Source organism: Lissotriton vulgaris, chromosome 8, assembly GCF_964263255.1.
Source record: "Lissotriton vulgaris chromosome 8, aLisVul1.2, whole genome shotgun sequence".
Taxonomy (NCBI): domain Eukaryota; kingdom Metazoa; phylum Chordata; class Amphibia; order Caudata; family Salamandridae; genus Lissotriton; species Lissotriton vulgaris.
The window spans coordinates 20,568,193-21,721,625 of NC_141696.1; the positions used below are offsets into that span (position 1 = coordinate 20,568,193).

A 1,153,433-nucleotide genomic window follows, 5' to 3' on the forward strand; every position below is an offset into this window, starting at 1 on the left:
CGCTTGACACTCTCTGACGAACAGACGGAGGAGTCGATGAAAAGACAAGTGGGAAGGCAGGATGAGACGAGGTAGATACAGAGGCAGTGGGAGGAGAAGTACCAGGAGTGGTAGTCGATACAGCAGTTAAAGTTGGAGGAAGTATAGGAAGAGCTGGTGTAAAAGCTGGTAACCCTTGAGGGGGTTGCACCGGAGGAACAAGAACAAACTGAGGAATAGCTGGTGGGTGCTGTGGAGGAGCAGGAGGCATAACAACCATGGGTTGCACAACTAAAGGTTGTGGGGGTGCTGTAGCATTTTGTTCATAGGGGGGTGGCGAAGTTAACAAATGCGACATTAGGGGATCTGTTTCAAGCTCTTTTGTTGCTTCCTGTCCTTTATGCGGTAAAAATGGGTAGCACTTATCTACTGCTAGTTTCGTTATTCTACGCATTTGTTCGCTCTCCTTTTCTTCCTCATTATCTTTAAATGCAACGGCAGCCTGCACCATTGACATACCTCGTTTATTTTTCTTCGCTAATTTAATTTCTTTCTGTTTGGCTTCCTTTCGCCATAGGCGAAAAGAGTCAAACATTGCCGGCCGGGCTCTTTTCTTAAACAATTTAACTTCGAGATTATCCAGGATTTCCGTATCAAAGCTACCATATTGGGGCCATTTTAAAACACCATCTTTCCTGATGTACTTTATCCATACTTCATTGTATGTGATGGGGCCTACGCCATGTTTCACATAAAGCTCATAGGTTGGAGTTCCAATCGGAGGAACCGGACACGAGTCCTCCAATCGGGAGTCCCTATTATTACAACCAAGACAAAACAAATTTCCAAGTTTGCTAAAAACAGGCATCTTCGCTCACTAGTCTAGCTTCAAAACTTCAAAGGATTATCGATTACGATATTCTCGTGAATACACGAATCCTTCGGTTTTGGTGCTTGCAAGTACCAAACAAAACAAAACTAAGGACTAACTGGGAGGCGCTCCACTTATACTTAACTGAGGTATCGATGGCTTCACCAGAAGACTCGTCTATCGTTTCGCTCTACCAAACATCAAGGGTCCAAATCAGGGCGGCAGTGACGGAAGCAGTCCTTCGTAGCCGTCGGGACGCGGAGAACCTCGCAGCAAAGACCTTCGGAACCACTTCGACATGCAGGGGTCGCTGAAGTGGCTGGCCTTCCTCCGGAATTTTCACACAAAGCTCCTCACGAACATCTGGCTTGGACCGGTACCGCTGATACCGCCCTATGTTGGGCGCCAACTGAGGTACTGGGTTTTTCAGAACCAGTACTGATCCGGTAACCCAGCGCTGTCAGGGGCAACACCCAGAGACCTCGGGTACTTTCCTGATTTAGACCACAGAAACACGAGTCTTCTAGGTGAAGTCAAAGTTCAAATTTATTGGCTGCAACCAAGTAACAAGCGTCCTAGAAGTACAACACTGTGTATATTCTCAGGAGACTGCTCAATCTTACAGAACCAGGCTTCTCTTTTTATGCAGAAAAATGGCCTTCAGGCAAACATTCTTAAGTTTACAGTGCAAACATTTTTGGGTTTACAGTAGGCTATTCACATATTTTCGCTACAAAGAAAAATCAGAGTCATGATGACATTTTCACATTTCAGTGTGTCCAGTTCGTGATCAATTACCCGGCAAGGCCCAACATTCTCATCAGATATCGGTGTACCCCCAATAAAACTGGGCTCCTCATCATCATAAAGCAAGAAGAAGAAAAGAGCGGAGACAGGTGTGAGCAAGATTTTGGCGGGGGTGTGTGTGCGATGGGTACAGTTTATGGCCTGTGTGCGCTGATGCTATCTCGTTCAGCCACTGGGAGAGGAACTGACCGAACAGGTTTGGCTTGGGGCAATGGTTCCAGCTTGCCCAGGTCATGGAGAAGTCGATCTAAGGTGTACGTGTCCTTTGATATCAAATTCTGCCGTGGCTACAAGCCTATGTAAAGGGCAACTCACAAAATGGCTGCCAAGCGTAAAATGGAACCCAAGGGTTCAAAACGAGAATGACGGTTTTGGGATGAAAACGTTACTTGATTGTGACGCAAATGCTTGTGCATAGTGTACTAATCATTATCGGTCTTTTGGTATCAAAATCGTCATGCTACGACAAAGTTTGTTTCACGAGTTCCAGAATTTTTCAGGAACTACAGGAGGGGGACCAGGCGGAGTCATTGGATTGCTTTCATGCTTGTATGCATGAAACGACAAAGTGGCTGAAGGCAAACTCTCTCCAGTTCAACAGTGGGAAAACGGAGGTCCTACAGTGTAGGACGAGGGGAATTGTCCGAAGCCTGCCAATAGATTTCTGGCCCTTAACTTCAGATGGCACACTGACCCCAGTGAACACGGCACGTAACCTGGGGGTGAGTTTTATTGAGAATCTTAACCTGGAGACCCATGTTAATAAACTAGTGGGAACTTGTTTCTCCATAATTCGAGGTCTTCGTAAGGTGCTGCTGTTGCTGCCTATTCAGTTTAGAGCAACGGTCGTTAGGAGTACCATCCTTAGCCGCCTGGATTACTGCAAAGCCTTGCTCTTGGAATCCCCGGGGTATCTGATTACCAGACTACAAAGTATCCAGGTGGCAGCAGCGAAGCTAGCACTCTCCCGACCTCGCGGCTCCTCAACAACACAAGCACTGGCGGATCTACATTGGCTCCCAGTAGCCCAACGGATCCGTTTCAAATCTTTGTGCATTGTGTATAAAGCACTTCATGAACAAGGCCATAAGCCACTTCAGGATAGATTTCAGTGGTACAAGCCTACCCGAAATCTCAGCTCCGCTACTACCAACTGCGTAAGAGTGCCCAAAATAAGGAGGGTGACCCTGGGAGGAAGAGCCTTCAGCGTGGCAGCGGCTCGCCTTTGGAACAACCTCCCCTTACAAATCAGGAGAACACAAGGCTTGCTGCTGTTCCGTGAGAAAATTAAGACCTGGTTATTCCCCAGGATATAATACGCCTTTCCGTGGGGGGTACAAGTAGATTCTCTGGATAACATGCCGCTCTCTCATGTGTAGCCGACAGCCTCTGGGCTGTATAGTTCTTTAGCGCCAGGATGCCCGTAGGGTTCCCGTGCGCTCTACAAGTGTTTATAATAATAATAATAAAGCCCTACATCACAACACCCTGAGGTATCTGGCCCAGAAACTGGAGCTTTCGTGTGGAAACAGATCATCCAGGAACGCCAGCAACCTTCTTCTAAAGCCTCAAAGATTTCCCAAAAAGAAAACCTATAACCCCTGGCGCCTTCTCTGGATTTGCTCCAAGGGTCTTGAATGCACTACCCCCAGAAACCAGACTTGACCCCTCAAGTGCCTCCTTCAAAAAAAGTCAAATCTCTCCTCATGATGAAATTCACTTGAACATTGTATCTGACTCTCAGAACAACACGCTGGAACACAAGACATTATTTTGAATACTATGTTCCTTTTGTACATTGTCTCTTTTGTTTAATTACCTCACTTCTAAAGCGCTCTGATACCCGCAAGGGTCATGTTTGCGCTATATAAAACCTTCAAACTAATAAATAAAAATAACTGATGCAATATGTGAGGTCATTAGCAGGGCGTGGACGGGCGCGAGTTATAGTTACTATAACTGGTGGGTTTCAGTGGATTTGTTTGTTTAATACTGTAGGCTTCAACTGACATTTTCATCTAACTATAACATCACTTTGTTGTTTAAGCTTTCCCGGCTCCTCTGAAGGACAAGGCCTGCTTTAGAACAAGCTTTCCTTTTAGAAATGCGAAGACAGCCATGGTGGTCTGGGGTCCCTCTCAGGCCACCGTCCCTGTATTCCGAGCCAACCTCAGGGGGTTGCAAATTGCGTCCTGCACAATCAATATTCCTTTGACATGCGGTTCTGCAGTCTCCTGGGATTCATTTTTATCTGACCAACATCGAATGCAAAGAAGCTGAAAGGGATATTAAAAACATGGGGGTGAAGGGTCAAGGCTAGAACCTTCGATGGATTGAAACGATTAAAAGAAGAATTGTAACATGGCGTCGACTGGGCTTTTCCCAGATGTCGGAGAGTTTTCATCTGTGCTGGGAAAGTCCCGGAAGAACCCGGAGCGACCGAGGATCACACGCGGCGTCAATCATGGAGTGAGACGCGGCCCTTCTAATGCAACAGGAACACTTGAATAAATAAAGAAACCATGAACTAACAATGGGGTGGGAAGTGTGGCCCTTGCTTCACCTGGCCCTGGGTGACGTCACTCAGGCGTCCAATCAAGGGATGGATAAAAGCCCTCGGGGCTCAGCTGCCGGGCTCACTCCCGCCGACTCCAGAAGCATGAAGGTCGCCGGCTCCCTGCTACTCCTCGCCCTCTGGGCTGGGGACGTGTTCTCAGCGTCATACGGTAAGAGCCCGGACCAAGATTACTTTTGGGGCAGGTGATGTTTGTTGGCAGCTCGAGAGCGCCCCAGTCTGTAGGGGCTGCTGGATTCAAACACAGGGACATACATGAGCACCGGGGACAAGTGCTGGAAACAGCGAGGGGCAGGGTGGGGTATTTCATTGAATGGAATTAGGGATTCGTAAAGCGCTGCTGTCCCTCTCAAGGGAGCACCTTGGCGCTAGGCTCTATACGAAGGCCGAAGAAGCACTTTTGAGTCAAGCACAGGAAATGGCTCTGGGGGCCTTTGAGGGTTCTTCCAGGGCTTAAAGAGGGCCGGGTCTCACCGGGTCTGAGAACCAGCAGTTGTTTCAAGGGGGCTTCGAGTCCAGGCCCGGTTCTAGCGGGGTGGGGGGGGGAGGGCTGACATTGAGCTCAAGATGCTTCAACACCCCCCCCCCCACACACACACACAATGGGAAAGCTGCATTGTGTTGCAAATCTAGAAACACCAACAGGAACACCCTGCCTCTAGTCGCTCTGTCTTTAAATATAACGTTTTAACAGAGTATGGTGGGAGGATGAGGCGTTATGACCCGAAGTGCTGACTTTGGACCTTGGTAACATGGTTCAAGTCTCGGTGTGGCTTAACGTTCTGTGATTTTGGGCAAATCACCTATTCTCTCTGTGCTTAAAAATGCCTGGGGTCTTGTGTTAATGTTACGAGTGCTCATGAAAAGCGCTCCAATACCTTCAGGCCCAGTTGGCGCTATATAAAACTGCACAAAAGAAATGGAATAAACATGAAATGCTGGTTTTCAGAGGCGACGAAAGCAGATTGGCCTGAAACACTTTCATAGGTTCTGAGGAGGTGAATTGTTCTAAAACCGTAAAAGCACCGAAGAAGGAAGGCACTACCTTTCAGCTCATCATAACGACCCTCATGCCCCCCGCTCAGGTCTGGCTCAGCTTGTCCCATGAGTACTTGCGCTCGTCTATCTGTATTTTTTTTTTTTATATCAAACGCGTGAATAAGTCGGCGCAGTATAAGATACATTTCTCACCACAAATGGACGTTACCGTTTTATAAGCCTATCTTCGTTTTAATAGCGCGGAAGTGAGAGAATCAGAGAAATAGGTCATGAGGGGGAGGGGCTACAGAGAGATGAGGGGTACTGGTGGAGGGTGGCAGAGAGGGAATCTGAGGAAGAGGTCATGAGGGGGAGGGGCTACAGAGAGATGAGGGGTACTGGTGGAGGGTGGAAGTGAAGGAATCTGAGGAAGAGGTCATGAGGGGGAGGGGCTACAGAGAGATGAGGGGTACTGGTGGAGGGTGGCAGAGAGGGAATCCGAGGAGGAGTTAGTGGGAGGGGCTATGGAGAGATGAGGGGCACTGGTGGAGGGTGGAAGTGAGGGAATCTGAGGAAGAGGTCATGAGGGGGAGGGGCTACAGAGAGATGAGGGGTACTGGTGGAGGGTGGCAGAGAGGGAATCTGAGGAAGAGGTCATGAGGGGGAGGGGCTACAGAGAGATGAGGGGTACTGGTGGAGGGTGGCAGAGAGGGAATCCGAGGAGGAGTTAGTGGGAGGGGCTATGGAGAGATGAGGGGCACTGGTGGAGGGTGGAAGTGAGGGAATCTGAGGAAGAGGTCATGAGGGGGAGGGGCTACAGAGAGATGAGGGGTACTGGTGGAGGGTGGCAGAGAGGGAATCTGAGGAAGAGGTCATGAGGGGGAGGGGCTACAGAGAGATGAGGGGTACTGGTGGAGGGTGGCAGAGAGGGAATCTGAGGAAGAGGTCATGAGGGGGAGGGGCTACAGAGAGATGAGGGGTACTGGTGGAGGGTGGCAAAGAGGGAATCCGAGGAGGAGTTAGTGGGAGGGGCTATGGAGAGATGATGGGCACTGGTGGAGGGTGGAAGTGAGGGAATCTGAGGAAGAGGTCATGAGGGGGAGGGGCTACAGAGAGATGAGGGGTACTGGTGGAGGGTGGCAGAGAGGGAATCCGAGGAGGAGTTAGTGGGAGGGGCTATGGAGAGATGATGGGCACTGGTGGAGGGTGGAAGTGAGGGAATCTGAGGAAGAGGTCATGAGGGGGAGGGGCTACAGAGAGATGAGGGGTACTGGTGGAGGGTGGCAGAGAGGGAATCTGAGGAAGAGGTCATGAGGGGGAGGGGCTACAGAGAGATGAGGGGTACTGGTGGAGGGTGGCAAAGAGGGAATCCGAGGAGGAGTTAGTGGGAGGGGCTATGGAGAGATGATGGGCACTGGTGGAGGGTGGAAGTGAGGGAATCTGAGGAAGAGGTCATGAGGGGGAGGGGCTACAGAGAGATGAGGGGTACTGGTGGAGGGTGGCAGAGAGGGAATCCGAGGAGGAGTTAGTGGGAGGGGCTATGGAGAGATGATGGGCACTGGTGGAGGGTGGAAGTGAGGGAATCTGAGGAAGAGGTCATGAGGGGGAGGGGCTACAGAGAGATGAGGGGTACTGGTGGAGGGTGGCAGAGAGGGAATCCGAGGAGGAGTTAGTGGGAGGGGCTATGGAGAGATGAGGGGCACTGGTGGAGGGTGGAAGTGAGGGAATCTGAGGAAGAGGTCATGAGGGGGAGGGGCTACAGAGAGATGAGGGGTACTGGTGGAGGGTGGCAGAGAGGGAATCTGAGGAAGAGGTCATGAGGGGGAGGGGCTACAGAGAGATGAGGGGTACTGGTGGAGGGTGGCAGAGAGGGAATCTGAGGAAGGGGTCCTGAGGGGGAGGGGCTACAGAGAGATGAGGGGTACTGGTGGAGGGTGGCAGAGAGGGAATCCGAGGAGGAGTTAGTGGGAGGGGCTATGGAGAGATGAGGGGCACTGGTGGAGGGTGGAAGTGAGGGAATCTGAGGAAGAGGTCATGAGGGGGAGGGGCTACAGAGAGATGAGGGGTACTGGTGGAGGGTGGCAGAGAGGGAATCCGAGGAGGAGTTAGTGGGAGCGGCTATGGAGAGATGAGGGGCACTGGTGGAGGGTGGAAGTGAGGGAATCTGAGGAAGAGGTCATGAGGGGGAGGGGCTACAGAGAGATGAGGGGTACTGGTGGAGGGTGGCAGAGAGGGAATCTGAGGAAGAGGTCATGAGGGGGAGGGGCTACAGAGAGATGAGGGGTACTGGTGGAGGGTGGCAGAGAGGGAATCCGAGGAGGAGTTAGTGGGAGGGGCTATGGAGAGATGAGGGGCACTGGTGGAGGGTGGAAGTGAGGGAATCTGAGGAAGAGGTCATGAGGGGGAGGGGCTACAGAGAGATGAGGGGTACTGGTGGAGGGTGGCAGAGAGGGAATCTGAGGAAGAGGTCATGAGGGGGAGGGGCTACAGAGAGATGAGGGGTACTGGTGGAGGGTGGCAGAGAGGGAATCCGAGGAGGAGTTAGTGGGAGGGGCTATGGAGAGATGAGGGGCACTGGTGGAGGGTGGAAGTGAGGGAATCTGAGGAAGAGGTCATGAGGGGGAGGGGCTACAGAGAGATGAGGGGTACTGGTGGAGGGTGGCAGAGAGGGAATCTGAGGAAGAGGTCATGAGGGGGAGGGGCTACAGAGAGATGAGGGGCACTGGTGGAGGGTGGAAGTGAGGGAATCTGAGGAAGAGGTCATGAGGGGGAGGGGCTACAGAGAGATGAGGGGTACTGGTGGAGGGTGGCAGAGAGGGAATCCGAGGAGGAGTTAGTGGGAGGGGCTATGGAGAGATGAGGGGCACTGGTGGAGGGTGGAAGTGATGGAATCTGAGGAAGAGGTCATGAGGGGGAGGGGCTACAGAGAGATGAGGGGTACTGGTGGAGGGTGGCAGAGAGGGAATCCGAGGAGGAGTTAGTGGGAGGGGCTATGGAGAGATGAGGGGCACTGGTGGAGGGTGGAAGTGAGGGAATCTGAGGAAGAGGTCATGAGGGGGAGGGGCTACAGAGAGATGAGGGGTACTGGTGGAGGGTGGCAGAGAGGGAATCTGTGGAAGAGGTCATGAGGGGGAGGGGCTACAGAGAGATGAGGGGTACTGGTGGAGGGTGGCAGAGAGGGAATCCGAGGAGGAGTTAGTGGGAGGGGCTATGGAGAGATGAGGGGCACTGGTGGAGGGTGGAAGTGAGGGAATCTGAGGAAGAGGTCATGAGGGGGAGGGGCTACAGAGAGATGAGGGGTACTGGTGGAGGGTGGCAGAGAGGGAATCTGAGGAAGAGGTCATGAGGGGGAGGGGCTACAGAGAGATGAGGGGTACTGGTGGAGGGTGGCAGAGAGGGAATCTGAGGAAGAGGTCATGAGGGGGAGGGGCTACAGAGAGATGAGGGGTACTGGTGGAGGGTGGCAGAGAGGGAATCCGAGGAGGAGTTAGTGGGAGGGGCTATGGAGAGATGAGGGGCACTGGTGGAGGGTGGAAGTGAGGGAATCTGAGGAAGAGGTCATGAGGGGGAGGGGCTACAGAGAGATGAGGGGTACTGGTGGAGGGTGGCAGAGAGGGAATCCGAGGAGGAGTTAGTGGGAGGGGCTATGGAGAGATGAGGGGCACTGGTGGAGGGTGGAAGTGAGGGAATCTGAGGAAGAGGTCATGAGGGGGAGGGGCTACAGAGAGATGAGGGGTACTGGTGGAGGGTGGCAGAGAGGGAATCTGAGGAAGAGGTCATGAGGGGGAGGGGCTACAGAGAGATGAGGGGTACTGGTGGAGGGTGGCAGAGAGGGAATCTGAGGAAGAGGTCATGAGGGGGAGGGGCTACAGAGAGATGAGGGGTACTGGTGGAGGGTGGCAGAGAGGGAATCCGAGGAGGAGTTAGTGGGAGGGGCTATGGAGAGATGAGGGGCACTGGTGGAGGGTGGAAGTGAGGGAATCTGAGGAAGAGGTCATGAGGGGGAGGGGCTACAGAGGGATGAGGGGTACTGGTGGAGGGTGGCAGAGAGGGAATCCGAGGAGGAGTTAGTGGGAGGGGCTATGGAGAGATGAGGGGCACTGGTGGAGGGTGGAAGTGAGGGAATCTGAGGAAGAGGTCATGAGGGGGAGGGGCTACAGAGAGATGAGGGGTACTGGTGGAGGGTGGCAGAGAGGGAATCTGAGGAAGAGGTCATGAGGGGGAGGGGCTACAGAGAGATGAGGGGTACTGGTGGAGGGTGGCAGAGAGGGAATCCGAGGAGGAGTTAGTGGGAGGGGCTATGGAGAGATGAGGGGCACTGGTGGAGGGTGGAAGTGAGGGAATCTGAGGAAGAGGTCATGAGGGGGAGGGGCTACAGAGAGATGAGGGGTACTGGTGGAGGGTGGCAGAGAGGGAATCCGAGGAGGAGTTAGTGGGAGGGGCTATGGAGAGATGAGGGGCACTGGTGGAGGGTGGAAGTGAGGGAATCTGAGGAAGAGGTCATGAGGGGGAGGGGCTACAGAGAGATGGGGGTACTGGTGGAGGGTGGCAGAGAGGGAATCTGAGGAAGAGGTCATGAGGGGGAGGGGCTACAGAGAGATGAGGGGTACTGGTGGAGGGTGGCAGAGAGGGAATCCGAGGAGGAGTTAGTGGGAGGGGCTGTGGAGAGATGAGGGGCACTGGTGGAGGGTGGAAGTGAGGGAATCTGAGGAAGAGGTCATGAGGGGGAGGGGCTACAGAGAGATGAGGGGTACTGGTGGAGGGTGGCAGAGAGGGGATCCGAGGAGGAGTTAGTGGGAGGGGCTATGGAGAGATGAGGGGCACTGGTGGAGGGTGGAAGTGAGGGAATCTGAGGAAGAGCTCATGAGGGGGAGGGGCTACAGAGGGTTGAAGGGCACTCGTGGAGGGTGGCAGAGAGGGAATCCGAGGAGGAGGTCATAAGGGGGGGGGCTATGGGGAGATGAGGGGCACTTGTGGCGTGTGGCAGTGAGGGAATCCGACGAGGTCAATAAGGGGGCCATGGAAGGATGAGTAGTAAAGGTATTTACGGTGAAAGAGGTTATTGGTGCGGCCCCAAGAGACTTTTGCATCAGCGGTGAAGCCGGCCCTGTCATGGCCTTTCTGTTTTTGTTTATTTAATTAGCAGTCTGGTGATAAGGGCTACTGTGGAACATACTTTAAAGTGCGTGCTAATTATATTTAGTGCTATATTAAATGTTTTAAGTTTGAAGGTGATTTTACTAATGTTTTTACCGGGAAAAATGAAAGTGGGGCCCGATTGTGCCTGATATGGGGCTTGGGCCAAAGGTCCGCTGTGAGATAAGGTGCACTGGAGAAGAGTAGTGGATAATGAAGCCTGTAAGGGAGCGAGTGCGTTGCGGAGTCTGGGGTCAGGTGTATGTAGGAATGAAGAGGCATTCTCCCTGAAGGCTCACACAGATTGAGCCAGAGAAGTGTCACTTGCCTGATACTCCCACCTCAGAAACCTCCTTTTCCCATCAATAATGATGTGCACTGCTCGCTTCCCACTAGTGGAGAGGTTACAGCATGATATCATGCCAGGTGACACCCCAACCCCCTTAGTTTTTTCCCATTTAAAACCTGGGTTCTTCATATGGGAGAGTGGCAGATAGGGTCAGGAGCTGAAAAAAAGCCATGCCTTCAGCTGTTTTCCCGAAAAGAGGGTTCTAGGAACGTGTCCCCAGTCTCGCGGAGAGCTTGTTCCAGGCCATGGTCACAAAAAACGAAAAAGATTTGCCTCCTTTAGGCTGAACCCTTGAATAGAGGAGGTTTAACAATTCCGCCGCAGTGCTGGTGAATTAATGAGTAGGCAGGGTTGGGACGGCCCCCGGCCGCCCTCCGCACACGTCCAATCTTTGAGTTTTTATATTTATTCATGTATTTTTGCACGAATTTGACAGATTATTGTATACTGTATGTTGCTAATGGATTTTACTATGACTCTCTTATTTGTAAACATTTAACCTGCTGAGTAGCTGTGCTTTTATGGATATGATGTTAACCGAATAAAGTGTCTTTGAACCTTGAACCATAGGTTCACGATGACCTTTAAACCATCACATTATGAAGCCAAAACGGGTCGAAACTGGTCTGGTATTCTTGCATTTCCTCTGAGGTGGACCTGGCCTGGCAGTACAGGGTGGACTGTTCCTATTGGAGTGGAATCAAGACTGATTTGCATATGGCTGATCTGTGTCTGAAATGTGGCCCCAGTAATTACCAAATGCAGAGATGAATTCCTGCATTCCACCAATCGCCATCGCTGTTCCTCAACGCTGGTATTAGGTCGCTGCATCTTGTGTCTTTTAGCAAGAGCCACATACCTGGTGATCGCATGGCAGGACCCAGCGTGCCGCAGAGCGGGGAGATGAGTCGTAGGGAGCTTGAGGTGAACGCCCTGCCCAGCTGTCCATATGAGGGCATCATCTGATCTGAACCCTCGGTCATCCAATCAGAGGCAGGTGCTTCTACCCCTGCATTAGCCTTTAAACCCTGGCACCAGCCTTGCTGTCCCTGCTCTGAGGTCAGGACACCAGAGACATGAAGGGAAAGGACACTGTCTTTCTGAGCACAGTTTGCCTTATACAATTCGATCCGTTAGTCCTTCTCTTGTCCCTCAGCATCAAGTAGGAGACTACTTCATGCTTAGGGCCTAAGTCGGGGGAGACATCTGATGTCATGAGTCCCAAAGCATAGATGATGTCACTTCTTGTACAGCCGCCATTTTGCTGACTTGTTGTTCATGTTTGAGTCTGGAACATACCGAGGGAGGGTTTCTCTCTGGGGGGTGGATTCAGAACGAGGCAGGTGGGATTTGGATTTCGATTTTGAGAAGTGAGCGAAGGTTCAAGGTTCTGAGGGAATGGCGTATCGACTCCCGCCTGCCATTACTCATGAACGTATTCAGGCCATAAGATGCTATTTCATTACTATGGTGACAGAATGGGGCACTCACAGGTTTTTACCATGTTAATAATGTCTATTCATACTGCCGTATTTCTCTATTCTAGGTGTAGGACTGTGCGTTGAACGGTGTGGACTAGTAGATGATGATTGTCCTGAGGGTCAGACCTGCGTAAGCAATGGCTGTGGACATCAGTGCGAACCAAGTCCCGGTGAGTATTGACGCGTGATAGGAAATGGGCAGCTTGAGAAGAGAAGGCTGGCAGCAAGTCTTGTGGTCCTGCCATGGTGGGATCCCTCCTCCCAAGGGTTGTGAGGGTCCCACCCTGGGCTGTGATGCTGCCGTGAGCCTTTGTCTGATGCAATAAAGCTTTAATGCACCAGTGTCTCCTACTAAAATGGAGGCATGTGATGTGATGAGATATCATGAGACTGATCACTGGATACACAGCGTTGGCTAAGATGATCAAACATGGTGTGTCAGTTGTACATATTTTGTTTATAGTGTGCATTAATATATAACTAAGGTATAGTCTTATTTGTATATTTTATTTTTCAATATTACTATTTAAGTCGGGTTATGTTTGTTGGCAGTTCAAAGCAAACCAGACTGCAGGCGCTGCTGAATCCAAAAGCACTGACACATAGAACTACATCAACCCTGGACACAAGTCCTGGGAAATATAGCAATGGGATAAGTTAGCATATTTAATTCACAATGATGTCTTAGACAGGGACATCCCAAATATATATTATGAAATCAGCCAAATTAAAATAAACAACATTTTAGCAGAATCCTAAAGAAATTTTAAAACAAATAAAAAATTTGGTTTGCTTTACGGTTTTATAAATCGCGTGTAGGTTTTTCCAAATGTCAATTGGTGGTATGCCTCAAACAGCTGAAAGCCACACTGATCTTAAACAGATGTGTGGAAGTTGGTATCACACCTTTAAATTGTGTTTAGAGAGTAAACCAGGTATTCTTTAGGAAGTGAAAGTGTTAATGTTTGTAAGCAGCCCCCCCCGGGGACCTCTGGTGCACATCCAGAGGCTGCTCCCAGTGGGCTGGGTTTAAAGCGCCCTGAGGCCAGATTACACAAGTACAGCGTCATTACATCCAAGCAGCCACCCTGCCAGGGCACAGGGGACACTTCTCAGATTCCTCTTAGCTCAAGTAGGGGGAAGGAAGGGAGTCCCCGCTCTAAATATAGAGGGGGGTCTCTCCACACCCCCAGGTTCGCCCCCGTCTTGTGTCCGCAGCATCTCAGTCTAATGAAAGACTGACTGCGCAGAAGGAAGTGTGGAGAAGGCACATGTAAGGCTGCAGTCCAACCCCATGCCTGCGGAGACAAGGGTGGGTGTAGGTAATGCCTACAGCTCCCCTCCAGCTCCACAGCCTCGTGGTCACCATTTATGGCTTTAGTGCCCCAAATAAAACCCAGCTCCACACACCGGCCATCAGATCAAATATCCGTCCGTTTCTATTGTAGGCATATAATGTGCAATTTGTCTCACCATACTTTGCCCCCCACAGAAAGCACCATACAAAGTGGCTGGTTTTCACTAGTTAGTCTTTATTAATTCTCTCAGATAACGCCCTCTTTTTTTGTTGATGCATTGTCAGCATTAGACCAACTTTATTAAAACCATCCAACACACATTGATAAACATAGGGTCGTGCAGTATTCGTTTGCACCACAGGTTACAATTGTATTTGCAATTCATGATCTCCAAATCCACCTTGGATGTGGTTTGCACCAGCAGGCCACAACCTATCTCCATTGCTTCCATTCCATTCCATGTAACTACCCGTCGTCTACCCCCTAGATGCTGCCACCTGGTACTGCTTTGCGTCTTTACTTGCGCCCCAGCTTTCCCCAAATTGCTTCTTCCAAGCACCTGCATCTCGGGTAGGGTCGGAGAGTCCAGGACCACCAGCAAGACGGCCCCCTCTCCCGCCAGCCTGGAGCCCCATTGACTGCCCTCCTTGTTCCAGGATGAGCCAGTCCCCTTCATAAAGGAGTCCCCGACATTTTTCTTGGCTCCTCGCCCTGTGGCGGGGTCCCGGCCAACTGGCGCTCTCGCCCTCCCCCCATCTCATTCAATAGCTAATTCCCAAAATTACATGAAACGGGTCAGGCCCTGGCCTCGAACCCCACGCTCAATAAGGAAATACCGCCGTCTAAACCCACGCCGGCCTCCTACTCAATTCCACATTATCAACATATCAATTAAGCGTCGACAAACGGCCCTAAATACGAACCTTGTCTGCTTTGCTACGCTGTGAGGCCCCCTCACCCCGGTGCCCGCCGCAAATTCCAACTACCTTCTAGCTGTGACCTGCGGTGCCCGAGGCAAGAGGACAAAGAGGGCTTCTCCCTCGTGGTCAGTGTGCTTATCCCTTTCCCTGGAGAGGGGTCGCCTGAGAGCTTGTCCTACCTCCTGGCATTTCCTGCTAACCCCTCCCACTCCCCTTGCCCCCATGTCTACTGCTGGCCCAGCCTCTTTCTCGCCACCTCTTGCCTGTAATGCCACTAAAGGCCCCCCTCCCCTAGGCGTGGGGGGCATCTCAGGCATGTGGTCAGTTCTGATAAAAAGGGCTGCCCTGGATGGTGATCCCTTGAAATACCAGGGTTAGTGGAAGTGACATCGCACACCCTTTGACATCAATGATATCACAGGAAGTGACATCACACACCCTTTGACATCAATGATATCACAGGAATTGACATCCCACACCCTTTGACATCAATGATATCACAGGAAGTGACATCACACACCCTTTGAGATCAATGATATCAGAGGAAGTGACATCACACACCCTCTGACAACAATGATATAACACGCATAGTTTGCAATAGCGTAATTATGGCAAGTTACAGCAAAATTATTCGGACTCACGTGAACTTCTTAACCCTGCCTTAAGTGCTATTTCCGTAGCACAAAATGCATAATCATTTCCAAAATAGACCCAATGATGCAATTTGCGCTGAGAAAATAGCGATAAATGCAACAGAACAGGAAGAGCAGCGGCCAGCCATCCCCTGTGCTCTGTTGCTGTACTCTTCTGTAGGCATTTTTGCTCAAGATTATGCAAAATTATGCAAGTGGACATAATCGCTTAATTTCCAGTAATTTTACATCAGAGTAATGTGAAATTACTTTGAATATTTCAGCATAATTAAAATGTCACCCAGGTGTAATTTCTGTCTCTTATGTATAGTTGCTTGCTGAAAGGACCCCCTTTGCTCTATTAAAATTATACTCCAGCATATTGTGCTGTGTTGAAGCAGCATTTCCTGGTGTTATATTCTCACAGTAATAAAACATAAACATCTCACCAGTTTGCAAAGGTCAAACCTATTGACTTTGCCAGTGCTTGTTTTTTATGTTTTCTCAACCGTACCGAAGCATGAAAACAAGTTAAAAAAAATTAGCCATTACATTTGTTTCATGTCATGATGTATTCTAAGAGTGCTGATTCGACATGCTTTTCTTTTACCAAACAGAGTGTAATGTCCCAATCAGAGCTGTAGAAATTAAACAGCACAAGTACTGCATGGGTTACATACTGTTCATGCCTCTTTTGCCACCTGTGAGGCCAGAGTTTGGAAAGGCATTGCTAGGGGTCTGAAAGGGTAACCCCAGAGCCGCACCCCCTGGTGAGCCCTAAATGATGTGAGGTCTGCAGATTAAGACAAACAAGGGGGTGCTTGGCCACTCCCCTCTGCAGAGGTATGAGCGAGCTGTGTTCATATGGGTGTGATTTACCCTTTCAATGTGTATATCTGTCTCTGCCCCACAGTGGGGATGAGATAGAGAGAGACAGCGCGAGAGAGACAGCGCGAGAGAGACAGCGCGAGGGGGAAAGGAGAATGAAAAAGGGAAATTTGTGAGTTACAAGGAAAATTGGGAGAGAAGAGATTTTGAGAGGGTAAGTGAGCTAAGAAGAGAGCAAGAGGCAGAGAGTGAGTAAAGACAGAGATGGAGAGATTAGAAGACAGATGGAGAAACACGAGAGAGAAGAGTGGAAGAGTATGACACAGTGAAAGGGGAAGTGTGAGAGATGCAGCGAGAGAAGGATGGAGGTGTGGGAAGGGGAGATTTCAGGCCGCTAAGCGGCGATAATTATATCGCCCTATTAGCAAGCTGTCGCTAACTGATGTTCGCGACAGCTTTGAGGTGAAAGCGAGTGGTTTGGGGCCAAATTTGCATTTCATTAGCGATAAATATCGCTGACATGCAAAGTGGGCGTACCCAACCTGTTAGCGACTGCATGCAGTCGCGAAAATCGCTATCGCCTATTAGCAAGGCAGGTGCAGTGATGAAAATATTCGCGCTAAGCGTGAATATCTCCAAAAGCTAACGCCTGCTCAGACCACTTGTTAGTCTGTATATCCAATGGAAGTTGGCTATTCAGGTTAAGAACCTATTTGCGTAAATGCCTGAATATCGCTGGATTCCCAGCGATATTCACGCATTTCGCCGCTATCGCCGAATATTTTATCGCTTTAGAGATAAACGTTGCTAATAGCACGTTATCTCTGCGGTAATATCCGGCGAAGCTTGGCGGAAAAAAAAAGTTACGTTCATTTAGCGATAAATATCGCTAGTTGGTATTATGCCCCTCAGTGCGAGAAAGAAATGGACAGTCATTCAAGAAATAATGAGAGATAGACGGAGGCTCTGAGTGAGAGTTAGTGAGAGAAAGAGATAAAGCAAGAGGGCGGTGAGGGATGGGTAGGAAAGTAAAAGGCAGACTAACAGACAGAAATGAAGAATTCAATGGAAAGATGGTGGGGGGCGCGTGAGGGGCAGGGGACAGGTGAGAGACTTAGAAGAGAGGCACACACACCGTTCACTTTTACAAGAATCCTGTCATTCAACCATACCCATTGAATTTCATGTATGGCCCTTCACACTCACACATACCCTTTCACATTCGCACATGCCATTCACATAAACATCTTCACATTAACAATACCCTTTACCACTCGCATGCACCCCTTCACATTCACACATAGCACTCTGATTCACATATCACGTTCTCCCATACCCTTTAGCATTTAGACCTACCATACACTTTCAAATGAACCATGTCCTATTCAAACATGCCCATTCACTTTCATGCATGCCCCATCACATTCACACATACACTTTTGTTAGAACTGGCTATTTCTGGTTGGCTAAGGCTGACGCCAAAGCTAGGCAGAAACCACCATTCTAGTCAGGGCAAGGGAGTCACACGCCAAGATAACCCCTGCTCACCCCCTGGTAGCTTGGCACGAGCAGTAAGGCTAAACTCGGAGGCAATGTGTAAAGCATTTGCGCCAGCACACAACAGCAACAACCTCCTAGGCACACCACAAAAGGAACTCCACACAAGGTTATTATAAAATAACTTTTATATTGTAAAAACACATCAGATAGTATCACACAATATACATGGTGCCAACTGGCACGGGCAATATTCACAAGGGATTATGTACAGGACAGGGCCACATGGGCCACTATCAGAATCAACACTTTTAGAAATAGCACTCCTAGACCTTAGAATAAGTATAGCACAAAATAACAGTTATAAATCACATCCAGTAACTACTGGGAACAGGTAAGTACCACCTACGCAACCCTAACCACCATAGGAGAAAGTCACGCACGGAACCAGGACCTCACTAGGACCACCTGTACTGGAAAGAACAACCACCTAGGAATAAAATACATCTAGGGGTATCAGCAAGAACACATTACACATGATGCATCAAAACACATTCAGAGGTGTAGGGAAAGAAAAACACATGATGCATAAAACATACATTCAGCGGTGTAATAACATGGCACATGATGCATCAATCACACATTCAGAGGTACCGGAGAAGAGCACATGATGCCTAAAACATTCAGAGGTCTAAAATCAAGGAGGACCCATGATGCCTAAACATTCAGAGATGTAAGATCAAGGTGTGTAATCCTATTAAATGCATTACATTTCCTAGCACCACATCACACATTGCGCAAAACTCACATAAGCCACCACGTGTGGCAGTCCCTTGGCCAACTGGCCTTGTTGGGGCTAGAATGCCCTGTGTCTCAATGTCGGGGCCTAAACGGTACAGCTGCCCACTAATTGCTGGGCAGCTGGGATAACAAACTAGGGCATGGGCTCTCACTAGCCCTTGAACAGTACTGCGCCAGTCGGCAGGAGCCCCACAGGCTCTTGAACCAACATGCCCCCATGAACCTCCCGGGTTCATCTGCACCTGTATTATCAGGAAGTTAAAAAAATGCTCTTAATCCGCTTTGCTACAATAATGCCAGCGAGTAATCTATTTCCAAATCAGCCCTTCACTCTATTGTGCCCAAACAATGCGAGCGCGCCTCACCAGGGGCTTCGGGCGCCGATCAGAACAGACTTGCTTCCAACCCCGGCCGGTCCCTTCCGCTCTCCGCCCGCTCTCAGCACTTCCAAGGAGCGGCGGGGAGCTAGCACAGCTCTTCAGGACACAGGCCAGGGGCCGCCAGCATTCGCGTTGCTCCCGCGGCGCGGACTGGTCACGAGGACGGGTCTCCTTCCCGCTGCGAGCGTGGCTCCTCTCCTCCACAGGCTTCCCTGGACCAGCCATGATGTCGCGGCACTTTCGACGAGCCTCCGTGTGCACCCGGGAGTCAGCCAATGGCAGTGCGGCTCCCGGGACCAGCCCCTGATGACGCTGAGTCGTCACCCAACCACAGCACGGCCTCGTTGATGACGCTACCGTGCACGGGCCAATCCCGTCGCGGCGTTGGTGAGGGGGCTCGGCTCTCTTCCAATCAGGGAGCAGTGGGCTCGATCTTCACGGCGTTGGTACCGGCAAGGTACGGGGAAATTCGCAGGGTGATTCCTGACCCCGGGCCGCGGTGGTGAAGCTGCACACAAGTTGATTTAGTGCGCCCTGCACCATGAAGGCCCACAAACCTTCGGTCTTCGCACAACACATGTCGATGAACACTGCGATCTTTGCAACACGGCAGGCGTGGTCAGCGCAGCACTCTCCCTCGGGTTAGAGAGCAGCCAGCGCGATACACGGGGCAAACAGCAGTGCTCACGATCTCTTCAGCCCCCAGCAGCTTCAGGGGACACAACAGAGTTTTGTAGTCCTTGGGCAACCTTTAAGTCCCTGGGTTGCAGAACAGGGGGCCAGCTCTTCTCAGGCCCTTGGAGATTCAAGTTGAAGACACAGCACACAGCAAAGTCTTTTTAGTTCAAGTAAGCAGGGGCACTGCACACAGCAAAGCCCCTCTTTTCCTCCGCTTCAGTTGGTCAGCAGAACAGGCCAGCCCTTAGAGCACACAGCAAGGCAATCTTCCTTCAGTTCTTCAGCAGTCCTTCTTCCAGCAGAGGTTCCTCTTGATTGTAGAATCTACTTTTCTGTTGTCAGGGGTCCTTCTCTTATACCCCTAAAAGTCTTTGAAGTTCTTTGAAGTCTTTGTGCAAGTGGGCCCTGAGCCCGGTCTAAACCCGTTCTGGGTGTTGCTGGAGCACTGGGGTTTTCCTGGCTTCCTTCTTTCTTTCATTATCAGGGACAGAGGTGACAGTCGCCCAGAGGGAGGTGGAGCCAGCATTGTGGTCAGGCAGGCACATCCCTAGTCACTCCCAGGTGCCATCTCCTCCCATTTCCTTGGCAGCAGATGCAGCCTTTCATCCTCTGGCTAACTCAGACAACCTCCTGGGGGCTCTGCAGCCCCTGTCACCCTCAAACCAGACAGTCAATCCACAAGCAGGCCCAGGCACTCTTGGGCCAGGCTCACCAGCCAATCACACACCAGAAACAACTTACACAAAGATGCCAACTTCTAAAAGTGGCACTTCTCCACTAGACACAATCATGCCGCATATACCATTGTGCAGCATTCAATCTCACGAGCTTGCACATACCAAACTCGACCCTGCACTCCCCACACATCAGGAACTACCATAAGCGTACATGTTCCCCATTCATTCCTATGGGAGGGCAGGTCACTCACCACACATACACAGAGCTCAAGCACTTTACACTGTACCACAGTGAAAAAGTGCGCAGAGGCCTAAAATCACCACCACCAGGTTCCAACAGGCTAGGAAAAAGCAAAAAGTCTTGGGGTGAACCTGCCAAAAGGGCCGGGTCCAACAACTTTCATATCACATTTATCCTTTCACACTCACACATGCCCTTTCACATTCACGCATGTATTTCACATTCAATTGTACTCCTTCACATTCAAACATACCCTTTACATTCATACAGGCCTTTCACATTCACACATAGCTTGGTACGTTCATCTATACCCCTTCACATTCATGCATACCCTTCACAAATACTCTTTTATATGCATACCCTTCACAAATACTCTTTTATATGCACACATGCCCGTTTACATTCAAAAATACCCTTACACTCTCACACAACATTTACGTTCATGTATACCCCTTTATATTCAAACATACTGTTATATCCTGCCAATTTAATTATATGTATCCCAGTTTACCTTTCGCCTAGATGCTCAGTCATTGTGAGTGTGGAATGTTGGTATGACTGTGATGCTTGTAATGCTTGGATGCATAATGACCTTCCTGCAACTTGAAGTCAGTAAAGAATTACTTAAAACACAACTCTGCTACATCTGGTAAGATACACATACCCCTTCACATTCATGCGCAACCCTTCACGTTCACACACCGGGCTTCATATTCATGAGTACCCCTCTATGTAACATCAAATTCAAAACTTCCCCTTCACATTCATTGATACTCCTTCCCATTCATGAACATCCCGTCACACTCCCACATGAACTCTTCAGATCAATCGATCACTGCATTTCTAAAACGCGCTACATACCCGTGAGGGTCTCAAGGCGCTGTGGGGGGCGCTGCTACTGATCGAAGAGCCAGGTCTTGAGTAGTTTCCTGAAGGCCAGCAGGTCCTGGGTCTGTCGTAGGCTGGTAGGGAGAGCGTTCCAGGTCTTGGCGGCGAGGTAGGAGAAGGATCTGCCACCGGCGGTGGTTTTCCGGATACGAGGAACTGAGGCAAGGGCGAGGCTGGCAGAGCGGAGGCTGCGGGTGGGGGTGTGGAAGATGAGTCTGTCGTTGAGGTATGTAGGTCTGGTGTTGTGTAGCGCTTTGTGTGCGTGGATGAGGAGTTTCTTATCTTCTGCCAATCTTGCATGTCCTCTCTCATTCATGTGTACACCTTCAAATTCATGCTCGCTGACTTACAGTCCCACATTGCGCATCACTTGCAGGCATATCCCTTCACTTTCACACATACCCATTGACATCCACACATACCCCTTCACGTTGATGCACACCCCTTCACATTCTCACATAGCACATCACATTCAAGCAAACCCCTCTACATTCGTTTACTACCCATCACATTAACTTATTTCTTCCCAATGACATATAAACCATCACATTATGAAGCCGAAACAGGCCGAAACTAGCATGGTTATCTTTCATTTCCTTTAAGGTGGGCCTGGCAGTACAGGGTAAACTGTTGGCTTGGGATCAAGACTGATTTACATATGGCTGATCTTTGTCTAAAGTAGCATAGTGTCTGAAATGTGGCCACAGCAATTACCAAATGCAGAGATGAATTCCTGCGTTCCACCCATCGCCATCGCTTTTCCTCAATGCTGGTCTCAGGTCGCTGCACCGTGTGTCTTTTAGCAAGAGCTCAATACCTGGTGATCGCATGGCAGGACCCAGCGTGCTGCAGAGCGGGGAGATGAGTCGTAGGGAGCTTGAGGTGAACGCCCTGCCCAGCTGTCCATATGAGGGCATCATCTGATCTGAGCCCTCGGTCATCCAATCAGAGGCAGGGGCTGCTACCCATGCATTAGCCTTTTAAACCCTGGCACCAGCCTTGCTGTCGCTGCTCTGAGGTCAGGAAGCCAGAGACATGAAGGGAAAGGACACTGTCTTTCTGAGCACAGTTTGCCTTCTACAATTTGATCCGTGTGTCCTTCTCTTGTCCCTTCTGCATCAAGTAGGAGACTACTTCATGCTTAGGGCCTAAGTCGGGGGATGATGTCATGAGTCCCAAAGCATAGATGATGTCACTTCTTTTACAGCCGCCATTTTGCTGACTTGTTGTTCATGTTTGAGTCTGGAACATACCGAGGGAGGGTTTATCTCTAGGGGGTGGATTCAGAATGAGGCAGGTGGGATTTGGATTTCGGTGTTGAGAAATGTCAGCGAAGGTTCAAGGTTCTGAGGGAATGGCGTATCGACTCCCGCCTGCCATTACTCATGAACGTATTCAGGCCATAAGATGTTATTTCATTACTATAGTGACAGAAAGGTGCACTCACAGGTTTTTACCATGTTAATAATGTCTATTCATACTGCCGTATTTCTCCATTCTAGGTGTAGGACTGTGCGCTTTCCTGTGTAGACCAGTCAAACCTTGTCCTAAAGGTCAGAACTGCGTAAGCAAACTTTGTGGACGTCACTGCGAACCAGGACTCGGTGAGTGTTCATGCATGATGGGAAATGGCCAACTTCAGAAGAGAAGGCTGGCAGCAAGTCTTGTGGTCCTCCCATGGTGGAACCCCTCCTCCCAAGGGTTGTGAGGGTCCCACCCCGGGCTGTGATGCTGCCTTGAGCCTTTGTCTGAAGCAATAAAGCCTTGATGCACCAGTGTCTTATAGTAAAATGGAAGCATGTGACGAGATCATAAGCTAGATCACTGGCTAAGATGAACAAACATGATGTGTAAGTTGTACATATTTTGTTTATAGTGTTCATTAATATATAACTAAGGTATAGTCTTATTTGTATATTTTATGTGTTTATAATGGGCAAGATTACTATTTAAGTCAGCTATGTTTGTTGGCAGTTCAAAGCAAACCAGACTACAGGTGCTGCTGGATTCAAAAGCACCGACACATAGAACTACATCAACACTGGACACAAGTCCTGGGAAATATAGCACTGGGACAAATCACAATGATGTCTTAGACAGGGACATCCCAATATATTATGAAATCAGCCAAATTAAAATAAACAACATTTTAGCAGAATCCCAAAGAAATTGAATAAACATTTTGGTTTGCTTTACCATTTTATAAATCACGTGTAGGTTTTTCAAAATGTCAATTGGTGGTATGCCTGAAAACAGCTGAAAGCTACACTGATCTTAAACAGATGTGTGGAAGTTGGTATCAAAAAAATTATGTTTAGAGTAAACTAGGTATTCATTAGGAAGTGAGTGTTAATGTTCGTAAGCAGCCCCCCGCGGCGCCTCTGGTGCACATCCAGAGGCTGCTCCCAGTGGGCTTGGTTTAAAGTGCCCTGACGCCAGCTTACACACGTTAAGCATCATTACATCCACGCAGCCACCCTGCCAGGGCACCGGGGACACTTCCCTGATCCCTTTTGCCTCAAGTAGGGGGAAGGAAGGGTGTCCCCGCTCTAAATATAGAGGGGGGTCTCTCCACACCCCCAGGTTCACCCCCGTCTTGTGTCTGCAGCATCTCAGTCTAATAAAAGACTTGACTGCACAGAAGGAAGTGTGGAGAAGGCACATGTAAGGTTGCAGTCCCAACCCCACCACTGCGGAGACAAGGGTGGGTGTAGGTAATGCCTACAGTTCCCCTCCGGCTCCACAGCCTCGGTCACCATTTATGGCTTTAGTGCCCCAAATAAATCCCAGCTCCGCACACCGAGTATCAGATCACATATCCGTCCGTTTTTAGGCGCGTGGTCAGTTCTGATAAACAGTGCTGCCCTGGACGGTGATCCCCTGAAATACCAGGGTTAGTGAAAGTGACATCACACACCCATTGACAATAATGATATCACAGGAAGTGACATCACACACCCTTTGACTTTAATGATATCACAGGAAGTGACATCACACACCCTTTGACATTAATGATAACCCTTTTGGAGTTGTGTGGAAGCCCTACCCGGTCCTTAATCGCTCTTTGACACAGCGAGCCCCAGCACTTCGGAAATTCCACAGCACCTCGCCGGACCCGCTTCGCGGGTCCCGCAGCGCCTGGTTATTTGAAGCAGCAGACTGACTGGGAATCTTTGTTGAGGAGCGCGGGGCAGGTGATAGCGTCAGCGGGGCTGCGAGCATTAGGCTGGGACTCCAGTGTCCAGGAGTCCCTGCGCGCCCGATTGAAGACACCTGGGCTGCTCTCCCCGCTGGCCACGCCCACCCGCCTATCAGCCTATAAGTTCGCTGTAATTTAGTTTAAAGGTGACCAGTACCACCGCTACGCGGGAGCGAGTGCGCGCGCCCGGGAGAAGCCCGGGACAAGGGCGTGGCCGTCTGTGGCCGTCTGTGGCCGAAGGAGGCCGGGCTGGGCCACCCCAATGACATTTATTGAACTGGTATTCTTCTTTGTTGGTAGTATTAGTGACCTAACTTGCTTCTATTTGAGGGGGTAGGAGGTTCGTTAGTATGGCTTCTTCTATGAACACTCCTACCTTGTTGCCCTCTTTGAATGAGACAGGGGCTGCTATCATGGGCCCCCTAGATACCTATTTTAAACGGCTGTCTCAGGATATTGATAGGGAAATTGCCCTGGCAGAAAGACGTGCGGGACGTAGGTTGTCCATTGAGCTTTTAAAAACCTCTGTTGATAAACATCCAACCTAAAGTTTTCCATCATTGGTCACGCCTTTATCATCACTCACGCTCCCTGTCGCACAGGAAATCCCACACCTCTCTCCCCCAACAATTGAGCCATTGGCTACTTTTCCTTTGGAATTAGTAACCTCTACTTTGTTTGTAACCCCTCCTAGTGTTCTTACTAATCCATTCACTGGGCAGCAGCCTATAGCTCAACCCAGTGTTTTAATACATGTTGCAAAACCCAAACCCTGTTCCAAAAGGAAAAGGAGTGTAGTTTCAAAGAAATGTTATGCTCCAAAACCTCCAAAAAATACAGGAAATTAGGAACATGTACACAACCTCCTGATACTACTGGGAGTAATCGTAGTGGGCCAACAATGGGCGAGGGAGAAGCTGTTCCATCAGGCCCAGATCCCATAGTAATAGCATCCCCTGGGACACCACCACCTAACCCGCCACTGCTCTTAGAGTTGGAAAAATTAATACGGTCCCTCCTGAACCCCTTTGAAGACAGACTTAAAAAGCTAGGTGACCAGCTAGATCACCTAGAACAGGCCAGTCTAGATAATTTCTTTTCAACAAAATCACTAATCAAGTCCTATCTTAAGACGGGCGAGAATAGGAATCGCCATCAAACATCTGAGCGAGATGGAGGTGCCCCCACGGTTGAATTACATTCTCCCGTGGCTAGCATTGCAACTGGCCCACGGGGGAAGGGACAAAGCAGTAAGACTACTACTGAATCGTCAGCTATCCCAAGCAAAAGCAATAGCGGGAAAACCAAGCCCCCTAGTACGGTGGTCAAAGGTAGCAAGGAATGTCCAAAAAATGTCACCCCTGCTAGTAATGTTATTCAACCCCTACCATGTACCCTGATAGCTTGCCAGGGTCCTTTGGTTAGTGATGATAGAAATTCCTGCAAAAATAGTGTTGAAATAAATAAGTCCCACGCTTCACAAGTTCAAAACAGGGGTGGTCCTGTAACTGGTGGTAATGACAGCTTTAGGAAAAATAATGCTTCCTTGGTATCAAAGAATGTTCCCCTTTCACGCCCTGTTGTTTTAGAACAAAGCCGACCAACACCCTGTGTGACAACCTCCAACTAGGATACCCCCAATAAATCTTACCCTGGATTCTTATCCCTATGTGGCTATTCTTACCAATGTTCCACCTTTATTGGTAGGTCAAAGAGAAACCTTCCAGATGTTAAAAAATAAGGTTATGCACTGGTTAAGGGTTAATAGACCACTGCCCGGGGAAGTGGATGGTTTGATTATCGGGGTAAGAAGGGTGAACTGGATAGGATGTACCCCGAAAAATCTGGGGGGAGAATGTATTATAATCAACTTTCAAGATCCAAGGGTGGTAGGATTGATCATGAGGCCAGGTTGGAGCACTAGCAGTGGTGGGATTGGTATTGTGGATCTCACCTTTTTCTATGCAAGACCAGTTGGCGCCCATCTTGGTGGGAATAACGAGCTAGGGAGATTCAGCTTTCCTCCACAGGCAGAGACCATCCCTTTTAATGTTCCTTTTCCACGACCACATTTTTGTTATAATCAAGTTTATAACTCTCATGATGGGATGAAAAACTTGGGGTGAGGATGTTGACGAAAATCGGGCGATTTCCTGGAAACTGGGGGCAACATGGCTAGGGGGGATATATTGGAGAATTTTGTGGCATCAATCATGGACGTAGTAGCAAGTCCAAATGAAGTGACTATTGACAGGAAGAATGAGAATTGGAGGGGGGACAGTAGGGTGTGTATGGAAAGTTTGGGGGGTGAAGAAAGGTCCATATTAAATACTACTGTTATCCAGGGAACTGATGTTAACTGTGTGGATATTGATGTAGACGAGGAAGGTAATTGTGAGAGTCTGGCCAACCTTCCGCCTATGCCAGCCGTCGAGGTGGGAACTTGTAATGGCCCTAGCCCGGGGAAGCTTTTTTCATGGAATATCGCGGGGCTAGGTACTAGACTATTGTTCCAAAATTGGATAGACTTTGTCAACGGGTTTGAAGTGTGTCTATTCCAGGAGACATGGGCTTGCGATCCGATCTTCCTTCCAGGCTATTTAAACTTTTATATTCCAGCGAGCAGAGGCCCTAGGGGTCGACCCATGGGAGGTTTAATAGTTTGGATCAAGCAAAGTCTACAAGTTAAAATAAAAGTGCTCGACCTGGGTTGCAAAGATATCCAATTGATAAGAATGGTATCGGATAAGGAGGGTGTGATAGATATATACAACATTTACACTAGGGGTACCAATACTGGGAATTCTCCCACCCTAGAGGCCCTATACACTTTCCTTGAATCACAGTCCCTGGGAAATAGAGTGGTTGTGGCTGGCGATCTAAATAGGTTCTTCGAACCGTTGGAGAACACGGAAAATCCGATAGGGCAAGAGGAAGACGTCCAATGGGGTGTTCCGAACCTAAATCTTGCACCAGTCAAACGGTGGACAAAAGACATATTGCTATTAAATGCACTATGCTTGGAATACAGGTTGAGGGCCCTTAATGGAAGGACAAAGAGCTACCAGGGAGGCATCTGTACATTTGACAATGGTCATAGTAAAAGTAGAATAGACTATGTCATTTGTAGCCTTAACCTATGGCATGGGATAGGCGATATGGAAATAAAGGGTAGATTGGAAAGCGATCATAATCCCCTTTGTGTCACCCATACTTGGTGGACGGCTACGCCTCACAAGTTACAATCGCGTAGTGAAGTACTACCTGTTATGGCCAATGATATGCGTAGAGTCAAATGGCCAAATGTGTTGGCAAATGTAGCGTCCATGGACTATATAAGTTCTGAGGTGGATACTGCAATTGCCGCCATGGAGATAGCAAATCCCGTAATACCTGGGTCCGCTTCAACGACAGCCATATATGATAAGTTCTTTTGCCTTTTAAAACCACATTTTATGAGATTGACCAATGTAAATAGAAAACCCCCACTCAAAATGGCTAGGTGGTTTAATAAGCAGTGCAGATTAGCTAGATTGGAACTGGGTAGGGCAATTAAAAGTAGGGACAGGGTCTTGATTGGTGTAGCCAGGAAACACTACAATGTTAGTATTGGCCAGGCTAAGAAAAAGTGGGATGAAGAATATTGGGATGAGTTGTTGGAAGCCTCCGGGTCAAGGGATTCCAGACTTTTCTGGAAAACTGTGGTGGGGTCGAGGTGGCACCCCTAACAACCCAGATAACAATGTCGATGAGGCATCCTGGGTTGAGTATTTCAAACCCCAGTACGCAGAGAACAGGGAGATTGTGGTTATAGAACCAATTCCAGTTGTACTTTGCAAGGAAAACTTGTTTTCAAACAAAGAAGTAGAATTTGTAATTTCCTCTTTACAAGGGGGAAGGGCACCAGGTTTAGATGGAATACCCTCTGACATATTTAAGAATGACAAGGTACGGTGGGCTAGGTATGTGACCCTACTGGGAAACGCCTTAGCTAAAGGGGCTGTAATCCCAGAAATATGGAAGGGGGCAATAATCGTACCCATCTACAAGGAAGGTGATCGGTCACTACAGACCGATAAGTTTGATTGCCACTGTCCAAAAGGTGGTGGGGAAGATGGTGGTCAACAAGCTTATGGACTGGGTAGAAGAGAACAATGCTCTTTCCCCTTATCAGGCAGGCTTTAGACGGGCGACCAGCACGGTAGATCAAATATTTCGATTTACCATGTTGCGGTGGGGGACGGTGCTCCTTGGCGAAGGCAGCCTTTATGTCGCTTTTGTAGACTTGAGGGCTGCCTTTGACTTGGTTCCAAGGAGCAAGCTCTGGGCAGTTTTGAAAGGGATAGGGTTCCCATCTGAGTTGCTCACCCTGATAATGCGACTCCATGAGTGTAACTTTGCCAAAGTTCAATGGGGGAGGAATGGGGAATCTACTGTTGACTTTCCTGTCGAGCGGGGTGTACGGCAGGGATGTGCAATGGCACCCCTGCTCTTCTCCCTATTCATCAATGGTATTGTGGATAGGATGTTGGATGCAAGTGTGGATGCACCTTCGCTAGCGGGCATCAGGGTCCCGATCCTGATGTTCGCTGACGACACCCTAATTGTGTCCAAAACCCCTGCTGGACTGCAGCGTGCCCTAAATATATTTGACACTTTTTGTAGGGAACATGGCCTCGAAGTTAATGCTGGCAAAACTAAGCTGATGGTTTTCTCCCAAAGGCGCAGACCTCAACCAAGGGTATCTCTGAATAACATCGAGCTCGAGGTAGTAAATGTTTTTACCTATCTTGGGGTAGAGATATCGAGCAAGCCAGGTTGGTCACGCCATATAGAAAAGGCGGTACTGAGACACCAGCAGATTGCAGGGGCACTTCGGGTAGAGTAAGCTAAATCAAAAACTAGGCCTATAAAACCGGTTCTCATGGTTTATGATGCCAAAGCTTTAGGGTCAGCCCTGTATGGGGCAGAAGTATGGGGTTTTGAGAGGTTCCCTACTCTACAAATATCAGAGAATAGGTTTCTGAGGGGAATTACGGGTCTCCCCCAGAGCGCGCCATTAATCCCGCTTGGCCTTGATCTAGGGAGGAGATCGGTTAGTGACCGCGCTCGATTAAGGCCTATCCTTTATTGGAGACGGCTCTGGACAACTCCAGAGATCCGACACTATGCTGATGGGTTTTTAGCCTTAATCAAATCAGATACTTTTCATAAAATATCATGGTTGAAGACACTCAGGTGTGTACTTGGTGAGCTTGGTCTCCCTAACCTTTGGGAAAATCCCTCTGGGGAAGTATTCCCAAGTAAAAATACCATCAAGGCCATCTATTGGGATCACGTAGAAGAAAGGCTCTGGAGGAGCACACAAGCCGAAACAATGGGGGGTAGATTCCTGGAAATTAAAACAAGACCTGTATTAGAACAATACTGGGACAGTATTACTGTCCCGATAGACAGGAAGTTATTTTTCCAGTTAAGGTCAGGCTCCCTCCCCCTGAGGTCATTGACGGGTAGGTGGAGGAGTTCAAACACCTCATGCTGCCCGGTGTGGTGTTCCCAACGAAAGTATAGCCCACTTCTTATTTTTGTGTGAAGCCTATGCAAACCCAAGGAGAGCATGGTTGGCTCCAGTTTGTAGAAACCTTGGGGTATCTAGCGGTGTTGAGGGGTTGAGAATTATTTGTACCTCCACTGACATGCCCATTGTGCTGGGAACAGCAAAGTACTTGGGGTGGGCATGGTCTATTAGGCTGAGGGCTTTATCTCCCAATATGAATTGAAATTTTATAGTAATTTTTATTATCCTTCTTGTTAAAGCTTGCACAACTGTTCAAAATGTATTTTTTTGTATGAAATATGAATTTTAACTACAATGTATTTTAAATGTATGTATTTTAAAATGTATGTTTGTGCTTTTATGAGTCTATAACTCGAATAAAGCTTTTTCAATCGATTAATGATATCACAGGAAGTGACATCACACACCCTTTGACATCCATGATATCACAGGAAGTGACATCACACACCCTTTGACATCCATGATATCACAGGAAGTGACATCATACACCCTTTGACATCCATGATATCACAGGAAGTGACATCATACACCCTTTGACATCAATGATATCACAGGAAGTGACATTATATGACTTTGAATCCCAGAAAGTGACGCAACAGGACCTTGAGCCTGATGACATCACAATAATTGATGCCACGCCACTCAAGAACGAAATGATTACACTTTTCAGGCAACGCAGCAGCTACTTTGCGGCGCCGCACCGCCTAAAAGGGAGAGGGCAGGAATGCCCCATATATAACATTATATGGTGCATTCCTGTCCTATCCTTGCACTGGTGTGCTTTTGGCTGTCGAGCGCAGTGAAGGCCGCTTTGCATCATGCTGCAAGTCTGCCTGCTTTCTAAGCAGGATTGTTTTGGGGCAGGAAGGGACACCTAATGCTTTTCCTCATGAATGCAGCACACCTAGAAAGAGAAATAAAAGTCAAGGAAAAATCAAGATATTTCTCCTCTTTACACCTCCCTTGGGAAGGCGTCTGATTTTGACATATTCCAGGTCTAACACTCATGGTGAATCTGGGACTGCGCCTAAATTCATGGCGGATGTGACTCCACCCATGGAACGCCTCCATGGGCGGAGCAATGGCCGCTGCGACTTCTGCTGTCTTGCGTTACTCCCGGTTTACCGAACCCCACAGGGACGTGCAAGGGGGCCATGCGTGGCTCGGTAAATCTGACTTTAGTTTTGCATTACTGTTGCGTTACATTGCGCGATGCAAGGGCAACGCAACACTTTGATAAATGTTGCACCTAGTGTATGTACTGATAAATAAAAGGGACAGTTACGTAAAACAGTTACGTAAAACATAGTTAAGAAAATGGTCAACCCCGCTCCCTGCTCCTGTGGTATCGTTCATATAATCGCTGTTCTGCCTGTTATACTCTTTCTCATATCCTGTTACTTGCCTTATCTTTGCATTGCGCCGCATTCATTGTAAGCACTAGCGTGTGCATATTAGTTTATTTTGAGCGCTCTGCCGACTGAAACCACGAGCGTGCATTTATCATTCCATTGATAACACTCTGCCGTTTGTAGCCACGAGCATGTGTTTGTTTGTTTACTATTGTACTTTAGCGCTCTGCCGAGTGAAGCCATAAGCGTGGGTATATTGACCCATTCACAGCGCTCTGCCGATTTCTGCATTTCTGCTTGTCTCACGCGCATGCCCAGCTGTTGTGTGCGCTAGCTACCACTTATCATAGCGCCTGTGTAATCTGCACATTGCAGAGGACTCCTCATTAATATTATAAGCATTGGAACCACCATCCACTCGGTGTGCCCCTTCCTGTAGCAAATTGGACTAGGATTCCATTTTGTTTGTTGTTTGTGCCTCAGAGCCCCTCCTCTCCACCCGACCCCGCCTCCCTGCTGATCCTCCCTCGCCCCTCCCCCTCCCACTACCCATATATGACAGATGCCTTTCCGCGCAGCGGTCAAGCGCAGCGGTCGCGCCCAGTTCGCGCCGAAGGTGCGCCAAAGGTAAGCCCGTCTACGCCCGTCCGCGCCTGGACCGCGCCCAGCGCCCGACCCCCTGGCCCTCGCATTGCCCGGCCCTCCCGCTTTACCTACGATGCCTCCACCCTCCTAGCCCTTAACCCCGGCCGCTCCCCCAACTGCGTCCAAGCCGCTCCTGGACACACCCATGGACCTTTCTCATGCTACTCCTGCAAATTCCTCGGCACCGACAACAACTCCGCTACGACCACACCTCAGATTCCCGACCCCAACCACCTACAATGCATCTTGCTCAACACCCGATCGGTCCACAGGCACGCCATTGACCTATGGAATCTACTAGACACCATCTCTCCGGACGTCGCCTTCCTAACAGAAACATGGATGAACGCCTCTTCCGCACCAGACATCACCATTGCCATCCCAGAAGATTATAATATCATACGCAAGGACCGTACCGGCCACACAGGAGGAGGAATCGCTATCGTCCATAAGAAATCCATCCACATCTCAACCAGCTCTGACGTCAATCTCGCAAACTCTGAACACCTTCACTTCCAGATCCTCATCGACCCCAAGACCACACTCAGAGGCACCCTCCTTTACAGACCTCCAGGACCCCGCGCACAATTTAGTGAGGACATCACGGACTTCATCACTCCGCACGCGCTCCCCTCCAAAGATTACATCCTTCTGGGAGACCTCAATTTTCACCTTGAAAAGAACAACGACCACAACTCCACCACCCTTCTGGACAACCTCGCCAACCTCGGACTTAAACAACTGGTCACTTCCCCCACCCACATCGCAGGTCACACACTCGACCCTATCTTCACCTCCAGCAATCATGTCTCCTTCAGCCACACTACGGCTCTCCTCTGGACTGACCACAGCTGCGTTCACTTTACCTACAACAAGCCCAAACCCAACAACCACCCCCAACCAACTCTGCAAAGAAACTGGAACAAAATCACCATCGACCAGATCTCCTCATCGCTTCTTCTAAACCCCCCAGCCCACTCCTCAAACCCCGACCAAGCCGCCACCAACCTCACCCTATGGTTATCCAACAGCGCCGACATCCTAGCACCACTGAAAAAACGACAAAGCAAACTTGGCAGCAAGAAGGCCTCCTGGTTCAACGATCTTAAGAAATCCAAGAAACTCTGCCGCTCCCTTGAGAAGGCCTGGAAAAAAGACCCAACCACCAGCACCAAGGACGCCTTCAAAAACGCCTCCCGCATACACCACCAACTGATCCGAAAGGCCAAGAAAACCGCCTTCAAGGACCGACTAGATAACAACGCCCACAACAGCAAGGAACTTTTCAACATCGTCAAGGAATTTACCAATCCCTCGGCCAACTCTAACGACATCACCCCCTCTCAAGCCCTCTGCGACTCCCTAGCCTCATTCTTCCACAACAAAATTGCAGACATCCACAACAGCTTCGACAACCAACCCGGAGACCAACCCACCCAACCATCTGCTGGACCTTCACCCCCCTCGAACATCCTTAATGACTGGAACACAATCTCCACTGAGGACACCATCCGCCTGATGAACTCCATCCACTCAGGATCCCCCACAGACCCATGCCCTCACCACATCTTCAACAAAGCAGACTCCATCATAGCACCGCACCTCCGAGACGTCATCAACTGCTCCTTCTACTCCGCCACCTTCCCGGAAAGCTGGAAACACGCTGAACTCAGCGCCCTTCTGAAAAAACCCACAGCGGACCCCACCGAACTCAAACTACCGCCCCATCTCGCTCCTTCCATTCCCGGCCAAAGTCATCGAGTAAGCTGTCAACAACCAGCTCGCCGCCTTCCTCGAAGCCAACAAATCCCTCGACTCCTCACAGTCCGGCTTCCGAGCTAAACACAGCACTGAGACCGCCCTCATCGCAGCAACAGACGACATTCGAACCCTATTGGACAATGGAGACACAGTCGCCCTCATCCTCCTCGACCTCTCCGCAGCCTTCGACACAGTCTGCCATAGCACCCTTCTACAGCGCCTCAGAAACATCGGAATCCATGGAAAAGCACTAGAATGGATCACCTCGTTCCTCACCGGAAGAACCCAGAGAGTCCGCCTTCCACCATTCAAGTCAGAGGCCACTGAAGTCATCTGCGGCGTACCACAAGGATCTTCACTCAGCCCCACCCTTTTCAACGTATACATGAGTCCCCTCGCGGCCATCGCCCGCCAACACAACCTCAACATCATCTCCTACGCGGATGACACTCAACTGATCCTATCACTCACCAATGACCCTAGCACCGCCAAAACTAACCTACACAAAGGAATGAAAGAAGTAGCCGAATGGATGAAACACAGCCGCCTGAAACTGAACTCAGATAAAACAGAAGTCCTTATCTTAGGTACCTCCCCCTCTGCATGGGACGACTCTTGGTGGCCAGAAGCCCTTGGAAAAGCACCCATCCCGACAGACCACGCACGGAACCTGGGCGTCATCCTGGATTCCTCACTTTCGATGAACAGACAAGTCAACGCCGTCTCTTCATCCTGCTTCAACATTCTTCGCATGCTCAAAAAAACATTTCGTTGGATCCCCACCGAAACTAGGAAAACGGTCACCCACGCTCTGGTCACGAGCCGACTGGACTATGGAAACACCCTCTACGCCGGTACTACCGCTAAACTCCAGAAAAAACTCCAACGAATCCAAAACGCCTCAGCCAGGCTCATATTAGACATCCCGCGTAAAGAACATATCTCTAGCCACCTGAAAAACCTCCACTGGCTTCCCGTCAATAAGAGGATCACTTTCCGGCTCCTAACCCACGCACACAAAGCACTCTACGAAATCGGACCAGAATGCCTCAACACACAACTGTCCTACTACACCCCCTCCCGCCAGCTACGATCATCCAACCAAGCCCTTGCCACTGTACCTCGCATCAACAAAACCACCATGGGAGGTAGATCCTTCTCCTACCTGGCAGCTAAAACCTGGAACTCACTTCCCACTTACCTTCGCCTTACCCAGAACCACCTAGCATTCAGAAAGCAACTTAAAACGTGGATATTTGACAAGTAATTCCCCACCCCTCCTCAAGCGCCTTGAGACCCTCTGGGTATGTCGCGCGCTATATAAATCCTCTGACTTGACTTGACTTGAATATGCAACAATGCATTAATATACCCTCCATTAGTGCTGATTCGACATGCATTTCTTTTCATGCATTACTTTTACCAAACAGAGTGTAATTTCCCAATCAGAGCTGTAGAAATTAACAGCACCATTACTGCATGGGTTACATGCTGTTCAACCCTCTTTTGCCACCTGTGAGGCCAGAGTTTGCAAATGCAGTGCTAGGGGTCTGAAGCGGTAACCCCAGAGACGCACCCCCTGGTGAGCCCTAAATGATGTGAGGTCTGCAGATCAAAAGACAAAAACAAGGGGGTGCTTGGCCACTCCCCTCTACAGAGGTATGAGCTAGCTGTGTTCATATAGGTGTGATTTACCCTTTCAATGTGTATATCGGTCTCTGTCCCACAGTGGGGGTGAGAGGGATAGAGAGACCGTGAGACAGACCAAGAGATAGACAGGCAGAGAGAGAGATGGTGAGGAGGAAAGGAGAATGAGAAAGCGAAAATTGTGAGTTACAAAGAAGGACAAATTGGGAGAGAAGATATTGAGAGGGCAAGTGAGATAAGAAGAGAGATCAAGAGGCAGAGGGTGAGGAAAGACAGAGATTAGAGGATAGATGGAGAAACACGAGAGAGAAGAGTGGAACAGTATGACACAGGGGAAGTGTGAGATGCAGCGAGAGAAGGTTAGAGGCGTGGAAAGGGGAGATTTCGCAGATTACCAGAGAAGGAAAAATGGTGTGAAAGAGAAAAGAAATCCAAAGAAGCAGAGGATTCAGAAGGGAAAAGAGAGGAGGGAGAAATTCATACCAATTGATTTCCATGCATGGTCCTTCACACTCACATACCTTTTCACATTCACACATGCCATTCACATAAACATCACATTAACAATACCCTTATCAGTTCACATACACCCCATTCACATTCACACACACCACTCTGATTCACATACCACTCTGATTCACATTCACACATACCACTCAGATTCACACACACCACTCTGATTCAAATACACCCCTTCACATTCACACATACCATTCTGATTCACATTCACACACACCACTCTGATTCACATATACCCCTTCACGTTGTCCCATACCCTTTAACATTTAAACCTACCATACACTTTCAAATGAATCCTGTCGTATTCAAACATGCCCATTCACTTTCATGCATGCCCCATCACATTCACACATACACTTTCATCACATTTACCCTTTCACACTCGCACATGCCCTTCCATATTAGCACGCCATTCACATTGAATTTTACCCCTTCACATTCAATCATACCCTTTATATTCATATAGGCCTTTCACATTCACACATAGCTTTGATTGTTCATATATACCCCTTCACATTCACGAATACCCTTCACAAATACTCGTTTACATTCACACATGCCCGTTTACATTCAAAAAATACCCTTACACACTCACACATACCATTTCCATTCATGTATACCCCTTTATATACAAACATACTGTTATATCCAGGCCCGGACTGGCCATTGCAGGCACCGTGCAATCCCCCTGTGGGCCACAATGGTGGGGGCCGATTTTGGGCCCCTGGGGGCCGTTTTTGTGACCGGGCCGTTTTTGCAGTATAGCTGCAAAATCGACCCTGTAACAATCTGCCGAAAAGCGGCCCAGGCAAGGAGTTGGAGCTCTGTCTCCCCCTCCCCCTTTTCCGGAGGGGGGGGGTGGGGTTTGGCGGCCGGCCGGCCGAGCACTTTGCCAGGGCCAGTTTTCGTTCCCAGTCCGGCCCTGGTTATATCCTGCCTATTATCATATGTATCCCAGTTTACCTTTTTCCTGGATTTCCAGCGATAATTGCACATTCATCAGCTATTGCTGGCATTCCTATTGCTTTTGAGATGAGCGTCGCTGATAGCGTTCTATCTTCGCGATAGAAACCAGCGATAGCCGGCGATAATTATCCTAGCGCTAAGTGCGTAGCGATAATTATCATCGGTTGTTGGTGATGGTCCCCAATGAAGGTTCAAGGTTCTGAGGGAATGGCGTATTGACTCACGCCTGCCATTAATCATGAACATCTTCCGGCAATAAAATGCTATTTCATTACTATGGTGACAGAATGGGGCACTCACAGGTTTTTACCATGTTAATGTCTATTCATACTGCCTTATTTCTCCATTCTAGGTGTAGGAATGTGCGCTAAACTGTGTGGACCAGACAAACCTTGTCCTAACGGAAAGACCTGCATAATCAATATTTGTGGAAGTCACTGCGTACCAGGACTCGGTGAGTGTTCATGCATGATAGGAAATGGACAACTTCAGAAAAGAAGGCTGGCAGCAAGTCTTGTGGTCCTGCCATGGTGGGATCCCTCCTCCCAAGGGATGTGAGGGTCCCATCCTGGGCTGTGAATCTGCCTTGAGCCTTTCTCTGATGCAATAAAGCCTTAATGCATCTGTGTCTTATAGTAAAATGGAGGCATGTGATGTGATCATGAGACTGATCACTGGACACACAGCGTTGGCGAAGATGATCAAATATGATGTGTCAGTTGTACATATTTTGTTTATAGTGTGCATTAATTTATAACTAAGGTATAGTCTTATTTGTATATTTTATGTTTTGTGTTTATAAAGGGCAACATTACTATTTAAGTCTGTTTGTTGGCAGTTCAAAGCAAAAACAGACTGCAGGCGCTGCTGAATCCAAAAGCACCGACACATAGAACTACATTAACACTGGACACAAGGCCTGGGAAATATAGCAATGGGATCAGTTAGCATATTTAATTCCGAACGATGTCACTAACAGGGACATCATACATATATATATATATATATATATATATATATATATATATATATATATATATATATATATATATATATATATATTAATCTCTCATAGTCCACACTTAGAACTGAACCAGTCCCTTTGAAATGAACAACAGTTTAGCATAACCCCAAAGACACTTTAAAAAATCATTTTTTGTTTGCTTTACAATTCTATAAATCAGATTCTAGATATCAACTGGTGGTATACCTCAAACAAAGCTGAAAGTCACACTGGGGCATATATACAAAGGCTTATTGCCGCAGGAACCTCACTTCTAGAGACGTTCCTTTGGCCATTAACTCTTCACGTTAATAACACTGCGACGTTAAGCCACTTAACATGGCTTAATGCCGCCTTGTAAATGCCCCCTTTCACGCTACAATTAGTGTGAAAGGGCTGGGAAAGGTTGTTGCATTGAGCATTCGGTTGCAACACTTTGATGTTGACCCTGCTCCCTATTTACAAGGGTGGTGTAAATAGGAGGCAGCCCCAAAATTAAGACAAAAAAAACCCCAGGTCTAAACCTGGCGAAACAAGGAGAAATTGTTTCTTTCTCCTTTTTTTGCGGTTTCTATCTGTGTTGCATTCTGCAGCATAAAAAGCAAGAGCGAATCGCCATGAATGATGGTTCATTGCAGGAAGGTGTCCCTTCCTGCACATAAACAACCATTAAAAAATGACAATTTGCAACTTGTAAGTGTTGTGCACAATGCAGCACACATAGGAGTTATTAATCTCCATTAGTGATTGTGCAGGAAGGGACACCTCCCTGCACATAAACAATCATCCCCTCAACACAGACACCTTTTCACTATGATGCAAGGGTTCCTGCGTTGGTGCTAGGCAGCTGAACTTAGAGCCAGCGCTAGAGGAAATGCAGGGCTACGCTGTATTATCGTAAATACGGCGCAGCCCTGTCTTTTCAGAATGGCGCAGTGTTAGCAATTTCGGCTTAACGCTGCGCTCCACCATCCCCTTGTAAATATGCCCAACTGTTCTTAGACGTGTAGAACTTGGTATGACCCCTTTAAATTGTGTTTATGGAGTCGACAAGGTATTCATTAGGTGGTAGAAGGGTTAATGGTAAGTCCGATAAGAGATTTCCAAGAAGCGACCGAGGGCCTCCAGTGCACATCCAGGGACTGCTCCCAGTGGGCTGGGTTTAAAGAGCCCTGAAGCCAGATTACACAAGTACAGCGTTATTCCATCCACGCAGCCACAGGGGACACTTCCCGGATTCCTTTTGCCTCAAGTAGGGGGAATGAAGGGAGTCCCCGCTCTAAATATAGAGGGGGGTCTCTCCACACCCCCAGGTTCACCCCCGTCTTGTGTCCGCAGCATCTGTCTAATGAAAGACTGACTGCACAGAAGGAGGTGTGGAGGAGGCACATGTAAGGCTGCAGTCCCAACCCCACCCCTGCGGAGACGAGGGTGGGTGTAGGTAATGCCTACAGCTCCCCTCCGGCTCCACAGCCTCTAGGTCACCATTTATGGCTTTAGTGCCCCAAATAAATGCCAGCTCCACATACCGACCATCATATCAAATATCCGTCCGTTTCTAGGCGCGTGGTCACTTCTGATAAACAGGACTGCCCTGGACGGTGATCCCCTGAAATACCAGGGTTAGTAAAAGTGACATCACACACCCTTTGACATCAAGGATATCACAGGTCAGGCAGTAACATCACACACCCTTTGACATCAATGATATCACAGGTCAGGAAGTGACATCACACACCCTTTGACATCAATGATATCACAGGAAGTGACATCACACACCCTTTGACATTAATGATATCACAGGAAGTGACATCACACACCCTTTGACATTAATGATATCACAGGAAGGGACATCACACTCTGACAGGGGCACTGAGTGAGTTCGTGAGAGAAACAAAGAGAAAGAACTGAGACAAGGGAGACAGAGGAACAGTTAGTGACAGAAATGAAGAATGCAATGGAACATACGGTGGGGAGAGAGAGGGAGAGAGGGGACAGGTGAGAGACGTAGAAGAGAGGCACACACATCGCTCACGTTCACATAAATCATGTCGTATACAAACATACCCATTGAATTTCATGCATGACCCTTCACACTCACACATACCCTTTCACATTCACACATACCATTCACATACATGAAACAGCCTAATTTGTGCATGACTAAGCACAGGCGGAACCATGCCGGTCTAAACCACGCATATGCCTTTACCACGCATATGCCTTTACCACACATATGCCTTTACCACACATATGCCTTTACCCCACACATGCCTTTACCACACATGTCTTTACTACACATATGCGTGGTTTAGACGTTAGTAGTAGTTAGCACTCATTACTCGAGGAGAATGGCGGAGGGTCAGAGGTGACTTCCTGCCTGCACGAGGAACGGCTTGGTGAGTATGATTTCTGGGAGTTAAGGGTCGGGTAACTTTTTAGGGCTTTAAGGCTCAGGGCCGGTGGTCAGGATACTTTATAGGGCAGAGAGGCCGGTTTTAGGGCTCAGAGTGGGGGCCCAGGTAGGTTGCAGGTCCGTGTTTTAGGCCTTCAAGACAGGGGTCAGGGTACTTTTTACAGCTGCAGGGACGGTTTTAGGGTGGGAGTCTGGGGTGTTTTTTTTATGTCCAGGGCCAAGGTTTTAGGGCTCAGGGCAGGGGGTGTTGGGGTCAATTTCAAAGCTGGGAGCTGGGTTTTAGGGCTCTGGCCCGGGGGGAGGGGCAGGCTTCATTTTTAGAGCTGGGGTCCGGGCTTTCAGAAGTCGGGGTGGGGGGCTGGGGTATTTTTAGGGCTGGGGTTATACTCCAGGCAGGGGGCATACTCCGGGAAGGGGGCTGGGTTTTAGGACTGGTTTTAGGACTATGGGGAGGCTAGGGCATAACTTTAACTGCACATACGCCTTTACCAATTATGCTATCTCAACTAAATCAGTTGTAAAGGCATGCGTGGTAAAGGCATGCGTGGTAAAGGCATGCATAGTTAAGACAAGGTTGTTGTTAAGACCGCGTTCAGGCATGCGTCGTGAGGGATTGCACCCCTTCACATTCACACATGCCACTCTGATTCACATATACCCCTTCACGTTCACCCCTACCCTTTCACATTTAGACCTACCATACACTTTCAAATAACCCCGGTCATATTCAAACATACCCATGTAATTTCACGCATGCCCCATCACATTCACACATACACCTTCATATCACATATACCTCTATGCATTCACTAATACCCTTTCACATTCACCCTTTCACACTCGCATGTTGTTCATATATACCCCTTCAAATTCAAACATACCCTTTACATTCACATATATCCCTTCACATTCAAGCATGCCCATTCACACATAGCTTTGTACGTTCATATATACCCTTTAACAGTCATGCATACCATTCACAAATACTTTTTCATATTCACACATCACACAACCGTACACATTCACACACACCAATAACATTCACAGATACCTGTTTCATCATACCCCTTTACAGTTATGCTTACCCCGTCACGTTCTCACACAGGTTGTAATATTCAGTCATACTCATGCTTATCACTTCACATTCAAAATTACCCCTTCACAAACACAGACCACCCTGATTCACATTTACAAGTTCACGTTCACTCATACCCTTTCACATTTAGACCTACCATACACTATCAAATAAACCCTGTCTTATTCAAATCTACGTATTCAATTTCATGCTCCAGCACATTCACATACTTTCGTATCTTATATGCCCCACATTCACATATATTCTTTCACATTGACATTTACTTTAACACTCACACATACCCTTTGACATTCACGTTGTTAGCATTCACTTACACCCCTTCACATTCAAACATACCTCTTCATTCACATTTATCCTTTCAAATTCATGTATGTCCTTTCACATTTACACATAGCTTTGTATATTCATACAAACCCCTTCATATTCACCCACACCCTTCACAAATACTTTTTAAAATTCCCATATGCCCTTTTATATTCACACATACCCTTCCACATTCACACATACCATTTACATTCACATATACTCTTTTATATTTAAACATACCCTTCCACATTCACACATACCATTTACATTCACATATACTCGTTTATATTTAAACCTACCCCTTCACATTCATGCACACCCCTTCAGTCACACACAGCTCTTAATATTCATGCATACCCCTTTGTACTTGTGCATACAACTTCTTTTTCAAAATTACCCCTTCACATTCTTTGATACTCCTTCCCATTCATGCACACCCCTTCACACCCCACTATGGCCCTTCAGGTCCATTCTTATCTTGTGACAATCTTGCATTTCCTCTCACATTTATGCGTTCACCGTCGGATTCATGCTCATTGACTTACATTCACATATTGCCCTTCGCTTACAGGCATATCCCTTCACTTTCTCACACACCCCTTGAAATTCACACATACCCCTTCATGTTGATGCACCCCTTCACATTCACATATAGCACTTCACACTCAAGCATACCCCCTACATTCATTCACTACCCATCACATCCACTCATAGGTTCACAATGACATTTAAACCATCACATTACGAATTTAAATCTGGCCTGGGTTTTCTTGCATTTCCTCCGAGGTGGATCTGGCCTGGCAGTACAGAGTGGACTGTTCCTATTGGAGTGGAATCAAGACTGATTTACATATGGCCAATCTTTGTTTAAAGTAGCACATTGACAAAAAACAAGGGTCTGAAATGTGGCCCAGTAATTACCAAATGAAGATTAATTCCTGCATTCCACCCATCACCAGTGATTTTTCTCAATACTAGCCTTAGACCTCTGCACCTTGTGACTTTTAGCAAGAGTTACGTACCTGGGGTCTGATTCACAAAAGTAAACTGACTAAAGTATAACTTTACGACTTTCGGTATTCACAAAGGCCATTTAGGAGTAGTAAAGTTAGACTTTTGTCCCAGTTAAACTTAAGTTTTGATCTTGGGGCCTAAGAGTAGGTTGGAGCATCTGATGTCATGAGCACCAAAGCATAGATATTGTCACTACTTGTACACCGGCCATTCTGGTGACTTGTCCATATTTGACAGTGGACTGCATAATTTATTCTTGCACCCACTATGGCTTGAATGGTGGGATAGCTAGTGTTGTCAGCGATGAAAGAAATTCCTTCGCCTAAAACTCAAAGGTGAAAGAAGCAGCCCTCCGATGCCTCAGTAATCAGGATCTTGAAGGAAATGTCCTCATCAAATATCATACCAAGATCTGTAAGTCCTGAAAGAAGCTGGGTTGAGACCCAGTGTGTCAAGTCAGCAACCTCAGAATCAAATAGATGACCCAGATAACCCAGCACCCTTAGCAGAGTTATGTTTGAGTTACATTTAAGGCATTTTCTTGTCATCCAGCATGCAAGTGCTCTGAATCCCCTTTTTTAATTTATTATGGACCCCAGTGGTGTTTCTATCAAGGTTTAGAACCAACAGGGTATAAGACATAATTGAAAGATGGTATGTAGTAAAGCGATTGGGAGGAGTTACATACAGATTGAAGAGTCCTGCTTAATGAGGACTCCTGCTGGTGTCTGCAATATGTTGGTAGCCAATGACTTAAGGGGTGTGATGCAGAGCTCCTGGGTACAGCCCACTAAGAAAGACCAGTCCAACCCTTGGACTCCCCTTTGATGCCCGGCCTTACAAGTCAGAATAAATCTGGTCATTGGCTGTTGAAAGGTCAAGTAGACTCAGTGGCAGCTCTTCCTCGGCCAATGATCATGCAAAGCTCTTTTTGAACAGTTATCAGGACCACAGTAGTGCAGTGCTGAGCCCTACAACCAGCTTGACCTGGGTCTAGCAAAGGTGCAAGCATTCCTTCCATCACATTTTGTATGTTTGATGTACAGCCTTAAGTGGCAAAGTTATGCTCAGACGCGGGTCCCGTTCTCACAGTGCGACTAGTAGCAACCTACACCCGACTGATGAGCCCCAATTAGTGCGAAACTAGTCTTGCATTACTTGTGTTATGGTTCAGGAAGGAACTCCCCTGGCTGTTCGGGCTGGACTGTTCCTATTGGCGCAGGGTCAAGACTGGTTTGCATATGGTGCTACCTGAGATGGCATGATGGGGGAAAAAAGGATGCTGGATTAGAATGCTAGTGTGTCCGTGGTCATACACTTTGAAAGCATGTCTACCATCATCTTTTGTGTTTAATAAACTACTGAGGACGTCACATGGTATCTGTGCTCCTATTTCATCTACATGGAAATCTTCAAAGCATAGATTTAGGCAAAGGTGTAATGGAGCAAGGCGAGAGTTTCATCGCCGAAACGCGTTGGGTTTTGTTCCATACTTGCCGTGTATCACATGCTGGAACTTTAATGGAATAAATCTATTTTGAGCACACGCACTGTTTTGTGGAATTCTTTGGAACCTACTGGATTGGATGTGCATATGCACAGCGGCCGCTGTGCTTGGTGGCAAACAATATAAATATATATATATATATATATATATATATATATATATATATATATATATATATATATATATTCCTATTCTTCAGTAAAACATTTTGCCTTAGGAGAGAGCACTTCTCCCACACCCCATCAAAACTGAGTGATCCAGCCCTTGGCTCAAATAAATCTCTGCCCATTTTGAGGGAGGGAGGGGGTGATATTAGAGTTCCCGTTAGTGGGATTTATGACTGCGGGTGTCTCTCCATTCATAGTGGAGGAATCAACAGTAAATCTATTTGTTGCTACCAGGAATCCCTTTTTGAATATGTGGCAGACTGAATTGGAGATTTTTTCAGTACACTTCTAAACAAGTCAAGAGCTTCTGGTCAAGGTTAAACATTGGCCAGGTTAACCATTCTTATGCAGATTACCTAGTTGTGCTGCCTCATTGATCCTTAACTTTGCTTACAATCATGCATGGCCTTTTATTGAATTGTATCCTTGTTTTTCAGAATAGGATCATCTGCATCCAGGGTCTCAACATTCGATGATGTCCACCAGGCCCTGGGTCTTCTCTCTTCGCGCCAATTGAGAACGAAGCAGTTGCGGCATTGTTTGCGGATGCTGTTTGTCGCAACTTGTCATTTATGATATTGCTTGGTACACTGATGCAGAACAGGAAAAATAAAGATGTCTTTTAATATCAGAATCCTGCTCTTTAATATATTGCAGATAGAGTTTCATGCGTTGACTACAAAAACCTTCATAAATTCATAACATACGCATTCATGATGCATACCGTTGTTGTGAAGGGTCTTGTGGGCTTGGGTGAGCAGTATATAATATTTTCATATAAAAATACAACTTGAAAATAAATTATTCAAAATACATTGAACAGACAATTACAACATTTCTAAGTTTATATTTAAAGTCTTATATTGTTATTGGTGAAGTCAAACAATCAATCAGGGGCTTGTATAGCGCAGCTACTCACCCGTGAGGTCCTCCAGTCACTGGGGGAGGGGCTGCTGGCTCTTCAGGGTGTAGGATCATTAGAAGAGCTAGGTCTTGAGGGCCTTCCTGAATTGGGTCAGTGATGCAGATTACCTGAGGTGGAGGGGCGGGGTGTTCCAGGTCTTTGTGACGAGGAAGGAGAACAATCTTCCTCTGGTTCTGGTCTTGGGATCCTGGGGACGGAGGCTAGGGCAAGTTGGGCGGAACAGAGTTGTCTGGTGGGTACGTGGAATGCAAGGCAGTGGTCAGGTATGCTGGTGCTTCATTGTGGAGAGCTTTTTAGACATATGTGAGGAGCTTGAAGGTGATACTCTTGTTGACGGGGAGCCTGTGGAGTTGTCGGAGGAGTTGGGTGTTGTGGCTGTGGCGAGGGATGTCGAGGACCAGTCTGGCTGCTGTATTTTGGACGTTCTGTAGTTTCTTGAGATGTTTCTGGTTGACGCCGGCGTAGAGTGCGTTGCTGTAGTTGAGTCTGCTGGTGATGAGTGTGTGTGACCGTATTTCTTGATTCTGTGAGGATCCATCTGAATGTTTTTCAAAGCAGGCGGAGCGTGTGGAAGCAGGCTGAGGAAACCGCATTCATTTGAGGGTTCATTGTGAGCTAAGAGTCCAGTATGATGAGGTTGCGTTGCATGGTCCAACTGGGTGGGAGGGGATCCCAGAGCGGCTAGCCACCATGAGTCATCCAAGGCTGAAGGGGTGGGTCCCAGAATGAGTACTTGAGTCTTGTTTGAGTTCAGCTTAAGGCAGCACCTTTCATCCAGGTAGCAACGACCTTCATTCCGCTGTTGGTTCTGGTAGTTTTGGGTTCGTTGGTGAGGGAGAGGATCAGCTGGGTGTCGTTAGCATAGGAGATGATGAGTTTGTAGCTTCTGACGATGATTGTGAGGGGGTCCATGTAGATGTTGAAGAGGGTGGGGCTCAGGGAGGAACCCTGTGGCACTCGACAGCTGATCTCTGTTGGTTCTGAGAGTAACGGGGGTGGGTTGACTCGCTGAATCCAGCTGGCGAGGTACGAGTGGATTCAGTCTAGTTCCTTGTTGCGGATGCAGGCGTCGTGGAGTCTCGTCATTGGGGTGCAGTGGGAGACAGTGTCGAAGGCAGCTGAGATGTCCAGTAGGATGAGGACTGAAGTCTCACACCGGTCAAGGAGGAGGGAGCGTATGTCATCAGTGGTGGCGAGGAGTGTGGTCTTTGTGCTTTAGTTGCTACGGAATCCTGATTGGGAGGTGTCCAGGACGTAGTTTTCTTTTAGGAACGCAGGCGAAGTTGAGCATGAACGGCCTTCTAGATGACCTTGGCTGGGAAGGGGTGGAGGGAGATCGGTCTGGAGTTCCTGAGGTCAGTCTGGTTTGAGGACAGCTTCTTTAGCAGGGGGTTGATCTTGCCGGGTTTCCAGCCATAGGGGAAGGTGGCGGATTTGAGGAATCAGTTGATTGTGCGGCAAGGCTGAGGGGCGATGGAGGCGGCTGCTCTGTGGAAGATGTCGTGCGGGCAAGGATCTGAAGGGGCTCCTGAGTATGCTTTTCATGGTTAAGTGATATTCTAGTTAGGTATTCTCCAGTTATAGATGAATGTAGTAACTATAACTTGCTTACTAGCCACGTATGACTTTTGCCCGCTCATGACAGCACCTATTACATCGCTCAGGACTTGTTCTGTGTTATCATCGATAACATCCATAATTACATCTGAAAGACAGGATTAATGACATCCCCATCCATGGCAAATGTTTTTTGAGATTAAAATGCAATTTTTTAACTTACATTTACATCTAACTTTAGTATCACTTTAAATTTTAATCATACTTGTATGTATATACGAAAAAATGCTGCCCTGTTCTGCCCACGACCCTCTCACACAGCCAGCGCTGACTTCCCCTGGGCAACTGATAAGAAATTCAGATGTAACTGAGACTCAGCACATGTTTCGAATAAAAAAAATAAATCAGCATATATATGTTCATTTGCATAGCGTTGGACACAGATTACACATTTCAGTCAAAACAAAACCTTTCTCTCACCAGCATTTTGTAAGTTTTTCTAAAACTTTGATCTTATTCAGCCATCTTGAGTCACAGTACAGAACATAAAATAGGATTACAAACTTTGTTACAACTTTCGGATACAAACAGCTGTCAAATTTGAGTAAGGTTTCTTTATAACTAATATATCACTGAAAGTCAAACACTATAATATTGCACATATACTTTCCCATATTCAAACTTTCAGAAAATTCTCACAATCACTAATTAAAGATTTCTTTTAATTAAAAATTATACCAATCTAGTCCCAGTGGACATTTGGTCATTATAGATGGTTTATACTCCAAAGGCAAAAACAAACCTCAAAGTCACAAAAAAAGCCCCTTTGGATTGATACACACTTATCACACTATTTGTACCAAAGTCGTACACAAACCGCCTCTCACCAGTAGGATGTCAATGGACACAGGGGATGCAATCAAAGATAAATCTGAGAGAATAAAAATCTAAAAAAATACATATTTATTCCTTAACAAGACCCTTTACCTATCATTATGCATTCAAATTACCGACGTTGACAGAATAGTGATAGACCACGTATTTTACAACACAATAAACCTAAACATCCCCAAAGTTACTCTGAGTATCTGTGCAAAACTGTCTGATAATCTGGGTATATCATACCAAGTGTACAAAAAAGAAACCAACTATGACATTTTACATATACAAAAAAAAGTAAATGAAAGGAGAAACCGTTCCAATTTAGAGACAGCTTATCAATCAGTCCATTGTCATGGTGTTGCTACATTGATATACCCTTATTGATCCAAATGAACCCACCGTTCTTTGCCCTGATTCAGACCTCCTGGATAGTTAGTTTCCAATGAGATAATGTACTCCAATTCTAACTTTGTCAGGAATTCTAGTCTAACACCATCTCCTGGTTTCATTTCAACACAATCGATGCACACAAACATGAGTTTAGTTGCATCACTATTATGTTCAAAAAGGGGTTGTTCGAGAATTCTAGAATTCAGAGTTGAGGTTGTGGTTTTAACATGTGTTCTTTATTAGATATCCATTAATGCCTTTATTAGATATCCATTAATGCATTTTGCCCTCTCAAACAGGTGTTTCTTCTATTGCTGATAATGTTGCCTCAGACCTCATCAGGGCCACAAACATAAATATAATCACAATTTAGGGAGGAACACCTAAAAGTATTTAAGAGCCCATCACCTGGGTCAGAGTCCCTTAAAATTATCACATGATCAACTTCGGCCCTATGTCTATAAGAGTGAGCACTTTAGGTCAGAATTAAACATTGTGAGTCAATGTATTTACAAATTCCCATCAATATGGTATTCGTTGTTAAACACTGAGTCCATTACTATTATTCATAAGTCAAGGTACTTGTCAAGTCACCCTCTGACAGTGACATACTGGTGTCACCATTCATAGATGTGACCGCTGGGTCCATGTAGTAGTCACAAAAGGTCAGACTCGCCTAGTCTTCAGGTAATGTATGCAAATGAGAGTCTGATTGTCCTCCAGTATTGTCTGTAAACGAATGAGAACACCTTCAGAAAGTGCTTTTACATAAGCTAGAGTATGGTTGTATACAATAAACTAAATCTAAACTCTTACCTCCTAAGCTAGAGTATGGTTGTATACAATAAACTAAATCTGAACTCTTACCTCCTGTGGCCCCACAATCATGTGTGGAGTCTAGGGTGCTGTGTGGCTGTTATACCAATCTGTCTGTAGAGAGAAATCTATGTTGTATTTAAACATACTACCCAGTACCACTCTATCTATTTCTATATGTTAAACTGACATATAATATAATTGGTCTGTCAACTACAATTCTTCATACGCATCATTTCATACATTCTTCTCTCACTATCTGGTGTCACACATCCTTCATTGTTTATCCGTTTGTGCCCCACCACTAATCACCATAGTGCTCATGTAGGATACTTCCAATATGTATTGATGCTAAAGCTCAATGTAAACAGATGTCCCCCAATCTATCATCAAATCCTTATAGGACCCTCTGTATATGGTAGAGTTCCGATTAATATCTCATGATAGCCCTTTACATCATCATGCAGCTCGTCTTATTTTGATTGACATCATATTCCGTGTCCACCCGTGACTCGCATGCAGTCACAAATCCTCATAATTTATCAATTTTCCTTTCCATGCCCCAGAGGCTGAAGGCTCTTGTATCACTGCTGCCACGCCTGCGCTAACATACACTGTTGCCTGTATCTCGCATCCGCCTGCAACTCGTGCACTGTCACTGCATGCTCCACAAAAGCTACACTGCACCCTCCGTTTCCGGGTTTCACAAAACCCACTCGTATCAAAATAACCCGACCTTGCCTTATTATATGCCTGTGTCTCATGTCAGCCAGCAACTCTCATACATCAAAAACGAGCACTGGCATAGCCAATAGGTCTTGCCTTTGGGACCTTATAAGTGTTTAGCTTTGCAGCATGTTATCCTGGGTGCTGTACCACAAGAGATTGAAGATCTATTGTAGAAAATCCAGTGAGCGAGAGAGTCAATTATTGGGGAGGGGAAGACTGAGAAAGTGAAAGGAAGAGGGAAACAGAAATGAAGAGTTTGTGGGAGAAAGAAAGGGGCCGGTGGGACTGATGCCAGTGTTACAAAAGTAAAGCGAATTTGTCGTTTTACAACTGAATCCTTGGTGCAGAGAGAGTCCCTGTTAGCCTAAAAAACAAATGTTATCAAGGCTCGACATCTAACTGGGAGGCCCTCTTTTCATGCACTAACAGGTGAATAGTAAACTCCTCTATAGCTCCTCGGACTGCAACATTTGCTGGCATGGAGGAGCCCAGAGAAACGCCCTTGGCTCCAAGGCGTCCAGGTGATGAGCACTCAGCACCTCGGGATGTCATCAGTGGGAGGGACATCAGAGCCTCCCTTCCTTCCCCTGCCTTCACACAGATCTCCAACTTCCCAGGCTCCAAGAGTTTTGTTCGCAGCCGCCACAAATTCATTCATTCAACTTAGAAACCGGCAGCAAAAAACAGTTGTAAGATAGTGGACATGAACAGGGTCTATACTACTACCAATAAGCCACGCGGTCCTGAATCGGTAAAAGGGGGCCCCAAGGCTGCACATAATGGAGAAACAAGCCATAGCGAGAAGGCGAGGAAAGTAAAATGCAGACACCCAAGCAAAAAGTTACTTTCAAATCCCCATGTTTATCAAAAGTGGGGCATTCGGACCCACGGTCAGAAGGTGCTTGCCATAAGCACATGGTCTCACCTGCTGTAGAGGTCAAGGGGCTTTTCATGGAAGACACACACCGGAGGAACCGAAGGTGAGCCCTGTGCCGAGGGTAGTAAGCAAAGGTCAGCCCAAGAGTGCTTGGATTATCCATTAACCCATAGAGGGGTGTCTCAACCAAAACAGGTTCATCCTCCAGCCAAAGCACACATCATCGCCTAAACTCATCAACACATTGATAGGATTGATATTTTGTGTCGGTGAAGGCAGGAGGAGCTAACCCCACGGATACCTTGTTAAATTGCTTTGTGCTGTCAAACCACCCTCCCGCAGCCTTAATGGGTTGCCCCATATTGGATGCTTAGTGTCTGCTATTGTCCCATCAGCACAAACTTCTGCGGAACTGATTCATTGCCACACGTCCCATCCACCTAAAGTAAAACAGTGCCCGCTGCTTTTCCTGGCACATGCGCATTATCGTTATTTTGACAACTTTTGGGAGCTAAGGTTCTGGCAACATCTCATTACCTTAACGCACACACACTGGAGGGCAACTGGATGCATTTCCTGCACGAGAGGGGAGAGACCCTGTGTGGGAGACCAGCGTGGGCACGCTACTTAAAAACAGATGGCCTCTACACGCCGATGCTGGCTCCAGAGGAAAAATGCTCTGGGGTTAAACCTTTCTAAAGAAGCTGGGACATCCACACGCCTTTGGCCAATTGTGTGCTGAAGCCCGACGCAAAGGCCAATCGCGTGTGAGCACCACACGCACAAGCTTCTACAAAACCGGAAGAAAGCTGAAGTGATTCCAAGAGGTTGATTTCCTAGTGCGGCGCATGCGCTGTGCTAGGCTCGACCTAAACATGATATCACCTGAAGACTCCACTCCCTTTTATGAGAATGAATTGGGTGATGGAAGAGATAGTGTGACCCCTTTTGCCCTGCCCACTTTTGTGTTCACTTCACTTGAGGAATGTCTTCCACTCACTGCAGAGTACTATCTCATGCACAGCTTCATTAACATAACGTTAAGCATCATTACATCCACGCAGCCACCCTGCCAGGGCACAGGGGACACTTCCCTGATTCCTTTTGCCTCAAGTAGGGAGAAGGAAGGGAGTCCCTGCTCTAAATATAGAGGGTGGGTCTCTCCACACCACCAGGTTCACCCCCGTCTTGTGTCTGCAGCATCACAGTCTAATGAAAGACTTGACTGCACAGAAGGAAGTGTGGAGAAGGCACATGTAAGGCTGCAGTCCCAACCCCACCACTGCGGAGACAAGGGTGGGTGTAGGTAATGCCTACAGCTCTCCTCCGGCTCCACAGCCTCTAGGTCACCTTTTATGGCTTTAGTGCCCCAGAATAAATCCCAGCTCCACACACTGACCATCAGATCAAATATCTGTCCGTTTCTAGGCGCGTGATCAGTTCTGATAAACAGGGTTGCCCTGGACGGTGATTCCCCCCCCCCCCCCCTCCCTGAAATACCAGGGTTAGTGAAAGTGACATCACACACCCTTTGACATTAATGAGATCACAGGAAGTGACATTATGACTTTGAATCCCAGAAAGTGATGTGACATGACCTTGAGCCTGATGACATCACAATAATGGATGCCACTCCACTCAAGAACGAAATGATTACATTTTTCAGGCAACGCAGCAGCTACTTTGCGGCGCCGCACCGCCTAAAAGGGAGAGGGCAGGAATGCCCCATATATGACATTATACGGTGCATTCCTGTCCTCTGCTTGCACGGGTGTACTTTTGTCTGTCTAGCGCAGTCAAGGCTGCTTTGCATCATGCTGCAAGTGTGCCTGCTTTCTAAGCAGGATTGTTTTAGGGCAGGAAGGGACACCTGATGCTTTTCCTCATGAATGCAGCACACATAGAAAGAGAAATAAGTCAAGGAAAAATCAAGATATTTCTCCTCGTTACACCTCCCTTGGGAAGGTGTCGGATTTTGACATATTCCAGGTCTAACACTCATGGTAAATCTGGGACTGCGCCTACATTCATGGCGGATGTGACTCCACCCATGGAACGCCTCCATGGGCAGAGTAGTGGACGCTGCGACTTGTGTTGTCTTGCGTCACTCCAGATTTACCGAGCCCCACAGGGACGTGCGAGGGGGCCATGCGTGGCTCGGTAAATCTGACTTTAGTTTTGCATTACTGTTGCGTCACTCCAGGTTTACCGAGCCCCACAGGGACGTGCAAGGGGGCCATGCCTGGCTCAGTAAATCTGACTTTAGTTTTGCATTACTGTTGCGTTACAGTGTGCGATGCATGTATTGATAAATAAAAAGGAGTTACATAAAACATTTAAGAAAATGGTCAACCCCACCAATATAAATCAATATGCAGAAATGCATTAAATATACCCTCCATTATTGGCTTGATTTAGCCAGTTTCATTGTCTTTATAACGTGAGTTTTGATGACTTGTAAGGAGGTGCCACACTCTTGAAGCGTAGAGGGGACTTGGTATTTGAAGTATGTCATTAGGTGTGTCCGTGAGACAGTTTTAGAGATGCGTCGCCTTCATGCAATGACAAAAATCAGAAAATAAAAAAGCGCACATACACACACGATTTACTTCATTTCTTCCATGTTGAAGATCAGAGACACACGCATTTCAACCTAATCAGTCTTAAGCACAAGATCTCTGAACAGTGAATCCCGCATATACAAAAAATGGACACAGTTAGGAGTCCTAACTTTACTACTACTAAATGCCTTCTGTGAATACCAAAAGTAGTAAGTTTAGGATTTTATCTCAGATTAGTTCTCTGTATCGGCCCCAATGCCTTATGTTTTAAAAAACCTAAATAAAAGGCATTGTCATTTACAATGCCAATAGCTCAAAAGCGTGTAAATGCGAGACCGATTGCATTGCAAATGCTTGTTTTTTTAAATAATTGTTCATGTGCAGGAAAGGACACCTTCCTGCACATAAACAATCATGCATGGTGTTTTGCTGTTTTAATGTGTACTGCAACATGCAGCACATATAAAGTCCAATACGAGGCGAAATAAAGCAAGTCTCCTTGTTGCGCCATGTTAAAACCAGGTTTTTTTTTGTCTTAATTTTGGCGCTGTCCTATATTTAGGCCACCCTTGTAAATATGGGGCAGTGTCAAAATCAATGGGTTTTGTGGCAGGAATCTCACCACAACACTCATTGACCACCCATTTCACGCTGAATATAGCGTGAAAGGGTGCCTTTTACAAGACCGCATTTAGCTATGTTAAGTAGCTTAGCACTTTTTTTTTTTGTATCTCCACAGGAACGTCGAAAAAAGTGACATTCTTGTTGTAAAATGACCTTGTAAATATGCCCCTGAGTCCATGAAAACAACAAAAAAGAAAAATTAATCTTACACAAGGTTATATACACAACATTAATGTTCAAAATTACAGGTGAAAAGGGTTTCTATCAGGAGTGAGTGGAACGCGCATAGTTTGCAATAGCGTTATTATGGCAAGTTACAGCAAAATTATTCTGACTCGCGTGAAGTTCTTAACCCTGTCTTTAGTGCTATTTTCGTAGCACAAAATGCATCCTCATTTCCAAAATGGATCCAATGATGCAATTTGTGCTGAGAAAATGGCTCTAAATGCAACGGAACAGGAAGAGCAGCGGCCTGCCATCCCCGTGCTGTTGCTGTACTCTTGTGTAGGCATTTTTGCTCAAGATTATACAAGTGGACATAATCGCTTAATTTCCAGTAATTTCACATCAGAGTAATGTGAAATTACTTTGAATATTTCAGCATTATTAAAATGTCATCCAGGTGTAATTTCTATGTCTGTCTTATGTACAGTTGCTTGCTGAAAGGACTCCCTCTGCTCTATTAAAATTATACTCAAGCATATTGTGCTGTGTTGAAGCAGCATTTTCTGGTGTTATATTCTCACAGTAATAAAACATAAACATCTCACGAGTTAGCAAAGGTCAAACCTATTGACTTTGCAAATGCTTGTTTTTTTAGGTTTTTTCAACCGTACCGAAGCATGGAAACAAGTTTTAAAAAATTAGCATTTTTCATTTGTTTCATTTCATGATATATTCTAAGAGTGCAGATTTGACATGCTTTTCTTTTACCAAACAAAGTATAATGTCCCAATCAGAGCTGTAGAAATTAAACAGCACAATTACTGCATAGGTTACATACTGTTGTTCATGCCTCTTTTGCCACCTGTGAGGCCAGAGTTTGGAAAGGCAGTGCTAGGGGTCTGAAAGGGTAACATAGAGCTGCACCCCATGGTGAGCCCTAAATGATGTGAGGTCTGCAGATCAAAAGACAAAAACAAGGGGGTGCTTACCCACTCCCCTCTGCAGAGATATGAGCTACCTTTGTTCATATGGGTGTGATTTACCCTTTCTTTTTTTTTTCCTTGAACATAGCAATAGGAAGTCATTGGTACAAAATCTTTCCCTTCAAATTACCATTTAAACAACTTTTAGACAATTAACAAGAGATAAGAGGAGTAAAAGGAGAACAAGACATTCATAAAGATTAAAAAGAGAAAACTAGGCCGGTTCCATTATTAGGACTTTTGAAAGCCCTGTGCAAAAACCTCAATTTTTAAGTAAACAATACCACTGCGAAGGTCAAAACTGCAATAAAGTGCAACTGCAAAGTGTGATGCGAAGTGCAATCTTAAAGTGCTAGTGCAAAGTAGTGCATAAACAGCTAGTACGAATCTGCAATCATACAAATAAAGTGCAAATATTCTGACAGACCCTATTACATTCATTAATGAGCCACCTGTTAAAAAAAATCTAGACTATCTTTCTTTTCTCCGATCATCCTCCCTTCAATAATTCCAGATTCTCAAAATACTTCTAATTTTTTTCGAATCTTACAATAGCTCCCACCCCATATGCTTTTTCAAAATTACATGTTCCCCTCATTTTATTAAACCATTTTAGCTGTGATGGAATCTCCCTGGATTTCCAATTTTGAAGTATCAAAGACCGAGCAACTGCAAAAGATATATAAAAATAAATACTTCAGTTTTGCTAAACCTGCTCCTGTCTTCGCATATGCCAAAGAAGGCCACCTCAGCTACTGGCAAGAATTTTTTCCCAATTGCCAGCTCAATGTCTGCAAATATCCCCCTCCAAAAAGATTCTAACTTCGGGCAAGCAAAAAAAAATGATGCCATCCTCCTTGGCCCATCGCTTTGCATCTAAAACACCTGTTCTCCACTTCAGGGTACATTCTCTCCAGGGCCACCGGTGTATAGTACGCCAGCCAACGTGATAGAAAGGACATTCTCTTATAGTTAGCTGCCCGAAGTGATTTATTTCCCAGGTGGCACAATACCTCCCAGTCCTTAACAGAAAGAGTGCACCGTGTCGAGAGGTGTATTTTATCTAAAGGTCTATCTACTACTGAGGATGATCTGGCGAAGTAGAGCATTTTATACCAGTGTCCTACACCTTTGTTTTTTCCTCCATACAGGGCTGTTCTCAGGGCAGTGGGAGAATTAAGCAAGCCACTTATTTCCTTTCTAATAAAATAGACCATATGTATATATTCAAAAAATGTGGGATGCCTAGGGTTATTCGTTCTAGCGAAACCTCATGCCAGCTGATTACCCTATTTTGAACTATCAGATGTCTCAGTTCGCAGAACCCACAAAGTTCACAGTTCTTTATATGGTTCAAGCTTATTTGAAGACTCATTTTAAAACATTCGATTTAACTCTAGTAATTAGAACCATCAGAGCCATGTTTTTTAAAAAGGAGCAGCTATCTTGATGTATACCCTTCAGCGTCTTATATCTTGCTTTCTTGGGAAGTTTTGCTGTTTTCAGAAAGATTGGAACTTGAGAACCTGCCTCCTGTACCATCAATTCAAGGAAAAAATTGTCTCTTCTGTCTAGTCCTTAATAATCCTGCCACAATATCAAAAAAATCTGCTTCATAATGTCTTAAAGTGGGGAAAAGCCAGGCCACCTTGATCAACAGGTAGTTGAACCACCGGGAGCTTGACTCTTGAGGCCTTTTTGTTCCAGATAAATCCTCTCAACATAGTTTTGAGTTCTTTAAAATAAAATAAATTGATTTTGATTGGGACGTTGCTAAACCAAAATATAAGCGGCTGCAAAACTGACATTTGAACCAGTGAGACCCTGCCTATCAATGACCAAGGAAGTAAACGCCATTGATCGAAAAGATTCCTTATTTTGCTCTTCACTTTAATATAGTTCAGGGCAAAAATGTTATCATAATCGCAGGTCACGAAGATACCCAAGTATCGAATTGGGTCCCTTTTCGCAGCTTGAGCCTGTAAATAAATAGGAAGAAAATCTAGACTGGTGTTTAAAGCAAGAACCTCCATTTTTTTCCCATTAATCTTATACCATTTTTTTCCCATTAATCTTATACCCCCCTATCTTCTCATAATCCTTGAGCTCCCACATGAGGCTCTCAATATTCTCTTTTTCAGGTGCTAGATAGAGAATATTATCATCGGCAAATAATTTTAATTTAGACCTACAGATGACGGGGGCAAAATAGCCACATTGTCCCTGATTACTAGAGGTTCAATAAAAAAAGTAAGGGACATTGGGCAGCCCTACCTTGTTCCACGATTTATTTTAATCTTCCCGGCCTGATTATCATTGATTACCTGGGCTGATGCTCCCTCATAAATATTATGTAGCATTCGAATAATTGGAGCAGGGAATCCAAATTGACCAAGAAAAAAAAAGCGCTGCCTAATTGACCAAATCAACTCCTTTTCTGCGTCAATCATTAAAATACATGCAGGGATTGAATTAATATGAAATAAGTCTAGTGGCTGTAATAAAAATTCAGTGTTAGCTGCCATATAACAACCCGCAATGAACCCCGTCTGATCTTGATGGATTACCTCCCGAGCTTTGTGCCCAAATTTTCATAAGTATTTTATAGTCTGAGTTCAGTAAGCTGATTGGCCTATAAGAATTCACATCCTCTGGGGTTTTTATCCTTTTTAACAACTGAAAATTGTGGATTCTTTGTATTCAGCAGGGACCTTTCCACCTAATATAATTAACTAGTTTTTTCAAGGGTGCTTCAAGTTCTTTAATGAAAACCTTATAAAATTCAATTGGGAACCCATCCTGTCCAGAAGCCTTTGCTCCTGATGTTGACTTTATGCTGTCCTGAATTTCAATAGAACTTATTTCGCACCCAATTTGATTACTCTGAGTTTCCGAAATTTTAGGGATTTCTATTAACAAAATATTCCTGACCCTTCTATCTGATATTCCGTGGAGTAAATTCTCTCATAATCCAGGAAAATCTTTGAAATATTATCACTCTGTACCTCCTCTACTCCACCTTGACGATCTTGGATTTTCACTATGTTGGATGACTCCTGCCTCTTTCTCGTAGAATTAGCCAAAAGCTTTCCCACCAACTGGCTATCTTTGTAAACCCTTTGCTGGAAGGCTCTTGAACTATTTATCTCCTCCAGAGTGAAAAAATCCCTTAGCAGAGCTTTGGCCTGCTCCCATTGATTCGGGTGCTGATGAAGCTTGAGGGCATATTCCTTCTCGGCAGCAGCCTGAAGTTCAAATATTTTTAATTTTCATTCATTCGCCTTAGCGCTGAAAAACGCAATCTGGCCACGGGCTGCTGCTTTAAATGCACCCCATACAGAAAAGCGCTCAGCTGTATCTTTATTCATTATAAAAAATTCTGTCACTCACTCTTTAAATCAAGAAACCCAATCCTCATTTTGGAGGAGGGTATGATCCAGCTGCCACCTGGGACGCTCCTCATCCATTCCTCCTAGTACTAGCTAGACTTCAACCCTCCCATGATCAGAAAGGATTACATCCTATCTGTGTTTTTCAGATCTGGAGAGATCTAAATATCAAAAAGAAATCTATTCTGGATGCTGAACCGATTGAAATAACATGTAAAGGCCTCCTTATCTACATTCATACAACGCCAGGGATCCCATAGTTGATATTCTACTAGAAGTATTTCAAACATGCGTTTTGTCTTGGGTTTTAATTGCTTCTTGTTCTTATAAGAAGTATCCCTCTTCAAATCCTGAATATAATTGAAGTCCCCTCCTAACATGATCTGTCCTGGGGCTCCCCTTAAAACATCACTAATTTCTATCAAACCAGAGATATCATCGAGGATGGGGCCATAATTCACAAAATTCAATATTTTCCCAAACCGCTTCACTGCAACCCATAACCACCTTCCTCTGGAGTCTCTTTAAACCTGTAGAATTTCCCATGGCAAATTCCTTGCAAAATAAATAGCTACTCCCCTCTGGGCAATCCCTGCTGAGGAAAAAAACGCATGAGGGAAATATCTCGGCCAAAACAACTTCGGGCATTTGACTTCAGATGCGTCTCCTGGAAAAAGACCACCTGAGGATTTAGTTATTACCCATTTCAAGAGAGCTCCATACTTCTGCTTACTCAATAGTCCATTATCATTAATAGACAGGATGTTGCATGAATTACATTTCATCTAAAAGCATATACAATCTCATCCAAATTACGTACCAACCATTAACGAATAACAAATTATTAATCCTATTGCACATGTTCCTTTTTACTGAACTTACCCCCCCCCGGAATGTCGACCCTCCCCCGCCCCCCCTTCCCTTTCACGCTACCCACATTCCTCCCTCTTCTTTTGCTCTGGCTGTCCTCTTACTACACCCTGTTGTGACCCGTTTACCCAAGGCCGCCCCAATTCTCGACAAATTTTCTGCTTAACGGAAAAAGATGTAAGAAGGAAAAAAGGTAGAAACCATAGCTTGGTTCTTTCGGCATTCTCGGGCACTGGCCCCTGAAGAAATCTCTTTAAGAAGGGATTGTGCCTCTTCTATGTCGGTAAACATGTAGAATTTCCCTTTGACCAAGACCTTCAACTTTGATTGCTGTGCAATCGAGGCTTGGGCACCGTTGGCTTTAAATAAATGCAAAATTTTGACAAACTCCTTATGCCTTTTGGCAGCTGCTGCTGTCATATCCGAGAAAATCCTACATTTTATTGTTTCTGATACAGATAACTGACGTTGATAAGCTTTGGACAAAATCCTCTCCTTAATCCTGAAATCAGCAAAGTTCAGAAGAATCGTTCTTGGAAATGGTGAATTTGTGAAGCGCTGTGCCGGAACCCGATGAGCCCTCAAACTGTGGTAGAACTGTATGTTGAATAAAAGAATTGACCCACTGGATAGTATTGGAGCCTTCTGTTCCATCCGGGACCCCTACAATTCTGAGATTCGATCTTCAAAATTTTCAAGCTCTTCAAGATTGTTCTCAAGCGATCTTCTTAGCTTCCTCCGTAGCTTCACCCTCAACCAAATTCACTTTATCTTCAAGGGTGGAGATCCTAGTCTCCGCCTCCTGAATCTACTGGGAAATACCAACATAGATTCCTCAAATTTGTCCATTCTTGAGTGTAGGGCGGCTATCTCTACTAGTTATGTTTTATCTCCCGAATTTCATCCAAAATCAGATTCAGCATCTCACGGATGTCCAATGGATATCTTGCTTCTGTTCCTGAGAGATTAATTTCATCTACTACTGGGTCAACATTTATATCCCTTGGGTTCCTATTAACACTCGGCTGAACATCCTCTTCTTTTACCACCAATACGCCCACTTGTATATTCAGATTTTTGGAGGAATTTTGACCAAGTACTCCCACATCCACCAAATCGTTTAACACAGTTTGGGGGAATGCAATGGAGATACGAGTAAGGATTCTGGTCTTTGATCTTGGGACTGCGTCATAGATGTATCAATTTGACTTATGCCCTTAGTCAGTAGGGAAGTAACTGGCTCAGCTGAAGAAATAGGGGCCGAAGGGGATTGAAGGGGGACAGTTTTTGGGGTAGTTTTCTTAGTAAAAAGTGGAAAATCCTTCCTCTCCTTGCCTCCAGTGCCACCAGATCCACTCTTATTCCTCCCCTCTCCCTCCGGAGTTAATTTCTCTGTAACCGCCGAGGTGGAAATGGCTATCTGTACTTCTGGCTTGGGAGATACAGATAGAGGTACATTTAGAATGTTTACTTTTTCTGAAGCTGTTTTCTTTGACTCTGAAACATTCAAAGAGGAGGACGACAGGTACACATTGTCATCCGAGGACTCCAGTGTGGTATCCTCCCTGGAATTCTCCTCCTTTTTTTTCTTTAATTCTGACTCTGTCTCTGGCTGCTTTTTGAGCAGCCTTCCTGGCTAGGGCAACGCAAGTCTTTGTTTTCTGTCGGGGAGCCAATTCTGTTTTATTTGGCTTTAAGGGCTCTTCCCCCTCCTTCTGCGGTTTGCCCATTGTGCCCCTTAGAACAACAACCACTTACTCTCCTTCCCAGTACTTTTACACCTTCCTTTTTTTTTTTTTTTTACTTAGTAGCCTTGTCCCATACTACTCACTGTGCACTTGAGTCTGGAGAATGAGAAGAAGCCAGATGGGGTGCTACCCTGAAGCTGCCCTGTGCAGCACAGCCGTGGGGGATCATCCCCTGAGCCGCCTCCTAAAGAAATCCAGGAGCTTCAAAGCAGACTTGCCCCCACAGGTCTCTTCAACGCTTTGATTTATTTCCTCGATCCGGACATAACAGTAGCAGCTGAATCCGCCTTCTTGCTGGCGGACTGTTAACTGCCTCCGGCATTTTTGCCTTCTCTCAACAGCGGGATGCAGCGGCTGCCGTCTCCTAGCAGACCTCCGGCGTTTTGCTATCAAAGTTGAAACATTTTGATGATTAACAGTTTTACAGACTGCTTTGCTTTTGCTTCTGCATTGCGTGTCCGCAGTTCAAAAAAAGACTTCAAGATAAGGAAAAGACGCAGCAGCTCCAACTCGCCTGTTTAGCTTCTCACACTGTCGTCCTCCATTCCAGGGGGCGGGGATCCTTGGTCACGGGTCACGGCCGGCTACATGGAGGCATGGAACTCCGTCATCCGAGCCTCCTCAACTGCCGTGATTTACCCTTTCAATGTGTATATCTCTCTCTGTCCCACAGTGGGGATGAGAGCTATACAGAGACAGCGAGAGAGACCAAGGTACAGACAGAGATAAATAGGCAGAGAGATGGTGAGAAGGGGAAAGGAGAATGAGAGAGGGGAAATTGTGAGTTACAAAGATGGACAAATTGGGAGAGAGATGGTGAGAGGGCAAGTGAGATAAAAGAGCAAGAGGCAGAGAGTGAGGAAAGACCGAGATGGAGAGATTAGAGGACAGATGAAGAAACACGAGAGCAGAAGAATGGAACAGTATGACCCAGTGAAAGGGGAAGTATGAGAGATAGAGCGAGAGAAGGATGGGGTGTGGGAAGGGGAGATGTAGCAGATTAACAGAGAAGGAAAAATGGTGTGAAAGAGGAAATCCAAAGAAGCAGAAGGGAAAAGAGGAGGGAGAAATTCATACCAATTGAATTTCATGCATGATCCTTCACTCACATACCCTTTCACATAAACATCACATTGACAATACCCTTTTCCATTCGCATACACCCCTTCACATTCACACACACACCACTCTGATTCACATATACCCCTTCACGTTGTCCCATACCCTTTAACATTTAGACCTACCATACACCGTCAAATGAATCCTGTCCTATTCAAACATGCCCATTGACTTTCATGCATGCCCCATCACATTCACACATACTTTCATATCACATTTACCCTTTCACACTCACACATGCCCTTCCAAATTAGCATGTCATTCACATTGAATTATACCCCTTCACATTTAATCATACCCTTTACATTCAATCATACCCTTTACATTCATATAGGCCTTTCACATTCACACATGGCTTTGAATGTTCATATATACCCCTTCACAATCACTAATACCCTTCACAAATACTCTTTTATATGCACACATGCCAGTTTACATTCACAAATACCCTTACACACTCACACAACATTTCCATTCGCGTATACCCCTTTATATACAAACATACCGTTATATCCAGGCCCGGACTGGCCATTGCGGGCACCGTGCAATCCCCCTGTGCGCAGCAAGGGTGGGGGCCGTTTTTGTTACAGGGCCGTTTTTGCAGCATGGCTGCGAAATCGGTCCTTTGCCAGGGCCGGTTTTCGTTCCCAGTCCGGCCCTGGTTATATCCTGCCTATCTAATCCGATGTATCCCAGTTTACCTTTTTTCCTGGATTTCCTGCGATAATTGCACAATGTTGCTATTGCTGGTATTCCTATCGCTTTTGAGATAAGCGTCGCTGATAGCGCGCTATGTCAGCGATAGAAATCAGCGATAGCCGGCGATAATTATCCTAGCGCTAAGTGCGCTTAGCGATTAATTATCGCCGGTTGTTGCTGATATGCCCCAAAGAAGGTTCAAGGTTCAGAGGGAATGGCGTATCGACTCCCGCCTGCCATTACTCCTGAACCTCTTCGGGCAATAAGATGCTATTTCATTACTATGGAGACAGAATGGGGCACTCACAGGTTTTAACATGTTAATAATGTCTATTCATACTGCCGTATTTCTCTATTCTAGGTGTAGGACTGTGTAGACTAGACAAACCTTGTCACACTGGGGCATATGTACAAAGGCTTATTGCTGCAGGAACGTCACTTCTTGCGACGTTCCTTTGGCCAGAAACTCTTCACGTTAATAACACGGCGACGTTTAGCCACTTAACGTGGCTTAACGCCGCCTTGTAAATAATGCCCCCTTTCACGCTACAATCGGTGTGAAAGGGCTGGGAAAGGTTGTTGCATTGAGCATTCGGTCGCAACACTCTTTGATGTTGACACTGCTCCCTATTTACAAGGGTGGTGTAAATAGGAGGCAGCCCCAAAATGAAGACAAAAAAACCCCCAGGTCTAAACCTGGCGAAACAAGGTGACATTTTATTTCTCCTTGTTTTTGCTGTTTCTATCTTTGCTACATTCTGCAGCATACATAGCAAGAGCGAATCGCCATGAATGACGGTTCATTGCAGGAAGGTGTCCCTTCCTGCACATGAACAACCATTAAAAAATGACAATTTGCAACTTGTAAGTGTCCTGCACAATGCAGCACACATAGGGGTTACTAATCTCCATTAGTGATTGTTTATGTGCAGGAAGGGGTACCTTCCTGCACATTAACAATCATCCCCTCAACACAGACACCTTTTCACTATGATGCAAGGGTTCCTGCGTTGGTGCTGCAGCTGAACTTAGATTTATCAAAACAACAAGTGGTCCTGAGCATACAAGAATAACAAGAGAAATGGTGTATATAGATCACAATGGAGTTCTATATTCCTTGACCAGCCGGCCAAGGAATATTTATTGGTTCAATTGTTTATGATCTCAAAAATACAAAAAGTAACCCAAGGGTTAAATTGGGGCACAGTCCTGCGCCATACAGAGAGAAGCAAGGCAAGAGGGTGAAGGTAAGTGAGAAAAGTTGTCAGGCAAACAAAAGTGAGCTAGCAGGTCACTGGCATTAAATATACATCAGCAGTGTATCCTGGAGTCATTCATACACACAATAGTATCATATAAGTACATGTATGAACTACTCTAAGGTCGACGTTTCGATCCCTAGCTCGAGTATCACGGGATCATCATCAGGACAAGAAATTAATATTGCCTGAACGCGTCTTTGAATGGAGCCGGGTGAGGGAGTGCGGCCAGGCAAATAACTGGTCCGCAGTGGGAGACAGCAGTTCTGTTCTGCTGTCTCCCACTGCGGACCAGTTATTTGCCTGGCCGCACTCCCTCACCCGGCTCCATTCAAAGACGCGTGAGGACAGCGCACCCGCCCGGAAGGCATCCGGTTGACCACTGTGTCGCGCGCCAATTAGATCCAGCAGACTGCAGCTTCAGTAACTGCTTCGGACCTATGCCATATCTATGCCATTCCCCACCGAACTATGCAAATAATTGCAGAGGTGCAGACGCCCCTAAACTGAACAAATCCTAGAATTGTGACTTCGTTAAATATTCAACCTATACAAACCTAGAAGATTGGGCTTTGCCATCTAACCTATACCGTCGCTTCCACAGAATCTTAAACGAAACTGCATTCTGAAGTACGGTGCACCCACCAAGAATCACGAGGGCCCGCGCTCCCCTCCAAAAAGGACCTTCCCAAGTGAAGCCAATACTACCCCGGGCCACCAACCTGGTGTTATACATAATTACGTTCAGACGCGTTCAGGCAATATTAATTTCTTGTCCTGATGATGATCTCGTGATACTCGAGCTAGGGATCGAAACGTCGACCTTAGAGTAGTTCATACATGTACTTATATGATACTATTGTGTGTATGAATGACTCCAGGATACACTGCTGATGTATATTTAATGCCAGTGACCTGCTAGCTCACTTTTGTTTGCCTGCCAACTTTTCTCACTTACCTTCACCCTCTTGCCTTGCTTCTCTCTGTATGGCGCAGGACTGTGCCCCAATTTAACCCTTACCACTTGGGTTACTTTTTGTATTTTTGAGATCATAAACAATTGAACCAATAAATATTCCTTGGCCGGCTGGTCAAGGAATCTTAAACTATATAGAACTCCATTGTGATCTATATATACCATTTCTCTTGTTGTTCTTGTATGCTCAGGACCACTTGTTGTTTTGATAAATACTTGCTACCCATGGTCCCGAGTGATTTAATGGGTTCCCCTTGTCCTCTTTGATGCAGCTGAACTTAGAGCCAGCGCTAGAGGAAATGCAGGGCTACGCTGTATTATCGTAAATACGGCACAGCCCTGCCTTTTCAGAATGGCGCAGTGTGGTGTTGGCAATTTCGTCTTAACGCTGCGCTGCACCATCCCCTAGTAAATATGCCCAACTGTTCTTAGTCCCCCCCCCCCCCCCCCCCCCCCCCAGGGCCTCTAGTGCACATCCAGGGACTGCTCCCAGTGGGCTGGGTTTAAAGTGCCCTGAAGCCAGAATACACAAGTACAGCGTCATTACATCCCAGCAGCCGCCCTGCCAGGGCACAGGCTGACACTTCTCAGATTCCTCTTAGCTCAAGTAGGGGGAAGAAAGGGAGTCCCCACTCTAAATATAGAGGGGGGGGTCTCTCCACACCACCAGGTTCACCCCTGTCTTGTGTCCGCAGCATCTGTCTAATGAAAGACTGATTGCAGAGAAGGAAGTGTGGAGAAGGCACATGTAAGGCTGCAGTCCCCAACTCCACCACTGCGGAGACAAGGGTGGGTGTAGGTAATGCCTACAGCTCCCCTCCGGCTCCACAGCCTCAAGGTCACACTTTATGGCTTTAGTGCACCAAATAAATCCAGGCTCCACACACCTGAGGATAAAATAGATGAAGGACAACTCGGCACCCTTTGCAGAATTATGCTTGAGTTAAGTTTAAGGCATTTTCTTGTCATCCAGCATGCAAGTGCTCTGAATCCTCTTTGTAATGTATTATGGACCCCAGTGCTATTTCTATCAAGGTTTGGAACCAACAGGGTGTAAGACATACATGAAAGATGTTGGTAGCCAATGACTTAAGGGGTGGGATGCAGAGCTCCTGGGTACAGCCCACTAAGAAAGACCAGTCCAACTCTTGGACTCCCCTTTGACGCCCGGCCTTACAAGTCGAGATAAATCTGGTCTCGGTGACAGCTCTTCCTCGGCCAATGATCATGCAAAGCTCTTTTTGAACAGTTATCAGGACCACAGTAGTGCAGTGCTGAGCCCTACAACCAGCTTGACCTGGGTCTTGCAAAGGTGCAAGCATTCCTTCCATCACATTTTGTATGTTTGATGTACTGCCTTAAGTGGCAAAGTTATGCTCGGGCGCGGCTCCCGTTCTCACAGTGTGACTTGTGGCAACCTACACCTGACTGATAAGCCCCAATTAGTGCAAAACTAGTCTTGTGTTACTTACTTGTGTTATGGTTCAGGAATGAATGGTTTGCATATGGTGCTAAAGAACAAAAGGGACATTAGTGGTCAAATATTATGTGGCTGTGTCTTATGTATGTGGAACCAGTGTACAGACAACCCATCAGCCCACCCAATGGCGGAGCATCATCTGGGATTTTTTGTAAAAGAAAACTGGTATCTCATCCAGGAGTACCACTAGTTGTTCATCGTGGGACATCCAAGGAAGGATCCGCCAGTGGTGTACAACAACCAAAGATTGAGACGCGGTGGTGCTGAAAAATTGCAGTTTTGAAAAGAGAAAAAGTGAACTGAAATTGACTATCAGAATGCCAGAAGAACCAATTTATTAAGCGGTCATAATAATGTCAAGATTAAAAGTAGTGTTAGGATAGTAAAAAAAGATGGTAACTATCCAATGATGTTTGAATAGGTTGAAATGTTTCATCCAATCAAGGACGATAGGTAGTCCAGTGGCTTTCTTCAGGACCAAATACTAAAACACTACTGCAAATATGTGAAGAAAATATATAATAATGAAAGTAAATATCAGAGAGACCTTACCATTTGACGGTGTTCCAAAATCTCGAACCAGTGTCTGAGAGAATTTGGTTCCTGTAAATTCATGTACATACATATATACCAACACATATATATATACAGACAGGAAGAATCCACTGGATGTAGCAATTACATGTAAGCAATCATAAAACCTTTAGCATATGTAGATTGGGGGATTGGACACTTAATGGTCAGTAATCTCAAATCCCCTTGGGCCCTCCTTTAAAGTTTTTGTTCACTATTGCATATTGCAATTTTTTAATGAGATTTTATGTCCCATTACTGATCAGAACAATGGGGAGAATTAAATAGCTTGGGAACTCGAAAAATATAGCATATAACTAACGATAAACTTATTTAATATGGATTTTTTTACTTCTGTACAGGATTTTTATCAATACTTTTATCACCGTGTTTTTAACATGTCATTTTAACATTGCTGTTACTCATTTTTTGCTCTTACTGGGCCATGTTGGCCGTAATAAAGATTGACTTGACTTTACTATTGCATATGGTGCTACCTGAGATGGAGGGGGGGGGGGAGAATGCTGGATTAGAATGCTAGTGAGTGTCAGTGGTCATTGAGGTACTGGGTTTTTCGGAACCCAGCGGTGCCAGGGGACCACACCCAAGACCTTGAGTTCTTCCTGTTTCGGACTACAGAAACAGTCTTCTAGGTGAAGTCAAAGATCGTATTTATTGGTTGCAACCAGTAACCAATATCCTAGAAGTACAACAGCATGTAGGTTCTCAGGAGACTGCTCTTATTCAATCCAGCCTTCTCTTTTTATACAAAATATTATGCTTTAGGCAAAAATTCCTTGTTTTACGGTTAGACCATTCGAATATTTTCACTACAAAAGAAAAGCAGAGTCATGGTGACAAGCCCACATTTCAGTAATTCCAACCCATGATCAATTACCCGGTAAGGTCCAGTATTTCCATCAGATATCGGCGGACCCCCAATGAAACCGGGAATCTCCTCCTTGTAAAACGAGTCATAAAGAAGGGAACAGGGACAGGTGTGTGTAAGATTGGGCATGGTTTGTGCGCGATGAAAGGTTTGACATGTTGTGCCTTGATACTAATCTCGCTCGGCCACTGGGAAGGAGCTGGCCGAACATGTTTGGCTTCGGGCAGTGGAGTCAGCTTGCCCAGGTCACAGGAGTCAGCAAGGGTGTACGTGTCCTTCGGACTCGGGTTTGGCCTTTACTTATTTGGCTATGTGAGGGCAATCACAAAATGGCTGCCGTTCACAAAATGGAACCCGAGGGTTCGAAACGGAAATTCTGGTTTGAGGGTGATCCCAAATGCTCGAATACACAGAAAATGCACATATGTAGTGTACTCGTCATTTCTGGTCTGTTGAAACCAAAATCGTCAAGGTACGACTGTTTATAACACGGGTCCAGAATTTTTCAGTACCACATCATACACTTTGAATGCATGCCTCCCATCTTTTGTGTGTTTAATAAACTACTAAGAACGTCACATGGTATCTGTGCTCCTATTTCCTCTACATGGAAATCTTCAAAGCATAGATTTAGGCAAAGGTGTAATGAAACCCGCTGTGCAAACATATATATTTTTTTTATTTTCCTACTTTCTTCAGTAAAACATTTTGCCTTAGGAGAAAGCACTTCTCCCACACCTTATCATAACTGAGTGTGATCCAGCCCTTGGCTCAAATAAATCTCTGGCCATTTTGAGGGAGGGAGGGGGTGATATTAGAGTTCCCCCTTAGTGGGAATTATGACTGCGGTTGTCTCTCTATTGATAGTGGAGTAATCCACAGCAGTAAATCTATTTGTTGCTACCAGGAAACCCTTTGTGAATGTGGCAGACTGAAGTGGAGATTTTTTCAGTACTCTTCTAAACTAGTCAAGAGCTTCTGGTCAAGGTTCAACATTGGCCAGGTTAACCGTTCTTATGCAGAATACTTTGTTGTGCTGCCTCATTGATCCTTAACTTTGCTTACAAACCATGCATGGCCTTTTATTGAATTGTATCCTTGTTTTTCAGAATAATAGGATCATCTGAATCTGGGGTCTCCACATTCGATGACGTCCACCAGGCCCTGGCTCTTCTCTCTTCGCGCCAATTGAGGATAGAGCAGTTGCGGCATTGTTTGCGGATGCTGTTTGTCACTATTTGTTATTTATGATATTGCTTGGTACACTGATGCATAACAGGAAAAATAAAGAGATTTCTTTTAATATCAGAATCCTGCTCTTTAATAGATTGCAGAAAGAGTTTCATGCGTTGACTACAAAAATCTTCATAAATTCATAACATACGCTTTCATGATGCATACTGTTGTTGTGAAGGGTCTTGTGGGCTTGGGTGAGCAGTATATAATATTTTCATATAAAAATACAACTTGAAAATAAATTATTCAAAATACATAGAACACAAACAATATTACAACATTTCTAAGTTTATATTTAAATTCTTATATTGTTGGTGAAGTCAAACAATCAATCAGGGGCTTGTATAGTGCAGTTACTCACCCGTGAGGTCCTCCAGTCACCGGGGGGGGGGGCTGCTGGTCCTGTAGGATCATTAGAAGAGCTAGGTCTTGAGGGCCTTCTTGAATTGGGTCAGTGACTCAGATTACCTGAGGTGGAGGGGCAGGGTGTTCCAGGTCTTTGACAAGGAAGGAGAACAATTTTCCTCTGGTTCTGGTCTTGGGATCCTGGGGACGGAGGCTAGGGCAAGTTGGGCGGAACAGAGTTGTCTGGTGGGTACGTGGAATGCAAGGCAGTGGTCAGGTATGCTGGTCCTTCATTGTGGAGAGCTTTTTAGACATATGTGAGGAGCTTGAAGGTGATACTCTTGTTGACGGGGAGCCTGTGGAGTTGTCGGAGGAGTTGGGTGTTGTGGCTGTGGCGAGGGATGTCGAGGACCAGTCTGGCTGCTGTATTTTGGACGTTCTGTAGTTTCTTGAGATGTTTCTGGTTGACGCCGGCGTAGAGTGCGTTGCTGTAGTTGAGTCTGCTGGTGATGAGTGTGTGTGACCGTATTTCTTGATTCTGTGAGGATCCATCTGAATGTTTTTCAAAGCAGGCGGAGCGTGTGGAAGCAGGCTGAGGAAACCGCATTCATTTGAGGGTTCATTGTGAGCTAAGAGTCCAGTATGATGAGGTTGCGTTGCATGGTCCAACTGGGTGGGAGGGGATCCCAGAGCGGCTAGCCACCATGAGTCATCCAAGGCTGAAGGGGTGGGTCCCAGAATGAGTACTTGAGTCTTGTTTGAGTTCAGCTTAAGGCAGCACCTTTCATCCAGGTAGCAACGACCTTCATTCCGCTGTTGGTTCTGGTAGTTTTGGGTTCGTTGGTGAGGGAGAGGATCAGCTGGGTGTCGTTAGCATAGGAGATGATGAGTTTGTAGCTTCTGACGATGATTGTGAGGGGGTCCATGTAGATGTTGAAGAGGGTGGGGCTCAGGGAGGAACCCTGTGGCACTCGACAGCTGATCTCTGTTGGTTCTGAGAGTAACGGGGGTGGGTTGACTCGCTGAATCCAGCTGGCGAGGTACGAGTGGATTCAGTCTAGTTCCTTGTTGCGGATGCAGGCGTCGTGGAGTCTCGTCATTGGGGTGCAGTGGGAGACAGTGTCGAAGGCAGCTGAGATGTCCAGTAGGATGAGGGCTGAAGTCTCACACCGGTCGAGGAGGGAGCGCATGTCGTCCGTGGTGGCGAGGAGTGTGGTCTTTGTGCTTTAGTTGCTACGAAATCCGGATTGGGAGGTGTCCAGTACGTGGTTTACTTCTAGGAACGCGGATGAAGTTGAGCATGAACGGCCTTCTAGATGACCTTGGCTGGGAAGGGGTGGATGGAGATGGGTCTGGAGTTCCTGAGGTCAGTCAGGTTTGAGGACAGCTTCTTTAGCAAGGGGTTGATCTTGGCTTGTTTCCAGCCATCGGGGAACAGTTGATTGTGCTGCAAAGCTGAGGGGCGATGCAGGTGGCTGCTCTGTGGAAGATGTTGTGCAGGTAAGGATCTGACTGGGCTCCTGAGTATATGCTATTCATGGTTAAGTGATATTATAGTTGGGTATTCTCCAGTTATAGATGAATGAAGTAACTTACTTGCTTACTAGCCACGTATGACTTTTGCCCTCTCATATGACAGCACCTATTACATCGATCAGGACTTGTTCCGTGATATCATCGATAACATCCATAATTATATCTGAAAGACAGGATGAATGACATCACCATTCATGGCAAATGTGTTTTGAGATTAAAATGCTATTTTTTTACTTACATTTACATCTAACTTTGGCATCACTTTAAATTTTAATCATACTTATATGTATATACGAAAAAAACGCTGCCCTGTTCTGCCCACGACCCTCACACAGCCAGTGCTGACTTCCGCTGGGCAAATGATACGAAATTCAGATGCAACTGAGACTCAGAACATGTCTTGAATAAAAAAAAAAAAAATCGGCATATATCTGTTCAGTTGCATAGCGTTAGACACAGATTACACATTTTAGTCTAAACAAAACCTTTCTCTGACCAGCATTTTGTAAGTTTTTCTAAAACTTTGACTTATTCAGCCATCTTGAGTCACAGTACAGAACATAAAATAGAATTACAAATTTTGTTAAAACTTTCGGATACAAACAGCTGCCAAATTTGAGTAGGGTTTCTTTATATATTACTGAAAGTCAAACACTAGAATATTGCACATACTTTCCCATATTCCATCGTTTCAGAAAATTCTGACAATCACTAAAGATTTCTTTAAATTAAAAATTATACCAATCTAGTCCCAGTGGACCGTTTGTCATTAATGATGGTTTATACTCCAAAGGCAAAAACAAACATCAAAGTCACAAAAAAGCCCCTTTGGATTGATACACACTTATCACACCATTCATACAAAGGTCGTACACTAACCGCCTCTCACCAGTAGGATGTCAATGGACACAGGGGATGCAATCAAAGATAAACCTGAGAATAAAAATAAAAAAAATCCATATTTCTTCATTAAAAAGACACTTTACCTATCATGATACCTTCAAATTACTGACGTGGTCAGAATAGTGATATTCAGACCACGTAATTTACAACACAAACATAAACATCCCCAAAGTTACACTCTAAATGAGTATCTGTGCAAAACTTTCTGATAATTTGGGTATATCATACCAAGTTTACAAATAACAAACTATGACATTTTACATATACAAGAAATCAGTAAATGAAAGGAGAAACAGTTCCAGTTTGGAGACAGCTTATCAATCAGTCCATTGTCATTGTGTTGCAACATTGATATACCCTTATTGATCCAATGAACCCACAGTTCTTTGCCCTGATTCAGACCTCCTGGATAGTTAGTTTCCAATGAGATAATGTACTCCAATTGTAACTTTGTCAGGAATTCTAGTCTAACACCACCTCTTGGTTTCATTTCAACACAATCAATGCACACAAACATAAGTTTAGTTGCATCACTATTATGTTCAAAAAGGGGTTGTTCGAGAATTCTAGAATTCAGAGTTGAGGTCGTGGTTTTAACCTATGTTCTTTATTAGATATCCATTAATGCATTTTGCCCTCGCCAACAGGTGTTTCTTCTATTGCTGATAATGTTGCCTCAGACCTCATCAGGGCCACAAACAAATATAATCACACTTTACGGAGGAGCACTTGAGTATTTAAGATCCCATCACCTGGGTCAGAGTACCTTAAAATGATCACATGATCAACTTCGGCCCTATGTCTATAAGAGTGAGCACTTTAGGTTAGAATTAAAAACATTGTGAGTCAATGTATTTACAAATTCCCATCAATATGGTATTAGTTATTAAACACGGAGTCCATTACTATTATTCATAATTCAAGGTACTAGTCAAGTCACCCTCTGACATGCACATACTGGTGTCACCATTCATAAATGTGACCCCTGGGTCCACGTAGTAGTCACAAAAGGTCACTCACCTAGTCTTTAGGTAATGTATGCAAATGAGAAAAATAAGTCGGATTGTCCTCGTATTGTCTGCAAACGAACGAGAACACCTTCAGAAACTGCCTCTACATAAGCTAGAGTATGGTTGTATACAATAAACTAAATCTAAACTCTTACCTCATGTGGCCCCACAATCATGTGTGGAGTCTAGGGTTCTGTGTGGCTGTCATAACAATCTGTCTGTAGAGAGAAATAGTAGAGACAAATATGTTGTATTTAAACATACTACCCAGTACCACTCTATTTCTATAGTGTTAAACTGACCTATAATATAATTTGTCTGTCAACTAAAATTTTTCATGCGCATCATTTCATACATTCTTCTCTCACTATCTGGTGCCACACATCCTTAAACCAACTGATTAGTCGCCTGACACATAAGGCTGGCCACACCCTGGACCTAATCTGTACCAATCTGGAGAGTTTGGTCACAAGTGACCCCCTCTTAGTGATCTGGTTCGACCACCTTGTTCCTTTTTCATTCCCCTGGCATCCTCAAACTAGTCATACGCCCTGCTAAACAGGGAAGAAACTGGAGCAAGATTTCCTCTGACAGCCTTGCCGCTCTTCTCCATTCTACCGACCCCCCCCCCCCGATATTATGGCTGATCTCGACACCCGTCTGAAACAATCTGATCTCCTCCGCCACTGACTGCCTCGCCCCTATGAGGCCTATAAAAACCTATCGCTCTACTCCGTCCGCCCCTTGGTACTCCGATGAACTCTGGAAATGTAAATCGGAATGTAAACGTCTTGAAAGACATTGGAGACTCACTTATTCATCTGACGGTAAAGCCCTCTACAAATCTGCCTTAAAAGAATACAGAAAAAAATAATTGATCACAAAAGAACATTCTTTGAAGAAAAAAATCACCCGTTCTCCAGGCTCTTCCAGGGAAATATTCGATATAGTTAGATCTTTCACCGACCCCCTGGCCCTCAAAAGTCCCCCGTTGGCATCTCAGATACTATGTAATAGCCTCTCTGATTTTTTTGAAAATAAAATAGCCACGATATGACTCCTTTCCTAGCAACCCCACCCCAGACAATTGTACTATAAATCCTGTCACGTCTGTATCTGATCATTTGTTTTTTAACTTTGAAGAGATCACCCTTGATCAATCCCTTAAAGAACTCTGCAAAAGCAAATCTGGCTCTCCCCCTGACCCTTGGCCCGCCAAACACTACAAATCTCTCGCATCCATTCTCAACCCTACCCTGAATGGGATTTGGAACGATTCGCTACACACAGGAGTCTACCCTGACTCTTGGAAGCATGCTTGGCTTATTCCTATATTCAAGAAAGCCAATGCCGACCCTAGCGACCCCTCTAACTATAGACCGATTTCTTTGTTACCTGCCCCTGCCAAAGTGCTCGCAAAACTCGCTCAGCAACAACTAGCGGATTTTTTAGAAAACTCGGGTGCTTACCATGACTCCCAGCATGGCTTTAGACCAGGCCACAGCACCGAGTCTGCACTAATTGAAATGGCAGATGCTGTACGCTGGAGGATGGACAAGGGATCTAGAGCGGTGTTGGTGCTGCTTGACTTGTCAGCAGCATTCGACAGTCTCCCACCCCCTCCTCTTGGACCGTTTACAAACTAAAGGCATTCAGGGCATGGCCTTAAAATGGATTACGTCCTTTCTGTCCAGCCGTACGCAGGCAGTTTTCACCCCCCCCCTTACACTTCAGACAGTCATCCTCTCCGGTGGGGAGTCCCTCAAGGCTCCTCACTGAGCCCCCTTCTATTTAATGTTTATTTTTCACCCCTTTTTGACATCATCGCCCAAACCGGCATAAAGGCCACCTCCTATGCCGATGATATTCCACTTTTTGTTTTCATTTGACAGTCCCACCCAAACTACTTTTGATCGTCTAAAAAACTGTCTTCGTACAATTGCCCATTGGATGGATAACAACTTCCTAAGGCTCAATGCAGGAAAAACGGAGGTCCTCTTTTTCCACCAACGGTCTCCTCTAGACCCTTACATCTGGTGGCCTCTTGACCTTAGTGCACCACCCCTGCCCTCAGACTCTGTAAAAAAAAACCTAGGGGTTAGATGGGACTCCAACCTCTCATTGCAACATCAAGTACACACAGTATCTGCAGCATGCTTCGCCAAGATCAGGATGGTGAGAAAGTTCATCAACTTCCTTCCTAACACTACCTGGAAGGCCGTAGTCCAGGCGTTGATCGCCTCGCACTTGGACTATGCTAACGGCTTGTATACTGGTCTGTCTGTAGGTCTGTGCCATCGACTTGAGACAGTCCAGAATGCTGCAGTACGACTGGTCGGGGGCATTCCCCTTCGCGAGCATATCTCGCCCCATCGTCGTAGCCTTCATTGGCTACCTATACATAAGAGAGTTCAATTCAAGGCACTGGTGCTGGCTCACCGTGCCTTGAGAGGCAAGGGCTCCGTACACCTTTCCACCTGCCTTACTTACCCCCTACAACAAAATTAGGAATCTCCGTTCTTCAAAAAATCTCCTCACTACTCCCGATTTAAAAAAATAAAACTATCTGGCTGTAAAACCTTCCAAGTCTGCACCGCTGCCCTTTGGAACAAATTGCCTAACTCCATCCGGATGATCCAGGAAGAACTACCCTTTCGGAAGGCGTTAAAGACGTACCTCTTCTGTTAATCACTCCCTTTTTAAATAATCTTCCAAATTCAGCATAAGATCGTACAGGAGTGCCGGGACACCCCGTTGGGCTATCTGTGCGCTATAACAAAACACACTAAATAAATAATGCTTCATTGTTTATCCGTTTGTGCCCCACTACTAATCCCCATAGTGCTCCTGTAGGATACTTCCAATATGTATTGATGCTAAAGCTAAATGTAAACAGATGTCCCCCAATCTATCATCAAATCCTTATAGGACCCTCTGTATATGGTAGTGTTAAGATTAATATCTCATGATAGCCCTTTACATCATTATGCAGCTCGTCTTATTTCGATTGACATCATATTCCGTATCCACCCGTGACTCGCATACAGTCACAAATCCTCATAATTTATCAATTTTCCTATCCATCCCCCAGAGGCTGAAGGCTCTAATCACTGCTACCACGCCTGCGCTAGCATACACTGTTGCCTGTATCTCACATCCGCCTGCAACTCGTGCACTGTCACTGCATGCTCCACAAAAGCTACACTACACCCTCTGTTTCCGGGTTTCGCAAAACCCACTCATATCAAAATAACCTGACCTTGTCTTATTATATGCCTGTCTCATGTCAGCCAGCAACTCGCATACATCAAAAACAAGCATTGGCATAGCCAATAGGTCTCGCCTTTGGGACCTTATAAGTGTTTATCTATGCAGCATGTTATCCTGGGTGCTGTACCACAAAAGATTGAAGAGCTATTGTAGAAAATCCAGTGAGCGAGAGAGTCATTTAATGGGGAGAGGAAGAGTGAGAGAGTGAAAGGAAGAGGAAAACAGAAATGAAGAGTTTGTGGGAGAAGGAAAGTGTCAGGTGGGACTGATGCAAGTGTTACAAAAGTAAAGCGAGTCTGTCGTTTTACAACTGAATCCTCAGCGCAGAGAGTCCCTGTTAGCCTAAAAACAAATGTTATTAAGGCTCGACATCTAACTGGTAGGCCCTCTTTTCATGCACTAACAGGTGAATAATAAACTCCTCTATAACTCCTCGTATTGCAACATTTGCTGGCATGGAGGAGCCCAGAGAAACGCCCTGGGCACGAAGGCGTCTGGGTAATGAGCACTCGGCACCTCTGGATGTCATCAGTGGGAGGGATATCAGAGCCTCCCCTCCTTCCCCCGCCTTCACACAGATCTCCAACTTCCCAGGCTCCAAGAGTATTGTTCGCAGCCGCCACTAATGCATTCATTCAACTTAGAAACCAGCAGCAAAAAAACAGATGTAAGATACAGAGGACATGAAGAACAGGGTCTATACTACCAGCAATAAGCCACGTGGTCCTGAATCTGTGAACGGGGGCCCCAAGGCTGCACGTAAAGGAGAAAATGTAAAAACAAAACCAGCCACAGCGAGAAGGCGAGGAAAGTAAAATGCAGACACCCAAGCAAAAAGTTACTTTCAAATCCCCATGTTTATCAAGTGGGGCATTCGGACCCACGGTCAGAGAAAGTGCTGGCCACAAGCGCATGGTCTAACCTGCTGTAGAGGTCGAGGGGCTTTTCATGGAAGACGCACACCAGAGGAACTGAAGGTGAGCCCTGCGCCGAGGGTAGTAAGCAAAGGACGGCCCAAGAGTGCTGTCTTAACCAAAACACAGGTTCATCCTCCAGCCAAAGCACACATCGCCTAAACTCATCAACAAGTTGATAGGATTGATATTTTGTGTTGGTGAGGGCAGGAGGAGCTAACCCCTTCAATAACTTGTTAAATTGCTTTGTGCCGTCGAACCACCCTCCCGCAGCCTTAATGGTTTGCCCCATATTGGATGCTTACAGTGTCTGCTATTGTCCCATCAGCACAAACTGATGCGGAACAGATTAATTTCCACACGGCCCGTCCACCTAAAGAAAAACAGTGCCCACTGCTTTTCCTGGCACATATGTATTATCACTTTTTTGACAAAGGTTTTGGGAGCTAAGGTTCTGGCAACAACTCATTACCTTAACGCACACACACTGGAGGGCAACTGGATACATTTCCTGCACGAGAGGCGAGAGACCCTGCGTGGGAACCCAGCACGGGCACCCTACTTTAAAACAATTGGCCTCTGCACGCCGATGCTGGCTCCAGAGAGTAAAACGCTCTTGGAGTAAACCTTTCTAAAGAAGGTGGGACATCCACACGCTTTTGGCCAATTGCGTGCTGAAGCCCGACGCAAAGGCCAATCGCGTGTGAGCACCACACACAAGCTTCTACAAAACCGAAAGAAAGCTAAAGTGATTCCAAGAGGTTGATTTCCTAGTGCAGCGGATGCGCTGCGCTAGGCTCGACCTAAACATGATATCACCTGAAGACTCTTCTCCCTTTTATGAGAATGAATGGGGTGATGGAAGAGCTGGTGTGACCTCTTTTGCCCTGCCCACTTTTGTGTTCACTTCACTTGAGGAATGTCTTCCACTCACTGCAGAGTACTATCTCATGCACAGCTTCATTACCATCACGTTAGAAGATCTGGATCTGTGTGCCAATCCCTCCATGGGAGCCGAAAACAGTACTACACTGCAATAGGATCTCTAACTTGCCCAAAATTGCTACCTTTGGAAAGAGACAGCTAAAAAGGCACCTGCATATGTTGTAGAGAACATTCTCCATCAAATGATGTTGGTGATATGCACCGATTTCTGCACCCATCTTTCCAGAAGCTGCAGTGACCTGGCACAGAGCCGAGGAGGGTGGCACCTGTGCTGTTGTCCAAGACAGCACCAAGGCTTCAATTTCCTATAAGAACACACCAGGTAACACCACTACCGTATTCGCTAAGGAACGGAGGAGGAACCCATGGGTCTATTGGCACTGTCTGTTAAAGCTACAGCCTGCTCTTCCCACAGATGGCAAAAGAGATCCAAGCAAGCTGCGTGACTGGAGAGAAGTTGCTGCCTCTCTGTTACACTGATAGTATTTTGAAAAGGATAATATTGATGACCATATCCACTAGATGGTCCCATTCAAGAGGTCCTCACGGAGTCTGATTTAAAGGCTGAATATTTATCAGTTGGCCTGCCATAAACTGGGTCCGGCCAAAGAAGTCCCCGCTTTGCTGCCCTTGCCTTCATTAAAAGTTTCTCCTGCAGCTGCCCTTTTTAACTACCGCGGCCACCAAAGAGCATAGGAAAGGAATGCTTCAGCTGGACACCATTCACTGTTACCGGGTCCAGCCTCCCTGCCTTTCTTTCACCTATGTGCTTTTGAGTAATGCTTGCAGGCAGCAGGAACAATGTCCCAACACAGCACTGCTTTAAAAAGGGGGACACTAGGGCATTCTTTTATTTGCTTTAATACTGAGCTTCTGACATTCATGCCTTCCTGTCCCACTGCAAAGATCTTGGTCGTGGGAGGGTTCTGCTAACTAGTTGCAGCATCATAAAAATGCAGTAGCAGGGGCTCAAAATCAGAGAAAGCGCCTTTAACACTGGTAGATTTCTGTAAGGAAACCAATAGTGCGATCATTTGCCCACCAGAGCACTGTTTTAGTAAAGTGGTTGGAAGAAGCCCTAGGCAGCACTACAAACAATTCTATACCGCAATAGTGAAATTCCTTGAATTTTGTAGTCTTCTGTCACAAAATGAGCTGTTTCTCTGCCTGCCTACAACATGGCGGGCTCACAGCGGGAACTCTCATCCTGGGCGGCTCAAGTACGTTTAGTCAGTTTTATTACGGTGCACGGTGTAATACCTCGAGGCACCAGTAGTCTGAGGAGCTTACTGGGCAATCCGCGGGGCATGCGGTTGAGGCTTCAAGGAAATAAGGGACCGGGGAGGCCTAACTGCTGACGGCGGAGCTGCAATAAGGGACGTCTACTCAGTAGTTCGGTTCGTGCCGTCAGCCATGTGCGCTGACGACACCTTTTATTATACACTCCCTGGCCCGCGCCTAGCCCAGGGAGTTGACTGCACTACAGAGTATTGCAGTGGCCAGTGGCTCACGACATCCCATCCGATCTATGAATTTTAGAATAAACAACGTAACAGAATGTCGTTAGTCACTTACAGACATCTCCTCAAGAGGCGTCTTCAATGCAGTCACATGTTCAGCAATTTATCTAGCAGCCCTTAACATAAGAAGTCCTGCAACCTGGAACTCTTCTCCAGATTATTACATAGCCCATAGTGGGGTGCCTGCCCTGGTCCTCGCTGCTTTTGTCACTCGAGTGATGACTGTCACAGCAGTGGCCTTAGGTACTTAGTTCGGCTACCTCCTGCTGTTCTTCCAGGGTGGCCACGACTGTCTGGCTCCCTTCCATCGGCACTTCAGCTTCTACTTCTTCCCCCATCTCTCTGTCAAACTCCAACACAGCCTCATTCTGGCCACAGGCCTTCTTAAAACACAGCATGTTCCTGGCTATCCACTGATTACCTTTCTCCACAAAGAGAATTCCTTGAACCTTCATTACCTTTCAGAGCTTGTGCTCAAACGGCATGCGAAACTTGGATCCCGGGTGTCTGTCTTTTCCTACCACATAGTCCCCTACTTTGATGTCCGCCCATCGAGCCCCTCTCCTCTTCTGGCTTGGTCGTTGTTCTGTCGGCGACGGGCCTTGGACCTCTCCACACCCAGTCCGCAGTTAGGTATACCATCCTACACCGCTCTTTTTAGCAGGAGGTCGTTTGGCGCACATTTGGTCGTGCAGTGTGGCGTCTGACACTTAGAAACTGGTGCAAACATGATTCCAGGTTGTTGCCTTTAGCCACTCCAATCCTTAAGGCTTTGTTCAATGTCCTCTTGAAACGCTCAACATCACCATTCGCCTGTGGCCATTGGGGAGTTATTTTCTGATGTTGTATGCCATGCCTATCGAAGAAAGCATGGAAGTCCTGTCCCTGGAGCGGCGGCCCATTGTCTGTTCGGAACTCCTCCGGCATTCCCAGCAAGGCAAAAATCTTCTCCAGTACCGGTTGGATGCACTCAAATGCTGTTGCTGCGACCACCTCCACCACGGGAAACTTTGAATGATTGTCTATGAACACTGCCATTTGCCATCCATCTCGGAAGCCCCAAAGTCCAAACTTACTCGCACCCATGGTGACTGGCTCGGCCCTTTCCATTATGCTAGGCGCGTCCGGCGGGTCAGCCCCCGTCACTAGGCATGCCTGGCACTTTCTTACTTTGTCCTCCACGAGCCGATCCTTGTCTGGAAACCACACTTTAGCTCTCAAGCGGACCTTGGTCTTCTCTATCCCTTGGTGTTTTGGTGTGCCAGCTCGACTGTTTGGCCCCGCAACGCTGCCGGTATCACTAAGCGAGGGCCAGTCAAAGATTATGCCATCCCTCGACACACTCAGCGCCTCTCGGCACCTCCAAAGACCTTCCCAATATTCCTTGTCGATTGATCTCCTGTCATTTCCCCTTAGGAAGCACTTCCACTGATAGTCATGTAGCATGTCGACAACCTCCTGTAGACACTCATCTCGCAGCGACGCTTCCTTAATGTCCTCTAAGAGCAAGGTCTGGGATATGGGCCTCCTCCTTCACCACCTGTCTTACGAATGACTCTGCTCCTTCATCCACCTCCTGCCCCTGGACTCCACTCAGCGCCAGCGGGTGCCATGACAAATAATCAGCCGGGTTGCTCGCTCCCTGGAGGTATACAACCTCAAACCGGTATTGCTGAATCTGGACAGCCTACCTCTCAATCGGCGGAGGCCCAATTCTGGCTGTGCCCGAAGGGGCACCAGCGGCTTGTGATCTGTCACCACCGTGAAAGTGTGTCCACACAGGTATGTTTTAGTGTTGACACGCCCACCGGATGGCAAAGTCCTCCCTCTCTATCCATGCATAGCGGGTTTCCACCACTGTGAGGGGACGGCTGGCATAGGCGACGGGCACCCACGTATCTTGATTTGTTCTCGGTAGTAACACTTCTCCTAACCCCACTGGGCTAGCATCCACAATAAGCCCTGTGGCCGCTCCCGGCTGAAAATATGCGACGGTTGCACCTTTCAGCAGAGCCTTCTTGTGCTTCCTTGTCAGACCAGTGCCACTTAACGTCCTTCTTGGTGAGCTGCCGGAGAGGTTCCCAGATGGTTGCCAGATAAGGAATGAACCGGCCACAGTAGTTGGCCATTCCCAAGAAACTTCGTACTTCGGAGGCCGTTTGGGGGAATCGCCACTGTCCTGATGGCCTCCACCTTAGCCGGATCCACTTGCAACCCCCGTGCTGAGAACCGATACCCAAAGAATTCTACTTCTGTGGCATAGAAGTCACACTTGGTGTGATGCAGGGGCAGCCCTTGTTCTACCAGCCTCCAAAGAGTAGCTCTCAACCTCACGTGGTGCTTGTTCAGTGATTTTGAGTAAATCAGGATATCATCGTGGACATTGACGCCCACCAGGCCTGACAGCACCTCTCGGACTGCTTCCTGAATCACTTTTGTCACTGAAGACACCCCAAAACTCCTTTTGAAACATTGCAGTTCCACATGCGTAGAGAAAGAGGTGATGTATCTGCTCTCTTCCGCCAGCATCAGTTGATGGTACCCAGATTTCAATTCTACTTTTGAGAACCATTGTGCCCCATTGAGGTCCGTGACAATCTTGTCAATAGTGGGGTGATGTGCCTCTCCCGGTGGATGGCCTTGTTTGGTAGTCTCATGTCTATGCACAACCTAATGGCCACTGGGTGTTTGGGCTTGGGTGCTATTACCAGCGGCAACACCCATGGCGTTGGACCTGACACCCTCTCGGCTTCCACCTGTGGTCTGAGATGGAACGGCACTCTTCGGTGGCGAAGTGTCACCAGTTGACAATCTCATCAATGTGCAGCTGAACCTCTACTCCCTTCATGCAGCCCAACCCCCGGAAAAGCTCAGCGAACTCTGCAAGGATCTGGTCTCCCTGCGACTGATGGATGTTACGCGAACCTCACCAACCCCAGATCTTCAGCTGTGTGGTAACTCAGCAGCGACCCGATCACAAGTGTCATAGAATCGAGTGTTAGTGACTCTATCCTTGTACGTGACCTCCGCATCCATGACTCCCTGCAGTGGGATCGGGGTGGATCCTCCATACGTTAGAATCCTGGCCGCGGTTGGCATCAGTCGAGGCCTCAGGCTGAGCCTCCTATATTTATCAGCATCAAGGATGTTCACAGATGCCCCAGTGTCAATCAGCGCCTGCACACATGATTCCCCTATCCACACCTGGCAGGTAAGCGGTGACCTCCTGGCAGTGTTGATCCCCCGGATGTGGGAGATTACAAATACATTGTCCACCTCGTCTTCTGTGACTGCCAGCTGCTGACAACAGCTGTTCAGGTGGCCCTCCATCGCCTTTGCAAACTTTGAGAGGCCCTGTCCCAGAGGCCTACCTCCACCTTGCAGTGTCCCACTCTGGCACACCTTCGCAAATGTCCATACTTGCTACATTTGAGGCACTGCCTCCCTTGGGCTGGGCACACTCAGTGCATGCACTCCCAAGCCACAGTTCCGGCATTCGTGCCTCTGGCACCTCTACTCCTGTTTGGCGCCGGCTCTGGCCTCTAGGCCATGTCCCTTCTTGAGTGCCTCGACCCTTTCTTCCTTGATGGGCGCCGGTAACAGCGGCTGTGCTCCCATGGACCTCTGCGCCAGAGCCACTTCCATCTTGCCAGTCCTCATGTCTGCCAACTCATGCGACCGGCCCAAGACCAGAATATCATTCAACTTGATCCCCGGCTGTCGCAGTATCAGCTTGCGGAGATCCATGGACTTGCACCCCACAATAAGCTGGCCTCTGATCTCAAACTGCCGATCGATACCCACACAAGTGCTGGCCAACTTTCTCAGCCGTGCGAAGAACATGTCGATGGACTCATCGTCATGTTGTTTTGCCTGCCGCAGCTTGAAATGTTCAAATCCGGATTCACCTGCGGATCAAAATGGCGATTCAGGGCCTGGACCGACTCCTCCTAGTCGTCACTGTCACCAGTCTCAGGCAGAACCTGGAACAGGTCTACAGCTCATCACCACCCAGCAGCAGCAGCAGCAACTGCTTTACCGAATTGTCCATCTCCAGTGTGGCAACAAAATAGTTTTCCAGCTACCCCAGTTATTTCCGCCAGTGCGGAGCCGCCGTCACCAGATCTGCTAATTGGCTGAATTCCAGGAGGGATTTTGCGGCTGTGTGACCAGGCTGCCCACCCGCCGCACGAGCTCCCAGGGAGGCGGCCCTGTCTGGCAAGTCCAGCATCACTGCTGGGTACACCACGCCCCCAGCCGAATACCATTACCCTACTTGGGCAGTTGCTGATTCAGCAGGCCGCTGGGTGAAAGAACTACGCCACTACATCCTCGCCAGGTGCCACGCCTCACCTTTCCCATGGCAGACACGGACACCTTCCACCCGGCAACCAGCTGAGCAGGCCAGGGGAACATGCTGAGGGGGGCTTGCAGCACCCCTCAGTGTAGGCCCCAACCATTTGTCCGAAGACTAAGGTCGGCCATGCGCAGGTACGTGGCAGTTTACAGGGTCCACTCTCACCTCGTCGCCAATTTAACAAATCGAGAGGCACCAGTAGTCTGAGGAGCTAACGGGGCAATCCCTGGGGCATGCGGTTGGTGCTTCAACTGACTTCTAGGAAGTCAGGGACCGGGGAGGCCTAAGTGCTGACAGCGGAGCTGCAATAAGGGAGGTCTACTCAGTTGCTCGGTTTGTGCCGTCGTCCACGTGCGCTGACATCACCTTTTATTATATACTTCCTGGTCCGCGCCCGACCCAGGGAGTTGACTGCACTACAGAGTATTGCAGTGGCCGGGTGTCTCACTACACACAGACTTAAAACTCTTTATTGTGTAAAGTGCGAGTGTTCTGAGTACATCACAAAAGTATGCACTAAAAACACATCCCCGTTGTTGACACCCCCTGACACACTTGAAGCTTTTCCACCACAGAATCCAGCGGGGCGGATCATTTATACACAGAATCTCCCGCTGAAGCTGCCGCGTGCCAAAGAAGATGCTCGGAATGAATACCGAGGAATAGGTGTAATAAAACAATACCAAGAAAAAAAGTTACCAACTGGGAGCTTATTCATCTTTTCCTCTTAATATTCAATGCGCTCTACTAACATGTGTAGGCACTGTCCAATGGCGTAGAGAGAGGGAGTGTGTACATGAATGGCACAGGAAAGCCTGGAAGAGCCAGCGCACACAATGCCTCAGTGCTTCATTATTGAAACATGTAGACTAGAGACCTCTCAAGTTAACCCCTCCCCCATATCGTAGGACAGGGCAAGTTTAAAGATGCCAGGTACATCGACAATACTCTCGATCCTCCAGCAGGTGGCACCCGCACGCCTCGGAGCAGCTCTGCACTGTGAACTGCCTCGCATGGGCTGTGGCAGGCGGTGATTCATTTTATGATATAACCTTCGCCAGGAAACCAATACAGTACTGCCTTTTTGAGGTACACATTATTCTGGGGCCTCTTTGACGTGTATTGACTGTAAATACCTCTAACCACTTTTAACACTTTCTAAAAATGAAACAATTACATAAGGTGCGTGCCCGCCTCCCCCAGAGAGAGGCCAGCATACGTTTCCAACAGGTAGGCCAAAGGCGGGGGTCAGGGGATTAAGTCGTACCATCAGCACTACTACTAAACATGAAGAAACATGCAGCTTTCAAACCTTTCTGGCTCAAATTCCTAAGTTTTCGGTACGGTGCAAGTAATGATGAAACTATCACCAGGCCTGGTGCATAAGGGCTCACATACACAAATAAACACACATCTATTTGCTAGCAAACTGAGCGAACCCCAGCTTACCGCTGAGTAAGAGTCCTGGGCCACCATGTTCCTGGTTATTGACAGTACTGGAGGTTTTAATGCTTGAGGGCAGTCATGACAGGTCCAATGTGCATCAACTCGCCAGAGGGTGAGCCCTGGCATAGTAAAAGTACCTAGTGTAGGCAAACAAAATAGGCCACCTGACTTCGGGCTGGATGACAACCTACTGTAATAACCAGGGTTCAGTGCTGCCCATAGGTCCCTGTACCACTGCACTTGCAGCACCATTGACAGCTACCCCCTTGACGGTGGTGTCCCTCGGCCGCGTGAACTGCACGTCGTTCTAAGGATGGATTTTTATTGGTTTACCATTTCGTCAGTAACTGTAAACAGAAGTCACTTCACACAGTGACAAGACACACAGCGTGAATAGGAAACTAATTCGGGGCACTGTGAGAGATGAGGGCAGAGAACAAGATGGCATCAGTCCAAGCCGGTAAAACAGCGGCCACATGTTGCTTCAACGTTATCAGTGATAGGAGAGTCATCAAATCAAAACTAACATTGAGAAAGTCCAGCGAAAGGGATTTCTTTATCATCAGGGAACTTGCTGGGGATGCAAAGCTACAGACAGTGAGAGCAGGAATCTGCACTGGTAGAAACCAAGCTTGCAGAAGGGTGGTGGCCATAGAAACTGGGGCAGAATGGACGAGGGGGGCATTGAAATGTCGATACTTACAGGAGTCAGCAGGGGGAGGGGAGAGAGGAGGGGGTCTGTGCTCGATTCCCTTGCCAGAGCAAGCAGTAACCAAATGGTTTCAAAGCTCGCTCCCGCAGGGGAATCTCCAAACGTGCATGCGTTGCCATTCACAGCAATGCAACACGTGCACGTTTTTGACAGCAAAGCTGTGTCGATTACAAAAGGTATTTTTTCTAGACCGCTCATGCACGCTGCGCAGACGAGACCTAAAAGGCTCTACTACACCTTCAGGTTCCAGGTTTCACAAAGCCCGCTTATATCAAAACAACCATGCCTCATCTTATATTATATGCCTGTGTCTCATGTCAGCCAGCAACTCGCATATATCAGCCACAGAGAATCCCTGTGCACACCCAGGTCTGTGGTTCCTAAAGGGTACTCTTAACATACTTACATACTTTAAATGTTTAAAATGCATTCCTTAGGGAGGATGCTCCTGTGTATACACTCGCATGGCATGTTGAGGAGCTCAGCATGAGTGCCATGTTCAATCTAGTATAAGACAGACAGACTACCTGTATTCAGAACTGTTTACATATACAAGAACTGAGGCACACAAAGAGTAGTCCATACAGTAACATTGTATCGCAATTGCATTTATAAAGCGCTTACTACCCCATACGAGGCGTCGAAGCGCTTATTTAGCGAGTAGCACACTACTCTTGGACCCATAGAGGATTAGTGTTGAATTAGTATAGTGAAACATGCAACTACACTTTAAGTGGTGGATAGGTTAGTCAGTTATTTGGATTTGGAATGATAGCAGAAGGAAAGAGGAGGACCAAGGTTTGTATTTATATAGCGCTTGTTGACGCAAGCAATTCAGGAAACCTACAAAGGATTAGTGGTGAATTAATATGGTGAAATATGAAGTACTTTCAGTGGTGGATATTAGTCAGTTACTTGGAGTGAGAAGGATAGCGGAGGGATAAAAGGGGAAGAAAGATTTGCATTCGTATAGCACTTGTTACCCATGATGGGTGTTGAATCGCTTTTCTGGTGAGTAGCACGTCACTCCGGAACCCATAAAGGATTACCGTTGAAAATTAGTATAGTATAAATATGAAGTAATTTGAGTAGTGGATATGTTATTCAGTTATTTGGGTAGTATATTAGTATAGTTTAATAAGGAATTTGAGAAGTGAACGTGTTAGTCTGTTAATTTCGATTGAAAAGGATAGTGGAGGGATAAAAAAATGAAAGATTTTTTTTTTTTAGGTCTTAGCAATAGGAGGAGGCTTTTGGATGAGTAAAAATTAGTTTTGGAGGGGAGGACTCAGAGGAAAGAGTTTAGAAATAGGATTTTCTTCTTTTATTTTCCAGTCTTATAAAAAAGGGGGGACACACTGGCAGCCGACGTGTGTTTCGGCCTATGGACTTTTTCAAGGCCCACATAAATGAGATGTCACAGCCAGCCGGAGAAATCAGAAATGACTGGTCCCAGTGAAATCTGTACTCCCTAACATATTTCTGAGGAATGTCCTTGCCAGCCAACTACACAAACATCATAATCCTGGACTCCCTTTAATTTTTTTTTTTTGCATATTTACATAGTGCAAACTATATGTGGCCTTGATAAGCCTGGTAATTATCCTGGAGACGAGGAGATTATCTCACCGCTGTTTTGAAAGCTGAATATGTGTATTCAGAGCTCTGCTGTCTATACATGAATGTGACAGCCATATTCCAATGATAGGCATTGGTATAGAAGTGAGCCCACGAGTGTAGGAACTTAAAATTGATAGTCTCTATTGTGAAAGTATCATAATATATGCAGCTGGCCTGCACTCACTATAATGAGACGATGGCCTCCCATGCTGGTCTGAATAATGCAAATGCGATCCATTGTAAGAATCACTACCAGGAGGATACTGGCAGCCATATTAGAGTGTGTTTTCTTACTGAACGAATTAATATGTACATGGCCTACAAATGGTGTAGTCAGTTCCAGGGGGTCATATATGGTGACCAGATTGGTATATTGGATAGCAGTTATTATAATGTGTAAATTTATATGGTATGGCATATGTTCACAAATCAATGCTGTGAACCGCTCATATAAAATTGCTTAAAAGTGGGTATTTATATGAAATATTGTGTATATTCTTGAACAGGTCCAAGCTGATGCTGGGTACTCATGTGATAAGCCAGACTGTGCCATCAATGTCTGGCCTTATTATACCTGCCGTGGTCCTCGTTACATAGGGGGGAATCAATAGATGCCAGATTCCAAGGGCAGACTGACGTGATGCTTAGATGGTGCACTGATGCAAAATGGTGGTGGTGAATGAGGTTTGGTGCTCAGATGGTGACACTATATGGTCTGGATTGGAGGCACGTTGTGGATTGTGGAGTTTTGGCGTTCACATATGTTGTTTAGTGTGTAATTATGCAGTGTGTATTGGAAATGTGTGGAGTTGAATTGTGTGTCCTTGAACTGTGGTGTTCTGTGAAATTATGCTTAGTGAATTTGTGTCATGGTGTGGAGTGCATTTTGCATTGAGTGCAGTGTAATTGTGTAGTATATAATTATGTTGAACTGAGTGGTATTGTGTGGAGTGCATGTTGCATTCAGTAGAGTTTAATTATGGGGAACTGAGTGGTATTTGGAGTGTATGTTGCATTGAGTGCAGTGTAATTATGTAGCATAACATTATTTGACACTGAGTGGTATTGTGTGGAGTGTATGTTGCATTCAGTAGAGTGGTATTGTGTGGCTTGTAATATGTGGCACTGAGTGGTACTTGGAGTGTCTGTTGCATTGAGTGCAGTGTAATTATGTGGCGTGTAATTATGTGGCACTAAGTAGTATTTGGAAAGTATGCTGCATTGTGTGCAGTGTAATTATTGTGTGCAGTGTAATTATGTGGCGTGTAATTATGTGACACTGAGTGGTATTTGGAGTGTATGTTGCATTGAGTGCGGTGTAATTATGTGGCACTGAGTGGTATTATGAGTGTATGTTGTGCTGAGCGCAGTGTAATTGTGTGGCGTGTAATTATGTGACACTGAGTGGTATTTGGAGTGTATGTTGCATTGAGTGCGGTGTAATTATGTGGCACTGAGTGGTATTATGAGTGTATGTTGTGCTGAGCGCAGTGTAATTGTGTGGCGTGTAATTATGTGGCACCTAGTGGTATTTGGAGTGTATGTTGCATTGAGTGCAGTGTAATTATGTGGTGATAAAAAATAGTAGAGAAGTGGATAGAGGGAAAGTGCACGTAGAACGGGAGTGAAGTAACGAATAAAGTGGGAAAATGTGTATGCAAAGAGTTGTGGGCAGAATCAAGAAGAAAAGGTAAAGCGATTGGATTTAGTCCGTAAGCAGAAATAAAGAGAATGAGTGATGAATTAAGTGAGAGAAAAGTGTGGAGAAAATATGAGCACAAAGAGAAGTGGGGGTGAGAGGGTAGAAAGAAAAGAAAGATGTGGGAGTAGGCGAGAGAAACGAGGAGCTAAGGAAACAGGAGTAAAGGGAGGCAAATGTGTGGGGAGACGAGGAAAGCAGACGTGGCAAATGTTGGAGAAAGGTACAGGAGATGGGCAGACAAGGAGGTTCGGAGGGAATAGAATGAAGGATCGAAGTAAGGGACAAATAGCGACAAGTGAGCATAGGAAGGCGAAAGACATGGCTCATTCAAGAAGCGCGGCTCGGATGACAAATGGTTACCACTTTCGCGGCCGCTTTGATGTTCTCAGTGATCGCGCGGCTCACTAAGAACATCAAAGCGGCTGCGAAGGTGCTCCCAAAGACTTTGGGAGCACTTTCAGACGCCCCACTAAATATCTCACAAAGCATCACTAACACGATAGCTAGGCAAGATCTAAAAATGCCCTTGCTCGTTCAGCTGGGTGGGTTATAACACCAATAAACATGTCACAGTGAGCCTCTCACTCATGGACCCCAATGCCACTCAGCCGAGTCTAAGCCTGGATTGTGGGCAGTCAGAATATCACCATTTTCCACGTTATTCTCTTTAGACAACAACCCACATTAATGTCTCTTCTTTGCATATGAATCAACAAGTGAGAATTTATTCTGTGCTAAATGTCACAGAAGTGACTTCTAAGCACTCTTAACTACTTTGTGGTGTCTCCGATAGAATAGAACTCATTAATTCCACTAAGGGAAAAAATATCCTGCTAGTGTAAACATCTGCCGATAGGAGTGAGTTAGGTTTTGTTAAATTGTCATCCGTGTGGCTTCTAAGCACTATCGGTTTTCAACAAGGTGGGCACTCTACAAAACCTCACTACAATGTAAAACGAGACCTATTGCATTGCAAATGCTTGTTTTGCCGGGAAGGGGACTTAGCTGACTAAGGCGCCCATGGTAGGGGCCGGTGCTTGTCCTCATGGTCACAGATTCAAATCCCGTGGGTTTGCTCAGCCTTTCAATCTTCTGAGGTCGATAAAATGAGTATCATTGAGTTGGGTGACATTAAACATCTGCTATTCAGCGCCAAGATATCCCTCTAGGTGAACGTGCGCTTTACAACCACACATTCTGTTCTGTTTATGGGGTGGGTGCAGACACTGAATAAGGGTCTTTCTGACCTGTAGTGGGAGCGCCCTCTGCAGGATAAGTACAGTTTTACCCTGGAGTAAAGCCAGTCACTTTGAAAGACTTGGAACGGGACTGCCCAGTGCCCTGACAACCCCTGGTTTGTGACCCTTCACTGATGACCTCTCGTGCACGCCCACTTGTTCTCCATGGCCTGTCACTCATACGTCCTGCCGACTGTCCTTGGATGTAACTACCCCAGAGCCCTATCCCCTAGGGACTAGGGTGACCACCTGGCATGAAGGCAAATTCTGGACTTTGATCATAAAAATTCAGGCCGAACGGTCAAAATTCAGGACAAAAGATCCTTTTCACACACCATTCTGAGGAGGCTTCACGATTATAAAATAGACCGCTGACAGAAGCACGAGCCGAAATAGGTTTATGTTCTGTAGTTGTATCACACACTGGAGTGTTGAGCAAACATTCACATGTAGCTGAAGGTATTTAACCATGAAAAAACTATCCAACCTACACTCCCCAGGCAGAATGAGACAGCTGAATGATAGTGCCAGACGCAGCGCTGAGCGAGTGGAATTAGAGTGCACAGACTGATGCACTACCAGAGTGAAACTGAGAGACATGATGGGGAGAAAGGAAGACAGAAGGATATAAACAGAGAGGGAGAGACCGAGGGTTGGAACAGGGAGAGAAGGGGAAAGCAAGGCTCGGCCAGCTGAGAGAGAGGAAGAACAGATGGAGAAAGAGGGAAAAGACTAAGATAAGATGGGGAGAGAAAGGTGTCAAAAAGAGATGCAGACATATGCTGAGGGTGATGGAGAGGAGCTTGAAAAGAGGGAAGAGGTAGAGGGGCAAATAAAAGAGAGAACGCATGTGGGGGAGAGAGGCAGAGACCATAGCAAAGTAGGGGAGAATAGGTAACAAATATGAAAGAGGGGAGGTATGGGATGGTGGTCTGGCTTGTGGCATAAAGGCCAGACGTGCTGATTTTGGAACCTGGTGAAGGAGCGTTCATCCGCCTGAAGCAGGAGTAAATCCCTATCCAGGGTCGGAATGGGTAGGATAAACCTCACAAAAAGGAAGCGGGCGTAACAGCCAGAGCAGCTTACTCTGGAACTGGGAACCCCGGTTCGAGTCTCAGCACTGACTCTCAACATCCTGTGATTCTGGGCAAATCACGCAATCTCCCCGTGCCTAACAAAAATGAATGTGTCCTTGTGTAACGTAAATGGTGCTCGTGCAAAGCATTCCAATACCTTCGGGTCGAGTTTGCGCTATTGAAAACTGCCCAAAAAACGCAAAACAACAATAAAGGGGAGGGTTTTTGCATAGGTCAAAAATATTTGGGAGAAACCCTGACGTGCATTTCCACCCGTGCAAGGTCACATCCGTTTGCATGATGCTCACCGGTCTGGACATGGCATGGCAGAAACGTAAAGGGCGTTCGCACTAGTATTTCAGTGACACTCCAGTAAGCGTTGGGATAGTGGGGATATCTCGCGCCATTCGGTCACCACCCTTTGATCACCCTTCCCCCAGTGAAACGCTTACAACTAAATGGTTTCCTCTGCGTAGCTTTATTATTTGACCAAAACACCATTTTATTTGTGGGTAAAACCTTCCACATTGACCATTTCATTAAATTCACACATAAATGATGCGCTCCATACATATGCGCCACAGGTTAACATGTATTTACAATTCGGCATCTCTGGAGGGGTGTTGTACCAGCAGGACACAACACCACCCCCCCTTTTCTGAGCACCAGCTACTGGGGTAGGGCCAGAGAGTCCAGGACCACCAGCAGGACGGCCCCCTCTCCTGTCAGCCCAGAGCCGCCATAACTGCCTCCCTGCTACAGGGTCATCCATTTTCCGCCCAAAAAGAGTCCCCCGGCCTTTTCTCTTATCCGGGACCCCGCCACAGGGCAAGAAGCCCCACTGGCGCTCTTGCCCTCCCCCCTTCCGACCACTGCTTCCTCACTAAGGCCCTGCTCCTATCCCCAGGTGTAAAGCAATGGCCCCCAGAATGGTATGCACAAACACTTCCAACCCTGCCCTGGACAGATGTATTCCTTCTGCCCTGTACTCATCCGAGTTCAATGCCTGCAGCAGGCTATGTCTGATAACATGTATCTGTGACCCCCTCAGCAGTTTTTCTACCTCCCTATTCATCTTCCTCACCGACATGTTCACTGCGGCTGATGGAACGTCGCCACCCCAGACTCTCTGAGTGAGCACCTCTGACCAAATTATTGTCGTGTCCGGCAATGCCCTCCTGATCCATGAAAGAAGAGAGAATAAGGCCTCCTTCGCTCCCCTCCTGCCCCCCGGGATCATGCTCTCGGCCCCTGAGTGAATCACCAGCACGTCTGGAATAGGCAAACCTTTGTTGATCGCACCCTGCTCTGAATATGACCGAATCTCCAGACCAGCGTACTTGTGTCCTCTGACTTGCCACCCCTGCATGCGATACCCAAAAAGAAAATAGAGAGAGAAAGAGGTGCATAAATACCAATCTGCCGCAAGTACCGACCCTACCTCCACCAGCTGTGGTCGTACATAGCGCTCAAAACTCGATGAACTCCACCTGCCACCTTCTTAATTGCGCTCAATGAGAGTCCCAATTCCACTGCTGTAGTGGCCGCCCCAATACGTAATGAATGTGATGTGAAATGAGCTGTTTCCTCACCCATCAATTCCAGCACCTGCTTACATAATCGTGTGAACTGAAATCTCGTCAAAGGTGATTTGCGTCGCAAGGACTTACAGATACGTCAGTATTTCTGACGTATCTGTAAGCGCAAAAGTGACGCATTGCTGGAGTGTGTCACAAAAGTTGATTCCCCATGTGAAAGGGCTTGCGTCAGTCTTACGCCTGCTGTGAGGCAGGCACAAGATTTTGACGCAACAGCATCCTAAAAGTGACGCAGTGAAATCTTATAGATTTCACTGCGTCACTATTACGAGGATTTTTGAGGGGGAACGCCCCCTCTGCATACATTATACCTGACGCAGGTATAATGTGGCGCAGGTGTTTAAAAAGTGACGCATCTACCTAGATGCGTCACTTTTTAAATATGGCGCAAAAAGGCGCATTTTTTACACCGCTGGTGCGTCACAAAAAGTGACGCACCGGCAGCGCAAAACTGACGCAAGGCCTCATAAATAAGGGCCTTGGTGTTCAGTCGACGCCAGGACTTGGCATGGGGGCCTCAATTCCACCCTCCGCTTCGTAGGCCACTTGTACCATATCCTTTCGGAGCCCCTGTGAGTTACCACCGGACCATCTGTTCTGTGCTCCACGTCGGTGCAGCCAACCTAAGGACCCGTGCTGCAATCATCCAATTGCTTAAGGGGGATCCAGCCATCACTCCATCACCCCGCTTCTGACCGCCAGCCTCCAGCAAACATAGACCGGAAGAAAGTAAATCAGCGTTAGTTTGTTAGATAAGGACAGTAGCCGAAAAATTTAAATAACATCAACGTTTGGTGCCACAGAAGGTACAAAAACCTTCATTGGCTGCTGTTAATCCCCCCACATAAGTGACGCTTTCCTCTGAATATGGTCAAAGTCTACTGGACAAAAAGCCACTATTAAGCACAAGAGAGGCGGAACAAATGGTGCGCCTAATTTAATTCAGAAGATATGGAGGAAGCGAAAATTCCGTCGTTCCCGTGAAGGTTCCACAACACTACGCATACCGCCCTAAACCCTGTGTGCTCCGTTCCCCACCTAACAGGCCAGGTGAGCAGGCACGGCTTTCCTCCTGAAAATAGAACCGGCTGTCTCAGTGGCATGTGTTTGTGTCGTTGCTATTTTTAAGGCGGTCCCTGCTCAGTGACACCACGAGAGTTTTGTGGTTGCGAATCAGAACGTACTGTAAGCGGGCCGATTTCTTTATCACTCAAGCACCGTGGGCTCTGGGGGTTTTCAATAGAATATTTCCTGGGCACATTTCATGAAAATTCGAATTGCACAGCTAAAGGGCGCTTCTCATGTTAAGAGGCCCCTGCTATATTCTTCTGTAAAATTAACGCCAAGGCGCTTCTATATTCTCCTGTAAAATTAACGCCAAGGCGCTTGTATATTCTCCTGTAAAATTAACGCCAAGGCGCTTCTATATTCTCCTGTAAAATTAACGCCAAGGCGCTTGTATATTCTCCTGTAAAATTAACGCCAAGGCGCTTCTATATTCTCCTGTAAAATTAACGCCAAGGCGCTTGTATATTCTCCTGTAAAATTAACGCCAAGGCGCTTCTATATTCTCCTGTAAAATTAACGCCAAGGCTCTTCTATATTCTCCTGTAAATTAACGCCAAGGCGCTTCTATATTCTCCTGTAAAATTAACGCCAAGGCGCTTCTATATTCTCCTGTAAATTAACGCCAAGGCGCTTCTATATTCTCCTGTAAAATTAACGCCAAGGCGCTTCTATATTCTCCTGTAAATTAACGCCAAGGCGCTTCTATATTCTCCTGTAAAATTAACGCCAAGGCGCTTCTATATTCTCCTGTAAATTAACGCCAAGGCGCTTCTATATTCTCCTGTAAATTAACGCCAAGGCGCTTCTATATCCTAAAATGACCATGATCCACCCAAGATGGGACACGGATCCACCAGCTCTGGCTTCAGAGACCAGTAAAATTAAGACCAAGCCTATCTAGAAAACCTGTATTTGCAAGTTATTTGTGCTACTTTCCCTTAATAATGCATTTGTAAACACGCCTGGGCATTCTCGTTTTCTAATAGCAACCTTCTAGATTGCAAAACATGTGCAAAACTTTGCAATCAGTCTTTTGGTGCCCCCTAGTGGGTAAATCACAGATGACCCCACGCCACAGGAACATAAAACATAACCCCGATTTGCAAAGAAGTGGCTGACCCATTTGAAAGTCTGAACCCTTCGTGCTTTTCTTCCTGTCATTTGTCTAGCCAGGATTCAAACCCGTTTCCCCCGTGCCAAACTAGGCCATGCGTTACAACCCCTCCTGTAATGTTCCTACCCTTCTCTATAGGCCTAAAAGTGTAAATGCGACCCTTTGTAAACATGAGTACTTCATATTATTAAATCTTTTATGGCTTTGCGCAACGCCCGACTGACGCACCGCGTCTCCATACATTTTTATTTTCAGTCCTGTCTTTATCAAATGTTTCTAGCAATATTTGCACGTGAATCCTGCCAGGATGTGTTTGGTGTACATTTTACATTAAGTTGTACACCTTGACACGACAATCACTTGTGTTTATATATTTTGCACCTCCAGCCTCCTGGACTTTTTCTGATTTGGACATTCCAAATAATATGCCAGTATTTACGGTTTTGACATGAAACGCCCATATGCCTCCTGTCTCTAATCTTGAACTCGGAGGAGTAAGCAAGGCAACATTTCCCAAAAGGAAATATTTGATCAAAACGTTATCACAGATGTCCCTCGACTGTGACGCGTTCTGAAAGCAGACGTGGATTGCTGCGAGGGGTGAATCTCACAGCTGAAATGTAATTATATCAACTGTAGCCTGAGTTTACAGAGCGAACATTAACAGAGCCAAGCTTCTTGGTGTGACGAGCTGCTGCGCGGCAACCACGGGGTCAATCAATTACAACCAGAGCTCGAGTCGGGGTACCACACGGGTGGACGGCGTCCCCCCACTTATTTTACCGGGGGGACGCCATCCCCCCTGTCAAACAGCTGGACTAAACTCTTTGGCCTCTCTGGGACGAGGAGCTCGGCACCTTTCGTGACGTCACTTCCTGTCGTGACGTCACTTCTGGTGACAGCGTCCCCCCACTTTTTTTTTACGACTTGTGCCCTGATTACAACACAAGGTTATTAAACTCGCCGATTTGGCGTTTCCGCAGCATTTGAAGGTGATTTGTCTTTGCGTTGCATGGCAATGTGGAAGTATTCCTTGCTTTTTCTAAAAATGTGCGTGGATAACATGAGGCTGATGCTGCTGCTCACTCGCTGACGTCTGTGGGTTTAGCATCACCACCAGTAGAGTGCACAAAAGTCTGCGCTATATAAAACGCTCAAATAATTTAAATAATGACTGCCGGTGTTCCATCTTGTCAAACTTTGTCGCTCCCTCCCGCCTCAAAGGAAACGCACCTCCGTATCACGGTGCCCACCCCTTTAAAAGCATTCATCTGCAATAGACAGTATCCCGTGCCCTTGCGGCCCCCATATAATCACCTGTTCCTGAAAATTACCACATGCCGCAAGCTACCACCTCCCATAAATTCCTCAGCCAAAGCCAGAATGACCCGCGGGCTATCCCGCTAACTCTCCGCTATTAACCCTTAATAAACAGCTACGCGGCCTCCCACCTCTTCTGTAATCGCCACCAGCACTTCTGGGCCTCTCCGGTCCCTGCAATTCAACTGTTGCTCCAGCTGAGCCCTTCCGGTGATCCCCAGAGGTGAGAGACAAAGAGGGCTACTCCGTGGGGAGCCGCATTTTCAGGTCGAGCTATTTATAGCTCTTAACTATTATCGTTGAAACAAACTCTTTGACCAAGAGGATTCCAAGCCGGATTCCTTCCAATGCATGTTGTCTACTGAAGCGTGACGCTTTGCCAGCGCCCGCTTGGCCTCACTCACGTAGCCTCGCACCCATTTGCTCCCAAGGAATCCCTTCCGCTCCCCCCCACCTCACAAACCAACATTTGTCGCACGCATCACACCCGCCACAGCGAGATCTTCAGACTTCAAAGGAATGCTCTCCCCCGCCCCCCTCTGCGCAATGCCAGTTTAGTGTTTCTTGTTTTAAAACAGCTTTCTGTCTGTTTCATGGCGCATACATTCCCTTTTGCCTCCCTCCTTGACACCCCAGCTGTTTTGCCACCCCCTCCCTTCCTGCTAGCATTCACCCCTCCCTTACAGAGCGTCCCTCTCCCACCTACCGAGTGGTCTCTTTATCGCTCTCTTTATATGGCCCGGCTCGGTCTGTCAGCCTATCCCACTTTGATGTAGACACTATGAACTGGTTTTAAATAGGTGCTCTTTAAAATCAACAAAAGCCTAAATATCAGTTATTTCACGATTTGCTTTTCTTTTAACCAGTCATGTATTCTGCAGGGCGACTTCTCCAGAGCGTCGGCGCTCTTGAACACGAACACACCAAGATACAAAGTGACTGACAGGCTTCCTCTTATCCGTCATCTTTAAAGGCAAAAACATACATTTTATTGGCAGCTTTTCTCAATGCTATCGGCCCTAGGGCGATATCCGGGCTTCTCGCGGAATCTGACACAAGCCTCCCTTGAAACCATCTTAGCTTTCTTTATTGTGGCTCGCTTTATTTCACAGTCGTGAAATTGTTTTCAGCACTTCCGCACAGTTAACAGCCATTTCCCAGTCCTCTAAATCTACAAGCACTAAATGTGAAGCATTAATTAACATCATCTGCTGTGATCCAGGTAGATTTAAATCTTTCTGTGACTTGTTCGTTAAGTAGTATTTTTTCCCGAGGCATTGTGCAGGGTTATAACAACAAGGGGGACAGATAGAGGACAATGTTTACCGGGGTCCAATGTACGTGTCCTATAACTGGAAATCAAAAGTGTGTACAGAGTTCCCCACGGAGGGTTGGGTAAATTGAGGGAATGACTCTCTCTCTGGAATGAGTTATGTGATAGGGAATAAGGTAATCCCTTAGCGGAATTAAGGATGCCTCACACAATTTAAAGGTTGGACGACTGTTTCCATCCCACCCGATGATTGTATCGTGTCATCATTGGCCTCCTGCTCCAACGGCAGGCTGGCAGTGCAATGTCTGTCGGGTAGCACTGAGTGCTACTCTTTAGTGGAGTTCTTTTATTCCTCAGCCAATAGATGCATGTGTGTGAGGGGCCAAAAAGGAGTGCAATAGTGAGCGTGAGTGAAAAGTTAAAAAAGGTCAGTAGAGTCCATTAAGAACCTTTAATGAAATGGCTCACTGCCTCGTTTAAAAGTGGTGAAGGGAGAGGTACCGAGGCACAAAGAGTAAGGTGATTTGGCCTCGTTCAACCCTCGCCTATGGTGCGGTCAACATGTTTCATGCCACTCGGGCAATTCTTCAGGACCTTAATTGCTCATCAACTTGCAGGGATTTTCCACCATTAGAAAAATTAGATATACAACCTGCAGGGTATCGCAGGGTGGAATCCTACGTGATTTCCCGCCCTAGGTGTGGGGAAAGAAGGAGAGAAGGGCACAATCATTGTTGTGCCTTACAACTGGAGAATTATACACGTAGAGTCATCATGCACAAAAGGTATGGTACAATGAACCCTACCAAAGTGAAGTGAAGGTGCAAGAGAGAGAGAAAACTTACAATCGGGGAGAGGATTTACATTCTAAGTGCCAAATGTCATCAGTGGTAAGGGTGCATAAATTCGTGGACATAAGGCTATACACTCCATGCTTAGTCACTCATATGTGTCTTAACGCCAAGGGGTAGTGTATTCGTTAAATTGGGAGTTGGAGATTAAAATCAGAACCAAAGCACTTCAATCGGTGAAGAACAACCGGGAACACCAGGGTCGGATATTCACAAGAGGTCCTTACCCTTAGTCCCTGGTAGACGGACCCCACTGACTGTCCTTGTGGGGCCTGAGCTGTAAGGTAGTTACCTGAATAGAGGAAATATTCCGGTTATGATTCTGGTTGATGGAGCAAGACGACACTGGGTTGGTCCCTGATGGTTAAGCCAAGGGGATCGCCAATGAATGGCACACAGAACCATCGTGTCCGTAGACCACATCTTACCTTGTATGCTCGAGGCACTAGGCTTGTAAGCACCTACCCCTACCACAGCGGCGAGATCGCAGGACAGCCGGTGAATCGGTGTGTGGCTGAGCTGCTTAAGAAGCAGAATGCCGCAGGCGCCGTGAGTGGGCGTGTGTGCAAAACTTTTCACTCACGCTCACTATTGCACTCCTTTTTGGCCCCTCACACACATGCATCTATTGGCTGAGGAATAAAAGAACTCCACTAAAGTGATAAGCGTGGCTCAAATCCACCCGAGTGACTTACCGCACTCACCTATAGTCGCTATATAGGAAGTCAGCCGGACAGTGGAGAAGAATAAACAAAAGTCTTTATTAGGCCAAACAACACTCATATGAGAGGGCCCTGTCCGACCTCACTCCTAGGAGTGCGAACGAGAGGACTGACTCTCTGTGTTAGACGGACCGGGAGGGTCGGCCGAGATTACGGGGAGAGGTCTCCAGGGAGAGCCGTCTCCAACGACTGTACAGACAAGTAACTTCCCCCCCACAGACGGACGCCACACAAGACTGAAGGTTAACGAGACTTTATATGCAATTCTTAGGTTACGTTGGTATGATACAAGGAGGTCTGGACTCAGGGGTCCCCTCGATTCTAGTCTTTGGTTGAGGAGAGGGGTAGCGGGACAGTCTTTAGTTACAAATGAGTACAAAATAGCTCTCAATCCTCGAGCTCGGCGTTCTAGATGATCGGGCCGTGGAGGAGCCAAGCAGGTCCCGAGATGGACGAAGGAAGGATGACGGTCCGCGGCGGAGCCTGCAGGTCCCGGTGAAAGATGACGGTTACAACGGTCCGCGGCCACGCCAGCAGATCCCGACGACGATGAAGGATGAAGGTTACGACGGCTGTGGCAGCGCCAACAGGCAGGACGATGGTGCACAGGACAGAGCTACGGCAGCGCCAGTAGTCCGTCCAGGATGAGTTCCTCTTTACGTCTCTCGACTCCAAGATACAACTGCCTTCCTGCTCTGGAGCTGCCCCAGTTATAGGGCTGGAGTGCTTTGATGTCCGGACCTTCGCACTTGGAGGTCGGGAGGTCCGGGATGAGGGGGCCCAGACACCCAGCAGGGGGGTGGAGCCAGTGCCCGGGGAGGCGATGGGCGAGCGGCACTTGGCGGGGGAGAGCCATTGACACCTCTTTCTCCTATTGACTTGCCAAGTAGCCCGCTCGCCTCCTGGGTGGATGGTGGTGCCGGGATGTCTGAGGCCTGGCCAGGCCCATGGTTGCGTTCGGCCGGGGGCCAGGTGGCCACGTGGTGGGGTGTCCAAGATGGCGCCCCAGGATGGGCGCGTAGGCTGGCAGTGGATCGGACCCACGAGGTTGACATGCTCGAGGGCAGGGGTCCCTGAGGGGACGGAGGACGTGTAATGGTGGTGTGTGGTACTAGCGTGACCGGGCTCGGGCCTGGTTGAGCCGGGGAGAGCGGCCCTTCATGTGGCCTGTCCAACATGCGTCCCCCCCAGCTGAAGGCGGGGAGAGTTACCCATCCTCTTGGGGACTCTCCTCGTCGAGGCGGAAAAACCGGGACAGGCCATCCGCGTTGGCGTGATCTGGCCCAGGCCGGTGTTCGACTGTGAAGTCCATACCTTGCAAGGAGATGGACCAGCGTAGCAACTTTGGGTTTTCCCCCCGCATATGCATCAGCCACTGCAGGGGTCGGTGGTCGGTCTGCACCCGAAAGTGGGTGCCAAAAAGGTAGGGCCGGAGCTTCTTGAGGGCCCATACCACAGCGAAGGCTTCCCTCTCTATGGTGCTCCAGCGTTGCTCCCGTGGTAGGAGTCTCCGGCTGAGGAAGGCCACCGGTTGATCAAGGCCTTCGGTGTTCACTTGTGACAGGACCGCCCCAATGCCCTGGTCGGAGGCGTCCGTCTGGACGACGAACTCCCGGCTGTAGTCTGGAGCCTGGAGCACAGGAGCGGAACACATGGCGGCCTTCAACTGTTCGAATGCCGTTTGACACTCTGGGGTCCAGTTCACTTTCTTGGGCTGATTCTTTGACGTGAGTTCTGAGAGAGGCCCCGCTATGGTACCATAGTCTTTCACGAACCTTCGGTAATAGCCCGTGAGGCCCAGGAAGGCTCGTACCTCGGTTTGGGTGATAGGGGGCTGCCAGTTCTGGATGGCGGCAATTTTCAACTGTAGAGGGGCCACTAGGCCGCTTCCCACCTGGTGTCCGAGGTAGGTCACAGATCCTTGTCCAATTTGACACTTGCTGGCCTTGATCGTGAGGCCAGCTCGCTGAAGGGCTTGCAGCACTGCTCGGAGGTGGTGGAGGTGCTCGGTCCAATGGTGACTGTACACAGCGATGTCGTCTAGGTAGGCGGCGCTGAACCCTTCGAGCCCTGCCAGGACCTGATTGACGAGCCGTTGGAAAGTCGCTGGGGCATTCTTCATGCCGAAGGGCATGACCGTAAAATGGTAGTGGCCATCGGGGGTGGAGAAGGCAGAACGTTCTTGTGCTCGGGGTGTGAGGCTGATCTGCCAATAACCTGCTGTCAGGTCGAAGATGCTGAGGTAGCGGGCAGCTCCCATTCGGTCGACCAGTTCATCCGCCCGGGGGATGGGATGTGCGTCTGTTCTGGTGACTTCATTCAGGCCCCGGTAGTCGACGCAGAACCGTAGTTCTGGTGTGGTTCCGGGGGCGGCTGCTTTGGGGACCAGTACGACCGGGCTGGCCCATGGACTGTCTGAGGGCTCGATGACCCCGAGCGTGAGCATCTTGGCCACCTCCGCCTGGATGCAGGCCCGTACCCGATCAGGTACGCGGTAGGCCCGGTGGCGGATGGGAGGGCTGTCTCCGGTGTCCACATCGTGCACACACCAGGAAGTGACACCTGGGGTGAGGGAGAACAGACTGGCGAACTGTGACAGGAGGGCTTGGCACTCTTGGCGTTGTTCTCTGGTGAGGGTCTCCGAGAGTCGGACCCCATCCACGGAGCCGTCTTGCTCCTGGGTCCGCAGGAGGTCGGGGAGAGGCTCGGAGTCGTCTTCAACCCCATTGTCTGTGGCCATCAGTAGGCTGAGCTCTGTTCGTGCAAAGTGGGGTTTCAGTCTGTTGGTGTGGAGGACTCGGAGGGGGTTCCGGGAGGACTCCATATCGATCAGATAGGTGGCAGGTCCCTTGCGCTCGATTACCTTGAAGGGCCCTGTCCATTTGTCTTGGAGAGCGCATGGCTCCGTGGGGGACATTACCCATACTTGTTGCCCTGGTTCGAATTCGATGGATGAGGCGTTCTGGTCATACCATTTTTTCATGTCCTCTTGACTGGCCTCTAGGTTGGCTTTTGCTAGGTCTCTGAACCGCCGGGACTGGTTTCGGAGGGTGAGGAGGTACCGGAAGACATCTGGAGAGTTCTTGGCCGGAGGCATCTCCCAGCCTTCTTTGATCAGGCTGAGCGGCCCCCGCACTGGGTGCCCGTATAGCAGTTCAAATGGGCTGAAGCCTAGGGATTTCTGTGGGACCTCTCGGTAAGCGAAGAGGAGGCACGGCAGCAGCACATCCCACTGGCGACGGAGGGGCTCTTCCAATCCCCCGATCATTCCTTTTAGCGTGCGGTTGAACCGCTCAACAAGTCCGTTCCCTTGGGGGTGATAGGGGGTCGTGAATCTGTAGGTGACCCCACACTGTTGCCAGAGGGATTTCATGTATTTAGAGATAAAGTTCGTGCCTCGGTCGCTGACGACCTCTCGGGGGAACCCCACACGGGAGAAGATCCCCATCAGGGCCCGGCCGACCACGGGGGCTGTCACGGTCCGGAGAGGAACAGCCTCAGGGTGGCGTGGTCCACTAGCACCAGAATGAAGCGATGGCCTTGTTTTGTACGCGGGTCCAGGGGGCCCACAATGTCTATTCCGACCCTCTCAAATGGGGTCGTGACTACTGGAAAAGGTTGCAAGGGGGCCTTTAGTTTGCGGCCGCTCTTCCCACTGGCTTGGCACGTGGGGCAAGATCGGCAATGCTGGTGCACATCGTTTCTCATTTTGGGCCAGAAGAAGTGGGTCACTAGGCGACTGTAGGTTTTATCTTGTCCCAGGTGTCCTGCCAGGGGAACATCGTGGGCCAGGTTCAGCAGGAAGGCTCTAAAGCGGAGGGGCACTACTAGTACTCGGTTGGCCCCCAGCTCGGCGATTCTCTGCTCGCTGTACAACAGATCATTGTCCCAGTAGACCCAATGAGTTCCGGAGGTATCTCCTGCGCTTTGGGCGAGCGCTTGCTGGCGGAGTCCCTCGAGGGAGGGACAGGTCTTCTGTTCCTGGCGAAATTGTTCTTGTGTGGGCCCCCCCTCTTGGGCCCACTGGTCAAGGGTAGCGAGGTCGGAAGGTTGAGCAGGTTCGAGGGGGGTGTCATGGTCGGTGGTCTCGGCTGGGGCGACCGGAGGCGGTGGCGCCGGCCATTCTGGTTCTTCCGGGGGATGGTTGGCACGGGCGGCCATGGACCGGGTGGTGACGCACGCCCAGTCCGGGACGCCCAACATCCCCAAGTGTTCTTTGCGCTCCACGGCTGCCCACGGGGAGCTCTCCAGGTCATTTCCGAGGAGACAGTCCACGGGGGCGTCGTCTCGGACCGTCACCTTCAACGTGCCGGAGACCCCTCCCCACTCAAAGGGGACGCAGGCCATCCGACACAGACTTTCCGAGTTGTCGGCTGATCGCACAGGGCAGAGAATGTTCGGTAGATATTGTTCTGGGGTCACTAGGTGACAGCGGACGGCTGTCACACTGGCCCCGGTGTCCCGAAGGGCTTCGGCCCGTTGTCCATTGATGCTCACCCATTGGCTGTACTTCTGGGTGTTAGCGGGTAGGGGGACCCGCGGGACCATGTCTCTTCCCCCTAAGCACGCGAGAGTCATGGCGGCTGGCTCCCACTCTTGATACTCTTGCTCGTCTGTTTCTTGTTCCTCGGAGATCTGTTCTTCCCCTAGGGCCACGGCGGCCACTTGGCGGGGTTTTGGACTCTGATACTGCGGGCAGCTTGGGTCGTTGGCATAGTGGCCGACCCGTTGGCATCGGTGACACGTGACATTGGCTCTGTACCCTGGTCGCGCCGGGGTGCTGCCCCGGTTGGCCGGGGGGGTGGTGCTGGTAGCGGGGGCGGCCGGAGTGTTGTCTCTTCCTCGTCCTTGGCCCCCTCCTCCTCCTCTGGGTCGGTGGTGACCATGGTTGTTCCTGTTCTGCTCGTAGGACCCATTCCGGCCCACTCTGGTGATCTCCCACCGGTCAGCTTCGGCTGCGAGCTGCCGGGGATCGGTTAACTTGCTGTCGAGGAGGTGTTGGCGTAGTTCAATGAAGCAATTGTTGGACAGATGCTCCCACACCATCAGATTGAACAGCTGCTCGTAGGTCGTGACGTTGTTTCCTCTGATCCAGCCTTCGAAAGCTCGGCTAAAGTACGTTACATAGTCCACCCAAGTGGTACCCGGGATGCGTGTGCAGTCTCGGAACCTCTGCCGGTACATCTCGGGCGTGAGGCCATAGCGGGTGAGGAGGGCCGCTTTCATATGGTCGTAGGAGGTCATCTGGTGGTCTGGGAGCTGTAACAGGGTATCGCGGCCCTCATTGAGGAATCTGCCCCATAGGCCGGCTCCCCAATCGTTCCTGTCGATCCGGTGCGCAGTCATAGCGATTTCATAGGCCTTAAACCATTGCTGGATGTCGTCCTCTCGGAAATATTCTCGGACAACATCCTTGGGGATGTGTACTTTTTTCTCCGTGGTCCCTGGGGTGTGTGGTCTCTCGGGCACCCCTAACTCTTTATTTTGCTTGCGCAGGTTGATCTCGGCTAGGTTCCGTTCGTGCTCGTACGCCAGTTTCTTTTCCTCGAGCTCCCTTTGTCTCTGTTTCTCCTCTCTCTCTTCTCGGAGACGTAGGTGCTCTAAGTTGATTTTTTGTTCGGCTAACTTGAGTTCTATGTCCATTTTGAGTCGGGCCATTTCTAGTTCGTGTAGTCGGGTTTTTTCTCTTTCTTGGATCTCGTCTTGCGAGAGACCGGTTCTTTGCTCTTCAGGGGCCGTGTTGGTTTTTTTTGTGGTGCTTTGCTCAGGGGCTTCGGCATCCCCGGTCTCTGCCCAAGATTCTAGGGCATGCTTAAAATCGTCCTTGGTGCTTAGTCCGGTGGTAGCGATACCTAGTTCGATGCAGAACTGCTTTAGTTCACGATGGCTGTACTCCTCTAGTTTTTCCATTTGGAACTTCTCAGTTGATCCGCTTTCTTTAGTTGTCATTGTGGTTCGTTGTGGGGTGAGCTACTCTCTGTACGTTATGCGGTGATTCGGATCGCGCCGCTGGCCACCAATGTTAGACGGACCGGGAGGGTCGGCCGAGATTACGGGGAGAGGTCTCCAGGGAGAGCCGTCTCCAACGACTGTACAGACAAGTAACTTCCCCCCCACAGACGGACGCCACACAAGACTGAAGGTTAACGAGACTTTATATGCAATTCTTAGGTTACGTTGGTATGATACAAGGAGGTCTGGACTCAGGGGTCCCCTCGATTCTAGTCTTTGGTTGAGGAGAGGGGTAGCGGGACAGTCTTTAGTTACAAATGAGTACAAAATAGCTCTCAATCCTCGAGCTCGGCGTTCTAGATGATCGGGCCGTGGAGGAGCCAAGCAGGTCCCGAGATGGACGAAGGAAGGATGACGGTCCGCGGCGGAGCCTGCAGGTCCCGGTGAAAGATGACGGTTACAACGGTCCGCGGCCACGCCAGCAGATCCCGACGACGATGAAGGATGAAGGTTACGACGGCTGTGGCAGCGCCAACAGGCAGGACGATGGTGCACAGGACAGAGCTACGGCAGCGCCAGTAGTCCGTCCAGGATGAGTTCCTCTTTACGTCTCTCGACTCCAAGATACAACTGCCTTCCTGCTCTGGAGCTGCCCCAGTTATAGGGCTGGAGTGCTTTGATGTCCGGACCTTCGCACTTGGAGGTCGGGAGGTCCGGGATGAGGGGGCCCAGACACCCAGCAGGGGGGTGGAGCCAGTGCCCGGGGAGGCGATGGGCGAGCGGCACTTGGCGGGGGAGAGCCATTGACACCTCTTTCTCCTATTGACTTGCCAAGTAGCCCGCTCGCCTCCTGGGTGGATGGTGGTGCCGGGATGTCTGAGGCCTGGCCAGGCCCATGGTTGCGTTCGGCCGGGGGCCAGGTGGCCACGTGGTGGGGTGTCCAAGATGGCGCCCCAGGATGGGCGCGTAGGCTGGCAGTGGATCGGACCCACGAGGTTGACATGCTCGAGGGCAGGGGTCCCTGAGGGGACGGAGGACGTGTAATGGTGGTGTGTGGTACTAGCGTGACCGGGCTCGGGCCTGGTTGAGCCGGGGAGAGCGGCCCTTCATGTGGCCTGTCCAACACTCTGCATCACAGCAATACATTATAATGCAATACAGTAAAAAGGGTACGCCCCTTGTGGAAAGTTACCGAGCCTCGGACCAGTGGACAATGCTCTCATACAGCAGGCATCTGCACCTGCAAGGGATACATCATTATCTCTACTCAAGGCCATGGAGCTAGGCTTCGGCGTCTCTGGGCATGAGAACATTACTGATAAAGAGACTTGTTAGTTTCGGCCACAGTAAGCCGAGAAACGAAAACTGCTGTCTTAGTGAATTTCTGTATTCCTGCGGGAGGGGCATATGAGCGAGCAGGGCCCGCAGGCACAGAGGGGTACACAAAATGGTGGCACACAGGCTAAGCTAAGGAACTGTAAAGTCACACATGTATTTGAATATATGAAAGGAGCAAGTAAAATAATTCAGCATAGGTGCATATGCGAACTTTATCAGTTAGCCATATGATGCTAACTCACACATCATCAATAGGTAATTGGGTATCGAAAAGTGAGTTCTATCAGACCCTCCTTTTAGCATCATTGGCTAACTATGGCCTCATTTATTTGCCAAAAGGTAGTGTCGACATCCATTCTAGGGGCAGAACATTTCCACCTTTATTTTCATGTCTCTAATCTAGAACATCCTCTGCAATAAACATCAACCAACTTGCATCAGCAGGAATTTCAGTAATCATAGAAGTAGTGTATTGACCAGGTAATTTCCTTGTCGGGCGTAAATTCGTAGCACACATAGAGCAACATGGAGGGAGGCAATATACACAAAGGCAACAAGTCAGTATTACACTCGCCACACCAACCAAACCCATCAATATTTTCCAACCCCAGGAACAAAAGGCACCCCAGAGCCACCCCTGTAAGGACCATGTTCCATTATCCTGATGTAGTTCATTCGCTAATCTATGTAATTTCTGTACCGCTAAGTTAACAGTCGGTGCTGAGTCAGGAATGTAAACGCAGCAAGACGTCCCGATGACGCGGCAAGCCCCGCCCCTATCTGCTAGGATGACGTCAAGCACCATCCTGTTCTGGATCGTGAATAATCTCATGGCCTGAACCTCAACAGATATGTTAGTCGTAATGTCTATCTCCGTTAGAACTACCTTTTCCATCACTCTGGACAGTCGCCGAATAGCCCTGCTGTTAAATATCGGACCCCAGAAAGGTAGCAAACCCTTAGAGAAATCAGTCCATTGTTGGTATGAGGTGTCCGTCTGATCAACGTCATCTACCTGAAGCTCCCTCCTTTTACGCTGTTCTTGCGGACTGGGGAATCGACGATGAGTTTTGTGGTAATCAGAAGGAGCCACATATACAGGAGGAATCATGTAAGCTAAATAACACACCCCGTCCCAACCCTCGGGCAACCATAAGTATCCATTATCTCCACACACAAAATAGATACTAGGTGGGGCAATGAAAGAGGGACTGAGAGGCAAACGTATCGATGCAGTCACATTACAGGAGCTATTACCAACCTTGATGGGACCCCTTCCCTCTATACAGAAAAATGGAGATGGACCTACCACAGCCAGGGGTATCAAAGACTTGGCACTGTTATTGCCCTTAGGGGGGTGTCTATAAGACAAGGATGAATTTAATTTCAGAAAACTATCCCTAACTTTGTCAGTATCGTTTGGTATCAAGAACCGGCCCAACTTCTTCTCACACGTCTCTATAAATGTCTGGTCAAAACGTCCGTCAGTGTATATTCGTCCAAGTGAAGATGGAGGTAGAGGGCGTACTCGCATTGTCATTGTCCACCCCCTATTCGGCAGTCGAGGAGTCAGGAAATCTGGCTGCTGGAAATATTTAACAAGGCCTATGAGAGTATACCACCCCACACAGCTATTCACAGGAGTCAAGGGAAGTGCAAGGAATCTATCCTTTTTATAGGCAGCAGAAGGCAAAAGCCCACAGACCCAGCAGTCAGTTAAATTGGTGGTGGCATGTGCATGGTGCAAAGTCTTAATAAAAACATTTTCTTTGTAACCTTTTCTCAACATCCTTTCACCATAATCCACAGTAATCATGTTATGTTCAGGTACGGCAGTGGGTGTGGGTGCAAACACATGAACAGGGTAGGCTTTATCCAAGAAAAACAATATACCAAGAGTCACTATAAAAGCAATTAGGATGATGATGATAACTACAATTTTTCCTTTCCGAGGAAGGGCCAACCAAGGGGAATCAGGCACAGGTCTCAAAGGAGCCGCAAAAGGCTGCTCCTCATCAGGGATGGGCCTACCAAAGGGATACATTCTCAAAAACGTCCAAAAATATATCAAAAAGAAAAAGAAAGCACACCAGAAGAAAAATGCTATTACTAAAAAAATAGTCCCAGACAATCCTCAACCGGCCAGAGGGGTTCTTCAACCCTTAAAAAGGGATCTTCTCCCTGTGTCCTTCAAAGCCTCACAGGCAGGCTTTTACCGTCCATACCTTATTCCAACGCCTCTTTTAACAAATGGAAACAGAGGAGCACTTAATCCAGGCCCCGCTCCACTCTATAGTCTCATAAAACGCAATCTTCGGCTAAACACCAGGGCTCTTACAAGTCCATCCCTACCAATAAATCTTCGTATTCTGAAAATGCACTAAGCCCTTCTTCCAGTGTTTAGTCCATCAATTTTTTTCTTTTGCACTGTTACTTATTTTCTTCGGGGCCGTAGATTGTAGCGAGTGCTCCCTGGCACTTCGGGGTCAGTGAACAAAGCAGGAGTATCTGTGGCAGATGCTGAACTCTCTGGTGTCTCTTCACTAGTAGCAACAGGAGTAGTAGAGCTCACTGAATTCTCTATTCCGCTTCGCTCTTCTCCAATCAGTGAAGCATCCGAGAAAGGAGCATACCTCGGAATATTTTCATGCTCTTCGTCAGCGATGCCGTCCTTTACCCACTGATCATAGGGCAACGGGAGCGGGACCCTCTTCACATGTGAGGCGTGAGTCCACGCCTTTCGTCCGTCCACCCGAAGTGCAGTACGTGTGGTGAGGAGTACCTGGCGCAGCTCCGACCACCTTGGCTCCAGACAGGACTTCTGCTGATATCGTCTTACCACGACCCAGTCCCCTGGGTTGATGGAGTGTCCAGGCCCCTCCGGCAGCGGCTTCAGAGTGTCTGCTACCTGCTGATGAATAGAACGAAGATCTTTAGTCAAAGCATACAGATAATCGATCAACAAAGGATATGGTACTTCTGAGAAACATTTAGGTCTGGGCACTCCCCAGATATTGGCCGGGCGGCCGAATACCACTTCGTGGGGGGAGACGCCCGTTTTCGAGTTCACAGTTACTCTCGTGGAGAGCAAGGCTAAGGGAAGGGCATCTGGCCAACGGAGACCTGTACTCTCGCATATTTTGGCCATTTTTAATTTGAGCGTGCCGTTAAACCGCTCGACAAGCCCTGCTGCCTGAGGGTGCAAGGCCGAATGAAACTTCTGGGAAATCTGTAGTCCTTTACATATTTGCTTGACTAATTCTGCATTAAAGGACGTGCCATTATCACTCCAGATCACCCTAGGTAATCCGAAGTGAGAAAAATACTCCTTTATCAACATTTTTGCAGTAGAAATGGCCGTGCAATCTTTCGTTGCATACGCCTCCACCCACCTACTAAAAGCGCATACGACTACAAGGACATACTTCAAGTTGTTGACCCTTTCCATTTCGATGTAATCCATCTGAATCACCTCAAAAGGGAAAGAAGGAGGCGCAAAGTTTCCAGTTGGGACAGGGGTACCCTTTCCAGGATTATGTCTCAAACACACCATACACTGTCGAACCAAGTGAGTGGCCACTTTAGAGATATTCTTATTGCTCCACACTGGGTCTAACAATTTACAAATCCCCTTGGCGCTGACATGGGCAGGCCCATGCGCCATCGTCACTACTGGAAGAACATATGCATTCGGAAGTAACCATCGTCTCTTGTCGGTCACATCTGTCCAACATTCATCCGCATCCAATCGTCCCTGCCCATCCTTCCATGCCCTTAATTCATCTTCTGTTGCTTTTCCCTGTATGTTCTTCACACTCTGTACAGTATCTGAGAACATATGAACATCTGGGACCCATCTAGCTGGCCCTGCCACAAACATTCGTGGTAATTTTTCCCGAGCAGTCTCTTTTGCTGTCTCGTCGGCGAAGGCATTGCCTCATCCTACATCATCCACTATGGTCTTGTGTGCGCTACACTTGATCACAGCCAATCTTTTGGGTAACGTCAGTGCCGCTAGCAGTCGTAATATCAGTGGGCCATGTTGTATGCGTTGTCCGTGAGAAGTCAGAAATCCCCGTTCTGCCCAAAGTCGCCCATAATTATGAGCCACGCCAAAGGCGTATTGGCTGTCAGTATAGATATTAACGTCTAGCCCCTCACTCAATTCACATGCTCTCAGTAAGGCTATAATCTCAGCAGCTTGGGCCGAATTGTAAGGTATCCTAGAGGTCTCCACTACCGTCTGTAATGTTGTTATTGCATATTCTGCTGTCGATGTACCATCTGGCAGTTTAAAACAGGACCCATCTACATACAACTCCCCGTCTGGTTCGTCCAAAGGCCTGTCTGTCAGATCCACCCTCCCCTTTGTCTCCTCTTCGGTCCTGTACAAACAGTCATGTATGTCATCGTCCTTTGTATCTGTGGGGATAGGTAACAATGTGGCAGGATTCAATGTAGCACACCTTTTGATCGTGACATGGGGTGCAAAAAGAGTCATCTCATACCCCGTGAGACGAGCGCTAGTTAAGTGCTGCGTCTGTGTTCTGTTCAACAAAATGTCCACAGCATGCGGTACCATGACTGTGAGATCTGATCCCAATACGAGCCCTGCCGATTGTCTTATAGAAACCGCAGCAGCCGCCGTGGCTCTCAGACAGCTCGGCAGCGCTCTTGCCACATTGTCAAGCATTGCGGAGAAATAAGCGCAAGGTCTCTGTTTCCCCCCGTAACACTGAGTTAAAACAGACAACGCGCAACCTTCCGCCTCATGCACGTAAAGAACAAAAGGCTTCTGGTAATCAGGTGTTCCAAGAACAGGCGCAGAACATAAAGCCGTTTTTAGTGACTCAAACGCTTCTTGACATGCGGGGGTCCAGGGTAGGGGTTCGCGCACTTCCTTAGTAGTCAGATACAATAGGGGTTTTGTTAGTAACGCATAGTTAGGTATCCACTGGCGACAATATGATGTTATGCCCAGAAATGCGCGCACCTCTCGCTGCGTGTTAGGTACTTTCATATTAGTTATGGCTTTTATGCGCTCTGGCGTCAATCTCCTCCCCACTTTCGAAAGGAGGTGACCAAGGTATGTTACCTCCGTTCGACAATATTGGAACTTTGGAAGGGACACCTTATGCCCCCTTTTAGCCAAATGGTGCAGTAATTTCACAGTAGCATCCCGACAACCTTGTTCGTCGTCCGACGCTATCAGGATATCATCCACATACTGCAACATTACGTTGCCTGGTGGAAGATCCAGTTCATCCAATTGTGCCTTTAGAGCCTGACTATAAATGCTCGGACTCTCCGTGTACCCCTGGGGAATTCTCTTAAAGCGGAAGCTTCGGCCAGCCAATGAGAATCCGAAGAGATAACGGCTGTCTTCATGTACTGGAATACTAAAGAAAGCATTTTTCAAATCCAGGACAGAGAAATATTTAGCAGAAGGGGGAATCATGGTCAATATTGTAGTGATGTCCGAGACCACCGGATACTGTGGCTCCACTACTCTATTTACGTGCCGCAAATCAATCACAAACCTATAGACATCAGGAGTATTATCAGTAGCCTTAGGTGACCGTCTTTTAAGGATAGGTAAAATAGGGCTGTTACATATGTTCGAATCAGTCTCTTCCACTACACCAGACCGTATTAAATCTTGTATTATTTGTAACAGGGCCTTCTCTCCCTCCCTAGGAATCCTGTACTGTGGAACCCTGGGTAATTTCGCCCCCACCTTCACTCTTATGGTCACCGGGGCAATATCCATTTTACCTACATCCGTATCATTAACAGCCCACAAGCTGTCGGGTATGCCTTGAAATTCAGGTGGTAATTGTTCATCTTTTGAAAAACACTGTAATGGGCGGGCGACATTCGGGCCCAAAGTAAGGTACACGCCATCTGGGGAACAATAGATAGTGGCGTGCAATCTTTTCAATAAATCCAGGCCTAACAAATTTTCCCCACAATTCGATGTCAACAGAAACGGTGAGTCAACAGTGAAAGGACCAATCGTCAACGTGAGAGGTTTAGAAATGGGGCTAACCACCGGGGTACCTGCGAAACCCACAGAAATCTTATTTTTGCCAGACCGAGCCGCCCCTGGGACCCGAGAACGAGCCACTGAACTTTTCATCGCGCCCGTATCCACTAGAAATTTTTGTTGAGACCCCAATAAATCTGCCTCGACATAGGGTCCCTTTTGATCAACTTCCACAAGTACTGGTCCCATGCTCTGTCCTACGCTGTCCTAGTTGTGGGAAAACCCCGTCAAATCGTCCACTGAGTAATCATCGTTATAGTACTGACCACCACCCCTCTGCAACTGTTGTCTGTTTGTATTATTGTCAAAATAATTTCCACCCGGTCTCCCGCCTCCTTCTGACCGTGCTACCTGTCTCCCAGGATCACCACTACCTCTTCCTCGTCCACGCCCTACACCAGTACTCGACTGAAACAGCGGGCAATCCCTCCACCAGTGCCCCTCCTGCTTGCACTTTGCGCACTGATTCGGTCCCAGCCTTTCCCTGCTCTCACCTCTCCCGAAGCCGCCTCCGCGACTCGGCGCCGCACCCCTGCCTCTGCCTCTTGCCACCTGCTGCAACAAAACTCTTGTCTTTAAATCCTTAGCCTTCTTTTCCTGCTTGTCCTTGCTCTCATTTTCCCTGTGCTCATAGTACTGTGCCATACTGAGAATACCCGAAGGAGAGGACGTTGTCCACGTACTCTCCGAAGCTTGCAATCTCGCTGAAATTTCAGGCAACAAATTTGTGACAAATCTATTAACAAAAAGCCGTAACCCTCCATCCTGTGCCACATCCTGTCCACTAAAATCCATGAACGTTTCCTCAAACCTCGTAAAGAAGTCCGAGACTGCCTCATCCTTCTTCTGCTTGCAAGCCGTCAACTTGTCCCAATCTACCTTTTTCGGGGGAATAAGGGAATGCATGTATTTTATTATTCGCCCCGGTAAAGCTAGAATCTCAGCCTTCGGCTTCTCCCCTGGCTTACGCTCCTTATCCCAGTCCTGTAACTCCTGCCACGTACCTCCTAACTCTTCCACATGGTCAGTACCTTTCACTTGCCGCCACACATCAACCGGGACCAAAAGCCCGAAAAACAATTCAACATCAGCTAAAGTCATCACAGTGGAAGACGCAGCTTCCGTTAGCTCTTTGTAGTAGGCAGTCGGGTTCTTTCTAGAATCCGGTAGCTGAGCCTTCAATGATAATACCTCACTTCTCTTCCATGGCGTATACACCCATTGCTCCTGGAAATGTGCATCTATCCTGTTCCTGGTAACAGCCTTCGTTACCGGATCCAGCAACTCAGGGACCTCGGGATGAAAAATAGGGTGCACCTCACGCATTGGATGGAGACCTGGGAAATGGGGTGTGCCTGCGGAGGGTAATTTGTTCCTGTATTGTAATAGAGCACGTAAACTACTCATCACCTCTTTCACCCCAGTGTTCGTTCTATAGGCTCCGGCCTGTATGTCTCGCAAAACCGCTGGAGCCACGCCTCCATACCCCTGCTCCCATAGCGGTATCAATACATTTGACATATGCCATAAAGCGTGCTGTTGCATCAAAGGCTCAAAATCTTTCATAGTGGACCAAATATCCTCAAACGAATAAATATTATTCCTGGCCCACTGACATGCCTGATTAGCCACCATACTCTTTTCATCTAAACCAACTGTAGAACGCGTAAGCAACTTCCGTACCTGCGAGAGTAATCCGCTACCTGCGCCTCGAAGCGGCGTTAGCATCTCCTGACTGGGGGTGGTACTAGCTGAGACAGTAAGGAGTGCTAAAGAAAATTGTGAGGGTGCAGGTGAAGTTGTCTGGAGTAAGGAGACGAGGGGTGTCGAGGGCGAGAATTGTTGAGGGGCGCTTGCTGAAAGACCCGAAACTTCACTACTGGGGCCGCGACTGGCAAGGAGGGGTACAAGGGCTGTGGGGCATAAGGGGGAGGGGGTCGGGTATTCAAAATGTCTTCCATCTCATCTGGGTCGTCCTCACGTACTACATAACTTTTATTCTCTTTCAACCTACAAAGCCTATCTGAGCGTTCCATACGCAGCGCATTCTCATTTCCAACCTGTTCTCTCGCCTTCTGCGCCATAGTCTGGGTGGACTTTTTATAGGCCTCTTTCTCGTCTCTCAACTTGCGTTTCCTGGCCTCTTTCTGCCACACTCGCAAAGAATCAAACATACTCTGACGGCTACGCCTAGCAAACAATTTGTCCTGCAAATAATCCAATTTAGCTTCATCGAAAGAACCTGTTAAAGGCCATTGTAAATCCACATTATCAGCAGTGTACCGGTGCCACAAAGTACCAAACAAAATCGGGACCAGTCCATGCTTGACATACATATCAAAGCTTGGAGTGCCCTCTGGGGGGGCAGGTTGGCTCTCGGCCAGTCTAGTATCTGAGGGTCTACAACAACATCCAAAACATCGTAACTTACTAAAACACGGCATCTCTACTTCGGTGTGAAAGAAACACTTCTCCACAGACTGCGTTACCTTGAATAGCTAGCTCGAGCTCGTTCACACACACATATAGACATGTATCAGGGAACCACACACACACGTATACAATACCTTCAAACACGTGTTACCAAAATGGGACAAGGCCCATCGACCGAGTCCTGGGGAACCTGGACTCTACCGCAGACCGAACAGTACACGGACTGTTCTGAGGGGGGGGAACAGATCCGCGACCCGTGTGGCACTATGGATCACTGCGCACTTTACCACGGGAGACCCAGACCTCACCTCCACTGAGCCACCACTCTAGGAGTTCAGGGTAAGCACCAGAGTCTGCCCGCAATGAGCCACGCCTTCACCACAGTACCACCCGGTCGGATCGCTACAAACAATACATCTAGATATTTCCCCAACCTCGTCAAGTCTGTCAGAGCACCTACTCGTACTCTGAGTTCCCCGGAGCACACTAGCCCCAGGAGCGCACCGGCTCCTCAAACCACTGGAGACACCCTAGTCTCCCGGAACACTCCTGTTCCGGAAACAATCACAGGTGGACCACTCACCTTCCGTAGGCGGTACCGACCTCTACCGTTCTCCACCTCCGGCTGCCAGGACCAACACGGTCAGCTTCGAGTTCCGCCTTCTGGACCCCGGCGTAAGATCCGAACCGGGACCTCTCCCGATCAGCAGGGTGGGGCAGCGCTGCGAGAACCAAGCTCGGCATCAGATGGGTACCCGGGCCCACCGTGCCGACCAGCGGGTCCCCGGTCTTCTGCTACCCACTTACGGGTGAGAAAGATCCTTATCGCGGGGTCCCTATTCGGGCGCCATCTGATAAGCGTGGCTCAAATCCACCCGAGTGACTTACCGCACTCACCTATAGTCGCTATATAGGAAGTCAGCCGGACAGTGGAGAAGAATAAACAAAAGTCTTTATTAGGCCAAACAACACTCATATGAGAGGGCCCTGTCCGACCTCACTCCTAGGAGTGCGAACGAGAGGACTGACTCTCTGCATCACAGCAATACATTATAATGCAATACAGTAAAAAGGGTACGCCCCTTGTGGAAAGTTACCGAGCCTCGGACCAGTGGACAATGCTCTCATACAGCAGGCATCTGCACCTGCAAGGGATACATCATTATCTCTACTCAAGGCCATGGAGCTAGGCTTCGGCGTCTCTGGGCATGAGAACATTACTGATAAAGAGACTTGTTAGTTTCGGCCACAGTAAGCCGAGAAACGAAAACTGCTGTCTTAGTGAATTTCTGTATTCCTGCGGGAGGGGCATATGAGCGAGCAGGGCCCGCAGGCACAGAGGGGTACACAAAATGGTGGCACACAGGCTAAGCTAAGGAACTATAAAGTCACACATGTATTTGAATATATGAAAGGAGCAAGTAAAATAATTCAGCATAGGTGCATATGCGAACTTTATCAGTTAGCCATATGATGCTAACTCACACATCATCAATAGGTAATTGGGTATCGAAAAGTGAGTTCTATCAAAAGAGTAGCACTCAGTGCTACCCGACAGGCATTGCACTGCCAGCCTGCCGTTGGAGCAGGAGGCCAATGATGACACAATACAATCATCGGGTGGGATGGCAACAGTCGTCCAACCTTTGAATTGTGTGAGGCATCCTTAATTCCGCTAAGGGATTGTGCAGGGTTAGTCGGACAGTTCTAGTAAAAAGTTCAATCTTACACACTTTGTGAGGCGTTTGGTTTGAATCCGAGTGCAGCCAGCAGCTACTGGGCACTTCCTTCTAGTCAGTCTTCCTCTTCCCAGTCCACACTGAGCGAGACGCCGCTCTCCATATGCAGACATAGATTACCTGTTTAAACAATACCAAAAAATACAAATATGGCTTCCTTACAACTTCCGGTCTGGGAGCTGCAAAGAGAAATGAATAATACACTTCCTGTTTCAATTTTCTGCACAGCAAGATTGCATATAGCAAGCAGGTAAGAGTGTGCATTGATATTAACTTAAATGTTGTTTGCCCTACAATTGGCAATTCACGTTTTGCTGTAGTGAGCCTCATTGGGGGGGAAAAAACTTTGATACTTAAGTTTGGCTTTGCTATGCAGGCAAGATCAGAGCGCTCGCATGTTCTAGAAGTTCAAGTTCAAGAATTTATATAGCGCACTACTCACCCAGAGGGTCTCAAGGCGCTTGGGGAGGGGGTTTATTATTTGTCGAATAGCCAGGTTTTAAGTTCTTTTCTGAAGGAGATGTGGTTCTGTGTAAGGTGGAGGTGAGTGGGGAGTGAGTTCCAGGTCTTGGCCGCCAAGTAGGAGAAGGATCTACCTCCCATGGTGGATCTTTGGATACGTGGAACTGCGGTGAAGCCCTGATTGGAGGATCTCAGTTGGCGGGTGGGTGTTTAGCAGGATAGTCGAGTGTTGAGACATTCGGGACCTAGTTTGTAGAGGGCCTGGTGAGGAGACGGAATGTTATTCTCTTGTTGACGGGAAGCCAGTGGAGGTTTTTCAGGTGGCCGGTAATGTGATCTTGGCGAGGGATGTCCAAAATGAGTCTTGCTGATGCGTTTTGGATGCGTTGGAGTTTTTTCTGTAATTTGGCTGTAATTCCGACGTAGAGGGTGTTTCCGTAGCCTAGTCGACTCGTAACCAGTGCGTGGGTGACAGTCTTTCTTGTCTCGGCGGGGATCCAGTGGAATTTTTTTTTGAGCATACGAAGTACGTTGAAGCAGGAGGATGAGACGGTGTTGACTTGATTGGTCATCGAGAGTGACGAGTCTAGGATGAAGCCAAGGTTACGTGCGTGGTCCGTGGGTATGGGTGCTGAGCCCAGATCCGAAGGCCACCATGAGTTGTCCCAGGCAGAGGGGGTTGATCTTAGGATGAGCACTTCCGTTTTGTCTGAGTTGAGTTTAAGGCGGCTGTCTTTCATCCATATGGCTACTTCTTTCATGCCTTCATGAAGATTGGTTTTGGCGGTGTTGGGGTCTTTGGTGAGGGAGAGGATCAGCTGGGTGTCGTCTGCGTAGGAGATGATGTTGAGGTTGTGTTGAAGCGCGATGGAAGCGAGTGGACTCATGTAAACATTGAAGAGGGTGGGACTGAGTGATGATCCTTGTGGTACACTGCAGATGACTTCGGTGGCCTCTGATTTGAACGGGGGAAGTCGGACTCTCTGAGTTCTCCCAGCTAGGAACGAGATGATCCAGTCCAAGGCTTTTCCTTTTATGCCGATGTTGCTGAGGCGTTGTATGAGTGTGCTGTGACAGACAGTGTCGAAGGCGGCGGAGAGGTCGAGTAGAATGAGGGCCACTGTTTCTCCGTTGTCCAGTAGTGTTCGGATGTCGTCTGTTGCTGCGATGAGTGCGGTTTTAGTGCTGTGTTTGGCTCGAAAGCCGGACTGTGAGGAGTCGAGGGAGTTGGTGGATTCGAGGAAGGCAGCGAGTTGGCTATTGACGGCTTTCTCAATGACTTTGGCCAGGAATGGGAGGAGGGACATGGGGCGGTAGTTTTTAAGTTCAGAGGGGTCTGCTGTGGGTTTCTTCAGGAGGGCGCTGACTTCGGCATGTCTCCAGCTTTCTGGGAAGGTGGCAGAGATGAAGGAGCAATTGATGACATCGCGGAGATGGGGTGCGATGATGCAGTCTGCTTTGTTGAAGATGTGGTGGGGACAGGGGTCGGCGAGCCAGAGTGGATGGAGTTCATTAGGTGGATGGTGTCTTCGGTGGTGATTGGGTTCCAGGCGCTGAGGTTGTTAGAGGATGGTTTAGGTTCTGAGGGGGGTGGAGAGGATTGTTTGTTGGAACTGTTTTCGAAGCTGTTATGTATGTCAGCAATTTTGTTGTAGAAGAAGGAGGATAACGAGTCGCATAGGTCTTGGGAGGGAGTGATGTCGTTTGAGGCTGCGGTGGGGTTGGTGAATTCTTTGACGATGTTGAATAGTTCCTTGCTGTTATGGGTGTTGTTGTCGAGTCGATTCTTGAGTGCTGATTTCTTGGTGGCTCGGATCAGCTGGTGGTGTTTTCGGGTGGCTGCCTTGAAGGTGGTCATGTTGTCGGTGGTTGGGATTTTTCTCCACGTTTTCTCGAGAGTGCTGCATAGCTTTTTGGATTTCTTAAGGTCATCGTTGAACCAGGGGGCCTTTTTACTGTCTTGTTTGGTGAGATGGTTTTTCAAGGGTGCTAATTCGTCAGCGCTGTGAGTGATCCATTGTTTGAATTTGATGGCAGCTTGGTTTGGGTCCGATGAGAGGGCGGGTGGGTTTTGGTTGAGCTATGTGAGGAGTTGGTCGGTGGTTATTTTGTTCCATTTTCTTCGGGGGATAGGTTGTGGGGGGTTGTGGGTTGAGGTGGTTTTGTAGCTGAAGTGAACACAACTGTGGTCCGTCGTCCAGTGGAGAGCTGTGGTGCGATCGAAGGAGATGTGTTTGTTGGAGGTGAAGATTGGGTTGAGCTTATGTCCGGCTACATGGGTGGGGGTGTCAACAAGTTGTTTGAGGCCGAGATTGGCCAGGTTGTCAAGAAGGGTGGTGGTGTTGCTGTCGTTTTTCTTGTCCAGGTGGAAGTTGAGGTCTCCTAATAGAATGTAGTTCTCGGAGGCGAGGGCATGTGGACTGATGAAGTCGGTGATGTCTTCGCTGAATTGTTTACGGGTTCCTGGAGGCCTGTAGATGAGGGTGCCTCTGAGTGTGGTTCTGGGGTCGGTGTGGATCTGGAAGTGGAGGTGTTCGGCGGTTGTAAGGTTATCGTCGAAGCTGGTTGTGATTCTGATGGTGTTCTTATGGACGATGGCGATGCCTCCTCCTGTTTGGTTGGTGCGGTCTTTTCGGAAGATCTTGTAAGTTTCCGGGATGGCTATGGCGATGTCGGGTGATGATGATGCGTTCATCCAGGTTTCTGTAAGGAAGGCGACGTCCGGTGATGCAGTGTCGAGTAGGTCCCAGAGCTCAGTTGCGTGTCTGTGGACCGAGCGGGTGTTGAGCAGGATGCACTTCAGGTGGTTAGATTCGGAGATGTGTTTGGATTCAGTGGATGTGGTATTGTTATTGATGCTGGTAAATTTGCAGGAGAGGCAGGCGAAAGGACCGTGGGTATGTCCCGGGGCAGCTTCGAAGCATTGTGGTGTATGTCCGGGGTTAAGGGCAAGGAGAGATCTGTTTTAGGGGCGGAGGTCTTGGAAAGAATTGGGATACACTTACTAAAGGTAAGGTGTTGCCACATGCCTGCTCTGACTCTTTATGCGCATCCACAGGCTACAGTTGTAGAATGCCAGCGTTGCAAGCGTCTCAGGGCTATGATACTTGGTTGCCTGTAATGAATATGTTTACCTTTCTTACATCACCATTTCCCTCTCTGTGTTTCCGATGTCAGTCTTCGGTTCTCTCTGTCTCTTTTTTCAGCTTCTCTTTCTCGTTTTTATCTAGCCCTTCTAGCTTCGCTCCGGTCCCTTTTTTTTTCCCACTCTTCTTTTTCCTTCGTCTTTAGGGTCCTGATCCGTTTTTTAGGAACTTGAGTTTAGGTCACGCTCTTCTTTTCATCTTTTCCTTCTTCTCACTTTCTTTTCTATATTTCTCCTCTCCTCTCCTTTGATTCTTTCAGTCTCTCTATTTCAGAATTATTAACTTCTCCGCCTCTCTAGCCCTTCTCTCCCGTAGTGTTTCACCTATTTTAATTCCACTCTTGCCTGTTCTATGTGTGGAACATATGCTGTCTACTTTCCCTCGGCTTTTTCTCGGGTATCTCTGCTTTCAGCGACCACCCTCCCTTCATCCTGTTCTACCTGTTCCCTGACCCCTCCTCCTTCCTTAGCAGCTTGTTCCTGGAGAGAATGACTCACACCTGTTTTTCCCAAGTCGAAAAGGAAGGAACCTAAAGTTACTTAGCGCAATATCGCAACATGTAGTTATCTTGCTTTCCGTGGAAGTGGCCCGCTTTCACAACGCTGCACCCCTGCAGCCAAACTCTCACCAGATCTGACACCAGAACACCTCATGGTACCGGAAACACACAAACCACGGGGTCGCGAGCCCGGGGAAAAAATATTTTTTTACTCAAACAAGTTACTTAATTTTTTTTTAAAAATAGCAACCCATGTTGTCTTGCAGTGGAAAGCCCTTCACAAAGGTTGACCCTTCATCTTTCAGTAGCTTATTGGCAGTAAGGCGAGATCTTTGCTAAAACAGTGTTAAAATTAGTGAAAATGACAACATTTTGAAGTAATTCTATCACAAAATGTGCTGTATTATGCCACCTAATTTGCCTCTTTTTGCCGAATAATTTAGTCAGCACGGCCGCTTAATTTGGTCCTCTCCTGCTGCTTAATTCCAGTGGCGCTGCCTATAACTAGACCCCACTCCTAAACATGGTTCCCTATGTTCATTCTTTTATAGTCCCGTTTGTGTTATAAATGTGTTTTTTCATGTGTTCTCGCACGCGGGCGCACTGAAGTTGCTTCAAAGTGGAAAAAGCAGTGTAAATATGATCTAAGCCATATGTGTTTTTTCTTTTAGGACGCAATGCATGATGAAAAGGCTGCGTCTTTGCACCATATGAACGGCTTTGGCGTATTCCTGAGAATTCTACAGTGAGCTGTCGCCCTGAGTACTTGTGACGCCCAAAGGGCCCTGGAATTCTCTTCTTGAATTTTTCTCAGATAATAAGTCCTTAAAATGTCTTTGAGTATTTAATTCAAAAGGCTTGCAAGCCATCTACTGGGCCTCTGAATAGCAGAGGCAATTTGTTCCTTTTAAAGCTAAGCTGTGTTTGTTTCCCTCCTCTCTCCCCCAGTTAATCTTTGATTGAGTTTCCTTATAAATCCCAAAAATACACACAAACGCTTCTCATGCAATCAATGGGATTAGCAGCGCTGACAGGCAGCAGCCCTTGCACGTATTGGTACAGCATGGGCTGCGGCAGTGCACACTACCCTAACACAGGGTCTCCACATTCCTGTCCTGAAGTGAGCTAGCTATCTCATGCTTCATTCCCATTCAAGTCCTGGCCTCTCTTCTGAAACCACAGTGGCACAAGCCAAAGTGTGTAAAATCAGGTGAAGGCATAATACAAGCATTTGCAATGCAATAGGTTTTGTTTTTAGGTCGAGCTATTTATATATCTGAACTATTATCGTTGAAACAAATTCTTTGACCAAGAGGATTCCAATCCAGATTCCTCCAAATGCATGTTGTTTACTGAAGCGTGACGCTTCGCCAGGCGCGCGCTTGGCCTCACTCACACCCCATATGCTGTCTCTCACAGCACCAGACATCAAAGGCTGCCCACCCCCCACCAGCGCACACTTCCGTGTTTTACCTTCCATTTGCTAAACGTTGTCAAACTTCCCACGAAGTTGGAACAGTCCTGCTGCTCATGTTTAAATGAGGACTGCACACAGCATTCACGTAAAATTGCATTTGCAAGAAGAAATGTGAATCGTGTAATATTTTATTTCCGAACAATAGCAAAGTTCATATTTGAAGTTCGTGATAGCAAAATAATGCCACGGAAAGCTAATAAAAGAGAAACGAAGTGTCACTTCATTTAGTAAACAAATCACTCATCTTTTTATATAATAAGACGCATGCATCTATATGATACATCACGTAGGAACTGCACCAAAGAGAAACACACAGGGCTCTGTTTTTTAAAATGTATTTTGGAAGAAGACTGGAAAAAAAAACAATGCAGTGATTAATGTATTTAACATGAAGCTGCTGCATCAGTGCTGTTCAGTGCACCAGCAACCAGGAAAGAGCACCACACAACAAGCCTGTCCTTCGACCACCACACAGACATCAAAGACCCTTCAGCCAGGTTTGAGGCAACCATCTTTAAATGCTTGAGCTGCTCTGTTGGGCTTTGACAAGATTTGTAATTCCCCACGTTTATTTACACACCATCACCCCAACTAGACATCCGCCTTGCACACCACCATGCACCTTCCCTCCCACTAGCTCACTCCCCTGCTCCGCCACCACCCAACCCCCATCCGCCTCGCACACCACCATACTCCGTCACTCCCACTCGCTTACTCCCCTGCCCCCCCACCCGACTTGAAAGGAAGCCTCGCACACCACCATTTGTGTCACATACAGTCAATCACGTGCTCTGCAAGTCACCTTTTGCCGCTAGCGCTTTCATCCCTATCACTCCCCCTCTCTCTTTCTCTCGCCTCCTGTCTCTCCCCCCTCTCTCTCACGCTCTCTTCTTCCCTCCTCTCATTTACTCTCCCTCACACAGTCGCTTATGTTTACTCTCCCTCCTTCCCCCTCCCATATCCTCTCCCTAGAAGCCCGTGGCCTCTCATTAATGCCCACTTATCTTCCCTTGGCCTGCTGCTTCTTAATCGAGTGCGCTTAATTTACCTCTGATTTTTCTCTCACTCGCCCTTTCTCTCTCTCTCCCTCTTCACAGCCCTCTCTCTCATTAACCTTCCGCTGTCTCTCAGTCTTGTTAATAAGACATGCTGCTGTTTTCAACTCCACCATCCAACTCCACCATCCAACTTCACCATCCAACTTCACCATCCAACTTCACCATCCAACTACACCATCCAACTACACCATCAAAATCAAAATCCTACATCCAAATCCACCCTCCAAATCCACCCTCCAACTCCACCCTCCAACTCAAACTCCACCCTCCAAATCATCCCTCCAACTCCACCCTCCAACATAACCCCTCAATGCCATAGGACCACTCAATGCAAGAGCACCACTCAATGCAAGAGCACCACTCAATGCAAGAGCACCACATCACCACTCAGAGCCACATCACCACTCAGAGCCACATCACCACTCAAAGCCACATCACCACTCAACGCCACATCACCACTCAACGCCACATCACCACTCAACACCACAGCATCCCTCAATGCCACCTCATCACTCAGCACCACTGAATGCCACCTCATCACTCAGCACCACTGAATGCCACAGCATCACTCAGCACCACTGAATGCCACAGCATCACTCAGCACCACTGAATGCCACAGCATCACTCAGCACCACTGAATGCCACAGCATCACTCAGCACCACTGAATGCCACAGCATCACTCAGCACCACTGAATGCCACAGCATCACTCAGCACCACCGAAGGCCACAGCATCCCTCAGCACCACTCAACGCCACAGCATCACTCTGTGCAACCATTCAACAACTGGTTCTAATATGTTCTCTAAATGTTTCAAGCTTTATTACAGATGTCACAAAAAGATGTTAATATTTCACTTCTGTTCTTGGATTTTCATCACAATAAAATACACTGAACATAATCTTCCCAAAAGGTATTTACAAAAGTTTAAGCTATTGCCATTATAAATTACAATAACTTTTATTTAAGTGTTAATTATAAAAAAATAAAAGCCATTGTTATTTGTAATATTAATACATCTAAGTCATGTAAATACAACACATATTGTATTAGAAATGCTATAGGTGTCACGTTTGCGAAAGTTAAAACTATTGGCATTGTAAATGACAAAGCTATTAATTTCACTATTTTCAAAACCAACACATAAATAAACAAAATTGTCATTTACTATACCAATACCTCAAACTTTCCCATTGCATTGCAAAGGCTTGTTATCATCTTGGGGGAGGGCTCGCAGATGCCTACCCTGGCATCTCAAGTTACTTTGAGACCCTCCCCATGACTAGACCTGGAGAAACGAAACCATTTCACCGTGCCCGGAATTCCCACTAAAGGCCCCCTCCCCTAGGCGGGGGGGGGGGGGGGGGGGGGGGGCGCCTCTCATTCCCGGAGAACAAAAAAACTGCACTGGGAAGCGTGAAGCAGGGAGTATAGATTAGGGCCGGGTTCTTGTCTGAGGGCATGCAGCCAACGGGATGAGAAATGTCACATGAACTGTGGCTTCTAATGCAGAGGATCACACGTGAGGACAGTGTGTACTTTGTGTGAGAAATGCATTTACGGAATGGGGCGTGGCCATGTCTTGTCCTCCAGAAGGAGGATGTTTGTGGGCCCGAGAGAGGCTTGGCAGGCCTGCACAGTCTCCTTGATGTTAACCGACCTGCGAGGCTTGCCAAGCATCTTAGAATGACAGTTTTATTAATTTAGTGTTTCAAGTAAATACTGAGCAGATGTGGCCTAAGAGACGGGGGAATCAGGTTCGAGTACCGGTTTAGGCTCAACATCCTGTGATCCTGGGCAAATCACTTCACCTCCCCGTCACATAACTTTGTGTAATGTAACTGGTGCTCGGCTACAGCACTTTGATGCTCTCGGGCCAATATACCACATCTCTGCTATTTCTCAGTGATGTAAATAAAAGGGGCTGGTACTGCCCATTGCGATGGCACTGAGTTTACAAACTTCGGAAAAGTGAGTCGTGATTCAAACTTCTGACTGCAGTTCACCACGTACCTCAGTAGCGAGCGTTTAACTCCCCGAGACATCCCGCAGCAAATAGCAAGTATTACAAAAAAAGACCCGATTTTGTACTGAAATGCACTAAAGTAGCCAACGTGTCCCTGAAATGAAGGAACAGTGGCTTCAATGAGTAGTGTCGAGGAAGCATAAAATGTAGATAAACGCCAAAAATGATTTCTGAAAAGTGCGAGCAAAGTGGGCGAGGCCTAATGAACAGGGCGGCCACCAACAAATGCTGAGAATGCTTCATGAAAAGCCTGAGCAAGGATAGCAAAAATAAGCAGTCAGGGTGGGCGAAAAATGCACAAATGTGCATTAAATCATCAGACGGTCAACATTCATCTATGGTTTCTGCTCTGACTGTTTATAAGAAGTGTTGGCCGAGCGGCTTTGTGAAAGTGGGAGCAGGGGGAGAGGGCATGGGTGATTTCCTTTCAGGAGCGTGCGACCATATGGCGCCACCATATGGCTCTGCGCGATCCCGAAAGGAAATTGCCAAGATGTGCACGTGTTGCATTGCAAGCAATACAACGCGTGCACTTCTTTGCCGCAAAAGCGCTGCCCATGGCATTAGGTCCCCTCCTTTGCAGCGCATGCGCATTGCATAGGACAAGACCTAAAAAGGTGCCAATATGAATGTATTGGGGGATGGGCTTTGCCAGTAACAGGGTTGTAGCCAGGCTCAGGGACTCAGTCTCCCAGGCTCTCCGGCACCGTAACCTGCTTTCTGCATGCCTGCCATCCATCCATGCTGACCTGCGGTGTTTAAATCGCGCTCAGGACACCGCTGCGCGGGACGTGCTTGGACGAAGCCTGGACCAAGGGCGGGCCCGTCTTTGCCCGTCATTGGCAGGAAGAGGCAGGGCAGGGCCACACCTCTAACATTGCTCCATGAAAACATCTTTAACATTAGAGGTACTGTTAACCCGCCTGCTTACGGCATACTTTAGAACTCTGTACCAATCGGTCTTTGTACTCTCAATCGATACTAATTTGACTGACTCCATCTCATTAGAGCTTTCCGTGTTATATCGAAGTATATTCTGTAAGCATTTGGTAAATAAGTGCACCTCTTTAATTGCCTTATCGTTTATAAGTATGGGCAAAAGAAAGGCTGTGGACGATCTGGGAAGGGGAGGGGTAGGAAAGGGCAAGACTTCAAAAACACTGAAGAAAGGTGTTTTGGCTAAAGGGAACAATTGTGTCATGAATCGTACTGATTATATAATAAGTGAGTGTGAGGAGGTCCTGACAGCTCCCATGGGTTAAGATGTATGCACTTCAGGGGCATTAGCTATCAAACATCCCTCCTCCCAGCGTACTGGAAAATCTATACCAGCCATGTTTAAAAGTCCATTCAGCGAACATCTGTAAGTTCTGACACAGGGGTTTTTGTAGGCGCTGATCTGGACATACAAGCTTCCTCCCCACCCCACTGTCAGTAGTGATTTCCAGCCAGAGTTTGACGTAGTATGTACCAACCGATTTAACCCACTGATGAGTATAACCGAGGAAAGCATGTCCGCCCAAGTGAATATTAGACCTGTGCCACCAGGAGATCGATTCAGTAACCCAAGCGACATGTACCTGTAAGTGCCTGGGTTCTTTAAACAAACAGTCAGTCGACTTGGTAGCTCATATAGGAAGGGTTGCGGAATTAGTAAGCTTAGTGAAGCGGTTGATGGAGCAACTAACTGACATCACAAAAAGTATTTTACAGAAAGATACCCCCCTTACATTGACAAGGTAGCTACCTTAGCCACTTCATTCCAGAACAGACACATAATTGGTAGTACTCTTTGCAGCGCTTATAAAGGTAGATTGGGTAATGACCCAACATCTTCATAGCAAACCACCCAACGTATGCCGACAACTTAACCAAGCAACACAGTATGTTTCCGCAGGTGCTAAACAGGCTCATCATAGTGATTACCGAGATCAGAATAAGGGTTCAGCTGACTGTGCAAGGTCTTATTCCTCCAACATTAGGAGTTCTAGTCTATTGCCGCAGGGACTGTTAAAAGGCAAGCAGTGCCTATTAATGGGTGTTCACTGTTTTTCGACCTTACTCTGGCTGGGGCCTGCTATCCAGGACCCCAGACTAGCTGCTTCCTCTCTAAAATGGTTTCCATGTACATTAGGTACATCTCTGAATGTATTCTGGAGTGCCCTTATAAGTCCCTAGTATATGGTATACTATGTACCCAGGGCATAGGTACCCCAGAGGTCTGCCAGGGGCTGCAGCATGTATTATGCCACCCCTGGGAAGCCCTCCGAAATGACACCACAGGTCTGCTACTGCAGCCTGGCTAAGAGGGTGCATGCACCCTGATGAAGCGAGCTTCAGAAATGCTTTTTTTCTGGCTCGTGAAGCTAATTTCCCATAACTTGATTAATAATATTAATGAGTTTTTGCATGATTTGTTTTACTAAACTAACCTAGAGTAAGATTGCATTCACCAATACACGGGATTAACATTATGTGCTTTTATGTTGCAACTGCAAGTATGTTTTAATAAATAACTAAGGATGTTTTGTTAGTCCTATTGTCTTTGTCAAACACTAATGTGGCTGATCAAGTAATGGCATGTGCTTATTTATATGTGCTTTTGTCTATTGTGTCTGATTATCTTTTCCAGATTTATAAAGAATCCTGCTGGACCTCATGAAGAATGGTAGATTAAAAGTGTTGCTTTCTTTGTGCTTTTTGCTAGGTAACATAATTAATGGGTTAACATTTAGCAAAGGGGGTGGGTAACAGAACAAATGTCAATTCTTTAATTAATTGCTGTTTTGTGTTTGTTTAAATAATAGTTTACTGAAAGAAGCATAGCTGCTGAAAAATAATGCATTCTGAAAAAGTGACGCAAGCTAAAAGTGGCGCAGTGATGCAAGCAAAAGTGGCGCAGAAAATTGACGCTTTCTGAAAGAGACCTACTGATGTAAAGACACGGGAGAAAACTTATTTTGAAAAAGATAAGAAGTAAATGTAAATGTAATGTAAATGTATTGCGACTTATATAGCGCACGTATCACCCAAAGGCATCAAGGCGCTTGCCTTGGAAACCCGTCCTGGCTTTTTCCCTGTGAGACAACCCCAACTGGGCATCCCCAAGGTGAAAGCCAGGCATCCCGCAGCGGGTGGGCCGCCGTAGTGGAAATTAAGCAAGCTATTGCCCAGAGTTGCAGCGTGGGACCCCATGATTAGAATAGGCACTGAGGCGAGAATTATCGAGTCCGTGGACATTTTTGGGCTCAGGACCCTGCCGCGTCGGGAATAGAACCCTGGTCCCGGGCCAGACCTCTGCATCAGGGTCTGCCGCTCTAATCAGTGAGCCACACTACTCCAAGCCTATGAACTTTTATTATGAAAAGCTTTGAAAATGAACTGCTAAAGGCGACTCTGTGGAGAGGTTTGCTTGTGCCACGGAAAGCTCAGAACGGACAGGCTCAAGGTTGAGAGGAAGAGCCGCGGCATTTTTGTGCACTACATGAACAACTTTGCTACAAAATGTAGCAGACTAAGGAACTGTCGCCCAGACTCTGTGCATGAACAATGGCTTTGTGTAAAAGCTCGGACCTCAGGTGAAAGATGTCACAGATTACTGTGGCGTGAGGTGGTTCAGCCAATGGGGAGCCAGAATTCAGCTGTTGGAATGTGAAAATAGTTAGTTTAGCCTTAGTTTTAGGGTATAAGAGTTGGCTCAAGGAGCAGATTTTTGGCTTACGCTTCTTGATTCCAGAGGGTCGTGTTCTGCTGACCGACGAATACACGTAAGGTAAGGAGACTTTTTAAAGACTTTATTTTCAGGCAATGAGGGTAGAGACAGGGAACTAGTTAGGATTTGGAAATGCTCATTTCACTTATTCCTGTTAATGAATAATATTTCTTGAATTAAGCTCTCTTTATAAATGCTGAATAAACTTTTCTTCATGACATTTTCTAATGCTTGTTTAATAAAGTTCCAAAACCTAAGTTTTTCTGAATATGTTTGAATAAACTTACTAAATGACAAGCTGGTCTTGTTTATTGTAGATAGTTTAAAAACTACATATTAGATTCATTCGCCTCATGATTCAGCTGCTCTGTTATTTTATGGGCCTGGTATTAATTGGTAAATTTGGTGGTAGATGATATCATTTATGCAGAATTTTAGTAGGAGCGCTGGATCAGTTTTCTGGTAGCATTCGTACGGTTGTATGTTGTTTTTGACATACATGTTACATACATGTCAGTATAAATCATAGGATAAATGTTTAACATATGTTGAGTTTTTGATTTTGTCCGATTGTTATATGTAGTTAGGGTTTTTCCAGCAGTGTGAAAAATTCCTGGTTTGCCATGGCAAGAGTAGTGTGACTAGAAGAGTTACACAGTGCATTTGTTCTGCTTCAAAAGGTGATATCGCCGCATATCACTGTGTTGTGGACGTACAACACAAGTTTAGGGTTCTAGGTGTGTTGAGTAAATTGTATGTATGATAGTGAGGATTGTCTATGAAATCGTAGCATTGAGTATAGGGACCTGGTGAGCCTGTTTTAAAACTCTCTGTGAAAAGAGTAATAGGATTTATCCAAGCTTGTGTGAAGGGTAGGGGTTGTTTTCTCTTCCGAGGTTAGAGTCCTAGGAAGAAAAATAAGCGTTGATTTCTCTTCCAAGGTTAGAGTCCTAAGGTTAGAGTCCTGAGGAAGAAAAATAGGCGTTGTTTTCTTTTTGGCGAAAGAGGTTTACTTCTAAGGTTAAAGTCCTGAGGAAGAAACAAGTATGCATGAATAGGGATTTCCTTTGTATGAATGTATGTGTAAATGTGGCAGAGAAAGTATTCGGAAGAAGTAGCGTCGTCTATTTCAAGTGAATGAGTGAAAATCTGTGTATGAAAAGCTACTGTCCTTTATAGAGAAGCAGGGAAATGGTTTGTTTTGTGTAGTTACTAAAATGTCCAAAATGGAATTTTAAAGCACTTTAGAGCCTTCGGGTAAAGTCTGCGCTATTTAAAAGTGTTTTAAAGTATTCTGCGCTATTTTATAAGCATTTTAAGGGTCCTGATCGAAAATTGTAAGGGAGGGGCTGTTTTGAGAGCGTGTGGGGAGAGCTTCGAGCTGCAGCGGCTGTGTGCGTCATAGCCGCCGCGCTCTGATTGGTTCAGGCGTCCGGAGTGTCTCTGCAAAGCTGCGCTTCGATTGGCAGAGGCGTTTGTGGTGTCACAGCAAAATTGCGCTGTGATTGGATGAAGCGCTGCTGTACTGTTTACAGTTGTGACTGTCCCCGATTTGGTTTCCTTCTTGGTTGCGCGATTGATTAAAGAGAAAAGCGTGTTACAGCTGATGCGCGCGAGAGATTGCGTGCTGTGCCAAAATCATATTTCACGAAGCAGAGGCCTGAGCGCGAGGGGAGAAACACTGCAGCAGCAGCAGTACACGTCACAGCTACAGCCCCGCTGTGATTGGCTGAGCGTCGCGAAAGTCGCGCTCTGATTGGCTGGAGCATTTGCAGCCGCCGTGCTGTGATTGGCCGAGGCATCGCTGTAAATGGCTGATGCAAGTTGTTTACTTTTGCTCTAGCGCTAATGCCCAAAGCTTTGTTTATTTTAAAATCGAATTGCCCGGAATTCTCCTATTTAATGACTGTCTTGTTCCTGATGTAGTGAGTTCTGAGAGCCTAGCGCCTGGCAGAATTTGAGTCCCAGTCTCATAGTTTCGCATCAGCGTGGGAACAGGGCAGTGTTTGGTTCAGAGAGACGAGTGTTGTCAGATGCCCTGTCAGTGAAGCGCATGTTAATAAAAACGCTCTCACATTCCATTAGTTTTTCCTGATAATCTGGTACACGCATTAATTAAAAATACACAGTCCTTGTTCTATTGCCCAAATTAATATGAGAACACAGGAAAAAGAGAAGGGCTTTGTGAACTAATTAGTGATTTTCGCGTGTTAGTTAGCTAGTGTCACAAGGTCAACAAGGTAAACAATTTTTTCATTGAGATTAATTTTAATAAAAGTGATTATTTTAAAACATGGATAAAAATTATCAAAAGAAGAAGAAAATGTTTTTCTGCTATCAGAAAAATGAAAAATGTATTTAAACATGTTGAAAAGGTTGTTGCTACATGTTAGAGTAAATCTATACTACTATTATAAAGCGAGAACTGGGAACCTTTGAGGCGGGTAAACTCCAGAAGTACACCATCAATCACAACTCCCAAAACAGCGTTGGAAAGGGGAGGTCCAGGAGATGGACATAGGCTATACATTTCTACAACATATACATTACGAAGGGCAAACAACATTCCAGAGAAAGTAGTTCCTTGTGGGCGTTGTTCTCAATGTGGGCGGTAACATTGGCAGAGGGGCATGTCCCAAAATACATCACATTCACTCAGTTACAGCAAACACAGCCCCTTCAAGCACTCAAGCAAACACAAAACACAGCTTCTGCAAGCACACACAAGGAAACACAGCCCCTTCAAGCACTCACGCACACACAAAACACAGCTTCTGCAAGCACACACAAAGCACTAAGTGGACACATAAACACCGTTTAATACACGTCGACTTCAGTAGCATTACGGTTTACAGTGGTGAAATAAACAGCGTTTTTCGCATCTGTGCAAATAAAGAAGTTGCTAACTTCGGCCTGTGCAATTGGCAAAGTACTCACTGAATACGCGAGACCTTCATCACGGATCGGAGCCAACATAAACAAAGGGGCGTGGCAGGGGCGCACCTTCGGGAGGAAAAGGACACCCTGGGCCGCGCCTTCCACAAACAACCAATGTCAAGACACGCATTAACCAAACAACCAATCACGCAACATTACATTCAACTAACACATTAAATCAAAAGAAACATATGCAAAACCTTCTGCCATTCGTCAAACACGCATGTGATACATTAAAATAAACACTCCTACAATTATTGCTGTCGGAGCTACAAACACGGTCAAAGAACTGAGCAGTACAGGGAGAAACCCATTGTCAGAGGGCAGGGGAAAAAATAACACGCTGAATTCCACAAGCCTCTTTAGCATTCCAGAACGAGGCATGATGTACGGATTTTGAGGCTGATTTCCACATTAACAAACACACTTCAAAAGACACTTCTAACGTGGTTGCAAGGGGCTGCACAGGGGGCGGCCAGAGAAGAAAAATGCAGACAATTCAACAAGCCTCTTGAGTCATGAGAGACGCTAATTGACGGCGCTTTTCACACGTCGAACGTCAATCTCCATATTAGAAAGAAGACATAGCCTGGCATTTGACCTCTGTAATTGAAACGCAGCAAACATGACAAGAAAAACACAGAATTTAAAGGCTTCTTCATTTATTGCTTGGACTTTCACGACCCAGCAAAAATCGTAGTGTAAAACTTACCAAAGAAGACCGCAGGGTGACATCTGCCATGTAGATGGCATCTTTTCTCTGGGGTTCAACGTTCATAACATGGACAATATGCTTGATTATTTAATACACTATACTCAAATTGAATTGTATTCAGATTGTTGAGTGGCCCAACAACTTTCTGTCAGTACCCACCTATTTGAGACTTTGTGGCTTCTCCCATAGGCTCACTATGGTCCGCTGTGTGTGCACATCGCGAGAGAGTTAGGAATGATCTACGATTGTGACTGAGATGCTTGGTGATCTGCTATTGGCTCAAACGGGCTGTGGCTGTGTGGAGGAGGTGACAACAAGCCTTGGGGCCACAGAGATAGTGTTGTTACTGTCTGTCTTGCGACAGGGTGTATTTTACTTTTCTCTGAGATCTGCACTCTCCTCAGCATAGGGTGCAGTAGGTGTGTCTCTTCCTGTTTGGATCTGGATCCGTGGAGTGGAGCACGGGGATTTCTATGGGGGTGTTGTGTTGCATGCCATCTGTGGTACTTATGAGGTGGTTGGGGTCTCCCATCTGGCATGTTCCCTCTGCATCTTATTGCAATCTGGGTTTTACCGTTCCGTCTTCTGGCATTGCTTTCCCATTTCCCAAATGTGCTCTGCCATATCTGGGCTTCAAATGCAGGGCCCAGGAACAAGCTGTGCTCGGACCAAGCTTCATTAACATGACAGAAGGAGGCATTACACACACTCATTGACGGCGCTTTTCACACGTCCAACGTTGTTGCAGGGGCCAGGAAAAAGATGTGCTAGGACCACACGCTGTCATTGGAAAAAGTGCGGCCACATAGAGCTTTACACTCGTGTAACGTTGTTGCAGAGGGAAAGAAAAAGCCGTGCTCGGAGCCCTGGCTCTAATCTATACTATTATAATAAAGGAAGAACTTTCAGCCTTTGAGGCGGGTAAACTCGGGAACCACAGGGCCAATCCACACACACGATACACTGTTGGAATCGTCAGGGTGTGTAGATGGTTATAGGCTATATAAATTTAAAAAAAAGTTATTTAAAAAATTTACAGTAAAAAAATAGTAGTCCCTCTGAAGTAGCACCGGCCGCGACGTGCGTGCTCACGTCAGGAGTGCGAGAAGGAGCGGCGTCCAGAAGCTCGACGAGGAGCGGCGGACATGGCGCGGGGGAGGAGCAGTAACGTGAGGAACAGCGGACAGGCCAGCAGTGGTGCGAGCAGCAGACCGGCTGGAGGAGCGGCGGCTGGGGTAAGGGAGCGGCGGACATGGCGCGGGGGAGGAGCGGTGACGTGAGGAGCAGCGGACAGGCCAGCGGCGGTGCGAGCAGCGGACAGGCGGGAGGAGTGGCGGCTGAGGTACGGGGATCAGGGCAGGCGGGGGTCAGGGCAGGCGGGGGACGGGCCGGGCGGGGGGCCCGGGCTGCTGGACAATGTCTGGGCGGGCGGGTGTCGGGGGAAGCCTGTTGCTCCGGGACAAGGTCGGGACGGGCTGCTAGTTATAATAAAGAGGCGAATAATGAAGTTACAAGTAAGCATAATAAAAATACAGATGCTAAAGATGCAGTTTTAAAGGACACATATTCTGAAAGAATAACACCTCCCCCAAAAGAAATAATTTTTAATGAAAATTCAATTCCCAAATCAGCAAATCTAGATAATAAACCTGTCAAAGTAGAATTTATTGATCAGTGTAGAAATGATGTTGTAAATACAGATCAGGACAGAAAGTTAAACAGACCCCCAGAACAGATTAAAGTAACGCCAAGAGTCCCAGTTCAGATTAATGGAGTCCCAGTCCAGACCCCCTTCTCAAGGTGTCACAACAGATAGGTATGATGAGATGTCTAGTACTTCTGAAATTATTATTCCTGGTCATGTAAATTCTACAAATGGTTTAATTGAGCAGTTAACCAGAAACATGGAAGCAGTGACAGTTCCTGTGACAATTGGACCTGTTCCCTCAGTGCTTAGAAAAGATTAAACTAGTCCCACAGCTTTACCAGTCCCATTGAATTCTGAAATTCAAAATTTTGCTGAAAAACTTTATTCTAATGTTCTTGAAAATGAGCAAGTAATGATTTTAACTCAGCAAGAGAGAGTGATAACTTTAGCTTTAGCTAATGAGAACTCTGATATTGACCTGATTGACCTTACATACGCTGATGAATACAAATTACTGGATGTTGGAAAATTAAAAATTGATTTAGAAGAATTAATAAATGGTACAATCAGTACAGACAGGTTAAAAACATATCAGGATGATGAGGACATTGAAAGCTTGAACAATTCAGGTAGAATTGCCCATATAAAAGATTTAATTTGGACTTTTAGAAAATGGGGTAATCTGAATAAATGGAAAACAAAATGGACGAAGAAAAAGGAGAAGGAAAAAGCAGATTTAACTTTTGTAAGAGAGTGTAAAAATCCACAGATGCAGAATGAGATGAATCAGCAGCAACAGCTGCTGAATCAACAGCTACAAATACAGAGACAGGTGGTGATTCAGCAGAATGAGATACCTCCGCCGCCATTTCCAAATTCTGTTAATGAGCAGAAATACAATACAGATACAGGATTCAGTGGAGACCAGGAAAACAGACCAGATCCAGTTAAAATTGCAATCAAGCAGAGCAAACTAATTTCCTAATGTTCCACAGTACAAGATGAAGCGAGAAACAATTGAAGGAATCATTCCAGTTATTAAAAATTCATTAAACAGGGTGTCCTAAAAGAGATTGAAAGCAGTCTTTGTAACTCACCAGATGAAACGTGCAGAATAGCACAGGATCAGAAAAAGGTTAACGAGATAATTATACCTTGTTGTCCTATTGTGCCCACCCAGCAGAGATTCTTTGTCAGATACAACATAATGCTGAGTGGTTTTGGGTCCCAATGCACCCAGAGAGCCAACCAATTTTTGCTTTCAGGTTCCAAAATCATTTGGCAGAAGAGGGTCACAAAATGTCACCTGCAAAATTGCAGATTTGTAAAAAAGAGGTTAAATACCTTGGACATAGAATTGCAAAAGGAACCAGACAGGTAACTACTGAGAGAATTAAAATGATTCAGGCAATGGAACCCCCAAAGTCACAAAAACAGGTAAGAATGTTCCTAGGCATGGTTGGATACTGTCGCCAATGGATTAGTGTTTTCTCAGTAATTGTAAAACTATTGCAGAGACTGACAAAAGCAGATGTAAAAAAGCCAATTGTCCTGACAAAAACTGAACTTGAGGCCTTTGAGCAGTTAAAAGGGAGTTTATGTGAAGCTCCTGCTCTGGGCATGCCTGACTACAACAAGGAGTTTGAGCTTTACTGCAGTGAGAAAGAAGGATGTGTTCTTGACTTATTTGAAAAGACATTGCCAGGTTGCTTAAAAACAGTGGCAGCAACAAGCATGAGCTTGGAACTAAGTGAAGGAATTATCATGGGTTTTCTAAACTTTACAAAATCACCTATAAGAAATGCTGTTTTGATCAAGAGATTGTTGGATGGAATTCAGCTTCTTGACCAAATAGCAGTGATAAAATATGCTGCAAATGGAGAGAAAAATAATTGTCTCAAAAGGCAATGAGTACGCAGGTACCATTGCTAAGTTCTGTGCTCAGGAGAGGGTTGCAATGATTCGCAAAAAATTTGATGAACATGTTTCAAGCATTCTCATTCTAATCTTAGTAATTCAGACATGGCATGAGTTAAAACAATTTCAAGATGAGGCAAATGATGAGGAGAAAAACACATGGCTCAAAGAAGGTTGCAGACAGCAAGAGGAAGATGACATATGGGTTTACAAAGATGGCAGATCTGTTATGCTCAATTGCATGATTGCTGACATGGCACGGATGTACCATGGTCCAGGTCATTTAGCAAGAGACACAATGATTCAACTGTTTGGGGAAACATGTCTGACATACCAGAAAAACACATGCCAGAAAAACAATCAAGATCAAAAGACAATTGAGAATTTGGGAACCATAGGCTGGGAGGGTGGTCCATTTGCAAAAATTTAAATAGATTTCATTGAAATGCCCCAACATAACAAATTGAGATATGTCCTAGTCATCATTTGTTTATTTTCAAAATGGGTAGAAGCTTTTCCAACAAGAAAAAATGACACAATTACTGTGGGAACAGATGTGTTTTCAAAAGAAAAGGAGCAGGCTCAGGATCTATTGCCAAGAGACTGGGTCAGAACAAAGGTTCATCGTAGGAGAAAATGTTCAGTACCCAGGAGGCAAAAAGTAAGACAGGTGATATTAGTCACAACAGATACTTTAAAGTGCAAAGTTATGAAAAGGTGGATGCATATCAGTCATACCGTTCGTGTACCTGCACCGGATAACCCTGATGAAGATAGTGACGACACTATAACTGATTCAGACTCAGAAGAAGAACCAGAAAATCCAGATCTTGAAGATCGACAAGGTGGTCGACATCTGGATGATGATGTCCATGTGAATGAAACATTGAATGAAAAAGATCTAGAGATTGTGATTTAAGATTTAGAAAATGATGAAAATCTGCTAGAAAAAGAATCTCAAGCAGAGAAAGAAGATTCTGAAGCAGGAAAAGATTCGGAAGCAGAAAATTCTGAGCAAAAGGACAATTAAGTCCAGGAGAGTATTGAAAAGCAGAAGAGTAGCTCTGAATGCGGGAACAAGAATCCTGAAGCTGGGAAGCTAAAGGTGATCCCTGAAGAAGAGGAAGAATTACCAAGTACCAGCTGTAAGGATGATGTTCTTAACGGAGTGAAGCTGCCAAGTAAAGAAGTTCCTAGGTACAGATTTGAAGTCTCAGAAACAGTCTCAGACATGAGTGATGAAGAGTCTGAAATAAGAAAATTCAGGAAAAAGGCTTGGAAAGCTGAATGTAATAAAATAGAGCCTAAGAAGAAGCTCCTGAGAAAAGGTGATGTCTGGCTAAAAGAAGACTTGAAGTTCAAGTCGGTGAAAAGATCAAAGGAGCAGATAAATGAGATATCTAGTCAGGAGAGTGAATCAGATAAAAAAGAGCAAGTTGGAAAGAAAATTGAAGTGATTACCAGAAAAAGCAAAAGTCCATTGAGGCTAAATCAGAAGTACAAATGTCCAGAGTGGGCCTACGTAAATATCCCACCAGTAGTTGAGATCAGTAGTAGCAGTCGGGAAAATTTGGGAGAAAATAGTGACAATGACTAGGTTTAGCTTTCTTAGAGTTAAGGTTTATTTTTGGCATAAGGCTGAAGAAATTGTGTTAGGTGACACAAGGTCGAAGAAATTGTGTTAGCTGGAAAATACATTTATTGGATGCTAGGTCGAAGAAAAGCTGTTAGAGGGTTAAAAAAAAAAATTAAAAAGGGGGGAGATATTAGTTTAATTATTTACATTACTGACATTATTCACAAATTTTTAAAATTTTTGTTTTTGATTTTTGATTTTTCTAAAAATGCCTAGTTCTGACACTTCAAGGTGTTCCATTTTTAGAAGATGCTGCAAAATGTCTTCAATCTGTGTGGTGCTTTTAATCTTGGTTTGGTTAATCTTAGCTGTCATTTTCAAAAATTAACAGAGTTATTGAGCACAATCCAGAGATTCATCAAGATAGATCTGTTGGGGATTTTTCTAGCAATTCCTTCTCCAGACTTTTATCTGAGTATGTTAGAGTTATGGATGTTAAAAATTGTTATGTGTGTGTTAAGCTTCCTACTTAAAAAAATGTAACATGCTAAATGAGAGCTGAAGAGAAATTTTTTCTCTATTTGTTTTGTTGGTGCAATTCAAAATGTAGATACCTATAAATGCATTGGGGGTTGGGGATTCAAAGGTGGAAAGGATCGGGTTGGGGATTCAAAGGTGGAAAGGATCCAACTTAGCTGAATAAAGAAAGGGAAAAGGAAATAGAATCAGAAGGATGTAGAACTGAGAGTTGCAGTAATATAGATGAAATTAGAGTTTACATACTAATCCTGAGTAAGCCTGAAACATGTTCAATAGATAAAATTTTCTAAACTTTTGGATTTTGTTTGGGGATTTTGAAATCACCAGATGAGGGAGTTGATGGAGCGAGCTTCAGAAATGCTTTTATTCTGGTTCGTGAAGTTAATTTCCCATAACTTGATTATTAATATTAATGAGTTTTTGCATGATTTGTTTTACTAAACCAACCTAGACTAAGATTGCATTCACCAATACACGGGATTAACATTATGTGCTTTTATGTTGAAACTGCAAGTATGTTTTGATAAATAACTAATGATGTTTTGTTTGTCCTATTGTCTTTGTCAAACACTAATGCGGCTGATCAAGTAATGGCATGTGCTCATTTGTATGTGCTTTTGTCTATTGTGTCTGATTATCTTTTCCAGATTTATAAAGAATCCTGCTGGACCTCATGATGAATGGTAGATTATAAGTGTTGCTTTCGTTGTGCTTTTTGCTAGGTAACATAATTAATGGGTTAACATTTAGCAAATGGGGTGGGCTTTCCTGGTTGTTCCAGATGTGCCCTGACTTTCTTCGCTGGACGAGTCCCTCGGACCTTTCTGGTCTGCACCAAAGTCCTTTCTCTATTTCCAAGTGACTTGGCGTTGCCACGGCTTGTTGGGTCCAATCTGGTCGCTGACACCGCAGCACTCGAAAAACATCATGGAACAGCTCGAATCCAGCTCCGGGTTGTCGTCGACGCCTCCTGGACCTCATGGCTGAAGAGTCAAGATGCCCGTCAACTCACCTGAAGCACCCAACAAGTGTGGGCATTCATCTATCATACCCCTGGTTACTGGCAAGTGACCCAGACTCTGTCCCCTCGGCTTTCAGGTTCTTATCTTCCTCAATCCAGGCTTGGATTCCACTGGACACTTTTCTTCTTCATGGCAGCAGCACTTTCCAGCAGAACGCAATAGAAAATAACGACAATCCCAGACACCATTTGACACGTATGCACCTGCCTTCTCTGGGTGAGGTAACACTCTTACTATGGTACGTACGTGGGTTTGGGCCCTAGAAACTCTTAAGTTCAAAGGGGTTAACTGGAAGTCCTCTCCGAAGTGTCCTTTTTCTTCTAATTTCCAATGGCGACTTTCCCCATAGAAATGAACGGCGATTCGAGGCTGTGTTAACACACTGCACGCGTCCCCCGTGGTTCCTTGTGGTCCAAGCCCTTCTACAGGCTCTAGGCCTTGAGTCTAGCTCAGTCGTGGTTCTTATACTTTGGTATATGGTTTGGTACGCCCATAGGGCTCAAACATGTATTTGTGCTATTACTGTTGATAACTGACTGTAACTTATGTACTTTGAACTTTAGCCTCATAAAGAGACTAGAGGGGTGTGTTTTATCTCAAATACATATATTTTAAATATATATCTGGTGGCGTTTTCCTTTCATTTGGTTAATCAAGAGATTATAGACTGGTAATACAAGCTGCTTTACATTCCTTCAAGACTTAGCCTGAAGGCTGCTCTCCATAGCCACCACTAGGATTGCTTTCAGTAAAGGGTGTCTTTAACCTATCACCATAAGGGGTTGTTTGGACTGGTACAAGGTGCTCACTTTAATTAGTGGACAGCATATACCAGGCCAACTTCTCACAATGGGTTTCAAAACATCCTGTCTTTTTGACTAATATCCAAAAAGCACCACCTAGTTCATTCAATGAAGATAAGCAGACTTTAGTTAAGAAAAGCATACATTGGCTCCAACACATCAGGAATTGTCGTTCACTAATAAGAGAAGACATCATTTTTGCTAAAAGGATTGGGTTTCAGGAATATAGCACTGACTGTGTTAGACTATTACTGAGGTCCGTAGAATTAGCGAAAAACTTAGTGGCATTCGACATAAGAACCTCTCACGTGAGTACCTCAATTATTAGGATTAAAAACAACCCCCCTACAGCCAACATAAGAAACTGTTTTAACAAACCAGACGTATGTGGTAGTGAGGGGTCCTCCTTAGAGAAGGTTGATTGAAGGTTAAGGAACCTTCAATTACCATCCCAGTTAGGGACACCACTAAGAAAGGGAACAAAGTTGGTTGTAGTAACAAGGCCCTTGAGCTGATGGCCCAGGTGGGATGGAAGTGGGTACCAAGACAAGGAAGGAAGGCCCTATCAATACTCTTTCGGCTAATCTGTCTTTGCCTACTTGTACCCCAGGTTCAGAAGTGTTGGCCAAGGCTCACCCACTCTATACCCCGGTAATCTCTAGTGCTATGATACAAGGGCACCAAAAGTCAAATTTGGCATTTGTCTCCTGGCGGGACTACCCTAAAAACTAGCACCAATAGAATGGCCAGCATATATTGAAGACCACGATATTTGGGCTATTCAGGAAACATGGTCATTGGACCAAATTTACCCTCCTGGGTTTCTCAACTTTTCAAAAGCAGCACTGGGGGGACTGCGAGGTCGTCCACTAGGTGGACTTACCATTTGGGTTAAACAACAAGCAGGATACAAGGTGGAGGAAGTATGATAGTCTGGATATTATGGTTATACAGCTTTGTCTGGCAAACGCACCTGGTATAATGATTATCAATGTATATGCAAGAGGGTTGCCGGGTGGTAAAGGATCTAACACAGTCACCCTTTTTGATAGTTTTTTAGAAAGTAATAGGGGACACTGTAACCTAATATTTGCTGGGGATTTTAACTGTTCCTTTGAGCCCTGATATCAAGATGATGGTGATTTTAGTGTAGAGGAGGATGCACTGTGGAATATTCCATCCCAAGTCTTACGTCCGATTAAAAAATGGACCGAAGCCGCTATAAAATTAAAAGGTCTGTCATTGGAAAGGGGAGTCAGGGCAGTTAATAGGAGGTCACACTCGGATAGATTAACTCGGATAGATTAACCCATTAATATTATATTTGCAGATAGAGGGATTATTCAGCCATAAAAACAAGATAGTCGAGAAGATAACAGCAGATGTCCTGCTTACCAATGATATGAGGAGAGTTAGATGGGCCATGCTTATTGATAATGATAGGGCTATGGAACAGATAAAGGGTGCGATCGTTTGCACCCTAGCAATCCTCCAAAACTGGAAATCACAGGAGGACATCAATTCTATAATTTTGCAGGTCCATAATGATATGTTCTCTGGACTCAAAAACTTTTTTATTAAAAAATGAAAGCCGAACAGGAAATCTCGCCCCAGGGTAGCATCATGGTTTAATCAATGCTGTAGAGATGCCTATAAGTCCCTATCTAGAGCAATTAGATCGAAAGAAATGGGTGTAAAGCAGCAAAGGTAAGGTACAAACAAATTCAACAACAGTCAAAGAAGGACTGGGTTGAAAAACGTGGGCAAGATTTACTTCTAGCCAGCAAAGGGAAAAATATGAAAAAAAGTTGCCAGCTTGTCAAATGAGGAAGTGGTGATTCCATCCAAACACCAGTTAATCATGTAGCCCTTGAACTGTGATCCTCACATTATGAGGCCCCGTTTGCTTCCACTTTTAATAGTAAAGAACAATTCCAGCTCCCAACCCTAGAAACCATGCTGCATTTTGAGAGTTAAGAGGTTGAATCCGTACTTAAATCAATCCCGAGAGGTAGGGCCCCAGGTCTGGATTGTATACCGGCTGATTTGTTTCTGCATGACAAAGGAAATTGGGTAACCTATATTCAGATACTCGCCAATGCAATAGCCAGTGGTGCCCCCATCCCACTTACATGGAGAGGTGCGGAAATACTCCCAATTTACAAAAAAGGTGATCGAGCCCTACCAGGCAACTATAGGCCAATAAGCCTCATAGACTCTATCCAAACGATTGTTGCCAGGTTAGTGTTGTGCATAGTCCAGTCCTGGAAAGCAGATAATGACATGTTGACAATGCTCCAGGCAAGGTTCCACCCACACACTGGCACCATAGACCAGGATTTTAGGTTTATGTTAATCTATTGGCGGGTGTTATCATTGGAGGGGGTACAATTTTCGCAGCTTTTATTGATCTCAAATCCGCCTTTGATTTGGTCCCTTGTAACAAAATGTGGACTGCTTTTGTGGAAATGGGGATGCCATTGGAAATACTGGCAATCTTAGTAAAACTTCATGATTCTAATTATGCACAGGTTCGCTGGGGCTCGCAGGGGAGTGTCACGCACAGGTTCCCTGTTTCTAAGGGTGTAGGTCAAGGGTGCGTTGTGACACCTACCCTATTCTCTATATTTATTAATAGGGTTGTACAATATTTTTTTACCCATCCAACAGATGCCCCCACATTAGCCTGCACAAAGATACCCCTGCTCACGTTCGCAGACAATACCTTGATAATTTCAAAGTCACAAAAGTGGTTGCAGTCTGCCATGACTAGTTTTGTGGAGTTCTACTGTGATCATGAACTTGTGGTTAAAGTGCAAGAGACCAAGTTTATGGTCCTCCACAAACACAAAGCCATTAAAGGGAGAGTCTTCATGAGCAACATACTTTTAGAACAGACTGATGTTTTTACATATTTGGAGATAACTTTAGGTAAGGAAATTTCAGTGGAAGCCACATATTGATTTACTGGCTCTAAAACATAGCCAGCTAGCTGGCGTACTTACAAAAGAACTAAGGCTTTCACAGACTAAGCCAAAAAGCCCCGCATTAAAGATCTATAATTTCAAGATCAGTACCTCTATACTTTACAGTGCTCAACTTTGGGGCTTTGATGATTTTTCACCATTGATTGCAGCTCAAAACAAATTTGCTAGAGCTATAAAATACCTTCTATAGTCAACACCGCGTAAGCCCCTTTACTCCGATCTTTGCTGCCATACTATAGAGGACATAGCACGCTACAGAGCGTTAGCATTTTGGACAAGGCTTTGGTCAACCCCTGAGTTGTCTGCTTATGCCGAGGTGTTCTCTGATGTTCAGGCAGGGCAGACTGTTTGTGTAAGATCGTCTCGTTATGCAAGATAAACAATTTATTGATAAGTATGGGGTTGAGCAACCTGTAGGAAGACCCAGCAAGTGGCACATTCCCCTCGAAAAAAGAGTTTAATGCAGCATATTGGAACATGGTCAAGACCAATCAGCTTTCATCTACTCCGGGGCATACTTTGTCCGGGGCATTCTTGTAGTATAAACAAGATATTGAGTTTGAATGTTACTGGGATTTTTTCACTAAACCAAGTGATAGGAAGCTGTTCCATCAATTTAGGATGGGTTCCCTACCTATAAAATAATTTACAAGTAGATGGCATTCCTTGAGGGATCATAAATGTAATACATGTCCAGCTCATATTGAAATGCTAGCACATTTGTTATTTGAATTTTCAGCTTACAAGTTAGCAAGAAATAAATGGTTGAAACCAATATGCTTGAATCTGGGCACAAGCTCCGGTATCGAGGCGCTACAGATCCTGAAGACCAACACGCATGAGCCAATAGTAATTGCTGTGGCTACATTTTTGAGCTGGATGTGGGGCATCCAGCTCCACTATGTTGAGGGTACTCCAATTCTCGTCAGTCCCACCTTATGACTCTATCCTCAGTGGATTGGCATTGTAAGTTCACTCCCAGTATGGGTGGTTGTCATTGATACCCAAACCAGCTCTATGTTTTGTTTTATTCCTCAATAAGGGGGTAAATAGCATCTGTCAATAGTTGTGTAAATATTTGTACATTGTGTATTATCGCCTATGCATTTTACTTATACCATTTATCAAGTTTTTACTATGTTTTTATTAGGATGTATTATTATACATTATGAATTCCCTCAGTCACTTTTTGTACTGTGTTTTTAATGATTATGACAATCAAAATAAAGACTGTATTGACTTGAATGCATTGGAAGCAAATATAAAGCTTCCTACTATCACATTTGAAATTATACATCATTACTGTTTCTTAGGACCACGCAACATAGTATCAGCACTTGTAGCAGTACAATGTCACAGAATACAGCAAAAATGATCAGTTCTTAATCACCCAAGAAGTATTGCAATTCACGATCCATGTTAAGCTCCTTTTCCACAGCTTTGAGACACAAAATCCAAATGTTTTTTGGGCGTCTCAAGTGTAACTCTTGGTTACGGCCTATATAATTTTGTTGTACCATTTCTAGACCATGGAACTGAAAGCTCCTATGTTGGTCTTCTTGTTTACAACTCAGTGTATGTAATGCAAAGTGGTATTCATGATCCCCTTGTTTCACTGCTTGAAAGTGTTCCATTAATTTGTCCATTCTCACTGTGCTTCCCACATAAATCCCATTCACTTATAAATCAACACATAGCCCACAAAGTGTGCTGTTCAATTTATGTTGCTTTTGATATAGAAGATGAGGCTGTCATTATATTAATGATTTTTTCTCTTTTGCAACTTTGCACATAGTGCAGTGTACACATTTGTGGAAACCTTTCATGTGTGGTGTTAACCAATTCTCAAGTTGTTTGTTGCCTGGATTACTAGGGCTGATAAGTCCTCTAAGAGTTATTTTATTGTGAAAGGTAATATATGGGCGTCTGGTAATATGGTGTACAATATTGGTGTATTCTTTCGACTAGTGCCAGTGTCTGTTCAGACTTCTGATGACATCACCTATAGGAGTTAGGCCAATGAAGGCCCTTATCCAAATATACAGAGCCAAGTGTATCTCACTAGCTGTGTATGGGGCGGAGTTGTGGGGCATAAAATATACTAAGAACATACAGACGGTTGAAGAAAGGTTTTTAAAGAACCTTTTATCTGTCCCTAAGACAACAGCTAATTATATTGTCCATCAGGAGCTTGGAATCGGCTTTGTTGAAGATGCAATTGCTGTGGCACCTCTATTGAAATGGATAGCTACCTGGTTACATCCTGACTTAGTGCTTAACCACACCATCATGAAAGACTGTATGTCACTCGACTGTGGGCTGAACATACCCTGGCTTAAATATATCCAGAAGCTCGCAGGTAAGCAGGGTCGACCAGAACTATATCACTCCCCAGAAACCCTAGTGAAGGGAGATATAAAATGGTCTAAGGAAATGTACCTGCGCATAGCCACCATGGATAGGGAAGCAATAGAGCTGGTAAAGGTGACAGTAAGGGCCCACCAGCTATGTAAAACAACACTATCCATGGAACTGTATCTAGGCTATGTCACAAACAACAATCATTGTTTCTTATTGACTAGATTTAGACTTAATCAATTTCATTTTCTTCTTGGTGAACAGAAAGGCTGGAAGAGGGTGGACGACCTTGGCCCTTGTACTTGCGATAATTTCTCGCAACAAGACACCCTACATTTCCTCTTTTTCTGTGAACACCTCATTGTCATTAGGAAACGTTTTATTCTCCCAATTCTATTCAACAAGGGCTTTGTGCAAGTGAGACCAGCCCTCCTCCACTTGCAAATGTTGACTGATGTCTGGGAAAATTTTTAACATTGCTAATTTTTTATCAGCAGCTGTAAGAATCTTGAGGAAATTAATTTAACATTATATCATGTACATTCCTTTTTTAACATTGTGTCAAAAATGAAATTGTTTGTATTGGTTTTATTGATCGATTTTATCTATATTTATGAGTCTTGCCTGTGTTGAATGGATTAGGTACTTACAACTGTTTATATATACTGTTTTTTCTTGCTTTTATGGTTTGCACATAAACCGAATAAAGATATTTGACTGACTGACATCACCTATGTTACTGCCATAAGTGAAGATAGGTCTAATAGTTTCTGTGTATGTGTCCTGCTTAGTTCTGTTGTCTTTAAGTGTGACTTGTGTGGCTATCTTAATTGCTCTTTCATGTACATCTCTGAAGGTATAACTGGTGTAGACCCTAAAAAGGAACCTCTGTTTAATGTCAGCCAAATTCCTGACATATTCTGTATCTAAGCTGCAGTTCCTCCTGGCCCTGACCATTTCCGTATGGCAGAAAGGTGATGTTTGGGATGAGCACTACTTGCATGTAAAACTATATTACAGCATGTATTTTTTTCTATACATTCTGCTCATTAATTTGGAACCATTCCACACCTAAGAATTGTATCTTTTTATGATCAAAGTTCATTGTAAATTACATATTGTAGTACATATTCATATCCAAATATACTAGGCAGTAACTCATCCACAGACACTGCACAGATCATCAGGATATTATCGATGTACCTATGTTCAATCGAATGTGACCCAATCTGGCCCCAGACCTATTTTTAACCTGGCCTTACTCTCCACCTAAAAAAAATGTATTTAGGAAGCAGTAAGGCCATTTTAATTTCACTTCATACACCAGCACTAGCACTTGTCACCCAAAAAACCCACTCAACTGTAATCAGGCATTGTAGCACACCGGAGAGGCACTCAGCCTCTCTAGTTGGGGCCAAATGATGAAGCATGTCATCAGCTAGGTTGGTGAGTGAGGACTCTTTCTAATAAACATGAGTGACCCTTCTTGAAAGCCTTTGACTTTCTAGCTTCACTCTTTTGTTGTTTATTTGACATTTCCCTTGGGAGTAAGAGTGGAAGCTGCGACTTCCCTTTCTCTCTTTTTGTTTAATATTCCTATAACAACTGGCAGCGCTCCATCAATTATTCATTGGATGTTTTGAATGAAATGTTCCGAAATGGCACCCTTAACTCGTCCACTGTACATCCTTTAGGTTGGTTAGTGTGGCTATTAAATATTGATGCGTGTGAATCGTACTTTTTTCTTGGGGTGGGCTGAATTTGCGTAGTCGCACTACGGAAAATTCCACGAAACAGTAAAAAATCTCAGCTAACACGCAGAAATTCCACGAGCATGCGGAATTGCTGGTTCGCAATGCTTTTTTCCTGTTCGCGATCGCTGTTTACGTGCTCGGGGAGAAGCATCTTGTGAACACGCATTTTGAGAATGCGAACAAGCAAAAAATTCCGCAAAGCCACAGAAAGCAGAATTTTAGGCAGTTTCGCATTCTCCGCAGAACGCAAAATTACCCAAATTCCGCGAGCGGAGCGGAATTTGCAGCCCAGGCCTACTTTTTTGATGACTACAGTGGGTTTACACTTTCTAAACCAGACTCATGTTTTCCAGACTCTCATACTGTCACTACATACTCTGTTGGGAAATTATGCCAACAATGGTTGGAATGCTCGACACTTACATCTGTGAAACAGCTTCTTTCTCTATTGTCTGGGAACCCTATTTAGCAGACTTCCTTTTGAGTCCTAAAGCCCCTCGTTCAAAATGTTTTGAATATGCTGCATATGATGAATTTGGGAAATTGTCCCAAATGGAAGCGGCTTTCTTGCTATGATAACTTGAGCAGAATAATTTGAGAAAGGCTCTTGACATAGTTGATAATAGCATTAACACTTTGTCTTCACATATTTACACTTTAGATAATATTGTTTTATCTGTAATTGACATAGTACAAAGTTATGTCTCTGTGTTGTATCATGGGCAACATCAATTGCGTTCGATAATGCAATTTGCTTGGACATTGCAGACCCTGGAAAGTGGCAAAGTACCGTGGGTTTATTTGAATGCTTCCGCACTTTTTTTAGCATTTAATTTGACAAATAGACAATGGCTTACGTCATTAAAGACGCTACATACACATGTTGCATACTTAAAAATTAGAACGGTTTCCATTCTCCATTGAGAAAACTATTTATCCTGTATGGGTAATACACAGGGTGATCTCATTGCCTATATTGCTATTTCAATTTACAGCCTGCATAAAACATTACTTTGTGTGTAGGTTTGAACCCGTTGGTAGTACTTTTCTCCATGACTTATGGTTGTTACCGTTTCATTTCACTGTCAGCGTGAGGATTAAGAAGTTTTCTTAACAGGGAACGTCTGTGATTCTACTGAGGGACATTCTTCGTTTGTCCACAAGTTAAATTGCAAGGGGCTTGTAACGTATCAGCCCCTAATTTGGCACATTTTGTTAAAGGAACGCCAGTGCCTGCTATTATTCCCATGCTAACTTTGCTCTCTAATGGAATTGATTTTATCCTAAAAAACCACAACTACTGAGGCTTACGGGCAGGCATCCCATATATTGTGGGTTCACACACAACATGTTACATGTTGCAGCAATGTCCTCTTTCCTCCTCCACAAGGGATTGTAGATAGTTTGCTGTGGCCTTCCATTCCCACTTTGAAGTCAGATTTCAATAAGCTAAGCAGACTCAAGGGCACTATTGTTTCAACAAGAAGTTGCTCTCACTTCAGCTCGTGAGACCTTCAAATTGCAGTTGGCTAGGACATCAAGTGAGACTCTGATGAATACCAATCTCCCACTCCATTTTGAGGAAATATTACACCAAATATTTAATGCGTCTGAAACCGAAGGCTAAGCACATTTTTTCAAATTGGTGGTCTTCGGCCTTCTTACCTCCTTACAGACTATTTTTGGAGTAATACCGTTTTTTATTCAATCTTTTTTTTCCAGCACCTTTGGCGGGTTTCCCGTGGTGCTCTTGCTAATTTGCACAGTGCTGATTCTACTACAAAATGGCTGCCCGTCCTGTGGTTCAGCCACATCCAGAGCAGCTGCGACTGTACTGTGAACGAAAGCAACAACTATTTAGAAGTTTTTCATTGGCAACTCTTGGCATCTACTATAGGCTGAACTTACACTATGCCTAATTCACCTGCGGGCAACCTGTGTTTTACTGTCGCCAGTGCCCCTTTGACTGGGCCCTGGATGTCTGCCTCTCCACTACATCATGTGTCAACCCGGATTATGTACTGTTGGTGGGTCCCTTGTGGGCCCATGACCAGGCCTGTTACCATAACACCTGCCTGAGGGATGCGTTTCCTAATGTAAGGAGAGCAGACTGGACTACCTGCGCTTGTGTTCAGCGCCTCTTACAACGAAGTATCATCAAGTATAATGCAGATTGCCCTGACATGCTCGATTGGATAGCCACCCTCTTTGCATGCAAAGGTGCGGATGGTCTTTTGGAGTGAATTGCAGCCCAAAGCCGGTTCCCCGACATGTTTTTTCACGAAACTGCCTCGTTTTTTGTAGTAATTCTCTCTCGTGTGTTCCAAGACAAGCAGAAGCCCTTTTACACGAGTGTTCCCGCAAACACCAGAGTGGGCGTTTATGTCTTGTTTCGTACAAGGTCGCGTGTGTTCTGAGACGAGCGCAATCCCTGCTGCAACAGCGTATCCGCCGTAAAGATCTCGATCTTGATTCGTCTTTTGGATGTCGATTTGAACTAAAGGGAGAGGCTAATTCTTCAAACAATTGGCAGAGTGAAATGCAGGGGCTCTACGAAGGGGTGAAAGAACAACAAGGCCTTGTTAACTAAATGGTCTTTTAAAGACCTGGGAAGTACTCGGGTGCGGCTGCAGTAAGACGAGGAGTATAACCAATAGATGAAACTTAATCAATACTCTTTGAACTAGCTACTGCCAGTTTAGACTACAATTAACCATTTACTCCTCTGGCCTGCCGCCGCGTTTCGAAGCCAGGAAACCAGTTCCTGGATTCTAATCAGGGCCTTTTTCTTTTGTCAAGGTTTTATGAGGCAAGAAGCTTTGTACAGTGCTTTCCTTATTCTCAAAGACTTCTGTTCTTAAGTTCAAATCAACGTGCAATGGCTCCTTAATGTGTGCTTTACACACAGTTCTTTCTTTTTAGTGTTTCTCTTCTAGTGCTGTAGGAATCTTATTTTCGATGTAAACAGCAGTCCAAAGCCGTTTCACCCGACATGTTTTTTTCACGAAACTGCCTCGTTTTTTTGTAGTATTTCACTCTCTTGTGTTCCAAGACGAGCACAAGCCCTTTTACACGAGTGTTCCCGCAAACACCAGAGTGGGCATTTATGTCTTGTTTCGTACAAGGTCGCGTGTGTTCTGAGACGAGCGCGAGCCCTGCTGCAACAGTGTATCCGCCGTAAAGATATCGATCTCGATCTTGATTCACTCTGCAGATTGCTGGAAGAATTACCAACCCCCAACCCCCAACCCAACGAAATTTTTATTACCCCACAACCTCCTCAAAATTTGGCTCTAGTTGCGCCTCTGCCCATCTCAAAAGAAATGGGGATATTTTTCTGGTTATAGATGGCACTAACCCATGGGCGTATGAATTGAAAGGTACAGCTTTTTTTTTTATTCAAGCAGCATTTGGTGTATTTCAGTGTGAACTGCTCCCACAAGGCTTATAAAACGATTGCTTCATCTTAGCACACACACAATGATTTCATTACATTACTGCTACCACTAGTCATTATGATCTGGGTACTCAGTTGAACTCCATCATCATTGTCTGACAAACAAAAAGCGTAAATCTGAGAAAAAAAATCTTGCTAGTGCTGTAGGAATAATGTAAAATGAAAACAAACAGTAAGTCCCCACCACTTCTGAATTATGTTGTGAGTTAACGATAATAATGTAAAGCCCGTCTGCATACATTTGTATGCCTAGTGAATGTGGAGACAATATCCTTCATCTTCAAAATCCCTTCGGTCAGTAGGCGTCACTCACTTTGCGCATTCATTGAAAGTCGAAGATGAATGTTACACCCCATTACTTTCAAACATCACTTCTGCCAACATGTTTCGAGCTTCCCCAAGCTCTTCCTCAGGACTACATAGGGACCAGCCCTGTGTTCGCCACTCCTAAGTGGTTGCAGCATAGGTGATTGAGCCACGATATCCTGAGATTCAAATTGAACAGGATACAAGCAATTCTCCGCAGTCCATGGGGCTCAGTTAGGTCCCGATAAATGTACTACGTGACCATTATCTCTACCTATGTACTAATGCATGCCTTATCATTGCAGCATTAATTTTGATTTGCTCTTTATAAATACCTCACTTGAGCACGTTTTAGGAGTGGCGAACACAGGGTTAGTCCCTGTGTAGTCCTGAGGAAGAGCCTGGGGAATCTCGAAACATGTTGACAGAAGTGACTAGGCATACCTGACTCATCGACAGTAGGATCCCTAGTTCTCTACCCCGTTTTTAATATATACCCCCAGGAGCAAGAATAAATCATTTTTTGCTCACTAGGAAGGTAGTTTTTAACTCACTTAGATCAGACCACTCCACTTCACAACACCACTTGCACCACCCATAGTCCATCACTTAAAAGTACTAATACTTAGTTCGCAAGTCGCAGCACGCCTCAGTCCGTAGAGGGCTGGGATGTCCCTAATGATGAAGCATGTCACCGTGGGGAAACACTGGTGAGTAAGGGGACTCAAGAAAGAAACACCTTTTTCTTTCTACTACGAAACATATTGATTCCAACTCCAGTGAGTGTTGCGAATACTAGACACTGACAAACCAGGCTTTTGACCTTTGGTTCACAAAGTTTTTATGCTTACTGTTAATTATAGGAGGATGATCCTGGTTCCTATTTCCCTCTTTCTCCCCCTTTTTTGAAATAAAATGTAAAACAAGAGCCATCGATATTTAGTTCTCCTTGGGGGTCAGATAGGGAAACAGCAGTCAGGTCTACCCATCCTTTCATCTCTTTTTCTGTCCGGAAAATGCAGTCATGTTTATCAACTGCATCATTTTCAGAAGGAAGGGGCAGTAACATGGCTGAGTTCAGAGTGGCACATCTTTTGATCATGATATGCTTAGCAAACAATGTCAATTCATAGCCAGTAAGACGTGCACTGATGAGGTACTGTGTCTTTGTCGTATTCAAAAGTGTATCCACAGCATGGGGTACCATAACTGTGAGGTCTGTATCAAGTACGAGTCCAGCCGATTGCCTGATTGAAGTGACCACAGCCGCAACCGCTCTCAGACAGCTCGAAGGACCTTAGCAACAGGGTCAAGCACAGCAGAAAAATAGGCACAAGGCCTCTGTTTATCACCAAATGTTTGTGTTCTGACAGAAAGTGCGCAACCAGCCATCTCATGAACATAAAGCAGAATCCGTTTCCTATAGTTAGATGTGCCAAGCACTGGAGTTTTTAATTGCTCGAAAAATTGCTCAAAAGATTGCAGACATTCTGTCGTCCACGGCAAAGGCTCATGAACGGCATTCGTTATTAATACAAGCAAAGGTTTGATAAGTAAAGAATATTTTGGAATCTAGTGGCGATAATAGGAAGTAATACCTACAATGGTACTGATGCGCTCAGGGGTCAACCTCCTACCCTTCTTTGCCAGTAGGTGACCTACGTAGGTAACCTCCTATCGACAATACTGACATTTTGAAAGAGAGACCTTATGTCCATGATGTGCCAAATGCAACAACAATTTCACTGTACCATCCTTACAACCTTGTTCCTTATCAGAAGCAATTAACAGATCAAAACCTCACTCCTTTTCCATGGATTATAAGCCCATTGCTCCTAAAAGCGGGATGCAGCGGCTGGTCTAGTGGTCACAGGGTAGAAAGAACTAGGAACATGATTAAAGAATTGTGGAGCCCGTCGGGTGAGGTCCTAGATAACTGGAAAGAAATGCAAAATCATGTGGTCTCTCCTTTTAAACTGATTTACAGGGAAGATATCTTTCATGAACCCTGATGGCTTAAAGATTGGTTGGGGGTGATTGGTCTCCCTCTGTTGACTAGAGGAAGGAAAGAGAGTATGGAAGCTCAAATCACTCAGGAAGAGATCAGGGGGGCCATAACTAGATCTAAGAATGGGAAGGCTGCTGGCTTTGATGCCATCCCCTCAAAGGTTTATACATTACTAACAGAGGAAGTTCTCCCAGTCTGGGAGAACTTGTTTAGTATGGTGTATACGGGGAAGGCGCTGGTCCCTGAATCATGGAAAGAGGCCACTAAAGTTCTGATTCTAAAACCAGCTAAAGATCCTGTGGAGGCAGAATCGTACCGTCCGATTACCCTGCTTAAAGCAGATTATATGATCTTTGTTAGCATTTTGACAGGGAGACTGGCTAAATTGGCTGCAAAGCTTATACATCCTGATCAGAAAGGATTTGTTCCAGGGAGGCAGATTCATGAACTTACACCAGCAATTAATTGGTAGTATAGACCTGGTTGCAGCACGATTGATCACACTGGATACCGCTAAGGCCCTCAACCTTGTCTGCTGGGCTTATTTATGGGAATTTTTGGTGGCCCCTGTTTCATAACAACATTGAAAGCTCTGTATGACCAATCAACAGCCAGGCTCCTTCTCAATAACTCCCTCACAAGAAGTTTCCGATATTTATATTCAACCATTCAATCAATCAATCATTTGTAAAGTGCACTACATACCTGCGAGGGTCTCAAGGCGCTGGGGGTGGGGTGGGGGGGGTGCTACTTATAGAACATCCAGGTCTTGAGTATCCTCATGAAGTTCAGCAGGTCTTGGGTCCGTCGTAGGCTCAGTGGGAGGGTGTTCCATGTCTTTGCGGCAAGGTGGGAGAAGGATCTCCCACCAGTGGTTGTTCGGATGCGCGAGACGGTGGCGAATGAGAGGTTGGCGTATCGTAGCTGCCGGTTGGGGATGTAGAAGGAGAGCCGTCTGTTGAGGTAGGCTGGGCGGTCTTGTGGAGTGCCTTGTGTGCGTGGGTGAGGAGCTTCTAGGATATCCTCTTGTTGACGGGGAGCCAGTGCAGGTTTCTCAGGTGGGGGGTGATGTGGCAGTGGTGTTGTATGTCGAGGATCAGTCGTGCCGAGGCATTTTGGATGCGTTGTAGTCGTTTGATGAGCTTGGTCGGGGCTCCCACGTAGAAGGTGTTTCTGTAGTCGAGTCTGCTGCTGACGAGGGCCTGGGTGACTGTCTTTCTTGTATCTGTCGGGATCCATCTGTAGATCTTGCGGAGCATGCGGAGGGTGTTGAAGCAGGAGGAGGAGACAGGGTTGACTTGCTTGGTCATTGAGAGCGTTGAGTCGAGGTTGATTCCCAGATCGCGTGCATGGTTGGTGGGAGTCGGGGCTGCCGCCAGTGCCGTCGGCCACCAGGAGTCGTCCCAGGCTGAAGGGTTGGAGCTGAGGATGAGGACCTCCGTCTTGTCCGAGTTCAGCTTCAGATGGCTGGTCTTCATCCAGTCAGCGTCAGCCTTCATTCCTTCATGGAGGTTGGCTTTGGCGGTGATGTGGTCCTTGGTGAGGGAGAGGATCAGCTGAGTGTCGTCGGCGTAGGAGAGTATGTTGATGTCATGATGTCGGGCTACGTATGCAAGCGGGGCCATGTAAATGTTGAACAGCGTCAGTCTGAGAGAGGATCCCTGGGGTACGATGCAGATGATCTCAGAGGCATTAGAACGGAATGGGGGAGGCAGACGTTCTGGATTTGCCGGAGAGTAAGGAGGTGGTCCAATCCAGAGCCTTGTTTTGGATCCCTGCAGCGTGGAGGCGTGCGCTTAGTGTCGGGGGCAGACGGTGTTGAAGGCGGTAGAGAGGTCTAGGAGGATGAGTGCTGCGGTCTCACCTTTGTCCAGCAGTGTTCTGATGTCGTCAGTGGCGGTGCTGTGGTTGCTGCGGAACCCTGACTGGGAAGGGTCCAGGATTCTGTTTTCTTCGAGGTATCGGGTTTGCTGTCTGTTGACGGTTTTCTTGATGACCTTGGCTGGGAAGGGGAGCAGAGAAATGGCCAGAGGTCTCTTGGGTCTGCCTTAGGTTTTTTGAGTAGGGCGTTCATCTCGACGTGTTTCCAGATCTCTGGGAAGAGATCGGTCTTGAGGGAGAGATTGATGACATTGTGAAGGTGGGGTGCAATTGAGCTGCTTGCTCTGTGGAAGACGTGGTGCGGGAATGGGTCTGAGGGAGAGCCGGATTGGATTGTGCGCATGGTCTTGATGGTGTCAGTGATGCTCACGCTGGCCCAGGCTAGCAGGGGGTCGTAGTCAATGGTGTGGGGATGGTCTGTTGTGTTGCTATCTATTGGAGCTGTCTGGGTGTTGAAGCTGTCGTGGATGTCTGCTATCTTGCGGTGGAAGAAGGTGGCGAGGTAGTCGCACAGGGCTTGCAACTGCGGGATGCCATTGGTGTTGGAGCTGGGGTTAGAGAGCTCCTTCACGATGTTGAAGAGCTCCTTGCTATTGTGTGCGTTGTTGTCGAGGTGGTCTTTAAAGGAGGTCCTCTTGGCTACCCTGATGAGGTGGTGGTAGTTGTGGATGGCATCCTTGTGTACTGCGTGGCTGTCCGGAGTTTGTTCACTGTGTCATTTCTTCTCTAGTTTCCGGCAGGCTTGCTTGGAGGCTAGGAGTTCTGGGGTGAACCAGCTGGCCCTCTTGCTGGTGTCCCTGTGGAGGGGTTTCTTCAGTGTGGCGAGGGTGTTGGCGCAGTCCTCGATCCAGCATTTAAGGCTGTGGGCAGCGTCGTCTGTGTTGGAGGGCTGAGAGCGAGGTTTGCGTGTAGTTGGTCTTCGGTGATTTTGCTCCAGCAGCGTCCTGGGATCTGTTGGGTGCAGTGGTGTGTGGTGGGTTTCTGGAAGGCGAAGTGGATTCAGCGGTGGTCGGTCCAGAGGAGTTCGGTGGTGTGGATGACGGAGACGTGCGCGCTTGAGGAGAAGACGAGGTCGAACGTGTGGCTGGCGGAGTGGGTGGGTATTGTGACAAGCTGCTTCCGTCTGAGGTTGGCGAGGTTATCGATCAGGGTTGTGGAGTTGTTGTCGTTGTTTTTCTCAAGGTGAAAGTTCAGGTCTCCGAGGAGGATGTAGTCGGTGGCGGTCAGGGCGTGCATGCTGATCAAGTCAGCGATGGAGTCGTTGAACTGGGGCGAAGTCCGGGGGGGTCGGTAGATGAGGGTGCCTCAGAGGGTGGAGTTAGGGTCTGTGTGGATCTGGAAATGCATGTGTTCGGTGGTGCTGAGCGCATCATCGGTGCTAGTCGAGAACCATTCGCCCATATATTGCGACAAGACGACCAGGTCATCACTTTCAGTTCAGGTACCTATAAAAATAAAGTTGCATTGTATGCGGACAATTCTGTTATCTTCACCTCGGACCTGGCTTTAACTATTTCCAGGGTGTAAGCTCTGTTGAAAGAATTTGGTGTACTAACTGGTTATTTGGTAAATAGCTCGAACGATAATGGGTTGGAATGTTCCAAATTGGAATGGAAATGTACAAAACAAGCTTAAATATATTGGAATTATTATTTTACCAAACCACTGGAGGAAATCCCCCAGCATAATTTAGAGAGGAGAGCAAAAGAGGTTGATGTATCACTAGCTTGATGGAAGAATTCCCCCTGACTCTATATGGGAGAGTGCATTTAATTAAAATGGTGATACTCCCTAAACTCTTCAATTGTATCCCTCTGACGTTCTCTAAATCCATGATTGACAAGATACTGGGGAAATTAGTCCGTTTCGTTTGGGCATCTAAGGCAGCCCAGCTTGCCTAGAAGAAACTGAGGCACAAGCTACAGAAAGGCAGTCTGGCCCATCCAGACCTAAGGCTATACTGTATGGCTTTCCAGTTTACAAATTGTAGAATCCTTCACCGGTAAACTGGGGTCTTTGACGTGGGGAGGCCTGTTGGTAGAAATGGTAAAGGAGTGGGGTTCTAAAGGTTTTCTCTAAGTTCGGGGCAAGGAAGTTCTTTATAAAAGTTAGATTGAAGATCCTAAAGGCATTACTTGCTCTTTGGCTGGGTGTAAGGAAGATACTTGGAGTGGGCTATTTCTCAGATTTCTTCCCAATCTGGATTTACCAGGTACACCTGAGTGCCTTTAAGTTCAGTTAATTCTCTCACTAAGGAGGGCAGGTATTGATGTGTGGGGTATCTCCTGACGGTGCAGGGTATGGAGACCTGGAAAATGCTGGTGGTAAAAACAGATGATTCCCTCTCAAAATTCAAGTACCTGCAGCTATTATCCCGGTGGTGGCCAACGGACAAGAGATCGGTGGGATGTGGGAATTTGAATAAAAACTACAGAATTATGGCTCCCAGGAAAAGTAAGTCGCTGAATGGTACTGGACTTTGTTTGTAACCGAAAAAAAGAAGCAAGAAGCTCCATATTCAATTTGGGAAGGAGTCATTCAGATGACGGAGCCACAAACAACTTGGCAAATTTCTTTAAAAGTACTTTATAGACGGTTAAGCCCGCTAATTTGAAAAGGAATCATTTATTTACAATCAATAGGCGGTACTGGTCTACGTTCCAGATACGTTTGTATCAGAACCGATCCCAAAGTATTGCAGATGCGACATGCTAAGAGCCGATTGTGAGAAGTTGGCCTGATAAGTCAACCTTATAGACCAGCTATCCTAATGGTAGCAAGGACAAAGCAGTCTTAGGCTAAACTCTATTGGCATGTGAAGCCAGCTGTTTTACCACATATAACCCCTTGAATACCAAGTGAAAGGACACCACACAGGTTGTTATGAAAATAAACAAGTATTTATTAGTTATCATACACCTCTGAACTCTTTATGAGGTCAGAGGGCTAAGCACATGACAAACTCCATATACTTGAAACAATGGAATGCGAGGAAAGAAAATACTGTAAGGAGATCCAGAGGCTGGAGGACCGCTGGGACTACGCTACCAACTAGGTAAGTAAGGAGCAGGAGGCCCACGGGACTCATGTGCAGAGTGGAAACTCACACGCGAGATGCGTACCAACGTCTATGGATGCTACAGTTTAAAGAGTTACGGATTCCGGACGAACCCGGCTAGATGGAGGAAAAACAACAGTGAACCTGGACACTAGGATAGTGAACACTGACTTCAGCACCTAGAAGCTTTAGTTACCTAACCCACAGGCTGCGGGTGCATAGGGCTGAAGTTGTGTCTGGTTTGCTGTGTTGATCCTGATGAAGCCTGAAACAAGTAGTTGCTGGCCGGCGGCCAGATGGAGGAGTCCGGTGGTTCCAAGGATGGAACTAGGAATAAGAAGTCCTGAAAGGGAAGGGGACAGAGTCTCGGTCACTAGCCAGTGACGGTGCTGGAGCCAGGAGTGAACAGGTACTGTCGCCGTGATCAGGTGGAAGAAGGGACGCTTCTTTCTGTAATTGCGCGGACCAGGAGCTGTTCTTTACGACCAGGCTGGAGGCGCGAGCTGTCCCACGTAGTCCGCTGCTGCTGGCGGTGTTGGATCATCGATCTGGTCAACAGGCCTTGGCAAGTGCAAGGCACGCGGTGGAACAAAAATGGCATCTGGTGCGGACCAGGAGTGTCCGGGGTGCTTCTCTTTTACAAGGAAGCAAGGGCCAGTCTGGGGGGACCAGGCCAGCAGTGTTGAAATCTTCGGGTCGTCGTCCCAGAGGTCCCTATCCAGAAGGCAAGTGACCAGACAACAGGAAAAGCAGCAACCAGGCAAAAGTGCCCCACGCAGATCACGTGGATGCTGGGGGGCTGGTCTTTGATGCAGGAGCTGCGTCGGTGTGGGGCTTCTCAGACCCCAGTGCACTCACTCGAGGATCCCTCAGCAGTCGTGCTGGAAGCGCTGTGCAGATTTCTTCAAGATGGCCCTGCCCAAGTTGCTCGTCGCACCCACGGGTCCCAGCTGTTCTGTGGATGTGGGTAGAGGTCAGAGGAGTCTGGAGGTCCGGGTCTCGTCGAGCTGGGTCGTCTGGTTCCAGGGAGGAAGGACTTGCAGCAAGCCGCACAGGAGCTTGATGGTGCCTGCGGAGCAGGATGGTCACTCCCTGACCATAGGGGAGATTCTTCAGTCTTCTGATATTCAGGAGGGCGAAGGTCAAGAGTTCTTCGTGGAAGTTGTCAAGATTAATCTAATCTGGAATGGGACCAGCTCCTACCTTTATCCAGCTAAAGGGGGGCTGCACTACGACTACACCCCCTAACTTTTGTCCGGTCTTGCGACAGCTCTGGGGCTGGAGTGCCTCAGGAACTGGTTCAGACCGGTGTATGCACAGGGACACCTTGTGTGCCCCAGGCATGTCTCATTCCTTTCCGCCCTGTCCTACCTAATACACAAAATCCTGTCTAGGGGGGTGCTAGCACCTCCAAAGGCAGGAAACCCTTTGTCCGAGCCTCCCTCGCTGGAAGGGCTCCCAGCAGCAGGAGGTCAGACTTGTGTCTGTGGTGGCAGCATCCATTTTGTGATGCTAAGGCTCGAGTTAACTTTAACCGGGGTTCACAGTTACATACATGTCGTGTCCCTCTAGAAGGGTGGAATGCTACCCCCGTCGCCAGAATTGGTGAGGGGGTAGTATTCCAATTCGTATGACACCTTACTCGACATGTTTTGATAATGCTATACCAAAGTTAGCATTTAATCGCGAGGATTATAATACACCTAAGAGTATATGGTATAGCGTTATCATGGAACAGCTATTAGGACTTGGTTCCGCAAGCTGCAAACGGGCTCAGCTCATGCCAGAGCACCATCTCACATAATTCCAAGCACTCTGCCTTCAGGATTGATAAGGCCTGCCATAGGAGTGACTGATAGGAATATATGTGTCTATTTTAGGGTTAGATATAGGTAACTATATCTAAAGCAAAGGGTGATTACACCACCTTGCCCCAGCTGTCGTGCAGCCAGTTGTGTCTGTTTAGATGGCCAGCCAGGGGTGGCATAATACATGCTGCAGCCCCTGGTAGGCCCTGGGTACACCTATGCCCTGGATACCTAAGGTATGCTGTACAGGGACTGATAAGGTGGCCCAGTACCAATTGGTAAATGCACCTAAGGTACATGGTTGTCAATTTAGAGAGAGAACAGCTAGGCTGTGGGTCTGATTAGCAGGCCCACAGCCAGGGAAAGTCGTAAACCAGTGAAGCAAAAAGCAAAAATCGGGGGTGACCATAGGATTGCAGACCCTACTCTCCTACACCGATGACCTACATATGTTTTTTGTGTGCTCAAATCTACAAGAATATTGGCAGGCCGTCAAGAAAGTTGTTAATGAGATTTTTCCATCAAATATAACAATGAGTCCAACATTGGTAATGATGGGGCTGAAGGATCATTCTAGTCAGCTTCTATCAGCAATCAGGAGGGAAAGGAACTAGAGGAATGTGTATCAGTATCCTGATATCCGTCAGGATTTTTAATGGTATCCCTATTCCTAACGTTATATTTTCTTTCGAGGGGCTCCTGTTGAGGAGACCCACTCCTGGATTGAGATGTATTCATTTGTTTATTGTTGTTATTATTCCATTTCTTTTTGAAGAAAGAGGTGCTTGCTTGGTGTTATCCTTTTCAGGACCACCTATCAGTGGAGGTTTTATTGTTCTAGTCCCAAACTATCTCCACCTAATTCAGCATAGGTGTCTGTTATAATTTTAGGCAATTCACGTTCCTGTTGTAAAGGAGTGAAATCCCTCAGGCGTTGGCATACTGCAACTGCTGCTACATCCCCTTTTATATTTGCTACTATTATAGCTGATACCTGGCAAAATTACCTAATAATTTCATCCCTAAGTTCAGAGCAGGTTCTGCTCTGTACTCATTCTGTATTTGTTCTAATACATCTGGTATTACTGCTAATATCATGAGTTCTGGTATTTATGGCAGGGAAAACTGTACCCCAAGCGGTACAGTCCTTAATCTGGGGAGCTTTCACCATTGGCAAGCAGATTTTTAGCAATCTGTGTTTTTCTTGAGGGCTTGTGTGTGGAAATACTGACTCTAGCTGTGTTTTTTTTTAGCTATCCAGAATTCCATGTGCTCACGTTTAGTGGGCAATCTACCCATAACTGCGTATAACGTTTGTGGTGCCATCTTTAGTTGTAGAACCCTGAATCTGTACTGCTTGTGTAGCTCTTGTTGGCTGAAGTGTGAGTGTTCTTATAACCCACTATGTCAGATTTCTGTAAAGTTTTTTTATTTGTTCATGATATAGACAAGTAGGTCTGCTACTAGCATAGTGTCAATCTCTGGATGCAGTGTGTAAGCCGCAAGGACTGGCCAAGTGGCTCCATCTCTTCCGAGTGGGCCTAGTCTTGCTTTTTCTTTTGAATGGGGGAGGGCGCCTTTAAACCAATTTAAATGCTCCTGGTAGGTGAGCGGTATTTAAATGTACTCATACGGACAGTATTCATTTGGGGACATATGTAGGTAATTCACTTTTTGCGATTCTTAAATAGTGATTTTTAAGGAATCGCTATTTGAGAATTGCAAAATGGAATGTAGGTAAAAATGCGCAATTTCTTAGCGAATCTCAAACATTCCTTAATTGCGATTAGCAAATTGTGAATCGCAATGAAGGAATGAGTGTCCCATTCATTCCTATGGGCCAATAGGCCCATAGGAATGAATGGGGATACATTCTCAAATTGCGATTTTCTATGAGAAAATCGCAATTTGAGAATCGCAATTCCAAGGGTGCCAGGATGTCCAAAGGACACCTGTTTCACCCCTGGAATATGCCTGTAGGTACATGTGGTGCACATAAATGCCCTAAGGACATGTCTGTGCGCCACATGGCACTTTGAATTTTAAAAAAAGTTTAATTTTGAAAGGAAATCGCAAAATACCATCTACTTGGAGTAGGTGGTATTTTGCGATTCCTTAAGCTCGAATCGCTATTTCTAATCGCAAAATTGCGATTCCTTAAATGCTTGAGCAAAATAAGGAAACGCAATTTTTGAGATTCCTTGTTTTGCGATGTGGCACCTACATACCAAATCGCCGTTTGTGATTCGCAAACGCCTACCTACATATGCACCTTGGTTTCATCTTCAGTGTAAGAATGAAATGTATTTGATTATGCATCTGCTTGTGGGAATTTAACCCATGAATAGAAAATATCTGTTCTATATGACTCGTGAGCCTCAATTACAAAAGTGACTCATCCACTCCTAGCTGGGACTCCGCAGTCCATTAGCTTTTGAGTAAGGGCATACTGTGTTTCTGAAATTCTGGGCCCTGCTGTAATATGGTACCGAGGCCCGACACTCGTGTCTCAAAATATCATCGTACCATGACGAATTTGGTATCAGCAGACCGGTAACGACTAGGGTATTATCCCTATGCATTTGCGTCATGATTGAACAATGCTAACACCCTTAAATCATGGTTTTCGTTCTGAACCCTCGGACTCCATTTTGTGAACGGCATCCATCTTATGGCTTGCCCTCATATAAGTCAATTGATTAAGGCCGAGCTTGATCTAAAAGGACACGTCCACCTTAGCTGACTTCCCCATGACCTGGCCGAGCTGACTCCGCTGCCTCCAGCCAAACCTGTTCAGGCAGTCCCCTCGCCCAGTGGCCAAGTAAGATAGCATCAAGGTGCAACATGCCATAAACCATTCACTACGTACAAACCATGTTATCCACACACATACACCTGTCCCTGTTTCTTGTTTATGGCCAGTTTTACGATGAGGAGGTGCCCAATTTTATTGGTCCTTCATCGATATCTGATGGGAGTTCTGGGTCGGGCTGGGCCATCTATCACAAACTGGACATCTAAAATATGGGTTGGCCAGCATGACTTTGCTCTTTGCCTTGTTATAGAAATATGTGTATAACCGTATCATAAACTCAAGAATTCTTGCCTGCAGCTGTTATTTCTGTATAAAGAGAGAAGGCTGGTTCTGTAAAAACGAACAGTCTCCTGAGAACTTACGACCCGTGCTGTTGTAATTCTAGGACGCATGTTACTTGGTTGCAGCCAATAAAACTCGATCTCTGACTTCACCTAGAAGACTCTTGGTTTCTGTGGTCCGGAACAGGGAGAACTCAGAGGTCTTCGGGTGTTATCCCCTGGCACCACCGGGTTCCTAAAAACCCGGCACCTCAGTTGGCGCCCAACTCGGGGCGGTATCGGTCCAAGCCAGATGTTCGTGAGGAGCTTCGTGTGAAAATTCCGGAGGACGGCCAGCCACTTCAGCGACCCCTATATGTCGACGTGGTTCCGAAGGTCTTTGCTGCGAGGTTCCCCGCGTCCCGACGGCTACGAAGGACTGCTGCCCTGACTATCGCCCTGTTTTGCACCCAGTGATCCTTGGTAGAGCGAAACGATAGATGAGTCTTCTAGTGACGTCATCGATCTTCAATACTTCAGTTAAGTATAAGTGGAGCGTCTCCCAGTCCTTAGTTTGGTTCTTAGTTTTGGTATCCTTGAGATACACCTTGTTTGGAACTTGCAAGCGCCAAAACCGAGGGATTCGTGTATTCACGAGAATATCATAAATAGATAATCCCTTGAAGTTTGAAGCTAGACTAGTGAGCGAAGATGCCTGGTCTTAGCAGACTTGGAAACTTGTTTTGTCTTGGTTGTAGTAAGGACTCCCGATTAGAGGATTTGTGTCCGGTTCCTCCGATTGGAACTCCAACATATGAATTATATATAAAGCACGGAGTAGGCCCTATCACATATAATGAAGTGTGGATAAGGTACACCCGCAAAGATGGTGTTTTAAAATGGCCCCAATATGGTAGCTTTGACTCAGAAATTTTAGATAACCTCGAGGTCAAATTGTTCAAGAAGAAAGCCCGGCCGGCGATGTTTGACTCTTTTCGCTTATGGCGCAAAGAAGCCAAACAGAAATAAATAAAATTAGCAAAGAAAAACAAAAGAGGTATGTCAATGGTGCAAGCCGCCATTGTATACAGGGATAATGAGGAAGAGCAAGAAAGTGAACAAGTGCTCAGAAGCAAGAAATTAGCGGTAGATAAATGCTACCCGATGTTACCACATGAGGGACAAGGTTCGAAGGGAACACCCGAGAAAGATCCATTAATGTCCCATTTATTGAATTCACCACCCCCGTATATATCGAGTATTACTGGACCCCCGAAGCGTTTTGTTATACCGCGCCCCGGCGCACGAAATACAGCTCTTGCACAAGCACCAGCTCCTCTTCAGCTGGTTCCTACTTCTCCGGCGCAGCCTTCTCAAGGGCGGCCGCCTTTGCTACATACTCCATCTACTTCTTATACGACTTTGCCTACTGCTCCAACTGTTTATCCTGATACTACTTCTGCCACTGCCTCGACTTCCTCTGCTATCGCCTCGACTTCCTCTTTACATCAGCCTATCTTTTCCGGCACATCTGCCTCTCCGCAAGCTTCTCCTTCTGTTCGACAGAGAGTGGCAAGTACTGTCACTGGTCTGTTTTCACCTTTCTTTGGGTCGCCTAAGACGACCCCTAAAACAGGACGTAGACAGTTGCCTAGTCAACTGCCTGATTACGAGGAAAGAGAAGTGCTGAATGAGTTAGCATGCAAATGGGTTACTGACTCTGTTAAATACGATGTTCAGTCTGTTATGGAAGTCTTCCGACAATGGGATGCACCCACTCAGAGATATGTATTCGAAGAGATGTGTGTATATCTTTGCGAAGATTTGGAGACAAACGATCCAAAACGCAAAATGAAGGAATTATTCCGTATGCGTTTCAAGTTCTATGAAGGCATGATTGTAGGTGCCGACGTTGAACAAGCAATAGATTTGTTGTTATCTTATAGGAGTAAGGGAAATGTCTCTAGATCATTGTATGAGGATGACATGTCAGGTAGGAAAAAGGCGCGACAGTACCCTATGAGAGAAGTTCCTCCAGTTTGGAGGGAAGGTGATGCGAATGCAAATCCACCCGTTCTGCCGCATTTCCAGCGTGTATGGGTACATGTCCCCTGGAAAAGATCTGAAGTTTTAGGACTCAAGCAGACATTACCTGATCCACGTAAAAATCCTGCAGGGTATTATAAGGAGTTATCACAGACTGCCAGCTCATGTATAATGAATTTAGCAGATGTAGACATGTTGTTTGGGAATGTCGTTCCGCAGCCTCTATGGAGTAAGATTCGTCATACAGATCATGATCAAGAACTAGGCGACACATGGGCTAATATTACTGCTACAGATGCTAGACAAATTGGTGGTTCTAAAACTGAGCCTTTAGTAGCTGAACTTCCTGGTAGAATTATCACGTACATGAAGACCTTAATGCCTGAATTGCGTGTAAATTGGGACAAGTTGTCTGCGTGTAAGCAGAAGAAAGATGAGAATGTGTCTGACTTTTTCACAAGGTTTGAAGAGACTTTCGTCGATCATAGTGGTCAGGATATGGCACCGAGGGTGGCCAAAGATTGTTTGTAGATACATTTGTACATAATTTGCTTCCTGAACTGTGTAATAAATTAAAAGATTCAGAAAGCGCTTGGGCTGTTTCCACGTCAGCGCAGATTTTAGCCACAGCCCAGTACTACAAAAATAGGCGTAAAGACGAGCTAGATAAGGCAGACAAAAAGACTAAAGATTTAAAAACTAAAGTTTTTCTCCAGCAAGCCTATCCGCCTCGCACTCCTAGTCAGCCCAATTATCAACAACCACAGCAGTATTGGAGAAACCCGCAAGGGAACGAGTTTTCCCATCAGCGTTTGCCTTATGGCCCGAATCAGTGTGCCTATTGCAAAGAAGAGGGTCGTTTCAAAAATAATTGTCCAGCTCTGGCGCGACGTCTAAATGGTGTTTCCGGTGCAAGAGGTAGAGGTGTTCAACAGGCTCCTAGGGGTAGGGGCTGTGGAAATTTCCCCCAGAACACCACTTCTTTTCCGCCTCAGAATTCTATGAATAGCTTTGATCAACAGAATAATGCGTCTTCTAGGTCAGCTCAGTACTATGCTGATGACTATTACGCCGAAAACGAGAATGAGAGTAATAATTGCTAGGACAGCCATGGACAAAGAGAGGGAGTTGTTTCAGTTCCAGTAGATCAGAATGGACCGTATGTCGAGGTGATTACATCAGGAGTGTCAGAACCATTTCTGCTGGATACTGGTGCTACGAAAAGTTTGATTATGCACTCAAAACTTCCTGGCGCACCTTTGTCTGGCGAAATGAATGTTTCAGTGGGTTTTTCTGGCGCCCCTGTTAAAAACCCGATTTATAGTCCGATGCCCCTTTCTGTTGGCCCGTGTGAATTAGAAGCACCCCTCATTCTTACAACAGGTTGTGGTGAGAACTTGTTAGGTCTGGATTTGTTAAAGAGATTATATGCAACGTTGTACTGTTCTCCTTCAGGAGTACAGCTTACCCTTGGTAGGAAAGTTATTTCTCCGATGTATTTGGCCAAGGAGGATATTCCAACTGAATTGTCATCTCTCCCCGATGCACTTTGGGCTAGTGGATCAAATGATGTAGGTCTTTTGGAGATAGCACCATATGTCATAACGTTGCGAGCAAATGTTAGGTTGCCACGTATTCCCCAATACAAGATCTCTAGCGAATGTGAAAAGGCGTTGTTAGCGATCATTTACGATCTGATTGAGAAAGACGTCATTGAAGAGACAACAGGCAACATTTGTAACAGTCCTATTTTGCCAGTCTTAAAGCGTACTGATCCTTCGCAGCCACCTGTGTACAGGTTTGTGATTGATCTCAGAGAAGTGAATAAAATTGTTGTACCACAGTTTCCAGTTGTCCCTGACATCACTGCCTTATTGACAATGGTTCCAACTTCAGCCACTTGGTTTTCGGTGATTGACCTGAAGAACGCTTTCTTCAGCATCCCGATTGCCGAGGAGAGCAGAGATATTTTCGGCTTCAATCTAGGAGGACGAAGCTTCCGCTTCAAACGCGCTCCTCAGGGCTACTGTGAAAGTCCGTCTATATTCAGTCAGGCTCTGAAAACACAACTAGACACGATTGTCCTACCTGATGGTGCAACTCTGATACAGTATGTGGACGATCTGCTGATCGCTGCAGACACTGAAGAAATTTGCAAGCAAGCCACATTGTCGTTGTTGCGTCACTTATGTGACATGAAGCACAAAGTCTCTCTTTCAAAATTACAATTTTGTCGATAAGAAGTTACCTACTTAGGTCACATCTTATCGAAGGAGGGAAGGAGACTGACCCCAGAGAGAATACAGGCAATTGCAAAATTGAGTGCCCTAAGGACACAAAGAGAAGTGCGTGCCTTCTTGGGCATTACATCGTACTGTAGACAATGGATACCGAACTTCTCACTACTGGCTAAACCTTTGCTGGCACTACTCTGTAAAGACACACCCGATCCTATGCCCTGGTCTGAAGATTGTCAGACAAGTTTCCACGAGTTGCGTGATGCATTGTGTTCGGCTCCTGTGTTGGGCAACCCCGACTACAGTAAGCCTTTTACATTATATGTCCACGAGAAGGAAGGTTGCGCTTTATCAGTCCTGACAAAATACTTTGAGGACAAACAGCGCCCATGTGCGTATTTCTCAGCGACTCTAGATCCTGTAGCTAAAGCATTACCAAGTTGTTTGAGGGCCACTGCTGCAGCAACTGTCTGTATTCGACAGTCTGCTGTGTTAGTAATGAATAACACTCTGACTGTTATGGTCCCACATGCAGTAGGCATTTTACTAAACAAAACGAAGACGCAGTATTTAACTAGCGCTCGACTGTCCAGCTATGAACTGACACTATTAGCGAGTCACATTCACATAAAAAGGTGCGATACACTCAACTCCGCCACGTTATTGCCCATTCCAACCGAGACAGATGAGGTCGAAATGCATGATTGCTGCTTTAGGACAGAAGAAGAGACAAAAGGGAGAGTAGACTTGCAGGACACTCCCCTTCCTGAATGTAATGATGCTTTATGGGTGGGTGGTTCATGCTTCAAGTTGCCAAATGGTGATACGACTGCAGCATATGTGGTGACAACATTACACACGATTGTAGAGACAGCTCGCATCCCCCATAATTCTGCGCAAGCAGCAGAGTTAATCGCACTTACAAGAGCGTGTGTGTTGGCAAAAGGAAAGCGAGTGAATGTGTATACTGATAGCCAATACGCCTTTGGCGTAGCTCACAGCTTTGGAAGACTGTGGCGTGAACGTGGGTTCCTGACGTCACATGGTACAAAAATCCAACATGGTCAATTAGTTAACAAGCTTCTCGAGTCACTGACCTTGCCCCTACAAGTTGCGATTGTAAAATGCAGTGCACACAGAAAGATTCAAGATGATGTTGGTCGTGGGAATGCATTTGCAGACGAGGTTGCGAAAGAGACTGCAAGGAACACAATGAGTCGGATGTACATTGCAGGTCCTGCGAGATGGATTGCTGATGTGGGTATGTGTGAGGACACTATTGAAAGTGTGAAGTCCATACAAGCTGATGCCACTGAAAAAGAGGTGAACGAATGGAGAGAAAGCAAGGGTAGATTGGATGCAAATGGTTGTTGGGTCGAATTGTCAGAACATCAGCGATGGCTGTTACCCGATGCATATGTGCTTGCAGTGGTGACAATGGCCCATGGAATGGCTCACATTAGTGCAAAGGGAATCTGCAAACTATTGGCCCCAGTATGGCAGAATAGTGATATCCCAAAATATGCAGAAAATTTGGTCAGGAACTGTATGGTGTGTTTGAAGTACAATCCCGGTAGGGGAACCCCAACTCCAGCTGGTCATTTTGCACCTCCAACGTATCCGTTCGAGGTTTTGCAGCTCGATTTCATCCACATGGAGAGGTGCAACAATTTGAAATACGTGCTTGTTGTTATTTGCGCCTTCTCCAGGTGGGTGGATGCGTATCCCCTTAAGGACAACACTGCCTTGTCAACTGACAAAGCCCTTGTTAAAGAATTCTTCCCTAGATTTGGCATGCCTAGAATGGTCTGGAGTGATAATGGAAGTGAATTCGTGGGACGAGTGATGAATAGAGTGTGTGAATGTCTAGGCATACACCAGAAATTTCACGCTGCAAACCACCCCCAATCAGCTGGTTTAGTAGAGTGCTACAACGGCACGTTAAAGTTAAAATTAGCCAAGATACAAGCCAGCACAGGTCTTAAATGGCCTGACGCCTTGCCTTTAGCACTCCTGTCTACCAGAATGATTGTCCATTCTCGACTGGGACTTAGCCCTTATGAAATTGTGTTTGGCCGCCCAGCCAACATCTGGGGCGTGCCAAGACCCAAGAAGATAAGCGAAGTAGAACATCCTGTACTGCTTGACTATTTGTACGAATTGACAACTAAATTGCGTGTTTTACACCAACAGGTTCACAGTTCCTCTCCGCCAGCCTCTGATGATCGAGGTCACTCCATCGAACCCGGCACCTGGGTGCTGGTGCGGAATTTTCAGCGCACGAACAACGGACAGCCCAGGTGGACCGGCCCGTACCTCGTCCTTCTTTCCACAAGATCAGCTGTTCGGGTGGAAGGAAAAAAGACCTGGATCCACGGGACCCATTGCAAACGGGTCCCTCTGCCCCTTCCATATGACCGGTGGGTCCAGGAGGGAATCGCTGACTCTGAGACCGAATCTGTACCACGCCTTGTTCCCTTCAGCGACGCACGTTTAAAAGGAACTGGTACCGATAAGGAGAGTGATCGTATTTTGCAAGGATTTGTGCCACCGTCAATGCAGTTGGACACTACAGAACCTGAAACATTGTTCGAAGACCACACCGTACCTGGGAAACGACGATATAATCTGAGGTCAAGACAAAGGAACTAATAAAAGCAAATTAATGCGATTTTCCCGCTTTTCCCCATGAACTATTTTTGATTTTACAGCTCTCTCGCCCAGGGGACTTGCTCATTTTTGATTTTCAAACCGCCATCCGGTTCTGCTGCTAGGGTCGCGGTTGATAATCTGGGGAGTGCAGCTGGGGACGTTTAGGTCAACGGATCTGGTTGGTCTGAGGGAATTACCCCGGACCAAATGGAAAGCACTCCTTGGCAGAATCAATCTCCCACCGCGGGCAGCAACTAGAGGATGGAGTTTCCTAGGGTAGAGAGGCCTGCTAGACCAACGAACTTTAAGAGGAAAATATGCACTGCGATAACCAGAAAAAGATTCTTGATGACATGTATTTTAATGTTGTGTAGCATAATGATGTTCTTGATTGGCTATACTTTGTTCACGTTTTGAGTTACCTTTGTACATAACACTCAGCCCACACCTCCTCCTACTGTTTCCCCGCACTCCTTTCACCCCCTACCAGAACACGAGTCTGCCAGAAGACTAGAATTTGTATATAACTCATTCATCCAACTCCTACACCAGCACCAATCTATAATGAACACATCGAACTGTTGGATATGTGGACTCATGCCGTACGCAACAGATAAGGGCATCCCTTACTTTGTCCTGCCTTTCAGTTACTATGGTTTTCTGTGGGCTTTCCAGACAATGTTCCTGTTTGCCATAGAACCATATCCCCCGCGTCCCATAGGGAGCAATTCCAGCAACAAGGCACTAGTGGCAGGAATAAGAAATATGAGCAGGGATATCGCCACGTATCGGACGATTCCCAAGGATGAGTTTACCCCGTACAGCAGATGGAACATCATTAAGTATGGGATTTTCTTGAGTGAGAGCCAGAAAACAAAGAAATCCTCCCCGGTTTGGATAGTACCCAACCGAGGTCACCTATGTCTGCAAGGTATTGGCAGGGATCCCAAAGCACAGTTGGGGAAGAGCGTATGCACGGAAACATACGTGTTTGCATCCCGAACTTCCCCTCCATTCTTAGCGGCTAAGGGTACATACTTCGTCTGCCATGACAGAGCATACACCTGGTTGCCCCCAGACTTCTCGGGCACATGTTTTATCTCGTTTCTGCTGCCACCCACCTACACGGCCAGAGCAGATTACCATCGAACAAGGACAGTTAGGGGTTTCGTGAGTCAAGACGACACTGCGGGTCAAGAGTTTGGGTACTTCGCAAAGGGTTTTCTGCCATTTTGGGGGCCTATGGTAAACAGCAGGAACATTCGCCAGTTAACGAGGGTAGTTGAATCCGCTGTGACCGAAACGGCCGGTGCCCTTAATAACTTGACAGCTGAGCTCCAGTCGGACCGACTCATGACCCTTCAGAACAGGGTTGCCCTAGACATCATACTTGCAGACCATGGTGGTGTATGCAGAGTGATCCAATCCAGTTGCTGCATTTTCATCCCTGATAATGCCCCGACAGTGTACCAGGCCATCTCCAAATTACACAAAATATCTGATTCCCTTCACGTGGAGAAAGGGGATTGGTCCTTGCTAGGGTGGTTCTGGGAACTGTTATCTGCCTAGGGATGGAAAACCCTGACATTCGTTGGGATGATCTTAGCCATTCTGTTCCTGTACTGCCTGTTTGTGCAGTGCGCTCCTGCAATATGTGGCCTCTGTGCTACTTCATGTGTAAGGAAGCCTGTGTCAAGGGACGAATTGAGCAACAGAATGATGCTACAGCAGCATCTCCATGAATTCATTAATACAGATTTGGACTCAGATTAGCATGAGTTATTGCCTAATATTAGGGCAAAAGGAGGGTCTGTGGTTCTGAAATTCTGGGCCCTGCTGTAATATGGTACCGAGGCCCGACACTCGTGTCTCAAAATATCATCGTACCATGACGAATTTGGTATCAGCAGACCGGTAACGACTAGGGTATTATCCCTATGCATTTGCGTCATGATTGAACAATGCTAACACCCTTAAATCATGGTTTTCGTTCTGAACCTTCGGACTCCATTTTGTGAACGGCATCCATCTTATGGCTTGCCCTCATATAAGTCAATTGATTAAGGCCGAGCTTGATCTAAAAGGACACGTCCACCTTAGCTGACTTCCCCATGACCTGGCCGAGCTGACTCCACTGCCTCCAGCCAAACCTGTTCAGGCAGTCCCCTCGCCCAGTGGCCAAGTAAGATAGGATCAAGGTGCAACATGCCATAAACCATTCACTACGTACAAACCATGTTATCCACACACATACACCTGTCCCTGTTTCTTGTTTATGGCCAGTTTTACGATGAGGAGGTGCCCGATTTTATTGGTCCTTCATCGATATCTGATGGGAGTTCTGGGTCGGGCTGGGCCATCTATCACAAACTGGACATCTAAAATATGGGTTGGCCAGCATGACTTCGCTCTTTGCCTTGTTATAGAAATATGTGTATAACCGTATCATAAACTCAAGAATTCTTGCCTGCAGCTGTTATTTCTGTATAAAGAGAGAAGGCTGGTTCTGTAAAAACGAACAGTCTCCTGAGAACTTACGACCCGTGCTGTTGTAATTCTAGGACGCATGTTACTTGGTTGCAGCCAATAAAACTCGATCTCTGACTTCACCTAGAAGACTCTTGGTTTCTGTGGTCCGGAACAGGGAGAACTCAGAGGTCTTCGGGAGTTATCCCCTGGCACCACCGGGTTCCTAAAAACCCGTCACCTCAATACCTAGTGTTTTCTGAAATATTTATTTCCTCTTCTATTTCTTCTTTCCTGACTGCAGTAGGCTGTGCTTTCCCTGCATCGTTTTCATCAGCCAGGGTTTATGCAAATAGGAAGGTATGCAACCTTTACAACGCAACTTTTACCACGTATTGCTGTTACAACGCATGTATTACAACGAAAACCATTACAACGCATTACACTGGGGGGCGCTATAGGATAAGGAATAGTTTTAATTTACTATCCAACACCTTCCCTAGTGTCCACTGGGACTGGAGTTGGAATAGTAAATAAACTATTAACTATCCAGGACCCCAAGTGTAATGAGTTGTAAAGGTTTTCGTTGTAATACTTGCGTTGTAACAGCATGCGTGGTAAAAGCATGCGCTGTAACGTCATACATCTAAATAGGAACTGTTTGTCCTTCAAGCTTGATAAACCTACAGCCAAATATTAGGAATTTTGCCTACTCAGCTGTGACTGGATAGCTCCCTTCCCACTCCAGACATCTCTTGGGAAATGTAAGTGGGGGTCTCTGAGAAAAGCACGACTGAACTACTCAGACTTGACTGTTAAATAAGTACCAAACAAACGTTGGCGGTGACATGTTGTGTAGTTCCTATAAACCTATATAGGATCTGCAGGTTTAGACAACATACACTGTAGGATTGGTGTCAAACTGATTTTATGCACCTCTACTGGGTGCAGTACGATTTGGGACATTTTCCTTAGTTGGTCTAGAACAGCAAGGGACTAAGGCACCGTCAAGTCAAGTCAAGTCAAGTCAAGTCATAAAATTTATATAGCGCACTACATACCCAGAGGGTTTCAAGGCGCTTAGGAAGGGGAGGAGGATTATTTGTCAAATATCCACGTTTTAAGCTGTTTTCTGAACGCTAGGTGATTCTGGATGAGGCGAAGGTAAGCGGGGAGTGAGTTCCATGTTTTGGCAGCCAGGTATGAGAAGGATTTGCCTCCCATGGTGGTCTTGTTGATGCGAGGTACAGTGGCGAAGGCTTGGCTGGAAGAGCGAAGTTGGCGGGAGGGGGTGTAGAAGGACAGTCGAGAGTTGAGGCAATCTGGTCCGATGTCGTAGAGTGATTTGTGTGCGTGGGTAAGCAGTCGGAAAGTAATCCTCTTATTGACGGGTAGCCAGTGGAGGTCTTTAAGGTGACCAGAGATGTGTTCGTTGCGTGGGATGTCTAATATGAGCCTGGCTGAGGCGTTTTGGATTCGTTGTAGTTTCTTCTGGAGTTTAGCGGTGGTACCTGCGTAGAGGGTGTTTCCGTAGTCCAGTCGGCTCGTGACTAGAGCGTGGGTGACTGTTTTCCTTGTTTCGGAGGGGATCCAGCGAAATGTTTTTCTGAGCATGCGAAGAATGTTAAAGCAGGAAGAGGATACGGCGCTGACTTGTCTGTTCATTGAGAGTGAAGAATCCAGGATGACGCCAAGGTTCCGTGCGTGGTCTGTCAGGATGGGTGCATTTCCGAGGGCTTCCGGCCACCAGGAGTCGTCCCATGCAGAGGGGGATTTACCTAAGATGAGGACTTCTGTTTTGTCTGAGTTCAGTTTCAGACGGCTTTGTTTCATCCATTCGGTGACTTCTTTCATTCCTTTGTGTAGGTTGGTTTTGGCGGTGCTGGGGTCCTTGGTGAGAGATAGGATCAGTTGAGTGTCATCCGCGTAAGAGATGATGTTGAGGTTGTGTTGGCGGGCGATGGCCGCGAGGGGGCTCATGTATACGTTGAAGAGGGTGGGACTGAGTGATGATCCTTGTGGTACGCCGCAGATGATTTCAGAGGCCTCGGACTTGAATGGTGGGAGGCGGACTCTCTGGGTTCTTCCGGTGAGGAACGAGGTGATCCATTCAAGTGCTTTTCCTTGGATTCCGATGTTATTGAGGCGCTGTAGAAGGGTGCTGTGGCAGACTGTGTCGAATGCTGCAGAGAGGTCGAGGAGGATGAGGGCGACTGTGTCTCCATTGTCCAGTAGAGTTCGAATGTCGTCTGTTGCTGCGATGAGGGCGGTCTCAGTGCTGTGTTTTGCTCGGAAGCCAGATTGTGAGGGGTCGAGTGATTTGTTGGCTTCGAGGAAGGCGGCGAGCTGGTTGTTGACAGCTTTCTCGATGACTTTAGCCGGGAATGGAAGAAGCGAGATGGGGCGGTAGTTTTTGAGTTCGGTGGGGTCCGCTGTTGGTTTTTTCAGAAGGGCGGTGAGTTCAGCGTGTTTCCAGTTTTCTGGGAAGGTAGCGGAGTTGAGGGAGCAGTTGATGACGTCTCGGAGGTGCGGAGCTATGACGGAGTCTGCTTTGTTGAAGATGTGGTGAGGGCATGGGTCTGTGGGGGATCCAGAGTGGATGGAATTCATCAGGCGGATGGTGTCCTCAGTGGAGATTGGGTTCCAGGCGTTAAGGGTGTTAACGGGAGGAAGATGGTCAGCTGATGGTAGGGTGGGTGGGCTTCCGGGTTGGTTGTCAAAGCTGTTGTGGATGTCAGCAATCTTGTTGTGGAAAAAAGAGGCTAGGGAATCGCAGAGGGTTTGAGAGGGGGTGATGTCGTTGGAGTTGGCCGAGGGGTTGGAAAATTCCTTGACGATGTTGAAAAGTTCCTTGCTGTTGTGGGCGTTGTTGTCAAGTCGATCCTTGAATGCTGTTTTCTTGGCTTTTCGGATCAGTTGGTGGTGAGTACGGATGGCGCTTTTGAAGGCGTCCTTGTTGCTGGTGGATGGGTCTTTTTTCCAGGCCTTTTCAAGGGAGCGGCACAGTTTCTTGGACTTCTTGAGGTCATCGTTGAACCATGAGGCCTTCTTGATGCCAAGTTTGTGTTGACGTTTTTTCAGTGGTGCTAAGGTGTCGGCGGTGTTGGATAACCAAAGGGTGAGGTTGGAGGCGGCTTCGTTGGTGTTAGAAGAGAGGGCTGGGGAGGTTTGAAGGAGCGATGTGGAGATCTGCTCCGTGGTGATTTTGTTCCAGTTTCTTTGTAGAGTTGGTTGGAGGTGGATGATGGGTTTCGGCTTGTTGTAGGTGAAGTGAACGCAGCTGTGGTCAGTCCAGAGGAGATCCGTAGTGTGGCTGAAGGAGACATGGTTGCTGGAGGTGAAGATGGGGTCGAGAGTGTGACCTGCGATGTGGGTGGGGGAAGTGACTAGTTGTTTAAGTCCGAGGTTGGCGAGGTTGTCCAAGAGGGTGGCGGTGTTGCGGTCGTTGATCTTTTCAAGGTGGAAGTTGAGGTCTCCCAGAAGGATGTAGTCTATGGAGGGGAGCGCGTGTGGGGTGATGAAGTCCGTGATGTCTTCACTGAATTTTGCGCGGGGTCCTGGTGGTCTGTAGAGGAGGGTGCCTCTGAGTGTGGTCTTGGGGTCGATGTGGATCTGGAAGTGAAGGTGTTCGGAGTTAGCGAGGTTGGCGTCAGAGCTGGTTGAGATGCGGATTGATTTCTTATGGACGATAGCGATTCCACCTCCTGTATGGTCGGTGCGGTCTTTGCGTGTGATCTTATAGTCATCAGGGATAGCGATGGCGATGTCAGGGGCGGAGGAAGCGTTCATCCATGTTTCCGTTAGGAAGGCGACGTCAGGAGAGATGGTGTCTAGTAGGTTCCAAAGGTCAATGGCGTGCCTGTGGACCGAGCGGGTGTTGAGAAGGATGCATTCTAGGTGGTTGGGGTCGGGAATCTGTGTTGTGGTCGTAGCGGAGATGTTGTCGGTGCTGATAAATTTGCAGGAGAAGCAGGAGAACGGTCCATGGGTGCGTCCAGGAGCGGCTTGGACGCAGTTGGGGGCGCGACCGGGGTTAAGGGCTAGGAGGGTGGCGGCATCGTAGGTAACGCGGGGGGGCTGGGCAGCGCGAGGGGCAGGGGGACTGGCGCTGGGCGCGGTCCAGGCGCGGACGGGCGTAGACGGGCTTCCCTTTGGCGCACCTTCGGCGCGGATTGGGCGCGGTCGCTGCGCGTGAACGCTGCGCGCGGGAACTGCTGTCATATATGGATGGTGGAGGGGGAGGGGCGAGGGCGTCTCAGCTGGGAGGCGGGGCGGGCTCGGGATGACCAAAACAACAACAACAATCCGACAAAATGGAGGCGGAGGGGGGAGCCCAGTGGAAATGCGCGCAAACAGGAAAAGCGGCGCTTTAAATCAATGACAAAATGCAGTTACAATACAGCGTCTAGCAGGCAAACAGGAAAAGCGGCGCTTTAAATCAATGACAAAATGCAGTTACAATACAGCGTCTAGCAGGCAAACAGGAAAAGCGGCGCTTTAAATCAATGACAAAATGCAGTTACAATACAGCGTCTAGCAAGCAAACAGCAGGCAGCAGTAAATGGCAGAAAGCAAAGCAGCGATGATACCAGTGACGCAGCAGGACACTGGGGAGCGACCACTCAGTCCAGGGGAAACGAGCGAGTCACGGCGCTTTACTGTGGTGGAGCGCTGATATGGTCAGCGGGAGGGCGTCTCAGCTGGGAGGCGGGGCGGGCTCGGGATGACCAAAACAACAACAACAATCCGACAAAATGGAGACGGAGGGGGGAGCCCAGTGGAAATGCGCGCAAACAGGAAAAGCGGCGCTTTAAATCAATGACAAAATGCAGTTACAATACAGCGTCTAGCAGGCAAACAGGAAAAGCGGCGCTTTAAATCAATGACAAAATGCAGTTACAATACAGCGTCTAGCAGGCAAACAGGAAAAGCGGCGCTTTAAATCAATGACAAAATGCAGTTACAATACAGCGTCTAGCAAGCAAACAGCAGGCAGCAGTAAATGGCAGAAAGCAAAGCAGCGATGATACCAGTGACGCAGCGTGAAACCAGTAACCAGAAAACTGGAAGGACTGGAAGGACTGGATTAGCAGGGCCAGATGTGTAATTGCAAGTAGCCTGTGGGTGGAAAAGGTTGTGTATTAAGGCTTGGATTTGCAAACCTTGGTGATATGAGTGGAAAAAAAGGGAGGGTAAAGAGGCAATGATCAGGGACAAAGAAAAACACAACCAATCTAAGGAAGACAAACTCAGCCAATCAAAGAGAGGGTAAAAAGGTGATGTTCCATTGGAGAGACAAACACAGTCAACCAAAAGGGAGACAAACACAGCCAATCAAAGGGAGGGTAAAGGGACGATGCTCTGGCGTAGAGACTAACACTACAAATCAAAGGAGGGGTAAAGAGGTGATGCTTCAGGGAGAGACAAACACAGCCAATCAAAGGGATGGTAAAGAGGCGATGATCAAGGGGAGAGACAATCTCGGTCAATCAAAGATGTGATGCTTCTGGTAGGAGACAAACACAACCAAGCAAAAGAATGGCAAAAAGGCTATGCTCCGTGGAAGAGACAAATAGAGTCAATCCCAGGGATGGTAAAGAGGCGATGCTCCAGGTGAGAGACAAACACATCCAATCAAAGGGTTTGTAAAAGGTGATGCTCCAGGGGAGAGACAAAAACAGCCAATGAAAAGGAAGACAGGCTCAGCCCATCAAAGAAAGATACAAACAGCCCACCAAAAGGATGGTAAAGAGGTGATGCTCCAGTGGAGAGAAAAAATCAGACACTTAACAGAAGACAAACACGGCTTCAACAAAAGATGGTAAATATGTGATGCACCAGCAGTAAGACAAACACAGCCAATCAAATGAAGACAAACACAGCCAATGAAAGGGATGTCAAAAACTTAAAAGGCGAGGCTCCAGGAAAAGTACAAGCACAGCCAATCAAAGGGAGACAAACACAGCCAATGAAGGTGGTGGTAAAAAGGGATAATCCAGGGGAGAGAAAAACACAGGCAATCAAAGGGATAGCAAAGAGACAATGCTCCAGGGGAGAGGCAAACACAGCCATTAAAAGGAAGTGTAAAGAGGCGATGCTCCAGGGGAGAGAAAAACACAGCCAATCAAAGGAAGACAAACACAGCCAATCAAAGTGTGGGTAAAGAGGCGATGCTCCAAGGCAGAGACAAACACAGCCAACCAAAGGGTATGTAAAGCAGCAATGCTTCAGTGGAGAGACAAACACAGCAACTCAAAGGAAGACAATCACAGCGAATCAAAAGGAGGGTAAATAGAGATGCTCTGGGGTAGAGACAAAGACAGCCAATCAAAGGAGGGGTAAGGAGGGGATGCTTCAGGGGAGAGACAAACACAGTCAATCAAAGGGATGGTAAAGAGGCGATGATCCAGGGAAGAGACAGACACAGCCAATAAAAGTGAGAGTAACGAGGCGATACTCCTGACGAGAGAGAAACACAGCCAATCAAAGGGAGACAAACACAGCCAATCAAAAGGAGGGTAAAGATGCAATGATCCAGGGGAGAGACAAACACAACCATTCAAAAGAATGGTAAATAGGCTATGTTCCATGGAAGAGACAAACACAGCCAGTCACAGGGAGGGTAAAGAGGCGATGCTCTGGGGAGAGACAAATGCAGAGCATCAAATGAATGGCAAAAGGTGATGCTCCAGGGGGTGCGACAAACACAGCCAATCAAAGGAAGACAAACACAGACAATCAAAGAAAGATAGAACAGCCAATCAAAAGAATGGCAAAGAGGCAATGCTCCAGGGGAGAGAAAAAATAGCCACTTAAAGGAAGATAAACACAGCTTCTCAAATGGATGGTAAAGAGTTTATGCTCCAGGGGAAAGACAAACACAGCCAATCAAAGGAAGACAAACACTGTCAATAAAAGGAAGAAAAAAAAGACAATCAAAAGGATGGTAAAGAGGTGAGGCTCTAGAGGAGACAAAAAACAGCCACTTAAACGAAGATAAACACAGCTTCTTAAAAGGAGGGGAAAGAGTTGATGCTCCAGGGGAGAGACAAATGCAGCCAACCAAAGGAAGACAAACACAGCCAATCAAAAGGAGGGTAAAGAGGCAATTCTCCAGGGGAGAGACAAACACATCCAACCAAAGAGTTGGTAAAGGAGTGATGCTTCAGTGGAGAGACAAACACAGCAGATCAAAGGAAGACAATCACAGCCAGTTAGCCTATATACCAGCTTGCTCGCGGTGCCACTAGAAACCCCTCTTACCAAGGAGAGAATCGTTCTTGGTAACTATCGAACATGACAACCCTGATTCCTCAGAATCATGGAAACAGTGCTATTTGTCTCTCAGTCACTCGTGCTCACTTTGTCTCAAAGAGATACACAGAATAAACGGTGGGGACATTTTTCAATAAGCATTTATTGAACCAGCGTCATTCTAGGGTAAAATAGGTGTGCTGAAATAACCATTAGACAGTAACAGATATACATGATTATAAGCACCCACAAAGTAAAAGGATGGTAGATTCCTACCTTCATGCTAAAGCAATTGATACAGGCAACTATATAAAATACATGACAGTAATACAAGCATACTCCTTCCAAGTGCATACCCCGCCGTACTCATCCAGCATACATCCCCTGGAGTGTGGAGTCCCGCAGGGCTCCGCGCTCAGCCCCACACTGTTTAATGTGTATGTCCGCCCCTTGGCCATGTTGGCTCGAGATCGGAACATCAAATTACAATCTCATGCGGACGATACACAACTCATTTTCACCTTTTCCAAAGACATAGGGGCTGACCAAGCGAAGTTCCAGGAAGATATCTTAGCCATATCAAACTGGCTAGCGCAAAACTATCTCCAGCTTAACTCTGCTAAAACGGAGATACTTCTGGTAGGGAAAGATACTCAGAAATGGGATGAACACTGGTGGCCGCCAACTCTGGGCCGTCCTCCCGCTCCCAAAGAGGTTGTCAAAAATCTGGGCGTGATGTTAGATAATTCACTCTCCATGGAAATCCACGCTAAGAGAGTGGCAGGCAACTGTTATGGTCGCCTACGCTCTCTGAGACCTATTCTTGGCTTCTTTGAGCCTTGTGTCCGTCAGATTATAATCCAGGCTTTAGTCTTATCCCATCTAGACTACTGCAATGTTTTGATGCTGGGTTCTAATCAGGCAGTGATACATAGGTTGCAGAGAGCTCAGAATGCTGCAGCTCGCATTCTGTTTGGGCTGCCAAAAAGATGCCATATTTCGCCTATTCTTCACCGGCTACACTGGTTGCCGATTAAACAACGTATCCAGTTTAAAAGACTATGTCTCACCCATAAAATCCTGTATGGCACTGGTCCAAAAACCCTGCAGGGACTCTGCTCCTTCTATGTCCCTACGCGTGCCCTCAGATCGGCTGATCTATCTTTGGCACGCATGACCAAGATCCATAGATGCAGAGCAGGCGGTCGCGCTTTTAGGTATCTGGCGCCGAAACTGTGGAACTCGATCCCACTTACGGTTCGGGCCACTTCTAACCACTTTCTGTTTCGCAAACAAATTAAAACTTGGCTGTTTTCCTCCATTTAATCTCCCTGTTGTGTTGTCTGGTATCTAAGTCTGTCCGCAGCGCTGGGACGCCCCATTGCTGGGGTAGCCATGCGCTATACAAGCAGATTTAACATAACATAACATACTCCTACGATGCAACCCTAAATACATGTACCTAAATGTACCTACCATGTATACGGGTTTAAAGCCAAGAATCCCTATAAGATAAAGTTAACTCCATTACCTGAAGTGAGAGACTGTGGCACCCGTCTTGGTCTCAAGATGGACACCCAGAAAGGGTTCTCAGACCACTGCGAGCTGGAGTTTCTTCGTGCGGGAGCCTCAGCGTCTCGCATCAGTGTGTTGGAATGGAAGTCCTTTTCTCATCTGATTACCTCAGCAAGAGATGAGGTCTATATACCCAAAGTGGTACCCCCTGGTGATATACCTTGCTGTGTCATGTCGGACTGGTATGACGGAAGGAATGACCCTTGTACATAGTTATTATGCAGGAGATGGTAGGCCTGCTGTCTTGCGGTGATTCCAAGTATCCTCATGCAAAATGAATGAGGCTTAAGCTTTTCAGAGAAAACCCCATGTCATCTCTGGACATTACCGTAAATAGGCAAAAGGTCATTACTAAGAATCGTTGTGTAGTGTAATGGCACAAAGAATATCGGTGATAGGTTAGGTGACTACCTAAGCCTATATTGGGGTACCTATATGGAACATAACATCACCTCGCCAGGGGCCAAGCTCTGGGGAGGTGGAGGTTTCATTTTGGCGCATGTTAAATTGTGTAATTAGCTGCAAATACGTTTGTTTCATATTTATGAAGATGGATCTGCTGTTAGATAGAAGTATGCCATTTGCTGTGGCCTGCTAATATGAGAATGCCTTAAGAATTGTCATTGTTTGTTTGATGATAATGCTAGGTTACAATTTGTTTTTAATGTAGTGTTGTCTGTTAATTGACATGACCTGTGTGTGCCCAAATAAAGAGCTCACGATCGAATCATTCATTTTGTTGAGTTAGAGGAGGCCAGGAACCATAACTGGGAGCGTCCTGGGCGTATAAACTCCTATGCTCCACAGTAGAACTGAAGCTCATGTCTTTTATGAAAACCCCATCCTTGAAGACCTTGCTCCTTCTATCTGAGGCATATATAAAAGAGAAAACTCGCACGCCTAAGCTTTTGTTTTTCTTGTACACCACCAGTTGTTTCCAACTGTCCTATACAGCGCGCTAATATTTATTTATTTATTGATTTTTGAAATTTGTACAGCGTGAAAAAATGCCCTTGGGCGTCTCGGCGCTACAAATTCAGTGCTAAATACAGAGGCTAGGTTTACTGATTGAACAACCAAGTTTTTATCATTTTACGAAACTGGATCAAAGATGGGGTGAAGCGAATCTGGAGTGGTACAGCATTCCAAAGTTTGGCTGCTGTCACCACGAAACGCCTGTCTCCCAGGACACTGTCCTGATACGTGGTACCACTAATTGAAGAGCAGTAGTGGATCTAAGCTTACTATTGGGACAATATGCGGCTAACTGTTTTGACAGAAACTGGGGGCCTTGATTGTATGCAGCTTTATATGACAAGCATAGGGCCTTGAATTTTATGCGATTCCTAATCACCAGCCAGTGGTAGTTTCAGATGACTTGTGAAATTGGTTGAAATTTAGGGGTCCTTGAAAGCAGTCTGGCAGCTGCGTTTTGGACCGTCTGCATTTTTTTGGTGACCCTGCATTGTGCATTTGCAAACAGTCCATTACAGTAGTCCAGTGATGACATTACCAAAGTACTGACCAATGTTTTCCCTGAACTTTCTGGTAAAAATTGGATTCTTTTTTTTTATCAATCTGAGTTTATGGAAGGCTTTTGACACAACTTGATTGGCATGGGATACTAAGTTTAAGTTATCGTCAAATATTATTCCCAAGTTCCTAACCTTTGAAACTGGACTGGGTGCAGATCCCATTGATGGAGGCCACCAAGAACTAGACCAGACTGGAGATAGTTTCCCAAAGATAACCACCTCTGTCTTCTCGGAGTTAAGTTTGAGGCAGTTACTGGCCATCCAATCCTTGATGGCCAGCATGCCTTCTTGGAAACATTCTGCCACCTTGTCTCCGTCATTATTTATGGCCAGCACCAACTGTGTGTCATCAGCGTAGGAAGTAAGGCCCATCCCGTGAGACTTTATGACTCTAGCTAGGTCCGACACATAGATGTTAAAAAGTGTTGGACTTAGGGATGAGCCTTGAGGAGCTCCACACGGTAGGGTTACCTCAGCCGATTGAAATGGCCCCAGGCTGACTGCCTGCGTTCTTTCCGATAGGAAGGAGGCGAGCAGTTCTTTAGCTTTAAGTTGGATGCCCATGGCCGCGACACGGTCGATCCAAATAGCATGATCGACAGTGTCAAAGGCCGCTGGCAAATCCAGCAGTATGAGCACTGAGGTGCCTCCTTGGTCTCTAATTATTCTAATGTCTTCTGTGGCTTTAATGAGAGCAGTTTTGGTTCTGTGAAGCTTACGGAACCCAAATTGCGTGTCGTCCAACAGATGATGCTCCTCAATGAACTCAGAAAGTTGAGTATTCATAGCTCTTTCTGCCACCTTGGCCAAAAAGGGCAAGCTGGCTATAGGTCTGTCATTTTTCAATTCCTCCACATCAAGATGAGGTTTTTTAAGAGCCGTTTGAGTAGAGTATTTTTAAGTGAAGCTGGGTAAATCCAAGTCTCAAACATGGCATTGCAGATCTGGGTTATCACAGGCGCAAATAAGTTAATAACGGGGGAAACACTTTGGGAGGGCAAGGGTCTAGGGCAGAACCCGATTTTATCGTTTTAATGATGACCGCTATGTGCTGCTCATTGACTTCCATAAATTATGGTAGACAGTAGTCAGCGGGATTAGCGCTGGGTAACTGTGTGTAAGTATTAACTTTGGAGTAGAACTCTAAATAAATGTTGTTAACTTTTTCGAAAAAATATTTGGCCAGAGCATCACTCAGTGCTTGTGAAGGAGGAGGAGCGGCATCTGGGACTCTACCGGATAATTGCTTCACAACTTGGTACATTTGTCTATGAGAGTCTTTTGCAGTTTCAATCTGATCAGTATAGAATTTTCTTTTTTCCTCCTTTTTTACTTCCCAGCTAGGGTTGGCTTCCCTAAATGTATGACATATGAACACACAAACACACGCAGGGACTACCTTAAAGACCAATAGAGTGGATTTTGGCCTCAGTAAATACAAGAGGTTTGCACGATTGAAACATTTCTGTCTATCTCTTGCTCACTATCCACAATCCCTACAGTCAATTCAGTTCATATTGTGCTCTGTACAACTCTCACGAGCAAATATTTACGTGAACAAAATTAGCCTCTGGTGCAACGGTAATGCAGGACAATCATCGGTATAAAGTCAAAATATCAAGTAAAAAATATAGAATGGGCAAAATATTGAGTTACAAATATATAATGGGCAAAATATCGAATGGACAGAATATGGACCACAAAAATATCGAATTGAATAGCAGTAATATCGAAGTGAAAATATAGAATGGACAAAATATCGAATGGACTGAATATAGACAACAAAAATATCGATGGACAGAATATAGACAACACAATTATCGAATTTTAGGTAAGTAAGTTAATATTTATTTTTTAATAATATCTAAGTGTTTTTTATGTTAGTATATGTGTTAAAAGTGTATTTTTATTTTATAATTTATTTAAAGTAATTCATTTTATGGTATTTAATTTTTGTGTAATATAATTCTGTAGCAGGTTGTGGGTTTATAGGGTAATAGGATGGGAAGTAATTTAATTATAATTATTTAATTATTTTAATTTATTTATTGGTATTTATTTTGAATGAATTGTTAATTAATTTTGAATTGGTAGTTAATTAAAATATAATTGGTAAATCATTTTTATTAATTGATTAATTGATAATTATGTTAATTTTTATTTATTTTCTGTAGTGGGATGTAGGTTTATAGGGGAATAGGGTGGGATGTAATTTAATTATAATTAAGGCTCCTGGTTTTCCGTTTTTACGGATTTTTACAGATAAATACAGACAGAAAACAGTGTGTTTTCTGTCTGCATTTATTTTTAAAGGTGGATAAATACAGAAAATTGGGCTTCTTTTAAGTCAGTTTGTGCTGCCTTAATTGAACTATTTGCCAACAGATGAGCAGATGGACAGCAAGGGCAATTTAAAAAAGATGCAATTTAATTAAATAATGCCATGTGTCCACAAACATTTGTGGTATAATGCTAATATTTACCAGTGGATGTTTTGTTATATAATATGCGGCAGCTGAAATACCTAAAACAGACAGACATCAAAGTATGTGTGCGCGTCTATCAGTTAAATAAATATGGAAATGTACAGTTTTACCACTTCATTTATCCGCAAAACACAAAATAAATATGGATAAATACAGATAAAGTGGGCAAAAAATGAATATGGATAAATACAAACGGAAATGCTAAAAAAATAAATACCATAAAACCGGGAGCCCTAATTATAATTAATTAAATATTTTAATTTATTGGTATTTATTTTGAATTAATTGTTAATTAATTTGTAATTGGTAATTAATTAAATATAATTGGTAATTAATTTTTATTAATTGATTAATTGATAATTATGATAATTTTATTTATTTATTTTCTGTAGCGGGTTGTGGGTTTATAGGTGCGCCAGCGCCACCGGTCCGTCCCTGGCCTTGGTGCGCCCTCGCTGCTGCTCTTTCTTTTCTCCCGCTGTTGCCCTCCTGTGCCTTCATTTATTGGATTGTATTGTATTTACTGTATGCATGTTTTTCCTTCTGTCTGTAGGTTTTTGTTGCGCTTTCTCTCGTTACTGTACCCCGGGTGTGACCCCCCCCTCCGCTCCCCGCCGCTGCTACCTCGCGGCCCCGCCCCCTTTTCTGGTCCTCACCGATGCCAGCCACCCGACGGACTTACGACGCCGCAACCCTTCACGCACTCAACGCCGGCCGATACGCCGCCTGCTACCAAGCCACCCCTAGGTGCACACACGGACCCTTCACCTGCCAAGCCTGCCGATTCACCTGCCTCCGGACCTGCACCGCACCCGCCAAGCCAACACCAGCAACAACCACCTCAAGTGCATCCTGCTCAACACCCGCTCCGTCCACAGGCACGCCGTGGAACTCTGGAACCTCCTCGACACAACCTCACCAGACGTCGCCTTCCTCACGGAAACCTGGATGAACGCCTCCTCAGCCCCCGACATCGCCATAGCCATCCCGGACGGCTACAAAATCACCCAGAGGGACCACGTCAACCAAACTGGAAGAGGCATCACCATCGTCAACAGAAACACCATCCGCATCACAACCAACTCCGACGACACCCTCACTGTCGCCGAACACCTTCACTTCCAGATCCACACCGACCCCAAGACCACCCTTAGAGGCACTCTCATCTACAGACCCCCGGTACCACGCACACAATTCAGCGAAGCCCTCGCAGACTTCATCAGTCCGCACGACCTCACCTCCTCTGACTACATCCTCCTAGGGGACCTCAACTTCCACCTGGAGAAAAACAAGGACTGCAACACCGCTGCCCTGCTGGAGAAGCTAACCAACCTCGGACTCAAGCAACTGGTGAACACCCCCACCCACTGCGCCGGCCACACGCTTGACCCCGTCTTCTCCTCCAGCAAGCACATCTCCTTCAGCCACTCCACCGGACTTCACTGGACAGACCACAGCTGCGTCCTCTTCAACTTCAGGAGAACCATGACCCACCACCACCCGCAACAAGCTCCCCACAGAAGCTGGAGCAAGAACACCGCCGACCAGCTCACCACCACCCTCAGCCAGAACCCACCCACCAACACGATGGATCCCGACGAAGCAGCCCGCAACCTCACACAGTGGCTCACTGACTGCGCCGACGCACTCGCACCACTGAAGAACCCCCCCAGCTGACCCGGCAGCAGGAAAGCCTCGTGGTGTACCACCGACCTCAATAACTCCAAGAAAACTTGCCGCACCCTCGAGAAAGCTTGGCACCACGACCAGACAACAGAACATATGACTGCCCTCAAGAACGCCACCCGCAAACACCACCAGCTGATCCGCACCACCAAGAAGACAGTATTCAAAGAAAGACTGGACAACAACACCCACAACAGCTCTCTTGCTTCGTTCTTCCACTTCAAGATCACCGACATTCACAACAGCTTCGGCGCACAAACCACGCACCCAACCGCCGAACCAGCGCCCCCAACCACCACCCTCTGCACCTGGATCCCTGTCAGCACCGAAGACACGACCCACATGATGAACACCATCCACTTCGGCTCCGCCACGACCCATGCCCACACCACATCTTCAACAAAGCCGACTCCATCATCGCACCCCAACTCTGGAACATCATTAACAGCTCCTTCGCATCCGCCACCTTCCCGGAGAGCTGGAAACATGCCGAGCTGAGCGCCCTCCTCAAGACACCCACCGCGGACCCCACGGACCTGAAGAACTTCCGCCCCATCTCGCTCCTCCCCTTTCCAGCCAAAGTCATCGAGAAGACCGTCAACAGACAACTCTCCGCCTTCCTCGAGACCAACGGATACCTCGACCCCTCACAGTCCGGCTTCCGAGCAAACCACCGCACCGAGATTGCCCCCATCGCAGCCACCGAGGACATCAGGTCCCTGCTCGACAACGGGGAAACGGCTGCCCTCATCCTCCTGGACCTCTGAGCAGCCTTCGACATCGTCTGCCACCGCACCCTGATACAGCGCCTCAGCAACACTGGAATCCAAGGAGCGGCCCTGGAGTGGATCATCTCATTCCTCGCCGGAAGAACACAGAGAGTCCGCCTCCCCCCGTTCCGATCCGCGGCCACCGAAGTCATCTGAAGCATCCCGCAAGGATCCTCACTCAGCCCCACCCTCTTCAACGTCTACATGAGTCTTCTCGCAGCCATCACCCGCCAACACAACCTCAACATCATCTCCTATGCCGACGACACCCAGCTAATCCTCTCGCTCACCAACGACCCCGCCACTGCCAAAGCCAACCTCCAGGAAGGAATGAGAGACGTCGCAGAATGGATGAAGATCAGCCGTCTGGAACTGAACTCAGACAAGACGGAAGTCCTCATCCTCGGACCATCTCCCTATGTGTGGGACGACTCCTGGTGTGTGGTAAATAAAATAATTACCCTGTCGGAGTTTCTATACATTAACAAGGATCATGCATATAATGAGAGGCAGAGTCCGTGGTGTCCGATTCAAAAGGGCTTTAATTCAGTAACTCGAGTTAAGGGAGAATCGGGTTCCATCTCCACTAAGGATCAGGAAGGATCGTCATCTGAACTTTATTCACAGAGTACATTATTTATACTTTAAACATACATTACCTTGCATAGAGAAGGCGGAGCAAAACAAAGAGAGAGAGATAAGAGCACATGGGCGTGAAAAGGGCGTGTAAGAAGGCGTACATGTGGGTGTTCCCTTTAGGTGTCATAGGTGTGTCATAGGTGGGCGGATACATGGATGGGGTCTGCAGGGTCAGCAGAAACCTTTACCCTACATGTGTGCGCTACTTGGTCATGACGTGGAATTGACGTGTAACTGGGGGGAAGCTAGGGGGAGCTGACTTTCGTGCTAGTAGAGAAGCCTTGGATGTCAGAACGACCTGCACGTCCGGTATTATCTGATATCTTGAGTTTGGAGGATGTATTATCTGAATTAAAGGTCGCTCGAGCAAAGGTTGCTCATCACTAAGAGCCAGTGTGTGCATATATTTCTCCGTGCATTGTGTGGGGGCCATGGGCCTTCTATGGATGCGAGTTCTGTAAATCACTTGAATGGAGACAGGAAGGCTAGGTCCTATCTTCTGCAGGCGGATTATGTTTACCTTTTTCATTAAGCAGGAATGTATTTCTGTGGAGCAGGGCAGATAACTGTAAGCAAAATACTGTCTTGGCAGGCCGGGCTGGGCACCTCTCGGCTGAGCAGGAAGTATGTGAGAGGTCAGGGATACATAGCTAAACTGCAGCTTTCAGAGTGTCAGGAGGCATGGAGCCTGAATTCGGGTCCTGGCTCGGCTGAGCCACAAAACGGGTTCATCTCGACTTTTAAACGTGCACCATGCAAATACATTGGCAACAAAGGCCTCAGTGCAGAATTAACGTTTCTTTCATGGAGGGCTTGGTAACTGACATGCTAACATTGGACGGAAATGCAGAGGCATTATTATTACAGGCATGATAGGGGAAATGCATGGTGACATGTACATACATAGGGTACATGTACATATATAGGGTGCATGTAGGGGACACATTGGCCATATAAAATTTCTATTTCCTCATTCCCTCCTTGGCCCCTACTGTGCCCTTCAGGACACATCAATATTCATGATACCGTATATCTGATCATACAGCATCATTTGTTCGTCTTTTTTCTGTTGTATACGTGGATGGGGAATACAGGCAGTGGCACACAAGCCGCAAATCGCTGGGCCACATTGCATACAGAGACAGCAACTGAATATAACAAGCAGTATCATTCCTAAGAACGACAATACTTTCCATCCCCATGCTGATATTACACTCCAGAGCCAACCAGACCAAGTCCATGTGCCTGGGTTTTGGTGTATCTCGTGAGCTATCTTGTGGAGTCTTGTTATTGCTGCATACACGGAAGGCGCGTTATTAGGAATAAACACGCAACAACTGGAGCCGATCACTCTACAAGCCCCGCCCCTATCTGCCAGGATGACGTCAAGAACAAGGCGGTTCTGAAGAACAACAAGTCTCATGGCAGACTGCTCCTCTGTCAAGTTTGCCAGAGCAGATGCAGTCTCATTTACTACTGCTTCTAGAGTTCTTGTTAACCTACGTATTAGTTTACTGTTTTGGACGGGACCTATGAAGAGAAAGAATCCTTTATTGAAATCCGTATATTGCTCCAAAGCTGTCTCAGTCTGATCAATCACTGGGGAATCGGTCTCCCTCTTAATTCTAACATGTACTAGTCGGGAATCTCGATGATAATGGGATGGGGCTAGAAAGACGGGTGGCAGCAGGAATGCTATATAACACGTTCCACCCCAGTCTAAGGGCAGACGTACATAGGCTGTCGGACCGCAAAAGAAATAAGAATGGCGGGAAGCTTTGAAAGTAGACTTTCCTTTATCATTGAACTCGACTACAGTATTACAATCACTGTGTCCTAACTGCACTGACCCTCTCTTTCTAACGCACAATTCACCTTTTACTGGTAAGACTGATATGAACGGTGGGCCTGTATTTTTCTCGGACTGGACATTCAGAATCATAAAGTTAAGGGAAGCATTTCCTTGTTCGTACACTTCATTTTCTAGATCGGTCCCTTTCCTTTAGGGAAGACCGTCTTCGTCTGGAAAACATGCTTTATTCATTACTGTATTTAGATCTCCCCAAATCCAATCGCCCTGGGAAACTGTGAACTTTCTGTCTTGTGAGGACATTAAAGCAAACCATGCTCCGCACGAACCATTGTGCGTGAACGGGAAAGGAAAGAGGGGCAGAACTCCCTTCGTTTTCTGATAAGGTGGGAGCCGGCCACATACCCAGCAATTCGTTACATTGCTGGTCTGATGAGAATGGTGCAACATCCGAATTAAAGTATTGTTGCGCAGTGCTAGTCGATATGACAGTTCATGGGGTGGCAGTTCACTGAATGTGTGCTCTATAGTGTCATTAAAGGAAGAGTGTATATGTGAGGCAATAGGAGGAAAGAAAACATGTAGTATCAAGCTGATACATATAATCGTTATACTTAGAAGAAACATCATAATCAGAGTTACTATACATCTACTGCGTAAAATCTTGCAGTATTTCTCTCTCATCTTGCTCTTCTTGCTATTCTGGTCTACGATTTTATACATGTCAGGAACCTGTCTAACCGATTCACCACCGAGTGGACTTAAACAATTAAACGCTGTCTGACTTACTAGACCGTAACTTAGACCTATACTCCTGTTGCGGAGTCTTTTCTAGCAAAGGGGGCTTTGAGTCATTATTATCTGGGCAGTCCTTAATTTTTATCAGAGTTACGGTATCTCCGAGGAATTTTTTAATATGCTGGGCGTGGATCCAGCCTTTTCTTCCCTCAACCTTTACGGCAGTCCTCGTGGTAAGCAGTACCAGCTTCGGTGTTCGCCAGCGGGACTCAAGAGGGCTTGAACGATCAAAATTCCTGACCAAGACCATATCCCCCGGGACGACGGTGTGCTCTTTTACTTGGGTGTTGTCGGGGAAGGCGGCGGCAACCTGTGAACGACAAGAGAGTAGTGCAGACATCAAGGAAGCCAGGAAATCTGTCAGCATGTTACTGTCAACATCAGTAATTTTCTTTGGCATAGGCGTACCCCACATATTCGGTGGTCTACCAAAAACCACTTCGTAAGGGGACAGGCCTGTTCTGGAATGAGCTACCATACGTATGTAAAAGAGGGCAACCGGCAAGGCTACCATCCAATCCACGCCTTTTTCTGCACAGACTTTCGCTAATTTTGTCTTAAGTGTCTGGTTATGACGCTCGACGAGTCCAGCTGCCTCTGGGTGTCGTACACAATGGAACTTCCACTGGTATCCTAACAGAAGGGACACTTGTTTCATTAATTCAGAGGAGAATGGCTAACCGTTATCTGAGTATACGACACGGGGCAATCCGTACCGTGGGAAAAATTCTCGTACCAATTGCCTGGCAGTGGTCACAGCAGTATAATCTGGGACTGGGTATGCTTCTGTCCATCTAGATAGTGCACATACAACTACTAGGACATATTTGTATCCTCTACATCTGTCCATCTGGATATAATCCATCTGGAGGACTTCAAAAGGGTGGTCAGGAGGATGAAATCCACCTTGTTCCACCATAATGCCTTTGCCTGGATTGAACTGACAACAGATCATACAGGTGCGTACTTTCTGTTTTGCTGATGCACGCAGGTGCTTGTTAAACCAAATATTCTGTAAACTGTCTAGCATTGCCTTTTCTCCTAAGTGTGCTGGACTATGTGCTGTGTTTATGATGACTTGTACCATAGAGTCCGGGAGAAACATTGTAGTTTTGCCTTTTGTCATCCAACCCTGGTCAGTCTGGACCCCTCCTTGTTCAGTCCATTTCTTTATTTCGTCTGGAGTGGCATGTGTCTGTATGTCGAGTACATCTTGTGAAGGATCCCTGACTGTCATGCTGTTTGTCAGTGATGGTACTTTTGTCTTTGTCGTGTCTGTTGGTGTCTGGGCTGTAAGTTTAGCTGTTCGGTCTGCCAGGTCGTTACCCTGGGAAATGGTGTCTGTAACTTTCGTGTGTGCTTTGCATTTCAGGATGGCTATGGCTGTAGGCAAATGTATTGCTTCTAACAGAGCCTGAATAAGGGGGCCATGCTGAATTTTGGCCCCATGAGAGGTCAGGAAACCTCTCTCCTGCCATAACACTCCGAAGTCATGAACAACCCCGAAGGCATACTGTGAATCTGTATATATGTTTGCTTTCAAGTTCTTGGCTCGTATGCAGGCTTGTGTCAGAGCGATGAGCTCTGCTGCTTGTGCTGACAGTGTGTCTATTCTTTGTGTCTCTATGACTTCAGTATCAGTGGTCACGGCACATGCGGCCACTAACTCTCCTGTGCTTGTTCTCATGCATGAACCATCTATTTAAAGTGTCAGGTCAGGGTCTGTGAGTGCAATGTCTGTCAGGTCTTGTCTTGGTTTCGTCACTGTATTAATTACTTCCACACAGTCATGTGGTGCAGTGTCCACTGTGCTTGAGGGCAAGAGTGTAGCAGGGTTAAGAATGTTGCATCGTCTGATCTCTATGCGTGGCTGGAATAACGTTAGTTCATATCCTGTCAGTCTTGCTACAGTCAGATGCTGTGTCTGTGTCCTGTTCAAGAGAACTTCCACTGCATGTGGGACCTGTACTGTCAGGGGGTGTCCTAACACTATGGAATCACTCAGTCTTATTGCTAGGGCTGTTGCTGCAACTGATTTCAGGCACGCAGGCAGAGCCTGGGCCACTGGATCCAATGTACTAGAAAAATAAGCACAAGGCTTGTGTTTTCCTGCTTGATCTTGTGTAAGGACAGATAATGCTGTTCCATCTCGTTCAGTGACAAAAAACGTAAAAGGCTTGCTGTAACAAGGAGTCGCTAAAACTGGTGCTTGACATAAGGCTTTTTTCAATTCTTCAAATGCCAGGGTATGTTCTTGTGTCCAAGGGAGGACAGTCAAAGACGCTGCCTCCTGTGTTGTTAGCTGTATGAGTGGTTTGGCTAGATAGGCATACTGGGGAATCCATTGTCTGCAGTAAGAAGTGAGGCCAATGAAGGCCCGTACTTCCTTTTGTGTCTTGGGCTGGGAAAGGTTAGCAATTAACTGAATACGTTCTTGTGTCAGCTGTCTACCCCTCTTGGACAGCAAGTGTCCAAGGTACACCACTTGCTGTGCACAGAATTGCAACTTGGAAGGGGACACTTTGTGCCCCTTGTCTGCCAAGAAGTGTAAAACTGTCAGTGATGCATGTTCGCAGTCTGGTTCTGTTCGCGCTGTGATCAGGATATCGTCTACATATTGGAGCAGTGCAGTGTTGGCAGGCATGTGAATACTGTCTAGTTGTCTCTTTAATGCTTGACTGTAAATACTAGGACTTTCTGTAAAACCTTGAGGAGCTCTCGTAAATTTAAAGCTGCGTCCATTTAACCCCTTAAGTGCTGCTGACGGCCAATGGTCGTCAGCAGCGCTACCTCCCCAGTGCTGCGCACGACCATTGAACGTCCATTCAGCACTAGTTCTAATGGACAGCGCAGCACTGGGGAGAAATGTTTACACGCAGCTAAGGTGTTAAACTGAATCCGAAAAGGTATTGGCTCTCTGGATGAATTGGAACACTGAAGAAGGCGTTCTTTAGGTCAATTACAGTAAAGAACGTTGCTTCGGAATCAATTGCAGTCAGTAATGAAGAAATGTCTGGGACCACTGGGTACTGGGGAATTATGCATTTGTTCAGTTCTCGAAGGTCAATCACTAGTCTGTAGACTGGTGGTGCATTAGGGTCTGTTCGTTTAAGAATAGGGATGACAGGTGAATTACATACATTTGAGTCAGTCTCTACTACCACTCCTTGTGCAATGAGTTCATCAACAATTTTCAGTAAGGCTACTACGGCATCTGGTGGTAACTTGTATTGTCGGATGCGTGGCAGTACTACTCCTGGTTTGATAGTGACACGGAGTGGCGTAATGTGCATGTAACCTACATCAGTCGAACCTTGTGCCCATAAATGCTGTGGTACATTCTGGAGTCTGTGATCAAAATCTTTCAACACATAATGTCCTTTAAAATCGCGTAAGAACAATCGTACTCCTTCAGGAGAACAACATATAACTGCTCCTAGTTCTTTCAATGTCTTTATACCAAGCAAATTTTCTGGACATGACTTAGTAAGTAACAAGTCTGTGGTACGGGACAATGGACCGACTCCTAAGGAAACTGGCTTTGACACTTCGTTAACAATAGGCTTTCCTGAAAATCCCAGGGAAACATTCTGTGAGCCTGAGAGGGGTGCCCCTGGAACCTCGTCATGGCTGATGGTAGTTCTGCTCGCCCCTGTGTCAACCAAAAATGTTCTGTCTTTTCCCAATACACGACTATGTACATAGGGACCTTCTTGATCTACAGGAATCTCAATAAGGGGCAAGCCAACCTCCCTCTCTAGGCTGTTTCATGAGAACTGTTGGAAGTCTGGATAGTCTGACTGTGTGTACTGGTACATTTGTTGTGTGGCTTGTTGTGTGGCAGCTGCTGGTGGGGGTGGAAAATTCGCTACTGTCTGTTGCGTGTTCTGTGGGGTGCTATTCTGTCTAGGAGGATGTGGTCGTTCTTTTGTCTTGCCTGTAGCTATATTGTGTTTCAGGACAGCACATTCATTTACATAGTGACCTGGTTGCTTGCAATAATTACAGTTCCCTTTAACAGGTGTCGTGCCCTTTTTATTCGCATTAGCTGGTACCGATTGCGCAACCAGCACTTTCATTTTCGTATCTTTCATGCGTCTCTTTTCATGATCCTGTTCCTCTCTAATTCTGTTCTGGTGATATTGTAACATTTGCAACATTTGGGAAGGGCTATTTGCTTGCCAGGTACTCTCAACCTTCAGTACCCTATTCTTGATCGGGGGTAAGGAATTCTCTACTAGTTTACTCACAAAAAGATGTGGATATGATTCACTACTTGGCTTAAGGCCACTAATAATAGAAAAACATTTCTCGAATCTAGAATAAAAATCACTGGTGTCCTCGTCTTGTTTCTGTTTACAGGCTGAAATAGTATCCCAATCTTCCTTTTTAGTAATCAATAATCTCGGCAGGACCTGTATCAGGAGTTCAGGTAGGACTTTAGCTTTGTCCCCTAGACCAACACCAGGGTGCCTGTCTTTATCCTCGGCTTCCAATTCTGCCCAACTTAACTTTTTCTCCCCCACCTCCCAGTCTTTTTCTTTAAGCTTTTCGTAAATACCTGCAGGCAACAGTACTTTCAATAACTTTATAATGTCAGCGTACGTGTAATCCCCTATCCGGAGAATGTCTTTTAATTCACGGTGGAACCCCCCCGAGTCTTTATCATGGCAGGGCAACATCTTTTTCATTTCCAGTATTTCTAGTTTCGTCAAGGGTGTGTAAACGTATACTCGCTGAAGGTTACCCGCTGCATTTTTGACGGGATGTACCTCTCGTAGAGGGTTCTGTCTGTCTATGTGTAAGCTCTTTCTGTCGTGGTGTGGGGCAGGAATCATGCATGTGGTCAGAAAAGTCAAGTACTTATGTCGTTGATCCAGAATGACATTAATTAATTCAGTACCTAGGTCTATCCATCTCTCTAGAAGTATATCGTCCAATAATTTATACAAGGGACCGGGATCAGAATATTGACTCTCGTACAACGTTATCAAATGTTGAACCATGTAAATACCAGCCAAACGCTGTTCGTTCGGAGGAAGGCTCAAAAAGGTCTGAGCCACTACATCACTGTTATATATGTTAGAATTAGACACCCATCGAACGGCTGACCGGGCTAATTCCTGTTCGTGTGTGGTGTGGGGTCTATCGCACTCTACTCGTCTTTTCAGTGCGTTCTCAGTAGCTTGGAATAGATGTTCGAGGGAATATCTTTCTTTTATAGGAGGTCCCTGTTTGCGGTAGTCGAGGCACTTGGGCCTGTCAAACTGTCATGCTTTGCCTACATAATTTATTTTATCCACTTCCTCAGTTTCGGGCTCTCAATCCTCTGATGGTGACTCATCTTTCTCGTCAGACTCTTTCCTGTGTAAGTTTAAGATCTCTTTCCGTATTTTCCTGTACATACATTCTGTCTGCCCTGTTTGTCATGCCGACCAGTAGCTATGTTGTCACTCCAATCAGTCAGACCTTTGTTTACTCCTTTGTCTGGTTGGTCTTGTTCCCTGATCAGACAGTTAATCAAAAAACGTAAAATCATGCATTTAACCTCCACTTTTCTTTGTTTCATGGCCTCTTCTATACTCTAGGGCCCCTCCACCGTTCTAATGAATTCGTATATTTTATCTAAATTTTCCTTCATGCCTGGTAGGGTGATCAAATAGTCTACAGCGTGTCTTAATCTTAGTGAGTACACGAGCATTGCACCCACACCTGGTACTGGATCGTATATATAATGTGAAATCGTTACATTATGCTTGAAAGGTGATGCTGTCATTTGTGGCGTTCGTTGTAACCCTGACCCCAGCAGTGCTCGTGTTGCTGGCGGTGTTCGTGGCGTATTTGGTGGCCCCCCTCCCACTGCCCCTTGTCCTACGTCGTCTTTCACGGCCTGCGGAAGCCGCATTTGTAGAAGCAAATCCTGTTGTGGGGGCGGAGGGAAGGGAGGATTGTTGACAGGAGGTGGGAATTCTTCGTTTGCATAATCCGGAGCGGGCTCTTCTAGATAGGAGGAAATAAAAGCCTCAGCTTCTGTCTGCTTCTGTCTGCGTACTTTAGTCGGTACTAGTGGTGGTGGCAACTTACTGGGTACTTCTGAGGGGGTCACTTTAGCTAGTCCTTCTGTGAAGACGGGATAAATACCTGCAATAAGGGCATTTCTTTCTCTATCTGCTTGTTCTGCCTTGACCCGTTCCCCCTCTTCCTTTAGCTCTTTTCCTCTGGCTTTTTCCGCTGCTTCCTTACTTCTCTCTGCTTTGTGGAATTCTTTCTCTGCTCTCCTATGCGCTTCTTTACGCCATAACTCAATGGCATCTTTCTGGGACGGTCTCACTTTCTTTTTCCATAGCGCTTCCTCTACTTTCATAATGCATTCAGCATCCCATGTTCATGAGGCAGGCCATCTATACTTCTCTTCTAGATCCTTCGTGTAATCTACCCATAAGTCTAAAAACAGTATGGCATCTAGCCCATGCTTCTGATACATAAAATGACCAGGTGTGTCTCTAGGCGGGACGGGAACTGATTCTTCGAGTATCCCTTTCCTGGTCCCTATCTGACGTAATTTCGAAAACAGTGGCATGTTGGAACTAACTTAATGAAAACACAATATACACAAAAAAATAGACTAAAAACAACCATTCGTACTACAACACTAAAACATTAAAAACAGATACATTCTAACTAGTACTTGGAAAAAACATGAACTTGAAAACTGTTAACTTTATGTACTGCACTACAGTACAACCATATCGGTCTCATAAAGAGACACGTCTTTACCGTGCCCACTGAAAGGGACACGTCTTTACCGTGCCTGTGTACCCAGACACGTCTTTACCGGGCTCAAATAAATGAACCCGTCTCTATGCGTTCCCAATAACGGTACTCTTCGGGAAGCAGAACTTGAAGGCCTCGGAAACTCGATACTGGGTGACTGCGGTGCTGCTACTGCTACTGCGCATGCGCCTCGGAACAGGTGGGCCTCGGGATACCTCGGACCTTGCTCTCTCACGGCTTGGGCTCTGGTTGGGATGGTCCGCAATCCTCACCGCCTCGTGTGGATGCCTGGTCGCAATCTCTGTCTCCTCCGTTGGCCTGAGGGAGTAGGCAGCATGTCCCGCTGTCGTGTACACTTGAAGTCCGTCACGGCTGCAGAAGGGGGCAGGGGCTGGACCTACATCTCCGGCGCGTGGGGAAGGGGACTGGTCCCTATTCTGGCGCCAGATTATGTGGTAAATAAAATAATTACCCTGTCGGAGTTTCTATACATTAACAAGGATCATGCATATAATGAGAGGCAGAGTCCGTGGTGTCCGATTCAAAAGGGCTTTAATTCAGTAACTCGAGTTAAGGGAGAATCGGGTTCCATCTCCACTAAGGATCAGGAAGGATCGTCATCTGAACTTTATTCACAGAGTACATTATTTATACTTTAAACATACATTAACTTGCATAGAGAAGGCGGAGCAAAACAAAGAGAGAGAGATAAGAGCACATGGGCGTGAAAAGGGCGTGTAAGAAGGCGTACACGTGGGTGTTCCCTTTAGGTGTCATAGGTGTGTCATAGATGGGCGGATACATGGAGGGGGTCTGCAGGGTCAGCAGAAACCTTTACCCTACTTGTGTGCGCTACTTGGTCATGACGTGGAATTGACGTGTAACTGGGGGGAAGCTAGGGGGAGCTGACTTTCGTGCTAGTAGAGAAGCCTTGGATGTCAGAACGACCTGCACGTCCGGTATTATCTGATATCTTGAGTTTGGAGGATGTATTATCTGAATTAAAGGTCGCTCGAGCAAAGGTTGCTCATCACTAAGAGCCAGTGTGTGCATATATTTCTCCGTGCATTGTGTGGGGGCCATGGGCCTTCTATGGATGCGAGTTCTGTAAATCACTTGAATGGAGACAGGAAGGCTAGGTCCTATCTTCTGCAGGCAGATTATGTTTACCTTTTTCATTAAGCAGGAATGTATTTCTGTGGAGCAGGGCAGATAACTGTAAGCAAAATACTGTCTTGGCAGGCCGGGCTGGGCACCTCTCGGCTGAGCAGGAAGTATGTGAGAGGTCAGGGATACATAGCTAAACTGCAGCTTTCAGAGTGTCAGGAGGCATGGAGCCTGAATTCGGGTCCTGGCTCGGCTGAGCCACAAAACGGGTTCATCTCGACTTTTAAACGTGCACCATGCAAATACATTGGCAACAAAGGCCTCAGTGCAGAATTAACGTTTCTTTCATGGAGGGCTTGGTAACTGACATGCTAACATTGGACGGAAATGGAGAGGCATTATTATTACAGGCATGATAGGGGAAATGCATGGTGACATGTACATACATAGGGTACATGTACATATATAGGGTGCATGTAGGGGACACATTGGCCATATAAAATTTCTATTTCCTCAGGTGGCCCCCTGCCCTGGGCAACTCACCCATACCAACGGACCACGCACGCAACCTTGACTTCATCCTGGACTCCTCCCTCACAATGACCAAGCAAGTGAACGCAGTCTCATCATCCTGCTTCAACACCCTGCGCATGCTCCGAAAGATCTTCCGATGGATCCCCACAGAAACCAGGAAGACGGTCACCCAGGCCCTCGTCACCAGCCGTCTGGACTACGGGAACATCCTCTACGCTGGAACAACAGCCAAACTCCAGAAAAGACTCCAGCGCATTCAGAACACTTTAGCACGACTCATCCTGGACATCCCTCGCTGCAGCTACATCTCTGCCCACCTGAAAGACCTGCACTGGCTCCCCGTCAACAAGAATATCACATTCAGACTCCTCACCCACGCACACAAGGCTCTCCACGGCATGGGCCCGAAGTACCTCAACAGCCGCCTCACTTTCTACACACCCACCCGCCAGCTCCGATCTGCCAGCCTCGCTCGAATTCGGAAATCCACCTTCGGAGGAAGATCATTCTCCTACCTGGCAGCCAAGACTTGGAACTCCCTCCCCACTCACCTACGCCTGACCCGGATCACCTCTCCTTCAGGAAACAACTCAAGACCTGGCTGTTCGAGCAGTAGCCCCCTCCCTCCTCAGCGCCTTGAGACCCTTACGGGTGAGTAGCGCGCCATACAAATTCTTGTGAATAGGGTGGGAAGTAATTTAATTATAATTAATTGAATATTTTAATTTATTTATTGGTATTTATTTTTAATTAATTGTTAAATATTTATTAATTGTTAATTAATTTAATTATAATTTGTAATTCATTTTTTTTTTAAATTGATTAATTGATAATTTTGTTGATTTTATTAATTTATATTATATAGCGGGTTGTGGGTTAGCTGGGTGGGAAGTATTTTAATTGTAATTAATAAAAATTTCACATTTGTTAATTGGTATTTATTTTGAAATATTGTTAATTATTTTTCAATTGTTAATTAATTAATTAATTGGTAATTATTTTGTAATAATAGGTAGTTACTTTTTTTATTCTTTTTAATCGATTAATTATTATAATATATTAAATTGGAAATTAATTTTAATTAATTTGTAATTGGTATTAAAATGTAATTTATTTATAATCATATATGAAGTATTTACTTTCCCTACTGTTGCACTCCCTGGAGTAGGAATAGTAATTTTTAGCCCTATGCTATCCAACGCTTTCCCTACTGTTGCACTCTCTGGAGTGGGAATAGTAATTTTTACCCCTACGCTATCCAACGCTTTCCCTACTGTTGCACTCTCTGGAGTGGGAATAGTAATTTTTACCCCCACGCTATCCAACGCTTTCCCTACTGTTGCACTCACTGGAGTGGGACTAGTAATTTTTACCCCTACGCTATCCAACGTTTTCCCTACTGTTGCACTCTTTGGAGTGGGAAAAGACATTTTTACCCTCCCGCTATCCAATGCTTAACCTACTGTTGCCCTCCCTGGAGTGGGAATACTAATTTTTAGCCCTACGCTATCCAATACTTTCCCTACTGTTGTACTCAATGGAGTGGGAATAGTAATTTTTACCCCTACGCTATCCAACGCTTACCCTACTGTTGCACTCCCTGTAGTGGGAATAGTAATTTCTACCCCTACGCTATCCAACGTTTTCCCTACTGTTGCACTCTCTGGAGAGGAATAGTAATTTTTACCCCTACGCTATCCAACGTTTTCCCTACTGTTGCACTCCCTGTAGTGGGAATAGTAATTTTTACCCCTACGCTATCCAACACTTTCCCTACTGTTGCACTCTCTGGAGTGGGAATAGTCATTTTTACCCCTACGCTATCCAACGCTTTCCCTACTGTTGCACTCCCTGTAGTAGGAATAGTAATTTTTACCCCTACGCTATCCAACAATTTCCCTACTGTTGCACTCTCTGGAGTGGGAATAGTCATTTTTACCCTCCCGCTGTCCAACGCTTTCTCTACTGTTGCACTCTCTGGAGCGGGAATAGTAATTTTTACCCCTAAGCTATCCAATCCTTTCTGTACTGTTGCACTCTCTGGAGTGGGAATAGTAATTTTTACCTTCTCGCAATCCAACGCTTTCCCTACTGTTGCACTCACTGGAGTGGGAATGGTAATGTTTACCCCTAGGCTATCCAACTCTTTCCCTACCGTTGCACTCTTTGGAGTGGGAATAGTAATTTTTACCCTCCCGCTATCCAACGCTTTATCTACTGTTTCCCTCCCTGGAGTGGGAATAGTAATTTTTACCCCTACGCTATCAAATGGTTTCCCTACTGTTGCATTCACTGGAGTGGGAATAGTAATTTTAACCCCTACGCTATCCAACACTTTCCCTACTGTTGCACTCCCTGGAGTGGGAATAGTAATTTTTACCTTCCCGCTATCCAACGCTTTCCCTACTGTTGCACTCTCTGGAGTGGGAATAGTAATTTTTACCCTTACGCTATTCAACACTTTCCCTACTGTTGCACTCCCTGGAGTGGGAATAGTAATTTTTACCTTCCCGCTATCCAACGCTTTCCCTACTTTTTCCCTCCCTGGAGTGGGAATAGTAATTTTTACCCCTACGCTATCAAATGCTTTCCCTACTGTTGCATTCACTGGAGTGGGAATAGTAATTTTAACCCCTACGCTATCCAACACTTTCCCTACTGTTGCACTCCCTGGAGTGGGAATAGTAATTTTTACCTTCCCGCTATCCAACGCTTTCCCTACTGTTGCACTCTCTGGAGTGGGAATAGTAATTTTTACCCCTACGCTATCCAAAGCTTTCCCTACTGTTGCACTCTCTGGAGTGGGAATAGTAATTTTTACCCTCCCGCTATCCAACGCTTTCCCTACTGTTGCACTCACTGGAGTGGTAATAGTAATTTTTATCCCTATGCTATCCAACACTTTCCCTACTGTTGCCCTCTTTGGATTGAGAATAGTAATTTTTACCTTCCCGCTATCCAACGCGTTCCCTACTGTTGCCCTCCCTGGAGTGGGAATAGTAATTTTTACCCCTACTCTATCCAACATTTTCCCTACTGTTGCACTCTCTGGAGTGGGAATAGTAATTTTTACTGCTACGCTATCCAACGCTTTCTTTACTGTTGCACTCTCTGGAGTGGGAATGGTAATGTTTACCCCTAGGCTATCCAACTCTTTCCCTACCGTTGCACTCTTTGGAGTGGGAATAGTAATTTTTACCCTCCCGCTATTCAACACTTTCCCTGCTGTTGCACTCCCTGGAGTGGGAATAGTAATTTTTACCTTCCCGCTATCCAACGCTTTCCCTACTTTTTCCCTCCCTGGAGTGGGAATAGTAATTTTTACCCCTACGCTATCAAATGCTTTCCCTACTGTTGCATTCACTGGAGTGGGAATAGTAATTTTAACCCCTACGCTATCCAACACTTTCCCTACTGTTGCACTCCCTGGAGTGGGAATAGTAATTTTTACCTTCCCGCTATCCAACGCTTTCCCTACTGTTGCACTCTCTGGAGTGGGAATAGTAATTTTTACCCCTACGCTATCCAACGCTTTCCCTACTGTTGCACTCTCTGGAGTGGGAATAGTAATTTTTACCCTCCCGCTATCCAACGCTTTCCCTACTGTTGCACTCACTGGAGTGGGAATAGTAATTTTTATCCCTATGCTATCCAACACTTTCCCTACTGTTGCCCTCTTTGGATTGAGAATAGTAATTTTTACCTTCCCGCTATCCAACGCGTTCCCTACTGTTGCCCTCCCTGGAGTGGGAATAGTAATTTTTACCCCTACTCTATCCAACATTTTCCCTACTGTTGCACTCTCTGGAGTGGGAATGGTAATGTTTACCCCTAGGCTATCCAACTCTTTCCCTACCGTTGCACTCTTTGGAGTGGGAATAGTAATTTTTTACCTTCTCGCAATCCAACGCTTTCCCTACTGTTGCACTCACTGGAGAGGGAATGGTAATGTTTACCCCTAGGCTATCCAACTCTTTCCATACCGTTGCACTCTTTGGAGTGGGAATAGTAATTTTTACCCTCCCGCTATCCAACGCTTTCCCTACTGTTTCCCTCCCTGGAGTGGGAATAGTAATTTTTACCCCTACGCTATCAAATGCTTTCCCTACTGTTGCATTCACTGGAGTGGGAATAGTAATTTTAACCCCTACGCTATCCAACACTTTCCCTACTGTTGCACTCCCTGGAGTGGGAATAGTAATTTTTACCTTCCCGCTATCCAACGCTTTCCCTACTGTTGCACTCTCTGGAGTGGGAATAGTAAGTCTTACCCTTACGCTATTCAACACTTTCCCTACTGTTGCACTCCCTGGAGTGGGAATAGTAATTTTTACCTTCCCGCTATCCAACGCTTTCCCTACTTTTTCCCTCCCTGGAGTGGGAATAGTATTTTTTACCCCTACGCTATCAAATGCTTTCCCTACTGTTGCATTCACTGGAGTGGGAATAGTAATTTTAACCCCTACGCTATCCAACACTTTCCCTACTGTTGCACTCCCTGGAGTGGGAATAGTAATTTTTACCTTCCCGCTATCCAACGCTTTCCCTACTGTTGCACTCTCTGGAGTGGGAATAGTAATTTTTACCCCTACGCTATCCAACGCTTTCCCTACTGTTGCACTCTCTGGAGTGGGAATAGTAATTTTTACCCTCCCGCTATCCAACGCTTTCCCTACTGTTGCACTCACTGGAGTGGGAATAGTAATTTTTATCCCTATGCTATCCAACACTTTCCCTATTGTTGCCCTCTTTGGATTGAGAATAGTAATTTTTACCTTCCCGCTACCCAACGCGTTCCCTACTGTTGCCCTCCCTGGAGTGGGAATAGTAATTTTTACCCCTACTCTATCCAACATTTTCCCTACTGTTGCACTCTCTGGAGTGGGAATAGTAATTTTTACTGCTACGCTATCCAACGCTTTCTTTACTGTTGCACTCTCTGGAGTGTCAACAGTAATTTTTACCCCTATGCTATCCAACTCTTTCCCTACTGTTGCACTTTCTGGAGTGGGAATAGTAATTTTTACTCCTATGCTATCCAACGCTTTCCCTACTGTTGCACTCTCTGGAGCTGGAATAGTAATTTTTACCCCTACGCTATCCAACTCTTTCCCTACTGTTGCACCCTCTGGAGTTGAAATCGTAATTTTTATCCCTACGTTATGCAACGCTGTCCCCAATGTTGCATTTTCTGAAGTTGGAATAGTATTTTTAAGTGTAACACTATCCAATGTTATCATTACTGTATTTTTTGGGGACTTTGAATAGTAGTTTTATTTATTTCGCTATTTAATATTGTTATTAATATTTTTGATAATGTAGTATATTATTAATTTTAAAAATATTGAAAGTATATATTTTTTGATTTATTAAATATAATGTACTTTTTATTTATGGTATTGCTTTATAGGTGTAGATGTATTTGTAATTCATAATACTTTTTAATAATTTATAAGTTATTAAAATAATTATTAAAATGTATTATTAAGTAAGTATGTATTATATTTTTTATGTATCAGTTTAATTAATGTTATATTATTGTACATGTATTATTTATTAATTTTAAACATTATTAAATATTTGTAACTATGTTTATTTGGTTTATAAGTATTATTTACTTTATTTTACACTTTTTTTATTTAAAAAAAACCAATATTATTAATTACGATATTTTTAACATCGATATTTTGGTTTAGATATTTTTGTACTTACCATGTTATAGATAGGCTGTCGATATTCTTGTCTCCAATATTCCAACGTCGACTTTTCTGTAGGTCGATATTTTTTCCGTCGATATTGTGTCAGTGATCCGTGTGCAGGAGAGCTGGTTCAGTGTGCATGCGAGAAGTGGTGAAGTAAATCAGCTGCAAGAACGTGCATGCACGAGAGATGGTGCAGTGTGCATGCGGGCAGTGATGATGTGAATCAAATGCAAGGACGTGCATGCAGGAGAGCTGGTGCAGTGTGCATGCGGGGAGTGGTGAAGTGAATCAAATGGAAGGACGTGTGTGCAGGAGAGCTGGTACAGTGTGAATGCGTGGAGTGGTGAAGTGAATCAAATGAAAGGACATGTGTGCAGGAGAGCTGGTGCAGTGTGCATGTGGGGAGTGGTGAAGTGGTGAAGTGAATCAAATGCAAGGACGTGCATGCAGGAGAGCTGGTACAGTGTGCATGCGGGGAGTGGTGAAATGAATCAAATGGAAGGGCGTGTGTGCAGGAGAGCTGGTGCAGTGTGCATGCGGGCAGTGGTGATGCAAATCAAATGCAAGGGCGTGTGTGCAGGAGAGCTGGTGCAGTGTGTATGTGGTGGGTTGTGAAGTGAATCAAATGCAAGGACGTGCCTGCAGGACACGATGAATAGAGGGTCCTGGACGAGAAAGAGATGAGGGTAAAGATAAGCAGGCTGAGTATTTTAGAAATATAGTAAGAAAAAAGTGAGTAAATATCAACAGAAAGATGCAGAAGATATTGGCCTGAAGAGGAGAAGGCCCCCTTCCACCGATCACTTTGATGTTTAATTAACAGTCTGCTTAAAAAGGTTAAATGACTTTGTATCTCTTGATATGTGTATCACGGAAAAAAACAAAGCTTAAAGGGACATCATCGATAAATGGAAATATCAGTTAAAACAAACCAAAGCACTGAAATTCACCAGTTATAGTTATCTCAAGTAACTATATCTCGTGCCCTATGGCAACTATACCTCGCTCCCCCGTCTGATAACAATTGCTGCAGTGACATTATAATGATATCATAACTATTGATAACACGCCAATCCTAGACATTCTGGTTTACCCCAATCATGACATCACCAGACGAGACAGACCTGATAGGCTAGGAGGCGGTATTGCCTGCATTCACCGGAACAGTCTCTCAGTGAATAGCTCACCTTCACCGGATCTATCTTCATGTGAATACCTCTGCCTCGATATCAGAAGTAATAACAAACCAATATGTTCACATATTCTACCAGGCGATAACATCACCTTCAACAGACAATCTGGTGGCCTAGCTCCCTCCCCAAGCTGGAGAATGTACGCCACCCAGATGCGAAGAATTTTCCTCGTTCTTCATAAAAAAACAGAACTCCAGAAAACTGACCTCCTTAAGGCCTCATTAGCTCAGTCTAACACTCAGAAGGACTCGTCATCTCACATTCTAGCAACCCCAATCACCAACTCATCCAACTCGCCCTCAAAAATAACGCCCCCTGGGCCACCTCACAAACTATAACCGAAGAAGCAATTTTAAAAGCACTCACGTCCTTGAACCCCTCCAACCACTTCTCAGACCCCTTTCCAGCAAACTTTGCATCCATTATACTAAAGAGCTCCATTAAATCCAGGGACACATTTAAAATAGTGAAAGATCTGACTAACCCTGAGTGTACCATGAGTAAAATTAAACCGTCCCAGGATTTGTGCGATCGACAGGCATGTTTTTTCCTAGATAGAATAAATAAAATTGTCGAAAGTATGAAGGAAGAATCTCAACCTACCTCAGCGGCCCAGACAGGGGGGGCCAGAGGACTAAATAAGGAGGGTGTTATTGAGATAGTCGCTCCCGGGGTCTCCCTGGATAGGTTTCCAACCCCGTCGGATTAGGAGTTTGTTAGGGTGGCCTTGGGGGTCTCTTCTGGATCCTCTTTGGACCCACTACCCCACAGGCTGATGAAGGAGTTTGGGACAGAGATCTTTCGCATTTTACGACAGCTATGCTGCCAGTCTATTGACACAGGGATTGTGCCTGTGGAATGGAAGCGGGTTGTTATTACTCCGCTTTTGAAGAAATCTACCCTTGACCCATGCAGCTATAAGAACTACCGACCAATTTCCCTCCTGCCTTACCCAGTCAAGGTCCTGGAACATTTGGTTAGCAGGACCTTGTCTCAATTTCTGGAGACTAATAACATCTTGGAAGGGGAGCAGTTCGGTTTCCGACCGGGCCATGGGACAGAATCAGCCTTAGTGGTGGTGTTGGATGACCTTCGGATGCGGATGGACAGGGGCCAGTCGGAAATTGTAATCCTGCTGGACCTGTCCGCCGCATTCGATGCGGTGAACCACGACACTCTGCTCTCAAAGTTAGTGACCTTTGGAGTGAAAGGAGTAGCACTTAGGTGGCTGCGATCTTATCTGTCGGATAGATGACAGGCTAGGGCACTCCCCCGTACCGGTCAGAAATAGTGGAAGTTCCTCATGGGGTACCGCAGGGGTCGTCAATCTGCCCTATTTTTTTTAATGCATATATGCAGCCGTTGCTGGGTATCATTAAGGTATATAACATCAGCATGACTAATGATGCCAACGACACGCAGCTGTTGATATCCCTGGAGGGGGACCAGGTGGAGTCATTGGATTGTTTTCATGCTTGTATGCATGAAACGACAAAGTGGCTGAAGGCAAACTCTCTCCAGTTCAACAGTGGGAAAACGGAGGTCCAACAGGGTAGGACGGGGGGATTGCCCGAAGCCTGCCAATAGATTTCTGGTCCTTAACTTCAGATGGCACACTGACCCCAGTGAACACGGTACATAACCTGGGGGTCAGTTTTATTGAGAATCTTAACCTGGAGACCCATGTTAATAAACTAGTGGGAACTTGTTTCTCCATAATTCGAGCTCTTCGTAATGTGCTGCCGTTGCTGCCAATTCAGGTTAGAACAACGGTCGTTAGGAGTACCATCCTTAGCCGCCTGGATTACTGCAAAGCCTTGCTCTTGGAATCCCCAGGGTATCTGATTAACGGACTACAAAGTATCCAGGCGGCAGCAGCGAAGCTAGCACTCTCCCGACCTCGCGGCTCCTCAACAACACAAGCACTGGCGGATCTACATTGGCTCCCAGTAGCCCAACGGATCTGTTTCAAATCTTTGTGCATTGTGTATAAAGCACTTTATAAACAAGGCCCTAAGCCACTTCAGGATAGATTTCAGTGGTACAAGCCTACCCGGAATCTCAGCTCCGCTACTACCAACTGCGTCAGAGTGCCCAAAATAAGGATGCTGACCCTGGGAGGAAGAGCCTTCAGCGTGGCAGCGGCTCGCCTTTGGAACAACCTCCCCTTAGAAATCAGGAGAACACAAGGCTTGCTGCTGTTCCGTAAGAAAATTAAGACCTGGTTATTCCCCAGGATATAATACGCCTTTCCGTGGGGGGGGGGGTACAAGTAGATTCTCTGGATAGCATGCCGCTCTCTCATGGGTAGCTGACAGCCTCTGGGCTGTATAGTTCTTTAGCGCCAGGATGCCCGTAGGGTTACCGTGCGCTCTACAAGTGTTTATAACAATAATAATAAAGCCCTACATCACAACACCCTGAGGTATCTGGCCCAGAAACTGGAGCTTTCGGGTGGAAACAGATCATCCAGGAATGTCTGCAACCTTCTTCTAAAGCCTCAAAGATTTGCCAAGAAGAAAACCTATAACCCCTGGCGCCTTCTCTGGATTTGCTCCAAGGATCTTGAATGCACTACCCCCAGAATCCAGACTTAACCCCTCAACTGCCTCCTTCAAAAAAAGTCAAATCTCTCCTCATGACGAAATTCACTTGAACATTGTATCGGACTCTTAGAACAACCATCTGGAACACAAGACATTATTTTGAATACTATGTTCCTTTTGAACATTGTCTCTTTTGTTTAATTACCTCACTTGTAAAGCGCTCTGATACCCACAAGGGTCATGTTCGCGCTATATAAAACCTTCAAGATAAAAAATAAAAATAACTGATACAATATGTGAGGTAATTAGCAGGGCGTGGACGGGCGCGAGTTATAGTTACTATAACTGGTGGATTTGTTTGTTTAATACTGTAGGTTTTAACTGACATTTTCACCTAACTATAACATCACTTTGTTTTTAGGTCTCGCCTGTCGATGCGCATGCGCATCGAGCAAGCGAGACTATGGGGGCTCATCGACTCTTTTCTAACTTGCAAGGAATCGTGGCGATTCCTTGCAGTGCCCGTGACTTTTAAGGTCAATGCGCATGCGCATTAAGCTTATGCGCATGCGCATTGACCTTAAAAGTCACGGGCGCGTGCATGTCAACGATCGAATATAGCTGCTTTCTATAACAAACTGTATGATATTAGTTTGCTCTATGTTATGAACTGCAGAACACTGTACGTTTTATTAATGCGACTATGCATATGTAACTGCTTACCGTTCACCCAGCATGTTTACCCAGTTTAGTCCTGATAGACACGTTGTATAAGATGCGTACGCCACGATTTTTTATTTAATGCATCATTCCATTCACTCACTAAACTGCAAACACCTTTTTCACTACGCTTCTTATCCTTCCTCAGTTTTTTCGTACTTTATTTTTCAACCCATTCTGCGTAATACGCTGACATCTTCAACATTCTTAACCACTACAAAATGGCCGTCGCATAAAACATCCTTTATTCCTTTGTTCGACACTGCCCCAAGATGGCCGCCACCGCTGTTAGTCCCTTTTCGGGTCTAGTCACTTCGTAAGCGCATATGGTGCAGTCACCAGATCTTCACGATCAAACGCGCATGCCGACACCAAGACCAAACGCCGAAGTCATTATCGCTACACCGACCGATACGCGGTAAGATCACGATTATTGCACAACAACTCGCGTTTATTTATATGGGGAGTACGAACCAATATGACTCAAGCAATGAGGCATAGCACTAACAACATTTATCACTACACTGACCGGTACGCGGTAAGATCATGATTATTGCATAACAACTCGCGTTTATTTATATGGGGAGCACGTACCAGCATGACTCAAGCAATGATGTATAGGACTAACAATCTTTGAGCACGTGGGCCACACCCACACGTATTACCAATAGATAAGCCAACTGTTTCACGTCGAGTCTTTCACTACACTTTTCCGAGATTTTTTTTAACCTGGATTGCGCAACAGTTCACTGAGCACCTATTCCGATTTTTTAGCGACTAGTATGGACTTCATGTCTGTTCCACACGCGCTCTATATTATGAGTTCAACTATATAACAGAGACCTTCGTTGAGGCTACTCTCTTCATTCTGTTCTTCCCGCTTACTGCACAGCCACCGTGAGCTTCTTCGCCACTCTGTGTTTCACCCCTTCCCCCCACCTGGCCGCCCTTGCTCCCCTACCAATTGCCTACTCACCCAGATGCCCCAGAATTGACACACAACCTTATGTCCAGGCTCTTACTTCACCACCCTGGTAGTGTTCATGCCCCCTGCTCTCCCTCAACCCCTCACCCTCAACCCCTCACCCTCAATCCCTCACCCTCACTCACCCTCACTCACCCTCACTCACCCTCACTCACCCTCACCCTCAACCCCTCACTCACCCTGCCCACCCTCAACCCCTCACCCTCACCCACCCTCAACCCCTCACCCACCCTCAACCCCTCACCCACCCTCAACCCCTCACCCACCCTCAACCCCTCACCCTCACTCACCCTCAACCCCTCACTCACCCTCAACCCCTCACTCACCCTCACTCTCACTCATCCTCACTCACCCTCAACACCTCACCCTCACTCACCCTCACTCACCCGCACCCTCAATCACCCTCAACGCCTCACCCTCAACGCCTCACCCTCAACCCCTCACTCACCCTCACTCTCACTCATCCTCACTCACCCTCAACACCTCACACTCACTCACCCTCACTCACCCTCAACACATCACCCTCACTCACTCACCCTCAACACCTCACCCTCAACACCTCACTCACCCTCACTCTCACTCATCCTCACTCAACCACCCTCAACCTCACTCACCCTCAACACCTCATCCTCAACACCTCATCCTCAACACCTCACCCTCAACACCTCACCCTCAACACCTCACCCTCAATCCCTCACCCTCAACCTCACTCACTCACCCTCAACCCCTCACTCACCCTCACTCTCACTCACCCTCACTCACCCTCACTCACTCTCACTCACCCTCACTCACCCTCACTCACCCTCACTCACCCTCACTCACCCTCAACCCCTCACTCACCCTCAACCCCTCACTCACCCTCACTCTCACTCACCCTCACTCACCCTCACCCTCACTCACCGCCTCACCCTCAACGCCTCACCCTCAACGCCTCACCCTCAACACCTCACTCACCCTCACTCTCACTCATCCTCACTCATCCTCACTCACCCTCAACACGTCACACTCACTCACCCTCACTCAACCTCAACACCTCACCCTCACTCACTCACCCTCAACACCTCACCCTCAACACCTCACTCACCCTCACTCTCACTCATCCTCACTCATCCTCACTCAACCACCCTCAACCTCACTCACCCTCAACACCTCATCCTCAACCCCTCATCCTCAACCCCTCACCCTCAACACCTCACCCTCAACCCCTCACCCGCAATCCGTCACCCTCAACCCCTCACCCTCACTCACTCACCCTCAACCCCTCACCCTCAACCCCTCACTCACCGTCACTCTTACTCACCCTCACTCACCCTCACTCACCCTCACTCACCCTCACTCACCCTCACTCACCCTCAACACCTCACTCACCCTCACTCATCCTCACTCACCCTCACTCACCCTCACTCACCCTCACTCACCCTCACTCACCCTCAACACCTCACTCACCCTCACTCATCCTCACTCACCCTCAAAGCCTCACCCTCACCCACCCGCAAACCCTCACCCTAACTCACACTCAGCCTCACTCAGCCTCACTCACCTTCACCCTCACTCACACTCACTCACCCTCACTCTCACTCAGCCTCAACCCCTCACTCACCCTCAACCCCTCACTCACCCTCATTCACCCTCACACACCCTCACCCTCACTCACCCTCAACTCCTCACCCTCACACAGTGCAATAGTTTAGGTCTCGCCTGTCGATGCGCATGCGCATCGAGCAAGCGAGACTATGGGGGCTCATCGACTCTTTTCTAACTTGCAAGGAATCGTGGCGATTCCTTGCAGTGCCCGTGACTTTTAAGGTCAATGCGCATGCGCATTAAGCTTATGCGCATGCGCATTGACCTTAAAAGTCACGGGCGCGTGCATGTCAACGATCGAATATAGCTGCTTTCTATAACAAACTGTATGATATTAGTTTGCTCTATGTTATGAACTGCAGAACACTGTACGTTTTATTAATGCGACTATGCATATGTAACTGCTTACCGTTCACCCAGCATGTTTACCCAGTTTAGTCCTGATAGACACGTTGTATAAGATGCGTACGCCACGATTTTTTATTTAATGCATCATTCCATTCACTCACTAAACTGCAAACACCTTTTTCACTACGCTTCTTATCCTTCCTCAGTTTTTTCGTACTTTATTTTTCAACCCATTCCGCGTAATACGCTGACATCTTCAACATTCTTAACCACTACAAAATGGCCGTCGCATAAAACATCCTTTATTCCTTTGTTCGACACTGCCCCAAGATGGCCGCCACCGCTGTTAGTCCCTTTTCGGGTCTAGTCACTTCGTAAGCGCATATGGTGCAGTCACCAGATCTTCACGATCAAACGCGCATGCCGACACCAAGACCAAACGCCGAAGTCATTATCGCTACACCGACCGATACGCGGTAAGATCACGATTATTGCACAACAACTCGCGTTTATTTATATGGGGAGTACGAACCAATATGACTCAAGCAATGAGGCATAGCACTAACAACATTTATCACTACACTGACCGGTACGCGGTAAGATCATGATTATTGCATAACAACTCGCGTTTATTTATATGGGGAGCACGTACCAGCATGACTCAAGCAATGATGTATAGGACTAACAATCTTTGAGCACGTGGGCCACACCCACACGTATTACCAATAGATAAGCCAACTGTTTCACGTCGAGTCTTTCACTACACTTTTCCGAGATTTTTTTTAACCTGGATTGCGCAACAGTTCACTGAGCACCTATTCCGATTTTTTAGCGACTAGTATGGACTTCATGTCTGTTCCACACGCGCTCTATATTATGAGTTCAACTATATAACAGAGACCTTCGTTGAGGCTACTCTCTTCATTCTGTTCTTCCCGCTTACTGCACAGCCACCGTGAGCTTCTTCGCCACTCTGTGTTTCACCCCTTCCCCCCACCTGGCCGCCCTTGCTCCCCTACCAATTGCCTACTCACCCAGATGCCCCAGAATTGACACACAACCTTATGTCCAGGCTCTTACTTCACCACCCTGGTAGTGTTCATGCCCCCTGCTCTCCCTCAACCCCTCACCCTCAACCCCTCACCCTCAATCCCTCACCCTCACTCACCCTCACTCACCCTCACTCACCCTCACTCACCCTCACCCTCAACCCCTCACTCACCCTGCCCACCCTCAACCCCTCACCCTCACCCACCCTCAACCCCTCACCCACCCTCAACCCCTCACCCACCCTCAACCCCTCACCCTCACTCACCCTCAACCCCTCACTCACCCTCAACCCCTCACTCACCCTCACTCTCACTCATCCTCACTCACCCTCAACACCTCACCCTCACTCACCCTCACTCACCCTCACCCTCAATCACCCTCAACGCCTCACCCTCAACGCCTCACCCTCAACCCCTCACTCACCCTCACTCTCACTCATCCTCACTCACCCTCAACACCTCACACTCACTCACCCTCACTCACCCTCAACACATCACCCTCACTCACTCACCCTCAACACCTCACCCTCAACACCTCACTCACCCTCACTCTCACTCATCCTCACTCAACCACCCTCAACCTCACTCACCCTCAACACCTCACCCTCAACACCTCATCCTCAACCCCTCATCCTCAACCCCTCACCCTCAACACCTCACCCTCAACCCCTCACCCGCAATCCGTCACCCTCAACCCCTCACCCTCACTCACTCACCCTCAACCCCTCACCCTCAACCCCTCACTCACCGTCACTCTTACTCACCCTCACTCACCCTCACTCACCCTCACTCACCCTCACTCACCCTCACTCACCCTCACTCACCCTCAACACCTCACTCACCCTCACTCATCCTCACTCACCCTCACTCACCCTCACTCACCCTCACTCACCCTCACTCACCCTCAACACCTCACTCACCCTCACTCATCCTCACTCACCCTCAAAGCCTCACCCTCACCCACCCGCAAACCCTCACCCTAACTCACACTCAGCCTCACTCAGCCTCACTCACCTTCACCCTCACTCACACTCACTCACCCTCACTCTCACTCAGCCTCAACCCCTCACTCACCCTCAACCCCTCACTCACCCTCATTCACCCTCACACACCCTCACCCTCACTCACCCTCAACTCCTCACCCTCACACAGTGCAATAGTTTAGGTCTCGCCTGTCGATGCGCATGCGCATCGAGCAAGCGAGACTATGGGGGCTCATCGACTCTTTTCTAACTTGCAAGGAATCGTGGCGATTCCTTGCAGTGCCCGTGACTTTTAAGGTCAATGCGCATGCGCATTAAGCTTATGCGCATGCGCATTGACCTTAAAAGTCACAGGCGCGTGCATGTCAACGATCGAATATAGCTGCTTTCTATAACAAACTGTATGATATTAGTTTGCTCTATGTTATGAACTGCAGAACACTGTACGTTTTATTAATGCGACTATGCATATGTAACTGCTTACCGTTCACCCAGCATGTTTACCCAGTTTAGTCCTGATAGACACGTTGTATAAGATGCGTACGCCACGATTTTTTATTTAATGCATCATTCCATTCACTCACTAAACTGCAAACACCTTTTTCACTACGCTTCTTATCCTTCCTCAGTTTTTTCGTACTTTATTTTTCAACCCATTCCGCGTAATACGCTGACATCTTCAACATTCTTAACCACTACAAAATGGCCGTCGCATAAAACATCCTTTATTCCTTTGTTCGACACTGCCCCAAGATGGCCGCCACCGCTGTTAGTCCCTTTTCGGGTCTAGTCACTTCGTAAGCGCATATGGTGCAGTCACCAGATCTTCACGATCAAACGCGCATGCCGACACCAAGACCAAACGCCGAAGTCATTATCGCTACACCGACCGATACGCGGTAAGATCACGATTATTGCACAACAACTCGCGTTTATTTATACGGGGAGTACGAACCAATATGACTCAAGCAATGAGGCATAGCACTAACAACATTTATCACTACACTGACCGGTACGCGGTAAGATCATGATTATTGCATAACAACTCGCGTTTATTTATATGGGGAGCACGTACCAGCATGACTCAAGCAATGATGTATAGGACTAACAATCTTTGAGCACGTGGGCCACACCCACACGTATTACCAATAGATAAGCCAACTGTTTCACGTCGAGTCTTTCACTACACTTTTCGGAGATTTTTTTTAACCTGGATTGCGCAACAGTTCACTGAGCACCTATTCCGATTTTTTAGCGACTAGTATGGACTTCATGTCTGTTCCACACGCGCTCTATATTATGAGTTCAACTATATAACAGAGACCTTCGTTGAGGCTACTCTCTTCATTCTGTTCTTCCCGCTTACTGCACAGCCACCGTGAGCTTCTTCGCCACTCTGTGTTTCACCCCTTCCCCCCACCTGGCCGCCCTTGCTCCCCTACCAATTGCCTACTCACCCAGATGCCCCAGAATTGACACACAACCTTATGTCCAGGCTCTTACTTCACCACCCTGGTAGTGTTCATGCCCCCTGCTCTCCCTCAACCCCTCACCCTCAACCCCTCACCCTCAATCCCTCACCCTCACTCACCCTCACTCACCCTCACTCACCCTCACTCACCCTCACCCTCAACCCCTCACTCACCCTGCCCACCCTCAACCCCTCACCCTCACCCACCCTCAACCCCTCACCCACCCTCAACCCCTCACCCACCCTCAACCCCTCACCCACCCTCAACCCCTCACCCTCACTCACCCTCAACCCCTCACTCACCCTCAACCCCTCACTCACCCTCACTCTCACTCATCCTCACTCACCCTCAACACCTCACCCTCACTCACCCTCACTCACCCTCACCCTCAATCACCCTCAACGCCTCACCCTCAACGCCTCACCCTCAACCCCTCACTCACCCTCACTCTCACTCATCCTCACTCACCCTCAACACCTCACACTCACTCACCCTCACTCACCCTCAACACATCACCCTCACTCACTCACCCTCAACACCTCACCCTCAACACCTCACTCACCCTCACTCTCACTCATCCTCACTCAACCACCCTCAACCTCACTCACCCTCAACACCTCATCCTCAACACCTCATCCTCAACACCTCACCCTCAACACCTCACCCTCAACACCTCACCCTCAATCCCTCACCCTCAACCTCACTCACTCACCCTCAACCCCTCACCCTCAACCCCTCACTCACCCTCACTCTCACTCACCCTCACTCACCCTCACTCACTCTCACTCACCCTCACTCACCCTCACTCACCCTCACTCACCCTCACTCACCCTCAACCCCTCACTCACCCTCAACCCCTCACTCACCCTCACTCTCACTCACCCTCACTCACCCTCACCCTCACTCACCGCCTCACCCTCAACGCCTCACCCTCAACGCCTCACCCTCAACACCTCACTCACCCTCACTCTCACTCATCCTCACTCATCCTCACTCACCCTCAACACGTCACACTCACTCACCCTCACTCAACCTCAACACCTCACCCTCACTCACTCACCCTCAACACCTCACCCTCAACACCTCACTCACCCTCACTCTCACTCATCCTCACTCATCCTCACTCAACCACCCTCAACCTCACTCACCCTCAACACCTCATCCTCAACCCCTCATCCTCAACCCCTCACCCTCAACACCTCACCCTCAACCCCTCACCCGCAATCCGTCACCCTCAACCCCTCACCCTCACTCACTCACCCTCAACCCCTCACCCTCAACCCCTCACTCACCGTCACTCTTACTCACCCTCACTCACCCTCACTCACCCTCACTCACCCTCACTCACCCTCACTCACCCTCACTCACCCTCAACACCTCACTCACCCTCACTCATCCTCACTCACCCTCACTCACCCTCACTCACCCTCACTCACCCTCAACACCTCACTCACCCTCACTCATCCTCACTCACCCTCAAAGCCTCACCCTCACCCACCCGCAAACCCTCACCCTAACTCACACTCAGCCTCAATCAGCCTCACTCACCTTCACCCTCACTCACACTCACTCACCCTCACTCTCACTCAGCCTCAACCCCTCACTCACCCTCAACCCCTCACTCACCCTCATTCACCCTCACACACCCTCACCCTCACTCACCCTCAACTCCTCACCCTCACACAGTGCAATAGGTCTCAGAGCATTTGAGTTAGAGCTTTTAGAATTGTTTATGGCTTTTTTCTTTAGCATTGGCTACAGGGAACAAAAATGCTAAAGATTTACCAAAAAAAACCATAAACAATTCTAAATGCACTAACTCTAATGCTGCGAGACCTATTGCATTTCTAATGCTTGTTTAAGCTTCCCCGGCTCCTCTGAAGGACAAGGCCTGCTTTAGAAAAAGCTTTCCTTTTAGAAATGCAAAGACAGCCATGGTGGTCTGGTGTCCCTCGCAGGCCACCGTCCCTGTATTCATGGCCAACCCCAGGGGGTTGCACAATCAATATTCATGGGGCTCGTGGCTCTGCAGTCTCCTGTCACTCAACATGTTTTGAACTCACCAATGTTTACATCGAATGCAAAGAAGCTGAGAGGGATTTAAAAAACATAGGCTGAGGGGTCAAGGCTCGAACCTTCGATGGATTAAAACGATTAAAAGAAGAAATGTAACATGGCGTCGATACTGGGCTTTTCCCAGATGTCGGAGAGTTTTCATCTGTGCTGGGAAAGCCCCGGATGAGAGGGACAGGTTCCAAAGCACACGCAGGTGAGCAGCGGCCGAGGATCACACGCGGCGTCAATCATGGAGTCAGACGCGGCTCTAATGCAACAGGAACACTGGAATAATAAAGAAACCCTGAACTACCAATGGGGTGGGAAGTGTGACCCCTGCTTCACCTGGCCCTGGGTGACGTCACTGCCTCTGGACAGGCGTCCAATCAATGGTTGTATAAAAGCCCTCGGGCTCAGCTGCCCGGCTCACTCCCGCCGACTCCAGAAGCATGAAGGTCGCCGGCTCCCTGCTCCTCCTCGCGCTGCTCGCCCTCTGGGCCGGGGACGTGTTCTCAGCGCCATATTACGGTAAGAGCCCGAACCAAGATCACTTTTGAGGTCCGGTGATGTTTGTTGGCCGCTCGAGAGGCCCCAGACTGCAGGGGCTGCTGGATTCAAACACAGGAACATACATTAGCACCGGGGACAAGTGCTGGGAAAACAGCGAGGGGGCGGGGTGGGGTAGTTCATTGAATTGAATTAGGGATTCGTAAAACGCTGCTGTCACTCCCAAGGGAGCACCTTGGCGCTAGGCGCTATACAAAGGGAGAGGAAGGACTTTTGAGGAAAGCAGAGGCTCTGGGGGCCTTTGAGGGTTCTTCCAAGGCTTTAAGAGGGCCGGGGCTCACCGGGTCTGAGCACCGGCAGTTGTTTCAAGGGGGCTTCGAAACCAGGCCTGGTTCTAGGGGGCGGTCCAGGCCCACCCAAACATGAGCCGTGGCCCTCGCACCGAGGGCTTGAAGGCAGGCTGCGCGCAGCGGCGTTGAGCTCAAAGTGCTTCAACACCCCCCCCCCACACACACACAATGTAAAAGCTGCATTGTGTTGCAACTCTAGAAACACCCACAGGAACACACTGCCTCTAGCCGCTCTGTCTAAAAGACCCATCTTGGCGTTTAAAAAAAGGTTTTAACAGAATTTGGTGGGAGGATGTGGCGTTATGGCCAGAAGTGCTGACTTTGGACCTTGGTAACCTGGTTCAAGTCTCGGTGTGGCTTAACGTCCCGTGATTTTGGGCAAATCACCTCTTCGCTCTGTGCTTAAAAATGACTGGGGCCTTGTGTTAATGTTACGAGTGCTCATGAAAAGCGCTCCAATACCTTCAGCCCCAGTTGGCGCTATATAAAACTGCACAAAAGAAACGGAATCAAAATGAAATGCTGGTTTTGAGAGGCGACGGAAGCAGATTGGCCTAAAACACTTTCACAGGTTCTGATGAGCAGAATTGTGCTAAAACAGTGAAAGCACCGAAGGAAGGCACTGCCTTTCAGCTCATAACGACCCCCATACCACCCTCCCCCCCCCCCCCCCCCCGCTCGGGTCTGGCTCTGCTTGTCCCATGAGTCCTTGCGCTCGCCCATCTGTGTATTTATTTATAGCAAACGCGTGAATAAGTCGGCGCAGTATAAGATACATTTCTCATCACAAATGGACGTTACCGTTTTAGAAGCCTATCTTCGTTTTAATAGCGAAATTGCCTCCTAATTGTTTTGTCCTGGTCGCAGTTTTAACTTTATTTCCAGAATATTTTAATCTCGACTGTAATTTTCAAGGGATCTGTTAAGAATTGCGCGAAATCTAGTGTTGGGGGAGTTGGCAGGCTCTCATCAGCCTGAAATAATATTGGCTGAAAGCAAAGATATTTGGTCTGGGAAAGAACACATGAGTTGCGCAGCAGTTGATGACACTTGACGGAACTACTTTGGGTGGGTTTAGGCTCCGGGTCAAATTAACAAAGGGCAGACTTCAAAGGGAAGCCATCCTGGGGCTGAATTGGGCTGACCGCTGTAGTGGGCGCAGTCAAAATCTGAATAACACAACAGCAGACTGATGAATGAGAAAAACCTACACGTAGGTATATTACATATAGCTTAAATAACCCTACTGTACATATCAAGGATTTAGCAAGTTACAGACGAGTTCCACGACTATATAGAAGAATGAGGCTGAAGGCAAAGTTCCTTTATAAGGTTGTAGAGGTAACTTGCAATATCACATTAATGTATGCTAGTGTGTACTTTATTCCTTATAATACATGATCACTCTTGCCTTCCCACGATACTCCTATATCCTTGGTATTTTGCTTTTTCATATGAAATAGATAGGATGGGTGCAGGTGTGGAGAATAAAATTAGACATTTTCTCTACTCAGGTCTTCGATCTCCTTGTGAATATCAGTTATGTTCCTAATAACTTTCTCAAGGGGTTTTGAATTGTCTGGAATGTAGGTACAACATTCCTGGACCTTCAAAGCCTTACAGACTCCGCCCTCTTTTGCTAATAGGACGTCTAAGGCAAGACGGTTCTGAAGAACCATGGCCCTTATCGATTGCATCTCTCCCTCCACCAGCATTAAGGACTGAGCAGTGCTGGCAGACAACCTGTCTACGACTGTTGCCAGTCGTCTAATTTTGACATCATTAAGGATTAGTCCCAATATAGGGAACACAGCTCCAAATACATCTCCAACCATTTCTGCATCTCCTATATCTCTCCTTCCTCTCGATGATGTCTTGCCCTCGATGATCTCTAAGTCTTGGGCATGATATATTTTGGGGAAGATAATTGCCAGGTAACATGATCCATACCAGTTATCAGGTAGTCTCACGTAGGCATTTCTTCCACAAACAAAATATACATTTGGAATCACTTGCATTCCCTTCAGGAAGTCTTTTGTGTAATACTCTAAGTTGAAAGCATGTTCACAGCTGACTTCTCCCACGTATACATTTTCATAATACGTTTGGGCTCTGTGAAGACATAGCTTCCCTCTCTGCGTTCTATCTAAAGCTATTGGACCACTGCTACCCTTTCTCTTGTGTGCCTTCTCTTCCTCGGTCCAATCTGTTTTCCATTGTCCTGATTTTTTCAAAATCTTTTGTCTCCTGTAACGATCATCCACCTGCCCTATGAACTTCTTCTCGACTTCTGACACCTTGCATGTCAGGTTATTTCTACGGGCATGTGAAGTATCTAAGGTAATCAAAGGAATGAAGAACTTGGCCAATCTGTCTTCACTCTTCCAGTAGTCCCATTTGTTCATCTGCTTATAATTTGGGACTTCTGGCAACACTGAGTCATAATTGGAGAAATAGTATTCAAAACTATCTCTCCCATAAAATATACTAAGCAATAAGCTACATGTAATGCCATATGTCAGCGGGAGGTGATGATATCTAATGCCTTCATCTACAGACGCCGGCAACTGCATGCAGACGTAGCAGTCCTTAACCTCCATGGCATCCACGTATTCATATAGAAGTTTAGCGTAAGCATTTGACCTAAAGTCGCCTTGGGACTCGTCTACGTGTAACCTGCGAGCTTCTGCTGCTAATAACGCTTTCTCTTGAGTGTTTTCCCCTTTCTCACCAGCAACGGTGGGTGTAGGCGTTTCTACAGATTTCACATCGGTTACCTTTGCCTCTTCCTCATGTCCCTTTACATAAGAAACTGTGACTACTAAAACTATTAATATTATCACTCCTACTATTAGTGTGCCTATTATACATTTAGCTCTGCGGTTCGAGGTGCCGGCTTCCATTTCGTCAGACAGTATGGCTCTCTCGTATCCCAGCACAAAGTTCTTTTCTTCTCGTTCCTTTACAGTCTCTTTTACTCCTTTTTGTCCTTAGAACCACACAACTGGAAGCTGACAACCTTCTTCGCAAAAGGTCCTTTAATAGTTCAATATAGACAACCCTAGCCCTTCTCCGTCAACTCAAGGGAAGGTCCCTAAGATTCTCTGCTTCCTGGGCGCTAGGTAATCTTCTTTTTCTTCTCGCTTATTTACAAAGTCTCTAAGCATCTACAATCAGGTTTGTGCCTGCAGCTTCGACAGCATAGTTCAATATTTCCAAACGAAGATTGTGCTCTTCATGGGCTGTTATCTTGGTACCAAAATCGGGGAATTGCAATTCTGTGAAAAACATGTGCCTTAACTTGCTGAGGCGGGGAGGTCTGGGGAGCATGAATGTCAGTGACCCTTCTTGTTCGACTCCGGGTACTAACAGTCGTATCTCCACTGTGATGATGGGCTCAGAGCTGGACACCACCACCGCTCGTATCCTCCCTGTTTTCTGCTCCGAAGACATTTGTCGCCAGATATGTCCACTCAGGGGTGGAGTATCTTCGGTTAGGCACACGCACTCTTCTTGACCTTCGCAAGTCCGGTGCTTCAGCGCCCTGAGCACCTTCTTCCGGGTCTGAATCCTCTGATACCGGAGGAAGGGTTCTCTCTGGAGTTGACCTCAGGCTAGAGCTACTTCTTTGCGGCCAACTAGCTTCTCCACGTACCCTTCTACTCCTTCTTCTTGTCTGTTCACACTCTCTGTCAGACCGGTCAGGGTCTGACTCGTACTCCCAGCTACTTTCTCCTTCAGTAGCGTCGTCCGTTTCGCTGTTGTGCTGACCGTCCTCAGCTTGGTCAGACTCGTACCCTTCTTCTGTTGGCACCTCCACAGCTTGGCTAGCCCCCTCTATGGCTTCTCGGTCCTCAGCTGGACGTCTATCCGAGAGAGGAGCTGTTTCTTCCAGAGGTGCTGGAACCCTCCGCGTATGCGACGCGTGGATCCAATTGGGCAGGCCTCCCACCTTCACAGCAGTGTTCGTGATCAGGATGATCTGGAAGGGCCCACGCCAACGAACATCCAGGCAGCTACTCCTCACGTGCTTTCGCACAAGCACCCAGTCTCCAGGGCACAGGTCATGGCACAGGTCCTGGCACGATGGAACTTCGGCAGCCTGCACCTGAAGGGACACAGAATGAATGGCGTCAGACAGCCCCTTGCAATAGTCCAGGATCATATCATCTGTGATGTTCAACAGTGCAGTAGTTGGTACAGACGGCAACCTCATTGCTCTCCCCATCAACACCTCATGAGGTGACAGCCCTGTTCTTCTATCTGGGGTACTACGGAGGCTCATAAGGACCAATGGCAGAGCATCAGGCCAACTCAGAGACGTTGATGCACACACTTTTGCAAGTCTGGCCTTAATGGTGCTATTTATCTGTTCCACAATTCCTGAGGCTTCTGGTCGATATCTGCAATGCAATTTCTGATCTATGTTCAGAGCCGCACAAATCATTTTCACAAGCGAGCTGTTGAAATGCGTTCCCCTATCTGATTCCAAAGAGGCCGGCACCCCGAAGCGCGGAATGAGCTCCCTAAGCAGTAACTTAGCTACTGTGAGGGTGTCGCACCTACGTGTAGGGTATGCCTCAACCCATCTGGAGAATACGCAAACAACTACCAGGACATAACGGAGGCGGTTGCACCTCGGCAATTCGATGAAATCCAATTGCATGCGGTTGAATGGGCCCCCCGACCTCCCTATGTGGCTCAGTGCAACTGGTGTCTTTTTCCCTACATTTAACTGCTGACAGGTCGCACAACGCTGGCACACTGCTTCTGCCGCTATTCTGAACTTAGGATTGTACCACGTCTGTCTAAAAACTCTCAACATAGCGTCCCTCGCTAGGTGTACGGGACCATGGATTTGTCTAGCCATTGGGCTCACCATCTCATTTGGTAACACGGCTCTGCCATCTGCTGAGACCCAGAAATGGGCCTCACCCACCACACATCCTGCCTTTTCCCATGTTTCTTTTTCAAAATCAGGAGCATTTTCTTGCATGCACTTTAGTTCGTCCCAAGAGTCAACAGTTTCTAGTATCATAGCTAATTCAGTTCTTACATTTATTCCACCCACTTCCACCTCTGTGAAAGAGTACCCTTGTTCTGCACAATACCGTGCGACTTCGTCGGCATATCTATTGCCTTGTGACACGAAGTCCATGTTTCTGGTATGTGCGGTGCATTTCACAACTGCGATACCTGCTGGGCATTGCAACGCTTCTAACAACAAGCGCACAAACTCTCCATTGCGAATGGGAGAGCCTGAAGAGGTCATGAACCCTCTTTGAGACCATAACTGCCCGTAATCATGAACTACCCCGTAACCATATTGGCTGTCGGTGTATATGGTGACTCGAATTTGATTACTTGCTAAGCAAGCACGCGTCAGGGCAATAATCTCGGCTACCTGAGCGGAGTGTACTCCTTCCAGGCATCCAGCTTCCACAACTCCAGTAATTGTACAAACAGCGTAAGCTGCTCTCAACTGCCCAACTTCGTCTCTTACACATGAGCCATCGACAAAGAAAATTTCGTCTGGGTCAGTCAGTGGCTCATCTACGATGTCGGGTCTTGGTTTGGTGCATAGTTCAGTCACATCGAGGCAGTCATGGTCTGTACATTCATCGTCCTCATCTATATCATTTGGGAGTGGCATCAAGGTGGCAGGGTTCAAAACAGAGCATCTCCTGAGGGCCACGTTCTCTGCAGCAAGAATAACTTGCTCATAGCGCGTGAGCCTGCTGTTGGTCAGGTGCTGTGTTTTGGTCCTGGTCATCAACAGTTCAACAGAATGGGGCACGTACACCTCTAACGGGTGCCCCATCACTATGTTCTCACACCTCTCAATGCTGACACCCGTTGCAGCAACGGATTTGAGACATCCGGGCAACGCTGCGGCTACTGGGTCTAAAGTAGCCGAGAAGTAAGCAACTGGTCTATGGGCATTCCCATGGATTTGGACTAACACAGACAACGCGCAACCCTCTCTCTCACAACAATAAAGCAAGAATGGTTTATCGTAATCAGGCATTCCTAATGCCGGAGCACGACACAGGTCCTCTCGCAGCTGTAGGAACGCCATCAAACAGTCTTTGTCCCATGGTACCGGATCGCTCACCTCCTTGTGCGTCAGTTTTTGCAAGGGTTTTGCTTTCAGTGAAAAATTCGCGATCCACTGTCGGCAATAACCCACCATCCCTAGGAACATCCTGACTTCTCTCTGTGTCTTGGGCGCATTCATTTTCATGATCGCCTCTATTCTGTCTGGTGATACTTTTCGTTTGCCTTTCTCAATTCTGTGTCCCAAGTACTGCACCTCTGTCAGGCAGTACTGTAACTTTCCCGGGGACACCTTGTGCCCATTTGCAGCTAGGTGATTTAACAAAGCAATGGAGTCCTCCCTGCAAGCTTCTTCTGTTTCTGACGCCACGAGGAGGTCGTCTATGTACTGGACCAGAACTGACTTCTGGGGCAGCACTAGACTTTCAAGATTTTTCTTCAGAAGCTGGTTAAAGATCGATGGGCTCTCTGTATACCCCTGAGGAATACGACACCATGTTAGGACGCGACCTTCCAGCTTAAATGCGAAAAGGAAAGGGCTTTCTTCGTCCAGAGGGATCGAGAAGAAAGCCTGACAGAGATCAATCACAGTGAACCACTCAGCTTGGAATGGTATCTGAAACAGTATCACTGATGGATTCGGTACCACTGGACAACACGAAACAACAATATTATTAATCTTTCGGAGGTCCTGCACTATCCGGAATTTCCCATTTGGTTTCTGCAAACCCATAATCGGGGAGTTACATGGACTACCCACGATTTCTTTCAGTATTCCCTGCTTAATCATGGACTCGATCACGGGCTTTATACCTGCAATCGTTTCTGGAGTTAATTTGTATTGGGGTGTTCTTGGAAACTCAGCATGTGGTTTCACTACAATTTTCACTGGGTCCACCCCTTTGACCAACCCAATCTCTTCCCCAGTGAAGTCCCATACTTCCGGTGCCACTGTCTCTCTCAAGTCCCAGGGGAGCTCGTCTACTGTCAAAGTGGGGTACAGCTCCACACATATTCTTGAATTTGCGACCTTGAAGTCAGCATCGTCGTCATTGGTCAATACTTCCACTCCTTGCGGGGTGCAGTATATAGTGCAATTTAACTTGCACAAAAGATCTCTTCCTAGCAGACATACAGGACTAGAATCGCAAACTACAAATTGATGCTCATCGCTGTAGTTCCCTATTTTCACCTGTACTGGTTCTGTCAATTGGCTGGTTATTCTCCTGTTTGCGACCCCCACCACTTGTATGGTCTCTCCAGACATGGGCAGGTCTGGAACTGCAGCTGATCTGATCGTGGATCGAGTGGCTCCTGTGTCCACTAGGAATGTCGTGGGGCACCCTGCTACTTCTGCCTCGACATAGGGTCCCCTCTGATCTACCTCCAAGGCTGCCCCGAGGGTGCAGTCCTCTCTCTCCACTCTCTGTCCAGTTAGTGGATCTACGTAATAGCATTCCTCTCCACCTACAAACAGAGGCATCTGTCTATATGCCTTGCCCATAGTCCCTACTCTGGGTGGCTGTGGGAACTGGGCTCGGGGAGGAGGACCCCCCCCTTTGAGCACCTTTCCCTGGTATGGCGTTACCCCTCTTGTAGGCGCACTCTGGACCTCTTCCTCCTCTAGCTCTTGTTCTCCTATCTCTACGTTATAGGGACACTCGCGTTTCCAATGCCCCACCTCGTTACACTGGTGGCACCTAGTCGTTTTCTTCAAGGCAGCTATGTCTATTCTAGGTTTAAAGGTGGAGTTCTCCTCACTGCCCTTGTTCTGGCTATACTGTTTCTTGCCCCCAGTACCGGTCCCTTGCTGCTGTTGCTGCTGTTGCTGCGGTCCCCCCTTGCCAGCTGCCTGCATCTGCACCACCATCAGTTTCTCCTTTAGCTTCTGTGCCTTGGAGTCTATCTCATCACAGCAATACCTGGCATATCTCAGGATTTCATCTAGTGGTTTATTTTGCCAACAGATCAAGTGTTGCTGAATCATTAAACTAATATCCGGTCTCAAACCCAGGACAAACGTAGACACAAATTGCCCTATGTCCTTTGGATCCATTACATCCAGCCCGCTATACTGTTTAAACGCTTTCAACAATCTCTCATAGTATTCATGAACTGTCTCTTTGGGTTCCTGTCTAGTTCGATCTATTTTAACCCAATCTATGTCTTGCATTGGCACTTTCTCTTTCAGCCAAGTCATCACTCTCTCGAATTTTGCCATCACAATCTCGGACGGCCCATTAGTCTTAGCATCTCTCTCCGGCTCCGTTGTGGGCCACTCAGCGCTAACCTTGCATGCCGTCCACAAATCCCCTGGCACTACAATGTCAAACAGCGTGTTCAGATCTATCCATAGGACCTTTGAGATTTTTACGAATCTCTCAACTTGCTTGTACCACTCCACTGGGTTTTCCCGCAATTTGGGGAAGGAGGTGGTAAAAGCAGCTAAGTCTCCCCTACTCCAAGGGACGTGCACATAGTTCCCATTTGCGACTTCACGCAAAGGGTATGCCTCTATTCCCTGCAGTCTTCCTGGCGTCATACCAAGCGTGCTTCTCCTGACGGTCCCCTTCTTGGACCACCTCTCTTCCCACTTATCTAGTGCCCTCCATGTCCTGATTCCAGTGATCAATTCCCTTATGTGTGTTTTCAATCCTATTGTTCTTCTCTCATCTAGGTCTCGATCTGAATAATGTAGCCTGTGGTTCCCCTGTAATGCTTTGGTCCTTGACAGGTCCACCATATATTTGCCTGCTAGTTCGACTAACTTCTCATGAATTGTTCTCGCTTTTCGAGTGATGTCCTTTGCCATGAACAGTATTTCATCTTGCTCATACATTTCCATTCTTTCTAAAGGCAAGGTACCATCTACCATGTCATCCAGGTCTGACCTTAAGCTGGCGACATCGAGTCTCTTGGCTTTTATCTCAGCTCGTAGTATCTCTTTCGAAGGGGGCTCACTGGTCTCTCTACCATCCCAACTCCGAGCCCTACGTTTGGGCTCGGGAGAGTTAATGAGTGCTCTCCCTTGCTCCCATCTTTCCAGGTCCCATGCCCGGCCATCCGATCTTGGAAGGTGATGGAACACGGGCCTGTTACCCCCAATCTTGCTCTGCCCATTCTCTCTTTCTTCTCTCCTTTCACAGTAGGACTCTCTGCTATTCTCCCTCGGGTCGCCATCCTCTCTCTGTCTAGTATCACTCAGTATCTGATACGATCCTTCTTGGTTCCCCATATTCCCTGGACTGCGCTCATGTCCGTCATCACAGGGACTGTGGCGCGGCCTCTCACAACTCCCATTCTGTCCTCTGGTGCCGGGCACACAGTGGGTACACTTAAAGCTGTTTCTGTACTCTTGCGTTCTCCTCTCTCCATCACTGGGTATTGGGCGGGACACCCCCCCACTCTCGGGGCCCCCGTTTTCCAGGTCTGTTCTACCTCCACTCCGGGCCCAATGGGTGCCTCCCCTACTGCCCTTCTCCCTCCCGTCCCACTCCGGGCTGCTCTCCCCAGCCCCGCAGTGAGTCCGGGCTCCGCTATCCTGGCTTTCCCTTTCCGCTTCCGCAGCTATGATGCTTTTATGAGCCTCGACTGCCTCATCCCACTTCTTCATGTACTCGTTCAGCTCCTGAAAGGATTTTCGTCCAGATCCCCTCATATCCACTGGCCATCTATGGCCCCCAATATCCCCTCCTGGATCTTCTGCTGTGTGTACCGGGGTGCTCCACTCTCTTGGTATCGGCATCTGACTTGGGGAATTGATCGTATCATTCCTTCTTGCCATTTCTGCTCTTTCTCTGTCCCTCAGTACCCGTTCCTCCCCTCTAGCTCTCTCTGGGTCATATATCGATACTATGGGACCTATGGTAACAGGTACTTGTAGTGCATCTGGCAATGCGTAGGATGTGGCACACTCCGTTTCCGGCGCCCTTTGTACCACAAACCTCCCGACTACCTGCTGCACCTGACTAGACTGGGACAGTTCTTTCTTTGCAGCGGGATCCCAATCTGAACTGGGAAGCGGCCCATGCTCTCCTGCATTGCCCCCCTCCTTTTCACTATGCTCGACATCTCCCCCTGCTCTGTTATACGGGGGTGGCCTATCTGTCAATAATCTATTTATCAGGCTGTCCTCTGTCTCGCTCTCATCATCTTCTTCTAGGGGGCTTTTGTTCCCGGGCATCTCTAACACTGGATACAATTTATTCACTTCCATGTTATGCACCCTCCATCTTTTAGCATCCGCATCCCACTTGGCATCCTGCACTGCCCTTACCGATCGTTTCACCCTTTCCTGTCGTCTGTTCAGGTTCTTTTCGTGCGCTGCCCTAATCCATGCATTAAGGGCTTCAAACCGGGTCGGTCTAGGCAAGGGTCTCATTGAGGTCATAACTGCTTTTAGTCGGTGTAACACTTCTAATCTGAACGTCCCGTACTTCGGAAACGTCAGTTCCTCATTTCCTTCTGTAATCTTACTCCACTCTGATATCCATAGGATCGTATGCAGCCCAACATTTACTGCCATGTAACGAGCCGGCGTACCCTCCGGCGGGGCTTCTTCCCCTTCATCCGATCCCCGCCTCTCTTTTCTAAACGCCGCTCTCAACCATTTAAAACACTTCATAATTATACGCACAATTTCCAGCCTCAATACTCTGTTTACTTCCTGATGACAATCCACCAATCCTAGCGCGGCTTTGCTAGCTGGCCTATCGCAGCGCGGTCTTTCTCCGGTCGGCCAATCCCAGCGCGGCACTTTCTGACGTCTTTGCTAGCTGGCCTATCGCAGCGCGGTCTTTCTCCGGCCGGCCAATCCCAGCGCGGCGCTTTCTGACGTCACTCGTCTCCGCTTCGCAGCAGCACCCCTCCTTTCTCAGCTCTTCTCCCGGTCATGCATGCGTCCCATTCATACACTGAAAGGAAATGACTACTTCCGACCAAGCGGTCACTTCCCTCGACTGTACGTCCACAGTCTATCTGTAATTGTCAATACAACTGACGAGATGTCTATCGTCTCTCTGATAGGTTCTTTACACACACAGTAACCTCCGACCAGCGTCCGTTACTCACGCACTCACTCTTACGTTCCCCCTATCTCGGTCCTTCGGGTGATCAATGGTACCTCATGATCCCCTTCACACTAGTTGACAATTACTCTGGGTGTCCGATACACCCGAACCACTTAAGCTCTCCTTGAACTTAAGATTTCCACCGGTTGCGCGCGCTCACAACCTGTTCCACAGTCTCTCTACAGGCATTCAACTCCGCCAGACATTACAACATAGATACAACACAAAAACACCGCAATCTAGCACGTATGACCCTTTATACTCACTCTCGACCGATACTGCTGCTTTTCTGTCTCACGTCATCCGGACCTTCTTCGGCAGGCGGTTCTTCCGATCATCGATCTCTAGGGGCCTTGGGGTAATCTAACCTGGCCTAGATCACCTTCCTCAAGAAGGCAACCATCCTCTATAGCTACCAACTGCGGGGGCGAGATTTTGATCGATACCTTATCACTATTGATCTAAACCCCGATCTGGTCGACTGAACCTTTATTGCCTGTCATTGAGGGAAGAAAGTGCATCCTTTACCAAGTTAGTTCACCCAATAATGGACTCCGCTCCGAAGGATCACAGACAACTTCTAGCTTTCAAAGATTTATTAGATAGTCAGAATAAGCTGCAAGTACAGGCATCTCAGAATGAGATTCACAAGATATACGGGCCCAACTACATACATGTGCTCTCTGAAAACTCTCAGACGAGCAAAGAAGACAACGAGTACAAGTTCTAAGAATAATAAAGCTATCAGCATTGACACGTACTGAGATCTCTCCGTCATTTAAGTTGGAGGAAAAACACAGGTTAGGCTGCCCCTACCCTGCTCTAGATGGTATCCCTACTTAACCAGGTCTCAACCTAACAAAAGGTGTCAGCCGTGAATGACCCCCTAGGGAAGTCACCCACTCTTAGTCTCTTGGTGAAAACCTATAGTTCTCCAGTCATGACCCCTCTCTGCCTACCCATCCGCTCTCTAAAGGGTCCTCAGGCATCTGCTCTAACTCCACCCAGGGGTGCTGTCCCTAATACAAAACAGTCAACAACATTTGAGACGCCCCTCGTAAGACGCCCCTCACGTGGTGTAGCTTCTGGCTTTTTCCATGCTGCTTTGTGTTGGGCCTCGTGCATTAGAGTTGACCTTGCTTCTCAGACTCTTCTCCGGCCCGCTGATACCCCTTAAACATTCCGGAACCCTCCTCCATGTCTGGGCCGTCTCCTGAACAAACCTCTATTCATATTATTTATAATTGGATCCCCCCTTTCTCTTGCAGACAGACATCTGCAGCCAAGATCCCAACTCTCATAGACTTCCAAAAAGGTTTGCAACATTTCTCGGCCCAGACCAATACGTGTAAATCAATGTCCATAAACATTTCAGGCCTACTGCATTTTCTCATAATGATTATAACATTCAAATCCTACATTAATTAATAGCATGTTAATACTCTTGTTCTATTATCCGGTAAACACATCTATAAATCAGGGCCCATTAACTCTTATTGCTAAAGCATTAGTGCAATCCATGTCGTGAAATGAAACACCTTTCCCATCCCTTCCAACTCTGGCCCTGAGGCCTACCACGTTCTACGTTTACCCGCATGCCATCTTACATTTTAGCAGCTACACGACATGGATTCGGAATTAATCACGTCTAATAAAGTCATATGATTTCACACATTTCTGCATTAGTTCCACTTCTACTTAAATTTCTAAGTTAACTACACATTTCAGAATATAGTTGCAGGTACTATTAGCACTCATGGCATTTCTCTTCATGACTTGTGCTTACTACGTGTAAGAGTGATGTACTTATACACTTAGATCAGTTTGCGCTCTCTCAATGGTATCCGAATAAAGTGTCTTTGAACCTTGAACCATAGGTTCACAATGACCTTTAAACCATTACATTATGAAGCCAAAACAGGTCGCAACTGGTCAGGGTTTTCTTGCATTTCCTATGAGGTGGGCCTGGCAGTACAGGGTGGACTGTTCCTATTAGAGTGGAATCAAGACTGAATTACATCTGGCTGATCTGTTTCTAAAGTAGGATAGTGACAAAAAACAAGGGTCTGAAATGTGGCCCAGTAATTACCAAATGCACAGATTAATTCCTGCGTTCCACCAATCGCCATCGCTTTCACTCCACGCCGGTCTAGGTCGAAGCACCGTGTGTCTTTTAGCAAGAGCCTCATACATGGTAATTGCATGGCAGGACCCAGCGTGCCGCAGAGCGCGGAGATGTGTCGTAGGGATCTTGAGGTGAACGCCCTCCCCAGCTGTCCATACGAGGGGGCCATCATCTGATCTGAGCCCTCGGTCATCCAATCAGAGGCAGGCGATGCTACCCCTGCATTAGCCTTTTAAACCCTGGCACCAGCCTTGCTGTCCCTGCTCTGAGGAAAGGACACTGTCTTTCTGAGCACAGTTTACCTTATATAATTTGATCCGTTTGTCCTTCTCGTCTCCCTTCTGTATCAAGTAGGAGACTACTTCATGCTTAGGGCCTAAGAGTCTGGGGAGACATCTGATGTCATGAGTCCCAAAGCATAGATGATGTCACTTCTTGTACAGCCGCCATTTTGGTGACTTGTTGCTCATGTTTGAGTCTGGAACATACCAAGGGAGGGTTTCTCTCTAGGGGGTGGATTCAGAATGAGGCAGGTGGGATTTGGAATTCGGTGTTGAGAAGTCAGCAAAGGTTCAAGGTTCTGAGGGAATGGCGTTTTGACTCTCGCCTGCCATTACCTGGATCATCTTCAGGCAATAAGATGCTATTTCATTACTATGGTGACAGAATGGGGCACTCACAAGTTTTTAACATGTTAATAATGTCTATTCATACTGCTGTATTTCTCTTCTCTAGGTGAAGGACTGTGCGTTGAACGGTGTGGACTAGTAGATGATGATGACTGTCCTGAGGGTCAGACCTGCGTAAGCAATGGCTGTGGACATGAGTGCAGACCAAGCCCCAGTAAGTATTGACGCGTGATAGGAAATGGCCAACTTCAGAAGAAAAGGCTGGCAGCAAGTCTTGTGGTCCTGCCATGGTGGAACCCCTCCTGCCAAGGGTTGTGAGGGTCCCACCCTGGGCTGTGATGCTGCCTTGAGCCTTTGTCCGATGCAATAAAGCCTTAATGCATCTGTGTCTTATAGTAAAATGGAGGCATGTGATGTGATGGGACTGATCACTGGACACAGCGTTGGCTAAGATGATCAAACATGATGTGAGTTGTACATATTTTGTTTAAAGTGTGCATTCATTTATAACTACGGTAGTCTTATTTGTATATTTATTTTTCAATATTACTATTTAAGTCGGGTTATGTTTGTTGGCAGTTTAAAGCAAACCAGACTGCAGGTGCTGCTGAAGTCAAAAGCACCGACACATATAACTACATTAACACAGGTCACAAGTCCTGGGAAATATAGCAATGGGACAAGTTAGCATATTTAAATCACAATGATATCTTAGACGGGACATCCCAATATATATTCTGAAATCAGCCAAATTAAAAGAAACCTTTTAGCATAATCCCAAAATGAAAAAAAAAAAAATTGGGGGTTTGCTTTACGATTTTATAAATCACGTGTAGGTTTTTCCAAATGTCAATTGGTGGTATGCCTCAAACAGCTGAAAGCCACACTGATCTTAAACAGATGTGTGGAAGTTGGAATCACACCTTTAAATTGTGTTTAGAGAGTAAACCAGGTATTCATTAGGAGGTGAAGGAGTTAATATTCATAAGCAGCCCCCGCGGGGCCTCTGGTGCACATCCAGAGGCTGCTCCCAGTGGGCTGGGTTTAAAGCGCCCTGAGGCCAGCTTACACAAGTACAGCGTCATTACAGCCACGCAGTCGCCCTGCCAGGGCACGGGGGACACGTCCCTGATTCCTTTTTCCTCAAGTAGGGGGAAGGAATAGAGTCCCTGCTCTAAATATAGAGGGGGGTCTCTCCACTCCCCCCGGTTCACCCCCGTCTTGTGTCCGCAGCATCTCAGTCTAATGAAAGACTGACTGCACAGAAGGAAGTGTGGAGAAGGCACATGTAAGGCTGCAGTCCCAACCCCACCAATACGGAGACAAGAGTGGGTGTAGGTAATGCCTCATGGTCACCATTTATGGGTTTAGTGCCCCAAATAAATCCCAGCCCCACACACCGATTATCAGATCAAATATCCATTTTAAATAGTAGGCATATAACGTGCATTTTGTTTCACCATACTTTGCCCCCCACAAAAGGCACCATACAAAGTGGCTGGTTGTCACTAGTTGGTCTTTATTAATTCTCTCAGATAACGCCCTCTTTTTTTTGTTGATGCATTGTCAACATTAGACCAACTTTATTAAAACCATCCAACACATTGATAAACATAGGGTCGTGCAGTATTTGTTTGCACCACAGGTTACAATTGTATTTGCAATTCTTCAAATCCACCTTGTATGTGGTTTGCACCAGCAGGCCACAACTCCTCTCCATTGCTTCCATTCCAGGTTACTACCAGTCGTCTACCCCCTAGACGCGGCCACCTGGTACTGCTTTGCGTCTTTACTTGCGCCCCAGTTTTCCCCAAATTGCTTCTTCCAAGCACCTGCATCTCGGGTAGGGCATGAGAGTCCAGGACCACCAGCAAGACTGCCCCCTCTCCCGCCAGCCCGGAGCCCCATTGACTGCCCTCCTTGTTCCAGGATGAGCCAGTCCCCACCAAAAAAGGAGTCCCCGACATTTTTCTTGGCTCCTCACCCTGTGGCGGGGTTCTGGCCAACTGGCGCTCTCTCCCTCCCCCTCCTCATTCAATAGTTAATTCCCAAAATTACATGAAACGGGTCAGGCCCTGGCCTCGAACCCCACTCTCAATAAGGAAATACTGCCGTCTAAACCCACGCCGGCTTCCTACTCAATTCCATATTATCAACATATCAATTAAGCGTCGACAAACGGCCCTAAATATGAACCTTGTCTGCTTTGCTACGCTGTGAGGCCCCCTCACCCCGGTGCCCACCGCAAATTCCAACTTCCTTCTAGCTGTGACCTGCGGTGCCCGAGGCAAGAGGACAAAGAGGGCTTCTCCCTCGTGGTCAGTGTTATTATCCCTTTCCCTGGAGAGGGGTCACCTGAGAGCTTGTCCTACCTCCTCGCATTTCCTGCTAACCCCTCCCACTCCCCTTGCCCCCTTGTCTACTGCTGGCCCAGCCTCTTTCTCGCCACCTCTTGCCTGTAATGCCACTAAAGGCACCCCTCCCCTAGGCGCGGGGTCAGGCATGTGGTCAGTTCTGATAAACTAGGCTGCCCTGGAAATACCAGGGTTAGTGAAAGTAACATCACACACCCTTTGACATTAGTGATATCACAGGAAGTGACATCACACACCCTTTGACATTAGTGATATCACAGGAAGTGACATCACACACCCTTTGACATTAGTGATATCACAGGAAGTGACATCACACACCCTTTGACATTAGTGATATCACAGGAAGTGACATCACACACCCTTTGACATTAGTGATATCACAGGAAGTGACATCACACACCCTTTGACATTAGTGATATCACAGGAAGTGACATCACACACCCATTGACATCAGTGATATCACAGGAAGTGACCTTATGACTTTGAAACCCAGGAAGTGATGTAACATGACCTTGAGCCTGATATCACCATAATTGATGCCACTCCCCTCAAGAACGAAATGATTACATTTTTCAGGCAACGCAGCAGCTACTTTGCGGCGCTGCACCGCCTAAAAGGGAGAGGGCAGGAATGACCCATATATAACATTATATGGTGCATTCCTGTCCTCTCCTTGCACGGGTGTGCTTTTGGCTGTCTAGCGCAGTGAAGGCTGCTTTGCATCATGCTGCAAGTGTGCCTGCTTCTAAGCAGGATTGTTTTGGGGCAGGAAGGGACACCTGATGCTTTTCCTCATGAATGCAGCACACATAGAAAGAGAAATAAAAGTCCAGGAAAAATCAAGATATTTCTCCTCGTTACACCTCCTTTGGGAAGGCATCACATTTTGACATATTCCAGGTCTAAGACTCATGGTGAATCAGGGACTGCGCCTAAATTCATGGCGGATGTGACTCCACCCATGGAACACCTCCATGGGCAGAGTAGTGGACGCTGCGGCTTCTGCTGTCATGCGTTACTCCAGATTTACCGAGCCCCACAGGGACGTGCAAGGGGGCCATGCGTGGCTCGGTAAATCTGAATTTAGTTTTGCATTACTGTTGCGTTACTCCAGATTTACCGAGCCCCACAGGGACGTGCAAGGGGGACATGCGTGGCTCGGTAAATCTGAATTTAGTTTTGCATTACTGTTGCGTTACTCCAGATTTACCGAGCCCCACAGGGACGTGCAAGGGGGACATGCGTGGCTCGGTAAATCTGAATTTAGTTTTGCATTACTGTTGCGTTACTCCAGATTTACCGAGCCCCACAGGGACATGCAAGGGGGCCATGCGTGGCTCGGTAAATCTGACTTTAGTTTTGCATTACTGTTGCGTTACATTGCGCGATGCAAGGGCAACGCAACACTTTGATAAATGAGGCACCTAGTGTATGTATTGATAAATAAAAGGGCCAGTTACATACAACATAGTTAAGAAAATGGTCAACCCCACCAATATAAATCAATATGCAACAATGCATTAAATATACCCTCCATTATCGGCTAGATTTATCCTGTTTCATTGTTTACATAACGTGATTTATGACGTCTTGTAAGGAGGTGCCACACTTTTGAAGCATAGAGGGGACTGGTTATTTGAAACATCATTAGGTGTTTCTGTGACAGTTTTAGAAGTTTTGTCACCTTCATGCAATGAGAAATCAGAAAATAAAAAAGCACATGTCCACACACACCCTCGCCTGCACACACATACACCACTCGCACACACTCAAAACACACACATGCGCACATACACCAACACATGTGTGATTTACTTCATTTCTTCCATGTTGAAGATGAGAGACACACGCATTTCAACCTACTCAGTCTTAAGCACAAGATCTCTCTGAACAGTGAATCCCGCATATACGGAAAATGGACACACAGTTAGGAGTCCTAACTTTACTACTACTAAATGCCTTCTGTTAATACCAAAAGTAGTAAGTTTAGGATTTTATCTCAGATTAGTTCTCTATCGGCCCCAATGCCTTATGTTTTAAAAAACCAAAACCTAAATAAAAGGCATTGTCATTTACAAGGCCAATAGCTCAAAAGCGTGTAAATGCGAGACCTATTGCATCGCAAATGCTTGTTTATTAAATAATTGTTCATGTGCAGGAAGGGACACCTTCCTGCACAAACAATCATGCATGGTGTTTTGCTGTTTTAATGTGTACTGCAACATGCAGCACATATAAAAACAGCTAATACGAGGCGAAATGAAGCATGTCTCCTTCTTGAGCCATGTTAAAACCAGTTGTTTTTTTGTCTTAATTTTGGCGCTGTCCTATATTTAGGCCACCCTTGTAAATATGGGGCAGCGTCAAAATCAATGGGTGTTGCGGCAGGAATCCTACCACAACACTCATTGACCACCCATTTCACGCTGAATATAGCGTGAAAGGGTGCCTTATTTACAAGACCGCATTTAGCTGTTAAGTAGCTTGGCACTGCTTTTTTGTATCGCCACAGGAAAATAAAGTGACAGTCTTGTGGCAATAGGACCTTGTAAATATGCCCCAGAGTCCGTGAAAACAAAAAAAAAGAAAATTAACCATTACACAAGGTTATATAAACAACATTAATGTTCTAAATTACGGTGAATTACAGGTGAAAAGGGTTTCTATCAGGAGTGAATGTAACGCGCATAGTTTGCAATAGTGTAATTATGGCAAGTTACAGCATAATTATCTGGACTCACGTAAAGTTCTTAAACGTGCATTTACTACTATTTTCATAGCACAAAATGCATCCTCATTTCCAAAATGGACCCAATGATGCAATATGCGCTGAGAAAATAGCGCTAAATGCAACAGAACAGGAAGAGCAGCGGCCAGCCATCCCCGTGCTCTGTTGCTGTACTCTTGTGTAGGCATTTTTGCTCCAGATTATGCAAGTGGACATAATTGCTTAATTTCCAGTCATTTCACATCAAAATAATGTGAAATTACTTTGAATATTTCAGCATAATTAAAATGTCACCCAGGTGTAATTTCTATGTCTGTCTTATGTACAGTTGCTTGCTGAAAGGACCCCCTTTGCTCTATTAAAATTATACTCCAGCATATTGTGCTGTGTTGAAGCAGCATTTCCTGGTGTTGTATTCTCACAGTAATAAAACATAAACATCTCACCAGTTTGCAAAGGTCAAAACTATTGACTTTGCCAGTGCTTGTTTTTTGTTTTCTCAACCGTACCGAAGCATGAAAACAAGTAAGAAAAATTAGCCATTTCATTTCATGATATATTTTAAGAGTGCTGATTTGACATGCATTTCTTTTACCAAACAAAGTGTCATGTCCCAATCAGAGCTGTAGAAATTAAACAGCACAATTACCGCATGGGTTACATACTGGTCTTCATGCCTCTTTTGCTACCTGTGAGGCCAGTTTGGAAAGGCATTGCTAGGGGTCTGAAAGGGTAACCCCAGAGCTGCACCCCCTGGTGAGCCCTAAATGATGTGAGGTCTGCAGATTAAAAGACAAACAAGGGGGTGCTTGGCCACTCCCCTCTGCAGAGGTATGAGCTAGCTGTGTTCATATGGGTGTGATTTACCCTTTCAATGTGTATCTGTCTCTCTCTGCCTCTCAGTGGGATGAGATTGAGAGATAGGACAGCGAGAGAGGGGGAGGGACAGCGAGGGGGAGGGACAGCGAGAGAGAGGGGGAGGGACAGCGAGAGAGGGGGAGGGACAGCGAGAGAGAGGGGGAGGGACAGCGAGGGGGAGGGACAGCGAGAGAGAGAGGGGGAGGGACGAGGGGGGGGACAGTGCGAGAGAGAGGGGGACAGGGAGGGACAGCGAGAGAGGGGGAGGGACAGCGAGAGAGAGGGGGAGGGGCAGCGAGGGGGAGGGACAGCGAGAGAGAGAGGGGGAGGGACGAGGGGGGGGACAGTGCGAGAGAGAGGGGGACCGTGCGAGAGAGAGGGGGACCGTGCGAGAGAGAGGGGGACAGTGCGAGAGAGAGGGGGACAGTGCGAGAGAGAGGGGGACAGTGCGAGAGGGTGCGAGAGACAGCGAGAAGGGGAAAGAAGAATGAAAAAGGGAAATTTGTGAGTTACCAGGAAAATTGGGAGAAGAGATATTGAGAGGGTAAGTGAGCTAAGAGAGCAAGAGGCAGAGAGTGAGTAAAGACAGATGGAGATTAGAAGACAGATGGAGAAACACGAGAGGGAGTGGAACAGTATGACACAGTGAAAGGGGAAGTGTGAGAGATGCAGCGAGAGAAGGATGGAGATGTGGGAAGGGGAGATTTCAGTCCGCTAAGCGGCGATAATTATATCGCCCTATTAGCAAGCTGTCGCTAACTGATGTTAGCGACAGCTTTGAGGCGATGGCGAGCGGTTTGGGGCCTGCTTTGCATGTCATTAGCGATAAATATCACTGACATGCAAAGTGTGTGTACCCAACCTGTTAGCGACTGCTTGCAGTCGCTATCGCCTATTAGCAAGGCAGGTGCAGCGATGAAAATATTTGCGCTAAGCGTGAATATCTCCAAAAGCTAACGCCTGCTCAGACCACTTGTTAGCCTGTATATCCAATGGAAGTTGGATATTCAGGTTAAGAACCTATTGGCGTAAATGCCTGAATATCGCTGGATTCCCAGCGATATTCACGTCTATCGCCTACTATATTGCTTTAGAGGTAAACTTTGCTAATAGCACGTTATCTCTGCGATAATATCCGGCGAAGCTTGGCGAAAAAAAAGTTACGCTCATTTAGCGATAAATATTGGTATTCTGCCCCTCAGTGCGAGAAATGGACAGTCATTCAAGAAATAATGAGATAGACAGAGGCTCTGAGTGAGAGAAAGAGATAAAGCAAGAGAGGGCGGTGTGACGGATGAGTAGGAAAGTAAAAGGCAGACAGACTAACAGACAGAAATGAAGAATGCAATGGAAAGACGGCGGGGAGAGTGTGAGAGGGAGAGAGGGGACAGGTGAGAGACTTAAAAGAGAGGCACACACACCGTTCACTTTTACAAGAATCCTGTCATTCAACCATACCCATTGAATTTCATGTATGGCCCTTCACACTCACACATACCCTTTCACATTCGCACATGCCATTCACATAAACATCTTCACATTAACCATACCCTTTTCTACTCACATACACCCCTTCACATTCACACATAGCACTCGGATTCACATATATCACTTCACGTTCTCCCATACCCTTTAGCATTTAGACCTACCATACACTTTCAAATGAACCATGTCCTATTCAAACCTGCCCATTCACTTTCATGCATGCCCCATCACATTCACACATACACTTTCATATCACATTTACCCTTTCACACTCGCACATGCCCTTTCACATTAACACATGGATTTCACATTCAATTGTACTCCTTCACATTCAAACAAACCTTTTACATTCACATATACCCCTTCACATTCAAACATACCCTTTACATTCATTCAGGCCTTTCACATTCACACATAGCTTGGTACGTTCATCTATACCCCTTCACATTCATGCATACCCATCACAAATACTCTTTTATATTCACACATTCCTGTTTACATTCACAAATACCCTTACACTCTCACACATACCATTTCCATTCATGTATACCCCTTTATATTCAAACATACTGTTATATCCTGCCAATTTAATTATGTGTATCCCAGTTTACCTTTCTCCTAGCTGCTCAGTCATTGTGAGTGTTGACAGTGGAATGTTCGTATGACTGTGATGCTTGGGTAATAATGACCTTCCTGCAACTTGAAGTCAGTAAAGAATTACTTAAAACACAACTTGGCTACATCTGGTAAGGTACACATACCCCTTCACATTCATGCGCAACCCTTCACGTTCACACTCGGGGCTTAATATTCAGGAGTACCCCTCTATGTAACATCAAATTCAAAACTTCCCCTTCACATTCATTGATACTCCTTCCCATTCATTAACACCCTGTCACTCCCACATGAACCCTTCAGGTCAATCAATCACTGCATTTCTAAAGCGCGCTACAAACCCGTGAGGGTCTCAAGGCGCTGTGGGGGGCTGCTACTGATCGAAGAGCCAGGTCTTGAGGAGTCTTCTGAAGGTCAGCAGGTCCTGGGTCTGTCGTAGGCTGGTAGGAAGAGCGTTCCAGGTCTTGGTGGCGAGGTAGGAGAAGGATCTGCCACTGGCGGTGGTTTTCCGGATACGAGGAACTGAGGCAAGGGCGAGGCTGGCAGAGCGGAGGCTGTGGGTGGGGGTGTGGAAGATGAGTTGGTCGTTGAGGTATGTAGGTCCGGTGTTGTGTAGCGGTTTGTGTGTGTGGATGAGATCTATTTTCTGACAATCTTGCTTGTCCTCTCTCATTCATGTGTACACCTTCAGATTCATGCTCATTGACTTACATTCACACATTGCGCATCACTTGCAGGCATATCCCTTCACTTTCACACATACCCCTTGACACCCACACATACCCCTTCACGTTGATACACACCCCTTCACATTCTCACATAGCACATCACATTCAAGCCTACCCCTTTACATTCATTCACTACCAATCACATTAACTTACTTCTTCACAATTACATATAAACAATCATATTATGAAGCCGAAACTAGCGTGGTTTTCTTGCATTTCCTTTAAGGTGGGCCTGGCAGTACAGGGTAGACTGTTCCTATTGGAGTGGGATCAAGACTGATTTACATATGGCCGATCTGTGTCTAAAGTAGGATAGTGACAAAAACCAAGGGTCTGAAATGTGGCCCCAGTAATTACCAAATGCAGAGATGAATTCCTGCGTTCCACTAATCGCCATCGCTGTTCCTCAACGCTGCTTTAGGTCGAAGCACCTTGTGTCTTTTAGCAAGAGCTCCATACCTGGTGATCGCATGGCAGGACCCAGCGTGCTGCATAGCGGGGAGATGAGTCGTAGGGAGCTTGAGGTGAACGCCCTGCCCAGCTGTCCATACGAGGTGGGCATCATCTGATCTGAGCCCTCGGTCATCCAATCCGAGTAAGGCGCTGCTACCCCTGCATTAGCCTTTCAAACCCTGGCACCAGCCTTGCTGTCCCTGCTCTGAGGTTAGGACACCAGATTCATGAAGGGAAAGGACACTGTCTTTCTGAGCACAGTTTACCTCATACAATTTGATCCGTTTGTCCTTCTCGTCTCCCTTCTGTATCAAGTAGGAGACTACTTCATGCTTAGGGCCTAAGAGTCTGGGGAGACATCTGATGTCATGAGTCCCAAAGCATACATGATGTCACTTCTTGTACAGCCGCCATTTTGGTGACTTGTTGTTCATGTTTGAGTCTGGAACATACCAAGGGAGGGTTTCTCTCTAGGGGGTGGATTCAGAATGAGGCAGGTGGGATTTGGATTTCGGTGTTGAGAAGTCAGCGAAGGTTCGAGGTTCTGAGGGAATGGCGTATAGACTCTCGCCTGCCATTACTCATAAACATCTTCAGGCAATAAGATGCTATTTCATTACTATGGTGACAAAATGGGGCACTCACAGGTTTTTAACATGTTAATAATGTCTATTCATACTGCCGTATTTCTCTATTCCAGGTGTAGGACTGTGCGCTTTCCTGTGTAGACCAGGCAAACCTTGTCCTAACGGTCAGAACTGCGTAAGCAAACTTTGTGAACGTCACTGCGTACCAGGACTCGGTGAGTGTTCATGCATGATAGGAAATGGCCAACTGCAGAAAAGAAGGCTAGCAGCAAGTCTTGTGGTCCTACCATGGTGGAACCCCTCCTGCCAAGGGTTGTGAGGGTCCCACCCTGGGCTGTGATGCTGCCTTGAGCCTTTGTCTGAAGCAATAAAGCCTTAATGCATCTGTGTCTTATAGTAAAATGGAGGCATGTGATGTGATGGGATGAGATCATGAGATAGATCACTGGCTAAGATGAACAAAGATGATGTGTAAGTTGTACATATTTTGTTTATAGTGTTCATTAATATATAACTAAGGTATAGTCTTAATTTTATATTTTATGTGTTTATAAAGGGCAAGATTACTATTTAAGTCAGCTATATGTTTGTTGACAGTTCAAAGCAAACCAGACTAATGGTGCTGCTGAGTTCAAAAGCACCGACACATAGAACTACATTAACGCTGGACACAAGTCCTGGGAAATATAGCAATGGGACAAATCCCAATGATGTCTTAGACAGGGACATCTCAATATATTATGAAATCAGCCAAATTAAAATAAACATTTTAGCAGAATCCCAAAGAAATTTAATAAGCATTTGGGTTTGCTTTACCATTTTATAAATCCTGTGTAGGTTTTTCCAAATGTCAATTGGTGGTATGCCTGAAAACAGCTGAAAGCTACACTGATCTTAAACAGATGTGTGGAAGTTGGTATCAAAAAAATTATGTTTAGAGAGTAAACCAGGTATTCATTAGGGAGTAAAAGTGTTAATGTCCATAAGCAGCCCCCCGCTGGGCCTCTGGTGCACATCCAGAGGCTGCTCCCAGTGGGCTGGGTTTAAAGCGCCCTGAAGCCAGCATACACACGTACAGCATCATTACAGCCATGCAGTCTCCCTGCCAGGGCACAGGGGACACTTCACTGATCCCTTTTGCCTCCAGTAGGGGGAAGAAAGGGAATCCCCTCTCTAAATATAGAGGGGGGGTCTCTCCACACCCCCAGGTTCACCCCCGTCTTGTGTCCGCAGAATCTCAGTCTAATGAAAGACTTGATTGCACAGAAGGAAGTGTGGAGAAGGCACATGTAAGGCTGCAGTCCCAACCCCACCACTGCGAAGACCAGGGTGGGTGTAGGTAATGCCTACAACTCCACAGCCTCGACGTGACCATTTATGGCTTTAGTGCCCCAAATAAATCCCAGCTCCACACACCGATCATCAGATCAAATATCCGTCCGTTTCTAGGCGCGTGGTCAGTTCTGATAAACAGGGATGCCCTGGACGGTGATCCCCCTGAAATACCAGGGTTAGTGAAAGTGACATCACACACCCTTTGACATTAATTGTATCACAGGAAGTGACATCACACACCATATAAACAAAATAGGTTGTCTGGGAGCTACCCTTTTTATCAGGAAAAGGATTGGGTCAACAATAGCAAAAATTCAGAGTTCCTTCTCCTGGATTCACTATTTATCAAATCTTTAATTAGTCATGGGGTCTTCCCTAGAGAAGCAAGGGGGTTTGTAGTGTTACAGTAGTTACCAAATTTACACTTCAATGAAAATGGTGCCCACAGGTATCAGCAAAAACATGAAACAATAGTGTTGTATAAAAATATTGATCAATTATTTATTTAAAAAACATAATGCAAACAATTTATAATAAGTCACAACATGTACAAAATTACAAATTTATTCTAGGTTTTTACAAACGCAAAAAACATTCATCATTTTAAAAAGATTATTATTAAAACATCATACTGTCAGTTATACAATGGTTTTTGTTAAAAATTACTGGGACATAGGAACGAAAAAGTGTCGACGCGGCGTTTCGGTGCCTCTTTATTTTGCACCTTCTTCAAGGACTCGTTCACGATTCAGTTATTCTACTCTGAAAACATACAGTGATACATAATGTTAGGCCCATATTTTCGTACATTTGCACATAGATATTTAATAACATTTCTAAACTTAGCTAATATTTGGTAACTATGAACATCAATACAAGCGCCCTGCTGGTTTCTTAGCATTCATTTTGTTAAAAGAATGCCAGGGATGGAATACATCCCTTGTGTTATGGGGGGTCAAATTGTTGTTATTAAGACACCTAGTGTTCTACTCCTTACAGGTTCTCACTTTCAGGGTAGATATATCGCCTTAGTGGGTTCTTTGATTTTTTTAAATTTCAAACTGAACCCTTTGACTTACCCAGGTGCGAACATCCTGGTGATCTTTCTTGTATTTCAGATTGAACACGTTTCTTCTTGTGCTCGCTGTCTTTCCTTATCACTTATTTCTAAGGAAAATTGTATCGTAGGTCATGATCGATAACTGTGCTTGTTTTTTTACTTTAACTGTTGTTTTTGCACTATAATGAACTTATTCCAAACATTTTTTACCTTCTGCAAGTGTCTTTGGTTGAGCGTCACTTGTTTTGGTAAAGATTAGGGACACGCTTCAGTCCTGTTAAGAGGATGTGTTCTGGTTATACCACTGGTTATCTAGTGTATTTGCTCTAACATTCAACATATTTATGAGCGCATTAGAGGTGTTTTGAGTAAAAAAGTGAGCACTGGTACAACAAAAAACAAAGATACGCTGGTACTATCAAAAGCAAAAATACGCGAGTAATATATAAAAATTAACACCGAATAGAGACAATTCAAAAAAGTCCGCAAGAACGCTCCGTTTTAAATGGTCTAATGCCGTAAATACACGGAATTGATATAAGACAAGAAGAAACCCATTCATAGATACTTAAAAGAATAGAGAGACCCACAATCACAAGGAACAGTAACAAGTATATTAACTAAAAAAGGCACTACAAGATGGCGACCGGTGTGCCCAACCAAAAACATCCATCGAACACAACAGATGGAATGATTAACTACAGGTGCAAGTAATTATCCAATAAGAGGTAGTATAAAAAGGAGGGTCTAGAACAGCAATCATTCATTCCAAACGAACCCAGGAAGGTGGAGGACGCCGTGCAGTTCAGCTATCCTTGACAGGTGAGCAAGTGAGAAAGGACCCCTCTGACTACTTACAACATGGCTATACCTAGGTACTCCCTAAGAGTTGAACTAAGCTAAAATAATTTATAACAGTTATAGTTAACTTAAGAATAGAATATAGCAAGACAATGCTTGACTAAATGTGAGTATTTTCTGATTCTCCCTGATAGAGTGGACCGCTAATGTGATAAAAAAGCCCCACAAAGAAGAAGCTATAAGGAGAAAGAAATAAACTTAAGATGTATTCATTCTAACCATACAGGTAATAAATTTCCCCTGCAAAGTAGAATTGAGTGATAGAAGTTAGGGCACTAGAGTAATAAATACAACAAAATGTATTTCACAGAGTTAATGGTGGATGAAATTATCAGAAGGTAGCTCCCAGAGGCGTCCTCCATCACTCTCAAAAGACCAAGAATAAAGCGGACCGGTAAGAAATGTCACGTTAAATTTAGACTAAACAGAGCCTCTAGACAGCCAGTAACATGCTGTTTTAGTTGCAAAAATATGTTGAATGTTAGAGCAAATACACTAGATAACCAGTGGTATAACCAGAACACATCCTCTTAACAGGACTGAAGCGTGTCCCTAATCTTTACCAAAACAAGTGACGCTCAACCAAAGACACTTGCATAAGGTAAAACATTTTTGGGATAAGTTCATTATAGTGCAAAAACAACAGTTAAAGTAAAAAACAAGCACAGTTATCGATCATGACCTACGATACAATTTTCCTTAGAAATAAGTGATAAGGAAAGACAGCGAGCACAAGAAGAAACGTGTTCAATCTGAAATACAAGAAAGATCACCAGGATGTTCGCACCTGGGTAAGTCAAAGGGTTCAGTTTGAAATTTAAAAAAATCAAAGAACCCACTAAGGCGATATATCTACCCTGAAAGTGAGAACCTGTAAGGAGTAGAACACTAGGTGTCTTAATAACAACAATTTGACCCCCCATAACACAAGGGATGTATTCCATCCCTGGCATTCTTTTAACAAAATGAATGCTAAGAAACCGCAGGGCGCTTGTATTGATGTTCATAGTTACCAAATATTAGCTAAGTTTAGAAATGTTATTAAATATCTATGTGCAAATGTACGAAAATATGGGCCTAACATTATGTATCACTGTATGTTTTCAGAGTAGAATAACTGAATCGTGAACGAGTCCTTGAAGAAGGTGCAAAATAAAGAGGCACCGAAACGCCGCGTCGACACTTTTTCGTTCCTATGTCCCAGTAATTTTTAACAAAAACCATTGTATAACTGACAGTATGATGTTTTAATAATAATCTTTTTAAAATGATGAATGTTTTTTGCGTTTGTAAAAACCTAGAATAAATTTGTAATTTTGTACATGTTGTGACTTATTATAAATTGTTTGCATTATGTTTTTTAAATAATTGATCAATATTTTTATACAACACTATTGTTTCATGTTTTTGCTGATACCTGTGGGCACCATTTTCATTGAAGTGTAAATTTGGTAACTACTGTAACACTACAAACCCCCTTGCTTCTCTAGGGAAGACCCCATGACTAATTAAAGATTTGATAAATAGTGAATCCAGGAGAAGGAACTCTGAATTTTTGCTATCACACACCCTTTGACATTGATATCACAGGAAGTGACATCACACACCCTTTGACATTAATGATATCACAGGAAGTGACATCACACACCCTTTGACATTAATGATATCGCAGGGAGTGACATTACACACCCTTTGACATTAATGATATCACAGGAAGTGACATCACACACCCTTTGACATTAATGATATTGCAGGGAGTGACATCACACACCCTTTGACATTAATGATATTGCAGGGAGTGACATCACACACCCTTTGACATTAATGATATCGCAGGAAGTGACTTCACACACCCTTTGACATCAATGATATCACAGGAAGTGACATATGACTTTGATTCCCAGAAAGTGATGCAACATGACCTTGAGCCTGATGACATCACAATAATTGATGCCACTCCACTCAAGAACGAAATGATTAGGTGAGGTGTGGCTCACTGGTTAGAGGCGGCAGACCCGTAAGCAGACCCGGGACCAGGGTTCAATTCCCGATGCGGCAGGGTTGTGGACCAGGGTCAAAACGGACTCGATAATTCTCGCCTCGGTGCCTACTCTAACCAGGGAACACACTCGGCAACTCTGGGCATTAGCTTGCCTCATCTCTACAACGGCCCCCCACAGACGTCGGGGATGCCTGGTTTCACATTGGAGATACCCAGAAAGGGACCATCTCACAGGGAAAACCAGGACGGGTTCCCCAGCGGTCTTCAGCGCCAGGATACTCCATGGAGTCGCAGTGCGCTTTACAAGTACACCCACATTTACATTACATTTTTCAGGCAACGCAGCAGCTACTTTGCGGCGCCGCACCGCCTAAAAGGGAGAGGGCAGGAATGCCCCATATATGACATTATATGGTGCATTCCTGCCTCTCCTTGCACGGGTGTGCTTTTGGCTGTCTAGCGCAGTGAAGGCTGCTTTGCATCATGCTGCAAGTGCGCCTGCTTCTAAGCAGGATTGTTTTGGGGATGGAAGGGACACCTGATGCTTTTCCTCATGAATGCAGCACGCATACAAAGAGAAATAAAAGTCCAGGAAAAATCAAGATATTTCTCCTCGTTACACCTCCCTTGGGAAGGCGTCGGATTATGACATATTCCAGGTCTAACACTCATGGAATATCTGGCACTACGCCTAAATTCATGGCGGATGTGACTCCACCCATGGAACGCCTCCATGGGCAGAGTAATGGACGCTGCGACTTCGGCTGTCTTGCGTCACTCCAGATTTACCGAGCCCCACAGGGACGTGCAAGGGGGCCATGCGTGGCTCGGTAAATCTGACTTTAGTTTTGCATTACTGTTGCGTTACATTGCGCGATGCAAGGGCAACGCAACACTTTGATAAATGTGGCACCTCGTGTATGTGTTGATAAAGAAAAGGGACCGTTACATAAAACATGTAAGAAAATGGTCCACCCCACCAATATAAATCAATATGCAACAATGCATTAATATACCCTCCATTAGTGCTGATTCGACATGCATTTCTTTTCATGCATTTCTTTTACCAAACCGAGTGTAATTTCCCAATCAGAGCTGTAGAAATTAAAGAGCACAATTAGTGCATGGGTTACATACTGGTCTTCATGCCTCTTTTGCCACCTGTGAGGCCAGAGTTTGCAAAGGCAGTGCCAGGGGTCTGAAAGGGTAACCCCAGAGCTGCACCCCCTGGTGAACCCTAAATGATATGAGGTCTGCAGATCAAGACAAAAACAAGGGGGTGCTTGGCCACTCCCCTCTGCAGAGGTGTGAGCTAGCTGTGTTCATATGGGTGTGATTTACCCTTTCAATGTGTATCTGTCTCTGTCCCACAGTGGGAATGAGCTAGAGACAGCGAGACAGACCAAGAGATAGATAGGCAGAGAGAGAGAGATGGTGAGGAGGAAAGGAGAATGAGAAAGCGAAAATTGTGAGTTACAAAGAAGGACAAATTGGGAGAGAGGAGATGGTGAGAGGGCAAGTGAGATAAGAAGCGAGATCAAGAGGCAGAGGCTGAGGAAAGACAGAGATGGAGAGATTAGAGGACAGATGGAGAAACACAAGGGAAGAAGAGTGGAACAGCATGACCGTGAAAGGGTAAGCATGAGAGATTCTGCGAGAGAAGGATGGAGGTGTGGGAAGGGGAGATTTCGCGGATTACCAAAGAAGGAAAAGAGGAGGGAGAAATTCATACCAATTGATTTCCATGCATGATCCTTCACGCTCACATACCCTTTCACATTCGCACATGCCATTCACATAAACATCACATTAACAATACCCTTATCAGTTCACATGCACCCCTTCACATTCACACACCCCACTCTGATTCACATACACCCATTCACGTTGTCCTATACCCTTTAACATTTAAACCTACCATACACTTTCAAATGAATCCTGTCTTATTCAAACATGCCCATTGACTTTCATGCATGCACCATCACATTCACACACACTTTCATCACATTTACCCTTTCACACTCACACATGCCCTTCCATATTAGCATGCCATTCACATTGAATTTTACCCCTTCACATTCAATCATACCCTTTACATTCATATAGGCCTTTCACATTCACTCATAGCTTTGAATGTTCATATATACCCCTTCACATTCTCGAATACCCTTCACAAATATTCTTTTATATTCACACAAGCCCATTTACATTCACAAATACCCTTATACACTCATTCATACATTTCCATTCACGCATACCCCTTTATATACAAACATACTGTTATATCCAGGCCCGGACTAGCCATTGCGGGCACTGTGCAATCCCCCTGTGGGCCGCAAAGGTGGGGGCCGATTTTGGGCCCCTGGGGGCCGTTTTTGTGACCGGGCCGTTTTTGCAGTATAGCTGCAAAATCGACCCTGTAACAAAATCTGCCCAGGCAAGCAGCTGGAGCTGTCTCCCCCTCCCCCTTATCCGGAGGGGGGGGTGGGGTTTGGCGGCCGGCCAGCCGAGCACTTTGCCAGGGCCAGTTTTCGTTCCCAGTCCGGCCCTGGTTATATCCTGCCTATTTAATCATATGTATCCCAGTTTACCTTTTTCCTTGATTTCCAGCGATAATCGCACATTCATCAGCTATTGCTGGTATTCCTATCGCTTTTGAGATAAGCGTCGCTGATAGCGTTCTATCTCCGCGTTAGAAACCAGCGATAGCCGTCAATTATCCTAGCGCTAAGTGCGCTTAGCGATAATTATCACCGGTTGTTGGTGATATGCCCCAATGAAGGTTCAAGGTTCTGAGGGAATGGCGTATCGACTCCCGCCTGCCATTACTCATGAACATCTTCAGGCAATAAGATGCTATTTCATTACTATGGTGACTGAATGGGGCACTCACAGGTTTTTACCATGTTAATGTCTATTCATACTGCCTTATTTCTCCATTCTAGGTGTAGGACTGTGCGCTAATCTGTGTGGACCAGGCAAACCTTGTCCTAACCGTCAGACCTGCATGATCAATATTTGTGGAAGTCTCTGCGTACCAGGACTCGGTGAGTGTTCATGCATGATAGGAAATGGGCAGCCTGAGGAGAAGGCTGGCAGCAAGTCTTGTGGTCCTCCCATGGTGGAACCCCTCCTCCCAAGGGTTGTGAGGGTCCCACCCTGGGCTGTGATGCTGCCTTGAGCCTTTCTCTGAAGCAATAAAGCCTTAATGCATCTGTGTCTTATAGTAAAATGGTGGCATGTGATGAGATCATGAGACTGATCACTGGACACACAGCGTTGGCTAAGATGATCAAATATGATGTGTGAGTTGTACATATTTTGTTTATAGTGTGCGTTAATATAGAACTAAGGAATAGTCTTATTTGTATATTTTATGTTTTGTGTTTATAAAGGGCAATATTACTATTTAAGTCTGATGTTTGTTGGCAGTTCAAAGCAAACCAGACTAGAGGTGCTGCTGAAGTCAAAAGCACCGACACGTATAACTACATCAACACTGGACACAAGTCCTGGGAAATATAGCAATGGGATCAGTTAGCATATTTAATTCCTAACGATGTCACTAAAAGGGACATTATATATATATATATATATATATATATATATATATATACCTCAAACAAAGCTGAAAGTCACACTGGGGCATATATACAAAGGCTTATTGCCGCAGGAACGTCACTTCTTGCGACGTTCCTTTGGCCATAAACTCTTCACGTTAATAACACTGCGACGTTTAGCCACTTAACATGGCTTAATGGCGCCTTGTAAATAATGCCCCCTTTCACGCTGCAATTGGTGTGAAAGGGCTGGGAAAGGTTGTTGCATTGAGCATTCGGTCGCAGCACTTTGATGTTGACCCTGCTCCCTATTTACAAGGGTGGTGTAAATAGGAGGCAGCCCCAAAATTAAGACAAAATAACCCCAGGTCCAAATCTAGCAAAACAAGGAGAAGTTGTTTTTCTCCTGTTCCTATCAGTGTTGCATTCTGCAGCACACAGAGCAAGAGCGAATCGCCATGAATGATGGTTCATGTGCAGGAAGGTGTCCCTTCCTGCACATAAACAACCATTAAAAAATGACAATTTGCAACTTGTAAGTGTCGTGCACAATGCAGCACACATAGGGGTTACTAATCTCCATTAGTGATTGTGCAGGAAGGGACACCTCCCTGCACATAAACAATCATCCCCTCAACACACACCTTTGCACTTTGATCCAAGGGTTCCTGCGTTGGTGCTAGGCAGCTGAACTTCGAGCCAGCGCTAGAGGAAATGCAGGGCTACGCTGTATTATCGTAAATACGGCACAGCCTTGCCTTTTCAGAATGGCGCAGTGTGCGGTTAGCAATTTCGGCTTAATGCTGCGCTCCACCATCCCCTAGTAAATATGCCCAACACTTCTTAGACGTGTAGAACTTGGTAGGGCCCCTTTAAAATTGTGTTTATAGAGTCGACCAGGTATTCATTAGGCAGTAGAAGGGTTAATGGTAAGTCCGATAAGAGATTTCCAAACAGCTACCCCCCCCCCCCCCCCCCCCCCCCCCCGGCCTCTAGTGCACATCCAGGGACTGCTCCCAGTGGGCTGGGTTTAAAGCGCCCTGAAGCCAGATTACACAGTACAGCGTCATTACATCCAAGCAGACGCCCTGCCAGGGCACAGGGGACACTTCACACCCCCAGGTTCACCCCCTTTATGTGTCCGCAGCATCTCAGTCTAATGAAAGACTGACTGCACAGAAGGAAGTGTGGAGAAGGCACATGTAAGGCTGCAGTCCCAACCCCACCCCTGTGGAGACAAGGGTGGGTGTAGGTAATGCCTACAGCTCCCCTCCGGCTCCACAGCCTCGACGACACCATTTATGGCTTTAGTGCCCCAAATATATCCCAGCTCCACACACCGAGTATCAGATCAAATATCCGTCCGTTTCTAGGCGCGTGGTCACTTCTGATAAACAGGGCTGCCCTGGACGTTGATCCCCTGAAATACTAGGGTTAGTGAAAGTGACATCACACACCCTTTGACATTAATGATATCACAGGAAGTGACATCACACACCCTTTGACATTAATGATATCGCAGGAAGGGATATCACACACTCTAACAGGGGCACTGAGTGAGAGTTAGTGAGAGAAAGAAAGAGAAAGCACTGAGACAAGGGAGACAGGAACAGTTAGTGACAAATGAAGAATGCAATGGAAACAGACGGTGGGGAGAGTGAGGGGACAGGTGAGACGTAGAAGAGAGGCACACACATACCACTCACATTCACATAAATCATGCCTATGCAAACATACCCATTGAATTTCATACATGACCCTTCACACTCACACATACCCTTTCACATTCACACATACCATTCACATACATGAAACAGCCTATTTTGTGCATGACTAAGCACAGGCGGAACCATGCCGGTCTAAACCACGCATGTGCCTTTACCACGCATGTGCCTTTACCACGCATGTGCCTTTACCACGTATGTGCCTTTACCACACATGTCTTTACTACATATATGTGTGGTTTAGACGTTAGTAGTAGTTAGCACTCATTACTTGAGGCGGAGGGTCAGAGGTGACTTCTGCCTGGACGAGGAATGGCTTGGTGAGTATGATTTCTGGGAGTAACGTTTTAGGGTTTTAAGGCTCAGGGCCAGTGGTCAGGATACTTTATAGGGCAGAGGCCGGTTTTAGGGCTCAGAGTGGGGGCCGGGTAGGTTGCAGGTCCGTGTTTTAGGCCTTCAAGACAGGGGTCGGGGTACTTTTTACAGCTGCAGGGACGGTTTTAGGGTGGGAGTCTGGTGTTTTTTTAGGTCCAGGGCCAAGGTTTTAGGGCTCAGGGCAGGGGGTGTTGGGGTCATTTTCAAAGCTGGGAGCTGGGTTTTAGGGCTCAGGGACCAGGGGGAGGGGGAGGCTTCGTTTTTAGAGCCGGGGTCCGGGCTTTCAGAAGTCGGGGTCGGGGGCTGGGGTGTTACTCCAGGCAGGGGACTGGGATTTAGGACAGGTTTTAGGACGAAGGGGAGGCTAGGGCATAACTTTAACCGCACATATGCCTTTAACAATTATGCTATTAAAACTAAATCAGTTGTAAAGGCATTCGTGGTAAAGGCATGCATAGTTAAGACACGCATACTTAAGACTCGTTTGTTAAGACCGCGTTGTTCAGGCATGCGTCGTGAGGGATTGCACCCCTTCACATTCACACGTGCCACTCTGACTCACATATACCTATTCACGTTCACCCTTACCCTTTCACATTTAGACCTGCCATACACTTTCAAATAAGCCCGGTCATATTCAAACCTAACCATTTAATTTCACGCATGCCCCATCACATTCACACATTCACCTTCATATCACATATACCTCTATGCATTCACTAATACCCTTTCACATTCACCCTTTCACACTCACATGTTCATATATACCCCTTCAAATTCAAACATACCCTTTACATTCACATATGTCCCTTCACATTTAAGCATGCCCATTCACACATAGCTTTGTACGTTCATATATACCCTTTAAGTCATGCATACCACTCACAAATACTTTTTCATATTCACACATCCTTACACCAATAACTTTCACAGATACCTCTGTTTCATCATACCCCTTTACAGTTATGCTTACCCCATCACGTTCTCACACAGGTTGTAATATTCATTCATACTTGTGCTTATCACTTCACATTCAAAATTACCCCTTCACAAACACACAGACCACACTGATTCACATTTACACGTTCCCTCATACCCTTTCACATTTAGACCCACCATACACTATCAAATAAGCCCTGTCTTATTCAAACCAACTTATTCAATTTCATGCATGCCCCAGCACATTCACACATACACTTTCATATCTCATATGCCCCCACATTCACATATATTCTTTCACATTGACATTTACTCTTTCACACTCACACATACCCTTTGACATTTACGTTGTTAGCATTCACCTATACCCTTTTACATTCAAACATACCTCTTCATTCACATTTATCCTTTCAAATTCACATATGCCCTTTTATATTCACACATACCCTTCCACATTCACACATACCCTTCCACATTCACACATACCCTTCCACATTCACACATACCATTTACATTCACATACTCGTTTATATTTAAACCTATGCACACCCCTTCAGTCACACACAGCTCTTAATATTCATGCATACCCCTTTGTACTTGTGCATACAACTTCTTTTTCAAAATTACCCCTTCACATTCTTTGATACTCCTTCCAATTCATGCACATCCCTTCACACCCCACTATGGCCCTTCAGATCCATCTTGTGACAATCTTGCATTTCCTCTCTCATTTATGCTTTCACCGTCGGATTCATGCTCATTGACTTACATTCACATATTGCCCTTCGCTTACAGGCATATCCCTTCACTTTCTCACACACCCCTTGAAATTCACACATACCCCTTCATGTTGATGCACCCCTTCACATTCACATATAGCACTTCACACTCGAGCATACCCCCTATATTCATTCACTACGCATCACATTCACTCATAGGTTCACAATGACATTAAACCATCACATTACGAATTTAAATCTGGTCTGGGATTTCTTGCATTTCCTCCGAGGTGGATCTGGTCTGGCACTACAGGGTGGACTGTTCCTATTGGAGTGGAATCAAGACTGATTTACATATGGCCAATCTTTGTTTAAAGTAGCACATTGACAAAAAACAAGGGTCTGAAATGTGGCCCCAGTAATTACCAAATGCACAGATTAATTCCAGCATTTCACCCATCACCAGTGATTTTCCTCAATGCTAGCATTAGGCCGCTGCACCTTGTGTCTTTTAGCAAGAGTTACATACCTGGGGCCTGATTCACAAAAGTAAACTGACTAAAGTCTAACTTTACGACTTTCGGTATTCACAAAGGCCATTTAGGAGTAGTGAATTTAGACTTTTGTTTAAGTTACACTTAAGTTTTGATCTTAGGGCCTAAGAGTAGGTTGGAACATCTGATGTCAAGAGTACCAAAGCATAGATGTTGTCACTTCTTGTACACCGGCCATTCTGGTGACGTGTCCATATTTGACAGTGTACTGCATAATTTATTCTTGCACCCACTATGGCTTGAATAGTGGGATAGCTAGTGTTGTCAGCGATGAAAAAATCCTTCCCCTAAAACTCTGAAGTGAAAGAAGCAGCCCTCTGATGCCTCCGTAATCAGGATCTTGAAGGAAATGTCCTCATCAAATATCATACCAAGATCTGTGAGTCCTGAAAGAAGCTGTGTTGAGACCCAGTGTGTCAAGTCAGCAACCTGAGAATCGAATAGATGACCCAGATAACCCAGCACCCTTAGCAGAGTTATGTTTGAGTTAAGTTTAAGGCATTTTCTTGTCATCCAGCATGCAAGTGCTCTGAATCCCCTTTGTAATGTATTATGGACCCCAGTGGTGTTTCTATCCAGGTTTGGAACCAACAGGGTATAAGACTGTTGGACAGGCCACGTGAAGGGCCGCTCCCCCTCTGCCCGACCGGGCCCGAGCCCGGTCCCTCAAGTGTCACACACCACCACTTCACGTTTTCCGTCCCCTCCGGGACCCTTGCCTCTGAACATATCGACCTCGTGGGCCCGACCCACTACTGGCCCGCGCGCCCAGCCTGGGCGCCATCTTGGACACTCCGCCACGAGGCCGCGTGGCCCCCGATCGACCCCAACCCGGGGCCTGGCCAGGCCTCAGACATCCCGGCACCACCATCCACCCCGGAGGTGAGCGGACTACTTGGCAGGTCAATGGGAGAAAGAGGTGTCGATGGCTCTCCCCCGCCAGGTGCCGCTCGCCCACAACCTCCCCGGGCGCTGGCTCCACCCCCCTGCTGGGTGTCTGGACCCCTTCATCCCGGACCCCCCAACCTCCAAGTGCGAGGGTCCGGACATCAAAGGACACCAGCCCTATAACTGGGGCAGCTCCAGAGCAGGAAGGCAGTTGTATCCTGGAGTCGAGAGACGCAGTGAAGAACTCATCCTTGACGGACTACTGGCGCTGCCGTAGCCCTGCCTTGCGAACCATCGTCCTGCCTGCTGGCGCTGCCGCAACCTTCGTAACCTTCATCGTCGTCGGGACCTGCTGGCGTGGCCGCGGACCGTTTGTAACCACCATCTTCATCGGGACCTGCTGGCTCCGCCGCGGCCCGATCATCTAGAACGCCGAGCTCGAGGATTGAGAGCTATTTTCATCTATTGGTAACAAGACTGTCCCGCTACCCTTTTCCCAATCCAGAGACCAGAATCGAGGGGACCCCTGAGTCCAGACCTCCTTGTATCATTTTTACCATACCTAAGAATTGCTGATAAAGTATCGTTGAACCTTATCCTGGTGTGGTGTCCGTCTGTGGGGGGGGGAAGTTACTTGTCTGTACGATCGCTGGAGACGGCTCTCCCCGGAGACCTCTCCCCTTATCCTCGGCCGACCCTCCCGGTCCGTCTAACAAAGACATATATGAAAGATGGTATGTAGTAAAAGATTGGGAGGAGTTACATACAGATTGAAGAGTCCTGCTTAATGAGGACTCCTGCTGGTATCTGCAATATGTTGGTAGCTAATGACTTAAGGGGTGGGATGCAGAGCTGCTGGGTACAGCCCACTAAGAAAGACCAGTCCAACCCTTGGACTCCCCCTTGACGTCTGGCCTTACAAGTCAAGATAAATCTGGTCATTGACTGTTGAAAGGTCAAGAAGACTCACAGTGGCAGCTCTTCCTCGGCCAATGATCATGCAAAGCTCTTTTTGAACAGTTATCAGGACCACTGCAGTGCTGAGCCCTACAACCAGCTTGACCTGGGTCTAGCAAAGGTGCAAGCATTCCTTCCATCACATTTTGTATGTTTGATGTACAGCCTTAAGTGGCAAAGTTATGCTCAGATGCAGGTCCTGTTCTCACAGTGCGACTAGTAGCAACCTACACCCGACTGATGAGCCCCAATTAGTGCGAAACTAGTCTTGCGTTACTTGTGTTATGGTTCAGGAAGGAACTCCCCTGGCTGTTTTGGCTGGACTGTTCCTATTGGCGCAGGGTCAAGACTGGTTTGCATATGGTGCTACCTGAGATGGCATGATGGGGGGGAAGGGGGGGAAAGGATGCTGGATTAGAATGCTAGTGAGTGTTCGTGGTCATACACTTTGAAAGCATGTCTCCCATCATCCTTTGTGTTAAACTACTGAGGACGTCACATGGTATTTGTGCTCCTATTTCATCTACATGGAAATCTTCAAAGCCTAGATTTAGGCAAAGGTGTAATGGAACCCGCTGTGCATATATATAAATAGATAGATAGATTTTTTTTTTCCTATTTTCTTCAGTAAAACATTTTGCCTTAGGAGAAAGCACTTCACCCACACCCCATCAAAACTGCGTGATCCAGCCCTTGGCTCAAATAAATCTCTGGCCATTTTGAGGGCGGGAGGGAGGGGGTGATATTAGAGTTCCCCTTAGTGGGATTTATGACTGCAGGTGTCTCGCCATTCATAGTGGAGGAATCCACAACAGTAAATCTGTTTGTTGCTACCAGGAATCCCTTTGTGAATATGTGGCAGACTGAATTGGAGATTTTTTCAGTACACTTCTAAACTAGTCAAGAGCTTCTGGTCCAGGTTCAACATTGGCCAGGTTAACTGTTCTTATGCAGATTACTTTGTTGTTCTGCCTCATTGATCCTTAACTTTGCTTACAAACCATGCATGGCTTTTTATTGAATTGTATCCTTGTTTTTCAGAATAATAGGATCATCTGCATCCAGGGTCTCAACATTCGATGATGTCCACCAGGCCCTGGGTCTTCTCTCTTCGCGCCAATTGAGGATAGAGCAGTTGCGGCATTGTTTGCGGATGCTGTTTGTCGCAACTTGTCATTTATGATATTGCTTGGTACACTGATGCAGAACAGGAAAAATAAAGATGTCTTTTAATATCAGAATCCTCCGCTTTAATACATTGCAGATAGTTTCATGCGTTGACTACAAAAATCTTCATAAATTCAGAACATACGCATTCATGATGCATACCGTTGTTGTGAAGGGTCTTGTGGGCTTGGGTGAGAAGTATATAATATTTTCGTATCAAAATACAACTTGAAAATAAATATTCAAAATACATAGAACAGAAACAATATTACAACATTTCTAAGTTTATATTTAAATTCTTATATTGTTGTTGAAGCCAAAAATCAATCAGGGGCTTGTATAGCTCAGTTACTCACCCGTGAGGTCCTCCAGTCACTGGGGGAGGGGGGCTGCTGGTCCTTCAGGGTGTAGGATCATTGGAAGAGGTAGGTCTTGAGGGCCTTCTTGAATTGAGGCAGTGACGCTGATTGCCTGAGGTGGATGGCAGGGTGTTCCAGGTCTTGAGATCCTTCCTGAATTGGGTCAGTGACGCAGATTGCCTGAGGTGGGTGGGCAGGGTGTTCCAGGTCTTGAGATCCTTCCTGAATTGGGTCAGCGACACAGATTGCCTGAGGTGGAGGAGCAGGGTGTTCCAGGTCTTGAGATCCTTCCTGAATTGGGTCGGTGACGCAGATTGCCTGAGGTGGATGGGCAGGGTGTTCCAGGTCTTGAGATCCTTCCTGAATTGGGTCAGTGACGGTGATTGCCTGAGGTGGAGGGGCAGGGTGTTCCAGGTCTTGAGGTCCTTCCTGAATTGGGACAGCGACGCAGATTGCCGGAGGTGGAGAGGCGGGGTGTTCCAGGTCTTGAGATCCTTCCTGAATTGGGTCAGTGACGCAGATTGCCTGAGGTGGATGGGCAGGGTGTTCCAGGTCTTGAGATCCTTCCTGAATTGAGTCAATGACCTAGATTGCCTGAGGTGGATGGGCAGGGTGTTCCAGGTCTTGAGGTCCTTCCTGAATTGAGGCAGTGACGCTGATTGCCTGAGCTGGAGAGGCAGGGTGTTCCAGGTCTTGAGGTCCTTCCTGAATTGGGACAGTGACGCAGATTGCCTGAGGTGGAGGGGCAGGGTGTTCCAGGTCTTGAGATCCTTCCTGAATTGGGTCATTGACGCAGATTGCCTGAGGTGGAGGGGCAGGGTGTTCCAGGTCTTTGTGACAAGGAAGGAGAACAATCTTCCTCTGGTCTTGTGGATCCTGGGGACGGAGGCTTGGGCAAGTTGGGTGGAACAGAGTTGTCTGGTGGGTATGTGGAATGCAAGGCAGTGGTTCAGGTATGCTGGTGCTTCATTGTGGAGAGCTTTTTAGACATGTGTGAGGAGCTTGAAGGTGATTCTCTTGTTAACGGGGAGCCTGTGGAGTTGTCGAAGGAGTTGGGTGTTGTGGCTGTGGCGGGGGATGTAGAGGACCAGTCTGGCTGCTGCATTTTGGACGTTCTGTAGTTTCTTGAAATGTTTCTGGTTGACGCCGGTATTATCCAGTTATAGATGGATGAAGTAACTATAACTTGCTTACTAGCCACGTATGACTTTTGCCCGCTCATGACAGCACCTATTACATCGCTCAGGACTTGTTCTCTGATATCATCGATAACATCCATAATTACATGTGAAAGACAGGATTAATGACATCCCCATCCATGGCAAATGTTTTTTGAGATTAAAATGCTATTTTTTAACTTACATTTACATCTAACTTTAGTATCCCTTTAAATTTTAATCATACTTGTATGTATGTATATACGAAAAAAATGCTGCCCTGTTCTGCCCACGACCCTCTCACACAGCCAGCGCTGACTTCTGCTGGGCAACTGATAAGAAATTCAGATGTAACAGACTCAGAACATGTCTTGAATAAAAAATAAAAAAAAACCTGCATATATATGTTCAGTTGCATAGCGTTGGACACAGATTACACATTTCAGTCTAAACAAAACCTTTCTCTCACCAGCATTGTCAAAGTTTTTCTAAAACTTTGACTACTTCAGCCATCTTCACAGTACAGAACATAAAATAGGATTACAAACTTTGTTACAACTTTCGGATACAAACAGCTGTCAAATTTGAGTAAGGTTTCTTTATAACTAATATATCACTGAAAGTCAAACACTATATTATTGCACATATACTTTCCCATATTCAAAATTTCAGAAAATTCTCACAATCACTAATTAAAAATTTCTTTTAATTTAAAAATTATACCAATCTAGTCCCAGAAGACATTTGGTCATTATAGATGGTTTATACTCCAAAGGCAAAAACAAACCTCAAAGTCACAAAAAAAGCCCCTTTGGATTGATACACACTTATCACACTATTTGTACCAAGTCGTACACAAACCGCCTCTCACCAGTAGGATGTCAATGGACGCATTAACAAGACACTTTACCTATCATTATGCATTCAAATTACCGACGTTGACAGAATAGTGATAGACCACGTATTTTACAACACAATAAACCTAAACATCCCCAAAGTTACTCTGAGTATCTGTGCAAAACTGTCTGATAATCTGGGTAGATCATACCAAGTGTACAAAAAAGAAACAAACTATGACATTTTACATATACAAAAAAAGTAAATGAAAGGAGAAACCGTTCCAATTTGGAGACCGCTTATCAATCGGTCCATTGTCATTGTGTTGCAACATTGATATACCCTTATTGATCCAATGAACCCACCGTTCTTTGCCCTGATTCAGACCTCCTGGATAGTTAGTTTCCAATGAGATAATGTACTCTAATTCTAACTTTGTCAGGAATTCTAGTCTAACACCCTCTCCTGGTTTCATTTCAACACAATCGATGCACACAAACAAGTTTAGTTGCATCACTATTATGTTCAAAAAGGGGTTGTTTGAGAATTCTAGAATTCAGAGTTGAGGTTGTGGTTTTAACCTATGTTCTTTATTAGATATCCATGAATGCATTTTTCCCTCGCCAACAGGTGTTTATTCTATTGCTGATAATGTTGCCTCAGACCTCATCAGGGCCACAAACATAAATATAATCACAATTTACGGAGGAGCACCTAAAAGTATTTAAGATCCCATCGCCTGGGTCAGTCCCTCAATTATCACATGATCAACTTCGGCCCTATGTCTATAAGAGTAAGCACTTTAGGTCAGAATTAAACATTGTGAGTCAATGGGATTTCACTACTTTGAAGCCACGCTCCTCACCTTTGTGTTTCCTCGACTCTGCCTGCTGTGAGCCGCTGCTGCTCGCCGGACCCGCTGCGCGGGTCCCGCTTCGCGGTCTCACAGCGGCTGTTCATTAACTCAAGGGGCATCACCTGGTGACCGGCAGGGCTGGGAGGGTAGAGCGGGTGGACTCCACGGACCAGGAGTCCCCGCGTGCCCGTTTCCAGCTGGGCTCCTCTCCCTGCCGGCCCCGCCCCCATCGCAGCAAGTCTTAAGAGGCTGCTTGACTAACCATCGTTGGATTTCACTACTTTGAAGCCACGCTCCTCACCTTTGCGTTTCCTCGACTCTGCCTGCTGTGAGCCGCTGCTGCTCGCCGGACCCGCTGCGCGGGTCCCGCTTCGCGGGTCCCGCTTCGCGGTCTCACAGCGGCTGTTCATTAACTCAAGGGGCATCACCTGGTGACCGGCAGGGCTGCGAGGGTAGAGCGGGTGGACTCCACGGACCAGGAGTCCCCGCGCGCCCGTTTCCAGCTGGGCTCCTCTCCCTGCCGGCCCCGCCCCCATCGCAGCAAGTCTTAAGAGGCTGCTTGACTAACCATCGGCGGATTTCACTACTTTGAAGCCACGCTCCTCACCTTTCCTCGACTCTGCCTGCTGTGAGCCTCTGCTGCTCGCCGGACCCGCTGCGCGGGTCCCGCTTCGCGGTCTCACAGCGGCTGTTCATTAACTCAAGGGGCATCACCTGGTGACCGGCAGGGCTGCGAGGGTAGAGCGGGTGGACTCCACGGACCAGGAGTCCCCGCGCACCTGTTTCCAGCTGGGCTCCTCTCCCTGCCGGCCCCGCCCCCTTGGCGACCTTTGCAAAGCTTAAAGAGGAGTTGACATACCCGCTGCGCGGGAGCGCGCGGGAGGGCGCCAGGAGAAGCCCGGGACAAGGGCGAGCCCGTTGTTGCCCGTTAGTGCCCGATAGAGACCGGACCGGGCCATCTCTCTTTCATCACTGTACCAGCAACAAATTTATAAACATGCCACCAAAAACAAGGAGCACCTCGAAGTCAAAATCCAAACACGCGCAGGAGGTAGCACAAGTTACAGGCCCTATCGACCTATTCATCTCACGGGTCCACGAGACAATAAACCAGAGTATAGCCCTGATGGAGAAGAGAGTATCATTAGATCTCATGAGTGCTAATGCGAAGCGTTCGTCATTAGGCGCTATAGCAAACGCCACCTCTCCCATCAAACTTAACACACAAAACTGTTCTCTTCCAGTGACTCTGTCAGTACCAGATTCAAACACAGTCCCGTCGGTAGTAGACCTGTCAGTTACACAGTTTGAGTCAGACCTCTCCATAACATTTGATGACTTGGAAACAACTCCTGATCTAGCTGTTTGTCAAACTCAGGGGGACGCCCAATCAAACGAAAACCTGCTCCAGCAAGGTGAAAGGGAAGGAGCAATTCCAAAAATACACCCAGTAAACATTGAAGAATCAACCAGTGTACCGTGCTCTGAACACGCTACAACTTATTCAAATTCTACAACGTCCCATAGCACACTACTTCTCCCAGTAACTAACCTACCACACAAGGCAATTTCAAATGACCATACTGAAAATCAATGTAAAACTTGCAGAATCACCTCGCAAGTTCTTACCACAACAAAAGATTTGTTATATCAATACTTAAAGCCCATCCAACTCAGTATTAGGAATCTCGAAGCCCAACTAATCATAATTTCGGCCACCCTCCTAGATACAAACACCCGTATAGAAACAAAGGGGCAGCGTAACATCTCGCAGCCACCTAAAAAACAGAATCAACCACAAATGCAGAAAACAGCCAATCACACAAATCCAAAGCCCCTAGTACAGAAAAACCCCAAACAAAACACCACACTTCCTAAACCTGCAGTTAAATCGCTCCAACCTCAGAAAGAGAAACCTCTTCCTATAACCATTCAGCAAACAATAAACACAGATTCAGTCATGATAGACACTCCAGGCCCAGCGACAAATACAGACACCAGTAGAGCCTGTTCAGAAAAAAGGCCCGAAACTTTCCCATCAAAACCACAGCCCCCTCAAAAGACTCTTAAAAACACACCCAAAAAACCTTCATCAACTAGACGTCCTGCCCATTTGCCTCCGGAAGCCACTCCCTACACAATAGTTCTCACAGGAGTACCAGAGCTAACTGAGTATACACCAGAAACTGCATGGTCACTTAAAAACAAAGCCATGCAGTGGCTAAGCATCAATAGACCTCTCGAATCCCACCTATCGGGAGGGATCACTACAGCCCGTAGGGTAGCCTGGATAGGCAAAACGACAAAAACAATCCGCGGAGACTGCATCATTGTAACATGCAGAGATCCCTCAACAGTAGACTATATCTGTGCCTGGCCTCAGCTCAACAAAAAAGGGGGGATCGATGCTCAACATCTTTCCTTCTTCTATCCCCCAGCTAAACACCAGCGTAATCCTCCACCCTGGGCATGGCATCAGCTCCCCAAAGAACCATGGAACCAGGAGTCATGGTACCAAGTGCCATGGAAACAGATGGAATACTCATATGACTACATAGGTAGGGGTGGACTGAGAGAAAGGCACAGAGAACGCCAGAGGCCCTATTGGCAAGACAGACCCTATCAAACCTATGAAGGATGGCAGGGCCTTTCAACCCAAAACCGTTTTGATTGTCTCGAAATGGTCGACTGACCATTCCGGGACAAACCTAGCCATCACAAACCCGATACTATTCTGCAAACAGTAAATCCTAAGCAGCAAACAATATCTCCAGAGTTTACACATGTTAGACACGAAACCACATTGCAGGAACCATTTAATATCCTCTCCACCAAAACCGAAAAACCCTTCCATACCTCCCAGGTACTACCTAAATCCCTGAAAAAGATTCCGTTTATCATCCCTCCAGCAGAAGCTGAAACTAACTCGGGAATGTGCCATCAACAAGCCGCAGCGATTACTAACAACCCGACAACATCTGCAACCGCGAAGGAATCATCAACCCTGAGTATGGCTATTGCATACTGGAACGTTGCAGGCTTAACTACAAAAATAACCTGTCCTTCATGGCTCGACACAGCAAAGAGTCAGCAAATTCTGTGCCTGCAAGAGACCTGGTGTACAACTCCTCTCCACTTAGCAGGCTATAACACATTTTTCACCAAAGCAGTACCTAGTAGTATGGGCAGACCAAAAGGCGGACTTATGACCTATTTTTCCAATACCCTTCCTCTCACTGTGAAATTGCTAAAAGAAACACCCATTTTCCAAATCATACAAGTCACACAGTTAACAGTATCGAAACGAAACTTACATATATTCATAAATTATTACAATAACTCCGGCACTCTGGAATGCTGCTCACACCTAGACGAAATAGCCGCATATTTATCCTCACTTCAAAAAATAAATAATAATTCCACATTTTACTTCATCTGGGGAGGCGATTTCAATTTCACATTGTGCCCAAACCACAAAAATGGGAACTGCGGGCTCCAGAATGAACTTGGAAATCCCATCCCCCACTTTGTGCACACGTTGGGTGGTAACAAACTAAATGAAATCCTCTTCACTCTAGACCTTGACTTCGTCAATGAACTAGTCAATCCGGAGCAGGACTTTCTACCCACCTTTCACGGGCGAGGCTGTCTGTCAACCATCGACTATATTTTAGCCTCAAACTCTTATAAAGGGCAACTAAGCAACTACAAAATAGGGTCTAATCCAATCAGCGACCATTATCCTCTTAGTGTGGAAATCCTCATGAAGCAAGCTGGGTCACCTCCTCCAAAAGCTAGTTACCTTGACCAACAATCCCTGGCCATTAAGAAGCTGAATGGGTACGCAATTAAATGGATAAAGACCGACCCGGAAGAGAACACAGAGGGTTCTTGAAAAAACACACCTCTGGTCAACGAACTGTCTGTCCCCCGAGGCATCCCCAGAATTAATTGTCACCTCTTTTCACAACATCCAGGAAGTAATAAGGGATGAGCTATTCATCAACACAAAAAATAAGCGCAGACTTCCTACCATGAGATGGTTCGATACAGCCTGTCGGAAGGCCCTTACATCCCTCAAAGAAGCCCTAAGACAGCAACCGAGAGACCCTCAAATAATCTCACAATGGAGGAAAACTTACAATACCGCTCGGAAAAATCGTAAAAAACAGAAAAAGCAAGATCTATGGCTTCGACTACACGACAGTGCATCAAGGAAAGATAGCACTGCTTTCTGGCAGACCATAAGATCACCTCTCCTTGCCAACATCAGCGACCCAGATCACCTTGATGTGGCAATAACTGAGGATGACTGTGTCTCCCACTTTTCAAAAATCTTCGGAATACCATCGGATGCCGTTCCAATAATCCAAATACCGGAATCTGAACCAGCTAAGAGTAAGATCTATCCAATCAAGCTACGCTTTACCCTCAACGAGGTCAGAAAGGCAATTAAGGCCTCAAAAACAGGCAAGGCCCCCGGCCCAGACGGGGTCCCCATGGACTTGTTCCTACATAACGTTGACTATTGGTCAAAAATAATTACACGGGTCATGGCTGCAGTCGCCTCAACCGGTCTCTTCCACTCATGGTCAACATCTACACTATTGCCCATCTTCAAAAAAGGGGACCGTAACGACCCTGCGTGCTACAGACCGATCTCCCTTCTGGACTCCACGGGCAAGATTGCAGGTCGAATACTCCTGGACCGATTACAATCTTGGGCCCGGGAGAATAACATCATTACTGACCTGCAATACGGTTTCCAGAAGGGGCTCGGAACGGTGGAACAGGCCCTAAACCTCGTCCTCCTGGCTGGAAAGTACGTGCGCGCTAAAGGAGGCAACATCTTCCTGGTCTATGTAGACTTAAGCGCGGCATTCGATTGCGTACAGCATGCAAAGCTATGGCAGATCCTGGCACACCTCGGAGTGGACCCACCCATACTAGCCTTCTTGAGAGAGTTATATACCAACGCAGAAGGTCGAGTTCGTTTTGGCACCGGCGGTGAACTATCACGTCCCTTTAAAATATCAAGAGGAGTAAGGCAGGGATGCGTAGCCAGGACCTCCCGCAGATAGACCACCGCCCGATACCCATTCTCCTGTATGCCGACGACTCTGTCATCCTGGCACGGACTTCTAATCAACTCCAGCGACAGCTAAATAAATATGTGACTTTTATGGACTCACTAGGCCTAAAAGTTAATATCAAAAAAACTTTTACAATGACCATCGGACCAAGGCCAGGAGTCTCTAAGCCTATACTTATCAACAACACCAGATTAGAAAAAACATCGGCGTACCCATACTTGGGCATTCTAGTGGATGACACAATGACCTGGCGTAGGGCAGTGGAAGCCAGAAATCTTAATTTTCGCCGTGCTGTATCAGCATTAAGTGCTTTCTCAAGGAAACTAGGCAAACCAGCCCCAGCGGAACTGTTAACGATATACTACGCAAAATGCCACAGTGTGGCTACTTACGGAGCAGGCATTTGGGGCTATGGATGTATCGACCAACTCCAGGTTACCGAGAACGCCTTTATCAAATACATCCTAGCTCTCCCCCAAAGCTCCCCGATCCTTGCCTCGCATCGGGAACTTGGTATGGAATATATGATCGACACCATACGATGCCAGCCCATCCTACTGTGGCAGCGTATATGGTGTAACCCTGAAAGTCACATCACCCGTTCCCTCATTATCGACTGTATTGGCCTAGCGTACTGGAGGAAAATACCGTGGCTTAATTACATTCACAAATTCTTTTTAGATCTTGACTGTGAGCACTACTTCCTCGAACCCCCCTCAATCGAAGACATCTCGAAAAAACAGCTGAAGGAATTATGTATGGGCCATCTAAGGGAACTCCGCAACCAAGCAGAGATTACCAAAACACAAAACGAAAAAACTTGTATATTGCAGACAGGGAAACTCATTCAGCCGTATCTGACATATTTCCTGTCAAACTACGAAAGGTTTTTAATTACAAGACTCCGGTTTGATCTTTTCTACCGTTTGGTGTCATTCCCAGAAATGAAGAACTGGTCCCGAAATCTGACGAGCTGTCCTTGCGATGGAGTTTCTGCACAATCCACGATACATGTTGTCCTTTTTTGCAAATACTACAGACTAGCAAGAAAAACTTGGATTTTTCCCATCCTCCGTTCAAGCGGTCTCAGACAATCATATCCAGCACTCTCCCATTTACAATCCCCGAAAACCCCGCATGAAGCCAAATTGATAGCGACCTTTCTTAATATAGTAATATCAACCCGTCGCAAAATTTCCACCTAAACCTGTATCAATTCCAAAATGTAGAAACAGTACCTCATTTTGAAATTCATTTTCTTGTACAGTGATGCAAGCTCTGTGACCTAATGCCTATTGATTTTATCTTCCTGATTTATGTTTAACTTCTCTTTTTAAGATGTACTTTTTATGATTATACAAACCTATAATCGAATAAAAGTTGATGAAATGAAATGAAAGTGAGTCAATGTATTTACAAATTCCCATCAATATGGTATTGGTTGTTAAACATTGAGTCCATTACTATTCATATTTCAAGGTACTTGTCAAGTCACCCTCTGACATGCACATACTGGTGTCGCCATTCATAGATGTGACCCCTGGGTCCACGTAGTAGTCACAAAAGGTCAGACTCACCTAGTCTTCAGGTAATGTATGCAAATGAGAAAGTCTGATTGTCCTCTAGTATTGTCTGTAAACGAATGAACACCTTCAGAAAGTGCCTTTACATAAGCTAGAGTATGGTTGTATACAATAAACTACATCTAAACTCTTACCTCCTGTGGCCCCACAGTCATGTGTGGAGTCTGGGGTGCTGGGTGGCTGTTAAACCAATCTGTCTGTAGAGAGAAATATATGTTTTTAAACATACTACCCAGTACCACTATCTTTTTCTTTTGTGTTAAACTGACATATAATATAATCTGTCTGTCAATTACAATATTTCATACGCATAATTTCGTACATTCTTCTCTCACTATTCTTCTCTCACTATCTGGTGTCACACATCCTTCATTGTTTATCTGTTTGTGCCCCACTACTAATCATCTTAGTGCTCATGTAGGATACTTCCAATATGTTTTGATGCTAAAGCTCAATGTAAACAGATGTCCCCCAATCTATCATCAAATCCTTATAGGACCTTCTGTATATGGTAGTGTTCCGATTAATATCTCATGATAGCCCTTTACATCATCATGCAGCTTGTCTTATTTCGATTGACATCATATTCCGTGTCCACCCGTGACTCTCATACAGTCACAAATCCTCATTTATCCATTTTCCTATCCATCCCCCAGAGGCTGAAGGTTCTTGTATCACTGCTTCCACGCCAGTGCTAGCATACACTGTTGCCTGTATCTCACATCTGCCTGCAACTCGTGCACTGTCACTGCATGCTCCACAAAAGCTACACTACAGCCTCCGTTTCCGGGTTTCACAAAACCCACTCATATCAAAATAACCCGACCTTGTCTTATTATATGCCTGTCTTTCATGTCAGCCAGCAACTCTCATACATCGAAAACAAGCACTGGCATAGCCAATAGGTCTCGCCTTTGGGACCTTATAAGTGTTTAGCTATGCAGCATGTTATCCTGGGTGCTGTACCACAAGAGATTGAAGAGCTATTGTAGAAAATCCAGTGAGCGCGAGAGTCAATTTTTGGGGAGGGGAAGACTGATAGAGTGAAAGGCAGAGGGAAACAGAAATGAAGAGTTTGTTGGAGAAGGAAAGGGTCAGTGGGAATGATGCCAGTGTTACAAAAGTAAAGCGAATTTTTCGTTTTACAACTGAATCCTCGGTGCAGAGAGAGTCCCCGTTAGCCTAAAAAACAAATGTTATCAAGGCTCGACATCTAACTGGGAGGCCCTATTTTCATGCACTAACAGGTGAATAGTAAACTCCTCTATAGCTCCTCGTATTGCAACATTTGCTGGCATGGAGGAGCCCGGAGAAACGCCCTGGGCACGAAGGTGTCCGGGTGATGAGCACTCTGCACCTCGGGATGTCATCAGTGGGAGGGAAATCAGAGCCTCCCCTCCTTCCCCCTCCTTCACACATCTCCAACTTCCCAGGCTCCAAGAGTTTTGTTCGCAGCCGCCACAAATTCATTCATTCATTCATTCAACTTAGAAACCGGCAGCAAAAAAACAGATGTAAGATACAGTGGACATGAAGAACAGGGTCTATACTACCACCAATAAGCCACGCGGTCCTGAATCCGTTAAAGGGGGCCCCAAGGCTGTACATAAAGGAGAAAATGTAGAAACAAGCCATAGCGAGAAGGCGAGGACAGTAAAATGCAGACACCCAAGCAAAGTTACTTTCAAATCCCCATGTTTATCAAAAGTGGGGCATTCGGACCCACGGTCAGAAGGTGCTTGCCATAAGCACATGGTCTCACCTGCTGTAGAGGTCGAGGGGCTTTTCATGGAAGACACACACCAGAGAAACCGAAGGTGAGCCCTGCGCCGAGGGTAGTAAGCAAAGGTCGGCCCAAGAGTGCTTGGATTATCCATTAACCCATAGAGGGGTGTCAACCAAAACTGGTTCATCCTCCAGCCAAAGCACACCATCGCCTAAACTCCTCAACAAGTTGATAGGATTGATATTTTGTCGGCGAAGGCAGGAGGAGCTAACCCCACGGATACCTTGTTAAATTGCTTTGTGCTGTCAAACCACCCTCCCGCAGCCTTAATGGTTTGCCCCATATTGGATGCTTACAGTGTCTGCTATTGTCCCATCAGCACAAACTTCTGCGCAATGCGGAACAGATTCATTGCCACACGGCCCGTCCACCTAAAGTAAAACAGTGCCCGCTGCTTTTCCTGGCACATGCGCAGTATCGTTATTTTGACAACTTTTGGGAGCTAAGGTTCTGGCAACATCTCATCACCTTAACGCGCACACACACTGGAGGGCAACTGGATGCATTTCCTGCACGAGGGGGGAGAGACACTGCGTGGGAGACCAGCGCGGGCACGCTACTTAAAAACAGATGGCCTCTACACGCCAATGCTGGCTCCAGAGAAAAATGCTCTGGGGTTAAACCTTTCTAAAGAAGCTGGGACATCCACACGCCTTTGGCCAATTGTGTGCTGAAGCCCGGCGCAAAGGCCAATTGCGTGTGAGCACCACACGCACAAGCTTCTACAAAACCGAAAGAAAGCTGAAGTGATTCCAAGAGGTTGATTTCCTAGTGCGGCGCATGCGCTGTGCTAGGCTCGACCTAAACATGATATCACCTGAAGACTCCACTCCCTTTTATGAGAATGAATTGGGTGATGGAAGAGATAGTGTGACCCCTTTTGCCCTGCCCACTTTTGTGTTCACTTCACTTGAGGAATGTCTTCCACTCACTGCAGAGTACTATCTCATGCACAGCTTCATTAACATAACGTTAGAAGACCTGGATCTCTATGTGCCAATCCCTCCATGGGAGTGGAAAACAGTACTACACTGCAATAGGATCTTTAACCGGCCCAAAATTGCTACCTTTGGAAAGGGAAAGTTAAAAAGGCACCTGCATATGTTGCAGAGAACATTCTCCATCAAATGATGTTGGTTATATGCACCAATTTCTGCACCCATGTTTCCAGAAGCTGCAGTGACCTGGCACAGAGCCTAGGAGGGTGGCACCTGTGCTGTTGTCCTAGACAGCACCAAGGGATCAAGTTCCTATAAGAACACACCAGGTAACACCCCGACCGTATTCGCTAAGGGACGGAGGAGGAACAACCCATGGGTCTATTGGCACTGTCTGTTAAAGCTACAGCCTGCTCCTCCCACAGATGGCAAAAGAGATCCAAGAAAGCTGCGTGACTGGAGAGAAGTTGCTGCCTCTCGGTTACACTGAGGAAAAGATTGCTAAAATTGTGGGGGGGCTGAAGGAGGAAAGGGCTAGCTGCAAAGATGCAGTGGCACAGATGGAAGAAGAGGAACCTCTACCAATACTGTCATCATTGGAAAAATTCACCCCTCTTACAGAGGAGCTCTTTTTTAGTCTGGCCCATAATGTGTCATCCGGGTCGCCTTTATATCCCCTTCCGCATAGGTTCTGGAAAGAATATGGGCCAGAGATGTTCCCCTGGAAGCATCAGATTTGTCGCCAATCTCTTGAGGAAGGCATAGTGCCAGAAGCATGGAAGCAAGCAGTGGTTACCCCCCTGCTTAAAAAGCCTTTGCTGGACCCTACTATACCGGCTCACTTCAGGCCCATATCCCTCCTGCCCTACCCGATAAAAATCGTGGAAAAGGTGGTCAGTAGGTCCCTGTCAGGATATCTGGAAGACAACTGCCTATTGGACAAGGACCAAGTTGGCTTCCGCCCAGGCCACGGAACAGAAACTGCATTGGCAACCATGCTGGACACCCTTCGAATGCGAGCCGACAATGGCAATTCCTTAGTCTTGGTGCTGTTGGACATGTTGGCCGCATTCGACACGGTTAGCCATGTGGTTCTGCTAAGTAGGCTGGAAAAACTGGGCGTGATGGGCAAGGCCCTGAGGTGAATACAATCCTACCTGACAGGCAGACAACAGGTGGTGACCCTAGCACTCTTTTCATCTCCCAAGCCCCTGGTCTGTCATGGAGTACCTCAGGGCTCCTCGATCAGCCCTATTCTTTTTAATCTCTATCTGCAGCCTCAGATCCCCATGATTAAATCCTATGGAATAGATTTGATAAATTACGCCAACGACACCCAACTGGTGTTCTCCTTAGAAGGAAGACAGGTGGTGACCATGGAGACCTTTCAGAACTGCATGAGCAGGGTCTCCAGGTGGCTGAAAATAAACTCCCTCCAATTTAACGAGGGGAAGACTGAGGTAGTCTACTGCTCGTCAGCTAAACTGAGTCGGCAACCTTCCTATGAGATCAGGCTTGCGCCGGGAGCTGATCCTTGCATCCCAGTTAAGACCGTGCGCAATCTAGGGGTACTGTTTGATGCGGATCTCCAAATGACCTCTCAGACCAATAAAACCATCAGTGTCTGCTTTGGACTGCTGAAAGCGCTCAGACAGATTCTGCCCCTTTTGCCTGATGAGTCTAGACCGCTAGTGGTTAGGAGTGTGATCCTGGCCAGACTGGACTACTGTAACTCTATATTTAGGGGCCTCCTTATACATCTTACAGGGGCTCCAGAGGGTCCAGTCTATAGCGGCCAAGCTGGCACTTAAAAGACCCCGCAGTTCTTCCACTACGTTGGCGCTCAGAGACCTACACTGGCTGCCAATCGGGAGTAGAGTCGCTTTTAAGTCCCTATGTATTGTGTACAGAGCCCTGCACAACACGGGACCTATTCCTTTACAGGAAAGGCTTACCTGGTATAAGCCCACCAGGTCCCTGCGCTCCTCTAGCCTGGGTTTGGCAGCAACCACCAGGATCAGGAGATCGAGGATGGGAGGCAGAGCCTTCTGCACTTCTGCATCTAGGCTGTGGAACGAGCTTCCCCAGAACATCAGGCAAATTGACACCCTGTTGGGATTCAGAAAGAGCCTGAAAACATGGCTGTTCGCCAAAGTCTAATCCCCTTGATTCCATCTAATAGGCCCTGCGGCTGTTTTTTATGACATGACAGCTAGTGTATTGTTGTTCCATCTGACTACTTTCCTGTTTGGGCGCCAGGATACCCGTAGGGTGACAGTTGCGCGTTATAAATAATAAATACAATACAATACGATAGTATTTTGAAAAGGATAATATTGACTACCATTTCCACTAGACGGTCCGATTTCAAGAGGTCCTCACGGAGTCTGATAGAAAGGCTGAATATTTATCAGTTGGCCTGCCATAAACTGGGTCCGGCCAAAGAATAAGTCCCCGCTTTGCTGCCCTTGCCTTCAATAAAAGTTTCTCCTGCAGCTGCCCTTTTTAACTGCTGCGGCCACCAAAGAGCATAGGAAAGGAATGCTTCTGCTGGACACCATTCACTGTTAACGGGTCCAGCCTCCCTGCCTTTCTTTCTCCATGTGCTTTCGAGTAATGCTTGCAGGCAGCAGGAACACTGTCCCAACACAGCACTGCATTAAAAAGGGGGACACTAGGGCATTCCTTTATTTGCTTTAATACTGAGCTTCTGTCATTCAAGCCTCCCTGTCCCACTGCAAAGATCTTGGTCGTGGGAGGGTTCTGCTAACTAGTTGCAGCATCATAAAAATGCAGTAGCAGGGGCTCAAAATCAGAGAAAGCGCCTTTAACACAGGTAGATTTCTTTAAGGAAACCAATAGTACTATCACATTTGCCCACCAGAGCACTGTTTTAGTAAAGTGGTTGGAAGAAGCCCTGGGCAGCGTTACAAACAGAATTCTATACCGCAATAGTGAAATTCCTTGAATTTCGTAGCCTTCCGGAACAAAAAGAGGTGTCTCTCTGCCTGCCTACAACATGGCGGGCTCACAGCGGGAACTCGCATCCTGGGCGGCTCAGTTACGTTTAGTCATAGTTTTATTACGGTGCACGGTGTAATGCCTCGAGAGGCACCAGTAGTCTGAGGAGCTTACGGGGCAATCCGTGGGGCATGCGGTCGAGGCTTCAACGGACTTCTAGGAAATAAGGGACCGGGGAGGCCCAACTGCTGACAGCGGAGCTGCAATAAGGGACGTCTACTCAGTAGTTCGGTTCGTGCCGTCAGCTATGTGCGCTGACGAAACCTTTTATTATATACTCCCTGGTCTGCGCCCAGGCCAGGGAGGTGACTGTGCTACAGAGTATTGCAGTGGCCAGGTGGCTCACGACATCTCATCCAATCTGTGGATTTTAGAATAAACAACGAAACAGAATGTCATTATAGTCACTTACAGATATCGCCTCACGAGGCGTCTTCAATGCAGTCACATGTTCAGCATTTTATCCAGCAGCCCTTAACATAAGAAGTCCCGCAACCTGAAACTCCGCTCCGGATTATTACATAGCCCATAATGGTGATTCCTGCCCCGTTCATCGCTGTTTTCGGCACTCGAGTGATGACTATCACAGCAGTGGCCTTAGGTACTTTGTTCGGTTACCTCCCGCTGTTCTTACGGGGTGGCCTCGACTGTCTGGCTCCCTTCCATCGGCACTTCAGCTTCTACTTCTTCCCACATCTCTCTGTCAAACTGCAACACAGCCTCACTCGGGCCACAGGCCTTCTTAAAACACAGCATGTTCCTGGCTATCCACTGATTTCCCTTCTCTGCAACAACGAGAATTCCTTGGACCTTCACTACCTTTCAGAGCTCGTGCTCAAACGGCATGCAAAACTTGGATCCCGAGTGTCTGTCTTTTCCTATTACATAGTCCCCTACTTTGATGTCCGCCCGTCGAGCCCATCTCCTCTTGCTGGCTTCGTTGTTGTTTTGTCGGCGGCGGGCCTGGGACCTCTCCACATCTAGGACAGCAGGAGTCCATACTTTGCTGTTAAGTTTACCATCCTGCACTGCTCTTTTTTGCAGGAGGTCTTTTGGCGCACATTTGGTCGTGCAGTGAGGCGTCTGACGGTACGCACTCAGAAACTGGTGCAGATTCCAGGTTGTTGCCTTTAGCCACTCCAATCCTTAGGCTTTGTTCAATGTCCTCTTGAAACGCTCCACATCTCCATTCGCCTGTGGCCATTGGGGAGTTATTTTCCGATGTCTTATGCCATGCCTATCGAGAAAAGCATGGAATTCCTGTCCCTGGAACGGGGGCCCATTGTCTGTTTGGAACTCCTCCGGCATACCCAGTAATGCAAAAGTCTTCTCCAGTACCGGCTGGATGCACTCAAATGATGTTGATGCAACCCCCTCCACCACGGGAAACTTTCAATGACTGTCTATGAATACTGCCATTTGCCATCCATATGGGAAGCCCCCAAAGTCCAAACTTACTCGCGCCCATGGTGACTGGCTCGGCCCTTTCCATTATGATAGGCGCTTCCGGCTGGTAGGCCCCGGTCACTAGGCATGCCTGGCACTTTCTTACTTTGTCCTCCACGAGCTGATCCATGTCTGGAAACCACACTTTAGCACTCAAGCGGGCCTTGGTCTTCTCTATCCCTAGGTGCCCCCGGTGTGCCAGCTCGACTGTTCGGCCCCGCAACGCTGCCGGTATCACTAAGCGAGGGCCCCTCAAGATTATGCCATCCCCCGATGCACTCAGCTCCTCTCTGCACCTCCAAAGACCTTCCCAATATTCCTTGTCGGTTGATCTCCTGTCATTTCCCCTTGGGATCCACTTCCACTGATAGTCACGTAGCATGCGGGCAACCTCCTGTAGACACTCATCTCGCAGTGACGCTTCCTTAATGTCCTCTAAGAGCAAGGTCTGGGGATGGGCCTCCTTCACCACCTGTCTTACGAATGCCTCTGCTCCTTCATCCACCTCCTGCCCCTGGACTCCACTCGGCGCCAGCGGGTGCCATGACAGATAATCAGCCGGCTTGCTCGCTCCCAGGTGGTATTCCACCTCAAACCGGTATTGCTGAATCTGGACAGCCTACCTCTCAATCTAGCCTAGAAGAGCCAGCGCACACAATGGCCCAGTGCTTCATTATTGAAACATGTAGACTAGAGAGCTCTCAAGTTAACCTCTCCCCCATATCATAGGATAGAGAAAGTATAAAGATGCCAGGTACATCGACAACACTCATGATCCTCCAGCAGGTGGCACCCGCACGCCTCGGAGCAGCTCTGCACTGCGAACTGCCTCGCATGGGCTGTGGCTGACGGTGATTCATTTTATGATATAACCTTCGCCAGGAAACAAATAAAGCACTGCTTTTTTGAGGTACACGTTATTCTGGGGCCTCTTTGACGTGTATTGACTGTAAATGCCTCTAACTACTTTTAACACTTTCTAAAAATTAAACAATTACATAAGGTGCATGCCCGCCTCCCCCAGAGAGAGGCCAGCATACGTTTCCATCAGGTAGGCCAAAGGCGGGGGCCAGGGTCAGGGGATTAAGTCGTACCAGCAGCACTACTACTAAACATGAAGAAACGTGCAGCTTTCAAACCTTTCTGGCTCAAATTCCTAGGTTTTCGGTGCGGTGCAAGTAATGATGAAACTATCACCAGGCCTAGTGCATAAGGGCTCACATAAACACACATCTATTTGCTAGCAAACTGAGCGAACCCCAGCTTACCGCTGAGTAAGAGCACAGGAGTCCTGGGCCACCATGTTCCTGGTTATTGACAGTACTGGAGGTTCTAAAGCTTGAGGGCAGTCATGACAGGTCCAATGTGCTCAACTCGCCAGATGGTGAGCTCTGGCATAGTAAAAGTGCCTAGTGTAGGCAATCAAAATAGCCCACCTGACTTCGGGCTGGATAGCAACCTACTGTAATAACCAGGGTTTAGTGGTCCCCATAGGTCCCGGTACCACTGCACTTGCAGCACCATTGACAGCTACCCTGACGGTGGTGTCCCTCGGCCGCGTGAACTGCACGTCATTCTAAGGATGGATTATTATTGGTTTACCATTTTGTCAGTAACTGTAAACGGAAGTCTCGTCACACAGTGGCAAGACACGCACCATGAATTGGAAACTCATTTGGGGCACTGTGAGGGACGAGGGCAGAGAACAAGATGGCGTCAGTCCAAGGCGGTAAAACAACTGCCACATGTTGCTTCAACGTTATCAGTGATCGGAGAGTCATCAAAACTAACATAGAGAAAGTCCAGCGAAAGTGATTTCTTTATCATCAGGGAACTTGCTGGGGATGCAAAGCCACAGACAGTGAGAGCAGGAACCTGCACTGGGAGAAACCAAGCTTGCAGGAGGGTGGGGGCCAGAGAAACTGGGGCAGAATGGACGAGGGGGGCATTGAAATGTCGATACTTAAAGGAGGTAGCAGGGGGAGGGGAGAAAGGAGGGGGTCTGTGCTGGTTTCCCTTGCCAGAGCGAGCAGGAACCAAATGGTTTCAAAGCTCGCTCCCGCAGGGTAATCTCCAAATGTGCACACGTTGCCATTCACAGCAATGCAATACGTGCACGTTTTTGCCAGCAAAGCTTTGTCAATTACAAAAGGTATTTTTCCTATACAGCGCATGCTCGCTGCGTAGGCGAGGCCTAAAAGGCTCTACTACAACTTCAGGTTCCAGGTTTCACAAAGCCCGCTTATATCAAAAGAATCATGCCTCATCTTAAATTATTATATGCCTATGTCTCATGTCAGCCAGCAACTCTCATATATCAGCCACAGAGAATCCCTGTGCACACCCAGGTCTGTGGTTCGTAAAGGGTACTCTTAACATACTTACATACTTTAAATGTTTAAAATGCATTCCTTAGGGAGGATGCTCCTGTGTATACACTCGCATGGCATGTTGTGGAGCTCAGCATGAGTGCCATGTTCAATCTAATATAAGAACAGACAGACTACCTGTATTCAGAACTCTATTTACATATACAAGAACTGAGGCACACAAAAAGTAGTCCATACAGAAACATTGTATTGTAATTGCATTTATATAGCGCATACTACCCCTGACGAGGCGTCGAAGCGCTTTTTCGGCGAGTAGCATGCTACTCCGGGACCCTTAGAGGATTAGTGTTGAATTAGTATAGTGAAACATGCAACTACACTTTAAGTGGTGGATAGGTTCGTCCGTTATTTGGATTTGGAATGATAGAGGAGGACAAAGGTTTGTATTTATATAGCGCTTGTTGACGCATGCTATTCAGGAAATCTACAAAGGATTAGTGGTGAATTAATATGGTGAAATATGAAATACTTTCAGTGGTGGAGATTAGTCAGTGACTTGAGTGAGAAGGATAGCGGAGGGATAAAAGGGGAAGAAAGATTTGCATTCATATAGCACTTGTTACCCATGATGGGTGTTGAATCCCTTTCTGGCGAGTAGCACGCCACACCGGAACCCATAAAGGATTACTGTTGAAAATTAGTATAGTGTAAATATGAAGTAATTTGAGTAGTGGATATGTTATTCAGTTATTTGGGTAGCATATTAGTATAGTTTAATATGGAATTTGAGAAGTGAACGTGTTAGTCTGTTAATTTCGATTGAAAAGGATAGTGGAGGCCATGCCCACCGAACCTTCAAAAAGTCGCGCTGACTCACAAGCGCACCAGAACCATTGAACCACTCCTGAGGCGGAAGCCGGGAGAGTATGCTCTGTGTGTGATTTTAAAAATTGTTGTATCTTGCTGATTTTAATTAACGTTTCACTCACCCCTGGGCACTTTCCCTTAAACTGCCTTAAAGTCCCTTGCACAGCGGATTCCAGCGCTGTTGCAGGCAGGGAACAATCATCGCTGCCATCGCGCGCTCGATCCCTGGGCCACGCCCACTTTCTGAGGCCACGCCCCTTACCTCTCCTTATTAATGTGCATTTACCGGAAGTGCCCGGCCGGGACTAGGGGCTACATCCCCTATCAGTCCCACCCAAACTTTAACCACACCAATTCGCTACTCTCGCAGCGAGCTATTGGCCTTTAATAAAGCCAATACGGACACAAAACCACATCCCTGTACCCAAACTGGCCCAGGCTTATCTTATGGCCCCATCTCCTGCCTTGCTTGTCGATGGTCCAGTATGAGCCAAACCCTAACAGACTACCACACAATCCCCGAAAATAACCATCTTGCGCTGATTTGTCTATATCTCAATGCAAGATCCCTACCTAAACATGCCCTGGACATCTGGGATCTACTCATATCCATGACCCCAGACCTGGTTTTCATCACCGAAACCTGGCTATCTGAAACTAGTGCTCCAGACCTAGCAAATGCCCTTCCCCCTAACTACAAAATCATTACACAAGATAGATCGGGCAAAAAAGGTGGCAGAGTCGCTGTGATATTCCGGGACTACCTAACATGCCTCACTGAACCTACAACTGTCTACATTGAACACCAAACCCTACCATTCAAAGTACTTTTTGAAGGCCTCACCATCATAGCTGGTGCAGTTATATATGATCCCCCAGGACAATAAGCCAGTCTCAGCGCCAAACTACTGAATCAACTGCTACCACTCTGTCTAAAAAATAAAAACATCATGGTTGTTGGTGACTTCAACATCCACTACGAGAAAACGGATGCCCCAGGATCCTCCCAATTGGAATATGACATGGGAATTCTCCAACTAAGACAGTGCATAGTGGGTCCCACGCACTTAGCCGGCCACACCCTAGACCTACTATTTACCAACATCAAATCCACCGATATAAGAGAAATCCCCCCCCTATCCTGGTCAGACCACTCCATGATATCCTTATTTAAACTCCCTGGTAAACCTCAGAGGCCTAAAACATCCCCTCTCATCTCCAACAGAGCTTGGAGGCTAATCAATGAATCAAACTTTGAGAACTATTTCAGTGAGGCGGACGCTACACCATAGGATGACTCCCCTGTCTGTAACGATGTCGCCCTATTAGATGCTGGAATACGGCAAACATTAGACAAACTAGCCCCCATGCGGGAATCCAGGAAAAAAACCTTAACCGAGAAATGGTACACCCCCCCCACCTAAAAAATCTTAAAGGAATGCCAAAAAAATGAACATTTATGGAGACAGAAGAAAGACAGTGAAGCAAGACTAAATTACGTCAACAAACGGAAGCAATATATTTCGGCCATCAAAGATGCAAAGAAGGTCTATTTTACCCAACGCATTCAAGAGAACAGTAATTCTGCTAAAGAATTGTTCAGAATAGTAAAGGAGCTTAGTAAACCTGCGAGTACCTCACAAACCCTCACCCCTTCAACTGAGGCTTGTGAGCGTATTAGTACCTTCTTTTCTGATAAAATCAAAAAAATATACTCCGCCTTCACAACCCAAAATACCTTCAGCACCCCAGACAATCCTTGCAAGACTGTCATTTCATCAGAAAGATGCAAAGACCAATTAGACCCAGGCAATGCACCTTGTCTAACTAGTTTTGAACCATTCTCTGAAGGAGAGGTCTTAGCGGTATTGAACATAGTCAAATCCGGTTCCCCTTCGGACTCCTGTCCCCACTTCGTGTTCTCTAAAATCGCACCCACGCTCTGTCCCCTTGTCACCCAACTCTTTAATAAATCGCTAGTCACTGCCACCTTCCCTGAGGCATGGAAACACGCCTCCGTGACCCCCTCCTGAAGAAAGCGGGATCTGATATTCTCAACCCAGAGAACTATAGACCTATCTCCCAGCTCCCTTACCCCTCCAAAGCCTTGGAGAAATTGGTCAACGTACAATTGACTAGGTATCTACAAAACAACTCTCTTCTGGATCGCTCCGAGACTGGTTTTAGAGCTAACAACAGCACCGAGGCAACGCTGCTGGCAGTGTCGGACAGTATCTGATCCTCCACCAATCAAGGTGGAGCAGTGGCACTGATGCTGCTTGACCTGTCAGCAGCGATTGACACGGTATCCCATGACTGCCTGCTGAACATACTCCTGAGTAAAGGAGTTCAATCTACAGCATTGAACTGGATTCAATCTTTCCTTAGCAATCGCACCCAGGCAGTGCATATGGGCCAGTTCCACTCAAAACCCAACCCCATCAGCTGCGGGGTCCCTCAGGGGGCCTCACTGAGCCCCACCCTTTTCAATGTCTATATGTCATCTCTGGCTGACATTGGAAGGAAGTGGGGCATCGGCATCTGCTCTTACGCAGATGATACGCAGCTGATGGTGGCCATGAACGAAGGGCCCGAGATAACCAAAAAAAAGCTACATGACTGCCTCTCTGAGATGGCCCAATGGATGCACAACCATTGCCTAAAACTGAATGCTGGCAAATCGGAGATCCTCTTGTTTGGTGGAGTCAAACGTGTGTGGGACGCCACATGGTGGCCACCTTCACCGGGATTGGCTTCCACTCCCAAACCACACGCCAGAAATTTGGGAATCATCATGGATGACGCCCTGTCCATGAAGGATCATGTCCGCTCCCTCTGGGGCAAGGGTTTTGCTATACTAAAACTCCTTGCAAGGATATTTCCCTGGATACCCTTGGACTGTAGACGCTCAGTCACACAGGCCCTACTGGTCAGCTGCCTAGACTATGGCAACGCACTATTCGAAGGGATGAATGAACAACTATTCTCCCGCCTACAGGTCCTGCAAAATCAGGCGCCCAAACTGGTCTGCAACAAAGGCAAACGAGACTCCGCATCGGAATGCCTTAAGAAACTTCACTGGCTTCCGATGCGCCAGAGGTCTGCCTACAAACTGCTCAGCCAAGCGCACAGAGCTCTACATAAAACTGGCCCCACAATTCATCAAGGGAAAATCGAGTTCTATGTCCCTAACAGGAATCTACGGTCGAGTCAATCAGCTCTGGCCAAACCCAAACGAATTTATAAAGTCAGAACAGATGGTCGCGCCTTTTCTTATCTGGCAGCTAAAAGGTGGAATGATCTACCTACCGACCTAAGACACACCACAAACTACTTTCAGTTCCGAAAAAAACTGAAAACAAATCTCTTTCCCAAAACTTAACCTTTCAGCATATGCCTTCAGTAGTTCTTCTTGGTTCACAGCGCCGTGATATCCCCTGGGATGAGTGTCGCGCTTTACAAATACTGCAAAGAAAAGAGTGAACAATTTTTTTTTTTTTAGGTCTTCGCAATAGTAGGAGGCTTGTGGATGAGTAAAAAGGAGTTTTGGAGGGGAGGACTCAGAGGAAAGAGTTTAGAAATAGGATTTTCTTCTTTGATTTTCCGGTCTTATAAAAAAGGGAGACACACTGGCAGCCGACATGTGTTTCGGCCTATGGACTTTTTCAAGGCCCACATAAATGAGATGTCACAGCCAGCCGGTGAAATCAGAAATAACTGGTCCCAGTGAAATCTGTACTCCCTAACATATTTCTGAGGAATGTTCTTGACAGCCAACTACGCAAACATCATAATCCTGGACTCCCTTCAAATGTATTTTTTTTTTTGCATATTTATATGGCGCAAACTATATGTGGCCTTGATAAGCCTGGTAATTATCCTGGAGACGAGGAGATTATCTCACCGCTGTGTCGAAAGCTGAATACGTGTATTCAGAGCTCTGCTGTCTATACATGAATGTGGCAGCCATATTTCAATGATAGGCATTGGTATAGAAGTGATCCCATGAGTGTAGGAACTTAAAATTGATAGTCTCTATTCTGAAAGTATCCTAATAAATGCAGCTGGCCTGCGCGCACTATAATGAGACGATGGCCTCCCATACTTGTCTGAATAATGCAAATGCGATCCATTGTAAGAATCACTACCAGGAGAATACTGGCAGCCATGTTAGTGTGTTTTCTTACTGAACAAATTGCAAATGCTTGTTTTGCCTGGAAGGGGACTTAGTGGACTAATGCGCCCATGGTAGGGGCCGGTGCTTGCCCTCATGATCACAGATTCAAATCCCGTGGGTTTGCTCAGCCTTTCATTCTTCCGAGGTCGATAAAATGAGTATCATTGAGTTGAGTGACAATAAACATCTGTTATTCAGCGCCAAGATATCCTTCTAGGTGAACGTGCACTTTACAACCACACATTCTGTTCTGTTTATGGGGTGGGTGCAGACACTGAATAAGGGACTTTCTGACCTGTAGTGGGAGCGCCCTCTGCAGGATAAGTACAGTTTTACCCTGGAGTAAAGCCAGTCGCTTTGAAAGACTTGGAACGGGACTGCCCAGTGCCCTGACAACCCCGGTTTGTGACCCTTCACTGATGACCTCTCGTGCACGCCCACTCGTTCTCCATGGCCTGTCACTCATACGTCCTGTCCACTGTCCTTGGATGTAACTACCCCGGAGCCCTATCCCCTAGGGACTAGGGTGACCACCTGGCATGAAGGCAAATTCTGGACTTTGATCATAAAAATTCAGGCCAAAGGGTCAAAATTCAGGACAAAAGATCATTTTCACATACCATTCGGAGGAGGCTTCACGATTACAAAATAGACCGCTGACAGAAGCACGAGCCAAAATAGGCTCATGTTCTGTAGTTGTATCACACACTGGAGTGTTGAGCAAACATTCACATGTAGCTGGACGTATTTAACCATGAAAAAACTATCCAACCTACACTCCCCAGGCAGAATGAGACAGCTGAATGATAGCGCCAGAAGCAGCGCTGAGCGAGTGGACGTGGAATTAGAGTGCACAGACTGTTGCACTACCAGAGTGAAACTGAGAGACATGATGGGGAGAAAGGAAGACAGAAGGATATAAACAGAGAGGGAGAGACCGAGGGTTGGAGCAGTGAGAGAAGGGGACAGCAAGGGTCGGCCAGCTGAGAGAGAGGAAGAACAGACAGAGAAAGAGGGAAAAGACGAAGATAAGATGGGGCAGAGAAAGGTGTCAAAAAGAGATGCAGACATATGCTGAAGGTGAGGGAGAGGAGCTTGAAAAGAGGAAAAAGGTAGAGGGGCAAATAAAAGAGAGAACGCATGTGGGGGAGAGAGGCAGAGACCATAGCAAAGTAGGGGAGAATAGGTAACAAATATGAAAGAGGGGAGGTATGGGATGGTGGTCTGGCTTGTGGCATAACGGCCAGACGTGCTGATTTTGGAACCTGGTGAAGGAGCGTTCATCCGCCTGAAGCAGGAGTAAATCCCTATCCAGGGTCGGAATGGGTAGGAAACACCTCACAAAAAGGAAGCGGGCGTAACAGCCAGAGCAGCTCACTCTGGAACTGGGAACCCCGGTTCGAGTCTCAGCATTGACGCTCAACATCCTGTGATTCTGGGCAAATCACGCAATCTCCCCGTGCCTAACAAAAATGAATGTGTCCTTGTGTAACGTAAATGGTGCTCGTGCAAAGCACTCCAATACCTTCGGGTCGAGTTTGCGCTATTGAAAACTGCCCAAAAAACACAAAACAACAATAAAGGGGAGGGTTTTTGCATAGGTCAAAAATATTTGGGAAAAACCCTGACGTGCATTTGCACCCATGCAAGGTCACTTCTGTGTGCATGATGCTCACCGGTCTGGATTTTAGGACATGGCTTGGCAGAAACGTAAAGGGAGTTCGCCCTATTATTCCAGTGACACTCCAGTAAGCGTTGGGATAGTGGGGATATCTCGTGCCATTCGCTCACCACCCTTTGATCACCCCTCCCCCAGTGAAACACTTACAACTGAATGGTGTCCACTGCGTAGCTTTATTATCTGACCAAAACACCATTTTATTTGTGGGTAAAACCTTCCACATTGACCATTTTATTAAGGGGCGTGGCATGGGCGCCGATGGGGATGGCAATGTGAGCCTGTAGCTCCGCGCCCGATCCCGCAATTTCTCCTGTTTATCCCCCCTGAGAGCCGCTCACAGCGCAGGCATATTGAGCTGAGCACCGGGGGCGGCTGTGGTGCTCACTTTCGGCGAGGCGGAGGGCCCGACAGCAAGTGGAGAGCCGAGAGCGGAGCACAAGATGGCGGCGTCCCGAGCCGAGGGGAACGAGCGGAGAGGAGAGGCAAAACGAACGAGTGAGGAATGACACGGGCGGAGGCACGGAGGGCCAGCTGAGGGGGGGCCACCCTATTGAGGAGCTGAGTGGAGGGTCTGAGGAAAGATAGGAACCCCGCCGCGGCGCCAAGGGACAGCGAGAACAGATAGGACGCCGGCACCCTAAGATGGCGGCCGCCGGGCGAAAGACCCGAGTGCTGCCTAGGAAGATTGCTGCGGAGGAGGAGTCGGACGCTGACTACTGCGGAGCTGAAGCAGAGTGAGGCACCGCCTCCGTGAAGGTACAGAGGAGCGATTGCCTACCGCCGCAACTCGGGGACTGGGAGCAGAGGTCGTGCTCCCGGCCGGGACATCGGCGTGACTTTGCGACCCAGCGGGGAGCAGCAGACCGTGGGAAACACTGAAGACCAGCTGAAGGCGGCAGGCTACGGGACGCTGTGAGATCCATCCTGGTGATTGCTGCGCTGCGGGCCTGCACCCGATTGTGAGAGTGTAGGTGTGGGGCGGGTCTGCGGTGTAGCGCGGCTGGGTCTGGAAGAGGAGCGGCTGTGGGACCTACGGCGAGAGGGGAAAGAGGCACTGGGGAAGCGGCATCACAGAGCTGCGCTGGGCCGATCCCTTGGCATTCACAGGCACTGATTTGACCCGGCGAACACGAAAAATACTGTCGTCCTTTACCTGGGATACCTGCACGAACTTGTGAAGCGACACTGAGCTGGGCCCCTACAGAACACCGATCACCCCCTGGGGCAGTTGTTCCCAAACTTTTTTGACGCGTGCCTCCCTTGACCTAATTGGCAGTGGCTCCCCACCATTTTTTTACCCGCGCACCGGGGTGCCGCGGCGCACCCTTTGGGAACCACTGGTCTACATGAAGAATCAAGTCTAGACGTGATGAAGGATTCAGAGAGTAGCCATCACTGTCATAAAACTTTATTTGCAATCACAAAGATCTTATAAAGTACATCTCAATGCATAAAGCACTCCCACTAAAAGTAACCAGGCTAGAGAAAGGCTCAAGGAGCTCTGTTGCGTTACAAGAAGTTTACGTGAGGAAGTTTACATGAGGTGGGCTCTGATCATGGGCATCCGCAGAAATGTTTGCGTGGGGGGGGGCACATTTTTAACTTCATCACCATCCCCCTTGCACCCTTTAACCCTTTGCCTTACACCCTTCTCCCCCTCCACTTTGCACCCTTCTCCCCCTCCCACTTGTACCCTACTCCACCTCCGCCTTGCACCCTTTTCTACCTTGCACCCTTCTCCCCTCTGCCTTGCACCCTTCTCCCCTCTGACTTGCACCCTTTTCCCCCTCCCCGTTGCACCCTTCTCCCCTCCTCCTTGCACCCTTCTCTACCTTGCACCCTTCTCCCCTCTGCCTTGCACCCTTCTCCTCTCTGCCTTGCACCCTTCTCCTCTCTGCCTTGCACCCTTCTCCTCTCTACCATGCACCCTTCTCCTCTCTACCATGCACCCTTCTCCTCTCTGCCTTGCACCCTTTTCCCCTCTGCCTTGCACCCTTCTCGGCCACCCCCTTGCACCCTTCCCACCCAATGGAGGGGGCTGCCACCTGGAACAATGGCACCACTTCAAAAGCATGATGGACTCCCCGTGCCTAAAAATGAATGTGTCCGTCTGTAATGCAACTGGTGCTAATGTAAAGCGCTCTGATGCCTTCGGGTGGAGTTTGTGCCATATAAAACTGCAAAAAAATACTTGGTAGGGGGGCATTGTGCTGCTTTTGGGGAGCATTGAAACCGATGACGTAGTAAAATTACAAAGAGCACGGCGCAAGAGGCTTTTCACATTACCATAAATTCATAAACCGCCTCTGAAGACGTATAACCAGTAGACGCTTTATACAGAGCTATATATGAAGTTGTGTGTGGTCCGCGGTGCGCAGTGTGCCTGCATGAAACAGTGGAGATTGGGAGGGATTTATGAGACCAGATTGAGGCCCTCGCCCAGGACCATATATGTAGGACGACGAGGCCACACAAGGGATTCACAGGAGGATTTCCTCGAGGGAGCAGAGCAGGAACACAAAACTGAAAGACAACACACCACACTCTCCAACATGCAGCAGTCACGAGTGACGACCCCTCAACGAGGAGTGAGGCAAAGACAGAAGCTGGCAGAGTGCGGCTGCCTCAGGGCATAAGGCGCCCACCCAACGCTCTCCACCAGGCCTCTGACCCTCTACCCACCCAACGCTCTCCACCAGGCCTCTCACCCTGCAGGCACCCAATGCTCTCCACCAGGCCCCTGACCCTGCACCCACCCTGCACCCACCCACCCAACGCTCTCCACCAGGCCCCTGACCCTGCCCCCACCCTGCACCCACCCACCCAACGCTCTCCACCAGGCCCCTGACCCTGCCCTCACCCTGCACCCACCCACCCAATGCTCTCCACCAGGCCTCTCACCCTGCACCCACCCAACGCTCTGCACCAGGCCCCTGACCCTGCACCCACCCTGCACCCACCCACCCAACGCTCTCCACCAGGCCCCTGACCCTGCCCCCACCCTGCACCCACCCACCCAACGCTCTCCACCAGGCCTCTGACCCTGCCCCCACCCTGCACCCACCCACCCAACGCTCTCCACCAGGCCTCTGACCCTGCACCCACCCAACGCTCTGCACCAGGCCCCTGACCCTGCACCCACCCTGCACCCACCCACCCAACGCTCTCCACCAGGCCCCTGACCCTGCCCCCACCCTGCACCCACCCACCCAACGCTCTCCACCAGGCCTCTGACCCTGCCCCCACCCTGCACCCACCCACCCAATGCTCTCCACCAGGCCTCTCACCCTGCAGGCACCCAATGCTCTCCACCAGGCCTCTCACCCTGCACCCACCCAACGCTCTGCACCAGGCCCCTGACCCTGCACCCACCCACCCAACGCTCTCCACCAGGCCCCTGACCCTGCCCCCACCCTGCACCCACCCACCCAACGCTCTCCACCAGGCCTCTGACCCTGCCCCCACCCTGCACCCACCCACCCAATGCTCTCCACCAGGCCTCTCACCCTGCACCCACCCAACGCTCTGCACCAGGCCCCTGACCCTGCCCCCACCCTGCACCCACCCACCCAACGCTCTCCACCAGGCCCCTGACCCTGCACCCACCCTGCACCCACCCACCCAACGCTCTCCACCAGGCCCCTGACCCTGCCCCCACCCTGCACCCACCCACCCAACGCTCTCCACCAGGCCCCTGACCCTGCCCCCACCCTGCACCCACCCACCCAACGCTCTCCACCAGGCCCCTGACCCTGCCCCCACCCTGCACCCACCCACCCAACGCTCTCCACCAGGCCTCTGACCCTCTACCCACCCAACACTCTCCACCAGGCCCCTGACCCTGCCCCCACCCTGCACCCACCCACCCAATGCTCTCCACCAGGCCTCTCACCCTGCAGGCACCCAATGCTCTCCACCAGGCCTCTCACCCTGCACCCACCCAACGCTCTGCACCAGGCCCCTGACCCTGCACCCACCCTGCACCCACCCACCCAACGCTCTCCACCAGGCCTCTCACCCTGCACCCACCCAACGCTCTGCACCAGGCCCCTGACCCTGCCCCCACCCTGCACCCACCCACCCAATGCTCTCCACCAGGCCTCTCACCCTGCACCCACCCAACGCTCTGCACCAGGCCCCTGACCCTGCCCCCACCCTGCACCCACCCACCCAACGCTCTCCACCAGGCCTCTCACCCTGCACCCACCCAACGCTCTGCACCAGGCCCCTGACCCTGCCCCCACCCTGCACCCACCCACCCAACGCTCTGCACCAGGCCCCTGACCCTGCACCCACCCTGCACCCACCCACCCAACGCTCTCCACCAGGCCCCTGACCCTGCCCCCACCCTGCACCCACCCACCCAACGCTCTCCACCAGGCCCCTGACCCTGCCCCCACCCTGCACCCACCCACCCAATGCTCTCCACCAGGCCCCTGACCCTGCCCCCACCCTGCACCCACCCACCCAACGCTCTCCACCAGGCCTCTCACCCTGCAGGCACCCAATGCTCTCCACCAGGCCTCTGACCCTGCCCCCACCCTGCACCCACCCACCCAACGCTCTCCACCAGGCCTCTCACCCTGCACCCACCCAACGCTCTGCACCAGGCCCCTGACCCTGCACCCACCCAACGCTCTGCACCAGGCCCCTGACCCTGCACCCACCCTGCACCCACCCACCCAACGCTCTCCACCAGGCCCCTGACCCTGCCCCCACCCTGCACCCACCCACCCAACGCTCTCCACCAGGCCCCTGACCCTGCCCCCACCCTGCACCCACCCACCCAACGCTCTCCACCAGGCCCCTGACCCTGCCCCCACCCTGCACCCACCCACCCAACGCTCTCCACCAGGCCTCTGACCCTGCACCCACCCACCCAATGCTCTCCACCAGGCCTCTCACCCTGCAGGCACCCAATGCTCTCCACCAGGCCTCTCACCCTGCACCCACCCAACGCTCTGCACCAGGCCCCTGACCCTGCCCCCACCCTGCACCCACCCACCCAACGCTCTCCACCAGGCCTCTCACCCTGCAGGCACCCAATGCTCTCCACCAGGCCTCTCACCCTGCACCCACCCAACGCTCTCCACCAGGCCCCTGACCCTGCCCCCACCCTGCACCCACCCACCCAACGCTCTCCACCAGGCCCCTGACCCTGCCCCCACCCTGCACCCACCCACCCAATGCTCTCCACCAGGCCTCTCACCCTGCAGGCACCCAATGCTCTCTACCAGGCCTCTCACCCTGCACCCACCCAACGCTCTGCACCAGGCCCCTGACCCTGCACCCACCCTGCACCCACCCACCCAACGCTCTCCACCAGGCCCCTGACCCTGCCCCCACCCTGCACCCACCCACCCAACGCTCTCCACCAGGCCTCTGACCCTGCACCCACCCACCCAACGCTCTCCACCAGGCCCCTGACCCTGCCCCCACCCTGCACCCACCCACCCAACGCTCTCCACCAGGCCTCTGACCCTGCCCCCACCCTGCACCCACCCACCCAACGCTCTCCACCAGGCCTCTGACCCTGCACCCACCCAACGCTCTGCACCAGGCCCCTGACCCTGCACCCACCCTGCACCCACCCACCCAACGCTCTCCACCAGGCCCCTGACCCTGCCCCCACCCTGCACCCACCCACCCAACGCTCTCCACCAGGCCTCTGACCCTGCCCCCACCCTGCACCCACCCACCCAACGCTCTCCACCAGGCCTCTGACCCTGCACCCACCCAATGCTCTCCACCAGGCCTCTGACCCTGCCCCCACCCTGCACCCACCCACCCAACGCTCTCCACCAGGCCTCTCACCCTGCACCCACCCAACGCTCTGCACCAGGCCCCTGACCCTGCACCCACCCAACGCTCTGCACCAGGCCCCTGACCCTGCACCCACCCTGCACCCACCCACCCAACGCTCTCCACCAGGCCCCTGACCCTGCCCCCACCCTGCACCCACCCACCCAACGCTCTCCACCAGGCCCCTGACCCTGCCCCCACCCTGCACCCACCCACCCAACGCTCTCCACCAGGCCCCTGACCCTGCCCCCACCCTGCACCCACCCACCCAACGCTCTCCACCAGGCCTCTGACCCTGCACCCACCCACCCAATGCTCTCCACCAGGCCTCTCACCCTGCAGGCACCCAATGCTCTCCACCAGGCCTCTCACCCTGCACCCACCCAACGCTCTGCACCAGGCCCCTGACCCTGCCCCCACCCTGCACCCACCAACCCAACGCTCTCCACCAGGCCTCTCACCCTGCAGGCACCCAATGCTCTCCACCAGGCCTCTCACCCTGCACCCACCCAACGCTCTCCACCAGGCCCCTGACCCTGCCCCCACCCTGCACCCACCCACCCAACGCTCTCCACCAGGCCCCTGACCCTGCCCCCACCCTGCACCCACCCACCCAATGCTCTCCACCAGGCCTCTCACCCTGCAGGCACCCAATGCTCTCTACCAGGCCTCTCACCCTGCACCCACCCAACGCTCTGCACCAGGCCCCTGACCCTGCACCCACCCTGCACCCACCCACCCAACGCTCTCCACCAGGCCCCTGACCCTGCCCCCACCCTGCACCCACCCACCCAACGCTCTCCACCAGGCCTCTGACCCTGCACCCACCCACCCAACGCTCTCCACCAGGCCCCTGACCCTGCCCCCACCCTGCACCCACCCACCCAACGCTCTCCACCAGGCCTCTGACCCTGCCCCCACCCTGCACCCACCCACCCAACGCTCTCCACCAGGCCTCTGACCCTGCACCCACCCAACGCTCTGCACCAGGCCCCTGACCCTGCACCCACCCTGCACCCACCCACCCAACGCTCTCCACCAGGCCCCTGACCCTGCCCCCACCCTGCACCCACCCACCCAACGCTCTCCACCAGGCCTCTGACCCTGCCCCCACCCTGCACCCACCCACCCAACGCTCTCCACCAGGCCTCTGACCCTGCACCCACCCAACGCTCTGCACCAGGCCCCTGACCCTGCACCCACCCTGCACCCACCCACCCAACGCTCTCCACCAGGCCCCTGACCCTGCCCCCACCCTGCACCCACCCACCCAACGCTCTCCACCAGGCCTCTGACCCTGCCCCCACCCTGCACCCACCCACCCAATGCTCTCCACCAGGCCTCTCACCCTGCACCCACCCAACGCTCTGCACCAGGCCCCTGACCCTGCACCCAACCTGCACCCACCCACCCAACGCTCTCCACCAGGCCCCTGACCCTGCCCCCACCCTGCACCCACCCACCCAACGCTCTCCACCAGGCCTCTGACCCTGCACCCACCCACCCAATGCTCTCCACCAGGCCTCTCACCCTGAACCCACCCAACGCTCTGCACCAGGCCCCTGACCCTGCACCCACCCTGCACCCACCCACCCAACGCTCTCCACCAGGCCCCTGACCCTGCCCCCACCCTGCACCCACCCACCCAACGCTCTCCACCAGGCCTCTGACCCTGCCCCCACCCTGCACCCACCCACCCAATGCTCTCCACCAGGCCTCTCACCCTGCACCCACCCAACGCTCTGCACCAGGCCCCTGACCCTGCACCCACCCTGCACCCACCCACCCAACGCTCTCCACCAGGCCCCTGACCCTGCCCCCACCCTGCACCCACCCACCCAACGCTCTCCACCAGGCCTCTGACCCTGCCCCCACCCTGCTCCCACCCACCCAACGCTCTCCACCAGGACCTGACCCTGCTCCCACCCACCCAACGCTCTCCACCGGGCCTCTGACCCTGCACCCACCCACCCAACGCTCTCCACCAGGCCCCTGACCCTGCCCCCACCCTGCACCCACCCACCCAACGCTCTCCACCAGGCCTCTGACCCTGCACCCACCCACCCAATGCTCTCCACCAGGCCTCTCACCCTGCACCCACCCAACGCTCTGCACCAGGCCCCTGACCCTGCACCCACCCTGCACCCACCCACCCAACGCTCTCCAATAGGCCCCTGACCCTGCCCCCACCCTGCACCCACCCACCCAACGCTCTCCACCAGGCCTCTGACCCTGCCCCCACCCTGCACCCACCCACCCAATGCTCTCCACCAGGCCTCTCACCCTGCACCCACCCAACGCTCTGCACCAGGCCCCTGACCCTGCCCCCACCCTGCACCCACCCACCCAACGCTCTCCGCCAGGCCCCTGACCCTGCACCCACCCACCCAATGCTCTCCACCAGACCCCTGACCTTGCACCCACCCACCCAACGCTCTCCGCCAGGCCCCTGACCCTGCCCCCACCCTGCACCCACCCACCCAACGCTCTCCACCAGGCCCCTGACCCTGCCCCCACCCTTTACCCACCCACCCAACGCTCTCCACCAGGCCCCTGACCCTGCCCCCACCCTGCACCCACCCACCCAACGCTCTCCACCAGGCCCCTGACCCTGCCCCCACCCTGCACCCACCCACCCAACGCTCTCCACCAGGCCCCTGACCCTGCACCCACCCTGCACCCACCCACCCAACGCTCTCCACCAGGCCCCTGACCCTGCCCCCACCCTGCATCCACCCACCCAACGCTCTCCACCAGGCCCCTGACCCTGCACCCACCCAACGCTCTCCGCCAGGCCCCTGACCCTGCCCCCACCCTGCACCCACCCACCCAACGCTCTCCACCAGGCCCCTGACCCTGCCCCCACCCTGCACCCACCCACCCAACGCTCTCCACCAGGCCCCTGACCCTGCCCCCACCCTGCACCCACCCACCCAACGCTCTCCACCAGGCCCCTGACCCTGCCCCCACCCTGCACCCACCCACCCAACGCTCTCCACCAGGCCCCTGACCCTGCCCCCACCCTGCACCCACCCACCCAACGCTCTCCACCAGGCCTCTGACACTGCCCCCACCCTGCACCCACCCACCCAACGCTCTCCACCAGGCCCCTGACCCTGCCCCCACCCTGCACCCACCCACCCACCCAACGCTCTCCACCAGGCCCCTGACCCTGCCCCCACCCTGCACCCACCCACCCAACGCTCTCCACCAGGCCCCTGACCCTGCCCCCACCCTGCACCCACCCACCCAACGCTCTCCACCAGGCCTCTCACCCTGCAGGCACCCAATGCTCTCCACCAGGCCTCTCACCCTGCACCCACCCAACGCTCTGCACCAGGCCCCTGACCCTGCACCCACCCTGCACCCACCCACCCAACGCTCTCCACCAGGCCCCTGACCCTGCCCCCACCCTGCACCCACCCACCCAACGCTCTCCACCAGGCCCCTGACCCTGCACCCACCCAACGCTCTCCGCCAGGCCCCTGACCCTGCCCCCACCCTGCACCCACCCACCCAACGCTCTCCACCAGGCCCCTGACCCTGCCCCCACCCTGCACCCACCCACCCAACGCTCTCCACCAGGCCCCTGACCCTGCCCCCACCCTGCACCCACCCACCCAACGCTCTCCACCAGGCCCCTTACCCTGCTCCCACCCTGCACCCACCCACCCAACGCTCTCCACCAGGCCCCTGACCCTGCCCCCACCCTGCACCCACCCACCCAACGCTCTCCACCAGGCCTCTGACCCTGCCCCCACCCTGCACCCACCCACCCAACGCTCTCCACCAGGCCCCTGACCCTGCACCCACCCTGCACCCACCCACCCAATGCTCTCCACCAGGCCCCTGACCCTGCCCCCACCCTGCACCCACCCACCCAACGCTCTCCACCAGGCCCCTGACCCCGCACCCACCCACTCAAAGCTCTCCACCAGGCCCCCTGACCCTGCACCCACCCACCCAATGCTCTCCACCAGGCCCCTGACCCTGCCCCCACCCTGCACCCACCCACCCAACGCTCTCCACCAGGCCCCTGACCCTGCCCCCACCCTGCACCCACCCACCCAACGCTCTCCACCAGGCCCCTGCCCCCACCCTGCACCCACCCACCCAACGCTCTCCACCAGGCCCCTGACCCTGCCCCCACCCTGCACCCACCCACCCAACGCTCTCCACCAGGCCTCTGACCCTGCACCCACCCACCCAATGCTCTCCACCAGGCGTCTCACCCTGCAGGCACCCAATGCTCTCCACCAGGCCTCTCACCCAGCACCCACCCAACGCTCTGCACCAGGCCCCTGACCCTGCACCCACCCTGCACCCACCCACCCAACGCTCTCCACCAGGCCCCTGACCCTGCCCCCACCCTGCACCCACCCACCCAACGCTCTCCACCAGGCCACTGACCCTGCCCCCACCCTGCACCCACCCACCCAACGCTCTCCACCAGGCCTCTGACCCTGCACCCACCCAACGCTCTGCACCAGGCCCCTGACCCTGCACCCACCCTCCACCCACCCACCCAACGCTCTCCACCAGGCCCCTGACCCTGCCCCCACCCTGCACCCACCCACCCAACGCTCTCCACCAGGCCTCTGACCCTGCCCCCACCCTGCACCCACCCACCCAATGCTCTCCACCAGGCCTCTCACCCTGCACCCACCCAACGCTCTGCACCAGGCCCCTGACCCTGCACCCACCCTGCACCCACCCACCCAACGCTCTCCACCAGGCCCCTGACCCTGCCCCCACCCTGCACCCACCCACCCAACGCTCTCCACCAGGCCCCTGACCCTGCCCCCTGTTGGACAGGCCACCTGAAGGGCCGCTCTCCCCCCGGCCCGACCCGGCCCGAGCCCGGTCACACATATGCCACACACCACCACTGCACGTTCTCCGTCCCCGCAGGGACCCCTGCCCTCGAACATATCGACCTCGTGGGCCCGATCCACTGCTGGCCCACGCGCCCAACCTGGGCGCCATCTTGGACACCCCACCACGAGGCCGCCTGGCCCCCGATCGACCTCAACCTTGGGCCTAGCCAGGCCTCAGACATCCCGGCACCACCATCCACCCAGGAGGTGAGCGGGCTACTTGGCAAGTCAATGGGAGAAAGAGGTGTCGATGGCTCTCCCTCGCCGAGTGCCGCTCACCCATCGCCTCCCCGGGCGCTGGCTCCACCCCCCTGCTGGGTGTCTGAACTCCCTCATCCCGGACCTCCCGATCCCCAAGTGCGAGGGTCCGGACATCAAAGATCACCAGCCCTATAACTGGGGCAGCTCCAGAGCAGGAAGGCAGTTGTATCTTGGAGTCGAGAGACGCAAAGAAGAACTCATCCTTGACGGACTACTGGCGCTGCCGTAGCTCTGCCTTGTGCACCATCGTCGTGCCGCAACCTTCGTAACCTTCGTATCCTTCATCGTCGTCGGGACCTGCTGGCGTGGCCGCGGACCGTTTGTAACCATCATCTTCATCGGGACCTGCTGGCTCGCCGCGGACCGTCGTTTCCTTCATCCATCTCGGGACCTGCTGGCTCCGCCGCGGCCCGATCATCTAGAACGCCGAGCTCGAGGATTGAGAGCTATTTCCATCTTTTGGTAACCAAGACTGTCCCGCTACCTTTTCCCCAAACCAGAGACCAGAATCGAGGGGACCCCTGAGTCCAGACCTCCTTGTACCATCTTATCGTACTTAAAGAATTGCCTATAAAATCTCGTTGAACTTTACCCTTGTGTGGTGTCCGTCTGTGGGGGGGGAAGTTACTTGTCTGTCCGATCGCTGGAGCCGGCTCTCCCTGGAGACCGCTCCCCTTATCCTCGGCCGACCCTCCCGGTCCGTCTAACATTGGTGGCCAGCGGCGCGATCCGAATCACCGCATAATCGTACAGACAGTAGCTCACCCCACGACGAAATCACGATGACAACTAAAGAAAGCGGATCCACCGAGAAATTCCAGATGGAGAAATTGGACGAGTACAACCATCGTGAACTAAAACAATTCTGCATCGAACTAGGTATCGCTACCACCGGACTAAGTACCAAGGACGATTTCAAGCAAGCCCTAGAATCTTGGGCAGAAACCGGGGTTGCCGGAACCCCCGATCGAAGCATCGCAGCAAAAACGACCATGGCCCCTGAAGAGCAAAGAACGGGTCTCTCGCAAGACGAGATCCAGGAACGAGAAAAAACCCGACTACACTAGCTAGAAATGGCTCGGCTCAAAATGGACGTTGAACTTAAGTTGGCCGAACAGAAAATAAACTTAGAGCACCTGCGTCTCCGAGAAGAAAGAGAGGAGAAACAGAGACAAAGGGAGCTCGAGGAAAAGAAACTGGCATATGAACACGAGCGATGACTAGCTGAGATTGATTTACGCAAGCAGAATAAAGAAGTAGGGGTGTCCGAGCAACCCCACACCCCAGGGACAACGGGGAAAAAGGTACACATCCCCAAGGATGTCGTTCGAGAATACTTCCGAGAGGACGACATCCAGCAATGGTTTAAGGCCTACGAAATCGCTATGACTGCACACCGGATCGATAGAAACGACTGGGGAGCCGGCCTATGGGGGAGATTCCTCAATGAGGGCCGCGACACCCTGCTACAGCTCCCGGACCACCAGATGACCTCTTATGACCATATGAAAGCTGCCCTCCTCACCCGCTATGGCCTCACACCCGAAATGTACCGTCAGAGGTTCCGAGACTGCACCCGCATTCCGGGTACAACTTGGGTGGACTATGTAACCTACTTTAGCCGAGCCTTCGAGGGCTCAATCAATCAATCAATCAGTGACACTTATAAAGCGCGCTACATACCCGTAGGGTCTCAAGGCGCTGGGGGGGGGGGTGCCGCTACTGCTCGAACAGCCAGGTCTTCAGCTTCTTCCTGAAGGAGAGGTGGTCTTGGGTCAGGCGCAGGTCGGACGGGAGGGAGTTCCAGGTCTTGGCGGCCAGGTAGGAGAAGGACCTTCCTCCTGTAGTCGCTCTTCGGATGCGGGGGACGGCGGCGAGGGCGTGGTTGGCTGATCGGAGGTGGCGTTTGGGAGCGTAGAAGTTGACTCGGCTGTTGAGGTAGCTCGGGCCTTGGTCGTGTAGGGCTTTGTGTGCGTGGGTGAGGAGGCGGAAGGTGATTCTCTTGTTGATGGGGAGCCAGTGAAGGTCTCTGAGATGTCCGGAGATGTGGCTGGATCGTGGGATGTCGAGGATGAGTCTGGCTGAGGCGTTTTGGATCCGCTGGAGTCTCTTCTGGAGCTTGGCGGTGGTCCCGGCGTAGAGGGCGTTGCCGTAGTCCAGTCGGCTGGTGACGAGGGCCTGGGTGACGGTCTTCCTGGTCTCTGTGGGGATCAAAGGAAGCCAGGTTACAACCTACGAACAACTGTTCAATCTCATGGTATGGGAGCACCTATCGAACAATTGCTTTATTGAACTCCGCCAGCACCTCCTCGACAGCAAGTTAACCGATCCCCGGCAGCTCGCAGCCGAAGCTGACCGATGGGAAATCACCAGAGTGGGCCGGAATGGGTCCTACGAACAGAACCGGAACAACAATGGTCAGCACCGTCCCCGAGGAGGAGGAGGAGGCCAAGGACGCGGAAGAGACAACGCTCCGGTCGCCCCCGCTACCAGCACCACCCCCCCGGCCAACCGGGGCAGCACCCCGGCACGACCGGGATACCGAGCCAATGTTACGTGCCATCGATGCCAACGAGTCGGCCACTATGCAAACGACCCAAATTGCCCACAGTACCAGAGCCCAAGACCCCGCCAGGTGGCTGCTGCTGCCCTGGGGGAAGAACAGATCTCCGAGGAGCAAGAAGAATATGAGCAAGAGCATCAAGAATGGGAGCCAGCCGCCATGGCTCTAGCCTGCTTAGGGGGGAAAGACATGGTCCCGCGGGTCCCCCTACCCGCTAACACCCAGAAGTACAGCCAATGGGTGAGCATCAATGGACACCGGGCCGAAGCCCTTCGTGACACCGGGGCCAGTATAACAGCCGTCCGCTGTCACCTGGTGACCCCAGAACAGTATCTAGCAAACATTCTCTGCCCTGTACGTTCCGCCGATAACTCGGAAAGTCTGTGTCGGATGGCCTGCGTCCCTTTCGAATGGGGAGGGGTCTCCGGCATGTTGAAAGTCACGGTCCGAGACGATGCCCCCGTAGACTGCCTCCTGGGGAATGACCTTGAAAGCTCTCCGTGGGCAGCCGTAGAACGAAGGGAACACCTGGGGATGTTAGGCGTCCCGGACTGGGCGTGTGTCACCACCCGGTCCATGGCCGCCCGTGCCAACCCCCGACCAGAGGAACCCGAATGGCCGGCGCCACCGCCCCCCGTCGCTCCAGCCGAAACCACCGACCGTGACGTCCCCCCAGAATCAGCTCAACCTCCAGACCTCGCTAACCTCGACCAGTGGCCTCAAGAGGGGGGGCCCACGCAAGAACAATTTCGCCAAGAACAAAAAACCTGTCCCTCCCTCGAGGGACTCCGCCAGCAAGCGCTCGCCCAAAGCACAGGGGATACTTCCGGAACCCACTGGATTTACTGGGACAATGATCTGCTGTACAGTGAGCAAAGAATCGCGGAACTGGGGGCCAGCCGAGTGCTAGTGGTGCCCCTCCGTTTTAGAGACTTTCTGCTAAACCTGGCCCACGATGTCCCCCTGGCGGGACACCTGGGTCAAGATAAAACCTACAGTCGTCTGGTAACCCACTTCTTCTGGCCCAAAATGAGGAACGATGTACACCAGCATTGCCGATCTTGCCCCACGTGCCAAGCCAGTGGAAAGAGCGGCCGCAAACTAAAAGCCCCCCTGCAACCTTTTCCCGTGGTCACCACCCCGTTCGAGAGGGTCGGGATAGACATTGTGGGGCCCCTGGACCCACGTACAAAACAAGGCCATCGGTTCATCCTGGTGCTAGTGGACCACGCCACCCGCTACCCCGAGGCTGTTCCCCTGCGAACTGTGACAGCCCCGGTAGTCGGCCGGGCTCGGATGGGGATCTTCTCCCGTGTGGGCTTCCCCCGAGAAGTCGTCAGCGACAGGGGCACGAACTTTATTTCGAAATATATGAAGTCCCTCTGGCAACAGTGCGGGGTCACCTACCGATTCACGACCCCCTATCACCCTCAAGGAAACGGACTCGTTGAGCGGTTCAATCGCACACTCAAAGGGATGATCGGGGGGTTGGAAGAGCCCCTCCGTCGCCAGTGGGATGTGCTGCTGCCGTGCCTCCTCTTCGCATATCGAGAGGTCCCCCAGAAGTCCCTCGGCTTCAGCCCGTTTGAACTGCTGTATGGACACCCAGTACGAGGGCCTCTCAGCCTAGTCAAGGAAGGCTGGGAGATGCCCCCTCTAAAAAACCCACCAGATGTCTTCAGGTACCTCCTAACCCTCCGCAACCAGACCCGGCGGTTCAGAGAGCTGGCAAAAGCCAACCTAGAGGCCAGTCAAGAGGACATGAAAAAGTGGTATGACCGGAATGCCTCCTCCATCGAATTTGAGCCTGGGCAACAGGTATGGGTGATGTCCCCCACCGAACCCTGCGCCCTGCAAGACAAGTGGACGGGGCCCTTCAAAGTAGTCGAGCGCAAGGGTCCTGCCACCTATCTCATCGACATGGAATCTTCCCGGAACCCCCTCCGGGTCCTCCACACTAACAGACTGAAACCCCACTTTGTGCGTTCAGAACTCAGTCTCCTGATGGCCACAGACAATGGAGCCGAAGAAGACTCCGAACCCCTCCCTGACCTCCTACGGACTAGGGAGAAAGACGGCTCCGTGGATGGGGTCCGACTCTCGGAGGCCCTCACCCGGGAACAACGCCAGGAGTGTCGAGCCCTTCTGGTGCAATTCGCCAGCCTGTTCTCCCTCACCCCCGGTGTCTCTCCCTGGTGTGTGCACGATGTGGACACGGGGGACAGCCCCCCTATCCGCCACCGGGCCTACCGCGTGCCAGATCGGGTACGGGCCTGCATCCAGGAAGAAGTAACCAAAATGCTCACGCTCGGAGTCATCGAGCCCTCAGACAGCCCCTGGGCCAGCCCTGTGGTACTGGTCCCCAAAGCAGCCGCCCCCGGCACCACACCGGAACTCCGGTTCTGCGTCGACTACCGGGGCTTGAATGCGGTCACCAGAACAGACGCACATCCCATCCCCCGGGCAGATGAACTAGTCGACCGCATGGGGGCTGCCCGCTACCTCAGTATTTTCGACCTGACGGCGGGCTACTGGCAGATCGGCCTCACTCCCCGGGCACAAGAACGTTCTGCTTTTTCCACCCCCGATGGCCATTACCATTTCAAGGTCATGCCCTTCGGCATGAAAAATGCTCCAGCAACATTTCAGCGGCTCGTTAATCAGGTCCTGGCGGGGCTCGAAGGGTTCAGCGCCGCCTACCTAGACGACATCGCTGTATGCAGCCACCATTGGCCCGAGCACCTCCACCACCTCCGAGCAGTGCTACAAGCCCTTCAGCGCGCTGGCCTCACGATCAAGGCCACCAAATGTCAAATTGGCCAAGGGTCTGTAACCTACCTCGGGCACCAGGTGGGAAGCGGCCTGGTGGCCCCTCTGCAGCTCAAAATTGCCGCCATCCAGTCCTGGCAGCCTCCCATCACCCAGACCGAGGTACGAGCCTTCCTGGGCCTCACGGGCTATTACCGAAGGTTCGTGAAAGACTATGGTACCATAGTGGGGCCCCTCACGGAACTCACGTCCAAAAATCAACCCAAGAAAGTCAACTGGACCCCAGATTGCCAAACAGCCTTCGAACAATTGAAAGCCGCCATGTGCTCCGCCCCTGTGCCCCAGGCCCCCGACTACAGCCGGGAGTTCGTCGTCCAGACGGATGCCTCCGACCATGGCATTGGGGCAGTCCTGTCTCAAATGAACACCGAAGGCCTTGATCAGCCAGTGGCCTTCATCAGCAGACGGCTCCTACCACGAGAACAACGCTGGAGCACCATAGAGAGGGAGGCCTTCGCTGTGGTATGGGCCCTCAAAAAACTCCGGCCCTACCTCTTTGGCACACACTTTCGGGTGCAGACCGACCATCGACCCCTGCAGTGGCTGATGCAGATGCGGGGGGAAAACCCGAAGTTACTACGCTGGTCCATCTCCCTACAAGGGATGGACTTCACTGTTGAACACCGGCCTGGGCCAGATCACGCCAACGCGGATGGCCTGTCCCGGTTTTTCCGCCTCGACGAGGAGAGTCCCCAAGAGGATGGGTGACTCTCCCCGCCTTCAGCTGGGGGGGACGCATGTTGGACAGGCCACCTGAAGGGCCGCTCTCCCCCCGGCCCGACCCGGCCCGAGCCCGGTCACACATATGCCACACACCACCACTGCACGTTCTCCGTCCCCGCAGGGACCCCTGCCCTCGAACATATCGACCTCGTGGGCCCGATCCACTGCTGGCCCACGCGCCCAACCTGGGCGCCATCTTGGACACCCCACCACGAGGCCGCCTGGCCCCCGATCGACCTCAACCTTGGGCCTAGCCAGGCCTCAGACATCCCGGCACCACCATCCACCCAGGAGGTGAGCGGGCTACTTGGCAAGTCAATGGGAGAAAGAGGTGTCGATGGCTCTCCCTCGCCGAGTGCCGCTCACCCATCGCCTCCCCGGGCGCTGGCTCCACCCCCCTGCTGGGTGTCTGAACTCCCTCATCCCGGACCTCCCGATCCCCAAGTGCGAGGGTCCGGACATCAAAGATCACCAGCCCTATAACTGGGGCAGCTCCAGAGCAGGAAGGCAGTTGTATCTTGGAGTCGAGAGACGCAAAGAAGAACTCATCCTTGACGGACTACTGGCGCTGCCGTAGCTCTGCCTTGTGCACCATCGTCGTACCTGCTGGCGCTGCCGCAACCTTCGTAACCTTCGTATCCTTCATCGTCGTCGGGACCTGCTGGCGTGGCCGCGGACCGTTTGTAACCATCATCTTCATCGGGACCTGCTGGCTCGCCGCGGACCGTCGTTTCCTTCATCCATCTCGGGACCTGCTGGCTCCGCCGCGGCCCGATCATCTAGAACGCCGAGCTCGAGGATTGAGAGCTATTTCCATCTTTTGGTAACCAAGACTGTCCCGCTACCTTTTCCCCAAACCAGAGACCAGAATCGAGGGGACCCCTGAGTCCAGACCTCCTTGTACCATCTTATCGTACTTAAAGAATTGCCTATAAAATCTCGTTGAACTTTACCCTTGTGTGGTGTCCGTCTGTGGGGGGGGAAGTTACTTGTCTGTCCGATCGCTGGAGCCGGCTCTCCCTGGAGACCGCTCCCCTTATCCTCGGCCGACCCTCCCGGTCCGTCTAACACCCCCACCCTGCACCCACCCACCCAACGCTCTCCACCAGGCCCCTGACCCTGCCCCCACCCTGCACCCACCCACCCAACGCTCTCCACCAGGCCCCTGACCCTGCCCCCACCCTGCACCCACCCACCCAACGCTCTCCACCAGGCCCCTGACCCTGCCCCCACCCTGCACCCACCCACCCAACGCTCTCCACCAGGCCCCTGACCCTGCCCCCACCCTGCGCCCACCCACCCAACGCTCTCCACCAGGCCCCTGACCCTGCCCCCACCCTGCGCCCACCCACCCAACGCTCTCCACCAGGCCCCTGACTGTTAGACGGACCGGGAGGGTCGGCCGAGGATAAGGGGAGAGGTCTCCGGGGAGAGCCGTCTCCAGCGATCGTACAGACAAGTAACTTCCCCCCCACAGACGGACACCACACAAGGGTAAAGTTCAACGAGACTTTATAGGCAATTCTCTAAGTACGATGGAATGGTACAAGGAGGTCTGGACTCAGGGGTCCCCTCGATTCTGGTCTCTGGGTTGGGAAAAAGGGTAGCGGGACAGTCTTGTTACCAAAAAGGTGGAAATAGCTCTCGGTCCTCGAGCTCGGCGTTCTAGATGATCGGGCCGCGGCGGAGCCAGCAGGTCCCGAGATGGACGAAGGAAACGACGGTCCGCGGCGGAGCCAGCAGGTCCCGATGAGATGATGGTTGCAAACGGTCCGCGGCCACGCCAGCAGGTCCCGACGACGATGAAGGATCGGAAGGTTACGAAGGTTATGGCAGCGCCAGTAGGCAAGACAAAGGTGCACAAGGCAGGGCTACGGCAGCGCCAGTAGTCCGTCAAGGATGAGTTCTTCTTTGCGTCTCTCGACTCCAAGATACAACTGCCCTCCTGCTCTGGAGCTGCCCCAGTTATAGGGCTGATGTTCTTTGATGTCCGGACCCTCGCACTTGGAGGTCGGGAGGTCCGGGATGAGGGTGTCCCGACACCCAGCAGGGGGGTGGAGCCAGCGCCCGGGGAGGCGATGGCCGGGCGGCACTTGGCGGGGGAGAGCCATCGACACCTCTTTCTCCCATTGACTTGCCAAGTAGCCCGCTCACCTCCTGGGTGGATGGTGGTGCCGGGATGTCTGAGGCCTGGCTAGGCCCAGGGTTGGGGTCGATCGGGGGCCAGGCGGTCTCGTGGTGGAGTGTCCAAGATGGCGTCCCGGATGGGCGCGCGGGCCAGCAGTGGATCGGGCCCACGAGGTCGATATGTTCGAAGGCAGGGGTCCCTGAGGGGACGGAGGACGTGCAATGGTGGTGTGTGGTACTTGCGTGACCGGGCTCGGGCCTGGTCGGGCCGGGGGAGAGCGGCCCTTCATGTGGCCTGTCCAACATGCGTCCCCCCCAGCTGAAGGCGGGGAGAGTTACCCATCTTCTTGGGGACTCTCCTCGTCGAGGCGGAAAAACCGGGACAGGCCATCCGCGTTGGTGTGATCTGGCCCAGGCCGGTGTTCAACAGTGAAGTCCATCCCTTGTAGGGAGATGGACCAACGTAGTAACTTCGGGTTTTCCCCCCGCATCTGCATCAGCCACTGCAGGGGTCGGTGGTCGGTCTGCACCCGAAAGTGTGTGCCAAAGAGGTAGGGCCGGAGCTTCTTGAGGGCCCATACCACAGCGAAGGCCTCCCTCTCTATGGTGCTCCATCGTTGTTCTCGTGGTAGGAGTCGTCTGCTGATGAAGGCCACTGGCTGGTCCAGGCCTTCGGTGTTCACTTGAGACAGGACTGCCCCAATGCCATGGTCGGAGGCATCCGTCTGGACGACGAACTCCCTGCTGTAGTCGGGGGCCTGGAGCACAGGGGCGGAACACATGGCGGCTTTCAATTGTTCGAATGCTGTTTGACAATCTGCGGTCCAGTTGACTTTCTTGGGTTGATTTTTGGACGTGAGTTCTGTGAGGGGCCCCACTATAGTACCATAGTCTTTCACGAACCTTCGGTAATAGCCCGTGAGGCCCAGGAAGGCGCGTACCTCGGTCTGGGTGATGGGGGGCTGCCAGGACTGGATGGCGGCAATTTTGAGCTGCAGAGGGGCCACCAGGCCGCTTCCCACCTGGTGTCCGAGGTAGGTTACAGACCCTTGACCAATTTGACATTTGCTGGCCTTGATCGTGAGGCCAGCTCGCTGAAGGGCTTGTAGCACTGCTTGGAGGTGGTGGAGGTGCTCGGGCCAATGGTGGCTGTATACAGCGATGTCGTCTAGGTAGGCGGCGCTGAACCCTTCGAGCCCCGCCAGTACCTGATTGACGAGCCGCTGAAAGGTTGCGGGAGCATTCTTCATGCCGAAGGGCATGACCTTGAAATGGTAATGGCCATCGGGGGTGGAAAAGGCAGAACGTTCTTGGGCCCGGGGTGTGAGGCCGATTTGCCAGTAGCCCGCCGTCAGGTCGAAAATACTGAGGTAGCGGGCAGCTCCCATGCGGTCAATTAGCTCATCTGCCCGGGGGATGGGATGTGCGTCTGTTCTGGTGACCGCATTCAAGCCCCGGTAGTCGACGCAGAACCGGAGTTCCGGTGTGGTGCCTGGGGCGGCCGCTTTGGGGACCAGTACTACAGGGCTGGCCCAGGGGCTGTCTGAGGGCTCGATGACCCCGAGCGTGAGCATTTTTGCTACCTCTTCCTGGACGCAGGCCCGTACCCGATCTGGCACGCGGTAGGCCCGGTGGCGGATAGGGGGGCTGTCCCCCGTGTCCACATCGTGCACACACCAGGAAGTGACACCTGGGGTGAGGGAGAACAGGCTGGCGAACTGTGATAGGAGGACTCGACACTCCTGGCGTTGCTCTCGGGTGAGGGCCTCTGAGAGTCGGACCCCATCCATGGAGCCGTCTTTCTCCCGAGTCCGTAGGAGGTCAGGGAGGGGCTCGGAGTCTTCTTCAGCCCCATTGTCTGTGGCCATCAGGAGGCTGAGTTCTGAACGCACAAAGTGGGGCTTCAGTCTGTTAGCGTGGAGGACCCGGAGGGGGTTCCGGGAAGATTCCAGGTCGATGAGATAGGTGGCAGGACCCTTGCGCTCGACTACTTTGAAGGGCCCCGTCCACTTGTCTTGCAGGGCGCAGGGTTCGGTGGGGGACATCACCCATACCTGTTGCCCAGGTTCAAATTCGATGGAGGAGGCATTCCGGTCATACCACTTTTTCATGTCCTCTTGACTGGCCTCTAGGTTGGCTTTTGCCAGCTCTCTGAACCGCCGGGTCTGGTTGCGGAGGGTTAGGAGGTACCGGAAGACATCTGGTGGGTTCTTGAGAGGGGGCATCTCCCAGCCTTCCTTGACTAGGCTGAGCGGCCCCCGTACTGGGTGTCCATACAGCAGTTCAAACGGGCTGAAGCCCAGGGACTTCTGGGGGACCTCTCGATATGCGAAGAGGAGGCACGGCAGCAGCACATCCCACTGGCGACGGAGGGGCTCTTCCAACCCCCCGATCATCCCTTTGAGCGTGCGGTTGAACCGCTCAACGAGTCCGTTTCCTTGAGGGTGATAGGGGGTCGTGAATCGGTAGGTGACCCCGCACTGTTGCCAGAGGGACTTCATATATTTAGAAATAAAGTTCGTGCCTCTGTCGCTGACGACTTCTCGGGGGAAGCCCACACGGGAGAAGATCCCCATTAGAGCCCGGCCGACTACCGGGGCTGTCACAGTTCGCAGGGGAACAGCCTCGGGGTAGCGGGTGGCGTGGTCCACTAGCACCAGGATGAATCGATGGCCTTGTTTGGTACGCGGGTCCAGGGGCCCCACGATGTCGATCCCGACCCTCTCGAACGGGGTGGTGACCACGGGAAAAGGTTGCAGGGGGGCTTTTAGTTTGCGGCCGCTCTTTCCACTGGCTTGGCACGTGGGTCAAGATCGGCAATGCTGGTGTACATCGTTCCTCATTTTGGGCCAGAAGAAGTGGGTCACCAGACGACTGTAGGTTTTATCTTGACCCAGGTGTCCCGCCAGGGGGACGTCGTGGGCCAGGTTTAGCAGAAAGTCTCTAAAACGGAGGGGCACCACTAGTACTCGGCTGGCCCCCAGCTCCGCGATTCTTTGCTCACTGTACAGCAGATCATTGTCCCAGTAGATCCAGTGTGTTCCGGAGGTATCCCCTGCGCTTTGGGCGAGGGCTTGCTGGCGGAGTCCCTCGAGGGAGGGACAGGTCTTCTGTTCTTGGCGAAATTGTTCTTGCGTGGGCCCCCCCTCTTGAGGCCACTGGTCGAGGTTAGCGAGGTTTGGAGGTTGAGCTGGTTCTGGGGGGACGTCACGGTCGGTGGTTTCGGCCGGGGCGACCGGAGGCGGCGGCGCCGGCCATTCGGGTTCCTCTGGGCGGGGGTTGGCACGGGCGGCCATGGACCGGGTGGTGACACACGCCCAGTCTGGGACGCCTAACATCCCCAGGTGTTCTCTTCGTTCTACGGCTGCCCACGGAGAGCTTTCAAGGTCATTCCCCAGGAGGCAGTCTACGGGGGCATCGTCTCGGACCGTTACCTTCAACATGCCGGTGACCCCTCCCCATTCGAAGGGGACGCAGGCCATCCGGCACAGACTTTCCGAGTTATCGGCGGAACGTACAGGGCAGAGAATGTTTGGTAGATACTGTTCTGCGGTCACCAGGTGACAGCGGACGGCTGTTACACTGGCCCCGGTGTCACGAAGGGCTTCGGCCCGGCGTCCATTGATGCTCACCCATTGGCTGTACTTCTGGGTGTTAGCGGGTAGGGGGACCCGCGGGACCATGTCTTTCCCCCCTAAGCAGGCTAGAGCCATGGCGGCTGGCTCCCATTCTTGATGCTCTTGCTCATATTCTTCTTGCTCCTCGGAGATCTGTTCTTCCCCCAGGGCAGCAGCAGCCACCTGGCGGGGTCTTGGGCTCTGGTACTGTGGGCAATTTGGGTCGTTTGCATAGTGGCCGACTCGTTGGCATCGATGGCACGTAACATTGGCTCGGTATCCCGGTCGCGCCGGGGTGCTGCCCCGGTTGGTCGGGGGGGTGGTGCTGGTAGCGGGGGCGACCGGGGCGTTGTCTCTTCCTCGTCCTTGGCCCCCTCCTCCTCCTCGGGGACGGTGCTGACCATTGTTGTTCCGGTTCTGTTCGTAGGACCCATTCCGGCCCACTCTGGTGATTTCCCACCGGTCAGCTTCGGCTGCGAGCTGCCGGGGATCCGTTAACTTGCTGTCGAGGAGGTGCTGGCGGAGTTCAATGAAGCAATTGTTCGACAGGTGCTCCCATACCATAAGATTGAACAGTTGTTCGTAGGTTGTGACCTTGCTTCCTTTGATCCAGCCCTCGAAGGCTCGGCTAAAATAGTTTACATAGTCCACCCAAGTTGTACCCGGGATGCGGGTGCAGTCTCGGAACCTCTGACGGTACATCTCGGGTGTGAGGCCATAGCGAGTGAGGAGTGCAGCTTTCATATGGTCATAGGAGGTCATCTGGTGGTCCGGGAGCTGTAGCAGGGCGTCGCGGCCCTCATTGAGGAATCTCCCCCATAGACCGGCTCCCCAATCGCTTCTATCGATCCGGTGTGCAGTCATAGCGATTTCATAGGCCTTAAACCATTGCTGGATGTCGTCCTCTCGGAAGTATTCTCGAACGACATCCTTGGGGATGTGTACCTTTTTCTCTGTTGCCCCTGGGGTGTGGGGTTGCTCGGACACCCCTACTTCTTTATTCTGCTTGCGTAGGTCGATCTCAGCTAGTTTTCGCTCGTGTTCATATGCCAGTCTCTTTTCCTCGAGCTCCCTTTGTCTCTGTTTCTCCTCTCTTTCTTCTCGGAGACGCAGGTGCTCTAAGTTGATTTTTTGTTCGGCCAACTTAAGTTCAATGTCCATTTTGAGCCGGGCCATTTCCAGCTCGTGTAGTCTGGTTTTTTCTCGTTCCTGGATCTCGTCTTGCGAGAGACCCGTTCTTCGCTCTTCAGGGGCCGTGGTGGTTTTTGCTGCGATGCTTTGATCAGGGGTTCCGGCAGCCCCGGTTTCTGCCCAAGATTCCAGGGCATGCTTAAAATCGTCTTTGGTACTTAGTCCGGTGGTAGCGATACCTAGTTCGATGCAGAATTGTTTTAGTTCACGATGGCTGTACTCGTCCAATTTCTCCATCTGGAACTTCTCGGTTGCTCCGCTTTCTTTAGTCGTCATCGTGATTTCGTCGTGGGGTAAGCTACTCTCTGTACGATTATGCGGTGATTCGGATCGCGCCGCTGGCCACCAATGTTAGACGGACCGGGAGGGTCGGCCGAGGATAAGGGGAGAGGTCTCCGGGGAGAGCCGTCTCCAGCGATCGTACAGACAAGTAACTTCCCCCCCACAGACGGACACCACACAAGGGTAAAGTTCAACGAGACTTTATAGGCAATTCTCTAAGTACGATGGAATGGTACAAGGAGGTCTGGACTCAGGGGTCCCCTCGATTCTGGTCTCTGGGTTGGGAAAAAGGGTAGCGGGACAGTCTTGTTACCAAAAAGGTGGAAATAGCTCTCGGTCCTCGAGCTCGGCGTTCTAGATGATCGGGCCGCGGCGGAGCCAGCAGGTCCCGAGATGGGCGAAGGAAACGACGGTCCGCGGCGGAGCCAGCAGGTCCCGATGAGATGATGGTTGCAAACTGTTAGAATTGGGGGTCTCTGGTTGGCGCAGGTATGTACTTGCGACAAGCAGGGACCCTCTCCTCTAAATCAGGGCAAAGGATTACTCCCAGAAATAACCCCTGCTTGCCCTTTAGGTAGTGTGGCACAAGCAGTCTAGGCTAAACTCTGGAGTACTTTGGGTTAAACATCTGCAGCATCACACACAATAAACCAACAACCCACCACACAATGACACAAGACTGGATTCTGTAAAAATATCTTCTTTATATATATCTTTAGATCAGGCTTGTAAATACAGTCTTTGCGTAGTTTAAGAAAATGGTTCCAGCAACTTTCAATAGACCATATATACTCTTCCAGCAGTGCCTTGTAAATACAGTCTTTGTACTTTCTAGTTATTTGCTTGAAAATGGGCCACAGTTCTTATTCAGCGTTACAAGAATTATTCGTGTGCTTCTTACAAAGGGTTGCGGACTCTTCCCTAGTCCTGGTACGTTCCTCTAATAAGAATTGTAATCAGCCAAGGCCTCTCTCTCTTTGTGCCAACGATCGGACCCGGTCTGCTCAATCTCACGCCTCTAGCGGGATCGGCGGCCGGGGAGTCACTGTCAGCCTGACGGGCGCGCTGCACGGCTGTCAGGGGAGAGAGCGGGGGCCCGGGGAGCGCTCACTGCGCGGCTCCGGGGGCTTGGCTGAGGCAGATGGCAGTGCGAGCGAGGCGGGACAGGGGCTCGCACCGCGGAACGGGAAACATTACCTTTGTCTTTGCGAAGGGGTCGGGTGCAGGCCGGCTCGGCGGTCCACGTCGCGGTGTCTTCCTCCCGGGGTTGGAGCGAGCGGCGGCTCGGCTCTGGCTCGGAGGTTGGCGTTGCGGCGCGGGTCGGGCAGACGGCGACACACCTCAGGTCCTGGGAAAGGGGGGCAGAGCCCCGGGTAGCAGCGTGAGGCGCACACAAGCCTCTCAGGTCACAGCAGATACTTGGCCAAGTCCGTTCTTGCGATGCTTCGCAGTTAGGCAGGCGGTAGGGACGGTGATTAGGCCAGCGAGGCTGGGCCTTACGGTGTCACCTGGTGCCGGCCAGTTAGCAGATGCGGTGCTCGGCGGGACGGGGTGCCAAGGGCCTCTTAGGAGGGGCGCAGGGATTCTTTCACGGCGCGCTCCTCCTTCCTTCAGCAGCTGTGTCGATCGGATTGATGGCTCACTGCAGCTCCTTCTTCCAGGGGGACAGGGTAGCGCCCACTGTTCCTGGGGCGCTGGTCAGGGGGCAAGTTCCACAGCAAGCCCTTGGAGATCTTGATAAAAGTTTGGCACAAGTTGGATAAAAGCAAAGTCTTTCAGTCTTTCTTCTCCTGCTCTCCTTCTGCAGCAAGGCACCCACCACAGGCCAGTCTCTTGGGGTCAGAGTCAGTACTTCTCCTTGCAGCTTCCAGGGTCCTTCTCTTCAGGCAGAGCTTCTTCTTTGCGCAAACTGGATCTAATTTACAAGGAGCAGGGCTCCTACTTTTATACCCAGTTTCTTTTGTTCTTACAGGCCAGGGGGGCCTTTGCATAATTCCTTTCAGTCTCTGAGCACTTGATGGGTGTACTCTGCTTCTGCAGTCAGTGTGAGGGCAGGCACATCAGCCGCTCCCCAGGGGGGCGGAGCCGGCATTGTGAAGACAGGGGCAGCTTGAGCACTTTGTTGACAAGCTTCGGTCCTTCCTGGGCCAGGTGCAGGCTGAGTCATCAGTCGCTCCCCAGGGGGGCGGAGCCAGCATTGTGGAGGCAGAGCACAGCCTGATGCCTCATTCAGGGAAACTCCCACCTCCCACTAAGGTGTCATCCTGCTATTCACCCACTGTCCACACCCAGCCCTGTCACTCACACAACTCAGACAGTCAGATACACACAAGAGCAGAGGCGGGCTGAAATGGTCAGACAAGCAAATGCTAACTTTCTAAAAGTAGCATTTGCAAACCCAGGATACTAAAATAAACTTTACTAAAAGAAGTATCTTATTATTCTGAGTTCAGGCATACTAAACATGACTCTCTACCATGTTCCCTGAGCCTGCTGGGATTATAGAGTGTAATAATTCCAGCAGCCCATCCTGGCCTAAAGGGAGCAGGTAGCCTTACAATAGTGAAAAACGAAATTGGCAGTAGTTCACTATTAGAACATGCCACACACATCAGGGCATGTCCTACCTTACACTTACAATGCACCCTGCCCTCAGGCCTACCATAGGGGTGACTGATATGAAGTTAAGGGAAGGTTTAGAGGCTGGCAAGTGGGTGCACTTGCCCAGCCAGCATGACAGTACCAGACTGCACGCAGGTTCTGCAATGGCAGACCCTAGACACATTTTAAGGCTGCTTCTGTGGGTGGCGCAACCAGCGCTGCAGGCCCACTAGCAGTATTGGCATTTACAAGCCCTGGCACTCCTGGTGCACTTTACTAGGGACTAACAGTAAATCCAATGAACCAATCATGGACATCAATCACATGTACACTTTTCAGTAGGGAGAGCATATGCACTTTAGCACTGGTCAGCAGTGGTAAAGTGCCCAGAGTCATTAAACCAAACAAAATAGGTCAGAGAGAGTATTGGAGGAAGGCAAAAAGTTTAGGGATGACCCTGCCAAGAGGCCCAGGTCCAACACAACCCCCTTCCAGCCAAAACCCAGGGTAGACCAATCACCACTGTGATGGGCTTCCCTGCTTGGGGCGATAGAACATGGACCTGGCCCGCAACAGCAGGGGCACATTCCTGTTCTACGCCAATCAGAACCTATTTTAAATCCTCTGTACATACTCTCAGGGTCCACCCAGCTACTCCATGGGGCACCCTTCTCTTCCTCTGTGGACACCACCTGTGCAGCCTCTAACCTTAACTTGCTCACAGGTGTGTCCCAACAGACAGTCATCAAATCACAGTGGCCACTGACAGTAGTCAGGGCTGAGACCCAGGCCTCATGCCTCTCAGGGCTCCCAAACCTCTGTGGCCTCAGAGAGTGGGGGGCAGTAGCCCCAGGTGCTTGGCACCCTTTGTCCACTCTCCCTCCTGTCAGGTCAGGGATGTCATCCTGGCACTGACCCACCAGCTCCAGGCCTGTACCTGGCAGCTGGACCCAAGACTGGGGTAGCCTCACCCACACCCGGTCCTCCTCCTTGGGGCTCTGTACCCTCCCACCTGGAGTGGTACCCCCTTCCAGAATTGTCAGCGCACCTGTGGCAGGTGATCTGCACAATTCGCCCACCAGTTCAGGGGTGCTATCCTGCAACTGGGGCACCAGGTCAGGGGGGACACCCTGCACCTGGCCCTTAAACCTAGGGTCTAGACCCTTTAGTTGAACCGGGGTCAGAGGCGAGGACTTCCTCCCTCTGCACCCCCTTCCAGAGTACTGCCCACTCCCAACTGGAGTGGTACCCCTAGAAGTGAAATGGGCCAGGACACTGATTACAGTGGTCCTGCCCTCCAGGTCAGCCAACACCTGAACCTGGCTCTCCAACTCAGGGACCCAACCCTGCAGTTGAACTCTTGCCTGGCGCACCAGGACTTCCCGGGGAGCACGCATGCCCCCCCTGAGGGTGGCACATAGCTCATGTGCCGTGCGACAGTCTGCCTGGCGCAGATCTCCCAACCCCTGTCCATCTGACAGTGCGGGAAGATCCCCCAGGACAGAAGTGGTGTCCCCATGGTCATTCACTGGGGACGCAGCCCTGCTGGCTGGCCCCTGACCCACTGGTTCTTCCACTGGGGACTCCTTCCCCCTCTCGCCCCTCCTTCTGGACTTCTGCACTCTCCCAACTGGAGTGGTACTGCCAGACACCAGAACTACTGGAGCTCTGTTTACAGAGCCTCCATGTTCTGTAGCCACTGGGGGATCCCCCTCAGCGGGTGACTCATCCGGACAGCCTAGGCTTCCCACCTGGTGTTCCCTTAAAGAACCATCCAGGCTCTGAGACTGAGGTTGGGCACTACTGGGACAAAACCCATTCTCACTCCTTCCCCTCAAGGACAGGACGTGAGGCCCTACACCCCTCTCACTACTACAGGACCTAGCTGGGCTACTCTGCGCCACTTCCACCACTCTGGGCTGGAAGATTCCTGAGCCACTCCCAATAGGATCACACCCCAATGCCTCTCCAGACCCTCTAGAATCCACCACAAGGTCTGCCTCCAATGTGAGCTCCCTGGGGTCAGAGAACTCACTCTCAAACAGGTGTTGGCATAGCTCTGGAAAACTGGGACTTAAAGTATGCTCTCCCACAATTGGATTACACAGCCCCCTAGCAGGGTTAACCAAACTATCCTCCACCTCTCCATCCAGCGCCTCACACACATACTCCACACCATCCTTCTGAGACTGGCCAGACAGTAGCAGACTGTCTTTGTCACACAACCCACACTCTTCTGGGCGGTCCTTACACTCACCCACCAGGACCTCAACTATGGGGGAATCCCTCCCACCACTAGGACCATGAACTCCTACGCCAGCTACCCTATTCCCTTCAGGGACGCTGCGCACTACTGGAGCTACCTCATGCCCTTGAACCTCCTGGTGTAAGTTAACCCCCTCCAAGTCAGGTGCCATATCTCTAGGTGCGCGCACTATGCTGTCAGCACTAGATACCTTAATGTTGCTGCCACCATCTGAGCTGGACTCCACCTCCAACTCAGCAAAGCTCAATCTCTGAGCTACACATATTTCTTGTTGCTGGGCTGAAGCCCTCCTGGCCTCAAGCCCCTCGAGCTCCAAGTCAAGTTTCCTCATTCTTAAGTCATGCGCAAGCTCCATTTTCCTTTCTTCCAGAGCTAATTTCCTAGATTCTAGCTCCAGTTGGCAATTCCATTTCAGCTCCGCCAACTTCATTTCATGTTCTCGGGTGGCCTGTCTGTCCGCCAGCTCCTCTGGTGACAGACCTCGGCCAGAAACACTGCTACCCAATGGGGAGGTTGCACCCCTCCACTCTGGAGTCAGGGGTCCCTCCAGCTGCTGTTCTGCATCCTCAAATTCAAAATCCTTTCCAGGGGCATTCCTTGCCTTGACCCAGGCCCTCAGCGCCTTTTGGAACTGCTCCCTTCTGGAGAGTCCGGTCATGGAAATGTTCAAATTTTTGCAGAAGCTCTTGAGCTGTTTCCCAGTATAGTTTTCTAGTTTCTCCCAATCACAGTCAATAGAAGAAATGGATGGTGCCTTTTCCATTGTCACTGACACCGGCATGACTTCAAAACAAATGGGGATTCTCTCAGTAAAACATAAATCAAAAAAAGGTCTGTGGCTTAGGTTACTGGACTGTCATCACTATGCAATGGTCAGTAGCTAATGTATGGACACTGCAAATGTAAATTCGAGATCCTCACCGCTGCGTCCAATGTTAGAATTGGGGGTCTCTGGTTGGCGCAGGTATGTACTTGCGACAAGCAGGGACCCTCTCCTCTAAATCAGGGCAAAGGATTACTCCCAGAAATAACCCCTGCTTGCCCTTTAGGTAGTGTGGCACAAGCAGTCTAGGCTAAACTCTGGAGTACTTTGGGTTAAACATCTGCAGCATCACACACAATAAACCAACAACCCACCACACAATGACACAAGACTGGATTCTGTAAAAATATCTTCTTTATATATATCTTTAGATCAGGCTTGTAAATACAGTCTTTGCGTAGTTTAAGAAAATGGTTCCAGCAACTTTCAATAGACCATATATACTCTTCCAGCAGTGCCTTGTAAATACAGTCTTTGTACTTTCTAGTTATTTGCTTGAAAATGGGCCACAGTTCTTATTCAGCGTTACAAGAATTATTCGTGTGCTTCTTACAAAGGGTTGCGGACTCTTCCCTAGTACTGGTACGTTCCTCTAATAAGAATTGTAATCAGCCAAGGCCTCTCTCTCTTTGTGCCAACGATCGGACCCGGTCTGCTCAATCTCACGCCTCTAGCGGGATCGGCGGCCGGGGAGTCACTGTCAGCCTGACGGGCGCGCTGCACGGCTGTCAGGGGAGAGAGCGGGGGCCCGGGGAGCGCTCACTGCGCGGCTCCGGGGGCTTGGCTGAGGCAGATGGCAGTGCGAGCGAGGCGGGACAGGGGCTCGCACCGCGGAACGGGAAACAGTACCTTTGTCTTTGCGAAGGGGTCGGGTGCAGGCCGGCTCGGCGGTCCACGTCGCGGTGTCTTCCTCCCGGGGTTGGAGCGAGCGGCGGCTCGGCTCTGGCTCGGAGGTTGGCGTTGCGGCGCGGGTCGGGCAGACGGCGACACACCTCAGGTCCTGGGAAAGGGGGGCAGAGCCCCGGGTAGCAGCGTGAGGCGCACACAAGCCTCTCAGGTCACAGCAGATACTTGGCCAAGTCCGTTCTTGCGATGCTTCGCAGTTAGGCAGGCGGTAGGGACGGTGATTAGGCCAGCGAGGCTGGGCCTTACGGTGTCACCTGGTGCCGGCCAGTTAGCAGATGCGGTGCTCGGCGGGACGGGGTGCCAAGGGCCTCTTAGGAGGGGCGCAGGGATTCTTTCACGGCGCGCTCCTCCTTCCTTCAGCAGCTGTGTCGATCGGATTGATGGCTCACTGCAGCTCCTTCTTCCAGGGGGACAGGGTAGCGCCCACTGTTCCTGGGGCGCTGGTCAGGGGGCAAGTTCCACAGCAAGCCCTTGGAGATCTTGATAAAAGTTTGGCACAAGTTGGATAAAAGCAAAGTCTTTCAGTCTTTCTTCTCCTGCTCTCCTTCTGCAGCAAGGCACCCACCACAGGCCAGTCTCTTGGGGTCAGAGTCAGTACTTCTCCTTGCAGCTTCCAGGGTCCTTCTCTTCAGGCAGAGCTTCTTCTTTGCGCAAACTGGATCTAATTTACAAGGAGCAGGGCTCCTACTTTTATACCCAGTTTCTTTTGTTCTTACAGGCCAGGGGGGCCTTTGCATAATTCCTTTCAGTCTCTGAGCACTTGATGGGTGTACTCTGCTTCTGCAGTCAGTGTGAGGGCAGGCACATCAGCCGCTCCCCAGGGGGGCGGAGCCGGCATTGTGAAGACAGGGGCAGCTTGAGCACTTTGTTGACAAGCTTCGGTCCTTCCTGGGCCAGGTGCAGGCTGAGTCATCAGTCGCTCCCCAGGGGGGCGGAGCCAGCATTGTGGAGGCAGAGCACAGCCTGATGCCTCATTCAGGGAAACTCCCACCTCCCACTAAGGTGTCATCCTGCTATTCACCCACTGTCCACACCCAGCCCTGTCACTCACACAACTCAGACAGTCAGATACACACAAGAGCAGAGGCGGGCTGAAATGGTCAGACAAGCAAATGCTAACTTTCTAAAAGTAGCATTTGCAAACCCAGGATACTAAAATAAACTTTACTAAAAGAAGTATCTTATTATTCTGAGTTCAGGCATACTAAACATGACTCTCTACCATGTTCCCTGAGCCTGCTGGGATTATAGAGTGTAATAATTCCAGCAGCCCATCCTGGCCTAAAGGGAGCAGGTAGCCTTACAATAGTGAAAAACGAAATTGGCAGTAGTTCACTATTAGAACATGCCACACACATCAGGGCATGTCCTACCTTACACTTACAATGCACCCTGCCCTCAGGCCTACCATAGGGGTGACTGATATGAAGTTAAGGGAAGGTTTAGAGGCTGGCAAGTGGGTGCACTTGCCCAGCCAGCATGACAGTACCAGACTGCACGCAGGTTCTGCAATGGCAGACCCTAGACACATTTTAAGGCTGCTTCTGTGGGTGGCGCAACCAGCGCTGCAGGCCCACTAGCAGTATTGGCATTTACAAGCCCTGGCACTCCTGGTGCACTTTACTAGGGACTAACAGTAAATCCAATGAACCAATCATGGACATCAATCACATGTACACTTTTCAGTAGGGAGAGCATATGCACTTTAGCACTGGTCAGCAGTGGTAAAGTGCCCAGAGTCATTAAACCAAACAAAATAGGTCAGAGAGAGTATTGGAGGAAGGCAAAAAGTTTAGGGATGACCCTGCCAAGAGGCCCAGGTCCAACACAAACGGTCCGCGGCCACGCCAGCAGGTCCCGACGACGATGAAGGATCGGAAGGTTACGAAGGTTATGGCAGCGCCAGTAGGCAAGACAAAGGTGCACAAGGCAGGGCTACGGCAGCGCCAGTAGTCCGTCAAGGATGAGTTCTTCTTTGCGTCTCTCGACTCCAAGATACAACTGCCCTCCTGCTCTGGAGCTGCCCCAGTTATAGGGCTGATGTTCTTTGATGTCCGGAACCTCGCACTTGGAGGTCGGGAGGTCCGGGATGAGGGTGTCCCGACACCCAGCAGGGGGGTGGAGCCAGCGCCCGGGGAGGCGATGGCCGGGCGGCACTTGGCGGGGGAGAGCCATCGACACCTCTTTCTCCCATTGACTTGCCAAGTAGCCCGCTCACCTCCTGGGTGGATGGTGGTGCCGGGATGTCTGAGGCCTGGCTAGGCCCAGGGTTGGGGTCGATCGGGGGCCAGGCGGTCTCGTGGTGGAGTGTCCAAGATGGCGTCCCGGATGGGCGCGCGGGCCAGCAGTGGATCGGGCCCACGAGGTCGATATGTTCGAAGGCAGGGGTCCCTGAGGGGACGGAGGACGTGCAATGGTGGTGTGTGGTACTTGCGTGACCGGGCTCGGGCCTGGTCGGGCCGGGGGAGAGCGGCCCTTCATGTGGCCTGTCCAACACTGACCCTGCCCCCACCCTGCACCCACCCACCCAACGCTCTCCACCAGGCCCCTGACCCTGCCCCCACCCTGCACCCACCCACCCAACGCTCTCCACCAGGCCCCTGACCCTGCCCCCACCCTGCACCCACCCACCCAACGCTCTCCACCAGGCCCCTGACCCTGCCCCCACCCTGCACCCACCCACCCAACGCTCTCCACCAGGCCCCTGACCCTGCCCCCACCCTGCACCCACCCACCCAACGCTCTCCACCAGGCCCCTGACCCTGCCCCCACCCTGCACCCACCCACCCAACGCTCTCCACCAGGCCCCTGACCCTGCCCCCACCCTGCACCCACCCACCCAATGCTCTCCACCAGGTCCCTGACCCTGCACCCACCCACCCAACGCTCTCCACCAGGTCCCTGACCCTGCACCCACCCACCCAATGCTCTCCACCAGGTCCCTGACCCTGCACCCACCCACCCAACGCTCTCCACCAGGTCCCTGACCATGCCCCCACCCTGCACCCACCCACCCAACGCTCTCCACCAGGCCCCTGACCCTGCCCCCACCCTGCACCCACCCACCCAACGCTCTCCACCAGGCCCCTGACCCTGCCCCCACCCTGCACCCACCCACCCAACGCTCTCCACCAGGCCCCTGACCCTGCCCCCACCCTGCACCCACCCACCCAACGCTCTCCACCAGGCCCCTGACCCTGCACCCACCCACCCAACGCTCTCCACCAGGTCCCTGACCCTGCCCCCACCCTGCACCCACCCACCCAACGCTCTCCACCAGGCCTCTGACCCTGCCCCCACCCTGCACCCACCCACCCAATGCTCTCCACCAGGCCTCTCACCCTGCACCCACCCAACGCTCTGCACCAGGCCCCTGACCCTGCACCCACCCTGCACCCACCCACCCAACGCTCTCCACCAGGCCCCTGACCCTGCCCCCACCCTGCACCCACCCACCCAACGCTCTCCACCAGGCCCCTGACCCTGCCCCCACCCTCCACCCACCCACCCAACGCTCTCCACCAGGCCCCTGACCCTGCCCCCACCCTGCACCCACCCACCCAACGCTCTCCACCAGGCCCCTGACCCTGCCCCCACCCTGCACCCACCCACCCAACGCTCTCCACCAGGCCCCTGACCCTGCCCCCACCCTGCACCCACCCACCCAACGCTCTCCACCAGGCCCCTGACCCTGCACCCACCCACCCAACGCTCTCCACCAGGTCCCTGACCCTGCCCCCACCCTGCACCCACCCACCCAACGCTCTCCACCAGGCCTCTGACCCTGCCCCCACCCTGCACCCACCCAACCAATGCTCTCCACCAGGCCTCTCACCCTGCACCCACCCAACGCTCTGCACCAGGCCCCTGACCCTGCACCCACCCTGCACCCACCCACCCAACGCTCTCCACCAGGCCCCTGACCCTGCCCCCACCCTGCACCCACCCACCCAACGCTCTCCACCAGGCCCCTGACCCTGCCCCCACCCTGCACCCACCCACCCAACGCTCTCCACCAGGCCCCTGACCCTGCCCCCACCCTGCACCCACCCACCTAACGCTCTCCACCAGGCCCCTGACCCTGCCCCCACCCTGCACCCACCCACCCAACGCTCTCCACCAGGCCCCTGACCCTGCCCCCACCCTGCACCCACCCACCCAATGCTCTCCACCAGGCCCCTGACCCTGCCCCCACCCTGCACCCACCCACCCAACGCTCTCCACCAGGCCCCTGACCCTGCCCCCACCCTGCACCCACCCACCCAATGCTCTCCACCAGGTCCCTGACCCTGCACCCACCCACCCAACGCTCTCCACCAGGTCCCTGACCCTGCACCCACCCACCCAATGCTCTCCACCAGGTCCCTGACCCTGCACCCACCCACCCAACGCTCTCCACCAGGTCCCTGACCATGCCCCCACCCTGCACCCACCCACCCAACGCTCTCCACCAGGCCCCTGACCCTGCCCCCACCCTGCACCCACCCACCCAACGCTCTCCACCAGGCCCCTGACCCTGCCCCCACCCTGCACCCACCCACCCAACGCTCTCCACCAGGCCCCTGACCCTGCCCCCACCCTGCACCCACCCACCCAACGCTCTCCACCAGGCCCCTGACCCTGCACCCACCCACCCAACGCTCTCCACCAGGTCCCTGACCCTGCCCCCACCCTGCACCCACCCACCCAACGCTCTCCACCAGGCCTCTGACCCTGCCCCCACCCTGCACCCACCCACCCAATGCTCTCCACCAGGCCTCTCACCCTGCACCCACCCAACGCTCTGCACCAGGCCCCTGACCCTGCACCCACCCTGCACCCACCCACCCAACGCTCTCCACCAGGCCCCTGACCCTGCCCCCACCCTGCACCCACCCACCCAACGCTCTCCACCAGGCCCCTGACCCTGCCCCCACCCTGCACCCACCCACCCAACGCTCTCCACCAGGCCCCTGACCCTGCCCCCACCCTGCACCCACCCACCCAACGCTCTCCACCAGGCCCCTGACCCTGCACCCACCCACCCAACGCTCTCCACCAGGTCCCTGACCCTGCCCCCACCCTGCACCCACCCACCCAACGCTCTCCACCAGGCCTCTGACCCTGCCCCCACCCTGCACCCACCCACCCAATGCTCTCCACCAGGCCTCTCACCCTGCACCCACCCAACGCTCTGCACCAGGCCCCTGACCCTGCACCCACCCTGCACCCACCCACCCAACGCTCTCCACCAGGCCCCTGACCCTGCCCCCACCCTGTACCCACCCACCCAACGCTCTCCACCAGGCCCCTGACCCTGCCCCCACCCTGCACCCACCCACCCAACGCTCTCCACCAGGCCCCTGACCCTGCCCCCACCCAGCACCCACCCACCCAACGCTCTCCACCAGGCCCCTGACCCTGCCCCCACCCTGCACCCACCCACCCAACGCTCTCCACCAGGCCCCTGACCCTGCCCCCACCCTGCACCCACCCACCCAACGCTCTCCACCAGGCCCCTGACCCTGCACCCACCCTGCACCCACCCACCCAACGCTCTCCACCAGGCCCCTGACCCTGCACCCACCCACCCAACGCTCTCCACCAGGCCCCTGACCCTGCACCCACCCTGCACCCACCCACCCAACGCTCTCCACCAGGCCCCTGACCCTGCCCCCACCCTGCACCCACCCACCCAACGCTCTCCACCAGGCCCCTGACCCTGCCCCCACCCTGCACCCACCCACCCAACCCTCTCCACCAGGCCCCTGACCCTGCCCCCACCCTGCACCCACCCACCCAACGCTCTCCACCAGGCCCCTGACCCTGCACCCACCCTGCACCCACCCACCCAACGCTCTCCACCAGGCCCCTGACCCTGCACCCACCCACCCAACGCTCTCCACCAGGCCCCTGACCCTGCACCCACCCTGCACCCACCCACCCAACGCTCTCCACCAGGCCCCTGACCCTGCCCCCACCCTGCACCCACCCACCCAACGCTCTCCACCAGGCCCCTGACCCTGCCCCCACCCTGCACCCACCCACCCAACGCTCTCCACCAGGCCCCTGACCCTGCCCCCACCCTGCACCCACCCACCCAACGCTCTCCACCAGGCCCCTGACCCTGCCCCCACCCTGCACCCACCCACCCAACGCTCTCCACCAGGCCTCTGACCCTGCCCCCACCCTGCACCCACCCACCCAACGCTCTCCACCAGGCCCCTGACCCTGCCCCCACCCTGCACCCACCCACCCAACGCTCTCCACCAGGCCCCTGACCCTGCCCCCACCCTGCACCCACCCACCCAACGCTCTCCACCAGGCCCCTGACCCTGCCCCCACCCTGCACCCACCCACCCAACGCTCTCCACCAGGCCCCTGACCCTGCCCCCACCCTGCACCCACCCACCCAACGCTCTCCACCAGGCCCCTGACCCTGCCCCCACCCTGCACCCACCCACCCAACGCTCTGCACCAGGCCCCTGACCCTGACCCCACCCTGCACCCACCCACCCAACGCTCTCCACCAGGCCCCTGACCCTGCCCCCACCCTGCACCCACCCACCCAACGCTCTCCACCAGGCCCCTGACCCTGCCCCCACCCTGCACCCACCCACCCAACGCTCTCCACCAGGCCCCTGACCCTGCCCCCACCCTGCACCCACCCACCCAATGCTCTCCACCAGGCCTCTCACCCTGCACCCACCCAACGCTCTGCACCAGGCCCCTGACCCTGCACCCACCCTGCACCCACCCACCCAACGCTCTCCACCAGGCCCCTGATTCCGCACCCACCCACCCAACGCTCTCCACCAGGCCCCTGACCCTGCACCCACCCTGCACCCACCCACCCAACGCTCTCCACCAGGCCCCCTGACCCCGCACCCACCCACTCAAAGCTCTCCACCAGGCCCCCTGACCCCGCACCCACCCACCCAACGCTCTCCACCAGGCCCCTGACCCTGCCCCCACCCTGCACCCACCCACCCAACGCTCTCCACCAGGCCCCCCACCCTGCACCCACCCACCCAACGCTCTCCACCAGGCCCCTGACCCTGCCCCCACCCTGCACCCACCCACCCAACGCTCTCCACCAGGCCCCCCACCCTGCACCCACCCACCCAACGCTCTCCACCAGGCCCCTGACCCTGCCCCCACCCTGCACCCACCCACCCAACGCTCTCCACCAGGCCCCTGACCCTGCCCCCACCCTGCACCCACCCACCCAACGCTCTCCACCAGGCCCCTGACCCTGCCCCCACCCACCCAATACATCAAATACAACAGCAAGTCTCCAAAATAAATATCCAAAGCGATTAAGTTGAATGCACACAGCCTGGAAAAAATGGAATACGTCCAATAATAACCTTACTAAACTTACTAGTCTCTTACTAGTTAAGAGTCCAGTTTCAATCAAGTTGCCACACAGAGTTAATCAGATAACAGTTAGTTCATCCAAAGAAATAATAATTCTCAACTCAGAATCTGAAGTATGATTCTGCACTGTAGGACGAAGCACCCAGGTCCCACCTAGACATAATTGAATTGATGAGCATAACCATGAATTACCATGGAGTGGAGACTGGCGCTATTGCAGCAACAATACATTCTATTTGACTGCTGAACACATGGCCCCATGCTCCTCCTACTGCATTCTTTAAGCAGAAGGCGTCAGGTTTAATTTTGCCTCATGTTCTGATATCGCAAAAAACTAAAAAGTGCAGTGCTGTAATGAAAACACTTACGGCTATTTGGCCTAGCAATAAAAACAGGTAATATTGTGTTTGGTTATATGAACACTTAAACCATTATTTACAATACCTGCAACGGTCCCAGACAATGTAGCAAATACGCACTGATAGAGAAAACATTAGTGCTTGTTCTATTTAAGGAATGACCTATGCGTACCAACAAAATTAGGTTTGAAGGAGTTAACAGAAAATGATTAACTATTATAGTGAAGTTGTACTCAGCAGGAGTTCTGAGCTGAAAATCTCAAGTCATTTGCACAAAAGCTGACATTACTTTTTTTATTTCCATGTTACTAGGAGACCCGAAGAGCACCAGTCACGTTACACAAGGATACATTCATTTATTCGGTTTTGGTCGGCGCTGACTGGGAGATTAAGTGAATTGCCCGGAATGACAGGATTCTGAGCTGACGTTGAGGGTCGAACCCGGTTCCCCAGCTCCAACATTGTCAGCTCGCAGTTTCCCTGCATTTTGAGGATAATTAATTTTTTTTTCTCAGACCCACATCCTGCGCAGCGACGCGGCGCCCCTGGCTTCCCTTCACGGCGCACCAGGGCGCCGCGGCGCACACTTTGGGAACCACAGCCCTGGGGGATGCCAGTTGCGAGTCGAGGAGGAACACCGCATTGAGGAGCATTCAAACACCGCTAGCCCCCTCTGTGAGAGAGGTGGAGAAGTACCAAGGAGGATAAACTGACCTCCCGAGCAGGGGCGGCTGGTGACATTTGAAAGTGGTGAGGCGTAAACTAATTTGCATATTGCACCGCAGCGATTGAGCGCAGCGAACGAGCCCGAACCACCTTGCATCCATCCATACATCATTCATGCATCCACCCATCTATCCACCCACCCACCATCCATACATCATTCATGCATCCACCCATCCATCCATCATGCATCCACCCATCATGCATGCATCCATACATCATTCATACATCCACCCATACATCCACCCACCCATCCTGCATCCATACATCATTCATGCACCCACCCATCCACCATGCATCCACCCATCATGCATGCATCCATGCATCCACCCATCCATCCACCCACCCACCCTGCATACATCATTCATTCATGCATCCACCCACCCATCCTGCATCCATACATCATTCATGCACCCACCCATCCATCCATCATGCATCCACCCATCATGCATGCATCCATGCATCCACCCATCCATCCACCCACCCACCCTGCATACATCATTCATTCATGCATCCACCCATCCATCCATCATGCATCCGCCCATCATATATGCATGCATCCATACATCATTCATGCATCCACCCATCCATCCACCCAACCATCCTGCATCCATACATCATTCATTCATGCACCCACCCATCCACCCATCCATCATGCATCCACCCATCATGCATGCATCCATCCATACATCATTCAGGCATCCATCCATCCATCCACCCATCCATCCAACAAGTCCCCCAAAACAACTGACTTAGGGGGACTTGATTTAGTTTTCAGGCACGTAAATAACATTCCTGTAAAGATTGTAAAAACATCTAGACGTTTGTTCAACTGAACACACTCTAGGACGCTGAATCCATCACACTGAGATTCTGTCACGATAAGGAAGACCCTCCGCGATTCCAATACAAGAGCTTCACGAAGTGTAAACACAGCACACATTACTTCTGCAGTAGTTATTTTTGAAAACATTATCGCAGGATTAAAATAATGGATCTGGTGGCAGAGTAGATAACTTCAAAATGTTTCTGACGTGTTCCTTTCAGTCACCACAAATGTGTAGAGAGTCACGGCCGGCATGAATCCGGGTGGTACGCGCGAGGGGGGAGGTGTATTTAATTACATTTTTACAAACAAATAAACTTACCAGGGTGAGGAATCTCCTCTGCCGGTCCCGCCGCGCATCCCGTCTCCGAGTCCTCTCATGGCAAGTGGCAAATCATGAGACTGGATGTGACTCAAGGGCAGCTACTCAACTGTATCCTGCCTGTTGACAGGGCATGGGGCGGCCATACGTCACCGCCCGTGCAGGATGCTATCTTCAGGCTCCTGTACTACATTAGGCATGCGCAGCATGCCTAATGTAGTGTCAATGGAGGGGGGGGGGGCTGAAATTAAAAGCGCCCCTTGCAGATGCGCAGTCGGAGTCTGCTGGACTCCTGCTGCTCTCGCCTGGTGCACGTTTGTAGTGGAATGACCACTGACTGTGCTCGTGCGCAGTTGAATCTGTGATGCAGCTGCCAGCACAGGCAGGAAATGTAAACGTGGAGAAGTGTGGCTCACTGGTTAGAGCAGGCAGACCCTGAAGCAGAGGTCAGACCCGGGACCAGGGTTCGATTCCCGACGCGGCAGGGTGTTGAGCTCAAATGTCCACGGACTCGATAATTCTCGCTTCGGTGCCTGACCTAATCATGGGTTCACACTATGCAACTCTGGGCATTAAGCTTGCTTAATCTCCACAACGGCCCCCCGCGGCGGGATGCCTGGCTTTCACCTTGGGGATGCCCTATAGGGGCTATCTCACAGGGAAAAACCAGGACGGGTTCCCAAGGCAAGCGCGGAGATACCCCTTCGGGGGTTGATTCTGGCGCTATATAAGAAATGCAATAATAAACAGACGAATTTCGTCTGCCGTCTGTTTACATTTCCTGCTGTCCGTGGGCAGTTTTGCTTGTTGAATCTGCCTAGTAGGGCGCTGCCCCGACGCCCCTATGGACCAGCCGCCCCTGCTCCCGAGCACGGGGCTTGCGGGGGTGAGCTGCCCTCTGAGACGCGGGTTCTGGGGTTCGGATTTGAAATACCTGACTGGCTGAGTGCCGTGTCATTCTACAGCCGGGTCCCATTGGCAGGAAATAGCGCTTTTGAGAAGTGACCAGTGCTACCACAGGAGGACAGGCAGCATAGGAGGAACGGTGTCTGATCCACATATACCCGGAGTGCCTGAAGAGAGGTCGCCCAGCTGAGGATAGAGTGGCAAGAGCAGCTGTGCTTTGCGGGAGGCTCAGGAACCTGGAAAGGTGCCGGCGGGCAGAGGAGAGGACGAGGCCGTTACAGAGAGCTGGAAGGGAAGGTGCTGACCTGACGCTGAATAACTGAAGGACGAGTCACAAACACTCGTGGCAAAGGAGGTGGCTTTGGTGGTCGGGATGGCCACGAACGGCCGAGAGATGAAGCCGAAATCGGGGCAGGAACAGGCGAAAGTCCTGGAAGAAGATCGCAATGCCCAAAATGACCCGGAGGGAACGGCGCAGGAACAAAGACTGAACAAACGCCTGGATGGAATACTAGAGGCTATAACGGCGACCAAGGAGTCCTTGCATCAGGATATTGCACAGGTCGCAACAGGATTGGGTCTCCTGAGAGTGGATCCTTCCAAGCTGGTGGACAGGGTGAAGGAAAATGAGCTACTGCTTCAGGATCTCAAGCCTGCGGTGGTGACAGCGGAACATAAGTTGAATGATGTGCTGGATCGATTAGCAACACTGGAAAAGAGGGCGGAGGATTCAGAAAGTCGCAATCGGAGAAACAACGTACGGGTAGTAGGTCTGCCCGAAAAGACAGAGGGAGATGACGCGGTCGCTTACATGGAGAACTGGTTCAAGACGGTTGTTGCCCCGGAAGGCCTGTCCTCTTTCTTTTCCCTTGAAAGGGCGCATAGGGTTCAAGCCCGGCCGCCCCTGCCGGGTCGCCCACCTCGACAAGTGGTGGTCAAGGTTCTGCACTTTAAAGACAGGGATTTGCTGATACAGCGGGTGCGTTCAGCAGGTCCTTTCCAGGTGGCGAACAGTGCGGTCACGATCTTTCCGGACTACACCCAGGAAGTTCAAAAACGCAGGGCCTCTTATTTATCCGTAGAAAAGGAACTAAGAGATGAAGGGATACAATATTCTCTGCTCTCCCAGCTAAGTTACGAGTAATCCTGGATGGGTCGACACACTTTTTCCAAACTCCTGAAGAAGCATGGACTTGGCTTGAATTGTACAGGGCTGGCACAGACCGCAGAGGCAGGGGGGACCGCGGAAAGCAGAAGCCTACCCAGGTGCGCAAATTGCAACGCATCCGCAAATGCAACAAAAACCAGAAGACTCTGCAGGGCACCCAAATGGCAGCGGACAAACGAGGGGCTCTGGCGGCGACAGCAGTGATAACAGGGTCACAACAGGAGGGTCAGTCGATGGGCTCGGAATCTGAAGATGGGGGAGGAAAGTCTGGCGCGGACCTCTCAGATGCAGACAGTGCAAGGAGACCGTTGGTCACCCCCCAAACGGCGGATGGGATCTTTAACGAGTGACGCCTCCGGGAGTGGACTACTGATGGCTGGCCCTGGTGGGACTGTGGTAACGGGTAATCTAAAGGACTGCAGGTACTGTGGCGGACTATTATATATGGGGTCCTGGGCTCGGGGTGGTGGCGTGGTCTGCCTCCTGTTGGCCCTGAACCACCCTCCCATTGCCCTTAATGCCATCTGTAGTGGCGACTACAGAATAAAATTGTGTGTGTTGTAATGGAAGTTTGGATGGGGACTGATAATGTGTGTTTGGGTCCTGTTCTGGGGGGGAGGGATGAGGGAGTTTCAAGGGGAGTTTTATATGTGGGGTTATGCTGCAATGATGTGGGCAATCAAAATGCGCAGATGGGGCGGATGAGGGATGATTACAATGGGGACGTTACATAATCTGAAATGTCTCACATGGAACGTCCGTGACATTCGAACCATTTCAAGGCGTTATAAGGTGTGTTGGACCTGGGCCTCTTGGCAGGGTCATCCCTAAACTTTTTGCCTTCCTCCAATACTCTCTCTGACCTATTTTGTTTGGTTTAATGACTCTGGGCACTTTACCACTGCTGACCAGTGCTAAAGTGCATATGCTCTCCCTACTGAAAAGTGTACATGTGATTAATGTCCATGATTGGTTCATTGGATTTACTGTTATTCCCCAGTAAAGTGCACCAGGAGTGCCAGGGCTTGTAAATGCCAATACTGCTAGTGGGCCTGCAGCGCTGGTTGCGCCACCCACAGAAGCAGCCTTAAAATGTGTCTAGGGTCTGCCATTGCAGAACCTGCGTGCAGTCTGGTACTGTCATGCTGGCTGGGCAAGTGCACCCACTTGCCAGTCCCTAAACCTTCCCTTAACTTCATATTAGTCACCCCTATGGTAGGCCCTAGGGCAGGGTGCATTGTAAGTGTAAGGTAGGACAAGCCCTGATGTGTGTGGCATGTCCTAGTAGTGAATTACAACCAAATTCGTTTTTCACTATTGTAAGGCTACCTGCTCCCTTTAGGCCAGAATGGGCTGCTGGAATTATTACACTCTATAATCCCAGCAGGCTCAGGGAGCATGGTAGAAAATAATGTTTAGTATGCCTGAACTCAGAATAATAAAATACTTCTTTTAGTAAAGTTTATTTTAATATCCTGTGTTTGCAAATGCTACTTTTAGAAAGCTAGCATTTGCTTGTCTAACCATTTCAGCCCGCCTCTGCTTTGTGTGTATCTGACTGTCTGAGTTGTGTGAGTGACAGGGCTGGGAGTTGACAGGTGGTGAATAGCAGGATGACACCTTAGTGGGTGGTGGGAGTTTCCCCTGAATGATGCATCAGGCTGTGCTCTGCCTCCACAATGCTGGCTCCGCCCTCCTGGGGAGCGACTGATGACTCAGCCTGCACCTGGCCCAGGAAGGACCGAAGCTTGTCAACAAAGTGCTCAGGCTGCCCCTGTCTTCACAATGCCGGCTCCGCCCCCCTGGGGAGCGGCTGATGTGCCTGCCCTCACACTGAATGCAGAAGCAGAAGTACCCACCACAAGTGCTCAGGGACTGAGAACAGTTATGCAAAGGCCCCCCTGGCCTGTAAGAACAAAAGAAACTGGGTATAAAAGTAGGAGCCCTGCTCCTTGTAAATTAGATCCTGTTTGCGCTACAGAAGAAACTCTGCCCGAAGAGAAGGACCTGGAATGACAAGGAGGAGTGCTGTCTCTGGCCTGTGTCTGGTGCCTTGCTGCAGAAGGAGAGGAAAGAAAAGACTACAAGAGACTTTTGCTTTTAATTAACTTTGTGCCAAACTCTGCTGAAAGATCTCCAAGGGCTTGCCTGTGAACTTGCCCCCTGACCAGCGCCCCAGGAACAGTGGGCGCTACCCCCTGACAGAGGAACCACTGTAAGACGCTGTTTTCCTTCTGCAAGCCTCTCCAGGAAAAGCGGAGCGCGCTCTGACAATCGCGCTCTTCAGCACCACTCTGGGAGCTGTCCTCCCTCTAAACAAAGTGACTGCCGCCTGCCTGGCCCAGAAGCATTGTGAAGACCAGCCCAGCTGATCCGAGCACCGTGACTGGCCCCGAGCTGCAGCTCGCAACGTGAAGAAAGGTGGCGCCCGGTGCCTGCTTGCACCCCTTCGTGTCTTGTGCCCTTGAACGCGCCGCCGCTGTCCGAGAAACAGCTGTTGCGTGGGGTGCCTGAACGTCGCCTGGATTAATAGAGGCCTGCGCCGAGGATCGCTGCCCTCTGCGTGTGCCCTCCTGGTCAGGAAATCCCGAGGCGCTTGCCCAGTGGCCCGGCCCGCACCGCAACGCCAACCTCCGAGCTCGAGCCGAGCCGCCGCTCGCTCCAACCCCGGGAGGAAGACACCGCGACGCGGACCACCGCGCTGACCGGTGACCGGACTGCCTCGACCCTGTTCAAGGAAGACAAAGGTACTGTTGTTGCCCCCGCGGTGCGAGCATCTGGCCTGCCCGCTCGCACCGCCCTCTGATCAGCCAAGCCCTCGGAGCCACGTGTGGAGCGCTCCCAGGGCCCCCGCTCTCTCCCCCGCCAGCCGCGCACAGCCGTGCGGCTCGCACAGAGAGGCGGACTCGAGCCAGCCTGCCGCCGCTCCCGCTAGAAGCGTGAGCCCGGGCCGGTCGGGCCCATTCAGTCCTCGGAGGTGCGCCAAGGCCCCCAGCAGGCAACTCCGCCTTTGTTTTTGATAAACTTGAACAGAAAAGCCCCAAACAATATCGTATTTGGGGAATTAGAAAGACTAGCTGATAAAGAACTGTGACATTGCTAAGAACAACTGGAACCTGACATTTTGAAAGTGCCTAAAACTGTATTTACAAGCCTGCTGCTGAACAAAATATAAAGAGAATATATTTTTACTACAATGCAGTTTGGTGTCATTGTGTGGTGGGTTGGTTGTGATGGTGTAATATTGCAAATGTTTAACCCTATGTGCCCCAGAGATTAGCCTAGACTGCTTGTGCCACACTACCTAGAGGGTAAGCAGAGGGTGTTCTTGGAGGTAACACTCAGCCCTGACGAGGAAGAGAGAGTCCCTGCTTGTCGCCAGTGCTGCACTGCGCCAACTAGAGACTCCCCCTTCCTACATTGGACGCAGCGGTGAGGATCGCGAATTTACATTTACAGTGTTGTACCTTAGCTACTGACCATTGCACGATGATGACAGTCCAGTAACCTAAGCCACAGACTTTTTTTGATTTATGTTTTGCTAGAAGAGATCTCCATGTGTTTTTGAAGTCATGCCTGTGTCAGTGAAAATGGAAAAGGCAGCATCCATTTCTTCTATTGACTGTGATTGGGAGAAACTAGAAAACTATACCGGGAAACAGCTCAAGAGCTTCTGCAAAAATTTGAACATTTCCATGACCGGACTCTCCAGAAGGGAGCAGTTCCAAAAGGCGCTGAGGGCCTGGGTCAAGGCAAGGAATGCCCCTGGAAAAGATATTGAATTTGAGGATGCAGAACAGCAGCTGGAGGGACCCCTGACTCCAGAGTGGAGGGGTGCAACCTCCCCATTGAGTAGCAGTGTTTCTGGCCGAGGTCTGTTGCCAGAGGAGCTGGCGGACAGACAGGCAACCCGAGATCATGAAATGAAGTTGGCGGAGCTGAAATTGAATTGCCAACTGGAGCTAGAATCTAGGAAGTTAGCCCTGGAAGAAATGAAAATGGAGCTTGCGCATGACTTAAGAATGAGGAAACTTGACTTGGAGCTCGAGGGGCTTGAGGCCAGGAGGGCTTCAGCCCAGCAACAAGAAAGGTGTGTAGCTCAGAGATTGACCTTTGCTGAGTTGGAGGTGGAGTCCAGCTCAGATGGTGGCAGCAACATTAAGGTATCTAGTGCTGACAGCATAGTGCGCGCACCTAGAGATAAGGCACCCGACTTGGAGGGGGTTAACTTACATCAGGAGGTTCAAGGGCATGAGGTAGCTCCAGTAGTGCGCAGCGTCCCTGAAGGGAATAGGGTAGCTGGCGTAGGAGTTCATGGTCCTAGTGGTGGGAGGGATTCCCCCATGGTTGAGGTCCTGGTGGGTGAGTGTAAAGACCGCCCAGAAGAGTGTGGGTTGTGTGACAGAGACAGTCTGCTACTGTCTGGCCAGTCTCAGAAGGATGGTGTGGAGTATGTGTGTGAGGCGCTGGATGGCGAGGTGGAGGATAGTTTGGTTAACCCTGCTAGGGGGCTGTGTAATCCAATTGTGGGAGAGCATACTTTAAGTCCCAGTTTTCCAGAGCTATGCCAACACCTGTTTGAGAGTGAGTTCTCTGACCCCAGGGAGCTCACATTGGAGGCAGACCTTGTGGTGGATTCCAGAGGGTCTGGAGAGGCATTGGGGTGTGATCCTGTGGGGAGTGGCTCAGGTATCTTCCAGCCCAGAGTGGTGGAAGTGGCGCAGAGTAGCCCAGCTAGGTCCTATAGTAGTGAGAGGGGTGTAGGGCCTCACGTCCTGTCCTTGAGGGGAAGGAGTGAGAATGGGTTTTGTCCCGGTAGTGCCCAACCTCAGTCTCAGAGCCAGGATGGTTCTTTAAGGGAACACCAGGTGGGGAGCCTAGGCTGTCCGGATGAGTCACCCGCTGAGGGGGATCCCCCAGTGGCTAGAGAACGTGGAGGCTCTGTAAACAGAGCTCCAGTAGTTCTGGTGTCTGGCAGTACCACTCCAGTTGGGAGGGTGCAGAAGTCCAGAAGGAGGGGCGAGAGGGGGAAAGAGTCCCCAGTGGAAGAACCAGTGGGTCATGGGCCAGCCAGCAGGGCTGCGTCCCCAGTGAATGACCATGGGGACACCACTTCTGTCCTGGGGGATCTTCCCGCCCTGTCAGATGGACAGAGGTTGGGAGATCTGAGCCAGGCAGACTGTCGCACGGCACATGAGCTATGTGCCACCCTCAGGGGCGGCATGCGTGCTCCCCGGGAAGTCCTGGTGCGCCAGGCAAGAGTTCAACTGCAGGGTTGGGTCCCTGAGTTGGAAAGCAAGGTTCAGGTGTTGTCTGACCTGGAGGGCAGGACCACTGTAATCAGTGTCCTGGCCCATTTCACTTCTAGGGGTACCACTCCAGTTGGGAGTGGGCAGTACTCTGGAAGGGGGTGCAGAGGGAGGAAGTCCTCGCCTCTGACCCCGGTTCAACTAGAGGGTCTAGACCCTAGGTTTAAGGGCCAGGTGCAGGGTGTCCCCCCTGACCTGGTGCCCCAGTTGCAGGATAGCACCCCTGAACTGGTGGGCGAATTGTGCAGGTCACCTGCCACAGGTGCCCTGACAATTCTGGAAGGGGGTACCACTCCAGGTGGGAGGGTACAGAGCCCCAAGGAGGAGGACCGGGTGTGGGAGAGCCCACCCCAGTTTTTGGTTCAGCTGCCAGGTACAGGCCTGGAGCTGGTGGGTCAGTGCCAGGATGACATACCTGACCTGACAGGAGGGAGAGTGGACAAAGGGTGCTAAGCACCTGGGGCTACTGCCCCCCACTCTCTGAGGCCACAGAGGTTTGGGGGCCCTGAGAGGCATGAGGCCTGGGTCTCAGCCCTGACTACTGTCAGTGGCCACTGTGATTTGATGACTTTCTGTTGGGACACACCTGTGAGCGAGTTAAGGTTAGAGGCTGCACAGGTGGTGTCCACAGAGGAAGAGAAGGGTGCCCCCTGGAGTAGCTGGGTGGACCCTGAGAGTATGTACAGAGGATTTAAAATAGGTTCTGATTGGTGTAGAACTGGAATGTGCCCCTGCTGTTGTGGGCCAGGTCCATGTTCTATCGCCCTAAGCAGGGAAGCCCATCACAGTGGTGATTGGTCTACCCTGCGTTTTGGCTGGAAGGGGGTTGTGTTGGACCTGGGCCTCTTGGCAGGGTCATCCCTAAACTTTTTGCCTTCCTCCAATACTCTCTCTGACCTATTTTGTTTGGTTTAATGACTCTGGGCACTTTACCACTGCTGACCAGTGCTAAAGTGCATATGCTCTCCCTACTGAAAAGTGAACATGTGATTGATGTCCATGATTGGTTCATTGGATTTACTGTTAGTCCCCAGTAAAGTGCACCAGGAGTGCCAGGGCTTGTAAATGCCAATACTGCTAGTGGGCCTGCAGCGCTGGTTGCGCCACCCACAGAAGCAGCCTTAAAATGTGTCTAGGGTCTGCCATTGCAGAACCTGCGTGCAGTCTGGTACTGTCATGCTGGCTGGGCAAGTGCACCCACTTGCCAGTCCCTAAACCTTCCCTTAACTTCATATTAGTCACCCCTATGGTAGGCCCTAGGGCAGGGTGCATTGTAAGTGTAAGGTAGGACAAGCCCTGATGTGTGTGGCATGTCCTAGTAGTGAATTACAACCAAATTCGTTTTTCACTATTGTAAGGCTACCTGCTCCCTTTAGGCCAGAATGGGCTGCTGGAATTATTACACTCTATAATCCCAGCAGGCTCAGGGAGCATGGTAGAAAATAATGTTTAGTATGCCTGAACTCAGAATAATAAAATACTTCTTTTAGTAAAGTTTATTTTAATATCCTGTGTTTGCAAATGCTACTTTTAGAAAGCTAGCATTTGCTTGTCTAACCATTTCAGCCCGCCTCTGCTTTGTGTGTATCTGACTGTCTGAGTTGTGTGAGTGACAGGGCTGGGAGTTGACAGGTGGTGAATAGCAGGATGACACCTTAGTGGGTGGTGGGAGTTTCACCTGAATGATGCATCAGGCTGTGCTCTGCCTCCACAATGCTGGCTCCGCCCTCCTGGGGAGCGACTGATGACTCAGCCTGCACCTGGCCCAGGAAGGTCCGAAGCTTGTCAACAAAGTGCTCAGGCTGCCCCTGTCTTCACAATGCCGGCTCCGCCCCCCTGGGGAGCGGCTGATGTGCCTGCCCTCACACTGAATGCAGAAGCAGAAGTACCCACCACAAGTGCTCAGGGACTGAGAACAGTTATGCAAGGCCCCCCTGGCCTGCAAGAACAAAAGAAACTGGGTATAAAAGTAGGAGCCCTGCTCCTTGTAAATTAGATCCTGTTTGCGCTACAGAAGAAACTCTGCCCGAAGAGAAGGACCTGGAAGGACAAGGAGGAGTGCTGTCTCTGGCCTGTGTCTGGTGCCTTGCTGCAGAAGGAGAGGAAAGAAAAGACTACAAGAGACTTTTGCTTTTAATTAACTTTGTGCCAAACTCTGCTGAAAGATCTCCAAGGGCTTGCCTGTGAACTTGCCCCCTGACCAGCGCCCCAGGAACAGTGGGCGCTGCCCCCTGACAGAGGAACCACTGTAAGACGCTGTTTTCCTTCTGCAAGCCTCTCCAGGAAAAGCGGAGCGCGCTCTGACAATCGCGCTCTTCAGCACCACTCTGGGAGCTGCCCTCCCTCTAAACAAAGTGACTGCTGCCTGCCTGGCCCAGAAGCATCGTGAAGACCAGCCCAGCTGATCCGAGCACCGTGACTGGCCCCGAGCTGCAGCTCGCAACGTGAAGAAAGGTGGCGCCCGGTGCCTGCTTGCACCCCTTCGTGTCTTGTGCCCCTGAACGCGCCTCCGCTGTCCGAGAAACAGCTGTTGCGTGGGGTGCCTGAACGTCGCCTGGATTAATAGAGGCCTGCGCCGAGGATCGCTGCCCTCTTCGTGTGCCCTCCTGGTCAGGAAATCCCGAGGCGCTTGCCCAGTGGCCCGGCCCGCACCGCAACGCCAACCTCCGAGCTCGAGCCGAGCCGCCGCTCGCTCCAACCCCGGGAGGAAGACACCGCGACGCGGACCACCGCGCTGACCGGTGACCGGAATGCCTCGACCCTGTTCAAGGAAGACAAAGGTACTGTTGTTGCCCCCGCGGTGCGAGCATCTGGCCTGCCCGCTCGCACCGCCCTCTGATCAGCCAAGCCCTCGGAGCCGCGTGTGGAGCGCTCCCAGGGCCCCCGCTCTCTCCCCCGCCAGCCGCGCACAGCCGTGCGGCTCGCACAGAGAGGCGGACTCGAGCCAGCCTGCCGCCGCTCCCGCTAGAAGCGTGAGCCCGGGCCGGTCGGGCCCATTCAGTCCTCGGAGGTGCGCCAAGGCCCCCAGCAGGCAACTCCGCCTTTGTTTTTGATAAACTTGAACAGAAAAGCCCCAAACAATATCGTATTTGGGGAATTAGAAAGACAAGCTGATAAAGAACTGTGACATTGCTAAGAACAACTGGAACCTGACATTTTGAAAGTGCCTAAAACTGTATTTACAAGCCTGCTGCTGAACAAAATATAAAGAGAATATATTTTTACTACAATACAGTTTGGTGTCATTGTGTGGTGGGTTGGTTGTGATGGTGTAATATTGCAAGTGTTTAACCCTATGTGCCCCAGAGATTAGCCTAGACTGCTTGTGCCACACTACCTAGAGGGTAAGCAGAGGTTGTTCTTGGAGGTAACCCTCAGCCCTGACGAGGAAGAGAGAGTCCCTGCTTGTCGCCAGTGCTGCACTGCGCCAACTAGAGACTCCCCCTTCCTACAAGGTGCATGCGTATTTGGTGAGACGTGGGATTTAGATAGCGCTGCTGCAGGAGACACATCTCACCAAGCAGGAATGTAATGCTCTGCAGAGGCGATGGCGTGGCCAGGTGTTCGGTACGACCTATTCAGCGTTTGCTAGAGGGGTGTTTATCTGGGTGAGGGCGGTAGTCCCTTTCCAGGCCACAAATCATATTGTGGACCCTGACGGTAGATTTGTGGCAGTGGCAGGGAGGTTGTTTGGCCGTGATGTGGTTTTATGCAGTGTATATTCTCCGAATATAGACCAAGCCCGCTTTTTGATGGACTCTCTGGTTCCTTGGCACACTTTCTGGCTGGACCGGTGATACTGGGGGGGACTTCAATTCCATTACAGACGTATTGTTGGACAGATCGCACCCACCATTGACTGACTCCCCAGTGCGCAGGATTGCTAAGCATAGGACGGACTGGCAGGCGAGATGGGACCTCATAGATGTATGGCCGGGGCACCACCCTGCCCTTAGGGACTACTCCTTTTTCTCGACAATACACGAATTGCATGTGCGAATAGATACTATACTATGTAGTGGTTCGATAGCCGCCATGGCGACGCTACGGAATATTTAACTAGGACCATATCCGATCATAATCCTCTGTTGGCTTCTGTTCAGTGGCAGCGAGTGAGATCAGCCGTCCCCATGTGGAGGTTGAAGCCCGAAACATTGGAGGACCGGGTTTTCAGCGATACCGTCCGTGAGGGTATTGAGCATTACTTTGGCGAGAACGGGGGAACGGCTACTACTAGGTCAGTGGAATGGGATGCATTCAAGGTAGTTATGAGGGGCCTATGCATTTGTAGGTCTCGGGCGAACGATCAACGGTCCTGGCTGACGTGGGAAAGGCGGAGGGTGCATTGAGAGACCTAGAACAGCAGAGGCCAGAGCGACCGGCACTACACGCTCGGTTGCAGGAAGTGAAGGAACTAGTTGCAGCAGAAACAGAAAGATTGCGGAGCTATGATTATAGGTTATATACCACTAAAGTACACGCAGAAGGGGACAAGGTGGGCACGTTGTTGGCGAGACTAGCGAATCCGGAACCTAGAGGGAGCCCAATTATGAGCATACGGGAGGTAACGGGAGAAACAACCTATTCGCAAGCCGCAGTCCTATAACGCTTTTTGAGTTACTATACGACTCTGTATAGGAGCCAACTGGACGCTGAGGCCTCTGACATAGAGGACTATCTGGCGGGCATTCAACTTCCGGTGCTAGATGAGGACAGCGCGGAGGACTTGGGCCGCGACATAACGGTGCCAGAGATTAGAGAGGCTATCAAGCAGATGGCTAGGAACAAGACACCGGGTGTTGATGGCCTGCCGGTTGAATTTTATGCGAAATACATTGATGTTTTTGCGCCCAGGTTGCTGGAGGTTTATTCAGAAGCTTTGGAGCTGGGGCATTTGCCTCAATCGATGAGAGAGGCGCTGGTAGTTCCGTTATTGAAGCCCGGGAGGGAAGGTAGCGATGTGACCTCATATAGGCCGCTGTCCATGCTGACGGTGGATTATAAAATACTGAGTTGCATTCTGGCCACCAGACTGTTGCCACACAATGACCACACTGATTCATGCCAATTAAGCCGGGTTCATTCCCACTAGGACCACCTCGACTAACATCTGTCGCCTTGTTCGAGTGCTAGGGAGCCAACTGGAGCCAGATCAGATGCCGGCGGTGCTATCCATGGATGTTAAAAAAGCTTTCGATAGCCTGGAATGGGAGTACCTTGATAGGGTAATGGAGAAGTTCAGTTTAGGGGAACAATTCGGGTGCTGGACGAGGGTTCTCTACTCCTTCGCGACAGCCAGGGTGAGATTGGGATCTGTGATATCCTTTGAATACCCAATGCGCAGAGGGATGAGGCAGGGATGTTCGCTTTCCCCTTTGTTGTTCGCACTGGCAATAGAACCCCTGGCGGCCCAGGCGCGGTCAGGTGTGGCGTACGGTGGGATTATGAACGGCGGGACCTCACATTACGTCTCATTATATGCAGACGATCTGCTGCTGTTCTTGGAGGACTCAGGGACGGCGCTGGAGGGAGCAGTTACAATGCTGTCGTGTTTTGGGAGACTATCAGGCCTTAGGGTCAACTGGGGTAAAACGTGCGTCTTTCCGTTGCGAGCGAATATGCCCCGTCCACCCCTGACAGTAGATGTAATTTGGGAAGGATCGTGCTTCACCTACCTAGGGTTCCGCATATATCATGATGCTACTGACATGCTGGAGGGAAACATAGGACGCTGTATTAGGGCCCTGAAGGGATGTATGACCTTCTGGGCGTCTCTCCCCCTCTCGGTGCAGGACAGGGTGGCACTGCTCAAGATGGTGGCTTTGTCCCGATTGCTCTATTATTTTCGCACGTTGCTGATATGGATCCTTCAACGGGTTTTTAAAGAACTGCGGACACTGACGACTGACTTCCTGTGGGGGCATGGGAGGCGCCGAGTAGCACTGACTACGATGATGAGACCTAAGGCTGAGGGGGGAATGGCGGTCCCTGATTTAGAATTATATTATTTGGCGGCGCAGCTACAGATTCTAACACAGAATGTCGCAAAAGAATTCAGGGGCCCGGACCAAGACAGAGGGACAGGGATTCAGAGACATATCCTATCATATATTATCATGCAACAGAGGCTGGAGTTGCGGGATCTAACCATGGAGGAGAAGACTTTGCGGCTATGCTGGCCTAGAAGCTTGAAAAGAGCGGGGGCGACGCGCCCATATGCACCGGAGATCCCTCTTGGGATGCTGACGGCGTTGCCGCATGGGGGGGGGGTTGGTCCCCATTACTGGAATGGGAGGACTTGGGCCTTCAAATGGTGGGTGACCTATATGTTGATGGGGTATTAGTGCCCTTCAGAGTACTCCAAGACCATTTGGCCTCCCTGATGGGGGTTTCCTGTTGCACGCGGCAGTGACGGCGGCGCTACGGAAGCATTGGAAAGCTGGGTCATCGGAACCCTGCACAACCATGGCCTGCCAGTATGTTGTAATGGCTGCGGGTACATTCAAGGCGGTTACCTGCCTCCACTCTAGAATGCTGCACGAGGGGCTGGGGCCGCTCGCAGCTTTGAAGCAAAAATGGGAGGAAAGTATTGGGAAACCCATACCGGACGCAACGTGGGGCCGCATCTTGAGGAGAATATGGAAGGGGTGCAGAAATGCCCGGTTTCAGCAGGTGCATTTCTTTGTAATACACAGGGCCTACTTGACCCCGGGGAAGATCCGGAGGTATTTCCGGGTGTAGGAAGCAGCATGCCCTAGATGCCTAACACCTGACGTGGAATTGGACCACATACTGTGGGATTGCCCAAAACTGGGGTCATATTGGTCAGAGGTGGGGGAGCTCCTTAACGCAGTCACTGATCGACAGGTGGAGTACGACATGGCGACATGTCTATTGCTCTGGTTCCCTCACACGGCCAAGACAAAAATCACAAGCAAATTCATTGACTTGGGCCTTATTTTGGCCTAGAGAGAAATTACTTGGCATTGGAAATCAAAAGAGGGCCCATCAACTAGGCGATGGACGAACGAATTGTAGAAATGGGCACGGAGTGAAAGTGTGGTTAGACTTCGACAAGCCACCCGTACAGTGAATGTGAGTGGCTTAAAAATGGCGAGGGCCTGGGAGGCAATAGTGCAAGCCCTAAAGGACTATTTAATTGAAGACGAGGACTAGGGGATGGCCAATATAGGAGGTTCCATGGGACGCGGAGATACGTATGTATGGATCCCTCAGGTCGCGACAGATTTGATTGTGTGTATATGGACATGGCCCGCATCAGCAGCAGTTGAGGGGGTGGGATAAGGGGAGGGTTAGTTGGGCACCAATACAGATAGAGGAGAGAATTAAGTGGAAGCTAGACTCAGGTATGGGCAAGTGTAAGGAATACCCATGGAACATGCTCCCAACAAAGTGATTAGATCAATTCAATGTAGAATGTCAGGAGATTCTAACGAGGGGCGTTCCATAGGATGACTGAGTGCGGTTGAGTCGCGTTTGTATTTGCTATTAATTGCTATCTATGGGATACTGTATTTGGTTGACTGTATTTGGGGGGGGGTGGGAATTTTAGAAAAGCAGATACCAAATTGTATTGTTGACCAGATGCCTCTGTGCGATGGTTTCTTTGATATTTCTGACAGATGTGTAGCTAACGCCGCCCGGCCTCCGGAATGTGGGCTAAATGGCTGTGTGCAGTTTCACTGTTGATCGGTGACTTACGATGGTCAGAGACGTGAAGGTCGAAATAATTCATTGTTTGTTTATGAATCTGCAATTAAAACATATTTAAAAAAAAAAAAAAACATTTGATTTTTTTTTTTTAAATTCACACATAAATGATGCGCTGCATACATATGCGCCACAGGTTAACATGTATTTACAATTCGGCATCTCTGGAGGCGGGCTGTATCGGCAGGACACAACACCACCACCCCTTTTCCAAGCAGCGGCTACTAGGGTAGGGCCAGAAAGTCCAGGACCACCAGCAGGACGGCCCCCTCTCCCGCGAGCCCAGAGCCTCCCTGCTGCAGGGTCATTCATTTTCCGCCCAAAAAGAGTCCCCCCGCCTTTTCTCTTATCTGCGACCCCGCCACAGGGCAAGAAGCCCCACTGGCGCGCTTGCCCTCCACCCTTCCGACCACTGCTTCCTCACTAAGGCCCTGCTCCTCTCCCCAGGTGTAAAGCAATGGCCCCCAGAATGAAATGCACAAACACTTCCAACCCTGCCCTGAACAGATGTATCCCTTCTTCCCGGTACTCATCCGAGTTCAATGCCTGCAGCAGGCTATGTCTGATAACACGAATCTGTGACCCCCTCAACAGTTTTTCTACCTCCCTTTTCATCTTCCTCACCGACATGTTCACTGCGGCTGATGGAACGCCGCCACCCCAGACTCTCCGAGTGAGCACCTCTGACCAAATTATCGTCGTTTCCGGCAATGCCCTCCTGATCCATGTAAGAAGAAAGAATAAGGCCTCCTTCGCTCCCCTCCTGCCCCCCGGGATCATGCTCTCGGCCCCGATTGAATCACCAGCACGTCTGGAATAGGCAAACCTTTGTTGATCGCACTCAGCAAATGAGCTGAGAAATCCTCCACCCATTGCCCCTCAATCCCTTCCAATTATGAACGACTCCCATGGCCCTTTGCGTCTTGTCCACCCCGGACTCTCCGAACCATTGCTCTGCTCTGAATATGACCGAAACTCCACACCAGCATACTTGTGTCCTCTGACTTGCCACCCCTGCATGCGATACTCAAAAAGAAAATAGAGAGAGAAAGAGGTGCATAAATACCAATCTGCCGCAAGTACCGACCCTACCTACACCAGCTGTGGTCGTACATAGCGCTCAAAACTCGATGAACTCCACCTGCCACCTTCTTAATTGCGCTCGATGAGAGTCCCAATTCCGCTGCTGTAGAGGCCGCCCCAATACGGAACAAATGTGATGTGAAATGAGCTGTTTCCTCACCCAACAATTCCAGTGCCCGCTTACATAATCGTGTGAATTGAAATCTCGTCAAAGGTGTACCATCTGAGTGTACCAGCAGCCGATCATCCCCACACCCTGGTCTGATCTGCAGGAACTTCTTCATCAACATCACCGGGCAGTAACCCGCCCCCTGAACCGCTCTTAGTTGCACCCAGACACCTTTCCTTGGCGGGTCTGTTTTCGACCTCCGCACTCTCACCTGCAGTAATTCAGCGGCCATCATCACATCCCCCAACGTCATTCCCCCTTGTCTGTCCATCTTGGAGCTTGGCACTAGCTCCGCTATCCGGAACGCCCCAAAATAGGCTAAAGACTAAAGGCTAAAGTGTTGGTACAAACACTTTACCTATTGCCTTTGATAAGCCTGTCTGCTCGTGCCAAGCTACCAAGGGGGTGAGAGGGGTTACCTAAAGAGTGTATCCCCCTTACCCTGAGTAGAAGCAAGGGTCTATATTTGGACTTTGGTGCCTACCTCTGCCAACTAGAGACCCCCAGATCTAACAGTAGCCACCCTTGCACTCTGCCAGCCATGACTATAAATATGTGGAAGGACGATACATACCCAGCCCAAAGATCCTCCTCACTCATTCCATGTTTAACTCAGCATGAATTTTGCTCCAAGAATGGAAACAACCAAGTCTTGTTAGGAGCTATGGGGCATCTTCAAGCATTTAGTGCCACTGGGCCTACCCGCATCTACGTCCTCTGATGCTGCCGGCCTCCCGAAAACAGAACATTATAGCAAGCCTTATGTTCATGATGGTTATGTTCATGATGGTGAACGTGCCGGCTCTCAAAGAAGGATATGCTGGGACCCGTGCACCGTCCAACCCCCTTAGTTTGCAATGTTACATAAAAACCTGAACCCAGCCTGACAGCTTCCATGGGCTTCGCGTAACTGACGGAAACGTTCACCCTTAGGCACAAGTAGGGTTAGTACATGTAACTTTCATAGGATTTGCCCAGAACCACAGAATGACTGCTCTTCGTGTATACTCCACCCTGGCCCACCAACCTCTCAGTTGGCCCCCCGCCATCTAGTCATACCCCTTTGCTTACAAAAGCAGGGGGGGGGCACTATACACCTTAGGCAGTCTGTGCGCTTTTCTTGCAAGTATAATGGTGGCCCCGTTGTGCCGACCCAGGTTAATTGGAGTGAATGTAAATCTATGCGGAATGTGATGGCATCCCCAGGTGATCACCCCATTTCCACGGTGGCCTCCCTATGCTAATTTCTCCCACGCCAAATTGTAGACCCGGAGGCCGGGTTCCTATCCCCCCCTTGAATGTCAAGATCCCAGTGGCGGAAGCTTCGAATCACCAAATGCATTTGTCTATTTCATTCCTTTAGCTCCCTGCCAATGAGCTGCACCCCGTAGGACAAAGTAAGCCAGACTGTCCAGATAATTGCGGAAGATGATACAGGCCATCCGACTGGAATTCAGCCCTGTTGGACCTATACCCATGCACCCTGGGATTCGGTTCAACCCCCCACTATACACGTACCACTTGCAGCTGTGGGGTTGAGTTTGGGGCTATACGACAACCACAGATGTAAATCTTCTACGTGACAGGCCTAACTCATAAACTCTGTGGCAATATGCCAATGAAGCTACTGATCGCTGCTGAGTCCTACGGTGAGGACAGCGCTAACTCCAGCTCCCCGTTTGTCCGAGCTGACCAAGAGCGATGTACCAACCCTAAAATATACGCATGTGCGAGAGGCACCTGATAATTTCTGCCTTTGCATTATTGCACTGTTCCCTATCTGGTCGCATGCGCAACCGGGTATTCCTGCCAATCAAGGCTAAAATGGATGGGGGAGTGCGGGCAGATTACATTTACGCTTACAAGCCCCTGAGAAGTAGCCCTTGGAGGCCAACAGCTTGTGTGTTCTGCCCTTTGTGTTGCTCCACCTACGAAGCCTGCTATGCCCTCCAGGGACAGTTCTAGCCGCCCCTAAGTCATCCTGCAGTTATCATGATTTAACCGCCAAACCTTTCCATTACCACATGCCCTCCTGTTTTCGTCTATGTGATTTTCAGCATCTGTAGGTAAAGGAACTGACCCGGTCCCAGAATTATTGACCCCCCTAATCATAGAATTAAGGCAAACCCACTACCCGCCTGCCTGTCACATACTAACCACTTGGTGTTGAGTCAATGCCAGGACTTGGCATGGGGGCCTCAATTCGACCCTCAGCTTCGTAGACCACTTGTACCATATCCTTTCGGAGCCCCTCTGAGTTACCACCGGACCATCTGTTCTGTGCTCCACGTCGGTGCAGCCAACCTAAGGACCCGCGCTGCCATCATCCGATTGCTTAAGGGGGATCCAGCCATCACTCCATCACCCCGCTTCCGACTGTCAGCCTGCAGGAAATATAGACCGGAAGAAAGAAAATCAGCGTTAGTCTGTTAGATAAGGACAGTAGCCGAAAAATTGAAATAACATCAACGTTTGGTGCCACAGAAGGTGCAAAAACATTCATTGGCTGCTGTTAATCTCCCCACATAAGTGACGCTTTCCTCTGAATATGGTCAAAGGCTACCGGACAAAATGCCACTAATAAGCACAAGGGAGGCGGAACAAATGGTGCACCTAATTTGATTCAGAAAATATGGAGGAAGCAGAAATTCCCTCGTTCCCGTGAAGGTTTCACAACACTACACATGCCGCCCTAATTAACCCTGTGTGCTCGGTTCCCCACCTAACAGGCCATGTGTGCAGGCACGGCTTTCCTCCTGAAAATAAAACTGGCTGTCTCAGTGGCATGTGATTGTGTCGGTGCTATTTTTAAGGTGGTCCCTGCTCAGTGACACCGCAAGAGTTTTGTGGTTGTGGATCAGAACGTACTCTAAGCGGGCCGATTTCTTTATCACTCAAGCACCGTGGGCTCTGGGGGTTGTGGAAATTGACTAAAAACTCCCTTTTCCGCCTGGTGTCCCATCATGCACCCTATCCACCCTAAACACCGACCAGGCAAAACCGATTTTCCTACTTCAAGCACAAATCCTGTTGTACCCCCCTCCCCCCTTGCCCATTTGTCTCTTCATTGTACTGGCACATGCAAAGAAAATAATAGCCAGCCATTGTGTATCTTACGGGTTTCCGTCCCGTTCGATATTTTCCCTTAGATCAGAACGGAGTCAGTTAAGATGGTTGCCCCACCAAAACCCCCCCTTCTCCAACTCTGTCACAGAACGAGCAACTCTTGTTCGTCAATGGGGGGGGGCGCTAGAGGGCGCACGAGCTGAATGGCCGCACTTTAGTGTGGCTCCGGCCGCCTGGCATTCATATCCAGCTTTAATCCTTTAAATCTGCGTCCACCCGCCTGAAACGAGACTGGGGGGAAGATATACCACTGCTGCACACTCTGTCCGAGTTTGGTGATCCTACGACCTGCGGTGGCGGAGTTAGAGCGAGGTGAATCTGGAGCGGCGGAGGCCCCGGGCTGGGTCCTCACTGGCGGCGGCGCTGGAATTCACGCGACGCCCTGGACTGACACGTGGCGGGTAGGCCGCGAAACGCTACGCGCGCCCAACTCACACGAGCCCGTACTCATTGGCCACAACAGAGGATTGCTGCCTAACCGGGTGGATTTCTACACCGGCTTCAAACCCTGTGGCGCATTTTGAACTGAGACGAGCATCGCTCGACTACTGAACGCCGGGACTCGACCGCCTCTGGGTGCCGCTCGCTCGCGTAGCCCCTAGAGTGTGGCTCGGACCCGCGGTACGCTTCCTGCTGTCCCGGCATGGGGAAACCGGACACCCGGCAGCCTAAGCTGCAATTTGAACCAGCAACGCAAAAGAAGGGGACTAAGCAGACGGGGGATAGCACTCAACCGAGGAGCCCAGCAGCGGAGGTGGCCCCCATGGTCCCCGAGATCGCCATGATGCTACAAGAGATGCGACAGGGATTTGCCACAGTGGTAGACAAGGTGGATAGGCTTTCCGCTCGAATGGACGGCATCGTCCAAAAAATGGATATACACGAAGAGCGGTTGACGGAGGCCGAGCGCCGAATATCCGAAACCGAGGATGCCACGACCTCGCATGCCTCGAGGCTCTCTCGCATGGACAATGTGCTGAGGGTAATAGCCGCCAAGAACGAAGAATTGGAGGCAAGGAGCAGGCGGAACAACGTACGAATCACGGGTGTTCCGGAGTCCACAAACAAGGGGCAGATGGAGCTCTACGTTGAACGACTATTAATGGCCACGGTGGGGGAGGAGGCCCTCTCCAAACAGTTTATAGTGGAACGTGCCCATCGCTCCCTTGGACCCCAACCTCAACCTGGCGCCCCGCCTAGGCCCATTATTGCACGGCTGCTAAATTATCGTGACCGGGATGCGGCGTTGAAAGCGGCCAGAGCGAACCAGAATCTTGCCTACGAGGGAGTGTCTTTTTCCATCTACCCGGACTTTACCCCGGTAGTCCAGGAACAACGCAGGAAATTTCTGGCTGTAAAGAGGAAACTGAGAGGGCTGAATATTGACTATGCACTACTTTATCCCGCCAAGCTGCGAGTGACCCACCAGGGCACGCAACACTTCTTCTTGAAACCGCAGCAAGTCGAAGATTACATTAAGACCTTGCCTAAACGAGACAAGAGAGCTGCACAGGCGGAAGGTGGACACGACTCTGGAGCGGAATGAATAGGATTTGGAACTCTCCACATTTGCTGGTTAATGACAACTAATGCCTTGGATTGAGGCACTTGCGACTACCCCCCAGGAGGCTACGGCTGGGTGGTCCCGCAGGTCCAGTTGCATGCCAGGCCCCCACCCCCCATGCTCTCTCCCTCGCCTGGACAGAGATGGTAAGAATGGAGGAGACTGCGGAGAGGAGAGGTGGTGGTGGACGACGGTGCACCTCTGGAACCCCGAGCGGGTGTACCCCACAGGACTTGCTAAATGCACTTTTGATGTTGTGTTGTTGTGGGCTTGCTAAGGGAGGGGGGTGGGCACCGGGTACTGGCGAGTTGGGGGCGCTTCAGTGGGAGGGGGGGGGGGGGGGAGTTCTGCAGGTGGTACGCTTGTGATTGACTGGACTATGGATCTCACTTTCAACAAGTTGGGCCTGTGCCCCCGGATAATTGCGATGCTGCTGACTGCTCCTTTCCTTGTGTTTTTGTGCAGAGGAGGGGAGGGATTGTTGGTCGAATGGCCTGCCAAACACTGGGGCATGCTTGTTGAACTATATACTTTGCGACTTCTTGAGTTGGACACCTGGGTTTGCACTGGGTTTAAGGTTTGGTTTTGTTGTCTAGCATGTGCACTTCTAACTCTTCGACCATCTGCCTACTGCGGGGTGGGATGGTACATTGGTATTGCTATTGAGGGGGGGACCGTAGACCGCTCAGTGTGGTCGATCAGGCTGTTATATGACGTAAATATTGGTGGCTGTATGGACTGTCAGTTCGTATCGACTTTACTGTTATGTGGTAGACTCTCAGAATGGGGGACACCTGTCTGAATCTTCTTACTTGGAATGTGAGGGGATTGGGGGACCATCGAAAGAGGAGGCACATTCTGGGCTACTTGGATCGACATAATGTACATGTAGCCTTTCTACAGGAAACACACTTTGCACCCCACAGGACACACGCCTTTGGTAATAGATGGGCTTCATGTACTGTGTTCTCGTTGTACTCCTCCTATGCCCGAGGTACTGTAATATTGGTGAAGAAATCCACTCCCTTTCATATGGCTGGCTCAAAGGCAGATACACAGGGGAGATATTGTCTGGTATGGGGTAGATTGGGGCGTGTGACAGTGACCCTTGCATGTTGTTATGGGCCTAATGTGGATGACCCGCAATACTTTGAAACGCTTTGGGCTGCGATATTGGAAACTGGGTCGCAACACATAATATGGGGGGGAGATTTCAATGTTGCTGTTAACCCGACCCTGGACCGCTCGCACCTAGCTCCGCACCACTACACGAAAGGGCGGGAAGTACTGCGCGCCATTTTGGAGGAGAATCACCTTGTAGATGCCTGGCGCGCACACTGCGGGCCGAAAAGGGAAGGTACGCATTTTACGGCACAGGCTAAATCCTGGGCAAGGCTTGATTATTTTTTTCTGACTACCCACCTCTATGCCTCACTGACTTGTGCACGACACCTCCCCAGAACATATTCTGATCATGCCCCAGTTCATATTGCCCTGCGAGGGGCGGAGTTAGGCCCCCCTGTTACAGCGTGGCGCATGCAGGCTGCGATGCTTTTAGATGAGGAGTTTAAGGAGGCACTTCGTGAGGAATGCTTGGATTTTTTTAAAAGAAATAAGGGCTCTGTGAAAGATGTCGAGACTATCTGGGATGCCTTTAAGGTCACACTGCGAGGTTTCTGTATTGCAAAGGGCTCTGGGGTGCTTAAAGCTATCCTGAATCGATTGAAGGCTCTGGAGGCCAGGCTGGGACGGGCGGAGGAGGCCCTCCGCGCACGCCCTACTGGCGACACGCTTGCGGAGATAAGAGAATTGATTACTGAATATTTGGATGAAGCTGCGCGCGAGGCGAAGTTTAGGCATAAGTATTGGGTGGCGCGGAGATATGGGGAAGGCGAGAGGCCCGGGAAGGTGTTGGCCGCTACAGTCAGGCTTATGCGGACGCCTACCGTCATTCTGGAATTGGAAACTGCCGAGGGGCTTCTGCTCCGGGACTCCACGCAGATACTTAATGAATTTGTCAACCATTATAGTACTTTATACACCTCCAGGGGGACGGGCGGGCCGTCCCTAGACGACTACCTCACAGATGTGGCGCTTGGGTGGCTGAGTGACTCTCAGAGGGCTTTTTTGAGTGCCCCGTTTGAGCTTGATGAGGTCAGAGAGGCGATCATGAGTATGCAGTCAGGCAAGGCCACGGGACTCGATGGCATCCCTGTCGAGTTTTACAAAACATACATAGAATTCATGTCCCCGGTACTACGGGAGGTGTATGAGGATGCTCTGGAAGTGGGTCATCTCCCTGCGTCCATGAGGACTGCACTGATCATCTCACTACTTAAGCCAGGCAAGCCTGCTTCGCACTGTGACTCATACAGGCCCCTCTCGTTGCTAACGTGCGATGTAAAGATACTGGCTAAGCTTATTGCCACACGAATTAGTTTATTACTGCCAAACCTTATCCTTCCAGATCAAGCGGGCTTCGTCCCAGGGAGAGCTACGTCCCACAACCTACGCACCTTCTTCTCAGTGTATGACTCCGTACATGAAGATTTGCCCATGGCGGCCATCTTTCTAGATGCCACCAAGGCATTCGACTCACTGGAGTGGGATTATGTCTTTAGGGTGCTGGGTCGCATGGGGTTTCCGGCCATCTTCATTTCCTGGATAAAGCTATTGTATACACGCCCCACAGCCAGGGTCCTTATTAATGGGCAGCTCTCCCCGGAATTCGAGGTCTCCAGAGGGACCAGGCAGGGGTGCCCCCTGCCCCCCCTCCTTTTTGCCATTGCTACGGAACCCCTAGCTGCTAAACTGCGGCAACACTACAAGGACAGCGCGCTACGATGCTTCCAGAGACAAATCCTCATATCAATGTACGCAGACGACATCACACTGTATGTTCGACATCCACGTGATAACCTACACCCATTGCTTAGGGAATTCATTAGGTTCGGGGCCCTTGCAGGAGTGCAGATAAACTGGGCCAAATCTTGTATCTTCCCCCTCACTGCTTCCACGCATGCATTCCCACTGGAATACCCGCTTACATGGACTGAGGGTGACTTTAAGTACCTGGGTATTCACGTCGAGAAGGATAGGGAGGCACTCATGAGGGCAAACTATGGTACGGCCATCAGCAAGATCGGAGACCAGGTGTCGCGGTGGGTAACGCTGCCCCTTTCAATGGCGGGGAGGGCCTCTCTGGTTAAGATGATTGTGCTTCCGAAATTGCTTTATCTGTTCCTCAACATACCCTTTCACCCTGGTGCATACTTCTTTAAAAAGCTTCGATCCGAAATGCTTAAATTGGTGTGGGGTGGGAGACAGTCCAGGCTCAAGTGGGAGGTACTGACCAGGCCTTATGTGCGGGGTGGATTTGGAGTGCCTGATTTCGAACTATACTTTCGGGCGGCCCAGGCGCATTACGCCTATTTCTGGGTGAGACAGCCTAGGTACATGCCGCAACTGGCTGCGGAGCATTGGCTAGCGCACCCCACGCCTATAGAAGGAGCACTGTACACCGTTGTAGAAGGTAGGGATAAGACCCCTAACACTCTGTCTAGCACTGTTACGGCCTGGGTGCGCATCGGTGACATGCTGGGACTGCAATTGATTTACGCCCCACTTCTTCCCCTAACATACCACCCACAATTGCCACTGCTGCAGGAAACTGGCTTCCGAAAACTGCTGACCAAAATTCATGTACACACGTGGGGGGACTTGTATAACAATGGCACATTCCGCACCAGAGACCACCTATTTGGAGGCATACACCCTACTCCTCTGGAGATCATTTACTACCTGCGCCTGCGGCATGGGCTACAAGCCCTCACACCAGACTTTCCGCATGAACCACCTGTCCTACTTCCCTTGCAGCACATCCTACAATTCGAGAACCCCCGCAAACTGGTGTCTACGCTCTATAGATCCATTCGAGCCAACATTGAGTACACTACACTTCCTGCCAAGGCAAAATGGGATCGGGAACTGCCTACCCCCCTCACTGATAGACAATGGGAGTTCTGCTTGCAACAGACGGAACGTATATCATCCAGCAGCAGGTATAGGATCATCCACTACAAATTTGTGCATAGATTATATTACACCCCGGCTCGCTTACACAGATTTGGACTGCGGGATGATGATACCTGTGACAGGTGTGGGGCCCCTGGGGCTGATTTTCTGCATCTTGCTTGGGGGTGTGCCCGAATACTCCAGTACTGGGACCAGGTATTTCAGGCCCTCTCTACAATGATAAACACTGAGGTAACGCCGACTCCTGTGATGGCTCTGTTAGGGCATGTGGAACCTCTGCAGGCGGCTCACCGCAAGTATGTGGCGCTAGCCTTGTTGTTGGCCAAACGTAGGGTGGCCTGTCGATGGGGCAGGGGAAGGGCGCCCAAATTTAAGGAGTGGGTGAGTGACCTGGTATATTGTCAAGAACAACTTCACACGTATGCAGAGTTGCTACCGCCCTCATCCAGGCCCACTGATATCTGGGCCCCACTGCAATGCTACCTGATAACGGAATCTTCACATAGTGATGAACTGTGAGCTGCGGTTATTGTTCTGGGAATGGGGAGGCGGACTTGATGGGGTGTTGCGGGATGGTCCACAGCTCAATGTGCCTCGTGATTGAAAAATGCACTTTAATCCCTCTATGTTGTCCTTTTCACCCCCCCCACCCCCCCACAGCTCCCCCCTCGGATGTCTCCGCTCTACCATGAACTGTAACTGTCCTTAGACCACATGGTCACCACGCGTTGCCGACCCCCCCCCCAATATGTTTTATATGGTGCACATGCTTAGAGTTTGTTCTGTTCTCTTTTTCTTTAATGTTTATCAAAAAAAACTACAAAAGTGAGACGAATTTATCTGCTTCACTTCTGTCTGTACTGTTAATTCATTATTGTGCTGGTATGCAGCTCTGCAACGACTGATTGTTATTTGACCATTTTCCTTTCCCTGATTGGCGACTTATGTTATGGCAGCCGGCCTCCGGGTTGTGGCAGTATGCTGTGTACACTTAACGGTACTTAATAAACGTCTTGCACCAAAAAAAAAAAAAAAAAAACTCTTGTTCGTCAATGATCTCACAGCTTGCGAGGACAGCCACGGGTTGGGTCAACAATCAAGGGAAAACCTGATCAAGCACACGAGACAGCCATGAAGAAGAATAGTTAACCAAAGCCCATTCTCCTTCCTCCCAGCTACACTCATATACCATTGTGAGACATCACCGCCCATGTGTAAGAAGTAAAGAACGCACAATGCCTCGTCCTCTTTACCTTTCCGACAGAAATGACCCTGTAACAATGCCTCGATTCTCTGTCCCCAGACACTAGTAACTCTGTAATTTGTCACCACAATCACCCCGATGCAATATGTTTGTCCATGTGTAAATGTAATTCAAGTTATTCTTTAAACGAGAACAAGCATGCTATGTCTTCCGTATGATTACATCATGAATGATTGAATCAAGTCCGGGGAAAACTCCTTCTTTTGATTGTACTCATAATGTATATAAGTGCTGTTATGTTCCAAGTAAAGCAGACTACTCCTGAACCCGCTTGCTGAAGGAGCTCTCCCTTAACTCGAGTTCTGGAATAAAACCCGTTCAACTCAAAGACCACGGACTCTGCTCCTCATTTTATGCTTTACCATTTCTTGGGTAATTATAGAAATTCCGATAAGCGTAAATAATTAGTTTTTTATTTACCACAGGGTTTTCAATAGAATATTTCCTGCGCACATTTCATGAAAATTCGAATTGCACAGCGAAAGGACGCTTTTCATGTTAAGCTACCCCTGATATATTTTCGTGTTAAATTATCGACAAGGCGTTTCTATATTCTTCTGTAAAATTAACGCCAAGGCGCTTCTATATTCTCCTGTAAAATTAACGCCAAGGCGCTTCTATATTCTCCTGTAAAATTAACGCCAAGGTGCTTCTATATTCTCCTGTAAAATTAACGCTCTGGGTCTTTTCCGGCTAACCACTACATACTGTGTCTGTGTCTCTTATTCTGGGATCTGGGGACCACGTGTCAGGCCTTGTAGCGGCCTTCCACATTGGCGACGAGGCTGGTCTGGGTACCCGCGTGCCGGATCGCCACCCCCTGCCTGCCGAGCAGCAGCGCATTGCTGGACCCGTGGAGCTGTCCTGTATCGCTCCCTCAGGCGGCAGAGTTTGCGGTCCCACCCGCGCTCAGGCTCGAGACCTGCCCACGCGTCTCCCCGTCGGGAGCGCCTTCAGCTGGCGGGACTCGCCGAGCGTGGCCCAGCGGTGAGTGAGTTATCGTCCCTGCCTCCCTGCACGCGCCGCACCCGGCACCCTCCCTGACCTGGCGCGTGCCTCACAGCGGTTCGAGGAACCGAGTGCGCCGACTGCAGGAGCTGGCAGCGCGATCAAGGCCCCAAGGGGAGGGGCGAAGAGGAGCACACCGCGTCAAGGCCAGCAGCCGGCTGGATCAGCTCTTGCGGCCACGCAACCACACGTGCACCAGCGCGACCTTGCAAGCGAGGAGGCACACGCTACTAACGCCCAACACAGGGAGCTGTAGCCCAAACAAGCATTGGCAAACCCAAGTGGTCGCACGAACACTGTGGGTTATCGCACAACCCGGTTCCTCAACCACACCAGAGGGCGAAGAGGCACGACAGACCACACCACGACACCCGCACCTCCAGGCCGCCCACAAGAGGCAGGTTCCACCTGTAGAGACACAGTGGCTCCCGCAGCACGTGGCACAGGCAATCAGAACACGCTCGAAGCCACGGGAAGGGGAGAAAACTGACCACAACTCAGCCATCGCTCAGGCAGCCCAGTGGGGGCTCCCCAGGATAGAGAGCGGTGACCATGTCAGTTGTCCCCGCAGAATCCCAGACCAGAACGAAACCTGCCTATTTATCCTGCTTGACTTATCTTCGGCCTTTGACACCATTAAACATGATAATCTTCTAGATCTCTTGCAGTACATAATGGGCTTATCAGGGTCAGTACTAAATAGGTTTACCTATTTCCTCCTGAATAGATCCCAAAGGTTTACGGTCAACCAAAAATCTCTGTCCACGTCCGTCCTAGTCACATTAGGAGTCCCACAGGGATCCTCCCTCTCACCTACACTGTTTAACCTATTCATGGAGCCGCTCTATGAGATTCTCGACTCATCAAATATCCACTTTCACATGTACGCAGACGACACGCAACTATACATAAAGAGAAAATCTCGCCGGATGACATCAAATCTCTCAATCTAACTTTACAAAAGACTCAGTCATGGTTGACTGAAAACCACCTCAAACTAAACGCCCTCAAAACTGAATTCTTACTAATCAACCCACCTAACCAACCAGCCACCATACACGAATGGCTTAAATAACTTACAGCACTCATTTGCTAACCTCTTCTAATCGATGCAGCAAAATCACTGGGAGTAACTCTGGACAGTAACCTAAACAGGCAAAAACATATCAGTGCCGCAGCAAAAGGAGCAAACTTTCAGATTAGCACTCTGAGAAAATTAAAACCCTTCCTCCCAGTAAATGACTTCAAGCCGGCAGTCCAAGCACGAGTAATTCCTAGATTAGGATATGGTAGTGCAACTCTCTGTGGACACCCAAGATCTACAACAGCCCCCTAAGAGCATCTCTCAACTCAGCGGCCAGGCTCATCACAGGCTCCAAAAGAAATAGCCACATCTCCCCGGACTTCAAAGCGCTCAATTGGCTACCCTTCGAAGCAAGAATTCAATTAAAAACCACCAGCATGACTCATAAGCCCTGTGTTTCATATGGAGGCTCTGTTTAACTCTGAGAAGCAGAGAACAGAGAACTACACGGCATTCTCCGAATACCTAATTAAGGAGTTGGATCAGATCGCTCCAGTCAAAGTCATTAAGAAAAGCGGAAATCCATCTACCCCTTGGTACATGGAGAGACTGAGGAGCCTCAAGCTCTCGTGTAAAAACGCAGAAAAACAGTGGAGGAGGGAGTATTTGGAAGAAGATCGACTTAGCTGGAGGTGTACAATTATAAAATACAAACTAGAAATATCCACTGCCAAGGTAGAGTATTTTGCATCCATTATACTAAAGAGCCCCAATAAATTCAGGGACATATTTAAAATAGTGAAAGATCTGACTAACCCGGAGTGTACCATGAGTAAAATTAAACCGTCCCAGTAATTGGGCGATCGACAGGCATGTTTTTTCCTAGATAAAATAAATAAAATTGTGGAAAGTATGAAGGAACAATCTCAACCTACCTCAGCGGCCCAGACAGGGGGCGCCAGAGGACTAAATGAGGAGGGTGTTATTGAGATAGTCGCTTCCGGGGTCTCCCTGGATAGGTTTCCAACCCCGTCGGAGGAGGAGTTCGTTAGGGTGGCCTTAGGGGTCTCTTCTGGCTCCCCTTTGGACCCACTACCCCACAGGCTGATGAAGGAGTTTGGGTCAGAGATCTTTCCCATTTTACGACAGCTATGCTGCCAGTCTATTGACACAGGGATTGTGCCTGTGGAATGGAAGCAGGCTGTCATTACTCCGCTATAAGAACTACCGACCAATTTCCCTCCTGCCTTACCCAGTCAAGGTCCTGGAACGTTTGGTTAGCAGGACCTTGTCCCAATTTCTGGAGACTAACAACATCTTGGAAGAGGAGCAGTTTCGTTTTCGACCGGGTCATGGGACAGAATCAGCCTTAGTGGTGGTGTTGGATGACCTTCGGATTCCCAGAATCTGTACATTCCAGCTCCGGGTGTCCACCCTGCTCCATTTAAATACCCCTGCACCCCATAATCATAAGCCACCCTTACTCCTTAAAATACCCCAACACCCTTAAACACTAACCCATCTTAACCCTATAAATATACCCTGTACCCCAAAACCCAAACCTAGCCCTAAACCCTAAAAATACCCCTGTACCCCAAACCCCAAACCTAGCCCTGAACCCTATAAATACTCCTGTACCTCAAAACCCAAACCCACCCCTGAACCCTAAAAATACCCCTGTACCCCAAAACCCAAACCTAGCCCTGAACCCTAAAATACCCCTGTACCCCAAAACCCAAACCTAGCCCTGATCCCTTAAAATACCCCTGTACCCCAAAACCCAAACCTACCCCTGAACCCTAAAAATACCCCTGTAGCCCAAAACCCACCCCTGAACCATAAAAATAACCCTGTAGCCCAAAACCCAAACCTACCCCTGAACCCTAAAATAACCCTGTACACCAAAACCCAAACCTAGCCCTGAACCCTAAAAATACCCCTGTACCCCAAAACCCAAACCTGGCCCTGAACCGTTAAAATACCCCTGTACCCCAAAACCCAAACCTACCCTGAACCCTAAAAATACCCCTATACCCCAAAACCCAAACCTAGTCCTGAACCCTAAAAATACCCCTGTACCCCAAAACCCATACCTATCCCTAAACCCTAAAACTACCCCTGTACCCCATAACCCAAAACTATATCTGAACCCTTAAAATACCCAAACACCCCAAAACATATACCTCAGTACCCCAAAACATATACTCCTATACCCATACTTACCTTATTCAAACATTTTAAAAAAACATGCTTTTACCATTCATGCATTTGCAACGAATTTCTTTGTAAATGTATGTGTGGTAAAAGCATATAAAATGTAATGCCATGCGTTATAATGGCATTGCGGAGTCATGGTACTTTCGGAATGAAAGTATGGAGAGTGATGGTATGCAGAAAGAAAGTTGCGGAATAATGGGTGTTTACCCTCCCCCGGTAAGTACATTGGTGGCACGGCGGCCCACATCTCCAGCAACATACTCATATTTTTTCACCACCGATTTGAAAAATGCACAGGTCTCTCTCATTGATGGCCAGCACTGACATACACTTTTAGACACACCTCCCGCCACAAGTTCTAGAAATGCGAACTTTAGAGCTGGGGAGCTACGTTCGAATCTCGGCATCAGCTCAACATCCTGTGATTCCAGGCAAATCGCTTTGTCTCCCCATGCCTACCACAAATGAATGTGTTCTTCTGTAATGTAAATTATGCTCATGCCATGTTGTCGAGTTTGCGCTATATAATATTGCAAGGAAAAATAAAGTAGGGAAGCTCGAGTTCACACACTACTGAACGCGCACTCTTAAGTGCATCAGCAGTGCACTGTGAATCGGAGCGTTTCACAGGCCTGTCACAGATAAGAAATGCTATCAAAACGAAATCCTACAAAACAATATACTACTGGCCAGCAGCAATTAATACCCGGACAACGTCGGACGGGCTGCTAGTAATTACTATAACTGGTGGGTTTCAGTGGATTTGTTTGTTTAATACTGTAGGTTTTAACTGACATTTTCACCTAACTATAACATCACTTTGCTTTTTAGGTCTCGCCTCTCAATGCGCATGCACATTGAGCAGAGCGAGACTATAGGGACTTAAACAGACTTTACCCAACGGGTGATTTGGTGCTGTGCCCGTGCGCTTTTAGGTCAATGCGCAAGCGCATTGACCTAAAATGCGCGTGCACATCATCAAATCGCCATCTGTTCCCCAGCAGCTCTTCCCGCTCCGCCCCACAAGCTTCCCCCAGTGTGCGCTCAGCCGCACTCCTCCCACACCTTTGAAGTGAAGCTTAGCTTCACTTCAAAGGCCCCTGCTGCTTCACACCCTCATCGCCGCTCTCCCCGCTCCGCCCCCTCCCCTGCCCGCCGTGTCGCATTTTTCCTCCCCCCTCCCCACAGCAATGCCCTCCGTTTTATTTTAAGAGCCTATAACTCTCTTCTCGTGCAGTGCAGGCAGGGTCTAGGGATACTCCTCCCAGGGAATACAGTGCATTCCAAGAATCAAGGCGTCCTTCGTAACCAGTAACGGAGTCCGCCCCATCCTACCAGCATTAAGACACACCCACCTCTGTGCAATGACTAAGTGCAGACGACTCATCCGGGAAAAGGCCCTGCAAAGCCAGGCATTATTAAATATATATATATATCCAGAGCCTGGCAGCCATTACAGATACACTTCAGATTACTGTTAACACCAGCACTGGTATACGGAAACGAATAGACGTACATTGCGACTGTAAAGGGACAATGTAGTGCTTTATGCCTGGTCGTGCATTGTTCTCGAATCTCTAGATTGACAGATTTGTTTGTGAGACAAAGATAAAGTGATTGCTCAGGGTCACACGGCGCTAGTGATTGCTCAGGGTCACACGGCGCTAGTGACTCCTCAAATCTCTAGATTGACAGATTTGTTTGTGAGACAAAGATAAAGTGATTGCTCAGGGTCACACGGCGCTAGTGATTGCTCAGGGCCACACAGTGCTTGCTCAGGGTCACACGGTGCTAGTGACTGCTCAGGGTCACACGGTGCTAGTGATTGCTCAGGGTCACACAGTGCTGCGAAGTCAAGTGTGAACAAATATATTTGAACCAAAATCTCCCGCTTCCACTGCCGACAGGCTCGCCTCCACCAACCAGTCCGATCCGTGAAGCACCTCCTGGCGCTGGAACATGAACAGAAATCTCTCCAAAATGAAGGATACTCGCTCAAAGCCCCAATTAACAAACCTCTCCATATCTCCGACAGACAGTCTCCACAGCCTCCAACCAACCTCAATGTGAATACACCCCAGTATCCCTTCTGTTCACTGCACAGCCCCGTCCATGCTGATAACATTAACAAGCAACCCGCTATTACAATACTCGCTTGTGCATTTACTGTGCTTGTCGCACACACTCGTCTAGGTAAACAACTCCAGGAAGCCGATCCGGTTTACTGCTCACATTTAATGGCAGTGCCGCGTGATCCCAAATCCGGGGCGGTGGGATCGGGCTATAGATTCCAGATGCGCCTAGAGTCGATTCGACACATACTCTGAGCTACACGAGAAGAGTTGTAATATCGGCTTCCCTCTACACTAAACTATGATTCTGGGCAAGTCACTTCCTACCCATTCACCCTTATCTTGCAAAAGCAGCACAGTTCAACAGACCCGAGTCAGACAGGTTATTCCCGAGATTCAAAGCAAACAATGGCTTTATTTATGCTCTCTCCCGCCTAAAATTAACTGTTTTAATAGGAGTCAGTGGGGAAATATATACCCCTATTTTTATCGGCGCAGCTCTTACATCATCTGGAAGGTTCCAGATGACTGCCTTTTTTGCTTCTACAGCCCCTCACCCTCACACACCCCCTCACCCTCACACCATCTCACCCTCACTCACCCTTACACCATCTCACCCTCACTCACCCTCACACCCTCTCACACCCTCACCCTCACACCTCCTCACCCTCACCCTCATCCCCCTCACCCTCACACACCCTCACCCACCCTCACTCATCCTCACCCCCTCACCCTCACACACCCTCACTCACCCGCACACCCCCTCACAACTCTCTCACCCTCACCCTCACACACCCTCACCCCCCCTCACCCTCGCACCCTCTCACCATCATCCCCCCTCACCCTCACACACCCTTACCCTCATCCCCTCACACACCCTCAGTCACCCTCACACACCCTCACTCACCCTCACACACCCTCACACACCCTCACACACCCTCACACACCCTCACTCACCCTCACACACCCTCACACACCCACTCACCCTCATCCTCACACCCCCTCACCCTCCCTCACCCTCACACCACTCACCCTCGCACCACTCCGTGCTACAACACATATTGTGTTACAATAGGTGTCACATTTGCAAAAGATAAAACTATTGGCATTGTAAATAACAAAGCTATTAATTTCGCTATTTTCAAAACAAGCACATAAATAAAAAATGTGTCCTTTACAATACCAATAGCTCAAACTTTCCTAATGCGAGACCTATTGCATTGATGTGCTTCTCTCCCCTGCTGCACTCTCCTGCTCTCTAGAGATGTGGCCTAACGACCAGAGCTGCCATCTAAGTCACGTAAATACAAAACATGTTGCATTCCAAATGCTATAGGTGTCACATTCGCGAAAATTATAACTATTGGCATTGTAAATGACAAAGCTATCAATTTAGCTATTTTAAAAACCAACAAATAAATAAAATATGTGTCATTTACAAGACCAATAGCTCCAACTTTTCTAATGCGAGAGCTATTGCATTTCCAATGCTTGTTAAGCTTTCCCGGCTACTCTGAAGGACAAGGCCTGCTTTAGAAAAAGCTTTCCTTTTAGAAATGCAAAGACAGCCATGGTGGTCTGGGGTCCCTCGCAGGCCACCGTCCCTGTATTCATGGCCATCCTCAGGGGGTTGCACAATCAATATTCATCGGGCTCGTGGCTCTGCAGTCTCCTGTCACTCAACATGTTTTGAACTCACCAATGTTTACATCGAATGCAAAGAAGCTGAGAGGGATATAAAAAACATGGGGGTGAGGGGTCAAGTCTCGAACCTTCGATGGATTAAAACGATTAAAAGAAGAAATGTAACATGGCGTCGATACTGGGCTTTTCCCAAATGTCGGAGAGTTTTCATCTGTGCTGGGAAAGCCCCGGAAGAACCCGGATGAGAGGGACAGGTTCCAAAGGACCCGCAGGTGAGCAGCGGCCGAGGATCACACGCGGCGTCAATCATGGAGTCAGACGCGGCTCTAATGCAACAGGAACACTGGAATAATAAAGAAACCCTGAACTACCAATGGGGTGGGAAGTGTGACCCCTGCTTCACCTGGCCCTGGGTGACGTCACTGCCTCTGGACAGGCGTCCAATCAATGGTTGTATAAAAGCCCTCGGGCTCAGCTGCCCGGCTCACTCCCGCCGACTCCAGAAGCATGAAGGTCGCCGGCTCCCTGCTCCTCCTCGCTCTGCTCGCCTTCTGGGCCGGGGACGTGTTCTCAGCGCCACAAGGTAAGAGCCCGAACCAAGATCACTTTTGAGGTCTGGGGAGGTTTGTTGGCTGCTCGAGAGGCCCCAGACTGCAGGGGCTGCTGAACCCAAACACAGGAACATACATTAGCACCGGGGACAAGTGCTGGGAAACAGCGAGGGGCAGGTGGGGTATTTCATTGAATTGAATTAGGGATTCGTAAAGCGCTGCTGTCCCTCCCAAGGGAGCACCTTGGCGCTAGGCGGTATCCAGAGGCAGTACTTGTGAGTAAAGCAGGGGCTCTGGGGGCCTTTGAGAGTTCTTCCAGGGCTTTAAGAGGGCCGGGTCTGAGCACCGGCCGTTCTTTCAAGGGGGCTTCGAGACCAGGCCCGGTTCTAGCGGCTGGGCCGGAAGGGCTGCGCGCAGCGGCATTGAGCTCAAAGTGCTTCAGACCGCCCCCCTCCCCACCCCCGCCCCCCCCCCCCACACACACAATGTGAAAGCTGCATTGTGTTGCAACTCTAGAAACACCCACAGGAACACACTGCCTCTAGCCGCTCTGTCTAAAAGACCCATCTTGGCGTTTAAAAAAAGTTTTAACAGAGTATGGTGGGAGGATGTGGCGTTATGACCAGACGTGCTGACTTTGGACCTTGGTAACCTGGTTCAAGTCTCGGTGTGGCTTAATGTCCTGTGATTTCGGGCAAATCACCTATTAGCTCTGTGCTTAAAAATGACTGGGGCCTTGTGTTAATGTTACGAGTGCTCATGAAAAGCGCTCCAATACCTTCAGGCCCGGTTAACGCTATATAAAACTGCACAAAAGAAATGGAATCGAAATGAAATGCTGGTTTTCAGAGGCGACGAAAGCAAATTGGCCTGAAACACTTTCACGGGTTCTGAGGAGCAGAATTGAGCTAAAACAGTGAAAGCACCCACGAAGGAAGGCACTACCTTTTTAGCTCATCAGAACGACCCCCATAACCCCCCCGCCCCCCCCCCCCCCCCCGCTCGGGTCTGGCTCTGCTTGTCCCATGAGTACTTGCGCTCGCCCATCTGTGTAGTTATTTATATCAAACGCGTGAATAAGTCGTCGCAGTATAAGATACATTTCTCATCACAAATGGACGTTACCGTTTTATAAGCCTATCTTCGTTTTAATAGCGAAATTGCCTCCTAATTGTTTTGTCCTGGTCGCAGTTTTAACTTTATTTCCAGAATATTTTAATCTCGACTGTAATTTTCAAGGGATCTGTTAAGAATTGTGCGAAATCTAGTGTTGGAAGTTGGCCGGCCCTCATCAGCCTGAAATAATATTGGCTGAAAGCAAAGATATTCAGTCTGAGAAAGCGCACATGAGTTGCGCAGCAGTCGATGACACTTGACGGAACTCCTTTGGGTGGGTTTAGGCTCCGGGTAAAATTAACAAAAGGGCAGTGTTCACAGGGAAGCCATCCTGGGGCTGAATTGGGCTGACCGCTGTAGAGGGCGCAGTAAAAACCTGAATAACACAACCGCAGACTGATGATTGAGAGAACCTACACGTAGGTATATTCCATATAGATTAAATAACCCTACTGTACATATTAAGGATTTATCAAGTTACAGACCAGTTCCACGACTATATAGAACGAGGCTTAACGCAAAGTTCCTATATAAGGTTGTAGAGGTAACTTGCAATATCGCTTTAATGTAGGCTAGGGTGTACTTTATTCCTTATTTATTTATTTAGTGATTTTTTACATTTCTAAAGCGCACTGTTACCAGCCGGTGTCCTGGCGCTGATTGACCCCTCCCAAAGCAAGACCTGAAACTTATTGTCTAAAGCCCAGTTTTCAGGGCCCTCCGAAAGGACATCTGAGGACCACGGGCAAAGCGTTCCAGGCCTTTGCTGCTCCCAGGGAAAAACTTCTCCCCCCCCCCCCCCCCCCCCCCCAATCGGGCTTTTTTTAACTCTTGGAACCACAATCGGCCCCTGATCGGCTCATCTAAGTGATCTCGCTGGGTTGTACCACTGATAGAGCTGGGCCATGCAGTGAGACTCCTTTGAGCGCCTTGAAAACTACACAGAGAGCTTTGAACGCTATTCTTTTGCGTACCGGTAGCCAGTGTAGTTTTACCGGATCCTGGGCCACAGAGGCCAATTTAGGTGTACCCGTGATCAGGCGGGCCGCTGCATTTGGCAGGATTTGTAGTTTATTAAGCAGCCCCTGCTGGGCATTGGGCAGCAAGCTGTTGCAGTAATCCAGCCGGGACATAATCAATACCGTCACCAGTGTCTTCCTTGGCTCATCCAGGAGAAAGGGCAAAACTTTGCGTACTGTGTTCAGGACATACTGGGTGGCTGCAGTCCGCGTGTTTACTTGAGGCCTGAAGGACAGTGCATCTCCCACCAGGATCCCACGGTTCTTGACCTTAGCAACTGGGCAGGGAGGGACACCCGTTTCCTCCAGCCACCATCTTGCCCCAAACAGGAGAACTTCGGTCTTTGATGAATTCAGCTTTAGGCAGTTCCCTTATAATACATGATCACTCTTGCCTTCCCACGATACTCCAATATCCTTGGTGTTTGGCTTTTTCATATGAAATAGATAGGATGGGTGCAGGTGTGGAGAATAAAAGTAGAATTTGTATTGTAAAATTAAACACGCTAAAAAGCAGTTAGATATTTGTTGCAAAATATATTTATATCAGTTTAACATAAGTAATTTTAAAAATAACGCTTTTTAATTACATGAAGTGCACAAAAAAGAAACATTTTGCCATAATATCGTCCTTCTGCATATCACTGTTCATATAGAAAAACAAAGCAGAAGAAACGAGCCTTGGCATAGCCAATAGGTCTTGCCTTTGGGACCTTATAAGTGTTCAGCCATGCAGCAGTTGATGTTGTTGCACCAAGGATATTGTGCTGGATAACTAGACACTTAGAAGGTCCCAAAGGCGAGACCTCTTGGCTAGGCCAATGCTTGTTATCATTATCAAGGGCCGATGCAGGACAACAATAAGACCATACAAAGTGTCCAGACAACGCTGGTGATTAATGATCCTGCTGGAGAGCAATCATTTGTCTGTTAGTAGTTTTTAAATGCAGATGAACTGTGTTTTATGTGGATAGCTCAGTGGGTTACTGCCTCTTGTCACAGAGATCCTTGTGTTACTTGCAGTTCAGAAGTTACAATCCTAACCTAGGATAGTAACCAATGAACTGTCATCAAAGAGCAGCATACAAACATGAATGGTATAGTTAGAACTTCGCTTTTTTTGTTTTGTGATATAGTTAGAACTGCTCCAGTCTTTCATTATTCTAATGTTGCTAAAATGAGTATGTTTGGGCAGATATACATTTTTATTAGTAACGCTGACCCCCATGGAATACTCTTTAAATCCTAAGGTTGTGTTTCCTCAGACCAACCCCTCTTAAAATATACTGCCCACAGTATTGATAACATGTGTATCCTACACCTTGCAATCCTCACTGGCTTATGTGACATTCCCTGTAGTCTCATTTACATACTTATATGATTCATTGTCTCTGTATAATGTGTGCGTTGTGTAAAGTAATGACACACACTACACTGATGAGTAGAGCTATCCAGCAAAGGACATGCATATGAGAGAGGGGCTATGTAAAGATGAGGGGTGCTGGTGGAGGGTGGAAGTGAGGGAATCCGAGGAGGAGGTAGTGGGAGGGGCTAGGTGAAGTTGAGGGGCGCTGGTGGAGGTTGGCAGTGAGGGAATCCGAGGAGGAGGTAGTGGGAGGGGCTATGAGCGATGGGGGCGCTGGTGGAAGTGAGGGGATCAGAGGAAGAGTTCATGGGTGGAGGGGGAGCTAGGGAGAGATGAGGGGCACTGGTGGAGGTTGGCAGTGAGGGAATCAGAGGAGGCGGTCATGAGGGGGAGGGGCTACACAGGGGGTAAGGGCACTCGTGGAGGGTGGCAGTGAGGGAATCCGAGGAGGAGGTCAATAGGGGGGCAATGGAAGGATGAGTAGTAAAGGCATTTACGGAGAAAGAGGTTATTGGTGCGGCCCCAAGAAAGACTTTTGCATCAGCGCTGAAGCCGGCCCTGTCATGGCCTTTCTGTTTTTGTTTATTTAATTAGCAGTCGGGTCATAAGGGCTACTGTGGAGCATACTTTAAAGTGTGTGCTGATTATATTTAGTGCTATATTCAGTTTGAAGGTGATTTTACTAATGTTTTTTCCGGGAAAAATGAAAGTGGAGCCAGATTGTGCCTGATATGGGGCTGGGGCCCAAGGTCAGCTGTGAGATAAGGTGCACTGGAGAGGAGTAGTGGATAATCAATCCTGTAAGGCAGTGAGTGAGTTGCAGAGTCTGGGGTCATGTGGATGTAGTAATGAATAGGCAGTCTGCCTGAAGGCTCAAACAGATTGAGCCAGAGTAGTGTCACTTACCTGATACTCCCACCTCAGAAACCTCCTCTTCCCATCAAAGGACCATTACATGGAAAAAACACTTTTTGAGAGTGATAGTAATTAGAACGATTTGGAAAAGAGTGCGTTTTACTGGGCCTTGTAAGACTAAGAAGAGATAAAGGAGGGCCCTGAAGCAGGCCTGCCCAGACATATATGCGACAAATAAGCCCGCAGTGGCCCACCCAAATGCACCCTTGGCCCACCCAAAGAAAAATTCCTGGAGCCGGGCCTGTTCGAAACTGGTCTCTATCGGGCTCGGTTTTGTGCCCTGGCACAGATAGACTGCAGTGACAGCAGGCACAACGATGTGCGCTGCTCACACTGATCACTTCCCACTAGTGGAGAGGTTACAGCATGACAAATGCAAAAACCACAGTTGATGGACAGAATGTAGAACAATGTCATACATTCACCCCAGTACAAGGATCTGGGCCTGAATCCTTCGTTTTTGCACTCCACACCACCCCAGTTCAGACATGGCCATATGCAAATCAGACTTGACCCTGTGCCTCATGGGAACAGTCCAGCTACAGTCCAGCCTGAACTGCCAAGCCATGTCTTTCTTAGACCGGAATCAAGCATCTTAGGACCAGTGTCTGGCTATCGTTTACAACATGACGTCATGCCAGGTGACCCCTCCCCGTTTTTCCCATTTAAAACCTGAGTGGCAGATGGGGTCAAGGGCCGAAAAAAAGCCATGCTTTCAGCTGTTTCCCGAAAAGGGGGTTCTAGGAACGTGTCCCTCAGCCTCGCGGAGAGCTTGTTCCAGGCAATGGTTGTAAAAGACTTGCCTCCTTTCGGCTGAACGCTTGAATAGAGGATGTTTAACAATTCCGCCGCAGTGCTGGTGAATTAATGAGTGGGCAGGGTTGGGACGGCCCCCGGCCGTCCTCCGCGCACGTCCAATCTTTGAGTTTCTATATTATTTATTCATGTGTTATACGAATTTGAAAGATTATTGTGTACTGTATGTTAATGGATTTTACTATGACTCTCTTATTTGTAAACATTTACCCTGCTGAGTAGCTGTGCTTTTATGGATACGATGTTAACCGAATAAAGTGTCTTTGAACCTTGAACCATAGGTTCACGATGACCTTTAGGCCATCACAGTATGAAGCCAAAACAGTTCGAAACTGGTCTGGGTTTTCTTGCATTTCCTCTGAGGTGGACCTGGCAGTACAGGGTAGACTGTTCCTATTGGAGTGGGATCAAGACTGATTTACATATGGCTGATGTGTCTAAAGTAGGATAGTGACAAACAAGGGTCTGAAATGTGGCCCCAGTAATTACCAAATGCACAGATGAATTCCTGCATTCCACCAATCTCCATCGCTTTTCCTCAACGCTGGTCTTGGGTCGCTGCACCTTGTGTCTTTTAGCAAGAGCTCCATACCTGGTGATCGCATGGCAGGACCAAGCGTGCCGCAGAGCGGGGAGATGAGTCGTAGGGAGCTTGAGGTGAACGCCCTGCCTAGCTGTCCATACAAGGGGGGCATCTGAGCTCCCAGTCACCAATCAGAGGCAGGCGCTTCTACCCCTGCAATAGCCTTTTAAACCCTGGCACCAGCCTTGCTGTCCCTGCTCTGAGGAAAGGACACTGTCTTTCTGAGCACAGTTGACCTTATACAATTTGATCCGTTTGTCCTTCTCTTGTCCCTCAGCATCAAGTAGGGGACTACTTCATGCTTAGGGTCTAAGAGTCGGGGGGGGAGACATCTGATGTCATGAGTCCCAAAGCAAAGATGATGTCACTTCTTTTACAGCAGCCATTTTGGTGACTTGTTGTTCATGTTCGAGTCTGGAACATCCCAAGGGAGGCTTCTCTCTAGGGGGTGGATTCAGAATGAGGCAGGTGGGATTTGGATTTCGGTGTTGAGAAGTCAGCGAAGGTTCAAGGTTCTGAGTAAATGGCGTATCGACTCCCGCCTGCCATTACTCATGAACATATTCAGGCAATCAGATGCTATGTCATTACTATGGTGACAGTATGGGCACTCGCAGGTTTTTACCATGTTAATGTCTATTCATACTGCCGTATTTCTCTTTTCTAGATGTAGGACTGTGCGTTGAAATGTGTCCACCAGGAGGATGTCCTGCGGGCCAGACCTGCATAAGCAATGGCTGTGGACATCAGTGCGAACCAAGTAAGTATTGACGGGTGATAGGAAATGGGCAGTTTGGCCAGGCAAAGAGCTCAGTCATACCCCTGCCGCTTTTCCGGAGGGGGGGCGGCCAAGCACTTTGCCAGGGCCAGTTTTCGTTCCCTATCCGGCCCTGGTTATATCCTGCCATTTTAATCGTATTTATCCCAGTTTACCTTTTTCCTGGATTTCCAGCGATAATCTCTCAATATGTTGCTATTGCTGGTATTCCTATCGCTTTTGAGATAAGCGCTGCTGATAGCGCGCTATCGATAGCCGGCGATAATTATCCAAGCGCTAAGTGCGCTTAGCGATATTATCGCCGGTTGTTGGTGATATGCCCCAAAGAAGGTTCAAGGTTCTGAGGGAATGGCATATCGACTCCCGCCTGCCATTACTCATGAACATCTTCGGGCAATAAGATGCTATTTCATTACTATGGTGATAGAATGGGGCACTCGCAGGTTATTACCATGTTAATAATGTCTATTCATACTGCCGTATTTCTCTTTTCTAGATGTAGGACTGTGCGGTGAAATGTGTCCACCAGGAGGATGTCCTGCGGGCCAGACCTGCGTAAGCAATGGCTGTGGACATCAGTGCGAACCAAGCCCCAGTAAGTATTGACGCGTGATAGGAAATGGTCAGCTTGAGAAGAGAAGGCTGGCAGCAAGTCTTGTGATCCTGCCATGGTGGAACCCCCCTCCCAAGGGTTGTGAGGGTCCCATCCTGGGCTGTGATGCTGCCTTGAGCCTTTGTCTGAAGCAATAAAGCCCTAATGCATCTGTGTCTTATAGTAAAATGGAGGCATGAGATGTGATGAGATCATGAGACTGATCACTGGACACACAGCGTTGGCTAAGATGATCAAACATGGTTTGTCAGTTGTACATATTTTGTTTATAGTGTGCATTAATATATAACTATGGTATAGTCTTATTTGTATATTTATTGTATTTGTTGTGTATATGAAGGGCAATATTACTATTTAAGTCTGGTGATGTTTGTTGGCAGTTTAAAGCAAACCAGACTACAGGTGCTGCTGGATTCAAAAGCACAGGAACACATAACTACATTAACACTGGAAACAAGGCCTGGGAAATATAGCAATGGGACAAGTTAGCATATTTAATTCACAATTATGTTTTAGACAGGGACATCCCAATATATATGAAATCAGCCAAATTAAAATAAACAACACTTTAGCAGAATCCCCAAAACATTTTAAAGAGCATTTTTTTGGTTTGCTTTACGATTTAATAAATCACGTGTAGGTTTTTCAAAATGTCAATTGGTGGTATGCCTCAAACAGCTGAAAGCCACACTGATCTTAAACTGATGTGTGGAAGTTGATATCACACCTTTAACCCCTTCAGCGTTGCGAACGTCCAACGGTCGTCGCGTGCACTACCTCGCCAGTGCTGCGCACGACCGTTGGACGTCCGAATCCCATTAGCGCGATCGAACGTCCGCACTGGGGCGGAATGTTCGGCGCGATAAACGGGATAAATTGTGTTTAGAGAGTAAACCAGGTATTCATTAGGAAGTTTAAGTGTTAATGTTCGTAAAAGTGACAGTCTTGTGGCGATAGGGGCTTGTAAATATGCCCATGAGTCCGTGAAAATAACAAGAAAAAGTACACAAGATTATATTCACTCAACATTAATGTTCTAAATTGCAGTGAATTTCAGGTGAAGGATTTCTATTAGGAGTGAGTGTAACACGCATAGTTTGCAAGAGAGAGAGAGAACACAGTATGACCCAGTGAAAGGAGAAGGATGCAGTGGGAGAAAGAAAAATGGTGTGAAAGAGGAGATCCAAAGAAGCAGAAGGAATCGGAAGGGGAAAGAGGGAGCAATTCATACCAATTGAATTTCATGCATGATCCTTCCCACTCGCAAACCCTTTAACATTCACACATGCCATTCACATAAACATCACCACATTCACAATACCCTTTTCCACTCGCATACACCCCTTCACATTCACACACACCACTCTGATTCACATACACCCCTTCACGTTGTCCCATACCCTTTAACATTTAGACCTACCATACACTTTCTAATGAACCCTGTCCTATTCAAACATGCCCATTCACTTTCATGCATGCCCCATCAAATTCACACATACACTTTCATATCACGTTTACCCTTTCACACTCACACATGCCCTCCATATTAGCACGTCATTCACATTGAATTATACCCCTTCACATTCAATCATACCCTTTACATTCATATAGGCCTTTCACATTCACACATAGCTTTGAATGTTCATATATTCCCCTTCACATTCACGGATACCCTTCACAAATACTCTTTTATATTCACACATGCCCGTTTACATTCACAAATACCCTTACACACCCACACATACCATTTCCATTCACGTATACCCCTTTATATACAAACACTAGCAGCCCGTTCCGACGTTGTCCGGGTATGAATTGCTGCCGGCCAGTAGTATATTGTTTTGTCTGATTTCGTTTAGATAGCATTTCTGATCTGTGACAGGCCTGTGAAACGCCCTGATTCACAGTGCACTGCTGATGCACTTAAGTGCGCGTTCAGTAGCGTGTGAACTCTAGTTTCCCTACTTTATTTTTCCTTGCAATATTATATAGCGCAAACTCGACAACATGGCATGAGCACAATTTACATTACAGAAGAACACATTCATTTGTGGTAGGCACGGGGAGACAAAGCGATTTGCCTGGAATCACAGGATGTTGAGCTGATGCCGAGATTCGAACGTAGCTCCCCAGCTCTAAAGTTCGCAATTCTAGAACTTGTGGCGGGAGGTGTGTCTAAAAGTGTATGTCGGTGCTGGCCATCAATGAGAGAGACCTGTGCATTTTTCAAATGGGTGGTGAAAAAATATGAGTATGTTGCTGGAGATGTGGGCCGCCGTGCCACCAATGTACTTACCGGGGTAAGTACATTGGTAAATACCCATTATCCGCAACTTTCTTTCTGCATACCATCACTCCGCATACTTTCATTCCGAAAGTACCATGACTCCGCAATGCCGTTATAACGCATGGCATTACATTTTATGCTTTTACCGCATACATTTACAACGAAATTCGTTGTAAATGCATGAATGGTAAAAGCATGATTAAAAAAAAATGTTTGGATGAGGGAAGTATGGGTATAGGAGAATATGTTTTGGGGTACTGAGATACATGTTTTGGGGTGTTAGGGTATTTTAAGGGTTCAGATATAGTTTTGGGTATTTTAAGGGTTCAGATATAGTTTTGGGGTACAGGGTTAGTTTTAGGGTTTAGGTATGGGTTTTGGGGTACAGGGGTATTTTTAGGGTTCAGGGCTAGGTTTGGGGTATTTTTAGGGTTTTGGGGTACAGGGGTATTTTAAGGGTTCAGGGCTAGGATTGGGTTTTGGGGTACAGGTATTTTAGCGTTCAGGGGTAGCTTTGGGTTTTGGGGTACAGGGGTATTTTAAGGGTTTAGGGCTAGGTTTGGGGGTACAGGGGTATTTTAGGGTTCAGGGGTAGGTTTGGGTTTTGGGGTACAGGGGTATTTTTAGGGTTCAGGGGTAGGTTTAGCTTTTAAGGTACAGGGGTATTGGGTTCAGGGCTAGGTTTGGCTTATGGGGTACAGGGGTATTTTTGGGGTTTAGGGCTAGGTTTGGGTTTTGGGGTACTGGGGTATTTTTGGGGTTTAGGGCTAGGTTTGGGTTTTGGGGTACAGGGTATATTTATGTTATGTTAATTGTTATGTTAATTTCGATTTATATAGCGCCAAATCACCGACAGGTCTCTTAGCGCTTGCTTTGGGAACCCGTCCTGGCTTTCCCTGTGAGAACCCCTACTGGGCATCCCCAAGGTGAAGACCAGGCATCCCATCGTGGTGGGGACGTAGTGGAGATTAAGCAAGCTAGTGCCCAGAGTTGCAGAGTGTGAACCCATGATTTGAGTAGGCACCGAGGGGAGAATTATAGAGTCCATGGATATTTTGAGCTCAAGACCCTGCCGTGTCGGGAATTGAACCCGGGTCTGACCTCTGCATCAGGGTCTGCCTCCTCTAACCAGTGAGCCACACTTCTCTCTTTTATAGAGTTAAGATGGGTTAGTTTTTAAGGGTGTTGGGGTATTTTAAGGAGTAAGGGTGGGTTATGATTATGGGGTGCAGGGGTATTTAAAGGGAACAGGGTGGACACCCAGAGCTGGAAAGTACAGAACCTAGGAAGAAAAAACAATGAAATATTGGGCACAACGCTCGCTTTTTTCCCCCGTAATCCCACGGCCCCAGCACACGCCCACAGCACACGATATGAGACATGACATGAAGAGCGGACCGTACCACACGCCCCCAGCGTTTGTCACGCCCCAGCACACACCCATAACACAACGCAGACACGCCCACAAGGGACTACTTTGCTTGCACGGTTCTTTTACCTTTTTAAATGTATATGGTGGGCATCTGCATAGCCTATGTCCTTCTGCTGCAACTGCCCTTTCCAACGCTGTATTGGGTGTTGTGATTGGTGCTGTGGTTCCTGAGATTACCCGCCTCAAATGTTTGGGCTCTCTTTATTATATTAGTACTAGCAGCCCGTCCCGACGTTGTCCGGGTATGAATTGCTGCCGGCCAGTAGTATATTGTTTTGTAGGATTTCGTTTAGATAGCATTTCTAATCTGTGACAGGCCTGTGAAACGCTCCGATTCACAGTGCACTGCTGGTGCACTTAAGAGTGCGCGTTCAGTAGTGTGTGAACTCGAGTTTCCCTACTTTATTTTTCCTTGCAATATTATATAGCGCAAACTCGACAACATGGCATGAGCACAATTTACATTACAGAAGAAAACATTCATTTGTGGTAGGCACGGTGAGACAAAGCGATTTGCCTGGAATCACAGGATGTTGAGCTGATGCCGAGATTCGAACGTAGCTCCCCAGCTCTAAAGTTCTCAATTCTAGAACTTGTGGCGGGAGGTGTGTCTAGAAGCGTATGTCGGTCCTGGCCATCAATGAGAGAGACCTGTGCATTTTTCAAATGGGTGGTGAAAAAATATGAGTATGTTGCTGGAGATGTGGGCCGCAGTGCCACCAATGTACTTACCGGGGGAGGGTAAACACCCATTATACCGCAACTTTCTTTCCGCATACCATGACTCTGCATACTTTCATTCCAAAAGTACCATGACTCCGCAATGCCATTATAACCCATGACATTACATTTTATATGCTTTTACCAAGCATACATTTACAACGAAATTCGTTGTAAATGCATGAATGGTAAAAGCATGTTTTTAAAAAATGTTTGGCTAAGGCAAGTATGGGTACAGGGGTATATGTTTTGGGGTACTGAGGTATATGTTTTGGGGTGTTTGGGTATTTTAATCGTTCAGATAAAGTTTTGGGTTATGGGGTACAGGGGTATTTTTAGGGTTCAGGGCTAGGTTTGGGGTATAGGGGTATTTTTAGGGTTCAGGGGTAGGTTTGGGTTTTGGGGTAGAGGGGTATTTTTAGGGTTCAGGGCTAGGTTTGGGTTTTGGGATACAGGGTTATTTTAAGGTTCTGGGCTAGGTTTGGGTTTTGGGGTACAGGTTTTTTTTAGGGTTATGGGTAGGTTTGGGTTTTGGGGTATAGGGGTATTTTAAGGGTTATGGGCTAAGTTTGGGTTTTGGGGTACAGGGGTATTTTAGGGTTCAGGGGTAGGTTTGGGTTTTGGGGTACAGGGGTATTTTTAGAGTTCAGGGGTATGTTTGGGTTTTGAGGTACAGGGGTATTTATAGGGTTCAGGGCTAGGTTTTGGTTTTGGGGTACAGGGGTATTTTTAGAGTTTAGGGATAGGTTTGGGTTTTGGGGTACAGGGTATATTTATAGGGTTAAGATGGGTTAGTGTTTAAGGGTGTTGGGGTATTTTATAGAGTAAGGGTGGGTTATGATTATGGGGTGCAGGGGTATTTAAAGTAGGGGTGGGCGGAATTGGCGTGAACTTGGTACAATAAATCCACAATATTTCGTTCCGTCAGATTTCATTTCTTAAAACAGAAACCTCATATATTCAAGGTAAAATAACAAGTATTTCTACATGCTAAAATGCATATAGTCATTTAACAAAAGTGAAATTAGCTTCCAGCAAGCAGTGGGACGAGATTAGCAGTGGGAAGTGAATATTATAGTATCCAAATAATTCTACAAAGAGCTGCGGTTCACCTCGTTCTCCATAGTTGTCCCCAAGAGGCAAATGCAATAGCATTTAAAATATTATACATCAAGCTGCAGTTCACCTCATGGTCCCTAGATGTCCCTGATGAGGCAAATGCAATAGCATTCAAAATATTACACATCAAGCTGCAGTTCACCTCATGTCCCTAGATGTCCCTGATGATGCAAATGCAATAGCATTTAAAATATTATATATCAAGCTGCAGTTCACCTCGTCGTCCCAAGATGTCCCTGATGAGTAAAATTCAAAAACATTGAAACCCTTTCATGAATGCTAAAAATTATGCTAAGCTTATCCCATAATGCTTTGCAGGGCCTTTTAGTTGTATTTTTGCCCATAACTGTGCTTGGGGTGGTTCTAAGAGAATGGGACCACCACTGAATTACTGTTTAAAGGGAGCAGGAATGTATAGAGCCTGGGAAGAAAAAACAACAATCGTGACGGAATGCCCCCAGCGATTGTCACGCCCCCAGCACACACCCACAGCACAATGCAGACACGCCCACAAGGGACTACTTTGCTGGCACGGTTCTTTTACATTTTAAATGTATATGGTGGGCGTCTTCATAGCCTATGTCCTCCTGCTGCAACTGCCCTTTCCAACGCTGTATTGGGTGTTGTGATTGGTGCTGTGGTTCCCGAGTTTACCTGGCCAAAAGGTGCAAGTTCTCTCTTTATAATAGTAGTATAGATAGATACTGTTATATCCAGGCCCGGACTGGCCATTGCGGGCACTGTGCAATCCCCTTGTGGGCCGCAAGGGTGGGGGTCGATTTTGGGCCCCTGGAGGCAGTTTATGTTACAGGGCTGTTTTTGCAGCATAGCTGCAAAATCGGCCCTGTAACAATCTGCCGAAAAGCGGCCCAGGCAAAGAGCTCACTCATCCCCTCCCCCTTTTCTGGAGTGGGGGGGGGGGGGCCGAGCACTTTGCCAGGGCCGGTTTTCGTTCCCAGTCCATCCCTGGTTATATCCTGCCATTTTAATCATATGTATCCCGGTTTACCTTTTTCCTGGATTTCCAGCGATAATCGCACAATATGTTGCTATTGCTGGTATTCCTATCGCTTTTGAGATAAGCGTCTCTGATAGCGCTTTATATCAGCGATAGAAAGCAGCGATAGCCGGCAATAATTATCCTAGCGCTAAGTGCGCTTAGCGATATTATCGCCGGTTGTTTGTGATATGCCCCAATGGAGGTTCAAGGTTCTGAGGGAATGGCGTATAGACTCCCGCCTGCCATTACTCATGAACCTCTTCAGGCAATAAGATGCTATTTCATTACTATGGAGACAGAATGGGGCACTCACAGGTTTTTACCATATTAATGTCTATTCATACTGCCGCATTTCTCTTTTCTAGATGTAGGACTGTGTGCTGAAATGTGTCCACCAGGAGGATGTCCTGCGGGCCAGACCTGCGTAAGCAATGGCTGTGGACATGAGTGCAGACCAAGCCCCAGTAAGTATTGACGCATGATCTGAAATGGCCAACTTCAGAAGAGAAGGCTGGCAGCAAGTCTTGTGGTCCTGCCATGGTGGGACCCCTCCTCCCAAGGGTTGTGAGCGTCCCACCCTGGGCTGTGATGCTGCCTTGAGCCTTTATCTGAAGCAATAAAGCTTTAATGCACCAGTGTCTCCTACTAAAATGGAGGCATGTGATGTGATGATATCATGAGACTGATCACTGGACACACAGCGTTGGCTAAGATGATCAAACATGTGCGAGTTGTACATATTTTGTTTATAGTGTGCATTAATATATAACTATGGTATAGTCTTATTTGTATATTTATTGTATTTGTTGTGTTTATAAAGGGCAATATTACTATTTAAGTCTGGTGATGTTTGTTGGCAGTTTCAAGCAAACCAGACTAATGGTGCTGCTGAAGTCAAAAGCACCGACGCATGTAACTACATTAACACTGAACACAAGTCCTGGGAAATATAGCAATGGGACAAGTTAGCATATTTAATTCACAATGATGTCTTAGACAGGGACATCCCAATATATTATGAAATCAGCCAAATTAAAATAAACAACATTTTAGCATAATCCCAAATGAATGTAAAAAAAATGTTTGGGGGTGTTTGCTTTACGATTTTATGAATCACATAGAGGTTTTTCCAAATGTCAATTGCTGGTATGCCTCAACAGCTGAAAGCCACACTGATTTTAAACTGATGTGTGGAAGTTGGTATCACCCCTTTAAATTGTGTTTAGAGAGTAAACAAGGTATTCATTAGGAGGTGAAAGAGTTAATGTTCATAAGCAGCTCCCGCAGGGCCTCTGATGCACATCCAGAGGCTGCTCCCAGTGGGCTGGGTTTAAAGCGCCCTGAAGCCAGCTTACACAAGTACAGTGTCATTCCATCCAAGCAGCCGCCCTGCCAGGGCACAGGCTGACACTTCCCTGATTCCTTTTGCCTCAAGTAGGGGGAAGGAAGGGAGTCCCTGCTCTAAATATAGAGGGGGGGTCTCTCCACACCCCCAGGTTCACCCCTGTCTTGTGTCCGCAGCATCTCAGTCTAATGAAAGACTGACTGCACAGAAGGAAGTGTGGAGAAGGCGCATGTAAGGCTGCAGTCCCAACCCCACCCCTGCGGAGACCAGGGTGGGTGTAGGTAATGCCTAAAGCTCCCCTCCGGCTCCACAGCCTCTAGGTCACCATTTATGGCTTTGGTGCCCCAAATAAATCCCAGTATCACACACCGACCATCAGATCAAATATCCATCTGTTTCTATAGTAGGCATATAACGTGCAATTTGTCTCACCATACTTTGCCCCCTTTTTGCCCCCCACAATAGGCACCATACAAAGTGGCTGGTTTTCACTGTGTAGTCTTTATTAATTCTCTCAGATAACGACCTATTTATTTTTTGATGCATTTTCAACATTAGACCAACTTTATTAAAACCATCCAACACACATTGATAAACATAGGGTCGTGCAGTATTTGTTTGCACCACAGGTTACAATTGTATTTCCAATTCAGGATCTCCAGATCCACCATGGATGTGGGTTGCACCAGCAGGCCACAACCCATCTCCATTGCTTCCATTCCAGGTAACTACCCGTCGTCTACCCCCTAGACGCGGCCACCTGGTACTGCTTTGCGCCTTTCCTTGCACCCCAGCTTTCCCCAAATTGCTTCTTCCAAGCACCTGCATCTCGGGTAGGGCCGGAGAGTCCAGGACCACCAGCAAGACAGCCCCCTCTCCCGCCAGCCCAGAGCCCCATTCACTGCCCTCCTTGTTCCAGGATGAGCCAGTCCCCGCCAAAAAAGGAGTCTCGACATTTTTCTTGGCCGGGACCCCGCCACAGTGCGAGGAGCCAACTGGCGCTCTCGTCCTCCTCCTCATTCAATAGCTAATTCCCAAAATTACTTGAAACAGGTCAGGCCCTGGCCTCGAACCCCACGCTCAATAAGGAAATACCGCCGTCTAAACCCACGCCGGCCTCTTACTCAATTCCACATTATCAACATAATATCAATTGAGCGTCGACAAACGGCCCTATGTTCGAACCTTGCCTGCTTTGCTACGCTGTGAGGCCCCCTCACCCCGGTGCCCGCCACAACTTCCAACTTCCATCTAGCTGTGTCCCAGGGTGCCTGAGGCAAGAGGACTAACAGGGCTCTTCCCTCGTGGGCAGTGTTTTTATCCCTTTCCCTGGGGAGGGGTCACCTGAGAGCTCGTCCTACCACCTTGCATTTCCTGCTAACCCCTCCCACTCCCCTTGACCACATGTCTACTGCTGGCCCAGCCTCTTTCTCACTGCCTCGCTCCCGTAATGCCACTAAAGTCCCCCCTCCCCTAGGCGCGGGGGGCCTCTCAGGCATGTGGTCAGTTCTGATAATCAGGGCTGCCCTGGACAGTGATCCCCAGAAATACCAGCGTTAGTGAAAGGGACATCACACACACCCTTTGACATCAATGATATCACAGGAAGTGACATCACACACCCTTTGACATCAGTGAGATCACAGGAAGTGACCTCACACACCCTTTGACATCAGTGAGATCACAGGAAGTGACATCACACACCCTTTGACATCAGTGATATCACAGGAAGTGACATTATATGACTTTGAATCCCAGAAAGTGATGCAACATGACCTTGAGCCTGATGACATCACCATAATTGATGCCACTCCACTCGAACAAAATTATTACAGGCAACGCAGCAGCTACTTTGCGGCGCTGCAGCGCCTAAGAGAGGGCTGGAATGCACCATATATAACATTATATGGTGCATTCCTGTCCTCTGCTTGCACAGGTGTACTTTTGGCTGTCTAGCACAGTGAAGGCCGCTTTGCATCATGCTGCAAGTGTGCCTGCTTCTAAGCAGGATTGTTTGGGGGAAGGAAGGGACACCTGATGATTTTCCTCATGAATGCAGCACACAGAGAAAGAGAAATAAAAGTCAAGGAAAAATCAAGATATTTCTCCTCGTTACACCTCCCTTGGAAAGGCGTCTGATTTTTACATATTCCAGGTCTAACACTCATGGTGAATCTGGGACTGCGCCTAAATTCATGGCGGATGTGACTCCGCCCATGGAACGCCTCCATGGGCAGAGTAATGGCCGCTGCGACTTCTGCTGTCTTGCGTCACTCCAGATTTACCGAACCCCACAGGAACGTGCAAGGGGGCCATGCGTGGCTCAGTAAATCTGACTTTAGTTTTGCATTACTGTTGCGTTACTCCAGATTTACCGAGCCCCACAGGGACGTGCAAGGGGGCCATGCGTGGCTCGGTAAATCTGACTTTAGTTTTGCATTACTGTTGCGTCACTCCAGATTTACCGAACCCCCACAGCAACGTGCCATGGGGCCATGCGTGGCTCAGTAAATCTGACTTTAGTTTTGCATTACTGTTGCGTCACCCCAGATTTACCGACCCCCCCCCCCCCCCCCCACAGGGACGTGCAAGGGGGCCATGCGTGGCTCGGTAAATCTAACTTTAGTTTTGCATTACTGTTGCGTTACTCCAGATTTACCGAGCCCCACAGGAACGTGCAAGGGGGCCATGCGTGGCTAAGTAAATCTAACTTTAGTTTTGCATTACTGTTGCGTTACTCCAGATTTACCGAGCCCCACAGGGACGTGCAAGGGGGCATGCGTGGCTCAGTAAATCTGACTTTAGTTTTGCATTACTGTTGCGTCACTCCAGATATACCGAGCCCCACAGGGGCGTGCAAGGGGGCCATGTGTGGCTCTGTAAATCTGATTTCAGTTTTGCATTACTGTTGCGTTACATTGCGCGATGCAAGGGCAACGCAACACTTTTATAACTGTGGCACCTAGTGTATGTATTGATAAATAAAAGGGACAGTTACATACAACATAGTTCAGAAAATGGTCAACCCCACCAATATAAATCAATATGCAACAATGCATTAAATATATCTTCCATTATTGGCTTGATTTATCCTGTTTCATTGTTTACTTAATGTGATTTCTGATGACTTGTAAGGAGGTGCCACACTTGTGAAGCATAGAGGGGACTGGGTATTTGAAACATCATTAGGTGTGTCCGTGAGACAGTTTTAGATATTTTGTTGCCTTCACGCAATGAGAAAAATCAGAAAATAAGAAAGCGCACGTACACACACACACACGCCTGCACACACATACACCACTCACACACTCAAAACACACACATGCGCACATACACACACATGTCATTTACTTAATTTCCATGTTGAAGATGAGACAAACGCATTTCAACCTAATCAGTCTTTAGCACAAGATCTCACTCTGAACGGTGAATCCCGCATATACAAAAAATGGACACAGTTAGGAGTCCTAACTTTACTACTAGTAAATGCCTTCTGTGAATACCAAAAGTAGTAAGTTTAGGATTTTATCTCCGATTAGTTCTGTGAATCAGCCCCAATGCCTTTTTTATATGTTTTAAAAAACTATAACCTAAATAAAAGGCATTGTCATTTACAATGCCAATTGCTCCAAAGCGTGTAAATGCGAGACCTATTGCATTGCAAATGTTTGTTTTTAAAATGATTGTTTATGTGCAGGATTGTGTCCCTTCCTGCACATACAATCATGCATGTTCTTTTGCTGTTTTAATGTGTACTGCAGCATGCAGAACATATAAAAACAGCAAATACAAGGCGAAATAAAGCATGTCTCCTTGTTGCGCCATGTTAAAACCAGGTTTATTTTGGTCTTAATTTTGGCGCTGCCCTATATCTAGGCCACCCTTGTAAATATGGGGCACCACAACACTCATTGACTACCCATTTCACGCTGAATATAGCGTGAAAGGGTGCCTTATTTACAAGACCGCATTTAGCTATGTTAAGTAGCTTAGCACTGCTTTTTTTTTGTATCGCAGGAACGTAGAAAAAAGTGACATTCTTGTGGAAATAGGACCGTGTAAATATGCTGAGTCTGTGAAACCAACAAAAAAAAGAAAAATTAACCATTACACATGATTATATACACTCCACATTAATGTTCCAAATGATGGTGAATTACGGGTGAAAAGTTGTTCTATTAGGAGTGAATGTAACGCGCATAGTTTGCGATAGCGTAATTATGGCAAGTTACAGCAGTTATTTGGACTCGCGTGAAGTTCTTAACACTGCCTTTAGTGCTATTTTCGTAGCACAAAATGCATCCTAGTTTCCAAAATGGACCCAATGATGCAATTTGCGCTGAGAAAATAGCGCTAAATGCAACAGAACAGGAGGAGCAGCGGCCAGCCCTCCCCTGTGCTCTGTTGCTGTACTCTTGTGTAGGCATTTTTGCTCAAGATTATGCAAGTGGACATAATCACTTAATTTCCAGTAATTTCACAGCATTTCCTGGTGTCATATTCTCACAGTAATAACACATAAACATCTCACCAGTTTGTAAAGGTCAAACCTATTGACTTTGCAAATGCTTGTTTTTTATGTTTTCTCAACCGTACCGAAGCATGAAAACAAGTTTTAAAAAATTCGCATTTTTCATTTGTTTCATTTCATGATATATTCTAAGTGCTGATTCGACATGCATTTCTTTTCATGCAGTTCTTTTACCAAACAGAAAGTGTAATGTCCCAATCGGAGCTGTAGAAATTAAACAGCACAAGTACTGCATGGGTTACATACTGGTCTTCATGCCTCTTTTGCTACCTGTGAGGCCAGAGTTTGCAAAGGCAGTGCCAGGGGTCTGAAAGGGTAACCCCAGAGCCACACCCCCTGGTGAGCCCTAAATGATATGAGGTCTGCAGATCAAAAGACAAAAACAAGGGGGTGCTTGCCCACTCCCCTCTGCAGATGTGTGAGCTAGCTGTGTTCATATGGGTGTGATTTACCCTTTCAATCTGTCTCTCTCTCTGCCCCACAGAGGGGAGGAGATAGAGAGACAGAGACAGAGAGAGAGAGACAGAGAGATGGTGGGAAGAGGAAAGGAGAATGAGAGAGGGAAAATTGTGAGTTACAAAGAGACAAATTGGGAGAGAGAAGAGATAGTGAGAGGGCAAGTGAGATAAGGAGAGCAAGATGCAGAGTGAGGAAAGACAGATGCAGAGACTAGAGGACAGATGGAGAAACACGAGAGAGAAGAGTGGAACAGTATGACCCAGTGAAAGGGGAAGTGTGAGATGCAGCGAGAGAAGGATGGAGGTATGGGAAGGGGAGATTTAGCAGATTACCAGAGAAGGAAAAATGGTGTGAAAGAGAAAAGAAATCCAAAGAAGCAGAAGGAATCGGAAGGGAAGAGAGTAGGGAGAAATTCAGTGCGAGAAATGAATGGACAGTCATTCAAGCAATGAGAGAAAGACAGAGGCACTGAGTGAGAGAAAGATAAAGCAAGAGAGGGTGGTGAGACGGATGGGTAGGAAAGTAAAAGGCAGACAGAGGATCAGACAGAAATGAAGGATGCAATGGGAAGACGGTGGGGAGAGTGAGATGCAGAGAGGGGATCTGTGAGACGTACAAGAGAGGCACACCTACCACTCACTTTCACAAGAAACCTGTCATTCAAACATACCCATTGGATTTCATGTATGGCCCTTCACACTCACACATACCCTTTCACATTCGCACATGCCAACAATACCCTTTTCCACTCACATACACCCCTTCACATTCACACATACCACTCTGATTCACATACACCCCTTCACATTCACACACCACTCTGATTCACATATACCCCTTCACGTTCTCCCATACCCTTTAACATTTAGACCTACCATACACTTTCAAATGAACCCAGTCTTATTAAAACATGCCCATTCACTTTCATGCATGCCCCATCACATTCACACATACACTTTCATATCACATTTACCCTTTCACACTCACACATGCCCTTTCACATTAACACATGTATTTCACATTCAATTGTACTCCTTCACATTCAAACATACCCTTTACATTCATACAGGCCTCCCATTCACATATAGCTTGGTACGTTCATCTATACCCCTTCACATTCACGCATACCCTTCACAAATACTCTTTTACATACACACATGCCCGTTTACATTCACAAATACCCTTACACTCTCACACATACCATTTCCATTCACGTATACCCCTTTATATTCAAACATACTGTTATATCCTGCCAATTTATTATATGTATCCCAGTTTACCTTTCTCCTAGCTGCTCATTCATTGTGAGTGTTGACAGTGGAATGTTGGTATGACTGTGATGCTTGGAATGCTTGGATGCAAAATGACCTTCCTGCAACTTGAAGTCAATAAAGAATTACTTAAAACAAAACTTGGCTACATCTGGTAAGATACACACCCCTTCACATTCATGCGCAACCCTTCACGTTCACACTCAGGGCTTAATATTCATGAGTACCCCTCTATATAACATCAAATTCAAAACTTCCCCTTCACTGATACTCCTTCCCATTCATGAACACCCCGTCAAACTCCCACATCAACCCTTCAGAACTATTCTTATCTTCTGACAATCTTGCATGTCCTCTCTCATTCATGTGTACACCTTCAAATTCATGCTCATTGACTTACATTCACACTTTGCCCTTCGCTTATAGGCATATCCCTTCACTTTCACACATACCCCTTGACATCGTCACATACCCCTTCACGTTGAGGCCCACCCTTTCACATTTGCACGTAGCACATCACATTCAAGCCTACCCCTCTACATTCATTCACTACCCATCACATTCACTCATAGGTTCACAATGACATTTAAATCATCACATTACAAATTTAAATCTGGCCTGGGTTTATTTGCATTTCCTCCGAGGTGGATCTTACCTGGCACTACAGGGTGGACTGTTCCTATTGGAGTGGAGTCAAGACTGATTTACATATGGCCAATCTTTGTTTAAAGTAGCACATTCACAAAAAAAAAGGGTCTGAAATGTGGCCAGGTAATTACCAAATGCACAGATTAATTCCCGCATTCCACCCATCACCAGTGATTTTCGTCAATGCTAGCCTTAGGCCTCTGCACCTTGTGTTTTTAGCAAGGGTTACATATCTGGGGCCTGATTCACAAAAGTAACCTGAGACTTAAGTTTAACTTTACGATTTTCGGTATTCACAAAGGCCATTTAGGAGTAGTAAAGTTAGACTTTTTGTCTCAGTTACACTTACGTTTTGATCTTGGGGCCTAAGAGTAGGTTGGAACATCTGATGTCATGAGAACCAAAGCATAGATGTTGTCACTTCTTGTACACCGGCCATTCTGGTGACTTGTCCATATTTGACAGTGGACTGCATAATTCATTCTTGCACCCACTATGGCTTGAATAGTGGGATAGCTAGTGTTGTCAGCGATGAAAAAATCCTTCCCCTAAAACTCTGAAGTGAAAGAAGCAGCCCTCTGATGCCTCCGTAATCAGGATCTTGAAGGAAATGTCCTCATCAAATATCATACCAAGATCTGTGAGTCCTGAAAGAAGCTGGGTTGAGACCCACTGTGTCAACTAAGCAACCTGAGGATCAAATAGATGACCCAGATAACCCAGCACCCTTAGCAGAGTTATGTTTGAGTTAAGTTTAAGGCATTTTCTTGTCATCCAGCATGCAAGTGCTCTGAATCCCCTTTGTAATGTATTATGAACCCCAGTGGTGTTTCTATCAAGGTTTGGAACCAACGGGGTATAAGACACACATGAAAGATGGTATGTAGTAAAGAGATTGGGAGGAGTTACATACAGATTGAAGAGTCCTGCTTAATGAGGACTCCTGCTGGTATCTGCAAAATGTGGATAGCCAATGACTTAAGGGGTGGGATGCAGAGCTCCTGGGTACAGCCCACTAAGACCAGTCCAACCCTTGGACTCCCCTTTGATGCCCAGCCTTACAAGTCAAGATAAATCTTGTCATTGGCTGTTGAAAGGTCAAGAAGACTCACAGTGGCAGCTCTTCCTCTGCCAATGATCATGCAAAGCTCTTTTTGAACAGTTATCAGGACCACAGTAGTGCAGTGCTGAGCCCTACAACCAGCTTGACCTGGGTGTAGCCAAGGTGCAAGCATTCCTTCCATCACATTTTGTATGTTTGATGTACAGCCTTAAGTGGCAAATTTATGCTCAGATGCGGGTCCCGTTCTCACAGTGCGACTAGTAGCAACCTACACCCGACTGAGCCCCAATTAGTGCAAAACTAGTCTTCCGCTACTTGTGTTATGGTTCAGGAAGGAACTCCCCTGGCTGTTTGGGCTGGAGTGTCCCTATTGGCGCAGGGTCAAAACTGGTTTGCATATGGTGCTACCTGAGATGGCATGATGGGGGGAAAAGAATGCTTGATTAGAATGCTAGTGAGTGTCCGTGGTCATACACTTTGAAAGCATGTCTCCCATCTTTTGTGTGTTTAATAAATTACTGAGAACGTCACATGGTATCTGTGCTCCTATTTCCTCTACATGGAAATCTTCAAAGCATAGATTTAGGCAAAGGTGTAATGGAACCTGCTGTGCAAACATATATATTTTTCTACTTTCTTCAGTAAAACATTTTGCCTAAGGAGAAAACACTTCTCCCACACCCCATCAAAACTGAGTGATCCAGCCCTTGGCTCAAATAAATCTCTGGCCATTTTGAGGGAAGGGGAGTGGGTGATATTAGAGTTCCCCCTAGTGGGATTTATGACTGCGGGTGTCTCTCCATTCATAGTGGAGGAATCCACAACAATAAATCTATTTGTTGCTTCCAGGAATCCCTTTGTGAATATGTGGCAGACTGAATTGGAGATTTTTTCAGTACACTTCTAAACTAGTCGAGAGCTTCTGGTCCAGGTTCAACATTGGCCATGTTAACCGTTCTTATGCAGATTACTTTGTTGTGCTGCCTCATTGATCCTTAACTTTGCTTACAAACCATGCATGGCCTTTTATTGAATTAATATCCTTGTTTTTCAGAATAATAGGATCATCTGCATCTGGGGTCTCAACATTCGATGTCCACCAGGCCCTGGGTCTTCTCTCTTCGCGCCAATTGAGAACGGAGCAGTTGCGGCATTGTTTGCGGATGCTGTTTGTCACAACTTGTCATTTATGATATTGCTTAGTACACTGATGCAGAACAGGAAAAATAAAGATGTCTTTTAATATCAGAATCCTCCTCTTTAATACATTGCAGATAGAGTTTCATGCATTGACTACAAAAATCTTCATAAATTCATGACCTACGCGTTAATGATGCATACCCTTGGGTCTTGTGGGCTTGGGTGAGAAGTATATAATATTTTCATATAAAAATACAACTTAAAAATAAATTATTCAAAATACATTGAACAGACAATTACAACATTTCTAAGTTTATATTTAAATTCTTATATTCTTGTTGGTGAAGTCAAACCCTCAATCATGGGCTTGTATAGTGCAACTACTCACCCGTGAGGTCCTCCAGTCACTGAGGGGGGGGGGGGCTGCTGGTCCTTCAGGGTGTAGGATCATTAGAAGAGCTAGGTCTTGAGGGCCTTCTTGAATTGGGTCAGAGACGCAGATTGCCTGAGGTGGAGGGGCAGGGTGTTCCAGGTCTTTGACATGGAAGGAGAGCAATCTTCCTCTGGTTCTGGTCTTGTGGGTCCTGGGGACGGAGGCTAGGGCAAGTTGGGCGGAACAGAGTTGTCTGGTGGGTACGTGGAATGCAAGGCAGTGGTTCAGGTATGCTGGTGCTTCATTGTGGAGAGCTTTGTAGACCTGTGTGAGGAGCTTGAAGGTGTTCTCTTGTTGACTCGGAGCCTGTGGAGTTGTTGGAGGAGTTGGGTGTTGTGGCTGAAGATGTCGGACCAGTCTGGCTGCTGCATTTTGGACGTTCTGTAGTTTCTTGATGTTTCTGGTTAACGCCGGCATAGAGTGCATTGCTGTAGTTGAGTCTGCTGGTGATGAGTGTGTGTGACCGTATTTCTTGATTCTGTGAGGATCCATCTGAATGTTTCGAAGCAGGCGGAGCGTGTGGAAGCCGGCTGAGGAAACCGCATTCATTTGACGGTTCATTGTGCGCTAGGAGTCCAGTATGATGAGGTTGCGTTGCATGGTCCGAAGGGTGGGAGGGGATCTCAGAGCGGCTAGCCACCAAGAGTCATCCAAGGCTGAAGGGGTGGGTCCCAGGATGAGTACTTCAGTCTTGTTTGAGTTCAGCTTGAGGCAGCACCTTTCATCCAGGTAGCAATGACCTTCATTCCGCTGTGGAAGTTGGTTCTGTTAGTTTTGGCTTCATTGGTGAGGGAGAGGATCATCTGGATGTCGTCATAGGAGATGATGTTGAGTTTGTGGATTCTGACGATGATTGTGAGGGGGTCCATGTAGATGTTGAAGAGGGTGGGGTTCGGGAAGGAACCCTGTGGCACTCGGCAGCTGATCTCTGTTGGTTCTGAGAGGAACGGGGGTGGTTTGACTCGCTGAATCCGGCTGGCGAGGAAGGAGTGGATTCAGTCTAGTTCCTTGTTGCGGATGCAGGCGTCGTGAAGTCTCGTCATTGGGGTGCAGTGGGAGACGGTGTCGAAGGCGGCTGAGATGTCCAGTAGGATGAGGGCTGCAGTCTCACACCGGTCTAAAAGGGAACGTATGTCAGTGGTGGCGAGGAGTGTGGTCTTTGTGCTTTAGTTGCTACAGAATCCGGATAAGGAGGTGTCCAGGACGTAGTTTACTTCTAAGAACGCGGAAGAAGTTGAGCGTGAATGGCCTTCTAGATGACCTTGGCTGGGAAGGGGTGGAGGGAGATGGGTCTGGAGTTCCTGAGGTCAGTCGGTTTTGAGGACGGCTTCTTTAGCAGGGGGTTGATCTTGGCGTGTTTCCAGCCATCAGGGAAGGTGGCGGATTTGAGGGAACAGTTGATTGTGCGGCAAAGCTGAGGGGTGATGGAGGCGGCTGCTCTGTGGAAGCTGTTGTGCGGGCAAGGATCTGACGGGGCTCCTGAGTATATGATTTTCATGGTTAAGTGATATTATAGTTGGGTATTCTCTAGTTATAGATGAATGAAGTAACTATAACTTGCTTACTAGCCACGTATGACTTTTGCCCGCTCATATGATGGCATCTATTACATAGCTCAGGACTTGTTCTCTGATATCATCGATAACATCCATAATTACATCTGAAAGACAGGCTTTATGACATCACCATCCATGGCAAATGTTGTTTTGAGATTAAAATGCTATTTTTTAACTTACGTTGACATCTAACTTTGGCATCACTTTATATTTTAATCATACTTGTATGTATATACGAAAAAACGCTGCCCAGTTCTGCCCACGACCCTCTCACACAGCCAGCGCTGACTTCCGCTGGGCAACTGATACAAAATTCAGATGTAACGGACTCAGAACATGTCTCGAATACAAAATCAGCATATATATGTTCAGTTGCATAGCGTTAGACACAGATTACACACTTCAGTCTAAATAAAACCTTTCTCTGACCAGCATTTTGTAAGTTTTTCTTAAACTTTGACTTCAGCCATCTTGAGTCACAGTACAGAACATAAAATAGGATTACAAACTTTGTTACAACTTTCGTATACAAATAGCTGCCAAATTTGAGTAGGGTTTCTTGATTATATCTAATATATTACTGAAAGTCAAACACTATAATATTGCACATATACTTTCCCATATTCCATCGTTTTAGAAAATTATGACCATCACTAATTAAAGATTTCTTTAAATTAAAAATTATACCAATCAAGTCCCAATGGACATTTTGTCATTATAGATGGTTTATACTCCAAAGGCAAAAACATAAACCTCGAAGTCACAAAAAAAGCCCCTTTGGATTGATACACTGATCACACCATACGTACAAAAGTCGTACACAAACCGCCTCTCACCAGTAGGATGTCAATGGACACAGGGGATGCAATAAAAAAATAAATCTGAGCGAATAAAAATCTAAAAAAATACACATTTTTTAATTAAAAAGACACTTTACCTATCATGATACATTCAAATTACTGATGTGGACAGAATATTAATACAGACCACGTATTTTACAACAGAATAAACCTCCCCAGAGTTACACTCTAAATGAGTATCTTTGCAAAACTGTCTGATAATTTGGGTATATCATACCCAGTTTACAAAAAAGAAACAAACTATGACATTTTACATATACAAACAAAATAAGTACATGAAAGGAGAAACCGCTTATCAATCAGTCCAATGTTGCTACATTGATATACCCTTATTGATCCAAATGAACCCACTGTTCTTTGCCCTGATTCAGACCTCCTGGATAGTTAGTTTCCAATGAGATAATGGACTAGAATTCCTGACTAAATTAGAATTGGAGTACAATACCATCTCCTGGTTTCATTTCAACACAATCAATGCACACAAACATAAGTTTAGTTGCATCACTATTATGTTCAAAAAGGGGTTGTTGGAGAATTCTAGAATTCAGAGTTGTGGTTTTAACATGTTCTTTATTAGATTTCCATTAATGCATTTTGTCCTCTCCAACAGGTGTTTCTTCTATTGCTGATAATGTTGCCTCAGACCTCATCAGGGCCACAAACCTAAATATAATCACAATTTAGGGAGGAGCACCTAAGTATTTAAGATCCCATCACCTGGGTCAGAGTCCTTTAAAATTATCACATGATCAACTTCGGCCCTATGTCTATAAGAGTGAGCACTTTAGGTCAGAATTAAACATTGTGAGTCAATGTATTTACAAATTCACATCAATATGGTATTAGTTGTTAAACACTGAGTCCATGACTATTATTCATAATTCAAGGTACTTCTCAAGTCACCCTCTGACATGCACATACTGGTGTCACCATTCATAGGTGTGACCCCGGGGTCCACGTAAGTAGTCACAAAAGGTCTGAAGACTCACCTAGTCTTCAGGTAATGTATGCAAATGAGTCTGATTGTCCTCTACTATTGTCTGTAAACGAATGTGAACACCTTCAGAAACTGCCTCTACAGAAGCTAGAGTATGGTTGTATACAATAAACTACATCTAAACTCTTACCTCCTGTGGCCCCACAATCATGTGTGGAGTCTGGGGTGCTGTGTGGCTGTTATACCAATCTGTCTATAGAGAGAAATAGTAGAGGGAAATATGTTGTATTTAAACATACTACCCAGTACCACTCTATCTATTTCTATAGTGTTAAACTGACCTAATATAATTGGCCTGTCAACTACAATTTTTCATTCGCATCATTTCATACATTCTTCTCTCACTATCTGGTGTCACACATCCTTCATTGTTTATCCGTTTGTGCCCCACTACTAATCACCATAGTGCTCAAGGAAGATACTTCCAAAATGTATTGATGCTAAAGCTCAATGTAAACAGATGTCCCCCAATCTATCATCAAATCCTTATAGGACCCTGTGTATATTATTATTATTGCATTTATTGAGCGACAGCTACCCGGAGGTTTCCCGATGCTTGCCTTGGGAACCCGTCCTGGCTTTTCCCTGTGAGATAGCCCCTACAGGGTATCCCCAAGGTGAAAGCCAGGCATCCCGCCGCAGGTGGCCGTTGTGGAGATTAAGCAAGCATAATGCCCAGAGTTGCAGAGTGAGAACCCATGATTAGAGCAGGCACCGAAGCGAGAATTATCGAGTCCGTGGACATTTGAGCTCAAGACCCTGCCGCGTCGGGAATTGAACCCTGGTCCCGGGTCTGACCTCAGCTTCCGGGTCTGCCTGCTCTACACCGTGGTAGTGTTCCGATTAATATCTCATGATTGACCTTTACATCATGCAGCTCGTCTTATTTCGATTGACCTCATATTCAGTGTCCACCCGTGATACAGTCACAAATCCTCATTTATCCATTTTCCTATACATCCCCCACAGAGGCTGAAGGCTCTTGTATCACTGCTACCGCGCCAGCATACACTGTTGCCTGTATCTCACATCCGCCTGCAACTTGTGCACTGTCACTGCATTCTGCACAAAAGCTACACTACACCCTCCTTTTCCGGGTTTCACAAAACCCACTCGTATCAAAATAACCCGACCTGGTCTTATTATAGGCCTGTGTCTCATGTCAGCCAGCTACTCGCATACATCAAAAACAAGCATTGGCATAGCCAATAGGTCTCGCCTTTGGGACCTTATAAGTGTTTAGCTATGCAGCATGTTATCCTGGGTGCTGTACCACAAGAGATTGATGAGCTATTGTAGAAAATCCAGTGAGCGAGAGAGTGAATTAATGGGGAGGGAAAGACTGATAAAGGGTGAAAGGAAGAGTAAGTAAGTAATTCTTTATTGTTTAGGTTAATAAAAACCGTTACAAAAAAGTGCAATAAAACAAACTCATACGCAACTTAAAAGACCTTCAAAGCAGAAATTCATGGTTGACCGAATAGTAAAGGTAAAAAACCATAAAACCCCTTGGGAAAAAGTTCAATGCGCTTAGTCCTATACTGGGCTTCCACTATACAGGTGCCTGGGTTATTTGTTTCCGTTCCGCTAGTTTCAGAAATTTCACTAGCTTCCCGTTTAGTGGCGGGAGACCAGGATCAAAACAAGCGAGGACAGCTTGTCTACGTGAGCGGACTCCTTGTTCGTTGAAAGCTGTTTTCAGCAAAGCTACTCTTCTTCGTTCAGCCTCGGACAAGTGCACAATAGGTGTTCCAAATCTTCGATTCCTGTTCCACAGAGCCGGCATTTGGTCCCATAGTTCTGCCTCAACCATGGTGGTAAATGAGGAATGGCGGGTAGAATCCCCAGCCTGTGTTTGAAAAAGGCCTCTTTTGTTTTCCAGCCATACCACAGACCAAAATATGATTGGAGCCCCGGTGTTCTATATGTGCACAAGGTCATCCAGGCATGTTGCCTATAAGAGAGCAAGGCTTTGTCCTCCGCATGCGATTGATTCTTTAGACTCTTGTTCACTATGCGCTTGAATTGCGCATGTGATACAGGAGTCTCCCATAGGTCTTTCAATCCTGTGATGGACAAGGACTCCTCTAGGTATTTTTTTGCCGGCATTCGCGATGTGGTAAGCAGGTCTTGCCAGAGCTGTCGGTTCAGGGTGTTTTCTTGGGAGTTCTTTAATTTGTGCCAGCACTTGATGTATGAACCTCTTCGAGCAAGCGTTTGGCACGTCAACCCGAATTCCAACCGAATCTGGGCCTGCGAAGTATAGGGTGGTAGATTAAAAAGAAATCTATAGGCCTTTGAGATGGTTGTATTCAGAAGTTTAGCATCAGCTCCTCTTAGGGCCTCACTGCCATACGTGATTGATGACTATTTTAATTTTAGCTACTCGTAATAGAGGAAGTAGAGTCTCACCGGTCAGATTGGTCTTTAGCTGTTTCATTGTCACGGCTATTAGTATGCCTTTCCTCTTGATGGCCTCTAATTGGTTTTGGTAGCGGCCACCTTTATCGACTTGGATCCCTAGATATTTGTATTCAGAGCAGTTTGAGATTGCATCCGAACCAAGCATCCAAGTGTACGACTTTTTGCTTCTAGTTATCGAAAGAACTTTTGTTTTTCTAATGTTCACCTGTAATAGGTTTTCGACAGCATAACCATGAAGCGTGTTGATAAGGTTTTGAAGGCCGACTTTCGTGTGACTGACCAGGACCACGTCCTCTGCATAGGAGGTGCTGGACAGCCCTTTACCTCCTAACCGTGGAGCATGCGAATTGCAGGTATCTAAGGCGGGTGGCAGGTCAGCTGTAAAAAGATTGGAAAGAGTTGGAGCTAACACGCACCCCTGTTTTAGGCCCTTTGTGGTCGGAATGCGCCTAGAGAGGTGCGAGCCGTTCCCAAGCTTTACCTGGACCCATGTATTTGTGTGCAGCTCAATCAAAGGGTTTAGTAGGGGCGAGGGAATCCCCCAGGAGGCCAGTTTTCGCCATAGGATTTCTCGGTTGACATTGTCAAAGGCTGCTTTAAAGTCCACAAAGCAGAGGTGGAGAGCCTGCTTGGTGGCTCTTGCCAATGAGCAACGAGATGGCGATCAAGTTAGTTGTTGTCCCCATGTCTTTGCAGAACCCCGTTTGGCTGGATGGTATTAAGCTTTGGTTTGCAGCCCATTCTCGCAGATGGGTCAGTAGGAGTCCTGCAAAGTATTTGGCCTCAACGTCAAGGAGTGCAATCAGTCTGTAGTTTTTTGGATGGAGTCTATCCCCAGCCTTATCGATCGGTGAGATGATCGAGCACCTCCATGAGGCTGGAAAGCACCCAGAGTTGATGACAGATGAATAGAGGGGGATCAGTGTGTCGGCCCAGTAATCAGGTTCAAGTTTGAAGAGGGCCGGGAATACCATTTGGTCCAGCTGCCCCGTCTTTTCTACCTTTGGAGATTAGTTTCCTGATTTGAGCTGCAGAGGGTACTAGAATGACGTCGTCACTTGGTAAGCGAATTTGCGGTTGTCTGCCACCCAGAAGATTAAGAGGCCCCCTTGTTTTCCTGTCCTAGTGATTGAAATGATCATCAAGAAACACTTCAAAAGATGATTTCGATATGTGTGATGTTGTTCTGCTGATTTTTGGATTTAGCAGTTTATTTATGATCGACCAGAACTGGGCGCTGTTGTTGCCCATGGATGCATGATGAAGTTTGGCCCAGAAGTCAACGTTATTAGCCCTTTTAATTGCCCATTTCAGTTTTTTGGTATCCGCTCGTTGCTTGCGGATCTGTGCTAGCAGCATTGCATCCCCCGGGGTTTTCTTTAGCAATCTTAAAGCTTTATTAATCGATTTTTTTTTTTATTTTTATTTTTTTTTATTTATTTTTTTGTATGATTTCATTGCCAGTTTCTGGGTGCCCGAGATCTTCATTGAAGCACCCTGTGCTGGTCGCGGAAAGTGCCGTACAGTTGTCGAGTAATTGTTCGCAAACTCCATCGTAAATTTTTCCCAGCCTGCCACTGTATCGCCGGAAGGATAGTTTGCAGTAGTCAGCTGAGTTTTTGCCGCTAGAAATACCTCCGCAGTATTTGCTACTGACGTATACCTCCGCAGTATTTGCTACTGACGTAGGGTGAAAGGAAGAGGAAAACCGTAATGAAGAGTTTGTGGCAGAAGGAAAGTGTCAGGTGGGACTGATGCAAGTGTTTAAAGTAAAGCGAGTGTCGTTTTACAACTGAATCCTCTGCGCAGAGAGAGTCCCTGTTAGCCTAAAAAAGAAGTGTTATTAAGGCTCGACCTCTAACTGGGAGGCCCTCTTTTCATGCACTAACAGGTGAATAATAAACTCCTCTATAGCTCCTCGTATTGCAACATTTGCTGGCATGGAGGTGTGGTTCTGAAAATTCTGGACTCATGGTTCTGAAGATTCTGCACTCGTGCAATAAACTTTGCCGTAACATGACGATTATGTCAAAATACCGATAATGGTTAGTACACTATGTACAAATATTTGCGTCATATTCGAGTGGTGGCTTCACCTCAATCGTCATTCTCGTCCTGAACCCTTGGCTTCCATTTTGTGTGCGGCAGCCGTTTTGTGAGTTGCCCTTCACATAGGCTTATACTACAGCCAAATTCGATATCAAGGGACACCTTTGATTGACTTTCCTGTGACCTGGCCAAACTGGAACCATTGCCCCAAGCCAAACCGGTTTGGTCAGTTCCTCTCCCAGTGGCCGAACGAGATAGCATCAACACACAACAGGCCATAAACTGTACCCATCGCGCCTACACACCCTGCCCAAAATCATGCTCACACCTGTCCCTGGTCTTTCTTCTTCTTTGCTTTATGATGAGGAGGAGCCTGGTTTTATTGGGGGTACACCGATATCTGATGAGAATGTTGGGCTTTGCCGGGTAATTGATCACAAACTGAACACACAGAAATGTGGAAATGTCATCATGACTCTGCTTTTTCTTTGTAAAGAAAATGTGAATAGCCTACTGTAAATCTAAGAATGCTTGCCTGAAGCTAAAAATTTTGTATAAAAGGAGAAGCCTGGTTTAGGCTCCTGAGAATATACCTGCTGTTGTATTTCTAGTACACTTGTTACTTGGTTGCAGCCAATAAATTACAACTTTGACTTCATCTAGAAGACTCGTGTTTCTGTGGTCTGAATCAGGAAAGTACTCAAGGTCTTTGGGTGTTGTCCCTGACCCCGCTGGGTTACCGGATCAGTACCGGTTCCTAAAAACCCAGTACCTCAGAGGAGCCCAGAGAAACGCCCTGGGCACGAAGGCGTCCGGGTGATGTGCACTCGGCACCTTGGGATGTCATCAGTGGGAGGGACATCAGAGCCTCTCCTCCTTCCCCCGCCTTCACACAGATCTCTAACTTCCCAGGCTCCAAGAGTATTGTTCACAGCCGCCACTAATGCTTTCATTCAACTTAGAAACTGGCAGCAAAAAAACAGATGTAAGATACAGTGGACATGAAGAACAGGGTCTATACTACCAGCAATAAGCCACACGGTCCTGAATCGGTGAAAGGGGGCCCCAAGGCTACACGTAACGGAGAACATGTCGAAGCAAAACAAGCCATAGCGAGAAGGCGAGGAAAGTAAAATGCAGACACCCAACCAAAAACTTACTTTCAAATCCTGGTGTTTATCAAAAGTGGGGCATTCGGACCCATGGTCAGAGAGTGCTTGCCACAAGCGCATGGTCTCACCTGCTGTAGAGGTCGAGGGGCTTTTCATGGAAGACACACACCGGAGAAACCGAAGGTGAGCCCTGCGCCGAGGGAAGTAAGCAAAGGATGGCCCAAGAGTGCTTGGATTATCCATTCACCCATAGGGAGGTGTCTTAACTAAAACACGGGTTCATCCTCAAGCCAAAGCACACATCGCCTGAACTCATCAACAAGTTGATAGGATTGATATTTTGTGTCGGTGAGGGCAGGAAGAGCTAACCCCACGGATAACTTGTTAAATTGCTTTGTGCCGTCAAACCACCCTTCCGCAGCCTTAATGGTTTGCCCCATATTGGATGCTTACAGTGTCTGCTATTGTCCCATCAGCACAAACTTCTGCGCAATGCGGAACGGATTAATTTCCACACGTCCCGTCCACCTAAAGTAAAACAGTGCCCGCTGCTTTTCCTGGCACATACGCATTATCGTTATTTTGACAAGTTTTGGGAGCTAAGGTTCTGGCAACATCTCATTAACTTAACGCACACACACTGGAGGGCAACTGGTTACATTTCCTCCACGAGGGGGGAGAGACACTGCGTGGGAGACCAGCGCGGGCACGCTACTTAAAAACAGATGTCCTCTGCACGCCGATTCTGGCTCCAGAGAGCAAAACGCTCTGGGAGTAAACCTTTCTAAAGAAGCTGGGACATCCACACACCTTTGGCCAATTGCGTGCTGAAGCCCGACGCAAAGGCCAATCGCGTGTGAGCACCACACGCTTCTACAAAACTGGAAGAAAGCTGAAGTGATTCCAAGAGGTTGATTTCCTAGTGCAGCACATGCGCTGCGCTAGGCTCGACCTAAACATGATATCACCTGAAGACTCTTCTCCCTTTTATGAGAATGAATGGGGTGATGGAAGAGCTGGTGTGACCTCTTTTGCCCTGCCCACTTTTGTGTTCACTTCACTTGAGGAATGTCTTCCACTCACTGCAGAGTACTATCTCATGCACAGCTTCATTACCATCACGTTAGAAGACCTGGATCTCTGTGTGCCTGTTAGACCTGTCAGCCTTAGGGTGGTCTCCCCTACGTTTTTGCCCTTTTTGCCTCCCATTTTTACCTTACATTTTGTTGGACTTAGGACTCTGGGCGCCTCACCACTGCTAAACAGTGCTGAGGTGCAGGTGCTCTCCCCTAAAACCTTGTAAGGCTGGCATATCTGCCACAAGCCACTGCTACCGCAGTAAGGCTACTCCTTCATAGGATAATATTGGGAACCTCTCCTTATGGGATAACTTCTGACAGGGATCTAATAAGTCTGTCATGTTTGGTCTTGTTGGACTCGGGGCGGGGAACCCTTTCCGATGATATATAGGGTTTGGGCCTTACTACGCTAGGGATCCCACTTTTATAAAGTGGACCTTTTCCTGCCTCCACTTAGATTAGGCTCTGCAGACTCCCCCCTCCCCTCTGCATACTGATAGCCTGCCTGGGTTGGGAGTGGTGATTCACACCTTCTTCCCTGGGATGAGCTGTGATGGGCTGCCCACTGTAGCCTTAACGGCCTGTCTCTCGTCACTGTGACAGCTAGGTCAGGGAAGGCAGGGAACATACCAGAACTCCCTGGACTCTTCCAGAAGCCCCTGCCCCCAGACCCTTCCAGAGACTTCCACCACTTTCTAGCCCCTGGACTGTAGAATATGTAAGGGAGGGTCCTGGCCTCACATTCTTGTTACACTGCTGGACCTGGAAGAATCCCTGCTGGAGTGAGGATTGCTGCGCAAGAGGATTGCCACTGGGAAGGAGGCTGACTGCTCCAAGGAACTGCTGCCCCACAACCTTCTGAGCTGCCCTACTGTCTGCTGATCCTGCCCTGCATGGGAAACTGCAACATCACCACCAGAGTGTCTCCACAACATCCCAAAGGAACTACTTTTCTTTGAACCACATTTTAAAGAGTCTGCAACCTTTTAAAGATTGCCTTTTTGGGACTGCATCCTTTTTAAGGTAAAGGAAACTACCTGTCCTTGGACCACAGTGTTTTAAAGACTGCCCTTTGGAACAGCAACAACACTCTCAAGATTTGCCCTGCAACGCTGTGCCTGCCCTCAGCACTGCTTGCCCCGTGATCCTCCCGAGGGCTCTGTGATTGCCTCTGCTTCTGGCGCAAGCCGACTGAAACTGGCCCTGAGGTCACCGCCACTGGGACCGGAGCGCGCTGTGTAGCGCTGAGAAGTGAAGTGCTGTGTGGCAGGAGGCTACGTCGTTGCCCCGGACTTGAAGGCACTGTTAAGCGCTGTGCTAAAGGAGCGCTGTGTGGCCGTGACCCCCACCCGTGCCGCGCCTGCTGAGCCCGAGGCCCCAGGGAGAGAGGAGCCTCGTACCCGCTACCACCACCCCAGGTAACGCCTCAGTGCAACCAGGCTGCTGCGAGGGGGTGGGGTGCGGGTTGGCCGGGTACCTGGAGTGTGAGCTTTGTGCTTGGCTGGGAACTGTCCTTCACTGACCGGCCTACGGGGGCATAATTACTTGGTAATTGACACTGGGGCATTTTTTTTTGCATTACCAGCAGCACCTGGGCAGCCGCACTTCCTACGCTGGGAGCATCATTTCTATGAGAGGCACACTTATTACGCTACAAGGGAACTTTGGCCTAAGAACCTTCCCCCAGTGAATTTTGACCATAAGAACCTACCTCACGTGAACTTTTGCCATCCAAGGACACTGTGAGAAAGACATTACCAGCAGGAGCCCTTGGCACACCTGAGCTTTTGGTGATTTGATCAGGCCTGGGAACTGGATTCATTCTTATTGGTGTTTGATCTTGCTTGGGAACTGGGATCCTTTTTATTATTGATCAGGCCTGGGAACTGGATTCATTCTTATTGATTATTGATCTTGCTTGGAAACTGGAATCCTTTTTATTATTGATCTTGCCTGGAGCTGGATTTACCTGCTTTTGGTTCTCGCATAATTTTTAGATAAAGAGTTTTTTTTTTTATATCAAACTGGTGTGGTGGTCCTTTTGTGAGTGTTTTTATTGTGTCGCTGCTGCTGCGTGTTGCACAAATACTTTACACATTGCCTCTGAAGTTACGCCTTTGCTGCTCTGTGCCAAGCTACCAGGTCGGAAGCGGTGGTCCCTACTTGGACTAGGGTACATACCCCTGACAACTAGAGACCCCGGTTCTAACAGTGCCAATCCCTCCATGGGAGCGGAAAACAGTACTACACTGCAATAGGATCTTTAATCGGCCCAAAATTGCTACCTTTGGAGAGAGAAAGCTAAAAAGGCACCTGCATATGTTGTAGAGAAAATTCTCCATCAAATGATGTTGGTGATATGCACCGATTTCTGCCCCCATCTTTCCAGAAGCTGCAGTGACCTGGCACAGAGCCTAGGAGGGTGGCACCTGTGCTGTTGTCCTAGACAGCACCAAGGGTTTAAGTTCCTATAAGAACACACCAGGTAACACCACGACCGTATTTGCTAAGGAACGGGGGAGGAACCCATGGGTCTATTGGCCCTGTCGGTTAAAGCTACAGCCTGCTCCTCCCAAAGATGGCAAAAGCGATCCAAGCAAGCTGTGCGACTGGAGAGAAGTTGCTGCCTCTCGGTTACACTGATAGTATTTTGAAAAGGATAATATTGACTACCATTTCCACTAGACGGTCCCATTTCAAGAGGTCCTCACGGAGTCTGATAGAAAGGCTGAATATTTATCAGTTGGCCTGCCATAAACTGGGTCCGGCCAAAGAATAAGTCCCCGCTTTGCTGCCCTTGCCTTCAATAAAAGTTTCTCCTGCAGCTGCCCTTTTTAACTGCCGCGGCCACCAAAGAGCATAGGAAAGGAATGCTTCTGCTGGACACCATTCGCTGTTAGTGGGTCCAGCCTCCCTGCCTTTCTTTCACCAATGTGCTTTTGAGTAATGCTTGCAGGCAGCAGGAACAATGTCCCAACACAGCACTGCATTAAAAAGGGGGACACTAGGGCATTCCTTTATTTGCTTTAATACTGAGCTTCTGTCATTCATGCCTTCCTGTCCCACTGCAAAGATCTTGGTCGTGGGAGGGTTCTGCTAACTAGTTGCAGCATCATAAAAATGCAGTAGCAGGGCCTCAAAATCAGAGAAAGCGCCTTTAACACTGGTAGATTTCTGTAAGGAAACCAATAGTACTGTCACATTTGCCCACCAGAGAGCTGTTTTAGTAAAGTGGTTGGAAGAAGCCCTGGGCAGCGCTGCAAACAGAATTCTATACCGTAATAGTGAAATTCCTTGAATTTTGTAGTCTTCCGGAACAAAATGAGGTGTCTCTCTGCCTGCCTACAACATGGCGGGCTCACAGCGGGAGCTCGCACCATGTGCGGCTCAGTTACGTTTAGTCATGGTTTTATTACGGTGCACGGTGTAATGCCTCGAGAGGCACCAGTAGTCTGGTCTGAGGAGCTTACTGGGTAATCCATGGGGCATGCGGTTGAGGCTTCAACGGACTTCTAGGAAATAAGGGACCGGGGAGGCCCAACTGCTGACAGCGGAGCTGCAATAAGGGACCTCTACTCAGTGGTTCGGTTCATGCCATCAGCCATGTGTGCTGACGACCCCTTTTATTATATACTCCCTGGTCCGCGCCCAGCCCAGGGAGTTGACTGTGCTACAGAGTATTGCAGTGGCCAGGTGGCTCACGACATCTCATCCAATCTGTGGATTTTAGAATAAACAACGAAAAAGAATGTCATTATAGTCACTTACAGATATCGCCTCACGAGGCGTCTTCAATGCAGTCACATGTTCAGCATTTTATCCAGCAGCCCTTAACATAAGAAGTCCCGCAACCTGGAACTCTGCTCGGATTATTACGTAGCCCGTAATGGTGGTTCCTGCCTCGTTCCTCGCTGTTTTCGGCTCTCGAGTGATGACTGTCACAGCAGTGGCCTGAGGTACTTTGTTCGGTTACCTCCCGCTGTTCTTCCGGGGTGGCCTCGACTGTCTGGCTCCCTTCCTTCTGCACTTCAGTTTCTACTTCTTCCCACATCTCTGTCAAACTCCAACACAGCCTCACTCTGGCCACAGGCCTTATTAAACCACAGGTGTTCCTGGCGATCCACTGATTTCCCTTCTCTGCAACAACGAGAATTCCTTGGACCTTCACTACCTTTCAGAGCTCGTGCTCAAACGGCGTGCAAAACTTGGATCCCGGGTGTCGGTCTTTTCCTACCACACAGTCCCCTACTTTGATGTCCGCCCGTCGAGCCCCTCTCCTCTTGCTGGCTTGGTCGTTGTTCTGTCGGCGGCGGGCCTGGGACCTCTCCACATCCAGGACCGCAGGAGTCCATACTTCACTGTTCGGTATACCATCCCGCACCGCTCTTTTTTGCAGGAGGTCGTTTGGCGCACATTTGGTCGTGCAGTGAGGCGTCTGACGGTACGCACTTAGAAACTGGTGCAAACATGATTCCAGGTTGTTGCCTTTAGCCACTCCAATCCTTAAGGCTTTGTTCAATGTCCTCTTGAAACGCTCAACATCACCATTCGCCTGTGGCCATTGGGGAGTTATTTTCCGATGTCTTATGCCATGCCTATCGAGGAAAGCATGGAATTCCTGTCCCTGGAGCGGCGGCCCATTGTCTGTTCGGAACTCCTCCGGCATTCCCAGCAAGGCAAAAGTCTTCACCAGTACCGGCTGGATGCACTCAAATGCTGTTGATGTGACCACCTCCACCACGGGAAACTTTGAATGGCTGTCTATGAACACTGCCATTTGCCATCCATCGGGGAAGCCCCCAAAGTCCAAACTTACTCGCGCCCATGGTGACTGGCTTGGCCCTTCCATTATGATAGGCGCTACTGGTGGGTCGGCCCCCGTCACTAGGCATGCCTGGCACTTTCTTACTTTGACCTCTGCGAGCCGATCCATGTCTGGAAACCACACTTTAGCTCTCAAGCGGGCCTTGGTCTTCTCTATCCCTTGGTGCCTCTGTTGTGCCAGCTCGACTGTTCGGACCCGCAACGCTGCCGGTATCACTAAGTGAGGGCCCGTTAAGATTATGCCATCCCCCAACACACTCAGCTCCTCTTGGCACCTCCAAAGACCTTCCCAATATTCCTTGTCGGTTGATCTCCTGTCATTTCCCCTTAGGAACCACTTCCACAGATAGTCACGTAGCATGCGGACAACCTCCTGTAGACACTCATCTCGCAGCGACGCTTCCTTAATGTCCTCTAAGAGCAAGGTCTGGGTATGGGCCTCCTTCACCACCTGTCTTACGAATGCCTCTGCCCCTTCATCCACCTCCTGTCCCTGGACTCCACTCGGCGCCAGCGGGTGCCATGACAGATAATCAGCCCAGTTGCTCGCTCCCTGGTGGTATACCACCTCAAACCGGTATTGCTGAATCTGGACAGCCTACCTCTCAATCAGTGGAGGCCCAATTCTGGCCGTGCCCACAAAGAGGGGCACCAGCGGCTTTGATCTGTCACCACCGTGAACGTGTGTCCCCACAGGTATATGTTTTAGTGTTGACACGCCCACCGGATGGCCAATGCCTCCCTCTCTATCTGTGCATAGCAGGTTTCCACCACCGTCAGGGCATGGCTGGCATAGGCGACGGGCACCCACTCATCTTGATTTGTTCTCGGTAGTAGCACTGCTCCTAACCCCAATGGGCTAGCATCCACAATAAGCTCTGTGGCAGCTCCCGGCCGAAAATATGCGACTGTTGCACCTTTCAGCAGAGCCTTCTTGACATCCGCGAATGCCTGTACTTCCTTGTCAGAACAGTGCCACTTGACTTTCGTCTTGGTGAGCTGCCGGAGAGGTTCCCAGATGGTTGCCAAATGAGAAATGAACCGGCCACAGTAGTTGGCCATTCCCAGGAAACTTCGTACTTCGGAGGCCGTTTGGGGAATCGCCGCTGTCCTGATGGCCTCCACCTTAGCCAGATCCACTTGCAACCCCCGGGCTGGGAACCGATACCCAAAGAACTCTACTTCTGTGGCATAGAAGTCACACTTGGTGTGATGTAGGGCAGCCCTTGTTCTACCAGCCTCCGAAGAGTAGATCTCAACCTCACGTGGTGCTTGTGCAGCGATTTTGAGTAAATTCGGATATCATCGCGGACATTGATGCCCACCAGGCCCGACAGCGCCTCTCCGACTGGTTCCTGAAACACTTCCGTCGCCACCCCAAAACTCATTCTTTTGAAACGTTGCAGTCCCACATGTGTAGAGAAAGTGGTGATGTATCAGCTCTCTTCCGCCAGCATCAGTTGATGGTACCCAGATTTCAATTCTACTTTTGAGAACCATTGAGGTCCGTGACAATCTCGTCAATAGTCGGGGTGATGTGCCTCTCCCGGTGGATGGCCTTGTTTGGTACTCTCGTCTATGCAAAGCCTAATGGCCACCGGGTGTTTGGGCTTGGGTGCTATTACCAGTGGCGACACCCATGGCATTGGACCTGACACCCTCTCTGCTTTCACCTGTGGTCTGAGATGGAACAGCACTCTTCGGTGGCGAAGTGTCACCAGTTGACAGTCTCATCAATGTGCAGCTGAACCTCTACTCCCTTCATGCAGCCCAACCCCCGGAACAGCTCAGGGAACTCTGCAAGGATCTGGTATGCCTGCGACTGGTGGATATGTTTTGCGAACATCACCAACCCCAGCTGTGTGGCAACTCAGCAGCGACCCGATCACAAGTGACATAGAATCGATTGTTAGTGACTCTGTCCTTGTACTTGACCTCTGCATCCATGACTCCCTGCAGTGGGATCGGGGTGGATCCTCCATACGTTAGAATCCTGGCCGCGGTCGGCATCAGTCAAGGCCTCGGGTTGAGCCTACTATATTGGTCAGCATCCAGGATGTTCACAGACGCCCCAGTGTCAATCAGCGCATGCACACACGACTCCCCTATCCACACCTGGAAGGTAGGTGGTGACCTCCTGGCAGTGTTGATCCCCCAGATGTGGGAGATGACAAATACATTGTCCACCTCATCCTCTGTGACTGCCAGCTGCTGACATCGGCTGTTCAGGTGGCCCTCCTCCTTCATCGCCTTTGCAAACTTTGGGAGGCCCAGTCCCAGGGCCTACCTCCACCTTGCAGTGTCCCACTCTGGCACACCGCAGCAAATGTCCATACTTGCTACATTTGAGGCACTGCCTCCCTTGGGCTGGGCACACTCTCGGTGCATGATCTCCCTTGCCACAGTTCCGGCCTTTGCGCATCTGGCGACTCTCCTCCCGTTTGGCGCCGGGTCCGGCCTCTCGGCCATGTCCCTTCTTGAGTGCCTCGACCCTTTCTTCCTTGATGGGCGCCGGGAACAGCGGCTGTGCTCCCTTGGACCTCTGCGCAAGAGCCACTTCCATCTCACCCGCCCTCATGTCGGCCAACTCATGCGACCATCCCAAGACCAGAATATCATCCAACTTGATACCCGGCTGTCGCAGGATCAGCTTGCGGAGCTCTATGGACTTGCACCCCACAATAAGCTGGCCTCTGATCTCAAACTGCCGATCGATACCCACACAAGTGCTGGCCAACTTACTCAGCCGTGCGAAGAACATGTCGATGGACTCATCGTCATGTTGTTTTGCCTGCCGCAGCTTGAAATGTTCAAATCCGGATTTACCTGCGGATCAAAATGGCGATTCAGGGCCCGTACCGACTCCTCCTAGTCGTCACTGTCACCAGTGTCAGGCAGATCCTGGAACAGGTCACACAGCTCATCACCACCCATCAGCAGCAGCAGCAACCGCTTTACCGAATTGTCCATCTCCCATGTGGCAACAAAATAGTTTTCCAGCTGCCCCAGTCATTTCCGCCAGCGCGGAGCCGCCGTCACCAGATTTTGCGGCTGTGTGACCAGGCCACCCACCCGCCGCACCCGCTCCCAGGGAGGCGGCCCTGTCTGTCCAGTCCGGCATCACTGCTGGGTACACCACGCCCCCAGCGGAATACCATTACCCTACCTGGGCAGTCGCTGAGTCACCAGGCCGCTGGGCAAAAGAACTACGCCAGTCCATTCTCACCAGGCGCCACGCCTCACCTTTCCCTGGTCAGACACGGACACCTTCTACCCGGCAACCAGCTGAGCAGGCCAGGAGAACACGCTGAGGGAAGGGGCGGGCTTGCAGCACCCCTCAGTGTAGGCCCCAACCACTCGTCTGATGACGAAGGTCGGCCATGCGCAGGCACGTGGCAGCCCGCGGGGTCCACTCTCACCTTGTCGCCAATTTAACACCTCGAGAAGCACCAGTAGTCTGAGGAGCTTACGGGGCAATCCCTGGGGCATGAGGTTGGGGCTTCAACCGACTTCTAGGAAGTAAGGGACCGGGGAGGCTTAACTGCTGACAGCGGAGCTGCAATAAGGGACGTCTACTCAGTTGATCGGTTTGTGCCGTCATCCACGTGCGCTGACATCACCTTTTATTATATACTTCCTGGTCCGCGCCCGACCCAGGGAGTTGACTGCACTACAGAGTATTGCAGTGGCCGGGTAGCTCACTATACACGGTACCTAAAACTCTTTATTGTGTAAAGTGCGAGTGTTCTGAGTACATCACAAAAGTATGCACTAAAAACACATCCCCGTTGTTGACACCCCCCTGACACACTTGAAGCTTTTCCACCACAGAATCCAGCGGGGAGGATCATTTATACACAGAATCGCCCGCTGAAGCTGCCGCGTGCCAAAGATGCTCTGAATGAATACCGAGGAATAGGTGTAATAAAACAATACCAAGAAAAAAAGTTACCAACTGGGAGCTTATTCATCTTTTCCTCTTAAAATTCAATGCGCTCTACTAACATGTGTAGGCACTGTCCAATGGCATAGAGAGGGAGTGTGTATATGAGTGGCACAGGGAAGCCTGGAAGAGCCAGCGCACACAATGCCTCAGTGCTTCATTATTGAAACATGTAGACTAGAGAGCTCTCAAGTTAACCCCTCCCCCATATCATAGGACAGGGCAAGTTTAAAGATGCCAGGTACATCAACAATACTCTCGATCTTCCAGCAGGTGGCACCCGCACGCCTCGGAGCAGCTCTGCACTACAAACTGCTTTGCATGGGCTGTGGCTGACGGTGATTCATTTTATGATATAACCTTCGCCAGGAAACAAAGTACTGCTTTTTTGAGGTACACGTTATTGTGGGGCCTCTTTGACGTGTATTGACTGTAAATACCTCTAACTACTTTTAACACTTTCTAAAAATTAAGCAATTACATAAGGTGCGTGCCCGCCTCCCCCAGAGAGAGGCCAGCCTATGTTTCCATCAGGTAGGCCAAAGGCAGGGGCCAGGGTCAGGGGATTAAGTCGTACCGGCAGCACTACTACTAAACATGAAGAAACGTGCAGCTTTCAAACCTTTCTGGCTCAAATTCCGAGGTTTTCGGTGCGGTGCAAGTAATGATGAAACTATCACCAGGCCTGGTGCATAAGGGCTCACATAAACACAGATAAACACACATCTATTTGCTAGCAAACTGAGCGAACCCCAGCTTACCGCTGAGTAAGAGCGCAGGAGTCCTGGGCCACCATGTTCCTGGTTATCGACCGTACTGGAGGTTTTAATGCTTGAGGGCAGTCATGACAGGCCTAATGTGCATCAACTCGCCAGAGGGTGAGCCCTGGCATAGTAAAAGTGCCTAGTGTAGGCAAACAAAATAGGCCACATGACTTCGGGCTGGATAGCAACCTACTGTAATAACCAGGGTTCAGTGCGCCCCATAGGTCCCGGTACCACTGCACTTGCAGCACCATTGACAGCTACCCCCTTGGCGGCGGTGTCCCTCGGCCGCGTGAACTGCACGTCATTCTAAAGATGGATTATTATTGGTTTACCATTTTGTCAGTAACTGTAAACAGAAGTCACATCACACCGTGGCAAGACACGCACCGTGAATAGGAAACTCATTCAGGGCACTGTGAGGGACGAGGGCAGAGAACTAGTTGGCGTCAGTCCTAGGCGGTAAAACAGCGGCCACATGTTGCTTCAACGTTATCAGTGATCTGAGAGTCATCAAATCAAAATTAACATTGAGAAAGTCCAGCAAAAGGGAACTTGCTGGGGATGCAAAGCCACAGACAGTGAGAGCAGGAATCTGCACTGGGAGAAACCAAGCTTGCAGGAGGGTAGGGGCCATAGAAACTGGGGCAGAATGGACGAGGAGGGCATTGAAATGTCGACACTTAAAGGAGGCAGAAGGGGGAGGGGAGAGAGGAAGGGGTCTTTGCCGGTTTCCCTTGCCAGAGCGAGCAGGAACCAAATGGTATCAAAGCTCGCTCCCGAGGGGGAATCTCCAAACGTGCACGCGTTGCCATTCACAGCAATGCAACACGTGCACGTTTTTGCTGGCAAAGCTTTGTCAATTACAAAAGGTATTTTTCCTATACAGCGCATGCTCACTGCGTAGGCGAGATCTAAAAGGCTCTACTACGCCTTTAGGTTCCAGGTTTCACAAAGCCCGCTTATATCAAAAGAACCATGCCTCATCTTATATTATTATATGCCTGTGTCTCATGTCAGCCAGCAACTCGCATATATCAGCCACAGAGAATCCCTGTGCACACCCAGGTCTGTGGTTCCTAAAGGGTACTCTTAACATACTTACATACTTTAAATGTTTAAAATGCATTTCTTAGGGAGGATGCTCCTGTGTATACACTCACATGGCATGTTGTGGAGCTCGGCATGAGTGCCATGTTCAATCTAGTATAAGAACAGACTACCTGTATTCAGAAATCTATCTTCATACACATGTAATGAGGCACACAAAAAGTAGTCCATACAGTAACATTGTATTGTAATTGCATTTATATAGCGCTTACTACCCCTGACGAGGCGTCGAAGCGCTTATTCGGCGAGTAGCATGCTTCTCTTGGACCCATAGAGGATTAGTGTTGAATTAGTATAGTGAAACATGCAACCACACTTTAAGTGGTGGATAGGTTAGTCAGTTATTTGGAATGATAGCAGAAGGATAGAGGAGGACAAAGGTTTGTATTTATATAGCGCTTGTTGACACACGCTATTCAGGAAACCTACAAAGGATTAGTGGTGAATTAATATGGTGAAATATGAAGTACTTTCAGTGGTGGATATTAGTTAGTTACTTGGAGTGAGAAGGATAGCGGAGGGATAAAACGGGAAGAAAGATTTGCATTCATCTAGCACTTGTTACCCATGATGGGTGTTGAATCCCTTTCTGGCGAGTAGCACGCCACTCTGGAACCCATAAAGGATTACTGTTGAAAATTAGTATAGTATAAATATGAAGTAATTTGAGTAGTGGATAAGTTATTCAGTTATTTGGGTTGTACATTAGTATAGTTTAATATGGAATTTGAGAAGTGAACGTGTTAGTCTGTTAATTTCGATTGAGAACGATAGTGGAGGGATAAAAGAGTGAAAGATTTTTTTTTTTTTAGGTCTTAGCAATAGGAGGAGGCTTTTAGATTAGTAAAAATGAGTTTTGGAGGGGGGGACTCAGAGGAAAGAGTTTAGAAATAGGATTTTCTTCTTTTATTTTCCTGTCTTATAAAAAAAGGGGGACACACTGGCAGCCGACATGTGTTTCGGCCTATGGACTTTTTCAAGGACCACAGAAATGAGATGTCACGGCCAGCCGGAGAAATCAGAAATAACTGGTCTCAGTGAAATCTGTACTCCCTAACATATTTCCGAGGAATGTTCTTGCCAGCCAACTACACAAACATCATAATCCTGGACTCCCTTCAAATTTATTTTTTTGTGCATATTTACATAGCGCAAACTATATGTGGCCTTGATAAGCCTGGTAATTATCCTGGAGACGAGGAGATTATCTCACCGCTGTTTTGAAAGCTGAATATGTGTATTCAGAGCTCTGCTGTCTATATGTGAATGTGGCAGCCATATTCCAATGATAGGCATTGGTATAGAAGTGAACTTACGAGTGTAGGAACTTAAAATTGATGGTCTCTGTTCTGAAAGTATCATAATATATGCAGCTGGCCTGCACTCACTATGAGACGATGGCCTCCCATACTGGTCTGAATAATGCTAATGCGATCCATTGTAAGAATCCCTACCAGGAGGATCCTGGCAGCCATATTAGAGTGTGTTTTCTTACTGAACGAATTAATATGTACATGGACTGCAAATGGTGTAGTCCGTTCCAGGGGTCATATATGGCGGCCAGATTGGTATATTGGATAGCAGTTATTATAATGAATAGAGTTATATGTTATGGCATATATTCACAAATCAATGCTGTGAACTGCTCATATAAAATTGCTCAAAAGTCGGTATTTATATGAAAGATTGTGTATATTCTTGAACAGGTCCAAGCTGATGCTGGGTACTCATGTGATAAGCCAGACTGTGCCATCAATGTCTGGCCCTATTATACCTGCCGTGGTCCTCGTTACATAGGGGAGAATCAACAGATGCCAGATTCCAAGGTGTAGGAACTGGGGTCGCCAGTTCCCCGGGGTTGCCTGGCACAAGCAGGTAGGCACCCGAAAGCTTAGGTGTTAAAGGACTACATAGCACACGCAACCACTGAGACATTAAAAGGCACGCAATGACTGACGCCACTCCAGTGAGTTTGATTAAAAATCAAATAACTTTTATGTAAGATTAAGGTTCAGGATTGGAAAATCACAGTATTAGTCATTAAAGCATTTCATAGAAGGGGAGAAAAGGGAGCAGTTCAATAATCAATTTAGCACATTGCAAAAACATTTCAGGAAAGAATTAGCATCTCATTAAACAGGAGCCAAACATTTCATTAGGCATTAAATACCATCACATTAGATAAGGCCCACATTTCATTAGGCAAAACCCAAACATTTCCTAAACAGGAGTAAATAGGTCATTAGAAAGTAAAACATGTCCTCAATCAAAGGGAACACCCCATAAGGTAAACATGACCCTTTCAACATCAATGCAGCACCTCTTAATACTCATTTCCCTGCAGGAGTAAAGGGTGTGATTCTGTAATCACCACAGCATATCGCCATAACCCTGTCAGGAAAGAAAATAGCGTTTCCCTACACAGCAGTAAACATTCCAGTAGGTATAAACCAGTATGCCAGCAGGTTAATTGACACATTGCCTCCAGCATGGGTAAGATATTTCGTTAATAAACAATCCCTGCAGCATAGCACTTTTAGGCATCTGGGCAACTGTTCCTTGGATAGGATAAACATTTCATGAAGCCCACCCCTGCAAGGAATTCATTACAACGACAGTCAATTAGCCGTCCTGTTAGCAGGAATAAAACATTTCCTATATCACTTTAGGCATTCGGGAACCCCTACCCTAGACAGGAGTAAAACATTTAATTAGCTGGAGTGAATGGCTTCAGTAGCCAAGTTAAGCCATGCATAAGGCTAAGATTTAAACATTTGTTTACGCAAGGGTAAAACATTCCATTGACCTTAGGCAGAGCATTTCATGGGTCATATAAAATTGGCTCATGCATATGAAACTTTTCCTCTGCATAAGCAAAACATTTCTTTAACCACATGGCTGCTGGGCGTTTTCCCCCCCAGTGCTGGAAAATGCCATTTTAGTGGCACTATGACGAGCTCAGCTCGTCATCAGCACACGACACCCGTGGGTGATGACGAGCTGAGCTCGTCATCAGCATCGAAAGGGTTAAGTAAGATAGGCAGGCCAATGCAAACAGACCGGCATCAACCTTTCATCAGGCGATAAGGAGTATTTCATTTAATCAAAACCAAGCCAGGCATAAGGCTAAAAGTAGAACATTTCATGCAGAATAAACATACCATTAGATTGGAATGAAGGAGAATTTCATTACTCGAGGGTAAACACCTCCTGGGAACACCCTTCTTTTAGACGATACTCAACAATAAGCATTCCCCTAGTCAAGGGTTATCTCCTCTAATAATGTCAGGCCCCTACAACACTCTAGGCTCTGGCCCAGTTTGTCTTCAGGCTGGGGCTAATTGGGGGCCAACAGGCCCAGTCACCAGTCCTCAATGGGGCTATTCCCCAGTTCAGGGAGCCTTGTGAGGGCCAACGGGGCCCAATTCCAACTTTCCCCCGGGGAGGGGCGAACTCGGGCCTTCTCCAGCCTCCCACCCACCTCCTCGGGGATTACCTCACTCTCTTCGGCTAATCGGGGCCTTTGCGTAGATCTGCGGGCAGATCGGGGGCTCACACTCTTCCTGGAGCCCCTCACGCCAGCAGTACGGGCTTCCTGGCGGCACCTGAAGACAGCAGGGGTTGTGTGGGGCCTCCGGCGCGTCTGGCTTAGGCAGGAGAGCCCCGAGCTGACAGGAAGTCCGGGCCCTCCGATATCTCCTGTGGCCCGGGGACCAATCCGCGATCTTCTTGGTGGGGGGCACGCTGCGGGTACGGCAGGGCTATGCGGGGCCCCGCAGCAATAATAATGCTGGACGGAGGGGCTCACACTCCTCCAGGCCCCCTCCATGACGTTTCTCAGGCCCAGCTGGGGCTTCTCCCGGTACTGGGCCAATCAGGAGCCAGGACGCCCGCAGCCGCCAATAGCAGCACGGCCTGCGGGGAACAGTGCTAGGAACCAATCCGGATTCAGCTTTTGAGGGGCCCAGCTGCAGCGGCCAATCACTGCGCGGTGGGGGCATGGCTTGACGTGCCCCCGTCACGTGAGGCGAGGAGATCGCAGCCTCAGGCCTAGCCCGTCCTGACAGGAATTCACGGCGGTGATGGGGCCGGCCTCGGGCCCAGCGCGGCCCTCCTCAGATTCCGGTGGCACTCTCCACACAGCGGCAGTTATCACGACCCTCAGCCATGCAGCGGCGGCCCTATCCTGGCACCGAGGGCCGCCAGGGGACAACTCTCAGCTCTCCCAAGGCGTAGCAGGTGAGAGCTCGAAGGGGCAACACAGCGCTCTTCAAAGGGGACTAGCGCCAGGGGTTTCACGGCGCTGGGCCCAGTCAGCAGGGCGCAAATGGCAGCGCTTCCCTGGGGGCGATTACCACAGCGCGTTATCGACAGTCAACAGCGCTAGTCAAGGGGCAATGACAGCAGTAGCGTCTCAGGAGTATAGCGCTTCAGGAACACCACAGCGCTTGGGTGAAACACGATGTGGGGGCACCCCCAGCAGTTCAGGGGGCTAGCGCTACACAGATATAGCGCTTAGCAGACACTTCAGTGAGGGCACTTTCCTCAGGTAAGGCCACACAACAGTGGCAGAATAGCGCAGGGACCCAGGTGAAGGCAGGGGGGCGCAGATGCAGCACAGTCCAGTACCTGGTTGATCCCCAGCAGTCCAGTGGTAACTTGAAGGTCTTCTGTTTCTTGGCGCTTGATGGATTTTGCCCCCTTGTAAATATCAGTTCCTTGTTACTTGAAGGGGGGGTTGAGTTGGGGGGCTGCAGGCAGGCTTCCTCTGCAGGTCACTGTAGAGGGACCCCGGGGTTCCCTATCGCCGGGCCAGATCAGGGGGATAGTCTAGGACACCTCACCCAGGCCCTCCCGCCTAAAACTCCTGCGTGGGTTCCCCAGGTCATTGATGCCCCAACTGACTGGAAAGTTTCCCTCCCTTTCCTTATATAGGCCCAGGTCAGGTGACCACCCTCTAAGGCGGCAAAACTAAGCTCCGCCCCTATTCTAGAAGGTGCCAGGAGCTTTCCAAATCTAACTGTGGGCAGGCTGGAATGGCAACATTGTTTGGAGTCCCTGCCAGCTCCTGGCAACTAGAATGCCTCTTAACAAGACCACGCTGCAGTAGCAGGGGCCTATGGCAGCCATGTTGAAGGTAGAGCACCTGTACATAACATTGTTTTTAATAATACACAGGGCATTACAACCTCGCAGGGCCTATACAATTACATTATAAAGGGAGACTTCCAGAATTAGGGGAAGCAAAAAGCAAAACATTTCCGGGAAAAGGGCCAAGTCCAACACAAGGGCAGACTGACGTGATGCTTAGGTGGTGCACTGATGCAAAATGGTGGTGGTGAATGAGGTTTGGTGCTCAGATGGTGACACTATATGGTGTGGATTGGAGGCACGTTTTGGATTGTGGAGTTTTGGAGTTCAAATATGTTGTTTAGTGTGTAATATGCAGTGTGTATTGGAAATGTGTGGAGTTGAATTGTGTGTCCTTGAACTGTGGTGTTCTGTAAAATTATGCTTAGTGAAACTGTGTCATGGTGTGGAGTGCATTTTGCATTGAGTGCAGTGTAATTGTGTAGCATATAATTATGTGGTATTGTGTGGAGTGTATGTTGCACTCAGTAGAGTGGTATTGTGTGGTGTGTAATATGTGACACTGAGTGGTATTTGGAGTGTATGTTGCATTGAGTGCTGTGTAATTGTGGCGTGAAATTATGTGGCACTGAGTGGTATTTGGAGTGAATGTTGCATTGAGTGCAGTGTAATTATGTAGCATGTAATTATGTGGCACTGAGTGGTATTTGAAGTGTATATTGTGTTGAGCGCAGTGTAATTATGTAGCATATAATTATGTGGCAGTGAGTGGTATTGTGTGGAGTGTATGTCGTATTCAGTAGAGTGTAATTGTGTGGCGTGTAAGTATGTGGCATTGAGTGGTATTGTTTGGAGTGTATGTTGCATTGAGTGCAGTGTAATTATGTGGTGATAAAAAAGTAGAGGAGTGGATAGAGGGAAACTGCACGTAGAACGGGAGTGAAGTAACGAGGAAAGTGGGAAAATGTGTATGTAAAGAGTTGTGGGCAGAATCGAGAAGAAAAGGTAAAGCGATTGGATTTAGTCGGTAAGCAGAAACAAAGAGAATTAGTGATGAATTAAGTGAGAAAAGTGTGGAGAAAATATGAGCACAAAGAGAAGTGGGGTTGAGAGGGTAGAAAGAAAAGAAAGATGTGGGAGTAGGCGAGAGAAACGAGGAGCTAAGGAAACAGGAGTAAAGGGAGGCAAATGTGCGGGGAGACGAGGAAAGCAGACGTGCAAATGTTGGAGAAAAAGGCACAGGAGATGGGCATACAAGGAGGTTCAGAGGGAATAGAAAGGAAGGATCGACGTAAGGGACAAACAGCGACAAGTTAGCAAGAAGAGAAACTAGGAGGATTTATGGAAGTTTCACAAGAGCAAGTGAGGACGAAAACGAGGCATAGGAAGGCAAAAGACATGGCTCATTGAAGAAGCGCGGCTCGGATGGCAAATGGTGAATACTTTCGCGGCCGCTTTGATGTTCTCAGTGGCCTCGTGGCTCACTGAGAACATCAAAGCGGTTGCGAAAGTGCTCCCAAAGGCTGCAGGCTGACAAATGGTGCAAGCGTCCGGCGCACATGCACTGTACCCGATCCACCTACAGACTTTCGGAGCACTTTCAGACGACCCACTAAATATCTCACAAAGCATCACTAACGCGATAGCTAGGCGAGATCTATAAATGCCCTTGCTCGTCAGCTGGGTGGGTTATAACACCCATAAACATGTCACATTGAGCCTCTCACACTCATGGACCCCAATGCCACTCAGCCGAGTCTAAGCCTGGATTGTGGGCAGTCAGAACGTCACCATGTTCCACGTTATTCTCTTTAGACAACAAAACACATTAATGTCTCTTCTTTGCATATGAATCAACAAGTAAGAATTTATTCTTTGCTTAATGTCACAGAAGTGACTTCTAAGCACTATTAACTACTTTGTGGTGTCTCCGATAGAATAGAGCTCATCAATTCCACTATGGGAAAAATTATCTTGCAAGTGTAAACATCTGCCATTAGGAATGAGTTATGTTGTGTAAAATTGTCATCCGTGTGGCTTCTAAGCACTATCGGTTTTCAACGAGGTGGGCACTCTACAAAACCTCACTACAATGTAAAACGAGACCTATTGCATTGCAAATGCTTGTTTTGCCGGGAAAGGGACTTAGTGGACTAAGGCGCCCATGGTAAGGGCCGGTGCTTGACCTCATGGTCACAGATTCCAATCCCGTGGGGTTGCTCAGCCTTTCATTCTTCCGAGGTCAATAAAATGAGTATCATTGAGTTGGGTGACAATAAACATCTGTTATTCAGCGCCTAGATATCCTTCTAGGTGAACGTGCGCTTTACAACCACACATTCTGTTCTGTTTATGGGGTGGGTGCAGACACTCAATAAGGGACTTTCTGACCTGTAGTGGGAGCGCCCTCTGCAGGATAAGTACAGTTTTACCCTGGAGTAAAGCCAGTCGCTTTGAAAGACTTGGACCGGGACTGCCCAGTGCCCTGACAACCCCTGGTTTGTGACCCTTCACTGATGACCTCTCGTGCACGCCCACTCGTTCTCCATGGCCTGTCACTCATACATCCTTTTGACTGTCCTTGGATGAAACTACCCCAGAGCCCTATCCCCTAGGGACTAGGGTGACCACCTGGCATGAAGGCAAATTCTGGACTTTGATCATAAAAATTCAGGCCAAAGGGTCAAAATTCAGGAAAAAAGGTCATTTTCACATACCATCCTGAGGAGGCTTCACGATTATAAAATAGACCGCTGACAGAAGCACAGGCCAAAATAGGTTCATGTTCTGTAGTTGTATCACACACTGGAGTGTTGAGCAAACATTCACATGTAGCTGGAGGTATTTAACCATGAAAAAACTAGCACACCTGCACTCCCCAGGCAGAATGAGACCGCTGAATGATAGCGCCAGACGCAGCGCTGCGCGAGTGGACGTGGAATTAGAGTGCACAGACTGTTGCACTACCAGAGTGAAACTGAGAGACATGATGGGGAGAAAGGAAGACAGAAGGATATAAACAGAGAGGGAGAGACCGAGGGTTGGAGCAGTGAGAGAAGGGGAAAGCAAGGGTCGGCCAGCTGAGAGAGAGGAGGAACAGATGGAGAAAGAGGGAAAAGACTAAGATAAGATGGGGCAGAGAAAGGTGTCAAAGAGATGCAGACATTTGCTGAGGGTGACGGAGAGGAGCTTGAAAAGAGGAAAAAGGTAGAGGGGCAAATAAAAGAGAACGCATGTGGGGGAGAGGCAGAGACAATAACAAGGTAGGGGAGAAGAGGTAACAAATATGAAAGAGGGGAGGTATGGGGGGCTGGTTTGTGGCATAATAGCCAGAGGTGCTGATTTTGGAACCTGGTGAAGGAGCGTTCATCCGCCTGAAGCAGGAGTAAATCCCTATCCAGGGACGGAATGGGTAGGAAACACCTCACAAAAAGGAAGTGGGAGTAACAGCCAGAGCAGCTCACTGTGGAACTGGGAACCCTGGTTAGAGTCTCAGCACTGACTCTCAACATCTTGTGATTCTGGGCAAATCACGCAATCTCCCAGTGCCTAACAAAAATGAATGTGTCCTTGTGTAACGTAAATGGTGCTCGTGCAAAGCGCTCCAATACCTTCGGGTCCAGTTTGCGCTATTGAAAACTACCCAAAAAACACAAAACAACAATAAAGGGGAGGGTTTTTGCATAGGTCAAAAATATTTGGGAGAAACCCTGCCGTGCATTTGCACCCATGCAAGGTCACTTCCGTGTGCATGATGCTCACCGGTCTGGATTTTAGGACATGGCTTGGCAGAAACGTAAAGGGAGTGCGCCCTAGTATTCCAGTGACACTCCAGTAAGCGTTGGGATAGTGGGGATATCTTGTGCCATTCGCTCACCACCCTTTGATCACCCCTCCCCCAGTGAAACGCTTACAACTGAATGGTGTCCACTGCGTAGCTTTATTATTTGACCAAAACGCCATTTTATTTGTGGGTAAAACCTTCCACATTGACCATTTTATTAAATTCACACATAAATGATGCGCTCCATACATATGCGCCAAAGGTTAACATGTATTTACAATTCGGCATCTCTGGAGGTGTGTTGTACCAGCAGGACACAACACCACCACCCCTTTTCCAAGCACCGGCTACTAGGGTAGTGCCAGAGAGTCCAGGACCACCAGCAGGACGGACCCCTTTCCCGCAAGCCCAGAGCCGCCATAACTGCCTCCCTGCTGCAGGGTCATCCATTTTCCGCCCAAAAAGAGTCCCCCGGCCTTTTCTCTTATCCGGGACCCCGCCACAGGGCAAAAAGCCCTCACTGGCGCTCTTGCCTTCCCCCCTTCCGACCACTGCTTCCTCACTAAGGCCCTGCTCCTCTCCCCAGGTGTAAAGCAATGGCCCCCAGAATGGTATGCAAAAACACTTCCAACCCTGCCCTGGACAGATGTATCCTTCTGCCCGGTACTCATCCGAGTTCAATGCCTGCAACAGGCTATGTCTGATAACACGTATCTGTGACCCCCTCAACAGTTTTTCTACCTCCCTATTCATCTTCCTCCCCGACGTGTTCTCTGCGGCTGATGGAACGTCGCCACCCCAGACTCTCCGAGTGAGCACCTCTGACCAAATTATCATTGTGTCCGGCAATGCCCTCCTGATCCATGTAAGAGAGAATAAGGCCTCCTTCGCTCCCCTCCTGCCCCCCGGGATCATGCTCTGGGCCCCCGATTGAATCACCAGCACATCTGGAATAGGCAAACCTTTGTTGATGGCACACCGCAAATGAGCTGAGACATCCACCGCCCGTTGCCCCTCAATCCCTATCCAATTATGAACGACTCCCATGGCCCTTTGCGTCTTGTCCACCCCGGACTCTCCGAACCATCACCCTGCTCTGAATATGACCGATTCTCCACACCAGCATACTTGTGTCCTCTGACTTGCCACCCCTGCATGCGATACCCAAAAAGAAAATAGAGAAAGAGGTGCATAATTACCAATCTGCCGCAAGTACCAACCCTACCTACACCAGCTGTGGTCACACATAGCACTCAAAACTCGATCAATCAATCAACAAAATTTGTATGGCGCGCTACTAACCCATGAGGGTCTTAAGGCGCTGGGGGGGTCGCTACTGTTCGAACAGCCAGGTCTTGAGCTGTTCTGGAAGGAGAGATGGTCCTGGATCAGCTGTAGGTGAGTGGGGATGGAGTCCCATGTCTTGACTGCCAGGTAGGAGAAGGATCTTCCTCTGACAGTAGATTTCCAAACTTGTGGGACGGAGGCGAGGGCGAGGCTGGTGGATCGGAGCTGGCGGGATGGTGTGTAGAATGTGAGGCGGCTGTTGAGGTACTTCGGGCCCATGTCGTGGAGAGCCTTGTGTGCGTGGGTGAGGAGTCTGAACGTGGTCCTCTTGTTGACGGGGAGCCAGTGAAGGTCTTTCAGGTAGGCAGATATGTGGCTGCGGCAAGGGATGTCCAGGATGAGTTGTGCTGAAGCGTACTGAATGCGCTGGAGTCTTTTCTGGAGTTTAGCTGTGGTTCCCGCGTATAGGGTGTTCCCGTAGTCCAGACGGCTGTTGACAAGGGCCTGTGTGACTGTTTTCCTGGTTTTGGTGGGGATCCATCGGAAGATCTTTTGGAGCATGGGCTAGGTGTTGAAACAGGATGATGTGATGGCGTTCGCTTGCTTGGTCAACATGAGGGAGGAGTCCAGGATGCAGCCCAGGTTGCGTGCGTGGTCCGTTGGTTTGGGTGCTCTGCCCTGGGCAGGGGACCACCACGAGTCATCCCAGGTGGAGGGAGATGGTCCGAGGATGAGGACTTCCGTCTTGTCTGAGTTCAGTTTCAGACGGCTGATCTTCATCCATTCTGCGACGTCTCTCATTCCTTCCTGGAGGTTGGCTTTGGCGGTGGTGGGGTCGTTGGTGAGGGAGAGGATCAGCTGGGTGTCGTCGGCGTAGGAGATGATGTTGAGGTTGTGTTGGCGGGCGATGGCTGCGAGAGGGCTCATGTAGATGTTGAAGAGGGTGGGGCTAAGCGAGGATCCTTGCGGAACGCCGCAGATGACTTCCATGGCCGTGGAGCGGAACGGGGGGAGGTGGACTCTCTGGGTTCTTCCGGCGAGGAACCAGATGATCCACTCTAGGGCCACTCCTTGGATTCCGGTGTTGCTGAGGTGTTGTATCAGGGTGCGGTGGCATACGGTGTCCATGGCTGCTGAGAGGTCCAGGAGTATGAGGGCAGCCGTTTCTCCGTTGTCGAGCAGGGACCTGATGTCGTCGGTGGCTGCGATGAGGGCGGTCTCGGTGCTGTGGTTTGCTCAAAAGCCAGACTGTGAGGGGTCGAGGGATCCGTTGGTCTCGAGGAAGGTGGAGAGTTGTCTGTTTGGCTGGAATGGGGAGGAGTGAGATGGGGCAGAAGTTCTTGAGGTCCGTGGGGTCTGCGATGGGTTTCTTCAGGAGGGCGCTCAGCTGGGCATGTTTCCAGCTTTCCGGGAAGGTGGCAGATGCAAAGGAGCTGTTGATGTTCCGGAGTAGGGGTGCGATGATGGAGTCGGCTTTGTTGAAGATGTGTTGTGGGCAGGGGTCGATAGGGGAGCCGGAGTGGATGGTGTTCATCATGCGGGTGGTGTCTTCGGTGCTGACAGGGGTCCAGGTGCAGAGGGTGGTGGTGGGGGGCGCTGGTTCGGTGGTTGGGTGCGTGGTCAGAGCGACGAAGCTGTTGTGTAAGTTGGAGATCTTGCGGTGGAAGAACGAGGCGAGAGAGTCGCAGAGGTCTTGCGAGGGGGTGATGTCGTTGTTGCAGGTGCTGGGGTTGGAGAGCTCTTTGACGATGCTGAAAAGCTCCTTGCTGTTGTGGGTGTTGTTGTCCAGTCATTCTTTGAATGCTGTCTTCTTGGTTGTGCGGATCAGCTGGTGGTGTTTGCGGGTGGCGTTCTTGAGGGCGGTCATGCATTCTGCTGTCTGGTCGTGGCGCGAAGCTTTCTCGAGGGTGCAGCAGTTTTTCTTGGAGTTTTTGAGGTCGTTGGTAAACCACAAGGCTTTCCTGCTGCCGGGTCTGCTGGGAGGGTTCTTCAGTGGTGCGAGTTCGTCGGCGCAGTCGGTGAGCCACTGTGTGAGGTTGCGGGCTGCTTCGTCGGGGTCCGTCGTGATGGTGGGAGGGTTCTGGCTGAGGGAGGTGGTGAGCTGGGCGGCGGGTTCTGGCTGAGGGAGGTGGTGATCTTGCAGGGAACCTGTTGCGGGTGGTGGTGGGGCATGGTTCTTCTAAAGTTGAAGTGGACGCAGCTGTGGTCTGTCCTGTGTAGTTCGGTGGCGTGGCTGAAGGAGATGTGCTTGCTGGAGGAGAAGACGGGGTCAAGCGTGTGGCCGGCGTAGAGGGTGGGGGTGTTCACCAGTTGCTTGAGTTCGAGGTTGTCCAGCAGGGCGGCGGTGTTGCAGTCCTTGTTGTTCTCCAGGTGGAAGTTGAGGTCCCCTAGGAGGATGTAGTCTGTGGAGGTGAGGGCGTGCGGGCTGACTAAGTCTGCGATGGCTTCGCTAAATTGTGTGCATGGTCCCGGGGGTCTGTAGATGAGGGTGCCTCTGAGGGTGGTCTTTGGGTCTGTGTGGATATGGAAATGAAGGTGTTCGGCGGCGGTGAGGGTGTCGTCGGAGTTGGTCGTGATGTGGATGGTGTTTCTGTGGATGATGGCGATGCCTCCTCCGGTTTGGTTGACACGGTCCCTCCGTGTGATCTTGTAGCCCTCCGGGATGGCTATGGCAATGTCGGGGGCTGAGGAGGCGTTCATCCAGGTTTCCATGAGGAAGGCGACGTCTGGTGATGTTGTGTCGAGGAGGTTCCTGAGTTCCACGGCGTGCCTGTGGACGGAGCGGGTGTTGAGCAGGATGCACTTGAGGTGGTTGTTGCTGGGGCTCGGCTTGGCGGGTACCTGGCCGGTCTGGAGGCAGGTGAATTGGCAGGCTTGGCAGGTGAAGGGTCCGTGACTGCGCCTCGGGTGGCTTGGTAGCAGGCGGTGTTTCGGCCGGTGTTGAGTGCGAGGAGGGTGGCGGTGTCGTAAGTTCGTCGGGCGCGCTGGCGTCGACGTGGACCAGGGGTCCTGGCGCTGGGTGCGGTCCAGACACGGACGGGCGTAGACGGGCTTGCCTTTGGCGTGCCTTCGGCGCACAGTCGGTGCACCCGCTGCGCATGCTCCATATAAGGCAAAGTGGGAGGGAGGAGCAGCTGGGAGGCGGGAGCGGGGCGGCCAACGGGGACACAGAAAGAAAAGGGGGCGGGCCGAGAGGGAGCAGCGGCGGGAAGTGGGGAGCGGAGGGGGGGTCACAACAGGGGAACAATACCGGCAAAATCGCTGAGCCTACTGACAAAAAGAAACACTACGAATCCAACACTACTGTGAAACAGAAAACGAAATACAAATGAAGGCACAGATGGGGGAGGTAGAAAACGAAATACAAATGAAGGCACAAAATGGGGGAGGTAGAAAACGAAATAAAAATGATGGCACAGAAGGGGGAAATAGAAACAAAATACAAATGAAGGCACAGAAGGGGGAAATAGAAACGAAAAACAATGAGGCACAGAGGGAGGCAGCAGCGGAAGGGAGAGCGAGCAGCAGCGAGGGGGCGCCTACAGCTGGTGGGCCGTGTGGCGTGGGGCTGTCCTGAGGTCGGGACACCGACTGATGAACTCCACCTGCCACCTTCTTAATTGCGCTCAATGAGAGTCCCAATTCCGCTGCTGTAGTGGCCGCCCCAATACGGAACGAATGTGATGTGAAATGAGCTGTTTCCTCACCCAACAATTCCAGCGCCCGCTTACATAATCGTGTGAACTGAAATCTCGTCAACGGTGTACCATCTGCGTGTACCAGCAGCCGATCATCCCCACATCCTGGTCTGATCTGCAGGAACTTCTCCATCAACATCACCGGGCAGTAACCTGCCCCCTGAACCGCTCTTAGTTGCACCCAGACACCTTTCCCTAGCGGGTCTGTTTTCAACCTCTGCACTCTCACCTGCAGTAATTCAGCAGCCACCACCACATCCCCCAACGCCATTCCCCCTTGTCTATCCATCTTGGAGCTTGGCACTAGCTCTGCTATCCGGAACGCCCCAAAATAGGCTAAAGGCTAAAGTGTTGGTACAAACACTTAACCCATTGCCTTTGATAAGCCTGTCTGCTCTTGCCAAGCTACCAAGGGGGTGAGCAGGGGTTACCTAAAGAGTGTATCCCCCTTACCCTGAGTAGAAGAAAGGGTCCATATTTGGACATTGGTGCCTACCCCTGCCAACTACAGACACCCAGATCTAACATTGGCCACCCTTGCACTCTGCCAGCCGTGACTATAAATATGTGGAAGGACGTTACATACCCACCCCAAAGATACTCCTCACTGATTCCATATTTAACTCCACATGAATTTTGCTCCAAGAACGGAAACAACCAAGTCTTGTTAGGAGCTTAGGGGCATCTTCAAGCATGTAGTGCCACTGGGCCTACCCGCATCTACGTCCTCTGATGCTGCCGCCCTCACGAAAACAGAACATTATAGCAAGCCTTATGTTCATGATGGTTATGTTCATGATGGTGAATGTGCTGGCTCTCAAAGAAGGATATGCTGGGACTTGTCCACCGCCCAACCCCTTTAGTTTGCCATGTTACATAGCGTGAACCCAGCTTGACCGTTTCCATGGGCTCGCGTAACTGACGGAAACATTCACCCTTAGGCACAAGTGGGATTAGTACATGTAACTTTCACAGGATTTGCCCAGAACCACAGAATGACTGCTCTTCGTGCTATACTCTACCCTGGCCCACCAACTTCTAAACACCTTAGGCACTCTGTGCGCTTTTCTTGCAAGTATAATGGTGGCCCCGTTGTGCCGACCCAGGTTAATTGGAGTGAATGTAAATCTATGCGGAAAGTGATGGCATCCCCAGGCGATCACCCCATTTCCACCGTGGCCTCCCTATGCTAATTTCTCCCACGCCAAATTGTAGTCCCAGAGGCCTGGTTCCTACCCCCCCTTGAATGTCAAGATCCCAGTGGCGGAAGCTTCGAATCACCCAATGCATTTGTCTATTTCATTCCTTTAGCTCCCTGCCAATGAGCTGCGCCCGTAGGACAGAGTAAGCCAGACTGTCCAGATAATTGCGGAAGATGATACAGGCCATCCGACTGGAATCCAGCCCTGCTGGGCCTATACCCATGCACCCTGGGATTCGGTTCAACCCCCCACTATACACGTACCACTTGCAGCTGTGGGGTTGAGTTTGGGGCTATACGACAACCACAGATGTAAATCTTCTACGTGACAGGCCTAACTCATAAACTCTGTGGTTTGGATTGCCAATAGGCCAACAAAGCTACTGATCGCTGCTGCGTCATTCAATGCAGCCGATGGAATCACCTACTCTTTCGTTTTCCCCTACGGTGAGGACAGCGCTAACTCCAGCTCCCCGTTTGTCCGAGCTGACCAAGAGCGATGTACCGACCCTAAAACATACGCATGTGCGAGAGGCACCTGATCATTTCTGCCTTTGCGTTATTGCACTGTTCCCTATCCGGTCGCATACGCAACCGGGTATTCCTGCCAACCCAGGCTAAAATGAATGGGGGAGTGCGGGCAGATTACATTTACCCTGACAAGCCCCTGAGAAGTAGGACGCTGCCCTTGGAGGCCAACAGCTCGTGTGTTCTGCCCTTGGTGTTTGCTCCACCTACGAAGCCTGCTATGCCCTCCCGGGACAGTTCTACCCGCCCCTAAGTCGTTCTGCAGTTATCATGCTTTAACCGCCAAACCTTTCCATTACCACATGCCCTCCTGTTTTCGTCTATGTGATTTTCAGCATCTGTAGGCAAAGGAACTGACCCGATCCCAGAAGTATTGACCCCCTAATCATAGAATTAAGGCAAAACAACTACCCGCCTCCCTTTCACATACTAACCACTTGGTGTTGAGTCGACGCTAGGACTTGGCATGGGGCCTCAATTCCACCCTCAGCTTCGTAGGCCACTTGTACCGTATCCTTTCGGAGCCCCTGTGAGTTACCACTGGACCATCTGTTCTGTGCTCCACGTCGGTGCAGCCAACCTAAGGACCCGTGCTGCGATCATCCGATTGCTTAAGGGGGATCCAGCCATCACTCCATCACCCCGCTTCCGACCGTCAGCCTCCAGCAAACATAGACCGGAAGAAAGAAAATCAGCGTTAGTCTGTTAGATAAGGGCAGTAGCCGAAAAATTGAAACAACATCAACGTTTGGTGCCACAGAAGGTGCAAAAACATTCATTGGCTGCTGTTAATCTCCCCACGTAAGTGACGCTTTCCTCTGAATATGGTCAAAGTCTACTGGACAAAAAGCCACTATTAAGCACAAGAGAGGCGGAACAAATGGTGCGCCTAATTTGATTCAGAAAATATGGAGGAAGCGGAAATTCCCTTGTTCCCGTGAAGGTATCACAACAATACGCATACCACCCTAAACCCTGTGTGCTCCTTTCCCCACCTAACAGGCCATGTGTGTAGGCACGGCTTTCCTCCTGAAAATATAACCGGCTGTCTCAGTGGCATGTGATTGTGTTGTTGCTATTTTTAAGGCGGTACCTGCTCGGTGACACCACGAGAGTTTTGTGGTTGCGGATCAGAACGTACTGTAAGCGGGTCGATTTCTTTATCACTCATGCACAGTGGGCTCTAGGGGTTTTCAATAGAATATTTCCTGCGCACATTTCATGAAAATTCGAATTGCACAGCTAAAGGACGCTTTTCATGTTAAGCGACCCCTGCTATATTTTCCTGTAAAATTATCGCCACGGCACTTCTATATTCTCCTGTAAAATTAACGCCAAGGCGCTTCTATATTCTCCTGTAAAATTAACGCCAACGCGCTTCTATATTCTCCTGTAAAATTAACGCCAAGGCGCTTCTATATTCTCCTGTAAAATTAACGCCAGGGCGCTTCTATATTCTCCTGTAAAATTAACGCCAACGCGCTTCTATATTCTCCTGTAAAATTAACGCCAAGGCGCTTCTATGTTCTCCTGTAAAATTAACGCCAAGGCGCTTCTATATTCTCATGTAAAATTAACGCCAAGGCGCTTCTATATTCTTCTGTAAAATTAACGCCAAGGCGCTTCTATATTCTTCTGTAAAATTAACGCCAAGGCGCTTCTATATTCTCCTGTAAAATTAACGCCAAGGCGCTTCTATATTCTCCTGTAAAATTAACGCCAAGGCGCTTCTATATTCTGCTGTAAAATTAACGCCAAGGCGCTTCTATATTCTTCTGTAAAATTAACGCCAAGGCGCTTCTATATTCTCCTGTAAAATTACCGCCAAGGCGCTTCTATATTCTCCTGTAAAATTAACGCCAAGGAGCTTCTATATTCTCCTGTAAAATTAACGCCAAGGCGATTCTATATTCTTCTGTAAATTAACGCCAAGGCGCTTCTATATTCTTCTGTAAAATTAACGCCAAGGCGCTTCTATATTCTCCTGTAAAATTAGCGCCAAGGCACTTCTATATTCTCCTGTAAAATTAACGCCAAGGCGCTTCTATATTCTTCTGTAAAATTAACGCCAAGGCGCTTCTATATTCTCCTGTAAAATTAACGCCAAGGCGCTTCTATATTCTCCTGTAACATTAACGCCAAGGCGCTTCTATATTCTCCTGTAAAATTAACGCCAAGGCGCTTCTATATTCTCCTGTAAAATTAACGCCAAGGCGCTTCTATATTCTTCTGTAAAATTAACGCCAAGGCGCTTCTATATTCTCCTGTAAAATTAACGCCAAGGCGCTTCTATATTCTTCTGTAAAATTAACGCCAAGGCGCTTCTATATTCTCCTGTAAAATTAACGCCAAGGCGCTTCTATATTCTCCTGTAACATTAACGCCAAGGCGCTTCTATATTCTCCTGTAAAATTAACGCCAAGGCGCTTCTATATTCTTCTGTAAAATTAACGCCAAGGCGCTTCTATATTCTCCTGTAAAATTAACGCCAAGGCGCTTCTATATCCTAAAATGACCGTGATCCACCCCAGATGGGACACGGACCCACCAGCTCTGGCTTCAGAGACCAGTAAAATTAAGACCAAGCCTATCTAGAAAACCTGTATTTGCAAGTTATTTATGCTACTTTCCCTTAATAATGCATTTGTAAACACGCCTGGTCATTGTCGTTTTCTAATAGCAAACTTCTAGATTGCAAAACGTGTGCACAACATTGCAATCAGTCTTTTGGTACCCCCTAGTGGGTAAATCACAGATGATCCCACGCAACAGGAACATAAAACATAACCCCGTTTTGGAAAGAAGTGGCTGACCCATTTGAAAGTCTGAACACCCTTCGTGCTTTTCTTCCGTGTAATTTGTCTAGCCGGGATTCAAACCCGTTTCCCCGTCTCAAACTAGGCCATGCGTTACAACCCCTCCTGTAATGTTCTTACCCTTCTCTATAGGCCTAAAAGTGTAAATGCGACCCTTTGTAAACATGAGTACTTCATATTATTAAGGGGTAGATGTATCAACATACCCCTTTGCGATTTCCAAATAGCGATTTTTAAGGAATCGCTATTTAGAAATCGCAAAATGGCATGTATGTAAAAATTCGCAGTTTTTTTGCGATTTCTTAATCTTCCTTAATTGCGAATTCACAAATTGCGAATTCGCAATTAAGGAATAATTTCCCATTCATTCCTATGGGCCAGGATTCCTATGGGCCAGGAGGCCCATAGGAATGATTGTGAAATAAATCTCAATTTGCGATTCGCAATTTGCGAATCGCAAATTGAGAATAATTTCAAGGGTGCAGGGGTGTCTCAAGGACACCCTGCTGCACCCCTGAAATGTACATGTGTGTGCATATAGCGCACATACATGCCCTATGGGCATGTGTGTGCGTCACATGCCACCTTAAAAAATGCCAAATTGTGCATTTTTAAAAGAATTCGCAAATTACCATCAACTACAAGTTGGTGGTAATTTGCGATTTCTTAACCAAAATTCGCAAATGAAAAATGCTACATACATAGCATACATGCAGCATTTAAGGAATCGCAAAATTGCGATTCCTTAAATGCTATGGCAAAATAAGGAATCGCGAATTTTTGCGATACCTTAATTTGCAAATTTTTGATGCATGCCAAAACATACAAAAAGACCGTTTGCGATTCGCAAAGGCCAAAATTCTGCGAATTCCGGCCTTTGCGATTCGCAAATGGCTTGATACATCTAGGCTCAAATAGTTTATGGCTTTGCGCAATGCCCGACTGACGCACCGCGTCTCCATACATTTATTTTTTCAGTCCTGTCTTTATCAAATGTTACTAGCAATATTTGCACATAAATTCTGCCAGGATGTGTTTGGTGTACATTTTACATTAAGTTGTACACCTGGACCCGACAATCACTTGTGTTTATATATTTTGCACCTCCAGCCTCATGGACTTTTTCTGATTTGGACATTCCCAATAATATGCCAGTATTTACGGTTTTGACATGAAACGCCCATATGCCTCCTGCAAAAGGAAATATTTGATCAAAACGTTATCACAGATGTCCCTCCACTGTGACACAGCATTCTGAAAGCAGACGTGGATTACTGCGAAGGGTGAATCTCACAGCTGAAATGTAATTATATATACTGTAGCCTGAGTTTACAGAGCGAACATTAACAGAGCCAAGCTTCTTGGCGTGAAGAGCTGCTGCGTGGCAACCACGGAGTCAAACAATTACAACGCAAGGTTATTAAACTCGCCGATTTGGCGTTTCCGCGGCAGGTGAGGGTGATTTGTCTTTGCGTTGCATGGCAATGTGGAAGTGTTCCTCGCCTTTTCCGAAAATGTGCGTGGATAACATGCGGCTGCTGCTGCTGTTCACTCGCTGACGTCTGTGGGTTTAGCATCACCACCAGTAGAGTGCACAAAAGTCCGCGCTATATAAAACGCTCAAATAATTAAATAATGACTGCCGGTGTTCCATCTTGTCAAACTTTGTCGCTCCCTCCCGCCTCAAAGGCAACGCACCTCCCTATCACGGTGCCCACCCCTTTAAAAGCATTCATCTGCAATAGACAGTATCCCGTGCCTTTGCAGCCCCCATATAATCGCCTGCCCTGTGCCTTAAAATTATGACATGCCGCGAGCTACCCCCTCCCATAAATTTCTCAGCCAAAGCCAGAACGACCCGCGGGCTATCCCGCTAACTCTCTGCTATTAACCCTTAATAAACAGCTACGCGGCCTCCCACCTCTTCTGGAATCGCCACTAGCACTGCCGGGCCTCTCCGTTCCCTGCAACTCAACTGTTGCTCCAGCTGAGCCCTTCTGGCGATCCCCAGAGGCGAGAGACAAAGAGGGCTACTCCGTGGGGAGCTGCATTTTTAGGTCGAGCTATTTATAGCTCTAAACTATTATCGTTGAAACAAACTCTTTGACCAAGAGGATTCCAAGCCGGATTCCTCTCAATGCATGTTGTCTACTGAAGCGTGACGCTTCACCAGCGCGCGCTTGCCCTCACTCACGTAGCCTTGCACCCATTTGCTCCCAAGGAATCCCTTCTGCTCCCCCCACCTCACAAACCAACATTTGTCGCACGCATCACACCGCCACAGCGAGAGCTACAGACTTCAAAGGAATGCTCTCACCCGCACCCCTCTGCGCAATGCCAGTTTCGTGTTTCTTGTTTTAAAGCGGCTTTCCGTCCATTTCACGGCGCATACATTCCCTTTTACCTCCCTCCTTGACACCCCAGCTGTTTTGCCACCCCCTCCCTTCCTGCTGGCATTCACCCCTCCCTTTTCGCACGGTTCTTGTTTAAATTGCACAGCTCTGTAGCGCCCCTATCCCACCTACCGAGTGCGTCTCTTTATCGCTCTCTTTATATGGTCCGGCTCTGGTCTGTCAGCCTATCCCGCTTTGATGTAGGGTTCTAACATCTTCCAAACACTATGAACTGGTTTTAAATAGGTGCACTTCCAAATCAACGAAACCCAAATATCAGTTATTTCACGATTTGCTTTTCTTTTAACCAGTCATGTATTCTGCAGGGCGACATCTCCAGAGCGTCGGCGCTCTTGAACATGAACACACCAAGATACAAAGTGACTGAGAAGCTTCCTCTTATCCGTCATCTGTAAAGGCAAAAACATACATTTTATTGGCAGCTGTTCTCAATGCTATCAGCCCTAGGGCGATATCTGGGCTTCTCGCGGAATCTGACACAAGCCTCCCTTGACACCATCTTAGCTTATTTTATTGTGGCTCGCTTTTTTTCACAGGCGTGAAATTGTTTTCAGCACTTCCGGGCAGTTAACAGCCATTTCCCAGCCCTCTAAATTTACAAGCACTAAATGTGAAGCATTAATTAACATCATCTGCTGTGATACAGGTAGATTTAAATCTTTCTGTGACTTGTTCATTAAGTAGTATTTTTTTCCTGAGGCATTGTGCAGGGTTAGTCGGACAGTTCTAGTAAAAAGTTCAATCTTACACACTTTGTGAGGCATTTGGCTTGAATCAGAGTGCAGCCAGCAGCTACTGGGCACTTCCTTCTAGTCGGTCTTCCTCTTCCCTGTCCACACTGAGCGAGACGCCGCTCTCCATATGCAGACATAGATTACCTGTTTAAACAATGCCAAAAAATACAAATATGGCTTCCTTACAACTTCTGGTCTGGGAGCTATAAAGAGAAAGGAATAATACACTCCCTGTTTCAATTTTCTGGACACCAAGATTGCATATAGCAAGCAGGTAAGAGTGTGTATTGATATTAACTTAAATGTTGTTTGCCCTACAATCGGCAATTCACGTTTTGCTGTAGTGAGCTTCATTGGGGGGAAAAAACTTTGATAAGTGATGCTTAGTTTTGGCTTTGCTAAGCAGGCAAGATCAGAGCGATCGCATGCTTTAGTAGCGATATGTTTTAGGGGCTGAGGTCTTGGAAAGACTTGGGATACACTTACTAAAGGTAAGGTGTTGCCACATGCCTGCTCTGACTCTTTATGCGCATCCACAGGCTACAGTTGTAAAATGCCGGTGTTCCGAGAAGCATTGTATCCCCATGAGGCGCTGCACCCCCTACGTCACGGGGGTGCAGCGATTCTCAGAACTCAGCTATTCGCCGCCGCTCCCCCATTGCGCTTTGCCTCCCCATACGTCACGGGGGAGGAGTTGTTCATTGTTCGTTTGCGCTTTGCTTCCCCCTACGTCACGGGGTAGGAGTTGTTCATTGTTCGTTGTAGCTTCTGGTAGATGGTCGATGTGCTTACACACAGCCGCCATTTCTTTGCAAAAGTTGTTATCAAGAGCATATTTTTAAAAATAGATGGAAATAATTTTGATAACATTTTATTTGCATAATTTTCAAGAAGTTACATTTTCATATATTCTTTAATTCGACCATTTTAATTATCTAAATTTTGGCAAAGTAAGTGACATGGGAGGAGTTGTTCGTAGTACGTTGTCATTTCTGGGAGACGGTCGCTGTGTTTACCCACGCCCGCCATTAGTTTCTACAAGTGGATTTATGCCAGCCATTCTTATAAATTGATGCAACTAATTTTGAAAACATGCCATTTGCATGGTTTGAAGCAAGTTATTCATCACATATTGTTTTAATCCTTCTTTTCAATTATGTTAAGTTCTTAGGTTGAGGGAAGTTGAGGTCTGTTTTCGTTTGTGGCTCGTTTTTAGGGCTGTTTAAGTGGGTGGAAATGCGTTTTTTTAGGGCTTTGGGTCCTATTAAGTAGGGTTCCCGGATTCTTGGGTTCAGTGCCTGACTCAGGTTCATGCATATTGAGGTTGGCAAGGTTTTCATGGATTTTGGCGTTTATTGGTCCGGATTTGGCCGAATTTTGGAAGTTTATTATGTTTATTGAGGGGCGTGTGCTTGGGTGAAAATTCGTACCCTTTCTAATGGTTGGATTTTGTTGATAATTGTTGAGATTGTTGGTAATCGCTCCAACTAGTTTCCTTGTAATTTGGAAGATGATTCAAGCATTTCAAGTGCTCAAAAAGCATTTCTTGTCGAAGGCGCGATTTGCAATTTTATGCAATGTGCGTTTTGGGCGCATGGAGAAATTTTTTGGGGGTGTTCTATTTGCGCTATGAGGACGTGCCTTGGATGAGTGGTCTGGACAGTGTTTTGGCAGGTGTGCCTAATTTTTGGGATTTGTACCTGGCACCGAAGGGTGTGTTTGGCCAATGTCGAATTTAGTAAAATGTTCGGGTTTGGATTTTTGCGTGTTTTGAGGGCGCTATAGCAGTGTGTTCCAGCTACTTCCTAGCTGATTTGGCGACATAGGCTGAGAGTTGGGAGTGTTTATTTTTGCTGAAAAGAGGATTGAAGAAAATTGATGGAGGTTTGTATATTTTTGATATTTTGAGAGACACAATTGGAGGCCTTGTCTGTTTCCAATTTTTTCGTGATTTCGGGACACGATTGGTGTATGTTGCAGCTAGTTCTTAGCAGAGTATGCAAGCTGGGCTGATAGTTTGGGATGTTGTTTGTTGGTAGTAATTGTTTTTAAGAGAAAGGGTGGCTGGAAGTGGTGTTTTGGCCCTAGTGTGGAAGAGCATTTTGTCGGGATTTGAGGCGTAGGCATGTTTTCATTGTTGTCTAGGGCTCAGGGCCCTGTTCTGTTTCGTGCATATTGGTGTAGGGAAGGTTTTGAGGGATTTTTTAGTTTTTAGGTCGAGATTTGCCTGTTTTATGGCCCTTTTTCGTGTTTGCGGGGCGTGTTTTCAGGTCAAAAGTCGTACTTGTTCCTGTGGATGTATTTTGTGTTTTTTTGGTGGCATTGTTGGTAATAGCTGGAAGTAGTGTCTAGACAAGTTTGAAGAGTATCAGAGCAGTGGAAGTGTTGAAAATAGCAATGTGTGTGCGGAGTTGCGATTTGCAATGTTATCCAGTGGGCGTTTTGGCGCACATGGAGAAATTGTTTTGGGGGTCTTCCAGTTGCGCTAGGGAGACTGGGCTTGGGTGAGATGTAGGTAGTGTGGATTGTCAGGTGTGTCAGGTGTGGGTATTTCTTTGGATTTTTGTGTTGAAGTGAAGGGTGTGTTTGGCCAATGTAGAGTTAGCGATAATGGTGTGTTTTCTATTTTGCCATGCTTTTAGGCCGTGATTTGAGGGTGTTTCAGTTAGTTCTTAGGTAAGTCAAAAGGGAGCTCATACAGATGTGTTCCTGTTTATTAGTGTGTGTTCACCAGGGTTTGGCTGGTGTTCATTGTGAGTAGCTAGTAATTGTGCTCACCGTGGTTTTCTTTCTCCCCCCAAGATATAAAAAGGAGCTTATACAGGCCGGTTCTAGGTTTTTATTGTACGTTGGCTAGGGTTCGGCTGGCGTTACTGGAGAGCAGTTAGTATATCTGCTAACCGTGGTTATTGTGTCCGTCCTAAGTCAAAAGGGAGCTTATACAGGCCTGTTTCTGGTTTTTACTGTGAGTTCACTAGGTTTCGGCTGCTGTTCATTGTTAGCAGGTACTTTTTCTGCTCATCGTGGTTTTCTTTGCTCCCTAAGTCAAAATGGTAGTTTACAAAATGCCTGTTCTTGAATGTTGTACATTGGCTATGGTTTGGCTGTCTTTATTGGATGGTTCTGCTCACCGTGGTTCTTGTGTCCCTCCTAAGTCAAAAGGGTGCTTTTACATGCCTGTTCCTAGTTTTTACTGTGTGTTCATTAGCGTTTGGCTTGTGTTCATTGTGAGCAGCTAGTATTTCTCCTCACTGTGGTTCTTTGTACCCCCAAAATCAAAAATGGAGCTTATACAGGCATTTTTTTTGTTTTTATTGTACTTTGGCTAGGGTTCGGCTTGCGTTACTGGTGGCCAGATAGTATTTCTGCTCACCGTGGTTATTGTGTCCCTCATAATTCAAAAGTGAGTTTTTGTTCCTGGTTTTTACTGTGAGTTCACTACGTTTCGGCTGTTGTTTATTGCGAGCAGCTAGTATTTCTGCTCACCGTGTTTTTCTTAACCCCCTTAAGTCAAAAATGCAGCTTATACAGGCCTGTTGTAGGTTTTTGTAGGTTTGCTAGGGTTCGGCTGGCGTTACTGGTGAGCAGGTAATATTTTTGCTCACCATGGTTATTGGCTCCCTCCTAAGTCTAAAGGGTGCTTATACAGGGCTGTTCTTGGTTTTTACTGTGTGTTCACTAGTGTTCGGCTGGCATTCATTGTGTTCTGCTTTTATTTCTCCTCATTGTGGTTTTTGTACGCCCTAAGTTAAAAAGGGAGCTTATACAGGCCTTTTCTTTGCTTTTATTGTATTTTAGCTAGGGTTCGCTTGGCGTTACTGGAGAGCAGGTAGTATTTATGCTCACCGTGGTTAGTGTGTCCCTCCTAAATCAAAAGCTAGCTTTTAAATGGCTGTTCCTGGTTTGCTTTTCTATACACCCTAAGTCAAAAAGGGAGCTTATAAAGGTCCGTTCTACCTTTTTAGTGTGTGTCTACAAGAGTTTTGCTCGCGTTGATTGGGGAGCAGGTATTATTTCAGCTCACCGAGTTTTTTTATACCCCCTAAGTCAAAAGGGAGCTTATACAGGTCTGTTCTAGCTTTTTAGTGTGCGTGGACTAGTGTTTGGCTTGCGTTGATTTTGGAGCAGTTACTATTTCTGCTCACCAAGGTTTTTTGTACCTCCCAAATGAAAACGGATCTTATACACGCCTGTTCCTGATTTTTAGTGTGTTTATTAGTGTTCGGCTGGTGATCATTGTGAGCAGCTACTATTTCTGCTCACCATGGTTTTTGTGTGCGTTGACTAGGATTTGGCTTGAGTTGATGGGGGGCAGGTATTATTTCTGCTGGAAAGGGAGCTCATACAGGCCTATACTAGTTTGCTACTCTGCGTTGACTATGGTTTAATTGTCGTTTATGGTGAGCAGATAGTGTTTTTGCTCCCTGTGGTTCTTTGTACCCCTTAAACTCAAATTGGAGCTTATACAGGCCTGTTGTATTTTGGGAGTGTGCGTTGATAGTGGTTCTGCACCTCCTTTGCTGCTCCTGAAACACTGGGACATATACCTTTTTGCACTTACATTTCTTTGTAGTACTACAGTGTTACCCCCCAGTGTGCTTGGCATTTAGGATATTCCACCTTTCCTTTTTTTTTTGGGAACATTTTGATAGTTCTTTTGCACCTGTCATCGCAATCTGTTCCACATTGTGTGTTTGTTGTACTTTTGTACACTTCTTCTTTATCTCATTTTTTCCTTTCTGTAGAAGATGTTTTTACCTTTTCATGCAGTTTTGCTTCGTTTTATGTTTAATGTATGACATTGGCTCTTCCATGTTTTATCCAGAGTTCTGACCACACCAGTACATTTGTGCACATGTACTTTACCCATTTACATTTACTTCCTACAACCTAATTTACGAAATGTTCGTGTTACATAAAGTAACAGTCTTTGGTTGCTACTGTGTGTTACATTTTCCACATAGTAGGTAGGACACAGATTAATAGACTGAGCCTTCACCACCCACGGACCTTCCAGCATTTTCTTTCCACCTCTTTTTCAAAGCCTTATGCAGTTCTTTGTTATCTGTAATGACAGTTCTGTACTAGGGTTATCTCTGTTATACTTGTAATCTAATGAATATTCCTGCCTATGTGTATGAACCCCTTGCGTAATCTAAATTACTCTGTCAAGTTTTCTTCATTGCAGTTGCTTTTCATCCTGGTGGGGGGAGGGTGGGTGCATGACTATAACAGAGATACCCTTAGTACAGAACTTTACTGACTGCTAAGAAACTACTCCATCAAATCTGTTGACTTAACCTCTTACTCGGCCAGTGTTTTCTCCTCACAGTCCAAACCTGTATAATTCTTGTGTCGTTGCCCTCTCAGTGCATATTGGATCCACCACTTCATATTCATTATTAGACACGACCTTGTGCGTACCCACCCTGATAATGGCTCCAATGGGCATTGTTCATGCAGACTTTTTCCTGGCTTTTCTTGCATTTTTCGTGCAAATTGTTTTTGAAAGACTTCATCAACCCTTCTTGTTAAAAACAATGAAGGATGTGAAGCAACTTTATACGCTAGCTCTGCATGCCATATTAATCCCAAAATTATTAAAGTAGTTTCTTTTCACCTTTCTGCAATATTCTTTAGTTGCAGTCTACTCTTGTGTTTGTGCGTTTCACAACAATTGAATACACCATCTCCATGCATATTGTGCACGAAAGGACTTGACAATGGAGTCACATTATTTATTTGTTATCATTCTTTATTTAATTTTTTTTAAATAATTTCCACATGTACCAATTAAATTCATTTATTAGCATAATAAATATTAAATACATTTTACATCATACATCACAAATACAAACATTACAGTAAAGAATTGTTGAGAATGTATCAAAAGTCACAATTGTTTAAAAATTTGCAATTCCAACAGTAACATTTAAAAATAAAATTCTGTACTTCACACCAAAATTTGTGGGCCCACAAATACTAATTGCTACTTTTGAAAATTCTGTACTGTTCCAGTTTAGCTTTAATTTGTAAACATGATGTCCACAAACACTGAAACAACAGTACAGAACAGGTCAAAATAGTTTCAATGTTTCAGAATGGTCATTTACATTTACTGACATCTTTCTTCACTACTGACATATGTTACATATGTTAAAAATCACTTACACAGTATTTGTTTTGCCTGTTCGACTGTACATTAACATGGTCGCTGTCTCCTGATATTTTTTCAAGAGCCTACATTCTTTTGTTAGCATCAATGTATTGAGATGGTGACAATTGAATTATGAACACTATAATATTCTTCTATGTATATGTTAGTAAATGAAACATGGAAACTTGGTAACTATAATAATAATAATTCACATTTGTAAAGCGCAAAATCACACGGAAGGGGCGCAGGGGGCCGTCTGTAAGATAAAACAAGCCATTGCCCACAGTCACATGGTGCTGGCCTAATCTCCTGCAGCTGATCGATCTGTGATCCCCAGATTCCGGAGTCAGTCACCCTACGTGGTGCCACACCTCTTCCCTAACTGTACAGTGCAGCCCTGACATAGTACTGACTGATGACATTATATATGACACTGATAAATCACTAAGACATTGAAGTGTACTTTAAAAAAATGTATGTGCACACTTCAGTTACGTATATTTTCATCACTGACATTTATCTGTAGACATAATTAATCATTAATGCTTGTAAATAAATCCTTGTACTTTAATGTTAAGCAATGTATGCAAGTGTTATCCTCTATATTGCCGGGCAATTAATGTTATTCTGCTTTTTGAGTAACTATTCAGATGTCGTATTCAGATTCAGTTGAGTTTATAGATATTTTCAATACTTTTAAAAACTGGACAACTTTTTTAACCTGATAGATTTAAGTAGGATAAATTTGTCCTGTATGTCAATTGTTCTCTGGAAGTACCCATGTAGCCCTAAAACACATGCCAAAAGTGTAAGAAGAGCCATGTAGAAAAACCATCGGAAACTAGTGCGAAGAAGCATGGCTTAATACAAAAATCAAGTGCACCTTCACTTCCAAATGGCGTCTACAGAGGTACTCACTTCCAAATGGAGTCTACAGAGGTAGCCATGGCCGTTTCAAATGTGTTATGCAGGTTCATACTGTTAGCTATCTCTCTCAATTTGCTTGCTCAACACGATTATTCCTTATGACTCGAGCATGAAAGTTAATCTACTCAAGGGTACCTATTAATTTTATTAAAAAAATTATTCTTGTTTTTATGATCCACCTTTTAGAATATACACGCACCTTTATCGAAATTTGAAACTATTCTTTCTCTGACAAATACTGGCGTTCATTGAATCTAAGTACCTAATTATTAAAGGTCTCGTTTACTATAAATCATTTACTTTCGCAATGTGTTAAGACCACACATCTGTAGCATTACTTCTGTATTAGTGTATTTCTGTGTACTTATACTGTAATCACCCAGGAGCAATTAAAAATAATGTCATTGTCTGTCTTTTCTGCAGTTCTACATTTTAACTTAAGATGAAATTAAAGACAAAAAATTCAGCCAATAAATTCAAGGCAACATTGGCCACCACTTCATTGCGATTGAAAGTGTAACGCGCAGCTGAATACCATCACTTTTTAGATATTTGTCCTATAATACAATTCATGTGGAAAGAGGGGCTGAAGATCTTACCTGGTATATAAGAAATTGTATGCCTGCAGTATTGCCACACGTACACCAAAAATGTAAGGCCGCACACCACATTTTCATGCCTTATCAGCCAATCAAAGACTGAATAAATCGTCACCCAAGTGGCTAAGATGGTCCAGATTCTCCTCATCACCAGTAAGTACTATACCTAGCAGGTTTGGTAAACGTCTGGACTCCATTCCCAACAACGTCTCAACTACAGCACTAACATGAATCATAATATGTTCCCTGTGTTGTGCATTATTACGGGGTCCAGTACTTGGCTGTGGAATCGTAGCCAAATCTTATTTTTACTTTGTACCAGATGTGGGCGTCAACGTCACACCTTTTGTTGTACTTCCCGTGACACCGGCATTCTTCCTTTAGTCTCTCCCACTATTGGGCTTTAATTTTGGATTTTTTTTTACCCATTTTCGATTCCGTTGGAATATTCAAGGAAGTCTTTTACACACCTAGGGGCATATTACCAACGTTAAGCTATATTTATCACTTACGATACTTAGCGACGAATTGTTTGACGCTAAGCATCGCCAGAAATTATCACATATAAAACCCCTGCTATATGCAATGTTTATCGCAAAATTGACAAAAATAGGCCGCGTGCATCAATAAGTTTGAAAAATCAATGATATTAATGCATTACCGAGGTAATGGTTTTAGCCAGGTCATCCACCTTCCATTGGATAACATGGCTAAGAACAGCTCAGGTATGGTGTTAGCTTTTGGAGATATTTGTGCTTAGCGCCAATATTTACAAAAGTTGCTAATTCTTGATAATAGTTGAAATGTCGCATATCAACATTTCTCCTATTATTTTTCTCTGTAACGCCATCTTTGCATCTCTTTAGAGATGCAAAGTAAAGCGTAATGAAAAAGGGTGCTAACATGCGTATTTGCATGTTAGCACACTGTTACTGATAGGGAGGGAGTTTTATCTCTGCTTTTTTGGTTTTTAAAGCCAAAAAAGCGGAGATAAATTCCTTGATAATATGCCTTCTACTTTGGCAAGGTGTATTTTTTTTATTATTTTCCACGTATGTGCAACATCTTCTCCACTCTCATCTTTATTGCGGAGGTGGGTGAGTTTGCTAGTGAATCCAGCAAGATTTTCAAGATGAAGAATGAAAATGACTTGGATTACAACAAAAGAGGGTGTCAACAACCCGTCTGCCCGCCGAGATTGGGCAGGTGCGCCACACAGGTCAGAAACCTTTTTCATAATAGAAGATTATCAAAGGAAGATTAAGAATCTGCCTTACAATGGGTCTACTCTCTTGAGTACGCTTAAAATGATGGAGCAGGTAGCATCAGACAATGCCACAACAATCACTTGTTGTGCCATCTGTTTGGAATATGTTACTGAGCTATTTCATTCCCTGAATCTCGTTGCTAGAACAGCAGTTGACTTCTTGTTTAGAGTCTGAAAATGTATGAATTGTCCAAAAAATATATAATTTCTTGTCATCTATACATAGATGGGCATTAGTGTTGTCATTCTTCAAAGATGATGATTCAAAATTTCCAAAGTCTTTGTCAAACACTGCATGGGAAGCACAATCAAGGGCCACAAGCCAATAAGCTCCAAAAATGCTCATGCTGTGGTCAAAGTGTACAAACTTGACGCACCTGAAACATCACGCATGTCCATCAATACTAGTGTATTTTAAAGCAGGATTAAAGGCAGCTGGCAAGACCAAGAATCCAGTGGCCCAGAAAGCTGGCCCCGCTGCCAAGGAGCTGAACATCTCACAAGGATCATAAAATAAAATGTTGACAGACAGTACAATAGAACAATGTAATATTTACCTGGTAAAGTGGTACGATAAGTGTCCTTGTATATATAGAGCAAGCCACTGTTGCATTCAACCATAAAGACTGAATGTGCAAGTAAAACATGTTTTTAAAAAATAATTTCATAAATATAGTGTACTGTTGCCTATCGGATCCTTCAAGCAGAAGGGGAACATCTGACAGGTCGCCTGACAAGGATCACCAACCCATCAGCCTACATAAGTCTGAATTAACCTGAAAACAAGCAATATCAATATGTTAGGTTATGGACAGGTCAGTACTTGTGAGGAGTGTGTGTTAAGTGTCCAATGATTTTGATTAATGGGAGTGCTTAGATTGTGCCAAGCAACCATGATGTTCAACGTCCTGCATAAGCACAGTTAACTCACAATCTGATACAGATCTAGCATTTGATAGAGAAATAAAAAAAAGAAGAAGGTGTTGATGCACATCGGCATGTTTGCATCAAAATCTGGCGACGGTGATTGATACGATGCGACCAAGAAGGTCAGCAAAGGATCATCAAATTACATTAATGACTAACCCAGTTTATTCAAAAAGGTGGCATGGAAACATGGAATAATTTTTTACAAGATTATGGAAAATGCAAGTAGGCCGGTGGATTGTAAAAGTCCGCCCCAGTGTCAGAGCCACATCCGACAAAACCAGATAGCCTGAGTGGATGGGGAGCGCGCCTCATTAGACAACACTACAAGAAACTCTGAGCAAAACGGGAGTAACCAGGCCTCTAGATCATTCAAGGTGAACAAAAAAGAGCTGGGCTCCAAGAAGTTGGCCAATAAGACAGCCGCCAAGTTCAAGAATCCAGCAGGCAAAAATGCTTCTCCCCCCCCTCCAAAGAGTCCCAAAAAGACTGAAGGGGGTGGGAAGGGGTGGGACACACCTTGATGGCATTCCAGAAAATGCAACTTCACTAGGAGGCAGGTTACCTCCTTCCTTCCACGAGTGGACCAAGATAACCATACAAGAATGCACACTGCACAACATACAGTTTAGTGTACTGCATACAGAGTAAAAAGCTATTGACCGCTCCTTCATTTTGGAGTTTTTAAAAAACGTATTCTGCAATGTGTTTTCCTTTCACCCCGAGTCACTCTTTTTGTGCACCACCCTGGTAGGCTTTTCTGCGTGTGGTCAGTGATCTTGTGACCGACTCACCTGCATTCTGTTTGTTGTCATCCTATATTGTTGGAATCCTACTCATTTTGATTCTGCAACTTGAACATCTTGCAGGATTGATTACCAAACCCACCCACCTCCGCATTAAAGATGAGGCAGTACAACCTGTTGCACATACGTGGGCAATTATCTAAAAAGACACGTTGACTATGTAAGTGTGTAAAAAACTTCATTGAATATTGCAAAGGAATACGGAACACAGAACAAAATGAGCAAAAAAGAATCACAAGATAGCGCACAATGGTGGGCACGTCCCCAGGAAGAGCGCCAATGTTACTGCAAGGACACCAAAAGGTGTCAAGTCGACACCCACATCTGGTGCGAGGAAAACAACCATTAATTAGGCTATGATTCTGCAACAAACCACTAGACTCCGTAATAATGCACAGCACAGTCAACCTATTAAGATTCATGTTGCTAAACTGTACTTAGTGCTATAGTTGAAACGTTGTTGTCAATGGTGTCCAGACGTCTACCACCCCTGCTAGGTATAGTGCTTACTGGTGAAGAGGGGAATCTGGACCATCTGAGCCAGTTGTGTCACGAGTAAATCAGTGTTTGATCGGTTGATAAGGCATGAAGATGAAGTGTGTGCCGACTTCAATTTTTGTTTCTTGTGGCAATACTGCAGGCACACTGGGGTCAACAAGGAGCGTCGACTGAACGCAAAGACTCACGCTGAGGTCAAGAAGAGACCCCCGATTGTTGTCATTGTGTCCAGTGTGAATACATGGAAGCAGAACAGGATAATATCTGCTGACATCAAGCCTGTTCAAGAACATCAATCCCAACAGACAAGTGGCTAAACCTAATTAACCAACACGGACACTGGAAAGAAGTCACAGCAACCCCCCCAAACCTACCACCCATGTAGCTGATAATGTACACAGTACATTTAAACCTACTTCTACTCGAAATTCATCCACTCAACTAACATCAATTTTGAAACTCAGGCCACTCACTTATTACATACATACATACATACAGTCAGAGCATGTTCATATGATCACTCTACAACAAGTACTCCCATTTTGACATTCCTATACATCCTGCTCCCTGAAATTATCTAACACTTGTCATACATGGTTGAAGACTATCAGTTCAAAGTCAATCCATTTGGGCTTCAAAACAACACCACAAGTACTTACAAAGTCCTTACCAGTAGTCGCAGCACATCTTGGAAGACAACAGATACGTGTCCTACACGATTGGCTCATAAAATAAAGATCACCCATTTAAAACACTCTTGTCCAGAAAGCATTTTTTGGGTGATTCTACAGGAATTAAAGTTGATTTCTGCAGAGTAGCAACAAAAGCAAACAGAAAGTGATTGCAGAAAGATATAATGGTGCTGCACTAATGAGTGTAACAAATAAAAAAATTAAAGATGTGTACCCTAATGCAAAAGACGTTCACTGTTATGCCCACCAACTAAATCTGATTATGCAACAAACATTATGAAAGATATGAAGCAAACATATTCTTCATGGGTGGAATGTCAGCCTTCTTCTTATGCTCCCCCCAAATAACGTAGGTACTTCTTTCCATTGCTTAACTGAAGGATTCCAAAGGGAGGCCGGACTTGTTTTATTTTTCAAATTTGTACATGTCCAGGATGTTCCCAAGGAGCCCTGAAATGCAGCTCACAACACATTTACATTTACAAAGCTGAGGAGCCTCAACGTGCAGCCACCACACTGCCTCTGCTGTGAGGCTGGACAGTTCAAAGGTATCTGGTGCGGTCAAAGTTATTTACCAATGACGGGAGTCGTGTACACCATAGGGGTAAAGCTGCTCCTGGAGTGTCTTCTTGTATGAAAGTTCTAAGGTTTAATCATTCAGAACAGGTTGTTTATGTGGCACTCGAATGTGTGGGACCATTTCATCGGCAGAACATCCTTCGATATTTTTTGGCCAAAGTACATTTGCTTTCTAATTCTAAATTTTAACAGCAGTATTTTCTGTGGCTATAGTAAACTGAACTTACTCTGTCTGGTTGATCGAAGGGTTTCATCGCCATGAACGTGACACGTTTGCTTTGTCTACCGGCCAGTGAAGCAGAGGTGTACAATATGCACATACTGGCTTTCACAACACCTCATTTGGAAGGCAAAGCTACTGTATATTTGGGCAATGCCTAATCAAGTTAGCCAGTATTAATCAAGATCAGATAGAATTAAATAGTTGTTGATGTTATAAAATTACATTTTCTTGACCACTCAAAAAAATTTAAAAAAATTTAAAAAATCACACAGAAATGTCGAGCCATCTTCTTAACTCTCACAAATTGGAAGAGTACTGCAAATCTTGATGCCCTTGATGGCAGAAGATAAAGTTAAACAAAAAAAAAGAGCTGGTAGCCAAGAAGGTGGCCAGTATTAAATGCAAATAAATAGCGGCCCCCCAACCAGGAGCACACAAAAGGGTCCTGGGAGGGAGAACAGAACACACCTAGACGGAGATCCCGTCAACCGTTCAATTCTGTTTAATTTCATAGGAAGTAGTGTCAATATGTTCGTACACTGACTGGTTACCAATGAAAATAAAGCCTGAGAAGGAAGGAAATTATAGAGGATGCTGAAGAGATGGAGGAAGACACACTTACTGCAGATGCAACTTGAATCTCAGAACATCACAGATCTTTTATATGTTCATATATGAAATTTTTAACTGCAATAGGTTTACTGAATACTGTGCAACCGGAAGGACGGATATGATGTTCAAATTCATTCTGCTGAATGTGGGAGCGTTGGGCTGCGCGTGAACTTACCATGGTTACACCTCAAGGCTGAATCATGGAAGACAGAAGAGGAAATGTGAGGAGTAGAAGCAAATGGACATGAGCAACAGGTTCATGGAAGACATGTGACGAAACACAATAGGCAGGTGCATCACACTGGTCTCAAAGCCGTATTACAATAGAATATTAACAATGGAAACAGCATAATGTAATGTTACTGCTTTGCAAGTTTCGTGTATGGAATGTACATAGCATCGATGATGTGCACCACCCACTCGAGCCGCAGGCAGCTCTCAATATCTGTATTGAGTTGGGGCATGAGATTGGGATAAAAACCTGGCTTCAATGGGATGGCTGTACAGAAACATGTTGTGTTTGGTGTCAAACACTTTGGAATACTACCCCCCCCCCTGCCGCCAGTTCTGGTGGTGGGGATAGCATTCCACCCTTCTAGAGGGGGAGACATGCACACACTGGTCTACCCGGTATTAACTTTACATAGCCCTGGCATCACAAAATGGATGCCGCTGCCACAGACACGGGTCTGGCCTCCTGCTGCTGACTGAAATTCCAGCAGGGGAGGCCTGGACAGTAGGTTTCCTGTCAAAGAGAGGTGCAACCACCTCTCCAGTCAGGATGATGTGTATTGGGGCTGTGCGGGAGCACTCTCTGGTGCTTTGAAGTCCTGCACTGGGGGCACATTTGGTGTTCCTGTGCATAGTCCAGTTCAAACCGGTAACAGCGGCTACCTGCCCCTGCTCTGGCGCGAAACTGGACAAAGAAAATAGGTGTAGCCACCCCTCTTTCCAAACCCTCCCATAGGTGGGTCCCCAGAGAAAGTCCAACCCTCTCCTTGGGTATAAAGTAGGAACCCCAGTCCTTAGGACTTTAGATTATCTCTGGATGAAACTCTGAAGCCGAATCCTGGACCTTCGATGATCTACTTCAAGATTAGAGGACTGAAGAATCTCCCTTGGTGTCAAGGAGTGACTCCCTTGCTCAGCAGGCACCAAAAAGCAACTGACCGGTCTGCATCCTTGAAGCTACCGCCGGACTCCGAAGTCTTTGCATCACCAGAGGTGGATTTCCAGACTTTGCCGAGGTTGTCCTGAGTCTCCAGCAAAGCCGAGGCACATAGCTATAATGGGTAATGTGGAACCGTGACCCCTGAACATCATTTTCCTGGTATCCCTCGAAGTTGTGCTTTGGGCTCCGAGTAGCCCCACCCACGTGCACCGACTGCACCGAAGATCACTGGCCTCCACTCCACGAGTGAGCCATGGGCCAGCTCCAAGTGCGTCCACTCGAGGCTTCTTAGCGTTGGCTAGTGGGTGCCCATGAAGGCAACTCTTCTTCTGCTTGGGCTTTTCTGGTTGCTCCAGATGTGCCCTGACTTACCTTCGCTGGGTGAGTCCCTCAGACCTCGCTGGTCTGCACCAAAGTCCTTTCTCTATTTCCAAGTGACTTGCTGTTGCCAAGGCTTGTTGGGTCCAATCTAGTCACCGACACCGCAGCACTCGACAGACATCGTGGAACAGCTCGAATCCAGCTCCTGGTTGTCGTCGACACCTCCTGGACCTCGTGGCTGAAGAGTCAAGACGCCTGTCAACTCACCTGAAGCACCCAGCATCGGTGGGCATTCATCTATCATACCCCTGGTTACTGGCAAGTGACCCAGACTCTGTCCCCTCTGCTTTCAGGTTTTAGTCTTCCTTACTCCAGGCTTGGATTGCTCCGGACACTCTTCTTCTTCATGGCAGCAGCGCTTTCCAGCAGATCGCAATAGAAAATGACGACAATTCCTGATACCATTTGAAAACACGTATGCGCCCGCCTTCCCTGAGTGAGGTAACACTCTTACTACGATACTTACGTGGGTGTGGGCCTTAGAAACTCTTAAGTTCAAAGGGGTTAACTGGAAGCCCTCTCCGAAGTGTCCTTTTTCTTCTAATTTCCAATGGTGACTTTCCCCATAGAAATTAACGGCGATTCGTGGCTGTGTTAACACACTGCACGTGTCCCCCGTGGTTCCTTGTGGTCAAAGCCCTTCTACAGGCTCTAGGCCTTGTGTCTAGCTCAGTCATGGTTCTTACACCACTATTTTGGTATATGATTTGGTGCGCCCCTAGGGCTCAAACATGTATTTGTGCTATTATAGTTGATAACGGACTGCAACTTATGTACTTTGAACTTTAGCCTCATAAAGAGACTAGAGGGGTGTGTTTTATCTTAAATACATATATTTTAAATATATATCTGGTGGGGTTCTCCTTTCATTTGGTTATTCAAGAGACTATAGACTGGTAAAACAAGCTGCTTTACATTCCTTCAAGACTTAGCCTGAAGGCTGCTCTCCATAGCTACCACTAGGATAGCTTTCAGTAAAGGGTGTCTTTAACCTATCACCTTAAGGGGTTGTTTGGACTGGTACAGGGTGCCCACTTTAATTAGTGGACAGCATATACCAGGCCAACTTCTGACAATGGGTTTTAAAACGTCCTGTCTTTTTGACTAATATCCAAAAAGCACCACCTAGTTCATTCAATGAAGATGAGCAGACTTTGATTAAGAAAAGCATACATTGGCTCCAACACTTCAGGAATTGTCGTTCAATAATAAGAGAAGACATCATTTCCGCTAAAAGGATTGGGTCTCAGGAATATAGCACTGACTGTGTTAGACTATTACTCAGGTCCGTAGATCTAGCACGAAACTTAGTGGCATTCGACATAAGAACCTCTCACATGAGTACCTCAAATATTAGGATTAAAAACAACCTCCCTACAGCCAACATTAGCAACTGTTTTAACAAATCAGACGTATGTGGTAGTGAGGGGTCCTCCTTAGAGAAGGTTGATTGAAGGTTAAAGACCCTTTAATTACCCTCCCAGTTTAGGGACACCACTAAGAAAGGGACAAAGTTGGTTGTAGTAACAAGGCCCTTAGCTGATGGGCCAAGTGGGATGGAAGTGGGTACCAAGACAAGGGAGGAAGGCCCAATCAATACTATTTCGGCTAATCTGTCTATGCCCACTTGTACCCCAGGTTCAGAAGTGTTGGCCAAGGCTCACCCACTCTATACCCCGGTAATGTCTAGTGCTATGATACAAGGGCACCAAAAGTCAAATTTGGCTAACTGATGTCGTTCGAAGGGTCCTGTACACTTTATACTAGGGCTTTACAGGCGGCGTCTGTAAGGGAGAAAACCCAGGTCTTCAGGGCTTTCCTGAAGAGCCTTTCTGTTGAGATTTGCCGAAGCTGTGGTGGCAGTTTGTTCCACGCCCTAGAACCAATGACATCCAGGGATTTCCCACCCTTATTGGTGAGCCTGAATTTAGGGGTCACTAGTAGGTTTTGATCATAGGACCCTAGGCTACGCGCAGGCAGATAGCGCCTTAAGCCATTCGACAGATACCTGGGCCCCTGTAAGTGAAAGGCTCTAAAAGTGATAACCAGGATTTTGAATAAGATACGCTTATGTTATGTTATGTTATGTTACATACATTTGTAATGCGCACTGCTGCCCCAGCTAAGGGGCGTCCAGGCGCATGGCAGGTAAAAATGCAACACCACAGGAAACACAACAGAAGGGAGAAAAGTGAATTTATTAAAACAAGAAGGTTTTTAAGGCTTTACGAAAGACTAAAAGATCAACGAGCAGTCGCAACTCTACAGGAAGGGAGTTCCAGAGCTCGGCTGCTCTGACCCGGAAGGAACGGCCACCAACCCGACACAGCCTATATCGGGGAATCACAGTAAGTGCATGACCCAAGGATCTCAGGGGCCGAGTAGGCACATACCACGACAAAAGGTCCGCAAGAATAGGGGGACCTACTCCCCTCAAAATCTTGAACGCCATACACAGCACTTTAAACTGAATTCTGGCCCTGATAGGCAACCAGTGCAGTGATCTCAAAGTGCTGGAGGCAGAACAAGTACGGGGTAGGCCAACAATAGCTCTCGCCGCAGCGTTCTGGACGCGTTGGAGGCGGGTAACCTCAGCCACGTTGGACCCTACCAGAAGAGAGTTGGCATAGTCCAGGCGAGATAACACTGTAGCCTGGACTATCAGCTGCCTGGTGCGATGGTCAAAGAACTTCAAAACCGGGCGAAGCGACCGTATGATACCAAAGCAACAGGCCGCGATTTTCTTCGTGTGGCCAACGTAGCTGAGGGAGGGATCCATCCATACTCCTAAGTTCTTTAATTCCGTGACCGGGAGGGGGGCCGGCCCCAGCTCCGTAGGCCACCATCTGTCCCCCCATAGCTCCGATCTCTTGCCTACGATCATGATCTCTGTTTTCTTAGCGTTGAGCTGGAGACAGTTGTTCTTCATCCAGCTCGCCACCGCCCTAAGTCCACTCTGAAACCTGGGGGCATCCCGGTCCGCATCCCCGCTGATCGTAACCGCTAGCTGAGTGTCGTCAGCATATGAGACCATAGTCATGCCCCATTGCTTGACGACCTCAGCCAGCGGTCTCACGTAGAGATTAAACAACGTGGGACTCAGCGAGGATCCTTGCGGGACCCCCTGTTTCAAAGGATGGAATTGGGACTGGAACGGTGGGACAGCAACGCTAAAGAAACGATCGTCTAGAAAAGAACGGAACCACTGGAGGGCAGGTCCACCCAGCCCAATCTCCTCCAGGCGATGCAACAGGATAGGATGCGAAACAGTATCAAACGCGGCGCTCAAGTCCAATAAGACGAGCGCTGCTGTCTGTCCCGCATCCATCACCGTGCGAACCAATGGAGGGCATTGAGTGCAGCCGAAGCAGATGACTTCCTAGGCCAGCCAAGGACCCGGCGGGCGGTTGCGTGCTGGACCATCTGCAGTCTGCGGAGCACGGACTTATTTGCTCCTGCATACAGGCTATTGCACTAGTCCAGTCTAGATGTTATGAGTGCAACCGCTACAGTTTTTCTTGCTGGGAGGGGGAGGAGGTCAAAAAGCTTTCTGAGTGTTCTGATGATGTGAAAACAGGTGCCGGCCACGACCGCTGCTTGTTGCTTAAATGACAGAGCGTCATCGAACTTAATGCCTAAGTTACGGGCAGAGGAGAAGGTGTTTGGGGGAGCTTATCATCTTCAGGCCACCACTGTTTGGGCGAGAACAGATTTTGAGGACCGAAAGGCAAGATTTCGGGTTTCCCCGAATTACATTTGAGGTGGTTGCACTAAATCCACTCGAAAGTAGCAGTGAGGCATTTTTTGAGGTTTTCTTCAGGTCCAGGCAGCTCTCTGTCCAGCACCAGGATGAGCTGTGTATCATCAGCGTATGATATTGTGCTGATCTGATAGGAGGAAATAAGCTCAATCAGGGGGACCATGTATAGATTGAAAAGTACAGGGCTCAGACTGGAGCCCTGAGGGACCCCTGCGCTGATATATTTTTCCTCAGAGCTGAATTCCCCTAGTACAGACACTTGACGTCTTTGGCCAAGAACATTTTTGAACCATATCAGCACTACCTCTCTTATCCCTGAGTTAAATAGACGGTCAATCAGGATAGTGTGCGAGACCGTGTCGAAGGCCGCCGACAGATCAAGTAAGATCAGGACGACCTTCTTCCCTTGGTCCATGGCCATTCGCAGGGTCTCTGCCGTGAATAGAAGGGCAGAATCGGTTGAGTGTTTGGCCCTGAAGCAAGATTGGTTGGCATGCAGGATGTTATTTTCATCCAGAAATTTTGTGAGTTGTTTGTTGACAAAGGTTTCAGTCAGTTTAAACAACAGAGGGAGCAGCGAAATGGGATGTAGGTTGGAGAGGATAGTCGGATCAGACAGGGGTTTCTTTTGGAGGGGCTTGACGGCTGCTAGTTTCCATTCGCTAGGGATTTCAGCCCAGGAGAGTGAGGAATTGATAATGCTGTTGATGATGGGGTTTACCTCGTTAACCAAGGCTTGTAGGAACGAAAGGGGGGCAGGGGTCGAATGGAGATCCGGATTTACTCAATAGAATGGCCTGATGAGACTCCTCTAAGGAGATGGGGTCAAATGGGTTAAAGCAGACCATATTGGTGTTTTCCTTTATTGACTCCCTCCTTTCAGTTTCTGAGGCGGTCAATATCGGTTTTGGAAAATCCTTGACGATGTCTAGGATTTTCTTTTCAAAGTAGTTGGCAATGGAATTACAGAGGGGCAAGGATGGAGGGATTTCCTGTGAGAGGGCTCTGGGGTTGGTTAAACTATTTACGATCTTAAAGATTTCTTTCTGTCCATTATCAGAAGAGGAAATCACCTCTAGGTAATAGGCTTTTTTTGCCAGCTTAATTGAAGCATGGTACTGCCTCCGGGCTGCTTTATAGATGTTACAATCGTTGGCCTCATAGTTTCTACGCCACCTTCGTTCAAACGTTCTAACTTCGCCTAATTCCACTTTTAACGCTTGTGAGAACCATGGGGCACTCTTTTTATTATTCATACCGCATGAATTGGTTTTTGAGCTCGTTGGATCTGAGGGCTTGCTAAGTGACATGATCCATTCACAGAACAGCTGGTTGTCTGTCGAGGTGTGGCCAGTTAGTGTGGATTTGATCTCTATTGCTTTCCCTAAGAGATCTGGCTGGGTAAGTGATTTTTTCCAGTCAAGTTTGAACTCCTGGTTATTTTCCTAGTGGTTTTCCTTGGAGCATTGTTTCCCAGTGACAGGACAAATGGGACAAATTTATGATCTGACCCGGTTTGGATGCTAGGGGGTTTGATCGTCAGAGCGTCTGAGTTGAGGCAAATACAGTCTAGTATGTGGCCTGCAGTAATATGAGTCAGTTCCTGCGTCATCAGTTTAAGGCCGAGGACGCTGATTATGTCCATGAAACAGGCTATCCCTGGTCCTTCGAGGGAGTCTAGATGGAGATTGAGATATCCAAGCAGCGTAAAGTGAGCAAACCTGAGCGTGAGCTCGCTCAGAACCTCACCAATGCTTTCCAGGAAATCTTTGGGTTGGCCCGGGGGGCGGTACATCAGGGCACCGGAGAACAACAAAGAATCATGGATATTTAAACAGAAGGCCATGGCCTCTGCACCCTTGATATCTGGTAGCTCATACGTGGTACATTTCATGGTGTCACGATAGATGATGGCCAGCCCTCCTCCCTGTTTCTTCTGCCTATCCAGCTGTTGAATTAAGAAGCCTTGCGGGAGGGCCACTGCTATATCCGGATTGCACCAGGCTTTTAGCCAGGTTTCTGTGATAAGGAGCCAATCTAAATCCCCCTCCATGATCAGGTCATGGATGTGTAGAGCATTCTTGCACAGAGACCTAGCGTTAATGAGCCCCCCTTGTAGGACAATAGGCCGCGATTTTTCATTGGGTGCTGGCTCTGGGGCAAATGTAGCTTTACAGTGCTGACAGCCGACTGGGCCTACCCATGTGTCAGGGTTCAGAACATTGTAACAGTGTATAGAGTGATTATTGAGAGAAGTATGAATTCCTGGAAATACCTAGATCTATATTTTGGGGAGTAGTATGCCTGCCCCCTGGTGCCTCCCTGGCGCTGATGGGCGCAGATGGGCAGGACTCTGGCAAGACTCCGGCACGGACCCGGCGCGGCCGCTGCTCGCGTCCGCTGCGCGGAGGCATGCCCTTCCTCTTTTATACTGTCCACTGGGAAGCGTCTGACGCTTTCCCCAACCTAAGATGGCCGCCGCGGTTTAGATCTCGCCCGGGGATGGAGAAATGTCCTCAGCGCCTGAGTCGGCTGGGACGGACCCGGTAAGTGTGAGAATACGAGGGTGGGGAGGTGCTGAGACCGCGCTGAGAGGTCCAAGCAGAGTTGGGGGATAACAAAGTGTGAAGTGCAAATTTAAAAGGCTTAGTGAGTCAAGCCGATCGTTACTCACAGCATTAAAATACAAGTATATTTGTATCAAGCTGATCGCTACAACAATTTTTAAAATAACACTTAGTAGATCAAGCTGGTGGAGCTAAGTAGGCAAAGCAGTTTTAAAATACAAGGAACATAACATTTTTACAAAGTAGCACAGCAACCTCCACGCTTCCGTCTCAGGAGGGATTCGAACACACAGTGAGGAAAGCCTAACTCGAGTGACTCTTTAATGCTGTCCACTGGGAAGCGTCTGACGCTTTCCACAACCTAAGATGGCCGCCGCGGTTTAGATCTCGCCCGGGGATGGAGAAATATCCTCAGCGCCTGAGTCGGCTGGGACGGACCCGGTAAGTGTGAGAATACGAGGGTGGGGAGGTGCTGAGACCGCGCTGAATGGTCCAAGCAGAGCGGGGGGATAACAAAGTGTGAAGTGCAAATTTAAAAGGCTTAGTTAGTCAAGCCGATCGTTACACACAGCATTAAAATACAAGTATATTTGTATCAAGCTGATCGCTACAACAATTTTTTAAAAAACGCTTAGTAGATCAAGCTGGTCGAGCTAAGTAGGCAAAGCAGTTTTAAAATACAAGGAACATAACATTTTTACAAAGTAGCAAAGCAACCTCCAGGCTTCTGCCTCAGGAGGGATTCGATCACACAAATTTGGCGTTTGTCTCCTGGCTGAACTACCCTAAAAAATAGCACCAATAGAATGGCCAGCCTTCATTGAAGACCACGATATTTGGGCTTTTCAGGAAACATGGTCATTGGACCAAATTTACCCTCCTGGGTTTTTCAACTTTTTCAAAAGCAGCACTGGGGGGACAGCGAGGTCGTCCACTAGGTGGACTTACCCTTTGGGTTAAACAACAAGCAGGATACAAGGTGGAGGAAGTATTCATTGATAGTCTGGATATTATGGTTATACAGCTTCGTCTGGCAAACGCACCTGGTATAATGATATCAATGTATATGCAAGAGGGTTGCTGGGTGGTAAAGGATCTAACACAGTCACCCTTTTTGATAGATTTTAAAAAAGTAATAGGGGACATTGTAACCTAATAATTGCTGGGGATTTTAACTGTTCCTATGAGCCCTGAGATCAAGATGATGGTGATTTTAGTGTAGAGGAGGATGCACAGTGGAATATTCCATCCCAAGACTTACGTCCGATTAAAAAATGGACCGAAGCCGCTATACAATTAAAAGGTCTCGGTTTGGAAAGGGGAGTCAGTGCAGTTAATGGGAGGTCACACTCGGATAGATTAGGCTTCTCACTCATTTAGTAATGGGGTGAGAAGTAGACGTAAAGACTATATATTTCTAAATATCGAATTTTGGTCCTTCCTCTTAGATATGGTAGTACAGGAGCAGACTGAAAGGGTACACAGACAAAATATCGATTTTTAAATATCGATATACAATTATATCGAAGTTTAAATATCGATGGGACAAAATATCAAAGGTAAGTAATATCGACAGTCTTACTATCGATATTAGTATGATATCAGTAATATCGAAGTTTTAAATATCGATGTCAAGAATATCGAAATAAATAACTTCGATGTTACTAATATCAATTTTTAAATAAATTTAGTGTATATTATATTGTATTTATTATGTTTTATTATTTATTTTTAATGTAATTTAATTAAATATTGTCTTTTACTACTGTAGCGGGTTGTGGGTTTATAGGGGAATAGGGTAGGAAGTAATTTAATTATGTTAAATTCATTATTAATTAGTAGGAATTATTAATTAATTGAGAATTCATTTTTATTTAATTTTAATTAATTGTTTAATTGATAAATATGTTCTGTAGCGGGTTATGGGTTTATAGGGGAATAGGGTGCGAAGTAATGGGGTGAGAAGTAGACGTAAAGACTATATATTTCTAAATATCGAATTTTGGTCCTTCCTCTTAGATATGGTAGTACAGGAGCAGACTGAAAGGGTACACAGACAAAATATCGATTTTTAAATATCGATATACAATTATATCGAAGTTTAAATATCGATGGGACAAAATATCAAAGGTAAGTAATATCGACAGTCTTACTATCGATATTAGTATGATATCAGTAATATCGAAGTTTTAAATATCGATGTCAAGAATATCGAAATAAATAACTTCGATGTTACTAATATCAATTTTTAAATAAATTTAGTGTATATTATATTGTATTTATTATGTTTTATTATTTATTTTTAATGTAATTTAATTAAATATTGTCTTTTACTACTGTAGCGGGTTGTGGGTTTATAGGGGAATAGGGTAGGAAGTAATTTAATTATGTTAAATTCATTATTAATTAGTAGGAATTATTAATTAATTGAGAATTAATTTTTATTTAATTTTAATTAATTGTTTAATTGATAAATATGTTCTGTAGCGGGTTATAGGTTTATAGGGGAATAGGGTGCGAAGTAATTTAATAATAAATAATAATTAATATATGTTTGTAAATATTTTAATTAATAATAATTGGTAATTAAGTTATATTAATTAGTTAATTAATTAATATAATTTTGTACATATTTTGAATTAATAATTAGTTGGTAATTAATTAATATTAATTAGTTAATTACATTAATTAGAGTAAAAAATGTATATATAATTTTTTGTTAATCTTAATTAATTAATTGGGAAACATAATATTAATTATTAAATTAAATTAATTACTGCTAATGTGCTAATATATTTACTTTATTGTTATTGTTAATTAATAATTAATTGGTAATTAAATAATATTAATTAATTTTGGATAAAGGAGTATTTTTAGGGTTCAGGGTCAGTTTTCAGTTTTTGGATAAAGGGGTATTTTTAGGGTTCAGGGTCAGTTTTCAGTGCTTGGGTAAAGGGGTATTTTTAGGGTTCAGGGTCAGTTTTCAGTTTTTGGGTAAAGGGGTATTTTTAGGGTTCAGGGTCAGTTTTCAGTTTTTGGGTAAAGGGGTATTTTTAGGGTTCAGGGTCAGTTTTGGGTTTTTGGGGTACAGGGATATTTTTTGGGTTCAGGGTCAGTTTTGGGTTTTTGGGGTACAGGGATATTTTAAGGGTTCAGGGTCAGTTTTGGGTTTTTGGGGAACAGGGTAAAAATAAAAATAATTTACATTAAATCAATTAATTGAAATTTAAAAAAATAAAATTACATTAAATTATTAAGTGTTTTATTTATTTTAAATGTATATGTATTAGTTTTAATTTTGTTTTAATATTTTTATTTAATATTTGTAAAATTATATGTATTTTAAAATTATTTTTACATTATTATTAATACATAAAAAAAATGGATATTTTTAACTTCGATATTTTTGTACTACGATATTATTTTTTCGATATTTTTGTACTTACCTTTATGAAGATATGACTTCGATATTTTTGATGTCGATATTTTTGTGCCGATATTTTTGTATTTCGATATTCTGTCTGTCGATATTATGTCAGACATTCGACTGAAAGTGACCACAACCCATTGATATTATCTTTGCAGATAGAGGGATTATTCAGCCATAAAACAAGATAGTCGAGAAGGTAACAGCAGATGTCCTGCTTACCAATGATATGAGGAGAGTTAGATGGGCCATGATTATTGATAATGATAGGGCTATGGAACAGATAAAGGGTGCGATCGTTTGCACCCTAGCAATCCTCCAAAACTGCAAATCACAGGAGGACATCAATTCTATCATTTTTCAGGTCCATAATGATATGTTCTCTGGACTCAGGAACTTTTTTATTAAAAAATAAAAGCCGAACAGGAAGTCTCACCCCAGGGTAGCATCATGGTTTATTCAATCCTGTAGAGATGCCTATAAGTCCCTATCTAGAGCCATTAGATCGAAAGCAATGGGTGTAAAGCAGCAAAGGTACGGTACAAAAAATTCAACAACAGGCAAAGAAGGACTGGGTTGAAAAACGTGGGCAAGATTTACTTCTAGCCAGCAAAGGGAAAAATCTGAAACAATGTTGGCAGCTTGTCAAATGAGGAAGTGGTGATTCCATCCAAACACCAGTTAATCATGTAGCCCTTGAACTGTGGTCCCCACATTATGAGGCCCAGTTTGCTTCCACTTTTAATAGTAAAGAACAATTCCAGCTCCCAACCCTAGAAACCATGCTGCATTTTGAGAGTTAAGAGGTTGAATCCGTACTTAAATCAATCCCGAGAGGTAGGGCCCCAGGTCTGCATTGTATACCGGCTGATTTGTTTCTGCATGACAAAGGAAATTGGGTAACCTATATTCAGATACTCGCCAATGCAATAGCCAGTGGTGTCCCCATCCCACATACATGGAGAGGTGCGGAAATCCTCCCAATTTACAAAAAAGGTGATCGAGCCCTACCAGGCAACTATAGGCCAATAAGCCTCATAGACTCTATCCAAAAGATTGTTGCCAGGTTAGTGTTTTGCAAAGTCCAGTCCTGGAAAGCAGATAATGACATCTTGACAACACTCCAGGCAGGGTTCCACCCACACACTGGCACCATAGACCAGGTTTTTAGGTTTATGTTAATCTATTGGCGGGTTGGTATCATTGGAGGGAGCACAATTTTCGCTGCTTTTATTGATCTCAAATCCGCCTTTGACTTGGTCTCTCATAACAAAATGTGGACTGCTTTTGCGGAAATGGGGATGCCATTGGAAATACTGGCAATCTTAGTTAAACTTCATGATTCTAATTCTGCACAGGTTCGCTGGGGCTCGCAGGGGAGTGTCACACACAGGTTCCCTGTTTCTAAGGGTGTACGTCAAGGGTGCGTTTTGGCACCTACCCTATTCTCTTTATTTATAATAGGGTTGTACAGATGTCCCCACATTAGCCTGCACGAAGATACCCCTGCTCATGTTCACAGACGATACCTTGATAATTTGAAAGACACAAAAGGGGTTGCTGTCTGCCCTGACTAGTTTTGTGGAGTTCTGTTGTGATCATGAAATTGTGGTTAAAGTGGAGAAGACCAAGTTTATGGTCCTCCACAAACACAAAGCCATTAAAGGGAGTGTCTTCATGAGCAACATACTTTTAGAACAGTCTGATGTTTTTACATATTTGGAGATAACTTTAGGTAGGAAATTGCAGTGGAAGCCACATATTGATTCACTGGCTCTAAAACATACCCAGCTAGCTGGCGTACTTACAAAAGAACTAAGGCTTTCACAGACTAGGCCAAAAAGCCCCGCATTAAAGATCTATGATTTCAAGATCAGTACCTCTATACTTTACAGTGCTCAACTTTGGAGCTTTGATGATTTTTCACCCTTGATTGCAGCTCAAAACAAATTTGTGAGAGATATAAAAGGCCTTTCACAGTCAACACTGCGTAAGCCCCTTTACTCAGATCTTTGCTGCCATACTATAGAGGACATAGAATGCTACAGAGCGTTAGCATTTTGGAGAAGGCTTTGGTCAACCCCTGAGTTGTCTGCTTATGCCGAGGTGTTCTCTGATGTTCAGGGGGCAGACTGTTTCTGTAATATCGCCTGGTTATGCAAGATAAAAAGTTTATTGATAAATATGGGGTTGAGCAACCTGTGGGAAGACCCAGCAAGTGGCACATTCCCCTCGAAAAAGAGTTTAAGGCAGCATATTGGAACATGGTCAAGACCAATCAGCTTTCATCTACTCAGGGGCATACTTTGTCCGGAGCATTCTTGGAGTATAAAGAAGATACTGAGTTTGAATGTTACTGGGATTTTATCACTAAACCAAGTGATAGGAAGCTGTTCTATCAATTTAGGATGGGTTCCCTACCTATAAAATCATTTACAAGTAGATGGCATTCCTTGACGGATGATAAATGTAATACATGTCCAGCTCATATTGAAATGCTAAAACATTTGGTATTTGAATTTAATTTTCGGCTTACAAGTTAGCAAGAAATAAATGGTTGAAACCAATATGCTTGAATCTGGGCACAAGGTATCGAGGCGCTACAGATCCTGAAGACCAACAAGCATAAGCCTATAGTAATTGCTGTGGCTACATTTTTGTGCTAGATGTGGGGCATACAGCTCCAATATGTTGAGGATACTCTAATTCTTGTCAGTCCCACCTTATGACTTTATCCTCAGTGGATTAGCATTGTAAGTTCACTCCCAGTGTGGGTGGTTGTCATTGATACCCAAACCAGGTGTATGTTTTGTTTTATGCATCAATAACGGGGTAAATAGCATCTGTCAATAGTTGTGTAAATATTTGTATAATGTGTATTATCGCCTATGCATTTTACTTATACCTTTTTATCAACTTTTTACTAGGTTTTTAATAGGATGTATTATTATACATTATGAATTCCCTCAGTCAATTTTTGTACTGTGTCTTTAATGATTATGACAATCGAAATAAAGACTGTATTGACTTGAATGCATTGGAAGCAAATATGAAGCTTCCTACTATTACATTTGAAATTATACATCATTACTGTTTCTTAGGACCACACAACATAGTATCAGCACTTGTAGCAGTACATTGTCACAGAATACAGCAAAAATTATCAGTTCTTAATCACCCAAGAAGTAATGCAATTCACGATCCACGTTAAGCTCCTTTTCCACAGCTTTGAGACACAAAATCCAAATGGTTTTTTGGCGTCTCAAGTGTAACTCTTGGTTACGGCCTATATCATTTTGTTGTTCCATTTCTAGACCATGGAACTGAAAGCTCCTATGTTGGTCGTCTTGTTTACAACTCAGTGTATGAAGTGCAAAGTGGTATTCATGTTCCCCTTGTTTACACTGCTTGAAAGTGTTCCATTACTTTGTCCATTCTCACTGTGCTTCCCACATAAATCCCATTCACTTATAAATCAACACGTAGCCCACAAAGTGTGCTGTTTAATGTATTTTACTTTTGATATAGAAGATGAGGCTGTCCTTATATTTATATGATTTTTTCTCTTTTGCAACTTTGCACATAGTGCAGTGAACACATTTGTGGAAACCTTTCATGTGTGGTGTTAACCAATTCTCAAGTTGTTTGTTGCCTGGTTTACTAGGGCTGATAAGTCCTCTAAGAGTTATTTTATTGTGAAAGGTAATATATGGGCGTCTGGTAATATGCTGTGCAATATTGGTGTGTTCTTTCAACAAGTGCCAGTGTCTGTTCAGACTTCTGATGACATCACCTATATTACTGCCATAAGTGAAGATAGGTCTAATAGTTTCTGTGTATGTGTCTTGCTTAGTTCTGTTGTCTTTAAGTGTGACATGTGTGGCTATCTTCATTGCTGTTTCATGTACATCTCTGAAGGTATAACTGTCATAGACTCTAAAAAGGAACCTCTGTTTAATGTCAGCCAAATTCCTGACATATTTTGTATCTAAGCTGCAGTTCCTCCTGGCCCTGACCATTTCCGTATGGCAGAAAGGTGATGTCTGGGATGAGCACTACTTGCATGTAAAGCTGTTACAGCATGTCTCTTTTCTATACATTCTGCTCATTAATTTGGAAACATATATGTACAATTCCACACCTAGGAAATGTATCTTTTTATGATCAAAGTTCATTGTAAATTACATATTGTAGTACCTATTCATATCCACTAGGCAGTAACTCATCCACAGACCCTGCTCAGATCAGGAGGATATTATCGATGTACCTATGTTCAATCGAATGTGACCCAATCTGGCCCCAGACCTATTTTTAACCTAGCCTTACTCTCCACCTAATAAGAGTGTATTTAGGAAGCAGTAAGGCCATTTTAATTTCACTTCATACACCAGCACTAGCACTTGTCACCCAAAAAACCCACTCAACTGTAAGCAGGCATTGTAGCACACCGGAGAGGCACTCGGCCTCTCTGGTGGGGGCCGAATGATGAAGCATGTCATCAGCTAGGTTGGTGAGTGAGGGCTCTTTCTAATAAACATGAGTGGCCCTTCTTGAAAGCCTTTGACTTTCTAGCTTCACTCTTTTGTTGTTTATTTGACATTTCCCTGGGGAGTAAGAGTGGAAGCTGCGACTTCCCTTTCTCTCTTTTTGTTTAAATATGCCTATAACAACTGGCAATTATTCATTGGATGTTTTGAATGAAATGTTCCGAAATGGCACCCTTAACTCGTCCACTGTATATCCTTTAGGTTGGTTAGTGTGGCCATTAAATAATGATGCATGTCAATCGTACTTTTTTCTTGGGGTGGGTAGGAATTTGCGTAGTCGCGCTACGGAGAGTTCCACGAAACAGTAAAAAATCTCAGCTAACACGCAGAAATTCCACGAGCATACGGAATTTCTTGTTCGCAATGCTTTTTTCCTGTTCGCGATCGCTGTTTACGTGCTCGGGGAGAAACATCTTGTGAACACGCATTTTAAGAATGCAAACAAGCAAAAAATTCCGCAAAGCCGCAGAACGCAGACTTTTGGGCAGTTTCGCATTCTCCGCAGAACGCGAAATTACCCAAATTCTGCAAATTCCGTGAGCGGAGCAGATTTTGCAGCCCAGGCCTACTTTTTTAATGACTACAGTGGGTTTACACTTTCTAAACCAGACTCACGTTTTCCAGACTCTCATACTGTCACTACATACTCTGTTGGGAAATTATGCCAACAATGGTTGGAATGCTTGACACTTACATCTGTGAAACAGCTTCTTTCTCTATTGTCTGGGAACCCTGATTTAGAAGACTTCCTTTTGGGTCCTAAAGCCCCTCGTTCAAAATGTTTTGAATATGATGCATATGATGAATTTTGGAAATTGTCCCAAATGGAAGCGGCGTTCTGCCTATGATAACAGAATAATTTGAGAAAGGCTCTTGACATAGTTGATAATAGCATTAACACTTTTTCTTCACATATTTACACTTTAGATAACATTGTTTCATCTGTAATTGACAAAGTACAAAGTTATGTCTCGGTGTTGTATCATGGGCAACATCAATTGCGTTCGATAATGCAATTTGCTTGGACATTGCAGACCCTGGAAAGTGGCAAAGTACCGTGGGTTTATTTGAATGCTTCCGCACTGTTTTTAGCATTTAATTTGACAAATAGACAACGGCTTATGTCATGAAAGACGCTACATACACATGTTGCATACTGAAAAATTAGAATGGTTTCCATTCTCCATTGAGAAAACTATTCCTTCTGTATGGGTAATACACATGGTGATCTCATTGCCTATCTTGCTATTTCAATTTACAGCCTGCATAAAACATTACCTTGTGGGTAGGTTTGAACCCGTTGGTAGTACTTTTCTCCATGAATTATGGTTGTTCTCTTTCATTTCATTGTCAGAGTGAGGATAAAGAAGTTTTCTTAACAGCGAACGGCTGTGATTCTACTGAGAGACATTCTTCGTTTGTCCACAAGTTAAATTGCAAGGGGCTTGTAATGTATCAGTCCCTAATTTGGCAATTTTTTAAAAAGAAACGCCAGTGCCTGCTATTATTCCCATGCTAACTTTGCTCTCTAATGGAATTGATCTTATCCTAAATAACCACAGCTGCTGCGGCTTACAGGCAGGCATCCCGTATATTGTAACGGTTCACGCACAACATGTTACATGTTGCAGCAATGTCCTCTTTCCTCCTCCACAAGGGATTGTAGATAGTTTTCTGTGGCCTTCCATTCCGACTAAACTAATCCATTCGAGCTAATGTACACACCATGCAGCCAGCACACAACCCGCTGCAGTGCCTGTGCGGGGCTACATACGGACTCAGTGGTGACGGGCGGCCTGAGTCCTTAAGCGCGGGCCCCTCACGGGCCCCTTCTGTCCCCCGGAACCAGAGACTGGTGTGCTGCAGCCCCGCTCCACCCTATGGGGCAATAATAAAAAAGAAAAAAAAGAAATGAATCTCTCTGATAGCGAAGCAGCCAAACAGGCTGCAGGGACGAATGCCGCAGAGGTACATTCTTTGTGAAAGTATTGCCGCTGTGAGCTGGTTGCTCCTCTGAATCCTTTCATTAGCATTCCTGATTAAATCACGCATTTCCTCATTCCTGCTCCCAGCATGAGGCAAGGCAGACGGGTGAGTGCCGGGGGTCCCTTTACTATTCACACTCAGGCTAATCCCCAAACCACCCACAGGTGAAATTGTCATGCAAACTACCTGGCTAAAGACAGGCTGGGCTCTCCCGGCCCCTCTCTAAACACTGCACTCTTTGCCCTATTATTAGATAAAACCTCCCAGAGGAGAATGCGCAGCTCTGAGATTTACTGTTTAGATTTACTGTTGATTGTGAGTTTAAAACACTTAATCCCATAGTAATTGCTTTTCTAATGAAAAAGTAGATGGATTTGCACTAAGAAAGCTGCCCCGGGACAGGAAAATCTTTAAATTATGACTTTGCTCCCATTAAAATAATGGACCGTACCCTCAAAGATGAAAAGTCTTTTCCAGGCAGCTCATCGCTGGGTTGACTTCTTGGTTTAGGGCTGTTCCTTGATTCGGCACCTGTGGTTTTCTTTCTTCTGGGGTCATTTTACATTGAGGTATCACTGAATACCGTGTTTTCACTGAATTCAATGAATTCTTTAATTTGAATTGGGAATATTTGAGTTTATTGCCGGAGTCTCCCAAAAAACGTGAACCGAAGGTATCAGAGCACTTTACATGAGCACCAGTCAGTTGCATTACAACCCCTTCTGACATTGGACACCCCTAGGGCCAGCGCAACACCAGGCCCCCTGCCTGGCTCACGTGGGGGGGAGAGGAGATGTTGTGGCCTGGCATCCGTCTTACCGCAGCCGCACCTGAGTACTTCCCAGGTCTTTAAAAGACCAATCAGTTAATGAGGCATTGCTGTTCTTTCACCCCTTCGTGGAGCTCCTGCATTTCACTCTGCCAATTGTTTGAAGAATTAGCCCCCCCCCCGAAATTTTTTCTTAGCGCCCCCCCCCCCCTCCCAATTTTTGACACTAGTTGTGCCTCGAGTTTCTTGGTGCACTCAATCTGTCTGTCTACGGCCCTTTGTGGATGTATGGGTCAATTCACTCAGTTTATCTTGTTTGGCTTTTGAAATAAAATGCACAAAAACACTGGAAGTAAAACAGATGGCCTTAAAGAGCCAGGAAGTGCTTACATTTAAAACAAACACGAAGAAATACATGTAATTAATTTCTACACTTTGGAAAAGTGCTGGGTATTCTGTGTAGGCGGGACTGGAGGACGCACATGGATCTGGTTACCTCTTGTCAGCAGGAGTGCTGACATGGGTTGCTCTGTGCCGCAGTGATGATTTCTGGCACCCCAGTATGTCACGGGACCCCTCTAGCAGGCGCTGTACCGGGCTCAGGGGCCTGCAGGGCATCCTATGGTAGCTTAAGGTTTTTCATGGTTAAATGACGGGAGAGCCTCAGCATGTTCTTCTAACCCAAGGCAGGCCCGGGAGTAACCCATCAGTGCCAGATTTTCTGTACTGTACTGACCATGTTAAGGAGTTCCAGTTATAATTGGTGTGCAAATTTTTGCTACATAGCTATCATGAAAATCTGGCATGTATTATTATTACATTTTTAGGGGGTAGTGTTTTATATAGCGCCAACAAGAGCCGGAGATATCAGAGCGCTTTTCATGAGCACCAGTTGCATTGCAACCTCTTCTGACCCTGCACCTTCATTCTACAGATTTACCAACCCAATCTTCAAAATCCCTTCGGTCAGTTGGGTCACTCACTTTGCGCATTCATTCAAAGTCGAAGATGAATGTTACACCCCATTACTTTCAAACATCACTAGCTACCGCTGAGTGACAGAGACAGGATTTTAGTTCACTGAGAAAACTCTACTGAAATCCTGGTATCTTTGTCATAAGCATGAAGCTACTGTCCAGAGAAACATGCTATACGTTCTAGCAGTACCCAAAAACATTAACCCTTTCCATGCTCATGACGAGCTCAGCTCGTCATGATGCACGGTTGAGCTGTGCTGATGACGAGCTGAGCTCGTCATGAAACACTGACATCCTGCATTCTTCAGCACAGGAGGGGAAAACACCTAGCAGCGAAGGTGTTAAAGTTAAGAACACATTACAAGATACATCCAGAACCAATAAAAAAAAGCATAAAATGGATTCTTATGCTATGCCGCAAATATGTGTTCTTCAATTTCACCAATTGGTTGGCAGCCTGTTTAGTGGCATCCTTATTTTCTCAATAGTATCTAACCGGTTTTAAGTGATTTTTTATTGATCTTGTTTGGGCAGAACAACATACCTCGCAGAATAAAGACGGCAGAAGATTATGTGCTGTAAAACATAGATTTCATGGTTGAAGAAGTGCGTGGGCAAAAGATGTCCCAATAGTAACTGGGAAGACTGCAAGCCGAATTGCTGAACATCTTGTCACCAAGACCCACTTGAAATTGAAAGAACCACCTAATAGTGACAGCCTATGCCAGATGTCACTTGCTGAGACAATGACACGCTTCAAATGAAAACGTGAAGGGGAATTTTCTCTGAACTTTGAAAAGTACAGCTTCATTTTTGGCTGCTTTAATACCTCTGAGGCCATATGCACCCAGTTCAATGCATACGTTGCAGAACCTGGCCCAGAGAATGCCAACCTTGAGGTGCACCCGTACTGGCATGGAAAGCTACGTTAGTGGCCAGAGTTGGCAAATTGTGTACTGGCTGTTTTGGCGTTGCCAGTCTCAAGTGCCAATGTCGAGAGGGCCTTTTCACAAATAAAAGTATACATGGGAAGGAAAGAGAGAGCGCGAATGACCAAAGAATCACTGGACATTTGACTTGTAAAAATGTATTTGGCCCTCATACACTGTATATACACTGTCATATACCATGCATCAATGAAGAAAGCCAGCAATAATAAAAGCAAAGCGATCCATAAACACTGGTAAAACACTGTTTCCATTGTTTTTTATGGCGCGAAAACGAGTAACTACTGAAAAGCACTGTTTTTTTTTTTTTATTGAAATCACTGGAAAACACTGACAAAACACCAGCAGAATTTACCAAAAATAGAAACTGAAAACAGGAAAGCCTAGGTTTAGGGAAGGGTCGGGTATTTTCTAATTGGGAGGGCGTCTCGCTGGCGGTCTAGATTTAGAGTTTCGGGAAGGGTCAGGTAATGTTTAACAGAATTTGGGTCACGCTGGGGTCTGGATTTAGGGCTTAGATAACCAATCAATCAATCAATCATATCATTTGTAAAGCGCACTACTCACCCAGGTCTTGAGGAGTTTTCTGCAGATCAGCAGGTCTTGGGACTGCCGTAGGTGGATGAGGAGGGTGTTCTAGGTCTTGGCGGTGAGGTGGGAGAACGATCTGTGGCCAGAGGTCGCTCTTCAGAAGTGGAGGACTGTGGCGAGGGCAAGGTCGGTGGAGGGGAGCAGGCGGGTGGGGGTGTAGAAGCTGAGTCGTCTGTTGAGGTACGTTGGTCCGGTGTTGTGGAGTGCCTTGTGTGCGTGGGGGAGGAGCTTGAAGGTTATCCTCTTGTTGACCGGGAGCCAGTGCAGGTCTCTCAGGTGGGGTGTGATGTGGCTGCTGCGAGGGATGTCGAGGATCAGGCGTGCAGAGGCGTTCAGGATGCATTGGAGCCGTCTCAGGAGTTTGGGCGGGCTCCTGCATAGAGAGGATTTTTGTAGTCCAACCTGCTGCTGACGAGGGTCTGGGTGACCGTTCTTCTCGTTTCAGTAGGGATCCACTTGTAGATCCTGCGATGCATGCCGAGGGTTCTGAAGCAGGAGGAGGAGACGGCGTTGACCTGTTTAGTCATGGAGAGGGTGGAGTTGAGCATGAGCCCCTAGGTTGCGTGCGTGGTCGGTGGGTGTTGGAGCGGTTCCCAGTGCGGTCGGCCACCAGGAGTCGTCCCAGGCCGAAGGGGTGGATCCGAGTCGGCTGTTCCTCACCCATTCTGCCACGGCCTTCATTCCTTCATGAAGGTTGGTTTTGGTGGTATGGGGATCCTTGGTGAGGGAGAAGATCAGCTGGGTGTCATCAGCATAGGAGATGATATTGAGGTTGTGCCGACAGGTGATGTGGGCGAGCGGTGCCATGTAAATGTTAAACAGAGTTGGGCTGAGGGATGAGCCCTTGGGTATGCCGCAGATGATCTCGGTGGCTTCAGAGCAGTAGGGGGAAGGCGGACGCTCTGTGTTCTGCCGGAGAGGAAGGAGATGGTCCTGTCCAGGGCCTTTTCTTGGATCCCCGCGTTGTGGTGGCGTGTTCGTAGTGTGGGGTGGCAGACCCCGTCGAAGGCGGCAGACAGGTCCAGGAGGATGAGGGCCGCCGTTTCTCCATTGTCCGTTGTCCAGCAGGGACTTGATGTCATCGGTGGTGGCGATGAGGGCAGTCTCAGTGCTGTGGTTGCTGCGGAACCCGGACTGGGAAGGGTCCAGGATGTTGTTCTCCTAGAGGTAGCGGGTCAGTTGTTCCTTGACGGTCTTCTCGATGACCTTTGCTGGGAACGGGAGCAGGGAGATGGGCCGGAAGTTCTTGAGGTCTTTGGGGTGCGCCTTGGGTTTCTTGAGTAAGGCAAATCTCTGCTTGCTCCCAGCTCTCTGGGAAGGTTGCTGTCTCGAATGAGGTGTTGATGACTTTCCAGAGATGGGAAGTCGGGTAATTGTTTTTAAAAGGCTGGGGTCGCGCAGGGCACTACTTTTAGGAATTTGGGCAGCGGGCTGGACGAGGTGGGGTGGCTTGGGAACCGGCTTAAGGACTGAGGGCAGGGGTTAGGGAAAACTTTTATCATGCATAGGCCTTTACCATACATGCTTTAGAACAAAATATATTGTAAAATGATGCTTGGAAAAGTTTATAAGTGATAAAGGCGTTCGCGTCGCATCAGAATGCATTGTTCCATCATACAATGGAGAGGATTGCACCACATTTGTCCCACGTAATGTAGTACATATGTGACGCAAGCCTGTAAGTCACATTTCGTTCTGAGTGGTTTCATAAAGCTCAAGCAGAGTAATCGCTTCATTGACTTACTCTGTGCGAGGGAGGCTGTACATGGGCATTGCGGTGGGTGTTCCCATGGAACTCCCATGGTTTTTGATGCATTCACATATTTACAAGGACTTGTAAACCTGGGACTGTACCAAAAACGTACAACTCCTTTGGTGAGGCATAACGAGGAGAAATATCTTTCATTTCTTTTAATATTTACCTCTGGAAAAAGCGTCTCAGGATTGTTTTCATGGAGGAAGGTGCTCCGTCCTGCGCAAAAATAATCCTGGCTGCAACACAGTGGAAGGGGGTCTGTTTTTGTGCTAGGCTGCCAAAACTGCGCAAGGTCAAGGGGAAAGGACAAAAATGTGTCGTATGCCTGCCCTTTCCCACTGATGAAGGGCAGCGCAGCAAACTCAATCAATTAAAGAATTTGTAAAGCGCATTGTTCACCCGTGAGGGTCTCACAGCGCTGGGGGGGGAGGAGGGGAGCTGCTACTGTTTGAACAACCAGGTCTTGAGGAGTCTCCTGAAGGTCAGTATCACCTTCTAAATTCACCAGAATAGTTTCATTATGGTCCCATTTACAGCCAAGAAAGACACTTTTTATATATAAATCCTTCATGAAGACTGTGTGTTTGTCCACATGAAAAGATGCTCCTGGGTCACCTTGGGGAGTAGACGGGATTTCAAGGCATTGTAACAGAACTGAATATTCTCTTTAGTCCACACAGTTTGTGAAATATTTGCCATAGTGCAGTTCATCTATATACAGTGCTTCAGCAGAGCATGTGCCTCTTCTACGCAATCTGGTGCCAGGTGGGGAAATATTATACTCCAACAATGGTTCTTGAGCTATATTAGCAGACATAGCTAAAGGAAGGGAAACAAGCCCACCAAAAAGTAAACAGAAGAAAGCCTATGAGTGCCACAATGTCACGAAGAACCAATGCATAAGTGAATACTCAGAGAAATGTAATAAAGTGAAATGAAAAACACAAGGGCGCATGAACAATTACACTCACAATTAGTACATTCACAAAACATAAAACTATGCGGAATCAAAAGACAATGGCAGAGACTAATAAACAAATCACAATATACACAATACACAATAGAAGAATGATGTGATCTTTGATTTGTGACATGTACAATGCGTCGACTGCGTTTCAACCCCAAATTCCTTTACGGGTCATCATCAGGACAAATTAAGTTCAGGAGCAAAAGCGACCACTTGATAAACTTTCTTAGCGGTCTTTCTAAAAGTTGAAGGGTTCTTCACCTATTGGATCAAGTAGTTTCAAACAAGGGGACCTGGCGATTTCCAGAAGTATCACAAATTGGCGAACTTTCCAAATGAGAATTTACAAGAAGATTCGGTGACTCAATTAATGCAGAACACGATCATCAACAAATAGTATGGACACCCACATGATGCGGAAAATTTCAAATAATTTTGTAAATTCAAGGGCGTGTATCCCGAGATCGTGTCATCCACCGGAGACAACAGGTGGGGAAACATGGCTCCTATAGGTCAGCCAATCAAAGGGGTGGTAAAGACACAATTCTCCAGGGGAGCGACACACACAGCCAATCAAAGGAGGAGAAACATTGCCAATCAAAAGAATGGTGAAGAGGCGATGCTCCAGGGCATAGACAAAAACAGACAATAAAAGGGAGAGTAAAGAGGCGGTGATCAGGGACAAAGAAAAACACAGCCAATCAAAGGAAGACAAACTCAGCCAATCAAAAGGAAGGTAAAAAGGCGATGTTCCAGGGGGGAGACAAACACAGTTAATCAAAGGGAGATAAACACAGCCTATCAAAGGAATGCTAAATATGCTATGCTCTAGGGGAGAGACAAATTCAGCCAATTAAAGGGATGGTAAAGAGGCTAGGCTCCAGGAGAAGGACAAGCACAGCCAATCAAAGGAAGACAAACACATCCAATCAAAGGGAGACAAACACAGCCAATCAAAGGTAGGGTAAAGATGCGATGCTTCAGGAGAGAGACAAATACAACCAATCAAAAGAATGGTAAGGAAGCTACTCTCCGGGGAAGAGACAAAAACAGCCAATTGCAGGGATGGTAAAGAGGCGATGGTCCACGTGAGAGACATACACAGTCAATCAAAGGGATAGTAAAGAGGCGATGCTCTGGAGAGAGACAAACTGAAGGAAGTGTCCCGAAAAGGGCCACCCAGTCACTTCTGACCTCCTCTCAGCTTTCGGTACCAAATGAAGAGTTGGTCAAACAGTGGAGAATACAAACCAATAATTGTTTATTCAGATACACCCAAGGGCAGATTTACAAGCCTCTTGTGACAACTTTACACCGCCAGTGCGTCACTTCTGTGGTGCAGCGTCATCATAAACAATGCACCACAGTGCAACATATTTACAACGTGACGCATCCAGGGAGATGCGTCAAGTTGTAAAGCCCTGCGCTACATTATACTTGTGTCAGGTATAATGTATGCAGGTTCCGATGTAAGAAAGCCTCGTGAAAGTGACGCAGTGAAATCTAATGGATTTCACTGAGTCACTTTTATGATGCCACTGCTTCAAAACCTTGCGTCTGCTTGAAGCAGGTGTAAGGAGTGACGCAGCATGACAGGAATAGGCATTCCTGACCATTGCTCTAGTTGAGTCATGCGCTGCCCTAACGCCAAAAGATGAGTCACACATCTCGCAATCCTTGCGCCGCGGTGCGCCCCATTGTAAATGCAACGCATCCATTGTGGCGCAAGGTTTATTTTACGTGTTGCAAATTAACTGGCGCATCTCTGCGGAGATGCAGAGATGCGACAGTTCTTGTAAATCTGCCCCTCAGAGTGGAGCTCCATCTGTACAGTCGCTAGGAGTGCTACAGAGGGAACTAAAATCAACAAGCATAGGGATACATTATGTACGTTTCATACCTGGGCGAAGGTACGCCCACAGTGGAATTTTCCAGGCAGATGCAAATGAACAGTGAAATACAAAAAAAAGGATTTGATTCTAGTATCTTGCACAAACTAACACAGTCCATGGTCGTTTGACCCTGGGCCCGCCACCAGACAAGTGGGAGAGGGCCTCTATTTACTGAGAAAGTTATGCACTGACATGAACAGTTACTGAAACAAAACATAACATTTCAGAAATGAAACTTAGAAGAGGGCATTTCTCAGAAATGGACGAGATCAGTTTTGAACAGCTTTAAATAGCGCCTGAATGCTGACCAAAACATAACATTACATAAGCATTCTACTGGCCTAATCTAACAAACCCTCCATTCAGCATGAGCTAAGAACACTTTTGAGTAAGCAGGAAGGAATAAAACTGATATACGTATTCAATGATACTAAAACAAGAGTAACATATCAAAACATTAATGAGAAATAAGAATTAAAATGCATTTAAAATGAACCTATGAGCATTCCATAAACTCCTCATTAGAGAGGGCTACAGCGAGCGGAGAGGAATCTTCAAGTATCCCTCATCAATATACATGAAATCATCAATGTCGTTCTGCAACATCATGGCGGCGTTTGTAAAATGAGCTGATATTTTCTGTTTCGGCATGAAAACAAAAGCACTGTAAGAACAGCAAAGAGGAAGACACTCAATGAGAATACCGCATAATACCAACACCAATCAGCTGCAGAAGAATCCAGCAAAAAGGGACCAACTCTAATTTCCACTTTCCATGCCCTTTGATGATGATGTCTAAAATATGTTGTGTTTTGTTTTTCTCCATGTTTTCAATCTCCAAAACACACTGATCGCCAATTAAAGGGCAAACACCACCTGACTTAGCCAATATAAGGTCTACAGCATATCTAGTCTATTCGGAAAATACCCGCATGCTTTCCAATTGGGTCGTCATATCGCTCAAAGCTGCCACGTAGGATTGGACAGGATTTGTATTTAACATCCAAAATATTCCCTTGCCTTTTCTTCCCTGGCTATAGCTGCACCACCCGAGGTGAATATTGAAGACATGATGTACCCAAATGTGATACCATTGCTATAGCTATTCACTTCTAAATCTGTGACTCCTTCACAAAACTCTTTCGTTAATGTTCCCTTCACCCATCTCTTTTTCGGCTCGATACCGTCACATGGGACACTTAAAGGCAACACCATCTCAAGGGCCACATAGTCAGTCCCATTATAAACATTAGAGTAAGCCCCATTGGACAGGAAATAAAACCCAGGGCGTGCATACATCGAACCCTCATAATTTACTGCAGAATACCTGGAATTCATTCCAATTTTATTTGGATCAAATTTGCGGTCAAGGGAAACTGTTTGCTTGTATAGTATTGTTCCCGAACAATTACTATATTAAGATGCATCTGTAAAATTCACTATGCACAACAAGCAGCAAAATAACCAGCTTTTCGAGGTACAGTTATCTCTTTATATTGCCAACTCACCAGTGTAATATTGTGCTCTTCCAGGTCAAAATTGTCACAATATGTGCTATTGTCACACCCAGGATATCCCTTCCCCTGTGGCATTCTATATTATAGACATGGTCCTGGGTAACCAAGTCCAAACATACACTTGACTTTTACAAAATATGGCGGCCGGGTAATTACCAAGCCACAAGGGATATGCGGTCTAAAGGCTAGCACCAGAACCAATAGGATAACAAGCAGTCCCATCCCAAAGAATCTCTTCTGCGCTGCCACAAACACATTATTTATTATAACCCTCTTGTCTCTTCCCAAAGAAATGTGTTCACTCAAATCAAGCATGGGTGCATCACATACATCCTCCAAAAACCATAACTCCCCCATACTGTAATCATCACCATTACCAAAGCAATGGCACTTTTAATTGTACTTTGAATGGACCAGATTATACGACGTTGGCTCGGAATTATTGGTTGCTCCTCCTCATCAACTGGTCTACCAAAAGGATGCATTATGAAATAAGCAAAGACACGCAGAATAATAAAGAACGTAAATGTTCACTCAGTGTCTGTCGCAGCCTCACTGGCACAGGCTCCTATTGTCCATCATTCAGTTGGCGCTCTTGAGCACCGGCAATAGAGCGTGCTCCGTCCTAAGCTCGTCCTGCTCTATCCCATGTCAACAAAAATGGTATACTCTCAAAGCTTACTTTCTTCCCTAACTAATGTTCAAGCAACAGAAACAAAGCGAATGCTGAGCTTTTCGGAACCTCCTATCGGTACTGCTACCCAGTACGGGCCTGCCTTATACAGTCCATCCGTAATCTGTTTTATCTTTCAGCTTCAGTGATCTCAATTCGATGACGTAAATCAAACCTGGCAGCCCCACGCACTGTAGGATCTGAGAACAGAGGCTCTTGAATAGCTTGTATTTCAGGGGAAACAGCCTTGTTTAAAACATCATCATTCTCCTTATCCATCCTAGTCCATATCAGCTGTGCATCACTGAAGGGGACAAACCTAGGCACTTGTTCAAATTCGTCGTCCCCTACTTCTTCCATGACCCACTGGTCATAAGGCAACGGCGAAGGATTCTTCTTACAGTGGGTGCCATGCTCAGGTTTCTGTGGCAGGGAGCCTCGAATATGTTGGTGAATAGAATGCAAACTGTCTGTTTACTGGCCAAGATGGTCAAGCAAAACCGGATATTCAATGTCTGAAAAACGCTTTGGTCGGGGGACCCCAGACATTCGCTGGGCGCTCGAAGACCACCTCAAACAGAGACAACCCACTGCTAGTGTGTGTGCTGTGGTTCTAGTTGACAAAAGAGCTAATGGAAGAGCAACCGGCTATTGCAACCCTGTTGTTTCTTGGATTTTTGGCAATTTCAGTTTGAGAGTACCGTTGTACTTCTCAACAAGGCCATATTACTGCGAATGATTAGCAGCATAAAGTTTCTGATTATTGTGCAGACCCTCACAAATTATTGTAATCACTTTCCCATTAAGATGAGACCCGTTGACCCTCCAGATATCTTGGGGCAAACCAAATAGAGGGACGTACTCTTTAAGGAGTACTTTCGCAGTTGCAATGGCCCTATTGTCACTAGTGGGGTAAGCCTCAACTCATTTGCTGAACGCACATATGACCACTAAATCCTACTTCAGATAATTGCATCGTTCTAGTTCAATGAGGTCCATTTGGAGGACCTTGAATGGAAAAGTGGGTGATGCAAAATTACCAGGCGGTGTAAGGGTACCTTTCCCTGGATTATGTTTAATGCAGATCAAGCAATGTTTCACCAAATGCATAGCTGTTCTAGAGATGTTATCCTTATGCCAAACAGGGGCTAACTATTTACAAATGCCTTTTGCCTAATGTTGGCTGGACCATGGGCCATAGTAACCACAGGGAGTACATAAGCATCGGGCAACATTCATTTCTCTCAACGGTATTTTCAAACATAGCAACCCCAGGAACAAATCTAGCTGGACTGCCACAGACATTCTTTTAATTTTACTTCGGGTCGTCTCCTTTGCTACCTGATCTGCAAATGCATTTCCCCACCCCACGTCATCAGAAACCTTTTTATGGGCACTGCATTTAATCATTGCCAATTTCTTAGGATACGTTAACAATCGCAATATGAGGTGTCCATGCTGGATCCTAGTACCACTAGAAGTAAGGAACCCTCTCTCCGCCCACAGTTGGCCAAAATTATGGGCAACCCTGAATGCGTACTGGCTATCTGTATAAACATTGACAATCAACTCTTCACTCAATTGACAAGCTTGTTTAAGGGCAGCAAGCTCAGCGGCTTGGGCCGACTGATAGGGAACATGTGATGTTTCTAACACTGTACTCAACATAGTGATAGCATAAGCTGCAGTGGTGGTGCTATCTGGTAATTTAAAACAACAGCCATCGACATTTAGTTCTCCTTGGGGATCAGAGGGGGAAACAGCAGTCAGGTCTACCCATCCTTTCATCTCTTTTTCTGTCCGGAAAATGCAGTCATGTTTATCAACTGGATCATTCTCAGAAGGGAGGGGCAGTTACATGGCGGAGTTCAGAGTGGCACATCTTTTGATCGTGATATGCTTAGAAACAATGTCAATTCATAGCCAGTAAGACGTGCACTGATGAGGTGCTGTGTCCTTGTCTTATTCAAAAGTGTATCCACAGCATGGTATACCATAACTGTGAGGTCTGTATCAAGTACGAGTCCAGCCGATTGCCTGATTGAAGTGACCACAGCCGCAACCGCTCTCAGACAGCTCGAAGGACCTTAGCAACAGGGTCAAGCACAGCGGAAAAATAGGCTCAAGGCCTCTGTTTATCACCAAATGTTTGTGCTCTGACAGAAAGTGCGCAACCAGCCATCTCATGAAAATAAGCACAAACCGTTTAAACGATTAAAGAATTGTGGAGCCTTTCGGGTGAGGTCCTAGATAACTGGGAAGAAATGCAAAATCACGAGGTCTCTCTTTTTTCCCTGATTTACAGGGAAGATATCTTTCATGAACCCTGATGGCTTAAAGATTGGTTGGGGGCGATTGGTCTCCCTCTATTGACTAGAGAAAGGAAAGAGAGTATGGAAGCTCAAATCACTCAGGAAGAGATCAGGGGGCCATAACTAGATCTAAGAATGGGAAGGCTGCTGGCTTTGATGCCATCCCCTCAAAGGTTTATAAATTGCTAACAGAGGAAGTTCTCGCAGTCTGGGAGAACTTGTTTAGTATTGTGTATAAGGGGAAGGCGCTGGTCCCTGAATCAAGGAAAGAGGCCACTAAAGTTCTGATTATAAAACCAGCAAAAGGTCCTGGGGAGGCAGAATCGTATCGTCCGATAACCCTGCTTAAAGCAGCTTATAAGATCTTTGTAAGAATTTTAGCAGGGAGACTGGCTAAATTGGCTGCAAAGCTTATACGTCATGATCAGAAAGGATTTGTTCCAGGGAGGCAGATTCATGAACTTACCCCAGCAATTAATTGATAGTATAGACCTGGTTACAAAACGATCGATCACACTGGATGCCGCTAAGGCTGTCAACCTAGTTTGCTGGGCTTATTTATGGGAATTTTTGGTGGCTGTTGATTTTGGCCCCTGTTTCATAACAACGTTGAAAGCTCTGTATGAACAATCAACAGCCAGGCTCCTTCTCAATACCTCCCTCACAAGCAGTTTCCAGATTTTTAGGGGTACATGGCAGCGCTGCCCTATTTCACCCCTGTTGTTCAATATTTATATCGAACCATTCAATCAATCAATCATTTGTAAAGTGCACTACATACCCGCGAGGGTCTCAAGGCGCTGGAGGGGTGGTGCTACTGATCAAACAGCCAGGTCTTGAGCATCCTCATGAAGGTCAGCCAGTCATGGGTCTGTCGTAGGCTCAGTGGGAGGGTGTTTCATGTCTTGGCGGCGAGGTGGGAGAAGGATCTCCCACCGGTGGTTGTTCTTCGGATGCGCGAGGCGGTGGCGAGTGAGAGGTTGGGGTAGAGTAGCTGCCTGTTGGGGATGTAGAAGGAGAGCCATCTGTTGAGGTAGGCTGAGCCGGTCTTGAGGAGTGCCTTGTGTGCGTGGTCAAGGAGCTTCTAGGATATCCTCTTGTTGACTGGGAGCCAGTGCAGGTTTCTCAGGTGGGGGGTGATGTGGCCGTGACGTGGTACATCGAGGATCAGTCGTGCCGAGGAGTTTTGGATGCATTGTAGTCGTTTGATGAGCTTGGTAGGGGCTCCCGCGTAGAAGGTGTTTCCGGAGTCGAGTCTGCTGCTGACGAGGGCCTGAGTGACTGTCTTTCTTGTATCTGTCTTGATCCATCTGTAGATCTTGTGGAGCATGCGGAGGGTGTTGAAGCAGGAGGAGGAGACAGCGTTGACTTGCTTGGTCATTGAGAGCATTGAATCGAGGATGATTTCAAGGTTACGTGCGTGGTCTGTGAGTGTCGGGGCTGCCGCCAGTGCCGTCGACCACCAAGAGTCGTCCCAGGCTGAGGGGCTGGAGCCGAGGATGAGGACCTCCATCTTGTCCGATTTCAGCTTCACATGGCTGGTCTTCATTCAGTCGGCGACGGCCTTCATTCCTTCGTGGAGGTTGGCTTTGGCGGTGATGGGGTCCTTGGTGAGGGAGAGGATCAGCTGAGTGTCGTCGGCGTAGGAGATTATGTTGAGGTCATGCTGTCGGGCTACGTGTGCAAGCGGGAACATGAAAATGTTGAACAGCGTCAGGCTGAGGGAGGATCCCTGGGGTAAGCCATAGATGATCTCGGAAGCTTTAGAATGGAATGGGGGGAGGCAGATGCTCTAGATTCTGCCGGAGAGGAAGGAGGTGGTACAATCTGGAGCCTTGTCTCGGATCCCTGTGGCGTGGAGGCGTGCGCGTAGTGTGTGGGGGCAGACGGTGTTGAAGGCGGTAGAGAGGTCTAGGAGGATGAGTGCTGCGGTCTCACCGTTGTCCAGCAGGGTCCTGATGTCATCAGTGGCAGCGATGAGGGCAGTCTCGGTGCTGTGGTTGCTGCAGAACCCTGACTGGGAAGGCTCCAGGATTCTGTTTTCTTCGAGGTATTGGGTTAGCTGTCTGTTGACGGTTTTCTCGATGACCTTGGCCGGGAAGGGGAGCAGAGAGATGGGCCGGAAGTTTTTGAGGTCTCTTGGGTCTGCCTTAGGTTTTTTGAGTAGGGCGTTGATCTCAACCTGTTTCCAGATCTCTGGAAAGATTTCAGTCTTGAAGGAGAGATTGATGACATTGCGCAGGTGGGGTGCGATGGAGCTGCTTGCTCTGTTGAAGACGTGGTGCGGGAATGGGTCTGACGGTGAGCCAGAGTGGATTGTGCGCATGGTCTTGATGGTGTCAGTGATGCTCACGCTGGCCCAGGCTAGCAGGAGGTCGTGGTCGATGGGGTGGGGTTGGTCTGTTGTGTTGCTGTCTGTTGGGGCTGTCTGGGTGTTGAAGCTGTCGTGGATGTCTGCTATCTTGTAGTGGAAGAAGGTGGCGAGGGAGTGACACAGGGCTTGCGACGCCGGTATGCCGTTGGTGTTGGAGCTGGGGTTAAGAGAGTTCCTTCACGATGTTGAAGAGCTCCTTGCTATTGTGTTCATTATTGTCGAGGCGGTCTTTAAAGGAAGTCCTCTTGGCCACCCTGATGAGGTGGTGGTGGTTGTGGATGGCGTACTTGTGTGCTGCGTGGCTGTCTCGAGTTTGTTCACTGTGCCATTTCTTCTCTAGTTTCTGGCAGGCTTGCTTGGAGGCTAGGAGTTCTGGGGTGAACCAGCTGGCCCTCTTGCTGGTGTCCTTGTGGAGGGTTTTTTTCAGCGGGGCGAGGGTGTTGGCGCAGTCCTCGATCCAGCGTCTGAGGCTGTGGGCAGCGTCGTCGGTGTTGGAGGGTTTGTTGGATGGGCTGAGTGCGAGGTTTGCATATAGTTGGTCTTCGGTGATTTCGCTCCAGCAGCGTCTGGGGATCGGTTGGGTGCAGTGGTGTGTGGTGGGTTTCTGGAAGGCGAAGTGGATGCAGCTGTGGTCGGTCCAGAGGTGTTCGGTGGTGTGGCTGACGGAGACGTGCGGGCTTGAGGAGAAGACGAGGTCGAGCGTGTTGCCGGCGGAGTGGGTGGTGGTTGTGACAAAAAGCTTCAGTCCGAGGTTGGCGAGGTTATCGATCAGGGTTGTGGAGTTGTTGTTGTTGTTTTTCTCAAGGTGAAAGTTCAGGTCTCCGAGGAGGATGTAGTCGGTGGCGGTCAGGGTGTGCGTACTGATCAAGTCGGCAATGGAGTCGCTGAACTGGGGGCGAGGTCCGGGGGTCGGTAGATAAGGGTGCATCTGAGGGTGGAGTTAGGGTCTGTGTGGAACTGGAAATGCATGTGTTCGGTGGTGCTGAGCGCGTCGTCGGTCCTAGTCGAGAACCATTCGCCTAAATATTGTGACAAGATGACCAGGTCATCACTTTCAGTTCAGGTACCTATAAAAATAAAGTTGCATTGTATGTGGACAATCTTGTTATCTTCACCTCAGGCCTCGCTTTAACTATTTCCAGGGTGTAAGCTCTGTTGATAGAAGTTGGGGTACTATCTGGTTATTTGGTAAATAACTGGAACGGTAATCGGTTGGAATGTTCCAAATTGGAAGAGAAATGTACAAAACGAGTTTAAATATCTTGGAATTATCATTTTATCAAACCACTGGAGGAAATCCCCCAGCATAATTTGGAGAGAATAGCAAAAGAGGTTGATGTATCACTAGCTAGATGGAAGAATTTCCCCTGACTCAATACGGGAGAGTGCATTTAATTCAAATGGTGATACTCCCTAAACTCTTCAATTCTATCCCTCTGACGTTCCCTAAATCCATGATTGACAAGATACTGTGGAAATGAGTCAGTTTTGTTTGGGCATCTAAGGGAGCCCAGCTTGCCTAGAAAAAACTGAGGCACAAGCTGCAGAAAGGCAGTCTGGTCCATTCAGACCTAAGGCTATACTGTATGGCTTTCCAGTTTATAAATTGTATAATCCTTCACCGGTAAACTGGGGTCTTTGACGTGGGGAGGCCAGTTGGTAGAAATTGTAAAGGAGTGGGGTTCTAAAGGTTTTCTCTAAGTTCGGGGCAAGGAAGTTCTTTATAAAAGTTAGGTTGAAGATACTAAAGGCATCCCTTACTCTTTGGCTGGGGGTACGGAAGATACTTGGAATGGGCTATTTCTCAGATTTCTTCCCAATCTGGACTCACCAGGCACACCTGAGTGCCTTTAAGATCAGTTAAGCCTCTCACTAAGGAGGGCAGGAATTGATGTTTCGGGGATCTCCTGACGGTGCAGGGTATGGTGCCCTGGCAAGTGCTGGTGGTAAAAACAGGTGATTCCCTCTCAAAATTCAAGTACCTGCAGCTATTATCCCGGGTGGTGGCCAACGGACAAGAGATCTATGGGATGTGGGAATTAGAATCAAAACTACAGAATTATGGCCCCCAGGAAAAGGAAGTCGCTGATTGGTACTGGACTTTGTTAGAAACCGAAAATAAGAAGCTAAAAGCTCCATATGCAATTTGGGAAGGAGTCATTTAGATGACGGAGCCACGAACAACTTGGCAACTTTCTTTAAAAGCACTTTATAAGCTGTTTAGCCCGCTAATTTGAAAAGGAATCATTTATTTACAATCAATAGGCGGTACTTGTCCCCCCAAAAACTAGATACGTTTGTATAAGAATCAATCCCAAATTGTTGCAGATGCGACATGCTAAGAGCCTATGACCTACATATGTTTTTTGTGTGCTCAAAACTACAAGAATATTGGCAGGCCGTCAAGAAAGTTGTTAATGAGATTTTTCCATCGAATATAACAATGAGCCCAACATTGGTAATGATGGGGTTGGAGGATCATTCTAGTCAGCTCCTATCATCAATCAGGAGGGAAAGGAACTAGAGGAATATGAGTCAGTATCCTAATATCCGTCAGGATTTTTAATATTATCCCTATTCCTAAGGTTATATTTTCTTTCAGAGGGCTCCTGTTGAGAAGACCCACTCCTGGATTGAGATCTATTCATTTGTTTATGGTTATTATTATTCCATTTTATTTTTGAAGAATGGGGTGCTTGCTTGGTGTTATCCTTTTCAGGACCACCCATCAGTGGAGGTTTTATTGTTCTAGCTCCCAAACTATCTCTTCCTAATTCAGCATAGGTGTCTGTGATAATTTTAGGTAATTCACGTTCCTGTTGTAAAGGAGTGAAAACCCTCAGGCGTTGGTGTATTGCCACTGCTGCTACCTCCGCTTTTATATTTGCTACTATTATAGCTGATACCTGGCAAAATTACCTAATAATTTCATCCCTACGTTCAGAGCAGGTTCTGCTCTGTACTCATTCTGTATTTGTTTTAATACATCTGGTATTACTGCTAATACAATGAGTTCTGGTATTTATGGCAGCGAAAACTGTACCCCAAGTGGTACAATCCTTAATCAGGGGAGCTATCACCATTGGCAAGCAGATTGTTAGCATTCTGTGTTTTTCTTCAGGGCTTGTGTGTGGAAATACTGACTCTAGCTGTGTTCTTTTTTGAGATATCCAGAATGGCATTTGCTCACGTTTAGTGGGCAATCTACCCATAACTGTGTTTAGCATTTTAGTTGTAGAACCCTGAATCTGGACTGCTTGTGTAGCTCTTGTTGGCTGAAGTGTGAGTGTTCTCATCACACACTGTGTCAGGTTTCTGTAAAGTTGTATTATTTGTTCATGATGTAGACATAGGTCTGATACTAGCATAGTGTCAATCTCTGGCTGCAGTGTGTAAGCCACAAGGACTGGCCAAGTGGCTCCATCTCTTCCAACTGGGCCTAGTCTTGCTTTGTCTTTTGTATGGGGAAGGGCGCCTTTAAACCAGTTTATGTGCTCCTGGTAGGTGAGCGGAATTTAAATGTACTCATACGGACAATATTCATTTGGGTTCATCTTCAGTGTAAGAATGAAATGTATTTGATTGTGCATATGCTTGTGGGAATTTAACCCATAAATAGAAAACCTCTGTTCTATATGACTCATAAGCCTCAATTACAAAAGTGACTCATCCACTCCTAGCTGGGACTCCGTAGTCTGTTAGCTTTGAGAAAGGGCATACCTAGCGTTTTCTGAAATATTTATTTCCTCCTCTATTTCTTCTTCCCTAACTGCAGTAGGCTGTGCTTTCCCCGCATCGTTTTCCTCAGCCATTTGTTTGACAAACGTTTCAAGGAAGAGTTTTCAATGAAACTGAGATAAGGTTTAATGCAAATAGGAACTGTTTGTCCTTCAAGCTTGATAAACGTACAGCCAAATATTAGGAATTTTGCCTACTCAGCTGTGGCCGGATAGCTCCCTTCCCACTCCAGACGTCTCTGGGGAAATGTAAGTAGGGGTCTCTGAGAAAAGCACGACTGAACTACTCAGACTTTACTGTCAAATAAGTACCAAACAAACGTTGTCGGTGCCATGTTGTGTAGTTCCTATAAACCTATATAGGATCTGCACGTTGAGACAACATACACTATAAGATTGGTGTCAAACTGATTTTATACACCCCTACCGGGTATGTTAGCCTATATACCAGCTAGCTCGCTGTGCCACTAGAAACCCCTCTTACCAAGGAGAGAATAGTTCTTGGTAACTATCGAACATGACAACCCTGATTCCTCAGAATCGTGAAAACAGTGCTAGTTGTCTCTCAGTCACTCGTGCTCACTTTGTCTCAAAGAGATACACAGAATAAAAGGTGGGGACTTTTTTCAATAAGCATTTATTGAATCAGCGTCATTCTAGGGTAAAATAGGTGTGCTGAAATAACCATTAGACAGTAACAGATAACAATGATTATAAGCACCGACAGAGTAAAAGGATGGTAAATTCCTACCTTCATGCTAAAGAAATTGATACAGGCAAGTATATAAAATACATGACATGTATCTAAATGTACCTACCATGTATACAGGTGTAAAGCCAAGAATCCTTGCTGTGTCATGTCGGACTGGTATGACGGAAGGAATGACCCTTGTACATGGTTATTATGCGGGAGATGGTAGGCCTGCTGTCTTGCGGTGATTCCAAGTATCCTCATGCAAAATGAATGAGGCTTAAGCTTTTCGGAGAAAACCCCATGTCATCTCTGGACATTACCGTAACTAGGCAAAAGGTCATTACTAAGAATCGTTATGTGGTGTAATGGTACCGAGAATATCGGTGAAAGGTTAAGTGACTACCTGAGCCTATATTGGGTTACCTATATGGAACATAACATCACCTCACCAGGGGCCAAGCTCTGGGGAGGTGGAGGTTTCATTTTGGCGCATTTTAAGTTGTGTAATTAGCTGCAAATACGTTTGTTTCATATTTATGAAGATGGATCTGCTGTTAGATAGAAGTATGCCATTTGCTGTGGCCTGCTAATATGAGAATGCCTTAAGAATTGTCATTGTTTGTTTGATGATAATGCTAGGTTACAATTTGTTTTTAATGTAGTGTTGTCTGTTAATTGACATGACCTGTGTGTGCCCAAATAAAGAGCTCACGATCGAATCATTCATTTTTTTGAGTTAGAGGAGGCCAGGAACCATAACTGGGAGCGTCCTGGGCCTATAAACTCCTATGCTTCACAGTAGAACTGAAGCTCATGTCTTTTATGAAAACCCCATCATTGAAGACCTTGCTCTTTCTATCTGAGGCATATATAAAAGAGAAAACTTGCACGCCTACGCCTTTGTTTTTCTTGTACACCACCAGTTGTTTCCAACTGTTCTATACAGCGCGCTAATATTTATTTATTTATTGATTTTTGAAATTTGTACAGCGTGAAAAAATGCCCTTGGCGCTACAGATTCAGTGCTAAATACAGAGGCTAGGTTTACTGATTGAACAATCAAGTTTTTATCATTTTACGAAACTGGATCAAAGATGGGGTGGAGCGAATCTGGAGTGGTACAGCATTCCAAAGTTTGGCTGCTGTCACCACGAAACGCTTGTCTCCCCAGGACACTGTCCTGGTACGTGGTACCACTAGTTGAAGAGCAGTAGTGGATCTAAGCTGTCTATTGGGACAATATGCGGCTAACTGTTTTGACAGAAACTGGGGGCCTTGATTGTATGCAGCTTTTTATGACAAGCATAGGGCCTTGAATTTTATGCGATTCCTAATCGCCAGCCAGTGGTAGTTTCGGATGACTTGTGAAATTGGTTGAAATTTAGGGGTCCTTGAAAGCAGTCTGGCAGCTGCGTTTTGGACCGTCTGCATTTTTTTGATGACCCTGCATTGTGCATTTGCAAACAGTCCATTACAGTAGTCCAGGGATGACGTTACCAAAGTACTGACCAATGTTTTCCCTGCACTTTCTGGTAAAAATTGGATTCTTTTTTTATCAATCTGAGTTTATGGAAGGCTTTTGACACAACTTGATTGGCAAGTTTAAGTCATCGTCAAATATTATTCCCAAGTTCCTAACCTTTGAAACTGGACTGTGTGCAGATCCCATTGATGGAGGCCACCAAGAACTAGACCAGACTGGAGATAGTTTCCCAAAGATAACCACCTCTGTCTTCTCGGAGTTAAGTTTGAGGCAGTTACTGGCCATCCAATCCTTGATGGCCAGCATGCCGTCTTGGAAACATTCTGCCACCTTGTCTCCGTCATTATTTATGGCCAGCACCAACTGTGTGTCATCAGCGTAGGAAGTAAGGCCCATCCCATGAGACTTTATGACTCTAGCTAGGTCCGACACATAGATGTTAAAAAGTGTCGGACTTAGGGATGAGCCTTGAGGAGCTCCACTCAGCCGATTGAAATGGCCCCAGGCTGACTGCCTGTGTTCTTTCCGATAGGAAGGAGGCGAGCAGATCTTTAGCTTTAAGTTGGATGCCCATGGCCGCGACACGGTCGATCAAAATAGAATGATCGACCATGTCAAAGGCCGCTGGCAAATCCAGCAGTATGAGCACTGAGGTGCCTCCTTGGTCTCTATATATTCTAATGTCTTCTGTGGCTTTAATGAGAGCAGTTTTGGTTCCGTGAAGCTTACGGAACCCAAATTGCGTGTCGTCCAACAGATGATGCTCCTCAATGAACTCAGAAAGTTGAGTATTCATCGCTCTTTTTGCCACCTTGGCCAAAAAGGGCAAGCTGGCTATAGGTCTGTCATTTTTCAATTCCTCCACATCAAGATGAGGTTTTTTAAGAGCCGTTTGAGGAGAGTATTTTTAAGTAAAGCTGGGTAAATCCAAGTCTCAAACATGGCATTGCAGTTCTGGGTTATCACAGGCGCAAATAAGTTAATAATGGGGGAAACACTTTGGGAGAGCAAGTGTCTAGGGCAGAACCTGATTTTATTGTTTTAATGATGACCGCTATGTGCTGTTCATTGACTTCCATAAATTATGGTAGACAGTAGTCAGCAAGATTAGCGCTGGGTAACTGTGTGTAAGAATTAACTTTAGAGGAGAACTCTAAATAAATGTTGTTAACTTTTTCGAAAACATATTTGGCCAGAGCATCACTCAGTGCTTGTGAAGGAGGAGGAGCGGCATCTGGGACTCTACCGGATAATTGCTTCACAACTTGGTACATTTGTCTATGAGAGTCTTTTGCAGTTTCAATCTGATCAGTATAGAATTTTCTTTTTTCCTCCTTTTTTACTTCCCAGCTGGGGTTGGCTTCCCTAAATGCATGACATATGAACACACAAACACACACAGGGACTACCTTAAAGACCAATAGAGTGGATTTTGGCCTCAGTAAATACAAGAGGTTTGCACGATTGAAACATTTCTGTCTATCTCTTGCTCCCTATCCGCAATCCCTACAGTCAATTCAGTTCATATTGTGCTCTGTACAACTCTCACAAACAAATATTTACCTGAACAAAATTAGCCTCTGGTGCAACGGTAATATAGGACAATCATTGGTATACAGTCAAAATATCAAGTAAAAAATATAGAATGGGCAAAATATTGAGTTAAAAATATATCATGGGCAAAATATTGAATGGACAGAATATAGACAACAAAAATATCGAATTGAATAGCAGTAATATCGAAGTCAAAATATAGAATGGAAAAAATATCGAATGGACAGAATATAGACAACAAAAATATCGATGGACAGAATATAGACAACAAAATTATCGAATTTTAGGTAAGTAAGTTAATATTTATTTTTTAATAATATCTAAGTGTTTTTTATGTTAGTATATGTGTTAAAAGTGTATTTTTATTTTATAATTTATTTAAAGTAATTAATTTTATGGTATTTAATTTTTGTGTAATATAATTCTGTAGCGGGTTGTGGGTTTATAGGGCAATAGGATGGGAAGTAACTTATTTATAATTATTTAATTATTTTAATTCATTTATTGGTATTTATTTTGAATGAATTGTTAATTAATTTTTAATTGGTAGGTAATTAAAATATAATTGGTAAATAATGTTTATTAATTGATTAATTGATAATTATGTTAATTTTTATTTATTTTCTGTAGTGGGATGTAGGTTTATAGGGGAATAGGGTGGGATGTAATTTAATTATAATTAAGGCTCCCGGTTTTCCATTTTTACGGATTTTTACAGATAAATACAGACAGAAAACAATGTGTTTTCTGTCTGTATTTATTTTTAAAGGTGGATAAATACAGAAAATTGGGCTTCTTTTAAGTCAGTTTGTGCTGTCTTTCTTGAACTATATGCCAACAGATGAGAAGATGGACAGCAAGGGCAATTTAAAAAAGATGCAATTTCATTAAATAATGCCATGAGTCCACATACATTTGTGGTATAATGCTAATATTTACCAGTGGATGTTTTCCTATATAATATGCGGCAGCTGAAATACCTAAAACAGACATCAAAGTATGTGTGCGCGTCTATCAGTTAAATAAATATGGAAATGTACAGTTTTACCACTTCACTTATCCGCAAAACACAAAATAAATATGGATAAATACAGATAAAGTGGGCAAAAAATAAATATGGATAAATACAAACGGAAATGCTAAAAAAATAAATACCATAAAACCTGGAGCCCTAATTATAATTAATTAAATATTTCAATTTATTGGTATTTATTTTGAATTAATTGATAATTAATTTGTAATTGGTAATTAATTAAATATAATTGGTAATTAATTTTTATTAATTGATTAATTGATAATTATGATAATTTTATTTATTTATTTTCTGTAGTGGGTTGTGGGTTTATAGGTGCGCCAGCGCCACCGGTCCGTCCCTGGCCTTGGTGCCCCCTCGCTGCTGCTCTTTCTTTTCTCCCGCTGTTGCACTCCTGTGCCTTCGTTTATTGGATTGTATTGTATTTACTGTATGCGTGTTTTTCCTTCTGTCAGTAGGTTTTTGTTGCGCTTTCTCTCGTTACTGTACCCCTGGTGTGACCCCCCCCTCCGCTCCCCACTTCCTGCCACTGCTCCCTTGCTGCCCCGCCCCCTTTTCTGGTCCTCACCGATGCCAGCGCACCCGACGGACTTACGACGCCGCCACCCTTCACGCACTCAACGCCGGCCGATACGCGGCCTGCTACCAAGCCACCCCGAGGCGCACACACGGACCTTTCACCTGCCAAGCCTGCCAATTCACCTGCCTCCGGACCTGCACTGCACCCGCCAAGCCAACACCAGCAACAACCACCTCAAGTGCACCCTGCTCAACACCCGCTCCGTCCACAGGCACGCCGTGGAACTCTGGAACCTCATCGACACAACCTCATCAGACGTCGCCTTCCTCACGGAAACCTGGATGAACGCCTCCTCAGCCCCCGACATCGCCATAGCCATCCCGGACGGCTACAAAATCACCCGGAGGGACCACGTCAACCAAACTGGAGGAGGCCTCACCATCGTCCACAGAAACACCATCCGCATCACAACCAACTCCGACGACGCCCTCACTGCCGCCGAACACCTTCACTTCCAGATCCACACCGACCCCAAGACCACCCTCAGAGGCACTCTCATCTACAGACCCCCGGTACCATGCACACAATTCAGCGAAGCCCTCGCAGACTTCGTCAGTCCGCACGACCTCACCTCCTCTGACTACATCCTCCTAGGGGACCTCAACTTCCACCTGGAGAAAAACAAGGACTGCAACACCGCTGCCCTGCTGGACAAGCTCGCCAACCTCGGACTCAAGCAACTGGTGAACACCCCCACCCACTACGCCGGCCACACGCTTGACCCCGTCTTCTCCTCCAGAAAGCACATCTCCTTAAGCCACTCCACCGGACTACACTGGACAGACCACAGCAGCGTCCACTTCAACTTCAGGAGAACCATGACCCACTACCACCCGCAACAAGCTCCCCACAGAAGCTAGAGCAAGATCACCGCCGACCAGCTCACCACCACCCTCAGCCAGAACCCAATCAATCAATCAATCAATCATGGCATTTATAGCGCGCACTACTCACCCGGAAGGGTCTCAAGGCGCGTGGGGAGGGGGGTCTGCTACTGCTCGAACAGCCAGGTCTTGAGCTGTTTCCTGAAGGCGAGGTGGTCCTGGGTCAGTCGCAGGTGGGCGGGCAGGGAGTTCCATGTCTTAGCCGCTAGGTAGGAGAAGGATCTTCCTCCAGCGGTGGCTCTCTGGATGCGAGGCACGACGGCGAGGGCGAGGTTCGCCGATCGCAGCTGGCGGGTGGGCGTGTAGAAGGTCAGGCGGTCGTTGAGGTACCTAGGGCCCAGGTCGTGGAGGGATTTGTGTGCGTGGGTGAGGAGTCTGAACGTGATCCTCTTGTTGACAGGGAGCCAGTGTAGGTCTCTCAGGTGGCTTGAGATGTGGCTGCGTCGGGGGAAGTCCAGGATGAGTCGGGCGGAGGCAATCTGGATGCGCTGGAGTCTCTTCTGAATCTTGGCTGTTGTTCCGGCGTAGAGGGTGTTTCCATAGTCCAGTCTGCTGGTGATGAGGGCCTGGGTGACCGTCTTCCTTGTCTCGGTGGGAATCCATTGGAAGATCTTGTGGAGCATGCGGAGTGTGTGGAAGCAAGATGAGGAGACGGTGTTGACTTGCCTGGTCATCGACAGGGAGGAGTCCAGGATGATGCCCAAGTTGCGTGCGTGGTCTGTTGGCTTGGGTGCGGTGCCTAGGGCTGGGGGCCACCAGGAGTCGTCCCATGCGGAGGGGGATGTTCCCAGGATGAGGACTTCTGTCTTGTCCGTGTTCAGCTTTAGACGGCTGCTGTTCATCCATTCGGCTACGTCTTTCATCCCTTCGTGAAGGTTCGCTTTGGCGGTGTCGGGGTCTTAGGTGAGGGAGAGGATCAGCTGGGTGTCATCGGCGTAGGAAATGATGTTCAGGTTGTGGTTGCGGGCGATGGCAGCTAGTGGTTTCATGTAGATGTTGAAGATAGTGGGGCTGAGCGAAGATCCTTGCGGGACGCCGCAGATGACTTCGTGGCCTCTGAGCGGAACGGCGGGAGGCGTACTCTTTGTGTTCTTCCGGAGAGGAATGAGGTGATCCAGTCCAGGGCCTTCCCCTGGATGCCGGTGTCGTTGAGTCGTTGGACTAGGGTGCGGTGGCAAACAGTATCGAATGCAGCGGAGAGGTCTAGGAGGATGAGTGCCGCTGTTTCGCCGTTGTCGAGCAGGGCTCGGATGTCGTCAGTGGCTGCAATGAGGGCGGTCTCGGTGCTGTGATTGGCTCTGAATCCGGACTGCGATGGGTCGAGGGATCCGTTCGTCTCGAGGAAGGCGGCCAGTTGCTTGTTGACGACCTTTTCGATGACTTTGGCCGGGAAGGGAAGGAGCGAGATTGGGCGGAAGTTCTTGAGGTCGGTCGGGTCAGCTGTTGGTTTCTTCAGTAGTGCGCTGAGCTCGGCGTGCTTCCAGCTCTCAAGGAAGGTGGCTGTGTTGAAGGAGGCGTTGATGATGTCTCGGAGATGGGGTGCGATGGTGGGGGCCGCTTTGTTGAAGATGTGGTGGGGGCACGGGTCGGTCCGCGATCCGGAGTGGATGGTGTTCATCATGCTTGTTGTGTCTTCGAGGGTCACCTCGGTCCATGTCTGGAGGATGGCGGCTGGGTGCGTAGGTTCGACCAGTGGGTGCGGGGGTTGAGCGCTGAAACTGTTGTGGATGTCGGAGATCTTGCGGTGGACCCAACACGACGGACCCCGACGAAGCAGCCCGCAACCTCACACAGTGGCTCACCGACTGCGCCGACGCACTCGCACCACTGAAGAACCCCCCCAGCTGACCCGGCAGCAGGAAAGCCTCGTGGTGTACCACCGACCTCAATAACTCCAAGAAAACCTGCCGCACCCTCGAGAAAGCCTGGCACCACGACCAGACAACAGAACACATGACCGCCCTCAAGAACGCCACCCGCAAACACCACCAGCTGATCCGCACCACCAAGAAGACAGTATTCAAAGAAAGACTGGACAACAACACCCACAACAGCAAGGAGCTCTTCAGCATCGTCAAAGAGCTCCCAAATCCCAGCGCCTGCAACACCGACATGTCTCCCTCGCAAGACCTCTGCGACTCTCTCGCTTCGTTCTTCCACCGCAAGATCGCCGACATTCACAACAGCTTTGGCGCACAAACCACGCACCCAACCGCCGAACCAGCGCCCCCAACCACCACCCTCTGCACCTGGATCCCTGTCAGCACCGAAGAAACCACCCACATGATGAACACCATCCACTCCGGCTCCCCCACCGACCCCTGCCCACACCACATCTTCAACAAAGCCGACTCCATCATCGCACCCCAACTCCGGAACATCATTAACAGCTCCTTCGCATCCGCCACCTTCCCGGAGAGCTGGAAATATGCCGAGCTGAGCGCCCTCCTCAAGAAACCCACCGCGGACCCCACGGACCTGAAGAACTTCCGACCCATCTCGCTCCTCCCCTTTCCAGCCAAAGTCATCGAGAAGACCGTCAACAGACAACTCTCCACCTTCCTCGAGACCAACGGATACCTCGACCCCTCACAGTCCGGCTTCCGAGCAAGCCACAGCACCAAGACCTCCCCCATCGCAGCCAACAACGACATCAGGTCCCTGCTCGACAACCGGGAAACGGCTGCCCTCATCCTCCTGGACCTCTGAGCAGCCTTCGACACCGTCTGCCACCGCACCCTGATACAGCGCCTCAGCAACACCGGAATCCAAGGAGCGGCCCTCGAGTGGATCATCTCATTCCTCGCCGGAAGAACACAGAGAGTCCGCCTCCCCTCGTTTCGATCCGTGGCCACCAAAGTCATCTGAAGCATCCCGCAAGGATCCTCACTCAGCCCCACCCTCTTCAACGTCTACATGAGTACTCTCACAGCCATCACCCGCCAACACAACCTCAACATCATCTCCTATGCCGACGACACCCAACTAATCCTCTCGATCACCAACGACCCCGCCACTGCCAAAGCCAACCTCCAGGAAGGAATGAGAGACGTCGTAGAATGGATCGAAGATCAGCCGTCTGGAACTGAACTCAGACAAGACAGAAGTCCTCATCCTCGGACCATCTCCCTCCATGTGGGACGACTCCTGGTGGCCCCCTGCCCTGGGCAACGCACCCATACTAACGGACCACGCACCCAACCTTGGCTTCATCCTGGACTCCTCCCTCACGATGACCAAGCAAGTGAACGCAGTCTCATCATCCTGCTTCAACACCCTGCGCATGCTCCGAAAGATCTTCCGATGGATCCCCACAGAAACCAGGAAGACGGTCACCCAGGCCCTCGTCACCAGCCGTCTGGACTACGGGAACATCCTCTACGCTGGAACCACAGCCAAACTCCAGAAAAGACTCCAGCGCATTCAGAACGCCTCAGCACGACTCATCCTGGACCTCCCTCGCCGCAGCCACATCTCTGCCCACCTGAAAGACCTGCATTGGCTCCCCGTCAACAAGAATATCACGTTCAGACTCCTCACCCACACACACAAGGCTCTCCACGGCATGGGCCCGAAGTACCTCAACAGCCGCCTCACTTTCTACACACCCACCCGCCAGCTCTGATCCGCCAGCCTCGCTCGAATTCAGAAATCCACCTTCGGAGGAAGATCATTCTCCTACCTGGCAGCCAAGACTTGGAACTCCCTCCCCACTCACCTACGGCTGACCCGGATCACCTCTCCTTCAGGAAACAACTCAAGACCTGGCTGTTCGAGCAGTAGCGCCCCCCCTCCCTCCTCAGCGCCTTGAGACCCTTACGGGTGAGTATCGCGCCATACAAATTCTTGTGAATAGGGTGGGAAGTAATTTAATTATAATTAATGGAATATTTTAATTTATTTATTGGAATTTATTTTTAATTAATTGTTAAATATTTATTAATTGTTAATTCATTTAATTATAATTTGTAATTCATTTTTTTAAATTGGTTAATTGATAATTATGTTAATTTTATTAATTTATATTATGTAGCGGGTTGTGGGTTCATAGGGGAATTGGGTGGGAAGTATTTTAATTGTAATTAATTAAATGTTTAAATTTATTAATTGGTATTTATTTTGAAATATTGTTAATTATTTTTCAATTGTTAATTAATGAATTAATTGGTAATTAATTTGTAATAATAGGTAGTTGTTTTTTTTATTTTTTATCGATTAATTATTAAAATATAATAAATTGGAAATTAATTTTAATTAATTTGTAATTGGTATTAAAATTCTATTTATTTATAATCATATATGAAGTATTTACTTTCCCTATTGTTGCACTCCCTGGAGTAGGAATAGTAATTTTTACCCCTATGCTATCCAACGCTTTCCCTACTGTTGCACTCTCTGGAGTGGGAATAGTAATTTTTACCCCTACGCTATCCAACGCTTTCCCTACTGTTGCACTCTCTGGAGTGGGAATAGTAATTTTTAGCTTCCCGCTATCCAACGCTTTCCCTACTGTTGCACTCACTGGAGTGGGAATAGTAATTTTTACCCCTACGCTATCCAACGTTTTCCCTACTGTTGCACTCTTTGGAGTGGGAATAGTAATTTTTACCTTCCCGCTATCCAATGCTTAACCTACTGTTTGCCTCCCTGGAGTGGGAATACTAATTTTTAGCCCTACGCTATCCAACGCTTTCACTACTGTTGTACTCAATGGAGTGGGAATAGCAATTTTTACCCCTACGCTATCCAACGCTTACCCTACTGTTGCACTCCCTGTAGTGGGAATAGTAATTTCTACCCCTACTCTATCCAACGTTTTCCCTACTGTTGCACTCTCTGAAGAGGAATAGTAATTTTTACCCCTACGCTATCCAACGCTTTCCCTACTGTTGCACTCCCTGTAGTGGGAATAGTAATTTTTACCCCTACGTTATCCAACACTTACCCTACTGTTGCACTCTCTGGAGTGGGAATAGTCATTTTTACCCCTACACTATCCAACGCTTTCCCCACTGTTGCACTCCCTGTAGTGGGAATAGTAATTTTTACCCCTACGCTATCCAACACTTTCCCTACTGTTGCACTCTCTAGAGTGTGAATAGTCATTTTTACCCTCCCGCTATCCAACGCTTTCTCTACTGTTGCACTCTCTGGAGTGGGAATAGTAATTTTTACCCCTACGCTATCCAATCCTTTCTGTACTGTTGCACTCTCTGGAGTGGGAATAGTAATTTTTACCTTCTCGCTATCCAACGCTTTACCTACTGTTGCACTCACTGGAGTGGGAATGGTAATGTTTACCCCTAGGCTATCCAACGCTTTCCCTACCGTTGCACTCTTTGGAGTGGGAATAGTAATTTTTACCCTCCCGCTATCCAACGCTTTCCCTACTGTTTCCCTCCCTGGAGTGGGAATAATAATTTTTACCCCTACGCTATCCAATGCTTTCCCTACTGTTGCATTCACTGGAGTGGGAATAGTAATTTTTACCCCTACGCTATCCAACACTTTCCCTACTGTTGCACTCCCTGGAGTGGGAATAGTAATTTTTACCCTTACGCTATTCAACCCTTTCCCTACTGTTGCACTCTCTGGAGTGGGAATAGTAATTTTTACCCTCCCGCTATCCAACGCTTTCCCTACTGTTGCACTCACTGGAGTGGGAATAGTAATTTTTATCCCTATGCTATCCAACACTTTCCCTACTGTTGCCCTCTTTGGATTGAGAATAGTAATTTTTTACCTTCCCGCTATCCAACGCGTTCCCTACTGTTGCCCACCCTGGAGTGAGAATAGTAATTTTTATCCCTACTCTATCCAACATTTTCCCTACTGTTGCACTCTCTGGAGTGGGAATAGTAATTTTTACCACTACGTTATCCAACGCTTTCTTTACTGTTGCACTCTCTGGAGTGGCAACAGTAATTTTTACCCCTATGCTATCCAACTCTTTCCCTACTGTTGCACTTTCTGGAGTGGGAATAGTAATTTTTACCCCTATGCTATCCAACGCTTTCCCTACTGTTGCACTCTCTGGAGCTGGAATAGTAATTTATACCCCTACGCTATCCAACTCTTTCCCTACTGTTGCACCCTCTGGATTTGAAATAGTACGTTTTTAACCCTACGCTATGCAACGTTGTCCCCAATGTTGCATTTTCTGAAGTTGGAATAGTATTTTTAAGTGTTACACTATCCAATGTTATCATTACTGTATTTTTTTGGGACTTTGAATAGTAGTTTTATTTATTTAGCTATTTAATAGTTATTAATATTTTTGATAATGTTGTATATTATTAATTTTAAAAATATTGAAAGCATATATTTTTTAATTTATTAAATATAATAATTTACTTTTTATTTATGGTATTGCTTTATAGGTGTAGATGTATTTGTAATTCATAATACTTTTTAATAATTTAAAGTTAATAAAATAATTATTAAAATGTATTATTAATTAAGTATGTATTATATTTTTTATGTATCAGTTTAGTTAATGTTATATTATTGTATATGTATTATTTATTAATTTTAAACATTATTAAATATTTTTAACTATGTTTATTTGGTTTATAAGTATTATTTACTTTATTTTACACTTTTTTTATTTAAAAAAAAAAAAACGATATTATTAATTACGATATTTTTAACATCGATATTTTGGTTTCGATAGTTTTGTACTTACCATGTTATAGATAGGCTGTCAATATTCTTGTCTCCAATATTCCAACGTCGACTTTTCTGTAGGTCGATATTTTTTCCGTCGATATTGTGTCAGTGATCCGTGTGCAGTAGAGCTGGTGCAGTGTGCATGCGAGGAGTGGTGAAGTAAATCAGCTGCAAGGACGTGCGTGCAGTAGAGCTGGTGCAGTGTGCATGCGGGGAGTGGTGAAGTGAATCAAATTGAAGGACGTGTGTGCAGGAGAGCTGGTACAGTGTGCAAGCGAGGAGTGGTGAAGTGCATCAGCTGCAAGGACATGCATGCAGGAGAGCGGGTGCAGTGTGCATGCAGGAGTGGTGAAGTAAATCAGCTACAAGAACGTGCATGCAGGAGAGCTGGTGCAGTGTACATGCAGGAGTGGTGAAGTGAATCAAATGCAAGGACATGTGTGCAGGAGAGCTGGTGCAGTGTGCATGCAGGAGTGGTGAAGTGAATCAAATGCAAGGACATGTGTGCAGGAGAGCTGGTGCAGTGTGCATGCAGGAGTGGTGAAGTAAATCAGCTACAAGAACGTGCATGCAGGAGAGCTGGTGCAGTGTACATGCGGGGAGTGGTGAAGTGAATTAAATGCAAAGACGTGCGTGCAGGAGAGCTGGTACAGTGTGCATGCGGGGAGTGGTGAAATGAATCAAATGGAAGGACATGTGTGCAGGAGAGCTGGTGCAGTGTGCATGCAGGAGTGGTGAAGTGAATCAAATGCAAGGATGTGCGTGCAGGAGAGCTGGTGCAGTGTGCATGTGGGGGATGGTGAAGTGAATCGAATGCAAGGACATGTGTACAGGACACGATGAATAGAGGGTCCTGGACGAGAAAGAGATGAGGGTTAAGATAGGCAGGCTGAGTATTTTAGAAATATAGTAAGAAAAAAGTGAGTAAATATCAACAGAAAGATGCAGAAGATATTGGTCTGAAGAGGAGAAGGCCCCCTTCCACCAATCACTTTGATGTTTAATTAACAGTCTGCTTAAAAAGGTTAAATGACTTTGTATCTCTTGATATGTGTATCACTGAAAAAAACAAAGCTTAAAGGGACATCATCGATAAATGGAAATATCAGTTAAAATAAACCAAAGGACAGAAATTCACCAGTTATAGTTATCTCAAGTAACTATATCTCGTGCCCTAAGGCAACTATACCTCACTCCCCCACCTGATAACAATTGCTGCAGTGACATTATATTGATATCATAACTATTGATAACACGCCAATCCTAGACATTCTGGTTTACCCCAATCATGACATCACCAGACGAGACAGACCTGATAGGCTAGGAGGCGGTATTGCCTGCATTCACCGGAACAGTCTCTCAGTGAATAGCTCACCTTCACCGGATCTATCTTCATGTGAATACCTCTGCCTCGATATCAGAAGTAATAACAAACCAATATGTTCACATATTCTACCAGGCGATAACATCACCTTCATTGAGCAATTCATGGATATCGTGACCACTCATACTGGTCACCATAATACCCAAATATTCCTTGGCAATTTCAATCTCCACTGGAACGACACAAACGACCCGATTCCTTTCCGTCCTTGACCTCACCCAAATCTGCAATAGCCCCACACATGTCAAAGGTTCAACCCTTGACATGGTTATTGCCAACCCAAAAGCTATCCAGCTTAGCACAATCCTCCCATGTGATTGGTCCGATCATAATGCCATCACCTTCCTCGTCAAGGAATCAGTTACACTACACTCAGTACAGCCTTTGAGACCTAAAATATGGAAGAGTAATCTAAAAAATCCTCACAGACCGATCCACATCTGCCAGTATCAACCTCCTGCTCCCCACGGAAGACCTAACTGATGTTCAAGTGTTGACCCAACACTACTTTAACTCTATGTCCTCGATTTTAGATACAACCGAGTCTCTGCAACTGAAGAGGATCTCCACAAAAGAGTCTAAACCTTGGTATGACGGCAGACTCAACGAGGACAGACGAGCCCTTAGATTAGCTGAAAGGCGTTGGAGGTCATCGTCATCCACAGATCACTTCAAACTGCTCAGATTCACCAGAAACTCGTACTATAGAAAGACCAGACACTCAAAAGCAAACCTTTTCAAAAATCAGCTAGATCAAGCCAAGAACCAACCCCAAAAACTATTTGAACTAGTCAACACTCAATCTGGTGGCCTAGCTCGCCCTACCCAAGCTGGAGAATGTACGCCACCCAGATGCGAAGAATTTTCCTCCTTCTTCATAAAAAAACAGAACTCCTGAAAACTGACGTACTTAAGGCCTCATTAGCTCAGTCTAACACTCAGAAGGACTCGTCATCTCACATTCTAGCAACCCCAATCACCAACTCATCTAACTCGCTCTTAAAAATAACGCCTCCTGGGCCACCTTCACAAACTATAGCGAAGAAGCAATTCTAAAAGCACTCACGTCCTTGAACCTCTCCAACCACTTCTCAGACCCCCTTCCAGCAAACTACCTCAAAGATCTCATACCGGCACTACTGCCACTTTGGAAAAAGATTATCAATGCCTCCTTAGTCCACGAAATTATTCCTGAAATTCTCAAATGAGGACAAGTTTCCCCCATCCTCAAAAAAACGACAGCTGACCCCACGGACCTAAATAACTACCAATCCAATTTCCAACATCCCAACTCTAGCTAAACTCCTAGAAAAATGTGTTCTCAGCCAGTTAGACAACCACATCACCAATTTCCACCTGCTCAATCAATTCCAATCTGACTTCCGGGCAGGGCATAGTACTGAATCGGCTGTGACCCACATAGTAGATGAAGCACTAAAAATCCCAGACCAGAACGAAACCTGCCTTCTTATCCTGCTTGACTTATTTCGGCCTTTGACACCATTAAACATGATAATCTTCTAGATCTCTTACAGTACATAATGGGCTTATCAGGGTCAGTACGAAATTGGTTTACCTATTTCCTCCTGAATAGATCCCAAAGGTTCAAGGTCAACCAATCTCTCTGTCCACGAACGTCCCAGTCACATTAGGAGTCCCGCAGGGTTCCTCCCTCTCACCTACACTGTTTAACCTATTCATGGAGCCGCTCAATGAGATTCTCGACTCATCAAATATCCACTTTCACATGTACGCAGGCGACACGCAACTATACTTAAAGAGAAATTCTCCGGATGACATCAAATCTCTCAATCTAACTTTACAAAAGACTCAGTCATGGTTGACTGAAAACCACCTCAAACTAAACGCCCTCAAAACTGAATTCTTACTAATCACCCCATCTAACCAACCAGCCACCATACACGAATGGCTTAAACAACTTACAGCACTCATTTGCCAACCTCTTCTAATCGATTCAGCAAAATCACTGGGAGTAACTCTGGACAGTGAGCTAAACAGGCAAAAACATATCAGTGCCGCAGCAAAAGGAGCAAACTTTCAGATTAGCACTCTGAGGAAATTAAAACCCTTCCTCCCAGTAAATGACTTCAAGCTGGCAGTCCAAGCACGAGTAATTCCCAGATTAGGATATGGTAGTGCAACTCTCGGTGGACACCCAAGATCTACAACAGCCCCCTAAGAGCATCTCTCAACTCAGCGGCCAGGCTCATCACAGGCTCCAAAAGAAATAGCCACATCTCCCCGGACTTCAAAGCGCTCAATTGGCTACCCTTCGAAGCAAGAATTCAACTAAAACCCCCCAGCATGACTCATAAAGCCCGGTGTTTCATATGGAGGCTCTGTTTAACTCTGAGAATCAGATAACAGAGAACTATATGGCATTCTCCGAATACCTAATTAAGGAGCTGGATCAGATCGCTCCAGTCAAAGTTATTAAGAAAAGCGGAAATCCATCTGCCCCTTGGTACATGGAGAGACTGAGGAGCCTCAAGCTCTGGTGTAAAAAGGCAGAAAAACAGTGGAGGAAGGAGTATTTGGAAGAAGATCGACTTAGCTGGAGGTGCACAATTATAAAATACAAACTAGAAATATCCACTGCCAAGGCAGAGCATTTTGCATCCATTATACTAAAGAGCTCCATTAAATCCAGGGACATATTTAAAATAGTTAAAGATCTGACTAACCCTGAGTGTACCATGAGTAAAATTAAACCGTCCCAGGATTTGTGCGATCGACAGGCATGTTTTTTCCTAGATAAAAGAAATAAAATTGTGGAGAGTATGAAGGAACAATCTCAACCTACCTCAGAGGCCCAGACAGGGGGGCCAGAGGACTAAATGAGGAGGGCGTTATTGAGATAGTCGCTTCCGGGGTCTCCCTGGATAGGTTTCCAACCCCGTCAGAGGAGGAGTTCGTTCGGGTGGCCTTTACGGTCTCTTCTGGCTCCCCTTTAGACCCACTACCCCACAGGCTGATGAAGGAGTTTGGGAATGAGACCTTTCCCATTCTACGACAGCTATGCTGCCAGTCTATTGACACAGGGATTGTGCCTGTGGAATGGAAGCGGGATGTCCTTACTCCGCTATTGAAGAAATCTACCCTCGACCCATGCAGCTATTAGAACTACCGACCAATTTCCCTCCTGCCTTACCCAGTCAAGGTCCTGGAACGTTTGGTTAGCAGGACCTTGACTCAATTTCTGGAGACTAATAACATCTTGGAAGGGGAGCAGTTCGGTTTCCGACCGGGTCATGGGACAGAATCAGCCTTAGTGGTGGTGTTGGATGACCTTCGGGTGCGGATGGACAGGGTCCAGTCGGAAATTTTAATCCTGCTGGACCTGTCCGCCGCATTTGATACGGTGAACCAAGACACTCTGCTGTCAAGGTTAGAGACCTTTGGAGTGAAAGGAGTAGCAATTAGGTGGCTGCGATCTTATCTGTCGGATAGACGACAGGGGGTGGCACTCCCCCCGTACCGGTCAAAAATGGTGGAAGTTCCTCATGGGGTACCACAGGGGTCGTCAATCAGTCCTATTTTGTTTAATGCGTATATGCTGCCCTTGCTGGGTATCATTAAGGCATATAACATCAGCGTGACTAATGATGCCGACGACACGCAGCTGTTTATATCCCTGGAGGGGGACCAGCGGAGTCATTGGATTGTTTTCATGCTTGTATGCATGAAACGACAAAGTGGCTGAAGGCAAACTCTCTCCAGTTCAACAGTGGGAATACGGAGGTCCTACAGGGTAGGACGGGGGGATTGCCCGAAGCCTGCCAATAGATTTCTGGCCCTTAACTTCAGATGGCACACTGACCCCAGTGAACACGGCACGTAACCTGGGGGTCAGTTTTTTTCAGAATCTTAACCTGGAGACCCATGTTAATAAACTAGTGGGAACTTGTTTCTCCATAATTCGAGGTCTTCGTAAGGTGCTGCCGTTGCTGCCTATTCAGGTTAGAGCAACGGTCGTTAGGAGTACCATCCTTAGCCGCCTGGATTACTGCAAAGCCTTGCTCTTGGAATCCCCGGGGTATCTGATTACCAGACTACAAAGTATCCAGGCGGCAGCAGCGAAGCTAGCACTCTCCCGACCTCGCAGCTCCTCAACAACACAAGCACTGGCGGATCTACATTGGCTCCCAGTAGCCCAACGGATCCGTTCCAAATCTTTGTGCATTGTGTATAAAGCACTTTATGAACAAGGCCCTAAGCCACTTCAGGAGAGATTTCAGTGGTACAAGCCTACCCGGAATCTCCGCTCCGCTACTACCAACTGCGTAAGAGTGCCCAAAATAAGGAGGCTGACCCTGAGAGGAAGAGCCTTCAGCGTGGCAGCGGCTCGCCTTCGGAACAACCTCCCCTTAGAAATCAGGAGAACACAAGGCTTGCTGCTGCTCCGTAAGAAAATTAAGACCTGGTTATTCCCCAGGATATAATACGCCTTTCCGTGGGGGGTACAAGTAGATTGTCTGGATAGCATGCCGCTCTCTCATGGGTAGCTTACAGCCTCTGGGCTGTATAGTTCTTTAGCGCCAGGATGCCCGTAGTGTTACCGTGCGCTCTACAGGTGTTTATAATATTAATAATAAAGCCCTACATCACAACACCCTGAGGTATCTGGCCCAGAAACTGGAGCTTTCGTGTGGAAACAGTTCACCCAGGAGCGCCAGCAACCTTCTTCTAAAGCCTCAAAGATTTGCCAAGAAGAAAACCCATAACCCCTGGCGCCTTCTCTGGATTTGCTCCAAGGATCTTGAATGCACTACCCCCAGAAACCAGACTTGACCCCTCAACTGCCTCCTTCAAAAAAGGTCAAATCTCTCCTCGTGACGAAATTCACTTGAACATTGTATCGGACTCTTAGAACAACCAGCTGGAACACAAGACATTATTTTGAATACTATGTTCCTTTTGTACATTGTCTCTTTTGTTTAATTACCTGACTTGTAAAGCGCTCTGATGCCCGCAAGGGTCATGTTCGAGCTATATAAAACCTTCAAACTAATAAATAAAAATAACTGATACAATATGTGAGGTCATTAGCAGGGCGTGGACGGGCGCGAGTTATAGTTACTATAACTGGTGGGTTTCAGTGGATTTGTTTGTTTAATACTGTAGGTTTTAACTGACATTTTCACCGAACTATAACATCACTTTCTTTTTTAAGCTCGTGGCTCTGCAGTCTCCTGTCACTCAACATGTTTTGAACTCACCAATGTTTACATCGAATGCAAAGAAGCTGAGAGGGATATAAAAAACATGGGGGTGAGGGGTCAAGGCTCGAACCTTCGATGGATTAAAACGATTAAAAGAAGAAATGTAACACGGCGTCGATCCTGGGCTTTTCCCAGATGTCGGCGAGTTTTCATCTGTGCTGGGAAAGCCCCGGAAGAACCCGGATGAGAGGGACAGGTTGCAAAGGACACGCAGGTGAGCAGCGTCCGAGGATCACACGCGGCGTCAATCATGGAGTGAGACGCGGCTCTAATGCAACAGGAACACTGGAATAATAAGGAAACCATGAACTACCAATGGGGTGGGAAGTGTGGCCCTTGCTTCACCTTGCCCTGGGTGACGTCACTCAGGCGTCCAATCAAGGGATGGATAAAAGCCCTCGGGGCTCAGCTGCCGGGCTCACTCCCGCCGACTCCAGAAGCATGAAGGTCGCCGGCTCCCTGCTCCTCCTCGCTCTGCTCGCCTTCTGGGCCGGGGACGTGTTCTCAGCGCCATATTACGGTAAGAGCCCGAACCAAGATCACTTTTTGAGGCAGGTGATGTTTGTTGGCAGCTCGAGAGGCCCCAGACTGTAGGGGCTGCTGGATTAAAACCACAGGGACATACATGAGCACCGGGCACAAGTGCTGGAAACAGCGAGGGGGCGGGTGGGGTATTTCATTGAATTGAATTAGGGATTCGTAAAACGCTGCTGTCCCTCCCAAGGGAGCACCTTGGCGCTAGGCGGTATGCAAAGGCAGAGGAAGTACTTTTGAGGAAGGCAGGGGCTCTGGGGGCCTTTGAGGGTTCTTCCAGGGCTTTGAGGGCCGGGTCTCACCGGGTCTGAGCACCGGCACTTCTTTCACGGGGGCTTAGAGACCAGCTCCCCTACCCCTTCCCCCCCCCCCCCCCCCCCCCCCAAACACGAGCCGTGGCCCTCGCACCGAGGGCTCGAAGGGGCTGCGCGCAGCGGCGTTGAGCTCAAAGTGCTTCAACCCCCCCCCCCCCCCCCCCCTCACACACAATGTGGAAGCTGCATTGTGTTGCAACTCTAGAAACACCCACAGGAACACACTGCCTCTAGCCGCTCTGTCTAAAAGACCCATCTTGGCGTTTAAAAAAAGTTTGAATAGAGTATGGTGGGAGGATGTGGCGTTGTGCCCCGAAGTGCTGACTTTGGACCTTGGTAACCTGGTTCAAGTCTCGGTGTGGCTTAACGTCCCGTGATTTCGGGTAAATCACCTCTTCGCTCTGTGCTTAAAAATGACTGGGGCCTTGTGTTAATGTTACAAGTGCTCATGAAAAGCGCTCCAATACCTCCAGGCCCAGTTGGCGCTATATAAAACTGCACAAAATAAATGGAATAAACACGAAATGCTGGTTTTCAGAGGCGACGAAAGCAGATTCGCCTGAAACACTCACAGGTTCTGAGGAGCAGAATTGAGCTAAAACAGTGAAAGCACCCTAGAAGGAAGGCACTACCTTTAGCTCATAACGACCCCCATACCCCCCCCCCCCCCCCGCTCGGGTCTGGCTCTGCTTGTCCCATGAGTCCTTGCGCTCGCCCATCTGTATTTTTTTTTATAGCAAACGCGTGAATAAGTCGGCGCAGTATAAGATACATTTCTAATCACAAATGGACGTTACCGTTTTATAAGCCTATCTTCGTTTTAATAGCGAAATTGCCTCCTAATTGTTTTGTCCTGGTCGCAGTATTAACTTTTTATTCCAGAATAATTTTAATCTCGACTGTAATTTTCAAGGGATCTGTTAAGAATTGTGCGAAATCTAGTGTTGGAAGTTGGCAGGCTCTCATCAGCCTGAAATAATATTGGCTGAAAGCAAAGATATTCAGTCTGAGAAAGCAGACATGAGTTGCGCAGCAGTCGCTGACACTTGACGGAACTCCTTTGGGTGGGTTTAGGCTCCGGGTCAAATTAACAAAGGGCAGTGTTCACAGGGGAGCCATCCTGGGGCTGAATTGGGCTGACCGCTGTAGTGGGCGCAGTCAAAATCTGAATAACACAACCGCATACTGATGCATGAGAACCTACACGTAAGTATATTACATATAGCTTAAATAACCCTACTGTACATATTAAGGATTTAGCAAGTTACAGAAGAGTTCCACGACTATAGAAGAATGAGGCTGAAGGCAAAGTTCCTTTATAAGGTTGTAGAGGTAACTTGTAATATCACTTTAATATATGCTAGGGTGTACTTTATTCCTTATAATACATGATCGCACGCTTGCCTTCCCATGATACTCAAATATCCTTGGTATTTAGCTTTTTCATATGAAATAGATAGGATGGGTGCAGGTGTGGAGAATAAAAGTAGAGTTTGTATTGTAAAATTAAACACACTAAAAAGCAGTTGGATATTTGTTGCAAAATATATTTATATCAGTTTAACATAAGTAATTTTAAAAATAACGCTCTTTAATTTCATGAAGTGCACAAAAAATAAACATTTTGCCATAATATCGTCCTTCTGCATATCACTGTTCATCTAGAAAAACAAAGCAGAAGAAACAAGCATTGGCATAGCCAATAGCTCTTGCCTTTGGGACCTTATAAGTGTTTAGTCATGCAACAGTTGAGGTTGTTGCACCAAGGATGTTGTGCTGGATAACTAAACACTTATAAGGTCCCAAAGGCGAGACCTCTTGGCTAGGCCAATACTTGTTATCATTATCAAGTGCCGATGCAGGACAACAATAAGACCATACAAAGTGTCCAGATAACGCTGGTGATTAATGATCCTGCTAGAGAGCTATCATTGGTATGTTAGTAGTTTTTAAATGCAGATGACCTGTGTTTTATGTGGATAGCTCAGTGGGTTACTGCCTCTGTCACAGAGATCCTTGTGTTAGGTGGAGTTCAGAAGTTACAATCCTAACATAGGACATTAACCAATGAATTGTCATCAAAGAGCTGCAAACAAACATGAATGGTATAATTAGAGCTTCGCTTTTTTTGTTTTGTGATAGTTAGAACTGCCCCAGTCTTTCATTATTCTAATGTTGCTTAAACGAGTGTTTGGGCAGATATACATTTTTATCCGTAAAGCTGACCCCATGGAATACTCTTTAAATCCTAAGGTTGTTTCCCCAGACCAAACCCTCTTCAAATACACTGCCCACCAGTATTGATAACATGTGAATCCTACACCTTGCAATCCTCACTGGCTTATGTGGCATTCCCTGTAGTCTGATTTACATACATGTACGATTCATGGTCTCTGTATAATGTGTGTGTGGTGTAAAGTACTGACACACACTACCCCGATATGAGTAGCGCTATCCAGCAAAGGACATGCATATGAGGTAGGGGTTACGTAAAGATGAGGGGCGCTGGTGGAGGGTGGAAGTGAGGGAGTCCGAGGAAGATTTCATAGGTGGAGGGGGGGAGCTTGGGAGAGATGAGGGGCACTGGTGGAGGGTGGAAGTGAGGGAATCCGAGGAAGATTTCATAGGTGGAGGGGGGAGCTAGGGAGAGATGAGGGGCACTGGTGGAGGGTGGAAGTGAGGGAATCCGAGGAGGTAGTGGGAGATGCTGCAGAGATGAGGGGAACTGGTGGGGGGGGGGGTGGAAGTGAGGGAATCCGAGGAAGATTTCATAGTTGGAGGGGGGAGCTAGGGAGAGATGAGGGGCACTGGTGGAGGGTGGAAGTGAGGGAATCCGAGGAAGATTTCATAGGTGGAGGGGGAGCTAGGGAGAGATGAGGGGCACTGGTGGAGGGTGCAGTGAGGTAATCGGAGGAGGAGGTCATGAGGGGGAGGGGCTATGGGGAGATGAGGGTCACTTGTGGCAGTGAGGGAATCCGCGGATGAGTTCATGAGAGGAGAGCTAGGGAGAGATGCATTAGCCTTTTAAACCCTGGCACCAGCCTTGCTGTCCCTGCTCTGAGGTCAGGACACCAGAGACCTGAAGGGAAAGGACATGGTCTTTCTGAGCACAGTTTACCTTATACAATTCGATCCGTTTGTCCTTCTCTTGTCCCTCAGCATCAAGTAGGAGACTACTTCATGCTTAGGGCCCAAGAGTCGGGGGAGACAGCTGATGTCATGAGTCCCAAAGCAGAGATGATGTCACTTCTTGTACAGCCGCCATTTTGGTGACTTGTTGTTCATGTTTGAGTCTGGAACATCCCAAGGGAGGGTTTCTCTCTAGGGGGTGGATTCAGAATGAGGCAGGTGGGATTTGGATTTCGGTGTTGAGAAGTGAGCGAAGGTTCACGGCTCTGAGGGAATGGCGTATCGACTCCCGCCTGCCATTACCTGGATCATCTTCGGGCAATAAGATGCTATTTCATTACTATGGTGACAGAATGGGGCTCACAGGTTTTAAACATGTTAATAATGTATATTCATACTGCCGTATTTCTCTCTTCTAGATGTAGGAGCGTGCGTTGAAGAGTGTGGACTAGCATATGATGACGATTGTCCTGCGGGCCAGACCTGCGTAAGCAATGGCTGTGGACATGAGTGCAGACCAAGCCACGGTGAGTATTGGCGCGTGATAGGAAATGGGCAGCTTGAGAAGAGAAGGCTGGCAGCAAGTCTTGTGGTCCTCCCATGGTGGAACCCCTCCTCCCAAGGGTTGTGAGGGTCCCACCCTGGGCTGTGATGCTGCCTTGAGCCTTTATCTGATGCAATAAAGCCTTAATGCATCTGTGTCTCCTACTAAAATGGAGGCATGTGATGAGATCATGAGATAGATCACTGGCTAAGATGATCAAATATGATGTGTGAGTTGTACATATTTTGTTTAAAGTGTGCATGAATATATAACTAATGTGTAGTCTTATTTGTATATTTTATTTTTCAATATTCCTATTGAAGTCAGGTGATGTTTAAAGCAAACTAGAATAATGGAGCTGCTGAATTCAAAAGCACAGACACATATAACTACATCAACACTGGACCCAAGACCTGGGAAATATAGCAATGGAACAAGTTATCATATTTAAATCCCAATGATGCCTTACAGGGACATCCCAAATATATAATATGAAATCAGCCAAATTAAAATAAACAACATTTTAGCAGAATCCCAAAGTAATTCAAAAACATTTTTTTGGTTTGCTTTACGATTTTATAAATCACGTTTAGGTTTTTCCAAATGTCAATTGGTGGTATGCCTCACAGCTGAAAGCCACACTGATCTTAAACAGATGTGTCGCACCTTTAAATTGTGTTTAGAGAGAAAACGAGGTGTTCATTAGGAAGTGATAATATTCATAAGCAGCCCCCCGGGGGGCCTCTGGTGCAGATCCAGAGGCTGCTCCCAGTGGGCTGGGTTTAAAGCGCCCTGAAGCCAGCTTACACACGTTCAGCGTCATTACAGCCACGCAGCCGCCCTGCCAGGGCACAGGGGACACTTCCCTGATCCCTTTTGCCTCAAGATGGGGGAAGGAATGGAGTCCCCGCTCTAAATATAGGGGGGGGCTCTCTCCACACCCCCAGGTTCACCCCCTTTATGTGTCCGCAGCATCTCAGTGTAATGAAAGACTGACTGCACAGAAGGAAGTGTGGAGAAGGCACATGTAAGGCTGCAGTCCCAACCCCACCCCTGTGGAGACTAGGGTGGGTGTAGGTAATGCCTACAGCTCCCCTCCGGCCCCACAGCCTCGACGTCACCATTTATGGCTTTAGTGCCCCAAATAAATCCCAGCTCCACACACAGACCATCAGTTCAAATATCCGTCCGTTTCTAGGCGCGTGGTCACTTCTGATAAACAGGGCTGCCTGGACGGTGATCCCCTGAAATACCAGGGTTACTGAAAGTGACATCACACACCCTTTGACATCCATGATATCACAGGAAGTCACATCACACACTCACTCACTGAGTTAGTGAAAGAAAGATAAAGCACTGAGACTAGGGAGACAGAGGAACAGTTAGTGACCGAAATGAAGAATGCAATGGAACATACGGTGGGGAGAGAGAGGGAGAGAGGGGACAGGTGAGAGACGTAGAAGAGGGGCACACACACCACTCACTTTCACATAAATCATGTCATACACATTGAATTTCATGCATTATCTTCACTCACACATACCCTTTCGCATTCTCATACCATTCACATACATGAAACAGCCTTAACCACACAGCCTTAACTGTGCATGACTGAACCACGCATGGGCCTTTACCACGCGTGTGCCTGTACCACGCATGTCTGCTACACATATGCATGGTTTAGACGTTAGTAGTAGTTAGCGCTCATTACTCGAGGCGGAGGGCCAGAGGTGACTTCTGCCTGCACGAGGAACGGCTTGGTGAGTATGATTTCTGGGAGTTAAGGGTCGGGTAACTTTGTAGGGTTTTGAGGCTCAGGGCCGGTGGTCAGGATACTTTATAGGGCAGAGGGCGGTTTTAGGGCTCAGAGTGGGGGCTGGGTAGGTTGCAGGTCCATGTTTTAGGCCTTCAAGAAAGGGGTCAGGGTACTTTTTACAGCTGCAGGGACGGTTTTAGGGCGGGAGTCTGGGTTTTTTTTAAGGTCCAGGGCCAAGGTTTTAGGGCTCAGGGCATGGGGTGTTGGGGTCCATTTCAGAGCTGGGTTTTAGGGCTCAGTGCCCGGGAAAGGGGGAGGCTTCGTTTTTAGAGCTGGGTCCAGGCTTTCAGAAGCCAGGGTGGGGGGGCTGGGGTGTTTTTAGGGCTGGGGTTATACTCCGGCCAGGGGTCTGGGATTTAGGACCGGTTTTAGAACTAAGGGGAGGCCAGGGCATAACTTTAACCGCACATATGCCTTTACCAATTATGCTATCACAACTAAATCAGTTGTGAAGCCATGGGTGGTAAAGGCATGCATAGTTAAGACACGCATAGTTAAGACCGCGTTGTTCAGGCATGCGTCGTGAGGGATTGCACCCCTTCACATTCACACAGGCCACTCTGACTCGCATATACCCCTACCCTTTCACATTTAGACCTCCCATACACTTTCAAATAAGCCCGGTCAAATTCAAACCTAACCATTTAATTTCACGCATGCCCCATCACATTCACACATACACCTTCATATCACATATACCTCTATGCATTCACTAAAACCCTTTCACATTCACCCTTTCACACTCGCATGTTCACATAATACCCCTTCAAATTCAAACATACCTTTTACATTCATATATATATCCCTTCACATTAAAGCATGCCCATTCACACATAGCTTTGTACGTTCATATAGTCCCATTAACAGTCATGCATACCATTCACAAACACTCTTTCATATTCACACACACCTTTACATTCACACAACCTTACACATTCACACACCATTAACATTCAGATACCTGTTTCATCATACCCCTTTACAGTTATGGTCACCCCATCACGTTCTCACACAGGTTGTAATATTCATGCATACTCGTGCTTATCACTTCACATTCAAAAGTACCCCTTCACAAACACACAGACCACCCTAATTCACATTTACACGTTCACTCATACCCTTTCACATTTAGACCTACCACACACTATCAAATAAGCCCTGTCTTATTCAAACCTACGTATTCAATTTCATGCATGCCCCAGCACATTCACACATACACTTTCGTATCGTATATGCCCCACATTCACATATATTCTTTCACATTGACATTTACTTTCACACTCACACATACCCTTTGACATTCACGTTATTAGCCTTCACCTATACCCCTTCACATTCAAACATACTACTTCGTTCATTTATCCTTTCAAATTCGTGTATGTCCTTTCACACTCACACATAGCTTTGTATATTCATACAAACCCCTTCATATTCACCCATACCCTTCACAACTACTTTTTTAAATTCCCATATGCCCTTTTATATTCACACATACCCTTCCACATTCACACATACTAGTTTATATTTAAATATTCCCCTTCATATTCATGCACACCCCTTCAGTCACACACAGCTCTTAATATTCATGCACACCCCTTCAGTCACACACAGCTCTTAATATTCATGCACACCCCTTCATATTTATGCACACCCCTTCAGTCACACAGCTCTTGATATTCATGCATACCCCTTCAGTCACACACAGCTCTTAATATTCATGCACACCCCTTCAGTACCACACACCTCTTAATATTCATGCACACCCCTTCAGTCCCACATCTCTTAATATTCATGCACACCCCTTCATATTCATACACACCCCTTCAGCCCCACACAGCTCTTAATATTCATGCATACCCCTTCATATTCATGCACACCCCTTCAGTCCCACACACCTCTTAATATTCATGCACACCCCTTCAGTCACACACAGCTCTTAATATTCATGCACACCCCTTCAGTCACACACAGCTCTTAATATTCATGCACACCCCTTCAGTCACACACAGCTCTTAATATTCATGCACACCCCTTCATATTCATGCACACCCCTTCAGTCCCACACAGCTCTTAATATTCATGCACACCCCTTCAGTACCACACACCCCTTAATATTCATGCATACCCCTTCATATTCATGCATACCCCTTCATATTCATGCACACCCCTTCAGTCCCACACAGCTCTTAATATTCATGCACACCCCTTCATATTCATGCACACCCCTTCAGTCCCACACAGCTCTTAATATTCATGCACACCCCTTCAGTACCACACACCTCTTAATATTCATGCACACCCCTTCATATTTATGCACACCCCTTCAGTCACACAGCTCTTGATATTCATGCATACCCCTTCAGTCACACACAGCTCTTAATATTCATGCACACCCCTTCAGTACCACACACCTCTTAATATTCATGCACACCCCTTCAGTCACACACAGCTCTTGATATTCATGCACACCCCTTCAGTACCACACAGCTCTTAATATTCATGCACACCCCTTCAGTCACACACAGCTCTTAATATTCATGCACACCCCTTCATATTCATGCACACCCCTTCAGTCCCACACAGCTCTTGATATTCATGCACACCCCTTCAGTCCCACACAGCTCTTAATATTCATGCACACCCCTTCAGTCCCACACAGCTCTTAATATTCATGCACACCCCTTCATATTCATGCACACCCCTTCAGTCCCACACAGCTCTTGATATTCATGCACACCCCTTCAGTCCCACACAGCTCTTAATATTCATGCACACCCCTTCAGTACCACACAGCTCTTAATATTCATGCACACCCCTTCAGTCACACACAGCTCTTGATATTCATGCACACCCCTTCAGTACCACACACCTCTTAATATTCATGCACACCCCTTCAGTCCCACACAGCTCTTGATATTCATGCACACCCCTTCAGTCCCACACAGCTCTTGATATTCATGCACACCCCTTCAGTCCCACACAGCTCTTAATATTCATGCACACCCCTTCAGTCCCACACAGCTCTTAATATTCATGCACACCCCTTCAGTACCACACAGCTCTTAATATTCATGCACACCCCTTCAGTCCCACACAGCTCTTAATATTCATGCACACCCCTTCAGTACCACACACCTCTTAATATTCATGCACACCCCTTCAGTCCCACACAGCTCTTAATATTCATGCACACCCCTTCAGTCCCACACAGCTCTTAATATTCATGCACACCCCTTCAGTACCACACACCTCTTAATATTCATGCACACCCCTTCATATTCATGCACACCCCTTCAGTCCCACACAGCTCTTAATATTCATGCACACCCCTTCATATTCATGCACACCCCTTCAGTCACATACCCCTTCATATTCATGCATACCCCTTCATATTCATGCACACCCCTTCAGTACCACACACCTCTTAATATTCATGCACACCCCTTCATATTCATGCACACCCCTTCAGTCACATACCCCTTCATATTCATGCATACCCCTTCATATTCATGCACACCCCTTCAGTACCACACACCTCTTAATATTCCTGCACACCCCTTCATATTCATGCACACCCCTTCAGTCCCACACAGCTCTTGATATTCATGCACACCCCTTCAGTCCCACACAGCTCTTAATATTCATGCACACCCCTTCAGCCCCACACAGCTCTTAATATTCATTCACACCCCTTCAGTACCACACACCTCTTAATATTCATGCACACCCCTTCATATTCATGCACACCCCTTCATATTCATGCACACCCCTTCAGTCACACACAGCTCTTAATATTCATGCACACCCCTTCAGTCACACACAGCTCTTAATATTCATGCACACCCCTTCAGTCCCACACACCCCTTCATATTCATGCACACCCCTTCATATTCATGCACACCCCTTCATATTCATGCACACCCCTTCATATTCATGCACACCCCTTCAGTCACACAGCTCTTAATATTCATGCACACCCCTTCAGTCCCACACACCTCTTAATATTCATGCATACCCCTTCATATTCATGCACACCCCTTCAGTACCACACACCTCTTAATATTCATGCACACCCCTTCATATTCATGCACACCCCTTCAGTCACATACCCCTTCATATTCATGCATACCCCTTCATATTCATGCACACCCCTTCATATTCATGCACACCCCTTCAGTCCCACACCCCTTCACATTCATGCACACCCTTCAGTCCCACACAGCTCTTGATATTCATTCACACCCCTTCAGTCACACACATCTCTTCATATTCATGCACACCCCTTCATATTCATGCACACCCCTTCATATTCATGCACACCCCTTCAGTCACACAGCTCTTAATATTCATGCACACCCCTTCAGTCCCACACACCTCTTAATATTCATGCATACCCCTTCATATTCATGCACACCCCTTCAGTACCACACACCTCTTAATATTCATGCACACCCCTTCATATTCATGCACACCCCTTCAGTCACATACCCCTTCATATTCATGCATACCCCTTCATATTCATGCACACCCCTTCATATTCATGCACACCCCTTCAGTCCCACACCCCTTCACATTCATGCACACCCTTCAGTCCCACACAGCTCTTGATATTCATTCACACCCCTTCAGTCACACACATCTCTTCATATTCATGCACACCCCTTCATATTCATGCACACCCCTTCAGTCACACACAGCTCTTAATATTCATGCACACCCCTTCAGTCACACACAGCTCTTAATATTCATGCACACCCCTTCAGTCACACACAGCTCTTAATATTCATGCACACCCCTTCAGTCACACACAGCTCTTCACATTCATGCATACCCCTTCATATTCATGCACACCCCTTCATATTCATGCACACCCCTTCAGTCACACACAGCTCTTAATATTCATGCACACCCCTTCAGTCACACACAGCTCTTAATATTCATGCACACCCCTTCATATTCATGCACACCCCTTCAGTCACACACATCTCTTCATATTCATGCACACCCCTTCCTATTCTTGCACACCCCTTCAGTCACACACAGCTCTTAATATTCATGCACACCCCTTCAGTCACACAGCTCTTAATATTCATGCACACCCCTTCAGTCACACACAGCTCTTAATATTCATGCACACCCCTTCAGTCACACACAGCTCTTAATAATCATGCACACCCCTTCAGTCACACACAGCTCTTAATATTCATGCACACCCCTTCAGTCACACACAGCTCTTAATATTCATGCACACCCCTTCAGTCACACACAGCTCTTAATATTCATGCACACCCCTTCAGTCACACACAGCTCTTAATATTCATGCACACCCCTTCAGTCACACACAGCTCTTAATATTCATGCACACCCCTTCAGTCACACACAGCTCTTAATATTCATGCACACCCCTTCAGTCCCACACACCCCTTCATATTCATGCACACCCCTTCATATTCATGCACACCCCTTCAGTCACACAGCTCTTAATATTCATGCACACCCCTTCAGTCCCACACAGCTCTTAATATTCATGCACACCCCTTCATATTCATGCACACCCCTTCAGTTCCACACAGCTCTTAATATTCATGCACACCCCTTCAGTCCCACACAGCTCTTAATATTCATGCACACCCCTTCAGTCCCACACAGCTCTTAATATTCATGCACACCCCTTCAGTACCACACAGCTCTTAATATTCATGCACACCCCTTCAGTACCACACACCTCTTAATATTCATGCACACCCCTTCATATTCATGCACACCCCTTCAGTCACACACAGCTTGATATTCATGCACACCCCTTCATATTCATGCACACCCCTTCAGTCCCACACCCCTTCACATTCATGCACACCCTTCAGTCCCACACAGCTCTTCACATTCATGCATACCCCTTCATATTCATGCACACCCCTTCATATTCATGCACACCCCTTCAGTCACACACAGCTCTTAATATTCATGCACACCCCTTCAGTCACACACAGCTCTTAATATTCATGCACACCCCTTCATATTCATGCACACCCCTTCATATTCATGCACACCCCTTCAGTCACACACATCTCTTCATATTCATGCACACCCCTTCATATTCTTGCACACCCCTTCAGTCACACACAGCTCTTAATATTCATGCACACCCCTTCAGTCACACAGCTCTTAATATTCATGCACACCCCTTCAGTCACACACAGCTCTTAATATTCATGCACACCCCTTCAGTCACACACAGCTCTTAATATTCATGCACACCCCTTCAGTCACACACAGCTCTTAATATTCATGCACACCCCTTCAGTCCCACACACCCCTTCATATTCATGCACACCCCTTCATATTCATGCACACCCCTTCATATTCATGCACACCCCTTCAGTCACACAGCTCTTAATATTCATGCACACCCCTTCAGTCCCACACAGCTCTTAATATTCATGCACACCCCTTCATATTCATGCACACCCCTTCAGTCCCACACAGCTCTTAATATTCATGCACACCCCTTCAGTCCCACACAGCTCTTAATATTCATGCACACCCCTTCAGTACCACACAGCTCTTAATATTCATGCACACCCCTTCAGTACCACACACCTCTTAATATTCATGCACACCCCTTCAGTCACACACAGCTTGATATTCATGCACACCCCTTCATATTCATGCACACCCCTTCAGTCCCACACCCCTTCACATTCATGCACACCCTTCAGTCCCACACAGCTCTTAATATTCATGCACACCCCTTCAGTCACACACAGCTCTTAATATTCATGCACACCCCTTCATATTCATGCACACCCCTTCATATTCATGCACACCCCTTCAGTCACACACATCTCTTCATATTCATGCACACCCCTTCATATTCTTGCACACCCCTTCAGTACCACACAGCTCTTAATATTCATGCACACCCCTTCAGTCACACACATCTCTTCATATTCATGCACACCCCTTCATATTCTTGCACACCCCTTCAGTACCACACATCTCTTCATATTCATGCACACCCATTCATATTCATGCACACCCCTTCAGTCACACACAGCTTGATATTCATGCATACCCCTTCATATTCATGCACACCCCTTCATATTCATGCACACCCCTTCAGTCCCACACCCCTTCACATGCATGCACACCCTTCAGTCCCACACAGCTCTTAATATTCATGCACACCACTTCAGTCACACACAGCTCTTAATATTCATGCACACCCCTTCATATTCATGCACACCCCTTCAGTCACACACAGCTCTTAATATTCATGCACACCCCTTCAGTCACACAGCTCTTAATATTCATGCACACCCCTTCAGTCACACACAGCTCTTAATATTCATGCACACCCCTTCAGTCACACACAGCTCTTGATATTCATGCACACCCCTTCAGTCACACACAGCTCTTGATATTCATGCACACCCCTTCAGTACCACACAGCTCTTAATATTCATGCATACCCCTTCATATTCATGCATACCCCTTCATATTCATGCATACCCCTTCATATTCATACACACCCCTTCATATTCATGCACACCCCTTCATATTCATGCACACCCCTTCAGTCACACACAGCTCTTGATATTCATGCATACCCCTTCATATTCATGCACACCCCTTCAGTCACACACAGCTCTTGATATTCATGCATACCCCTTCATATTCATGCATACCCCTTCATATTCATGCACACCCCTTCATATTCATGCACACCCCTTCATATTCATGCACACCCCTTCAGTCACACACAGCTCTTGATATTCATGCATACCCCTTCATATTCATGCACACCCCTTCAGTCACACACAGCTCTTGATATTCATGCATACCCCTTCATATTCATGCACACCCCTGCATATTCATGCACACCCCTGCATATTCATGCACACCCCTTCAGTCCCACACAGCTCTTAATATTCATGCACACCCCTTCATATTCATGCACACCCCTTCATATTCATGCACACCCCTTCATATTCATGCACACCCCTTCATATTCATGCACACCCCTTCATATTCATGCACACCCCTTCACTCACACACAGCTCTTAATATTCATGCACCCCTTCATATTCATGCACACCCCTTCACATTCATGCACACCCCTTCAGTCCCACACAGCTCTTAATATTCATGCATAGAAGTTGAAAGGGTTTTGTAAAGCGCTCTACTACCAGGCGGTTTCTTGGCGCTGTAGAAGGAGCCTGAAACTGAGGGAAAGAGGGGAGGGGTGTTAAGAGTAAGTGTTGAGAGAAGTAGGCGGAAGAAAAGAGATGGGGTTTCAAAGCTGCCCGAAAGTCAAGGTAAGATGGAGTAGATCTGATAGCTAAGGGAAGGGCATTCCAGAAGAGTGGGGAGAGTGTCGAGAACCTGGAGCATACCCCTTTGTACTTGTGCATAAAACTTCCTTTTTCAAAATTACCCCTTCACATTCTTTGATACTCCTTCCCATTCATGCACACCCCTTCACACCCCACTATGGCCCTTCAGGTCCATTCTTATCTTGTGACAATCTTGCATTTCCTCTCACATTTATGCGTTCACCGTCGGATTCATGCTAATTGACTTACATTCACATATTGCCCTTCGCTTACAGGCATATCCCTTCACTTTCACACACCCCTTGACATCCACACATACCCCTTCATGTTGATGCACACCCCTTCACATTCACACATACCGCTTAATGTTGATGCACACCCCTTCACACATACCCCTTCATGTTGAGGCACACCCTTAACATTCACACATAGCACTTCACACTCAAGCATACCCCTAAATTCATTCACTACACATCACATTCAGTCATAGGTTCTCAATGACATTTAAACCATCACATTACGCATTTAAATCTGGTCTGGGTTTTCTTGCATTTCCTCCGAGGTGGATCTGGCCTGGCACTACAGAGTGGACTGTTCCTATTGGAGTGGAATTAAGACTAATTTACATATGGCCAATCTTTGTTTAAAGTAGCACATTGACAAAAAACAGTGGTCTGAAATGTGGCCCTGTAATTACCAAATGCACAGATTAATTCCTGCATTTCACCCATCACCAGTGATTTTTCTCAATGCTAGCCTTAGGCCGTTGCACCTTGTGTTTTTAGCAAGAGTTACATACCTGGGGCCTGATTCACAAAAGTAAACTGAGCCTAAAGTCTAACTTTACGACTTTCGGTATTCACAAAGGCCATTTAGGAGTAGTAAAGTTAGACTTTTTTAAGTTACACTTAAGTTTTGATCTTGGGGCCTAAGAGTAGGTTGGAACATCTGATGTCAAGAGTACCAAAGCCTAGATGTGGTCACTTCTTGTACACCGGCCATTCTGGTGACTTGTCCATATTTGACAGTGGACTGCATCATTTATTCTTGCACCCACTATGGCTTGAATAGTGGGATAGCTAGTGTCAGCGAATAAAGAAATTCCTTCCCCTAAAACTCTGAGGTGAAAGAAGCAGCCCTCCGATGCCTTCTATCAGGATTTTAAAGGAAATGTCCTCATCAAATATCATACCAAGATCTGTGAGTCCTGAAAGAAGCTGGGTTGAGACCCAGTGTGTTATGTCAGCAATCAGAGAATCAAATAGATGACCCAGATAACACAGCACCCTTAGCAGAGTTATGTTTGAGTTAAGTTTAAGGCATTTTCTTGTCATCCAGCATGCAAGTGTTCTGAATCCCCTTTGTAATGCATTATGGACCCCAGTGGTGTTTCTATCAAGGTTTAGAACCAACAGGGTATAAGACATACATGAAAGATGGTATGTAGTAAAGAGATTGGGAGGAGTTACATACAGATTGAAGAGTCCTGCTTAATGAGGACTCCTGCTGGTATCTGCAAAATGTGGATAGCCAATGACTTAAGGGGGCGGGATGCAGAGCTCCTGGGTACAGCCCACTAAGAAAGACCAGTCCAACCCTGGACTCCCCTTTGATGCCCGGCCTTACAAGTCGAGATAAATCTGGTCATTGGCTGTTGAAAGGTCAAGAAGACTCTCAGTGGCGGCTCTTCCTCGGCCAATGATCATGCAAAGCTCTTTTTGAACAGTTATCAGGCCCACAGTAGTGCAGTGCTGAGCCCTACAACCAGCTTGACCTGGGTCTAGCAAAGGTGCAAGCATTCCCTCCATCACATTTTGTATGTTTGATGTACAGCCTTAAGTGGCAAAGTTATGCTCAGACGCGGGTCCCGTTCTCACAGTTCGACTAGTAGCAACCTACACCCGACTGATGAGCCGCAATTAGTGCAAAACTAGTCTTGTGTTATGGTTCAGGAAGGAACTCCCCTGGCTGTTCGGGCTGGACTGTCCCTATTGGCGCAGGGTCAAGACTGGTTTGCATATGGTGCTAAAGAACAAAAGGGTCACTAGTGGTCAAACAGTATGTGGCTGAAGAAAAACAGTGGCATAGGCTGTGTCTTATGCATGTGGCACCACAGTGTACAGAAAACCATCGAGAAGCCCTCTTAGACCCCAGGTCATAAAACCCCCTCTTGAGAAACTAACGTTCGTTACTACTTTCATTACTCTGTCCACCCAAGTACAAATCAGTCCGAAAGAACTGGCGCGTTTTGAATACAGCAGGAAGATCTCTTCCTCTCCCTCTTTTCTCTTTCAAAAGAGGACCGAGTCTACATGATGGGTTGATACATACTAGACCTAAACTCTTCAACCAAGAAATGACCACCACATTGTGGGGCCTCCTGTCTGTTCAGGGTCACTACCCTTGTGGGTCCTGCACAGCCTGCCCACAAACGCAAAAGACATTGACGGTCGACATTGGTACCAACGGACCTTGGGTATTAAAGAAACACACTAACTGTAATAGTGAAAGTCATATACATGGAGACATGCCCATGTTCCCTCAGATACGTAGGGATGACCACTAGAAAAGTAAAGCTTCACATCAAAGAACATAAAAGCACAAGAAGATGGAATAAACAAGCAACGCGTCTTACAAACCACTGCCTGACAAGAAAAGACAAAGCTGATGGGTGGTATAAGCAACCATTCATCCCCCCCATGTCAGTGATCCTGAACGTTTCTTGTTCATTGGAGAAAAGCAATGGATTTTTAATCTCCAAAGCGACACAGGTCTGAACGAGGACATTCCATGGGTTACTATTTATTTTATACCCATTTCCTATTTGTCTAACATTGTTCCAATCTATAGACGTTCAGGATATGTAATACCGGTCTATACTAGTCTGAGTCATTAATATCACGGCGGGACAAGTGCAAATGGGGAGTGAAAAAGGATTAACCAAATCAATCGGAACGGCTAACGGGCTTAAACAAGGGTGCCTTTTAGCACCGATATTATTTTCACTATACCTTAGTGATCTACCAAATCATCTGCAACAATGCTCTAGTCTGCCTCCTAAGGTTGCCTCGCATAGAGTACACGCCCTGCGCTATGCAGACGACATTGTTATGTTGGATCTAACCCCCTTTGGTTTACAAATGCTCCTGGATTCCCTAAATGATTATTCAAAAGACCACTATTTAATTCCAAACTTAACAAAAACCAAAGTGGTAGCATTTACTGGTAGGAAAAAAAGTGCTAAATACTGTTGGAACCTTGGCGGGGTAAAAGTTGAAGAATGTGACGAATATACCTACCTTGGCAGAATTTTTTCAAAGAGCCTGCAAAATACAAAACAGATAAATAACTTAACGAGAATCAGAAATACATGCCGGGGCTCTTTCTAGACTGTACTCTGCCACAGGAAATAGACACTTCTCTTCATTGTTAAAAGTGTATAGAGCGAAAATTCCTCCTGTTTTATCTTACGCTACCGAGCATATACCAATAAAGCAATGGATTTAAATGAAGGGAAAATTTAGAAAAAAATCTTAAAGGTTTCTAAATCGACACCGGTTCAAGCCCTAAGACTAGAGTTTTCAATAACAAGTTCTTACTCTACAGCTGTCGCCAATGTTATCAGATGGGCTGATAACATCTTGCATGGGAAGGAAGGAACATTGCGCTCCCTATTAAAAATCGAGACTTTTTCATCAGACGCATCAAAGCTCAACTTTTATAGTAATATGACAGTGGCATTTGAAATCGCTAAACTCACCAAAGATATCTTGCTCACCTGGTCAAACTCCCAACTGAAACTCTTTCTAAAAAACTTTACACCTAGATTAAGCTTCGACCTTGATTTTGCACATTGTAATAAGTTACCCTCATACAAACTTTTTGCTGAGACACTGGAATACAAGAAAGTACAGCCTTATATAGGGTTCTCCCTTACGCACGGTGCAAGAAGGGCAATAACAATGTTGCGTTTAGGCATTTTACCTGTCAACCTTTACTTCTAGATGGTCACTAGATGGATCTCCTATATGTAAATTCTGTCAAGGAGGCGATCAGAACATTGAGCATATTTTATTTGTATGCCCCTATCCAAATATAGTTACAGCACGGTCAAGATATCTAGATCCGATATATCACAAATATAGAATTACTACAGTAAAAAATTTGATATTAGTGTGTAAACAACCTCCGATGAATGGGTCTATTATAATTTTTATACATTTCTAAAGTCTTTTCTAACATTATATTATTCTTCCTGATTTATCTATGTAAAATGTTTTTAAATATTTGTCGTCCTCAGTGGAGTACCAAAACAAATAAAAAAAATGACTTTTTTTTTCACGGCGGGACAAGGTCACTGCATTCTCATTCCTTCCTTTTACATCATGACCAACCTGCCCTTTCTAGTTTGGTAAACCAATACCGCATTGGAATCTCATTTTCTACACACCACCTAGCCACCACTGGCAGCACCTCAGAATTGCCATGGAATAATATATTGGAAGACTCTTGGTCAGGAGGCTGTGTCCTACATACGGTATACACATGTGCTATTCTATACAAAATGACCTGAATATCAGCATATAGTGTTTTTCCAGGTCCCTTTTCAAATATCATGGGCAATACCTGACTCACTGAGTTTCCACCGGTATAATTGACCTTCGAGAACCAACTACCAAAACGCACCTAGTACTCAAAATAGTTGGTCACTACGGACAGCTCTTTCAACTTGCTACTGAGTAAAGGTTGGGAACTCTGCCTCTAAAACCGTTCATAATAGTGCCAGTACATTAAATCACCCGGATGTTTGCAGGTGTCTTTAGGACCCGTGTTAATATCATGTGAAACATCTGATTCATGCAGTATTTACAGACCTATCTGATTTCATCACCAATGTTTCAAGCCTATTGGGCAGACGGGGCACTGCTATCATTCCGTCATTGTTGCGGCAACCAATGAGAAGCCCACTTCTCCCGCAGACTGCTAAAGATCCGGTATCTCCACTGACTTTTGCTACCATTACGTCCTGGGTTTGCTGCAACCAACGAGAGCTCAGTCTTCCCATTTCAACACACACGGTCATTGGGTGCCTACATTTCTTTTTCTCCCCAACCGGATGAAGTCTATACTTCTGGCTTGATAAGCTAGGCGGGCCCCTTTGTGGTCCGTAAAGGTGTTTTCACAGATCTGCTCATTAATGAAACAGAATCACTGGAACGTATACACACACTAGCTAATGAATAGGAAATCTGCCTTTGCAAAGCATATTGAATGCATGGATTACGATCGGCTGAGTCCACGCCATCGACTCTAGTCAGTGAAACTGAAACTTTACTTTGCTGTGATCAGCTTAAACCAATGCACGTGGACTTATTTCTCGTATCCTCAGACTATACGTTTTTGCTTGCAACAAGGGCATTGGTTGATAACCTTTACCATACAACCGGATACGATATATTATTTCCAGTGAATTTTGGCAAGACGGGTCTCCCTGTGGTCCGCACATACACATCTAAAAACTGCTCTATTTCTACTATTGCGAGCCCGCAGTAGCCAGTTAGAATATACGTGCAGTCTCCATTTAGGTCCACATTTTGGCAAGCGGGAAGACCAATTAAGATTAATTAAAAGGCCTAGAAATAGTGCTTGTCCTGCTCCAGTCGGTACCTCCCCCTCGGCTTAGGACTAAGCCAGAGGTACCGACGGACAGGTGCGGCCAGAATAAATCAGCGAAGGCACGACTGGGGGGTTACTACCAACTGCCTCAGCTAGCCCAGGGATGATACCAAGATTTGGCGGCACCTTCTCCAAGAGTATTCCTCGACTGTTGCCATCCTTCATTCCTCATTTTGACTGCCGGTCTGTCTATTTGGCCATCTTTTCAGTCCTTCTGGGCAATTTCTTTAAAGACAACGCTGAGATTTTAGGCATCCAACAATATAACCAGGTTATGTGATACAAGGCACTTTATAACTTAGACTGGGCTATCTAACCATATGGTTACAATAAACATTATTTAAACATCAACAGGTCTCTTAGACAAGTTAAAGTTCAAAAATTTGTACAGTGCACTACTCACCCTGAGGGTCTCAAGGCGCTTGAGGGAGGGGGGGTATTTTATTTATCGAATATCCAAGTGTAGTTGCTTTCTGAAGGAGAGGTGGTTCTGTGTAAAGCGGAGGTGGGTGGGGAGAGAATTCCAGGTTTTGGCTGCTAAGTAGAAGGATCTTACCCCCCCCCCCCCCCCCCCCATGGTGGATCTATGGATGCGAGGAATTGCGGCGAGGGCTTGATTGGAAGATCGTAGTTGGCGGGTGGCGGTGTAGAAGGACAGTCGTGTGAGGCATTTGGGTCCTAGGTCGTTGAGGGCCTTGTGTGCGTGGGTGAGGAGACAGAACGTTATTCCCTTGTTGATGGGGAGCCAGTGGAGGTCTTTCAGGTGACTGGAAATGTGAGCTTGACAGGGGATGTCCAGTATGAGTCTGGCTGAGGCGTTTTGGATGCTTTCGAGTTTTTTCTGTAGTTTGGCTGTGGTTCCGGCGTAAAGGGTGTTTCTGTAATCCAGTCGGCTTGTGACTAGTGCGTGGGTGAACGTCCTTGTTTTGCTGGGGATCCAGCAGAAGATTTTTTTGAGCATGCGTAGGATGTTGAAGCATGATGATGAGACTGCGTTGACTTGTCTGGTCATCGAGAGGGAGGAGTACAGGATGAAGCACAGGTTATGTGCGTAGTCCATAGGTATGGGTGCGGTTCCCAGGGCCGGTAGCCACCATGAGGAGTCCCAGGTAGAGAGGGATGAACCTAAGATGAGGACTTCCGAGTTCAGTTTTAAACGGCTGTTCTTCATCCATTCGGCTGCTTATTTCATTCCTTCGTGTATGTTGTTTTTGGCGGTGTTTGGGTCTTTGGTGAGGGAAAGGATCTGTTGGGTGCCGTCTGCGTAGGAGATGTTGAGGTTGTGTTGGCGTGCGAGGGGACTCATGTATATGTTGAAGAGGGTGGGACTAAGTGATCCGTGTGGTACGCCGCAGATGACTTTGGGGGCCTCTGATCTAAAAGGGGGGAGGCGGACTCTCTGGGTTCTTCCGGCGAGGAATGAGATGATCCAGTCCAATGCTTTTCCTTGTATTCCGACGTTGCTGAGGCGTTGTATAAGGGTGCTATGACAGACTGTGTCGAAGGCTGCGGAGAGGTCAAGTAGGATGAGGGCAGCTTTTTCTCCGTTGTCCAGTAGAGTTCGAATGTCGTCTGTTGCTGCGATGAGGGTGGTTTCGGTGCTGTGTTTGGCTCGGAAGCCGGACTGTGGGGTCGAGGGATTTGTTGGATTCAAGGAAGGCGGCAAGCTAACTGTTGGCTTTCTCAATGACTTTGGCAGGGAATGGGAGGAGCAAGATGGGGCGGTAGTTCAGTTCAGTGGAGTCTGCTGTTGGTTTCTTCAGAAGGGCGCTGAGTTCGGCATGTTTCCAGCTTTCCGGGAAGGTAGCGGAGTTGAAGGAGCAGTTGATGACGTCACAGAGATGGGGTGCGATAATGGAGTCTGCTTTGTTGAAAATGTGGTGGGGACATGGGTCGGTTGGCGATCCTGAGTGGATGGAGTTCATCAGGCGGATGGTGTCTTCAGTGGTGATTGGGTTCCAGGCGCAAAGGTTGTTAGAGGGCTGTTTTGTTTCGGAGGTGGGTGGAGTGGACTGGTCTTCAGACTGGTTTTCAAAGCTGTTATGTATGTTGGCGATTTTGTTGTGGAAGAATGAGGCTAGGGAGTCGCAAAGGTCTTGGGAGGGAGTGATGTGGTTGGTGCCGGCGGTGGGGTTGGTAAATTCTTTGACTATGTTGAATAGTTCCTTGCTGTTTTGGGCGTTGGCGTCAAGACTATCCTTGAATGCTGATTTCTTGGTGGATCGGATCAGTTGGTGGTGTTTGCGGGTGGCGTTCTTGAGGGTGGCCAGGTTGTCAGTGGTTGGGTTTTTTCTCCAGGCTTTCTTGAGGGTACGACAGAACTTCTTTGATTTCTTAAGGTCATTGTTGAACCAGGGGGCTTTTTTGCTACCTTGCTTGATTTGGTGGTTTTTCAAGGGTGCCAGTTCGTCGGCGCTGTGCGAGATCCATTGTGTGAGGTTGGTGGCTGCTTGGTTTGGGTACGATTATTTGGCAGGAGGGTTCTGGTGAAGCTATGTGAAGAGGTGGTCGGTGGTAATTTTGTTCCAGTTTCTTGGGGAATAGGTTGTGGGTCGTGGTCTTTTTGTAGTTGAAGTGAACGCAGCTGTGGTCCGTCCAGTGGAGAGCTGTGTTGTGATTGAAGGAGATGTGCTTGCTGGAGGTGAAGATTGGGTCGAGCGTCTGTCCTGCATAGTGGGTGGGGGGTATTGACAAGTTGTTCGAGTCAGAGGTTGGCCATGTTGTCCAGAAGGGTGGTGGTGTTGCTGTCGTTTTTCTTTCCCAGGTGGAAGTTGAGGTCTCCCAGTAGAATGTAGTCCTCGGAGGGGAGGGCGTGTGGGCTGATGAAGTCAGTGATGTCTTCGCTGAATTGTGTGCGGGGTCCTGGTCTGTAGATGAGGTTGCCTTTGAGTGTTGTCTTGGGGTCGGTGTGGATCTGGAAGTGAAGGTTTTCGGCGGTAGCGAGGTTGTCGTTGGAAATGGTCGTGATGCGGATGGTGTTCTTCTGGGCGCTGCCTCCTCCTGTTTGGTTGGTGCAGTCCTTTCGGATGATCTTGTAGCCGCCCGGGATGGCTATGGCGATGTCTGGTGCTGATGAGGCGTTCATCCAGGTTTCTGTAAGGAAGGGGACATCCGGCGATGTAGTGTCGAGTAGGTTCCAGAGTTCAATGGCGTGTCTGTGGAACGAGCAGGTGTTGAGCAGGATTCACTTTAGGTGGTTAGTGTCGGAGCTCTGTTTAGAGTCTTTGAGTTTGGTGTGGGTCCTGATGCAGTTGAACTTGCAGGTGAAGGGTCCATGGGTATGTCCTGGGGCGGCTTGGTAGCAGTTTGGTGGGCGGCCGGGGTTAAGGGCTGAGAGGGTTGCGGCGTCGTATGTTATGCAGGCGGAGTGTATTTTGAGAGGGCCAGGGGGTCTGGCGCTGGGCGTGGTGTGTAATTGTTACATCCAGTGATTTTATTTATTTTTTTCTGTCTGTAAATATGTATGTGCTGGTATACATGTGTACATTATTTTTTTTTACAGGAACCAAATTATCTTTCCGAAACACCGCTTCCTGATTTTGGAACACCGTCAAATGGTAGGGTCTCTGATTATTTACTTTCATTATTATATATTTTCTTCACATATTTGCAGTAGTGTTTCAGTATTTGGCCCTGAAGAAAGCCACTGAACTACCTATCGTCCTTGATTGGCTGAAACATTTCGACCTATTCAAACTTCATTGGATAGTTACCATCTATTTTTACTATCCTAACACTATTTTTAATCTGGACATTATGATGACCGCTTAATAAATTGGTTCTTCTGGCATTATAATCTATTTTAGTTCACTTTTTTAACACTGCAATATATTTTTCAGCACCACCGCATCTCAATCTTTGGTTGTTGTACACCACTGGCGGATCCTTCCTTGGATGTCCCACGATAAACAACTAGTGGGACTCCTGGATGAGATACCAGTTCTTTTACAAAAAAATCCCAGATGATGATGCTCCACCATTGGGTGGGCTGATGGGTTTTCTGTACACTGTGGTGCCACATACATGACACAGCCTATGCCACTGTTTTTCCTCAGCCACATACTGTTTGACCACTAGTGTCCCTTTTGTTCTTTAGCACATGCAGATTGGGGGAAGGGCACTGAAGGGTCAGTAATCTCCAATCCCCTTGGGACCCCCTTTAACGTTTGTTTACTATTGCATATGGTGCTACCTGAGATGGCATGATGGGTGGGAAAAAGAATGCTGGATTAGAATGCTAGTGAGTGTCAGTGGTCATACACTTTGAAAGCATGTTCTTATCATCTTTTGTGTGTTTAATAAACTACTGAGAACATCACATGGTATCTGTGCTCCTATTTCATCTACATGGAAATCTTCAAAGCCTAGATTTAGGCAAAGGTGCAATGGAACCCGCTGTGCAAACATTTATCGTTTTTTATTTTCCTACTTTCTTCAGTAAAACATTTTTCCTTAGGAGAAAGCACTTCTCCCACACCCCATCAAAACTGAGTGATCCAGCCCTTGGCTCAAATAAATCTCTGGCCATTTTGAGGGAGGGAGGGGGTGATATTAGAGTTCCCCTTAGTGGGATTTATGACTGCAGGTGTCTCTCCATTCATAGTGGAGGAATCCTCAACAGTAAATCTATTTGTTGCTACCAGGAATCCCTTTGTGAATATGTGGCAGACTGAAGTGGAGATTTTTTCAGTACACTTCTAAACTAGTCAAGAGCTTCTGGTCCAGGTTCAACATTGGCCAGGTTAACCGTTCTTATGCAGATTACTTTGTTGTTCTGCCTCATTGATCCTTAACTTTGCGTACAAACCATGCATGGCCTTTTATTGAATTGTATCCTTGTTTTTCAGAATAATAGGATCATCTGCATCCAGGGTCTCAACATTCGATGTCCACCAGGCCCTGGGTCTTCTCTCTTCGCGCCAATTGAGAATGGAGCAGTTGCGGCAATGTTTGCGGATGCTGTTTGTCACTATTTGTTGTTTATGATATTGCTTGGTACACTGATGCATAACAGGAAAAATAAAGATGTCTTTTAATATTAAAATCCTCCTCTTTAATACATTGCAGATAGTTTCATGCATTGACTACAAAAATCTCATAAATTCATAACCTACGCATTCATGATGCATACCGTTGTTGTGAAGGGTCTTGTGGGCTTGGGTGAGAAGTATATAAAATTTTCATATAAAAATACAACTTGAAAATAAATTCAAAATACATAACAGACAACATTTTTAAGTTTATATTTAACTTCTTATATTATTGGTGAAGTCAAACAATCAATCAGGGGCTTGTATAGCGCAGTTACTCACCCGTGAGATCCTCCAGTCACTGGGGGGGGGAGGGGGGGCTGCTGGTCCTTCAGGGTGTAGGATCATTAGAAGAGCTAGGTCTTGAGGGCCTTCCTGAATTGGGTTAGTGATGCAGATTGCCAAAGGTGGAGGGGCAGGGTGTTCCAGGTCTTTGTGACGAGGAAGGAGAACAATCTTCCTCTGGTTCTGGTCTTGTGGATCCTGGGGACGGAGGCTAGGGCAAGTTGGGTGGAACAGAGTTGTCTGGCAGGTACGTGGAATGCAAGGCAGTGGTTCAGGTATGCTGGTGCTTCATTGTGGAGAGCTTTTTAGACATGTGTGAGGAGCTTGAAGGTGATTCTTTTGTTGACTGGGAGCCTGTGGAGTTGTGGGAGGAGTTGGGTGTTGTGGCGGGGGGTGTTGAGGACCAGTCTTGCTGCTGCATTTTGGACTTTCTGTAGTTTCTTGATGTTTCTGGTTCACGCCGGCGTAGAGTGCATTGCTGTAGTTGAGTCTGCTGGTGATGAGTGTGTGTGACCGTATTTCTTGATTCTGTGAGGATCCATCTGAATGTCTTTCGAAGCAGGCGGAGTGTGGAAGCAGGCTGAGGAAACCGCATTCATTTGACGGTTCATTGTGAGCTATGAGTCCAGTATGATGCTGAGGTTGCGTTGCATGGTCCGACGGGGTGGGAGGGGGATCCCAGAGCGGCTAGCCACCATGAGTCATCACAGGCTGAAGGGGTGGGTCCCAGGATGAGTACTTCAGTCTTGTTTGAGTTCAGCTTGAGGCAGCATCTTTCATCCAGGTAGCAACAACCTTCATTCTGCTGTGGAAGTTGGTTCTGGTAGTTTTGGGTTTGTTGGAGAGGGAGATGATGATCTGAGTGTCGTTGTCATAGGAGACTATGGTGAGTTTGTGGCTTTTGACGATGATTGTGAGGGTCCATGTAGATGTTGAAGAGGGTGGGGCTCAGGGAGGAACCCTGTGGCACTTGGCAGCTGATCTCAGTTGGTTCTGAGAGGAACAGGGGTGGTTTGACTCGCTGCATCTTGCTGGTGAGGAAGGAGTGGATTCAGTCCAGTTCTTTGTTGCGGATGCAGGGCTGTGGAGTCTGGTCATTGGGGTGCAGTGGGAGACAGTGTTGAAGGCGGCCGATATGTCCAGTAAGATGAGGGCTGCAGTCTCACACCGGTCGAGGAGGGAGCATATGTCGTCAGTGGTGGCAAGGAGTCTGGTCTTTGTGCTTTAGTTGCTACGGAATCCGGATTGGGAGGTGTCGGGTCGTAGTTTACTTCTAGGAACGCAGACTAAGTTGAGGTGTGAACGGCCTTCTAGATGACCTTGGCTGGAAAGGGGTGGATGGAGATGTGTCTGGAGTTCCTGAGGTCAGTTGGGTTTGAGGACTGCGTCTTTAGCAGGGGGTTGATCTTGGTGTGTTTCCAGCCATCGGGGAAGGTGGCGGAAATGAGGGAACAGTTGATTGTGTGGCAAAGCTGAAGGGCGATGGAGGCGGCTGCTCTTTGGAAGATGTTGTGCGGGCAAGGATCTGACTGGGCTCCTGAGTATATGCTTTTTATGGTTAAGTGATATTATAGTTGGGTATTCTCCAGTTAAAGATGAATGAAGTAACTCTCTTGCTTACTAGCCACGTATGACTTTTGCCCGCTCATATGACAGCACCTATTACATCGCTCAGGACTTGTTCGGTGATATCATCGATAACATCTGAAAGACAGGATTAATGACATCCCCATCCATGGCAAATGTTTTTTTGAGATTAAAATGCTGTTTTTTAACTTACATTTACATCTAACTTTGGCATCACTTTTAATTTTAATCATACTTGATACGAAAAAAATGCTGCCCTGTTATGTTAAAAGTACTTGTTACCACGCACGGTCACCAATTGGTTTCATGGAGCTCAAAGACAAGTGGAGAGAAGACGCAGGAATATAAAAGAGGCTAATCATGAGCAAGATGGAACAGATGAGTTTTCAGGTGTTTGCGAAAAGTGATGTAGTCCGGAGTGAGCTGAATTGAGAGGGGAAAGGAGTTCCAGGTAGACGGAGCAAGAAAAGAAAAGCAGGCACCGCCGTGTTTCTTGCGTTTAAAGCTGGGAGTGATCAAGAGATTATGGGCGGAAGACCTGAGGTGCCGTGAGGGAATGTGAGGGTAAAGGCTGAGAGAGATAAAGGCAGGGGCAGAAGCGGAAAGAGATTTGAAAACCGTGCATCCCATTTTGAAAATACAGCGGTACGCTACCGGGGGCCAGTGTAGTCTTTTCAACAAGGGCATGACATGTTGGTATTTGGGCTGTTGAAAGACCAGTCTGGCTGCCTGGTTTTGTACCAGCTGGAGCCGGTGAAGGTAGTATGTGGGGATCCCCACGTACAGACAGTTGGCATAATCAATACGTGAGGTAACCAGGGCCATGATGACAAGGATGAGAGCCTCTGATAAGAACCTACGGATTTTCCCAATTCTGCGAAGGTGATAGAAGCAGGCCGGGGTGACAGCGTTAATTTGGGGCATCATCGATAGGTCACTGCAAATGATGACGCCAAGGCTCTTCACAGAGTTTACTGGGCAGGGGGGGAACCAAGGGCTGGGGGCCAGAAATTAGGACTCCAAGGGTTCGTGGGCCCACCGATCAGAACCAACTCAGTCTTGCTGGGGTTGAGCTTCAGCTGGCTGAAGTTCATCCACTCGTAGATGGTAAGCATTATTGATTGAAAATTAGAGCAAGAGAGAGGGGAAGAGTCGATGGGAAAGATTAGTTGCAGATCTGCGTAATTGAAGATAGTGACAGGAGTGACGAAGAGAGGCTAGAAGGGGCTGCATCTGTAGGTTGAACAAGAGAGGGAACAAAGCAGAACCCTGGGGGACACCACAGGAAAGTGAGATTTGGGGGCAGAGAAGGTGGACAGCTGAACTGATTGGGAGGGGTGTTGAAGGAAGGACCCAATCCATGACAGGGCCAGGCCCTGGATGCCCGCATTTCTGACACGGTCGATCAGGATGGCATGATCGACTGTGTCAAAAGTGGCCGAGAGATCTAATAGCACCAAGGCCTGGGCCAAGTTCTTGTCCGCCCCCTGTCTCAGCGCATCCATGACCGCTACCACCACACTGCCTCTGTTGAATGAGCCGGTCTGAAGCCTGCCTGCTGGTCATCAAGAAAGTGAGTTTTCTCGAAGGCGCTCAGGCAGCGGGTGACATAAGTCTCCAATACCTTCCCCAAGTAGGGGAGAAGGGAGATAGGTCGATAATTACCTAAGACAGCAGGGTCAGATCCGGGTTTTTTCAAAATGGGTACTACCACTGCTTTTTTGAAAGCATCGGGAACAGCCTGTAGCGAGGGAATGGTTGAGCAGATCAAGTGGAGGGCCTGGACAGGCCATGAAAGTGTCCCTTAAAATTTGGGGGGGCAGCAGTCGTGGGGGGAGCCGGAGCTAACTGCGTAGTATCGAGAAGAATACATCTAGGGAGATAGGAGGAAATTTGTGCAGACAACAAGGATTTGACGGAGGGAGGACACTGACCTGGGACAGGGAAGGGGGGAATATTCTTTTTAATGATAGAGATTTTATCTATGAATGAGTTTAGTCACACCAGGCCTGGGAAGGTTGAGGCTGGGCCGTGACACGGTCAGGAAGGGAAAGTTCAGCCACAATGGAAAAGATCTCTTTAGTTTTTGATGCTGAGCTAATGATTTTCTGGCAGTAGTAGGAGGAATTGGCCAAAATAGATTTTTTGTATGATTTTAATAGATCGGTGAAGATTATCTTTAATGAAGGGTCATAATTTCGCCTCCAACGACGCTCAGCTTTTCTGAGAAGTAATTTATCCGTCTTTAGTTCGGTGAACCAACGCTGGGCGTCATGTGGGCGTTTGGATTTGATGGTTTTCACAGGGGCAACCATATCACTGGCTTGGGACAACCATTGATCCACAGTGGCGGTTTGGGAATTCAGATCGGAGTGATCATTGGGCAGTGTGGTAGCAAGGGTCGAGTGAAAAAGGGAAATGTCGGCATGTTTCCAGTTACGTGCCGAGAAATTCGACACTAATGGAGGACGAGTAAAAGTAGGTAGTGAAAGTTTCAGTGAAAAGGAAATAAAGGAATGGTCAGACCAAGTGCAGGGGTAGACCAGGGGAGGGTAAATTTCAAGTTGTTTGTCCATACCTGATCAAGGATATGGCCCCTGTTATGAGTTGCGTCAGACTTGTGTTGCAGAAAATTAAGGCCAAGTAATAAGTCTGTGAATTCAATTGATAAGGTGGTTTCATGGGGGTCTAGTGGCCAGTAATTAAAGTCTCCTATAATCAAGATCCTGGCGGAATTAATGACCAACTGAGAAATAAGATCACCAAACTGGGATGAGAAGGAAGGCATGTTAACAGGAGGGCGTTATACTAAAACGCAAATGAAGGAGTATTTGGGGGACGTGAATTTCAAAGTGAGTAGGTCAGAGTTTAATATAGGAGTGGTTGTTAGGGAAGTGAATTGTAGTTTAGAATGGATAATGGCGGCTACTACACCGCCCGGTCTGCCAGAGGTTCTGTTAGATTGGAGAATAAAGAATCCTGTGGGGATGGTGGCCAGGATGTCGGGGAGGGAGTCCTCATGGAGCCAGGTTTCGATGTTACCATTATCCAGTAATTGAAACACTTCCCTGTTCTGCCCACGACCCTCTCACACAGCCAGCGCTGACGTCTGCTGGGCAACTGATACGAAATTCAGATGGAACAGACTCCGAACATGTCTCGCATAAAATCAGCATATTTATGTTTAGTTGCATAGCGTTAGACACAGATTATACATTTCAGTCTAAATAAAACCTTTCTCTGACCAGCATTTTGTAAGTTTTTCTAAAACGTTGACTTATTCAGCCATCTTGAGTCACAGTACAGAACATAAAATAGGATTACAAACTTTGTTACAACTTTCGGATACAAACAGCTGCCAAATTTGAGTAGGGTTTCTTTATTAGATTTAATATATTACTGAAAGTCAAATACTAGAATATTGCACATACTTTCCCATATTCCATCCTTTTAGAAAATTATGACCATCACTAAATATTTCTTTAAATTAAAAATTATACCAATCTAGTCCCAGTGGACATTTTGTCATTATAGATGGTTTATTCTCCAAAGGCAAAAACATGAACCTCAAAGTCACAAAAAAGCCCCTTTGGATTTGGATTGATACACACTTATCACACCATTTGTACAAAAGTCGTACACAATCCGCCACTCACCAGTAGGATGTCAATGGACACAGGGGATGCAATCAAAGATAAATCTGAGAAAAAAAATCTATATTTCTTCATTAAAAAGACACTTTACCTATCATGATACATTCAAATTAATGGTGTGGACAGAATAGTGTTAGACCACGTATTTTACAACACAATAATTAACCTCCCCAAAGTTACACTCTAAATGAGCATCAGTGCAAAACTGTCTTATAATTTGGGTATATCATACCAAGTTTACAAAAAAGACAAACTATGACATTTTACATATACAAAAAAATGAGTAAATGAAAGGAGAAACCGTTCCAGTTTGGAGATCGCTTTTTAATCAGTCCAATGCTGCTACATTGATATACCCTTATTGATCCAAATGAACCCACCGTTCTTTGCCCTGATTCAGACCTCCTGGATAGTTAGTTTCCAATGAGATAATGGACTAGAATTCCTGCCAAAGTTAGAATTGGAGTACAACACCATCTCCTGGTTTCATTTCAACACAATCAATGCACACAAACATGAGTAGGTGCATCACTATTATGTTCAAAAAGGGGTTGTTCGAGAATTCTAGAATTCAGAGTTGAGGTTGTGGTATTAACCTATGTTCTTTATTAGATATCCATTAATGCATTTTGCCCTCGCCAACAGGTGTTTCTTCTATTGCTGATAATGTTGCCTCAGACCTCATCAGGGCCACAAATATAATCACAATTTAGGGAGGAGCACCTAAAAGTATTTAAGATCCCATCACCTGGGTCAGAGTCCCTCAAAATTATCACATGATACACTTCGGCCCTATGTCTATAAGAGTGAGCACTTTAGGTCAGAATTAAAAACATTGAGTCAATGTATTTACAAATTCCCATCAATATGGTATTGGTTGTTAAACACTGAGTCCATTACTATTCATTAGGTCAAGGTACTTGTCAAGTCACCCTCTGACATGCACATACTGGTGTCACCATTCATAGGTGTGACCCCTGGGTCCACGTAGTAGTCACAAAAGGTCCGAAGACTCACCTAGTTTTCAGGTAATGTATGCAAATGAGAAAAAGAAGTCTGTCCTCGTATTGTCTGTAAACACCTTCAGAAACTGCCTTTACATAAGCTAGAGTATGGTTGTATACAATAAACTAAATCTAAACTTACCGCCTGTGGCCCCACAATCATGTGTGGAGTCTAGGGTGCTGTGTGGCTGTTATAACAATCTCTCTGTAGAGAGAAATAGTAGAGGGAAATATAGGTTGTATTTAAACATACTACCCAGTACCACTCTATCTATTTCTATAGAGTTAAACTGACATATAATATAATTGGTCTGTCAACTACAATTTTTCATACGCTTCATTTCATACATTCTTCTCTCACTATCTGGTGTCGCACATCCTTCATTGTTTATCCGTTTGTGCCCCACTATTAATCACCATAGTGCTCATGTAGGATACTTCCAATATGTATTCATGCTAAAGCTCAATGTAAACAGATGTTCCCCAATCTATCATCAAATCCTTATAGGACCTTCTGTATATGGTAGTGTTCCGATTAATATCTCATGATAGCCCTTTACATCATCATGCAGCTAGTCTTATTTCAATTGACCTCATATTCCGTGTCCACCCTTGACTCTCATACAGTCACAAATCCTCATTTATCCATTTACCTATCCATCCCCCACAGAGGCTGAAGGCTCTTGTATCACTGCTACCACGCCTGCGCTAGCATACACTGTTGCCTGTATCTCACATCTGCCTGCAACTCGTGCACTGTCAAGGCATGCTCCACAAAAGCTACACTACACAAAAAGTAGTCCATGCAGTAACATTGTATTGTAATTCCATTTATATAGCGCTTACAACACCTGACGAGGCGTCGAAGCGCTTTTTCGGCGAGTAGCACGCTACTCCGGGACCCATAGAGGATTAGTGTTGAATTAGTATAGTGAAACATGCAAGTACATTTTAAGTGGTGGATAGGTTAGTCATTTGGATTTGGAATGATAGCAGAAGGATAGAGGAGGACAAAGGTTTGTATTTATATAGCGCTTGTTGACGCACGCTATTCAGGAAACCTACAAAGGATTAGTGGTGAATTAATATGGTGAAATATGGAGTATTTTCAGTGGTGGATATTAGTCAGTTACTTGGAGTGAGAAGGATAGCGGACGGATAAAAGGGGAAGAAAGGTTTGCATTCGTATAGCACTTGTTACCCATGATGTGTTAAATTGCTTTTCTGGCGAGTAGCACGCCACTCCGGAACCCATAAAGGATTACTGTTGAAAATTAGTATAGTATAAATATCAAGTAATTTGAGTAGTGGGTGTTATTCAGGTATTTGGGTAGCATATTAGTATAGTTTAATATGGAATTTGAGAAGTGAACGTGTTAGTCTGTTAATTTCGATTGAAATGAATAGTGGAGGGATAAAAGAGTGAAAGATTTTTTTAGGTCTTAGCAATAGGAGGAGGCTTTTGGATGCGTAAAAAGGAGTTTTGGAGGGGATGACTCAGAGGAAAGAGTTTAGAAATAGGATTTTCTTCTTTTATTTTCCGGTCTTATAAAAAAGGAGGACACACTGACAGCCAACATGTGTTTTTGCCTATGGATTTTTTCAGGGCCCACAGAAATGAGATGTCACAGCCAGCCGGAGACATCAGAAATAACTGGTTCCAGTGAAATCTGTACTCCCTAACATATTTCTGAGGAATGTTCTTGCCAGCCAACTACGCAAAAATCATAATCCCGTACTCCCTTCAAATTAATTTTTTTGCATATTTATATAGCGCAAACTATATGTGGCCTTGATAAGCCTGGAGACGAGGAGATTATCTCACCGCTGTGTCGAAAGCTGAATGCATGTATTCAGAGCTCTGCTGTCTATACGTGAATGTGGCTGCCATATTCCAATGATGGGCATTGGTATAGAAGTGCGCCCATGAGTGTAGGAACTTAAAATTGATGGTCTCTATTCTGAAAGTATCATAATATATGCAGCTGGCCTGCACTCACTATAATGAGACGATGGCCTCCCATACCGGTCTGAATAATGCAAATGCGATCCACTGTAAGAATCACTACCGGAAGGATACTGGCAGCCATAATGGAGAAACCCGACACATGCATTCCTGAAATGTGTCCATAGACACTGCTTGTTTCCCTTCAAGGGAAAACACCAATTGGGTGTCGTCAGTGTAATTGATCAGGTGGATCCCATAAGATTTTATAATGGGATCAAAGGCCGCAAATATATGTTAAAAGGATGGGGCCGATCGCCGAGCCCTGTGGCACTCCATGGTGAACCAGGGATTTAGGAGAAGCATACAGACTCATGGTCACTACCTGTTGTCTACCTGACCGGTATGATTGTAGCCATGTCAGAGCTTTGCCCTTCACCCCCAGCAGTGGCAGCTGGTGACATTTGAAAGTGGTAGGGCGTAAAGGTTTGGGATGAGTGCCCTCTGGCGAGCAAGCGAACCTGACCATAATAAAGAGGGTTCAGGGGGAATTGTTCCTCTGAGAAAATTTAGAAAAAAGACTGGGCAAATGGTGTATTTAAAAGCAAATCTGAGAAACGATGAAGGGTAATAAAGCAAATTGTGAAAGTGTAGTTATCTGGCATGACATTAATAAAGACATTTCATATGATAATGATGTGGGTAACCGGTTATTCAGAATAACCACAGAACTTCATACGAATCTTTGAAATAATAATGCTGAAGTTGGTCTTAGAATATTTATTGTTACCAGCACAGGAATAAACAGAAGTTGCACCATGTGTTACTGCAATATTTAAAGCCTAGGGCTTTAAATATTGCTGCAACTATTAATTAAAACATGAACACACAAAAGGCAATCACTGCAGGTCACTGCTGTGGTGCAAAAACAACATGCTTTTTCTGTTTGCTGTTTATTTCATGGATACATGTGTAGTTTAGACAAGAACTGAAATTCTGAGGCCCATCGGATGATTGCAGACCGCAAGTGTGTGCATGAAAATAAAAAATTGGTGGACATACACTGACGCACACGCTCGCTCCAATCTCACAGTAACATGCCCCACAGTCTCTGCCTTTGTGAATATTTATGAAGTGCAAAAGGGGCTTAATTTACCAGCAAGGCGTCACCAAGCTCGTATAAAGGCCTTGAAAATTGCTCCTGCCCACCCCTATTTACACACAGATAATCACCTGAAGCAAACAAAGCGGGCATACCAGGGGCAGCCTATTTCAGACTTTACTTAATTCTTTGAAAATGGAGTTAAAGAGATGGAAAGTGTCACTCTTTCAGACAGAGTGCGCATGATTTATGGATTGGGCGTGCGCTAAAATCAACAATGTTTTGTCGACTCAATTTCTGTCATGCAGCCATGAAATTCGAGAAAGGGGGTCCCTCTGTTTGCGAATAAAAAAAGTGAAAGTATTTCATGCTCTGCTTCAAAATCCTAATGGCACTGCAGCAGTCGGTGTTACCAAATTACACTAAACTGTCACGAATTAACACGCAATCAAAGTGTGAACAAACACACCTGCAGGCATGCTGATAGTCAGTTTACCGCATGCCATTACTAGAATATTGCATTGTACGGTACAGTGAGTTCCCGGGCTGCCGCAAACAGACTAACTATTAACCAACATGTGGCAGCGGCACCTGCAACAAAGCAGCCACTGCGCAAGTATATGGCGCCTTGGCACCCCAGCAACAAATGCACCTATCAGGGAGTATGTGGTGCTCAGGCCGCCTTCAACCTATATGTACGTGGCGTGGCGCCAGTGTGTAGCTGATTTTGGAAAGGTTTGCAGAAACGTGCATAATTCTTTACAGAACATTCTCTCAATGAGGAGGGCATTTTACTGCAGAATGTGGTCATTCATGGCCTCTTTTTGTTTGACTACATATTCAATGTAATAGGAGAGATTCAGCTCTGCCGCAAATCCAAACCTTTTGCAGTTACATACGCTACTTGGGTTTTCCTCGGGTCGGAGCCGGTTCTAGAGATCTGCTGCTGGACGGGAGGGAGGGAGGGGGAGTTGTAATCTTCGGACTGCCCGAGGAAGAAGAGAATGTGGGAAGGTAGGTGTGAGGCAAGGTCACAACATAAAGCAGGGGTACAAGCTTAACAGACTCAGAATAATAAAATAAATATAAAAAACTTACCTTGGCTTCCCGTGCTGACTCCTGACTCGAGTCCCGAGACTGCAGACTCCCGCCGTCCTGGATTTGGAATGCCGCCGCTGCGTCTGACGTGGTGTGGTCTCTCGTCACTGAAGACTGCTGGCAGCCTCCCTCCCCTCCATGGCAGCCGGCGGTGATTGGTTCGGCCGGCTGCCCTAACCGCGTCATTTCTCCTAGTCTGCATCCTGCAGAACGGAGAGTGGGAGGTGGCTTGAGAGAGCACCTTGCCCACTGTTTGCTAATACTGTCTGTTTGGACGCCTCTCAGGCTGTCCAAACAGTCAGTTTTACCAACAGTGGGCAAGCCACTCCCCCAAGCCACTCCCCCCTGCCCTGAGGCTCGAGTAACCAGGAAGTTCTGCTGACCGCTTTCTCGCCGTGCGAGAAGGGCAGGCAGAAACAAATGGTAGTTATAAATAAATAACTACCATTTGTTTCTGCCTTCTTCTTGCACGGTGAGAAAGCAGGGGGGGGGCGGTGCCCAAACGCCTCCTTGGAAGAACCGCCACTGACCCCCAGTTTCTCCAGTCTGCTTAGCAGGACTGCGTAGCTTACCGTGTCGAATGCGGCCGACATATCCAACAACACTAGTATTGATGTATTACCATTGTCGGCTTGCATTCGCAGTGTGTCCGGTATGGTAGCCAACGCAGTCTCTGTCCCATGGCCTGGGCGGAACCCAAACTGATCCTTATCCTGTAGGCGCTTATCTTCAAGATAGATCGACAAAGATCTACTAACAGCCTTTTCCAGGATTTTTATAGGGTAGGGCAGGAGGGATATGGGCCTAAAATGAGCTGGGATAGTTGGGTCCAGTGAGGGTTTCTTAAGTAGGGGAGTTACCGTTGCCTGCTTCCATATCTCCGGCACTACTCCTTCCTCCAGTGACTGGTAACAGATCAGTCGCATCCAGGGAAATAGCTCTGGCCCATACTCCTTCCAGATCCTATGAGGAAGGGGGTCTAAGGGGGAGCCAGAAGATACACTAAGAGCAAGGCAGTTAAGGAGCTCTTCTGTGAGAGGTTGAAAACTCTCAATAGATGATACTGCCCATGGTTCCTCCTCGACAATCAAAGGGAGAGTGTCCTGACTGCTGGCTTTATCCTGAACAAGTCCCCCCCATGATTTTGGCAGTCTTTTCTTCAAAAAAGATCGAGATTTCGTCACAGAGCTTTTGTGTTGCACCCACCCTGTTGCTTGTGCAGTCCGGGTTGGAGAGGTCCCTTATAATACTAAAGAGTTTTTGTGCTTTTCGGTGATTGAAGTATAGAAGTGGCATAAAAAAGAGCTTTTGATTTGACGATGGCCCCTTTATATTTATTCTGCGCTATCTTTATCAGTCTCTTATCTGACTCTAGATAGAGCCTTCACCACTTCCTTTCTGACTGTCCACACTGATTACGTAGTAATTTCAGCTCCTCACTGAACCAGGCGGCTGACGGTTTCCCTCTATTCCTTATCTTTTTCAGTGGGACAAGTTTATCAAGGGTGTTATGGAAACAGAGGTTCCTAGCTTATTTGGAATCATTACAATGAAGTATAGAACACGATAGGCTGCTATACGTGAAAGTCTCCTTGCCCAGCCGGACAAGGAATTTATTTATGAAACAATGTCAAATATGATTACAATATACTTTTCACAAATAGTGTGGCACAAGCCTGTGCTGTACTAAAGGAGAAGGGGTATTTTTAGGCAAGAAAAAGGAGCAGAACAGGGCACTGTAAGTAAATATAGGATAGTGACAGTGTCGCCTGGAATGGAACATACACAATTACATTTACAATCTGCTGTATGTATGCCCACTCATGGGTGTCAACATACACAATTACATTTACAATCTGCTGTATGTATGCCCACTCATGGGTGTCAACATACACAATTACATTTACAATCTGCTGTATGTACGCCCACTCATGGGTGTCAACATACACAATTACATTTACAATCTGCTGTATGTATGCCCACTCATGGGTGTCAACATACACAATTACATTTACAATCTGCTGTATGTATGCCCACTCATGGGTGTCAACATACACAATTAAATTTATAATCTGCTGTATGTATGCCCACTCATGGGCATACATACAGCAGATTGTAAATGTAATTGTGTATGTTCCATTCTCCTTTAGTACAGCACAGGCTTGTGCCACACTATTTGTGAAAAGTATATTGTAATCATATTTGACATTGTTTCATAAATAAATTCCTTGTCCGGCTGGGCAAGGAGACTTTCACGTATAGCAGCCTATCGTGTTCTATACTTCATTGTAATGATTCCAAATAAGCTAGGAACCTCTGTTTCCATAACGTAGTTATACCAATGGTTCTTAGCTACCCTCTGGGTCCCCCTTGTTTCTAGAAAAAAAGTTTATCAAGGGTATCAGTGATGTAATTACAGTAGGCAAGATAGTTCTGACCCACTGAATTACCCGGAGCAAAAGGTGTCTGATTGGTGAAGGTAGGATCCGTTTTATCTTTTAGTAGCTTAGACCAGTCTCTTCCCATTCGGTAGGTTGCAGGACAGGCATTTTTATTTACATGAGTAGATATAGTGATCTTAAAGTGGATTAGGGAGGGGTCAGTCCACCATTGGGGTAGTATGCCAGTCACCTCTGTCTCAGTCTGATTAGCAAACACCAGATCCAACACATGTCCACCTGAGTGGGTAGGTTTCAAAACCAGCTGATCAAGGCCACAGTTCTCACATATGTTGTAGGTCCTTCAGATGATTCCCTAAGGTCCCATTGTCCCGTAGGTTAAAATCACCTAGGAGCAGCAGTCTGGAGTGGCTCAAGGCCAGGACGGCGATAATGTCAAACAACGCCTGATACTGCGTATCTAGGCCTGGAGGCCTAAAGCAAACCATACCGGTTAGCACCCTTCCTTTAGTTTCCTGCAGGGTGAAGCCCAGCAGTTCTATCCCTGCGACCCAGGGACTTGTGCCCTGATTACAACGCAAGGTTATTAAACTTGCCGATTTGGCGTTTCCGCGGCATTTGAAGGTGATTTGTCTTTGCGTAGCATGGCAATGTGGAAGTGTTCCTCGTCTTTTCTGAAAATGTGCGTGCATAACATGAGGCTGCTGCTGCTGCTCACTCGTTGACGTCTGTGGGTTTAGCATCACCACCAGTAGAGTGCACAAAGGTCTGCGCTATACAAAACGCTCAAATAAATAAATAATGACTGCTGGTCTTCCATCTTGTCAAACTTTGTCGCTCCCGCCGCCTCAAAGGCAACGCACCTCCGTATCATGGTGCCCACCACTTTAAAAGCATTCATCTGCAATAGACAGTATCCCGTGCCCTCGCGGCCCCATATAATTGCCTGCCCTGTTCCTGAAAATTACGACATGCAGCGAGCTACCCCCTCCCATAAATTCCTCAGCCAAAGCCAGAATGACCCGCGTGCTATCCCGCTAACTCTCCACTATTAACCCTTAATAAACAGCTACGCGGCCTCTCACCTCTGTAATCGCCACCAGCACTGCAGGGCCTCTCCGTTCCCTGCAACTCAACTGTTGCTCCAGCTGAGCCCTTCCGGCGATCCCCAGATTTGAGAGACAAAGAGGGCTACTCCGTGGGGAGCCGCATTTTTAGGTCGAGCTATTTATAGCTCTGAACTATTATCGTTGAAACAAACTCTTTCACCAAGAGGAATCCAAGCCGGATTCCTCCCAATGCATGTTGTCTACTGAAGCGTGATGCTTTGCCAGCGCGCGCTTGACCTCACTCACGTAGCCTTACACCCATTTGCTCCCAAGGAATCCCTTTCACTCCCCCCCCCAACCTCACAAACCAACATTTGTCGCACGCATCACACCGCCACAGCGAGAGCTTCAGACTTCAAAGGACTGCTCTCCCCCGCCCCCCTCTACGCAATGCCAGTTTTGTGTTTCTTGTTTTAAAACGGCTTTCCGTCCGTTTCACGGCGCATACATTCCCTTTTGCCTCTGTGAGAAGTTGGCCCGATATGCAACGTTCGCTATTCTAGCGACCGCTATGTATCGTTCCAACGACCCTTATGGTGTTTGGTTGTAAGTCAACCTATAGACCAGCTATCCTAGTAGCGTGGATACGAGCAGTCTAAGGCTAAAGACTCAAGAGGGCGCGTTAAGCCAGCTGTTTACCACACATGTACCCCTTGAACACCCAGTGAAAGGACACCACACAAGTGTTATGAAAATAAACAGGATATTTATTAAGAATCACAACAGCCCTGTACTCTTTATGAGGACAGGCTACTAAGCACAAACCAAATCTCTTTAGCAAATACTTCAAGTGCACAGTTTAAAACAAGTGTCTGAGGACACGGAAAGGTTAAGGTCTCGGGCGGACCCGATAAGGCAAGTCGGAAGCGAGGGACTCGGGACCCTAGAGTAAGGAGGCTATGCAGGCATCGAAATGCCGAGTTACCTAGCCACGAGGGCTGCGGCTGCACAAGTCTTACAGGCGTCGGGGTCTTCGCTGACGAGCCGGGAGCCGGAAGAAAGGAGTTGCTGGCCGGCGACCAGTGCTGAATAGTTCGTAGAGATCCAAGCCTGGATCGGAGATTGATGAAACCTGAAAGCAGAGGGGACCGGTTGGCCGTCACCTCGACCAGGTGAGTGGGCGACGCTAGGCTCTGCAGTCTCACGGACCAGGAGGCGTTGTCGGCGACCACGGTGGAGGTGCGAGCTGTCCCACGGAGGATGATGCTGTCGGCGTCGCTGGGCCCAGGATGGGGCAACAAGCCTTGGCAGATCTCAGGGCCACGTGGTGGGCCTAAGATGGCGTCTTGAGTGGACCAGGAGGGTCCGGGGTGCTTCTCGCAAAGATGGAAGTAAGGGCCAGTCTGGAGCAACCAGACCAGCAGTGATGATTCTTGGATGTCGTCACAGAAGGACACAAGCCAGCGGCGAGTGACCAGACAACGTGCTGAGCAGCGAGCAGAAGGGCCCCACGCAGATCGTGGAGATGCTGGGAGACTGCACTTCGGTGCTAGAGCGACTCAGGGTCGGGGCTTCTCGGACCCCAGAGCACTCACCAGAGAGTTACCTCGATGGTCGTGCTGGTTTTTAAGAGCGTGCAGGTTCTGATGATGGCCGGTCCCTCGAGGTCTCGTTGCACCCACAGATCACAGCTGAGCTGATGACGTGGGTAGAGGTCAGAGGTGCCAGGGAAGCCGGTTCTCGTCGAGCTGGGCCGTCGGATCCTTGAGGAAGGACTTGCAGCAAACCGCAGAGTTCTTAGATGGTGCCTGCTGATGCAGGGTGACTACTCCTTAGTCACAAGGGAGAAATCTTGAGAAGAGTCTTGAGTGTCCTTTCGTAGAAAGTAGTTCTTGATTCAAAGATGATCTAATTTGGAAGGGTCCCCGCTCCGGCCTTTATCCTAAAGAAAGGGGTGGGTACATGACTAGGTCCTGCCCTAAGGGTGGGACCAGGAAGGGGGGTAGTTACACCCCTCTCCCCTGCCGGACTTTCCCCAGGCCAGGGCTGTCGCCCCTGGAACTGGTTCTAACCGGCAGATGCGTAGTGAGCACCGGGGTGCCACTCCGCAGTCACCTTCTCGCAAAAGCCCTACCTACCCAGAATACACAAACCCTGTCTGGGACGGTGCGAACACCGCCCTCGACAGGAAACCCTTTGTCCAAACGCTCCTCGCTGGAAGGACTCCCAGCAGCAGGAGGTCAGACTCGTGTCTGTGGTGGCAGCATCCATTTTGTGGAGCTGAGGCTTTCGTTAACTCTAACCGGGGTTCACAGTTACGTACATGTCGTGTCCCTCTAGAAGGGTGGGATGCTAACCTCATCGCCAGAGTTGGTCAGAGGGCAGCACCCCGATTCGTATGACACCTTACTCGACATGCCTTGATAACGCAACACCGGAGTTACCGATATGGTACGCGTTATCATGGAACAGCTATTGGGTCTTGATTCCGCAAGCTGCAACCGGGCTCGGCTCGGGCCTGAACCTAGCTCACACGAGCCCACGCACTCTGCCTTCAGGATAGGTAAGGCCTGCCATAGGAGTGACTGATAGGAACTCGGGTGTCCATTGTATGGTTAGATATAGAGGTACTATACCTAAAGCGAAGGGTGGTTACACGTCTTCGCCCCAGCTGTCGTGCAGCCAGTTGTGTCAAATTTAGGAGGCCAGCCAGGGGTGGCATAATACATGCTTCAGCCCCTGGCGGCCCTGGGTACACCTATGCCCTGCGTTACGGGGTCTGATAAGGTGGCCCAGTACCAATTGGTAAATGCACCTAGGGTACATATCGTAATTTAGAAAGAGAACAGCCAGGCTGTGGGTCTGATTAGCGGGCCCACAGCCAGAGGAAGTCGTAAACCAGTGAAACAAAAGCAAAAAATCTGGGTGATCATAGGATTGCAGACCCTACTCTCCTACAGCCTCCCTCCTGGACACCCCAGCTGTTTTGCCACCCCCTCTCTTCCTGCTGGCATCCACCCCTCCCTTCTCACACGGTCCTTGTTTAAATTGCACCGCTCTGTAGCGCCCCTCTCCCACCTACCGAGTGCGTCTCTTTATCACTCTCTTTATATGGCCCGGCTCCGGTCTGTCAGCCTATCCTGCTTTGATGTAGGGTTCTAACATCTTCCAAACACTATGAATGAATGAAAGGCGTCTTATACTGCGCGAACTTAGCCCAATGGGCGTCAAGGCGATTACTTCAAAATACCAGCTCATATCCATGACGTAGCAGTCCATCATTATTAGGCTCTTGAAAAGCACCACGTTTTTAAGGCCTTTTTGAACAGGTCCATTGAGGGTAGGGTTTTAATCTCAATTGGAACGGCGTTCCAGAGCTGAGGGGCAACAACGGAAAAAACCCTAGCTCCCCATCTGGTCAGCCTGAATCGAGGAACAACAAGTTGGAATAATCCCGCAGAACGGAGACACCTTGTTGGATAATAGCGGGTGAGTATAGAGCTAATAGCACCCTTAGAGCCATCCTCAAGTGCTCTATACGTCAAGCACAAAATTTTAAAGTAAATTCTGTGCTGGACGGGAAGCCAGTGGAGATCCCTCCTCGCGGTGGTGGCAGATGATGTCTTAGGAAGAGCTAAGACAAAACGCGCTGCAGCATTCTGCACGATTTGCAGTCGATGTATGAGGTCCTTGTTGTACTCCATGTATAAGGAATTACAGTATTCTAACCTGGAGCTAACAAGGGCGACTGCAATCTGCTTGCGTGCCTGAAGAGAGAGATAGCTACGGATTCTGTTGAGTATCCTGATCACACTCCAACAAGTAGCCACGGTCCGATTCACTTGTAGAGACATCGAGAGTGAAGTGTCAAAGACCACGCCGAGATTTCTGGCAGATTGAGAGGGGGTGGGGTGGGGCAGATGCCAAGAGAGGAAGGCCACCACTCACTCGACCAGACATCTTGGTCCTTCCCAAAGACCAATACCTCATTCAGCTTCAGGGAGTTGATGATCATCCAATCTGCCACATGCCGCATGCATGACCTGAAGCTGAAGGCAGATGTAGTGACAGAGGAATGAGTGAGTGACACCATAATCTGGGTGTCATCGGCATATGATACCACCTCCATCCCCTGCGATCTTACCAGCCTAGCAAGGGGGGCCACGTAGATGTTAAACAGGGTCGGGCTTAATGCCGACCCCTGTGGCACCCCACATTGCAGAGACTTGGCAGGGGAGAGGGGGTTTCCGAGCATTACTCTCTGTTCCCTATCAAGGAAAAAAGAGTTGAGGAGACTCAGGGCCGACCCAGTAACACCTGCCTCCCTAAGCTGAGATGGTAGGATGGCGGGAGACAGGGTATCGAACGCGGCCGTGAGGTCCAGAAGCACTAGAACTGTAGTTTGACCAGCGTCCACTTTGCGTCGGATGTTATCGACCACAAGAGTGAGAGCAGATTCTGTGCTGTGATATTTTCTAAATTCGTGCTGGGTGTTGTCAAGGTACTCAGAGGCATCCAGAAAGGAAGACAGATAGAGGTTGAGATGTGCTTCTAGTATTTTTGCAGGTGCAGGGAGTAGGGAAATAGGCCTAAAATTTTTAAGGAGGCTGGGGTCAAGTGATGGTTTTTTGAGGAGAGGCTTCACAATTGCCTTTTTCCATAGCGATGGAAAAGAACCCTGGGCAATCGCCTTATTCATCACCTCCAACATGGAGGGAAGAAGACTGCTTCTACACTCTTTCAGTTTTTAAGAGGTAGAGGGTCCATAGGGCAGGAGGATTTCGTCCTGTCAAGTAGAAGGTTCAGTCCTTCAAGAGACAGAGATGGAAATTCCATGAATGAACTGGAAGGAGCTGCATCCAAAGAATCCAAAGTACTTATAACAGGAGGGATATTCTCGTCCAGAGAATGACGTTGTACTTCTAATGAGGTATGGATGTCAAGAATTTTATTGTGAAAAAAGTCTGAGATGTCATTGCATAGATCCTGAGAGCTGACTACGGGATCTCGGAGTTGAGGGGAGCATAGCGAGTCAGCGATTTTAAAAAGCTCCCTAGAGGAAGTGAGAGAGCTAGTTAGGTTGGAAAAGTATTCCTGCTTTTTCAATATCGCTTTCTGTTTATACTCCCGCAGAGCAGACTTATGGGCCTCCCGGTCCTTAGTGTCCCAGGATTTCCTCCATCTTCTCTCACTGCTTCTGCAGCCCTGTCTTAGGGATCTCAACTGGTCAGAGAACCACGCTGCTGTCGGCTTGCGATGGGCTACATAACGCAGGGATGCAGAGGCAAGCTTTTCCACTGAGTTAGTAATAGAATCCATCAGATCTTGAGCTGCCTCATCCGCGTCTTTGGGGGAGAAGACTTCGGGAGATAGAACTAGAGAGGCAAAAGCCTCGTCCGTGATGTTTCTGAGGTTTCTTCTAAGAGCGAGTGAAGTTGTATCCTGATTAGTGGGACATGAGGCAGAACTAATTTTAAATAGGTGCTCTTTAAAATCAACGAAAGCCTAAATATCAGTTATTTCACGATTTGCTTTTCTTTTAACCAGTCATGTATTCTGCAGGCCGACATCTCCAGAGCGTCGGCGCTCTTGAACACGAGCACACCGAGATACAAAGTGACTGACAGGCTTCCTCTTATCCGTCATCTGTAAAGGCAAAATCATACATTTTATTGGCACCTGTTCTCAATGCTATCGGCCCTAGGGCGATATCCGGGCTTCTCGCGGAATCTGACATAAGCCTCCCTTGACACCATCTTAGCTTTCTTTATTGTGGCTCGCTTTATTTCAAAGGGGTGAAAAAGTTTTCAGCACTTCCGCATGGTTTACAGCCATTTCCAAGCCCTCTAAATTTACAAGCACTAAATGTGAAGCATTAATTAACATCTGCTGTGATCCAGGTAGATTTAAATCTTTCTGTGACTAGTTCATTAAGTAGTATGTTTTTTCCCGAGGCATTGTGCAGGGTTAGTCGGACAGTTCTAGTAAAAAGTTCAATCTTACACACTTTGTGAGGCGTTTGGTTTGAATCCGAGTGCAGCCAGCAGCTACTGGGCACTTCCTTCTAGTCAGTCTTCCTCTTCCCAGTCTACACTGAGCGAGACGCCGCTCTCCATATGCAGACATAGATTACCTGTTTAAACAATACCAAAAAATACAAATATGGCTTCCTTACAACTTCCGGTCTAGGAGCTATAAAGAGAAAGGAATGATACACTCCCTGTTTCAATTTTCTGGACACCAAGATTGCATATAGCAAGCAGGTAAGAGTGTGTATTGATATTAACTTAAATGTTGTTTGCCCTACAATCGGCAATTCACTTTTTGCTGTAGTGAGCCTCATTGGGGGAAAAAAACTTTGATAAGTGATGCTTAATTTTGGCTTTGCTAAGCAGGCAAGATCAGAGAGATCGCATGTTCTAGAAGCGATCTGTTGTAGGGGCTGAGTTCTTGGAAAGAATTCGGATACACACACTAAAGGTATTTTATCGTTCCTAGATTTAGGTTAGTGAAGATGGGCGGCCGCTCCTTTTCTCATCTAGGCACATATGCCAGATGTAGGAGCCCTAATACCGGTCGGTAACGGCCGAATTCGGCCGTTACTGACCGGTATTAGGGTTTTCCGATGTAGGGGGCCTATATTTTACCGATTCTGTAAATTTACCGTATCGGTAAATTTACAGAATCGGTAAAATACCGAATCAGTATATTTACCGATTCGGTAAAACCATATGTAGGTGACACTCCTAAGAGTGCCACAGGCCCTTAAGAGTCGGTATTTTAGCACCCAATCCTATTGGGTTTTAAAATACCGAATTCAGGTGTGCATGCACATCTGTGCATGCACACCTGTGCAATGTGACACACATACATGCCCTTAGGGCATGTATGTGTGCCACATGGCACACAAGCCTGTACTTGGGGTGCTAGAGGGTGTCAAAGTGACACCCCCTGCACCCTTGCTGGATTCGGTATTTACCGATTCGGTAAATACCGAATCGGTATTGCCCATTGATTCCTATGGGCTTCAAGGCCCATAGGATTCAATGGGCAATACCGATTCGGTATTTACCAAATCGGTAAATACTGAATGTTACAGATTCGGTAAATCAAATTTTTGATTTACCTACATCTGCCTCCTTCTAATTTACCGATTCATAAATACTGAATCGGTAAAATTCGGAATTTATGAGTCGGTAAATTAGAGTTACCAACATCTAGCCCTTGATCCTGGAATGCCCTGCCTGTGACCCTGAAGTTGGAGACAGATCTTCTTTGCTTCTGCAAGGGTCTAAAAACTTGGCTCTTTCAGCAGTAATTTTGAGCAGTCTTCTCTAGTAGCTTCATTTATAGATGCCTGATAGTTCATTCTTCCTCAGTCTATCCCTTGGCGCCGGGAAACCCACTGCGGGTAGCCGTGCACCTTATAAGTTTAAATAAATAAATAAAATAAATAAATAAAGGTAAGGTGGTGCCACATGCCTGCTCTGACTCTTTATGCGCATCGACAGGCTACAGTTGTAGAATGCCGGCATTGCAAGCGTCTAAGGGCTAGAATACTTGGTTGCCTGCAATGAATATGTTTACCTTTCTTTCTCTGTGTTTCCGATGTCAGTCTTCAGTTCTCTCTGTCTCTTTTTTCAGCTTCTCTTTCTAGTTTCTTTCTAGCCCTTCTAGCTTCTCTCCAGTCCCTCTTTTAGGTCTCGCCTGCCGATGAGCTTGCGCATTAGAGCTGGCGAGAGATATAGGGGCTTATCCAGAGTTTAACCAAATTGGCGATTTGATGCTGTGCCCGTGCGCTTTTAGTTCAATGCACAAGCGCATTGACCTAAAAAGCGCGTGCACATCAAAGCCAGCCATCTATTCCCCAGCTTGGTGCCGCCAGCAGCCAGTGGCGTCACTAGGGGGGTGCGGGGGGTGCGGACCGCACCGGGTGACACCCCTCACATGGGGTGACACCATCTGGTTACGTTACGCTGTGTAACACAGCTCTGCTCAAAGGTGAGGGCGAGTGTGTCTTCTGTGTGTCTCACTGCTACTGCTTACAGTTTAACAGAAATGTACCTGAAACGCGCTGCAGCATAATTAATGACCACTTTCAAGACGCTGTGCAGCGCAACTAGTTTGCGGGCGGCTACTGTGCGAATATAGTGACAGAGATCCCTTGTCACAGTGTTAAAACTGCTCCTCTGATAACATGAATTGTGCCTGCTATATAGTGTGCTCCGGTGGTTGGAAAAAGCGCAGCACTTCCAAGTAGTAGACAGTCAGTGCAGCGTATTGCTTTTATGATTTCCATCGTAGAAATGTTATAAGGGACAAGCAAGGGTGGTGGATTGAGGATTCACACCTTCCCATACTTTCTCTCCACCGGAGTGTCGGTGCCATGGGAGAGACGCTTGCTGCTCGTGTGTAAGTGCTGTCTGCAGCGGCACCTATCTTCCTACCGAAATGCATCAATTAGCCGGTCTGTTTTTTGTGGCATAAAATACTTTATTTACTATAACAAGAAGCTCTTTAAACTTGCGCCGCCAAGCTGCTTTCCGTTGCTTTTCACCGGGTCACGGCAGGTCCCACATTGACACATTGTTGCGGAGGAGGCATGTACGGTTGGCGCGCGTGCTGTGGCGGGATGTCGAACTTCCTGCTGCCAGCCGGGCCCCAGGGCACCCAGGAAATCCCCTGCTGCATCACCTAGATTTAGAGGATTGACCACCTGCTCACTTCCTCCAGACCTGGACCTGTGCTGTTGCTGTTTCTGTGCCCCTACCCTGGCAGAACCCAACTTCTGTCCCAGACTCACTAGGCCAGCATAAGTCTCATAGTGAGAGCAGGGGCTAAGGCAGTGCATCAGGGCTCGCTATCTGACTCTCTGAAAAAGAAGCAGGCAAGCGATCTCCGCTGTGCCACACCACCAGCTCCTCTCCGTGGATCAATCATTCTGACAGCTGTAAAGAGATACAGGCGAGTCAGATATGAATTTATTAATCTGCTACTGCTGACATTATAAATGTTTGTTACGAGAATGGGGAGGGGGCTTCAGCTCAACATAGCTCCTTGGAAATGGGCAAACTAATGTTGTCTGTCCGTACTGTGAATGCAGGGCTATCTTAGGAGGAAGTTTTATCTAAACTAGCAGTTTTGCTGATTTCTTAGTAGTGCAAAGTGTTTAACATCCTCGCTGGACAGTGACACTTCGAAGCAGCAGAGCCTTTATTTTCCCAACGCGGTGAACTTGCTAAGTCAGAGATAAGGCAGGTGATTAATGTTTACCGCTGGAGAGAGGTCAGAGATTTGTCTACTGGCAGTTTTCACTCTCACCATTAGGTAAGGTAGAGGGTTAATATGCCTACTGCAAAGAAGGTCTCCCAGCATATTGTATTGAACTGTATTGTATGTGGATAACTCAGTGGGTCACAGATATTCCTATGTTACATATGTTTCAGCTGCTAACTGGAGCAGGGAGTGGAGTGTGCTGATTATTTAGAACTTAAATAACAGCTTTAAAATCACCTGCTGTGATTTCTGATATGTGTCTATTTCCATGGAGTTCATTGCATGATTTTGATCGCACGACAGTGCCACACATTTAGTTGTTGAATGTCTCTCATAAATCTACTGAATCTATAAAAATGTCACACGTACACAATCTGAAACATTAGCAGCTATACTCAAATGGGTGTAATTTTTGATATGTATATCATTCATTGCTTGATTTTGCTCAGGAGAAAGTGTCACTCATAGTCATTGAAATGTCACTCATAATTACACTTAAATTATGAAAATGTCACACATCGCGCTCTGAAACCTTGGCAGCTATGTGTGTGTGTATTTAAATGTATCCTCTAAGTGTCGCACGCACTAATCATGCGTTCATACTCAGGAACACATGTCTCCTATTAAAACTGCAACACCTTTTTGGCATCTTAGAAATGCATAAATGAGCATATAAAATGACGGAATGACGCACCATTTGTTATCTGCGTGCAAGGGAACGTGCGCAGAAGGAGTAAGAAATATTTGGAACATTTTAATATAGCGCAACAGAGCATGGATTTTATTCGGCAAAAAAAGGCACTCTCTGCTAAATAAATGGTTCATAAGTGCCACAACCCACTAAGCCTGACCTCATAAGCAAAGCGGAGCGCAGAACCAACGCTCACTGGTATAAATTATTGATGTCGGTGTGTTGGCTAAGGATTAGTGTAGGACGCATTCTGTAAGTCTGCTTTATTATCTTATATACAATAAAAAGTCCCCAAAGTAACTGCCATGTTGACGGAAAAATTTTAATATATGAAAGTTGAGGGTGCAAAATATATTTTGCGCGTCAGGCAAAGTGATATTCGTTTTTAACATTCACTCCACTGCCAATGAGTCAAGACTGGTAACTTGTAAGGGCAATCTTGTCCGTTCTGCCTGTGAGAACGTAGGCAGCAGTTTCATATTGTTTTGCAGCCAGTGCACGAATGCAAAGCACATTTAATAAGTTTATTTTAGTCACTTTCTGAAGAGCCAAGAACTGTGAGGGGTAAACCATGGGGGGTTGGGGGGAGAAGGCGACGAGGAAAGGGTTAAAAGAGCTGCAGGAGGGGGAAGGGGGTGCAGGCGGAGGGGGAGGGATGGTGCAGGCAGAGAGGGAGAGGGTGCAGGCGGAGGGGAGAGATGGTGCAGGCAGAGGGTGAGATGGTGCAGGCAGAGGGTGAGATGGTGCAGACAGAGGATGAGATGGTGCAGGCAGAGGGAAAGATGATGCAGGCAGAGGGGAGATGGGGCAGGCAGAGGGGGAGATGGTGCAGGCAAAGGGTGAGATGGTGCAGGCAGAGGGAGGGATGGTGCAGGCAGAGGGTGAGATGGTGCAGACAGAGGTGAGATGGTGCAGGCAGAGGGGTAGATGGTGCAGGCAGAGGGAGAGATGGTGCAGGCAGAGAGGGAGATGGTGCAGGCAGAGGCGAGATGGTGTAGACAGAGGGAGAGATGGTACAGGCGGAGGGTAGATGGTGCAGGCGGAGGGGAGATGGTGCAGGCAGAGGGCGAGATGGTGCAGGCAGCAGGGAGATGGTGCAGGCAGAGGGAGAGATGGCGCAGGCAGACGGAGAGATGGCGCAGGCAGAGGGAGAGATGTTGGAGGCAGAGGGAGCGATGGTGCAGGCAGAGGGAGAGATGGTGCAGGTGGAGGGGAGATGGTTCAGGCAGAGGGAGAGATGGTGCAGGCAGAGGGAGAGATGGTGCAGGTGGAGGGAGAGATGGTGCAGGCGGAGGGAGAGATGGTGCGGACAAAGGGAGAGATGGTGCAGGCAGAGGGGAGATGGTGCAGGCAGAGGTGAGATGGTGCAGGCAGAGGGGAGATGGTGCGGACAAAGGGAGAGATGGTGCAGGCAGAGGGGAGATGGTGCAGGCAGAGGTGAGATGGTGCAGGCAGAGGGGAGATGGTGCAGGCAGAGGGTGAGATGGTGCAGGCTACGGGAGAGATGGTGCAGGCGGAGGGAGAGATGGTGCGGACAAAGGGAGAGATGGTGCAGGCAGAGGGGAGATGGTGCAGGCAGAGGTGAGATGGTGCAGGCAGAGGGGAGATGGTGCAGGCAGAGGGTGAGATGGTGCAGGCTACGGGAGAGATGGTGCAGGCAGGGGGTGAGATGGTGCAGGCAGAGGGTGCGATGGTCCATCCGGTAAGTTGTGAGGGGGTGACACCATGAGTTACCCGCACCGGGTGACACCAACCCTAGTGACGCCACTGCCAGCAGCTTCTCCTCCCCTAATTATTCACGGCCCGCCGGCCGTACTTTCAGTTTCACGGCCGGCAGGCCGTGTCTACTTTTATTTTATCTCTTCTTTATTGAAGCAACAGTCAGTGTTCATGTCTCAAACTGTTATCCATCTGCACAGAAAAAGAAAATTCAGCAGAGTAATGTACACGCTTTGGAATAAACCCCATGAAACAAAAACTGACACTGTTAAGCTATTTATTATTTTTCGTGATTGCTAATACATGAAAAATTACTTGAACAAAACATCCCCTTTGAAGTTGGGAAGAGCGACAAGGCCTTTTCCTGCCCCTTTCGAAACCCCTGTCCTTTTGTTGACTCGACGTCCGTGACATGCACCTTGAAAGGAACCCTTTCCCCGTGGTGCTTTGAAACCTCGCTTTCTCCCCCCACCCTCCTGCAGCCCATCTCTGGCTGACAGTTTAAATGCCAATGCTTTTTCGCTGTCTCTGCCTCTCTCTCCCTCCCACCCACATCCATCCCTGTTTACAGTGTTAACTCCATGTACTCTTTACTATTGCTGCGGCTCTCTGTCTCTGCTTCTTATGTCTCCTACCCTCCCCCCTTCATGTCTGGCTGACAGTAAACTCCATTGCAGGGCTCTCTCGCTCACTCTCTCTATACCTCTCCCTCACACCCTCCTCCTCCACACGTCTCCTTCCTCCCCCAATCCATCTCCGGCTCACAGTTTAAGTGCCCATTTACTCACACTAACCACACCCAAAGTGCTGGTGCCTTCCCCGTGCATACCAAGTGGCCATAATTATCTGCGCTATTACAACGAACACTAAAGGAATTTATAATGGAGAGGGGTGGGGGGGATCATGGGCCAACTTTGATTAAACTGCTCCAGGTGCGGTATTATCAACTAGCCTTAGTCCATTTTATGTCACTTTTGGTCTGCAATTTTTGCATCTTTTTGGGTTTAACATCTCTTTTCAGCCTACAGATTGAGGGGTAGCTAATCCAGTGAGCGTTGCTCTGATATTCTTTCCCACGGAATCGCGGTGTTCGTCAAGTCCACTTTAAAAATGCTGCCTGACCCCCGTTTCCTCCTATCTCAGTGTCAGTGTTGCTGCTGCTTTCTTTTTTCCAGCCTGTGCTGCTTCTTTAGTTTTCCTTCTTTCCGCTCACCTTCCCATTGTCGGTCTTAATTCTTCACCCCACCACTCACTCTGCCATTATATGTGCTGCCCCCACCCAAATAAAACAACCACTTGTTTTTTATACTAGCTGGCGCGCCTTAAGTTTTACTGCTTCCAACATGCAAAAGAAGTGGCTTGATGCAGAGCCCATTGTGTAGCTAAAACTTTTTGCAAAACGCATACCATGCTTTATCTTTAATACAGCGCCTGCTTTAAAAAAAAAAAATATATATATATATTACCCAGAACGCATACTGCGCTTTTTCTATAACACAGGCTAACACTTTCAACGGAAGCATGGATAAACATACTTTTTAAAGCTGTGCCGCCTTTCTTTTGTTTTGCACGGCACAGTGTGTTCCTTGAAGCTGTTTTTGCTTCCTCCCTCCTTCTCCGCATTATGAGCCCTCCCCCACCCTCTGAGCACAAATGGAGCCTTTCTCAATTAAGCGGCAATGCTCCCTCATTCCTCCTCCTGTAGCCATTCCATGCTCTGCCCAACCACCTCTTTCACTCCCAACACCCCCATGTACAGGTCTCATGGGCGCCTACAAGGTACGGTACTTTAGCATGTGTACTGCCAGAGCTGCGAAGAAATGCTTCCACATTGTTCCTGAATCAACATTTCCATGTCACCAGAATTGGCACTGAGTGTTGGACTCGTGGCATGGTAAAAAGTCAACGACAGGCTTGAACAAAGCTGTTTTTGACAAGTGCCAATTAACTCGTGGGACTAAGTGCTCAATGCAGACAGCATGCAATCAAAGGGCGAGCAGACAAATTGACTTGCCTTCCCTGTCTGCAGAGAGTACTGCCACTTCAGGGCTAGTCTGCTTAAGGACGCTATGTTAACCAAGAGGACTGGAGTGTGACATGAGGTAAATACAACACTGGAATTAAGGAGTAAACTAATCGCCTACCACAGAATTAGACTGCCACTCCTGAATCTTCTTTTCACTGGCTCTTCCTCGTCTTTTTTAGCCTTTCAGAGTGACTGAACCGTTTGGAATTTTTTTTATTTCCCTTAAATCTACGTCAGTCCTGCAACCAACATGTAAGCCTGAACACAAGGTGGCCTGATCGCTTTACTATTGATTTTTTTAATACTCTGAAACTATCTATGGAGGTAAAGTGGTTCCTTGTAAAGAGCTTCTTGTTGTGCCCTTCTGCCCTCTGTTAGACTAGTTTCCCTTTTTTTTCTGCCCTCTGTTAACTCAGCACCACCACATTATCCCTCAGCACCACCACATTATCCCTCAGCAACACCACAGCACCACTCAGCACCACCACAGCACCACTCAGCACCACCACAGCATCACTCAGCGCAACCACAGCATCACTCAGTGCAACCACAGCATAACTCAGCGGAACCACAGCATAACTCAGCGGAACCACAGCATAACTCAGCAGAACCATAGCATCACTCAGAGCAACCACAGCATCACTCAGCGCAACCACAGCATCACTTAGCGCAACCACAGCATCACTCAGCGCAACCACAGCATCACTCAGCGCAACCACAGCATCACTCAGCGCAACCACAGCATCACTCAGCGCAACCACCGCATCACTCAGCGCAACCATAGCATCACTCAGCGCAACCACAGCATCACTCAGCGCAACCACAGAATCACTCAGCGCAACCACAGCATCCCTCAGCGCAACCACAGCATCCCTCAGCGCAACCACAGCATCACTCAGCGCAACCACAGCATCCCTCAGCGCAACCACAGCATCCCTCAGAGCAACCACAGCATCACTCAGCGCAACCACAGCATCACTCGGCGCAACCACAGCATCACTCGCCGCAAACCACAGCATCACTCGCCGCAAACCACAGCATCACTCGCCGCAAACCACAGCATCACTCGGCGCAAACCACAGCATCACTCGGCGCAAACCACAGCATCACTCAGCGCAAACCACAGCATCAATCAGCGCAAACCACAGCATCACTCTGCGCAAACCACAGCATCACTCGGCGCAAACCACAGCATCACTGGTTCAAACATGTTCTCTCAATGTTTCAAGCTTTATTACAAATGTCAAAAAAGATGTTAATATTTCACTTCTGTTCTTGGATTTTCGTCACAATAAAATACACTGAACATAATCTTCACTAAAGTTATTTACAAAAGTTTAAGCTATTGCCATTATAAATTACAATCACTTTTATTTAAGTATTCATTATTTTAAAAAGTTAAAAGCCATTGTTAATTTTAATACCAATACATCTAAGTCACATAAATACAAAACATGTTGCATTACAAATGCTATAGGTGTCACATTTGCAAAAGTTATAACTATTGCCATTGTAAATGACAAAGCTATTAATTTAGCTATTTTAAAAAACAACACATAAATAAAAAAATTCATTTATGAGACAAATAGCTCAAACTTTACTAATGCGAGACCTATTGCATTTCCAATGCTTGTTTTTTGACTCTTCTTTTTCCTTTGTCTTTGGGGTCCCGTTCCGTTTTTTAGGCACTTGTTTAGGTCACGCTCTTCTTTTCATCTTTTCCTTCTTCTCACTTTCTTTTCTATATTTCTCCTCTCCTTTCCCTTGATTCTTGGAGTCTCTCTATTTCAGAATTGTTAACTTCTCCGCCTCTCGAGCCCTTCTCCCCCGTAGTGTTTCATCTATTTTAATTCCACTCTTGCCTGTTCTCTCTGTGGAGCATATGCTGTCTACTTTCCCTCCGCTTTTTCTCTGGTGTCTCTGCTTTCAGCGACCACCCTCCCTTCATCCTGTTCTACCTGACCCCTGACCCCTCCTCCTTCCTTAGCAGCTTGTTCCTGGAGAGAATGACTCACACCTGTTTTTCCCAAGTCGAAAAGGAAGGAACCTCAAGGTACTTAGCGCAATATCGCAACATGTAGTTATCTTGTTTTCCGTGGAAGTGGCCCGCTTTCACAATGCTGCACCCCTGCAGCCAAAGTCTCACCAGAACTGACACCAGAACACCCCCTGGTACCTGAAAAACACAAACCATGGGGTCCTGAGCCAGGTGGAATACAAAGAAATAGGAATAAACAAAGTTTTAGGTCTTTCCATCATCAACACACAATCTAAGTCGCTGTATATGTGCGCAGGTGCTAACGCGTCTTTAGCCCTTGGGTGAGGCTGCCTGCGGCCCACGCAGGGAGCCCCCATGGTAGAGCCGCCACCACCTTAGTGCCACAGAAGGGCACACCCGACAGGCTAGTGTTTGGACCCACTGGGGGTCCTGTCCTGTTTGGTAAGATCTTTGCTAAAACAGTATTAAAATTAATGACAACATTTTGAAGTCATTCTATCACAAAATGTGCTGTATTATGCCACCTAATTTGCCTCTTTTTGCCGAATAATTTAGTCAGCACTGCTGCTTAATTTGGTCCTCTCCTGCTGTTTAATTCCAGTGGCGCTGCCTATAACTAGACCCCACTCCTAAACATGGTTCCCTATGTTCATTCTTTTATAGTCCGGTTTGTGTTATAAATGTGTTATTTCATGTGTTCATGCACGCGGACGCACTGAAGTTGCTTCAAAGTGGAAAAAGCACTGTAAATATGATCTAAGACATATGTGTTTTTTCTTTTATGCTGCAATGGATGATGAAAAGGCTGCGTCTTTGCACCACATGAGCGGCGTTGGCGTGTTCCTGAGAACTCTCAGCGAGCTGTCGCCCTGAGTACTTGTGACGCCCAAAGGGCCCTGGAATTCTCTTCTTGAATTTTTCTCAGATAATAAGTCCTTAAAATGACTGAGTATTTAATTCAAAAGGCTTGCAAGCCATCTACTGGGCCTGTGAATAGCAGAGGCGATGTGTTCCTTTTAAAGCTAAGCAGTGTTTGTTTCCCTCCTCTCTCCCCCATTTAATCTTTGATTGAGAGTCCTTATAAATCACAAAAATACAAACAAAGGCTTCTCATGCAACCAATGGGATTAGCAGCGCTGACAGACAGCAGCCCTTGCACGTATTGGTACAGCATGGGCTGCAGCAGCGCACACTACCCTAACACGGGGTCTCCACATTCCTGTCCTGAAGTGAGCTAGCTATCTCATGCTTCATTCCCATTCAAGTCCTGGCCTCTCTTCTGAACCCACAGTGGCACAAGCCAAAGTGTGTAAAATCAGGTGAGGGCATAATACAAGCATTTGCAATGCAATAGGTCTCGTTTTTAGGTCGAGCTATATATACCTCTGAACTATTATCGTTGAAACAAACTCTTTGACCAAGAGGATTTCAAGCCAGATTCCTCCCAATGCATGTTGTCTACTGAAGCGTGACGCTTCGCCAGGCGCGTGCTTGGCCTCACTCACACCCCTTAAGCTGTCTCTCACAGCACCAGACATCAAAGGCTGCTGCTCCTCCGCCCACCCTCCTCCCCCACCCCACGGCAATCCCGAGAGCTTTTCAAGCGCCCACTTCCGTGTTTTACCTTGCATTTGCTATGCGTTGTCAAACTTCCCACGAAGTTGGAGCAGTCCTGCTGCTCATGTTTTAATGAGGACTGCACACAGCATTTACGTAAAATTGCATTTGCAAGAAGAAATATGAATCGTGTAATATTTTATTTCTGAACAATAGCAAAGTTCATATTTGAAGTTTGTGATAGCAAAATGTCACGGAAAGCTAATAAAAGAGATATGAAGTGTCACTTCATTTAGTAAACAAATCACTCATCTTTTTATATAATAAGACGCTTGCATCTATATGATACATCACATAGGAACTGCACCAAAGAAAAAAACACAGGGCTCTGTTCTTTAAAATGTGTTTTGGAACAAGACTGAAAAAAACAATGCAGTGATTAATGTATTTAACATGAAGCTGCTGCATCAGTGCGGTTTAGTGCACCAGCATCCACGAAAGAGCAGCACACAACAAGCCTGTCCTTCGACCACCACACAAGCATCAACCACCCTTCAGCCAGGTTTGAGGCAACCATCTTTAAATGCTTGAGCTGCTCTGTTTGGCCTTGACAAGGTTTGCAATTCCCCACGTTTATTTACACACCATCACCCCAACTAGATGTCCGCCTCGCACACCACCATGCTCCTTCCCTCCCACTCGCTCACTCCCCTGCTCCACCGCCCCCCCACCCCCATCCGCCTCGCACACCACCATGCTCCTTCCCTCCCACTCGCTCACTCCCCTGCTCCACCGCCCCCCCACCCCCATCCGCCTCGCACACCACCATGCTCCTTCCCTCCCACTCGCTCACTCCCCTGCTCCCCCGCCCCCCCACCCGACTTGAAGGGAAGCCTCGCACACCACCATTTGTGTCACATACAGTCAATCAAGCGCTCTGCAGATCACCTTTTGCCGCTAGCGCTTTCATCCCTATCACTCCCCCTCTCTCTTTCTCTCGCCTCCTGTCTCTCCCCCCTCTCTCTCACACTCTCTTCTACCCTCCTTCATTTACTCTCCCTCACACACTCGCTAATGTTTACTCTCCATCATTCCCCCCCTCCCATATCCTCTCCCTCCAAGCCCGTGGCCTCTCATTAATGCGCACTTATCTTCCCTTGGCCTGCTGCTTCTTAATCGAGTGCGCTTAATTTACCTCAGATTTTTCTCTCACTCGCCTTTTTTCTCTCTCTCCCTCTTCACAGCCTTCTCTCTCATTAATCTTCCGTTGTCTCTCAGTCTTGTTAATAAGACATGCTGCTGTTTTCAACTCCACCATCCAAACTACACCATCCAACTACACCATCCAACTATAACATCAAACTACACCATCAAACTACACCATCCAAATCAAAATCCTACATCCAAATCCACCCTCCAAATCCACCCTCCACCATCCAACTCCACCCTCCAAATCATCCCTCCAACTCCACCCTCCAACACAACCCCTCAATGCCACAGCACCACTCAATGCCACAGCACCACTCAGCTTACAGCATCCCTCAACGCCACAGCATCCCTCAACGCCATAGCATCCCTCAACACCACAGCATCACTCAGCACCACTCAATGCCACAGCACCACAGAAGGCCACAGCATCACTCAGCACCACTCAATGCCACAGCATCACTCAGCACTACTAAATGCCACAGCATCACTCGGCACCACTGAAGGCCACAGCATCACTCAGCACCACTGAATGCCACAGCATCGCTCTGTGCAACCATTCAACAACAACTGGTTCTAATATGTTCTCTAAATGTTTCAAGCTTTATTACAAATGTCACAAAAAGATGTTAATATTTCACTTCTGTTCTTGGATTTTCATCACAATAAAATACACTGAACATAATCTTCCCAAAAGTTATATACAAAAGTTTAAGCTATTGCCTTTATAAATTAAAATAACTTTTATTAAAGTATTAATTATTAAAAAAAAGAAAAGCCATTGTTATTTGAATTATTAATACATCTAAGTCATGTAAATATAACACATATTGCATTACAAATGCTATAGGGGTCCGTTTGCGAAAGTTAAAACTATTGGCATTGTAAAGGACAAAGCTATTAATTTCACTATTTTCAAAACCAACACATAAATAAAAAAATTGTCAGTTACTATACCAATACCTCAAACTTTCCTATTGCATTGCAAATGCTTGTTATCATCTTGGGGAGGGCTCGCAGATGCCTACCCTGGCATCTCAAGTTACTTCGAGACCCTCCCCATGACCAGACCTGGAGAAACGAAACCATTTCACCCGGCCCGGAATTCCCACTAAAGGCCCCCCTCCCCTAGGCAGGGGGGGAGGGTGCCTCTCATTCCCGGAAAACTAAAAATCTGCACTTGGAAGCGTGAAGCAGGGAGTATAGATTAGAGCCGGGTTCTTGTCTGAGTGCATGCAGCCAATGGGATGAGACATGTCACATTAAATGTGGCTTCTAATGCAGAGGATCACACGCGAGGACAGTGTGTACTTTGTGTGAGAAATGCATTTCCCGAATGGGGCGTGGCCATGTCGTGTCCTCCAGAAGGAGGATGTTTGTGGGCCCCAGAGAGGCTTGGCAGGCCTGCATAGTCTCCATGATGTTAACCGACCTGTGAGGCTTGCCAAGAATCTTAGAATGACAGTTTTATTAATTTAGCGTTTCAAGTAAATACTGAGCAGATGTGCCTAAGAGATGGGGGAATCAGGTTTGAGTACCGGTTTAGGCTCAACATCCTGTGATCCTGGGCAAATCACTTCATCTCCCTGTGACATAACTTTGTGTAATGTAACTGGTGCTCGGCTAAAGCACTTTGATGCTCTCGGGCCAATATACCACGTCTCTGCTATTTCTCAGTGATGTAAATAAAAGGGGCTGGTACTGCCCATTGCGATGGCACTGAGTTTACAAACTTTAGAAAAGTGAGTCGTGATTCAAACTTCTGACTGCCGTTCACCACGTACCTCAGTAGCGAGCGTTTAACTCCCCGAGACATCCAGCAGCAAATAGCAAATATTAAAAAAATGACTCGATTTTGCCCTGAAATGTACTAAAGTAGCCAACGTGTCCCTGAAATGTAGGAACACTGAAGGAATGGTTCAATGAGTAGTGTCGAGGAAGCATAAAATGCAGATAAACGCCAAAAATGATTTGTACTCCCAATCGGAACTAATTTGACTGACTCTATCTCATTAGAGCTTTCCGTGTTATATCCAAGTATATTCTGTAAGCATTTGGTAAATAAGTGCACCTCTTTAATTGCCTTATTGTTTATAAGTATGGGCAAAGGAAAGGCTGTGGACGATCTGGGAAGGGGAGAGGTAGGAAAGGGCAAGACATCAAAAACACTGAAGAAAGGTGTTTTGGTTAAAGGGAACAATTGTGTCATGAATCGTACAGATTATATAATGAGTGAGTGTGAGGAGGTCCTGACAGCTCCCATGGGTTAAGATGTATGCACTTCAGGGGCATTAACTATCAAAGATCCCTCCTGCCAGGGTACTGGAAAATCTACACCAGCCATGTTAAAAAGTCCATTCAGCGAACATCTGTAAGTTCTGACACAGGGGTTGGTGTAGGCGCTGATCTGGACATACAAGCTTCCTCCCCACCCCACTGTCAGTAGTGATTTCCAGCCAGAGTTTGCAGTAGTATGTACCAACAGATTTAACCCACTGACGAGTATAACCGAGGAAAGCATGTCCGCCCAAGTGAATATTAGACCTGTGCCACCAGGAGATCGGTTGATTCCGTAACCTAAGCGACATGTACCTGTAAGTGCCTGGGATCTTTAAACGAACAATCAGCCGACTTGGTAGCTCATTTAGGAAGGGTTGCGGAATTAGTAAGCTTAGTGAAGGGGTTGATAGAGCAACTAACTGATATCACAAAAAGTATTTTACAGAAAGATACCCCACTAACATCGACAAGGTAGCTACCTTAGCCACTTCATTCCAGAACAGACACATAATTGGTAGTACTCTTTGTAGCGCTTATAAAGGTAGATTGGGTAATGACCCAACATCTTCACAGCAAACACAGCTAAACTCCTGTCCACCACCCAACGTATGCCGACAACCTAACCAAGCAACACAGTATGTTTCCGCAGGTGCTAAACAGGCTCATCATAGTGTTTACCGAGATCAGAATAAGGGTTCAGCAGACTGTGCAAGGTCTTATTCCTCCGACATTAGGAGCTCTAGTCTATTGCCGCAGGGACTGTTAAAAGGCAAGCAGTGCCTATTAATGGGTGTTTCACTGTTTTTCGACCTTAGTCTGGCTGGGGCCTGATATCCAGGACCCCAGCCTAGCTGCTTCCTCTCTTAAATGGTTTCCATGTACATTAGGTACATCTCTGATTGGACTCTGGAGTGCCCTTATAAGTCCCTAGTATATGGTATACTATGTACCCAGGGCATAGGTACTCCAGAGGTCTACCTGGGGCTGCAGCATGTATTATGCCACCCCTGGGAAGCCCTCCGAAATGAAACCACAGGTCTGCTACAGCAGCCTGGCTAAGATGGTGCATGCATCCCTTACTGTGGTATAGGCTACCTATATCACTACCAATGCACACACATATAAACCTATAAGTCCCTCCTATGGCAGGCCTTAACAATCATGAAGGCAGAGTGCTTGGATTTTATGTAAGAGGGTGCCCTAGCATGACCAGAGCTCCTTTGCAGCATTTAAAGTCAATCCTCTGATGCTGTTTCTGGTGCAGCCTGACCATATACTCTTAAATGCATTATAACCTTGCGGTTAATGCCAACTTTGGGAGGGCTGTACAGAAACATGTTGTGTTTGGTGTCAAACACTTTGGAATACTACCCCACCTGCGGCCAGTTCTGGTGGTGGGGATAGCATTCCACCCTTCTAGAGGGGGAGACATGCACACAATGGTCTACCCGGTGTTAACTTTACATAACTCTGGCATCACAAAATGGATGCCGCTGCCACAGACACGGGTCTGGCCTTCTGCTGCTGACTGAAATTCCAGCAGGGGAGGCCTGGACAATAGTTTTCCTGTCAAAGAGAGGTGTAACCACCTCTCCAGTCAGGATGATGTGTATTGGGGCTGGGCGGGAGCACTCTCTGGTGCTTTGAAGTCCTGCACTGGGGACACATTTGGTGTTCCTGTGCATAGTCCAGTTCATACCGGTAACAGTGGCTACCTGCCCCTGCTCTGGCGCAAAACTGGACAAAGAAAATAGGTGTAGCCACCCCTCTTTCCAAACCCTCCCATAGGTTGGTCTCCAGAGTAAGTCCAACTCTCTCCTTGGGTATTAAGTAGGAACCCCAGTCCTTAGGACTTTAGATTATCTCTGGACGAAACTCTGAAGCCGAATCCTGGACCTTCGACGATCTACTTCAAGATTAGAGGACTGAAGTATCTCGCTTGGGGTCAAGGAGTGACTCCCTTGCTCGGCAGGCACCAAAGAAGCAACTGACCGGTCTCCATCACTGAAGCTCCCGCCAGACTCCGAAGTCTTTGCATCACCAGAGGTGGATTTCCAGACTTTGCTGAGGTTGCTCTGAGTCTCCAGCAAAGCTGAGGCACGTAGCTATTGTGGGTAATATGGAACCGTGACCCCTGAACATCATCTTCCTGGTATCCCTCGAAGTTGTGCTTTGGGCTCCGAGTAGCCCCACCCACGAGCACCGACTGGACCAAAGATCACTGGCCTCCACTCAACGAGTGACCCGTGGGTCAGCTCCAAGTGCGACCACTTGAGGCTCCTTAGCGATCCATAGTCCGTTGGTTAGTGGGTCCCCATGAAGGCAACTCTTCTTCTGCTTGGGCTTTCCTGGTTGTTCCAGATGTGCCGTGACTTACCTTCGCTGGGTGAGTCCCTCAGACCTCGTTGGTCTGCACCAAAGTCCTTTCTCTATTTCCAAGTGACTTGCCGTTGCCAAGGTTTGTTGGGTCCAATCTGGTCGCCGACACCGCAGCACTCGACAGACACCATGGAACAGCTCGAATCCAGCTCCTGGTTGTCGTCGACACCTCCTGGACCTCGTGGCTCAAGAGTCAAGACGCCTGTCAACTCACCTGAAGCACCGAACTTCTTTAGGCATTCATCTATCATACCCCTGGTCAATTATTAGGATTGAAAACAACCCCCTACAGCCAACATTAGCAACTGTTTTAACAAATCAGACATATGTGGTAGTGAGGGGTCCTCCTAAGAGAAGGTTGATTGAAGGTTAAGGAACCTTCAATTACCCTCCCAGTTTAGGGGCACCACTAAGAAAGGGAACAAAGTTGGTTGTAGTAACAAGGCCCTTGAGCTGATGGCCCAGGTGGGATGGAAGTGGGTACCAAGACAAGGGAGATAGGCCCTATCAATACTCTTTCGGCTAATCTGTCTATGCCTACTTGTACCCCAGGTTCTGAAGTGTTGGCCAAGGCTCACCCACTCTACACCCCGGTAATCTCTAGTTCTATGATACAAGGGCACCAAAAGTCAAATTTGGCATTTGTCTCCTGGCGGGACTACCCTAAAAAAATAGCACCAATAGAATGGCCAGCGTTCATTTAATGTCACGATATTTGGGTTTTTCAGGAAACATGGTCACTGGACCAAATTTACCCTCCTGGGTTTCTCAACTTTTCAAAAGCAGCACTGGGGGGACAGTGAGGTCGTCCACTAGGTGGACTTACCATTTGGGTTAAACAACAAGCAGGATACAAGGTGGAGGAAGTATTCATTGATAGTCTGGATATTATGGTTATACAGCTTTGTCTGGCAAACGCACCTGGTATAATGATTATCAATGTATATGCAAGAGGGTTGCCGGGTGGTAAAGGATCTAACACAGTCACCCTTTTTGATAGTTTTTTAGAAAGTAATAGGCGACATTGTAACCTAATATTTGCTGGGGATTTTGACTGTTCCTTTGAGCCCTGAGATCAGGATGAAGGTGATTGAAGTAAGCCCACACAACCACAATTGATGGGTCAGATCTTATTCATTAGCCATTAGTCACAGCAGCTCCCAGGAACTGACAAAACAGGAATCATAGGACAGTATTCAAAGCGCAACATTCTGTATCCATAGGAATAGAGATGGCATGGTAATGTACTGATATAACATAGACATAGAAGATGGAAACTAGATTACTACAATATTTCCCTTCTTTCACAAAAATCAAAACCTAAAAATTTAAGGATGAAAAAAAAACCCAAGAAGAAGAAACTTCAGAAATAAGAAAGAGAAGATGAGAATAATAAGACATTATAAGGAAAAGAAGAAGAAACAAATAGCATATGCATTTAAAAGTTTCATTCAAAAACTAATTACAATCAAAAACTACTAATTACATTCAAAAACTATATAGCACTAAAACTACAAGTCCATGCGTTTAGGAGTGACCCTAATCCTACTGCTCCTTCTAGGAGGAACATAAACCAACTTAGAATCATTTTTACCAGCTATTTCAACTTCTGTATTTTTCCCTCTGGTAGCACATCCCAGCTGAGAACAACCAAGGGAGATAACCAAAGAGAAGACTCAATGGGTTCAATTGCTCCGGATTCAAACATTTTCCTGAGCTCAGTAGCCAAATCATCCCTGACACTATGAGGTACCGTCCGTAACTTATGTTTGATAGGGATTGAACCTCCTTTAACCTTATTAAATGTTTAAAACCTGAAATGCATCCTAAACCATACCCAAATATCTTTGGGAACCTATCAAACCATGAACTACAAGAATCGTCTAACTCACCATCTTCAACCACAGAAACTTGGTCTTTCGTGCCAGGTCTAAGTTGCATTTTAAATAGGCCTTGATGGTACCAACCAAGAATATTGAGTCCTTTTTTAGCTACATAGACTTTGCCTTCAATTGTTCTTTGTCTAAAGACTAACATAGCTTCAAAGAATCCTGACAATTCTATTCGCCTACCCTCATATGAGAGTGGACTCCTGTCAGGTGGGTAAAGTGACCTTTACTTCCATGTTTTTTCAAATAACTCATCAGTTATCACCGTTATACGTGCCCCTGAATCAACCAAAAGATCTAGAGGTTTATTGTCTACCAAAACTTCAACAATAGGATCTACACAATCTTCAGTTTCATCCTTCACAACCACCACCAAATCTGATAATGAGCTCACCACTTCCCCATCACTTTCATCTTCCTGTGTTTAGTCTCTATAAACTGTATTCACAGTGTTCTTTGAGTTAAAACCTTTGCAAAATGTCCTTGTTTACCACACTTATGGCAAGATGCATTCTTGGCTGGGCACATTTTTGCATTAGGAAAATGTTCAGCAAACCCATACTTTGTACACACATTCCTTTGTTTGAGTTTGCTTTGAAAAGGTTTAATACCTTTTGAGTCAGAATTCCCTTTATATTCTACTTTAAACTGCACTTTTGCTTGAGTTTTCGTGTTTTTCTGAGTAGCTGACTCTTTTACAACATTAACTAAAGAAACCTTTTCAGGTTTTAATTCTTTTTTAGCTTTTTGTGAAAGTTCAATACTTTTTACAATTGATATAGTCTCATCCAATGATGGATTTTTAAGTGTTAATAACTTCTCTTGAACTTTTCCACAATTAGTATGACCAACAATTTGATATCTTATTAACTGTTCAGAAAATTGTTCGAATTCGCACTCTGACGCTAAAATTCTTAAGGCTGCAACATAGGCAAATATGCTTTCAGTTTCCTCTTGTTTTCTAGTAAAAAACTTATGTATTGCGACAACCAAACTGCTTTCAACATCAAATTGTTTCTGTAAACTCCTAACTACTTTCTCAAATTCATCGAATTCCTCCCCGTTTTCACCTAATTGCGTTGCAGGTAAGTGTTCTAAGACTGCTTGACCTTCAAATCCGAGGTTATGTTCCAAAATAAAACATTTTCTTTGTGCACTAAACCTGCTGCCACCAATTGCCCCTAAATACTTTTGAAAAGCTCTAAACCAAACTTTCCCTTTCACAGGAGGGTCACCGGGGAGCTGTAAAAATGGAGGAGGGGCTTGAATATTCTGCATTATTTCAACTAAATATTAAATTGTAACTATCTAAAAGTTTTAAGGCAAGTGTTGAAATACAATATAATGATCAAATAAAATATTTAGAAAAAAATGCAGTTTTACGAAATTATGTATGGTTAAACTTTTCCTGCAAAATGACAATGTGCCATTAATCCAATAGATGGCGCTGTTAACACAAAAATAAAGAAGCTTAAAATTGTCTATTAATTGCTTCGTTGTTGACTTTCACGTTTCTGTAAATGTCACGTTGTCAAGCAAAGTTAAAACTCTTTACCAGTTCTTCTAAACTGAGAAATTACACTGCGAAAAATGTTTACCACAGAAACTGAGTTCTTCCAAGCCGAGAAATTGCACTGTGAACTAACGATGTTAACTACGTCGAGACAGAGGAAAACGTATGACGTTGTCAATTGACGTGCTGACTCCAGTGTTTCATCGACGTCACTTGAATGAGGCAGAAACAATCACCAATACCCCAGGAGATTCTACAGCGTCATCATGTGCTGTACAACAACGGAATGGAAAGATCTCCGCTCAATAAAAAACCGTTGGAGAAGGCATGACTGGCCTCTCAAACAAGATACGGTAAAGGGAGACAGTTAAATTTGGGACAAGTTTAAAAACGTGAATTATATTCTATCATGTCACACAAATATTTTATTTTACAAGCGGTAAAATAAATGTCATACATTGTTATGTTCCTGTTGTTGAACAAATTGTGGTGTCGCGCTCTAGCCTTCCGCGGCCAGCGCGATGACGTGCTACGCAGGAGCTAGAGCGGGAGACTGACGCATGCGCGTAGAGTATAAGGAAAGCGCGCGAGAGAGGCTAATGGCAGAAGCGACCGTAGCTGGAGAGAGTTAGACGCTCGGCGCTCTATGAGAAAGGAATTTGTTTAAACAGTGAATAAAGTAAGAAGTTCTCCCACCCATGCTTCCTGTACTTTGTGGGGACAATCATACAACATTACCGTGGCGACGAGGACTGGGATCACCCCACTGTCTCCACACGGCTTCACTGAGAAACGGCAACAAGAGCACGAGGACTCAGGAGCAGGTCGAAGTCGACCTGATCAAGGCAGCAGTGCTCTCCTCCATAGAGCGTGGCAGCAGCGGAAATCCAGAGCAACCAGCATAATAGCAGCACCGGACTGCAAACATTGAAAGGTCAGTGCAGACCCGGAGAGCGGGAAGGCCTTAAGCCAGGACCCTGGCTGACAGAAGGGACAGTGAGACGGAGGAAGAAAGTCCACCTTCCCCCAGCACTACACAAGGTGCTGACAATAGCACTCCAGGCAGTCCCAGAGGCCGAGGAGACGCCTCGATCGGAGAAAGATCCACCAGTGCGCCAGGCAGCCCGGGGAACCAGGCAGAGGGACCCAAAACAGAGCCCAGAATGGCCAACCAGGCGACTTCACTAACGGCCCCTGTCCCCTTACTACCCAGACCGGGGGAACCCCTAATGAAGTGGGAGGACTGGAGGGAGTACTTCAAGAACTACGTGGAGGCCTTGGAAGATGAGAACGGTGAACCATTCCCCAGTGCCAGGAAGAAAAGGCTGCTACTGCACAACCTGGGCCCGGAGGGAGTGCGAGTATTCGCGAACATAGTACCCAAAGAGAGGCCTGACACAGACGTAGACGTCTTCAAAAACGCTCTGGAAGACCTAGACAACCACTACCGCCCAGCAGTGTGTGTATCAATCGACCGGTACAATTTCCAGCAACGGAAACAGGAGGAAGGAGAGTCGATAGATGACTACGTAGCAGCCCTGAGACGCCTTGCAATCACATGTAGATACGGACAGCTACAGGACGAGTACATCAAAGATCAGATAGTCATGCACACAACAAACAAATCTGTCCAGGACAAGCTATGGGCACAAGGTGAAGCGTCACTCAAAGACGTCATAGCCATGGTGAAAAAAGCAGAACTGTCGAAACGCTGCGCAGACGCGGCTAAAAGAGAAAACGCGCAAAAGCTAATGGTCAACCTGATCGACGAGGCTCCCGCAGCATACAAGCCGAAGGGGTCCACAAGCGAACGTAGACAGGACATGAGGTGGACAGGAAAGCTGCCCGCTCCGGGAAGGCAGCCCTCGGACAACAAATTTTCGTGCTACAGGTGTGGAAGCACGGCCCACTCGGCGCAAGACAAACGGTGCCCGGCGTTTCGCGCCAGAAGCGCCTTCTGCGGCCTAGTCAGCCATTTTGAGAAAGTGTGCCGCAAAAAGGGGAAGAAGGCCATGGTGAAGTGCATTGATCCACCCCAGTCGGTAGATCTGCCGGAAGAAGACCTGGAGGACGACGACATGGTCCTGTGTGTGGAGGATCAAGTGCTGAATGTGACAGGCAAGCGCACAGATAAGCCGCGCATAGACATGTTCATCGGCGGAGTAAAGGTACACATAGCAATCGACTCGGGATCCCCGTGGACCATAGTACAGCGATCTGTGTGGGAAGAAGACTTTGTACCCACTCTGGGGCCGATGCTACACCCACCAGATATCCGTCCAATCTCATACACCAGCAACGCAATCCCCATAGTGGGTTTCCGCGCAATGAAGTTCGAATTCAGAGGCAGATCAGCCACATGCAAGCTATACGTGGCAGAGAGGGGGCCCTCGGTACTAGGCTGGAGAGACCAAGGCGACCTGGGGATTAAGCTAGATCCCGGCGGCAAAGAGCAAATCCTACTGACAGAAGACAGCCAATCGCCCCAACAAGATGAACTGAAGCAGGCCTTTCCCAAAGTCTTCGGAGGCACAGTAGGAAAGCTAGAAAAATTCGTACATAAGATAATACTCAAGGAGGGTGCCCGCCCAGTGTCCCACAAGGTCAGAAACATCCCCATCACCATTAGAGAAGCGGTCCAACATGAACTCCAGAGGTTAGAAGACCAGGGGATCATTGAACCGATTGACAGTTCCGAATGGTTGGCCCCGTTGGTCGTAGCCCGGAAACTCAACGGCAAAGTCCGTTTATGCGTGGACCTCCGGGAGCTCAACAAGTGCCTGATAGTGGAGAAGTTTCCCCTTCCGAGGATTGAAGAAATGTTGACGAAAACGAAAGGAGTGTCATGGTTTTCCACTATCGACCTCACGTCGGCGTATCATCAAGTCGACCTACACCCATCGAGCAGAAAATACACCTCATTCATCACACCCTTTGGGTGCTATCAGTTTCGCCGCATGCCCTTTGGTCTGGCCTCTGCGGCTGCAGTGTTCCAGAAACTAATGCATCGCCTGTTTAAGGACCTACCGGGAGTGCAGTATTTCCAGGACGACATCCTGATCATGGGAAAAAACCAAGAAGAACAGTAAACTAACTAAAGTGCTGACTGTGCTCCAAGACAAGGGCCTCACTGCGGAGTGGAGCAAGTGCAAGCTACGCATGCCATCAGTCACGTACCTGGGCCACGAGATAGGGAGTCACAGCATTTCTCCCAAAAGGCAGAATGTGAGAGCCATTTGTTATGCCAGAGCCCTAGTCAACAAGGAGGAAGTTCGGTCATTCCTCGGAATGGCCGAATACTACAGCAAATTCGTAAGGCACTTTGCTACCAAGACTCATAACCTTCGCCAGCTCATCAGGGACAAGTCGACCTTTAGATGGGAGGCTGAGGCACAAAGCGAGTTCGAAGGTTTGAAAAAGGACATCAATGAAGCGGTACCCCTACATGGCTACGACCCCAAGGGCAACTCCATATTGACAACTGATGCAAGTGACAAAGGTTTGGGAGCAGTGCTCTCACAAGAAAGGAGGGATGGCACAGTAGAGACTATCAGCTTTGCGTCCCGGGCACTATCCCCCACCGAACAAAAATATAGCGTCATTGAAAAAGAAATGCTGGCCGTCACATGGGCCATGGGGAAATTCAGGCAATTCATCTGGGGCACCCGTTTCAAACTACAAACTGACCACAAACCATTGGTCAAAGTGCTGACATCTTGCGGCCACGAAACAGCCACACCACGCATTGCCAAGATGACGCTTAAGCTGCTGGACTATACGTATGATGCAGAATACCTGCCAGGGCTTCAGAATAAAGTAGCAGACTACCTAAGCAGAGCCTCTGCCATGGAAGATGCACCTGTAACCCCACCAGAAGCAGATGAGATGGTGGCGGACATGGCTGACACGGAGTCAACGATAAGCAGGCAAGAATGGACTGAAGCGTATGAAAATGACCAAGAGATAGCAGAGGTCAAACAATATCTCATCTCAGGGTGGCCTGAAAAGCGGAATCTCAAAGCGGACCTGAGAAAGTATTTTGAGATTCGTGAGGAATTGTCGTTGTGTGACTTGGAAATTTTCATGTACCGAGGGGACAGAGTGATACCGCCGGGGTCTATAATTCCAGCGCTGTTGAACCAACTTCATGAGGGGCACCTAGGCATCGTGAAGACGAAAGTCCGGGTCAAACAGATGTACTGGTGGCCCGGCATGGACACTCAGATCGAAAAGCAAGTGAGAGAATGCGTCCAGTGCCAAGGAGCAGATAAAATCCTGAGACCATTGAGACCGGCGCTGGGAGAATTTGACCGACCCCAAAACCCATGGGAAGATATTGCTGTGGACATCCTGGGACCCGTCCTCGACAACAGAGGCATAGGCAAATACCTGTGTGTGGTCGTAGATAAATACTCGAAATAGCCGGAAATCGAGGTGCAGGAAACCATGGACACAAATACTGTATTGAAATTTCTCACCTCACTGTTCTTGAGAGAAGGAATACCTAAGACAATATTGAGTGACAATGTGCCACAGTTCACTTCGGACAAATGGACCAGGTACATGAACAGAAACGGGATAAAATCTAAGCACACTGCAGTCTATCACCCAGCGTGTAACGGACAGGTAGAGCGGTTCAACAGCGTATTGATGGGGTCAATTCAAGCCTCCATAATGCAAGGGAAGGACTGGGAAGGAGAAGTCCAAAACATGTTATGGGCCTACAGAATCACTCCGACGGGGCTAGGATACAGCCCTTCCCAAATCCTGAGAGGCAGGTTCCCCTTCACCAGAGACAATGTGGTGTGGAGAGAGAAGACGGTGACTAGTAAATGGTCACCGGCAGTGGTACAGCACAATCTGGAAAAAGCTCAGAAAGTGTATGCTGCACATTACAACAAGCGGCACAACACCAAGGACACCGTTCTGGAAAAAGGGGAGTGGGTTAGAGTCAAACTCCCGACTCTCCAAAGGAAGGGCGACAGCAAGTACAGCAAACCCTTGCAGGTCCAAGAAGTGCGTGGAAGAGCGGCCTTACTCAGAGATGGGAGAGTATCGTCCCAGGACCGCATGGCAAGAGTCAACAGAATCATGCAGTGGCCGACAGTCAAAGTAGAGGAGGCTGAAGAGAAGCAACTACCCGGCGGAGAGAACGAGATGGAGACAAGTGAGGAAAGACTGGTGGCGAAAGACAATGAAAGGAACAGAGAATCACGGACATTGGAAGAAGCGGGAAGCATCGGAACCCCTGGTGGGGAAATGAAAGAAGGTACTCAAGTGGACACCAGGAGTGCCCCCGTAGGAGGTAACGGTGAAGAGTCCAACATGGTAAGGCGCACCCGTGCCGGGAGAGCGGTCACCTTGCCTTCTCGATGTAAAGACTTTGAGATGAGTGACTATTGAGTTTGGACTTTGTTATTATTGTTTGATGGTAAAAGGAGGAGATATGTGGTGTCGCGCTCTAGCCTTCCGCGGCCAGCGTGATGACGTGCTACGCAGGAGCTAGAGCGGGAGACTGACGCATGCGCGTAGAGTATAAGGAAAGCGCGCGAGAGAGGCTAACGGCAGAAGCGACCGTAGCTGGAGAGAGTTAGACGCTCGGCGCTCTATGAGAAAGGAATTTGTTTAAACAGTGAATAAAGTAAGAAGTTCTCCCACCCATGCTTCCTGTGCTTTGTGGGGACAATCATACAACATTACACAAATCTGCCGATTTTCCTCTTAAAAATGAATAAAATTTACTCACAGTTATTTTAGGATTATGTTCAGTGCTTCAAAATGATGAAGAAGTGAATCTTTTCAAAAACGATGTTAAACAAATCTGCAGATTTTCCTCTTTTAAATGAAGATAAATGACGTTTACTCACAGTTATTTTAGTGTTTTGAAAAGATGATGTGAATCTTTTCAGTAACGATGAGGCAGAAACAAAACTACAGACATCAAAGTCTTTACGCTGAGATCCTTGATCCCATCAGCGTAAGAATGAAGACAACTTTCAATAAACACTGAGATTCTTGATCCCATCAGCGTTATAACTTCTGATGACACACGCTGAGATTCTTGATCCCATCAGCGTAAACGTTGAACACAGCTTTTGACACACGCTGAGATCATTGATCCCATCAGCGTAAGGATAGAAAATATTGCAATTTTCCTTCCAATTCGACACGGAAGATAGATGAAAAGCTGTTACACACGTGGGTTAGGTGACTAATGGCCAGACCTCGTCGCTAATTTGAAGTAAGCCCACACAACCACAATTGATGGGTCAGATCTTATGTATTAGCCATTAGTCACAGCAGCTCCCAGGAACTGACAAAACAGGAATCCTAGGACAGTGTTCAAAGCACAACATTCTGTATCCATAGGAATGGAGATGACATAGTAATGTTCTGATATAACATAGACATAGAAGATGGAAACTAGATTACTACAGTGATCTTAGTGTAGAGGAGGATGCACAGTGGAATATTCCATCCCAAGACTTACGTCTGATTAAAAAATGGACCGAAGCCGCTATACAATTAAAAGGTCTGTGTTTGGAAAGGGGAGTCAGGACAGTTAATGGGAGGTCACACTCGGATAGATTAGGCTTCCCACACATTTAGTAATGTGGTGAGAAGTAGACGTAAAGACTATATATTTCTAAATATCGAATTTTGGTCCTTCCTCTTAGATATGGTAGTACAGGAGCGGACTGAAAGTGACCACAGCCCATTGATATTATCTTTGCAGATAGAGGGATTATTCAGCCATAAAAACAAGATAGTCGAGAAGGTAACAGCAGATGTCCTGCTTACCAATGATATGAGGAGAGTTAGATGGGCCATGATTATTGATAATGATAGGGCTATGGAACAGATAAAGGGAGCAATTGTTCGCACCCTAGCAATCCTCCAAAACAGGCAAATCACAGGAGGGCATCAATTCTATCATTTTGCAGGTCCATAATGATATGCTCTCTGGACTCAAGATCTTTTTTATTAAAAAACAAAAGCCGAACAGGAAATCTCGCCCCATGGTAGCATCATGGTTTAATCAATCCTGTAGAGATGCCTATAAGTCCCTATCTAGAGCCATTGGATCGAAAGCAATGGGTGTAAAGCAGCAAATTTATTTTATTTATTTATTTTTTTAAACTTATATGGCGCAAACAGCTACCCAAAAAGGGTCTCCCGGCACCTAAGAGCACAGCACAATGGATGGAATAATACAGCAGAGGTCGTTCAAGATTACTGATCAAACAACCAGGTCTTTATCTCTTTACGGAACCTGGAATGACTTCCCTCCTTTCGTATATGGAGTGGTAGTGTATTCCAGATAGAAGGACCCTGATGGGCAAAAGATCTTCCTCCCATCCTGGAGAGCTTGAATCTAGGTACATAGAATTCTTCAGCTGATTGAGACCGTAGGTTTCTTTTTGGAATGTAGGGATGGGCTAGTGCCTGAAGGTATTTGGGAGCGGTACCTGCTTTGATTTTAAACATGTAGTTTAGGGCCTTAAATCTGATACAATTTTCCACCCTCAACCAGTGCAGTTCACGCAAGTAGGGGGACACACTGGTGTTTTTAGGTATATAGCAAAGGAGTCGGGCAGCCGCATTTTGTACAAGCTGCAATCTCTTTATAACTGCCTTGTTTGCACCCAGGTACAGGATGTTCCCGTAATCAAGCCGGGATGTAATTAAGGCATTGATACCTGTTTTTTTGCATGGAGATAGGCAACAGCCAAAGGATCTTCTTGAGCCATTTTATGAGGGTAAAGCAGAGACCCACTACTTTGCTAGCCTGTTGCTTCATGGACAGTGAATTGTCCAGAATTACTCCCAAATTTCTTGCATGAGGCACTGGTGTAGGAAGATTACCCATCTGGGCAGGCCAGTGTGATGTACTCCAAAGATCTGGCTGCTTGCCCAGAAGGAGGATCTCCGTCTTGTCTCCATTTAATTTCAACTGGTTAGTTGTCATCCAGTTGAAGATGTTCAGGAGACCATCTTTGAGAAGGTAAGGTACAAAAAAATTCAACAACAGGCAAAGAAGGACTGGGTTGAAAAACGTGGGCAAGATTTACTTCTAGCCAGCAAAGGGAAAAATATGAAAAACTGTTGGCAGCTTGTCAAATGAGGAAGTGGTGATTCCATCCAAACACCAGTTAATCATGTAGCCCTTGAACTGTGGTCCTCACATTATGAGGCCCAGTTTGCTTCCACTTTTAATAGTAAAGAACAATTCCCGCTCCCAACTCCAGGAACCATGCTGCATTTTGAGAGTTAAGAGGTTGAATCCGTACTTAAATCCCGAGATGTAGGGCCCCAGGTCTGGATTGTATACCGGCTGATTTGTTTCTGCATGACAAAGGAAATTGGGTAACCTATATTCAGATACTCGCCAATGCAATAGCCAGTGGTGCCCCCATCCCACGTACATGGAGAGGTGCGGAAATCCTCCCAATTTACAAAAAAGGTGATCGAGCCCTACCAGGCAACTATAGGCCAATAAGTCTCATAGACTCTATCCAAAAGATTGTTGCCAGGTTAGTGTTGTGCAAAGTCCAGTCCTGGAAAGCAGATAATGACATCTTGACAACGCTCCAGGCAGGGTTCCACCCACACACTGGCACCATAGACCAGGTTTTTAGGTTTATGTTAATCTATTGGCGGGTTGTTATCATTGGAGGGGGTACAATTTTCGCTGCTTTTATTGATCTCAAATCCGCCTTTGATTTGGTCTCTCATAACAAAATGTGGACTGCTTTTGCGGAAATGGGGATGTCATTGGAAATACTGGCAATCTTAGTTAAACTTCATGATTCTAATTATGCACAGGTTCGCTGGGGCTCGCAGGGGAGTGTCACGCACAGGTTCCTTGTTTCTAAGCGTGTACGTCAAGGGTGAGTTTTGGCACCTACCCTATTCTCTTTATTTATTAATAGGGTTGTACAGTACTTTTCTACCCATCCAACAGATGCCCCCACATTAGCCTGCACGAAGATACCCCGTCTCATGTTCGCAGACGATACCTTGATAATTTCAAAGACACAAAAGGGTTTGAAGTATGCCCTGACTAGTTTTGTGGAGTTCTGCTGTGATCATGAACTTGTGGTTAAAGTGGAGAAGACCAAGTTTATGGTCCTCCACAAACACAAAGCCATTAAAGGGAGAGTCTTTATGAGCAACATACTTTTAGAACAGACTGATGTTTTTACATATTTGGAGATAACTTTAGGTAGGAAATTGCAGTGGAAGCCACATATTGATTTACTGGCTCTAAAACATACCCAGCTAGCTGGCGTACTTACAAAAGAACTAAGGCTTTCACAGACGAAGCCAAAAAGCCCCGCATTAAAGATCTATAATTTCAAGATCAGTACCTCTATACTTTACAGTGCTCAACTTTTGGGCTTTGATGATTTTTCACCCTTGATTGCAGCTCAAAACAAATTTTTGGGACCTATCAAAGGCCTTCCATAGTCAACACTGCGTAAGCCTTTTTACTCAGATCTTTGCTGCCATACTATAGAGGACATAGCACGCTACAGAGCGTTAGCGTTTTGGACAAGGCTTTGGTCAACCCCTGAGTTGTCTGCTCTTGCTGAGGTGTTCTCTGATGTTCAGGGGGCAGACTGTTTGTGTAAGATCGCCTGGTTATGCAAGATAAAACGTTTATTGATAAATATGGGGTTGAGCAACTTGTGGGAAGACCCAGCAAGTGGCACATTCCCCTCGAAAAAAGAGTTTAAGGCAGCATATTGGAACATGGTCAAGACCAATCAGCTTTCATCTACTCCGGGGCATACTTTGTCCGGGGCATTCTTGAAGTATAAACAAGATACTGAGTTTGAAAGTTACTGGGATTTTTTCACTAAACCAAGTGATAGGAAGCTGTTCCATCAATTTAGGATGGGTTCCCTACCTATAAAATCATTTACAAGTAGATGGCATTCCTTGACGGATGATAAATGTAATACATGTCCAGCTCATATTGAAATGGTAGCACATTTGTTATTTGAATTTTCAGCTTACAAGTTAGCAAGAAATAAATGGTTGAAACCAATATGCTTGAATCTGGGCACAAGGTCGGGTATTGAGGCGCTACGGATCCTGAAGACCAACACGCATGAGCCTATAGTAATTGCTGTGGCTACATTTTTGAGCTGGATGTGGGGCATCCAAGCCACTATGTTGAGGGTACTCTAATTCTTGTCAGTCCCACCTTATGACTCTATCCTCAGTGGATTAGCATTGTAAGTTCACTCCCAGTATGGGTGCTTGCCATTGATACCCAAACCAGGTGTATGTTTTTTTTATGCATCAATAAGGGGGTAAATAGCATCTGTCAATAGTTGTGTAAATATTTGTATATTGTGTATTATCGCCTATGCATTTTACTTATACCTTTTTATCAACTTTTTACTATGTTTTTAATAGGATGTATTATTATACATTATGAATTTTCTCAGTCACTTTTTGTACTGTGTCTTTAATGATTATGACAATCGAAATAAAGACTGTATTGACTTGAATGCATTGGAAGCAAATATAAAGCTTCCTACTATCACATTTAAAATTATACATCATTACTGTTTCTTAGGACCACACAACATAGTATCAGCACTTGTAGCAGTACATTGTCACAGAATACAGCAAAAATTATCAGTTCTTAATCACCCAAGAAGTAATGCAATTCACGATCCACGTTAAGCTCCTTTTCCACAGCTTTGAGACACAAAATCCGAATGGTTTTTTGGCGTCTCAAGTGTAACTCTTGGTTACGGCCTATATAATTTTGTTGAACCATTTCTAGACCATGGAACTGAAAGCTCCTATGTTGGTCGTCTTGTTTACAACTCAGTGTATGAAGTGCAAAGTGGTATTCATGATCCCCTTGTTTCACTGCTTGAAAGTGTTCCATTACTTTGTCCATTCTCACCGTGCTTCCCACATAAATCCCATTCACTTATATATCAACACGTAGCCCACAAAGTGTGCTGTTTAATGTATTTTACTGTTGATATAGAAGATGAGGTTGTCATTATATTTATATGATTTTTTCTCTTTTGCAACTTTGGACATAGTGCAGTGTACACATTTGTGGAAACATTTCATGTGTGATGTCAACCAATTCTCAAGTTGTTTGTTGCCTGGGTTACTAGGGCTGATAAGTCCTCTAAGAGTTATTTTATTGTGAAAGGTAATATATGGGCGTCTGGTAATATGGTGTGCAATATTGGTGTATTCTTTCAATAAGTGCCAGTGTCTGTTCAGACTTCTGATGACATCACCTATGTTACTGCCATAAGTGAAGATAGGTCTAATAGTTTCTGTGTATGTGTCTTGCTTAGTTCTGTTGTCTTTAAGTGTGACTCGTTTGGCTATCTTCATTGCTCTTTCATGTACATCTTTGAAGGTATAACTGTCATAGACTCTAAAAAGGAACCTCTGTTTAATGTCAGCCAAATTCCTGACATATTCTGTATCTAAGCTGCAGTTCCTCCTGGCCCTGACCATTTCCGTATGGCAGAAAGGTGATGTCTGGGATGAGCACTACTTGCATGTAAAACTATGTTACAACATGTCTCTTTTTTATACATTCTGCTCATTAATTTGGAACCATATATGTACAATTCCACACCTAGGAATTGTATCTTTTTATGATCAAAGTTCATTGTAAATTACACATTGTAGTACATATTCATATCCAAATATACTAGGCAGTAACTCATCCACAGACCCTGCTAAGATCATCAGGATATTATCGATGTACCTATGTTCAATCGAATGTGACCCAATCTGGCCCAGACCTATTTTTAATCTGGCCTTACTCTCCACCTAATAAAAATTTATTTAGGAAGCAGTAAGGCCATTTTAATTTCACTTCATACACAAGCACTAGCACTTGTCACCCAAAAAACCCACTCAACTGTAATCAGGCATTGTAGCACACCGGAGAGGCACTCTGTCTCTCTGGTGGGGGCCGAATGATGAAGCATGTCATCAACTAGGCTGGTGAGTGAGGGCTCTTTTTAATAAACATGAGTGACCCTCGAGCTTCACTCTTTTGTTTATTTGACTTTTCCCTGGGGAGTAAGAGTGGAAGCTGCGACTTCCCTTTCTCTCTTTTTGTTTAAATATGCCTATAACAACTGGCAGCGCTCTATCAATTATTCATTGGATGTTTTGAATGAAATGTTTCGAAATGGCACCCTGCACTCGTCCACTGTACATCCTTTAGGTTGGTTAGTGTGGCCATTTAATAATGATGCGTGTCAATCGTGCTTTTTTGAAGGGGGAGGGCTGAATTTGCGTAGTCGCGCTACGCAAAGTTCCACGAAACGGTAATAAATCTCACCGAACGCGCAGAAATTCCACAAGCATGCGGAATTGCTTGTTCGCAATGCGTTTTTCCTGTTCGAGATCGCTGTTTACGTGCTCGGGGATAAACATCTTGCAAACACGCATTTTTAGAAAGCGAACAAGCAAAAAATTCCGCAAAGCCGCAGAACTCAGAATCTCCGCGGAACGCGAAATTACCCAAATTCTGCAAACTCCGCGAGTGGAGAGGGATTTGCAGCCCAGGCTTACTTTTTTGATGACTACAGTGGGTTTACACTTTGTAAACCAGAGTCACGTTGTCCACACTCTCATACTCTCACTACATACTCAGTTGGGAAATTATGATTTAGCAGATTTGCTTTTGGGGCCTAAAGCCCCTCGTTCAAAATGTTTTGAATATGCTGCATATGATTAATTTTGGAAATTGTCCCAAATGGAAGCGGCTTCCTGCCTATGATAACTTGAGCAGAATAATTTGAGAAAGGCTCTTGACATAGTTGATAATAGCAAAAACACTTTGTCTTCACATATTTACACTTTAGATAATATTGTTTCATCTGTAATAGACATAGTACAAAGTTATGTCTCTGTGTTGTATCATGGGCAACATCAATTGCGTTCCGTAATGCAATTTGCTTGGACATTGCAGATCCTGGAAAGTGGCAAAGTACCGTGGGATTATTTGAATGCTTCCGCACTGTTTTTAGCAATTAATTTGACAAATAGTCAACGGTTTATGTCATGAAAGACGCTACATACACATGTTGCATACTGAAAAATGAGAACGGTTTCCATTCTCAATAGTGAAAACTATTTCTTCTGTATGGGTAATACACAGGGTGATCTCATTGCCTATCTCGCTATTTCAATTTACAGCCTGCATAAAACATTACCCTGTGAGTAGGTTTGAACCCGTTGGTAGTACTTTTCTCCATGAATTACGGTTGTTGCCCTTTGATTTCACTGTCAGAGTGAGGATAAAGAAGTTTTCTTAACAGGGAACGGCTGTGATTCTACTGAGGGACATTCTTCGTTTGTCCACAAGTAAAATTGCAAGGGGCTTGTAACGTATCAGCCCCTAATTTGGCACTCTTTTTTTAAAGGAACGCCAGCGCCTGCTATTATTCCCATGCAAACTTTGCTCTCTAATGGGATTGATCTTCTCCTAAATAACTGCTGTTGCTTACAGGCAGGCATTCCGTATATTGTAACGGGTTCACACACACCATGTTACATGTTGCAGTAATGTCTTCTTTCCTCCTCCACAAGGGATTGTAGACAGTTTGCTGTGGCCTTCCATTCCCACTTTGAAGGCAGATTTCAACAAGCTAAGCAGATTTAAAGCACTATTGTTTCAACAAGAAGTTGCTCTCACTTCAGCTTGTGAGACCTTCAAATTTCAGGTGGCTAGAATATCAAGTGAGACTTGGGGCCACATGTATCAAGCCTTTTGCGATTCATTAAGGCCGAAATTCGCAGAATTTCGGCCTTCGCGAATCGCAAACAGCCTTTTAATCGATTTTGGAATGTATTAAAAGTTCGCAAAATAAGGAATCGCAAAAAATTGTAATTCCTTTTTTGCTTAAGCATTTAAGGAATCACAATTTTGCGATTCCTTAAATGCTATGTATGAAGCTTTTAAGAATTGCGATTTCCGGTTTAGAAATCGCAAATTACCACCAACTGGTAGTTGGTGGTAATTTGCGATTTCTTGTAAATATGCACAATTGTGCATTTGTGAGGGTGGCATATGACGCACGTACATGCCCATTTGGCATGTGTGTGCGCCATATGCACACACATGTAATTTACAGGGGTGCAGCAGGGTTTTCTTGAGACACCCCTGCACCCTTGAAATATTTCTCAAATTGCGATTAGCAAATAACGAATTCGCAAATTGAGAATTATTTCACAGTCATTGCTATGGGCCTCCTGGCCCATAGAAATGAATGGGAAATTATTCCTTATTTGCGAATTCGCAAATTGCGAATTCGCAAATAAGGAATAATTGGAAATCGCTAAAAAATACTGATTTTGTACATACATACCATTTAGCGATTTCTAAATAGCGATTCCTTAAAATTCGCTATTTAGAAATCGCAAATGGTGAGGATGATACATATGGCCCTTAGTCTCTGCTGAATACCAATCTCCTACTCCATTTTGAGGGAAATATAACACCAAATATTTAACACGTCTGAAACTGAAGGCTTAGCACATTTTTTCAAATTGGTGGTCTTTGGCCTTGTTACCTCCTTACAGACTATTTTTGGAGTAATACCGGTTTTTATTCAATCTTTTTTTTCCAGCACCTTTGCCGGGTTTCCCCTGGTGCTCTTGCTAATTTGCACAGTGCTGATTCTTCTCCTTCTACTACAAAATGGCTGCCCGTCCTGTGGTTCAGCCACATCCAGAGTAGCTGCGATGTACTGTGAACGACTGCAACAACTATTTAGAGGTTTTCCATTGGCGACTCTTGGCATCTACTATAGGCTGAACTTCCACTATGCCTAATTCACCTGCGTGCAACTTGTGTTTTACTGTCTACAGTGCCCCTTTGACTGGGCCCTTGATGTCAGCCTCTCCACTACATCATGTGTCGACCTGGATTATGTACTGTTGGTTGGTCCCTTGTGGGCCCATGACCAGGCCTGTTACCATGACACTTGCCTGAGGGATGCGTTGTGTAATGTAAGGAGAGCAGACTGGACTACCTGCGCTTGTGCTCGGCGCCTCTAACAACAAAGTATCTTCGACTATCATGCAGATTGCCCTGACATGCTCCTCGCCTTGCTCGATTGGATAGCCACCCTCTTTGCTTGGAGAGGTGCAGATAGTCTTTTGGAGTGAATTGCATTCCATGGTACTTGTGACTTTTTGGACTTAGAGGGTTTCCCTAAGTACCCTGGGGTACCCGGCATTTTGAGCTCACGTCATCTTTTTGATCTCCATTTTCCACTGCCTCTTTTCCAAATTTGACTTTTCGTAATTTGGCCTTTTCAGATTCACTTTGGCTCTGCTTATCTTGTTGTTCTTTAGCCTGGTGCTATAAACCTGGCCAAGGGGAGGGCGTCACGTGGCCCTTGCGGACAATGTCGACATCACTATGTTAGAATGAGCCCTGCAGCCATTATATGGCTTTTGTGCACTTTACCATATGACTTTGTTTCTGCAAGTGTCCTCATTAGTGCTTTTCATATGGTAACTGTCTGCTGTGTTTGTTCTCTGCATGTTCCTTAACAGTGTGTGCAAGGTGGAACAACATGTCCCTTGTTATTCTGTTCTGGTCAGGCCCTGGCACCTAGTCAAAACATACCAATGAAGCCGTTGTTAAATGCTGATACTAAGATACATTGGGATACACGGACAGCGCACACACACACTTGGAGAGGGATCTTTCCAGGGAGAAGAGCAAGACAGCACCTGTGATGTAGATTTACCATCTAAAGGCTAAGGTATAGTTATGTTATTATGTTATTAAAATATTTCTAGAGCGCACTATCACCGATTGGTTGCTTGGCGCTATGATCAGCAATAACATGAACATAGAGGGAAGAGAATTATGAAAATGCTTGTCTGAATAGCCAGGTCTTCAAGGCTTTCCGGAAGGGGAGGAGGTCTTGACAATTCCGGGTCTCCATCGGGAGAGAGTTCCACAATCAGGGGGCAAGGGTGGCAAACCTACGACCTCCTGCATGCTTTAAGTTGAAGGAGGGCGACTGCAGGAGGTTCTGATGGAGTGAGCGTAGGTTGCGGGACGGGGTGTATTTGGAAATCAGGTTGTTGATGAATAATGGGCTTTTACAGTTTAGGGACTTGAAGATTATGCAGCCAGTCTTGAAGGCACAGCGCTGGGCCACAGGGAGCCAGTGTAGTTTCCTAAGGAGGGGGGTGGCTGCCTGGCGCCTAGGTTGGTTCAGAATTAGCCTTGCGGCATGGTTCTGTACCATCTGGAGTCGCTTAACTAGGTAGTTGGGAAGACCTAGGTAGATGGCATTTGCGTAGTCCAGATGGGACAATACAGTAGAAATCACCACCTGGGTGAGTGCCTCGGGTGTGCGCAGGCGGCGTACCTTCCGGATTTTCTTCAGTTGGAAGAAACATTTGGAGACCACTTGACCAACTTGAGTTTTAAGAGATAAGTCACGGTCCACAGTGACTCCAAGTGTTTTGGCTGACGGGGAAGGTGTTGGGGCTTGGCCTAGTTCAGAAGGCCAGTAATGTGGGCCCCAGTACTTGCTGCTTTCGCCGGTCAGGACTAGTTCCGTTTTACCCGGATTTAATTTGAGCTGGTTCAGGTCCATCCAAGTTTTGATGAAGTTCATGGTGGACTGGAAGTGCCGTATGGAGTCTTCGGTGTTGTTGATGGTGAACAGCAGCTGTAAGTCGTCTGCATAGTTGAAGACTCTCACCTGATTCTCTCTTAAGGTCTGGATCAGAGGGAGTATATACAGATTAAATAGGTGAGGAGACAGGGAGGAGCCCTGTGGCACTCCACAGGTGATGGCCTGTTTGGTGCCCATTAAGTCACCAAGGCGCAGAGTTTGGTTACGGTCAGTCAAGAAGGATCTCAGCCAGCCGGCTGCTAGGTCCCTGACGCCGGCTTGTTTGACACGGTCGACCAAAATGTTGTGGTCGACCGTGTCAAAAGGGGCCGAAAGGTCTAGGAGCACCAGGGCTTGTGGAGAGCGTCTGTCAGCACAGTCGCGCAGGGTGTCCAGAACTGTCGTGACTACTGCTTTGGTAGAATGAGCAGGCCGGAAGCCTGCCTGATGGGGTTCGAAGCAGGAGGATTCCTCGAGGAAATTAGATAAGCATTTGGCCACGTGTGCCTCAAGGACTTTTGCCAAGTAGGGCAGCAGCGAAATCGGTCGAAAGTTGGCTTTGCAGGCTGGGTCTGCCCCCGGTTTTTTTAGAAGCGGAATGACTATGGCTTCTTTAAAAGCTGTGGGGACTAGGCCAAGAGTCAAGGATTTGTTCAAGAGTGTAAGAGCAGGGGCTGGGTGGGTCAGGAAGCACTCTTTTAGGATGTGGGGCGGGCAGCTATCTGAAGGGGCACCGGATTTTACTCTAGATAGTAGTTCCCGAAATTGGTCTTGGGTGATGGGTGGGAAACTGCTCAGGGTGTAGTGATTCGGCTTGATTGACATGCCGGAAGTAAGGGGGGACACTGGTCGAGGAATGCTGGCTTTGATGTCCAGTATTTTATCGATGAAGTAAACGTTAAGTGAATCACATAAAGACTGGGTGGGGATGATCTTGGGTCGGACCGTGTCAAGGTTTGTGAGTTCATTGAGGATGGAGAAAATGTCCTTAGACTTATTTGTGGATTCCAGAATTTTGGAGGAAAAGTAGGACGCTTTCGCCATCAGGATGGCCGTCATGTATTCTTTCCTAGCTTTCGTAAAGGTCTTTTTTAAGTCAGGGTCGTACTTCCGACGCCATTGACGTTCTAATTGTCGTAAGGCCAGTTTCCTTGCTTTTAAGTCAGTGGAGAACCACCAGTTGGCATCAGCACGTCTCGCCAATTTGATTTTTTTAAGAGGGGCATGAGAATCCCTGGCTGTGTTGAGCCAGCTGGTAAGCGAGGAGACCGAGGAGTTGATCTCGTCTTGAGTAGGTGGGATGGTGTTGGCTAATGACTCTAAAAAAGCTGGTTTGTTAATTGAGGGTCTGCAGACAAAGCCCAGCAATCTTCTATTATATAATAATTCTGCTTTTTAGCAAGGGGAGGGAGGTTAGGCACTATAGTCTTCTTTTCCATTGTCTTTTTAGGTCTCGCTGGAGTTAGCATCCGAAGGATGCGTACAGCTAGAGACGTATAGCTGCCCGTCCCAGGGGAATTAGGGACAGGAGGGTGTTACGAGCTTTTCTTGTGGATTTGGGTGCGCGAACGCGCACGTCCAGCACGGCGCCGTGCACACTGTCTTAAACACGGGCACCCGCAGGGAGGGAAAACACACGGGGGGGCGGCCACCGGCAATGTGCCCCGACGCCCCCCTCTGCTACCACAACACCGGCCCCACTTACCGGTAGGCTGCCGGTCAGCTCTGGAGCTCCCATTCTTAGGGGCTCCTGTGGCAGCATCTCCTCATGTAACGCGGGGCTCACTCCATCATACAGGAGCCCTGCGCAGCTCCACCGCCTTCCCCTTCACCCGGGCCCCCTCCTGGGACCCGGGGCTTTCTGCAGCAACTCCGGTCTCCCTCCACCGCATGGGAGACCGGCAGCGACAGCTAAAGTTTCCGCCAGGCAGGGGGAAGCGGAAACCTCGATCAGGCCCCGCCCACGTCTCCTCCGTGTTTGTCTGTCTTCCTGCCTCGGCGGCCGCCAATGACAGCGCAGCCCCGAGCATGGAGGCGGGCACAGCGTCTCACGTCCACAGTACAGCGAGGTAGGCTCTTGCTTAGAGAAATCAATTGTTTGGAAGGCATTGCACCGGGGGATCTTGTTCCATAACAAAGCGCTGCATTTCAGCTGCTCTCCTGGCAGGGGTCACAGGAGACAGCCAAGCTTCTTCCCGTCTTGGCACCAACACAGCTGGGGAAGATGATCACATTAGCATATCTATAGAATCTGGGGAGCAACCCCGCCCCCATCGAGTCTCCCCTCCCATTCTCCCCCAAGAGACAAACTTTAAGAAGCTGAGAGGGCTTGGGGGTCACAATCCTACAATCCTGAGCGAAAGCAGAGCAAGATGGCGAGCCTTCTGACTCTGGCAGGTGGATACAGCGAGGAGAGGGGGGTCCGCAGGGACCCCGGCGCCAGCGCAGAGCACGAGGTATGGCAGATCTTCATTCCGGTGCTCTCCCTCTCGCCCACCGTGCTGGGCCCCCAGAGACACGAGGGTGCACTGGGGCCAAGGAGCGCACCCGAGAGCCGGCCTTTAGGAGCCAGAGGATGGCACAGAGGTGAGAACCGATGACTGTACACTAGAGGGCAGCCCCATTCACCACTGACGTCTGGGCAAGTGGGCAGGCCAAGAGGTGCACACTCAGTGCCACATAATTATATGCCACACAATTACACTTTACTGAATACAACATACACTCACACAATACCACTCAGTGCAACGTAATTATATGCTACATAATTACACTGCGCTCAACGCAACATACACTCCAAATACCACTCAATGCCACATCATTACACACCACATAATTACACTCTACTGATTGCAGCACACACTCCACACAATACCACTCAATGCCACATAATTATATGCTACATAATTACAATACAACATACACTCCAAACAATACCACTCAGTGCCACATAATTACATGCCACACAATTACTTTACTGAATACAACATACACTCCTCATAATACCACTCAGTGCCACAAAATTATATGCTACATAATTACTGCACTCACGCAACATACACTCCAAATACCACTCAGTGCCATATAATTACACGCCACATAATTACACTGCACTCAATGCAACATACACTCCAAATACCACTTAGTGCCACATAATTACATGCTACATAATTACACTGCACTCAATGCAACATACACTCCAGATACCACTCAGTGCCACATAATTACACGGCACATAATTACACTGCTCTCAATGCAATATACACTCCAAACACCACTCAATGCCACACAATTACACTGCACTCAATGCAACATACACTCCAAATACCACTCAGTGCCATATAATTACAAGCCACATAATTACACTGTACTCAATGCAACACACACTCCACACAATACCACTCAGTGCCACATAATTATATGTTACATAATTACACTGCACTCCATCAACATACACTCCAAATACAACTCAGTGCCACATAATTACACGCCACATAATTACACTCTACTAAATACAACATACACTCCAGACAATACCACTCAGTGCCACATAATTATATGCTACATAATTACACTGCGCTCAATGCAACATACACTCCAAATACTACTCAGTGCACATAATTACACAACACATAATTACACTGCACTCAATGCAACATACACTCCAAATACCACTCACTGCCACATAATTACATGCCACATAATTACACTGCATGCAATGCAACATACACTCCAAATATCACTCAGTGCCACATAATTACACCACATAATTACACTGCACTCAATGCAACAATACACTCCAAATACCACTCAGTGCCACACAGTTACACGCCACAAAATTACACTGCACTCAATGCAACATACACTCCAAATACAACTCAGTGCCACATAATTACATGCCACATAATTACACTGCACTCAATGCTACATACACTCCAAATACCACTCAGTGCCACATAATTACATGCCACATAATCACACTGCACTCAATGCTATATACATTCCAAATACCACTCAGTGCCACATAATTACACGCCATATAATTACACAGCACTCAATGCAACATACACTCCAAATACCACTCAGTGCCACATAATTACACGCCACATAATTACACTGCACGCAATGCAACATACACTCCAAATATCACTCAGTGCCACATAATTATACGCCGCATAATTACGCGGCACTCAATGCAACAATACACTCCAAATACCACTCAGTGCCACACAGTTACATGCCACATAATTACACTGCACTCAATGCAACATACACTCCAAATACAACTCAGTGCCACATAATTACACGCCACATAATTACACTGCACTCAATGCAACATACACTGCAAATACCACTCAGTGCTGCATAATTACACGCCCCATAATTACACTCTACTGAATGCAACACACACACTCCACACAATACCACTCAGTGCCACATAATTATATCTATCTATCGTCCTCACTCTATCTATCGCCCTCACTCAATCAATCTATCTATCTATCTATCTATCTATCTATCTATCTATCTATCTATCTATCTATCTATCTATCTATCTATCTATCTATCTATCTATCTATCTATCACCCTCACTCTATTTATCTATCGCCCCCACTCTATCCATCGCCCCCACTCTATCGCCCTTTCTCTATCTATCTATCGCCCTCACTCTATATATCACATCACCACAACATCACTCAGCACCACCACAGCATCACTCAGGGGCACCACAACATCACTCAGCGCCACCACAGCATCAATCTGTGCAACCATTCAACAACAACTAGTTCAAATATGTTCTCTCAATGTTTCAAGCTTTATTATAAATGTCATAAAAAAGATGTTAATATTTCACATCTATTCTTGGATTTTCATCACAATAAAATACACTGAACATAATCTTCACAAAAGTTATTAACAAAACTTTAAGCTATTGCCATTATAAATTACAATAACTTGTATTTAAGTATTAATTATAAAAAAAAAATAAAAACCATTTATTTGTAATATCAATACATGTAAGTCACGTAAATAAAACACATATTGCATTACAAATGCTATAGGTGTCACATTTGCGAAAGCTCTACCTATTAGCACTGTAAATGATAAAGCTAATAATTTCGCTATTTTCAAAACCAACACATAAATACAAAATTTGTCATTTACAATACCAATAGCTCAAACTTTTCTAATGCGAGACCAATTGCATTGCAAATGCTTGTTTATGATGACATCCCCCTTCATAATATATGGACTAACTGCCATGCTGACTGTATTTATAATCTACAAGTATACAGCATATTTGAACCTGTTAGTTAAAATAAATATTTGTAACTGCTCAGTGTCTATGTCAGATCTTTTTTTTATTTTATTTTTTTATTTGAGAATACAAACCAATAACTGTTTATTCATAGAGACTCAGAGCAGAGTCCAGTCTGCCCAGTCACTAGAAGTGCTGCAGAGGGACTGACATCAACAAGCATAGAGATACATTATTCACATTTTGTAACTGGGTTAAAACACGCCCACAGTGGAATTTTCCAAGCAGATGCATCTGGACAGTGAAATAAAAAAAAAAAAATGTTTCGATTCTCATATTTCACACCACCTAATACAACCCAAGGTCGTTTCACCATGTACCCGCCACTAGACAAGTGGGAGAGGGCCTCAATCTAGTGAGAACGGTATGGAGTAATATGAACAGTCTATTCATAATTGAAGCAAAACCTAACTTTGCAGAAACAATAAATAACATAGGCCTTTTCTCAGAAATAGCAAAGGATTAGTTTCGTTTGTGGTTCAAAATTTTGTCTGAATAAAAAATGGTCCAGTGAACACTAACTTTACATAGGCAATGCACAAACACAAATATTTCTTTTTTAACAGCCTCCGGGCCCCAACAGCCCCTTTGGCTTCCTGCAAGCATTCAATTTTGGGTACTGTGGATGCCAGCATTGCTCCTGCCTGGTGAGTGCAGCTGTTTTTGTTTTCTCCTTTCGGGGAGGAGCAATCTGAGTTTACCTGTCCACAAGAGCATGGGCAGGGAGACAAAGGCCCATGTTATGGGCAGAGAGGCATGTCTGCTACAGCTCGCTGGAACTATTACTTGTACCCTCATCAACCACATTGTCATTAATGATTTTATTTAAGATGTCATCAGTTATGTAGTAGAACATTATTATTATTATCATTATATTCTTATATAGTGCCAGATTCAACCCCCGAAGGGGTATCTCCGCGCTTGCCTTGGGAACCCGTCCTGGCTTTTCCCTGTGAGATAGCCCCTACAGGGCATCCTTAAGGTGAAAGCCAGGCATCCCGCCGCGGGGGGCCATTGTGGAGATTAAGCAAGCTTAATGCCCAGAGTTGCAGAGTGTGAACCCATGATTAGGTCAGACACCGAAGCGAGAATTATCGAGTCCATGGACATTTGAGCTCAAGACCCTGCCGCGTCGGGAATTGAACCCTGGTCCCGGGTCTGACCTCTACTTCAGGGTCTGCCTGCTCTAACCAGTGAGCCATACTTCTCCAACATGTCATAAGTGACACAATATGTGTGGTCATAAGTAGTTCATGACGAGGGCACAAGTTATAGTTTCTTCAGTTAACTATAACTGGTGAATTTCACTGTTTTTTTAGTTTGAATTTACTTTTTTTTATTTTTTTTTATTGAACCAGATCCGGACAGACAGCAAATAACAAGGAAAGCATATTTCAATCAAATCATTACAAATAATAGGCCCATGATAAAATATCAATAACTAAAGCAACATAACAATTGAGATAAACGGCACATGATTATAAAATGGCAATATAACAAATGTCCTAACCAAACAAATTATATCACAGTTACGACACATCAGTAATATCAAGTACTTGTAAGGTAGGACTGATCCCTGCTTTCCAATTCGTAACTGGGAGCCAGATTGATTCCCCAGATTTCTTCGCCCTAATGCCCCTTGTTGCATAAATAGCGGTCTCAAAGCTGAAGGCTGCTAAGAAACGGGCCAGCCACATCTGGAAGCTAGGAGGTTCTGATTCTTTCCAATAAATAAAAGTCTTTCCTCGTTCTTTGTAAGTTCTAACGAGGAATCTTAGCCAAAAATAAAAAGTGTTTCTGATTCCGGAACTTTACGCCAAAATAACTCCTCCCAGTAATCACCAATCGTTGTTTTAATTAAGTCGAGCTTGGAACAGCTACTCAGCATATGTATTAATGTCGCTGGACCCTGTAAGCATCTAGGACAAAGATTATTTTCCCTTTTGCCCCATGCAAATAATTTGGCAGGTGTATAGTAGAGGCTAAAAATGGTTTTATAAGTCTTTGCTTTAAGGTTGCTAGCCATAAAAAGTGAATCGCTTAGCTCTAACACTCTATAGATATCTACATTGGGATTGCTAAGTTTAATAGCCCAGTTTGTTTCCGTTTTCTCTAGATCGTCTTGAATGTTAGCTAAAAGGAGATCATAAAGCAATCCTATTCTAGTGCAAGGTCTGTTGATAGCTTCAATAATATCCACTCTGCGTAGACATAAGGCTGGTCCCTTTGCTTTAAGAATGTCATAGATTTGTACAAATTTGATATAATCACCATTAGAGAGTTGGTATTTATTTTTTAGTTCTACAAATGTAGTTCCAAGATTATTTAACAAAAAAACCTTTACTCTACAGATTCCAAGCCTTTGCAATTTCCTAGCTATAACATTGTGGGAAAATCCATAAGTAAGCTTTGATTGCCATAACGACGTATACCTATTAAATTTGCTGATATGCATATGCTTAGTAACCTTAGCCCATACCTTCAAGGCACTGTTTACAATTTCAAATTTACATTTCTTTTTAATGTCTTTTGCCTCAATTTGCTGCAAAAACAGCCCATTTGCACCCCCCCAAGAACCAGCACATATATTGATGGTAAGACATTAGCATCTAAGGTAGCTGTTGTATTCCTACATGATGTCGTTTTCAGAACCTCTGTATGTCATGTAGAATGATCCTGTGTCAGTGGCTCATTCTGCTGCTGGATCTCGCTGACTTAACTGCCTCTCTCTACTTGTGGATGTTAAGTTGTCATTCCTGGATTAAAGCTACTTCCTAACTACCTACGCGTTGACTCCTTCACTACATAATTTTTGGCGACGACTGGGTAACTACAGCTACTCTCCTCACAAGAAGGATTCATTGAATGACAACGTTCACTTTTCAGCCCTTGGAGAAATTTACGAAAACCGCTTTCCCACTAGCACTACTGACGTTTTTACCGTCTTGTCCTGAACTTGCCATCTTCAATGTGCTAACCGTGAGTTTTTTGTACTTTTCTTTCCATTTCGGAAAAATAACTTTACATACCGCGTGTGTAAGTTCCGTTAAACGCATTCTTCAAAGTGCGCGGAACTTTGTCTCGCTCTTTTCTCTGCACGCGCTGCTTCCAAGCAACACGGAGGAATCTTCATTGCGCCTAGCAACGCCGAAGAGCTTCTGTCTTCACACGCCGATCGCTCCATTCCGGAAACCAAGTGCATTCTGGGCATTACCCTTTCACCTTCACAACGTCTGACGTCACAACGTGCCGCCATCTTGCTTATTTACTTCGTGAATCGGAAAGCAACTTTCACGAAGCTGTTCTCTTTTTCATCATTTCTTCATCATTTTGACTCGTTTTTCCACCGGATTTGCTGGTTAGTGGTCTACTAACCATAAGGTACTGGAATCTCTACATTATTTTATTTTTTTTATTTTTCATTTTCAGGTCAATTTTATTTACAAAATACAACAAGCATGTCCAATATTTCTGCTCCACCTCATTTCTTGCAAACTGCTGGTGATCCCAATATTGAATGGGATTTATGGCACCCTATGTTCTTAGCCTATGTTGATGTTTTAGAAAAAGATGGGTGTTCAGCTAAACGCAAGTTAGCTCTTCTCAGACACTGCCTTGGTGGAGCTGGCATTAAAGAGTTTGACAATCTTCCATCAATTGATGATGCAGGAGACATGGATGTTTTTGAGAAGGCTTGTGCACAAATGAAAATTTGCTTCGGAAGAAAGATAAATACTGTTATGGAACGCTTCAAATTTTATTCCGGCGTTCAAAAACAGGATGAATCTATTGAGGATTATGTCTCTGCTTTACGTTCCCTAGCTTGCTCATGTGCCTTTGAAACCATCTCTTACGAACAAGTTCTCGGAGATCAGATAATGATGCGCACCAAAAGCAAGAAAATTCAAGAAAGACTTTGGTTGGGCACAGAATCTTCCTTGAGCGCTGTTATCAATATTGCTAAAGGCATTGAGCAATCCGAATTGTTTGTTTCGGAAATCAGAGGTCAAACCTCCGAGTCTCAAGTTCCTGAAACTGAAGTTTCGTTAGTAAAGAATCAAAACACTCCTTCTAATTTTAGTAGGTTACCTCCTAGAAAGGACAATGAAAAGAAAGTTCCTGAAAATAAGAATATTGTCGAAAATAAGTTTTCCTACAGGAAAAATGTTTATTGTTACAGATGTGGTAGCTCTAACCATTTGGGAAATTATAGAGGATGTCCAGCTTGGGATAGAGTTTGTGTTAAATGTAAAAGGAAAGGACATTTTGCCAATGTTTGTCGTTCTTCCCAAAGGGTCAATTATATTTCACAGGAAGAGGAGGAAGTTTTACAAAGTTTCAATTGTATTCTATCTGTGGATGATTCTGAACAGAAAGAGTTTCCCTCTTACACCATTTTAATTGATAACCAGCCCATTCTCTTAATGATGGATTCATGTTCATGGTATTCCATTATTGGTTTGAATCTTTTCAAAAACCTCTGGGGTGATAGAAAGTTATTGACTTCTGACATATCTCCAGGTGGTTACACTGGAAAAAAAATAAACATGGAAGGTTTCTTTTGGGCTGATATTCAGGTTGCTGATAGATTTGCCAAAGGGAAAGTTTATGTTGCCACCAAAGGTGTCGCTATCTTAAGTTGGCCACATCAACGTTTACTTGGCATTAAACTTGATCCCAATGCCAATCCCCCTGTTTATTTAGGTGAACCTTATGTCTTGAGTATTTCTGATGTGGGAGACAATTCTCTGTTTGTAGAGAACACTAAAAAAATGTTCCCTGATGTTTTCAAGGACACTTTAGGTAAATTTGTTGATTTTTCAACACAGGATTATCCTGAATGATAATGCCATTCCAGTCAAACACAGGGTCAGGAATGTTCCATTAGCCTATCGTGAGAAGCTAAAGGACATTTTGAGTGATCTTGTATCAAAACAAATCATTGAACCTATAGAATCCTCCCCTTGGGTTTCTCCCATTGTTTTATCGCTCAAAAGTTCTGGGGAGCTCCGTCTGTGTGTGGATCTCCGCAGTTTAAACAAGGAGATCTGGGTAGATAAACATCCTCTCCCTAACATCCATGAACTAATTTCTTCTCTCACAGGTGCAACTGTCTTTTCAACCATTGATTTGGCTAGCGCCTACCATCAGGTTGAGCTGCACGAAGATTCCAAAAGACTTACAGCTTTTGTGACTCCTGAAGGTATGTTCCAGTATTTGCGAATGCCTTTTGGACTCACTAGTGCTGCTTCTGTGTTCCAACGCCTGATGAAAGAGGTTCTTCTTGACTGTAAAGGAGCCATCGCGTTCCAAGATGATATCCTGATTTTTGGGGTAGATGTTGAGGAACATGATCAGAATTTGCATTGTGTGCTGTCTAATGTGCAAAAAAAGGGTCTTACTTTAAAGTTTAACAAGTGCAAATTTAGGCAACCCAAAGTTGAATATTTGGGGCATGAGATTTCTAAAGATGGCATAAAACCTAAACTAAATCATGTAAAAAGTATTACTGATGCTCCCATTCCTTCCTCAAAGGAACAATTGTTGTCTTTCTTAGGACTCACCGAATTTTATGGGAAATTTGTAAAAGATTACTCTACTATTGTACACCCTTTGCGGTCTTTGCTAAAAAAACAAGCCAAATTTGTTTGGGGTACAGAACAGCAAACCTCTTTTGATTCTTTAAAAAGCAAAATTGTCAATGCTCCCTTTCTTAAACCTTTCTCTGTCCACAAAGACTGCATTGTTTGCGTAGACGCCAGTAATGTAGGGCTTGGTGCCGTTCTTATGCAAAAAGATCGCTTGGGGGAATATGTTGTATCCTATGCTTCTAGGACCTTACGGGACGCCGAGTTTAATTACTCTACCATAGAGAAGGAGCTCCTTGCTTGCACTTGGGCTACTCAGCATTTTCGACAATTCCTTTGGGGCACGAAATTTATTTTGAGGACCGATCATAAGCCTCTTGTTAACATGTTGTCAGCTGGTGGTGGTAGAACCCTCACTGCTCGCCTGGCTCGTCTTGCTGCTAAGTTGCAAGAGTACCGGTGTGAAGTTGTCTATGTCCCTGGACGACTTAATGTACATGCTGACTGTATGTCACATCTTCCTGTTGGTGATACTTCTAACACGGTTGCTTCTGACGAATGTGATGTCGCTTTCTCTCTTAGTGATGTTAACCTAATTGGTGGTAAGGATTTAGGAAATTCCATTACTGAAAGTGTTTGGTCTGATGCTATGTGTCACGATGAGGTTCTTGCTAAGGTCAAAACCTTCTTGAGTGCTGGTTGGCCCGAAGAGAGGAAGTTGTGTGGTGACTTAGCCTCTTTCTTCAAAGTAAAAGACGAATTGTCAGTAATTGATGATATGGTTTACAGAGATGACAAATTTGTCCCTCCCCTCAATGTCCGTGAAACCATTTGCAATTTGGCCCATGAAGGCCACATGGGGATGTCCACGACTAAAAGGAGGATCCGAGAGTATTATTGGTGGCCCAGTATGGACGCTATGGTTGACAGGTGGGTAAGGAACTGTTCTCCATGCTCTTTGAGCGACAAATCTGTAAAACCTATTTCTTCTGGGTTTTCCCCTGTTGAATTTGCCTGTGGACCTTGGAGAAAGTTGGGAATTGACATCATCGGCCCTTTTAATTACCAGTCAGGGAAAGATATGTTTGCTGTGGTACTTGTGGATTATTTCTCCAAGTGGCCCGAGTTAAAAATTGTTGAAAAGGTCAACTCTGAAATTGTTGTTGAGTTTTGAAATGAAGTTTTTTGTAGGGAGGGTTTACCCGAAGAAATTGTCTCCGACAATGGGCCGCAATTTGTTAGTGAAGTTTTTTCTGTTTTTCTAGAAACTTGTGGGATTCTTCACAAAAGAGTTTCGAATTATTCCCCGCAATCCAATGGCCAGGTGGAACGCTTTAACAGAGTGATTAAGGAGTCCTGTCAGTTGGCCCTACGGAGTGGATTGAAGTGGAAAAAAGCTCTACAGGCCACTTTGTTCACCTATCGTATGTCTCCCAACTCTGTTACTGGTTTGTCCCCCTTTGAAATGTTGCGCTGCAGAAAACCTGGTACCAAAATCTTTCCTTGGTGGTTGAAGACGAAAGACTCTGGGTACCTAGAGTTGGATATGAATAGAATTAGGGACCGCGTTGGAAAATACCAAGACAAAATGCTTAAGAGCTCTCCTCCGAGATTTGCTTCTCCCAAGATCTCTGTTGGCGATTTGGTTAGGGTGAAGTTTGGCGGTATCATTCCTAAAGGCATTTCCAGGTGGTCTTCGCCTGTCAAAGTTACGGAGGTTTTCAGTAAAGCAGTTAGAGTAGAGGGTGGTAAAATTTGGAATTTCAGACGCATCTCTGCTTGCAGGTCCAACGCCTTGGATAAAAAGTATGTTCATCTGGATCCTAGTTCCCCTGGGGACCCATCTTTTCCTGATGTTGATTCTGGTTTTCATGGTTCTCATGAAGTCTTTGATAATCTGCATTCTTCTCAGGCGTTTTTTCCTCAAGTTTGTCCTAACAATTTTTCTTTACAGACTGTTCCCTCTAATGCTCATGATGTTGCTTCTCAAAATGCTGTTTCCCATGATGTTGTTTCTCAAAGTGCTGTTTCTCAGGCGTGCCTTTCACAGCCTGTTTGCTTACGCAGTAGTTCTCGTGTAAAACATGCTCCTGTTAAGCTCATGGATTATGTTTGTTCTTAATGTTTTCTTTTTCAGTTGTTTCTATTCATTTTTTTTTTTTAGGGTTTATCGTTTTTTTTTTTTTTTTTTGTCTTTCGGTGGGAGGTGTGTTGTATTCCTACATGATGTCGTTTTCAGAACCTCTGTATGTCATGTAGAATGCTCCTGTGTCAGTGGCTCATTCTGCTGCTGGATCTCGCTGACTTAACTGCCTCTCTCTACTTGTGGATGTTAAGTTGTCATTCCTGGATTAAAGCTACTTCCTAACTACCTACGCGTTGACTCCTTCACTACAGTAGCCACCTCTGGGCTGAAACTGACCAGCGGTGAAATTTGTTTAAGAAGTGCTGCTCAATGATAAAGACTAGTATTCGGAATGGCAAGCCCACCTCTATCTCTAGGTAATGACAGTAGTTTATGAGATCTCCTGATCTTACCTTGTTGCCATAGGAAATTGATCATAAGAGAGTCGGGTATTTTGAAAGTCTGGGCCGCAACAGCAAGGGGAATTGCGCGGAACAGATAAAAACATCTAGGCAGCACGTTCATTTTAAGAAAGTTGCCCCTTCCGATGATTGAAAGGTGAAGGCCATTGACCCGGTCTAAATCTTTTTTAATATTATTGATGAGAGGGTTATAATTAAGACCGGTTATCAATTTAACATCAGGACTAATAATGATTCCCAGATAAGTAGCTTTATCCGTTCTTCTCTGATCGATGTAATTAATATTATCTGTACATAATACAATTGTCTTCCCCCTGTTCAAAGAATCCCCCGAGTGGATACCATATTCAGAAGTTAAGGAATCAATTTCCTCCATAGCCTCAACCGGGTCAGATGTAATAACCGCGATATCATCGGCATAAGCCAAAACTTTTGTCGCATCTTGACCACATACAATTGGATTGATAGACTGGCTCTCAAGAAGTTTTAAAATTAATGGGTTTATATAGAGCGCAAATAATAGGGGTGAGCACGGGCACCCTTGTCTGGTGCCCCTGGTGATGTTAATATAACCAGAATCAGACCCTAACATCTGAAGTTTTGCTCTAGGAGATATGTACATGGATATAATATCTTTAAAAAATTTGGGGCCGAAATTATTGTGTAGCATAACTGCCCAAGGAAGCTCTACAAGACACGATCAAAGGCCTTTTCGGCATCCAGTAGGATCATTAACATCCGGCCCCCCGCGACAGACATAGCATCAAACAGGGCTATCGCCCTACACGTGTGATCAGTAGTACCTTTACCAGGAACGAAGCCATGTTGCCACTGGGAGACGAGGTGTTCAATAACCCCACTGAGTCTCGTGGCCATCACTTTGGCGTATAATTTGGAATCCGAATTAATTAAAGAGTTGGGACGATATGAAGTTAGTTGTTCGGGGGGTTTTCCTTTCTTAGGGAAAACAATTATATTTGCTTCGTTCCATGAATAGGGGGACACCCCGTTCCATTGGATCCCTAGAAGAAGATCATGGAGCAAAGGACCGAGTTGATGTCTTAATATTTTGTACAGATCTATTGGTATTTTATCGGGACCAGCTGTTTTGTCCGATGAAAGTGACGACAAGGCAGCTTCCACTTCATCTAAGGTAATTTCAGCTTCTAAGTCTTCCCGAGTAATATCATCTAAAGTTCTTAAAGCCTCATTATTGTGAAGGAGGTTATTAAGAAACCCATATATTTCATTATCAGTAGAGTTTGCGTCTTCGGTGTAGAGTTGCTGACAATATTGCTGAAATTGCCGAATAATATCAGGCGCTTGAGTATAAGTCTTACCACTGTCAAATATCTGGCTAATATGGTTAGACACATTTTTTTGTCGTGTACGTAGAGCCAGCTGCCTACCAACTCTCTCACCACTCTCGTAAACATCTTTCCTATAAGCCTTATAAGTTTGAGCCACTTTTTCACTAAGGCTGGCATTCAGCCCAGCTTTTAACATTGCCACTTGATACATCGAGTGTCTGGTGTCTAGCCTCTGCGAGAGGATCATTGTATGATTTTCTTCCGCCTTTGCTAGGGCCGCTAATTTTAAGTTGTATTTATTACTATTTTGTTTTCGAACCCTGGTTGAAAGCTTATAGTTTCCCCCCTGAGTGCTGACTTATAGCAGTCCCATACCACTTTCCTTGTGGCGCCAAAGCGATTAATGTTAAAAAATTCTTCTGTCCAATTTTTGATAAACGTAATGTATTCATTCTTAGAGAGCAGTTTACGATCAAATGTCCATTGTCTGGATTGTTTAACTAAAGCTCCTACCGTCAATGTGAAAATAAGGGAGTTATGGTCTGATATTATTTTAGGGCATTTACTGATTGATGATTGTGTAGCTAAATCCCTGGTTGAAAATATAAAGTCTATTCGGACGTGCTTCTGATGTGGGTGCGAAAAATAAGTGTACCCAGAATTCTGTTGATTTTGATTTTTCACCTCCCATATATCAATTAGCCCCAAACTATTCACAAGTCTCCTAATTGCTTTATATACTTTTGGTTTTCGGCCAGTATAGTTCTGTTGAATGAGACCATTATTATTGAGTAGAGAATTACGAGAAATATTAAAGTCACCACAGATAATAATGGGCCCTGCCAAGTAGCGAGTTCAGATTCAAGATATGCAAAAACTGCAGGGTCATCCTGATTGGAGCCATATATAGTGCAGATGGTAATGCCTAAGGCAAGTTTCACGATTGCCCATCTTCCATGAGGATCAGAAAGATGGCGTACAGGCCCACCTAGGTATGATTTGGCTAGAATTGCAACCCCCCTTATATTTGATGACTGTGTAGATGCAGCTAACAAATTATAGCCTCTTATCTTCAATAATGATCTCCTAGCCCATGGCACATGTGTCTCTTGGAGACACAATATATCTACTGGGTTCAAACCTACTAGTTCACACAATCGGCGCTGTTTCTCATTGTTCAATAGTCCCCCTACATTCCAGGTTTGAACATTCCGTTTACCCATTATTCAGCACAGCAAATTGATCAAAAGGCTCTCTGGATCCCTTATTATTACAATTAGTTACTACCAATATCTTAAGCTTCCTAGTAGATTCAATGAAAACAAAAAGAAGAATTTTTATCGCCGAATCTGGTTCAGCATTTTTTTTCCTAGCTTCCCCCACCACCCTCCCCCCCACCCTCACCTAGCAACCCCACCCACCCCACCCACACCCCTTTCCCCCACAAAAGGTAGGCCATCAGACTCAACCAGAGTCTGGGTGATGAATGCAGTGCAACACTTGAGCTACCGCTTCAACTAAATGCAAAGAGAAAAAAGAATAACAATAAAGCGGAATGAGAAAAAATAGAAAAAAAAGAAGAAAAAAAAACACTTGAAAAGAGAGGCAGCATACTACTAAACACAGCTAGACATATCTAGACGGAACATAATAGATGTTAATAGCTATAGTATGACTATTTCACAACCTCCCAATCTAACATTATTAATTCTTAACAGAAAAAAACAAATGATAAGCTGAAAAATAGAGAAGATTGCAGACCTAACTTTTCACTAAAGCTCTGTCAGATTTTATTGTGGACAAATACGAGGGTAAGAGCGAAAGGGTGTGTCTTGTTACCGTGATTCCCGAGTGATCTGGGAGTGTTTTGTTCTGGGGTGTCTAATCGTTTGTTTCTCTGTCAGTGAGTTGGAGAGCAAGTGAGACAAATTTGCTAGTCGGTCCTGGGCTTATGGATACTAAGGTGGTAGGATAACTCAGTCCCTACTTACAAAGGTCCCATAATCCTACTCATAGTTCTGTTCTTTGGCAGAATCCCTGCAACACTACCCTCAAATAAAAATGTGTGATTGTCCAAAATCAGCTACATTATCTTCAGAATCGTTTCTGAATCAGTAGTTCTGCCAGCCTTTTTCTTGTGACACATCATATTTAGGACATTTTTGGTGTCTCTGATGGTGGATGGTAGGTTGGATATCAGTGGTTGTATAAATATGTCCACAAATTGTGACAACTGCTTAGTGGGTCCCCCGATTCCAGACACAATTGGTCTACCTCGGGGGAAGGAAGCATTCCTGTGTATCGTGGGCAGGGTATATAGGCTGGGGAATCTAGGTTTCGCAATTTTGAGAGACACATGCACTCATCAAATGACAGTAATTCTTCCTCATACCAACTTTTGATCTCGCTGTTCAGGCTCGCAGTGATGTGTGGCGTCAGGTTAGTGACCAAAGCGGTGTATTGCTAAATTAGGTAAAGATCTCATTATTGTGGTCAGCTCTGTTCATAACAACAACACATCCCCCTTTGTCTCTGTCCCTGATAATCAGTGTGTCATCCTCCTGTAGAGTCTTTACTGTCAAGCTTTCTGCGGCTGTAAGGTTATTAAATTTGTGCATGATAGCATCCAAATCTCTACATATATTTTTTCAAAAAGGTATCACAACAGTTGCCCATAGGAAGATTTGGGGTTCTGGGGTAGCTTTTTTAGTTGTGGAGAAGGCCTTTGACAGGGTGTCATGGAGTTTTTTTTATGGCAGACCCTCAAGGCTTACCGCCTAGGGGATTCATTGGATCTAAATATCACCCCTATAATGGGGAAAATTAAAACCGATCTCCAACGATGGAAAAATCTGAAACTGTCGATAGTAGGGAGATGTAATGTCACCAAAATGATGACCCTACCAAAAATGTTGTATATTTTTCATGCGATTCCTTTGGATATTCATATTTTTTGGTTTAAGCAAATAGAGAAGGAGGTAGCTAGGTTTATTTGGTGTTACGCAAGGACCAGAAGAGCAAATGTTTTCCTTTCCCTTCCAAGGGATAGAGGAGGTTGGGAGCTCCCGCATTTTAAGATACATTATTTAGCAGCTTCATTCCAGTATTATTGGCCTCTTTTTGGAGTTAAGGAAAAGATAGGGGGATCTTGGTCAAGTACCAACAATATATATATATATATACAATAGCGCCCGGGCTAATGGCTGTCTTCTGAAATTCTATGAAGCAAGCGATTTTAAGAAAACGCATTTTAAGGTACTGATCGCTGCCTTTCGCAATCGGGCAGGCATCAGGAGAAAACTTGGGGTACGTAGGTTCAATCGTTATTCTTCCATAATTGGGAATGACCAAGGGCATTACAAGATACATGCCTGGCAAGGTGAGGAAAGAGTTGTTAACAGGATAGGGGATCTGTTAGCTGGGGATCACATAACATCATTTGAAAAAGTTAGGGAAAGGTTTGATGTCGGCCCATGGGATTTTCTTCAAATCATACAGCTGAGAGATTTTCTGCTTAAAAAGGCCGGTGGTGCTGCAGTGTTTGGACAAGTATCTCTGATGGAATTGCTAACCAGTAACGCGGAACCCTCAACTACACAATTATATAGATGCCTGCAGGAAGGAGTACCAGATGATTTAGATAAACATAGGCTGAAATGGCAGGATAGGTTGGGAGTTGAGGATTCTTGTTTTATAGGATCACTAGAACTGTGGGACACGGTACTGTGCTCTGACAATCTGCGAGCTCAAGATTTTGAGAGGCAGATTTACAATAAGTGGCGCATCCCTGCATATCAGCAGGCATGCGCCACTTATTGTGCGCCATCCCTCCGCCATCATTGATGCGCCGCATTTATAATGCGGCCCCCCCATTGGGCAAAAACGGCACAGATGCTTGACTCATCTGTGCCGTAAAGGCGGAGCATTGCTGGAGTTGTGTCGCAAGCGCGACACAGCTCTAACAATGCTCTGGGGGGCCCTATCTTGTTAACGCCGCGTCAATCCTTACGCCTGCGTCAAGCAGGCGCAGGCTTTTGAGGCAGCATGGGACCCCAAAGTGACTAAGTGAAATCTTGTAGATTTCACTCAGCCACTTTTAGGAGGCGTCACTGCGCCGGAACGCGCCCCCTCCCGTGCCGGAACGCCTCCTTCTGGCATAGGGCTTTACAACATGACGCATCTTGCAGATGCGCCACATTGTAAATACCCCGCACCATGGCGCATCTTTTACGCCGCCGCTGCGTAACAAAAGTAACGCAACGTGGCATTCAAGAGGTGCAAGGGGCTTGTAAATCTGCCCCCTAGACTTTAGTCGATCTATATATTACACCTGCGAAAATTGCTACATGGGGTCGTACTGAGGGGACTTCTTGTTTCAGATGTCTCTGGACCCCCTCCTACTGGCCACCTGAGTTAGGTGTGGCACCAACGCCTAAACCATTGATAAAGAGTCTGGGCCTTCATATTGATGCCGATCTCTCTAGGAGTGCCCAAATTGGCTCAGTTACCTCAGCTTCCTTTGTCCAACTTCGCAAATTGCTTAAAATTAGACGCTTCTTTAGTAAGGAGTCTATTACCCAAATTGCAATAGCTCTTATTGTTTCCAAAATTGATTATGTTTACGCCCTTTATTTAGGACTTCCACAATTCCAGAGACATCGTCTTCAGATGATCCAGAATCAAGCAGCAAGGATCATCTACCATAAGGATAGATGCTGCCATATCACCCCCTTGCTTAAAGATCTCCACTGGTTTCCAGTGGAGCAGCGAGATATGTTTAAAACTGCCTTCATTCTTTTTAAAGCCATCTAAGATATCAGCCCCCAGATTCATAGTCTCACTACTCAGTAAGCATCTACCCAAATGTACTCTGAGATCCATGCATCAGAACCTTTTGACGGTGCCCAGAATCAGACGTAAACGTATTGATGGGACCCAATTTTCTTTTCTGGACCCAAAGCTCGAGGTTAATTACCTTCAGTTTAGGAAACAACTTAAGACCTGGTTGTTCACCCTGACCTACAATTAGATGCTACTCTGCTTCTCTGTTCCCCCATTTAGACTCCCCAGCATCAGGAGACCTGTTGGTGTACGTGCGCTATACAAATTCCCATTTGACATAACATAACTAGGCTCTCCAGAATTCGGTTAAAACCGACTCTGCCTGATAATACACTACCGGATCAAAATCAGCTGACTCGGTTTAAACCGAGTGTCACTGATTTGCATAGTTGTTGCCCAGATGTTTCACCATTTGGCCACTTAATGGAGCCATATCCTTACAATGTGAATGTGAGCTTTAAAGATACTTACTTTGTCTTAATGGGCGTGCAGCGGCTACCCTTTATCTTAAAGGCCCATTAAGACAAATCTCGGGGAAGTGGGGGGGACACGCATTTTGTCTGTCAAGTGATTACGCTCTTAGTGCGAATACAGGCAGGTGGTAAACAGAAAGCACAGCGCATGAACTGACAGGCCCTTCGGAGCTGGGGCAGGTGGAATGGGGGAAACCCGTGAGCTCAAGCAGAGCAGGCGTCAGGCCATGGTTAACACAAGACGATATGCATGGTCTGAGGAGAAAGGGACACGACCGAGAGCGGGCAGCACAGGAGATACCCATGAGGGGGTGTCAAGGATTTCCCACGCCAGGCAGCTTGAACCCCAGGAACAGCAATGTAAACACTCAGAATGTGGGTTCCACCCTTGGGCGAGGCGTCACGGTATCAAGTAATTGTAGCGCGAGGATCATGGCTGTTAAACAGATCTGGGCGAGGTCATGGCTGTCAGGGAAAGTTGGCGGGCGGTGGCAGCGAAACTCTAGGACAGACACACAGCCAGGCATGCATGCATGTGGGGTGGAGGCCTGGATGTGACCCCACGCAGCATGGTCACCACATGTCAAGCCTCTGAGGAGAGGGCCATGACAGCCGCCCCACAGAGTGTGAGCAGCATAGGACCATGGGCATCCCAGGCGCGTCTGTGGCGAGAAGGGTCGGGGTGTTTTATGCCCGAGAAGTGTGGGGCACGGGCAATAACTGCTGCATCCAGATGAACAATGGAGTGGGGCACGCATGTGCCGCAGAGCCCCAGCTCCCTTCGGTGCAAGGGGGAGGCGAACTAAGATACACACCATGCAGCCAGCACACAACCCGCTGCGCTGCCTGTGCGGGCCACATACCGACTCAGTGGTGATGGGCGGCCTGAGTCCTTAAGCGTGGGCCCCTCACTGGCCCCTTCTGTCCCCCGGAACCAGAGCCTGGTGTGCTGCAGCCCCGCTCCTCCCTATGGGGAAATAATAAAAATTAAAAAAAGAAATGAATCTCTCTGATAGCGAAGCAGCCAAACAGGCAAAGAGGAAGACACTCAATGAGAATACAGCATGATACCAACACCAATCAGCTGCTGACGAATCCATCAAAAAGGGACCAACTCTAATTTCCACTTTCCATGCCCTTTACATTTTGATGATGTCTAAAATGTGTTGTGCTTTGTTTTTCTCCATGTTTTCTATCCCCCATAACACACTGATCGCCAATTAAAGGACAAACACCACCTGACTTAGCCAATATAAGGTCTATAGCATATCTAGTCTATTCGGAATATACCCGCATGCTTTCCAATTGGGTAGTCATATCTCTCAAAGCGGCCACCGTACTATTGGACAGGATTTGTATTTAACATCCAAAATATTCCCTTGCCTTTTCTTCCCTGACTATTGCTGTACCACCCGAGGTGAATATTGAAGACATGATGTACCCAAATGTGATACCATTGCTATAGCTATTCACTTCTAAATCTGTGACTCCTTCACAAAACTCTTTCGTTAATGTTCCCTTCACCCATCTCTTTTTCGGCTCGATATCGTCACATGCGACAACTAAAGGAAACACCATCCCAAGGGCCACATAGTCAGTTCCATTATAAACATTAGAGTAAGTCCCATTGGACAGGAAATAAAACCCAGGGTGTGCATACATCGAACCCTCATAATTTACGGCAGAATACCTGGAATTCATTCCAATTTTATTTGGATCAAATTTGCGCTCAAGGGAAACTGTTGCTTGTATAGTATTGTTCCCGAACAATTACTATACAAAGATGTATCTGTAAAATCCACTATGGACAACAAGCAGCAGAATAACCAGCTTTTCGAGGTACAGTTATCTCTTTATATTGCCAACTCACCAGTGTAATATTGTGCTCTTCCAGGTCAAAATTGTCACAATATGTGCTGTTGTCACACCCAGGATAACCCTCCCCCTGTGGCATTCTATAATATAGACATGGTCCTGGGTAACCAAGTCCAAACATACACTTGACTTTTACAAAATATGGCGGCCGGGTATACATATAATTAACAAGCGACAAGGGATATGCGGTCTAAAGGCTAGCACCAGAACCAATAGGATAACAAGCAGTCCCATCCCAAAGAATCTCTTCTGCGCTGCCACAAACACATTATTTATTATAACCCTCTTGTCTCTTCCCAAAGAAATGTGTTCACTCAAATCAAGCACGGGTGCATCATATACATCCTCCAAAAACCATAACACCACCATACTGTTATCATCACCATTACCAAAGCAATGGCACATTTAATTGTACTTCGAATGGACCAGATTATACGACGTTGGCTCTGAATTATTGGTTGCTCCTCCTCATCAACTGGTCTACCAAAAGGATGCATTATGAAATAAGCAGAGACATGCAGAATAATAAAGAACGTATATGTTCACCCAGTGTCCGTCACAGCCTCACTGGCACAGGCTCCTATTGTCCATCATTCAGTTGGCGCTCTTGAGCACCGGCAATAGAGCGTGCTCCGTCCTAAGCTCGTCCTGCTCTTTCCCATGTCGACAAAAATGGTACACTCTCAAAGCTTACTTCCTTCCCTAACTAATGTTCAAGCAACAGAAACAAAGCAAATGCTGAGCTTTTCGGAACCTCCTGTCGGTACTGCTACACAGTACGGGCCTGCCTTATAGAGTCCATCCATAATCTGTTTTATCTTTCAGCTTCAGTGATCCCAATCCCATGACGTAAATCAAACCTGGCAGCACCATGCACTGTAGGATCTGAGAACAGAGGCTCTTGAATAGCTTGTATTTTAGGGGAAACAGCCTTGTTTAAAACATCATCATTCTCCTTATCCGTCCTAGTCCATATCAGCTGTGCATCGCTGAAGGGGACAAACCTAGGCACTTGTTCAAATTTGTCGTCCACTAATCCTTCCATGACCCACTGGTCATAAGGCAACAACAAAGGTTTCTTCTTACAGTGGGTGCCATGCTCAATTTTCTGAGGCAGGGAGCCTCGAATCTGTTGGTGAATAGAATGCAAACTGTCTGTTTACTGGCCAAGATGATCAAGCAATACAGGATATTCAATCTCTGAGAAACGCTTAGGTCGGGGGACCCCAGACATTCGCTGGGCGCTCGAAGACCACCTCAAACAGAGACAACCCAGTTCTAGAGTGTGCTGTGGTTCTAGTTGACAAAAGAGCTAATGGAAGAGCAACCGGCTATTGCAACCCAGTTGTTTCTTGGATTTTTGGCAATTTCAGTTTGAGAGTACGGTTGTACTTCTCAACAAAGCCATATGACTGCGGATGATTAGCAGCGTGAAATTTCTGTTTATTGTGCAGACCCTCACAAATTATTGTAATCACTTTCCCATTAAGATGAGACCCGTTAACACTCCAGATATCTTGGGGCAAACCAAATCGAGGGACGTACTCTTTAAGGAGTACTTTCGCAGTTGTAATGGCCCTATTGTCACTAGTGGGGTAAGCCTCAACTCATTTGTTGAACGCACATATGACCACTAAATCCTACTTCAGATTATTGCATCGTTCTAGTTCAATGATGTCCATATGGAGGACCTCGAATGGAAAAGTGGGTGGTGCAAAATTACCAGGCGGGGTAACGGTACCTTGCCCTGGATTATGTTTCATGCAGATCAAGCAATGTTTCACCAAATGCGCAGCTGTTCTAGAGATGTTATCCTTATGCCAAACAGGGGCTAACTATTTACGAATGCCTTTTGCCTAATATTGGCTGGACCATGGGCCATAGTAACCACAGGGAGTACATAAGCATCGGGCAACATTCATTTCTCTCAACGGTATTTTCAAACATAGCAACCTCAGGAACAAATCTAGCTGGACCTGCCACAAACATTCTTTTCATTTTACTTCGGGTCGTACCTTTGCTACCTGATCTGCAAATGCATTTCCTCACCCTACGTCATCAGAAACCTTATTATGGGCACTGCATTTAATCATTGCCAATTTCTTAGGATACGTTAATGAAGATAACAATCGCAATATGAGGTGTCCATGCTGGATCCTAGTACCACGAGAAGTAAGGAACTCTCTCTCCGCCCACAGTTGGCCAAAATTATGGGCAACACTGAATGCGTACTGGCTATCTGTATAAACATTGACATTCAACTCTTCACTCAATTGACAAGCTTGTATAAGGGCAGCAAGCTCAGCGGCTTGGGCCGACTGATAGGGAACCAGTGATGTTTCTAACACTGTACACAACATAGTGATAGCATAAGCTGCAGTGGTGGTGCTATCTGGTAATTTAAAACAACAGCCATCGACATTTAGTTCTCCTTGGGGGTCAGAGGGGGAAACAGCAGTCAGGTCTACCCATCCTTTCATCTCTTTTTCTGTCCGGAAAATGCAGTCATGTTTATCAACTGCATCATTTTCAGAAGGGAGGGGCAGTAACATGGCTGAGTTCAGAGTGGCAAATCTGTTGATCGTGATATGCTTAGCAAACAATGTCAATTCATAGCCAGTTAGACGTGAACTGATGAGGTGCTGTGTCTTTGTCTTATTCAAAAGTGTATCCACAGCATGGGGTACCATAACTGTGAGGTCTGTATCAAGTACGAGTCCAGCCAATTGCCTGATTAAAGTGACCACAGCCGCAACCGCTCTCAGACAACTCGAAGAACCTTAGCAACAGGGTCAAGCACAGCAGAAAAATAGGCATAAGGCCTCTGTTTATCACCAAATGTTTGTGTTCTGACAGAAAGTGCGCAACCAGCCATCTCATGAACATAAAGCACAAACCGTTTCCTATAGTTAGATGTGCCAAGCACTGGAGTTTTTAATTGCTCAAAAAATTGCTCAAAAGATTGCAGATATTCTGTCATCCACAGCAAAGGTTCATGCACGGCTTTCGTTGTTAATACAAGCAAAGGCTTGATTAGTAAAGAATAATTCGGAATCCAGTGGTGATAATAGGAAGTAATACCTATAATGCTACTGATGCGCTCAGGGGTCAACCTCCTACCCTCCTTTGCCAGTAGGTGACCTACGTAGGGAACCTCCTATCGACAATACTGAAATTGTGAAAGAGAGACCTTATGTCCATGATGTGCCAAATGCAACAACAATTTCACTGTACCATCCTTACAACCGTGTTCCTTATCAGAAGCAATTAACAGATCAAAACCTCACTCTTTTTCCATGGATTATAAGCCCATTGTTCCTGAAAGCGGGGTGCCGCGGCTGGTCTAGTGGTTACAGGGTAGAACGAACTAGGAACACGATTAAAGAATTGTGGAGCCCTTCGGGTAAGGTGCTAGATAACTGGGAAGAAATGCAAAATCATGTGGTCTCTCTTTTTTCCCTGATTTACAGGGAAGATATCTTTCATGAACCCTGATGCTTAAAGATTGGTTGGGAGCGATTGGTCTCCCTCTATTGACTAGAGAAAGGAAAGAGAGTATTGAAGCTCAAATCACTCAGGAAGAGATCAGTGGGGCCATAACTAGATCTAAGATAGGGAAGGCTTCTGGCGTTGATGCCATCCCCTCAAAGGTTTATAAATTGCTAAAAAATTGTTTAGTATGGTGTATACGAGGAAGGCGCTGGGCCCTGAATCATGGAAAGAGGCCACTAAAGTTCTGATTCTAAAACCAGCTAAAGATCCTGGGGAGGCAGAATCGTACCGTCTGATAACCCTGCTTAAAGAAGATTATAAGGTCTTTGTTAGCATTTTGGCAGGGAGACTGGCTAAATTGGCTGCTAAACTTATACATCCTGATCAGAAAGGATTTGTTCCAGGGAGGCAGATTCATGAATATACCCCAGCAATTAATTGGTAATATACACCTGGTTACAGCACGATCAATCACACTGGATGCAGCTAAGGCCCTCAACCTTGTCTGCTGGGCTTATTTATGGGAATTTTTGGTGGCTGTTGATTTTGGTCCCTGTTTCATAACACCATTAAAAGCTCTGTATGAACAATCAACAGCCGTCTCCTTCTCAATAACTCCCTCACAAGAAGTTTCCAGATTTTTAGGAGTACACAGCAGCGCTGCCCCTATTTCACCCCTGTTGTTCGATATTTATATCGAACCATTAATTCAATCAATCATCTGTAAAGCTCACTACATACCCGTGAGGGTCTCAAGGCGCTGGGGGGGGGGGGGGCGGTGCTACTGATCGAACAGCCAGGTCTTGAGTATCCTCTGGGAAGTCAGCAGGTCATGGGTCTGTCGTAGGCTCAGTGGGAGGGTGTTCCATTTCTTGGCCGTGAGGTGGGAGAAGGATCTCCCACCGGTGGTTGTTCTTCTGATGCGCGAGACGGTGGTGAGTGAGAGGTTAGCAAAGCGTAGCTGCGGGTTGGGGATGAAGAAGGAGTGCCGTCTGTTGAGGTAGGCTGGGCCGGTCTTGTGGAGTGCCTTGTGTGCGTGGGTGAGGAGCTTCTAGGGTATCCTCTTGTTGATGGGAAGCCAGTGCAGGTTTCTCAGGTGGGGGATGATGTGGCCGTGGCGTGGTACATCGAGGATCAGTGGTGAGAGGGGTTTTGGATGCGTTGTAGTCATTTGATAAGCTTGGTCGGGGCTCCCGCGTAGAAGGTGTGTCCGTAGTCGAGACTGCTGCTGACGAGGGCCTGGGTGACTGTCTTTCTTGTATCTGTCGGGATCCATCTGTAGATCTTGCGGAGCATGCGGAGAGTGTTGAAGCAAGAGAAGTAGACAGTGTTGACTTGCTTGGTCATTGAGAGCGTTGAGTCGAGGATGATTCCCAGGTTGCGTGCATTGTCGGTGGGTGTAGGGGCTGCCGCCAGTGCCGTCGGCCACCAGGAGTTGTCCCAGACTGAAGGGTTGGAGCCGAGGATGAGGACCTCCGTCTTGTCCGAGTTCAGCTTCAGATTGCTGGTCTTCATCCAGTCGGCGACGGCCTTCATTCCTTCGTGGAGATTGGCTTTGGTGGTGATAGGGTCCTTGGTGAGGGAGAGGATCAGCTGAGTGTCATCGGCGTAGGAGATTATGTTGAGGTCATGCTGTCGGGCTACGTGTGCAAGCGGGGCCAGGTAAACGTTGAACAGCGTCAGGCTGAGGGAGGATCCCTGGGGTATGCCGGAGATGATTTCAGAGGCTTTAGAACGGAATGGGGGAGGCAGACGCTCTGGATTATGCCAGAGAGGAAGGAGGTGGTCCAATCCAGAGCCTTGTCTCAGATCTCTGCAGCGTGGAGGCGTGCGCGTAGTGTGTGTGGGCAGACGGTGTTGAAGGCGGCAGAGAGGTCTAGGAGGATGAGTGCTGCGGTCTCACCGTTGTCCAGCGGGGTCCTGATGTCGTCAGTGGCGGCGATGAGGGCAGTCTAGGTGCTGTGGTTGCTGCAGAACCCTGACTGGAAATGGTCCAGGTTACTGTTTTCTTCGAGGTATCGGGTTAGCTGTCTGTTGACGGTTTTCTCGATGACCTTGGCCGGGAAGGGGAGCAGAGAGATGGGCCCAAAGTTCTTGAGGTCTCTTGGGTCTGTCTTAGGTTTTTTGAGTAGGGCGTTGATCTCAACGTGTTTCCAGATCTCTGGGAAGATCGCGGTCTTGAGAGGAGAGATTGGTGACATTGCGCAGGTGGGGTGCGATGGAGGTGCTTGCTCTGTTGAAGACGTGGTGCGGGAATGGGTCTGACGGAGAGCCGGAGTGGATTGTGCGCATGGTCTCGATGGTGTCAGTGATGCTCACGCTGGCCCAGGCTAGCAGGGGGTCATGTTCGATGGTGTGGGGATGGTCTGTTGTGTTGCTGTCTGTTGGGGCTGTCTGGGTGTTGAAGTTGTCGTGGATAGCTGCTATCTTGCGGTGAAGAAGGTGGCGAGGGAGTCGCACAGGGCTTGAGACGGCAGGATGCCGTTGGTGTTGGAGCTGGGGTTAGAGAGTTTCTTCACGATGTTGAAGAGCTCCTTGCTATTGTGTGCATTGTTGTCGAGGCGGTCTTTAAAGGAGGTCCTCTTGGCCACCCTGATGAGGTGGTGGTGGTTGTGGATGGCGTCCTTGTGTGCTGCGTGGCTGTCCGGAGTTTGTTCACTGTGCCATTTCTTCTCTAGTTTCCGGCAGGCTTGCTTGGAGGCAAGGATTTCTGGGGTGAACCAGCTGGCCCTCTTGCCGGTCACCCTGTGGAGGGGTTTCTTCAGCGGGGCGAGGGTGTTGGCGCAGTCCTCGATCCAGCGTCTGAGGCTGTGGGCAGCGTTGTCTGTGTTGGAGGGTTCGGTGGATGGGCTGAGATCGAGGTTTGTGTGTAGTTGGTCTTCGGTGATTTTGCTCCAGCAGCGTCTGGGGATCTGTTGGGTGCAGTGGTGTGTGGTGGGTTTCTGGAAGGCGAAGTGGATGCAGCGGTGGTCTGTCCAGAGGAGTTCGGTGGTGTGGATGATGGAGACATGTGGGCTTGAGGAGAAGATGAGTTCGAGCGTGTGGCAGGCGGAGTGGGTGGGCGTTATGACAAGTTGCTTCAGTCCGAGGTTGGCGAGGTTATCGATCAGGGTTGTGGAGTTGTTGTCTTTTTTCTCAAGGTGAAAGTTCAGGTCTCCGAGGAGGATGTAGTCGGTGGCGGTCATGCTGTGCGTGCTGATCAAGTCGGTGATGGAGTCGCTGAACTGGGGGCGAGGTCCGGGGGGTTGGTAGATGAGGGTGCCTCTGAGGGTGGAGTTAGGGTCTGTGTGGATCTGGAAATGCATGTGTTCGGTGGTGCTAAGCGTGTCGTCAGTGCTAGTCGAGAACCGTTCGCCCAAGTATTGCAATGAGATGACCAGGTCATCACTTTCAGTTCAGGTACCTATAAAAACAGAGTTGCATTGTGTGCGGACAATCACCTCGCACCTGGCTTTAACTATTTCCAGGGTGTAAGCTCTGTTGAAAGAATTTGGTGTACTTTCTGGTTATTTGGTAAATAACTCGAACAGAATTATTATTTTATCAAACCACTGGAGGAAATCCCCCAGCACAATTTGGAGAGGATAGCAAAAGAGGTTGATGTATCACTAGCTAGATGGAAGATTTCCAACTGACTCTATATGGGAGAGTGCATTTAATTAAAATCTGATGTTCCCTAAATCCATGATTGACAAGATACTGTGGAAATTAGTCAGTTTTGTTTGGGCATCTAAGGGAGCCCAGCTTGCCTAGAAGAAACTGAGGCACAAGCTGCAGAAGGGCAGTCTGGCCCATCCAGACCTAAAGCTATACTGTATGGCTTTCCAGTTTATAAATTGTAGAATCCTTCACCGGTAAACTGGGGTCTTTGACGTGGGGAGGCCTGTTGGTAGAAATGGTAAAGGAGTGGGGTTCTAAAGGTTTTCTCTAAGTTCGAGGCAAGGAAGTTCTTTATAAAAGTTAGGTTGAAGATCCTAAAGGCATCACTTACTCTTTGGCTGGGGGTAAGGAAGATACTTGGAATGGGCTATTTCTCAGATTTCTTCCCAATCTGGACTCACCAGGCAAACCTGAGTGCCTTTAAGTTCAGTTAAGTCTCTCACTAAGGAGGGCAGGAATTGATGTTTCGGGGATCTCCTGACGGTGCAGGGTATGGTGCCCTGGCAAGTGCTGGTGGTAAAAACAGGTGATTCCATCTCAAAATTCAAGTACCTGCAGCTATTATCCCAGGTGGTGGCCAATGGACAAGAGATGGGTGGGATGAGGGAATTTGAATCAAAACTACAGAATTAGGGCCCCCAGGAAAAGGAAGTCGCTGATTGGTACAGGACTTTGTTAGAAACCGAAAATAAGAAGCTAAAAGCTCCATATGCAATTTGGGAAGGAGTCATTCAGATGACGGAGCCACAAACAACTTGGCAACTTTCTTTAAAAGTACTTTATAGGAGGTTAAGCCCACTAATTTGAAAAGGAATCATGTATTTACAACCAATAGGCGGTACTGGTCCCCCAAAAACTAGATACGTTCGTATCAGAACCGATCCCAAAGTATTGCAGATGTGACATGCTAAGAGCCAATGACCTACATATGTTTTTTGTGTGCTCAAAACTACAAGATGTTTGGCAGGCCGTCAAGAAAGTTGTTAATGAGATTTTTCCATCGAATATAACAATGAGCCAAACATTGGTAATGATGGGTTTGGAGGATCATTCTAGTCAGCTCCTATCAGCAATCAGGAGGGAAAGGAACCAGAGAAATGTGTATCAGTATCCTGATATCCGTCAGGATTTGTAATGTTATCCCTATTCCTAAGGTTATATTTTGTTTCAGAGGGCTCCTGTTGAGGAGACCCACTCCTGGTTTGAGATCTATTCATTTGTTTATTGTTGTTATTATTCGATTTCTTTTTTGAATAATGAGGTGGTTGGTTGGTGTTATCCTTTTCAGGACCACCCATCAGTGGAGGTTTTGTTGTTCTAGCTTCCAAACTATCTCTACCTAATTCAGCACAGGTGTCTGTGATACGTTTAGGTAATTCACGTTCCTGTTGTAAAGGAGTGAAATCCCTCAGGCGTTGGCGTATTGCCACTGGTGCTACCTCCCCTTTTATATTTGCTACTATTATAGCTGATACCTGGGCAAAATTACCTAATAATTTCATCCCTAAGTTCAGAGCAGGTTCTGCTCTGTACTCATTCTGTATTTGTTCTAATACATCTGGTATTACTGCTAATACCATGAGTTATTTATGGCAGCGATAACTGTACCCCAAGCGGTACAATCCTTAATCTGGGGAGCTATCACCATTGGCAAGAAGATTGTTAGCATTCTGTGTTTTTTTTGAGGGCTTGTGTATGGAAATACTGACTCTAGCTAAGTTCTTTTTTGAGCTATCCAGAATGGCATTTGCTCACGTTTAATGGGCAATCTGCCCATAACTGCATATAGCGTTTGTGTTGTCATTTTAGTTGTAGAACCCTGAATCTATACAGCTTGTGTAGCTCTTGTTGGCTGAAGTGTGAGTGTTCCCATCACACACTGTGTCAGGTTTCTGTAAAGTTTTATTATTTGTTGATGTTGTAGACGTAGGTTTGCTACTAGCATAGTGTCAATATCTAGATGCAGTGTGTAAGCAGCAAGGACTGGCCAAATTGTAGTGTAGTTCCTATATTCCCAATAGGCTCTGCACATTGGAATAACATAAACAGTAGTGTAGACGTAGGACTGAGGTCATCTAGGTCTCTACTGACTATGTTAGACTTAATTAGTTTTGCCAACTAGCTCAGAGATCACTAGAAACTTTCTCGAATGTTCAGGAGAGGGTTACCCGTCCTGATTTAGACTTGAAGGGATTAGCTTCTGACAACCATATAACATGACAACTTTGCTCCCCCAGAATAAAGAGTGTATCTCTAGAGTCCTGTGAAACAATAGACAGCTATTTCACTCAGTCAATCATGCATGCTTAGTTCCACCAGAGTGCAGAGAAATAGAGAGACAGGTGTTTTCAATAAAAGGTGTTATTTTATTGAGCAGTGTTCTTTCTCATGCAAGAGAAATGACTTGCCACAGTTGCAATAATTATTATAAAGTAAAGTGTGTACAGTAAAAGTAGTATTATGAAATAATACTGTAAAAGCATGGATATGGTTTCTTAGCCATAAGATACTTTAAAATGGATAAAATATATACATACATAAAAACATTGACTAACAAACTCAACTGGTGCTTCTAAGATACGCCTACCCCAGTGTACCTGACTTAAGCCTAATACGTGGGAAGGAGTAAGTGAGTTGCAGTTTTAAGTTCAGTTTAAGTTTTGCCAAGTATCGGAATCAAGAATTCTCTCTAAGGTTTTAATCAGCTCCGTACCTTGGTTATAGAATGAAGGAGGTCTTGTATCGCGCTTCTCAGGACTCGATCTCCTAGCAACCCGCGAGGGTGACTTGGGAACACCAAAGCTGGATTTTCTCGGCTGGAGAAAAAGACAGCGTCTCTCTCAGTGCGTCAAAGGGAGGGGCAGTTTCCTTCGGCTCTCCTCAACAGCTGGGCACTCGGGCAAGTAGAACGTCGCTCTGCTCCCAACCACCGTGTGTTTGCTTAAGGCAACGTTGGTATATTTATACCTGAAAGGTGCCGGGTTTGAAGTAAGGTTGGACATAAGACGTCACCAAAAACTAACAGTTCTTTCTGGACTCTAGGAGTTCTTGTGCAAATCAAAACAAGAGCAGGGGGTTTTCCCGGGCTGCTGGTGGCTTGGTTTGTTTAACACCTTGAATGCTAAGGCAATTCCCCCTCCTGTGCTGGAAATCCTTGGTGCCCTTTGTTCATGACGAGCTCAGCTCGTCATAAGCACACGACCAGTGTACTGCATGATGAGCTGAGCTCTTCATGAGCAGCGAAGGGGTTAAAGAACGCGTTGTGCTTTCTAGGAGTCTATGGGAGTAGCCGTGCTGTGTTTTGGACTGCATGGGCTATTACTGAATATGGATATAACTAATAATATCCTTTATAAGGATATTATTATTTATATTAATTATTATTATTATATTATTAGTTATAACCACATAAGGGCATGAATCTGGAATATCGAGTTAGGGTCCTAGATAGAAATACAACACCCACTCCACGTATGAATGTCCATCATTACTAAATAATAAGCAATATAAACATATAACGATGCATGTGTGTTTTCCAACCCACCCCAAAATACATAAATTGCATTTGAAATGGTGTATGGTTTATACACGAAAATGAGTATTGGTACTGTACGCTCTTCAAGCAGTGTTATCATTCAGTTAAATGCATATATATCAGCTGAACGAATTGCGAGAATTACACATGAAATGGCTCTGTATACAGAAAAGAAGGTCGAGACCATTTCATTACACATTTTTTTTTAAATGCTGTATATCTGCTAGAGGCTGAGGTAAAAGATTGTCTCTAGTGTCTCTAAAAGTAGAAGCTCTGTTCTCTAAGAATAGTTCTACTTTAAGCAGAGTACTATGTGCCAAAAAAAAAAGGTAAATATTTTGGAAGTTGAAAAATGATTTCGCTTTCAGGGGAAAAAATAGTTCCAAATGTTTTCAGTAGTGTTGTTTATCAAAAACCGAAGGCCGAATTCAGAGTTCATGGAACGCGGTGTGCTCATTGTTTTTAAAAGTTATTCTCGTTGTTAGGAGAGAACATCATATCAGACAGACTCGCAAAAAAATTGGTCTACAACATCAGGTGAAAGTTCGACCAAGTTTGAAAATACTGTAACAGTGCAGTTCTGTGCGTGATTGCTATCATCAATGTTTGGATCAGCAATGCTCTCAGAAGGTTGTACCTGTGTGGTGCTGCTTTCCTCTCGTACTTCACCGCCACCTACTCGTAATGGTGAAGTCTCAACGAATGCCATCATCAGAATAGGTAGCCGCTGGGGACAATATGTTGCATGAGTCGTTACAGAACAAAGCAAAGCGTCGATATCCATTGGTACTGCTGATGGTAGCGTAAGACAGACGTCCAACACGCATTCTTCTCCGCATAGCAGACATCGAAGCACAGGTAATATGCAATCTTGCCAGATTGGTCTGAATGAAAGAAACCATGTTGTACTCAGATCTCTTAGCCGGGCCAATCCGAGGACCTTAGTGATACGGTCTCGGTATCGTATTGCTAGGATCCTTTCTTCCATCGTTGCTGGAGTCTTGTCTGTGGATTGGCTTGCCATATCGGAGCAGAAGGAACAAAAATAAAATTCCTGCCACGAGTCCCAAGATTAAGGGTAGGCTGCCAAAGACAGAAGGGACAAAATTCGGGAAGATGCCCAGAACTGTTTCAAAGGGTGCTAACAGTCCTGAAAAAACTGTCTTAAATACATGTGTGATGCCACTGGTATCAGACATGTTTAATATTTGGCTTAACATTTCTACAAAATGCACGGGGCAATTTGTCGATAAAAGGGTATGTATCTCTGCTGCTGTCCTTGCAACTTGCAGTTCATACGTTTCTTTGGACGAGGTCAGAGGCACAGTAGTCTGTAAAAGAATAGACTTCATTCTGCTTAAAGTATCAATTCGAATAGAAGAGATATTCACATAAGGCCATATTGCCGCCTCCATGTCTGGATTGCTGTTTGGATATATTACTTGCATACAGCAAACGACTCTGGAAGTTACAGTTACGAGATAGCATTCTCCTGGCACCATTCCACAACAGCTGTGGTCATTTATTAAAACGTAGCTACCGTTAGAAAGTGGTCTGAAAAATGGCTCTATCTGTTTTGCAGGAGTGCCTTGCAGGTGACATGAAAGGTTATTTGAAGACCCTTCGCGGGCTCCATGCAAATTAATACCTTGACACAGAAGTGTACCGCTTAGTGATTTTTTACAATTATTACCACTAAGGAATACCTCCTTTTACCCTTCACTATAACATTTGTGTGTGTAAGGTAAATCCCAGGTTGATTTGATGTATCCTTTACCCAACCTTTCATACTGGCCTGCTGGTATATATTCTTGGCAAAATTTAAACTGGAAAGTTGTTATCGGAATTCTAATTGTTCCTTGTATTATCCATTCAATGACAGGTCTCTCTGAAATTGTCAATGGTAATCTCTCAAGTTTTTCAATGCTCAGAATCGTATAATCTGCTCCTTTTTGTGCCAAACTGATTTGTTTATCAGTAAGGTTAAAGATAGAAAATAATGACGTTACATTGATTAGACGCCATGGTACATAGGCTGAACGTAGGTTTTGCAACGTCCAGCCAGGCTGTACAGTAGAACGCAATTGGGACTGACCATGTTGTAACATTAGTAAGTCTTGCTCTATTATATCAAAGGCAGATGACACAATGCTGTCCAGTGAATATATTCTGGAGGACAGAGTCGTTAACCCATTGTCCACTACAGAAAGTGATTTTTCCAAATGTATACAATCAATTTCTCGTATTTTTTCTGCTGTTTCAATTTGCATTACTTTCCAAGCTTCGTTGTATGCAGCATATATACCGGCCGCTATGAAACGTTTTTGACGCTGTTTGCGAGTTCCCTTTATGAAAGCTCGCAAGTCAGCACCTTCTTTAAGTAAAGTCAAGTGTTGCTTAATTTCTGCCAGTGTGGATTTCTGTAGCCACTCAAGGCATAATTTCACTACACTGTATGTTGTAACTATCCCTGGATGTTGTCTCTGGGAATATCTTGGGTCTGGCCTGGTCAGTTTGAACCCCTGTTTTTTGTTCAGGAATCTATCTCGACAGTTGTTTGTGTCTGTGGGCCAGATCAACCATTTTTTCCAATCAGGATGTGTTCTGTTTTGGTGAAAAATATGGGATACGTCTATTTCCACATCCGTAGTGCTATTACTATCAGGTATGGGCTTTGGAATAGACGGGTTGTCTAAGTCTTTTATCTTAGCTAAGCCAAGACAAGTAGTTTGTTGAATTGTATCATTCAGGAATATTATTTGTTCTGGGATCATGCAGGCTCTTGAGGAAATATAAATTTTATGGTCAGAAATGTTCCCTAACGTGTACCCCACTGTCTCCATGTACGAGCTTAAAGTGCATGTAACTTCCCTCCTGTATCAGCTATGAAGACGCAAATACATTTGCGTCCAACGTTAACATGTCCTCTTTCAGATCCACCATGAATGGGTCAGATATTCCGTTCCTAAGTGTGCCTTGCCAACGTCTTTTCATGGTGCACTTTTCACGTTTTCCCTGGCTCAGGCGAGTTAGGCCCTGAATTCTGTCATCGAGTCCTTTCCTGCTTTCTGCCTCTGAATGCTCCAGCTTGGATGAGCATCTGTATCCATGACCTTTGTCTTACTCCCTGCGCGGCTAACGGTGCCTGGCTCAGCCTGTTGCCTGCCAAAACTGTATTTTGCCTTCGAGTTATCTGCTCCGCTCCTCGAAAATACATTCCTGTCTGGTAGTTTAAGAAAACATCCTTCCAGCTGCAGAGCAAAGGGCCCGGCCTCATTGTCTCCATGCAAGTAATTCATAGCTCCTGTTACCATGGTAGGCCCATGCCCCCTCGCATCTCATGTAGGCACGTAGACGCATATGCACGCACTAGCAGTCAGTATAGAATAGCCTTTTGCCCGAGAGACCTTTTCCTTCCAGATAATACAGTTCCTTAAGCACAAGATATTAGATACGATTTGGGATTAGGTTGTTCTGACACCCCAGACTTCTGTCTCCTCATGTAAGGCTAAATGTCAAGTCCCCTTCAACCACCAGTTCCACGTCAATTACACGTCACACTGCTGCGCGCGCATCTCTGCCATATATTTCTGCTGACACTGCAGGATTCTCTTGTGGATCCACCCACCTGTGACATCACATAATGACGTTTCTAGTACATGCCCTCATGCACGCCTATTGTAACGCCTCTTTTTCATTACGTATGTGTATTCTTATCTCTCCTCTCAGCTGTTACGCCTCCTGCATCTGTCTTTACTGTAATGCATTGACTATATATATGATAACTTGTCAATAAAGTATTGTCTATCCTTTCCCGAGCCTTAGTGGCAACGGAAATCGATTTGCCATGGTTCGAACCATATAACCAATTCCTTTTTAAGGAATAAAACCCCTTTTAAACCCTCAAATACCACGGATTCTGCCTCTTCTTTTTGACTGAGTTATTCTTATTGAACTTTACAGCATAAATTAAGTATAGGTAATTTATATTTACCACATAATTGGCGCCCGAATAGGAACCCCTCCCCCACCTTACGCGCCGGAGGTGCGTTGCAGGCCAAGTCCCCTGCCACAGCCGGACGGACAACTACGCGTACCCGCAGGATTTCCTGTATCTCCCTCAGGCCAACGGAGGTGACTGAGGCTGCGATCAACACCCAGACGAGGCGGTGAGGAGTGCGGAGGATCCCGACCAGAGCCTAGCTGAGAGAGAGCAAGATCCGAGGTATACGGAGGCCCACCAGGTTCCGAAGTTCCGAAGTATCTGCGTCACGAGTCGAGTCCAGTCCAGTCCAGTGTCGAGTTTCCGAGGCCTTCTGTTCCATGCTTCCCGGTGAGTACCGTTGCTGGGGACGCATCTAGACGTGCGCATTAATTTGTGCCGGTCAAGACGGGTTTGGGTACACAGACCCGGTATGCACTGTTTTTAGCGGTGTATCTGTACTGTTTAGCAGTTTATCCGGTCTGCACTGTTTTAGCAGTGTATCTGTACTGTTTAGCAGTATATCTAGTATCATGCAGTTAGCTAGTTTTATTCTAATTATTATTGTTCGTTTTGAAAATGTTTTAATGTGGTTTTAAATGTCGTGGTATGAGTGATTGTTCGATCTTCATTATTGTGTTTATTGTATTAACTGTGTTCAAGTTTCAAGTAAATACCAAGTATCAGGGTTCAAGATGCCGCTGTTCTCCAAATTAAGACAGATAAAAACCAGAAAAGGGGTACTCGAGGAAGCTGTTCCTATTCCACCTAGGGACACTCCAGGGTACTTTATGTACCATAAACATGGCTTAGATGCCGTACTATATCTCGATTTGTGGGTAGATTATACTAAAGATCTAACAGAGAATCAGAGATGGCCCGCTGCTGGGACATGGGATGCTGATTGCATCATGAGAGTAGAAGAAGCATTATGGAAAAAGAAAGCCAGACAGTCACAAAAAGATGCCATCGAATTATGGCGTAAAGAATCGCATAGACGCACAGAGAAAGCGCTCAGAAAAGAAGAGAAGAGTAGAGAGGAGTCTGACAAAACACGAGAAAACGTATTAGTTGGGGAAGGGATACGAGTAAAAGCAGAACAAGTAGACAGACAACGAAACACTCTTATGAATGGTATGTATCCTCTTCTGACCGAGGGTTTACCTAAAGCCACCCCGGAAGTACCAAAAGATCTGCCACCTCCATTGCTTCCGACTAAATTACACCACAAGACAGCAAAGGATATATTCCTTTCTTCCTATCTAGACGATGTAGCTCCCTCATATACTTCTGCAACTGCTCATGTACCCGTACCACCTGCTCCAGCTGACATCTCCCAACAGCTACAACATCAGCCCCCAGGTCCGCAACCGCAGGTTCTTCCAGGTTCACTGCCCGCACCTGCTCCCCTTGTTACTCCCGGTATTCAACAGCTACATCCATTAAATCCTTTTGGGACTGGCGTGGCCCAGGACCCAACCCCGCTACAACAAGTACAGTCAGGTCATGCCCAGGCCTCCGGTTCAGGAGGTTCAGGAGGTGCCACGGGAGGTTATCGAACACCCCCACAGATACACCGAATTACGATGAGAGATCTAGCAAAAGCACGGACACCGAAAGGCGTTCCGGCCGAAATACTTAGACGAGAGCTCACAGACTGCAGACATGACCCAGTGCCTGGTACGTCAGGCCCCATGTTATTAGCGTCCCTACGTTTGAGACGTGTTACAGACTACTTAATGTTACTACCAGGAATGCCAGAACATCTAGACAACTTGTATGACTTTATTAGAACAGGAGAAGGACCAGAGTCTGTTGCTGAAGCCATGTCACGTCAGAAGGTTGAGACTAAAGGTTTGATAATGCGATTTTTGGTTAATTGCTTAATAAGAGAACACGATCAGGCAGGTTTTCCGCAAAGTGAGATGGATAGATTGATTAGATGGAGTCAGAATATGTCGGAGGGCAAACACGATAAAGAAAAACAAGTACATCATATAGTTAGAAAGCTCCGTAAGGAAATAATAGAAATACACGCTCAGCGAGCGCCCGACGAAGATCTTGACTTAGATGATCCAATTTCCTCCCAAGGGGAAGAGGAAACAGAGGAATCAGCAGAAACTTCACAACAATCAGATAAAGGAATGATAGCTTATGTAGGTAAGGGAAGACCCTTAAATAATTCAATGCGTCCGGTACGTCCAGAAAGTAAGAGACTTTATCAAGCTGCCATGTCAAATCCGAGGACGCCTGAACACTTATTTCAGGCTACGGATAAATTACTTCGAGAACGAATGGGGTACCATGTACTCGATTCTATGGATGAACAAGAATTAGCCAGGTCAGCAGCACAATGGGCTGACAGTTCTGATAAATATAGTGATGATGCGCTAGCACACACCTTTTTGAATCTTTCACCACACGAACAGCGTTTAGCTGGTATGTACATGATACAACATCTCCTTATATTGTATAAAAGCCAACACTCTGATCCAGGTCCCCTACCCGATATATTGATAGAACTACTCATGAGGAAATGGAGAGGTCTAGGTACTGATTTAATTAAAATAATTCTAGAACATCGGCACAGGTACAGTGCCTTCTTGTGTCCAAGGCTTGATCCGGCTCCCTTCATGGAAAGAAAAACGTATTACATAGACAGACAGAATCCCTTGCGAGAAGTGCACCCAGTTATGAATGATGATAATACCCTTAGACGTGTGTTTGTGTACACGCCTTTAACAAAATTGGAATTGTTAGAAATGAAGAAACTAGTGCCTAGTCATGACAAAGATCCAGCAGGGTTTCACCGCGAAATAAAAGACATGTTACTCATGGGTGATTACACCTATCCGGATATCATGAAAATATTGAAAGTATTATTGCCTGCCGGTATTTACGAGAAACTCAAGGAAAAGGAATGGGAGGTGGGAGAGCAAAAGATTGAGTGGGCTGTATTAGAAAACGAAGAAAACACTCGTACTCCAGGCCTAGGGCTTGGGGACAAAACTAAAGCATTACCAGGATTATTAGTACAAGTATTACCACGTTTATTGTCAACGAAAAAGGAAGACTGGGATGCAATCTCAGCCTGTAAACAGAAACCTGATGAAGACACTAGTGATTTTTATTCCAGATTTGAGAAATGTTTTGGTATTAATAGTGGCCTGAAAGCAAGTAGCGAGTCATATCCACATCTTTTTGTATCCAAATTAGTCGAGAATTCTCTGCCCCAGGTTAAGAACCGAGTATTGAAAGTCGAAAGCACCTGGCAAGCTAATACCCCTTCACAAATGTTACAAATGTTACAGTACCACCAGAATAGAATTAGGGAAGAACATGAACATGAACAAAAACGTATGAAAGACACGAAAATGAAAATGCTAGTCGCTCAGTCAGTTCCGGCTGATGGCCAGAAAAAGGGTACAACACAGTCCAATAATTCAGCAGGTCCTGTTAAAGGGACATGTAACTACTGTAAGCAGCCAGGTCACTATATAAACGATTGTGCTGTTTTGAAACATAATATCTCTACGGGTAAAACCAAAGAGAGACCACGTCCACCCAGACAAGACCAAGTCCAACAACAAGTACCACAGAATATCCAGCCTATGCAAGCCTCACAACAGACAGTACAGACAGTAGCAGTGCCACAGTCACAGCCCATTACCGCAACACAAAACACGACACAACAGATGTACCAGTATGCACAAAATGATTATCCCGACTATCAGCGATACACATGAAACAGCCTAGAGAGGGAGGTTGGCTTGCCTCTTATTGAGGTTCCTGTAGATCATGAGGGTCCTTATGTACATAGTCAAGTATTAGGGAAAGACAGAAAGTTTTTAATTGATACAGGGGCAAGCAGGACGACCATCAGCCACGACGAGGTTCCAGGGGCACCCCTCTCAGGCTCACAGAATGTTTCCCTTGGATTTTCAGGAAAGCCTATTATTAACGAAGTGTCACAACCACTTCCCCTTGCAGTTGGTCCTTTGACACGTACTACAGACTTACTACTTACCAAATCATGCCCAGAAAACTTGTTAGGTATAAAGACACTGAAAGCCCTAGGAGCTGTAATATGTTGTTCTCCGGAAGGAGTACGACTATTTCTGCGCGACTTTAAAGGTCACTACGTATTGAGAGATATGGATCCCAGATTACAAAATGTCCCTCCACATTTATGGGCGCAAGGCCCCACTGATGTAGGTTGTATGCACATCACACCATATCGAGTTACACTCAAGCAAGGAGTGGTATTGCCCCGAATGCGACAATACAAGTTACCCCCAGATGCTGTAGTGGCTTTACTGCAAATCATTGACGAGCTCATTGCACAAGGAGTAGTTGTGGAAACTGACTCCAATGTATGTAATTCACCTATCATTCCAATTCTTAAACGCACCGATCCCAATGCACCACCAGTTTATCGATTAGTTATCGATCTGCGCGAATTAAATAAATGTATTGTACCACAGTACCCCGTGGTCCCAGATATCTCTTCATTATTGACAGCTATCGATCCAGAAGCAACGTTCTTTACCGTAATTGACATAAAGAACGCTGTCTTTAGTGTTCCAATTGACCCAGAAAGCCAATACTTGTTCGGATTCTGTTTAAATGGACGAAGCTTCAAATTTGCACGCGCACCTCAAGGATTCACAGAAAGCCCCAGCATCTATAGCCAAGCACTGAAGAGACAACTTGACAGTATTCATATGCCTAATAACACTGCTCTACTTCAGTATGTCGATGATCTATTGATCACTGCCCGAAGCGAACCTGAATGTGAAAAAGCATCACTGACGGTTTTACATTTCCTAGCTGACAAGGGGCACAAGGTGTCCCCTTCGAAGCTACAATTCTGTGTTCAGCAAGTTGTTTACCTTGGGCACTTGCTGTCCAAAGGGGGGAGACAGCTCACACCTGATCGCATCCAGTTAATTGTAAATATGTCACGACCCAAGACACAAAAGGAGGTACGGGCCTTCATAGGCCTCACTTCTTACTGCAGACAATGGATTCCCCAATATGCATTTCTAGCAAAGCCACTCATTCAGTTGACAACCCAGGAGGCAGCGTCTTCGACTGTCCTCCCTTGGACTCAGGAACATACACAAGCTTTTGAAGACTTAAAGAAAGCCTTATGTCAAGCACCTGTTTTAGCAACACCATGTTACAATAAGCCTTTTACACTTTTTGTTACTGAACGCGAAGGTACTGCCTTGTCAGTACTTGCACAGGAACAAGCAGGTTCACACAAACCGTGTGCTTACTTTTCTAGCACATTAGATCCAGTAGCCCAGGCTCTGCCTGCGTGCTTGAAATCAGTTGCAGCGACAGCTCTAGCAATCAGACAAAGTGATTCTATAGTGTTAGGACATCAGTTGACAGTACAAGTTCCACACTCCGTGGAAGTTCTTTTAAATCGAACACAGACCCAACACTTGACTATAGCACGATTGACAGGTTATGAATTGACATTTTTTCAGCCACACATAGAGATCAGACGTTGTAGTACATTAAATCCTGCCACACTTCTGCCGTTAAGTGGGACAGACCCATTGGCACATGATTGTATTGAAGTCATTACTATTACGACGAAGCCTAGACAAGACTTGACAGACACTCCATTACCAGACCCAGACCTGACACTTTATGTGGATGGTTCATGCATGAGAACAAGTACAGGAGAGTTAGTGGCCGCCTACGCAGTCACGACAGATACTGAAGTCATAGAAACAAATTGTATTGACACCCTGTCAGCTCAAGCTGCAGAACTCCTCGCTCTGACACAAGCCTGTATCCAAGCCAAGAACAAGAGAGTTAACATATACACAGATTCCCGTTATGCTTTCGGAGTTGTGCATGACTTCGGCGTATTATGGCGAGAGAGAGGTTACTTAACTTCTCACGGTGCCAACATTCAACACGGTCCCCTCATTCAAGCTCTGTTAGACGCAATACATCTGCCTACTGCCATATCCATCATGAAGTGCAAGGCACATACAAAAATTACTGATATCGTTTCCCAGGGTAACGACCTGGCAGACCGAACAGCTAAGCACACAGCTCAGACTCACGCAACTGACCTGACAAAGACAGTAGTTCTGACACCGACTCACTGCATGACAGTTAGGGATCCGGGCCATGATGTAATTGACATACAGACACATGCCACACTGGATGAAATAAAGAAATGGACTGAACTAGGAGGGATCCAAACAGATCAGGGATGGATGACGAAGGGAAAATCTACATGGTTTCTCCCCGACTCTATGGTTCAAGTTATCATCAACACAGTACATAGTCCCGCACATCTAGGAGAAAAAGCTATGCTAGACAGTATTCAAAACATCTGGTTCAACAAGCACTTGCGAGCAGCAGCTAAACAGAAAGTGCGTACTTGCATGATCTGTTGTCAGTTCAATCCAGGTAAAAGCATTCCTGTAGAGCAAGGTGGATTTCATCCTCCCGATCACCCTTTTGAAGTCCTCCAGATGGATTATATCCAGATGGAACGTTGTCGAGGATTCAAATATGTCCTCGTAGTTGTATGTGCACTCTCCCGATGGACAGAAGCATATCCAGTCCCAGATTACACTGCTCCGACCACTGCCAAGCAGCTGGTTCGTGAATTCTTCCCACGGTACGGCTTGCCCCGTATCGTATACTCAGATAACGGCCAGCCATTCTCATCCGAGCTTGTAAAACAAGTTACACTCCTGTTAGGCTATCAGTGGAAATTCCACTGTGTCCGGCATCCCGAGGCAGCAGGTCTCGTGGAGCGCCATAATCAGACTCTGAAAATTCGACTTGCTAAAATCTGCAGAGAGAAAGGCATTGACTGGATAGTAGCTTTGCCAGTTGCGCTCTTCTACATGAGAATGATAGCACATTCTCGATCAGGGCTATCCCCGTATGAGGTGGTCTTCGGTAGGCCACCAAATATGTGGGGGACGCCTATACCTCGTAAAATAACGGATGTTGATTGTAATATGCTGACAGATTACCTTGCCTCCTTGATGTCTGCACTACAATCTTGTCGTTCACAGGTAGCTGCAGCCTTTCCCGACAACACCGACGTGAAGCCCCATGAAGTGGTTCCTGGAAATTATGTCTTTATAAGAAACTTCGACCGACGGAGCCCGCTGGAGCCCCGCTGGCAAACGCCGAAATTGGTACTTTTGACGACGAGGACGGCTGTGAAGGTTGAGGGCCGAAAAGGGTGGCTGCACTCGAGCCACATCAAGAAGTTTCATGGACTGCCTGCTGATTTGAATTCTCAGCCCTGCCCTCCTCTACAGACTGACGCAAAACTCCCCCTGGTTGAGAAAACCGCTTCGCAAGAATATAAACTAAAACTAAGGTCTAGCAAGTCAGACAGTTTAATTGTTTAAGTCCTCCCCTAGGTGAATCGGTTAAATTCGTTTCTGACATGTATCCCCTAGACCGAAATAGAGAGAGAGATAGACAGAAACAGCTCAAGAAAGATGAATATTGTAAATCACTTCGTAGTCACTGTATAGTGACACTATTGATTATGTTTTTTCTAAGTTTATTGATTATTGCTGCAAGTATCCTACTGCACATTTATTACCCTATTTTCAAGCGTGCACATTCTGCTTTCAACGTCACTGCCGAACATTCTTTTAGCGAATTACCCCCGCATGAGTTGTCCTACAGACTTGCGCTGCGCAACAACACCTTCATTAGTATGTTACATCACTCTCATCAGACCAGCAACGCTACAAATTATTGGATATGTGGCCGACTCCCTCCCTACCAGAAATACAGGGGAGTTCTGCCCCTTTTTCCGTACCCATTCACACATAATGGTTCCTGTGGCGCATGGTTTAGTTTGATTAATTCTTTAGATTCAAATACAGTAGTTTACAAGGGCAACTGGGTATGGGGAAACCTGAATACAGTTCTGCATAAAGTATGTTTCCCTGACAAGGAGGGACTCCCCAAAAGGACAGGGACTGATCTAGAAAATGAAGTATATGGATTAGGTAACTTTACACTTAACCTCATGATTCTGAATGTTGAATCCGAATCCGAGCCAGTCTTGCCCGCTATGTCAGTATTACCAGTCAAAGGTGAACTATGTGTTAGAAAGAATGGTTCAGTACACCTGGGTCATAGTAAATGTACTACTGTGATCGAATTCAGTGACAAGGGCAAGTCTGCGTTTAAAGCTTCACGACATTCCTAATTTATTTGTGGTCATACCGCATATATACGTTTACCTCTAGATTGGGATGGTACCTGTTACATTGCATTCCTTCTGCCACCTGTTTTCCTAGCTCCTCCTGATTATCATAGGAATACCCATCTAGTACACAATAGACCCCAGAGAGATCTCCCGATTGTCGACTATACTGAAACGGCATGGGAGCAATACACAGATTTCAATAAAGGTTTCTTTCCCTACTTAGGTGCTGTCTTTAATAGTAAACTGATACGCAAGTTAACTAGAACCCTCGAAGCAGTAGTGAATGAGACTACTTCTGCCCTAGGCAACTTAACAGAGGAGCAGTCTGCGATGCGGATTGTTGTTCTTCAAAATCGTCTCGTCCTTGACGTCATCCTGGCCGATAGGGGCGGAGCTTGTAGAGTCATCGGATCGAGTTGCTGTGTTTTCATTCCAGAAAATGCGCCATCAGTATATAGAGCCATTACTCGTCTTCATAAAATTGCAAGTCAGATACACCAGAATCCAGGCACCTGGACTTGGTCCGGTTGGTTCTGGACTACGTTGTCAGCCTGGGGATGGAAGATCCTATCCTTCCTAGGTATTGCCCTTCTCATAGTATTTAGTTGTTGCCTATGTCTACAATGTGGGCCGGCGATTTGCGGCTTGTGCGCCACATCATGTATTCCTCATTCAAATTCTCATTCTAAACGTCATAAGAAGAAAGAAGAGCAAATGATACTACGTGAACAGATTGATAGACTTATGAGTATCGATATATCATGAAGGGTCCTTAGGGAACAAGGAGGGAATGAGGAAATATAAATTTTATGGTCAGAAATGTTCCCTAACGTGTACCCCACCGTCTCCATGTAAGAGCTTAAAGTGCATGTAACTTCCCTCCTGTATCAGCTATGAAGACGCAAATACATTTGCGTCCAACGTTAACATGTCCTCTTTCAGATCCACCATGAATGGGTCAGATATTCCGTTCCTAAGTGTGCCTTGCCAACGTCTTTTCATGGTGCACTTTTCACGTTTTCCCTGGCTCAGGCGAGTTAGGCCCTGAATTCTGTCATCGAGTCCTTTCCTGCTTTCTGCCTCTGAATGCTCCAGCTTGGATGAGCATCTGTATCCATGACCTTTGTCTTACTCCCTGCGCGGCTAAAGGTGCCTGGCTCAGCCTGTTGCCTGCCAAAACGGTATTTTGCCTTCGAGTTATCTGCTCCGCTCCTCGAAAATACATTCCTGTCTGGTAGTTTAAGAAAACATCCTTCCAGCTGCAGAGCAAAGGGCCCGGCCTCATTGTCTCCATGCAAGTAATTCATAGCTCCTGTTACCATGGTAGGCCCATGCCCCCTCGCATCTCATGTAGGCACGTAGACGCATATGCACGCACTAGCAGTCAGTATAGAATAGCCTTTTGCCCGAGACACCTTTTCCTTCCAGATAATACAGTTCCTTAAACACAAGATATTAGATACGATTTGGGATTAGGTTGTTCTGACACCCCAGACTTCTGTCTCCTCATGTAAGGCTAAATGTCAAGTCCCCTTCAACCACCAGTTCCACGTCAATTACACGTCACACTGCTGCGCGCGCATCTCTGCCATATATTTCTGCTGACACTGCAGGATTCTCTTGTGGATCCACCCACCTGTGACATCACATAATGACGTTTCTAGTACATGCCCTCATGCACGCCTATTGTAACGCCTCTTTTTCATTACGTATGTGTATTCTTATCTCTCCTCTCAGCTGTTACGCCTCCTGCATCTGTCTTTACTGTAATGCATTGACTATATATATGATAACTTGTCAATAAAGTATTGTCTATCCTTTCCCGAGCCTTAGTGGCAACGGAAATCGATTTGCCATGGTTCGAACCATATAACCAATTCCTTTTTAAGGAATAAAACCCCTTTTAAACCCTCAAATACCACGGATTCTGCCTCTTCTTTTTGACTGAGTTATTCTTATTGAACTTTACCGCATAAATTAAGTATAGGTAATTTATATTTACCACACTCTAAATAATGATTCTAGACCTTGTACCTGCCAGTCTTTTGTACCCCAGATGGTTTTTGTTTCAATGTTGTTTTTCCAGTATTTAAAACCAAATGTAGACATTTTGTCATAAAATTTTTCAGAATAAATCAATTTAGTATTTGTCAACATTGTTTTCGTTCATGTCTTATTTAACATTTTAAAATAAAACGTTTCTGGATCACTATTGTTAAACCTTGAGAAGTATGGAAATTTCTCATAGAATGTCTTCGAACTTCCTTTTGGTGGAGTTGGACAATGTTCCCATTGATTATAAGTAAAAACATTTCTATGTTGTGCAGATTTATGCAAATAGTGATGACCATAGTGATTGTAACAGTATAACTCTTCATAATTTGATGAACCCTGTAAATAATCATGTTCTGTGAATTTAGCTGACATTACTAAATCTGACATCATATTATTAATATTTTCAAAGTCCCAATCATCAGAAAAATTACTGGGTATCACAAAGTCACTTAAGGAAACCTTAAACTGGTGTGGATACTTCAAGTGCTCAATCGGGCCACACATATCATAGTCAGTTCTGTCCCATGCTATACCACCAGGTATTGGATTGGCTGTGATGTTCACTCATGATAGTTCTCTTTTCTCGATGTGAGAGGATCTGTGAGACTTTAAGACCAAGTTGATGTTCTGACTTGCTGTGTCCATTGTACTATATTTTCCATCAATTAATCTACCTCAGCATAAAACCATGAGGAGCCAAAGCAGGAGAAAAAGTACACCTAACACTGTCCAAAATTCAATCCATGGTGAAATCAGATATGTTTCTTTTAGTTGGTGTAAAAGCTCGGTCATTTTTTCTTTGAAAGTTTTTGTTGCTGGCTTGTCTCCATGTTCACTTGGATCATCGGAAAAGTCATCAAAGTTGATAAAATAGCCAGATGCTGTTCTGTCAATTGGTGGGAATGCTTCTGGATTCCCATTGCTCTTTGCAATTTCTTTTGTTAGATTCGTACATTCTGATGCCACATCGTTATAGATTAGTGTATCATTCCGAATTCTTGCGGTTTGGGTTTCAAGAGGCACAAGTTCCATGGCTTTATTGCATAGTCCCTTGTTATTTACTGCAGGTTTATCGAATGTGATTAGTCTCTCAGTTTGAACCTCTTGGATTGTAGCAAAGTTTGGTCTTCTGCTATTTCTTGGTAGTCCACTGGGCCTGCTATTTATTATCGGCCACATGTTTGTGGTTTCACCAAATCGATGGAAACAATTCTGTAATCCTTTTTACCAGCAAGTGGCGGTAGTACTACTGATCTTGTTCCGCTGACAGCTAAGACAGGTACTGCTTTTCTGTAAGAAGGCCCAAATTCCTTCTTCACCGCGATCTTTTCTCTGACCAGATCCCCAATCTTCGGAATCCAGACAGGTCTTGCTGGGACAGGTGGTTCTTCAGTGGTTGTTGGCTTAAGCTTTATGTTACTTAGACTCTTTCTTGTTTCATTCAAGTCCTGTAAAACAGCCAAACGATCTTTGATATCAAAGGTTTTTTCTTCTACCACTGAAGTTTGACGATCCAGATCCTGGATAATCATTCTAGTACCAAACAAAAGTTTGTACGGACTGATACCGCCTAGAAAATTTCTTGGCATGTTATTAAGACTACGTTGGACACTTATTAAATGTTTGACCCACCCATCACCCGAACCTAATACCCTCGCCGTTATAGATTGCTTTATGTCACGGTTTTTTCTTTCCACTACCGCATTTCCCTCAGGATGGAAGGGAGAAGAGTACCGCAATGCGATGCCCATGCTGTTCATGGCCTCTTTGTAAGCTCGAGAGCTAAACGCAGGACCCTGATCAGATTGTAGCATGCCAATTGCGTATGTGCCGATGAAGACTCGCAAATCTTTTTTTTTTAAACACCTTTATTAAGTGAAGCAGGTACATACACGGTATTGTGCCTACAACCCATCTGGGCCGGCAGCGCTATAATTCAAACACGTTCCATGATTATGTACCTAATCTTACACAGCCTTGTGCCGTCAACCCTGGGGTACGTCGGCGCTTTAGCGACTATTAGAATCTGGTGTGACCGCCCTAAACCATTGACCACTTGACAGTGTATCATGCATCAGACTGTTCTCCTTATACGCTGTGGCCGCGCAATCCTGGTGGGCAGTTACAGGAATTGAAGGTGCATTTTATATCGAAAAAGAACTGTCCCCCGCTCCCCCTAGGCGAACCACCCCCCCTCCCACAAACCAAATGTACCCCAAAACTCCCCCCCCCCAACTACGCTCCTAGTTCACTGGCTCTAATGCTGTATAGTGCCCCCTGTGCGGCCGTGCTGTGTCAGCATTCTCTCGTCCCAAGTGCAGTGCCCAGGTCGTAAAGTTCGCTCGTGTGTCCTCCCAGGGCAGTATCCTGTGTGCGTCCCCACAGTCGTCGTGTCCCAGCGTGGCTAAGCATCTTTACTCCGCCCAGCCACCGCCAATTCCATTCATACCCTCCACAGCCCTCCTCGTTCCCATGTCCAGAGGGTCCCTCCCCAGTATATGAGGCTACTGTGCTCCCTCCGTGACTTCCTGTGAAGTGTCTCAGAAAAGGGGGTGGTGATGAACAGAGTGTCTGAATTAAGCAGACCACTCCTACCCAGTCCAAAGATCAGGGCTTGATCCATCACCTTTTTTTTAGCTCACTGCACCATCCCAGCTCAGAACCTGGCTACATGCCAATTAGTCTGTTCCTGTCCCAGTGCATGATGGGAACAGGGCAAACCAAACTACCAAGCCAATTCTTATACTTGGAAGGGAACAAGCTTCCGGGGACCGATTTCTGGCATTTCAGCCGTCGTCGGCCCGGCTTGCTTGAATCCTGATGGTGCAATGAGCAAGGGACTCACATCTGAGTATACCCTTCCACGCTTATGGTGGACAAATTGATTCAGAAAAGGGGTGGTGATGAACAGAGTGTCTGAATTAAGCAGACCACTCTTACCCAGTCCAAAGATCAGGGCTTGATCCATCACCGTTTTTTAGCTCACTGCACCATCCCAGCTCAGAACCTGGCTACATGCAAATTAGTCTGTTCCTGTCCCAGTGCATGATGGGAACAGGGCAAACCAAACTACCAAGCCAATTCTTATACTGGGAAGGAAACAAGCTTCCGGGGACCGGTTTCTGGCATTTCAGCCGTCGTCGGCCCGGCTTCCTTGAATCCTGATGGTGCAATGAGCAAGGGACTCACATCTATCCGTCCCATCAGGGAGAGCGGTAGCTTGCACCACTGCTCCACGTCATCCTCGCATTTACTAAACTCCAACCCATAGTTTTCTCGGAACATCTCCTCCGCACTAGTATGGATCATGATGCCTAAATATCTCACTGGTTCCGTCGACCAGCGTAAAGGGTATTCCATATCAAAACAGCTAGTCATCGGAGTCAGTGGAAATACCACCGATTTTGTCCAGTTGATTTTAAGTCCGGAGAGAGCTCCAAATCGTACCACTTCCCGCAACACGGGGGATAGGTTCACAACCCCGGGTTCCGTACATAAAGTAACGTGTCATCGGCATATGTCGAGATGACTATTTTGTATGTCGGGAAACTCCCCTATGCCAGTGATACTCCCGCAATGCACACGCCAGCGGTTCAGGGACCAGGGCATAAAGCAACGGTGACAGAGGGCATCCCTGTCTCGTGCCTCTACTGATGTCGAACGGGTCCGAAACTCGTCCCCCCAGGCGCACCCTAGCTATGGGTTTCCAATAAAGCGCTCCCACCATTTGCAGGAACGGTTCCCCCAATCCCAGTCTGCGCAGGACTCTTAACATAAACGGCCACTCCACAGAGTCGAAGGCCTTCTCCATGTCTAAAAATATGGCCACGGCTTTAGCGTCTTGCTTCACATGCTGCAAGGTGCCCAACACTGTGCGTATGTTGTAAGCGAGGTTTCTCCCAGGCACAAACCCAGACTGTTCCGGGGCAACCACCTCCGGAGAAATTAGTGCCAGACGAGTGGCCAAGACTTTGGCGTAAATTTTCGCATCCACGTTCAGTAAGGAGAGCGGTCTGTATGAGCCGCAGGCGTTGGCTGGTCTGCCAGGTTTCAATATAGTCACCAATAAAGCTTCCCTCATAGAGCATGGCATGCAGCCCTCCTCTGATATCTCGTCGAACAGTGAGAGCAAATGGGGGATAAGTTTAACCTTAAACGCTTTGTAGAACCCTACCGTCAAACCGTCGATGCCGGGGGCGCTATGGACACGCATGCTGGACAGAGCCTCGGAGATCTCGTCCGCCTGTATGGGGGACATCAGGAACTCCCAGTCCGACTGAGCCAGGAAAGGTAACTGTATGTGCTCCAAATAGTCATCCATGTCTGACTCCAGGTTTACTGTTTGTGCCATTGTTATGGCTGGATTTTCCGCTTAGATGGGATCAGCCCCCAGGGGCCCCTTATGACCCAGCCAAAACGTACTCACCTTCCCTCCTTAGAACGTATTCACAATGGATAGATATACAGATATATATACAAATCACACCTAAGGATGGGGAATAGCAATACACATGCATAGATTTTCTACAATATCTTATTCACATCGGTTGGTCTCGCGGCCACCCCGACCCAGACCGGTCTACCCTAGGGCAGATATTGCGCACAATCCGGTGCGACTACACATGGGCCTGCAGAACCCAATGCTCCCTTTTCCAAACGATCCACAATCCTGTAGATCTCCACGCCAGTGTCCCCCCTGGCGCTCTCACTTATGCAAGCCACAATCCTGTGGGTATCCACGCTGGTAATCCTCCCCAACGTTCTCACTAACGCCGCATATCAACGACGACCACATTCCTATGAACAATCATCAGGACAATGTCTCAATTATCTACTCAGGATAAAACTATAATAATGACTTTTGATACGGTTCCCAAATTATATAATGTACCTCCTATTCCTGGCATCAAAGGTCCACTCACTCCCTCTTTGTTCGATCACCATTTACCTGATCGGGATTTCACATCCGCTCACATAAACAACTCTCAACTAGAAGATGCATTTACCGAGATTGAACAGGAACATGAGGCACACTGTAATTCTATAAGAATTAGGATATTTATTGGCAATACACACATATCACATTACTATGCAACATAATTTCTGCAAAGAAAAGGTAAAGATTAGAGTGCACACTAAATGGGAAAAGGACGGAGGTCACCTGGTTAATATGAAGTCTGGACTCGGCAGTCATCTAGGTTCCCTCCTCGTCTCTGTGTCCTGGCTCGCCTTGCAGTCACACCCCAGCCGTCACAAGTACACGTCTGCACCGCTAGGCTCAACCTCGTCTGCTTCCCTCCAGGGCACCGGAACCTTGCTGGTTATTAGCTACCGTCTCTCTCTCTCTCTCTCTGTGTCAGTGCGCTCCGCGCTAATTCTCCTTCAGTCTTTCTCAGAGAGTTTCGGTCTTAAATCTTTCTCGGACTTCAAAGATGGCGACTGTCCGCCATGAGATAATTAATGGCAGAGATGCTAACGGCTAGATGCCGCCTACGGACTAACTCACGAACTGACTAACACCTTCGCTAATATCAAAGCCCGTTCCTTCATGGAAAGCTACGGCCAGTAACCTGCTGCCCACCAAATTCTTGTACCTCCCCGTACCAAGGACACGTTCCCAGCCGGCCGGCCTGAAGTTGTGTCTTCGGTGTGGAGAAAAATACATTCCTTCGATAAGGGCCAGCCTGAGCCGGTTCTCTCCAAGCGAACAACAGCTTGAAACTAAAACATTACACTTCACCTAGAAAGTCTTCTCGAGCTACCGGGCAAAAAGCAAAATGGAGTCTGTCCCGTTTAAGGCCTACGGAGCCCACAATATGCATAACTCCATGGAAAATATCCTAACATGTTAGCAAATGAGCAGATCATGACTAATACCTATATATCTATCCCCTAACTTAAATTCATAAGCCCTACATTAAGGAAAGTGACACGAAAATACTCTAATATATGGAAGGCAGGGGCCCTGTCTATAGTCCTAATCCCTATGCTATGGGGGTGATAGGCTGGAGTCACTCTCCATTATTCTTCCCCTTAAAGGAACCAGAAAAGGGCAGCCATTACATTACACCCCTTGACTCCAGTCTATTAACCACAAACTAAATAGAACTAACATCAGTAGAAGAATAATAGGAAACAAAATTAACTGATCTATGTCTCTTACCAAGTCTAAAAAATTGGAGTAGGGAAGGGATACACTGAATAAAGCAACAAACAGCTATCAGGACACAAATAGCGACAATAACTCCCCCTAAAATCTGTCGAAAAGAATGTAAGTCAGGCAGCCAATTAAAGAGCCAGTCAAAGAAACCCTGATCTATGTGTTGTCTAATTTCTGCAGTCAAGTCGTGAAGTTTATCAATATGGGATTGGATAGATTTAGAATGGTCAGACAAATTAAAACAGCATAGACCTTCAAAATCAGAACATTCATGTCCATGTTTCAACAAAAGATAGTCAATGGCAGAGCGATTCTGTAAAATCGCTCTACGTTCGCCTTGGGCATCTAATAAAAGGTCAGATAAGACAGTAGATGTCTGATTGATGGATTTAACCATCCAACAGGCCATTTTGCCGATTGTCTTGGCATTATAAACGGCCAATGCAGGCACTCCAATAATAGAAAAAGCTAAACCAAGGTATTCAGATTTAGAAAAGAGGTGAACAGAGGAATCACAATCCTCACGCAATGACATTGAATCACGTACAATACGGGAATGTGAATTAGGATGTGAGGAAAACATTAATAGGCTCAATCTAGTGACGGCACATGGGCCACCAGAAATATTCGCAGGAATATAGGGCCAAGATGAATTCCCGCAGGAGAACAGCCATCCAGCTGGCAATAACATCGAACGATAATAACTAGGGGCAACTAATAAACGTTGACATGTCATATTGTTTCTTACAGAAAGACACGAATTCGGAAGTCTCTTTAAACACAGCAACCGTTGATGAGCTGAAAAAGAAGTAGCGGCCTGAATCTTTAATTTTAAGCATTCGGTGATAGCCTTAGGGTCACATGTCATCATAAAACATAGGTCTCCAGGGGTAACATTAAAAGTAGTAATTCGGGAGTGAATAGGGATATCAAGGTCTGGGAGAGCAGTACATGAAGGACAAAACTCGTGGGCCGCAAAGTCGCCCAGAATAACATTAGGTCGGGCATTCAAAATATTAAAAATATGTCGCAAAGTCTCAGTAGATGCAGGGACGGCAACCAAACAGGTCGCTAAAATGTCAGTGACAGATTTCATTGGGGTAAGACAGAAATGCGGAGAGTTCGTCACCCGCTTTGCGAGTGTAATCCAGAAGTTGGATGAGGCGGCCCACGCGGACCGCGGAGCTCGCATTATCCCATCAACCGGCGTCGGTGGATCCTCTCCTCTCCCGGCGTAGCAGGCCAAAAGGAGTCCAGCGCCGACACATCCTGCAGCAGCAGTCCAGAGAATGATCTGAAAGAATACAAACACAGGCCTTAATCATTCTCGTAAGTAACATTTATCAGCTGGGACAGCTTCCCAGCCATCTTTCCCTGGCTTCATCACCAAAACGGTGTTGTCATGACCGGTCGCAATAATATCAGCCTGCTCAGGAGGATTTTTAGGCGATTGCACCCATATCTTAGCTCCAGGAAGATCAGATGATCCGAAGCCTTTTTGTCCTCGCACAGTTAGCAATGTTGGGGCAGAGCCTTTTTTGATCTCACCACTGAAGACAGGCATAATCAGTAATTGAGCAACACGGTCAGACTTTTTAATGAACAAATCAGTCTCACTGCTATTAAGCAGGAGAACCTTAATCTCTCCCTGATAATCACTGTCAATTACTCCTCCGAGCACTTGTACACCTTTCAGGGCCAGGCCAGATCTAGGGGCAATTAATCCAAAACTACCGGCAGGAATACAGACACCAATGCCAGTTTCAACAATGATTCGATCTTTTCCTGGAAATTTTGCATCATTTAAAGCATGCAGGTCGAGGCCTGCGGAACCTGGGGTCGCTCTACATGGAGCCAAAGCACCGGGGGTAATTTCCCAATACATGACAGTGTTTGATAAAGAATTAGGCTTCACATCAACATTTGGAGGAAACAAACGCATTAAAGGGGATTCAGCATGTAACAAAGGGCGATTATTTAAAATTAATAAAGCTTGAAACAAGACATCCCTCCACTGGCTGTATCGGTCATCAGTCAATTTGCGCAACTGTTCTTTCAACAAACCATTCATTCTCTCAATCAGTCCTGAAGCTTGTGGGTAATATGGAATGTGGAACACCCAATCAATATTATTTTCCGTACAGAATTCCTGCACCAATCTTCCACGAAAGTGGGATGCGTTATCTGATTGAATTTGGAATGGGACACCATAGTACAGAATAAGTAGCTCCAGTGTTTTAATGGTATTCACTTGGGTAGCATTCTTGCAAGGGAAAGCGACCAAAAGGCCACTATAAGTGTCAACAACTGTACAGATATATTGACAATTTCTGCTCATAGGGAGCGGACCGATATAATCAATCTGCCAAATTTGAGCGGGCAATTTACCTCGATGCAAGTGGCCTCGAACAATCTGAGGCACCTCCTTTTTCCTAGAATGCTGACAAATGGGACAATGTAGAATGACATCTTTTATTAAAGAAAAAGGAATATGAATTCCTCTATCGGCAGCCCACCTGCTAGTGGCTTTCGCTCCAAAATGTCCCGCTTTCTGGTGGGCCCACTTCGCCAATCCCGCCAAATCAGAATCTTGCATGTCCACCACTGCCTCAGCAATTTTAGATTTTTCATCTGCAATGTTATGGAAAAATTTATCAAGGGAGTCAATTGGAGTGTGAGCATCCACGTGGAAGATCGTTACAGTACTCTGCGGGAGCAGCTCCCAAATTTCTTGCCACAATTCCTTCCCCCACAATTCTTTTGAATGCAATTCCCAATTATGAGAATGCCATGTCGGTAACCATACCGCCAGTCCATTCGCAGTGGACCAGGAATCAGTGAAAATATGACATGTGCCAGGTAGTTCCTGTTTCAAAACTTGGTAAACTGCATAGAGTTCAGCATACTGACTACTCTTACCATCTCCAGTTGTACTCAATAGTTTCTGCGTGATCGGGTTATATGAAACAGCTTTCCAATGTCTTTTGTCACCAATGAACTTCGCTGAACCATCCGTAAACCACACATGTTTTCTATCCTCCACGGACAGATCATCAAATGATTTACCCCACTTAACGGGAGACTCCTGCACCACGGGAACCGAACACTCATTTTCAATCTCATTGGAGGGCGCCTGCGCCACTCGCTCATGTAAAACCGCCACACCTTTCGGACCCACACGTGCCCTGTCCTGAATGTACCATTTCCATTTAATCACACTAGCCTCCTGAGCATGTCCAATTCGATGGGACTTCGGTGAACTCAAAACCCACTGCATAATGGGAATCTCGGGCCTCAAAATCACAGCATGGCCTAGGGTCAGTTGCTCGGTATCCACCAGAGCCCAATAACAAGCAAGTAACTGTTTCTCAAAGGGTGAGTAACGCTCACCAGCCTCAGGTAGCTTTTTGGTCCAAAAACCTAATGGCACTTTTTGTCTGCCCTGCTTTTGCCACAGGCTCCAATTGGCATACAGGCCTTCCACGGACACATTCAGATCCACATCACCTTCACACACGGGCCACAAATCCAAGGCATACTGAATCGCTTCTTTAGCCAAATTAAAAGCAGTCTGTTGAGACTCACCCCATTCAAACGCATTCTTTTTACGAGTGACTCGATACAATGGAGCCAAAATCTGACTTAGATGGGGAATATGCTGGCGCCAAAAACCAAACAAGCCGATGAAGCATTGAGTCTCTTTCCTGTTTCTGGGAACTGCAAAGTCAAGTATTTTTCGCTTTACCTGTGGGATCACTTCTCTGTGACCCTCATGCCAATTGATTCCCAAAAATCTCACATTCTGGGATGGAGATTGTAATTTGTCAGGGTTAATTTCCCAACCTTTCGCTCGCAAACAGTCAAGGATTTGATCTAAATGGGACTGTACCTCGTCTTGCGTTTCACCTTGAATCAAAATGTCGTCAATATAATGACAGACTTGAACTCTCGGATTCGTAGACACTTCAGACAAATGCTCCGCCACCAGCCGGTGACAGATCGTAGGACTGTGCACATAGCCTTGAGGAAGACTCCGGAATGTCATTTGACGTCCATTCCATGTAAAACTGAACTGTTCCTGACAATCAGGGTCAATCGGGATCGAAAAGAAAGCATTAGCAATATCAATAGAAGCATACCACGTACCAGGATGCTTTTGAATTCTCTGAATTAGCGTGACAATGTCAGGCACTGCAACAGTCAATTTATGTGTGTACTTGTTCAATTCTCGATAATCAACAGTCATGCGCCAAGAATTGTCACTTTTGCGCACGGGCCAAACGGGATTATTCCATGCAGATGTGACCGGAGTTATGACTCCCGCGTCAACCAAATCCTGAATTGTAGCAGTAATCTCTTCATGACCACCTGGAATACGATATTGCTTTTGAGAAATCACTTTCGTAGCTAAAGGGATTTTAATAGGTGGCATTCGCAAGCGGCCAACCCGAACGGGTCTGGTCGAAATGTACTGTCTAGATCCAAATTGATAACAACCATCATCCAAATACAAAGTCATGCCTTTCAAAATGTCAATTCCAATAATATATTCCAAAAGTGGTACAACTAACACAGAGTATTCTCTACGAGGGATCCTACCAATTTTAAATTTAAAGCGCAGTTTGAACTGCGGGTGTTTCGTTACCACCCAAACCAGTAATTGTGAAAGACTGTCCACGAAATTTCTTTGATTTACCATGAATTAAAGTGGCCTCCGCCCCAGTATCAACTAATGCTCGGGCCCTTTGGATATTACGATGTTTCCAAAAAATCTCAATATCTACATAGGGTCTGTTGTCTCTGTGAGCCCACCTGTGTACCGGAGCTTGACCAATTTCCTAGTCATTTTTCCCGCGTTCCGTCAACCAAGACAAATCAGGGTAAATGCTCTCAGTTTTCTTAGGTATCAAAACGTCTTGTTCATATCCGACTCCAGTACGAAACGGATTATTGTCATGTTCAAAAAATTGCGAATTACGGTCAGAGAGTTTGTGACGATCCACTCTTTGTCTCATGTCAGGGGAATAACTCCTTTCATCTCTACATCGGTTGGAAACACGATCATCTCTCCCCTTCACACGATCATCCTCTCTCCCCTTCCCGTCATTACGATGAGGGGAACCATCACGTTCATAACGCCGATCATCACGGCGATCAGAATCCATACGCCGCCTCTCATCACCACTGTCATCCGAACCACGGTCATACTCATTCTTACGCACACGACGGGCACCCTCCTTTCGATCTAAACCACGCTTACGAAACATATCCCATAAGCGATTATTAGGCTCACCGTCAATGTCCTCCCTTTTGACACCATCAGCAATGAGAGCAAGAAACATGTCACGTCTAGAGAACTTATAGTCCCCAGCAGTACGACCCTCAGGCCGAGATTGTCTTTCAGGTTTAAACCATTCACCCAGCTCACCAAGCTGACGAACAGACTCAAGCACAGCAGACAAAGGATTGCCAGTTTGGTTAATCAATAATGTCATCATGACCTGCTTGTAAGCAACAGGAGAAGAACGGATAATGCGATTGCGCACAGAAGATGTTAAAAGACCATCCAATAATCTATCAGCAGTACTAAGAAAGATAGCCGTTTTCATGACTTCCTCCTTTAAACGTTGCGACGCATCGCGCAAAGTGTACCACGGTTTCTCATCAGTGGGCCAATCAGATTCAGTTGGATATTTATGATTACAGCCGTCAGACGCAAGCTGGAGCAAAGTAATTTGACCAGCACCATTATAGTTCCGAAAATGATCTTGAATCGTAGAATCAGAACTCAAAGAACAAAACCGTAAACAATCAACAGCATCGAGCATAATACCGGCAGCGCCAAGTTCATAAAGACGCACCATCCAGGTAAGCAAGGCCTCACCAGGCCGTTGACGAAAACGTTGTAAAATGTCACTAACCTCCTGCTGAGTAAAATCTTCAATACAATCTAAAGCTATACCAGCTGGGTTACCAGGGGCTTGTTGTAATTTACGCCGAAAAACAGGGTGAGCAGAAACTTCAGGAAGAGCTTCCGAGGAAGCCCGCGATTTAGATTTAGTAGAACAATCAAGACAAGTTACGTCATCCGAACGGGAAGAACGAGCACGGTCATTGTGAGGACCTATATCAGTACATGAAGCAGATTTACAATCACGTCCGGAGCGAGAAGACTCACGCTTGTCACCCTCCTCTGCCGAGGAGTCAGAATTATGAGAATCCCAGATATTACCGTCCCACTCATCGGGGTTCCAATCCATTCCAGCTTTTGCCACAACCATACGCACTTTACGTGCAGACACATGACCACGACGATGTTTATACTTATATCGTGCAATACGGACCGCAGCTCTTTCGGCAATGGTCTGATATGTTTCAAGTTTGTCGGCAAGCAATTTATTTTGACAACGCAATAGAGTATGTGCATTTTGCAACTCAACACACTGTCCTTCCATATCCTTAAACTGCTTTTGTAGTTGAACAAACCTCTCATGCAGTATTCTGTATGCATTAAGAACAATCCAACCTCTGCGTCCTAAAATAGGAAGCTCATCACCTTTCACTACTGGCGCTTTCTGTAAGCACGACACCACATCGGCAGGCTCCGCCTGCTCCAAGCATGAAGACCAATTTTCACTCAAACCAGTAGAGTCAGCCCACTCACGGGCCAAGGCCTCGTAAGGGGTACATTCCCAGCCGGGAATCTGAATCGGTAACTTAAAAACCGATGTTGATTTTTTCGCAAACATAATGATACAAAAAAGTTATATACACAATTACAAACAAAATCTTATACGCACGAGCCGAGCGCAAACCAACAAGATTAAAACAACACAATGCACACAGGCTTCGTAAACAGTTTGTGACGCCAGATGTTATGGCTGGATTTTCCGCTTAGATGGGATCAGCCCCCAGGGGCCCCTTATGACCCAGCCAAAACGTACTCACCTTCCCTCCTTAGAACGTATTCACAATGGATAGATATACAGATATATATACAAATCACACCTAAGGATGGGGAATAGCAATACACATGCATAGATTTTCTACAATATCTTATTCACATTGGTTGGTCTCGCGGCCACCCCGACCCAGACCGGTCTACCCTAGGGCAGATATTGCGCACAATCCGGTGCGACTACACATGGGCCTGCAGAACCCAATGCTCCCTTTTCCAAACGATCCACAATCCTGTAGATCTCCACGCCAGTGTCCCCCCTGGCGCTCTCACTTATGCAAGCCACAATCCTGTGGGTATCCACGCTGGTAATCCTCCCTAACGTTCTCACTAACGCCGCATATCAACGACGACCACATTCCTATGAACAATCATCAGGACAATGTCTCAATTATCTACTCAGGATAAAACTATAATAATGACTTTTGATACGGTTCCCAAATTATATAATGTACCTCCTATTCCTGGCATCAAAGGTCCACTCACTCCCTCTTTGTTCGATCACCATTTACCTGATCGGGATTTCACATCCGCTCACATAAACAACTCTCAACTAGAAGATGCATTTACCGAGATTGAACAGGAACATGAGGCACACTGTAATTCTATAAGAATTAGGATATTTATTGGCAATACACACATCACATTACTATGCAACATAATTTCTGCAAAGAAAAGGTAAAGATTAGAGTGCACACTAAATGGGAAAAGGACGGAGGTCACCTGGTTAATATGAAGTCTGGACTCGGCAGTCATCTAGGTTCCCTCCTCGTCTCTGTGTCCTGGCTCGCCTTGCAGTCACACCCCAGCCGTCACAAGTACACGTCTGCACCGCTAGGCTCAACCTCGTCTGCTTCCCTCCAGGGCACCGGAACCTTGCTGGTTATTAGCTACCGTCTCTCTCTCTCTCTCTCTGTGTCAGTGCGCTCCGCGCTAATTCTCCTTCAGTCTTTCTCAGAGAGTTTCGGTCTTAAATCTTTCTCGGACTTCAAAGATGGCGACTGTCCGCCATGAGATAATTAATGGCAGAGATGCTAACGGCTAGATGCCGCCTACGGACTAACTCACGAACTGACTAACACCTTCGCTAATATCAAAGCCCGTTCCTTCATGGAAAGCTACGGCCAGTAACCTGCCGCCCACCAAATTCTTGTACCTCCCCGTACCAAGGACACGTTCCCAGCCGGCAGGCCTGAAGTTGTGTCTTCGGTGTGGAGAAAAATACATTCCTTCGATAAGGGCCAGCCTGAGCCGGTTCTCTCCAAGCGAACAACAGCTTGAAACTAAAACATTACACTTCACCTAGAAAGTCTTCTCGAGCTACCGGGCAAAAAGCAAAATGGAGTCTGTCCCGTTTAAGGCCTACGGAGCCCACAATATGCATAACTCCATGGAAAATATCCTAACATGTTAGCAAATGAGCAGATCATGACTAATACCTATATATCTATCCCCTAACTTAAATTCATAAGCCCTACATTAAGGAAAGTGACACGAAAATACTCTAATATATGGAAGGCAGGGGCCCTGTCTATAGTCCTAATCCCTATGCTATGGGGGTGATAGGCTGGAGTCACTCTCCATTATTCTTCCCCTTAAAGGAGCCAGAAAAGGGCAGCCATTACAGCCATATATAAATTAGAGTAGTAGTCGCGGAATTCCGCCAGTATCTCATCCTCTGTCATGGCTGTGTCACCGCTCGTAGTAACTAATTCAGTTAAGTTAGGGGCCCTCCTGGTGTCGCGTAGTATTCTGGCCAGGAGCGAACTTGGTCGCTCACTTTCACCATAGGTGTGTGCTGTGGCATATTTACCCAAGTAGCGAACCTCTCTATCTGCCTCCTCATTATATTCCACTACCAGGGTTCTAATACTATCAGCCACCGTGGGGTCAGGGTTATTCAGTTGTTGTTTCTCCAGGTCCCCTAATTGTGTTTCCAGATAGCGCAATCGCTGCCAGATCGCCTTCAGCACACTAGAGTGTTTGGACTTTGCAATTCGCCGGATGAAGACCTTGAACGCCTCCGAAACCATGCCAAAGGAGTCGACGGAGCCTATATTCTGTTCAAAAAACAGGTCTATTTCTTCCACCAGCTCGCCTCTAAAGACGTCGTCTAACAACGCATACGGGGGAAAGCACCACGTGAATGGCGGGATCCTACGCATCGACATCGCCAGTGTCAGCAGCACCGGCGAGTGATCAGACAGGGTACGTGCCAGCACCGTGCATGACAGAATGTGACTGGTGATGGGATAGGAGGCCAACCAATAATCGATCCGCGTGTGAATGTTGTGGAATGACGAGTAGTGGGTGTATCCTCCCTTGACCGTGTTCCTGCTTCGCCACACATCAACTAGATCAAGTGTCAGCAACTCAGCCTGAAGTGTCTGAGCGGCCGCCGACGGCCGACGGTGGGGCCCAGAGGATCTATCCAGCTCCGGGTCTAGTACCAGGTTAAGGTCCCGCCCCCAGAGCATACGTGCTTCAGAGTACTGTCTGCAGCTGCGCGCCAATTGTTCGTAGAACTCTGGGGAGTCGTAATTCGGGCGGTACACATTGACTACAATCAAGTCATAACCCTTCCCAGTGCATCTTGATATAGAAAAACGCCCCTCCGGGTCAGCACGCAGCAGCTTTAAATCTAGACCTGATCGTGGGTTAACCCATGTCAGAACCCCCCTGGAGTGTGTGGTGAACCCCGCCGCCGTGGCATGCCCCGCCAGACCCCTGTGTCGTAGCATAGCACTATCTAGTGGGAGATGTGTCTCCTGCAGGAGAGCCAAATCTATGCAATGTCTCTGTAGATAGTGAAGCACTTTCCTCAGCTTTCTATAGTCATTTAGGCCTCTGACGTTCCAGGTCATAGCCCGGACGGTTTCTATAGGAGTGTCAGTGTCCGTCACGGGGGCTCAAGACATCTACAGCAGATAAAGGTTGTACCACAATTGTGAGCAGCGGCAAATCTTGCATGCATGAGGTCATCTATAACAGCTAGTGAACATTCTGCGGATTGGGGCCCCCCTCAAGGTCCCCCCCTCACCCACCCACAGCAGACCCTCCCCAACCTGGTCCGTCAGTCTCCCACTGTCCCTCCCTTCCCACCCCGATACCAACAAAACTTCAAAACATACCAACAAAACAACAAAGCATAGTGCGTGGGGGCAGTGGTAGCCCAGGGACATAAGTACCTCCAAAAACTCTCAGATTACTCATGTAGCCATCCGCCCGCCCCCCGCCGTGCACTGTAATTCAGGATAGAGCAACATTTCCTTGACCAAAGACTCCCCATTGCAGAATCCCGGGATCCCCCCGCACAGAGAAGGAAGAGCAGGCATTATTACCAACGTGGTACAAGACTGAGGTGCAACCAGGTAGTGTGGTACTCAGTGTTCATAGTGCCTCCCCTGCCCCCGCTCCCCATTTCACTTATCTGGAGATGTCGCCCGCCACACAGTTTGAACCTTCCAGTTCAGTGGCTACCATACGAGGGATGTTCTCACCGGCCTCTGTCGCCGGATACTGCCCCAGAGACCCATAGTTCACCGCTCCCAGCGCCGATTTAGTCCTGTTCCTCAAGCTGGCTCTCGCCCCCCGCCGCCTCCGGGATTTCCTCGCTGTTCGAAGCCTGTTCCCTCGACCAGTGGTTCATGGCCTGTTGCAAAGCCTTGGGGTCCGTGAATATGTGTGAATGCCCTCTTCGACTCGTAGCTTAGCAGGGTATAACAATGCATAGTCCAGCCCCATTTCCCGTAGGCGCTTCTTGTGTGGAAGGAATTTTTTCCGCTCTTCCTGTACCTTAGCCGTAAAGTCTGGGTATAGGGATATGGCAGACCCCTCGTACTGCATCTGTCGCTTGGCCCTGGCCAGCTTGAGCGCCACGTCCCTGTCGCGGTAGTTCAGCAACTTAGCTATGATGGGCCTGGGGGGCGCCCCTGGCTTCGGGCGAGGGGCTAGTGTCCTGTGCGCCCTCTCTACTGTGAACATACTCGAAAACACGTCTTCACCCAGCAAGGTCCTAAGCAGCTTCTCGACGAAGAGTTCCATGGGGCCTGCGTTTGTACTTTCCGGAAGGCCCATAATGCGTAGGTTGCATCGCCTCGAGCGCGCTTCCAAATCCTCGGTTTTGTCCTGCAGGGCTTGCATCATCCTTTCCATCCTCTTATTCGCCGTGTCTAGGTCGGTCTGCGCCTCCTCCACTTCTGTCATTCGTCTTTCAGCCATATCATGGCGCTCCGCGTGCTTGTCTAGTCTTTCCGCCATGCGGTCCATCCTGTAAGACATGGCGTCCATTTTGGTGCCCAGAGCTGATATGCTTGTCTGTATACTCTGTTCCATCGAGAGCAGCATGGTTTTAATATCCGAGTTTAGGCCTTGAGCTTCGGCCGTATTCGCCGCCATCTCCACCTCCGTCTGCGGGCTCTGTTGCTTCTGTGCAAATGTCAGTTTGCTCTGTGTTCGGTCACCTTTGCCCATCGTGAGGACCGGTCTTGTCGTGGCGGGGCGGGTGGTCTGTCCCGGGCTCCACAGGGGACCCTCTTCCTATGAGGAGCTGGCTGTGACCTACCCGCTTTGCGTGAGTTTTGGCGTGGATTCAGCTCTTCCGGTGCCTGCCAGCTTCCTTGTCTCGAGTAGTCAACACCCGGAGATCTTGGCTAATTATTATATGCGTGCGCCCCCAATGCATGGCCTGGCTTGTGCGCCCAGGGTTGTCCGGAAATACCCGTTCTTGGAGGTCGAGTGCTTGGTAGGGCCCCACCTGGGATTATGGGTGTCTTCTCACCTCCGAGGAGTCTGACATAAACCTCAATGCCTGGGTAATTGAAAAGCACCGGGCCTTCCCATCCACCGATAATGCTCCTCGAAATGGCGCCGAGCACGCCAGGGCCACAGAGGCAGCCTTGCAATCACTGCCGAGGGTTCGGCTGGGCAGCGTTCCTATGATATAGCCCGTTCACAGGCAGCCCGATACACCCTGCGTTCTCACCGCTACGAGGCCAGCCGCCACCTCCGTCTCAGCTCCAACGGCTAGTTTTGGGAGCAAGGGACTGCTCCGGTCTCGAGCAGCGCTCCGCCAGCTGTAGATCTCCTGCCCAACCGGGGGGTAGTTCCGTATGATGGGGCGTCCCAGCCCTCCTAGCGTGTGCAGCCCCTGGCAGGCGCTGGATGCGTCCGGTCGCAAAGGTCCAGGCCACGTCACTGACGGCGGCCGCACGGCTTGCCACGTCGCCCTGGCAAGAGGAGTACGGGAGACCGCGGTCGAGCGGCCTACCACATCCAGAGCGCAGACTGGTTGTATCGTAGTCTCCGGCAAGCAGACTCTCCACCTCGGGTGCTTCTGCTGCCCGCCTCGCTTTTAGTTATCCGGGGGAGCAGGAATCGGGAGGTTGTCGTCACTCAAATCGGTATTATTGCAGGATAAATGTTACAGGCACGGCGGAGCTACGGTCTCAGGCCGCCATCTCGCTTGCCGGCTAGCTCCGCCCCCCCACTCGCAAATCGTTAATAACAGTTCTGGCATCAGCCGAGCGCTGGCGGTCTACATTTTCAAGTGAATTTTGTCTTAATAATTATGGGGACGCATTTCTCCGGCTGGATTTCTACGTATAGATCGCCTGATGCTTTCTAATAAAGGTGTCCTGGCAATAGTCTGGTCCGGTTCACAACTGCAATCTCTGTTGCAGTCTGGACAATCCATTGCAAATTTGTAAATTTGCAAGCTCATCCCCGGCCACCAGTTAATGTTAATGTTAATGTTATGGGTGTCTTATATAGCGCTCCGCTACTCCAAGGAGTGTCCCGGCGCTTTCAAAACCCACAGCAGACTACAGAGGGCAGGCAGAAAAATAGAGAAGAAGCAAGCGGATCACTGTCCATAGAGCCACGTCTTCAGACCCTTTCTGAAGGCCAGCAAGTTCCGAGTACAGCGGAGCGACAGAGGGAGGGTGTTCCAGAGCTGGGGAGCCAGACGTTTAAAAGAGCGTCCCCCTAGCCTTGCTTTCCCAACAGCAGGGACAATGGCAAGACCAAGAGATTCCGATCTAAGGGATCTAGTTGGTTTGTAGAAGCAAGACGTTTCTGAATATATTCAGCTCCCATAGCATCAAGAGCCTTATGCGCAAGCGTTAGTGTTTTAAAAACAATCCGCTTCCGAATAGGGAGCCAATGAAGGGAGTGTAGTAGATCCGAGGCTCTCGCTCGACGGGGGAGGCCAAAAATCGCCCGTGCCACCGAGTTTTGGACCACCTGAAGTTTTTGTAGTAGGTAGTCCAGAAAACCTAAGTATAGAACATTTGAATAATGCAGCCTAGAATAAAACAGAGCCTGGACCGTAGTCTTCCTATGCGCCAGCGGGAGCAGAGGAAGGAACTTGCGTAACATTTTGAGGAGACCATAGCAAGTGCCAGTCAGACCAAGGATCTGGGACTTAAGCGATAGGCTGTTGTCAATTTTGACCCCCAAGTTCTTAGCAGCCAAGGAGGAGGACGCAGGAGGGAACATGTTCACAGGCCACCAATCCTCCCAACTTGGGTCAGCCTGACATCCGAAGAAAAGCACCTCTGATTTATCAGGGTTGCATTTGAGGCTGTTTCGCTGAAACCATTCGAAAACAGCCCCAAGACACCCGCGGATGCTCTCTCCATCAAACTCAGCCCCCTTACCACAAGTGAAAAGGAGCTGGGTGTCATCGGCATATGATATGATCTGAGCCCCAAAGGACTCCACCAGCACCGCCAAAGGGGTCATAAAGATATTAAAGAGAGTCGGGCTCAGCACCGACCCCTGAGGGACTCCGACCTCCAAAGGCGGCACTTCGGCAGAGTATGGGGGGCCCAGACCACCTGCCGGCGACCAGCTAAGTAAGATCTAAACCAGCTCAACACCGTCCCTCTCAGACGGATCTCATTTAGTCTGCTGAGGAGACCCTCATGAGGGACGGTGTCGAAAGCCGCCGACAGGTCTAACATTACCAACATGGCCCTTCCTCCTGCGTGAAGCACTTTCTTGATGGTCTCATTAACCTCCAAAAGTGCTGTCTCGGTACTAAGGTTAGATCGAAAGCCCGACTGGGTGGAGTGCAGCAAGCTATGGGTTTCAAGAAAAGTGGAGAGCACAGTATGAACATGCTTTTCCACTATCTTTGCGAGAGCAGGCAGGAGAGAAATCGGCCTATAATTGACATGGACCTCGGGGTCAAGGCTAGACTTTTTAAAGAGTGGAACGGCCATCGCCTGTTTCCAAACCAGAGGAACCACACCACTAGTCAGTGACAAATTCAGAATGGGATTAATCAGAGGGTTCAGAGCCTCAGCTGCCCTAGCCAGAAATCTAGCAGGGCAGGGATCAGAGGGAGAGCCTGACTTAAGTTTGAAAAGGAAGTCCTGAGAGATAGAGTCAGATAGAGATGGAAACTCAGAAAGAAAGGGTCCAGGACCCGCTGTCGAATTCAGCTGGTCCCTCGGGATGGTAACAGCACTAGGGCCCAAGCAGGAGAAAGAGTCTTGAATCCGCTTAATTTTGGTGGTGAAAAAGCTAGCTAACGAAATCACCCATGGCTCAGAAAACTCATGATGTGAAGCATTAGCCTTAGAGGTTAAGAACTCTTTCACAATAGAGAAGATTTCCCTGCAGGAGCTTGAAGCAGTCTCAATTCTTGCAGAGAAATAGTTCTTCTTTTCAGCCAAAATGTCCACATGGTAGCCCTTGATAGTAGCCCTATAAGCAGCCTTGGACCCAGGATCATACTGCTGGCACCAGAGCCTCTCTGCTACCTTGCAATTCCGCCGGGACAGTGCAAGAGCCTCTGTAAACCACGGCGCCGAGGTCCGCCTAGCGGTTATCCTGGGCGTCATCAGCGGAGCAAGTTCATCTAACCGCTCCACTAGCCACTTCTGTAGCTGATCAAGATTCCTCTCAAGGTCACCTGATAGAGGGCAGGGATGCTCCAAGCAGGCCTGAGCCAAACTCTCAGGAGTCACCCGATGGTATGCCCGACTAGTGTGCCAAGGACGATTGGAAGTAGCACAGGGGGATTTACTGGTGCCCTGGATCAGAAAGCTAATCAGAAAGTGGTCCGACCATAGGACAGGAACTGGACTGGCCATAACAAGAGGAATGGTGGAAAAAACTTGATCGAGAGTGTGACCCTTGTTATGAGTCGGAACAGACAGATAGGGAATAAGGCCCAGGGGGGCGGTGACATCATTGATTTTAATCGTATCAGCGTCCATCCCAGCCTCCATATGTATGTTAAAATCCCCAAGCACTATACAGTATTCTGATTGTAATTCTATTAGAGATTTCAAGATCTGTTGGCGCCTCAGGCCCAGTCCCATGTGTGCGTTTTCAATCAAGAAAACTCTCCGGTTCGTGTTTGGAATTACTCTATCCCCCACTCCAGGGATTTGAGCAAAAGGAACGGAGTTTGCATCAATTATGTATGTATTACTGAGTGGATAGTTGAGAGGTAATGCTGCGTAATCGCCTTTTAATGAGGCTTTTACTGCCAGCATGGTTTCCCCATCTATGTGTTTTTTGAACGCTTTTTTTGTGGCTACAGAAGCCGGTTGAACCGCTTCCGCTGTGGCTGTGTTACCCAATTAATTCCCTGCAACGTGAACGCCATCACGTTGATGACTCAGTGTATGGATCACTTGAGTCTTTTGTAGTTCTTTCTGTAAAAGAACTACTTGTTCCCAATGCGTTTTATGCTTTATTGTGGCACCTCTGTCATCTTTGTAACCATTTTTAATCCCAGTCTGCATGCTTTTATTGTAAGACTGGACGCAGTAATGCGAATCGCACACTATCAGTGTGGGGAATTCGCGATCGGCATTTTCAAGCGCCATCTTTAAAGATCTTATTTCAGCTCGCTGAGCTGAACAGTTTCTGAGTGATTCAGTTTTGGTAATCATCGGTTTGAATTTACCAGAGCGCCAGCGACCTTTAACAATCGCGCATGCTGCATTGTAAGATTTTTTATCTACATCGTAGTGTTGTGCGAATCTGTCCATATAGATTACGCAGGTATATTGTTCCAGAGGCAACATTTCGATTGGCAGAGGATATTCTTATTCATATTCTAGATCATCTAGTTTTTTCAGTTTTGGGTCAAAGCAGTATTTCAAGTCTTCTGTAGCAAGAGAATTTTCCCATTGTATCCATTTTGTATCTAATGCCACTGTATTCAGATTGCGTGGACTTGTTAATGCCTCAAAGGCTGATTCTGCTGTATAGACAGTTATTCTCTTGTCTTGGGCTAGGGCTCTTTCTTTTGCTACAGCAGTTTGAACCACTGTCAGAATTTTTCCTGTAGAGCTGAATTTAAATTCAGCTTGAGTGTACAAATGTAATTTGTAAGCTACAGGTACCGTTTCTCCCTCATTAGAGGTTAGGTATGTGAATCTGCATCTTCCTGGGATGACTCGGATTACGAGGTTGCATATGTTTTCGCGAGTTTGTCATTTTGTTTTAGCTAACATGTCTGTTTGTAATGATCCTAAAATTTCTGTGTGCATCTGAGTCCAATTTATTGGTTTCAAATCAGGTTTTATTAATTCATAGAGAGGTTTAATCCTCTCTGCATAATTTAGAATGTATGTTCTATCGAAATTCAGGAAGCCTAGTATTGATTGTAAATTTTTCAGCGTTTTTGGTGCTTGGAGAACTGCACACTTCTCTAAGAAGTTGTCTGCCAGGCTTTTGCCTTCACTTGATAATTCATATCCTAAAAATAGGACTGTTAGATGGGCAATTCTTGACTTTTTAAAGTTAAATTTTTAACTCTCTGATGCAAACCTAAGTATTATGGTGTTCACTCTTTTCAAGTGAGTCTCCAGGTCATCGTCTGTAAGATAGATGTCATCGACAGATGATAATGCCTCATCATCATATATTTGTAGTAACTCTGTTACCCTTGCTGAGAATAATCCTGGGCTATTCTTGAATCCCTGTGGGAGTCGGCAAAATAGTTTTTGCGACCCCATTATTGAGAAAGCGTCAAATACCTGCTTTCAGGTGCAATGTTTTGACAAAAGAATCCATTAGAGATATCTAATGTCGTTTTATATTTCTTGCGCACGACGTTATTCATTAGTGCTGCACTATGTGAGTTTTGTACTGCAAAAGTTTTGCAGCATGGGTTTAAATGTCTGTAGTCCAAAACTAGGCGATATGAATCATCTGGCTTGGAGACAGGAAACAAAGGATTGTTCATTTGTGAGGTGCATGTTTCAATTACCCCTTGATATTCAAGTTGATCTAAGATCTCCCTGACTTGATTTTTAGCTTCTTGTTTAACTGGGTACTGCCTTTGAGCAGTGGGTTGATTTTTTAACTGGATTTTGTGGGGAGGAGAATCCTCATCCCATCCTACATGATTTTTATATAAAGCAGAGGCTTGGGCCACTGCCCATTTTCTTGCAAATGTGCATTTTTTATGAATAGGAATATGATTTGAGAAGGCAGGCATAATCATTTCTTCGCCATGAGTGCACTCCCTGACAAACTCTGGTGGTCAGTCTTTTTCAGCTAACAGGATGTCATAGCCTTTAGAAAGTTTCTCCCAAAAGAGACCTTTTATTTTCCTAGTTTTATCTCCCTCTATACGTAATGTTATTTCATATAGTTTATGGGGCACACTGACTTGTGTGTCTGCAGTCTCCACCTGAATGTATTCATACGTGTCCACTGTCTCCAGAAGATTCATCAGGATCTTGCGAGCTATGCTCGTTTCTGCTGCGCTGTCTAGCATTGTCTGGGCCAATCTCCGTTTTTCAGTTGTGTCCTCAGAATCCTCGGCATGTTTAGTTTTAATACTTGCTACCTTCTTTCTGGGAAATTGTGATTTTTTATTTTGATGAGAAGGTTCTTTGTCTTTGGATTTTACGTGCTCTTCCTTGTGTTTTGTCCGTCCTCTTCTTTCCGATTTCTGTGAGGAAGTCTGAAAATATTGAGAGGGACGTGTATCAATATCTTGATATCTATCAGGGTTTCTCAATTTATCCCGATCTCTATGGCTGTATCTTTTCTCAGAGGGTTCCCTTTGGGGAGACTTGCCTCCTCGGCCAGGAGATCTTTCTCTCCGTTGAGGAGACCTTCCTCTGGACTGGAAACGTTTTTCCTTGGGAGTGGATTGTTGATTACCATCCCAACCCTTTTTTGGAGTATTTAAATTATTTTTAATAAATGTTTTTTCAGGATTTTCAGTTAGTTGGGGTTTTACTGGTGTCCCACCCAAACTATCTCTTCCTAGTTCTTCATAGGATTTTTCTATGATTCTGGAACGTTCAAATGGTTGGTCTGTTATATCTGTCTCCTTCAATTTCTGGAGGTACTTTATATTGTCCCTTGCCAATTGAACTAATTCTCTATATGCCTTTGTTAATTCTTTTAGTTTAACTAGGAGCTCTTCGCTTGACATTGTTTTAATGTCTGGGTGTGTTGTGTAGCTGGCTAGAACCGACCACGTGGCTCCTGGTCTACCTAGTGGACCGTGCCTGGTGATGTGATTTTGATGTTTTAGGGCGCCTTTAAACCAGAGCAGGTGCTCTTGGTAAGTAGGTGGGATTTCAATGTCCTCGAAAGGAGTGTATTCATCCAGAGGTTCCTCTATTTTGTAATAGTGGAAATCTTTTGTCAAAGCGTGTGCTGCTGGAAAATGTATCCATGATTAGAATGCCTCTGTCTGCCGAAACTCATGTGCCTCTATCACGAATATGACCGTGCCACCTCTTGGTGATAGCCCATTTTCTATAAGTTTAAGAGTTATAGTTCTTCTTACATTAACCGGAATGAGTATAGCATTCGGGTCTTCATTTTGGAGACTTGTGTCATCCGCTAGGAGTTGAGCTGCTATTCTAGCTTGCTCCCTTTCGTCTTCACTTTCCCCCATTTTACTGACAGAAAGTTTTGTTGCAGATCAAGTTTCAAGGAAACAAAGATTAGGTGCATAATATTTTGGAACACTGTATCCTTCAACGTTGACAAAACCAGAAACTAATTCTCATCCTACTAAGTTCTGGCGGATATTAACCTTTCACCCACTCCAGACGTCTATTGGAGTTTTTTACGGGAGAAAGAGTCTGTGTGAAAAGCACGACGTTACTCTAGTGTCTTGCGTTAGTTGTATTGCCTTACCAAACGTTGGGCGCCATGTAGTGTAGTTCCTATATTCCCAATAGGCTCTGCGCATTGGAATAACATAAACAGCAGTGTAGACATAGGACTGAGGTCATCTAGGTCTCTACTGACTATGTTAGACTTAATTAGTTTTGCCAGCTAGCTCAGAGATCACTAGAAACTTTCTCGAATGTTCAGGAAAGGGTTACCCGTCCTGATTTAGACAAGAAGGGATTCGCTTCTGACAACCATATAACATGAAAAACTTTGCTTCCCCAGAATAAAGAGTGTATCTCTAGAGTCGTGTGAAACAATAGACAGCTATTTCACTCAGTCAATCGTGCATGCTTAGTTCCACCAGAGTGCAGAGAAATAGAGAGACGGGCGTTTTCAATAAAAAGTGTTATTTTATTGAGCAGTTTTCTTTCTCATGCAAGAGAAATGAATTGCCACAGTTGCAGTACTTATTATAAAGTAAAGTGCGTACAGTAAAAGTAGTATTATGAAATAATACTGTAAAAGCATGGATATGGTTTCTTAGCCATATGATACTTTAAAACTGATAAAATATATACATACATAAAAACATTGACTAACGAACTCAACTGGTGCTTCTAAGATACGCCTACCCCAGTGTACCTGACCTAAGCCTAATACGTGGAAAGGAGTAAGTGAGTTGTAGTTTTAAGTTGAGTTTAAGTTTTGCCAAGTATCGGAATCAAGAATTCTCTCTAAGGTTTTAATCAGCTCCGTACCTTAGTTATAGAATGAAGGAGGTCTTGTATCTCGCTTCTCAGGACTCGATCTCCCAGCAACCCACGAGGGTGACTTGGGAACACCAGAGCTGGATTTTCTCGGCTGGAGAAAAAGACAGCGTCTCTCTCAATGCGTCAAAGGGAGGGGCAGTTTCCTTCAGCTCTCCGCAACAGCTGGGCTCTCGGGCAAGTAGAACGTCGCTCTGCTCCCAACCACCGTGTGTTTGCTTAAGGCAACGTTGGTATATTTACACCTGAAAGGTGCCGGGTTTGACGTAAGGTTGGACATAAGACGTCACCAAGAACTAACAGTTCTTTCTGGACTCTAGGAGTTCTTGTGAAATCAAAACAAGAGCACAGGGTTTTGCCGGGCTGCTGGTGGCGTGGTTTGTTTAAAGAACGCATTGTGATTTCTAGGAGTCTATGGGAGTAGCCGTGCTGTGTTTTGGACTCCATGGGCTATTAATGAATATGGATATGATTCTTATGCCTTTATAAGGATATTATTAGTTATAACCACAAAAGGGCATGAAACGGGAATATCGAGTTAGGGTCCTAGATAGAAATACAACAAAGTGGCTGCATCTCTTCCGAGTGGGCCTAGTCTTGCTTTGTCTTTTGTATGGGGAATGGCGCCTTTAACCCCTTGGGCGCAGCCGCGATTCTGCGCCTGTGCGGCAGAATCGCGAGTGGGCGGGTTTATGACGGCCCCCAGCCGTCATCAGCACACGCCCACTGTAGTGCATGAAGGCTGGGGGCCGTCATCAGCATCGAAGGGGTTAAATCAGTTTATGTGCTCCTGGTAGGTGAGCGGAATTTAAATGTACTCATACGGACAGTATTCATTTGGTTTCATCTTCAGTGTAAGAATGAAATGTATTTGATTGTGCATCTGCTTGTGGGAATTTAACCCATGAATAGAAAACCTCTGTTCTATATGACTCGTGAGCCTCAATTACAAAAGTGACTCATCTACTCCTAGCTGGGACTCCGTAGTCCGTTAGCTTTTGAGTAAGGGCATACCTAGCGTTTTCTGAAATATTTATTTCCTCTTATATTTCTTCTTCCCTGACTGCAGTAGGCTGTGCTTTCCCGGCATCGTTTTCATCAGCCATTTGTTTGACAAACGTTTCAAGGAAGAGTTTTCAATGAAACTGAGATAAGGGTTTATGCAAATAGGAACTGTTTGTCCTTCAAGCTTGATAAACCTACAGCCAAATATTAGGAATCTCCCTACTCAGCTGTGACCGGATAGCTCCCTTTCCACTCCAGACGTCTCTGGGGAAATGTAAGTAGGGATCTCTGAGAAAAGCACGACTGAACTACTCAGACTTGACTGTTAAATAAATACCAAACAAACGTTGGCGGTGCCATGTTGTCTAGTTCCGATAAACCTATATAGGATCTGCACGTTTAGACAACATACACTATAGGATTGGTGTCGAACTGATTCTATACACCCCTACCGGTAATGTTAGCCTATATACCAGCTAGCTCGCGGTGCCACTAGAAACCCCTCTTACCAAGGAGAGAATAGTTCTTGGTAACTATCGAACATGACAACCCTGATTCCTCAGAATCGTGGAAACAGTGCAACTTGTCTCTCAGTCACTCGTGCTCACTTTGTCTCAAAGAGATACACAGAATAAACGGGGGGGACGTTTTTCAATAAGCATTTATTTAACCAGCGTCATTCTAGGGTAAAATAGGTGTGCTGAAATAACCATTAGACAGTAACAGATATAAATGATTATAGAAACGACAGAGTAAAAGGATGGTAGATTTCTACCTTCATGCTAAAGCAATTGATACAGGCAAGTATATAAAATACATGACAGTAATACAAGCATACTCATACGATGCAACCCTAACTACATGTACCTAAATGTACCTACCATGTATGTGGGTGTAAAGCCAAGAATCCCTCTAAGATAAAGTTAACCCCATTACCTGAAGTGAGAGACTGTGGCACCCGTCTTGGTCTCAAGATGGACACCCAGCAAGGATTCTCAGACCACTTTGAGCTGGAGTGTCTGCGTGCGGGAGCCTCAGCATCTCGCATCAGTGTGTTGGAATGGAAGTCCTTTTCTCATCTGATTACCTCAGCAAGAGATGAGGTCTATATACTCAAAGTGGTACCCCCTGGTGATATACCTTGCTGTGTCATGTCGGACTGGTATGACGGAAGGATTGACCCTTGTACATAGTTATTATGCAGGAGATGGTAGGCATGCTGTCTTGCGGTGATTCCAAGTATCCTCATGCAAAATGAATGAGGCTTAAGCTTTTCAGAGAAAACCCCATGTCATCTCTGGACATTACCGTAACTAGGCAAAAGGTCATTACTAAGAATCGTTGTGTAGTGTAATGGTACAGAGAATATCGGTGATAGGTTAGGTGACTACCTAAGCCTATATTGGGGTACCTATATGGAACATAACATCACCTCACCAGGGGCCAAACTCTGGGGAGGTGGAGGTTTCATTTTGGCGCATTTTAAGTTGTGTAATTAGCTGCAAATACGTTTGTTTCATTTTTATGAAGATGGATCTGTTGTTAGATAGAAGTATGCCATTTGCTGTGGCCTGCTAATATGAGAATGCCTTAAGAATGTTATGTTATGTTATGTTATGTTATGTTATGCGTTTTTATTAGGCGCACAGATGCTCCAGCGAAGGAGCGTCCTGGCGCCCGACAAGGCAGCAGCACAACACAACGAAACAATAAAACAGAGAATTTAAAACTAGGGAAATAAGAAGGTTTTCACCGCCCGGCGAAAGGAAAGCAGATCCCTGAGGGCGCGGATGGCCGGGGGCAGGGAGTTCCAAAGCACCGCCGCGCGGACTTGAAAGGAGCGTCCGCCGGCCCTGCTCCGCTTAAAACGAGGAACAACAGCCAGTTCTAAATCAGCAGATCTTAAAGCTCGGGCTGGGATGTAATGAACCAGGAGTTTAGAAAGAATCGTAGCCGGAGACCCCTTGAGTATTTTATAGGCAACACAAAGGACCTTAAACTGAATCCGCTGAGCCACCGGGAGCCAATGCAGCGAGCGCAGGGTGCTAGAAGTGGGACATGATCTAGGTAGCCCTACCACCGCTCTTGCTGCAGCATTCTGAATCCGCTGTAGGCGACCAATTTCTGCCTGATTCAGGCCTACTAATAGGGAGCTCGCGTAATCCAGCCTAGAGATGACAGTGGCTTGGATCACGAGTTGCCTAGTAGAGGCATCAAAAAACTTAAGCACGGGACGAAGCCCCCGTAAGATGCCGAAACAACAGGCCGCCGTGCGTTTGGTATGACAGACAAACGCAAGGGAAGGATCCAGCCAGACCCCGAGATTTTTAAGCTCAGAAACTGGGATGGGTGTAAGGCCCAAATCCCCTGGCCACCATCTCTCTCCCCAAAGTTCCGGCTGTTTGCCAAAAATCATGACCTCGGTCTTACTAGCGTTCAGCTAGAGACAGTTGGACGTCATCCAGCCGGCGATCGCCCGCAGTCCTTGTTGGAATCTGGGGGCATCCACATCGGCATCGTGACCGCTAGCTCGGTATCATCGGCGTATGACACCATTGTCATACCCCATTGCCTGACAACCTCAGCTAGCGGCCTTACGTATAGATTAAACAACGTAGGACTCAGCGAGGAGCCTTGGGGAACACCCAGCCCCAACAGATGGTATTTGGACTGAAACGGCGGGACGGTCACGCTAAAGGCCCGATTGGCTAAAAAGGACCGGAACCATTTGAGAGCGAGGCCGGTGACACCAGCCTCCTCTAAGCGACGCAGAAGGATGGGGTGCGATACGGTGTCAAAGGCGGCGCTCAGATCTAATAGCACCAGCGCCGCCATTTGACCGGCATCGAGCACGGAGCGTAAGTGCTCCACCATATACAGTAGAGCCGTCTCAGTGCTATGCCCCATTATAATAATGGGGTAACCCTAGAGGTACTGGACCTGGGTAATTAGTAATATAAACAAACAATGGTCCGAGACCCAATTGCGTTGAAAGCGAAAGATCAAGATTCTAGTAGTTCAAGGTGTGTATAAAACAAATTCACAGACCTAAACACAATTAATGAAAAACAAAAGAATAGGCAACAGCAACAACCTCAGACTCTTTTCATAGCATTTAATGCATTTTCTGAAACAAGATTCAATCTACAGATTTTACATTTTATATACAGTGCCCCGTATCTAGAGCGTGCAGTAAAGGAAAAGAAGGTGTTGAAAGAACGTGATCGTGAAAAGGTGAAAAGGAGAGGTTTCACACAGAGTATGCAAAAAATTATTTTCAATATAATTCAAGGAAACACCAGTCAATAAAGAACTGGAACAGTGGAACCTGGCCACTTAAGTGAATACATATGTAGTCCTTCTAGTTATTCAAGGGACATCAGATGAGTCAATGTCTGCACTGGGGGGGATATAACACTAGTGGTCCAGGTTAATATCGGATGTCGACGTTTCGACTCGTCTTGCGGCCTTCCGGTTAGTTATGCCTGGGCCATGCGAGTCTTCCTCAGGACAGGTGCAACGGGGCAAGGGATCAGGCAGATGACCCTAAGGAAAATACAAATAACCATGAGGGTTGGGGCTGTTGCCTATTTAATTTAAAACTAATGGAAGGGGTCAAAATAGCTTACCCTTCACAGAATGAAGTAGGCGTAATGTCCTCCAAGATAACTTGGTCCAAATCATTCAAAATAGGAGTATTGAGCAAATCCACTGAAAGAATCAATGAGGAACCTATGTTTATCAATACTATATACTTAGTGGAATTGATAACAGGATAAATAATGTAAAAATAATACCTTGTTCTGTGCGTAGGGGGTTCCTATCAAGATACTGAGACCATATAACACTATATGTCTCCTGACACACAATCCAAAGTCAGTTGTGCAGCACAACTGACTTTGGATTGTGTGTCAGGAGACATATAGTGTTATATGGTCTCAGTATCTTGATAGGAACCCCCTACGCACAGAACAAGGTATTATTTTTACATTATTTATCCTGTTATCAATTCCACTAAGTATATAGTATTGATAAACATAGGTTCCTCATTGATTCTTTCAGTGGATTTGCTCAATACTCCTATTTTGAATGATTTGGACCAAGTTATCTTGGAGGACATTACGCCTACTTCATTCTGTGAAGGGTAAGCTATTTTGACCCCTTCCATTAGTTTTAAATTAAATAGGCAACAGCCCCAACCCTCATGGTTATTTGTATTTTCCTTAGGGTCATCTGCCTGATCCCTTGCCCCGTTGCACCTGTCCTGAGGAAGACTCGCATGGCCCAGGCATAACTAACCGGAAGGCCGCAAGACGAGTCGAAACGTCGACATCCGATATTAACCTGGACCACTAGTGTTATATCCCCCCCAGTGCAGACATTGACTCATCTGATGTCCCTTGAATAACTAGAAGGACTACATATTTATTCACTTAAGTGGCCAGGTTCCACTGTTCCAGTTCTTTATTGACTGGTGTTTCCTTGAATTATATTGAAAATAATTTTTTGCATACTCTGTGTGAAACCTCTCCTTTTCACCTTTTCACGATCACGTTCTTTCAACACCTTCTTTTCCTTTACTGCACGCTCTAGATACGGGGCACTGTATATAAAATGTAAAATCTGTAGATTGAATCTTGTTTCAGAAAATGCATTAAATGCTATGAAAAGAGTCTGAGGTTGTTGCTGTTGCCTATTCTTTTGTTTTTCATTAATTGTGTTTAGGTCTGTGAATTTGTTTTATACACACCTTGAACTACTAGAATCTTGATCTTTCGCTTTCAACGCAATTGGGTCTCGGACCATTGTCAGTGCTATGCCCAGCCTGAAATCCATTCTGCGTCATGTCAAGGACATCAGCTTGAAGTAGATGTTCCGAGAGGACCGCGTTGACGTGCGCCTCAGTCACCTTGGCAGGCCACGGCAGGAGTGAAATTGGCCGATAGTTCTCTGGCTTGCTGCCATCCAGGTTAGGCTTTTTGAGAATAGGCCGGACCATGGCCTGTTTCCACTTCAGTGGCACTACGCCGGATGTCAGCAACGTATTGATCAGAGAACATAGTGGCGAGATGTCATGTGCTGCTAAGTCTTTAAACAAGGCCGGACAAAGCGGATCCGCCGGGGACCCCGACTTCACTTGGTGATCCAGTTTACCAAGGCTTTCAGGTGTTAGACTCGGAAAAGAATGCAGCTCCTCAGATGTCAGCGGCTTGAGAGGTGTGTCGGCAGGTGGAGTAGCCGACGGAAAGGCCCGATAAATGGCATTAACCTTTTCCAAAAAGAAATCCGCCAGGTTTTCACAGTGCTCCACGGAGCTCTGATAGGTCGCAGTCACCTTTTTGGCGGTAAGATCTTTCAACACCTTGAAAATAGCCTTGGAGGGGTTTGAGCTGATCCGAAATTGCAAGGCATAGAAGGCAGCGCGGGTTCTGCACACTGCCTGATGATAGAGTTTCACAGTGGCCAAATACAAAACCTTTTTCTCGTTATCATACGTTTTGCACCAGACCCGCTCCGCACGCCTACATGTGGTCTTAAGTGCCCGTAACGAATCATCGTACCATGGGCTGGAATTCCTAGCCCCCGTTTTACACAGAACTATAGGTATGAGGGAGTCTAATGCCCTAGTTACCCAGTCCCAAAAGCCATCATAGCCCTGATCTGCCGACCCAGTTGTATCTAGTGGGTCGGACGACAAGAGATGGAAGAACTCGTCCAGTTTCAGTTTGTTCCAACGCCGTCTGGGGATTGGGCACCCCACTGGTTTGGGTTGCATCGCAGGTATAGGGCATCGGATCCGTATCAAATAATGATCGGTCCATGCCAACGGTGTAAGGCTAGAGATGCTGGCTTCCGCAAAGTTGGTAAAAAACGGGTCGAGGGTGTGGCCCCCTATATGGGTAGGCTGTGACACCAGCTGAACCAGCTGGAGCGCCTCAAGGTCTGCCATAAAGCTGGAAACCGTAGGGCTAGACGGATTGTCAAAGTGCAAATTCAGATCACCAATAATGGAAAACTTAGAGCACCCTGCAGCCAGCTCACTAATGGCGTCTGGTAATGCCGTTCTAATTGAGAATTGTCATTGTTTGTTTGATGATAATGCTAGGTTACAATTTTTTTTTTAATGTAGTGTTGTCTGTTAATTGGCATGACGTGTGTGTGCCCAAATGAAGAGAGCTCCGATCGAATCATTCATTTTGTTTATTTGGAGGAGGCCAGGAACCATAACTGGGAGCGTCCTGGGCCTATAAACTCCTATGCTTCACAGTAGAACTGAAGCTCATGTCTTTTATGAAAACCCCATCCTTAAAGACCTTGCTCCTTCTATCTGAGGCATATATAAAAGAGAAAACTCGTCCGCCTAAGCTTTTGTTTTTCTTGTACACCACCAGTTGTTTCCTACTGTCCTATACAGCGCGCTATTACTTCCCAGCTAGGGTTGGCTTCCCTAAATGCATGACATATGAACACACAAACCCACACAGGGACTACCTTAAAGACCAATAAAGTGGATTTTGGCCTCAGTAAATACAAGAGGTTTGCACGATTGAAACATTTCTGTCCATCTCTTGCTCACTATCCACAATCCCTACAGTCAATTCAGTTCATATTGTGCTCTGTACAACTCTCACGAACAAATATTTACCTGAACAAAATTAGCCTCAGGTGCAACGGTAATGCAGGACAATCATCCCTAAAACCGGTTCGGGTTGGAGGAGCTTTGGATGCTGCGTGGGCGGAGGAGACTGAGTGAGTAAGGCAACCTCAGGAGATGAATGTTTTCCATGTGGCATGCTTCCTGACAATTTCTGGCAAGGGTGAAATCAAGAAAGACGTGTGCAGCAGGAGGGTATGTTGATGTTGGCATTCTTACTCTTCAGTTCCATTTACACAGCTGAGATTGGCTATAACTGCGTGGAAAGTCTTTCACAGACTACCAAAAGGGCAGCTGTGGCAAAGCTATAGCTCATTTTGATATATATAGATTCCAAACACTGATACAATGAACAAACACTGGTCTAATACAGTCAACTGGTCTCATCTCATGAGACTTCAAGACCCACACCAAGGCTAAGGAAAATGAAATTACGTGTCCCAGCATGCTGCTCTGCTAGCCAAAAAACAGGACTGGCTGAAAGCCACTGTCACTATCTGAAGAAAATGGACAGCTACACCGGCCTCTCTCCAGAAAAAGACTGAAAAAGCCGCTTATGCAGACCGCTTTAGCTATCTGTTACCACAAGACTTGTGCTCAATTCCAAAACTTAGAGTGGGCTTCAGGTCAGGCGACTGGTTGTGTTTCATAATGTATTCCAGGTTCTGAACAGAGCTTTCTTCATGTAACATTCTGCTCTGAATTGTCAGTTGTATCCTGATGCTGTTGTACTTAGACCCTATGCTCTGCTGAGAAATAAATCTCTTTGAATTATACATTTTTCCTTGGATTATTACATCAGCCCATTGCTTACTATAGGTGAGCTTGTTTATCAAGTTATTTCCTTGCTTCTTATTCAATTGCTTTCATTCCTTTTATTGGGCGTGTCCTTCCTCTGGAGCACAGGTTTTTACAGTGTTTCTGATGGATGAGTTATATCCTTCCATTGCTTACAATCATGGAGCTACTTTTTTCTTTCTCTTTTAACACTCAATTGGAGTGCATGTGTTGTTTCTTCTCTCCTCCTTGCGTGCTTGTTTTACATTTGTGTCCCTCCCTTTCTGCTGTATCTTTTACTTCTTTTGCCCTCGATTGAGTGCTACTCACCAAAAAAGCACTTCAAAAGCCAATCAGGGGTAGCAAGCACTATATAAATGCAAGCCTTTTTCCCTCTTCTATCCCTCCACTATCCTTCTCAATCCAAATAAATGACTAACATATCCATTACTCAAATTACTTTCATATTTCACTATACTAATTCACCACTCATTTTTTGGGATCCGGAGTAGCCTGCTAGTAGCCGAAAAAGAACTTTGACGCATCGTCAGGGGTAGTAAGCGCTAAATAAATGCAATTACAATACAATTACAATACAATCTCCTTTTTTATATGATGCTTTTAGCCTGGAGAGAGATCTGTAAGAGGTGGAAATATCCTCTCCCCCTGCAAGGTTTTGACTGGCTCCAGGCCGTTAGAACTATATGCAAAACGTATACTGGTGTCGATAGGGCCCCTTGCAGTACGATTTGGGACAATTCCCTGAGTTGGTCTAGAACAGCAAGGGACTAAGGCGCCGTCCTATGATTACACTTGCGTGAAACCAGTAACCAGGAAACTGGAAGGACTGGATTAGCAGGGCCAGATGTTTAATTGCAAGTAACCTGTGGGTGGAAAAGGTTGTGTATTAAGGCTTGGATTTGCAAACATTGGTGATATGAGGGGAAAAAGGGGGGGGTAAAGAGGCAATGATCAGGGACAGAATAAAACACAGCCAATCTAAGGAAGACAAACTCAGCCAATCAAACAGAGGGTAAAAAGGCGATGTTCCATTGGAGAGACAAACACAGTCAATCAAAAGGGAGACAAACACAGCCAATCAAAGGGAGGGTAAAGGGACGATGCTCTGGGGTAAAGACAAACACAGCCAATCAAAGGGAGACAAACACAGCCAATCAAAGGGAGGGTAAAGGGTCGATGCTCTGGGGTAGAGACAAACACTGCAAATCAAAGGAGAGGTAAAGAGGTGATGCTTCAGGGAGAGAAAAAAACAGCCTATCAAAGGAAGACAGACACAGCCCATCAAAGAAAGATAAAAACAGCCCACCAAAAGGATGGTAAAGAGGTGATGCTTCAGTGGAGAGAAAAAATCAGACACTTAACAGAAGACAAACACGGCTTCAACAAAAGATGTTAAATAGGCGATGCACCAGCAGTAAGACAAACACAGCCAATCAAAGGGAGACAAACACAGCCAATCAAAGGAAGACAAACTCAGCCAATCAAAGAGAGGGTAAAAAGGCGATGTTCCATTGGGGAGACAAACACAGTCAATCAAAAGGGAGACAAACACAGCCAATAAAAGGGAGGGTAATGGGACGATGCTCTGGGGTAGAGACAAACACAGCCAATCAAAGGGAGACAAACACAGCCAATCAAAGGGAGGGTAAAGGGTCGATGCTCTGGAGTAGAGACAAACACTGCAAATCAAAGGAGAGGTAAAGAGGTGATGCTTCAGGGAGAGAAAAAAAACAGCCAATCAAAGGGATGGTAAAGAGGCGATGATCAAGAGGAGAGACAAACACATTCAATCAAAGGAAGAGTAAAGAGGCAATGCTCCAGGCAAAAGACAATCTCAGCCAATCAAAGATGTGATGCTTCTGGTAGGAGACAAACACAACCAATCAAAAGAATGGCAAAGAGGCTATGCTCCGGGGAAGAGACAAACACAGTCAATCATAGGGATGGTAAAGAGGCGATGCTCCAGGGGAGAGATAAACACAGCCTATCAAAGGAAGACAGACACAGCCCATCAAAGAAAGATAAAAACAGCCCACCAAAAGGATGGTAAAGAGGTGATGCTCCAGTGGAGAGAAAAATTCAGACACTTAACGGAAGACAAACACGGCTTCAACAAAGGAAGACAAACACAGCCAATTAAAAGGATATTAAAAACGTAAAAGGCGAGGCTCCAGGAGAAGTACAAGCACAGCTAATCAAAGGGAGACAAACACAGCCAATGAAGGGGGTGGTAAAAAGGGATAATCCAGGGGAGAGAAAAACACAGCCAATCAAAGGAATAGTAACGAGGCAATGCTCCAGGGGAGAGGCAAACACAGCCAAACAAAGGGAGGGTAACGAGTGGATGCTGTAGGGGAGAGACAAACACAGCCAATCAAAGGGATAGTAAAGAGGCAATGCTCCAGGGGAGAGGCAAACACAGCCAATCAAATGGAGTGTAAAGAGGCTGAGGAAATATAAATTCTATGATCAATTGTGTCCCCTATCTTAGACCCCAACGACTCCGTGTACGCGCTACAAGTACATGTATGTTCCCTCCACTTCCAGCTATGAAGACGCAAATACATTTGCGTCCAACGTTAACATGTCCTCTTTCAGACCCACCATGAATGGGTCGAATATTCCGTTCCTAAGTATGCCTTGCCAACGTCTTTGTGTGGTATACTTTACACGTTTTTCAGCCCTGGCAAAGTAGGCCCTGAATTCTGCCATCGAGCCTTTTCCTGCCTTCTGACTCTGAATGCCTCGTCCTGGGCCTGCATCTGTACCCGTGACCTCTGCCTTACTCCCTGTGCGGCTAACGGCGCTTGGCTCAGCCTGTTGCCTGCCAAGACTGTATTCAGCCTTCGAATTATCTGCTCCGCTCCTCGAAAATACATTCCTGTCTCGTAGTTCAAGTAAACATCCTTCCAGCTGCAGAGCAAAGGGCCCGGCCTCACTGTCTCCGTGCAAGTAATTCATAGCTCCTGTTACCATGGTAGGCCCATGCCCCCCTCGCATCTCATGCAGACACATAGACGCTTATACACGCACTCCCAGTTAGTATAGAATAGCCTCTGCCCGAGAGACCTTTCCTTCCAGATAATACAGTTCCTTAAACATAAGATATTAGATACAGTTTGGGATTAGGTTGATCTGACATCCCAGACTTCTGTCTCCACATGTAGGGCTAAATGTCAAGTCCCCCTTCACCCTCCAGTTACACGTAAATCACACGTCATGCTGCTGCGCGCGCATCTCTGCCATGTATTTCTGCTGACACTGCAGGATTCTCAGATGGATCCACCTACTTGTGACATCATGTTAATGACGTTTCTAATGACGTTTCTAGTTCACGCCTTCATGCACACCTATTGTAACGCCTTTTTTTATTACGTATGTGTATTCTTATCTCTCCTCTCAGCTGTTACGCCTTCTGCAATATGACATTACTGTAATGCATTGACTATATATATGAATGATTGTTAATAAAGTATTGTCTGTCAGTCCCTTCCCGAACCTACGTGGTGACGGAATGGTATGCCACCTTGGCTCGAGCCAAATACCCAATTCCTTTTTAAGGAATAAAACCCCTTTTGAAAACCTCAATTATCACGGATTTTGCCTCTTATTTTTATGAGTTATTCTTATAGAACTTTACCGCATAAATTAAGTGTAGGTAATTTAATTTTACCACATAATTGGCGCCCGAACAGGGACCCCTCCCCCACCTTACGCGCCGGAGGTGCGTTGCAGGCCTGGCCCCCTGCCACAGCCGGACGGACAACTACGCGTACCCGCAGGATTTCCTGTATCTCCCTCAGGCCAACGGAGGTGACTGAGGCTGCGATCAACACCCAGACGAGGCGGTAAGGAGTGCGGAGGATCCCGACCAGAGCCTAGCTGAGAGAGCAAGATCCGAGGTATACGGAGGCCCACCAGGTTCCGAAGTTCCGAAGTATCTGCGTCACGAGTCGAGTCCGAATCCAGTCCGGTCCAGTCCAGTCCAGAGTTTCCGAGGCCTTCCGTTTCTGTGCTTCCCGGTGAGTACCGTTGCTGGGGACGCATCTAGACGTGCGCATTAGTTTGTGCCGGTCAAGACGGGTTTGGGTACACAGACCTGGTCTGCACTGTTTAGCAGTGTATCTGTACTGTTTAGCAGTATATCCTGTCTGCACTGTTTAGCAGTGTATCTGTACTGTTTAGCAGTACATCTAGTATCATGCAGTTAGCTAGTTTTATTCTAATCATTGTTGTTCGTTTTAAAATGTTTTAATGTGTTTTAAAATGTCGTGGTATGAGTGATTGTTCGATCTTCATTATTGTGATTATTGTGTTCAGTGTGTTCGTATCTGAGTAAGGATCAAGTAGCCTGATTTTAAGATGCCGTTATTCTCTAAATTAAGACAAATAAAAACTAGAAAAGGGATACTCGAGGAAGCCGTTCCCATTCCACCTAGGGACACTCCAGGGTACTTTATGTACCACAAACATGGCCTAGATGCCGTTTTATATCTCGATTTATGGGTGGACTACACCAAGGATCTAGCAGAGAATCAGAGATGGCCCGCGGCTGGGACATGGGATGCAGATTGCATCATGAGAGTAGAAGAAGCATTATGGAAAAAGAAAGCCAGACAGTCACAGAAAGATGCCATTGAATTATGGCGTAAAGAATCGCATAGGCGCACAGAAAAAGCACACAGAAAAGAAGAGAAAAGGAAAGAGGATTCAGACAAGGCCCGAGAAAATGTATTAGTTGAGGAAGGTATCCGAGTAAAAATAGAACGAGTAGATAGACAACGAAACACGCTTATGAATGGTATGTATCCTCTTTTAACTGAAGGTTTACCTAAGGCCACCCCGGAAGTACCAAAAGATCTACCACCTCCAATGCTCCCGACTAAAGTGCATCACAAGACCGCAAAGGACATTTTCCTTTCTTCCTATCTAGACGTTGTAGCCCCCGAATATGTCAATACCGCACCGCCACGCACACCTCCTCCTGGCGGCGCTCCACCCCGAGATAATCAGCCCCCACTTCCGCGACAAGCTACTCCTCCTCCCGTTCCTCCCATCCCGAATGTTCCCCCTGGTCTTTCAGCCGTTCTTCCACCTCTTCCTGTAACTAATCTTCCTACTCTGCACCCAACAAATCCCTTCGGAGCCGGCGCCTCAGGAGGCGCGTCCGGAGGGGCGACAGGTTTCCAGACAGGTTTCCAGACACCGCCACAAACACATAGTTGGACTTATAGGGATTTAGCATTGCAACGTACACCTCAAGCAGCCGATTTTGATATAATAAAAGAACGCCTCGGGGATTGTAGATATGATCCAGTACCCGGTAGAAATGATGAAAGATTAATACTCGCATCAGTGCGACTAAGACGGGTCACCAACTTTTTATTGACACTACCCGGAATGATTGATCATCTAGACAGAATATATCACTTTGTTCAAACAGGGGAAGGCCCTGAAAGTATTGGCCAGGCCATGGCGCACCAGAAAGTTGACACTCAAGCTAAGATATTACGGTTTTTTATAAACTGCCTAATAAGAGAACAAGATAGGCCGGGCGTAGACCCGGAGGAAATGAAAGCACTTCATAGATGGGGTCAGAATATAGCAGACGGGAACCACGATAAACAGAATTGTATAAAAAACATGTATCAAAAAATCAGAGGCGTAGTAATAAAAATACATGAAAAAAGACAGTCAGAACCAGAAATAGAATCAGACAAGTTTGAATCCTCAGGGGAGGAAGACCCACCAGAAACGGCGACAGGACAAGCACAATTACCAGTTAGAGAAATGATAGCGTATGTAGGTAAAGGAAGACCTTTTAATAATTCAATGCGTCCAGTACGTCCAGAAAGTAAAAGAATTTTTCAAGAAGCCATGTGTAATCCGAGAACTCCTGAACACTTATTCCAAGCCACTGACAACAGACTCCGAGAACGAATGGGGTACCATGTGCTCGATTCTATGGATGAACAAGAATTAGCTAGGTGAGCAGTACAATGGGCTGACAATCCTGAGAAATATAGTGATGATGCGTTAGCACACACATTTTTGAATATGACACCAAGTGAACAGCGTTTAGCTGGTACATACATGATACAACACCTGCTCTTATTGTATAGAAGCCAACGCTCTGATCCAGGTCCCCTGCCTGATATATTAGCAGAACTGCTCATGAATAAGTGGAGAGGTCTAGGTACCGATCTAATTAAAGTGATTCTAGAACATCGACACAGATATAGTGCCTTCCTGGGTCCACAATCTGATTCAGCCCACTCCATGGAAAGAAAAATGTATTACATAGACAGACAGAATCCGTTACGAGAAGTACACCCGGTTCAGAATGCTGATAATACGCTTAGACGTGTGTTTGTGTACACACCCATAACTAAAATAGAATTATTGGAAATGAAAAAACTAGTACCTAGCCATGACAAAGATCCCGCAGGTTTTCACCGTGAAATAAAAGACATGTTACTCATGGGTGATTACACTTATCCTGACCTTATGAAAATATTGAAAGTACTACTGCCTGCCGGCATTTACGAGAAACTCAAAGAAAAAGAATGGGAAGTAGGAAATGCAAAAATTGAGTGGGCTGCATTAGAAAACGAGGAAAATACTCGAGTCCCAGGCCTAGGGCTTGGGGACAAAGTTAAAGCGTTACCGGGATTGTTAGTACAAGTGTTGCCACGTTTATTAAGTACGAAAAAGGAAGACTGGGGTGCAATCTCAGCCTGCAAACAGAAACCCGAGGAAGACACTAGTGATTTTTATACCCGATTTGAAAAATGTTTTGGTATTAACAGCGGCCTGAAAGCAAGTAGCGAGTCATATCCACATCTTTTTGTAACAAAATTAGTCGAGAATTCCCTGCCCCAGGTAAAGTGCAGAGTACTGAAAGTCGAAAGTACTTGGCAAGCTAACACCCCTTCACAAATGTTACAAATGTTACAGTATCACCAGAATAGAATCAGAGAAGAACAAGAACACGAACAAAGACGTATGAAAGACACGAAAATGAAAATGTTAGTTGCCCAGTCGGTTCCTGCAGACGGTCACAAAAAGGGTGCGACCCAGCCCAGTAATTCGACGGCTCCTGTTAAAGGGACATGTAACTATTGCAAACAGCCAGGTCATTATATAAACGATTGTGCAGTTCTGAAACACAACATCTCCACGGGTAAGACCAAGGAGAGACCGCGTCCACCCAGACAAGATCAGGCCCAACAACAAGTACCCCAGAATATACAACATATTCCGCCTATGCCAGCTTCACAACAGACCGTAGCAGTGCCGCAGCAACAGCCCATTACCGCAACACAGAACACGACACAACAGATGTACCAATATGCACAAAATGACTACCCCGATTATCAGCGATACACATGAAACAGCCTAGAGAGGGAGGTTGGCTTGCCTCTTATTGAGGTTCCTGTAGATCAAGAAGGTCCTTATGTACACAGTCAAGTATTAGGGAAAGACAGAAAGTTTCTCATTGATACAGGGGCAAGCAGGACCACGATAAGTCACGATGAGGTTCCAGGGGCACCCCTCTCAGGCTCACAGAATGTTTCCCTTGGATTTTCAGGAAAGCCTATTATTAATGAAGTATCACAACCTCTTCCTCTTGCAGTTGGTCCTTTGACACGGACTACCGATTTATTGCTTACAAAATCATGCCCAGAAAACTTGCTAGGTATAAAGACACTGAAAGCTCTAGGAGCTATAATATGCTGTTCTCCGGAAGGAGTACGATTATTCTTACGAGATTTTAAAGGTCACTATGTATTAAGAGACATGGATCACCGGTTACAGAATGTCCCTGCACATTTGTGGGCGCAAGGCCCCACTGATGTAGGTTGTATGCACATTACACCATATCGAGTCACACTCAAAGCAGGAGTGGTATTACCACGAATTCGACAATACAAGTTACCCCCAGATGCTGTAGTGGCTTTACTGAAAATCATTGACGAGCTCATTGCACAGGGAGTGGTTGTGGAAACCGACTCCAATGTATGTAATTCTCCTATCATTCCAGTTCTTAAACGTACCGATCCAAAAGCACCACCTGTTTATCGATTAGTTATTGATCTGCGTGAATTGAATAAATGTATTGTACCACAGTATCCTGTGGTTCCAGATATCTCTTCATTACTGACAGCCATTGATTCAGAAGCGACGTTCTTTACTGTAATTGACCTCAAGAACGCCTTCTTTAGCGTCCCAATCGATCCGGAAAGCCAATACTTGTTCGGATTCAGTTTAAATGGACGAAGTTTCAAATTTGCACGCGCACCTCAAGGATTCACAGAAAGCCCCAGCATCTATAGCCAAGCACTGAAAAGACAACTTGACAGTATCCACATGCCTGTTAACACCGCTCTGCTTCAGTATGTCGATGATCTGCTGATCACCGCCCGAAGCGAACCCGAATGTGAAAAAGCATCACTGACGGTTTTAAATTTTCTGGCTGACAAGGGGCACAAGGTATCCCCTTCGAAGCTGCAATTCTGTGTTCAGCAAGTTGTGTACCTGGGTCACTTGCTGTCCAAAGTGGGGAGACAGCTCACTCCTGACCGCATCCAGTTAATTGTAAACATGTCACCGCCAAAGACACAAAAGGAGGTGCGGGCTTTTATAGGCCTCACTTCGTACTGCAGACAATGGATTCCCCAATATGCATTCCTAGCAAAACCACTCATTCAGTTGACAACGCAGGAGGCAGCGACATCGACTGTCCTCCTTTGGACTCAGGAACATACACAAGCTTTTGAAGACTTAAAGAAAGCCTTATGTCAAGCACCTGTTTTAGCAACACCATGTTACAGTAAGCCTTTTACACTTTTTGTTACGGAACGTGAAGGTACTGCCTTGTCAGTCCTCACTCAGGAACAAGCAGGTTCACACAAACCGTGTGCTTACTTTTCTAGCACATTAGACCCAGTAGCCCAGGCTCTGCCTGCGTGCTTGAAATCAGTTGCAGCGACAGCTTTAGCAATCAGACAAAGCGATTCCATAGTATTAGGACATCAACTGACAGTACAAGTTCCACATTCCGTGGAAGTTCTTTTAAATCGTACACAGACCCAACACTTGACCATAGCAAGACTGACAGGTTATGAATTGACATTGTTTCAACCACACATAGAAATCAGACGCTGTAGCACATTAAATCCTGCCAGACTTTTGCCATTAAGTGGTGTAGATCCATTGAAACATGATTGTATTGAAGTTATTACTATTACGACGAAACCCAGACAAGACTTGACAGATGTTCCATTACCAAATCCAGATCTGACACTTTACGTGGATGGTTCATGCATGAGAACCGGTACAGGTGAATTAGTGGCCGCCTACGGAGTCACGACAGACACCGAAGTTATAGAAACCAATTGTATCGACACCCTGTCAGCTCAAGCTGCAGAGCTCATCGCTCTGACACAAGCCTGTATTCAAGCCAAGAATAAGAGAGTTAACATATACACTGATTCACGTTATGCATTCGGAGTCGTTCACGACTTTGGAGTCCTTTGGCGAGAGAGAGGTTACTTAACTTCTCACGGTGCCAACATCCAACACGGTCCCCTCATTCAAGCCCTGTTAGATGCAATACATCTACCTACTGCGATATCTATTATGAAGTGTAAGGCACATACAAAGGTCACCGATATTATCTCCCAGGGTAACGACCTGGCAGACCGAACAGCTAAGCAAACTGCTCAGAATCGAATTCATGTAACTGACTTGACAAAGACAATAGTTCCGACATCGACACACTGCATGACAGTCAGGGATCCCGCACATGATGTAATTGACATACAGACACATGCCACACCAGACGAAATAAAGAAGTGGACTGAACTAGGAGGGATCCAAACAGATCAAGGATGGATGACGAAGGGAAAATCTACATGGTTTCTCCCCGCCTCCATGGTTCAAGTCATCATTAACACAGTACATAGTCCAGCACACCTAGGAGAAAAGGCCATGCTAGACAGTATTCAACACATATGGTTCAATAAAAACTTACGAGCAGCAGCCAAACAAAAAGTGCGTACTTGCATGATTTGTTGTCAGTTCAATCCAGGTAAAAGCATTCCCGTAGAGCAAGGTGGATTTCAGCCTCCCGATCACCCTTTTGAAGTCCTCCAGATGGATTATATCCAGATGGAACGCTGTCGAGGATTCAAGTATGTCCTCGTAGTCGTATGTGCACTTTCCCGATGGACAGAAGCATATCCAGTCCCAGATTACACTGCTCCGACCACTGCCAAGCAGCTGGTTCGCGAATTCTTCCCACGGTATGGTTTGCCCCGTATCGTATACTCAGATAACAGTCAGCCATTCTCATCCGAGCTTGTGAAACATATTACACTCTTGTTAGGCTATCAGTGGAAGTTCCACTGTGTCCGCCATCCCGAGGCAGCAGGTCTCGTGGAGCGCCATAATCAGACTCTGAAAATCCGACTTTCAAAAATATGCAGAGAGAAAGGCGTTGACTGGATAGTCGCTTTGCCAGTTGCCCTTTTTTATATGAGGATGGTAGCACATTCTCGAACCGGGCTATCCCCGTATGAAGTGGTCTTTGGTAGGCCACCAAATATGTGGGGGACGCCTATACCTCGTAAAATCACAGATGTTGACTGTATTATGCTGACAGATTACCTTGCCTCCTTGATGTCTGCACTACAATCTTGTCGTTCACAGGTAGCTGCAGCCTTTCCCGACAACACCGAGGTGAAGCCCCATGAAGTGGTCCCTGGCGACTTTGTCTTCGTTCGTAACTTCGACCGGAGAAGTCCGTTGGAGCCCCGCTGGCAAACCCCGAAGTTGGTTCTTCTGACGACGAGGACCGCCGTTAAAGTGGAGGGCAGAAAAGGGTGGCTGCACTCGAGCCACGTTAAAAAGTTTCACGGACTCCCTTCGGACTTGGACTCTAAGCCCTGCCCTCCTCCACAGACTGATTCAAAACTCCCCCTGGTTGAGAAAACCGCCTCCGAAGAATATAGACTCAAATTACGGTCTAGCAAGTCAGACAGTTTAATTGTTTAAGTCCTCCCCTAGGTGAATCAGTTAAATTAGTTTCTGACATGTATCCCCTAGACCGAGCTAGAGAGAGAGATAGACAGAGACAACTCAAGAAACGTGCATATTGTAAATCACTTCGTAGTCACTGTATAGTGACATTATTGATCATGTTTTTTCTAAGCCTTCTGATTATTGCTGCCAGTATATTACTACATATATATTACCCTATTTTCAAGCGTGCACAATCTGCTTACAATGTCACTGCTGAACATTCTTTTAGCGAATTACCTCCACACGAATTGTCCTACAGACTTGCGCTGCGCAACAACACATTCATTAGCATGTTACATCACTCCCATCAGACTAATAACGCTACAAACTGTTGGATATGTGGCCGACTCCCTCCCTACCAGAAATACAAAGGAGTTCTGCCCCTCTTTCCGTACCCGTTCACTCACAACGGCTCATGTGGTGCGTGGTTTAGAATGATTAATTCCTTAGATTCTGATACTGTGGTCTATGACGGGAATTGGGTTTGGGGAAACCTGAACTTAGTTCTGCTTAAAGCCTGTTACCCTGACAAGAAGGGACTTCCCACTAGGACAGGAACTGATCTAGAAAATGAAGTATATGGATTAGGTAACTATACAATTAACCTCCTGATTCTAACTGTTGAATCCGAAGCTGCACCAGTATTACCTGCTATGTCAGTATTACCAGTCAAAGGTGAATTATGTATCAGAAAGAATGGTTCTGTACACCTAGGTCATAGTAAATGTACTACCATAGTCGAATTCAATGATCAAGGCAAGTCTACATTCAGAGCTACGCGACACTCCTACTTTGTGTGTGGTCATATAGCATACATACGCTTACCTTTAGATTGGGATGGTACCTGTTACATCGCATTCCTTCTGCCACCTGTTTTCCTAGCTCCTCCTGATTATCACAGAAATACCAATCTAGTGAACAATAGACTTCGAAGAGATCTCCCGATTGTCGACTACACTGAAACGGCATGGGAGCAATACACAGACTTTAATAAAGGTTTCTTCCCCTACTTAGGTGCTGTCTTTAATAGTAAACTGATACGCAAATTAACTAGAACACTCGAAGCAGTAGTGAATGAAACTACTTCTGCTCTAGGCAACTTAACAGAGGAACAGTCTGCTATGCGGGTTGTTGTTCTTCAAAATCGTCTTGTCATTGACGTCATCCTAGCAGATAGGGGCGGAGCCTGTAAGGTCATCGGGTCGAGTTGCTGTGTTTTCATCCCAGAAAACGCGCCAACAGTATATAAAGCTATAACACGTCTTCATAAGATTGCAAGTTTAATACATCAGAATCCAGGCACCTGGACTTGGTCTGGGTGGTTCTGGACTACGTTGACCGCTTGGGGATGGAAGATTCTATCCTTCCTAGGCATTGCCCTTCTCATAGTATTCAGTTGCTGTCTGTGTTTACAATGTGGACCAGCGATTTGCGGCTTGTGCGCCACATCATGTATTCCTCATTCAAATTCTCATTCAAAACGCCATAAGAAGAAAGAAGAGCAAATGATGTTACGTGAACAGATCGATCGATTTATGAGGATCGATATATCATGAAGGGTCCGTAGGGGACAAGGAGGGAATGAGGAAATATAAATTCTATGATCAATTGTGTCCCCTATCTTAGACCCCAACGACTCCGTGTACGCGCTACAAGTACATGTATGTTCCCTCCACTTCCAGCTATGAAGACGCAAATACATTTGCGTCCAACGTTAACATGTCCTCTTTCAGACCCACCATGAATGGGTCGAATATTCCGTTCCTAAGTATGCCTTGCCAACGTCTTTGTGTGGTATACTTTACACGTTTTTCAGCCCTGGCAAAGTAGGCCCTGAATTCTGCCATCGAGCCTTTTCCTGCCTTCTGACTCTGAATGCCTCGTCCTGGGCCTGCATCTGTACCCGTGACCTCTGCCTTACTCCCTGTGCGGCTAACGGCGCTTGGCTCAGCCTGTTGCCTGCCAAGACTGTATTCAGCCTTCGAATTATCTGCTCCGCTCCTCGAAAATACATTCCTGTCTCGTAGTTCAAGTAAACATCCTTCCAGCTGCAGAGCAAAGGGCCCGGCCTCACTGTCTCCGTGCAAGTAATTCATAGCTCCTGTTACCATGGTAGGCCCATGCCCCCCTCGCATCTCATGCAGACACATAGACGCTTATACACGCACTCCCAGTTAGTATAGAATAGCCTCTGCCCGAGAGACCTTTCCTTCCAGATAATACAGTTCCTTAAACATAAGATATTAGATACAGTTTGGGATTAGGTTGATCTGACATCCCAGACTTCTGTCTCCACATGTAGGGCTAAATGTCAAGTCCCCCTTCACCCTCCAGTTACACGTAAATCACACGTCATGCTGCTGCGCGCGCATCTCTGCCATGTATTTCTGCTGACACTGCAGGATTCTCAGATGGATCCACCTACTTGTGACATCATGTTAATGACGTTTCTAATGACGTTTCTAGTTCACGCCTTCATGCACACCTATTGTAACGCCTTTTTTTATTACGTATGTGTATTCTTATCTCTCCTCTCAGCTGTTACGCTTTCTGCAATATGACATTACTGTAATGCATTGACTATATATATATGAATGATTGTTAATAAAGTATTGTCTGTCAGTCCCTTCCCGAACCTACGTGGTGACGGAATGGTATGCCACCTTGGCTCGAGCCAAATACCCAATTCCTTTTTAAGGAATAAAACCCCTTTTGAAAACCTCAATTATCACGGATTTTGCCTCTTATTTTTATGAGTTATTCTTATTGAACTTTACCGCATAAATTAAGTATAGGTAATTTAATTTTACCACAAGGCGATGCTCCAGGGGAGAGACAAACACAGCCAATCAAAGGAAGATAAACACATCCAATCAAAGTGAGGGTAAAGCGGCCATGCTCCAAGGCAGAGACAAACACAGCCAACCAAAGGGTATGTAAAGCAGCAATGCTTCAGTTGAGAGACAAACACAGCCACTCAAAGGAAGGCAATCACAGCGAATCAAAAGGAGGGTAAAGAGAGATGCTCTGGGGTAGAGACAAACACAGCCAATCAAAGGAGGGGTAAGGAGGTGATGCTCCAGGGGAGAGACAAACACAGCAAGTAACGAGGCGATGCTCCTGGCGAGAGACAAACACAGACAATCAAAGGGAGACATACACAGCCAGTCAAAGGGAGGGTAAAGATGCAATGTTCCAGGGGAGAGACAAATGCAGCCAATCAAAGGAATGGCAAAAGATGATGCTCCAGGGGAGAGACAAACACAACCAATCAAAGGAAGACAAACACAGCCAACCAAAGGGTATGTAAAGCAGCAATGCTTCAGTTGAGAGACAAACACAGCCACTCAAAGGAAGACAATCACAGCGAATCAAAAGGAGGGTAAAGAGAGATGCTCTGGGGTAGAGACAAACACAGCCAATCAAAGGAGGGGTAAGGAGGTGATGCTCCAGGGGAGAGACAAACACAGCAAGTAACGAGGCGATGCTCCTGGCGAGAGACAAACACAGACAATCAAAGGGAGACATACACAGCCAGTCAAAGGGAGGGTAAAGATGCAATGTTCCAGGGGAGAGACAAATGCAGCCAATCAAAGGAATGGCAAAAGATGATGCTCCAGGGGAGAGACAAACACAACCAATCAAAGGAAGACAAACACAGCCAATCAAAAGCAGAAAAAAAAGACAACCAAAAGGATGGTAAAGAGGCGAGGCTCTGGAGGAGACATAAAACAGCCACTTAAAGGAAGATAAACACAGCTGCTCAAAAGAAGGGGAGAGAGTTGATGCTCCAGGGGGCGAGACAAATGCAGCCAACCAAAGGACGACAAACACAGCCAATCAAAAGGAGGGTAAAGAGGCAATTCTCCAGGGGAGAGACAAACACATCCAACCAAAGAGTTGGTAAAGGAGTGATGCTTCAGTGGAGAGACAAACACAGCAGATCAAAGGAAGACAAGCACCGCCAGTCACAGGGAAGGCAAAGAGGTGGTACTCCAGGGTAGAGACAAACACAGCCAATCAAAGGAAGACAATCACAGCCAATCAAAGGGACGGTAAAGAGACAACGCTCCATGAGAACGGCGAGACAAACACAGCCAATCAAAGGAGGGGTAAGGAGGTGATGCTCCAGGGGAGAGACAAACACAGCGAGTAACGAGGCGATGCTCCTGGCGAGAGACAAACACAGACAATCAAAGGAAGACATACACAGCCAATCAAAGGGAGGGTAAAGATGCAATGCTCCAGGGAAGAGACAAACACAACCAATCAAAAGAATGGTAAAGAGGCTATGCGCCATGGAAGAGACAAACACAACCAGTCACATGGAGGGTAAAGCGGCGATGCTCTGGGGAGAGACAAATGCAGCCAATCAAAGGAATGGCAAAAGATGATGCTCCAGGGGAGAGACAAACACAACCAACCAAAGGAAGACAAACACAGCCAATCAAAGGCAGAAAAAAAAGACAACCAAAAGGATGGTAAAGAGGCGAGGCTCTAGAGGAGACAGAAAACAGCCACTTAAAGGAAGATAAACACACTGCTCAAAAGGAGGGGAGAGAGTTGATGCTCCAGGGGGCGAGACAAATGCAGCCAACCAAAGGACGACAAACACAGCCAATCAAAAGGAGGGTAAAGAGGCAATTCTCCAGGGGAGAGACAAACACATCCAACCAAAGAGTTGGTAAAGGAGTGATGCTTCAGTCGAGAGACAAACACAGCAGATCAAAGGAAGACAAGCACTGCCAGTCAAAGGGAAGGCAAAGAGGTGGTACTCCAGGGTAGAGACAAACACAGCCAATCAAAGGAAGACAATCACAGCCAATCAAAGGGACGGTAAAGAGACAACGCTCCATGAGAACAGCAAGCACAGCTAATCATAACAAGACAAACACAGCCAATCAAAGGGTTGGTCAAGAAGCGATGCTCTAGTGGAGAGACAAACACAGCCAATCAAAGGAAGACAAACACAGCCAGTCAAAGGGAGGGTAAAGATGCACTGCTCTAAGGGAGAGACAAACACTGACAATCAAAGAAATGGTAAAGAGTCAAAGCTCCAGGGTAGACGCAAACAGAGCCAACCAAAAGGATGGTGCAGAGGCACTGCTCCAGGGGAGAGACAAACACAGCCAATCAGAAGAATGTTAGATAGGTGATGCTCTGGGGGAATGCCAAACACGGCCAATCAAAAGGATGGCTGGGAGGCAATGCTCCGGGAGAGAGACAAACACAACCAATCATAAAGATGGTAAAGAGGTGATGCTCCAGGGGAGAGACAAACACAGCCAATCAAGAGAATGGTAGATAAGCAATGATCCAGGAGAAGGACGAGCACAGCCATTGAAAGTGAGACAAACACATCCTATCAAATGGACGGTAAAAAAGTGATGCTCCAGGTGAGTGACACATACATCCAGTCAAAGCAAGTAAAACACAGCCAATTAAAAGGATGATAAAGAGGCAATGCTCCGGGAGATGGACATAAACAACCAATCAAAGGGATGGTAAGGAGGCGATGCTCCAGGAGATGGACAAACACAGCCAATCAAAGGGATTGTAAAGAGGCGATGTCCAGGGGAGAGACAAGCACAGTCAATCAATGGGATGGTAAACCAGCGATGCTGCAGGGGAGAGACAAACACAGCCAATCAAAATAATCTTGGAAAGTTGATGCTCCAGAAGAGGGACAAGCACAGCCAATCAAAGGGAGACAAACAAAGCCAATCCAAAGAATGATATAGAAACGATGCTCCAGTGCAGTGACAAACACAGACAATCAAAGGGATGGTTAGAAGGCAATGCTCTGGCAAATAAACACACACAGCAAATCAAACACAGCCAATCCAAAGAATGATATAGAGACGATGCTCCAGTGCAGTGACAAACACAGACAATCAAAGGGATGGTTAGAAGGCAATGCTCTGGTCAATAAACACACACAGCAAATCAAACACAGCCAATCCAAAGAATGATATAGAGACGATGCTCCAGTGCAGTGACAAACACAGACAATCAAAGGGATGGTTAGAAGGCAATGCTCTGGTCAATAAACACACACAGCAAATCAAACACAGCCAATCCAAAGAATGATATAGAGACGATGCTCCAGTGCAGTGACAAACACAGACATTCAAAGGGATGGTTAGAAGGCAATGCTCTGGCAAATAAACACACACAGCAAATCAAAAGGAGGATAAAGAGGCAATTCCCTAAGAGGATGACCAATTTAGCCAATCAGAAGAATGGCAGAGAGCCGATGCTCCATGGAAGGGACAGACACAAGAAGAGGAAGGAAAGACATTAAATAAGATGCAAGCAACTGAGAGGGGCAATAAAGTAAAGCAGTGGTAAGCAATGTGTTGTAAGTCTGCTATAATGTCTTGAAAAACTCACAATAGGTCCTTCATAGACAGCTGGCACTGTCCGATGGGCAAGACCTACAAATTAGGGTTTTTGTGTCTCCAGTGTTAAAAAGTCGTTTTTAATTCTTATAGAACGTTTTATCCATTATCCTGTCAAAGATCACGTTTTTCGAGTCTCCAAAAAAAAGTTCTTCGTTTTTGGGGGCTTTAGGTACATTATACTACCAAAGATCTCCAACAAATGTTTCTCTTGAATGCAGGTAAAGCTATGCTTTTTTATTTAAGCATTACGCTGTTAACATACAAGTCAATTGGCGTGTAACTGTAGGGAAGTACCTCTTTGACATGGTTAGCCACCACTTATTGCCTGATGTCTGATGTGATTTCAAACCGTAAGTACACTGGGTAATGTTATGTTATGTTATTTTAATTTATTTCGTTCACGCATCATCCCAGTAGGGATATCTTGGAGGCGTGTGTATCAAGGTAACAGACGGAGAATACTACTTTTGGAATTGGGTAGTCTTGAGCCATTTCCTGAATTAGGGGTGGTCTTCACAGATTCGCATTTGGAGCAGAAACGTATTCCAATAGAAAGGGGCAAGAAAAGAAAATGACCTACCTCTTGACCGGAACTTTCTGCCCCAGGGACCAGAGCTCTGTCACAAGATCTTAATTGTCAGGGGGAGAGTAGAGAGAGATCTTAGACGATAGATAGGTGGGCACTTCAACATATAAAGCTTTGTAAGTTAAGCAGCAGATCTTAAAGATAATCCTGTCACCAGTAGCCAATGTAAAGCATATAGGAGAGGGGAGGATGCCGTTCCAGAATGGACATTGCAAATGAGACGCGCTATGGTGTTGTATCTCACCTGAAGTTTAGATAGTAACGTCTCATTTGCTGAGACCAGGAGAGCATTGCCGTAGTGCAGACGGCTGATAACCAATGCCTGAACTAAGGTTTTCCTTGCTGTGCGTGGTAGTAGAGGAAAAGCGCTTTTTAGCCGATGCATCATGTGTAAGCATGAGCCTGTGGTTGCCACCAGAACTTGTTCTTTCATAGTTAGAGATTGATCCATTTGGATTTCCAGATTCTTTATTACTAATTTGGGTGAGGGCGGCATACCAAGCTCTGGGGGGCCACCTTTCAAGTGTCCAAAGTTGGTGGGCATTCCCAAACCGCATAATCTCAGTTTTTGCATCGTTTAGCTGGAGGCAATCTTCCATCATTTAGCCAGTGATTGCATTCATACTGGCAGAAAAAGATTATTTTGCTTTAGCCATATTTTTGTATAACGAGATTAGTAGCGGAGTATTGTCTGTGTATGATAAAATATTGAAGCGGAAGGTTCTGAAAATTCCCTGCTAACCAGGTTACCAGTGCCGGATCTCTTTCCAAAAACTGTACCACAACAGGCACAATTTCAGGTACCCATGTAAGCCCTACGGTGTGGGTATTAAAGAGGGTCCTCTGGCGCTGCAGCACTGGCTGTGCCACCTCAGAGACCACTCACCACGGCTATGCTCTCTGCCATTACAGGGTGAGTGTCTTGTGCAGAGAAATCTGAAGAGTCGACATGGCACACAGCCCTGTGTGTCATGCGATCCACCCACTGTGTAAGATATAGGTAAGTCACCTCTACTGCAAGCCTTTAGCCCTAAGGCTGGGTGCACTGTATCCTATGTGTGGGTATATCAGCATGAGCAGATATGCCGCGACAATGTCCAGTCTATTCTGGAAAGTGCATGTGGAAGCCATAAAAAGTACATGGGCTAGATACTTGTCAACACAAGTTTCCTACTTCCATGATGGCTTCACTAATTCCTAAGCTGTTTGGTACCAAACATCTTGTTTTAACAAATCCTCACTGATGACAGTGTGGGCTTTATTATTAAATTCACAAAGGAGACCGTTTTTTGAGGGTCCCCTGAAAACCTGCCCAGCACTGGCATGGTTCCTGACTTGTTTTTGTCAGCCTGCCACTACCAGACATGTTTTGACCTCATGGGGTTAGAGCCAGCACTCTCAGAGGACGAAGACAAACCCTGTTCTAGGTGAAGGTGCTTCACACTTCCTCCTTGACAGGATGGCCTTCTTGGCTGGGAAGCTTCGAAGGCGATGGCACCTTTGAAATCCAGCCCAGGAACCTCCAGATACTGGGGGAACCAAGCACCCTTTCCAGCTCCACTTTGGCAGGAGGAAAGGTGGGAAAATTAGTAAGATTAGGAGGAGGCGATGTGAATTACACTCTTGAAATTCCACCATCTTGGAATGGTGGGAAAATATCCTATCAGGGCTAGGGTAGTGCCACTTCCCATAGGAAGCGGTCACTAGAGGCTGTAGACACCCTAAAGGTAGGCAGCCCATTGGCTACTACCTGTCCCCACGTATAACTCCCCTAAATTCAGTATTTAGATGCCACCCCTAGACCTGGACATCAGATTTAACAGACAAGAGAAGACCAGGACAAACAAGACCGACTGCACGAGAATTGAAGCCCTACTGCAGAAAGAAAAAGGCGCCAAACCCTGCCTGCTGCTTTCAGGACTCAACAATGGATGCTGATGTGTTGTCCTGAAACCATAGAGGATGCCAAGTACCCCAGAGCACCCCCAACCTTCAAGAAATCACAGCAAAGCTGACATGGAGTGAAAGTATCACTCCCCTGCACACCGCAGGCACTGATCCTGTGAAGTCCGGTTTGTCGACTTGCTGCTGTCTGTCGACCTCAATGCAGCACAGAAGCAGAAGAAGGTACCCCAGTTCTGGAGGGTCAGATTCATCTCCCCACCAAGTTTGGAGACACCAGGACCTACAGGCCACGGCATACTAATACCTGGGGTACCATACCTGCACAGCAAACACCACGAGAAGAGTCTGCTCTGGACTCCCGAAACACCAGAAGTAAGCACCTGTGGGGGGACATCAAGACATGTGAGACTACATTCCTGATGGCCCGGCTGTCCCAAGATAACCTCCCCAAGTTGCCTGCTGTTGACCGCGAGGACCTCAAGATGCACAAAGCCTGGCTGAACTGGTCGCTCTTCACCTGGCCCCACCGACCACAGCACCAACCAACCAGCCATGCTCCCATGGTTGCTATTCCCTTCCAACCTCCTCCCTCTAAGGAGAACTGCTGGACTTGCCTGAATGTCCCTCTGTGCAGTGCATTTTCAAGTGGCCTTCTTCGACTTTGCGCATCAGCTTTCAAGACCTCAACACTCTACTCCCAGATGATCCAGGATGCTCCCGAACTTCTCCTGCTGGGTATTTGGACCTGGGCCTGACATCAACCTAAAACAAAATGGTGAACTTCATGAAAGCATCACCTGAATTTCTATATATTTTCCTGCATTTTCCCCGTTGATTCCTATGGTGCGTAATAGCATATAGAAGTGATATATTTATTGAACTTTGCAAAATCATATATCCGAAAGTACTTAACTTAGAACTGTGTACTTTGTCTTAAAAATTATATAAAAAGTGATAGCTTTTTTTCAAATTGGCCTCGTATTTATTCTTGAGTGTGTGTCTCATTTATTGCATCTGTGAGTACAACTAAAGCCTAACGCATCCTTCTGATAAGCCTAACCGCTCGCCCACACTACATTAAAAAGAGAGTTGGTATTATCTGTTTGTTCCTCTGACTACCCATTGGGGATTCCCCGGACTCTCTACATAGAATACTTCATTTTAGTAGTAGTTTTTAATTTTGAATAAAAGTGCACAGTAAATAATAAAGTTGATATTGATTTAAGTGCAACCTTGTTCAATTTTAGATTCACATGATCGCATTGTGGGATCTGATTCACTTATTCACCTCACTCTTTACACAGCACCTTATTTTGTTTTTTGGTTTTGGACACTATTATTATTGTTTAAGGCAAGATGGCTACCTATGGTGATAAAAGTGGGCACAGCTGGTGAGGACCAACCAGCGAGATCAATTGGTGGTGGGAGACAACCATTACAACGCAGAATTAACAACGCAATACCTTTACAATGCAGTCATCACAACGCAAGTCGTTACAACGACTTGCGTTGGATGGCGCCATATACTAAGGAATAGTATCATTTAATATCCCAACACCTTCCCAACTGTTACGTGGGCTGGAGTTGGAATAGTAAATTATACTATTCCTAAGTCCAGAGCCTCTAGCGGATGTCATTGTAACGACTTGCGTTTTGATGACCGCGTCGTAAAGGTATTGAGGTGTAAAGACCGTGTTGTAATGACATACATCCATTGGTGGTGCGCACGTGAGGGGTCATCTTGCCATTGTTTTTAATGTGATGCTTAAGTTGTATGCACCATTCACAGCAATCCTCCTGTAAGTTGGTCAGGGGTAAAATGTGGTAAGTGCCATCTGTAAAAATTTCTGTTTTTTTTTTAAATTGAAGGCAAAAAGTGGGAGGTTACAACCTCATAACAGTAAAGAGAGACTTATATGGGAACTAAAGATTGTGAATCCCGACCTCCGCTGATTTTGTTTAGCCTGAAGAGAGGTGCCTTTGCAGACTAGGTCTTTTTGTATTTATACTGGGAAAATTAGGTAGTCAGGAGGCGTACACTCCTCTAAGGCTGGCCACAACTCTAGGGTTGAGCAGTTGGAATGTACAGCCAAAGATGGCCTATGCCATCTTGGATTTACCTCAAAATAATTAGTTCTGGGTAGTTTGATGACATACAACCACCGTTGTGAGGTCACCTCAGGGGCACATTTTCCTCAGGGTCAAAAGTCCCTTGGCCACTGACCTTCACACCCTCAAACGGCCTCTAAATTCAGGATTAAGGAGCCTGCACCAGAACCGCACATCTGCTCTCAAGAACAAGGAAAAAGAAGACACAGGAGTGTCTACACTGCCAGGGCTCCATAAAGAGGGATGCAAAGTACTACACCTGTGGCTGACTCTTTGCAAAGGCCAGACAACGACTCATCAAGGACCAGAAGGCCGGTTCCAAAAGGAAGGCGAACCCATCTGCAACCCAAGTGCTTCACCAGAACTCCCTAGTGCTAGAGGTACTCATCCTCTGCAGTCGGGAGACACAACCCACACTTCCAAGTTCCAAGAAATACCTTCTGCCGGGCTCCGTCAAGGATCAGCCTGAAGGTAACTGGTCAGAAGCATTCAAGGAAGAGTAGTGCTGAAACTCACAAACCTTCTGCATCCTACCTCGTTCCTGGGACCGCTGGAAGACCCTTAATCTCGTCATTGTAATGGCTGCCCTTTTTCTGGCTCTTTTAAGAGGGAGAAGGATGGAGAGTAACTCCAGCCTATCACCCCCATAGCATAGGGATTAGGACTATAGACAGGACCCCTGCCTTCCATATATTAGAGCATTTTCGTGTCACTTTCCTTAATGTAGGGCTTATGAATTTAAGTTAGGGGATAGGTACATAAGTACTAATCATGATTTGCCCATTTGCTAACGTGTTAGGATATTTTCCATGGAGTTACGTATATTGCGGGCCCTGTAGGCCTTAAACGAGACAGACTCCATTTTGCTTTCTGCCTGGTAGCTTGAGAAGGCCTTCTAGGTCAAGTGTAGTGTTTTAGTTTTAAGCTGTTGTTCGCTTGGAGAGAACCGGCTCGGGCTGGCCCTTATCGAAGGAATGTATTTTTCTCCACTCCGAAGACACAACTTCAGGCCGGCCGGCTGGGAACGTGTCCTTGGTACGGGGAGGTACAAGAATTTGGTGGGCGGCAGGTTGCTGGCCGTAACTTTCCATGAAGGAACGGGCTTTGATATTAGCGAAGGTGTTAGTCAGTTGTTAGTTAGTCCGTAGGCGGCATCTAGCCGTTAGCATCTCTGCCATTAATTATTTCACGGCGGACAGTCGCCATCTTTGAAGTCCGAGAAAGATTTAAGACCGAAAACTCTCTGAGAAAGACTGAAGGAGAATTAGCGCGGAGCGCACTGGCACAGAGAGAGAGAGAGAGAGAGACGGTAGTTAATAACCAGCAAGGTTCCGGTGGCCTGGAGGGAAGCAGACGAGGTTGAGCCTAGCGGTGCAGACGTGTACTTGTGATGGCTGGGGTGTGACTGCGAGGCGAGCCAGGACACAGAGACGAGAAGGGAACCTAGATGACTGCCGAGCCCAGACTTCATATTAACAAGGTGATCTCTGCCCCTTTTCCCAATTAGCGCGCATTCTAATCTTTACCTTTTCTTTACAGAAATTATGCTGCATAGTAATGTGATATGTGTTTATTGTCAATAAATACCCTAGTTCTTATAGAACAAACGTGTGCCTTGTGTTCCTGTTCAATCTTGGTAAATGGATCTCCTAGTCGAAAGTTGTTTATATGAACGGATGTGAAATCCCGATCAGGTAAATGGTGATCGAACAAAGAGGGAGTGAGTGGACCTTTGATGCCAAGAATAGGAGGTACATCATATAATTTGGGAACCGTATTAAAAGTCATTATTATAGTTTTATCCTAAGTAGATAACTGAGACATTGTCCCAATAGGTGTTCATAGGAATGTGGTCGTCGTTGATATGCGGCGTTAGTGAGAACGCTGGGGGGGATTACCAGCGTGTATACCCACAGGATTGTGGCTTGCATAAGTGAGAGCGTCAGGGAGGACACTGGTGTGTAGATCTACCGGATTGTGGATCGTTTGGAAAAGGGAGCATCGGGTTCTGCAGGCCCATGTGTAGACGCACCGGATTGTGTGTCATATCACTTGTGGGACACCCCCGCGCCGCACGGCCACCAGCTGCTGCGTGTGCCCCTTGCCTGCCCCTGCCTCGCTGCTGCCTCGTTTGCCGGCCGCCGCCGCTGCGAGTGTTTTTGCCATTTGTTTTGACGGTTTTTTGTGCTTGTTAAGGTTTTACTGTCTTTTTTCCCCTGTTTTGTCGTTTCTTTGTGCCTGTTCCACTGTTTTGCATTTTCCCCGTGTTTGGCTCTCCTTCCTTGTTGTCCGCCTACCTCGCCGCCCCCCGCCCTCCCTTCCCGCCACCGCCGCTTGTCCCCGCCCCTTTTTTGCCTTCTGTAACCCTCCCCGCTCCCGCCTCCCAGCTGCTCCGCCCACCCGCGCACTTGGCCTTAAATGGCGACCGTGCGAACGCGCAGCGGTTACGCGCAGCGGGCGCGCCGATTGTGCGCCGAAGGCGCGCCAAAGGTAAGCCCGTCTGCGCCCGTCCGCGACCGGATCGCGACCAGCGCCAGGACCCCTGGTCCTCGAGCACCTCGACGCACCCGCCTGACGTACTCAGCCGCCACCCTCATCGCTCTCAACACCGGCCGACCCCCAGAATGCCACCAAGCCACTCCAAGACGCACCCACGGACCTTTCAGCTGCCACGCCTGCAAATTCTCCTGCATCCGGACCAGCCCCGCACCAGCACCCGCCAAGTCGAACACCAACAGCTCCCACCTCAAGTGCATCCTGCTCAACACCCGCTCCGTCCACAGACACGCCATCGAACTCTGGAACCTTCTAGACGCCACAGCCCCTGACGTTGCCTTCCTCACGGAGACCTGGATGAACGCCTCTTCAGCTCCCGACATCGCCATCGCTATCCCAGAGGGCTACAAGATCGTCCGGAGGGACCGAAACGCCAACCAGATGGGAGGAGGCATCGCCATCATCCACAGGAACACCATCCGTCTCACGACCAGCACCGACAACACCCTGACCAGCGCCGAACACCTGCATTTCCAGATCCACACCAACCCGAACACCACCCTCAGAGGCACCCTGATCTACCGACCCCCGGGACCACGCACGCAATTCAGCGAGGACATCGCCGACTTCGTCAGCCCGCACGCCCTCCCCTCCGCTGACTACATCCTCCTGGGGGACCTCAACTTCCATCTGGAGAACAACAACGACCGCAACACCAGCACCCTGCTCGACAACCTCGCCAACCTGGGACTCAAGCAACTGGTGTCCACCCCCACCCACCTCGCCGGACACACACTCGACGCCGTCTTCTCATCCAGCACAGACATCGACTTCAGCCACGCCACAGAGCTTCAATGGACGGACCACAGCTGCGTCCACTTCTCCTTCAAGAGAACGACGACCCACCAACACCAGCAACAGACCGCCCGCAGAAGCTGGAACAAGATCACAGCAGACCAGCTCGCCACCTCCCTAAGCCAACACCCTCCTGCCAGCTCAGCGAACCCCAGCCAGGCCGCCGACAACCTCACGAAGTGGATCAGCAACTGCGCGGACGAACTCGCCCCGCTGAGGACCCCGCCCAGCAGACCCGGCAGCAAGAAGGCCCCATGGTTCACCGACGAACTCAAAAGCTCCAAGAAGAACTGCCGAGCCCTCGAGAAAGTCTGGAAAAGGGAACCGACACCGGACAACAGAACCTCCTACAAACTTGCCACCCGGAAACACCACCAGCTGATCCGCGCCGCCAAGAAAACTGCATTCAAGGACCGGTTGGACAACAACGCACACAACTGCAAGGAACTCTTCAACATCGTGAAAGAGCTTTCCAACCCCAGCGCAGGAAACAACGACATCACCCCATCGCAAGACCTCTGCAACTCCCTCGCCTCATACTTCCACAACAAGATCACGGACATACACAGCAGTTTCAACAACCAACCAACGCACACCACGACCGACCAGCCACCCCCCCCCACCACCACCCTCCACGCCTGGACCCCGATCAGCACCGAAGACACCATCCGCACGATGAACTCCATCCACTCCGGATCACCGACCGACCCCTGCCCTCACCACGTCTTCAACAAGGCCAACGCTGTCATCGCACCCCACCTGCGAGACACCATCAACACCTCCTTCGACACCGCCATCTTCCCTGAAAGCTGGAAACACGCCGAACTCAGCGCTCTACTCAAGAAACCAACAGCGGACCCCACCGACCTCAAGAATTACCGCCCCATCTCGCTTCTCCCGTTTCCAGCCAAAGTCATCGAGAAGACCGTCAACAAGCAGATGGCCGCCTTCCTCGAGACGAACGGATCCCTCGACCCCTCACAGTCCGGCTTCCGAGCCAAACACAGCACCGAGACCGCCCTCATCGCCGCCACCGATGACATCCGAGCCCTGATGGACAATGGAGAAACAGCGGCCCTCATCCTCCTAGACCTCTCCGCGGCATTCGACACGGTCTGCCACCGCACCCTAGTACGGCGCCTCAGCAACATCGGAATCCAGGACAAGGCGCTGGAATGGATCATCTCCTTCCTGGACGGAAGAACACAGAGAGTCCGCCTACCACCGTACAAGTCAGAAGCCTCCAAAGTCATCTGCGGCGTCCCCCAAGGATCATCCCTGAGCCCCACCCTCTTCAACGTCTACATGAGCCCCCTCGCGGCCATCGTACGCAAACACCACCTCAGCATAATCTCCTACGCCGACGACACCCAGCTGATCCTCTCCCTGACCAACGACCCCGCCGCCGCCAGAGCCAACCTGCACGAAGGGATGAAAGAGGTAGCCGAGTGGATGACGACCAGCCGCCTGAAACTGAACTCGGACAAGACGGAGGTCCTCATCCTGGGCTCCTCACCCTCCGCCTGGGACGACTCCTGGTGGCCTCCCGCCCTGGGCACCGCACCCAAACCGACAGACCATGCACGAAACCTGGGCTTCACCCTGGACTCCTCCCTCTCCATGACCAGGCAAGTCAACAGCGTCTCCTCGGCGTGCTTCAACATCCTACGCATGCTACGGAAGATCTTCTGGTGGATCCCCACAGAGACCAGGAAGACCGTCACCCAGGCCCTCGTCACCAGCCGACTGGACTACGGCAACGCCCTCTACGCCGGGACCACCGTCAAGCTCCAGAAGAGACTCCAGCGGATCCAAAACGCCTCAGCCAGACTCATCCTCGACATCCCACGTTCCAGCCACATCTCCGGACATCTGAGAGACCTTCACTGGCTCCCCGTCAACAAAAGAATCACCTTCCGCCTCCTCACCCACGCACACAAAGCCCTACACGACCAAGGCCCGAGCTACCTCAACAGCCGAGTCAACTTCTACGCTCCCAAACGCCACCTCCGATCAGCCAACCACGCCCTCGCCGCCGTCCCCCGCATCCGAAGAGCGACTACAGGAGGAAGGTCCTTCTCCTACCTGGCCGCCAAGACCTGGAACTCCCTCCCGTCCGACCTGCGCCTGACCCAAGACCACCTCTCCTTCAGGAAGAAGCTGAAGACCTGGCTGTTCGAGCAGTAGCGGCACCCCCCCCCCCCCCCAGCGCCTTGAGACCCTACGGGTATGTAGCGCGCTTTATAAGTGTATTTGATTGATTGATATCTGCCCTAGGGTAGACCGGTCTGGGTCGGGGCGGCCGCTAGACCAACTGAGGTGAATGAGATATTGTAGAAAATCTATGCATGTGTATTGCTATTCCCCATCCTTAGGTGCGATCTGTATATACCTATATATATATATATATATATCCATATCCATTGTGGATACGTTCTAAGGAGGGAGGTGAGTACGTTTTGGCTGGGTCATAGGGGCCCCTGAGGGCTGATCCCATCTAATCGGAAAATCCGGCCATTACATCTGGCGTCACGAACTGTTTACGAAGCCTGTGTGCACTGTGTTGTTTTAATCTTGTTGGTTTGCGCTCAGCTCGTACTTATAAAATTTTGTTTATAATTGTGTATATAACTTTTTTGTGTCAATATGTTTGCGAAAAAATCACCGTCGGTTTTTAAATTACCGATTCAGATTCCCGGCTGGGAGTGTACGCCTTACGAGGCTTTGGCCCGTGAGTGGGCTGATTCTACTGGTTTGAGTGAAAATTGGTCTTCTTGCTTGGAGCAGGCGGAGCCTGCCGATGTGGTATCGTGCTTACAGAAAGCGCCGGTAGTGAAGGGTGATGAGCTTCCTATTTTAGGACGCAGAGGTTGGATTGTTCTTAATGCCTACAGAATACTGCATGAGAGGTTTGTCCAGCTACAGAAGCAGTTTAAGGACATGGAAGGACAGTGTGTTGAGTTGCAAAATGCGCATACTCTTTTGCGTTGTCAAAATAAATTGCTTGCCGACAAACTTGAAACATATCAGACCATTGCCGAAAGAGCTGCGGTCCGCATTGCACGATATAAGTATAAACATCGTCGTGGTCGTGTATCTACACGTAAAGTGCGTCTGGTTGTAGCAAAAGCCGGAATGGATTGGAACCCCGATGAGTGGGATGGTAATATCTGGGATTCACATACTTCTGACTCCTCGGCGGAGGAGGGTGACAAGCGCGAGTCTTCTCGCTCCGGACGTGATTGTAAATCTGCTTCATGTACTGATACAGGTCCTCACAGCGACCGTGCTCGTTCTTCCCGTTCGGATGACGTATCTTGCCCCGATTGTTCTGTTAAATCTAAGATGCGGGCTTCTTCGGAAGCTCTTCCTGAGGTTTCTGCTCACCCTGTGTTTCGACGCAAATTACAACAAGCCCCTGGTAATCCGGCTGGTATAGCTTTAGACTGTATTGAAGATTTTACTCAGCAGGAGGTTAGTGATATTTTACAACGATTTCGACAACGGCCTGGTGAGGCCTTGCTTACCTGGATGGTGCGCCTTTATGAACTTGGCGCTGCCGGTATTATGCTCGATGCTTTTGATTGCTTACGGTTTTGCTCTTTGAGTTCTGATTCTACGATCCAAGATCATTTTCGAAACTATAATGGTGCTGGTCAAATTACTTTGCTCCAACTTGCGTCTGACGGCTGTAATCATAAATATCCGACTGAATCTGATTGGCCCACTGATGATAAACCATGGTACACCTTGCGCGATGCGTCGCAACGTTTAAAGGAGGAAGTCATGAAAACGGCTATCTTTCTTAGTACTGCTGATAGATTGCTGGATGGTCTTTTAACATCTTCTGTGCGCAATCGCATTATCCGGTCTTCGCCTGTTGCTTACAAGCAGGTCATGATGACTTTGTTGATTAATCAAACTGGCAATCCTTTGTCTGCTGTGCTCGAGTCTGTTCGTCAGCTTGGTGAACTGGGTGAGTGGTTTAGACCTGAGAGACAATCTCGACCTAAGGGTCGTATTGGTGGGGACTATAAGTTCTCTAGACGTGACATGTTTCTTGCTCTCATTGCTGATGGTGGCAAAAGGGAGGACATTGACGGTGAGCCTAATAATCGCTTATGGGATATGTTTCGTAAGCGTGGTTTGGATCGAAAGGAGGGTGCCCGTCGTGTGCGTAAGAATGAGTATGACCGTGGTTCGGATGACAGTGGTGATGAGAGGCGACGTGTGAATTCTGATCGCCGTGATGATCGGCGTTATGAACGTGATGTATCCCCTCATCGTAATGGCGGGAGGGGGAGAGAGGATGAGCGTGAGAGGGGGAGAGATGATCGTGTTTCCAACCGACATAGAGAGGAAAGGAGTTGTTCCCCTGACATGAGAAAAAGAGAGGATCGTAACAGACTTTCTGACCGTAATTCACAATTTTTTGAACATGACAATAATCCGTTTCGTACTGGAGACGGATATGAACAAGATATTTTGATACCAAAGAAAACTGAGAGCATTTACCCTGATTTGTCTTGGTTGACGGAACGCAGGAAAAATGACTAGGAAATAGGTCAAGCTCCGGTACACAAGTGGGCTCACAGAGACAACAGACCCTATGTAGATATTGAGATTTTTTGGAAACATCGTAATATCCAAAGGGCCCGAGCATTAGTTGATACTGGGGCGGAGGCCACTTTAATTCATGGTAAATCAAAGAAATTTAATGGACAGTCTTTCACGATTACTGGTTTGGGTGGTAAAGAAACACCCGCAGTTCAAACTGCACTTGAAATTAAGATTGGTAGGATTCCTCGTAGAGAATACTCTGTGTTAGTTGTACCGCTTTTGGAATATATAATCGGATTTGACATTTTAAAAGGAATGACTTTGCATTTGGATGATGGTTGTTATCAATTTGGAACTAGACAGTACATTTCGACCAGACCCGTACGGGTTGGCCGTTTGCGAATGCCACCTATTAAAATTCCTTTGGCCACGAAAGTAATTTCTCAAAAGCAATATCGTATCCCAGGTGGTCATGAAGAAATTACTGCTACAATTCAGAATTTGGTTGACGCGGGAGTCATAACTCCGGTCACGTCTGCTTGGAATAATCCTGTTTGGCCCGTGCGCAAAAGTGACAATTCTTGGCGCATGACTGTTGATTACCGAGAATTGAATAAAAACACACCTAAATTGACTGTTGCAGTGCCTGACATTGTCACGCTAATTCAGAGAATTCAAAAGCATCCAGGTACGTGGTATGCTTCGATTGATATTGCTAATGCTTTCTTTTCAATTCCGATTGCCCCCGAATGTCAGGAACAGTTTAGTTTTACATGGAATGGACGTCAGATGACGTTCCGGAGTCTTCCTCAAGGCTATGTGCACAGTCCTACGATCTGTCACCGGCTGGTGGCAGAGCATTTGTCTGAAGTGCCCACGAATCCACGAGTTCAGGTCTGTCATTATATTGACGACATTTTGATTCAAGGTGAAACGCAAGACCAGGTGCAGTCCCATTTAGATCAGATCCTTGACTGTTTGCGAGCGAAAGGTTGGGAAATTAATCCTGACAAATTACAAACTCCGTCCCAAAATGTAAAATTTTTAGGAATCAATTGGCATGAAGGTCACAGAGAGGTGATCCCGCAGGTGAAGCGTAAAATACTTGATTTGTATGTTTCATTGGCTTGTTTGGCTTTTGGCGTCAGCATATTCCCCATCTAAGTCAGATTCTAGCTCCATTATATCGAGTCACTCGTAAAAAGAATGCGTTTGAATGGGGTGAGTCTCAACAGAATGCTTTTACTTTGGCTAAAGAAGCTATTCAGTATGCTTTGGATTTGTGGCCTGTGAGTGAAGGTGATGTGGATTTGAATGTGTCCGTGGAAGGTCTGTATGCCAATTGGAGCCTGTGGCAAAAGCAGGGCAGACAAAAAGTGCCATTGGGTTTTTGGACCAAAAAGTTACCTGAGGCTGGTGAGCGTTACTCACCTTTTGAGAAACAATTGCTTGCTTGTTATTGGGCTCTCATGGATACCGAGCAACTGACCCTAGGCCATGCTGTGATTTTGAGGCCTGAAATTCCCATTATGCAGTGGGTTTTGAGTTCACCGAAGTCCCATCGAATTGGACATGCTCAGGAGGCGAGTGTGATTAAATGGAAATGGTACATTCAGGACAGGGCACGTGTGGGTCCGAAAGGTGTGGCGGTTTTACATGAGCGAGTGGCGCAGGCGCCCTCCAATGAGACTGAAAGCGATTGTTCGGTACCCGTGGTGCAGGAGTCTCCCGTTAAGTGGGGTAAATCATTTGATGATCTGTCCGTGGAGGATAGAAAACATGTGTGGTTTACGGATGGTTCAGCGAAGTTCATCGGTGACAAAAGACATTGGAAAGCTGTTTCTTATAACCCAATCACGCAGAAATTATTGAGTACGACTGGAGATGGTAAGAGTAGTCAGTATGCTGAACTCTATGCAGTTTACCAAGTTTTGAAACAGGAATTGCCTGGCACATGTCATATTTTCACTGATTCCTGGTCCACTGCGAATGGACTGGCGGTATGGTTACCAACATGGCATTCTCATGATTGGGAATTGCATTCAAAGGAATTGTGGGGAAAGGAATTATGGCAACAAATTTGGGAGTTGCTCCGGCAGAGTACTGTAACGATCTTTCACGTGGATGCTCACACTCCAATTGACTCCCTTGATAAATTCTTTCAAAACATTGCAGATGAGAAATCTAAAATTGCTGAGGCAGTGGTGGACATGCAAGATTCTGATTTGGCAGGATTGGCGAAGTGGGCCCATCAGAAAGCGGGACATTTTGGAGAAAAAGCCACTAGCAGGTGGGCTGCCGATAGGGGTATTCATATTCCTTTTTCTTTAATTAAAGATGTCATTCTACATTGTCCCATTTGTCAGCATTCTAGGAAAAAGGAGGTGCCTCAAATTGTTCGAGGCCACCTACATCGAGGTAAATTGCCCGCTCAAATTTGGCAAATTGACTATATTGGTCCGCTCCCTATGAGCAGAAATTGTCAATATATTTGTACAGTTGTTGACACTTACAGTGGCCTTTTGGTCGCTTTCCCTTGCAAACACGCTACCCAAGTAAATACCATTAAAACCCTGGAGCTGCTTATTTTGTACTATGGTGTCCCATTCCAAATTCAATCTGACAATGCATCCCACTTTCGTGGAAGATTGGTGCAAGAATTCTGTACGGAAAATAATATTGATTGGGTGTTTCATATTCCATATTACCCACAAGCTTCAGGATTGATTGAGAGAATGAATGGTTTGTTAAAAGAACAATTGCGCAAATTGACTGATGACCGATATAAGAATTGGAAGGATGTTTTGTTTCAAGCTTTATTAATTTTAAATAATCGCCCTTTGTTACATGCTGAATCCCCTTTGATGCGTTTGTTTCCTCCAAATGTTGATGTAAAGCCTAATTCTCTATCCAACACTGTCATGTATTGGGAAATTACCCCCGGTGCTTTGGCTCCATGTAGAGCGACCCCAGGTTCTGCGGGCCTAGACCTGCATGCTTTAAAGGATGCAAACTTACCAGGAAAAGACCGAATCATTGTTGAAACTGGCATTGGTGTCTGTATACCTGCCTGTAGTTTTGGATTAATTGCCCCCAGATCTGGCCTGGCCCTGAAAGGCGTACAAGTGCTCGGAGGAGTAATTGACAGTGACTATCAGGGAGAGATTAAGGTTCTCCTGCTTAATAGCAGCGAGACTGACTTATTGATTAAAAAGTCTGACCGCGTTGCTCAGTTACTGATTATGCCTGTCTTCAGTGGTGAGATCACAAAAGGCTCTGCCCCAACGTTGCTAACTGTGCGAGGACAAAAAGGCTTCGGATCATCTGATCTTCCTGGAGCTAAGATATGGGTGCAATCGCCTAAAAATCCTCCTGAACAGGCTGATATTATTGCGACCGGTCATGACAACACCGTTTTGGTGATGAAACCAGGGAAAGATGGCTGGGAAGCTGTCCCAGCTGATAAATGTTATTTACGAGAATAATTAAGGCCTGTATTTGTATTCTTTCAGATCATTCTCTGGACTGCTGCTGCGGGATGTGTCGGCGTTGGACTCCTTTTGGCCTGCTACGCCGGGAGAGGAGAGGATCCACCGACGCCGGTTGATGGGAGAATCCGATTTCCACGGTCTGCGTGGAAGACTTCCTCTAACTTTTGGATTACACTCGCAAAGCGAGTGACGAACTCTCCACATTTCTGTCTTACCCCTATGAGGTCTGTGACTGACATTTTGGCGACCTGCCTGGTTGCCGTCCCTGCATCTACTGTCACTTTACGACATATTTTTAATATCTCGAATGCCCGACCAAATGTTATTCTGGGCGATTTTGCGGCCCACGAATTTTGTCCCTTATGTACTGCTCTTCCAGACCTTGATATCCCTATTCATTCTCGGATTACTACTTTTAATATTACCCCTGGAGACCTGTGTTTTATAATGACATGTGATCCGAAAGCTATCACCGAATGTATTAGGCTAAAAATACAGGCTGCAACTTCTTTTTCAGCTCATCAACGATTGCTGTGTTTAAAGAGACTTCCAAATTCGTGTCTTTCTGTGAAGAATAATATGACATGTCAACGTCTGTTAGTTGCCCCTAGTTATTATCGTTCCATGTTATTGCCGTCTGGATGGCTCTTTTCTTGCAGGAATTCATCCTGGCCTTATATTCCTGCAAATATTTCTGGTGGCCCATGTGCCATCACTAGATTGAGTTTATTAATGTTCTCTTCGCATCCTAGTTCACATTCCCGTATGATACGAGATTCAATGTCACTACATGAGGATTGTGACTCTTCTGTCCACCTTTTCTCCAAGTCGGAATATCTTGGTTTAGCTTTTTCTATTATTGGAGTCCCTGCGTTGGCCGTTTATAATGCAAAAACCATTGGCAAGATGGCCTGTTGGATGGTTAAATCCATCAATCAAACGTCTATTGTTTTATCTGACCTGTTATTAGATGCCCAGGGTGAACGTAGAGCGATTTTACAGAATCGCGCAGCAATTGATTACCTTTTGTTGAAACATGGCCATGACTGTTCTGATTTTGAGGGCCTTTGCTGTTTTAATTTGTCCGATCATTCCAAATCAATACAAGCCCATATTGACAAACTTCATGACTTGACTGCAGAAATTAGACAGCATATAGATCAGGATTTCTTTGACTGGCTCTTTAATTGGTTACCTGACTTGCATTCTTTGCGACAGATTTTAGGGGGAGTTACCGTTGCCGTTTGTGTTTTAATAGCTATTTGTTGCTTTGTTCAGTGCATTCCTTCCCTGCTTCAATTTTGTAGACTTAGCAAGAGACATAGGTCAGTTAATTTTGTTTCCTATTATTCTTCTACTGATGTAAGTTCCATTTAGTTTGTGGTTAATAGACTGGAGTCAAGGGGTGTAATGTAATGGCTGCCCTTTTTCTGGCTCTTTTAAGAGGGAGAAGGATGGAGAGTAACTCCAGCCTATCACCCCCATAGCATAGGGATTAGGACTATAGACAGGACCCCTGCCTTCCATATATTAGAGCATTTTCGTGTCACTTTCCTTAATGTAGGGCTTATGAATTCAAGTTAGGGGATAGGTACATAAGTACTAATCATGATTTGCCCATTTGCTAACGTGTTAGGATATTTTCCATGGAGTTACGTATATTGCGGGCCCTGTAGGCCTTAAACGAGACAGACTCCATTTTGCTTTCTGCCTGGTAGCTTGAGAAGGCCTTCTAGGTCAAGTGTAGTGTTTTAGTTTTAAGCTGTTGTTCGCTTGGAGAGAACCGGCTCGGGCTGGCCCTTATCGAAGGAATGTATTTTTCTCCACTCCGAAGACACAACTTCAGGCCGGCCGGCTGGGAACGTGTCCTTGGTACGGGGAGGTACAAGAATTTGGTGGGCGGCAGGTTGCTGGCCGTAACTTTCCATGAAGGAACGGGCTTTGATATTAGCGAAGGTGTTAGTCAGTTGTTAGTTAGTCCGTAGGCGGCATCTAGCCGTTAGCATCTCTGCCATTAATTATTTCACGGCGGACAGTCGCCATCTTTGAAGTCCGAGAAAGATTTAAGACCGAAAACTCTCTGAGAAAGACTGAAGGAGAATTAGCGCGGAGCGCACTGGCACAGAGAGAGAGAGAGAGAGAGAGACGGTAGTTAATAACCAGCAAGGTTCCGGTGGCCTGGAGGGAAGCAGACGAGGTTGAGCCTAGCGGTGCAGACGTGTACTTGTGACGGCTGGGGTGTGACTGCGAGGCGAGCCAGGACACAGAGACGAGAAGGGAACCTAGATGACTGCCGAGCCCAGACTTCATATTAACAAGGTGATCTCTGCCCCTTTTCCCAATTAGCGCGCATTCTAATCTTTACCTTTTCTTTACAGAAATTATGCTGCATAGTAATGTGATATGTGTTTATTGTCAATAAATACCCTAGTTCTTATAGAACAAACGTGTGCCTTGTGTTCCTGTTCAATCTTGGTAAATGGATCTCCTAGTCGAAAGTTGTTTATATGAACGGATGTGAAATCCCGATCAGGTAAATGGTGATCGAACAAAGAGGGAGTGAGTGGACCTTTGATGCCAAGAATAGGAGGTACATCATATAATTTGGGAACCGTATTAAAAGTCATTATTATAGTTTTATCCTAAGTAGATAACTGAGACATTGTCCCAATAGGTGTTCATAGGAATGTGGTCGTCGTTGATATGCGGCGTTAGTGAGAACGCTGGGGGGGATTACCAGCGTGTATACCCACAGGATTGTGGCTTGCATAAGTGAGAGCGTCAGGGAGGACACTGGCGTGTAGATCTACCGGATTGTGGATCGTTTGGAAAAGGGAGCATCGGGTTCTGCAGGCCCATGTGTAGACGCACCAGATTGTGTGTCATATCTGCCCTAGGGTAGACCGGTCTGGGTCGGGGCGGCCGCGAGACCAACTGAGGTGAATGAGATATTGTAGAAAATCTATGCATGTGTATTGCTATTCCCCATCCTTAGGTGCGATCTGTATATACCTATATATATATATATATATATATATATCCATATCCATTGTGGATACGTTCTAAGGAGGGAGGTGAGTACGTTTTGGCTGGGTCATAGGGGCCCCTGGGGGCTGATCCCATCTAATCGGAAAATCCGGCCATTACAGTCATGAATTTTGCTGGGAACAAGGCTTGTTGGTCACCTGGCTGCCTACTGACTGCCTCAATTGATGCCCCACGCAGAGGGACCCATATGCATATATCCCCCTCCATTTCTGTGGTGCAGTTGTTGAGCCCTTGCATCCCAAATGTGTCTGCATTGGCACACCTGGTTCAGCAGGCCTGTCCAGCACCATGGATGGCCAGGAACATCTCTGCAACCGAGATGCCCGAGCTAGATGGAACTGTTCTGCCTGCCGATTCCTGGTCCTGGGTGCCCTCCAAGCTCTGCACCCAAGGGGCTCCTCTGAGCTTGACCGCCAAGTACTGCCTTGTCAAGTGCTGCATTTTTTACAGTGCCCTTGGATCCAGTTCATCACCAAGGACAGCCAAGTCACCTTTGCGCCTGGACTCTCTGGGAAAGGTAAAGTTGTTCTGACTGTTGACTCTTGGTCTGCGACCCGCAAAACCTTATGACTAAGTGGGATCCGTGGAACCATTCCCGCAAGTGGCCGAGTGTCACCAATTGCTTTTCCCATTGACCGCAATGATAGTTTGACATTCCTGCAAAGTATTTACTTTATTTCTAGTGTGAATTCCAGCTCTCCTGCAGGCATGTCCTTGCATTTGATTCACTTCACCACTCCCCGCATGCACACTGCACCAGCTCTCCTGCATGCACATCCTTGCATTCCATTTACTTCACCACTCCCTGCATGCACACTGCACCAGCTCTCCTGCATGCATGTCCTTGCATTTGATTCACTTCACCACTCCGGGCATGCACACTGCACCAGCTCTCCTGCACGCACGTCCTTACATTTGATTCACTTCACCACTGCCCGCATTCACACTGCACCAGCTCTCCTGCATGCACGTCCTTGCATTTGATTCACTTCACCACTCCCCGCATGCACACTGCACCAGCTCTCCTGCATGCACGTCCTTACATTTGATTCACTTCACCACTGCCCGCATTCACACTGAACCAGCTCTCCTGCATGCACGTCCTTAAATTTGATTCACTTCACCACTGCCCGCATTCACACTGCACCAGCTCTCCTGTATATACGTCCTTGCATTTGATTCACTTCACCACTCCCCGCATGCACACTGCACCAGCTCTCCTGCATGCACGTCCTTCCATTTGATTCACTTCACCACTCCCTGCATGCACACTGCACCAGCTCTCCTGCATGCGTGTCCTTAAATTTGATTCACTTCACCACTGCCCGCCTTCCCGCTGCACCAGCTCTCCTGCATGCACATCCTTGCATTTGATTCACTTCACCACTCCCTGCATGCACACTGCACCAGCTCTCTTGCACGTACGTCCTTGCATTTGATTCACTTCACCATTCCCTGCATGCACACTGCACCAGCTCTCCTGCACACATGTCCTTGCATTTGATTTACTTCACCACTCCCCGCATGCACACTGTACCAGCTCTCCTGCACGCACATCCTTGCAGCTGATTTACTTCACCACTCCCTGCATGCACACTGCACCAGCTCTCCTGCACGCAAGTCCTTGCAGCTGATTTACTTCACCACTCCCCGCATTCACACTGCACCAGCTCTCCTGCACGCAAGTCCTTGCAGCTGATTTACTTCACCACTCCCCGCATGCGCACTGCACCAGCTCTCCTGCACGCAAGTCCTTGCAGCTGATTTACTTCACCACTCCCCGCATGAACACTGCACCATCTCTACTGCAGACACGTCCTTGTGATAGAGCGCGCAGTTCACCCGGGTCACCAATTTCTTACACGCACTGGGCCCCGGCGTGCATTCGATTTCAATTAGTGATTCCTGCGAACCGGGTGAAATCCTGTCACGCTACTATGAGTAATAAATGGTTCAGGATTACCTCTGCTTACCATGCACCAGACTTACCACAGGCACAACCTTTCGACGGACCTGGAGCTACAAGGGAAAATAGTAGACAGGAACCTAAAACATTTCTTTACGGCAGTACATACTTATTCACTTTCTGTAAAATGACCACAGACACCTGATGAAGTTTAACACTTTATGTGAAGATTCAAAGAGAAGATGCCAAGACCATAAGCGATATGCAGAATAATATGTCAAACATCAATATCAACACCAATATGTAACTTTGTATTAGAATTAATACCATTGAATATATGGGAAGACTAAGGGTAGGAATAGAACTATTCACTGCAACGTTATACTAGGGCACGAGATATAAGGTTGGGACCTAAACATGTACTCAATCCTTAAACTATTCTTTCTAAATTCACTGCAATCAACTAAAGGTAAGGGAAAAACGGGAACATACTATTTATATAATAGATTGACAATTTGCTAAGGGTGGGGAGAGAAGTGGAACAAACCTATTAAACAACTCACATATAGTTCGCATAAAAGAGAATAGAGCAATATCATTGGCAAGTAATGTTATACCGAAAGAATTTTAAGAGAGAGAGAAAGAGAGAGAGAGATGCAAACCCTCGGACTAATAATTACCTAAGTTCAGATTGAAGTCTAACCCTGGCCACGGGTCAGATGGGAAGACGGGGACAAGGACCCTCGGAAAAGGAACACCAGGTGCGAACAGGTACAACCCACGGACAGATCAGGACAGGATACCCCTCAGGTTCGGGTCAAAGGACTGGGCCTCCCAGGTTACGACCAACACCCACAGCTTCGGACAGCAACGCCTGCGTTACCCCCTTCTGCAAGTAATCCGCCAGATACCCCGATTGGATTTTCGAATTTCCCAGCAAAGTGCTTCGCCAGCACTTAGGATTTTCCACCCCTTAGGAGTTTGTGGAAAGTATGGACAAAGTGCTCCGCAGCACTTTCAGATTGAGCACCTATTGAGATCGTAGGGTCAGTGACAGGTCTGCTACTCGGACAAGTCGGACAATTTTCCTAAGCTAAACTAGGGCAATTATACTGTTTTGGGGACCCTTAGACCACCCACCAATGTTGCAAGTGACAGTTTCCCACATTGTGATTGGTCAGAAAAGGTGGTGCGGTCATCACCACCTCCTAGAATTCAACTTTCCCATCGAGAAATTTAAATTTTCTTATCCGCCCCTCAGGTTCACGTTCCCATCCATAGAATACAATAGAAAATATGAGCGCATAAGGCATCGCAACAAGTCTGTTATTTTCAAGGTGATTGTCCACATCTTGCACTGGGTTCTCAGGCGCATTTGGCTTCAGGAGCCAGCTGGCAGGTTTCAGCTTCTGCGCAGTTAGGACTTTCCCTGGTCAGCTGACAGGGTTCAGAGGAGCCTCAAGATGGCGTTGCTCGCGTTTGCCCCAGCCCACAAAGATGCGGTACATGAAAAGTAAGCGAGAACAAATTAATATCACATCCAAAATGATTACACTGTATACCATGAAAGAACATTAACCAACCCTTACTTTATAATGACTATAGCGTTATGGTTTAGTGCGAAAAGATAGATAAGCAAAAGCAGCGGTAGCAAGCAGAGAGCGTGGTGAGAGACAAGCGGCCATGTTTGCAACAGTGCGCATGAGCACAAAAACTCCCTCCAGAATGCGAGTGCGTCACATCACATGGGTATGACCGACGCATGCGCAGACTGAATTTCAGCGAAGCAGCCATTTTTCCTTAATGCAAGCTTCGTTAATATGAAAAAGACATACTAGCAAGCATCCGGGGACACCCGCGTGTTGGGGAAAAAACGTACAATAAACGACAAACAATGATTTTAGTAGTATTATACATTTGGCGAGGTTCTTGCACTGGGCAAGGCGCTTCACGTGCGAATCCTTGCTCCATCAATCCCCTCTTTGATGATATTTACTATCATCACTACATAAAGGAAACAGATGCCAACTTTTCTCATTCATCCACATCACTCATCGGGATCTCAACAAACTTTTCGTTGAGCTTCCTTGCAGCTTCTCTATGAGAGTGGTGATTTTTCACTTTTTTGTAAATTTCACTCTTTAATTCTTCCAATTCTAAATCATCAATATTTCTTTTCACCCCCCTCTTATTTACTGTATATTTCTTTTTACACTTCTGGCATTTGCAGCAGATAAAAATAATCAATATAATTATACCTATCACAACTATTGGCATCAGTATTTTCCATAAAATATTTTTACCTAGGTTAGAAAACCAACTACCTATAGAGGAAAGACCTCCAGTCAGTCTCGTCCAGGCACTGTCAACCTCCAATGGTTTGAGTTCTTTTTCCAAATTAGTTATGTTCTTCACATATTGTTTTAATTCGATACTTTTATCTGGAATGTAAGTGCAACAATGTTGCGCCTTCAGCATTCTACAGACTCCGCCCTCTTTTGCTAATAGGGTGTCAAGGGCAAGACGGTTTTGTAAAACCATTGATCTGATCGCAACCATTTCGGTATTGACCATCAGGAATCCTGCAGCAGTGTCCGTTGATAACCGGTCCACCACTGTAGACAATTTGCAGATTCTATGGGTGTTCAGAACTACCCCCATTCCAGGTATCAGTGCACTGAAAATATCACCTATAATTTCACCTACACTTTCACGTCTACTACGCACTAAGCCATTAGTATCTTCATCGCTTCCAGCTGCATTATTCACATGGTATATTTTCGGGAAAACAATGCCAAAATAGCAGCTTCCATACCAGTGATCCGGCAATTTAAAATAAGCCTTGTTCCCACATATATAATATATTCCGGGAAACACAGGTTCTGACCCATTTTTGAAACCCCAACCTCCAATTACCTTATAATTATGTTCACACTCGCTGGAACCGATGAATACATTGTTATAGTACTCTGTCTTTTCCCTATGGATACAAAGTTTCCCCTTTCGTTCAAAATCCAGCAACAAGGCAGGATTAGCTTCGCCTTGCGAGGTGTTATCCATGTGTTCAGCCCACCTAGGGACTCTATCCTTCTCGTCATTGGCTTTCTTTTGAAACTTTTCTCTCCTTCTGTCTGCCATCTTAATAAACATCTTTTCCTGCTCTTGCAGAGAACAGGTCAGATTAGATTCTCTAGCTTCATTTAAATCTATGTTACCTATAGTCAGAAAATATTCTCCCATATAACGGGTCACGTCACTTGTAGTATGTACACGGTTCAAGTGTCCTCTAACAGGCAGTTCAGAAAATACTACGTCACCATTTGAATAATAGTATTGCAAAGTGCTTCTATAGAACAAGCTAGCCAATATACTACAGGAAATTCCATAGGTCAAGGGTAGATGGTGGTATGTCACGCCTTCAGCTACGGAGGTAGGTAGCTTCATGCAGACATAACAGTCCTCTATTTCCATAGCTTCTACATAATGTACTAACAAGTTAGCAAAAACATTTAGATGTGTCCTGTTTTTCATTTTGTGAAAATGTAGTCCATCCTCATCTGATGCTTCTAAATTTGGTCGTGTGTGTGTCAGACTCACTTGTTTGTCGCGTCTTTCTAAGCTTCGTGGTGTTTCTGCAGTCTGTACATCTCCTACATCTACAGCTTCGGGTTCAGTAGGGGACAAGTTAGGATTTTTACTTATCATAAACGGTAAGAAGATTGTTAGTCCTATCCACATTACTATTAGCATAGCTACGCTACATAAGCATATTTTACAACAGGTTTTGAGACACCCACATCTGGATCTCCCAGAGACACTCGGATCAGACATTTTAGCTTACAGGTGGCTTTCGCTGCCCCTCTTCGTTTCTTTGCACCAAAGGCTCACTTCTGGGCTTTTTCAAGGAGGGTCTTCGTCAGAGCTCCGATCAGCAATGGACTCGTCCTCACTGTTGCCACTGTGGTGTGGTTCGTCTATTTCTTCCAACACAAAGTAAGTCCACTCAGGGCTTCGATACCGTTTGCTCTGTTTCTTTATTCTGTCGCTCTTTCTCAGCGATTTTCCTTGGGCTGTCCTTCTCTCACTTTGAGCCCTTTTTCGGTCTTTATCGTTTTCTGCGACTGTCTTCAGTCTGAGCCTTAGTCTCTTGACGTATCGAGGTGCACTTCGGCCTCCTTTCCTCCCAGTAGTTGAGGAAACTTGCCCTTCTTCGTGCACTCTTTTTACTTTTTGTTGTGGCACTTCTGTTTCCCTACCTGACTGACTAGTTCCAGGTCTTTCATCTATCTCTTCTGCCTGGTCCCTACTCTGACCCTGCTCAGATTCAAATCGCACTTTCTTTTTCTGTTTAGTTGGTTTTATTTCTGGTGTCTGAGCACATTGATTTATTTCTATCTGTTCCTGTTCATGCTCTTCGATCTCTTCGTTTTCTTCTGCATGAACGTCAGCTCTAATTACTATCTGTCCCTTTCCGGACTCCGGAGTTCCAGGAGGAGTCTCGATGCCTTGATCTGACCCTACTTGGCCTACTTCCTGATCAGGTGTGATGTGATTCTCGTGGACCTGATCCGCTTCGTCTATTTCTAGCTCACCTGGACTATCCCACTCACTGTCTAAGTAGGAATATTTCCTGGTTCGTATTGGATCATGAACCGGGTCGTCGGCGGGATACCATTCAACGTCTCGACTTGTGCTCGGCAGTTCGATGTCAGCTAGTTCCGGACTCTCCTCTTCGGAAGCCTCATCAGCTGTGCTGCCTTCAGCTTCAGTCGCGTTTTCTCCAGCTACCCGCTTGGTGTGGCTGGCGTGGATCCACTTCGGTACGCCCGCACACTTTACAGCAGTTGTAGTGACGAGGATCACTTGTCGTGGCTTTCCCCACCTGGGTTTCAGGCAACTGCTCCGGGTGTGTTTCTTTAACGCCACCCAATCTCCTGGTTGCAAGTTGTGTGCTGGAGTCTTTGGCCACTCGTCTTCTGTCTCTCCAATCTGCTGGGAGATAGAACGCACTTGGTCACCCAGCTGCTTGCAGTATTCTAGCACCATATCATCAGAAATGCTTAGCAGTTTGTGTCCGGGTACCCAAGCCTGTCGCATCACTCTTCCCATCAACACTTCATGGGGGCTCAGGCCAGTCTTTCTGTTCGGGATACTTCTCAAACTCATCAGCACAAGGGGTAAAGCCTCTATCCAGTTCATTTTGGTGGAATCACACATTTTTCCCAACCTGGACTTCAGGGTGCCGTTTATTTGTTCCACTACTCCAGAAGCCTCTGGATGGTAGGCACAATGTAGTCTTTTCTTCATTTTGAATGCTTTACAGAGTTCTTCTAGCACATCGTTGGCAAAATGCCCACCTTGGTCCGTTTCGATAGTCTCTGGGATCCCATACCTAGGTATCAACTCCCTGAGCAATAGCTTAGCCGTAGTCAGGGCATCATTTTTCTTTGCTGGGTAAGCCTCCACCCACCTGGAGAACAGACAAACTATGACTAGGATATATCTATATCCTTTGCAATTTGGCATGGTTACAAAGTCTGCCTGCATTCTGACAAAGGGACCTACTGCCTTTCCAATGGTACTCTGTTCTACCACAGTCTTTTTTCCTGCATTGAACTGCTGACACACTAGGCACCTCTGGCAAAGCCTTTCCGCCTGGTTCCTGAACTTTGAGTTACAGAACACCTTTTCAAACACTCTGCACATTGCGTCTCTTCCCATATGTGTGGGTTCATGTATCATTCTGACCATGGGGTCTACCAAGCTATCAGGCAGCACAGGCACCCCGGTCGGATTTACCACCACACCATCCTCTCTCAACTTGCATTCATTTGCGGCCCACCTGCCTTTTTCTTGCCTGTCTGTTGCCTGTTGCAACTCTTTCAATTCTTCCCACGTTGACACATTCTCAAACAACATAAGTTGGCAGCTGGTTCCACCCCATAATGCAATTTGGAGGGACATGTGATGTCGGGCACAAAACTGCGCAATTTGGTCAGCGTACCTATTACCGGCAGTCACATCATCATTCCCAGATCTGTGTGCCGCACACTTGACCACAGCCAATTCTTTGGGCAATTGGATAGCTTCCAGTAAGTTATGCACCACCTTTCCATTTCTGATGGGGGTGCCTGAGGAAGTCATGAATTCTCTTTGCAACCACAACTGGCCGAAGTCATGAACAACCCCGTAACAATACTGGCTGTCGGTGTACACAGTTATTCTTTTGTTCTTACCCCTCTTACATGCTCTAGTTAACGCGATGAGCTCCGCCACTTGTGCAGATTTCACCTCGCGTAGGTAGGATGCTTCTATTGTTTTTGTCAGTGTAACCACAGCATAGGCAGCACTCAGACTCCCACTCTCATGTCTTAAACACGAGCCATCCACAAACATTGTCTTATCCCCATCAAGTAATGCTATTTCACGGATATCCGGACGGGGCTTAGTACTGAACTCAGTCAGATCAATGCAATTATGCTCCCCCTCCTCTTCTGGTTCTACATCCAGGGGGACAGGTAACAGTGTCGCTGGGTTTAGGACATTGCACCGGGAAATGGTGACGTTTTCAGCACCAATCAGGATTCTCTCATACTTAGTCAGCCGACTAGGTGTGAGGTACTGGGTCTTAGTTCTAGTTAGCAGGATTACAACAGAATGAGGAACATATACAGTGACGTGATGTCCCATGACAATGTTCTCACTCTGTTCCAGACTGACACAAGTAGCAGCAACTGCCTTCAGACACCCCGGCAATCCAGCAGCCACCGGATCTAGGGTGGCCGAAAAATAGGCCACTGGGCGTCTAACTAATCCGTGCTCCTGGGTCAGGACTGAAAGAGCACAATTTTCTCTGGTGTCACAGAATAGCTCAAAAGATTTAGAATAGTCCGGCATACCTAATGCAGGAGCTGTACATAGGCAATTTCTCAATGTTACCCAAGCGTTCATGCTTTCGTTGTCCCAACTGACGGGGTCTTCTACTCCTTTCTTGGTCAATTTTATCAGGGGCCTGGCCAGTGCAGCAAACCCTACAATCCATTGTCTACAGTAACCCACAACTCCTAGAAACATTCTCACTTCTTTCTGAGTTTTGGCCAGTTCCATTGCTCTAATTATTTTGATTCTTTCAGTAGTTACTTTCCTGATTCCTTTTTCTATCTGGTGCCCCAGATACTTCACTGAGTTCTTACAAAACTGCAATTTGTCAGGCGACACTTTATGTCCTCCCTTTCCTAGGTGATTCAGCAAGGCAATGGTGTCAGTGACACAGTCAGTTTGGGTTTTAGATGCCACTAACAGGTCATCTATGTACTGTACCAAAACAGACTCTCTTGGCAGCACTAGGGATTCAAGGCACTTTTTCAGTATCTGGTTGAAAATCGATGGACTTTCGGTGTACCCCTGGGGGACACGATTCCAGACATAGATATGACTGTCGAATTCAAAACTGAAAAGGAATTTGCTTTCTGGATGTAATGGGATGGAAAAGAATGCGTGGCATAGATCGATGACAGTGAACCATTCTGCATTCCAGGGAATCTGATATAGTATTACTGCAGGGTTGGGTACAATAGGGCAGCAAGGTACAACAATTTGGTTTACCTTGCGCAGATCCTGCACTACCCTGTACTTCCCACTAGGCTTTTTGATCCCAATGATAGGCGAGTTACAGGGGCTGCTCATCACTTCTTCTATTATTTCTGCTTCGAGCAGCCGGGTAATTTCAGTCGCCACTCCTGCTTTCACTTCTGCACTCATTTTGTACTGTCTGGTTTTGGGGTATACAGCATTCGTTTTTATTGCTATTTTAACTGGGTCCACATTTGCCATCAGGCCTACATCCTTTCCTGTGAAATCCCACACTTCTGGTACTACTCTTAACTGGAGCTCTTCAGGTAAATCTTCAATTGTCAATGATTTTATATCAGCATCTTGTCTGACTAACATCAGTTTGTATAGGCCATCTTCATCGGGGGTCTGAATTTCGACACCATTTGGTGTGCAGTAAATGGTACAACGCATCTTGCACAACAAATCACGTCCTAGCAGGTTTACGGGACTGGAATCACAGACCACAAATCTGTGCATTTCCTTGAAATTTCCTATAGAAATTTCCATTGGTTCGGTTACTGGAGTACTTATTATTTGATTTGAGACTCCCACTACTTGGATTGCTTCTCCCGAGAGGGGTAGGTTAGGAACATCCACTGTTCTTACAGTAGATCTGGTAGCACCAGTGTCCAACAGAAAGGTGACATCTTTTCCTTCAACCTTTCCTTCAATGTATGGTCCAGTCTGGTCTACCGGCAAGGAGGCGCCAAGTACGCACTCCTCATCCTCCCCTCTCAGGCCCCGTCAATCTTGATCTTCACAGAGGAAGGTATCATTTAACAAATACTGTGGAATGACTGCGTTTCTTTCACTCTCGACTTCCCATACTTCCGCCCTTTCATTCTGCTGACCCTGATTCTTAAAATTCTGTCTAGGAGCGCGAGGTACTGGGGGTAATTTTACCTGTTGCTGGTTCTTCCTTGTCCCCTCTTTCTGCACCTGTGGATTTAAACCATTTACAGGGGCATTACCGGCCTGCAGGTGTGGACACTCGTCTCTCCAATGCCCTATCTGGCCGCACCCATGGCACGGGAATTTCTTCATGGCCTCTTCTCTACTCATTTTAGTTCGGGGTTTTCCTCCTCCTCCCCCACCAGTGGTATTCTGTGAGTTCTTATTAGAATTCAAGTTACTTAACTGCTGTTCTTGTTGTTCAGCCAACTTTACCTGTGCCCACATTACCTTCTCCTTGAGGGCTTTCCTTTTGTTTTCGATTTCATCTTCGCAGTATTTTGCATATTTCAAGACATCATCTATTGGTTTTCCCTGCCAACTGATTTTGTTGTCTCTAATCCATTGGGAAATTTCGGGCCTTAATCCTAGCACAAATCTGTAACTGAAATGTGTCATGTCTTTCATGTCCACATTGTCGATACCGCTGTATGTTTTAAACACTTGCAGTAGCCTTTCATAATAGGAGTGAACAGTTTCATCACGTTCTTGGGTGGTTCTATCTATTCGAGTCCAGTCGGTTTCTTTTGCGGGAACCTTTTTCTTGAGATATTGTATGACTTGATCATACTTCCTCATTACTTCAGGTGCAGGCGCACCTGTTTTCTCATCTCTGGGAAATTCCTCACTGGGCCAATCAATTTCAATTTTACAGTCGGTCCACAGATCTACAGGGACCACAATGTCGAAAAACCCATCCAGGTCTTTCAGCAGACATTTCTGAACTTTTATGAAGCGTTCTACCTGCCTGTACCAATCAACAGGCTTCTCCCGTAATTTCGGGAAGTCATTTGTAAATGACACAATATCCTGTCGGGACCAAGGGACATGGACATATTTCCCTCCCAGGATCTCCCTCATGGGGCACAATTTTTCTGTTGGTGTCACTTCCTTTAATACGAATTCTGAAGTTACTGACCCAGCCCTGCTGCTTTCCTTTTTCTTTGCCCACCGGGTTCTCCACTTCCCCACCTCGCCCCATTTCTGCAGGAGTTTCAACAATTCCTTTACTTGGATCTGTTTTCCCATCACATTCAGGCTTTCTAAATCTTTGTCTGAGAAATCCACTCTGTAAGGTTTCTGAAGAATTTTGGAGCGACTAACATCAATTCCCATTTCTTCTGCTGTATCCATTATCTTTTCATGGAGCAACCTAGCGCTCCGGGTAAGATTTTTACTGATAAACAGTAACTCCTCTTCATTATACGAGCTTAGGCGCTCTACTCCTACGTTCCCAGCCATCATTTCTTCTATTTCTATTCTCAATTTATATATTTCCAATGCCCTGGGTTGGGGAGCGACCTCCTTCTCTAGCTCCTTAGTCCATTTGTCCAATTCTTCTGGGGAAACCATGGTGGCACTCTTAATCCCAGTTGCACTTTCAATCAACACTTCCTTTTGTCTGGGCTGACTTTTTGCCCCTATTATACTAGCCCTCGACTCTCTAATGGGCAGATCCATCAGAACCACAGATTCACACTCACTCTCTTGATCCTCATCTATGAATACCTCCTTCCTCGGGGTCGGGATGCTAGAAGTAGGCAGCAATGAGGTGACAACAGGAGGATGGGGACTAGTCATGTCATTTTTATACAGAGGAATAGCTGGACCAATGGTTACTGGAATAGTCAAGGAATCCGGATGGGGATGCATCTGGGCAATGGTTCGAACTAACTCATCTCGCTGTTTAGACAGGGCCTCTCTCTCTTTTTCACCTAATACCCTTCCGGCAGGGTTGTCATGCAATACTTGAGGTACTAAGGACGGATATATATTCGGAGCTGACGGAGTGATCAATCGAGGCGGATCCTCTCCGAATGGCTGATAATTCGGGACTGTGGATTTAGGTCTGCAAAACCCGTCCCTTTCACTGGTTCTACTGTCTGTCCCTGTTCCATCTGTATTACTGTCCCTCCTACATCTGGGATAATTTGTAAAGGGGTTTCGAGAGGACACAGGTTCTGAGTCTGCATCATAGGGAGGTGGATTTTTCATTAGCAAATCTTCCAAGTGTTCATCATCTAAGTCCCCCATAGGAGCTAGGTGATGGGTCTTTTCTTTGCATTTTCCTTTCTTTTCTTCTAATACTCCCATCATAGGAAACAACCCTTCAGTTAACATAGATTGCCTCCACTGTTTCATTTTCTGCTCTTTGGTTGGCGTTGGAAGCTTAGGATACCATTTACTCACTCCCTTATCCATCCTGGGTTTATCTCGCTCTGCAGCCTCAATCTCCCATTCCTCCAGAGCTTCGTACTGGGTCAACCTAGGTCTAGGGTGTAACTCATTCATACGGGTCCTTAAGTTAAACAGGATCCGACCATTAAAGGTACCTTCAACAGGGAATGCTAGAACTCCGTCATCTGCAGTATATTTTGCCCAATTTTCTAACCAGACACAAGTGTGATACCCTTTATCAAACATCATGAAAGAAGCAGGAGTATTCGGTGGGGGAATGAGCACACCTTCCCTCGTCCTAATGGGCTTGTCGGTTTTGAAAAAATTCTTTACTTTGTCAGTAAATGACATTTTCCTCTTCATTCCATACATCATATGTGGTCTACCTCGTCTAAGCTGGTCCTTATAAAATCCTAGGTATTTGGGATGAGGTATAAAATCTGGATACCACATATAATCTTCGGGACCCTCTTTGAACTCGGCTTGATCAATTTTGTTTACCTTTTTACTTCCAATGGCAGCGCGATTTTTATTTCGCAATACCCAATCAAGCCAGAGAATACAAAAAATCTTAGCCAATGGGTGCGCGGCCTTTCGCGAGAGCAAGTCTCAAGCTCCGGCACTCACCCCTCCTTCACAAATTCAGCTCCGCTACACACCCGCTGCCTTGACCAATACCAGCGCGGCACGGAGTGACGTCAGAGCAGCTCTTCCGACTGTCTCCCTCCTTCACAAGGTAACGGAAACTTTTAACTTTTCCTAAAGTGCAAATGTAAAACTTAGTTACTAACACACAACGTCTGCCACTATGTCTGAGCGTTCTAAAGAGATAGAAAAACTTTCTTTCACTGCAAGTAAACCACTTCTGTCTACTTCTCATTCACTCGGGGTAGACTTCCTTGCCTAACCTCACACTCGAGTAATATAGAACCCGTTATTCTTCCGACTCATCCACTTTCGTCAGGGATATGTACTGAGCCGGGATTTCACCAGTGAACTATTTTACTTACCAGTCAAGCCTCGGAGACCCTACTACTCCTTTCCGTATGCGACCCTTACTAGGTGATATCGCAATGAAAGTTTTATACCGGACTCGTAGCTATCAATTATTCAGATATGACAAAGATCCTAATTAGTGCTTCCAGTTATTCTTTTAACCCTACACTAATGATTCAGACCCTAGTGACTTCAACAGCTAACCGGATTCTGCTCACCGTTAGCTAAAATACTTCCCCGGGGATTCAGACTACACTGAACATTCACAAACAATTTTTGGGTTAGTTCAACATGCAATATCTATAGCAGCAATTCAAAAATCATATACCTTTTTACACATATCCTTAAAACATTTCAAAAATATTTCAAACAATATAGTAAATCAGGAAAAAGGAGGAGCAATGAAAGTAAAGCGTGCCACGATGCCCTTGCGATGCCATGCGGATTGCGGAGGTGGCTCGTCGGTGCCCAGTCCACACAAGTCCTGCCGGTGGGAGGTGTTTTGAGACATTCTCCGTCCTATCTCCTTGCTTAGTTGCGAGAGTTTTTAAAATATCACGGGTGGAGCAGAACTAACTGCCACTGCGGTCGTTAACAGAGGGACTAACTCTCGCGTGTATGCGGCGGCAATACCCCCCTCACCTCCCTGTCAGACGAAGCCCATTATTGATTAAATGAACGGTATTATAAGATAGGCATGGACTCTGGACTTTAAGTGGGCCGGGTCTCAAGGGGTCTGAGTGCAGTTAGGCTGTGCTGTTCGTCACATCTGTACCGCTCCGTGCTCAAATAACAAGGGCCTTTGTAAAAATGTCATATGAGGCTGTGTGTCTGGGTAAAGAGCACTTTACTCCCTACTAAAGCTTCCAATGTACCTCCGAGTTACTGCACTTCGTTGCATGCCCTACGATGCATATGCCATAAATGCTGCCTACTAGAAACCACTTGCAAATGTTAAGTAGAATTTTCTGGAAACTTTACAATCACAGATCACGAAAATAGAGCTGTAGAAAATAATTTGGATATAAAAGCATGTTCAAATTGGAGTGCCTGGAAGGAGTGAAGACATGGGTGGAGAGGCATAGAGGGTGACGATTACACATTGACCTCTAGGACAGTAAACGTACACTGAACGGGATTTTGATGAATCAGAAATGTTGTTTTTCTCTAATGAGACAACACTAATGAATGACGAATTCACAAACGGGATGGATTACTTCTGTGAGGACTCTTGCCAAATGTTAATTTATGTTGATTATGTATAGCGCACTAATCATCCGAGAGGGTATTTAACCACGTGGGCAAGGTGTATAAGTGTGCCGTTAAAACACAAGAAACACTAATTGTCAAACCTGCAGTTAACAGTTATACACAATTCATAATATTAGGACAAGCACTTAAAAAAAACAGTTAAAAAAACGAATGGGAGCAGTTCAATACGCCTATCCCGAGCCCTGGAGTGGGCGAGCAGAGGGGTGACACCATGAGTTACGGGCACCGGGTGACACCAACCCTAGTGACGCCACTGGATTGACAATTTGCTAAGGGTGGGGAGAGAAGTGGAACAAACCTATTAAACAACTCACATATAGTTCGCATAAAAGAGAATAGAGCAATATCATTGGCAAGTAATGTTATACCGAAAGAATTTTAAGAGAGAGAGAAAGAGAGAGAGAGATGCAAACCCTCGGACTAATAATTACCTAAGTTCAGATTGAAGTCTAACCCTGGCCACGGGTCAGATGGGAAGACGGGGACAAGGACCCTCGGAAAAGGAACACCAGGTGCGAACAGGTACAACCCACGGACAGATCAGGACAGGATACCCCTCAGGTTCGGGTCAAAGGACTGGGCCTCCCAGGTTACGACCAACACCCACAGCTTCGGACAGCAACGCCTGCGTTACCCCCTTCTGCAAGTAATCCGCCAGATACCCCGATTGGATTTTCGAATTTCCCAGCAAAGTGCTTCGCCAGCACTTAGGATTTTCCACCCCTTAGGAGTTTGTGGAAAGTATGGACAAAGTGCTCCGCAGCACTTTCAGATTGAGCACCTATTGAGATCGTAGGGTCAGTGACAGGTCTGCTACTCGGACAAGTCGGACAATTTTCCTAAGCTAAACTAGGGCAATTATACTGTTTTGGGGACCCTTAGACCACCCACCAATGTTGCAAGTGACAGTTTCCCACATTGTGATTGGTCAGAAAAGGTGGTGCGGTCATCACCACCTCCTAGAATTCAACTTTCCCATCGAGAAATTTAAATTTTCTTATCCGCCCCTCAGGTTCACGTTCCCATCCATAGAATACAATAGAAAATATGAGCGCATAAGGCATCGCAACAAGTCTGTTATTTTCAAGGTGATTGTCCACATCTTGCACTGGGTTCTCAGGCGCATTTGGCTTCAGGAGCCAGCTGGCAGGTTTCAGCTTCTGCGCAGTTAGGACTTTCCCTGGTCAGCTGACAGGGTTCAGAGGAGCCTCAAGATGGCGTTGCTCGCGTTTGCCCCAGCCCACAAAGATGCGGTACATGAAAAGTAAGCGAGAACAAATTAATATCACATCCAAAATGATTACACTGTATACCATGAAAGAACATTAACCAACCCTTACTTTATAATGACTATAGCGTTATGGTTTAGTGCGAAAAGATAGATAAGCAAAAGCAGCGGTAGCAAGCAGAGAGCGTGGTGAGAGACAAGCGGCCATGTTTGCAACAGTGCGCATGAGCACAAAAACTCCCTCCAGAATGCGAGTGCGTCACATCACATGGGTATGACCGACGCATGCGCAGACTGAATTTCAGCGAAGCAGCCATTTTTCCTTAATGCAAGCTTCGTTAATATGAAAAAGACATACTAGCAAGCATCCGGGGACACCCGCGTGTTGGGGAAAAAACGTACAATAAACGACAAACAATGATTTTAGTAGTATTATACATTTGGCGAGGTTCTTGCACTGGGCAAGGCGCTTCACGTGCGAATCCTTGCTCCATCACTTGCAGCTGATTTACTTCACCACTCCTCGCTTGCACACTGTACCAGCTCTCCTGCACACGGATCACTGACACAATATCGACGGAAAAAATATCAACCTACAGAAAATTTGACGTTGGAATATCGGAGACAAGAATATCGACAGCCTACATGGTAAGTACAAAAATATCGAAACCAAAATATCGATGTTAAAAATATCGTAATTAATAATATCGTTTTGTTTTTTAAATAAAAAAAGTGTCAAATAAAGTAAATAATACTTATAAACCAAATAAACATAGTTAAAACTATTTAAAAATGTTTACATTTAATAAATAATACATATACAATAATATACCATTAATTAAACTGATACATAAAAAATATAATACATACTTAATAATACATTTTAATAATTATTTTAATAACTTATAAATTATTAAAAAGTTTAATAAATTACAAATACTTCTACACACATAAAACAATACCATAAATAAAAAGTAAATTATTATATTTAATAAATTTAAAAAAATAAATATACTTTCAATATTTTTAAAATTAATAATATACTACATTATCAAAAATAATAATCACAAATTTTAAATAGCTAAAAAAATAAAACTACTATTCAAAGTCCAAAAAAAAATACAGTAATGATAACATTGGATAGTGTAACACTTAAAAATACTATTCCAACTTCAGAAAATGCAACATTGGGAACAGTGTTGGATAGCGTAGGGGTAAAAATTACTATTCCAACTCCAGTGAGTGCAACAGTAGGGAAAGCGTTGGACAGCGTAGGGGTAAAAATTACTATTCCCACTCCAAAGAGTGCAACAGTAGGGAAGACAGCCATGGTGGTCTGGTGTCCCTCGCAGGCCACCGTCCCTGTATTCATGGCCACCCTCAGGGGGTTGCACAATCAATATTCATCGGGCTCGTGGCTCTGCAGTCTCCTGTCACTCAACATGTTTTGAACGGATCTATAGGTCAGTTTGGAAAATGAGACAAAGGTTGCAAGATTTCAGTGCCGAATTTGTAACCAATGTTTACATCGAATGCAAAGAAGCGGAGAGGGATATAACAAACATGGGGGTGAGGGGTCAAGGCTCGAACCTTCGATGGATTAAAACGATTAAAAGAAGAAATGTAACACGGCGTCGATCCTGGGCTTCTCTCCAGAGAATTTTCATCTGTGCTAGGAAAGTCCCGGAAGAACCCGGATGAGAGGGAGAGATGACAAAGGAACACTTGAATAAATAAGGACACCATGAACTAACAATGGGGATTAGTCAGTGATGCTGGGAAGTGTGGCCCTTGCGTCACCTGGCCCTGGGTGACGTCACTCAGGCACTGCCTCTGGACAGGCGTCACCGACAATGCAGGGTGTGCCACCCAAGGGATGTATAAAAGCCACCGGGGCTCAGCTGCTGGGATCACTCCCGCCGACTCCAGAAGCATGAAGGTCGCCGGCTCCCTGCTCCTCCTCGCTCTGCTCGCCCTCTGGACTGGGGGCGCTCTGTCAGCACCACAAGGTAAGAGCCCGAACCAAGATTACTTTTGAGGCAGGTGATGTTTGTTGGCAGCTCGAGAGGCCCCAGACTGCAGGGGCTGCTGAACCCAAACACAGGGACATACATGAGCACCGGGGACAAGTGCTGGGAAAACAGCGAGGGGCAGGGTGGGGTATTTCATTGAATTGAATTAGGGATTCGTAAAGCGCTGCTGTCACTCTCAAGGGAGCACCTAGGCGCTAGGCGGTAAACAAAGTCAGAGGAAGTACTTTTGAGTAAAGCAAAGGCAGGGGCTCTGGGGGCCTTTGAGGGTTCTTCCAGGGCTTTAAGAGGGCCGGGTCTCACCGGGTCTGAGCATCGGCAGTTTTTTAAAGGGGGCCTCGAAACGGGTCTCTATCGGGCTCTGTTTTGTGCCCTGGCACAGACTGACTGCAGTGACAGCAGGCACAACGATGTGCGCTGCTCACACTGCTCACTTCCCACTAGTGGAGAGGTTACAGAATGACATCATGCCAGGTGACTCCCAAGGTTTTTCATCCCATTTAACGTCCTGGGTTCTTCACATGAGAGAGTGGCAGATAGGGTCAGGGGCCAAAAAAAAGCCATGCCTTCAGCTGTTTCCCGAAAAGGGGGTTCTAGGAACGTGTGCCTCAGTCTCGCGGGGAACTTGTTCCAGGCCATGGTCACAAAAAACGTAAAAGATTTGCCTCCTTTAGGCTGGACGCTTGAATAGAGGAGGTTTAACAATTCCGCTGCGGATGTATGACATTACAACGCATGCTTTTACCACGCATGCTTTTACAACGCAAGTATTACAACGCAAACCTTTACAACGCATAGCGCTTTGGGGTGCTGGATAGTGAATAGTTTAATTTACTATTCCAACTCCAGTCCCCGTGGACACTAGGGAAGGTGTTGGATAGTAAAATAAATCTATTTCCTATCCTAGAGCGCCCCCCAGCGCAATGCGTTGTAATGGTTTGCGTTGTAATAGTTGCGTTGTAAAGGCAATGCATGGTAAAAGTTGCATTGTAAAGGATGTTCCCCTTCCGCCGCAGTGCTGGTGAATGAATGAGTGGGCAGGGTTAGGACGGCCCCCGGCCGTCCTCCGCACACGCCCACTGTGACGTCAGACGGCCGGGGGCCGTCCGACGCATGAAGAGGGTTAAGGAGATTCTCAATGAAGCCGCAGATGGGAAACAGTCGGAGCACTGCAGTCTTAACCACACGTGTTCCATCTCCGCAATCTAAACCATGCTTGCCTTAACCGCGCACATGCTTGGTTAAGGCAGTGCGCAGTCTAGCTGCTGGTGAAGGAAGCAGGGATTACCTTTGGCGCGCCTTCGGCGCGCATGGGGCGCGACCGCTGCACATGGACGCTGCACGCAAATGCATCTGTCATAAGTGGAGAGCGGAGGGGGCGGAGCGAGGGAGGAGCAGCTGGGAGGCGGTACCGGAGTGGCGAGGTCCGGAGATGCTGGAGGGAGCGGGGGTGGGGCCGTGGGGGAGCAGGAGAGGCACAACAAAAATGGCACCAAAACAATGCAGGACGGGATCAGGGGCCAAAACAATGTACACACGACACCAGGCAGACACAGAATTCTAAAAGCAGTGTGGATGGAATTTACATAAGCAGTATCAGCTGGAGCAAATTAAAAATCTAAACTGGGCAAATTAATAGTAAATTAATGTCGCAGTATCAGGTAGAGCAATGGAGAAAACAATACCACGCAGGAGCGATCAATGTAGCTGGAGGGAGCAGTGTGGAAGCGATGTCAGGCAGCCCAGGAGCGAGAGGAGCGACCGGGTCTGAGCAGGTTCTGACGCGAATCCCACCACAACCCTCAATGACCACCCATTTCACGCTGAATATAGCCTGAAACGGTGCCTCATTTACAAGACAGCATTTAGATATGTTAAGTAGCTTAGCACTGCTTTTTAAATACGGTGAAGCCCGTATCGCCACAGGAATGTAAATAAAAGTGACATTCTTGTGGCGATAGGGGCTTGTAAATATGCCCCTGAGTCTGTGGAAACAAAACAAAAAAAACAATGAACCATTACGCAAGATTATATTCACTCAACATTAATGTTCTAAATTACGGTGAATTAGAGGTGAAAAGGGTTTCTATTAGGAGTGAGTGTAACACGAATAGTTACAGCAAAATTATTCGGACTCATGTGAAGTTCTTAACCCTGCATTTAGTGCTATTTTCATAGCACAAAATGCATCCTCGTTTACATAATGGACCCAATCATGCAATTTGCGCTGAGAAAATAGCGCTAAATGCAACAGAACAGGAAGAGCCGCGGCCAGCCATCCCCTGTGCTCTGTTGCTGTACTCTTCTGTAGGCATTTTTGCCCAAGATTATGCAAGTGGACATAATCGCTTAATTTCCAGTAATTTCACATCACAGAGTAATGTGAAATTACTGAAATTACTTTGAATATTTCAGCATAATTAAAATTTCACCCAGGTGTAATTTCTATATCTGTCTTATGTACAATTGCTTTCTGAAAAAGCCCCCTCTGCCCTATTAAAATTGTACTCAAGCATATTGTGCTGTGTTGAAGCAGCATTTCCTGGTGTTATATTCTCACAGTAATAAAACATAAACATCTCACCAGTTTGCAAAGGTCAAACCTATTGACTTTGCCAATGCATGTTTTTTATGTTTTCTCAACCGTACCGAAGCACGACCAAAGGTTTTAAAAAATTAGCATTTTTCATTTGTTTCATTTCATGATGTATTCTAAGAGTGCTGATTTGATATGCATTTCTTTTACCAAACAGAAAGTGCAATGTCCCAATCAGAGCTGTAGAAATTAAACAGCACAATTAGTGCATGGGTTACATGCTGTTCTTCATGCCTCTTTTGCCACCTGTGAGGTCAGCGTTTGCAAAGGCAGTGCCAGGGGTCTGAAAGAGTAACCCCAGACCCGCACCCCCAGGTGAGCCCTAAATGATGTGACGTCAGCAGATCAAAAGACAAAAACAAGGGGGTGCTTGGCCACTCCCCTCTGCAGAGGTATGAGCTAGCTGTGTTCATATGGGTGTGATTTACCATTTCAATGTGTCTGTCTGTCTCTCTCTGCCCCACAGAGGGGAGGAGATCGATAGACAGAGAGACAGAGAGCTAGATAGATCGATAGATAGATCGATAGCTAGATAGATAGATCGATAGATAGATCGATAGCTAGATAGATAGATCGATAGATAGATAGATAAATGGATAGAGATAGATAGATAGATAGATAGATAGATAGAGATAGATAGATAGATAGATAGATAGATAGATAGATAGATAGATAGATAGATAGATAGACAGAGAGAGAGAGACAGAGAGCTAGATAGATAGATAGACAGATAGATAGACAGATAGATAGATAGATAGATAGATAGATAGATAGATAGATAGATAGATAGATAGATAGATAGATAGACAGAGAGAGAGAGAGACAGAGAGAGAGAGACAGAGAACTAGATAGATAGATAGATCGATAGATAGATCGATAGAAAGATAGATAGATAGATAGATAGATAGATAGATAGATAGAGAGACAGAGAGCTAGATAGATAGATAGATCGATAGATAGACAGATAGATAGATAGATAGATAGATAGATAGATAGATAGATAGATAGATAGAGATAGATAGATAGATAGATAGATAGATAGATAGATAGATAGATAGATAGATAGATAGACAGAGAGAGAGACAGAGAACTAGATAGATAGATAGATAGATAGATAGATAGATAGATAGATAGATAGATAGATAGATAGATAGATAGATAGATAGATAGATAGATAGATAGATAGATAGATAGATAGATAGATAGATAGATAGAGAGAGAGAGACAGAGAGCTACATAGATAGATCGATAGATAGATCGATAGAAAGATAGATAGATAGATAGATAGATAGATAGATAGATAGATAGATAGATAGATAGATAGATAGATAGAGAGACAGAGAGCTAGATAGATAGATAGATCGATAGATCGATAGATAGACAGATAGATAGATAGATAGATAGATAGATAGATAGATAGATAGATAGATAGATAGATAGATAGATAGATAGATAGATAGATAGATAGATAGATAGACAGATAGAGAGAGAGACAGAGAACTAGATAGATAGATAGATCGATAGATAGATAGATCGATAGATAGATAGATAGATAGATAGATAGATAGATAGATAGATAGATAGATAGATAGATAGATAGATAGATAGATAGATAGATAGGCAGAGAGAGAGATGGTGAGAAGTGGAAAGGAGAACGAGAAAGGGAAAATTGTGAGAGTTACAAAGATGGACCAATTGGGAGAAGAGATAGTGAGAGGGCAAGTGGGATAAGAAGAGAGAGCAAGAGGCAGAGAGTGAGGAAAGACAGAGATGGAGAGACCAGAGGACAGATGGAGAAACACGAGAGAGAAGAAGAGTGGAACAGTATGACAGTGAAAGGGGAAGTGTGAGAGATGCAGCGAGAGAAGGAAGGAGGTGTGGAAAGGGGAGATGTCGCAGATTACCAGAGAAGGAAAAATGGTGTGAAAGAGAAAAGAAATCCAAAGAAGCAGAGGAATCAGAAGGGAAAAGAGAGGAGGAGGGAGACATTCAGTGCGAGAAAGAAATGGACAGTCATTCAAGAAATAATGAGAGAAAGACAGAGGCACTGAGTGAGAGTTAGTGAGAGAAAGAGATAAAGCAAGAGAGGGCGGTGAGATGGATGGGTATGGAAGTAAAAGGCAGACAGTGGAACAGACAGACAGAAATGAAGAATGCAATGGAAAGTGACGGTGGGGAGAGTGTGAGAGGGAGAAAGGGGACAGGTGAGAGACGTAGAAGAGAGAGGCACACACATACCTTTCACTTTCACAAGAATCTTGTCATATTCAAACATACCCATTGAATTTCATGCATGACCCTTCACACTCACACATATCCTTTCACATTCACACATGTCATTCACATAACCATCATCACATAAACAATACACTTTTCCATTCACGTACACCCCTTCACATTCAAACATTCCACTCTGATTCACATGTACCCCATCACATTCACACATTCCACTCTGATTCACATACACCCCTTCACATTCACACATTCCACTCTGATTCACATACACCCCTTCACATTCACACATACCACTCTGAGTCACATACACCCCTTCACATTCACACATTCCACTCTGATTCACATACACCCCTTCACATTCACACATTCCACTCTGATTCACATACGCCCCTTCACATTCACACATAGCACTCTGATTCACATACACCCCTTCACATTCACACATTCCACTCTGATTCACATACACCCCTTCACATTCACACATTCCACTCTGATTCACATACGCCCCTTCACATTCACACATTCCACTCTGATTCACATAGACCCCTTCACATTCACACAATCCACTCTGAGTCACATACACCCCTTCACATTCACACATTCCACTCTGATTCACATATACCCCTTCACATTCACACATAGCACTCTGATTCACATACACCCCTTCACATTCACACATTCCACTCTGATTCACATACACCCCTTCACATTCACACATTCCACTCTGATTCACATACGCCCCTTCACATTCACACATTCCACTCTGATTCACATACACCCCTTCACATTCACACATTCCACTCTGATTTACATACACCCCTTCACATTCACACATTCCACTCTGATTCACATACACCCCTTCACATTCACACAATCCACTCTGAGTCACATACACCCCTTCACATTCACACATTCCACTCTGATTCACATACACCCCTTCACATTCACACATTCTACTCTGATTCACATACACCCCTTCACATTCACACATTCCACTCTGATTCACATATACCCCTTCACATTCACACATAGCACTCTGATTCACATACACCCCTTCACATTCACACATTCCACTCTGATTCACATACACCCCTTCACATTCACACATTCCACTCTGATTCACATACACCCCTTCACACATTCCACTCTGATTCACATACACCCCTTCACATTCACACATTCCACTCTGATTCACATACACCCCTTCACATTCCCACATTCCACTCTGATTCACATACACCCCTTCACACATTCCACTCTGATTCACATACACCCCTTCACATTCACACATTCCACTCTGATTCACATACGCCCCTTCACATTCACACATTACACTCTGATTCACATTCACACATTCCACTCTGATTCACATACACCCCTTCACAGTCACACATTCCACTCTGATTCACATATACCCCTTCACGTTCCCCCATAACCTTTAACATTTAGACCTACCATACACTTTCAAATGAACCCTGTCATATTCAAACATGCCCATTCACTTTCATGCATGCCCCATCACATTCACACATACACTTTCATATCACATTTACCCTTTCACACTCACACATGCCCTTCCATATTAGCACGTCATTCACTTTGAATTGTACCCCTTCACATTCAAACATACCCTTTACATTCACAAATACCCCTTCACATTCATTCACACCCTTTACATTCATATAGGCCTTTCCCATTCACACATAGCTTTGAATGTTCATATATACCCCTTAACATTCACGGATACCCTTTACAAATACTCTTTTACATTCACACATGCCGGTTTACATTCACAAATACCCTTACACACTCACACATACCATTTCCATTCACGTATACCCCTTTATATTCAAACATACTGTTATATCCTGCCAATTTATTATATGTATCCCAGTTTACCTTTCTCCTAGCTGCTCAGTCATTGTGAGTGTTGACAGTGGAATGTTGGTATGACTGTGATGCTTGGAATGCTTGGATGCATAATGACCTTCTTGCAACTTGAAGTCTATAAAGAATTACTTAAAACACAACTTGGCTACATCAGGTCAGATAAACATACCCCTTCACATTCATGCGCAACCCTTCATGTTCACACTCAGGGCTTAATATTCATGAGTACCCCTCTATATAACATCAAATTCAAAACTTCCCCTTCACATTCATTGATACTCCTTCCCATTCAGGAACACCCCGTTGCACTCCCACATCAACCCTTCAGAACTATTCTTATCTTCTGACAATCTTGCATGTCCTCTCACATTCATGTGTACACTTTCAAATTCATGCTCGCTGACTTACATTAACACTTTGCGCTTCGCTTGTAGGCATATCCCTTCACTTTCACACATACCCCTTGACATCGTCACATACCCCTTCACGTTGATGCACACCCTTTCACATTTGCACGTAGCACATCACATTCAAGCCTACCCCTCTACATTCATTCACTACCCTTCACATTAACTTATTTCTTCACAATGACATATAAACCATCACATTATGAAGCCAAAACAGGCTGAAACTAGTGTGGTTATCTTGCATTTCCCGTAAGGTGGACATGGCCTGGCAGTACAGGGTAGACTGTTCCTATTGGAGCGGAATCAAGACATACATATGGCTAATCTGTTTCTACAGTAGGATAGTGACAAAAAGCAAGGGTCTGAAATGTGGCCCCAGTAATTACTAAATGCAGAGATGAATTCCTGCGTTCCACCCATCACCATCACTTTTCCTCAACGCTGGTATTAGGTCGCTGCACCTTGTGTCTTTTAGCTAGAGCTCAATACCTGGTGATCGCATGGCAGGACCCAGCGTGCCGCAGAGCGGGGAGATGAGTCGTAGGGCGCTTGAGGTGAGCTCCCTGCCCAGCTGTCCATACGAGGGGGGCATCATCTGATCTGAGCTCCCAGTCACCAATCAGGGAAAGGCGCTTCTATCCCTGCATTAACCTTTTAATTCCTGCCACCAGCCTTACTGTCCCTGCTCTGAGGTCAGGACACCAGAGGCATGAAGGGAAAGGACACTGTCTTTCTGAGCACAGTTTGCCTCATACAATTTGATCCGTTTGTCCTTCTCGTCTCCCTTCTGCATTGAGTAGGAGACTACTTCATGCTTAGGGCCTAAGAGTCTGGGGAGACATCTGATGTCATGAGTCCCAAAGCAAAGATGATGTCACTTCTAGTACAGCCGCCATTTTGGTGACTTGTTGTTCATATTTGAGTCTGAAACATCCCAAGGGAGGGTTTCTCTCTAGGGGGTGGATTCATAATGAGGCAGGTGGGATTTGGATTTCGGTGTTGGGAAGTCAGCGAAGGTTCAAGGCTCTAAGGGAATGGCGTATCGACTCCCGCCAGCCATTACTCATGAACATCTTCAGGCAAAGAGATGCTATTTCATTACTATGGTGACAAAATGGGGCACTCACAGGTTTTTAACATGTTAATAATGTCTATTCATACTGCTGTATTTCTCTATTCTAGAAGTAGGACTGTGCATTGAAATGTGTACACCAGGAGAACCTTGTCCTGATGGTGGGACCTGCGTAAGCAATGGCTGTGGACATCAGTGCGAACCAAGTAAGTATTGACACATGATAGGAAATGGCCAACTTCAGAAGAGAAGGCTGGCAGCAAGTCTTGTGGTCCTGCCATGGTGGAACCCCTCCTCCCAAGGGTTGTGAGGGTCCCACCCTGGGCTGTGCTGCTGCCTTGAGCCTTTGTCTGAAGCAATGAAGCTCTAATGCACCCGTGTCTCCTACTAAAATGGAGGCATGTGATGTGATGGGATATTATGAGACTGATCACTGGACACACAGCGTTGGCTAAGATGATCAAACATGGTTTGTCAGTTGTACATATTTTGTTTATAGTGTGCATTAATATATAACTATGGTATAGTCTTATTTGTATATTTATTGTATTTGTTGTGTATATGAAGGGCAATATTACTATTTAAGTCAGGTGATGTTTGTTGGCAGTTTAAAGCAAACCAGACTACAGGTGCTGCTGGATTCAAAAGCACAGGAACACATAACTACATTAACACTGGACACAAGTCCTGGGAAATATAGCAATGGGACAAGTTAGCATATTTAATTCACAATGAGGTCTTAGACAGGGACATCCCAATATATATGAAATCAGCCAAATAAAAATAAACAATATTTTAGCAGAATCCCAAAGAAATTTTAAAAGAGCATTTCTTTGGTTTGCTTTACGATTTAATAAATCACGTGTAGGTTTTTCAAAATGTCAATTGGTGGTATGCCTCAGAAACAGCTGAAAGCCACAATGATCTTAAACAGATGTGTGGAAGTTGTTATCACACCTTTAAATTGTGTTTAGAGAGTAAACCAGGTATTCATTAGGAGGTGAAAGAGTTAATATACGTAAGCAGCCCCCGCGGGGCCTCTGGTGCAGATCCAGGGACTGCTGCCAGCGGGCTGGGTTTAAAGCGCCCTAAAGCCAGCTTACACAAGTACAGAATCATTAAATCCAAGTAGCCCCCCTGCCAGGGCACAGGGGACACTCAGTCTAATGAAAGGCTGACTGCACAGAAGGAAGTGTGGAGAAGGCACATGTAAGGCTGCAGTCCCAACCCCACCCCTGCGGAGACAAGGGTGGGTGTAGGTAATGCCCACAGATGCCCTCCGGCTCCACAGCCTAGAGGTCACCATTTATGGCTTTAGTGCCCCAAATATATCCCAGCTCCACACACCGAGTATCAGATAACATATCCGTCCGTTTTTAGTCGCGTGGTCAGTTCTGATAAACAGGGCTGCCCTGGACGGTGATCCCCTGAAATACCAGGGTTAGTGAAAGTGACATCACACACCCTTTGACATCAATGATATCACAGGAAGTGACATCACACACCCTTTGACATCAGTGATAGCACAGGAAGTGACATCACACACCCTTTGAGATCAATGATATCAGAGGAAGTGACATCACACACCCTCTGATAACAATGATATCACAGGAAGTGACATCACACACCCTTTGAGATCAGTGATAGCACAGGAAGTGACATCACACACCCTTTGACATCAATGATGTAACAGGAAGTGACATCACACACCCTTTGACAACAATGATATCACAGGAAGTGACATCACACACCCTTTGAGATCAGTGATAGCACAGGAAGTGACATCACACACCCTTTGACAACAATGATATGACAGGAAGTGACATCACACACCCTTTGAGATTAATGATATAACAGGAAGTGACATCACACACCCTTTGAGATCAATGATATCACAGGAAGTGACATCACACACCCTTTGACAACAATGATATGACAGGAAGTGACATCACACACCCTTTGAGATCAATGATATCACAGGAAGTGACATCACACACCCTTTGACGTCAATGATATCACAGGAAGTGACATTATATGACTTTGAATCCCGGAAAGTCATGCAACATGACCTTGAGCCTGATGACATCGCAATAATTGATGCCACTCCCCTCAAGAACGAAATGATTACATTTTTCAGGCAACGCAGCAGCTACTTTGCGACGCCGCACCGCCTAAAAGGGAGAAGGCAGGAATTCCCCATATATAACATTATATGGTGCATTCCTGTCCTCTCCTTGCACTGGTGTGCTTTTGTCTGTCTAGCGCAGTGAAGGCCGCTTTGCATCATGCTGCAAGTGCGCCTGCTTCTAAGCAGGATTGTTTTTGGGCAGGAAGGGACACCTGATGCTTTTCCTCATGAATGCAGCACGCATAGTAAGAGAAATAAAAGTCGAGGAAAAATCAAGATATTTCTCCTTGTTACACCTCCCTTGTGAAGGCATCACATTTTGACATATTCCCAGGTCTAACACTCATGGCAAATCTGGGACTGCGCCTACATTCATGGCGGATGTGACTCCACCCATGGAACGCCTCCATGGGCAGAGGACTGGACGCTGTGACTTCTGCGGTCTTGCGTTACTCCAGATTTACCGAGTGCCACAGGGACGTGCAAGGGGGCCATGCGTGGCTCAGTAAATCTGATTTTAGTTTTGCATTACTGTTGCGTTACATTGCGCGATGCAAGGGCAACGAAACACTTTGATAAATGAGGCACCTAGTGTATGTATTGATAAATTTAAGGGACAGTTACATAAAACATAGTTCAGAAAATGGTCAACCCAACCAATTTAAATCAATATGCAACAATGCATTAAATATACCCTCCATTATTGGCATGATTTATCCTGTTTCATTGTTTACATAACGTGATTTATGATGTCTTGTAAGGAGGTGCCACACTTTTGAAGCATAGAGGGGACTGGCTATTTGAAGTATATCATTAGGTGTGTCCGTGACACAGTTTTAGAAATTCGTCGCCTTCACGCAATGAGAAAAATCTTGAAATAAAAAGCACACATCCACACACACACCCACACCTGCGCACACATACACCACTCACACACACTCAAAACACACCCATGCGCACATACACACACACACACATGTGATTTACTTCATTTCTTCCATGTTGAAGATGAGAGACACACGTATTTCAACCTAATCGGTCTTAAGCACAAGATCTCACTCTGAACGGTGAATCCCGCATATACAAAAATGGACACACAGTTAGGAGTCCTAACTTTACTACTTCTAAATGCCTTCTGTTAATACCAAAAGTAGTAAGTTTAGGATTTTATCTCAGATTAGTTCTGTGAATCGGCCCCAATGCCTTTTATATATGTTTTAAAAAACCAAAACATGAATAAAAGGCATTGTCATTTACAATGCCAATAGTTCAAAAGCGTGTAAATGTGAGATCTATTACATTGCAAATGCTTGTTTTTTAAATGATTATTTATGTGCAGGAAGGAACACCTTCCTGCACATAAACAATCATGCATGGTGTTTTGATGTTTTAATGTGCACTGCAACATGCAGCACATATAAAAACAGCAAATACGAGGCAAATCAAAGCATGTCTCCTTAATGCGCCATGTTAAAACCAGGTTTTTTTGGTCTTAATTTTGGCGCTGCTCTATATTTAGGCCACCCTTGTAAATATGGGGCAGCGTCAAAATCAATGGGTGTTCAAGTCAAGTCAAGTCAAGATTTGTATAGCGCACTACTCACCCGGAGGGTCCCAAGGTGCTTGAGGGGGGAGGGGTTCGTTGTTTATCAAATAGCCAAGTTTTGAGTTGTTTTCTGAAGGAGAGGTGGTTCTATGTGAGGCGGAGGTGGGTGGGGAGAGAGTTCCAGGTTTTGGCCGCTAAGTAGGAGAAAGACCTTCCTCCCATGGAGGTTCTTCGGATGCGTGGAATCGAAGCGAGGGCTTGATTGGACGGTCGTAGTTGGCGGGTGGGGGAGTAGAAGGTCAGGCGCGTGTTGAGGTATTTGGGTCCTAGGTCGTTGAGGGCTTTGTGCTCGTGGGTGAGGAGACGGAACGTTATTCTCTTGTTGACGGGGAGCCAATGAAGGTCTCTCACGGGATCGGATATGTGGTTGTGGCGGGGTAAGTCTAGGATGAGTCTGGCAGAGGCGTTCTGAATGCGTTGGAATTTTTTTCTGTAATTTGGCTGTGGTTCCAGCGTAGAGGGTGTTTCCATAGTCCAGTCGGCTTGTGACAAGTGCTTGGGTGACCGTCTTTCTTGTTTCAGTGGGGATCCATCGGAAGATCTTTTTGAGCATACGTAAGATGTTAAAGCATGAGGATGAGATGGCGTTGACTTGTCTGGTCATCAAGAGTGAGGAGTCTAGAATGAATCCTAGGTTGCGAGCATGGTCCGTTGGTTTGGGCGCGCTGCCTAGGGTCGGTGGCCACCATGAGTTGTCCCATGCAGAGGGGGATTACCCTAGGATGAGGACTTCCGTCTTGTCTGAGTTCAGTTTTAAACTGCTGTTCTTCATCCATTGGGCTACGTCTTTCATCCCTTCGTGTAGGTTCGTTTTGGCGGTGTTTGGGTCTTTGGTGAAGGAGAGGATCTGCTGTGTGTCGTCAGCGTAGGCGATGATGTTGAGGTTGTGTTGGTGTGCGATGGATGCAAGGGGGCTCATGTAGACGTTGAAGAGGGTGGGGCTGAGCGATGATCCTTGTGGTACGCCGCAGATGACTTCGGTGGCCTCTGATCTGAAAGGGGGGAGGCGGACTCTCTGTGTTCTTCCGGCGAGGAACGATATGATCCAATCCAATGCCTTGTATCCCGACGTTGCGGAGGCGTTGTACAAGGGTGCTATGGCAGACTGTGTCAAATGCTGCGGAAAGGTCCAGGAGGATAAGGGCAGCTGTTTCCCCGTTGTCGAGTAGTGTTCGGATGTCGTCTGTGGCTGCGATGAGGGCGGTCTCGGTGCTGTGTTTGGCTCGGAAGCCGGACTGTAAGGGGTGGTGGGTTGTGGTCTTTCTGAAGCTGAAGTGAACGCAGCTGTGGTCCGTCCAGTGGAGTCCTGTGACGTGATTGAAGGAGACGTGCTTTTTGGAGGAGAAGATTGGGTCGAGCGTGTGTCCGGCGTAGTCGGTGGGGGTGTTTACCAGTTGTTTGAGTCCGAGATTGGAGAGGTTGTCCAGAAGGGTGGTGGTGTTTCTGTCGTTGTTCTTTTCCAGGTGGAAGTTAAGGTCCCCTAGTAGAATGTAGTCTTCGGAGGGGAGGGCGTGTGGGCTGATGAAGTCAGTGATGTCTTCGCTGAATTGTGTGCGGGGTCCTGGTGGTCTGTAGATGAGGGTGACTCTAAGTGTGGTCTTGGGGTCGGTGTGAATCAGGAAGTGGAGGTGTTCGGCGGTTGTGAGGGTGTCGTCGGAGCTGGGCGTGATGAGGATGGTGTTCTTGTGGATGATGGCGATGCCTCGTCCTGTCTGGTTGATGCTGTCTTTTCGGATGATCTTGTATCCGTCCGGGATGGCTATTGCGATGTCGGGCGCTGATAAGGCATTCATCCAGGTTTCTGTAAGAAAGGCGAAGTCCGGCGTGGTGTTGTCTAGTAGGTTCCAAAGTTCAATGGCGTGTCTGTGGACCGATCGAGTGTTAAGTAGGATGCACTTCAGGTGGTTGCTGTCTGAGCTCTATTTGGCATTTGTGGATGTAGTGTGAGTCGTGAAGCAGCAGAACTTGCAGGATTGGCAGGTGAAAGGTCCATGAGTGCGTCCTGGGGCGGCTTGGTGGCAGTCGGGGAGACGGCTGGTGTTGAGAGCGTAGAGGGTTGCGGCGTCGTACCTTAGGCGGGTGGAGTGGATTTTGCGGGGCCAGGGGGTCTGGCGCTGGACGCGGTCCAGGCAAGGACGGGCGTAGACGGGATTACCTTTGGCGCGCATGGGGCGCGACCGCTGCGCATGGAAGCTGCGCGCAAATGCATCTCTCATAAGTGGAGAGCGGAGGGGGCGGAGCGAGGGAGGAGCAGCTGGGAGGCGGGACCGGGGTGGCGAGGTCCGGAGATGCTTGAGGGAGCGGGGGTGGGGCCGTGGGGGAGCAGGAGAGGCACAACAAAAATGGCACCAAAACAATGCAGGACGGGATCAGGGGCCAAAACAATGTACACACGACACCAGGCAGACACAGAATTCTAAAAGCAGTGTGGATGGAATTTACATAAGCAGTATCAGCTGGAGCAAATTAAAAATCTAAACTGGGCAAATTAATAGTAAATTAATGTCGCAGTATCAGGTAGAGCAATGGAGAAAACAATACCACGCAGGAGCGATCAATGTAGCTGGAGGGAGCAGTGTGGAAGCGATGTCAGGCAGCCCAGGAGCGAGAGGAGCGACCGGGTCTGAGCAGGTTCTGACGCGAATCCCACCACAACCCTCAATGACCACCCATTTCACGCTGAATATAGCCTGAAACGGTGCCTCATTTACAAGACAGCATTTAGATATGTTAAGTAGCTTAGCACTGCTTTTTAAATACGGTGAAGCCCGTATCGCCACAGGAATGTAAATAAAAGTGACATTCTTGTGGCGATAGGGGCTTGTAAATATGCCCCTGAGTCTGTGGAAACAAAACAAAAAAAACAATGAACCATTACGCAAGATTATATTCACTCAACATTAATGTTCTAAATTACGGTGAATTAGAGGTGAAAAGGGTTTCTATTAGGAGTGAGTGTAACACGAATAGTTACAGCAAAATTATTCGGACTCATGTGAAGTTCTTAACCCTGCATTTAGTGCTATTTTCATAGCACAAAATGCATCCTCGTTTACATAATGGACCCAATCATGCAATTTGCGCTGAGAAAATAGCGCTAAATGCAACAGAACAGGAAGAGCCGCGGCCAGCCATCCCCTGTGCTCTGTTGCTGTACTCTTCTGTAGGCATTTTTGCCCAAGATTATGCAAGTGGACATAATCGCTTAATTTCCAGTAATTTCACATCACAGAGTAATGTGAAATTACTGAAATTACTTTGAATATTTCAGCATAATTAAAATTTCACCCAGGTGTAATTTCTATATCTGTCTTATGTACAATTGCTTTCTGAAAAAGCCCCCTCTGCCCTATTAAAATTGTACTCAAGCATATTGTGCTGTGTTGAAGCAGCATTTCCTGGTGTTATATTCTCACAGTAATAAAACATAAACATCTCACCAGTTTGCAAAGGTCAAACCTATTGACTTTGCCAATGCATGTTTTTTATGTTTTCTCAACCGTACCGAAGCACGACCAAAGGTTTTAAAAAATTTGCATTTTTCATTTGTTTCATTTCATGATGTATTCTAAGAGTGCTGATTTGATATGCATTTCTTTTACCAAACAGAAAGTGCAATGTCCCAATCAGAGCTGTAGAAATTAAACAGCACAATTAGTGCATGGGTTACATGCTGTTCTTCATGCCTCTTTTGCCACCTGTGAGGTCAGCGTTTGCAAAGGCAGTGCCAGGGGTCTGAAAGAGTAACCCCAGACCCGCACCCCCAGGTGAGCCCTAAATGATGTGACGTCAGCAGATCAAAAGACAAAAACAAGGGGGTGCTTGGCCACTCCCCTCTGCAGAGGTATGAGCTAGCTGTGTTCATATGGGTGTGATTTACCATTTCAATGTGTCTGTCTGTCTCTCTCTGCCCCACAGAGGGGAGGAGATCGATAGACAGAGAGACAGAGAGCTAGATAGATCGATAGATAGATCGATAGCTAGATAGATAGATCGATAGATAGATCGATAGCTAGATAGATAGATCGATAGATAGATAGATAAATGGATAGAGATAGATAGATAGATAGATAGATAGATAGAGATAGATAGATAGATAGATAGATAGATAGATAGATAGATAGATAGATAGATAGATAGACAGAGAGAGAGAGACAGAGAGCTAGATAGATAGATAGACAGATAGATAGACAGATAGATAGATAGATAGATAGATAGATAGATAGATAGATAGATAGATAGATAGATAGATAGACAGAGAGAGAGAGAGACAGAGAGAGAGAGACAGAGAACTAGATAGATAGATAGATCGATAGATAGATCGATAGAAAGATAGATAGATAGATAGATAGATAGATAGATAGATAGAGAGACAGAGAGCTAGATAGATAGATAGATCGATAGATAGACAGATAGATAGATAGATAGATAGATAGATAGATAGATAGATAGATAGATAGAGATAGATAGATAGATAGATAGATAGATAGATAGATAGATAGATAGATAGATAGATAGACAGAGAGAGAGACAGAGAACTAGATAGATAGATAGATAGATAGATAGATAGATAGATAGATAGATAGATAGATAGATAGATAGATAGATAGATAGATAGATAGATAGATAGATAGATAGATAGATAGATAGATAGATAGAGAGAGAGAGACAGAGAGCTACATAGATAGATCGATAGATAGATCGATAGAAAGATAGATAGATAGATAGATAGATAGATAGATAGATAGATAGATAGATAGATAGATAGATAGATAGAGAGACAGAGAGCTAGATAGATAGATAGATCGATAGATCGATAGATAGACAGATAGATAGATAGATAGATAGATAGATAGATAGATAGATAGATAGATAGATAGATAGATAGATAGATAGATAGATAGATAGATAGATAGATAGACAGATAGAGAGAGAGACAGAGAACTAGATAGATAGATAGATCGATAGATAGATAGATCGATAGATAGATAGATAGATAGATAGATAGATAGATAGATAGATAGATAGATAGATAGATAGATAGATAGATAGATAGATAGATAGGCAGAGAGAGAGATGGTGAGAAGTGGAAAGGAGAACGAGAAAGGGAAAATTGTGAGAGTTACAAAGATGGACCAATTGGGAGAAGAGATAGTGAGAGGGCAAGTGGGATAAGAAGAGAGAGCAAGAGGCAGAGAGTGAGGAAAGACAGAGATGGAGAGACCAGAGGACAGATGGAGAAACACGAGAGAGAAGAAGAGTGGAACAGTATGACAGTGAAAGGGGAAGTGTGAGAGATGCAGCGAGAGAAGGAAGGAGGTGTGGAAAGGGGAGATGTCGCAGATTACCAGAGAAGGAAAAATGGTGTGAAAGAGAAAAGAAATCCAAAGAAGCAGAGGAATCAGAAGGGAAAAGAGAGGAGGAGGGAGACATTCAGTGCGAGAAAGAAATGGACAGTCATTCAAGAAATAATGAGAGAAAGACAGAGGCACTGAGTGAGAGTTAGTGAGAGAAAGAGATAAAGCAAGAGAGGGCGGTGAGATGGATGGGTATGGAAGTAAAAGGCAGACAGTGGAACAGACAGACAGAAATGAAGAATGCAATGGAAAGTGACGGTGGGGAGAGTGTGAGAGGGAGAAAGGGGACAGGTGAGAGACGTAGAAGAGAGAGGCACACACATACCTTTCACTTTCACAAGAATCTTGTCATATTCAAACATACCCATTGAATTTCATGCATGACCCTTCACACTCACACATATCCTTTCACATTCACACATGTCATTCACATAACCATCATCACATAAACAATACACTTTTCCATTCACGTACACCCCTTCACATTCAAACATTCCACTCTGATTCACATGTACCCCATCACATTCACACATTCCACTCTGATTCACATACACCCCTTCACATTCACACATTCCACTCTGATTCACATACACCCCTTCACATTCACACATACCACTCTGAGTCACATACACCCCTTCACATTCACACATTCCACTCTGATTCACATACACCCCTTCACATTCACACATTCCACTCTGATTCACATACGCCCCTTCACATTCACACATAGCACTCTGATTCACATACACCCCTTCACATTCACACATTCCACTCTGATTCACATACACCCCTTCACATTCACACATTCCACTCTGATTCACATACGCCCCTTCACATTCACACATTCCACTCTGATTCACATAGACCCCTTCACATTCACACAATCCACTCTGAGTCACATACACCCCTTCACATTCACACATTCCACTCTGATTCACATATACCCCTTCACATTCACACATAGCACTCTGATTCACATACACCCCTTCACATTCACACATTCCACTCTGATTCACATACACCCCTTCACATTCACACATTCCACTCTGATTCACATACGCCCCTTCACATTCACACATTCCACTCTGATTCACATACACCCCTTCACATTCACACATTCCACTCTGATTTACATACACCCCTTCACATTCACACATTCCACTCTGATTCACATACACCCCTTCACATTCACACAATCCACTCTGAGTCACATACACCCCTTCACATTCACACATTCCACTCTGATTCACATACACCCCTTCACATTCACACATTCTACTCTGATTCACATACACCCCTTCACATTCACACATTCCACTCTGATTCACATATACCCCTTCACATTCACACATAGCACTCTGATTCACATACACCCCTTCACATTCACACATTCCACTCTGATTCACATACACCCCTTCACATTCACACATTCCACTCTGATTCACATACACCCCTTCACACATTCCACTCTGATTCACATACACCCCTTCACATTCACACATTCCACTCTGATTCACATACACCCCTTCACATTCCCACATTCCACTCTGATTCACATACACCCCTTCACACATTCCACTCTGATTCACATACACCCCTTCACATTCACACATTCCACTCTGATTCACATACGCCCCTTCACATTCACACATTACACTCTGATTCACATTCACACATTCCACTCTGATTCACATACACCCCTTCACAGTCACACATTCCACTCTGATTCACATATACCCCTTCACGTTCCCCCATAACCTTTAACATTTAGACCTACCATACACTTTCAAATGAACCCTGTCATATTCAAACATGCCCATTCACTTTCATGCATGCCCCATCACATTCACACATACACTTTCATATCACATTTACCCTTTCACACTCACACATGCCCTTCCATATTAGCACGTCATTCACTTTGAATTGTACCCCTTCACATTCAAACATACCCTTTACATTCACAAATACCCCTTCACATTCATTCACACCCTTTACATTCATATAGGCCTTTCCCATTCACACATAGCTTTGAATGTTCATATATACCCCTTAACATTCACGGATACCCTTTACAAATACTCTTTTACATTCACACATGCCGGTTTACATTCACAAATACCCTTACACACTCACACATACCATTTCCATTCACGTATACCCCTTTATATTCAAACATACTGTTATATCCTGCCAATTTATTATATGTATCCCAGTTTACCTTTCTCCTAGCTGCTCAGTCATTGTGAGTGTTGACAGTGGAATGTTGGTATGACTGTGATGCTTGGAATGCTTGGATGCATAATGACCTTCTTGCAACTTGAAGTCTATAAAGAATTACTTAAAACACAACTTGGCTACATCAGGTCAGATAAACATACCCCTTCACATTCATGCGCAACCCTTCATGTTCACACTCAGGGCTTAATATTCATGAGTACCCCTCTATATAACATCAAATTCAAAACTTCCCCTTCACATTCATTGATACTCCTTCCCATTCAGGAACACCCCGTTGCACTCCCACATCAACCCTTCAGAACTATTCTTATCTTCTGACAATCTTGCATGTCCTCTCACATTCATGTGTACACTTTCAAATTCATGCTCGCTGACTTACATTAACACTTTGCGCTTCGCTTGTAGGCATATCCCTTCACTTTCACACATACCCCTTGACATCGTCACATACCCCTTCACGTTGATGCACACCCTTTCACATTTGCACGTAGCACATCACATTCAAGCCTACCCCTCTACATTCATTCACTACCCTTCACATTAACTTATTTCTTCACAATGACATATAAACCATCACATTATGAAGCCAAAACAGGCTGAAACTAGTGTGGTTATCTTGCATTTCCCGTAAGGTGGACATGGCCTGGCAGTACAGGGTAGACTGTTCCTATTGGAGCGGAATCAAGACATACATATGGCTAATCTGTTTCTACAGTAGGATAGTGACAAAAAGCAAGGGTCTGAAATGTGGCCCCAGTAATTACTAAATGCAGAGATGAATTCCTGCGTTCCACCCATCACCATCACTTTTCCTCAACGCTGGTATTAGGTCGCTGCACCTTGTGTCTTTTAGCTAGAGCTCAATACCTGGTGATCGCATGGCAGGACCCAGCGTGCCGCAGAGCGGGGAGATGAGTCGTAGGGCGCTTGAGGTGAGCTCCCTGCCCAGCTGTCCATACGAGGGGGGCATCATCTGATCTGAGCTCCCAGTCACCAATCAGGGAAAGGCGCTTCTATCCCTGCATTAACCTTTTAATTCCTGCCACCAGCCTTACTGTCCCTGCTCTGAGGTCAGGACACCAGAGGCATGAAGGGAAAGGACACTGTCTTTCTGAGCACAGTTTGCCTCATACAATTTGATCCGTTTGTCCTTCTCGTCTCCCTTCTGCATTGAGTAGGAGACTACTTCATGCTTAGGGCCTAAGAGTCTGGGGAGACATCTGATGTCATGAGTCCCAAAGCAAAGATGATGTCACTTCTAGTACAGCCGCCATTTTGGTGACTTGTTGTTCATATTTGAGTCTGAAACATCCCAAGGGAGGGTTTCTCTCTAGGGGGTGGATTCATAATGAGGCAGGTGGGATTTGGATTTCGGTGTTGGGAAGTCAGCGAAGGTTCAAGGCTCTAAGGGAATGGCGTATCGACTCCCGCCAGCCATTACTCATGAACATCTTCAGGCAAAGAGATGCTATTTCATTACTATGGTGACAAAATGGGGCACTCACAGGTTTTTAACATGTTAATAATGTCTATTCATACTGCTGTATTTCTCTATTCTAGAAGTAGGACTGTGCATTGAAATGTGTACACCAGGAGAACCTTGTCCTGATGGTGGGACCTGCGTAAGCAATGGCTGTGGACATCAGTGCGAACCAAGTAAGTATTGACACATGATAGGAAATGGCCAACTTCAGAAGAGAAGGCTGGCAGCAAGTCTTGTGGTCCTGCCATGGTGGAACCCCTCCTCCCAAGGGTTGTGAGGGTCCCACCCTGGGCTGTGCTGCTGCCTTGAGCCTTTGTCTGAAGCAATGAAGCTCTAATGCACCCGTGTCTCCTACTAAAATGGAGGCATGTGATGTGATGGGATATTATGAGACTGATCACTGGACACACAGCGTTGGCTAAGATGATCAAACATGGTTTGTCAGTTGTACATATTTTGTTTATAGTGTGCATTAATATATAACTATGGTATAGTCTTATTTGTATATTTATTGTATTTGTTGTGTATATGAAGGGCAATATTACTATTTAAGTCAGGTGATGTTTGTTGGCAGTTTAAAGCAAACCAGACTACAGGTGCTGCTGGATTCAAAAGCACAGGAACACATAACTACATTAACACTGGACACAAGTCCTGGGAAATATAGCAATGGGACAAGTTAGCATATTTAATTCACAATGAGGTCTTAGACAGGGACATCCCAATATATATGAAATCAGCCAAATAAAAATAAACAATATTTTAGCAGAATCCCAAAGAAATTTTAAAAGAGCATTTCTTTGGTTTGCTTTACGATTTAATAAATCACGTGTAGGTTTTTCAAAATGTCAATTGGTGGTATGCCTCAGAAACAGCTGAAAGCCACAATGATCTTAAACAGATGTGTGGAAGTTGTTATCACACCTTTAAATTGTGTTTAGAGAGTAAACCAGGTATTCATTAGGAGGTGAAAGAGTTAATATACGTAAGCAGCCCCCGCGGGGCCTCTGGTGCAGATCCAGGGACTGCTGCCAGCGGGCTGGGTTTAAAGCGCCCTAAAGCCAGCTTACACAAGTACAGAATCATTAAATCCAAGTAGCCCCCCTGCCAGGGCACAGGGGACACTCAGTCTAATGAAAGGCTGACTGCACAGAAGGAAGTGTGGAGAAGGCACATGTAAGGCTGCAGTCCCAACCCCACCCCTGCGGAGACAAGGGTGGGTGTAGGTAATGCCCACAGATGCCCTCCGGCTCCACAGCCTAGAGGTCACCATTTATGGCTTTAGTGCCCCAAATATATCCCAGCTCCACACACCGAGTATCAGATAACATATCCGTCCGTTTTTAGTCGCGTGGTCAGTTCTGATAAACAGGGCTGCCCTGGACGGTGATCCCCTGAAATACCAGGGTTAGTGAAAGTGACATCACACACCCTTTGACATCAATGATATCACAGGAAGTGACATCACACACCCTTTGACATCAGTGATAGCACAGGAAGTGACATCACACACCCTTTGAGATCAATGATATCAGAGGAAGTGACATCACACACCCTCTGATAACAATGATATCACAGGAAGTGACATCACACACCCTTTGAGATCAGTGATAGCACAGGAAGTGACATCACACACCCTTTGACATCAATGATGTAACAGGAAGTGACATCACACACCCTTTGACAACAATGATATCACAGGAAGTGACATCACACACCCTTTGAGATCAGTGATAGCACAGGAAGTGACATCACACACCCTTTGACAACAATGATATGACAGGAAGTGACATCACACACCCTTTGAGATTAATGATATAACAGGAAGTGACATCACACACCCTTTGAGATCAATGATATCACAGGAAGTGACATCACACACCCTTTGACAACAATGATATGACAGGAAGTGACATCACACACCCTTTGAGATCAATGATATCACAGGAAGTGACATCACACACCCTTTGACGTCAATGATATCACAGGAAGTGACATTATATGACTTTGAATCCCGGAAAGTCATGCAACATGACCTTGAGCCTGATGACATCGCAATAATTGATGCCACTCCCCTCAAGAACGAAATGATTACATTTTTCAGGCAACGCAGCAGCTACTTTGCGACGCCGCACCGCCTAAAAGGGAGAAGGCAGGAATTCCCCATATATAACATTATATGGTGCATTCCTGTCCTCTCCTTGCACTGGTGTGCTTTTGTCTGTCTAGCGCAGTGAAGGCCGCTTTGCATCATGCTGCAAGTGCGCCTGCTTCTAAGCAGGATTGTTTTTGGGCAGGAAGGGACACCTGATGCTTTTCCTCATGAATGCAGCACGCATAGTAAGAGAAATAAAAGTCGAGGAAAAATCAAGATATTTCTCCTTGTTACACCTCCCTTGTGAAGGCATCACATTTTGACATATTCCCAGGTCTAACACTCATGGCAAATCTGGGACTGCGCCTACATTCATGGCGGATGTGACTCCACCCATGGAACGCCTCCATGGGCAGAGGACTGGACGCTGTGACTTCTGCGGTCTTGCGTTACTCCAGATTTACCGAGTGCCACAGGGACGTGCAAGGGGGCCATGCGTGGCTCAGTAAATCTGATTTTAGTTTTGCATTACTGTTGCGTTACATTGCGCGATGCAAGGGCAACGAAACACTTTGATAAATGAGGCACCTAGTGTATGTATTGATAAATTTAAGGGACAGTTACATAAAACATAGTTCAGAAAATGGTCAACCCAACCAATTTAAATCAATATGCAACAATGCATTAAATATACCCTCCATTATTGGCATGATTTATCCTGTTTCATTGTTTACATAACGTGATTTATGATGTCTTGTAAGGAGGTGCCACACTTTTGAAGCATAGAGGGGACTGGCTATTTGAAGTATATCATTAGGTGTGTCCGTGACACAGTTTTAGAAATTCGTCGCCTTCACGCAATGAGAAAAATCTTGAAATAAAAAGCACACATCCACACACACACCCACACCTGCGCACACATACACCACTCACACACACTCAAAACACACCCATGCGCACATACACACACACACACATGTGATTTACTTCATTTCTTCCATGTTGAAGATGAGAGACACACGTATTTCAACCTAATCGGTCTTAAGCACAAGATCTCACTCTGAACGGTGAATCCCGCATATACAAAAATGGACACACAGTTAGGAGTCCTAACTTTACTACTTCTAAATGCCTTCTGTTAATACCAAAAGTAGTAAGTTTAGGATTTTATCTCAGATTAGTTCTGTGAATCGGCCCCAATGCCTTTTATATATGTTTTAAAAAACCAAAACATGAATAAAAGGCATTGTCATTTACAATGCCAATAGTTCAAAAGCGTGTAAATGTGAGATCTATTACATTGCAAATGCTTGTTTTTTAAATGATTATTTATGTGCAGGAAGGAACACCTTCCTGCACATAAACAATCATGCATGGTGTTTTGATGTTTTAATGTGCACTGCAACATGCAGCACATATAAAAACAGCAAATACGAGGCAAATCAAAGCATGTCTCCTTAATGCGCCATGTTAAAACCAGGTTTTTTTGGTCTTAATTTTGGCGCTGCTCTATATTTAGGCCACCCTTGTAAATATGGGGCAGCGTCAAAATCAATGGGTGTTCAAGTCAAGTCAAGTCAAGATTTGTATAGCGCACTACTCACCCGGAGGGTCCCAAGGTGCTTGAGGGGGGAGGGGTTCGTTGTTTATCAAATAGCCAAGTTTTGAGTTGTTTTCTGAAGGAGAGGTGGTTCTATGTGAGGCGGAGGTGGGTGGGGAGAGAGTTCCAGGTTTTGGCCGCTAAGTAGGAGAAAGACCTTCCTCCCATGGAGGTTCTTCGGATGCGTGGAATCGAAGCGAGGGCTTGATTGGACGGTCGTAGTTGGCGGGTGGGGGAGTAGAAGGTCAGGCGCGTGTTGAGGTATTTGGGTCCTAGGTCGTTGAGGGCTTTGTGCTCGTGGGTGAGGAGACGGAACGTTATTCTCTTGTTGACGGGGAGCCAATGAAGGTCTCTCACGGGATCGGATATGTGGTTGTGGCGGGGTAAGTCTAGGATGAGTCTGGCAGAGGCGTTCTGAATGCGTTGGAATTTTTTTCTGTAATTTGGCTGTGGTTCCAGCGTAGAGGGTGTTTCCATAGTCCAGTCGGCTTGTGACAAGTGCTTGGGTGACCGTCTTTCTTGTTTCAGTGGGGATCCATCGGAAGATCTTTTTGAGCATACGTAAGATGTTAAAGCATGAGGATGAGATGGCGTTGACTTGTCTGGTCATCAAGAGTGAGGAGTCTAGAATGAATCCTAGGTTGCGAGCATGGTCCGTTGGTTTGGGCGCGCTGCCTAGGGTCGGTGGCCACCATGAGTTGTCCCATGCAGAGGGGGATTACCCTAGGATGAGGACTTCCGTCTTGTCTGAGTTCAGTTTTAAACTGCTGTTCTTCATCCATTGGGCTACGTCTTTCATCCCTTCGTGTAGGTTCGTTTTGGCGGTGTTTGGGTCTTTGGTGAAGGAGAGGATCTGCTGTGTGTCGTCAGCGTAGGCGATGATGTTGAGGTTGTGTTGGTGTGCGATGGATGCAAGGGGGCTCATGTAGACGTTGAAGAGGGTGGGGCTGAGCGATGATCCTTGTGGTACGCCGCAGATGACTTCGGTGGCCTCTGATCTGAAAGGGGGGAGGCGGACTCTCTGTGTTCTTCCGGCGAGGAACGATATGATCCAATCCAATGCCTTGTATCCCGACGTTGCGGAGGCGTTGTACAAGGGTGCTATGGCAGACTGTGTCAAATGCTGCGGAAAGGTCCAGGAGGATAAGGGCAGCTGTTTCCCCGTTGTCGAGTAGTGTTCGGATGTCGTCTGTGGCTGCGATGAGGGCGGTCTCGGTGCTGTGTTTGGCTCGGAAGCCGGACTGTAAGGGGTGGTGGGTTGTGGTCTTTCTGAAGCTGAAGTGAACGCAGCTGTGGTCCGTCCAGTGGAGTCCTGTGACGTGATTGAAGGAGACGTGCTTTTTGGAGGAGAAGATTGGGTCGAGCGTGTGTCCGGCGTAGTCGGTGGGGGTGTTTACCAGTTGTTTGAGTCCGAGATTGGAGAGGTTGTCCAGAAGGGTGGTGGTGTTTCTGTCGTTGTTCTTTTCCAGGTGGAAGTTAAGGTCCCCTAGTAGAATGTAGTCTTCGGAGGGGAGGGCGTGTGGGCTGATGAAGTCAGTGATGTCTTCGCTGAATTGTGTGCGGGGTCCTGGTGGTCTGTAGATGAGGGTGACTCTAAGTGTGGTCTTGGGGTCGGTGTGAATCAGGAAGTGGAGGTGTTCGGCGGTTGTGAGGGTGTCGTCGGAGCTGGGCGTGATGAGGATGGTGTTCTTGTGGATGATGGCGATGCCTCGTCCTGTCTGGTTGATGCTGTCTTTTCGGATGATCTTGTATCCGTCCGGGATGGCTATTGCGATGTCGGGCGCTGATAAGGCATTCATCCAGGTTTCTGTAAGAAAGGCGAAGTCCGGCGTGGTGTTGTCTAGTAGGTTCCAAAGTTCAATGGCGTGTCTGTGGACCGATCGAGTGTTAAGTAGGATGCACTTCAGGTGGTTGCTGTCTGAGCTCTATTTGGCATTTGTGGATGTAGTGTGAGTCGTGAAGCAGCAGAACTTGCAGGATTGGCAGGTGAAAGGTCCATGAGTGCGTCCTGGGGCGGCTTGGTGGCAGTCGGGGAGACGGCTGGTGTTGAGAGCGTAGAGGGTTGCGGCGTCGTACCTTAGGCGGGTGGAGTGGATTTTGCGGGGCCAGGGGGTCTGGCGCTGGACGCGGTCCAGGCAAGGACGGGCGTAGACGGGATTACCTTTGGCGCGCATGGGGCGCGACCGCTGCGCATGGAAGCTGCGCGCAAATGCATCTCTCATAAGTGGAGAGCGGAGGGGGCGGAGCGAGGGAGGAGCAGCTGGGAGGCGGGACCGGGGTGGCGAGGTCCGGAGATGCTTGAGGGAGCGGGGGTGGGGCCGTGGGGGAGCAGGAGAGGCACAACAAAAATGGCACCAAAACAATGCAGGACGGGATCAGGGGCCAAAACAATGTACACACGACACCAGGCAGACACAGAATTCTAAAAGCAGTGTGGATGGAATTTACATAAGCAGTATCAGCTGGAGCAAATTAAAAATCTAAACTGGGCAAATTAATAGTAAATTAATGTCGCAGTATCAGGTAGAGCAATGGAGAAAACAATACCACGCAGGAGCGATCAATGTAGCTGGAGGGAGCAGTGTGGAAGCGATGTCAGGCAGCCCAGGAGCGAGAGGAGCGACCGGGTCTGAGCAGGTTCTGACGCGAATCCCACCACAACCCTCAATGACCACCCATTTCACGCTGAATATAGCCTGAAACGGTGCCTCATTTACAAGACAGCATTTAGATATGTTAAGTAGCTTAGCACTGCTTTTTAAATACGGTGAAGCCCGTATCGCCACAGGAATGTAAATAAAAGTGACATTCTTGTGGCGATAGGGGCTTGTAAATATGCCCCTGAGTCTGTGGAAACAAAACAAAAAAAACAATGAACCATTACGCAAGATTATATTCACTCAACATTAATGTTCTAAATTACGGTGAATTAGAGGTGAAAAGGGTTTCTATTAGGAGTGAGTGTAACACGAATAGTTACAGCAAAATTATTCGGACTCATGTGAAGTTCTTAACCCTGCATTTAGTGCTATTTTCATAGCACAAAATGCATCCTCGTTTACATAATGGACCCAATCATGCAATTTGCGCTGAGAAAATAGCGCTAAATGCAACAGAACAGGAAGAGCCGCGGCCAGCCATCCCCTGTGCTCTGTTGCTGTACTCTTCTGTAGGCATTTTTGCCCAAGATTATGCAAGTGGACATAATCGCTTAATTTCCAGTAATTTCACATCACAGAGTAATGTGAAATTACTGAAATTACTTTGAATATTTCAGCATAATTAAAATTTCACCCAGGTGTAATTTCTATATCTGTCTTATGTACAATTGCTTTCTGAAAAAGCCCCCTCTGCCCTATTAAAATTGTACTCAAGCATATTGTGCTGTGTTGAAGCAGCATTTCCTGGTGTTATATTCTCACAGTAATAAAACATAAACATCTCACCAGTTTGCAAAGGTCAAACCTATTGACTTTGCCAATGCATGTTTTTTATGTTTTCTCAACCGTACCGAAGCACGACCAAAGGTTTTAAAAAATTTGCATTTTTCATTTGTTTCATTTCATGATGTATTCTAAGAGTGCTGATTTGATATGCATTTCTTTTACCAAACAGAAAGTGCAATGTCCCAATCAGAGCTGTAGAAATTAAACAGCACAATTAGTGCATGGGTTACATGCTGTTCTTCATGCCTCTTTTGCCACCTGTGAGGCCAGCGTTTGCAAAGGCAGTGCCAGGGGTCTGAAAGGGTAACCCCAGAGCTGCACCCCCAGCTTCAATGTGTCTGTCTGTCTCTCTCTGCCCCACAGAGGGGAGGAGATAGATAGACAGAGAGACAGAGAGCTAGATAGATCAATAGATAGATCGATAGCTAGATAGATAGATCGATAGATAGATCGATAGCTAGGTAGATAGATCGATAGATAGATAGATAAATAGATAGAGATAGATAGATAGATAGATAGAGATAGATAGATAGATAGATAGAGAGAGAGAGACAGAGAGCTAGATAGATAGATAGATCAATAGATAGATAGATAGATAGATCGATAGATAGAGAGAGAGAGAGACAGAGTACTAGATAGATAGATAGATCGATAGATAGATAGATAGATAGATAGATAGATAGATAGATAGATAGATAGATAGATAGATAGATAGATAGATAGATAGATAGATAGATAGATAGATAGATAGATAGGCAGAGAGAGAGATGGTGAGAAGGGGAAAGGAGAACGAGAAAGGGAAAATTGTGAGAGTTACAAAGATGGACCAATTGGGAGAGAGAAGAGATAGTGGGAGGGCAAGTGGGATAAGAAGAGAGAGCAAGAGGCAGAGAGTGAGGAAAGACAGAGATGGAGAGACTAGAGGACAGATGGAGAAACACGAGAGAGAGAAGAGTGGATCAGTATGACCCAGTGAAAGGGGAAGTGTGAGAGATGCAGCAAGAGAAGGAAGGAGGTGTGGAAAGGGGAGATGTCGCAGATTACCAGAGAAGGACAAATGGTGTGAAAGAGAAAATAAATCCAAAGAAGCAGAGGAATCAGAAGGGAAAAGAGAGGAGGAGGGAGACATTCAGTGCGAGAAAGAAATGGACAGTCATTCAAGAAATAATGAGAGAAAGACAGAGGCACTGAGTGAGAGTTAGTGAGAGAAAGAGATAAAGCAAAAGAGGGCGGTGAGATGGATGGGTATGGAAGTAAAAGGCAGACAGAGGAACAGACAGACAGAAATGAAGAATGCAATGGAAAGAGACGGTGGGGAGAGTGTGAGAGGGAGAGAGGGGACAGGTGGGAGACGTAGAAGAGAGAGGCACACACATGCCTTTCACTTTCACAAGAATCCTGTCATATTCAAACATACCCATTGAATTTCATGCATGACCCTTCACACTCACACATATCCTTTCACATTCACACATGCCATTCACATAACCATCATCACATAAACAATACCCTTTTCCATTCACATACACCCCTTCACATTCACACATTCCACTCTGATTCACATATACCCCTTCACATTCACACATAGCACTCTGATTCACATACACCCCTTCACATTCACACATTCCACTCTGATTCACATACACCCCTTCACACATTCCACTCTGATTCCCATACACCCCTTCACATTCACACATTCCACTCTGATTCACATACACCCCTTCACATTCACACATTCCACTCTGATTCACATACACCCCTTCACATTCACACATTCCACTCTGATTCACATACACCCCTTCACATTCACACATTCCACTCTGATTCACATACGCCCCTTCACATTCACACATTCCACTCTGATTCACATACACCCCTTCACATTCACACATTCCACTCTGATTCACATACACCCCTTCACATTCACACATTCCACTCTGATTCACATACACCCCTTCACATTCACACAATCCACTCTGAGTCACCTACACCCCTTCACATTCACACATTCCACTCTGATTCACATACACCCCTTCAAATTCACACATTCCACTCTGATTCACATACGCCCCTTCACATTCACACATTCCACTCTGATTCACATACACCCCTTCACATTCACACATTCCTCTCTGATTCACATACACCCCTTCACATTCACACATTCCACTCTGATTCACATACACCCCTTCACATTCACACAATCCACTCTGAGTCACCTACACCCCTTCACATTCACACATTCCACTCTGATTCACATACACCCCTTCACATTCACACATTCCACTCTGATTCACATACACCCCTTCACATTCACACATTCCACTCTGATTCACATACACCCCTTCACATTCACACATTCCACTCTGATTCACATACACCCCTTCACACATTCCACTCTGATTCCCATACACCCCTTCACATTCACACATTCCACTCTGATTCACATACGCCCCTTCACATTCACACATTCCACTCTGATTCACATTCACACATTCCACTCTGATTCACATACACCCCTTCACAGTCACACATTCCACTCTGATTCACATACACCCCTTCACAGTCACACATTCCACTCTGATTCACATATACCCCTTCACGTTCTCCCATAACCTTTAACATTTAGACCTACCATACACTTTCAAATGAACCCTGTCATATTCAAACATGACCATTCACTTTCATGCATGCCCCATCACATTCACACATACACTTTCATATCACATTTACCCTTTCACACTCACACATGCCCTTCCATATTAGCACGTCATTCACTTTGAATTGTACCCCTTCACATTCAAACATACCCTTTACATTCACAAATACCCCTTCACATTCATTCATACCCTTTACATTCATATAGGCCTTTCCCATTCACACATAGCTTTGAATGTTCATATATACCCCTTCACATTCACGCATACCCTTTACAAATACTCTTTTATATTCGCACATGCCTGTTTACATTCACAAATACCCTTACACTCTCACACATACCATTTCCATTCATATATACCCCTTTATATTCAAACATACTGTTATATCCTGCCAATTTATTATATGTATCCCAGTTTACCTTTCTCCTAGCTGCTCATTCATTGTGAGTGTTGACAGTGGAATGCTGGTATGACTGTGATGCTTGGAATGCTTGGATGCATAATGACCTTCCTGCAACTTGAAGTCTATAAAGAATTACTTAAAACACAACTTGGCTACATCTGGTAAGATACACATACTCCTTCACATTCATGCGCAACTCTTCACGTTCACACTCAGGGCTTAATATTCATGAGTACCCCTCTATATAACATCAAATTCAAAACTTCCCCTTCACATTCATTGATACTCCTTCCCATTCAGGAACACCCCGTCACACTCCCACATCAACCCTTCAGAACTATTCTTATCTTCTGACAATCTTACATGTCCTCTCACATTCATGTGTACACCTTCAAATTCATGCTCGCTGACTTACATTAACACTTTGCGCTTCGCTTCTAGGCATATCCCTTCACTTTCACACATACCCCTTGACATCGTCATATACCCCTTCATGTTGATGCACACCCTTTCACATTTGCACGTAGCACATCACATTCAAGACTACCCCTCTACATTCATTCACTACCCTTCACATTAACTTATTTCTTCACAATGACATATAAACCATCACATTATGTAGCCGAAACAGGCCAAAACTAGTGTGGTTATCTTGCATTTCCTGTAAGGTGGACATGGCCTGGCAGTACAGGGTAGACTGTTCCTATTGGAGCGGAATCAAGACATACATATGGCTAATCTGTTTCTACAGTAGGATAGTGACAAAAAGCAAGGGTCTGAAATGTGGCCCCAGTAATTACCAAATGCAGAGATGAATTCCTGCGTTCCACCCATCACCATCACTTTTCCTCAACGCTGGTATTAGGTCGCTGCACCTTGTGTCTTTTAGCAAGAGCTTAATACCTGGTGATCGCATGGCAGGACCCAGCGTGCCGCAGAGCGGGGAGATGAGTCATAGGGAGCTTGAGGTGAGCTCCCTGCCCAGCTGGCCATACGAGGGGGGCATCATCTGATCTGAGCTCCCAGTCACCAATCAGGGACAGGCGCTTCTACCCATGCATTAACCTTTTAATTCCTGCCACCAGCCTTACTGTCCCTGCTCTGAGGTTAGGACACCAGAGGCAGGAAGGAAAAGGACACTGTCTTTCTGAGCACAGTTTGCCTCATACAATTTGATCCGTTTGTCCTTCTCGTCTCCCTTCTGCATCAAGTAGGAGACTACTTCATGCTTAGGGCCTAAGAGTCTGGGGAGACATCTGATGTCATGAGTCCCAAAGCATAGATGATGTCACTTCTTGTACAGCCGCCATTTTGGTGACTTGTTGTTCATATTTGAGTCTGGAACATCCCAAGGGAGGGTTTCTCTGTAGGGGGTGGATTCAGAATGAGGCAGGTGGGATTTGGATTTCGGTGTTGAGAAAAGTCAGTGAAGGTTCAAGGTTCTGAGGGAATGGCGTATCGACTCCCGCCTGCCATTACTCGTGATCATCTTCAGGCAATAAGATGCTATTTCATTACTATGGTGACAGAATGGGGCTCTCACAGGTTTTTACCATGTTAATAATGTCTATTCATACTGCCGTATTTCTCTTCTCTAGGTGGAGGACTGTGCGTTGAAATGTGTACACCAGGAGAACCTTGTCCTGATGGTGGGACCTGCGTAAGCAATGGCTGTGGACATCAGTGCGAACCAAGTAAGTATTAACACATGATAGGAAATGGGCAGCTTGAGAAGAGAAGGCTGGCAGCAAGTCTTGTGGTCCTGCCATGGTGGAACCCCTCCTTCCAAGGGTTGTGAGGGTCCCATCCTGGGCTGTGATGCTGCCTTGAGCCTTTGTCTGAAGCAATAAAGCTTTAATGCACCAGTGTCTCCTACTAAAATGGAGGCATGTGATGTGATGAGATCATGAGACTGATCACTGGACACACAGCGTTGGCTAAGATGATCAAACATGGTTTGTCAGTTGTACATATTTTGTTTATAATGTGCATTAATATATAACTATGGTATAGTCTTATTTGTATATTTATTGTATTTGTTGTGTATATGAAGGGCAATATTACTATTTAAGTCTGGTGATGTTTGTTGGCAGTTTAAAGCAAACCAGACTACAAGTGCTGCTGGATTCAAAAGCACAGGAACACATAACTACATTAACACTGGACACGAGTCCTGGGAAATATAGCAATGGGACAAGTTAGCATATTTAATTCACAATAATGTCTTAGACAGGGACATCCCAATATATATTATGAAATCAGCCAAATTAAAATAAATAACATTTTAGCAGAATCCCAAAGAAATTTTTAAAGAAAATGTTTTGGTTTGCTTTGCGATTTTATAAATCACGTGTAGATTTTTCAAAATGTCAATTGGTGGTATGCCTCAAACAGCTGAAAGCCACACTGTTCTTAAACATATGTGTGGAAGTTGGTATCACACCCTTAAATTGTGTTTAGAGAGTAAACAAGGTATTCATTAGGAGGTGAAAGAGTTAATGTACGTAAGCAGCCCCCGCGGGGCCTCTGGTGCACATCCAGAGGCTGCTCCCAGTGGGCTGGGTTTAAAGCGCCCTGAAGCCAGCTTACACAAGTACAGCGTCATTACATCCAAGCAGCCGCCCTGCCAGGGCACAGGGGACACTTCCCTGATTCCTTTTGCCTTAAGTAGGGGGAAGGAAGGGAGTACCTGCTCTAAATATAGAGGGGGGTCTCTCCACACCCCCAGGTTCACCCCCGTCTGTGTCCGCGGCATCTCAGTCTAATGAAAGGCTGACTGCACAGAAGGAAGTGTGGCGAAGGCACATGTAAGGCTGCAGTCCCAACCCCACCCCTGCGGAGACAAGGGTGGGTGTAGGTAATGCCTACAGATGCCCTCCGGCTCCACAGCCTCGAGGTCACCATTTATGGCTTTAGTGCCCCAAATATATCCCAGCTCCACACACCGAGTATCAGATCACATATCCGTCCGTTTCTAGGCGCGTGGTCAGTTCGGATAAACAGGGCTGCACTGGACGGTGATCCCCTGAAATACCAGGGTTAGTGAAAGTGACATCACACACCCTTTGACATCAATGATATCACAGGAAGTGACATCACACACCCTTTGACATCAGTGATAGCACAGGAAGTGACATCACACACCCTTTGAGATCAATGATATCAGAGGAAGTGACATCACACACCCTCTGACAACAATGATATCACAGAAAGTGACATCACACACCCTTTGACATCAATGATGTAACAGGAAGTGACATCACACACCGTTTGACAACAATGATATGACAGGAAGTGACATCACACACCCTTTGAGATCAATGATATCACAGGAAGTGACATCACACACCCTTTGACAACAATGATATAACAGGAAGTGACATCAGACACCCTTTGAGATCAATGATATGACAGGAAGTGACATCACACACCCTTTGAGATCAATGATATCACAGGAAGTGACATCACACACCCTTTGACATCAATGATATCACAGGAAGTGACATCACACACCCTTTGACAACAATGATATGACAGGAAGTGATATCACACACCCTTTGAGATCAATGATATCACAGGAAGTGACATCACACACCCTTTGACGTCAATGATATCACAGGAAGTGACATTATATGACTTTGAATCCCAGAAAGTGATGCAACATGACCTTGAGCCTGATGACATCGCAATAATTGATGCCACTCCCCTCAAGAACGAAATGATTACATTTTTCAGGCAACGCAGCAGCTACTTTGCGGCGCCGCACCGCCTAAAAGGGAAAGGGCATGAATGCCCCATATATAACATTATATGGTGCATTCCTGCCTCTCCTTGCATGGGTGTACTTTTGGCTGTCTAGCGCAGTGAAGGCCGCTTTGCATCATGCTGCAAGTGCGCCTGCTTCTAAGCAGGATTGTTTTGGGGCAGGAAGGGACACCTGATGCTTTTCCTCATGAATGCAGCACACATAGAAAGAGAAATAAAAGTCAAGGAAAAATCAAGATATTTCTCCTCGTTACACCTCCCTTGGGAAGGTGTCGGATTTTGACATATTCCCAGGTCTAACACTCATGGCAAATCTGTGACTGCGCCTACATTCATGGCGGATGTGACTCCACCCATGGAACGCCTCCATGGGCAGAGTAATGGAAGCTGCGACTTCTGCGTTTTGCGTTACTCCAGATTTACTGAGCCCCACAGGGACGTGCAAGGGGGCCATGCGTGGCTCAGTAAATCTGATTTTAGTTTTGCATTACTGTTGCGTTACATTGCGCGATGCAAGGGCAACGCAAGACTTTGATAAATGAGGCACCTAGTGTATGTATTGATAAATTTAAGGGACAGTTACATAAAACATAGTTCTGAAAATGGTCAACCCAACCAATTTAAATCAATATGCAACAATGCATTAAATATACCCTCCATTAGTGGCTTGATTTATCCTGTTTCATCGTTTGCATAACGTGATTTATGATGTCTTGTAAGGAGGTGCCACACTTTTGAAGCATAGAGGGGACTGGCTATTTGAAGTATATCATTAGGTGTGTCCGTGACACAGTTTTAGAAATTCGTCGCCTTCATGCAATGAGAAAATTCCTGAAATAAAAAAGCACACGTCCACACACACACCCACACCTGCGCACACATACACCACTCACACACACTCAAAACACACCCATGCGCACATACACACACAAATGTGATTTACTTCATTTCTTCCATGTTGAAGATCAGAGTCACACGCATTTCAGCCTAATAGCCCATATTATCTGTACTTCCCGACGGTATACCTGTTGTCTTCCGACGGGGTACTCTATAAGGTCAGGCGGTGCACCTAATGTTTCCCGACGGTATTCACTATTTTACCCGACAGTGCACCTAACGTTCTCTGGCCGTACTTCTCATAATTTAGATATCGGCGTGTGAATATTCACTGAACAGGGGTCCGATAATCACACACAAGAGCTGTCAAATTCTCACATTTGAGAGTTATTTTCTGCCAAAACCACCCTGACCTCCATTTCTCAGTTACCTGTAAGAAGGGAAACGCCCATCCTTCTATACGACAGCACCTGGCTAAAAAGAAAGGTTAATCCTGTCATGGAAACAACACTCAAATATGTTCATTATAAACTGGGGTCCCTTTATTAAACATTAAAATAACATAGCATTGCATTGGAAACATTAGTTAAAACATTTAGTAACCTAATAACAGCCTAAGGGGAAAAGAAAAAAAACAATAAGAGAGATAGAAATATGTATATAGATGTGTATTATGCTAGCTAGACAGACTTCACCTGAGTCTTACGCATTCTGGCTCTGGCAGCTAGATAAATCCCTCTCTCGCCTCAGCTTCGGTTCGATCAGGACTCTGCTCTACACCCACGGATACACGTCTGCACCGCTAGGCCCTTCCGTTCAAGTCAAGTCATTCGGTCCAAGACACTCGAATCCTTCTCTGATCCTCGCCTCTGTTACTCTCAGGATGGTAACTTAACTACTCCAAGGATCACTTCTTAACGTGGTGTCAATCTCTTTATGGACCATCTGTCTTCATCTCCGAAAGCTAACTGTCCCTCTCCCTTCTCTGCACTTCGATAATATAGAATTCCTGTACCAGGCTCCGCGCTCCCGACGCACCCACAGTGGTCATCTGTTGTTTCATCTAGAGGCCGCAGAGCAAGCACATTCCTTCAATAAAAAGCCAGTCTTCACCGGTTCCTACCTAGCGAATAACAACCCAAAACTAAAACATTACTCTTGACCTACAAGCGTCTCGGGCAGCTAAAGCAGAAAGAAAATGGAGTCTCTCTCGTTTAGGCCTTATAAACCCGAAAAGAGTCAAAAGAGACACAGAATCATGCCAAAGTCAAAAGGCAAACCCTACAACTAAGGTATAATAGAGTCGAAAAATAGAAGCCTCTTCACTGTACTAAGATGGCGGTAGACAATAGTCACCACCAATCAGGTAATAATTTACATTTTCCTGTCGCTACATTGGCGTAAATGCCTGAATATCGCTGGATTCCCAGCGATATTCACGCATTTCGACGCTATCGCCAGATATTTTTTCGATTTAGAGATAAACGTTGCTAATAGCACGTTATCTCTGATAATATCCGGCGATGCTTGGCGATAAAAAAAAAATCGCTAAGCCCATTTAGCGATAAATATCGCTAGTTGTTGGTATCATGCCCCTCAGTGCGAGAAATAAATGGACAGTCATTCAAGAAATAATGAAAGATAGACAGAGGCTCTGAGTGAGAGTTAGTGAGAGAAAGAGATAAAGCAAGAGGGCGGTGAGGGATGGGTAGGAAAGTAAAAGGCAGACAGAGGAACGAACAGACAGACAGAATTGAAGAATGCAATGGAAAGAGACGATGGGGAGAGTGTGAGAGGGAGAGAGGGGACCGGTGAAAGACATAGAAGAGAGAGGCACACACACATACCGTTCACTTTCACAAGAATCCTGTCATTCAACCATACCCATTGAATTTCATGTATGGCCCTTCACACTCAAACATATCTTTTCACATTCACACATGCCATTCACATAAACATCTTCACATTAACAATACCCTTTTCCATTCACATACACCCCTTCACATTCACACATAGCACTCAGATTCACATATACCCCATCACGCACTCCCATACCCTTTAACATTTAGACCTACAATACACTTTCAAATGAACCATGTCATATTCAAACATGCCCATTCACTTGCATGCATGCCCCATCACATTCGCACACACACTTTCATCACATTTACCCTTTTACACTCACACATGCCCTTTCACATTCACACATGTATTTCACATTCAATTGTACTCCTTCACATTCAAACATACCCTTTACATTCACATATTCCCCTTCACATTCAAACATACCCTTTACATTCATACAGGCCTCTCCCATTCACACATATTTATTTTATTTTATTTATTAATTTATTTTATTATCGGATTTGTAGAGCGCGTAGCTACCCGTGGGCGTCCCAGCGCTATGGTATCGCTTGCAGGATTCCTGAGAGGGTTTATTGGGGGAAGAGCCAAGTCTTCAGTAAACTACGGAATGGCAGCAGGTTGGTTTCTTCCCGGATGGTAAGAGGGAGGGCATTCCAGAGTTTAGGGGCATTGTGTGCAAAGAGGCGGCCCCCTGTGCGTGCTCGGTTAATTCTGGGGGCACTGGCCAGGGAGAGGGCCGTTGATCTCATCTGTTTGGTGGGTTTGTGCGGTTTGATGAATGATTTTAGTATGGGGGGCCTTTGCCCTGGAGGATTTTATCCGAGATGCACAGGGTCTTGAAGGTAATTCGCTCCTGTATCGGGAGCCAGTGCAGGGCTTTGAGGGTGGGTTTGGCGGAGCATCTGGGTTTTGTCCCTGTGAGGAGCCTTGCTGTAGCGTTTTGTACGTGCTGGAGTTTGTTAATGACGGAGGCTGGGGCGCCTAAGTATAGGGCATTGCCGTAGTCCAATCTTGATATAATGAGGCCTTGAATTAGGATTTTTCTGGACTGAGGGGGGTAAGAGGGAGGATCTTCCGTGCAGTTCACAGGAGGCCGAAGCACGTGCCGGCTGTCTTTCTTGCCTGGGCTCTAAAGCTTAGGTCCTGGTCTAACCAGATGCCCAGGCTCTTAATTTCTTTCTTTGGGGTGGGGGGAGCCCATACCGGGAGGCCAGGAGAGTGAGCTAGGCAGTTTGCGGGGGTCGCCCAGCAACATGATCTCTGACTTCTACCCGTTCAGTTTGAGGCGGGAGTCGACCATCCATTTGGATATATTATGTAGGCAGGAGGCTAGATTCTCCATGCAGTGACTCGATTGGTTGATGGAGACGACTAACTGTGTGTCGTCTGCATACATGACCACCTTTATGCCGAAGGGTGCGACGATGTCAGAGACGTTGAAGAGAGTGGGGCTCAGGGATGAGCCCTGGGGAACCCCACACTCGAGGGGAAGAGGTTTGAAGTGGCCGTGGCTGTCAGCCACCTCGAAGGACCTGTTGTCCAGGAAGGATTTCAGCCAGGCCAGGGCTGAACCGGTGACACCGACTAGGCGGAGACGGTGGATGAGGATGGTATGGTCCACCGTATCGAAGTCGGCGCTTAGGTCGAGGAGGATCACTGCCACTGATCCCCCTGCGTCCAAGATCGATCTGGCTTCTTCGACTGCGGCTAGGAGGGCAGTGTCGGTCACCTGTCCTGGTCTGAACCCAGTCTTAGAGTGGCGGAGGAGGTTATGGGATTCCAGGAAACTGGAGAGCTGTTCATTTACAATTCTTTCAGCCATTTTGCTGATTCCTGGGAGAAGGGATATGGGCCTGAAATTGGAAGGGTCGGTGGGGTCGAGGTGTGGTTTCTTTAAGAGGGCTCGTACCACCACTTTTTTCCAAGTGGTGGGGACAGTCCTTGAGTGAGGGAGGCATTGATCAAACTGGTGAGTGAAGGAGCTGGGGTAGCGGCGATCAGTTTTAGTTTGCTATTGGGGGCGGGGGCGGCAGGAGACCCGCTTTTTACTAGGTTTAGGAGAGCAGTGATCTTTTCTGCGGGCGCCGGGGAGAAGGCGGCGAGGTGGGGGACATCTGGCTGCCTCTGAGGGGAAGGTGTGTCGGGTAGGGGGTTGCGGGTGGGAAAGGATTTTAAGATTTTCAGGATTTTGGAAGAGATAAACTCGGCGAGCTGGGAGCATCTGGTACCGGAGGGGTCAGCTGTGGGCTGAGGTTCAGGGATTTTTGTTAATGAGCGAACTATCCAGGTAGGTCTCCTTGGATGAGTTGGCTGCTGCGAGTATTTTTTCCTCGTAGTACGCGGCTTGGGTGTTTTTTATGCAGTTTTTGTAGTGTTTTATTGCTGCTTTATAGTTTCCTCTACTAGCCGAGGCCCAGTCTTTCCTCCAGAGGCGCTCAAGTTTTTTGCAGGTTTTCCGGACTGAGCGTAGTTCAGGAGTAAACCAAGGTGATTTGGGTAGACCTCTCTTGCTGGGGAGAGGTTTGTTGGGAAGGACCGCATCTAGGGATGTTTCGATCCAGGAGCGGAACTGATTGTCCCCTAGAGAGGGGTCCGGGTCAAGAGTGGGGGTGGATGCTGCCAATCGGCTGGTCCAGGATTCAATATCTAGTTTGTGCCAGGGGGATTGGTGTCACTACAACGCATGCTTTTACATCGCATGCCTTTACAACGCGTTTTTTACCACGCAGTCCATTACAACGCATAATGCTTTTAGGCGCTGGATAGTGAATTATTTAATTTACTATTCCAACTCCAGTCCCCGTGGATAGCAGGGAAGGTGTTGGATAGTAAATTAAATATATTCCCTATCCTAGAGCGCCCCCCAGCGCAATGCGTTGTAATGGTTTGCGTTGTAATGGATGCGATGTAATGGTAGTGCGTTGTAAAAAATGCGTTGTAAGTGATGTTCCCCGTGCCAGGGGCATGGTGGGGCCTTGGGTGGTGGGTGGTGAGTAACATAGTTTGGTACGTTCATCTATACCCCCTCACATTCACACATACCCTTCACAAATACTCTTTTATATTCGCACATGCCTGTTTACATTCACAAATACCCTTACACTCTCACACATACCATTTCCATTCACGTATACCCCTTTATATTCAAACATACTGTTATATCCTGCCAATTTAATTATATGTATCCCAGCTTACCTTTCTCCTAGCTGCTCAGTTATTGTGAGTGTTGACAGTGGAATGTTGGTATGACTGTGATGCTTGGAATGCTTGGATGCAAAATGACCTTCCTCCAACTTGAAGTCCATAAAGAATTACTTAAAACACAACTTGGCTACATCTGGTAAGATACATATCCCTTCACATTCATGCCCAACCCTTCACGTTCACACACAGGGCTTAATATTCACGAGTACCCCTCTATATAACATCAAATTCAAAACTTCCCCTTCACATTCATTGATACTCCTTCCCATTCATGAACACCCCGTCGCACTCCTACATGAACCCTTCAGATCTATTCTTATCTTCTGACAATCTTGCATGTCCTCTCACATTCATGTGTACACCTTCAAATTCATACTCGCTGACTTACATTCACACTTTGTGCTTCGCTTGTAGGCATATCCCTTCACTTTCACACATACCCCTTGACATCCACACATACCCCTTCACGTTGAGGCACACCCTTTCACATTCACACGTAGCACATCACATTCAAGCCTACCCCTCTACATTCATTCACTACCCTTCACTTTAACTTATTTCTTCACAATGACATATAAACCATCATATTATGAAGCCAAAACAGGCTGAAACTAGCGTGGTTATCTTGCATTTTCTGTAAGGTGGACCTGGCCTGGCAGTACAGGGGAGACTGTTCCTAATGGAGCCGAATCAAGACTGCTTAACATATGGCTAATCTGTAAGAATTAAGGACAAAAGGAAGGTGCACTACATTAACAATCAAAAGAGAAATACATCTTTTGAAGGTTCTTCTTTTTATTAGATAACAACAGCGGCACACAGCCAACGTGTTTCGTTCCCCAGTGCCACAGGAAATTCATCAGTTCTAATCATATGATGTGAGGACTTCCAGTAGTCGGACCAAAGAACAATATATGTCCGTACGTTTGATATGAAACCCAATATGTAGACGTTGGTCCTATCGGTACAGATAAGGGAACTCAAGAATTTGAATAAGGTGCTTAGTGGGGCAGTTCTTGGCAGGTCCTAGATTAAAGTTGCATAACAGTAGATGTATATATTGATATGGCTCCTCTGAAATATGTACTCCTTCTCAAGCGCTTCCGTATGAAGAAGACGTGTCTAGTAACGCAAATCTCGAACGACGATGCCTGATTATGGCTAATCTGTGTCTAAAGTAGGATAGTGACAAAAAACAAGGGTCTGAAATGTGGCCCCAGTAATTACCAAATGCAGAGATGAATTCCTGCGTTTCACCAATCACCATCGCTTTTCCTCAACACTAGTCTCAGGTCGCTTCACCTTGTGTCTTTTAGCAAGAGCTCAATACCTGGTGATCGCATGGCAGGACCCAGCGTGCCGCAGAGCGGGGAGATGACTCGTAGGGAGCTTGAGGGGAATGCCCTGCCCAGCTGTCCATACGAGGGGGGCATCATCTGATGTGAGCCCTCGGTCATCCAATCAGGGAAAGGCGCTTCTACCCATGCATTAACCTTTTAAACCCTGGCACCAGTCTTGCTATCTCTGCTCTGAGGTCAGGAAGCCAGTGGCATGAAGGGAAAGGACACTGTCTTTCTGAGCACCGTTTTCCTTATACAATTTGATCCGTTTGTCCTTCTCTTGTCCCTTCTGCATCAAGTAGGAGACTACTTCATGCTTAGGGCCTAAGAGTAGGGGGAGACATCTGATGTCATGAGTCCCAAAGCATAGATGATGTCACTTCTTGTACAGCCGCCATTTTGGTGACTTGTTGTACATGTTTTAGTCTGGAAGATTCCAAGAGATTCTCTCTCTCTAGGGTGTGAATTCACAATGAGGCAGGTGGGATTTGGATTTCGGTCATGAGAAAAGTCAATGGGGCATATCATCAAGGGCATTATTGTCGCTTTAGCGGCACTTTTGGCCACTAACACGGTGATCATCTTAACGCCCTATCAGCATGGACACGTTAGCGCGTGTTTTCATGTATTTTCTTCATTTCCCTGAACGCCCAGCTTTGCATCCCTAATGAGATGCAAAGTGGGCGTTCTTCCCCTAAATAACGGGAGAAATGTCGCTAGCCGACATTTCTCCTATTATCTAGCTTCACGCTAACTGGCAGAGCGATAAGAAAAGTAGCGCTAACCGCGCTTATCGCTACTTTTCTTACACCTGCTTTTAATCTGAATTAGCTATTATATCCAATAAAAGGTGAACATAATGGTTAAGTCTGCCCTCACCTATCACCAATGTTTCGCTAATATGTTGCTATCGCTGGTATTCCTATCGCTATTGAGATAAGCGTCGCTGATAGCGCGCTATCTCAGCGATAGAAACCAGCGATAGCTGCCGATAATTATCCTAGCGCTAACTGCGCCTAGCCATAATTATCGCCGGTTGTTGGTGATATGCCCCAATGAAGGTTCAAGGTTCTGAGGGAATGGCGAATATTGATTCTCGGCTGTCATTACTCATGAACATCTTCGGGCAATAAGATGCTATTTTATTACTATGGTGACAAAATGGGGCACTCACAGTTTTTAACATGTTAATAATGTCTATTCATACTGCCGTATTTCTCTATTCCAGGCAATGGAGAGTGCGCTTCAGAGTGTGGACCAGAAACACTGTGTCCTGTGGGTCAGATCTGCAAAATGAATGGTTGTTTACATGTGTGCAGTGAGTGTTCATGCATGATAGCTAATGGGCAGCTTGAGAAGAGAAGGCTGGCAGCAAGTCTTGTGGTCCTGCCATGGTGGAACCCCTCCTCCCAAGGGTTGTGAGGGTCCCACCCTGGGCTGTGATGCTGCCTTGAGCCTTTGTCTGATGCAATAAAGCTTTAATGCACCAGTGTCTCCTACTAAAATGGAGGCATGTGATGTGATGTGATGGGATATTATGAGACTGATCACTGGACACACAGCGTTGGCTAAGGTGATCAAACATGGTGTGTCAGTTGTACATATTTTGTTTATAGTGTGCATTAATATGTGCACTAAGTGCGCTTAGCGATAATTATCGCCGGTTAGCGATAGCTGCCGATAATTATCCTAGCGCTAACTGCGCCTAGCCATAATTATCGCCGGTTGTTGGTGATATGCCCCAAGGAAGGTTCAAGGTTCTGAGGGAATGGCGTATCGACTCCCGCCTGCCATTACTCTTGAACATCTTCGGGCAATAAGATGCTATTTCATTATTATGGTGACAGAATGGGGCATTCACAGGTTTTTACCATGTTAATAATGTCTATTCATACTGCCGTATTTCTCTATTCTAGAAGTAGGACTGTGCGCTGAACTGTGTCCACCAGGAGGATGTCCTGCGGGCCAGACCTGCGTAAGCAATGGCTGTGGACATCAGTGCGAACCAAGCCCCAGTAAGTATTGACACATGATAGGAAATGGCCAACTTCAGAAGAGAAGGCTGGCAGCAAGTCTTGTGGTCCTGCCATGGTGGAACCCCTCCTCCCAAGGGTTGTGAGGGTCCCAGCCTGGGCTGTGATGCTGCCTTGAGCCTTTGTCTGAAGCAATAAAGCCTTGATGCATCTGCGTCTTAAAGTAAAATGGAGGCATGTGATGTGATGGAATATCATGAGACTGATCACTGGACACACAGCGTTTGCTAAGATGATCAAATATGATGTATAAGTTGTACATCCCTTCACTTTCACACACACCCCTTGAAATTCACACATACCCCTTCATGTTGATGCACATCCCTTCACATTCACTCATAGCACTTCACACTCAAGCACATTCATTCACTACCCATCACATTCACTCATAGGTTCCCAATGACATTTAAACCATCACATCACAAATCTAAATCTGGCCTGGGTTTATTTGCATTTCCTCCGAGGTGGATCTGGCCTGGCACTACAGGGTGGACTGTTCCTATTGGAGTGGAATCAAGACTGATTTACATATGGCCGATCTTTGTTTAAAGTAGCACATTCACAAAAAACAAGGGTCTGAAATGTGGCCCAGTAATTACCAAATGCACATATTAATTCCTGCATTCCACCCATCGCCAGTGATTTTCCTCAATGCTAGCCTTAGGCCGCTGCACCTTGTGTCTTTTAGCAAGAGTTGCGTACCTGGGGCTGGATTCACAAAAGTAAACTGAGACTAAAGTCTAACTTTACGATTTTCGGTATTCACAAAGGCCATTTAGGAGTAGTAAAGTTAGACTTTTGTCTCAGTTAAACTTAAGTTTTGATCTTGGGGCCTAAGAGTAGGTTGGAACATCTGATGTCATGAGCACCAAAGCCTAGATGTTGTCACTTCTTGTACACCCACCATTCTGGCGACGTGTCCATATTTGACAGTGTACTGCATCATTTATTCTTGCACCCACTATGGCTTGAATAGTGGGATAGCTAGTGTTGTCAGCGATGAAAGAAATTCCTTCCCCTAAAACTCTGAAGTGAAACAAGCAGCTCTCCGATGCCTCAGTAATCAGGATCTTGAAGGAAATGTCCTCATCAAATATCCTACCAAGATCTGTGAGAGTCCTGAAAGAAGCTGTGTTGAGACCCAGTGTGTCAAGTCAGCAACCTGAGAATCAAATAGATGACCCAGATAACCCAGCACCCTTAGCAGAGTTATGTTTGAGTTAAGTTTAAGGCATTTTCTTGTCATCCAGCATGCAAGTGCTCTGAATCCCCTTTGTAATGTATTATGGACCCCAGTGGTGTTTCTATCAAGGTTTGGAACCAACAGGGTGTAAGACATACATGAAAGATGGTACGTAGTAAAGAGATTGGGAGGAGTTACATACAGATTGAAGAGTCCTGCTTAATGAGGACTCCAGCTGGTATCTGCAAAATGTGGGTAGCCAATGACTTAACCAGTTCGATGCTGATGACGGAACCCCTCCGTCATCAGCTGCAGTGGCACCGTGCTGATGACGGAGCGGTTCCGTCATGGCCCGCCCGCTCAATAGAACGTGCCTGCGCTGCGCTGATGTCGCGCCTGCGCGGCGTGTTCTATTGAGCGGGCGGGGCCATGATGGAACCGCTCCATCATCAGCACAGCTCACCCGAGGCTGGTGACGGAGCGATTCCGTCACCTGCGTGTGAGCGCTGTGTGGCCCCACGCCCCCTTAGCGCTGCGGCAGAATAGCCGCCACAGGGAAGGAGTTAAGGGGTGGGATGCAGAGCTCCTGGGTACAGCCCACTAAGAAAGACCAGTCCAACCCTTGGACGCCCCTTTGACTCCCGGCCTTACAAGTCGAGATAAATCTGGTCATTGGCTGTTGAAAGGTCAAGAAGACTCAGTGGCAGCTCTTCCTCGGCCAATGATCATGCAAAGCTCTTTTTGAACAGTTATCAGGACCACAGTAGTGGAGTGCTGAGCCCTAAAACCAGCTTGACCTGGGTCTAGCAAAGGTGCAAGCATTCCTTCCATCATATTTTGTATGTTTGATGTAAATGTAAATGTAAATGTATTGCGATTTATATAGCGCACGTATCACCCGAAGGCATCAAGGTGCTTGCCTTGGGAACCCGTCCTGGTATTCCCCTGTGAGAGAACCCCAGCAGGGTATCCACAAGGTGAAAGCCAGGCATCCCGCCGCGAGGGGCCGTAGTGGAGATTAAGCAAGCTATTGCCCAGAGTTGCAGAGTGTGAACCCGTGAGTCAAGTAGGCACCAGAACGAGAATTATCGAGTCCGTGGAATTTTTGAGCCCAAGACCCGCCGAGGCAGGGTACAGCCTTAAGTGGCAAAGTTATGCCCAGACCCGGGTCCCATTCTCACTGTGTGACTAGTCGCAACCTACACCCGACTGAGGAGCCCCAATTAGTGCAAAACTAGTCTTGTGTTGCTTGTGTTATGGTTCAGGAAGGACCTCCCCTGGCTGTATGGGCTGGACTGTTCCTGTCGGTGCAGGGTCAAGACTGGTTTGCATATGGTGCATCCTGAGATGGCATGATGGGGAAAAAGAATTCTGTATTAGAATGCTAGTGAGTGTCTGTGGTCATACACATTGAAAGCATGTCTCCCATCATCCTTTGTGTGTTTAATAAACTACTGAGAACGTCACATGGTATATGTGCTCCTATTTCCTCTACATGGAAATCTTCAAAGCATAGATTTAGGCAAAGGTGTAATGGAACCCGCTGTGCAAACATATATATATTTTTTATTTTCCTACTGTCTTCAGTAAAACATTTTACCTTAGGAGAAAGCACTTCTCCCACACCTAATCAAAACTGAGTGTGATCCAGCCCTAGGCTCAAAATAAATCTCTGGCCATTTTGAAGGAGGGAGGGGGGGGGGGTGATATTAGAGTTCCCCTTAGTGGGATTTATCACTGCGGGTGTCTCTACATTCATAGTGGAGGAATCCTCAACAGTAAATCTATTTGTTGCTACCAGGAATCCCTTTGTGAATATGTGGCAGACTGAAGTGGATATTTTTTTCAGTACTCTTCTAAACTAGTCAAGAGCTTCTGGTCAAGGTTCAACATTGGCCAGGTTAGCCATTCTTATGCAGATTACTTTGTTGTGCTGCCTCATTGATCCTTAACTTTGCTTACTATCATGCATGGCCTTTTATTGAATTGTATCCTTTGTTTTTCAGAATAATAGGATCATCTGCATCCAGGGTCTCCACATTCGATGTCCACCAGCCCCTGGCTCTTCTCTCTTCGCGCCAATTGAGAATAGAGCAGTTGCGGCATTGTTTGCGGATGCTGTTTGTCGCAACTTGTCATTTATGATATTGCTTGGCACACTAATGCAAAGCAGGAAAAATAAAGAGATGTCCTATAATATCAGACTCCTGCTCTTTAATTTATTACAGTTTCATGCATTGACTACAAAAATCTTCATAAATTCATAACCTACCCATCCATGATGCATACCGTTGTTGTGAAGGGCCTTGTGGCTTGGGTGAGAAGTATATAATAATAAGATTTTCATACAAAAATACAACTTGAACATAAAATCTTCAAAATACATAGAACAGAAACAATATTACAACATTTCTAAGTTTATATTTAAATTCTTATATTGTTATTGGTTAAGTCAAACAATCAATCAGGGGCTTGCAAAGCGCAGCTACTCACCCTTGAGATCCTCCAGTCACTGGGGGGAGGGGGGCTGCTGGTCCTTCAGGGTGTAGGATCATTAGAAGAGCTAGGTCTTGAGGGCCTTCCTGAATTGGGTCAGTGACGCAGATTGCCTGAGGTGGAGGGGCAGGGTGTTCCAGGTCTTTGTGACAAGGAAGGAGAACAATTTTCCTCTGGTTCTGGTCTTGTGGATCCTGGGGACAGAGGCTAGGGCACGTTGGGCGGAACAGAGTTGTCTGGTGGGTACGTGGAATGCCAGGCAGTGGTCAGGTATGCCGGTCCTTCATTGTGGAGAGCTTTGTAGACATATGTGAGGAGCTTGAAGGTGATTCTCTTGTTGACGGGTAGCCTGTGGAGTTGTCGGAGGAGTTGGGTGTTGTGGCTGTGGCGGGGGATGTCAAGGACCAGTCTGGCTGCTGCATTTTGGATGTTCTGCTGTTTCTTGAGATGTTTCTGGTTGACGCCGATTTAGAGTGCGTTGCTGTAGTTGAGTCTGCTGGAGATGAGTGAGTGGGTGACCGTCTTTTTGGATTCTGTGAGGATCCATCTGAATGTCTTTCGAAGCAGGCGGAGCGTGTGGAAGCAGGTTGAGGAAACCGCATTCATTTGAGGGTTCATTGTGAGCTATGAGTTCAGTATGATGCTGAGATTGCGTTGCATGGTCCAACGGGGTGGGAGGGGATCCTAGAGCGGCTGGAAAGCAAGAGTCATCCCAGGCTGAAGGGGTGAGTCCCAAGATGAGTACTTCAGTCTTGTTTGAGTTCAGCTTGAGGAAGCACCTTTCATCCAGGAAGCATCGTCCTTCATTCTGCTGTGGAAGTTGGTTCTGGTAGTTTTGGGTTTTTTGGTGAGGTAGAAGATCAGCTGGGTGTTGTTAGCATAGGAGATGATGTTGAGTTTGTAGCTTCTGACGATGATTGTGAGGGGGTCCATGTAGATGTTGAAGAGGGTGGGGCTCAGGGAGGAACACTGTGGCACTCTGCAGCTAATCTCTGTTGGTTTTGAGAGGAATGGGGGTGTTTGACTCGCTGAATCCGGCTGGCGAGGAAGGAGAGGATCCAGTGCAGTGCATTGTCGCGGATGCAGGCGTCGTGGAGTCATTAGGGTTCAGTGAGAGACGGTGTCGAAGGCGGCCGAGAGGTCCAGTAGGATGAGGGATGCTGTCTCGCACTGGTCGAGGGAATCTGGATTGGGAGGTGTCCAGGACGTGGTTTACTTCTAGGAACGCAGACAAAGAGTTGAGTGTGAATGTCCTTCTAGATTACCATGGATGTAAAGGGGTGGAGGGGGATGGGTCTGAAGTTCCTGAGGTCATTCAGGTTTGAGGACGGCTTTTTCAGCCGGGTGTTGATCTCAGCGTGTTTTCAGCCATCGGGGAAGGAGGCGGTTTTGAGGGAACAGTTGATTGTGCAGCGAAGCTGAGGGGCGATGGAGGTGGCTGCTCCATGGAAGATGTGGTGCGGGCAAGGATCGGACGGGGCTCCTGAGTAGATGCTTTTCATGGTTAAGTGATATTATAGGTAGGTATTCTCCTGTTATAGATGAATGAAGTAACTATAACTTGCTTACTAGCCATGTATGCCTTTTGCCCTCTCATATGACATCACCTAATACATCGCTCAGTACTTGTTTTGTGATATCATCGATAACATCCATAATTACATCTGAAAAACAGGATTAATGACATCACCATCCATGGCAAATATTTTTTTGAGATTAAAATGCTATCTTTTAACTTACATTACATCTAACTTTGGCATCACTTTAAATTTTAACCATACATATATATATATATATATATATATATATATATATATATATATATATATATATATATATATATATATATATATATATATATATATATATATATATATATATATATATAGTTAGGATTTATTAGAATAGGGATTTCGCAACATTCTATGTTGAATAACTTTGGCGTTGATGGACGGAATTGGCTGAAATTTTTCCTTAAAATGGCACAATTACGCTCCGCTCCTTCCCTGAAAGTTTGGGGGGGATTCGTCAAGCGGGGGGCGAGAAAAAAGGGGGGTCCCAAAACGTGTTTTCCCTATGCAATTTTCCATAGGGCGGTTGGACTCACTTTTAGCTCGAACAGCTGAATGGATTTCCACCAAACTTGGCAAAATTGTAGGGACTGTTAGCCCGATGTGCCTTTGCTAGGTCTCAAGATATGTGCTCCAGTGGATTTTGAGTAATTAAGGTTCAAAAATATATATATCTGTAGACCCCCCCTTTACCCCCTAGGTTTGATGTGGGGGCTATAAAAGGGACCCGCGGGGCAAAAAAAAAAAAACGATTTTCGCGGGGGTAGCGCCCGGTACACGCACCGGGTAGCGCACCGGGGAGCGTAACAAGGGGAAAACCAAGAGAAACAGTAAAAGAATATTTCAGAGTGCTTTGAGATAGGGTAGCTCTGAATAGAGCTGTTGTGTTGTGTGGGTGATTTAAGTACCAAGATGTAGGTACCAATGAAGAGTCTAAAATTCAATGTACACCGTTTCCTCTGTAGATATCTTGCATGTTCTAATATTGAATCCATAACATAGTCTGTCAGGAAAGCAGAAAACAGATCCTTTAAGCACTCCCTGAGAAGAAAAAGGGGATCATGGGTAGTCTACCCTGCTCCCTTATGATATTTTTAAGTTTTTACTCTTTTCTGAATATACACAAAATTGGCGGTGATATGGTGGGTTAGAGACAGACAGTGAGAGAAAGGAGGCAGGAGATGAAGAAGAGATGTCAAATACACATTGTAGAAAATAATTATAGTGGGAGAAGGGAAGTAACTATGGGTAAACTTACTATGTAATATAAAAATGTTGCATTCTATACCATTAGTCTGACTTTATTTTATAATTACTCTACTATTATATCATAAATTAGAAAATAAAATGAATAATGTCTCAAACAATTTTTAATTTATAAATAAAATGTTATTCTTAAATATTTAAAAAAAATCTTTGGTAATCTCAAGTATTAATTGATCAGGAATTTCATGAAATGTCTCATTATACTCAAATTTGTCCATAAATTCGTTTAATAGCTGGTCCACTGTTTCATTAAAAAAATCGTCCACGTTCTCTTCATTTTTTGGTAGATTTACATTTTCAACATTATTTTCTGAATCATTTTTGGGTTGTTGTGCATCCATATCGAAAATTGCTGTTAAGGTAGTATAAAAAGAGAGAGAGAAAGAGTGTTTAAGTATGAAACTTCAACATTAAAAAACATTGGGGCATATTACCAACAACTAGCGATAATTTTTGTCTCTAACTCGTTTAGAGACAAAAATTATCGCCGCACATCGGCGATTTTTATCGCAGATAAACCTTGCTATTAGCAAGGTTTATCGCAAATGCGATAAAAAACGGCCGCAATGCATGAATATCGCTGAAAAGTCAGCGATATTCATGCATTATCGAGCAAATGCTCTTAGCCATGTTATCCACCTCCCATTGGATAACATGGCTAAGGACTGCTCAGGGCAGGTGTTAGCTTTTGGAGATATTCGCGCTTAGCGCGAATATCTCCAAAAGTTGGTAATAGGAGATAGCGATGTTAGGGACTGTTTCCAGTCGCTAACATCTTGGCACGCCCACTTTGCATGTCATTAGTGATAAATATCACTGACATGCAAAGCGGGGCCCAAGATGGTCGCTATCTCCTATTAGCTGTCACTAACTGGTGTTAGCGACAGCTTGGTAATAGGGAGATAATTTTATCTCCGCTTTCTTGGCTTTTAAAGCCAAAAAAGCGGAGATAAACCCCCTTGATAATATGCCCCATTATTATTTTTAACTTAACGTGTACAACATAGTTCTGAGTTTTTAACAGTGAGTTTATGTTTGGACAGTGTATGGTACAAGGCAGGAAGTAGAAATATAAAGTACTGCGTGTGATGAAGTCTAACTCAAACCATGACTACAACAGAGATGCCTAACTGAATCCATAACTATAACTGAGGGACAGTAAATAACTAACAGAAAACTTTTTTTAAAAATAATTTTAGGTGCACAACATAGTTCTCCTTAGAAACTATAAACTTACCTTTGGAAAAGTTTTTCAGGTTTCCCAGCAAATGCTCCTTAAATGTACCTCAGGGAGTTCCGGTCAAAATGGCTGTCTTTCCCTCTTATTTTTCATATATATTCATGTACATAACCAATGAAATGTAAGCACATAAAAATACAACATGAAAGTAATGTTTTCATTGGTTGAAAATGTCAACTCTTTCTAATGTGTTTTTGCTATGTAATTTACCTCAGGATATTTAGACAGGGCTACAGCCTGAATGGCTCGATGGAAATCAATCAAATTTGGGAAAATGGTAGGGACTGGTATGTAGTAGGGACTATTCCATATTTGGTGAAAGTGTCTCCAGTGGTTTTTTTGTAAATTAACTTCCCACATTTTTTTTACTGCGTTTGCCGTTGCGCGCCCCGGTACGCGCACCGAGAAACGCACCGGGAAGCGTAACGGGAGTCCGCCATCTTGGGGTTTGGTCGAATTTAGACACAAGATGGAGGATAAACAATGTTGGGAATGGGAAAAAGGGGGCACCGGAGACATATCCTGACCCTCTTCCAACGCAGAATAGTTATTGGGGTGCCATCTCTGCATGTGCCTAATCATGGTATAGTTCTCAAAACTATATTTTTTGTTGGGATTCCCCCTAGAGAGCACATTTTCGCAAATCAGGCGTATGACTTTCGGCGCGTTTACTTTCTTCTGGCCTGCAGGAAATTCGAAGAATTGCCAGACGAAGTGGTTCTTCACATGGGAGTGACGGGGCTCTTCTGGCAGGAAGCGCCTCGGCTGCTCCTCCTCCTCTTCCTCCTCCTCCTCTTCTTGACCACCAATGATCTGGGGTGGTGGTCCTTTCTTTTGTGGTGGTGGTGGTGGTGCACCAGCTGAAACAACAATACTAGCCATTGTGCAAGTCAAAAAGTAGCTCTTCAACTCTAAACTCCGAAATAATTCTTCCTCTCTCAATGTAGAAAGTAAGAATGAGGAAAAAAGGAGGGGGCTTTCATCATTTGGAGAAAAAAAATGATGAGAACCAATGAAAAGTGTTATTTTCAGGTCACATGTCCCGACGTGCTTACGTTACGCGCTCTGGCGCGCTTACGTTACGCGCTCCGGGTCGCTCCGCGGAGCGCTTCGGGGGCGTTTACGCGGTGCATCATAAGATGCATTGCGTGGCTATGCGATACGTCACGGTTACGCGCCGCGTCATAAGACGCAACACGCGGCTACGCGATACGTCACGCTTACGCGACGCATCACGATGTTGTTTTCGATCGCGGCAATAGCGCTAACGGGGCGCTCTCCGTTACATGCACTGGGCCGCTCCACGAAATTGCGCTTAACGGTGCACTGCCCGGTGCACGCAACGGGAGCGCACCGGGGCAAAATTTTTAATTTTTTTTAAAAACGTATTACACTTAAAAAAAAATTGTATTACATACATAGAAAATATAGTATTCATTATAAAGAAGAATATATTTTACAGCTATAGATATTTGCTGTGAAAAAAACATTGAAATTCCCTGAAAAAACCATAGGTTTGAGACCATATATAGTTAGGAATTTGCATTTACAAAACCTTGAACATTCACTGAAAAAAACATAGGTTTGAGACCATATATAGTTAGCTGGCTAATTTAATCATACAAAACCATTGAAATTCCCATATATAGTTAGTTGCTCCTGCAATCCACTGCTGATGATGTCACATATTACATCATTCATGACATGGTCAGTGACATCACTGATGACATCACTGATGACATCCCAAATGACATCACTGATGGCATCACTGATGACATCTCAAATGACATCACTGATGGCATCACTGATGACATCATCCAGTGACTGTGTGTTTCTGTAAAGTTTAAATATGTTTTACATATTAAAGAATGAGTGGATGTATAAGTGTCTGGATGAAGGACTTAGTTGGTGCATGACTGACTGTATGAGTGAGTGTTTAAATGTGTCTCACTAAATGCATGGGTTAGTGACTAAACTGACTCAATTTGTGCATCAGTATGTCTGTTGTTGTGTAAACTGCTGCATGTTTTGATCAGTAGCTATATGAGTGACTATATGGGTTATTGATTGGTTGCCCAAGTCTTTGTATGGGAGACTGAGTGTGTGTGTGGGTGGCTGGGAGGTGTGAGACTCTGTGCATAGATGTGTGAGCAGTCGATTCACTAGATGTATGGGTTTAAGAGTGCATGTGGAAACAGCTGTATGGGCGGTTGACTGTGTGCATGAGTGTATTGGTGAGTGAATGGATATCTCAGTGCTACATGTCAAAGTAAGTTCATATGTAAAACACAGTACATGTGAGAGTTGGTATATATAAATAACTGTGCATGAGAGCCAGTGAATGTGTGAGTGGCTGTATGGATCATTGTGAACTTGTATCAGGGATTGTATAAGAGAGTAAATATGTGTTAGTATATGTTTGAATAAGTAAGGTGTGTATAATTGTATAGTTGAGGAAATGGAGGTGTGATTGATTCTTTGCATGACTGACTAGGTGTGTGAGTAACTCCATGGATGAGTGACAGTGTGTGAGTGTCTGTATACACTGGGTGTGATTGTGAGTGTGAGTGATGTCATCAGTGATGTCACTTGAGATGTCATCAGTGATGTCATCAGTGATGTCATTTGAGATGTCATCAGTGATGTCATCAGTGATGTCTTTTGAGATGTCATCAGTGATGTCACTGACCATGTCATGAATGATGTAATATGTGACATCATCAGCAGTGGATTGCGGGTGCGCGAAATATATAGTTAGTGCAACTAACTATATATGGGAATTTCAATGGATTTGTATGATTAAATTAGCCAGCTAACTATATATGGTCTCAAACCTATGGCTTTTTCAGTGAATTTTCAAGGTTTTGTAAATGCAAATTCCTAACTATATACAGTCTCAAACCTATGGTTTTTTCAGTGAATATATATTTGTATATGTATATCTATACTACTATTATAAAGAGAGAACACAAACCTTTGAGCCAGGTAAACTCAAAAAGTACTGCACCAATCACTACACCCAATACACCATTTGAAAGGGGAAATGCAGCAGAAGGACATAGGATATAGATGCGGACATCATAAACATTAAAAAAGCAAAAACGCAAAAAGTGGGAAAGTAGTCCCTTGTGGGAGTTAGCGTGGGCGTGGGCGTGGCCGTCTCTAACAACGTGGGCGTGGGCTTGTGAAAGAAAAAAAACGTGGGCGCATTACAAAGAAGAAACATAGGCCAAGCGATTTCACATTTCAATGTGCAAGGTACACACTTCAGCAGAAACTCACAAAATTACAAATCTGTAAACATTCGGCAAACAACAACGTGGTCACAGGGGGATGAACCGGAAATAAAAAAACGGACATTTATTAACACAGAAAGCCAATACACTTCAAAAGAAACTTCGAGCTGCATAAATAGCGGAAATGCGCTTTCACTGACTTCATAGCGCGCATTTGCAAATCGAACAGCAGTGGTGCGCTCTATCACAAATTGTTTGCAGATTTCTCGGCGTAACCCTGACAACATTGACGCCTTCGTCGGATGAAATAGAAAAAGGGGCGTGGCTTCCATCGTAGCACATTCAATACAAATGATGTCACACAGGGGGCAGGGTTACAAATGACGGCTGCCTATCATCGCGCTCAATTCACACAGCACACCAATCACGACGCACAATCATTAACACACACACACGTCTTCAGCGAAAAAATATAACAAATCTATAACCATTCGGCAAACAGCAACGTGGTCACAGGGGGATGAACCGGAACTACAAAAACGGCCATTTCTTAACACAGAAAGCAAATCGAGAGAAGATTCACGAGGCTTTTTCCACTAATTACGGCTGGTGCGGACAATAATTAATACTTACTACAACATTGTAGTATTGCACAATTTACTAAACTGGGCGTTATCACTGCAACAGTGCCAATACTTGCCCAGATAATCACAAAAAATAAACAGAAGCATTATTCGAAGTATCAAAAACGTGAAAGAAGGAAAGACACTTTCACAAACTACCATCTTCATTACACAGGTCACATTCGACGATTTTGAAACGCAAACACTTTTCACTGCAACAACTACTTGTGGCCATACTAAATACAAAAACACACATTAGTAAAAGGGTACAAAACTTTCTACAAGGAAAAAACATTTCTCAAAATACATATTTCACTCGCAATTACCAGTGGAACAGTGCCACTACTTGCGCACATAAGAACCAAAGAACAAATATATCATTATTAAAGGCATCTGAAAGACACTTTCGCAAAATACCATTTTCATTACACAATTCACATTTGCACATTTACAAATGCTGTGCATTATCAGTGGACCACTGCCACTACTTTCACCCATCATTACAAATACTAAAAGGAGATATTATTAAAGGACTCAAAAACGTTCAAGAAGGGAAAAAGCTTTCACAAACTACAAATTCACATAAAAACAAAAATCTAATCACACTGTAACACTTGCTAGACTTGCTGCAATAATTACAACAGTTCTACTAAAATAAATAACGCACAAAGGGGGAACACTCAACAAGTACAGCTTAAAATAATTATGTGTGGCTCAATGAAAGGCTGAGGAGCAATTCAACACACATTAGTACAAAAACTAAAACAAAAAAACAACACTAAACATCAAAAAAAGTACAATCCTGTCTCTTTTGGCCACCTTAACAACACATACATTTAAATATGGTCAAAAGGAAAACACATCTTTCACGGACAACATATAAAACACGGGCAAACAGGAATCTATACTACTATTATAAAGAGAGAACGGTGTCCTTTGAGCCAGGTAAACTCGAAAGTACACCACCAATCGCAACACCCAATACAGCGTTGGAAAGGGGGGGTCCAGTAGATGGACATAGGCTACATAAAAAAAAAAAACGTTATTTAAAAAATAAACAATAAAAAAAGTAGTCCCTAAGAAGTAGCGCCGGCCGTGTGTGCTAACAACGTGCGTGCTGACATCATCGGAGGACAGGAACGCGAGGAGGAGCGGAAAACTTAGCCAGACTTGAGGGAATGAGGTACGTGAACTGCGGGAAGAGCGGTGAAGTAAGGCGGACTGGAGCGCAATGGAGGACAACAGCGCATGGAGGAGCGGAGAACGTAGCAAGACTGCAGCGCCATAAGGTATGTGAAACGCGGGGAGGAGCGGTGAAGTATGCGGGGAGGAGCGGTAAGTGAGGCGGAATGGAGCGGGATAGCGGACTGCAGCGGGGCGTGTAGACTGGCTTGGTGTAGTGGGGGGCGGTGAAGTGACGCGGACTGGAGGGTGCAGACATTTAAGTGAGAGTAGTGGGGGGCGCTGAAGTGAGGCGGACTGGAGCGGGGGCCTGGGTTTGTGCAACTGGGAGCAAGCGTTGAGGTAAGGTGCACGCAAGCCTGGAATGCTGCCCCGAGCCCCCTTCTGCCCCGGGCAACGCTGGGGCGGGCTGCTAGTCTATATATATATATATATATATATATATATATATATATTCACTGAAAAAACCATGGGTTATAGACCATATATAGTTAGGAATCAGCATTTACAAAACCTTATTTTACTCACACAAAACCATTGAAATTCCACATATAGTTAGTTGCACTAACTATATATCGCGCACCCGCAATCCACTGCTGATGATGTCACATATTACATCATTCATGACATGGTCGGTGACATCACTGATGACATCACTGATGACAACTCAAATGACATCACTGATGACATTATCCAATGACTGTATGTTTCTGTAAAGTTAAAATATGTCTTACATATTGAAGAATGAGTGGATGTATAAGTGTCTGGATGAAGAATTTAGTAGGTGCATGACTGACTATATGAGAGAGTGATTAAATGTGTCTCACTGAGTGCATGGGTTAGTGACTAAACTGTCTTAATTTGTGCATCATTATGTCTGTTGTTCTGCAACTGCTGAATGTGTTAATCAGTAGCTATATGAGTAACTATATGGGATATTCATTGGTTGCCCAAGTATTTGTATGGGAGACTGAGTATGTGTGTGAGTGGCTGGGAGGTGTATGACTCTGTGCATAGATGTGTGAGCAGTTGATTCACTAGATGTATGTGTTCAAAAGTGCATGTGGAACAGCTGCATGGGCGGTTGACTGTGTGCATGAGTGTATTGGTGAGTGAATGGATATCTCAGTGCAACATGTCAAAGTAAGTACATATGTAAAACACAGTACATGTGAGAGTTGACATATATAACCGTGCATAAGAGCCAATGAATGTGTGAGTGGCTGTATGGATCATTGTGAACTTGTATCAGGGATCGTATAGGAGAGTAAATATGTGTTAGAATATGTTTGAATTAGTAAGGTGTGTATAACTGTATAGTTGAGGAAATGGAGGTGTGATTGATTCTTTGCATGACTGTCTAGATGTATGAGTAACTCCATGGATGAGTGACAATCTGTGAGTGTCTGTTTACACTGATTGTATCTAAGGTTATATTAGAGTCTGAAGAGTTTCATCGTATTATCACATGAATGATATTATCAGTGATGTCATCAGTGATGTCATCAGTGATGTCACTGACCATGTCATGAATGATGTAATATGTGACATCATCAGCAGTGGATTGCGGGTGCGCGATATATAGTTAGTGCAACTAACTATATATGGAATTTCAAGGGTTTTGTGTGAGTAAAATAAGGTTTTGTAAATGCTAATTCCTAACTATATATGGTCTATAACCAATGTTTTTTTCAGTGAATTTTCAAGGTTTTGTAAAAGCTAATTCCTAACTATATATGGTCTATAACCTATGGTTTTTTCAGTGAATTTCAATGTTTTTTTAATAGCAAATATCAAAAGCTTTAAAATGTCAAGTACGTGGTAGGTAAAAACATTTTCGTGTCTATGCACGCTGATGTGCTTTGAACGCTGCCCCCCCCACCTACCCCCTCCCCCCCTCTTTTCTTTTAGGAGTATTCTCTCTTTGCAGATAGTGAAGGGTAGGTAACGCAGGCCTTTGCCCCCGTTGTAATCCGTCGTGCCTGCTTCCCTCTCCATTTGATTGATTGTTATCCAAGCATTTACTGTTTTAGAATTGGTTCTCTTTGGTTCATTCTCTATTGACAAACAAGCACAGAGTCGCAATACTCTGTTTAGTCTTTGCAGATAGTGAAAAATCGTTAGAAACAACAAAAGGAATCAAGCAAAATCATATGTTTCAGCTTATATGAGAGACCATGGAATGGGCGCCATCTACAACAATAACTTGCGTTACTACATGCAAGATATCTACAGAGGAGATGGTGTGCACTTCTCAGATGAGGGAAACAGAGTTTTCATACAAAATTTAAGACTGTGTATTGGTACCTACTTATAAGTACCTAGAACTTACACAGAACCCAAAAGCTCTTTTCAATGCTACCTTAACTATAATTACTCTTTAAAAATTTCGAATTTACCTTTTTTCACTAATTTTCACTTATGTTTGCTTCCCGGTTCGCTACCCGGTTCGCGTACCGGCAGCTAACAGCGTGAAAAATTAAAAAAAAATATATTTTTTCTCGCACATACGGGACTCCTCAGCCACCCTCAGAAAACCTAGGGGGTCAGGATACGTCTACCGTGCCCCCTTCTACCCATTCTGAACATTATTTACCCTCCATCTTGTATCTCAATTCTACCGAAACACAAAATGGAGGACTCCCGTAACGCTGCAGGTTCGCGTACCGGGACACGCACTGAGAAGCGCTCGCTTAAAAAAGGTGGGAAAGTAATGTACAGAAAAACCACTGGAGACACTTTCACCAAATATACATTAGCTCATACTACATACCAATCCCTACCATTTTCACAAATTTGGTTGGAATTCCATTTAGCCATTTAGCATGTAGACCTCTCTAAATTCCCTGAGGTAAATTACTTCACAAAACACATCTGAAGTGATGGAATTGACAACCAATTAAAATGTTACTTTCATTTTCTACTTTTTTTACCTGGCATTTGATTGATTATTACCTGAATATATATAAAGAAAGAGAGAAAAACACAGCCATTTTGACTACTACTTCCTGAAGTACATTGCAAGAACATTTTCACTGACAACTTAAACTTGTTTTCAAAAGATAAGATGTTATTTTATAAATTTGACCGGAGAACTATGTTATACAATTTAAATTAATTTGGAAAACATTTTCAGATAGTTATATACTATCCCCCTGTAAGAGTTAGACATTGAGAAAGGCTTGTTTATTATAATTATGGATTGATTTACGTTTCTGTGTTATAATTATGAATTTACTTAGGCTTTTTCGCAGGCACTTTTTAATAGTACTACTTCACGCCTGAAACCATACAGTGCCCATAGATAACTTCTCTGTTATAAACTCACAAGTACCTGTCTGAATTTAAACCCAACATTGCCCAATCTCTACTGATATATTTATTTTTTGTGCAAATTTCAGCACAAAAATGGAAGGAGAACAGAACGTTTCCTTTGAAATTGCCCTAGAGATGAACAATGAGGAAATCATTGAAAGCATTGACTTGGAATTCATGGACGAATCACGAGACCAAGAACTTCTACAATGTGTAGAATCTGTGGATTTGTTACTTCATTATGAGTACGATAAAATGTGGGAAGTTATGTTCACTCAAAAAGAGGACATTTCGGACAGTCAAATGTAAGACAGTCTATTAAATTTTGAAAAAGAATCAGAAAAATAAATGTATATTTAATAATCAAAAATTGTTCGAGTCTTTAATCATTTTTATATGTAATTCATAAACTAGTACCAAATTGATTATAATGTAAAGTCAGACTTATAGTATACTGTGCAACTTTTTTTATGTTACACAATAATTTTGCTCATAGTTACTTCCTTTCTCCAACTATATTATCTCCAATGTGTATTTAACATCTCTTTATCATCTCCTGCCTCCATATTGTTTCTACTTTCCTGACACACTATGGTATGAATTCCATATTCCACAATAACTTCTGAAACAACATGCAAGATATCTACAAAGGAGACGGTGTTGTTAATTTTTTGACTCTGCATTGGTACCTACATATTGCTACTTAAATAAAAAAAAAAAAAAAAAATAACAAAACCAACAATCAATAAACATACAATATTTAAAAAGTCTATCATTCTTGTTTCCTTATAGTACGCTCCCCGGACCGTTTTCCGGTGCGCGTACCGGGCGTACCCCACGCAAAAAAAACCTTTTTTTTTTTTGCCCCGCGGGGCCCTTTTAAAGCCTCCACATCAAACCTATGGGGGCCGGGAGGATCTACTATTCCCCCTTATGGTCATTTCCCCCTTTGTTTTGGCCACCTCTTGTCACTCGATCCTACCGAGAAACAAGATGGCGGCCGCTCCGGACTGTTTAGAATGTTGACAGACACAGGAGAGCCAATCAGCTTCGCTTCGCGAAGTTCCGTTACGCGTCAGGTACACGAACCGGAGCGCTACCCGGAGCGCTGTCACAGATATATATATTTTTTTTAACGTTAATTTATCAAAATCCACTGGAGCACATATATTGAGACCTAGCAAAGGCACATCGGGCTAACAGTCCCTACAATTTTGCCAAGTTTCGTGCAAATCCATTCAGCCGTTCGAGCTAAAAGTGAGGCCAACCGCCCTATGGAAATTAGCATGGGAAAAATGCGTTTTGGGACCCCCCTTTTTTCTCGACCCCCCCTTGACGAAACCCCCCCCAAATTTTTAGGGGCTGCTCAGAAACAAAATGTGCCATTTTCCTGAAAATTTCAGCCAATTCCGTCCACAAACGCCAAAGTTATTAGACATAGAATTTTCAAAAATCCCATAGAGAAAAAACTCCTAACTATATATACCTACTGGCGACCGCTAGTAGGTAATATATATATATATATATATATATATATATATATATATATATATATATATATATATATATATTCAATGAAAAAACCATTGGTTTTAGGCCATATATAGTTAGGGATTTGCATTTACAAAACCTTATTTTACTCGCATAAAACCATTGAAATTCCATATATAGTTAGATGCGCTAACTATATATCGCGCACCCGCAATCCACTGCTGATGATGTCACATATTACATCATTCATGACATGGTCAGTGACATCACTGATGACATCACTGATCACAACATCCAGTGACTGTATGTTTCTGTAAAGTTAAAATATGTCTTACATATTGAAGAATGAGTGGATGTATAAATGTCTGGATGAAGGATTTAGTAGGTGCATGACTGATTGTATGAGGGAGTGATTAAATGTGTCTCACTGAGTGCATGGGTTAGTGATTAAACTGTATTAATTTGTGCATCATTATATCTGTTGTTCTGTAAACTGCTGCATGTGTTGATCAGTAGCTATATGAGTAACTATATGGGTTATTGATTGGTTGCCCAAGTATTTGTATGGGAGACTGAGTATGTGTGTGAGTGGCTGGGAGGTGGATGACTCTGTGCATAGATGTGTGAGCAGTTGATTCACTAGATGTATGGGTTCAAAAGTGCATGTGGAAACAGCTGTATGGGCGGTTGACTGTGTGCATGAGTGTATTGGTGAGTGAATGGATATCTCAGTGCTACATGTCAAAGTAAGTACATATGTAAAACACAGTACATGTGAGAGTTAACATATATAAATAACTGTGCATTAGAGCCAGTGAATGTGTGAGTGGCTGTATGGATCATTGTGAACTTTTATTAGGGATTATATAAGAGAGTAAATATGTGTTAGAATATGTTTCAATAAGTAAGGTGTGTATAACTGTATAGTTGAGGAATTGGAGGTGTGTTTGATTCTTTGCATGACTGTCTAGGTGTATGAGTAACTCCATGGATGAGTGACAATCTGTGAGTGTCTGTTTTCACTGAGTGTATCTAAGGATATATCAGAGTCTGTAGAGGTTCATCGTATTAACACATGAATGATGTCATCTGTGATGTTGTCAGTGATGTCATTTGAGTTGTCATCAGTGATGTCATTTGAGATGTCATCAGTGATGTCATTTGAGTTGTCATCAGTGATGTCATCAGTGATGTCACTGACCATGTCATGAATGATGTAATATGTGACATCATCAGCAGTGGATTGCGGGTGCGCGATATATAGTTAGCGCATCTAACTATATATGGAATTTCAATGGTTTTATGCGAGTAAAATAAGGTTTTGTAAATGCAAATCCCTAACTATATATGGCCTAAAACCAATGGTTTTTTCTTTGAATTTTCAAGGTTTTGTAAATGCAAATTCCTAACTATATATCGACTATAACCTATGGTTTTTTCAGTGAATTTCAATGGTTTTTTAATAGCAAATATGAAAAGCTTTAAAATGTCAAGTACGTGATAGATAAAAACATTTTCGTATTTATGCACGCTGATGTGCTTTGAACGCTGCACCCCCCTTCCCCTCTCTTTTCTCTTAGGAGTACTCTCTCTTTGCAGATAGTGAAGGGTAGTTAACGCAGGCCTTTGCCCCGTTGTAATCCGTCGTGCCTGCTTCTCTCTCCATTTGATTGATTGTTATCCAAGCATTTACTGTTTTAGAATTGGTTCTCTTTGGTTCATTCTCTATTTACAAACAAGCACAGAGTCGCAATACTCTGTTTAGTCTTTGCAGATAGTGAAAAATCGTTTAAAAAAACAAATGGAATCGAGCAAAATCAGTAGGCCACTAATGGGATCTCTTTTTGACCTCGCTAAAATAGAAACATTAACCACAACCCCTCATGAGAAATACGAAACTAGTGAGATGAACTGAGCTCCACACCATGAGGGCTGCAAGACAGCTCGGCTCCGTCACCCATCCCGCCCAAAATAACGACAAACCCTATGCAAATATTAAAAATATAGACAACACACCAGCAAAGAAACAGGGTAAAACATTTTATTAAATAACTATTTACATAACGTTGGTTTATAAGATGATGTCAGTAGTGGACCGATGTGTGAATAGGTCGGAAGCAGCACAAGGCGCCAAGATCCGGATGGCAAGTCCTGGATGTTGGGTGCCATAGTTCAGAGTTCTGAGTTTGAGCCTTTTTCAATGCCTGTGCTTTGTTGTTTCCCCTCCATCAAAAACAAAAAAAAAAATATAAAACTGTGCAAAAATACAAAAAAATCAAAAAATGTTTACAAAAGCAGTGCTTGTAAGACTGTCTGAAGCTTATTTCCACCTACTGCAGCTTCACTATTTTCAAAGTAAGTGAGGGTCGTTTGTGGACCTGACTGCATTTGAAAACAATGTTATATGGTACCTCCCTAAACCGCTTGACGGAGGCCCCCGAGGGGCGGTGTGATGGCACGGACTCGGAGAAGACGCTTGGCTCCGACCCCCTCCCCAAGTCTTATAGCACTGGTGTAGCCTGAGATCGCCCCCGACATAGGCGGCCGGCTCCCGGGGTCCGGCGGAACTTTTTGCCTTTTGATGACTCTTCTATTCTGGACTTTGTCCCACAATCCGTTTGACCTGAAGACACGCTGTAGTGGGGCGCCCCTTTACCGTTTTAGTTGCCATTCCGCCCGCTTTTGCTACACTGTGCCTCTTCCGCCATTCAGCTGTTTACCGCCCGCTCTTGCGACTACAGCGTCTCGCTCACCATGTTGTTGAGTTGCTCCCACTCTTGCAGTGCAGCGATAGGCGGCTGCCACAGAACTCTCAAAATGGCGGCCGGCTCTTCGGTTTTGGGCCTGGTCCACTAAAATGGCCCTGGGACACCTTGGAACTCGGACGCTTCCCTGATAGGGCTTGGGTCCCATTCTCGAAAGCGTCCCCTCAGCCGTGAAGATTCTACAAAAGTCTTGGGGGCCCCCGACTCCCGCAGGCTTCTGGTGGGGAGCGACTGCCATGTCTGCTCGTGGAATGGCCACGACGGAGCTACGAGATGGTAGTGCTCTCATGCTGACGCCAGCTTTAGTCTGAAACATCCAGAAACACTGTAGACTACCAATTCGATCAGTTCCGGTAGCGCCCCAACATGACCCGGAAGAGAAGAACTTGCCCTCCCCTCTTTGACTGATGTTTCTTGTTGCCTGTCCCCTCTGTTGTCATTTAACAGAACTTTTTGGACTGCTGAAAGGGGTTGTGTTCCGAACGCTGGTTGGTGGAGACATTTTGACTATATTCTTGACCTACGTTGTCGCGTAATGCGTTATATGACACGCTGCGTTAGTGCACCCGGAAGTGATCCGGGGCGCGGCGCGCAGCGCGTAACGTAAGCATAACAGGTCATGTGACTTGTTAATAAAAATAGTCATTGGTTCATTTTACTTTTGTTATTTTAATGATGAAAAGCTTGGTCATATGACCTAAAAATTACGCTTTTTATTGTTTTCGAACATTATTTTTTTTTAAACATATATGTTATAATATTCCAGGCTAATGTACTTTCCCGGAAAATTTACAACTGTCCTGCAAGTAAAATATATTCCTTTTTCGAGAAAAAGGGCGTTTCTTCGTTCCATGACGGAGCCGTTGAGTAAAAGAGACTCGGCCTGCTGTCTTAGTCGCCGATACACCTGATTATCAGATTCTTATCGATCACTTTATGTTGCAGGAGTGGAAAACACAACTGCCCTTGACCATTTATCTTTACTGCGTTCCTACATATTATACCTTTTATCCGTCATGTAATTGGACTGCTTTATTTCACTTGCCTTTTACTGATTCGAAAACAGTGACTAAAAGTAAAAACTTTACCAATGTAAATACTACTACCGTGTTTTGTTTTAAAAACCTTTATTGTGAAAATGTCAGTATACAAATACGGGCCTATAACCACGTGGGCCGGCCACGGAGCAAACTGAAATCGTATATGATGAGGAGACATTTACACTGTAGAGGAACGTAACGAGCGGGCCATTAGGTTGGAAGAACTAAGGTGTCTAACAGTTGCGGAATCGGTGGACGTACATTTTGTAATTAAAATAAGACAGGGCCACTTACAATAAAATTTTCTAGATATACATTTGCGGGCAAGGAGTTACGAGTCCCATTTATACCGGCGCCATTTTGGGCGAGGCCGGGCAGGTCCAAGATATAGTCAAAATGTCTCCACCAACCATCGGCCAGACCAGAACCCCTTTCGGCCCTGTATGCTACAAGATGGTGTCTTCCATTCAGAAAATATTGTTGGCAGCATTTTGAAAGGAAACATAAACAGCCGTTCTCCTAGTGAGTCTCACATTGTTATATTTAGGAAGAATGTTGAAGAGTAGTATGTGGAAAATCTGAAGCCATTTTTCTACACACTCTCAATCAGCCTTGGATGGAAAATAAAATCCTGAAGAATGTACAAACTGAAAACCAATTTTTGTCTGTATAGCATCAACAGCAACGCTTGAGTCAGCTTTGTGTCAAGCCGCCATTTTCATTCAATCAATAGCGTCCCCCTGCACACATTCAGGGACCTGGTCGTGTCTTCAGATGAAACGGATTGTAGGACAAGAAGCAGAAAGGAAAAGGAAAAAAAATCCGCCGGACCTCGGGAGCCGGCCGCCTATGTCATGTGCGACCTTTGGCCACACCAGGGCAATAGTGAAGCTGCAGCAGGTGCAAAAGAGCTTCAGACAGTCTTACAAGCACTGCTCAGAACTCTCAACTATGGCACTCAACATCCAGGACTTGCCATTCGGATCTTGGCGCCTTGTGCTGGTTCCGACCTATTCACACATCGGTCCACTACTGACATCACCTCATAAGCCAACGGGGCACCCCACGCCGACTTTCGGCGCAGCATTGTAGGATGGCCACACCAGTGCGGCAACTTGCTGGACACCACCTCGGTGCCATCCGGATCTCGGCGCGTTCGAGTCACTGTACCGCAAAAGTGACCGGAACTCAGCTGGAGACGCCGTCTTTCGGCGCAGCATTGTAGGATGGCCACACCAGTGCGGCAATTTGCTGGACACCACCTCGGTGCCATCCGGATCTCGGCGCGTTGTGCTGCCTTCGGCCTACTGTAGCCGCAAGTGCGGACGCAACTCAGTTGGACGGCAAGTGAAACGCTAAGGGGCGCCGAACTGCAGCCGAGGAGCCTCCATCTTGGGGGAGATGCACAGCCCCCACTGACTGACGCAACCTCACAGGCCAACGGGGCGCCCCACGCCGACTTTCGGCGCAGCATTGTAGGATAGCCACACCAGTGCAGCAACTTGCTGGACACTAACTCGGTGCCATCCGGATCTCGGCGCGTTGTGCTGCCTTCGGCCTATTCGCACATCGGTCCGCTACTGACGCCACCTCACGTGCCAACGGATTTTCTACGCTTTTTGTAGCCCTATGCCGCATAACAGGTCATGTGACTTGTTTATAAAACTTTTCATTGGTTCATTTTACTTTTGGTTTCCTAATGATGGAAGGCTTGGTCATGTGACCTAAAAATAACACTTTTCATTGGTTTAGAACATTTTTTTTTCCCAAACGATGAAAGCCCCACCTTGTTTCTGGATGATTCAGACTGAAGCTGGCGTCAGCATGAGAGCACCACCATCTCGTGGCTCCGTCGTGGTCATTCCGCGAGCAATCATGGCAGCCGCTCCCCACCGGAAGCCTGCAGGAGTCGAGGGCCCCCAAGACTTTTGTAGAATCTTCACGGCTGAGGGGACGCTTTTCGAGAATGGAGCCCAAGCCCTAGCAGGCAAGCGTCCGAGTTCCAAGGTTTCCCAGGGCCATTTTAGTGGACCAGGCCCAAAACCGAAGAGCCGTCCGCCATTTTAAGAGTCATGTGGCAGCCGCCTATCGCTGCACTGCAAGAGTGGGAGCAACTCAACAACATGGTGAGCGAGACGCTGTAGCCGCAAGAGCGGGCGCAACTCAGCTGGATGGCCGCCACCTGGGGAGGCCCGTTCACGCCGCCTCCCCCACGCCGCCTCCCCCACGCCCCCCCCCCCCCCGGGCCGCCCCACGCCAATTTTCGGAGCAGCATTGTAGGATACCAAAACCAGTGCAGCAGTTTACTGGACATCACCTGGGTGCCATCAACATCTCAGCGCGTTCTGCTGCCTTGGGACTATTCGCACAACAGACCGCTACTGACGAGGCCTCCCTCCGCAACACCCTGGACTCCCAACGCTGTTTTTCTTTGCTGCATTGTAGGATCCCAAAAACCAGTGCGGCACCCAGATGACATCACCTGGGTGCCGTCCAGAACTCAGCACGTTGTGCTGCCTTGGGACTATTCGCACAAAAGACAGCTTCTGACCATTGTTGCTTTTTTTTGTGAAAAATGTTTAAATGTTTTTACAGTTTTTGTTCTGTTCGTTATATTTAAAAGTTAATAAAGTTTTATAATCCCACTTTGTTTGAGTGCTATATATTTTTAAAAAATCGGGTGAATGGGGCCTTGAATCGGGTTATTGTCATGTGTGGGCTTTGCAAGTGTACTGCTACAGGATCGGACATTTCAAACTCAAATGCACGTTCTTTTTCTTACCTTTCCGAAGCATGGAGCGCAATAGCAGGCAGAGAAAGGGTGATGCAAGTGTTGAACACTGCCTGGCCTGGCAAGTTGCTGGCAGTGCCCCCCCCCCCCCGCCCGCCCGCTCCTGAAAGAGGACACACCGCCGCCCGAGTACTTCACAGATCTTTAAAAGACCATGCGCTTGTTCATGAGGCTTAAATGGTTTATCACCCCTTCTAGAACCCCTGCATCGACCCTCTGACGTTTCCTGGAACAATTACAACGTAACACAATACCAAGCCTTTTCAGCTGAAACCCCCGAGGAATCGTGGGGCATATTATCAAGGGGGTTTATCTCCGCTTTTTTGGCTTTTAAAGCCAAGAAAGCGGAGATAAAATTATCTCCCTATTACCAAGCTGTCGCTAACACCAGTTAGTGACAGCTAAAAGGAGATAGCGACCATCTTGGGCCCCGCTTTGCATGTCAGTGATATTTATCACTAATGACATGCAAAGTGGGCGTGCCAAGATGTTAGCGACTGGAAACAGTCCCTAACATCGCTATCTCCTATTACCAACTTTTGAAGATATTCGCGCTAAGCACGAATATCTCAAAAAGCTAACACCTGCCCTGAGCAGTTCTTAGCCATGTTATCCAATGGGAGGTGGATAACATGGCTAAGAGCATTTGCTCGATAATGCATGAATATCGCTGACTTTTCAGCGATATTCATGCATTGCGGCTGTTTTTTATCGCATTTGCGATAAACCTTGCTAATAGCTCTTGCGGAACAGTGACTCGAACGCGCCGAGATCCGGATGGCACCGAGGTGGTGTCCAGCAATTTGCAGCACTGGTGTGGCCATCCTACAATGCTGCGCCGAAAGTCGGCGTGGGGTGCCCCGTTGGTTTATGAGGTGATATCAGTAGTGGACCGATGTGTGAATAGGTCGGAACCAGCACAAGGCGCCCTGCACTGTTGAGCCTTTTTCAATGCCTGTTTTTTGTTGTTTCCCCTCCATCAAAAACAAAAAAAATATATAAAACTGTGCAAAAATACAAAAAAATGTTTAGAAAAGCAGTGCTTGTAAGACTGTCTGAAGCTTATTTGCACCTGCTGCAGCTTCACTATTGCCCTGGTGTGGCCAAAGATCGCCCATGACATAGGCGGCCGGCTCCCGAGGTCCGGCGGAACTTTTTTCTTTTCCTTTCTGCTTCTTGTCCCACAATCAGTTTCACCTGAAGACACGACCAGGTCCCTGAATGTGTGCAGGGGGATGCTATTGATTGAATGAAAATGGCGGCTTGACACAAAGCTGACTCAAGCGTTGCTGTTGATGCTATACAGACAAAAATTGGTTTTCAGTTTGTACATTCTTCAGGATTTTTTTTTCCATCCAAGGCTGATTGAGAGTTTGTAGAAAAATGGCTTCAGATTTTCCACATATTACTCTTCAACATTCTTCCTAAATGTAACAATGTGAGACTCACTAGGAGAACGGCTGTTTATCTTTCCTTTCAAAATGCTGCCAACAATATTTTCTGAATGGAAGACACCATCTTGTAGCATAAAGGGCCGAAAGGGGTTCTGGTCTGGCCGATGGTTGGTGGAGACATTTTGACTATATCTTGGACCTGCCCGGCCTCGCCCAAAATGGCGCCGGTATAAATGGGACTCGTAACTCCTTGTTGTGTACTGGTTGAACAACCTTGATATCACGAGATATGAATGCAGTTTTGATGCTCATGGCGGGCGGGGACGAGAATTGATTGAATATTTCGACATCCCTATTGATATTAAGTTCTGATGTGTTATTGATTACTGTACTATTGAAAGTTCGAATTAACGTCACTCATGGTACTTGCCCGCAAATGTATATCTAGATAACTTTTTTGTAAGTGGCCCTGTCGTATTTTAATTACAAAATGTACGTCCACCGATTCCGCAACTGTTAGACACGTTAGTTCTTGCAACCTAATGGCCCGCTCGTTACGTTCCTCTATAATGTAAATGTCTCCTCATCATATACGATTTCAGTTTGCTCCGTGGCCGGCCCACGTGGTTATAGGCCCGTATTTGTATGCTGACATTTTCACAATAAAGGTTTTTAAAACAAAACATGGTAGTAGTATTTACATTGGTAAAGTTTTTACTTTTAGTCACTGTTTTCGAATCAGTAAAAGGCAAGTGAAATAAAGCAGTCCAATTACATGACGGATAAAAGGTATAATACGTAGGAACGCAGTAAAGATAAATGGTCAAGGGCAGTTGTGTTTTCCACTCCTGCAACATAAAGTGATCGATAAGAATCTGATAATCAGGCGTATCGGCGACTAAGACAGCAGGCCGAGTCTCTTTTACTCAACGGCTCCGTCATGGAACGAAGAAACGCCCTTTTTCTCGAAAAAGGAATATATTTTACTTGCAGGACAGTTGTAAATTTTCCGGGAAAGTACATTAGCCTGGAATATTATAACATATATGTTTTTTAAAAAAAAGATCGAAATCAATAAAAAGCGTATTTTTTAGGTCATATGACCAAGCTTTTCATTATTAAAATAACAAAAGTAAAATGAACCAATAAAAAGTTTTATTAACAAGTCACATGACCTGTTATGCTTACGTTACGCGCTGCGCGCCGCGCCCCGGATCACTTCCGGGTGCGCTAACGCGGCGTGTCATATAACGCATTACGCGACAACGTAGGTCAAGAATATAGTCACAATGTCTCCACCAACCAGCGTTCGGAACACAACCCCTTTCAGCCATTCAAAAAGTTCTGTAAAATGACAACAGAGGGGACAGGCAACAAGAACCATCAGTCAAAGAGGGGAGGGCAAGTTCTTCTCTACCGGGTCATGTTGGGGCGGTACCGGAACTGATCGAATTGGTAGTCTACAGTGTTTCTGGATGTTTCAGACTAAAGCTGGCGTCAGCATGAGAGCACTACCATCTCGTAGGTCCGTCGTGGCCATTCCACGAGCAAACATGGCAGCCGCTCCCCACCAGAAGCCTGCGGGAGTCGGGGGCCCCCAAGACTTTTGTAGAATCTTCAAGGCTGAGGGGACGCTTTCGAGAATGGGACCTAAGCCCTATCAGGGAAGCGTCCGAGTTCCAAGGTGTCCCAGGGCCATTTTAGTGGACCACGCCCAAATCTGAAGATCCGGCCGCCATTTTGAGAGTCCTGTGGCAGTCGCTTATCGTTGCATCGCAAGAGCGGGAGCAACTCAACTACATGGTGAGCGAGACGCTGTAGCCGCAAGAGCGGGCGATAAACAGCTGAATGGCGGAAGAGGCACAGTGTAGCAAAAGCGGGCGGAATGGCAACTAAAACGGTAAAGGGGCGCCCCACTACAGCGTGTCTTCAGGTCAAACGGATTGTGGGACAAGGTCCAGAATAGAAGAGTCATCAAAAGGCAAAAAGTTCTGCCGGACCCCGGGAGCCGGCCGCCTATGTCGGGGGCAATCTCAGGCTAAACCGGTGCTATAAGACTTGGGGAGGGGGTCGGAGCCAAGCGTCTTCTCCGAGTCCGTGCCATCAGACCGCCCCTCGGGGGCCTCCGTCAAGCGGTTTAGGGAGGTACCATATCACATTGTTTTCAAATGCAGTCAGGTCCACAAACGACCCTCACTTACTTTGAGAATAGTGAAGCTGCAGTAGGTGGAAATAAGCTTCAGACAGTGTTACAAGCGCTGCTCAGAACTCTGAACTATGGCACCCAACATCCAGAACTTATGCCATTTGAGAATGGCAGTGACATCGAAGCAACTCAGGGACCAAAACCATTAACGTACTTTCACGTATGAAAATCTTACTTGGGGAGGGGGCAGGAGCGAAGCGCCCCCTCCCAGTCCGCGCCACCACACCGTATGTTGAAAATCAGAAGCCATCGTTCTACAAACTCAACCAACCTTGGATGGAAAAATCTAGAAAAATGTACAAACTGAAAACCAGTTTTGGTCTGCATAGCATCAGCAGCAACGCTTGCTATCAGAGTGCATGAGTTTCATGCTCGATCGATTGAGCTAGCCGGATCGGGCAATAAAAAGTATAAAATAGTTATGTAAATAGTTATTTAATAAAATGTTTTACCCTGTTTCTTTGCTGGTGTGTTCTATATATTTTTAATATTTGCATAGGGTTTGTCATTATTTTGGGCGGGGTGGGTGACGGAGCCGAGCTGTCTTGCAGCCCTCATGGTGTGGAGCTCAGTTCATCTCACTATTTTCGTATTTCTCATGAAGGGTTGTTCCTATTATTTCTATTTTAGCGAGGTCAAAAAGAGATCCAATTAGTGGCCTACTGATTTTGCTCGATTAATTTTATTTTTTTACACAATTTTTCACTATTTTTCACTATCTGCAAAGACTAAACAGAGTATTGCGACTTTGTGCTTGTTTGTAAATAGAGAATGAACCAAAGAGAATCAATTGTAAAACAGTAAATGCTTGGATAACAATCAATCAAATGGAGAGAGAAGCAGGCACGACGGATTACAACGGGGGTAAAGGCCTGCGTTAACTACTCTTCACTATCTGCAAAGAGAGAGTACTACTAAGAGAAAAGAGGGGAGGGGGGCAGAGTTCAAAGCACATCAGCGTGCTTAAACACGAAAAAGTTTTTACCTATCACGTACTTGACATTTGACAGCTTTTGATATTTGCTATTAAAAAACCAATGAAATTCATAGAAAAAAACATAGGTTATAGGCCATATATAGTTAGGAATTAGCATTTACAAAACCTTGAAAATTCACTGAAAAAACCATTGGTTATAGACCATATATAGTTAGGGATAAGCCTTTTCCAAACCTTATTTTACTCACACAAAACCATTGAAATTTCATATATAGTTAGTTGCACTAACTATATATCGCGCACCCGCAATCCACTGCTGATGATGTCACATATTACATCATTCATGACATGGTTAGTGACATCACTGATGACATCACTGATGACACCAGTTAGTGACAGCTAAAAGGAGATAGCGACCATCTTGGGCCCCGCTTTGCATGTCAGTGATATTTATCACTAATGACATGCAAAGTGGGCGTGCCAAGATGTTAGCGACTGGAAACAGTCCCTAACATCGCTATCTCCTATTACCAACTTTTGGAGATATTCGCGCTAAGCGCGAATATCTCCAAAAGCTAACACCTGCCCTGAGGAGTTCTTAGCCATGTTATCCAATGGGAGGTGGATAACATGGCTAAGAGCATTTGCTCGATAATGCATGAATATCGCTGACTTTTCAGCGATATTCATGCATTGCGGCCGTTTTTTATCGCATTTGCGATAAACCTTGCTAATAGCAAGGTTTATCTGCGATAAAAATCGCCGATGTGCGGCGATAATTTTTGTCTCTAAACAAGTTAGAGACAAAAATTATCGCTAGTTGTTGGTAATATGCCCCCGGGTTTTTGCTTGCAGAAATCGGGAGGCGGGAGACTAGCACTGAAATCAGTAGTCTCACGCCTGAATCGGGAGGGTTGGCATGTCTGGATTCTCTACAGCTGGGGCCATAAACTACATCCGCAGGGCTAGGTGATAGCCTGGGACCGGCCTGGCATCTAAAATGGCTGCCGTGCACGACAAAATTGTGGCATTGGAAAAAAGGCAAGATGGCGCAGACAATGTTTATCAATAAGGATTCATTTATAACAAAATATTTTATCGCACTGACAAATTGGCGGTCAACACTTCTTGATTTCCATCGAATCGAACGTTAACAGACGTCACGCAGCAACAAAAAAAAAAAAGCTCACGCACAGCCGCTGGAAGAGATGTATCAACATATATGAGCCTCCTCAGCCACCCTCAGGAAACATAGGGGATTAGGATACGTCTCCCGCACCCCCTTATACCTAGTAATTTAATTAAAACGAAGCACAAAATGGCGAATTCCCGTTTCGCTACCAGTTTGCGGCCCAGTTCGCGGCCCGTGAAGCGCTTCTACCGTGAAAAATCATTTTTTTTTTATTTTCCCCACGGGACCCTTTAATAACCCCAACAACATTCCTAGGGGGTCAAGAGGGGTATACCTTGCCCCCTTTCATTAAATTCCCCCTTCGTTTTTCACCTCTTCTTCTCTCTCGATCCTACCGAGAGATAAGATGGCGGCCGCTCCGGACTGTTACATTGATATACCCTTATTGATCCAAATGAACACGCAGTTCTTTGCCCATATTCAGACCTCCTGGAGAGTTAGTTTCTAATGCAATAATGCACTCCAATTATAACTTTGTCAGGAATTCTAGTCTAACGCCATCTCTTGGTTATATTTCAACACAATCAATGCTCACAAACATAAGTTTAGTTGCATCACTATTATGTTCAAAAAGGGCTTCTCTGAGAATTCTAGAATTCAGAGTTGAGGTTGTGGTTTCAACATATCTTCATTATTAGACAACCATGAATCCATTTTGCCCTCGCCAATAGGTGTTTCTTCTATTGCTGATAATGTTGCCTCAGACCTCATCTGGGCCGCAAACATAAATATAATCACAACTTAGGGAGGAGCACCTAAGCATTTAAGATCCCATCACCTGGGTCAGAGTCCCTTGAAAATATCACATGATCAACATCGGCCCTATGTCTATAAGTGTGAGCGGTTTAGGTCTGAATTGAAAACATTGTGAGTCAATTTATTTACAAATTCTCATCAATATGGTATTAGTTGTTAAAAAAGTGAAGGTACTTGTCAAGTCACCCTCTGACATGCACATACTGGTGTCACCATTCATAGATGTGCCCCCTGGGTCTGCGTAGTAGTCACAAAAGGTCTGAAGACTCACCTAGTTTTCTGGTAATGTATGCAAATGATAAAAAGAAGGCGGATTGTCCTCGAGTATTGACTGTAAACGAATGAGAGCACCTTCAGAAACTGCCTCTACATAAGTTAGAGTCTGGTTGTATACAATACATTAAATCTAAACTCTTACCTTATGTGGCCCCACAATCATGTGTGGGGTCTGGGGTGCTGTGTGGCTGTTATACCAATCTCTGTAGAGAGAAATATATGTTGTATTTAAACAAACTGCCCAGTACCACTCAATCTATTTCTATAGTGTTAAACTGATATATAATATAATTGGTCTGCCAACTACAATTTTTCATGCGCATCATTTCATACATTCTTCTCTCATTATCTGGTGTCACACATCCTTCATTGTTTATCAGTTTGTGCCCCACTACTAATCACCATACTGCTCATGTAGGATACTTCCAATATGTATTCATGCTAATGCTCAATGTAAACAGATGTCCCCCAATCTATCATCAAATCCTTATAGGACCCAATGTATTTGGTAGTATTCTGATTAATATCTCACGATAGCCCTCCATATCATCATGCAGCTCGTCTTATTTCGATTGACATCATATCCCGTGTCCACCGTGACTCGCGTGCAGTCACAAATCCTCCTAATTTATCCATTTTCCTATCCATCCTCCACAGAGGGTGAAGGCTCTCGTATCACTGCTACCACGCCTGCGCTAGCATACACTGTTGCCTGTATCTCACATCCGCCTGCACCTCGTGCACTGTCACTGCTTGCTCCACAAAAGCTACACTACACCCTCGGTTTCGGGGTTTCACAATAACCCCGCACTCTGCCCCACTCCTACATGCACTTGATATCACATTTCCTTTCAGAACTTCCCTTTCCGCCAAGAAAGTAACTACACTTTTCCGTCTCGTGGTGGTCAATTGTTGGCCGCATTTTATTAGGGTTACAAGGAAACATGTATATATTTCGCATGTTATGTCATTATACACTTCCTTGGTATTGTCTCTTGGCACTTCTGGGCCGGTTCTTTTGTAGGTTGGGATTTTCTTGCGCCTCATTTGCGCGGGAAGGGAATAGCCTTTGTCCCAGAGTTAGGCCGCCTCGCTACCTTGTCCGACTTTGTTGTGCCCTCTGCCTTTTGTTTACCGAACCCCGCTTTTGTGGTAAACTGGGTCCCCCTCCTGCCTGGGGGATTGATGCCGGGTTATGGCGCGGGCTCCTGAGCTCCCTTTGGGGGCCCGCCTCTGCAAAACCCACTCATATCAAAATAACCGTGCCTTGTATATGTCATTATATGCCTGTGTCTCGTCAGCCAGTAACTCGCATACATCAGCAACAGAGAATCCCTGTGCACACCCAGGGCCGGGGTCCCTAAAGGGTACTCGTAACATACTTACATACTTTAAATGTTTGAAATGCATTCCTTAGGGAGGATACTCCTGTGTATACACTCACATTGCATGTTGTGGAGCTCAGCATGGGGGCTATGTTCAATCTAGCATAAGTAGGCAGTGTAAGAATAGAGAGACTACCTTTATTCAGAACTCTACTTAAATACACAAGTACTGAGGCACACAACACGTAGTCCATACAGTAACATAGATGTGTAACTGTAAAAGAAATTCAAAGTAGTCCAAATAGGATTTTCTTCTTTTATTTTCCGGTCTTATTAAAAAGGGGGACACACTGGCAGCCGACATGTGTTTCGGCCTGTGGACTTTTTCAAGGCCCACAAAAATGAGATGTCACAGCCAGCCAGAGAAATCAGAATTAACTGGTCCCAGTGAAATCTGTACTCCCTAACATATTTCTGAGGAATGTTCTTGCCAGCTAACTACGCAAACATCATAATCCTGGACTCCCTTCAAATTTTTTATTTTTGCATATTTATATAGCGCGAACTCGGCCCGAAGGTCTTGGGGCGCTTTACATGAGCACCGTATTTACATTGCACATTCAGGCACAGGGAGATGAAGTGATTACCCAGGATCACAGGATGTGGAAGCGACCCCGAGGCTCGAACCATTGTCGGCAGAACTGGCCGATGGGCCACATCTTCCCCTCTCTCGCAATGGTGGACCCACGCACTTAATTCGGGGGCGACCTATATGTGGCCTTGATAGGCCTGGTAATTATCCTGCAGACGAGGAAGTTATCTCTCCGCTGTCCCGAAAGCTGAATGTGTGTATTCAGAGCTCTGCTGTCTATACGTGAATGTGGCAGCCATATTCCAATGATGGGCATTGGTATAGAAGTGCGCCCACGAGTGTAGGAACTTAAAATTGATGGTCTCTATTCTGAAAGTATCGTAATATATGCAGCTGGCCTGCACTCACTATAATGAGACGATGGCCTTCCATACCGGTCTGAATAATGCAAATGCGATCCATTGTAAGAATCACTACCAGGAGGATACTGGCAGCCATATTAGAGTGTGTTGTCTTACTTAACAAATTAATATGTACATGGCCTGCAAATGGTGCAGTCAGTTCCAGGGGTCATATATGGCGGCCAGATTGGTATATTGGATAGCAGTTATTATAATGTGTAAAGTTATATGTTATGGCATATGTTCACAAATCAATGCTGCGAACCGCTCATATAAAATTGCTCAAAAGTGGGTATTTATATGAAAGAGTGTGTATATTCCTGAACAGGTCCAAGCTGATGCTGGGTACTCATGTGATAAGCCAGACTGTGCCATCAATGTCTGGCCTGATTATGCCTGCCGTGGTCCTCGTTACAGTTTGACGCTATATTTATCTACTCATTTGTGTTATAAGTGAAAATCAAGGTGATAGAATGAGAAAGCTTCAGAATGTACTCCAAAATATAGAGAACAAGCATTGGCATAGCCAATAGGTCTCACCTTTGCGAACTTATAAGCGTTTAGCTAGATATTGAATTTGCCTTTGTCTTTTAACTGTGCTGTACAGAAGTATGCAGCATGCTGAAAAGTTATAATAATGACCTGTCAGAAACATTTTTGTTAAGTTAGATATGACCAAAAAAGCATTATGTACAACTGAACGACCATATTTAAAAAGCATTAAAAATGTTCGGCCCGATTCACAGAATGAACTTAAGATTCAATCCTAAACTTACTACTATTTTGCTATTCACAGAATGCACTTACTACTTTTGGTATTCACAGAATGAACTTACTACTTTTGGTATTCACAGAAGTTAGGATTTTGTCTTAAGTTTGTCTTAAGACAAATTTAAGACAGACTTAAGACAGACTTAAGTCAGACTTAAGAAAAAATCCTAACTTAAGTCTGTCTTAAATTTGTCTTAAGTCTGTCTTAAGTCTGTAGTAAGTTTAGGATTGAGTCTTAAGTTCATTCTGTGAATCGGGCGCAATGTCTTGAGTTTTTGTTTGTCCTTTCAATGCTGGCAACTTGTATCTACCTATTCCAATGGTTGCTTGTTGTGTTTTTTTGTTATGGAGGGCATAAATAACTGGAGGGTGAAGGTCAGTCAGTCAGTCAGTCAGTTAGTGAGAGTGCGTGAGACAGTCAGTTAGTGAGAGAGTCAGTCAGTGAGAGAGTCAGTCGGTCAGTTAGTCAGTGAGAGTGAGAGAGTCGGTCAGTCAGTGAGAGAGTGAGAGTTAGGGAGAGAGTCAGTCAGTGAGAGTGAGAGAGTCAGTCAGTCAGTGGGAGTGATAGAGTTAGTCAGTCAATGAGAGTGAGAGAGAGTCAGTCAGTGAGAGTCAGTGACAGTCTGTCAATGAGAGAGAGTCAGTGAGAATCTGTCAGTAAGAGAGAGTGAGTCAGTCAGTGAAAGAGTAAGTCAGTGAGAGTGAGTCAGTGAGAGTGAGTCAGTGAGAGTCTGTCAGTCAGTCTGTCGGAGAGAGAGATTGGGAGAGTGTCAGTGAGAGAGTCTGTCAGTGAGTGAGTCTGTCAGTGGGCGAGTCTGTCAGTGAGAGACTGTCAGTGAGAGTCTGTCTGTCAGTGAGACTGTCTGTCAGTGAGAGTCTGTCAGTGAGAGTGAGTGAGTCAGTCAGTGAGAGTGAGTCTGTCACTCAGTGAGAGTGAGTCTGTCAGTCAGTGAAACTGAGTGTCAGTCAGTGAGAGTGTCAGTCAGTGAGAGAGAGCGAGTCAGTCAGTGAGAGAGAGCAAGTCAGTCAGTGAGAGTGAGTCAGTCAGTGAGTTAGAGTGAGTCAGTCAGTGAGAGTAAGAGTGAGAGAGTCAGTCAGTGAGACTGAGTCAGACAGTCAGTGAGAGTGAGTGACTCTGTCAGTGAATGAAAGAGTCTGTCAGTGTGAGAGTGAGAGTGAGTCTGTCAGTGACAGTTAGTCTGTCAGTCAGTGAGGGTGAGTCTGTCAGTCAGTGAGAGTGAGTGTCAGTCAGTGAGAGTGCGTGCCAGTCAGTGAGAGAGAGCGAATCAGTCAGTGAGAGAGAGTGAGTCAGTCAGTGAGAAAGCGTGAGTCAGTCAGTGAGAGTGAGTCAGTCAGTCAGTGAGAGTGAGTCAGTCAGTCAGAGAGTGAGTGACTCTGTCAGTGAATGAAAGAGTCTGTCAGTGTGAGAGTGAGAGTGAGTCTGTCAGTGACAGTTAGTCTGTCAGTCAGTGAGGGTGAGTCTGTCAGTCAGTGAGAGTGAGTGTCAGTCAGTGAGAGTGCGTGCCAGTCAGTGAGAGAGAGCGAATCAGTCAGTGAGAGAGAGTGAGTCAGTGAGAGAGAGTGAGTCAGTCAGTGAGAGTGAGTCAGTCAGTCAGTGAGAGTGAGTCAGTCAGTCAGTCAGTGAGAGAGAGAGAGAGAGTGAGAGAGAGTGGGAGAGTCTGTCAGTGAGAGTGAGACTTTCAGTCAGTGAGAGTGAGTCATTCAGTCAGTGAGAGAGAGTATGTCAGACTGTTAGAGAGAGTGAGTGGGAGAGTCAGTCAGTGAGTGAGAGAGAGTGGGAGAGTCTGTCAGTGAGAGTCTGTCAGTGAGAGTGAGTCAGTCAGTCAGTGAGAGAGAGTGGGAGAGTCAGTGAGAGAGGGGGAGATTCAGTGAGTATCTGTCAGTGGGAGTGAGTCAGTGGGTGAGAGTGAGTCAGTCAGTGAGTGTGAGTGAGTCAGTCAGTGAGTGAGAGTAAGTCAGTCAGTGAGTGAGAGAGAGTGGGTGAGTCAGTGAGTGTGGGAGAGTCTGACATACTTGCTGTGCCTCCTGTTATCCATATGCATCCACAGAAGTTGTGCTGGTAAATATTCTCTTAAGGATGGGCAATGACAACGAGGGATGCTGAAAACGTTTTGGTGACTCCCACTTTCACCCCCACCCTTTCCAATCTCCCAGGAATGGCTTTGTTAACGAGTCTCTGTCGTTTGCCTAATGATATATTGTTTTAACACAATGAGAGGCATCCTAAAGTATGTCTGATGGAGAAACAAATGTGTACCGCCATCAGAGCCATTTTTGATCCGAAACAAAAACAAGGCGTTTTAAAATGGCTCAGGGCTCTAAATATTGAATTTACCAGAGCAGAAAAGGTCTGGCAGGAGCTATCATGCTGATAGTACAACCACCACAAGATACTGGTGCGAGATAGACCCCTACAGTGCACCCAGAAAGGGCCAACTAGGAGCAATCATGCTGATACTACAACCGCAACAAGATACTAGTGCCAGCTAGCCCTCCACAGCGTGACCAGAACAGGGACTGCTAGGCGCTATCACACCAGCGTGGCCAGCTGTTACTAGCGTTCATGATGATACGATCTACAAAGGAAACTACCACACTGACAACACAACCAGAACAGAGGCTGTGAGGACCAAATCACTCCACCAATTAACCAGAGGCGGGGGTTTCAAGGAGCTATAGCATTAAAACACAACTAGAACTAGCAGCCACAAGGAGCTATAACACAATTATATCTAAACCACGGCGCTGCTAGGAGAGATAACACCGCAGTACTACCTGCAGCCTTTAAAGATCTAGCATACAAAAAAGGGAACCAGACTAGGTCCGGTGATGATGTGATGAATTAACAGAAGACTAAGTACTGGAGGCTACCAGGAGCAAATGCACCTGCAGTATAAATCAAGCAGGGCAACCAGGCAAGGCGCAATCACAGCACACAAAACAAGCATTTGAAAGATAAAATGGTTCTTGTACTGAAGTAGACAACTTGGGAAGTGGGTTGGGAAATGTTTCTCTTCAATGAAGCTGCTGAAAACCTTTAAAAAGAATGCCCGTGTTAAAACGCACTGAAAGTTTGAACAAGCATTGGCCACGCGGACGAAAAAGTAACGCCGCGCGGCCGCAAAAGGGAAAAAAAACGCGAGCGGTGACGCGAGTTGTGCGCACGCGCGCGACTAGGAAAAGTGCTGTGCACGTCACGCGTGCTTGTGCGCGTTGTAGCAAGCTGGTGGCCGGCAAAGTAGTGCTTTTTGAAGCAGCTACTAAATGTCTCGCCAGGGCAGCGCATGCGCTGACTCAAGCGAGACCTAAAAAAGGTGCCAATATGAATGTATTGGGGTATGCGCTTTGCCAGTAATAGGCTCCCCTGCACCATAACCTACTTTCTACACACCTGCCATCCATCCATGCCAACGGCGTTTAAATCGTGCTCAGGACACCACTGCGCGGGACACGCTGCGGGACGCGCTCGGACAAAGCCTGGACCAAGGGCGGGCCCGTCTTTGCCCGTCATTGGCAGGAAGAGGCAGGGCAGGGCCACACCTCTAACAATGCTCCATGACAACATCTTTAACATTAGAGGTACTGTTAACCCGTCTGCTTACGGCATACTTAAGAACTCTGTACCAATCGGTCTTTGTACTCGCAATCGGAACTAATTTGATTGGCTCTCTCATTAGAGCTTTCCGTGTTATATCCAAGTATATTCTGTTAGTATTTAGTAAATATGTGCACCTCATTATTTGCCTTATTGTTTATTAGTATGGGCAAAAGAAAGGCTATGGACGATCTGGGAAGGGGAGGGGTAGGAAAGGGCAAGACATCAAAAAAGCTGAAGAAAGGTGTTTTGGTTAAAGGGAACAATTGTGTCATGAATCGTACAGATTATATAATGAGTGAGTGTGAGGAGGTCCTGACAGCTCCCATGGGTTAAGATGTATGCACTTCAGGGGCATTAGCTATCAAAGATCCCTCCTGCCAGGGTACTGGAAAATCTACACCAGCCATGTTAAAAAGTCCATTCAGCGAACATCTGTAAGTTCTGACACAGGGGTTGGTGTAGGCGCTGATCTGGACATACAAGCTTCCTCCCCACCCCACTGTCAGTAGTGATTTCCAGCCAGAGTTTGCAGTAGTATGTACCAACAGATTTAACCCACTGACGAGTATAACCGAGGAAAGCATGTCCGCCCAAGTGAATATTAGACCTGTGCCACCAGGAGATCGGTTGATTCAGTAACCCAAGCGACATGTACCTGTAAGTGCCTGGGTTCTTTAAACAAACAGTCAGCCGACTTGGTAGCTCATATAGGAGGGGTTGCGGAATTAGTAAGCTAGTGAAGGGGTTGATAGAGCAACTAACTGACATCACAAAAAGTATTTTACAGAAAGATACCCCCCTTCTAGCTAATTGACAAGGTAGCTACCTTAGCCACTTCATTCCAGAACAGACACATAACTGGTAGTACTCTTTGTAGCGCTTATAAAGGCAGATTGGGTAATGACCTAACATCTTCACAGCTAACACAGCTAAACTGCTGTCCAACACCCAACCTATGCCGACAACCTAATCAAGCAACACAGTATGTTTCCGCAGGTGCTAAACAGGCTCATCATAGTGATTACCGAGATCAGAATAAGGGGTTCTGCAGACTGTGCAAGGTCTTATTCCTCCAACATTAGGAGCTCTAGTCTATTGATGCAGGGGACTGTTAAAAGGCAAGCAGACTCTATTAACCCCTTCCACGGGGCGCTAATTCCCTAGCAATGCGGGGGAGGGGGTGGCACTGCGGTGATCGTGACAAGCTCAGCTCATGATGCTGCACAGTGGAGCTGTGCTCATGACGAGCTGAGCTCATTACGACTCCGCTCACTCAATGGAACGCCCCGCACAGGAGGGGAATTAGCCCCGCGTAGGCGTTCCGCGGCCGTTATGACAAGCTTAGCTCGTCATGAGCACAGCTCCACTGTGCCTCATGACAAGCTGAGCTCGTCAAGAGCGTCCAAGGGGTTAATGGGTATGGGAGAGTAGGATCTGCTTCACATGGGTACCCCCACCACTGTTCGCTGATGTTTCACTGTTTTTCGACCTTAGTCTAGCTGGGGATCTGCTATCCAGGACCCCAGCCTAGCTGCTTCCTCTCTATAATGGTTTCCATGTACATTAGGTACATCTCTGATTCTATTCTGGAGCGCCCTTATAAGTCCCTAGTATATGGTATACTATGTACCCAGGGCATAGGTACCCCAGAGGCCTACCAAGGGGTGCAGCATGTATTATGCCACCCATGGGAAGCCCTCCAAAATGACACCACAGGTCTGCTACTGCAGCCTGGGTAAGGTGGTGCATGCACCGCTTACTGTGGTATAGGTCACCTAAATCACTACCTATGCACACACATATAAACCTATAAGTGCCTCCTATGGCAGGCCTTAACAATCCTGAAGGCAGAGTTCTTTGTTTTTATGTGAGAGGGTTCCCCTGCATGAGCAGAGCTCCTTTGCAGCGTTCGGAGTAAATCCTCTGATGCTGTTTGTGGTGCAGCTGTGTTAGCCTATTACTCAGGTTTGTAGATCTAGCACAAAACTTAGTGGCATTTGACATAAGAACCTCTCACATGAGTACTTCAATTATTAGTGGAGTGGAGAAGTGTGGCTCACTGGTTAGAGGCGGCAGACCCGTAAGCAGAGGACGGCCCGGGACCAGGGTTCGATTCCCGACACGGCAGGGTCGTGGACCAGGGTCAGAGGACTCGATAATTCTCGCCTCGGTGCCTACTCTAGTCAGAGACCACTCTCGGCAACTCTGGGCATTAGCTTGCCTCATCTTCACAACGGCCCCCCCAGACCGCCGGGGATGCTTGGTCGCACCCAGGGACCATCTCTCAGGGTGAGCCAGGACGGGTTCCCCAGCGGTCGAAGCGCGGAGATACTCCTCCGGGAGTCGATTCCTAGCGCTATATAAACCCGCAAATAAATTGCACTCCTGTCTACTTTCTGTTCACATCTTCCCTATAGGTTGAATGATGTACTCAAAACGTTGACTGCAGAAGTAGCAAATATGAATTTAGTCATTCTTATGGCAATCTAGGATTGAAATCCAATGGGCATTATTGTAATGTGTCTATCCTTTATTACACTTTAAATACTCAGTATAGTGTCCAGATGTTGTAGTAGGTCCATCATGGAGAATCATAGCCACTGCTATAAAAGTTCTTCCTGAAATAGATATTTGACTTCCATTAAAATATTTAATTTTGGTTTCCAGTTCTCTTCCATTTGCTCTACAACATTGTAGCATTATAATAAGATGTTTCCAAATCTCTCTATATGTAATATATACAACATCTCTGGTCTACAATCTGAACATTTCATGTCCTAATTAGCTGTTTTTTTCAATTTGTTAAAAGGTTCTGATTTGCAGTCTGGTATCATCTAGTATATGAATTGTTTGTATTTCAGTGGTGGAAGTAAATGAACACTCTTCACATTTATGATGCCACCTGTAACTTAGTCCAAATAAGTTTTCTATCTGTATTCCTTCATGTCTTAATACTCCAAGCATGAGCATTAGAAATGTTTGGGCATTTTGTTGTATATTGAGAGTAAATGTCAATGGACCAGTACATATATCCAAAAGATGTCGAATGCCAGAAGCAGTATGCATTTTACTTCTGTCAGTTACCAACTGTTGAAATACATGATATAGTAAAGAACATTTTTTCATGATGAAGATCTTGAAGATAAAACACAAAATTCAGAATCCTATTAGCATAACAGTTGATACATGGACTATTTTCCAACTGGTATCCTAAAATGTCATCAACAGTTTTCATGTTCTTTTTATTTTCTCCTTCAAGTTTCTCTTCAATTGTTTTCTTTTTTTTAACCTCAGTTGAATGTTTGACATATTTCCATTTCGGACACACTACACGTTTCTCATATATGGGATATTCACCTAAATCACCTAAATCAGATGTACAAAGTCTTCCTAAACGATTATACTTTCTTACAAAATTTGCATCAGCACTAACCTTTTTTCTCATTGAAATCTATCAAATACAATCTAGACAATGCTCTTACTCAAGATAATGCAATGCATGCTATTCCCTCGTTGAACACTGAACCTCGAATATTTACAAAAGCACTGTCTATACTAAAACCTTGAGATTTGTGAATAGTTACTGTATATGCTAATGACAGAGGAAATTGTTTTCTGTGAACATACAAATCTTTCACAAGCAAAAAACGTACTACACAATACCCAATCTGTTTTACCTCTTTAATCGGGTCAAATTTTATGATAAAAAATTCTATTCCATCTCTGTTTTGAAATTTTACAAAATTAACAATGTTTCCCATTGCTCCATTTACTAAACCTTCTTCTGCTTTCAAATTAGGCCGTAAAATTACCCAACAGTTTATACATACATGTAAAGTCTTTTCTAAGCCTGCAGTTTTAGATACAGACTTTTCCAAATAAAGCAATTTATCCTGTAGTTTCTCTGTGAGATGAATAGTCAGTCCCTGGTATTCAATATTACCAATAGCTTCAATTTCCACTACTTGTTGTTTTTCAGTTTGCAACGTTATTGATCAAATGTAGAACACTCTTGCAGTGCAGGCATTAGAAAAACTAGAGACTTATTTTCTGCGAGCTTATTGTATATTGCTTCAGCCACTGTGTTTCCAGTTATAAACAAGTTCCTTAGTAGTCAACTTTCTAAATCTTGTTTGCCATGTTTCGTCAAGACACCAATTCTTTCATCTTGAAGAATATTTCCATAATCTTTATCACTTGCTTGTCGCATATTCTTAATAGGTTCTTTATATTCCAAATGTAACCAAGTGTTCACATTTCCAATACTTCCAAAATATGTCCTAGTTTGTTCATGGACAAGTGTTTTAAAAACAAGTTGTCCTTTTACAAATGTTAGTTGTAGTAGATCTCGGAATATAATTAAATGTTTTCCTCCAAACAGAACATCGTAATCTGTTTTTAAAATCTGTTGCATTCTCAAGTGAACAAATGCAAGCATTACGTTTGAGACCATGCTCACCTCATCAATGATTAAAAGTTTGATTTTCTTCAGTACTCTTGACACTTCATAACAAGCTTCTCCAGACAGCTTCCCATATTCCAATTCATTATCATGTTCAACTGGTAGCATAAGTAATCTATGCAAAGTAATCGCTTAAATGTTGTGTGCTGCTAATCCAGTTGGAGCTATTTGGCGCTTTGCTTTGCCTTTGAAAACAGCTGAGTGTATTTGGCGCTTTGCTTTTGAAAACTGCTGAATGTAATTGGCGCTTTTACAACTACGTAGCGCACTGGGGGGCTTTGGCTCACCTTACTGTCTATGTATTAATTGCTGTGGGCTTTACCTCGCTTCCTGCCATTTTTAATTCCCTCGCTTTGGGCTCTGTGTATTATCTGCTTGCACAATCCATAGCGCCCCCATTGTTACCTTAGCGCTTTGTACCACTAGAAACTTGTGCATTATTCGTCCCCTGAAAGCTCCATCTTGGCCAATTTCGACGTGCCCCTCGCAGCATTTGTTGTTATTGTTGCTGCCATTTTGTCTGCTGTGACGTCCCACATCACCTCCCACACCTTGATCCCGCCCCCCAGCTGACCCTCCCACTCACTGTAGCTACACACCGACCGTATCCCATCGGAGAGCTGTGACCGCCATATCCTCGATAGAAGCGGTCGCTCACTTCACCTCCTCCTCACTCGAGTCCTTGACATAGCGCTTCAATTCTGCTAAGTACCTTTTCGTTGCGCACTGCTAGACGCTGTGGGCCTCTTTGCTTTGAAAACTGCTGAGTGTATTTGGCGCTTTGCTTTGCCTTTGAAAACAGCTGAGTGTATTTGGCGCTTTGCTTTTGAAAACTGCTGAATGTAATTGCCGCTTTTACAACTACGTAGCGCACTGCGGGGCTTTGGCTCACCTTACTGTCTATGTATTAATTGCTGTGGGCTTTACCTCGCTTCCTGCCGTTTTTAATTCCCTCGCTTTGGGCTCTGTGTATTATCTGCTTGCACAATCCATAGCGCCCCCATCGTTACCTTAGCGCTTTGTACCACTAGAAACTTGTGCATTATTCGTCCCCTGAACGCTCCATCTTGGCCAATTTCGACGTGCCCCTCGCAGCATTTGTTGTTATTGTTGCTGCCATTTTGTCTGCTGTGACGTCCCACACCACCTCCCACACCTTGATCCCGCCCCCCAGCTGACCCTCCCACGCTCCGCCCCCTCCACCATCCATTTATGGCCAATGCCCCCACGCGCAGCGTCCACGCGCTACGGCCACGCCGAAGGTGCGCCAAAGGTAAGCCCGTCTACGCCCGTCCGCGCCTGGACCGCGCCCAGCGCCAGAGCCCCTGGTCCTCGTATGGCCCACCCTTCCCGCATTACTTACGATGCCACCACCCTCCTAGCCCTTAACCCTGGCCGCTCCCCCATCTGCGTCCAAGCCGCTCCTGGACACACCCATGGACCCTTTTCCTGCTACTCCTACAAGTTCGACGGCACCAAGAACAACTCCTCATCCACGAACACACAACAGATATCCGATCCCAACCACCTACAATGCATCTTGCTGAATACCCGCTCGGTCCACAGACACGCCATTGACCTCTGGAATCTACTTGACACCATCTCTCCGGACGTCGCCTTCCTAACAGAAACATGGATGAATGCCTCTTCAGCCCCAGACATCACCATTGCCATCCCGGAAGGCTATAAGATCATTCGCAAGGACCGTACCGGCCACACAGGAGGAGGCATCGCTATCGTCCATAAGAAATCCATCCGCATCTCAACCAGCTCAGACGTCAATCTCGCCAACTCTGAACACCTTCACTTCCAGATCCACATCGACCCCAAGACCACACTCAGAGGCACCCTCCTTTACAGGCCACCAGGACCCCGCGCACAATTTAGTGAAGACATCACGGACTTCCTCACTCCACACGCGCTCCCCTCCAAGGACTACATCCTTTTGGGAGACCTCAACTTTCACCTTGAAAAGAACAACGACCACAACACCACCACCCTTATGGACAACCTCGCAAGCCTCGGACTTAAACAACTTGTCACTACCCCCACCCACATCGCAGGTCACACACTCGACCCTATCTTCACCTCCAGCAAGCATGTTTCCTTCAACCACACCACAGCTCTCCTTTGGACTGACCACAGCTGCGTTCACTTCACCTACAACAAGCCCACATCCAACAACCACCCCCAACCCACTCTGCAAAGAAACTGGAACAAAATCACCATCGACCAGATCTCCTCAACGCTTCTTCAAAAGCCCCCCTCCCACTCCTCAAACCCAGACCAAGCAGCCACCAACCTCACCCAATGGTTATCCAACAGCGCCGACATCCTAGCACCACTGAAAAAACGACAAATCAAACTAGGCAGCAAGAAGGCCTCCTGGTTCAACGATGACCTTAAGAAATCCAAGAAACTCTGTCGCTCCCTCGAGAAGGCCTGGAAAAAAGACCCAAACACCAGCACCAGGGACGCCTTCAAAAATGCCACCCGCATAAACCACCAACTAATCCGAAATGCCAAGAAAGCAGCCTTCAAGGACCGTCTAGATAACAACGCCCACAACAGCAAGGAATTATTCAACATCGTCAAGGAATTTACCAACCCCTCAGCCAACTCCAACGACATCACCCCCTCTCAAGCCCTCTGCGACTCCCTAGCCTCATTCTTCCACAACAAAATTGCAGACATCCACAACAGCTTCGACAACAAACCCGGAGACCAACCCACCCAAGCCCCTGCAGGACCCCCACCCCCCCTTAACATCCTCAATGACTGGAAGCCAATCTCCACCGAGGACACCATCCGCCTGATGAACTCTATCCACTCAGGATCCCCCACAGACCCTTGCCCTCACCACATCTTTAACAAAGCAGACTCCATTATTGCACCGCACCTCCGAGACGTCATCAACTGCTCCCTCAACTCCGCAACCTTCCCGGAAAGCTGGAAACATGCCGAACTCAGCGCCCTCCTGAAGAAACCCACAGCTGACCCCACCGAACTCAAAAACTATCGCCCTATCTCACTCCTTCCATTCCCGGCCAAAGTCATCGAGAAAGCTGTCAACAACCAGCTCGCCGCATTCCTCGAAACCAACAAATCACTCGACTCCTCACAGTCCGGCTTCCGAGCCAAGCACAGCACCGAAACCGCCCTCATCGCAGCAACAGACGACATTCAAACTCTACTGGACAATGGAGACACTGTCGCCCTCATCCTCCTCGACCTCTCCGCAGCCTTCGACACAGTCTGCCATACCACCCTTCTACAGCGCCTCAAAAACATCGGAATCCAAGGAAAAGCACTGGAATGGATCACCTCGTTCCTCTCCGGAAGAACCCAGAGAGTCCGCCTTCCACCATTCAAGTCAGAGGCTACTGAAGTCATCTGCGGCGTACCTCAAGGGTCCTCACTCAGTCCCACCCTCTTCAACGTTTACATGAGCCCCCTCGCGACCATCGCACGCCAACATAACCTCAACATCATCTCCTACGCCGACGACACTCAACTGATCCTATCACTCACCAGAGACCCTAACACGGCTAAAACCAACCTACACGAAGGAATGAAAGAAGTAGCTGAATGGATGAAGCACAGCCGTCTGAAACTGAACTCAGACAAAACAGAAGTCCTCATCTTAGGTACCTCCCCCTCCGCCTGGGACGACTCTTGGTGGCCAGAGGCCCTTGGAAAAGCACCCATCCCGACGGACCACGCACGGAACCTGGGCGTCATCCTGGATTCCTCACTCTCGATGAACAGACAAGTCAACGCCGTTTCTTCATCTTGCTTCAACATTCTTCGCATGCTCAAAAAAACATTTCGCTGGATCCCTACCGAAACTAGAAAAACAGTCACCCACGCTCTGGTCACGAGCCGACTGGACTACGGAAACACCCTCTACGCCGGCATCACCGCAAAACTCCAGAAAAAACTACAACGCATCCAGAATGCATCAGCCAGGCTCATATTAGACATTCCGCGTAAAGAACACATCTCTGATCACCTGAAAAACCTACACTGGCTCCCCGTCAATAAGAGGATCACTTTCCGGCTCCTAACCCACGCACACAAAGCACTCTACGAAATCGGACCCGAATGCCTCAACACACGACTATCCTTCTACACCCCCTCCCGCCAGCTACGATCCTCCAACCAAGCCCTTGCCACTGTACCTCGCATCAACAAAACCACCATGGGAGGTAGATCCTTCTCCTACCTAGCAGCTAAAACTTGGAACTCACTTCCCACTCACCTTCGCCTTACTCAGAACCACCTAGCATTCAGAAAACAACTCAAAACGTGGATATTCGACAAGTAACTCCCCACCCCTCTTCAAGCGCCTTGAGACCCTCTGGGTATGTAGCGCGCTATACAAATCTTTTGACTTGACTTGACTTGACTTACAACACAAGATAAATGTGATTCTCTCATTTTGTGTAGATAACTGGTCAACATTTAATTAATGAACTTTTTCCTGTTTCATCTTGACCACTGATGTACATTAGAATAGATTAAAATGATGAACATTGGCATTCTTTTTTACATGCAGCAAACCATGTTGTATCTGTTGTGTCACTTGTAGATATATTTATTTTTGTTCAATATATAGTTGTAACTTTTCCAACAGAATAATATCCTGTTGTGCTTGTTGCATTGCAATTCCTACCTCATCTATGGTTATTGCTGCTTCATTTTCGATAATTAGTTGTCCCAGTGGATCCTGACTTAGTGGACCAGAACTATGAGTGGCAGATTTACAAGCCCCTTGTGCCACTTTTGCAAACGTGGTGCAAGGGGCTTGTAAATCTGCCCCTGACTATCTTGAGAACTGTATCCAGCTATTTCAGCTGTAATAGTACTTTCTTCTTCAATCGCATCATTTAACATATGTAGACGTGTAGGGAAAACTGTGCACTGAATGCTATCTTTACATGCATTAAAATAATCTTTGTAGCAGTTGAAATCTCCAAGTAATTCTGTTTCACTATGCCATGGCTTGAACAGTTGTATAGGTGCTAAATAGAAAAATTGGCTCTTATCTGGACTTCCACAACTGAGTTTTCTGTGGTTAGTAAGATTTCCTTTGGCATGTTTTACTGTAACATTTCTTTTAAAGCTGTAATATTGAAGTATTTCATACAGACATAGGTTTTCCAGATGTTGACTCCTTTTGGGATAGCATGTATCCAAAATATTAGTTTTAACAAAGCTGTACTTTCCAGTGTATTCAGTGCTAAGTATTTAATTTCTTGTAATGTTTTCAATACTCTATTTTGTGTGGAGGCAAGACCTAAACATACCCAAATGATTCATCCTGACTTTGAATATAAACTGGCAGAGGTCAAGCGATCCAAACATTCAAAGGACCCAATTTATCAATGGGAAAGCATTTTCAAGCTAATGTTGTACAAATTCTTGCTAAGTCTCTTCTCTTGTGAAATTAGTTCCCACATTTCGTTCATCTCTGTCTTTTCAGATTTGGTTATATATGAGACATAGCGGGCAACTGCAATTGAATTATTTGCAACATATTGAATATTTCATGTTTGCATTCCACATTTTCAAAATTACTGAATCGTAGTCATTAACATACTTTGAATCTTCGGTTCTTTTTAAGTTGTGTGTATTCTTAGGAGATTCCTGGGTTATTGTATGCCTTACTGCTGACATTAAAATATTTACACTTCCTTTAGAAATTATTGGACGTGGGAATCCAAAAGGACATTTTGTATAAAATTTCCCTTTAGACTTGTATTTTCGTCAACAGTATTTTCCACATGGATGACTTTGAAATCATAAAACTTGTTATCTCAAGCTTTTTTCTCCTCTTTCTCTTGGAATGGCACAGGTAACCTACTGTTCAATGAAAGACAGGACAGTTTCATCAGTATCAGTTCTAAATGTTGCAGCATTCTTTATCCATAATAGCATGTGTATATGAGGAGCACCTCTAGCTTGGTACTCTATTTGCCAAAAGAAATCCGTAACGCCTCCAAGAGGAGGAATATTTTTATTGCAGATAAATTACATCATTCTTTGAAACCTATGGTTAAAATACCTGCATACATTTACAGGATCCAAGGAACAGAATTCTCCAGTTGTCTTCGATTCTATATTTTTTACATTTACATTACCCACCTTTCTCGTCCAAACCATATTCCACAAAAGCAGGGGTCCCTCAAGGTTCTATCATTGCTCCCATGCTTTTTAACATCTACATGAAGCCATTACCGGTACTGATAAATCAATTTCACCTCACTTGCTATAACTAAGCAGATGACACGCAAATACTCCTTCAACTGGAATGCCACAAAGACATTGAAAAATCCACAATTTTCAGTTGTTTCAGAACCGTGGATCAGTGGATGACTTGGAGCCATCTCAAATTGAATGATTAAAAAATGGAAATACTCACTTGTGGCAATTGGAAACATTACAATGCGCTTGCCATCTGGCCTGATGAACTGGGATCACCATGACCATGGACGCTAAGCTGTCGATGAATGCCCAAGTGGAGAAACCAGCAAGATCAAGCTTTGTCACTATAAAAACGCTGCAACTAATTTTCCCTCATTTGGGATTTCCACACCAGGTCCAAGCTACCATCTTTCTTGTTCTGTCCAAACTCGATTACGCCAATAGCCTCTACCACTGATCACCTTTAACGACCATGAAAAGACTACAATGAATTCAGAACTCGGCTGCCAGACTACTCTTGCATATCAAACTGCAAGACCATATCTTACCTGACTTGAAAGCCCTGCATTGGTTACCGGATCCACGTTCAAGCTGCTTTGTATCACCCACAAAGCAATACATAGAATGGGACCGCTCTTCATCAGGAATAAAATCACCAAACACAGCAACAAAAGAACTGACGCTCTAAAGGGGCATCTCACCTCAAAATCCCTAAGATACAAGAAAAAAACTATGGGTGGCACATCCTTCTCTATTTAAGCAGCCAAATGATGATGGAACTCTTTACCACCCAACATAAGATCCACCAACAACCTCCTTATCTTCAGAAAACTACTCAAGAATTGGCTCCTCCCCACATAAGCCCCATATACAAACAGAAATTTACATCATATTCTTCTGTATATAAGCACTTATTTTCACTATAGATATGTACCCATCATTGAGTATTGCTTTGTATAAACATGTATAATAATTATGTTGTTGTAAATAAATAAATAAAAATCATCTTTGGTCTACATGTACTTACTTCCATTGTGCATGTATGTACCTTCCATGTACTTGGATTTCTGTGTCTGTTACCTTTCTCCTGAAAAAGCATATCCAATCACTACCCTATTTCTCATCCTGTACCTCTAACAAGATCTTTAATCTATATATACTTACCTCCTCTATGCATCTTATAATTTCAATGTACTTATGGATCTATATATTTATCACTTTCTTCTAATTTAGCATTTCAAATGTACTTCCCTATTTCTTAGCAAATACTTCGCTCAAAATATCCTCTGGCCCAACCTTCTAACTCATCACAAACTTCTTTCTACTACTCTTCCCAATGCACGAATGTCTGACATAATATCGACAGACAGAATATCGAAATACAAAAATATCGGCACAAAAATATCGACATCAAAAATATCGGAGTCATATCTTCATAAAGGTAAGTACAAAAATTTCGAAAAAATGATATCGTAGTACAAAAATATCGAAATTAAAAATATCGTTTTTTAAATGTATTAATAATAATGTAAAAATAAATTAAAAATACATATAATTTTACAAATATTAAATAAAAATATTAAAACAAAATTAAAACGAATACATATACATTTAAAATAAAAAAACACTTAATAATTTAATGTAATTTTTTTTTTAATTTCATTTAATTGATTTAATGTAATTTTTTTTATTTTTACCCTGTACGCCTGTACCCCAAAAACCCAAAACTGACCCTGAACCCAAAAAATATCCCTGTACCCCAAAAACCCAAAACTGACCCTGAACCCTAAAAATATCCCTGTACCCCAAAAACCCAAAACTGACCCTGAACCCTAAAAGTACCCCTTTACCCAAAAACTGAAAACTGACCCTGAACCCTAAAAATACCCCTTTACCCAAAAACTGAAAACTGACCCTGAACCCAAAAAATACCCCTGTACCCAAAAACTGAAAACTGACCCTGAACCCTAAAAATACCCCTTTACCCAAGAACTGAAAACTGACCCTGAACCCTAAAAATAGCCCTTTACCCAAAAACTGAAAACTGACCCTGAACCCTAAAAATACCCCTTTACCCAAAAACTGAAAACTGACCCTGAATCCTAAAAATACCCCTTTACCCAAAATTAATTAATATTATTTAATTACCAATTAATTATTAATTAACAATAACAATAAAGTAAATATATTAGCACATAAGATGTAATTAATTTAATTTAATAATTTATATTATTTTTCCCAATTAATTAATTAAGAATAACAAAAAATTATATATAAAAAATTACTCTAATTAATGTAATTAACTAATTAATATTAATTAATTACCATGTAATTAATAATTAAAAATATGTACAAAATTATATTAATTAATTAACTAATTAATATAAATTAATTACCAATTAATTATTAATTAAAATATGTACAAACATATATTAATTAATTAATTATTATTAAATTACTTCCCACCCTATTCCCCTATAAACCCATAACCCGCTACAGAACATATTTATCAATTAAACAATTAATTAAAATTAATTAAAAATTAATTCTCAATTAATTAATTAATAATTCCTACTAATTAATAATTAATTTAACATAATTAAATTACTTCCCACCCTATTCCCTTATAAACCCACAACCCGCTACAGTAGTAAAAGACAATATTTAATTAAATTACATTAAAAATAAATAATAAAACATAATAAATACAATATAATATACACTAAATTTATTTAAAAATTGATATTAGTAACATCGAAGTTATTTATTTCGATATTATTGACATCGATATTTAAAACTTCGATATTACTGATATCATACTAATATCGATATTAAGACTGTCGATATTACTTACCTTCGATATTTTGTCCCATCGATATTTAAACTTCGATATAATTGTATATCGAAATTTAAAACTCGATATTTTGTCTGTGTACCCAATGCACTACCCTATCTCTCACCATATACATCTATCAATATATCCTCTACATCCATACATACATTTATCCCAAATTCCATACCACTAGTATGATTCCCAAAATAACCCTTTCTAGACTCCTACTCTACCCCTCATTGCATCAGCATACACTCCTTTTTACTATACTGATCCCCCAAAACAAACCTTTGTAAACTTCCCTTTGACTCTTCCCCTCAAAAAAACATTTTTTACTCATCCAAAAGCCTCCTCCTACTGCTATGACCTCAAAAAGAAAAATCTCACTCTTCTGTCCCTCCACTATCCTTTTCAATCGAAATAACAGAATAACAGACTAACATGTTCACTTCTCAATTTCCATATTCCGCTATACTAATTCACCACTAATCCTTTATGGGTTCCATAGTAGCGTGCTACTCGCCAATGAAGCACTTCTAAACCCCATCAAGGGGTAGCAAGCGCTGTATAAATACAAACCTCTTTCCCTCTTCTAACCCTTCTCCATCCAAATAACTGAATACCATATATCCACGACTCAAATTACTTCATATTTCACTGCAATAATTTTCAACACCAATGCTTTATGGGTTCCAGAGTAGCGCCCTACTTGCCATAAAAGCGTTTCAACACCAATCAAGGGTAACAGGTGCTACATGAATGGAAACTTTTCTTCCCCTTTATCCCCCTGCTACCCTTCTCACTCCAAATAACGTACTAATATCCACCACTCAAATTACTTTCATATTTCACCATACTAATTCCGCACTAATCCTTTATGGGATTCCAGAGTAGCGTGCTTCAACACCCCATCAGGCGTAACAAGCGCAATATAAATACAAACCTTTTTTTTCCTTTCTATCCTTCTGCTATTTTTGCGAATCCAAATAAAAGACTAACCTATCCACCACCTAAAATCTACTTGCATGTTTCACTATACTAATTCATCACTAATCCTCTATGGGTCACGGAGTAGCGTGCTACTCTCCGAAAAAGTGCTTCGCCGCCTCGTCAGGGGTAGTAAGCGCTATTTAAATGCAATTACAATACAATACAATACATTTGAATTTGCTTCTCGTAGAAATATAAGTAATTTTTCCCATGCATATTCAGAACAGCTAAGTGTTACAAACCATGTAGGTGTACCTATGTTTCTAAACATACGGAGGTGGAGCTTGCCGGCAACCGTGATGGCCGCCTGAGCCCAAAGCTCCGTCTAGTTGCCGACATTATCCTTCAAAATCCTGCATCAGTGCCTGCTTTCGCTGTGAGTACAGTTCCCCCTGCGATTGGGGACGTCCTTGTGGTGTTGCTCCAGCCACGCGACTGCACTTTCCATTGGAATTCCGCCACAGACGGACGCAGTGGTTCACCAGCGCGACAGGCCGGGAATCCGTGTTCTCTGGTACTGGGAGTACCCGCGTTGCATCACAAGGCGTGCGGCCTCAGCACAGGAGTGAGCCAGAAGAGGTCCTGAAGATCGCAGGCGTGCCGTTAGAGACGGTCTGACGGCCCAGAGCTCGGCACTGCCTGACGAGAGGAGCGGCCTGTCCCCCCCTCCCTCTCTCCACCTGCGGGGCGTCTTGGGCGGCGAGGGAGCGGTGCCCGGACTTCGCGTAGCCGCTGCGTACTATGCGGCTGATACCGGCCCCCCCCCCGGGCTACAACGAGACGTGGCCTGGCGGCGAACACAAGGGATAACTGCACCGGTGCTACTGCGGAACCGGAGGTGAGAAGACTGCAACGTGCACCAGATTGGGACCCCACGGGGCGGGGGACGATCCTGTGATCCACGCACTGGGCCCCTTGGTGCGGTCTTGGGAGGTGGAGACGCTGCGAGGCCGCGCACAAGGAACGGTTCATCGAGAAACTCCTGGTTACCCTCCTTGGAGAGGAGACTTTCTCCGCAATGTTTGTAGTGGAGCGCAGACATCGCTCACTGGGCCCGCGTCCGCGCCCGAGGGCCCCACCGCGCCCCATCATAGCCAAGCTGCTCAATTACAGAGACAGAGATGCGGCATTGCGTCAGGTTAGAGACAAGAAAACGCTGCAATACGAGGGATCGGAGATCTCCCTCTATCCCGATTTCACTGCTAAAGTGCATGAACCCCGCAAGCACTTTGCTCCGTACAAACAGCAGCTTAGAGATCTAGGCCTGGACTAGGCAATGCTGTACCCAGCGAAACTGCGCGTCAATCGGCAGGGACACTCCCATCTCTTCACGGACCCACGAGCCCTGCAGCAAGCCCTAAAGGGCTGGTCAAGAGATCATCGGAGAGACCAGAACAGGCCGACGAATGGGGCGGAGGAAAGCGGCCGACTGGATGAGCAGGAGTAACTAATTACTTCCTGCAGGTTTCCTGGTTGGGTAAGCTACAAGGGCTGGGGACTTGGACAAATGTTCGGAGCTGCCGAGTTGCTTGGTTATTTGCAAGATGGGGGGATATCTGTGTCTCTATGTGATAAGTCAGGCTTGCCAGATTCGACACTGGATTTTCATATTTAATTTCTTACTGATGTTTACTCAATGGTGCAATGGGAGGCCGATTGAGGGTCTCCAGAGGAGTGCACGTTTGCGCTCTTTAATGGTGGTGCGGCAATCTCGGCCCCCGCGCACAATGCTCTGGCTTGACTCCTCAGAGTTCATCATGTTTTTGGGATTGCAATGGGGGGAGGGTGGGTGGTGCTGTATTCTGCAAGGCCTTGTTGGGGGTGGTCTGCTCTGGGAGGAGGGTGATCTGTTCTCTAGTTGGGTTTCAAGGATGAGGGAGGGGGAAAGTTCTTTCTCAATTCACGCGCACGGCCTGCGACAGGCGCACACAGTACCCTAGCTTACACTCAGTCCACATGGCAGAGCAATGGCGAGTATAATTGAACCTGAAGGGCCTGCCCGGACTGCTACAATTCGGGCGCTCACTTGGAACGTCAGGGGGCTTAACGACGACCGCAAGTTGCGAAAAGTACTAGGCTACCAGCAGCGACAACACGTAGACGTGGTGCTCCTGCAGGAGACCCACCTGCCACTCACGAGCAGGATGCTGCATAGTAGAGGTCTAGTGGGCAACATTGCAGCTGCGGGCTTCACCACACATGCACCGGGGGTGCTTATATGAGTAAACCCCAAATCGAAACTCACTCTGACGCCCCTGAGGGCTGACCCAGAGGGTCGTTTTGTATTTGCTAGATGTAAGGGCCTGGGAATAGATCTTGTGGTAGTCAATGTCTATGGCCCAAATTATGATTCCCTGGAATTCTACCACTCCCTGGCACAAGTAGCCCGCAGATACGATACTTCACAAGGCCTGTGGGGGGGGACTTCAATCTGGTGCTGAATCCCACACTTGATCGGTAAGCTGGCCCGCAGCGTAGGCCCTGGGCCGCAGAGCAAACATTGCAGAGCATGCTCACTGGTTTTAACTTGGAGGACGTATGGAGGTATAGACACACAGTGCAGAAAGGGTATACCCACTACTCAGCCTATGATAAAATCCACACCAGAATAGACTACTGGCTGGCTTCCACTGCCATGTTGGGATGGATCAGGGATTGTAAAGTTCTTCCCCGCACTTTATCGGACCACTCACCACTCCTGCTATTTTTAGACACTCCTGCGAAAGCAATCCCCTCGTTTACGTGGCGGTTCCCGCCATACTCTCTGCTTGACCCACTATTTAAGGGGGAGCTGGCGGAAGCAATAGACATTTTCTTTGAAACTAATTTGGACTCGGTGGACAGCTTCCAATCTGTTTGGGAGGCCTTCAAGGTCTACATACGAGGCATAACCATGACCAAGAATTCGGGTGTTCTTAAATCAATTAGGCAGAGGCTGTCCAACTTGGAGCGACAATTGACGTGTTTGGAGGAGCGACAACTGAGACACCCCGATACAACTATAGATGCGGAGATGAAGTCCCTACTGACCGAATACAATGAGGAAGCAGATAGGGAAGGAAAACATATGGGAAAGTATGCGACGGCGCGGACTTATGGAGAGGGAGAGAGGCCAGGCTCAGTCTTAGCCAGAATATTGAAGGGGAGCAGCGGGAAACAACAGGTTATAGAAATTAAGACTCCTGAAGGCCAGGTCCTTACAGACGAGTCTGACATAGCGCAGATGTTCAAGAGCTTCTACACTGACCTATACTTTCCAAGAGCAATGCCCTCACTGAAGAAACTGCAGAATACCTAGAACACATAGACATACCTACACTCATGAACACACACAGGGAATTCTTGATGCAGCCAATAGAAAAGGATGAAATAATAGAAGCTTTAGCGAGCATGCATACAGGAAGTGCCCCCGGGGCAGATGGGCTCATGGTGGGCTTCTACAAAGCATTTCAAGACAAATTGATACCACATTTATCCACATTGTTTGATGATATTTGTGTGGAGGGTAGTATGCCTCACTTTATGAGGGAAGCGCTACTAGTTACGATTCTGAAACCTGGCAAAGCGCGAGATGAATGTGGCCCGTTAATGTAGACACCAAGCTCTTCGCTAAGGTATTGGCGACTCGCCTGGCGCTCTTGGCCCCTGGGTTGGTTGCCCCGGAACAGGTGGGCTTTATTCACAGTGGGAACTTAACTTATAATATCCGTACGGTCCTGGGCACGATGCAACACGTCAAGCCGGACACTAGGGCCATCGCTGTGTTCCTTGACATGGAAAAGGCCTTCGACTCCGTAGAGTGGCCGTTCATGAGTCAGGTCCTGCAGCGGATGGGTTTGGGCATGCCGTTCCTCCAACTGATAGGGGCCCTATATCACAAACCATGTGCCAGACTATGCGTTGGTAACCTAGTCACAGACCCCTTTCCTATAAGAAGGGGAACCAGACAGGGCAGCCCGCTGTCCCCACTACTTTACTCCCTGGTGGTGGAGCCGCTTGCTTGCGCGTTGCGCAAATACCATGCCAACGAGGGTATAGGATTCCCAACATACAGGATTGTGGTCTCAATGTATGCGGGTGACACTCTGCTCTATGTTCGTGACCCGGAAAATAACCTATCATCAAGGCTTAGAGAGGTGGTTCGCTTCGGAGCCCTCTCTGGCCTGAAGGTAAACTGGGCGAAATTGTTGGCCTTCGCCCTCACTCCAGCTACCCGGAGGTTTGATATGGAGTTACCCTTACAGTGGACTTCGGACCCAATTAAATATCTAGGTGTGCAACTCCACACTGACTCTGAGATTTTACTTAGTGAAAACTATGGGTTGTCTTTCAGTAAACTGGAGGACGACGTTGAGACCTGGTGCAAGCTCCCGCTTTCCCTCCTGGGACGAATTGCCATAATGAAGATTGTGGTTTTACCCAGACTGCTGTTCTTATTCTCTGCCATCCCGATAGTGCTGTCAAAGGTCTTCTTTCAGAGACTTACACAGCTGATGACCAAATTGGCATGGGCAAGCAAACAACCTAGGGCAAAGTGGACCCTCCCGACACTCCCATACAACATGGGAGGCCTAGGAGCACCTGATCTAGAACTATATTACAGAGTCACTCAGGCGGCCCATCTGCACACTTGGGTCCACGTGGGAGACGCACATCCCACATGTGCGGCTGGAGAAACTTTTTGCTGATCCACTACAGCTCCCTGTCACGGTCTTCAGGCCAACCGATCGTAGGACTGGGGTTTTAGACTCAATTACTGCGATAAATCATGCATGGCACTCTCTCCTGCAAGCGCAAGGAGGAGTGCTCCTGTACTCACCCTGCATGCCCATAAAGTGGGCACAATGGCTTTCCCCTATACGTGAGAAAAGTGTGGCCCACGCCATACACAAACTCAACGTCCATCTAGCGGGGGACCTATTCCATGATGGGATTGCTAAGTCCTGGGACCAAGTGGTGGGCAATAGCGGTGCTGCCTCCCAACTGCTCCACTTTCAGTATCATAGGGTGCGCAGTGCTCTTCTTGAGTTGCTGGGAACGGATTTAGCGGACCCCCCGGATGCTCACTTACATTATTAAAACTGAGTCCCCCAGAAAGCTCATTACAAATTTGTACAAACTCGCCATGTCTCACGGGGCGAACCAGTCCCTGAAACCAGATTGGTTTGGCAAAGGGACCTACAGATTACGATCGATGATGACATGTGCCGCTACTGCTGCTTAAACACTAGTAGGATTTCCTTAAACGGGAAACATCGACTGATACATTTTAAATTTCTACAGAGAGTGTATTACACCCCGGAAAGGCTCCATAGATACGGTCTTCGGCAGACAGCCGAATGTGAGAGGTGTCGGGCTCCTGTGGCTGACTTTCTGCACCTGGCGTGGCAGTTCCCAGGCGTACAGGAATATTGGGGTGGCATATTCACAGACATGAGGAAGATACTAGAGTTTGAGCTGACCCCGGATCCGGCGCTGGCTCTACTTAGCCATTCCAGGGGTCTACCTGTTGCACTTCGTAGGCTTACAGACATGGGGATGCTTGTAGCTAGGCGGGTGGTGGCGATCTGTTGGATGAGGGGACCACTATCTACAACTAAATGCTGGGCACATGACATGCTTTACTGCTGCACACAAACAGAACACTACAGCGAGTTACTCCCCCCTACAAGCCACCTGAAAAACTTCTGGGGACTGTATCAAACACATATAAAAAGCTGTGATACAGAGGGCGACTCTGCAGACGCACTCCACAGCGGGGACCCCCCCTGCATGCTTAGGATGTCACCGAGACTGACTCACTTCAGACCCAGTGAGGGGAATACTTCGTAGGCACTAAGAGTAAATAATGTGCTCTAGGCTCCATCTCCCTAGTCTTTGCCCAGGACCAAAGTATCCGCCCCAGCAAACGAACCTTGGAGGAATTAATCTGATGGAATCAGATCCGAATCATGTGTGGCGCTGGGTTTACCCGCTGGGGCTTGAATGGGTGGTCTACTAGTTCTAACACTCTGATATAGACACTTGCAGCTTGCCCGCTCCAGAAGGTCCAGATTAAGGGGACGAGATGGATTTTTAAAGGAGCTGACCTGTTGATAAGCTGAATTGTGGTACTGAGTGTGCACTCATTGAGGGAAGTTGGGGGGGGTAGTTGTTAGATATGTCTGTTAGCTCCTAAACCTTAAGGACTATCACCTAGATTCATCAATGTCCCAATCTGCGATTCCTTATTTGCGACTAAAAGCGAATCGCAATTAAGAAATCGCAGATTGGCATTCATGAATAATTGCGGGGGAAAAAAGCGAATAGCAGTCGGCCGCAATTGCCGATTGCGAGTTACCGAAAATCGGTAAATATTCGCATAATCGGCCGATACCCGTTCAGAAATTGAGATTTCGCAATTAGCGAGAAAGCAAATTGTGATCTCGCTAAGTGCGAGATCGCAAAAACGGGAAGAAGCATCTTGAGCATAGTGATAACATCACAACCAGGAGGTAGGCAGGTTCCAACCTCATTCAGCAGTGAGAGCCTGAACAGGAAGCATCACCATCAGAGGTCCCCTCCAGTGTGCCTACAGGAGACACCCCAGTGGCAAGGATGTCTGAGGAAGCTGCAGCTGGATCTGCTAGTGGGAGGAAAGAAAAATCAAATTTTCTGAGCAAGAGCTAGAATTTTTAATAGAAGGAGTCTGCAAGGACTACAATCGGCTGTTTGGGAAAGATTCGAGGAGGGTGCCTGAGGCTGAGAAAAGGCGGCTATGGTTGCGCATCCGCGCTAAAGTTAACTCTGTGGGGGTGACCCAGTGCTCAGTGGACGAACTTAAAAAACGCTGGTATGACCTCAGAGGGAAGTCAAAGGAGAAGATAGCGGAGAGGCTGGGGGAGCGTGTGGCGACAGGTGGAGCGGAGCCCACTGTCCCACCGAATACACCACTGGAGGACCGAGTGGAGGACACAATAAATCCACAGGCATGCGTGGGTGTGACACAGCTTGACTCCTCCCGACCCACACAAGACACACCAGGTAAGTACCATGCGACTGCGACCCCCTGTCCCCTAACAATGTCCATGACTCCAGAGCCTCCCATATCAAACCCCAGTCATGCAGCCAAAGCACTCCACTAAAGCGCTATTGCATTGTGGGACATGTAGTCTGACCACAATTACCATCTTGACCCATTAAGCCAGACATGTTTAGTGAGAGCCAATCCTGTAGAGACTCAGGGAATGGTAGTCTGCATGCATGCAGGAAGCCTAACTGTGTAAGAATCATGTCACTAATCAACGTCCACTTTACATCACAGGTGGCGTAGAAGTCCCAAGCACAGACAGCGATGGCCTGGTCATGGACATCACGGAGGACACAGCGGGAGACACAAATCTCTCCCCACAGCCCGGACCATCTGTGCAAGCTGCCACACCAGCGCTCATCACACCACCTGCCCCTGTGGCCAGTGCCACCCCTGTGCTAGCACGCGCTGCAGTAACACTGCCGATCACACAGTCCCCAGTGGGACATGCAATACCAGCTCCAGTTCGCCAACCAACCCGCCGCCCTGCGGCTGTGAGGAGCCAGTCCAGCGGACTGGTGAGGGGTCAGCGCACAAACAATTCCCGTACTGGTAGGGGACAAAATGTGCAAGCAGGTGGGCTATCCATCTAGTGCAGGATGCTCCATGTGCATCAGACACAGGCACGTCATCTCGGGCCATCCACCTGCAACTGGACAAGACCGCCCGAAATGTTGCAGTAATGTCTGAGCGGATGACAGCTGCCATGGAGGCCAACACACAGGCCATTAACAGGCAGTGGAATCTCAATCGCCGCAGACACTGCCAACTGCTGAGCCGCCTGTCGGCGTACACGCAGTCAAACTACATTATAGGGAACGCTACCTCGATGCTCTTGCGACGCTCCTTGGCAATGCAGGTCCAAATGGTCCAGTGCTGCCAGGACGTCGCGAGAGCTCTGGAGCATGTGGCTAATGTAGTCCAGGGCATGCAGGCTGCCGACCATGGCCAGGGGGGGGGTGGGCTGACGACACCAGTGAGGCTACATCCAGCCATAGCAGCCAGTCCATTCCTCCGGTGGTAGTACCCTGCCGCAGCAGTAGGCCCTCTGCTGCCTCACGGCCTAATCAGGAGGACGATGGGGAAAGGAGGCTGGGAGCATCTGCCCGGAGGCGGCATTGAACATTGACATTGACATGAGGGGCCATGCTGCTGCTACAAGCATGCCCTCCTGAAGGACAGACATATGACGCAATATGTCATTGATGTACATGTTAGCAGAATGCCAAGTTTATTGTGCTTTAACAAATACAAATGTTCTGACTACCTTAATCTGACTCATGTCATTATTTATGTTCTCATGCATGGGTCAAGTAATGGGTGTGGGGAGTGGGTGCATTAGAAATGGTTCATGCAGATTTCGTTACGGCGCCTGTGTCCTTCAGCAGGATTCTCCCCGCGTGCGTGACGCATATGAGAAGGTGGTTGGTTGTCCCCTTCCGACTCACTGCCAGAGATGTCAACAGGGAGTCTGCGCTTGGTAGCAATGTTGTGAAGGATAGCACACACGGCCACGATACGGCAGCAGACCTCAGGATCGTGTTTCATGGCCCCACCTGTCTTGTGCAGTATGCGGAACCTGTGCGTATGTGTGATGCATTAAATCGCCGTTGCTGTGGTGTTGCAGGGGTGAGGAGGTACTGACGGAGAGCATAGCGGCTGTCACCTGAATGAAAGGAGCAGAGGGTGAGTGCCTGTTCTGCGCAGCTGCATGATCACAGTGTACAATTTGGGGACATTTGTACTTACCTAGTAGGTGTCCTTCCCCAAAGTCTCCCCTGGCCAGTCGTGTGTGGATGCCGCTGTGCCTGAAGATGAAGGAGTCATGTGTGCTCCCCGGGTACTGTGCCACAATGTCCGTGATAATTGTTTTTGCATTGCACACCATCTGGATGTTGAGGGAGAGGTAGCTTTTCTGGTTGCGGTACATGTACTCCGTTTCAGCAGGTGGGCAAATATGGATATGCGTACAGTCAATACATCCAATGACGTGTGAGAATTGAGCTACATTGTAAAATTGCAGCTTGGTCTCAATGAGGTCCTGTTGGCTGGTGGGGAATGATATATAGTGGTGTAGCCGGGTCAGCATTGCCTCCAGGAAACTCCTTAGGCAGCGGGACATGGTGGGCTGGGATATCCCCCCTGCAACAGCGACCATCCCCTGGAAGCTTCCGGAGGCCAGGAGGTGCAGGCAGCACAATACCTGCACATGTGTGAGCACGGCATTGATCCTCCTTGTAGGGTGCTGCATCAGGGGGTCTAGTTCCCGGATGAGCTTGATTATCATAGCCCCACTCAGGCGGTACTTAGCATAGATTTGCTCCCTGGTTTGGCCCAGAAGGGTGACCCGCTGGCGGAATATCCGCTCCTGTATCCTCCGTCTGTTGCGTGCAGCTCGCTGCAGCCTACGCCGCCTCACCAGCATGTAGAGTCCAGGCATTGTGGGAATCCCCAGGCTTCAGCTGCATGTCCTTAAATGTGTTTGGTCAGCACTGCACCTGTTGGGAGTAACTAAACAGTTTTTTGAAAAATTGTTTTTTTCGGTACTGGTTACCACCTGATTTGAGTTCTTCTTATTTTGCGCGTCGCAAATTGCGATTTTCTTGTATTTCGCATTTTGCGATTTTTCATGAATGGTGATTTAGCAGATTCCATGGTTTCTCGCTATTTCAGAATCGCAAATGCCCATCCTCCAGGATTCTGCGAATTTATTTGCGAAGTCGCAATTTTTTTTTAGCGATTTCGCAATTTTGGAATTTTGGGTTCCTTGAATTCCTACCCGTCAAATTGCGATCGCAATTGCAAATTCGCAGATATTGCGATCGCTATTTGGCTTCATGAATCTTGCTGATAGTTACCAGCGTTGGGGGAGATGTTCTAGATAACGCTTCTATTGACTGTTGGACGTACCTCGTCTTCAAAGTGTATATGTGTAGACTCATCTTGGTGCATGCATTCCTACTTTGCCGCCGGACCTCCGGGATGTCGGCTGAAGGGCTGTGTTACTCGTAAGTTCATGAATATTTTTCCTATCTCCTGCTCGTGTTGCCGGCCCCTGGGTTGTAGGCATAATGCGATGTCTTTGTCTTCCAATCTCAATAAAGGTTTTGGAAACTTAAAAAAAAAAAAGAAGAAAAAAACGTTTTTTTAACCTACATTTAAGTTCACAGTGATGACGAAACCAATATTCAATGGTACCAAGTTGACATGCCATCAAATCAATTAACTGTAATACTAAATGTTCATCTCTTTGTTGAACTTTGTCCATAAGTTATTTTGCAGAAACATGTGAAAGATGAACTCTCGTTTTTAGGTCTCGCTGCGCCAGCGCATGCGCTGCTCTGCGAGAAATTTAGTAAAAAGGCTTTTAAAAGTGCTACCAGAGGCTTTTCCGGGTCTCAAGCTTGAGTGCACGTGTGCGTGCACATGCGCAGCTGCCATGTGGGTTTCTGTCGAGGCTCATTAAGGCTTGCGTGCCTCTCTCCGCGCTTCAATTACCTCCCCCACCCCGACTCCCGGTCGACCATTTGCTTCTTTGAATCTAGGTTTTCTTTCACTTTTGCCGCCCGCTTGTTATTCCAGACTCCAGGGTAAGCCAACAGGGAAATATACCCTCTTTACGTTCTGTCAATAAATCACAGTATGAGATGTTCTTTCAAGCAACTTTAGCAAGCCTGTTTTTCACCTCCTTTCCTTCAGGGAGCTGCTGCAGCTGTAGGCAGCACAAATAAAACTACAAGCACCGAAATGCAATGTGATGACCTCTGAAGGGTAACTTCTTGCTGTTAATATGGGTCACTTTTAAGCTGTCTTATGTCAGGGGCTCAGAGATGCCGTAAAATCCCCATAAGAGTGTGTTTAATATTTTGTGACCGCGCTGGAGCTGATCCACGTGGTGTGTGAAAGGTCCGCCGTGTTCCGTTTCCCTGTACATTTTGGTAAATACGGTCATGGGTGGACATACCCTGGATCTTATTTTAACTAACTCCCCTAAAATAAAATGCTGTACGCCAACCCCTGTTAGCTGGTCTGACCACTACATGGTAGGATTCACCCTACTAGGTCTTCATTTGCCACATCAAAAGCCACTCCCTGCAATATGGCGTAGACAATGGCACAAAATAACCTTTGAAGGACTTCAGAAGGTTTGGAAAGAACCCTCTATCTCTGAGAACGACAATGTTGAAATAGGTCTCATTAAGTTTAATAAAGCTCTTTTAGAGGCAGTGGATTAGCTTGCACCTTTGAAACTACATAAACAGTATCCCAAATGTAAGCAGGAAGTATGGTACTCAGAAGAATTGAGGGTAGAGAAACCGGGGTGTAGAAAGTTGGAGAAAGTCTGGAAAAAGACGCACACACCCAGTAGTAGAAAGTCATACTTGGAGGCCCTAGCTAGCTATCATAAAAATATAAAATTGGCTAGGAAAAACAGTCTTGCTCTACAACTAGCGGATGCAGGGAACTCCTCTAGAGAACTCTATAAAATTCTCCAATCATTTGTAAAACCTGTGGCCTGTGAAAGCCCTGATGATTTTACACAAATCTTATGCGATGACATCTCCGCATTTTTCCAGACCAAAATAGAGTCTATATATGAGAAAATAGCACAACCATCAAACTTTAAGAGCAATGCTGACTCTTTTTCCTCTCGGAAACCAATGAATGAAAGCAGCCGATTTACTACGATCCCGGAGGTTAGTTTGTCTGAGGTCACAGCTTTGTATAGTCAAATTAAATCAGGATCCCCAACTGATCTCCTTGCCCGCTAAAATGATAGCTCCTCTGGGAAGCCTGCTCTCCCCAGGTTTCCGAACATTAATCAATCTCTCTCTTAAGGAAGGGCAAGTGTCTAGAAAAAGGCGATTGTGAACCCTATTCGTAAAAACGCGGTGTTTCCATGGTCAGACCTGACAACCTCCGCCCGATCTCCCTCTTGCCCCACCTGAGTAAGATGACTGAGAAACATGTCAATACACATGTGTCCAAATACATCGAGGCAGCGGACGGTCTGGACCCTTTTCAATCTGGGTTCAGACCTAATCACAGCACCGAATCAGCTCTCCTCTCCATGACCGATACCATCCGGATGGCACAGGATAGAGGAGGCTCCATCATTCTGGTGCTGTTGGATTTGTCCGCTGCCTTTGACATGGTGTCACATGACATTCTTTTCAGTCGTCTGAAGAGGGTAGGGATAGGCGGAACTGCTCTGGCATGGCTAGAAAGTTTTATTACTGGCCGCTCACAAAGTGTTTGACTGGGCTCCCATTTCTCCATCTCTAGGGAGCTCACCAAGGGGGTTCCACAGGGTTCATGCCTAAGCCCCACATTGTTCAATGTGTATCTGGCCCCCTTGGCTGAAATTGTGAGAGAATATGGGTTCACACCAATATCAAACGCAGATGATACCCAGCTTCTGTACCCTTTTCAGACATTGACACCAGCAGTTAAAAACTCCTTTGCTGCTAGACTGAGAGCTGTATCCAACTGGATGCAAAAACACAGTTGATGGAAAGAATTTAGAACAATGTCATACATTCACCCCAGTACAAGGATCTGGGCCTAAATCCATCGTTTTTTTGCTCTCCACACCACCCTGGGTTAGACACTGGCTATATGCAAATCAGCTCTGACCCTGTGCCTCATGGGAACAGTCCACTCCGAACTACCAAGCCATTTCTTTCCCAGACCGGAATCAAGCATCCAAGGACCGGTTTCTGGCTATCAGCCTTCATCAGCCTGGATAGCTTGACTCCAGTGGTGTGGAGAGCCTGGGATCACGTCTGAGTATACCCAGAACACTCGGGGTGAAAATTGCAAAAAACACAGTTGATGGACAGAATGTAGAACTGGATGACCTCCAATTGCCTACAATGTAATGTGGGCAAGACGGAGGTCATGCTCTTCGGAGAGGCCCCGCTCCTGTGGTCACCTGAATGGTGGCCTCCCGACGTAGGCTCTGCCCCCTGTCCCAAAGAGATAGTAAAAAACTTGGGAGGTCCGACTTGATCAATCTTTGATACTCAAAGATCATGTTAATCAGGTAACGGGATCTTGTCTTAGGGTCATTGGACTCTTGAGAAGGGTGTTCCCCTATCTAGCGGACGGCCATAGGAAGACCTTAGTTCAGGCATTGGTTATCAGTAGACTAGACTACTGTAATGGGTTGCTTATTTCTGCAAATGAGGAGCAACTTGGCAGGCTACTGGTAGCCCAGAAAACAGCTGCTAGACTGATCCTGAACGTTCCATCTAGATCCCCTTCTCGTCCCCTGTTTAACAAACTACATTGGCTGCCTATTCGCCAGAGGGTGAAATTCAAGATATGCTGTACAATTCATAAATGCCTGTTTGGCATTGGTCCAAAGTACCTATCAGAAAAATTTAGACCTTATGAACCAGGTCGCTCTCTGCGCTCTCAGAATCAATCTTTGCTTCAGGTACCACGTATCAAAAAGGAAAGACAGGGAGGCCGAGCTCTCTCTTATAGAGGCCCCACCCTCTTGAACTTCCTGCCCCTCACCCTTAGGCAAAACTCCAATTTAGCCACTTTTAGGAAATGTTTAAAGACTCATATGTTCCTGACCATGTAGACACTCTCTCCCCCTGCCCTGATTGTCTTTATTTGGATATAGCTTTGGTAAGAACACAAGCGCGGAGATACCCCTTCGGGGGTCGAATTCCTGCGCTATACAAGCGAATAAAATAAAATAAAATAAATGCACACATAATTCGAAAAGCAAAGCCGCAAACGCCATAATACGAACAAATAACAGGGCCTAGGGAATTAGTCATGGCTGACAAGGGGCAAATTGAGAAATCTTTGAATGATGGCATTGGGCCTCATTAACCTTTGCCCGAACCGCAACAAAAGGTGGCAGCTTCCACATCAAAGGGTTTGAACGGGCCAGTAATAAAGCTATTGAATGTTTATGCAGGAATCTTCTTTAGCTATGAGTATCGGGCCCAGTTCGTTTTTTTTTCTCATTGCATCCCTGCAGGTTTGCATTTGGAAATAAAACCATGAAAGACTGTGTGATCTCCCTAATAATTTCTGAACATGTGCCTCTTCTGCAGGTGACTCCCGTCTCTGTGTTTCCATCTTCCCAGCCCTGGGTTTTAATTTGCTAAACCAAGACTTTCTGTGATATTTAAAGCTGCAGACCAATGAATTGACTTCAATCAGCATAATACGTGCGAGGTTATCCAATGGACTTTGGTACCTTACCCAGTAGTATCAGTGCTTAATTTGAGCCAGTGGTTTTCGGTGCTTAGCACTGGCCCTTAATCATCTACACCAGCGCTTTTCATGAGCAGCAGTGAGCGGCACATTCATTTATAGTAGGCGCAGGGAGTATAAGTGATGTGCCAAAAATCACAGGATGTGACAAAGGACAACTTTCGCTATTTTCCTCTACTAATTGCTGAGGAGAAATTGAAGTAATTAGTACCAATGACCGTCTAAAATACTCTAATGAATGTCGGGATTGATTCCTTTTTTGCATTTTTTGTTTTGTCCTATGATATAGAGATAATGACCCCCAGATTGCAAGTGGCCGATTTGCTTCCGCTCAACTCTGTCCGCACACTCTCAGTAAAGGAACAGAAACGCACTGAATTATTCTCATGGCCATGAAGTAGCTGGTTTCTCTGGCCCTGCCAGCCCCATGCTGCTTGATCACAGGTAATCTGAAGGCCAGCTGAGGGTATGCTATGTGCGGGAGGGGCTGTTTATTGATGAATGGACTCTTTACCTCTACAAGAAAAACTCAGAAACCTGTTTTAGCCCTAAACAGATCTCTTGTTCACCTTCCGACTGAGCCCCGCTGTATGAAGTGTTGCTTGACCACGCTGCGCATGTCAAGAGAACGGTTTTCCTTTCCGCTGGACACAGTCATAGCCAACTCATACAGGGCTATATTTAATCTTCCAAAATATGTCTCTCCTGCTCAGATCCAATTAGAATTCGGCATCCTCAAACAAACATTAGAAAGGCGAAGTGTGTGCAAATCCAGCTGGCGCAAGTCTCGCAATGCAGAGACCAGTCCCTTAAACTCTAACGTATGGGAAGAGTTCCTTCGGCACCGCAACTCCTCGCCCAGAGATTATTTATTTGAATCACTCCAAGTTCTAGGCCTGATAGACATCTGGGAAACACCAATAGACCTCCTGTCTTTCAAAAAAATCGCCAAGAAATCAGCATGTATTATTTCAACGATTGAAGACAAGAAGGATCTATCAAATAGGGCGCACGGCTGGGTAACGTTGGGTGATTACGGAAAAATACCTCAATATTGGTATGAAAATAAAAGTTAAAGAGAAGTTTCTAAAACTACGACTCAGAGTAATCCCCATACTTCCACACCTCCCACCATAGGAGACAAAAAACTCTTCACAGCACTGTCGCCTATGCAAAATCGGCAAGGAGGACATCGTTCACGTGATTTGCATCTGTCCTAGACTAAAGGAACTGAGGTATAACTTTCTACGACCATCCTTCAAACTACATGCCGCTCGGACTTGCAGGCAGGCAGTTAAATTGTGCTTTAACACCAGCAACACTACATTGAATTGCCAGGTCGTGAAGTTCTTTGACTTAACAATAAAAAGACTTAACAGCGTTTGACGGACATTATAAGGTTCTGATGATAATCACGAACTGATCTTAATCAATTTCTTACTTTTAAATTATTCTAACTCGCTAAGTTTAAGTACAAATGGTTTTTTAACTGAACCTATTGGTGTTTTTATAATTGTGTAAAGATTTTAATTAATCATGTACAAATAAACGTTTACTTAATTACTTACTTTCCCCTTACAAGGCCATATGGCTGCCTTCCTTTACAATTCACATTTCCAGTAGCTGCTTTTTTCCCTCCATCCTTGGAGGTTGAGGCTGGGACGGTTAGCCCTCTGTACTTGGTTTACTTCTCGGCGGCCATGCTGTAGCATGGAAGACCCGAGTATTAACGAATATAGAGGTAAGCTTTGTTGGTGCTGTTTTCTTTATTCTAGTTAGTTTTAACAAACGCTTTTGGCCATCAGGCATTTTGCATATTTGGCCAATACCTTTATACAAATACTAGCAGCCCGTCCCGACGTTGTCCAAGTATGAATTGCTGCCGGCCAGTAGTATATTGTTTTGTAGGATTTCGTTTAGATAGCATTTCATATCTGTGACAGGCCTGTGAAACGCTCCGATTCACAGTGCACTGCTGATGCACTTAAGAGTGCGCGTTCAGTAGTGTGTGAACTCGAGTTTCCCTACTTTATTTTCCTTGCAATATTGTATAGCGCGAACTCAACAACATGGCATGAGCACAATTTACATTACAGAAGAACACATTCATTTGTGGTAGGCACGGGGAGACAAAGCGATTTGCCTGGAATCACAGAATGTTGAGCTGATGCCGATATTCCTAGTTAGCTCCCCAGCTCTAAAGTTCACAATTCTAGAATTTGTGGCGGGAGGTGTCTCCAAAAGGGTATGTCGGTGCTGGCCATCAATGTGGTTTTTGCATTTGTCACCCCGAGTGGGATGGGTATGATCAGACGTGAGTCCCATGCTCTCCACACCACTGGATTCAAGCAAGCCGGGCTGAAGATGGCTGGAATGCCAGACACCGGTCCTCGGAAGCTTGTTTCCGGTCCAGGGAAGGCATGGCTTGGCAGTTCAGGCTGGACTGTTCCCATGAGGCACAGGGTAAGACTGATTTGCATATGGCCATGTCTGAACTGGGGTAGTGAGGAGTGCAAAAAATCGATGGATTTAGGCCCAGATCTCTGTACTGGAGTGAATGTATGACATTGTTGTGCATTCTGTCCATCAACTGTGGTTTTTGCATTTGTCACCCCGAGTGGGATGGGTATGCTCAGACGTGAGTCCCATGCTCTCCACACCACTGGATTCAAGCAAGCCGGGCTGAAGACGGCTGGAATGCCAGAAACCGGTCCTCGGAAGCTTGTTTCCGGTCCAGGGAAGGTATGGCTTGGCAGTTCGGGCTGGACTGTTCCCATGAGGCACAGGGTCAGACTGCTTTGCATATGGCCATGTCTGAACTGGGGTGGTGTGGTGTGGAGTGCAAAAAAAACGATGGATTTAGGCCCAGATCTCTGTACTGGGGTGCATGTATGACATTGTTCTGCATTCTGTCCATCAACTGTGGTTTTTGCATTTGTCACCCCGAGTGGGATGGGAATGCTCAGACGTGAGTCCCATGCTCTCCACACCACTGGATTCAAGCAAGCCGGGCTGAAGACGGCTGGAATGCCAAAAAAACGGTCCTCTGGAGCTTGTTTCTGGTCCAGGGAAGGCATGGCTTGGCAGTTCGGGCTGGACTGTTCCCACGAGGGACAGGGTCAGACTGATTTGCATATGGCCATGTCTGAACTGGGGTGGTGTGGAGTGCAAAAAAACGATGGATTTTGGCCCAGATCTCTGTACCGGGGTGAATGTATGACATTGTTCTGCATTCTGTCCATCAACTGTGGTTTTTGCATTTGTCACCCCGAGTGGGATGGGTATGCTCAGACGTGAGTCCCATGCTCTCCACACCACTGGATTCTAGCAAGCCGGACTGAAGATGGCTGGAATGCCAGAAACCGGTCCTCGGAAGCTTGTTTCCGGTCCAGGGAAGACATAGCTTGGCAGTTCGGGCTGGACTGTTCCCATGAGGCACAGGGTCAGACTGATTTGCATAAGGCCATGTCTGAACTGGGGTGGTGTGAAGTGCAAAAAAATGATGGATTTAGGCCCAGATCTCTGTACTGGGGTGAATGCATGACATTGTTCTGCATTCCGTCCATCAACTGTGGTTTTTGCATTCATAAATGAGAGAAACCTGTGCATTTTTCAAATGGGTGGTGAAAAAATATGAGTATTTTGCTGGAGATGTGGGCTGCCGTGCCACCAATGTACTTACCGGGGGAGGGTTAACACCCATTATTCCGCAACTTTCTTTCCGCATACCATCACTCCACATACTTTCATTACGAAAATACCATGACTCCGCAATGCCATTATAACGCATGCCATTACATTTTATATGCTTTTACCACGCATACATTTACAACGAAATTCGTTGTAAATGCATGAATGGTAAAAGCATGTATTTTTTTAATGTTTGGATAAGGTAAGTATGGGTATAGGGGTATATGTTTTGGGGTACTGAGGTATATGTTTTGAAGTGTTTTGATATTTTAATATAGTTTTGGGTTAGAGGGTACATAGGTAGTTTTTGGGTTTAGGGATAGTTATGGGTTTTGGGGTACAGGGGTATTTTTAGGATTCAGGGCTAGGTTTGGGTTTTGGGGTATAGGGGTATTTTTAGGGTTCAGGGTTAGGTTTGGGTTTTGGGGTACAGGGGTATTTTAAGGGTTCAGGGCTAGGTTTGGGGTTAGGGGTACAGGGGTATTTTTAGGGTTCAGGGCTACGTTTGGGTTTTGGGGTACATGAGTATTTAAGGGTTATGGGGTAGGTTTGGGTTTTGGGGTACAGGGTTATTTTTAGGGTTCAGGCTAGGTTTGGGTTTTGGGGTACAGGGGTATTTTTAGGGTTCAGAGGTGGGTTTTGGGGTACAGGCGTACAGGGGTATTTTAAGGGTTCAGGGTTAGGTTTGGGTTTTGGGGCACAGGGGTATTTTAGGTTTCAGGGGTAGTTTTGGGTTTTGGGGTACAGGGGTATTTTTAGGGTTTAGGGATAGGTTTGGGGGTATTTTAGGGTTCAGGGGTAAGTTTGGGTTTTGGGGTACAGGGGTATTTTTAGGGTTTAGGGATAGGTTTGGGTTTTAGGGTACAGGGGTATTTTTAGGGTTCAGGGCTAGGTTTGGGTTTTGGGGTATAGGGGTATTTTTAGGGTTCAGGGCTAGGTTTGGGTTTTGGATACAGGGGTATTTTTAGGGTTCATAGGTGGGTTTGGGGGTACAGGGGTATAGGGGTATTTTAAGGGTTCAGGGCTAGGTTTGGGTTTTGGGGTACAGGGGTATTTTAGGGTTCAGGGGTAGTTTTGGGTTTTGGGGTACAGGGGTATTTTTAGGGTTTAGGGATCGCAATTTTTAGTATTTGTTTTGCATTTCATTGCCCAGTTACAGCTTATTAAGCTATATAATTCAACCAATGCAGTTTCTTAAATAGCTCCAGCTAGCTGAAAGTACAAAGAAGGAAGCAAGCATTAGCAAAACCAAAAGGTCAAGCATTGACAAAATCCTAACTTAAGTCTGTCTTAAGTCTGTTTTAAGTTTGTCTTAAGTCTGTCTTAAGTTTGTCTTAAGACAAACTTCAAGTCAAGTCAAGTCAGAGAATTTATATAGCGCACTACATACCCAGAGGGTCTCAAGGTGCTTAAGGAGGGGTGGGGAATCACTTGTCAAATATCCACGTTTTAAGTTGCTTTCTGAATGCTAGGTGGTTCTGGGTAAAGCGAAGGTAGGTGGGAAGTGAGTTCCAGGTTTTAGCTGCCAGGTAGGAGAAGGATCTACCTCCCATGGTGGTCTTGTTGATGCGAGGTACAGTGGCAAGGGCTTGGTTGGAAGATCGAAGCTGGCGGGAGGGGGCGTAGAAGGACAGTCGTGTGTTGAGGCATTCTGGTCCGATTTCGTATAGTGCTTTGTGTGCGTGGGTAAGGAGCCGGAAAGTGATCCTCTTATTGACGGGAAGCCAGTGGAGGTTTTTCAGGTGACCAGAGATATGTTCTTTACGCGGGATGTCTAATATGAGCCTGGCTGAGGCGTTTTGGATTCGTTGGAGTTTTTTCTGGAGTTTGGCGGTAGTCCCGGCGTAGAGGGTGTTTCCATAGTCCAGTCGGCTCGTGACCAGAGCGTGGGTGACCGTTTTCCTAGTTTCGGTGGGGATCCAACGGAATGTTTTTTGAGCATGCGAAGAATGTTGAAGCAGTATGAGGAGACGGCGTTGACTTGTCTGTTCATTGAAAGTGAGGAATCCAGGATGACGCCTAGGTTCCGTGCGTGGTCTGTCGGGATGGGTGCTTTTCCAAGGGCTTCTGGCCACCAAGAGTCGTCCCATGCGGAGGGGGAGGTACCTAGGATGAGGACTTCTGTTTTATCTGAGTTCAGTTTCAGACGGCTGTGTTTCATCCATTCGGCTACTTCTTTCATTCCTTCGTGTAGGTTAGTTTTGGCGGTGCTAGGGTCATTGGTGAGTGATAGGATCAGTTGAGTGTCATCCGCGTAGGAGATGATGTTGAGGTTGTGGGCGCGAGGGGGCTCATGTATACTTAAGACAAAATACTAACTTCTGTGAATACCAAAAGTAGTAAGTTCATTCTGTGAATACCAAAAGTAGTAAGTGCATTCTGTGAATGCCAAAATAGTAGTAAGTTCAGGATTTGGGGGCATATTACCAAGCAATAGCGATAATTATCGCTATTGCTTGGTTAGAGACAAAAATTTACCGCTGAGCTGCGGCGATTTTTACCGCAAATAAACCTTGGTATTACCAAGGTTTAACGCAAATGCGATTACAATCGCCGCAAAGCATGAATATCGCTGAAAAGTCAACGATATTCATGCATTACCGAGATAATGCTCTTAGCCATGTTATCCACCTCCCATTGGATAACATGGATAAGAACTGCTCAGGGCAGGTGTTAGCTTTTGGAGATATTTGCGCTTAGCGCAAATATCTCCAAAAGTTGGTAATAGGAGATAGAGATGTTAGCAACTGTTTTCAGTCGCTAACATCTTGGCACGCCCACTTTGCATGTCATTAGTGATAAATATCACTGACATGCAAAGCGGGGCCCAAGATGGTCGCTATCTCCTACTAGCTGTCGTTAACTGGTGTTAGCGACAGCTAGGTAATAGGGAGATAATTTTATCTCTGCTTTCTTGGCTTTTAAAGCCAAAAAAGCGGAGATAAACCCCCTTGATAATATGCCCCTGAGTCTTAAGTTCATTCTGTGAATCGGGCCCGTTACCATTTCACATTTTAAAACCACAGTTACGTTTCAACCCTTCTCCCATTCTAATACTAGTTTCCATAGTAACACTTTCTGCAACATTCAACTGCACCAGAGGTCTCAAGTACACCATGTTTTCAAGTTCAGCACACTAGCCAATAATGCAAATAGCAGGTGTGGTTGACTGTGGCAAAATATTACCTTATCCCATGGGTACTCACAAACTTTCTCTCGGGGGCCAAATTTAAAGTGTGTTTTTGACCGAGGGCCGCACCGGTGGAATTGCATGGCAATTTGCAGCCACCGGGTATTCAGCACATGCCCAGTGCAGCCAAAGTAACACCAAAGTAATGTTTTGTTTAAACATACAAAGTAATGGGTAAACCTGTACATGAAAAACAGTAAGCTTTACCAAAGCCAGTGGTTTATGCATGAAATGTGTCACTCAGATGAATGGAAGGCACGGCCTGCAAGGATTTGAACCTGTGACAATGAGGTAGAACACAGGTCCACTGCGCCACCAGACCCGGCATGCACAGAGTCCAAGGATACAGAGTAGATACACATATGGAAGGAGCTAATCTGGACATCGCTATTTGGTGTGGAGCAGCTGTCAAACTAAAGTATTCTGAGAGGCTCAGATACAATAGTCTGGCCTGTAGAGAGGGGATGGGCGATGGGAGGGGCCAGGTTTCAGGTTGGGGTTAGAAGAGCGGATGGAGAATCAGAGGGCAGGAATAACCAGAAGATTGGGCCAGTGGGCAGAGTCAGGTGTGGCCAGAAAGAGCAAAACATCGCAATTTTTAGTATTTGTTTTGCATTTCATTGCCCAGTTACAGCTTATTAAGTTATATAATTCAACCAATGCAGTTTCTTAAATAGCTCCAGCTAGCTGAAAGTACAAAGAAGGAAGCAAGCATTAGCAAAACCAAAAGGTCAAGCCTTGGCAAGATTGCAATGAATTGAGAGCTTGCTCCCGTCTTTGGCCCAGTCACTGAAAGTGCACAGGTGCACTTGCCTAAATTCTCAATGTGTTTACATTTTATAATCATGGCTAGAAACAGTGTTTTCAATATTGTAACACAGCAGTAGCTCTCTAATATTACTGCATTTAATGTCTGTGACACCTCTCCCATTTGTCATATGTGAGTTCTTGTTTTTATCTAACATTATTACAATGGCATGTGAGACAGGTGGGGAGAAAGAGAGATGATACCCCAGCCCTATCGGGCAATGAGTTCTGCTGGACTTTTTGAATTTCCACGCTGGGTCTATTTTATAGCACACAGTTGCTCTTTACAGTGCCTGGATTCTTAGAGGATGTCCTCAGGTAATCCACGTATGCTATCTAACCCCACCCCCTTTAAAAAAAATGTGTTAAAACAGAAAAGAAGGATTGGACTGGAACCAACAGAGCCAAGGTTCATGATATGTTTCCCTCTTGGTTCCTTCGACTGGTCTGGCCGCATTTATTTTCAATCACTTATCTGTTCAGGCCTGGGAGGGAGGATCTCTCGATCCCAATGACCATCCTTTCACCTCACTAAGACAGGTCAGCATCATTAGTGTTAATTGCAACATTCATGGGAACCCAGTGCATGTGGGCAAAAAGTAAGAATTCATTTTGCACCGGCACAAGCATGTCCCTCCATAGCATTGGTAGTATTGTGCTGTAATTATATATATATACAGCACTTCATACCACTAACGAGGCACTGAAGTGCACTGTGGATGGTGTGTATACCTCTTCATTGGCTTTGCTTAGTCTGAAGCCTGTAGGTTGGTAGTGAGGCCCTTTGGGAATGTGTTCCGATATGTGTGGTTTTACCAGACCTTTGATCTTGTTATGTTATTATATGTCAATGAGATTTGATGTGAAAGGTAGCAATTATAGGGGCATTTATATGTTTGGTTGAAAGGGCGAGGATGTACGCTTTGACCTATATGGGGAGTGTTTTAGGGTTGTGTGATTGGCTGTTCATATTGTGTCACATCACTCTTATAGCAGCACTTGTGCAGTATGTGGAGTAAAGGAGAGTGAGAGATAGCTTATTTTTTTAGGGAGTTTTATATAGCGCAAACTCGACCCGAAGGTATCAGAGCGCTTTACACGAACACCAGTTGCCTCACAGAAGAACACATTCATTTTGTTAGGCACCGGAGATTAAGTAATTTATCCAGAATCACAATATCTTGAGCTTCTCAGCCGAGACTCGAACCTGCTTAGCCTGGAGGTCGACAGGTCTAGCCGTTAGGCCACATCAACTTGTTTGTATATCACACAATGCACAACTTAAATCAGATCTAGACACTCATGTAATAACTTTTTAACAAAGCCCCCTATCCAGATAAGTGTTTGCGTGGGTGGCAAGGTCTCAGTCTGACAAACAGAAATGTAAAACATTTAAGTGCATGGAAGCCTGGAAGGGGTGATTATACCGGACTGGAAACAGAAAGCTGGTCTGCAACATATTTTAATATTGCCCCCTATGCGCCATACATGTGCTATCTCCCGCCGTGGCTGGGTGCAACTCTCCCCTACATATTGCATACTTGGCTACTCGGATCAATTTCAATCACAAGTGTCTCGCTCTGTGGAATAACGTACCTTTGGATTTACAGGGGTGGTAAAAATACAGGTTTCTTCCTCTTATTTTGTACAACCGTATTTCACACAGCAAATGATGCCCCGAGTAACAATTAACAAAAGCAGTGGGACTGCGGGCTGCGAGGACGTCGTCACCACGGACACAGGAAGCTTCTTAACAGGTCCTTTAAAAGTCAGCTGTAAAAGCGCTAATTACAGCTGACTTTTAATGGACCTGTGCTTTGTGTCGGTTGCCGGGTGTGACGTCCAAGAGGCTCAGGCCAATCAGAGGCAAGCATAAGCAGAGAAGATGGTCGCAGGAACAAACGTTGTGAATACGTATTGCATACGTATTCACAACGTATGCTCCTGTGGCCATCTTCTCTGTTTAAACTTTACATGGAGGACTGGTATGGCAGCAAGGTCCGCAGGCCGCCAATTAAGGGCGGGCCGGCCGCCAGCAGTCCGCCGGCCGTACTATGAGTACCCCTGCCTTATCCTATCTGCTACTATAACAGATATCAGAAACATGGTTTTTCAGGAAAGCAACATACATCCTATTTTTGAGTACACAATGTTGATGATCAGCCAATCAATTATCGTTTTTCTCATGAACAGGATGTTCTCCACCATCTTTGATACCTCTCATTCTACCAACTGACTGCCTTGTATGGCACAGCTATGTCTTCTTGTGCAAAAGTTATGCGTGCCCCTGCATAATAATTATAAATTGCCCCCGAGACCCGACCCACTCAGGGGCTTAATTTAACAAAGCACAGAAGACCGCTCTTCGTTTAAAAAAAAAGAATCAGCAGGAGTTGTGCACCGTACGAGAATCCTGCTGAAAATTACACAAAATAAATGCTTTTTTTGGCCCTCAAGGTGTTTGGCCCTGGGCAGGCCTCTAGGGTCAAGGTGTTTCTACCCTGCCTCCTTATCTTGTTTTTTAATGTTTTTTTCTCTTTTTTCTTGTGACTGGGTTCAACCGAGTCACAAGATGGCTGCCCACACTTCCTGGTTTGAACTGTTGGCAGCCAATCAGAGTCAAGCTCGGGAGGGTTCAAGCATCTACCGTGGTCACCAGATACTAATATTTTTTAAATATGTGTTTCTCAGGAATAACTAAACTGTTTTACACCAATTAATGAAAAGAGTGCTTTCTGGACCCAAAGCAAATTTTTGGCCAAATTTGGTTTAATTCCATTCAGCACTTTGAGCAATAGTCATATCTTGGAACTCCCCTTTTATCTTGGATCCCGCTAGACAAATCACCCCAAAACTTTAAAGGCGGGAGCTGACTGGAGCACCCCACTACTTTGGAAAATGTTGCCAAGATTCGTCAACCAGTGCCAAAGATATTGTCAAAAGAAAAAATGCTTTTTGAATAGAAACAAGGTCCTAACTGTAACTACCTACTGGCGACTGCCAGTAAGTAATGAATATATATATATATAAATATATATATATATTACCTACTGGCGGTCGCCAGTAGGTAGTTATAGTTAGGACCTGGCTACCATAGGAAATCCGCAACATTCTATTGGGAATATCTTTGGCGCTGGTGGAGGAATTTGCGTGTAATTTTCCAAAATTTAGGCCAGCTCCGCTCCGCTTCTTCCCAGGAAGGGATTTGTCAAGCGGGGGCCGAGAAAAAAGGGGGTCTCAAAACGTGTTTTCCCCATGTTAATTTCCATAGGACGAATAGACAAGGCTACAACCCGAACCGCTGAACGGAATTACACCAAACTTTGCAGAATTGTAGGGACTGGTACGCATAAATGCCTTTTCTATATTTGGTGAAAATTGCTCCAGTGGTTTTTACGAAAATTAGGTTCAAAAACACATATATATCTATATGTGCGCTTTCAGCGCTTACCGGTACGCGTACCAGGGAGCGCACCCGGCGCGACACGGAAGTGGGCGAGCGGAAACCTGATTGGCTCCCGGGTGTCTGTCAACATTCTAAACAGTCCGGAGAGTCTGCCATCTTGTATCTCGGTAGAATCGAGACACAAGAGGTAAAAATAAAAAGGGGGAAATGATTATAAGGGGGCAGGGTAGACCCTCCCTGACCCCTTAGGTTTTCTGAGGGGGGCCTAGAAGGACCCTGAAGTGCAAAAAAACGATTTCTTTTTTTAAAAACTTTCGCGGGGTAAGCGCTGGGTGCGTTCCCGTGTGCGCTTCCCGGTACGCGTACCCTAAGCGCACCACGGGGAAAAACAGTGTAAAAAATTTGAGTAAAAACAGAATTTAGAGTTGTTGTTTGTTGAATTCTGTGTTTGAGAAATGTAGCAGTGATAGAACAAAAATACAAAGTGTTTCTGAAATTCGAAATGTTTTTGACATATGTTCAAGTACTACTACAATAGACACTGAACGATTTATATATTTGACTTTACCAGACTGCAAATAAGTGTCTTTTAATAATCTAGTTAGAGAAGCAAATCAAAACATTTACTCAATGTACTCAATGTACTCAATGTAAATCTGCAATGCTATCAACATTATTTATACAAAGATATGGACAGTATGTAATTTTAATGTTCCAACGATGTAGACCTGATGGAACTAAATTGATAACTTTAATTAAAAATGTTGTGGCTTCTCAATTATCAATTTCAGGAAGAACCTTTGCAACTGCAGCAATTATTTACCATGATGGTCCTTCGACAACATCAGGACATTACACAGCTCATTTAAAATGGCCAAAAGGCTGGAATAATTGTAATGATACTCAATTGACTTTTAAACAACGTTTGCCTTCTGACTTACAAAATTCTTACCTAGTATTCTTACAACTGAAATTTTAGGAAAGGTAATTGGCGTATGAAGATTGGAGCAGTTAATAAAACTTAGTTTGCTGTTCAAAATTACTTTGCGAGTGAGAGTGATCAAGATAATAAAAAACTTGTAGTTGTCATAGAGGTAGTGTAAGTGTATCACATAGTGAGTGATGTGAGTATTATAGGAAATGTTAATCATAAGTAAGCTAGAGGTGGAAATATAACTATTGTTTCATACTGTAAAATATGTTGGAGCTTTTCTTTCAGAAACTCAGGTAAATGGAAGATTAAGAATACTATTGAGTAATTTCCAAAGAAAAGGACTTTCCATATACTATTTGGCCTCGTGGAAAACTATGTGGATCAAAAGTGAGTTAAGATATGTTTTTTCAAAATTTTACATTATTTATTGAAACGTTGTATGGGTTTTTTAAACACAATCTTTTTGATTGTGGTTTTTTTTGCCCGCTGTCATATGATGAGTAGTAATGAAGTCACTGTTTTAAGTGAAATTCAATATATTCTGAGAACAGCAAAAATAAACCATATAACATGTTGTACAAATTATTTTGTATTATGAAATATGTATTATTCCCCCCTTGTCTCACGCTCACACACCTTTTTCCACCCTCTATCACTCCTCTTAACTCACCCTCACTGCCCTTCTCTCACTCTCCCTCACCTCCCTTCCCTTATTCCACTTCCGCCACTTATCCTCATTCCCCATTCCTTCATTGCCCTTTCCCTCTCTCCCATCCACCACTTTCCAGCTGTCAGTCACTCTACTTCACTCCCCTTCCCCTTCTTTCCTTTCTTTGCTCCTTCACTAATTCCCCTTCCCTTACTCACCTTACTCCACTTCACTCACTCCTTCTTTCACTCCTTCTGTCCTCTCACATCCTCACTCCTCTTCCCTCACTCTCTCACTCTTAGCCTCACTCTCTCCGTCCTCTCACTCTCTCACTCCTCTTCTGCCACGCTCACTCCCTAAAACTCACCCACACTCCCTCACTTACCTTTCTTTGCTCCCTTACTCAGTCCTTTTTTCTCACTCTTTCCTTCACTACCTCTATGTCCTCACTCCCTCAGTCCCCTTGTCTTACAATTACTCGCCTTTATCCACCCTCTATCACTCCTCTTTCCTCAACCTAACTGCCCTTCTCTCACCCTCTCTCACCCCCGTTCCCTTTCTCCAGTTCCCTCAGTTATTCTCATTCCCCCGTGTTTACTCCCCTTTCCCTAACTCCCCTCCCACACTCAACTTCTTTCAGTCTCCCTTCTTCACTTCCCTTCCCCTCTCTTTCTTTCCTTTGCTCCCTCACTCATTCTTCTTCCTTTACTCACCTTACTCCAATTCTCTCACTCCTTATGTCACTCCCTCTGTCCTCTCACTTCCTCACTCCCCTTCCCTCACTCCCTCTCTCTTAGCCTTACTTTCTCCATCCCTTCACGCTCTCACTCCTCTTCTGTCTCGCTCACTCCCTATAACTTACCCATACTCCCTCACTTACCTTTCTTTGCTCTCTCACTCAGTCCCTTTCTGTCACTCTTTCCTTCACTACCTCTATGTCCTCACTCCCTCAGCCCCCTTGTCTTACACTCACCCGCCTTTATCCACCCTCTATCATCCCTCTTTCCTCAACCTCACTGCCCTTCTCTCACCCTCCCTCACCCTTGTTCCCTTACTTCGGTTCCCTCACTTATCCTCATTCATCATCCTTAACTCCCCTTTCTCTCCTCACGCAGTCACCTTTTCCCAGTTCCTCTGCTTCACTCTCCTTTCCCTTCTTTCCTTCCTTTGCTCCTTCAGTCATTCCTCTTCCCTCACTCACCTTACTCCCCTTTACTCACTCCCCCTGTTCACTCATATTCTCACTCCTCTTCCCTCACTCCCTCTTTGTTACCCTCACTCCCATTGTCCCCTCACTGTCTTATGCCTCTACATTCACCCTCACTCACCTTCCATCCCTCATTGTCATGAATCCACCCTCACTCACTCCTGCTTCCCTGTCACTCACTCCCCTTTCTTTATTCCCCTTTCTTCCTTTAGTTTTCCTAACTCACATTCCTAAAGTATCTTACTCACCTTCTCTTCATTTCTGTCTCCTTCTCTTCCTCTCTGTCACTGAATGTATCCATCTGATTATCCTCTTAGTAATTTGCTCTCCCTCTATTTCTTTTTCATTCCCTATGACCTTCACCATTCCTTTGTTTTCCTTTCTGTGTCCTTCACTCCTACTTTATCTCTTACTACCCTTTTATGACGTTTAATCTCCTGCCTTGTCTCTTGTATTGTGAAATATATATTGTAAATATTATAACTTTTTTTGGAAAAATATGTAATTAAGTTTACATTACTTATAAGGTAAGTTTGACATACAAAATTTACTTTCTCATCACTCTTTTCCTCAACCTCACTACTCTTCTCTCACCCACCCCCACTCCCGTTCCCTTACTGCACTTCCCTCACTTATTCTCAATCCCCATGTTTACTCCCCTTTCTCTCACTCCCCTCTCACACTTACCTTCTTTCAGAACTCCTGCTTTACTTCCCTTCCTCTCTCTTCCCTTCCTTCACTCCTTCACTCTTTTACCTTTCCTTACTCTCCTTACTCCACTTCACTAACTCCGTCTCTCACTCCCTCTGTCCTCTTACTTCCTCACTCCCCTTCCCTCATTCTCTCTCTCTTAGCCTCATTCTCTCCGTCCTCTTAGTCTCTCACTCCTCTTCTGTCACGTGCACTCCCTATAACTCAGCCACACTCCCTCACTTATCTTTCTTTGCTTCCTCACTCAGTCCCTTTCTGTCACTCTTTCCTTCACTACATCTATCCCCTCACTTCCTCACTCCCCTTGTCTTACTCTCACTCACTTTTATCCACCCTCTTTCATCCCTCTTTACTCATGCTCTCTGCCGTCCTTTCACCTTCCTTCACCCCCGTTCCCTTTGTCTGGTTCCCCCACTACCCCTCATTCCCTATCTTTCTCTCCCTTTCCCTTTACTTTCATCCCCCACTCACCTTCTCTCAGTACCTATGCTTCAGTCCTCTTCCCCTCTATTCTCTTCTTTTGCTCACTCACTCATTCCCCTTCCCTCACTCACCTTACTCCACTTTACTCACTCTTTCTCTCACTCCCTCTATCCTGTCACATCATCATTCTCCTTCCCTCACTCCCTCTCTCTTAGCTTTACTACCTCCATCCCTCACTCTCTCACTCCTCTTCCGTCCCACTCACTCCCTATAACTCTCCTACACTCCCTCACTTAGCTTTCTATGCTCCCTCATTCAGTTCCCTTCTCTTACTCTTTCCTTCAGTCCCTCTGTCTCCTCACTCCCTCACTCCCCTTGTCTCACGCTCACTTGCCTTTATCCACCCTCTATCACCCCTCTTTACTCCACTTCCCTCACTACCTCTCATTCCCCATTCCTTCACTCCCTTTCCCCTCTCTTCCCTCCACCACTTACCATCTCTTAGTCACTTGACTTCAGTCCCCTTCCCCTTCTTTCTATCTTTTGCTCCCTCAGTAATTCCCCTTCCCTTACTCACCTTAATCCACTTCACTCACTCCTTCTCTAACTCTCTCTGTCCTTTCACTTCCTCACTCCCGTTCCTTCACTCCCTCTGTCTTACCCTCACTCTCTCCATCCCCTCACTCTGTCACTCCCCCTTTAACTCCCCCTCACTCACCTTGCATTCCTCACTGTCATCAACTCACCTTTACTCACTCCCCTTGTACCATTTGTTCCATGACTCACTTTCTCCTCTTCATTTAGTCATTTCATCCTCACAATTATGCAGTACACATTCATTGAAAAAAAGAATGACACAATATGTAAGGAATATAGGTCTTTTTGGTGAATTGGAGGTAGTTCTGAAAAGAACTCTTTTGTTTCTTTTTTAGTTTTTAATTTTTTTTGTACATTTTCTGAACGTTTTCATATATTTTTTTGTTTTTTTATCAGAACAAAAACAAAACTAGGGAATGAAAAATTGCTCAACAGGAGCAAAAAAAAAGGGAAAAATTAGGGATGAGGGGCGTAGCGGTGATCCTTTTTCTTCCTAAAAATTTATTCTATGCTTTGCTCGACATAACAAAGCAATTCATCACAGGACTTGCACACGAATTTCAGGTCTGCAAAGTCCGGCTGCACAACAGGAATTAATCTTGCACCTTGACTTCCAGAAGGTGTTGGACCACCAGTTGAGGTACTGCCACCATCTCTTGGGGGATTCCGTGCCAGGTCACTGATACTCTCCCGGGCATAGTTCTGGGGGTGCCTTCTTTGTACATGTCGAAACATAGTGGAGTTGCCAAAACTGTATTTCGTTATTGGGTCACCACGTGATAGAATTGTGTGACATATTTTGCATTCCACCTTTAGTGCATTGACTTTCTTCTCACCTTCTGGAATGGTGAAAAACTTCCAGATGAAGTGCTCCTTAATTTTTGGCTGCGGAGGGTCCTCATGTAGAAACTCATCAGAGTCACTGCTGCTTGGTGCTCTTCCAGCCATTCTATTCAAAGAATTCAAGAGGAGAAACAGGGAACAGGTCTTGCTCTCTCCAAAGTGAAAGAGGTAGTGAAGGAAATGGGTGGGGTTTTCATTAGTTGTAAAAAAAACAGTTAACAACCAATGAAAAGTGTTATTTTAAGGTCATTTGACTTGACGCGCTTACGCTACGTGCTCCGGAGCGCCTCCGGGGGCGCTTACGCGGCACGTACATAGGCGCTTCCGGGGGCGCTTACGCGGCGCGTCTGAATGACGTTTTGGTAGATTTTCGGAAATGCGTTTAAAGTTGAAATACTGTTATTTAAAATCAAAAATACTACTTTTATAAGTATGCCACTAAATGTCTTGCATTATTATTTACTTTAAATACATATTTATATATTTTTTCGCACACGGAAATAGTGCTCCCGCTATGTGTACCGGTAAGTTTACGGGTGTGCGAACCCTAATCGCTCTGAGGTAAAATGATAAAAAAAAACATGAAAAATACATTGAAAAACAAATTTTAGAAAAATATACATTATATAAAAATTTATAAAAAATATAATAATTAATAGTTATAAAAAACAGCTTTTTAAAAAACGTAATAATTCACTTTAAAAATCGTAGGTTACAAACTTGTTATAGTAAGGAATTAGCTTTTAAAAAACCTTTGAAATTCACTGATAAAACCATAGGTTTCACACTCGTTATAGTTAGGAGTTAGCATTTAAAAAACCTTTGAAATTCACTGAAAAAACCATAGGTTTCACACCAGTTATAGTTAGCTGAATATTTTACTCAAACAAAACCATTGAAATTCCCACGTTATAGTTAGTTGGGCTCACTATTACTCGCGCGCCCGCAATCCACTGCTGATGATGTCACATATTACATCATTCATGACATAGTCAGTGACATCACTGATGACATCGCTGATGACATCTCAAATGACATACATATATATATATACTAGCAGCCCGTCCCGACGTTGTCCGGGTATGAATTGCTGCCGGCCAGTAGTATATTGTTTTGTAGGATTTCGTTATGATAGCATTTCTTATCTGAGACAGGCCTGTGAAACGCTCCGACTTATAGTGCACTGCTGATGCACTTAAGAGTGCGCGTTCAGTAGTGCGTGAACTTGAGTTTCCCTACTTTATTTTTCCTTGCAATATTATATAGCGCTAACTCGACAACATGGCATGAGCACAATGTACATTACAGAAGAACACATTCATTTGTGGTAGGCACAGGGAGACAAAGCGATTTGCCTGGAATCACAGGATGTTGAGCTGATGCCGAGATTCGAACGTAGCTCCCCAGCTCTAAAGTTCGCAATTCTAGAACTTGTTGCGGGAGGTGTGTCTAAAAGTGTATGTTGGTGCTGGCCATCAATGAGAGAGACCTGTGCATTTTTCAAATCGGTGGTGAAAAAATATGAGTATGTTGCTGGAGATGTGGGCCGCCGTGCCACCAATGTACTTACCGGGGGAGGGTAAACACCCATTATTCCGCAACTTTCTTTCCGCATACCATCACTCCGCATACTTTCATTATGAAAGTACCATGACTCCGCAATGCCATTATAACGCATGTCATTACATTTTATATGCTTTTACCACGCATGCATTTACAATGAAATTCGTTGTAAATGCATGAATGGTAAAAGCATGTTTTTTTTAAAATGTTTAGATAAGGTAAGTATGGGTATAGGGGTATATGTTTTGGGGTACTGAGGTATATGTTTTGGGGTGTTTGGGTATTTTAAGGGTTCAGATATAGTTTTAGGTTATGTGGTACAGGGGTAGTTTTAGGGTTTGGGGATAGGTATGGGTTTTGGGGTACAGGGGTATTTTTAGGGTTCAGGGCTAGGTTTGAGGGTATTGGGGTATTTTTAGGGTTCAGGGGTAGGTTTGGGTTTTGGGGTACAGGGGTATTTTAAGAATTCAGGGCTAGGTTTGGGTTTTAGGGTACAGGGGTATTTTTAGGGGTAGGTTTGGGTTTTGGGGTACAGGAGTATTTTAGGTTTCAGGAGTAGGTTTGGGTTTTGGGATACAGGGTTATTTTTATGGTTCCGGGCGAGGTTTGGGTTTTGGGGTACAGGGGTATTTTTAGGGTTCAGGGGTAGGTTTGGGTTTTGGGGTACAGGGGTATTTTAAGGGTTCAGGGCTAGGTTTGGGTTTTGGGGTACAGGGGTATTTTAGGGTTCAGGGGTAGGTTTGGGTTTTTGGGTACAGGGGTATTTTTATGGTTCAGGGCTAGGTTTAGGTGTTGGTGTACAGGGGTATTTTTAGGGTTCAGGGGTAGGTTTTGGTTTTGAGGTACAGGGGTATTTATAGGGTTCAGGGCTAGGTTTTGGTTTTGGGGTACAGGGGGATTTTTAGGGTTTAGCGATATGTTTGGGTTTTGGGGTACAGGGTATATTTATAGGGTTAAAATGGGTTAGTGTTTAAGGGTGTTGGGGTATTTTAAGGAGTAAGGGTGGGTTATGATGATGGGGTGCAGGGGTATTTAAAGGGAGCAGGGTGGACACCCGGAGCTGGAATGTACTGAACCTGGGAAGAAAAAACAATGAAATATTGGGCACAACGCACACTTTTTTTCCGTAATCCCGTGCCCCGCACACGCCCACGCCCCCAGCACACGCTCACAGCACACGATATGAGACATGGCATGAAGGGCGGAACGTACCACACGCCCCCAGCGTTTGTCACGCGACCAGTACACACCCACAGCACAACACAGACACGCCCACAAGGGACTACTTCCAACGCTGTATTGGGTGTTTTGTGATTGGTGCTGTGGTTCCTGAGATTACCCGCCTCAAATGTTTGGGCTCTCTCTTTATTATATTAGTATGGATTGGTGAATTCTTTGTCAAATAAAAAAAAATTGAGAGAGAGAGAGCAGTGACTGACCATATTCCTGTTCTCTGAGCTTTACGTAATGCTCTTTCCTTTCCCTTGTGCCCAGAGCCAGCGAGGTCACGAGACAGGAGGGGATTAGAAGAGAGCAGTCAATGTCATTGCTCATTTTTAGCCTGCAAAGCAACTGTTTGTAACCCCTGCTTGAAGGAGGCAGCCCGGGTCAGTTTTCCTCCTGGACACTGAACTCGCTTGACGACTTCAGTTCTGTGTTGTGGCAGTGGCTGCTGATGAAAATGAAAATAGTTTTATCAAGTGATAATTTTAAAAGTTACGTGGTGGGTGGGAAAGAAATTTTATTTTATTTTTTTTGTTAGCCACTGGTCGCTCTGACTCCATATTTAGTTTGTCCTTAATTTTGAAGTGGTGCCTATGACTGTCTAAGGTTTTCCAGTTGAGTTACTTCTAGGCCTGATGCAGCAACACCTAATACGAATAAACAGACTCTCGCTAGTAAGAGCGATAGTTTCCTTGCAGGCATCAGCCATTTACCTTATAAAAACGGGGCAGATATAAAACGAAGAAAAAGTAGTCCCCTTTGCTGAAACAATACTAAAACGCCCAGGTTCTTTCCCGATGTCATCACGCAGACGTCGCGGCCGGCGCGACTTGCAAGGGACTACTTTATTTTTATTCCTAATTTTTTAAACAACATATATTTTTTATTTTTATATAGCCTATGTCCTTCTGCTTGCCCTGAGGTTTTGAAAGATGTCTTGGGTGTTTGGATTGGTGGTGTACTTTTCGAGTTTACCTGGCTCAAAGGACACAGGGGCATATTATCAACAAATAGCGATATTTATCGCTAAGTATGGTTAGAGAGAATTTTTTTATCGGTAAGCATCGCTAAGCATCGCCTATTTTTATCGCTTAGGAACCTTGCTATTATCAAGGTTTATCTCCTAAGCGATAAAAATCGGCCGAAATGCATGAATATCGCTGAAAAGTCAGCGATATTCATGCATTATCGAGCTAATGCTCTTAGCCATGTTATCCACCTCCCATTGGATAACATGGCTAAGAACTGCTCCTGGGCAGGTGTTAGCTTTTGGAGATATTCGCACTTAGCGCGAAAATCTCCAAAAGTTGATAATAGGAGATAGCGATGTTAGCGACTGTTTCCAGTCGCTAACATCTTGGCACGCCCACTTTGCATGTCATTAGTGATAAATATCACTGACATGCAAAGCGGGGCCCAAGATGGTCGCTATCTCCTATTAGCTGTTGCTAACTGGTGTTAGCGACAGCTTGGTAATAGGGAGATAATTTTATCTCCGCTTTCTTGGCTTTTAAAGCCAAAAAGCGGAGATAAACCCCCTTGTACATATGCCCCACAGTTCTCGTTTTATAATAGTAGTATAGATAGATATACGCACGCACGAATATGTATGCATGTATGTATGTAAGAACACATTTGTAAGGCTGCACATAAACCGGGACAGGCCAGGCCAGACCAGACATAGAAGTAAGACTAAAAAACTTTAGTTCTACTTTTATTTCTAGCCTGTCCCGGTTTTTGATTTTCAAAATCTGGTCACCCTAAATGTAATCGTAGCTAGATAATGTACTGTGTTTTTATGCATATAATGAAATTAGTGTGCAGTTGGGTGTAGTTCCCAATATTGCCCACGAGATGGCAATATGGGACCATAAATAATTGCTCACTTTTAAGTCGCCATGCAAACTTGTGCTGTCGTTACAATGTTCTGTCCTTTTCCCTTTATTACCAAAAGCCAGTTTTACAACGTGCTTCCAACATCACCTGCTTTTAAAGGCCTGCAGCTGTTCGCTTTCCTCACATGCCGCAGAGTCAACAAGGGAGGGATTTAGAAATGCACTCCGAGTGGAGCCCTCATTCGAAGCAGAGTAAATGTTTATACCAGACGAGGTTAATGTAAATGTGGCAGAAACTTCCGTCGGATGCATGCATTAGACACCATTAAGTAGGCAATGTATAGAGAAGATGTGAAGGCATGCATGCTGATAGGGGAGGTAAGCACACAAGGAAGGGACTGACATCACGAGCCGACGGAACTACAAAAATGGCCGCTGTGATGTCATTTTGTAGTCCCGCGGGCCGTTTTTTCACCGATGGTCAGTGTTGCAAGCTCCAAGGGCAGTGAGTTATAAAATACGAATAAACAGACTCTCGCTAGTAAGAGCGATAGTTTCCTTGCAGGCATCAGCCAATACCTTATAAAAACGGGGCAGATATAAAACGAAGAAAAAGTAGTCCCCTTTGCTGAAACAATACTAAAACGCCCAGGTTCTTTACCGATGTCATCACGCAGACGTTGCGGCCGGCGCTACTTGCAAGGAACTACTTTATTTTTATTCCTAATTTTTTAAACAACGTATATTTTTTATTTTTATATAGCCTATGTCCTTCTGCTTGCCCTGAGGTTTTCAAAGATGTCTTGGGTGTTTGGATTGGTGGTGTACTTTTCGAGTTTACCTGGCTCAAAGGACACAGTTCTCTCTTTATAATAGTAGTATAGAGTATAGATTACCTACTGGCGTGGCGGTCACCAGTAGGTAGTTATAGTTAGGACCTAGTTACTATAGGAAAATCACAACATTCTATTCCTAATAACTTTGGGGCCGGATGACGAATCTTCGTGAAATTTTCTAAACTCGTGAGGTGCTCCGGTCCGCTCCTATCCTGAAAGTTTCGGGGTGATTCGGCAAGCGGGGGCCGAGAAAAATGGGGGTCCCAAAACATGTTTTCTCCATGTGATTTTCCATAGGAAAGTTTAGACACGGCTACAGCCTGAACTGCTCAACGGAATTACACCAAATTTCGTAGCCCTTGTTTCAGAAAGAACTCTTTTTGTTAAATGTTGTAAATTCGTTCAATAGTTTTTTAAATATGAATGGAAAAAGAAATATATATTTCTGGGCGGAGCCTAACCGCACACCTCATCTTGAGTAGGGGTGGGCGTTGTTCGCGAACTAGCGCTGCGCGTAGCTTCGCGAAATGCACTTCGCTCTACCTCGAGCTATGCGTAGCACTACGCGAACTGCATAGTAGCATGTTCGCACTGTACAAGATGTCCTTTTCAATGATTGCACAGTACGGACAAGCATCCAGCACTGTGCAATCATTGAAAACGGCATCTTGCACAGTGCGAGCTGTACTTTTCTGCAGCTTGAGTAGATTTTTACTCGAGCTGAAGTTTTCTCAACACGGACTGGTAGTTTCTCATCGCGAGCAGTCGCGAGCATGCGCGACCACTTGCAATGAGATACCTGACCTCTCCGCGTTGAGAATCTCGCCGTGAGGTTTATATTCCATGCTCGCGATCGACAACTTGATGTTGTTGATCGCGAACAAGAAAAAAGTCTCGAGAGGATGTCATTTTGCTTGCTTGCTGTCATCAACTTGACGTTGAGGACCGCGAGCAAGCAAAGAAATGACCGCTGCACTACGCTACGCGTGTTCACGTAGTGCGAAGTTATGCAACCTTCGCAAACTACGCAAGCGTAGCGTAGTGCTTTGCCGAGGCCTAATCTTGAGATCTTATTGGCTGTCAGCACTTTATCCAAGAAGTGTTGGCAGCCATCTTGGGACAAATATACATGATAGCAAATCATCAAAAAGCATTGCAGTTAATAGAAGGTTTTAAGACTTTAGTTACATTATAAATCATTTGTTGATGGTACCATACTCATTTTAGGAATTGTGCTGTGTTCTGAGGTGATTTTACCATGTGAAAAAACCTTCTGCTGGGATATCATGAATCATGTTTTTTTTAAAAAAATGTTTTTATCCTTATTAGTCTTGTTGCCACCCATTACTGAACTAACGGTACCGCCCATGGGCTTTTTATCTCGTATTTCAGCTGTAAAGCCCAAGACTCATGCAGTGCTACTTCGAGTATGGAAACTCTTTTGCTGACCAACCCAAGTTTAAGAATCCATCTCTTAAAGCACTGCTACCTTGTCAAGTTAAATTTCTGTGGCAGCGAGGAAAAAGGAAACCGCCGGTGAGATAGGCCAAGGCCTTAAATATTGGATTATCATTGTTTTAGTCGCCTTCTTCACACCAGAATTGCCCTCCCTCACCCAAAATGTGTCAAAAATGGAAGCCAAAATTTGAGCTTTTTCTTTGTCTGATCCAAGGTGTTTATTTTAGCAGTATATCTCATAGCTCGTAACCAATCCAAAATCGTGGGGGATAAGGGTGACACCCATAGTTTACAAACCTCCCTCCGGGCCAAGAGAATCCCATAGAAGACCAATTTCACTTTATCATCCATATCCTTGTTCTGCAAAGTATGTCTTCCTGTTATAATTAGTTCGGAGCTTACCTCATTCTTCTGATCTGCAGCTTGTGATAGGCAATTACTTACGGCCTCCCAGAACTCCCTGATGTTTGGGCAGTCGACAAACATATGCAAAACGTCCTCGTTAAGGCTCCTGCATTTAGGGCATTCCACCAGCCCACCAGCTTTAAATTTTGAAAGTTTTCGAGGAGACCAGTATGCCCTATGAATTGTAAACAGATGATTTCACCTTAGGTTTGCAGGTTTAACTATTTTATATAGCATAGCCATAGTTACTTGCCATTGAGTTTCAGCTGCGATGCCCGGCAAGCAATCACCCCATAGGACTTCAGGAAGTGTAAACGCGCCGTCCTCTGTCTCAAGTATCGACAAATACCACAGGGCCACTTCCTTTTTGTAGGATTGGGTTGAAAACAGCTTTTCTTCTAGCTCAATATAGAGTCCAACAGCATTTTTTACGTCACTTGCCCAGCTGTGAATTTGCAGATACTTAAATTTTAAGAAGCCCCGACCCCAGATGGCCTGACCTTGACCCCATTCAATCAGCTTTCCATCTAGAAATAAGTTGTCACATCGCTCTAGACCCGACACTCTCAATGTAATAGCCAGTGCATCCCTAGACCAAAGAGGTGACCCTGGACCGTCCCATATTGGGGCCATATAGCCATAATAAGGAATCTTGAATACTCTCCTTATCCTATACCAAAGTTCCGCCGCATCATGCAATGTCTTGAGCGTTACTTTCTTGAAGAACCTTGGATCAGGCAATTTGCACAAAAATCCATACTCATTGTATTTACAAATCTTTAGAATTGCAGTAAGCATTATTCCAATAGCTGAGACCGTTGGAGTGTTCATCACCATTCTAACATTTTTAACTGAAAAGCCCAAAAATATAACTAAAAATCAGGGGCCGCCAATCCCCCTGTGACCAAATTTCATCTTATCTTTTTCCAGGATAAACTGGACCCTTTTGAGGCCCATATAAATGAACAGATCTCACTCTGCAACCTCTTGAACCAGTCCTTTTTAAATGCTAGGGGAATTGTTTAAAAAAAAAAGTCAATTTTGGCAAAATCACCATTTTAACCAAATTCGTTAGGCCGTACAAATTAAGTGATAAATGTCCCCATCCACGCAACATGGCACCTATTTCTCTTTTTAACTTTAGAAAATGTCTTTTTGTTGAGTCTCCAATGTTATGTGTGATCCTCACCCCCAGGTATCTCATCTCAGCTTTACAGTTTACCCCTCCTGTATCCAGATTCCACGACATAATCTCGGTCTTATCTTTGTTGATCTCATAACCTGAGACAAAACCAAACTCTTTAGCTAATTCTAATAGACCTTGCAATAATTGTTGCAAATTAGGGGTATACATAATGATGTCGTCCGCATATAGTCCTATTTTCTTAGACCACCCTTCTACAACAAAAGGAGGGATATTTTCGGCATTCCTAATCCTGCAGGCAAGGGGTTCTATATACAAGTCAAACAATAGAGGGGACAATGGACATCCCTGTCGTGTACCGCGCATCACCTTAATAGACTGAGTAAAAATCCTGTTAATCAATACCTTGGAGAGTTGTATAGAGCTAACAGTGAATTGTGAAATATGTCCCTAATTCAAGATGACCGAGAAGAGCCATTGTAAAAGACCAATTTACCTGGTCGAAAGCCTTGGCGGCATCAAGTGCTATTACCGCCAAGGGAAATTTAGGGGCCATCACCATGTCTATTGCACCTATTAAAGAAAAAGTGAGCTCCTTTAGGAATCTACCTTTAATAAACCCCTTTTGATCCTCATGTATCAATTTTGGGATAATCAAGCTTAACCTATCCGCCATTATTTTTGCAAAAAGTTTATAATCGCAATTTAATAGCGAGATGGGTCTGTAAGAATCTAAATATTTGGGTGATTTCCCTGGTTTTGAAATTAAAACGATAGTCGCCTCATTCCATGAGTCTGGCAGTGCCGCCTCTCCCTGAAAAATGCTATTAAATTGTTGGAAAATTGTAGGAGCCATTATCCCACTAAAAACTTTGTACACCTCGACCGGTAGACCATCTGGCCCAGGAGCCTTGCCTCTCTTTCCTGACTTAATGGCATTTTCAACTTCAGTTATAGATATTTCGCCATTTAAAACCTGCTTAAACTCACTTGGAAGTGGATCCACCCGCTGTAACCATCCCTTTATTGCTGGAAGCTCTGGATTTAAGTCTTCCCTATAAACTTTCGAAAAGTAGTCAAATAAAGCATCCACTATTCCCTTGATATCTGTAACAGTGGTGTTTGTCTCTGCGGGCTTCACTTCCTTAATAAAATTACGAACCTGATCTTTCTTCGCCTTCCATGCTAAAAGTTTACCACAACCCTCGCCGTAACTAAAGTGGGCCAGTTGACTCGCTTCCCTCTTTTCCTTAATTCTGTGAGTAAGCACAGCCATTAGATCCGATTTCAGCTCTTCTAAGACATGTAAGACCTGCTCCTCAATTATAGATTCCCCGGTATTAATAATCTTAGCCTCCACAGACGAATCTTTCCTTCAAACTCGGGAATCTTACTGTAGTAAGATCTAAGCGTCTTTACTCCCAGAGCTCCCAGTCTACCTCTTAAAAAAGCTTTGCAAGTCTCCCAGACCATCTCAATCTTTGCCGTGCCGATGTTTTTTTCCAAAAAGACCACTAACTCTTCATTAACTATTTTTAAGCTTTCTTGATTTAAAAGGACTGTTCGATCTAACCTCCAGGCTGAATCTGATCTGCTTGTTTTTAACTTCATACTTAAAATAATAGCCGAGTGGTCTGAAATATGAACACCTACATGTCCCACCACCGTCACAGAGTCCTTTAATCTAGAGTCCAACAGAAAATAATCAATTTGATATCTATGCTTATATTTTTTATTATAATACATATATCCTAGCTGTTGACCTTGTTTTACCCTCCAAATATCGCACAACCTAAACTGAGTCATCAGCAACCTGACTCTGTTAGACATTTAAGAATTACTCAACCCTCGCAATTTTACTGACCGATCTAAATTATAATCTAATACTGTATTAAAATCCCCTGCCATAATTATTTTCCCCGTTAATCCTAATACCTCCCTAGCTAGAATATCAAGGGGTCCATCATCGTCCAAATTTGGACCATAATAGCCAATTATAATGAGTGATTCTCCTGCCACTTTCCCTTTCAAAATCAACCTTCTACCTTTTGGATCTGTCACTATAGATTCTACACAAAAATGTACTCCTTGCCTAACCAAAACTGCCACCCCTTTTGTAACTATAATTTGGGGCGTATAGAACGAGTGAGCAACCCACCTTTGGGCCAACAAAATATCTTTACACTCAGTGGCAGTTAAATGTGTCTCTTGTAGAATAATTATATGGGCCTGCGAATCCTCTAAATATTTTAATATTAGCCGTCTCCTAGATTTTACACGTAAACCATTAACATTCCATGACAGATTTTTTAATTCCATTATATTAGCCCCACTCGTCAGATTCAAAGCAAAATGCTCTATAGATCCTGGCGGCAAATAAGCTTCTGAGGATTTTTTTTGCTATTTTCTCCCGTGCCCTAACCCTCCCCATCCCCCACACCCCTCCTGCCCCCCTACTACACTCACCCCTTCCCCACCCTCCCCTGGAAAACCCAACCGACCTTCCCATTGGCCTCGGCCCTTAGGGTTCATGTCGTGGTGGTGCAAAATAACTTATTCACAATAATTAATACAAAAAAGTGCAAGCTTCAATCTGAAAGCTAAGTTTTAACCATCTATTTTGAATCTCCACGCTATATTGTTACAGGTCTGCCTGTTGAGCCATCTCTTGGCACTGTTCAATAAATATATCTACTTCTTCGACCACTCGAAAAGTATTCATCTTGTTTCGCCACATTACTTTAAAAGAAGCGGGAAACTTAAGTTGGACCGTAGTGCCCAGATTCCTGAGAGGCTCGATCCGCTTGCCAAGCTCCAACTGTCTGTTCGCTGTGACAGGTAGCAAGTCAGACCTTACTTCAATTTTCACCCCATCCATTAAAATACTTTTCTTTTTTGGAGCAGCTGATAGAATTTTCTCTTTTAAATTATAGGTCAGAAAATTCACTAGAATCTTTCTCGGCTTGGTGCGGTTCGAATTCAGCCTGAAGGGATCTCGATGAACCCTCTGGATATCTGCTAGAATCATCTCTTCGTTCTCATCCAATTCCAATTCACATAAGAAGATGTACCAGATATTTCTTGATATCTGAATCCTCTTTCCCTTCAGGTAATTTCAAAATGTTTAAATTATTGCATCTTTGCATATTCTCGAGCCTCTCCACCCTGTCTTCCTGTGCCCTCTCTCTAAACTTAATTTCTTCAATTTCCCTGCAGTTATCTGCAACAGACTCACTGAGCTTTTTTGCCTCAACTTCTAACTCTTCTGTACGAGAGCTTATTGCATTAAATTTGACCTCTAATATGCTACAAGAAGCTCAAATACTTTTTTGGTTCATTTTAGAAATCTCAAACCCCTTGTGCATATCCATATCTAGTTTTTTAATAGTGCAATTACTGGCATATCTGGGTTACCCTGCTCTGCTTCATTGTCCTCTAAAGAATTTTGCTCAGGAACACAAATGTTAACACTCTCAGAACCGCCTGTTACCTCTCCTGACACTTTAAGTTGATCCATATTAAGTGTCGGCTGGTCTGCCAAACCCACTATCTCATTTTCAGACTCGCCTTGTCCTTGCCCTTCCATTTCTAACATTAGAACCTGGTAGCGATTTGGACCTAAAATGCAGGACCAGTCGAGAAAACCTTCTGCACCCGGGGCCAACCCTCTGCCCTCGTCCTCAGAATTTGTACCACCGCAAGCCTGCACGGGGTTAGGTTTTAATATTAGAGTCTTGGGGATTTAAAAAAAAAAAGAGTTAAGAGATGGGGTTATCGTAAGTTTGCGTCCCAAAAGACTATGTTTATCTACTTTGCTACACTGTGTAGAGTATTCCTTTTTTTTGGAGCTTTTTTTAAATTAATGTCTTGTAGGCTTTTACCTTTAAACTTGGGGGGGGGGGGTGGGGCGCAATATTTTGCTAATGTCTTATCCACTGCTCCCTTCCCAGCACTTCTCAGTGTGTAACCTAAGGCCCCTGAATTTTCAATTTGCACAAGAGTGTCCAAAGTGTTCAAATCAGCTGAGCCCTCTATGACGCTTGCAGGAAAAACAGTACCTTCTTGGCTTTTAATTTCAACGAAGTTTCTCCCCCCTGGGGCAATGTCCGAACCTCTTCCGCGCCCCCAGTACCTCTGTACCCGACTCTTGCTGTGGCTCAATGACCACTCCCCAGCTCCTGCGCTGCTCTCCCCCAGCAACCCGACTCAGCTCTGCCTGCCGTTGCTGTCACTAGCTCCGCCTCCGCTTCCTAATCTGCCTCGCTCCGGAAACCTTCCGCCTCCCTGGCCGCCATGCAGCGCTGAGGCTCCGCAGACCAAGGGCAGCAGTCCCGGGCCGCCACGTCAAATCACCCGTAACTCCGAAATCCTCCAAAATCTTCCACCAGCACCATCATGAATCATGTTTGATAGAGAACTATTTTCTCATGCTTTTCCCACAGTGGTTTGGAAGGGGATCTATAAGCTAAACTGAGAGCATATTTTCTGTAAATTCACATTATCTTTCTCAGTCATGTGAAAATGAAGTCTGACATTCTCAGTAAAACATGTACATCCAACAAGGACAGAGACTGTCAGTTGATTCCTTTGTGTTCTACTGCAGCTTCCTAGAGTGTTCTAAAGAACAACTATAGCGCTAACAGTCCTAGTTATAACAAACGTATAGCACACCTGAAGCCATCTTGATTGGAATAAAGTGGTAACTCATTTAAAAAGGAACAACATGAGGGGGTTCATTTTGCCATAGAAAGTATGATTAGTGCTACAGAAAGAAAAATGAAGGCACATTTTGAGTGACTTCTCAAATCCTCTTCTATTTCATTAAAACATTCTGACATGCAGACTGAAACATGCACTTTCAATCACAGCAGCAGACGTCCCTGGTGAGCAGTAGCATTATTACAGTGATCTAATAAGCAACTAGAGTACTAATATTCAGAATTCATGGCAAATGTGTGATACATCTGAATGCCTTCTTGATGGAATCAAAGTAAAAAACTGAAAATATTTCCTACTGAGGAGACTGTAGTAAATGAGGAAATTAGGAAACTTCATAACAAATAAGTCTCCCAACATGGCCACCAGAGACAAAAAAGCCCATATGTAGCACACATATGACCCAGATGTAGCCCATATGTATCCCAACGGCAGAAGTGTGCAAAACACTTTTTATGTTTTGTGTTTTTGCAGTTTTATATAGTGCAGACTTGTCAGGTATTGGAGTGCTTTACATGAGGATTGGTTACATCACACAAGAACAAATTCATTTTGGTTGTAGACATGGGGAGATAGTGATTTGACCAGAATCACAGAATGTCGAGCTGAAGCAGAAACTCCAACCTCGTTCCACAGTTGCAAAGTCTGCAGCTCTGGAAGTAACACCACATCCTCTCCCCTAAGTGCAACATTTAATCAAGTGGTCAACTGGATAAAAAAACATAAAGATAACAAATAATTTAAAAGTTCTTTGTCCCTATTTGAAAACTCAGAAAATGTGTCCTCATTTTAGTTTTTTAGAGCACCAACCATAATTGTGATACAAATAAGACCCTCTCACATATGTAATTTCTAAAGGAAATGCTCTAGGTATTACAGTTTTGATTAAATCAAGATGACGTCAGACTTTCCACACTTTTGTAATAAATATAGAATGTTAGAAATCTACGGGCATATTATCAAGAACCGTGTTAAAATTATAGCCGCTTTAGGAGCAAAAAACTATGGCTAAAGCGGCGATAATGGGCTTGATAATATGCCCTTGTGTATTCCCATATAAGTCCAGGTTCACACCAAGACATGGACTTATATTGGAATTCTCAAGGGCATTTTATCAAGCCCATTATTGCCGCTTTAGCTGCAGTTTTCTGCCGCTAAAGCGGCGATAATTTTTAACGCTGTTCTTGATAATATGCCTTCTAGTTGTTCATTAGGATACTGTTGAGAGGCAGAGGTCAGAGGCACGGACTCTGAACATTAAAGGGGGGAAGGAGGGTTCAGAGGCAACAATTTTACCACACTGGGCAGGCAGGAAGGGCAGTGGCAGCTCAGCAGACTATGGAGGGCAGTGGAAAGGGGGGCAGGGGCAACAAACCAACAATACAGGACTGGCAAGAGAGGCTGGGGCAATATAATAGACCATTGTGGGCAGAAGGAAGAGGCAGTGGTAGTACAACCATAAATGCCAACAGACCTGATTTAAACAAATTCTAACAGGAGGGGGGAGAGAGAGAGTCAGTGGATTCAGTCTCCCGAGTCATATAAATAAACAAAGTGGAATCCACTCAAGTGATAGTGATCCCTAGAGTGATGGGGAACACACAGTGTTGTTTAAATGCCCCTCACACACCAACAGGCCCCTTGGTGTCATGCTTCATCATCGGGGCCTTCGCACCCCTCTACGGGATGCGGCGTGCTACGACTCGCGAATACGCAGGAGCACTTGAAGTGAACTATGTGTGGGGGTGTGTGTTTAATACCAAGATGTGAGTGAGGTGAGGTGAAAAAAGTGAGTGATTTAAAAAATACCTGGCACGTGGGAAGAAAAAAACTTTATTAAATCCCCGGCTGGTATTATTAAAATAAAAGTGCAAGGCGTGGTTTTTAGAAAGATACGTGTTAGGGTATCAAACCACTGTGTTAAAAGTCAACATGTTTCGGAGGTCAAAGCCCCCTTCTTCAGGACAAGGGTGAATGCACTTACCCTCCCCTTACTCACATGTAAGATGTAAAAGTGAAAAATAAAAATTACCACAATGTGTAATGTTCCTCACAATGTTATATGTAAGTGAGTGTAGTTGCGCCCAGTTGGCGTAAGAACTTAAAATTCCCAAATACAGGACTTCATGAGCCTTTAACGTATATTGGGGAATCCTTCCTTTCTAATCAGAAACGGTTACAGCAACAGCTAATCGCCTGCCTTCCCTCAACGCGGCTCCGATGAGCTTCCACTTTAACAGACCTGATTTAGCCAGGAAAAGTCCAATGTTTTTACACCCAAATGGGCTTTAGTTGATCTGTCTCCTGTCTACAATCTCCTCTTTTTCAATGTAAGTCAAAGGGGAAAATCAATATCCCACTTTTTTCTTCAAAATCTCCCTTTACCAAGTTCAAAATGTTAGCAAGTATGGTACATTGGATCATGGCAGGCATGAGGAATTGGGGTAGGGACATGGACTCGGATAACAGAGGACTGGAGGGACATGGAGAGGTGCACCAAACTGACCCTACAGGGCAGGCATCTGGGTTTGCAGCAGCACAATACACCACACAGGGCATGCGGACTGGAGTGCAGCACAACAATCCATAGAAAGCAATAGGGAGGGGACAGGACCATGCACATGGACAACAGAGAACAGAGGGGAAAGAGGCAATGGTAGCTAGCTGACCATAATGGACAGAAAGGAGAGAATGCTGCAGCATAACGGAGCATAAAGGGCAGGAGGGACGGGTCAGGGGCATTACAATGGAACAGACAAGCCAGGAGGGAGGCAATAGGGGTCTGCACATGTAAACAGAGGGCTGGGGGCAAGGAGGCAGGGCAGGAGCAGCAAGATGACCATGGAGGTCAGGCAGGATGGGCACTAGAAGCAAGACACACCACCGAGAGCAACAGTGAGACTAAAATGGCATACATACAGACCATGGAGGAAAGGTAGGAGGGGGTCAGGGGCAGCTATCTGACCACACAGGGAAGGTGGGAGGGGCCGTGGCAGCACAGAAAGCCATGCATGGCAAGCGGGAGGGTTAGTGGCAGCACAATAGCTATGATGGGCAATAGGGAGGGTACAGGGGCATGCACAAAGGACCATGAAGGATAGAAGGGAAGGTCAGGACCTGGGCACAGACAAGAGAGTTCAGGGCTAAGGGGCCTCACAACAGACCACGCGGGGCAGGCAGGAGGAGCAGTTGCAGCACAACAGATCAGGGAGGGTAGAAGGGTGTGGCAGTAAAATGGACCATGGAGATCAGGAGGAAGGGGATAGGGGCTTGGAATGTGGACAGGCAGGGTGGAGGTGGCAGGGACAGGTTACTCATCTGACAATGCTAGGCAGGTGGGAGGGGAGCGCCAGCTCAATAGAACACTTAGGGGCATATTACCAAGCAATAGCAATAATTATCGCAATTGCTTGGTTAGAGACAAAAATTTACCGCTGAGCTGCGGCGATTTTTATCGCAGATAAACCTTGGTATTACCAAGGTTTATCGCAAATGCGATAAAAAATGGCCGCAATGCATGAATATCGCTGAAAAGTCCGCGATATTCATGCATTACTGAGCTAATGCTCTTAGCCATATTATCCACCTCCCATTGGATAACATGGCTAAGAACTGCTCAGGGCAGGTGTTAGCTTTTGGAGATAAGTTGGTAATAGGAGATAGCGATGTTAGCGACTGTTTCCAGTCGCTAACATCTTGGCACGCCCACTTTGCATGTCATTAGTGATAAATATCACTGACATGCAAAGTGGGGCCCAAGATGGTCGCTATTTCCTACTAGCTGTCGCTAACTGGTGTTAGCGACAGCTAGGTAATAGGGAGATAATTTAATCTCCGCTTTCTTGGCTTTTTAAGCCAAAAAAGCGGAGATAAACCCCCTTGATAATATGCCCCTCAGAGTAGATAGGAGTGGCAGGTCCATGGAACATGATGGGCAAAAAGGATGGAGGAGGGGCATGCACACAGACATCGTAGGTCAGGGGGGGAAGATAATAGGGGTAGCTAGCTAAGCACAGAGGCTAAGCAGGAGGTCAATGATGGAGCATAGAATTTGGCAATGGAGGGCAGGAGGAGTGGACTGGTACATCATGCTAAATGGTGGGCAGTGGCAGCACATCAGACCATGCATGGCACGAGGGAAGAGGCTAGTCCATGGATTCAGACAACAGAGGATAGGGAGGAGGTGAATGGGGCAGCAAGCTAACTGTTCAGAGAAGGCGGGAAAGCCAGTGGCAGAACAACAGCCACACAGGGCTGTAATAAGGGAGCAGGGACATAGACTTGGACAATGGATGGCTAGGAGGAGGGAAGTCAGGAACAGCAGGCTTGTGTCGGGGCAGCACAATGCCAGGCCCCTGCTTCCAACCCCCCACCATCCATTGTGATATGCATCTTACTTAACGTTAAAAAAAACCAATAAATTTGCTGAAAAAAACAAGGATTACAGGGACGGTATAGTTAGACTCAGATTTCACTCATACACAACCAGTGAAATTCAGCAGTTATAGTTACCTGAGCTAACTATAACTTACACCCCGCAATGTACTGCTAATGACCTCGAACATTACATTATTCATGACATGGACAGTTACAGCACTCATGACAACACTCATGACATCTCAAATGAGCTGTGAATGGAAGGAAACTATAGTGATAGAACTTTATTTAGGGAAAGTGTGTGTATATTAACACCCCTTTTTTTCTTTTCGTTCTTGTAAGAACCATTATAATTAACCCTGGGCAGAGTGCTTCGCTCCGCCCACGGAGTGCACGTAGTGTTGCCTACTTCGCGATTCGCAAAGTAGGCGTAGTAGGCAACACTACGCACACCCGTGGACGTAGCGAAGTTGCCCGTAAGAAATGCGCATGCGTGGGCGCCCGCACATGCGCATTTGGTTTGGAAGAAGTCGACGCAAAGAAGAAGATGGAGCTCCGGGACGCCGCATAAAAGGTAAGTGATTTTCTTTTCTTTTTAACCCATTTAAAATCCAAATTAGGGGTGTAGAAGAGGACGGGAGGGAGGCGGGTGGCGCGTAGTGGGGCTACGCGAAGCGCGTGGGTGGGCGTAGATTCATGCCGCCTTCACAAAGCTTTGCGTAGCCCCACAACGCCCACTATGCCCACCCTTAATTATAATACGTAACGTGCCCAGATTGATATAGCCGATAGCCTTTCATTTTAAAGTAATGTGTTGTCCATTGTTTATGTTGATGTTTGCAATCCTAAGTATGTTTATTATGAATAAGTCACGTTGATGAACATATTGGTATTGCGTCACGGGGCAAGATATGCTGAAATGACATTGTGTGCATATTAACACTTGTTTTCTTTTCTTTATTGTATCAATTCCTAAATTTTCACATTTTGACCAGGCCAATATGGCCGCCAGCTTTTTGGATTAAAGTAATATGTAGTTCTTTGTTAATATTGGCAACTGGAGGCATTTTTACATTTAAATAAGGATGCTAAAATGACGTCTTGTATCGTTATCAAGGTTCGGACGAGCCGAAACACGTGGATCACATCCTTTGCAGATTAAACACTTCCAAACTACAACCTGAGTGCTGATTCCTGTAAGAGTGAGAGGAGATTAAATACATATATATAATTCACTAAAAAAACACAAGTTTCAGGGACATTATAGTTAGAAATTTGCATTTAAAAAACCTCAGAAATTTACTGACGTCATAGTTAACTGGACATTTCACTCGTACAAAACAAGAGAAATTTGGCTGTTATAGTTAGTTGTGCCAACTATAACTCGCGCCTCTGCAATGCACTGCTGATGACCTCACATATTACATCACTCATGACATGGTCAGTGACATCATTGATGACATCACTGATGACATCTCAAATGACATCACTGATGACATCATCCATGTGATCATCTGGTGCACCTCCTCACACCAAAACAATACACACTACCATTCTCGAAACCATAGACACACCAATACTAGTACAGCTAGAATATTCTGTGCACTATGTATCCAGACCTCTAATCAGCTATTTAGTATTGATACAATCTTTTAAATACTCAGTTAGTACCTATGCAGTCTAGGAATCCTTCTGTCTGTACCATGCACTTGTCCATTCACCCATCCAGCACTATGTACGTATCCTATCACTCTGACAATACCTAAGTACTTATAAATTTAGCATGCACTCTCTTTGCAGCACTGAAATTACTCCAGTTATTATTCATATACTTAAGGAATGGCCGAGCCACTAACCCAAGTGCAGGTACAATGTTTTGTACACTATGCATTCAGATCTACAACAAGCTACCTACTATTAATACGCTCTTCTAAATACCCAGTTAATACCTATGCAGTGTTGAAATCCTTCTGTCTGGGCCATGTATTTCTCCAACCCCCCATCCAGCACTCTCTACGTATCCTAGCACTCCGTCAATACCTAAGCACTTATAAATTTAACATGTACTCTCTTTGCAGCATTGACATTATTCTATTTACTAGTCATGTACCTAAGGAATGGCCTAGTCAGAAAAACTAGTACAGCTACAATATTCTGTGCACTATGCATGCAGACCTCTCATCAGTTACATAGCATTTATACAGTCTTTTAAATACTCAGTTAGTACCTATACTGTCTAGGAATCCTTCTGTCTGTCCCATGTAGTTCTTCATTCATCCATCCAGCACTATCTACGTATCCTATCACTTCACCAATACCTAAGCACTTATAAATTGAGCATGCACTCTCTTTGCAGCACTGAAATTACTCCAGTTATTTGACATATACTTAGAGAATGGCCTAGCCACTAATACAAGTGCAGGTACAATATTTTTTGCACTATGCATGCTGACCAACAGACCATGCCCCCAACATCTGAATCATCCTTGACAGAAAACTCACATAAATGGTCTAATCATCACAGTTGCCTCCTCCTGTTACCACAACCTCTGCATGCTCTGAAATATCTTTAGATGGATCCCTGTCAACATCCGAAAGATCGTCCCCCAGGCCCTCATCATTATCCGGCTAGACTATGGAAAGACGCTCTACCCCTATATTACCACCCAACTCCTTAAGAGACTCCAGACAGTACAGAATGCAGCAGCCAGATTCATCCTTAACCTCCCCAAGTGGACCCCCATCACCCACATCTCAAGAAACTTCATTGGCTGCCCGTCCGGAACAGATGCTGATTCAAGATACTGACACGCTTTCAAGGCTCAGCACAACCAGGGGCCAGCATACATTAACCATGGCCTGTACTTCCACCAACTCCCAAGATACTTTTGCTCCACCTCCTTACCCTCGTGCACACACCATCCACATTGGCTGAAACCACAGCAGATGTCGTTCCTTCTCCTACCTCGCCGCCAAGGCCAGGAATGACGTACCCCTCTACCTATGAGCATTACCTTGCCTGCCGGAACTCAGAAGGGGTGTGAAGATCTGGCTTTTGACTGAGAACAGGAAAACCTCAGCATCAGGATACTGTCTTTTGGGAAGGGCAGCACTTTATAAATAACTCATTGATTGACTGATTGATTGAGAAATGCTGTTTTTCCAACATGTTCGAGGGTGTATGTCCATTGGCTGGTTTGGTTTACAATACAAAATATGTTATTCTAGCTGAACATGCATTGCAAGAAAAGGCTCTTGTTTACTTTATCTTTGGAAAATAGTCGACCATTAACAATGTTCTTATCACAGCGCTAATGCACTTTATATGAGAGTGCGTCACCTGGTTGAAACGAGTTGCAGTGTAAATACACATTAAGGCAGGAATAGCTAAACACACCTATGAACCCAGGCCTCTTTTGTACCATTGGTAACATGTGAGGCTAGGAGCTGTGCCTCGGTGTGCGCTCAGTAATAAGTGATAATTATTGAGATAAGATTCCAGAAAAAGACGTCTTATCAGGGTCTTGGATTAGATCTACATCTCATATCTCACTAAAAACACTTCTTGCCTGGCTGTGAAGGTTGTCCAAGTGGTGCTCACAGGGGTATATTAGGGGCCTCTACTCATGGGCCCTCACAGCTATAATCCAGAGTTATTCCTGCGATACTGTGGACAAAGTGAGAACCATGAGGTGGCTGCTGCTCCTGGGGCTGGTGGCCCTCTCCGAGTGCCTGGTCAAGTGAGTATTACTCAGAATCATTGTGCAGTAAGGTCATGAGATGGGAGCTTTAAGAGAGCCTGGTGACCCTCTCTGAGTGACTGGATCAGTGAGTATGTGCCATGAGTTCCTCAGTGTGCTGTACTTTCATGAGATGGGAGCTTGTACAGAGCCTGGTGACTCTCTCTGAGTGCCTGGGTCAGTGAGTAGTGCCATGAGTCCCTCAGTGTGCTGTACTTTCATGTGATGTGAGCTTTAAGAGAGCCTTGTGACCCTCTCTGAGTGCCTGGATCAGTGAGTAGTGCCATGAGTCCCTCAGTGTGCTGTGCTTTCATGAGATGGGAGCTTGGACAGAACCTGGTGACCCTCTCTGAGTGCCTGGGTCAGTGAGTATGTGCCAAGAGTCCCTCAGTGTGCTGAACTTTCATGAGATTGGAGCTTGGACAGAGCCTGGTGACCCTCTCTGAGTGCCTGGGCCAGTGAGTATGTGCCATGAGTTCCTCAGTGTGCTGTACTTTCATGAGATGGGAGCTTGGACAGAGCCTGGTGACCCTCTCTGAGTGCCTGGGTCAGTGAGTATGTGCCAAGAGTCCCTCAGTGTGCTGAACTTTCATGAGATGGGAGCTTGGACAGAACCTGGTGACCCTCTCTGAGTTCCTGGGTCAGTGAGTATGTGCCATGACTCCCTCAGTGTGCTGTACTTTCATGAGATGGGAGCTTGGACAGAGCCTGGTGACCCTCTCTGAGTGCCTGGGCCAGTGAGTATGTGCCATGAGTCCCTCAGTGTGCTGAACTTTCATGAGATGGGAGCTTGGACAGAGCCTTGTGACCCTCTGTGAGTGCCTGAGTCAGTGAGTAGTACCATAAGTCCCTCAGTGTGCTTTACTTTCATGAGATGGGAGCTTTAAGAGAGCCTTGTGACCCTCTGTGAGTGCCTGAGTCAGTGAGTAGTACCATAAGTCCCTCAGTGTGCTTTACTTTCATGAGATGGGAGCTTTAAGAGAGCCTGGTGACCCTCTCTGAGTGCCTGGGTCAGCGAGTATGTGCCATGAGTCCCTCAGTGTGCTGTACTTTCATGAGATGGGAGCTTTAGGAGAGCATGGTGACCCTCTCTGAGTGCCTGGGTCAGCGAGTATGTGCCATGAGTCCCTCAGTGTGCCGTACTTTCATGAGATGGGATCTTGGACGGAGCCTGGTGACCCTCTCTGAGTGCCTGGGTCAGCGAGTATGTGCCATGAGTCCCTCAGTGTGCCGTACCTTCATGAGATGGGAGCTTAGACATAGCCTGGTGACCCTCTCTGAGTGCCTGGTTCTTTGAGTATGTGCCATGAGTCCCTCAGTGTGCTGTACTTTCATGAGATGGGAGCTTTAAGAGAGCCTTGTGACCCTCTGTGAGTGCCTGAGTCAGTGAGTAGTACCATAAGTCCCCCAGTGTGCTTTACTTTCATGAGATGGGAGCTTTAAGAGAGCCTGGTGACCCTCTCTGAGTGCCTGGGTCAGTGAGAATGTGCCATGAGTCCATCAGTGTGCTGTACTTTCATGAGATGGGAGCTTAGACAGAGGCCGGTGACTCTCTCTGAGTGCCTGGTTCAGTGAGTATGTGCTATGAGTCCCTCAGTGGGTTGTTGGGTCATGTGATGGGACTTTGGAGTGGCTGGTCAAGTATGTATTTACTCGGCATCCCTCAGTGTGCTGTAGGGTAATGAGGTGGGAGCTATTCGTGCCTGGGTCAGTGAGTATGTGCCATGAGTCCCTCAGTGTGCTGTAGGGTCATGAGACAGGAGCTTTAAAAGAGCCTTTCCTTGGTTAGAGCTGGGAGACCAATTGCCAGAGAATAAATGACATGTTTGAATGTGTTACCCAATCACACAGGTATTTAGGTACTGTACAGTAAGTACTTGCAGAGATTAGCAGTAAGTTATACCCACAGGTGCTGCCCACACTTTATGCAGTGTTGAGCAGTGACCTGACACCTGCGGCTGATGAAGATTGCAACGCCACTGCAAAGGTACTACCTATATAACCCTTCAGCTGCAAGGGTATTTCTATAATAACCCTGTAAATGTAAGGGCACTGAACACTTACCCTTGCCAATTTAAGGTTACGGACCACTAAACTTTGTAACTGCAAGGGTGCTGCCCAATAACCACTGTGACAGTAAGAGTACTGCCCAATAACCACTGTGACAGTAAGGGTACTGCCCAATAACCACTGTGACCATAGGGGGACTGCCCAATAACCACTGTGACAGTAAGGGTACTGCCCAATAACCACTATGACAGTAGGGGGAATGCCCAATAACCACTGTGACAGTAAGGGTGTTGCCCAATAAACACTGTACCTGTGATGGTACTGCCCAATACCCCTGTAACAGTAAGGGTACTGCCTACTCACTCACTCCCCCTCCTGGCACTTTGACTCTGAGCTTTGTCTTACCTGCTCAGGCTATGCAGCGGAGTTCAGCGCTGCCGCCATTCCAGGCGTGCTTTGAGGCCATAAAAGAAAGAGTGGAGGCAGCACCAAGCGTAAAGTAAAACAGGACCACGTTGTATCAAAAAGATATATGTTTTCCTTTATTTTTTAAATTTTTCAGACAGCCAACGCGTTTCGCTCCCCAACCATGGGAGCTTCGTCAGGGCAAAGATGTTAGTAGATCTTGATACGACGCAATAACGTAGACAAGACAACTGGCCAATGAAGTAGTACAGATGCCAATATCGAGATTCTGATATCAGGATAAAGATGTAAACACGCGTCACGGGCCTTTGGCTAAATAGCCTCAATAGCCAAGAGGAAAATATTTCATTTGCATAACAGTATTGTATTTCCGATAATGGCCCGTGACGGATTGAGTTGACTCAATCCGTCACGGGCCATTCTCGGAAAACGAACCATGGAGCACTAGTGGTAGCAGCTTACCAAGGCCTGCACACATGCTCATCACTTTCCACAAAGTCAACAATACTGTTATGCAAATGAAATATTTTCCTCTTGGCTATTGAGGCTATTTAGCCAAAGGCCCGTGACGCGTGTTTACATCTTTATCCTGATATCAGAATCTCGATATTGGCATCTGTACTACTTCATTGGCCAGTTGTCTTGTCTACGTTATTGCGTCGTATCAAGATATACTAACATCTTTGCCCTGACGAAGCTCCCATGGTTGGGGAGCGAAACGCGTTGGCTGTCTGAAAAATTGAAAAAATAAAGGAAAACATATATCTTTTTGATACAAGTGGTCCTGTTTTACTTTACGCTTGGTGCTGCCTCCACTCTTTCTTTTAAGTCTTCATCTGGATTTCCAGTGGGACCAAACCGCAGCAGGTCCTGGAGGTTGTCAGCACAACAAAAACTGAATAATCAGAGGGACATTGGAAAATAGAGGTGCTGGTGGCTTGATCCGCTGTGGAACTTTCTTCTTTGTGCTTTGAGGCCATGCCCCCTTCGTGAGGCCACGCCCCCTTATTTAGGCCACACCCACTGCCGAACATAGTTAAGGCGCTGAATACGAGTGACGGTTGATGTATGTAAGGTCTCCTGAGGCGGAAAGCCGGGAGCTGTGTTTGTGTAACTTTTAAATTTCTTCTAAAACTTTGACAGTCACTCAACCTTGTGGACTATTCTCCTCACTCCCCCTCCTGGCACTTTGACTCTGAGCTTTGTCTTACCTGCTCAGGCTCTGCAGCGGAGTTCAGCACTGCCGCCATTCCCGGCGTGCTTTGATGCCACGCCCCCTTCATGAAGCCACGCCCCCTACATCTACCACCCGCCACTATAAATCATGTGCTTACCTTGGAAGCGCAGCGGACGAGCGCAGCGGGCGCATTGATGGCGCGCCGGAGGTGCGCCAGAGGTAAGCCCGTCTGCGCCCGTCAGCGCTGAGGAAGCGCCAGACGCCAGACACCCTGATATTTACCAAAGCGGTAAGATAATGTATTCTAAACTAGAGTTACTTAAATTACATCATCCCAAGCAAGGATGCTCCAACCTCAACCTGGCCAACACAAATGCGCCCCTAGCTTGCTTATGTGGGTTTTCTCTTTCAAATCCAGATCGACAAACACTCCATACCGTTGCCAAGCCCTCAGTGATCAAAATTGGCCAGCTGAATGTTCAATCTATGTCAAAACATCACGCCGAAATCCACGATCTAGTCACTAACCATGCCCTCGACATTCTTTTTCTCACCGAGACGTGGCTTCAAGAGGACATGGACACTATCCTTAATCTGACCACCCCCACAGGATACACCACCCACATGCTCAATAGAAACTCCAGAGGTGGTGGAATTGCCATAATGACCAGATCGTATCTTACGTGCCAGCTGACTAAAACAGATATTAAAGATAGCGAGGGTGCATGCTATAACATCAAAATCAATCCCCAGCTTAGCATGGTAGGACTCCTGATATATAGGCCACCAGGAACGGATGTTAAATTCACTAACTCACTCCTCGAGTACCTATGCTCACAGATCACTGAAACTGCCAACTTCACTATTATTGGAGATTTGAACATCCATTTTGATTGTAAGGGAGACTCAAAGATCAATACTCTACTAGCTGATCTGGAGGTCCTTCAACTAGACCAACTTATACAGGGCCCTACCCATAGTGGCGGCCATCTCCTGGACCCCATTTCCACGAACATAATGAATGCGCAGGTCGAAACGCCCAGCCCTATGACCTGGACTGACCACTGCCTAGTAACTATGTTAATACCCTGCAAGAATATCCTGCTTACTAAGCCCACTCAGCAGGTTCGAAAAAGACCCTGGAGGAAGCTCCATATAGAGGACCTCCATGCACTCCTCACTACTCATCCCCCTCCACCTAGCGGAGACCCCGATCATGAATACGACAAATTTTGCGATTGGATTAACCAAGCCCTAGACATCCTCATCCCAACTAAATGGATCAAAGCTCGCGCCCATGATTCCAGTCCCTGGTGCAACAAGGAACTCTCCGCACAAAAAAAAGAGTGCAAGAAAGCCAAAAGATGCTGGAGGAAAAATTATGACCCCGCCCTCAAAACTCTGTACACACAATCGCAAAAAACCTACCACCGTAACATATGCAGGACCAGGGCAGCCTACTTCTCCACTGAGATCAAGAACAGCCATAATGCCTCTAAAACTATCTTTAAAATTCTTAAAGAACTCAGTGCTAAAAAAACAGTGGCTAATCCTAACACCTCACCCGCATTATGCGATAACATGGCCTCTTTTTTCTTAGAAAAAATTCAGAAAATTTATATTACCTTTCCCTCCACCTTTGACCTCATCCCATCTAATGACCCCAGCAGACCCAACTTTGCTAACATCCCGGCCCTAAGCTTTGAAGATTTTACTAAAATCTGTAATAAAATCAAGTCTGGCTCACCGGCAGACCCTCTCAAACCTAAAACTTTGAGAGAAGCTGGCATAACTGTCCTTGGCCCCCTGCGAGACATCATTAACAAATCTTTCTCTACAGCTATAATCCCCTCCAAGTGGAAAGAAGCCTGGATATCACCAATCATCAAAAAACCTACTCTGGACCCTAACATTGCCGAAAACCTTAGACCTATATCCCTCCTACCATGGCCAGCCAAGGTAGCAGAAGCCCATGTAAATACCATCCTGACCAAATACTTGTCATCTAATAACATCTTAGATTGGTCACAGCATGGCTTCCGGGTGGGACATAGCACCGAGACAGCTCTACTAAGTGTGACAGAACACCTCCGCACCATTTTAGACTCTGGTGGAACGGCAGCACTGATTCATGGTCCTGGAGGGCCGGATCCATGTCAGATTTTTGGGATATCCCCATTGAGATACATGTAGTTATTTTAAAAATCTGGCATGGATCCGGCCCTCCAGGACCGGTTTGGAGACCCCTGCTCTACGGGGCGGGGCGTGCTACGACCTACAAACTATGTGGGAGGACTAATTTTGTTGTGACAAAAGGCTATGTGTGGTGCAGTGTAGGTGATATCAGTGAAGTGTAGGGACCTATATATGTGAGTGCAAGATAAAAATGTAAAAATTCCCTGGCTAGTAGAAAAAATCTATTTTATTAACTTCTCTGGCTGGGAACGTTAAAAAAGGGGGTTTGTGGTAGAGCTATTAGATAGCTACCTGGTCAACATGTTTCATAAGCAGTCCCCTACTGCTTATTCATCAGGACCTCTGGTGGTCCCTACAAAAAATGCTCAGTTTTGGTTCTAAAGTAATATGCCTAAAGTCCTACAACTGGGTAGCAAAAATCAGCCACCAGGTTGAGCTTCCGGGCATGAGTGGGCCCTGGGTGAAGCGTGAAAAATATGGACCTATTGTGGTCTCTGTAAAGGAAAACGAGAGAAAAAAGAAAAGAAATACGAGACATATTTACAAGGTTATTTCCACATAGTCTCAAGGTCTGTAATTTTGAGAGTTACACAATCATTGCGTGACCCCTCTTGGTTTAAGCGTTCGTGTTACGCTTCATGAGGAGAGAGAAGAGCAAAAATACACTTTTCTTAAAGATAATGTCACTCGTTTTGGCAAACTTTTGTCAAACGCATATTTTCAACCACACAATATGCGGGCAGAATGATCTCAAAACACACACACACGTGACTCCATACACTCATGTAGCACCCTCATGGCAAAGGGACTAGGGACATGAGGACTCCGTTGCTATGAACATCGAATGTGAGACAGTGGGTCCAGATTTCAAAAGTAATATTAAAAGGGTTTAAAATAATTTTGAAATGAAAGAAAATAAAGGGAAATAAGGGGCCATTGTCAAGCCACGAAAAGTGTGGAAAAACGAGTAAAAAAGCGTGCATACATACTAGTAAGGCAAATGTTGCGTGCCCCATGAGTTGGCAAACGAAGAGTGTTCCACACGGTAAACTGTAAAAGAAAACTGCACCCTTTTGTCAATTACGCGTTACTCGTAAATACATTTGACCTTGGTGGTGTAAGTGACCAAGTTTAGAGACTCGTGGTCAGAGTCCATTACTTACGTTACCGCTTTAGTGCAATGCCCTAATCCTACCCTTGTGCCGCTCCGAAGGATAGGTGCGACTAGTATCTCCCGTCTTTTAAACCAAATGAAAGTTGTGTTGTCATCTCCAGTTTCCAGAAAAGAACAGACGTCCAGAGTCGGTGGACAGTGAGGATGGTGTCTTATTTTAGTGTTGGACAAATGGGCATCACCATTATAGACTATGATAATTATCAATACACGAAGGGCATGATTACCATGGAAAAGGCAAAAATTACACACTTATTGAAAAGGCAGAAGGCACACACTTATATAATTGTTTGTCCCTTCAAGGAAAATTACGTATTTGCTAGTTTGTAGAGTAGACACGGGAAAGTGACAGATTCTTAAAAAGTTGATTCAGTTATCTTGAACCACTACTGTGCATCTGGTTACAACACTACGACAAGTTTTAAACAGGTTTTTTTGATTAAAAGCATATCACCACATGTGTTTGGTAACAGTATATACATTTTATTACACTTTACAAAATATTAAAAAACACTTTAAAAACATTTAACAATAAACATGATCATCACAATATCTTGGATAAAATGTCACAGAATCATTGAAAATAAGACACCATCCTCACTGTCCACCGACTCTGGACGTCTGTTCTTTTCTTAAAATTACTTTCCCCACCGCCCTCTATGAATTAGAGTGGGGTCCTCATATCTGTTTACACATCTCCAGTTTCCGACGGCAGTAACAACTAGTGCTTTAACCCAAGATGGCCGCCAAACACGGAACATCGGGTTGGAACCGGAGAATGCTACGAAGTACTTCTTCTATTTCACGTTGTGTTCTCGTTTGTTGTAAATGCATTGTTTTCAAGGAATACCAATATTCTCAGTTGCTAGTAGATTGATGAGACTATCAATCAATCAATAAATCAATCAATCAATCAATCAATGACATTTATAAAGCGCACTACATACCCGTAGGGTCTCAAGGCGCTGGGGGTGGGGAGGGGGGCAGTGGCGTCACTAGGGCTGGTGTCACCCGGTGCGGGTAACTCATGGTGTCACCCCCTCACAACTTACCGGATGGACCATCTCAACCTCTGGCAGCACCATCTCAACCTCTGCCTGCACCATCTCACCCTCTGCCTGCACCATCTCACCCTCTGCCTGCACCATCTCACCCTCTGCCTGCACCATTTCACCCTCTGCCTGCACCATCTCACCCTCTGTCTGCACCATCTCCCCTCTGCCTGCACCATCTCTCCCTTTGTCTGCACCATCTCCCCTCTGCCTGCACCATCTCCCCTCTGCCTGCACCATCTCCCCTCTGCCTGCACCATCTCCCTCGTCTGCACCATCTCACCCTCTGCCTGCACCATCGATCCCTTTGTCCGCACCATCTCCCCTCTGCCTGCACCATCTCTCCCTTTGTCCGCACCATCTCCCCTCGCCTGCACCATCTCACCCTCTGCCTGCACCATTTCCCGTCTGCATGCACCATTTCCCCTCTGCCTGCACCATCTCCCCTCGCATGCACCATCTCACCCTCTGCCTGCACCATCTCTCCCTTTGTCCGCACCATCTCTCCTCCGCCTGCACCATCTCACCCTCCGCCTGCACCATCTCACCCTCTGCCTGCACCATCTCACCCTCTGCCTGCACCATCTCACCCGCTGCCTGCACCATCTCCCCTCTGCCTGCACCATCTCTCCCATTGTCCACACAAGCTCCCCTCCGCCTGCACCATCTCTACCTCTGCCTGCACCATCTCTCCCTCTGCATCCACCATCCCACCCTCTGCCTGCACCATCTCACCCTCTGCCTGCACCATCTCCCCTCTGCCTGCACCATCGATCCCTTTGTCCGCACCATCTCCCCTCTGCCTGCACCATCTCTCCCTTTGTCCGCACCATCTCCCCTCTGCCTGCACCATCTCCCCTCGCCTGCACCATCTCACCCTCCGCCTGCACCATCTCATCCTCTGCCTGCACCATCTCACTCTCTGCCTGCACCATCTCCCCTCTGCCTGCACCATCTCTCCCTTTGTCCACACCATCTCCCCTCCGCCTGAACCATCTCTACCTCTGCCTGCACCATCTCCCCCTCAGCCTGCACCATCTCACCTCTGCCTGCACCTTCTCCCCCTCAACCTGCACCATCTCCCCTCTGCCTACACCATTTCCCCTCTGCCTGCACCATCTCCCACTCTGCCTGCACCATCTCCCCCTCAACCTGCACCATCTCCCCTCCGCCTGCACCATCTCCCCTCTGCCTGCACCATCTCCCCCTCAGCCTGCACCATCTCACCTCTGCCTGCACCATCTCCCACTCTGCCTGCACCATCTCCCCCTCAACCTGCACCATCTCCCCCTCAACCTGCACCATCTCCCCTCCGCCTGCACCATCTCCCCTCAGCCTGCACCATCTCACCTCTGCCTGCACCATCTCCCCTCTCAACCAATAGACCTTTCAAAAAAAGCCCTATAGTTACATTAGTCTATTTCTGATTTGCTATTTGATTTAATGCGTTTAGACACTCATATCTGCAACTGCATGGTTTATATTTGATGGTTTGAATAGGAAAAACTAAAGACATGCATGGTTTTGTTACCAGTACTTTGTCCTTTACTTTGCATTTTGCTATTCCTGCAAACTCATCCTTAGGCTGGAGGCTTGCTATCCAGCTCCCAACAGCAACTTCTCACGGTGATATTCTCAATTTAAGGTAGTGGTTGCAGAAATACAGGTGGTGCAGTGCCAGCCATCAAGCAGCTACAGCACGTAGAACAGACTATAATAATAAGGACTCACCTTACCTTATTCTGTGCATGCCAAACTCTTGCCATGAGGAGCGTCTGTACATGTCGCGCCCCAGCCTACTCAACAAACATGTGTAGGCCTCTGACGCAGCCTTCGACCCTCCCATTGTGGAGGGGTGGGGGGCATGTAGAGGCCCGAGCAGGTGCTGTGTGGAAAGTTTATCATGACCCCATCAAGTGCAGGCTTTCTAATCACAGTCACTGGAGCACTTCCTGTGTGCTTGGGATTCTAAAACGGGCCGATAATGTGGCCGCTAACTCGTGTTCTGCTCTGCTCCCAAAATAAGCCACGGATTTGATAACCTGGCATGCAGTGACTACAATGCACATCATAAGTGACAAAGAAAGATCGGAGATGTTGCCTAATAATCCTCATGCTTACAGTTTATCTGCTCCTTTCCTTGAGCAGCGACGTCCCCAGCTTTGGAAGTTTTGTGACCATCCTGGGCAGGACTGCAGCAGAGGAGCATTTCAATGTATTTTTCTAGTGGGTGCAGAGTCGCATTCAGTTCTCCTCCAGGTGGGTATAACGCTGGAAGGGCAGGCGGCAGCGCCACAAACTGTTTCTGAATATTTTAAGTGTGAACAGCAGGCACACTTAACCTCGTAATTCCTTGTTTCGCGCTCAATGGCTTTCTGCTCCACGGAAATACGAGACCAGACAGAGCAGGAAGCACAGCCTCTTCCAATGACTTTCTGAGCAGCCCCGCCCGCGCCGAAGATTCGCAACTATGTTTGTTCCAGGCAGGCTGACGGGGCTGACAGTCTGACAGAGGGAGCAGCAGGAAAATACACAATAGATCCGTGGCTGGTACCTGGCAATCAGAACGAGTCCTCCAAGCCCAGCGCAGGCAGGAAGGATTAATTTCTCAAAGGGGGCCCCCTTCAAGTGCTGAAGACTGGGGGGCTGCAGGGGAGTTTGTTACACCCCTGCACAGCGTAACCATAACCAGATGGTGTCACCCCCATGTGAGGGTGTCACCCGGTGCGGACCACACCCCCCGCACCCCCCTAGTGACGCCACTGGAGGGGGGTGCTGCTACTGCTCGAACAGCCAGGTCTTCAGCTTCTTCCTGAAGGAGAGGTGGTCTTGGGTCAGGCGCAGGTCGGTCGGGAGGGAGTTCCAGGTCTTGGCGGCCAGGTAGGAGAAGGACCTTCCTCCTGTAGTCGCTCTTCGGATGCGGGGGACGGCGGCGAGGGCGTGGTTGGCTGATCGGAGGTGGCGTTTGGGAGCGTACAAGTTGATCCGGCTGTTGAGGTAGCTCGGGCCTTGGTCGTGTAGGGCTTTGTGTGCGTGGGTGAGGAGGCGGAAGGTGATTCTTTTGTTGACGGGGAGCCAGTGAAGGTCTCTCAGATGTCCGGAGATGTGGCTGGTTCGTGGGATGTCGAGGATGAGTCTGGCTGAGGCGTTCTGGATCCGCTGGAGTCTCTTCTGGAGCTTGGCGGTGGTACCGGCGTAGAGGGCGTTGCCGTAGTCCAGTCGGCTGGTGACAAGGGCCTGGGTGACGGTGTTCCTGGTCTCGGTGGGGATCCACCAGAAGATCTTCCGTAGCATGCGTACGATGTTGAAGCACGCCGAGGAAACGTTGTTGACTTGCCTGGTCATGGAGAGGGAGGAGTCCAGGATGAAGCCCAGGTTGCGTGCATGGTCTGTCGGTTTGGGTGCGGTGCCCTGGGCGGGAGGCCACCAGGAGTCGTCCCAGGCGGAGGGTGAGGACCCAGGATGAGGACCTCCGTCTTGTCCGAGTTCAGTTTCAGGCGGCTGGTCGTCATCCACTCGGCTACCTCTTTCATCCCTTCGTGCAGGTTGGCTCTGGCGGCGGCGGGGTCGTTGGTCAGGGAGAGGATCAGCTGGGTGTCGTCGGCGTAGGAGATTATGTTGAGGTTGTGTTGGCGTGCGATGGCCGCGAGGGGGCTCATGTAGACGTTGAAGAGGGTGGGGCTCAGAGAGGATCCTTGAGGGACGCCGCAGATGACTTTGGTGGCTTCTGACTTGTACGGTGGTAGGCGGACTCTCTGAGTTCTTCCGTCGAGGAAGGAGATGACCCATTCCAGCGCCTTGTCCTGGATTCCGACGTTGCTGAGGCGCTGTACTAGGGTGCGGTGGCAGACAGTGTTGAATGCCGCGGAGAGGTCTAGGAGGATGAGGGCCGCTGTTTCTCCGTTGTCCATCAGGGCTCGGATGTCATCGGTGGCGGCGATGAGGGCGGTCTCGGTGCTGTGATTGGCTCGGAAGCCAAACTGTGAGGGGTCGAGGGATCCATTCGACTCGAGGAAGGCGGCCATCTGCTTGTTGACGGTCTTCTCGATGACTTTGGCTGGAAACGGGAGGAGCGAGATGGGGCGGTAATTCTTGAGTTCGTTGGGGTCCGCTGTGAGTTTCTTGAGTAGAGCGCTGAGTTCGGCGTGCTTCCAGCTCTCAGGGAAGGCGGCGGTGTCGAAGGATGTGTTGATGATGTCTCGCAGGTGGGGTGCGATGACAGCGTCAGCCTTGTTGAAGACGTGGTGAGGGCAGGGGTCGGTCGGTGATCCGGAGTGGATGGAGTTCATCGTGCGGATGGTGTCTTCGGTGCTGATCGGGGTCCAGGCGTGGAGGGTGGTGGTGGGGGGTGGTTGTTCGGTCTTGGTGTGCGTTGGTTGGTTGTTGAAGCTGTTGTGTATGTCTGCGATTTTGTTGTGGAAGTATGAAGCGAGGGAGTTGCAGAGGTCTTGCGATGGGGTGATGTCGTTGTTTCCTGCGCTGGGGTTGGATAGCTCTTTCACGATGTTGAAGAGTTCCTTGCAGTTGTGTGCGTTGTTGTCCAGCCGGTCCTTGAATGCAGTTTTCTTGGCGGCGCGGATCAGCTGGTGGTGCTTCCGGATGGCTAGCTTGAAGGTGGTCCTGTTGTCCTGTGTAGGTTCCCTTCTCCAGACTTTCTCGAGGGCTCGGCAGTTCTTCTTGGAGCACTTGAGTTCGTCGGTGAACCACGGGCTTTCTTGCTGCCGGGTCTGCTGGGCGGGGTCCTCAGTGGGGCGAGTTCGTCCGCGCAGTTGCTGATCCACTTCGTGAGGTTGTCGGCGGCCTGGCTGGGGTTCGCTGAGCTGGCAGGAGGGTGTTGGCTCAGGGAGGTGGCGAGCTGGTCTGCTGTGATCTTGTTCCAGCTTCTACGGGCGGCCTGTTGCTGGTGGTGGTGGGTCGTCGTTCTCTTGAAGGTGAAGTGGACGCAGCTGTGGTCCGTCCATTGAAGCTCTGTGGTGTGGCTGAAGTCGATGTCTGTGCTGGAAGAGAAGACTGCGTCGAGTGTGTGTCCGGCGAGGAGGGTGGGGGTGGACACAGCTGCTTGAGTCCAAGATTGGCGAGGTTGTCGAGCAGGGTGCTGGTGTTGCGGTCGTTGTTGTTTTCCAGGTGGAAGTTGAGGTCCCCCGGGAGGATGTAGTCGGCGGAGGGGAGGGCATGCGGGCTGACGAAGTCGGCGATGTCCTCGCTGAATTGTGTGCGTGGTCCCGGGGGTCGGTAGATCAGGGTGCCTCTGAGGGTGGCGTTCGGGTCGGTGTGGATCTGGAAATGCAGGTGTTCGGCGGTGGTCAGGGTGTTGTCGGTGCTGGTCGTGAGACGGATGGTGTTCCTGTGGATGATGGCGATGCCTCCTCCCATCTGGTTGGCGTTGCGGTCCCTCCGGACGATCTTGTAGCCCTCTGGGATAGCGATGGCGATGTCGGGAGCTGAAGAGGCGTTCATCCAGGTCTCTGTGAGGAAGGCAACGTCAGGGGCTGTGGTGTCTAGGAGGTTCCAGAGTTCGATGGCGTGTCTGTGGACGGAGCGGGTGTTGAGCAGGATGCACATTTCAAATGAAATTATCTCATTGGGGATACTCCTTTTCTATTTCACTTCGGATTCTCGTTTTTTTTAAATAAATTATTTGCAAGGAATACCAACGTTCATCGTTGCTAGTAAATTAGTGAGACTAGCGATAATCACTATCTGTTTCAAATTAAATTGTCTCATTGGGGATACTCCATTTCCTATATATCTTATGTGATCTATGAAGATAGATACCCATCTTGAAGTTTTCTGTAATTGGAAAGGGGTTGGTGACTTCTTTAAGGCATTGCCTTTTTTTAATTGTGTGGAGGGGCAACAAGTCGTTATAGTGATTCTTTTGTTGGCAAATCGTCACCTTCTCACTGATCATCAACTTGTCACATGGGCAGTGTTTCGTAGATGGAAAAGCATATATAGGATTTACTCCTATGGGTGGATGAGTTAGTAAATCCTAAGTTGCAGAAGGGGCAAAAAACAGTGCACATACTATAGTTGTCCCCATGGGATTTCATCATTCAGGCCAGTTTTGTTGGAGTTAATACGGAAAACCCACCTCTGTTTTTTTTCTAAGAGGCGTTCCTCATTCTAGACCAATTCAATTATTGTCCAAGCAATGTCCTCAGGTTTATGGCCACTTTCCAAGAAATGACTGGTCAGTTTTGTACTGGATTTGTTGCATTTGATCGTGCTCTTATGTTCCCCTATTCTAGTCTTTATGGCCCTGCTTGTCATGCCAACGTATTCCAAGTGGCATGGGCAGGTGATGAGATATACCACATTAAGACTAATACAGTTGTTAAAGCATCTCTGCTCCCAGGTGGTCCCATTGTGGAAAGTCAGTTTCTTGCTTTTTTGGATAAACAACATACTTTACAATTACCACATGTGTGGTGTCCTTGTACAAAATTAGGGTTTTTTTTTAGAGTTGATTTTTTCGGCTCTGGTCTCGTATGTACCAATATGTCTCTTATACTCCATGCCTTTCTGTGGGAGAAGATGGGTTTTGGTATCTGTAGACCTCCGCTATTGAGGATTTTCCAGTTCTTGTTCACAATTCTTGTCACCTGGTTGGAGCTTGTGTTATATGTGGTTATACAAATGAGTCTCTGCTCTTCTTCCTTAGGTACCTTCTCCTCCAGAAGACTTTCTCTGTAGTTATTTCTTGCCCTTTTGAATGCCTGGTTAATGATTCTATCTGGGTATTGGTGGGGTTCCAACTTTTTCCATAGATCTTTCGACTGGGGTTTGAAATTCTCAATTTCTGTGCAATTTCTGCGTAGGCGCAGAAATTGACCATAAGGTAAATTATCCCGCAGGTGTTTAGGATGGAAGCTCTGGTACATTAAAAGGCAGTTCTTAGAAGTGCTCTTGAAGTGGGTGGTGGTCATTAGCCTGCCATTCTTGGGAAAGATGTTCAGGTCAAGGAATGCAAGATTGCTGTTTGAGATGGTGCTGGTAAACTTGAGGAAATCATCCTGCAGGTTCAGCCAGGTCAAAAACTGTTGAGAAGTTCTTTCATCTCCATCCCAGATGATAAGGATATCATCGATGTACCTTTTCCAAGTCCTGATGTTGTCTCTGAAAGGATTTCTGGGGTTCAGTATCCTGGTTACCTCCAGGTGATGCACATAAAGACCAGCTATGCTGGGAGCAAATGTGCTCCCCATGCTAGTCCCGTGCTTCTGGAGGCATATGGTTCCATTGTATTCAAAGACATTTTCTTTTAGTGCCAGAGAACAACATTCCATAATCACGTTTCTTGGGGTTTGGTATTCCCAGTCGTCTTCAAATAGGACATCCTCGATGATGGCAAGGGTTTCGTTGTGTGGGAGGCTAATATATAGGCTGATTAAGAGCTGGGTGTTAGGATCAAAAGTCAGGTCCTGGGGCGTCCCGGGGGATTGTCCAGACTTTTGTGTATCTTTGGTAGAGTGTACATATAGGCGGTCTTAGGGTTTTTTTGACATAAGAAATCCCCTTCTTTTGTAGTGATCCAATTGTGGGCCAATGCCTCCTCCACCATTGTATTAATTTCACTCGTTGTCGTATTGTATCTTGCTTTGTATTACCGTGGCCCCACCCTTATCTGCTGGCTTTATTACTATTTCGCTGTTGTTACTCAGTTCTTGTAATGCTTTTTGCTCCTCATTTACTAGAACTGAGTAACAACAGCGAAATAGTAATAAAACCAGCAGATAAGGGTGGGGCCACGGTAATACAAAGCAAGATACAATACGACAACGAGTGTATGCGACTCCTACATGACCAACAATGAAGTTCTCCGGGCGGACCCCACTGAAAGTATAAAAATTAAAATTAATACAATGGTGAAGAAGGCATTGGCCCACAATTGGATCGCTAAACAAGAAGGGGATTTCTTTTGTCAAAAAAACCCTAAGACCCCCTATATGTACACTCTACCAAAGATACACAAAAGTCTGGACAATCCCCCGGGACGTCCCATTGTCTCGGGGATTGGATCAGTTTTAGAACCGGTCTCCAAGTTTGCGGATGCATTTCTCAGACCAATGGTCCAACGGACATCGACCTACCTCAGAGATACCAAAGACGTACTGAATCTACTAGAGGACCTGACTTTTGATCCTAACACCCAGCTCTTAATCAGCTGTGATGTGGAGAGCCTATATACTAGCCTCACACACAACTAAACCCTTGCCATCATCGAGGATGTCCTATTTGAAGACGACTGGGAATACCAAACCCCAAGAAATGTGATTATGGAATGTTGTTCTCTGGCTCTAAAAGAAAATTTCTTTGAATACAATGGCACCATATACCTCCAGAAGCACGGGACCAGCTTGGGGAGCACATTTGCTCCCAGCATAGCTGGTCTTTATGTGCATCACCTGGAGGTAACCAGGATACTGAACCCCAGAAATCCTTTCAGAGACAACATCAGGACTTGGAAAAGGTACATCGATGATATCCTTATCATCTGGGATGGAGATGAAAGAACTTCTCAACAGTTTTTGACCTGGCTGAACCTGCAGGATGATTTCCTCAAGTTTACCAGCACCATCTCAAACAGCAATCTTGTATTCCTTGACCTGAACATCTTTCCCAAGAATGGCAGGTTAATGACCACCACCCACTTCAAGAGCACTTCTAAGAACTGCCTTTTAATGTACCAGAGCTTCCATCTTAAACATCTGCGGGATAATTTACCTTATGGTCAATTTCTGCGCCTACGCAGAAATTGCACAGAAATTGAGACTTTCAAACTCCAGTCGAACGATCTACGGAAAAAGTTGGAAACCCGCCAATACCCGGATAGAATCATTAACCAGGCATACAAAAGGGCAAGAAATAACTGCAGAGAAAGACTTCTGGAGGAGAAGGTACCTAAGGAAGAAGAGCAGAGACCCATTTGTATAACCACGTATAACACAAGCTCAAACCAGGTGACAAGAATTGTGAACAAGAACTGGAAGATGCTCAATAGCGGAGGTCTACAGATACCAAAACCCATCTTCTGCCACAGAAAGGCACGGAGTATAAGAGACATATTGGTACATACGAGACCAAGAGCCGAATAAATCAACTCTAAAAAAACCTAATTTTGTACAAGGACACCACCCATGTGGTAATTGTAAAGTATGTTGTTTAACCAAAAAAGCAAGAAACTGACTTTCCACAATGGGACCACCTGGGAGCAGAGATGCTTTAACAACTGTATTAGTCTCAATGTGGTATATCTCATCACCTGCCCATGCCACTTGGAATACGTTGGCATGACAAGCAGGGCCATAAAGACTAGAATAGGGGAACATAAGAGCACGATCAAATGCAAAAAATCCTGTACAAAACTGACCAGTCATTTCTTGGAAAGTGGCCATAACCTGAGGACATTGCTTGGACAATAATTGAATTGGTCGAGAATGAGGAACGCCTCTTAGAAAATGAACAGAGATGGGTTTTCCGTATTAACACCAACAAAACTGGCCTGAATGATGAAATCCCATGGGGACAACTATAGTATAAGCACTGTTTTTTCCCCCTTCTGCAACTTAGGATTTACTAACTCATCCACCCATGGGAGCAAATCCTATATATGCTTTTCCATCTACGAAACACTGCCCATGTGACAAGTTTATGATCGGCGAGAAGGTGACGATTTGCCAACGAAAGAATCACTATAACGACTTGTTGCCCCTCCACTCGATAAAAAAAAGGCAATGCCTTAAAGACGTGACCAACTCCTTTCCAATTACAGAAAACTTCAAGATGGGTATATATCTTCATAGATCACATAAGATATATAGGAAACGGAGTATCCCCAATGAGACAATGTCATTTGAAACAGATAGTGATTATCGCTAGTCTCACTAATTTACTAGCAACGAGGAACATTGGTAATCCTTGCAAATAATGTATTTTAAATAAACGAGAATCCGAAGTGATATAGAAAAGGAGTATCCCCAATGAGATAATTTCATTTGAAATAGAAAGAGATTATTGATAGTCTCATCAATCTACTAGCAACGGAGAATATTGGCATTCTTCCTTGAAAACAATGCATTTACAACAAACGAGAACACAAAGTGAAATAGAAGAAATACTTTGTAGCATTCTCCAGGTCCAACCCGATGTTCCGCGTTCGGCGGCAATCTTGGGTTAACGCACTAGTTTTTACTGCCGTCGGAAACTAGAGATGACAACACAACTTTCATTGGGTTTAAAAGACGGTAGATACTGGTCGCACCTATCCCTCGGAGCGGCACAAGGGTAGGATTAAGGCATTGCACAAAAGGAGTAACGTAAGTAATAGACTCTGACCACGAGTCTCTAAACTTGGTCACTTACACCACCAAGGTCAAATGTATTTACGAGTAACGCGTAATTGACAAAAGGGTGCGGTTTTCTTTTACAGTTTACCGCGTGGAACACCCTTCATTTGCCAGCTCATGGGGCACGTAACATTTGCCTTACTAGTATGTATGCACCCGTTTTTACTCGTTTTTCCACACTTTTCGTGGATTGACAATGGCTCCTTATTTCCCTTTATTTTCTTTCATTTCAAAATTATTTTAAACCCTTTTAATATTACTTTTGAAATCTGGACCCACTGTCTCACATTCGATGTTCATAGCAACGGAGTCCTCATGTCCCTAGTCCCTTTGCCATGAGGGTGCTACATGAGTGTATGGAGTCACGTGTGTGTGTGTTTTGAGATAATTCTGCCCGCATATTGTGTGGTTGAAAATATGCGTTTGACAAAAGTTTGCCAAAACGAGTGACATTATCTTTAAGAAAAGTGTATTTTTGCTCTTCTCTCTCCTCATGAAGCGTAACACGAACGCTTAAACCAAGAGGGGTCACGCAATGATTGTGTAACTCTCAAAAATACAGACGTTGAGACTATGTGGAAATAACCTTGTAAACATGTCTTGTATTTCTTTTCTTTTTTCTCTCGTTTTCCTTTACAGAGACCACAATAGGTCCATATTTTTCACGCTTCACCCAGGGCCCACTCATGCCCGGAAGCTCAACCTGGTGGCTGATTTTTGCTACCCAGTTGTAGGACTTTAGGCATATTACTTTAGAACCAAAACTGAGCATTTTTTGTAGGGACCACCAGAGGTCCTGATGAATAAGCAGTAGGGGACTGCTTATGAAACATGTTGACCAGGTAGCTATCTAATAGCTCTACTACAAAACCCCCTTTTTTAACGTTCCCAGACAGAAAAGTTAATAAAATAGATTTTTTCTACTAGCCAGGGAATTTTAAAATTTTTATCTTGCACTCACATATATAGGTCCCTACACTTCACTGATATCACCTACACTGCACCACACATAGCCTTTTGTCACAACAAAATTAGTGCTCCCACGTAGTTCGTAGGTCGTAGCATGCCCCGCCTTGTAGAGGGACGGGAAGACCCCCATGATGAAGCATGACACTAAGGGATTCTTAGTGTGTGAGGGGTATTCTAAAAGCACATAGTGCCCTCGTCTTGTTACTATAAGAGAGAGCCTATTTCCACACCTATATAGAAAATTTTAGAAATTAGTCACCATTACACATTGATAGGATCCTGTTGTTTACATGGATCAGTTAGGAGGGTGATTCTATCATTACCTCTATACTTCCTCTATTGTTGTTTTGGAGACAAATGACACCCTTCATTACGGAGCAGATGTATTTAACACCAAGAAAGTGAGCGCACTGCCCCCCCCCCCCCCCACACACGCACACACATCCGGGGTGTATCTGACACTTCATTAATGGAGTCAACAGCACCTCAGATGTTTTCACACCAGGGCTTCAAGTCACTACAGTTTTGCACAACACAAAGCAGAATCTTCTTCAGCAGCTCAGCTACATGCAATGAGATAACACAGTGCAGTGACACACCTACAGAGAGGGCCTGGTGCCGGTGCCACCCTGCACTGGCGCACACTCTTCATGCCATGCGCAGAGAGCGCGTGCACTCTCTTGGATTGGATTTGCACTTGTCGTCTCCCTTTCCAGTACAAACCTGCACGCACAGACCACCACGGAAGGGTCCAGTGCACCGGAGGTGTGCATCATGAGGCCCCTTGACACAAAGTAACACGAAACAGCGTTTGCAAAGACAAAAGGGCAGCTTTCCGGCAGCCGAACCCTCTCCTTCCACTGACAGTGAACCGCCTTTGCCTCTCTTTGCCTCCCAGCAGGTGCAGCTCGAACCTGCACTGAACCTGCTGCCAGACCTTTGCACCAGCCCTGCCTCCCACCCACCCAGAGCCACCAGCCTCCCGTGCCCTCCAGCATAAGACTGCACGTCACATGTTCTGCCTCTCTGTGCCTCCATGTCACCTGCTTAGCTCTGCTGTGGATTCCTCAGCACTTCCATGAGCCATCAGTGACGAGTAATGTAGGACTGTGGAAGTCTCCGGTGTTCAATGTACACAAGAGTGGCAGTTGCACACCATCGTTTGTCCGTTTTTCTTGTTTCTCAATGTAATCCTGTTTGCGTGCAGACTGGGTTAAACGTGCCTCGCCTCCTTGCACGTACTTGAAACCAAACACCAGGTTGCAGCTACACTGTGCTTCAGACCTAATCGCACAGCATCAAAAAGTCAACGTGCGCCTTTTTCATTTTCACTGTGTTTATTCCATATTTTTCCAATTCATCCAACTTAGCTTTCTTAGTCACGATAACACTGCCCAAAGACCCATTTGCTTCACATGAGGCAGTTGTGCCAATCCAGGCCTCTTACCACATCACGTAGGGTAGCGTAGCCTAAAATCTCATTCCCAATGGATTTCGGGGTATTTTAATGCCCTTCGTCAGGGGAAGCTGTTTAAATATGAAAATAACATAAAAAACACATTAGTTTTCTGTGTTTCGACTCTATAATAATTTTTTCATAAATACATTCAACCTTGATATCATCAATGTGTTAAACATAACATTGTCCATTTCCCACTAAATCATTGTGCAAACAACAGAACCCTCAATACTTTTGTGATGGTTTCTCCAGTGTTCACCAGTTATGGGGACTGTGGCATGACATCATTCCAATCAAGCTTCTCCGAGTACTGTGGTATCCCAACACGCTAACCAATCATCAGTTATAGGCGCGGTGGCAGCCCATCATGCTTATCACTAAAGAAGACTGTGGCATGGGGGGGACACCATCATGCTCAACAGTAAAGAGTAACATAATAACACCCCATGCTCAGCAGTGATTGGCATTGTGGTATTGAGGCAGCCCATCATGGTCATCAGTAAGACCACCACATGCTCAGCTGTGATAGGCTTGGTGGTATTGAGTCAACCCATTGTGGTCATCAGTAATACCATTCCATGCTTAGCAGTGATAGGCACGGTGGTATTGAGGCAACCCATCGTGGTCATCAGTAATACCACCCAATGCTCAGCAGTGTTAGTCACGGTGGTATTGAGGCAGCCCATCATGGTCTTCAGTAATACCACCCCATGCTCAGCAGTGATAGGCGTGGTGGTATTGAGGCAGCCCATCATGGTCATCAGTAATACCACACCATGCTCAGCAGTGTTAGTCACGGTGGTATCGAGGCAGCCCATCATTGTCATCAGTGATACCACCCCATGCTCAGCTGTGATAGGCGTGGTGGTGTTGAGGCAGCCTATCATGGTCATCAGTAATACCACACCATGCTCAGCAGTGTTAGTCACGGTGGTATTGAGGCAGCCCATCATGGTCATCAGTAATACCACCCCATGCTCAGCAGTGATAGGCATGGTGGTATTGAGGCAGTCCATCGTGGTCATCAGTAATATCACCCCATGCTCATCAGTGATAGGCACTGAACTATTAAGGCAGCCCATCATGGTCATCACTAATACCACCCCATGCTCAGCAGTGATAGGATCAGTGGTTTTGAGGCAGCCCATCATGCTCATTAGTAATACCACCCAATGCTCAGCAGTGATTAGCATTGTGGTATTGAGGCAGCCCATAATGGGCATCAGTAATACCACCCCATGCTCAGCAGTGATGAGCATGGTGGTGTTAAGGCAGCCCACCATGGTCATCAGTAATACCACTCCATGCTCAGCAGTGATAAGCATGGTGGTGTTAAGGCAGCCCATCGTGGTCATCAGTAATACCACCCCATGCTCAGCAGTGATAGGCGCGGTGGTATTGAGGCAGCCCATCGTGGTCATCAGTAATACCACCCCATGCTCAGCAGTGATAGGCGCGGTGGTATTGAGGCAGCCCATCGTGGTCATCAGTAATACCACCCCATGCTCAACAGTGATAGGCGTGGTGGTATTGAGGCAGCCCAACGTGGTCATCAGTAATACCACCCCATGCTCAGCAGTGATAAGAATGGTGGTGTTAAGGCAGCCCACCATGGTCATCAGTAATAACACTCCATGCTCAGCAGTGATAAGCATGGTGGTGTTAAGGCAGCCCATCGTGGTCATCAGTAATACCACCCCGTGCTCAGCAGTGATAGGCGCGGTGGTATTGAGGCAGCCCATAGTGGTCATCAGTAATACCACCCCATACTCAACAGTGATAGGAGCAGTGGTATTGGGGCAGCCCATCATGGTCATCACCAACCCCACCGGTATACAGACAAAATATTGAGTACAAAATATCAAATTACACAAATATTGACTTCAATATATAGAATGGACAAAATATCGAATGGACAGAATATAGTCATAAAAAATATCGTTTTTAAGGTAAGTAATGTAATATTGAATGTTATAAATATAGAAAGTCAAAATATCAAAATATATAATATAGGTTATTAAAATTATCGAATTTTAATAATATCGAATTTTTTATAGTGTTTTGTATGTTAGTATATGTGTGAAAAGTGGATATTTATGTTAGAATTAATTTTAAGTAATGAATTTGATATTATTTAATTTTTGCGTAATTTAATTCTGTAGCGGGTTATGGGTTTATGGGGGAATAGGGTGGGAAGTAATTTAATTATAATCAATTAAATATTTAAATTTATTTATTGGTATTTATTTTGAATTAATAATTCATTATTTTTTATTTGGTAATTAATTAAATTTTAATTGGCAATTCATTTTACTTAATTGATTAATTGATAATTATGCTAATTTTACTAATTTATTTTCCGTAGCAGGTTGTAGGTTTATAGGGGAATAGGGTGGGAAGTAATTTAATTATAATTAATTAAATATTGAAATGTATTTATTGGTATTTATTGTGAATTAATTGTTAAATACAAATTTTTGGTAGTTAATTACATTTTAATTGGCAATTAAGTTTACTTAATTGATTAATTGATAATTATGTTAATTTTACTAATTTATTTTCCATAGTGGGTTGTGGTTTACAGGAGAATAGGGTGGGAAGTAATGTAATTATAATTAAGTAAATAATTTAATTTATTTATTGGTATTTATTTTGAATTAATTGTTAACTAAATTTAATTGCTAATTAATTAAATGTTAATTTGTAATTATTTGTATTAATAGGTAATTAATCGTAATAATTAATTGTCATTTTTAATTGATTAATTATTATATTATATTAAATTGATATTTACTTTTAATTAATTTTTTATAGATATTAATTTTCTTTTAAAATATTATACGCAGTATTCACTTTCTCTACTGTTGCACTCACTGGAGTGGGAATAGTAATTTTTACCCCTATGCTATCCAACACTTTCCCTACGATTACACTCACTGGAGTGGGAATAGTAATTTTTATCCCTACGCTATCCAACGTTTTCCCTACTGTTGCACTCTTTGGAGTGGGAATACTAATTTTAACCCATACGCTATCCAACGCTTTCCCTACTGTTGCACTCACTGGAGTGGGAATAGTAAATTTTACCCCTTCGCTATCCAACGCTTTCCCTACTGTTGCACTGTCTGGAGTTGGAATAGTAATTGTTACTCCTACGCTATCCAACGCTTTCCCTACTGTTGCACTCTTTGGAGTGGGAATAGTAATTTTTACCCCTACGCTATCCAACGCTTTCCCTACTGTTGCACTCACTGGAGTGGAAATAGTAATTTTTACACCTACGCTATCCAACGTTTTCTCCACTGTTGCACTCTTTGGAGTGGGAATAGTAGTTTTTACCCCTAGGCTATCCAAATCTTTCCCTGCTGTTGCACTCACTGGAGTGGCAATAGTAATGTTTACCCCTACGCTATCCAACGCTTTCCCTACTGTTGCACTCAATGGAGTGGGAATAGTAATTTTTACCCCTACGCTAGCCAACGCTTTCCCTACTGTTTCACTCTTTGGAGTGGGAATAGTAATTTTTACCCCTACGCTAGCCTACGGTACAAATATTGTGTTTTTTAAATTAATATCATGTGAATATATATATTTTTGTTTTAAAAAATATATATATTTTTTTTTAACTTAAATATTTATTTTATAATTTTAAGGTTATTTAAGTATTTTAAGTATGTTTTAGTTCATTATTTTAATATTTCATTTATTTTAAATTAATTTTAAGACATTTACAAAACTTCAATATTTTGACTAACTATATTATTTATAAACGCTATTTTTGTACTTACCTGTTTGTAGATTGGATTTTGATATTTTGGTAGTCGATATTATAAACTCGATATTTTTAATGTCTATATTTTTGTACTCAATATTTTGTCAGTGATCCAGTGATAGTTGCGGTGGTATTGAGGCAGCCCATCATGGCCATCAGTAATTCCACCCCATGCTCAGCAGTAATAGGCACAGTGGTATTGAGGCAGCCCGTCGTGGTCATCAGCAAAACCACAGTAAACACAAGGAGATGATGGATGGAGCGCTGAAAATTTTCAGACACTCACCCCCAATCCCAAATCTGGGTAGAATCCATCTTCATTCTTTAGCTCACTTTGCCACCCCCGGTCAGACCCAGCCATATGCAACTCAGTCTTGACCCTGTGCCCCATGGGAACAGTCCAGTTGAACTGCCAAGCCAGGTCCTCCCTGGACCGGAATCAAGCATCCTAGGACCGGTTTCGGGCTTTCAGCCCTCATCAGCCTGGATAGCTTGACTCCGGCAGTTATAGGCGCTGTGGTATTCAGCCAGCCCATCATGGTCATTAGTAACAGCACATCATGCTCCTGCCTGCTGGCCTCTGGATTTCTGCAGTAGTCCATCATGCTCCTCATTATTGGGTACGGTGGCAGCCCATTCTTCTGATCAATACTGAGTTCTTTGGAAGCCCCTTTGCTCACTGTGGGTGCTCATCATGCTGCTCATAAGTGAATTGCCCTCTGGTTGTCCACCACCCTTTTATGCCTGAGACCTTCGACAGTTTGGAAGAAAACAATGGTCCCATGTGATGGAATGACGTGCTGTGTGTTGGAAAAAGGATTGTTTCCACCGTCTGGTCCCAACCAGTCTGCCAGCTCAAGATCTGAGCGCCATCTTGTACTCGACCTTTGTCCTACGCTTGTCTGCACGTGGCACGGATGAGTTCCAAGTCCAAGACCATTCATCCAAGGAGTCCTATTGATCAGCCCTTGGGATCCCTTGAGAAGGAGGCTGAGCGCAGATCTTCATCTTTAATGCTACAAAGCCTTTGGATCGATCGATATCCCTGATGGGAACTGGGGCTGGTGTGGATTGATCACACCAGGAAGTTCTGCCTTCCCAGTCCGAGGCTAGAGGGCGGCCCCTTGGCTCCACAGCTGGCCGACCTGGAGGACGTGATGACTTCTGGGAGACCCGTCTGTTTGCATAATTCACCCGCCCTGTGCCGGCGCGCGCTCATCCTGGAAGTGCACGCGGATTCCATTGGGAAGCTTGAGCCTGTGTCTGGAGTCGAAATGTGGAGGGAAAAAGGTTAGGAGTGCAAATGCCTTTCGAAGTTACATTTGTGCTTTTATCACTGTGACGCTGGTTAAAGTGTCCAAGCAAAGACATTCACGTTTGAATACTCCAGGAAATCTGTCCCTGGCATGGACATCCACAAACAGGCCGACGATGCTTCGCGGATGCCACCTTTCAGAAACGTACGTATGGAAGGTATGAGAGCTCCTACAGGAGCAAAGGTATGAGTTGTGATGATGACACCTTTGCGAATCTGGACAACAAAAATGAGCCCAAGATCACCAAATATGTCCAAATGCGAAGCCGGGATTAGACCTCTGGTGCTTTCATCTAGGCAGGTAACGTAGGAGTGAGTGTGCCACCATGTCACCACATCACCTTCCTATAGCAAACAGTATCATGAAGTGAATGCTGGAGCAATGACTGTCGCAAGCCGAAGTTATCACGGTGCCGACCACAAAAATGAAGGGCCTCAGTTATGGTTTTGTGCCGTAGAGCAGCGTCGCAGGCCTTGCTGCTGCACTGTCCTACGGCAAGAGAAAAGGGCAGGAATGCGCTGTATCTATGAGATATATGGCAAATTCTTGTCCCTCTCCCCTGTGCTGGCACACAATGGGCTGCCTTTTCACCATGGTGCAAGGGAGCCTGCGCTGCAGGGATGATTTTGTTGTTCAGGAAGGGAAACCTTCCTTCACGAAAACAATCACAAGAGGCTTTTTCCTATTTCTATGTTAAATGCAGCAGACATAGAGAGGAAAAACGAGGAGAAATAAAGATAGTTCTCCTGGTTTTGCCTTCCCTACTACTCCCCTGGGGAGGCGTAAGCTTTTGGCGCTGCCTCAGACTTACGATTTCTTGTAAATCTGGGCCAGTGTCAAAAGGCCATGGATGTTTCTGGGAACGCCCCCAGCAACAGCCATGGGATGCCACTTTCACACACTTTCTGCCTGAAAGGGGGAGAATATTTATATGGCCCTAAAGAGCCATATAACATGGCTTTACGTGGCCTTATGAATATACCAGTGGCACATTGCACCACCGGAACGTGATGTTCCAATGATGCAATGGTGCTGGAAGGGCATCATAACTGAGTCAGAATGTCTTGAGTTGGCCAACACGTCACAGCAATAAGAGGGATGTAAGAATTTGGGGGCAGAATCAGGGTAGTTACTCTGCTGTTGTGCATGAAAAGGAGTGAGCAGAAATGTGCCATATTTTTTATGATATGGTGCACATCTGACTTCCTCCTAGCACTGGAGCACCGTGTGCCGCCTAGCACCAACGCAGGCACTAATTTGGTTTACAAGTATAGAGGAACAGACCAGTTCAGACACTCTACCCAGAGTGCAGATTGTGCGTAGAATAGTGTGTGTCGTAGTAACCTGATCAGATTTTTATATCTGGCGAGAGTGGGTTGCATGCATACACTGGGGCATACATACTTTCATTTCACACAAGGCAGGGCAGCAAGGGAAGTTGTTGCACTGCGTTGCGTGAAAGGGAGAGGGCTGAAATGCACCAAACTGACAGAGATGTTGTATAGTTCAGCTCTCTCCTAGTGCAGCCTTTATGCACTGGCAAAGAAGAGTCTGTGTTACAGGCAAATTGTTCTTGTGCGGGAGGGAGGAAGCTGGACAAGCTAAGGTGGTCATGGTGGTCAGGAGGCCAATTTCTGCCACTTCCGGGGAGAGGAGTTGTGGGTCGGGGCTCATTTCGGGTGTTACTTCTAAAGACAGGGCTTCAGCGTTGGGGCTCATGGGCAACGTTACATTCTGGTCACATGGCCAAGAAGAGACATCACTTCCAAGGCAGGGCCTCAGGGAGAGCTCCCGGTCATTTTGGAGATGGATGGTAGGGATCCCGTCTGGTACTCTACTTTGGTGGCACCGGCCTCCGGAGTCATCATTGTGCACAGCTAAGGCTTTGAAATGGCAAGTGGGTTGCTGGGTCTCCTCCTCAATGACCCTCTTGTCCACTTCATGATTTGCAACCCTCTACAAACACTGCACTTTTGTGATAGTCACAGCTTTGTTTAAGATACTTTGCTATAGTACATCTCATCCTGTATCTCATGATTTCGTGGGATCCTCATTGGTAGGTTGTAAATGGAGTTGCACAATGAGTAAGGGGACTAAAATGTCACTAGCAAACCTTACCCACACTCCTTTGTTGTACCTGATTGTGTGTGCTGGATTGCAGACCTGTATTGGCAGGCCATGTTTTGCCAAGAAAGAGCTCTTGGTCATTGGCAGTGGTGCAAAAGGTTCACATTAAAAGTGAATTGAAAAAATTTGTTTGGGGCCGATTCACAGAACTAACTTAAGACAAAATCCTAAACTTACTACTTTTGGTATTCACAGAAGGCATTTAGTAGTAGTAAAATTAGGATTTTGTCTTACGTTTGTTTGACTTAAGACAAACTTAAGTCAAACTTAAGACAAAATCCTAACTTTACTACCACTAAATGCCTTCTGTGAATACTAAAAGTAGTAAGTTTAGGATTTTGTCTTAAGTTAGTTCTGTGAATCGGGCCCTTCAAGTGCAGGGAACTTTCTAGACTTTGCTGCATTTCTTGCAGGTGAACTCCAGGTTATAATTGCTTTGTCCTGACAGGATCCCCAGGAGCAGTATTCCCAGAATGCACAGGTTCTGGAAGCACTGACTCTGCAGTTCATGTTCGAGAGTTTCAGAGTGACTGAATTACAGGAAGGGACTTAGGGAGGGTGCAGTGTGGAGGGAGATATTGAACAAAAAGTGTTTGAGTTTAATCCGAAGAGTTGTCTTACCGCACAAAAAACAACAGCATTCGAGATAATTATTACAATAATCGGAAAATTACCTGTGAAAAGAAAAGGAACTTTCAAATTCATTCTCATATAACCACGTAATTGTTGCTTGGTGTCCATAGCTCAGCGTTTTCTATCCACAGTTGGGGGCATATTACCAACAACTAGTGAAAATTATCGCTAAATAGGCTTAGCGACAATTTTCCTATCGCCAAACACTGCCAGATTTTATCGCTGAGATAACATGCTATTAGCAACGTTTAACTCAAAAGCGATAACATTTACGGCGATAGCGGCGAAATCCGTGAATATCGCTGAGAATACATCGATATTCACGCATTATCGCTAACAAGGTCTTAGCAAAGTTCAAAAGACCTTTATTCGAATTTCATAAAATTCATAAAAGTACTGAATACAGCAAAAACACACATTTACATATAATACATATAAATAACATTCCATGATATCATCGTAATTCATATAATAATTGTACAATAAATTTTTTAAATTTTTTACACAGTAGCGTCACTTTGACTAGTTTCTGATTTCAGGGGTTTTCCATTGTCTTGCGCATACGTATGGCTAATCTTAACCCCTTAAGTGCTGCTGACGGCCAATGGTCGTCAGCAGCGCTACCTCCCCAGTGCTGCGCACGACCATTGAACGTCCATTCAGCACTAGTTCTAATGGACAGCGCAGCACTGGGGAGAAATGTTTACATGCAGCTAAGGTGTTAAGATAGTGCTAGTGCGAAAGGTCAGTTCATCAGTATCCAAAGTAAGCAACAACATATAAGATTCATTGAGTGTGAGAGGTCTGTGTTTTCTGAAATACGGAGTTAAAAGCCATTTAATGAATTTCATGTAAAATTTACAGAAAAATAAAAAGTGCAGGTCATCTTGTGTGCTCACACCATCACAAGGACATGGAGTAAGGTCTGCACTATGTCGGTACCCCATAGGAAAAGACAGCAAAAATGTCACAGTTCCTGCCCTTAAACGGAACAATAGGGATCGCTCCCAGTTTGACAAAGGGAGGGAAAGGTAGGGCGGCAGGAGTTGCATACAAAGACCATTTCCTATATATTTCATGACCCTTGATTTCTGGGATTCTCTTCCTATACGTCCGTTTCTATAAAGTGCATAAAGTGCTTTTTGTACCTCAGCTTTGTCCTTTAATTCAATTGTCATTGGGTCAGTGAACAAAATACCTCTTCCAATTTCATTAAGCGATTTAAAAACTTCTGTAAACCAAGGAATCTGCATACCATATTCACAATTTAGACAGTCCTTAATGATGTTTTGTGTGAGGACAGCGGCATTGTTCCTCCAGATTCTAATCCAGAAGAGAGCTGGTCTTGCTCTAATAAAATCACTTATGTAGGGGAGGTTAAGTTCATTGTGACAAATAAAAACAGACGAAGAAATCGGTGCGCCCAGCACTTATCTACAGAAACGATTTTCCTCTCTTTGAATACAGATGCTGCTGTCCGACCCCCATACTTCTGCTCCATACGTAGCGACAGGAGAACACTGTAATTTAAAAATCTTTAAAATAGCCTTTGTTGCACCAATTTTCTTTGGGCGAGGGAGACTCGGAACAGAATTGTTGGCTTTCGAGAACTTGCTCGTGGCGTGGGCCAAATGCCCACTCCACGAGCTGTTCGCAGCGAAAACCAACCCCAAATAAGGGAATTTATGGACAGATTCTAATTTATCTGTACCAATTCGAATTGTACTAAGTTTCCTTTTACCCGCCCCACAAGACATAATAAAAGACTTTTTAAAATTAACTTTCAGGTCCAATCCCTCCATAAAACTTACGAAACTATGTACAAGCAGACGTAAAGCATTAGGTGTGCGTGCCAAAAGCACTGCATCGTCTGCATATAACAGCGTAGGTAGGGGATTGCCTAGAATTGTTGGGACATCAGGGGTGGCTTTTTTCAAACAATTAGACAGGCCATTAATATAAATGATGACCAACAGGGGTGCTAAAACGCACCCCTGTCTCACCCCCCTCCCTATCTCTATAGCTCCAGAGACCTCTCCACCCATCCCGATACGTACCCGTGCTTTCAGGTCAGTATTAAGCATGAGCGGATTTTGCGGATTGGCAATCCGCGAATTTTGCGGATTTGCGGATTCGCAATCCGCAAAATCCGCGAATTCCCGCGAATTTGCGGATTTTTTTTTTTTTGTGTTCGCCCGTGTTTCTGCCAGTTCGCGAGGGTTTTTACAATTTCGCAAATTGCGAACTTACCTGTCGGGTCGCAAGTTTCGCGAACTTGTTGTTTCTACGTGTCCAGCCTGTTTGGGACACTCTTCTTCATCACTGCCACTCTCTGTCACCACTGCCACTCTCTGACTACTCATGCCACCCTCTGGCCCACCCATGCCACCCTCTGTTTCATCACCACACCCTCTGGTTGTCCAGTGTACATTATTTTCGGCAAAGCAAAGCACACCTTCCCTGCCTCAAGTGACCTGAATTAATTTGGGGCTGATTAATGTGTCACAGAATATTTTTTTAGCTGGCACCTGCTTCCTTAGTGCGCCCTGATTAGTGATCTTTTGCACTTGCTAAGTGCTTTCATTGTTGCAAAATTAGTTACAACACCTGCCCTGCCCCAACTGACAATAATGAATTAGGGGCTGATTAATGGATTTTAACTTCCAGCCTGGCTCCTGCTTGTCTCCCTTAGCTGTAATTCAGGACCTTTGTGGCATATGTGTAACTATTCTGAGGTTCAGAGCAGGGTCACATAATAGTTTCAACTGGCAACTGAACTCTGGAGGGGCCCCTCAGGAAGCACTACAGGAAATGGCTACTAATGATGTGCCTGAACTTTTGAACCTGGTAAGTAGTTACTTTCAGTTTTGCTAAGATCGTATTTCTGCAATTTTGCACTTATTCGCGGGGCGCGAACTCACACGAACAGTGCGAGCAGCGCGAGCAAAATCCGCTGCTCGCGGATTTGCGGATTTTGCGGGAAATTCGCAAATCTCGCGGATTGCGGATTTCCCGAAAATCCGCAAAATCCGCGAGCGTAACGGATTTTCCGCCCATGCTTAGTCAGTATGGAGATAGGCTAAAAATCTAACGAGAGTCTCATCAAGGCCATTGGATAGTAGGATTGACCAGAGCTTGGATCTGTTCACGAAGTCGAATGCGGATGAGAGATCCATAAAAGCTAAATAGGCAGGGGATGAGCGAGCAATGCAATATTTATCTATTATCAGTTTCAAATTTAAACATTGCTCCACTGTTCCTACCCCACTCCTAAACCCCATCTGACAAGGATCTAAAAAGTCAGTATAAACCGCCCATTCCAATACCCTATTATAAATTATACGTCCCAGTACTTTTAAAGTGTTATCCAGGAGGGAAATAGGACGATAATTTGCTGGATCTGATCTGTCTCCCTTTTTATAAATAGGGACAATGATACTAGTAGACCAGGTAACAGGCATGGCTACTTTTGGGAGACTATTAAAAATATTAAGGAGTATTGGTGTCCATAACTCGACATTATGTTTAATGATATCGATAGGAAGACCATCTGGACCGGGTGCCTTGTTACCTAAACTCTCTTTTATGGCTTTCCTGACTTCATGGTCCAGAATCTGTAGACCCTCCAATTGTCCTGAGTTAGGGAGAGAGTGCTCATTGGAGGGGGCTGCATAGATTTTGGAGAAATGGGTCTCCCAGGCTGCACTTGTTATATTGCAGCTGATTTGTGTAAGCTCTTTGCCCATTTCCCGCGTTCTCCTGACAGCCGACCAAAATGGGCCGCTGCCACCCAAGTTGGCACTAATTACCAACTTTTCCCAGTGGTCAGAGAGCAGGTTAGCCTTCCTTTCTGATATTTTGTCTTTATAATTTTTCCTAGCAGCTTGGACTGCAACTCTGCACCTTGGTTTGGCAGAGAGTATCTTTCTTAATTATCTGTTAGCCAGGGAGCAAGATGAGTCAAACCACTGTGGCTCTTTACGGTCATTGGGCAGTGGGACTGACAGGAGGGTTTTAATGTTTGAGCATAAAGCTTCAAAATCTGCGATCAATTTATCATTATTTCCGCTGGGGGACAGGCAAGAATTCAGCAAATGTGGGTATTTCTCCTGAACAGTATCTATAATAGCCCCACAATCAATTCCCCTCCATTTTAAGCGGAGGCCATCAATTGAGGGTGTAATATCCTTTGCCCCGTTAAGATATGTAAAAATTAGACTAGGTGCAAAATTAAAGATAACCAACAATGGGTTGTGATCGCTAAAGGACGTTTGCACAACAGAAGTTTTAACTACACAATCTGTTAGCAGTGGTGATGTAAATACATAATCAATAATGGAACTGCTATCCCTGCCATTAAACGTGGGGACATATGGAGAATTCATGTCATACCCTACTCGCATGGCATCCGCTAAATCAAAATCGGATAATATTCTAGTCAGTTCCAATCCCCTGCGATCATCAGGATAAACAGATTTAGTTGATCCATACTTCTCTATAAGTTTCACATTGAAATCGCCCCCTTCTAAAATACCAGTCTTAGTATCTGCTGATGAAAAACATTCAATCATATTTAAAACCTTGGATAATGCCACAAAATGTTTGTTCGGTGCACCATAAAAGTCATTGTTATAAAAATTAATTAAATAAATCAAGGTCTTTGACTTTAATTTATATTCAATAATTTGAATATTAGGGTTGGCAAGGTTGTCTAGCTGCAGATCTCTAATTGTACCACCTGCCAGAATTCTAATCCCCATGAAAAGGCCACCCACTGCTCGACCGAAACTAGGTTTTGCTGACGTCAGGCTAAAGCAGTGGTAGCCTTCAATGTACAAATTTCCAACAGCCCAGGTTTCTTGAAACATGAGTATGTCCACATCATTTATTAACTCAATCCATGCAGGGTCCGACAACTTGGATTCGAGTCCTGCAACGTTCCAGCTTAATATTGATAAACCATATGTAGTTCCGTGTTTATCGAGTCTGCTCCCAGTATTCCAGTTGTCATGATAGACTAGTTCATTGGAAGTGGGCAGAATGCTATCAGGCGATGTAATTTCTGTAGGACCATTCTGGTCCAGGTGCACTGCAGCTGGAGTTGTGAGACCCTCTAAATTACAAGCTTTAACATGACTACACATTTCATTATTGGCCGATGTACCCAGTCAATCCTGTTCATCTAAATTAGATAAGTACTCAAACCGATTATGAGTAGGAATGTTGTACATTGATCTTGCTTCAGTTATCGGTGTGAACTGGTAAGTGTCCGAGACTGGGTAGGGCCTATCTCTGTAATTGTACGGATGCATGGTTGGAGCTTGAAAATAGTGCGGGATGTTGTGAGTTGGAAATGACATTAAAGGTTGATTGTGCCAGTTACAGCTGTTACTGTGAATGGCATTGGGGTTCTGATTCTGAATAAAAAGTGGTGATTTGATCCTTGCTCCAAAGTTCAAATCTTGAAAAGGAATAGTGGGGTTATTCCCCGGGGCTTGTTCAGGAGGTATCAGGTGTCTGTAAAAGTATCCTAGTGGAAGGAGTGTGGTGTTGAATTCCCAGGGCGAAGGTGACGGGGCGCTGGCAAGTGTTTTCTCTGCCCATTGTGGTCTTCTAAAACTTATAGTAACGCAGTCACCTTCAAACTTTTTCCTGAGTGGGCCTATCCAGCCCACTCGCTGGGTATTGATAATCTCCCTTGCACCATCTATAGGGTAATTGCAGTTAGCAATTAACCAATGTAAAGTTTTGTTTTTAAGAGAAGTGGGAGTTTCGTCCTGATCCTTCCTTAGTTTGGTAACATTTACTAACACCAGTACATATGCGCCACATTCCGGTGGAAGATTAATGCGGGCGGGTACTTGCCTAGCTGTTTTTTGTGTAGGTTGGGCCGTGGTAGAGCTACTTATGGAATTTGCTGGTTGACCTGTGGTAGTCCCATTTGGTGGTTTAGTGTTTGTGTTAGTCTTAATACTAAGGTCCTTCCTTGTGTCTGAGGCTGCATTGTTGGTATGCAGTGTAGTTGTTTGTTGACTAATGGTTGGACCATTTGAATTAACCAATGAAACAGATGGGGCTTTATGTGCGTTATTTGTGTTTATGGGAGGTGCTTGAGGGGTATTGGATTTGGTGCCTACTGTTTTGATGGTACTATGATTGTTTGCACTCTTTACGGCACCTTCTTTCGATAAATTCTTAATAGGGATACTCAGTTCAGCTATTTGTTTTTCTATCCTAGTAAGTCTACTTTCTATGGGAGATAAGTAAATACTTAGTAATTCCCCCAACCTCTCCAGCATGCGGTCATGTGCATTATCAGTATTTCCATTAGTTGTATTATTGGTATCTGTTGTTCCGCCCTGCTGAACCATTTCTCTTTCGTCCCCCTGAGTGGTTTCCATGGCCCTGCTAACATTTTGGTTAGGGCCGGAATTAGTACTTTTCCCAGTCTTTCTTTTTGACTGGTGATGTTTCCTAACCTTTGTAAATTGGGGTTTGGTGCATATAATTTTTGTTTTTGAACAGCACCCTCTCGTCTGCCTCTCAATTGCCTTGTGCTGTCAACAGATATTGCTTCAGGAGTGGGATTGATAAGCAAATCTGGGGTTTTCTCTAGATCCATACTGATATCTGTGTCTGAGTCTATCAGGGGGATAGAGGCTGAGAGATTAACCTCACTTGGAATGGTGTGGATGTCAGCACATACATTTAGTAAGGGTCTGATATTATTGGGCATAGCCTGGGCAGGTGTGGTAGCCGTGGCAATAAGGCCAAGGGAGGAACGTTTAGCGTGGGCCAGGTCTTGTGATACCCTGCGTTCTAAGAGGGAGATGCCCTGGTTTATGGCGTCATTGGCCTTAGTTATAAAATGATCAATAGGCCCGGTTACTGGTCCACCCCCTGCAGCGGCAGTTTTACTGCGACTGCCCCTTGGAGACATGATGAAAGTAACATACACTTATACAGACACAATGTAGGCTACTGTCTATTTCCACAAAATAGTGTAAACAGGGCTGATAGACACAACAATGAGGTAGAATGAAGAGTGTATAACCACACAATACACGGGGCAAGATAGTTGGAGTCAGCGAGCAGATAACCCCAACCACAATAAACAACAGAGTTAGCAGTATCAGCGGTCCCTAAGATGACGATGGCAACACAGTGGAATATGCAAGAGTTTGAAAAGTACCTTATGGAGGAAACGTTAGGGAGGTGGCCCCGTTCCGTCCTCCTCATGCCTCTGAGGGCCACAGAGGGCCCGCCCTTTGCCCGGGCTTAGCCCGGCGCGGCCCCGCGCGCTCCCGTGACGCGGGAGGGGCAGCTGTTATTTAAGCGCCTCCTGGCGCGGGAGACCGGGGAACCAGGAAGTCGGCGTCCCAGGGGATCCTGGGAAGTGTAGTTTCCCTCTCGGCGGCCGCGTTAGCCTGCGGCGGCGGGGAATGCCACACACTGTCACCCGGTGCTCTGCTCTGCTACTGGCGCGGTCCCAAGGTTAAGCCCCGCTCCACCGGAGGGGCAGCTGTTATTTAAGCGCCTCCTGGCGCGGGAGACCGGGGAACCAGGAAGTCGGCGTCCCAGGGGATCCTGGGAAGTGTAGTTTCCCTCTCGGCGGCTGCGTTACCCTGCGGCGGCGGGGAATGCCACACACTGTCACCCGGTGCTCTGCTCTGCTACTGGCGCGGTCCCAAGGTTAAGCCCCGCTCCACCGGAGGGGCAGCTGTTATTTAAGCGCCTCCTGGCGCGGGAGACCGGGGAACCAGGAAGTCGGCGTCCCAGGGGATCCTGGGAAGTGTAGTTTCCCTCTTGGCGGCCGCGTTAGCCTGCGGCGGCGGGGAATGCCACACACTGTCACCCGGTGCTCTGCTCTGCTACTGGCGCGGTCCCAAGGTTAAGCCCCGCTCCACCGGAGGGGCAGCTGTTATTTAAGCGCCTCCTGGCGCGGGAGACCGGGGAACCAGGAAGTCGGCGTCCCAGGGGATCCTGGGAAGTGTAGTTTCCCTCTCGGCGGCCGCGTTAGCCTGCGGCGGCGGGGAATGCCACACACTGTCACCCGGTGCTCTGCTCTGCTACTGGCGCGGTCCCAAGGTTAAGCCCCGCTCCACCGGAGGGGCAGCTGTTATTTAAGCGCCTCCTGGCGCGGAAGACCGGGGAAACAGGAAGTCGGCGTCCCAGGGGATCCTGGAAAGTGTAGTTTTCCTCTCGGCGGCCGCGTTAGCCTGCGGCGGCGGGGAATGCCACACACTGTCATCCGGTGCTCTGCTCTGCTACTGGCGCGGTCCCAAGGTTAAGCCCCGCTCCACCGGAGGGGCAGCTGTTATTTAAGCGCCTCCTGGCGCGGAAGACCGGGGAAACAGGAAGTCGGCGTCCCAGGGGATCCTGGAAAGTGTAGTTTTCCTCTCGGCGGCCGCGTTAGCCTGCGGCGGCGGGGAATGCCACACACTGTCATCCGGTGCTCTGCTCTGCTACTGGCGCGGTCCCAAGGTTAAGCCATTATATCCACCTCCCGGTGGATATAATGGCTAACAACTGGTCTGAGCAGGCATTAGTTTTTGGAGATATTCGCGCTTAGCAATAATATTTCCATCGCTACGCCTGCCCTGCTAATAGGGGATAGCGATGTTAGCGACTGTTTTCAGTCGCTATCAGTTCGGGTACGCCCACTTTGCATGTCATTAGCGATAAATATCGCTGACATGCAAAGCGGGCCCAAACCCCTCGCTATCACCTCAAAGCTGTCACTAACATCAGTTAGCGACAGCTTGCTAATAGGGCAATGGAATTATCGCTGCTTAGCGGCTGAAAACGGCTGCTAAAGCGACGATAATTTAATATCGCCAGCCTTGGTAATATGCCCCTCCGTCTTTTACTTCCACGCATTTTCTTACATGCAGTAGTTCTTTACTTCAGTGTGTGGGCCTAAGATTTTTTCCTCACCCAGGTAACCACAATGACCAGTTCGATATTCGAGTAATCCTTTGATCAGAGCAGGAGCCCTTCACCCTGCAGACTGCTTCTTATCAAAACCACTTCCTTAACAAACAGGAACGTTTGCTTGTGGCTGCCTTTAATAGTGTTCACGAAAAACGAAATGGTGGACGAGACCTCCGCAGTTTTTCATGCGATCTCTGCACATCACGAGTTCTTGGCAAAGTTCATCAATTTCTTCCGTAGTCTGCTAAAATAAACAAGCATTGGCATAGCCAATAGGTCTCGCCTTTGAGACCTTACAAGTGTTAGCCATGAAACAGTTAATGTTGTTGCATCAAGTATATTGTGCTAGAGAACTGAACACTTATAAGGTCCCAAATGCGAGACTTATTGGTCATGCCAATGCTTGTTGTAAAAGGTGGGCGGTGCGTCCATTGGGGGCGTTGGGGCGTTGCCCCACTAGCCATGGACGCCCGCCGCTGGTGCCAGCAACATATTTACAGTATGAGTATTTTTATTTAAAGTTCCTTTTGTGTTTACAATAAATCAGAGCGCACAGCGCTACAGGGCCGGGACGAGCAGAATCGGGCATTGCGTATGGAAGTGGGCCGTGGGGGGCGGGGCTGCGGCAGAGAGTGATTGTGATTGACAGCGCACACAGGCAGGCAGCCAGAGCGTAAGCACCTGCAGCGGGGTCAGGGTGACTAGCTACGCATGTAACAGCCAGGAGTGCTCATAATTGAGACTGGCCTGCGCATGCGTAGTACCGAATAAACCTCGCCCCCCCCCCCCTGTAGCACTGAGAGACATGGCAGGGACCCGGGGCCCCGGTTTCAATATGGGCAGTTTTTCTCCTGCTCGTAGTCCAATCCTGGCGCAGTGGCGCTGTTAAGCCTGCGCCAGGATTGGCTGAGTAGAGCAGGGGTCAGGATCATGGGGTGCCGCGCCTGGGTGTTTGCTGCTAGTTCAGTAATGGCCAATCACATATGGCTATATCAAGCCAAGTTGAGGTGATTGGCCATAAGCTACAGTGACGTGACCGCGCGTGAGCAACTGAAAGTCGAAGGAAGGTTCTAGAAGACGACGTTGAACTCCAGACTAGGTGACCACTGAGACAGACCAGTTGATCCAAGTGCGTGACGGTGACTGACTCCTGTCCTGACTCACTCGTCGTATCGTATGGCAAATTAATGTAAGTGCAACATTATTATCTTATTACAGTACTACTTGTATGTACACTGTACAACCACCCCAGAATTCACATTTTACACTCTAGTTGCACTTGTCTCAATGTCTCCCCCCTTTTCGCACTTTTCTCCCACGTTTGTAGTCCTGGGACTAATTTGTGAAAAAAACAATGTTCTATATGTCCTGCACGACGGCGGCAGGCTAAGTGTTCGCTGCTGACATCAGCTGTGACCTGCACATCCTGTCAAGGACCACCCAGCCAGGCCTCTACCCTTCAGACATCCTTACATGGATTCATTCTCTAGGTGTACATTCGGGCACAGAGCACCTTGGCGCAGATGGCAGCCTCCGTCACTGAGGGTGTCTTTGGAATCCAATGTACAGGCTGCCGGAAATAAGGGGGTGGGGGCGTCATAGGCACACATGTTTGCGCGCCCGTTTTGTGTGTGCTAATACCCAACTTTTCAATTACTTTTTCTGCGTAATTACTATCTAAGCACTGGCGAGGAGTGCCCGGGTAAAACAGAGCGGACCAATTTAATACCAAATGGTCAAAATGTACACAGATAAACTACTTGCTGTCACGCGCTCAGGGTTTCAGGGAGGCTGCGTGGGCTTTGCTGGGCTGTGCAATGTAACAAAAGGGGGGATGCATAAAAGAAACCTCTCTCCTGTCCGACCTGTCGCCCTGCAGTGCAGGCCCATTTAGTGCAGCAGGCCTCAGGCATAGCATGTGTGTGGGTATCCAAAGCACTATTAAAAAAAACACTAGAAAATAGGCCCCGGCCACCGTGCTCTCAAAACGTTTGCGCCGTGCACTGTCTGATGGCCGCACGAAGGATCAGTGCACTGAATGTCGTGCTCTCTGAGGGCTGTGAAGAACATTGTCAGTGGAACACACTGCGGGCTACATACACATTCTCAGTGCACCAAAGCAAAGCGAGGCCTACATTTATTTATTTATTTATTCGATTTTATATAGCGCGAACTTTACCCGAAGGTGTCAGATTCTCAGAATGAATGTGCCTGTCTTCTGCCGACAGTGTTAAGTAAAGGTTGAAGGCAACGTGCGTGCAAACTACCGGCTGCTTTTTTCTTTCGGAAAGTCATCTGTATAATGCCGCATATTAGCACTAGAATTTTGCCAGCCGCAATTTGATAATTTGATAATTTGAGCATTGTACATGAAATAATTTTGATAGCAATAAAGGCTTGTTTTTTTGAAGCTGTGATCAGTTGGATTTCATTGTAATGTGCATTTGGGGGTTCCAAAAACAAAGTTGCTGCAGCAGAAGACATGTGATCAGTTACTTTTTAACAGAGGGCAAACGCATAACTAGGCATGCATATAAACGTACAAACAGTACATGAGGCTGAGATGGAAGGGAGAGGTGGGCCGCACATCAGTGGGTGAGGGGTATTCATGGATTAAAGACTAATACTAGTATTCTGGGATGGGCCCATCGAGCATTCATGTGTATAGTACGGGTCTGATGCCATTTGCACAGCTACTAGAGGAGTCCTTCTCAACCAGAAGACTGTCTGAATGATCCTGTCTATCTCCAGAACTATTAGATGCCAAAGGTGGATGTACACACCTGTGTATCCTGTAACATGAAATGTTTGGGGATTTAGCCCCATGTTGGCAAATTGGAACAGTCCAATATTAGTGTGTTGGGGGCTATTAGAACTGGGCTAGCCAGCAATTCATGGGGTCGAGCCTAGCCATTAGTGTGGCCTGACTTCTAAGAGCTAAAACAACGAGTCTCGCCATCAAAGGTTTTAGCATGTAAATGACAGCAAATATCATGTAAAAATATACTATTTCAAATTGTTTTTTTTATTTTTGAATGCTTCTGTTTTACATTCGTTTGTCCTCCCGGCATTAACAAATATTAAAATTAAGCTTTTAAACATGGGCCCCCATGCCCTGACATTATGCTTTGAGTGAGCCTAGATATGTCAGCTCTTCATGTACAGTATACACAAGCCAATGTTGTGCTAAGTGGAGCAACCTTGTTGTTTAGTAATTGATACGCAAGAGTGTTTTTTCTATTTAGAGCACATCCCAAACTGAATTTATCCAAGGTGCACTTTAATCTAACAATCAATCAAAATAATGCTCAGTGTATTAAAATGCTTTGGATAGGATCCCAGAATTTGGTCAAGTGGGGAGATTTCACAGTCGCTGGCAAGTTTTGAAAATGGCCACATTAGGCGACAGTCATACAAGTGGGGTTAGTTGGCTCGTAGCAGCATGTTTCTGCAGAAGGGACTGAACTACAAGTGTGGATTTGCAAAAGGTGCTGTACCAGTGGTATTAAGGTGGCACCATTTTTTCACTATTTTTTCAAAATTTTCTCGGTGCAGTATGCTGCCGAGTTTCTGCCCCACCACTTTCAAATGTCACCAGCCGCCACTGGTTTTATTTATCAGTGATTAACTTTGCTTTAAGTGAAATAACTGAGGGGCAAATTTTTCAAGCCTGTGCGCTAAAATTATCGCCGCTTTATCGGCCGAAAACGGCCGATAAAGCGGCGATAATGGGCTTGATAATATGCTCTGTGGAATTCCAATCGAAGCACATGTTAGATGTCTTCACATCTAACATGTGCTTCGATTGGAATTCCATAGAGCATATTATCAAGCCCATTATCACCACTTTATCGGCCGTTTTCGGCCGATAAAGCGGCGATAATTTTAGCGCACAGGCTTGATAATATGCCCCTGAATTCACTCAATGAGTTAAATGTTTGGCGAAAGCGCCTTGATACATTCGTAAACATTCTTTGAGGATAACGCTGCACAGAGGGACCTTTATGTGAATGTGCCAGGACGCGTGGGGGTGCGCGCAGTGCAAGTGGCTCCAGGGACAGCACTGTGCGTTGCTAGATTATCACATGCTGAGTGATTTTATCTTCCGTGTTACGAAAGTTTGTCCTGACAATGTGCGTCTGTGGATGGAAACAATACTCTCTTCAGATGAAAACATTATGCCCTTTATTAAAAATAAAAAATAAACAAGAAAGTCATGATAAATTAATACAAAGGAAAATATTTAATTAAACTGGAAGCAGCAACTGCACTCAGAGCAGAAATGCTGCAACCACGTGAATTTCTGAGCAATGAATACAGGGAGTGGCGTAAACAGAGAAAGCATGTTTGATTGTAATGCGGCTGCCCTCGGCCCCCACAGGGGGCCACCTCAGCGGGCGGCCCCCCTTAGTGTGCATTTGTTTCCGTTCATGGTTCACATGTCTACCTACGGCGGCGCTTGGTTGAAATGGTCAAACGCAAGCAGATGGTTCTTATGCGGGGCCTCGCCCCCTGGGTGCAGATTTCTATCGCCAGCACTTCTTTGTGCCCTAGTGAGCCCGGTAGTTAAAGCGACAGAAGCAGGATTAGGACGGCCAAATGTTAACTTTTATCCCCCCACGGGGTGTGGCCCTTCACAGTAGTGCGGCCGCCTCGCCGTGATGGGGAGTTGTGGTGAAGCAAACGCGGCGCTAGGCGGCGACTCAAGCAAAGACCTGTGGCTTCGGGGTCCATTTTTCAACTTGCGTTAATCGCACAGGCTCTTCCTCCCCCCACCACCCCCCCCCCACCCCTGTTGAGGTCATGTCGCACCGAGCCCGGCGGCAGCCTTGTAGCACCGGTGCCAGGTGAATGAATGAATGAATAAAGTATTTAATAGAGCGCACGGTGGCCGAGCGGCTTCCCGGCGCTGGGGATCTGATCAGAACTCAACAGAGGGGACCCAAGGAGATTAAGAAGGGAATGCCTGAGAAAAGAGGAAGGTTTTAAGAGCTTTGCGGAAGTGAGTGTAGATGGGGATGGAGCGGATGGAAAGAGGAAGACTGTTCAGAACTGGGGGGCCAGGACTGAGAATCGGGTGCCCCCCGTTCTGGATTTACGGAAGCGAGGGATATGAAGAAGAGAAAGAGAGGAGGAGCGAAGAGTGCGGACAGGGGCATGGGAAGAAACAAGAGAGGTAATGAACAGGGGCGCAGAACGGGAGTGAGCCAGGAAAGCTAGACAAGCCAGTTTGAAGAAGGCTCTGAAACGAACAGGAAGCCAATGAAGTGATTTGAGAACCGGGGTGATATGAGAAGATTTAGGGAGGGAGAGGATAAGACGAGCAGCTTGATTTTGAATGGCCTGTAGACGGCGGGATTCGTAAGCAGGTATGCCCACGTACAGGCCATTCCCATAGTCAAGGCGGGAGGTGACAAGGGCCATGACTATGGATTTAAGAGCATCGGTAGAAAAAAAGCGTGACATTTTCCGAATTAAACGAAGAGAGAGAAAGCAAGAGGACACGATGGAGCTGATCTGACTGTGCATGGATAGGTCATGACTGCCTTTAATACCAAGAGTGTGGACAGAGGAAGCGGGCACAGGGGGGGGGGGGACCAAAAGAAAGAAGCCAATGTGCAGGGGACCAAGGGTTGGAGGGGCCACCAGTGAGAACAAGTTCCGTCTTGTGAGCTTCAAATGGTTAGCGCTCATCCAGTCAGAAATGAAAACTAAAGTGGAGCAGAACTTGGGAAGAGAATCAGGGGTAGAAGAAAGTTCAAGGACGAGCTGAAGGTCATCTGCGTAGTTGTACACAGAGGCCCCCAGCTCAAGGAGCGAGGTGATGAGGGGATGAATATAAAGATTGAAAAGGAGAGGGGAAAGAGAGGAGCCTTGGAGAACGCCACAAGTGACTGGGCGGGGAGGAGCAGAGAAACCGGGGAGATGAACTGCCTGGGACCTATCCCGAAGGAAGGACGCCAGCCAGGAAAAGGCCGCGCCCCGAATGCCCGCTGCGCTGACATGGTCGAGAAGGATGGAGTGGTCAACCGTGTCAAACGCAGCGGACAGATCGAGGAGGACCAGGGCTTGGGGGAGGTTAGAATCGGCCTTCCCCTTGAGCTCGTCCAAAACTGCAAGGACCACCATCTCCGTCGAGTGGCCCGGGCGGAATCCTGCCTGATGGGATGCAAGGAGGCCATTCTCCTCTATATAAGTGGAGAGGCAGGAGGTGACATGAGCTTCGAGGATCTTGCCAAGGTAGGGAAGAAGAGAAATGGGACGGAAAATGGAAGGAAGAGAGGGATCTAGACTGGATTTAAAAGAAGAGGGGACAGATCCAAGAGCCAAAGAGGAGTTAAGGAGAGCAAGAGGGGGAGCAGGACAGTTGGTGAAGAGAGTTTTAAGAATGCGTGCTGGCGCGCAATCCACGGGGGAGCCAGACTTGATTTTAACCAAAAGTTTTAAAAATAAATCAGTGGAAATGGGAGGGAAAAAAGCGAAAGAGAAAGAGGGACAGATGGAGGGACAAGTGGGATGGGGTTGAGGCACTGTAGGAATGTTGGCTTTAATCTTCACGATCTTGTCAATAAAAAAGTCATTAAGTGAGGAACAGAGGGACTGTGAGGGAACCAAACTAGGGGTGGAGCGATCAGAGGTGGCAAGATTCTGGACCAGAGAGAAAATTTCACGGGGTTTATTGGCCGCGAGAACTACTCTCTCAGTGAAGTAAGCGGTTTTAGCCGCTAGGATCGCTTTTTTATATTCAGTGAGGAGTGATTTGTATTTGGCGCGCAAAGAAGGACAATAGTTACGTCTCCAGTGGCGTTCCGACCGCCTGAGGTCGAGTTTAAGTGTTTTAAGTTCTGGAGAGAACCATTTGTGCACGTCATATGGACGGACCGCCTTGATCTTTCTAAGCGGGGCGACTAGGTCGCACGAAGAGGAAAGCCATGTACCGATGGCGTTAACCTGGGAATCAAGAGGAAGATTAGTAAGGTTAGGAGCAGAGGAAGCCAAAGTGAGTGAGAGGGAGTCGAGGTCGGTCTGAATCCAATTGCGGGCTAAGATGTTTTTCGGAAGGGGGGGCTTGTCGACCGCTTCCAGATGGATGGAGAAGGAAATGAAAAAATGATCCGACCAGACGCATGGGGATATGAGAAGAGATGAGACAATGGGACGTGAGGACCAAATTTGATCCAAGATGTGGCCCTGGACGTGAGTAGGGACTAAGACATGAGATGTAAAGTTTAAACATTGAAGAGTATCTGAGAAATCTTTCGAGGGGAGGTCTTCCCTAGGGTCGCCCGGCCAATAATTAAAGTCGCTGAGCAGAAGGACGGAGGTATTGTTGACCACAAGAGTGGCCATAAGGTCCTGAAGGGAGGCTACAAAGGCAGGCATAGATTGAGGGGGACGGTACACAAGGACGACAGTGAGGGGGGCAGAAAGATTGAGAGAGCGGGCCACAAGGTAGTCTACATTAGAAATGGGGGGGTAATTGAGAACTTGAAATTTGAGGGTCGACCGAATGATCATCGCTACCCCTCCCCACCTTACCGTCTGGACGATCAGTCTGGAGGGCATAATAGGTGTCAGGAAGAATGGCTAGGAGGTCAGGAAGGGAGTCAGCAGTGAACCAAGTTTCGGTCAAGATGGTGGAGCCGCCCGTCCCACTCCAAGAGTCAGGCAAGGAGGGGGCGATCAGCGGAGGCGGTCTGGGTCGCGTGCAGGACAGGGGCAGCCAGGAAGGACTGGAGCGCTGGGTCCGGAGCGCTGAAGAGCTGAGCAGGTAGGCGGCTAAAACTTTCAAAAGAAATGTCAAAGTGTTTTAAAAGCAGCGTTTCTCTCGGAGATGCCTCGGGAGTTCTTAAGTGGAGCAGGATAGGCGCGCGTGCAGCTGACCGTCAGAAGTACTTGTCGAGGGGGGAGGGGCCAAAGAACTGCAGCGCCGATCCCAGACCCACCCAAGATGGTGGAGCCGCCTGTCCCACTCCAAGAGTCAGGCAAGGAGGGGGCGATCAGCGGAGGCGGTCTGGGTCGCGTGCAGGACAGGGGCAGCCAGGAAGGACTGGAGCGCTGGGTCCGGAGCGCTGAAGAGCTGAGCAGGTAGGCGGCTAAAACTTTCAAAAGAAATGTCAAAGTGTTTTAAAAGCAGCGTTGCTCCCGGAGACGCCTCAGGAGTTCTTAAGTGGAGCAGGATAGGCGCGCGTGCAGCTGACCGCCAGAAGTACTTGTCGAGGGGGGAGTGGCCAAAGAACTGCAGCGCCGATCCCAGACCCGCCCAAGATGGTGGAGCCGCCCGTCCCACTCCAAGAGTCAGGCAAGGAGGGGGCGATCAGCGGAGGCGGTCTGGGTCGCGTGCAGGACAGGGCCAGCCAGGAAGGACTGGAGCGCTGGGTCCGGAGCACTGAAGAGCTGAGCAGGTAGGCGGCTAAAACTTTCAAAAGAAATGTCAAAGTGTTTTAAAAGCAGCGTTGCTACCGGTGACGCCTCGGGAGTTCTTAAGTGGAGCAGGATAGGCGCGCGTGCAGCTGACCGCCAGAAGTACTTGTCGAGGGGGGAGGGGCCAAAGAACTGCAGCGCCGATCCCAGACCCGCCCAAGATGGTGGAGCCGCCCGTCCCACTCCAAGAGTCAGGCAAGGAGGGGGTGATCAGCGGAGGCGGTCTGGGTCGCGTGCAGGACAGGGGCAGCCAGGAAGGACTGGAGCGCTGGGTCCGGAGCGCTGAAGAGCTGAGCAGGTAGGCGGCTAAAACTTTCAAAAGAAATGTCATTGAAATGACGCTTCGGGAGTTCTGAAGTGGAGCGGGAAGGTGAGCTGTAAAGGAAGGGAAGTCCTGCTGCTTAGTTGTCCTATGCAACTACAACCATATATCCAGATGCGATAACAGAAACAGCAAAAAACTAGTCGGGCGGCACACCAGCTATGCACATATTTTGCTCGCACAAGCTCTTGAGACCCTCCAGTTTTCAACCATTCTAAAGCCCTTGGCGGATGTAACAGGAGTGTGCCGCCGTGAGGCAGGGAGGCTGTGGAATATTGGTGCCTGGCTGACGTGTTTTCATTCAAGGATGCAACAGTCCTTTATACCAGGGCAGTGTCCTCAGCACTGCCACTGAGTCAGGCTTGGGTATAACGAAGGGGCGTGGCGTGCCGCCTGGTAGCACAAGCTAGGGGGTGTGCAGCAGTGCCCGGAGCTCCTGGTTGGTAGGTAGTGATCAGCGACTGCCCAGAAGAGCCTTTCGGGTGACTAGGAGCACCATGAGGGATAAAAAGAGCTCATGCCCGATAGGGGTCTCGCCAACCACAGCCAGTCATGTTAGCGCGTTTCACCCAGGAGGCACCTTGATACTAGAGGAGACCTGCAGAGTGGTGTAGAGGCTGGGAGAGAGATACCTTGCAGCTGAGGCGGTATCCGATGCAAGGGGCATCAGTTAGGTTAGAGCCCTACTCAGAGGTGTCAATAAACACATGTTATGGGGAGATACTTCCGTGCTCGCCATCCCAGGAGCTTCACAAAAGGTGTGCTGTCTTCAACAACCTGGGAAGATGTAACTGGGGCACAAATACCAACAATAGCAAGACATTTGGCATGTTTATGACAGATGGGGCAGGCATAGTTGCTCACGTTGTACTCCATGTCCTCGTATCCAAATACACTGGCTCACCTTTTGGCATGCTGGGATACCTTAGCGCTGTTGTTAGGGCATACATGCTGGGTGAGGGACCCCAGCATGGTGGCACAGCATCCGTCAGTGCAGATGACGGATGGGTTTGCAGGCTGTGGGGACATGGGGATCCACCCAGGTCTTGGTTTAGGTGCGGTGGCACACCTAGCGGCCTTGTAGGTCATGAGATAGCGTAACTTCACTCCTTGTCTACCTGTTATTGGCTGGCGCAGCACTTGGTCATCAGTCTGTACCTTCGTACTGGGGATCACCCAGGTAAAGGGGCACAATAGGGCAAAGCACCACAGAGTGATGAGCGCAAACTTGCACACAGTGCATTAAGGTTTGTATCACACAGAACTGGGGGCGTCTTATTGGCCAGACTCGCTGCCTGTGCATTGTGTTTTGGCTAGTTTGTTTCATCTTTTCATATTGAAGAGATATGTGGGGTACCAAATTGCGCACAGCCTGGCACATTAAGGTGGTGCAAACTGGGTTGTTACCCTTTAAATGTTTATATGAAATGCTTTGGGGCACTTGCAACAGTGAGGGAGCTTCCTGAGGACTTGAGGGTTAGAAGCACTCCCCTCACCCAGGCACACAGGGCTTTCAGCAGAATGGCCGCAGGCTCGAGCAGGTCAGAAGGGCATTTCTGCGCAGTGTTTGTAGAATGTCATGTGCCATTAAGGGCATGTTCGACGAAAGGGCAGGTTACTATGAAGGTTGTTCCAAAGTTTGGGGTCAAACCGGGTGGAGCAGTAAAGGTAAAGTCCAAGCACAAACGGGTTACCAGGTATTAAGGAACATTTGGCATTTCCAATAATCAAGAAAGGGCAGGGATTGATACATATAGTGTCCCCTCCTGTTCCCACGGTCTTGTCGGCTCCCTGGTATTCTAGCAGAAGTTCAGGAGGGCTAGACTTCACCTAGGGTGGTGACTGGCTTAATTCAAGGGGGAAATCAAAGGGTTTCACATTTACTAACGGGTGAAATGTTCAGCTGCCGGTGCATAGTTTTATTCATTTGCGCAGTATTATTACTTTAAATAAAAGGTGCATTGATTAGAATGACCAGCGGGCGTTCTCACTCCAAGGCATTTGGCAGCGGTGAGTGTTGTTATGCTGCGAGGATATAAAGGTTAAATATGACTGCCAGGCATCAGTAGCACTGAGCGGCTTACAGGCAGAAGCGGTATCCGATGCAAGGGGCAGCTGTTGGATTAGAGCCCTACGTAGAGGGACCACCTTAAGCGCTTGGAGGTCTGTTGGCACGGCCTTTCAATGGAAGCCATTGTCTAGCGGGCTGCTCTAAGCAGAGCACTTGCAGGCCTAAGTAACAGTAAAAGCTGCCAGTTCCAACGTGCATCTTTCACTATTTCACTCAGATCACTGGGATATAAAGTAAGGCGGGCTGGATAACTCTTGCCTCTACATTTTGTCAGGAGTGACTGTCAAAGGGATTGCACTTGAGCCAGGTAATGTTAGTGGCACCCACCCACACCAAGCCGATTGTTTAAGGTCACCATGGGCCCCGTTTACACAGCCCATGCTGTAAGGATATAAAGTTAAAATACGACTGCCAGGTCCCGCTGGGGTGTCAGCCAATTGGCCACTTTCGGGTGGCAATCAACCTTCCTTCCTCTGTGGTGGTTAAAATGAATATCAGTAGCGGGGTAAGAAAGATCTCTGATCCAGCTGCAACATGCCTGCGGGAACACTTGCACTTCGAGTAGACAAGCATCATGTTCCAGCAAGGGATTAACACAGATAGCTGGGAAAGGAAGTAGGCGGGCTGGATAATTTTTACTTCCCCCTGCATTGGCACTTCGTGTCAGGAGTTAAAGGTATTGCACTTCAGCCAGGCAATGTCAACAACCAGCCCTCCAAGCCGATTATATAAGGTCATCTTGTGACTCATATTCACAGCCAAGTATTAGGCCTTTGGGTTTGTCAGCGCCGCGAATCACTAAATTCCACTGGACAAGAGGCGTGACAAAACAAAAAGTTGTGTTGTGTATTTACTCATGTATAACTATGCGGCTGCCCCCGGCCCTCGCAGGGGGCCACCTCAGAGGGCAGCCCCCCTTAGTTCCATTTGGGGCGCTTCCCCACCCCCACTCTCTACTGCGGGACCCCAGGAGGAGTCCCCTTACAGGGCATGCCAGACACGTCATGTCCGGCACACCGGGGGATGGGGAGGGTATATAGGCCTCTCCCCTCCATTTTAGATCCTCTTTTTGCTTGCCACGTTGTCTCCCACCCTACCGCGTACCGGCATTGGACAAGCAGGCAAACTACAGAGGATGTTGTAATGTTTTCTTTGTCGTTGCAGGCGGAGTTACAGGGCGATCTGGAAGCAGTTTGGGTACAGAAGGATACCTCTGCAAGAGCACAATAAGGGTGCCAGAGCCAAATCCTAGGAGCCTCAGGGGAGGGTCCTGGAACAATGACTTTGGCGCCCCATTAGTCCTTCGGGCGGTTGTGTTCCTGAACAACCAGGGGCGTGCCTTGCTACGCTCCGCCCTGAAAGGGATGTGAGTAATAAAGGACCAATGTGTCACGTGATCCAGTAAGGGGATCACCCCTATAAGGGTAGAGCTGATTGGGTTTTCCACAGTGCTTGGCTCATCAGACAGGCAGGGCAGCAAGGCTGGTACAGCTGCCTGCCTTTGGTTCGCCCGTAAGATGGCCCATTATATTTGCATACTTTTGTATGGAATAAACCTGCAGCAATATTTTCTACAAACAAAAAGTTATGTTGTGGATTTATTCATGCATACCTATTCTGCTGTGGTGTGGGTGGGCTCTTGCGCCTACAATGGAACTATGTCTGTGGATTTACGAATTTAGATGTAACTTTTTTTCGCTGACTTGTGTGTACTTTTATGAGTTTTGTGAATGTCTCTCGCTGTAAATTTATCTGAATGAGGCCAGGTAATCTCCCTAAGGCAGTGAATGAAGCCTCGGGTGGGAAGATTCCAGGTCAGTGACTAGACCCCCCACCCCCTTTATCATTGTTAAGGACATTCCTCAGCTCTCAGCAGGGCGGAGAGAGAAGCCCCGGGCGACAACATTCCTAAACTCACACCAGGGTAGTAATCGCCACAGATATGATATTCCTGCAGCTCTCACCAGGAAAGTGTATGAAGACAGAGGTAAAAAAAGCATTTCCAATTCAACAGATCCAGAGAAAAGAGTAAAGAAAGTCCACCTACGGTTGCACCAATGCAATCACTGCTGTACACGAGCTGCCACAACCAGTTTTTTTAATAACATTAATTACTGGTAAATTGAGGAGGGCAAATGAATGAGGGCCAAAGTAATTGAGGAGCTGGCCGCACTCGCACGCAAGAGTATCACAACCTTAAAGCTCTATGCCTTCACCCCTCACCTCTCTCTATTGTGCAGCGTGCGCTGCGGTCTCTCAGGAGCTTTCTTCTCTGTCCTTCTGTTACACCTACCTAATCTGCCTCGGAAAAGTGTGTGCTTTTCCAAATCTCTCTTCTCATCAGGCGGCGGGCGCCATAGGGTGATGGTGCGCGTCCGTGTTGAAATAAAAGCGGACGTCGGGTGCCTGTGGTGAGTGGCGGTGCGCACCCATATTAAGGTAAAAGTGTGTGGCGGGCGCCGGCACTATTGGTGATGTTGCATGCTGGTGTTGAGGTAAAAATTGGGCGGCGGGCACCATTGGTGACTGCGTGCGCCGTGTTGAAGTAAAAACTGGTGGCGCGCGCCATTGTTGACGCTGTGCGGCTGTGTTAATCTAGAAGCAGGTGATTTTGCAAAGGTCTGCAGGTAATTTCAATATAATTAAATGTAAATATATAAAAAAAATGATGCTAACGGTTGCACCAATGCAATCACTACTGTACATGAGCTGCCACGCGCGCGCGCTGAAGCTGATGAGGAGGGGCGAGTGGGAGAGGGGAGTTGGAGAGGGGAGTGGGGGCGGGCACAGTGGTGCGGCCGCAGTTGTAAAAGGCAGGGTTGGGTTAGTGAGAAAGGGAAAGATAGGGATTAAAGGAGAACAAGCGCGCACCAGATGCGAGCTGTGCATGTTGCGCGTGCTAGTGCGCATAACAGAAAGCTGTTGGCCGGCAAAGTATCACTTTGAAAAGCCCCTTACTAAAGGTTGAGCCGAGCATGCAGCACATATGCTGCTCTAGGCTCGACCTAAAAAGGCGGTTACCAAAGGTGAAAGTAAAATGGGTATCAAACTCTTTTGTGTCTGCAAATAGGTCAGTTGTACTTCTTGCTTCAAGGACCCTTCATACTGGATAGTAATAAGGTTTGCACAGAGGAGGTCAGCATACACACAAACATAACAAGTGTGCAATAACACATTGCACAATCGCCCCTTCCATGATAGCCCAAGACTACTTGTGTCCAATAACTGTCATACCTACATTCACCGGTGTCCTAGTGATACTGCATGGACATGGTCAAAAGTCCATCAAGACTCTAACCAGTACAAAAGTGCTTGTGTTCTGTCCCCTAAACATGGTTTGATTGACAAATAGTTCTTTGGGATATTTAAGTTAATTGTAGGTCCCTTGAAGAGTGGTATTCCATATACCCAGGACCTCTAAATTAAATGCTAATAGTGGGCCTGCAGTACTTATTTTCCATCCACTTAAGTAGCCCCTTAAAACGTGTTCCAACTTGGAAGTAAAATCCCTTGCCAAGTCTTATGCTCCAATTTTATTGCACATACGTGAACCCAAGGTAGGCTCTAGGCAGCCCATTGGGCAGTTTGCTCTGTAATTAAAACGTAAGACATTATGTTTTAAGTTTTGCATGCCATGGTAGTGAAAAACTCCTACATTTGTTTTCCCCTCTCATAGGACAACATTGGCGTTTCCATTTTACTATACTACTATTATAAAGAGAGAACTTGCACCTTTTGGCCAGGTAAACTCGGGAAACACAGCACCAATCAAAACACCCAATACAGCGTTGGAAAGGGCAGTTGCAGCAGAAGGACATAGGCTATGCAGACGCCCACCATATACATTTAAAATGTAAAAGAACCGTGCCAGCAAAGTAGTCCCTTGTGGGCGTGTCTGCATTGTGCTGTGGGTGTGTGCTGGGGGCCGTGACAATCGCTGGGGGCATTCCGTCACGATTGTTGTTTTTTCTTCCCAGGTTCTATACATTCCTGCTCCCTTTAAATAGTAATTCATTTGTGGTCCCATTCTCTTAGAACCACCCCAAGCACAGTTATGGGCAAAAATACAACTAAAAGGCCCTGCAAAGCATTATGGGATAAGCTTAGCATAATTTTTAGCATTCATGAAAGGGTTTCAATGTTTTTGAATTTTACTCATCAGGGACATCTTGGGACGACGAGGTGAACTGCAGCTTGATGTATAATATTTTAAATGCGATTGCATTTGCCTCATCAGGGACATTTAGGGACGACAAGGTGAACTGCAGCTTGATGTGTAATATTTTAAATGCTATTGCATTTGCATCATCAGGGACATCTAGGGACATGAGGTGAACTACAGCTTGATGTGTAATATTTTAAATGCTATTGCATTTGCCTCATCAGGGACATCTAGGGACGGCGAGGTGAACTGCAGCTTGATATATAATATTTTAAATGCCATTGCATTTGCATCATCAGGGACATTTAGGGACATGAGGTGAACTGCAGCTTGATGTGCAATATTTTAAATGCTATTGCATTTGCCTCATCAGGGACATCTAGGGACCATGAGGTGTACTGCACCTTGATGTATAATATTTTAAATGCTATTGCATTTGCCTCTTGGGGACAACTGGGGAGAACGAGGTGAACTGCAGCTCTTTGTAGAATTATTTGGATACTATAATATTCACTTCCCACTGCTAATCTCGTCCCACAATGGTTTGCAGGGGCTTGATCTCAAAATCATCACCTCTCTCACTGCTTGCTGGAAGCTAATTTCACTTTAGTGAAATGACTATATGCATTTTAGCATGTAGAAATACTTGTTATTTTAGCTTGAATATATGAGGTTTCTGTTTTAAGAATTGAAATCTGACGGAACGAAATATTGCGGATTTATTGTACCAAGTTCGCACCAATTCCGCCCACCCCTACTTTAAATACCCCTGCACCCATAATCATAACCCACCCTTACTCTATGAAATACCCCAACACCCTTAAACACTAACCCATCTTAACCCTATAAATATACCCTGTACCCCAAAACCCAAACCTATCCCTATACCCTAAAAATACCCCTGTAACCCAAAACCTAGCCCTGAACCCTATAAATATCCCTGTACCTCAAAACCCAAACATACCCCTGAACTCTAAAAATACCCCTGTACCCCAAAACCCAAACCTACCCCTGAACCCTAAAATACCCCTGTACCCCAAAACCCAAACCTAGCCCATAACCGTTAAAATACCCCTGTACCCCAAAACCCAAACCTACCCCATAACCCTAAAAATACCCCTGTACCCCAAAACCCAAACCTAGCCCAGAACCTTAAAATACCCCTGTATCCCAAAACCCAAAGCTAACCCTGAACCCTAAAAATACCCCTGTACCCCAAAACCCAAACCTAGCCCTGAACCCTTAAAATACCCCTATACCCCAAAACCCAAACCTACCCCTGAACCCTAAAAATACCCCTATACCCCAAAACCCAAACCTAGCCCTGAACCCTAAAAATACCCCTGTACCCCATAACCCAAAACTATATCTGAACCAAAACATATACCTCAGTACCCCAAAACATATACCCCTATACCCATACTTGCCTTATCCAAACATTTTTTAAAAACATGCTTTTACCATTCATGCATTTACAACGAATTTCGTTGTAAATGTATGCGTGGTAAAAGCATATAAAATGTAATGCCATGCGTTATAATGGCCTTGCGGAGTCATGGTACTTTCGTAATGAAAGTATGCAGAGTGATGGTATGCGGAAAGAAATTTGCGGAATAATGGGAGTTTACCCTCCCCCATAAGTACATTGGTGGCACGGTGGCCCACATCTCCAGCAACATACTCATATTTTTTCACCACCAATTGGAAAAAAGCACAGGTCTCTCTCATTGATGCCCAGCACCGACATACACTTTTAGACACACCTCCCACCACAAGTTCTAGAATTGGGAACTTTAGAGATGGGGAGCTACGTTAGAATCTCGGCATCAGCTCAACATCCTGTGATTCCAGGCAAATCGCCTTGTCTCCTCGTGCCTACCACAAATCAATGTGTTCTTCTGTAATGTAAATTGTGCTCATGCCATGTTGTCGAGTTCGCGCTATATAATATTGCAAGGAAAATAAAGTAGGGAAACTCGAGTTCACAAATCACTGAACGCGCACTCTTAAGTGCATCAGCAGTGCACTGTGAATCGGAGCGTTTCACAGGCCTGTCACAGATAAAAAATGCTATCAAAACGAAATCCTACAAAACAATATACTACTAGCCGGCAGCAATTCATACCCGGACAAAGTCGGGACGGGCTGCTAGTATATATATATATATATATATATATATATATATATATATATATATATATATATATATATATATATATATATATATATATATATATATATATATATAAAAATATATATATATATATTTGTTTTTGTATCAGAGGAGGAGGCGGAAAATCCTCTGCGGACTCACCAAAGACCCACCGCCCATTACGATGGCTGGTGGGTCATGGTTACTGTCCGCTGCTTTTCCGCCGCAGTCAGATTACAACCGCGGCGGAAAAGCTCTCATTTGGCTGGCAGTGTCTATCAGACACCGCCAGCCAAATTAGGAAGCATTTGTAAACATGCTTTTCCACGGCGGTTTTACCGCCGTGGAAAAGCATGTGTACTTTTGATTTTGGGGGCCCATTGCGGGCCCCCAGGGTGTTGGCGGGTGGGGGGTGCACATGGGGGGTACCTATGGTACCCCCCAGCATTTATTGCACAAAGCGGCAGGCACCGCGCGGTGCCTGCCGCTTTGTGCATGTAAATGTTAAACATGCACTTTTAATATTGCGGCGGGTGCTGCTTGAAGCAGCACCCGCCGCAATGTTAAATATCCAGGATGTGACCGCCAGGGTGGCGGTCACATCCTAATCGCACATGAGGGAACGCCGCAGCCCAAGCCGACGTTCCCTCATCCTCTGGGGTTGCGGACGGACGCAAGTCCGTCCGCGATCCTAATGAGGCCCTTAGTGAGGGTGGAGGGAGTTTATTTAGATTATAATTGTTTTAGGGGTATTTTCTGTTTTTAAATGTTTTAAATAATACACTTTTGGATTAAATATTTGCAGGCATGTAAATCTTGTCATTTGTCAGTAGATTAGTAGTTTTTTCGACTCTGCAATAATTTCTTTGTAGTATATATAACTAACAAAATAAAAGCAGTAGAATATTTAGCTAATAATTTGTTTCTTTAGCATTCAAAACATAATTAAGTTAAAAGTTAGTATAGATAAATCTTTTGCTTACTTTGTCAGGTAGTTGTATCTATTTTTCCAATGCTCTTTTTTGTAATCCTGTCTGAAAATATGGCAGAGTATCATCTTTTTGCAGGTTTTGTAGTTTTTGAGTACTAAGTAGTTATATTTTGAGTGCCTTTTATATTGTTAATTTAATTTATTGTATAATTTTATTTGTTTATTTGGTGATTTTGTTTCAGGTGTTATTTAATTGTTTAGTTTTTTATAGTTATAATGTGTTTTTTCAGAAATTGTCTTTTTTGTTGAATGCTAATAAGTGTTTATTTTATAATTTTGCTTATATATTTTGCACTATTTGTTGAAATAATTTGTTAAAATAGTTTACATGTTAATATTTTTTGTAAATATATAGCTTGAATACTATTTTGAAACTTGAAAGTGCATTTTTTGGCTTATTTCTGTTCATTTTAAGGTTGTATGACAGAGGCATGATTGGCTAAACCACATGTGCCTCTACTACGCTGCCTAAACCACACATGCGTGTGAACAATTCATTCTTTTGTCACGCATGCCTTTACCACTCAGTTTTATTGTAAAGGCACATATGGTATGGGGATGTAAGGTAACGATCACATTCTATGCCACCTGCTCTTAGCCCTAACAACTACCCGACCCCCCAGCCCTAAAATCTTCTCTGAACCCCCCGAGCCCTAAAAACTACCCCGACCTCCCCGGAGTACTAAAAACTACCCTGCACCCCAAGCCCTAAAAGCTACCCCAACCGCACAAACCATAAAAGCAACCCCAACCACAGCCCTAAAAAGAACCCTGCCCCCTAAGACCTAAAAACTACCCCCAACCCTTATAAACTACCCCCAGCCCCCAAAACCCAGCCCAACCCCACTTAACGGTCAGCCACGCTCCCGATTCTTCCTGTTCCTGGGCCCGCCCACCTCAGCATCTAGATCCCGCATTGCCATAACCATGCATAAGTGTGGTTAAGGCAAGCGTAGTTGCACTTGCTTTGACGGGCATGCGTGGCTCTTCCCGCACTGTTAAGGTGTTTTCCCTCTATTAAATAATTTGAGATTGTTTGAATATACTTAGAATATTTTTTGATTCATTAAATGGTTAACTTTATTTTTATGTGAAATGTTATTTTTATGTTTTTGTTTTAAACTTGTTGATAGTTCTTGATATCAATGTAGTCGATATTTTTGGTTTTAATATTTATTACTATTTATATGTTTATTTAAAGGTGACAATATTTTTTGTTACTGATATTTTTGTTATCAATATTAGTTTAAATAGATACGTTTAACAGCAATATTTTTGTTGTCAATATTTGTGTTTTTGTTAGTAAATGATATTTATTTTCCAATATTTTTGCAAGTCAACATTTTTTACATCAATATTATGTCAATGATTCAATATGCCAGTATTTAGACTACTTTAATAATAAAGAGACTTATTTCTCATAGCAATAAAAAGTAACTTTGTTAATAATATGTTGCATTACTAAGTAGTAATTTTCCCCACAGCAAAGGCAGTCTAATTCAAGACTATGCAAGGTAGAACAATTATTTTTTGTTGTAGGACTGTCTCTAACTTGATTAACTTTACAACTTTTAGTAGTCATATTGGGTATGGAAACTTCCAAACAAATTTTTAGAAGCTGCAGAAGTTTCCCTAAAGTCAATCAGATTCCCTCAAACTGCAAAATGTACCTATAGCATTGATCATTCAGTGAAGTTCTTCATTTAGGAATAGACTCTGTTTCTCTGGGTCTACCTCCAACTCCTGTGTTGATTGGTTTTACCAGCTCGTTTTGAGTCAATGGAAAATTCCGGAAAGGCTGGACCAAGGAGTCGCGTGGTCACTTTCTGGTTGCAGTTTCCAATTGTAGGAGAATTCGAACCCTCACCACTTCCAGTGCATGTACCGCATCACAAGCATGAAAGGGGGGTACGATACATAATTGACAACATGCTTGCAATGAATCACAGATGGCAGTACAATATTAGAGGTATGCCTATCAATAGTGTGAAAGAAGTCAAAAGTAACAGGCCCAATCAACTCAATATGTCACACCAATGATTGGCACAACACTCTGCAAATTGGCTAAGCTATGCCTGTGGACAACCCAGTGTTAGTTACAGAACTGCAGCACTTCCTCCTACTGAGGCTGACATTCTTCAGTTGACATTTACTGAGATTCAATTACATTTCAGGACAAGTGTCCATGGTCATAGAGCATTTATAGAGTATTTATACTCTATTCAAAAACAGGCTTTTACAAACACAGCTCCTAATAAGTGTATTCAATTGCTGATAAGGTACTGTAAACTGTACATTATCAAGATATTGCAAGTCAACAAAAATGTCTGTGAACAAATAGACCCTCATTACGAGGGGTATCCGAGGAGTGATTCTGCTCCACCGTAATATCATTCGCTCGGTGACTCCAGATCCCCAACTTCCAGATTTGAAAACACTGGGCCTGACTTTTATTTGTGTAATTGTATGTATGATGTTTGCCAGTTTATACACACTTCAGTAGACCAGTGTTGGTTGCAGTGTCAAACCAGTGGTAAAGGGTATAGGCCTTACAGGTCCATTGGCAAAACGTATGTCAAGTTCCACGGGTTTGATCTGTTTATCCTGAACATTAATGGCCAGGCCATTCAACCTACCTCACTTGAACTCATGTGCTAAAGGCCAGAGTCTTTCAAGGGTGGGTTGACGGTCCACTGTGCTGAAGCCTTCCTGTCTTTTGTCGCATCTAATCTCATAGACATTTGGTGGTAGTAACCATCTCAAATGGTTTGGATAGAATATTTACACCATGATCATCCTTATCAGTCTCTCCTTGCAGGGATTTATATTGTTTTGACAACTGTATTTTGAAGTTATTTGTACTTTTATTATGGTATACCTCATGCATGTCTTTTGGGAAAACCTATGCTCAATGAAATACGTTTAAGTTGTTTAGTTGAACAACAAAAGATAAAGAGTATGGGGCAGATTGTCTTCTTGGGAAACATTACTTAAGGTTCCATAGGTCCTGCCTGTTTACTACGCAAAGGCACGACAAACGCAGCAGGCCTGATATTTTCATTATGACACACATATTTGAAAAACAATAAGCCTTTGGGAGTGAATAGTTTTTGCAGTGTTAACGCCTGCACAGATTATTTCTGAGGGGAACGGTTTTGGTGGTATTCACCACCTTAGACAAACAGTACTTGTAGACGATTTGCAGAGAACTATCATGGAATGCTATTGCGTATAGTGTGTACTTCTTTCAAAACTCTGAAAATTGTACAAAAAATATACTCTACTTACAATAGCATCGTAAGACCTCCAATGCTGATATATTTTGTTTCTTTTTTCATTGCAAGAATCTCCTGACATGTTTAGGCAGCAGCATGCATTATTTATTTTACTTGTATTTTTTTCAATTCATGTAGCTTGTGCTATTGAGTTTGTGTGTGTGTGTTTCACTGTAGTTGTGTAAGTGAATGAATGCAGGAATGAGTAAGTGCGTGGATAAATGTTTATTTGTCTGCAAGAATGGGTAACAACGTGCATGAATGATGTCTTATTGAGAGACTGAATTCAGCAATGACTGAAGAGGAAGTTTAATTTAAAAGCTCGGTCTGTTGGCTTTGCCAATTCTTGCTGACAATATGTGCTAATTTAACAAGTGGTCAGGTGCTCCTACCAACATCACAAAGATTTAGACTGGGAATTATAAATAACACTGACATATATTTGTAGTGCCGACAAAAGGAAGGTAAGATTAGTTTCATCCATCTTGAACCTTACAGAGAGTCAGGTGTCCCAAGCTCTCACTTCAATACTGTGGGGCATATTTACAAGACCCTATCACCACCACAGCATCACTTTTCAAGACGTTGTTGTGGTGATACGAGCTTTGCCTTATTTACATGGCTTAAAAGGGCCTTGTAAATAAGGCACCGATTGACGTTGTACCTAGCGTGAAAGGGGAGGGCAATGGGTGTTGCGGTTGGTGTTTCCCTGCAACACCTATTGATTTGGACGCTGTCCCATATTTACAAGGTTGGCATAAATATGGGGCAGAGCCAAAATTAAGGCCAGGGAAAAGCTTGTCTTACCCCGTAGAAACAAGGAGAAATGCTTAATTTCTCCTCATTTTTGCTGTTTCCATGTGTGCAGCGTTGTGTAGTACACATGGAAGTAGCAAAACGTGAATGATTGTTTATGTACAGGAAGGTCCTCCTTTCTTCACATAAACAATCATTTAAAAATGCTGTTTTGCACCTTCGATGTGTGCTGCATTAGGCAGCGCACATAGAAGTTACAAAACGGCATTTACAGATTGTTTATGTGTATGTTTATATATATATATCAATCTTCCCCTCAACGCGGGCATCCTTGCACTATGGTAAGTGGTACCTGATACCTTCGTTTTAATAGCATAGTGAAGTAGTGTGGCTCACTGGTTAGAGGCGGCAGACCCGAGAGCAGAGGACGGCCCGGGACCAGGGTTCGATTCCCGGCGCGGCAGGTTTCTGGACCAGGGTCAGCGGACTCGATAATTCTCTCGCCTCGGTGCCCACTCTGATCAGCGATCACACTCGGCAACTCTGGGCATTAGCTTGCCTCATCTTCACTAACGGCCCCACCAGACCGCTGGGGATGCCTGGTCTCACCCTGGAGATACCCAGAAGGGACCATCTCACAGGGATAGCCAGGAAGGGTTTCGCAGCGGTCGAAGCGCCTTGGGACCCTACGGGTAAGTAGTGCGCTATATAAATGCCAATACACACATATAAATGCCAATACACATAATAGCATGACCATAACTCAATGTGCATGTCGCATACTTGTTCTACGCATCCCAGGGTTGGATCCAGCTACAACTTCCGGTGTGGTTTAATTCCTGACCAGGACGAAATACTTCACTGTGTGTTTCAGGTGACAGTCACCTGCGTCTGAATGAAATAAAACACAAGATCTCCTGTCTCTAATATGGATGATTCTGATTACATCTTTTTCTTTTTAGGATTCCTCTAAAGAAAGGAAAATCTATGAGGGAACAGATGAGAGAAGATGGAACTCTGAAGGAATTTCTGAAGTCGCACAAAATAGACCACGCTAACAAATATCTGCCAGTCTTGGATGCTGAGGCGCTCTACGAGCCCATGATCAACTATTTTGACGTAAGTGAAAAAGCCCAGTGTTCTGTCTTTTTTTGGGGGGATCGCCGTGTGCACTTGGAGAGGGTCCTTATCACTCACCGCAAGTGCTGGAGGGAGAGCAACCTATTTACTGAGGGGCAGATTTACAAGCCCCGCCATTGTGTCACTTTTTTTTGACGGAATGGTGGCTCTAAATATGCTGCCTATTTACTACGTGATGCATCTATGGAGATGTGTCACGTTGTAAAGCCCTGTGTCACATCATACCTGCGTCAGGTATAATGTATGCAGGGTGGGTGCTCCCAGGCAGGAAGGCCTCATAAAAGTGACGCAGTGAAATCTACAAGAGTTCACTGCGCCACTTTTAAGACGCCACTGCATCAAAACCTTATGCCTGCTTGAAGCAGGCATAAGGAGTGACGCAGTACAGTAAGTATAGGCCTCAAAATCTATCTCTGCAGTTGCCCCGAGCTTGTGACACAACTCCAGCGATGCGTGACGTTTGGGCCAACAGATGCGTTAGAAATCTGAGACATCTGTTAACCCTTGCACTATGGAGCACTGTATTGTAAATACAGCGCATCCATGGTGGCGCAAGGACATTTGATGCAGGCTCAAGGAAAATGATGCATCTATGCAGAAGCGTCAGTTCCTTGTAAATCTGCCCCTGAATCTTTAAACTTCTTGCATGGAACACCAGGCTGCAGCACAGCCCCCACGACAACACAGTCCAGGCCACAAGCTTTTTACAACACCCCATGTTTTAATAAAATCAAAGGGGGAAAGGTTTACGCTGATTAAATCAGAAGAACAGAATGTCCACTTGATGAAAACCTACAGATTTTAGAAAAAAATAGAGCAGCGCAGTTCTGAATTATAGACTCCGATTGCACTTACATTCACACCAACAACCTCCTGTTTTGTGCTTTAAAATATCTCGGTCCCTTCTAATGACCCTTTTATTGCACACATTATCTTCTCTTCACCCTCTTCCTCGCCAGACTCATGACCGGATGGATTACTGAATGATAATCACACAACCCTCATCCATCCCTGTTCCCTGCCATCTCTACACCCCTACTCCTTCTCCTTCTCTCGAACAGACATTTTCAATGCTCACCTCAAGTGGTCTTAGAAACCAGTACATTCTCTCCAAGCCATGCAAAGCTACTTTTGTGTGGTTTTATGAATAGAAAGGATGTGTCCTTGTTAATAATGGCATTCACTGAATGATCTGGCACCTGTCCCTGTGTAGGCCACCAGCAGGATTCTGTTTTATGGATTAGGTTTGCCCAGCTGTGCCTGACTTCTATGCTAGAGTAAGAAATCAGGAGGCAGGGGTCTCAGGATTGCACAAGGGTCTCAGGATTCACAAGGGTCTCAGGATTTCACAAGGGTCTCAAGATTTCACAAGGGTCTCAGGATTTCACAAGGGTCTCAGGATTTCACAAGGGCCTCAGGATTTCACAAGGGGCTCAGGATTTCACAAGGGTCTCAGGATTTCACAAGGGTCTCAGGATTTCACAAGGGCCTCAGGATTTCACAAGGGTCTCAGGATTTCACAAGGGTCTCAGGATTTCACAAGGGCCTCAGGATTTCACAAGGGTCTCAGGATTTCACAAGGAAGTTACTGTAATTCTCTTGCATCTTCTGTTGTTTCCCAAGTGATTATATTGTTCAGCTCTTCGCCCCTACTTTGGAAAACAATCTGAGGTTGAATAGGAGAACACAATGCTATATTGTTGCTTGTTTCACTATTGGAAAATGCACAGCAAGCAATGGTAAATGGTGAATACGCCACCTCTACTCGCTGTTCCAATCCTTTCTTGTTGCATCTGTTGTTTATCACTTTAAAATGTGTTATAGGGTAGCTGAAGACTCATAATGGTTTATATTTGTAATTACCTTTCAATGATCTTCTTCTTGCCCAACAGACCTCCTATTACGGCACCATCTCCATTGGGACCCCACCCCAGGACTTCACGGTGATCTTTGACACCGGATCAGCCAATCTCTGGGTCCCATCGGTGGATTGTTCAAGCCCGGCTTGCTGTGAGTACCTCTTGAGGGCAAAAAATCAACAAATAGGAGTGCTCGTATTCCATCAGCGACACATTCACCGCTCACCAGACCTGCTCCTGTGGTTCACTAGCGCTCTGACGCAATCTGCGCCTCACCTTTTCCAGTCACTCTTGAGCTGCTGAATGGAAAAAACGAGAGGAAAAAAGAGGAGAAATAAACATATTAGGATTTGGCACATCCCCAGGCTTAAAAGTCCTTTCAAATTTGGGGATGCATCATCATCCACAGGTGTTGTGTGGGGGCACCCACTGCAAAGCCCATTGAACACCTCCTTGACACAGAGTAAGGCTACGCATCGATTCGCCCTGCCTTGCCTTGCTCCATACCTTTAAGGCCATTCAAAGGCGCACAAAGGGGCTTTGTGGAGCCTCATAAATATGATTTCAAAGTTTGCACCTCCATTGCATCACAAATAATTATGCTACAGCGGTGCAAGTTGCTCACAAATATTCCCCTTAGTGTGCTTTAACCCCTTGGTCACGGCGGTAATTCCGCTACGGCGCTAGGGGGGAGGGGGGCCGCGAGGTGACATCATGCTCATGACGGAACCACTCCGTCACGAGCCGAATTGGCGCTGTGCTCGTGACGGAATGGTTCCGTCACGACCCCGCCTGCCTAATAGAACCCTCAGCGCAGGCGCAAAATCATTCGTCACCAGCACAGCACCACCATGGCTCGTGAAGGAATGGTTCCGTCACGAGCATGCAATGGGTTAAACAAAGAGTAGGCTTCAGGTCAGCTTCCTTTAGCACTTGGCTTGTTTGGGTCAAACGTCTTCAAAGCTGTTAATTAAAGTCATTGACAGTCACATCTTGGACCAGACCAGTGGAACATTTCTCTCTCATCGCCATTCTATTGGGCATTAGGTGTATCCTTCCACCTCCAGGGGCATCCTTTCAGTGCAGGGTGGGGGTGCGTTGTTTTCAGAAGATGGAATTGATCATTTACTGAAGCCACCTTGGAAAAAAGCTCTCCCATTTAAAAAAAACTTATTTCACATCAGAAAGGACGGCTCACTTGAAGGGTAACAAATACTCTATGGGGCATATTTACAAGGCCCTTGCACCACTTTTGCTTCATTTTTAATATGGGAAAAGTCACGCAAAAGTGACGCAAGAGGCTTGTAAATCTTCACCTATGAATCTTGACAAGTCTAACGTTTGTATGATTTATTTGTGTACAAACATATGATAGTATTCTAAAATAGGATCTATTGTGTGTTATACTACCTTCCCAAGCCTACCTACAAGCACACAGGAAGGAGCCATCTTTGTTATGCAGGTACTTTGTTATGTGTCCATTGCATCAGGCCTTGTCTTTGAAGGCTCCCTTCACTTGGCTGAGTCGGAGAGCAAGGGGGCCTTCATTATAATCCTGCTTTTGTTTGTGCAGCAACCAGCTCTTAGATAGTCAGAGGCCTTCATCGTAGTCCTGCTTTTGTTTCTATGGCAAGGGGCACTGGAGACCTGCAGGGACCACCTTACAGCTTGTGGTGGACCAGGCGTGAAGCCAGCACAACTCTCACTGGAGGTGTGACTCCTGCCTGTGAAGCAGTGACTCATATAAGTACATTTTACTGAACTTCAAGTGATAAGCTACACTTAAATGGTCAAATATATCAACATATAGACTTATACATTTGTAAGCCATTACGGGGATGTTTTTCAGCAAGGGGTTCTCAGTGAGTTTATAGATAACAGAGAACCTTGTGTCGTCTGTGACACTCAGAACCAAAAGGTGAAAAACATCCCCTTAGTCGATGGCTGCCCATATATAATTCTATGATATATACATATATTGAATACTCGCTCATTCTCTTTTTATGATTTGAGCTGTTTGTAATGTTTTATGAAGGTTTGTGTGCTTTTATACATGTTTTAATGTTTGCATAGATTTTGTGCATCTTTTATGGTTATTTTTTAACTGAATATAGATTCATACTACTACTCTTTCAATATTAAATAGGGTTTTTGAAAAGTGTAAACTCCCTGTAAGTAAGAAAAAATAAAAAAATAGTTTTACTTTAACAGCACCTCATATTCCTATATTTATATACTGTAGATTTTCTAATGTTAAAAAACAGCGGGCCATATTATCAAGCCCCAGCAATAATTATCGCTAAGCGCACTTAGCGCTGGGATAATTATCGCCGGGTAGCGTGGATTTTTATCACTGAGATAGCATGTTATTAGCAACGCTTATCTCAGAAGTGATAAAAATCCTCGCGCTAATTGCCAAATGAGAGATTATCGCTGAAAAGCCAACGATAATCTCTCGAAGTTTGGCGTTAGCTTGATGATAGGGGCTCACAATCTTAGCCATGATATCCACCTTCCATAGGATATCATGGCTACGTCAGGAAAATACCAGGTGTAAAAAAAGCAGCGCTAACCGCGGTTAGCGCAGCTTTTTTTTTTATCACTAACAGGGTTAGAGATATCCTTGATAATAGGATAAATGTCGCTTAACAACATTTCACCTAATATTTTTTTCTGCAACGCCCCCTTTGTATCTCATTAGAGATGCAAGGGGAAGCGTAGAGAAAAAGAGTGCTAACATGAAAATTTGCGTGTTAGCACCCTGTTGTTGATAGGGAGATCATTTTATCTCCACTTTCTTGACTTTTAAAGCCAAAAAAGCAGAGATAAATCCCTTGATAATATGCCCCAGCGTCTTTTTGAAGTGTGCTATTTCAGACTGAAATCCACTTTCCTATTTGATTTATTTCCTCTTTCTTAAGTTCTTGGCAAATGCAATTCTGTGTAGAGTGAGGTGGCCTCACCTACGTCCACATGCCTGGAGGCATTCTTCTTTGAATTGTCCCTGGGCAGATATGGTCACGGTCTGTCAAATCTGACATTTTTTCAATTTTCACAGCAGCGCGCGGCAGCCATTTTGTAAGCTTCAGCGACTTCCGTCTTTGGAGTCGCTGTGTGAGGCCAGGCTCCATGGATTCATGCGGTACATCAAAGTGGTGCTGAATGCGGTTTCTTAACCGCTGCTATAGTGAACTTGCTCTGGTTATTTCTATGACAGTGGAAGGAAATTAAAAGTATAGATATAACATATAGAATTATAGATGGGTAACAGTGAATAACACGGATGCTTTTCATCTAGGGGTTCTGAGTGACATCAAAAAGACAACCAGAACCTCTCCTTCCTAACCCATATGTGGGAATGCCTAACCCACCATCCTTACCCTTCCACCACCATCCCTGCTTTCCTTCCTTTGCCGCCTGCAGCTCTTTCTGCTGTCAGCAAAAGCAGACAAGCTGCACGGCTCCTGGCCCAGCGGCCTCCTTGGCGTAGCAACAGTAAGTAACGCATTCGGTTATCGACGGTTCCAATGCCATAGATTAGGAATCTGGTATAAATAGAAGAGGGTTCCTGTGGAAGCCATGGATATCATATAGAATATAGATGGGTAATAGTGAATTATGGGGACACTTTTCACTAAGGGATTCTGAGTGACGTCAAATAGACAAAGAGAGTGGAGTTCATGTTGTCTATAAAGACACTCAGAACCCTGTGGTGAAAAAGCATAACCGTAACTCACTTTTCACCCATCTATAATTGTATGTCATCTATGGTCCCAAAACCGAATATAGCATGTTACAACGTGTGCTATTACAACACAGTAGGTAACAACGCGGTCTTTACAAAGCCCGCGTTGTTACCACGTGTGGCATTACATCCCAAGTTGTTTCAACGACTTGCGCTAGGTGGGGCGCTGGACTTGGGAATAGTATAAATTACAATTCCTACTCCAGTTAGAGCAACAGCAGGGAAGGTGTTGGATTTAAAATCCAACACGTTCCCTGGTGTTGCACGGCACCTAGCGCAAGTCGTGGTAAACTGCGTGGTATTGACAATGTTGTAAACGCTGTTTCCCCCCAAAACTATATACCGTGTATTCAGCTGCCACGCACTGGCAGAAGAATAACAGGCCGGGGTGTGGAGCATACATGGCCTCTGTAATGTATCTTTGCCCCAAAGGTAAGCTTAGCTGCCATCCTTCCCCAGCGCCCTGGCACTTTCCCTGCCTTCCTTTTCCTCCACCCACTGTGCTTTCAGTGAAAACAAACAAGCAGCGCTGTGCTAACAGGTTCACATCAGCCTGCCCTGTCACCTGGAAGGCCTTCATGACATAGTAAAAGTGAGTAACAAGTTTTGTTGTTAACTGTTGCTACATCATAGCAGTGAGTTATGAGGTTTAGAAAGTGAAATAAACAATAGAGGCTCTGTATGAGATACATACATAGCAAAACAGACGTTGCTTGTTGAGGACTCCCTGACAGACTGCCAACTCACCTGGGGGCCTTATATCAAGAATGGCGTTAAAATTATCGTCGCTTTCGCGGCAGGAAACTGCTGTTAAAGTGGCGATAATGGGCTTGATAATACACAGTAGAGAATTCCCATAGAAGCCCATGTTTACACCAGAACATGGGCTTCTATAGGAACTCTCTAAGGCGTATTTTCAGGCCCATTATCGCTGCTTTAGCAGCAGTTTCCTGCCGCTAAAGCGGAAATAATTTTAACAAAGGAACTCAGAGATTGTACCTTCACCATCAGTAACGCTTGAAGGTACATTGCATTTGGTGTCAGTAACGACTGTTGTTTCTTTTTCTTTGTCCGATTTCTTTATTTGCACTCAAAGGAACATATGAGGACACAGGCAAACTAACAATGTACTTAAGTCAACATCCAGTGATAGTGACACCTGATAACTGGGTGAACAGTGAACAGGCCACGTGAGATATGAGATATGTCCTGTGTGTAAATCATATGAAGCATAATGACAGGTAGGGAGGCAGTTGGAGACAAAAGGAAAGTAGATAACATTTCCCATAAGACTTTAAATTGGGGGTTTGTTCGCCGTGTCTGTCTACAGCATTGCCGATGAAATGGCTAAGGCTGGAATGATGGGGTGTGGAGGGGAATCGGTCCCAGGGTTCCCAGGCTCCAGATATATCTAGAAGGAAGTTGTCCCAGAGAGCGATTTTCAGGGTCTCCAAGGCAGGAGTGAGACGGCTAGGAGACAGTGGTGTGGAGCAGTCTTATTTGTTACTCGTGAGAGATGGTCTAGATGGAAAGAATTACAAGTGGGACAGGTAGAAAGAAATCCTCCATATATTGGCTGGTCTGCGATATATACAGTGCTGGTTCAAACTTCCCCCTACTCCTGTGTATAAATGTGTTGCCAATAGGGTGGAAGGGATGGAGGTACACCATTTGCTTACTGCTGGGGGTGGATATTGCCTGCAATGCTGTTGTCCCAAGGACTCTAGGGGAGAATGAGTCCCTGTAAGGGAGGAAATGGCCCATAGATGCCCTATTTACCCTTACTCAGATATATATGTTCACAATGCGCTATTCATCGTAAGTCCAATAGCCACTCCAGCTCTGAAGGCATGGTACTTTATTGCCAGTGTAGGAGAATGCATAGCTTGGCAGCAGCTAGGGATGTGGCCACCTATGTCAGACCTTGGTGAGGGGAGCAGGGTAAACCATTAACATTTGCATAGTTTTTCAGAAGAGCTCAATTTATGGATGAGTGGAATGAAACAGACACACATTTATCAGGTTATCCCATACGTTTGTCCAAAATGGAACGCATCATATGTGTTGTGGTAATATCTTCAAAAGTAAGGTCGTATCAGTATTTACCTCAGCGTAATATCTGGGGTCCAATACCAGTCAAGTAGGATTTGTAAAAATAGAAATGGGATCTTCTTCTCCCCCAGCAATTTCTTGTGGTCCACCAGTAGGGATGCTTAATCCTAGTAGAGTAATTTCTCCATTCTAATTTCTTTCAATGGATTACTGCACTACTTTTATCTCTGCAGTGCTCTTCTCTTCCCCATATGGTACACTAGTCATGGCAAGCAGTGAAGTGCTGGTGCTCCTTTCTCAGGGCAGGTGTCTTTGGTTTCATTGGCTAATTGACTATCACCCAACAGGGAGACTGAGAAGCCTTGGCTCCCAGTCCTGGTCAAGGGCAAAACAAATTCTTGAAGTAGTCCCTCACAAAACCCATCTGGCACGCTTGGCAGATGACAATTTATGGGGACTCAAACTCCCCTTCTAACATTTAATTTCCAGACACTAAAATTGATTTAGGGTCTTTGTCTTTGAAGTTTTATACTGGGTGTCTGCTTCTTTTGAAATGTATACTTCTCCTCTGCCTCTTCATCTTGAGAAGTGTCTGGGACGCAGGAGAGATGCCAAAACTGATAGTCCCACAAAACAGGCCACCGGAGTGGCTGGAGATCAAAAACATTAGAATGATATGTAGAGTAGCTGGGGATGCCAAAATGTGATGTATGACCAGAGTTCTTGAAGTGACAGTCTAGGCGTCCTCCCCATCTGAGATGTAAGCGCTAATGGCCATGTCCATTTGAGCCTGCCGGGCCTTGTAGATTGGAACCAATGCAATGCCACAAATATAATTATGCTTGGGTGCCACTTCACTGAATCAAAGGTCTTCACTGCATCTTGCAAAGGGGGCAAGATTTTGAGCAGGCTGTCTCACGATTTCATAAAGCATTGGGATAATGTGCATTAAAAGTACAAATCCCACTCGGGATGTATTACAAAGGGATTTGCCTACTATAGACTACTTGGGAATATTTTATTCTGAGTTTTCATGACAGTGTTAAATGAGGGAGACCTATCTATAACTCTGAAGAGGAGCATGTATTTCCTCTCATTAGCTAGTAGCACAAGGGTGGTGTATTTGGGGTCTAGTGTGCAGGTGGCCTCTGATGCTTTGAAGGCATTGTAGAGATTACGGGATTTAAATGCTTTCCAAGCATTGTAGAATGCACCAGGGAAGCTATCTTCCTCAGGTGACTTACAAGCGGAAAGATCCAATATGGCATTAGTGATCTTGCCCCTGGAGATGCGCTTACCAAGCAGAGCTCCAACTTCATCTCAGAGGTCTGGGAATTACTGATATTATACAAATCAATCTTCTAATGGGGAGGTCCCAGTGCCAGCACTGGCTTACAGAGCTCTAGAAACTGGTGGCCATCTTGGTTACTGCCTAGTTCCACCTTCTCTAAATTCACATACTTCATATCCCAGTAAATGAGCATTTCAAGGTGTAGACAGAGGTCTATTGGAGATATGAGAGGAGTGTCCTGCATTTGTGTGGACACTTAGGACAAATCAGAAAGTAACAGAACATCAGTAACTGATCTATTATTTGAGGACCGAGGTGGGAGGATGCCAAATGTTAGGTTTTTAGAAATTGGGGGTTATCTTACTAGCCCCAAAATGTCCAAGCCTGAGTCCATGAGCATGGATTTGGAAATGTGAATATAAGGTCAATAGGAGTCTCTGCATGCTGCATGGAATGTGCTCTGCCTTCAGGCAGGGGAACAAGTGGCTGCTTGTATAAGTGCCAACAGAAGGGGCAAAAATGATTCTTGGATCAGGCAAGCCCACTCAAACCTAAAGGCAACTCTCTATGTTGCAGCCCAGTATGAAATGGTAGAGTGAACGAATGGTCTGTCTGATTCTGCAGAGTACCCAAACAAGATATTAATATTTCTCTCTTCCAATGATTTTCAATGATCTGAAATTTGCAGCGAACCTAAAAGTTCTTCCAGAGAAGAGGACTTTAGTACTCATATAATATTGGCAAACACAGGGAATTCATATCATGAAGCTTTGTCAATTTGCTCATCAGGGGGCATATTATCAAGCCTGGGCGATACAATAATCTCCGCTTTATCGGCAGGAAACTGCAGATAAAGTGGCGATAATGGGCTTCATAATATGCTCTATGGAATTCCAATCGAAGCTCATGTTAAATGTGAAGGACATCTAACATGAGCTTCGATTGGAATTCAATAGAGCATATTATCAAGCCCATTATTGCCACTTTATCAGCAGTTTCATGCCGATAAAGCAGCAATAATTTTATCACCAAGGCTTGATAATATGGCCCTAGGTCTTTCTGGTGATTGAAAATAATGAACACTTTTTTGTCTCCACAGTAAACCACAATAAATTTGACCCCACCAGCTCCTCCACCTTCCAGTCAACCAATGAAAATCTTGCAATTCATTATGGCAAAGGGAGCATGACTGGGGTTCTTGGATACGACACTGTCCAGGTAAGAACAGACAAAGACAAAGGAATATGACTGGCAAAGATAAACTAATTATGGATATAATATTATATGACCAAAGTATGCACAATTGGACTTCATCCTCCGAGCAGCAGTGCGCCAGAAGCCGCATTTGCAGAGTAGTGTAAAAAAAGGCGTGGCCTTTGAACACCTCTCTGCAATGCAGCTCTGTGGTGCTTACTTGAGGTACCTGGTGGGCTAGTTGGCCCCCAGAGACCCTCAGGATTCAAGGGGACTTAATAGGGACATTGTAGTTAGAAGTTAGTATTTACAAAACCTTAGAAATTCACTGAAGAAACCAGAGGTTTCAGGGAAGTTATAGTTAGAAATTAGCATTAAAGAACTTTTGAAATTCACTGAAAAAAACATAAGTTTCAGGCAGGTTTTGGTTAGAAATTAGCATTTAAAAAACCTTTAAAATTCACTTAAAAAACCACAGATTTCAGGGACGTTATAGTTAGTTTGACATTTCACTCGTACAAAACCAGCGAATTTAGGCTATTATAGTTAGTAGAGCTAACTATAACTTGCGACCCCACAATTCATTGCTGATAAAGTCACTATTACATCACTCATGACATGATCAGTGACATCACTGATGGCATCACTGATGACATCTCAAATGGGGGTAAAACACATACTGGCAGTTCTTGGAGATGGATTAAATATTTTGAAAGTAAAAGTGGAGCTATGAAGATAATGGCAGGAGTTTGTCTGATTACTGATGGGCAAATACTTATACGCTCTGTTGAAATGATACTGACCTTAGACTCCTGAGGCGTGAGCCATGAGTAATTATTGTTAATTTGTACTCTCCTTGCCTACGCTTACCTTTGGCAATACTTTTTGCATTTTTAAACTTGCGCAACATTTATTGATTTTCTAGCACTGACCTGGCTGTTGTGCATTGTGCTATCGCGGGGAGGGCACCGAGCTGTTTTGGAGGCGGCTTGAATGGGGGAAAGGCTGCAGTTTATCCAGGATGGTCGGAGTGAGACCGCCATCTTGGGTGGAGTGCAGGTCAGCAGGATAGTTGTTGGCTCCCCTGACTCTTAAAATGGAGGCCCAGCTCCTACCGTGCAGCGGGCATGCCGCCAGCGCACTGAAGGCAAGCCCATCTGCACCTGTCTGCGCCGGACCGTCGCCAGAACCCCTGCCCATTTTCCTGCTGATTCTCTCAGGTACTCGCGTGAGGAGCTTCTGTCGCAGGAGATTAATTTCCCATCGTTAGCTTTGGCGCCCCAGGACGGTCCTTCCAAATGCTAGTTTTGCACATTTCAACTCCCACCAGAGGAGTCTTTCCCATGCACATCTGACCACACGGATGGTAGATTCCTAAGTCTAAATTGCCGGTCACTAGTGTAACATCACGCCGAATTCTTTGATCTTTTAGTTGATGAGTCGCCGGATGTGTTATTCCTAACAGAGACATGGCTTACTCAAGACTTGGTTGCGGAGCCCTGGTTGGCCCTGCCCCAAGGTTACGTGATGAAGTGTGTACACAGAGGGAGTGGCAGGGGGGGCGGTATCGCAGTAATTGTCAGAGAGGTTTATACCTGTAGTTTCAGTAAGGAGAACATAGTGGATTGCGAAAGTGCACTGTTTAAAACCATTTTGCATTTTAATTTCACTGTATCTGGCTTCCTCGTCTACCGTCCCCAGGACCCTCTAGCCTGTCCAGGGAAGATTTACTAAACATAGTCATGCTACACACAAGCAGTGCAGCGAATCTCACCATCTTAGGCGATCTCAATCTACATCTTGAGAATAGCGGGACGACTGAGATCACAAGCTTTTTGGCTGACCTAGAGGCCTACCAGCTGGTCCAGCGGGTCCTTGAGTGCACGCATATGGCAGGACACCTACTGGACCCCATATTCTCTAACTTAAGCTCGCTAAAGGTCTTGCTTCTGGTCCCGCAGGCCTGGACAGACCATTCTCTGGTCTCGTTCTCGCTGCGGCTGCAGGGAAAGGCAGACCTGAACCGTCCTGTCCCAGTCCTAAAACACCCCTGGCATAATTTGGACATTGTCCTTTTTTCTGCTTTTCTGTCCAGTCATAGGCCTCTATTGCCATCGGACGTGGAGATGGCAAACTCGCGATTCTATGAGTGGCTGACACTAGGTCTGGATAGTTTCATTCAGGCCAGACTGGGGGAACAATCGCAGGCTGTCTAACCCCTGGTTTAACGATTCACTAACTATAGCCAAAAAGGGTTGTAAACAGCTTGAGCATGCCTAGAGACGCTTTTATGATGTGGCAGCAAAAAGTAAATATCAAGCAGTACCACAAACTAATTCGGAGAGCACGAGCGGAATATGTGGCCGATAAAATCTCGGTTAGTTCTAACCCCACTAAGACGATCTTCTTTCTGCTTAAGGGCATGAAGAGCGCGGGCGCTATTGGGGTATCACCAATTTCCTGGAACCATCAGTGCAATGAGCTGGCTAGGTACTTTGTGAACAAAGTGGAGAAGATTTATCTTGGCCAGCCTACCCAGCCTCGTTTGTAGAGGCAGCTGTTCCGGGGGTTATTAATCCCTCAGCGGGCAACATCTTGTCAAGTTTTCCTCCCTTGTCCCCCGTGGAGTTCGAGTCCCTTTGTGTGAAAATAAAATCGAGCTCACCGGCCGACCCTTTGACACCTGCCCTCTTTCGCCAGTTTCATGCTCTTAGTTCTCCGGTGAACATTGATCTGGTCAACCTCTCTTTGTCTTTAGCAATCGTACCTGTGACGTGGAAACACACCAAGGTTATTCTGCTGCTAAAGAAACCTTCTTTGGATCCTGCGGAGTTGGGCAACTATTGCCCCATTTCCCAGCTGCCTTTTTTTTGGCAAAGCTGGTGGAATCTCATGTGAACTCTACTCTCTCTGAGTTTATTGAGCAGAATGCCATACTGGACCCTTCACAGAACCGTTTCTGAGAGCGTCACAGTACTGAGTCTGCCCTGTTGGCAGTGAAGGAAGCAATGCAGTGGAGACTGGATTACGATGATTCAGTGGCCTTAGTCCTTTTGGACTTAAGTACCGTGTTTGATACCGTCTTCCATGTGATACTTTTAAAGCCCCTTCAGGAAATTGGTATCAAGGATGTGGCCTTGGATTGGTTTCGGTCCTTTCTGGAGCGGAGGATGTTTCAAGTCTCTGCGCCACCTTTTCACTCGCAGGAGTTTGCTTTGCATCAGGGGGTGCCGCTGGGCTAAAAATATTAGCCCCTGCTGCTCAACATCTATGTTCGACCCTTAGCTTTGGTAGCCAAAGGTAGGGGATTGTCATTGGTGTTGTATGCCGATGACACCCAATCGGTGATCGCCTTCTCTAAGAAATGTAGCGCCAATCTGGAAAAATTTAAAGAAGACCTTTAAGTGATTGCGGACTGGATGGCGGTAAACTGCTTGCATTTGAACGTCAGTAAGTCTGAGGTCTTATTGTTCGGGAAGAACCGGGAGTTGTGGTCCGAGCAGTGTTGGCCGGATCATCTTAAACCCGCCCCCTTACCCAAGGAGGCTGTGAAGAACTTGGGCGTGTGGTTCGACAGTGGCCTGACATTCGACGTCCAATCGAAAGCTGTGTCAGGGGTCTGTTTTGGGCATTTGTGAGGTTTGAAACCTCTGTTGGGTTTCTTTCCTCCCAAGGTGCATCAAACCATTGTCCAGGCGACAATTCTCTCTAGATTGGACTACAGCAACTCTCTCTATCCGGCCACCAATAAGTCCAGCATCAGGCGTCTGCAGAGAGTACAGAATGCAGCGGCCAACATTTTGGTGGCACTTCCAAAATCTTGCTCGGTTGCTCATGTGCTTCCTAAAGTTCATTGGCTGCCTGTTGAAAAGCGCATTCAGTTCAAGTCTCTCTGTGTGGCACACAGGATACTGACCCCACAGGCGCGTTTAGGGTTGGGCAATTTTTAGAGTTTTATGTGCCGCAGCGTTTTCTCAGATCTGCGGACCAAGCGTTGGTCAGCATTCCTCGAGTTCTGAAAGCTAGAGCTGGTGGGCGTTCCTTTAGCAGTCTTGCTACAAAACTCTGGAATTTGCTCCCTGTTTCCATCAGAGCGATCCAGAACCACCTTGCTTTCCAGAAAGTCATAAAGATCTGGCTCTCCCCTGTCTAATTTTTAGTTTTCCTTCTTAGCTCACGTTTATGGTCTTTGGTGACGCTGGGACGCCCCATCGCTGCGGCAGCTATGCGCATTACAAATCCAATTAATAATAATAATAAATAATAACGAGGAAATCAAGGGTCTATACCTCATTGGAGTAAACACCCGCCCCAAAGAAGGGATTCTATCCGGCAGGTGGAGGGTGTCAGACCCCTTCCCAGTGTACTTGACACCAGCGTCCGGTCGTGGAGGAGCCATTTAAGAGTCATTGAGACATGTGGAGCAGCAATCTCTTTCTTCTCTTTATTTGTCATATGATATTATTAAACCAAGTCAACCAAATGAATATTGCATACAAACAGAGTAAAGCTAACATGGATACATGTATCTGCAAGACATCACTTATTTTATTCATATGATTTTCTGTTGTAGTGGAAATATACCATTCTGCTCTATGTTTGTCAGAAGATCAAATGATTTCTGCAGACGTTGATCCTGTTATCACATACAACATAAATTATTTGGTCAATTTACAGAAAATGGGAGTGAAAACAACACTCCTGAACCACATCATACTTACAACCATTGCTTTTCACACACTCCATATGTTGTTAATCAATCTTTAGTACTCAAAGGAGCTGTCATCATAGACAGACCAGAGGACCTGAGAGTCCTGCTCGGTGCATACCGGGAAAGACGTTTCCCGATATACTTGGGGCCAATACCATGAAGGGCCTTAAAGGCCACAGTCAGGCATTAGAAAGTAATTCGCTTAGCGATGGGTAGCCAATGTAGAGTGTTCAGTAAGGCAGTGGCACCAGCTCTCCTCGGGAGTCCAAAGATGGTACGGGCTGCCGAGTTCTGGACAACTTGCAAACGGGTCATAAGATATTTTGGAAGACCCAAAAAGAGAGCGTTTGCGTAGTCCAGTCGTGAACCGATCAATGCCTGAACAACTGTTTTCCTGTGGTTAAGTGAAAGTAGAGGAAGAAATTTCCTCAACATCCGTAAAATGCCGAAGCATTTCCCAACAAGAGACAGGATGTGAGGTCTAAAGGATAGTTCACAATCTACTATCACTCCCAAATTCTTGGCCTTAAAAGAGACCTTGTCAGGAGGAAACATATCTTGTGGCCACCAAGATTTCCAATCGGGTTCAGGGGCGCAACCGAAAAAGAGAAGCTCTGACTTGTCTGAGTTGCATTTTAAGCCATGACATCTAAACCACTCAAACACCGCACCCAGGCAATCCCTGATCTGTCTGCCATTGAAAGACCCACCCCTATCACATGTGAACAGGAGTTGGGTATCATCAGCATATGACACGATCTGGGCGCCAAATGATTCCGCGACTTCCGCCAGAGGGGCCATAAAGATGTTAAACAGCATAGGGCTGAGAATGGAGCCCTGTGGGACTCCCACCTCTAGCGGAGCCATATCAGCGGAAAAGGGAGGCGCCCAGATTGTTTGTCGGCGGTCGGCCAGAAAGGATTTTAGCCAATTCCACACCGTTCCGCGAAGGCCACACTCCCAGAGTCTTGCAAGGAGGACCTCATGAGGAACGGTGTCGAAAGCCGCCGACAAGTCAAGCATGACTAACACGGCCTTTCCCCCAGAGTCGAGTACTTCCCTGATGGCATCGGTGACCTCAAGCAGGGCCGACTCCGTGCTAAAATTAGCGCGGAAGCCGGACTGCGAGGCGTGCAACAGGTCGTTTCCTTCGATGAAACTGGAAATTGTCCTGTGCACGTATCGCTCGGCCACTTTCGCCAGAGCAGGGAGAAGGGAGATTGGCCTGTAATTGGCATGGATGAGGGGGTCCAAGGTGGGTTTCTTGAGCAGAGGTAGAATCATGTTTGTGCCGTTGCCAAGTTTTTAAAATGGGCCTGGTTGATTAGACTTAGAAGACTGTCCGTATCAATTTAATCTTCTTTTAACTAATTTATGATGGTCTAACGTGTTTTTAATGTTTTTACTTATTGTACAGTCATACTCTTTTCGACATGCTGTTTTAACTTTTTGTATCGCTTTTATGATATATGCATATCGAAATAAAGCAATCAACCAACCAACCAACAACCAACCAAGAATCATGGCACGCTTCCATGCCTGCGGCACCACCCCTGTCGACAAAGATGTATTCAGCAGGGGGTTCACCAAGATGTTAATGGCGGATGCCACTTTTCCCAAATATTTAGCCGGACATGGATCTAAAGGAGAGCCGGATTTCAAGCCTGACAAAAGCTCCAAAGATGTACTAAGATCCATGTTAGGGAATTCGGAGAGGAAAGGACCATGACATTCCACAGAGCATGGTGGCACTAGATGGCTCAAGTCCGATTGAGCGCTGGAGAGAGAGGCCTGGATATCGGTGATCTTACTAACAAAAAAGATGGCTAGTTGTTGTATCCAAGAGTCCGTGTGAGTGTGTTTAGGGGTACAGACAGCAGGAGAAGTAAAATCCTGAACCACTTTAAAAATTTCTTTGCAGACATTATCAGCCTCATCAATACGATGTTCAAAATAGGCCTTTTTTTCATCCCAGATTGACTGATGATAGGCTTTAATTGCTGCACGAAATTTCACTTTCTCAACTGGATCATAGGCCCGCCTCCAGGTCCTCTCAGCCCTTTTACACTCCTGTTGTTGTGTCCTCAACTGAGGAGAAAACCATGGGGCCGACGCTCTACGCTCTCCAGGTTTAGGTGTCTTAGCGGGGATTAAAGTCTCAAATCTGGCTAAAAGCCATTTTTGGAGGAGGACAAGATTCTCTTCCAAACTTCCCAAAAGGGGGCAAGGAAAGGTGATAAGAGCCTCAGATAGCATCTCCCCGGAGAGCAGATGAAACGGGCGTGAAGGCCGTGTAGTCTCAACCTCTCTCTCCCGAATAAGGGCAGTGACAGGCAGAGAGAAGGAGATTAAAAAATGGTCCGACCAGAGTACTGGCTGTATAGCACAGACAGAGATAGGTCTCGTTGAGAATACCTGATCTAAGGTATGGCCTTTGTTATGTGTAGGACCTTTCACAAACGGAGATAACCCTAACGGAGCCGTGATATCAATAAGTTTAGTAGCGTCGGGGTCACAGCTAATGTCCATATGGACATTAAGATCTCCGAGAAGGATGCAATGATCAGACCTAAGACAGGGAACTGAAAGAGCTACTTGCAATTCGTCAAAGAATGGTCCCGTTGATCCGGGGGTTCTGTACAAAAGTATCCCAGTACAAGCCTGGAGAGGGGAAAAATGTAGGGTGAAGCCAAGTGCTTCACAACCCTGAATATTCTCCACCGGAAAGGTTGAACAGGAAATACTCTTTTTCACAATGAGAGCTACTCCACCTCCTTTACCCAGTGTTCTATCCCTCCTAAAGATGTTATAATCCGGAGGGATAGCATTGAGCAGGTCCGGTGCGGAAAATTCACCTAACCAGGTCTCAGTCAAAAACAAGCACGTAATATTGGAATTATACAGCAAATTCCAAATATTCAGAGAATGGCAAGTCACGGACCTGGTGTTAAGGAGAAGACATTGAAAAGAGACAGATGTATTGTCATGTCCGGTTCCATCAGCAGCCGGGAACCGCCATGCGCATGACGGACAGCCTTTCCTTAATTTCCGACCACCGGGAAAAATATGGGACAGTTCCCTAGAGGGAGGCGTAAAGCGAGAAGCTCGGCCGAAGAGTAGATCAGCATATTAAACAGAGAATAACAACAAGGGCCGAAATAGTACAGGTCAGACAAGCCACACGCCGTCCGGCCCCGTCCGCCTCCGAGACGCTGACGGGCGCAGACGGGCTGACTCTGGCGTGACTCCGGCGATGTGTAGGCGCTCCCGCTGCGCGATCCCGCTGCGCTCACAAGGGAGCTTTATGTAGGCGAGCATCCGACCCCACAGAGCGCTAGTCCGCTCGTAGTCACCGCCCCCTCTCAGCAAAACACCACTCAGAGATGGCAGCCGATGTTTTTTTTCACCCCGGGACCCGGACCCGCAACAACAGCGGTGGTCACCGCAATTAGAGTGCAAGTAAAAGGGAAAGAATAACCCCACGTTTAAAACCAGGGATACGAAAGAAACAGCAAATCAAATATTCCAAAAGGTAATTTTTAAAAAGCAGCGCGATGTAAAAGCGCTAGGTGCGAGGCGCTAAGCAAGGAATTCTTTACCATGCGAGGGAGAGCCTAGGACCGGTCGCCTTATGTAGGCGAGCATCCGACCCCACAGAGCGCTAGTCCGCTCGTAGTCACCGCCCCCTCTCGGCAAAACACCACTCAGAGATGGCAGCCGATGTTTTTTTCACCCCGGGACCCGGACCCGCAACAACAGCGGTGGTCACCGCAATTAGAGTGCAAGTAAAAGGGAAAGAATAACCCCACGTTTAAAACCAGGGATACGAAAGAAACAGCAAATCAAATATTCCAAAAGGTAATTTTTAAAAAGCAGCGCGATGTAAAAGCGCTAGGTGCGAGGCGCTAAGCAAGGAATTCTTTACCATGATAGTTTATCCACTTGGACATTCAACAACAGCTTGGAGTCCATGGTCATTCCGAGGTTTCTTACTTCCTTCGATACTTTAGGCAGTGATCCCAGGTCATCAGGCCACGCGGCAATCGGGTTGTAATTTTTCCAATCGCCACACGTGAGTATTTCAGTTTTTGAAGCATTCAATTTCAGATGGCTCCAGGTCATCCACTGATCCACGGCTCCAAGACAGCTGAAAATTGGTGATTTTTCAATGTCTTTGGGGCATTCAAGTTGAAGGAGTATTTGCATGTCATCTGCATAGTTTTAGCACGTGAGGTGAAATTCATTGATCAGTACTGGTAAAGAATTCATGTAGATGTTGAAAAGCATGGGCGAGATGATAGAACCTTGAGGGATCCCTGCTTTTGTGGAGTACGGTTTGGACGAGAAAGGTGGAGTATGAATGACATTAGTTCTGTTTCGAAGGTAGGAAGCGATCCAGTCTAGAGCAGTTCCTTCTATGCCGGCTTCATAAAGTCTTTGTTTCAGAGTGTCATGGTCAACCGTGTCAAAGGCAGCTGAGAGGTCCAAGAGGAGTAGCGCAGCAACCCCGTTGCAATCAACTGTACTCTTTAGGTCATCCCAGATTGCAAGGAGGGCAGATTCAGTGCCTTTTCCCGGACGGAATCCTGTTTGGAAATCTGCAAGTATGTCATTCTCTTCAATGAATTGTGACATCTGGGCGAACGCTGCTCTTTCTATCAGTTTGCCCAGGAAAGGTCCGTTTATAATGGGTTTTGTCAGGGTTCAGGGAGTCCAAGTTTTTTTTCTTCAGTAAAGGGCGTATGTATGACTTTTTGAGTTCTTCTGGAAATATTCCAGTAGTTAAGGAATCATTGATGATTCTTCTAGCTGGGATGGCAGCAGAGGTTGTTAAAAGAATTGTTTTGAAAGTTTGTGGCAGACAGGAGTCAGAAGGGCTGCCGGCAGGCCTGCTTGCTTTGACCAGGTCCATAAATTCATCTTGTGAGATGTGTTGGAAGGAATGGAGAATCTTGATTAGAGCATTCTTGGATAGTTGTTTTGTACAAGGGTTAGTGCTGGTGCTTTGTTTCTGTTTTAAGTACAAGTCCAACGTGTCTGCTTTGCCGGTGTAATGATTTGCCAGTTTGTCTGTGAAATCTTGAGTATCAGGAGGAGTTCCTTCCAGGCACTTTGGTTTTCGAAATTCATTGAGTATTTTATAGAATTCCGCATTTGCACATTTAGCGGTTTGAATTCTGTCTGAATAGTACCTTTTCTTCGCTTTTTTTTATAACATACTTAAATAATCTGTTAATTTTCTGTAGGTGAAGTTTGTCTTGTTTGGCGTTTGTTTTGAGCCAGGTACGTTGCAGCTTTCTAATTTGTTGTTTTATGTCTTTTATTAGCATGTTTCTCCAAGGTTTTTTTTTCTTTTGTTCTGTTGTGTGGTTTTGAGTGGTATCAGGATGTCAAAAGCTTCCTGTAGCCACTCATATAGATTCTGAACAGAATTTATGGTTTCCAGATTTATACTGGATGTTAGTTGTGTATTCCAAATTGAGTTTATTCCGCAGCCGATAGGTGCATGGATGTAAGGTACTTTTAGGTGAGTCGCTTGGTGTTGTTTTATGTTGGAAAGCAAGCAAGTGTCTGACCATGTGACTGGTGTTATAGTTTGAAAGGTAACTAGTTCAGTATTAGCAAAAATGAAATCTAGGATATGTCCAGCAGTGTGTGTGTCGGATTGTGGACAATCTGATGCAGGTTCAATGCTTCTAGGCCGGTGATTATTGTTTTTGGAGGGGTCATATTGGTTTTATCAAACCAAATGTTAAGGTCACCCAGAACGCATAGGTTGGAGTGTATTGTTATCAGGTTTGAAACTGTGTCTAGAAGTGCGTCTGGGAATGTTGCCTTGCTAGGTGGAGGTCTGTAAAGGAGCAGGAAACTTACAGGTGGAAGACTATGTAGGATTGCATCTTGTTAGAAGAGCCTCACAATTCTTTATGGAGATGTTTTCAACTTTAGTGATATGTATTGTTTGCCTGAATACAACATCTAGACCACCTCCTTTTTTGGCTATACGATTTTGGTTGATTATTTGATAGCCTAGAGGAATGGCTTCATGCAGGACTGAAGCCATATCCTCTCCAAACCATGATTCGGTTATGAATTTGTGAGAAGGTCGTAGATGTGATGCTTGTTTTTAGAGAGGGATCGAGCATTTATTAGTAGACAGTGTAGAGAGTGGCCTTTGGTGATAGTGGAACTTTGTTTTATAGAAGAGTGATCAGTATTGTGTGGGTGTGTAGCAGGTGTGTTTTTAGTGCTGGTATTAGCTGTATTAGGATAGCAATCGTGTAGCTGTTCTGTATCGTGTTCCTCATCCAGCATGCTAAGAAGATATTTTGATGGTATGATGGTACAATCATGCTTGTCAACTGTGCCGAAGTGTGCACATTTCAAGTGGACCAGTACCTGTCATGTTGCGCATCAAGTTGTGTGTGAGTCAGTATCTGTGTGTGTATGTGTGTGATGCGATTGGCTGGTTGAGGTGGAGGGAGGATTAGTGATTGACGTACTTGTGTCAGTCTGTGTGCCACTTGCATATGGAGTGGAAGATGTGTATGTTTTATTTTGTGTTGTGGTGCTGCATGCAGAATTCAGGGGAATATTGTTGTGTGGTGGTCACCGCAGTGATGTGTGTAGATGTGCATCTGTGTGCATGTGTTTGTGTAGATGTGTGTGTAGTTCTTTTGGTGGTGTCATGTGTTTTGCAGGGGGATGCATATGCGAAGGGTAGAGTGTGTGTGTTACTTACCTGTATTCCATGGCAACGGGCATTCTCCGATGTCCATTTAGCCCACTGATGTCCTCCCTCCCCAAGGAAATTGCCAACAGTACAATGCCTGTCCAACTGTAATACCCTCATGGATGATAGCTAGGAAAGCACTCCGTCGTGGTAGTCAAGCACAATGCATCCAAATAAAGAAGGCGGAACATCACTGACTTGACAGTCTTTTTGGGCCCGCCGCCAATGCAGCTTGGTGGTAACATCCCCAAGATCTAAATTAGGCCCAAACCTATTAGCTCTTTCAATAGCAGAATGTGAAGTTCTGAGATTGCTAAATAAAGGTAGAGTAAACTATATTAGTGAAAAACAGTAGCGTAGAAGCCTCCACACATGCTACATGATGTATCTGCTCTGAATATTGTCATCTATGGTTTTAATGAAATCCTTTTTTATATATGTTTTAATTGTAGATGTATGATCTATTTCCTTTATGCTGTGCTATACATTTTTTGAAAATATGAATTTTAGATGTATATGCTTTAATGATAAGTTTTTATCGAATAAAGCTCACTACTACTAATATTAGGGTGCCCTCCCCCTAAAAAGAAATTTAAAAAAAATCAATTAGGGTTTCTTTGCTGTATAATATTTCTAGGATTCTTTTAAAATAACTGTGTGAATCAAGTAAACTACAGAAAGAGAAAGGTTTGTCATAAATTGCATGTATTTAAGTCACAATACAGTTTCCAATAACATAGCTTGTTTTTAACAATGAAATTATTAGAGAGAATTTAATCAATACCTACAGCTGTAACCTTGTCTCATATTGCTGACTGTTGACGTCCTTGTGCTGCAGGTTGGAGACCTTGTGGTCACAAATCAGGCCTTTGGTCTTTGCACCACTGAAGCTCAGCACTTTGCACATAGTCCATTTGATGGTATTTTGGGCATGGCCTACCCTAGTGATGCTCATGATGATGCCACCCCTGTCTTTGACAACATGTGGAACCAGGGTCTACTGTCTGAAGACCTCTTCTCTGTCTACTTGAGCAAGTAAGTAAAGCACAAAACACTTTAGAAGGCAATACATGCTGAGAAACCTATTACTATATGCATGTATTTAAATATGGTGGAATGGTACTTAAATATCTAGGGGCAGATTTACAAGCCCCTTGCGCCACTTTTGCTTCACTTTTAACATGGGAAAAGTGACGCAAAAGTGGCATTAGGGGCTTTTAAATCTGCCCACTAATTTTTAGTTTAATGTGGATGGCTCCTTAAGATTCATTAACAAGAAGTCCACTCAAAGGTAATATCATCTTCATTTCTTTCAACAACAATGAATTGTACTGTTATATAAAAAAAAGCACCAAACTGGGTACAACTTGATTTATGAAAGAGGTATTGAAATCTGGAAAGTAAGTATGTATCATAAATCAACATAGGATTCTATGTTTGACTGCTGAGTAAACATGATTCTCATAGGAACCATTCACACAGTTATTTGACATAAACATTGAAATACCACCTCCAATGAATGCCATATAAACACATTATAAATGACCATTTCCGGTGTTCTGTTAACAAAAGCAATGTTTATAAAAAATAAACACGAAATAGTTATTGCCATATAAAAAGTACAAGTGCATTCTGTCCCCAAGGGAAGAGGAAATCACAACAAAGAGAAATTGGCAAACAATTACAGTACAAGAAACATTTTGTGTCTGTAACAACCAGTGTTAAGTTTGACAATAGTTCTTTGGTCCTTAATGACACATGGCTTGATTGCAACTTTTACAGTCAACAGCAGTTGTACCCTGCTATGGCCAAGTATGAGGGTGCCATCGGACTTTGATGTATTCAGGGATATCTGAGTCCCTGCTGTCCAATGTGTGAATCTGGAGATTTGTCCTAAAACCTGAAATACCTAAACGAATAGAGAAACCTATTTAACTTTGGAACTTTACCAAGAGACACAAGGAAGTGCACAACTTCCTCTCCCTGTCAAACTCTGTTACACACTCACAAACAGTATGTTAAAATAAGAAGTTTTTGTTCAGTCAATATATATATATATATATATATATATATATATATATATATATATATATATATATATATATATATATATATATATATATATATATATATATATATATATATATATATATATATACATATATATATATATAATTTTATCAATGATTAACATTATAGATGATCACACAGTGCCAATAGCCATTATGTAATTATGTTTAAATCACAAGCTGCATTGAAAAGGTATTTTTTGATGTGCCTATTACAAACTTCTCCATCAAGAGTCCATAGGAAATTAAAAAGGTATATAGAAAGGAGTAGGGAAGGGAGACAAATAAATGTGTCTCTTTCTTTCAGATGAAACCTAGAACAGGGTTTTGGTTGTAGGCATAGGTGCCTAGTGTGGAGATGTCTTCAGCTCCTCCTGGAATTAAGAACTCCAGTAACTGTGGAATGTGTGATGAAAGGCGTTCAGAATTAGAATCAACCAAGGCGCCACCTTTACTAATTTACACAAACATTAAGAAGAATGTGTTTCATACATTGCTTGCTCTAACAATGTTGGCATTCACAATCACAGTTGTTCACAAGTACTATGAACATGCATTCAGCACTCAGGGAATCAACCCTGGCAGCATGACAAGCAGAGCTTGTCACTGAGAAGAGCAGAACTGCATTATATTTTCAAAGAAATGGAGCAGGTCTCTCTCATTGGCTGGCACACTTTGTACTGCCTGGCTCCAACACATCCACCTTTGCGCCATAGTGCAAGGGTGTCTGCGTTGTGGTCAGGATATGTTTGGTGCCAGATGGATCCCTTCCTGCCCAGAAAATGTCCTCTGCTGCTATGTCTTCTTTGTATGTGTGATACAAAATGCTGCATACATGCAAAGAGGAAACACCGAGGAGAAATCAAGGTATTTCGAATTGCTATTCCAGCGTCAGGCAGGAGCACAATTTTGGCATAAATCAACATCTATAGGCCTCTTTTCTGGACGTGGGTTTGCATCAAAATTCATGGGTGAATTTGAATTTAAAATTATTTATATAGCGCTCGTTCGCCAGGGGCTTCATGGCGCTACAACTTGCAGAAAACAAGGCAGAAAGGCAAATGTAAATTAAAGAAATTCAAGCTACAGGAGGACAGTTAATTGAAGGCTTTGGTAAACAAGTAAGTTTTGAGTTGTTTTCTGAACTGGGGATATAGAGTCAAGGCTCTGAGCTCAGGAGGCAGGGAGTTCCAGAGGAGTGGAGCAAGGGTCGCAAATTTCGAGCCTCCCCATTTCTTCCTCCGGAATCGCGGGACAGTGAGGGGGGATTGGGTAGATGAACGAAGTTCTCTGGTAGGGACATAAGGAATAATCTCAGAAGAGATGAAAGCCGGTGCCGTGCCCAGTCTCGCTTGAAAGGTGATGGAGGCCAGCTTGAACTGGACACGTTCACGAACTGGGAGCCAATGCAAAGATTTAAGAAGGGGGGTGACATGGTGGGATTTTGGTAATTTGAACACCAGGCGCGCCGCCTGGTTCTGAATCTGCTGCAACCGCCTAAGGCTATATGCAGGTATACTAGCATATAGGGCGTTGCCGTAATCCAGGCGGGAGATGACCATTGCCAAGGTGATCAATTTCAAAGCATGAAAAGAAAAAAAACAAGGACACCTTGCGTATAGTACGCAGTGAAAGAAACTAACCTGGGAGTGAAGAGTGAGCTGGGGGTTGAGCTTGATGCCTAGAGTTTTTACTGAGGAAGAGGGGACAGGTGGGGGGCCAAGGGAAGGGGGCCAAAACAGAGGAGACCAGGGACTGGATGAACCACCCGTCAACACCAGCTCGGTCTTGTTTGGGTTGAGTTTTAAATGGTTGTGGTTCATCCAGTCTCGGATGTGGATCATAGTAGATTGGAAGTTGGAGGTAGAAGACGGGGAAGAGGACAGGTTGAAAACAAATTGGAGGTCGTCAGCATAGTTGTATACTGTGACCTCCATCTGCTGTAGTGAAAAAATAAGAGGGGCGATGTAAAGGTTAAACAAAAGGGGTGAAAGAGAGGAACCTTGGGGGACCCCGCACTGAACTTTCCGGAAGTCCGCAGTAAAGTCACCCAGGCGAACTGCCTGGGTGCGGTCCCTCAAGAAGGAGGATAACCATACCAGTGCGGTACCTCCGATCCCCGCCGCCTTGACATGGGAGAGTAAGATGGTATGATCAACCGTGTCAAAGGCGGCTGAGAGATCAAGAAGGACCAGGGCCTGGGTCTGGTTGGTATCCATTCCCTCCCTGAGGTTGTCAAGGACCGAGAGTACTACGGACTCCGTGGAGTGTGCAGGGCGGAAACCGGCCTGGCGGGGGGCTAAGACCCCATGCGTCTCCACAAAAGTGCTCAAAGTGCGGGTGACGTGGCGCTCAAGCACTTTTGCCAGAAATGGCAAGAGGGAGATGGGGCAATAGTTGGCGGGAACCGAGGGGTCCGCCCCTGGTTTCTTAAGAATGGGGACGATGATTGCTGTTTTCAGTGGGGCGGGTACCACGCCCTGAGAAAGTGAACTGTTGAGAAGGTGAAGGGGGGATCGGAACAGGAAGAAAAAATGTGACGGAGAATGTGGGAGGGGCAAGGGTCTAGGGGGGAACCAGATTTGACTAAGGGAATTATCGAGGTCAGGGTTTCCTTAATCAGGAGAGGGAGGGCATCAAGTTGTCCCTTGGGAGGGGGGCACTGAGGATCCACAAACGTAGGAGAAGGGGGAGGGATATTGGCCTTGATGGTGGCAATTTTTTGGATAAAGAAATTGTTAAGAGATTGGCAGAGTTCTGGAGAAGGAGTGGGTTTCAAGGTGGTTCTATCAGAGAATGCCAAGTTATGCACAATCGAGAAAATTTCCCTCGATTGGTTCTCTGCGGCGAGGACTTTGGAGGAGAAATAAGCTGTTTTCGCCACCAGGATGGCCTGCTTATATTGGGACAGGATGTTAATGAACTCCAATCGTAGTAGGGGGCAGTAATTTCTCCTCCAGGCACGCTCCGCTCTGCGTACCGCTAGTTTAGTAGTTTTGAGGTCCTCATTAAACCACAGGTTGGCATCCTTCTCCCGCTTTGAAGTAACCCGCTTAAGGGGGGCAATGGAGTCGCAACCCGAGGTGAGCCACTGATTGATGGACGCGACTTGGGAGAGAATGGATGTACCTTGTAATAGAGGGTAGGAAGCGGTGAGTAGGTCAGATAGATTGTCTGGGTCTACTCGTCCCCAGGACCGGACCCAAATGTTTTTGGGAAGTGGGGGCTTGACCAGGGGGTAAATGGGGAGGGCAAATGAGATCAGGTGATGGTCCGACCAGGTGCAGGGTGAGATAAAGACAGATTTTACAGGGCAGTTCAGGGACCAGATCTGGTCTAGAACGTGTCCTTTAGCGTGGGTGGGGGAGTGGATATGGGGTATGAAATTAAGAGATCGGAGGATTTCTGAAAATTCCTTAGAGGAAGGGCATTCTGCGGGGTCGGACGGCCAGAAGTTAAAGTCACCCAAAAGCAGAATGGAAGAGGTGTTGATCGTGATCGTGGCTAGTACTTCCAGAAAGGTAGGGAGAAACAGTAAGGGCGATTGAGGAGGGCGGTAGATAAGTAAGCAAGTAAGGGGAGGGGTAATGGAGGTGGTGCGGATGGTCAGGTACTCCGTGGTGGCAATATCAGGCAGAGAGAGAATTTGAAAAGGGAAGTCGGCTCGGGCAATGAGCGCTACTCCTCCCCCGGCCCTGCCATTAAGGCGATCTGAACGTAAGGCGTAGTATGGAGCTGGTAGGGTGGCCAATAGGGCGGGCAGGGAGTCGTCGCAAAACCAGGTTTCTGTGAGAAACAGAATATCTGGAGCATGGAGGTCCAGCAGCACCGATGGCTCATGCGAGTGGGCTACGGCGGACCGGGTATTGAGATAATAGGCTGAGAGGGTTTTAGTGGGTCCACGATTGACAGTACCCCCAGAAGAATTAGTGGGAATGTAATGTGGGGGGGGGGAAACGTGAGCGGGAGACAAGCCGAGGGAGGAGGTACGGGAACAGGTGGTGGCAGCTAAAGGCCAAGGGCCCTGGAGACTGAGAAGTTCTGCTGGGGAGTAGGTGGAAAAATGGGCAGAGTGACTTGCCCCTAGCCCCGGCCAGCCGCGGACTGGCGCAGACGGGCTTGACTTATGCGCGACTTCGGCGCGAAGTCGGCGCCCCCGCTGCGCTCGTCCGCTGCGCTTGCTCCAGGTCGCCATTTATATCTGGTTGCCGTGAGCCACTAGACCGCTGACCTGCATGGTGGAGAGGCAGGGCGGAAGTGGAGCAGGACCAGGCAGGAAGTGTCGCTCGTGGGCTGACCCTCCGCTCAAACGGCACACAGCCGGGGCGGACCAGGGTCAAGAGCGAGGAAGATGGAGGTGGGTTGCCAAAATACACAATGAGAATGCGGCGCGATGCTATCAGTCAGCATGGAGACAGTTTAAAAATCACACAAAGTGCGCAGGGGTTTTTAATCGTAGTGCAACATTTAAAACACGCAAGCGCGCGAAGCTTTTAATCAGCAAAGAGATATTAAAAATACACTGGGTGCGCAACACAGCTATCAATAAGCTGGGTTGTGCAATTTTAAATGAAATGCAATCAGCGTAGCGTAGGAGCGCGCAAGTAGCCTGCCCACCGCTGTGATCTGTCGTAGTGGATGCACAGGAATGCCCATGCACCACCCATCTAGAGCCTTCCTGATATGAAGTAAAGCAAGTCAACACAATGCACCGCATTACTTTTTTTTAAACGAAGTGACACAAGTAGGTATGATTTTTGGGTCAGATTTATTATGCTGCATTGTGTGAGAGGCAGAGAAGAAATACTCTATATTTACAAAGGTATGGATCATTAGTGTGCTCCCCAAGCAGGCACCCTTGCATCCTCCAGCACAAAGGGCAGTCTCCTCTTTCTATGTGTGAGGTGGAATACTTCACGTTTAGAAAAATTAGGTAAGATGAGAAATAAAGATATTTTCCTGAACACACATCACTGGGGAAGGAGTAGCATTTTGATGCATTCATTAAATCCATGGTTGAACCCCCCGCCACACCCATGAAAGGCCTCCCAGCTTGAAATGCAATGTAACACAACCCACGCTACTGTATTGCATTTCCTTGCAAAGCCATGCGAGCTGGGTAAATCTCCATTGTGTGGCTTGGAAAATTTGACTGAATCCTTTCCTAGGCAATGTGAAGATAATGGAAAGGAAATGTGTTGGGTTTGCATTAAAAAAGTAACACAAACCTGCTGCTAAACTTTGTAAAACTCAACACAATAACAGGCTTTTAATTTATTTAGGAATGCTCATCAATGCCATGTCCTTCTTTTCTGAGTGCTCTGAGAGCTGTCTGAAGGACCTGATCACTCGTCTCTTCCTCTCACAGGGATGGAGACAGTGGGAGTGTAATGATCTTTGGTGGAATTGACTCATCCTACTACTCGGGAGAGCTCCACTGGGTGCCGGTGTCCAAGCAGCGCTACTGGCAGATCAGCATCGACAGGTATGTGTCGCTAAATATCTCCTACCTTGTAATCAGACAAACATCCTGTCAGTGCATTCTTCAGAGAAGCTGTAATCTCTTTCAGGTGTATATCTTGGCTTTAGTTTCTCTTCCTCTCTTGTCTTCCATAGAGTTATGGACCTTCATAAAGACATTTGAAGTTACCCTGCACCCAGTTCTTACCATAGTGTCTTACGTTGAGATGCTATATAGATATTGTAATTGTCCATCTGGCAATGCATTTCCTTGTAGTGCAGCCCATTGGAATTACTGTAATCATTGACGTGGTGACATGTTGCTGTAGTGCATATTTCTCACTCTGCATAGCTCATCAGAAGAGTGACCCCGCACGACTGCATAGTCTTACACAGCTTCAAAGCTCAGTACCTGGTCTGTAAAAGGCATTTCTGTAAGGGAACTTCTGTTGTTCTTCAATGTGACTGCCACCTAGGAAGTCATCAATGAAACCCAGGGTATACAGAGCCTGATGCAGTAATACAATAGCACTACAGACATGCCATGAAATACTATTCATATACAGCACAAACACCCACAAGAAAATATTAGAAGTAGGGACTTTACATAAAATATCATGGGAAATATTGCTAAATTATTTTAAATACATTTAAATATAATAAAATATTGTAATATTAATAAATCCCAGAAAGAACACATACTTATTACTTATTATTCCATTAGAAAATATTTAACAACCTTTTTAATGTATACATCAATGTAACATTGTTTGCTTATTAAAATACAATTGAATGTTTTTACGTAATTCTAAACATCACATTCAATAATCATATGGTCAATAGTGCAGTAGCAATTTTTCCCTTTAGTGTACATTTAAATAAATATATTAAAAGAATTTACATTAATAAACATAATAAACATAGATTAAATAAGGTTTTTTGAGTTAAATAATTTTTTGAAATTTACCATATCTTTTAACACATTAGGCCACACAGTTGTGGCAGAGAGATCTACATGGTTATGGTTCGGGAAAAAGAAAAATGGGTTTCAAATCGAAAGTAAATATTAAAAATATGTGTATTTGAAATATTAATTTAAATTCATTTTATATATGTATTTTAAATGTAGCACTAGAGGACAAAAGGGTACAGCCCTTTTAACTTAATCTTCAATTATATTTCCAATTATTTCAAATACTTCACATTAAAAAAACTTATTTTTCTTACATTAAACATTTTTAAATTCATTTCCACCTTCAAAGAATGTATAAACTAAGAGTTAATAAATGGTATGTATAGAATTGATTACAATTAATTAAGCAATTAATACAATTATTGTTACCTTAATTTTAAAATTCAAATCAGGACAATAAACTATTTTAGAATTAAATGCTAAATATATATTGCATATGTGTGTGTGTCTGTCTATATATTTAACATGAACTTACATTGTTATATTTGTAACTATGTTAAATTTGTATTTACTTAAATTTTTCTCTCTATTATTTTCTATGGGGAGATTGCACTACCAGTGGTTGGCTATGTGTGGTGCTTTACTTACTACTGTTTTATTGTTTTGCAGTAATACTTTAGAAGTGAATAGCATTTTATAGGACACTGTGTATTGCTATGATAAATACTGCAGGTTGTGTTGGGAGCGGAGTCAAGATCGCAGGCTGAAGCCGCCAGGTGAAGGATGTCGTATGGAGTAGCTCCTTACCCTTTCCTGAACAACTACAAGGAAAGCGGCGAAAAGCGCCTATGTGGCACTGTTCTTTAGTGCAGCCACCGATCGAGAGTTGTTGAATTAAAAAAGTATCCCCGTAAAACACCCGTAAAGTATCTGTAGCTGTTTTTTAACATGGATGGGTCCGGATGCTGCAGTTTGTTTGTCGGCTGAGCAGAGGGATGTTGCCGGTCTGGAAGCTCAGGAATACCGTCTCCCTCCGAACGCTCGGCAGGGCGTGCAATAGGGCGGGTCTTGGACTACTATCCCCACAGTTGTGCGTTCTGAGCGAAGACCGAACGGCACATTCAACACTAGAACTGACATGGCCGATATTAGAGTCGAGCCCAGCTGCTGCTGCATCGATGACATCAAGACAAACCACCTGCTCTACTAGAACTGGAAGAGCAGGGAGGACGGTGAAACCGGACGGCTCAGGTATGTCTGCCAGCGAAGTTAAGGCAACATTGGGGAATTCTGCTGCAAAGACTAAGGTTGCTACGGAAGTTTTAGCGGGAGCATCAGCTATCAGTACTGGAGGCAAGGGCGCAGTCGGGGCCATGGCAGACAGGCGGACACTCTGCTCAGCTGCGCTCGATAGAAGTGCCAGCGGCGATGACAAATTATTGGCTTCTCGAGGGGGGGCTTTAAACTGCCAGATGTTGTCCTCTCAAAACAAACTAGAGAAGACAGGACTCAATGAAAAAACTGTTTTAAAACCAACTAATGCCACTCCAGCCCCACCTACTATTACTGATACATGCCGAGTGACCTCTAAAGTAAAAGATAAAGGCAAAAACAAGATTGACAATGCAGATAAAGCCGACAAAATCGAGCTTACACAGATGGAGATCTTATCCTTGAAGCCGAGGTTGCAGCTACAAAGGGAAAGGAAAAGGGAAGCGCTATCGTCAACCTTGAAACTGATGCAGTAGATGGGGCTGCTAACGTTCATTTGGATATTGCGCCAGCAATATTACATGCTAATATAGACACTGATGCTGACACAACTGGCCATATTGAAACCATGCAGTCTGTACAAACAACTGAATTAAATACAGCCGAATCTACATTTGAGAAACAAGTTGGCGAAAATCCATTGAGAAAGAATGTTTGCTTACATAACGATGAAATAGAAAGCGCGGAAGAAAGCTCCAAACACTGAGTATGAAGAAATTTCTGAAGAGGGTGAAACCGAAATGGAAACTTCACTAATAGAAATAATGCTGGCCAAATATCTGGATTAAGAAAAACAAAGTTGAAAGCCAAAACTAAGCAAAAAACCACAACTCGTAAACCATTGAACAAAGTTCCTATCGCAAACAAGAAAGGGTGCAAGGCTATAGTCGACAATAGCCCATTGAGGAAATGGATCGAGGCAAAAGGAGGAGTGAAGGGTATGGCTTTAAGACTCTCTGGAGCAAGCTTTGAGGAAGACTTGAATATACGAGATAAAAATATACTTCCTAGAATAGAGACTGCAAAAACAAATGTTGAAGTAATAACTTTACCAACTTCACTGACTGATAATGGATTTGATAATGCCGGCTCCACCACAGTAATGCAGCTAGATACTCTAACTACAACTTTAACCACCAATTTGATGAGCAGTCCGGCAATAAATGAAACTACTACTCCGCTCGCAGATTCAACAAATTCCAAGATAAGGTCAACTTCGATCGAAATCGATTCTGACAATTATCCACTGGGAATATCAAATGCTGAACATACTGAAATAGCGAGTACAACTACGATCCCTAGCTCCTTGGGGGCTAACAATTCGGTCATAACACTAGAACATAGTGACACACCAAGCCAATCACAAACTCAAACAGCAAAACAAGGGCAAGAAATAAAACCTCATCCAGATATCACATCTACGGATTTAATCATGCAAACTCTTATGGTACAAAGACAGGAAAGCCAACAACAATACTTACAATTAAGAGAAGATAATACTAAACTACAAGCTTTCATGAGCGAAGTGTGCCAAAAGGTTGGAGGGGTCACGCAAGAGATAGAAGACCTGAAGCAATGAGTTGTGGAAGTAGAAGAAGGTGCCACCCGATCAGAGTCAACAACAAGATCTCACTCAATCCACATCTCTAAACTAGAGGCTAAAGTGGAGGACATGGAGAATAGGGCGCGCAGACATAACCTTAGACTGTTTGGAATTCCTGAGGGTATCGAGGGGGCTTATCCCCCGAACCTTTGTTGTGAAACTCTTCAAAAAGGTCTTTAGTGATCTATCGGACTGGGACTGGGACTCCCAACTACAGCGGGTGCATAGATTGCCCCTCTTCCAAAAGAATAAAAACAATAGATTTCCTAGACACTTTGTGATATACTTTGGGAATTTTTTATTGAGACAAGCTGTATCTCTCAAAGCGAAATCTAATAGCCCAGTCACTATCGATAATATTACTTTCTTTGTACACTCTGACCTGAGTAAGGGCACAATTGATCGACGTTGGGAGCTTCGCAAATTGATAGACTCTTTCAAAGCTATAGGCTGTATGGTGTATCTACAAGAACCTGCCCGCCTCAAAGTTATTAGGAATGGCCAGTCATTATTTTTCACTGAGCCAGAAGAGGCGATCCGAAATCTAGAGAAATTTACGAGAGAGAAAGACAAATGATTTAATAAGATATAATTATGATTATTCGAGTATTTTGAAAATTATCTGAATCTAAATCGTTAAAGGAGACATTTATTTTTATATACTCTCTATGTTCTTTTGCTCTCTTTTTTCTATTATCTGTTTCTTCAATTCTAATGCTTTCCTCTTTGATGAATATATATATTTTGATTTGAAAGCGGAAGGAGCAGACTCCATGCTCACAACTTCACCGTTCTGCCCCATCGGCGGCAGCAAGGCATAGAGGGGTGCTCCCCCATGAGGGACCTGAGGTTGAGAGGGTGGGGGGGGGTGGGACTGAGACTCTGGGGTGGGTATGGATTAAAAGTGGGAAAAATTTCTATTGCAAGAGTAGAATATGGAAAGAAACGGGTAACAAGGTTGTCGAATTTCTTTTCAAGCAATATACTTTACAGAGGAGGTCGAGAAATACAAACATAGGTTATGTCTTCTCTTAGATGTTTGGTTTGGAATGTCGCTGGACTCAATAATAAATGTAAAAGAAAATTGGTACAAGAAGAAATGAACATGTATAAACCACATATGGCATTCATCTCTGAAACCCATATTGAATATCAGGATCGTAAGCTCTTATCGCAAATGCGTTATGACCTTGTTGTCTGCTCTACTTTAGGGGCATCAATCCGGGGGGTAGCTATTTTGAAACAAAAATGGTTAAGAATGAATATCATTAAAACCGCTGCTGATGCCAAGGGAAGATGGACAATAGTACAATTACAATTCAATCATTGTATTGTATATGGCCCCAACATAGATGTACCCAAACTTTATGAGCAATTGAATATTGAATTACTCGATTGGGATGGCAAATTGTTGATAATGGGGGATTTTAATTGCGTTATGAATTATAAAATAGATTCTACAAGTAAAGGAAATAGAAATAGGATGGGTAAAGTGAGATCAGCTATAATAGAATTGGCTAGGATACATAATCTGAAAGATGTCTGGCGCACTAAACATCCCACTATAGCTGGTTTTACATACTATTCGGCTCCACACAAAACCTGCTCTAGAATCGACAGGATATGGGCAACAGATAATATCTTAGAGAACTGTGATATAGAAATTTGCCCCAAAGTTACCTCCGATCACAACCCGATATTGTTTGAATTTAAAATTTTGGATTGCAAACAAACAACCCAACAGTTTACATTCCGTAGATATCTACTAACTGATTCTAAATTCATTCTTGGTATTAAAAGCCACATAGAGGAATTTATATCATTGAACATTAATTCAACAACTGTCAATTTTGTATGGGACGCATGTAAATGTAGCATTAGAGGCTATGTACAACAATACATCTTTCGGGACAATGCTGAAAAACGTGGCGTAGAAAAATTGACTACATCTAATACTCTACTAGCTGAACAACAACTGTCAGATGCTATAATACAAGGCAAAATCAACATCGAAGAGCTAGGTTTAGGATTAGTGTCATTAAGGGCGGCATTAAAGAAAACTCTCAGGGAAAAATATAGCTCCAAGATACATAAATATAAACTGGCTCAGTACGAAGGGGGAGACAGAATTGGGAAAATTTTGGTTTATAAGGTAGCCAATAAAAAGGCCAAAACACCTATAAAAATAATAAAAGGGCTAGATTCTAAAGAATATAGAAAATCGGAGCAGATTTTAGAACAATTCGCCAAATACTACTGCCACCTCTATACTCCACAAAATACACCCACTTCAGAAGAAATTAAATCTTATTTAGAGAAACATACACCCGGGAGATTTGATTTAGAAATATTCAGGCAACTTAGCTCCAAAATCAAAACCGAGGAAATAGGGAAAGCTATACAAGCACTCCCTCTAGGTAAGGCTGCTGGAGAAGATTGTTTGCCTATAGAGATCTATAAGATCTGTGAAAAGGAATTACTCTCTCTCTTCCAGCAGGTGATAGACTCTATGGGGGAAACATGAAGTGCTCCTACTTCATGGCGTACTGCCAAAATAGTCTATTTTTTAAAGAAGAATAAACCACCAGAGGAACAGGGATCATATAGGCCAATCTCATTAATCAATACTGATGCAAAAGTGTTTGCCACAATATTAGAAAATTGCCTAGCTCCTATAATGCCAGATTTGGTCAATTGCCAACAACATTTGTTTGTGGTGGGGAGAGACACCACTACCCATGTTAATACTGCTGTCACAGCTTTCCACATTGCCGCGGTTACTCTTGCCCCACTCGGAATGGTTATGTTAGATGCAGAGAAAGCATTTGACTGAGTGGGGTGGGAGAACCTCTGGGCAACGCTGAGGGCGTACGGTATACAGGGGCAATATCTGGGTTGGGTTCAATCCTTATATGAATTACCAACAGCAATAGTTAGCTATCTAGGAGACAATTCGGCTAACTTTCCATTTAAAAGGGGGACTAGGCAGGGGTGTCCTCTATCACCCCTGATATTTGCTTTAGCTTTGGAGCCATTCTTAAATGCACTAACGGCTCAGGAGAATATAATTCCAATAGAACATGAAGGCAAGAGCTTACAAAATCACAGCTTTCGCTGAAGATATAGCACTGACCTAGTTCTGGCCACCCCTAAAATAATTGAGGAAGCTAGCAAGTTTGGTGACATATCAGGGTATAGGCTAAACGTGAATAAAACACAAGTGATAGCGAACTACAAGCTTTTACAACCGATAATAGGGCTTTGCTCAAATGCTAAGTACTTAGGAGTTAAACTTACTGCCGATATTGGGAAAATCATTACACTGAATTATGACCCTCTACTCAAAGAGATTACTGCTACTCTTAACAATTGGAATAAGATACCACTCAGTCTGGTAGGACGTATAAATATAATCAAAATGAAGATTGTACCGAAAATATTGTATTTATTTAGGTCCAATCCTATGCAATTGAACAATCTATATATTAGGAGAATAGAAAGTATCTGTAGCAGCTATATTTGGGATATAAAAAAGCCCGCAGGTCAATGACTGCATTGAAACTCTCAACCGAAAAGGGGGGATTGAACTTTCCAGATCTAAAAATTTATTTTTTTGACACTTTTATCCAACGTATACGCAGTCTTTTGTCTAAGGAAGGTCCCCTATTTTATCATCAATTTATGTTGGGATCACAAAGTAACCAGTTTCTGTTTCGTGTACATGACCCAAATTATTACAAGAGGGTTAAATTTAAGACCGCAAGAGCTATTAAAATAATCTGGGATCAAATCATGAGCACTGACAAAATTTCATTTTTTAATACTGAACTTCCAATTTGGGGGTATCCAGGGATGCCAAACATTTTCTCTGATGGTAATTGTGCCCAATGGATGGATCATGGTATAAACACTCTAGGAGATCTATACGGACCGGATGGTCTTTTGAGTTTTAATGAACTAAACACATTATATAAAATCAAGGATGCAATGTATTTTAAATACATACAGATACAAGATTTTTTGATTAATAAAATGAAAATTGAGAGAGTAGAACCTTCAGACATCTTACAATGTATTTACTCTAGCTATACTAAATCACTTATTAGTAAGAGCTATGTTTGTCTTAATAAAGGCCGAATAGGAGATTGTGTGAAAATGGCGGACAAATGGACCAATAGATTAGGAACTAATATCAACTCTAACCAGATTGCAGGATCACTTAAACAAATAAATCGGGTGGTTCAGTCTTCAAAGCTAAGGCTACAATTTTATAGAACGATAAAATACGCCTCAAAGAATTTCTAGTTGGACCTCTGGAAATATCTCTAATGAACGTACTAAATGCTTAAAATGCAATATGGAAGCTGCTGGTATAGAACATATGCTTTATCAGTGTCCGAAACTCACAAAATTTTGGCAAGGAATAATAGAGGTTCTTAATAATAGGCACATAACAACACCTGCTCTTTCTGCACAATTGGTATTGCTAGACATACAAGATACTAATAGCAACTATAAAGACTTGATATCAATTATTTTTGCCTGCGCTAGGTTGGTCATTGCGCGGACTTGGATTTCGAAAGAACCTCCTAGTATCATGGAATGGTGGCATCTCATTCATGAAATATATACCATGGAGTTTTCACTGGCTAAACTTAGGGGCCCAAAGGCATTAAAGGGGAGGGAAAAAATATGGGGAACGTTTATTAGTTAAATATATAACTGCTTTGAGAGACCAGCATGCTAGCCCTTTTGTTATGTTTTAGATACCTGTGAATATTCATATTGTAATCCTCTGTTTCTACCATAATGACAACTCTATGTATAGATACTCATGTAAGGATATATGTACAACAAATTATGATTTCATTTTTTAATTTATGTCTTCTCTTGCAATAAATAAAACAAAAAGAAAAAAAGATAAATACTTCAGGTCACCTATATTGAAGGGCTGCCCTTTAGTCATCTGATAATATGAATACTGCTTACTTCAATGTGTGTTCACCATCCAATCGCCATTGCCCATGCAGTCTAATACATCTTCATAGAAAGGAACATGATTGTCTGAGACCTTTCTCCTTATTTACATTCTCTATTAAAGATGAATATATGTTATTCCTCATAATAATATAATTCTCAGTGTAAAAAAAAAGGAAGTGACGTCACAAAAGGTAGTCCCCTCATTACAGGAAGTTGTGACGAGCAATAGCAAACCAGGCTATTTAAAAGAGAGGCAAATGACCGGAAATTACCTTACCATGCGGATGTTGGTGTAGTAAGCAACACAATCTACATTATGTCCCATTTTAGGGAAAGCAACTTGAAATATCCGCCATTCATCTCACCAGGTAAATACCATGTAATGATGGCCTAGTTTTTAATGATAGCTACCTCACAATAAACCTTGCAGATAGAAACCTTGGTCTAAAAACTCTTACACACAAAAATGCCTCCATACAGCAAGGCCCAAAATAACCCAAAACAAAGTGGAGAGGCACTGGAAGTGGGCAAAGAGAGGTGAGTCTAGATAAGGCCTCTTTAGCTCGCAGAAGTCGTGACCTTAACCGGAAGGAGTGGTGGGGCCCACACAGAGACTCTAGACACTGGGGTAAAGTTCACATTCCAAAACCAGAAAGGCAGTCGTCAGAAAGATGTCAGTGTTTGGCGACAATACAATAGCCTGAATGAAAGTTTGAAACTCAGACTTCAAGAAAGCAGAGTAATCACGAACTGCGAGATAAGCATGAGCACCGTGAGCTGAGTGCAGAGTTTGGCTGCAGGACCTGAAATTACAGAGGGAGGTTATATTGAGTAAAGAGCACGAGGAGGGACGTGGGTCTAATGTGGGACAGCCTGTAGCCTTTTTTCCTGATGAGAGCAATCCTTGCTGTCCAGACGCGGGGACCTGCCTAGCAGCGCTGCTGGCTGAATACAGCCAGCCTGTTCTTGGGAGATTGACGGGGCAGCTGTGCGGGCAAGTAAGGTAATTATTGAAAGTCCAGCTTTTGGGCAGGGGGGACGGCGTCCACCAGGTAAAATAAGTGGGGGAACGCCGTCCACCCGCATGGTACCTTAACTCGAGCCCTGCCACTGATGAAGATACCTACAAGATTCCCGGGCTACCTCCATCACATCCTGAGCCTAGGCTGGGAGCTGACGTCCCTGACAATTAACCTTGGAAAAAGTATGTTAATGATAACAAATGCTCTAAGTGGGAAACAGATTTTACAACACATGCTTTATATCACATGCCATTACAATGCCAACCATTACATTGCAAGTCTTTACAACAGCTTGCTGTAGGGGCCAGAAGGTGTTGGATTTACAATACAGCACTTTCCCTGCTGTTGCACAAGCTGGAGTAGGAATAGTGATTTATACCATTCCTAAGTCCAGCGTGCCCCCTACAGCAAGTCGTTGTAATGACCAGGGCCGGACTGGCTACCGGGCAGTTGTGTGTGCTGCCGAGCAGGTGGATGATTTCTCTGTGGTGCGGACCTATTTCGTTGATGGGGACCTGCGTGCGCTTTGAAATAAAAAAAGCAAAACGAATTTCGTTTTGCACACACAGGTCCCCATCAACGAAATCTTCCCCCTGCTCGGCAGCACACACAACTGCCCGGTAGCCAGTCCGGCCCTGGTAATGACATGCGATGTAATGGTTTGCGTTGTAACTACGCGGTCGTTGTAACAACTGCGTTGTAATGGAATGTGATTTAAAGCACACGTTGTAAAGACATATATTCACCCTGAGTTGGCATTGCAACAGTTTAAATGTCCTTTTCTTATTTACTAGTTCAGTTTCAGGGGTCATAAAAGGTCTTCCGTCTTTTGAAATGAGATCCTGAATGTACACCAATTCCGTATCCACATGGGGCATGTTGTAAGTGTCCCTTCCACATGTCCAACTGGAATTAATGTATCAATGTTTTATGGTTGAAATTGATTTGAAAAACATAAGTATTTTGCTGATGCTTCAAAGAAGGTGGTAACCCAGTCATAAAAGGTAAAGTGTCCACTTTATGAATCTGAAAAAAAAGTTTGTTAAATAGGCAGTGGTCCACTAGATCTCTATATCTCTGCCTTCTCCAAAACAAATAAAAACAAGTTGAAAAAGAGATTCATTGGTAGCTGCAAAGCCAGAAAACATACCAACAAGAAATGATATTCTACTGGACTATCACGCCTTTTATTATTGCTGTTCAAAATAGCGTAGCCAGAATATTGACTGTTACCCTATTGTGAACGGGGTCTATAGACTGTATGATTGTACTGTGCATAACTCTAGATATGTGTACCTTGATGATAAGGTACACATATATATTGATGGTAGGTAGATGGGGGTTACCAATGGTTGCTATATGCTTACCTAATATTTTACGTTTGCTTACTTTTACAATATTTGTTTTTTAATTCTCGGAGAGAAATATTTTGTAGCATAATATTGTTGTACTCCATAGTCCGGAGAACCACCAAAGAAAAAGTCTCTGAAAGAATTGGAATTCCAGCACATTACGATTTGTATATTATCATTCAAAAGACAATACATAATGGTTAGATAAGGATGAGCTTCTGCAGCAAAGAGAAAGGGTGAACGTTTTTCTTCTTTGAGGTTATCTCAAGTCCTTATTTTAAGACCTCAACCAACACGTGTTTCGCCCGTAGAGGCTCGCGGACCAGAGACTTTTTCATGGTTGGAAATAATACATATCAGTATGCTATATTTATAAAGCTGTATATAGTTGGCTTTTTTTGTGAAAGTATTTCTTACTCACTGCTCTTTGAATATACTCTGTGAAAAGCTCTCAGTGACCCTGCAAGCTCGGAATATTCATTGTAAGGTGGAGGAGAAACACCATGAAAGTGACTTGGTGAATAATGCCCACATGATGTAGCTCACAACGAGTAAAATGTCCCATGATCAGGTGATGTTCTAGGTTTCTAAATAATACCTTTGGATCTACATAAAGGTCCATTTATGTAAAGGTTGAAGGGAGAAGGACCCAGGAAGTGAATTTGCGAGATTGCGACTGTAGATGAAGGGTATGATGATGACTAAAGATGAAATCCCGCCCCATAGGGCGGTGTCAATAACAATACCAAGGGTGTCACAGGGACTGCTCTTTTAAGTACACAGTATTGGACAAAGTGGGGTCAGGAAGACTAGTCACAAGGAGGAGTCAGTATGTGGCTACCTTTCTAGACTGGCTGTTAAATGACCAAATGGAAGTGTCAATTGAGCCAGCATTCATAACATTTCTTGCTTGATTTGATAAAAGTGGAGGTGCTAAGGGTTATTCAGATGGGATGACAGAGAGAGACTGGTGTTGTGTTATTTCAGGAAGTATTCACCCCTTTTAAAATCCATAATAACTATTCAATTGAAAGGCTGATATGAAATTGAGTCTGAGGGAAAGGGAAATTGATCAATAAAAAACAGATGTATATGTAGTAATCAATGCATAGATCAAATATTGTTGCTATGTGAGAGCGGACAGAGTATACATGATTGTTCCTGAAATCAGCTCTATTTGGGAGGTTTTTGTCAAAAATCAAAACATGCAGCCTGGAAGCAGGAAGATATCTTATATTGTGTGGTTGGGATGGTTGTGCACTCCCTATATTTATGGGTGACATTTTAGTATGCTAAACATAAGAGTCAAACCACACATTTTGAATGCAGTGTAGATTTTTAATGCATTAGCAACAGTGCTGGGATTTATGGAGATTTATTTGAAAATGGTCCACAAATGCCTACCTAAATACCAGCGCTAAGACAGATGCTTATTTAACAGTAATAGTATCTTAAAAATATGATGGAATAGTGCCACGCTTTCCAGCTACAGACCAATTCTCCTCTCAACATATTCAGCCAAGGTCTTAAAGAAACTGCCCTTATCAACAACTTCAGAATCCACCAGCTCTGTGATGCCCGGCACTCTGGAATCAGGACTAACTAAAGTAGAGAAACAGCACGTATGGCAACCACAGGTGACATCTGCATGATTCTTGACATTGGAGTCGCACCTGCCCTCGTTCTCCTGGAACTCTCCGTAGCATTTGGCAAGACCTCATAGTCCATCCACATCAGACGCCTGCATGAGATTGGCAGGCGCCTCCTTCTTAATAGATGGAACACAAGCTGTCAGCCTGGGACCTTACTCCTCGAAGCCAGCAAACATATCTGAGGAGTGCCTGATATTTTATCACGCAGCCCTATCCTCTTGAATGGATACATGATACCTCTGGCCAACATCAAACACATACACCAACATCCTCTCCAACACCGATGACACACAACTCTTACTCTCCCACTTGGATGGCACACAACTCTTACAATCTCTATCTGACAAAACCTGTAACACAAGAAACATGTTCACTGCCTGCCTCACTGAGGTCGCTAGCAGGATGAAAGCAAGATGCCTCAAGCTAAACACAAAGGGGTTGATTATGATATCGTTCAGAAAGGCTCCAAACGCCATTTGATTTGTTCGAATCCGAATATGGAAGCCTTGTTTCCGACTTATTCGGAACCTTTTCTACTTGACCGATCATGATGTTTGGAAACCGTTTGACTGTTGGACTCGGTTCCCAACAGCATTTGGAGTAACTGAGTCATTCGGATCCGACTCATACAGGTCTACATACTGCATTTCCAAATGAGCTATTGGGATGTCAGTTTCAGACAGCCTTTCCAAATCGGTTATATTCACATGAGTCAGCTGTCGGAAGCTGACTTTGGGGGCCAGTTGCAGGCCCCCATGTACCCAGGGGCCTCTGAATTGGCCCTGTGGGGCTACCCATGGGTCCCCCCTTTCCAACCATGCACAGTGTGACAGCACCTTGGGGTGCCCATCACAGGGTGTATGATTTCCCACAACCACCCTTTTTTTAATGGGACACTGTGTTCTCGTTCGGAACACAGGCTACCATGAAGTCAATGTGAATCTGACTGAACGATGTTCGATAGCATCGTACTAGGTCGTTCAGACTCGCCGAATTTGATTCGGTTGGAAAAAATCCTGAAACCGATTTTGTCAGATGAGTTCCGAACGATATCTCCAAAAGCTAACGCCTGCTCAGACCACTTGTTAACCTTTATATCCAATAGAAGTTGGATATTCAGGTTAAGAACCTATTGGCGTAATACCTGAATATCACTGGATTCCCAGCGATATTCACGCAATTCGCTGCTATCGTCAGATATTTTATCACTTTAGAGATAAACGTTGCTAATAGCACATTATCTCTGCGATAACGTCCGCCGATGCTTGACGGTAAAAAAAACTTGCTAATCCCACCCATTCAGCGATAAATATCGTTAGTTGTTCCTTAAATTTGTATGTTCCAAATTTCATGATGTGTGTAGAAACCTGGAGGTACACCCTAAAGGTAGTAGTTGTGTTTCTTTTTTATTTTAACTTGGACTAACATTGTATCTTTTTGATGTGTCTTCCCGGTTCTATGGATCATAATTTTATCAGTCCTATGTGAAGATTAAAAAAGAAATGTTCTGTTTAGAAAAATGGGTTTTGAAACAGCAGACAAGAAGTATGGTTGTGCTATACATTATGATGGTAGCATTTCTAAATCTCCTACTGGGTATTAATGTTAATTTGCCCCTGTCTCCAGACATGTACCATCTGGGCATCAAACTGAATAGGATGCCGTCTGGACCAATCACCCTGTAATGCAAGTTCCTTAGAATGGGGTCCTTTGGTACTGATGACCAACGTGCCAATGACCCATCATCAGTGCTTCAGTTTGAACCTTTAACAGCGCCGCTGAGACAGAGGGTGATGGACACAGAAAGATTGGCAGGATCATTCCAGGGTTTGAACTGTTTCCAGAACAAAAGCACAAAATGACCCAATGGGGCCTTTAATCACAGCTGAGTTCAATCCTGGGAACTGGTTCAAGGGTAATTATTGTATTGTAGTGCATGTCAGCCATTTTGGCAGTCACAGAATTTGTTGTTGCATTGCGGGTGGGTGGAAGTGATGATTCAAGCAGCTATTGTAATTGTAGTATTTATTGTTTGATTACCATGGGAAGGCACAATTGCTTTGAATCAGATTGTTCAAACAGTCCAAATATTTGACAATGAATGTGCACTTTTGAAATCAATCAGCCAGAAAGTGTTCTTCAGCCTCAACTGTTTTACACCCTCTAGCAGTGTACATTTGCCCCCGGGGGAATCCTATGGACGAGTCCTGCCAACCTGCACTGGCTTAATGTCAATTCTTGGCACCTTCGGGGTGTCCAATGAATGAATCCTGCCGACCACACATGCTCGCCCAGGTCCAATGACAATATCCTGACACCTTGGGTGCATCCAAGGGGCAAGTGTTTCGGACAACCCATGCTGACCCTGACTCAATGACAATTCTGGGCACCTTCGGGACTTCTGAGGGAAAAGTCCTGCTGTCCAACCACACTGACCCTGGCTGAGTCCTGCTGACCACCAGTGCGGGCCCTGGCTTAATGGACATTTCTTGCACCTTAGATGCATCCATCGGATGGGTCTTGCTAATCACCCACACTGTCTCACACTGTCTCACACTGGCTCTGACTCAATAGCAATTCTGGACACCTTGGGGGCAGCGAAAGGATGACTCCTGATCACCACTCATGCATACCCTGGTTCAATGACAATTGTTGGTACCTTACCTTGGGGGCATTCAAGAGACACGTCTGCTGACCATCCACACTGGCTCAATGGCAATTCTTGGCACCTTGAATGCATCCTAGTGACAGGTCCTTCTGACCACCCAAACTAGCTCAATGACAATTCTCAGTACCCTGGGAGCATCCTATAAAGGATTCCTGTGGCCCATTTGCGCTGGTCCGGGCTCACTGGCAAATCTTGTCATGTTGGTTGCATCCAATGGACAAGTGTTGTTGATTACCTGCACTGGCTCTGGTTCAAAAGCAATTATTGACCATGAGTGCATCCAAGGGGCAGGTTCTGCTGAGTTACTTTACTGGCCATGCTTCAAATATTTTTCTTGGTAACTTGGATGCGGCCAATGAATGGGTCCTGCTGATGACTCATGCGGGCACCTATTCAAAGGCAATTCACGGCATCTTGTGTACATCCTGGGGATGAGTTTATGTTGCCCACCATGGTGCCCCTGACCCAATTGCAATTCTTTGGTATATTTGTGCATCAAAGGAATGAGTCCTGCTGACCACCCCTGCTGGTACTGGCTCAATGCAATTCTTGGTACCTTAGATACATCCAAAGGATGAGGCCTGCTGACCACCCATACTGGCCTTGGCTGAATGGCAATTCTTGGGACCATGGATACATCCAATGGATAGGTCCTGCTGACCACCCATGCTGACCCTGGAGAAAGGGCAATTGTTAGTACCATGAGTGATTTCAATGAAGGAGTTCTGCTAACCACTCCTGCTGGCTCGATTACATTTCTTGGTAACTTGGGTGTCTTCAAGGGCCAACTCCTGTAGACCACTCTCTCTGGCTCAATGGAAATTCTTACATATATAGGGGTCCCAGAGAGACAGCGTATCAGAAAAGTACGCAATTACTGATTCAAAACCTTTATACAAAATTCATCATATTTAATAAAGCAAACACTGTCATTGAATCACAATGTGCCACTGAATCAATTCTAATCTTTAGACATAAAAAATATATTAAAGCCCCAAGTAAAGAAGGGGGGGAAGAAGTGTAAGATGTGAGATGAAAAGAGGGTATGGTGATTCAAAGAAGAGAAATACATTTCATAATCAAAACAAAACATTCATTATTAATGAAGGAAGGCTATAACTTATTCAAGCCAAAGTTATGATAAAACTAGTACAAAAGTCATTCTACGGTCACACTCATGAATATTACAATGATGGATAGTGCCGGATGACGAGTTAGGTAGAGCCGATGAATGTTTTGTTTTGATTATGAAATTTATGGCTCAATTGCAATTCTTGGTACCTTGGTGCATGCCATGGACAAGGCATGCTGTCCACCCCTGATGGACCTGGTTCAATGGGAATTCTTGGTACCTTGGTGCACCCAAGAGACAAGTTCTGCTGGCGACGTTGGCTGGCCCTATATCAATGGTAGTTCTTGACAAATTATGTGCATCCATGGGGTGAGGCCCTTTGACCACCCTTGCTGGCCCTGGCTCAATGATAATTCCTAGCACCTAGGGCACATCCATTGGATGAGTCCCATTACCCACCTGCACTGCCTCTGCCTTAGTGGCATTTCCTGACACGTTTGGTGCATCCCAGAGACAAGGCCCATTGCCTGCCTGCTCTGAATTGAGCACACTTGTAAGTCTTGGCACTTTGTGTACATGCAACGAATGATGGCTTTTATCCACCCATGCTGGCCCTTGCATATTGGCAGTTTTCTTTATTTACTGTAGAGCATCCAGCAGAGGATGCCTGTTACACACATGTCATGACATTGCATAATGATAGTAACCATATGCTTGTTGCCCACTCTTGATAACATGCTAGTCCTGGGGAAGTGGTTTTTAATTCTTTGCAACTCGTGCACATCCCTTGGATGTTGCCCACACATGGATAAATCCTGGCCTCACATAATGTTAGTATTTCTTGACACCATGGCTACATCCATGGAATGATGCTTACCCACGAACACATGCTTGCTATGGCATAACACTGTTAATTCCTACAATGTTAAGGGCTCTTTAAAGTATGATGGTGCCTATTTCTAGAATCATGTTGGTCTTTGGAAAATGGTTGCGATTCTTGACACTTTGCTTGCATCCTTTTTGCTTGGGAGTCCCAACTATCGAATAATGTTCATCTTGATATATTGTGGATAAGCATGATATGATAACTCCCCCCACCCAAAAAAATGAAATAAGTTTGTATATACTGAATTTTACACACGCTCAGAAAAAAGGAAGTGGAGCAAGTGACATTTATTAATTTGCAAACATATCTCAAGAAACAGAACAGAAAGGTCTTCGCAGCTGGCTGGATTTTGAGGAAAAGGTTGGCCATTGCACATATAAATTCTTGCTTGAAAGCAACAGTAAAATGGGGGGGAGGGTTCCACTACTTCCACCAAACACAGTAAATGAGAGGACCGGTGCACAAGAAACAGACTGCAAATCACCCTACAAATTAACTATGCCCATCACTAGGTCAGATCTCCTGCCATACTAAACATCCATTCTTTAGTATATTAAAGCAATAGCAAAGCCAAAAGCTCTGGATTATCAATTAAACTGCAAGTAAGACCTAGGGACTTTGCCATTGCTCATTTATAAGCATGTCTTTCACTTTGAAGATATGCTTTTTATCTTTGTTTCTTTCAGCACACAGCACAGTAGTGTCTCATACTGATATGTAAGGCTTTGGGGCCACAATAGCTCAAAGGTTCTCAGTGTTTTCTTTCCTCAGTCATTGCTTCTGCAAACCTGTGTGCTGACACTCTGTTATTCCAATAACCTCTACCATATCCAGACTGGGATTAGTCTGTGAGTCGGCTGGTTTCTTGCTCAGGGATTATATGTTGAATCAAATGAGCTACTTCTGAAGGAAGTCAAGAATTGTCCAGGTTCCTCAGAGCCCTCACCCATGATTTAGATCTTCTTGACTGCCCAGCCATGACCATTACTGAGGATATGAGAATGAAAAGGATGCCGCCATTCTCTGACCTGGTTATTGAAGGCCTAGAGTTGCACCCTTTGCATGGATGAGTGTTGACTGAGGTAGTCTTTGAAGACATAACTGAAGCAAGGAGGGATACAGATATTTCTCTTTTATCGCTCAGTGGAGATTAAAGTCTCCAATGAAGACATACTTTTTAATTCAATAAGGGATGTGCTGATGGGTGTTATATGATATGGAACACCCTTTCCATTGCAATCAACAGGCTTTGAAAGCTGGAGTATTTATCAGTGAACTCCTATATCTCATGAGCTTCTTGGAAATAACAGCAAACTCCACCCATGAGTCTGTTTGTTCTGTCCCTGTGGATGATCGGGTATTTTCCTGGAATAATCAGGTCCTTAATCAATTTCTCAGTCTCTCTAAGGACAAGATCCAAGTTGTTTGCAGTAATTAAGTCCAAAATTCCTCTGCCAGTTCGAGTTCATGACTCACAAAAACAAGACTTATGCTCAGCTTGGCTGGTCTGACTTCCCTTGAATTGGTCTCTTTTCTCCCATCTTAGTGTCTCCATGAATGGGAACGTTGTCGCCTGTGATGGGGGGTGTCAAGCCATCGTGGACACCGGGACCACAAATCTTGATGCGTCACCCTCTGGACTCGCAAGTATTGCTAGTGCGATTGGAGCGAGTGAGAACTCAGATGGAGAGGTAAGTATCTAAGATTTCCCAGGTTTGGGGAAGAGTTGACCTACAGGTAGAGGAGATACCTTTGGAGCATTATGGCTTCGATCTATATGTTCTTACAGTGTTGTTGAATCTGTTTGGAGTATTACCCCATGTAGGTTCTGTTTGACGAGTTGTACTCAGAAGCCTCCATCCTCTAGTGTCTTCAGTAATGAGCTTCTTTTGTAATATTTCATAAATGTATTCCCCTTCATTTGACAAGAAATGTGCACTTTTAAATAATGACACCATGCATTTCATTGGTATGCAATCTAAAGTTAGCAAGAACAGGCAAAAATGCGTACCTACCCTGAATCAAGCATGGGAACATGAAAGTGTACAGAATGGGCAGAGACAGATCTACTCCACTGAGAAGATGCCCTGTTTAACCCTCGTTGAGTCTACATTAACACTCTAAGTAGTGCTACTCTCTAGAGCCTGTGACCATGTCATATCATTTTCTTCTTTCTCTGAAGGGTGATGCAATTGCAGGTGCATTTTACCCTCTCTCTGATTAGTTTTTGTGATGCAGTTATCAGCAGGCTTTCAATGAACTGTAAGCCATTTGGAGTACGTCCCATATGTCTTACTGATAGGAGCACGACAGTGTGTTTGAAAAACATCCAGACCCAGATTTACAAGGAGATCCTGTTACTTTTTAATCACAAGATTTAGAAACCAATGAACATCACAATTTGTGTTGGTTTGTAATGCAAAGTATTGCAACACATTGCCTTGTATTATTTTGCATCAAGGGGACATCTCGTGGGTGATGCATGAGTGTTCCCATGCAACCATTTGTGGGTTTTGGTGCAAATCCCCATCTATGATGAATTGCTTAGAAGGATTTGCAGCAATTTTCCTCTTTGAAGTTAGAAGTTGAAGTTAAAGGACTTGTAAAGTGCTCGATCACCGTGCGGTTTCTTGGCACTGAGGACAGATGAACCGCTAAAGCAGAAAGGGTAGGTTAAGCTGGGAAAGCTCGGGTAAACAGAAAAGTCTTGAGGGCTTTGCGGAAGTCAGCGTAAACTGCAGTGGACCTGACGGTGATAGGAAGGGCATTCCAGAAGGACGGTCCCAGGAAGGAGAACTTTAGTCCCCCAGTTTTGGTCTTCCTGAAGCGGGGCACGCACAGTAAAGTTTGGGAGGAAGAGCGTAAGTCTGTACAGGGGACGTATGATTTGATTTTTGCATTGATGAAAGCTGGTGCAGTGCCGGCCAGAGCCTGGAAAGTCAAACAGTCTATCTTGAAGTGAGAGCGTTCAACAATGGGAAGCCAAAGCAGTGCTTTTAGCAGAGGGGTAACATGGTGAGATTTGGGAAGTTTGTAAATTAATCGGGCAGCCTGATTTTGAATAAGCTGATGACGGCGAATATCATAAGCAGGCGTGCCTGTATACAGCACATTGCCATAGTCAAGTCGTGAGGTGACCATGGCCACGAGAATAAGTTTGAGGGCAGTGAAAGAAAAAAAACGGGAAATCCTACGAATGGTGCGAAGTATCAGGAAGCATGCAGAGACCACAGAGCTGATCTGCGAGCGCATAGTGAGCTCAGAGTTGACTTTAATACCCAGGGTTTTTACTGAAGAGGAGGGGGAAGGAGGAGACCCAAGAGAGGGAGGCCAGAAAATAGGGGTCCACGGACTGGAGCTGCCACCCGTAAGAACCAATTCGGTCTTGTCGGGGTTTAACTTGAGATGGTTGCAGTTCATGCAGTCACTGATGAAAGTCATGACAGTTTGGAAGTTACGTATTGAGGCAGGCAGTGAGGAAAGGGTAAAGATCAGCTGGAGGTCACCAGTATAGTTGAATACCGAGACCTCCATCTGTTGAAGAGCGGATATAAGGGGGCAGAGGTAAAGGTTGAAAAGAAGGGGAGAGAGGGAAGAGCCCTGTGGGACTCCACAGGGAACAGTACGTGTAGGGGCCGAAAAGTCTGCAAGCTGAACCGCCTGGGTGCGGTTTCCTAGAACGGAGGTGATCCACGCCAGGGCGAGCCCCCCAATGCCGGCGCCTCTGACACCGTCGAGAAGAATGGAATGGTCGACCGTGTCAAAGGCCGCAGTAAGTCCAGAAGAACCAGCGCTTGGGAGGAGTTGACATCCGCACCTCCTCTAAGCTCATCCAGCACACAAAGGACGACATGTGTGCTGCATTCTACAGCACATAAACAAAGAGGAACATGCCTCAAATAATAATAATAATAATAATAATAAGGGAGTTTTATAAAGCGCCTGGTTACGCTCAGATGGCATGTCCCCGCGCTAAAACAGAAGAACTCATGTCGACAGGATCGTAGAGTCTGCTCGGTTAGCGTGTATATAGGTGTGTTTTTAGCTTCTTCCGGAAGCTGGATTCAGATGACTCCAGGCGGAGGTCCAGAGGTAGGGCGTTCCAGCTCTTCGCCACCAGGTAGCGGAAAGATCTTCCTCCCATGCAAGCCCTCCTTATAGTAGGGACCTTTAATAGGCCTCCATGGGAGGAGCGAAGGGCGCGCGTGGGTACGTACCTGGTGACAAGGTTCTGGAGCGGTGCTGGCGCCTTCCCAGTAAGGAAAGCGATGGCAGGTACAGAGGGTCTTAAATTCGACCCTACTCCTCACTGGCAGCCAATGAAGGGTATGCAGGGCAGCTTTGGAGGCCGATCTTTTGGGAAATTTTAGAATGAGGCGGGCTGCCGCATTCTGCAACACCTGGAGGCGATTTATTGCCTTGCTGGTTGCTCCCAGATACAGCAAGTTGCCGTAGTCCAGGCACGATGTGATGAGGGCATGCACCAGCGTTCTACGGGCTGACGTGGGAAGGAGATCTTGGACCTTCCGTAGACTTTTTAGGACGCTGAAACAGACACCCGCCACACGGCCTATCTGAGGTCCAAAGGACAGGTCAGCATCAAGACAGACTCCAAGGTTCCTAACTTCTTGACAGGGTGTTGGAACCTCACCGAAGCATGGAGGACACCATGCCGACGACCAGACAGATGGGTTCCCTCCTACTATGAGCACCTCGGTCTTGCTGCCATTTAGTTTGAGGCAGTTGGTGGACATCCAGGCTGCAAGGTCTTGCATGCAGGCTCTGAAACTGTCCACCGCAAGAGCATAGTTTTGGTACAGGAAAGGACCCCTTCCTTCTCAAAAACTAGGCTGAGTACAACATGGGTACCCTTACTTCATGGTGCAAGTCTGCCCTCATTGACACATGGCAGCCACAAGTGTATCAGTGCGGGGACACAGTAGGACTGTGCCACGTCTAAGTACATATGCTGCTGTTATGTTCTCTCCCATTCACGAAATGGAGTGGAACGCAGAAACTATACTTGCTGCTCTGAGTTGCGTGAACGATGCCCTCAAATATAATGTGAAGCCGAAATGACACTCTAACATATTTGTACTCACATTGGATATTATTAGCATTTGGACCTTGGCTGGTCGATGACCCTAACACACCTTGTCTTTTCTTTTCACTTTAGTATGAGGTTGACTGCAGCTCCATCAGCTCCCTGCCAGATATTGTCTTTACTATTGGTGGTGTGGACTATTCTGTGCCGGCCAGCTCCTATATCAGTGAGGTAAGAATCCTTCCAGAGAGTGCTGTCTTGGCAGTGCTTGTAAGATCCTTAAAGTTCAAACCTCCTGGATGGAACACCCTAGGGCTGGGATATGGTGGGCGCCATGCACTGAGGCTTTTCACCTCTCCTCTCCAACACATAAATAGCCACAAATAGCCGCAATCATACTGTTACAGTTTGTTTTAGTAATATGATCCCTAAACTGGGAAACACAACAATTTCTTTTTAGGGCAGTTAAACTCTCTTATTCATTATTGAATGGCTGGTGTTAAATGACCGGAAATGATAAGCAGTAGAGTCTGGTGAGTGTGGAAGTGCAAAAAGAAAAGGCCTTGGTGTAATTTCAATTACGCCAGAGTACTCAAAGTACTTCTGCATTAGTATTTAACACAGATTTACTGATAATAACAGAATTACACCTCCTCACACAATTAAGAGTAATTTGGGGGAAAATCCTACTGTGAAAGGATATTTAGTAAGCACCTGCTTGCTATTCATATTTTATTGCAGTTACCACTATTTCTTAGCGCACAATGCATCCTCAAGTCCATGTTGGTAGCGATGGAGCATTTCTGCACTAACAGAATAGCACTAAAGGCACAATTACTCTTCTTCCATAATTCCACATAATCTTTCTGAATTTTGGTGTAACCCCACATGATTCCACTGCATTGAATTACACAAGTTATGCCCAACCCTAGAAAAGATGTGATGCTTTATATTGAATGAGTGAGCTTACAATGCCAGAGAGACTTTAGGTTGTTTTCCTACCAAAAATATTCTATTAAAATGGGGCTAAATGGTGCACTTATATAATACGCGTTTTGTAACAAATTAAAAGTTAAATACTTCAATGTCTGGTAAGAATGCCCTCACAAACTCTTTAAGAAAGTGACACCTTTTTGCACCCTCAATGTGCTCTGACCCCTAAAATATGGTAAAATTGGCTAGTCCCCAACTGTCATTTTTAACTTTCCAGTAAGGCGTTTGTACATGGTGGAAAAATATGTGCAAATGGTGTAGAAAGTTAACTGTATCCCTTGTTGTGCCATTCACCGGGCTGAGAAGGAAAACATGGCTTTAGACATTCAAGTTTAGCTCAACTCTTTTTAACCTTTAAAGTTTTTAACTCTGCAGGCAACCTATGAAAATAATTTTTTTGAAAGGAGGGAATGCCAACTTTTCAATATTATTTAAGTTGCCCCAAGCAGGCCAGATAGCTAACTACATGGTGTGCTGGTATTTAAAAGTGGAACATGTAAACAGTTACTGACTCCCTACAGTGACCAGCCTCCAAAAGCAGTTTTTACTGTTAGGATGGCAGTTGGTTCTATGAAGAAAAACCTAAAGTGCCATTAATGTGTTAATCTATTATCTTTGTTATGGAGTAAGCTTCAGCGTTGGTTTCACCACTGTTTTGACTATTTATTCAAAATTAAATTCAAGGATAACTTTGAATTTTGATAATTATATGAGAAAAGGAACTTTTAAAAGGTACACTTTCCCTACATGAAGCCACTGCATGCTAAATACAATTGGTCTTCCTGCAACTGGCTGGTGAGCCCTTCTTTGCTTCACTAACTCAAAATCAACCTAAGTGAGACCTGTTCTTTTACAACTTAGTGATAAGGGAATCGTGAAAGAGAAAGGGCTTTTGATCCCAGTATACATGTTAGCCTACTGGCATTAGGTTCAGTGGAGGAGGCAGTTAGGTCTCAGAATGAGTTTGGAGTGGTTGTGTTGGAGTGAACTTCTAATTAATTTAAGCACATCCCTCTGTGTGCCACAAGCTCCCTTTAGGGGCAGAAAGACTTTGCTATGTTCGATTTTATTGGAAATGGTACACTGTGGTATAGTTTGTAGTGAGGCAAACAGGATGCGCTACAAATGTAGGAAGGTTTCTGCTTTGGAGTGTTTAGCTCATTGGTCAAGGAGTGACCAGGAGTAATCCCTCCCTACTGGTTAGTGAACTGATCACACATAGCACCTTATCCCAGCTCTGCAGAAATGTTCCTGGACCTGTGGCAGAACACAATGGACTGGTCCTGCTGTCTTTTTCTTGTGTTAAGACTTGTACAGCTAGATCTGCTTCCACCTGAACCTAAGACTTTGAAGTGAACTCCAAGGGCCAGTTGGCTGTCCTCCTGTAAGGTTACAGGGACTTAAAGGTATGCAAGAGGTCTTTTCGTGGAGTGATTTATGGACCAGTTACAACTGAAACTGGACTGGACCTAGCTGGTGACCTTTGCTTCAGTGTGTCTCAGTCCTCAAGTGTGGTCCCTGTGATCCTGGAAGCTTTAGAAGCGGCAAAGAGAAACTGTACCAGAAAGTCTTCCATGAGGGGACTAAGAACAATTTTAGATTTCCAAGTCCTCTGGAGCTTCAGCCTGAACTTACAATGATTTTGCAAGGACTTTTTCAGACACAGCAGCTTCAGGCTTGCCCCGGTGGAAAATTTGGAGCTAAAAAAAACAAGAACAAAACACCACATACAGGGGAAACTCTTGACGTGGTGAAAAAACAGACAAAAAGTGAAGGAGAACCAAAAATAGGTTGAGTAAGAACCCTCACTCACCACCAAGTGGTGACATGCTTCATCACTGGGTTCCCACTGGAAAGACCTAGGGTCTTTCTAGTGTGCTACGACACCTGTTTTGCAGCGGAGCTGGTTGTTGTGAGTGTTGAGGGTGCAAACAGAAAAACCGAATTGTGCTAAGTGAGTGCAAATAATTAAAAAGTGCGTAGTTTTGACAGTCAACTATTTTATTCAAAGTCCAACCAGCACTGGTTAAAAACAATTTAAAGTGGAAACATAGGGTAGGTCTCAATAATGAAAGACACTTAGTCCACTGAGTGAAAAAATGGTCGACATGTTTCTGCTCAGTGAGCCCAAGTCGCTCAGCTTTCATCAGGACCAAAAGGACAGTGATCCTCCGGTGGTATGCACGCGCTAAGGTGCACCCAGCCATGAGGAATAATGTGTGAAAAAGTTAAAATAAAAGGAAAATTGTTCCAAAATATTTACGGCTTAAAGCCGGTTTTGACCCAAGTAGCAAGTTGCTGGGGTCTGTACCTGTAAGAAAAAATTTTATGTTTTGTCAGCACAACTTCTTTACAGTGTTTCATTAATAACAAATAAATCATGGTAATCCTTCACCATAATGACCACCCAAGTGATGAAGTCAGAATCAACGGGCAGTGTCGTTAATTGTGCATAGTAGGGAGTCCTATCAAGTTGTGTTATCATTTAATTAATAGAAACATAATGAGGAGTCCGAACGATAAGTCACATGTATAATGATCAGATGAATTAAATCTATTTTATTCCTCATTTACAAAAATCCTACCCCTTACTTTTATTCGAATTCAAAAAGATACTAGGGTTTATAGGAATTAATGGCTATTTTGCCAAAGGTGCAATTAATTTTAAGAAACATAGAATGTCCAGATGAATTGTGCCAAGCGGTGTGATTACATAAGAAGACTGGGGATCAAGCTCTAACTCACTTTCAGAGGACGACAGTCTCTCCTCATTGGCAAATGCGGTGGAGGGAAAGCTTCACGTCGCGCATCTGAGGAGAGACATCCATAATGGTTTATCTGATTTACGCAGTAGTTGGCATCGTGTGGTCGGGTGTCTAATATTTCAGTGTGCTGCGCTAGTTATTTCCGATAGCAGTAAGACATCTATAACCGTTTGCACAGTTTAAACGGTAATGAATAGCACGTAGTCGGATTTAAAATGTGTCTGTGCATCGCGCTAGTCATTAGAACAATGGGAGAGACGCACTTACATTTACACTGACATCCATAATTATTTTTGCGATTTTAGCGGTACCGGACAGGACATAGCCGGATGTTAAATATGTCCGGTACCGCTAAAATCGCAAAAATAATTATGGATGTCAGTGTAAATGTAAGTGCGTCTCTCCCATTGTTCTAATGACTAGCGCGATGCACAGACACATTTTAAATCCGACTACGTGCTATTCATTACCGTTTAAACTGTGCAAACGGTTATAGATGTCTTACTGCTATCGGAAATAACTAGCGCAGCACACTGAAATATTAGACACCCGACCACACGATGCCAACTACTGCGTAAATCAGATAAACCATTATGGATGTCTCTCCTCAGATGCGCGACGTGAAGCTTTCCCTCCACCGCGTTTGCCAATGAGGAGAGACTGTCGTCCTCTGAAAGTGAGTTAGAGCTTGATCCCCAGTCTTCTTATGTAATCACACCGCTTGGCACAATTCATCTGGACATTCTATGTTTCTTAAAATTAATTGCACCTTTGGCAAAATAGCCATTAATTCCTATAAACCCTAGTATCTTTTTGAATTCGAATAAAAGTATGGGGTAGGATTTTTGTAAATGAGGATTAAAATAGATTTAATTCATCTGATCATTATACCTGTGACCTATCGTTCGGACTCCTCATTATGTTTCTATTAATTAAATGATAACACAACTTGATAGGACTCCCTACTATGCACAATTAACGACACTGCCCATTGATTCTGACTTCATCACTTGGGTGGTCATTATGGTGAAGGATTCCCATGATTTATTTGTTATTAATGAACCACTGTAAAGAAGTTGTGCTGACAAAACATAACATTTTTTCTTAAAGGTACAGACCCCAGCAATTTGCTACTTGGGTCAAAACCGGCTTTAAGCCGTAAATATTTTGGAACAATTTTCCTTTTATTTTAACTATTTCACACATTATTCCTCACGGCTGGGTGCACCTTAGCGCGTGCATACCACCGGAGGATCACTGTCCTTTTGGTCCTGACGAAAGCTGAGCGACTTGGGCTCACTGAGCAGAAACATGTCGACTATTTTTTCACTCAGTGGACTAGGTGTCTTTAATTATTGAGACCTACCCTATGTTTCCACTTTAAATTGTTTTTAACCAGTGCTGGTTGGACTTTGAATAAAATAGTTGACTGTCACAACTACGCACTTTTCAATTATTTGCACTCACTTAGCACAATTCGGTTTTTCTGTTTGCACCCTCAACACTCACAACAACCAGCTCCGCTGCAAAACAGGCGCCGTAGCACACTGGAAAGACGCTAGGTCTTTCCAGTGGGAACCCAGTGATGAAGCATGTCACCACTAGGTGGTGAGTGAGGGTTCTTACTCAACCTATTTTTGGTTCTCCTTCACTTTTTGTCTGTTTTTTCACCACGTCAAGAGTTTCCCCTGTATGTGGTGTTTTGTTCTATCACTCTTCAGTTGTTTATGTAATTATTCCTTTGGGGTAAGAGAGTGATCTGCCATACCCTTACACTCTTTTTGTTTATTAGTAGTAGCTAAAAAAAACAAGACAAAGTGTAAAGGTAAACATGTGGGTCAGGCAATGGTGCAAAAAGTGTCAGTCCGATCAGTAGGCTTCTGTTGCTTTAGAAGTTGAATTTTCCCATTCTGTTGCTCTCCCACCAAAACAAGTAGCTTCAGTGGGGCCTGAAACTATTTAATCTGATACAGCACTCAACTGTGCCCTGCTATAGGATTTTTCCTTCCACAAAGGAGACTAAGTTAGAAGGTAAAATGTTTGACTGGAACAACCCTCTTGGTGTATCCGACCTCCATCTCACTGCTGTCAGCCTGAAGTTGCCCTCTAGCTTACAGTCAACTACAAAGAGGGATTTTTGGTTGGTGCTTTTCTCTTTACCTTTTCATATAGTTTTAGGATTTGGTTGTGGGATTTTATTATTGTGATGTGTTTTGACTTTGCAAATGGTTTACTCTTTCTAATACTTGACATATCTTCCTAAATTAAGCCTGTCTGCTATGTGCCAAAGGTACTAGGGGAAAAGACCTGGCCTAAATTATTTATTTGATAGGTCATGAATCTTTCCCAGGTGATAACCTGTTTGTTTAGAACCCTAGGCAATTTTCGTGGACAGGTGTTTATGTTGCCCAGCCCTTAAAACAAACTTAGCAGAAAATATTGAGAAAGAGTGATTTTTTCTTCACTTACACAAAGAAGAAAAATTTGAGGGGGCATGGGTGAAAAGGGTATAGTTCCTCTCTTAGCTTTCATTCAAAAATGTTCTAGCAATTGCAGAAAAAACTGCTAAATGGATTTATGCTAAATTTGGCATGAGAAAGAACTTTAATCAGGAAGCATGCCTTTGAGGTCAGTGGCAATAGTTTGTGAGATATTAGCATTTTGAAAAAGCTGCCAGGTGGGCTTTATTAATTTGCTTCATGACAATGCATGACATTTAGAAAATATTACTATTAGTTCATGTTACTCCTGTCATTTTTTAATTTGTGCAGAATCACAAATGGAGAAAGTTAAAAAGGAATGCAAAATTGTGCTAATTTACTGATACATTTGGCACTGTGTGATGAATGAGCACATTATTTGCCAGAAGCTACGAAGGATTGGTTTCCTATTGGTCTTTCAAGCTTTGTGCCAATCCATCAAGGTGGGAGCAAAGTTCCGGAGGGGGGGGGGGGGGGGGGGGGGCAATACTATTTTCATTTGTTTCTGTCCTTATTATTTTTGACAAATCTGCAACAAATGTCACAGGCAGTTAACAAGTTACACCCACTGTAGGTAATTCAGGTTTTGTGCATGTCCATGGCACAGGGTGGGGGGACAACATTAAAGGGGGGGGGTTATTGCGTTTTCAATTTACTAATAGCTTTAGCCCAATTTAACGGATCTGCACCTATGTTAGCAGCAACTTAGCACATTTAACTATATCTTTCTTGGTTTTTCCAAAGCTGTTCAGAACCATTAAGGGCGGGTTCACTTAAGAAGAGGCAAAAAAGTGTTTATTTGTCAATAACATTGACACTGTGTGACAAATGTCAGCGGTTAGCAGATGTGTGAACCTTCCTGAAGGATTTTCATGATCTCTTCTGAAGACACATTGGAGCATATTTACAAGACCCTAATGCCATTGGATCGTCACTTTTCTGATGCTCCGGTGGTGTTGCTCCCTACCCCGTATTTTTCAACGTGGCTTTAAGCCACTTAAAGTAGCTTAATTCCGCATTGTAAATATGCCCCTTTCCGTAGCAGTCAGCTGCAGCAAAAGGGCGGGCAATGGATGTTGCTGTGTGTGTTCCACCGCAACACCCATTGTTTTTTTATGCTGCCCCATATGTACAAGGATGGGGCCAAAAACGAAGGGCAGGTAAATCCTGGTCATAGGATGGTGATACGAGGAGAAATTTTTAATTTCTTCTCCTATTTTGCTCTTTCAGTGTGTGCTACATTCAGCAGCACACATGGAAACAGCAAATCACCGTTACAAATTGGATATGTGCAGGAAGGTGTCTATTCTGGCACATAATCAATCACCCTAGCTGTACAGGCACCCTTGCAACAGCACTTGGGGAAACACAGGGGCGTGCTGTATTTTTACATCACTGCATTTAAAAAATGTCAGACCACAGCATTAACAATTATGGAGCAGCACAACCTGCCGACATTTTATAGTAAATATCCTCCATTGGCATTGAAAGATTACAGACCAACATTTCTATGTAACTATTACTGCAAAATAAACACTGCTACTTTTCTTTACACAACTGAACAGTATAATATACTGGTGACGTGCTGCAAGCCAATGGCACACTGGAATGTATGACATAATATCGACAGACAGAATATCTACATACAAAAATATTGACACAAAAATATCGAAATCAAAAATATCGGAGTCATATCTTCATAAAGGTAAGTACAAAAATATCGAAAAATTAATATCGTAGTACAAAAATATCGAAATTAAAAATATCGTTTTTTAAAATGTATTAATAATGTAAAAATAATTTTAAAATACATATAATTTTACAAATATTAAATAAAAACATTAAAACATAATCAAAAAATTAAAACTAATACATATACATTTATAATAAATTAAAAACTTAATCATTTAATGTAATTTTAATTTTTTTAATTTCATTTAATTGATTTAATTTAAATTTATTTTATTTTTACCCTGTACGCCTGTACCCCAAAAACCCAAAACTGACCCTGAACCCTAAAAATATTCCTGTACCCAAAAAACCCAAAACTGATCCTGAACCCTAAAAATACCCCTTTATCCAAAAACCCACAACTGACCCTGAACCCTAAAAATACCCCTTTATCCAAAAACCCAAAACTGACCCTGAACCCTAAAAATACCCCTTTACCCAAAAACTGAAATCTGACCCTGAACCCAAAAAATACCCCTTTACCCAAGAACTGAAAACTGACCCTGAACCCTAAAAATACCCCTTTACCCAAAAACTGAAAACTGACCCTGAACCCTAAAAATACCCCTTTACCCAAGAACTGAAAACTGACCCTGAACCCTAAATACCCCTTTACCCAAAAACTGAAAACTGACCCTGAACCCTAAAAATACCCCTTTACCCATGAACTGAAAACTGACCCAGAACCCTGAAAATACCCCTTTACCCAAAAACCCAAAACTGACCCTGAACCCTAAAAATACCCCTTTACCCAAAAACCCAAAACTGACCCTGAACCCTAAAAATACTCCTTTACCCAAAATTAATTAATATTATTTAATTACCAATTAATTATTAATTAACAATAACAATAAAGTAAATATATTAGCACATTAGCTGTAATTAATTTAATTTAATAATTAATATTATTTTTTCCCAATTAATTAATTAACAATAACAAAAAATTATATATATAAAAATACTCTAATTATTGTAATTAACTAATTAATATTAATTAATTACCAATTAATTATTAATTAAAAATATGTACAAAATTATATTAATTAATTAACTAATTAATATTAATTAATTACCAATTAATTATTAATAAAAATATTTACAAACATATATTAATTAATTAATTATTATTAAATTACTTCCCACCCTATTCCCCTATAAACCCACAACCCGCTCTGATACTAAAACGCAAAATGTAAACAAGTTTACAAATTTTCAAACATACATTACAAAACATGTTTAACAAACATATAAACAACATAATAAAATACATAACACTAAACAAAATTTCGATATTAGTAAAAATCGATATTAGTAACATACATACCTTAAAAAAACGATATTCTGTCTGTCGATATTGTGGACATCGATATTCTATACTGTCGAAATTAAAACATCGATATTATTGTATATCAATATTTTAATTTCGATATTTTGTCTGCATACCGGCACACTGAGTTCTTATAAATCCTGATCTTTCTGCTAAGTTTTTCGAAAAGGACCAGCTGGAAATTTTAATTCTGGAAAGTGAAAAATCATTCATAATGAACAAGGGGCCTCAGTTATGTCCTTTTCTTTTGCCGTAGGGAAGAGCAGCAGGAAAAGAAAATGGCAGGAATGCACCATTCCTTGTCCTTTTCCCCTGCGCCAGCGCACAGTGGGCTGCCGAGCACCAACGCAGGCACCTTTACACAATGGTGTGAGGGTGCCTGCCTTGCGGGATTGATTATTTTTGTGCAGGAAAGGGAAATCTCCCTGTACAAAAATATTCACAAGAGGCTTTTCCTCTTTCTATGTGTTTTGCAGACTGCAGCACACATAGAAAAAGGAAAAATTAGGAGAAATAAAGACATTTCTCCCCGTTGCACCTCCCTTACGCCTCCCCTGAGGATGCGTAAGCTTTTGGCACTGCCTCAGATTTACGATTTCTCGTAAATCTGGGGCAGTGTCAAAAGGCCATGGATGTTGCTGGGAACGCCCCCAGCAACACCCACTGCACGCCCCTTTAATGCAGGACACTGCGTCAAAGCGACTGATATTTATCAAACAGCATTAAGCCAAAAAAAGTGCCTTAGTGTTGCCTGCAAAATATCACGCAGGCTTCTGCACCACAGAACGTCACAAAAAGTGCGCAAGGGGCTTCATAAATGAGGCCCGATTTCTGTTTTCTTCTTTCATCATCCATGTGCACTCTTTTCAGGAATGTTTACTAGCAGATTAGAAAAATACAACCTGAAATCAGTCTGAAATGAATAATCACCTGGTTAAAGCATACGTCAATGTAATCAGAACAGAAAATACAAATCTACGTTATGTAAAGCTTACTGTAGGCAAATCATACAAGTTTCAGTTCCCCTGAAGGGAGACTCCCTAGTTCTAAACTAAGGTTTTCAGTAGTGGGGTTGGGGAGTTGAATAGCAGGTATCACCAAAATTAACCCTTCCAGAAGAAAGTGTTTTGCTCAAGAGATTAACTCTATGAGCAGAAATAAAGGAAGCATCATGTCTCAAGAGAATATGGAAAAAGATATCAAAGCACTCAATAGAAGTCCGAAGGAATTTTTAGTTAATAGAGTTAGGATTCTTGTGGATGTTTCAGATTTGTGATTTATTGTAGACAGAAGTGATCATCTGTACATATGTATTGAAAACAGCAAAAAACAGCTGACACGTGTTACATCACAAGGTGACTTCTTCAAGGCTGTGGGTGTGTACAAACATAATGTCAGACAAACATATATCTAAATATTAGATATGTTTAAAAACAAGTTAAATCTATGTTAAGGTGCCCTAGAAACAAAGGCTATATAAGGCCATGCTCGAAAAGAGGAATAGATGAGTTGAAGGATCACACTAAATGGTGAACACCATCAAATAGCCCAAAGTATAAATAGTAAAAACGGATTATTTAGTTCTAAAAGAGTCAAAAAGTAAAGGTAGATAGTTAATGTTCACATGCTAGAGTTTATAAAAAATATGAAGTATTAGGTTTGAATAGGACCATGAACACCAATATCCATCTATTAATTTAAAAAAGATGAAAGATGCCCAGTAAGACAAAAGAGAGAAAAGGCAATGACCTAGGCAAGTATGAAATCAGGGTAAACAAAATAGCGGGTAGAGGGATCCGCAGAACCAAGGGTAGAGGTCTAACTTAGAACCTGAGGAATAATACAATACATTACTCCACTGCAGGAGAAGTTCAAAGGTTCTCGGATTCAATAAAAAGATTACAAGACTTACAAGAGCTTCGAAAGATCATGCACCCATCCAACATAAGTCAATGGATGAGCTCTTGCCTCCCCAGAGCAGTACCTGTGCCCTCCAGCATTCCCCTTGTCACTCCGTGAGCACTCTTCTAATCATCCTGTCAGCACCATATATTTATCCAATCACTGTGCCAATACCCAAGCACTTATAAATTCACCATGTAGTATCTTTGCAGCACTCTAATCATCCAGTCACTAAGCATGTGTTTATGCAATGACCCAGGCACTAACAGATGTAGTGCTACAATCCCCAGAGGACTACCTATGCAGTCCAGTAATCTGCTGTCACTACCTATGCACTCCTCCAATCCACCCAGCCAGCACAAAGTACTCATTCAATCACTCCACAAAACCCCAAGCACTTGTAAATTCTTCATGTACTCTCTTTATAGTGCTGTAATCATCCAGTCACTACCCATGTACTGATGCAATGGCCCGGACACTAACACATGCACTGCTACAATCCCCTGAGCACTTCCCATGCAGACCTCTAACTACCTGCACACTATTGATTCACTCCTCCAATTACGCAGGTAGTGCCCAGGCACTCCAGAAATCCCTGTCACTACCCATGCACTCCTCCAAACACCCAGCGAGCACTATGTACTCATTCAATCACTCCACCAAGACCCAAGCACTTGTAAAGTCATCATGTACTCTCCTAAAAGTACTGTAATCATCCAGTCACTGCCCATGTACTCATGCAATGACCCAGTAACTAGTACATGCACTGCTACAATCCCTTGAGGACTACCCATGCAGTCCAGGAATCTCCCTGGTAATACCTGTGCAGCCAGTCCTATGTACTTATCCAATCACTGCGCCAAATCCCAAGCACTTATAAATACACCAAGTCCTACTTATGTAACCACAGGAGGCGTCCACCCTGGAAATGGGATCAATAGAGAGTAGAAGATCATGCAGAGACCATGATAAGTTCCTGTCTATGAGAAAAAGACATGTTTGCGTCCCCTGTGAAAAACACTACCCCAGCAATGTTAATCACCATCGTAAGCAAAACATTTTAGAGTCAAGTGATAGACAAGCTGGATTTTTTAGTAGCAGAACTTTCACCATTAACTTGACTTTCACCAGAATGCCAATATCTGTTAGAGTCGTATTGGTCGGTATATGTGTAATGGGATATATGGAATATAACCAGTAATGGCTTGTTTTTAGTAGCAGGACTTTCACCATTAACTGGATTTTCACCAGTAATGACTTAGTTACACTAGCAGGATAGCATAACACAGCATATGTTTCCAATCGTAACAGGTACCAAAGTAACACAGAACGATATAATTCATGCCAGCCCTTATTTCATATGGTGGGGCAGCAAAGATATGACGTTTCTAAAGGTAAAGGGACAGTCGCCATCAAAGGTGCACAGGAGCAGGTTTTAGTGCCCAGAACAAAAAATAAACAACTCAATCATGAAGTTCAACAAGGTAGACACTCCTACGGTTCCCAAAGTTAAAGAACCAATCAAAAGTAAACATTAAGTGAAACTCACGGTGTACGCCCTCTTCTCACGAATCATATGATGGAAGATTTTCAGCGTCATGATCTTCATAGATATCACACAAGGAAGCATTCACATCCACTGCTTGTCTCACACGCAGGTTCTAAGAGTTTCTGACCAGCTCAATAAAAGATAAGTTCAATGAACTTCACACATACAATCTATCAATCACAGCACAGTTTAAGAGAACACAGGTGAAACTTGGCTTGGAAACAAGAGAACAGAATATGCACAGCAAGCAGAAATGCATTTAATTTCAAGTGAGCCTTTTCAAATTGAGACCTACAGTGACCATAGTCAAGTTAACTAAGAAATGGATTATGGCACACATAATCCAAAATCATACTAGAATATATGTAAGGTATGATTAAATGTGACACACATTAACATTTTGTTAAATGAAAATGAAAGATAGTGGCAATTGTGTAATCAAGGTAACATTCCATCTCTTCCACGACACCAGTTGAGGGTGCTCAGTACATTAGGAGCCACATTTATCAATGGGTTTATTCCACTCCTAAACCCACTGATGACATATTTGAGGTGGTTCTTCAGGTGACTTCCTTTGTTCTTCAGTAACTGTGTTAGAGATGTTCAAAGCTGATCCCTCTCTTGTGGGCTAGTACATGACACTAGACATCGCCCAACAGAAAGACATGATCCTGTTATCTTTTGATGAGCTCCAGAGAGGGCTCACACAAGAGAATATAGTGAAATAGCTCTCCACGAAGATTCTGTAGAGTATGTGGCTCTGTGTATATTGATGAAGCATTGATGTCAAATATTTATTCCCAGGATGCAATTCCAAAAATGTTTAAAATGGATCATTAAACCATAGAAAAGCATCCAATTACCATGCAAACTTTGCTAAATGACACTTTCTGACTTCCCACAGACACATTGCAACGTGAAGATCCATCCCAACCATCGCCACTGGGTCCTCGGGGACGTCTTCATCAGAGAGTACTATGTTGTGTTTGACAGCGCAAACAATGCCATTGGCCTGGCCTCCAGCAACTGAAGAAGAAGCTTCTTCAAATGTTTCAGATTCATCAGGGACAGACTGGGCCGAAACACCATGACTGGTTAACAAACATTTGGCAAATCAACATAGAGTAAATCAGACAAAAAAGTTATCGATGAATAAATCAACAAAAAAAGCTGTTTTCATTAAAAAGAGGTTGTTATTAGAATATCTCTAGAAAGGCTAATAACAGTCAATATAATGGAACAAACAATAGTAGAGAGGGAAAGCGTGTGACCGCCAATGCACCTCCTAAGATGGTTGCCAAGCAGGTTTTCTATTGACTCAGGGAGAGGCCATGTTGGCTTCTTGCAGTCCAGGGCATGTGAAGACAGCATTGTTAGGAGAAGGTACTTGGAGTCCAGGCCAAGGCCGTCGTGCTTCTTGTGAATCAAACTTGAAAGCTGCCTCAACTGCTGATCACTTTAGAAACACAATGTAACCTGGTCATTGTATTCCACATCTAAATTAAAATCACTTATGTTGATAATAAAACCAGTTTTCTAACCACAAATCTGTTGTAGTTTTATTTTCTTCTCGCACTTATAGTGATTTAATAATTCTAACATAAACAACTAAACAACTACACCTTTTTTTTTTAGGTTAGTACTTTTTAGTACTTTACTGACTGGAGTTTCACTCACTTCTGTCTATACCAGGTTAGCTGGTCTTTGTCCATAGATACTGCTTTGGGGACGTACCACCAGTGATCTTTTTGTGCCTGGAGCGGTTCGCAATATCCCACTACTTACAGGTTGGACCGCCCGTCTCAGTGACCCTACCATACGAGGGAGCTCTCTACTGCCAAGTGACCCCGGGAGACAGTGGGCGGCCAGCGAGGAATTAAATCCTGGGCTAGTGGGCTGTAGCCTGGCCAGGAACTGCTGTGGGATGGCGCTGGGCAGACCAGAACAGCCCTGCAATGGGGCGTCGGCCTCCATGCATCGTACTAGAGGAGATAAGTCCAACTGGGACAGCTGAGTCGACACCTGGGTGTTGCCCGCGGGGACCACTGTGGTCATACATTGTCACACAGAATTGACCGACCCTCATAGATGCACTGGAGGTGTTTAGCTGAACGATGTGGGCAAAGCACACGTGCTGAGGCATTGTGAAAAATAATTCGAATTACAAATTGTGTGCTTCATGTCCTGGACAGCAAAGCTTGTGGAATGACCTGTGCTAGGTTTTTACCTTAGGGATGGGGCCAGCTCATGGCCTCAGAGAGAAAACAGTCTGTGCCCGTAAATGATGCTGCCTGTTCTTATTTAGTACTCTCTCTTTGTCTACTTCCTTTACTCCTATCCCCTTTCACCTGATTATCCCCCCTTGTCTGCTACACTGCCAGGCCCCCTGCCCTTTTGTGCCCTTTGACTAAGCACTCCTTCTCCCCTTGTTGGGGAAAGATCCAATAGTTATACTCTGGAGTCTCAGCGAACCTGCTGAGAGAGTTCACAGTGCCAAGGGAGCCACTCACAGCAGAGGTATGGTATGGCACCCCTTGCCAAAGACATCCCTCTCCCCTTTTTGGGGAAGGATTCAGTATGTAAGCCTTGGACTCTCAGAAACCCCTCTGAGAGAGTCCACTGCATATAGGGAGCCTCTCGCAACAGAGATGGAAAATTATACCACTTCCCCTGGGGTCACAGCTTACTGGACTTTGGACGCAGCTCTGACTCGTCTATCGGTTTGTGTCCCCGTCACCCTCCCCCTCCTCTTTCCATGCTGTGTCTCTCACCCTCCCCTCCTCTTCCCTCCTCCATTCTCTGTCTACTTCTCCTGCTCCTACCCACCTCCCCTGAATCTCTCCCCTTCCCTGCTTTTTCCCTTCCGTATATGTCCTTTTTGTTTGTCTCAACCTTACATGTAACTAGGTTGCCATGCTCTAATAACTGTGTAACCTTTGTAACGATGTAACCTGCAACTATGGTCTGATACTCACATAAAGCGTTCTGATACCTCCGGGTCTAGCCAGCGCTGTATATAACCTTTAAAATAAATAAATAAATAAAATAGAGAATAGTAAGGATTACACAAATATAAGGAAAATATACCTTATTAACAATGCATAACATTAGTGGAATCAATTGAACCAGAAAATACTTAACAATATAGGAATATGAAATCTAGGTATAACAATAAACAGAATAAACAGGAAAGAAAAACTATACAATTAATAAAACATTTTCTTTTGTTTTTACAAAAAGAAACAGAAGAAAAAAGAAAAAACAAAGAACAAAAGAGAACAAAGGAAAGAGAATTATTAGGAAGGTAGTAAAGAGGAGCCAGAGTTGGTCGGATTTGATTTTCCAAGATGAAGAATACAAGGGAAACAGTAGATATTCTATGTTCATCACAGATAAGGTTCCACCAGGCCATAGTAGATAACTTAGAGCTGTCTTTCCAACATGATAAAATAATTTTAAAAGCAAGTGCCATAAATAGATTAAATAAAACAGCTTTGATAGGTAAGTTATCAAAGTCAGCAGACAAGGTACCAAGAAAAACATTCTGGACAGAAAGTGGAATATTACATGGGAAAAGCAATAAACATTTTTCCCAAATAGTTTTCCAAAGTACATAAACTTTAGAGCAATGATCGAGAAGTTGACTCAAGTACCATCAGATTCAAGACATGACCAATAGGAAGAGGAAACAGATGAGTCAATTTTATGCAGAAAGAAGGGGAAATTACAGCTCTGTTATAGATAGAATATTTGTGAGTTATATTGGCAGCCTCAGATGTTTTAAATAATTTACCCCATAATAAGTCCCATTGTTGGATAGTTAAAGATTGAGAAATATCTCTTTCCCATAATAGTTCAGTAGGTGGTTTATTTCTTATAGAAAGTGGGGAAGAGAGAGCCTTATAAATAAAGGAGGCTTTAGGTGTGGAATCAGTAGAAAGATCCCATAGAAGTGTCAGAAGAATAAATGGTGTGACATCAGGTGTAAAGTTATTGCTTAATAAATTAGTACGGAGTATAGGAATTAATTGATTATATTATTGAAGACAGGAATCAGGTAGGCCATAGTTCTCCTGTGAAAATAAAATAAAATTATGGGAAGTCAAAAATGAACAAAAAAAATACCCTTTTCCTTCCAATGTTTGAGGTAGAATGATTTGTGGGGGAATTTAATGAATTTGAAGTACCAAATAGAGGATTCAAGAATGGATTGATGAGAATCAGATCCTTGGTTAAAAAGGATGAGTAATAAATAATGGGAATATGAAGGTGCAATTAGACATAGAAACAACATTTTTTTTTTATTTTCTTTAAACTTTGTTTATTGAATGCAATCAGAAGTACATTACATGATTGAACGACATCTTGTACATTATCATCAAATTTCAGTTCAACATCATTCAAAGTTACTTAGGATATATCTCCTATCATCCTCATCTGTCTACGCCATTCCATTTCAACCGTGGGTGACCGTGAGACACACAGATCCCCCTGTACTTGTTCCAGTGTGACCATTTCCTGTACCCTTTCTTTGGGCAGCCCCTTGCCTTATAGACCTCTGCCTCTGCCAACATGCATCTATCCATTTCCCTAAACCATAGAGTGATACGGGGAGAGTTCTAGTCTCCCAAACCCTTGGCTATTTCTCTCTTCACCAGTGTGTACCCCAGTGTTGTGAACTGTTGTAAATCTCTGTTAAGTCAGTGGCCTCCCAGATGTTTAGTAGCCCCAGTTGTGGGGTTAATTGTATGTCTTTACCCAGGGCCTTTAACATGTGAGTTGTGACTCCCTCCCACAATGGGTGCACCTTGGGGCATGTCCACAGAGAATGGTAATATGTGGCCCTTTAGCTACAGCCCCTTACACACCTGTCATCCAGCCTGGTCCCTGTTTTAGCCAATATCAACCCAGTGATATATAATCAGTGAAGTATTTTAAGTTGGATCAAGTGAAACCTCTGAGGTATGGCCACCTCACGTGGGGACATTAGCGCCTTCTGCCAGTCTTCGTCCTCAAGAGGGCCAATGCCTTCCTGCCATCGGACCCTGTGTTTCGGAAAGTTATCTGGGAGGTTATTGCTCAATTTATTATAAGTTAGGGATATTGCTTTAGATCTAAGGGGTCCATCGAGCAGGTGGTCTTCCAGCTGCAACGACTCCGGAATGTCTGCGAGAGATGGAAAGGCTGTGTGTAAAGCGTCTCTGATTTGTAGATATCTATACGATTCTCCCTGGGATAGCTGATATTTGTCCTGGAGTTCTCTAAAGGTCAAAACAGCCCCTTTCTTGACCAGATCTCTCACCGTGGATATCCCTATGAGGTCCCACTTATCAAATCCAGGGTGGGAGCCCAGCCTTCCCAGCTTATGCGTAAACCACAATGGCGTGGCTAGCGAGAGAGTGTCGGCCGAGCCCAGTCGAGCTGTAAATATACGCCAGATGTCCAAGGTATATTTGATTTCTCCAAAGAATTTCCATGAGTTCTTCTTATCAGAAGTGTAGAGAGCCCCCAGATATCCTGAGCGGTCAGTTTGATATCTATCCAGGGCATATGCCGGATCATCCGGGGGGTAGTACACCCAATGTTTGACTGTCACTAGGTGTGATGCACAATAGTACCGTTGTAAATCAGGAAGGGCTATGCCCCGTCGTACCATCCTTTCGAAAGTTCTGTCGAGCAATTCTAGGGGCTCTCCCATCCCACAGTAATGTGGTAACCACACTCTTTACCGCTTTAAGGTAGGAGTCTGGGACTCTGTGGGGACAATTCTGGAGGATATAAAGAAATTTGGGAAGGGCTAGCATCTTAAACAATGCTGCTCTCCCCACCAACATTAGAGGCAGAGTCCTCCAATGTTTCACCTCTGCACGTAATCTGGCCAAAGGCGGGGCCAAATTTGAATTGAAGAATCCGGCTGGGTCCGGAGTAATCCCCAGATAGCGGAAACCATCTGTTGCTACCGATAGTGCACATTGTGGTGGGAGGCGAGGTGCCTCCCCTGTCAGCATGAACAGGACTGACTTATGCCAATTTATGGCATAACCTGAGTTTTTACCAAAGTTTGTAAATATGTCTAAGACTACACTAACACCTTCAATGCTCATGACGAGCTCAGCTTGTCATGAGCCACAGTGCTCGTGGATATTGTATGCGTACAACGATATACGATCTTCCACCTCATCCACCCAACGCAGGCCACGCACCATCACGTCTCTACGTATCCAGGCTGCCAGTGGCTCCAACATGTGAGAAGTTAGCCTTGCATATGATGTCCACTATTCTAGTGGGCACCTTGCACCAGTCTAAACAACCCTTATTGTGGTGGTTGTAAAGTCAGCCTTATAGACAAGCTATCCTAGTGGTAGCATGGACCAGCAGTCTTAGGCTAAAACTTCAGAAAGCATGTAAAGCAAGCTGTTTTACCAATTATAATCCCTTGAGTCCCAAATGAAAGGACACCATACAAGGTATATATCAAATATATATGTATTTATTTCTAACACAACCCCTCTGTACTCTTAATAATGTTAGAGGTCGAAATACATCACAAGTTACTCATTAAGCATACTATAAGCTGCACAAATACAGTTCTGCCCTAGGGGCCTCACAAACCATATACTAAGTAAGTGGTATTATAACCACTACAGGAATAGTGAATAGGCCTAGGGCCTAGGGATTCGCTGGGGCTACACTAGACAACCAAAGGTTAGGAAGTAGGAGACCCACGGGAGACGCGTGCAGTGTCTAAACACAGTTGCGAGTTACCATTGACTTATAATGGAGAACGAAGAAGTTACAAAGTTACTGATAAATGACACTTCCGAATGGACTACGGTAAAACCCCTTTAAGCTAGGAAACTTCGAGAGTCAACACCCATGGGAGCACCGGAGTACTCGAGTTACCTCACACAGGAAAGCCGGGTGCATAGGTATCTTTTCGTGTCGGGTTTCATCGATGTTTTTTATGGAGATCTGCAAAGAAATGCTGGAGGCGACCAGAGGAAAAGTGTCCGGGTGGATCCAAGGGTGGTTCGGAGATGAGAAGAACCTGAAAGCAGAGGGGACAGTCTGGGTCACTAGCTAGTGACCAGGAAGGAACCAGGCGATGTAGAGTTAATTCAGGTGAAGAGGTGAAGCTTGTCTCTGCAGCCACAAAGACCAGGAGGTGTCGGTGATGACCAGGAGCTGGATTCGAGCTGCCCCATAAAGGATCTAGGTGACTGCGGTGTCGGTATCCATATTGGACCCAACAAGGCTTGGTAACTGCAAACCATGGAGGAAGTGAAGATTGGCTTCGAGTCAGACAATCAAGGTCTGGGGGGCTTCTCCTTTGGAGGGAAGCTGGAGCAAGCCTGGAGCAACCAAGAGAGCAGTTTCGTTTCTAAGGTTCATCTTCAGAGGGCTCACTAGCTAAGAAGCTAGCAACTGGGAAGACGTGTTGCACTGAAATGTAGGAGCAGGCCCCACGTGGCACTCGTGGAGTGTGGAGGGCTGAGCTTGGGTGCAAATGGCGCTCAGGTTTGGGGATTCTGAAACCCTAATGCACTGCTTCGAGGGTGACTCAGTAGTGGACTGTTATCAAAATGCAGGATGTCCAGGATGTCCGGTCCCACATCTCTTGTGTCCGCCACGGGTCTCAGCTTTGTTGTGGATGTGGATTGGAGTCGGAGAAGTTTGGAAGGCCAGTTCCTGAGTAGCTGAGTCTTCGGGTTCCAGCAGGAGCATCGACAAAGCAGACGGGCAAGTTACTGGTGGTGCCTATTTGTACAGGGTGGTCACTTCTTGACCACAAGGGAGATGTCTTCAGTCTTCTAGTCGATATAGAACGTCGAAGGTCCAAGAGTTCGTATCAAAGTTTCCTCCAGGATTAATCTAAAGTCTCTAGACTCAGCTCCTATCTTTATACTGATTTTAGGGGCTGGATTACCTGCTTGGTTCCTCCTATGGGTGGACCCTGAGAAGGGGCTGGTTACACCCCTTTCCCTTTGTCCAGTTTTGTGCCAGAGCGAGGCTGGAGTGCCCCAGCAACTGGTTTGAACCGGGCTATGCATGGATCACCTTGTGTGCCCCAGGCAGTGTCTGGAAAAGCATCTTTCCATTCATCCCACTCTGCCCCAATACACTACAGGCTGTCTGGGGAGGTGTTAGCACCTCACTCGACAGGAAACCTATTGTCCAAGCCTCCCTTGCTGGAGTATCCCCCAGCTGCAGGAGGTCAGACTTGTGTCTGTGGCAGCAGCAAAAAACAGTGGGGACAACGGGCATCCCTGCCTTGTGCCCCTATGGAGTTCAAACGGTCAGGAAGTGAAACCAATAATCTTCACCTGCCCCAGGACTCCCGTATATAGGAGTCTTACCCAGGCCATATACTTGGGTCCTAGCCCTGCTCTCCATTGCACCTCGAACAAATACGGCCACTCTATGGAGTCAAATGCCATAGAGGCATCAAGGGAAAGGATTGCTACGTCTTCTACAATGTTCGGCCTTCTTGCCATCACATTATGTACCCTACGCAATAGAGCTGTGTTACGCCCTGGCATGAAGCCGGATTGATCTGGATGAATCAATGATGTAATAACAGACGTTAACCTGTTAGCCAATACTTTCGCTAATATCTTTGTCTCGACATTAATCAATGAGATCGGCCTGTAAGAAATGCACGCGTCCTTAGGTTTGCCCTGTTTATGGACAACTACAATTGTGGCCAGGCGCTGATCTAGGGGCAGCTATCCCACCTCCAAGCTCTCATCATACATGGCTTTCAGATGCGGAATAGTCAAGGAGGTCGCCGCTTTAAAAAATTCCACTGGTACACCATTGGGTGCCATGGTCTTTCCTGATTTAAGTTGTCCCAGGGCCTTGCTAATCTCTTCCGTAGAGAGGTTCGCATCCATCGTGTCCCTCTCTATGTTTGATAGACAGGGAACTTTGCTGTCCTGAAGTAATTGACCGAAGTCGTCACCTGTATAGTCTGTCGAGGGGGTATATACCTTCTCAAAGTGATCAGCAAAGTAGTTTGCTATATCCTGTGGGTGTGTTACCGTGTCTCTATCTGTAGTCATCAGCATCTGGACCCATCTGGATGCCGTTTTCCCGTCTCTCCAGCCACGCCAGTGTCCTGCCGGTTCTGTCCCAGAGTTCATATAGTCTGTGTTGTATCACATTTTGCTTGACCACTGCTTGCTCCTTAGCCTTTAACCTGAATTTCTCCTGTTTTAGGAGCCACACCACAATTGTCTCTGCCCCCACAGCCGCCTCCATGTCGCGGGCCTGCAGAGAAGCCCGGCGGCCACCACCACTCACCAGCTTCCCCTCGGGTGGGTCCCAACCTCCAGGTCCTTTTTCCCAGCGCTCCCCGCTTAGGCCCCGATGCCGGGGTCTCACGTAGGTCTGCTTCTCTCGGGCTTGCCGGAGAGCACACCGGTTACCTCTGCAGCGTATTTCTGCTCCCCAGCCACCTACAATATTACCACGGCCGAGCCGCGCACCTCTGCTCCATCATCGCCGGGTACATGGACCTTGCAGAGCTCCCGGGCGCGACTCTCACCGGAGGAGAACCGTCATCTCTTCCGAAATCCGGGAGGCTCTGAGGTTGGGGCTGCGCAGATTGCGCACCATTTTTTTGTTCTACGGAGTCCCCAATGGGGTCTGGGGATAAATCGCCACACTTCTTAATTATTTTTCCCCGTGGATGACAGCGGATAAATCAGGATTGACTCTTGGGAGACGGGAGCTCCTCTAAGCCGCGGTCATCACAGTCGGCTGTTAGCCACGCCCCCCCCCAGAAACAACATTTCTAAAAGAAAATTCAATTAACCAAGCACGTTAAAAAACAATCCATTTAGGTATAGGAGAATCATAATAATCTGTAGAAGTAGCAAAAATTGACGGATTAAAAAGTCAGTATGATATAGCTTAAAATCAGGAAATCTTACACCCCCTTCGGTTTTCAGTCTAATTAGCTTTGATAGGGCAATAGGAGCACACTTGTTATTCCAAAGGAACTTAATACATATGGAGTTGATTTGGGAAAAATAATAATTAGGATTTTAAAAGGTAACATAAAAAGTAAAAAATGGACATGAGGGATAATCATTATTTTGATAAAATCTAATCTACCCCACCAAGATAAAAAAGTGAAGACCAGGAAGATAATAACTTTTGGATTTTGGATTTTAGGACGGTGAAATTATGAACAAGTATGTTAGGAATATTGGACGAGCACCAGACTCCTAAATATTTAAGGGCTTATTTACAAGCCATGTGCGCCACTTTTGCATCACTTTTCCCATGTTAAAAATTATGCAAAAGTGGCGCAAGGGGCTTGAAAATGTGCACCTTAATCTTTTGGGGACACCATTTGAAATGTGTCTTATGAAACATAGAATGGTAACAAGAGGCAATTAATGGTAGGATTTCAGTTTTCGAAAAATTTAATTTATAACCAGAAACCTTCGAAAAATGAGTAGAGGGATTAGACATATAAGCAGATAGTTTTACTTCTTGAGAATTGACCTTAAATCCAGTTATATAAGGGTTCTGATTCGCTCCAGAAAAGGTTCCAAGCATAGGAGAAAATGTATTGGAGATAAAGGGCAACCTTGTCTAGTACCTCTATGGAGTTTAAAAAAGGCAGGGAATGTACATTAATAACCACACAGGCATGTGGGTCAGTATATACCAATTTGATTAAAGAGATACAATTATGACCAAATCCAAACTAATGAAGTGTAGAAAACATAAAATGCCAATTTATACGATCAAATGCTTTCTCAGCATCAAGTGACAAAGCTGTTAAGGGAGAGGGATACTTTTTCCCAAGGGCAAGGATATTAGAAAACATTTTGGAATTGTCAGTCTGCCCTTAATAAAACCTGCTTGATCAGGTTTAACAAGACGGGAGATAATATCATTCAGACGGGAAGCTAAAATGTTTGCAAAGACTTTACAATCATAGTTAATTAGTGAAATGGGTTGGTACTTTTTATAAAGGGTAGGGTCTTTATCGGGTTATTGAATAATAATAATAATAAGGGCTTCTAAAAAATATCCACTGGTCTTAGACTTAGACAAAAATAAGGTGTAAAAGTCAAGTAATTTGGGAGGAAAAAAGGAGGAAAAAAATGTTCTTTGGCTTTTTTTGGGATTTAATAGCATCAGTAATTTCTGAAAGATAAATGTCTATTTCTAGGGAAGAGAGGGTTTCAGGAATGGAAGAAGGGCTAGGGAGTCCTTGAAAATACGATGCAATGCCATCTTTGGAGGGGTCTGTATCCTCAGAATATAATTATTGGTAATAAGACTAAAAGGCATTGGTAATGTTAAGATCTGAAGACAGCATCTCATTACTATGTTCACATCGAATGGGACCAACAGTTTTCCTCTCTGATTTAATTTTTATATAATTGGCTAACAATTCCCCCGCCTTATTTTATCCGCCATGAGACTTAGACTTAATTTTGAAGGAGGACATTACAAGCATCAGTCTTGACAATTTTTTCAATGTAGATTTAGCCTTAATAAAATCATGTGTGCATGAGGAAGATTTGGAGGTATATTAAGTGTGTTTGAGATTTTTAATATGTTTGAGGGTAGAGGGATATTGAGCATTTAATGTTTTTTTCTTTTTGATAGAGTAGGCTATTCTAAAAGCCCTGAAGGAAGCTTTGAAAGCATCCCAGTTGTTAGGACCAGAAGTATCTTTAGAATGATTACATTGAAAAAATTAATTAATAAACGAGGTAGCTTCAGCAATAAAGGTTTGGTCTGATACTAACGTGTTATTAAAGCGCCATCGGCCCTGGTTGGTGGAAATGAAGGACATATCCAAGGAAGATAAGAAAAGCAGCATGGTCAGAATTTTTTTTTGACCCAATCTCTGATTATTGAATAGAGGGAAGTAGGGATTTGGAAACCAAAACATAATCAATGCGAGACATTGAGTGATGTAATTTTGAAAAAAAATTGAATTCACATAAATCAGGATTACAAGTTTCCCAAACATCAAAGAATGGACAAGAGGAAATGGCAGACTTAAAAGCTTTATGGGAATTATCAGGTTTGAATTTGCACTTATATGTGCTATCAGTGGGATATAACAAGTCATTAAAGTCACCAGCAACAATTATATTACGATTGGAAATGTAAGAAAGTTTCACTTTGATACTATGCCAGAATTCTGGGTCAGCTTTGACTGGTCAATAAATATAAAAAAAATACTTGGTTTTGGAATATAATACCATCAAGAAACACCAATCATCCATTTGTACCACATTCAAGGGATACAATCTGAGTATTAAGGGATTTATGGAATAAAATGGCAACACCACCTGTACGATTAGCAACAGGAGAAAAATAACTTGACGTTTTAGTTTGAGAGATTCAATGTCCTTACAATGTGTTTCCTGTAATAAATCTACATTGGAATTAAGTTTAGAGAAATGGGATAGTGCCTTTTGATGATTTACGGGCTGACTGAGTGTTAGAGTATGCTCTAGACAAAGGGCCTGTCCATCCACCTCTCATTAGCTTATGATGTCATCATTGCTTTTAGATGCTCAGTAATTGCTAGTCTACGTTGTATTGTATAACTGTGCCTGTTGTTTTAGTCTTTATTGTTTGACAAATCTAATATGTTATTATTATTTTGTTATGAGGATTATGTTTTTAGCTCCAGGGAATCCTCTTTGCACATTAATCGCGACCTAGGATGACAGGGCGTTACTTCATCTGTAAACGGCAAAATCGTTTCTCTTGCTTACACGTGTTGACATTTAGACCCCACCCACCTTCACCTATAAAAAGAAAGCTGGGAACACGAGGCAGCGCTTGTGTTCGTTTGTTCTTCCCTGCTCACCTGACGATCCAGTGATCCAGCTTCGAGAACCAACTTACCCGATTGCATCTTCAGCGTAACTCCTCGGCTGGGAATCCTTCCTGCTGCTTTTCTCCGGCTTCGTGTTCCTTCCCCACGTCTTCCGGTCTCCTTGTCTGGCTTCCCTTGGGCTCCCTGTTCCTTCCGGTCCTCGGCAACCAGCGATCACTGAACCATCTTTTTCAGGCCTGCATGCAAAAGACAAAGAGAAAACGAACGGTAAACATTCTGCTTGGTAAAAGGAAACCAAGTAAGTACATTTCAGACATTTACCAAGAACCAATGCGCATTGAGATTTAAAGTGCACTCGAGATTCTTTTCTTTTGTTTTACTTCACCACGGAGCAATAAAAACTTCTGATAAGGAAGTTCATATATGGTTCAAGTTTCATACTAAAGCAGCAAAGAACTATTTTAATGAACCTTCAGGAAACTCGTGTTACTTGCCCTAATAGTTAGTATATTGTTGAGGGGAATTTTTAGCCATAGTTGCGGTGTTACAGCATTTGTTATTGCATAATTGGTATTTCAAGAGTATCGCTGAAGCATTCAAGGTTACAACAGAGGAAAGCAAGCAAAGAACAAAACCATTAACAGGATTCTAAAAAAACTGTGAATGTGAAGGTTATACTTTGTTCTTCTTTCTTTTAAGTTTCTTATTGGAAGCAGACAGCTCTCTTTCTGGTAAACCTTCCCTGGTGAATCAGGAAATGCCAGAATCGGGAGGTACAATGTTCTTTGTGATATTGTTCTTTCTTATTTATCGTTAACATAAAGATTACAGCAGATAAATAACCTAAATGTTCATTGTTCTTTGCTGAAGACGTCCCTCGAAAGACTTATGTTCGGATATGATTAAGAGTTAAGAGGAGCAGTGTTCTCTCTTTTGTTATGTTATCCACTTCCCCCTTCCCTTGGGCTTCTTTTTTCTTTCTGCATTGTGTCAATGACTGTGCAGTGGAAATAGAGGTTTGAGAGAGGGTGTGACTATTCATCACATCTTTCTGGCAGAACTATCTGGATTCGCAGTTGAGTAAGGACTTGACACTGAGACCATGGACATTCCACAAAACAACATTAATTATGTTGCGTGTTCAGGAAGGGAATATGGAGATAGGTATAATGGCTGCAGAGACAATAAAAGTGACAAAAGGATGCCATTTAACAACAACTACCACATAATGTAAGGTAAGAACAATAAAATAGCTAGATGAACAATTTAGAAACACACTCATGTGGGAACAAGAAAAAAGGTTCAAAAAAAGTTTAGAAAAAGAAAGTCCAATACAAGAAAGAAAGCAAAAGAGGGGAGGAAAAAGGAAGGAGAGAAAAAGTAGGCAGATCAAGGAATGAAATACAGATCTGAAGTGAAACTATTAACTGGTAGGCAAAGAGCATTTTAACACTGAAAATATAGAAGACGACAAGAATGAACTAAGAAATGAACAATAATGAGCCTCTTGAAGAATGGAGACATGTAAAATAATAAGTTAGAAAGGATGAAGATTAATGAGGAATAAGAATAATTAGTTAACAGTACAAAAAAGAAAAATAAGTAAGGGTACCTTGGAATAAAACAGAAAGAGGATTAATAGAAACAAAAAGAAGTATGTGTTAGAGAAGAAACATCAATAAACTGAAAAAGAGTTTAATCGCTAGTCTCCATGTTACGAGAATACATGCTACTTAGAAATGGTTTCAGTTTAGCTGTATCATTGAAAGAATGTGAGTTTTTTCATGTTTAATCTTGCAGAGACATGGATGAAGAATGTTGTATTGAATGTTCAGGTGTCTCATCTGGGAGGAAGGAGCTAAGAATTCTTTTCGACTGGCACTCTTTGCATTAGAGACATCCTGTGAAATAAAGATTGTGACCAGACCAAATAAAATATCATTTAATTTCCACAGCCTTCAGGACATGCATAAGATCAGTAAATTCCCAAAAGAGCATTATAATATCACATGGATTATTTGAGTTAGGTTGAAGACCTATGGGCATGGTATATGTTGAGAGACGGTGAACATTGAAGATCCAGGAGATCCGGGAGGAATTTCTTCAAGAAGAATAACATGTCAGAGCCCTCAATATTCTATTAAAGGCCATAAAGACGAAGATTATTTCTTCGGTTTCGAGTTTCAAGGTTTTCAGTGTGGTGTTTGAGCTTTTGTATCTCTTGCTCGATCCATGACCATCCAGCAATCATCTATTTGTTTCAGCTTCTCATTGGTTGCACACATAAATGTTTGAAGACCACGTACTTCTTCCAAAATAGAGTCTAAAATAGGATTCTGGGAAGATAAAATAGGAGAGGGCGGATCATTCTTCACTCTTTTTGGTTTTGCACCTGAAGACATTGGTTTAGAAGATGCGTGTGGGTCACTGGCCATGCTGTGATGAGTAGAATGACAAGCAGGCAATAGAAAAGGTCAAATCCGGCCATACAGTATAAAGGAAATATTCTGTTACAATGACCGTCGACATGTAGGTAATCTTGAGAGCCTTGAGATATTCAGAAAGGTAGAGACGAAAAACGTTAGTCTGTGGTGCAAATACAGAATGTCATTTGAGGCCAACCCAGATGAAGAAAAGGATTATCACTGTAGGAAACAATCAGATGCCTGCAGAAAATGGAGACCAATTCACCAACAGGTCCTAAATAAGAACATATCACATATATTGCATAGCAATGAGAAAAATGTTAGTTATGGCCGAGAAAGCGCAACAAGAAGAATAAACGATGAATCATTTGATAGGCATTCCACATCCTAAAATGGCGGATGAATATGATAAGTTGAAAGAAAATCACCACTGCACCATTCTACTATTGCTCACAGTCTTGAGCCTAGCCACATACAAAGCAACAACACCGCTTTGTTATACATCATGCATCTTCAAATGTATAAGACATATGAGAATACATATTTGAAACCTACAATTATGCAGTATACTTCAATTAAACATTTCCAAACACCAATAAAAACTTCCATAATCACTAATTCATCTTCCAATGCACACATTCTACTATTCACAATCTATTTCAAACATTAAAACAAAACTACAATACACATCCCTACATTTAATAATATATTTAAAACATCACAGTTCTTGAATAATTTTTAAAGTTTGAAAAAAGATTAATATATAATACACCTCACAAATATATAACTTGCCTTCCATATAATTTTGTAGAATATGCAATATCAGAAACTCATAAAAGATTTTCTTATGCACACAATCAATGTTATGCACCACTCTCATCAAGGCAAAACCAGTTATGGCAAACCTCCCCTCTCTTTCTCCACAGAAATAAATGTAAGTAACAAATCAAATTGCTTTCTACATTATTTCCAATGGTAAAAAAAATTTCTATTGGTTAGACATATTAACCCCTACCAACTGACTTCTAAAAGTACCCAAACTGATGCTGGAATTTTCTGGAGTCGGGACTCCACCGTGCACCATGGCAATGGAATCACGAATCCATATGGGAATTCAAAAATATATTACAAATAATAATGTCACTATTTTTTAAGAACACACCACTACTAAGCATGATACTGATTTCTGAAATTTTACTTTAATAACATATTACTTATTTAGAAATTACAATTACATATTTTAAAAACACAGGGGCATATTACCAAGGGCATTATCGCCGCATTAGCGGGACTTTTTCCCGCTAATGCGGCGATAATTTTATCGCCCTATTACCAATCTGTTGCTAACACCAGTTAGCGACAGCTGGTAGGCGATAGCGGGCATTTAGGGGCCTACTTTGCATGTCAGCGATAATTATCGCTAATGACATGCAAAGTGGGCGTGCCAAGATGTTAGAGACTGAAAACAGTCGCTAACATCTCTAACTCCTATTAACAACTTTTGGAAATATTCGCGCTAAGCGCGAATATCTCCAAAAGCTAACGCCTGCTAAAAGCAGTTCTTAGCCATGTTATCAAATGGAGGGTGGATAACATGGCTAAGAGCATTGTCACGATAATGCATGAATATCGCTGATGTTTCAGCGATATTCATGCATTTTGCAGGATTTTTACCGCTTTTGAGATAAACCTTGATAATATCAAGGTATCTCAGCGGTAAAAATCCTCGGTGCTCGGCGATATTTTTTTCCCGCGAACCAAGCAATAGCGATAATTATCGCTATTGCTTGGTAATATGCCCCACAGTTTAAGATTCAACCCTTCCCCCATTCTGCTTAATCCCAGTTTCCATAGTAACAGTGTTTGCAACATTCAGCTGAATAGGCAGGTCACAAGTTCACCATATTTTCAAGTTCAGCACACAAGGTTACAAATGCTACCAGCAGGTGTGGTTGACTTTTTCAAAATATTACCTTATCCTATCTACTGTACCTTTCAAACATTTTTAAATAACCAATAATAAACATGCTTTTTAAAGAAAGTAAGATGCACCCTATTTTTGAGTGTACAATGTTCAGAAACAGCCAATCAATTATCTACTTTTAAAAAAAACAGCATCTTGCCCACCATGTTAGATACCTCTCATTCTACCAACTGACTACATCAGCTACAGACATCTTTTCATTACTTCCAAACATCCCTTCAAGATGCTTACAGAATGGATTGTTGGACACAGCTATGTTTTCTGGTGTAAATGATATGCTGAACACAGAGGTATTGACAAAGACCTAGCTTTAAAAAATGTGGATATTAAATGGAGTGCACAGAGAGGATTAAAGAGGCACCAATGTATGCCTTTGGTTAATATATTTTTCCATCTACAACCCCCTGACCTCAGGATTGTGCACTATGGTGGCACCGGCCTTGGCACATTGACTGGGGTAGGTCTGGAAATGTTAATGAAGGACACTTTTGCACAATTAATGTTGCTTTTGTCTCAAACTGTCTTTGTAAAAAGCCAAAGACAGAAATGGAAGTGGCCAATCAATTCTGTCTACAGATTGATAAAGATAGGAAAAATGTCAATAAAGCTCACCTCAAAGACCATAGGATGGGCTCCATCTATAACAACAATATATGTTTTGATATGGATGACATCTATAGAAGTGATGGAGTATACTTCACAGATCAAAGAACCAGAGTCATTTTCAACAACCTAAAGCTGTGCATCCGCACTTAAATGTAGCTACAAAAAACTCATATTAAAAGCAAGGGCTCTTTTTAGAGCCACCCTATAACACAATAGCGAATCTCTATTTTTTAACACATACATACTCTTATTTATTTTTTGGTGGATTCACGCACCCATTGCAAATCTGCAAAAGCATGATTTCAATGTACTACAACACAATACACTTTACAAGGTTAACTATTAATTTTTTAAATTTTGTATATTTGTACTAACTCTATCAATTTTTATCTTATTATTAATTTCAATCGCACACCCTGTTTAAAACAACTTCACAAATGCAATACTACCATCTAAATTATGTAGTATTAAAATATTTATTTGAGGAGGATCCACAAATCCGATGCAACATTACATTGGGAGCCACACTTAAGAGGCGCGTTCGGGTCGCAACTCCAAACTCGAAAGAAAAAAAAGCCCCACTTCCATTATTAGGTATTCGCCCTGGGAACACCATCCCAGGTGGCATGGCCATTTAAAAAAAAAAGACATTAATTAAAAAAAAAATTATTAGGGTGACCGCATGGCCCCCCTCATGAGACCATTTTTGGCCCGAGGACTCTATCCCCCGGGGCTTTGCTTCTGTATTTTTAATAAAAATACAGGAGGGGTGCTGCGTGGCCCCCAATCCGTGGGCTACCATTGACCATGGGGACTCCATCCTCCGGGGCCTGGCCTGGTGTTGGGGACCACAGGGGAGACACAGTGCCCCCGAGGTCCCTGCCAGCTTCTCACCCCCTTTGGAAGCTGCCATTGCTTTTGGACAAGGAGAGCTGACATGCAGCTTCTCTTGTCCAAAAGCAATTTGCTTCACTTCATGCAACACAGGACATTGCCAGAGCCGGCCCGGGGAGTTGGGGTCCCCAGAGCCCAATGTAAAGATAGCCCCATGGAGGTGGTGGTCCCTGAGGGTTGGTGGTTCATAACAGGCCCGGGTATTAACATAATTGGTGCCCAGGGGAGGTGTTGGTCCCTGGGATGTGTGGGGGGGCTGGACCCCCCCACAATTTTTTTTGCCACAGTCCTGGGGAGGTGGTAGTCCCCAGTGCTGGGTGAGGGGGCAGGAGGCCCACCACACTTTAAAAAGAATAAAAAAATAATAAAGCCCCGGGTGGTGGCGGTCCCAGGGCAGGCAGGAGGGCCGCAATCCCCACAAATTTCAATACTTATTGCCACAGGGAGGTGGTGGTCCCCAGGGCTGGGGTGGCCTCCACAGGTCACCTGCATAAATATTCAGGAATGCCCCCAGGACCTGGCCCAGCTGGGGGCTCATTAAAATGAAGAACGAGTGACCATGCTTTTCTTTCTCATGGGGATTCCCGCACCAAACGCAACTTCTGCTGAAAGTTTAAAAACAAAAAGGCTTTTATAGGCCCTGGGGATCCCTGTAGAACCCCCTGACCTGGCCTAGGGAGTCAGGGTGTTTCTACCCTGCCCCTATCCTTCTTTTATAACATTTATTTACCTTTTTTCTTGTGACTTGGTTCAACCGAGTCACAAAATGGCTGCCAACACATTTTGGTTGGCAACCAATCAGAATGAAGCTTGTGCTCAGGATGGTTTGCGAATCCTTCTCAGCCACCAGATATTGAAATTTTCTATTTTTGAATTTCTCAGGAACAAATGAACAGATTTCAACATTTAAAAAAAAATAGCTTTCTGACCCAAGAGCTACCTTTTTGTCAAATGTGGTGTACTTCCGTTCAGCATTTCCGGCTGTAGCCGTGTCTAAAGTTCCAATGGAAATGAACATGGAGAAAACCCGTTTTGTGACCACCCCTTTGATCTTGGACCATGCTTGAACAATCACCACAAAACTTTTAAGACAGGAACTGACCCAAGTGAACCATTAGTTCTGAAAATGTCATGAAGATTCGTCAAACGGCACCAAAGATATTAGCAAAAGAAAAAATGCTTTTTGAATAGAAACAAGGTCCTAACTATAACTAACTACTGGCGACCGCCAGTAGGTAATATATATATGTATATATATTCACTGAAAAAACATAGGTTATAGACCATATATAGTTAGGGATTAGCATTTACAAAACCTTATTTTAGTCCCACAAAACTATTGAAATTCGCATATATAGTTAGTTGCACTAACTATATATCGCGCACCCGCAATCCACTGCTGATGATGTCACATATTACATCATTCATGACATGGTCAGTGACATCACTGATGACATCACTGATGACATCTCAAATTACATCACTGATGACATCACTGATGACAACTCAAATGACATCACTGATGACATCCCTGATGATATCATTCATGTGATAATACGTTGAACCTCTTCAGATTCTATTATAACCTTAGATACAATCAGTGTAAACAGACACTCACAGACTGTCACTCATCCATGGAGTTACTCACACACCTAGTCACTCATGCAAAGAATCAATCACACCTCCATTTCCTCATCTATACAGTTATACACACCTTACTTATTCAAACATATACTAACACATATTTACTCTCTTATACAATCCCTGATACAAGTTTACAATGATCCATACAGCCACTCACACATTCACTGGCTCTTATGCACTGTAATTTATATATGACAACTCTCACATGTACTGTGTTTTACATATGTACTTACTTTGACATGTAGCACTGAGATATACATTCACTCACCAATACACCCATGCACACAGTCAACAACCCATACAGCTGTTTCCACATGCAGTTTTGAACCCATACATCTAGTGAATAAACTGTTCACACATCTATGCACAGAGTCACAAACCTCCCAGCCACCCACACACACACTCACTCTCCCATACAAATACTTGGGCAACCAATCAATAACCCATATAGTTACTCATATAGCTATTGATCAACACATGCAGCAGTTTACAGAACAACAGATATAATGATGCACAAATTAAGACAGTAAGTTTAGTCACTAACCCATGCACTCAGTGAGACTCATTTAATCACTCTCTCATACAGTCAGTCATGCACCTACTAAATGCTTCATCCAGACACTTATACATCCACTCATTCTTTAATATGTAAGACATATTTTAACTTTACAGAAACATACAGTCACTGGATGATGTCATCAGTGATGTCATCAGCGATGTCACTGACCATGTCATGAATGATGTAATATGTGACATCATCAGCAGTGGATTGCGGGTGCGCGATATATAGTTAGTGCAACTAACTATATATGCGAATTTCAATGGTTTTGTGCGAGTAAAATTAGGTTTTGTAAATGCTAATTCCTAACTATATATGGTCTATAACCTATGGTTTTTTCAGTGAATTTCAATGGTTTTTTAATAGCAAATATCAAAAGCTGTAAAATGTATTCTTATTCTAATTCAAAAATATATTTTATATTTTTGTAATATAATTTTTTTATTTATTTATTTTTTTAAATTATTTTTTTTGTTTCGCTGCCGGTCCGCGAACCGGGCAGCTTCCCGTTAGCTCAATTTGGTTCTGCGACCCGGTCCGCGAACCGGTAAACGTTCCGTTAGCGCAACCACCGCGTTAGAAAACAACATCGTGCGACGTATTGCGTTGCCGCGTAATGCATCTTATGACGCGCCGCGTTAGCGCACCCGGAAGCGCTCTGGAATGCGAACCGAGGCGCGAAGCGCAGCGCCCCGGAAGCGATCCGGGGCGCGGCGGGGGACGCGTAACGTAAGCGTAACAGGTCATGTGACTTGAAAATAACAGTTTTTATTGGTTGATTTCACTTTTGGTTTCTGAATGATGTAAGGCTAGGTCATGTGACCTAAAAATACCACTTTTCATTGGTTTAGAACATTTTTGTTTCCCAAATGATGAAAGCCCCCTCCTATTTTTCTCACTCTGACTTTCAACTTTGTGAGAGGAAGAACTATTTTGATTATTGGAAGATGGCTTCAATTGTAGCTGCAGCTGGTGGACCCCCACCACCACCAGAACCTCCTAGGAAGGATGGACCACCTCCCCAGTTTATTCCCAACCCTGAAGAAGAGGAGGAAGAAGAAGAACAGGATGTACATCAAATTGAATTTTTGCCTGAAGAGCCCCGGAAATCACACCGCAAGGACAATTTTATTTGGCAGTTTTTTTCATTTCCTGCAGGCCAAAAAAAGGTGAATGCCAGTTATGTTACATGCCTGATATGTAAAGAGTCTCTGTCCCGAGGCACGGATAAAAAGTATAGCTTTGGTAACTATACTATGCATCGCCAAATGCAAAGGTGGCATCCAATAAATTATAGTGTGGCGGAGGTGCGTAACCTACGTGAAAATCCACCAACTCCTGTGGCCACCACCTCAACCCATGAAAGTCTTTCGGGACCAGAGGCGAGGGAGACGGTCCCCACTATTCAAACTAATTTTCAACACATCAAGCTGGTGTGCATTTATTGTGGGGGTTTGCTTTGTTACGGCGAGATGAGCGTAACCTTAATGAACAGAGCATATGAAAATCACAAGTGCTCAAAACGCCCCAGAAAGTCTTTTTTTTTTTTTTGCTCCTGTTGAGCCGTTTCTAATGCCTGTTTTTTGTTCTTCCCTCTGTAAAAAACCAAAAAAAATATAAAACCGTTCAAAAAATACAAAAAAACTATAAAAATGTTCAGAAAAATAATAAAAAAAATATAAAACAACAAAAATAATAAAAAAAAAAGTTCTTTTCAGAACTACCTCCCCTTTATAAGAAATTGCTAGAATGTTTAGCACTCTGGCAACCTCTATTTCTTTTGATTCGCTTCCCGGTTCGCGCGCCGGTACGCGAACCGGAAGCGAACTAAAACACATTTTTTTTTAAAAAAAAGAAGAGTAAGTAAACAGAGAGTAATGTTAAAAGAAAGACACATAGAGGGAGTAACACACAGATACTGTTGAAAGAGGAACTGAGAAAAGGAGTGGAAAGAGTAGTATAAGTAAGTAATAGAAAAAGAAATAAGGGAAGTAGCAAAGGCAAAAAACTGAGGGTTAAAGAAATGAAGCAGTGGAACTAATAAAAGTTAAATGTGATAGAGATGTAATGTAAGGAGTACTAAACACTTACCTTATAATTGTCGTTAACTTAGTCACTTGTTATTTTTATACTTTTAATCTGTGTAAGAAAGAACAACAATGTTTAAATTAATAGAAGGTAGGAAAAGATGAGTGAGCATGAGACAAGATGAGTACATATTTAAAATCACAATTCAAATTACAAAATTAATTATACATATTTAATGGTTTATTTTTGCTGTTCTCAGAATATATCAAATTTCACTGAAAACAGTGAGTTGAAGGTATTCATCATATAACAGCGGGGAAAAAAAACACAATCAAAATGATTGTGCTTAAAAAACCCATAAAATATAATCAATCAGAAATCAGAACTCCTCAAAAGTAACTTACTTTCTATGATGTCAAAGGATGTCCTATGAACAGCTTATACTCTGTTGTGCTGTTACTATTTTCTGCCCACCACTTTCTGAAAGATAAGCTCCATCGTTTTAAGAAAAATGAGACATACAAAGCAATTTAAAACAGCACACTAAATTACAGCAACACCTAGAATCATTATAATCCAGTTACCTACCCTAATTCTCACTTCTAAAAACGTCAAAAGGCAACATTGCTTCATACTAAAATGGTAATCGTTGACGAAAGACTAGCCTTTTTTATATTTCAAATAAGCTGTGTAATATCCTGATGTTGTCAAAGGACCATCATAACATATAACAGCTGCAGTTGCAAATGTTCTTCCTGAAATCGATGACTATGTAGCCAAAACATTTTTAATTAGACTTGACAACTTATTTTCATCCAGTTTATGTAGTTGAAATTGTAAAATGACATTTCACCCATAAGTTTCTATAAATAATGTGGACAGCATTGCAGACTTACATTTCCTCTACTCCTTGTTTTGATCTACTGCTTGAATTAGCTTATAAACACAAACAGTTTTCGCTCTGTACTACACTTATCCACAAGGCCATATAGAGTAGGAGCCATTAGAACCTCTTGAAATTCCTCAGAACAAATCCCAAGATTCCTTCCCTAAAATTTTGGTTGTAAAAACACCAGGTAAGAATTTTGAAGGTGGAAAGGCAATCTTTTTTTGAAAGTTAAAACAGAATCATTGCAGAATGACCAGCCGTTTCCAGATTTTAAATAAGCTGTGTCATGTCCTGAAGTTGTTGAAGGACCGTCATGATATATAATTGCTGTATTTACAAAAGTCCTTCCTGATATTGATTGCTCTGTGTGTAGGTTTTTGAAATGTTCAGAAATTCTGGCGCTCAACTGCTTACGGTATGGTATTAATTAACTGTAGTTACAATAGGTGCTTCTTGGACAGAGGAAAACCTTAACCTCTGTGAAAAGAAGAGGTATGAGAACCTCCCTTTTATTATAATTGTATAAAGATCCAGAGCACACTAGAAATATCAAACTGGTAATCCTGTATTCGAGTATTCATTCCTCAGGGAAAGATCCACCAAACGCAAGTTTTTTCAAATCGTTTTATTATCAACAGTGTTCACACCTTAGGAATCACTGTGTTTATCACTTTAGCCTACACGTGTTTCATCACAGCATGTGGCTGTGACTCTTCAGGGCTATAAAAGAAAATCAAAATGATGACATGAAAATTGAAGCGTATGTGTAATGGGGAAAAAGGACACCGGTGCAGTGGAAACCAACACAGAAGGGGTAGGGATGGCAACATGAAAAAGAAAAAGGGGGTGACAGTTATCATCGCAAGGAATTTATTTTTATATTTTATATTTTTATTGAATCCCGCATTTTGTGTGATAGCCCGTTGTGTAGTGACATACGGCGCGTATGAAGCTAGACTAACCAGACTTCTACAAAACGTGTGCTGTGACGTGACTTCTTCATACTGGCTGTTTATATTTAAAGCATTAATCCTAACTGTACAAAAATTAAATCAAGGCATTGTTCGGGGTAAGGTTCCCTTGGTATATATCTTTCGAGTAATATGCTTCTTATGTTAATTCATTTGAAGGCTCAAAACTGCAACCTAGTTCATAAACACATTTAAATTACTCCACTGATTCCTCGCAACTCACAGACTGACTGACTGGCAGTATCTTTGGAAGTAATTAGTATTTTCACTATTTTTCAATTGGCTTACTTGAATGCTAATTAGGTGGAACAAATGACAAAATTCGTATATACAATTAGCGATTATCAATGAAACAATTAGACATTAATTAACAGGTTGTGTTGAATTAGATTATCAGTCATGCACCTAGAGGTATATATTGATTAACTGCCTAGCCAGGATTTAAGTGACAACAAAACATGTCTGACGAGAGTAGCATCACAACATTTGTTTTTCTAAGCCTTCCGAAATCTCTTATCATTAGTCATGCGAAGCATTATCTTTGTCGCTAAGATTATGGCAGGTGTGAGTTAGGGTCTAGCGGGACCATTTGCATATAGGTTAATTTTTCGTGAGAAACAGGGGGATACGTGATTGGTAGCTACGAACGAGATAAAGAAAAAGGGTGGAGGTATTACCTGATCTGATTGATCGAGGCGGGTGGTCTGCAGATAGGGGAAAGGCAGGAATTATAGTTTTAATCTGGGAAATGTTATACCGCGTTAATAAGGAAATACACTAATTATCGGAAAACTTACAGGGGAACCGGTGATAATTCCAACCCGGTCCTAATCGGGTGGTTTATTTATTCTGTAGAGATAGCGGCACCAGTCGGTATGTCTGTTTGCCGTAGTACATAGATTTCTTTCTCCAGTTCACGGCGGAAATTATTCAAATGTCGAGATTCAGGCTGGAAGTTTAAAAAGGTGAACAAGAGTATCAGGAATAAGGTTTCTCCACTGTGAATATGTTCACCAGGAGATAATACTGAATTTGCAGTGTCAGGGAACTTACCCGTGTGCAGCCTGTGAAAAGCCTCCTCCGGCTTCGGTGTCGGTTGCCAAGTGCGGGAACAACGAAAGCAGTTGTTCCCGCCCCTTTTCTATGCAACGCGTGAAAACAACTAGACTGCTCAAGGTTTACAGATTTGGTAGAAAAAGGAAGAGTTACTTACAAAAGTAACCGAAAACTGGGCTTCTCTTATGCCCAAAGGATAAGGGTTTATGTGCTCTGGATCTTTATACTATCCTTCCTGATATTGACAACTGCGAAGCCACAACATTTTTAATTAAAGTTGTCAATTTTGTTCCATCAGGCCTACATCGTTGGAACATTAAAATGACATACTGGCCATAACTTCGTATAATTAACGTGCACAGCATTGCAGACTTACATTGGCTACACTCCATGTTTTGATCGGCTGCTTTTACTAGCTTATTGAAGGATACTGATTTACTGTCAGGCAAAGTTAAATAAATAAACCTTTCTGAGTCTACACTAGTAGTACTTGATAGCCTACAGTTCTCGCTATCATTCTGCCATTGATAAGAAAGGCCAAACAGATAATCTACATCTACACCTTCATCTTGCAATACATCAAGCATGTACATTAAAAACTCCTGACAATCCTGCTGAATATTTTGAGAGAATTGCATTTGACCTGAACATTTGTCTAACAGATTACGAATTTCAGACACACTTTCTACTCTTGTTCTATCTGCGCTACATTTCTCTAACACAGAATTCAACAAACAGCATAAACTTTGTTCTGAATTGATCACAATCTGTTCTTTTAAAGTCTCTAGTGAAAAGACAACATTAACCACTACATTAGCATAGCAGTTGACATCAGAACTATTTTCAAATTGAAAACCAGCAACATCTTCAACAGAATTCATTTTCTTTCTGCTTACAATTTTCGGTTCATCGACTTTTGGTCTTTTTGCTACAATCTCCCTACTATTACTGATATTTCTTCGTTTCCAGCCTACCACACGTTTCTCAAACAAAGGATATTGAGGCAAATGTGGCGCATACTCTCTTCTTAACCTATTGTATTCCTTAAGACAATCTAGATCGGCACAAATGCTTGTGACATCACAGTCAATCAAGTACAATCCCGATAAAGTTCTGACTTGTGACAATGCTACATAAGCCATACCCTCCTTGAACACAGAGCTGCCAATATTCACCAAAGCAGTGTCTATACTTAAACCTTGCGATTTATGGATTGTCACCGCATGTGCCAAGCAAACAGGAAACTGCTTACGGCGAACATATAAGTCTTCTACAAGCAAAAACCTAGCTGTGCAATGACCAATTAGCTGTACTTCCTCAATGCCATCAAATTTAATTTTTAAAAATTCTATTCCATCTTTATTTCTGTATTTCTCAAAATCAAAAACATTACCCATTTATCCATTTACCAGACCTCTTTCAACATGTAAATTCCTTCTCAAAATGATACGGCAATTTAAGCACACATTCAGAGTCTTTTCAAAACCAGCAGTTTTAGATATAGTCTTCTCTAATGAATCCAATTTAGATTTCAAATTCTCAGACAAAATAATTGTTGCTCCCATATGCTCTATTCTGTCAATAGCTTCCAGTTTCACAATCTCTTGGTTTTCTAAATTCAACATTTTGTTGATGAAGATGGAACATTCTGCAAGAGTTGGCATCAAACATATTCCAGATTTCTTCTCAGTAATTTTCTGAAAAATATCCTCTGGCAGAACGTCTTCTTCTGGATACAAATTTGATAGTAATCGTGCATGTAAAGCTTCTTTCCCACGCTCGGTCACTTTCCCAATTCTAACATCTTGTAGAATATTCTTGTAATCTTCATCCTTCGCCTGACGCATATTTTCATGCAGCTCAGCATAATTGAAGTTTAACCATATGTTAACGTTGCCAATGCTCCCTAGGCACTTCCTGGTATCTTCATGCGTAAGCAGTTTAAACACTGGTTGTCCTTTCACTGGTGTCAGCTGCAGAAGATCACCAAAAACAATGATGTGTTTGCCACCAAATAACACATCATACTCTGTTTTAAGAACTTCCTGCATTCTCAAATGCACAAAGGCAAGCATGACATTGGAAACCATGCTTACTTCATCAATGATAAGAAGTTTCATCTTCTTCAGGACTCTAGATACTTCACAACAAGCATCTCCAGATAACTTGTGGTATTGTAATTTGTTATCATGCTCCACTGGCAGCATCAGTAGCCGATGCAAAGGAATACCTTTAATGTTATGTGCTGCCAGACCAGTTGGAGCGGTCACAACACAAGACAGAGATGACTCCTTTTCTGCAGATAACATGAAATTGTTTTAATGAGGAAACTTTTTCCAGTTCCTGCTTCTCCACTCACATACAGTGATGACTCCTTTTCTGCAGATAACATGAAATTGTTTTAATGAGGAAACTTTTTCCAGTTCCTGCTTCTCCACTCACGTACAGTCTGACAGGCTTCAACGACGTACATGAGCATATGGCTGAGATACCCGCCACCGCCAAAATATGAAACAAAATCAAAACATTAAAATAACAGTTTCATATCATGTACAATTTCATATCCACATTACGATGTTTGGCTAACCTTAACACATATCTAATACAAAGGTTCTCCTAGCCGATACTAACATCCTTACAAAATGCATTTCAAATTGAAATTGTACATCCTAACGTTAAGGGCCAACGGCAAGGTCGTAACCGGTGTCAGATTCCTAAACCAGAACTCCCCCCTCACTTGTGAGGGGCGGCCACACAGAGGACTGCACCTCGTGTGCCATACCAATTTCCCTTGTCTTGACGGGGGCCCCTGTTAACTCGACGCCATGTACGTGGTCGTCCGAGGACTCGTGTGAGGTGTCTAGAAGGTAGCGTAGACCCCCCTCCCCACCCTACACAACTTACCACATCTGCCGTCGCAGATGTCCTGGCCCCGGGAAATTCCCAGGAGGGGCCCGTAGCCCCTCCTATCCAGGGAGGGGCCTTGACCGCCTTCCCTTTCCTTTAGGCGTCCCGTCCTTTAGAAGGGACCGCCTCCCCGTTGAGGGGCCAATGGCCACCTCCCCCCGGGCGCTCCCATCCGTAATGGGTGATGCCCCACCCCTAGGGATCTTCCAATGACTGCTCACCGATCATGACCTTACCGCCCGACCAAACAATAAATACGACAAGATTAATGACTAAAAGAAAAGAGGCATTCCTACTTAAAACAGATCCAGTATCAACCCTCTAAAACATCTAAAACATTGAAAGTCTTTAATAAAGCATACTGCACAGAGTTATCCACTTTATTGCACCGAATCTCAAACTTTATTCAGAAACAACCTGCAAGAAAACAACTACTACGTAAAAGGACTTTATACTACAACAACGAGCTGTCTTCAGGGGATGGTGGGTGGGTTCAAAATTGGCTCTTCGTTCCGTCTCGAGCTCACGTGCAGCGAGGAGGTGCAGCTTCAGAGCACAGGAACAAGAGGATGCTTCCTTGGCTTGTGGCTCCTTTTATTCTTCTCTGGGCGGGCGTAAACCCGCCTCCTCCCGCCTCCAGGGGCGTGGCGGACGGCTTCGGTGTCTAGGACAACCCACTCTTGGGCGGGAAAAAAGCGCGCCCCGGCTACGCCGCTTCGGGCATACCAGCCGAGACGCGCCTCCCGCCCAAAATGGTTTCCCGGGGGGATCGGGGTACTCCACCATACGTTCGGGGGGACCGATTGGTCACCCCTTTCCATATGGCTGAGATACCCGCCACCCCCTCTCAACACAATCCCCAAGAATTGGGAAACCGGAAACAGTTCTTGAACTTTTGGAAGGCGGGAGGGAGTTACCCTCCCGGCCGTATTTATTAAAATATGAAACAAAATCAAAACATTAAAATAACAGTTTCATATCATGTACAATTTCATATCCACATTACGATGTTTGGCTAACCTTAACACATATCTAATACAAAGGTTCTCCTAGCCGATACTAACATCCTTACAAAATGCATTTCAAATTGAAATTGTACATCCTAACGTTAAGGGCCAACGGCAAGGTTGTAACCGGTGTCAGATCCCTAAACCAGAACTCCCCCCTCACTTGTGAGGGGCGGCCGCACAGAGGACTGCACCTCGTGTGCCATACCAATTTCCCTTGTCTTGACGGGGGCCCCTGTTAACTCGACGCCATGTACGTGGTCGTCCGAGGACTCGTGTGAGGTGTCTAGAAGGTAGCGTAGACCCCCTCCCCACCCTACACAACTTACCACATCTGCCGTCGCAGATGTCCTGGCCCCGGGAAATTCCCAGGAGGGGCCCGTAGCCCCTCCTATCCAGGGAGGGGCCTTGACCGCCTTCCCTTTCCTTTAGGCGTCCCGTCCTTTAGAAGGGACCGCCTCCCCATTGAGGGGCCAATGGCCACCTCCCCCCGGGCGCTCCCATCCGTAATGGGTGACGCCCCCCCCTAGGGATCTTCCAATGACTGCTCACCGATCATGACCTTACCGCCACAGGCCGGATAGTTGACCGGCTATCCGGACCCCCCACAAAACTCCTGCCTAAAGGTCATGCTGTAAACTCCTTAACCAGGCTACGAAGTCTCCTATGAGTAAAGAATTCTTCACCCGGGACAAATGGACCCCATCCTCTAGATACATATTGTCCCCCCTGATACAACCATGAGGAATCGAATGCAATGTACTGGTACGGAACAGTCTACTCAACTTGTTATTCACCTTTTTCATAGAATGATTTATAGCAGACACTGAATTAGCCCCCCGCCATACCTTTCGTGGAATCATATGGGACCATGCAATCGTGCACCCTGGAACTCTTCTCGCCAACCAACTTACTGTGGATAGTATCGCCTCGAGAAGTAGTCGTCTACCAGTGGTCACCAAATCATTGCCCCCAAGATGTACTATGAGTATAGATGGCGGTGACCTTGTCCGCCCTAACAAACCCTCGAGAAACTGTCGAAACTGGTCAATACAGAGCCCGCCCCTTCTGTAGAAGGTCACCCTGTACCCGTATTCCCCAGCTGTGTGAATCATGTCACCTGCTTTGAATACGTCCGCGGCTCGCCTCACGTATGAGTGGCCCACGACCCACACCACTCTTTCCGCAGCCGGTGAACTCGGACCGCTGGTTCCCAGGTGTCGGGTCGACTGCACAGTCCGCCCCGCCTCGTAGGTTTGCGAAACTGTAACCAAACAAAGACAAGAAGTGTGAGTACATGATATCAGCTTCACAACATGTGCAACCGCACGTACCTTTTGTAACAATTCGAGGACCAACGCCCCAGCTGTTTTACTTTTTCCACACTCAGACCCCTGGCTGTAGCCTCTGTAGCAGCCCCTATCCGGAAGGAATGAGTCCCAAACTCGCCCGGGTTCAAGCCCGCGGCCGAAATTGCCATTGCAAACACCCGCTGGAACTGAAACCTTGTCAGTGGGGTGGCATCTGCGTGCCTCAGCAATGTCCCCCCCATGATGCCGCCCTCTGCGCCAAATACTCCTCAACGCATGCCACCGGGCACATGGGAGATCCGGGAATCCGCTGGACTACTACACTGTCCCCGATCGCCCCCTGATCGGTCTTAGACCTGACAAACGAGACAATCATCGTCTCCCCTTTTACTTGAATATGCTCTCGGCACAAACCCCCCCCCGTATCCTGCTTGTTTCTTGCCACCAGTTCGCTTACCCGCATAGCCCCATAAAATGCTACTGCAAAAGCGGCCCGGAATAACACTGTTTCCGACTGGGATGCACATGTTGTAGGGAGTACGGACAGTAACAGGGCCAACCTATCCAGACCTATCGGGTGCCTTTCATCTACTCTGCGACCCTCAAGGCGTTGCCACCCCCGCAGCGCTTTCTGTACTACGAAAGACGCTGTAGGATCCTGGATACCATGGGCCCGCGCCATGAAGGAAATGGCGGCCCGATGCCTCTGGGCCGTAGCCACCGATTTGCCTGCCCTGCGTAATGACAGTAAAAATTCTATGACAAATTCCTCCTGGCCCCAAAACTCCCTCCTAGCAGAACCCAAAAAGGATCAATAGGAACGGAACGCCCCTTCATATGCCTTCCTTGTCCTGGGTGCTAAACTCTCTCCCACGAGGTTTTGTAGTTCGGGGCACCGAGAGACCAGAGAGCTTCGGGAAATGGTGCCGCCACCGGGTCCGCTGTGGGTAGAAAACCCCAGAAGGCCTGCATACGGAAACGAGAAAGCGCATCAGCAGCCTGATTCAGCACCCCTGGCACATGCCTCGCTCTAAAGAGCACGTTCAATTGCATACATAGTAAAACAATTTCCTTGAGCAACCTCAGGATCCACTTGCATCGTGCTGCCTGACTATTGATACACTCAACCACGGTCATGTTATCAGACCAGAACACCACAGAGTGATCCCTAAACCCCTCAGGCCATGTTTTCAAAGCCACCAGAATAGGGAACAGTTCAAGAAAAGCAATGTTACTTGTAAGTCCACACTCGTGCCACCATGACGGCCATGTTTGCGCCGACCAATGGTTGCCAAATATGGCGCCAAAGCCTATACTCCCCGCCGAATCTGTCCACAGCCCCAACTCTTCGGAGGACACCGCCGGCTTGGTCCAGACAACCCGACCATTGAAGTCCGCCAGGAATGCCAACCAAATGCGCATGTCCTGGCGAATCTCAGCCGAGAGCCTCGTGCGGTGGTGCCCCTCTTTAAGACCGACCAAGGCCTGTGCAATCGAGCGGGAAAAGGGGCGGGCCATTGGCATTATCCTAAGGGCAAAATTCAACTGCTTGTTTCTCTAATACATGCTTCAAGCGAAGCCCTGAATTTCCGCACTTTTTCTTCTGGCAACCGGAAACAACCTTCCTCGGAATCGAGCTCTATTCCAAGAAACTCGAGCGAAGTTGATGGCCCCACAGTTTTGCCTGGCGCCAATGGCACACCAAACTGTCTCATCAGATCACAAAATTCTTTTAAAGCCTGTGCACATTCTGTGTCCCCGGCTGCCCCCAGAAACAGAAAATCGTCTGGATAATGCATGACATGCTGAAAACCCGTCATCCTTGTGAATGCCCATTGCAGGAAACAACTGAATTTTTCAAAATAAGCACAAGATATGGAACAGCCCATTGGCATACATTTATCCATGTAATAGCGCCCCTGAAACATGAAGCCCAGGAGACGCTGATCGTCCGGGTGTACCGGGAGCAACCGGAACGCGGACTCGATGTCAGATTTGGCCATCAGCGCTCCGGGCCCCAGGCGATTCAACATGGCGACTGCATCATCGAAGGATGCGTACCGCACCGAACAAAGCTCTGGGTCTATTGCATCATTAACTGACAAATCCCTCGGGGCTGACAAATTATGTATCAGTCTAAACTCACCCGGGTCCTTCTTGGGGACCACTCCCAAGGGTGAACAAACAAAATTAGGAACTGGTGGCATGTTGAATGGTCCCGCCACCCGACCCCGGGCTACTTCTTTCCCAATCTTCGCTTGCACCACTGCCGTATTATGCAGGACCGAAAGTTGGTTCCTACACTGTGCTTTACCCTGAAAATTCCCCACCGGGATGCGGAAACCGTAAGAAAAACCGTCTCGCAACACCCCAGCGGAGACATGATCAGGGTATTCGCTGAGCCAAGGAATCATTGCCATGGTATCAACCGGTGTAGGTAAAGCCGCCCCTCGGACTATGTCAGACCTGTTTGGCGCTTGCCCTACTTCCGTTATCACCCGTTTTGGCTCTGCACATGGTCTCGGGATGCGAAGACTGTCCACACCCCCCACAGTCATGCCTAAACTTGCATGACCCCTGGGGCCTCGTACACTTTCCCCTGTTAAAGTTCCAGCATACCCCTTTTTTACCTGTATTGCCGATCGGCCTTGGGTGATGCTCATTACTTGCCCCTGTCCGAAAGGGCGCCCCAGATGGTTGGCGGGAAAGTTCACCCCCGCCCCCCCCAACAATGGCGCCTTTAACATGCCTGAGTTTTCCATTTTTTGCCAAGAAATGGAGTTGTAACAATCCCACGTCAGGCACGTATCGAACTCTTTAGCCTTACGAAAAATATTATCATAACAAAACCACTCATTGCCAACATATGTCTGAGAATATTCCATAATACGTGACTGGTACACAGGTAACTCGGTCAACAAGTCAGGTCTCCGTTCCCCCATAATCGAAGTGAATATGCCAAATGCTCTACCCCAGTTACCTATCGTCTCATCGACTCTAAAGGCGGCCATTTTTGCGCGCCAAACACTCGGATGCATAAGTTCTTTCTGAACTTTCACATGCTCAATCTCATAATGATCAGTTAGCAAGGAGAACATGTTTACGTATTTCTCAGCCCATATCCGTTCTTTGACTTCCATCGGGATATGCTGAGCCAATTTCTCCCTTCTCGAGGGTACAGACCCCTTCCCCGCAATCGGCATTAGCTGCTTACCTGAGCTAGAAGCTGTAACCGCCGTTGCCGCCGAACTCGCGCCAGCTGCGGGTTGCTCTACTGGAGCCTGCGGGGAAACAAACGGACAAGGAGGTTTCGCGGCCTCTCGTGACTGCCGCAACTGCCTCATTAATTGCTTGGCCTCCTCGGCCGTGTCCCCCGGAGCCACGGAACCCCCGCTGCTATTACCCAGCCATGCCGCCAACTGGGCGGCCAACTCCGGGGGCATGTCCCCCTCGTCCACTGGGGTAACCACAACGGGGATCCGCTGGCCCTCGGCAGGAGCCGGCGCGGGAATCTCCGCTGGTCTAGGAGGGCTCGCCGGGGGAGCCTCCGGAACTGGGACCTCGTCCTCATTTGACCCATTCCTGGCCCTCTTCCTTCTTCCGGCCGGGGCCTCCGTCGGGTTGGGTCTTTTTGGCCTTCCCGCACCGTCCCTGGCCGCTATTTTTCTCTTCATCTCTGCCATGTCTTTCACCAACATCCGGAGCATCTGGTCGGTGCTGACCTTTTTTGCGACTCTCTTGCCCACGTAGGTGAAAGGTCCTGACGCGATTTGTAATGCTGAAAGAGAAAAGAGAGAAATTACTAAATTCAAAATTGGCTCTTCGTTCCGTCTCGAGCTCACGTGCAGCGAGGAGGTGCAGCTTCAGAGCACAGGAACAAGAGGATGCTTCCTCGGCTTGTGGCTCCTTTTATTCTTCTCTGGGCGGGCGTAAACCCGCCTCCTCCCGCCTCCAGGGGCGTGGCGGACGGCTTCGGTGTCTAGGACAACCCACTCTTGGGCGGGAAAAAAGCGCGCCCCGGCTACGCCGCTTCGGGCATACCAGCCGAGACGCGCCTCCCGCCCAAAATGGTTTCCCGGGGGGATCGGGGTACTCCACCATACGTTCGGGGGGACCGATTGGTCGCCCCTTTCCACTCTTTCTTCTCATGACTTGATCCATGCTCAATTTGTTTGGTAACTTCATCATATATTTTCCTCTGCTCAACGTTGAGTTGTCTTTCCAAATCTTCTAAGTTAACCGCATCCTCCTGAGCATGTGCCATGGCTCTTTCCACTTCAATCATGGCAGTGGCATCTTCATTTTCGATAACTGGTTCTCCTAGTGGATCCTGACTCAATGAAACAGAACTCTGACTGTCCTAAAAACTGTCTCTAGCAATCTCAGCTGCAATTGTTGCTTCCTGCTCGATTTCTGCATTCAACATTTCTAGATATTTTGGAAAAACAGGACATTCTATGGACTCCTTAGCTGCATTGAAAGAGTCTTCGTAACAGAGGAAATCTCCAATCAGTTCCTCTTCTGCACGCCAAGGCTTGAAAAGTTGCAAAAGAGCTAAATAGAAAAACTCTTTTCTTTCTGGAGATTCGCAATTCAATTTTCGATGATTTACCAATTGACATTATCTTTGCTTGACCAGACATCCGTCACTTCCAATTACAGCATACACTCCTTTATCATTATCTTCTGTGATGTTCCTCTTGAAAATTTAATTTTGTAGAACCTCATACAGACAAACATTCTCCAGGTGACTGCTTCTATTTGGATAATATGTATCCATCATGTTGGTCTTCAAAATATCTGTACTGCTTGGCTCCTTTTCCGCCAAATACTCAATTTCCCGTACAGGTTTCAGAACTCGATTACGCGTTGCAGCAAGACCAAGACTCGCCCAAATGATACTCCTAGATTTGGCATAGAGACTTGCTGAAGATAACCAGTCAGAACATTCGTAAGCTCCGATTTCTCGATGCGACAACATCTTCAGACTGAAACTGTACAACTTCTTGCTGAGGCTCTTTTCATGGGAAATATCCTCCCACATATCCTTCAGTTCTGTCTTTTCTTTTTTTGTGATGTAAGACGTCACATACCGAGCCACAGCCATACAGTTGTCAGCCACAAACTGTATATCCATGTTAGCATTCCACATGGACAAAATCACTGGGTTGTAGTCGTTAATGTACTTGGACTCTTCGTTTCTTTTCAAATTGTATGTGTTTTTGGGTGATTCCCTTGTCACATTATGTCGCAGCGAAGACATCAAATTGTTCACTCTTCCTTTAGATATCACCGATCGTGGAAATCCAAAACGAAATTTTGTATAGTACTTGTTCTTGTTTCTGAATTTATGACGACAGTACTTTCCACAACGATGGCTTTGAAACCGTAAAACTTGTTCTCTTAGACTTTTGTCTTCCTTTGTCTTTGGAACAGCACATGTAGAATACTGTTCTATGAAATTCATCACTAAGTCATCCGGTTCTGTTCCAAATGTGGGTGCATCTTTGATCCATAGTAGCATATGTATATGAGGAGCACCTCGTGCTTGATACTCCTTTCTCCAGAAGAAATCCAACACCTCTCCAAGAGGTGGATTTTTCTTGTTCGTGATGAAAGACATCATAGCTTCAAATCTATGATTGAAGTACCTGCATACATTCACTGGATCCAAAGAGCACAGTTCTCCGGGTGTCTTGAATTCAATATTTTCAATGTTTCCAATTGCCTCTCGTAGAAATTCAAGTAAGTCTTCCCAGCCATACTCAGCACAGCTCAGAGTGAGGAACCATGTGGGAGTTCCTAAGTTCCTCAGCATACATTTTAAGTCACCATGACGACGGTACCAATACTCATTAGTACCACGCTGACATGCCATCAGATTAATCAGGTGAGAATCCAAAATACTGTCTTGCACATTGACTTTATCCATAAGGTCCCTTGCTGAGATATTTCGCAGTTGTATACCACTTTTCAGGATGAGATTCACTGCATAAGACAGTCCAGACAGATCACTTTCAAACAATAGATGAAACAAATAGGGAATGCATTGACGAAACCTAGGATCTTCTGCATACAATCGTAAAGTCCGGTATTCAGAAGCAGGAATTTGATCAGGTCACTCATCATATCGTCCTCCTCGACCTGTGGGAAATAACTGTGGAAAACACAGAGCTTCCAAACTTTCCTCCCAAACACTAATGGGGCTCCCTTTGGCTTGTTTCATTTGAAACTCAATAGCATTCCCCATGACTTCCTTGGAATGCAAAGGATGAACACTATAATGTTCATATATTTCTTCATTTTTAGAAGCTTCTACTTTCTCAATTTGCCCAGCACACACTTCGCTGTCCTCTTCTTCACTTACATCCTCTTCTGCAGTACATACATTCTTGTAGTACTCATTATTTTTTATCAAATACAATGTTGCCTTTTTGACTTTCCTAACATCCACTAAATCTTGCCAGATTTTCTTACTCTTTGTCAGAACCCCATTAACTAGGATAACTATAGGTTCCTCTTCCACTTTCTCTACTCCAATTGTATTAATGTTTTTCTTCAAATCTAAAGGCAAATAAACAACTCTTCCCTTTAATCCTCTCTGTAAATCTGATGGAGGCAATTTCCCTGAAAGGGATGGACACTTTGAATCAAAATAGATTCATAAGTATTTAAATCCTTCAATTCAGAAGGAATGTCAACCAATTCCAGATTATTATGAACCACTCTAGCAGGCATCCGGTTTTGGTTTAATTTCTTTAAACAATAAGTACACATACGTTGGTCCGATCCCAAATCAAAACGATTTTCTACCATCAAGTATGTGGCAAAATCCTTCCATTCACTATTGTTTTCCATTTCACTTTTTGCATATAAATCCACTAACTTAGTCTGATTCTTATAATAAGTCCGTCGACAACACACACAAGTGAAATTAGGCCTCTCACTTGATTTCACCTGAAAGTTGAAAATTTCCTTGTGAAACTTATCTATTTTAGAAATCAGTACACTCTCTTCCACATTACCTTCTTCTACTGGGTCAATTTCAACATTGTTCTCTTCACCAGCAAAGTAACAGAACTCAATTTCTTTACAAATTTGATATTTGATATTTGTGGGTATTTATTAAGCGCAGCCTATCGGTCCGAAGGGAGCATCTTGGCGCAAATATTCTTCACATCTACTTCAGAACCATGGAAAAGAGCGGTGCTTAATTGTTTAATCATAATTGCTGGACTCTTAGCATAATACAACATTCTAACTAATTTCCTCACTTTATTATGATGCACTGCTAGCATCCTGAAATGATGAAAAACACTCTGGCATACACTCCTGGAAAGACAAGCCAGTGAATGACCACGCAAACCTGTCACTTCTCTCACTCTGCAAGGATCTAATTCTTGCAACAACTTCATTTTCTGTTTTAAACTTTTCTTATTAAATGTACGAACAAAATCACAAAGCAAATTGATGGACTCCTGTCGCACACTGCAAATAGAACTACACTTCCAGATGTACACTGGTCCCTTAGGAAGTCTCCCTAAAACCTCATCACCTAACACCTCTTCTGCATCTGCGGACACAAGTTTTTCTTTTTCAACCAGACATCATCTTTTACCTCATATGCTCGACCACTGGTGTCAACTGCATGCACCAAATCATTGTCCTGGAAGTAACTCTCCTCATTGAAAAATGCCTCACAACTTGAACTATGCATCCATTCTCCTGAGAAAACTTCACAAAAATTACTTTTATTAAGTACTCTCTTCCATCTACTATTTGATTTGAAATCATAAATTACCTTGTTTAGTTTCCTAATTCTATTGATTACCAAAATAAATAACTTTCGCTTAATTTCGAAAGCCTGATCAATAATTTTCTCTACATTTTTCTTTCTCTTATAAAAAGCCACTTTCTGTTGACCTTTCTTAAAAAAATTTAACAAATTGCCAATTATCCTGTTGCGGAACATTCGTCTACGAATGTCTCTAAACAGATTTTTCCTTTTACCACCATGCACAGAGTTATCTCCTGCTCTAGCAGTTACATTTTTGAGGAACCTTTCCTTCCCGTTTAAATTGGCTCTCTTCTTCTGAACTAAAACATGTTCTCTAGTGATACTTTTTCGTCGGCAAATGTTTCTTAAAAAAGATTTTGTTGTCTTACCCGGAATTATTTTGGTGACTTCACAACTTTTAATTCTAGGGGACTGCTGCAAAGGTCCATTATCTCCATTTTCATCAAGGTCGGTGTAAGTCGCTTTGCTTCTTTTTTTTTTCTTTGCCTTGAGGGCATGTTTGAATTTTTAAGAATATCTTGAGTTGAATCTGTGGAAAATCTATTAAAAAAATGTTATTAAATACTATTACCAAACAGTAAATCAATAACAGTAAGCAAACAATTGAACGGAAGGATTTTGCAACATACTTGATGGTAGAAAATAGCAATGGAATGGAATGCTTCAACATATGACCTGTGCTCTGTTATATGTTAATCTCAACTAATTTCGAGACTCTATTTCTATTTACAAGGCCCTTGCACCAGGGGGAAGTGACTTAAAATTGCCAAGCACAGATGAGGACGTATTTACAAGGCCCTTGCACCAGGGGGAAGTGACTTAAAATTGCCAAGCACACATGAGGACGTATTTACAAAGCCCTTGCACCAGGGGAAAGTGACTTGAAATGGCCAAGCACACATGGAGGCGAATTTAGAAGGCCCTTGCACCACTTATGCATCGCTTTTGACATTGACACTGTCGAGCACCATGGGGCATAAACAAACAGCGCAGATGCATCATGCATCTATTCCATAAAAAACACGCATTGCAAGAGTCACATCGCAAGTAAATAAATTCTTATAAATTTAAAAAGCATTCCTTTTCCTTAAAAACGATTTTCTGATCATAATTTGAAAACACAGCACCAGGGGGAAGTCACATAAAATTGCCAACCACACATGGGGCCGTATTTACAAGGCCCTTGCACCAGGGGGAAGTGACTTAAAATAGCCAAGTACACATGAGAGCGTATTTACAAGGCCCTTGCACCAGGGGGAAGTGACTTGAAATGGCCAAGCACACATGGGGTGTATTTACAAGGCCCTTGCACCAGGAGGAAGCCACTTAAAATGGCCAAGCACACATGGGGACGTATTTACAAGGCCTTTGCACCAGGGGGAAGTGACTTGAAATGGCCAAGCACACATGGGGGCGTATTTACAAGGCCCTTGCACCACGGGGAAGTGATATGAAATGTGCAAGCACACATGACGGCGTATTTACAAGGAACTTGCACCAGGGATAAGTGATTTAAAAATGCCAAGCACACATGAGGGCATATTTAGAAGGCCCTTGCACCAGGGGTAAGTGACTTAAAATGGCCATGCACACACATAGGAGAGTATTTACAAGGCCCATACACCACTTATGCATCGTTTTTAACATTTACAATGTGGAGCACCATGGGGCAAAAACAGTACAGATGCATCATGCATCTATTCAACAAAAGCGACGCAATGCAGGACTCACATCGCAAGTAAATAAATTCTTATAAATTTAAAAAGCATTCCTTTTCGTTAAAAAACGATTTTCTGATCAGAATTTGAAAACACAGCACAGCTCCTATGTAGAAGCACACCTTGTCAGTACTAATACTTCACATTATCTACAATTACAATTTGTAAAAGAATGCAATAGCTTTTTGGAAAACATAATGCAAACACTTCACACAAAACATCATTTTAAATACACAACTGGCTTCCTTATTTTCTCCAAAAAGCATACTAGTCTCTTTCTAAAATAAAGGAACCATATCTCACCTTACCAAATGCTTTTTGAATTTAAAAACAGTCTCAGAGGCCCTTGCACCAGGGGGAAGTGACTTAAAATTGCCAAGCACACATGGGGGCGTATTTACAAGGCCCTTGCACCAGGAGGAAGTGATTTGAAATGGCCAAGCACACATGAGGGCGTATTTACAAGGCCCTCGCACCAGGGGGAAGTCACTTAAAATGGCTAAGCACACATGGGGGCGTATTTACAAGGCTCTTGCACCAGGAGCAAGTGACTTAAAATTGTCAAGCACACATGGAGGCGTATTTAGAAGGCCCTTGCACCACTTATGCATCGCTTTTGACATTGACACTGTGGAGCACCATGGGGCATAAACAGCACAGATGCATCATGCATCTAGTCCATAAAAAACATGCATTGCAAGAGTCGCAAGTAAATAAATTCTTATAAATTTAAAAAGCATTCCTTTTCCTTAATAACGATTTTCTGATCATAATTTGAAAACACAGCACAGCTCCTATGTACAACCACACCTTGTCAGTACTAATACTTAACATTATCTGCAATTACAATTTGTAAAAGAATGCAAAATCTTCTTGGAAAACATAATGCAAACACTTGACTCAAAACATCATTTTAAATGCACAGCTGGCGTTCTTATTTTCTCCAAAAAGCATACTAGTCTCTATCTAAAATAAAGAAACCATATCTCACCTTAGCAAATGCTTTTTGAATTTCAAAACAGTCTCAGAAACACACCAATTTTTCTTTAGCAGAACAAAAGGAATGCACTCCAGAGGCTGCAACCAAGAAAGGCACAGAAATGCTGATATTCATCACACATATCTCTCATGTCAGCCAATCAAAACTCTTCCCTCACTTTTTTCAAATCAACACCCTTCCCCCCTCTGCCCTTTCTGCCCTTTTTCCATAGCAACTACCTCCTGCCAGACCTCTCATGTTTACAAGTTCACACAACAATGTTTCAAATGAACTCTGAACTCACAGTACACCTGCTAATCCACTGCAATCTTTAATAAAAACATTTTTTCTTAATCATTCAAATGACATATTTCAAAGAACACATCCATGCACCCTAACTTTCTGTTTTCAGCAATGGAAATCCACCAATCATTGCTAATGAACCATTAGCACTGAAACTCCACAGTTTTTTTTCTTTACAAACTCCTACTGTTTCAACTGCCATTTCATTCCCACACTTCATCTGACTGCAGCAGAACCTCCTCTCGCCATGTTTTCTGTCTGGATTCTTGGACATAGCTATATCCACTGGGCTCACAGGTATGCTGATAACAGAAATTTACACAACCTCAATTTTCAAAATGTGGATATCAAATGGATTGGGCAACGAGGATTGAGATGTCACCAATTGATACCATTGGTGAAAACTTTTTTGCATTTGCCAAACCCTGACCTCATAATAGTGCACTGTGGAGGAAATGATTTGGGCACTTTGACTGGGGTAGGTCTGGAAATGCTCTTAAAGGACACCTTTGAGCAATTAATGGCACTTTTCCCTCAAACTGCCTTGGTATATTCCAATATATGCCAAAGACAGAAATGGAGGCGGTCCAATCAATTTTGTCCACAAATTGAGAAAGCGAGGAAGCATGTAAATAAATCTGTTTCAGCTTATATGAGAGACCATGAACTGGGCGCCATCTACAACAATAACTTGCGTTACTACATGCAAGATATCTACAGAGGAGATGCTGTGCACTTCTCAGATGAGGGCAACAGAGTTTTCATACAAAATTTTAGACTGTGTATTGGTACCTACTTATAAGTACCTAAAACTTACACAGAACACAAAAGCTCTTTTCAGAGCTACCTTAACTATAATTAGTCTTTCCAAATTTCGGATGTACCTTTTTTCACTAATTTTCACTTATGTTCGCTTCCCGGTTCGCGTACCGGCAGCTAACCGCGCGAAAAATTCAATTTTTTTTTATTCCAACATATATGAGCCTCCTCAGCCACCATCAGAACACCTAGGGGGTCAGGATACGTCTCCCGTGCCCCCTTATACCCATTTCCCACATTGTTTTTCCTCCATCTTGTGATTTAATTAAAACGAAACACAAAATGGCGAATTCCCGTTACGCTACCGGTGAGCGACCCGGTTCGCGTACCGGGAAGCGCTTCTACCGCGAAAAATATATATTTTTTTATTTGCCCCACGGGACCCTTTAATAACCCCAACATCATTCCTAGGGGGTCAAGAGGGGTCTACCTTGCCCCCTTTCATTAAATTCCCCCTTCGTTTTTCTCCTCCTCTTGTCTCTCGATCCTACAAGATGGCGGCCGGTCCAGACTGTTTAGAATGTTTACAGACACCGGAGAGCCAATCAGCTTCACTTCGCGAAGTTCCGTTACGCGTCAGGTACACGAACCGGAGCGCTAACCGGAGCGCTGTCACAGATATATCTGTTTTTTAAAACGTTAATTTCTCAAAATCCTCTGGAGCACATATATTGAGACATAGCAAAGGCACGTTGGGCAAACCATATCTACAATTTTGCCAAGTTTCGTGTAAATCCATTCAGCCGTTCGAGCTAAAAGTGAGTCCAACCGCCCTATGGAAAACTCAATGTTAAAAACGCATTTTGGGACCCCCTTTTTTCTTGGCCCCCCCTTGACGAAACACCAACTTTTCAGGGGCTGCTCAGAAACAATATTTGCCATTTTCCTGAAAATTTCAGCCAATTCCGTCCATAAACGCCAAAGTTATTCGACATAGAATTTTCAAAAATCCCATAGGAAAAAATACTAACTATATATACCTACTGGCGACTGCCAGTAGGTAATGTATATATATATATATATATATATATATATATTCACAGAAAAAACCATAGGTTTTAGGCCATATATAGTTAGGGATTAGCATTTACAAAACCTTATTTTACTCGCATAAAACCATTGAAATTCGCATATATAGTTAGTTGCGCTAACTATATATCGCGCACCCGCAATCCACTGCTGATGATGTCACATATTACATCATTCATGACATGGTCAGTGACATCACTGATGACATCACTGATGACATCTCAAATGACATCACTGATGACATCACTGATGCCATGTCAAATGACATCACTGATGACATCACTGATGACATCTTAAATGACATCACTGATGACATCACTGATGACATCATTCATGTGATAATACGATGAAGCTCTTCAGACTCTAATATAACCTTAGATCCACTCAGTGTAAACAGACACTCACAGACTGTCACTCATCCATGGAGTTACTCACACACCTAGTCAGTCATGCAAAGTATCAATCACACCTCCATTTCTTGAACTATACAGTTATACACACCTTACTTATTCAAACATATACTAACACATATTTACTCTCTTATACAATCCCTGATACAAGTTCACAATGATCCACACAGCCACTCACACATTCACTGGCTCTTATGCACAGTATTTATATATGTCAACTCTCACATGTACTGTGTTTTACATATGTACTTACTTTGACATGGTAGCACTGAGATATCCATTCACTCACCAATACACTCATGGACACAGTTAACCGCCCATACAGCTGTTTCCACATGCACTTTTGAACCCATACATCTAGTGAATCAACTGCTCACACATCTATGCACAGAGTCATACATCTCCCAGCCACCCACACACACACTCAGTCTCCCATACAAATACTTGGGCAACCAATCAATAACCCATATAGTTACTCATATAGTTACTGATCAACACATGCAGCAGTTTACAGAACAACAGACATAATGATGCACAAATTAAGACAGTTTAGTCACTAACCCATGCACTCAGTGAGACACATCTAATCACTCTCTCATACAGTCAGTCATGCACCTACTAAATCCTTCATCCAGACACTTATACATCCACCCATTCTTCAATATGTAAGACATATTTTAACTTTACAGAAACATACAGTCGCTGGATGTTGTCATCAGTGATGTCATCAGTGATGTCATTTGAGATGCCATCAGTGATGTCATCAGTGATGTCACTGACCATGTCATGAATGATGTAATATGTGACATCATCAGCAGTGGATTGCGGGTGCGCGATATATAGTTAGCGCAACTAACTATATATGCGAATTTCAATGGTTTTATGCGAGTAAAATAAGGTTTTGTAAATGCTAATCCCTAACTATATATGTCCTAAAACCTATGGTTTTTTCTGTGAATTTCAATGGTTTTTTAATACCAAATATCAAATGCTGTCAAATGTCAAGTACATGATAGGTAAAAACATTTTCGTGTTTATGCACGCTGATGTGCTTTAAACGCTGCGCCCCCTTCCCCCCCCTCTTTTCTCTTAGCAGTACTCTCTCTTTGCAGATAGTGAAGGGTAGTTAACGCAGGCCTTTGCCCACGTTGTAATCCGTCGTGCCTGCTTCTCTCTCTATTTGATTGATTGCTATCCAAGCATTTACTGTTTTAGAATTGGTTCTCTTTGGTTCATTCTGTATTTACAAACAAGCACAGAGTCGCAATACTCTGTTTAGTCTTTGCAGATAGTGAAAAATAGTAAAAAAAAACAAAAGGAATCGAGCAAAATCAGTAGGCCACTAATGGGATCTGTTTTTGACCTCGCTAAAATAGAAACATTAAGAACAACCCCTCATGAGAAATACGAAACTAGTAAGATGAACTTAGCTCCACACCATGATGGCTGCAAGACAGCTCGACTCCGCCGCCCACCCCACCCCACCCAAAATAACGACAAACCCTATGCAAATATTATAAATATATACAACACACCAGCAAAGTAACAGGGTAAAACATTTTATTAAATAACTATTTACATAACTATTTTATACTTTTTGTTGCCCGATCCGGCTAGCTCAATCGATCGATCATGAAACTCATGCACTCTGATAGCAAGCGTTGCTGCTGATGCTATGCAGACCAAAACTGGTTTTCAGTTTGTACATTCTTCTATATTTTTCCATCCAAGGCTGGTTGAGTTTGTAGAACGATGGCTTCAGATTTTCAACATACGGTGTGGTGGCGCGGACTGGGAGGGGGCGCTTGGCTCCTGCCCCCTCCCCAAGTAAGATTTTCATACATGAGTGTACGTTCATGGTTTTGGTCCCTGAGTTGCTTCGATGTCACTGCCATGCTCAAATGGCATAAGTCCTGGATGTTGGGTGCCATACTTCAGAGTTCTGAGCAGCGCTTGTAACACTGTCTGAAGCTTATTTGCACCTACTGCAGCTTCACTATTCTCAAAGTAAGTGAGGGCCGTTTGTGGACCTGACTGCATTGTTAAACAATGTGATGCGGTACCTCCCTGAACCGCTTGACGGAGGCCCCCGAGGGGCGGTGAGATGGCACTTAGCTCCTGTCAAGTCAGAGAGAGAGTCAAGTCAGAGAATTTGTATAGCGCACTACATACCCAGAGGGTCTCAAGGCGCTTGAGGGGGGGTGGGGAATTACTTGTCGAATATCCACGTTTTAAGTTGCTTTCTGAATGCTAGGTGGTTCTGGGTAAGGCGAAGGTAAGTGGGAAGTGAGTTCCAGGTTTTAGCTGCCAGGTAGGAGAAGGATCTACCTCCCATGGTGGTTTTGTTGATGCGAGGTACAGTGGCAAGGGCTTGGTTGGATGATCGTAGTTGGCGGGAGGGGGTGTAGAAGGACAGTCGTGAGTTGAGGCATTCTGGTCCGATTTCGTAGAGTGCTTTGTGTGCGTGGGTTAGGAGCCGGAAAGTGATCCTCTTATTGACGGGAAGCCAGTGGAGGTTTTTCAGGTGACCAGAGATATGTTCTTTGCGCGGGATGTCTAATATGAGCCTGGCTGAGGCGTTTTGGATTCGTTGGAGTTTTTTCTGGAGTTTAGCGGTAGTACCGGCGTAGAGGGTGTTTCCATAGTCCAGTCGGCTCGTGACCAGAGCGTGGGTGACCGTTTTCCTAGTTTCGGTGGGGATCCAACGAAATGTTTTTTTGAGCATGCGAAGAATGTTGAAGCAGGATGAGGAGACGGCGTTGACTTGTCTGTTCATTGAAAGTGAGGAATCCAGGATGACGCCCAGGTTCCGTGCGTGGTCTGTCGGGATGGGTGCTTTTCCAAGGGCTTCTGGCCACCAAGAGTCGTCCCATGCGGAGGGGGAGGTACCTAAGATGAGGACTTCTGTTTTGTCTGAGTTCAGTTTCAGACGGCTGTGTTTCATCCATTCGGCTACTTCTTTCATTCCTTCGTGTAGGTTAGTTTTGGCGGTGCTGGGGTCATTGGTGAGTGATAGGATCAGTTGAGTGTCATCCGCGTAGGAGATGATGTTGAGGTTGTGTTGGCGTGCGATGACCGCGAGGGGGCTCATGTACACGTTGAAGAGGGTGGGGCTGAGTGAAGATCCTTGTGGTACGCCGCAGATGACTTCAGTGGCCTCTGACTTGAATGGTGGGAGGCGGACTCTCTGGGTTCTTCCGGTGAGGAACGAGGTGATCCATTCTAGTGCTTTTCCTTGGATTCCGATGTTTCTGAGGCGCTGTAGAAGGGTGCTATGGCAGACTGTGTCGAAGGCTGCGGAGAGGTCGAGGAGGATGAGGGCGACTGTGTCTCCATTGTCCAGTAGAGTTCGAATGTCGTCTGTCGCTGCGATGAGGGCGGTCTCTGTGCTGTGTTTTGCTCGGAAGCCGGACTGTGAGGAGTCGAGGGATTTGTTGGCTTCGAGGAAGGCGGCGAGCTGGTTGTTGACAGCTTTTTCGATGACTTTGGCCGGGAATGGAAGGAGCGAGATGGGGCGGTAATTTTTGAGTTCGGTGGGGTCCGCTGTGGGCTTTTTCAGAAGGGAGCTGAGTTCAGCGTGTTTCCAGCTTTCCGGGAAGGTGGCGGAGTTGAAGGAGCAGTTGATGACGTCTCGGAGGTGCGGTGCTATGATGGAGTCTGCTTTGTTGAAGATGTGGTGAGGGCATGGGTCTGTGGGGGATCCTGAGTGGATGGAGTTCATCAGGCGGATGGTGTCCTCAGTGGAGATTGGGTTCCAGTCATTAAGGATGTTCGAGGGGGGTGAAGGTCCAGCAGATGGTTGGGTGGGTTGGTCTCCGGGTTGGTTGTCGAAGCTGTTGTGGATGTCTGCAATTTTGTTGTGGAAGAATGAAGCTAGGGAGTCGCAGAGGGCTTGAGAGGGGGTGATGTCGTTAGAGTTGGCCGAGGGATTGGTAAATTCCTTGACGATGTTGAAAAGTTCCTTGCTGTTGTGGGCGTTGTTATCTAGTCGGTCCTTGAAGGCGGTTTTCTTGGCCTTTCGGATCAGTTGGTGGTGTATGCGGGTGGCGTTTTTGAAGGCGTCCTTGGTGCTGGTGGTTGGGTCTTTTTTCCAGGCCTTCTCAAGGGAGCGGCAGAGTTTCTTGGATTTCTTAAGATTATCGTTGAACCATGAGGCCTTCTTGCTGCCAAGTTTTGCCTCCTCCCCAAGTCGTGTTGCCCTGGTGTGGCCTGAGATCGCCCCCGACATAGGCGGCCGGCTCCCGGGGTCCGGCTGAACTTTTTGCCTTTTGATGACTCTTCCATTCTGGACCTTGTCCCACAATCCGTTTGACCTGAAGACACGCTGTAGTGGGCCGCCCCTTTACCGTTTCAGTTGCCATTCCGCCCGCTTTTGCTACACTGTGCCTCTTCCGCCATTCAGCTGTTTACGCCCGCTCTTGCGACTACAGCGTCTCGCTCACCATGTAGTTGAGTTGCTCCCGCTCTTGCGATGCAACGATAGGCGGCTGCCACAGGACTCTCAAAATGGCGGCCGGCTCTTCAGATTTGGGCGTGGTCCACTAAAATGGCCCTGGGACACCTTGGAACTCCTACGCTTGCCTGATAGGGCTTGGGTCCCATTCTCGAAAGCGTCCCCTCAGCCTTGAAGATTCTACAAAAGTCTTGGGGGCCCCCGACTCCCTCAGGCTTCTGGTGGGGAGCGGCTGCCATGATTGCTCATGGAATGGCAACGACTGAGCTACGAGATGGTGGTGCTCTCATGCTGACGCCAGCTTCAGTCTGAAACATCCAGAAACACTGTAGACTACCAATTCGATCAGTTCCGGTAGCGCCCCAACATGACCCGGTAGAGAAGAACTTGCCCTCCCCTCTTTGACTGATGGTTCTTGTTGCCTGTCCCTTCTGTTGTCATTTAACAGAACTTTTTAGACTGCTGAAAGGGGTTGTGTTCCGAACGCTGGTTGGTGGAGACATTTTGACTATATTCTGGACCTACGTTGTCGCGTAATGCGTTATATGACACGCCGCGTTAGCGCACCCGGAAGTGCTCCGGTGCGCGAAGCGCAGCTTCCCGGAAGCGATCCGGGGCGCGGCGCGCAGCGCGTAACATAAGCATAACAGGTCATGTGACTTGTTAATAAAACTTTTCATTGGTTCATTTTACTTTTGTTATTTTAATGATGAAAAGCTTGGTCATATGACCTAAAAATTACGCTTTTTATTGGTTTCAAACATTATTTTTTCTTAAACATATATGTTATAATGTTCCAGGCTAATGTACTTTCCCGGAAAATTTACAACTGTCCTGCAAGTAAAATATATTCCTTTTTCGAGAAAAAGGGCGTTTCTTCGTCCCATGACTGAGCCGTTGAGTAAAAGAGGCTCGGCCTGCTGTCTTAGTCGCCGATACGCCTGATTATCAGATTCTTATCGATCACTTTATGTTGCAGGAGTGGAAAACACAACTGCCCTTGACCATTTATCTTTACTGCGTTCCTGCGAATTATACCTTTTATCCGTCATGTAATTGGACTGCTTTATTTCACTTGCCTTTTACTGATTCGAAAACAGTGACTAAAATTAAAAACTTTACCAATGTAAATACTACTACCATGTTTTGTTTTAAAAACCTTTATTGTGAAAATGTCAGTATACAAATACGGGCCTATAACCACGTGGGCCGGCCACGGAGCAAACTGAAATCGTATATGATGAGGAGACATTTACATTGTAGAGGAACGTAACGAGCGGGCTATTAGGTTGCAAGAACTAAGGTGTCTACCATTTACGGAATCGGTGGACGTACATTTTGTAATTAAAGTACGACAGGGCCAGTTACAATAAAATTATCTAGATATACATTTGCGGGCAAGTACCATGGGTGACGTTAATTCGAACTTTCAATAGTACAGTAATCAATAACACATCAGAACTTAATATCAATAGGGATGTCGAAATATTCAATCAATTCTCGTCCCCGCCCGCCATGAGCATCAAAACTGCATTCATATCTCGTAATATCAAGGTTGTTCAACCAGTACACAACACGGAGTTACGAGTCCCATTTATACCGGCGCCATTTTGGGCGAGGCCGGGCAGGTCCAGGATATAGTCAAAATGTCTCCACGAACCATCGGCCAGACCAGAACCCCTTTCGGCCCTTTATGCTACAAGATGGTGTCTTCCATTCAGAAAATATTGTTGGCAGCATTTTGAAAGGAAAGATAAACAGCCGTTCTCCTAGTGAGTCTCACATTGTTACATTTAGGAAGAATGTTGAAGAGTAGTATGTTGAAAATCTGAAGCCATTGTTCTACAAACTCTCAACCAGCCTTGGATGGAGAAAAAAAATCCTGAAGAATGTACAAACTGAAAACCAATTTTTGTCTGTATAGCATCAACAGCAACGCTTGACTCAGCTTTGTGTGAAGCCGCCATTTTGATTCAATCAATAGCGTCCCCCTGCACACATTCAGGGACCTGGTCGTGTCTTCAGGTCAAACGGATTGTGGGACAAGATGCAGAAAGGAAAGGAAAAAAGTTCCGCCGGACCCCGGGAGCCGGCCGCCTATGTCATGGGCGATCTTTGGCCACACCAGGGCGATAGTGAAGCTGCAGCAGGTGCAAATAAGCTTCAGACAGTGTTACAAGCACTGCTCAGAACTCTCAACTATGACACCACCTCGGTGCCATCCGGATCTTGGCGCCTTGTGCTGGTTCCGGCCTATTCACACATCGGTCCGCTACTGACACCACCTCAGAGGCCAACGGGGCACCCCACGCCGACTTTCGGCGCAGCATTGTAGGATGGCCACACCAGAGCAGCAACTTGCTAAACACCACCTCGGTGCCATCCAGATCTCGGCGCGTTGTGCTGCCTTCGGCCTACTGTAGCCGCAAGTGCGGACGCAACTCAACTGGATAGCGAGTGAAACACCAAGGGGCGCCCCACTGCAGCCGAGGAGTCTCCATCTTGGGGGCGACGCACAGCATCACCAATGCAGTCAGATCCTCAAACAGCCCCCACTGACTGACGCGACCTCACAGGCCAAAGGGGCGCCCCACGCCGACTTTCGGCGCAGCATTGTAGGATGGCCACACCAGTGCGGCAACTTGCTGGACACCACCTCGGTGCCATCCGGATCTCGGCGCGTTCATGTCACTGTACCGCAAGAGTGACCGCAACTCAGCTGGACACGCTGTCTTTCGGCGCAGCATTGTAGGATGGCCACACCAGTGCGGCAACTTGCTGGACACCACCTCGGTGCCATCCAGATCTCGGCGCGCTGTGCTGCCTTCGGCCTACTGTAGCCGCAAGTGCGGACGCAACTCAGTTGGACTGCGAGTGAAACGCTAAGGGGCGCCCCACTGCAGCCGAGGAGCCTCCATCTTGGGGGAGACGCACAGCCCCCACTGACTGACGCGACCTCACAGGCCAACGGGGCGCCCCACGCCGACTTTCGGCGCAGCATTGTAGGATAGCCATACCAGTGCAGCAACTTGCTGGACACCACCTCGGTGCCATCCGGATCTCAGCGCGTTGTGCTGCCTTCGGCCTATTCGCACATCGGTCCGCTACTGACGCCACCTCACGTGCCAACGGATTTTCTACGCTTTTTATAGCCCTATGCCGCATAACAGGTCATGTGACTTGTTTATAAAACTTTTCATTGGTTCATTTTACTTTTGGTTTCCTAATGATGGAAGGCTTGGTCATATGACCTAAAAATAACACTTTTCATTGGTTTAGAACATTTTTTTTCCCAAACGATGAAAGCCCCACCTTGTTTCTGGATGTTTCAGACTGAAGCTGGCGTCAGCATGAAAGCATCACCATCTCGTGGATCCGTCGTGGTCATTCCGCGAGCAATCATGGCAGCCGCTCCCCACCGGAAGCCTGCAGGAGTCGAGGGCCCCCAAGACTTTTGTAGAATCTTCACGGCTGAGGGGACGCTTTCGAGAATGGGATCCAAGACCTAGCAGACAAGCGTCCGAGTTCCAAGGTGTCCCAGGGCCATTTTAGTGGACCAGGCCCAAAAAGGAAAGAGCCTGCCGCCATTTTGAGAGTCCTGTGGCAGCCGCCTATCACTGAACCGCAAGAGTAGGCGCAACTCAGCTGAATGGCGGATTTTGGCACAGTGTACCAAAAGCGGGCGGAATGGCAACTGAAACGGTAAAGGGGCGCCCCACTACAGCACACGAGCCGCCACCTGGGGAGGCCCGTTCACGCCGCCTCTCCCCCTCCCCCCCGGGGCGCCCCACGCCGTTTTTCAGAGCAGCATTGTAGGATGCCAAAACCAGTGCGACAACTTACTGGACATCACCTAGGTGCCATCCACATCTCAGCGCGTTCTGCTGCCTTGGGACTATTCGCACAACAGACCGCTACTGATGAGGCCTCCCCGCGCACCCCCCGGGACGCCCCACGCCGTTTTTCAGAGCTGCATTGTAGGATACCAAAAACCAGTGCGGCACCCAGGTGACATCACCTGGGTGCCGTCCAGAACTCAGCACGTTGTGCTGCCTTGGGACTATTCGCACAAAACACAGCTACTGACCATTGTTGCTTCTTTTTTCAAAAAAATGTTTAAATGTATTTACTGTTTTTGTTGCGTTCTATATATTTATAAGTTATTAAAGTGTTATAATCCTACTACTTTGTTGGAGTATATTTTTAATGTGACACATAATTGTAAAAACTTTGATGTACAAAGAGGCATCCCTGGAATCTTCCGCTTCAGGCTCGGTCCCACACACCCTCACAGTGAGAATCCCCTCCCCAAGCACAATACAGGATGGTTATCAGATAGTAGGAATCCGTATGGTGTGACGGATCTCATGGGGTGGGGGCCTTCATCTACTGTAACTCCTTTGAAGAGGGATGATTCTCATACATGCCAACATTTCAGAAGAGCAAAGTGGGAGATTTAAAAAAAAAAAATCGGGAGAATGGGGCCTTGAATCGGGTTATTGTCATGTGTGGGCTTTGGAAGTGTGCTGCTGCAGGATCGGACATTTCAAACTCAAATGCACGTTCTTTTTCTTACCTTTCAGAAGCATGGAGCGCAATAGCAGGCAGAGAAAGGGTGATGCAAGTGTTGAACACTGCCTGGCCTGGCAAGTTGCTGGCAGTGCCCCCCCCCCCGCCCGCTCCTGAAACAGGGCACACACACTGCCGCCCGAGTGCTTCACACATCTTTAAAAGACCATGCGCTTGTTAATGAGGCTTAAATGGTTTATCACCCCTTCTAGAGCCCCTGCATCGGCCCTCTGACGTTTCCTGGAAGAATTAGCACGTAACACAATACCAAGCCCTGTCAGCTGAAACCCCCGAGGAATCGGGTTTTTGCTTGCAGGAATCGGGAGGCGGGAGACTAGCACTGAAATCGGTAGTCTCACGCCTGAATCGGGAGGGTTGGCATGTCTGGATTCTCTACAGCTGGGGCCATAAACTACATCCGCAGGGCTAGGTGATAGCCTGGGACCGGCCTGGACAATCGGACACAGAAGAAGAGGAGTGTCAGAGGGTGCGGTAGTGAATAGGGTGAAAGGGAGGTGTCGGGCGGGCACGGGGTGTAATTCTCAGGGAAGAGCAGCGCAGATGGGTGGAGGTTTATGGCCCATGCATGAGAGAGAGAGCGGGGGTGACCAGTGCGTGGGGGAGATGCTTGCGAGGGTGGGGAGCCGTGCTGAGAATCGACGGCGTGCAGAGAGTGGGTCTGGTCATGGCATCTAAAATGGCTGCCGTGCAGGACAAAAGTGTGGCATTGGAAAAAAAGCAAGATGGCGCAGACAATGTTTATCAATAATGATTTATTTATAACAAATAAAATATTTACTCGCAGTGACAAAATGGCGGTCAACACTTCCTGATTTCCATCGAATCGAACGTTAACAGACGTCACGCAGCAAAAAAAAAAACCCGCTCACGCACAGCCGCTGGAAGACATGTATCAACATATATGAGCCTCCTCAGCCACCCTCAGAAAACAAAAGGGGTCAGGATACATCTCCCGTACCCCCTTATACCTAGTAATTTAATGAAATCGAAACACAAAATGGCGAATTCACGTTTCGCTACCAGTTTGCGAACCGAGAAGCGCTTCTACCGCGAAAAATCAATTTTTTTTTATTTGCCCCACGGGACCCTTTAATAACCCCAACATCATTCCTAGGGGGTCAAGAGGGGTCTACCTAGCCCCCTTTCATTAAATTCCCCCTTCGTTTTTCTCCTCCTCTTGTCTCTCGATCCTACCGGCAGACAAGATGGCGGCTGCACCGGACTGTTTAGAATGTTGACAGACACCGGACAGCCAATCAGCTTCGCTACGCAAAGCTCCGTTACGTGAAAAGTACGCGATCTGGAGCGCTATCTGGGACGCTGTCACAGCTATATCTGTTTTTTAAAACGTTAATTTCTCAAAATCCACTGGAGCACATATATTGAGACCCAGCAAAGGCACATCGGACTAACAGTCCCTATAATTTTGCCAAGTTTCGTGCAAATCCATTCAGCCGTTAGTTTACGACCCGGTTTGAGAACCGCTTCTACCGTGAAAAATCAATTTTTTTTTATTTTCCCCACGGAACCCTTTAATAACCCCAACATCATTCCTAGGGGGTCAAGAGGGGTCTACCTTGCCCCCTTTCATTAAATTCCCCCTTCGTTTTTCACCTCTTCTTGTCTCTCGATCCCACCGAGAGACAAGATGGCGGCCGCTCCGGACTGTTTAGAATGTTGACAGACACCGGAGAGCCAATCAGCATCGCTTCGCAAAGCTCCGTGACGCGAAAAGAACGCGATCTGGAGCGCTATCTGAGACGCTGTCACAGATATATAAATTTTTTAAAACGTTAATTTCTCAAAATCCACTGGAGCACATATATTGAGACCGAGCAAAGGCACATCGGGCTAACAGTCCCTACAATTTTGCCAAGTTTCGTGCAAATCCATTCAGCCGTTCGAGCTAAAAGTGAGGCCAAACGCCCTATGGAAATTAACATGGGAAAAACGCGTTTTGGGATCCCCCTTTTTTCCCGGGCCCCCCCTAGACAAACCCCCCCCAAATTTTCAGGGGCTGCTCAGAAACAAAATGTGCCATTTTCCTGAAAATTTCAGCCGATTCCGTCCACAAACGCCAAAGTTATTAGACATAGAATTTTCAAAAGTTCCATAGAGAAAAAATCCTAACTATATATACCTACTGGCTATCGCCAGTAGGTAATATATATATATATATATATATATATATATATATATATATATATATATATATATATATATATATATATATATATATATATATATATATATATATATATATATATATATATATATATATATAGATGGATGATAGATAGATAGATAGATAGATAGATAGATAGATAGATAGATAGATAGATAGATAGATAGATAGAGAGATAGATAGAGAGATATCAAGAGGGAGGAGCTCGGAGTGCATAAAGGTCCAGCATGCATGCTCCGATTGCCTAATCATGATCGTCGGGATATGCTGTTCCTAGTAAGTATGGATTTGTTTGCTTAGGTCAGTTAAGTTCCACAAAGTCCGCAGAGAGCATTACTCTGTAGGAACAACTGCCCACACATACCTAGATAGGTGTCATGCTTCATCAATGGACTTTTGCTCCATGTCAGGCAGGCACTGCAATACCGGACGGGCACCCTCAATGGGAGCTCGTTACCGGAAATCTTTTTATAAGCCTTACGGTCAAGTGTGGGTAAACTAGTAGATTGGTGTATTTTAAGTAAATATGTGAAAGAGCGGAATAAAAATAGAACATTGGGTGCTCCGCAAAAATATTTTAATGATTTAGTTCTACTGCCTATCCAGAACTCCTCTAATTCCTTAGACAAAATCAAACATTTCACCCACCCCTACTAAAACACTTCAAACTTGGGAATGGGGTTGTGACTCAAAAACTAGTCATGAGGTTACCAATTTTAACAGATCAAAACCATTGTTCCATAACAAAGCTCCGAGAGGTGTTAATTAAAATACTTTTTGTTGCTGTCCTAATAGATAGAGGGTCCAGGTATAACATCTGCAAAGTCAGTCTAAAAAACAACTTTTCACATAAGATTACCACTTTACATTTAAATTAGTTCCCGAACCCAAAACCTCCTCTAATTCAGCTCTATAGGATTCACTTCAGCGTTGAACAACAACGTCACCCAATAATGGAGCGGTTCCAAGGGTGCAAATTTTGGTGATCTGTGAGGAAGATTTAGTAATGATTTAAGGAAGGTATTCTCCTTTGTTGTCATGTTATTTGCATTAGAAATACCACATAATTATGCTTCATAAAAAGCTGCTGGTTAAGCCTTGGGTATAAACAAAAGAAGGGCAAGGGAGGAGGCTTTAAACTGAGTGGAGTGATGCATTGTCCGAATGACTGCAGTTCTATGATGTACTGGCATGCTGCTCTTCTGTGACTGGGAATTCCAACGTAATGAATTAGACACCCTTAAATCCAAAAAGTCAAACTTCTGCACTGATTTGAGAAGAATCTTACCCAAATGGGGTTTACCCTGTCTAACCTTAAGGGAAATATATACCATATATTTGTTCTTCTGAATGATACATACTCTGTCATTGAAAAAGTCTTCAAATGTGTTTAAGAGGTTTTTCAAGCTTGAAGCAGTTCAAGTTGATAGCAGGATGTCACCTGCAAAATGTAGTGGCACTCCATTTTTGTGAATCATAGGTGCAACCTATAAGGTACTCGACAATACCCTTAATATACAGAAATGAGTGGGAGCCAGAATGCAGCCCTGTTGAACTTCTCTACATATTTGTTCGGGAACGGAAAGCTTTCCCAACCTATCCCATCTGATTTCAGCATAATTAGTCTGGTGGATTCTAATAACGTTGCCTAGAAGGTGGAAAGAAACACCCATTTATCTGAATGTCTGCCAGCATCTCTTTCTAGGAACCAGATAAAACACAGCCTTAAATCAATGAATGCCACATACAGATAGTCTTTAGTGATGTTGATGTACTCCCAAGTAATGCGCAAAAAATTTAAGATTTGGTCAAAGGTACTAACTTTATTGTGAAATCCTGCCTGGAGAGTTGAAAGAATTTGAGCACCATTAATGCACCATGCGGAATATTAGGAAGCTGCTTCCAAAAAATCTTTTCTAAATTGTCAAGGAGGATTAAAGGTCTGTAGTTCCCAGGGGTCACCCTAATGGGCTTATTTCTAGATTGGTATAATGTGCACCCCGGCACAGGAAGCAGGTAGATCCACTCAACTCACTTTTGCATTAGAAAGGAGATTATTATAAGGGTTCACATTTCAATCTCAGATTGATATCAATCCGCAAGGATCATATTAGGATCTGGGGCTTTCCCCGGGTGTTTCTCCTCTATCACCTTCCTGATGTATAAAAATAAAAAGGTAATATGATCAGCCTAGAAAATTTCACTTGATGACAATATCATCATTACATCATAACACTGGGTTACAAGAAATTATCTGTAGATGTACTACCAGCTAGGCGGCCATGAGCCATTGTTTCCCAGAATGCAGTGTTGTTTTTGTTCTGGGCAGCCTCTTACAGGTTCTGTCAGTTGGCATCATACCATTCTCAATTTTTATTGGGCAGAATATGCTTATCGGAATATCTTGATTATAATATAGCAGCTTGATTAATAGATCTAATAGCTAGAATACGTTGTGAATTGGCCAGACAACACTCTTTGCAGGTGTGACTTTGCAATAATGGTTAGGAATGTACATATTGATCCTAGAAAAAAGGGCTTTTAAAAAACGACACAGCTTGCTATGTGAGTCAATTACTTATATATTCTGATTAGATGCATCTTCAACAAAAGCCAGTGTGGTATAATAATAATATACACGTTGGCCAATAGAGTTGGATTCCCTTTGATGCTTGGCCATTTTGTTCCGCTTCTACTCTTGGCGATAGTAGGCTCTCATTTAATACATGGATTTGGGATGGCCATATCTTGGAATGTGTCTGTGACTAGACATGAATCAAGGACATTATGATCACTGTCCCACCTCGAAATAATCTTAAAATCAAGAGATTCCCCCAAATCCTAATGTCCATATTACAGGGAGTGATTCTGCTCTTATAGTTACCTCTTTCAAATGTGAAATCTATAGACCTGTCTGAAATAGACCTCCTATTGCATGGTCGTAAGTCATGAGACCAGGTTAACGATGCTAATCCAAGCATCTGTAGACCAAGATACAATAGGGTCAGCCTCCAAATCAGGAGCTCCTATAGTCTCGTCCTCCCATTGGGTTAGATTTAGCAAAGATTCAAGGGGTTCATAGGTAATGTTAAAGTCTCCAGGAGTATTATCCGAGGATGGTTATTTGTACAAGATATATTATCATCTAGGATTTTAAGTGCTGAGGTTCCGGTGTACATAGGTCAGCACTTAGAGGTGGTCATGTCCAGTTGTCGCTCAAAGGGAACAGAGCAGGTGTTTAGGTGAGCTATGCATGTCAGAGGTGGTGGTGGTGATCTCCTTGATGCTCCAAGCTGCAATGGCAGGAGGACCCTGCCAAAGATGAATTGTGGGAGTTCTATTATTATCCAAGGGCCTCCATGGCATTGCTGACCTCATGAATGATTCTCCTGGATAACAGAAAAATTCCCACAATTTATCCTTGGCAGGGTCAACAACCCCATGGGCTCATTTATGAGGCCCTAGTGGCACTCTTGCAACACTGAGACATAACATGTTGGATGTTCCGGTTGTGCAATGCGCCACAGAATGTTTACATGGCTTTTCATGGACTTGTAGTTATGTGCCCCTTTCACGCATTAAACAGTGTGAGAGGGGCGTTCAATGGGTGTAGCTGTGGGGACCTCCATGCCAAACCAATGGAATCTGAGGCATTCCCATGTTTATGAGAAACCCTAAACCTTTGGTGTTAGACCCGGGACCCCGGGCTGGCCAAGGCTCATGCCAAAGTCAGTCAGAGATCACCATGTCTAAGTCAGGGCAAGGGAGTTACACACCAAGATAACCCCTGCTCAGCCTCTAGGTAACGTGATGCGAGCAGCAAGGCTAATCTCGGAGGCGATGTGTAAAGCGTTTGCGCGCGCACCCAGCAACAACACCCAAGGCCCACCACAAAGGAAACTCCACACAAGGTTATATAAAAAATAGCCTTTGTATTATAGAAAAAAACACATTAGATAACACACAAACTTTACAATGTGCCAACAGGCACAGGCAGAATTTACAAGGGATTATGTACAGGACAGGGCCACGTGGACCACTGTCAGGGGTAGGCACTTGTTAGAAATAATACTTGTAGGTATAACACTTAGCACATAAACATATAATGACTGTAGTACCAAAATAGTAAATGCAGCACACAACCAGTAATCACTGGTAAGGGTAAATACCTCCTACTCAACCCTAAACACTGTAGGAAAATCACGCAGGGAACTAGGACCTTATCATCAGGACCTGTAAAAGGAAAACCATCACCTAAGCAGGTCACTTTTAGCAAAGGGAAGGAAACCTAAACAATCACCGAAGCAGGTCACATTTAGCAAAGGTAATACATAAACAACCCTCTAAGCAGGTCACTTTTAGCAAAGGTGATAAAACATAAACAATCACCTAAGCAGGTCACTTTTAGCAAAGGTAATAACATAAACAACCCTCTAAGCAGGTCACTTTTAGCAACGGGGATAAAACATAAACAATTACCTAAGCAGGTCACTTTTAGCAAAGGTAATAACATAAACAATCCTCTAAGCAGGTCACTTTTAGCAAAGGGGATAAAACATAAACAATTACCTAAGCAGGTCACTTTTAGCAAAGGTAATAACATCAACACATTGCACATGAGGCATTAAAACACATTCAGAGGTGCAGGTAGAAGATTTGCGCAGGAATCAAATAAGCAGTAAATCACAATGCGCAGGGTGCACATAGCACACCACTAGAACTGTCCCTCAGGCCAACTGGCCTCGCAAGGGCTGAAATGCCCTGAGTCCAAATTGTCGGGGAAGGCTGCGCAGGCAGCCAAGAACACAAAGCCTAAATGTAGCAACAGTCCACTAAGTGCTGGACAGTTGTAAATCAAGATGATGCCAACGTTGGAGCCTTGTGGGCTCAAGAACAAGGGTGAGGGCACCAAACACAGTGTGGGAGCCACGGGGCTCTAAACAACTGCCTGTGTCTCAAGAGCCTCTCTGGGCTCGTGAACAAATGGCGCTAAAGAGCTTCTGCTCTCTAAACAATGAAAATGCCCCAGAGCCTCTCAAGGGCTCTAAATCAATGAACTGGCACTCGAGCCTCGCAGGCTCGTAAAACAATTATGGGCGGTGAGGGGCCTCGGGGCTCTGAACACCGGAACAGGCCCTCGAGCCTCGCAGGCTCGTGAATACTAATGCCCAAAGTACCGTAGGAGCCCTGCTCGGGCTCGACACAAAGATATGCCCCTCGAGCCTCTTGACTCCAACAAAGAAATGCCGCAGACGTTGGAGCGGCCCTCTGCCAACGGGGGCCACTCGAAGGACCAAGAGAACCTGCCCCCGTACTCACCGAGACTTCACTGGTGCTGCGGGGGGGGGGGGCAGGAAACACTGCTGGCTCACCTCTTCGTCAGCGCGGGGCTCCTCTCTCCTCAAGGGGAGCCTCGGACACGGCCGGCTGCTTCTCTCCTTGCTGCTCGGCTGTGGGGGCGGGACTTCCGGTTCACCTCTCCCGGGCGGCACAGCAATTGGCCGGCTGACCCAGCACTTCCGGGTCGTCGCAGGCAGCGCGGCGGCCCGGCGGGGGCTGCACACACTCCTGGGCTGCGGCGATGATCACGGGGCAATGCCGGGTGGGCACCAGCTTTTAAATAATTAAACAAAACTGGGCAATGCCGGGTGGGCACCGGCTTCCAATTAAAATATAAAGCGAGGTGGGCACTCGCTCAGTCGGAAATCGGCAAAACTAGATGGGCAGATGCCGGGTGGGCACCGGCTGCACAAAGAGCGCTCCCAATCGCTTAGGGGCCGAATGAAGCGCTCCCAGGCGCTATGAGCAAGGTAAAGCGCTTCCCAGCGCTAGCACAGCAAGCATAGCGCTCCCAAGCGCTATAAGTCAAAGGAAAGCGCTTCCAGGTGCTCTGGCAAAAGTATAGCTCCAGCAAAGGTTTGGAGGAAGGCAGGGGGCAAGGCTGGGCCCAGAGCCAGCTCACTGGGTCTCCAGGCAGGGAGACAGTCCAAGTGGTGGTCCTCCTGGCCCCAGCAACAGCAGCAGCCCCCTCAGCTAGGATCCAACAGCAGAACCAATTGTATGGGGACACAGCCCCTTCTTATACTGTAAATTCCTTTGTCTGTAGGAGCAGGGTGGGGGAGAAACCAATCGCAGCTGGTTTTGGAGCACCCTTGATGGCCCAACCACCCATTTCATTCACTGGCAGGACTCGGGTCATCAGTCGCACCACAGGGGGTGGAGCCAGCATTGTGTGGGGAAAGTCCAGCCCCATCAGGGACCAGGTGCACTCCTCCCCAGCCATCAGCATGCTTATCTCACACTCACCACCGGGCAGACCCATCCAGCCTTCCTGGAGCTAGGCTCACCAGCCAGCTCCAGCCAATCACACGCCAGGCATATTTTACATTAATATGCCAGGTCCTAGAAGTGGCATTTCTACACAAGACACACTGATGCCACATACATCATTGCGAAGCATTCATTCTCACGAGCTTGCACATACCAAATTCGAGTCTGCACTCCCCACGCATCAGGAACTACCAGGGACACAGACATTCCCCATGTATCCCTATGGGAGAGCAGGCCAGCCTAACTACATGCATGCACTTTACTCTGGGACACAGGGAAAACGTGCGCACAGACCAAAACTCATCAACACAGATCACAGATCTAAAGCAAAAATATTAGGGGTGAACCTGCCAGAAGGGCCAAGTCCAACATTTGGAATGCGTCAAAATCTGATACCACCCCAAGGGTGACATTTGGGAGGCGCTACAGGATAAATGTTTTAATTTCTCCTCTATTCTTCACTTTTTCTATGTGTACAGTATTCTGCAGCACAAAGAGAAAGAGGAAATACCTTGAATTGACAGGTTTTGTGCAGGTAAGTAGGTATCCCTTACTGCACAACATCAATCAACTCTGCAACACAGTCACCCTTGCGCAATGGCACAAGGGTTCCTGCATTGGTGCATGGCAGCCATTGAGTGTGAAAGTAGGAGAAAAATACAGGGGGGCTTATTCATACGCACCTTTGGACAGTTTAGTGCCACTGGTGTGTCATTTTTTTAAATACTTGCAGCGTGAAGTTTGCACCACGTTGCGCCGTATCGTATTTACAAAATGACGCATCTAGGCATATGTGTGACCTTGTAAAGAGCAGTGCCACATTATTCCTGCATCACACGCAGGCTAAGGCTATGTTTTGTTACGTAAGCCAGTACATCTAACAGTCACATTTAAACCCCAGTAACACGCATGCTTCGAGTTTACTAACCCTGTCTCCCTGTCAATATCAGACCACCGATCTTGCAATATGGCTCTAATTGGCAGATGGAAGATGGGCTTTAACTTAAACAAATCTTATATCAACTAAAATTATGGTCATCCATCACATATAAATGTCTTTACATTCCACATCTCCAACATAAATTCACATCATTATGAAATCTCTACTACAATCAAGTTCGAGGAATTATATTTAATGAAGATTTAAGCAGTATACTAAATTTGCAACATTTACAGGATATTGCCATCAGAACCTCAGAAATGTTGCATTTAGATGCTATCTGAACATATTGGACAGGAACAGGAACATCTGTGTCCAATAAAAGACTGGGTTGAATTTAAAATACAGATAATCCTACTGAAAAGACTTGGGGTCATACTTGCGGCTAGATTTCTAGTAGCCCCTTTCAGATACAACAATAGTGAAACCTAAGATAGGCACACATGACGAAACACGTGTAGTTCTCATCTACCGCTAGCCTTCCCACGATCTACAGTGACATTGGATCTCTCTACTGCATCAAATTGGATAATGAAATGCAATATCACCGATTTGTTTCGCTTAGATGCATGATTAGGTTGTTGTTATATTAATGGTTTTAACTATTTCTTAAAGAAAACCCCCCAAAAAGTGTATTGTTTATAATGACTTAGATATAAATAAAAAAATAATAAATATGTTAATATTGTTACATATTTTTCTGTTTTCCATTTTTGAATTGATGCACATTGTTTATTGTTAAAAAATAAGATGTTTTGTTGCCCAAAAAATTGTTTAGAGAGTTAGACACTTGCTTATGTACCTTTCTTCTTTAATCAGGTATGATGTATGCAGTGTGGGCGTTCCCATGCATCAAAGCCTCATAAAAGTTGCGCAGTGAAATGTATCAGATTTCACTGCGACAATTGTAGGATGCTGTTGCGTCAAACCCTTACACCTGCCTAATGGCAGGCGTAAGGGTGACGCAGTGCCATAGGCATAGGCTTGCCCCATACATTGCTGGAGGAGCGTCATGCGTGCAAGACAACTGCAGCAATGCATGACTTTAGCGCTGACAGTTACGTCAGGATTCCAGATGTATATGTCATTGATTGCAACATGGTATGCCATACAGTAAACACACAAGGAGGGTGCAGTTAAGAGTGTCCAATCGTTGTTTTATCACAGTGATGCAACACTTTTCATGACCGGGGCCCAGGAATGCACACTATCGTATTGATAGGGCGCATTCCTGACCTTGGTGTCGGGCAGCGTAGCAATATTCCTTGCAGTGCTGTCCCGCACGTAAACATCTTATATGTGGGCCCAAGTGTTTGCATCAATTTTAGGACCGGCTTTTTTCTGGCCTTAAAAAGCTGCCTATAATTGGAGTCAGTGGCAGTTTTTAGCGTTTAACGAAATACTGATATTTCCTTGTAAATGTCACATTGTGTGTTTAGCTGCAGTCTTTTCACTGGAATGCCCACCTTGCATCTCATTTTCATTATGTCCTGCTAACAGAAGTGGCAATCTTGAAAATTCATGTTTACGCCGGAAAATTGCCGCTCTTGTAAATAAGGAGATAAAAAAATTGACACTACGGCTGTGGCTAAGTTCTTGTAAATATGCCCCAAGGTGTTAACAATAGATCATAAGGTGTTTATCCTAGGGTAGGAATTTGTTCATCAGCAGAGTTTTCACTTCTTTTTTGAAGGAGGGGGCAAATGAGATTCAGTACATATCCGGCGGAAGACAGTTCCATACATTTGGGGCAATACCCGAGAAGGCTCTTTAGCACATTTTATTTTTATGGAAAATCTGTGGTTTCAGTAGCAGGGAGCTCGCACTTCATGAAGATCTGCAACCCCGATAACTCTAGACAAATATCTGGGGGGCTTGAAATGTAGGGCTTTATGAGTCATGCAAGCAACCTTTAGTTGTATTCTTGCATAATAAGGGAGCCAGTTCAGTGCTTTTAGGGCCAGGGATATGTGAATATTTATTTTTGTTCCAGAGAACGTTCTGTCTGCAGCATTAAGGGAGGCCCTTAGCAGGGCCAGTTTCTCTCAAGGGAGGCCGCGTAGAGTGGAGATTCTGTAGTCAAATCTAGGCAACACAAGTGCTTGGACTGCCAGCTTAAAGTCGTCCTGTGGTAGGAAGGGGTTAAGGGGCATATTACCAAGCAATAGCGATAATTATCACTATTGCTTGGTTAGAGACAAAAATTTACCGCTGAGCTGTGGCGATTTTTACCGCGATTTTTACTCTTTGAGGATTGATTGTGGGAGCTGGTCACTGAAATGGTTAGATGGTTTAACACCTAGAAGAATGTTATAAATGCGATAAAAATCGCCGCAATGCATGAATATTGCTGAAAAGTCAGCGATATTCATGCATTACCGAGCTAATGCTCTTAGCCATGTTATCCACCTCCCATTGGATAACATGGCTAAGAACTGCTCAGGGCAGGTGTTAGCTTTTGGAGATATTCACGCTTAACGCGAATATCTCCAAAAGTTGGTAATAGGAGATAGCGATGTTAGCGACTGTTTCCAGTCGCTAATATCTTGGCACGCCCACTTTGCATGTCATTAGTGATAAATATCACTGACATGCAAAGCGGGGCCCAAGATGGTCGCTATCTCCTACTAGCTGATGCTAACTGGTGTTAGCGACAGCTAGGTAATAGGGAGATAATTTTATCTTTGCTTTCTTGGCTTTTAAAGCCAAAAAAGCGGAGATAAACCCCCTTGATAATATCCCCCTAAGTTTCCTTAGTATAGTCATCTGGTAATGAGCTCCTTTGGTGGCCGTACTATGATTCTGCATATTCACGTGTTTGTCTAATGTAATTCGCAGGGATTTGGCTGAGTCAATAATATGAGGAGAACAGTTAAAGGCTGTTAGATGCTTTATCCAGATGTTGATCTTGGGTGTGTGGTTAGGAGGAGTGATGAGGAGGAGTTCCATTGTGGTGGTGTTGAGCTTGAGGTGGTTGCCAGTGAGCCAGTTTTGAGGGTTCTGCAGAGCAGAGTTGAGAGAAATGATGTCTTCTGGGGTGGAGATTTTCAGGTACAGTTGAGTGTCGTCTGCATATATGTGATAAAGAATGTTGGCAGAATTCAATGCTTCTGCAAGAGATTCCAGGAATAGATTGAAAAGAATAGGTGAAAGAGCGGACCCCTCTCGTACCCCCAGAGTGACCACACAGAGCTGAGAGACGGATCGATTCAACTTGACTCTTTGAGGTCTGATCTGAAGGAATGAAGTAGTCCATTGCAGTACAGGTCCCGATTGGCTCATCCTCCGTTCCAATAGGGACAGTAAACTGTCATGTTTAACAGTGTTGAAAGCAGAGTCATGTAGTATCCGAAGACATGATTTATTTTGTTCTTACATTTTTAACATGTCATCCATGAAGTGAGTGAGTGCAGATTACGCGACCTTGACGAAAACTGGATTGATGTTGTTGTGCTTGCACAGTTGAATCTGCACGCATTTTTCTAGCAGTCTAGCCAGAGTGGGGATGTTGGAGCTAGGGCGGAAGTTGGTAAGACTCGAAAGTCTGCGGTAGGTTTTTTTAGAATAGGAGTTGCCTGCCCTGTTTTTAGGCAGTCAGGGATAGTGCCTTTCCATAGTGAGGCATAAACAATCTTGGACCATAAGGGGAGAATAGCAGCTTTAATCTCTTTGAGGATTGATTGTGGGAGCTGGTCACTGAAATGGTTAGATGGCTTAACCCCTAGAAGAATGTTATAGATGTCCCTTTCATTGAGGGGAAAGTGTGCCAGGAGGCAGGTTTGGAGCGATAACCAATTGGGGTAGATTTTTGGCTTGGTTAAGCTGAGTTCTAAAGAAGTCGGCCTTTGCATGTTTGATTTTCCTGTTGTATGTGTACCTCACTGATCTAAGAAGTTTTAGGTGTTCAGTGGATGGTACAGATCTCGAGGTTCTTTCTGCCAATCTTAGATTGCGTCTTTCAGAGTTTAGATTTCCTTGAACCAAAATTTGGAGATTTTAGTGGAAATGTTACTTTGTTGAAGGGGCAATAGAATCAAGGACGTCTAGAATAGAGCTATGGAACTCAGTGAAGTCATGTAGATCTATCATGCCTAACTGAAGAGTCAAGGCAGTGCTACATCGGGTTGATACATTGTTAGGATTAATGTTTCGGAATTCTTTTCCAATGTTTTGTTTTCTTGGCTTGTTCTCTCTTCAAGGTCACCTCCACGTTGATGAGGAATATGATGCTGTAATGGTAGGCCAGTTGCAGGGGATAATGGATTCCATTTTAGATATAATAAGGTCCGGTGTCTCTCCCTCGTTGTGGGTTGGACTATCGTAGAATTGGAACAGATCATGGTCTGATAGGAAGGAATTAAGGCAGTATGGTCGTTCAGGTTATTCCAGTGGAGGTTGAAATCTCCAAGGAACATCTGGGACACTTGAGGGTCGTTGATGTATGTGATGACTTCCAGGATTTGCTCAATGAATGGCAGATTGTCTCCAGGGAGGTGGTAGAACATGTGTAGTTTGCAAATGAGACTGTTGTTGCTCGTGATGCTGAAGAAGAGATTTTCACAGGTAGGCTAGGTAGGATGACAGTTTCTCCTTGGTACACAGAGATTGTGTTTTGGTAGATGTAGGCTATTCCACCATCAGGTTTCCTAGTTTTATTGAGTTGAATTACGCCATGGCTAGGAGGGATTAGTAAGTCTAGGATAGGAGGAGATGAGCTGTTTTGCCTGGTTTCCGTGAGGATAAGGATATCAGGCTCATTTGTGAGGATGGGATCGTAAATAACGGTGCAAGTTTACCCGCTGATCTGCAGTCACATATTTCAGTTGGCTAGTGGTCTGGACAGTGGCCCCCGAGAGATGTTAATGCTCTTGAGGTAATCGCTATTTACAGATACGTGAATGTGGTTGAATTCTCTGTAGGGGTTAGTTTGAATGGCTTCAATTTGACCCCGGTAGGACTTGTTAGTGTCTATCCAGTTGTCAAAAGAGAGGAGGAGTTTGTGGATGTCACTGTCAGACAGTTCAGCATTCAGTCTCCTGGGACAAGAAGAGGCATTGGGGAATGGTATAGTTTTTAGCTAAGATAATAGGTTAAGAGAGCTTCCAGGCATAGGAAAGAGCTGTGGGTGTACGTGGGGGAACCTCACAGAATAGTTCAACGGAAGGGAGAGGGAGCAAAGGAGGAGAAGAAGGTTCAGAGATGAGGGAGTCTCTGATTTTCCGCGCAAGACCAGGGAGGATTGGCAACTCACCATTTGATTCCTAAGCCCTGCTGAGGAACGGGGGTAGATTTACAAGCCCCTTGCGCCACTGGTGCTTCACTTATTGTGACGCACCAGCAGCACATTTTAGTGGCCCGTATGTACAAGGACAGGAAAAGCCACCCTGCAAGACTTTTCCTGTCCTTGTAAATATGGCCCCTTTGCACACAGCACTTTGGGTGAAACTCCCATGGAACCAGACACATTTCCAGATTTACGAGAAATTGTAAATACGTCTGAATGCTATCCCTCCTCAGGGGAGGCGAAGGGAGGCACAACGACAAGAAATAAATACATTTTCCTCATTTTTTTCCTCTTTCTATGCATGCTGCATTCTGCAACATACATAGAAAGAGGAAATCACTTCTGGGGATTGTTTATGTACAGGAAGGTGTCCCTTCCTACTCATAAACAATCAGAAAAGCAATGACGTTTAGCAAGTTCTATGTGTGCTAATGAAGCACACATAGGAGTTGAAACATGCAATTTCTGATTGCTTTTGTGCAGGAAGGTGCCACTTCCTGCACATAAACAATCTCCCAATGATGCAGGCATCCTTGCACCATGGTGTCTGGGTGCCTGTGCTGGCGCATTGGCAGCAGTTTGTCCGTCAGTGCAGGGGAAAGCACAAGGATGCGACATATTGTTGTAAATATGTTGCATCAGTGTGCTTTGAAAGGGACTCAGTGTAGTGCAGCCAAATGGCTTGGGGCACGCACTGAGTCACTTTCCTTGTAAATATGCCCGTGGTCTCTGGCTTGGCTAGGTCCTGGAGAGTGGGTAGGGTAGCAGTCACTGATGGTATGGTGTCGGCTGATCGAAGTTGGAGTAACCAAGGACGTTTGGTGGGGTGTGAGAGTGCCATCATGGTAGCTAGGGTGATTTGTTGGGGGATGTAAACTCTTATTGGTCATCGCCTTCTTGAGAATAGGGAAGATCTTATCCCTTGTAGCTAGATTGTCATTTGTGGATTGTAATAGAATATTACCACTGTTGTATAGGGAGAGGGAAACGTTCGCATTGCTGTAGGGCCAGGGAGATACAGATAATTTGAGGCCATAAGGAGTTTTTCTGGTGTTGGTGATTCGAAGCATGGAATAAAAGACATTCCACCATTGTGCACGTTTTTTGGAGTAGAAGATGAGGTCATTGGTTAATATACCCTTATTGGTGCAGAAATATGGGTCTGAGATAAGTGTTTCAGGGTGGGTTTTGAGTAGTTGGTGTTTGTGTCTTTTGGATGCATTTTTGGATAGATTTGGTGGGTTTTTCATGGTCAAGGCATGGAGACCTTGTGTCTATAATATGATGAGAAAGGGTACCACTGGGGAGTAAATATGACCCTCAAGGAAGGAGAAAATGAAAGTTATCTATGTTCTTATCACTGCATTAATGCACTTTACATGAGAGTGCGTCACTTGGTTGAAAGGAATTGCGTTGGAAATACACATTAAGGCAGGTATAGCTAAACACACATATGAACCCGGGCCTCTTTTGTACTATAAGTAACCTGTGAGGCTAAGTGTGGTGCCTTGTTGCGCGCTCAGTCTTAAGTGAAAATGAATGAGATAAGAAGTCATGAAAAGGCGTCTTATCAGGGTCTTGGATAAGGTTGTTCGATTGGCGCCCACAGCAGTATATAAGAGGCCTCTACTCATTGGTTCTTCCTGCGATACTGCGGACAAAGAGAAAACCATGAGGTGGCTGCTGCTCCTGGGGCTGGTGGCCCTCTCTGAGTGCCTGGTCAAGTGAGTATTATTCAGAGTCAGTGTGCTGAACTTTCAGGAGACAGGAGTATGTGCTATGAGTCCCTCAGTGTGCTGTACTTTCATGAGATGGGAGCTTGGACAGAGCCTGGTGACCCTCTCTGAGTGCCAGGGTCAGTGAGTATGTGCCGTGAGTCCCTCAGTGTGCTGTACTTTCATGAGATGTGAGCTTTAAGAGAGCCTGGTGACCCTCTCTGAGTGCCAGGGTCAGTGAGTATGTGCCGTGAGTCCCTCAGTGTGCTGTACTTTCATGAGATGGGAGCTTGGACAGAGCCTGGTGACCCTCTCTGAGTGCCTGGGTCAGTGAGTATGTGCCATTAGTCCCTCAGTGTGCTGTACCTTCATGAGATGTGAGCTTTAAGAGAGCCTGTGACCCTCTCTGAGTGCCAGGGTCAGTGAGTGTGTGCTATGAGTCCCTCAGTGTGCTGTACTTTCATGAGATGGGAGCTTAGACAGAGCCTGGTGACCCTCTCTGAGTGCCAGGGTCAGTAGGTATGTGTCCCTCAGTGTGCTGTACTTTCATGAGATCAGAGCTTAGACAGAGTCTGGTGACCCTCAAAATGTACCTGGTCAAGTCAGTATTTACTCTGAACCCCTCAGTGTGCTGTAGGGTCGTGAGATGGGAGCTTCCAGAGAGTCCGGTGTCCCTCCCTGAGTGCCTGGTCAAGTGCGTATTTGCTATGAGTCCCTCAGTGGGCTGTAGATTCATAGGGTTTGAGAGAGACCGGGGCTTTGAGAGAACCTATCATTGGTCAGTCCTGGGAGACCAATTGCCCCAGAGAATAAAGGACATATTTATACTTGTGTGTCCAATCACACAGGTATATAGGTACTATACAGTACAGTACTTGCAGAGATTAGCAGTAATTACTTCCCACAGGTACTGACCACACTTTAAACAGTGTTGAGCAGTGATTTGACAAATGTCAATATTAAAAGATTATAAAGCCACTGCAAGGGTACTGCCTAAAAACCCCTGTAAGGGTCCTGTCCAATACCTGTTGTACCTGTAAGGGAACAGCCCAATAACCCCTGTACTTGTAAGTGTACTGCCCAATAGTCCATGTACCTGTAAGTGTACTGCCTAATAACCAATGTACGTTAAGGGTCCTGCCCAATACATTTTGTCCCTGTAAGGGAACTGCCCAATAACCCCTGTACCTGTAAGTGTACTGCCCAATAGCCCCTGTCCCTGTAAGGGTCCTGCCCAATACCTTTTGTACCTGTAAGGGAACTGCCCAAAAACCCCGATACTTGTAAGGGTACTGTCCAATAACCCCTCTACCTGTAAGGGTCCTGCCCAATACCTTTTGTACCTGTAAGGGAACTTGCCCAATAACCCCTGTATCTGTAAGGAGACTGCCCAATAACCACTGTACCGGTAAGGGTCCTGCCCAATACCTTTTGTACCTGTAAGGGAACTGCCCAATAACCCCTGTACCTGTAAGGGTATTGCCCAATAACCCCTGTAAGAGTACCTACCAATAACCCCTGTACCTGTATTGATACTGCCCAATAACCCCTGTACTTGTAAAGGTCCTGACCAATACCTTTTGTACCTGTAATGGAACTGCCCAATAACCCATGTACCTGTAAGAGTACTGCCCAATAACCACTGTACCTGTAAGGGTATTGCCCAATAACCCCTGTAAGAGTACCTACCAATAACCCCTGCACCTGTATTGATACTGCACCATAACTCCTTTACCTGTAAGGGCACTGAACAGTAACCCCTCTACCTTTAAGGGCACTGCACAATAACCCCTGTACCTGCAAGGGCACTGCCCAGTAACCCCTCTACCTTTAAGGGTACTGCCCAATAACCCCTATACCTTTAAGTGCACTGGCCAATAACCCCTGTACATGTAAGGGTACTGCTCAATAAACCCTTTACCTGTAACTATGTTGCCTTAATAACCCAGTAACTGCAAGGGTACTGCCTAATAACCTCTGTAAGAGTACTGCCCAATAACCCCTGTACCTGTAAGGGTACTGCCCAATAACCCCTGTGTCTGTAAGGGTACTGCCCACTAACCCCTGTACCTGTAAGGGTACTGCCCACTAACCCCTTTAACTGTAAGGGTCCTGCCCAATAACCCCCGTGTCTGTAAGAGTAATGTCCACTAACCCTGTATATGTAAGGGTACTGCCCACTAACACCTGTACCTGTAAGGATACTGACTACTAACCCATGTACCTTTAAGGTCCTGCCCAATAGCCCCTGAACCTGTAAGAGTACTGCCCAAACACCCCTGTACCTGTAAGGGTGCTGCCCAATTTTCTCTGTAACAGTAAGGGCACTACCTAATAACCTGTGCACCTGTAAGGGTATTACCCAATAACCCCTGTTACAGTAGGGTACTGCCCAATATCCCCTGTGCCTGTAAGGGGACTGCCCAATAACTTTTGTACCAGTAAGGGAACTGCCCAATAATCCCTGTACCTGTAACGGTACTGCCCAATACCCTTTTAAGAATACCTACCAATAACCCCTGTACCTGTATTGATACTGTACCATAACTCCGGTACCTGTAAGGGCACTGCCCAATAACTCCTGTAACTGTAAGGGTACTGCCCAATACCCCCGGTAAGGGTACTACCCAATAACCCTGTATCTGTGAGAGTAACGCTGAATAACCCCTGTACCTGTAAGGGTATTGCCCAATAACCCCTGTAAGAGTACCTACCAATAACCCATGTACCTATATTGATACTGCCAAATAACCCCTGTACTTGTAAGGGTCCTGCCCAATACCTTTTGTACCTGTAAGGGAACTGCCGGATAAGTCATGTACCTGTAAGGGTACTGCCCAATAACTCCTGTACCTGTAAGGGTACTGCCCAATACCCCTGGTAAGGGTACTACCCAATAACGCTGTACCTGTGAGTGTAAAGCCCAAGAACCCCTGTACCTGTAAGGGTATTGCCCAATAGCCCCTTTAAGAATATCTACCAATAGCCCCTGTACCTGTATTGATACTGTCCTATTATTCCTGCACCTGTAGGGGCACTGCCCAATAACTCGGTACCTGTAAGGGCATTGCCCAATACCCGTGGTAAGGGTACTACCCAATAACCCTGTACCTGTGAGGGTAAAGCCCAATAACCCCTGTACCTGTAAGGGTATTGGCCAATTACCCCTGTAAGAGTACCCACCAACAACCCATGTACCTGTATTGACACTGCCCAATAACCCCTGTACCTCTAAGGGTCCTGCCCAATACCTTGTGTAACTAGAATGGAACTGCCGAATAACCCCTGTACTAGTAAGGGTACTGCCCAATACCCCTGGTAAGGGTACTACCCAATAACCCTGTACCTGTGAGGGTAAAGCCAAGATCCCCTGTACCTGTAAGTGTGTTGTCCAATAACCCCTGTAAGAGTACCTACCAATAACCCCTGTACCTGTATTGACATTGCCCCATAACTCCTGTACCTGCAAGGGTACTGCCCAATACCGCTATACCTTTAAGTGCCCTGCCAAATATCTCCTGTACCTGTAAGAATACAGCCCAATAACCATGTACCTGTAACAATGCTGCCTCAATAACCCCTGTACCTGTAAGGGCACTGCCCAGTAACCCCTGTGTCTGTAAGGGTACTGCCCATTTACCTACGTACATCTAATGCTGGTGCCCAATTTCCCGTTGTAACAGTAGGGGTACTGCACAACAACCCCTGTTACAGTAATGGCCCAATTACCCTTGTACATGTAGGGGGGCTGCCCAATAATCCTGTACCTGTAAGGGTACTGCCCAATAACCCCTGTGTAGGTAAGGGTACTGCCCAATAACACTTGTACCTGTAAGGGTACTGCTGAATAACCTCTGTAACAGTAAGGGTACTGCCCTATAACCCCCGTACCTGTAAGTATGCTGACCTAATAACTCTGTTACAGTAAGGGTACTGCCAAGGTACTTAGGGCAGATTTGGAGTTTGTAGGACGGGTTCTCTGTAATACAGATGGCAGTTACCCACAGTATCCTTCCCCCACACCCTAAATCAGGCCTTTAGGCCTAACATATATAATGGAAGATTGTTCTCACTGGGACACATTTATACATATTTTTATATGGTAACCCAGGCAATGCTGTTACCAGCTGATGCATGTGAAGTTCTTTATTTACATCTATTTTAGGTCACTCATATGATTGTCCTACTTCTGACAAGAAAATGTCTTTCAGAGGGTGTGTTTGGACTCCCAGAAAGCCGATCTGGTTAGGGAAGTGAGGATGCAATCCAAAAGATTCCCAAAACCCGGGACTGGTGTTAGAAATTATCTACTAGGCATGCGACTTTGATCCGCCTAAATTCTCAAGAAGTAGAATTTGGGAAAAACACCCGGTATTATTTCTACATTAAGGTGTTTGTTGTCTCTAATGCCTTACCGTCCTGAAACAGACATTCTAGTCTGTCGTTATCGCTAGTTATGGGGGGTTCATAAATTTTCAACTCGGCGCAACCCAAAAAATGTCAGCCCTGTTTAGGACCATACACAGAACCACACATGTACCAAAATAATAAGTGAAAAAATGTGTGGCGGAGAGGAAGGCACCTCACGGGCGAACACCCTCGGGGCAATCTGGTCAGATATTTACCAGAGACTTGGCCCCTTTCTCATCATAGGCGACCATTCCTATTCCAGAATTTTGGTGAATAAGTGAGAGAAAAGAAAAGAGAGAAGGTGCATATCAAGGAGGTTTAGAGCGTGACTCCTTGGACAAACAAAACAGAGTGAAGAATAAAATCAACAACCACACCACTCGTACTACTTTTATTTATGAATCGGGTGTGCGAAGTTGAAATAAAAAGGAGGGTAGCTTAAAGTTGCATACCACTACCTGTGACCAACATGTTTCACTGCCCAAAAACCTTTATGGCAGATTCATCAGGGTCAATACTTTGTTACTGCACCCCCTTCCAACATCTTTTAGACTGGAAGCTGCCGAGTTGAAAAAATAAACAGAAGAACAAACTAAAATCACGACCAGTTCATAAGCTAGACCCACCTAATATTTGTGGTTTTCATAGCAAAGAAAATTCAATATTAGTTTATATTTCCAAAATTATTTACCCTTATTCAGCTATGCTCCCTCGTACCAGCTGAAAAAAGGGGTACTCCGCCGAACAGTCGGTTGTCACATCAACCTGTAAGGTATTTGTATGTAATCAGTATCATGAGTATATAATGGCCAGCTCTTAGAATTGCCATTCTATGCATGCCAACATTTAGCCAGACAGCATTGACATGGCAGAATAGAGAGGTTTTCCATCATTCTCTGTGGATGCTCTTGTTGGGGTATATAAATATGTATGCATTGGGGTGACGTGATTGCTCTAATGGGGCGGCAGCCCATGCATAGAATGGCAATTCTAAGAGCTGGCCATTATATACTCATGATACTGATTACATACAAATACCTTACAGGTTGATGTGACAACCGACTGTTCGGCGGAGTACCCCTTTTTTCAGCTGGTACGAGGGAGCATAGCTGAATAAGGGTAAATAATTTTGGAAATATAAACTAATATTGAATTTTCTTTGCTATGAAAAGCACAAATATTAGGTGGGTCTAGATTATGAACTGGTCGTGATTTTAGTTTGTTCTTCTGTTTATTTTTTCAACTCGGCAGCTTCCTGTCTAAAAGATGTTGGAAGGGGGTGCAGTAACAGAGTATTGACCCTGATGAATCTGCCATAAAGGTTTTTGGGCAGTGAAACATGTTGGTCACAGGTAGTGGTATGCAACTTTAAGCTACCCTCCTTTTTATTTCAACTACGCACACCCGATTCATAAATAAAAGTAGTACGAGTGGTGTGGTTGTTGATTTTATTCTTCACTCTGTTTTGTTTGTCCAAGGAGTCACGCTCTAAATCTCCTTGATATGCACCTTCTCTCTTTTCTTTTCTCTCACTTATTCACCAAAATTCTGGAATAGGAATGGCCGCCTATGATGAGAAAGGGGCCAAGTCTCTGGTAAATATCTGACCAGATTGCCCCGAGGGTGTTCGCCCGTGAGGTGCCTTCCTCTCCGCCCCACATTTTTTCACTTATTATTTTGATACATGTGTGGTTCTGTGTATGGTCCTAAACAGGGCTGACATTTTTTGAGTTGCGCCGAGTTGAAAATTTATGAACACCCCATAACTAGCGATAACGACAGACTAAAATGTCTGTTTCAGGACGGTAAGGCATTAGAGACAACAAACACCTTAATGTAGAAATAATACCGGGTGTTTTTCCCAAATTCTACTTCTTGAGAATTTAGGCGGATCAAAGTCGCATGCCTGCTAGATAATTTCTAACACCAGTCCCGGGTTTTGGGAAACTTTTGGATTGCATTTGATGAGTGGAGGGCTTTTCCCATTAATACCCGTAATATTCCCTCTAAGCTCCTTTTGTTATTGAATAGGGAAGTGAGGACACTGCCCACAGCCACACACACTCCTAAGAGAGGGTTCACTGATAGAATATCGACGCCCAAAATATCCCCATACACAAACATCGAATCATAAATATCGATGTCAAAAATATTGGCATAGGATATGTATAATGGTGAGTAAAAAAATATTGAGAAACAAAATATCGATGTAAAAAATATAGATGTACAAAATATCGATTTTTTTAATTTATATAAAAAATAATGTTAAATATATTAAATATTAAAATTAACCTTTACAAATTATTTAGATGTAATATACATTTTGACAAAAAAATTTAAACATACATATATAAAATGTAATATATATTTCTATTTACTTCAAAACAATGAATACACAATTAATTTTAATTTAGTTTATAATTTTAGTAAAAATATATATATATATATATATATATATATATATATATGTATATATATATATATATATATATATATATTTACATACACATATAACATAAAATCTAATAAAAAAACATTATATTATAAAAGAAAACATTAAAATATGTTGCTGCATGCTCCTGTTTGTGCCATGCTTCAAAATCTTATGTAGCAAGTATATTGCTAAGGGGCATGTTTACTGATGCATCACACAGCACGGCAACTTGCTGTGCTGCGTCGTGTGAAGGGGATAGAGCTGAGCAGCGCCATATCTATCAACGATAAGGCGCTCTTTACCTCTCTTCAGGATTGGCGTGCGTGAGGCTGCCCAACGCCAATGCTGGCACCCTTACAATACAAGGGGGCTTGCAATATGCGCATGGTCTCTTTGTGCAGGAAGGAACCTCTTCCTTTATAAAAACAATGCTCAGAGGCCGGTTCTTCATGTTATGCCTGACGCCGAATCAGCACACATGGAAAGAGGAAGTAACAATGGTAAATAAAGATATTTCATCTTGTTGCACCATAAGTGGGGAGGTGTAATAGCGTGGCGCAATCCCAGGCTTATTGAGTTCAGTAAATCTGGGATATACAGGAACGCTCGTGCTCGACCCGCCGGACGCCTCCAACTGTGAAATGTACCGCAATGCAGCACGAGGCACTTCAAGCCCAAATCACCACCACAACAACACATTTTCTGACGTTGTGGTGATAGGGTTTTAATGTATTTACAAGACAGCATTAAACCACTAAACGTGGCATAACGCCGCCTTGTAAATGAGGCACCCTTTGATGCTACACCTACGTGGAAGGGGCGGGCAATGCCCACTGCGGTGGGCGGTCCCAAACAACACCCATTGATTTTGACGCTGCCTCCTATTCACAGCGGTGGTGTAAATATGGGGCAGTGCAAAATTAAGACCAGGAAGAACCTGGGGGCATATTATCAACAACTAGCAGTATTTATAATACTTAGCGCATTTTTTTAACACTGCCAATCCCCGGATATTATCGCAGAGATAACGTGCTATTTGCAACGTTTATCTCAAATGCAATAAAATATCCGGATATAGCGGCTCAATGTGTGAATATTGTTTGAAATCCAGCGATATTCAGGCATTATCACCAATAGGGTGTTAACCTGAATATCCACCCCCCATTGGATATACAGGTTAAGAAGTGGTCAGAGCAGATGTTAGGTTTTGGCGATATTCGCGCTTAGTGCAAATATTTTAATCGCTTTGCCTGCCTTGCTAATAGGCGATAGCTGTGTTAGCGACTGTTTTCATTCGCTAACAGGTTGGGTACGCCCACTTTGCTTGTCATTAGTGATAAATATCGCTGACATGCAAAGCGGGCACCAAACCTGTAGCTATCGCCTTAGAGCTGTCGATAACTGCTGTTAGTGACAGCTTGCTAATAGGGCGGTAAAATGATCGCCGCTTTAATGTGAAAAATTCCCGCTAAAGTGGCGATAATGCCCTTGATAATATGCTCCCTGGTCTTACACAGGCAAGATAAGGAGAAATGCTTTCTTTCTCCTTGTTTTTGCTGTTTCCATGTGTTCTGTATTGTGAGCACGCATGGAAACAGCAAAACACCAAGGAGTGTTTCTGTGCAGGAAGGTGGCCTTTCCTGCGCATAAATAATCATTTAATAACAATTACATTTTGCAACTTCAATGTGTGGAGCATTGAGTTGAAAAACGCTATTTAAAGATTGTTTCAGTGCAGGAAGGGACACCTTCCTGCACATAGACAACCTTCCCCTGCAACGCAGACACCCTTGCGCTATGGTGAAAGGGTGCCTGCATTGTCATTCAAAGGCTAAATTTAGCGCCAGCGCAGGGGGAAACGCAGGGCTGCACCACATTGTTGTAAATATGGTGCAGCCCTGCGTTTCTGAAGTGGCGGAGCGAAGTGTGAAGCCAAGGAGGCCAACACCGCTACCTGTCACTACTATCATAAATATACCCCTTTGTTGTTTTTCATCTCTTTAGAAAGTGACGCAAGGAGGCACAAATAACCCCTTGGAGGGCGTTGTCAAAATACTAAAGCCTTTGCATTGCCTTGTGCTCACTGACAGAATCCAAGGACAAACCAAAGGTGCAGTAAATCTGGAGCCAGACTTAGAGAGAAGTCTCTGTGCTCCATTGTCTGAAATGCAAGCAGCAGACATAGCATACTTTAAGCAGGGCACAGTGATATATATTATCACCCTGGGGTGCACAGGTGCAAACTCTTTTTAATGGAGCAGGAGTGAGCCAACAACATCTGCACGGACACACACTGGCCCGCTCCCAATGAACTGGAGCAAGGGTCCCCACAACGTGCCTGGAGTCAAAGAGAGTGCCGACAAAACGCCTTTAGAGGACTCTTTTAGACATTTCCTGGCAGTCACCTTTAGGACATTCATACCGGCTGCACTGTGAACCCCCTTTAACAATGTTTAAAAGCCCTTTTACGAGTCAGAAAGTTCTCTCCAAATTTTTCCATCCATTGCGAATCCGTAGGAGAGAGCCGGGAGTGAGCGCGCTCTAGGGAGCTGCAAGAGAGTATCAGTGGCACAGACTGCCCATCGGCTAGATACTAAGGGGCAGATTTACAATACCTGGCGCATCCCCAGGGATGCGCCAGTTATTGTGCAGTTATTACAATGTGGCGCACCATGGGGCAAAAACGGCACAGATGCGTGACGCATCTGTGCCGTAAAGGTGGCGCATTGCTGGAGTTGCGGCGCAAGCGCGACGCAGCTCCAGCAAGGCTCGGGGGTGCCCCATCTTTACAATGCTGCATCAAGACCTACGCCTGCTTCAAGCAGGCACAGGGTTTTGACGCAGCATTGGCCTAAAAGTGACTGAGTGAAATCTTGTAGATTTCACTCAGCCACTTTTGCGAGGTGCACCTGCCTCGGAACGCCCCCCCTGCGCCGGAACGCCCACATGTGGCGCAGGGCTTTATAACGTGACGCATCTGCCTAGATGCGTCACGTTTTAAATGGGTCGCAGGGATGCGCTGCGTTTACGCCACCGTTGCATGACGCAATGGCGGCGCAAGTCCGACATAAATCTGCCCCTTTGAACTATGGGAGTGATGACATCTCAGCATTTATAACTCAACAGAACAAAGGACAGCCCCTCCCATGCCTCTCCACCTTTACCTTCCCTTTTGGTCTGAATGCCTTTCTATTGTTAGAGTATCTTTAGCTCACAAATACTCATCTGTTTCACTTAGTTGTCAACAGCTTTCCCTTCATACTTTACTTTGCTGCTGGTCCTGTCATTGGATTGCAGTCTCTCAGCAGCATGTCCACCTCAGCACCTGGTCCATGTGTCTCACCCCGCCCCTTCTGGCTCTTTGTTATACTTAAGCTTCCAATGATTTTCTGGGGAGAGCACATTTGTAGATGTGTCTGTGCTTCAATAATACTGTCTTGCAGAAGTGCACAAAAGGCAGCGATTTAACAACTTTCAGTGGCAGCTCTTTCTTCAAGGCGGAGGAGCGTTGCCCCACTGCCTTCAAGCAGAAAAAAAATTAAATCAAAATGATAATAGCACAATGGCTTTATCATTGTATTCTGTCCTCCTGCTGCGGCAGCTTGCGTGAGGGGGCGGGCGGGGCTGAAGAGCAGGGGAGGAGGGTACAGCCCTCTTAAGGGAGTTTAGTCAGCCCTCTCCAGCCGCCTAAAACAGTCATGCACGCTTTCAGTGTCCTCCATGCAGGCGGCATTACAGCCTGCTAGGAGAACAAGCCCATCCCTCCAGCCCCTGGCAGTGCGCCCTGTCACGGCACTCACACCAATAACAACACTGCATTGTAGCAATGTAATTGGTCAGGTGTGCCTGTGTGCCGGGTGCTTCCTGTTTCTGGAAGACGAGAGTAGGAGCAGAGACGCAGGACCCGGCAGGAAGGTAAGTTGTTAATTTTGATAATTGTGACCCTGCGCACCGCCTCACCCTACAAAGCCCCACCTGCCCCACCACCCAGGAGCCGTGCTGGCCACCACTGACAACTATGCTTCCATTCAAGCTAATTCTGTTCAAGGGGGGATGGAGAGATGTAACATTCATTTGAAGTGTCAAAATGGGGTTTCAAAAATAAAACATGGAGAGAATACACTTATTATCGTTGCCATTTAAATACTGGGGGCAAATTTACAACCCCTATCGCCATCACAACTTCACTTTTACCAACATTGCGTTGGCGATAGGGCCTGCACCTCATGTGCAAGGCAGCGTTAAGCTACTTGATGTGGCTTAACGCTTCCCTGTACATAAGGCCCCCTTTCATGCTATGGTTAGCGTGAAAAGGAAGTGCAGTGGGTGTTGTTGTGGGTGTTCCGCTGCAACACCCATTCATTTTGACGCTACCCCCTATGTACAAGAGTGTCGTACATAGGAGGCAGCACTAAAAATAAGACCAGGTAAATCCTAGTCTTAAGCTGACAAAACAAGGACAAATAAATATTCTCCTTGTATTTGCTTTCTCCATGTGTACTGCCTGGTGCAGCACACATGGAAAAAGCAAAATGCAATTGTATGTTTACGTACAGGAAGGTGTCCCTTCCTATACATAAACAAACCTTTTAAAAAATTTAATTTTTTCACTTTTATGTGTGCTGCATGAAGCAGCTCACATGAAAGTGACAGAATGGCATTTTAGGATTTTTTATGTGCAGGAAGGGACACCGTCCTACACATCAACAATTCTCCCCTGCACGCAGACACCCTTGCACTCTGGTGCAAGGGTGCTTGCGTTGGTGCTAAGGTGCTAAACTTGACGCCATCGCTGGGGGAACACAAGGCTGAACCACATTCTTGTAAATTTGGTACAGCGTTAAGCCAAGGAGACTGACGCGGCGCTCCGCCACTTCCTTTTATATATCCCCCTGTGTTTTTTAGGAGACCGTTCCCCCCGTCTGAATGAAGTAAACCACAAAGAACAAACTCACACAGAGCTAGATTACAGTTTTTCCTCTCTCCAGTATGAATAAACTCGATTCTATCACTTTCTTTTATAGGATTCCCCTAAAGAAAGGAAAATCTATGAGGGAACAGATGAGAGAAGATGGAACTCTGAAGGAATTTCTGAAGTCGCACAACATAGACCGAGCTAACAAATATTTGCCTGTCTTGGATGCTGACGCACTCTATGAGCCCATGATCAACTATTTTGACGTAAGTGAAAAACTCCTGTGTTTTGTCCTTTTTGGGATTACCGCATGCACCAGGAGAGGGTCTCTAACCCTCAGGGAAAGTGCTGCAAAGATGACTGCCCTCTTACGGAATCTTTACATTTCTTCAATGGAACATCAGACTGCACCACAGCCCTTAGGACAAAAAAAGTCCAGACAACACACTCTTTAAAACACTTTAATTTGAGCACCCTATTTTTCCCAAGAAAATTTGTAGTCTGACTAAAGCAGACTAACATAACCCCCACTTGATGAGAATCTAAATTGAAAAAACCCTGTAGTCGTATCAGCAGAATCCACCCGCTATGTTAGGGGTGGCTAAGTCAGGATTTTAGCAGACATTATTTTTTAGAGAAAACAGCAGTTTTCTCCAAAAACTAACGTCTGCTAAAATGCTAGGGCATTCTTGCTGGCAGCGCGAAGCCGCGTAATGGATGTTCTGACATGTCAGGAACACCCACTTTGCATCTCATTGGAGATGCAAAGGTAGGCGTAATGAAAAAGGGTGCTAACATGCGGATATGCATGTTAGCACCCTCTTGCTGATAGGGTGATGGTTTTTATCTCTGCTTTTCTGGCTTTTAAAGTAAAAAAAGCAGAGATAAAGTCCTTGCTGATATGCCCCCTGATGTTATACTGTTGCTCTTCTAACTATTGGAAAATCTGGAAAGTGAGCACTGGTGGAAAACACCACCTCTACTCACTGTTCCAGACCTTGCATGTTGTATCTATCATAAATGCTTCACAATGTATTACAAAGTAGCTAAAGTGTCCAAATGGTTTATATTAGGAATTACCTTTGAAATGATCTTCTTCCCTAACAGACCACATATTACGGCACCATCTCCATTGGGACTCCGCCCCAAGACTTCAAAGTGATCTTTGACACCGGATCAGCCAATCTCTGGGTCCCATCTGTGTATTGCTCAAGCCCGGCTTGCTGTGAGTATCTCTTTAGGGCAAAAAATGCACTAATAGCAGTATTCATGTATTTTATCAGCGGCAGATTCACCGGTAACCAGACCAGCTCTGAGGTTCACCAGCGCTCCAGCGCCAGTCACTCCTCAACATTTCCATCAATGTGTAGAATGACCATCCATAAGCTCCCTGGCCAATCATGACAGTTTGTGCAAGCTATACATATCTCCCTCTTCTCTTGAAACGCCGTCTGTCGCAGTAGGAGAGTCTCCGAAGCTGAGTGACCCAAAACACAGGCCATGGGAGTGACTAGAGTTCACACCTGGATGTCAGCTGCAGTGATATGTGCATCAAATGTTTAATCCCGGGCTCCCAGCTCTACTCATTAAAATTCCCTTATCAGCTTCCTCACCTGTGTCAAGGCCCTTTCCTTGTGATATCTCACTGAATCGAAGAGCACTCGTTCACGTGTACTGGGGAAGCCTATTTCTCCCCTCCCCATTGTGTCCTACCCAGCCCACTGGCATGCAGCAGTACACAAATCTTGTCCGGGGCATCCCTCTATCTCCTCATGTCCTCTCCATACAGACATGTATCCCCAAAACAAAACCCAGGGTGCTCCACGTAATGTGCCAATACAGATACCCTTACTCTCAGTGCATGTACACAGCACACACCCTGTCCAACACTGTTAACTTCATGCATTGTGCTTCCTCAGGTACAGGTGCACTCGGATAGGAACGTCACAGTATCTAGCAGGACGACCTTCATGCATAGTTGACCAATGGCTCATAGGATGGTAACTCATGTCTCACACAAATGCTACGCACATGCACTTTATTGTACATATTTACTCTGCATCTCTGTCCTGAGAGGGTTGAAAAAGCAAATGAAAGATCTGCTGGGCATCGTGCATTAGGTCCAATCAAAGGTAGCCAGTAGTGTGAAAATACCATGATGCTTTTCCTTCCCTTCCACACTGTTTTAAGTACGTATTATTATTTTTGTGTTGTGCCAATTGTCTTTTACCACCTATTTGCTGAATGGTATACCGCTCCTTTGCTGTAGCTGTGAATCATGATGAACAATTTGTTGTATGTTATTGTAAGAAGCTGCTGCATGAATTGACTATTTTTATACTTCTTATTTTACTATAATTAGTGCTTTTTATAGCTTTTATGACACAAACTATTGAAATAAAGCTCATACAACAACATATGCTCAGCACAGACATTCACTCTGAGTACATTGCAGAGCACTTTAGCCTTTCTCTTCTGTGCCACTCGCCAGCTCACATACACCCAGGACATATATTGTCTATGCATGTTCTCCACAACACTGCATCCTTCACTCCTCGCAGGTGCACATACACCACTACATCCTCTTAACATGCATGCACTTCACAGCTCTACATCCTTCACGTACTGCACTCCTTACAGGTAGGCATACACTCAGTATGCCCACACACCATACACTTACTGCACAGCCTAGGACCGAAATGGTGTCGCTTTACAAGTTATGATAGGTATAAATACCATACCTTTAGCACTGATGGATGATAACATTGAGCTCACCACTATAGCTCTCAGGATTTGTTATTACATCACTCCTACTGAGGGAGTGTTTGGAAGTGATTGATACATCAGATTTTCTACTCCTTTTTTCGTTTGAAAAAATCCACTTAAAGATCGAAAAGGGACGCAACAAGAATATTTTTGCCCTGAAGAAGTCCGTAAGGACGAAACGCGTTGGCTACTTTGTGTCATTTTAAAGAAGAATTCTGAACAAAGAAGTTATACAACGACCTGCTGATTTGTTTCTGAAAATGTGTCTTTTATAAACAAATGCATCACTGAGTGGAGTGCCGGATCACTGTTTGTTTATTATTGTTTTTGCGGAGTGTTCCCTAGGAGACGTAGGGGTATTGCGTATCAGGTCCTTGGCAACCGAACAAATTACCATCACCCAATTAGGGGATAGGTGCTGTCGTATTTGCCCCATACCCTGTGAGTCCTTGTATTAACATTCTTATAGTCCCTTACATACTTCACAGCAAAGAGTATCTATTGTCAGTTTGAGGAGCCATAACAACTTTACACCCAAAGTCTGGGACTGGGGTATTCTGTCTTAATGCAATTGCAGAATTCCTTGTCTGATGGATAACTAAGGCTTCCCGCCACATGACTGATGACTTTGTCTAGAGAGTTGTATTTGAAAACTAGGAATGGAATATATTCTATGGGTCCAGCATGTTTGAGGGATTTGTATCCCCTGCTTTCCTATCTATGTTTTGTCTAGGTCTCTAGGGATCCGAGGCAGGTCACCCTGGTTGATTGATCACTATCAGATGTGTCATAGAAGGATAAGGGATCCCTTTCATTAGGGGAATCCGGGGTGACAGTGTCACCAGAGCAACCAGTGGCCTCGCTATCATTGGAATTCCTTCTACCTACAAAATGGTCTCCGTTCACTAAGAATTCCTTCTTAATCCTGTAAGGGGTTGCTCCACTTCCTTTTTGCTTTCACCTTGGCTTGTGCTGGGTCAGATTGCCTCTGGGATTTTAGGTCTTTTCCCCAGTGAAGTGGTTCAGGATGGCTGGCAGCTCTTGTAAGATTTTCCTTTCAAAGTTGAGATTGGATCAGGCACACTGTTCCCTGTAAGGTGCACACAGGCACACCTACGTCTCCTGGAGCGTGCAGTGTAATATTTGACGTGCGCTTACACGGAGCTAAGCACCGTTCGCGCTGCAATTTTTAAAATGCGTGTGACGCGAAAAACTGTCACTTTCTACGGCAGTAGACAGAAGTAGAGACCACCCAAAGTTCATCAGCAAGAGGCTCCTGCTGCATTTCTTTTCTGAAAAGGGCACGGCTGGGGTCAGATTGTGTGTCTTTTTGAAAGTATTCATGTTAATCGCAATGCCCGCCATGCAATGCAATTAACATCATTACTTTCACAAAGGCACACAATGGGGCCAGCAGCAGCGCCCTATTACCAAATGAAATGAAGCAAGTCTGCGAGCGCGACATGTGCTTTCAGAATCACCTGAAAGCACGCTTCATGCTTGTAGACTTCAGAGACGTTTTAAGGCATGGACAAAGTGAGCTCCGGCCCAGGGCCCCAGCCTGTCAGAGGAGCCTCCTGATAGTCTTGCAGTGATGCCCTTGAATAAATACTAAATATACCATTATCCCTTAATTTATTTTTAAAGTGGGTGTCTTGTGTGTGTCTAATATAGACATTCTGCAGAGAAATGTTTATTTTTCATGCAACATCCATAAAAATGTTTCTTTTAGATCGCAATATGACCAAACATATGAGAAATGGGAGTGTATCACAGATATTATTCGCAGGAATATTAGTGAACTGCTGATGTGTTACAATATTGAACACACCCGTCACTATCCATGAACATTAGATGTAAACACATTTAGAATTCTGACAATTGCACCTGTATACTGTCAGCGACCTGGCCTAAGGGGGCATGAAAGAGCTGAAATTAAATCATAAATTCAAACCTGTTCTGAATAGGGCCCCCAAAATAGGTTTGGTCCAGGGCCCCCAAAATCCGTAAGATGTCCTTGGTAGACTTGCTGCATTACTTTGGATATAGGCCTCATCTGCGGGGACATGTCCGGCTCTAGGGCATTGTGACTGGTGCCACTGTACCAAGTGCTGACTTCGGGTGGTGACGCCATGTTTGCAGGTAAATTATAGCTTTTAAAGCACGTGCTGCGATGTTGCTTGCCTCTAGCAATTTTCATGCAATAATAATTATGTCATGATAATTTTCAGAGTTTTCTCTAGGGAAAGTTTTGAGGTAGTGCAGAGGGTTAATATGCCTGCTGCAAAGAACATGCACCATGCATATCACAAAGTGCATAGAATCAAAATAGGTTAGAGGGTTACTACTTTTGTCAGAGATAATTTTGTTACTTGCAGTTTATGAGGTAAAATCCTAATATAGAACAGTAAACTATTGACTGTCATTAAAGACCTTAATGCATACTGTAAGGTATAGATAATAGCGTTATGCATTTTTTCCTAGCCATTCATTATCCTAATGTTGCAAAAAGGGTTAATTTGGGTGCAACACAATTCTTACTAAAGAGAAGCCCCAACCTTGGTGTTCCATTTTAAATTCTGTTGTGCTTCTGCAGACCCAGCACTCTTAAACTGTACTGCCTACTAGTATGTATGACGTCACTCCTACAAATTCCTGTCCTCTGTCTTATGTAACATTTCCTATACACTGATTTACACACCTATCATTGATTGTCTCTGTTTAATGTGTGTGAAATGTAAAGTGCCTTGACGCCATACACTAGTATGAGGTGTGCTATAAAACGAATTAAATTCATCTCAGAGAGAGTGGTTATGGGACTTGAGGGGCACTGTTAAAGGGTGATAGTGAGGGAATCCGTGGCGGAGGGGATCATTGGGGGGCACCAACAAACATTATGCACAGGGCGCCTCTAGCGCTAAGGGTGGCCCTGTGCAGGGTAAATTGCATACTATGATTACCATGCTGACTTAGGGCCTTATTATGAGTTTGGTGGTGCGGGATCACCCCGCTCCCGCACCACCAACCCTGTGTGAGCACCGCATGCCAGGTTTTGACTTTTTTTGTCACTGGCGCCTATAAAAAAGGCATTGCAATGGGAACGACAGAGCAAATTCCTGCAGTGCAAGACTGCCAAGTCCATGCCTGCAGGAAGTGGGGTTTATGCACACAGGGGGGCATATCATGTGCCCCCACTGCATGTATTGCAAAGGTATGCAGTTGTGTATAGGCTCCCCTCATTTCCCCACCCAATGGACAGAGCTCCAGTTGAGCATCTTTAGTAAAATCTTATAATGGTGCGACCGTTGGAGCCCTGTGATTTTCTAAAGCCAAAGTGTACTTGCCTGTGTAACCAATTCATGTCATGATACGTGTATCAAAATTGCAAACCTGCCTTAAGACTCAACATGTGCCGCTGTATCTGTGGAAATGCACTGTCTTTTCACTTTTCAAGCAACAGTTGGGAGTGCTTTTTGCACTGATATTTGTCACTGCACCCACATGCGTGGTCTGGTTCTTGGTGCACATAGCCTTGGCTGCAGCGCACAGAGACTTTACACTGTTGCACACAGAGGAAAAAATTAAAGAGAATATTGGTCAGATATACCCTTTTTTACTGACCAAGCGACTGATTCCAAAAAGCTGACTATGCAAAGAATTATTCCTACCTCCTTCTGCATGAGCGTTTCATCAATGTTTTTCATTTTTAGCAGAGCAGCTGACCAGTTGTCACAGATGCTGTTTTATATGTGGGCAATATTATTAAAAAAAGAAGAACATCTTCTGGAATGCTTTCTACCTCCCTTGTAATATTAAGGAAAAACTGCTGTCTGGGCTGTGTCCCAAAAGAACAACAGAATGTACGGAATTTTGCGATGTTTACAGCCTCCAGAGAGGTGCATACAGTTGCAGGTACGTGCTGGAAGGAACCGTCTGAGGTACAAATCGACTGCGGTGCTCAAGCTCCTTTCTACTCTATCGTCAGTCTGGAGGAGACATAGATCATAGGCGGGTCTATGTTATTGAGACCATAGCTCTTGTGATCTCTCTGGTGGTCACCAGACATCACAGTGGTAGAACCATGGTCTTGCTAACAATATGGGACTAGATTTACTAACATATTGAGTCGTGGTTGCAACATTTTTGTGGTGCAGCCACAACACAAAATGCTAGCAGAAATTTACAAAGCCATGCAAGAGGGGATTTGTACCATCTTGCGTGACTTTGTAAAGAAACGTAACGCAGTGCAGCAGCTTGCTCTGCACTGCATTAGATTTCACTCTGGAAGGCGTTTAATGGGTAGAGTATGGGCGTTGCGGTGCATCCGCCCATGGATTTCATGCTGTAAAACAGGTCCACTTAGGGTGGTCCTCTTCCAAACTTTGGGGCTACTAACCTTCCATTTTTGCCGGATTTTTGCTTTGTTGGCCTTAGGACTCTGCGCACTGTACCATTGCTAATTAGTGCTAATGTTCTTGTGCGCACTCACCTAAACATGATGTGATTGGTATACATCTAATTGCCATATTCTATTTACTTATTAGTTCTTTGTAGAGTGGTATACCATGTACATGGGCCTGTAAAGTAAATACTACCAGTTGACCTGCAGCACTTATTGTGCCACACACGTTATGGTGCCAAACACTTAAAACGCCCTCCAAAACCTGTTCCAGGCCAGCAATTACATCTTGAAAGCAGTGACCCACTATTATTTTGACTTGGCATTTAAACGCACTAACCAAGCCCTAAAATCCCCTTTTATAACATATAAATCACCTCAAAGGTAATCCCTAGGTAGCCCGCAGGGTAATGGAAGGGTTGGACATGTACGTTCAACTTTTAGATGTCCTGTTACTGAATAATTCCGAAATATGTTTTTCGCTGTTGTGAGGCCTACCTCTCGCATAGGATAACTTTGGGATTCCTTATTGCATTTAATAAGCTGCCATTCCTAATTAGGAGAAGGTTGATATGTCATGTCTAGTACCTATGTAATTTTAAAGATAAAAGCTCTTTAATGAAAAAGTCAGATTTTCCATTATAATTTTAAAATGCAACTTAAAACATTGACATTGTTCTGTCTTTATGCCTTGGTGCCTGCAGCCTTTCTTGGGTCACATGACTGGGGGTAGCTAACAATTAGAACCTCCCAGACAGTTACACAATAGAGCGATTAGGTGTAACTGAATGGGCCTTCTGCTGGCAGGATGCGGGGCAAAGCTGAGTCCAGGCCCACTTTTACCTGAATAGCCCGGCCTCTGCATCCACAGAAGGAACCCAACAACCCTGTTTTGTCACAGCAGCACAACCAGGAGGTGACTAGGACCAGCCTGCTAGTTTATACACCTGATGTGAATCGCAGTTAGGATTGGCCTTGCAGCTCCTCCGGATTACATTCTTCCCTGCAGCAGTCAATCCATTTCAGCGGTCCTTTGCCAAAGCTGTATCCAACCTCATAGAACTATCTTTGGCTACAGCCTTCTGCCTTGACCTTGAAAAGGAGGCACGATTTTGAGCACACTATTTCTCAATGTCCACAAGAGGTGTGATACTGTTTATAAATGATTTCTAGATGATAACCTTGGTACAAAGCTCACTTGGGATACATTACAAAGGGAATGAACTTCCATTGAATGTTCCTGTTTGTATTAATGTGGTAGATCGATCTATAACTCTGACAGAGGAGCTGATCCTTCCTCTCCTTGGCTAGTAGCACAAGGGTGGTCTTTTGGGGATCCAGGAAGCTGGTGACTCCTGCTGCCTTGAAGGCTTTGTAAAGGACAAATGCTATAAATGTTTTCCAAGCTTCGCATAATTCATCAAGGAAGCCATCTTCCTCAGGCAACTTACAAGTGGAAAGATCCAATATGGCCCTTGTGATCTGTCTTTGGAGATCATCCACCAAACATGGACTCTTTCCTCATCTCAGAGGACCAGCCAATGCTGAGATTATTCAAAACAATATTCTAATGGTGAGGCATCTGTGCCTGTTGTGCTATATAGTTCATTGAAATAGGATGCACACACCTTGCCTAAGTCTATAGAGTGGGTGTGTTAAAGTCTCTGTTGGCCTCAGCTGCAATGGACAAATATGCTTCTCTTTGGTGTCATTGGACTGCAGGTGATCTGTTTGCTTTTAATTGAGCTCCTAGTCTCATTGTTTTAGGTTTCCTAAAGCTCACTCGATCTGTTCCTTGAAAACTGTATTCACGTTACATTTTGCATCAAAGAAATATTCCATGCTGGAGGAGGTGCCATAGGAAGAGGTGGAGAGTCCCACTCTGTTGACAGATATTGCTCAGGTCTTGGTCACCCATCAAGTCATTAAACACAGCTCTGTCAATTCGACTATAGGTATCAGGATGTCCAGGCCTGTATAGGATGGGGGTGAGAGCAATATTGTGTGGTGGTCGCATGGGCTTCAAAGGGTGTTGTGCAAGCCCCAGTAGCCTTACAGAGTCTTGAGGGATCAACAATGCTCTGAGGCACACCAGGTGCACTGGAGAACTGATGAGTCTAGGTGCTTCAATTCCTTCAGGTGTGTCCCTACCGGATGTATGATGTTTTACCACACATACCATTACAACGCATTACACTTGGGTCTGGATAGTAAATAGTTTAATTTACTATTCCAACTCTAGTCCCCGTGGACACTAGGGAAGGTGTTGGATAGTAAATTAAACTTATTCCTTATCCTAGAGCGACCCCCCAGTGTAATGCGTTGTAATGGTTTTCGTTGTAAAACCTGCGTTGTAACAGCACTGCGTGGTAAAAGTTGCGTTGTAAAGGATGTTCCCCATCCCTACCACCAGCTGCTCCTACTAAGCAATCTGCGTGTCTGGCTGCACACAGGTGGGGGAGAGGGTGGGGTTATCTGAATCTATCATGTTAGCCAACATCTGTGGAGTTTGCTGTCTCGCCCTTCAACGTCCTCAGCCTGCAGTGCAGGTCACTTGGAGGCTCCAATCTGGGTATCACGATAGTGTCGGAACCTCAAAGAGTCAGGTAAGGTCCCTGTTCCAGCATTGGCTCATGGAGCTCTAGAAGGTGGCGGCCATCTTGGTCGCGCCTAGTACCACCTCCACCAAGTTCAGTAATTTCACTGTTCCTAAAAACTTAAACAAACAACACCAAAAGATCTTGCTTTATCATGCTAAAATGTGGGTATGCCTGCGATGCATATATATTAAAACGAGACCTCTTGACTTTGCTAAAGTTTGTTTTTCTCTGCATTCTGCTATTGGTGTTCCTTTATTTGTAAGCAGAAACACGAAAATTATTACTGCAACTATGAGAAAGCAAAGAATAAAATCAAGGCCCAATTAGCACTTAACACTTCACATAGTTCATATTCCATGGGAATGAGCATTCAAAGGGGTAAGCACAGGATTATCGCTTTTTTGAGAATAGTGCATGATGCCTGAATTTGTATTTTGCATTTGTGTGGGCATTTAGGACATAACAGAAAATGACTGAACATCAATGATTGATCTAACTTTTAAGGGCAGAGGTAGCAGGATGCCAAGCTGAAGACTTTTGGAATTTGACATTTATCTCACTAGCCCCAGAATGGTCAAGACTGAGTACAATTGCTGAGATTTTGAAAAGTGAATGTAAGGTCAATAGTGATCTCCGCAGGCTGCCTGTCATGGGTGTAGCTTTCAGTGGGGGAACAAGTGGCGGCTTGTGTGGGTGTCAACAGATAGGACGAGAATAGGTCATGGATCATGGAAGCCACACAAACCCCAAATCAACTCTTTGTCTTGTAAACCCAGTAGGAAATGCTAAAATGAGCGAATGGTGTGTCTGATTCTGCAGAGTTTCTGAAGGAGCTAAAAATACTTCTGTCTGTTCTAATAATCTGAAAATTTAATTGGACCACATAATCATAGCACACACTGGGGGGTTCATGAAGCTTTGACAATGAACTCATGTGGTCTTTCTGGTGATTGAGAATAATGAATCTTTCTTGTCTCCACAGTAAACCACAATAGGTTTGACCCCTCCAGCTCCTCCAGCTTCCAGTCCACCAATGAAAATCTTTCAATTCATTATGGCAAAGGGAGCATGACTGGGGTCATTGGATATGACACTATCCAGGTAGGAACAGACCAAGGAGTGTGACCTGAGAAGGATAATTAAGTATTGTATTACAGTAATCTAGTATAGTATAATAGTGTTATAGTATCCTCTCTGACCCTCCTGAAATGGTGTAACTAGTGGTGGCAGAATTAGATCCCTTTGCGATATTTAAGTGAAATTACATACACTTTCATTCATTCAAGTAACAATGGTGGCTGCATTAGGAGCTTGAGACGCTATATCTACTGAGAGAAGGGTCTGCTGGTGGGTGGTGTTAAAAGCAGTAATGCACCATGTATTTCCCAGGGCTGTATGTTATTTCATAGAAAATCTATTTCATAGAAGACCATCACTGAGAATCCATTACACCTAAACTACTTAATGGAAATCTGCAGCATGAATGGTGTGTGCAATTTCATAAAAACTAATTCATAGAATGACTTCCTTCCCAAATTGGCTCTTGCACGCTTAGGTTTAAGGTGTACATGAAATGGCTGTAGGTCTTACTTCTCAAAAGTATTTTTGTCAGAGGTATATATTTCTGTGATTTTCTTCAGGGGACATTATTTCAGATTTATATTGTCAAAAAATTACGCTCTTACCTCGAGGACAAGCAAATACACATTAACACCATCCATCCCTGACCCCCTTCTCAACCTCTAAACACCATGAATCCCTGCCCTCTTAAAAGCCCTAACACACCTAAACTGCACCCATTCATGACCTCTAAGCTCAACCTATCCCTGAACCCTAAAAGCACTTTTTACCCCTAAACTCCACTCATCTGCAAACACTAAAACTCCCTCACCACACCCAAACTACACCCATTTTTAATCCCTAAATCCCATTCGTGTGCACTGAAACCCCCTTTTAATTCCTAATCTCAAACATCCCTGAACCCTTAAATCCCATCACAACCACCAACAATGTACCCTAAAAGAACCTGACCACTCGAAAAACCAACCACTCTGTCCACTAAAAAACCCTCACTACCATAAACTTCACCCATTCCTGATCCCTAAAAATCGCTCCCCACCAATCCCTTTCCACTGCTGTACTTCACCCATTCTTGACCCCTACTAATCCCTAGTCACTCCTAAAATCACCCATCCCTGTATGCAAATTCCTCTCGCTACTCATAAACTACACCCTGGGTTAATGTAATGTTGGAATTTCTCTTAAATGTATCTATCCATCAAAATGTTACCTTTAATTTTTGATTTACTTGTATTTCTTTAAAATGGTATTCCCTTAAAATTAGTTTTCCATGATTAGGTTTCCTCCAATATGGTTTCTTAATGTTTGGTTTTCCATTAATTCACATACATTATTTGCCAGAACAAAGGTGTGTTATGATCAAGCTGTTATCTGTGGTCTCACAATTAAGCATGGGCGGAAAATTCGTTACGCTCACGGATTTTCGGTAAATTCGCAATCCGCGAACACTCACAAATTTACCGAAAATCCGCAAATTCGCACGCAGCGGATTTTTTTTTCTTGGTGATACAATTTAGCGGCGTGCGGTGTAAGTTCGCAATTGCGAACATGTAGGTGCGGCGGGCAGCAACAATCTCGCACTCGCGAAATTACAAAAATTGCAATTCTGCACAAGAAATCCACTAGCAAGCAGCATAGACCTTCTGAAAATGATGATTTTTATCAGAATAACTCCTCAGGTTGACATTTGCCTGCACTTTTTTGGATTTGAGGCCTTTTTACTTTCTTTCGATCACTTTTGGATTAGAAATCAACTTTCACAAATAAGCTTGTTTGGGGCATTACAGTTGCTGTAATGCTGTTCTGCCGAAAAACGAGTTTTGCAAAAGTGAAAGCATTCAGCAGGTGCAAAAGTTGAAACTCATCATTAGTAACCATTCCCTGTAGTGCTTCCTGACTGGGGCCCCTCCAGAGTTCAGTTGCTAGTTGCAACAATTGTATGACCCTGCTCTGACCCTCACAGCAGGCTCATAGAATAGGTACAAGTTGTGAGAAGGTGGCCTGATATGCAGTGCTCACTATTCTAGTGAACACTATGTATCAGTCCAGCAACCCTTATTGATGATTGGTTGTAAGTCAACCTTATAGACCAGCTATCCTAGTAGCGTGGATACGAGCAGTCTAAGGCTAAAGACTCGAGAGGGCGTGTTAAGCCAGCTGTTTACCACACATATACCCCTTGAACACCAAGTGAAAGGACACCACACAAGTGTTATGAAAATAAACAGTTATTTATTAAGAATCACAACAGCCCTGTACTCTTTATGAGGACAGGGTACTAAGCACAAACCAAAACTCTTACAAAAATACTTAAGTTAGCACAGTATATACAAATGCCCGAGGGGCACGGAAAACCATATACTTGAAAAGTGGAATGCGAAATTACTAGCAGGTAAGTACAGTACTAATAGGCTTTGGAATCGCTAGATCTTGACTATAGAATCGTTAGATTACTTCTAGGAGACCCAGGGGACTCGGGTGCAGTGTGTGCACTCTCACGTGAGATGCGGGACAAAGTCTATGGTAGCTAGGAATTGCAAAGTTAGTGTTCTCGGGCGAACCCGACCTGGTAGGAGGAAAACGAAAGTAGATTCTGACCCTTGGATGGTGAGGCTATGCTGGGGCACTGAAATGCCGAAGTTACCTAGCCCAGGGGCTGCAGCTGCATAGGACTCAAAAGACGTCGGGAATCCTCGTTGCCGGACCAGGAGCCTGGAAGAAAGAAGTTGCTGGCAGGCGACCAGTGAAGAAAGTTCGGTGGATCCAAGCCTGGATCGATGGAAGATGACACCTGAAAGCAGAGGGGACCAAGTTCGAGACTACTAGCCAGTAGTCAGTGGGCACCAGGAGGGCACCGGATGGTAGCCACCTCGACAAGGTGAGTGGGTGACGCTGTGCTCGGAGATCTCACGGACCAGGAGGCGTTGTCGGCAACCAGGATGGAGGAGCGAGCGGTCCCACGAAGATAGAAGCTGTCGGCGTCGCTGGACCCAGGATTGGGCAACAAAGCCTTGGCAAATTCAAGCCCACGCGGTGGACCTAAAATGGCGTCTGGAGTGGACCAGGAGGGTCCGGGGTGCCTCTCTTGAAGAAGGAAGCAAGGGCCAGTCTGGAGCAACCAGACCAGCAGCAGTGATGTCGTCGGGCGTCGTTCAGAAGGCCACAAGCCAGCCGGCTAGTAGCCAAACAACGCGGTGCACAGCAAACAGCAGAAGGGCCCCACGCAGATCGTGGAGATGCAGGGAGGCTGATCTTGGATGCTGGAGCTGCGCAGGGTTGGGGCTTCTCGGACCCCAAAGCACTCACCCGTGGAGGACACAGTGGGCTTGTTGTAAAGATGTTGTGCAGTCTTGGCGATCGTCGGTCCCTCGAGGTCTCGTCGCACTCACGGTTCTCAGCTTTGCTGTAGAGGTGAGTAGAGGTCAGAGGTGCCAGGGAAGCCGGGTCTCGTCGAGCTGGGTCGTCGGATTCGTGATGAAGGACTTGCAGCAGACTGCAGTGTTCTTTGGATGGTGCCCGCTTGATGCAGGGTGACTACTCCTTAGCCACAAGGGAGAATCTTGAAGAAGAAATCTTGAAGTCCTTTCGAAGAAAGTCGTGTCTTGATTCCAAAGATGATCTAATTTGAACAGGCGGCCCGCTCCCATCTTTATACTAAAAAAGGGGGCTGACCCGGTGACTAGGTCCTGCCTATGGGTGGGACCAGGAGGGGGGTGGTTACACCCCTCTCCCCTGCCGGACTTCCCCAGGCCAGGGGCTGGTGTGCCCCTGGAACTGGTTCTGACTGGCCTATGCGTAGTGAGCACCGGGGTGCCACTCAGCAGTCACCTTCCTGAAAAGCCCTGCCTACCCAGGATACACAAAACCATGTCTGGGACGGTGCTAGCACCGCCCCGGACAGGAAACCCTTTGTCCAGGCCTCCCTCGCTGGAAGGACTCCCAGCAGCAGGAGGTCAGACTTGTGTCTGTGGTGGCAGCATCCATTTTGTGGAGCTGAGGCTTCAGTTAACTTTAACCGGGGTTCACAGTTACATACATGTCGTGTCCCTCTAGAAGGGTGGAATGCTAACCCTGTCGCCAGAATTGGCGAGGGGTTAGTATTCCAATTCGTATGACACCTTACTCGACATGTTTTGATAAAGCAATACCAAAGTTAGCATTTAACCACGAGGATTATAATGCACTTAAGAGTATATGGTATGCAATATCATGGAACAGCTATTAGGACTTGGTTCCGCAAGCTGCAGACAGGCTCAGCTCATGCCAGAGCACCATCTCACACGATTCCAAGCACTCTGCCTTCAGGATTGTCAAGGCCTGCCATAGGAGTGACTGATAGGAATCTGTGTGTCCATTTTAGGGTTAGGTATAGGTATACTACACCTACAGCAAAGGGTGATTACACGACTTTGCCCCAGCTGTCATGCAGCCAGTTGTGTCAAATTTAGGAGGCCAGCCAGGGGTGGCATAATACATGCTGCAGCCCCTGGCAGCCCTGGGTACACCCATGCCCTGAGTTACAGGGTCTGATAGGGTGGCCCAGTACCAATTGGAAATGTACCTAGGGTACATGGAATCCATTTTAAAGAGAGAGCAGTAGGCCTGGGGTCCTGATTGGCAGGGTCCCAGGTCGACTATGTCTAAAACCAGCTAAAACACAGGGCAAAAAGTTGGGGGCAACCATAGTCAGGAGGTACCTTCCTACACAACCCCCCCCCCCAAACGAAAGGAGATAAGGCTATCCTTGTCCAGGTAAGTCTCTATTACCTAAGTGGCCATATAAGGAAGGACCAGCTCTGGCTTGGTTTCCCCCTGTGTCATGGTCCACTAGGCAACCCCTCACCCTAAGGGTATCGGAGGGTCTCCACCATAGGGAATCTCTGTCTCTGGTGTGTCTTGGGAAAGAAGAAGGCTGATGCTGGGGTGGAGTACTGAAGTGAGGCTCCTCTACCTTTGGGCTCAACTTCCTCCAATCACCATTCATCATGTGTGCCTTCCTTTCTTTAGCTGAGATGCACTGAGCTCTCAGGGTCAGCCTCTGGCTACCTAAAGCTGGAGGCTGAGTCCCTCTGTTTGGCTTACTGGAGGGACAGGTCAGGTCTGGGGTTTTTAGGCCCCATGTTTGGCTGTGCCCAACAGTGTCCAGCTGTGGGAGTTCCCTAACTACTTTTAAGGGGGATCCCTCAGGAGTCTGTTTTATTTTCACTTGGCTAGGTTTACCAGCTTCAGTGATCCTAATCTGCTGATTAAGGGGTTCTTTTGGACAGGGGGCCCTTTGGGGTCCACCACTGGCCTCCCTGACCTCTTCAGCCCTGGGCTGACTGAGGCAGGGTAGAGAGGTGCAGGTTACCTGCTCCAGACTGGGTCCCACCTGGGAAGGGTCCACTGCCATCAGGGGCTCTGCCAGGCTAGGCCTGACTACCTCTGGGGCAGTTCCTTCAACAGGGATAGAGTCAGTTCCCTGAGGAGGCTGGCTCTCACCTAGTGTCTGGGAGGGGGAAGACTCTTCTTCCTCCTCAATGCTCTCTGTTTGAGTGGAGTGATCCATTGTTTCAGGCTTCACAACCTCACTATCTGTTTGAGTAGAGGCTGAGACCATTTCAACCTTGCCAACCTTTTCAGGAGGGCACTCAGTCTGTGTTTGGGCTGTGACTGTCACAGCCCTCCTATCCTGATCTGGAAAGTCTGTCTGGGCCTGGGCAGTGGCTACCACTGCCCTTCCAACCTTTTCAGGGAGGAATGGTGCTTGGACTGGGGCTGTAGCTATTACTGCCCCACTAACCTGTCTGGATAGGCCTATCATTCTGGAGTGAGTTTCTTGCTCCACCTCAGCCCATGCTGAGAGTCCCAGGTCATTCCCCAGTAAGCAATCTACAGGTAGGTTATCTGTCACTGCCACTCTCATGGGCCCTGTGACATTACCCCAACTGAGCTTGACTAATGCCATGGGATGCCTTCTCTTCACTCCATGAATGTCTGTCACCTGATAAGTAAAACCAGGGGTCAGTTGAGCAGAGGGGACCAGATGGTCACTCACCATGATGAGGCTGGCCCCTGTGTCTCTGAATGCCTCAACTTTCTGACCATTCACTAAAACTTCTTGTCTATACTTTCCCAAAATGTGGGGTCCAGTAGTGAAGTTGGCAAACCCCATGCCAGTCTCACAGACAAGAGTGTGGTCAGGGAACCTGGCTAGGCCATAGTCCTCCTGTTGGCCCAAAGTAATGCCCACCACATTCTTGGGGGCACTCCCACCACCTGGGGGATTACCACTAGTGGTAACAGGAGGTTTAGGAGTATTACCTGGGGGTATATTTCCCTTATTGCCATTTTTAGGGCAACTGGCATCACTTTTGTAATGGCCCACCTGTTTACAGGTATGACAATAAGGTTTCTTTTGCTCTGAAGGAGTGTTCTGGGACCCACCACCCTTGTTGGAGTTTTGGGGCCCTTGGGAAGTCTTCTCTGTGGATTTATCTCCACCCTTCTCTTGAGGCTTGGTTGATTCCCTTTTCTGGTCACCACCCTGGTTTTTAGGCCTAACCCTGGTTCTGACCCATTTGTCTGCCCTCTTACCCAATTCCTGTGGAGAGGTCAGATCAGAGTCTACCAGGTGTTGATGTAATAACTGGTACTGACAATTATTTAAGATTTGCTCCCTCATAATTAGATTATACAATCCTTTAAAATCAGTAACCTTACTACCCAGTAGCCAGCCTTCAAAAGCCTTAGTGGCACAATCAACAAAGTCAGTCCAATCTTGAGACTGAGTTTTCTGGGTGTCCCTGAACAGCATCCTGTATTGTTCAGTGGTTAAACCAAACCCATCAACCAGTGTATTCTTCAAGATTTGGTAATTGTTAGCATCCTCCACCCTTGTGGTGAGGAGCTTATCTCTACCTTTACCATCAAAGGAGAGCCACAAGATAGCTGCCCACTTACTTTGGGGAACACCCTGCACAGTGCAGGCTCTCTCCAAAGCAGTAATCCATTTGTGGATGTCATCCCCTTCTTTAAAGGGGGGCACTATCTTATTCAGGTGCTTTGTATCAAAACTCCTTTCCCTATTGCTAGGTTTATTGCTGCCACCAGTGGGCTGTAGCCCACATAATTCTTGCTCTCTAGCAAGGGCAAGTCTCTCTTTGGCCAGGGCAAGTTCTTCCCTTTCAATCCTCAGTTTGATTGCCCTTTCTTCAGCTTCATACACTCTCCTCTTAGGGGAAGACATCCCTCTGTGAGAAGAGTTGAGAGAGCCATTGGTTCGAAAGGATCTGTTAGAGCCTCTTGATAGAGACCTAACTCGTCCATTCCCAATGTTAAGCTGACCTGAGAGTGGGCCCAGGAGTCCCCTAGAACCAAGCTCATGTCTGCTTAAGTTGGACCTGGTTAGTCTATTGACTTCTACCTGTCCCTTATCTGCCTCATCCCCTGACAACTGGTCATCATCCTCATCCTCAGCATCATCTGCTTCCTGGAGGGGATGTTCCTGGCTATCAAAGGGTCCCTGTAAGGAGGGCAAACTTCCTTCTGGATTAGAAGGGTCTGGGTTACCAGCCCTACTGGCATCATAAGCCTCTAAGAGACCAATCAGAAAGGAAGTGGTGGGGTTAGACCCCTGTTTTAGTTTCCTGAGAGTACACACTTGTCTCATCTCATGGAAGCTAAGAGCAGCATATTTTGAAGGGATGACCTGTGGAGGGTCAACTGACACAAGGGGAGACTCAGAGTTTCCTCCTTTGTCCGACATACTGTTTCTAGTGTGGTGTAAGTGATGCACCTACCTACACTATGTGTTACCTACTGATCCCTTGCTAAGAGTTGCAGCCAAGGTGTGCAAAGCCTTGAGGAGCTACAACAGCTGGTTCAGTAGAACTCAGAGTATTCTAAGCTTTAGTTATATGTACCTAACAGTACTTATGTGATCTTTCAACAAGATATTCTTAGGATACGTGTGGTAAAACAACAGCAAGCTCAAATCCCAACCGCTGCCCACCAATGTGAGAAGGTGGCCTGATATGCAGTGCTCACTATTCTAGTGAACACTATGTATCAGTCCAGCAACCCTTATTGATGATTGGTTGTAAGTCAACCTTATAGACCAGCTATCCTAGTAGCGTGGATACGAGCAGTCTAAGGCTAAAGACTCGAGAGGGCGTGTTAAGCCAGCTGTTTACCACACATATACCCCTTGAACACCAAGTGAAAGGACACCACACAAGTGTTATGAAAATAAACAGTTATTTATTAAGAATCACAACAGCCATGTACTCTTTATGAGGACAGGGTACTAAGCACAAACCAAAACTCTTACAAAAATACTTAAGTTAGCACAGTATATACAAATGCCCGAGGGGCACGGAAAACCATATACTTGAAAAGTGGAATGCGAAATTACTAGCAGGTAAGTACAGTACTAATAGGCTTTGGAATCGCTAGATCTTGACTATAGAATCGTTAGATTACTTCTAGGAGACCCAGGGGACTCGGGTGCAGTGTGTGCACTCTCACGCGAGATGCGGGACAAAGTCTATGGTAGCTAGGAATTGCAAAGTTAGTGTTCTCGGGCGAACCCGACCTGGTAGGAGGAAAACGAAAGTAGATTCTGACCCTTGGATGGTGAGGCTATGCTGGGGCACCGAAATGCCGAAGTTACCTAGCCCAGGGGCTGCAGCTGCATAGGACTCAAAAGACGTCGGGAATCCTCGTTGCCGGACCAGGAGCCTGGAAGAAAGAAGTTGCTGGCAGGCGACCAGTGAAGAAAGTTCGGTGGATCCAAGCCTGGATCGATGGAAGATGACACCTGAAAGCAGAGGGGACCAAGTTCGAGACTACTAGCCAGTAGTCAGTGGGCACCAGGAGGGCACCGGATGGTAGCCACCTCGACAAGGTGAGTGGGTGACGCTGTGCTCGGAGATCTCACGGACCAGGAGGCGTTGTCGGCGACCAGGATGGAGGAGCGAGCTGTCCCACGAAGATAGAAGCTGTCGGCGTCGCTGGACCCAGGATTGGGCAACAAAGCCTTGGCAAATTCAAGCCCACGCGGTGGACCTAAAATGGCGTCTGGAGTGGACCAGGAGGGTCCGGGGTGCCTCTCTTGAAGAAGGAAGCAAGGGCCAGTCTGGAGCAACCAGACCAGCAGCAGTGATGTCGTCGGGCGTCGTTCAGAAGGCCACAAGCCAGCCGGCTAGTAGCCAAACAACGCGGTGCACAGCAAACAGCAGAAGGGCCCCACGCAGATCGTGGAGATGCAGGGAGGCTGATCTTGGATGCTGGAGCTGCGCAGGGTTGGGGCTTCTCGGACCCCAAAGCACTCACCCGTGGAGGACACGGTGGGCTTGTTGTAAAGATGTCGTGCAGTCTTGGCGATCGTCGGTCCCTCGAGGTCTCGTCGCACTCACGGTTCTCAGCTTTGCTGTAGAGGTGAGTAGAGGTCAGAGGTGCCAGGGAAGCCGGGTCTCGTCGAGCTGGGTCGTCGGATTCGTGATGAAGGACTTGCAGCAGACCGCAGTGTTCTTTGGATGGTGCCCGCTTGATGCAGGGTGACTACTCCTTAGCCACAAGGGAGAATCTTGAAGAAGAAATCTTGAAGTCCTTTCGAAGAAAGTCGTGTCTTGATTCCAAAGATGATCTAATTTGAACAGGGGGCCCGCTCCCATCTTTATACTAAAAAAGGGGGCTGACCCGGTGACTAGGTCCTGCCTATGGGTGGGACCAGGAGGGGGGTGGTTACACCCCTCTCCCCTGCCGGACTTCCCCAGGCCAGTGGCTGGTGTGCCCCTGGAACTGGTTCTGACTGGCCTATGCGTAGTGAGCACCGGGGTGCCACTCAGCAGTCACCTTCCTGAAAAGCCCTGCCTACCCAGGATACACAAAACCATGTCTGGGACGGTGCTAGCACCGCCCCGGACAGGAAACCCTTTGTCCAGGCCTCCCTCGCTGGAAGGACTCCCAGCAGCAGGAGGTCAGACTCGTGTCTGTGGTGGCAGCATCCATTTTGTGGAGCTGAGGCTTCAGTTAACTTTAACCGGGGTTCACAGTTACATACATGTCGTGTCCCTCTAGAAGGGTGGAATGCTAACCCCGTCGCCAGAATTGGCGAGGGGTTAGTATTCCAATTCGTATGACACCTTACTCGACATGTTTTGATAAAGCAATACCAAAGTTAGCATTTAACCGCGAGGATTATAATGCACTTAAGAGTATATGGTATGCGATATCATGGAACAGCTATTAGGACTTGGTTCCGCAAGCTGCAGACAGGCTCAGCTCATGCCAGAGCACCATCTCACACGATTCCAAGCACTCTGCCTTCAGGATTGTCAAGGCCTGCCATAGGAGTGACTGATAGGAATCTGTGTGTCCATTTTAGGGTTAAGTATAGGTATACTACACCTACAGCAAAGGGTGATTACACGACTTTGCCCCAGCTGTCATGCAGCCAGTTGTGTCAAATTTAGGAGGCCAGCCAGGGGTGGCATAATACATGCTGCAGCCCCTGGCAGCCCTGGGTACACCCATGCCCTGAGTTACAGGGTCTGATAGGGTGGCCCAGTACCAATTGGAAATGTACCTAGGGTACATGGAATCCATTTTAAAGAGAGAGCAGTAGGCCTGGGGTCCTGATTGGCAGGGTCCCAGGTCGACTATGTCCAAAACCAGCTAAAACACAGGGCAAAAAGTTGGGGGCAACCATAGTCAGGAGGTACCTTCCTACACAAGTAGGCCACAAAGGTCCTGGAAAAAAAAATTGCACTGCAACAGAAAGCAAATTACAGATACGGAAGCAGGTGCCAGACTGGAATTTTAAAACAGTGACACATTAATAAATCAACCCCAAATTAATTCATGTCAGTTGAAGCAGGGCAGGTGTGCTTGCTTTCCCCCCCCATAATCTACAGTGATGATGAACCAGAGGGTGGCATTGATGTACCAGAGGGTGGCATGGGTGAAACAGAGGGTGGCAGGGGTGAAACAGAGGGTGCTGGGAACCTGTGATGATGAACCAGACGTAGAAACAACATAATCGCGACCGTTGCGAGCCGACATGTAAGTTCGCAATTGTGAACTGGTACAAAACCCTCGCGAACTGGCAGAAATCCTTGCGAACACAAAAAAAAAAAATCCGCAAATTACCAGTTCAGTTGCTAGTTGCAACAATTGTATGACCCTGCTCTGACCTTCACAGCAGGCTCATAGAATAGCTACAAGTAGGCCACAAAGGTCCTGGAAAAAAAATTGCACTGCAACAGAAAGCAAATTACAGATAAGGAAGCAGGTGCCAGACTGGAATTTTAAAACAGTGACACATTAATAAATCAACCCCAAATTAATTCATGTCAGTTGAAGCAGGGCAGGTGTGCTTGCTTTTTCTCCCCATAATCTACAGTGATGATGAACCAGAGGGTGGTATTGATGTACCAGAGGGTGGCATGGGTGAAACAGAGGGTGGCAGGGGTGAAACAGAGGGTGCTGGGAACCTGTGATGATGAACCAGACGTAGAAACAACATAATCGCGACCGTTGCGAGCCGACATGTAAGTTCGCAATTGCGAACTGGTACAAAACCCTTGCGAACTGGCAAAAATCCTTGCGAACACTAAAAAAAAAAACGTAAATTCGCGAGAATTCGCGGACTTTGCGGATTGCGAGTTCGCAAATTCGCAAAATTCGCGAACGCCAGATTCGCAAAATTTGCCCATGCTTACTCACAATGCAGAGAGATGGAAGGGGTTGTCCTGAAGGATGTCACAAGTATCAAGATCTTGTTCAAACACACCAAACTCCACGTGACATATCCTGGATGAAAATGCTTTACCACAATCTAGCTACAGAAGCCCACTAGATCAAATGCCAGATATTCTGTAGATAACCCAACCTTTTTGTGCCGCACAGTTGCAGCAGAGCTAAAAGTGGATCATGAATGCCAGCTCCACTTGTCATAAAATTCTGTCACAGTAGATGTGGTCTAGTAAGTGGTTTTTTAACCTTAAAACACAGTCACTTCATACCGATGTACAGACCATCAAATTCTAATGTTAAGTCAAACTTATTGGTGTAACATACAAGAGCTATGGTATACTCTTCTGCAGCACTGTTGCTCCTCCTCCAATAAACAAACATGTTACCTTGAAGCAAGGTCCTGATAGAAAAAACACTGAAATGTATAAAAGATACATAAAAGCTAAATTATTTAACATTTAGTCCTATTAAACTAATCTGACCCCTGTTCTACAGCCCAAATATTGTTATCTTGATACTCATGACATAAGGGAGTATTAAAAAACAAGAGTAGGCCCTAAAGCTAACAAAAATCAACTGCCTGTGTTCATCCCTTACATGACCTCTTGACAAACAATCCACAAACACGGAACTACATCTTGTTGGGGAAGAAAGAAGTGGCCTTTTTCTTTAAAGCCATACCCAACCAGATACCTAAGTTGGGTAAGAACCCTAGCCATCATCTAAGCTCCCATAACTGCACCCTCATCAACAGGAACTTTAACTCATCTTCCAAAATCGTAATCATCATTTATTAGGACTGTGATAGACTCACCAAATATAGACCCATCCTAGGAAAGCCAGCAGCCTTTGGGCAAAATCATAAGAGGACCTTGTGGTTCAAATCCTATCAAAAGCATTAGATGCAGCCTTTGGCTTTCCGCGCAAACACAGCATTTGAATCATGTTGTCCCTGCATTCACCACACCGTTGTGTAATTTATCCCATGGGAAAAGGAAAGAGAGTATACATATATGTGCCTGCTGTCCATTTATCGAACTGCCTCCTAAGTCTACTAATGAGACAGAGGTTCCCCACATGTTGATTTTACTTTAAAGCCATTTTTAGAGCAAATTCAAAACAATGCCTGAATTTAGATTTAGGGTAGTAGTGCGTGGGGGGCTAACATTTCGTCAGCCGTAATTGTGCTCAATATGTCTCTGATTAAATCCACCATGATATAATCCTTGAACCCATGACTGCTATTCTGTCCTTCGCTGAAGAATCTGGCTGGATGAGGAACGTTTGTATTACACATGTCCTCCCTTCGAGCAGAATTGGTTTCACATAAAACCTTCTGAGAGTTAACATTGAGCAAGTAAAATGAATAGAACATGTAAGAGAATGTAGAGCTATACATAGATGTTACAAAGAAATATATAATTTCAGAGAAAATTGAATTCTTTGTTCTCTGGCCAAGGTAGGGTCACCTTGATATCACAAACAAGGTGGTTACCCTGCTTGAGTATCCTCAGGCAATTTATTTGAATTCCCTGTTATGGGGTATCATTGGTCACACTTTTGGTTTACTAGAATTCCCTGCAGTTGTAGACGAGCAAGTTTAGCCCCATGCAAATGTATGTAGAGCTTTTGGTATCAGGCATGGCTGGTGGTGCTTGAGCGTGAAGGGAGGAGGTATCTCAAGATGGCTTTGTTTTAAGGGAATTCTCCCTTTAACCCTCAAAGAGTCTATATGTATGTTATTCTGTAAGTAATACCCCTTACTCAGGCACACTCTGTGACTAGTTTGACAAATTCTAGCGATATCCTTTTCTGGAAGGAAAATGTCTTGTATCCCTTCTAATAAAATTGAGAAAAGTTTATCAATTGTTGTAAACATAGACACTTGTGTGGATAACTCAAGACTATCTGCCAGAACACCATTTACATTTACCAATCACAAATCATTTTAGCCAACTCACTAACCACATAGGAGACGAATAGTAAGAGACATGATAACAAGTTCAACTTAGACCTAATTCTTGTCATTTGTGCATAAATGAGCACAGGCAAAGTTTTAAAGAAAACTGAAAGAACAGCTGACCCACAACAGTGAGTGGAATATGATGGAACAGGGATATTAATTTGAGGGATCATCTATCCAACTATAAAATTAAGAATTGGTGTTCTAATCCCTTCATTGCCTGCAGAGTCTTAGGGGCCGATTCACATAACTAATCTGAAACAAAATCCTAAACATACTACTTCTGGTATTCACAGGAGGCACTTACTATTTTTGGTATTCACAGAAATAACTTACGACTCCTAACCTTACGTCTGCAGTCGGGCCAGAATCTCTGCCCCGGACCGTACTCTCTGCACAGTGCCGGACTCTCCAGCTAGGGCCGTACTCTCTGGCTTGAGCCATAATCTCTGGCTCGGGATGGATAAAGTGTAATCTATGGGCTGGAATGCAGTTTTTACAAAAAGGAACATTTGGAATGTGTGATAATTGGTAGAGGATGTCATGAAAAATAGTCTGGGTAGAGAAAAAGGTATGGCCAGACACTACATCATAGCACAGAAGTGTTTTCTCCTTTGTATCATGGTACAATTTGCTCTCCCCTCAGTGTTGACTGTAGTGTTGAGACAGTAATATAACTTGTTTTTAACAATGAATTTATTAAAGAGATATTAATCAATGCCCGACTGCTTCAACCTTGTCTCATATTGCTGACTGTTGATGTCTATGTCCTTCTGCTGCAGGTTGGAGACCTTGTGGTCACAAATCAGGCATTTGGTCTTTGCACCACTGAAGCCCAGCACTTTGCACATAGGCCATATGATGGTATCATGGGTATGGCATACCCTAGTGATGCTCACGATGATGCCACCCCCGTCTTTGACAACATGTGGAACCAGGGTCTACTGTCGGAAGACCTCTTCTCTGTCTACTTGAGCGAGTAAGAGCTCTTGCTACAAAGCACAACAGAACATTTTAGGAGTGAATATATGCTGAGAAACCTGTGACTATATGTATAAGTATTTTAAAAAATGAGGCATGGGGATGTAAATATTTTAAATGTTGTTTAATGCGGATTGCTCTTTTAAGATTCATTAGCAAGAAGTCCACTCAATGATAACATCAAGTTCATTTCTTTCAATAACAAACAATTTTAATATAAGAAAAGTAAATTGAGTACAAATACATTTTTGAAAGACGTATTGAAAATTCTGGAAGTAAGCATAAATCATAATTAAAGGTTAGAATAAGTGTTTGTCTGCGCAATCGTGATTTAAGAGGAAATATTATTCTATGGCAGTATTAGTTCTCTTAAGAATCATTCACACAATACTTTTGCATAACCTTTGAAATCACTTCCTGCAAATAATGCTATATAAATACATTATAATTTACCATCACACTTGTTCTTTTAACAGAAACAGGAAAGCCAAAAGTCCATTGTGTCCCCAGTGAAGAGAAAACCACAGCAAAACAACATTGATGAACAATTGCAGTAAAAACAAGTTGTGTTTTTGTATCAAAAACTTTACATTTGAGATTAGTGTTTTAGGGCCAGATGTAGGTCACCAAATACTTGGTATTTGGTGATTGAGATGTAGGGGGCCAAAATTTTACAGAATCGGTAAATTTACCGATTCGGTAAATTTACAGATTCTGTAAAATACCGATTCGGTAATTACCGATTTCTACAGATTCTGTAAATTAATCGGTAAAAATACCTACATGGCATTTACCGATTTGTAAATACAGACTCGGTAAAATTAGGTTTTTAGGAATCGGTAAATGCCATTTACCTACATCTGGCCCCAAGTCATTAATGCCCTATAACTAGAATGCTACTTTGTCAATCAAAAACGTTTGGGCCCCGTAGCAGGGTCTCGTCAGGACTTTATGGACCCGGAGATTCTGAGTGCCCAATGTCCTCTATGGTAATCTGTAGGATTTGTCATAATGCCTGAAATGGTGAATATGAACCCTGACTGCCTAGGCCCCAAAGGGAGAGGCAGTGGAAAGCCCCCTGGGGCCAAAAAGTCAGCAGAAATTGCTGCCATCCCATGGGCCTTATATATTATTTATATGCCCGGGGGAGTCACCCCCAGGGCCTTATTCAATAGGAGGAAGGGGACCCCCCTCTTCACAAGCCATTAAAGGCCCCCGGAGAATATCTCATGAAAAAAAGCGGAAGGGGGCTTTCCCAGGGCTGAAATGTGCATGGAGGGGAGGGGGCCGCACAGCCCTGCTTCCTAAGTCTTCAGAATCACCAGGGAGCCAATCCCTAGAGTGGAAATTAGTGTATATGGGGATGGGGCCCATGGCCCCTCTTAAAGCTCATAATGTATTGGGGGCCCTCCCCTTTAATAACAAAATATATCCCTGAGGGATGGAGTCTCTAGGGTCTAAAAGAGCTTGGTAAAGGGGGCTATGCAGCCTCTCGCCTCTTTAAATAGGAAATAGTAGTTAGGTGAAATCTGTCAGCGACAACATCAATGATTTGAACTAAAAGAAACACAGAAAATCACTGGTTATAGTTAGCAGAGCTAAATATCCCTTGTTCCCCCAACATACACTGTTTATGACCTAACACATGACATCACTCATGACATGATCTATGACATCATTTATGACATCACTGATGACATCTCAAATTGTTCTCTTCTTCCTCTCACAGGGAAGGAGACAGTGGGAGTGTGGTGATCTTTGGTGGAATTGACTCATCCTACTACTCTGGAGAGCTCAACTGGGTGCCGGTGTCCAGGCAGCGCTACTGGCAGATCAGCATCGACAGGTATGTGTCGCTAAATATCTCCTATCATGTAATACAACAAACCTCCTGTCAGGGCATGCTTCAGAGAAGCTTAAAGAGGCTTAAAGATGCTTAAATAGCGCCCTGAGACCCTAAGAGGCATATTATCTTGGGATTTATCTCCGCTTTTTTGGCTTTAAAAGCCAAGAAAGCAGAGATAAAATTATCTCCCTATTAGCAACAGGGTGCTAACACGCAAATTCGCATGTTAGCACCTTTTTTCTCTAAGCTTCCCCTTGCATCTCTAATGAGATGCAAAGGGGGCGTTCCAGAGAAAAATAATAGGAGAAATGTTGTTAAGCGACATTTCTCCTATTATCAAGGATTACGCTAACCCTGTTAGTGATAAAAAAAGCAGCTCTAACCGCGGTTAGCACTACTTTTTTTACACCTTGTATTTTCCTGACTTAGCCATGTTATCCAATGGGAGGTGGATAACATGGCTAAGAGCATTAGCTCGGTAATGCATGAATATCGCAGACTTTTCAGCGATATTCATGCATTGCGGCGATTTTTATCGCATTTGCGGTAAGCCTTGGTAATACCAAGGTTTATTTGCGGTAAAAATCGCCGCAGCTCAGCGGTAAATTTTTGTCTCTAACCAAGCAATAGCGATAATTATCGCTATTGCTTGGTAATATGCCCCACACTTCCTTGCACTATAGCTTGGTGACATTACAGTAATTATTGAGGTGGTGTCATTTTGCTGTGCACAGCTCTTCAGAGGAGTCCCCCAGTACAGGCTCCTAAGCCTTGCACAGCTTTTAGCCTCCGTACCTAGTTGGTAAAAGCATTTTCTGCAAGGGAACTTCCATTGTAGTGCAATGTGACTGGCAACTAGGAAGTCATCAATGAAACTTAGGGCATATCCATCCTCAAACAAAAATGTCATTTTTTAGCACTTTGTACTACTAGAATAGCTCTACAAAAAAACATACAGTAAAATATTCCTAAACTGCAAAAACACCCATTAACATCCATTTGCTAAAAGGCCTGGGGTACCGGATGTGACACCACACCCAATTTGACCTTTTCGTTAAGTCACACACACATTCTTACTTATACACATACAACCACACTTACACGCACTGTCTGCCACATAAACACACTCTCACCTGAAGGCATGCCCACACAATTAATTTAAAAGTATTTTCACTTATCATATTCCAGCTAATTGCACTCCATTTTTATTCAGTGTAATAAAAAACATTTACAAAAAAACAAGGAAATTGGAGCCCCAACAAATGTTGATAAGGACGAGCTGCCCCGTGTCCCTAATGACACTAATTTTGGTACCTCTGATGGTGGGGGTTGCAAATTAGGGGTGGGTTTAACTCTGCAGAATTTTGTGGGGTCACATAACTTCAGCAAGTCACGCTGCTCGCACTTATTTTCAGCTCCGGGAGCTTGTTCAGTGATAGCCCACTGCGCGTGCACCAGAAGGCACTGCTTCTTTCTGCTGCTCAAGGAATATTCATGATGCTGAAAACCTCTACTCCAGTGCAGACTTCTCAATATGATAGTAGTGATGAAAGAGTGTTCTGTCTCCGATCAATATTTCTACTCTCTCAAGGGAAAACACTAGGGTACCTTCCTCATGATCCAATCCTGCCGTTGAAGAACCTTGCGAGATCTCCTGGGTACCTATATCCCTATCTGAGCCTGGATTGCACTCTGATGCTGCTGACAGACTCTCCTAAAATCACCTGGGTATTTTCACCTCCAGCCAAGTTTGAACTGGCCTACAATGCCACTGAAAAGACCTTGTGAGATGTTTTCGGTACCTGCAAGATGATTCAAGCCTGGGCCACTGCCAGTGCACCTGATGAAAGAAATTACAAGATGTCCTAAGTACCTTCATCACAATCCAAGCATAGACTCGCAACTGTTGCAGCAGCGAAGGATTGTGAGCCAGAAGGACTTAGCATTTGTAATGACTGCAATTCCTGTGATTTGGCATTGCAACTGTTATAATGTTTTTTTGTCTTATTTGCTAATCCTATATCAGGAGTCAGCAAATGTTTTCTGACTTTTGAAATGGGATCCCAAATGGAAACAGATTACATATCTGCAAGGGGCATGTTGTACATGTCCCTTCCAAATATCCAATAGGAATGTAATGTATGATTGTTTTGTGACTGAAATCCGATTGCAAAAACAGAAGTAGTTTGCCAATGCTTCAAAGAAGGTGGAAATCCACTAATTTCTGTTTGTTTATTAATGTTTATTGAGTTTACAGAAAGAGAAAAACTTTATCAAGCAAATGAACACATTGTGAGTAAAATATAACACTTAGGGGGTCATTAGGATTGCGGTTTTTCCGCATCCTCGGGGCCGGCGGAAGCCACCGCCGGCCCTGAGGATGCGGAAAAACCGCAGCGGACTGACCAAGGACCCACCGCCACATTAGGATGGCTGGTGGGTCCTGGTTTCCGTCCGCAGCTTTTCCGCCGCGGTCGGATTACAACCGCGGCGGAAAAGCTCTGATATGGTGACGGTGTCTTTCAGACACCGTCCGCCATATCAGGATGGGATTTTAAAAGTGCTTTTCCGCGGCGGGTTTTCCGCCGTGGAAAAGCATATGGATCTTCACCTAGGGGGCCCGTTGCGGGCCTCCTAGGTGAAGGGGGGGTGGGGGGTGCACATGGGGGGTACCTATGGTACCCCCCTGCATTTGCATGCAGAAAGCAGCAGGCACCGCGCGGTGCCTGCCTCTTTCTGCATGCAAATGCAATGCGTGCATTTTTAACATTGCCGCGGGTGCAGCTTGAAGCTGCACCCGCGGCAATGTTAAAAATAGAGGATGTGACCGCCAGGGTGGCGGTCACATCCTAATCGCACAGGAGGGGACTCCGCAGCCCATGCGGACGTCCCCTCCTCCTCAATGATCGCGGACGGACGCAAGTCCGTCCGCGATCATAATCGGCCCCTTAATATATAAAAAAAACAAAGATGAGCAAATAATATGAGAGGAAAAAGAAGAAAAAGAGAGAAAAGGGAGAAGAGAAAGAGAGAGAGAAGAGAAAGAGAAAAAGATATATATGAATAAAGGATATATGAAAATAGAAGACTAGCAAAAAAGTAGGAATTGAAGCACAGGTGCATATGTAGAAAGATAAGAAGGGTAACTAAAGGTCAGATTTAATTTTTTGAGAAAAAGTTTGAGGCATTAGCAATTCTGTGCACATCACAAATATAGTTCCACCAGGTTAAAGATGATAATTTCAAATTATCTTTCCAGCAGGACAAATAACTTTAAATGCTAGAGCAATAAAAAGATCAAATAACAACGAAATAGGAGTAAAATCATCAAAAGCAGGCGAGGATGAACCTAGAAATACATTTTGCAGTGATAGTAGATTATTACATTGAAATATTTTCATACATTTGGACCAAATAGATTGCCAAAACTTCAATACATTAGAACAATCATACCGTTAGTGAATTAAAGTCCCAGTGTACTCAGAACAAGACCAACAAAGAGATGAGGAAGTAGGAGAAAACTTGGATATACTAACAGGAGTAATAACAGCGCTACTTTAAATAAAGTATAGGAACTGAGTAATTTGAGCAGCAATAGAGGTTTTAAATATCTTGGACCATAATTTATCCCAAGAAGAGATAGGATGTGACAAAGATAAGTCTGTTTCCCAGACTAATTCTATAAGGGATTTAGGTTGTTCAGTAATAGGTTATAATAACATCTTATTTATATGAACATCCTTAGGCCTATGTTCCTGAGAGATACTATATAACGGAGTGGATGGAATAAGTGAGGGAGAAACTGAGGGGAAATTATTAGAGGTTAAATAGGATTGCAAAGCTGTTGATATTAAAAGGTATTCATGAAGAAATTAGTCAGGTAAATGATATTGCAATTGTAACTCAGGGAATAACAGAGTTACACCGAATTATTGATGAGTGAGCATAATTCCCTTCTCCTTCCAATGTTTGTAATACAATGATTTACATTTATATTTGATACATTTATTATACCAGACAGAAGAGGACAAAAACATTGAAAAGGTTTGGACAAAATATTGTACAATAACTCTTGAGAATATTTTAAGATAGGATTATCTGATATGAAAGTACAATTAGACATATAAATTATATTACGAAAAGAAAAATCTTTTAGTAGGGAACGCTCAAAAAGAATCCAAAGGGGGATAGGGATATCAGCAAAATTATAAGTTAGGGCAAACAATTGCCAGATTAAAAATGCAGGATGCTAAGATTTAAAATCAGGAAAACGCCCACCACCTTCTGTTTTGGGACGTTTGAGTGTTATAAGAGCAATGCGGGGATGCTTGTTATTCAATAAAAACTTTGTACAAATAGAATTAATTTGTGAAAAATATGAGATAGGGATCCGAAAGGGTAACATAGATAGTGTATTAGGGGCATGTGGTAGAATCATCATTTTAATAGTATCCAATCTCATCCACCAAGATAAATGAAGGGTAGGCCAAGATTGAAGAAGAGAATGTATTTTGGTAATTAGTACATTGAACGTAAAACTAATTGTGGTAGATAGAGTAGATAAGAACCAAAAACCAAAGTATTGAATTTTTGTGGGACACCAAGTAAAGTTAGTATCATTAAACATGTATTGATAACATAGAGAATTCAAGGGTAAGACTTCTGTTTTAAAAAAGTTTAAATTATATCTAGAAATACTGTAGTATAACTGAATCTCATCTAAAAAGGGAGGGAGAGAGGTATTGGGAGTGGACTTATATACCAAAATATCATCAGCATATGCTGATAGTTTAGTTTCTATGGAATTATGTGTAAAAGCCAGAAATAATTGTATCTAAACAAATACGCTCAAGGAAGAGTTCAAGACATAAAACAAAAAGCAAAGATGAAAGAGGACAACCCTGACGAGTACCCCTATATAGAGTATTTTTTTAAGAAAAACGGTCATTCAAAAAAATACTAGCATGGGTAAAAGAATATAACAATTTAACATAAGAAATGAAAGTGGGACCAAAACCAAACCATTGTAGTGTTTTAAACATAAATTGCCAGTTTAAATGATCAAAAGCCTTTTCGGCATCTTAGGACAATGCAGAAAGTGGAGACTTATATTTCCTTCCAAAGGAGATAACATTAGCAAACATACAAGCGTTGTCCGCAGTCAATCTGCCCTTAACAAAACAGCTTGATCAGTTTTGACCAATAGTGAATAATGTTCTTGAGTCGAGAGGCAACAATTTTAGAAAATATCTGACAATCATAGTTAATTAATGATATGGGACGATAGTTTTTACAAAGGGAGTGATATTTATCAGGTTTGGGAATAAGAACAATCAACCCTTCCATAAAGGAACCACAGGCATTACAATCAATCGGAAATGAGTTAAAAAAGGGCCAGACGTTTGGGAGCAAAAATAGAGGAAAAAGTAGAAAAGAAATCAAGAGAAAGACCATCAGGGCCTTGCGCTTTCGACTTTTTAAAGGATCTAATGGCATCAGTTATGTCTTGAAGAGTAATCTCTCTTTCTAGTAAATCAAATTCATCAGGTAAAGAGGGGGGTTTAGGGAGACCAGAAAAAAAGGTGTGTAAATTTTGACTAGAGGGATTCGTATCATCAAAATATGAAGATTGGTAATACCCATGAAATTCAGTAGCAATATCCTAATCAGAGGACCCTAAAATGTTAGTAGATTCATTTAAAATAGGACCAATACTTTTACATTCAGATTTAATTCTTAAGTAATTGGCCAGCATTTTGCCAGCTTTATTTTGACCCCCATGATACTTAGACTTAATTTTAAGAAGGACATTACAAGCATCAACTGTAGCAAGTTTCTCAAGAGCAGAGTTGGCCTTAATTAGTTTATGAAGAACTGAGGGAGATTTAGAAGTAAAATAAGTGTTCCAACAGTTTAAGTTGTTGTAGTAAAGCTGCATACTTGGCCTTTGCAAGTGTCTTCTTTTTTAATGAATATGAAATAGTAAATGCATGGAAGGAGTCCTTAAAAGCATCCCAATTATTGGGAATAGAGGTGTCCAAAGGATTGTTAAAAGTAAAAAACTCATTATTAAAAGCAGTAGCTTCATTTATAAAAACATTATCTGATAACAAATAATTATTAAGTTTCCAACTATCAAATTTTGGAGAACTCAGGGACAGGTCAAGAACAGAGATGACACGTGCATGATCAGAAATTAAAATAGATCCAATCACCGTAGATTGAATTGGTGGGAGTAAGGGTTTACTAACCAAAATGTAATCAATTCTGGAACAGTTATGGTGAACATTAGAAAAAAAGGTTAATTTAAGGGAATCAGAGTTACAGGTCTTCCAAACATCATATAATAAACGAGAGGCAATGGCAGATTGAAATGATTTACGGGTTTTATCAGGGTTGAATTTACACTTGGATTGTCTATCAGAGAAAGGATCCAACCATTGGTTAAAACCACCAGCAACAATAATATTTGGGTTATCAATGGAGGAAAGCTAAATCTTAATACTATTCCAAAATTCTGGGTCTGGCTTAACAGGGCCATAAATATTCAATAAGAGATGTTGTTTTTTTGTATTACAACCTTGGCCATTACCCAGCATCCATCAGCTTCACATTGTGTAGATACAATTTGTACAAGTAACAATATATGAAATATTATAGCAACACCACCCTACCGATTAGGTGCAGAAGAGTAAACAACTTGACCCACCCGTTGTCTTTTTATTTAAGCGATTCTGCTTCATTACAAAGCATTTTGTGGATGAATGAAACATGAGAATTTAGTTTAGACAGATGAGAGAGTACCTTTTGACTTTTAACGGAGTGTCCAATACCACAAACATTCCACGTAACAACATTACACATATTGGAGGGATGGGAAGGTAATACATGGATGGAGATGAGACACTTCAGGGGAACAGCTGTAAGGGAAAAAACACCACATATGAGATAAGTAGAAAAAACAAACTGTAGAGCAATAAAAAATAACAATAGGCACATGCAACATGCAGAATATCATCACGAAAGTGGAACAAACAAAAAAGAATAGAAAAAGGAGTAAGACTAGGAAGAAAGAAGGAAAAAGAAATAGGAAAATGAGGAGGTAGATTAAGGAAAGATATCCAGAACCAAGTGAAAAGGTAAACGAGAAGTGCATGGGGTGCAACAGCACCGAAGACAGACGGAACGACAGAAAAAAGATAGAAAGAGATAGAAATATGAACAGCCATAAGGAGTTAGAAATAGAAAAGAAGCAAGAAAATTAAAGACAATGGGAAGAGCCATCAGCAGAATTCAGTAAGAGACTTTGGAGAAAAGACTTCAATTTAGTATGACTGTCAAAAGAGCGTATCAAGTCCTCATGAGTAATTTTACACAAGCAGGAATGCAAAATGCCATAGAGAATATGCAATTGTCTGAGGATGAAGGGCCAAAAATTCCTTTCTTCTTGCATTAGTGGCAAAGGAGAGATCTTGTGAGATATAAACTATATGACCTGACCATATGAGACGATGTTTCACTTTAGCTTCTGAAAGAATTCGCATGAGATCAGTAAATTCTAGAAACAACATTATAATTCCTCTGGGTCTTAAAGCATTTGGTTGTAAACGACCAAGGCGATGGGCATGTTGGATATTTAGAGGAGGTTCTGGAGGAAGATCCAAAAGTTCTGACAAAAATCTCTTTAGGAAAAGAAGAAGATCCGGTCCTTCAAGATTTTCTGGTAGTCCATATAGACGCAGGTCTTTACGCCTATTATGATTTTCAAGATCCTCGGTGTGAAGCATGAGATGTTGGATTTCCTGCTCTAAGGCAGGAATCTTGGTTGAAACAGCATGTAACCCACTGATGCGTTGCTCCATGTCAAACACCATAGCTTCCATATTAAGCCATCTGTCTTCCATTTGTCGGAGTTTTTCATTAGTTGAGGACATAAAAGATTTTAACCCCTTCACGTCATCCAAAATGGTATCAAGAACAGGATTTTGAGACAACAAAATGAAAAGAGGGGGTAATTTTTAACCCTCTTGGGCTTAGTACCTGAAGACGAGGCTCTGACGGAGATTGAAACTTCACTGACAAGAGGTACGATGAAGAGACTTTAATGGAAGTCTCAATCTGTCAATAAGCTAAAAAAGCGCACAGCAAAAATAGACAAGGACGCAGGGGAAAAGCCACTTAGTCAAAGAGAAATCTGTTCCCCTCCGTCTATACTCAGAGCAAAGAAAACGGTGTGCATTCAGCAACAATGAAAAGAGTCAATGCATGTGAAAGTATGCTAATATCACTGATATGCTTAGCAGAGTGTGATTAACAGAGTTTCATCATCGATTTGCTGCCTAAAAATTCCTAAACGGATGAGTATGATGCTATTGTACATTTAGATCTCCTGAGAATTCCAGGTCTTATGATTTAAAATAACTATACCATAAACAGTATGTAAACATGACAAACACATGCAGTACTTCATATTCGGTTCAATTAGTTCTTTGAAAGTTCAGAATCCTAATTCTAAGTCTCCAGGCATGCAACAAGGATCTGGTGGAAAGCCCACCACAACACCCATTGCCCACCCCTTTCACACTAAGCATAGTGAAAGGACATCTTGTAAATAAGGCAAAGCCCCTAGCGCCACAGGAATGTCGGAATGTGATGTTCCTGTTGCGATAGGGGATTGTAAATATGCCCCCTTGTGCCTTACCAGCAACAGAGGGGCTTAGAGCCTGCTCATAACTCACCATTGGTTGGCTTTACTTGTCACTTAATTGCCTGCTTCTTATTCGCGCCCCAGCTTGTCAACTATGTGTTTGTCCCTCCCAAGTCCCTGTAAGAGCACTCTGATTGATTGTCATCTCCCATTGCACCAATTTTTAGGTTTTGTTTGTGATGTGCTTCTGAAATCTGTTGTTTTTAATATAAAATTAAAAGGTGCTTTCATCCCCCTGTCTTTCCTGGCTTTTCATTGGTTCCTGTGCTTGCCAATTACTTTTCCTCCATTTTTATTGGCTGTAGCATATTTTCCCACATTTACCAATGCTTGTTCTTCATCTGCTTTTCTTATCAGTTTCCTGTAGCCAAAATACTGTTAACATTTTGCCTCTTTCTGCCCTGCAGCAGATGTATTTGATAGCACAACTTGGGAGAGATTAAGTGATTTGCCCATAATCACAGGATGCTGCTCTGCCAAGACTTAAACCAGGATCCCCAGCTCTTGAGTCAGTAGCTCTGACCTCTGTGCTACTTCCTGTCCACTCCTGTAATGCTTGTCAGGGAGATCTTTCCTTCGTTCCTTCGTCCCTTTGTCTCCTGCGGTGATTAATATCAACTACTCATTATTCAGCACCTGGGTGAAACCTATGCATTACTAATGCTTGTTTAAGAGTAGTCAGAGGTCCCTGGACCACTGTCTGCTGTGAAAAAAGGTTTTCGCTATCCTTGGGGACCCTTTACCCTTTGTGAATGGGTTACCACCTACTTGAAGTCCGTGGGAAATGTAAATGATTTGTGACTGCATTTCAATCACAAAACATTCATACATTCTGCTGCGATTCGGTGTTAGGAAGGGACACCCTTAGCACGCCCCTTCCTAATACCGAATCAGCATGTATTTGCAATTCAAAATTGTGATCCAGTAACATGTTATACATACCAAAATGCATTGTTTTGGTTGCAAACAGCCTGATCAGGGCGTTTGCGACTGCAAAAATGCATGGCAAACATGGCTCTATAAGTTGAAGTGAATGAGCTACTTCTGAGACAAGTAAAAGATTGATGAGGTTCTGCAGATCTTCATAACTGCCCAGCCATGATCATTATTGAGGATATGTGAGTGAAAATGATGTAGATGTAGTCGAATCAGTTAACCAGGGTTAGTGGAGGCTTAGAGTGGGATCTTTTGTGTGAGTGGGATTTGCAAACAGTTGACAGAGGTAATAGTAACATATACAAATGGAACAAGGAAAGATGAGAAAGTTTCTCTTTTGTTGCCCAGCGGAGATTAAAGTCTCAAATAAAGACTCCATCATTTGATTCAATAAGGGATGCACTGCTGGATGGTATATGGTACGGAACAACATCGGATCATTTTCATTCAACTTAAGTCAACAGGCTTTGAAAGCTGGAGTATTGATCGGTGAACTCAAATATCTCATGAGCTTTTTGGGAACTCCCCATGAGTTTGTTTATTCTGTCCAGGTGGATGATAGAGTATTCTCCTGGAATATGCATGTCCATAATCGATTGTCTCAGGCTCCATTAGGAAAACAGGATCCAAGTTCTTTACAGTAATTAAGTCCACAATTCTTCTGTCAGTTTAAGTTCATGACTCACAAAAACAAGACTCATGCTCATTTTGGCTGGTCTGACCTTCCCTTGAATTGGTCTCTTCTCTCCCATCTTAGTGTCTCCATGAATGGGAACGTTGTCGCCTGTGATGGGGGGTGTCAAGCCATCGTGGACACCGGGACCACAAATCTTGATGCGTCACCCGCTGGACTCGCAAGTATCCAGAATGCGATTGGAGCAAGTGAGAACTCAGATGGAGAGGTAAGTATCTGAGATTTCTCAGGTTAGGTGAAGAGGTCACCTACAGGGAGAGGAGATACCTTGGGAGCCTTATGGCTTCGATCTATATGTGCTTACAGTGATGTTCAATCTGTTGGGAGTATTACCCCATGTAGCTTATGTTTGAAGAATTGTACTCAGATGCCGCCACCCTCTAGTGTCTTCAGTAATGAGCTCCTATTGGATATTTTATAGATGTATTTCCCTTTAATTGACAAGCACTGTGCTCTTTCGAATAATGACACCATGCATTTCAATGGTATGCAATCTAAGATTAGCAAGAACAGGTAAACATGTGTACCCCCTGCATCAAGCATGAGAACATGAACGCGTACACAATGGGCAGATACAGATTTGCTCTTTACCACTGAGACGCTGCCATGTTTAACCCTTGTTGAGTCTAGATTAACACTCAGCATAGTGCAGCCTTTGACCACGTCATATCATTTTCTCATTTCTCTGAAAGGTGATACAATTCCAGGTGCATTTTACCCTCTCTTCGACTAGTTTTTGTGCTGCAGTTTTATCAGCAGGCTTTCAAAGAACTGTAAGCCATTTGGAGTACGTACCTTACCGCTTACTGATAGGAGCATGACAGTGTGTTTGAAAAACATCCAGGACCATATTTACAAAGAGATTCTGTTAATTTTTAATTGCAACCCAGCACAAAGTCTTCTGCTGAGATTTAGAAACCAATGAAAAACACAATTTGCGTTTGTTTGTAGTGCAACACACCGTCTTGTATTATTTGTATCAAGGGGACATTCCATGGGTGAAGCATTGACGCTCCCAAGGAACCACCCCTGGGTTTTGATGCAAATCCCCATCTATAAAGAATTGCACGCAAGGACTTGCAGCAAAACCCTGTGCTGCCCTGAGGCAAGGGTAACAAGGAGAAATATTTTATTTCTGCTGGCATTTTCATCTTTGGTGTGTGCTGCATTCTACAGCACACACAGAAAGAGGCACCTGCCTGAAAGCATCGCTCTTGTACCCCATTCCTGCACAAAAGCTGTGCTGAGTACAACAGAATCACCCTTTCATTATGAGGCCAGGATGACTGCATTAGCACATGGCAGCCGCATGTGCATCAGCGCAGGGCCACAGTAAGACTGAGACACTTCTATGTATATATGCCGCAGTTCTGGTCTCTCCCATTCACACAATGGAGTGGAATTCAGAACCCTTACTTGCTGCTCTGCGTTGCTTGAACTATTGGGTAGATGCATCAACGTTTGCATTTGCGATTCCTTATTTGCAAAAAATAAGGAAACGCAAATACGGAATCGCAAATGGCAATTCATCATTATTTTCGCAATTTAATTGCGATTCGGTAAAAATCGCAATTTTTACCGAATCGCAAATATTTTGCGAATTCCAAATTGCGATTTCGCAATTCCCATTGATTCCTATGGGCCAAAAGGCCCATAGGAATCAATGGGAATTGCGAATTCGCAAATTGGAATTCGCAAAATGTTAGTGCATTCCATGGGTGCAGGGGGGGGTCCAAAGGAACCCCTCCTGCACCCCTGAAATGTATTTTAAAGTGCATGTTACACACACACATGTCCTAAGGACATGTGTGTCTGTAACATGACAGTGTTTTAAAATGCATCTTTGGGCATTTTGACACATTTTAGCAAATTACCACGAGGTTCAATTTCGTGGTAATTTGCAATCCCTAATTGAGAAATCGCATTTTTAAAAATAATCATGCATTGCTTTTAAGGAATCGCAAATTTGCGATTCCTTAAAAGCAATCGCATTTTTGGAATTCGCTAAAAATAGCGATTTTCCAAAAATGCTTGATGCATCCCAGAAACCAATTTAGGAAGTGCAAACGGCCGCATTTTGCGATTCGCACCGTTTGCACTTCCTAAAAAGGTTGATGCATCTAGGCATATGCCCTCAAATAATCTAATCTAATCTAATCAGGAACATTTATTTAGCGCACACATCACCCGAATGTCTCTTGGCACTGGCGGACGGCTCCTAGGTTGTCAGCGTAAGAGGGACAGAGCTAATGGTCGAACAGCCATGTTTTTAGATTCTGGCGGAAATGGTTATGGTCAGAGGTGATACGTAGGTGTAAAGGCAGTTTGTTCCACAGAGTGGGGGCAAGAAGAGAAATAGCCCGACCCCGTTTCTGACAGTACGTACTCTGAGCGGAGTGAGGAGGGATTTGTTACAGGGTCTTAAGGGCCTGCTTGCCTGGTACCAGCTGAGTGTTTTTTCTTGTAGCCCGGACCTCTACCATACATGTTGTAATGTGTACAATATAATGTGCAGCTGAAATTACACCCTACAATTTTTGCCCTCACATTGGAATTTATTATTATATGGAGCATGGCTGGTCAATGAGTCTAACATACCTTGTCTTTTTCTTGCATCTTTAGTATGAGGTTGACTGCAGCTCCATCATCTCCCTGCCAGATATTGTCTTTACTATCGGTGGTGTGGACTATCCTGTGCCGGCCAGCGCCTACATCAGTGAGGTAAGAGTCCTTCCAGAGAGTGCTGTCTTATCAGTGTTTGAAAGATCCTTAAAGTTCAAACCTCCTGGGTGGAACAACCTAGGGCTGGGGCATGGTGGCCGCCATGCACTGAGGCTTCTCAGCTCTCCATCATCTACACATACCTGTGGCTTTAGCCACAGTCATACTGTTACAGTTTGCTTGGGTAATATGTCCTTTAAACTAGGAAACATAAGGCAGTTAAACTCTCTTATTCATAATTGAATGGCTATTGTTAAATGGCGTGAAGTGATAAGCAGTCCTGATAATAACACAGATACACCTGCTCACGTAATTAAGAGGAATTTTGTGGTGGGGGAGGGATTTTACCGCAAGAGCACATTTAGCGAGCGGCTGTTTGCGCTTGCTATTCATGTTCTGCTGCATTTACCCCTATTTCTTAGCCCACAATGCATGCGTGTGTCCATTTTGGATGGGATGGGCCATTTCTGCTCTAAGAAAATAGCACTAAAAGCAGAATTACTCTTTCAGAACTTTTGGGTAATTTGCACGTGATGTCACTACACAGAATTACACGAGTTATACCCATTCCTAGGAAAGATGTGATGCATTACACTGAATGAGTGAGCTTCCTATCCCAGAGAGACTGTGGGCTGTTTTTATTAAAATGGGGTCAAATGGTGCACTTATACAATACACATTTTGCAACAAATTAAAAGTTAAATACCCCAGTGTTTGGTAAGAAAACATTAACCAACCCATGGGAGAAAGTGCTACCTTTTTGTGGTCACCCTCATTGTGCTCTGACCTCTAAAATATGGTAAAATTGGCTAGTCCTCAACTGTAATTTTTTACTTTCTAGTAAGACCATAGTATATGGGGGATGAAAAAATGCAAATCTATACTACTATTATAAAGAGAGAACACAAACCTTTGAGCCAGGTAAACTCGAAAAGTACACCACCAATCAAAACACCCAAGACATTGTTGAAAACCTCAGGGCAAGCAGAAGGACACAGGCTATTAAAAATAAAAAATATACGTTGTTTAAAAAATTTTGAGATAAAAATAAAGTAGTCCCTTGCAAGTAGCGCCGGCCGCGAGGTCTGCGTGATGACATCATTTGCGTTTGCGCTCCCTGGCAACACTTCCGGAAATGGCGCCGAAGCTCGTTTCCTGCTGGGAGGACTGCCGCAGCCCTGCTTGCTGCTGTGCGAAGTGGCGGCCTTTGTGGGCGGGGCACCTGGAGAGTGGCGTCCTGTGCCGGCGGGGCGCCTGGAGCGGGACCGGCGGCTGAGGTAAGGATCTCCGGGACACGGGCGGGAGGGGGCGGAAGGGGGCCGGGGGCAGATGTGTACGCAAGCCTCAAATTCTGCCCCAAGCCCCATTCTGCCCCAGGCAACGCTGGGGCGGGCTGCTAGTAGTATAGAAAGTTGAACGTTGACTGTATCTCCTTTGTGCCATTCACTGGGCTGAGAAGGAAAACATGGCTTCAGGCGTACAAGTTTAGCTCAACTCTTGCAGTTTTTAACCCTGCAGGCAACTATGAAAATACTCTTTATGAAAGGAATCAGTATCAGTATTAGTATAAAACCACTTTATTCGGTTAATGAAAACCATAAAAGTACCATACATAAGTCACAATACAATTCATAAATCACAGTGCAATACACAGTATATCATCAGAACCAACATAAAAAGGTAAGGGAGGATGCAAACAAGAATTCATTGAATTACATAAACATCTTGGTTGTCGTTAAGACAAATAAAACAAAGCACACTGCAATTAAAGTAGTTGATAGATAAAAAGGCAAGTATTAAAAGGATAAAAACAAAAACAAGGATTTAGCGGATACTCTTAAGATAACATAGGGTGCCATATTTTCCAAAGTCTCACAGCTGCGACTAAAAAACATACAATCTTAAAAATTTCCCATGGGTCATTAAGCAACTGAATGTACAGAAAAGTAGCTTTAACCTGTATAAAACCTTTTCCATTTCAGATTGGAACTAAAAACCTCCTGCGGATAACACTGTAATGGTCACAGAACATTGTAAGGATGCATTGTGTCCTGAGTCGAGAAAGTGTCACAGGTACAGGGACCTAACTCACACAACCCACTCCATACTTGCGAGTTACCCAGAAAGAAATGGATCAATTTGAAGCAAAATCTGGTTAAAGCAGGCCATGGAACGGCTTTGTGGCGATCCTCAAATAAGGTTCAATCTCGGGTGAGGTTTTTAACCTAAAATAGGCTTTAACTGACGGTTACATTAACTCGATCTCCTTCCACTCTACTGACATCAGATTCAGAAAATGTATTTTTACCCAAGTCATCTTTTTTTATTTTGTCATGAAAATCAACTAGTTCTGGACGTCTAAGCTTAGTTAAAGTGTCATTGACATAATATTGCCACAGAATATTATTTACTTACTCCAGGGTGACGCAGTCCCTACTGATCTTATGATTTAGACCTAATTGGGGGTTAAGCAAAGTTTTAAGCCAGCAAACCACTCGGGCCAACCTCAACCTGTCCGCCCGTAGCTCCTGGTGAATTACAAAAGTGGAGTGGATTGGGAGAAGGACAAGAGGGTACGTAAAAACTTATTTTCAACTGTCTGTATCCCCTCCCTTGACTTGTAACCCCAGATGCGTGGAACCGTACAATGCGATGGCTATACATTTAGACCTATAAATATTAAGCATGGCGACTAATGGAATGGCCCCCAGTCCCTGAGCAAATCCATTCACAGTGGAAGTTGCCCTTGCCATCGCATTTGCTCTGTTGTGGGACCCAAAGACACCTCTCATCAAAAAGTACCCTATAATAAGTAAAAGAGGTCACCCTGGTCAATACTTCGCCTTCACAGTAGAATGTTTTAGATTATTTATGTTTCTGACCCATTGTCATTATGTGTGATTTTGCTATATCAACCATATGGCTGAGATACCCGCCACCCCCTCTCAACACAATCCCCAAGAATTGGGAAACCGGAAACAGTTCTTGAACTTTTGGAAGGCGGGAAGGGAGTGACCCTTCCCGGCCGTATTTATTAAAAATATGAACCAAAATTAAAACATAAAAATAACAGTTTCATATTATGTACAATTTCATTTCCACATTACGATGTTTGGCTAACCTTAACAGATCTCTAATACAAAGGTTCTCCTAGCCGAACTAACATCCTACAAAACATTTGACTTGAAATTTTACATCCTAACGTTAAGGGCCAACGGCAAGGTCGTAACCGGTGTCAGATCCCTAAACCAGAAATACCCCCCTCACTTGTGAGAGGAGCGACCGCACAGAGGCGTACCTCAAGTGCATCTACCAATTTCCCTTTGTACTTGACGGGGGCCCCAATAAACTCGACGCCATTTAACGGTCGTTCGAGGACTCGTGTGAGGTGTCTAAAAGGTAGCGTAAACCCCCTCCCGCACCCCACACAACTTACCCATCTGCCCTCGCAGATGTCCTGGCCCCGGGAAATTCCCCAGGAGGGGCAGTAGCCCCTCCTATCCAGGAAGGGGCCTTGACCACCTTTCCTTTCCTTCCGGCGGCCTCTCCTTAGACAGGACCGCCTCCCCGTTGAGGGGCCAATTGGCCACCTCCCCCGAGCACTCCCATCCGTAATGGGTGACGCCCCCTCATAGGGATCTTCGAATTACTGCTCACCGATCATGACCTTACCGCCACAGGCCGGATAGTTGACCGGCTATCCGGACCCCCCACAAAATACTCCTACCTAAAGGTCATGCTGTAAACCCCTCAACCAGGCTATGAAGTCTCCTATGAGTAACTCGTTCCCCACCCGGGACAAATGAACACCGTCCCCCAAATACATACTGTCCCCTTTGATACAGCCATGCGAAACAGAATGCAGTGTATTTGAACGAAACAATCTACTCACTTTGTTATTTATCTTTCTTACTGAATGATTCAATGAAGTAACCGAAATAGCCCCCCGCCACACTTTCCGTGGGATCATATGGGACCATGCAATCGTGCACCCTGGAACTCTTCTTGCCAACCAACTTACTGTGGAAAGCATTGCCTCGAGAAGAAGTCGTCTACCAGTGGCCACCAGATCGTTACCCCCAAGATGGACTATGATTATAGACGGCGGTGACCTCGTCCGCTCTAACAAACCCTCAAAAAAGATTTGAAAATGGTCAATACAGAGCCCGCCCTTTCCGTAGAAGGACACCCTGTACCCGTATTCCCCAGCCATGTGACTCATATCACCTGCTTTGAATACGTCCGCGGCACGCCTCACATATGAGTGGCCCACGACCCACACCTCCCTATTCGCAGACGGTGATTTCTGACCGCTGGTCCCCAGGAGTCGGGTCGACTGTACAGTCCGCCCCGCTTCGTAAGCTTGCGTAACTGAAAATCAAACAGAGACAAGAAGCGTGAGTATATCATTACAGCTTCACAACATGTGCAACCGCACATACCTTTTATAACAATTAGAGGACCAACGCCCCACACGTTTTACTTGCTCCCCACTCAGACCCCTGGCTGTAGCCTCAGTAGCAGCCCCTATCCGAAAGGAATGGGTCCCGAACTCGCCGGGGTTCAAGCCCGCGGCCGAAATAGACATCGCAAGCACCCTCCGGAACTGAAACCTCGTCAGTGGGGTGGCGTCAGCGTGTCTCAACAAGGTCCCCCCCCCATGCTGCCACCCTCTGCGCTAAATATTCCTCTACGCACACAACAGGGCACATGGAAGACCCGGGGATCCTCTGAATGATTACGCGGTCCCCGATTGCACCCTGATCGGATTTGGACCTAACAATCAAGACCGTCATCGTCTCCTCCCTGACCTGAATGTGTTCCCGGCACAGTCCCCCCATCGTATCTCGCTTGTTCTTTGCCACTAATTCGCTTACCCGCATAGCCCCATGGAATGCTAGTGTAAATGCGGCTCGGAACAACACTGCTTCGTACTGGGATGAACACGTTGCCGGAAGTACGGACAATAACAGGGTCAACCTATCCAGACCTATCGGGTGCCTATCGTCTACTCTGCGACCCTCAAGGCGTTGCCACCCACGTAGCGCTTTCTGCACAACGAAAGACGCTGTCGGGTCCTGGATCCCATGAGCCTTTGCCATAAAGGAAATGGCGGCCCGATGCCTCTGGGCCGTAGCTACTGACTTGCTTGCCTGATGTAAAGAGAGCAGGAATCTCACTACAAACTCTTCCTGACCCCAAAGCTCCCCCCCGGCAGTACCCAAAAAGGCCCAATAGGAACGGAACGCCTCTTCATATGCCTTCCTCGTCCTGGGTGCTAAACTCTCTCCCACGAGGTTTTGTAGTTCGGGGCACCGAGAGACCAGAGAGCTTCGGGAAAGGGTGCCGCCACCGGGTCCGCTGTGGGCAGAAAACCCCAGAAGGCCTGCATACGGAAACGAGAAAGCGCATCAGCCGCTTGGTTCATCACCCCCGGCACGTGTCGCGCCCTAAACAGTACATTCAGTTGCATGCATAACAACACAATTTCCTTGAGCAGTCTCAGAATCAATTTGCATCGTGCTGCCTGACTATTGATACACTCAACCACGGTCATGTTATCAGACCAGAACACCACAGAGTGATCCCTAAACCCTTCAGGCCATGTTTTCAAAGCCACCAGAATAGGGAACAGTTCGAGAAAAGCAATGTTACTCGTCAACCCGCACTCATGCCACCATGCCTCAGGTGAGTCGGACTGTCGCGACCTGCTGGGGCGTGATCAGGACACTCAACAGAATCCGCAGCTACCTGTCCCCTCAAGCACGCAAGCAGATTGCAGTCGCCCTTGTTGGTTCCAGGCTAGACTACTGCAACTCTCTCTACATGGAAACCAACAAGGGCCTCATACATCGACTGCAAGTAGTGCAGAACGCTGCTGCACGCTTTGTCCTGGATCTTCCCAGGTCTTCTTCTGCTACTGCTGCGAGGAGAGACCTTCACTGGCTGCCTATTCAGCACAGAATTTATTTTAAAATTCTGTGTCTGACCTATAGAGCTCTCGAGGAAGGACCCAAAGACGCTATCAGCTCCCTACTTACTCGCTATCACCCTCCAAGGTGTCTGCGCTCCTCGGGACAACTTCAACTTGCCATCCCTCGCTTTAAGCTCACCAGATGGGGAGCCAGGGCCTTCTCCGTCGTTGCCCCACAGCTTTGGAACATCCTGCCGATGGAGATGAAGACGCTACCTTCTCTGGTGCTGTTTAAAAAGGCCCTAAAAACATGGTGCTTCTCTAGAGCCTATACAGGTTGAGTTGCAGAGTTCTTTGTTATGTGCTGGATTTGGAATTAGGCGCCTTGATGCCCACTGGGCTAAGTTTGCGCACGATAAGATCCCTTTATTATTATGACGGCCATTTTTGAGCCGACCATTGTGTACCCAATATGGCGCCAAAACCAACACTCCCCGCCGAATCTATCCAAAGCCCCAACTCCTCGGAAGACACCGCTGGTTTGTTCCAGACAATTCGACCATTGAAATCCGCCAGGAATGCAATCCAAATGCGCATGTCCTGGCGAACCTCTGCCGAGAGTCTCGTGCGATGATGTCCTTCCTTCAAGCCGACCATGGATTGTGCAATCGAGCGGGAAAAGGGGCGCGCCATCGGCATCACTCTTAGGGCAAAATTCAACTGACCCACCACCTGTTGCAATTGATGCAGGTTTACTTTCGTTGCACGAATACACGTCTCAAGGGATAACCTGAATTTTAACACTTTTTCCTTGGGTAATCGAAAACAACCTTCCACCGAGTCGAGCTCGATCCCCAGAAACTCGATCAAGGTCGAGGGACCCACAGTCTTACCTGGCGCCAATGGCACACCGAATTGATTCATTAGGACACAAAATTCATGTAAAGCCTGTCCACACTCAGAATCCCCGGCTGCCCCCAAAAACAGAAAGTCATCGAGATAGTGCATAACATGTTGGAAACCTGTCTTCCTTGTGAATACCCACTGCAGAAAACAACTGAACTTCTCGAAATAGGCACATGAAATCGAGCATCCCATTGGCATACATCTATCCATGTAATAGCGACCCTGAAACTGAAAACCAAGGAGACGCTGATCGTCTGGGTGTACCGGGAGCAACCGGAACGCTGACTCGATGTCCGATTTTGCCATCAGCGTCCCGGGCCCCAGGCGATTCAACATGGCAACGGCCTCATCGAAAGATGCGTACCGCACCGAACACACTTCCGGGTCTATCGCGTCATTCACGGAAAGACCACGTGGGGCTGACAAATTATGTATCAGCCGAAACTCACCCGGGTCCTTCTTGGGGACCACCCCTAGAGGAGAACAAACAAAGTTAGCAACCGGTGGCAAATCGAATGGACCGGCGACACGACCTCGAGTCACCTCTTTCCCAATCTTTACCTGCACCACCGCCGTGTGCTGTAAGACCGACATTTGATTCTTACAATTAGGTACCCCCTGAAAATCCCCCACTGGGATGCGGAAACCATATGAAAACCCGTTTCGTAACACCCCAGCGGAAGCATGATCCGGGTATTCGCTGAGCCAAGGAATCATTGCCATGGTATCAATCGGGGTCGGTAAAGGCGCCCCTCGGACTATATTAGACCTGTTTGGCGCCTCCCTTACCACCGTTATCACCCGTTTTGGCTCTGCACATGGACTCAGGATGGGATGGCTGCCCGCACCCCCCACACTCATGTCTGAATTTGCATGACCCCTGGGGCCTAGTACATTTCCCTCTGTTAAAATTCCAACAGATCCCCCTTTTACCTGTGTTGCCACTCGGCTTCGAGTGGTACTCGTTACCTGCACCCGTCCGAAAGGGTGTCCCGGAGTTTTGGCGGGAAGATTCCCCCCCGTTACTCCCTACCAATGGCACCTTCAACATCCCTGTACTCTCCATTTTTTGCCATGACACGGAGTCGTAACAATCCCAAGTCAACAATGGGTTGTGTTCTTTAGCTTTTCTAAACAGATTGTCATAGCAGAACCACTGATTGCCCCCATATGCCACAGAATACTCCATAATACGCGACTGATAAATGGGTAACTCGGTCAACAACTCGGGCCTGCGCTCACCCATGATGGAAGTAAAAATGCCCCACGCTCTGCCCCAAGTACCAATGGTCTCGTCGACCTTAAAGGCGGCCATTTTTGCGCGCCAAACACTCGGATGCAGGAGCTCCTTTTGACTCTTCACATGCTCAATCTCGTAATGGTCGGTAAGCAATGAAAACATGTTTACATATTTATCCGCCCAAATCAATTCCTTAATTTCTTGTGGGACGTGCTGGGCAATCTTCTCCCTTCGAGAAGGTACAGACCCCTCCCCCGCAATCGGCAATGGCCGCTTACCTGAAGTAGACCCCGCGCTTGTCGCCGAACTTGGGCCTGCTGTACTTCCAGCCGCCGGAACCTGCGGGGGAACAGAAGATGTTGCCTTCGCAGCCTCCCTAGATTCCCGCAATTGCCTCATTACTGCCCGGGCGTCGTCAGCCGTGGCGCCCTCGCTATCGTTTCCCAACCACGCTGCCAATTGTGCCGCTAACTCGGGGGGCATATCCTCCCTGTTTACGGGGGTGACCACCACAGGGATTGGATTCCCCTCTTTCGGCACCGGGATTGGCTCCTCTCGTGGGGTTTCGGAAACCGGGGTCTCTCCCCCAAGTGCTCCCCTTCTGGGTCTCTTGCTTTTTTCCACCGGGGATTGTTCCCTGCAAAGGCCGTTTCGGTCCTCCCTCCCCGTCCTTAGCCTCCACCTTTTTCTTCAGATCGGCTATCTCCTTCATGAGCATGCAGAGCATCTCCTCGGTACCGACCCGCTTTCCGACTCTCTTGGGCATTCTCAGACGGGATATCTGTAAGACAAAAGAAAGATTACAACGCTCAAAATTGCTCTTCGTTCCGTCTCGAGCTCACGTGCAGCGGGGAGGTGCAGCTTCAGAGCACAGGAACAAGAGGATGCTTTCTTGGCTTCCGCTCCTTTTATCCGTCTTCAGGGTGGGCGTACACCCGCCCCTGCCTGCCTCCGAGGGCGTGGCCGGCCGCGTCGGTGTCTAGGCCAGCCCACTCTAGGGCGGGAAAAAGGCGCGCCCCGGCTACGCCGCTTCGGGCATACCAGCCGAGACTCGCCTCCCGCCCAAGATGGCTTCCCGGGGGGATCGTGGTACTACACCATACGAATGGTCGCCCCTTTCCATTAGATCCAGAGAATTCCTGTACGTCCCAAAGGAATCTAGAAGCCTCTGGAGGCCTACAGCTGTGTGGGCTAATAAGACGGCGTTGTCTGCGTATAGGAGCACAGGAATAGACCTGTCCCCTACTCGCGGTATGACCAATCTAGTTGAGTCTAACACCTTGCCTAAATTATTAATATATAAAGTAAAAAGTAGTGGTACTAAAATATAGCAATAACGAACGCCTCTACCAGATGCAAAGAGCCTTTTGCATCTTCCGTCTTGGTTGACCCTCACCCTTGTGGTGATATCCCTGTGTAGGTCAGCCAGGAAGTGGACTAAACTTGGATCGATGCCCATGTCTAGAAGGATAAGTCAAAGCTTGGATCTATTTACCAAATCGAAAGCCGACGAAAGATCCATAAATGCCAGATGTAAGGTCCATGCTTTAGCTGTGGTATATTTACCAGCTAACAAATATAAATTTAGATACTGATCCAGAGTACCCCTACCGCTTCTAAAACCATATTGAAAATTAGTTAAAACCTTTTCCACATCCAGCCAAATCCATTAGCTCTGTTAAAATCACTCTCCCTAAAACTTTAACTGCAGTCTATTAGTGATATCAGCCTATAGCAACGTGGGTCCCCGCTCTGTCCCATTTTAAAAACCGTAATAATGGTGGAAGATGCCCATGATGACGGAAAACCCTGACTGCATTAAAAACAATAATCAGGATTTTGGCCCAAAAGGATGGGTTTTGTTTATATAAGGCCGCCGGGACACCGTCAAGGCCGGGGTCCTTATTAATAGTCATTTGCGTAATTGCCGATTCTACTTCGCCTTCGCTAAAAACTATTATGGGAGAAGTCCTCCTAAGTTCATATCTAGCTAATACTTCCAAGCTGTCAGTGGCCTCACACATGGCTTCAAAATGAGAAAGCCTTTCTTTGATCTTCTGTAATATTACATTTGACCGGGGAATTCCGTATCCCAATACAAAAAGGTTTGTTAACAATGGCCCAGAATCTAGAGCTATCTTTTATAACCTCTACTGATAATAAAGCATTCCAAACTTCTTCTTTAATTTCCTTTTTCCGCATGGACAGAATAAACTTGTACTGTGCCCTCGGCCTGGTTGCCCCCACGCTCCCCGCCTGCTGCCTGCCTCGTACCTGCTGCCTGCCTGCTGCCTGCTGACGCCGATCCAGTCCGGAGCCCCAGCCGCCGCAGGGCAGCCCGCCTGGTTTTTCGCGCCGGTTTTGCTGCGACCCCGCCCCCCCGCCTGCCGATTGGACCACGCGCTCCCCGCCTCCCTGCTGACCCGCCCTCCCGGCTCCCTTCTTATGACGCTCCCTCAGCGACCGCGCAGCGGACGCGCGCAGCGGAGCGCCGACTGAGCGCCGAAGGTGCGCCAAAGGTAAGCCCATCTGCGCCCGTCCGTGCCTGGACCGCGCCCAGTGCCAGGACCCCTGGCCCCTGCAGATCCCAGCCCACCCGCCGGACGTACGACGCCGCCACCCTCAACGCACTCAACGACGGACGAGTCCTGGGATGCTACCGTGCCACCCCGAGACGCTCCCACGGACCCTTCTGCTGCACCGCCTGCAAGTTCACCTGCATCCGGACCTGCCTCGCACCAGCACCCGCCAAGCCGACCAACAGCAGCAACCACCTCAAGTGCATCCTGCTCAACACCCGCTCCGTCCACAGACACGCCATCGAACTCTGGAACCTCCTCGACACCACAGCTCCTGACGTTGCCTTCCTCACGGAAACTTGGATGAATGCCTCTTCAGCGCCCGACATCGCCATCGCCATCCCAGAGGGCTACAAGATCACCCGGAGGGACCGCACCGCCAACCAGATAGGAGGAGGCATCGCCATCATCCACAGGGACACCATCCGTTTCACGACCAGCACCGACGACATCCTGACTACCGCCGAACACCTACACTTCCAGATCCACACCGACCCGAAGACCACCCTCAGAGGCACCCTGATCTACCGACCCCCGGGACCACGCACACAATTCAGCGAGGACATCGCCGACTTCGTCTGCCCGCATGCCCTCCCCTCCGCTGACTACATCCTCCTGGGGGACATCAACTTCCACCTGGAGAACAACAACGACCGCAACACCACCACCCTGCTCGACAACCTCACCAACCTCGGACTCAAGCAGCTGGTGACCACCTCGCCGGACACACACTCGACGCCGTCTTCTCATCCAGCAAAGACATCGCCTTCAGCCACGCCACTGGACTCCACTGGACGGACCACAGCTGCGTCCACTTCACCTTCAGAAGAACGACGATCCACCACCACCAGCAACAGGTTGCCCGCAGAAGCTGGAGCAAGATCACAGCCGACCAGCTCGCCTCTTCCCTGAGCCAGCACCCTCCCGCCAGCTCAGCGAACCCCAGCCAGGCCGCCGACAACCTCACGAAGTGGATCAGCAACTGCGCGGACGAACTCGCCCCACTGAGGACCCCGCCCAGCAGACCCGGCAGCAAGAAGGCCCCATGGTTCACCGACGAACTCAAGAGCTCCAAGAAGAACTGCCGAGCCCTCGAGAAAGCCTGGAGAAGAGAGCCAACACCGGACAACATAACCACCCTCAAGCTTGCCTCCCGGAAGCACCACCAACTGATCCGCGCCACCAAGAAAACTGCATTCAAGGACCGGCTGGACAACAACGCACACAACAGCAAGGAACTCTTCAACATCGTGAAAGAGCTCTCCAACCCCAACGCCGGAAACAACGACATCAACCCATCGCAAGAACTCTGCAACTCCCTCGCCTCCTACTTCCACAACAAGATCGCGGACATACACAACAGCTTCAACACCCAACCGACGAACGCCACGTCCGACACGACCGAACCAACGCCCCCCACCACCACCCTCCGCGCCTGGACCCCGATCAGCACCGAAGACACCGTCCGCATGATGAACTCCATCCACTCCGGATCCCCGACCGACCCCTGCCCTCACCACGTCTTCAACAAGGCCGACGCTGTCATCGCACCCCACCTGCGGGACATCATCAACACCTCCTTCACCACCGCCACCTTCCCTGAGAGCTGGAAGCACGCCGAACTCAGCGCTCTACTCAAGAAACCAACAGCGGACCCCACCGAACTCAAGAATTACCGCCCCATCTCGCTGCTCCCGTTTCCGGCCAAAGTCATCGAGAAGACCGTCAACAAGCAACTGGCCGCCTTCCTCGAGACGAACGGATCCCTCGACCCCTCACAGTCTGGCTTCCGAGCCAACCACAGCACCGAGACCGCCCTCATCGCTGCCACCGATGACATCCGAACCCTGATGGACAACGGAGAAACAGCGGCCCTCATCCTCCTAGACCTCTCCGCGGCCTTCGACACCGTCTGCCACCGCACCCTAGTGCAGCGCCTCTACAACGTCGGAATCCAGGAGAAGGCACTGGAATGGATCATCTCCTTCCTCGACGGAAGGACCCAGAGAGTCCGCCTACCACCGTACAAATCAAAGGCCACCGAAGTCATCTGCGGCGTACCCCAAGGATCCTCGCTGAGCCCAACCCTCTTCAACGTCTACATGAGCCCCCTCGCGGCCATCGCACGCCAACACAACCTGAACATCATCTCCTACGCCGACGATACCCAGCTAATCCTCTCCCTGACCAACGACCCCGCCGCCGCCAGAGCCAATCTTCACGAAGGAATGAAAGAGGTAGCCGAGTGGATGTCGACCAGCCGCCTGAAGCTGAACTCGGACAAGACGGAAGTCCTCTTCCTGGGATCCTCGCCCTCCGCCTGGGACGACTCCTGGTGCCCCCCCGCCCTGGGAACCGCACCCAAACCGACAGACCACGCACGCAACCTGGGCTTCATCCAGGACTCCTCCCTCTCCATGACCAGGCAAGTCAACGCCGTCTCCTCGTCGTGATTCAACATCCTGCGCATGCTACGGAAGATCTTCCGGTGGATCCCCACCGAGACCAGGAAGACTGTCACCCAGGCACTCGTCACCAGCCGACTGGACTACGGCAACGCCCTCTACGCCGGAACCACCGCCAAGCTCCAGAAGAGACTCCAACGGATCCAGAACGCCTCAGCCAGACTCATCCTCGACGTCCCACGACACAGCCACATCTCCGGACACCTAAGAGACCTGCACTGGCTCCCGGTCAACAAGAGATTCACCTTCCGTCTACTCACCCACGCACACAAAGCCCTTCACGATCAAGGCCCGAGCTACCTCAACAACAGCATCAACTTCTACGCTCCCAAACGACACCTCCGATCAGCCAGTCACGCCCTCGCCGCCGTCCCCCGCATCCGAAGAGCGACAACAGGAGGAAGGTCCTTCTCCTACCTGGCCGCCAAGGCCTGGAACTCCCTCCCGACCGACCTGCGCCTGACCCAAGACCACCTCGCCTTCAGGAAGAAGCTCAAGACCTGGCTGTTCGGGTAGGAGCAGCACCCCCCCCCCCTAGCGCCTTGAGATCCTCCGGGTAAGTAGAGCGCTCTATAAATGTCTATGATTGATTAAATGTCTATGATTGATTACTCCTTTCTTAACATAGCTATGTGGTCTCGGTCTCGTGGGGTCCTTTTCAATTCAGCTATCAATTATTTTCGGTGGGCTTCAGAGCAATTACTGTCAAACCATCTCTCTCCTATAGTATGCCTGGATCTTATTGGTAAGGTTAAGTCTGACGCTACCTGCACACAAATGCCTTCGAAGGCTAAAAGAAACTTGGGCCCATGTTTGGAGTTATCAAGACAAGTTGCAAACTTGTCCTCAGCCTTCACACAGAGGTCCTGGAAAAAGAGGTCCGGGAGTACTTTGGCCCATTTTAGCCTCCATCCTTGAACAGATGTTTCAAACAGGTTTCACCCCCTAGCTTTTTCGATTTCCCCTTTAGGCCACAGCCTCTGTCCAATACAAGGGTAACCTGGGCTAGGTATGCACCTGTTACAACGCATTTTTTACTCCGCACTACCACTACAACGCAGGCATTACAACGCATACCGTTACAACGCATGGCGCTGGGGGGCGCTCTAGGATAAGAGGTAAGTTTAATTTACTATCCAACACCTTCCCTAGGGTCCACGGGGACTGGAGTTAGAATAGTAAATTATACTTACCACTATCCAGCACCCCAAAGCGCTATGCGTTGTAGCGGTATGCGTTGTAAATACCGCGTTGTAATGGTATGCGGAGTAAAAGTATGCGTTGTAACGACATACATCCACCTGGCTATGGTCGCTGAAATGAGACCACTTAGCATTATAGAAGGTTAATTGAGGTAGAAGTGTAGGTGAAACAAGTATAACATCTATGCTAGTGTCCCTTCCACGTGCTTCAAAAGTAGGAATCCTCTCCTCAATCTCAGTAGAGCTCGGTTCAAAAATATCTACATGAGCCAAGATCTCCTCCAAACATTCCCATTCCTGTTTGTGCTCAAAGTGTGGCATTGGGGAATTAACCAGTCCTGAAAAATCTTTTCCCTTACAGTTCAAATCACATACATGAATATTAAAATCGCCCATAATTATGATTGAATAATAAGTGGTTTGCTTCAATCGATACCCCTCTAAAAAACATTTCAGTTTAAGTAAAGGTTCATTTACAAAGCTACTTTCACCTGAATTATAAAAATTGACAAATAACATTTTAGTCGATGTGTAAGCTATAAATTCAATTGCCTGACAATTGTGAGAACACACATCCACCATCCTATGAGCCCCTGACAGTTTAAGTAAAAATAACCTCAAAATACCCCCTCTTGTGCTGCCTGACGGGGATGGTTGCGCAGGGATGCTGTATGATTTGTACCCATCCACCTAAAAATTGTTATCCATATCCCAGGTCTCCTGTAGTCCAACTATATCATAAGCTTTTAACAAATTAAGCCATCTAGGATCCTCTTTTTTGCTTCTCAGGCCCAAAATATTCCAATTCTTCTGCGTTCCTCTCAGGGAACCCAATTGGCACCTTTTGGCTCACAAACTGAGCTCTGATGGGGCGTAGCAGGACAGGTCTCCTGCTACATCCTGCCTAGTCAATGCCTGCTTTTCAATATTATTCAAGTTGTCCCAAGCAGACCAGATAACCCACAACATGGTTTTCCTGGCATTTGATAGTGGAACAAGTAAAAAGTTACAGACTCCCTACGGTGATCAGACTCCAAAAGCTATTTTTACTGTTGGGACTACAATTGGTTCTATGAAGAAAAAGCTACTTTGCAATTAATGTGTTAATCCATTATCTTTAGTTTGGAATAAACTTCAGAACTGGCTTCACCACTGTTTTCAATATTTATTCAAAATTCAATTCAGGAATGAATTTGGATTTTGATAACTGGGAAAAATAACTTTTAAAAGGTAATACTTTGCATAAAATGAAGGCCCTGCTGGCGAAATACCATTGGCCTTTCATGCGTTGATTCCCTAACTCAAAAGCGACCTGATCCCTGTTCTTTTACAGCTTAGTGCTGAGAGAATCCTGGAAAAGAAAGATATGTTCATCCCAGTTTACATGTTAGCCTTCTGGCAATAAGTTCAGTGGAGGAGGGGGCCCTCAGAATGAGTTTCGGGGGGGTTGTGTGAGATGGGACTGCTCATTACCTGTTTTAGGGCACAGCTTCAGGCTTGCCCCGCTGGAAGATTCTGAGCTCCAAAAACAAGACAAAGTGTACAAGTAAAAGTGTGGATGTGGCGAAGGTGTAAAAGGTGTCACAAAGCTCTCAGTGTCAGCCTTCTTCTCATGAATGATATGATGGTCTAGCCTCCTATGTTTTAGTACTCTGTATCTGAAGTTCGATCCCTACCACTCCCCTGTCCAGCCCTCCAGCATGTCCATATGTTGCTTACTCTTAGAAGGTGAGTGGGCAGAAGTAAACATAATGAACCTAGAGGCAAGAAGAGGAACTCTCTGCTACTGCGGCACTTCTTTCTCTTTGGGATGACAAGGTTTTGCATGCTCTGCGTTATGTATTTTAGGGGTCATGGTTGTGCACATGTTGGCTGTGAGAACGACAACCTATTGCCCTGATTACCCCCACTTCTGACTGATACTGATGGTAACTGACTCTGGGTGTGTCCTGGGCTCTGCTTACCAGGCCCAGGACATGTTCTCGGATTAAAAAGATATATAGTAATTAGGTATAATTGCAATTGGCAATGTCAGATCCCTGTATGGTCTTAGTATATAATAAGGCAAGGAGGATTCAAAGTACCTACATGTCCTTAGTATATAATAGGGCAGGGAGGCTGAGAGGTACAGTAGATTTCCTGGAGTGTGGACTGCTGTGTTACCTGCTGTCACTTTTAAAGGCAGTCCTGTATTTAAAAGTAGATTATATGCAAATTCGACTTTATAACTAAAGGTACTTCCACTGGTCATGGTCTTCATGGATATCACACAAGGGGGCATTCACATCCACTGCTTGTCTCACATGCAGGTTCTAAGAGTTTCTGTCCAGCTCAATAAAAGATAAATTCAATGAGCTTCACACACACAATCTTCCAATCACAGCACAGTTTATTGAGAACACAGGTGAAACTTCACTTCTGAAAAAAGAGAACAGATTATGTACAGCAAGCAGAAATGGGCCTTTCAAATTGAGACCTGCAGTGACTATGGCTACGTTAACTAACTATGAATTATTATTAATGTGAAGTAATGAATTATGGCACACATAATCCAAAATCATACTAGAATATATGTAAGGTATGATTAAATGTGAACCACATTAACATGTTGTTAAACTAAAATGAAAAATAGTGACAATCTTGTCATCAAGGTCACATTCCTTCTCTTCCATGACACCAGTTGAGGGTGCTCGGTACGTATGGGGCCGCATTTATCAATGGGTTTATTCCACTCCTAAACCCACTGCTGACATATCTGAGGTGGTTCCTCAGGTGGCCTAATTTATTCTTCAGCAACTGTGTTAGAGATGTTCAAAGCTGATCCCTCTCTGGTGGGCTGAGACATGACAATAGACATCGCCCAACAGGAAGACATGATCCTGTTATCTTTTGATGGGCTCCAGAGAAGGTCTCACACAAGCAAACATAGTAAAATAGCTATCCACGGAGATTCTGTAGAGTATGTGGCTCGGTGTATATTGATCAAGCATTGATCAAAAATATTTATCTCAAGGATGTACTTCCCAAGATTTTTGAAAATGAGTAAACCACAGAAAAGCATCCAATTATCACGTAACCTTTACTAAATAGCCACTTTCTGTCTTCCCACAGAAACACTGCACCATGAAGATCAATTCCAACACTCGCTTCTGGATCCTCGGAGACGTCTTCATCAGGGAGTACTATGTTGTGTTTGACAGCGCAAACAATGCCATTGGCCTGGCCTCCAGCAACTGAAGAAGAAGCATCCTCAAATGTCCCAGATTCATCAGGGAGAGACTGGGCAGAATAACCATGACTGGTTAACAAACATTTGGCAAATCGACATGGAGTAAATCAGTAAAAAAATCGATTGATGAATAAATCAACAGAAAATCACTGTCTTCATTAAAAAGAGGTTGTTCATAGAATATCTTTAGAAAGAGGAAGAAAATGTCAATATAATGGAACACACAATAGTAAAGATGGAAAGCTTGTGACAGCCAATGCACCTCCTAAGATGGTTGCCAAGCAGGTTTTCTATTGATGCAAGGTGAGTCCCGGTTGGCTTCTTGTAGTCCAGGGCATGTGAATAGAGCATTGTTAGAAGACACTTGGAGTCCAGGCCAAGGTAGTTGTGCTCCTTGTGAATCAAACTTGAAAGCTGCCTCAACTGCAGATCACTTTAGAATTAACTGAACGCAATATATTCTGGTCATTGTATTCCACATCTAAAATAAAATCACTTATGTTGACAATAAAACCAGTTTTTAAACCACAAATCTGTCACAGTTTTATTTTCTTCTCAGTTTTTCAGTGATTTAATAATTCTAACTTTAACAAGTACACCTTGAAAATAGGAAATAACTGAGTAGCCCAGTTGTTTCATATGCAGTATTGGCATCTTAAGTATGAAATATTTATTATGCACTTTGGGGTCTGTAAAAAAACATTAACTTACATAAAAACAGGTAATTCTGTGGACAAATGTTGGAAGGTGGATTATTAGTAGGCGTAACTATGCACCTACCACTAGCAATAAGGTCATCAACGCAATATAAGGTGTAGTCAAGGTCTCAATACATTACCCCTTGGCTCACCCATTGGTAGCTGGTTATGAGAAGGCAAGCTTAACTCAGGACATAGGAATGTAAAGCCTTTAAGAACACACCAATAAATTAAATGGTAAGACACAACACAGTAAAAATCCCACCCCAATTTATAAAACTATTAAATATTTGTATCTTTAAAATTACTTCAAAATTAGAACAATCCAATATAAGGAACTGAAGATATGTTTTTTTCTTAGATTAAACACTTTATACTGCTTAAAAACATATATCACTAACTTGTAACATCTGGTTGCGCGTGACCGGAGCAAAGTCAATGTTTCAGGCTGATCACGATGGAGCCCTGGTCGGATACACTTTGTGGGAGGTCTCAAATAAAATTTTAGCTACTGATTTAGAAACTTTTCTGGAGGATTTTCTCTTGACATTGGACCTGATTCACAAAACTAACTTAAGACAAAATCCTAAACTTACTACTTTTGGTATTCACAGAAGTTAGGATTTTGTCTTAAGTTTGTCTTTAGACAAACTTAAGACAGACTTAAGACAGATTTAAGTTAGGATTTTGTCTTAAGTCTGTCTTAAGTTTGCCTGCCATCTGGCCAGGGGGTTCAGGAAGAGGGGGTAGCTCTGGCGTTCCTCACTCTCCTGCTCTCTTTGAAGCCCAGTTTGATTTAGGCAGGCCCCATCTTGGATTGTTATCTGCAACTGCAGAGCTCTCTCCATCAGCAAATGTCTGCTGTATGCTGGCCACCTATCACCTCATCAAAGCAGCTTGGCTAAGCCTGTTAAGGTTGTCCAATCAGGAAAGGCTGCTAGATGGCTAGAATTCGGCTCACAGAAAATAAAGTTCTAAAAGCTAATTTCTGTACTAGTTATCATAAATTCAACAGCGGCAAGTTGTTGGTTCTATCATCACCAATCTTTTAAGTCCTTGAATGACATTTTCAGCTCCATCCTAGCAATATTTATACTAAAATAAAAGATTCCATTGTTAGCCTCTGGAGCTAGATATCTACGATGGAGAAAAACTAAATTGGAAGATATTCCCTCACCTGTGCATATAAATCATCTTCTATATTGTTACTGCTTATAGTTACATGGCACCACTCACCTGGGGCACTTAGAAGAGACCTTAGGAGTGACTTGCTTGTACTTGTAAAAAATAAGGTAGATTGTCATAGTGGAAGTACCTTTAGTTCTAAAGTTGAATTTGCATATAATCTACTTTTAAAGACACAACTGCCTTTAAAAATGACAGCAGGCGACACAGCAGTCCACACTCCAGGAAATCTACTGGACCTCTCAGCCTCCCTGCCATATTATATACTAGGGACTTGTAGGTAGTTTGAATCCCCCTTGCCTTATTATATAGTTTAAGATTTACAGGGGTCTGTCATTTCCAATTGCTGTTATACTTAATAACCATATACCTTTTTAATCCGAGCACTGGTCCTGGGCCTTATTAGCAGAACCCAGGACACACTCAGATGATCTGGGCAAAAAGGATGTCTTTCTCACAGCCAACATGTGCACAACTATGGGCTAGAAGTAGGTGGCTAAATACCGGTCGGTAGCGCCGAAATTCGTAAAATTTCTGCGTTACCAACGGGTATTTACCCATGTGCGATGTAGGTATTACCGAATGCCATCGCTAATAAGGAATCGGTAAAAATAAGGGAAACCAGTTATAGATTCCTTATTTAGCGATTGGCAGACACCAAAACACTAAAATACCGAATTGGTAAATAAGAAATCGGTAAAAAAATTGCGAATGCATTGTACCTCAAATCGGTAATACCGAATTTGCTAAAAGTCGGTATTTAAGAATCGGTAATTACCACTGACCACAAGCAGGTGGTAATCAGGTGCACTGCATAAAAACAGCCCCAAAAAGCAACAGTGTGAACACAACGGCGGCCCTCTACATTATAGCAAGGCGGCTACGTTGGCGAGCAGCAGGACTGAGGGTCTGGAGACGGGAGAAACGTATGTATAGAATGATTGTCACACTGTTCCAAATGACTGAGACAGAAATACATTAGAGGTACAGGCTACACCCACAAACCATCCTAGACCTGATATGGGACCTGCACCCGTTCCTGGAGCATCAGACACAAAGGGCGCATGCTATACCAACACATGTGCAGGCTCTCTGTAGTCTGCACCTACTTGCATCAGGAAGTTACCAGGGTGTGATAGCTGTGGCAGGTGGTGTGTCACAGAGTTGCCTTTCCTGTTTCTTCAACTCCTTCTTGGATGCCATGATGCAGAAAATGCATCACTACATACGCTCCCTCAGCACACAGGCGGAACTGCAGAAGACAAAGCTGGATTTCTACCAAAAGGCACAGTTCCCACATGTAAGAGGGTACATACCAATCTGCCCACCTGCTGCTACAGAATACATATACCGCAGCCGCAAATCCACGCATTCCATCAATGTGCAGGTGATATGTCATGCAGACAACATCATCACTGACATTGTGGGCCAAATTTTCAGGGAGTACCCATGACTCCTACATATTCAGGAACAGTGGGATCTACACACGTCTGGCTGGTGTTGAATTTGGAGAAGGATACCTACTAGGTAAATCAATGTGGCACACCCTGATATATACCTAGGATGAATGTATTGGTGACTTCAATTAACGGCACTTCCTTTCCCATTTAGGTGACAGTGCATATGCTGTGCGGTCATTTATCCTAACTCCATACCTCAACCCTTTCACCCCAAGTGAGAGAAGATACAATTTGGTATATAAAAGCACGCGCAACGTGGTGGAGTGCTCCTTTGGACTACTAAAAAGCAGATTCTGATGCCTCCACAAAAGTGGAGGTGCACATCAGTAGCACCCCTTAATCTGCTGCAAAATAATAGCAACATGTGCAATGCTGCATAACCTTGACACAAAGAAAGGAACAGCAGTGGAACTAACTGACTCTGAGGACGAGGGTGAGGACTGTCCACAGCCAGAGCACGGCACAGCAGGTGTGGCAGCAGCACCAGATGGGAGACACAGACGGGCTGAGATAACACACAACTATTTCTGAGTAAGTAAGGAGACATAGCCAGTTACTGTATGCGAGCGATGGTGTTTAATGACCATAGCACACCACCACAACTGGAAGTGCGTCACCTGTTAGGCCTAAATCAAATGCAGTGTCCATAAAAAAAATGGGTTACATCACCCATTTGAGGAAAACTATATTATGGCTGACACTACTTCCTGAGCCAACGCGTTGCACTGCTGCGTTCCTTGGCCCCATTGTCCTCACTACCAGTCTGTCCTGTGGCAGCGCTGTGGCGTGCACTGTGCCTCCTTGACTCTGTGGGAGGGGGCGTGATGTTTCGACGGCTAGTAGCCTCTTCACTTTCATCCCATCACCTGTGGTGGCTACCTTGTCGGTTTGTAGCACTTCTAGTGCACTGGTTACTGTGACCAGCCCCCTTGCCACATCACGGCTGCAGTGGGCTATCTTCTCCTGCATGGCCACCAAGCGCCTGCAGAGCAGAGAGGTGGCAGTGAAGAGGCGGTTCACTGCCTTGGTGTAATTGTCAAGTTTCTGCCTCTCCCTGTGCCTTGACAAACAGTCCTCATCTAATTTGCTGCACAGCTGCTTCACAGCCTCGGACACGTCCCTCATGCCCTCAGCTACAGTAGTGTTCATGGAACAGATGCCCTTCTCAATACACTGCATGTGGCCCTTCATCTGTGCCATCTGCCACTGCACTGACCTAATGGCTTTTCCTTGCAGGCACTGGACCTTCAACATGTTCCCCTCGAGGCCAGCGAACACACTCTTTGAATGCCAGGATGATATTTTTAGGAACCCTGTCACTATGACTCATCTCCCTGCTTTATGCCCCAAAAGTTTATCTGACTTATTTATTTGATATTTGATATTTATTAGCATTTGTAGAGCGCTAACTATCGCTCCGGAGGGAGCATCTTGGCGCTGAGCACACAGAAGGTCGTCTAGGGGCGCATGGATTAAATAGCTGCGAGGACTGAGGAGTCAGACTGAGAATAAATCCAGGTTTTCAGGAATTTCCTGAATAGGCCTTCTGAGGGAGCGTGCCTAAGGTTGGGGGGGAGACGGTTCCATGCCTTAGCCGCCAGAAGGGAGAAGGTCTTTCCACCCTTGGATTTTAGTTTTATGCGGGGTTCCACAATGAAGTTGAAGTGAATGAAGTTTATCCGGGTCAAGTCAGGCTCTCCGAATAACTGTTGTCCTCCTGCTGTTATGAAAGATATATTCACAGTCCTGCCACATAGCATTCTTCCTTTTTTGAATGCATCTCTCAATCAGGGGGTAGTACCGCCTGCCTTCAAGGCCGCCACAATAGTACCCCTCCTGAAAAAGCCCGGGGTAGATCCTTTAACCCTTTCTAACTATCGCCCCATATCGCCCAAACCAAGCGGGCTTTCGGCCGGTCCATTCAACAGAGGTGGTAGTTTTGGCCATCCTGGATACTCTGATGAGCTAATTCGGACAGGGGAATTCCTAAGGCCTTGGTGCTTTTGGATTTGCAGCGTTCGACACAGTCGACGATAACACCTTGTTGAACCGTGTCAAACAAGCAGGCATCCAAGGTCTTGCCTACAACTGGCTTAAATCATTTTTAACTGGCAGAACGCAAGCAGTGCGACTGGGCACTTTTACTGCCCCCACAGTGACCACCTCATGTGGTGTACCACTGGGCTCGTCCCTGTCGCCGTTATTGTTTCATCTTTATCGAAGGCCTCTGCTCTACTTTTTAAAGAATCGGAAGGTCACCATCTTTAACTATGCAGATGACCTCCAGTTGATTTTCCCCCTAGATGGTCCTAATGCTGCTGTGGAATTTCAAACCACCATGCTCCACATTCAACACTGGATGGACAGCAACCAATTGAAACTCAACCCGGGCAAGACGGAACTGATGCTGCCTGGGAAGAGCAAGGACTGCTGGGGTCCACAATTCTGGCCTAGTGAACTGGGTCCTCCCCAACTCCATCCTTGTCTGTAAAAAGCGTAGGGGTAGTAATCAATGCAGACATCTCGCTGAGAGGACAGGTGGGTGCAGTGATCTCCACCAGTCTATATCAGCTCCGCAAAATCAGGAAAATTGCTCATTTGCTGACCCACTCAGCTCTGATCCAGGTGGTGATAGCATTGGTCGTATCTTGCCTGGATTTTGCAAACTCCCTCTATATCGGCTTGCCTCAGTACCTCTTAAAACAGCTGTAAATGGTTCAGAACCAGGCGGCCAGATTAATACATGAACAGCCAAATGGCACTCTGCCAGGTCCTTGTTGATCAAGCTCCACTGGCTCCCCGTGGAGCAACGTGCGGCCTTTAAGACTGGGTGCCTTGGCTTCAAAGCACTGCAAGGCAACAGTCCAAAATTCATTACGGCCATGATCAAAAAACACGTCTCCCGGCGCAATTTACGCCCATCCTATTTGCATCTTCTATTTGTTCCAACTATAATACTCAAACGGGTTGGAGGCTGCAGATTTTCTTACCTGGCACCTACTTTCTGGAATTCCCTTCCGGTAACAATGAGAAACTCTGACAACCTTCTTGGCTTTCGAAAGGCACTTAAAACTTGTCTGTTTGAGCTGGCCTACTAATCGGGTCTGATGTAACAACTTATGCAGGAGTAGCGCCATGAAACCCTGTGGTGACCGTGCGCTTTATAAGTAAGTGATAACATAACATAACTCTTATCTCCGCCCTGAGAAGGAGGACTACCTGTCCTTGCCCTGCGGCATCTGGAACGTGTGTGGGCGCACTATGTGGGGGACTGTGAACCTGCCCTGTTGGCATCCTCAGCCCCGTGGATTGTTGTAGAATCCACGTATTGATGATGTGTTATTTAATTTTTCATTAAGGTCATTTGATCCTTTTTTTCTTTCTTTTCCCCCTTTTGTTCAGAGACCACATTGGGTCATTTTTCTCAAAAGGCTCACTCAAGTCCAGGAATAAATAGACTGGCTTATTTTTGCAAGTCTATTTTTAGAAAGTAGGCATATGACATAAGTAATTAGTGTTTTTGAGTGTAGTAGGGATCAAAATAGGTCCTGATGAGTAAAGCAGTGGGGACTGCTTACGAAACATGTCGACCAAGTAAGGTATAGCAAATATCCCTACCACAACCCCATTTTAATATTTCCAGCTAGAGAAGAGAATACATTGTTTTTTCCAATAGCCAGGGAATTTTCAACATTTCACATCTTTCACATAATCCTTCCACCCCATACTACTCACATTGTCATCACTTCACACATAGCCTATCTTCTTAACATCATAACAACAAGTGCTTCCTCATATTCCGTAGGTAGTAGCACGCCCGCCCCATAGAGGGACGGGAAGACCCCCATGATGAAGCATGACACTATGGGATTAATAGTGTGTGAGGGGTATTTTAAAAACATATTGTTCTTTTTCTTGTCAATCAAAAGGATCAGCAACACTCACCGTATTTATATTTCACAATATATCTAAAATATAAAAAGAAAAATTGATAGAATCCTACTGCTGGTAATATATACAACATGCATGCAGTGACCATCATACTAAAACAATGGTGTGTATACATTAGTGTAATCCTTGCCAAATCAGGGGCGAAGTAAATACTTTACACATACGAAGACATCGAGAGGGGTATTACATTTCAAAAAGCATATTATGCATTTCTGGTTCATGTCAACCTACAACATTGTATGTTTTGACCATATATCATTGGAAAGGTACACATACATTAACTCCGTCGTTGCCAAACCAAGAATGATTTGAGTAATTTGAATTGCATCATGTTTCATTGATATAAATTATGAATTAAATTACACATATGAAAGAAGCGCAAGAATGTATTCCATGTCTGCAGTATTGGGTTCAATGCCACATTGGGAGATCTAAGCGGTACAAAGGGGGGGGGGGTGACGGAAAGAGCATTTGAACCAATCAAACACTCATACCCAGTCAACAGATCTGGGTTTCATCCATCACCGTTCTTTAGCCCACTTTGCCAATCCAGTTCATACATGGCCATATGCAAATCAGTCTGACCCTGTGCCTCATGGAAACAGTCCAGCCCGAACTGCCAAGCCATGCCTTCCCTGGACTGGACTCAAGCTTCCTAGGACCGGTTTCTGGCATTGCAGCCGTCTTCAACCAGGCTTGCTTGAATCCAGTGGCAAGGTGAGCAAGGGACTCACGTCTGAACATACCCTGCTAACTTATGGCGAAAAAAGCGGTACAAAAGGGTGTGGTGATGGACTGTGAGATCTAGCATGTGTTGCGCATGTGTGTGGACCGATTGCATGTAATTGTCATGAACTGCACATATTTACAGTACTGTCACAAGATTAGAAACCAAAAGCAGTGTAGGTGGGTGGGATGCCATAGGATATGGAAGCTTGAATTGGGGTGTCAGTGTGTATTAACCCAGGTCACATCTTTACAATTGGCCCATTTGTCTAGAAGTTTCTTCGAATTCATTCAATCTCTGCATACCCGTATTAAGGCAATGTATCCACCTACATTCCTTCCGACTGAGTGCAGATGAGATAGACCTACCTCTTGGAGAAGGGCAGACTTTTTTAGCCACCCACCATTTCAGACTTTCTGGCTCGTGGTTCTGTGACAGGAAATGGTCAACTAATGGGGCACCCTGGACCTTGCATCTTATGCGGCTCATGTGTTGTAATATTCTGGCCTTGACTTTCTGGATGGTTTGACCCATGTAGAGTAGATCACAGGGACAGCAAATGATATATTTTAAGTTGGTGCTGTTACAATTTGTGAAGCTCAGTGATTTATAAGTTCTGTTGCCGTGTCTGAATGTGAAACCTTCTACCCTCAGTGGGCAGGCTTTACATTGACCATATTTCCGGTGACCGATTATGGGTGGTAGACCCAGTTGGTTTCTCAAGTCCAGTGATTTTGGTGGTTTAAGGTATGCTTTGACCACATTGTCTTTTATACTCCTGCACCTTGTAAAGGCAAAGATTGGGTCCTCGGAGGTGTGGAGTTCACTTGAAACTAGATTCCAATATTTCTTCACAATCTTTTTGATGTCGTTACTTTTGGTGTTGAATGTTGTCACGCAGACAGTATTCTCCGTTTTTTTCTGGTTTCTCTGTCACCTGTAGCAGTTGGTCACGATACCAAGCTTATTTGCGTGTGCATTTCAACAATCCCATGGGATAGCCTGGTTCTTTTAGGTGGATGGTGAAGGTGTCCGTTTCCTTGAAGAAGTCTATTCTGCGGGTACCGTTCCTTCTCAGCCTGAGGTACTGACCATAAGGTAGGTTATCCCTCATGCTGCGTGGGTGATGAGATATATACAGTGTGTTTGCAGTAGAGATCACAAAATAGGTGGCCGGCCTCTACTTTAAAAGTCAGATCAAGGAAATCAATGGTTTCATTACGGTTAGTCATTGTGAACTGGGTGTGACTTGATCTTGTGTTGAGCCAGTCCCGGAAGTGATTGAGGTCGTTTTCAGTACATGACCAAATCATTATGACATCATCTATTTCTGTTGCAGCAAATATAGAACCAATGAACAAATTATTGCTGGATTTAGAGAACCATATTTGGCAGTACAACTTAACAATTTTTAATTTGCCAGAAGATGTGGAAGGTAATGACTGCATGATGTTCTTTGAAAACCTATTGCCTGGCCTTTTACGTCTAAAATTTCCTGAAAATTTGTGATGGACACAGCTCATGGAATTCCTTGCCACTGAAGCTCAAATGAAACCAAACCTCATCAAATGATAGTCAAGGTGCTGCCTCATCACCATCTTGTGTTAATACGGAAAGCGTCAAGAGAAATTACATCTTTAATGGTCAGCAGTAATAAAAATTGTATTCATCCAGACTTTGCCAAGGAGACTGTATAAATGTGCAAAGAATTTGCTGATCTTCGTCCAAGACTGAGAAGTTGTAGCTTCAAATATGGACTGTTCGACTTATCTACCATGCGAATTTGGAAAGATGGCTTCTTGAAGTCCTTCCAACATCCGGATGACCTTTGCCTATACTTAGAGCAGCGCTCGCAGCTCTACATGTAAACTATTGATAATTTTGCTTGATATATAAGCTTGTTTCTCTCTTATAGTTAGCCTAAATTGATTTACTTCTTTAATGGGCACGTTTCTATCGGTTATTCTTGTTATGCGTAAGTGCGATACAAGAATTCTAATTCTATCTGTATGTCGTTCCTGTCATATGTTGGTCCGTTTTCTTTTTCTTTTGTTTTTTTAACAGAGCTATGTATATGTTGGTACTTCTTTTAATTCTTTATTTTTCTCTCTTCTCAATTTCTTACAATGATGTCTAATATTCATGTTATTAAACTTGTTTCTTTTAATGTCAAAGGCTTACAACATCCTGTTAAACCCACTAAAGATTTGGATTATTCGGCTAAGCATAAGGCTGATATTTGTTTATTACAGGAGACTTATGTTGATGACGCTATTCTAGCGTACATGAACAAAAAATGTGTGGGTAATATTATCTCTTCACCTGATCCTAAGGAAAAAAATTGAGTTGCTATTTTATTTTTAAAAGAACGAAATCTTCAAATATTACATTAGTATTCCGATTCTAATGGTCGTTTTCTTATAACTAAAATGTAATTTGATGTCATAATCCTACACTTGATTAATATATATCGTCCCATGAAGGATAACCCTGAGTTTTGGTCTCTCTTTACGTCAGAAGTTTTAAAATTGGGTAATGTTCCACTTATTATTGGGGTTGATTTTAAACTTATAAGTGATCCTTCATTGGATAGGTGCTCTCAAATCAAATATCATCCACCAAAAGCATATTTTACTCTTAACGTATTTTTTAGATCTACTAAATCAGTGGATATCTGGCGTTTACATCACCCAACAGATAAACAATGTACTTTTTTTTCTAATCCTCACAATTCATATTCTCAATTAGATTTTTTAATAATATCCCATCATTTAATTCTATTTCTAAACCGACTATCCAAAATATAGATATTTCGGATCATGCACTTTTCTCATGCATTTTACATCCAACAGTCTCGAGGAAAATGGCTCATGTACACAAATAATGGTCTTACTAATGACAACATACCTAATATTTTATGATCAATTCATGAATATTTTACTTTTAATCCTGAGGGTTCTATATCAATTTTAAACAGATGGGATGCCTTTGAGTCATATATCAGGGGGATCATAATTTCTATCTGGCTCATAATAATACGACTTTTTATGCACAAATTCAAGAATTAGACAAACAAATTGCCAAATACAAACGTTTTATCATTACATCTAATCACATTAAATACAAAATATATCAGCAAAAACTTAGTTCTGAATTGAACTCTATATTAATCACTAGAGCAGGCATACAAATCTCAAATTCTAAAGCTACATTTTGTTTTAATGCTAATAGATCTGGAAGATTTCTAGCAAACTATCTTCGTATTAGGAAAGATGCAACTCAAATTAATGCTATCTGCAAATCTGATGGGCAAACAGCTATATCTCATACAGCAATAGTGAATGAATTTATGAATTAATATTCCAAGTTATATAATAAACCTCTTTCTAATCATTTATCATTTATTGATACATTTTTAGAGAAGTGTGGTTTACCTCTGATTTCCCAATCAGCTAAAGATAATTTAGATATGCCAATTTCTGTTGAATCAGTACATCCAGCTATTAATTCAACCAAGTTTAATAAATCTCCTGGTCCGGATCGTATTCCAGCAGCATTTCATAGGAAATTTGCTACTCTTCTGTCACCACATCTATTCACATTTTTCTCATTTTAGCCTTTACAGGAACAATGTCAGGGTCTTTTACGGAAGATTTGATTATAGTCCTGCCAATACCACATAAGGACCCCTCTCTGGTTTCAAATTATCGTCCTACCTTTTTGATTAACCAGGATTGTAAAGTTTATGCAAAGATCCTTGCAACTAGATTCGCTTCTGTACTTCATTCCATTGTGCATATTGATGAATGAATTGAATAAATTTTAGATTTGTAAAGCGCCTGGTTACTCCAAGGGAGTGTCCCCAGTGCTAAGCATAAATCAGGCCGTGAAGAGTCCGGTGCCGACAACCTCTTGTCTGTCTAAAAAGCCAGGTCTTTAGGTTGTTTTAGAAGCTTACTTCCGACTGTTCAAGTCTTAGATTTTATCCTTTAAATGATCACAGTTTACCTGTTATGGTTCCAAACAAAGCTATCATTTGGGTCAATGATAAAATCAAATACCTGGGTATATTATTTTCACATGACACAAAATAATTGATTTCAATAAATTGTGAATGTATTTTACACTATATCAAAGACAAATTTACAAAAATGGTCTGGTGGGGGAAGGTATATGCTATTAAAAAGCCTATTGCTCCAAAAACCTTCTACTTTCTCTCTATGATACGTACACAGCTTTCTCTTAAATGCTATAAAATGTGGATAACATTATTACCAGATTTATTTGGAATAAGAAACCTCCTCGTATAAGCTATAAGAAATTGATGTTAGTTACGAACAATGGTGGTTTTGGGTTACCTGATTTTTAAAAATATCATAAAGCATTCATTTTAAAGCAAAGTACATTATGGTTTCAATTTACGACACTTAACAATTCTCCTACTTGGCTCAGTATTGAACAAAATTTGGTTGCCCTGTTTCCATTGCCTGCACTAGTCACTATGTCTAATTCAATGAGTTTGCTTCAGAAATCAGCACTTGTGAAATCTACAAAATTAGTATTACCTGATCTCGATTCAGTTTTTCAATGCCCTATGTCACTTACATTACACTCATCATTACGGTATAATCCTAGGCTTAAATTAAATCGAACCCAACATTTTTTAATTCCTGGATTAAAGCTGGTATTTTTTATTTGAAAGATATATACTGTAACTTTTTTATCTTTTCATAAATTGCAACAATTGGTCAAGATAAAATCCGCAAATAGTTATAAATATGAACTTTTGTGTAATTCAATAGATGGTTGCCCATTTCACCATATCAAACTAATACATTTATTTTGTTCAATTGCTTGTGGACTCCTTTTAGGTTACATAATGCAAAATTATTGAATTAATGTAAATGCTGGAATTCTCTCAACAAGAAGGACTGTTGAGATGTGCTTTTTGTCTGTCTTAGCATTGGCAAGTTTTGGAAGGATGTTTGGAATATTGTAACAAAAAGTGGAATTTCACAGATAAATTGTCTTAGGCTGTATTAATTTGTAAATCAGTCTCTATTACAATGAAATTGATGGATCTTGAGGGCAACCTTTTAGATGTTTTACTTTCAGCTGCGTTGAGATCAATTACTGCTAATTGGAAAAATGCTTCATTATTGTCAGAACATACATGGTGGGCCTGGGTAATTATCTCCTGAAGAGGAGCCAATGTATCAATTACAGGTGTTGTCCATAACACATCTAATTAGAATTTATTTTGTAAACCAATTCATGATTATATAGTTTTACAGTCATGACTATTCCTAGTCTGTTGATTACTTTGTGCTTATATAGCTATTTTAGGTATAGATACGTAGCTCTACTCAAGTTTTATTATGGCTCCTACTCGTACTATTTCTTTCCTTAAAATTGTTTTTTGTGTCTTTTCTTTTCTATCTTTTCTTTTGCTACATTATTTAATTGTATTTTTTGGTACTTAAGATTGCTTATCTTGTATTAAGCTGTTATATATCTGTTAGATTATTCACTTGTTATTAACCTATAATTCTTTTTTTCCTTTTTCCGATTCTCTTTTTAGTATGGTCTTGCCTATTTATATCAAAAATCCAGAAAGGTCACTCCACGGAATTCTGCAGAACTACATTGATTCAGCGGACTTCTGCGGAATTCCACAAAGGGGCAGGGTGGGAACCAATTTTAAAATGACACTGCGTATTTACCGTAAGGTTTGACTTTAAAGTCGGCCATTTGTAGGAATTAAAGGCACTTGGGACTCACCGTGTCGCTCGAAGATCCTTGGCCGACACCTCCTGCCCCAACTGCCGGGACCTTCCTCTGTCTCTGGGTGCGGGCCCGATGCTTAGGGCACATGATTGTGTCAGTGGCACAACACGGGTACCCTGTGAGTCTAAGAAGAGGGGTGTGCACAAGGCACCCAAAATAGCTGTGTTGTTCGGCAGGAATCTGTGCAGCTCGGCGCGTCCATTGCTGTCCCCGCACCCAGTGCCCCCCTGGTGTCAGGTCTCTCTGTCCTGGAAATGACTGTATTGAAGCTGTGAGGGCTCCATCCTATGAGGTGTGCTGGTTACTGACCCTCACTTGCTATCACAGTAGATTGCTTTGTAGCAGTTAAAGCTGAAAATAAAATGAAGTGGGGACTACGGGGTGTCGTCAGTCTCTGTCGCTCCAGCATGGCTGGCAGTGGCTGATCAGTTGGGGACCACACTGGAATTGCAACTGCTTCCGGTGTGGCACAGAGTAATGCCCCCAACACTCCACTGCAATGGCAGCTGCGTCAAAAGCCTGCGTTTACATTCAAATGCATCAACATGCCTGGGAAAAGGGGAGCTAAATTCACCTGCATGTTATAGTGGGGAAGAGAGTGGTGCTTACATCACCGCGATGAGCTCGAAAGCCACAGCGCCTTTGGTTTTACCTTTAATGCATGGATTAGGCACTTACACATACTTGGGCAATGTGGAAGGCAGGACTTTCTGGTGGGAAACAACTAATTGAATGCAACTTGCCACTTTGGATGTCCATTCTATAGTTCTATACCAATCTGTCCACAGCCTGTAGACTATATGTGTCCATATACAAACTTTCACCCTACGATTAGACCATGCACAGATCTCTGCACGCTTAGTACAACAATGCTCTACCGTGACCAGCTAGCCCGGTTAGCGCTTAATGATTTTAAGCACCACGGGGCATATTACCAAGCAATAGCGATAATTATCGCTATTGCTTGGTTAGAGACAAAAATTTACCGCTGAGCTGCGGCGATTTTTACCGCAAATAAACCTTGGTATTACCAAGGTTTATCGCAAATAAGATAAAAATCGCCGCAATGCTGAAAAGTCAGTGATATTCATGCATTACCGAGCTAATGCTCTTAGCCATGTTATCCACCTCCCATTGGATAACATGGCTTAGAACTGCTCAGGGCAGGTGTTAGCTTTTGGAGATATTCGCGCTTAGCGCGAATATCTCCAAAAGTTGGTAATAGGAGATAGCGATGTTAGCGACTGTTTTCAGTCGCTAACATCTTGGCACGCCCACTTTGCATGTCATTAGTGATAAATATCACTGACATGCAAAGTGGGGCCCAAGATGGTCGCTATCTCCTACTAGCTGTCGCTAACTGGTGTTAGCGGCAGCTAGGTAATAGGGAGATAATTTTATCTCCGCTTTCTTGGCTTTTAAAGCCAAAAAAGCGGAGATAAACCTTCTTGATAATATGCTCTCACATTTTCATTAATTCTTTGAAAATTCATTCCTGGACTTCTACCTATTGGATCTTTATCATTTTGGCCTTTTTTTACTCATAATATTATATGCTACGTTTCTAACTTGTTATAGAATCTTTTTCCGCAGTTTTCATTGTGTTACATTGTGTTACTGCATACTTTACACATTGCCTCTTAAATTAAGCCTGGCAGCTCTGTGCCAAGCTCCTAGAGGGTGACCACAGGATAATTTAGGGTGTGTTGTGACTTACCATGGCTAGGATTGTGGTTCCTGCTTGGACTGGGTGCATACCTCTGCCAACCAGAAACCCAATGTAAACAGTTTGTATGTATGTATGTATGTATGTATGTATGGATGGATGGATGTATGTATGTATGCAATTATGTAATTATATATGTATGAGTGTAGATATGCATATGAATGTATGTATGTTGGATATGTATTTATAAATATATGTGTGTATGTGTACTGCACTTATATAGGTATGTAATTATATATTTGTGTATGTATGTATGTGGACCTCTAATTAGGAATGTATTTATTCATGTATGTATTATAGGTATGTATGAATGTATATATGTATAAATATATGTATGCATGTGTACCTATGTATATTTGTCTGTGGTATTTTATAGTGCAAACCTAGTCAAAGGTGGCGGAGAGCCTGACATGGTCAAAGACTGCATAATGTCAACAAGTGATTGCAGAGGAAGTGGAGTTCCTGACAATTCATTCCTTGTGATGCAGTGCTCTTTAAAGAAGTGAGCCTTCAACTCTTTCCTAAATGGGATCAACGTTAGAGTGGTCCTTATCGATAAGGGGACATTGTTCCAGGTCCTGGGGGTATAGATAGAAAAGGCCTGCTGTCTTGTTTTTTTCTTTTGTACACTTTTTAGTCTGCTCTCTAGTAGTGTCCTGGCTGCAGATGTGCTACGAAGCACAAGTGATGGTGAGCTTGTTTGAAAGATAAACAGGGGTGTTGGCATTCTAAATGATGATGCTATTGTTTAAGATATTGCAGGCTGACAAGAGGAAACAATGGGGTTCCATCAGGATGGGGGTGATGAGAGGAGATTGACTCAGTTCCTGGATGAGATATGCGGTGGCGTGCAGCTGACTCCCAGTGACTTGGCATTGAGTGGAAGCTGGTGTTCAAAGCCACCCTTGTTCATGGTATTTAGCCAGGTGGAACTGTTTCTTGTTCTTGGCAAACACCAGCAATGCTGTTGTGGTTTCTTTGAGCATTACGTGGGCTCTGGTCATCGTGGTCTGGATGATGGGCAGGCAGTGTTTGAGGCGTTGGATCATCGAGGAGACTTTCAAGCTATAGCGAAGACTAGCAAAGTGCAGTTGATAGACTTTCCTCTGAGTGCACCTCACTTTCTAATTTTTTATAGGAATTTTAGAAGCTGCCAAGGACACTGAAGATGCCAAGGACACTGAAGCTGCCAAGGACACTGAAGCTGCCAGGGACACTGAAGCTGCCAAGGACACTGAAGCTGCCAAGGACACTGAAGCTGCCAAGGACACTGAAGCAGCCATGGACTGGAAGAACGTCAACATGACCCCCCTTCATTGACCCCAGTTGCCCTCTAAATCAGTTAAAGGACAAGACTCTTGTGTCTATCTCCATGGCCTGGCAATCCCAAGGTGTGGCTGAAAACCTTTCACCACAATGTAAAAGGTTTTGCCTGACTGCCAGCACTGCTGGGCCATGGTCGATGCTCCACATCTACTTCTGAGTGCCCCTTGTCAAAGCTGCATACCGACAATGATAGTTTCCTCTGGACGGCAGCGGTTGCCCTGTCTGCCACAGCTGGGTGCTGCGGATGACGCTGCCACCATCAGCTGTGCAGGCAGCCAGAGTCCCAACCTCATGATGAGTCTGACCTTGGCTCTGCTTTGCTGGACTGATCCACCAGCCCTGTTCCTGAGACTGGAGATGTCCTTTATGTTCTCTAGGTCCTTCATTTAGTGTTTGTTCTGTAGACCTGCACTTTTCACTTAACAAAGCAAGCCAACCAAACCTGTAGGGTTGGTCATAAAAGGGGGTGGTGCCAAAAAATTGCAATACAATTCAAATGATCAAATATATTTATTTCATGCAAAGTTAATGAAAAATATGTATGGATATATAAAATATAAACGCAACATATTACAAGGTTATGACAAGCAATATTTTTAATTTGAGTAAAACAAATATATATGGATATATAAAATACTAGCAGCCCGTCCGGACCTTGTCCGGGAGCTTTCGGGCTTCCCCCTAACCCCTCCTACCCCGACATTGCCCAGCAGCCCGTGCCGCCTGGCCCGACCCTCGTGTGGCCTAAGTAAATCTCCGTCCCCCGCCTTCCCCGACCCCCGCCTGCCCCGACATTGCCTTTTGTCCATTCCCCGCCTGCAGCCCGTGCCCCCGCCCGCCCCGTCCCCCCGTCCCCCCATCCCCCGCCTGCCGCCTGGCCCGACCCTCGCGTGGCCTGAGTCAATCCCAATCCCCGTCCCCGTCCCCCGCCTTCCCCGACCCCCACCTGCCCCGACATTGCCTTTTGGCCATTTCCCGCCTAGCCCGACACCCGCCTGCTTACCTTTTCCGCTGCTCCTGAGGTCACAGCTCCTCGTCGCTCTGCTCCTCATCGCATGTCTGCTGCCGCTCCTCCCCCACGCCATGTCCGCCTCTCCGTGCTGCTTTGAGTAAAACAAATATGTATGGATATATAAAATATAAAAGCAGCATATTACAAGGTTATGACAAGCAAGATTTTTAATTTAAGTAAAACAGATTTGGCCAGTAAGAGCCGTTATGTACAACCTTCCAGTTTCTTTCCAGTTAAACACAGAAATTTTGCCGGAGGTAAAGTCAAGCTGGTAATATTTGCATTTAAAGATTCAATCACCTGTCTACCTGGACGAAGCTCAGTTTGTAGAAAGGGCTGCCTCAGCAAGGCTCGTCTCTCCTTTACTAAGATTGCAAACAACATGACAGGCGGTCTCCTCAGTATTGTTGAAATAAAATCTTGCGCTGGCAATCCACCATACAGATAAGCCATTAAGTAATTTTTAAATCTTTTGAACACCATGCTCCCAAATAGGGTTGTTTTCAACGGAAATATATTATTTATTGCTGATTAACGATGTTTCAGCTCATTTTTATTTTAAAAATATGTAACAGACCACATGTTTTTGGTGAGTAAAATGTGTTTAAATGGACTGGGGTGAGCCACAGCCCTCTTAGTTGGAAGTCCATAACCAATGCTGTAAGTAGTTTCAAAGGGAAAAGTTTCCCTTCGACTTCATACCACCAGAGCCAGTTCAATGGTCTAGTGTGTCTTCTCATTGCTCTCACAATGGCCCTTCCTTGTCAGCCAGATCAAATGACTTCAGCTTCACAGATGTGAGCGATAATACGGAGCAATTTAGCCTCATTTATGTTTTTATCTGGACACAGAGGTCAAGAGCTGTAAACTCTTGTAGAGGTCAAGGCAGGCCTTCAATGTCACCAGAGCAGAGGCGTTCAATGTGGTAAGCAGTAGAGGTCAAGGCAGGCCTTCACTGTCACCAGAGCAGAGGCCTTCAATGTGGTAAGCATTAGAGGTCAAGGGAGGCCTTCACTGTCACCAGAGCAGAGGCGTTCAATGTGGTAAGCATTAGAGGTCAAGGAAGGCCTTCACTGTCACCAGAGCAGAGGCGTTCAATGTGGTAAGCAGTAGAGGTCAAGGCAGGCCTTCACTGTCACCAGAGCAGAGGCCTTCAATGTGGTAAGCAGTAGAGGTCAAGGCAGGCCTTCAATGTCCCTAGAGCAGAGGCCTTCAATGTGGTAAGCATTAGAGGTCAAGGAAGGCCTTCACTGTCCCCAGAGCAGAGGCGTTCAATGTGGTAAGCATTAGAGGTCAAGGGAGGACTTCACTGTCACCAGAGCAGAGGCGTTCAATGTGATAAGCATTAGAGGTCAAGGCAGGCCTTCACTGTCCCCAGAGCAGAGGCCTTCAATGTGGTAAGCATTAGAGGTCAAGGAAGGCCTTCACTGTCACCAGAGCAAAGGCCTTCAATGTGGTAAGCATTAGAGGTCAAGGGAGGCCTTTACTGTCACCAGAGCAGAGGCCTTCACTGTGGTAAGCATTAGAGGTCAACGGAGGTCTTCACTGTTACCAGAGCAGAGGCCTTCAATGTGGTAAGCATTCGAGGTCAAGGCAGGCCTTCACTGTCACCAGAGCAGAGGCCTTCAATGTGGTAAGCATTAGAGGTCAAGGCAGGCCTTCACTGTCACCAGAGCGGAGGCCTTCAATGTGGTAAGCATTAGAGGTCAAGGGAGGCCTTCACTGTCCCCAGAGCAGAGGCGTTCAATGTGGTAAGCAGTAGAGGTCAAGGCAGGCCTTCACTGTCCCCAGAGCAGAGGCCTTCAATGTGGTAAGCAATAGAGGTCAAGGCAGGCCTTCACTGTCACCAGAGCAGAGGCCTTCAATGTGGTAAGCATTAGAGGTCAAGGCAGGCCTTCACTGTCCCCAGAGCAGAGGCGTTCAATGTGGTAAGCAGTAGAGGTCAAGGCAGGCCTTCACTGTTGCCAGAGCAGAGGCCTTCAATGTGGTAAGCATTAGAGGTCAAGGAAGGCCTTCACTGTCACCAGAGCAGAGGCCTTCAATGTGGTAAGCAATAGAGGTCAAGGAAGGCCTTCACTGTCACCAGAGCAAAGGCCTTCAATGTGGTAAGCATTAGAGGTCAAGGGAGGACTTCACTGTCAAAAGAGCAGAGGCCTTCAATGTGGTAAGCATTAGAGGTCAAGGCAGGCCTTCACTGTCACCAGAGCAGAGGCCTTCAATGTGGTAAGCATTAGAGGTCAAGGCAGGCCTTCACTAACACCAGAGCAGAGGCCTTCAATGTGGTAAGCATTAGAGGTCAAGGCAGGCCTTCACTGTCACCAGAGCAGAGGCCTTCAATGTGGTAAGCATTAGAAGTCAAGGGAGGCCTTTACTGTCCCCAGAGCAGAGGCCTTCAATGTGGTAAGCATTAGAGGTCAAGGCAGGCCTTCACTGTCACCAGAGCAGAGGCGTTCAATGTGGTAAGCATTAGAGGTCAAGGCAGGCCTTCACTGTCACCAGAGTAGAAGCCTTCAATGTGGTAAGCATTAGAGGTGAAGGGAGGTCTTCACTGTCACCAGAGCAGAGGCGTTCAATGTGGTAAGCATTAGAGGTCAAGGCAGGCCTTCAGTGTCACCAGAGCAGAGGCCTTCAATGTGGTAAGCATTAGAGGTCAAGGGAGGCCTTCACTGTCACCAGAGCAGAGGCGTTCAATGTGGTAAGCATTAGAGGTCAACGGAGGCCTTCACTGTCACCAGAGCAGAGGCCTTCAATGTGGTAAGCATTCAAGGTCAAGGCAGGCCTTCACTGTCACCAGAGCAGAGGCCTTCAATGTGGTAAGCATTAGAGGTCAAGGCAGGCCTTCACTGTCACCAGAGCATAAGCCTTCAATGTGGTAAGCATTAGAGGTCAAGGGAGGCCTTCACTGTCACCAGAGCAGAGGTGTTCAATGTAGTAAGCATTAGAGGTCAAGGAAGGCCTTCACTGTCACCAGAGCAGAGGCGTTCAATGTAGTAAGCATTAGAGGTCAAGGAAGGCATTCACTGTCACCAGAGCAAAGGCGTTCAATGTAGTAAGCATTAGAGGTCAAGGAAGGCCTTCACTGTCACCAGAGCAGAGGCCTTCAATGTGGTAAGCATTTGAGGTCAAGGCAGGCCTTCACTGTCCCCAGAGCAGAGGCGTTCAATGTGGTAAGCAGTAGAGGACTAGGCAGGCCTTCATTGTCCCCAGAGCAGAGGCGTTCAATGTAGTAAGCATTAGAGGTCAAGGAAGGCCTTCACTGTCACCAGAGCAAAGGCGTTCAATGTAGTAAGCATTAGAGGTCAAGGAAGGCCTTCACTGTCACCAGAGCAGAGGCCTTCAATGTGGTAAGCATTAGAGGTCAAGGCAGGCCTTCACTGTCACAAGAGCAGAGGCCTTCAATGTAGTAAGCATTAGAGGTCAAGGCAGGCCTTCACTGTCACCAGAGCAGAGGCCTTCAATGTGGTAAGCATTAGAGGTCAAGGGAGGCCTTCACTGTCACCAGAGCAGAGGCCTTCAATGTAGTAAGCATTAGAGGTCAAGGCAGGCCTTCACTGTCACCAGAGCAGAGGCCTTCAATGTGGTAAGCATTAGAGGTCAAGTCAGGCCTTCACTGTAACCAGAGCAGAGGCATTCAATGTGGTAAGCATTAGAGGTCAAGGCAGGCCTTCACTGTCACCAGAGCAGAGGCGTTCAATGTGGTAAGCATTAGAGGTCAAGGAAGGCCTTCACTGTCACCAGAGCAGAGGCCTTCAATGTGGTAAGCATTAGAGGTCAAGGCAGGCCTTCACTGTCACCAGAGCAGAGGCCTTCAATGTGGTAAGCATTAGAGGTCAAGGCAGGCCTTCACTGTCCCCAGAGCAGAGGCGTTTAATGTGGTAATCAGTAGAGGTCAAGGCAGGCCTTCACTGTCGCCAGAGCAGAGGCCTTCAATGTGGTAAGCATTAGAGGTCAAGGAAGGCCTTCACTGTCACCAGAGCAGAGGCCTTCAATGTGGTAAGCAATAGAGGTCAAGGAAGGCCTTTACTGTCATCAGAGCAAAGGCCTTCAATGTGGTAAGCATTAGAGGTCAAGGGAGGACTTCACTGTCACCAGAGCAGAGGCCTTCAATGTGGTAAGCATTAGAGGTCAAGGCAGGCCTTCACTGTCTCCAGAGCAGAGGCCTTCAATGTGGTAAGCATTAGAGGTCAAGGCAGGCCTTCACTGTCCCCAGAGCAGAGGCGTTCAATGTGGTAAGCAGTAGAGGTCAAGGCAGGCCTTCACTGTCCCCAGAGCAGAGGCGTTCAATGTAGTAAGCATTAGAGGTCAAGGAAGGCCTTCACTGTCACCAGAGCAGAGGCCTTCAATGTGATAAGCATTAGAGGTCAAGGGAGGCCTTCACTTTCCATTACCACCCTTTGTTGTTTAATTATCTTGTCCACCATAAGCGTGGAAGGGTATACTCAGATGTGAGTCCCTTGCTCATTGCACCATCAGGATTCAAGCAAGCTGGGCCGAAGACGGCTGTAATGCCAGAAACCGGTCCCCGGAAGCTTGTTTCCTTCCCGGTGAAAGAATTGGCTTGATAGTTTGGTTTGCCCTGTTCCCATCATGCACTGGGACAGGAACAGACTAATTTGCATATAGCCAGGTTCTGAGCTGGGATGGTGCAGTGAGCTAAAAAACAGTGTTGGATCAAGCCCTGATCTCTTGACTGGGTGAGAGTATTCTGCTTAATTCAGAAACTCTGTCCATCACCACCCCTTGTTGTTTAATTATTCACTGTCACCAGAGCAGAGGCCTTCAATGTGGTAAGCATTAGAGGTCAAGGCAGGCCTTCACTGTCACCAGAGCAGAGGCCTTCAATGTGGTAAGCATTAGAGGTCGAGGGAGGCCTTCACTGTCACCAGATCAGAGGCCTTCAATGTGGTAAGCATTAGAGGTCAAGGGAGGCCTTCACTGTCACCAGAGCAGAGGCCTTCAATGTGGTAAGCATTAGAGGTCAAGGGAGGCCTTCACTGTCACCAGAGCAGAGGCCTTCAATGTGGTAAGCATTAGAGGTCAAGGCAGGCCTTCACTGTCCCCAGAGCAGAGGCGTTCAATGTGGTAAGCATTAGAGGTCAAGGAAGGCCTTCACTGTCCCCAGAGCAGAGGCCTTCAATGTGGTAAGCAGTAGAGGTCAAGGCAGGCCTTCACTGTCGCCAGAGCAGAGGCCTTCAATGTGGTAAGCATTACAGGTCAAGGCAGGCCTTCACTGTCACCAGAGCAGAGGCCTTCAATGTGGTAAGCATTAGAGGTCAAGGGAGGCCTTCACTGTCCCCAGAGCAGAGGCCTTCAATGTGGTAAGCATTAGAGGTCAAGGCAGGCCTTCACTGTCACCAGAGCAGAGGCGTTCAATGTGGTAAGCAGTAGAGGTCAAGGCAGGCCTTCACTGTCCCCAGAGCAGAGGCGTTCAATGTGGTAAGCAGTAGAGGTCAAGGAAGGCCTTCACTGTCACCAGAGCAGAGGCCTTCAATGTGGTAAGCATTAGAGGTCAAGGCAGGCCTTCACTGTCACCAGAGCAGAGGCCTTCAATGTGGTAAGCATTAGAGGTCAAGGCAGGCCTTCGCTGTCACCAGAGCAGAGGCCTTCAATGTGGTAAGCATTAGAGGTCAAGGGAGGCCTTCACTTTCACCAGAGCAGAGGCGTTCAATGTGGTAAGCATTAGAGGTCAAGGCAGGCCTTCACTGTCCCCAGAGCAGAGGCCTTCAATGTGGTAAGCATTAGAGGTCAAGGACGGCTGTTGGTTATATCCTGGCTGTGATGATATTCATGCATCTCTTGCTCTGCCAGTGGAATGTTCATCCAATGATGTGTTACAGAATGTTGGGAGCCAGAGATGTCAGTTGAGAAGGGCTGAGCAGATGCTGGCTGCTACTTGTGGGGTCTTGTATTTAACTGGATGACTTGTAACTATCTACAAATAAACATCTAAAGATCCTCTACACGTCTGATCTAAGTCACCACAACTTTTCTGCGATGATCTTCTAAAGAACTTGCATCTTCCACCTCTTCAATCTTCAATCAACTTCTACTACAGACTTAACAGCTAAGGGGCAGATTTAAAATAACTGGTGCATCACTGCATATCAGCAGGGATGCTCCTCCACCATAGATGTGCCGCATTTACAATGCGCCACACCATGAGGCAAAAACGGCTTTGCTGGAGTTGCTTTGCAAGCGCGACACAGTTCTAGCAATGCTCTGGGGGCCCCATTCTTTCAATGCTGCATCAATCCTTACGCCTGCTTTAAGCAGGCGCAGGGTTTTGACTCAGCATGAGCTCAAAAGTGACTGAGTGAAATCTTGTAGATTTTACTCAGCCACTTTCAGGAGGCGTTCCTGCACGGAACGCCTCCCGTGCCTGAACGCCTACTTCTTGCGCAGGGCTTTACAACGTGACCCATCTCCCAGATGGGTCACGTTGTAAATGCCCCACACCATGGTGCCTCTTTTGCGCCGCCACTGTGTCATAAAATTGGCGCAACAGCGGCGTTAAAGAGGCGCAAGGGGCTTGTAAATCTGCCAATAAGTTTATACCTTCAGTTGGCACCCTTGACCCCACTAGTGACCTTCCACCGGTTGCCCTCAATGCAAAAGTGCCAGTTTAAGTTTACGCAGCACAGTCTGTGCAACTTAAAGGGGTGTTCATCTCTTAAAGGCTATCTACTCTCATGAGTGCATCTCTAAGTTTCCGACAGCGCCTACTTCTAGTGGTGCTGAGCCTTCTGTGAGGGTAAGCTTACGACTGCACACTGTCTGGTGAAGAAGCGTGTGCGCTCAGGTATGTGCCACTTCCTTCTGCTTCTGCTGTGAGAGTGGAGAAGATGTGTACCATTGTACCTGTGCACCAGCCATTGATCTGAATGACTTTTTCACTGCACCCTCATTTGGATGCCTGCACACTGTCCTGTGCTTCTATAAGGAAAATGATTTCCTGTCTTGCCGCCTGCCTTCTTGGAATAAAGTATGCCTCTCCTGCTATTTTGGCGCTGTTCCCTCCCAAAGTTCAGTTCCCTAGCAGTGTGTACCGTCCTGCGCGCTACTTTGGAGGGGCCTGTAGTATGTGTTTAGGTGATTCCTGTTTATACATCGTGAGCACGACAACGCGTGCAGACAGTCACACACTCACAGCTGTAGGAATTTGTCCCCCAGGATCTAATGTGCCTTTCGTGATTCCCCCTTACCTATTTTGAGTTATGTGAATTTGTGCCA

General features: G+C 46.1%; 4 protein-coding genes and 1 long non-coding RNA gene across 6 annotated transcripts; all 5 read left to right on the forward strand.

The window, feature by feature from the left end:
• The first annotated feature begins 3,955 nt into the window (after window positions 1–3,955).
• LOC147693257 (uncharacterized) lies at window positions 3,956–44,826 on the forward strand. The gene is made up of 5 exons (XM_086933653.1): window positions 3,956–4,383; window positions 12,242–12,346; window positions 22,519–22,620; window positions 37,036–37,137; window positions 44,630–44,826. The coding sequence occupies exons 1-5, from the start codon at window positions 4,191–4,193 to the stop codon at window positions 44,632–44,634; spliced, it is 507 nt and encodes a 168-aa protein (XP_086789779.1). The 5' UTR covers window positions 3,956–4,190; the 3' UTR covers window positions 44,635–44,826.
• A 173,812-nt stretch (window positions 44,827–218,638) lies between these two features.
• LOC147693258 (uncharacterized) lies at window positions 218,639–762,889 on the forward strand. Its single transcript, XM_086933652.1, has 7 exons — window positions 218,639–218,750; window positions 366,871–366,963; window positions 723,554–723,649; window positions 736,336–736,431; window positions 748,061–748,156; window positions 759,391–759,489; window positions 762,697–762,889. Exons 1-7 carry the CDS (start codon window positions 218,672–218,674, stop codon window positions 762,699–762,701), a joined length of 564 nt encoding a protein of 187 aa, XP_086789778.1. The 5' UTR covers window positions 218,639–218,671; the 3' UTR covers window positions 762,702–762,889.
• Window positions 496,682–521,981, forward strand: LOC147693259 (uncharacterized). The gene is made up of 4 exons (XR_015299254.1): window positions 496,682–496,995; window positions 500,872–500,979; window positions 520,327–520,381; window positions 521,680–521,981. It is a non-coding gene; the product is annotated as an uncharacterized LOC147693259 (long non-coding RNA).
• A 100,755-nt stretch (window positions 762,890–863,644) lies between the features above and the next one.
• LOC147693260 (pepsin A-like) lies at window positions 863,645–990,492 on the forward strand. Of its 2 annotated transcripts, none has more exons than XM_086933654.1 (9): window positions 863,645–863,733; window positions 924,443–924,599; window positions 926,513–926,630; window positions 934,667–934,785; window positions 947,044–947,240; window positions 953,643–953,759; window positions 972,701–972,845; window positions 976,331–976,429; window positions 989,850–990,492. In XM_086933654.1, exons 1-9 carry the CDS (start codon window positions 863,681–863,683, stop codon window positions 989,973–989,975), a joined length of 1,131 nt encoding a protein of 376 aa, XP_086789780.1. In that variant the 5' UTR covers window positions 863,645–863,680; the 3' UTR covers window positions 989,976–990,492. The 2 variants fall into 2 exon arrangements, with proteins under 2 accessions (XP_086789780.1, XP_086789781.1); XM_086933655.1 differs by lacking the exon at window positions 863,645–863,733 and adding an exon at window positions 882,118–882,261.
• Window positions 990,493–1,058,494: 68,002 nt separating this feature from the next.
• On the forward strand, window positions 1,058,495–1,128,855 carry LOC147693261 (pepsin A-like). Its single transcript, XM_086933656.1, has 9 exons — window positions 1,058,495–1,058,614; window positions 1,070,474–1,070,630; window positions 1,071,472–1,071,589; window positions 1,081,112–1,081,230; window positions 1,095,694–1,095,890; window positions 1,097,622–1,097,738; window positions 1,108,139–1,108,283; window positions 1,110,698–1,110,796; window positions 1,128,214–1,128,855. Exons 1-9 carry the CDS (start codon window positions 1,058,562–1,058,564, stop codon window positions 1,128,337–1,128,339), a joined length of 1,131 nt encoding a protein of 376 aa, XP_086789782.1. The 5' UTR covers window positions 1,058,495–1,058,561; the 3' UTR covers window positions 1,128,340–1,128,855.
• The last annotated feature ends 24,578 nt before the right edge of the window (window positions 1,128,856–1,153,433 follow it).

Coding starts and splice junctions, on each gene's coding strand:
- LOC147693257 (XM_086933653.1), top strand. CDS start 4,191: ATGGGGTGGGAAGTGTGGCCCTTGCTTCACCTGGCCCTGGGTGACGTC. Junction 4,384..12,241: donor CGTGTTCTCAGCGTCATACG/GTAAGAGCCCGG, acceptor TCTCTATTCTAG/GTGTAGGACTGTGCGTTGAA. Junction 12,347..22,518: donor TCAGTGCGAACCAAGTCCCG/GTGAGTATTGAC, acceptor TCTCCATTCTAG/GTGTAGGACTGTGCGCTTTC.
- LOC147693258 (XM_086933652.1), top strand. CDS start 218,672: ATGAAGGTCGCCGGCTCCCTGCTCCTCCTCGCGCTGCTCGCCCTCTGG. Junction 218,751..366,870: donor GTTCTCAGCGCCATATTACG/GTAAGAGCCCGA, acceptor TCTCTTTTCTAG/ATGTAGGACTGTGCGTTGAA. Junction 723,650..736,335: donor TGGACATCAGTGCGAACCAA/GTAAGTATTGAC, acceptor TCTCTATTCTAG/AAGTAGGACTGTGCATTGAA.
- LOC147693260 (XM_086933654.1), top strand. CDS start 863,681: ATGAGGTGGCTGCTGCTCCTGGGGCTGGTGGCCCTCTCCGAGTGCCTG. Junction 924,600..926,512: donor CCATGATCAACTATTTTGAC/GTAAGTGAAAAA, acceptor CTTGCCCAACAG/ACCTCCTATTACGGCACCAT. Junction 947,241..953,642: donor TTCTCTGTCTACTTGAGCAA/GTAAGTAAAGCA, acceptor TTCCTCTCACAG/GGATGGAGACAGTGGGAGTG.
- LOC147693261 (XM_086933656.1), top strand. CDS start 1,058,562: ATGAGGTGGCTGCTGCTCCTGGGGCTGGTGGCCCTCTCTGAGTGCCTG. Junction 1,095,891..1,097,621: donor TTCTCTGTCTACTTGAGCGA/GTAAGAGCTCTT, acceptor TTCCTCTCACAG/GGAAGGAGACAGTGGGAGTG. Junction 1,110,797..1,128,213: donor CCAGCGCCTACATCAGTGAG/GTAAGAGTCCTT, acceptor GTCTTCCCACAG/AAACACTGCACCATGAAGAT.